The sequence below is a fragment of the Taudactylus pleione genome, unplaced genomic scaffold (genome assembly GCF_031769625.1).
Source record: "Taudactylus pleione unplaced genomic scaffold, aTauple2 ptg000199l, whole genome shotgun sequence".
Taxonomy (NCBI): Eukaryota; Metazoa; Chordata; class Amphibia; order Anura; family Myobatrachidae; genus Taudactylus; species Taudactylus pleione.
The window spans coordinates 4,364,898-5,518,330 of NW_028284601.1; the positions used below are offsets into that span (position 1 = coordinate 4,364,898).

Sequence of the window (1,153,433 nt, forward strand, 5' to 3'; positions counted from 1 at the left end):
TATAGGTGATTGTGAACGGATGCAGACCAGCACATAGATGCAGGGGCATAACTAGACCTGGGATGTGCCAAATGCCGCAGGTCTATATCCCGACAGGAGAAGCCCGTCGAAATACCGACCACTATCTTAATCCCGACGCCGGAACGCAGAACGAGGTAAGTCAGGGTTTCCTTAGCGTTAGCCGCGGGGGGAGAGTTAGGTTTAGGGAGTGTGGCGGGGTTAGGTTTTGGGGGGGAGGTTAGGGTTAGGCACCCCCGGGAGTAGGTTAGGTTTAGGGCACGGGAAGGGGAGGCTTAGGTTAGGCACCACCCCAGGAGTTTTAGGTTTAGGCACCCCTAAGGGAGGGTTGGGGGAGGGTTGGGGGGGAGAGGGGAAGGTTAGGGTACTTACCAGTCGGCATCGGTATCTCCTACTGTCGGGCTTCTCCTGTTGGGATTGAACAGCTGCCGGTATTTCATATCGATCCCCTAGAGACCTTTCTGGGCCCCATAGCAGAATTTCACACCATGCTACAATTAAATGTCCCTGACCCCCCCCTTGGGGTATTCACCGATTGCTGGGCTTCTCTAAGGTATAACTTAGACTGGCTGTCTCCCAGCCTTTTGGGCTAGCAGTTTACGTGTGGCCTCTCAGCAGGCAATATCCTTGCCTTTGATCAGCATCTCAAAACAGAATAAACACACAATTTGGACATGCAAGTGCCTTGATGCTCATTCCAGATTATTATACATTAATCATCCCTGCAGTTCATATTTTACGCGTGAGTGGGTCTCCATCATCACAGGGGTCTGTCTATTCACTAAGCCTTGGAGAGAGATAAAATGGAGAAAGATGTCCCAGCCAATTAGCTGTCAGTTTACAGGTTGCGTTTGGAAAATGACAGTTAGGAGCTGATTGGCTGGGACTTATCTTTCTCTCTCTCCAAGGCTTAGTGAATAGACCCAAAGTACCAACCAATCATTTTTTCAAACACAGCCTGTAACATGACAGTTAGGAGCTGATTGGTTGGCACTTCATCTCCATCCACTTTATCTCTCTTTTACTAAAGTGCAGGTTTTTCGAAATGGAGATGTTGCCCATAGCAACCAATCAGATTCTACTTAACATTTATCTGGCACCTTCTAGAAGATAATATCTAGAATCTGATTGGTTGCTATTGGCCAACACCTACACTTCTAAAACCCTGCACTTTAGTAAATATACCCCTAAGCCTTAGTACATATACCCCCAGTTCCTTATAGAGATGAGCGAACTTCACAATCCAAGCTCGGATCCGAGTCCGGCTGGGTTTTGCCGCCTCACTCGGATCTGAAAACGAGGCAAAAACGTCATGCTCCCGCTGTCGGATTCTCACGGGTTTTGGATTCTATAAAGGTCCCGGTGATTGGCGCCATTTTCACTCCGGCTGTGGAAAGTGTGCAGAACAGATGTGCTCTGTGCTGCTGTTGTTGAAGGGTGCAGTGTTGTCGGGCTGGGGGTCTGTGTTGCTCCTGTTCAAGGGTGCAGTATTGTCAGGCTGGGGCTGCAGTACGTAAAGGGGTACTGCTGTGTTGTCCAGCGGTGCTCTGTCAATCCAGGGGTGCTCTTCCCCAGTGTTAAGAAAATAAAAGTTAATTAAAATTATCATGCCACAAAAAAAAAAAAAAGATCTGTTTTGATTTTTGTGTGTGTGCGCTACTGTTGTTCGGTGACACTGCCGGCCAGACCGCAGTTTACTGTTGGGCGCAGGGGGGGGGTGGAGCCGGAGAGGGAGCCCGTCACAGCCGGAGCTAAGGGAGCAGCTGCAACTGTCAGCAGAGCTCCCAGCTCACCAGGCGAGGGTGTTCCTGGATGCAGCCATCAGAGTTAGCAGCAGGTGGTCAGTGGAGGAAGAGGGGAGACAGCAGCAATAGTGGTGAGGCATCGCAGGGTCTTGCTGTACAGCATAGGCAGCAGTCAGCTGTTTATAAAGAGCAGGACCTCCGTCCTTCAAGAAAAGCTGCTAGAAGGGTGTCTTCATGTATGTGGGCAGCGGCAGTAGTGCCAAGCCCATAGTTATTAATCCAAACTACAGATAGATCACTTTTATGTTTGAACATCACCAACTCCAACAAACCAGGAAGTTGGGAGGTGACTGGGAATAACCAGATGATGACCTTCTCACTAAGAGCTGATAATGAACCTATACATTTTGAACTTTTACGCACAATTAGACTAGGTGGAAGACACTTCCGGTATAAGTATACACTTAGTTCCACCAAGGAAATGTTTGGTAGGGTGCCAGGATTATACAACCAGAAACGTGTGTTAGTCAAATGGGAAAATCTGAAATAGGATTATTTGATATAGAATTATGTTCGACAATAATGATATATTCTATCCCTTATGTACTCCCAGATGATGTGTATTTTATATGTGGAAGGAAAGCATATAAGTGGCTCTCTCCGAGTTCCGAAGGTTTATGTTATTTGGGAAGGATACTTCCAGAGGTTATGACCCTTACACATGGTGAAATGCTTGGTATCCATAAAAACACGCCATCTCCATATCTTCATACGCATTATGAACACTGGTGACCCCAAGGAGGTGATAGACCGGAAGATGGATGAAATTCTGCAGCTGAAATGGGAATTTCAAAAGAACCATAATGCTTCACTGGTTGAAGTAGAGGAAAATGTAGAAGAGTGGTTTACTTGGTTGAACCCTGTGAAATGGTTCTCCGGTCTAGGAGAGTGGGTCCAGGAACTGGTTGCTACTGTGGGTAAACTCCTGATCCTTATACTGATTGTCATCATAGTAATTGGCTTATGTGTCAGGTGTGTTCCTAATGTTTTGAAGTGCGGAAAATGTACCAGGGCGAACAGAGAAACCGAGATGATAGTGATGAGCAATGATATTATGGATACCAAGGTCAAGGAGGAATTGTATTACAATCCTGAATTAGAGTGTACAATATGATGATATCATCTGGATTCGTTTGGTCATGCAGAGATGTATTGTTGATGTTATTTTTAAAACATCCTAGATAATGCAGTCCCAATCCCCCTTCAAGACTTCCCTTATAGGTTATGTGCATCCCCACATCTTTCCCATGATCCCTTATAGATCCGCAGTGTGCGTATAAGGGCAGTTTTATGTCCCTTCCAGAGGCGCATTATTTAATGGTTCAAATGACCACACTGTGTCATACCATACATAATATTAAACAGTATATTATCATGCATGGCTAAACAGATTCAGGACAGGTTGTGATAGCGCTTTATTTGCTATCAAAGGGTGGACTGTCGAAGCAGGATGGTTGGCTAAGACAGAATCTGTTAAAATCAAAATCTGCACGACGCCATTTTGCGAATGGCTACTCAGCGTCATTTTGTGAATCCTACACTGTACGGCACTATGTTATTATTTAGCGTCGTGCGTTTCCTATGCAATAGAACACTGTTAAAAGTCCTTACAAAAACAATACGTACATTTATTAATACACATATATCAGTGATGGCAGACATGTCTTGTGGACATGTTTGTGACAAATAATTAAGAATACACAAAGATACTGTGAGTGTTTACTTTGCATATAGAAACAGTATGTCTGTGGCAATTGAAGTATAACACAGACACTGATATGCTCAGAGAGAGTGGATTTAGAAACAATTGTCAGACGTTTAGCTATCATTAGAAATTGTAGGCCTTGTGTCCTATGCTGATGTGGTTAAGAGGGACTGACAATTGTATTCTGAATAAACATAGGAAAGCCTTTTGTTAAAATTATCAGACTGTTTGATAAGGCTTGCTGCATCTATGAACAGGACAAACTTCATTGTCTGTCATTTTTTTTTTAGCTCAGACAGAAGTAATATTGATAGTAGCCAGTGACTGTTCGAAGCTGTATATATATATATAGATATATATATATATATATATAATATTAATGTGTGTATATATATATATACTTAAACAATAACATGGGTATCTACAATGCGTGCACACATATATATACAGTTGTAATTATAAATAGAAACACACACAGCGCATGTTTTGCGCTGTAACACAAACCCTGCACACAGCGCACCTTTTTACACTGCATGTAGACACACAACGCATACTTACATATAACCATAAATATACACGCACTCATAAAAGGTTCCTGCACATTATGGTTTATATTAAAGTTATTAATTATGATGTAAAATGTATGTATTTGATATTAATGGTATACAACATGATAGACATGGCATGTTTGGTACTAAACTGACACACAGTTTATTCGAGATATCTGAACCTATCAGTGAGGGACCCGCATGTTGTGTTCGATAGTTATGGAATATAGGAAATTATTGGTTAGAATGTGTACACTGTAATGTAGTGTCTCTATCTAGTTTAAATCAATTAAAGAAAGACAATGTAATCTGGAGAATTGGGACATACCCCTAGTGAACTATCCTATGAACTACAGCGTACTACAAAGACCAAGAGCAAGAACCAATGGAATTATGTTTGTCTGTCTACATTGTTGTTATCATGATCTGTTAGGGTATATAGCCAGTGTCCCGGTCCCAGTCATTAGCCATTCTTCTTGGATGACCACAGGCTTCTGGATTGATGACTATAACTGGGACTGGTGCGCATGCGTATGTATCGACTGTACCTTATGTATTTAATAATCCTTTGCGCTCATTGTTTAGATCAAAGCGCGTAATACTCTTTTATTGTAATAATAACTTTTTGTGCTTTGGAACCACACTCAAAGTCTGGAAAGCAATTATTTCTTGTGCAACTTGCAACGCTAATTAGCGATATTTGGGTATAAAGATTATTAGATATTCATAGCTGATTGTATGTTTCATCAGCAATACTTATTGTCAACTGTTTTTGTACTATGAGGGGGTATTCAATGCAGGCTTAAAAAAAATAGCCTGCACCCCTGGGAGTGTCATTTAAAAATAACCTGTCAAAATTTTTTTTTTAATAAAATTGGGACTCCCCCAAAAATTAACTTTAATTTTGGGGTAAAAATGTTTTTTTAAATGGGGAACACGTTTTTAAATAACGAAATTAATTCAGGGGGGGTTCCCAAGTATGCGGCAGGTGTTTAAAAGAATGCGGGTGTTAGCGGCAGAATTTTAAAAAATAACTTAAGGTACTTAAAAATATGCTTACCCCCATTTCCATGTACCCCAAATTTGATAGGACTAGTTAATTTTCCCCACAAAAAAAAAAAATCTAAGTGCTAATCTTCACCACCCGTCTTCCTTCAGCAGGCAAAAATGGGGTTACCCATAGTGATCCCCCATGTCTGGACATCTTTAGGGGGTCCCAGGCACATTTCCCAAAAATGTTCCATTTTTTTTTCGTAGATACAATTTTGCCAGGTCCCGTTTGTGCTCATTTTAAATTGAATACGGGGATAAAGCGGGCACTCGCCCAATACTTTATCCCCAGAAAAGCTCCGATGTGGAGCGAAAAGTCCAGCACTGACTTTTTGCTCCCTAATTGAATATGGCCCTATATCTACAAGTGAATGTGTGTATTATATTTGTCTCTGTGTGAACATCCATAAAACAGGTGGATAAAAATGAATCTTTTAAAGTGACTATTGCATGACCCATGGAACATTGACTCTAAGGGGAATAGTTATCTAACTGGCTATTAGTATCATATACCAGTGCAACTTTAAGGTGTTTGTATAGCACCATTATATGTAAAGGAACTTTTGCAATGCCGGATTTACAGTGTAATATAACATAGGAGACAAGAAGACTCTGGACTCAATGTTGCACTAAGCTTTTAACCATTAGAGCTTTATTATAGATCTTTTGAACTTAAGAATTACTTTGTTCAGTTATTCAGTTAAAATTCAAGTATAAATATGTACTGACTGTATATGCCATTTCTGTCATGTATATGGAAGTACTGGTTACTATTTCATAAGCAAAACTAATATGAAACTGTGAAACTATAGTTAAAGTGTATTAATTGCTGAAAGGGGACTGGTAAGCTTGGTGACACAAAAGGAGAGAAGAACAGGTTTGCATTCATAACTGCTGTAAATTTTGAGATCACCCTAGATTATTTATGCATTACCCAATTGGAACATAAATATTAGTTTTCGTATTGGTACGCTTACCACAGCAAGTCTAAATTGCTTAAAAGGGTTTTCCCAAGTAGGCCCATACCTACTACCGATACTTGGGTGGAGGCACTGATAGAAAAAAGGTACAACACTTAATAGGACATTAAAGGTAGGAAAATATTAGAGAGTAAGGGGATTAGTAACCTGGTGACCCTTTACAGAGGTAAAAGGGGGGGTTACACATATATTTGTGACTCTGCAGGTGTTCCGTCCACACTCCGCAGGGGTCTTTGTTGCACATAAAGGGGTGTCGTGTTATTCATCAAGGGGCTGCTGCCTCGTCCAGGGGTGCTCCTCCCCAGTGTAAAAAAATAAAAGTTGAATAAAATTAGCATTCCTCAAAAAATAAAAAAATAAATATTTTTTTATTTTTTTGTGTGTGCTAGCTACGCTATTATTGTTCAGTGACACTGCCGGTCAGACCGGGGTGTAAGTTGTTGATATGGAGGACAATCAAATGAGAAGAAAGCAGGAACCACATACTAGTGCTGCCAGCAGTCATGATGATGATACAAGGCCGTCAACATCATCTACGAAGGCCGATGCCCAATGGCTTAAGTCAGGGCATGTAAAATCAAACAAGAAATGTTTTACACTGTTAAAGAAAAAAAATCAAAAGCTAAGTTAGCTGCAGAGAAACAAAAAACTGGCAATATGCCATTTACTACACAAAGTGGCAATGAAAGGATATGGCCTTGGCCTTTATTTATGACTGGTGGTTCTGCATCTTATGATGATATAAGCCCTTCTCCCTGTAGAAGTGTAAAAAAAATGTAAATCTTTAAAACACAGGAACCAACTGTGTGCTCAGAAATGTCACAGATGTATATCTGCGGTTGCCATGTGTGAGCCTGACCTTTCTAATACTGTACTTGAAGAGGATCCTCCTTCCACCATTTGTGTGCCCTCTGCAATGTTTGGATGAGCAGCACAAATCAACATGCTGACGTAGAAATCGAGGATGCTTCTGTGGAAGTGCACCAGGAGGATAAGTAGGATATTTCTGTAGTTGTCGCTAATAAGGATGATGAGGATATTGATGATGAGGATGTTGATGCCGTGGCTGTTTTTTGAGTAAATCAGGCAACAGTAGTTGCCCATGGTATGAAAAAGCCCATTGTTGTCATGCTGGGGCAAAAGGCTCATGTGTGGAATTATTTCCACTCAAATACAGACAACAATTTTTAAGTCATCTGTACCCTTTGCAAAGCAAGAGTAAGTAGAGGTAGGGACCATAACCATCTAGGAACCTCCTCCCTGTTACGTCACTTGCAGCGCATTCATCAAAAGTGTTTGCAAAATTCAGAAACTTTGGCTAAAAACGTAACAATTAGTCCAGCGTCGCCTAGCTGCTCCCTTCTCTCTGTTAGATCCAAGTGCCTGCAATCTCCACTACCAACACCTGCATCATCATCATCCTCAATCCTCGGATGTAATCTTGCATCCAATTTAATAAGAATGACTGACTCCTCTCCTTTCTGTGATTCCTCAGAAGGATCCTTTGAATGCTACGCCTGTTGCTGCTGCTGTGAGTGTATCTTCATCCCAGAAGGGGACCAGGAGGAAACTACTTTTAGTAGTTTAACAAAACAATTGACTGTCAAACAATCCTTGCAAGGGGGAACAAGTATGACAGCAGTCACCCAGTTGCTCAGCTGATTACTGATGCCGTAACAGCTATGCTGGTATTACTGTAGATGTGCATCCAGTATCCGCCATTAATGCAATGGGTTTTAGACAGTTAATTGAGGTCCTGGGTCCCTGCTTCCATGTCCCTTCTAGATTCCACTTCACTAGAACAGCAATTCCTAGTTTGTACAAGGACATTAAAAAAACCCTTATTAGTGTCCTCCGAAACCGTTGTACCCACTGTCCACTTAAACACAGATATGTGGACAAGCAGGACAGGGCAAACTAAAGCTTACACCTACCCAGTGGGCTGTCACAGTCATGTATTTCCTCCAACAGTGCAAACAGCAGCAGCATCTAACAAATGCCAGCTCATTCACAGGCAGGCTACTCTGTGTATCACCGGTTTCACCTCGAAGCATGATGCTGAGAACCTCTTAGAGAAACTCAGGGAAATCATTGCAAAATGGCTTACACCGCTTGGACTCTCCTCGGGATTTGTAATTTCTGACAATGCCAGCAATATTGTGAGAGCAATTAATCTGGGCGAATTTGAACACGTCCCATGTTTTGCTCACATAATTAATTTGGTGGTGCAAATTTTTTTTTTTAAATGACAGGGGCGTGCAGGAGATGCTCTCGGTAGCCCGAAAACTTTCGGGACATTTTCGACATTCAGCAACTGCAGATTGCAGCACCAGCAAGTACTGTTGAATTTGCCCTGCCATCAGCTGAAGCAAGAGGTAGTAACTAGGTGGAATTCTACCCTCTATATGCTGCAGCGGATGGAGGAGCAGCAAAAGGCCATCCAAGGCTACACTGCGGCCTATGACATAGGGAAAGGAGCAGGAATGCACGTTAGTCAAGCGCAGTGGAGAATAATTACTGTGTTGTGCAAGATTCTCGAAACCCTTTGAACTTGCCACATGTGTACTTAGGGCCTGATTCAGACCCGCTTGCAAGCGCTCACAAGCGGGTTGATTGCCGGGCAGTGCGCACGGGCACAAGCCCCGGAGCGAGTGAGGAATTCACTTGCTCCGGGGCTCGCTACAAACAGGGCAGCTGATCAACAGCTCGCTCCGTTTTGTAGGTGGGGTGGCGTGGGTGGCTAGACAAACGGAGGTGTTCCTGAAGGAATGCCTGCCATTTGTGGGTGGCACTACTGACATCACCAGTGATGTCAGTAGTGAGCTTCTGGCTCTATTAGAGCCGGAAGCTCACTGGGATTGTGGCAGACGAGACCCACAAGGGTCTCATCTCAAGCCCGATGGTCGCGACCATCACCTGGCCGCTCGCAAAAGCTGTGGGTGGTCACCCACAGTTTAGCGGGCGGCCAGGAGGCCGGACTCCAATAAAAAAAAAAAATGCCCTTCAGACCTGCGAGCTGCCTCCGGCAGCAGCCAAATGCGTGCTTGCGGAGCAGGTGGACCTGAGATCGGGGACTGAAGGATGAAGGCGCTAAGGATGATGAGGATGTTGATGATGAAGATGTTGGTGATGAGGATGTTGATGCCAAGGACGTCCTTTGTGTAAGTAAGGCAACAGCTGTTGCCCATGGATTGAAAAAGCCAAAGCCCATTGTTGTCGTGCCGGGACAAAAGACAAAAAAATCTACTTCTCACGTGCGGAATTATTTCCATCCCGATCCGGACAACAGTTGTCAAGCCATATGTGCCCATTGCCATGCAAGAGTGAGTAGAGGAAGGGACCTAAACCACATAGGAACCTCCTCCTTGTTACGTCACTTGGAGCGCATTCATCAAATATCAAAGTGTACGTTGCAAAGTTCCAAAACTCAAAATGTAACAAGTCCAGTGTCACCTACCTGCTCCCTCTCTGTGAGATCCAAGCGCCTTCGATCTCCAATGCCAACACCTGCATCATCAACATCCTAATTGGTCATCGGGAGTAGTCCTGCTGCATCCAATGTTGGTATTCCAAGCATGATTGACTCCTCTTCTATCCATGATTCCTCAGAAGGATCCTTGATGACTACGCCTGTTGCTTCTGCTGTTGCTGTCAGTGGGTCTTCATCCCAGAAGGGGACCAGGAGGAAGACTATTTGTAGCGTATCCTCCAAAAAGCAATTAACTGTTAAACAATCGTTTGCAAGGGCAAACAAGTATGACAGCAATCACACAGTTGCACAGCGAATTACTGACACCATAACAGCTATGCGTCCAGCATCCGCCATTACTGCAGTGGGTTTTCAACAGTTAATTCAGGTCCTGTGTCCTCGCTATCAGATCCCTTCAAGATTCCACTTCGCTAGAAGAGCAATTCCAAATCTGAACAAGGACATTAAAAAAAACCTTATTAATGTCCTCAGAAATGCCGTTGTACCCACTGTCCACTTGACCACTGATATGTGGTCAAGTGGGCCAGGGCAAACTAAGGATTACATGACTGTGACAGCCCACTGGGTAGGTGTATTGCCTACAACAGCAGCAACATCAAAAGACAGCTGATACAGAGGCAGGCTACTCTTTGTATAATTGGTTTCACTAAGAGGCATACAGCTGAGAACCTCTTAGAAAAACTCAGGGAAATCATTGCTAAATGGCTTACCCCACTTGGACTCTCCTTGGGATTTGTGATTTCGGACAATGCCACCAATATTGTGAGAGCATTACATCTGGGCGAATTCCAACACGTCTCATGTTTTGCTCACACAATTAATTTGGTGGTGCAACATTTTTTAAAAGGTGACAGGGTCGTGCAGGAGATGCTCTTGGTGGCACGTGAAATATCCGGACATTTTAGACATTCGGCGACCGCTTGTCGAAGATTGCATGACCAGCAGGTACAGTTAAATTTGCCCTTCCATCAGCTGAAGCAAGAGGTAGTAACTCGGTGGAATTCTACCCTCTATATGCTTCAGCGGATGGAGGAACAGCAAAAGGCCATCCAGGCCTATACAGCGGACTATGACATAGGCATTGGAGGGGGAATGCACCTTACTCAAGCGCAGTAGAGAATAATTTCCGTGTTGTACAAGGTTCTCAAACCATTTGAACTTGAAACACGTGAAGTTAGTTCAGACACTGCCAACTTGAGTCAGGTCATTCCCCTCATCAGACTTTTGCAAAAACTGCTGGAGAAACTGAAGGAGGAGCTGAAACGGAGTGATTGCGCAAAGTATGTCAGACTGGTGGATCAAGCCCTTGATTCACTTCACCAGGATCCAAGAGTCGTCAATATATTGAAATCTGAAAAATATATTTTGGCCACCATTCTGGATCCTAGGTTTAAGTCCTACCTTTTGAGTTTTTTTTCCAAAAGACCAAAATCTAAAACTATGCAAAGAGCTGTTGGTCAAAAAATTTAATTTTCCTTACAGAATGCCTGCTGGTCATGCAGATTAGTCACCACAAAATGACATCTGGTCGGGCCTGAGAGGCCTACTAGTGACATGTCTTCTACCATGACTATGTGTGATACGGTCTCCATTCGCAGAATGGTGGAGGACTATTTCAGAGATAACATCCTAATAGACATGGCAGATAGTCCCTTTCAGTACTGGCAGGAAAAAGGGGCAATTTGGAGTTCCATACACAAACTGGCTTTGCATTACTTAAGTTGCCCACCCTCCAGTGTATACTCCGAAAGAGTTTTAAGTGCAGCTGGAAACCTTGTCAGTGATCGGCGTAGGAGGTTACTTCCTCAAAATGTGGAAAAGATGATGTTCATTAAAATGAATTACAAATTCCACGAGGAAGACCTCAACCAACAATTACATCAAAAAATGAAAGAGGTGCCTATGGTGGAATCCAGCGGGGATGAATTAATATTGTGTGAAGAAGAGGATGTACACACTGATGGGGATGACGAGGACGAAGATTATATGTAATGTAAAGCCAGTTTGTGTATGGGATTATTTTCTTTTCCATGTCCAAAGCACATTGGCAGCTTGTTTTATGGGGGTCCAAACAAACCAATAATTTCAGCCACAATTGGCAGTTCTTGTCGCTGAAATTATTGGTTTGCTATAACTATCCTGTTTCGTATACAACATAAGGGTGGGTGGGAGGGCCCAAGGACTATTCCATCTTGCACCGTTTTCCTGCTGGTTGGGGCATTGCTGCATGACATTTTAAATTAATGTTATGGTTGGTTTAGGAACCAATGATTTATTTTTAAATTAATTTATGATCAATTTAACAGCCAGGGGCTGCACCCAATGAATTGTTTTTAAATTAATTTATGATCAAATTAACAGCCAAGGGTTGCACCCAATGAATTGTTTTTAAATTTATGATCAATTTAACAGCCAGGGGCTGCACCCAATGAATTGTTTTTAAATTAATTTATGATCAATGATACACCTGGCTGTCTCTGTCATCGGCGTAGCTGTGCAGGGGTGCTGTTCTCCTGTCTGTCGAGGGGCTGTTGCCCAAAATAATAAATAAACATTTTTTTTGTGTGCGTGTCAGCCACACCTGGCATAGCTGTGCAGGGGTGCTGTGCTGCTGTCTGTCAAGGGGCTTCATGAATATTGCAATGAAAACTTTTTTTTTAAGTTATTGGGTTACAAAAAGTTTTTTTTTTTAATCTTAAACATAGCAGAAATGTTATCAGCTTTTAAAGTTATATGGTCTAAAAAGCTAAAGCCTATATTTGTAAAAAAAAACGAAAGCCTAATTCAACCAAAAGAGAGACTGACACCACGGCTAAACATAAGAGTCACCTTCTGGATGTGAATTGTCTCATTTGCATGGGGAAAACACAATCCTCAGATGAGATGGATCTCAGCCAGTGGACAACATTGAAATGACCATTAAAAATTCACAATGGAAGACTACAGTGTGGAGAATCTTTTTTCACAGTCAGGTGAGGCCTCAGAGAACATGAAAAAAGATGCTCTAGGTGCTGAACTTCAAGGAATTTCTCCATCATGTTCTGCAGTGTAGAAAGGTTTCATTCACATGTTTTCTATAAAGCAGTTCAAAGTTACAGCCTTCAAAGTGTCTGGCTATAACACCCACCTTTGCCAGGAATTACCAAAGATTATTACAAGCAAAGGATTCATCTGTCTGGAATCTGTCTGGGAATGCATGGATCATATTTGGCCTGAATGCACTAAGACATCCAGTGATTCTGTCACTGTGTTCTGTAGCCCACAATATTCCTACCTGAATCGCAAACTGAAATACGGAATAGTAAGCACAGACAACATGGAGGCCTTTGTTATTCCACTGCCTGCATGCCAACCAATACCTCCCAGACTACACCCACTGGGGGGACCAGGTCTTGATAATGACCATCCCCATCTGTTGCTAGGCCTTCTTCTTCCAAACCATCCATCCTGGACTTCCTGTCCAAAAAGGGTAAGCAGGGTACAGAAAGAGGAGCTAGATGTCCCCAATGATATTTTTTTTCTTCTATCATAGATGATGTGGAGAGATAAGAGCTTCAGATGTTGGAAGTACAGGGGCTCCCACCTATTTGGCTTCCCTCCAGACAAAAGAGCTCTGTTCCTCAGGAAGTGTCTATGCCTGAGCTGATAGGTAGGTAGTCTCTGTATGTTGGTAAAATAAACACCATTCAGGAGATGGCAACCCAGAATAACAACAACTAATGTGTCCACTGATAACCAGCCTGATCCCTTAACAGCAACATACTCCATATGCCCAACTCATAACATGACACCCAGTTAAAAAGCCTCCTCTTCCTTATGACACTAATTCAGTCGCCATGGTTGATCAATCAGCCATGTGTGGTCCACCCAATTTTTGGAGAAGGGGACCACTGGAGGTAAGATAGGTGAGTATTGTGTGAGTGTGTGTATGTATGTATGTATTAAAGTTATACTTTGTAAGGTATGTGTGTGTTTCTTGGGACATTTCTTTAGAGGTGAACTACAAGTACCAGTGGGCCCTAAATGACCCGCATGCTGGTACTTGTGGTTCTCCAAGTACCAGCATGCGGGGGAAGCTTGCTGGGACCTGCAGTTCTACTGGAAAGACAATGTTTATTTATATCTCTTTTTACACCGTACTGTCACAATCAACCCACCACCCACCGCCCAAGGTGTGGCGGGGATAGCCCCGGGTTATCAGCCCAGGCTAGGGGTGCCCTGGAGAGGGAGACCCCTTTTTTTGAAGGGGTCTCCAACTCCCCACTGGATAGGGGAGATCACTACTGGGGGCCTGCATAAGAGAGACCACTACAGGGGGCACTGCATGGGGGGACTACTCTTGGGGGCACTATATAAAGGGTACTGCATAAAGGTTACCACTACTGGGGACACTGCATTGGGGGACTGCTACTGGGGGCACTATATAAGGGCGACCACTACTGGGGGCACTTCATAGGGGGCACCACTAGATGGGGCACTGCATAGGGGGGGGGCCACTACATGGGGCACTGCAAAAGGGGGACCACTACTGGGGGCACTGAATAAGGGGAACTAATGGGGGGCTGCATAAGGGAAACCACTACTGGGGGCATTGCATACTGGGGGTACTGTATAAGGGGAACTAATGGGGGGCTGCGTAAGGGGGACCACTACTGGGGGTACTGTATAAGGGGCACTACTGGGGTTAAGGTGCATATGGAAAGGAATGTTCAGGGTGACGCTAAAGGGGTGTGTTTCTTGTTGACACGCCCCATTTTTAAGTGACCACGCCCATTTTCCCCGTACATGGGGGGGCTCCATTTTAAATTTGCCCTGGGCTCCAAATACCCTAGTTACCCCACAGCTGAGGCTTATACCAGCAATCAGTAGGTGGTGGGTGTTGGGGTAATTATTTTAAAATGTAAAAAAGATATATACAGTATATATATATGTTTATATCTATCTATCTATCTATCTATATATATATATATATATATATATATAAAGTCACTGGAGCCGGCACTCCACAGTACCAATCAATACTTGCCCAGGTGCCATCTGAGGTAGGGGAACCTGATGTATGAACGTGAAGAAAACAGCGGCACTCATGGGACTTGGTGAAATAAGACTCAGATACACAAGAGGTGTATGGGATTCGATGTTTCAGTCGGTGAGGACTTATATCAATCTTGATAAAAGTCCTCACCGACTGAAACGTCGAATCCCATACACCTCTTGTGTATCTGAGTCCTATTTCACCAAGTCCCGTGAGTGCCGCTGTTTCCTTCACGTGTATATATATATATATATATATAGAACAAATGTGATGGCTATGGCGCCAGCCAACAACAGTGAATAAAGTGCTAGAAATAATTGAAACTGTAATAAACGAATATAGTGAAAGGTATATATATGTAACAAGACGCACTACCTAAAGGTGTCAGCTGAATACCAATAAGAGGGATTAGGGCAAATCCCAAACGAAAATGTGGGAGAAGTGAATGATACAGCGACAGGCGTCACTTAGAAAGTGCACAGTGCAATAAATATATAAAAAAGATTTTTAATCAAAAGTTCAAAAGGACACACTGACATGAATACATGAAATAAAAACGCACATATTACATATGACTTTAAATGTCAAGCTAATATCTAAAAAAAAAAAAAAATTTAAGGAGCAAAGATATTAATAGTATTAAATGACTGAGTTAAAAAGCAGATGAAGAATTTTCAACACCACAATATTGGAATAAAGTGCAAATTTCAAAATGGTAAGTATTGCACAGGCCCAATAATATAAATAAAAAACAAAAGAATTGAGAATAAGGTTCTAAAAGCAGAAATGAGTTCAAAGGTGCTTATCTTAGTAACTCAAAGGCAAGAGTGCAGCTTCACCAACGCGTTTCATCCAATGGGACTTTTTCAAGGGATGTTAGCTAGCAGGCATGAGTCCATATTTATACCAAGCTTAAACAGAACTAATTAGTCAGCCTCATTACAATTAGTGACCTCATATCCGGTCTGACGGAGTGATTTAGCAGAGGAAACTTCCAAACCACTCCTATGAATGAGTTAAATTATTTATAACGTAAATGGGATTCCAGTAATGTCCAGATCTTTCTAATATTAAGCAGAACTTAGCGTGAAACTTAGCGGTACTTCCGCCCAAATGACTCCAAGTTTCCACCCTCAGTATCAACATCCGCCCGCTTCCGGGTCTTAGGCAGTAGGATCGGCGACTGCTGTAACTTCCGCCCTCACTTCTGGCTCCACGCGGCATCCGTACATCAATGTCCAGGAATGGTATCGCGGGTGGTCAACTCCCGTCCAGTCCACGTGACCCCCGCGCAGATTCCAATGCTCGTCATCTCTGCAAGTACCCGCCCATGGACGACATCATCGAGACCTCACTCAGGTCTCGTGCTTCCAGAAATAGGCACTGCCATGGGTCTGCGGAAGCAAAAAAACTCAGTAATTTTAAGCGCCATTTTGAGAAAGGGTAACTTAGCCCAAACTGTTAATGTTAATGGATACACCAATTGGATAAACATAAAGTGCAAGTGGCATTGTAAAACAATAAGCCTCAAATCTAGCAGCAGGTTTTAAAAATACAGCATCAAGTTCTAAATGGCAAAAAGGAAGATGGAGTAATAGAAAAATAATTGTGTAATTTGGAATGTAATAAAATTGACGACATGGTACAAATCACTAACTGGTTAAGAATAATATTAATGAAGAAAAAAAAAAAAAAGTAGATAAAAAAGAAGAACATAAGAAAACACTGGCTGATTAAAAAATAGTAGTAAAAGACAAGCAAGGGTCTTACTAAAAGGTTTAGAAAATAATTTTAAAACTAGATAATTTATGAATAAATTAATTATTTAAAGACGGAGGAGGGGGTGGATAAAATTCATGAGTAACCACGGAACCAAGGTAGAGAGTTAAAACCATTCAGAGACCCAGTGGCTATCTTACGCCCTGTTGTAAGTATGTATGAACACTACAACACCTGGTATTCCCAGGAGGTCTCCCATCCCAGTACTGGCCAAGCCCATATATGCTTAGCTTCCAAGATCGGACGAGATTGGGCATATACACAATGGTTTGGTTGTAGGTTCTTATTAACATACACAACTACTGCCTTGTCTCTTACAAGAATGGAGCAATCTCGTAACTCTCATTAAATCCTTGTGGAGCCATGGTATTTAACTCGAAGATCCAGAACATTTCTCTTCTTGATAATTTGTTCCCTAGATCACCCCCTCTCTCTCCTAATTTAACATGCTCTATTGCTTTAAAAGTTAAGTCCTCCGGGTTGGAATCATGATAGACAGAAAAATGTTTGGACACCGCATGTCCCTCAACCTTGTTCCTGATATTTCGAACATGTTCTTGAATTCGCAATTTTAACGGTCTCTTAGTTTTTCCCACATATTTTAAACCACATTTACACTCCAAAAGGTAAATGGTGGAGATGGTATTGCAGTTCATATAGTTCTTGATTTTAAATTCCTTTGAACCATCAAAGTTGTGAAATACTTTCCTTCGTGGGTGGATATATTTACAGACATTACAATGTCCACACTTATAGCAACCTAAACACTTGGGGAGGATTTCGTTGGTTTGAGATGTCCTACTTTTGATCATACTAGGTGCTAGAATGTCCTTTAGGTTCTTATTTTTCTTATAGATTATATCAGGCCTTGAGGGGAGGATCTCTTTCAGGACTGGGTCCATGAGCAAGATATGCCAGTGTTTCTGTAAGGAGCTTCTAATTTTGTTCTCGTGTCCATTGTAGGTGGTCACAAAAGGCACACGGTCTTTTTTCTTTCTCCGATCTTTGTTTCTATAATTCAGCAAGTCATCCCTTGGCAAGTCTTTCGTTTTCTCTGCTGCCTGTGATAACAATTCAATGGGGTAACCTTTGCTTAGAAATCTCTCCGTGTAGACTTGAATTTGTTCATCACAGTCTTGTTCTCTCGTACAATTGCGCTTGATTCTATAGAACTGAGAATAAGGGATGTTGGTTTTCCATCTTTTAAGATGTCCACTTTTAAAATGTAAATAACTATTAGTGTCAACCTTTTTAATATAGTTATTCGTAATGATCTCATCATTAGCATATGATAAAACCAGATCTAAAAATTCCACCGATATATTACTAAAATGGGACGTGAACTTCAAATTAAAATCATTGGTTGCAATATATGTTAAAAATGTATTAAAAAGTTCCTCAGAACCTTCCCAGATGATTAAAATGTCGTCAATATATCTCTTGTATAATACAATATTTTTATGAAATGGGTTGTTCTTGTATATGTGATTGTCTTCCCAATGCCCCATAAAAATGTTCGCAAAGCTAGGGGCAAAAATAGCCGTGCCACATATCTGTTGGTAAAAAACATCCAAAAATTTTAAATAATTGTGAATAAGAATAAAAGACATCAAGTCACATAAAAACTCTCGATGAAGGGGACTAATGGATTCGTCCTTTTCTAGGACTTTCCTACATGCATTGATCCCTTTGTCATGCTCAATGCAAGTATACAAAGCCTGTACGTCTATCGTAACCCAGGAATATGTTGGTTGCCATTTAATCCCCTTTAAACATTGCAAAACGTTCGTGGTGTCTTTCAAATATGAGTCCAGTATAATAACGTATTTTTGTAAAAAAACATCAACATATTCGGAAAGATGGGAGGTGAGCGAGTCTATACCAGCTACAATAGGGCGCCCTGGAGGTGATGTCATCGATTTGTGGATTTTAGGTAAAAAGTAAAATATAGGAGTCGTGGGGTTGGTTTGCATGAGAAACTGAAATTCATCCTTGTTTATAACTCCATTACGGAGACCACATAACAAAATTGCCCTCATGTCATCTAAATATTCTTCTACAGGGTCTCCCTTTAATGGTCTATATGAGTTCATGTCATTCAGTAATCTTTCAGCTTCTTTGAGATAAGCTTCTCGATCCATGATGACCAAACCCCCCCCTTTATCAGCTTGTTTTATTATCACATCTTTATTCTTTTGCAATTCCTTCAGGGCATGTTTCTCTTCATTTTTCAAATTCTGTTTTTGTAGTTTTTCTTCTACTTTCCCTCCCTCACATAGGTCTTTCTTTACTTTTTCATAGAAAACTTCTATGTGACTGCCTTTAGACTCTAAAGGATAGTAGGTGGATTTACATTTCAATCCTGATTTTGAAGTTAACTCCATAAAGTTTTTGATAGGAGCTGATTCCTTTCTTACAAAGTGTCTTTTTAGTGTCAGGTTCCTCACAAATGTATTCAAGTCTATATATACGTCAGATTTGTTCATATTGGATGTTGGTGCATAATTTAACCCTTTGCTTAGTAAACTGATCTCAGATTCTGTTAAATGGTGTTGTGATAAGTTGAAGATGCCTTGTTGTTGGAGATTCATAGGAGATATCTTCTCTTTAGGTTTCTTCCTCCCGCCCCATTTTCCTCTTCTTCTCGCTGTCTTCTTTTGAGGGGTGATGCTATAGTTGCTGTTTCCCTGACTGGTTGCTTCCTTATGTCGTTTGGTGTATCTGGACCTGGGGATAAAAAATGATGTTGATCTAAGTCGCCAGTAGATTCCAGTCTCTGTAGGGCTGCGTACCTATTCCTTGTGTGGGTTGTTCTGTATCTTGGGGATTGTTCATCTCTATAATGATTTCTTTTAAAAGTAGGTTTCCAGACGGAATGTGTTCTCGATGGAGTGGGAATATTATTGCTGGCATTCTGGAATCTTGACCATTGTTTAATTCTGTTGGTTTCATAATCTTGTTTATCTCTATGGAATTTCTTCTCTTTGCCCTTAATTACTGGCAGTGCCTATTTCTGGAAGCACGAGACCTGAGTGAGGTCTCGATGATGTCGTCCATGGGCGGGTACTTGCAGAGATGATGAGCATTGGAATCTGCGCGGGGGTCACGTGGACTGGACGGGAGTTGACCACCCGCGATACCATTCCCGGACATTGATGTACGGATGCCGCGTGGAGCCAGAAGTGAGGGCGGAAGTTACAGCAGTCGCCGATCCTACTGCCTAAGACCCGGAAGCGGGCGGATGTTGATACTGAGGGTGGAAACTTGGAGTCATTTGGGCGGAAGTACCGCTAAGTTTCACGCTAAGTTCTACTTAATATTAGAAAGATCTGGACATTACTGGAATCCCATTTACGTTATAAATAATTTAACTCATTCATAGGAGTGGTTTGGAAGTTTCCTCTGCTAAATCACTCCGTCAGACCGGATATGAGGTCACTAATTGTAATGAGGCTGACTAATTAGTTCTGTTTAAGCTTGGTATAAATATGGACTCATGCCTGCTAGCTAACATCCCTTGAAAAAGTCCCATTGGATGAAACGCGTTGGTGAAGCTGCACTCTTGCCTTTGAGTTACTAAGATAAGCACCTTTGAACTCATTTCTGCTTTTAGAACCTTATTCTCAGTTCTTTTGTTTTTTATTTATATTATTGGGCCTGTGCAATACTTACCATTTTGAAATTTGCACTTTATTCCAATATTGTGGTGTTGAAAATTCTTCATCTGCTTTTTAACTCAGTCATTTAATACTATTAATATCTTTGCTCCTTACATTTTTTTTTTTTTTTTAGATATTAGCTTGACATTTAAAGTCATATGTAATATGTGCGTTTTTATTTCATGTATTCATGTCAGTGTGTCCTTTTGAACTTTTGATTAAAAATCTTTTTTATATATTTATTGCACTGTGCACTTTCTAAGTGACGCCTGTCGCTGTATCATTCACTTCTCCCACATTTTCATTTGGGATTTGCCCTAATCCCTCTTATTGGTATTCAGCTGACACCTTTAGGTAGTGCGTCTTGTTACATATATATACCTTTCACTATATTCGTTTATTACAGTTTAAATTATTTCTAGCACTTTATTCACTGTTGTTGGCTGGCGCCATAGCCATCACATTTGTTCTACATCAATTGGGTTTACTTTGGCTAGGCAGCCTTCCTTAACAGTTCTCTGTGTGATTGCACATTTTTACTGCACTTTTTAAGGATGTTTCGAAACACTGAACGCACAATTAAGAGAAGTGATTTATGTCAAAAAATTTTTAATGAGAGCAATACAGGGACACATACTGAGTTACCTACTGAAAATATTGATAATTTATTTTGGGACATTGAAAAGCTTATGACCAAAGAAATTAAAGCTTGGTGGGATGTAAAAGGTCTTGAACATTACATCTCTGTAAATAGAATCCCGAGAGGACTTAGAATCCAAAAAAATCCCACCTTTGGTCTAGATAAAACAGATTTCATTAGAGAATGGGATAAGATCCTGCATAGATGTTCCTTGGACCTTATGCAACTCATTATTAAAGAAAAACAGGACATTTTGCAGAATTTGGAACAGGAGATCAAGGTCAAAGAGCAGCAAATGGAAGAATTCAAAATGAAAGACAACTTTAAGGAGAATGAGGTTGTCCTAATAAAAAAATTAGAAAGAACAGAAGAAACAGTAATTAAGGGCAAAGAGAAGAAATTCCATAGAGATAAACAAGATTATGAAACCAACAGAATTAAACAATGGTCAAGATTCCAGAATGCCAGCAATAATATTCCCACTCCATCGAGAACACATTCCGTCTGGAAACCTACTTTTAAAAGAAATCATTATAGAGATGAACAATCCCCAAGATACAGAACAACCCACACAAGGAATAGGTACGCAGCCCTACAGAGACTGGAATCTACTGGCGACTTAGATCAACATCATTTTTTATCCCCAGGTCCAGATACACCAAACGACATAAGGAAGCAACCAGTCAGGGAAACAGCAACTATAGCATCACCCCTCAAAGAAGACAGCAAGAAGAAGAGGAAAACGGGGCGGGAGGAAGAAACCTAAAGAGAAGATATCTCCTATGAATCTCCAACAACAAGGCATCTTCAACTTATCACAACACCAATTAACAGAATCCGAGATCAGTTTACTAAGCAAAGGGTTAAATTATGCACCAACATCCAATATGAACAAATTTGACGTATATATAGACTTGAATAAATTTGTGAGGAACCTGACACTAAAAAGACACTTTGTAAGAAAGGAATCAGCTCCTATCAAAAACTTTATGGAGTTAACTTCAAAATCAGGATTGAAATGTAAATCCACCTACTATCCTTTAGAGTCTAAAGGCAGTCACATAGAAGTTTTCTATGAAAAAGTAAAGAAAGACCTATGTGAGGGAGGGAAAGTAGAAGAAAAACTACAAAAACAGAATTTGAAAAATGAAGAGAAACATGCCCTGAAGGAATTGCAAAAGAATAAAGATGTGATAATAAAACAAGCTGATAAAGGGGGGGGTTTGGTCATCATGGATCGAGAAGCTTATCTCAAAGAAGCTGAAAGATTACTGAATGACATGAACTCATATAGACCATTAAAGGGAGACCCTGTAGAAGAATATTTAGATGACATGAGGGCAATTTTGTTATGTGGTCTCCGTAATGGAGTTATAAACAAGGATGAATTTCAGTTTCTCATGCAAACCAACCCCACGACTCCTATATTTTACTTTTTACCTAAAATCCACAAATCGATGACATCACCTCCAGGGCGCCCTATTGTAGCTGGTATAGACTCGCTCACCTCCCATCTTTCCGAATATGTTGATGTTTTTTTACAAAAATACGTTATTATACTGGACTCATATTTGAAAGACACCACGAATGTTTTGCAATGTTTAAAGGGGATTAAATGGCAACCAACATATTCCTGGGTTACGATAGACGTATAGGCTTTGTATACTTGCATTGAGCATGACAAAGGGATCAATGCATGTAGGAAAGTCCTAGAAAAGGACGAATCCATTAGTCCCCTTCATCGAGAGTTTTTATGTGACTTGATGTCTTTTATTCTTACTCACAATTATTTTACATTTTTGGATGTTTTTTACCAACAGATATGTGGCACGGCTATGGGCACTATTTTTGCCCCTAGCTTTGCGAACATTTTTATGGGGCATTGGGAAGACAATCACATATACAAGAACAACCCATTTCATAAAAATATTGTATTATACAAGAGATATATTGACGACATTTTAATCATCTGGGAAGGTTCTGAGGAACTTTTTAATAAATTTTTAACATATATTGCAACCAATGATTTTAATTTGAAGTTCACGTCCCATTTTAGTAATATATCGGTGGAATTTTTAGATCTGGTTTTATCATATGCTAATGATGAGATCATTACGAATAACTATATTAAAAAGGTTGACACTAATAGTTATTTACATTTTAAAAGTGGACATCTTAAAAGATGGAAAACCAACATCCCTTATTCTCAGTTCTATAGAATCAAGCGCAATTGTACGAGAGAACAAGACTGTGATGAACAAATTCAAGTCTACACGGAGAGATTTCTAAGCAAAGGTTACCCCATTGAATTGTTATCACAGGCAGCAGAGAAAACGAAAGACTTGCCAAGGGATGACTTGCTGAATTATAGAAACAAAGATCGGAGAAAGAAAAAAGACCGTGTGCCTTTTGTGACCACCTACAATGGACACGAGAACAAAATTAGAAGCTCCTTACAGAAACACTGGCATATCTTGCTCATGGACCCAGTCCTGAAAGAGATCCTCCCCTCAAGGCCTGATATAATCTATAAGAAAAATAAGAACCTAAAGGACATTCTAGCACCTAGTATGATCAAAAGTAGGACATCTCAAACCAACGAAATCCTCCCCAAGTGTTTAGGTTGCTATAAGTGTGGACATTGTAATGTCTGTAAATATATCCACCCACGAAGGAAAGTATTTCACAACTTTGATGGTTCAAAGGAATTTAAAATCAAGAACTATATGAACTGCAATACCATCTCCACCATTTACCTTTTGGAGTGTAAATGTGGTTTAAAATATGTGGGAAAAACTAAGAGACCGTTAAAATTGCGAATTCAAGAACATGTTCGAAATATCAGGAACAAGGTTGAGGGACATGCGGTGTCCAAACATTTTTCTGTCTATCATGATTCCAACCCGGAGGACTTAACTTTTAAAGCAATAGAGCATGTTAAATTAGGAGAGAGAGGGGGTGATCTAGGGAACAAATTATCAAGAAGAGAAATGTTCTGGATCTTCGAGTTAAATACCATGGCTCCACAAGGATTTAATGAGAGTTACGAGATTGCTCCATTCTTGTAAGAGACAAGGCAGTAGTTGTGTATGTTAATAAGAACCTACAACCAAACCATTGTGTATATGCCCAATCTCGTCCGATCTTGGAAGCTAAGCATATATGGGCTTGGCCAGTACTGGGATGGGAGACCTCCTGGGAATACCAGGTGTTGTAGTGTTCATACATACTTACAACAGGGCGTAAGATAGCCACTGGGTCTCTGAATGGTTTTAACTCTCTACCTTGGTTCCGTGGTTACTCATGAATTTTATCCACCCCCTCCTCCGTCTTTAAATAATTAATTTATTCATAAATTATCTAGTTTTAAAATTATTTTCTAAACCTTTTAGTAAGACCCTTGCTTGTCTTTTACTACTATTTTTTAATCAGCCAGTGTTTTCTTATGTTCTTCTTTTTTATCTACTTTTTTTTTTTTTTTTTCTTCATTAATATTATTCTTAACCAGTTAGTGATTTGTACCATGTCGTCAATTTTATTACATTCCAAATTACACAATTATTTTTCTATTACTCCATCTTCCTTTTTGCCATTTAGAACTTGATGCTGCTAGATTTGAGGCTTATTGTTTTACAATGCCACTTGCACTTTATGTTTATCCAATTGGTGTATCCATTAACATTAACAGTTTGGGCTAAGTTACCCTTTCTCAAAATGGCGCTTTTAAGTGTCTTAAAATTACTGAGTTTTTTTGCTTCCGCAGACCCACGGCAGTGCCTATTTCTGGAAGCACGAGACCTGAGTGAGGTCTCGATGATGTCGTCCATGGGCGGGTACTTGCAGAGATGACGAGCATTGGAATCTGCGCGGGGGTCACGTGGACTGGACGGGAGTTGACCACCCGCGATACCATTCCCGGACATTGATGTACGGATGCCGCGTGGAGCCAGAAGTGAGGGCGGAAGTTACAGCAGTCGCCGATCCTACTGCCTAAGACCCGGAAGCGGGCGGATGTTGATACTGAGGGTGGAAACTTGGAGTCATTTGGGCGGAAGTACCGCTAAGTTTCACGCTAAGTTCTACTTAATATTAGAAAGATCTGGACATTACTGGAATCCCATTTACGTTATAAATAATTTAACTCATTCATAGGAGTGGTTTGGAAGTTTCCTCTGCTAAATCACTCCGTCAGACCGGATATGAGGTCACTAATTGTAATGAGGCTGACTAATTAGTTCTGTTTAAGCTTGGTATAAATATGGACTCATACCTGCTAGCTAACATCCCTTGAAAAAGTCCCATTGGATGAAACGCGTTGGTGAAGCTGCACTCTTGCCTTTGAGTTACTAAGATAAGCACCTTTGAACTCATTTCTGCTTTTAGAACCTTATTCTCAGTTCTTTTGTTTTTTATTTATATTATTGGGCCTGTGAATACTTACCATTTTGAAATTTGCACTTTATTCCAATATTGTGGTGTTGAAAATTCTTCATCTGCTTTTTAACTCAGTCATTTAATACTATTAATATCTTTGCTCCTTACATTTTTTTTTTTTTTTAGATATTAGCTTGACATTTAAAGTCATATGTAATATGTGCGTTTTTATTTCATGTATTCATGTCAGTGTGTCCTTTTGAACTTTTGATTAAAAATCTTTTTTATATATTTATTGCACTGTGCACTTTCTAAGTGATGCCTGTCGCTGTATCATTCACTTCTCCCATATATATATATATATATATATATATTGAATATGTGGCACCACTATGCCCAGCAAGTCCTGGCAGGATTACACTGTTTGGGCATTCTGGTGCTTGTAGAAGTCTAATCACCAGCCACCTATCGCTGCCAGAGTATAGGGACATTTCTAGAACCATAAGTGTCATCATGGTCTGGCTTTCAGGACCCTCTTGGACCTGTAGTGCCACAGAGTAATCTGATCTGTGGATACAGAGAACAGGGGAAGCATTAAGGGCCTCATTTGTCAATGAGTTTTATCATTCACAATGAGTGATAAGACTCTCTGTGTATGATAAATGATGGTCCAGCCAATCAGCTCCCAACTGTCATCTGTTTGAAAAATGACAGTTGGGAGCTGATTGGCTGGAGCACCATTTATCATACGCACTCATGAATGATAAAACCTGTTGAAAAATAGGCCCCTTATTTTGACAGCATTTGTTCATTGGCAGATGTACTAGGATCATACTTATCTATTCTATGGAAGGTGTGGGAGGATCCCGATTTTTCGGGTAGTCCCCTGCACCCCTGGGTGAGTAGGCGAATCTCTCGCATTCCGTCTACTTCCTAGTGAGGCGGGCAGGATGGGGAGATTATATAGGGAATTTGCAGGTCTGTACGGAGGGGCGGGGGTAACATTACACACATTGCGTCATTTAGCCCCACCCCCTCCCCGTGGACCTACAAATTGCGGTGTTTTGCCATGACGGGGAGAGGGTTTAATGACATGGATAGCCCGACCCCCCTAATCTGTCAGCTGCATCCTCTCCCAAAGAGGAGTTATTTAAAGTAGGCAAGTATGACTAGGATATAGAGACATTAATATATGAATGAACACGTGTGAAATATACACATACTATCGGGTGCTGAGTCAACATTGATTAACAGAACAAAATTACTTCTTGAACAAATAATTTAAATTATAGTTTTTTTATAGGGTACAATCATACTTGCCCCTCCCCCCCTTACCATCACCAGCCCACCAGCATCATGACACAAGCATTAGCGCTGAATCGCGTCATAGTGGCCCCGCCCCCTACCTCACAATGCCAGTAATCCTGGTATTGTGTAGAGGGGGCGGGGCCATGATGTGATTGCGTGGTCATGCCCCCACTCTGCCCCTAATAAAATATGAGATGCCTTCCATGCCCGCCCCCTCCACGATGCCGACCTGTCTGCCCCTTCCCGAAGAGAGCAGCCAGAATGTCGGCAAGCATGGATATAATTACTATTAATTAGTAAACAGAACTCTGATTAGGAGACGGTATTGGTAAAATGTGGTGCGGCCTGAAAGTTAAAATCGCAGATTTATTGAAGAGTGGTATTTTGATGGGTGGTGTGGCCTCATCGAGCAATTTTTGGCATAATGCACGTGTCAGGGACTGCATACGCATCTATGAGAACATTCACATAATCAGGGGAAGATTAAGATAGGAGGGGGCCCGTGAGCATTCTCCGTGCGGGTCCCTCCCCCTTTTGTCGGCACATGTGCAGATCTCCGGGAACATGGTGCCCTCACCATCTTCCCGGTATTCGGTTGACTGCAGATCTTTGGGTACCGGCCGGTCCGAGAGACATGCCCTCTCTTGCAGGTCGGCCGGTAGCACCACCTGATTTTCGGGAGCATCCTACACGTCCCGGGAGAGTAGGCATGTATGCTCATGGCTTGTCAAGGATGCGACATCTGACTAAGCTCTTTGTGTGACTCTTTGCAGGTGTTTGAGATCAGGAACTCCAGTCACCTCACAGAAGATTGGCTGAAGGAGCGCCTGGCTTTCTTTCGTTAAACCGTACCCGTGTATTTATATATTGCAGCTCTGATTGTATATCGGTTGTACTAATAAACACAAACTCTGTAACATAACTGCATATTGGCCTGATCTGGGTAAAGGCAGCACAAATTGTACACTTGACTCATCATGGTAACTCCACGGGGTATATTTACTAAAGTGCCTATAGCAACCAATCAGATTCCAGCTCTTATCTTCTAGAAGGTGCTAGATAATGGTTGTTATGGGCAACACCTCCACTTCTAAAAACCCGCACTTTAGTAAATATGACCCCAGAATTGAATTGCAGATGCCTATGAACAGCACAGATTTCAGGACCCATGTTGTCTGACATAAGGGAAAAGTATAATTTCTTATTGCTGCTTATTGTGGTAACTAAGAAAATGATCACATTAAGTTTAACAAAAATATATGCGGAGCCCATGTCCCTGCGATGTGTGAGAAGTAATGTGAGCACTAATGCGTTCACTGTACTGCTAGGACCTCGTCCGCGCTACTGCACATGCGCTGTCATCAGACCGCGCACGTGCGAGTGGAGAGTGCCAGGGAGGAATCCTTCGGCCTCCTCTCCAAGATAATTCTGCGCAATGCAGCCCATTGGCTAAAGTTATCTAAAGATGGCGTTAGCTACCGAGTTCAAGATCTGGAGCCTGGTATAATTCACAGTTTAGCAGTCTCCATTGAAACTTATAACTGCTTCTATTACGTTCAGGGGATACTTAATATTTGTGGGTAGCTCCCAAAACGGCCGCATTTTTATTTTATTTTCTCATAAATTTGCCCTTTTTATAGAAGCTCGGCCACAGTTTATTAATGTGTCACCAAGTCAGCTAAGGTACATCTTTCAGTATTTCCTTTTTCTATATACGGCACTATAACAGTACGGCCACTAGGTGGCAGCACTTGTTTGATTTATATATTGAGAAATTTGTCAAGTTTGGTTATTGTGGGATTAAACTAAAAATTATTTAATTTACAGTTGCTTCATTAGCTGTTTTTTATTATTGTTTTCCATGGCAGTATTCTATTATGACTAGAGCTGTCATTAGATATGTCCCCATACCTAGCTCACTTGGGGTGGAGGGGGGGGCTCACGTTAACACACACATGCTTCGGGCGCCGTGGCTACACGCTACACCCGTGTGTGTGTGTGTGTGTGTGTAGCTTTATTACATATTTAAAGATTAAATTATACTAGCGCTTTCTGAAACTTAGCATGTCTAAGACTGAGCTGATCATCTTTCCGCCCTTTTCCATCACCTCACTTCCCACAATTTCATTATCTATTGCTGGCACAACTATCTCCTCTAGCCCCAAAGTGCGCTGTCTTGGAGTTATCCTAGACTCCTCCCCCTCCTTTAAATCACACATTCAGCGTGAATCGCGTCACCTGTCCCCTCAGCTGGGGGGGTTTCACAGTTAATTGCTGGTGGGTCGGGTAGGCTTGCCTACCTTTCCAGGGGGCCGGGAGTGGCACCCGATTTTAGGGAGGCTCCCAGCCGAATCGGGAGGGTAGGCAAGTATGAATTATAGTTACCAACAGTTTAAAATAATATCTAGGGAAAGTTTTCAGAAGAACTGGAAATCTACATAAATCATGGACCTTGGCTCACTATAATATCCACAACGTCATATTTACTGAATGGGATTATAATGCACTTTTTGCACATTAAGGGGGGAATTCAATTAGCTGTGAAACAAAGATTATCGTGCAAGTATATAATTATTGCGCAATCCTATTAGCCACGGTTTTTGCGGGTGCAAATTCTGATATGGAGTTATCGCAAATTAGTTTTTACTACCTCCTGACTAGGTGAAAAGTTTGGAAAAAATCCCAATTTTAAGGTAAAAAAATGTTGGGACTTGTTTCCATAGTACTGGGACGCCCCCTTAATGGCTAATTAGTCCAAAATCATTATTAATGAGCTTAATTTGGCCAATAATGAGAAGTCTTTTTGGGGGAGAAAAAGTGCAGGAAAATGGGTTAGTTTATGTGGGGGTGGTATATGGGGGTGCTGTATTGCTGTATGAATGGGACAGGTGTTTGTAAGATTGCAGGTGGACGTTAGAGGTATATTTTGAAGGTTTTTTTGCTGCTATCTATCGCCCACCTGGGCCACACCAACAATTTCTGGAACATTTTTGTGCCTGGCTCCCTCACTTCTTATCCTCCAACATCCCCACAATTATCAATGATGAATTCAATATCCCTATTGATAGTCCTCAATCTCCTTGTGCCTCCAAACTGCTCTCTAACCTCCTCTCTCGGCCTCTCACAGTGGAAAGACTCTTCTACTCATCAGGATGGCAATTGCCTGGATCTTGTACACCAGGCTATGCTCAGTTTCTAAATTTGCTAACCCCCCTCTCTAACATCACAACCTTATCATCTGCAGGCTCTCCTCCATTACTTCAAGCTCAGTTTCACTGAAGTCCGCCAAGCCTCCTCTAACCCACAGAAATATTAACGCTATTAATTTTCAACAACTGTAGCGACAACTCTGCAACAACTACGCTCATCAATTTCTATATTAACTTCTCCTATGACTGATGTATCACACCTTTTCCAAACTCCATAAATAGCCTTGATGAAGTGGCTCCAGCTACCCATCACACTCCATGTAGACTTAGATGTCAACCATGGCATTCCAAAGTAACAAGACACCTACAAAAAGTCTCAATAAAGTAGAATGTCAGTGGCGTAAATTTCATAATCCAAGTGAATTTCTCACATATAAGACTATTTACCACTCTTATCGTAAGGCTCTGTACACTGCCAAACATATTTCCAGTCTCTTATCTCTGCTCAAGGTTCTAACCCCAAGCGAGTTTTAAATACACTTAGGGCCTGATTCAGAGCTGCTCGAAAGCGGCAGTACGCTCGTTGCGAGCGATGTTCGCACATCTGCGCATGCGTATGGTTTTTAATACGCATACGCGAACCAGTCAGTGCGGCCGAAAATCGCTTGTTCGCTATATAGCGAATGCCTGCTATTTTGAGTGACAGAATAAGGCGTATGTGGGTGGTAACAGGGGAAGGTGCTTGAAAACGGGGAGTGGAGATCAGAACGCAGGCGTGCTTAAAGGTCAAAACGGGCGTTTTATGGGTGTGCATAATTAATACAGCAGCGTCATTGACCACGTCACTTGGTTGTTTTATAGTCAGAACTGCTCGCAATATAGTGGTAGGAAAAACCAACCCCAAGAATAGCGAGCAGTTCATACGCTGTTCGATGTACTCGATTAATCTAATAAATAGCGGACATGACGTATGATGCGAGCGGCCATGGGGCGTATTTTTCAAATAAACGACCGCATGTTTTGTTCGCTCGTTCAGACCTGGAGGCGGCAACAGATCGCAAGGAGCGAACGGTTCATTTGAACAGCCACCCCTTTTTGTTGAACGAGCGAGCGCAAATAGCGTCCGGCTCTGAATCAGACCGTTAAATCACATCTTACCCCTCATGCACCCAATCCACCAGTACTCTCAGTGCACAAGATCTTGCTTCCTATTTCAAGGATAAGATTGATAAGATCTGAAATGAAATGGTATACTCTTCCTCAGCCAGTGACCTGCTCAATTCCTTCCCTGAACCCTCTGGCACCTTCTCTTCATTTGTTCCCTTAGTCTTCTCATTCTTCTACTCTACTACCTCTCTTCTTGATCCTACACCATAACAAATCAGTGGAGCATTGGCTCCTGTGCTCATCCCAACCTGAACTAAAATCTACAATATCTCTCTCCACTGGTATCTTTCCTTCAGTGTTCAAGCATGCACTGATTACTCCTATTCTAACCCCCCCTACACAATTCTGAATCTAAGCCTCTCTCAAATTACCATCCCTTCTCTCAGCTCCCATGCTTCACCAAGCTCCATGAGAGACATGCCTACACTCGCCTCACACACTGTCTTCACTCACACAACTTATTGCACCCACTGCAGTCAGGTTTTAATTCCCAGCACTCCGCTGACTAAGGTAGTGAATGATCTGATCACTGCTACTGTACGTCTTAAGGCCATTACTCAGTATTAATCCTTCTAGATCTCTCTGCTGCACTTGACACTGTTGACCATTGCCTTCTCATACAAACTCTACAATCCCTAGTTTATCAGGGCACAGTCTCACCCTACTTTGTTTCTCTGACTCCACCTACTCTTTGCTACCTCTATCAGTTGGAGTACCGCAAGGCTCAGTATTAGGTCCCCTGCTTTTCTGCATATATATCATATCTCTTTGCAAATTTATCAGCTCTTTTGGATTTCAGTATAATCTGTATGTGGATGATACTGAAATCTACCTATCCTCCCCAGGTTTGTCACCATCTGTATTGGTCTGAGTTACTGAATGTCTTTCTGCCATTTTATCTTGGATGGCATCTCGCCACCTCAAATGTAACATTTCCAGAACAGATTGAATAATATTTTCACCAGCGAATAGTATTTACCAACCTGATATCTCTATCACTGTTGATATCTCGACAATCAACCCTACCCCTTAACTCGCTGCCTAGGTGTCATCCTTGGCTCTGAACAGTCCTATGTTCTCCGTATCCAATTTGTTTCCAAATCATGTTACATACATCTAAAAACATATCCAGAATATGACCATATCTTACATAAGACACTGCAAAAGCTCTAATTCATGCACTCATTATGTCCCACATTGATTATTGAAATAGTCTCCTTATTGGTCTTCTCCAGAATAGGTAAAAACAAACTATAAACAGTATAAATATTTAAAAACATTTTAAAAATAAATGCAACAAAAACCATACTTGAGGTAATGCTTAAGCTCTTTTGAGAGTTGGTGGAGGGAGTGAGAGATGGTGTGCTCAGGGCCTGATTCAGGTCCGGTCGCAAGAGCTGAGCGCTCGCAACCGGGTCGATGGTGGCCCACAGCGCATGCGCACGACAGAGCCGGCTCCGTGATGCGCATGCGCGAGACCCGGCTAGCGACGGGCACTCCCTCGCTCAGGGTCTCACAACAAAGGGGGCGAGCTGTCGATGTTGAGTGACAGCTCGCCCCCTTTGGGGGGGCGGGCTGGGGGGGTGGCTGCCCAAATGGAGGCGTTCCAATGAGAACGCCTGTCATTTGGGGGCGGCCCCACTGACATCATGAGTGATGTCAGTGGAGAGATTCCGGCTCTGTTAGAGCCGAAATCTCTCAGGGACTTGCGGCCACGAGACCCTACCACAAGGGTCTCATCACAAGCCCGATGGTCGCGATGGTCTTGACCATCGCGACCATCATCATGGCCACTTGCTGTAGCTGTGGGTGGTCATCCACAGCTATGCGAATGGCCAGGAGGCCGTTCTAAAAAAAAAAATACCCGGCCCTGATTCAGAGCGAGACCTGCCAGTACAATTCACTGTACAACACATGCTTTCTTTCCAAAATGAACCACAGTGACAGTGACAGTATTCATTAATGTTCAACTGATTTATACACTTACACTGTTATCCATGCAAATGTTTATTCATTAAAAATAATTCAAATGAAATAGCCTATTCTGAACTATTTTCTCCTCCTATTCTGTATCTGTTTGTCCCTACATCATTCCCAACGTAAAAATATTTTGTCATAACAGGGACCATATTATAAGCTAGATATACCACTCTTGGGTGTGCAGTCTTGCTCTGATATACGCATGCCACACCCAAGAGTGGTATATCTATTACATATAAAACGATGTGTTAAAATTACAGAAATCTCACTATCATGACTGGACACACTAAATCACATGACCGTGTATTATTTCCCAATGACTGCACACACCACCCAGCATGACTGCACACCTGAACTACTTCCCACTATGATCAAAACCTAACCCAAAGCCACAGCAGTATCACTCCACCAATGTAAACAATACCATCACTCACAGTGACACTACTCAAAGAAAAGCAGCAAATCAATGCAGAAATACAAATATCTGAGTTACCACTTACAGTACCTCAAAGAACCTGACATCAATCCTCACCACAGTTGACTGGTACAATGATGATCTCTTCAAAGAACTTGAACAGGACCATTTTCTAAGGTAGCTATGCCAGTCTTTGGTGTGCGGTTGCGCTCTGATATAAGCACGCTTTGGGTGGTTGAACGGACTGGGCCTTTCGGCCTAGTACATATATCAGAGCGCAACCGCATGCCCAAGAGCATGACATATCTATGACATATTACGCACAATTAGTGAGAATAGAAGTAAAACTACTCATGGATAGAAGTGCAGATTTAGGGAACTAGGAGGTGCAGGGCAGAGCCGTATCTAGACTTTTTGGTGCCCTGTGCCAGAAAGAGCATTGGCGCCCCCCTCATTTTTCAAAGGGACATAATTCACTCAAAAAAGGGCCATGGCTTCATGGGGAAGGGCCAGGGAAGGGATAGGAGAGGCCAGGAGATGCTGGGGATGAAATAAGAGGAAACTACAAGCAAGAATGATAATAAACAGAAATTTGACAGGCCCAAACAGCGCCCCCTGACCTGTGGTGCCCTGTGCGATGGCACAGACCGCACTACCCTAGCTACAGCCCAGGTGCAGGATGGCAATCAGTTGGCACAAGCAGATCCAGGAACTTGCTCAGTGGTGAAGGGCTGACAGCATGCTCACAGGGTCAGAGGCGGATGGCAGACAGGTGTCATAGTCAGGTCCAGGCACAAAGTCAGAGACAGGCAGCAAGGAAAGCTGGTATGAATCTAAAGCACAGGTGGACTCGTAATTGGGTAGACGATGAGGTTATACAACAATCAGCAGCTCCTCTGGTGAGAGTGAGGTACTGCACCAATTAGCTCAGAAGTCACAGAAGCCTGGCACACTGTTTGGCTGTTCTTCTCCATGTCCTTTACCACCTTCGCCTCCTTCGTGTGCCTGCCACTTTCACACTTTTGTGGTCTGTTACTGGCCCCAGGCATGGCCACTTGTTACCTAGTGATTGCGATGTTATTCTTGCAGCTTTCCGTATATCTGAATCACATGAGGCCATTGCCCTTTGTAGATGGTTCCATATGTCACTGAAGCCTGTTGGAGTGAGCTCATCCTCAGATATGAAGTCTCTTAGTGCTGTAATAAGCCTCACAATAGCCGCAATATCCACAGCCATGAGCAGATCTTCTACTGCTTTGTGGAGCATTGACCTTAACAGGTGTTTTTCAGCCAGGGCCAAATAAATGACATTTGTGTATCTGGTGTCCCAATCACTGCCCTCTTCCAGGACGATGGTCTTGCAGCCCAGGTGAGGAAAGCACTGGATGAGACAGACCACTGCAGCTGATGCAATTTCCAAGTTAGCTTTACCATTACAGAGCAGCAATGTTCTTTAGCTAATCTGGTGATTTTACTAAAGGGATACACTCTACTTCGCTGAACTAGCTCCCCAAACAGTCTAATGAAGCTGGATGCCCTGGTGCTCATTATACAGATATCCTGTGATGTGACTGAGGATTTCTGCATATTTCCACCAAGTCTTCTTTTTACGCAATTGAATAATAGTCACTAAAGTTTTCAGGATCTTGGGAACCATTGTCTGATCTTTCTCCTTTATCTCTGGCAGAAGTGTCTGTATAAAGGCATCCCTGAACTTCTTAGCCTCTTTTGGGAAAGTCCATGTGAAGTTTTCAATGCACTGTAAGACTTCCAGGCAAGTGTTGTTATCAAGGCCAGACATCATGTGTAACATGTCAGTAAGGACTACTTTATGTAGGTCTCCGTGTACACATTCAACATATGTCATAAGAGCTGCAAATATGGTGGCACGTTTGTATGCTGTGTTAATTATGTGAGTCACACAGTGGCCTAAGAAGACACAATTTCTCTCCAGGCCCCGGTCTGGACAATACGTCCAACAAAGCTGTCAGCACTTTCATATTTGTTATACACACTGACAGATCTTTCTCATATATTGCTCCATCTCCAAAAGTGACTGTTACCTGGGGTCCCTGCAGGTGGCCAGCCAGTAAGGACGTCACTTGTGATTATTTCTTCCACCTCAGCACAATCCCGGTTTTGTATTTGTACTTGGTGAGCATAGCGCAGGCTTTTGTAAACAATAGTTTGATATTAGGCTCTTGCATAGCATTACTTCCAAAGGCCACAGCAGTGTTATTAATGAACATAGATAGAATCCTTTGGGTGCCGGGATGAGTTACAAGTTCCATATCTGAGCATATCTGAGCTAACACATATACCTTGTTACAGAAGGGCATGGTGGTATAAGTCATTATAGCAGCCAGCGTGGTAAATACAGACAGTGGTGGCGGTTCCAGCTGACCTGAAGCGTAGTCACAAGCTCCATGACAGTGGTCTCCATGTAATCCCTGGCTAAGAGGCAAAGTACTCTGCTGGCTGACAGCCAAATGCACTCACAATCTATACGCTCTGCCAAGATCATCGCCTTTATAATAACAGGTATAATATTATTAAATGCGCTGCTCACGTCCATCCTTACCTCTAACACTTGGCACAGAAAATCAAAGATCATGTTGTGCATCTCAGTAATGGACGAATGCTTTGTCAGGATGGCATTTATCATGCCAAGTTTATGCAGTAGTTTGTGGCATAGTGGCATAGTGGCAATGATCTCAGGCAAACATTTAATGATCACTGGAGAGTAGAGGAGCCTCAGTTCATGAAGGATCACCATGGTGTAGACTCCAGAGGGCCACATAATAGCTGATTTCATGTTATCCTCTCCTTTGTCATGTGGTGTCACATCAGCGGCGTCATTTGCTTTATCCATAGAAAGCGGTAAGTGCAATCTGTGCACCAGGCTAAGAAGATGTTTAAAAAAAAGTTGATACCCGAAGTTGGTATCCAAAGATGGTATCAAATCCTTATCGGAAATCGTCAATTCAAATAAAATCCAAATGAAGGATAATTCCGCACAAAGAGTCAATGTGGGGCAAACTGCCACCACAAAGTGTCTGGCAGTAGCTGGGCATGTCTTATATAGGGGGGCAGTGTGACTGTGATATCACAATGCATGCAGGTGGCAGTAACAGATGGCTGCAGGGCCTATGCTTAGGAAAGGGACTAATGCACTGATATAACTTAACATGTTCATCATTATTTCAAAAAGATCTACTTCCTATCACTACCAATGTGTGCAGTTATAAGTAGAGAAGATGTGCGATGGCCCCTGTGTTTTGTTTCTAATTCATTGTCGTGTTTTGGTTTTGGATTTGCATTTTTGTTTTTAAATTGATAAAACAATCATAATCATTTCTGTTGACTGTTGTTAATAATCTATATTCAATTATCTTGTGCATATTATGTAATAATATATATGCTCCATAATTCTGTAAAGTTTTTTTGTTTTTTAACAATTGACAACCACTTCACACTGAGAGTCACACAGCGCTTATATTATTAACACGATGGCACGGTACCTACTGACCGTTAGTGTTCTTATAAAACACAGTATCACAGCCTAAAGTTTTTTGAAAACGCACAAAGAAGATTTTGATAAAAGTAAAACAAACAACTGGCCACCAACTGCAATACACTACGCAGATATTAAGGTGGTGGCCCTTGACCTACTGACTGTTATATATCACAGACACAGTATCACGGTCACAGACACAGTATCACAGCCACAGACACAGTATCACGGTCACAGACACAGTATCACGGTCACAGACACAGTATCACGGCCACAGACACAGTATCACGGTCACAGACACAGTATCACGGTCACAGACACAGTATCACGGCCACAGACACAGTATCACGGCCACAGACACAGTATCACGGCCACAGACACAGTATCACGGCCACAGACACAGTATCACGGTCACAGACACAGTATCATGGTCACAGACACAGTATCACGGTCACAGACACAGTATCACGGTCACAGACACAGTATCACGGCCACAGACACAGTATCACGGCCACAGACACAATATCACAGCCACCAGGGCCGGCTCCAGGGGTCGGAGCACCCTGTGCCCGCTCAGTTAACAGCGCCCAATATTTTGGATATTGGGGTGTGGCCTAATTACCATAGGTCATGCCCCCGAAGTGACGTTGTTTGGAGGCGTGCCCGCATGGCACACCTCCAAATAACGTCAGGCTGGGGGTAGGCCCAGCACTCACTCTGTCACTAGCTGGGCACACAGCATCCATTCAGCTACTCTGGGGTCCCCAACCTCCCGATTTGACCACCCGCAGGCCACTTCGGCCCACTTCGGACAGTACTGTCCCACTGCAATCGGGGTGTCTGGGAGGGGTGTACCCTCTATGGGATGGCACCCCTGTTCGACCGCACTGGTCAAACACCCCAAGAGCCGGCCCTGACAGCCACAGGCACAGTATCACTGCCACAGACACAATATCACAGCCACAGGCACAGTATCACAGACACAGTATCAACAGCCTAAATTTTTTAGCACCATAAAAAGCCACAGACACGTAATATTAATTAATACATGATACACTATATATATGTACAATATATAAAAAAAAAACAATGATTTGCTGACTGCATATTGATAAAACTAGCTTGGCCAGTGTTACCTAGGGGACTGTCACTGTGGATGGCACTGCCCATCAAAGACAATGGGGTCTATTTATCAAGCAGTGAAAAGCATGGAGTAGTGAACCAGTGGAGAAGTTGCCCATAGCAACCAATCAGCTTTGACATAGCATTTATCAAGTACAGTCTATAAAATAATAGGTAGAAGCTGATTGGCTGCTATGTGCAACTTCTCCACTGGTCCACTGGTCCACTTCTCCACACTTTTCGCTGCTTGATAAATAGACCCCAGTGTCACATAACCTGTCCTACTCCTGACTGTCACTAACTGTCACTGTCACTAGCTAAGCTAACTAGCCTACCCTCTTTCCCCTCCCGTGGTCCTGTGACAAATTACGCTGAATCAACACCGAAGGGACGTATATCGGATCCAAAACATGCGAGATCTGACGCCGGGAAGATGCCGTTGTGTCTCATTTCTAATCCGAAAATGTCACTGAGATCTGAGTAGTTACTCCTGATTGGCTGCCGGTCCACGAGCTGTGATTGGCTCATGGCTGACACCATATTCGAAATGCCACAACCGCCGCAGCTCAGCTGTCTCTTCATTTTGATGACTGTCACTGCTGGATGGCTGCTGGTCCACGACTGCAACAAGCTCACAGCCGGCACTAATCCCCCCCAGCCCAGTGTTCCCTTTCATTGTTTCCTGCCCGGTTCCCCCCCAGTCCAGCCCACCCTTATCCTGCACTTCCTCTTAGTCTAGCCCTCCCTGCCTTATGCCCCCCCAGGTCCAGCCCTCCATAACTCCTTGCTCCAGCCCTTCCTGCCATGCATCCCCAGGTACAGTCTTCCCTGTCCTGTGACCCTCCAGTTGCAGCCCTCCCTTATCCAGACATCACTAGTCCCCTATATATTTCCACCACCACCCACCTTTCCCCTGTGCCCCTACCACCACCCTTACCCCTTCACAAACCACTTTGTCTCTTCCCACCACCCCCTTTCATCTTGATCAGAGCAACGTGGAGAAGCCTGAGCATGGCAGGTAAGCAGTATCTTCTGATTTATATTTTCCCTCTAACGCTACTATTGCTGGTGATAACCCTGATGGCAGTATAATTCGCCAGTTTTCGCCAGTGAAGGCTTCCCCATATGAACTGCACAAGTGTTATCGCATTCATGATTTTAATTATTGGACCCCGATAATTAACATTCTAACTCACTGGGGATTCATCATTGCTCCGACGCAGTTACTGCTTATCCGAAAATCAACTGTCCCGCGAACGGCTTCACTGCTCCTTTTCAGAGCATTGACGGGAGTGCACATGCGCGACCTACAGGTCACACAAGAGCCCCGACGTCCGGCAGAAGGAGCCAGACAGGGGCGGAGGGATCCGAAAGAATGCCTCTTCATGACCCGGAGCAGGTAGCGGGAGCATTCGCCATCTGAAGATGGTGAATGCTTCCACATTCAAGCTCCAATAATATTATATTTATGGAGCTTGATGAATTCTGTCCCCATGTTAGTGTATGGGGACAGCGGGCCATTCTGCCAGAGGAAGGTAAGAAGGAGATATCTGTGATATCTCCTGCTTTATCTTCGTGATGAATGGCCCGAATACTTAATTTTTACAATTACAGGTGAAAATGTGAATTTTCACCTGCTTTTGTAAAAATGAAGTGATGATGAATAGGCCCCCACGGTGTTACTATTGCCATAATACCTATTTCATGTGGAACTGGCTTTTTCAAAGTATTTTACGTGGATCTGGCTTTTTCAATTTTTTTTTTTTTTTATGTGGATCTGGCATTTTATATTTTATGTGTATCAGGCTTTTTCAATGTATTTTATGTGGATCTTACTTTTTCAATATTAATATGGATGTGGCTTTCCTTATATATTTAGGCCCATATTCAATTAGAATTGAAAAGCCGAGATCCGCGAAAAAGTATTGCCGATTGTGACTTTTCGCCTGTCGGAAAAGTATCGCCATATTAAATTGCTTTTCGCGTACATGAAAACGCAATGCAATGTAATAGGCGAAAAAGATTCACCTCTGAATAGGGAGAGATAAGAAGTGCAAAATCGCTATTTAGTGGTGCAAAGGTGGGGAAACCACTCAGCACCCTTGGGTCAGCCCCTCAAAGGATAACTGCATTAAAAAAAAAAAAAATTAGAGGAACACCCCAAAAAAGCACTTTGAAAAAGGGGGCAAAAAAGTGCGAACTTAAAAACTAGCGAAACAGGGCCCCATTTACAAACGAAATATAACCCCTTTAGCGCTCGCTAAAGGGGTTATACCATCTTGCTGTATTTAGTAAACAGCGGTAATCTTAGATTACCGCTGTTTGTACAGCATCGCTCTCGCCATCTAAAAGATGGCGAGAGCGATGCGGGCCCCATTGCCGGCAATGGAGACCCGGTGGTGCCTTTCCGGCTTCAACGAAGCCTTCCAGGCACTGCCGGGTCTCCCTGTCATGCACATGCGCAGACGGACCGTCGCGCATGCGCATGACCCTGGAGCCCCGTCGAGGACGAGGATTCCGCTGGACTTCGCGGGACCTCGCCGGAGGGGTAAGTATTACTAAATACCAGTGGAATTTTCGTTTGTATCACAGTGATACTAAACGAAAATTCCCGCTGGTATTTCCCTTCGTTTGTAAATAGGGCCCATAGTCTTTTGGAGGGTCTGCAAGTATTAGGGCTATTCAGGGGCATGTACATTGATCCCCAATGTTAGTACAACTTTTAGGGGGTGTCAGGCTGATTTCCCCAATTCTGGCAGCACTTTCCGCCTGGTTTGCATTTGCCGGGTTGCGTTTTTGCGTCTTTTGGAATTGAATAGGCAAATAGCGGAGGCGCGCATGATAAGGTTCTTTGGCCTCTTGTTTCACCCGTCTCCAGAATCCCTGAAATACTAGGCAGGCCCATAAGCAGCGATAAAGATTCCGACCACACCTAGGACAATTACGGGAGCTTGTAAGGCCCATCCTAAATCGTTTGAATGGAGATATCCTATAGATATGATACACATTAGGAAATCATTTGTTATAGGTACTGGTTGTTAACAGTGAACGAGATTTAGATAGACCATGAACTAGACCAGAAATGGTGAGAGGCTTCTTTACAACTGCAGTGTCAGATTTAGAAATGTCGGAATCACACATAACACTCGTCCACACCCTTAGGGGTAAACTTACTAAGAATTGTGTTTGACTTCTAAAGCAAATCGCTGGACATCGCAGGAACGGTTTAGACTCAGAATCACAAATTTACTAAACAGATCCCGACACTCTTAGTTAATCAGCAGATGCTGCCATAGAAACCATCCGCCGATTGGCTGAAAGTGCTAATCAAAGCTTCACCACTGTGTAGTGCAGTGTCCCACACGGGAACTGTCATATTGGTGCCAGCGCTGTACATAGTGTACTGTATGTCCGTTCTGGCTGGGGTCACTGCGGTTCTTTGTTTTACCAAGAACCTGGACTACTACATGGAGAAGGGGACCGAGCACACCCAAGGAGTAGGTATAAAGTGTGAGTGTTTTTTTTTATTTAAAAAAAGGGTTATCACAGTCTGTGTGCGTCTCCTGCCATTATTTTTATATTTTCTTCACAGTGGGACTACAGGTGCCCGCAGACCCAGAATGTCTGGGCAAGCTGGCACTTGTGATTTTACAAGTGTTAGCATGCCGGGGCAGGCTTGCTGAGACCTCTAGTCCCACTGTAGGGAACAATATTATTTTCTATCTTTTACACCATCAACCTCACACCCAACATCTCCAGGGATCCAGGGCTGGTAGATTTTCGGGAGGGGAGATCCCATTTTATTTTTGGGGTGCCCACTGTCTGAGGATTTCCAGCCTGGGCTCACCAGTTTGGGGCTGGCTTACATTATGGTAATGAGAACCCTTATGGTGTGTCTCCCTGCTTTAGAGTAAGCCCCCCCCAGCTGGTTCAGCCTGGTCCTGGTTACTGGAAAATAGGGGGGACTCCACACTGGTTTTTCCCCTGAATTTCCAGTACCAGACAAGGCTCAGATGTCCGGGGCTGTTTATGCTTTTTGGGGGTAGAGCCCACACAATTTTTTTTAATATCAACTCTTTGTTTACACAGTAACACACCAAAACCTGCACAGATCATACTGATCTGTGCAGTGCTTCAGACAAACCCACCGCTTACAGGCAGGTCTATTGAATTTGTGCATTGTGCTGCAATTTGGGTGCTATTTTGATTGATTTGACAAACACGATTCTTAGTAAATCCGTGATTTCTATACTTGTCAATGTTATACTGAAAAATCCAGATTCATAGAAAATATTTTGAAAGAGCTGAAACCATAGAAAATATATTGAAAAAGCCTGATTCAGATTTGTACACAAATGCCGTGTTTACGTAGATTGAGCGATTGTTACTCATTGCGCATGCATGAAAGCTGCACTGCGCACACGCTGTGATGTATTTGTGATTACGCTCACACAGAGGATTCACTCGTAAAGTGAGTGACTAGTCAGTATTTAAGCAAGGTATCGGGGGGGTGTGGCTAGGTAAATGCAGGCGTGTCGGGGGCCGTTTAAACTCGGTTTCATAAATTACCCATTGTAATCTCCTTTACAGCATGAGAGCTCTCAGAGTGCCAGGACAGCCACATTGTTTGAAACACGTCAGACTTACTCAGAAGCTGTGTGGCTGCCCGATCTGTGACGCTGTTCCCGATGTGTACGCTGTTGCATGTCATTGGACGAATATGAGAAGGCCTCTATTACAGAAGCGAAACGCGTCAGCAGACGCTTTACTTATCCTGGGATACTTGTCTGTGGTGTGATCGTCAGTAGCCATTCTACTTATTGCTGTGGGAGCCGTTAACTTAATCAAAGCGGAGGTCTGCCCTACACGCTGGACGTGCACCTACTTGTGGGGCTGTCACAGGCTGACTTAACTACCGCCCTCGGAGCTGCTGTTTTAGCCAAGCATGAACACTAGTGCTAATTCTCAGGACACAATACTAAGGGGAGGCAAGGAAGTAATCAAAGAAGAGTGGACCTGACTCCAATAGTGATGGCACAAGTAGCAGCAGTAGAACCATTGGGAGTGGAGATTTTGCAGTATAGGAGGTAGAGTATAGGCAATACTTTACGATGTGACTCAATATACCGCGACTAGTAGGGCGCTCTACATAGAGTATGGAGCAAAGATGTAGCAGGACATCTTGTACTGTTGATGGTTCCTTTTGCGGGCATATGAGATTAGATACTAAACATAGCGGCATTCAATCACTTTTCTTCTGTCGGCAAAATATGATCCACCATAATATATAGTATAATTGAGTGAGCATTATATTTAGTGCCTTTTTATTTGTATTCATTTAATGTATTTATTTTACCTTGATATAAATGTTATGTTATTCTAATTGGCATCTTGATCTTTATTTATTTCTGCCATGCACAGTGTATGTATGTTTTAATTAATGGGATGTAATTAGCGCAACACCATTTCTTTATTGGGATATGAGAAGGCAGCAGTGGGTGTCCCTATGCTCATTTAAGGTTTGGAGACAGTAGCATATTTTCGCTATTGCGATCCACGAGAGCTCGCAGCTGCGATGGCATTTGCGTGCGGATCTGAATCAAGCCCCCAATTCCTTCATCACAAAGGTGAAATCATCCTGATACCTGGCCCAGTGAGTTCCCCCCTCTCTAATCGGCCATACTACTGCAGGAGCCCGCAGCATCAGCACCTGATACAGTGCTGTGGAACATCAGGGAAATTGGGAGAGTAGACTCTTCAGAGTTTCCTTTACTGCATGAGCTGAATCAATGGAAAGTAACACAAGGCCATGTTAGGAGTAGGGATGAGCGGGTTCAGTTCCCTGAGAACCAAACCCACCCAACTTTGGGGATCCGAGTCGGATCAGGTTTTCCCGCCTGATTCGGATCCAAAAACGAGGCAAAACGTCATCATCCCACTGTCGGATTCTCGCGGGTTTTGGATTCTATAAACGTCCCGCGATCGCCGCCATTTTTCATTCTGGCTGTGGAGAGTGAAGAGGGAAGGATCTGGGAGCTGTGCTGTGCTGTTGTGCATTGGGGCCAGGCCCGGCAATAAGGGGGGACTAAGAGTACACCTGACCCGGGCCCCCGAGGCTCCTAGGGCCCCGAAGTTCGCAGGGGAAAAATGGGACTGCGGGATATAATTGTAATTTCTAAACTGATAAGCGAGGTGACCGGCAATGCGCAAGTGGGCAAAATTAAAATACTCTATCAAGTGGCAGCTGACCAGCCTCTCCTAACCTCTCTTCCTGGCCATCTGTCACATCATATGGTCCGGGTGCATATGCGTGAGGTTGAAACATCATCACATTGCCGCTGGGTCCTTTGTCGTTCCTTCCTGTCAGCAGCCGAGGTCTATCTACGAGGAGCAGGCAGCCTGATGATAAGCGCGATTTGTATGCAGAACCTCCGGGAACCTTTAACAAGCTACAAATAAAAGAGTGTCTCTCTCTCTCTCTCTCTCTCGGCTGGTAGATTTTTTAATTGTGTTTTGGGGCTAACTGTAATTGACAAAGAAAAAGTTCCTTGGTTTGGGGGGTCCCAGAAGTATACATGTACCGGGCCCCAAGATTTCTGTTGCCGGCCAGGATTGGGGCTGGCTACACTTGTATTGCTTAAGGGTTGGCTGTTGTCCATATAGGGGCTGGCTGTTGTCCATATAGGGGCTGGCTGTTGTTGTGACTGAGGTTGTCCTGTCCATCCATAGAGGCTGGCTGTTGTCCATATATAGGGACTGGCTGGCTGTTGTCCTGTCCATAGGGTCTGGCTGGCTGTAGTCCATAGGGGCTGGCTGTTCTTCTGTGTTGTCCAGGGGGTGCTCTGTCCATAAGGGGTGCTCTTCACCCCCAGTGTGAAAAAAAATAAAAATATTCTGTGCATGTTAGCCACACTTTTCAGCAACGTATGTGCGCAGGGGTGCTGTGTTACTGTCTGTCAAGGGGCTGCTGCCTCTTTCAGGGGTGTTCTTCACCCTCAGTGTGAAAAACAAAACAAAAAAATGTTTCTGTGCATATAAGCTACACCTGTCATCAACATAGAAGTGTAGGGGTGCTGTGCTGCTGTCTGTCAATGGGCTGCTGCCTCTTTCAGGGGTGCTCTTCACCTCCAGTGTGAAAAAAATCAAAAAACATTTTTTTCTGTGCGTGTTAGCCACACTTGTCAGCAACGTAGGTGCGCAGGGGTGCGGTGTTGTTGTCTGTCAAGGGGCTGCTGCCTCTTTCAAGGGTGCTCTTCACCCACCCCCAGTGTGAACAAAAAAACCAAAAAACTATTTCTTCTGTACGTGTTAGCCACACTTGTCAGCAATGTAGATGCGCAGGGGTGCTGTGCTGCTGTCTGTCAAGAGGCTGCTGCCGCTTTCAGAAGTGCTCTTCACCCCCAGTGTGAAAAAAAAAAAAATTCTGTGTGTGGTTGTGTGCACTAGCCCCAACTTAGGTGCGCTATAATTGCTTGGTGATACTGCTGTAAGACCGCAGTGAGTATGGAGGACAGTCACATGACCGGAGAGCAGGAACCACATACCAGTCTTGTAGCCGCCGGCAGCAGTCATGATGATGATGCAAGGCCATCAACATCATCTATGAAGGCCGATGTATCAGGCCAAAAAGTCAGGCTAAAAAAATCAACTTTTACCCTGTTAAAGCAAAACAATTCTAAAGCTAAGTCAGCTTTAGAGAAACAAAAAATGTCAATATGCCATTCACTACATGAAGTGGCAAGGAAAGCATAAGGCCTTGGCCTTTATTTATGACTGGTGATGATTTAAGCCGTTCTGCTTGTAGAAGAGGTACACGAAAAATTAAAATTGTCTCCGAAAAGTCACAGATCCCCGTGGAGAGTCCAAGTGTGTCCGTGGTTGCCATGTGTGAGCCTGACCTTTCTAATACTGTACTTGAAGAGGATCGTACTTCCACCATTTGTGTGCCCTCTGTAAATGTGGGGATGAGCAGCACAAGTCAACATGCTGATGTAGAAATCGAGGATGCTTCTGTGGAATTGCACAAGGAGGATGAGGAGGATATTTATGTAGTTGGCGATAACAACAAGGATGATGAGGATGTTAATGAGGATATTGATGCCGAGGATGTTTGTGCAAAAACTGTAAACCAAAATCAGGCAACAGTTGTTGCCCATGGTGGGAAAAATCCCATTGTTGGCATGCCTGGGCAAAGGACCAAAAAATCCACATCTCATGTGTGGAATCATTTCCACCCAAATCTGGACAACCTTTGCCAAGCCATTTGTAACCGTTGTAATGGCCACAGACCGCATCTCCTGCATGCCTCTTTCATTTTTTGTAAAGAAAATACTGAACCAACTGCTGCTTGTTGTGTCAACCCGACGGCACAATTCGCACAACAGTGACATTCAGCCAAGGGTTCTCAGCCCTCAAGGCTGCTACCCGGCCCAAAGGCCGCATCCTGCTTCACGGCCCAAAGGCCACCTGTCGTCACTCCTCACCAGCCCTCAAGGCTATAACGGCCGCAACTTGCCAAGAGTTCCAGGCCTCAAGGCTGTTGCAGGACTGGTTCCTTCCTATTCATAGCTCTGTATTCCACTACTACTCTGCAAAGAGGTGGCATCAACAATTAACTATCAACTATCAATTCTTCAGCCAGGGGCTGCGCCAATTATCAATTTTTCAGCCAGGGGCTGCACCAATGATCAATTCTTCAGCCAGGGGCTGCACCAATTATCAATTCTTCAGCCAGGGGCTGCTTCAATTTATCAATTCTTCAGCCAGGGGCTGCACCAATTATCAATTCTTCAGCCATGGGCTGCACAAATTATCAATTCTTCAGCCAGGGTCTGCACCAATTTATCAATATCAACTCTTCTTACTTCAGCCAGTGGCTGCACCAATTATCAGTTCTTCAGCCAGGGGCTGCACCAACTATCAACTATCAATTCATTAGCCAGTGGCTGCACCAATTATTAAGTATCAACTCTTCTTACTTCAGCCAGTGGCTGCTCCAACTATCAACTATCAATTCATTAGCCAGTGGCTGCACCAATTATTAAGTATCAACTCTTCTTACTTCAGCCAGTGGCTGCGCCAACTATCAACTATCAATTCTTCAATCATCAATGGGTACCCCAACCATCATCTTTGCACAGTCCTCAACTCTATTTATCACTAAGTTTTGAGCCAGCTAGCTGGATGCAACCTTTTGGCCCTTAACTAGATGAACAAAATCAATATTGTGAGCTGTGAGGTGGTAAAAATTGACTGGAAATGAGTGTTATTGAGGTAAGTAATACTATGATTTTAGCTGTTTTTATGATTTTTTAAGAAAAAATCCAGATCCAAAACCAAAACCGAAAAACAAAACACGGAGGTGAGGTTTTGGCAAAACCAATCCAGATCCAAAACCAGAGGCGATCCGGATCCAAAACCAAAACACAGGGTCAGCGCACATCTCTAATGGGAACAGCGGGCCATTCCGCTAGAGGAAGGTAAGTAGGAGATATCTGTGATATCTCCTGCTTTACATCCTTGATGAATGGCCCGAGAACTTAATTGTTTACAAGTGATGATGAATAGACTCCTAAAGGTTACCAGCCTGTGTTAAATATTGAGAATTGGTCCTTTTCGCAGCAGATTCCCAGAAGTTCTCACTTCTAGAAATCCTTGTTACTGAGACCAAACATGGCAGCTACAAATTAAGGTAAAACACAGGATATACGCAATATAAATTATAATAGGATTTACACATAAAGTCATTTAGAACCTCGCATTCATTGAACTCCACTTTATATCAGGATGTTCTAGGGGAAAATGTGAGGCTTGCTATCCAACAACTGAAGCTTGTCTGAATCAGAAGATCCTAAGTACACCAGCAAATCTACGGCTGATATTTGTAACATGAAGTTACAAATATCAGGGTTCTGTAATGTACATGCCAAAGGCCAGAAAATGAACACACACAATTACTCAGCACACCGTTGTCTATAATTAAAAATACTACTCAGAACTGCCTATTTATAAAATAAAATGCAGAAGTCTTTAGTCACACACGTCTGCAAATAGTAAACGATAAGCAATCTGCCACTTCTGACAGCAGGATGGTCCTCACCCTAAAAAGTACACATTTCAGGTCGTATATTCATGTTTTTTTAAATTAGAACAAACTTACCAAGAGGCGGTCCAAACCTCCTAAAAGCAGACTCTAGAGGACCTGATCTCACAGTCAGCTATTAATATATCAAACGAAACTACGAGGGAAAATAAAGACCGTTTGGCTCTAAGAAAAATGTAAAAAAGAAAAAAAGTTTTTGTTAATTTTTTTTTTTAAACACAGAGTACATTTGTCTATTTCTCCACATAATCACCTCTTCATTTAAGCATTTATCATATCTGTCCACGATCTTTAGAATCTTCAGCTCATCCAAAACATTTTTCCACCCAGGAATTCTTTGAGGTTAGTGAAAAGGTCAGGTGGAAATTGCTTAGAGCAAGGTCTGTACTATGGGGTAGATGGTCAAATACCTCCCATCCAAAACTGTGACAAGTGATGGGCGTCCCGGTCGATCTTCGTCATGCACGTTTGTTAGACCATTTCACACCACTTTCAGACATTAATTGATGATCATTTTCATCAGGTCTCACTTTCTGCACATGCAAAAATCAAATAACAATCCTCACTTCACAGTCAGAGGGATTTTGTATCATAGGGTTCAGTTTAACAATGCACAGCATCTCCAAAAACAACCATAACCACGCGCCACTCACATAGCACTTAGTTAGAATACAGGTTAGAGGAGACCACCTGACCATGAATTGGGGAGGGCGAATGACCTGTGCGGCAGGGGCTGGGTACGGAATGCCAGCGCTCAGGATCCTGACACCAGCATCCCAACAGGGTTAGAATACCGACACCTGCCGGAAAGTACCCTACTCCTAAACCTAGCCTTCCCCGCTGCCTAAATCTAACCACCCCCCACAGCCTAAACCTAATCCCCACCCCATAGCCTAACCCTATCCCTCTCCCTAGTGCCTAGCCCTAACCCTCCCCCTATCCCAAATACTTGCGGTCTTTATGCTTGCGCCAGTATTCTGACCGGTGTCTGGATTCTGGAGCTGACATTCTGAACGCCGGCATCCCAACAGCCGGGATAATAACTAGTACATCCCGTGCGGCGGAAATGCGCAAACGGTCTGTACTTTCTGGATTACTCTCGTACAAAGTTGCTGTTGCTCAATCAATTTATAAGGAAAAAGTAGTTCTCGAAAATTAAAAATAAGACTCCTATTTATAAATAAAATGCGGAAGTCAGAGTGACACAAAATTGTAATATATGGTAAGTCACCATTTCACGGTGCAGACCTCAGCACCACTGAAAAGCTGCGGCAGGACCCTAATAGAGCTCTAAATACACAATGTGACCTCAAACATTAGTGAAGTCTAGCAGTGTTGTATGGTGGACAAAATTCCTCTAATACCATGTGAGATGCTCATACAAGAGCCATGGAATTGGTATGAAATACCGCCGGCCGGTTCGATTCCCGTCAGCGGCAGCCCGACATCAGCAGAGTTCCGAGCAGCGGAAGGCCGACAGCGCTGGAAATCCCGATCGTGGCTAGGTGAGTATCTACTAACCTAACCTAACCCCCCTAACCCTCCTTAGGGGTGCCTAACCCTAACTTCCCCCCCAAGTGCCTAACCCTAATCCCCCCTCTAAGTGCCTAACCCTAACCACCCCCTTCCCCGCTGCCTAAACCTAAGTCCCCCGGGGGGGTGCCTAACCCTAAGTCCCCCCCGAGGGTGCCTAACCCTAACCCTCCCTCCCCCTAGCCTAACCCTAACCCTCCCGGGGGGTGCCTAACCCTAAGTCCCCCCGGGAGCCCTAAACCTAACCCTCCCCCCCCACGGCTGTCCGCTCGCGGCGCCCGGCATCACTACGATCAGGATGCCGGGCGCCGGTCTCCCGGCTTCGGGGAAATGCGGGCGTCTACATCTAGACGCCCGGCATTTCACCCTTGCCGGGATATGACAGTCGGGAAGCCGGCTGCCGGTATTTAGGCAGTCGGCTTCCCGATTGCATCCCAAAGCCATTACTTATTTATTGTAGGGATGACCATTGACCATCGATGGATAGCAACAATTGATGGTTGTTCACCGATGGTTGTTTGTTTTGCCATCAATGGCAGAGGTCAGATGGTTCTCCACCATCAATAGCAGAGAATCAGCTATGTTTTTTTCCCCATCAAAGGGGGCACAGCATTTAATCCTAATCTCCCTCAGTCTGCTCAGCCCTAGCTCCCCTTCCCTAAGTAGCCTCCTGTCCACTGTGTCCCACAGTAGGTACTTCATCGATAATTCCAACCATCAATGGCGTCCCGCCAATAGTTTCATGTCATAGATGTAATCACTGATGGCACTGTTGGCACCATCAATGAAGACTATCGATGGTGAACCCTTTAATGGCCATCCCTAAATTATTGTTGCTATAGGTGGTTCCACAAGCTACGGAATCATGGGTGTACTTACATTTCCACACTTTGTCTTTGTTGCATTAATTATAACTATAGAGTTTTAGGACTTGGGGGAATATTTATCAAAGTAACATTGCTGTTTTTGGGGGATACCCACAGAATGTCAGCATCCCTTGGATGCATGAAGGGGATTCCGTACCAGATATAGGAGAAATCTGCAACAGAACCTTCATTTTCAGCCTCATCAAAATCTAAATTGTCAGATTTACCAAACTCCAGAATGTGAAGCTTGGCACCGGTACCCATCACCATCTTCAGATGGTGTGGACCCATAGTAGCCCACTGTAGCTACTGTATCACAATTGTTTATAGATACTTCCCCGTCAGCCCGTACCGGTGCGTGCGCAGTCTGACAGCAATGCATGCACATTTGCTTTGCCGGGTCTGTGCATTACGAGCTCTGATAAGATCCCATTCTGGCAAAAAGTTGGAAGCCATAGTGGTATAGCGGTGATTTGGTAAATTCTAGCGAAAATATTAATTTTTGCTCTGTGAAGTTTCACAATAATATCTCATCACAGCCGCATTATAAATATAATTTGTGACAAATATGCCCATTGATGAGGGCAGGATGATTAATAATGTCCAAAGGGTAAATTTACTAAGATGGGAGTTCTATTTAAGAAGTGATGTTGCCCATAGCAACCAATCAGATGCAACTTCTCATTTATCTCGCACCTTCTAGAAGATAATACCTGGAATCTGGTTGGTTGCTATGGGCAACATCACTTCTTAATAGAACTACCATCTTAGTAAATGTACCCGCTAATATGCTAAAACACATATTTGAATATGCTTTCTTTTTTAACCTGACTGCCATTCCTGTTGTTACCCATAACACATTGTCAGTGCATCTCAGTCCTGCAGCTAGATACTTCCCTGTCCTGACCCACACAGTATCGTTACACCTCTGTCCTGTCCTACCACTCGCTGTACTATTCTTACAGTGTGCTTATGGGGTCAGTGAGATGTGTTTTTGTGTGTACCAGTAACCAAAGTTTTTGTGTCTGTCTTGGGAGCAGATGGTAACACAAGACTGAACTTTCAGGAAACTGTAAAGGGCTTTTTATCTACCAATCAGAGTGTGAAGCCTGCAGTCTCTCACTGACTGCCTGTGTAACTCGCATACGTCCAGTGTGCACGATGGATGTTCAGGGGCGGCTGGATATCTCCAATCGAGACCCCCAGGATGTGTATGAGCTGATACACCGACTGGGCAGCGGAAGCTATGGGGAAGTGTTTAAGGTAAGAATTACAGGCTTTTGTACTGTGTTTCTGAGCAGGTGCATAGTATCAGTTTTCTTATTCTGTATATAGGATGTAAATCTTCATCTTCTTTAGCTGACAACTGTACAGTACCATCTGCTGCATGCATGGGTGACTGCCCTGCCTCACTTTCCTTGTCCTGGACGCAGCCTTCAGTGCTTGTTCTTTTGTAGAATTTACAGTAACTAATCTCCATGGGTGTAACTACCATAAGTGTAAGGGGTGCAGCTGCCATGGGGCCCAGAGCTTAGGGGGCCCATCCTCCTTGTCAAAGTTACATGTGTCATATACATTTTTCACCATCGGGTGATACGGGATGCAGTCAGGAACCCGACAGTCGAATTGCCCTCCGCCGGCTTCCCGACTGTCTAATCCCAGCAGGGGTCTAATGACAGGCGTCGAAATCCGGACGCCTGTCATTTTACATACGCCGGGAGCCCGACGCCCGGCATACCGAACGAAGGTAAATTGGGCAGCGGGCGCGGACAGCCGCAGCGGGGGGAGGGTTAGGTTAGGGGCTCCCAGGGGGGGTTAGGGGTAGGCTAGGGAAAGGGGGGGTTAGGGTCAGGCACCCCCAGGGGGAGGTTAGGGTTAGGCACCCCCCCGGGAGACTTAGGTTTAGGCTCCACGGAAGAAGGGGTTAGGTTTAGGCACTTAAAGGGGGGTTAGGGTTAGGCACTTGGGGGGCGGAGGTTAGGGTTAGGCATCCCTGAGGGAGGGCTAGGGTTAGGGGGGGTAAGGTTAGTTATAGTTAAAATACTTAAGTGTCGGGATCTTCAGTTGCCGGTCTTCTGGCGACGGGATTTGAACATGTGTCTGGCGGTATTTCATACCGTACCCGGTGATACATAGGGGCCCTTACAACCTTTTGCTATGGGGCTTTCAAATACCTAGTTACGCCCCTGTTAATCTCTTATCACGCCCAATCTCCCAGGAAGCCTCCATTACCTGATCGGGGGTACTCTCATTATGATGTAGAAATGCAATGCATAGACGCAGTTAGTGGCAGCACAAATATGGCGGTTGCTCGCCACCCACAGCGTCCGCAATGCTGCCCTTATAACCTGAAGCCAGCAGCCTCTGGGACCCCAGTTGCGCTGTGTACTCGCAGCGCGGGGAAAAGGGGAAACTCCATAGGGGAGATGGCAGGGACAACCTTTCCTTGCAGTACTATCAGCACACAACACATGGTCTGTAATCAGACTGAAGCTACACACTATAGGATATGTTGGCCAATGCTGTAATTTGTCATGGATCGCAGTGACCACTGTATAGTGTGTATCCCCAAATCTACCCAAATGAATTGGGGGGTTGCATCTTCCCATCTGATGTGCTGCATATCAGATGGGACGGACGACGCAGTGTAGCTACATTAAGCCTGTAATGATATATCGCTTAGTCGTACGATGGATCATGCAGTGTTTATGGCGATGCGATATATCGTTACATCTCATCGCCGCTGAGTTGGCACGTGGTTGAGGCATACATGCCTACCCTCCCGGTTTTCGCGGGAGGCTCCCGATTTTTCGGGTAACCCCCCGCACCACCGGAAGGGTAGGCATTTCTCCCGCATTCTGCCCACTTCCTAGTGAAGTGGGCAGAATGAGGAGAATTCTGGCGGCGATCGCGGGTCTCCGTGTAGGGGGCGGGGGCTTAAGACGTGATTCTACATGAATCACGTTGTTTGGCCCCGCCCCCTACGCAAATTTTAACCAATCGCGGCAATTTTACCGCGAGGGGGCGGGGCTTAATGACGCGATTTGTCAGGCCCCGCCCCCGTCACCCCCCCTGCTGCTTCTCTTACCCGGGCTTCTCCCGGGAAGAGCAACTGAAAGGTAGGCATCTATGGGTTGAGGTGTGTACCCAGCATAACTTTCTTTTTCTTTGCACAGCTTGAGCTACATTTGTAGTTCCTATTTAAACTATTTGTGGCTTCAGTTTCAACTACATTGTTTATTATCTTATCAGTTGAATCAGTTGATGATCTTAGGAAGAAATTAAATCCTGTATTCAAATGGGCTATTGGGCCTCTGTTGCATATTTTTATATATTTAAGCACGCTTCTATTTATCAATATATATTGTTTACTGGTCAATATAAATGTTTGATAGATTTGATATTCCCACCTATTTTTTTTAATGAAGATATCATGGGGGGAATTTAATCAGGCACGGGGAATTACTCCGGCTTTCACACTCGGAGCTGTATAAATAGGCTTTTTCCCTATACGGTAAACCATGGGCTAATGACCGCTAACCCATATATTCTGTGCAAAGTCTGTATTTTAATTCAGATTTTTACAAGCAGCTCCAGAGGCTAAAAGAAAAAAAATCCACCCACGGAGCTTAGCGCGGGGTTCCCGTAGCTAATTGGATTTGACCCAATGGGTGATATCATTTTTGGATCTTGACTATTAGAGGTGACCATATATTGCAGGAGACCAGAGTTTTAATTTGACCTTTTCTATCTTTGAATGCATATGATTTCTTAACATTTCTATCAGAGATATGCAGGAGTACGCAGGCGATATGCTCCTTGTGCTGAGTTGGTGCACATGCCTATTCAGACAGCAAGCGTTATTTATGAAGCGCACTGGGGGGGGGGTAGCTTTAGGTGTATGTCAATAGTATTTAAAATGCACATATCTGCTCAGAGCATGCTCTCTAAAAATGGGCACACATCTCTGCGCATAGTTGTGTGCGTATCGTTCCAAGTGTCATTTGAGTACAGTAAGTGGGGTTCACGGAGCTGCAACATACATGGACGTGGAACCATCCGCAGATATGGGGTATTTTTTAGGTTGCATAACTCCTGCAGGTGCTAGAGCTCTGCTGTACTGATACGCGTTTCGCCTGACATGGGGCGTATTAAGAGAGGAGGGGACACGTGCTCATGCGCAGTAGGGAAATCGCCGGATAAATGGTTGCCACGTGATTTTCCCGGTGATCTGCACATGTGCAGTAGACTCCGGGCACAGCCTAGTGCCCAGAGTCTACTGAGGCTGTTAGTGCGCGCTGGCCACCGGAGAGAGAGGAGGGGCCCGTGTTCACTCCCCGTCTGTGGCCATAGGCTGTGCCCAGAGTCTACTGCACATGTGCAGCTCACTGGGAAAATGGCGCGGCAGCCATTTTCCCAGCGATTCCCCTACTGCGCATAAGCAGAACACCAGGAAAATGGCCACGGCTGGCCATTTTACAGGCGTTTTGTGTAGCGCCTCTCCAGTGGATGGGCTTTTTTGGAAAGTTAAGTATTAAAATGTATGGGTGCATGGTGTGTGGTGTAGGTCCCCCCTGGACCCAGGGGCCCGTGTGCACCGCACACACTGCACCCATTATAGATACGCCCCTGTGCCTGACCGGCGCCTGGTGCAAATTGTACTGTTCTTAAGCTGGATGCATCTTGAGAAGTGTCCAACTCAACAGATGCAAGTAATAGTTATTTTTCCTATGTGCATAACTGTGGAAACCTCTGAATAAGCCCTTTGATGCACACTGAGAAAGCCTTGGCTGTGCAACGTTGGCCCTGGAAAGCCTGCTGTGAGCATATCTAGGTGCTTTATGTGTTATAGAGGTGACTCCACAAAATAACAGTGTCTCTAGGGTGCGGTGCAAACGTGTAAACGTCACATCAAAGTCTCACCACCTGCAGCTCCAACACCACCCCTTTGTCATTAAAAGTGGCCACAGGTAGCAAAGGAGAAGTATAGGTGTGTGAAGGCCATTTATGAGACACGGTACAAATATCTGCAGCGAGCCTTAATTTGCACAAGCGAGCCCAGATTTCCTCTAATGCACATAGGTTTGTGAAGCAAGAGGGTGACGTTGACGGAGGAGCGTAGCAAGTTCTATCTGTGTCATTATCTCTGGGCACAACACCCTTTATTTAAAAAAAATAAAGAAATAAAAAGATGTATCTATATATTTTGAAAACATATTGTGGTTACCAGGCCTCAAAGGCGAGGACACGATGTGACTCGCAGTGACCAGGCTGAGGTCATCCAGCTGGGGCCACGTACAGTGCTTTAGCCAGTAAATTGCAGTAGTCAGGCCACCTGCTGACTGAGACTTGCCTGCCCCCGTCCATGCTGTGTTTTGTGGCTTCCTGTGCTTGTACGAGTCACAGGTGCATATAGCATCCTCTTGGCTTCCTGTAAGAGTGCACGCGGTATACGATTTGCTGTGCACGCCCTTTCACATAGTAACTACTTCAACGCTGGACTGTGTGAAGGGTCCAGAGCTCCCTTCATGTTTGTTGTCCTATAGCAGAAAATAATTACAATAAAAGGGCATTTCTTATCTTCATTTCTTTTAATACGGATATGCGTGTGACGATGTATTTCCGTTTCGGTGCGTCTTCAGGCGCAACATCGGATGCACCATCAAAACTTGGCCCAGCCCTGTGGCAGGTGCAGTTTCATGTCTGAGAATGGCCTCCTGTGTGAGCGGCTGTGCGTCTTGGGCATGTTATGGGAGTGTGGCGGTTGTGTCGCTTCTAGTGCAGAGATGCCCAATCGTTCACATAGGAGCCCATATTCAGGTGCACAATCTGCACCTAGCACGGGGCTGGTGCAAGTTGTGATTGTGCAACACACCAAGTGGTATTTGACCTTCTTTGGCCGGGATGTACTAACCTTGCGGTGTACATCCCGCCAGTCATCGCAAAAATACTAATCGCATATGTACTAACATATGTGATTAGTATCGCAAAGGACAGCTCTTGCAATAAGAGCTGCCCTTTGCGAAGATGCTGCCGCTGAGTGAGGGGGGTCTCCGTGGTTGTTCTCACCCTCCGAGCTCCGGGGAGCTTCCTGGTGGTGACCTCTGCAGGAATTCCCGGGCTCCTCCTACTCCCTGCACCCGGAAGAAGAATTAGAGGCAGAGGACCCTGGAGGAGCACGGACCGGCACGCAGGAGACTTATATGAGGGGGGTAGGGGGGCGGCAGGGAGAGGTGCGGGGGGGGCGAGGCGGTGACGAAGCAGCGGGAAGCGGATGCGGTAAGAAGCCCATAGGCTCCTGTAGAGTAACGCTACAAAAACCTGGCGTTAACCTCCGCATCGAAAATCGGGCGGCCGGGGCTTAGTGCATATGAAAATGCGGTAAAAACCCTGATAAGGGTTTTTTTACCGCATTTTTCCTTTAGTACCTTCCGGCCTTTGGTAACTTATTTTGTTTTGTATTATTAATATATCTCTTATGTGAACTTGCTCTATTTCTAAATATTATCATTTTTGTCTTAATAAATAAAAAGAGTTTAAAAAGAAACCAGAATAATTTTTTTAATATCGGGCCTGATTCATAGCTGTGCGCTAATGGGCCTGATTCATAGCTGTGCGCTAATGGGCCTGATTCCTAGCTGTGTGCTAATGGGCCTGATTCATAGCTGTGCGCTAATGGGCCTGATTCATAGCTATGCGCTAATGGGCCTGATTCATAGCTATATGCTAATGGACCTGATTCATAGCTGTGCGCTAATGGGCCTGATTCATAGCTGTGCGCTAATGGGCTTGATTCATAGCTGTGCGCTAATGGGCCTGATTCATAGCTGTGCGCTAATGGGCCTGATTCATAGCTGTGCGCTAATGGGCCTGATTCATAGCTGTGCGCTAATGGGCCTGATTCATAGCTGTGCGCTAATGGGCCTGATTCATAGCTGTGCGCTAATGGGCCTGATTCATAGCTGTGCGCTAATGGGTCTGATTCATAGCTGTGCGCTAATGGGCCTGATTCATAGCTGTGCGCTAATGGGCCTGATTCATAGCTGTGCGCTAATGGGCCTGATTCATAGCTGTGCGCTAATGGGCCTGATTCATAGCTGTGCGCTAATGGACCTGATCATAGCTGTGCGCTAATGGGCCTGATTCATAGCTGTGCGCTAATGGGCCTGATTCAGAGCTGTGCGCTAATGGGCCTGATTCAGAGCTGTGAGCTAATGGGCCTGATTCAGAGCTGTGCGCTAATGGGCCTGATTCATAGCTGTGCGCTAATGGGCCTGATTCATAGCTGTGCGCTAATGGGCCTGATTCAGAGCTGTGCGCTAATGGGCCTGATTCAGAGCTGTGCGCTAATGGGCCTGATTCATAGCTGTGCGCTAATGGGCCTGATTCAGAGCTGTGCGCTAATGGGCCTGATTCATAGCTGTGCGCTAATGGGCCTGATTCAGAGCTGTGCGCTAATGGGCCTGATTCATAGCTGTGCGCTAATGGGCCTGATTCAGAGCTGTGCGCTAATGGGCCTGATTCATAGCTGTGCGCTAATGGACCTGATTCATAGCTGTGCGCTAATGGGCCTGATTCAGAGCTGTGCGCTAATGGGCCTGATTCATAGCTGTGCGCTAATGGGCCTGATTCAGAGCTGTGCGCTAATGGGCCTGATTCAGAGCTGTGCGCTAATGGGCCTGATTCAGAGCTGTTCACTAATGGGCCTGATTCATAGCTGTGCGCTAATGGGCCTGATTCATAGCTGTGCACTAATGGGCCTGATTCATAGCTGTGCGCTAATGGGCCACTGCTGTGTATGTGTACGCAGCTGCTGTGCGATAATACGCAAATGTCGCAATGAATACCCTTAAATTGCTAGAGAGAAATAATCGCTGTCCAGACAATAATTGTGGTTCCAAAGCACAAAAATTCTTGTTGCATTCAAAAAGAAAGTTACACGCTTTGATCTAGCACAATTAGCGCAAAGACAATTAAATACAGAAAATAAGATACAGCCCAATACATACGCGTGCGCACTGGTCCCAGCATACAGTCATCAGTCCAGAAGCCTGTGGTCATCCAAGGAGAATGGCTGTTGACTGGGACCGGGACACAGGCTATATACCCTAACAGATCATGATAACAACAATGTAGACAGACAAACATAATTCCATTGGTTCTTGCTCTAGGTCTTTGTAGTACACTGTAGTTCATAGGACAGTTCACTAGGGATATGTCCCAATCTCCACAGTCTCTTGAGATTACATTGTCTTTCTATAATTGGTTTAAAACACTACCTACAGAGTATACATTCTAACCAATAATTTCCTATGATCCATAACCATCGAACGCAAGATGCGACTCCCTCGCTGCTAGGTTCGGATATCTGGAAATAAACAGTGTGTCAGTATAGTACCACACATGTCTACCATGTTGTATACCTTAAATATCATATACATACATTTTACAACATACTTACAGTATATGCTAATAAAACCTCTAATATTACGTTTAATGTAAGGGAACCTTTTATGAGTGAGTGTATATTTATGATTATATGTAAGTATGCATTGTGCGTCTACTCTACACGCAGCGTAAAAGGTGCGTTGTGTGAGCAGGGGTTGTGTACAGCGCAAACATGCGCTGTGTGTGTTTATATTTAAAATAGCAACTGTGTATATGTGTGCACACATTGTGGATACACATGCGATCGTTTAAGTGTATGTGTATATATATATATATATATATATATATATATAATGTGTTTGCAAATGTGCATCAGTGTCATGGATTTATATATATATATATATTTCTACTTCAGGGTCCATAGGGGGTCCACAGGGTTGACCTTGGGGTATAGGTTGGGAACCAAATCCGGGCACCACGCAGTTAAAGCTTTTAGCTCCCAGGATGCACTGGGTCCACTCTCCCTATAACCCCACCCCCAAGCCAGAGGCACCTCAGTTTAAGTTGGTGCCCGGCCGGAGTCGGGTCACCGTTAGCGCAGGGGGAGCTGATTAGCAGCCCCTAAGCTTATTTTATTTTTTTAGGGACAAAGTTTTTTTCATAGACTTTGGACTCTTCAGAGCGGCAGCGTCGGACTGTCCATAGGACGTCTAAGCTGCCGCTCCGTCACCCCGCTGGCGCTGAGACGCCAGTACAGATCTGGGGATCTCAGCGGGACCCCAGAGTCTGTACTAGCCGGACTCTGCGGGCGCCCAGGACTGCTGCCGGATCCACGGGGAGCAGGTAAGGTCGCGGATCACCGCTTGCGGTGATCCGCGCATTTCAAATGCAGTCCTGTGCCTCCGGTCTCAGGGGACAGACCGGAGGCGCCGGCAGTGGCGGCGGGCCCCCCATACCCCGTGTGTCCACTAGACCACCAGGGACTTAACGATCGGTGCAGGGAGCCGGCGTCCTGGGGGTTAATAGCCGGCCAGGGGAGGCAGCCTTCCCTGTTACAGCGGCTCCTCCCCTCAGCTCAGCGCGCCTTTCAGTATCCATAGTCTGGCGTCGCTGAGCTGCTTCCTCCGCGGGCCACGCTTCTTCTGAGGTCTCCAGCGGCCATTTTATCTCTGTGGTGCAGCAGAAATCTCTGGAGATGGCAGTGAGTCCAGTCCCCCTGCGTACCTCACCATCAGGTCAGTGTACACAGCGCTGTAGCCTTCCCAGACACTGAATCTGGGCAGTTGAATGCAGTGTAATAGTGCAGTATATTATATGACATGTTTATGTATATATGTATATATCTGCATTGTATGTGACTTATGCTAGTGCTGACTGTACTTTATTCTCTCACCTGTCAGTGTATATCTATCCCTTTTCTTTATCTGCCCTAATACAGCTGTACTTAGGGTGGTTCTGAGACCTCACATTTATATACTTGTTAATATTTGTGTGGTTTGTCACATACTGTTGCGTGCTGCACGTTGCCATATTTTAGATGGAACTGTGTGTTGCATACGCTGAAAATGGGTCCCTGCAGCTATTTTTGGCATCAGTCAGGACCAGTATAGTGCTGCTTAATATTTCCGCCAAGATGGGTCAGATATGTCTGACCAGGAGATAGAGCGTTATACTGCACCCATTTTTACTATCCTGCAAGTCATGTGCTGCAGGTGTTAGTGCGGAGGATTTGACTCATAAAGGGTTCTGTATGTGGCGTCATCTGGTGCCGGCCTCTTTCACGACCCCCTTGGGCGGTTTGTTTTCTCGGGATCCTCTCAATTGCGGATCGCCGGGCGGGCCCCATTGTTGTACCTCACTTGGGGTTACTTCACCATACTGCCCTTTTCATCTCAGGGTATCTCGCAGCTTCTTGCACTCTTCCCCTGTGACACAGACTACCGCTCCCTGCAGGTTTTTTTTTTGCAGTATATGAATTCCCCCTGGTGCCACAATAGTCTGTCATTCCCCTTGCAGGGATTACCACAACAGCCACCCTGGGTGGATGTCGTTTTCTACGAAACGCTAATTGGCGTGGTTGACGCCCTGTGGTTACTTCCCAGTTGGCTCTGCCGTGAACTGGGTACTGTTCGGGGCTCTTTCCCTCTTACACGGGGGGAAGCCTATTTCAGGTATTATTATCCCTGCTTTAGGGCTGGTAGCAGGTCCATTCTGGTTAGAGTGAATGTTGACCTGCACCTGTATCATACACCCTCAGTATTGCGTGCCTTCGGGTTACCTGTTGCTGACTAGCGGGTGGATCGCATAGCGGGACTCTGGCTGTTGCCAGATAGGAGGTGTTACAACAGTGTTTGGCCTCCTGTCCCAAATTCCCTGAGGGCATCACGAGCCCCTCCTGGGGGGGATGGGCGTGTTACTCGTCTGATTACAGACGTTACTACGCCTCCCATTCCTGCGTGGTCGGATTCTTCGGATCCGTAGGTGGTAACTCTGCCTGAAATCAGTATACTTGCTTTCGGGAGTTATTACCCATCCTACCATGGCTATAGCATGGTTGGTTAATACTATTGCATATTGGGTTGATGCATTTGTAACGTTTTTTCCTCTCCAACACGTCGGGGGTTCAAATGTATTTGGTCGCTCATGTAATATATGCAGTTGTCATAGGTGGACATGCCTATATTGGATACCAGTCTCCTAACTTTCAGAGTTCCGGCTGCGACTGTATCCTCCGTAATACCCTATGGCTGCGCTCTGAGAATGCAGAGGTGCAGATACCATCTTTAGGGTTGATATTGTTTGGTCCTGACCTTGACAAGATTGTAGTAACATTGGCAGTATTACTAACGACAAGTTTACCGCTTTCAGCTATGCACACTACAAGGCCTCAGACTAAGTCTGTTAAGTCTTTTTTGTCCTCTCGGTCAGCCTAAAGGTCTGTTTCTTCGTAGACTGTCGGCATCTACAAGGGCCGACATATCCAGTACCGAGCAGGCCTGGACTGCCAGCCGATCCTGCTTCTGAACCTACGGATATCTCTTCAGTCTGACGGGACAGGCCTACAACTGGGAGATACCGATTTTCTCAGTTCGCCCGGTATTAGTGTCAAGTTGCCGCGGCTACGTGGGTAGGAGGGTACGCCCTCTTTACAAGGGCCTTACAGATCCAGAAAGCTATGCAGTTGTTGCGGTAAGCGGAGCTAATTGGGCCATCCCCACTATCTCAGTGAGGGACTGGTTGTTCTGTTTTCTTTCTGGTGCGGTGGCTGAATGGTCCTCTTTGGCCTGTTCTCTGTCTCAATTCCCTGAACCAGTTCCTAAAGCTACCTGGGCTCAGGAGGAAATCCCTATGCTCCATCATACGATGTTTGGAACCTGGGGACTTTAGGGTATCACTGGATATACAGGACGCGTGCCTACGGGTACTTACAGAGACCTTTCCTCAGCATGGGCTGAGGTTTGCTGTATCACAGCAACACTTACAATTTTTCGGGCTCTGCCTGTTGGGACTGTCCTCAGCCCCACAGGGGTTTACCAGCGTTTTGGATTTTCTGACAGTTCTTCTGTTCAGTATATCCCAATGCTCCTGTACCTGGACGGCCTCCTGCTCTTAGCGGGATCACCGGGGTACTTTACGACCAGGTCAGGATGACTGTGGCTTCTTCAGGGTGCAGACGTTTAATCAACGGGGAAAAAGTCCTCCCTGCATCCCTCTCTGGGTATTCTTCATCTAGGATCCCTGCTGGGTTCTCAGAATCTGAGAATTCTTCTGGCGTAAGACGGAATCTCCTCTCTTCCATTAGGAGTACATGGTTGTCTGCGCAGTCGACAGATGTCTTTACACTCTGGGATGCATGGTGGAATGGGCTCAGTTCCATTCCAGGCCTTTCCATAATTGGCTCATCTCCAGATGGAATGAGTTTTTTCTGTCGGATAACTGTTCAAACGATGATGCTCTCTCCGGAGGCAAGTCGGTCCCTGTCCGGGTGGCTATGGCCATCTCGTCCAGGGTTTTCTTTGCTAGGGACAGTGTCTGGACCGAATCCTTTTCAGTGCAGTTGGACGTCTGTCGATTCCACCCTGTCAATTAACTTACTCTGGCATAACTCTTGTTTCCCGGTGAACCTGAAAAGGTTCAGTCCGACAGGGTCAGGACAGTGGCTTCCTTTTTAGCAACACTGTTCGTTGGGTGGCAATGACAGGTATGTCACATATTCGGACATAGTCCGAGGGTCTCCTCCCGACCATCTCGGCAGCGTTCATTTCAGGAGCTCTCCATTGGGAAGCGGGAGTCCTCAGCCGTCACGACGTGCATCCCGGGGACTAGTCTCTTCCCCAAGAGAGGTTTCATCTCCTGGTGAGCAGGGGGGGCCCCCCTGAGGTGACCCTCATGGCCTTCTGACTTTATCACACTAGGGTGTTACAGTTCAGCTCTGGGGATTCTGAAGCAAACTTCAGCGACTCTTTGTCGGTGAAGTGGTCCTTCCACTTTGTGTACCTGTGTTCTCCGGTCTCCCTTCTTCCTCGAGGTCTTTGGAAGTGTTTTCAATCGAGACGGAGATGCTTTCCTGCTGGTGGTTCCTGCTTGCCCCAGATGTCAGGGGTACTTGGATCTTCGGAGTCTCTACATCGATACTCCATCCCTGATGCTTCACTGCCCGGACCTGTTGTCTCAGGGTCCTTGGTTTTGCCTTGGACCTGGGTCGTTTGTCTTTGACTGTGTCCTTACAGTGGTCTTACGGCTTCCCTGGCTTTGTCATCGTTGGAATGATTAGAGCACATGGATCAGCTTTTGCTGGGACCTACCACAAACTGTGGCAGCCATAAATCTTATGGTATTGTACCTGTCGATACAATCCTCCGGTGTCCAGGATTTCCAGATATTCTGGCATTCCTTCCGGCTGGCTTGGGTTTCACACTTGGCCTGGTCTTCCTGACAGTGCGGATCTCTACACTGTCAGTATGGTTAAGATATGGAATTGCTTCACTCTGGTATCCAGTTCATCCTTTGGAGTGTTTTCTTGATTATGCCTCCATTTGTCCTCCCTAGGGACTCCTTGGGAGTAAGTAGTGGTTCTTCGTTACCTCCGGGGACAGTCAATGGAACCGCTGGTTGTGATAGCCATTACATGGTCTATTGCTTAGGCTCTCTCTTTCTCTCAGGGTGTTTATATCAACCAGGAGAGTGTCTGAATTGGGAGCGTTCTCATGTAGCTCCCTCTTCTGGAGGGCATCATGTCAGGGTGGGAGTTGCTCTCGCCCTGTGTTTCTTCTTAGTGGTTTTCAGGTTCCATATTATTCTGGAACTTATGGTACGGCCATTCTGTCCCCAGTCCTCTCGGCTGGTGTGGCCTCATTGACTGTGGTCTGGCCTCTTTGGATTTATGTGATCCGTTCAGGTTCCTTACGGAAATCGGACTCCTTATTGGTGGTCTGAGATTTCTGGTTTTCACAGGAAAGGATGGCCGGCCTATAACCAAATGTTGACTTGGATGGCCTCGTAGGTCTTCCTCAGGGGCCTACCCATGGGTAGGCCTTCCTGTTGTTGATGCTTGTTTTTTCTCGGGCCATGTGACCCTCGTGTGCGGCTCGCTGTGGCACCTCGGCTGTTTTGCCTTACTAGGTGGCCACGTGGTCTTCTGTCCACACCTTTTAAAGGTTCTAGGCATTGGTTTCCTTTGCCTCTCAGGATGCTTCCTTTTTGGCGACGGATTCTCCTCTCAGCACAGGAGCGTCCCCACCCTTGGTTGAACTGCTTTGGGACATCCCCAAGGTCAACCCTGTGGACCCCCTATGGACCCTGAAGTAGAAAACAAGAGATATGGTAAGAACTTACCTTTGTTATCTCTGTTTCTACGAAGTCCATAGGGTCCACAGGGCGCCCGCCCTGACGCACCTGGCTTCATATGGGCTGTGTGGCTGGTCACCGGTTTTCCGTCTCCCATTTCGGTGAGTATGGTTATTGAGTGTTCCAGTTTTCTCTCTCTTTTTCTCTCCTCCTCCGGCCTTTGGCTACTTACAAACTGAGGTGCCTCTGGCTTGGGGGTGGGGTTATAGGGAGAGTGGACCCAGTGCATCCTGGGAGCTAAAAGCTTTAACTGCGTGGTGCCCGGATTTGGTTCCCAACCTATACCCCAAGGTCAACCCTGTGGACCCTATGGACTTCGTAGAAACAGAGATAACAAAGGTAAGTTCTTACCATATCTCTTGTTATATATATATATATACATATATTAATATATTAATATAAATATATATATATATATAGCTTTATTCAGTAACTGGTATTATTGATATTACTTCTGTCTGAACTAAGGGCCTGATTCAGAGCCGGACGCTATATCGAGCGGCCAGGATGATGGTCGCGATGGTCAAGACCATCGCGACCATTGGGCTTGCGACGAGACTCTTGTGGTAGGGTCTCGTGGCCGCAAGCCCCAGAGAGCTTCTGGCTCTAATAGAGCCGGAAGCTCTCCCACTGACATCACTGGTGACTGACTGGTGATGTCAGTGGGGCTACCCACAAATGGCAGGCGTTCGCTTGGGAACGCCTCCATTTGTGAAGCCACCCCCCGGCCACGCCTACCAAACGGGGTGAGCTGTCAATCACCTTCGACAGCTCGCCCCCTTTGGTGCGAGACCCGGAGCGACGGAGCACCCGTCGCTAGCCGGGTCTCGCACATGCGCACGACGGAGCCGGCTCCGTCGTGCGCATGCCCAGTAGGCAAACATCGACCCGGTTGCGAGCGCTCAGTGCTTGCGACCGGGTCTGAATCAGGCCCTAAGTTCAAAAATGAAAGGCAATGGAGTTGTTCAGATCAGAGATGGCCAGCAGATACTTGATGGAATCACAATGTAATCAAAGGCCTCTCTCCAGCCTATTTGGAAGGTAAATGCTAGTTCCTTTAGGCATACAATGATAGTCAGACTTAAAGACAATGGTTTATTCAAAACACTCGTCTGCACCTCACAATATGTGTGTGTTTTTCAATTACTAGTCACAGACATGTCCAAAGGGCTTGTCTCCCAGCACTGGCCAAACCTTGCATTTTTAAATATATATAAAGTCTTTTAAATACATATGTGTATCCGTGCGCATTTATTATGTAAAGACTTTAACAGTGTGCAGTAACACGGCAGATGTACACAACGCTAAATAGCGCCATACACAATGATATTATACTGACTACGCCAGATGGCGTCGTGCAGACAACGCAAACATGGCGACTTCAGATCTTTTCAAAGATCTGATCTCAGCCAATCATCCAGCTTCGACAGTCACAGACGCCGAGGATTGTATTAAGACGCCCACCTGCGGCTTTGCAAATCCAAGCGCCTGCATAAAAAAGCCGTAGCAACGGTCGCAGATCACTCGATGTCAGCAACCCTGATAACTCTATGGTCATGCAGAATGGTTGCAGGAACTGAGACGCTGGAGACAGTTCTCTTGCGTACGGGATCGCAGACGCAGGATGTGGCACGCCTCCGAAATGGTCGCGACACGCCTGTGTTCTTTGCCGTCACTCCCCATTACCTCCCAAAAATGCTCCCTAACTGTCCTTAAATATGGTGTATGTAATGTAGCCCAAATGATGGTCACCTTGGCTGCTTCTTATTGGTGCATAGTAAACGTAAGATCTGATTTAGTGCTTGGAGCCCTGATTTATCAGCTGAATTAGAGGGAGAGGAGAGCACAACTTGGCTTTTCCTTACCATATTGGGGTCGCTGCATCCAGGGGGTCTATTTGTGAGAAAAAGTCATCAGGATATTTTTTTTTTTTATTGCCACAGAAATCTCTTAAAGCAGCAATTTATAAAAAAAAAGGATCTCTGTGGCAGCCAAGTGATACTCAGCGATACTGGCCTGTAGCAATAAGGTCTGACTTCCCCCCAAGCTGGGTCACTCTCTGCCAATATGTTCCCCGGCTTGCATTGCACAGTGGAGCTGTAAGTCCAAGTCTGCGCTTTCAGGGCCTGATTCAGCAAGGATCGCTATTCTGCTAATACGTGGGCTACGCAGTTGCTAATATCAGCGGTGAAATGCTTATGTGTGCAATCGCATTGTGATCACAGCCTAACATAAGGACGCCTACTTCCCCCTCACATCCGTATACTAGGGCAACATAGCGAAACAATCAGTAACATCGAGTAACACCAGACCCATACTCACAGTTAAGGCAGGTCAGACCCCACTCAGGAATTGCTGACTTCTGCGCACGCTATGAGACCTCAGGAGACGTCTGGTATTGCAGTGGCTAATTTATGCACGCCCATGCAACGGCATTGAAATGCATCTGCACGTCTGCGTTCGCTCGACCACCCCCCCGTCACCACCCACAAACGGCACTTCCTGTCAATCACTCCGCTCTGCGTGCGCATTAGCAACTGCGTTCCTTGTTGAATCAGGCCCTCAGTTCCACTAATTAAGAATTACAAAAGACTTGAAGCAATGGAGAATGCTGCAATCAACGCTATTAAAATGTTGTAAATATTTTTGTCACGAGTGAAACAGACCATATTAATTAACCATCCAGGGATGATAATTTAATACATTTAGATATTTGGTGATCTTCAGGTATATTTACTTTACATCTGTTATTAAACAATACATAATTAAATACTATTTAGTATATAAATGAGACATTTAAAAACTGAGCACTACTAGTATTTTAACAATGTATTATTTTTGTTTTGTATTTTGTTGTGTTTTAATATACCATGTGGGTGGTTATTAATAGTATAAATAAAGGTTACATTTTAGTCCATAATTTGCAGATTTACGTGCACTCATTTAAGGGTATCTTTCTTCTTCTTTTGGGTTTACAATTTGTTCCATCCTAATTTCTCCCGTGCTTATTCATCACTCAGATTCCTATGGCACCCTTCTCCACCACACCCAAGATACTCGGTCGGGAGGGCTGGGGGATGCCTGGAGGCTTGCCTGCCTTTCCGGGTGGCCTGGAGCAGCACCCGAAAATCGGGAGGCTCCCGGCCAAATCGGGAGGGTAGGCAAGCCTGGAGTAGTAATAGTAGTGGGATGCAGGGGGCAGGATGGGAGTAGTAGTAGTAGTGGGAAGCAGGGGGTTAGATGGGAGTAGTAGTGCATATCAGGATGCATGATGGGAGTAGTAGTGCAGATCAAGGGGCAGGATGGGAGTAGTACTGGAATCAGAATGGGAGTAGTAGTAATGGAGGAGCAGAGGCAGGTTTGGAGCAGTAGTAATGTGGGTCAGGCTGGGAGTAGTACTGTGGAGCAGGGGGCAGGATGGTTGTAATGGTGGGAATAAGCAGGCAGGGTGGGAGTGGAAGGGACTCTGCGGGAAGAAGCTGCTGACTAAGAATTACCTCCACTCCGGGGTCTCCTCAGTCAGATCACCGCAGCTCATGGGACCCGGCCTCCGTCCCTCTCAGCACTGACAGCAGGCTCATTCAGTCTCAGGCACAGCTGCACACACCTCTCTCACGTCCCTGCGTGGTTCACTTGTCTCCCACAGCCTCGGGAACTGACCCGGCCCCATCCATCCCACAGAGACAGGGGGCTGACGGCGCTGCGGAGGCTGAGGGGAGATGCTGCACAGCGCTGATGAAGCCAGGAGCTTCCGGTTTGCGTTCCACAGTAGGATGCAAATCCTGGAAGTGCAGCAGCCTGTAGGCACTGTCGGGCCGGGCCGGCCATCAGTGTCAGTCAGCCCAGCAGAGGGGTTAATTGGACCGGCCCTATAGTAACAAAACCATATCCAAATTACATGATTTTAGCTGTTTTATCAATTTCTAAAGAAATGCAGAACCAAAAGCAAAACTGAAACCAAAATACTTGAGGGAGGTTTTGCCAAAACCAAAATAAAAACACGATGATGATTTACAGAGTGTTACAGTCGCTTTTGGCCCTAAAGTTTTTTCACCAGATACTGAATGGTGAATTTTGCTGGTGGTTTCTGACCTCCAAACTGCTCAATACATTGTCTTTGGAGTACCTTTATTGACTCCAGTACGACTAGACAATAAATACACGGTGTTCAGCTGTGTACCGGTTCATATCGGTACGTAACACACAGACACGATGAATGTGGTTGCCCCCAGTACACAACACTGCTGTCAGAATCAGGAATACCTACTGACTAGCAGGGGGGCTCCAGAGGTGGGGCCACAGCGCAGTCTAAAATTCAAATAGAGGAACCGCACCAACTGCCACAATCACTGGCATCCTCACTGGCATAATCACTGGCATCCTTACTGGCAGTTGGTGTGGTTCCCTTATTTGAATTTATGACTGCACTGCTGACTAGAGTGGGGAACAGCTGGCCTTCACTTCGCACATGCGTGAACAGCTGACCTGGATGCTAATAGCAAACACTTGCTGTGACTTCCTCATGTTTCTCATAGACCAAGGTATGTCTGTGTCATATGTCACTAAATTACGTCAATTACTGTAAAAGTTCTAAGAAAAACTTTGGGGTCAATAGCGAGTGAAACACCCTGTAGAAGTAAAAACAAAACACGTAAGTAGAGTGTGTTGGCCATTCATGATTTGAAGCCTGCCGCCTTGTTCTTTTCCTCAAAGGTAGCCTGGAGGGATGTTTTGGGTTACTACCTTGTTGTAAGATGAACCCTTAAACTAACTAGGCGTGGGCTGTAGTCAGCATCCCGGTGTGCGGGATGCCAATGGGCAAAATACCGGCAACGGAATCCCGACCACTGGCATCCCGAAGCTAAGTATTGGGTGTTAGGGGGAGGGTTAAGGTTACGGTGTGGGGTTAGGCATTAGGGGGACGGTTAGGGATAGGCATTAGGGGGGAGGGTTAGGGTTAGGCATTAGGGGGGAGGGTTAGGTTTCGGGTGCGAGGAGGGGGAGGTTAGGTTTAGGCACTGGGAAGGGAGTGTTATTTTTAGGATGCGGGGAGGTGGAGGTTAGGTTTAGGCACTGGGAAGGGAGTGTTATTTTTAGGATGCGGGGAGGTGGAGGTTAGGTTTAGGCACTGGGAAGTGAGTGTTATTTTTAGGATGCGGGGAGGTGGAGGTTAGGTTTAGGCACTGGGAAGGGAGTGTTATTTTTAGGATGCAGGGAGGGGAGGTTAGGTTTAGGCACTGGGGGGAAGTTAGGGTTAGGCACCGGGGAGGGAGGGGTAGGGGTAAGGGTTAGTCCTACCTTCTTTCCTTATGGATGTCGGGATTCTGAGCAGCGAAATCCTGACCGCTGGGATCTCATACCCAACCCCTAGGCATATGTAATTATATACGTTTTGAACAGACTGCCCAAGGCACCGATTTACGTTCTCATTTTCTTTGTTTAAATTTTTACACCCTGCTTCTGGACATTATTCTTTCAGTGCTGCAATGGCCATTTTTACCAAGTGGGGAGCTGGACGGGAACCCAGCTATCCTAATTATTATTGCCAGCATGTCAGAAAGAAGGTCCTAGGTTATGTTATAGTGGAAGAGTCCCTGGATAGTGTGACGTCTGAATGTCTACCTGAAGACAGTGTATGCAGTGCGATGGAAGGACGTGTAAGCGATGTGCCGTACAGGGGTCTCCCATGTGGGCTGAGATGAGGTGCAGTGGACTTCGCATCTGGAGTTCACTGTATACCACTTTGCACGCAACTATAAATCAGGCCCATAGTATTTAACAACTACCGAAAGTAATGTGCAAGAGGAAGTTGGTGAAGTACTGCTTGAAACCAATATGTTTATTGTGCCTCAGGAAGAAGTGGAAATAAAGTTCATTCCTGTTTCATCTTGATATGGCCTGGCGCCAACATTCTCTGTGCCGGATTCAATCAGAGGTGAGCTGTGGCCGGTAGCTCACGTCACATTTTATTCATCCACCTCCATAGGCTGCGAGCAGAATCAGCCTTCCGGGAAATAACGTGCGTAGCCACCAGATGCGATTTCAGAGACTTTCATTGGGGCCGATTCAATTCAGTGCACTGTTAATAGCGCTGGGAAGGAGTTCCCGGAGCTGTTATTCTTATTCCGACTAAAGGAATTCTTCTCGCACCCTTCTGGGGGTCCGAGCAGAAATCCGACTAAAGTTTGCTGGCTTAGTGCGGCGCTAACGCCTCACAGCCAGCACTTTAGTCGGAGAATGCCGGTTCTCGCGATTAAACACCCAGGTTAAGTCACAAGAAGCGGCATTCTCCGACTTAGGCCCCCTTTTATTAACGAGTTTTATCACCAAAACGAGTGATACATTTCACTGCGTATGATAAATGGTGCTCCAGCCAATCAGCTCCCAACTGTCATTTTTCTAACAGTTGACAGTTGGGAGCTGATTGGCTGGAGCACCATTTATCATACACAGTGACATTTATCACTCGTTTTGGTGATAAAATTCGTTAGTAAATGAGGCCCTTAAGTTGCTATAGTCGGACTAAACAGCGCGCTGAATTGTATAACTCCCTGACTAACTTCCCAGCGCTATTCACCTTGCGCTGAATTGAATGGCCTCCATTGTTAATTGAATAGGCCCCTTTGACTTTGCACTACACCTGTTGTCCAAATGTGTCCACTCCACCAGGCACAATGTGCAATTCACCCCAGTATTTGGGGGAGGGGATTCTGTTCTCGGTTGACATCACCAGAGCAGAGGAGAAATGCAGAGAGGGGGTATGCCACACTAGATCTGGTTTCACATTTTGTGACCAACTCTAAGAGGTCTATTCATTTCTACAAAAGGAGGTGATAACATCTTTCATCTGCTTTTGTAGAAATTCAATTTTGGGGCCATTCATCAAAATTAAGTTTTGGAACCATTCACCTTTCACTTCCGAAATGGCCCGCTGTCCCCATACTCTAGTATGGGGCCAGAAATTCATCAAGCTCCAAAAATACAATATTTTCGGTGCTTGACTGCGGGAGCATTCGCTATTTTTAAACGGCGTTTGCTCCCGCACTCGGCACTCACCCTGCTCCTCTCCTATGGGAAGGAGACCCGAATTATGAAGCGGGATCCTTTCGAATACCTCCTCCCCTGTCCGGCTCCTTCCGCCAGACGTGAACTCTAGTACTAGTCTGACTTGGCTGTGCTAAGTTTCAGTGAAGCCGCTTCGGGGGGACAGCTGATTTTTAAATCAGCTGTCTCCACACTGGAACAATGCTAAATTGCTCCGGAAGCTCGCCGCAAGTTAGTATGTTAATTATCGGGGTCTACTCTGACCCCGATAATTAACATGATGAATAAACCCCTAAAAAAGCCCCAAGATGTCAATTGTGGTCAAGCCTCCAAAAAAAAAAAGGCTGTTTTCGTTGGATGGCTACAAATTAGAGTATCACGCTATGGGGCCTATCCAGTATCATTTAATTGCTTTTTTACATTTTTAAATCGCAGTAACGGACTCATTCACTAACTGTGTAAAGCAGGAGATATCACTGATATCTCCTGGTTACAATTCTCCCATGATAATTTCCACAGTCCCCATACCTTAGTATGGGGATGTAGAAATTATGTAATTCATCAAGTTCCGTAAAAGCATTTATTTTGGAACTTGGTAGTGTAACTGTACACCATCCTGAGACGGCATACAGCCCCCGAATGTGTTCACGAGTTGCCTTTTACACAGCAGCTTGTGCAGCAGGGAGACCTTTAAAGATCCCTCCCCACTGTGTTCCGCCTGCCTACGGCTGTTAGCTCCACCTCCGTCCCTCCTACTCACTCCATGGCACCCGCCACTGTAGCCGCATGAGATGAGTCTTCATTCTGGGAGTCTCACATCACTCCACATCCTCATGTCTTCACATCCTCAGGGCAGTCTACCTGCTATCAGAATTGTACACGCCCGAAGGCGCAGGCACAAAAAAGGGGGCGTGACCACTGAAAAATGGAGTCGTGTCAACATGACATGCATTAGTTTCTCGTCACTCTGGGAGCATTCCTTTCCATTCCATATGTACCTTAATGCCCCCAGTAGTAGTGCCCCTTATGCAATGCCCCTAGTATTAGTGCCCCTTATGCAATGCACCCAGTAGCAGTGCCCCCTGTAGTAGTGCCCCTTATGTAGTGCCACCAGTAATGCCCTTTATGCTGTGCCTCCAGTAGTGCACCTTATACAGTGCCACCAGTAGTGCCCCTTATACAGTGCCACCAGTAGTGCCCCTTATACAGTGCCACCAGTAGTGCCCCTTATGCAGTGCCTCTTATTCAGTGCCCCTTACACATAAAACACACAGAACACAAAACTACTTACCCGAATCCCCGCTCCTGCCCCCCTCCCCTGCCGCCGTCCGCTCCTCCCGCTCAGCACTATGGGAGAGACGTCATGACTCTCCCTTTACCCACTATGGGAGCCAGAAGGTGGAGCTCATGAGTGCCCTGGGTGCAGCTGTCAAAAGGAATCTGTATGACTCTTATTGGCTGCTGATTAAACACACCGCCGCCGGGTAGTATCCTCACTGTACTGTAAGTGAATGTATTACCCGGCGCTGGTGGCGGTGTGTTTGTTTTAGTGTGTAGTGCGGACCGCACTGACCTGGACGGTGACTGGCGATGCCCCACCACCACTACCGTCAGCGCCCAGAGCACGTGCACCACTCGACCCCCACTAGTTATGCCCCTGCCAGTGTCCACTTTTGACCTCTCATTAGCGGTAGGGTTACAAAAGTACAAGTTGCAACATCCATAAAAGGTTTTTTCTTTAAGTTTCTAGGATGTTACATGGACCGAAGAGGAGCCATCCCATTGTAAAAAAATTTGTAAACGAGAGCTGTGTGAGAAGTTATTATGGGGCATATTTATCAATATATTTTTTACTAAACTAATATGAAAACGGGAGTTGTCATACCCATTTCGCATGATTCATTATCACATATGTTTCAAAGGGCTTTTTAGGAGTTTTCATAAAAAAACACCTCCATGCCCATATATTTGCATTATTTTAGTAAGCAGATCGCATTTCCCATACTTGTAATGGGAAATGCGATCTGTTCAAATTTACTAATGTTAAATTGTTAAATAATACTGAAGGAAGCCTCGCGATAATAACGCCTTCTGGCGTTATGCAGGTTTCCCTCCATTTCACATGCTCCTGCTCTGCCCTTTCTGCATGCTGACAGGCAGAGCAGAGCAGAGGCGGCTACTGTGATCAGCCTGTGTGTCTGAATAGACTCCAAGCTGATCACAGAGAAAATAAATAGGTATAATAGAAAATAAAATAAAACTTACCTGAACCCAGGGATCAATGATCTGTGGCCTCCTTCTCTGTGACCCGGTCACTTAATCTGTAATGTCAGCTGAGACGCCGGCCGGGATTTACACAGCCATTGGGCTGGTGCAAGCTTCCACGGTGCAACAATGGTGCATCTAACGACGCACGGCGGATTAGCGCCGCAGCAAGTGGGCGTACCAGTATCAATAGGATCATTTTTAGCATTAGCATAAAGATGCAGATGTGACTGCACCCAAAGGCGCGGCTTCAACCCCGTCTGCGTACACCTCTGATTCAGGCCCTCAATGTCTTGTCATTATTTATATATTTTTTTACAGTTAGAAAACAGGTGCTACTGAGTCCTTGATGCCCGGGCATGTGAGTACTTGTGGTTCTTCAGGTGCCACTATGCACTAGCAGGCTGTAAAGAGCAATGTAGTCCACCTGTAAAGAGCAATATTATTTTACATATTTTTCAAAATTACCTTTGCACCCAAAGAGCCTTCAGTCCAGGGCTGGTTGTCCTTAGAGAGGGGGGATCCCATTTTCTGTGGAGTCCCCACTTCCCTAGGGATCAGTGGCGGAACTCCCGGAGACAATGGAGTAATTTGCCGCCGGGCTCCAGCCCTTGAGGGCTCCATTGTCCCTCGGGCCGTTCCGAGCACTGCTATGGAGATGGAGCGCCGCTGATCGGCACTCCACCTCCAGCGGTGTCAATACGAGGGGTGCGGTCGCACCCCGTTTGCCGGGCGCCTGCTGAGTGTGTTACCAGCGGGCGCCCGGCTCCTTCTCTCCCCCCGGCGGTAGCAGGAGGAACGGAGCTCACTCCTGAGCTCCGCTTCTGGGTCCCGCAATGCACTATGGGAGTGACGTCACAACGTCACTCCCATAGTTTCGAGGAGCGGGCGCCGGGGACGGAAGGCAGCAGCACTGGAGCGGGGTTTCAGGTAAGTATTGTTTTTTTTTTTTTTTTTGTTGTATGTGTGTGCGCTCGCGAGGGGGGGGGAGGGGCTCACTACAGGGGGCATTATTGGTGGCTCACTACAGGTGGCATTATTGGGGGCTCACTACAGGGGGCATTACTGGGAGCTCACTACAGGGGGCTCACTACAGGGGGCATTGCTGGGGGCTTACTACAGGGGCCATTACTGGGAGCACTACAGGGGGCATTACAGGGGCTTACTACAGGGGGCATTACAGGGGGATTACTACAGGGGGCATTGCTGGGGGCATTACAGGGGGCTTACTACAGGGGGCATTACGGGGGCTTTCTACAGGGAGTTTACTACGGGGGCTTTCTACAGGGGCTTACTACTGGGGGCATTACGGGGGCTTTCTACAGGGGGCTTACTACAGGGGGCATTACGGGGGCTTACTACAGGGGGCATTACTGGGGGCTTACTACTGGGGGTACTACAGGGAGTTTACTACTGGGGGCTTACTACTGGTAGCACTACAGGGGGCTTACTACTGGGAGCACTACAGGGAGCTTAATACTGGGGGCACTACAGGGGCCCTTACTACTGGGGCACTGCAAAGGGGGACCACTACTGGAGGTACTGCATAAGGGGACCATTACTGGGGGGGCACTACATAGGCGGCACTGCATAGGGGGACCTCTACAGAGGGCACTGCACAGGGGGACCACTACTCGGGGAACTGCATAGGGGGGCGGCAGCTGGGGCTGGCATAGGTGCTGGGGGGTGGTACATTTTAATTTGGGGGGGTACACCACATTTATCTTGCCTCCGGGCACCTGGGATGAAGTTACGCCACTGCTAGGGACAACACCTGGGCTGACCAGTCTGGGACTGTATCCCAGCTATAGTGACCTCAGCTCCGGCTGCTTCAGCCTAGTACTGGTTATTGAAAAATTGGGGGTTTCCCTCGCCGTATGTTCCCCCTATCTTTCATTACAAGTCATGACTTAGAGCTTAGTGCTGATTACCATTTTTTTGGGGGGGAGGGGTCAGATTATTTTTTAAAATTCAGATGTTTTTAATCTTTTTAAACAGCAAAGCCTGCACTGATCCTAGTGATATGTACAGTGCTTGAAATCTGACACTAATTTGTAGGCAGATTCTGGTAAGACTTGCAGTGGGATAGTGGTTTCAAAACAAATGGGCATTGTTGACGGATTTCCAATGATGATGAAACCTAATACTTAGTAGATACTGTTTTGTGTTTAGTTTAGTAAATTTACCTCCAGTTCTTTTGATTGTGTATATAAAGCTCCATGATTTCTGCAGATCTCTTGGTGCTGTTGTGCCACCAAATATATATGAATCATTCCCTTTTTTCAGAACATTTCTGAAAGACAAGTCAAATACTTTGATGTTAAAATGAATGCTGGTGTAATGTGTTACATCACAGGTTCTCAAACTCGGTCCTCAGGACCCCAAACAGTGCATGTTTTCCAGGTCTCCTCACAGAATCACAAGATAAATAATCAGCTCCAGCTGTGGATCTTTTAAAATGTGTCAAATGAATATGTGAGTAATGAATACACCTGTGCACCTGCTGGGTGACCTGCAAAACGTGACCTGTGTGGGGTCCTGAGGTGGTCTGGTAAGGTATGAAAGCAAATGACAATCAGCTGATCATCAGTTACTCCCATACGTTACCAGATTTTCATTCCAACCAATCAACTAGTTGGCTGGTTGGACAGAAAATCTTTACGTGTGTACCCAGCTTTATGTATAATCTGATCCTTGCATTTTATATACAATCTTATTCATTAGGGTATTGATACGTGTACTACTTCTGCACACTTTTATTGCTTTTCTTATTCTTTTGGTTTTAATCAGCCAATACATCAATTTCTGCAATGTACATAATCTGACTTATGTTTTGTGTACAATTATCAGCATATGATACCATTTTACACCTTGTTAGGGTTTACTTGTTTAGAATGCATACCTATATGTATATTTGCTAATTATTAAATTTGCACTTCCTTAGTGACCTATATATATATATATACCTCTTTAGTTGCATAGTAACCATATGGTGTTCCCCCATTGTCATTCAGTACTGGTTATACTGGGTTCTATTGTCTAGTACTGGTTATACTGGGTTCAAGTGTCCAGTGCTTTTTATACTGGGTTCTAGTGTCCAGTGCTTTTTATACTGGGTTCTAGTGTCCAGTGCTTTTTATACTGGGTTCTAGTGTCCAGTGCTTTTTATACTGGGTTCTATTGTCTAGTACTGGTTATACTGGGTTCTAGTGTCCAGTGCTTTTTATACTGGGTTCTAGTGTCCAGTGATAGTTCTACTGGGTTCTAGTGTCATGTACTGGTTCTACTGGGTTCTTGTATGCAAGTTTACTGGATTCCAGTTGCCGCATTCTGGTGTTCTAGTATTTGGTTCTGGTGTCCAGTGCTTTTTATACTGGGCTCTAGTGTCCAATGCTAGTTCTACTGGGTTCTAGTGTCATGTGCTGGTTTTACTGGTTTCTTGTGTCCCATGCTGCTGATGCTGGGTGCTTGTGACCATGCAGGCTTACTAGATTCCAAATGTACCATTGTACGATTTGTATAATCGGGTTTTAGTGCCCAGTGCTGGGACTAACCAGGGCCGTAGCTAGGGTAGTGTGGCCGGTGCCATCGCACAGGGCACCACAGGTCAGGGGGCGCTGTTTGGGCCTGTCACATTTCTGTTTATTATCATTCTCACTTGTAGTTTCCTCTTATTTCATCCCCAGCATCTCCTGACCTCTCCTATCTCTTCCCTAACCCTTCCCCATGAGGCCATGACCCTTTTTTGGGTGCATTATGTCCCTTTGAAAAATGAGGGGGGCGCCAATGCTCTTTCTGGCACAGGGCACCAAAAAGTCTAGTTACGGCTCTGGGACTAACTATAAGCCAGAGAAGAGCATTGCTGATGACTTGCCCAGCCCCAGGACTTTCTTACAAGTTCTCTACTGAATGATGCAGTGCATTATTATTGGGTAAGACAACAAACATGTATTACAGCACTGAGTGGACTAAATAGTTTTTTTTTTTACAGGAATTGCTGGACATGCACCTGGGTGGCTCTAGATATTCCCCATGGGTGAGATATATGCCTCCTTGTCGCTGTGCCGGACATATCTTCCTGAACTTATTTTTTTTAACGTACTGCAGGCAAGTTTGGGCTAACACCACCTGAAAGATAAGCTTTTCACAAATAAAATGTTAAATAGCCCCATATAGCTATTCCCATAGAATATTATGAGGGCGTTTTAAGGTACTTGGTGCAGATATCTGTGATATCCGGCATTAGTGGTGCAGTAAATGCCAGTGAAACTTAAATTTTACGTTATACTGTGAAAACGGCTGCTTTCACAGGATTTTTGGCTTAATAAATAGGCCCCCAAAAGCAGAGCTGGATTAGGGCTTTGGGAGGGCCCAAGGCACTTAAGACTGGGGACCCTAAACAGCAACATTTGGGATGCAGGGATTGGGTTCTTGTAAGCAAGCCATCGGCACGTACATGAAAAGGGGGTGAGGTCACACATCACTCCCCCATTTCATGTTTTGCAGGGTGCGTGTACATCTGCTGGGCTCCCCCCTGCCTCAGGCACACAGGTGGTGAGAGTGTGAGGAGGGATACTGCATCCCACATATGGGACAATAGGTGAAAAGCAGGACTGTCTCACCAAAATTAGGAAGGTTGGAAGTACAGTATGCATACATATATAATCATACACATACATATATACAGACACACACATATATAAATACAGTCACACATATAGTCATACGCGTACATACAGTCACACACCTATACACAAATATATTCTCATATACAATCACATATACATACACACCCAGTCACTCACATACTGTACAGTCATAAACACACATACATACATAGTCACACACTTATACACATACTGTACATATATACACATATATACAGTACATAGATAAATACAGACAGTGCCCCCTCCCTGAGTCCCTGTTAATTTATAGGCTGGCCTCTGTGGAAAGTCATCTTCATCATTTTGGGTCTGCAGCAGCTCCTCCCCTACTCACTATCATGCTGCTGGCACTGACTGTTCAGTGCCATATAGCCCCACTCCTGCTTGGACTCCACCTCCCTCTTCTTTTCTCCAGGCAGCTTGCAGTATAGCCCTGCTCTGCACTGCAGTTGTGATTAAAGGATGGGGGCCCACTGAGAGGAGCCCAGGGGGCACATGCCCTCTGTGCCCCCCTCCCCCTTAATCCAGCTCTGCCCTGAAGTCTACTTGTAGTTGTTGTTGGTAGATGTCTGTTTGCCAGCAGCACATTAATCTTAAATGAAGCGACAGTGATGAATGGGCAGGCCTAGGGTTGCCACCCTTGTTATGGCAAAAAAAACTGAAGGGTACATGGCCAAACCAGGGAGTAGGGTTGCTATATTTAAAAAATAAAAAGCAACAACATACACTCACATTATATCGATATACATCGATCTATTGATACAAATCGATAAAAAAAAAAAAAGCAAGAAACGGTATGGGAGATGGTGGATTAATATTCTACTGTACTTTACTTATGTGATAGTCCTCTCATCTGCTTCAAATTCTTACGCCATGTTCTTCTTACTTATTTTCTCTTCTGCCTATTTCTAGCTGGTGGCAGTCTGGCTCCTCTCTGCTCCTCACACTGACTGATAGCGCAGCATGTTTTCCTTACTATTATCCCATCAGTACAATAAAACATCCTTTTACATATGCATGAGTGTCAGCAGCACACATTTTTCCTTAGAAAAAAGTGCTAGTCAAGGGCTGTATATGGGCAGTTAGGAGCACATATCACTGTGACTTGTGCAATGTTATTGATGCTGTTATTGGTCAGCTGATTATTCCAGTCATGTCTGAAACACAAAGCTGCCTGACCATGCTGGGATTTGGGGTTGGGTATGAAATGCCAACGGCCGGGAAGCCTTCTTACTAAATCCTGACGCCGCAAGCCTGAATGCTTAATATCCCGACTGGGGCTGGTAAGTACCCTAACCCTCCCCTCTCCCCCCTCTAGCCCTCACCCCGGTGGTGCCTGACCCTAACCTCCCCCCGGTGGTGCCTAACCCTAACCTACCCCCGGAGGTGCCTAAACCTAACCCCCCCTCCCCGCACCCTAAACCTAACACTCCCGGAGTTGTGCCTAGCACTAACCTCCCCCCAGGGGTGCCTAAACGTAACCCCCCCTCCCTGCAACTTAAACCTAACTCTCTCGGGGTGGTTCCTAACACTAAATCCCCCAGGGGTCCCTAATCCTAACCCTCCCCCTGGCGGCTAAGCGCTAACACTGCCCGGCTTGCCTTCATTTGGGAAGCCGTCTCTCTAGATTCCAGCGTCGGGATATGGATGAGCATTGGGATTTTGATGCCTGTCTTTAGTCCTGCATCTGTATTTAGATGTCAAGATTTAGTCAGACAGCTTCCTTGCCATTGGCATTTTGACTGTATCCCTGGATTTGTAGTGTTACGTACTAAATGTGTGCGCGCACCCTCATGATTTGGTTTTGGTTCTAGTTCATCATCATGTTTTGAAAAAGATGGAAAAAGCAGCTAAAAAATCATATATTTCTGGACCTGTTTTTGTTCCTATAGTTTTATTAACCTCAATAAAATTAATTTCCAGTCAATTTTGACCACCTCACAGCTCACAGTATTGTTCACCAATATTGGCCAAAGGTTGCCTGACTAAACTAAGTGACAGAGTAGCGGCACAAACACACGGCAGTTTAAAAGAATATAGCACATCTATGAAACTTTGCAGCACAGCAGTAGAAGACAGGATGGTAGTTTACTAAACTATACATCCCCATAGAAAGAATGTTTTTATTAATCAAAAACTAGATCAGAGGCCCGACGGCAGTACATTTCCCTGTACTGAGGTGGAGTATGTATGACTATGTAGTGGAAGTGAGGTAATCGATTGATTTTGATTGATTGATTAAGAAAAGTTAATTTGAGATGTGGCCTTGTTTTGTAGTAACTGAGAAAAGGTCTTAAAATTATATAATTTATCTTGCTATGTTCATATTACTTAATAATATTAAAGTAAATATGCTCCATAATTCTTTAAAAAATATATATTTTTTGTAGGACTCCACATTATTTCTGGTTAAAAAAGTATTGCAAATTAGTAATGTATTAGAGCAATAACCAATAAAAAAATATTTCTATGCAAAAAAAACTGTCACCAATGCCCCCCAAAAATATAGCCCATAATAAAAAGAAAAGTGGTGCAAGATGTAATTGCCCTTGGGCCCTCCCACTCACCCACTATTATGTTGTATTTTAAAAAGGACATGCACAGTTTAACAAATAAAGCACTTCAGCTACAGGGACTGACATTTTTATGGCTGAAGTGTGTGATTTGTTTGGGCCCCCACAAAACAAGCTACCTATGAATGGGAGGCTGCTAACAGCATTGTTAATCATCTCTGCACTGGGAAGATGTCATTATCATCCTCACCCTCATCAGTGTTAACCTCATCATCACACAGTAGTAGCTCATCCTCACTGGAATCCACTGTTACAGAAGCATTTGGCGACAAATGTCTTACTCATAGAATTTATAGTTAATTTTAATGAACATGGGTTTTCCACATTTTAAGGAAGTAGCCTCCTCCGATCGCTCACAAGGTTCCTGATTGTGCTAAACACTCTTTCCAAGTAGAAGGTGGGCAGCTTAAGTACAGCAAAGCTAGTTTGTACAATTTCCTTTTTTTCTCCCAATAATCAAAAGGACTGTACAACATGCTAATTTGTACATTGTCATTAATTGCCATTAATATAATCCTTCACCATCCTATAGATGCTTAATGAATCAGATTAAATCACAGTAGAGGTGTCAATAATTATTTTAAGCCTGACCAGATGTCAAAATGGTGTTTAACTTTGGTGTGCTGAATTGACTCATCATCCTCACTCCCAGTGAATCCCTTGGAAAAAGTAATTGTTTTTCTGGCAGCAGCATTTGCAGAAGAAACTGAAGCAGGAGACGTTGTGTCATGTGCCATTTGAATTGACAACTTGCTGGCAGGAGCTCTTTGCATCTCTTAAGATCTGTGTCAGTTGGAATTAAAGACATTAAATACAACTTGAACCTTTGACTCTAGCATCGTAACCAAAGTGTAGTGATCAAATTGCCAGATCTTGACAACCCTTCAGTCATTGTGAAGCTAAAAAAGTTGATCAAAGTCCAACATACTTAGCGGAATCACTTCATTTAATCTCCTCCTTCACTTTCTTTAGCTGCTGTTTTAGTAGTTTTATCAAGGGAATCACCTGACTTAAGCTGGCAGTGTCTGAACTCACTTCATTAGTTACTACTTCAAATTGTTGTTATAGCTTGTGTAAAAAAACAGTGAGTATTCTCCAGTGTGCTAGACAAAGGTACATCCCCCTCCACTCATTATGTTATGGCTTGTTGTGTTTGTTTGGATGGCTTGTCCATTTGCTGAAGCATATAAAGGGTGGAATTCCACCTTGCCACTATCCCTTGCTTCAGTTGCTTGCATATAAAATTAAACTATTTATGCAGCCACTGCTGTCTTCTACATGTGGTTGCTGAATGCTGAAATTGTCCAGAAATTTTCCTGGCCACAGACAGCATCTCCTGCATGCTCCTTTCATTTTTTAAAACATTTTGAACCACCAAGTTTCTGTGGGCAAAACTTGGGATGCGTTCAAGTTCACCCAGTTAAAATGCTCTCACAATTTTACATGTGTTATTGAAAATGACAAATCCTGAGGAGAGTCCTAGTGGGGTAAGACAGTTTGCTATAACATTTATTTTTCTAACAGGTTGATACTGGTATGCCTCTTGGTGAAGCTGGTGGTGCAGAGTAATCTGTCTGTGAATTAGCTTGAAATGTGTGTTAAATATTGTTGCTGCTGCTGAAGGCAATACACCCACCCAGTGGGCTGTCACATTCATGTAATCTTTTATCCACATATCTGTGGTTAAGTGGTTAGTGGATACAATGGCATTTTGTAGGCCAAGAACAAGATTTATTTTAACGTCCCAGTACAGGTGAGGAATTGTTCTTGTACAATGAAATCGAGATGGAATTTGGTAGACGTCCTGGACTCAGTGATCCACTGTGCAGCTGGATGGCTGCTTTCATACTTGCTTCTTCTTGCAAAGGATTGTTTTACAGTCAATTTTTTTTTGAAAATAGTCTTCTTGGTTCCCTTCTGGGATTAGTAAGATTTACTCCCAGCAGCCCTAGCATGCAAAGATTCCTCTTGGAAATCTTAGATAGGGGAGGAGTCAGTTAGCTTTCGCAAATTGGATGCAAGAGGACTATCTCCAATCAATAATGAGGAGATTGATGATGAAGGTGTTAGCAGTGGAGATTGCATGTGCTGGGATCTATCCACGCTGCTGGCAGCTGATTCTGGACTGCTTGTAGTTGCTATTACTTTCAGGATTTTTTAAATTTTCCAAAATAATGTGCATGAGCTCTCTGCAAATGATGTAACAGGGGGGAGTTTCCTAGATGGTTAGCGCCCCTACATCTAATTACTTTAGCTTCACAAACAGTACAGATGACTTGACAAATGTTATCAGGATTTGGTAAAAATAATTCCACACGAAAGAGGTTCTTTTTTTATGGTCTTATGCCCAGACATGACAATAGCCTTCTTCTTATCACAGGCAAGAACTGCTGCCACTGGTGGCTGACTTACTGTTACACAAACAAAATCATTAATCAATATCCTCATTAGTGTCAGATGCACAAACATCCCCCTCATCCTATTGCACTTCCACAGTTGCATCCTCAATTTCTAAGTCACCATCTTCACTTTTACTGCTGCTCATCCTGAAATTTGCAAAGGGTGTGAAATGGTGAAAGGAGGCTTTTCTAGGAGTACAGTGTCAGAAATGTCAGACTCACACATAGCACTCTTGGACACACTTGGACTTTCCTCAAGGATTTGTGAAGTTTGTAAAAACACAGTTTGTTCTTCAGCCTTAGTTTTGTTTTGGTGAACTGGTTTGCCTGTTAAAGTTGACATATGTAGACTTAGGAGTATATTTACTAGGTTTTTAGAAGTGGAGATGTTGCCCATAGCCACCAATCAGATTTTAGCTTTTATCTTCTAGAAAGTGCTAACATCTCCACTTCTAAAAACCTGCACCTTAGTAAATATACCCCTTAGAGTGAGAAGCTGTTGCATGTGCCGTGTGAGAAGATGCCTGACTGTTTTTCGCCCCGGCTTCTGCCATAGACATTCTAGTGCATGAAACATCAGTAGCAGGAACACTACTTGCAGAGAAAGACCATGGCCAGAGCTTTTCCTTGCCACTGTGTGTGGTGTATGAAATGTTGGCAATTTTAAGTTTTTTGGCAGTACATTTTTCCTTTATTATTAGAGATGATGTTTTCTTTAACATTGTGAAATATTGTTTTGATTTCATGTGCCCTTTCTTAAACGGTATTTCCCATGGAGCACCTTTAGTAAATGTTGAAGTTCTATAATGACTGCTGGCAGCAGCCGCAGCAGCACTAGTACTGGGTTTCTGCTCCTGCTCTTCTATTGACTGATCCATATTGACTCACAGCACCCCTAGTATAAGCCGGGTGGCACCCTAGTGATGTTAGATTTTTTTAACACACAAGTTTTACAGTAAAAATGTTTAAGTGTGCCTGAAGGCCCTGAACACGCAACTAACTGCCTCACAGCTCCCCTAGTATAAGCTGGGTGGCACCCTAATAATGATATATTTTTTAACAAACAAGTTTATGTTAAAAACAGTTTATCAGTGCCTGAACACACAATAAACTGCCTTATAACACTCCTAGTGTAAGGGTAGCACCCTAATAATTAAGTTATATTTTTTAACAAATAAATGTTATTTACATTTTTTTTTGTAACTGTGGGCCTGATTCAGAGCCGCTCGTAAGCGACCGCTCGTTCGCTCCGAGCGATGTTCGCACATCTGCGCATGCGTATGGGTTGTAGTACGCATGCGCGAACCAGTCATTGCGGTCGGAAATTGTGTGCTCACAAAATAGCGAATGCCTGCTAATTTGAGTGACAGGATGAGGTGTTTGTGGGTGGTAACAAGGGAAGGTGCTTGAAAACGGGGAGTGGAGATCCGAACGCAGGCGTGCCAAACGGTCAAAACGGGCGTTTTAAGGGTGTGCATAATTAACAAAGCAGCGTCATCGGCCACGTCACTTGGTTGTCTTTTAGCCTGAACTGCTCGCATGATTGCGGTAGGAAAATCCAACCACAAGCACTGCGAGCAGTTCATACGCCTTTCGATGTACTCGATTAATCAAATAAATAGCGGAGATGACGTATGATGCGAGCGGCCAGGGGGCGTTTTTCCAAAATAGTGAGCGCATGTTTCGTTTGCTCGTTCAGACATAGAGGCGTCAACAGACCGCAAAGAGCGAGCACTTAATTTAAATAGCCAGCCCCTTTTTCTGAACGAGCGTCCGCAAATAGCATCCGGCTCTGAATCAGGCCCTGTGCCTGAATACACAACCGACTGCCTCACAGTGCCCCCAGCATAAGGGTGGCACCCGAATGATGTTATAAGAATTTTTTTTGTTTTATAAAAAAAAGTGCCCCAGTAGGTTTCATAGTAACACAGTGCTGCAGTCCACTCCTATGGTGTTTTTTGTGGCTCACTGTGCTGCAGCAACACACAGTGCCTCTAAAGTTCCTCTTTAACACAGTTCTCCTAATTGTTTTTTTTGTCCTTTTTTTATTTTTTTAAAAAGTGCCCCATTAGGCTTTCTTTTATTTTAGTAACAAACACAGGGCCTGATTCAGAGCCAGGCGCTCTTTAAGAGCGCTCGCTCTGAATTAGGGCATTTTTTTGTTGTTGTTGTTGCGGCCTCCTGGCCGCTCGCTAAGCTGTGGGTGACCACCCACAGCTTTTGCGAGTGGCCAAGTGAATCGGGGCTTGCGACGAGACCGTTGTGGTAGGGTCTCGTCCGTCGCAAGCCCCAGAGAGCTTCCTGCTCTAACAGAGCAGGAAGCTCTCCACTGACATCACTGGTGATGTCAGTGGTGCCTCCCACAAACGGCACTCCTCCGTTTGAGTAGCCACCCCCCCTCCCCACCTACAAAACGGGGCTCTGGGGCTTGCACATGCACGCGGCGCGCGCCGCGCGTGCACAGTACCACACCATCAACCCGCTTGCGAGCGCTATGCGCTCGCTAGCGGGTCTGAATCAGGCCCACAGTGCTGCAGTCCACTCCTACAGCATGTACCCCTGCCTTAACAGTGCTCCTAGACATTTTTTTGTTATATTTTATTATTCATCTGCAAATTATTTCACATTAAAATATACAACAATATATATATGATTTTATTTTACAATTTCTATTACCAGCTTTAAGCATTGTATATTTTTTTAATCTATATTTTATTTTTACATACATACATATATTTTATTACGTTTCTAATTTATTTCTCAAATTTCTCCATATCCCTTACTTTCTCAATAAATTTTCTCCATTATATCTTAATTTCTAATTATATATACCTTAAAAAGGGTATTTTCCCCTCTAATACCATTGTGTTATACCAAGTTGTTAATCGAAAGCTTTTCTTCAGTGCTAATTTCATATTTGGAGACAATGTGGCTACATAAGGTAACCAGGTTGCATAGAAGTTTTCTGTAAAATTTTCTTTATCTATTAATATACTAGTCCAATCCATATTAAACAAGTAAAAAAACTCTAGGTAACATACACGTAATTTTTGATATACTAGAATCTATCCATTTCGAAAGTATAGTTTTTTTTTTGCCGTGGCCGCTATTTTTGTTAACAAGATCTTTTCATTCTTTTTTAACATAGATGAAGTACATTTCTCCCAGAAAACCCATTCTGGAGTTAGTACAAAGTCTATGTTAAGACTGTTCTTTACATATAAATATACTTGTTCCCAAAATTGTGTAATATATTGACATTCCCATATACAATTATATACTGTATATATGCGTCTGCTGCACCGCATTTATAAGAGTTCTCCGACTTTCCTATTATTAACCTCATTCTAGGTGTGCAATAAGCTCTATGTAAGATCTTAGAATTCATCTCTGCATAGGATATTGATACTAGAATTTTATTCATATGTTTTATAGATTTTACCATTACTAACAAGCCTATATCAGTGAAATTTTCTTTCCACTTCGCCAATCCTCCTGTGATTGTATCTAAATTGATCATAGGTCTTATAATTGTATATAGGTTATTGTTATTTTTTATATACAAAGTGCCCCTATATACTGGAATAAGCACCCCTATACACTGGAATCAGGGGCGTATCTATAATGGGTGCAGGGTGTGCGGGGAACACGGGACCCTGGGTCCAGGGGAGCCCCGCACCACACACCCTGCACTCATAATATTACTTACCTCTCGGGAGTCCCACGTCGGCGCGGGCGTCCGGCGCTGTAAAACGACTGGAAAATGGCCACGGCAGCCATTTTCCCATCGTTTGCACATGCGCAGTACAGGGAAAATGGCCACCGCAGCCATTTTCCCGGTGACCTGTTAATGATACTGCCTTTGAACCTCTATACACCCCTGCCTATACCTTCTGATATCCTGCCTATAAACATCTAAGGATGACGCTATTTTGCGTACGCAGTTATACAGTAAATAAAGACTCCAGACCTAGAACCTGTGGTTCCAAAGCACAAAGTATTATTCAAGTAAAAGTACAGTCAGTTACACGCTAGTTATAAGTACAATTTGGCGCAACGGAGTTATACAGACCCAAGTACAGTTATACATACGCAGCGCTCTGGACCAGATGTAGGCATCAGCAAGAAACCCCTCATCAATCAGCATTCAGCACGAAGACTCGAAACCCAGGATCAGAGCACACATATTTATACCCCCCAGAAATAGACAACACAATATAGAAGTTTGTTGCTAATACCATTGGTCCTAAAGGAGAGGGCATATGTTACAAGGCATTTAACAGGTTGGTTCAAATAGACACAGTCCAGGATCTAACAACTGGTGGTCTCTGGTTTCATGCCTCATGCATATAATGTACATTTTGTTGCTTGAAGTCTCTGGGGTCCATAAGTTGAGAATGCATGTTGCGATCTCTCCATCGATATTACCGGAATACTGTTGAGAGAGTATGCATCAGTACAATACCAAACATGGCTTACTTATCACGTCTAAAACCTTAGTTACAAAATAATCTTTATTTCCTAGCAATTATAATAAATGTGCATACTTGAATCTTATACCTTAAAGCTTATGGAACCTTGTATGTGAATATGTAATGTGTATTTGGGGTTTGATGTTAAGACGCTAGTTAACTTGGGGCAGATGCGTGTGCATGAAGCTAATATTCAGCATTTTCATACAGGATCTTATGCATTCGCTAATATGCGACTAGTTAACAGCACAATTGTGCGTATTAATGTGTGTATGAGAAATGGTGAAAGATGCAATCGCATGATGCCAATAGTAATATCGCCACATGTACTAAAGTGTGAGTTTATCTAAAATGGCGCTTGGGCGGCCATTCACAAAATGGCGTCTTGCGATCTAATTTCCAAGATGGCGTCTTGCAGCCAGTCGCAAGATGGCGTCGCTGCGATCCAATTTTAAACTGATCTTGTCTCAGCCAATTATCCAGCTTCGACAGTCCACCCTTTGATAGCGAACAACATGCTATCACAATCTGATTTTAAAATATAATTTAGGCTTACATTTATATACTGTTTAGTGTTATTATGGGATGGCACAAGGTAGTTCTAATCCATCAATAATGTGTCTCTGAGTGGGGACATAAAACTACTATTATACGCACACCGCGGATCTTGGAAGATCATGTGAAAGGTGTGGGGATACACCAGTCCTATAAAGGCAGTCTTGAAGGGGAATTTGAGACTTTACATTATCTGAGGTGTTTTAAAAAATAATATTTCAATAATACATTCTATGCAGGTCTAAATATAATACATTAAATGATGGTATTTCCTAGTTCAGGGTTGTAATGCAGTTCTGTATTTACCTCGGTATTCATACTGACCATCATCATGATTTCGTTCTTTCGTTTTACTCTATTTTTACATTTTCCACACTTCAACACAATAGGAACACACCGGACACATATGCCAATTATTATGATGGCAATCAGTATAAGGATTAAGAATTTGCCGATGCTGGTGATCACTTCCTGGACCCATTCCCCTAGACCTGAGAACCATTTCACTGGGTTCAGCCATGAAACCCATCTTTCTATCTTCTCCCCTACTTCAGCCACTGAAGCATTATGGTTCTTACGAAATTCCCATTTTAGCTGCAGAATTTCATCCATCTTCCGGTCTATCACTTCCTTAGGGTCACTGGTATCATTGGTGACATAGGTGCAACATTTTACTCCAAAGTGGGTGGCCAACGTTACGCAATACCCTCCAGTACAGCAGTTAAATAATTTAACACTAGCCTATGTTGCACCAGTTCTTTCTTGTACGCTTGCAATTCTCTCCCTGTATACCTGAATGTGTCATCGTACATCTCGGTGATGTTATCTATTAATTTAGCAAGTTCCTGAATATATCTAAAATTTAATGTACCCCGAGCGATCCTGGTGGAATCCAATGCGACTAAAACTTGAAAGCCAGTTGTCTCACTAATTAACTGAGTGGCTTTATGCACGTCACCAGGTATCATATTTAGTTTGCCTCTGTGTTCATATTGCGTGTGAAGATATGGTGATGGTGTGTTTTTATGTATACCAAGCATTTCAACATGTGTGAGGGTCATAACTTCTGGGACTACTCTTCCCAGGTAACACAAACCTTCGGAACTCGGGGAGAGCCACTTATACGCTTTTCTTCCACATATAAAATATACATTATCAGGGAGAACATAAGGAATGGTATGCATCATTATCATTAAACACATTTCCCTTGCAAACAATCCTATTTCTGGGTCTTCCATCTGGTACATGAAAGTCTCTGGCTGTAATATTTTAGCACAATAACCATCTGGCACCTTACCAATAATTTCTTTGGTGGAACTCAATGTATACCGGTACCTAAAATGTCTCCCACTAGATTTAATTGAGCGTAACAGATCATGGTTTATGGACTCATTATCAGCTCTTTGTGAGAAGGTCATCGTCTGATTATTCCCTGTCACTTCCCAACTCCCAGGTTTATTAGGGTTGGTTATGTTTAAACACAAAAGTGATCTATCTACTTCGAATTGATAGAGTTTGAAATGAGGTGGTTTGGATGAGAGGAATTTTCCATCCAATGTCTTCCCTTTCTGTAATTCTAAAATTTCCGTGATATTCAGCGGAAATGGCACCAACCCTACATTATGCTGTCCCTCTGGCACATGTGAACACACCCAGCAATCAGTTTGATTTAACACTTTGCCTACCATGCTATGATAATCCTCTAAAGGATACCCACCCCAGAACGGGTTATATTTAGGTTGGCACCGTTGGATACAGTTCTCATCAACTAGGGACCCACAAAGCTCACAAATACAGGAATCTTCAGACGACAAACTTTCACACCGTCCCCGAGTATCCGGAATAACAGCTCTCTTAACAATAACAGTACTAAGATTGGTCAGACACTCCCCTGATTGGCATAGCTCTCCTCCTGACTCCACTCCATCAGTGCTGCCATCAGCTCCCATCTCCTCTATCGGTCCTCCATCACAGAAACTGGGTATCCCCAAACAGATCATCACGACAGAAACTCTGAAAGAAAGAACTAGGATGACCACAGCAGACCATTCGGATCATAACAAATTCCCCAGGTTTGACATCATGACAGTTTGCATTAGACATGTTAGTTAATAACACTTTCAATTTCTGTTATTCTTATTCATCTTCGTATCTCAAAGGGGGGACAGATAAAAGAAATGACAGTCTGGAATGATCTTGGTTTTATTACCCATCACCTTACACATGTTCTGGGAAACGTCACCTGTAAAATGGGCCCCCTATCACTTTGAATAATTCTAGGGATATAGTATCTGCATACAGGTTCCTGCAATTAAATCTTGTTATTAATAGCTACTGCTCTAAATAATGCCTGGGCCCCTGGGTTGGATATTATTCAGAGTATTTGACCTTAGCCTGGCATGGCTGCCGTTTATCCTTAGCAACCTTGGGCCTGATTCAGAGCTGTTCGCTATTTGTGGTCGTTCGTTCAAAAACAAGGGGTGGCTATTCAAATGATCTGTTCGCAAATTGCAGTCTGTTCCCACCTCTAAGTCTGAACGAGCGAGCAAAACATATGCTTGTTTTTTTGATAAAAACGCCCCCTGGCCGCACGCACCATACGTCATGTCCGCTATTTATTAGATTAATCGAGTACATCGTACAGCGTATGAACTGCTCGCTATTCTTGTGGTTGGTGTTTTCAACCGCTATTTTGCGAGCAGTTCTGAGTTAAAAAAAACCAAGTGACGTGGTCAATGACGCTGCTGTATTAATTATGCACTCCCTTAAAACGCCCGTTTTGACCTTTAAGCACGCCTGCGTTCGGATCTCCACTCCCCGTTTTCAAGCACCTTCCCCTGTTACCACCCACATATGCCTCATTCTGTCACTCAAAATAGCAGGCCCTCGCTATATTGCGTACCAACGATTTTCGGCCGCACTGACTGGTTCGCGCATGCGTACTAAAAACCGTACGCATGCGCAGATGTGCGAACATCGCTCGGAACGAGTGTACTGCAGCTAGCGAGTGGCTCTGAATGAGGGCCCTTGTGTCCTGTGTGTGAGAGATAAAGCACAACAGTTTAATATAATTTAAACATGACCTAAATACAACAATAAATCGTCCACATTTTACATTAGAACAGATCCATTGGCAGGTTGAAAAGATTGTAAACAGTCATATAAGGCCTGGGAGAAGATACTGGGGTTGCCTATGAACCCATGGGAAACCCGTGTTCATGTGTGGTGTTCTTCACTTTGCAGTACTTACTTATGTGTCCCACTTGGTGACAGTTAAAACATCTTTTTGAACGGGGTGGATGAAAGGATTGTTGTGGGAGTTGAGCAAGAGGGAAAGATGGTGGGTATGGGTAGGAATATGGAGGATAAGGGTATGGTGGGAGGTATGAAGTTTGTGGGTAGCATGGGACCTGTGTTTGTGTATGATATGTGGGGTAAGGATGTGTTTGCTGTGGTGTGGGATTGGTGAGGACGTGTAACTGTTCAGGTGCAAGTGTGTGTATAGGTGCAGGTGTGTGTCTACTGGCTGTGATGTTACAGTCATTCCTTCCAGACCTTGGATACTGACAGCCATTAGTTTTTCGCTCTGGGTCTCTCTCTTCTATGAGATGTTTTTATCATGTTCTATGGCAGATTCTATGAGGGTTTCTATTGTGACTCCCCTCCAGCCAGGCTGTGAGGTCTGAACCCGGGTCTTTAGGTTCTCTTTAAGGCCATCCATGAGTATGGTGACAATCATTCCCCTGTGGTGAGTGCTATCTTTAATATCTTCTAACCCAGGGCCTGATTCAGACCCGCTCGGGAGCGCTGAGCGCTCGCAAGCGGGTCGAGTGTGCCCTAGTGTGCATGCGCACGATGGAGGGAGCTCCGTCGTGCGCATGCACGAGACCCGAATAGCGACGGCCAAGCCGTCGCTATGGGTCTCGCACCAAAGGGGGCGTGCTGTCGATGGTGAGTGACAGCACGCCCCCTTTGGTGGGCGTGCTGGGGGCATTGCTGCCCAGACAGAGGCGTTCCCATGGGAACACCTACCATCTGGAGCCGGCCCTAGTGATTTCAGTGGGAGTGCTTTTGGCTCTGATAGAGCCAAAAGCACTCCTGGGCTTGCGCAGGGTCTCGCCGCAGGGTCTCGTCGCAAGCCCGATGGTCGCGATGGTCTTTACCATCGCAACCATCTTTTTGGCCGCTCGCAGAAGCTGTGGCTCCAATTTTTGGTAGGAGGGCCCTGATTCAGAGCGAGCGCTCTTTTCAGAGCGTCCGGCTCTGAATCAGGCCCCCAGTGTACTGGGTGATAGTCTGCAGAGCCCGGTCGCAATAATCTTCTGCAGATTCACTCGCCTTTTGCTTTATGGTGAAAATTTTGTTCCAGTTACCCAATTGAGTTATGATGCGGGAAATATTATCTTGGTTTACTTGGTCTGTTAAGGGAACGTCACCATCCAATACACAATCGTTGATACATTTTGTCACATCGGTATTGTGTGGTAGACAGGCCATTAACACCACACGCCAATCTTTTTTAGTTGGCTCATGAGAACTACCCAAATTTCTCAAAAATCTTTGACATTTGGCTAGTTCCTTTTTGGGATCGGGGAAATCTTTTATGATGGAATTTAGGCCCTGATTCAGAGCCGGACGCTCTGACCAGAGCGCTCGCTCTGAATCAGGGCCCTCCTCCATTAAAATGGAGCGTCCTCCTGGATGCTCGTATAGCTGTGGGTCACCATCCACAGCATATATGAGCATCCAAAAAGAAGGTCGCGATGGTCTTGACCATCGTGGCCATCGGACTTGCGAAGGAAACCCTGCGGTAGGGTTTCCCTGCCGCAAGCCCTGGAGTGATTTTGGCTCTATCAGAGCCAAAAGCACTCCCACTGACATCACTAGTGATGTCAGTGGGGCCGGCTTCAGACGGTAGGCGTTCCCATGGGAACGCCTCCGTCTGGCAGGCACGCCCCCGGCACGCCCACCAAAGGGGGCGTGCTGTCAGTCACCATCGACAGCACGCCCCCTTTGGTGCAAGACCCCAAGCGACGGATTCCCCGTCTCTCGCCGGGTCTCGCGCATGCGCACGATGGAGCTCCCTCCGTCGTGCGCATGCGCAGTGGGGAACATCGACCCACTTGCGAGCGTACTGCCGCTTGCGAGTGGGCCTGAATGACCCCCTTAGTTCTGCTCTTGTCCAAGGACAATGGATTACCACTTCCTTCGTGGGCACTACACCGTTCGCATCTGCATTTCCATTCGGAACAGTTATAGTCCGAATGGAATGCAGACCGGCAGCGCTGCTACCTTTGACCTTGCTACCTGGCTGGGGGTGTAATCTGCTGTTGCTACGTATGATATTAACAACTTCCTCTACGGGTGCAGAGTGGGCTAGCACTTCCCTTACTGTTACTGATGGAGATGACGGCACCACTCGTGATTGTTGTGGTGCAGCATCTATCATCTGTACAGCATGGGAAATGGCAGACATTACAATAGGCTCATCATCCACATCATGAACATTTTCTTTATGGTTGCTTAAGAGAGGGTACAAATTGCTTGTTACATTTTTATGGGTATTTTTGATAACTGTACTTGCACCTCCATCCACATAAGGTGGAGGTGGTGTGCGTGAACTTCCTGGCAATACCTTCTACAACACTACCTTGCCGCACGTGCGCGCCATTTTGCGGCTCGCTCGTATTGCAATTTAGCGGCGCGGATGCAATCTCTGGCAATGCGCTCACAACGCTAGTTTGCATCGCTTGCGCATTTTTAAGCCACGCATCCCCTTCATGCTGCCACAACTTTAAACTTTCATAATATTTTACCTTTTTACCTCGAGAGCGCATCAGACTGATGTGGTCTCGGACATTTTTCAATACATCTTTATCAAAACTACCAATTCTAGGAAACGGTTTAACACTCTTCCTCCTCATATGAAACCATAAATCACAATACCTGGTTGCATGGCACCGTACTTAATATGCATAATATGCCGCGCCGACCCAAGTGGCGCTTCCAACAGCAGCAAATAATTTAACATCTCTACCGTTTGCTTGGCCCTCATCATGGGAGAACCCTAAGTTTTTCAATAAAGATTTAAATTGGTGAAAGACAGTCTAGATACTTTCACTTACCTACGGGCGAAATTTCCAGATGCCCCCGCTCACCTATGGAAGAAATTTCTAGATGCCCCCGCTCACCTACGGAAGAGATTTCTAGATGCCCTCGCTCACCTACGGAAGAAATTTCTAGATGCCCCCGCTCACCTACGGAAGAGATTTCTAGATGCCCTCGCTCACCTACGGAAGAGATTTCTAGATGCCCTCGCTCACCTATGGAAGAAATTTCTAGATGCCCCCGCTCACCTACGGAAGAGATTTCTAGATGCCCTCGCTCACCTACGGAAGAAATTTCTAGATGCCCCCGCTCACCTATTATCTCTCAGCTCACAATCACAAGTTTCCTAGTGTGGCTCAACTACAATGCTCAAATAACCCAACCTAATAAGTCACCCATTTGTTTTATTATTCCCTTTTGTTAACTTAACTTAATCCTAAACCTAGAAATAAACACACTGACACATGTATATGGAATTCAAAGAGGTCACAGCCAGAATTTATTGATCAAATTGAAATTCTAGAATAGGTGGCAAGAAGAAAGCAGTGCTCCAAGGCCACAGCCCAGTGGATATCAATACAAATAAAAAGGGGCGGATCCCCGCCCTGCACAGACTGACCTGGGGCAGTACCATCCTTCCCTAATTGGCACAGTATTGGTCCCTCCCTTGGAACAATGACCATGTCCCCCCTTTTAGGCGGTGACAAACTGGCCGCTCTCAAAGGAAGAATGCTACCACAGGCACTCCTGCGCTAATAATAGGCCGCCCATGAGCACTGCTTCCCGCCAAAGCCCGCTTCGCAGAACCAGGCCCGCCACCAAAACTGTGACCTTCTTAATGAAATTGAAAACTGCAGAGGTCATCGGTCAACGCTCTAGCCGCGCGCTCGTGAGATGTACCCCGTCGGGCCTATGCAAGCTCTCTGCCCCGTGACATAAACTTGGGTATTGTATGACGCGTCCACCAAACGCTAAATGACAAGCGTGCAATGGCCATATCCGTTCAATACCCACGAGCGCGACCAAATCATTGCCTCCCAAGTCTGGCCCCAAACTTCTCCTCTGCTGCCCATGGGGCATCTAGCAGGCACTTACAGTGCATTTCTCGTAATCCTAAGCAATGCCACTTACGCACTCACAACCAAAATTGGGCATGTAACTCCAAAGGGTGCTGGCTAGCCCAGTAAATATAGGAATTTTCCCACACCCGACAGTTAGCACTCACGGACAACCCTGTCCGAAAGTTCACCTAGACAGAATTGGCATTTATACAGACAGATATTGGTATTTAATACAAACAGAAATTGCTATGTATAATAACAATAATAATCTAACCACAAGGAAAGGGAAACAAATAGTTGGGTGACCCATCTGAAGATGAAAAACAGCAAAACCTCCTTGAGGGCAAAAGCTGAAAATCCTTTCAGAATCCCTAGTGGCAGTAGGCATAAGGCCCCTGGGTTTCCCAACAAACTCGCAAGGAGCGCAACTACTTAATGCTACTTGTTTCAAATACGACTTCCACTGCCCTAGCTATAATATAATTCTGAAACACCCTCGTAAAGTACGACCTGGACAAAAGGGAGTTAGATTAACATGGATAACCACTGCCCGCCACCTGGAGGGCAAACCCTATTAAAGTACCCCAAAGAGCAACTGGCCAAATCACTGGATCTGCATGCATCTGAATAGAAATCCTTCGCTCCCTGCCAGTTAATCTGTCTTAGACCCATCTATTCAGCACAAGCTCAATACCGGTTTGATAACCACCTTATTTTAACATTAAACCTGATAGCGCAGAAATCTTAGTAGCAGCAACTAGCTCGCCCATTCTAAAAGCCCTAAAGTAAGCTAATGAAAATGCTAATCAAAAAGGGGGGGGGGGGGGAAGGCGCTTAGCACTTGACCGAAGCCACTCCTTTACTGGCCCAATCAAATCCTGTAATAGGGCTGCGTTGATGGGGCTCCGCGCAACGCATTTGTTAGGACACTCCCTTGCCCACCCTATTAAATACCTTTGTTAATACTCTCTTGCCCACCCTATTAAATGCCTTGTTTAATACAAATAATTTGTCAGGATCCGCCAAACGTGCAACTTGGAAAATTATACTGGGTAACACTGGAGACAAGCCGCCTTGGAACGACCCCTGTCATAGCAGCTACAGACAAACTCTGCCATACAATCATTAACCACCTGAAACCGCCCGCTCTTGAAAGCTAAACACCTTGCCAATCGCACAAAACTAGCGTGTAGGTCTTAATGTACTTGGTGCCCATGACTTCCGTGCTAGCCCCTGGATGCCGGCGTGACGATCCGCCAGGCATGGAAGGGGAAGGAGGAACCATGTAAATTAGCAGGAGGCGCGAGCGAATGAAACATGTCCTACTGAACGATATAAGATGTCCACTATCTTGGTAGCAACGCCCGAAACATGCCGTGCCCTAAACTCAATATTCCTTAAACACATAGATGCCTAACCACTGCGAGGCCGGATCCAAGTCCGTCCTAGATTAGAGCCTTCTTATACCACACCTAAGTTATCACCAAACAGGATTTGCCTAATGCAAGGCTTGCTGGACCGCAGTTCGACCGCCACTACAATTGAAAAATTCTCAAGAATAAGGATGTTCCTGTCTAGGCCCTGAACCCCACTGGAAACCGGCCAAGGCTCCCTGCCACACTCCCCTTCAAATGCACCACTTAACAGGATGCATACGTAACGGTCTAAGTTCGGACTTGGCTATGGGTGACGTGTGCAGAACTGTACTCCGTTGAATTTGCGCATAAAAAAAACCCAAAAAACAAACAAACAAATGCGCAGCATGTCCACTCCGCTCCAGAGGGACACATATGAGGTGACGAGGCTTCCTAACCCCTGCTGTGGCTCCTTCTAGCCGTCTACTGAAAAACCGACCCCTATGTATGACTCTAAATGCCAAACTGAGGGGGCCCGATAGCGACTGCAACTGTACTAGCAAAACTTTTTTTTTTTTTTTTTAAATGAAATGCTACTAGCAACTCCCCAAAACGCCACGCCTTCGCCCTAGGCAAGCGGCATAATCCTATCAAGGTATTGATTTCTATCCGCAAATAAGATAATGCGCATAACTGAACCTTCTTACCTGTCACGAGCCATCGGGGCTCCCATAACGACTAAACTAAGGAAATTAATTGAATACTGGCAAACTCTGGTATCTACTAGTCCCATAACATGAAAACATCCAGGTAGCGGGACACAACAGTATGTCCCAATACCCGCAAGGACAACTACTGCAAAAAGTAACTAAAACCTTCAACTAAAGTACACGAGATGAAAAAGCCAATCGGCCGCCATGTAAAAACAGTCATCTTAACCACAAGGCCATAAGGGCTTTCCCTCTGTGTAATGTAATTGAGCCCTGCAACTCCAAACCCCAAATATTTAAAGGACTCGGGGTGAAATGGGCAGCAGTCAAAAAGCAGATGCGATATCTGCCTTAGCTAGTAGAGCCCTACCCCCGTTTGTTAAACGGCGCAGTGATCTGACAGATATTTTGTGTGATTGCCGAACCCTTCCATTTATGTAAGAGACTCTGTAACAACCCCGATTTACCCAATTCCTTCTACGACACCCCCTTGAAGGCGGTGCACCTAAACCCTACCAAAAGTGGGTGGAGCAAAAGGGGCCACGCATGGGCCCCCACCCGACTTCCGCTTTCAGATTCCTCTCAGAAACCAAGAATATTCCTGTGTCAAAGATAAATGCAAACCCACGCCAAAACCCCCCAAATTAATCAATGACGGTGCTTTTCTGAACACCTCTGCGCTGCTGCTGCAATATTCTCCTTGACCCTGTGCGGCAGACCAACGCGCACACCTTGGCTGGATGAATGCTCCCACAGAGCATGCAGATATGACTGTATCCACAGCCTGCCCCATATGACCCTGCGTGTTATTACACGCATAGCACTACCAGCGGCTGATGCCCACAGATCTGGGCAGGCCAGAAAGGGCTGCTTCCGACCAACCGAGGATTCCGCAGGCAAGCTAGGCAGTTGGTCGAGCAAGCCAAACCTCAACATCCTTGAAACCTAATTGAAAACACTGCCTGTCCCTCCTGTTGTGTCTGGACTCAAGGTAGCACGCCGCAAAAAACATAACATACCCGAAGGCCCCCGCCATTACTCCTGCTGACTTAGCCTGAACTAAACCTACGTGCGTCAGCCGTAATCACAAACATATCCACAAATTTACTCTTCACTAACCGCTCCCTACTTTAAAACTTCAAATCTTTAAGGATAGCCGTATTCGCTCAGTGAACCATAACCCGCACTTCATCCGGTACCTCAATTGCTGACACTGTGTTAAATCTCTAAGGGCACCCTTGCTACCCATTAAATTTGCACTAAGTAACGCCTAAGCTTGCGCGGATTTACAAATGAACTGGAAGAATCGCTAGAATCATCAGTGGAAGGGGAATGTGTGCTGCGCAAATGGGTTAACACCATGCTCACCTGATCCTGACGTGGAAGGCCCAGCCACTGGCTCCTTTGTGTTCGCCAACAGTCCCTCGCTGGCGGTGCGCCCACCACGACTTGATTCGACATCAGCACCATCTGTCCGCTGGACTTCGACAATGGTCCTAGACGCTCAAAAAACTGTGACCTGGGGGCTCGAAAAAATATCCGGTGAAACCCACACAACAAAGTCCCTCCGCAGAAGAAAGAGCAGGAGATGCTGTAGCCAGCAGGGGTACGGGATCAGGTTTTGGGGGGGGGGTGTGAGGAGGGGGTGGAAACATGTATGGGTTCAGGAAAACAGCTATAGTGGCATGCGGCTGGATGGGCATAGCTATTGCGCCTTGTAGTGAGGCACCAATCCCTGGGAAAAAAGGGGGGGGCCGCGTTAGCAGCGGAGGGGGCGAACTGGAGGAGAGTGGGGGGCAGTGGCTGGCAGTGCATAAGCGGGGCGGATGATAAGGGGCTGAAAAATGCATTGGGCTTATGTGCAGCATCCCGGTGGCAGGGAAATAAGGGGGGGGGGCAGCCCGGCGGCGCGTCATTGTAGGCTTGAATGGGGCAGGATTATTGTGCTGTGCACCAGCCGCCCCTAAATGCAAGGGGGGTGTAACCCCCACCCCAGGGTGCGGGGGGGGGAAAGGGGACAAGTTGGTGGGTGGCGCGCTAGGGGACACCGCACCAAGGGGGTCTCTGGTGCTGGCAGAGCAGGGGGGGGGGCTGTGCAGGGAGGTGTCCCCCTGTTCTTAAGTAGTGGGGGCATGGGGGGGTCGGAGGGGTGCAGCAGAGCACCATGCGGCGCCTGGCTGCACAAGATGGCCGCCGCAACCCTGTGGGTGGAGCTAGCCACCGGTGCAGGGAGCGGGATGGCCGCGCTTAGCGTGAGGGGAGACGGGGAGTGGGGGCCGTCTAGCTAATATTGCTGCCGCTTGAGAGCAGGCGGCCGCGGGGAAGGGGTGGTCGATGTGGGGGGGCGGCAATCGAGAGCCGGCAGCGGGTGTGCAGGCAGGTGGAGCCTTGCGCCTGAGCGGACCATGGCCCTCGCCTGGCTGGGGAAGCAGCCACGGAGGTGAGAGGCCTGGCAGCCGGGGGCGGGGGGGGGGGGGGGGACACGGGGCCTGTGTATCTGGAAATGACAGGGAGGGAGGGCACTGGCAGGTAACAGGGACTATATGGAAACACAAGCGGGGGAAGGGGGAGGAAAAGTATGGAACATGTGCAGAAAGGAAAGGAAGGGGGGAAATTAGAAAAAGGAAAGTAGTAAAAGATAAAATTAACAGGAGACAGAGAGGGTGATAGACCAGGGGAAATAAATGGGGTGTGAAATGTGAAAGAAGAAGAGAAAGACAGACATATAAAATACAATACATATGCCACTTAGCCAGCCTGGTTGAAATAAACTGGAAAGAGGAAGATGGCTCCCCTCACCAGGCTATTTATATGGAACCTCTAAGCCCTCCCTTAAATCCTACCATAGGCTTATACTCCTCAAGTGACGAATACTAACCACATCCCCCTCCAGCTTTTAACCCTTAACTTACCTAACAAAATTACATATCAAACAGGGTGCTTATCTATCCTCAAACTTATTCAAGTATTCGGATGCATTTATTGAACACTGCAATCACACTGAGAGCTGGTCCCTACAACAAAGACAACATGTACACTTGCTGTTGTGTATAGAATGGTAGCTACTTACCGAGCTACTAGGCCAACTCCTGCGCCTAGTACTTAAGGGTCATACAATACCCTTAACCTTTAGGTCCCGTGTTACACCCTAAACAAATTCTCACAATCACACACTCTTTTCCTGCGCAGAAAACTACACATTAACCCAATTATCGGCAACAATTGATAATGTAAACTCAATGGCTTTGTTTAAACATGTGGCAGCACAACCGGAAGTACGTATACGCTATTGTGCGACCAGTCGCATACACAATAATGCGACTACCACACAACCGTATGACAATCTTTAGCTGCGTACACAAAAGTGCATCTTTACTGTGCGCAAAACTGCGACTCAGCCGCGTGTTCAATACTGCGGCACCCCTTTAAATGTTAGGTCCTATCAACAAAGGAAAACAAACTTTTTCCTCTCTTGTCCCTGGATTCTAGTCAGCATCCCTGGCTCACACGAAAACGGGTAGCGATCTCTCAGCACCGAACGGTTGCAGGTAAACCCTGCATGTGGCCACTCCACCCTTTGGTGAGATATCGATAACCGTATGTGCCGTGTGAGTGGGTAAGTGACTTCACTACGAGCCCCCAACTAACGAAACTGCCTTTGAACCTCTATACACCCCTGCCTATACCTTCTGATATCCTGCCTATATACCTCTAAGGATGACGCTATTTTGCTACGCAGTCATACAGTAAATAAAGACTCCAGACCTAGAACCTGTGGTTCCAAAGCACAAAGTATTATTCAAGTAAAAGTACAGTCAGTTACACGCTAGTTCTAAGTACAATTTGGCGCAAAGGAATTATACAGACCCAAGTACAGTTATACATACGCAGCACTCTGGACCAGATGTAGGCATCAGCAAGAAACCCCTTGTCAATCAGTATTTAGCACGAAGACTCGAAACCCAGGGTCAGAGCACACATATTTATACCCCCCAGAAATAGACAACACAATAGAGAAGTTTGTTGCTAATACCATTGGTCCTAAAGGAGAGGCCATATGTTACAAGGCATTTAACAGGTTGGTTCAAATAGACACAGTCCAGCCTCTAACAACTGATGGTCTCTGGTTTCCCGCCTCATGCAAATCCTAACAGTTATTCATATAATGTACATTTTCTTGCTTGAAGTCTCTGCGGTCCATAAGTTGAGAAAGCATGTTGCGATCTCTCCATCGATATTACCGGAATGTATGTGAATATGTAATGTGTGAGTATGTGGGGTTTGATGTAAAGACGCTAGTTAACTTGGGGCAGATGCGTGTGCTTGAAGCTAATATTCAGCGTTTTCATACAGGATCTTATGCATTCGCTAATATTTGACTAGTTAACAGCGCAATTGTGCGTATTAATGTGTGTATGAGAAATGGTGAAAGATGCAATCGCATGATGCTAATAGTAATATCGCCACATGTACTAAAGTGTGAGTTTATCTAAAATGGCGCTTGGGCGGCCATTCACAAAATGGCGTCTTGCGATCTCATTTCCAAGATGGCGTCTTGCGGCCAGTCGCAAGATGGCGTCGCTGCGATCCTTTTTTAAACTGATCTTGTCTCAGCCAATTATCCAGCTTCGACACTGTGCATACACTATAGACTCTGGGCACACTCTAGTGCTCAGAGTCTATAACTCCGGCACTGGCCGCACACATCTCAGTGCGCTGCCAGCCGCCGGGCGGAGAGGAGGGGGCCCGTGTCGGAGACTGCACACGGGCCCCCTCCTCTCTAGAAACGTCCCTGACTGGAATAAGTGCCCCTATATACTGTAAGGTATTCTTGTCCGCTCATCTTATTGGCATTTATTCAGTGCTGCAGCCCAGTCCCCACACCTTCTTCCTCCACTCTCCGGTGCAAAATGGCATCCGATAACGAGGGAGGGAATTTAATATGCAATCCAATAGATGCGAGATCCAACGCCGGCAAGATGACGTTTTGTCTTGTTTTGAGATCCGAACATAGCGGGAAGACCCAAGGCTTGGCTCAGTTCAACTTGTAACCCCTAAGCTCGGGTGTGTTCAGTTTCTGTAGGAACTGAACCGCACATCTCTTCTACCTACAGCAGCAAAGGTTGACCACTGGTAGCTGTCAGGAAGCAGTCAGTAATATGAGTGACCTCACTCAGAGGAGTCTGTACTTACCTGTCAACAGCTGCACCTCAGTCACCTCACGTCCAGCAGCAATTCACTCACTGTAATCGTTGCATCGCTCACACAGCACAAACCGATATATAACGTCTGCTGCCTTTGTCAGCACGCAGGCGTCCGCATCCCCTGATTGGTCAAAGCACAGTCAAACAGTCTGCCCCTATTCCCACCCCCAACACAAGTAATCAGCAAGGCGGGAGGCATGGCTCCAGTTCAAACCAGCTCGGGGTTGTAAGACTGCTCACGGTTGGCTCCCAGGCAGGCGCGTGTGATTGGTGGGCAATTACTGGCAGGTCCAGACCGCCCTCTGTGACAGTGGCTGCCCTCCCTATGAAACCGGGACATTTGGGCATCCCAAAGGCTGTCTTCGGGACTCTGGGACACAGACCTTAATTCCAGTATTATCCTGAGAAAACTTGGATGTAAAGCAATTCTACCAGGGAGGCATGCCCCTCCTAAACAATAGAATTACTATGCATGTTGCAACATGCCGTAAAGGGGATATTTGTCCACCTCAGCAGTGCTGAAAAATTGTACAATGTCCCCCTCAGCAACAAACTCAGTCCCCCGCTGGGCCCCTCCAACAAGCCAAGGCCTGGGTAAAGCATATTGCATCAATATGGGACACAGCAAGTTGCTTTCAAATTCGAAACAATCCCGTATTATACAGGACGGTTTGGGCCAATTGAGTAGGAGGCTCATGACTCCATTTTCCCTAGGGCCCATAGTAGAGAGTTTGCTGCTATCTACTAATCTGTGCAGTCACACACCCCAGAGCGTGTTCGCACCCCCCTCATATAGTTACCCAGCAGACTCAGGAGAAGTCTATAACCGCAATGAATGTTGTCTTACAATGTGTTATAGGCCTGCAGGTGTCCTGTGCACAGCAATATAATTATAACAGTTCTAGTTTGCAGAAATTAATCCTACCCAGCAACATGTTCATTGGAACCCACAGGACACCCCCTCCTACACTAAGGGTTCCCCTAATGCGGTTTGTAGACTGTAAGAAAGCAGAGGCGGTTTCACTTCTTCCACTTGGTAACGGAATACAGAAAATGACATTTAAATGTTACTAGAATAAGGTGGAAATGTAGATTTACATGCATTAGTTTATATCACTTCATAAAGTGGAACTAAACTTAAAGAACAAAACATTCAGGGGCGTATCTATCTATAATGGTTGCAGGGTGTGTGGTGCACACGGGCACACCCTGCACCCATATTATCTAAAACTTACCTCTCCGAGGTCCTGCGTTAGGTGTCTCAGTGCTGCTCAAAACGCCAGAAAATGGGCGCTGCGGCCATTTTTCTTTCTTTTTACACAAGCGCAGTGAGGAAAAACGCAAGGAAAATGGTGCCCACACCATTTCTCCGGCAATCTGCTCATGCCCAGTAGACTCTGGGCACACTCTAGTGCTCAGAGCCTACTGATGCTGCAGTGGCCGGCCAGCCACGCCAGTCAGATGCCGGCCGCCAGGGAGAGAGGAGGGGGCTCTTGACGGGGAATATACACGGGCCCCCTCCTCTCTTAAGACGCCTCTGAAAACATGTATAGTATATGCATCGGCATGATTTCGCCCATTTTTTCTAAAAGCAGCAACAATTTAAAAGGCAAAACCAACCTGGAATCAAGCAGAAGCTTATGTCTCACATAGGGTTGCCACCCTATAATACAGATCGTCCCGGATTTCATAATAAAATATACATCCCGTATTGGCGCAGTTAGTCCCGTGTTAGGTTTGTGGAGTGGAGAAGTGTAATTTTACTGGTGACTGTGTAAGGCCGGAGGAACCGCCCCTGCAGCCCCTGTGCAACGTGAGCATGCATGTGACCTGACGTAACTCCGTAGACCGCAGATGGTGAGAGAGTGTGGGGAGGAGCACTGGTGGTTGGAGGCAGAGATCCGGGCGGCGATGGCGGGTGTGGAGCGGCTGTACCGTCACACACATTCACCACCATACACTGGCTACTGGGGAAGGGGAAGCCGTTCTGGAGTCTGGGGTATTCTAGTTTTAACCTACAGTATTCCCAGTTTTTTGTTTTTCCAGTCCTTTTTGGGCCAAATGTAATAGGTTGCGATTTTGGGTTTTTTTTTGCGAGTTTGACAGTAAATTTGCATGTTTTGGCTAATCGCAAATGTAATAGAGCGTGAGAACAGGTTTTTTTGCATTTTTTACTTTTTCCCCCAAATCTCAAATTGCCAAATCGCATCCAGATGTTTTCCCATTCTAAACTTACAACTCTCCAAATGTAACAGGTTGCGATTTGCAAATTCGCAAGCCAAACTTGAAAAAAGTTTGCCAGAACTTTAGACCAGGTTCAAATGGACGAGAGTATCCTGAAACATGCAAATATCCATGAGATACGTGCATGTTTCTGTGTGTACATATAAAAACACTTTAAAAAAAAAAAGACATGCACCCCCTCCCCGGTAGCATAACCATCACCGGACTATATAAAGCCGGTCCAGGTTTTAAAAATACAGGGGCCAAAATGCGTAGGGGGCCCCTGTATATTAAGTACCAGCACAGGGCTTTTCTGAGCCAGTCCTGGTTGTGGAAAAACAGGGGACAAAATGAGTAGGGATCCCCTGTAATTTCTATAACCAGCACAGGACTCTTTCTAGCGGGGGTGTAATGCCACAGCCAGGGAAAACCTTTCACCAGTTTCCCCAGCCAAAGCTTTACCCCTGACAGCTAGTCAGCCCAGGCTGGGCCCAATAAAGGGGCACCCCAGGTATGGGCTGATAGCCCTGGGCTATCCCCGGCACCCCAGGCCAGTGGGTGCCGGGTTGATAGTGTAAATGTGTTGTGTAAAATAGAAGTTTTAATATTGTCTTTAGCTGTGGTACTACACGTCCCAGCAAGCTGGTATTTGGAGAACCACAAGTACCAGCATACGGGGCATTACAGTCCCACTGGTACCTGTAGTTCCACAGCCAAATAAATATTTAAATAAAGACAAGACACACCATGAAAGTACAATTTTATTTAAACACACATGCACACTCACACTAACTGGCACACATACTCACCTAGTATCCCTGATGACATCATGTCCCCTTGCCAATAGGATTATTACAGGTGTAACTGTAAGTTTTGGCCATGTAACACGATGAAAGTGTTTCCATGCCTGTGGCAGTACCCTCCCCCCACTATAAATAGTCCAGTGCTGGTTATGGAAATTACAGGGGACCCCTACTCATTTTGTCCCCTGTTTTTCCATAACCAGGACCGGCTCATAAAAGCCCTGTGCTGGTACTTAACATACAGGGGCCCCCTATGCATTTTGGCCCTATAGTTTAGAACCAGCACAGGCTGTACAGAGCCCGGGGCTGGTTATGCTTCTGGGGAGGGGGTGCACGTATTTTTTTTTTTAAAACACACCAACAGAAGCCTACCCGGATCTCACTGATCTGTGATGGCTTCTGTATAGTCGCTAGTTGCATTAAAAGGTGTTCGTTTACATAGGGAAATACTTGCATAGATTCGTATAGTGTAGTAGCCTCGAGCTCAAAAGTTTGCAGGCATTTACATTTGCGAGTCCCAGCACCAACTCGCACCTTAAAAAAATGCGCAAAGGTGCGAGTTGGATTTTTACTTTAAATTGTGTGATATTATATACATTCACTTGTTTACTTGATATGTATCACACTTTTTTGTTAATTTACAATTATTTACTTTATAATTCAGTGAACACTGACATAATAGCGGATTGAGAAACCCAGCAACCATCCAATATATATCTGTGCACTTTTGCAATTTTAAGAAACAACTTTATTATATTCCACATGCTATTTTTTAGACACATTTGTTCAGGATTCATTGGAAAAATCGATTTTCTTTTTAAAATGTGTTCTCCCACCTTTTTGTTCCACAGGGTTACTTATTGATACTTCACATGCATCTGTCCTAGTTTAACACAGTGTGGCATATAAGAGCAAGTGAGGTCTCCAAATCATATATAGGGGTGTAAGGGGCCTCTAATAGCATACAAAGGGTCATGATGGGGCTCTTCATTACAGTGATAAGAAAATGGTTTGAAATCTAGACAATTAAAATGGTTACCTAATTGCGGTTTTGGTCACTCCCCTAGTTGTGGTAACTCTAATGTAAGGCTATTGCATTTTCTCTACATATGTATAAATGTAGCAAGGGATGATCAGTCCAACAAGAATCCTGTCAGCAAGGGAATATCAGTCCAACAAGAATCTAGTCAGCAAGGGAATATCAGTCCAACAAGAATCCTGTCAGCAAGGGGATATCAGTCCAACAAGAATCCAGTCAGCTAGGGGAGATCAGTCCAACAAGAATCCAGTCAGCTAGGGGAGATCAGTCCAACAAGAATCCAGTCAGCAAGGGGAGATCAGTCCAACAAGAATCCAGTCAGCAAGGGAAAATCAGTACAACAAGAATCCAGTCAGCAAGGGGAGATCAGTCCAACAAGAATCCTGTCAGCAAGGGACTATCTGTCCAACAAGAATCCAGTCAGCAAAGGACGATCAGTCCAACAAGAATCCAGTCAGCAAGGGGAGATCAGTTCAACAAGAATCCAGTCGGCAAGGGAATATCAGTCCAACAAGAATCCAGTCAGCAAGGGTAGATCAGTCCAACAAGAATCCAGTCAGCAAGGGGGGATCAGTCCAACAAGAATCCAGTCAGCAAATGACGATCAGTCCAACAAGAATCCAGTCAGCAAGGGGAGATCAGTCCAACAAGAATCCAGTCGGCAAGGGAAGATCAGTCCAACAAGAATCCAGTCAGCAAGAGTAGATCAGTCCAACAAGAATCCAGTCAGCAAGGGGAGATCAGTCCAACAAGAATCCAGTCAGCAAGGGGAGATCAGTCCAACAAGAATCCAGTCAGCAAGGGGGGATCAGTCCAACAAGAATCCAGTCAGCAAATGACGATCAGTCCAACAAGAATCCAGTCAGCAAGGGGAGATCAGTCCAACAAGAATCCAGTCAGCAAGAGTAGATCAGTCCAACAAGAATCCAGTCAGCAAGGGGAGATCAGTCCAACAAGAATCCAGTCAGCAAGGGGAGATCAGTCCAACAAGAATCCTGTCAGCAAGGGAAGATCAGTCCAACAAGAATCCAGTCGGCAAGGGAAGATCAGTCCAACAAGAATCCTGTCAGCAAGGGAAGATCAGTCCAACAAGAATCCAGTCAGCAAGGGAAGATCAGTCCAACAAGAATCCAGTCAGCAAGGGAAGATCAGTCCAACAAGAATCCAGTCGGCAAGGGAAGATCAGTCCAACAAGAATCCTGTCAGCAAGGGAAGATCAGTCCAACAAGAATCCAGTCAGCAAGGGATGATCAGTCCAACAAGAATCCAGTCAGCAAAGGACGATCAGTCCAACAAGAGTCCAGTCAGCAAGGGGAGATCAGTCCAACAAGAATCCAGTCAGCAAGGGACCCTGTGCACTAGTGGGGCGGGAGGAGGGTGGGAGGCAGCCTATAATAGTGGGGGATGGTGGGGACCCACTTTCTCTCATCCGACCATGTGCCACTGATACTTAATTTGGTTGAATGCTGGTTAAATTTTTTTCTTATACATATTTTCATAGGCATACATGAAGCCATACAACAATACCCCCATTATCACGTGTTGCAGAACATGACTTGGTTTGACCAAGACAAAATGCAAATAATACCTTGGCGGTGTCTGGGTGCTGTAGCGGAACATACTGTACCCTTCTGTAAGGGGAGCGTGTGTAACCGTATCACATCTAGAGCTGAGCGTCTTGTGGTCTTTACACCCTATCTATGTTCAGCAAATTTGTGATATTAATGTTATTACAGGCTATCAATGTACCAGTTTGTGGGTGTATAGCACGTCTATGTGTGTGTGTGGTTTATTGATTCACTGTGTGTCATTGTGTCTCATAATAATGTGATCATTGTCGGTATCTCAGCATCACAACACTGGTGGGCGAGGAACAATGACATGAAACAAAGCTGAATGTACACCCAGAACCGATGCAAGGTTTCTAGGCGCCCTAGGCAAAGCTGCACCCTAACGCCCTACCTCCCCCCAATACCCTCTTCCAAACAACACACACACACACATCATGTTATAACCTGACTTTGCTGTTTCACATATGTGCAGTGAAATTTAAGCCCAGACTAGGGCTGTTAGTACCACTTTTGTAGAATAGTGAAATTGTTAATAAAAAAAAGAAAAATACAATAAACAGAAGATGTAGATAAAAATGTATGATCTACTGTAAATGTCATTTAAAAAAACCCAAAACAACAAGTATTAGTTAGTACCCCATCCTAAAACCATACAGGTGTAATTTAAAGGGGATTATCATATATCATGAAGTTTTTGTTATTTCTTTCTTGAAAATCTACCTTTTCAACATTAAAAAGTGTAATAGGGCCCATCCATCAGTGATGGATTGCCGCGATCCCACAATACTGCAACCCAGCATCGCAGAAATCCAACATATTGGATTTTCCCGTTTTGACTATCGCGTTCAAAAAATGATCGCGATCGTCAAATCGGGGACATTTAACATGTAATATTTCAGCGATCCTGCGACAGATCGCTGACCATCGATGTTGGCCGGCCTGCGTTTCCACCCGGAAACTGAATGAAGCATTCTGAAGCACACTGAATGAAGCATTTCTCATTAGAGTGGCCATGTCTGAAAGTTTTTGTATTTGCAATCTTTATTTGAAATAGTGAAAGCATACAATGATAACATTAACAATATAGGTAAACTGATAACACAACAGAACAGACCGTGGGCAATAATATTCACTAAACAACTGAATGTAATATTCAATACAAAGCGATCATGGTTTTATATTGAATATAATTGCCTCTTTAAATTCAGCGGCCAAAACAGCTGAGGATGCAGCGCTGTAGGGCATAGTAAATGTATCCACATGGTTTTAAAAGTCATTGAGGTTACATTTAGCAGAACATCACATTTCTAAATTAAGACTTAAGTTTTAGAACTGCTGGCGGGTAGGGTGGGGGTAAGACATGACACAAAAGAACGGACAAAGGTTAAGTTACATAGATATTGTTTTATTTCTGCTCTACACAGACAATAAATGTCATCTGCAATTCATGTTTAATATTCACCATTATGCAAAGAAACAAGGTTTTATATGCAGAATAATAGTGGTTTATTTATGTGATGGATGACTGAGATGTCTGTGCAGCTTGTTTATTTTGCCATATCATCTTATGTAATCATTTCCCCTACCTGACCGTGCATAATTCTGCAATTTCCCTTCTGTAGGCCAGGAACAAGGTAACTGGGGATTTGACAGCAGTGAAAATTGTCAAAGAGGAGTCTGGTAAGTCCCATCCTTCCTTATCTAATATATAAAATGTGTCTGTACTCTGTACCTTACTGCATGAATCAGACACTATACAATTACATACAGACACTCTCACTTTAATAAACTAATAGATTAAGGGCCGTATTCAATTAGATGCGAAAAGTCGCATATGGTGAAAAGCGTTCGCCGGTGCGAAGTTTTCGTGTATACAATACATGCGTATCGCGCTATCCAATTGCATGTGTGAAAACTCCATAGGCAGAAACCGGCAAAATGTTCTCCCCATCTCAGAGCAGGTGATAAAATGTGCAAAGTCTCCATTTTTGGATAAAAATGTGGGGACCTGGTTCAGAACCCTTAATGACTAATTAGGCATAAAAAAAAAAAAATTTGGGGGGTGAAAATGTAAAAAGTGTTGGAAAATGGGTTTAAAGTATTGGGGGTCTGATTCAGCAAGGATAGCAATTGCAAAGGTGCACACAGGCATATACTGTAGTGTGTATCGCACGCAGGCATATACTGTAGTGTGTAGCGCACGCAGGCATATACTATAGTGTGTAGTGCACGCAGGCATATACTGTAGTGTGTAGTGCACTCAGGCATATACTGTAGTGTGTAGTGTAGGCATATACTGTAGTGTGTAGTGCACGCAGGCATATACTATAGTGTGTAGTGCACGCAGGCATATACTGTAGTGTGTAGTGCAGGCATATACTGTAGTGTGTAGTGCAGGCATATACTGTAGTGTGTAGTGCACTCAGGCATATACTGTAGTGTGTAGTGTAGGCATATACTGTAGTGTGTAGTGCACGCAGGCATATACTATAGTGTGTAGTGCACGCAGGCATATACTGTAGTGTGTAGTGCAGGCATATACTGTAGTGTGTAGTGCAGGCATATACTGTAGTGTGTAGTGCACGCAGGCATATACTGTAGTGTAGGCATATACTGTAGTGTGTAGTGCACGCAGGCATATACTGTAGTGTGTAGTGCACTCAGGCATATACTGTAGTGTGTAGTGTAGGCATATACTGTAGTGTGTAGTGCACGCAGGCATATACTGTAGTGTGTAGTGCAGGCATATACTGTAGTGTGTAGTGCACGCAGGCATATACTGTAGTGTGTAGTGCAGGCATATACTGTAGTGTGTAGTGCAGGCATATACTGTAGTGTGTAGCGCACGCCGGCATATACTGTAGTGTGTAGTGCAGGCATATACTGTAGTGTGTAGTGCAGGCATATACTGTAGTGTGTAGTGCACGCAGGCATATACTGTAGTGTGTAGTGCACGCAGGCATATACTGTAGTGTGTAGTGCACGCAGGCATATACTGTAGTGTGTAGTGCAGACATATACTGTAGTGTGTAGTGCACGCAGGCATATACTGTAGTGTGTAGTGCACGCAGGCATATACTATAGTGTGTAGTGCAGGCAGGCATATACTGTAGTGTGTAGCGTACGCAGGCATATACTGTAGTGTGTAGTGCAGGCATATACTGTAGTGTATAGTGTAGGCATATACTGTAGTGTGTAGTGCATGCAGGCATATACTGTAGTGTGTAGTGCACGCAAGCATAAACTGAAGTGTGTAGTGCACGCAGGCATATACTGTAGTGTGTAGTGCATGCAGGCATATACTATAGTGTGTAGTGCAGGCATATACTGTAGTGTGTAGTGCACGCAGGCATATACTGTAGTGTGTAGTGCACGCAGGCATATACTGTAGTGTGTAGTGCACGCAGGCATATACTGTAGTGTGTAGTGCAGGCATATACTGTAGTGTGTAGTGCACGCAGGCATATACTGTAGTGTGTAGTGCACGCAGGCATATACTATAGTGTGTAGTGCAGGCAGGCATATACTGTAGTGTGTAGCGCATGCAGGCATATACTGTAGTGCTGGGGTGTCCAACCTTTCACCTTCCCTGGGTCACGTTAGAAGATGAAAACTTGGTTTGGGCCGCACATAAAATAAAATAACAGTAACGTAGTAGTAGTCCCCCCCTTGTAGTGCCCCCATAGTAAACCCCCCCTTGGTAGTGCCCCCATAGTAATCCCCCCCCTTGGTAGTTCCCCCATAGTAATCCCCCCCTTGGTAGTGCCCCCATAGTAATCCCCCCCTTGGTAGTGCCCCCACAGTAACCCCCCCCTTGGTAGTGCCCCCACAGTAATCCCCCCCTTGGTAGTGCCCCCATAGTAATCCCCCCCCTTGGTAGTGCCCCCATAGTAATCCCCCCCCTTGGTAGTGCCCCCATAGTAATCCCCCCCCTAGTAGAGAGAGACTTAATAAAAAAAATAAAAAAAAACACTTACCTGAAACTCCCGCTCCTGGTCCCGACGCTTCCACCGGCTCCTCTGGCCGCTTTGCATTATGGGAGAGACGTCGTCATGACGACGGCTCTCCCATTACCCACTGCGGGAGCCGGAAGATGGCTCCCGCAGTGGGAGCAGCGGCAGCCGCTGAGAGTCTGACAGACTCTCAGCGGCTGCTGATTACAGCAAACACAAAGCTGCCGTCTCCGGCGGCTGTGTGTTTGTGCTGTGTAGCGCTGACCGGACTCCATCCGGTCAGCGCTACACACGCGGTGCAGTCTGTGTCACAGTGACACAGACTGCACCGGCCCTCGGCCCGCATGACGCTGCGGCCCGGGGGTCACATGGCACCCTGCCCCCCGGCCCAGCCCGCCACTGGTGATTACGCTGGCGGCACAGTGAATGAAGGAGAGCATGGGGGCGTGGTCTGGGGGCGCCGGGACTACAGTGAGCAATCCCGGAACAGCGGGACATATCGTGAATGTCCCACTGAATCCGGGACACTTGAGAGGTATGCGGGCCGCATTACGAGCCGACCTGGGCCGCATGCGGCCCGCGGGGCGCGGGTTGGACAAGCCTGCTGTAGTGTGTAGTGCAGGCATATACTGTAGTGTGTAGTGCAGGCATATACTGTAGTGTGTAGTGCACGCAGGCATATACTGTAGTGTGTAGTGCAGGCATATACTGTAGTGTGTAGTGCATGCAGGCATATACTGTAGTGTGTAGTGCAGGAATATACTGTAGTGTGTAGTGCACGCATGCATATACTGTAGTGTGTAGTGCACGCAGGCATATACTGTAGTGTGTAGTGCAGGCATATACTGTACTGTGGAGTGCACGCAAGTATAAACTAGTGTGTAGTGCACGTAGGCATATACTGTAGTGTGTAGTGCATGCAGGCATATACTATAGTATGTAGTGCAGGCATATACTGTAGTGTGTAGCGCATGCAGGCATATACTGTAGTGTGTAGTGCATGCATATACTGTAGTGTGTAGTGCAGGCATATACTGTAGTGTGTTGTGCAGGCATATACTGTAGTGTGTAGCGCACGCAGGCATATACTGTAGTGTGTAGTGCAGGCATATACTGTAGTGTGTAGTGCACACAGGCAGCTTTGCAATGCGATCCTTGCAATAATGCAAATGCAGCAGGAATTGTATGACACCTCTTACTGCATTTGCGATCCCAGCACTGTGAAGGAGGCCGCAGGCTGAGATCACCATCGCGATCATCAGTGGTCGATCGTTGCGATGGTGGACAGTGCCGGGCAGCCGACCAGCTGAGTAAGCCTCAGCTTACTCAGGCTGGCCGGCTTGCGAGCCCAGAAGACTGTGTACGTCCACGCATTCTCTGGGCTGGTCACTCCCGGAAAACTGGGCAGCTATGCCCTGTTTCCGGGAAGACTGGCCACCCCCACACCGCCCCTTAAATGCCTCTGGCTGTCAGTCAGGCAGAGGCATTCAAGGGCTTACGTGCAATTGAGCAGGACCCATTCTGCACACTCACAGAATGGGTCCTGTGTATGCGCAGATTCCCGATAATCAGTGTGTACTTCTGAATCTTGCTCTGGGTCAGGTATTTTGGGGGGCTGTATGGATGGAACAGGTGTTTTTAGGATTGCAGGTGGCTACTGTAGGTGTATATTTAAAATGTTTTAAAACTGCACTTTATAGACACAAAAATATAGTAACACCCATTTTAATGTACCCCCAATTTAAGTACAATTATTTCTTCCAAAAGAAATATCTTTATATAATTTTTACACTTCTATATTGATATCAAGTGTCAGGCTTTTTATGGGTTACAGACTGATTTCCTCAAAATGTGCTGTACTTTTAGCTTGCTTCGCCATGCGCAGTTTTCGCACGTATGCGTTTTCGCATGTCTTGCAATTGGATAGTGTGAAAATCATTGAGAAAGTATAGGAAAAGATTGCATCAAAACTGGCGAATGCGGCGATAACTTTGCCATGCGAATGCTTTTCGACAAACGTGACATTTTTCGCACCTAATTTAATATAGGCCTAAGTGGTCTATTTATGGACGCTGAGAATGTTTCTTTTTGCCGGATAAAGGCTCTGTCACCTCTTACAACACTTACCTATATAGCTATATGGGGATGGCGACCTTAATCAATTTACCAAGCAGTGCCAACAAGCTCAACCACAAACTAACGTCACCTCAGCATGGAGCTTTCTTATTGTTAAATGTCAATGGGCACCACAGTCGGACTGGCCATCTTGCTCTACTGGCAAATGCCAGAAGGGCCTATTGCCTGATGGGCCGGTCCGACTGCCTGAAGACCTGGCCGAGCATCTCCACCACTTATCCAGATTGTGGAGATGGGGCATTGAGCGAGGCTTTGTCCCTGTGACTTGCAGAACGCAACTCACCTTCTCCCCCGAGATGTGCCATCATGCCCATTTTCCCCATGCACACAAACAATGCTTGGGCTGATTCTTGTCCCAGTCCATCCCTAATGGGTACCAATAATGCTTGGCAAAATTACTGTGCAATGGTTCACATTTTAATCGCGCCTGCACATATCTCTTCTTCATGCCACCAGCTGCGTAAAAGGAGATCCGGCATGGTAAATTGCTGTGGTACATCATTGTGTACTGATGCATAATTATAGTTACCACTGGCCCACTGCCACCACTGGTAAATAGACCCCATAGAGAGGCTCTGCAGTGAGGATACCTCTCAAGGTGAGTGGGTGGCAAATAGTCATATAAAGGATTCATCTTTAGCTCTTGATCTAAACATAAGTATATGCTCAGTTTGGAGACTAATGTGAATAATGTTTTACACCTACACTAAAATCTTGGTTAAAGATATAAGGAAATGCAAAGACGGCCTTCGTCTGCTCTCTGTTCTTTGAGATTTGTGATATGCTATTCTGACCAACCCTTCACAAACTGCTTACTTATACTTACCTACTTTTTCCTCCTGGGCTCTAGGGAAGTTCTTGTGGAAGGAGCAGGGCATGGCGCCCTGAATGCATTATCAAGTCCCCTGTGATCAGGCCAGGTGCATAACTCAGGTGCCAGATGCTCTGCTGGGAGCTCCACAGGCTCCTGCTTAGACATGAGTCTAAATCACAGCTGAGCAGATATAGCAGCTGGCGCTGGGAGCGCACCCCCTTCCTCCAAGCTCCTTTGTACCTGCAGCTGATGGTGCAGCTCACTGGTAGGCAGGGAGGCGGGAGCATTGTGACAAGGGGTGAAATGCATGAAACAAAAAAGATGGTGATAGCGCAACTTTTATTGATTTCTTGTAAGGAGAATGGGTAGACAGTGTATATTGGGGATCACACTTAATTGTCCTATCACAAGGCAGATGCAGGGCCGGCTCCAGGGGTCGGAGCACCCTGTGCCAGCCCAGAACAAGGCGCTCTTACATCGCGACCAGAGGGAGATCCTATGGTCCTGTTTTAAAGTTGGCCGGCTTTAAACCTCTGTCGAAGCTGTTAATACAGAGAAACGCGTTAGTGGACCCCACTTGTAGCTTTTGGACTGAGACACTGCACGCTTTCACTGGACACACTATTGAACCACTGTCTCCCGGTTACCTAGCTGGATTCCGGGCCAACTATTAAACAGGACCATAGGATCTCCCTATGAATTATGCACCAAGCTGCTCAGCCGCTGAGCTGTCATCACTGTTGGGAGATAACCACCTGTTCACACCACTCCTGTGGGACATGGACTGCTAGTATACCCACCCGCAGGATTGCAGAATTCTCCCTGGAACATTGCACCAAAGCTGGCGAGCTGACATTTTCACAGGGAGAAATGAAAGCATGCTTAGCACAGTGCGAGACACGGACTGCTAACTACACCAACCTGCAGGTTAGGTAAATCTGAAAATGATACAGTGACGTGTTTGAGAACTCTCACAGATTTCCCTCATTTGGGATTCACCAATTTAATTTATTCTATTCTTTTTCAAATTTTGATTCATGCATTGATTGATTTTTTTTTTACTTTTATTGTCTGCAGTAATTCAAATACATATATCTATTCAAATCATATCAAATATTTATGATTTTTACCGATAGTATTAATTTTTTTCATTGTAACATGTAATGTTGATCTAATTTGTATTAAATATATGTCTTTTATACATCTGCCTTGTGATAGCTCAATTAAGTGTGATCCCCAATTTACACTGTCTACCCATTCTCCTTACAAGAAATGAATGTAAGTTGCGCTATCACCATCTTTTTCTTTGATGTATTTGCCAGGTGACCACTGTGTTATTGATAGCAGCAGCTCATTTACAGATCATACCTAAAACCTACATATTTAACAGTTATTTTCTGTCTACCACATAATACAGACGGCTATTCAGCGCAGTCACTCTGTTATATTATTTGTGTACGTGAAATGCATCAAGCATTGCATGTTTGATTTTCTAAATATTGATACACCCACTTGCCGCCTCTTGAGACGCACATGGCCATCTCTGAGCGTCTTTAGATGACCCAACGGAAGCCTGGAGCTCTGGATTTCAACCTCAGTAGGTTAGGGACCTACCCTCAGAGGTTACCTGGGCGTGGTGGGTAGGCCCATAACCATGGCCATGATTATGCTAAAACCTCTATGTATTGCAAAATTCTATTGCATAATTTATTATATATAATTAGTAATGTTGGAGTTGTGCACTTGTACTTTCTTTTCTTGTGTTTGCAACAATAGTCTCCACAGGTAGCACCTCCCATTATATACTGTATATATTCAGGGTGTGCAGTCTAGGGCCCCCCTTTCTATACACTCAACAGGACTAGCCAACATGTAGAAACAATACCAGACGGAGCCGAGAGCCTATGTCAACGTTTCAGCAAACAAATGCTTTTATCAAGACATACAGAATGTAATAATTGTGCAGTATATATAGCAGATTACTCACCCTGTGTCCGTCACCTCCACGATCTCACCAGCCGCTGCGCCAATTGATGACGTCACCAACATGGGACCCATCAGCGCTCGTGACTGCTGAGGGGGCATGGTCAAACACCCGTGCAATCACCAAGACAACTAAGGAAACATATACAAAGAAATATACAAATAAGAGAAAGATATGAGTGTGCGCAACCACACCAAACTCATGAGGTGAAGCAGAATAGACAATAATGCACAAAATAACAAAATAACATGCAGAAACAAAGGCATATCAAAGAAACATATAGCATAAAAAGGTCAAGCCGTCTGACTAGCTGTATCTGGCACAGGACATCTAACAGGGTGGGTCAGACTGGCATAAATCCGAAAATGTTGGCATATCGGACAGACATATACTGGGTATAATGGGAAGCAAATGACAAGACCATCGTGATGACTATACCGGACTTAGAACATCTATACAGGATTTATCAAAGGTTCCACATAACCAGTACATGGCATGTACAGAAAACCTGCTATGGGATTATAAATAGCACGTTAAAGATACCTTCTCACTAAGGCCCATGGGATGTACAGTCTGTAACATATAGATCCATTTGGCCTCCTTCTGTAGAAGGATACGGCCTCTGGGCCTGATTCAGAGCCAGACGCTCTTTCAGAGCGCTAGCTCTGAATCAGTGCCCGCCTATTGTATTTTTAGAGCGGCCTCCTGGCCGCTCGCATAGCTGTGGGTGACCACCCACAGCTAGTGCGAGCGGCCAGGATGATGGTCGCGATGGTCAAGACCATCGCGACCATCGGACTTGCGACGAAACCCTTGTGGTAGGGTCTCGTTGCCGCAAGTCCCAGTGAACTTCTTGCTCTTACAGAGCAAGAAGTCCACCCACTGACATCACTTGTGATGTCAGTGGGGCTGGCCCTAGATGGTAGGCGTTCCCATGGGAATGCCTCCGTCTGGGCAGCCACGCCCCTGGCCCGCCCACGAAGGGGGCGTGCTGTCACTCAACATCGACAGCACGCCCCCTTTGTAGCGAGACCCATAGCGACGGCTTTCCTGTCGCTATCCGGGTCTCGCGCATGCGCACGGCGGAGCCGCCTCCGTCGTGCGCATGCGCACTGGGCCAACATCGACCCACTTGCGAGCGCTCAGCGCTCGTGAGCAGTTCTGAATCAGGCCCTCTGTCCCCTCCTCTGATGTTGGGGGTACCCAATCGATCATCTTATATCTTATACTAGAAATATTATGCTGCTGTTCCCGAAAATGGCGTGCAACCGGCTGATCACAACCCCTGCCCTCCAAAGCAGCCCTAATACTAGAACAATGCATCGCCATCCGTTCTTTTAAATGGCGAGTCGTTTTGCCACTATACAACATACTACAGGGACATCGGATGTAATACACTATGGACCTCATTCAGAGTCGCTCACAAAATGCGAGCGCTCGCTCTGAATGAGGGCGGCCGCATCTAAAAAATTATCCAGCCTCCTGGCCGCTCGCTAGGCTGTGGGTTACCACCCACAACTTTAATGAGTGGCCAGGATGATGGTCGCGATGGTCAAGACCATCGGGGCTTGCGACGAGACCCTTGTGGTAGGGTCTCGTCTGCCGCAAGCCCCAGTGAGCCTCTATTAGAGCCGGAAGCTCACCACTGACATCACGAGTGATGTCAGTGGGGCTGCCCCCAAACGGCAGGCGTTCCGTCGGGAACTCCTCCGTTTGTGTAGCCACCCCCCGCCCCGCCTACAAAACGGGGCGAGCTGTCGATCACCATCGACAGCTGCCCCTTTTGTAGTGAGTCCCGGAGTGAGAGAATTTCTCTCTCGCTTTGGAGCTTGCGCACGCGCAGTGCGGCCGCTGCGCGTGCGCAGGGCCCAACATCGACCCGCTTGCAAGCGCTCAATCGCTTACAAGCGGGTCTGAATGAGACCCTATGTATTTACTGGAGCAGGTTAGTGCGTGCTTAATCAAAAATTGTTTACCCGATCTAGGGTGTGTGAATGTATCTCCTGTTTCTAGGAAGCTACAGGTAGTGCATCCAGTGCACTTATAATTGCCTGGCTTCCGTGTCAAAAAATGACTGGATTTGTTTTCTGACAGGTGACTAATATCATTGTGTACTATGATGTCCCTGATATTTTGCACCCGTTTAAATGATGGTAAGATAGAGGACCCTAACAAGGCTTGAATTTGTTTGTCCGTTGATATTATCGGCCACATTTCTTGGGCTGTTTGTATCAGATGGTTGCTGCCAGTGGATGAAGAAGTCAATTTGTGGGCCTTTGTAATCCGAATTACAGAGAATGTATCTCCGAACAGCTTCTATCCCCTGTGCCTGGGGGATGCTCGTATAAAGACTGGAAACGTCTATAATGCACAACAAGAATGCCAACTGCTAACTTGGACCCTTACCAGGAATTACTTCATTTTTTACAAGAAAATCTATCTACAACGCTCGGGGTGCGCCATGGCATCATGCGTAGCCCCGAGTTTTGCTAATATTTTCATGTTCGCCATTGAGGAGGATTTTTTCTTTTTTTGATCCCATTGTTGTGCAATGTGGATACTGTCGTTACACAGACTATATCTTCCTATTGTGGAAAGGCACACAAGTTGATTTTGACAATTTAATTGAGGATATTAACAAACGGGACTGCCCCATCAAACTTACCTCGGAAAGTAGTTATACCACAGTCCATTTTTTGGATGTCTCCATCTACATTCAACAAGATGGTAATATCCAAACCTCCATGTATTACAAAAATACAGACAGAAATACCCTCCTAGCATCTGACAGTCAACATCCTAAAGCTTTAAAATTTGGTCTTCCATTCTCTCAATTTTTGAGGGTGGTAAGGATCTGTAGTGACCCGTGTGACACCAGGATACAATCCAGAACATGATGATCTAATTTCTCAAACGGGGATATCATCATAAAGCTCTAATCAGAGTGAGAGATCGCGTACTAGCAGTTAGCCGCAAGATGCACTCCTGCCTTCTCTACAGAAAGAACTTGGGAATCGAATTGTTTGGACACAAACGTTTTCTACTGGCAGCAATCATCTGATGCAAACAGCCAAAGAAATGTGGCCGATTATATCAACGGACAAACAAATTCCAGCCTTGTTATGGTGACCATCGCGACCATCTTTTTGGCCACTCGCATAAGCTGTGGGTGGTCACCCACAGCTATGCGAGCGGCCAGGAGGCCGCTCCAATAAGAGGTAGGAGGGCCCTGATTCAGAGCGAGCGTTCTTATCAGAGTGTCCGGCTCTGAATCAGGCCCAGAGGCCGTATCCTTCTACAGAAGGAGGCCAAATGGATCTATATGTTACAGACCGTACATCCCATGGGCCTTAATGAGAACCTATCTTTAACGTGCTATTTATAATCCCATAGCAGGTTTCTGTACATCACACGCCCTCCCCCCCTTCCTCCCTGGGACTTCAATGTCACATACATACACACACATACAACACACACATACATACATCACACACACACATACATCACGCACACATATGCAACACACATGCCACCTACCCGGGCCAACACGAACAAGAGAGACCTGACCTGACATGATTCTTCAGAGTTTGAGCCTCTCAGTGCCATGCCGCCTTCCCGCGCCGCTCCGAACAGCTCCTCCATCCCTCGTCTGCACTGTGGGAGTTGAGTGACTTGTGTCACTGGAGAGACGTCATGACGTCTCTCCTTAAGGCCAGTGCGCCAAGCAGGAGCCCGGGGGGTGCGGAGCTCACAGGCTCACAGAAGGGTTGTGGATAGATCCCCTTCCGTAGATGTACACATTGCAGCAGCTGCCGGGTCTGCCCCCAGAGCATTGTGCGGCGACGCAATACTTTAGTTGGTCAGGGGGAGTTTCTGGGTACTCAGAAACCCCCCTTGCGTGCGCTAGTGGATAGGCAACGCCTATGGGCTTCATTCCGCACAAATCCCTGTGTCCCCCGCGGATCTTGTAACATACCCCATAGAAAACTATAGAGATGGCTCCTGCAAGGGCTGGTGGCTGGAAAGCAGGAGACAGCACCGATATCTCCTGCTTTCTATGTTGGTACAATTAAGGCACAGTTTCCCAAACTCTGCCATTACGGTCCAGGTTTTAAGGATATCCATACTTGAGTCCAGATGGTTAAATTAAATTGACTGATGTACTAATCAAATCACCTGTGTTCAAGCATAGCAGAGTTTGGGAAACTCTGAATTAAGGAATATATAGCTCTACCATTAAACATACAGAAACAGCAGTAAAGTGTGAGTAACTTCCATCCCTGAAGGGGTTAATATCATAGGGACTGGGGACCTCATTCAGAGTCGATCGCTTGCTGCAAGCGATCGCTCTGAATGAGGGCGGCCACTTACTTTTTTAAGTGCCACCTTCTGGTCGATTGCTAGGCTGTTACCACCCACAGCTCTAGCGACCGACCAGAGTGATGGTCGCGATGGTCATCACCATCGCAACTATCGGGGCTTACGACCAGACCCTAAGGTTGGGTCTGGGCTCTCGTAAGCCCCAGGGAACTTCCTGCTCTGTTTGAGCAGGAAGTTCCCCACTGACATCATCAATGATGTCAGTGGGGCTGCCCCCAAACGGCAAGCGTTCCGACTGGAACGCCTCCGTTTGGCCGGGCACGCCCCCGGTCCGCCCAGCAAACGGGGCGAGCTGTCACTCAACATCGACAGCTTGCCCCGTCTGCTACAAGACCCCTAGCTAGCCTCCTGTCAGTGCACACACATTGCCTATGCATGATTTTAATACAGTTCTACTGTATAATAAACATGCACAGTATACTGTACTGTATATTGTACTGTACAAATCAGGCCTTGGATCACAGCTAAATGCATCAGTATTAATCTATTTAAATTTTTCAAACTATCTCTATGAGGGGCCTATTCATAATTATCACTCTCTGCGAGTTTAAAAAAAACTGTTCGGAGGCATTCATCATTCCTCATTAACAAAAGTATCACTTCCCGAAAAGCTGCTATTCTAAAAAGCGATACTTTCCCCCCCTAAACTTGCTGTGTCCCTATGGATTTCCCTGCAGCCGTCAACGTCTGTGCCCCCCATTTACCCCACTGCCCTGTGTCCTCTCTCCTCCCCCTGCTGCTGTGTCCCATTCCCCGATGTCCACTCTGCCCCCAGGGCCGTAGAGAGCCCGGCCAGGCCCGGGTAAAGGAGGGGGCATGGCCTAATCACAGGAAGCGTAGTCACGCCCCCTTGACGAAAAATAAATAAAAAGAAATCACTTTTGCAGCATGTGATCACTCCCCCCCACAGCCATAGGAGACTGCTCCGGCTGCTGCAGCAGCCGCAAGCAGTCTCGCACTGCAGCCCAGCACAAGCTGTGTGCTGAGCTGCTGTGAGGAGGGGTGGGGGCAACGCCAGACCCGGGCCCCTCTGGGCCCCTCTAGCAAGCCCGGGCTAACTGTACCCGCTCCCCCCCTCTCGGCGCCCATGTCTTCCCCCCCCGGTGTTCTCTCTTCTCTACCTGCAGCTGTGTCCCATATCCTTTCCCAGGTGTCCGCTCTGTCCACGCCCCCATCCCCCCCCCCCCACTTCCAATCACCCATCTCCTCTCCCTTCCCGGAGCGGCACCGTGGAGCCTGGGCAAGAGGAGGAGCGCAAGCAGGTGAGTCGGACACAGCACTGCAGTGCCCTGGAGCTCTCAGATCCCAGAGTTAAGCACAGAAGGGAGGGATGCTGGCTGCAGTGGCTGCTGTGTAAATCCTCACAGGCTGCCGTGTAAACATCAGCCTGTGAAGATTATATGCAGAATGACACCAGAGGGCCTTCTGGTTCATAGACCCGGAAGTCCTTTATTCACAAAGGACAACTCCTACTGAGAGAGTAGTCCTTTGTCATTTTGTTCATGCATACCGGTGTAATTAACGCCAGCATGCATGTGAAGAGTGGCGTGATGCATTCCATCCTGAATGCGATGCATCATACATCCCGCCCAATGAAAGAAAAATTGGATAACGTTTTAGTGCGCTATCCTGCTGCCTACCCACCATCCAGAAAAAAAGACTAATGGTGGGTACACACTACACAATATGCTCCCTGGGCGATATCGTGTAGTGTGTCCCCGGCAGGCTGTGCTCAATGTCGTTCATGACATTGACAACAGCCGCTGAAAGATATCATTAACGATATCGTTCAGCGCCGGGCTCTCTTCCCCATTCCCCAACATGCAGCAACCTGACGAGGTCGTCAGGTTGTGCTGTATGTTCAGGCGATGGACAATGTCGGAAACGACCAGCGGGAGTGCGCATTGCTGGTCGTTTCCGACATAAAAGTGCACGATTTGTGCACGATTACTGAGCGACTGCACGATTACGATGTCATAATCGTGCAGTCGCTCAGTAATATCGCCCAGTGTGTGTGTACCCACCATATCACCACCCTCCGATGAATCAATTTTATAGAAATACTTCTGAATGTAGGATAGCGCTGGTATAACTCTAATCATGTGATGATATGTAATAAATATGTGACATCACATATGTGGTTTCATAAAAAATACTCAGTCTTTTTTGGGAGAGCGTAGAATAGGCTCAACTCTTTAAAATGTTGCCAATCCATCATCATATCCTCCCGAACATATGAAATAAAGCAAATAACACAAAACACACTTGATAATGTAGTGAGTTTGAATATAAATGGTATACAAAGTATTAAGTACCGATAGAAATAGCGTACCCCACTCACGGTGCAGTACAGTATAGCATAGCCCATAAAGATTTATTTTCCATAATCCCTTAATCTTCAAAATGCTGTGATATTATCTCCCGATATTGTAAGTGCCAGAAGATATAAGGACGTACCCTACTCACAACCATCGAGGTCCTGATATAGGACGTACCCTACTCATAACAATCGAGATCTTGATGTAGGACGTACCCTACTCACAACCATCGAGGTCCTGATATAGGACGTACCCTACTCATAACAATCGAGATCTTGATGTAGGACGTACCCTACTCACAACAATCGAGGTCCTGATGTAGGACGTACCCTACTCACAACAATTGAGGTCCTGATGTAGGACGTACCCTACTCATAACAATCGAGGTCTTGATGTAGGACGTACTCTACTCACAACAATTGAGGTCCTGATATAGGACGTACCCTACTCACAACAATCGAGGTCCTGATGTAGGACGTACCCTACTCATAACAATCGAGGTCCTGATGTAGGACCTACCCTACTCACAACAATTGAGGTCCTGATGTAGGACGTACTCTACTCACAACAATTGAGGTCCTGATATAGGACGTACCCTACTCACAACAATCGAGGTCCTGATGTAGGACGTACCCTACTCTCAACAATCGAGGTCCTGATGTAGGACGTACCCTACTCACAACAATTGAGGTCCTGATGTAGGACGTACCCTACTCACAACAATCGAGGTCCTGATGTAGGACGTACCCTACTCACAACAATTGAGGTCCTGATGTAGGACGTACCCTACTCATAACAATCGAGGTCTTGATGTAGGATGTACCCTACTCATAACAATCGAGGTCCTGATGTAGGACGTACCCTACTCTCAACAATCGAGGTCCTGATGTAGGACGTACCCTACTCACAACAATCGAGGTCCTGATGTAAAGGTTTATTTTCAAACGTCCTTTTTCCGTCTTGTGACGGTATTACATGGGGCATATATAAGGAAAGAACAGTTGTATGAATAAAATGTATTTATTAAATTCAAACAATTTACAGACTCTGTGAACATACTGCTGAAGTGCAGATGGAATAAAGGCCCTCATTCAGAGCCGTACGCTCTGAGCAGAGCGCACGCTCTGAATGAGGGCCGGCCTCCATGAAAATGGAGCGTCCTCCTGGACGCTCGTATAGCTGTGGGTCACCACCCACAGGCTATACGAGCGGCATTTTGATGGCTGCGATGGTCGTGACCATCGCGACCATCGAAACTGCGAGCCGGAGCCTGCGGTTGAGGTTTTCAACCGCAAGCTCCGGAGTGATTTTGGCTCTATCAGAGCCAAAATCACTCCCACTGACATCACTAGTGATGTCAGTGGGCCGGCTTCTGACGGGAGGGTGGCACGCCCCCGGCACGCCTACCAAAGGGGGCGTGCTGTCAAGCAACATCGACAGCACGCCCCCTTTGACCAGACACAACGAGCGAAGGACTTTCCTTCGCTCGTCGCGTCTGGCGCATGCGCACGACGGAGCTCCCTCCGTCGTGCGCATGCTCAGTCCAGAACATCGACCCACTTGCGAGCGGACAGCCGCTCGCGAGTGGGTCTGAATCAGGCCCAAAGCCATTTATATAACCTGAGATGCGGTTGCTAGGTTCCGGACTACCGTAAAACACAGTCTTAAAATAGTTCCAAGTCCAACAGCTAGTTAGTTCAGAAGGGTCAGTAGTCCCAATACCAGTATTAATCTATTTTAATTTGTCACACATTTCTATGAGACATAGATACGATCTACTTGTCTGCTTTAGTCCTCCCACTTGTCTGCTGCAAAACCTCAAAGTATAACTATCTGGGATCTCACACGAGAATGACTTCTTATATTGAATATTCACAAATTTGCAGCTTGTGTTCACAAACTCATACACCAATAACGCTTAAAATACACGTTTTCAGATGTTCCTACTAAAAATTAGATTTTTTTAATTTTGTTGAACACTATTTAAATATTTTATTTTAATTAATAGAAAGTATTTACATTTTTTAGACCAATATCTGCTTCTACAGTACTGATTTCAGCAACAAGAAACAAAAGAATATCCGCACAGACCTGCAGTTTCAAATCGTCCTTTGCCAATCTTCAAAATATAATGAAATATAACCTAATCTAAGGGGAGGTGCACCCAGGAATAAATGCAGTCATGGTAAAAAAAAAAAAGTATTTCTGTTATGGGGCACTCACGGACTGATAGTGATCACATACAGTGTCGGACTGGTGCATGAAGGGCCCACCAGGGAATGCAATGGTCAGGGCCGTAACTAGGGTAGTGCGACCAGTACCATCGTACAGGGCACCGTAGGGCAGGGGGCGCTGTCTGGGCCTGTAAATTTTCCTGTTTATTATCATTCTCACTTGTAGCTTCTTCTTCTTTTATCCCCAGCATCCCCTGGCCTCCCCTATCTCTTCCCTGGCCCTTCCCCATGAAGCTATGTCCATTTTTCAGGTGCACTATCTTACATCCCTATTTAAAAAATGGGGGGGGGGGGCGCCAATGCTCTCACAGGGCACCAAAAAGTCTAGGTACGGCTCTGGAAATGGTAGGGGCCCAAGCTTAAGGGTGTGGCCAGCCACCAGAGGGGGCGTGGCCAGCCAAAACAGATGGACGGTTAACTATTAGAGAGGACATGCAAAAAACAGGGCCCCTTTATAAAAGAGGGGACAGGACCACCCACTTTGATTGGCAGGAGGGATAATCTTGGTGTAGTTTTCATAGAAACATATCAAGTACCCAAGTTCATTCATGATCCTTCTCCACTCCTCAGGCAGTGGGGCCCACCGGGGATTTCCCCTGTACCCCTGTTGGCCAGTCCATCCCTGATTACATATATCATGTAGTGACCCAAAGTAAGATATAAAACATAAGCTTTATTAAGTCCTTAAAATAAGGTCAGCAAAATATTTATATTTTTTTAATTTATGCTTTATTAAAACTGTGTATATGTGAATTAAAAACAAAGTTGTCCACAAAAACTGTTGATTTCTTTCTTTCTTTCTTTTTCATAAACATATCCACGACGCTACCAGGAGATTCAGTAACATAGAATATTAAAAATGTAGTAAAACCTGCTAATCTCAAAGTCTCCTTATCTAGGTTTGCAGGCTTAGGGCAAGATTTACTAAGCGCCGGGTTCTAAACCCCGGCGGTTTGGTGGCGGTTTGATGGCGGGTTCTAAACCCCGGGGGTTTGGTGGCGGTTTTGCGGCGGTTTCTAAATGACAGCCCTGTTCTATTCTATTCTAAAATGTGTTTTCATGGCGGTTTTGTGGCAGTTTTGCAGCGGTTTTGGAATTAGTAAATCTGCGAATAGCAAAACCGCTGCCAAACCGCCGGGGTTTAGAACCCACCACTTAGTAAATTTTACCCTTAGACTGCTCAAATGTTGTAGTTTCTTAGAAATTCAGTAAGTCCCATATATTATTTTAAAGTGTATCTATCACACATCCACTCGTTTGTCACCGCAACTGGAACTGTTTATACTTTATTATACAGAAAGAACATAAATATGGGTCAATATGTTTCACAATCTGAAGAGCAACCACTAACTTGCACCACCCTTAAAACAGAGAGTATCAGAAATAATTTTAGATATTATGATGTATCGTCAGTGTTCATTCAGGAACTTATCCAGTCCCACACCTTGGTACATAACATTTATATCTCAAATCTGCTTATTTTACTCCCGCTTCAGGAGCTGATTTCTTCTGCAGCATGTGAAATCCTATGCTAGTATATTCGATCTTAACCCACAGTATGTGGTTATGTTATTATCTCTCAATTAGAGATCCAGCAAATCTCACCTTGATGTAACACAATTGAATCAGTTATGCACTCATCTTGCACAAACTGAAGAGAAGGCGTTCTTTATTGCAGATTGTGAGATAGTTCTGTTATTGTATCCTCTTTAGCCTGGGAACAGTGTACCCTTGAAGTGGTTACATCAGTTGGATTCCATGATGAACTCAAGTTCATTCAATTTTGCTAGTATCCAATTAATACAAAGTAAAGGTGCATATCCACTGCCTGATTAAACAGAGCAATTGAATGATAATGACATCGCTTGTTAATCGGGCACAAATCGGGCAGTAAAATGTAGGCAACGACCAGCAATTCGCGTTCACACTGGTCATTGCCAGCATCGCTCATCGCCCGAACATGCTGGTCAACCTGACGATATTGTCAGGTTGACCATGTTCGGGATGAGGGAGGGTGCCTGCACTGAACGATATTGTTGTAGTTCAGTCTTTTCACTGTCGGGTAGTGGATGCCCGCCTTAAAGTGTTAAAGTAGACCAATAATGCAGTTAATTATTTATCCAGTGGGGACTTGGTGTAAATCATGATTCAAATTAACACATATGCCCAGAACGGTCCCCGGTCTAGAGAGCTACAGTAAAAAGGTCGACAGTGTCTAGATAGACACCAGATGTGAGACAGTCAATAGGTAGACAGGGACAAAAGGGTGACACATTAAATGTCGACATGTAAGAAGGTCGACAGGATCAAAAGGTCGACACAAAAAATGGTCGACACAAAAATGGTCAACACTTGTTTTTAGGGGTTAAGGTTAGGCGGTTACCGGAGGGTTAGGCGCTTACTCTGATGATTAGGGTTAGGCACTTACTCCGATGGATGGGGCTAGATAACAGGAGGGAGGGTTAGGGTTAGGCACTTACTGGAGCGTTAAGGTTAGGCACTAGAAGGGATGGTTAGGGTCAGGCACCTACCCCGATGGTTAGGGTTAGGCACCAGTAGGGAGGATTAGGCACCAAGGGGAGGGTTAGGGTGAAAATTAGGGTTAGAAAAAAAAGCATGTGACGACCTTTTGACCCTGTCGACCATTTGTATCTGGTGACCTTCTTATATGTCAACCTTTAGTGTGTCGATCTTTTGTCCCTGTCAACCTATTGACTGTCTAACATCTGGTGTCTATCTAGACATTGTTTACCTTTTTACTGTAGATCTTTCAATCCACACAGATGCATATCACTATCTTATAGGGATCCTATTATATCCCATTCTTGATAATCGGCAGTATCATTACTACAGAGTTGTACACTAAATGAATCTGCATCGGTGGGTGACATATATATATATATATATATATAACTGGATTGGTGATGCGTCTTTCCCTGTCTATAGCTACCACATTAAACACAGTATACATTTCAACATATCAGCGTGGTGTAAAATCACACAGGACACGCTGTGCAGCGCTTGCCCTGTTCCGCCCTGACACTCGTTTTGCTGTCAGCAGCTTAATCATAGGAGCAACCTCACCTCCGGGTTGCATAAACCTATATCCTGGTTCTTCTCCAATCAACGTCTGAGAGCGTGATAGACAGTATTCTGAGCCAATGTACTGATTTCCCAACTACAGTAACTCTGATTTTTGTTAATGAGTATCTGTCTCCTTACACTCAGCCTTTGTGGGCTGGGACCATGTTCAGCTCAGTTTACTATGAACTAGTGATGTCATTGATGGGAGAGACACAAGGTGATCTCACCAGTTCTTAGGCTACAACCTGATGAATATTGTTAGAGCTAACAGAGGGGCGGAATGCACTCTAGGTATGGGACAGGCACACTTTAATATGATTGATTTTCTGAACATCAGTTAACTAACTTGGCACACTGCTGTTACTGGAAAATGTGCAGGAGGAATATAATCAGAATACTATCGGACAGGTTAAATGGGTCACTGGAAAGTATATATTTTATGTGGTGTGTAAACCAGCATGAGAACTAGGGAGACTTTTTCACAATAAAACGAATAAACAAATCAGAGACACTTTTCATTCTGGGTTTATAAAAGTTGATGATTGGAAATAAACATGTTTGGCCCTGTGGATATGGAGTATAGTGGATGGAGGTGATTAGATGTCCGTGTTTTGGTGACTATTTATGGTCATAAGTTTGGACAATGCAGAATGTTGACCAGCCAATGAAACCTCTGAACTTGTACAATCTTTCTGCTTATTTAACAGATGAAGACTTCTCTGTAATCCAGCAAGAGGTCCTTATACTGAAGAGCTGTGCTCACAAAAACATAGTGGCATATTATGGAAGCTACTTGCGGTGAGGACAAGTCTTTCTTAGCCATTCTGGTTTCCCAGGATCAGTCGGGTCAGCATCAGACAGAGCTGAGTTTCTGTATTTAAAGGTCTCCTGATTGATCACTACATGAGACCTGTCACCCGGGACACATTGTTGGCTTTGTAGCACAGGCTGATACAAAATTTTTTTCTCACATCTGCACTCCCCATGCTTTAGAATACTTAGACGCTGGCATGGAGGAAGGGTGCCAGGCTGCCAGCGGACGAGAGCTTCAGTAGGGCCATGCACAATCACAACAGAGTGCATGGCTCTACTGAAGCTCTCGTCCGCTGGCAGTCAATCACAACAGGGCACTGTGGGCCTGATTCAGAGCCGGACGCTATTTGCGGACGGTCGTTCCAAAAAAAGGGCCGGCTATTTAAATTGAGCGCTCGCTCATTGCGGTTTGTTGACGCCTCTATATCTGAGCGAGCGAACGAAAAATGCACTCGCTATTTTGTAAAGATGCATCACACGTCATCTGGTATTTATTTGATTAATCGGGTACATCGAAAGACATCTGAACTGCTCGCAGTGCTTGTGGTAGGTTTTTCCTACTGCAATCACTGCGAGCAGTTCAGGCTAAAAGACAACCAAGTGACGTGGTCGATGACGCTGCTTTACTAATTATGCACTCCCATTAAATGCCCTTTTTACCGTTAGGCACGCCTGCGTTCGGATCTCCACTCCCCCGTTTTCAAGCACCTTCCCCTGTTACCACCCACAAACGGTACATTCTGTCAACCAAATTAGCAGCCCCTCGCTGTTTTGCGAGCGCTCAATTTCTGACCGCAATGACTGGTTTGCTCATACACATTAAGATATGCATGCGCAGTTGTGCGAACATCGCTCATAGCGAACGAGCGGCCGCTTATGAGCGGCTCTGAATCAGGCCCTGTTTCCCCATCCTTCCATTACAGTAATCTTTATTAGTCTTGAGTGCAGGGAGTGCTGACATAGAGGTAGAGTAATGCCCAGCTTAGGTAGTGGCAAGCAAATGTCTACCATATTCTGGGTATGGAAAATGCAATCCTGCTCACCAAATCATTGTTATCAGCTGCTACTTATAAATGTTTGTGTTATGGATCCACAGTATCATCAGGACACGACTGTGCAGCACTTGGGCCCTTTAATATTTCCTGAACCATAGGTACTGACCAAGGGCCTGATTCATCTTGGATCGCAGTTGCAAAGACGCACGCAATTGGTCGATTCTTGCGTTCTGCAAATGCGTATGCATCACAGTGCGCTAACTAGCAATTGCGATTGCAGAGGCTACGCAGATCCAGAGCAGAGTGATTGACAGGAAGTGCCGTTTGTGGGTGGTGATGGGGGGGGGGGGGTCGGGGGAACGCAGACGTGCCAGTGCGTTGCAACGCCATTGCGGGGGCGTGCATAAATTATCCACTGCGTGGTAATTAGCAGCCATAGCACTGATAACGTGTGTGGCTGGTAGCAAAATCTGAGTAAAGTCAGGGCTTGTGCTAGTGTGCTTATGGGTCCGATGTTACTCTATGTTACCGATTGTTTAGCTATGTTACCCTAGTACACGGATGTGAGTAAGGGGAAGTGGGCTTCCTTATGTCAGGCTGCGTTCGCCATGTGAATGTAAACATTTAAATGGCACCGCTGATATTAGCAACTGCGCTGCGTGCGTATAAGCAGAATTGCGAACCGTAGTGAATCACGCCCCAAGATAACTTATCTTTATGTTTCCATCTGATGGTTTGTGTCCTATTCTTATGTTCATTCTGTACCTACACTTTCAGGGCCAACAAGCTGTGGATCTGCATGGAGTTCTGTGGAGGGGGATCTCTGCAAGACATTTACCAAGGTAGAGAGTTTGGATTTGTGTATATCGGTAGAAATGTTTAATTGTTTTGATGTTTTTTCTAATATAATTTATTTATCAGATTAAGGCTCAGGATTGTATTAGCTGATCATGAAATGTTATTTTTCTCTCCATCAGTCACAGGAGCACTATCAGAGCTACAGGTGGCGTATGTATGTAGAGAAACCCTACATGTGAGTAATAGATGCTGCATTGACCTATATAGTATAGTACTGTGCTGTGCTGGTGTATATAACATGTGGTATGTGATATGTATTATGGGAACCAGTAGGTGTTATTACTGTATGTAGACATGCGTCTGCACTCTCTGCATATGTCCAGTTGTATATCACAGATATTATACAACTAGTGTGCATACAAGCTACCATACAAACTACTTTCCTATACATACACAGGAAAAGGTATGCACATATGTTAACACTGTCTTTCTATTGCACAGGGCCTGTCTTACCTTCATAACCAGGGGAAGATGCATAGAGACATTAAGGTGGGTGTCTGACCCTCTAGGATGCAGCCTCTTTTCTCCAAACAGCAGTCTTAGCTCTACCTTAAACATTTCCCATTAAAATATACTATTACAAGCTCTACAAACAGGTTAACTGTACTTTTCTGTTGGAACTTTCCTCTACCTACTAGGAGTAAGGTCATTGTAATTTACAGGATGTTTTAATTTTGTCCTGGCCTGTAAAGGGAACCGATAATCCCTAGATTCCCAATATTCCTTTCCAGAAAAATAAGTTTAATTTTGTGCACTATGGGCCTGATTCAGAGCCGGACGCTATTAGCGCTCGCTCGTACAGAAAAAGGGGGTGGCTATTCAAATGAACCGTTCGCTCCTTGCGGTCTGTTGACGCCTCCATGTCTGAACGAGCGAACAAAACATGCGGACGTTTATTTGAAAAATACGCCCCCTGGCCGCTCGCATCATACGTCATCTCCGCTATTTATTAGATTAATCGAGTACATCGAACAGCGTATGAACGGCTCGCTATTCTTGTGGCTGTTTTTTCCTACCACTATATTGCGAGCAGTTCTGACTATAAAGCAACCAAGTGACGTGGGCAATGACGCTGCTGTATTAATTATGCACACCCATAAAACGCCCGCTTTGACCTTTAAGCACGCCTGCGTTCTGATCTCCACTCCCCGTTTTCAAGCACCTTCCCCTGTTACCACCCACATACGCCTCATTCTGTCACTCAAAATAGCAGGCCTTCGCTATATAGCGAACAAACGATTTTCGGCCGCACTGACTGGTTCGCGCATGCGTATTAACAACCGTACGCATGCGCAGATGGGCAAACATCGTTCGGAATGAGCGTACTGACGCTTACGAGCGGCTCTGAATCAGGCCCAATGACTTTACCTGGATGTGTTCCTGCTATTATATCATATTGTCACACCACTAGGTCTGTGCATTGGGACGGATTATACAGGTGCCCTTATATGCTGCAATTTAGATAACAAATTAGGCAGCTAAAGACCTCAGTGGCCATAAATTACTTAAAAAAAGACCATCAGTCTTATGGTGCATACACACGATCAGATTTTTCCTTCAGATATGAACGATAACGATTTAAAAATCGTTCAGTCGTTCATATCTGAAGGAAAATCGTTCATATCTGACATGCCTGAACGATGGACGATCAACGATGCGCGTTCCCGATGGTCAGATAACGATTTCTGATATCTGATGTGTTTGCAGTCAGACTTGGACGATTCCATTCATTTTAATGCAGTCAAAAATCGTTCAATCGTTCAAATCGTTCAAAACTTTGGTAAAATCGTTCAAATCGTTCAAATCGTTTAATCGTTCATCTGACAAATCTGACAAGTCTGACAAATCTGACCGTGTGTACGCTCCATAAGACTGTTGGAAATGATGTGTGCGCAGGTGTTGTTATTTTAGGCACACACCAGTGGATGCCTCAAACTATGAACAGCCCAGTTACTCAACCAGTGGTGTTGGTTTAGTGAAGTATAGTAGGTACAGCCGTACTCACTGTTACATGTATACTGGTAATGGAGTGGAACTGGGTTCTATACAGTTCACCAGCTGGTGAATGTATGCTGTAAACAGATAGCAGTACAGGATGTTGGAACAGCGTTATATGCAGGTATTAACCTGGTCTCCCATAGGAGCTTGGTAGTAGATTTCTGTCTCCCACCATATCACTCTACACAGTAAAAACAAGATGTCCCCTGCACATGCTCAGTAGTGAGCACGGTGGCCATTTTGGGATAGGGCATGAAGCCTCCCTGGAAAACAAGAAGACTGGAGTCTGTGCAGTAGTAGCGCACTCCTCTTTCAACATGTACAACATCTGGTCAGGGTGTAGCAGACGTCATTTTAGACAGTCTGTAAATTTGGTCACACCTGGCCATGCATGTGAGTGAGGGGCCATTGTGTTAGAGGACAGGCCGCTTTGCTGATCTGTCTGTGTATGGCCAGCTGACATTTGGATTCACCTCGGAAAAAGATTATTGATTTATTTCCAGAAATCCATATCCTCATCTGGGATTATTATAGACCTCTCCAAGTAACAAGTGGTCACAAGCTATTCAGTCCACCAATTCATCTTTTCTCTTAGAAAATTGGAAATGTTGGAACTCCTCAATTAAATGTGTGACCAACTCCCTTACTCTAATAAACCTGATTTACAAAGAACATTAGGTGTTCCTCTGTAGGCTAGTAGTGTTTGTAAGTGGAACAATCCCATGAGGCAAATATAGCGAGAGTAAGCTGAGGCTTTCTGTTACCTCACTGATCCTAGTGAACTAGAAAGTTTGGTTCTACCCACAAAATGTTTTTTTTAGAGAACTGTCTTTACAGTGGGTAAACCTAAAATAATAATAAAAAAAGACATAAAACAGAGTTATGCTTTCTTTTTCTCCCATTGATTGATGGAAAAAAAATGTACCGAAGTATTAATATAGACTTTGCCATCAATGAAGGCCGAAAATCCCTTACTTGCCATTAGCTGTGCTGGGCCCGCAGTTATAACCTATTATACTCTATGTATCACCTTGAATATAAAGTAATTTCCTTATTCTCAATTCTAGGGAGCAAACATCCTTCTAAATGACAATGGGGACGTTAAAGTAGGTGAGTGTTCATATTTGTGTGGAGAAAAAGTGTCTAATTCCTGGTCTCCTTCTCTGCTGAATGTGTGTAATCATTATGTATGAGGAGGGAGATTGGTTGGGGGTGATACTGTCTAATACCCTGGTCTAATACTCTGGTCTAATACCCTGGTCTAATACTCTGGTCTAATGTTATTTATGCAGCTGACTTTGGAATTTCTGCACAATTCACTGCAACTTTTGCCAGGAGGAATTCCTTCATCGGGACCCCTTATTGGTAATGTATACTGGAACAAATAAAGAGATACAAGACCTGGCCATTGCTTTGAAATTCCCACACTGGGTTCTCTCATGTAGAAGATCCCATGGTCCAACCTCACCATCCGTGCACATGGCGGCCTATGTCTAGGAGCTTACCCTGAATTTGAATCCGTACTAAGGAAAAGATGTACTAAGCATTGGCGAAAGATAAAGTGGATGGAGATAATGTAATATTCAATCAGCTCCTCACTGTCATTTTTCAAACACAGGGCCTGATTCAGAGCCGCTCGTAAGCGGCCGCTCGTTCGCTCCGAGCGATGTTCGCACATCTGCGCATGCGTATGGGTCATAATGCGCATGCGCGAACCAGTCATTGCAGTCGGAAATCGTGCGCTCGCAAAACAGCGAGGGCCTGCTAATTTGAGTGACAGAATGAGGCGTTTGTGGGTGGTAACAGGGGAAGGTGCTTGAAAACGGGGAATGGAGATCCGAACGCAGGCGTGCCAAACGGTCCAAACGGGCGTTTAATGGGTGTGCATAATTAACAAAGCAGTGTCATCGACCACGTCACTTGGTTGTCTTTTAGCCTGAACTGCACGCAGTGATTGCGGGAAGTAAAACCTACCACAAGCACTGCGAGCAGTTCAGACGCCTTTCGATGTACTCGATTAATCTAATAAATAGCGGAGATGACGTATGATGTGAACGGCAAAGGGGCGTCTTTACAAAATAGCGAGCGCATGTTTCGGACGCTCGCTCAGACATAGAGGCGTCCACAGACTGCAAAGAGCGAGCGCTCAATTTAAATATCCGGCCCCTTTTTCTGAACGAGCGTCCGCAAATAGCGTCCGGCTCTGAATCAGGCCCACAGTCTGTAAAGTGACAGTTAGGAGCTGATAGGTTGGTATTTTATCTCTCTCCATTTTATCTCTCTCCAAGCTGCTAATTGATCCCCCGGGGGTTATTCAATTTGTCCCCGATAGCCCGCACTATCTGGGATTTTTTTTCACCTGCCCGGAGGCAGGCGAATCAAAATCCCTGATAAGTGTAATTTTCTTCACAGCCACGATCGTGAAAACACATGGATCCGGGAACTTATCCAGGATCCTGTGTTATCTCCTGATTTGTTTGTGGGCAGTAAAAATGGGAGGGTAATTGAAATCGACGGAAAAAAAATGCGGTTAAGTCCCACTTTTACCACACGAAAAATTATTGTGTGTAATTGAATTCCCCCCTAAGTCCATAGAACAAGGCAGCTGAGCCTGCACTCTTTATAAATAAATCTAACACTACACAGATCAGGTAGAGAGCACCTGTCCACACGATTCATATTTCTGATTCCTGTTAAGGGATGTAGTTTACAGACCGGCGGACTACATGCCGCCGGTCTATATCCCGACAGCAGAATCCTGACAAGGGACTTAAGATAGGTGTCGAAATACCAACGCCTATCTTAATCCCGACGCCGGAATGCTGAAGGACACCAGACCGATCAATGTAAGTCTGGCCGTCCTTACACTTAGCTGCGGGGGGGTTAGGTTTAGGCACACCCGAGGGTACTTAGGGTTAGGCACCCCCCAGGAAGGGTTAGGCTAGGGGAAGGGGGTTTAGGGTTTGGCGCCTCTGGGGGGAGGTTAGGGTTAGGTTTAGGCACCCCTGGGCGGAACTTAGGGTTTAATATGATATGGAGGTCATGTATTTCCCAGAGATGCTTTATTTATTTATTTGTATTTCTTCTGTTCTTTCCTCTTATTCTGTATTTTCAGCAGGGGACTATTTATCAATTGTAGTTAGTCCATAATCCTTCAAAAGCAGAACACTCCCTAGATCTGTCCTTGCTATTCAGTCAAACCCATTATTAGGTACAGAGTTTACAAAGTACTGTGTTGTAAACAAGGTTAAAAAGTTTGAGGTGAAGTGGAAAATGTCTTGGCTGCAGAGCTTACAGTAAGTGTGTTTTCACGCAGGATGGCTCCAGAAGTGGCTGCAGTGGAGCTCAAGGGGGGGTACACGGAACTGTGTGACGTCTGGTCTCTTGGAATCACGGCCATTGAACTAATTGAGCTACAGCCGCCTATGTTTCATGTGCACCCATTGAGGTAAGTGATACTGTTTGATAATGGTAAATGATGATAAAAAAATGAATAAATAAATAATATCTATATCTCCCTGTGACTGATCCATTACCTCTCAAGATGTGATGATGCCCATAAATATACATACACCCTGTGCTGGATAAATAGATCTAGGTCGATACATCCTAAATGAGTAATTTTACTCCAAGCGCATTAACTGTCCAACACCCTAATCTGGACAGGAGGGACACCAGCTAAACTTCAACACGCCTTCCAACACTCCCCATTGGAAATATGGGACAAAATAGACCACAACCCATCCACTGAACCTGTGCCTATTATGAGGCCAATGTCTGGCTTCACTTATACTGCACCAGACCTGCGTGTGCTCAGAAGAACAGCACAGAGGCACCTTATGGGCACGGGCCTGTCTGTACGGTGTGAATACATAGCTGGCACAACAGCACTTGTACTGTGATTTGTCAAATAGGCCACTTACAGAGCCTGATGCTGTACAATGCACTATTTGTATTTCAGCAGGTAGTGTGTTGTACTGTACATACCATATACTGTAAAACAGCAGATGGAACCTCTTTATATTCCTCTATTCCAACGTATATTGGATGTGCAAAACACCAAAACTCATTAGACAAGACCAAGATGTGAGTGTTTATAAAATGGTTCCTGATACCAATAGGTGAGATTATGGATCAGTGCATAACTTGTCTGTTTTATTGATTTGATGAGTATTGTGCTGATACAGTGTTAACATTCCTAATTATTCAGGTTTCCTCCTGTTTTCCTTGATTTTCATGGTTATCTTGTTGTATCTGTCAAGGGTTCTCTTTCTGATGTCTAAAAGTGGTTACCAGCCCCCCAAACTGAAGGACAAGGCAAAATGGTGAGTAGCGTTGCAATGGGAGGCCTATACCACTTACCAGGCAAAAACCACTCACAAATTGCCGGCTTTTATTCTGATTTCATTAGGTTAAGGACATCTATTTGAAACATATTCATCACGATTTTATCCATATATATATTTTTTAAAACATATAACATATAACATTAACATTGATTTTATCATATCGGTCATCGATATATGGGACTATGGGCCTGATTCAGAGCCACTCACGAGCGGCTGTCCGCTCGCAAGTGGGTCGATGGTGTGCACTGCGCATGCGCATGATGGAGGGAGCTCCGTCGTGCGCATGCGCGAGACGCGACGAGCGAAGGACTTTCCTTCGCTCGTAGTGTCTGATCAAAGGGGGCGTGCTGTCGATGTTGATTGACATCACGCCCCCTTTGGTGGGCGTACCGGGGGCGTGCCTGCCAGACGTAGGCGTTCCCGAGGGAACGCCTACCGTCAGAAGCCGGCCCCATTGACATCACTAGTGATGTCAGTGGGAGTGATTTTGGCTCTGATAGAGCCAAAATCACTCCTGGCCTTGCGGTTGAGAAACTCAACAGCAGGCTTCTGCTCGAACTGGCGATGGTCGCGATGGACAAGACCATCATGACCATCATCCTGCACGCTCGTATAGGCTGTGGGTGGTGACCCACAGCTATACGAGCGTCCAGGAGGACAGCTCCATAATTATGGAGGTGGGCCCTGATTCAGAGCGAGCGCTCTGGTCAGAGCGTCCGGCTCTGAATCAGGGCCTATGGATGATTGGAACCTTCTCTGAGCAGCCGCCAGGTATACACTGGGGGGCAGGAAGGTGTCCATTTACATGTCCCCAGACGGGGCTTCTCTTTGCAGTCGCCTGGTGTTGGGGTATCAGCAGTGATCAGCAGCATAGCAAACACTGGGGGAGGGTGCAAAGATGCAGAGGGACCAAGAGGTCCCTCTGCCATTGGCTGCTGCAAGTGTTTAACAATAGTCAAAAAAGTAAGCATGTGTCGGAGTCGATCTAGAGTCTTTACCTAGTACATACTCCAAAAATGCTAATTTCATTGAATTTCAAAAAGGTTGAAACTACCTGAGCTAAGTGTGTGCCTGAGTTAGAGTTGAATGTGAAATTGGGTCTTATGCAGAGGTGTACTGAACACTCCTTACCCACCTCTCACAATGCAAGAGGCCGTACGGCAAGATATCCGCAAATTATAATACTATGCGCGTGCACATTGCTACACATTTTACACATGTCCCACATTCACATAGGCTAATCAGGCTTGTATCCAACTCTAGGTCTGCTGCATTCCACAACTTTATCAAGGTGGCATTAACCAAAAACCCAAAGAAGAGACCAAGTGCCTCCAAACTGCTGATGGTGAGTCCTGGCTGGAGTTATATTTTCTTAAACACTGTAAAAAGCTACTCCTATTTTCCTAATGTCTCTACCTCCTGCCAACACTGGATTTGTCTCCCAAGTCATCTGTCACCTAACTCACTTCCTAATATCACCTCTTTGTGATCTGTCTCTTATCACTACTTCCTACTGGCTCCTCAGTGTTACTTCTCTGTCTACCTCTTAGCACAACCTCCATGTAATGTGCTCCCTGACGTTCTACTTCCTACTATCAGCTCTGTGTAGCAGCCGCGTAACTAGGGTATTTGGAGCCCAAGGCATAATAAAAAATGGAGCCCCCCAATGTGAGCGCAACAAAAAATGGGCGTGGTTAGATGCCACAATGGGCGTGGCCTCTGAAAAATGGTGCCTGTCAACATGACACACACCCCTTTCTCATCACTCTGGGAATATTCCTGTCCATTACATATGCACCTTAATGTTCCAAGTAGTAGTGCCCCTTATGCAGTATCCCCAGTAGCAGTGCCTCATGTAGTAGTGCCCTTTATACAGTGCCCCCAATAGTACACCCTTATACTGGGCCCCCGGCCAGTAGTGGTCCCCCTTATACAGTTCCCCCGGCCAGTAGTGGTCCCCCTTATACAGTGCCCCCGGCCAGTAGTGGTCCCCCCATGCAGTGCCCCCGGCCAGTAGTGGTCCCCCCTATGTTGTGACAGACACAGACAGACAGAAAACACTGGCACTCACTTACCTGAATCCCCGTGCCTGGCGCTGTCTGCTCCTCTGTCCTCCCGCTCGGTCCCGCTAAGTACTATAGGAGAGAAGTCATGATGTCTCTCCCATCGCCCACTACCGGAGCCAGAAGGCGGAGATCAGCTCTGGCAGTGGGCGCAGCAGCCAATGAGAGTCTGTCTGACTCTCATTGGCTGCTAAAACACACACCGCCCCTGGAACTGTGTAGTGTGGACCGCACTCACTGTGGTCTGCACTACACTGAGTGACTAGGGTGGGCCTGTACCGTGTCCGGCGGCGCACCCCCGAGCCACCGGTCCCGCGGCGCCCAGGGCATGAGCCCCGGGCGGGCGTTCCCTAATTACGTCACTGCTGTGTAGTGTGCCCCTTTGCCTCACCATGGGTCCTATTTACAATACTTATTTATTATTCCTGCTAGTTTGCTTCGATTGCTATTATTTATTTTTGCCACATATTGCTGCAATAAGAAATTATTTTTTGGGTGAATTTAAGAAGAGTCTCTTGCTAGCCAGGGCGTGAGATCCAATAGGAATAGGAACCTAGGAAAAGTAATAGGTTACATTACCACTTTGGTGACCTGTCCCTTATCTCTCTCTATGTGTTACCTCTATGTGACCTGTCCCCTATCTCTCTCTATGAGTTACCTCTATGTGACCTGTCCCCTGTCTCTCTCTATGTGTTACCTCTATGTGACCTGTCCCCTATCTCTCTCTATGTGTTACCTCTATGTGACCTGTCCCCTATCTCTCTCTATGTGTTACCTCTATGTGATCTGTCCCCTGTCTCTCTCTATGTGTTACCTCTATGTGACCTGTCCCCTGTCTCTCTCTGAGTTACCTCTATGTGACCTGTCCCCTATCTCTCTCTATGTCCTACCTCTATGTGACCTGTCCCCTATATCTATGTCCTACCTCTATGTGACCGGTCCCCTGTCTCCCTCTATGTGTTACCTCTATGCCACCTGTCCCCCTATCTATCTCTATGTGTTACCTCTATGTGACCTGTCCCCTATCTCTATGTCCTACCTGTATGTGACCTGTCCCCTCTCTCTCTATGTGTTACCTCGATGTGACCTGTCCCCTATCTCTCTCTATGAGTTACGTCTATGTGACCTGTCCCCTGTCTCTGAGTTACCTCTATGTGACCTGGCCCCCTATCTCTCTCTATGACCTACCTCTATGTGACCTATCCCCTATCTCTCTCTATGTGTTACCTCTGTGACCTTTCCCCTATCTCTATGAGTTACCTCTATGTGACCTTTCCCCTATCTCTCTCTATGTGTTACCTCTATGTGACCTGTGACCTATCTCTCTCTATGAGTTACCTCTATGTGACCTGTCCCCTGTCTCTCTCTATGTGTTACCTCTATGTGACCTGTCCCCTATCTCTCTCTATGTCCTACCTCTATGTGACCTGTCCCCTATCTCTCTCTATGAGTTACCTCTATGTGACCTGTCCCCTGTCTCTCTCTATGTGTTACCTCTATGTGACCTGTCCCCTATGTCTCTCTATGTCCTACCTCTATGTGACCTGTCCCCTATATCTATGTCCTACCTCTATGTGACCGGTCCCCTGTCTCCCTCTATGTGTTACCTCTATGCCACCTGTCCCCCTATCTATCTCTATGTGTTACCTCTATGTGACCTGTCCCCTATCTCTATGTCCTACCTCTATGTGACCTGTCCCCTGCCTCTCTCTGAGTTACCTCTATGTGACCTGTCCCCCTATCTCTCTCTATGACCTACCTCTATGTGACCTATCCCCTATCTCTCTCTATGTGTTACCTCTGTGACCTGTCCCCTATCTCTATGTCCTACCTCTATGTGACCTGTCCCCTATCTCTATGTCCTACCTCTGTGACCTGTCCCCTATCTCTCTCTATGTGTTACCTCCATGTGACCTGTCCCCTATCTCTATGTCCTACCTCTATGTGACCTGTCCCCTATCTCTATGTGTTACCTCTATGTGACCTGTCCCCTGTCTCTCTCTATGTGTTACCTCTATGTGACCTGTCCCCTATCTCTCTCTATGTGTTACCTCTATGTGACCTGTCCCCTGTCTCTATGTGTTACCTCTATGTGACCTGTCCCCTATCTCTATGTGTTACCTCTATGTGACCTGTCCCCTGTCTCTATGTGTTACCTCTATGTGACCTGTCCCCTGTCTCTATGTGTTACCTCTATGTCACCTGTCCCCTATCTCTATGTCCTACCTCTGTGACCTGTCCCCTATCTCTCTCTATGTCCTACCTCTGTGACCTGTCCCCTATCTCTCTCTATGTCCTACCTCTATGTGACCTGTCCCCTATCTCTCTCTATGTGTTACCTCTATGTGACCTGTCCCCTATCTCTATGTCCTACCTCCATGTGACCTGTCCCCTATCTCTATGTCCTACCTCTATGTGACCTGTCCCCTATCTCTATGTGTTACCTCTATGTGACATATCCCCTGTCTCTCTCTATGTGTTACCTCTATGTGACCTGTCCCCTATCTCTCTCTATGTGTTACCTCTATGTGACCTGTCCCCTATCTCTCTCTATGTGTTACCTCTATGTGACCTGTCCCCTATCTCTCTCTATGTGTTACCTCTATGTGACCTGTCCCCTGTCTCTCTCTATGTGTTACCTCTATGTGACCTGTCCCCTATCTCTATGAGTTACCTCTATGTGACCTGTCCCCTGTCTCTCTCTATGTGTTACCTCTATGTGACCTGTCCCCTATCTCTCTCTATGTCCTACCTCTATGTGACCTGTCCCCTATATCTATGTCCTACCTCTATGTGACCTGTCCCCTGTCTCTCTCTATGTGTTACCTCTATGTCACCTGTCCCCTATCTCTCTCTATGTGTTACCTCTATGTCACCTGTCCCCTATCTCTATGTCCTACCTCTATGTGACCTGTCCCCTGTCTCTCTCTGAGTTACCTCTATGTGACCTGTCCCCCTATCTCTCTCTATGTCCTAGCAGTATGTGACCTGTCACCTGTCTCTCTATGTGTTACCTCTATGTCACCTGTCCCCTATCTCTATGTCCTACCTCTATGTGACATGTCCCCTATCTCTCTCTATGTCCTACCTCTATGTGACCTGTCCCCTATCTCTATGTCCTACCTCTGTGACCTGTCCCCTATCTCTCTCTATGTGTTACCTCCATGTGACCTGTCCCTTATCTCTATGTCCTACCTCTATGTGACCTGTCCCCTATCTCTCTCTATGAGTTACCTCTATGTGACCTTTCCCCTGTCTCTCTCTATGTGTTACCTCTATGTGACCTGTCCCCTGTCTCTCTCTATGTGTTACCTCTATGTGACCTATCCCCTATCTCTCTATGTGTTACCTCTAAGTGACCTGTCCCCTATCTCTATGTGTTACCTCTATGTGACCTGTCCCCTGTCTCTATGTGTTACCTCTATGTGACCTGTCCCCTGTCTCTATGTGTTACCTCTATGTCACCTGTCCCCTATCTCTATGTCCTACCTCTGTGACCTGTCCCCTATCTCTCTCTATGTCCTACCTCTATGTGACCTGTCCCCTATCTCTACGTCCTACCTCTATGTGACCTGTCCCCTATCTCTCTCTATGTGTTACCTCTATGTGACCTGTCCCCTATCTCTATGTCCTACCTCCATGTGACCTGTCCCCTATCTCTATGTCCTACCTCTATGTGACCTGTCCCCTATCTCTATGTGTTACCTCTATGTGACATATCCCCTGTCTCTCTCTATGTGTTACCTCTATGTGACCTGTCCCCTATCTCTCTCTATGTGTTACCTCTATGTGACCTGTCCCCTATCTCTCTCTATGTGTTACCTCTATGTGACCTGTCCCCTATCTCTCTCTATGTGTTACCTCTATGTGACCTGTCCCCTGTCTCTCTCTATGTGTTACCTCTATGTGACCTGTCCCCTATCTCTATGAGTTACCTCTATGTGACCTGTCCCCTGTCTCTCTCTATGTGTTACCTCTATGTGACCTGTCCCCTATCTCTCTCTATGTCCTACCTCTATGTGACCTGTCCCCTATATCTATGTCCTACCTCTATGTGACCTGTCCCCTGTCTCTCTCTATGTGTTACCTCTATGTCACCTGTCCCCTATCTCTCTCTATGTGTTACCTCTATGTCACCTGTCCCCTATCTCTATGTCCTACCTCTATGTGACCTGTCCCCTGTCTCTCTCTGAGTTACCTCTATGTGACCTGTCCCCCTATCTCTCTCTATGTCCTAGCAGTATGTGACCTGTCACCTGTCTCTCTATGTGTTACCTCTATGTCACCTGTCCCCTATCTCTATGTCCTACCTCTATGTGACATGTCCCCTATCTCTCTCTATGTCCTACCTCTATGTGACCTGTCCCCTATCTCTATGTCCTACCTCTGTGACCTGTCCCCTATCTCTCTCTATGTGTTACCTCCATGTGACCTGTCCCTTATCTCTATGTCCTACCTCTATGTGACCTGTCCCCTATCTCTCTCTATGAGTTACCTCTATGTGACCTGTCCTCTGTCTCTCTCTATGTGTTACCTCTATGTGACCTGTCCCCTATCTCTATGACCTACCTCTATGTGACCTATCCCCTATCTCTCTCTATGTGTTACCTCTATGTGACCTTTCCCCTATCTCTATGAGTTACCTCTATGTGACCTTTCCCCTGTCTTTCTCTATGTGTTACCTCTATGTGACCTGTCCCCTGTCTCTCTCTATGTGTTACCTCTATGTGACCTATCCCCTATCTCTCTATGTGTTACCTCTAAGTGACCTGTCCCCTATCTCTATGTCATACCTCTATGTGACCTGTCCCCTATCTCTCTCTATGTGTTACCTCTATGTGACCTGTCCCCTATCTCTATGACCTACCTCTATGTGACCTATCCCCTATCTCTATGTGTTACCTCTATGTGACCTGTCCCCTGTCTCTCTCTATGTGTTACCTCTTTGTGACCTGTCCCCTGTCTCTGTCTATGTATTACTTCTATGTGACATATCCCCTATCTCTCTCTATGTGTTACCTCTATGTGACCTGTCCCCTGTCTCTCTCTATGTGTTACCTCTATGTGACCTGTCCCCTGTCTCTCTCTATGTGTTACCTCTATGTGACCTGTCCCCTGTCTCTCTCTATGTGTTACCTCTATGTGACCTGTCCCCTATCTCTATGACCTACCTCTATGTGACCTGTCCCCTATCTCTCTCTATGAGTTCCTCTATGTGACCTGTCCCCTATCTCTCTCTATGAGTTACCTCTATGTGAACTGTCCCCTGTCTCTCTCTATGTGTTACCTCTATGTGACCTGTCCCCTATCTCTCTCTATGAGTTACCTCTATGTGACCTGTCCCCTGTCTCTCTCTATGAGTTACCTCTATGTGACCTGTCCCCTATCTCTATGACCTACGTCTATGTGAGCTATCCCATGTCTCTCCCTCCTCTGTGATTTGCCCCCTATCTCATTCTCCATCCTCCTGACACCTGTATAGTATCTGTATGCTATCAATCTGTTTTTCTGTTTGTCACTGGCACTTCTGTGACCTGTCTCCTATCTCTCTCTACTTATTTGCAGCACCAATTTATTGCTCAGACTGGACTTGACCCGTCCTTCACTCAAGAGTTACTAGAAAAGCTGAGAAACCCTGACAAGCATGATGAAACCCCAAACACTGAAGAAGATGATGACCTGGAGGTGGGGGTATGATAATAATGGGGGGAAAAAACTGTAACCAGATTTCCTAACTGAACTAAATTTGTGTTTAGTCTCTGTATATATTAATAGCCCCACTACACCACATGTCATTAATAGCCCCCTCCAAGGTCTACTCAAGACAATATATCACATTCAATTCCACTGCTATCTTTGATAGTCACTTTGGCAAAAAAGGTCTTTCTTTATAAATGGATCACAAAATCTATCCCATCCGTAAGAGAACTATATGTACATAGATAGGAAAAATGCTCTGTTTGATATTGAAAATGGAGTCAAGCATTTTTATAATAAATGGGAACCCTACTTTCCAGCCATTTTGATGGACTCAGGGTCTCATTCAGACCCGCTCGCAAGCGCCTATGCGCTCGCAAGCAGGTCGATGTTGAGGCCCTGCGCACGCGCAGCAGCCACACTGTGCGTGCGCAAGCCCCGGAGCGAGAGAGAGATGGTGATCGACAGCTCGCCCCGTTTTGTAGGCAGGGTGGCCACACAAACGGAGGCGTTCCCGACGGAACGCCTGCGTTTGGGGGCGGCCCCACTGACGTCACTCATGATGTCAGTGGTGAGCTTCCAGCTCTAATAGAGCTGAAAGCTCACTGGGGCCTGTGGTAGATGAGACCCTACCACAAGGGTCTCGTCACAAGCCCCGCAGGAGGCTGGCTCTGTAGATAGAAGCGGCCGCCCTCATTCAGAGCGAGCGCTTGCATTTTGCGAGCGGCTCTGAATGAGGTCCTCAGTACGAAAAATGTGTAGTGTTTGAATTGACCAATTGGTATCTCCTTAGACAACTATAGTGAGTGATGACAGAGAATAATGACTTTCCCTTTAGATGTGATTTTGATTGATAATTTGTGGCTCATCGAACATTCTATACTCCCCCTCCCCCTGTCTATTTTATGCTTTTAATATAGTGTTATTTTGTTTTATCTTTTGCTGATAGCTAAAACAAAACACAGAAAATTGTGTCTGTAATGTACCCGTATATGCTGTATCTCTTTTTTAAGTATACTATGTATTTATTTGAGACACTAATAAAATGTGTTAAAAAAAAAATAGCCCCCGCCAAACTCCATATTTAATAAAGAGACCTCACATAACATTGATACCCCTCGCTAGCCCCACATAACATTAATATCCCACTCCCACATAACATAACTTCATTAATATACCTCATCAGACACCACATAACATAAATAGGCTGCTAGCAGTCACAAGGAAGGGGCTGGCTGGTCCCTGTATGGCAATGCCAGCCCTGATAATCCCACACCGCTTTATACATTTTGAAGCTGTCCGCCTACATGGGCCACCACCCAGTGTATTACTGTGCACAACTCTTCTCACCCTCAGGATCTCTGCTGATTGATGTGCACTTACTGTAGCTCTGCAGAGAAGTGGGAAAATATGAAGCACTCATTTATTATTTCTCATGGTGGCATTCACAGATTATTTCTTATGGGTCAATATTTCTTATAATAGGTTAAATATTTATTAAATTACAACTGGGTTATCACACTTGTGGCACTCATGAGCTGTCCGTGCTTGCTGGCACTTGTAGTGTTACAAGAACTTGAACTATATTTTTGGCAGTTTTACCCCGGAACCCAATGCCCAGTGTACCAATGCTACCTACAGTATCACTGGAACACTGCGTGGGTCTGATGGTTAATTCAGGCCCCCACTAGAGGACAGGGCCAGGTGCTGAACAGATGTGATAAGGGGAAGTGGGCGTCCTTATGTCAGGCTGCGATCGCAGTGCAAATGCAATTATTTACATATCACCGCTGATATTAGCAACTGCGCTGCGTGCGTTTAAGCAGAATAGCGATCCTTGCTGAGTCAGGCCCTGTGTTTTATATGTAAAGGAAGGTATTTCTTTTTATTTATCTTCGATGTTTTCAGTCACCTCTCCTGTCACAGGCACAGTTTGGCTTTGACCATGTAGCGGTGGTTTGCAATCCAATTTGTCAACCACCTCTTGATAAATGAGACTCTTTGCTTTCCAACAAGGACTCCAAACCACAAATGCGGATTGAGATCTTCCATGTCTGACACATGGAAATTGATGTGTGGTTTTGATTTTAGTAAGTTGCATAGTTTCCAAAACACATCAAATCGTAGGAAACCACACTTGTAAAATATGCCCGAAGTGTAGTGATTGTAAGATAAAAATTGCAGATAGAATCTGAGAATGACCATATAATGGGCAGGACTGAAGTTAGTTAACTAAAGAAAATATATTGCTATTTAGATTTCATTAAAAAAAAATTTTACAATTATGTCTGACAGCTCCTGTCCACGTTCTCCCGCATCCTTTCAAAAAAGCGTCAGCCCAAAGTCAGCCGCTCCACATCGGATATCCATTGTAAGTAGTGGTGGTGAGAACTGGGATGAGGAATGTGGCTGGAATATCATGTAACACTTGTCTTCTCTCCTGTTTAGTGAATCCGATCAATTTAAATCGCCCGTCCAAGACGAAAATGGAAGAATTCTGTGTAACAAAGGTAACGACCAACATCATCCCTACTCTGGGTTGGTTTTTTTTTGCCAATAATGTTATCCAAATATAAATACTCTTTTAATTAGCCAATGCCCTGCCCGAAGCTGAGTGGTTAGGCCAATACATCTCCCACGTACACTGGATTCCATAGCTCAGGAACTCTCTGGCTACTTTGGAGCTTACTTGACACTTTGACGGAGATTGCTGCCATAAGCGAATTGGATCTGTGAGCTGTGGTTGCAGCTGTTACTCACCTTCATCTGTCATCTGTATGTTGGTATCCAGTGCTTATTTACCACCACAAGTATTTATCTCTGCTTAACACACACACAATAGCTTATTCCATCAGTGTGACAGATACTCTCACAGGCTCATTTGTCACTATTCCCCATAGCTGAGTACCAGACAGTCATCCTACTGCTCCCAACACAACCTGTTCACGTATACTTTCTATTGTCAGATGATAGATGTGCCCCATAAACTTAAACTATACTTAACTAAAAATAACCACACGAGACCAAAATATGCCGTTCAAAATAAATGATCAGCTGTATTTTGTTACAATGATAAGTATGGTGGCAGAAGAAAGAACGGCAAACAGCCAGCGTCCACTTGTCTTAGGCAAAAGGATGTCACAACTTACAAGGGCCAACTATCCCAATATCAAGGGCAAGTGTGATATTAAAAACTTGCATGGGCCAACTCTCTCTTTCTAAGCAAGTGATGCGATATCCAACACCCATGCCAATGCACCATTCATGCCCGCTCGGTACCACTGACCCCAGTAGGGTGAAATCAGCCTAACCAGTGCATTGAAGGGGTGCGCACCTCTCATACTGCCGCAAGATGGACGCTTCAATATTGCCGGTCTTTCCCTGCTATGAAATAAAGTCAGCAAAAGACACAATAGGGGAGGTAGGGGGGAGATCAAAATTCAGAGGCAGAATTACAAATGCAGATTCCCCACACCCTCTCTCATCACACACCCCTAAAAGACACCCAGCCTATCATTGCTGCTGACCCCAATGTCAAACACACCCCTAACTTTATTAACTCCTCTGTCCCTGCCTAGAAGTTTATGTGCCCTCGGTTCTACCCAAACCTCTGTTATCTTTATACCAGATGTAGGTTTATAGCTGTGTTATTCCAGCGATACAAATCGCTAAATAGATATTTTTTTTTATAAGTAGCATTTTATAGCTAAGTACTAAACACTGTGTTTATAAACTGCCTAATAAGAGCAATGTTTAATACAGACAAATTCTATGTCAATGGTTTGGGTCAGCGATTCTGAAAAACAAACCATGAGTGTAGAGTTTCACTATGTGAGCTAGGAAATGGGTAGCCTGACACACCAGAGCACTTTACATAGACACTTAGGGGTATATTTACTGAAGTGCTAGATGAATGTTAAGTAGAATCTAATTGGTTGCTATAGGTAACAACTCCACTTCGGAAAACCCGCACTTTAGTAAATAAACCCCTTAGGGGTAGAGGTTTCAAGAAGTGAAAAGTGTGGAGCAGTTTCCCTATAGCAACCAATCAGCTTCTACCTATCATTTTATAAAATGTACTTAATAAATGCTACCTTGAAGCTGATTTGGTGCTATGGCCAACTTCTCCATTGGTCCACTTCTCCACACTTTCACTGCTTGATACATCCAACCCAGCAAAAAAAGGAGTGAGAATGGCGGCCCCAGGAGTGAGAATGGCGGCCCCAGGAGTGAGAATCGCGGCCTCCGGAGTGAGAATGACGGCCTCGGGAGTGAGAATGGTGGCCTCAGGAGTGAGAATGACGGCCTCAGGAGTGAGAATGGTGGCCTCAGGAGTGAGAATCACGGCCTCAGGAGTGAGAATGGTGGCCTCAGGAGTGAGAATGGTGGCCTCAGGAGTGAGAATCACGGCCTCAGGAGTGAGAATGGCGGCCTCAGGAGTGAGAATGGTGGCCTCAGGAGTGAGAATGATGGCCTCAGGAGTGAGAATGGCGGCCCCAGGAGTGAGAATCATGGCCTCAGGAGCGAGAATCCCGGCCTCAGGAGCGAGAATCCCGGCCTCAGGAGTGAGAATAGCGGCCTCAAGAGTGAGAATGGCGGCCTCAGGTGTGAGAATCCCGGCCTCAGGAGTGAGAATCACGGCCTCAGGAGTGAGAATGGCGGCCTCAGGAGTGAGAATGGTGACTCAGGAGTGAGAATGACAGCCTCAGGAGTGAGAATGACAGCCTCAGGAGTGAGAATGACGGCCTCAGCAGTGAGAATGGTGGCCTCAGGAGTGAGAATGGTGGCCTCAGGAGTGAGAATGACGGCCTCAGGAGTGAGAATGGCAGCCTCAGGAGTGAGAATGGTGGCCTCAAGAGTGAGAATGATGGCCTCAGGAGTGAGAATGGCGGCCCCAGGAGTGAGAATCATGGCCTCAGGAGTGAGAATGACGGCCTCAGGAGTGAGAATGGTGGCCCCAGGAGTGAGAATCACGGCCTCAGGAGTGAGAATGACGACATCAGTCCCTGCCCCAGTATAGCTTACACTCTATATTCCAATTAACCTACCAGTATATTTTTGGAGTGTGGGAGGAAACCGGAACACCCGGAGGAAACCCACGCAAGCAGAAAGAGAATATACAAACTCCACACAGTTAGTGCATACTATCATGGAGCACCCATGTAAAACCAGTGCGCTTTGTCTATGAGGTCCTCTGTTGGTATTTTTTTATGTTTACGCAGTATTTATAATGTAGTATTCTGGTTTGTGTTTACAATGAACATTAATAGCTACAAATTGCTATTTTTTTACATCTTACATAAAGTGTTTCTAGAATGATGTCATATTTCAGCTAAGGAATGAAACTTTACACCCATTCTAGAACACTCGCATGACATATATTCAGTTCCTTAGTTTTTAGCTTTGTAAGACTTTTCTTTTCTGTCTCTAAGGCTGACCCAGAATTGAGTCCATCTCAGGCCCCCTACAGCCCAGCCCCCTACATTAGGTGAGTCAACTGTATATTGGCACTATGTCTCCCCCTGAATCAGGCCTAGAATGTTTTGTGATAGTAAAGATGTAATCCCATGAAAAGTGATGTTTGTTTTTGTTTTTTCTAACATAAATCCGGTTACCTGTAATAAGAGACATTATATTTTCCATTCATCTTTGTTTCTGTTATTCAAGCTACAATGCTTCATTTACCATTTGCGAAGTGTCATGTGAATACCATGAATTCCACAATCACATGACCTATGATGCATTGATCAGAGAAGCTTAGGAACGCCCCTCTTCTTAGCATGCATGTTCATAACACAGCCTCCCACCCGCTTCTTTCTCTGCTATCACCTGACCACTGAGAAGCTTCATGACTGACTGGCTCTGACTCAGAGATCAGTTTACACTATGTGGCAATGAGCACAAATCAAATGCTTCCAGCGGAGAGAAATATGGTCACAGTAGCCGAGAGCTGTCACCCAATAGCACAGATTCTCCACCTACATATGTAACCTGTGCGTGTGTCTAAGAAGGGGAGGTACTGTTAGGGCCTGTAAGTTCACCTGCTCTTTGTGATAATAATCACCCATTTATATTGCAGCTTCTGTTCTGATGAAGATGATGATGACTACGATGATGTTGATATGTAAGTTTTAGATCCAGATTAGAGACATGGTACGTCTAACCCAGGGGAGGCCATTCTCATTGAAATCTAAGAGTATGTACTGGAGAGGGCCATTTCTCGGCAAGCTATCTCCCAGGGTAAAACTGTCATATGTGCCTCTCCTTCAAAGATCAATAATTTGGATGACATTAATTCTGGTTATGTGGCAATGGTACAGTGGGTGTGGCTATAGATTGTGGGTGTGGTTCATCATGACATTTATCTTTTATAGCGAGCATTTATGTTTCCCCCCAGGAGTGGCAGTTATACATGATTCAGCAGAATTGTTAACTTTTAGGGGTCTATTCATCATCACTTCATTTCTACAAAAGCAGGTGAAAATGTTCATCATCATCTGCTTTTGTAGAAATGAAGTTTTTGGGCCAACACAGATATCTCCATCTTACTTTTCTCTCCATGAATGGCCCGCTGTCCCCATACACTAGTACGGGGACAGAATTCATCAAGCTCCGAAAATACAGGGTTTTCTGAGCTTGACTGCGGGAGTATTCACCTTCTTGTCCTTTTGGATCCCCCCGCCTCTGTCCGGCTCCATCCGCTGGACGCCGGGGCTTTAGTGCGCATGCGTGACCTGTAGGTCACTGCTCCAAAAGGATTCACTGCTGCAAAAGGAGCAATGAAAGTCTCCGCATCAGAGCACTGATGAATTGCTCCGGCACTTGCATCGAGTTTAAAATGTTAATTTTCGGACCCCGATAATTAACATAGGTCCTGAGTCAGGAAGGAACGCTCGCTAGCAGACGCATGCACCGTCCGCTGTGAGAATATGCTAATCAATGCTTACGCACGGAGACCGCAGCACAAGATGCAGCCGCCCAGCCCCATATTAAGCCGCCCATCTCCCTTTACTCTCAGCCTGATCAGTACGCAAGATATCGTAAACATAGGTAACATCGAGAACCATCGGAGCCATACGCACAGTAGTGGTTGACCTGACCTGCCGCAGGATTTTGTCCGCTTCCTGTGTAGAGCTTATGGTATGACTGCGTAAGCCGCCGCACTGTCTTAATTATACCTGCCCCTATAACGGCGTTATAACACCTGCCTTTGCCTAACAACCCCCACTCACCACCCAAAAACACTTCCTGTCAATCAATTATTGGAAGGGTCTGCGTACACGCTGCGTGTTGTCTGCGTACCAAAACCCGATCGCACTGGCTAGTTCGTGCATGCGCACTGCAAAATCATTGTCAAAGTGCATGCGTTCTCTCCTTTGCATTCCTTGCAGAATCAGGCCCATAGTGAATAGAGCCCTTAGCCTTGATTGTGTTCATGTGTTTCCTTCAAACACGTGTGCAATATAGTCAATATATTATCACTCTCTACTTTAACACTTCATATAAAAATAAAAATATGTCTAGATTTGGATTTAAAAGCACTCAGGCATTAAAAGTAAAAACAAATGTATTCAAATAATAAACCAAACATACACGTTTAAAATTTCAATGCCTTACACAATACCTATGTGTAACATACCATATAAAACATTCAGATTTCATAGCATTGATATGTACAATTCATGTCTTTTATGTTTCATTAAAAAAAGGGTTTGTGCTCATATACTAATTGTCTGACCAGCATCAATGATCAGTCCTAAGTGAAAAGGTCAGAAGTCCCCAGATCTGCTATCTCCTTAAAATACACTGAAATTTTTTTTTTTTAGTAACTATGAGGTCTATTTACTAAGCAGTGTTAGGAGAAGTGAAAAGTGATAAGGTACCAGCCAATCAGCTCTTAATTGCCATCTCACAGGCTGTGTTTGAAAAATGACAGTTGGGAGCGGATTGGCTGGCACCTTATCACTTTTCACCCTTCACTTTTTCACTTCTCCTAACACTGCTTAGTAAATAGACCCCTAATTCAGTTATCTAATCTTGCCTGACTGACATTCACATGTTTAAACAATGATGTAGTTACTATTAATGCAGAGGTCAGTGGAAAAGCTTATTTACCTCAGGTGAGGAAAAAGTACTGGCCTCTAGTTGGAATAGACATAATTATTCCATCCTGGATTAAACAGTTATAAAATTTATTTAGCATTTACTGTGGCTCAAAAGATATTCAAACCATTGTTAAATCCATCTGCTAGTGTGCTGATATAATCTATTCTGGTAGCGTGTTCTCTTTTGTTTTAAGAACCTTCACAATGCTAAATAAAAAGTCTTAAAGTAAATGACTGAATATGACTTATGCTCACTCTGCATTTATAATAATAATGATGAATTAATAATCACCCTGATTTATATCTTCTTCCAAAGACCTGGAAGCTTAGACCTGAATAGTGACACATCGGCTGATGAATCTCCCCCTCCGTTACCCCCTAAGGTGAGACCATTTTGTAGTCCATAGATCTGAGTGTACTTATCAAACATGTGACGTTGTCTCTTTGCCTCTGTTCCTTCACCCTATACAGCCCAGATTCCGCACCTCTTCTGCTGATATAAAAAGGCAGCAGGACAGGTTGAACGCTCCCTCCACCCTGGTGCGATGCTATAGTGGCCCGAGCGTCCAAAGGAATCCAGCTCCTGCCTTCCCAGAGAGTGTGAGGAGCCAACTGCCAGCTGCTAACTCAGGTGGGTGGTGGTGTGAAAGGGTCAGATGGAGCAACTAGAAGAACTAGGGGGACATGTATAAAACGGGTTGGGTATGGGAGCCTGATACTCGGGATGCCAGCTGTCAAAAGGCCAACAGCGGCATCCCGATGCTGAGAATCCCGACAGCGGCACAGTAAGTACCCAAACCCCCCCTTTACTCCCTAACCCTTGTATATTAACCCTCCCTACCCCACACCCTAACCGTAACCCTCCCGTTTAGTGCCTAAACCAAACCCTCCCCTCTTAGTGCCTAACCCCCACCTCCCCGGTGGTGCCAGGGGCGTAGAGAGCCACGCGGGGCCCCGGTGAAGAGGGGGCGTGGCCTAATTTCAGAATGCGTGGCCACACCCCCTTGAAAAAAAAAGTGTTTTGAAGCGCCGCGAAGCGTTGCTGCGCGCCGGGGAGGGGGCGCTGTGAGCCCCTCAGCCCGGCGCAAAGCCAGTGGGGGACGCGATCAGTGTGATCGCCCCCCCCCCTTCAGGCATAGGAGATTGCTGTGGCTGCTACTTAGCAGCCGCAAGCAATCTCCCACTGCAGAGGGAGGGAGGAAGTGAGGGGGGGTGGCGCCAGACCCGGGCCCCTCTGGAGGCCCGGGCCCGGGTAAACTGTACCCGCTCCCCCCCCCTCTCGGCGCCCCTGGGTAGTGCTGCCTAACCCGCCCTGTCCTCAGCCTAACCCTAACCGGTCTTGTGGCCGCAGTTCAGGATTCTATCACTGGGATATCGGCAGCCCGATTTGTAGGTCTATTAACTACATCCCGTATAAAATATTTAGGAGAGATTAGGTGGAGAAATTACCAATAGCAACCAAACAGTTTCTAACTGTCATTTATGTGGCCAGGTCCCAGTCCCGATGCCGTCTCCCCTCACTCCCCATGTGACCAAGATGGTGGCCGCGGAACTCAGGGGTTCTGGACCCTCATGCCACAACATCATCTTTAAATGGACAAATCAGCGCTGGGTGCAATTTTAAATTCACTACTGGCACCAGGCACCCGGTGTATAAAAATGGTTCAAATGTTTTACGCACGCCGAAGCTTAGAACAAAGTATGGCAGCTCCGGACCCTCTGCATTCCTGCCCCCTTCCCCAGAGACTGCCGTGCTGCCAATCACTGCTGATCAGTCAGCATGGCAGCCACCGGGGAAATGTAAATTAAACCACCCTCAGTCCCCCAGTATGTTCCCTGCGGCTGCCCAGAGGGGAAGTCAAAGTTGCCATGGTTGTGATGTTCCGAACATTGATGGTCTGATATATCAATGACCAATATTAAAAAATCGATGTTAATGTAATGTGTTTAAAAAATATATATATACAGTATATTATCTTTTAATAAAATTGTGCGGGATAACTTATACATAGATGATCCTGACCTAATTCAATCATAAAAATACCCGACAATTTCTGAGCGGATTTTGGGGAAAAAAATTGTCAGTTAAGTGGTTAAGATGCCGCATCTGCTTGACCACCCAAATAGTGCAAAACACTATTCCATTCTCCGGCGGTTCTGGATTGAGCCCAGTGTCTCCAAGCTCAAGCTCTCTGCCAGCTCCCGTGCAGACGGGCAGGGCCGGACTGCTCATCTGGCATTTCTGGCAAATGTCTGTAGAAGGGCCAATAGGCAGATGGGCGTCAAACCACGGTCGTGCAGCTCAGACTCCTGGCGCTCTGCTTGGCCGGAGATACTGAAAGACGGGGGCTTTCCGCAAGGCCCCTTTTGTGACTCCTGTTTGCAGGCGCGCCCCACATGGGGACTGCCAGGACTGCTCAGCAGCCCCAGTCTGTCGCTGCAGACTGGTCAATAGTGGGAACCAGTGAGAATTAACCGACACTACCCAGGAAGTGTTGCAGCATTATGTCCACACATACCCAGAAGTATGCAGTTCCAGGTGCCGCTGGTAGGAGACTGGGAGAAGTGGTTCCAGGTGCCAGTGTAGGTGCCTGCTTGTGGCAGTACACACCCACTACACAGTGGGAGGAGTCTGTAACAGCCAGTTACCAACAGTGAGAGGGAATCTCTAGAAGTGGTGAAATAAGCCCACTCAGGGACAAATAACCACCCTCTATTCCAAGTCAGTGAGCAAATATCTGTGATCGCCTAGCGGTCACAATTTATATAGCACAGTCTATAGGTGCATACACACACAACGATTTAGTTAATGAACGATTTTAGTAAACGATGTTCTACCTTGAAAAAATGAACTAAAATCGTTTACTAAAGTTGTTCATTTACTATGTTCATTTAAATGTAATGAACGATTTTTATGAACTACAAACGATTTTTGCATATTAACTTAATGAAAATCGTTGAGTTGACAAGTCTAAGTGAACTACAAACGTGAACGCGCATGAACAATAATCGTTCATCGTTTGACTCAGAAAGTGAATGATTTTTTTAAACGATATCATTTGACGATAATCGTTCAAAAAATCGTTGTGTGTGTATGCACCTTATGAAATGACAGAAGCAGATTGGTTGCTATGAGCAACTTCTCCACTTTATCTCTCTCGAAGGTTTGATACATCTCCCCCTATAGAAAGATACTGTCGTAGAAAGTGGGGAAGAAGAAGGAGATGTAAGAAAGTCAGAGAGGGAGTTTGTTTATTTTTTTAACATTTACTTATATAACATGAGCATATTCTGTTGTGCTTTACAATCGAGAATGAACCAGTAATAAGAGTAGACTGGGCAATAACAGACAGATAAAGAGGTACGAGGGCCCAAACTTACAGTCCACAGACGCTGATAGTGTAGTGGAAGAAAGTGATATGAATAAATTGCGAACCATTTGTCAGAAAATATATAATGGGGGTAGTTCTTTGTTGGGTTGGAGAAAGGAGGGGGGTGGAATAAATTACTTGCCGCTCATTCTTTATCCAAGCTTTCCTATAGTCAAACATCCGTTTTACATTGTTTAAGTGATCAGGAAAAGTGGCTGTAGAAACTGGGAAAGTGTGAGTGGAAAAAAAAAGTCTAAAAACACCCAAAATCTGGATGTAAAATGTGGCAAAGAGCAGGATAACATTGGCAAATGCACAGGAAAGTACGGGAACTGAGAAAACCAAACTTTAAATCCCAGATAAATGGAAACTCCTCTAAATCTTATTCTTTACTCCCAATTACAGAGCCGTCTCTCTTATCAAGCAATGTTTCATGGGGGCTTCCGCCTTCCTTGCCCCCAAAGAAAGGAAGAACACAAGCGAAACCGGTAAAACATTTATATCTCTGACGTAGATACTTATACTCTACATATTAATATAACAAAGTTGAGCCTAGTTGTTATTGCTAAATAATACTGACTAATCCATCTGCCATGTGTGTAATGTGTGGTTTGCCTGTCCTGGATGTCTGTGGTTTGTTTGCATGGTAAGGATACTCTGTCCTCAGTAAGGTGACGGGATGAGGCATTACAGCACTTTAAGCTGCTATCACTATGACTCACCCCTATTCTCATCTCCACGCTCTAGAACATTTTTCATTTCGCATCGGAACTAGAGCTCGCAGTGTGCCACGTATCAGTTTTTCTTTTTAGGATGAAGGGTTTTTGTGCAATGGGTCTCGTAGTTTTTGACTTTTTTTTTTTTACCGGGCCATAGCATAGCATGTAAAGGTACTGAGTCACACACAATGCCAATCGTCATGTAGTTGAGCGACTTTCTGCTACTTAAACCTCTTACGGCACTTGCAGTACACAGAGGTCCAGCTGAGATTGAGACGCACGGTATTAGAAGTGTATTCCTGTGCGGTGACTGGGAGGTGACACAAAACTTGCACATTGGCAATGCTGAGTTTATCACTTTGGCACAAATTTAGTTCCTCTTTATGGAGCATATGTATCAAAGCTTGATGTGAGATAAAATTGTGAAATATATATCCCCAACCAATCAGCTCCAAACTATCATTTCTTAAATGCAGCCTGCAAAATGTAAGTTAGAAGCTGATTGGGTGGTGATATATATCTCACAATTTTATCTCACATCAAGCTTTGATACATATGCCCCTATGTGCCTGTTTACAAACATTTCCAGCTTGCTTGGAAACAGACATAAGCTATCAGCATAGAGAGAGAAGTATATTAAGCTACTGTTTCCTTCATGGTGGGCACTGTGCTTTTGCCCATCTTGACCAATGATTACTTACTTATATTATTTGACCACCAGGACCCCTGTTATTTAAATAGTTTTCGTAAATTCATAATGAACAAGACACTGCATCATAAAGTGATAAATAGACTATGAAGAATCTGGTGACAAATTCTCTTTAAGAAAAAAAAAAAAAGTTCTATTAAATGTATTACCTTTTATACAAATGCTACTGTTTATATTATCATTATGGCCCTCATTCAGAGCCGGACGCTATTTGCGGTCGTTCGTTTAAAAACAAGGGGTGGCTATTCAAATGATCCGTACGCACATTGCAGTCTGTTCACACCTCTAAGTCTGAACGAACGAGCAAAACATACGCTCGTTTATTTGTTAAAAACGCCCCCTGGCCGCACGCATCCTACGTCATGTCCGCTATTTATTAGATTAATCGAGTACATCGACCAGCGTATGAACTGCTCGCTATTCTTGTGGTTGGTGTTTGCTACCACAAATTTGCGTGCAGTTCTGGCTATAAAATAACCCAGTGACGTGGTCAATGACGCTGCTGTTTTAAATATACACACCCATAAAACGCCCGTTTTGACCTTTAAGCACGCCTGCGTTCGGATCTCCACTCCCCATTTTCAAGCACCTTCCCCTGTTACCACCCACATACGCCTCATTCTGTCACTCAAAATAGCAGGCACTCGCTATATAGCGTACAAAGGATTTTCGGCCGCACTGACTGGTTCGCGCATGCGTACTAAAAAGCGTACGCATGTGCAGATGTGCAAACATCGCTCGGAACGAGCGTACTGCCGCTAACGAGCGGCTCTGAATGAGGGCCTATGTTCTGTATATGCCATTTGTACTCCTATGTATGTTCTATTGATGCCGATTTCAATAAAAATAAATTGTACAAAAAATTTATTATATTTAGATGTAAATTTCAGAAAGAATAGAATAAAAAAAAAAGTATAAAAAACCCTCAGAAGTAATCGGGTATTTTGCCAGGCACAAATGTAGACATTACGTTTCTATCTGTGAGGCTCAGGGGTATATGATGTACTGTACTACCAGGTCCTCTAGTGTGGTTGATAGCGTGATGCAAAGTTTTTCTCACCAATAGCAGGGACACACCTTGGCAGAGAGGTAAGTACATGGTAAACCCCTTTTTTCAGACACAGAGGCTAAGACAGGATTCTTCGAAAACAAAGCCGTTTATTGGGCTATATAAACTCACTGCAGTTTTCGGGAGAAGAAAAGGAAATAAACACATACAGCCGGCTACATGAGAGCCGAATAAATTGGTACAATAGCAAATTTTAGTTATGACAAAACAATTACACGCCAGCAAAGTAGCAATGTAAGGAAACAGCTTAATGAAACAATATAGCTAGTATTGAGAAATCGCAGTATTAAACTTTCTAAGGATCAATGAAAGGTACACCCCTCCCCAACTATTTTACTCAGTGACTTTGACCAAACTGCCAAGTTTAGCAATGTACAAAGAGAATATTGTGAATTCACTACCATTGACGAAAGAAGACGTCTGTAAGCCGGATCTTCCTTTCCAATCTCTGATATGCTGTAGTGGTTCAGTTTTCCTGAAAAAGATGCTTAAAACAGAAATACTGTACGCCAATACACTCTTACATCAATGGCAGTTGGTCACCTAACTAGTTATTAGACGTGACACTTTTGATTTAGTTAACAATTAAATATCTACTCAGGGATGTATCTAGGGATCCGAGTGCCCCTAGCAATGTAATGGACTGGTGCCCCCCTCCCCCCATAATTTCAGGCAGTGCCCCCAGTAGTAGTAACCCCTATGCATTGCCCCCAGTAGTAGTCCCCCCTGTACAGTGCCCCCAGTAGCGGCCATTCACCCCATAACGTGCCCCAAGTAGTGGCCCCCCCTATACAGTGCCCCCAGTAGTGGCCACCTCCCCATAAAGTGCCCCCAGTAGCGGCCACCCCCTATACAGTGTACCGTAGCTATAGTCCAAGTGCTGTGCTAGAAAAACAAACAAACAGAAAAAAAAACAGCTTACCTGAATCCCGACACCTGCTGCGACCACCGCTGTCCACTCCTCCCGGCCAGCTCTGCACTATGGGAGAGACGCTGGCGGCTGTGTGTTTGTTAAGGCTGTGTGTTTGTTACTGTGTAGGGCAGACCGCTCTCACTGTGGTCTGCCCTACACTTGTGGGGCCCGGGAGAGTACCAGGACTCCTGGTACTAGTCCCGGCCTGATTCCACCCCTTGGCTGCTGTTGGCACTGCCAGGCGGCGCCCCCCTTTGGCCGGTGCCCCTGGTCAGTGCCATCCTGGCCAGTGCCATCCTGGCCAATGGGTAGATACGCCCCTGTATCTCCTAAACAGAATCAATGTAATTTAAAGAATCAACAGCAGTGAACAGTAAGTTGCAGAGGTACACCTGGCCGAAATTATGACACTTGGTTATGCAGCTGATAACTTTAACTTGAGCACCTGCAGGGATCTTTGAGTAGGCAGTCAAATTGGGGTCTTCTGAGCTTTGCGGGATCTGGCAACAATAATCCAGGGGTAACGGGGGGTCCAACGCGTCCTCACCTGGACCCCATCAGGTCCCAGCCAGCAGCACCGAACTCCTCGCACTCCACAGCAGCAGCCCCCAGCCCTTCGGGGAACCGTGATTTATAGACCCGTCCTCCTTTGCCTGCCTTGCTGGGTTCATCCCGATTCTTCTCAGTGGACAAGGGGCCCCGGTAACAGAACACCCCTGGGGTTTTCTGCCTGGCCACCCAGGCCACCAATAAATAAAGGGTCTTTTTCCCGGGCTAAGGGGTTGCTGGACGGAGGGCAAACTCTTCCCCTGGGCTGCACATGCCCAGTAGGGATTAGGTAGAGCAGGAGTCGGCAAAAGTTTACCTGCCCCAAACAATAGGAGTCAATGGGGCTGAATATACATATACATATAAAAAAAAGCTGGTGATGTGTGAGGTGTAATAACCCTATATTTACTATTCCCCAATCACATATGGGGTTATTACAGGTATATTTACTAAAGTTCAGGTTTTTAGAAGTTGAGATGTTACCCATAGCAACCGGTCATATTGTACTTATCATTTATCTAGCACCTTGTAGAAATAATAGCTAGAGTCTGATTGGTTGCTATGGGCAGCAACTTTACTTCTCACTTTAGTAAATATACCTCTCAGAGAGGACCATTAGCCCATTTTCTTCTTCAGGGTCCATAGGGATCCACAGGGATACCATGGGGTGTATGTGGTTGAAGTGATCCAGGCACGAAACAGAAAGCTTTAGCTCCCAGGATGCACCGGTCCTCCTCCATATTTATACCCCGCCCCCAGCCACAGGCAGTTTACGTTTGGTGCCGGCAGGATGGGTCGCATCTTTAGACAGGGGGTTGGCTTCAGCAGACCCAAGCTTTATTTTTCTGAGTTCATTTAATTAATTTTTTTCAGAGCAAGCAGCGAGACGTCCTGATAGGCGCCTGCGCTACTGCTCCATCTACCCCCGCCGGTGCCGCAACACTGGTGAGCAGTCCGCTGATTGCGTTTGGCGCCAGTATGGCTTGACTAGCCGCTCCACTGGATCCCAGGGCTGCAGCCGGACAAATGGGGAAGACAGGTAAGGCGATTCCCCGCTCGCATGGAATCGCATGTTTATGCAGTCCTTACCTCCAGCTGTGAAGACCAGCCAGAGGACGCTGTAATGGAGTGTCTGGTTCGTCCGCACCACCGGGACAGTTAAGTCTGGCGTCGGGGACCATATTAAGGCCAGTGGCACCCAGAGGTTGATACAGCAGTGGGGGGGTAAGCTCTCCCCGGCAGCCCCTTCCCCAGCCCAGAGCGTGATCCCTCACAAGAGGTTTCCCGCCTCTGAGCTGCTTCTCCTCACCTTCCTCCCTATATGAGACGCTCAGCAGCCATTCTTTTGGGCTTTACTGAAGCTACAAGTCTCAGGAGATTCGGTTCCAGTCTCCCTGTATACCTCTCCCCAGAGCCAGGTTATACAGCACTCAATCCTACCAGCCTATTAAGGCTTGAGTGGTTGATTCAGTCCCCATTGCAAGTATATTTATATGCATTGTGTGTGACTTGTGCTAGCTCTTTCTGACTGTCAGTTATACCTATCCCTGCTGCTCTTTCTAAACCCTCAACTACCAGGTGTGTACTTGTATTTGTGAAGGGTGTCACATTGCATTACTAGCTTTACACTGATTGTGTGCTGCTGGCTAGTTATTATTATGTCTAAAGGCAGGGATAAACAGGAGCCTGCGGCACCTGTGCTGGTTACTTGCAGATCCTGTTCAGCAGGCTTGTCCCCTCAGGATTCCGTTTAGGACGGTCTGTGTGCTATTTGTTAGGTTCCACCTCTCCAGCCCACCGTACCAGCCCCTGTCCAGGAGCCACTTTGGGTGTCCTCCTTATCCCAGGTTATGACGCAGCTAGTGGATTGCTTATCAGCCCCCACGCTGCCACCCACCATGGAGTACCCACAGCTATTACAGCCTACTATGTCAGTACCCCCTGTGATCCGCCCCCTAAGCCTAAAACCCTGATGTTTAAACATCAAAAGGAGGTTATGGCTGAATTCCCTCAATCAGGCTAGCTCACTGAGCTCATGGTGGAAGCTTGGGGTACTCCTGGCAAACAGTTCCAGGTCTCAAAAAGACTAGCGTCTTTTTACCCTCTCCCTACTAGTGAGTGTACTAAGTGGGAGGTCCCTCCTACTGTTGATTTGCATGTGGCACGCTTAGTCAGAAGCTCTACACTGCCTTTACCGTCTACATTCTACCTTAAGGATGTCACGGATAGAAAACTGAAAACTTGTCTCAAATCAGTCTACTCGCTTTCTGGCACTATTACTAGGCCGGCTATGGCCACGGCCTGGGTGGCTAAGGCTATTGAAGGATGGACAGAGGCACTGGAAAAGAGCCAGATGCCACCAGGGAACAACTGGTCTACATTTCCCATATTCAGGAAGCGGCCTCTTATTTGGTAGAAGCTGTATTGGATACTGGACTTCTTACCTCTAAGGCATCTGCGACCTTGGTAGTCGCCCGCCGGGTCCTTTGGCTACCGACCTGGAAAGCGGACACAGGATCCAAGAAGGCACTCAAATCCTTACCCTTCTCTGGAGACAGACTGTTCGGCGCAGAGTTGGACAAAATCGTGGTTACCGTGGCAGCCTCAATATCTGCCTTTCTGCCATCAGCAGCTGCCCCTAAGCCTAGGCCATCCACTTCTCTGTCCTTTCACCCCCAGGGTAAGGCAAGAGGACAGCCATTTTCCAGGTAGTCTAGTTCTAACAAGACCACCAAGCCACGATCCAAGCAGCCTTGGTCGGCCAGACATCCAGCTTCCAAGTCTGACGACAAACCCTCTGCTTGATGGGGCGGGCTTCCTCCTGGGGGATCCCAGGATGGGAGGCTGACTTCTTCAATTTTCCGACTCTTGGCATCAAACAACAGATGCCTGGGTCCGAGAAGTGGTCTCTCAGGGGTACGCCCTCACCTTCCTGAGGCGTCCTCCCCAGCAATTGTTTTGTACAGGAACTGGTACAGGAAACCATTCACTCCCTGCTGCGTTCAGGTGTGATAATAACGGTTCCTTTGGCTCAGCGAGGAACTGGTTTTTATTCCACTCTCTTTTGATTCAGAAGCCGAATGGGTGTGATCGACCTATTATGAATCTCAAATCCCTCAACAAATTTATCCGAGTGCCCAAGTTCTGCATGGAAACTCTACGATCAATTGTTCTGGCATTGAAGCCTGGGGATTTCATGGTTTCTCTGGACATTCAAGATGCATACCTACATGTGCCTATTACTCCAACCCACCAACGGTTCCTACAGTTTGCTGTCCTGCAGCAACATTATCAATTTCGAGCACTGCCTTTTGGTCTGTCAACAGCCCCTCGGGTCTTTACCAAAATAATATCAGCTATGGCGGCCCACCTCAGAAGCCAGGGAGTCAGAACCTTGCCATACCAAGACAACCTCTTAATCTTGGCACATTCTCCATCTGCAGCTGACTGTGGACTGTCTGCAAGCACACGACTGGCTCATCAATTGGAAAAAGTCCTCCTTATCTCCAACATAGCGGATGGTACATCTGGGGGCACTCTTGGATTCTCGAATACAAAGGATCTTTCTGTCAGTGGAAACATTTTTGGCACTGCACTCGTGTGTGCGCAACTTGCTACACAATTGGAGGGTATCCATTCACTCAGCAGGTCCCGGGGTCCATGGTATCCACCTTCAATATGATGGAATATGCCCAGTTCCACTCCAGGCCCCTTCAACAACTGATTTCTCCCAGAGAAACAGGCAGTATCACCTGATTCGGTCCCAGATGATCCTCCTCTCTCTGGAGGTTTGGCTTTCCCTCTCATGGTAGCTACAGACATCCCATCTGGACAAGGGCCGCCTCTTCTGGATTCCAAATTTAGAACTTCTCACTACAGATGCCAGCCTACGCGGATGGGGCATGGTAATCGGTCATCATATCTTTCAGGGACGGTGGACAATCCAGGAAAGTTGCCTGCCTATAAATATTCTGGAGCTGCTAACAGTGTACAGAGCGCTCACTCTGGCACAAGATCTCTTCTGGGGCAGGCCGGTCCAAATCCAGTCCAACAACGCGACTGTGGTAGCCTGCCTCAACCATCAAGGTGGCACGCGAAGTCGGGCAGCCATGCGGGAAATAGCACACATCTTGGGCTGGGCCAAATGTCCTCTCCCGGCAATCTCAGCAGTGCCCATCCCCAGAGTCCGCAACTGGGAAGCGGACTTCCTAAGCCATCAGGACATACACATCGGAGAATGGGCTCTCCACCTGGATGTCTTTCAACTCCTGGTGGACAAATGGGGCCTGCCAGATGTAGACCTCATGGCCTCACGTCACAACCACAAGGTCCCCAGGTATGGGTCAAGAACCAGAGACACCCCAGCCGCCTTTGTGGATGCTCTGGCAGTGCAGTGGGACTTCAATTTTGCAATTTCCCTCATCCTGAGGGTTCTAAGAAAGTTCAAGCAAGAAGGCGGCACGGTGATACTATTAGCCCCAGCCTGGCCCAGGCGACATTGGTTCACCGACCTATGAAGTCTCTCCAGAGACACTTCTTTTCCACTTCCTCTATGGCAGGATCTACTAGCACAGAGTCCTTGCCTGCACCCGGACCTACCTCGTGTGTCTTTGATGGCGTGGCTCTTGAGTCATCCCTCTTAAGTGCCAAGGGTTTCGCTAGCTCTGTGGTTCAGACGATGCTCAGGGCGCGTAAGCCTTCCTCAGCCTGCATCTATTACAGAGTTTGGCATTCTTACTTTCAATGGTGCTCCCCCATAGGCTATGACCCTAAGGTTTTTAGGGTTTCCCGGGTTTTTGCCTTTCTCCTGGCTGGGTTAGACCTCGGCCTCCGCCTGACCTCCCTTAGAGTTCAGGTTTCTGCTCTGTCAGTCTGGTCCCAGCGAAATATCGCTCCCCTGCCTGATGTTAGAATGTTCCTCCAGGGTGTTCTCCACCTTCAACCTACATTTGTCACTCCGGTGGCTCCGTGGTATTTGTCCTTGGTTCTCAGGTCTCTACAGGCTCCTCCATTTGATACTCTGGACTCAGTAGACCTCAAGCGGCTGACAGTGACGATGCTCTTTTTCCTCGCTATCTCCACTGCCCACAGGGTATCTGATTTGGCAGCGCTCTCCTGTCACTCCCCATCTTGATCTTTCATCCGGACAGAGCTGTCTTCCATTCCCGGGCTGGTTACCTCCCTAAAGTGGTATCCCCATTCCATTTGAATGACGAGATTGTGGTTCCGGCCTTCCAGTCCTCGGATCTTTCTGCAGGTGATCTACGTGGATCGTACTAATTCCTTTAGGAAATCAGATTCTCTCTTTGTGTTGTACGGCTTGTCACAAGCAAGGCTGGCCAGCTAACAAACAGACTCTGGCTCAATCTCTCAGGCCTACACGCAATCTAATCTTCCTTTTTCAGACAGGGTTACAGCACATTCTACTCGGTCTGTGGGAGTCGGACCCTCATGGGCTGTTCGAAGTGGCGCTTCTGCTAAACAATTGTGCAAGGCGGCCACGTGGTCTTCCGTCCACACCTTTCACAGGTTCTACGCCTTTGATACCTTTGCCTCTCAGGATCCTTTGGGCATCGGATTCTCCTTTCTGCTCAGGAGCGTCCCAACCCTTAGGGGAAAGTGCTTTGGGACATACCCATGGTATGCCTGTAGTTCCCTATGGATCCTGAAGAAGAAATTAAGAGTTATGGTAAACTTACCTTTGTTAACTCTATTTCTTCGAAGTCCATAGGGTCCACAGAGCGCCCACCCTGACGCGCCTGGCTTCAATGGGTATTTTCCTCTTGGTCATGTATTCCCTCATCTTTTGTGAGAGTGTTTCTTGTGTATATTGTTCTTGCTTCTCCTCTTTCCTGCTCCTGCCTTGGTCTTGTTTACAAAACTGCCTGCCTGTGGCTTGGGGTGGGGTATATGTGGAGGAGGACCGGTGCATCCCAGGAGCTAAAGCTTTGACTGTTTGGTGCCCGGATCACTCCAACCACACACACCCCATGGTATTCCTGTGGACCCTATGGACTGAAGAAATAGAGTTAACAAAGGTAAGTCTACCATAACTCTTCATTTTGACATTCGTTCAATTTATAAAATAATGCATTTAGCACTTTTTACTTATTTTTTTAATAAACAAGGCAGGCCAATGGTATACAGATAGCAGCACTTACACGTGACCTGTCCATCGCTTGGGACTCTTTTAGCTCCTGAATGGGCATAGTGTACAAAATGTCAGACCACCATCTTCAGCATGTCCCTCACATCCACACAAGGGTGGGATCACAGAACTTGTAAAACAAAGGTAGATAAACATTTTTGTTCTGCAAATGACCTGGAATGTCTCCTCGTGTACAGGTAGCGTTCCAGCTGAAGAAGATTTTCAATGGATGTCCCTTGAAAATCCATTCTGCAACAACTTGGAGAAATCCCACGACCAATGGTGGGTGTAAACCTCTTGCCGTCATTTTTTGTGCTACTGCTTCCTGTGACCTCCAATTCCCATAAGTTGTTGCGTGTATGTATTTCAGATATGCATGTTATTCTGGGAGCCGAGCAGGGGATCTTCACATTAAATCGCTCAGAGTCTCAGGCATCATTGGATTTGGTGAGAACAATGGACATAATTTTACTCACATGGAACTATACATCAGAATAACTCACAAAGACTCACGGCATGGTGGCACAGTGGTTAGCACTGATTCATTTGCAGAGCTGCGTTTAGGGTTTAAATACCAGGGTGCTATCTATATGATCTCCTGGGTTCTCATGGGATTCCTATGGGTGCTCTAGCTCCCTCCATGGTCCAAGACTATGTAGGTGAGTACATTGGTTTCTGACTAAATTAGCCCTGTGGGCTTATGGTGGGGAAATTAGATTACAAGCTCCACAGGTCTGATATAAATAAAATAAATGTTTTCCATGCTTATATGCCTATAATTTGGCAAAATTCCCCAAACCCTGCAGATTTACTTTTTAAAAAAATATATATATATACAAGTTGCCATTTAGTTAATTCCATATTAATCAACATATGAATGGGAATAATGAAGTGTATCAGGACTGGCAGAAAAAATAACAGCTGAACAATTACTGCCTGTAGACTGTGGGCCTGATTCAGCAAGGAATGGGATCAGGGCTAAAATCGCGTACGCAGTTCTGCTGCGAAAGTATGCTAATAATTGCAATCGCAAAGCACTCGCACGGAAAACATGCAGACGCCCACTTCCCCTCTCCCCACATCCGTAATACTTTTCAACCCATCCTAAACATCGGTAACATCGAATTACCTCGGAACCTCTCACACAATTACGGCAGGTCAGATCTCACTTATAAATTGGTAACTTTCCTCTACGTAGTGAGCACTCAAGCTGCGTATGCCATCGCAGTAGCTAATTTATGCATGCCGCTGTAACGGCGTTCAAACGCACTGGCACGCCGGCAGCATCAGGAACTGCAGCACTGACCAGAGGACCTCATTCAGAGCCACTCACAAAAAGTGAGCGCCCGCTCTGAATGAGGACGGCCGCTTCTTTTTTAAGAGCCGGCCTCCTGGCCGCTCGCTAAGCTGTGGGTGACCACCCACAGCTTTAGCGAGTGACCAGGTGATGGTCGAGACCATCGCGACCATCGGGGCTTGCGACGAGACCCTTGGGGTCGGGTCTCGTCTCCCGCAAGCCCCAGGTAGCTGCTGATGTCAGTAGGGCCGCCTACAAAAGGCAGGCGTTCCTTCAGGAAAGCCTCCTTTTGTCCGGCCACCCCCCCCCCTCCCCGCCTACAAAACGGGGCGAGTTGTCGATCAACATCGACAGCCGCCCCTTTTTTTAGCAAGCCCGGAGCGAGTGCATTTGTCACTCGCTCCGGGCCTTGAGCACTGCAGCAGCTGCGCGTGCGCAGGGCCTCACCATCGACCCGCTTGCGAGTGCATAGCGCTTGCGAGCGGGTCTGAATGAGGTCCAGAGTGTCTAAACAGCTGTACAGGTTACAGGGTGCCCGTCTAGAGCATCTAAAAGACACTGCAGTGATCCTGGCTGCAGGGTACAGTTCCAGGCATCCTTCTAGCCAGAAGCAGGGGCTGTGGGGCGGTGACGGCTGCACACCCCTAATCATGGACCTGCATTATTGAAGAATACAGCAGTCTGTTTAGGATTTATGTGGTCACCCCAAGCTTTTATGTGTGATGAGATGGTAATACTGTAGAAAAGCCAGACCCCTACAGATATAACTCTGGAAGTGGAAAGATATTTTCTTTAGTGGCACATTTCAATTTGTGAAGGCTGCATTCTAAGGATGTCATTCCATTATATAGGGCCAAATGTAATGGGGTGAGAGTTTGGAAAATGTGAGAGTTTAGCAGTAAACTCTCACGTTGGTTGAGTTTTATCTTCAAAATGGGAAAACATCTGAATGAGATTTTAAATCGTGAGAGTTTTTTAAGTCTAAAAAAACATGCAAGTTCGCTCTGTTACTTTGTTTTTGGACTCTATTAGATTGGCAAAGTTTAAAAAGTGTCAGAAACTCTCAATTTTCTAAACTCTCACCCTATTACATTTGGCCCATAGAGTTACAACTGGAGTTTAAACTGGATGGACTGGATTTTGCAATGCCCGCTAATCTAATAAAGTTCTCAAGCATTACATTGTCTTAGGAGGGGGCCCGCATACAGTCTCTGTCCGGGGCCCCCTCCTCTCATCCCAGAAGCACACTGAGCACAGAAGGTTCTGAGCTGTAGTAGACTCTAGTACTGTGTTAGAGTCTACTGCGCAAGTGCAGGTCTCCAGGGAAATGGTGGGGAAGCCATTTTCCCGGTGATTTGCCTACTGCGTACGCACAAAAATGCAGGTTAAATTGCCACCATTTTTCCTGTGATTTGTGCAGCGCTGCTGCAGCCGACGCGGGACTCCAGAGGGGTAAGTGTTGACAAAATGGGTGCAGCGTTTGCGGTGTGGGGCCCCCTGGACACAGGGGCCCATGTGCACCGCACACCCCGCACTTATCATAGATGCGCCACTGATTACACAACCCCTGATTTCTGCTGCGCCTCAATTCCACACTCCGGCAGCTTAGTAAATTATGCACATTTTTGCTTAACATTGAGTATTCTTATTTCTGCATTGTGTCTTCACGAATTTTGCAGTACGGTATCTTTGTTACTGATACATTTTACCGGAATCGGTATGTAATGCCGACTGTCGGGATGCCCACTGTCAAAATATAGACAGCGGCATCCTGATGGTTGGTATCCAACATGGGTCGGGTAAGTATACTTACCCTCCCCACCTCGCACCCTAACCCTCCCCGTTAGTGCCTAAACCTAACCCTCCCCCCTTAGTGCCCAACCCTAATCCCACCCCCCAGTGGTGCCTAACCCTGACTCCCTCCCAAAACCTAACGCTAACCCCACTATGCTACCTAAACCTAACCCTCCCCCCCACGGCTAACGCTAAAGGTGCCCCAGACTTACCTCGTTCGGACAGCCGTCCTTCTTGAGTCCGATGTCAAGATTAAGATAGGCGTCGCTATTTCGACGCCTATCTTAAGTCCTTTGTCCTGCTTCCCCCATCGGCATTTAGACCGGCGGCATCGCGGCCGCTGGTCTCATAACTACATCCCCAAGTTATCCCGGATGTCAGGATGCTGCTGCCCAGAATCCCGACAGTAAGAATTGGGGTTAGGGGGAGGGTTAGGCACTGGGAGGAGGTTAGGGTTAGGCACTAGGAGGAGAGTTAGGGTTAGGCACTAGGAGGAGGTTAGGGTTAGGCACTAGGAGGAGAGTTAGGGTTAGGCACTAGGGGGATGGTTAGGGTTAGGCACTAGAAGGAGTGTTAGGGTTAGGCACTAGGAGGAGAGTTAGGGTTAGGCACTAGGGGGATGGTTAGGGTTAGGCACTAGGAGGAGTGTTAGGGTTAGGCACTAGGAGGAGGTTAGGGTTAGGCACTAGGGGGATGGTTAGGGTTAGGCACTAGGAGGAGGTTAGGGTTAGGCACTAGGGGGATGGTTAGGGTTAGGCACTAGGAGGAGAGTTAGGGTTAGGCACTACGGGGATGGTTAGGGTTAGGCACTAGGGGGATGGTTAGGGTTAGGCACTAGGAGGAGAGTTAGGGTTAGGCACTAGGAGGAGTGTTAGGGTTAGGCACTAGGGGGAGGTTAGGATTAGGCACTGGGAGGAGAGTTAGGGTTAGGCACTAGGGGGAGAGTTAGGGTTAGGCACTAGGAGGAGGTTAGGGTTAGGCACTAGGGGGATGGTTAGGGTTAGGCACTAGGAGGAGAGTTAGGGTTAGGCACTACGGGGATGGTTAGGGTTAGGCACTAGGGGGATGGTTAGGGTTAGGCACTAGGAGGAGAGTTAGGGTTAGGCACTAGGAGGAGAGTTAGGGTTAGGCACTAGGGGGAGGTTAGGATTAGGCACTGGGAGGAGAGTTAGGGTTAGGCACTAGGAGGAGAGTTAGGGTTAGGCACTAGGAGGAGGTTAGGCACTGGGAGGAGAGTTAGGGTTAGGCACTAGGAGGAGAGTTAGGGTTAGGCACTAGGGGGATGGTTAGGGTTAGGCACTAGGGGGATGGTTAGGGTTAGGCACTAGGAGGAGGTTAGGGTTAGGCACTAGGGGGATGGTTAGGGTTAGGCACTAGGAGGAGAGTTAGGGTTAGGCACTAGGGGGATGGTTAGGGTTAGGCACTAGGAGGAGAGTTAGGGTTAGGCACTAGGGGGAGGTTAGGGTTAGGCACTAGGAGGATGGTTAGGGTTAGGCACTAGAGGGATGGTTAGGGTTAGGCACTAGGAGGAGAGTTAGGGTTAGGCACTACGAGGAGGTTAGGGTTAGGCACTAGGGGGATGGTTAGGGTTAGGCACTAGGAGGAGGTTAGGGTTAGGCACTAGGGGGGTGGTTAGGGTTAGGCACTAGGAGGAGAGTTAGGGTTAGGCACTAGGGGGATGGTTAGGGTTAGGCACTAGGGGGATGGTTAGGGTTAGGCACTAAGAGGAGAGTTAGGGTTAGGCACTAGGGGGAGGTTAGGGTTAGGCACTAGGGGGATGGTTAGGGTTAGGCACTAGAGGGATGGTTAGGGTTAGGCACTAGGAGGAGAGTTAGGGTTAGGCACTAGGGGGATGGTTAGGGGTAGGCATTAGGAGGAGAGTTAGGGTTAGGCACTAGGGGGATGGTTAGGGATAGGCACTAGGAGAATGGTTAGGGTTAGGCACTAGGAGGAGAGTTAGGGTTAAGCACTAGGGGAACGGTTAGGGTTAGGAACTAGGAGGAGAGTTAGGGTTAGGCACTAGGGGGATGGTTAGGGTTAGGCTGGTAGGGGTAGGGGAAGGAGAGAATACTTACCTCCTTCAGTTGGGATTGTGACCCCATCAGGATGCCAGGGTTGGAATTCTAACCGCTGGGATCCCGAGTGCCGGCATCCTGAATCCAACCCATAAATACAATTATAATTCTTCTTCTTATTATTATTATTATTATTAATTTCCCAAAATAATTATTCTTATTCTTATATCTTCTAGCTATTCCCTGGCCGGACAACATGGGTATATTCTATCAACAATGTGTTAATGTCCATAACTGGTAAGAGATGGCAGTAACAGAGCTGCAGTAGACCACATACAGCATGATCTCTCACTGTCTGTCTATGTGCCCTCAGGTAAGGTCCCCCAGCTGTACTCGCACAGTCTCCTGGTTCTACATGAGCAGATTCGGAGAGAAAGCCGTTTGGGTCACATCCCTACACACAGACTCCTGCCCAGGTATATTAGGCAATAGGAGACAAACTGGGTAATGTGCCAGCATAGTAATGCATTGTTGTTAAAGGTAATATGCACTGACTCCCTTCAATCTTCTGTTCTAACACTTTATTTTGGGATACTTATAAAGCATGGTTAATGCACTCTCAAAGAAAAATCCCCATTCCTCTCCTTACGTACCTTTGTGGGGTAAGCTGACCTTTCCTCCTTCCCTTCGTAATCCCTTTAACAGACTCTGGGGTCAAAAGGTTATCATGTCCATTAAGGATGTGTTTGATCGGGGCGGCATGGCTCTTTCATTTTCACAGCTACAAAATAAATATGTTCTCCCTAGAACTCATTATTTCAGGATTTTACAGGCAGGTCACTATGTTCAGTCATTAGATTACCCTCTATGGGTCTCAGATACTCCAGATGTTTTATCCCAAATATTCTCTAGGTGTAGTCTGACTAAATATAGAATATGTTACCTCTATCCCCATTTAATTGAGCTGAATTCACAAGCTTGGTTCACTATTTCTCCGGCATGGCACACGGAAATACCAGAAATACCTGAATTTGACCTTAATTCAGCACGGTTGCAAGAGATTCATCTCAGAGTACTAAATCATACCTATTTATCTCCTGCCCATAGGAAGCACTTTGGGCCATATTCAATTAGAGGCGAAAAGCCTTTTTCACCTGTTTTTTTGAGAAAATTTTGCCTAAAAAAAATTCGCCAAATTCAATTCCAGGACAATTTCGCCTAAGCGGAAACAATTCTCCAAAAAAGATTCTCCAATCAATAGCAGGTGAAAAGAAATGCAAAATCTTTATTTTGGGGTGCAAACGTGGGGAAATGACTCAGAACCCTTGGGACAGCCCCCCAAAGGACAAATAAAACAAAAAAAAACAGAAACAAAAACCAAGAACACCCCAAAAAAGACATGTCATTTTTGGGGTGAAAATTTTAAAAGTTTGGGGATAAATATAAAAAGTAGCTAAATAGACTTCTTGGGGGTCCCCAAGTATGGGTCAGGTGTTTTTGGGATTGCAGGTACATGCAGCAGGTGGATTTTTCATTTTTTAAAAAAGTTGACTTTAAAGACATAAAAACATGTTAGCACCCATTATCAAGTACCCCAAATTTGACAGGAATACTTATTTTCATCAAAAAATACAGCTTTATGCCATTCTTCACCACTTTTACAAAGACGCTAATAGCAAGCAATTTACACAACTTAAGTTACCAAAATAGTCTTATTAGGGCTATTAGTACACATCTATATTGATTTCCTATGTTAATGTATCTTTTTCTGGGGTACAGACTGATTTCTCCAATTCTTTCAGTACTTTTCGCCTGTTCTGCATTCGCCTATTTCCATTTTCGCCTGTTTTGCAATTGAATTAGGCGAAAAATGGGGACGAGCACGGAATAAATTTGCCTCTGAAACAGGCGAATGAAGCGAAAAGTCGGACAGCCGAAAACTTCGCCTCTAATTGAATTCCCCTCTAAGTACCGTCAGGTACTGGGAAATGTATCAAATGTAACCACTCCAGTGTCTCCCTATCTCATAACCTATGGTATTGTGTGAAAGTTTAGTAGGTTTTGGAACAAACTCTTAGGGGTAAATAAGATGGGCGTTCTATTAAGAAGTGATGATGCCCATAGCAACCAATCAGATTCCAGGTATTATCTTCTAGAAGGTGCTAGATAAATGAGAAGTAGAATCTGATTGGTTGCTATGGGCAACATATCAACTTCTTAAATAGAACTTCCATCTTAGTAAATTTAGCCCTTATACTACTTCAACTCCTCACTGAAACATAAACCACCTAAGAGTGCCGCTGCTTTCTTTTTTGCTGACTTTTCCGCATGGGATGCAGAATCCTTCTTGGGTCCTGGGAAGCCTTCCTTGCGGGTTATGGTTACAGTAGCCAAACAACTATGTCAAGCATTGGATCTCACGGTCCACTCCCACACTGAGTGAATGGAAGATTGCACTGCTAGAGGTACTTTACTGCGAAAGACGCACGGCTATTTTTAATATTGAAAAGGGAGTCTTAGCCTTTTCCTAAAAATGGCAGGCATATATTGAGTGTTTGCCTGCCCAGACCCAAGCTAATGTTTGGAGAGTTTTTGAACACACGGAGTGGTTTCTGCTACGACAGGTCACTTAGAATAAATTCCTGTCCCATATATTATGAATCTATCTGATTTGTTTTATTCTCTTTTTATTTTACTGTAGTATTTTTAAATAGCGAGAAGATGCATACCTTGGTTTACTTGCTAGGGATTTTTTAGGTCACTTCTCCTCCATATAGGTTTCCATTGTGATATGGGTATCCCGACAAAGGATTTAAGATAGGCGTCGAAATACCGATGACTATCTTAATCCTGATGCCGGAACGCCGAAGGACGCCGGACCGAACGAGGTAAGTCCTGGGCGCCCCTTTGCGTTACTGCGGGGCGCGCGGGGGGGGGGAGTTAGCTTTAAGGAGCGTAGCAGGTTAGGTTTTGGAGGGGGGGGGAGGTTAGGGTTAGGCACCACTGGGGGGAGGTTAGGTCTACGCACCCCCTGGGAGGTTAGATTTAGGGTGCAGTAAGGGGGGGGTTAGGGTTAGGCACTAGGGGGGAGGCTAGGGTTAGGCACCACTAAGGAAGTGTTAGGGGGAGGAAAGTGGTAAGGATAGGGTACTTACTGTACTTGCCCTATCAGGATCTTCTCCCTTCGGGCTGCCGGTGTCGGGATATGAACCGGCGGCTATTCAGCCACCGGGACTTCATACCCATTCCCGGTTATTATATTATACTATTATACTTTACTGTATTATATTCTGTTATTTTATGTTTTTTTTCACATATATTTTTATACATATTGCATACCATTATTATTTTGACACCTTATTTTGTTTATTTGTACTTATTATGTATGGTTATTTCAGTTTGTTTTCGGCTCCTTCTTGATCTGTGGGATTTATTGTACTTATCCTCTAGATTTAAGGGATCTTCTTTAACTTTCCCACACTCGAGAAATTTTCACTTACATGTGTACAGATTTTTATCTCCATTTCTTTACTCTTTATATTTCTTCTGTACATTTATATCACTACATTTATAGATTAAGAAAAAAGAAAAATCGTAACAGCAATATTTTTCTTTGCTTCATGTCAAGAAATAACGCACAATATTTTTTCAAATGTTGTATTGTATTGTATTTTATTTTATTCTTGAGATGTATGTTGTACATTCTATTTTGCTGTTCAATAAAAAAAAATAAAAAAAATGTATCGATAGACCTAGGGGTATAGAAACATAGAATTTGACGGCAGATAAGAACCACTTGGTCCATCTAGTCTGCCCCATTTTTAAACATATTGTTACCTCAACCCTTATTGATCCCTACTTCTGCTGAAGGATATCCTTATGTCTATCCCATACATGTTTCAATTGCTCTACTGTCTTAGCCTCTACCACCTCTGATGGGAGGCTATTCCACTTCTCCACTACCCTTTCTGTGAAGTACTTTTTACTCAAATTTCCCCTGAACCTTCCACCCTCCAGTTTCAGAACATGTCCTCTTGTTCTAATACTTCTCTTTATTTGAAGAATGTCTCCTTCCTTTACCTTGTTAGAACGCTTTATATATTTGAACGTTTCTACAGTCTCTAATGTATTAATATCCTTCTGGAGATATGGCCTCCAGAACTGAACACAGTATTCGAGATGAGGACGTACCAATGACCTATACAGTGGTATTATCACTTCTTTCTTTTTCTTTCAGTACTTTCCAGTATTGTGCCATTAATACTATATTTAGCCTTTGGATTTTTGAGACCCAAGGGCATGATCTTGCATTTTTTGGCATTAAACTGTAGTTGCCACGTTTTTGACCATTCCTCAAGTCTACCTAGATCATCAATCATTTGTTTTACCCCTCCTGGTGTGTCTACCCTGTTGCATACTTTTGTGTCATCTGCAAAAATGCATAGTTTACCTTCAAAAGCATTTGCAATGCAAATAAAGATATTTGCAAATAAAAATATTAAAAAGCACTGGTCCAAGTTCAGATCCCTGAGGTACTCCACTGGTAACATTTCCCTCTTGAGACTGCACTCCGTTTACTACAACTCTCTGTTTCCTATCCTGCAACCACTTTTAAAACCTGCATATTTACTAAGGTGCAGGTTTTTACAAGTGTAAATCGCCCACAAACCCAAAACCAACCTTTAATTAATAGTAATACACCCCTAGATGTCTATATCATCCGTTGGGCTGAGGAATCCATGATAACTACTGTATGCATAAGCTGAAGGAATGGGCACTGGGCACTTTGTCATGAAGCACAGTGGGAAAGGTGAAGTAAGGTTGGGCAGTTTAAGGCAGTCAGTGTGGATTCCCAAACTCATATGGCACGGAAAGAGTGGGAATGTCAAATGCATGAAAGTAAATTACCTCAACACTGAGACAGTAATACCTTGGAAGAGTAACAATCAAAACTCTGGATTGAAGAATTGACACTATACTACATTATGGGCACTGGATATTCTTTATCACATGACTTCCACTCATGATAACGCACAGTAACATGCTACAGTAACATATAATACTGTTGTATGATGAATTTACATGTGGGACCTATGTGTGCGTGAAGGTGGTTCTGGATCCAAATGATGGGGTGTGGGAAGAGTGTCTACTGTATGTTAGCTTGGATGAAAGGTGAGCGAATGAGGTGGGTGGAAGGTTCCATTAGATGAAGGGGATGGTTGGAGCAACTATCATAAACTTAAGAGTGGGAAATGTGTGATCCCGAAGGTCAATTATGGGGATAGAGTAGGATAATACACTGACCTACACTTTAGAGCAAGAGGATGGAAAATGATATAGAGAAATGGTGTCAAGTACCACAGAGAGAAGGGCAACTTCCAAAACTCGTATGTTTTATATCAACTTCATACTCATTGTTACAGGAAGAAAGCCACATCCACCAAAGTGCCAGACACTAAGGGCTGCAAGAGCTGTTGTGTGGGTAAGTTGTTATCAGCATCTACAGTGTTATTGTTCTGTGATTCTTTTTTTCTACTCCATAATTTCTCTACTTACTTCCTCTTTTTCTCTATCTTGCCTTTCCTGTTCCCCCCGTACACCTTCTACTTATTTATTTGTCCTTCTCCTTCTCTCAGTCCACAATGACACATGTGACAGCTGGTTCCTGTGCTTAGCCCTGGAGAGCTCCATACTTTTGCTAGAATGGTATCAGCCTCTTGAGAAGTTCATGTTGCTCAAGGTAATGGAGTCTACACGGGTTCTACATCTTTCTTTGATTGACCTTTTCTCGCATATATGTTCTGTTGGTTCCATATCATCTATCTCCATTATACCTTTCCAGTTTACTTTTCATCCTTGGCCCATTCTTGTATGTGAAAACACTAAGGGGTAAATTTACTAAAGTGAGAGTTTTTAGAAGTGAGCTTTAGAAGTGATGTTGCCCATAGCAACCAATCAGATTCTACTTAACATTTAACCAGCACCTTCTACAAGAAAATAGCTAGAATCTGATTGGTTGCTATGGGCAACATCTCTTCTAAAACTCACTTCTAAAAACTCTCACTTTAGTAAATGTACCCCTAAGTGCCGTATTCAATTAGCCGTGATAAGCTGTTTTCAGCTAAAAGTTTCTGCCGATGATGTCATTTCGCTAGGCGAGAACCATATTCAATTCCAAAGACTTTTCGCCCGTGCGAAAAGTCTGCGTCTTGTAACCAGCGGAAGAGATTCGCCTCTGAATGCAGGCGGAAAAAAAGTGCAGAATTGGGGGTTTGGGGTCCCCCACAGATAAACTGCGTCAAAAAAATAAAATAACAACTTTATATCACCCCAAAAGAGTATTTTCGTTTCGGGGGCGAAAAAGTTCAAGGTTGGGGGACAAACTTAAAAACTAGTGAAATAGACTCCACGGGGTCCCCAAGTATTCCCCAGGTGTTTTTTTGATTGCAGGTGTTTGGAATGCGTTTTCGCATCCTTTGGAATTGAATAGGGTGAAAAGCGTCCGCGCGCACGAAAAGTGTTTTCTCCAAAAACACACGATGTAGGCGAAAAGTCCGGCAGACGAAACTTAGCAGACTTTTCGCTGACAATTGAATACGGGCCTAAGTAACCAAACTTTTTTCTGTATTTAGTTGTTTCTTTTTTAAATGGCTTATTTATACTTCTATCTGTATTTTGACCACTGAATCGACAAAGACCTAAAAGTCCCTCTTGTATGCTTCAACTATCATTTGTCAATTGATCAATCACATTGAATGGTTCTGGCCCCCCCCCCCCCACCTATGGTTATACTATATAATATATCTCAAGACTTCAATGTTTCACTATGTTCTTTTTCTCTCTCAAATGTTCTCGCCCCCCCCCAGTATTCTCATCACAGTATTGTATTTGTTCTCATTCTTCTCTCTCAAATGTTCTCGCCCCCCCCCCAGTATTCTCATCACAGTATTGTATTTGTTCTCATTCAAGCACATTGAGTATCCCCTGCCCTGCCCTCTGCGGATATTTGAAATGCTGCTGGTGCCAAGAGAGAAGTATCCATTAGTGTGCATTGGGGTCAGCAACGGCCCCTCCTGCCACAGCAACATCCGATTCCAGACCATCAATCTCAACTCTGTGACCTCTTGGTTTTCAGACTATAAAGATGGTGAGAGATGAATGTAGATCTGTGTGTGTTCCTGCTAAGACGTTTCCACTCACTGTACTCCTTGGGTTGTTGGTAGATCAGCCTAGTGATGGAGATTTGAAATGTAGACAGTTTTTAATCCGAAAAATAGATGGACATCTCTTAGAAGGTATGGGTAGTAAGAAGTGGCATGCCGGTCTATATGTCCATTGCCATTCTCCTTGTCCATTCAGGAGACGTTATTTAATTAAGAGCTGTTGTAGTTTTGAATATTGAAAATGTAGGACTTATATCTGATATATTACAGATATATGATCTCATTGTTCATCCATTATGTTCTGTTGTTGTTTTTTCTTTATCAGATGGCTCTTGGTCTGGTCCAGTGCAGGTGACACAGATTGGCTGTGACCAAGTCTTGGTACTCATAAACAGTAAGGACTAGTATTTATTTTCCTTTTCTCTCCTCTCCTCCCTCTCTCCCCCTTTCCCTCTCTCCTGTTGGCTTCCAATTAATAACAGCTCTTTTTTTTTATTGCAGATACACTAATTTTGGTGGACCACCATGGAGAACCACTGCAAACATCCAACGTTCCTAAAATGAATTTTGCTTTCCCAGTGGACTCTGTAGGTGAGATCTTAGGTGTACGCACTGCCGATGTCAAAGTGGTGCAATTCTTTTGCTGCTGCATGAGTCTGAGTGGGTATATTTACTAAAGTGAGAGTTTTTAGAAAGTGGAGATGTTGCACATAGCAACCAATCAGATTCTACTTAACATTTAACTAGCACCTACTAGAAGATAATAGCTAGAATCTGATTGGTTGCTATGGGCAACATGTCCACTTTTAAAAACTCTCACTTTAGTAAATATACCCCCCAGGTCTCACCGTGCATCCGTCATGGTTGTCTCCGTGCAGGTTTGCAGTTATTTTTTTTCAGGCGCACGCAGGTAGAAGTGTATTCCCAACCCAGGGGTTGGTTCCTGGGCATTGATAGGGAGGTGGTTAGAATTCACGCAAAAATGGCCCGTTTAATGGGTGTGTTATGGGTAATGTCACGGGTGTGTCAGTGAAAGTGACTGCGTACACAGGCGCACAGCCGTAAACACAGGAGGCCAAGCACGGACGGAGACACTGCGCCCGCCATAGGACTGGTACAGGTTTTGGTGGTGCGGCCGATGGTAAGGAGTATAAGGACGCACCAATCGGTATTACTGCTTGCACTGGCTCTAAGAGTGGGCGTCTCAGTCCTAGCACATTGGGCCGCAGGGATGTACACGCGGGAAGGAGGTTGTAGCGGCACAGGCATAAAGCCGCAGACGTGCTGTAGGTGCTCCTGCGTCCATCTGGCCCATTGTCCTTGAGAGTAACGTGAATGACTGGTACGGCTTTATACTTGCACGCGCACAATCTCCTGCATTAGATGAATTGAATTTTGCGTTAGCGTAAGTCAGTCTGGCTTCCGCGGGTGCCACAACTGCTGTACAGCCACTTTGTGTGCTACCTCCAGGGGTAGGCAGGTTGTCCTCCAAAAGTCCTATAAGAATGGGGGTTGTGGTTTTCCAGAAATCAAGGTTTATCTTCAGCGCAAGTCTCTTTGCCTTTTCTGGAACCAAGCGTACTGGCGATGCAAAGTCATCTGCACTTCAGTCACTCACATCTCCACTTACCACGGAGACATGGGCTGTAACATTTGGCGTTCTCACGTAGACAACGATCAGTGAGGTAGGTGACTGCATTGCTGGCTATGAAGAGTTACAGTATGTGTAAATACAGATGGTTTCACAGATCATTTGTACCTAGTACTGTATATGGGCTGGTCCAAGTGTGTCCACCTAAGCTATGGATAGTGGCGGCTGCTGAGTTGCATACAACTCTGCATATGGGTCAATGTACGAATTTACTTCCGTGTACGCAGCGTGGGCGCTGGGGAGGTAGGGTTCGGGTGTGAGCAAAGCCTGCTGCCATGTGAGGTAAGTTCCTTGCCGTAACCTCTCTTTCCTCCATCTGGTCCCTTCCTAAATAGTCCAGAGCAACCTCTCTTAATATTTTCCCAACACTAAAGTTCACCTTGAGGCTTTAGGATGGGATTGGTATGAAATACTGGTTCAAATCCCAACAGGAGAAGCCTGACAGGAGGAGATCCCGACTGGGGGTGGTAGTACCCTAACCCAACCCTCTCTTACGGGTTGCATACCGTAAATCCCCCCCAGGGGTGCCTAAACCAACTCTTCCCGCACCCTAAACCTAACCCTCCCAGGGGGGTGCCTAACCCTAAAACTCCCGGGGTGGTGCCTAACCCTAAATCCCCCCCGGGGTGCCTAAACCTAACCCCCCTTCCTGCACCCTAAACCTAACCCTCGCAGGGGGGTGCCTAACCCTAACCTACCCCGGGGGCACCCCTAGGGGGGAGGGTTAGGGTTAGGCACCCCCCCCGCCAAACCCTAACCCCGCTACACTCCCTAAACCTAACCCTCCCCCCCATGCAGCTAACTCCCCGGACTTACCTTGTTCAGGCTGTCGTCCTTCGGCGTTCCGGAGTCGGAATTAAGATAGGCGTCGGTATTTCGATGCCTATCTTAAGTCCCCCGTCTGGCTTCTCCTGCCGGTCTATAAACTGCATCCCTTTAGGATATGTGTACATTCATGTACAAACTGGCATCTATTACCTCCACTATAACACCCTTATGAGACAACACATTCTTCCCTCTCAGCCTCCTCCTAAGCCATTTGCACCTTGGATCCAGCTGGGTTCAAGTATTGGCCACCTAACAGAGGGTCCCCACATCTCCTCTGTAACCGCCACTCAACAAAAATGAAGCTATTTGAGCTACAGGGTATATATAGAGTAGATCAGTGTTTCCCAAACTCATTCTTCAGGGAGCACTAACAGTGCATGTTTTCCAGGTCTCCTCCCAGAATCACAAGTGATATAATTAGCTCCACCTGTGCATCTTTTAAAATGTGTCAGCCAGTAATGAATACACCTGTGCTCCAACTAGGAAAAATGGAAAACATGCACTGTTAGTGCTCCCTGAGGAATGAGTTCGGGAAAAAAAACTGCTCTAGAGTGTCAGCATTTTTTTCATGGCACCCCTAAGCCAAGAATTTGTTATTGTGTTTACTTGACACCCTTTGGGTTAGTTATGTGGTGGTGTACAGGGTTCTGTGTGTCCATATATTTTATCATTGGCAGCCCCCAGCACTGGTTTTGCCAGTTACATTGAACAGATATAATTTGATTTGGTCCTGGACCACCACCCCTGTGCAGTTCTGATTTACTAACAGAAGCTGCTTTCTTAATACTGGTTCTTATTTCCCCAGCTCTCTCCGGAGAATATGTCCTTGTTTTAAGGAGCAAAGGTTTCCAGGTATTGAAACTGCAGTCAGCAGAGGTAAGCCAGCAGCTAGCTAGTCTCTCATTATGTATAGACAAAGCAGAGGTAAGCCAGCAGCTAGCTAGTCTCTCATTATGTAGAGACAAAGCAGAGGTAAACCAGCAGCTAGCTAGTCTCTCATTATGTATAGACAAAGCAGAGGTAATCCAGCAGTTTGCTAGTCTCTCATTATGTATAGACAAAGCAGAGATAAGCCAGCAGTTTGCTAGTCTCTCATTATGTATAGACAATGGAGAGTGAGCATTTAGGAGCCAATCTATATTATGCATAGGATTTAAAGGAGAAATCAACCTACGGACTATTCAGCGTGGAGACAATTTTAAATTCTGCACATAGGTACATACAGTAGGTATAGCTGTTGCTATAAGAATATTTTGAAATGACCATGTACCGCAAATCAAAACTAAAGTGGGAATTCAATTCTAAGCTATGGACGGCACGCGATGTGCTGTTCCAATACAGCACATCGTGCCTTCCGGCATCGCCAGCTTTCCCTCGCACCCCATAGAGGTGCAAAGGGAAAACTTGCGATGTCCGCAATACCGTAAATGGCCGATACGTGTGTAGCGGCTTCACCGCAATGCCCGATGGCGATTCGCTTTTATTGAATACCCTCTCTAAGGGTCTTAGGACCTCATTCAGAGTCGGTCGAAGCGGCCGCACGGTTGTACGGGAAAAGGGGCCGGATATGCAAATGATTCCCTCGCAAGTTGCGTCCCTAAGTTCGGATCAGTAGCTGGTCGACCAAGGGGAGGAAGCGGCCGGAATTAAAAAATATACGCCCCCTTCTCGTACGCATTGCACGTCATCTCCGGGCATATAAGGGTTAATCGAGACCATCAGGAACCACTGGAACTGGTCGTAGAGCTTAAGGTTGACCATACCCTCTCTTAAGCACTACGATCATGTCAGTGTAAAAACCTCCCATGTCACATGTGCCATGACGCTACTTTGTTAATTATGCACTCCCATAAACCATATGCACTCCCATAAAACGCCGTTCGCATAATTAGGCACGCCTGCGTCCGGATCTCCACTCCCCCGTTTTCAAGCACCTTCCCCTGTTACCACCCACAAACGCCTCAATCTGTCACTCAAACTACCGAACTGGCTGTATTCAAGGAGAGAGAAATTTCTGATCGTAGCGGCTAGTTTGCGCACGCGAACTTTACGCATGCGCAGTATAGCGAACATCGGTGGCGTACGACCGTGCGGCCGATTCGACCGACTCTGAATGAGGTCCTTATTACTTGCTGGGAACCTACGATTGGATCTTTATAAGTTAGTGTCACATAGCAAATGTAACTTTCTAAAATATACAGGTGCCCATAAAGGACTATAAAAGAAATACATTTATTTTGTGGTTGTCGCTTGTCACATTCGGCATTAGGAGAAGATGGAGTCACAGCGCAAGTTGTCACAATGAGGGAGGGTGCTATAAATAACTACTGTATACATGAAAATATTGTTTTATGATGAACATTAACCATATATCATATATCATAATAAATCACATATGTTCCTTGTGTTCACATGAGCAGTTACAGGATCAGTTACAAATATTTACTATGAACCATCACTTGTATAGGCTTTTTATTGTTATTTTTGCAGGGGGTAAGCTAATGTCTCATCACCACTTGTGTCATTTATCATTTGAAAGTTTGGAAATATTTCAAATTATTTCAACAATATACTTAACGTGCTGACAGCCCGCTGCAAGGGAGACTTATCTCTTTACCAAAATTCATAAATAGAACATTGAGTCTATGATGACGTGCGGTGAGGTAAATGGCTGGGGAGGCACTGGCTAGTATCAGAGCCAGATTTACAGATACATACTGTATATGCCCCCGAGGGTACATGTGGGCATTATATAAAGGTGCAGCAGTATATAGTACTGGAAGGTTGGTGAGTTTTAATCAGGGATGTGCGAAAAAGGTAGACAGGGGAGGCAGTGCCTCACCTGCCATACAATTTTTACTCCAGGGTTTTGACTATTAAAATGATTAGAATAATACAAAGAAGATATCTATAATTTTTTCTTAGCATTTTTATAGTGAAAACTCTGGAGTATAGTTAAGTATGATAGGAAAGGTTCTGCCCTACTCGCCTCACTTCACCGCACATCACTGATGTCTATGAGCTGACCCTTCTAGCTGCCTTACTGGGGCCTTTCCATTGTCCAGGTCTGATAGTTCCGCGCAAGTCCTAGGGCTGTATAAGCAATGTGGATTGAGGAGAGTTCCTTCACTGCACCTAAAGCCAGAACTTCTCAGTCCAGGAAAAAATAAGCCTTGTGTTGGCCACCACTTATTTTCTTGAGCTCCTATATAACTTCTAGTTAGTAACCACATACTGTATATTATCGGTCTCTTCATGCTGTTGTTTGTAATATATCTTATGCTTTTCAGGTGCATGTTGAATGCAGAGACCGCAGTTTACGGCTGTTGTCCTCAGACAGGTAAGTGCGCTTGTGATCCTTACCTCGGCTCTGCAAACCCCCTGTACAAGCCGTTTGTCTCATTGGACCTTCTCATCCTTCAATTCTTCAGCATCTCTCATCTCTCTGTTCTGTTCATTAGATATCTTCTCTCTCTGTCAGCTTTGTCATCGCTCCCTCTTTTGTTTCTTCAGCTGATTGTTCTACATCTGTAATATTTCTACTACCTGTCTCTTCCGCCACCCCCACCGCCTAACCTAATTCTCGCCCTCAGCTCGTTGATAATTGTCCCAGGTGTCTATAGTTCTCTTCTCCTTTCCTACAACTCTTTATTCAACACTTGGAATCTGAATCAGAGCCGGACAACGGAGCAGCGTTTTCCGTCCACACATGCATCTGATTCTGACTGTGCATGCATCCCAATTTTGTTCATAACGAAGTAGCATCAGGGGTAACAAGGGGGTGGCTGAGCAGACACATGGATATGTGGCCTCATTTTCTCACCACCCGTTTGGTGTCATCTGTTCTTCCATTTCTTTTCCATACAGTCTTCCTATTCTGTTCCGTATGTCCTCTGTCTGTTGTACCTTAGGGGTCTATATACTAAGCAGTGATAAGAGACAGAGTGAAAAGTGAAAAGGAAGAGATAAGGTGCCAGCCAATCAGCTCCCAACTGTCATTTTTCAAACACAGCCTGTGAGATGACAGCTGGGAGCTGATTGGCTGGCACCTTATCACTTACTTATCACGTTTCACTCTGTCTCTTATCACTGCTTAGTATGTAGACCCCTTAATCTCTTTGTCTGTCTTTACTCCATGTCATCATTCAATTTCCACCCATTTGGTATAGGACTGTGCCTACAAATCTAATGTCTGTTTTCCTCTGTTACACAGGAATAGGATCATTGTAGAAGCTCCGCAGTTTGATAACAGCAACACAAACTTGTACATCCATGATTGTTAGCTACACATCCTTAGTGTTTGGACACTGAGGTTCAGCATGGGACAGTCGTGGCCCATCCCAGTTACAGACAATAACCCGGGATCATCTGCTATAAAAGCCCTTGCATTGCGTGGCCACTGGGAGAGACATTAATTATGACACCCTGGGACTTATATCTTCATTACTGTGTAAGGCTCATGTCGTGGCACTGATGTGGTCAGTAGTGTAAGGCTCATGCTGTTTGGATGTCTATGCAGTAAAACTGTTTCATGCACCTTTACTGGACGTTTGTTCTACTTGTTGTCCGTCTGATAGTGCAGGTAACAGCCCATGCACACCTGAATGATGACTAGGAATTTACTGTTGAAAGTACCCCATGAAAGTCAGGCAGAAGATAAACTATTGCAGGAACACGTGGCTCTGTTTAATGGGATGCCAATGCAAAATACTTTTTAAAGACCAAGTAAAGCCCCTGTTGGACTTTATATAAATGAACGGCTGAAAAATTCTAGACAAATATACTGGATTGCTCCACCATGAACTGTTTTGCCATTCTGAAGCAAGTTGCCATTGAAAGAATGAGATATTTTTGTAACCAGTGCAAACAGAGAGTGACTGACAGACTTTGTTTCTTTGCCTTGCAGAATTGTGGATTCAAACAGGGGGGAGGGACAATGATGTCACAGGAACTCAGTTGTACTCAGTGCACCAATGGGATCCGATGCCAGTTATTCAGATGTGGCAGCTGTCTGTAATAGTATTGGGAGGTGATACTCTCCCTTTTTTACAGAGCTACAGGTGAAAGATGGCTGAGGCTGAACAAATTTTACCTATATGCTTCATAAACAATTACATTTTGGAGCTTTGTGATCGTTAAATAGATTAAATACATTTTTAAGACTAAAAACATTTATTTTAGGTGCCATTTAACTAACATATCAAATTTCTCCATTAAGTTTAGTCCCAAATAAACTGACTCTGGCAACCATCAAATGGAGAATGCTTGGTTATCGGGACTGGATTGAAAACTAGTTTTTACATTTTTAAAAAAAAATTTTTTTTTAAAGTTTAAACAATCCACATGCAAAATTCTCCATTATTCAATGTTTAGTATTTTTAGAATCTTCATTCTTCCAGTTAAGAAGATATTTAGTCCAATAATATGATACCATTCTGTAGATGAGATATAACCGTCCTGTTAGCAGCAATAAAAGCTACACACTTTTTCAAGTTGTAGTATTTCATAAATGTTTTCAGTGCTCTCCTATATATTTTTATGATAGTGAGACATTTTTTGTTTTTTTTCTATCTCAGAATAATCTTTGCTTTCAGTGTACACAATGTTACCCGTTATGAGAAAGACAGTAATGGCAGTAAGAGCAGGATGTACTAACCATGCAGTGTACATCACACCAGTCACCGCATCGATGCTAATCGCATATGTACTAACATATGCGATTAGTATCGCAAAGGAAAGCTTTCGCGATAAGAGTTACCCTTTGCGAAGCTGCTGCCGCCGGGTGAGGTGGTCTCCGCGGGTCTTCTCCCCTCCTAGCCCCGGGAGCTTCCTGCTGGTGACCTCTGCAGGAAGTCCCGGGCTCCTCCTCCTCCTCCCTGCACCCAGAAGAAGAGGAGAAGGAGGCGGGGGACCCAGGAGGAGCACCCAGGAGGCTGAGGTGAGGGGTGGCCGGCAGTGAGAGGTGCTGGGCGACAGTGGCGAAGCTGCGGGAAGTGGGATGCGGTAAGAAGCCCATAGGCTTCTATAGGGTAATGCCAGAAAACCTGGTGTTACCCTCCACAATGAAAATCGGGCAGCCGGGGCTTAGTACATATGAAAATGCGGTAAAAACCCCAAAAACTGGGTTTTCACAACATTTTCCCTTCAGTACATCCCAGCCAGACAGTGAAACCAGAGACTCTTGGGGCACATTTACTAAGCGGCGCTTCTCACAGCTGCTGCTTCTATGGTGGTTTCAGTTGCTGGATTTAAAGGAGCAATAAAACTGCTGAAGAAGAAGGTGTCTTTGGGTGACCAAACTTATGAGCATGGACCAGTCCAGGTCTCAAGTAGGCTGCAGAAATTTTATCCATATTCATGGAAGGGATACAGAAATGTTGGTCACCACCGAGGGTGGAGGCTCCAATAATCTGACTACATTTCTTCTTCTTGGAGTCTGAATACTGAGAGGACAGAATGAATAAGAAGATCGAGACAGTTCTTTAGCCCATTCATTTTCTTGAGGTGGTGGCATTCCTTTTACCCATTTTAAATTCAGATTGGGACAGTGACAATCCATTTTACCCATTTTAAATTCAGATTGGGACAATGACAATGATGGTTGTGGTGGTCAGAGTACTCTTATCAGGTTTGTAGGCAGCTAGGCCCAGTTCTGAGTTACTGGTCACATCCATGAAGATTCTAGGTTCCTGGGAGATGACTTCTGGATTCTAACGGCCCCAACACACTGTGCTTTCCAGATTTGACCTACACAGTGATTACGGTGTCACGTTAACTCTAGTGTTCATGTCTTTCTGGGGATTTCCTATTAGGACCAGAGCTGGACTGCTTCTACTAGCCATAGGAGGAAAGTTTCTACCAACTGTATACCAGCTCCCAGACATTCAGGTGTGCTCCTTTTGGCTCATAGGTCAGGTGAGGTCTCAGGCCCCAGAATCTTATTTTCCTTTCCTTATGTGGGAACAGAAAACAACGTTGTTGGGTCACTAAATGCTCTGCTATTTTTTTAAAACAAATCTCTCTTAGGTCCTGAATCCAGATTGACTATATTGATCTACTCTGACACTGCATTTTCTTTCCATTCAGCTTCTAGATGGGGTCTAGATGGGGTCTAGGTGGTAGGTTACCGCATGTATGAACCAGGAGAAGTCCTGCTTGCCTGTAATTTTCTTGGATGGGTACATGCATGCTCCAAACTTGGGAGGGTCCATTGACTCTGACCTGTGACTGTGCATCAGGATGAGGATGTTTACATAGATTCCTACATGGCTCTTTCTTCTATGATTCAGGGGGTAAGGGTCCCCCATTCCCTGGAAGATAAGTTGATCAAGGTGATACCCCCCTGGCCTTGTTGCAGACTCATGTTTTGGATATGGTTAAGGCAATGGAGTCTCATGGTTAGATCATTTCAGTAATGAAACTTGACCCTTTCCCAGCTGATGGTCTTCCCAACTAGCGGACTAACCTTCTCTCTCTACTAGGCCTTGTGTAGACCTGGTTAGCTGCTTACAGACTACGGTATGTTCACCTTTTCTTAGGGGTACTAGGACAGTTGGTTATCCTTTTAAGGCACGTCAGCTTGTGTAGTCCCATTTGAGACTAGACCTTCGCATTTTAGTCCTTTATACAAGCTCTTTGTATCCGGAGGTGTTTACTCTCCCAGTTGACAGACTGGAGCTCAGAATGTTTTTGGAGAGGCAGACTCCGGCTCTCAGCTGGGGGCTATGCAGAGTTTATGGCTTGCTCAGAGGGCAACTAGTTTATCCTCCTGGCTTTGAGAATAACTGGCAGTATCTTCTGTTGGGGAGGGCAACATTTTCCCATAATCCCTTGGGTGGAATACTGCGCAGCAAGCTATCTCAGAAGACAGAGCCCTCACCCCAGGCAAAATAGATTGCTCTGCATTCTAAGGCCTATCATCAGCCAGTGGAAAGATGGGGGCATCCAGAAGTTCACATGGTAACATTATTTGAACCACGAGGGGAAGCAATTCTGCTCCAGTATGAGGCATCTGTAGGTGTATTTCGCAGGCATACTGTCGGTTCTACAGAGCTTCCATCTAATCTGTAGCACAAGACTGTCTCAGAGGGTCTTGGTACAGGGATATGCTAAGGGGCTGTGAGCTTGTGTGGCCTCAGTCTCTGAGGTCCAATCTATCATGACAGGGCTCCTTTTTTCATCAGTGTTATAACTCTGCTGGCTTTAATGGGTGGCTGTTGAAGCAATGATCCTTATACAGTAGCTATGTGATTTTAAGACCATGTAGTTCAGCCAGGACTGCCATCAGGGAAACTGCCGGATCTGGAGCCCCGGGCCCAGACAGAGAGGGGCTCGCCCAAGGATGGACTTACCAGCGATACAGCAGGGTCCCCTTGGGAGTAATGGCCCTGCCGGCATCCCAGCGCATACCAGATTACTGAAGATCTGCAGTGCCAGGCAGCTGTCATAGCTATACTTCCTGGTGGCTGGAGCCTCCCCCAGGCCAGCCACCTTACCATGAGCTCAGAGCAGCCAGATCAGCATACGCCTAAGCTGTGACCTGCATACACTTTCCTCCCCAGTGCACTCTGCTACTTGGACTCCTTCCCCTTGCAACAGGCAGCAGTGAGGGCCCCACAGCACACTGAGACAGAGGTAAATGGGGGCACAGAACAACAGAAGGGAATGTGTGTGTGTATCGGGGGGGTCACTGACAGGCAGAAGGAAATGTGTGTGAGGATCACAGATAGACAAAGGGGAGTGTGTGTATGTGTGTGTATGTGGAAGGGGGGTCGCTGACATACAGGTGGGAATGTGGGGGGGGTCACTTACATACAGAGGCGAATGTGGGGAGATCGCTGAGAGAGGGGAATTTGGTGAGGATTGTTGAGAGAGAGGAGAATGTATGGGGGTGTTACTGAGACGTGGGCATGTGGGGTGATCGCTGAGAGAGAGGGGAATGTGGGAAGGATTGTAGCTGCCTGGAACAATAAAGTTTTTTTTTTTTCTTATTGGGACAAGGCGCATGTAACATCATGATATCACGGGTGCACCACTGACAGAGGAACTGGCCACAGCCTGAAGAGGAGTAGCCAGAAGAGACACATGAGAAGGTAAATGTCTGTGGGCTATAAGGGCTGTTTGGAGAGACACAGGGGGTGCTGTCTAGAGAGACAGAAGGGGTACTGGCTAGGGAGATACTTTGGGGCTGGAGTTGCAGAAACGCAGGGGGGGCTGCCTATTTGTGATGGCAGCCCTGAGTTCAGCCCTTGTTCATAGTTCAAAAACATGTTGCAGCTAAAAATTACTACAGGATTTGGAAACTCAACATCTACCGTAGATCTAGTTGTGAAATTCAGGGGATTTCTACAGTACCTCTTCTTTTCATTGGGTCCAGTTGCTGATGTTCTAGGGTTTTTTCAATTCAGTTCCCTGACTGTTATGGTCTCAGCCGTTTTAATTTACTTTCTTAGAAAATTGTCTCTCTTGAATAAAGTGTAGACCTTCTTACGGGAAGCAATGCATGGTCAGCCTCCATACATCCCTCCTATAACTTTTTGGAAACTCAATCTGCTGCTGACCCTTCTTTCGAACTACTGGATTTGGTGAGGTTCAAATTCCTTACTTGGAATGTTGTCTTCCTATTAGCTAGCTCCTCAAAAAGGAGAGTTTTGGAGCTGGGGACTGCATCATCCTCTATGCTGAACGGGATGTGCTTTGAACCACTCTTTCTTTTCAGCCAAAGGTAGTCACTAATTTTCATTTGAAATGATGCATTGTGAGCCCTTCTTTGGATTTGGATAGGTCAATGGACAAAGAGGGCTTTCTTGGTTCACTGGACATTGTCACGACTTTGAAAATCATTGTCCAAAGGACCCAGGATGGATGGCGGCCTGACTTTCTACAATGTCCATGAGAGGCTGACCAGCTTCCAAACAGCCATTGCCATATGAATTACTGTGGTACTTCAACAGACTTATCTATGTCTGTCCTTTCCTGAACCTCTGAGGGCAGCACATTCTACCATATCGGAGCATCCTGGGCAGCATGGCATAGGGCCACTGCTAGCAGTTTTACTAGGCAGTCATCTGGTCTTCTATGCATATCTTTTCCAAATTTTTCAGATTTACTACTTTTGCATCAAAAGATGTCCGCTTTAGACAGGAGGTGCTACGCACAACGACTTTTGAATGTGCCCTCCCTTTGGAACCGCTTTAGGACATCCTCTGGTGTTCCACCATGGGTTAATCAAGAAATGTACATTTTTGTACTTACAGTATGTTAAATCTTTTTGGGGAACACTGGGCGCCCTTCATTCTTTGGGTGAGATGTAATATGGTGTGAGTTTTGAAAAAGTGCGAGTACGGAGCTATGTAATAGAGTGTGAGAACAAGCAAGCGCACATGTTTCTCACACCTCTGCAACTCACAATGGCAAAACACTCATCCAGATGTTTTGCCATTGTGAGCATAGAACTCTGGCAATGTAATAGAGTACGAGTGTTTCACTCACACACTATTACTTCTGAATACTCAAAAAAAAAAACTTACCTGCTTCAGGATACCGAGTCTAGCCTCAGCAGGTCCAAGAAACACAGACAGATGCACAGATCCGTGAGATCTGTGCGTGTTTCTGTGTGTAAAAAAAATAAACTTTGAAGAAAAAAAAAAGACGTGCCCCCCACAAGCATAACCAGCCCGTGCTCTGTAGAGCCTGTCCTGGTTCTTAAAATACAGGGGAAAATATGCTTAAAGGTCCCCTGTATTTTAAGAACCAGCACTGGGCTCTGCTGAGTGTGAGTGTGAATGTAAGTGTGCATGTATGCTATTAAACTTTATTTTCACGGTGTGTGTGTCTTGTGGTTATTTTAATATTTCTTTGCAGGTGAACTAATGCCCCGCATGCTGGTACTTTTGGTTCTCCAAGGACCAGCCTGCGGGGGAGGCTTGCTGGGACCTCTGGTTCTCCAGCAAAGACAATATTGTTACATCTTTTTTTACACTACACTTTAACACAAAGGGGTGCTGGGGAAAGGCCCGGGACTTGGTTAGACAGAACTGTAGCTTCTAAGCAGCCACCGGGATACAGAGGGCCAGAGTTTTTGCAGATATTTTTATTTACAAAACATACTGTACATTCTATAAAGCCAAATCATCCTATTGGTGTCATTGCTTGTGCTGAGGTGGATCAGTGTGGTAACAAGAAGTAAATGATTGCAAGCCTTACAGCGTCATCAATAAATACTTTATTACAGACAAACAGGACAAAAGTTCTGCACAATTAAGAAGTGAGCTCCCGACCTATATTTTGTAATACCTCCTGAGGCCATCTGCAAATATCCCATTGTGTAGGAGAGATTCTCTGTAGCGATCTTGCACAGAACATACAAGAAATATATTGCTGATTGTTGGTGAGAGAGGTGGACGCTGCGATATCACCATCTGGAGTAATGAAGCATTATAGCACAAGAGACTTCCGATGCACACAGCACTTCACTCACCAACAACACTCAGGCAATGATTGTGCTAACGAGTTCGGCATCTGCAGCAGCAACACGGTAAACATTCACAGTTACAAACAAAAGTAATCCCACATTGTCACCCTGTTGTATTCCCCCCCTTGTTGGGAGGTATAAGGCACTAGTATACAGAGAATGCAGGTAACACTGACAATGACTACACTCTGTAGAAGTAGCCGTACAGCATTGAGCTTGTAATTGGCTGTCCAGGCCAGATAGTGTGTAGGTCTTCTTACACCATAACCTGTTCAGGTGTCAACAACTATCCTGGATCACAGGACACAAAGCACTGCAAGTTCAATTCAGATTCTAGCAAAAATATAAATATTTCTAATGTACCCTGAACTTTCCAGAATTTGATGCAGGCAGGGAGTGACTGACAGACTTGCCTAGCAGGGTAACATTCTTCTGAGTAACTTTCAGAAACTTGTTTCCAAGATCCAGAAGAATTGTGTAACATCAATGCTAAACATGAAAATGGTTTGTCTTTTATACCCAATGGCTACTTTTTGACGTTTAATCAATTTGGGCAGCTGTTTCTTTGTAGGCTGCCGTAACAAAAATAGTGGCGTACAGTATTCACTGTAACCCTCCAATCAAAAAAATTCAGTGTCTTGCAGAGCACCCTTACTATTGGTGTGTCTCCATATAGAAATATTAGCATGTTCATGCAAGCTTTTTGCCACATAAATCATTTAACCAGCTATTTCATTTACCACAAGACTAGGAAAATAAACCAATCTAGGTGGATGTGTAATGTGTTTACGGATCAGGACAATTGAAATGTATAGAATTTTGTTTTTAACCCTTCCTTGCACTTATGTTTTTTGTAGTACTGCTTTAAATTGAAATGAGCAATATTATACCTTGGTATTTTGGCAGGGCCTTTGTGTGTCTGGTATAGGAAGAGTTTGGCAGAATCGGGGGCTGTTGGGGGGGGGCGGACAGATATTTCTTCGAGACTGACGATATTACACAAACTAGTATAAAACTAAAAATGTGCAATGCTCTGGAGCAAAGACAGTGAAGAAACTGGTAGTATTTCACCTTGCAAAATATTGGTGGCAGTGTCCGGACATTGAGACAACAGATTCCTATAGAGCAAAGGACAATTTCAGCGCTCTGTGGTGGTTCTGCAGCTTAAAATGCAATGCTCTTTAGCAGTCTCAATAAGAAATGCAATCCTCTGCAGAGGCCATAATGCTGTAAAGATGTGATGCCCTGCAGGGACATTGGCACTGAAGACATCTGGATTAGAATGCTGTAACAATCTCCAGTTAGTTAGTTTGTTGATGTTCTGCGGAGTCGCTTCTGTGCTGGATAAGCAGAGACGGAGACTGATAGGAAGTTATCTTGCCAATGTCTCCTGTAGGTTCAAGGATCTGATCACGATCCAGGGAATAACTATATTTAAAGTATGCGTTATCCCAGCTGATCCTCATAGGTCTTCCGGAAACAGTCTCCAGCGGGGAAGAAATCCCAGCACCTTTCCTGGTACATCTTCCAGACATAGGACTCCTGAAAGAGAGACAACCAAGTCACCTACTCTATGCTACATAATGATTGTAACAGACGAGACACTATACCATCCCTCGTAGCAGAGCAGCAGTGTTATTCAGTGTTGGGATGACCTGTATTGGTAACAGATGCTGGGGCACAGTGCACTATTATGCACAACTGTGCAAATTTTACAGGTCTAAAATGTAACCATTAGGAATTTGCTGTTTTAGAGAAATGTTCCTAATTGCTCCCACAAAACAGACGTACCAAGTTTATTCATCAATGTAAAGGGCACTGTACACAAATGGCAGCTTTAGTAAATCCCGCTAGGATTAAAGAGATAAGCGCATGCGGGACTACTGTCCATGCCTGTGCGTCGTGTTGTGACCCGGCTTCGCTGGTCCGTATTGCTAGCTATAGCATTATCTATCGACGTAAAGCTAAGCCTGTTGACGTTTTAAATTGACAAGGACGCTGTGCCCATAGAAGTCTATGGGGATTGGTATAAGCGGTGGAAATTAGGTTAATGCCTTTTGCTGAATTAGTGATCACCTTTTGTTAAATTGAGAGAAGCAGATTTAAGTAAAAAAAAAACTCTGATGGAAACACCAGAGATTTGGCTTTTGTCTGCTTAATAAATAGACCCCTAAGTATTGAATCAAATGCATTTTTTGGGTTATTTACGAGTGTGAGATATGTTGAATGTGGCAGGCATGCACAGACATTTACACAGTGTTTTGTGCATATGAAAATGCAGGAATGACATAGGAGAGGTGCTAAAAAGAACAACCAATAATTATGGTATGCAGTCGGGAAGCCGGCGGACCTAATCACGACAGCCGGCTTCCCGACTGTAATATCCTGGCAAGGGTCTAAAGACAGGCGTCGATATGCCCACGCCTGTCATTAGACATACGCCGGGAGCCCGACGCCCAGCATCCTGATCGATGGGACGCCGAGCCCGGATAGCCTGGGGGGGGGGGAGGGTTAGGTTTGGTGTTCCCGGGGGGGGACTTAGGCTAAGGCATCCCCCCCGGGAGGTTAGGTTTAGGCTATGGGAGGGGGGGGCTAGGGTTAGGCACGCCCAGGGGGAGGTTGGGGTTAGGCACCCCCCGGTGGAATTAGGTTCAGGCTGCAGGGAAGGGGGGTTAGGTTTAGGCACTTCGAGGATCGATTAGGGTTAGGTACTGGGGGGGGGGTTAGGGTTACGCACCCCTAAGGGCGGGCTAAGGTTAGGGGGTAGAATTAGGTTAGCTAATACTTACCTGAGGACGATCGGGATTTCCACTGCTGGCGGGATGCTGGTGTTGGGATTCCAACCGCCGGCGGTAAATCATACCGATTCCATAATTATCAATGCAGAACATTTATTATGAGGCACCACCCACAAGGGTTTCTTTCAAGGAGCACTCACAGTTTTACCAAGTTGCTCTTTCCTCCCATGAGAGGCCTAGGAACTGTACACCAGGACCTCATTCAGAGGTGGAAGCTGCTGTGCCCGCTCTGGCGCCCTATGCCAGAGTCGCGGGTGCGATAATATCTAAATGCTAGTTCCAGTCTTCCACTTGTGCACTAACATGCATCGGAATGTGCAAGGCCTGAGACGACCACTTTTTGCGCCCCCTACTCACGGTAGAACCACCAGTGATTTTAGACAGTCCACCAGCGACACTTGTACCTGCCTACGCAGAATGCTTGCAGTGACACGCCCACAATGCTCCAATTACATGCCCACGTGGCGGATGCTTTTGCGCTCCCTTCTGGCCACCTCCCAGACACTGCCAGGAATGCCCATCGCTTTGCTCTAGAGTTCTATTACCAGCTCTCCCAATCACAATAGCGCTTTTCTGCGCAAACTCTGGGTAGTGCATGTGCCGTAGGGGATTCCAGAATATTTTGTACTTCCTCTTGGTCCTCTCGGTCACACCTCCATATTACAGCCACTAGGTTTCCATAATGATAAAATGCCCATCTACTCCAATCAGCATGAAAAATCAGCGTCACAATGAGTGTTAGCTCACCTGCCCTGTGTGTTCCGTGTCATCTTTGTTAATCAGATACATCAAAAAGAACCTGGAACAAAGCACAGACCAAGTTAGAACCCATTAAAACACTATGGGCTTTACTTAAATTCAATCCTTGGTCAATCTCCCTGCTCCCAATCCCGCAGCTCACATGTAATTGGCCAAGTTATGTTCTTCCAGAGTATGACTCTCAAAGCCGTGCGGCGTCGTATCAAAGTAATCACTTCCGATGCCACAGATGAAGCATTTGGTCTGGTGGGAAGAACATTATAATGTCAGGGCAGAGGTGGTGGAAGATGAATTGTAAAGAATAAATGGAACAGTACATAAGGAGAGAGGCAAGGAGCAGCACAAAGGAGCAAAGTAGAGGTAATGAGAAGCAGATGCATAAGGAAATAATTAAAATGAAACAAGGCGGGGAGGGGGTAATGGAAATCATGGAGAAGAAAGCTGATTAACTAAAAAGAGATATGGAGGACCACCGAGATGGTTATGGTAGAGCAACTGATTATTAAGAAGAGCAGTGAGGTAGAAAAACATGAGAGGGAATGAATTACGTTGGTTGATGGTGTAAGACTGACGCAAGTTTTGAAGTGTATGAGGAGTGACAAGAAAGATAAGAACAGATGTGGTGGAGCTCACTGGGAACAGTAATCAGATAGATAATAAGGGACATCACCTCCATATCCTCCTTCACTTGCTCCTGTTGGTCTCTCAGTTCTCCAAATGCGTCAATGATCAGACCTGAAGGAGGAATCCATGTTTAGTTATAATTCATTATTTTAATTGCCGGGTCAGGGGTTATGACTGAGAGATTTACAATGAGGGATTGTCCCTGACCGCTACCTACCCTGAATGATGGCCAGCAGGATGACGATGACAAAGAAGAAGAAAGTGATGTCAAAGACAACGCGGTAGAGTTCATACTCGTCTCCTGCAGGGTCCTCGATCTCATCTCCAATGCCTCCACCGGCTCGTACCCCCACGTACATATGGAAGAGATAACACTGTGGAGATGGAACCATCAAGTATATATTACAGAAGGGGAGGAGAGATCTTTATATATCTTGTGATAATGATAGTAACTGGGTGGAGGGTCAAAGTTTATTTTAGAAGAATGATGGTTATGAGCATGGAGATTCCTTGCACCACGTCATTCCACCTAATCCCAGCAAAGCAGGGTATGAGCACGAACATTAAGGTCCATCTATTATTATAGGGTGCAGGTATAGTTCCTTGCTGGCCTTTTCTGCTTAAACAGTGAATTTGTGCTCTTTTCTGAGCAGCTCTACAATCAATACCGTGAGAGTTTTTAACAATTCCGGACAGTGGTGGCCACTAATGCTTTTTAAGTTTGACAAACTTGATGGCTGCTGCTTAAAATATATTCCTTCATTTAATAACACCTGGGGCCTACCAGATCATAGTAACATGGCAGGCCTTGGGCAATAATAAGCGGATGGGCCAACATCGATGATTACTACATGGAGAGACAAGACATGTACAATGCAGGTGTACTCACAGTCATCATGTCATCGCACTTCATGTCCGGCTCATCCTCATCCTCGCTCTTGTTGTAAAACTTCCGGAAGAAGTTGAAGGCGACCACGGTGTACAGGTATACCACCACGGCCAGGAGTCCCACGGTCATCATGAGCTGCAGAGAGTCAGGGAGAGAATCAAGGTTGAGGAACCATCATATAGTGGGACTCATAGACTGTAGTCAGAAGGAAAAGTGAGAGGTGGGAGGATTATTATCCTGATCGGATCACATGTCCAGCAGGGAATTTCTCTCCCGTGTATACAGGACAAAAAAGGGTAAAAGAGTCAGAACGGAAAAATTATAAATAAAGAACGTGAAATACAGAATAAGTGAGCACCATGGCCTAATCCTGAGTCGGGCGCCGGTACAAATACGGACGGAGGCCACTGATATCTACAAACCGCGCGTGCGCCATACATCTGCAGACTGCAGATGTGCTTACCTTGCATATACACACGCATGGAGACTGAAAAAGCGGATAGATTGATGCATTGACCATCACTCTTTTTCCGTGACATGTGAGAGCGCCGCGGGTGGGTAGGCAGATTTCTGCGCTTGTTTGATGAGACGGAGATGCGGCGCGTGTTTCACATGATTCTTTTGCGCCCAGTATGCAGTGGGTGTAAATTACGATACTGATTGTGATGGCTGTGGAGGGATAAGCGGTGGGCGCGCAGGCCTTCTGATGGATACTCTTAGTAGCGTAAGGCAGCAAGCAGGCTGGAGAGAAATGCAGCTGCAAATGCGTCCAATTAGAATCAGCCCCTATGTGAAGTGTAAAACAGAGAATCTGCACCCGCCATAGGACTGGTACAATTTTTGATGGTAGAGTCTAAGGATGTACCTATTCGGATGTTGAAAATGGGCATTAAAAATCACCAATTTCATTAAATAAATATTTTTACAATAAGGACTAAGAAGATATGGACAAGAGAAACAAATAATCCTGGACTTTGCATAACACACACCTAAAAGGGACAGGAGACCATTTCTATTTGCATTTAGGGCCCGATTCAGACCCGTTCGCAATGCTGTGTTCGCAAGCAGCCAAAGTATGCAAATCCCGCGATCACAAGCAAGACATTACTACACCCACTATGTTTTGCCGTGCGATCGCGGTATGAAATTAGATGCCCGCTTGCCCTTAGTAACATACGTAATCTCCAGGAAGTGTATTAAACAATCGGTAACATCAGCCAACATCGTACTCATATGCACCACTTGTGGCTGACCATTCCCTACCGCAAGCACTGCGAGTGCTGCGGTGTGTATTTCAGACATATGACGTGAATGCTGACGCTGCGTCTTAATTATGTACGCCCCTCAAATGGCGTTTAAACGCACAGACACACCTGCGTTCGCACCACCACACCCCGGTTACCTTCGACCTTCCCCTGTTACCACCCACAAACGGCACGTCCTGTCATTCATATTTGCGGACTGGCTGCGATCACTTCCCGATCGTAGCGACTGGTTCACTCACTGCATCTCATACGCATGCGCAGATTGACAACATTGGCCGGCTGCGTGCGAACGCAGCTTTGCGAACGGGTCTGAATCGGGCCCTCAGTCCAGCGACCTACAGTATGCAATTGTATTTACTAAGGGGCCCTTGCTGTCATGAAAAAGTGTAGAAGACACAGCGCTGACTGATTAGGAATTTGTACACAAACCTGTTTGCCGTTGTGTGTAACTGAGGACAGGATCGTGCGAAGGGTCTTGACGCCCATGGCGATATCCAGAAGGTGGGCAGCAAAGAAGAAATTGTTGTAGTGGCCAAGCAGGGACATGACGGTATACCACACCAGGTACAGGAAAGTCTGGGGGCAAAGATAACAAATACTTGCAGTGTCAATAAAACCACACACAGCAGGAGCATGATAGATTTCCATGTAGTACTTTATATTCTGCATCTGCCATTAGCTCTCTTGTGTTGTCAACCAAACTTATTTATGTCCCTCTCATCTACGTGACACCCGTCTGAAATACATAATACATTCATACTGATAACCAGCAACAGGTTCAAGTGTTTAACATGATTGCAAGAGTGCAAAATGTGCTTTGGCCACAAAATGCGATTTGGTCCTATATTCCTGCCGAGTACGCCTAATTTTATAGGAAGAGACAAGATGGCCAGAGAGGAGCTGTGCGGGTTGGGGTGTTGTTTCTTGCTGAACGGCGGTATTAATGTGCCTTCTTGTACATGTAAAAATAAACATTTCATTTTGTTGGATGAGATTAGTTTAAAAAGATTGGAGGGTGGAAAAAGGAGATTTAGGGGGAGTTCCCTGAATAACGGGGGTCCATAGAGAATGTTCTACCCATAAAAAGATACTAGTATACATAGACTGATACTGCTGTGTTTTGGGAGCATATAGGCGGCATGTTATAACAAATCACATACTGGGCCTGATTCAGAGTTGGACGCTCTTTGAGAGCGCTCGCTCTGAATCAGGGCTTCCCTTTTTTTTAAAGACGGCCTCCTGGCCGCTCGCATAGCTGTGGGCGACCACTCACAGCTTATGCGAGCGGCCAGGTGACGGTCGCGATGGTCACGACCATCGGGGCTTGCGACGAGACCCTTGTTGTAGGGTCTCGTGGCCGCAAGCCCCAGTGGACTTCCTCTAATAGAGCAGGAAGTCCACCTACTGACATCACGAGTGATGTCAGTAGGGCCGCCCACAAACGGCAGGCGTTCCTACAGGAACGCCTCCGTTTGCCCAGCCACCCCCCCTCCCTGCACGCCTCCAAAACGGGGCAAGCTGTCAATCACCATCGACAGCTGCCTCGCTTTTGTGTGAGACCCGTAGCGACGGAGCGCCCGTCGCTGGCCAGGTCTCGCGCATGCACGCTCCGGAACCAGCTCCGGCGTGCGCATGCACAGTGGGGGACCATCGACCCACTTGCGAGCGCTGTGCGCTCGCGAGCGGGTCGGAATCAGGCCCACTGCAGCCCTGAACAAAAGCAAGGGATTATGGTGCAGGGAAGGGGAGAGAAAGTGGCGCATATCCTGCATAGTAATGACTAGTCTCATAACCCTGCATTTACCTTAATTAAATTAAGACATTAATGAAGCTAAAAACTAGCAGTATTTTTAAAAACAGATGAAGATAATGGCCTTAACATATCTTAACATAACTCTGGGCAATGGAGCAACATTCTCATTCTCTCCACTATTTGTATATCCAATCAGACCCATGATCCCACCAAAGTGGGAGCAGAGACCGTTCCCAAAGCTAAAGCGTGGGTGAGCACAAGAGAATGTTCTAGGCTGACAATTTGGCAGTGTGCCAGGCGGAGAAGCGCTAAATGACCACGCGTTTTGCACTTTCATAATATGTTTAGATAAAGAGCTCTTGTCACAGAAAGCAGTTTATATTTCAAGCTGTGCTTACATTATCTGTGAAGACCACGCCGAATTTCCAGATCTGATACTTTATGTCAATTGAGGTGATCCTGTAGGAGGAAACAAAAAGTCATGGGTGAGGACACGTCTGGATAATAATATTTAGATTAATATGAGGTCTCTTGCACCAACGACAGGGCTGGTGCAAGTGCGAAGTGATAATGATGACGACTATAAAACCCAGCATATGGACAGTGGCAGTGCGGTGGCATAGATGCGTACAATCCAGCATACTGGCGAATATCTGCATTTAGTTCTGCGTGCGCAGTGCGGGTACAACTGAGGCTGCATCGGTCCCAATGTGTGTAATATTTGTATGGTCAGTAGAAGGCACCTGTTCTGGACATAACAGAACAGAGGACTCCAGGAGACAACTGTTGCTAAAAGTAAGTAGGACAACAGAAATACACAAGAAGAAGAAAGCGGAATCAGTATGTAATGCATCCCAAAGAAGGAAACGGTATGTAATTCCCCCGGATGCAATGCTGGCGGACTGAATCCCGATGCTGAAAGCCAGAAACATGACGATCCATCCTGGGGCTGGTAAGTACCCTAACCCTCCGCTCTCCCCCCTTAACCCTCCCTTAGTGGTGCCTAACCCTAACTTCCCCCCCGGTGATGCCTAACCATAACCCTCCCACCCCCTAAACCTAACCCGGGGTGGTGCCTAACCCTAAGTCCCCCCGGGGATTCCCCAACCTAAATCCCCCCCCCCCCACGCGGCTAATCGCTAACACTGCACTGTTTACCTACGTTTGGGAAGCCGTCTGTCTAGATTCCGGCATCGGGATCTAGATGGGCGATGGGATTTCAACGCGGGTCTTTATTCCCGCGTCGGGATTTAGACGCCAGGATTTAGTCATACGGCGTTGGCATTTTGACCACATCCCGAAGAAAACATGTTCTGTAAGTTTTGCAATTGAATATGGAGAACACTTAAGGTACAGAATGAGAACAAATGTTGGACTTAATCCAGAGTGCGAGCATCAAGAGAGGACAATTCGGAGCAACATGCAGGTACATTCTATAAGAGCCTCAAAGAGGAGTCAAATAGATTTGTGCAATAAACTACACTGATGAGAAAGAAGAAACAACTTAGTGATTTTGATTCTGGAAAACATTTTAAGAAATAAGAACAAGGTGCTTGGGTGGAAATGGTGAAACGTTAGGGGAAAAACAACTGTGTTTGATGTCAAGATGGAGTTGACAATAAAAGTATTGTGGATTAGTGCACTGCAGGTCCAGATGGGAGTAAGTAAATAATTATAATAAGTAGAGTGGAGAGAAGGCCAAGAAATTAAAAAAGAAGGCCGAAGTTGTTTAAAAGATAAAAGGAGCCTGGCAAATGTAGGGAATGGTGGTGAATATTGCTCAGTAAAAAGAAATCTGGTGAGATAATCAAGCCGGGGAGAGAGAACCAATGGAGAAGTTATCCAAAGCAACCAGTCAGCTTCTAACCATCATTTATCTAGCACAGAGTTAGAAGCTGACCAGCTGCTTTGGGCAACGTCTTCACTTTATATCTCTCCAAGGCTCGGTACATCTCCCCCAATAGTGAATAACCCTACCATGCTAGCAGGGATTTATCTGGCTCTCGTTTCTTCCCATTTTGAGAGCTGATTTCCAGACTGGCCAGATCCATTCCCAACAGTTCCGCTATCCTCTCACGGCCATAGATGTCTCCATATTTATCCAGTACCTGAAAGGGGAAGATAAAGTCACTGTGCATGAGAAAGGAGCAGGAATAATTTGAGATGATGTTAATGAATTTAGGGCAGTTACCTTCCGCTTCACAAACTTGTCCCAGTAGTTACTTGGAAATGATCTGCAAACATTTGTAAAACAAGAGACTGATTCATCATGAAATATTCTGTACAGTTGCATCTTAAATAATTTATATACTGTATCGGACACAAATGACAATAATTCTACATATTTTTAACTATTAAGGGTCCACTGGACTTTGGGGGTATATAATGTAACAAAAATCCACATTGGGCAGTTTTACCTGGACCGCCAACTTCAGAAAGCAGTCACGAAAATTTGGTAGCAAATTGTCTTTGCCTTGGTACTCATAAAAAGCCCCAACTCTGCATGCCGTAAATGATATCATAGTTTCATGATTCATTCTATTTTAGATAGTCATACATCATCGTGTACAGAGTCTTAGTTATCCAGAACTGTAATAGTTTACAGCATACTCTCTTGCATTGCAAAAAGGAGCTAGTAGAAATGTTTTTCTTCAAATTAAAAAAAAAAAATTAAATATTTTTTAAATTTAAATGTAAAAAGTTATTTTACATTTATCAACTTCCACCCAATTAGAATGACTCACGGCGTATTCAAGACCAGGCGATCCCATTGTCCTTTGATGTCATCATCTTCTGGTTGCTCTGTGATGTAGACACCATCAAACTCAAGTTTACGAGCCAACTCTTTCTCCCGTTTAAAGATGACCAGAGGAACCTGATGAACGGAGGAGCCATATGTGAGGCCAACAAGTCATTATTTTCTAGTTCTAATTTTCTACAGAGTTAAATGTTGCCAAATGGTATAGAAGCGCAAGAAAAGTCAACAATGTAGTCTGGAAAATATATCAGTCTTAAAGTCTGGACATGGTGTCTTTCTGCCTCACCTTCAGACAGTTGTAGCCGATGATGCACAAGGCGGCAATAAGTGTGTGGACTATGGACAGGATATTCATTGCTGGTTGCATATAGCCGGTGCTTTCCTCCAAGAAGAAGTATACAATGCTCTCTTCTTCATCATCATCGTCTCCCCCCCCCTCATCTAGTATGGGCAGATCCTCCTCCATTCCTGAACCTTCAAAGTCATCCTCACCTTTAGGGGAATCAGACACCTGGGCGAATCAAATTCAACATGAGTTAAAAGCATGGACATGCCTGAAGGGATCAGTGCATAGAGAGTGTACGGTAACATGTATCAGTGGTGAGATTTGATAAGGATTATTGGTTAAGCGGAAATTATGGGTTAAAGAGGCAATAGTCTATGTGGGTCAGGATATCGGACAAGAATTGCATCAACTCTCCATGGATCAAACCCCTTCCCCTGTCCTTTGCTTGGACTTTCAAACTTGGCAATCTGAATGGATTTATGGGGATGCATGGATGAGATTGAGGGTGCCGGGCAGCAGTACTGATTCCAACACTTTTTGGGGTTTTTCAGGCTGCTGAAGACCCAAATTGAGGTGTCTGACAGGTCAAGAAGCTGAACAAAAGCTGAGTCCTATCATACAGGATAAGAATCACAGGGCATTATAAAGACATCTCCAAAATGTTAAAATGTGCTCAGCAGGGGACACTTGCTGGGCTGATTCCCGATGCTGGCAGGGTTATATGGGTTGCTACCAGCTACTGCTTGTGCCATTCTGTGTATTGCTGAACACTGCATTCTCCTCCATAACTGTGCAGGGATCCTGGTCTCTCTCTCTCTCTGTATATATCAGGGATCCCGGTCTCTCTCTCTCTGTATATGTCAGGGTGAGTGGGTCTCACGGTTTTACCAATTATGCATTTTTTTTTACAAGGTTGTAATTTACAGAATTAAAGGGTTGTTTCTCTGCTGATTCACACTCATTGATTGTGTACTGCAGTGTTTTCCTGTATGTTTATCTTTCTCTAGTATGTCTGCAAAAAGGTTCTTTGTGCCGTACTAAATTGCCCCAGGGCTGTCCAGAGCTGGGATGCTGCTAGGCGATTTGCACCACCGAGACCCCGGGATGCACGCAGCGGATGGAATCTTATTGGTGGAATGTACTTGGCTCAGAGTGATGGTACGCTCCATCTCGGAACTCATTAAAAGGTCAGACCACCCTAGGGGTCTGTGTACTAGACCTTGGAGAGAGAGATGAAGTGGATGGAGATTAAAGTACAAACCAATCAGCTCCTAGCTCCTCTCATTTTTTAAGCAGCCTGTAAAGTGACATTTAGGAGCAGATTGGTTGGTACTTTATCTCCGTCCACTTTCTCTCTGTCTCCAAGGCTTAGTACAGAGAGACCCCACAGTCTGCAAACTGACAGTTAAGAGGTGATTGGTCGGTACTTCATCTCCATCTACTTTATCTCTCTAAGGCCTAATACATACAGTGCATCTGGAAAGTATTCACAACGCTTCCCTTTTTTCCACATTTTGTTATGTTACAGCCTTATTCCAAAATGGAATAAATTATTTTGTGTCCTCAAAATTCTACACACAATACCCCATAATGACTACGTGCAAAAAGTTTTTATTGAGATTTTTGCACATTTTATTTAAAAAAAGAAATCACATGTACATAAGTATTCACGGCCTTTGCCATGAAGCTCAAAATTTAGCTCAGGTGCATCCAGTTTCCACTGATCATCCTAGTCCTAGTTGGACAGAAAATCTTTACGTGTGTATGCAGTTTTAGACAGACTATGTGCGGACACACTAGCTACTGTCCCCTGCAAGAGCTATGGTGCTGCTTGGGTATCCTACCAAGGGGAGTCTAATTTGGACCCCCTGGTGTAGGATAGTGAGGTTTAGGGGGATTCAGATCTGGAAGATCTTGTAGAATGGGAGGATGTTTCTCCCATTAGGCAATGCAGTGAGGATTTGATTTTACTAGTCTGTCAGGCCTTGAACTTTGATGATCCAGTGGAACCTGAGATGTCCCAAGAGTATGAATAAGCAAAGCAACATGGTACTTGATATTGCCTATCCGGCTTCTACCTACATGAAGAACTCACTCGCTACCACAAATGTCCCCCCCCTCCTCTGGGTCTTCACCCAGATCACTGCTTCGCCCCATGCCATTTAGAGACAGAGCTGCATAATGACTGGGGTTGTATGGAGCATCATAAATAAAAAAGGTATGGAAGTAATCATATTGTTTATAGATCAGAATATAAGTGAGTCATGCAAAGTATCTCAGAACCTGCTTATACCAGAAATTTGCTTTGGGTTTTAAACCCATGAAATGTTCAAGGACAGTATGTAAACAGTCAATAGAGATCAATTACACAATGTAAAATAACATACTGTAGTTTAGATGAGAACAAGAGCATGGTTGACATGAGGGAAGACCTAGTGTATGTCCTTCATGAGCGTTGTAACCAGAACTGACCTTGTAGAACAGAAGAATGAAATTGATAGCGAAGGCCAAGAAGAGCGCCAGGAACCGGAGGTTGTAGAAATTCCTAGAAAGATAGTTCTGAGGAGAAAAGAACAGAGGCTAATCACCAGCAGTAGAAACTTAGTAGATATTAATAATTGTGAAGGCCACAGTAAGATGGAGGACAAAAACATTAAGGGGGGAATGTATCAAATCATCTAAAGAGGATAATTGGAGAAGTTGCGCATAGCAACCAATCAGCTGCTGGCTATCATTTATCTTGCACAGTCTATAAAATGATAGCTAGTAGTTGATTGGTTGCTTTAGACAACTTCCCCACGTGTTCTTTTTAGAATTTTTGATACATCTCCCCCTATGTACAGTAACACTAATGAGAAGCTATGATTCCTGACTGACCAAGAATTTGATTCTCTGGATTTCCAGCTCATTCCAGAACTCAAAACCTCCTTCGGCTGCCTCTGCTTTCTTGTCCTTAGAAGGGGTCTTCCACTTGCTTTCGACAGTGACCTCGGGATCTTCAGGTTCTTCGGGAGCGGGAGCTGCAGCTACTTCCTCCGCCACCTCTCCTTTCTCCCCATTCTCTGAGCTAGTGGGTGGACATTTCAATGACACCGACATGTCTGAGAGATGATTTCTATGTTCTAAAGTTATTTCATCATAAAACCAAAGTAGAATTCGAACAATGTTATGGATACCCTATCCATTAGATGCTCTGGAGTCTATGATTGAGGTTATATTTTAACCACACATGAGTATAAAAAATGCAAAACTATGTGCTAAAAATGGACAAAATTTACCGTTAATATTCAACTTTGTCAGCTGAGCATGTACTTTTATCTTGATGATCAATTAAATGCTTTGAAACTGATATACACAAATATATGTATAAGAAATAATGGATGGCTTGTAACTTAATATAGGCTTCTATAATTGAACTGTGAATATCATCTACAATTATCTCCGGATGTTGTATGGAGAATATTCCAAATATCCTGTGATCCCATGTTAGATGATGCATTGGTAAAGATTTAAAGGTAGTTTGTTGCAATCTGGAGCTCTGGAACCCCGACACTCACTCTGCTTTCTCTGGTTCCGCCTCTGGTGCTGGCTCCTCCTCCTCCTCTGCAGCCGGCTCTGGTTGGACAGCACCGTCTAAGTGTTCTGGCACATCTTCATCCTACAGGAAATTGTCAACAGTTCAACTATTATGCCATGCATAAAAATCCATTAATCATGAGATATACATATAAATATTAGATCCACTATAAGCTACGAGACAGATACAGATCTTTTTGAAAGTTTTCGTTTTTGGGGGGGGTTTTTGGGAGCAGCAAATTGGGGCCTCTTACATTTGGGCCTTTGTGAGCGCCTGGTTTGCTACTGATCATCATCATCAGTGCACACATTACCCTGCTCTGTACTAAGTGCAAATGATACACTTCCACACAGGCGTACTGTTGCTTATGCCCAACTCTGCATAGCCCACGGCATCCTTGAGAAAGACCACTGAGTAGCTGAAACACGTTGGAGGACACGCCATTATACGCCAGCTTCTCCAGCTCTGCGCTCCTACACCCCTGTGCAGGAACCAGATCTGGGATCTAATCACTATTGGCAGCAGCACAACGCGCTGCAGCTGCAGGACCCCACGGGTTTGTGGGTTATTCCGTCTGAGCACACACAGCCACATAGGATGCCAGAGGAGGGGAGGAGCAGATCCTGTACACCTGCCCACTCTTATCTCCCTAAGAACACTTAGCGGCAGTGGGGCCAGGAGGGCACCTACTGGTAAGGTCACTACCCACAGACACACAGCCTATCATTAAGTCCAGCAAGACTGAATTACATACCCAGGTCCCAAGCAGTATAGCCCACATTTGCCTACCAGCGAACGCCACATTACACCCAGTTCGGCCTCTTCAATCGTCAGTGTAGATGTGATCCACACGCACAAGACTCTGGATCAGCCGTACTTGCTTGCACAGTATTCTCAGTGCGAATCCGCTGTGACATGCAATATGGATGGAAATAAGGTATGGTTGTTCTAAGATGAACAAATTCACTTACTCCAAATTTCCTCTTCAAAATGGGAGATCCCTCTGGAGTCGGAGGTTCCACTGGAGTGGTTTCTCCCATATCCCCTAAGCCACCAGGAGCATCTGCAGAACCGAGTCTGTAGTGTCCACCATCCTTCTTGAGCTCCATACCAAATATCTCTCCACCTTCTTCTTGCGCTTCTTCTTTGCTCTTGTCCACAAAGTCAGTCTCGTCGCCATTGTCGGGTAACTCATCACTAACTACTGCGGGAAGACCATCTCCATGGACTTCGTCCTGTGTGGGATCCGGCATGCTGGCCAGAAGCTCAGTTACAGTTAATTTCTGGGCACCCTCCACCAGGCTACCTCCAAATAAAGTGTGCCATATTAGGAAAAAGATGCCCTTGCAGATACTGTAGATGAAGTGAAGGATTCCAATAAACAATGTCCACAGGAAGGAAGCAATAGCCATGACTATCTCCTTTATGGACATCTTCTTGACCTGATGAGAAAGAAAAATTAAGATATAGGTAATATGCACTTTTATTACTGGATTTACCAGCTAGAGCTACAGTACTTAATATTCTGACCTTTCTTATTTGCCCTCACCAATTACTTGCTTTCTATCATGGACAAATCTTGAAAAATATCTATACTACATATGTATATGTATATGTAGATGTTTTGCTGGGAACTAGGATGTTTTATGTATTAAGCAGTGAAAAGCGTGGAGAAGTGGGTACCAGTGAAGAAGTTGCCCATAGCAAAAAATCAGCTCCTACCTTTTATTTTATGGACTGTACTTGATAAATGCTACTTCAAATCAATCTAAGCAGCCTGTTTATTAATAATGGTGCCCCAAAAATTAACATATTTTATTGCTGCAATATGGGCTTATTTAGGGGCTATTAACAAAGGGCCTGATTCAGAGATGTACGTTCATCCGAGGATGAATGCACACCTCCAATGTTTTGGGGTATGCACCTGCGCAGGAATCTACGGCACATTTGTGCAGAACGGGTCCTGTGATCTCGCTCGCAGACCCCAAGAGGCGGCATGACTGACATGCCACAGCGTTTGGGGGGTGGAGCAGGGGCGTGCCTGGACGCCCTTCCCAGAAATGGAGGCACGTCGCCTCAGTTTTCCTGGAGGGACGAGGCCAGGGTCTGCATTGACGGACCACGCACATACTTACCGACTTTGTAGAACAGCTTTCCGGGAGCAGGCTGGAGAGCTCCTGCAGTAGGCTGGATCGGGGGGCGGGGCCAGACTGGTGATGTAATTAGCCCCCTGTGTTTCTCGGAAAAGTCCGTCATTCACGGCTCTGCGTGGAGGGGGCTGAGCCAAATGATGCAAATTGTGCCCTTTAGCCCCGCTCGCTCCTCACAGATCCACAAATTTCCCACTAAATCTCCCCAACCTGCCCGGGCAGGATGCGGGAGATCTGCCTACACTTCCGGGGGTGCGGGGGGTTACCCAAAAAATCGGGAGCCTCCTGCGACTTCCGGGAGTGTTGGCAAGTATGGATCACGCATATGCAGCAAGGAGCTCTGCATTTGCATCTGAGATGGATGGATTTGCACGGCCGCTTGTGTGCGGCTGTGTAAATCCGTCCATCTCCGAATCAGGCGCAAAGGGGCTTACGCTGGGACAGTGGTTACAATCAGAGACCATTCTGATGGAGAGTAAAGTGACAGCTTGCACTAGCACTTTATCGCTGTGCTAGGACCCAGTTTAGCTAATGCCCTTGCAAGAAAGCCACACGTGCAAGTCTAGACTGCTGGGGAGGGATCCGGAGATCAAGCTCCTGATTACACCTTCACAACAGTAGCCCATAAGTGTTAGCTATGGGGGAGGGGGGAGGGTTTGCTTTTTGGAGCGTAATAAATTGGAGAAGACCAGGAGATATCTGCTAATATTTCCCGTGTTTAGCTCTTGGTAAATAGCAGGGATACTAAAATAAAGTTGAAATTCCTATTTCAACATGATTTTTTTAATGAGAGGAAGAAGTTTAATAAATAAGCTGCTAACTCTTTAAATCCGAACAGCAATTAGAATCAATTAGAATCGCAGTAACAAATCGCAGTATCAAGCTGTGATTTTTTTTATTTGAATGGTTTTCAGTGATTTGTGTGGTGATTTCGAAGATTATAATGTATACAAGGGAAGACTGATAGCAACCCACTGGATAGCTGCTGTTTTCGCAAGCATCAAATTAAAATTTGTCCATTCCAATTTTTACCCATCATAAGTCTACAGAACGGGAGATTGGATACAGCAGCAGCATTGCAAACTGCCAGATACAGCACCTGCCAGAAAAATAGAGGTGCCTGTAACAGGCGAGATAGCTGAAACAGTAGCTAGCTTGAGTTATCTTGTCTGTTAGCTACGAGCCTTGCTACTAGACATCAGTCCTTGTTCTACTTGGGGAACCCCTAGTTATATCCAGCCTGGGCCCCTCCTAGAACCCCTGACCAGTGGGTACCAGCAAAATAAAGCAAAGATTTGTATATCGGTTAATATATTTGTTCCAATGTGTATTGGTCACCTTTCGGTACTGTCTTCTGAGGTTCTTGTAGGTGAACATCTTGAAGAAGTTTATCACATTGTTCATAAAGTCTCCAAAGGCTGATGTTGCTTCGGGCTGATCAGACCCATTCTCGGCCTCCTCTCCTTCTCCAGATCCCTCTGCTCCTCCATCTTCGTCATCATCCTCCGCCTTCTCTTCTTCTGGCTCTGAGATTTGTGCAGCAATCTGCATCTCAAAAATGGTGTCTTCGCAGAAGTTGACAAAGAGCTCCATTTTCTCTGACTCACCACCTTCATTGACCACATCAAAGATGAACTGGCGCTTGGACTCTTTGACCTGAGGCATCTCCCACTGAGCTTTATTGGTCTCGCTGATCTCAAAGTAAATGCGCTCTATCTTTTTACCTGCTCCCATAATCTCAATCTTGCCAAGGTAAGGCTTAAAGTAGTTGATAATGCAATCTGCCAGCTCCAGGAAGTTCTGCAACCTGGTATCGTGAGGGACATGCTCTGACAAGTTGGTTAGTAATACTGCCACGTTGAAGCCAATGTCTTTGGCCGGTTCCTGGAAGCGGTTGGCAAATTCTTCAAAGTTGATCATCTCATTTTCATCAGCCTCGGAGCAGGACAGAAGGAACTGGATCTCAGATGTTGTGTATTGTTTCTGGCTGTCCATTGCCTTTTGGAAGTCTTTTTTGGATATGAGACCGCGGGGATCTGTGACATAATCTCTGCAATAAAAGAAAAACATATATATTATCCTAGGGTCTGAAATACTTCGGCATAACATTCAGTAAACAATTAGACTGGTATTGTCTTACAATTCTCCTAGCCACCAATACTCTACCTGAATGCATCAGAAGCCACAATGTCCTTTAGCTTCAAGAACATGTCAAAGAATTTAAGAATCATCTCCACATTGCTAGAAGATTCCACAAGCATGTCCACCATCTGGCGAGCAATTGTCCCATTGACCACATTACCTGGAGAGGATGAAATGCATACAGACCATCAGCACAATGGCATCTTGCATTGTAGGTTGATCTTCATCACTACCAAGTTTAAACCAGGAAATTCTCAGTTTTACTAGTTCTAATGTCTCATAATGAGTTCTATTCCACCAATGGCACTCCATAAAAAGGATTCTTTATACTTTATGAAGGAATAAAATGCTACTGCCACCCAGCAGTAGACATTCTGCATTGTGACTTAGGAGAGCTCAAAGGAAGACTTACACAGGCCCTCTGGAGTATAGAAGACTCTATGTAGAATAGATAACTGGATTTGCTGAGACAAGACGTTGCATCCAGGATATCACTAGTGTCTCCCTGAATATGTAGCTTCTCCTCATTTGAGAAAGACCCAATATTTTCCTCCCATTTACATCTCAGTGATATAAGGTCCTTATTAGATTAGAGGTAGCAGGCAACGTGGACACAGCCGTATATGATTCAATCCAGCTAAGCAAAGTAGAAAACTAAATGCACATTTTACACAAATAGTATAACAATGTGAAGTACATCCAACTCGTAAGGAGAGCCGGTGACTGGAGGACATTCACCAATGCTAATAATTTTACTTAATGGAAGCAATTCTGTCTCATCACCATTATTAACCAATGGGAATAGCCTCTGTTATTCTATTGTCACACAATGGAAGAAATGATCCACTAATCACTAGTGTCACCCAATAGAATACATTCTACACCAGCAGTAAAGTTCCCCAATAGAACAAAGTTTGCATGATCGCTAGATTCAGTGTTTCAATCAACACAGAAGTAGCTCCGTAGAAGACATTAGTTTTCCCCACCACCATTGTCATTTAATGGCACTTTCCATGATTACTGAGGACACTCGGTGATGGATATCTCCAACCAATGCTTGTGTCACTCAATGGAAGACATTCTAGGTCATCATTTGTGTCACTCAATGGAAAAAATTCTTCATACTGGCCAATGTCACTCGAGCTTAGTAAGTTTGCAATATTCGGTCTACAGAACATGCAATTAGTAACAAATAACAATGACACATTTGGGAAACGTTGTTCACCTTCAAGAAGAGAGAGCAGCATGACCACCATGTCTTTCTGCAGGTCTAAAAGTTCCTTCAGCAGCCCGATCTGGCTGGAGTCCTACAGAGAAACATACAATGACATAGTATAACCTGACCAGTTCAATTGCCTATGTGGAAATTGTGACTAGCGCCACCAGTGATGAATGTTTATTTCAGACTTTCCAAAAATATGTATTAATTAAAAAAAATATCACGAGCCAAAAAAAAATAAAAAAAATAGCCTAAACAAAATCAACATACAGTATATAATCAAACAACAACCTCATTTTTGTTTTTTTCAAAATTACAGTAAGACAATGTAGCAGAAATCAAGTGCAACAGGTTGCTGAGCCCTTTAAATTTGATTTTCCTCTCTGCAATTTTGGGGAAACAATCTGGAGTTGTCTGTGCAGAAACAATTACAGTAAACTTTGAAAGACAGCTCTTGTCCAGTTATATCGGCTTATTATTGTGACTGTTCCCGTCCAGTAAGGACTGCGATATACTGTACGTGGTAAGAGTAATTGTAACACATGGAAAACTGGGGAATTCTCCAACCTTCAAATCAATTTATTAAAAGTGCTGATATCAAGTTACCAGCCATGGCCAAGGTTACCCAAACAGTTAGAAGAGTGTCCAGTTTGGAGAAAACGCATTGACCTGCACAGTGATCTTCTCCTTACCTCAGGGTAGAAGCGACTCCAGAAATGATCCTTGTGTGCAGTGCAATAGAAATACAAGTATTTAAACACAACTAGTGAGAACTGTCTCAAAACATGATTACATATCATTGACCCCTTCACCAGCCCATATAAAGTCAATATTTTATTATAACATGGCAAAGCTCACTAGAGAATGGCACACCACTCTTGGAAAGACTACGAAGGAATCTTGAAGACATCGTCAAAATAGTCATATATTAGAAAACTCTAGAGCTATCATTGTGCACATTCAAAAAATAACTGTTCATGGGTCATAGATAATTTGTGTTATTCCCTAAATTCAGAGACAAAGCACTGATTTGCACAATGCCAGCCAATCAAGTCTGGCCAAAATTATCTATATAAGGTCAACGTGACCATGCAAGGTGGCTAGACATGTCTTGTTGACAATCATAGGACACTAGACAATGATTATATATTCTTCTTTCCCTATTTAATTGTGTCAGTAAATTCTGTGCCTCCTCTAGCCGTGGCTGTGCTGATACTTTGCTATTGCAATTTTGTCAAGTTAGTAAAATATGAAGCTTTTCCAATTTAGTTTTAGTTTAGTTCAACTTCAATTAAGACAAAGCGAAGGTTTCGAAACCTCAGCCGTCTCAGAGAAGCAATGTGTAACAGCACACGTGAACTAAATATGCAAGATGTATATTTATTTATTTATTTAACTAAAAAAAAATGCACCACTCTGCTCTTCTGATTTGTGAGCAGTGGGGAACACAGGTGTGGGTCATAATGACTTATAAAAAAAATTTTGTAGCACTAAAGATATTTTTATATAGTTTCAACATAGTACATGTTGTAAGTTTGAACTTGCTGTATAACTTAATAGGTGAGTAGTTCTAGCTCTAACAAGCTGATCTCCAATAAGTTTAGTAAGTAAGCTGTTTTACTCTTACTAAGGATTGTACAGACTCAAGGTGTTCCATCTGTGTTGCGTATTGCCAGGCGAATCTTCACACCTAAACTGCATAACTGCCTGGACAATGTCTGTACTTCTCTAATGAACCATTTTTGTCTGAAAGGAACTCAGTGGGCCACTTCACCCAAGAGAGAACCCTGTAACGTTCTTTATGTCATGAAGATTGGGCTGCAGGGTGGTATAATAAGCTCCTTAGCACAGAAATGTTCCAGACCACTGTACTGCAGATGTTCCATTTAGAGAGGACAAGCAAATGGATACTCACAACCTACTGATTCTGTTCAGAAACCTCCAATATCCTGTTAGTCTATCAACAGCCCTTAGTGTCATCTCGCACACAGGCAAAGTTATCGTCATACCTGAACAGTGATTTCTATGAAGACTTCAGAACAAGCAGCAAAACTTTTTAAACTACATTTAGCTAAAGAACTTCAGAACTCTCCACCCTCAGGTCTAGCAACTGCAGGAGGACGAGAGATGGACTGCACACCAGGGATGGAAGGGTTAAGGGTGAAGGGGTGAGAAAGGCAGTTTAACATGTTCCCACAATCCCTCCCTCTTCACCCCAGGCATTGTGCAACAGTAAAAGATGCTGCATGGAACAGACAGACATGTGAGGGGAGGAGAAGGAGGGAGAGATGTGGTATCTAGGGGCTTTCCTTCTAACCATGGGTTGCTTGATGCATATGTTTCTGACTCACGTAAGTAGCTCTGTGTGCACTAGTCCTGAATGTAAATGCACCTGTGAATAAAGGGGGGTATCAGATGCAATCTACTATGAATGGTCTAGTTTAGGGGCACAGGGCATGTATCTTATGGTTTGGGCAGGACTCCCCAAACATTGTGCTACATTGTGACTGTACAAGCAGTAGACTAAGTTTCACCGGGAGGTAACACCATGCAGATACTCTGTCTCTCCTCTTCCTTCCTCCCCCCCCCGTGACTGACAAATGTCGAGAGGCGCCAAATTCACAAGGAAAGCAGTAAGACCACCCCAGGAAAGCGGGACGTGGCCACAAAACCCCGTATTGTCACACGGCTGCTGGCAAAACAAGGGGGGAAATGGGGGAGAGTGGGATGATGGGAGAGAGACAGCAGATGGGAGATTAAAGAAGAGGGAAGGCAGAGGTAAAGACTATGAGAAGCAGAGAGAGAGAGAGAGAGAGAGACTGGGGGGGGGATGGATAGACCAAAACTAGAAAGTCACTAAAGACAAGTAACCACAATAATAAAGCCCTGTGTAGTCACTGACTGACCCATAGTAAGAGTTAAATCTGAGACTCCCATTTGACCTCCAATGGACACAAACAAAGCCCAATTTGGATAGCTGTACCATCATTTCTTAGGTGTGTAAACCACAGGTTCTCAAACTCGGTCCTCAGGACCCCAAACAGTGCATGTTCATGTTTTCCAGGTCTCCTCACAGAATCACAAGTGAAATAATTAGTTCCATCTGTGGATCTTTTAACATAGGTCAGTGAATAATGAATGCACCTGCTAGGTGACCTGGAAAACATGAACTGTTTGGGGTCCTGAGGACCGAGTTTAAGAACCACTAGCCTAAACCTTTAAACTACTTTATGAATACTAGGATTCCATTAATTTCCTTACTATTGATATGAGGCATGCAGGTCCATAGTAATTATTTTCTCAATGCTTATTTGGCATAGTAAATCTACATTTGCCAATCTGAAACTACCTGGAGATATACCTGCAGCAGTGATTGGTTAAATTCCAAACTCCGCCATTACAGTCCAGATTTTAAAAATATCCAAGCTTGAGTCCAGATCGTTAAATTAAATTGACTGAGGTATTAATTAAATCACCTGTGCTCAACCATGGATATCCTTAAAACCTGGACCGTAATGGTGAAGTTTGGGAACCTCTTGGTTAAAGGTGCTGCAAGCACTATACTTACTACTAAATAGGTCCTATAACTTCATCAGAACCCGCATAAAGAACACCCATATATACCATATATTCATACCCATATATGGAGACTAAATTGGACAAATTTCTGGGATTTCTGGAATTAATAATTTTGCCCCCATTTCCCTTTACAATATCGTAAAATAAAAAAATATATATATTACGTGACTATGCAATAAAATAAAAAATCTCACAATGCCCCCATAAAATACAATATAAAGTTCACCAGGATAGAATTATGATTAAGAAAAAAGTTGGTGAAACTGGCAAACCTCCTGTATGTGAACTGTAATCTGGTAATTAGGGTATAAAACACCCTGAGTCATTAATATAGATTGTACTTTGTGAATTACTACCACTGGAGAGCACCTCCTCCGCAGACAAGCTACATATGTATTGGTGATCTTGTGTGGCGGGAATCCAAAGATCCCAATGAAGATCTTATTGAACGCTATAGGGGAGTTGTAGAAAACCTAAAGAGAACTAGTGGAGAATTTGTTCTAGCTATCATTTATCAAGTACAATCTAGCTATCATTTATCAAGTACATTCTATTACATTCTGATTGGTTGCTATGGGCAACTTCTCCACCTGTCCAAATTAGAAGGTTTAATACATAATCGCCCGATACGTGAATCGATCAATATTGGTTCAGTCCACAAAACGAGGCCTCCATCGCATATGGGTAACGGTGTCACCGTAAGTCAAATCACCTGACAAATTATTCTTAACCCTGGCACAAGCACAGACTCGTGAGAGTGATTATTCCTCACAATAATCCCAGGCGAAAGACCAGTCTCCAGAGAAAAAGAAGAAACAAAAAGGTTGAAAGCAAACTGGATTATAATAATAAGGAGATGGGTAGCGTGAATACACAGCGGGCACACAGACAGAGACGGAGAAGGGCAGGGAGCACGTCTAGCTGAAAGACTGTAAGGAAACGCAGCTGTGCCACAGAGATTTATTCTTACGCCATTTCGTAGTCCTCCGTTTTGGGGCATCTGTTACATATTGGAATAAAAGTATTATTCAGAATCACTTCATACAAAATATAATTTTACTACTATCTGACCCTCAGTCAGCGACTAACCCTCACATGTAAAGAGAGGCCTATTGACATAGGAGAGACTTATTTTAATGCTGTCATTTATAATATTGATGGTCACCGATGGGGTGTTTTATGGGTGTACAGTCCCAGGGTGAGATCGTTCATTATTCATCAATCTGGGAGCAAACTGAGGAAACGCCCTCTGTACTGAGAGACGCACAAGACTCAGAGATTTCCATGTACACTCACTGCTAACGTTCACACACAGAATAATACCAGCCACACTCCTGATCCTCACACACTGACACTGTGGGTGTATACAGCTATTATGGGGATGTACTGTACATACTGGGTCATTATTTTCACACAAAATACAAGTGGTCATGTACTGCAAATGGGGTGTTTGCACTTTTCTCTAACTCATCGCTGTAAAAGTATTTCCAAGAAGATGGCTGCACCCTTGTTTTAAGTATGTGATCGCAGGCCAAACACTATTAAAAAAAATGATGTCACACAGGGTCTATACCACTTTCATGTAAGCTGGGGGCCACTAAAATGCTGTTACAGACTCCTTACAGTTGTACGGCAGCCACGAAGCATTAAAGGACATAAAATAACGTTTTATTATCCTATTGTAGTGAGCGAGTGCAGCGTTATAGAACCATTAAAGAGAGGGCGTGATACAGGGCGTGATACAGAGGTGGACGCTAATGCAGCCAAATTTGTGACATTTTGCGCAACGCGACTGCGCCTTCGTGTTAATGCCGCAGCCAATAGGATTTGTACAAAGGCAGCCACCAGCAGCAGCGCTAATCTGATGCTTTGTGTATTAAGATGCATCTTCGAACATTGCACCAGCCTTATGCAGGAGCAGGATGAAATCTGAACATGGCCGCTGAAATCAGTTCGACTGCGTAAAAAGTCGAAGCCACTTCGTGTGCGTCTGACTAGCCCACCCTCCTGCTACCATCCAGTAACTCCCACTGAAATGGTCTCTCTCTGCGTCCAAAAAAAATCGTCCGCTTGCGTCCGACATCGACACTGCATCCACGTAGGAATCAGGCCCATACAAGGAACAAACGCGCACACTGAATGAGCCCCAAACATTCCTCAGCAATGAGGATTCATTCACACCAGGGTTCACTCTCGTCAGCTATGTGCGTTTCAGTAAAGCTTTAAAATTCTACACAAGGTGCCCCAATAATGATGGGTGTAACCTGGAAGTGGCCGCCCACTGCTACAGGGAATGGGCCCGATGAGGTATTACATATCTCACACAATGCTGGGACTACATTTATCCTGGCGGAGGAACACTGCTGAACATGTCAGAGAGGAGAGAGGCACAGACTCCAGTCATTGGCTGGTGGAGTTACAAGGGATTGATGCACAGGTGAAAGGGGCTGTAGTATAGGAGGTAGCGAATGTGCTTACCTGGGCTAGTTTCATCATCATATGAGCAAAGACGTGCAGGAAACCGACCACCGCGTCCCACAGGCGACTGTGTGCCAGACTCTGCTGGTTACCAGTGCATGGACCCTAGGGGAGATACGCTAAAGTGAATTTTACTGAGGTAGATCATGACTTCCCTAAGTCATAGAGTTAGTGTAGCAGAACAAGTCCATACTAATAATAATTACAAGTACAGAGAACTCTAAAGGTGCATTCACACACACACGACGATTTTTTGAACGATTATCGTTAACGATATCGTTTATCATTCAATCACTGAAAAAATCGTTCACTTTCTAAGTTAAAATGATGAACGATCATCGTTCATGCGTGTTCACGTTTGTAGCTTAGTCAGACTGACCAACTCAACGATTTTCATTAAGGGAATATGCAAAAATCATTTGTAATTCAAAAAAATCATTCATTACATATAGTAAATGAACGATTTTAGTAAACGATTTTCGTTCATTTTTTCAAAGGAAAAATGAACGAAAATCGTTTACTAAAATCGTTCATTTACAAAATCATTGTGTGTGTATGCAGCTTTAAGCTGCATACACACACAACGAATTTGTTACCAACGATTTTATGAACGATTTCATGAACGATTTTCTGTCAGATTATCCGTCAGATTTTTTAAAGTGTAATGGTGCGTACACACACAACGATGCAACTAATGAACGATTTTCGTTGAACGATTTTCGTTCAGTTTTTCCATTGAAAAAGTGAACGAAAATCGTTTTACAAAGTAGTTGGTTTTACTTTACATAATAAACGATTTTCTGTGTGTTGAACGAAAAATGTTGCAACTTCTATTGAAAATCGTTCAGTTGGCCAGTCTGACTGAACTACAAACTACAGTCGACAAACGTGAACGCGCATGAACGATAATCATTCATTGTTTTACACTGAACGATTGTTTTAACGATTGAATGATAACAATGTCGTTATAGTTAAATCGTTCAAAAAATCGTTGTGTGTGTACGCACTTTAATGAACGATTTTTTTAACGATTGAACGATAACGACGTCGTTATAGTTAAATCGTTAAAAAATCGTTACGTGCATGCACCTTTAGAGGTATATTTACTAAAGAGCGGGTTTTTAGAAGTTGATATGTTGCCCATAGCAACCAGTCAGATTCTACGTAACATTTATCTAGCACCTTCTAGAAGATAATAGCAAGAATCCGATTGGTTTCTATGGGCAATAACTCCACTTCTAAAAATCCGCACTTTAGTAAATATACCTCTTGGTCTACATGACATAGCTGCCAGCACAGTCCCACTTTTTGTCTTTTACAAGCAAAAAAAAAACCAAACAGTTTAAGCAACCAAATGTAATAGGCAGCAATTTGCGTGAGCTGGCACGATTCCGCGAGACAGTCATTTAGGGGTCTATTTACTAAGCAGTGTTAGGAGACAGAGTGAAAAGTAATAAGAAAGTGATAAGGTGCCAGCCAATCAGCTCCCAACTGTCACCTCACAGGCTGTGTTTGAAAAATGACAGTTGGGAGCTGATTGGCTGGCACCTTATCACTTTCTTATCACTTTTCACTCTGTCTCCTAACACTGCTTAGTAAATAGACCCCTTAGATTTAAAGCGGCAATTAGTTTAAAAGCAAAATCATTATTCTGGAGAAATAGGCAATCTCATTTGCTCCTGTACATGAATGAGTAATCTATTCATCCCAACTTGATGTAAGGATTGCAAAGGAAGGAAAAAAAATACTTAAATAAAGTTCCCATTTACCTGAATATACTCTGTCAGGCTGTTGAACACTTGCTTCGCCACAGACATGGCTTTGGAGAAATTCCTCTTTCCCTGGTCATCAATGATATCCTTTCCCGAATAATACCAGTAGAAGTCACTGATGGATTCCTGGGGTGGGAATGGATTGTCAGACTTTAGTTGATTGTATACATTACACAAGACTAAGGGGAAGGGGTCTGCGGGTCCTGTTTCGGAAGTTTACCTGTAGGCGCAGGAGATAGTCCACTGTGCAGATGATAATGTTGATGGTTGTGGTGTTTCCAGTCTGGGTACGCAGGTAGTTTTGGAAATCTGAAGGAGAAGAACGTGTTTCAATCACGTACAAGCAGAAGATAAGGCGTACACCATCTACTAAAGGGCGTAACTCAAGGAGATACACAGACAAATGTCTCCAAAAAATTAGGGCAAGTAACCGTGCAGACACCCAGTGGGGGTCCTAAATAAATCTAACATGCCATAGAAACGCTGGGATTCCTCCTTGGGTGCTTAGGTTCAGACCTCACGTCGCTGCTCATAATCTGAAGCAGGAATTAGATTATATCTAGATAGATAAGCCAATGTTTTGTAGTGCCTAAGGCAACTTGTGCCTATCCCATGTCATGGCTTTGCTACTTTCATACTGGACAATATTCTAGGCCTGAGAAAAGTCGGCCAACAGGCCTATGCACCACAGTTCTGAACGATTACTGAAAACGGACGAAAAACAGTTGGGATTGTATTATTTGATTGTCAAAAAGATCCAATCATTGCAACCATTGTTCCACTGATTAACATGCAAAGAATTGTACATCATGGTTCAGTGTATGGCTGTTATCGGACCATCGCTCAGCCCTTCTCTACCACTTGATTGGATCGCCCTGAAAATGCTGCAGTCTATGGTCACTGGCCAGCATAAACCCCCTTGTTTCGTACCGTTATTGTGTCCCTCACAAAGCAGCTGAAGGAAGCGGAAAAGATCCTGGGTGAATTGGTCATCTGCCATCACTTTCTCTCCTGGTGTTGGTAACAAAAGAAAATGGTGAAAATCAGGGGGGGGGGGACAGAGGTAAAGATGAGCGAGTGAAAGGAGGAGGCTCGGAGCAGGAAAATGCTTAGAGCAAGGAGACAGAGTGGTGGGAACGAGTGGTAACAGAGAGACAGAAAGCTGAAGATGGGGTGAAAGAGTAGACTAGCAGGGAAATAAGTCAGGACACAAAAGTAGGAGACTATAGGGCAGATGTGTCAAACTTTCCAAAAAGGACAAGTGGAGAAAGTGCCCATGGCAGCTTTTAGTTATCATTTATCCAGTTCACATTCTATAAACTGATAGACAAAATTGGATTGGTTGCTATGGGCAACTTCCACGTGCCCTCTTTGGAAGGATTGATACACCCCCTTCATAGAAGGAAAATAGAATTGAAGAAAAAAGAAAAAGTTGAGACTGTAAAGAAGGAACTAACATAGGAAACAGAAGAATATAGGGTACAAATAAAACAATGAGAACACAGATACAGGATACAGACAGAATTAGAGTGATAGTTAAACAGATAAAAAACAAAAAGAACAAATACTAATAGACAACAGCTGGAGCAGGAGGTGTGTTACAGTCCAGCTCTGTGAGAATCACATCAGAGAGGAGATATTAGTTTCTTCCCAAACTCAATACACTACACAACAGCAAAAACAGAGCCCATGCAGTTAGAGGGCCAGCAGGTGGTCTAGACACAGGTGACCTTGCAGGCAGTCCCGGCCAAAGCTAAATCTGTCAGCAAAAGGTGGAGTGTATTACAGAAAAGCAATGCAATTAATCTCAGGTTTACGAAAAACAGAGGAGCTCCTATCTGGTATTTCTACAAATGATCCTGAGCAGTCTCTATGGCAAAGGATACCTGCCTGAAGGTCACCTGGAGATAATCCATTGGTCAGCAAGGACACCTGAGGCTTGGAGGGAGTCAGTAAAGGATTAGTCAGGGAAGTAAGAGGAACAATGTGCAGGGAAATTAGTTGTGATGGAATTCGCTGAACTAACCCAACCAAAATAAGCTCTGGGGCTGGGCAGATGTAATCATTATAGAAATAAGGTATAGATGTGTACAAAAGGTTAAAAAAAGAAAAGGGCAGACTAGATGGGCCAAGAGGATCTTATCTGCCATCAAACTCTGCGTTTCTATAGGAAAATCTCTACGTAAGGAGTCAATAGTAACATTAGACATATAGGCCCTCATTCAGAGCCACTCGCTAGCGGCAGTACGCTCGTTCCGAGCGATGTTCGCACATCTGCGCATGCGTACGGTTTTTAGTACGCATGCGCGAACCAGTCAGTGCGGCTGAAAATCGTTTGTACGCAATATAGCGAGTGCCTGCTATTTTGAGTGACAGAATGAGGCGTATGTGGGTGGTAACAGGGGAAGGTGCTTGAAAACGGGGAGTGGAGATCAGAACGCAGGCGTGCTTAAAGGTCAAAACGGGCGTTTTATGGGTGTGCATAATTAATATAGCAGTGTCATTGACCACGTCACTTGGTTTTTTTTAACTCAGAACTGCTCACAAAATAGCGGTTGAAAAAACCAACCACAAGAATAGCGAGCAGTTCATATCCTGTTCAATGTACTCGATTAATCTAATAAATAGCGGACATGACGTATGGTGCGAGCGGCCAGGGGGCGTTTTTAACAAATAAACGAGCGTATGTTTTGCTCGCTCGTTCAGACTTAGAGGTGTGAACAGACTGCAATGTGCGAACGGATCATTTGAATAGCCACCCCTTGTTTTTGAACGAACGAATGCAAATAGCGAACGGCTCTGAATGAGGGCCATAGGCCCTTATTCAATGTGAGCGGACCCGCGATACTTTTCCGCCTCCCAGACTTTTTGCCTACATCGTGTGTTTTGTAGGCAGAAAAGTATGACGAGCGTGCCCGCGTATCGCCGTATTCAATTTGAAAGTACGCGAAAACGGGACCCGGCGAAACTTAAACAAGCGGAAAGTACTGTCAGATTTGGGGAAATCAGCCTGATCCCCCCCAAAAGATGCTCTGACATGGGGGTTAACTATGGTACCCCCCCCCCGATTTGGCTTGCTGAAGGTATTTTTTGTTTTTAAACGGGCTCAATAGCTGCTAAATAGCGTTTTTGTATAAGTGGTGCAGAATAGTATTCAGGAGTATTTTTTGCAGAAAATAACTTATCCCAGCAAATTTGGGGTACTTGAAAATGGGGGTCTGCATAAAATATTACAGTTTCTAAAGTTAAGTTGAAAAAAACGTGAAAAATCCACCTGCCGCAAGCCCCTGCAATGTAAAAAACACATGGGGCATACTTGGGGACCCCCCCAGAGTCAAGTTCGCTAGTTTTTATCTTTGTCCCCCAACATTTTTTTTTTCGCCTCCAAATTCAAAGTGATTTTTTTGGGGTGTTCTTAAGTGTTTTTTAACACTTTTTAACACTGTTTTTGAATACAGAGTAAAGCCAAAACAGACGAAAATGACGTAATCGGCGAAAAGTTTCCGCCAAAAGTATGCAAAAACTGACTTTTCGCCTCAAATTGAATACGGCCCATAGATGGAAGCCGCTAGACATTTAAAATGAGAGATGTCTGTTGAGTACGGATCACTGTACTCTAGATGATCTCCTACTACTCATGTATAAAGTGATAGCTGCTAGATCTCCAGGACAACATAGAAAAGTGCTGAGGATTCAGTCGTACACAAAACGGTCCAATTTTCATGCCTAGCATGCATCCATGGGAGCCCGGTGCACAGACAGGCGTCTCTGCCGTGCAGAGTAAACTATCCATATTAGCACTTAAGTTAGTCAGATCTCCTTCTGCAGCTAACTGGGTGTAACTGGGCAAAAAAGGGTCAGTCGCACTTAGGATAAGGGTGGCGTGGGCATGTAGATGGAACTGTGGGCTATTCAGAGGCGGGCCGACGCAGAGATTTGGCTGATATACTGTAAGACAGAACTTTTGCACCAAGAAAAGGGGCTGGAGCAGATGTGTGCTGAGAGTGGTCACAGCTCCTACCACAAGTGTAGGTATGAAAACAGCCTATTATTGTCTAGAACTGTTATGATGTATAGGGGTCTATTCATTGTTAATTATCGGAGTCTGAGCGTACCCCAATAATTAACATACTAACTCGCGGCGAACGCCAGAACAATTCATCATTGCTCCAGGGCGGAGACAGCTCATCCAAAAATCAGCTGTCTCCCCGAAGCGGCCCCAGCATCCGGCAGAGGGAGCCAGACAGAGGCAGAGGGATCCCTCTTCGCAACTCGGGTGAGTGATGCGAGTGGTAGAAAACGCCAATCTGAAGATGGCAAATGGTCCCACAGTCGAGTTACGAAAGTATTATATTGTCGGAGCTTGATGAATTTCTGTCCCCATACTAGTGTATAGGGAGGGGACAGAGGGCCATTTCGGGAGACAAAGGTAAGTAGGAGATATCTGTGATATCTCCTGCTTTACCTTTTTGATGAATTGCCTGGACACTTAATTTCTACAAAAGCAGGTATGTTCATTTTCACCTTCTTTTGTAGAAATTAAGTGATAATGAATAGACCCCACAGGGCTCTATTTACTACAATCCGCATATTGAATGCGGATTGTAGTGTGATATTACCGAGTGAATTCGCATTGCGAATTCAGGCAATATCACAGGGATTTACTATAAATCCCTTGCAAGGACAGAGCTTGCGATAAAGCTCTGTCCCTGCGGATCCTATCCGCACTCTAGTCGCGGTATTTTCGGAAAAAATACCGCGACCAAGAGCCCGCGCATGCACCGACCCACCGTCGCTGCTACCCCCACCGGCGCTAAGCCCCGCCCCCGGCGCTAAGCCCCGCCCCCGCTATCGCGGATCCCCCGCGACCCCCCCTCCCTCCCCCCGCGACCCCCCTCCCTTCATTACACTTACCTGCATCCTCCTGGCCTCCGGTGATCTTCTCCGGGCTTCCCGATCAGGTGATCTCCCATACTGCACTGGGGCCCGATCACCTGATGACCGGGCCGCAGTGCACTGTGGGAGACCAGCTGACCGGAGAGGAGCCATCACCGGAGGCCCGATCACCGGTCCCTGGATTCAGGTAAGTAAAAAAAAAATGTTTCATTTTTTTTCTTTCTTTTTTTTACAGCAATCAGCTTGCGGTCTATTTAGACCACACAGCTGATTACTGGTACCGGCTCCCGCCTCTGCTCTCCCCGTTAGAGCAGAGTGGGAGCCCGGTAACCGGGGGAGACCCTGGATAACGCCACCTCCAGGTGGCGTTATTATCACAGGGCTTCCCCCATTATTTTTTTACAATTTATATTTAGTAACTAAGGTCGGATCACATTTCCCATTACAATTATGGGAAATGCGATCTGCTTTACTAAAAATGAGTGATACTAGGGGTTGGAGTAAAATTTTACTAATTCTACTCCAATTGCCCTATAGTAACTACAGGTGAAACTAAAATAATGTGAAAAGGGTGTGAAAACACCCTTTTTCACTTTATTTTAGCAAAAATAATGTTAATAAATAGAGCCCTAGGTGAGATATTACCAGTGATGTATATAGTGATATCACTACATTTCTGTGTCCTGGAGATCTGGTGTATAGATCTGGTCACTATACTGTAGGTGAGTTGTTACCAGTGATGTATACAGTGATATCACTACCTCTCTGTGTCCTGGAGATCTGGTGTATAGATCTGATCACTATACTGTAGGTGAGATATTACCAGTGATGTATATAGTGATATCACTACATTTCTGTGTCCTGGAGATCTGGTGTATAGATCTATTCACTATACTGTAGGTGAGATGTTACCAGTGATGTATATAGTGATATCACTACCTCTCTGTGTCCTGGAGATCTGGTGTATAGATCTGATCACTATACTGTAGGTGAGTTGTTACCAGTGATGTATACAGTGATATCACTACCTCTCTGTGTCCTGGAGATCTGGTGTATAGATCTGATCACTATACTGTAGGTGAGATGTTACCAGTGATGTATACAGTGTACTTTACAGAAACACTGTCCTGGGGCGGAATGCATGATGCATCCCGCCGCTCTTCGCCTGTATCCGCCGTTGGTATGCATGATTAACAGTGCAAAGGACCGCTCTCTCAGTCAGAGCAGCCCTTTGCAATGGAGGGACTTCCAGTTCTTTAACACCTAGAAGCCCCTCTTGCATCCTTCTGCGCATGTGCAGAAGGACGCACGCGCCGTGGGGGGTGCTGGGAGGGATCCGAGGGATCTTCCACAACTAAGCGGAGGGATCTTCCGCAACCAAGCCCCGGAGTGCATCGCATTAAAGGCCTTGGTGCATATGAGAAATGTGGTCAAAGCAGCATTTTCTGGGTTTGCCCGCATTTCTCACCTTGCTGCCGCCCCTGGTGCCCATTATAATAAATGTATGGGGTACTTTACATTACTGCATTGCGGTTTGAGGCGTAATTAATAATTCACAACAACATTAATAATGCAGTTGGTGTTAAATACGGAATGGGTATGAAGTACCAGCGGCTGAATAGGTTCATAGGGAGAAGATCCCGACAGGGCAGGTAAGTACCCTATCCCCACCCCTCCCACCCCACAACCCTAACACTCCCTTAGTGGTGCTTAGCCCTAACCTTCTCCTAGTACCTAACCCTAACCTCCCCCCACGGCTGCCTAACCCTAACCCCCACTTACCGCACCCTAAACGTAACCTTCCCGGGGGTAGGGGGGGGTTCCTAACACTAACCTCCCCCCGGGGGTGCCTAACCCTAACCCTCCCCCCTAGGGGTGCCTAGCCCTAACCTCCCCCAGTAAAACCTAACCCTGACCCCCGCTACGCTCCCTAAACCTAATCCTCCTCCCCCCCTGCAGCTAACGCTAAGGGTGCCCCGGACTTACCTCATTCGGGGTGGCATCCTTTGGCGTTCCGGATTCGGGATTAAGATAGGCGTCGGTATTTCGACGCCTATCTTAAGTCCCTTGTCGGGATTTTCTTGTCGGTATTGAGACCGACGGCATCATGGCCGCCGGTCTCATAACTACGTCCCTTAAATACAGCCCCTGGTGTGTAAAATGGAATATTCGCTCAAGTTTTGTGTATTAGTCCATAATAATAATGATTTTCCCTTTTGGGTGGGTTCAGTCAGCATAGGGAGAGGAAATGGCGGGTGACAGTGACCTGTTAGTAGAAGCATCGGTGGAGTGAGGTTTAAATGAACATTTACCCTGTTCACGGTTGATGACTGGGAACCAAGGAGGTCAGGGAATGAGAGAGGCAGGCAGGAAAGGAGGGGGACACAACCACATGTCAGGGAACAGGAAGGAAAAGGTGAATATCATTATTTCAAACACCTTCATTGGATGGTGCCAAGAATAAAACAACAGTCCCCTCCCACTGCCCAGACCAGAAACAGGTAAGAGAGAGAAACACAGTTTGTAATATAGAAGAACATATAATTATTTCCTGTGTTAAGAGATGATGTGATTAGAGAAGAGATGGAGAAGTTGGGAAACACAGGCCAGATATAGATGAAAACTACATCGCAGGTCATTTCAAGTCTCAGCTTCTGATAGAATTGTGGCTTATACAAGGAAAAGTATCTACTGTACTGCAATGAATGGTAAACACCATTGGTTACAGTATAAACATATCCATATACTAAGGGGTAAATTTACTAAAGTGAGAGTTTTTAGAAGTGAGTTTTAAAAGTGATGTTGCCCATACCAACCAATTGCCTAGCGGATGACCCAGCTCTGAGCATAAGGCTATAATTATGAGGGTCATATCTACAGTATTTATATGCACTTTCAATTTCTGACCTACTGAAAAAACTCTGAGCCTAAAATGGAATATCACACGTAAAAAAAAAAAGATTGCAGCGAGTAAGATCACAGTTACTGTTCAGAGGCGCACAATTGTGACTGATCGCGCCACAAACGCGGCGTGAGATGCTGCGCTACGGACAAGGATGTAGCTGGGCATATCTGTACATAATATATACAATGTCTAATTCACTCACGTGCATATGTGGGGTAAGTGTTAGAAAGGTGTGCACACCATGTTCCCTTAGTTATTTAAGTTTAATTTGAGGTGCACCTCTCCTGCACTTTAGGGTGGCAGCCATTATGTGGACTAATTTTTTATACATAGGAAAGCAGCCTACAGATTTAATGGTGTACGGTTAGGCTGAACTTAGGGGCCGCCGTGGCCGTCCTTGTGTCTTTTTCCGCAGTCGCTCCTGCGACTTTAAGCTAATGCCGCTGGAAAGGCCTTATCTGGTGTACATCTGTGCATCCAAATGTGCACCACCGGTCGTACCATGGAAACTTGCACCAGCCCTATCGCAGGCGCAGCTTCTCCGTTTGAGTACGGCCGCCTATGTGAGTGTCTGTGCGTCTCTGTACGCAGCCGCTTTCAGCGCCACAACTGCGAAACTTCCAATAGACGCTACCTCTGTATGTTTCTCTTTAGCCACCCCCTGTTAGCTCCCAGCCGTCGCCCAGGAACAGCCCATATACTGCCTATACAGTTTTTGTATGCGAGTCAGCATCTATACTGCGTCTCTGTATGCGCACCATTGGGATGCATGAGCAGCGAGACTCCGACACATGCACAGATGAAAAACGTCGCCCCACTGCGTCCGACATCACCACTTCGTTGGACTCAGATTCAGCACCTTATACTGTATATTATTGTAAATATTAGTGCTGTCCCCAAAATAGCCGCCTCTATTGTGAGTAGGGAACAATCAGACTTGGACAGCTTGGAAATTGTGTCCTCGATATTCGTTCACTAAACAAAATTCCCAGGGAGCGGATTAGCAAGGTGTATACAGTATTGTACAAGACAGTGGTGAAACAAGATGGAGTAATTGCAAGAGAAAATGAATATAATAGGCGCGGTACTGTATCTATCAGAGAGCAAAGTATGGTGCAGTCATGGGACCTCCTCTCTATATAGCAAAGAATGTTGCTGTCTGATAACTGATGGATGCAGCTGATCTGTCACTATGGGATATAGGAGTCAGTAGGTTATTTCTGTTTCCGCATTCTTGCCTTGGGTGCAGGGTTGGCCTGGCCCACAGGGGTACAGGGGAAATCCCCGGTGGGCCCCACTGCCTGAGGGCCCATCCCCTCCTCTAGGTGTCAGGTTCCAGGCCTAAAATCATACATTGTTATACCCCTTTTACACCGGAGCTAAAACCCGGGCAGCTCCCTGGTGTAAAAGGGGAGAGAGTTGGATCGCCGGGTCGAGTTACCCGGCAATCCAACCCAGGTAAATAGCAGGGTTTAACACGGGCGTAGCCCGTGAAACCCTGCTGTGAGAACAGCGCACTCCGGGTCACGATGACCTGGAGTGTGCTGCTAGCCGGCCGATTGGTCCGGCTTCAGTGGCGCTTGGAGATGACGTCATCTCCAAGCGACCACTTTCACTCCGCAAAAGCTGGGTGTATGCAGACCCGACTGTGGTGTGAGCGGCGCTGACTCGGGAATATCCCGAGCCGGCGCCGGCAAAATTCCGGGTCTGATCCGGATAGGAACTTTGGCCCTCATTCAGAGCCGTACGCTCTGAGCAGAGCGCACGCTCTGAATGAGGGCCGGCCTCCATGAAAATGGAGCGTCCTCCTGGACGCTCGTATAGCTGTGGGTCACCACCCACAGGCTATACGAGCGTGCAGTTTGATGGCCGTGATGGTCTTGACCATCGCGACCATCGAAACTGCAAGCCGGAGCCTGCGGTTGAGGTTTTCAACCGCAAGCTCCGGAGTGATTTTGGCTCTATCAGAGCCAAAATCAACATCGACAGCACGCCCCCTTTGATCAGACACAACGAGCGAAGGACTTTCCTTCACTCATCGCGTCTGACGCATGCGCACGACGGAGCTCCCTCCGTCGTGCGCATGCTCAGTCCAGAACATCGACCCACTTGCGAGCGGACAGCCGCTCGCGAGTGGGTCTGAATCAGGCCCTTTGTTCCAACTCCGGGTCAGACCCGGAATTTACGTGGAAAAGGGGTATTATTCTATTAGATGGTCAGTTACCTAGTGGAGTAGTACCACTGATCAACATGGGTGCTTGGTTCCTTTCTATAAAAATTACACCAAGTGTCTGTGGTGGTTGGCTACACCCCTTAAGCATGGGCCCCTATCACTGCATTCCTCCGGTGGCCCCTTCATGCCCCAGTCCGACACTGCTTGGGTGCTCTGGTTTCCTACAATGGTCCATAAAACTATTTGGTTATTTGGTTTCTAAGTAAACTGGCCATAGTGTAACTGTATATACATATATAATTATTTATGCACTGTTTGTATTTTATTTCCTTTAAGTCCCAACATAATGCCAGATAACAGATTTGGTTGTATCATAATGCAGTGCTGGATCCTTGTGCCTGATTCCTAATTGTACTCACTTGTCCCATCTTCCGTCACCATGCCGAGCCCCTCTGCCTTATTCTGACGCTCAAAGGCGTTCAGGTCCAGGACACTGCTCAGAAAACGGCCCACAATTAATAAACATAGGTGAAATTGTTACTACTGATAGCTTATGAATTGACTGACAACTCTATCATGATTGCTTATATAATCTTATCCAAATGCCTTACAGGTGTGTCTCGAGCCTGGAAAACCATGGGAAATAAATCTATATACCTAGAGCAGTCCTCACCTGCAGGTTTGCATCAGGGCCTGCACACTCTGGAAAAAGCCAACTTCCTTCTTATCCTTTAGGTAATCTAGCATTTTCTGCAGAAGGAACGAAGAAAAGGAACAGTGACATTGAGATCTTTAAATTCAGAATCTTTTTAAATGTAACACTACTCTCTATGGGGCCTATTCATCATAACTACAAAAAAAATAAAAAATTGATGGAGGTAATTAGGTTTAGAACTTGCATGGAGTTCTACCTAATTACCGGAGGAATTTATCATTCCTCCTCTCCATAACTATCTATTCCGAAAAGCTGTCATTTTTGCGATGACAGCTTTTCAGGATATAGATACTTATCCCTCTCTACTATACCTTACCGCAGCTGTAATCAGCGCTGCGCATGCACCTTTACGTTCACAAAAGCGGTGCATGCGGTAATTGTGTCCATCCACAACCCCTCTTCCCCCCTCCACTCCCCTCTTCAACCTACCTGGCCGCCTGTCACAGGCTGCAGCCGCAGACCCCGACCTCCTGCAGCGGACAGTACGGCCAGGCAGAGGGTGCAAGCTGATTATTTTTTATTTAACTTTACTATTTTATTTTTTTTATAACCTTTCCTGTGTTCTGCCGGGAGAACACAGTACACACAGAGCAGCAGCCGAAGGCAGAGGAGGGACCAGGGAGCAACAGAGCGAGACGAAGGAGGACCTGCTCACGCTGACAGCAGGTAAGTATAACTCGCTATACGCCACCTGAGAGTGGTGTATAGTAATACAATCAAATTACGAAAATACATCATTTTCGGAATTTGATGAATAGCCTAATTTCTACATCCCCAAACTAATGTATGTTAAGTGTGTTAATGAATACAAAAAAAAACGGTAATTAAGGAAAATGTCCTTAAAACCGTTATTTTAGTGTTGATGAATAGGCCCCTGTATGTTTGAGCATTCTTCCCTGCACCTGTAACCTTACAATTAGCGTCACGTGTCTACGCTTTCATTATGCCAAATTGTTATCTGCTTTACAGATACGTCCTCGCTCATCTTTGCCACTAATGCGGCAAACGTGCGCATCATGGCGTGCAATTTCTCGCATAGCATTCGCACCAAGCACTCCTATGGATCATGGGAGCAAACAAGAGGCACGCACACATTCATTGGCGTGCCACTGGCGGTATGCGTGGCGTGGCAACGATGACAACGATGAAACAGGACACATCTGTATTTCAGTTTTGTACAAACTTGAGTTAAACATCTGGTAATATTGTTAAATATTGGATAACCTTTTATACTTTAAAACATTAATTTGGGAGATCATGGGTACATGTAATAGTCCGTAAGTTGCAGGCAGCCACAAGGTGCTGCCAATTTAGCCGATAGCTTTAAAGCAGCGATTTTTTAGAAGTCAAAACAAATTATTTTTGCCTTTAACCACTTGCCTGGTGTGGTCGCTTCATTCGCGACTATGCCAAGCTCTGCGTTACCTGGTATGGTCACAAACAATGCGATAAGTCATAAACGCCAAAGGCAGAAGGACCTCCCGGACCTCCGGCATCCCTACACACTCCCCCAGTGTCTGCTGTGCTGCAAATCACTGCTGCTCGGCAGCCTGGCAGCACCACGAAAGGAGCGGCCGCCGGGAAAATGTAAATGACGCAGTGCTCAGCCCCCCAGTGTATGCCGGTGGCTGCAGAGAGGAACTGGATGGTCCGATGATCAATCTTACCAGCCGATATTTAAAAATAAAATTATATTAATAATGTGTTTCAAAAAAATTACATTTTTTTTTTATATAAAATAGTGTTGGGTAAGTAATAAATAGATGTTCTTCATCTTAATAATTAATAATAATCTTAATACAATGGTAAAAGAAAAACAATTTCTGAGCCAAAATATTAGCCAGCTAAGTGGTCAAACAGTTGTCACTTTAAATCTAGCAGCTAAGGGCTATTTACTAAGCCTTGGATGGAGACAGACTGAACGGAGATAAGGTACCAGCCAATCAGCTCCTGTCATTTTTCAAACACAGCCTGTGACATGGCAGTTAGGAGCTTTACTTTATCTCCACCCAAGGCTTATTAAGGAGACCCAATTGCCAACATGTTGTGGCTGCCTGCAACTCTCAGGCCGTTACAAACGGCATCGGTATGGAATACCGCCGGACGCATGTCCTGATGGTGGAAGACCGGCAGTGAACATCCCAACAGGTAAGTATTTGATCTATTACTAACCTAACTTCCCCCCCTAACCCTAACTTAGGGATGCCTAACCCTAAGCTCCCCCCCAAGTGCCTAACCCTAGACCCCCCTTTCCCGCAGCCTAAACCTAAGTCTCTCAGGGGGGGGGGGATGCCTAACCCTAACCCCCCCTTCCCCTAGCCTAACCCTAAGTCCCCCTCGGGAGCCCCTAACCTAAACCCCCCCCACCACGGCTGTCCGTGGCCAGCGCCTGGCTTACCTTTGATCGGTATGCCGGGCGTCGGGCTCCTGGCGTAGGCAAAATGACAGGCGTTGGGATTTCGACGCCTGTCATTAGACCCCTGCCGGTAGATTAGACAGTTGGGAAGCCGGCGGTCGGCATTTTCGACCGTCAGCTTCCTGACTGCATCGCTTACAAACATCCCCTTGTCTCTACTTCAGGTCTAAGCACTACTGCATTACCCAGACACAAAAACAGCAAAACCATGTTTACCAATAATGCTCAATAACACTCAGCTCACGGCCATAGAATGGGAAGGTGCATCAATTTCCCCAGCCTTGTATCTCAGGCACAAATTAGCTGACACAGAGAGAGAAGTATCAAAGCTTCTAAAGAGGACTGGCGGAGAAGTTTCCCATAGCAACCAATCAGCTTCTAGCTACCATTTTATATGTACTTTACAAATGAAAGCTAGAAGCGGATTGGCTGCTATGGCAACACCTGCATTTGTCCTTTTTAGAAGGTGTGAAACATTTTCCCCTGTGTGTCTGATACAAATAGCCTCACGCTGGCCGATAGCTTACCTGCTGAACCTCCGAGTTACCTCCATTAAGGATAGAAATTCCAAGCTTGAGCGTTGAGGAGACCATGGACCCTGGCTCACCTATGAGAGAAAACCACTCATGAGCAGAGTAGGATAGAGAACCGAACCAACACAGAGAGCAAACCTCCTGCAGGTAAATCTTGTACTGTGTCAGACTGTTCCCTTCTCACCTTTACATGCACTAATCATCTGCAAGACCATCTCTGCAGCACCACGGTTATGGAGACGAGACTGCTGGTATAACAGCTTCTGTTTCTCCATCTCCTTCTCCTGTGAGCAGAGGAGGCAGCTGGTTAATAGGGATGTTGAAGACAGCAAACCTGATGATGGGGCTTATGCAGGGGCGGACCATCCCGGTTACATCAGGTAAGCAGCACATTTCCCCAGGGCTAAAAATATGGACAGACTCGACAGAATCTCGCCACAGCTTGCATCGCACAGGCTATTAAATAAGCCCCAGATGTTAAACAACCCGACCGATAGATTAGGATTACAGTGATTTTGAAGTATACAGTACCTGGAAGGTTGAGGTATAAAGATCTATCAACAACTTTAAAGAATGTACACAATATGCACTATATGACGTTCCCTATGACTGAGTGATCACAGTGATGTGGCAGGGGTGGCAATAGATGAGGAAGCCTAAACATAATTATACAGTGGAACATACTTCAAATGTAAGTTCAGTTTCCTCTTCCTCATCTGCTTCGGCTTCTCCTTCCTCCTCCATGTGACAACTCTGATGGGATCAAGAATACAATTATCATTTAATAATTAAATAATCAATATAAATATTATACCCTAAATGATCTCTTAGTAGTGATGTATACAGTGATATCACTACCTCTCTGTGTCCTGATGATTAGGTGTATAGATCTGATCATTTTACTCTAGGTGAGATGTTACCAGTGATGTCACTACCTTTTTGAGTCCTGGAGATCTGGTGTATAGGACTGGTCACTATACTATAAGTGAGATGTTACCAGTGATGTATACAGTGATATCACTATCTCTGTGTCCTGATGATTAGGTGTATAGATCTGATCATTATACTGTAGGTGAGATGTTACCAGTGATGTATACAGTGATATTACTACCTCTCGGTGACCTGGTGCATAGAACTGATCATTCACTATACTGTAAGTGAGATGTTACCGGTGATGTATACAGTGATATCACTACCTCTCTGTGTCCTGATGATTAGGTGTATAGATCTGATCATTTTACTCTAGGTGAGATGTTACCAGTGATGTCACTACCTTTTTGAGTCCTGGAGATCTGGTGTATAGGACTGGTCACTATACTATAAGTGAGATGTTACCAGTGATGTATACAGTGATATCACTATCTCTGTGTCCTGATGATTAGGTGTATAGATCTGATCATTATACTGTAGGTGAGATGTTACCAGTGATGTATACAGTGATATTACTACCTCTCGGTGACCTGGTGCATAGAACTGATCATTCACTATACTGTAAGTGAGATGTTACCGGTGATGTATACAGTGATATCACTACCTCTCTGTGTCCTGATGATTAGGTGTATAGATCTGATCATTTTACTCTAGGTGAGATGTTACCAGTGATGTCACTACCTTTTTGAGTCCTGGAGATCTGGTGTATAGGACTGGTCACTATACTATAAGTGAGATGTTACCAGTGATGTATACAGTGATATCACTATCTCTGTGTCCTGATGATTAGGTGTATAGATCTGATCATTATACTGTAGGTGAGATGTTACCAGTGATGTATACAGTGATATTACTACCTCTCGGTGACCTGGTGCATAGAACTGATCATTCACTATACTGTAAGTGAGATGTTACCGGTGATGTATACAGTGATATCACTACCTCTCTGTGTCCTGGAGATCTTGGTGTATAGATCCGATCACTATACTGTAGGTGAGATGCTACCAGTGATGTATATTGTGATATCACTACCTCTCTGTGTCCTGGAGCTCTGGTGTATAGATCTGATCACTATACTGTAGGTGAGATGTTACCAGTGATGTATTGTGATCTCACTACCTCTCTGTTTCTTGGAGATCTGGTGTATAGGACTGATCACTATACTCTAGGTGAGATGTTACCAGTGATGTATACAGTGATATCACTACACCTCTGTGTCTTGGAGATCTGGTGTATAGGACTGATCCCTATACTGTAGGTGAGATGTTACCAGTGATGTATACAGTGATATCACTACCTCTCTGTGTCCTGGAGGTCTGGTGTATAGATCTGATCACTATACTCTATGTGAGATGTATATAGTGATATCACTACCTCTCTGTGTCCTGGAGGTCTGGTGTATAGATCTGATCACTATACTGTAGGTGAGATGTTACCAGTGATGTATACAGTGATATCACTACCTCTCTGTGTCCTGGAGATCTGGTGTATAGATCTGATCACTATACTGTAGGTGAGATGTTACCAGTGATGTATACAGTGATATCACTACCTCTCTGTGTCCTGGAGATCTGGTGTATAGGACTGATCACTATACTGTAGGTGAGATATTACCGGTGATGTTTATAGTGATGTCACTACCTCTCTGTGTCCTGGAGGTCTGGTGTATAGATCTGATCACTATACTCTAGGTGAGATGTTACCAGTGATGTATACAGTGATATCACTACCTCTCTGTGTCCTGGAGATCTGGTGTATAGATCTGATCACTATACTGTAGGTGAGATGTTACCAGTGATGTATACAGTGATATCACTACCTCTCTGCGTCCTGGAGATCTGGTGTATAGATCTGATCACTATGCTCTATATAAGTGATGTTCCCTTTTTGTCCATCAGGAGATATGTTATATGGATTGAACTCCTCATTGAAAATAGCTGCAATTAATGCAGCTTCTAATGTTCTTCTCCAGTTACAATGCAATACAACATAAGTGACATTGTATTTTATACTGTACCTTTGCCATGATATCCGCATATGCCATGTATAAATAGTCTTCATCCAGTTTACTGCGGAGCAAATGATTTATATACTGTAAGTATCTTAGACTTTGGAAAGTTGTAATAAGTAAATAGGTAATGAGTCCCGTCACTCACCTCTTCTCTGTCAGAGCCGTTCTGCTGAAATGAAGGATGAGCTGATGCAGTGGGTCTGGCTTTTTCTCCTCTTCTACCTCCTCTTCCTCCTCCGTCTCTCCGGATTTCTAAGGAATAAGCGCACAACAAAGACCAGCTGAAGATTGTCTATCGCACACAAGAGATTTGCTTATAAAATATGTGCCTGGTCTGGTGAAATCCTGTACTAGACTCTGGCATTGCTTTGTTCTCAGATCATCAAGCAAATACCTATCCCTGTTACAGATACTCACAGCCAAGTCGTCAATCATCCTGTCTTCAAAGTCATGTTCCTCACTCACTATCCAGGCTTGTTTGTATCCTTCCAGGAACATATTGCAAGCCCGATGCCTGCAACACAGAGAAAAGAATATGCGTAACTATGGAATGTGGTTACTATTATGTAGACTTTTTAAGTTCGCGAACAGTAATTAATTATGAACATTTTACTTACAGTAGTTGCAAAATAAGTATATAGCAGCCTATAAACAATTAGCTTTTATCCTGTGCAGGATAGATAATGAAATGAAGTATCTGATTGGTTTCTATCATTTAGTGCAAATTGGTAATGTTCTCTAAAGCTGGACAAATGTAGGTAAAGTATGGGCATTTACAGAGACAAATACGTACATTATGCGCAATCAGCACATATAGGGCCTGATGCACCTTTTTTGCGTAAAATGTTAATGCTGTCCACGCACACAAAAAAGTCTTACGCTTTCATCCGTATGCATATTCGGTCATCATTTTTCGTCCTTTTTTATTTTTTTCTCTAATACTTTTTGTTTAATCCCTGAGCAAGGGACCTATTTACTAAGCAACGGGTTTTCAAAACCGTTGTGTTTTCAACGCTTTTGCCCACTGGATTTAAAATGCTAAAGATGAAATGTAAAACACTCCTGCTTTTGTATTCAATATTATTCCCATTGTAAATCCTGCAGGCCAAAACTGCTGCTTATTAATTATTCCTATCCACAATGGATTATGCATAAGTTGGTTTTATTATGAAATGTTCCAAAAGGGGGAGTAAGAGAATATCACCAAAAGCAATCTGAGGTGGCACATCGATAATGGCTCTGCGCACTCACCATAAATCTGGAATGGCTCTATAGCAGATGATACGCCTACTAACAGACATATATATGTGTTTCTGCAGGTATGCATGAGCTGCATTGAGAACACCCTCTCACTGTTACTACAAGGAAACTAGCTGAAACGCATTGGTACTTATTCTTTAGCTTAACGAACACATGGTAAAGTCATACAAATCCGTGGCTGCAATTTACAGTACGCACCTGGGTAGGTTATACAGGGGTGTCATCCGGAAACAGGCCACTACAGCACGTCGACGTTGTTTGGAAAGTAGCTTGTGCCAAACCGCTTTCTTGGATTTAAAGGGGTGCTCAGTCTGGTAATATAAGGGGGTATTAGTCACAGGAAGCAGGTGAAGAAGACAAAAGGAAAACAAATTGAAGAGCTGGGCAATGGTTCACTCTTTTAGCATTTTTTTTTCTTTTTTTTTTTTACAGATGCTCAAAGTTACTCACTAGTTCCAGATGAAAGAGCACAGCTGAGACCTCCTGCACACGTTTCACAATCTTCTCTGGACTGTTGGAGTCCTCTGCTTTACCTGACATTTTATTATAAAGAGCCATCTGCCAGCGCATTGAGGAATTCTCACACTGAATGGGGTGGAGAGATGGGAAAGGAGAAAGGGACTATTAATAAGAGAGAAGACAACCAACAATGGCAGAGATAGAAAGAGAGGTAAAGCCAATATGAAGGCTCACAACCTTAACTAGCATTTTGAAAATTTAAATAGGTTTCTGAAGCCTCAGTCCAATGTTATAGAAATCACTATGACAGTCAAAACTACAGGATCCTCCTCAGCTTCTGATTTACAATATGCTGATCAATTTAGAAGATTTGATTAGCATATCAGTCCAGAGGAGTAATGTTTGATAACAAAAAGACAAACAAGTTTAAGGTATTGTAATGAAACAATAAATTAGACCTGTCGTGGATTGGATAATAAGATGAATCTTAAATAATAATAATAATAATAATAATGCGTATAGCAATAAAAGTTAAAGTTATGCAAACATCTCTAATAAAATGTAAAGATGAATTAGGGAATGGAGTTCTAAATGTTCCAACCTAATAACAGTTAAGGGAAAGTATGGACTCTACGGATAGGAAACGTTAATCCCTAGGAGAGACAGGGAAGCTGAGAGTAGGGCCATACAAGGTATCTGGGGCTCAAAGTGCAGGGGAGATGTAACCATACCCCAAGATGGTGCAGGCACGCCACCCATTAGGGCTTATCTAGCATTGATGCCCCCAATGGGGTGTAGTCATTCCTTTACTTATTACCCTGGCCCAAATGATCTGTTCGTGGTTATTTTGACAGGATTTATGGCTCCTGCCCTTCTATCAAAAGAACCCCTTCCTGGAGATGACTATCAAAGGCGGCAGGATTTACCAGGTGTCTCCTTCCCCACTTCCCCTATTTAACATATACAGCAGTGGTAAAGGTATTGATTACTAATACAAGCTCAGATTGGCATGAGCCAAGTGTGCCCACAGGAAAAAATGCTTTATTATTTAAGAAAAGCCTTTGTTCAGTTTTTTTTTTTTATATATTTTGTTTTGTTGATAATTTATTTTACTTAGAGATTAGCGTCACGATTTTCCCTTAGATCTTCCTGTCGAGTTCGGGTCTTAGAACAAAGCTATCTGGAGATCCCAGCTCTCACTAGTTTTGGCTTGCATATGATTTAAACGTTAGCCAAAATTACATGAGAATCGAGATTTCCAACCAGCTGACGTGTAGCCTCTGAAATAAGACGTGTAACTTCACACTGAGGGCCTGATTCTGTAAGGAACGTAATTGCAAAGCTGCACTCAGGCATCCCTTAATCGAGTTGCGTTGTTCAACGCAGCATCGGTTAATGTGCCTACCATCGTCCGGCTGCGTTGACCCATAGGGTCCCGCAGCCGGCTGCCGCAGTTTAGAGGAAGAGGCCAGGAAATCTCTGTCACCCGACGGAGATCCTGGCCTCTTTCATCCCCCCCCCCAACAGCGGCGACACACCTCAGTTTTGGGTAAAGGAGGCTGTTGCCGCCCCCTCCCCGCCCCTAAACAGCAGTAGACTGTCAATCACTGACAGTCTGCTGCCAGTTTGCAAGCGGACTCGCAGACCAGTTCTGCACCTGCGCAGAACGGGTCTGGCGCCTGCGCAGACTCCCCAACATCGGGAATTTGCATTCAGCAGTGCACTAGTGTGCACTGCTAAATCAAGCCCTGAGATCCCAACTTGGTGTGAAGATCTGAGGAAAAACTGAGGTGCTCCTCCCTGGTTTTATTTTTCTAAAACATATTTTTGCAAAATAAGAAATTTTTTCCTATTGAAACTGGAACTAGAAACCCAAGTTCAGGCTTCGCCCAGTTCCAGTATACAAATGGGAGTCAGGACATAAGCTCATGCATGATCTGATTGACGAATGACTGGCCGTCGAGTGGTATGACTACTCTTAAGGTGGGTACACATTTGCCGACCGCCCAATATGACGGGCGATTGTGCCGATGAATGATATATCGGGATCAGATGACATATCGTCTAATGTAACTGGCTTTACCGTTGCCCACCAGTGTAGCTAAGCTTTACTGAGCTGTCACGTTGACATATTTTTTGATTAATTCAAATTTTAGTTCTGCCAATTTAAGTGGGTTCTTGACAAACAGAACCCTTTGTCTGGCAATAAAATTGTGTCTGGAGAGTAAAAATTATTAATCATAAATGTTACATATGATTAACATTAATAACAAAGCAGACAGATGTTGATCTATCCTGCATAAAAAAAGAGCACAATATTGAATTTTTCAAGCCTGCCATATTATGTAATTCAATCAGCCAATCGCATTGCACAATAACTGTCCAGTATGATGCATCATGGTAGTTTTACATAGGAATAACATGTGAATGAATTGTAGACTACTGCAGGCAAATCTCACATTTTACGTGGCATGAAAATGAAACACAATATTAAATGGGATCCTGTGATGCTATACATCTGCATGTACTTACCTTGCCCTGCAGGTGGAGGTTATCCTGCAAAAACTCCCTGACTTCTTCATCTGTATCTTTCTGTAGATAAATATATAATGGTGTATTATGGTGTATGAGATTATATATATATATATATATATATATATAATTTATTTACTGATATAGAAAACTCCCCAAGCATATCACACCCACCAGTGAATAGCGTGTCTTGGCCAATGTAATCAGCTCCTGGTCAGTCGGTGAACACATGTTCAGCCCAATTGGAAGCATCTTCTTCAGTGTGGCCACAATGAGCGACGTTTGTACAGAGTAACGGTCCCCACGGCGTTTTTTCTTTGTGCGCTCTTGGTCGGAGCCGCCCGACTAAAGTGGGTAAAGAAAGTCAGGTCATTTTAACGTGGAGTACACACTGCATTTTGTGGACATACAGGGTGCATGCAACGCAGCTGTGTTGTGTTTTTCCTCGTAAACCTGAGGGAACAACAATCGTATTAATGGCCAACCACCAACCACTGCAGGCATCAGCTCCATATACATCCAGCCCCCAGTTGAAATTTGCCAAGTGTCTACTGACTAAACAAATTCTGCCAAGTACCAGGTTTTGGCCAAAGACCAGAGCTCACCAAGTGTCGCCTCATGAGGACTAAATCTACACGGGCCCTTTTACGGTATATGAAACATGTAAATAAATAGACATGAAGGCCTGTACAGGAAATGCGCTTCTCCAGAAAATAAATTGAAATGTATTTATGGACTTAATTCCTGGCCCCAGTGATCCCTATGGGGTATATGTACTAAGCCTTGAAGAGAGATAAAGTGGACGGGGAGAAAGTGCCAACCGATCAGCTCCTAACTGTCATTTTTCAAACACAGCCTGTAAAGAGTCAGTTAGGAGCTGACTGGTTGGTACTTTATCTCGATCCACTATATCGCTCTCCAAGGCTTAGTACATATACCCAATAGTAGCTTCTCTTGTACCAAAAAATGCGATCATAATTCAGACATGTGGGCCGTATTCATTAGTTTCGCATCCACGAAAGTTCCGCCAACCCGACTTTTTGCCTACATCGCTTGTTTTGGATGCGAAAATGTATCGTGCGCGTCCCCACTTTTCGCAAAATTGAATTACTAAACAGGCGCAAACGGCGAATGCAGAACAGGTGGAAAGTGCTGTCATAATTGGGGAAATCAGTCTGTACCCCAAAAAATTGTGCACTCACATTGGGGATCAATGTGTGTTCCAATAGCCCTAATAAAACTATTTGGGGTACTGAAGTTGTTTAAAATCCTTGTTATTGGTGTCCTTGCAAAAGTGGTGAAGAATGGCATTAAGCAGTATTTTTGGTGAAAATAAGTAGTCTTGTCAAATTTGGGGTACTTGAAAATGGGTACTAGCATATTTTAATGTCTCTAAAGTGAAGTTTTAGTAAAAGTTAAATTCCTCCTGCATACAAGCATCAGCAATCCCTAAAACACTTGGCCCCTTTTTAGAGCACCCCCAGAAGCTTATTTCGATAGTTTTTAAAGTTGTCCCCCCACTTTTTTAATTTTCACCCCAAATTTCTAGGGTATTCCAGGTTTTCTTTTTTATTTCTTTTTTTTGGGTGAATTGACCTTAGGGGGGGGGTGTACCAAGGGTTCTGAGTGGTTTTCCAACATCTGCACCCCAATATATAGATTTTGCCCTCTTTTGCTCCTGCTATTCTGTGGAGAAAAAGTATCGCCTATTTCAGTGCATTGACTTTTCGCATAGGCGAAAACGGAATGGAATTGAATACGTAGAAAATTTTTCAGGCAAAATTTTCGCAAAAAAAAAAATGAGCGAAAACGGCTTTTCGCTCCTAATTGAATACGGCCCACAGTCGGTGGGCAGCTTCTTATGAAATTATTGCGAAATATTATAACATCACTAGGAAATCTGTACATTTCTCATGTACAAGTATTGATCACCAACATCGTAGTCAACTGGGATAGACTCATTCTGATATCATAATGTTGGATTCAATTGCGCAATACTGGGAATATGTATAATTTCATCATTTAGTGTACAGGCCACAGACGAGACAGCACATAATGTATCCTGGACGTTTAACTTACAAGACTAACACTGACCCGACATAAAGTAATGGGTGGAGTTTTATAGTTGAAAAATAAAACACAGAACACATGTTATAGCATGGCCAGATGGAAATCAAATTGAGACAAGACACGTTTTAGTTTCATACCAAATATATAATTAATTTTAGGTAAAGATACAGATGCACAGATGTGGGTGAGTACAAATGGTACAAATTTAAGGAGGTTTTGGATGTAGAGAGGGACATACATATACATGGATGTAGAGATAGATATGAAGATGAAATGATGGATATAGGAGGACATAAGGGTACATATGAGGACATAAATACGATGGGTGGAGAGGAGAACACCATGATTGTGACTGTGGAGGACAACAAAAGATGCCTAATTATTGAGAAGGACATCAGTCGTAGGTGTAGAACAATAAAAAGATAAGACAAGATAAAGAGTAGCACATAAAGGTACCTCACATTAGTTTCACACATTTCCATGGACAGTTCGATGTTGAACAGGCAAAGTACGTCATGCACAGTGTCATCTGTGTGGTCCTTGATAGAATCATCATGAGCTGTTTTTGCATTGTAGTTAAAATAACATTTTTCGCCTTTCAAATACCCCCTTTTTCAGTAAATGTTAACTTATAAAGTTAAGAGAATAGGTGTAAATAAGGGACTGTATCCAATAAAGAGAATAAGAGGATTTGTTGCCTGCAGCAGGTCAATACTGATATACTGTAAAGGGACACGCTGAGTGCCAACAAAAAAATTAGGAACAAATCTTTAAACTTTGGGTTTCAACATTATGGTCAGTGGCCAATTATGACGTAGATGTGGGAGAGAACATAAAAATGCTTTAATGAGGAAAAAGATGTAAAGACGCACAATAGAAAGATTTGTGAAAATAGAATTGCCAGGAAGATGCATGGATAAAAGGGGAGTAAAGAGGATGCAAGGGTGGAGAGATCAACATGAACAAGCATGGATGAACAAGAGGGCATGGACATGACTGGATGAAGAGTATTACATGAATGAAAACGGCATGAACAGGTATGGATGATAGCACATAACCATGCATGGATGATGGGTAGGTCATGAACATGCATGGATGATGGGTAGGTCATGAACATGCATGGATGATAGGTAAGACATAAACATGCATGGATGGGTAGGACATGAACATGCATTGATGCAAAGGAGGACATGAACATGCATGGATGATGAGTAGGACATGAACATGCATTGGTGATGGGTAGGATATGAACATGCTTGGATGATAGATAGGATATGAACATGCATGGATGACAGGTAGGACATAAAAATGCATGGATAATAGGTAGGACATGAACATGCATGGATGATGGGTAGGACATGAACATGCATGGATAATGGGTAGGACATGAACATGCATGGATGATGGGTAGGACATGAACATGTATTGATGAAGAGGAGGACATGATCATGTATGGATTATAGGTAGGACATGAACATGCTGGACGATAGGTAGGACATGAACATGCTGGACGATAGGTAGGACATGAACATGTATGAATGATAAGTAGGATATGAACATGCATGGATGATGGGTAGGACGTGAATATGTATTGATGAAGAGGAGGACATGAACATGTATGGATTATAGGTAGGACATGAACATGCATGGACGATAGGTAGGATATGAAAATGTATGGATGATAAGTAGGATATGAACATGCATGGATAATGGGTAGGACATGAACATGTATAGATGATTTGTAGAACATGAACATTTATAGATGATAGGTAGGACATGAACATGCATTGATGAAGAGGAGGACATGAACATGCATGGATGATGGGTAGGACATGAACATGTATAGATGATTGGTAGGACATGAACATACATGGATGATGGGTAGGACATGAACATGCATGGATGAACTGGAGGACAGGAACATGCATGGACAAAAAGAACATAACATGCATAGATGAGTAGTACATGAAGATGCATGAATGAAAATGTTGATCTGAAAATACATGGATGAAGAGTAGAATATGAAGATAATGGTGATGAAGTGGAAGACTACAGGGTGTATGGATAAAGATGACATAAAAAGCAGATGGTATCCAAATATAGGATATTATTTCATACAGTCTCTTTTTATGGATAGAGGAGAACACAATGATATGGATGCAAAGGGATAAATAATGATTTGCAGCTATGGAGAAAGATATATGTATGGAAGTGGAGATGGAAATAATGTTACATTGACTTTGGCATTTGTAACAAAAATTGTCCGCAGTCGAGAACATGAAGATAAACAGATGTAAAGTATGACATAAAGTACAGATGACTAAACAAAAGTAAACACATTTGAGACATAAAGAATATGACACTGTAACTACGCATAAAGTCACACGAAGAAAGAATGTAGGAGGAGGTGATAATAAAGATCCATGGATATGAGTAGCATAAATACAAGATGGGATCCACAAGGAATCATCCTATACACCCTCCGGTACTTAATCTAAAATCAAAGACACACATAAACTGTGGCTTATTCTGCCGCAGCTAGTGCTACATGCGGGCAATTGGTTATGTAGTGTCAACTTATACTGCATACCTTACATTCATAAAATGTATTTTCCTTCTGTGTTGTGTAAATATCTACAGTATGTACCATAATAAACTTTTTTTCTGATATTATTATGCCCTAAAACAAAATGAGCAACATAAATCTGGTGGCCAATCTAGATCTTAGCTGGTCGGAGTTGTCTCTCTGGTGAACTTGTAAGAGAACTTCTGGCCTGGAACATTAGCCTAGTGGGCTACTACCATGCCAACAGACCTCACACACATCAATGTGGTAGTACAACATATGTTGGGTGTTAAGTACAGGCCCATATGAAGTCTAATTGACCACAAGAGAATACTGACCCTGTGGGAGCACAACGTGTGTAACATCTGTAAATACAATCTTTATGTAGTCGCTAATGTTTTTGTGTGGATTACATTATTATATTTTTGCACAGGACTGCATCTTCTGTAATGGGTGAGCACTGGCAGGATGACAATGTAATACTTCAAAGCTTCACAACAAAACAGCCTCCCCCCCTCCCAAACAGACGCAGAGATCACAGGAAAGCAATTCCAAGAGCAGATCTCAGAGGGGTGCAGTCTTCCTGCCCCCCAACCTCACCCACATCTGTGCCCTCACTCTGTGCCAACACATTCTGCGTGCCATGTGTTGCTATGGCAGAAAACACACAGCCACTAACGTCTCTGAAAGGCGTACAGAGAACATGCAATATCTTCTGTCTAACTGCCCTCCTCTCACATTCTTAAAATGACTCCGTCAACACGTCTACTGCGGGAAAGATCTGCAGAACATTGTTCAGTATAACTATTATCAAACCTAACAGGGCCACACTATTGGATATTAATAAATAATGTGCATCACTAAACTAAATGAAACAATGGAAAATGTTTGTGTTTTTACACATTATATATATATATATATATATAATTATATATATATATATATATATTTATATTTATTTTATTTTTTTCACATATCTTATTCTTAATGGTCCCATTGCATTCTAGATTTATGACTTTTTCAGTAAAGAATCTTATCTGTTCCATTTTTATATTATTCTTGACTTGAAAAAGCAGAGGGGTGAGTTCAGAAATTCCTAAGGCTTCACAGCTTGCTTAATTGGCTTGGATTCTACTATTGAACAGAGATTTCAATAATACCCTGCAATTTGCTGGTCCCGGCATGATTTCGGCGAGATTGCCGCTAGATTTAAAGCACAAACAACTAGTTTTTGCTTTCAAACTAATTTTTTATTTAAATCTAGTGCCTATCTGTCCGAAATCACGCCCGGGACCAGCAAAGTGCAGCCTATTAAATATAGGCCCTTGACTGCTTTACTGTTTGATCTCTTTATGAGTGACATTAGTGATTAAGTAATAGCCAGTGATTAATTAAACTAATTTTCATGAAAGTTGAACTGTAAAGTCAAATGAACACTGGATTATCTTCATATTTCAAATAGGAAAAAACATAATTGGTGGTTAATCCTTCTTTTTAAAGAACCTGCTTTTAACTTGACTTATGGCCGTAACAGACCCAACAAACATGTCCTGCAAGACCTTTCGGGCAACAGCATGGAAGGAGATCTTGGATTCTTCTGCTAAAACCATCACTGTTTCCTCTTGGAAATGAGCTGCAAGACCGTATAGAGCATGTATGCCAATAGTAACATTGGCTGCCACCTTGAGTGATGCAGAGCACTTCTGGAGGAAACAGTGAAACAGGAGCGAGCGCAGGACAGCCAGACAGAAGGAGCCATGCTTCCCACACAGGCACAGGGCAACACGGCAGCAGCCCCACCACAAGAGAAGAGGACGACTGCTGACCTGGGAGTCTCCAGACTAACAAGGGAACAAAGAGAGAAACACAAGAGTTTGTTACACTATAAACTGAGAACTTACATGATATCAAAGTACAACAATTTATAAACAAAAGGCCCGATTATGCCGACAGCTTGGTAGTGCCAGATGGACACTGTACTAAGACATTCAATTGTGGAATAAATAAAAAGGAGACCAAGGACCAGTAACACCAAAAAACACAACACTATACAAAGAACAATTCCTGACCTACTAAGAAAAGCAACTGGTTTATTCAGGCATGTAGTCTCTGTCCATCGTTGGTTCTCGAGCCATACAAGTAATAAAGAACATTTTCTAGTGTACATTCTACTGCACAAAGAATATTTTTTTAACAGAACAGTTATTATAGGGAGACAGAATTATTTGGTGTTACTTGTCCTTGAAAGGGTGATAAGTAGTCTGTAGAGAAGGTGTTGGGTCCATATTAAAGACAACCATGATAGAGGATGATAATGAGTTAGGAGGCACTAGGACAATGTTCGGGATGGTCAGAGTTACAGTGAGGATATAAAGGTGTCGGAGAGATAGTGAGACTACAGTATGGAGGAATATTGCTCATTACAAACGATGGGACATAGTCTGTGTTAAAAGAAAGAGTGGAAGAAGTATCGTAGTAGGGCAGAGTGTAGGGAACAGCTACATTGACTATTGTACCCACCTTTGACATTTTGCTCTTGCTGTCTGCCGTGAGGAAGGACATGTTGTTGATTTCATTCTGGACCACAAAGTTCTGCTCCTCCCGTTTAAAGTTCTAGCAGAGAAGAAAGATTATCATGCACAACATTGTTAGATACTGTACAGTACTGTCACTGGTGACACCCCCACTCTAAGGAGTGATCTCATGTTGTTATGTCGAAGACTCTTTTAGGCTAGGTGACACTTGTTGGTTTTCTCTAGGCTACAATATATTAGAGGTGTATTGCTCTCTGTAAATGAAATTGTTAGTCATTGACGGTTGTGCCTTAAGATAAGGCAGATAGTTGTCATTTCAGACCTGCACACTTGTCAGAATACAGGTGCCGCCATCGCAACCACCGGAATCCCGAAGGTAAGTACTGGGGTTAGGGTAAGGGGTTAGTCACTAGGGGGAGGGTTGGGTTAGGCTGTGGGTTTAGGTTTAGGCACTAGGCGAGGAAGGTTAGGTTTAAGCACCGGGGAGGGAGGGTTAGGGTTAGGGGTTAAGTTAGGCTTAATTACCTGGGGGCATTGGCATTCTAACCTGGTCGGGATGCCGGCATCGGGATTCTGAACGCCGGCATCCCGAGCACTGGCATCCTGTACCCAACCCCACAGTGGGCTATAGTCATTTGAGAATGTTATCTAATTTGGCTGAGAAAAAGTCTAAGACCACTTTATATAGCCCTGCAGACCAGCGTCTACAGCTTACGTGGGACTTAGACCAGAAGATGAACACTTCTCCAACCATTCGAAACAGCTCTTCCGCATCACAGTTGGGGACTGTCAGCCAGTTTGCCCTGTGAAAACAAAACATATTGTCTACTTTTGTATAGATTTTAATTAAAACTAATTCAGAAAAAAATAAATTTTCAGTTTACAAGGGCATCGTAAAGAATTTTATTTACTAAGCCTTGGATGGAGATAAAGTACCAACCAACCAGCTCCTATCTGTCATTGTTCAAACGCAGCCTGTGATATGGCAGCTAGGAGCTGTTCGCCAGGTCCTTTATCTCCGTTCACTTGCTAAATAGACCCCTCAGACTGTACGATATATATCTCTGAAGCTAGAAGATACAGGTTCAGCGGATATCTGAAAGAAGACTTCTTCAGGGAAAAGAGGCAAATCTATTGCTATCTTGTTACTTGCTATCTTGCACCACCACTGGCGAGAACAAATTTGTGACATAACAGTCTGATAACATTAACTACGCAACACTGTTTTGTTTTTTTCTTTAACCTTAACGTTTTGTTGTTAACCAGTGCATTGAACGGGTAGCAGTCGGGAAGCCAACGGACGTAATTACGACCGCCGGCTTCCCGACTGTCTAATCCCGGCAGGGGTCTAATGACAGGCGTCGAAATCCCGACGCCTGTCATTAGACCTATGCCGGGAGCCCGACACCCGGCTTACCGATCGAAGGTTAGCCGGGCGCGGACAGTCGCGGGGGGGGGGGTTAGGTTAGGGGCTCCCGGGGGGGATTTAGGGTTAGGCACCCCCGCGGGAGGTTAGGGTTAGGCTAGGGGAATGGGGGGTTAGGGTTATGCACCTCCGGGGGGAAGATAGGGTTAGGCACCCCCCCCCTGTGGGACTTTGATTAAGGCGGTGGGGAAGGAGGGGTTAGGTTTAGGCACTTAGAGGGGGGATTAGGGTTAGGCACTCGGGGGGTAGGTTAGGGTTAGGCGCCCCTAAGGGAGGGTTGGGGGTTAGAATAGGGTTAGTAAATACTTACCTTTGGACGATCGGGATTTTCACCCATGCCATGCAGCTGGTGGTATTATCATACTGATTCCCATTGAAATAACCTCCTATCTATTATAAGGTGGTGAGTTATCTGTAATTTTTTGCCGAGCAATATTAAATCCCAAATCTGTACTGCCAATGGTTTGATGATCTATTACCGTACCTGTTGTTATCTACATAGCGGATAAGCAGAGGGTATAGGGCATAGAGGTCTCTGCAAAGCACAGAGAACTCATCTCTTATGAGAGTCTCTGAATCTTCGGACTCGCTCTTGGCTTCCAGACGTAGCAGCTCCTCCTCTGCAACCACCTTCCCTGCTCGCTTTTTCAGCTTCTCCATGGTGGGAATGAAGTGAGATCGAAGGAGTTCCGGTTTTGCTTTGCTCACAATGGGCTGGGCAAACACTAGTACGGAAGAGAGAGAACATTTGAACGAGAACCACACAGCCCTAACCCACCTACAGCTTGTGAAGGCACACATTGTTCTTCCCACCTATTAAGCTGAACCCAATGTGCTACATACTGCGCTTCTAGAATAAGAAAGTTCCTTTTGGCGCAGGTTCTGCTACTGGAAAAGTCAGCACCACTTGGTAGAAAGATGGAAAAAAGATGCCCAGCGCCAGGGAGTCACACGGGACCTGTTGCACGGAGAAGGGCTGTTTGGTGCGACTGCAGCAATAGTGTATGAGGACACATCTGTACTCGTGAAACACGTAACAGGTTTATGCAATTCTTCCACGTGCCTCCTACAAGCTGATGTTCTCCTACCCACCACTGTGGCATCTGAATCATTCGTCTTCATTTGCGATGAGCTTTGAAATAATCTTGAAGCCATTTAAACCGAATGGCACGGACTTTCTAATTGGTGGAACCTGCGCCAAAAGGAACTTTCTTATTCCAGATTCACCATGATGAGAGGTTCTGGATCCCTATCATTCCTATAATAGGCAGCAGACACTACCAATTGGCTTAAGAGTCCCTTCAGTGAGAGGGCGCGGATCGATTTCTTTAACATACTACGCTTAACAATATCGAACATTATTTCCACACCATAGTGTGTTCTTAGTGGGTTAATTATATTAAACTTATAGCTGAAAACAGAGTTGCCATATAGCTAGTTTTGGCCCTTTCTAAACATGGCCGACATCCCTCAGCCATCAGTTTAGGACAGATGTAAATACTTTGGTCCTGATGAGTCGGCGTAAGTACAATTGCGGATTGACTTGGCGAACAGATTTGATGACAGATCTCTTTGTGAAATTAGCGTTTCTGGGCGGTAACTGGGCGGAGTGTTGTGGGTGTGTAGGCCGACTTCCTGCTCGCCTTGAAATGTGTATATGGAGACGGGACGTATGTCACTGTCGGATCTTTTGCGGCCAGCATGGTGAGGGTATAAAGCTAGGTACCCCCTGTGAGTGACGGTGCGACCCAGCGACGTGGCGAAGCCATGTGGCAATATATTGCATTGCCGTACACGATTTATCATTACATGCTTCATGTAACAACACCACATCACCTAGGAAATCGTTCCGCTGCTTGTGCAGAGCAACCATAGGACTGATGCAATGAACGACGGGTGAAAACTACAGATTGGGGGTACACACTATCCAATGGACATACATATTGGTCGAAAGTACCAAGAGTGCACGATATATGGTATAGTGTGTACTCAGCTTTAGTCCCGTTACTAATGGTGACAGCTAAGGACTAAAAATAAAAAAACCTGGTGGCTGGCGTGGTCTTCGGCAAGAAGACAAGCGGATAATCGACACAGATGGGCAGATAATTGAATCAAGACGAACACTGCCAAAAGGAAAAGCGATCACAGATGAGCCCGGCTCAAAATCAGACCTTAGATCACTATACATCTCTTGCCAAACTACATATACCGGCACATGTTGCCATTGGCTAGAAGGACATGTTGAGATTATATTATTCTCTATAAAAAAATAAACACGATACCTGCAAGTCTCTTCATCCAGGAAGCCTCATCGATGCCCAGGTTGTTCACGACAATGCGCAGGATGTTCCCCAGTAGAGCATTGAGATGCTCAGAGGTCACGCTAGTGCAGCAGGGCGAAGAGTCATCTGGGATATTTTCTGGGCCTCGTTCCCACCAGCGGGGAAGGTAATTACACAGCATGGGTAAGGTCACCTCGATAACATGGGGCATCTCCGTATATCGAGCGCCAGATTCTGCCAACATCCCAATCTCCTTCATCAGGGTACCAAGGTCAGGGATATCTGGGCACATTTCTTCCACAGAGTTGGGGAGACCCAAGACTAAAGGAAATGATAGGGAAATTGGGCATGGAGATTGATGGGAAACCTGAAATTGTTTAGGTTTGTTTTGGATGAGACAAAGCTACAGTATAAGGAACATAGTAATTCCCTTGTTCTCATACTCACTAGCACGTTCCCGGGGGGACTTGGTGGTGTAGACAGAGTAGATGTTATATTCGTTCAGGTGAGGCTCCAAGAAGGCAACAGGCATCGCTGCAGCAAGTCGGGCGAGACACTCCCCCAAAGCTGGACGTTGCCTAAAGATAAGCAAGAATGAACCTTTTAGAACATTCATTAGGGTTATTTTCTACAGAATCCACATGTTGGTCTGATGCTGACGCTTACCTTACCGGCGCCAGAATACCGACGCCGGCATCCTGACCGCCAGGATGCCGAAGATAAGTAGTGGGGTGGGCGGAGGGTTAGAGTTAGGCACTAGGGGGAGGGCTAAGGTTAGGCACTAAGGGGGGAGGGTTAGGTTTAGGGTGCGGTGAGGGGGAGGTTAGGTTTAGGCACTAGGGGGGGAGGTTAGGTGAAGGCACCAGGGAGGTTTAGGTTAGGGAGAGGGGGAGGGTTAGCTACTGACCACCAAGTGTCGGTATGTTAACCCTGTTGGGATCCAGGGGTCGGAAATCTGACCGCCTGGATCCAGTCTGTCCATATTACACACCGATTACGTTGGTGAGTAGACATAGGCATGTTTTTTAGGAAGGTTATATCCGAGAATCGGCTTGGAACTATCATTTTGAGGTCAAATCAAGTCGATATAGGCATAGTTCAATTTGCATATTGAACTCAAATAACAACACCCAATAACAACATCACAGCATTCTTCACAACCAAAAAAATGTATAACAGTATAGAAGAAAGGGAAAAGGCACACAGGGATGCACAGGCTACTTATAGAAAGAAAAACACTCTGAAGAAGGCAAAAGGTGGGAACGTCCCAAGTACAATATTAAAGATGAAAAGAATAAAGGTAATGCTAAGGCAGAGGTGTAGCGTACAGCCATGGCGCCTAGAGCATTCCCACGCTCCGGCATTACAGATTATTAGGGGCTGGCCTTACCCAGCCCTGTCCACACTGTGCCCTACGCTTATCCCTTTGCCCCACGATTATCCTCTCTGTGCCGCCTTTAACCCCTCCCTCATTTCTCTGTGGCTTTCTTTACACCACCCTTATTCGCCCAGTGTGTTACCAGCTGCCCGCCTTCATTCTATAGTTTCCGACTGTAGGGGTAGGGCACTCTGACCGACATTAATAGCTGCTCTGCCCCAGGATAGCCCTGCCTGTTGAGCAGCAATGGCAAGCCCCACCCCAGCCAGGACTGTAGCTAAACATTTTAGTGCCCTGGGCAAGAGATAGCACTGGTGCACCACTGCCCCTATTCCCTGGCCTGGAACAAACTACTACCAATTTGAAAACGTTATTTATAAATGCATTTTTTTTTTAATTATCTATGGGGGAGTCTGACTTGTAATGATTATGTCCCCCACAGCCCTTCTCTTATATATTTAATGATTTTGTCTCTTCCCTCATCCCAACCACTCATCACCCCCACCATTACATAATACATTTAATGGTTTTGTCCACCCCATATCTTTATGTTTTTACTAGCAATGCTATTTTTGGAATCCTCTTTACTGTATTTATAAAGTTTATTAGCACTGGCTGGGGCCGGGCTGAGATCAGTAGTCACAGCGTTTCTTCCAGCCCCTCCTGATCCTAGTCGGTCAGGCTCGTCTTCTCAGGGGCTGAGACGTCTCATTTTCCAGTATCACCAGCACAGCGTCGACGTCACCAGAGGGGAGCCAGCATACGAGAAAATGAGCCAGCAGGATCAAAAGTGTACCAGCTGCCAGGTCGCTTGTGCATCCACCGCAGTGGGCACCCAGCACCTGCAGGCCATCACATTGGCAGAGCAGCTAGACTGAGTTGGGGTGAGCACTGGGCAGCAGTCGTGACGCCTTCAGGATATCATGCCCTAGGTGACGCCACTGTCAACCGTCAGTGAGTGTCACTCAAATGCAGTCGCATAACTAGGGCAGGGTGAGCGGGGCACGTGCCCTGGGCGCCACGGTACCGGCCCGTCCTAGTTAGCCAGTGTAGTGCTGACCGCAGTGAGTGCGGTCAGCACTACACATTTACACAGGACCGGCGCTAGGCTTCCCAGCGCTGGTCCTGTGCTGCACAGGCGAGCCCCTTCCCTCCCCCTGAGCGCTTGCCCAATAGTGCCAGGAGGAGGGTGGCAGGCGGACTCATGCTGTGTATTCTAACACACACATCACCACCAGCGCTGGTGGCTATGTGTGTGTTAATCAGCAGCCAATGAGAGTCAGACAGACTGTAATTGGCTACTGCTGCTGCACACACATCTCCGCCAGCGCTGGCGGCGATGTGTGTGTTAAACAGCAGCCAATGAGAGTCAGATAGACTCTCATTGACTGCTGCAGCGCCCACTGCAAGAGCCGGCTCCCTTCCGGCTCCTGCAGTGGGTAATGGGAGAGACGTCATGACGTCTCTCCCATAATGCAGAGCGCACCAGCCCGGGAGGACTGACGTGCGGACGGCGACGGGAGCCGGAGCATGGATTCAGGAAAGTATTTTTCTTTTATTTATTGTTTTATTTTCAGTGTGTATTTGTCAGGGGGGATGGGGTTTCTATACTGGGGGCACTAATGGGGAACTTATACTGGGGGCACTTATACTGGGGCACTTTTAATGGGGGCACTAATGGAGGGGACTTATACTGGCGGCACTAATGGAGGTGACCTATACTGGCGGCACTAATGGAAGGGACCTATACTAGGGGCACTAATGGAGGTGACCTATACTAGGGGCACTAATGGAGGGGACCTATACTGGGGGCACTTACACTGTGGCACTTTTACTGGGGGCACTAATGGAGGTGACCTATACTAGGGGCACTTATACTGGGGTCACTAATGGAGGGGACCTCTACTGGGGACACTAATGGGGGGAACCTCTACTGGGGGCACTAATGGGGGGAACCTCTACTGGAGGCACTAATGGGGGGGACCTCTACTGGGGCCACTAATGGGGGGGAGACTACTACTGGGGACACTCCATCGGGGACCACTACTGGGGGCACTGCATAGGGGGGCTACTACTGGGGGGCACTGCATAGTGAGGGACTGCTACTGGGAGCACTATATAAGGGGCACTGCATAAGGGGACCACTACTGGGGGTACTGTACAAGGGGCACTACTGGGAGCCTGCATAAGAGGGACCACTACTGGGGACATTGCATACTGGGGGTACTGTACAAGGGGCACTGCTGGGGGCCTGCATAAGGGGCTCCATTTTTACATTTGCCCTGGGCTCCAAATACCCTAGTTACGCCACTGCTCAAAAGGCACACATGATCCCGAGGGGCATCTTCAGAGAGTCTATGATGCTGCCCGTTGGGATCACCGCAGTGCACACACTGACTATAGTGTCTGTGTGTGTGGTCTATGGCTGCTTGGATAGCCCGGACGTGACCGTCACTGCCGTTGGCGCCTGGAGCACCTACTCAAGACGCTCCACCCTCCCCATGCCCCTGTGTTTAGGATTATATATATATAATAAAATCAAGTGCTGATAGGAGAGACAGACAGATAAGGAGAAGAGAGAGATGAAGGAAGAAAGGAGGAGAAAAAGAAGGGGGTGGGGAGTGCTGAGGAGATAGAGGAGGAAAGGGAGAGAGGAAAAACCCACTCAGTGCCAGGGACAACATTCTGGGGGCATATTCAATTATGTGCGAATTAACCAAAACGGGTCCTGGTGGTTTCTGCGCAGTACCTACAGAAGGCAGATTCTACTTGCATCCTATGGAGGCGTACAGAATCTGCCTACTGTAACATGCGTAACAATGCAAAACGTGACCTGCCTCCTAGTGACAAACAGTTATCATTAAGGCACATTAGGACAGAGGGCCTGATTCAGAGGCGCTCGCTCTTTGCGAGCGCTCGCTCTGAATCAGGGCGTTTTTGTTTTTTTTTAATTTCCACCTCCAGGCCACTCACATAGCTGTGGGTGACCACCACACAGCTTGTGCAAGCGGCCTGGCGATGGTCGCGATTATCGCGACCATCGGCATTGCGAGGATACCCTAAGGTAGGGTCTCAGCACTCGCAATGCCGAGTGGACTTCCTGCTCTAATAGAGCATGAAGTCCACTACTGACATCACTCGTGATGTCAGTAGGGCCGCCCACAAATGGCAGGCGTTCCTTCGGGAACGCCTCCGTTTGTACAGCCACCCCCCCTACCCGCCTACAAAACGGGGCGAGCTGACAATCAACATCGACAGCCGCCCCGTTTTGTTGCGAGCCCCGGGAAGCGAGTGAAGTTCTCACTCGTTACGGGGCTTGCGCACGCGCGTAACATGCGCACTGGGCCACCATCGACCCGCTTGCGAGTGCTATGCACTCGCGAGCTGGTCTGAATCAGGTCCAGAGACCATTATGGATGATTATTAAACAAGTTTTCCTTACTTTTCAACGTAGGGGTTCTTAGTGGTCCCCAGAGAGTAGATACTGCACAATGTTCTGTAGCAGGAGACTTGTACATCATCCACTGAAAAGACAGAAGAAGACAACCGGCTAGTATTCTCAACCAATGCCGGGTACACAGTACACGATGTGTGTGTACCCGGTCGACGCACGATGCGATGAACTACATATCGTGCAGTCGTTTGACACCGCACGATCTGGTGAACGACCACACAATATGTTGTTCACCAACCGCATCCACAAACATGGGGTCGTTCATCAAATTGACAGATTGAGCAGCGTGTAGGCTCGATCTATCAATGCAATGAACGAACCCACTGGAGCTCACATGGTCACTCATAGTGGTTACACACTTGCCAATGTGGACGATATGTCGGCCTGATCCGCCGGAACGGGCGACATATCGTCTAGTGTGCACCCAGCTTAAGTCCTCTGTGGCCAACAGGACGAAGTCTACAAAATAACTACAGAAATAGAAATCTATCTGGAAATTTCAGTCCATGCTGGGTTAATGGCAGCCTAGAGAGGGAACTCCAACAATGTAATACAGAACTAAAATACTGCATCAAAAGCACTTGACATGGATCCTCTATGACTTCTAAAGAATCACACGTACATTGATGTAGAAGATACACAGGAACATAATAGAAGATAACAAGGTTTTGAATCCATGACAGAGGTTTGTCGCTCAAAGGTGCTTGTGAGATGACCTAATACAGTAATGGTGCATTGCTGCATAAATTCTGCATCTGAATCCAAATGATTGAGCTTTCTTAGGATTTACTCCCCAACTTACATATGACGTCATCGCCAAACTGGTGCTGTGCAATGTGCTCAAAGAGTGAGGTCAGAACCGGCAAGAGGGCCACTGTGGTGTAATTGATATTCTGGGACACACCCTTGACCTGAGTACGAGACTGTGAAACCTTTCCAAGCTTTAAGTTCTCAACCATCTTCTCTATGTCTTCAGATGCCCCTTCAAAGAAGGAACGCAAACCAGCCTTAACGATCTCTGGGCCAGACTTCATAACTGTCCTGTGAGGAAGAGGTAGGGTGTTAATATCTCAAGTCACATTAGATGGAGGCAAGAAATGTATATCCGAATGGAGAAGAAGAGGAGTGGAACGGAAAAGAGAGAAGAGGTCGATACAGGAGTCATTTTGTAGGCAGATGGTCATATTTATGTTCACTAAAGTCTTTATATTATGAGGATGTAAAGATCTGTGTACTGAACATGTCTGAATGTCCCAATAGTAGGCTTGATGAGTATATACTTACCTGGCATCAAGAGATCGAGCCAAAATATGTAGGCAGTTGACAACTGCTGGGGCGTCAGTTCCTGAGGAAACACGGAATACTTCATTTTATGGGCAATAAAGATCATTAATGCAAGCCAAACAAATCTCAAACATAAATGGCCCCATCAACAGCACAAATCCAGAGCAGCAGACATGTGGAACCTGTAGGTCATCTTGAACAATAAGTACGGGGCAGGGGGGACTCTTAAACAGCTCATGCAGTAAGGACTAGAGAATGAGGAGGTCAGCACAGCAGCAATCTCTGACCGCTTACCAAACAGAGACACGCGGTGTCGGACCAGAGCAGCAATCTTACAGAATAGGCTGAGGAGAGTGAGAGAGGGGAAGGAGGTGGAGAGACAGCGAAAGTGAGTCCAAGTGAAAAGGTAAAAGCAGCACAATAAACTATAACGGGGATTTCTACAGTACATTAATAATAGGACAATAATAAAGATATGGAAACAATGACTTCATTTACATCTGATTTATAGAATGCCATGGAGAAATAAAAAGTGTGGATGTGTATTTAGAAACTAAAATGTATGTAATTATTTATTTTCAGTGCTACTGGCTTCACACGTGGGTTCTACTTACCCCAGACTGTATACACATGTACAATTTTCCACTCAAATATACTATTGCTGTACCCAGGAAGCTCACGTAGACACACGTAGAGTCATCTATACATAACAGGAGCTATGCACAATACTCTGCACTAACCTAGCGATCATTTCTTTCTCCTTATTAGATGCATGGCCACCACTTCCCAGGACCTTAGCTGGCGTAGACAGGAAGTAGAGACAATGGTTCTTGAAGTATTGGTTGATGAGAAGCAGAAGGATCTGTAGGACAGAGAGGTGATGGCATATTGTGACTTGAGGATGGCGGTATGCAAGCAGAATATGACTATGTATCTTGCGTGATTTTGAGATCCTTGTCCAGTGATAAACTTATATATAAATACACGTTGGACAATTAAAGTAAATTCTGAGTGGTTTCTATGGGTTACTTTGGCTTTGTTAGTAAATAATCCTCTCAGATGTAGGATGGACCTGGGAGATACAGACACATTAGATGCACCCACCTTTGCAAAGAATTTGATTTCTCGTTCGTGTGGAGATTTCTCTACTCTGCCACTGCTGACGACGGCCTCTAAAAACCACAAAAGAGTAGTATAGGGTGTGAGTATGACGCAACCAAGGACCACTGCTAGTGACTGGACAGAAGGATACAGTAAAATCCATCTGTTGTCTAGCTGCTTTGGTAACATCACAGTAAAATACTTTAAAGGGATTAGACTATGGATGCATTCATGTTTTTATATGAGGCTCTGTCCATCACGGTGATGCAAATTTAGCTGCAGAGTCCACACAACCTCGTACCCAGGTGAGCGATAAATTCCTGCGCCGTGTCCATTAGCTTCAGGAGTTTCTGCAGGAACCCATAAGCAAAGCGTTTCTCAATGGATGAAGTGTCCAGCTCCATATCTTTCAATCCCCTACAGGAAAATAAATGAATGTCAGCACTAGAACCCCCTCACATCAACTTTTTTGTTATCCATGAACTCTTGATTCCTAATTACCTTGTCACAGAATAACCATTGAGCTGGAGAAATTTAAGCAGCTCGTGTGCCTTCTCTCTGTCTCGGGCCTTCTCTTTGGCTGTCAGCGTATCATAGGGTACGAGCAACGGGTGGGTACCACCTCCTGCAAACCAACGCACATGACATATTGAGATCCGAATATCATTATACAGAGAAGGAATTAAGGTATACATGCATGGCAGCAGTCTGGAACACTGGTGACAGCAGAAGGAGAAGTAAGGAATGTTTGGGTGGTACAGTGCTAGAACACTGGTCTATCAGATGTATGATGACAGAAGAGGGAAAACGATGGATTCCATTGGAACATTTTGGTTTGGGTGGTATATTGCTGGAACACCGGATCATTGGGCAAGATACTGTATAATAACACTGCATGTGCACATAGAAGTGTTGGCCTATGGATGGTAGAGAATGATTGATGAGTAGGTGACCTGGGTTTTACCTTTTGCCTCCAACTCATGCTTCTTCTTGCGCCCCCATGTGTTGTGATAGTTCTCTGCCAGCTGTTCAGCCATTGACTACAATGGGGGAAATACCAGGAATGGTGGTTATTTGTCAATAATAAGCTGCTGACTTCCACCTAAAAAGGCCACATTGTAGCTCTATGCCTAACCAACTACCCATCATTTCCCTATAGATCTTCATATTTCACCATGCATGATGGAAGTTTATGATATAAGAAACCTTTTTACATTTTACCTGAACTGATTTATTTCTCTGACAGCCATTGGCCATTGTACTTCTGGTTTGTGACCTATATAAAAGTACTCTCCACTGTTTCTTCTAATCCATATTATACACTTGTCCTATGCATTTTACTTGTATTTCCTATTGAAACACAGAAATCCCAACTGTGATGTTTACATGGCTGCAGTTGCTTTTATGGTGCTCATAGGTGAATTAAGCTGCATTGGCACCAACTCATAACAACACAACAGAGAAAAGTTGCCATTGGATTAACCAGTATATCTCAACCCTTACCTGCAGTTCAACCCTCAACCCTTACCTGCAGTTCTCTGGAGAGGGTAAGTCCAGTTAGGTCAATAGGGGTTGGACTAAAGGTTTGGACTGTGGGGTCATAGGTTGCCTAAAAACAAAGATGACAAAAAAATTGAGAAATTATCAAAAATAACAAAAAGAAAAGTTTAATGTGTTCTTAAAATAAAGGCATATAAGTTATCCTAGAATACCTAAGTAAGAGATAGACAGTAATGGTGTGGGCTTAGTGCTTTTAAAAGGACATTACTGTAACTGTAACATAAAGCAAAGCATTTCTCACCTGCGCAGATTGGGAGATCTTTCTAGTTTTTGTTTTTTTCTCCGTACGGTCTTCTTCTCCTTCTCTGGCTTTTTCAACCATCCACTCCCAAGCTATCATGGCTTTCAGCGACTCTTTGATAGGCCAGCGGTAGATCTCCTTGTCCTATGGAAGAGCAGTGGTGGAGAAGTGTAAACCGTTGTCCTCTCTATTTAAATCTTCCAGGTGAGGTTACCAAAAGGATGGAGAAGAATCCTCAGATCATCCTCTTTTGGGGTACATGTTTGGGCTCATCAATACTAATCAGGCATACAAAGACTGATGATCTCAAACGGGCCTTTCAGCTTACCTTTTCCGAAAAGGTCTTGTAGGGCCGTAACATGGGATGTGTTTTGGCTTCTTCATCCACGGCTTCCCCATAGGACCAGTTATTTTGTATCTGTAGCAAAGTAAATAATTTTTATCCTGGTGCAGAGCTCAAAACTTACATTCCCAAACACAGGACATATTTTCTCACTTTCTCAAAGGCCCACTTGTCATGGGTGTACTCCGCGTACTTGTTGATGAAGCCATCTAGCTTTTCAGGGATGATTACGCTGTAACAAATAATACATATAAATATTGTGTGATATATACACTATGAATAATTTAAACCTTACAGACCACGGAGTTATAGCAGCCCCTAGTGTACACACTGGCCCAAACTGCTACACAGTACACATCTCATTCAGGCTAGAACACGTCTTACTTTAAGGTTTCCACAGGCTTGGGGTCAAAGTTTCCTTCAGCATCTACAGATGCCTTCTTCTCAGTTTTCGAGGAGTAGCTGGCATCCACGTAGTCCGGGGGTATGGCGCCAGCGATTGCACACAGGCACGGCATGGTGATCTTATAGAGGTCAGCATCAAATTTCTGTAAATGGAATGTTCCAGATTAAGCTTCATAAAAATACAGTGGTGATGTTTTTTTAATGTATATAAGAGACTAGCATTTAGTTAGTTGACAACATTACCTTGTGAGCCAGAGACTCAAAAATTCCCCAGAAGAGTTTCCTAGTGAGGTGAAGCTCTTCTTCCGATGAGACGCCGTAGTTGGCCCATCCCGTTGGAAGACAGTAGTACTTCCAGCAACGCTCGTAGTGGTTGGTTAGAAGCTGAAACAGGCAAGGATGATGTGGGTCATGACAAAAGAGAGCAAAAATATTTTGGACGGAGCAGGCGATAATAGTTGTGTAGAAAAAAAAAAATTTCCAACAATTCTTGCCTGACACCAGAAAGGCAATCTGTGTAGTATTACTGGAAAAATTAATGTGACGTGATGGGACAACAGATATAAAAAAAATATTCAAGCTCTCACCTTCAGCGGCATTTTGGCAAATTCATTCAGAATTGGTACGTCAAAGACTAGCCTTCGCAAGAGATGCTGCAGCATGTTCGGACGAAGATACCTGGAGGCCGAAACAGAATCTGTCAATGGTGTGTGGTTTGGTATAACCATCTGGTCTCAGTAAAATGCATCAAGAGATCTATCAAGAAGCTTCATGCATGACAAATAACCTTAGCGTGAAAACAGGAAACAACAATACTACATAAAGTAGATGACAAACCTATAACGAATATGTCACCTGCTGCAAAATATAGTATATTATATAGGATGAGCCATCTGTGATTTCTAAACTGCTCTGTCTCTCTAACCTGTCCAAAAGGGAACAGTCAACCTCTGACTTGTTCCTTGTACTTGTACCTTAGCTGCTTCCATCACAGATAATTTATAGAGGATAAAGTTACAGTTATGCCAGTTAATGTTATTGAGTAACTTGATGGAAAGATCATAAAAGAATGACAGAAAGAAGGATCAGTCAACCAGAATTCTCCACTGGTGCCGCAATACAGAGATCCCGCAACTGCTGTACTGTACCTGCACAGCGCCATCAGGCACTCCTCAATCACATCTCTCTGGGCCTTGGTGAGGGAGCGTCCACGGGACAGGCGGTAAATGGTGTGCAGCATGGAGTCTACCATGATGGCACGGTGCTCGGTGCCAGCAAACAAAGGGGCACATTTGGTGATAAGCGGGAGAACTGCCAAGCACAGGTACCGATTTAAGGCCAGGGCCATTTCTGTGGTACTGAATGCGGCCTGAGGTTCAAAGGAGAGACAAAATAATGACCATAAAGTAGAGAAGGGAAAAACTGATCAAAGCTAGAGAAGAACGAAGGGTAAAAAGCCGAGGAAATTCAAGACAAAGGAAACGTCATAGACGAGAAGTGGAAAGCAGATTGTAAAAATACATTGAATCGTGAAGGTACACACAATTTTATCTACTGATATAAGGAAAGTGTAAAAGAGACACAAGGAAGATAAATAGTTGAGATGAAACAAAAAAACATAAATACGGTAATGTAAGAGTCACTATGGGGTTGTTGAGCTACTCACAGTGTCCAGGGAGGCTGCTGCCCTCATGTCCGGTAAGAACCCAACTTCCAGCACTTGCAGCAGGAAATCCTGATTGTCAATGCCATAGACACGATCCAGGAACAGAACCATTGGCGCCTTGTGATCCGGCACAAAGCTGGCAGACATTTTTGGCTCAATGGTATTGCCATCTAGCAAAAAAAATAAAAATAAAGTCAGGATGAAAATTAGATGTCAATTGCAGTACATGACTCTTGTTAGGGGTTGGCTTTTTGTGGACCCGGGGTGGATACAGGAGGAGACATAGAATCAGAACTGTAGAAAAACTTGGGTTGTTTAATGAATGGAATGGTAGACATGAAAAAACCAAGTCCACGGCAAAAGTGGAGATGGGTCAGAGTGAAATAATAAGTAAAGCAGCAAATAATAAAATCCGGAATGAAGATAACAGGAGTGGAGCAATAATGTTTAGGTATGTCCAGAAGGAAACAAACTGTAGACAGGGGTCGATGCGGTAAGAAGGTAGTCTGGCTGGTGAATGGGATTACAACAGCAGCGGGAGGAGGAGTTGCTGGTAGGTGCTGGGAATCCTGAGGCTACCTGAAACCGGCAGGGAGCTAGGCAGCTGCGTAGAGGAGCTCAGATAAGTGTGACCAGACTCGGCTGATGCACGTTGTACTGGCAAAGTAAGGAAGCTGTGAACTCCCTTAAATCTCCAACAGCAGAGCATGATTGGCCGGACAGAACAGCTGACCTTTAGGGGATTGGTTACCTAGGTCACATAACCAAATGCAACATGGCGGCGCCCATAGAACTGCAGCTTGGGAACACTGTGCAACACTCCCATGCTGGCATGGCCTACCCACAAGGAACCACCAGATGCACCCCGTGCCAGTCTCCATACTCCAGCACCGCCACCGAATGGTCCATGCCAGAGCGTCCTAACGGGCAAAGACTGCAGACTTACCGGTAAGGAACCTCTGGTCGTGACAACTCTTATGTGTCCAATGAATTGTGGTCTGATACTTCAGGCTGCTCAATTAAATATGACTAATAGTTAATGCAGCCAAGTACTGTCCAGTAAAAACCATTGCACCTTACCCTTTCCAAAGGCTGGTATTTGCAGGGGAAGACTAATAACTCCCACCAGATCCTCAATGGGCACCAAAGAACGGAGGATTGCTCGGATTCGCAGAGCTTCACCTTTACCAGCTTGGATGAGCTGGAGAAAAACAGTGACACATAAACCAGTAAGACAAGGAAGTGAAAAATAACTAGAGTGGAGAGAGGGTGATAGGCTAATACAGCATGTAAAAAGGTAGCAGTGGTCAAAATAAATACATTGGATAGAAACAATGAGTCTAGATCAGAGATTCCCAAACGCGGTCCTCAAGGCACCCCAACAGCTCAGGTTTTAGAGATATCAATGGTTAAACACAGGTGATGAAATCATATTTGAATATCCTTAAAACCTGGACTGTTTGGGTGCCTTGAGGACTATGGCCTTCATTCAGAGGCGCTCGCAAGAAGCGATTGCTTTCTCTGAATGAGAACGGCCGCTTCTTTTTACTAGTGCGGCCTCCTGGTCGCTAGCTAAGCTGTGGGTTACCACCCACAGCTTAGCGACCGACCAGGTTGATGGTAGTGATGGTCAAGACCATCGGGCCATCGGGGCTTACGACAAGACCCTTAGGTTGGGTCTCGGCCCCCGCAAGCCCCAGGGAGCTTCCTGCTCTGATTGAGCAGGAAGCTCCCCACTGACATCACTGCTGTTGTCAGTGCGGCCGCCCACAAAACAGCAGGCGTTTGCTTGGGAACGCCTCCGTTTGTGTAGACACCCCCCCCACCCCGCCTACAAAACCGCCCCTTTTGTAGTGAGCTTCGGAGTGAGAGAGATTCTCTCTCGCTCCGGGGCTTGTGCAAGCGCAGTACGGACGCTGTGCGTGCGCAGGGCCTTAACATCGACCCGGTTGCGAGCGCTCAGCGCTTGCGACCAGGTCTGAATGAGACCCTGTGTTTGGGATCCTCTGGTCTAGATAAATAATTTACTTGACAAAACCAGGAAAGAGGTGTGAGGAAGGTTATGATGATATGAGCAACATACAGAAATAGAAGTAGAGCAAACAGCTAACTCGGATGCATCCGTGGCTGATTCCCCATACAGATGGGCAGCCTACTTACTGGCTTATGCTAATAAAGAAAAAAAGGACAATGCAGGTGCACACTCAAAGCACTAAAAATTCTGATGATTAAAATATTTATAATAAACTCCAACAATTAACATGGTTTTTTAAGTAAGGTTCTTAGTACATGTTCGGCCAAAGATGTTTGCCCACCTACCACGTCACGATGGACCTCATAAGGTGGGTCCCTAACATCCCTAATACTGACACATTAAATAAATGTATCTAGGATTTACCTTTAATAGAGCCCATTTAAATGTGTGCACTACAATGTAAAGGACCCATGCTAATTAAAATCACCTGGGACAGGTGGGAGGAGTGCTATTCCAAGAGAAGAGGGTCTCACCTTCAAATGTACCTTAAATACACACATAACAAGAGGCGGCCACCTTCTTACTAGTTATGCTAATGTCAGAATCCTGAATCCGCCCGTTTATGCCGACCTTCCATGCTTCTGCAATTGGAACGCCACCCTGCCCACTCTTTTTCCATCCAGAGACGCAACCATCATCATTATTACCAGGACTAGCACACCTCTCGATGCTGGGTGCAATAGATGCTTTTGGAACAGGCGTGCTGCGAACGAGCTCGGAGCTTATACGCCCACAACACTCCCATCATACTCCAGTTCTGTGCGTCCCCACTGTCTCCACCCAGTTAACGCCCATTTCACAGAAAGAGTCTTGCACTTGTAATCTCTGGGTCTCATTCAGACCCACTCGCGAGCGCTATACGCTCGCAAGCGGGTCGATGGTGCCCAAATGCGCATGCGCACGACGGAGGCGCCTCCGTCGTGCGCATGCACGAGACCCGAATAACGACGGGGTAGCCGTCGTTATGGGTCTCGCACCAAAGGGGGCGTGCTGTCGATGGTGAGTGACAGCACGCCCCCTTTGGTGGGCGTGCCGGGGGCGTGGCTGCCCAGACGGAGGCGTTCCCATGGGAACGCCTACCGTCTGGGTCCGGCCCCACTGACATCACTAGTGATGTCAGTGGGAGTGTTTTTGGCTCTGATAGAGCCAAAAGCATTCCGGGCTTGCGGCAGACGAGACCCTACCACAAGGGTCTTGTCAAAAGCCCGATGGTCGCGATGGTCTTGACCATCGCGACCATCATCATGGATGCTCGCATAAGCTGTGGGTGGTAACCCACAGCTATGCGAGCGTCCACGAGGCCGCTTCGTTAAAAAAAAAACACGCCCTGATTCAGAGCAGGCGCTCGTTCAGAGCGTGTCCGGCTCTGAATCAGGCCCTCTGTCCGCGTGCGTATGCCTGATCCGGCGCATGCACGGTCGCCGTATTTTTTTTTTTTACAGCGCAAGCGCAGTTTGCAGACATCTTCCAGATCTGCATTTTCCAACTCAGACTCAGCCCCATCTGAAGACCAATGCAGAAATACATGATCGTGGTAAATACAAGCAATATAAATGTATGAGCCTGTTTATACTTACATGCATTTCTGGAGCGCAGCGACCCAACAGGTCGATAAGAGCTGCATAGAAAGACATGATGGCATTGCCAAGGTGCACACGGTTCTCTTCATGAGCCTCCTCCCCGCCATACCTGAACAGGGAGCAGAGATTATAAAGGGGATTTCACCAAAGGCAAGAATGCTTTGGGGAATGCAGAAATAACTGAGGCAGTTGAGAAGGGCGCGGTACAAAATGTCAACACTCAGAATGTCGACATGGACGTTATGACTACATGTGACATGTCGGTATTCACCATGTCGACATTGCTTGTTTTTAGCTTATTTGAGCTCTAATAACTGCAGAGACTAACCCTAACTCTAAACCTAACCCTAACATGGACTGTCAGCACTGTGACTGTCGACAATCAGACCATGTCGACATTATGGCTGCACACAGCTGAGAAAGAGAGAACAGCTATTATACGGAAAGGGAGGAGAAGGTCCAGAAAGTAGAGACAGAAGAAATAGATTCAGAATGTAACAGAAGAGAAAAATGGAAACAATGTGAGAAAAGGTTAAAGGGTACGACGAAAAAAGCTAAAGGGGCGTAAGATTTTGACGGTGTCAGAGTAAAAGAGAGGTGACAAAAATAAAGTGTCCATGGGTAAACATTTGTTGTGAATGATCAATTAAACTTTTGTGAAGTGTATGAAGAGTACAATTTGAAGTGATGGATAATTCTAGTTTTGTGCTCACATCTCCCTGCGACGGTCTTTCTTGACAGTTGGTCCATCCCTGGCAGGGTCCTCCGAGATCTTGATAGCTTCTTCAATGGCGGCCAGCAGGCCATTGCCTCCCTCACCTCTGAGGGCAGGACCAAAACACTCCGGACGTCGAATAAGGAGACGTACCACCACATTGGCATTCTCCTCCACGCTTTCACCTGGGGATAGACATAAATGAATTTGGAGATTCACTGCAGATGTTGTAATTGATTCAGAGGATGCACCTTCTTTTGCAAAGTCTTTTGGTTTCAGAAATTCCAAATCCATGCTTGTTTTCCAGAACATACCAATAGAATTTCAGACACCAATAGATGAGTCAACAATGCAGTTTCTCACACCGTACTCACCATTCACAAAAACGGCAAATCGCAGGAAATCCAGGTACCTCTCCCCACCTACTGGGTTCCATCCAATATCAGGATAACCTTTGGCCAGCAGCATAGGACAGCTCTGCAGGCCACATCCTGCAAGATAGGAGACAACCTGGGCAGTAGAGGAAAGGAAATGTGAATTGAAAACAAATAGAGGTACAGATGAGAAAAATAAAAACAATTGTGATTATTGACAAATCCAGATATACAGAACATCAGAAGACTACTCAAAATTGAAGGCTATAGTCGCACCTTCTCCAGGTCCTGCTCTTGCAGTGCGAGAGCCAACTCATTGTTGTCAATCACCGAAGCAGCAGCTACATCTAGAGGCGTTGAACCTCTCATCCCTGCAATGCAAAACACACAGAGAATTTAGACCATGGGCCCCTCCATTTCGAATCCTGGAGATCTACACAGACATGGAGAGGGACTTACCCAAACCAATACCACTATTCTGAAGCAAGTAGCTCAGATGGTCAAACATGGCCCTCTGATTTTGCCGACTGATTCTGCAGAAATAGCACAGGAATCGACAGCAGTTGGTGACCATCTTTGGGAAACGAATCTCCTGGAAGAGAAGTGTGACTATGGTTGAGATGAGGTTTCTTGCTGTACAAATACCCTCACATTAGATCAGGGTGAAGGATGAAAAATGCCGTGAAGGTCATCAACCAAGGAAATGTTAAAACTGTACAAGCCCTTATTTTGGTGCTTGCAACAGAATGAAATTTTCTACACCATGTAATTACATTGCACCTCACCTGCAGTTCAGCTCTCTAGGTATGAACCCAAGTACAGAGCACCAGCTACCTTAGGTTCATGTTCCATCACATTACCCTTTTGCGCTGTGAGACCCACCTGCATTTCTACGCTGTGTTATTACCTTAGATTCACCTCCACCCAAAACATTAACCATGACTTCCATGACAGTCTCGTGCATTCCCAGAGCTCGCATAAGGTTGGGATGTTGGTAAAAGACCTTGTTATTCATGATGTTTCTAGAAAAGTGAAAATTAAAAAATGATTTTATTTGGGTTATCAGAATGCATACAAAATGTAAAACTGCTACAGAATAAATATTAGGAGTTATGGTAACAACTTACCCTTGTTAACTCTATTTCTTCGAAATCCATAGGGTCCACAGGGATTACCATGGGGTAAAGCTGCTTGGAGTGAGCCGTGCACCAAACAATAAAGCTTTAGCTCTCAGGATGCACCGGCCCTCCTCCACATATACCCCACCCCCAGCCACAGGCAGCCAGTTTTGTAAGCAAGCCCAAGGCAGGAGTAAGAAAGAGGAGAAGGTAGAACAATCTACACAAGAAACACTCTCACAAAAGATGAGGGAAACAGTGACCGAGATGAAAATACCCAATGAAGCTAGGGGCGTCAGGGTGGGCACCCTGTGGACCCTATGGACTTTGAAGAAATAGAGTTAATAAGGGCAAGTTCTTAGCATAACTCTTAATTTCTTCTTCAGGGTTCATAGGGGGTCCACAGGGACAGTGGCGTCACATGCGGGGTGCAGGTGTCACCCGCCAAAGGTTGACACCAAGGTGCAGACTCCCCCTCAGTGACAGAAGCTGGGTGCTGCACTGTAGTATGTAGTATTAAGTGCAGCTCCTGACTCCTGACACTGTGAGGGAGCCAGCACTGCACACAGGGCAGTCTGAACCTCCTGCACCCCCCTAGACCTCCCAGTAGAAAGCACGGGAGTCGGTTCTACGGGGTTCGGGCTGCAAGGTCACGCCCCCTTCCCATGTCACACCGCGTGGAGGGACGCCACTGCACAGGGATTAACATGGGTACTACCTAAAGCAGTTTCCCCTAAGGGTGGGGATGCTCCTGAGCAGAAAGGAGAATCCTGCGCCTAAAGGAAGCATCCTGAGAGGCAAAAGTCTGAAAGGAAGTTTGTGGACGGAACCACACACTCTATATTCAAATGAAAAACCCGGGATACCACTTATGGAAGATAACCAATCCACGTACATAGGACAGTTCTGACTGAAAAAACAGAAAAAATAAAAAGCAAGCACCCAGAAAACCCTAAAACCATGGGGCAGTGGTTCCCAAACTTTTTTGAATCACGGCGCCCTAAAATATCAGCATTGTTTTCACGGCACCTCTAAGCCAAAATTTGTTATTGAGAAATTCAGAAAGAAATGTAGTAAAGTAGTAAAGTGCAATAAATTGTGCTACCTGTCATCCTTCGGTTGAGTCATGTGGTGGTGGACAGGTTTGCACTTCTGTTTGTACACATATTTACATTTAATTTACCATAAATAATTTGATTTGTTGCTTAACCACCAACCTGAGGCACCCCTGCAAGTGTCCCGAGGCACCCCAGGGTGCTGCGGCGCACAGTTTGGGAACCACTGCCATAGGGTCATAAAATCTGGGTGAGCAACCTTGAAATTAAGAGTGCTAAGCTCTGTGATAGATGCGGGCCGAGGAAGTCTTCCTCATCCCGAGCATCATCCTGGCCACAGAGCAAGAGAAACCTTTGGCTCTTAAGAGGGATAACTCAAGAGCCATGCCATAAAAGACAGACGAGGGAGGTCCGAGTACAGACAAGGACCCTGTGCTAACAAGTCAGGCCTTAGAGGAAGTGGAAAAGGAGTGTCTATGGAGAGATACTATAGATCGGTGAACCAGTGGCGCTTGGGCCAGACTGGAGCTATCAGTATCACTGTGCCACCTTCCTGCTTAAATTTACAGAGAACCCTGGGGAGGAAAAAGGTATGCGAGAATGAAATTCCATTGCTGATGGGTCTCTGGTCCTGACCCCATATCTGGGGACCTTGTGGTTGTGACGTGAGGCCATGAGGTCTACGTCTGGTAGGCCCCATTTGTCACCAGGAGTTGAAAAACATCCGGGTGAAGAGCCCATTCCCCAGCGTGTACATTCTGACGGCTTAAGTCCACTTCCCAGTTGAGGACTCCAGGGATGAATACTGCAGAGATTGCCAAAAGATAACGTTCGGCCCACATTAGGATGTGTGCTACTACCCGCATGGCTGCCCGACTTCACATGCCTCCCTGATGGTTGAGGTAGGCAACTGTGGACGTATTGTTGGACTGGAATTGGACCGGCCTCCCCTGGAGAAGATGTCGCGCCTAAGTGAGTGCTCTGTACACAGCTCAAAGCTCCAGGATGTTTATAGGCAGGTGACTTTCCTGAGTTGTCCATCTTTCCTGAACAGTATGTTGACCTGTTACCGCACCCCATCCACGAAGGCTGGCATCTGTAGTGAGGAGCTCCCACTCTGGGATCCAGAAGGGGCGACCCTCGTCCAGACGGGACATCTGTAGCCACCATGAGAGGGAAAGCCAAACCTCCGGAGAGAGGAGGATCGTCTGGGACCAGATCAGATGATACTGGCCGTTCCACCGGGAGAGAATCAGTTGTTGAAGAGGCCTGGAGTGGAACTGGGTGTATTCCACCATATCAAAGGTGGATACCATGGACCCCAGGACTAGCATTGCTGAGTGAATGGCTACCCTTCGATTGCAGAGCAATTTGCGCACCCGCAATTGCTGTACCGAAATCTTGTCTGCTGGCAGAAAGATCCTTTGTACCTGGGAATCCAGGAGTGCACCCAGTTGTGCCATCCTCAGTGTTGGAAAGAGGGAGGACTTTTTCCAATTGATGATCCAGCCATGTGCTTGCAGACAGGCAATGGTCAGTTGGAGATGGCGTTGTAAAACAGCCTGTGACTGTGCCAAGATTAAGAGGTTGTCTAGGTAGGGCAGAATTGTGACTCCCAGATGCCTCAGGTAGGCCGTCATAACCGCCATTATCTTGGTAAACCCCAGAGGGCCGTTGACAGACCAAATAGCAGTGCCTGTAACTGGTAATGTCGCTGCAGAAGAGCAAACCATAGAAATCATTGGTGGGATGGTGTAATAGGCACATGCAGATATGCATCCTGAATGTCCAAGGAAACCATAAAATCCCCAGGTTCCATTGCCAGAAATAAAGCCTATAGAGTTTTCGTACAGAACTTGGGCACTATGTTAAACCTGTTGAGGGGTTCGAGACTCAGAATAGGCCGGCTTCTGAATCAAAAAGAGAGTGGAATAGAAACCAGTTCCTCGAACAACTGTAGGAACAGGTATTACCACACCTGAACTTAGCAGGGAGTGAATGGCTTCCTCGAAGGCCTGGGCCTTGATGGGGTCTGATGGAAGACCTGTACAAAAAAGTGCTGGGGAGGACGTCTCCGGAAAGTGAGAGTGCATCCATGAGAGACTACTTCTCTGACCCAGACACTGTGGTTGTCTGATGCCATGAGTCGGCGAACCGCAGAAGTTGGCCTCCCACCGTGGGTTCCCCCAGAGGAGGAGGCCCACCCTATCATGTGGAGAGTTTGTCGTCAGACTTAGGAGCTGGAAGTCTGGCCGCCCAAGGCTGCTTAGATCTAGACTTGTTGGTCTTGTCTGAAGCAGGCTGTCTTGGAAAGGACTGTCCTTTTTTCCTTACCTTGGAGACGAAAGACCCGAAATGAAGACCTATTAGGCTTAGGAGTAGCTGCTGACGGCAAAAAAGCAGATTTTGAGGCTGCCAGAGTAGCCACTATCTTGTCCAATTGTTCATCAACCAATACATTGCCAGATAAATGCAAGGATTCAAGGGCTTTCTTAGATTCCATGTCCACTGTGCAGGATCATAGCCAAAGGACTCTGCGGGCAACTACCGAGGTCGCAGATGCTTTAGAAGCAATGAGTCCAGTATCCAACGCAGCTTCTTCCAAATAAGAGGCAGCCTCCCGAATATGGGAGATGAAGGTCAGTTGCTCCCTGGTAGTGTCTGATGACATGCTGACTTCCAGTGCATTCACCCATCTTTCAACAGCCTTAGCAACCCAGGCTGCGGCCCTAGCAGGCCTAGTAATAGCGCCAGAAAACGAGTAAACAGACTTAAGACAAGTCTCTAGTTTTCTATCTGTAGCATTCTTAAGGGAGGATGCGGATGGTATGGGCAACTTAGAGTTCTTAACTAAACGTGCCACATGAGAATCCACCATAGGAGGGACTTCCCATTTAGTACACTCACCAGGTGGGAGAGGGTAAAAAGATGCTAGTCTCCTTGGAATCTGGAACCATTTTTGAGAAATATTCCATGCTTCCCCCATAAGCACAGTGAGCTGTTCTGATTGAGGGAACTCAGCTTTAATCACCTTTTGTCTTTTAAACACCGGGGCTTTAGGCTTAGGAGCGGGTTCCACATCCTCTATATTCAAGATTGTTTTAACAGCCCTTACTAGAGAAAGAACATGCACTATTGAATGATGGGCCTCCTCACCTGAGGGGGACCCTGGAGGAGAACCCTGTACATTATCTGCCTCCTCAGATGATGTGTCAGAATTTGAAAGCTGGGCAGACTGAAATAATACAGGCCGCCTATGTGCTTTGGTGGCTAATGGTCTGTCCGCCTGTAACATATCTTGCTGAAAGGCAGCAGACGTATGAGCCATATTCTGAGCTGGGTGGGCATAAGCATCCATCCAGGAAGGATATATGGGGTGTACGAACCTAGCAGGCTAACTGCTGTGGGTACCTCACAGTGGGAGGAAGCATGCAGGCTGATAAGACACCCAAGGTGGCTCCTGCACCAGTACTGGTAAGGTAGGCTGGTGAGGAGGTACATGATAATTAGCACACTGACCATCCTGCACAATATCCTGAGAGGAAAAGCCTGCTGCACAGGTTATGCATGTAACCAGCACAGGAGCTGCAGCCTCCTGTTTACCCTTGCCTTTGGAAGACATAGTAATACCATTAAGCAGCACACAATAAAGTGTATAGCTAATAATGCAATGTGACACCCTTCACAAATACAAGTAAATGTGAAGTACAAATGAACCCCTACACACCTGGTAGTGATGGGTTAAGATAGAGCAGCAGGGATAGATACAACTGACAGTCACATAGTTAAAGGCAGTACCATATGTCACCATAGCAGAGCTAGCACAAGTCACATACAATGCAAATAAATACAGATATTAATATACTTGCAATGGGCACTGAATCAACTACTCAAGCAACACTAGGCTGGTAGGATTTGAGTGCTGTATAACCTGGCTCCAGGGAGAGGTATACAGGGAGACAAGACCTGATGTCCTGAGACCCACAGCTTCAGAAAATCCCTGATTAAAACACTGAAGCGTCTCATTAGGGAGGAGGGTGTAGGAGGAGCAGCTCAGATGTGGGAAGACTCAGCTGAGAAATCACACTCTGAGCTGGGGGAGGGGCTGTCAGGGGAGCGTTTACTTCCCCACTGCTGTATTAATCCCCGGGTCTACTAGCTTAACAAAGGCCCAAGATGCCAGATTTTACTTCCCTGGTGGTGTAGTGGGGCAGCGGACGCACCAGTCACCCCACAACAGTGGCCACCGGCTGGTCTCCACAGCCAGAGGTAAGTACTGCATTCAGACGCGTTTCCCCGCAGGCAGGGATTCGCCTTACCTGACATCCCCGTTATCCGGCTGCATTCCAGGTTCTCCCAGGAAAGCGCCAGCAAAGCTTCGCTGGTGCCCGCCGTAATCATGGACCGCTCACAGTGTTGCGGCACCAGCAGGGGTAGTAGGAGCAGTCACGCAGGAGTCCATTAGGACGCTCAGCGCGACTTGCTCAGAAACAAAGTAAAAACTTTAAAACTGAAAATAAAAGCTTTGGGCTGTCTAGCACAGCCCCACTGTTCTCAAAGGTGCGACTGCTTCTGCCAGCACCAAACGAAAACACTGGCTGCCTGTGGCTGGGGGTGGGGTATATGTAGAGGAGGGCCGGTGGATCCTGGGAGCTAAAGCTTTAACTGTTCGGTTCACGGCTCACTCCAACCAGCTACACCCCATGGTAATACCTGTGGACCCCCTATGGACCCTGAAGAAGAAATACTGGTTTTGTTATTTATCAGGGAATGCATGCAAACATGCAAACATTGGGCCTGATTCAGTAGCGATCACTAATGCGATCGCAGCTGCGATTGTGCACGGAACGCAGCTGCGAAAATATGCTAATGCCTGCCAAAGCACAGCCGGCATAAAGACGCCCACTGCTGCCTTCTTATATTCGCCCAACCTCACTCTTCTGCGTAAACAGCGGTACCATCGACTCACATTGGGCAGTCATGCAGCATTTACACCAGGTCTGACCAGCCGCAGATATTGCAAGTCTTGTCGCACGCAGAGAGCTCTCATGCTTGCTGCGTATGCAAACACAGTGGCTAATTTATGCATGCTCATGAAACAGCGATCAAACAGACAGGCACTGCTGAATCAGGCCCACTGTTCAGTGTGCAAAACATTTTGTAATTAAACAACTTCAATTTTATGACAGAAAGAAAAAAAAAGATGTTTTAGGACAGACCCAATACTCTGTATCATCAGGTTTTCCTCCTCGGGTCCCATTTGGACAATGAGCAGTGAGCGAATCTGACCCAGACTCTCCAGAAGGTTCATGGTGTCCTCAACCGATACAGCATTGATAGTGTAGGCCTTAGGCAAGGCTCGGATAAGCTCCCCCAGCCCATCGTACTGACGGTGCAGCAGGCTGAACATCACTCGAACCAGCTCAGGGCTTTGGATGAAAGACTCCTGTGCCCAGTGAACCATGGTGTGAGAGATGAGCTCTTGCAGAGTGCCTGGATGGAGAGACAAAGTACATGATGATGAACGATAAATAATTGGAGAAAAGTCTACCAGCCTGGACCATGGGATTTTCCAGCTCCGCACATGACCAATCCTTTACCATGGACACTTTACTCGAAGTACTGAGTTCCTTGGTCAGCAACTAATAGAAATACTTCACTCTATGAATTTCCCCCTATAGTAAAACTGAAAAGAGTCCACCGCCCCATAATCCCTCACTTACTTGGCTTTGGCTCTTCTTCTGCTTCTTCTTCTGGCACAGGTTCTGGCTCCTTTTTGCTCCGCAGGTTCCGCACTTTCTCCACTAAATTTAAGAGACGTCTGGCCAGGCTCGTGTCTTCCTGCTCTTCTTCTTCTTCCCCTTCCATATGAACGCCTGAGGGGTAAAAGGCATTATTGTTAATGTACCTCGTACAAACCGAACTCAACAACGAAAAGCCCCAAAAATGTATAGCAGAAACTGCAGAAATTATTATTCAAAAGCTTTATGGTTTGCAGAAATAGTACGACTGCCAACACTGCTGGGTGTCAATGTTTAAAAAGATAAAAAGATATATACACAATTAGGTTGAAAAAGAAAAAAGAAAGAGGCTCATTGAGTTCAACCTTTCATACATTTTATTTATGTTGATTGAGAGGCCACTTTAGCATTAGAGGAGTGGTTATCATTCCTTCTTGCCCCTAAATAGGGCAAGTGGATAAATAAAGCCCATAATGTTCTGATTCCAGTTACAGGTATTATTTTTAGTAAGACGGGCATCCAATCCATTTTTGTATTCTGTGAATTTGCAACCACCACCTCATAAAATAATTCTACAGCTTAATCACTCTTACAGTAAAGAACCTCTCCCAATGCTGATAGTGAAATCTCCCTTCTTCCATTCACAACTGATGATTCATTGCCCTCTATACAGTATGGTCCTTGGTCCAAAAAGAATACACATAAGGGGCCCAATTTAGAGTTTTAGAGTTGCACACAAACTGGCTGTGGGTGCCTGAGGCTTAGATCTCTGCGGAATCACGGACTACTGAGAGTTTAACGAAAGTCAGCCTGGTCTCCTTGCAGCTACATGGGTGTAACTGGGCTGCAATGGGGTGTTCGCACATAGGCTAAGGGCGTGTGCAGAGATCCATCTGATTTCAGGCAAATCTTTTCTACCAAGGTCAGGGCTAGTGCTGATAATACTGTTGGCGACTATCGCAAGTGGATTAATGGAGGCAGTGCAGCCACATAGACCCGGCCCTCTCCAAATAAAGGCAGAGATATTATCAAGTACACAGTGGTGCAAATATAAAATGGAGAACCAAATACGCATAAACAGATACACCTGTAAGTATATTTAAAGGGCAATTTTCATACATACTTTCTCATTCTATATACAGCAACTGAATATATAAAATGATATACTTAGGGTTAAATGTATACAGTAGTAAGTCAGAATATAGATAAGTAGATATACATAAAGATACTGTACATAAAGCGGCTTTATTTAAAAAAATATATATTACTGTACTTGATGTATTGCTTGTTTAATCCACAAAACTGCCTTGTCATCCTAATACTGTATTTGTCAAAGACCAAAATATTGTATTCTATATGATGTGTGTGCAGGTGTTAATATTGAGTTATGTAGGCAGACACCAATGGATGAATCAAACTATGAACAGCCCAGTTACTTAACTAGTAGTGTTGGTCCATTGATAGATAGCAGGTTTAGTCGTACTCACTGTTACATGTACACTGGTGATGGAGTCGAGTTTGAGTGGAGTGGGGTTTATACAGCTCACCAGCCAGTGAGCGTATGCTGTTTGCGGGTAGCAGTGTAGGATGCTGGAACAGCTTTATATATAGGAATTAACCGGGTCTCATATAAGAGCTAAGCAAGAGACTTCTGTCTCCCACCATGTCACTGTACACAGTATACAATAAAGACAAGATGGCCCCTGCACATGCTCAGTAGGTATCTCTGTGGCCATCTTGGAATGAAGCATGAAGCCTCCCTGGAGGACAGGAAGACTGGAGTCTGTGCAGTAGCATATTCCTCTTTCACCAATAACACAGTCTCAAAATAAACAAAATCCCCCCCCACAACTCCATCCTATTTGCTTCAAAGAGAAAGAGAACAATAATCAGCTCTCATCATCTGAACTGTATTAAGAGATTATGCTGCTCAGGTAATTATCAGTAATATATAACAAATTACTGTTTATGTAGGTGTAAAATGTATGTCTTGTCTCAAAGGTTATCTGATGATTTGTATATATCAAAACACGGTACGCCCCAACCAAATGGACGTTCCTAGTACTGCACGTGTACACCGATACGCCCCGAATACAAAGAGTTGCAAGTAGCAGATACTGTACGTGCAACATTAACATTACATCTTTACATCCCTGAAGTAGTGGCCTTGCCCATAGCAACCATAGCAACCAATCAGATATCCCAAAGCAACCAATCAGATATCATCTATTATTTCTCTACTGCATCCTAAAAAATGATAGATACAATCTGATTGGTTGCTATGGGAACACTACCCCTTGTCTCAGTGTTCTCCCCAGGCTTTATTTAAAGGGTGGTCCGCCCGGCAAAATTATCTTGCCGCACAGGACCCGGTTTTTTAAACTGACTGGGGCCTGCAGGACGTGCTGTTTGTCCTGTGTGCAGCGCCGCAGAAACCAATCACAGCTTGCGGCATTTTCTCAACCAATCGCCGCCGGCAGATTCTCATCACTACAGCTCCCAGAATCCCCCTGGCGCTTGCGGCTCCTCCTCCCTCTGTGTCCGCCTTCTGCAGCTGTTGCCCGCTCGTCGCTATTCAGACACAGACTCAGTTACTCTTCCTGTGCCCCCTGTGTTCCCGGCTCACTCAGCCACACTCCGGTCCCTCTCCCTCACACTCTGCTCCCGTCGCAGCCACTCTCCATTCACTGTGCCTCAATGGGGATGTCGGACCTGGGCTGGGGAGGTGTACAGACCCGTTGGTGCTGCAGAAACACATCCAGAAGCTGGTGCTGCAACTGCTCAGGTGTAAACGGTGCTGGTAGAGAGGAGCGCCCTGAAATGTGAGGACCAGGGCCGCCATCAGGGGGGGCCCGGAGAGAGAGGGGCTCGGGTGGCAGCGGCAAGGAAAGTCAGCAGCGATGCGGCATGTAAACACTGGAGCTGCCGTGAGCCATTCATTCAGCAGCCACTCCTGATTGGCTGCTGTCCCGCGAGCTGCGATTGGCTCACGGCCAGCTCCAATTACAGCACGCAGAACGGAAGGCAATCAGAAGCGGCTGCTCTGATTGGCTGCCGTTCGCCGAGCTATGATTGGCTCAGGGCCAGCTCTATAGCTCACATGCAGCAGCGGCACACTGATGGTCTCTCTGCCTGTCTGCCACCCAATGCATTCTTCACCCCTCTCTCTCAGGACAGGAAGTGCCATGAAAAGAGCAGGTAGGTTGATCCTGCCTTGTGCACCCCGCGAGTCCAGCCAGCCTTACCTACACTGCCCCCTTAGTCCAGCCAGCCTGCCCACCCCCTAGTCCAGCCAGCCATTCTGCCTTCCCTGCACTGTCCCCCCAGTCTAGCCAGCCTTCCCTGCACTGCCCCCTAGTCCAGCCAGCCTGCAACACCCCCTAGTACAGCCAGCCATCCTGCCTTCTCTGCACTGTCCACCCCCAGTCTAGCCAGATTTCCCTGCACTGCCCCCTTAGTCCAGCCAGCCTGCCCACCCCCTAGTCCAGCCAGTCATTCTGCCTTCCCTGCACTGTCGCCCAAGTCTAGCCAGCTTTCCCTGCACTGCCCCCTAGTCCAGCCAGCCTGCAACACCCCCTAATCCAGCCAGCCATCCTGCCTTCTCTGCACTGTCCCCCCCAGTCTAGCCAGACTTCCCTGCACCCCCCCATTCCAGCCAGTCAGCCTTCCCTGTCCGCACCCTCAACCCCCATTCCAGCCAGCCTGCCTTCCTACTTTCTCTGCCCCTCCCCCAGTCTAGCCAGCCGTCCCTAAACCCCCTCCCCAGTCCAGCCAGCCTTCCTTCCCTGCCCACTGCACTCCAGTCCAGCCAGCCCTCTAGTTTAGCCAGCCTATCCTCCCTGCCCCTCCCTCAATCCAGCCTTCCCTGCACCCCCTACCCCCTCCTAGTCCAGCCAGCTAGCCTGTCTTCCCTGCTCCAGTTCACTCTTGCCAGCCCAGTGCCCCCTCTTGTCCAGCCTCCCCTGCCCTGTGTTCCCCAGTAATGTCCATCCTTCCTTGCCCTGTGTTCCCCAGTAATGTCCATCCTTCCCTGCCCTTTACCCCTCCCCCCCACCATGTCTAGCATCTCTGGTTTATGCACCAATTGATGCATCACTGCCGAAGTAGCTCCACAGCTCCACCCAAGTCTGCCCTCTACCCCAGGGGGGACCTGCCTATTTTGTCAGTACCGGGCCCCACAATTTCTGATGGCAGCCCTGGTGAGGACCCCTGTCCTTGGTGTTACTGGCTGACTTTGTGGCCCCTGTCACTCCCCGGCTGTGTGGCCCCTTCGCCTAGTATTAATGGGCAGCTGTGCACCCCACCCCCCCAATCCTGACAGTGTAACTGTGCATTCCTTCACAATCCCCAACTGTTTAGCTGTGTGTATTTCCCATTTGCCCTGACTGCTGTATGCACCCCCCTCCTTACCCCCAGCACTGCCTATCCCTAACCTTCTTGCCCCCAATACTGTCCCAGCCATCTACCCTTGCCCCCTCCCTGCTCCCAGGCCAGAAGCTTGCAGACATGGTGCACCCTGGTTTGCATAACCTGTTTTTTCTGTTTAGACACCACTCAGCTTTTCTGTGATTTACTGAAGTGTGATCACATCTGTGTGGGGCATGTACATTCTGCAAAGGGCAATAAGGGGTCATACTGTGTGGGCATAGTGTACAGTAAGGGGCTATACAGTGTGGGCATAGTGTGCAATAAGGGGGCATACTGTGTACATAATGGGCAATAAACGGGCCATACTGTGTAGTGGACATCATGTGAATTGGTACCATTGTGTGGCCACGCCCCCTTCATGTAAAGCTACGCCCCTTTTTGCACGAAGGCCACCACCCTGCTGCTAGTTGATACCACCCGGCTGGCAAAATTTTCTGAGGAGAACGCTGTGTCTGTTTTAGCAGCATTGGTAAATCAATTCCCAGTGTCTCATACATCTCTCACCCTCTGTCCTATACACATTGTGCTGTTTTTGCTGGTAAATATAGACATTTGTCAAAAATGATATACTGGGCCCCAACAAGTGCAGATCAAATCATGAGCCCAGTTTGCCTCCATGGCAAGTATACTGTAGGTGTATGCTTACCACAGTGGGACAGAAGGTCACTATGGAACTCGATCAGCTCGTCCCGAATTTCCTCGGGCACAGGGTAGTCCTCCTCGGGCATGTTCTTGGAGTTCACCAACATGTTTATCTAAATAAGAGCGATGCAACACACGTGAATAACAAGCCTGAGTAAGGGCAGTCTCATCTATTACAGGGATGATCTCAAAAGCAAAGTTAAAAAGGGTTGTTATATCAAAGTTCATGATTCTATATCACAGCAGAAAATGGGGCTTTTTGTTCTCCATGCAGAAGAATACATATTGGAAGTACACCAGCTTCAGTCATTCAACACGGGAAATAGTCTGGAAGCCGACGGTCTAAATGCCGACCTCCGGCTTCCAGACTCTCTAATCCCGGCGTGGTACTGACAGGCGTAGAAAACTCAACGCCTGTCATTAACCATACGCTGGAAGACCGACGCCCAGCATACCGAATGGAGGTAAGCCGGGCGCGGACAGCCGCAGGGGGGGGGTAGGTTTAGGGCTCCCGGGGGGCCTTAGGGTTAGGCAGCCCCCAGGGAGGGTTAGGTTTAGGCTAGGGGAAGGGGGGGTTAGGGTTAGGCACCCCCGGGGGAGGTTAGGGTTAGGCACCCTCCCGGGGGACTTAGGTTTAGGCAGCGGGGAAGGGGGGGATTAGGGTTAGGCACTTGGGGGGAAGGTTAGGGTTAGGCACCCCTAAGGGAGGGTTAGGGTGTAGAATTAGGTTAGCGATACTTACCTTAGGGATGATTGGGATCTTCACCCTTGCCGGGCTGCCGCTGTCGCGATTTGAACCACCGGCCATGCGGCCGGTGGTAATACCTACTACACCCTTCAACACAACTGTCTCTGGTACAGATCAACAGAGACTTTCATTTGGATATTTGTCCACCAATGGGCACATTAGTGTGTACAAGTTCTGCAACTTTTATAAAATACATTGTTTTATCCTTAAGTCTTTTGAATATGAAAACCCGTATTTGATTTCTCTGTTTTATACATCTTGATAATGACTAAAGTACAAAGGAGGTTATTTACTAAGCATCAAGTTCTAGAACCTGGTGCTTCCAATTGTGTTTTAGGGGAAAATGTAAAAGGGCAATGATTTTACTAGCAAAACACGGCTAGTAAAAACATTGCCATTTTAAATTTTGGGCATAAACACAATTGGAAGCATCAGAATTTAAAACCTGATGCTTACTAAATAAACCCCAAGGAGTTTAGTCACAAATCAGAAGAATCCGTCCACTGTGACATTGCCTCCCCAACAACATACAAATGCCCTCTGATGTGATATATGCGGGCAGGGTGCTATAAGAGTCTTGTGCTCTAGGGGTATCAGACAAATGTCAGGATGTGGGGGCTATTGACTGACATCAACATGAGGAATCCCAAGGTTTCCATATCACCTGTTCTTGTGGAGGGGACCGGAATTCCCGTGTCCGGCGAGCAGTCTCCGCTGCTGACATAGTAAATGCCTGCATAAGCTCCTTGTAACGCTTCCTCTGATTGGTCTGCAAGCTGTCTACATGGCGCTCTGAGAATGCGATAATGGCTTCAACGCGATGCTGCAACTCCCGGTCGCAGAAATACTGCAGTAAGTTGCACATCTGTGTGAGAAGAGTTTGTAGATTAAATTGACACTATTACCTAGCAGAATTACTGAAGATTGACCTGTTTGTGAAATAACAAAAGAAAAGTAAAATTTTTGCTTTATCGATCACGTCCGAAAATTGTACATAAAAAAAAACCCACCTGCAACTTCACCGACTCTGGCAGCTTCATCTGCAGCAAACCTTCCTCCAGGCTTTCCTCTTCGGTCTCCTCTTCTCCAGCCTCTACTGCTTTCTCTTCGCCTTCTTCTGTCTTTTCCTGACCTTCTTCCTCTTTCCCAGCTTCTTCAACCTCACCATCTTTCTCAGTAGCCTCTTCTTCTTCTTCTTCTGTGCCTTCCTCCCCACCTTCCTCCACCTTCTCCTCTTCTTCTGCTTGCTCTTCTTCTGAAAACACGTTGGGTTCTATCATCTTCAAGATGTGCCGCACGTCGTCATCCTCAAAAACACCCATGATAAGGAGTGTGGAGATGAGCTTCAGGACTGGTACAAATTGGAACTCTACACTTCCCCCAACAGGATCCCTGGTGTGCTGTCCACCATCCAACACAGCTTCTGTCAACATGTTGATAGCCTTGGTCTTCAGTATGTCCAGTGGGATATAAGGACTATGGAGGTAAAGTTCACTAATGGTGCTTACGAAGCAGGTATGAGAGAAATGAAGCTCTGGCTTCAGACAAGTACTCATACCTACACCGGGAAGTCCATGTTTCTTGTTCTCATAGGGAAAGAGCGTGATACTCTTTGTCTGGTCAGTCATGGGCACAATGAACTCACTGTTCATTGTCAGACGTGCCCTCTTGGCTGACTCCAGGTGGATGCTGATGAGGAGGTCATAGAAGCCACACCGAAGGAGACCTGACAGGTGGTTACTCTCAAGGGTGTACAACAACTGAGATTCGTCCACATGGCTTGTGAGGGCATGTGCCACGCGGTTATTCCCTAAGGCGCAGACCGAGCAGTACAGCTTCAGTGTGTGGTAGTGGAATTTCAGCATGTTCAAGCGTTCGGACAGCTCAAGGATATCAATGCACCTGCAGTTAATAATAATTAGCATTATGCAACAAACAGAACCAGGTTAAAATGGCTGTAAATAACAATTATACAATGATTAGGGCGACCATATTTCCAAAAATAGGACACCTGAGACTTTTTAGTACAACATAATATTTATGCATTAAAAAATAAAAATGCAGCGTGGGCTTGACTTGAATAATAAAAAAAAAAATCTAAAAAGAGATAAATGAAGACTGTAAAATACATGTATTTGTGGTTTTATCTATACATTTACTGTGGATGGGTGGATAGATAGATAGATAGATAGATACTGATGCCATCATTTTACTTTGTGCTGCCGCACCCCCGGTAACCAGCTGCGTATACGCAAGTGGCCAGTACTGGGGGGAGGGATCCGGATCCCTCTCCTGGCTCTGCATTCCAGAGCTTGCTTACTATCACATTATAGCAGCCCAACACAGAAACCTATGGGGGCTGCTAATGTGATCGGAAATGGGGGAACTGCACAAGATAGCTCTGATATCTGCTGCGGAACCCCTGTCATATTGTACATCATGGAGATACTTACATTTTGCAGGTAAAATTGACCTTGGGGGATTACCTGCAAAATCTGTTTAATAAATATGCCCCATAGATCAACGGTTATAGAGGGATGGAATCTTAAATTAGAGCTAATAAAAAAAAATCACATAAATATATTTTTGTTTAATTGTTTTTTTTTTTTTTTTACTGTAGTACTATTTTATTATTAATCTGCAGAATAAAGATATGGATTGTTCTTGTACTTGACATTGGCCCTGATTCAGAGCCGGACGCTCTGACCAGAGCGCTCGCTCTGAATCAGGGCCCACCTCCATTAAAATGGAGCGTCCTCCTGGACGCTCGTATAGCTGTGGGTCACCACCCACAGCATATACGAGCGTGCAGGATGATGGTCGCGATGGTCTTGACCATCGCGACCATCGCCACTGCGAGCAACAGCCTGCGGTTGAGGTTTTCAACCGCAAGGCCAGGAGTGATTTTGGCTCTAGCAGAGCCAAAATCACTCCCACTGACATCACTAGTGATGTCAGTGGGGCCGGCTTCCCATGGGAACGCCTCCGTCTGGCAGGCACGCCCACCAAAGGGGGCGTGCTGTCAGTCAACATCGACAGCACGCCCCCTTTGATGAGACACTCCGAGCGAAGGAAAGTCCTTCGCTCGGCGCGTCTCGCGCATGCGCACGACGGAGCTCCCTCCGTCATGCGCATGCACAGTGCAGACCATCGACCCACTTGCGAGCGGACAGCCACTCGCGAGTGGGTCTGAATGAGGGCCATTGTCTTATTTTATGACACTGCGTACCATATGGGTTCTGTACACAAACATCACATTTTGACCCGGACCTGCTGTAACGATAGTACAAAATGGTGGCGGTATCATAGCTGCCACATTGCTTTGTCCCATTGCTGCCTTTGGCAGAAAACATAAATGAAGCTTTCACCTGTTCTCTTCTGGGATATGAAGAGCCATCATCATCAGCGGCTCTGTGCATTCCACCATCCAACCATGCCTATCGGTAACCTTTCCTGCCTCCACAGCCAAGAAGTCACTTGGCATCCGGCTCCACACCACAGGCGTCAACAACTGGGCATCCAGGCGAGGAGGGCACTGCGGAACTGGGTTCTTATTTTCACTGCGGAACATGGCTGCCGATATGGGCATGATATTCTGTGAGAGGGAAAGTACCAATGAGACGTACTGTATGTTAAAAAAAAAAGGATTCAAAGCAATGTGTGATAAGGTTTGTGGGTTCTATACCTTTAATTTTCCCAGTTCAAACTGGAACAAATTTTGGCTCAAGGGCTGAACAAAGACCGCTGGGAACAGCTTTGTGTTAGGTTCAACCTGATGAGAGAAGACATAAAAGCACATAAAAGTATTAAACATTTATCTAAGGAGACAACGTCATACGTAATCAATTCAAAAAGCTGAGATATTTAAAAACAACTTTTCTTCAAAAGAAAATAGATTTCTTAAAAACCTCATCGAAAATCAGGAAGTATAATGACTGTGGTATAGGTAAAATAATTATACAGTAATGGCTTAAAATAACGGAGCAGCTACATGGGCTACGGTCTAGTGTGGCGCAGTTGACGTAATGGAAGATGCCCCATGTTTTCTTTCTCACAGCTGTTTGCTATTAAATATTTCTTTCCTAGTTTATATCTATCTGTCCTTTGTTTGGGGGCCATTTATGTCTGCCAACATAAAAATATGATTATTTCTTATCAAGAGTAGATTACATTTACTAAATGAGTCTGTATACCTGGAAAAAAGTGTTGACCTCCTTCTTGTTGGCGGTGAAGGTCATGAGCCCAGTCGCTAGGTCAATCAGGCAACCAATCACAAGGTCCTCTTTTCGGACCCGAGCTTGTTGAGTATTGCTGCTGAATTCTCCGCCCCATACCATGTAACAATTGCTGCGCTTAATGCTGAAAGTGACATGAATGGGGTCAGGTCTTTATATCAAGATAATATAGAAACCATGTGCAATAAGATTTAGAAGCAGAACTGCCATTCATGGTACCTAGTCTTGTTAATTACCCAACTCCCCAAGATGAGGGGGTCAAGAAGAGACCCACATACTTTTCAGTGAGGGGTTGACAGCTGCTGGGAGGGGGAGAGGGGGACATGCTGACATTATATAAAAGGTATATCTATAATCTTCTCACACTCTCTTGTCTTACCTGCCCTCCTCTCTGCTCACCTGTTAAATATGTTGCCTTTGTCATCCCCCATTGTGATGGTGGCCGTGCGGACTTTGTTCAGGTCAAAGTTCATATCGTAGAGGTGATAGTCAGGGGTCACCCATCCAACCCAAACTCCAGTGGGCTCCTGCCCAGCAAATATCCTCACAGAGTAGTAATACTGAAGGTGAGCCAGGGAAATAAAAGAAATCACCACGAGACATTGGACACAAGTCAAATTCAGAACGATGTCCGCAAAGTTCCTGCAAAGGTGCGCAGGAAGATGAGCGGAGATTGGCTACCCGTATTAAACAGTAATATCCATAGGCAAAGATTGCAGTGATGTCCGCTGTCACATCACAATTCATTGCATTTCCCCCCCTTAGATTATAGAACATTATAGACATATTTGCCCGGTCGTTGAAATACTAATGTATGCGATATTATCTACACATCGAAACACTTAAACGCAGAGAGATAAAGTACCAACCAATCAGCTCCTAGCTATCATTTTTCAAACAGCCTGTAAAGTGACAGTTAGGAGCTGATTGGTTGGTACTTTATCTCTCACAATTTGATCTCTCTCCAAGCTTTCATGAATAACCCCCTTTATCCCTCTCCAAAGCTTAGTACATCTCTACCACAAAACTGAAAACTCTAATATAAAAGCTCAGTGTCCAGCTCCCGTCTTCAGTAGATAAGCTGTAGCCATCATCTTACACAAAACCGATGCGCCATTTGATGGCATGTACCCCAACGTGCCACAGTGATCCCACTAGGTTCCTAATTCATTAATATACTATATTCTAATAAACAATACTTCAGACCACACAGAGACTCCCTCCACTTAGTGTCAGTGATGGGGACAAGTTCCTATTTAAAAAAAAAAATATGTATTTTATTTGACAAATATGAACTTAGTAGACAGTACTGTTAGTACAGGTTTTTAAAAAAATAAAAAATAAACAAATACTGATTAGATTATTATTATTAATTAATTAATTAATAATTCCCAGGACTAACAAAACACATTCACAAAAGGTAGCAATTTTCAACCCTGTACTTTCCACTTCCAGATTTCAAAATGTTTATCTGTGTCATCTTTCAATTTTTCATCCATAACAATCAACTTGACATGTTTTTATTTGTGCAATGACCATGTCAATTCCTCACATATAGGGGCATATTTAACCTTAATTGGCCCCCATAATTATAATTTCTTATCGCCACATGTCGTGGCAATGAGAAATTAAGTATAGTTGGAATGTACCAATAATCACATTCATGGACGAGCAGCTATGTACAAAGCACGGATGTTGTAAGCCGCCACTTCTAGGCTGAAAATTGAAAGTGGCACTAACATTCAATGTAAAGCCTGGCTGCTTTTGCAAACAAAAATGAGGGGACTCCTCTTCTTGTTGATACATCCCAGTGATACATTTTGCGGGAAATCTCTCATTTTCTGAGTATTTCCTGTAAAATTCCTTTGGCAAACATGCCTCATTGTGCACTATATATTTATGAAAATTTACAGACAAATGAATGGGTAACCTCCATGTGTGATGTGAACATAGAACTCTAATAATGAGACAATATACCGTGGTAGTGTTCATAATGATCTCAGGATCATCTCGGTCATCGGGCACTACGTCCTTCATCAGGCGAGGCATGGTTGGTACCACAGGAGGTGGTGAGATAAATGCTGGCTTCTTGGCCTTGAAGAGGAACCTGGGAAGTACAGGATGTTACAATGAAACAAAGGGATCAGAGACAGGAATTTTCCTATTGGCTAAGCAACATGGGCCATTGACAGCCATAGCTCACCCTCTCTTCTTGGTCTTTTCGGAAGCTGCATCCTTCTCATTCTCTGGCTTGACCAGTTCCTTGGGTGGTTCCTTAGCTGCTTCCTTCTCATTGGTTGCTTCGGCTTCTTTGCGGGAGGCAGACTTCTTTAGGAGCTCAAATTCGGAGTCCATGTCCACATCTAGGACATCTTCTTCAGGTATGGTAAAAGTACGGGTGAGAGGAGTTGCCCCTGCCATACACTTAAACGTCTCATAGAATTCCACGGGCATGCTGAGTCTGAAGAAAAGCATGTCGCTGTTGCTGTTCTGAGACCCGAAGGTCTTGTGCGTCACTTTGAGACAAGGTGGGTTGTCCACAGTGCCATCGATTCGCCCAACCTGAATAGTACAGTTTGGAAAACAGAAATGACCGCGGTAAGTGCCCAGTTCAATAAAGTGTTTGCTGGAACTTCATTTTACCTGGCAATAGTATGACCTTCTTACCTCAATGTGACTGTGATCCTGGGGCACAGGCACAAATTGGGGAAGACTCTTGCTAAACCAGGTGGTAATATCTCTCTTCATGTTGATAGCAAAGGGCTCGAACCCTTCCTGTAGGCCACAGATTGTAAAGAAGCGGAGGCTGCCAACATCCTGGCCAAGGTTCAGCCTGCCAACCTGGGACATTCCGAGACTGCAAACTGGGATAAACCCTAAAAGAGAGATTGGTGAGTGAGATACCGAACACAGGGGGATGGCAGTGGTATATTATAATTATTATATTTTATTTATATGGCGCCACAAGGGTTCTGCAGCACCGTGTATATACAAAAAGAGCCTATTGTGAGTGTTGCAGGATAACGTTTTAAACTATATATGGAATCTGTGTCTCCCGCTACAGGGTATTAGGTTGGCACATAGACACACACAGGAGGGAGCTATGCGACGTGGAATCAATACGTCCCATTTCAGTGACACAGATAGAAGGGAACCCTGAGACATGCAATCTATCCCTTCCAGGGTGACACAGGATGAGCGCAGCTATAAGACGTGGAGTCTGCACCTCCCAATGCAGTGTAATGCATACAGGTGTCACACTCACCATCCCCAATTTCTATATCCTTGAAAGCTAGATCGGAACCAGAATCGCTGATCAGCATCTCCCCATTCAGAGTAAACATGATGTTATTCTCCGTCAGATCAATCATACACCCAACCACATCTCCAGGCAGCCAGTTACGCCCAAATGGTTCACTGCCGATGTGCCAGCGCTGGCCCTGTGGGTCAGATAAACAAATATATCATGTGCAAGCAAATAATGTAATAAGTCCCATACATCACCCCACATAGAATGGACATGCATGTACAACACCCATAAAGGGACTACTATTTGTTCTGATACACCTACTCTGACCTAACCCCAGTCATAAATAATTACACCCACCCCTGAATTAGGGTCAATGGCCCTCATTCCGAGGCGGTCGCAAGAAGCGAGCGCTCGCTCTGAATGAGGGCGGCCGCTTGACTTTTCAAGTGCGGCCTCCTGGTCGCTAGCTAAGATGTGGGTTACCACCCACAGCTTTAGCGACCGACCAGGTTGATGGTCGCGATGGTCAAGAGCATCGCGACTATCGGGGCTTGCGACGAGACCCTAAGGTTGGGTCTCGGCAACCGCAAGCCCCAGGGAGCTTCCTGCTCTGATCGAGCAGGAAGCTCCCCACTGACATCCCTGCTGATGTCAGTGCGTCTGCCCACAAAACGGCAGGCGTTCCTTAAGGAACGCCTCCGTTTCTGAAACCACCCCCCCGCCACGCCTACAAAACGGGTAGAGCTGTCGATCAACATCGACAGCCACCCCTTTTGCAGTGAGCACCGGAGCGAGAGAATTTCTCTCTCGCTCCGGGGCTTGTGCACGCGCAGTGCGGCCGCTGCGCGTGCACAGGGCCTAAACATCGACCCGGCTGCGAGTGCTCAGCGCTTGCAACCGGGTCTGAATGAAGTCCAATGTCTCTCTATACTATTTGTTGTTTTGACATTACGTAAACCTCAATTAGTTCCTGCTCTTGTGGAAAGAATCTTACACTTCTCCACTGTGACTATGGAGCACCAAGGCTGCCTTCAACCCCCAGTCTGGAGTATCATCATTGTGTTGACCCTGGACCCCTGTAATTTTTAATAATCTAGGTCAGTGTTTCCCAAACTCATTCCTCGGGGAGCACTAACAGTGCATGTTTTCCAGGTCTCCTCACAGAATCACAAGTTAAATAATTAGCTCCACCTGTGGATCTTTTAAAATGTGCCCTTCTGCTCCACGGGAGGTTTCTGTCCTCCTTGAGCTCGCCATAGGACACCTGCATTATGGTTTGACAGGTGTACAGCCCCAGTCAAACTCCCCACCTGACACTGTGCACCAACAAGGAAAAATGGAAACCATGCGCTGTTAGCGCTCCCTGCTGAATAAGTTTGGGAAACTTGGATGTAGGTCAATAAGACATTTCCAAGATATTATTTTCACATGCTGCCTTCTAGGTCCAAAGTGCCCAATTGAGTGATGTGAATGAATAAATAACTCTGTCACCCTGTATAGTGTTGTTGATGTTTATACATAGTGGATTGAGCCAATTGTCACAAAAAAAGTGACATCATCACACCTCTCAGTGATGTCACTTGTTCCTAGTGAACTAATAGGCTGAATATTGCTTTGGCCCACACATTTGAAGCCTCCACAAAGGTAACAGGTACCTTTTAAAACTGATTTAAGCCATTTTAGTATTATACGTCTATTACCGTATGTAATGCATGCACATTGTCAGTACTCACCCTGCAACCATTAAACACATAGGCCAGCTCATCTGCTCCCAGCTCCACATCTGGTCGCACCTCAGGCCGAGCCCATCCCACTCTCATCTCCCCAGTGGTGACCGCCTCAAATTCAAAATACCACTTCCCAGAATTTACTGCGTATGACTTCTCAGCCCGGAAGATGCGCATTCTTTCAGCTCGAGGTTTTGTGGTCCCTCCCAGAGCGGCTACAGGAGAAAGAGATCATTAATTTATTTACAGTACATATTAGGATTGCTAGAGTAAGTAGACCTGCTGAGACATCCCCATTCTTCCTCTGCAAATGCCACAGGTGCTGTGCTCTCTTGTCACATGACACTCCATACAGAAGCTACAGAATTAAGAGATACTAGCATTTTGGACTTATTATTCACAGGGTCGCTAGCTATCATGCCCAGCGTTGTCCCCCCATCTGTGTGTGTCTCTCTCTCATCTCTTTCCCTCTGGTCCCCCCTATCTGTGTCTTTCTGACTCTCGTCTCTGTCCCCCTCCCCATTTCTCTCTCATATATCTGTCCCCCTCCCCATTTCTCTCTCTTATCTATGTTCCCCCTCCCTCCATCTCTCATCTCTGCCCCTCCGCCATCTCTCTTATCTCTGTCCCCCTCCCGTCACTCTCTCATCTCTGTCCCACCTGTCCCCTCCTTCCATCTGTCTCTCTCACATCTCTGGCCTCCCCCTATCTGTCTCTCATTCATGTCCCTCCTCCTCACATCTCTCTCTTGTCTCATTCCCACTCCACCATCTTTCTTTCATTCATCTCTGTCCCCCCTAAATCCAAGCAGTCTCTTCTCTGTCCACCCCCTCCCCATTCTTTCTCCCCTAGGTTCCAATTCATAATTGCTTTATTGTAGGTCAGTCATCCAAGTGTGCCCCATGTTCCCCCTCTCCCCGAAAGAAAACACTTTTCACAGATCATGTTACTTATACTAAATGAACTAGTTTTAAATCAAATTGATCCATTTTTTTTTAGGACCAACAACATTAAGATAAAGCCGAGTTTGCCTCCCTAATAAATCTGAGGAGGTAATAGTGGCACCAGGTCCAGGGAGAGACTAGGAACTTCCTGGGTATCGCATCAATCGCTGAAAGCACACGGCAGCATTTGTTACACTCTCCTATGGTACTCCCTGAAAGCACACTGCAACGTTTGTCACACTCTCCTGTGGTACTCCCTGAAAGCACACTGCAGCATTTGTTACCCTCTCCTGTGGTACTCCCTGAAAGCACACCTCAGCATTTGTTACACTCTCCTGTGGTACTCCCTGAAAGCACACTGCAGCATTTGTTACACTCTCCTGTGGTACTCCCTGAAAGCACACTGCAGCGTTTGTCACACTCTCCTGTGGTACTCCCTGAAAGCACACTGCAGCATTTGTTACCCTCTCCTGTGGTACTCCCTGAAAGCACACTGCAGCATTTGTTACACTCTCCTGTGGTACTCCCTGAAAGCACACTGCAGCATTTGTTACACTCTCCTGTGGTACTCCCTGAAAGCACACTGCAGCGTTTGTCACACTCTCCTGTGGTACTCCCTGAAAGCACACTGCAGCGTTTGTTACCCTCTCCTGTGGTACTCCCTGAAAGCACAATGCAGCGTTTGTTACACTCTCCTGTGGTACTCCCTGAAAGCACATTGCAGCATTTGTTACACTCTACCGTGGTGCTCCCTGAAAGCACACTGCAGCGTTTGTTACACTCTCCTGTGGTACTCCCTGAAAGCACACTGCAGCACTTGTTACACTCTCTCGTGGTACTCCCTGAAAAAACACTGCAGCGTTTGTCACACTCTCCTGTGGTACTCCCTGAAAGCACACTGCAGCGTTTGTTACCCTCTCCTGTGGTACTCCCTGAAAGCACAATGCAGCGTTTGTTACACTCTCCTGTGGTACTCCCTGAAAGCACATTGCAGCATTTGTTACACTCTACCGTGGTGCTCCCTGAAAGCACACTGCAGCGTTTGTTACACTCTCCTGTGGTACTCCCTGAAAGCACACTGCAGCACTTGTTACACTCTCTCGTGGTACTCCCTGAAAAAACACTGCAGCGTTTGTTACCTTCTCCTGTGGTACTCCCTTAAAGCACACTGCAGCATTTGTCACACTCTCTCGTGGTACTCGAATAAAGAACACTGAAGCGTTTGTTACACTCTCCTGTGGTACTCCCTGAAAGCACACTGCAGCGTTTGTTACACTCTCCTGTGGTACTCCCTGAAAGCACACTACAGCATTTGTTACACTCTCCCGTGGTACTCCCTGAAAGCACACTGCAGCATTTGTTACCCTCTCCTGTGGTACTCCCTGAAAGCACACTGCAGCGTTTGTCACACTGTCCTGTGGTACTCCCTGAAAGCACACTGCAGCATTTGTCACACTCTCCTGTGGTACTCACTGGTCTCCTGGTCAGGGGGCTCTATGTTGAATCCGTATCCCATGAGAGTGCGTACGGCCTCACACAGGCTGTCTCTATTGGTCTTCTTGGTCTTCTCATCCAGCAGACTGTATGGCACTAAGCGAGGGTTACGCTTGTTCTTGATGTCCTAAGAGGAGATAAATGAAGCTGCTTATTCTGCCTCTGGACTGTATTATCTAATAGCATTACTGCTACTTTATAATTATATATTGACAAATGGTGATAACCTAGCTCCATATGGGAAACTTTTCATTCTGTATATACAATCACTAGTATAGAGGCATTGATTTTGATAAAGCAATTTCTATAGATTTTACATCCATTTTAATTTATATAGCATTTGTTCAAAAACAGCGTTTTCACTATTCTCATTAATAAACTGACATTTATTTTCTACATTTTTTTCATGTGTGTGTCCTTGCTGTTGTTATACAGTAACAAAAAGAACGAGTGATCCTGCACAAGACTTAACATGTAGTAAATAGGACTATTACAAACATTGTATATCAACAATAGTGGGAATATTTATTTGGATAATATCCAAAAAAAATATATAGTATGTTGGTGGTTCTCCCTAGGGCTTGTACCTAAACTGGATAGGCGGGACAAAAGAATCACAAAGCAAAAAAAACTCTTTTTAGGGGGCACTCTTATTTATAATTTTAAAACGTAATTTTTATTAGATATGCGTTAAAAATACTATGTTGTTATCTCTCTGGTGAAGGATAGATACACCGAGAGGCCCTATCAGTATTATCCTTATTATTCAACAAAAATATATACAGTTAGTATAACAAGATACAGTATATAGAGCTTGATTTTCCAATATTATTCAGTATATGGGCGAGAATATCTCTATGATAGCACGAATGCTTAAAGTGCAATGTCAAAATTAATTTTAGGCATGTATATCATAAAATAAATTGTTAATACATAGTATGTTGTCCCAGGTAACCAAGTTATTCTGTAGATTGTTTTTGGTACATATATCAAACAATCATCTTATAGTATAACATATGTTGCCACAAGTAACCAGGTAAAAAATAATAATAATAGAAAAATAATAATAAAGAACAATAGAAAGGAACCTGAGCGTGGTCAGTTGCTGAGCAGTCAGTAGTTCAAATGATATAATACCAGTATAAATGATCTAATAATCCTAATTTCATGGGATATGTACATCAACTGTATATATCATAGTAAATCAACAGTAAAGATATTGTCATTAAAGATTTAATAGCATATCAAAAACATACAGAACAAACAAAACATATAGAAAAATATAATGAGATTCCATATAAGAAGTTGCCACATCTGTTTTCCTGTTGTCATATGGATAAGATATTATAGCATTCGTGCTGGTTTGATTTCATGTAACTAGGATTTATAATATCCTGACAAGTTTTCAGGATTCAACAGGTTTTTTACCATTAATAATAGTTCAGCAGCAATATTCTCATCAACACTTTTATACCATTAAGAAGACATAGCGGCAGATAATCACTTAGAGCAGAAGAACTTGCATTGATATAGCAAAAATAACATAACATAAATGGTTGACTAAGTTCTGTAAAATTTGGAACTTAATCGCATGCCAGGTTTTCAGGTATTGGCTGCTTTTTCCACATAATGTTAAAGCAGCAACAATAGCAGTAACAATTCATTGGCTCAAAAGAAACTAGTACCTCTCAGTCATATTATATGGGTATAAAAGAATACAGTAGTCTGAGCCTGACAGTCCGGCTACCTCTACTTCCTTCTTGTCTGGAAAATTTCCAGTGAACAAGAGGTGAGAGAGTAGTCGGTAGGGCAGATCTAAGGAAGGTAAGAAACGCTCCTGCTGTTAGGTTCTACTCCCACCGCCACCCTGATGTCCTTATTATATGGAATCTCATTATATTTTTTCTGTATTTTTTGTTTGTTCTGTATGTTTTTGATATGATATATATATATATATATATATATTTTAATTATTTTTTAACTATTTTATTCGGTAGACGAATAACAGTAAACAGTAGAACCTACGCAGAGGTCCGTAATAAACATAGTAACAAGAAAAATAATTCACAATAAATATAGTACAATTTCAAAAATAAATACTTGTTGTTACACAATAATAAATCATCTACAATTTTACTTTTATATCAGTAAAAAACAAAAGATGATGATGATAATAAAAATAAAAGAGTGGCGTGGAGGTGCAATCCACAGAGATAAGAAAGTAGGGTAAAAAGTGAGGGAGAGAAAGAAAAAAAAAAAGATAAAGGGAAGACCCAACTAGATTAATATATAATTATAGGTATACCGAAGAATCTGATATGGATATTTATATAGATTGGATGGAGTTATCGTGAATTGTACATGCATAGTCAGGCATCAAAGAAATGCCGGAGGCATCTGAAAATGAGAAAGGATCCCATACCTTATTAAAACTTTTAGAAGAGTTACGTAGAATACTTGTCATGTATTCCAAGGAGTGTATATGCCATACTTTAGCTATAATCTCTCCTAATGTAGGGACCTCAGTTTTTTTCCAAGCCGCTGCTAGCCTACATGTAGCTGCCAAAATAACATGGCTGATAAGTTTATGTTGGTGATGAGTGGCATCTGGAATATTTAAGAGCAATACAAAATATTTAGGTGAGAGAGGAATATTTAAACCAAGCACTGTGTGAAGGAGAGATCCAATCTCGCTCCAGAAAGAGACAAGTTTTGAACAGCTCCACCAGGTGTGTAACAAAGTTCCAATGTCAGCACCACAACTCCAACATATATTGGAAGTGTTTGGATGCATTTTGTGCAATCTTGATGGGACGTAATACCATCTATAAAAAAGCTTATATGCATTCTCTTTTATGCGTACACAACTGGAGCTGGATGCTACATTAGCTGCAGTTTCAGCCCAATCTTCATTATCTAATGTTTCACCTAGATCCACCTCCCAGGACCGTTCATGTGGATCTTTCAAATCAGATTCAGAATTGGAAAGTTCTAAGTATAAAGTATATATAAGACCTTTTGTGCTAGTATCACTAAGAGTCAAAGATTCATAAATGGTAAGTGGTCTACTGGTAAGTCGATGTTTCATGGATAAGTGAAAATGTCTCAACTCCAAATATTGAAAGAAATGCTTGTGTGTAATAGCGAATTTGTTTTGTATATCCGCAAACGAGGGGAATATTGGATCACATGTGATATAGTTTAAAACTTTGATCCCCCCAGCTTGCCAAGTTTAAAAAAAAATGGGATGAGAGCCTGGTTGAACATCAGACTTATTAAATAGTGGAACTATAGGACTCAGCTGCGGAGCAATGTGAAATCTTCGGTTAGCCAGGTCCAACATTGCTAAGGAGAGTGAAATTAGAAACCAAAAAAATATCTATGAGACTGATAGCGCTCCCACTTGATAGATGTATAGTGTGTTGTACCACACAGTATATAACACCTTGGAATCACACAAGAGGTATCTCAATAGAAAGGTGTATTTATTTCATGGACTTCAAATATAAAAATGGAATAAAAATAGAATAAAAAACAATTACATATAATGTGCAAAATGAAGCAATAAGAGTCCTCCTGGTAGGTTACTGTTTTGGGTGGGTGGTGTGAGAACACGATGGAGATAGTCCTGATGAATTAGGCTAGTATTTCTTCACACCACCAGATATTAAGCCAAAATTTGAAGTTCTCTGGAATTCTCCAAAATCCTTTCCCAGGAGGTATGACAAAAGCACAGCAGGCACAACGCGTTTCGGATCGTCCTGATCCTTTATCAAGTGCAAGATATAATGGCATCTTCATCCCCGCTATTTAAAGGGATAAAACGGAAATTATGCGCTTCCTGCTTCCTGTCTATTCTCCCGCGGTTTGCGTTCCACCGCGAAACCGGAAGCCGGAAGTGATCATCGTTTTGCATTCCATTCGCCGGAAGTGAGCACGCCTGGCTCACCATTTTACATTCTACAGCGGAGCTGGAAACCGGAAGTGGTCATCATTTTGCATGGCATTCACCGGAAGTGAGCGCATCTAGCTCATTTTCAATATACAGAGACGGGGAAAAGTTTGTAAAATGGTGAGCCAGGCGTGCTCACTTCCGGCGAATGGAACGCAAAACGATGATCACTTCCGGCTTCCGGTTTCGCGGTGGAACGCAAACCGCGGGAGAATAGACAGGAAGCAGGAAGCGCATAATTTCCATTTTATCCCTTTAAATAGCGGGGATGAAGATGCCATTATATCTTGCACTTGATAAAGGATCAGGACGATCCGAAACGCGCTGTGCCTGCTGTGCTTTTGTCATACCTCCTGGGAAAGGATTTTGGAGAATTCCAGAGAACTTCAAATTTTGGCTTAATATCTCGTGGTGTGAAGAAATACTAGCCTAATTCATCAGGACTATCTCCATCATGTTCTCACACCACCCACCCAAAACGGTAACCTACCAGGAGGACTCTTATTGCTTCATTTTGCACATTATATGTAATTGTTTTTTATTCTATTTTTATTCCATTTTTATATTTGAAGTCCATGAAATAAATACACCTTTTTATTGAGATACCTCTTGTGTGATTCCAAGGTGTTATATACTGTGTGGTACAACACACTATACATCTATCAAGTGGGAGCGCTATCAGTCTCATAGATAATTTTTTGGTTTCTAGTTTCGCTGATTATGGTGTATAATCTTTTTTCTATGAGGAAGTAAGCTGCACTCCATTTGTTCACTGCGCAAATTTTATCCCCTATATTTTTCTTTTATAAGGAGAGTGAAATGACTGGATGGACTGAGACAGCTTTAGGTCTTGTTAGGCGGGGAAGCAATAGAAGAGTGGAGGGCGAGTTGAAATGTAATAAATCCCCTTCGATCATAACCCATGTTCTGTCAGATTTTGGTTGGCTCTATAGGATACACTGAGCGAGTCTAACCGCCATAGAATAAAGTTTAAAGTTTGGAAGACCTAGGCCACCTCTAGAGGTGCGTTTTTGCAATATGTTGCGTCTAACTCTGGGGTGTTTTTTGGCCCATATAAACTGCAAAGTGATATGATGTAAATATTTGTACCATAAGAAGGGATCCTCACTGGTAATGTTTGAAATAAGTACATAAATCTGGGTAATAAATTAATCTCGACAGTGTTGATCCGACCAATCCATGAGATATAGCAGCCACTCCAATTATCAATGTCCATTTTAAATTGTGCTAAAAGTTTAGGGTAGTTAGCCTGAAATAATTGATGATGATTTCTGGTCAAATTGATTCCCAAATATTCAATTTGTCGGCGATTCCACTGAAAAAGATAACTATGGTCCAATGTGATTTTAGATTCTCTAGGTATATAAAAATCCAGAACTTCTGTTTTTTGTGTATTGATTTTATGACCCGAGTGGCTGCCATATTCTTCGATCTTTTTGAAAAGATAAGGGAGTGAAAAGATCGGATCAGTTATAGTCAAGAGAATGTCATCTGCACATAATGCAATTTTGTGTGATACCATGTTTATCTTGACACCTATGATATCAGCGTTGGCCCAGATCTTAGCTGTTAATGGCTCAATAACTAGTGCAAAAATCAGCGGTGACAGGGGGCAACCCTGTCTTGTGCCATTAGAGATATTAAAGGCGGGTGAGATGACCCCATTGGCCAACACCGAGGCCGTGGGATTAGAATAAAGGGCGTTGACACCATTATAAAATCTCCCTCCAAAACCCATCGATCTGAGAACCCTAAACATGAATGGCCAAGAAATGCAGTCAAATACTTTTTCAACTTTTTTTGATATGCTATTAAATCTTTGATGACAATATCTTTACTGTTGATTTACTATGATATATACAGTTGATGTACATATCCCATGAAATTAGGATTATTAGATCATTTATACTGGTATTATATCATTTGATCTACTGACTGCTCAGCAACTGACCACGCTCAGGTTCCTTTCTATTGTTCTTTATTATTATTTTTCTATTATTATTATTTTTTACCTGGTTACTTGTGGCAACATATGTTATACTATAAGATGATTGTTTGATATATGTACCAAAAACAATCTACAGAATAACTTGGTTACCTGGGACAACATTCTATGTATTAATAATCTAGTTTGATATACTGTACATGCCTAAAAATAATTTTGACATAGCACTTGCACTTTAAGCATCGGTGCTATCATAGAGATATTCTCGCCCATATACTGAATAATATTGGAGAATCAAGCTCTATATATCTTGTTATACTGACTGCATATGTTTTTGTTGAATAATAAGGATAATACTGATAGGGCCTCTCGGTGTATCTATCCTTCACCAGAGAGATAACAACATAGTATTTTTAACGCACATCTAATAAAAATTGTGTTTTAAAATGATAAATAAGAGTGCCCCCTAAAAACAGTTTATTTTGCTTTTGTTTTGCTTCTTGTTCTTATACAGTACCATAATAAATAATGTAAGTGTATAGCGGACATTTTGTTGTCCATTCATAAGGGATGTGAGTTCCCCTTGTTCTGCAGCACTATTTTAGCACCGGTAAAGACACCATTCCCACTGTCACCAGTTAGTTGCATTCTGTAGCACATTGTACACTGCATTTTCATCTACGGTATGTATGCATTATGATTCCTCAGTGGCAGCTAATACTGTTCCCTTATAGTGGTAATGGCAGCAGCATATAGTCATGTTGTATATATGGTGAGACTTAATATCTTGCCTATATATATACTGTATATATATATGCAGAGTCAATTAGAGTATAGGCGCCAAAACTTTAAGTCGATACGGTGGCCAAACTTGATTGAAGCACAGTGAATAATACAGTCTTAAATCGATAGTCACAACTTCCCACTCTCTTCTGTGGGTGGCAGTTCAGCTCTTCAGAATACCGTAGACTACCCCTAAGGAGGCCATTCAGTGGCAAAACGCGTTGGGTTCTCATCACCTCATCCTACCCTCCTGAATGAGGGGGTCATTAAGACCCACTCGCAAGCGGCAGTACGCTCGCAAGTGGGTTGATGTTCCCCACTGCGCATGCGCACGACGGAGGGAGCTCCGTCGTGCGCATGCGCGAGACCCGGCTGTCGCTCCGGGTCTCGCACCAAAGGGGGCGTGCTGTCGATGTTGATTGACATCACGTCCCCTTTGGTGGGCGTGCCGGGGGCGTGCCTGCCAGACGGAGGCATTCCCAAAATCACTCCAGGGCTTGTGGCAGGGAGACCCTACCACAGGGTCTCCGTCGCAAGTCCGATGGTCGCGATGGTCTTGACCATCGCGACCATCTTTTTGGACGCTCGTATATGATGTGGGTGGTGACCCACAGCTATACGAGCGTCCAGGAGGATGCTCCATTTTAATGGAGGAGGGCCCTGATTCAGAGCGAGCGCTCTGGTCAGAGCGTCCGTCTCTGAATCAGGCCCTGAGACTTTATCTGAATCATTCCATTGGAACTACAGACTACCCACAAACCTTGTCACCAGGTTATCGCAGATAAGCTAAAAACCTAGTTTTTTCTTTTGTACATTGTTTCCTGTTTGTTTTTGTGCAATAAATAAGTATTTGTATTTTACACACATATATACTGCACTATGGAAACTCTTTATGTTCACTGAGGTTATATGCTGACATTAAGTGGAGCAGAGGCTGCTGAAACACCACCCTGAGTTATTAACCATATGGGAAGCAAGACCTCTCCTGATACGCTATTTAAACAGCATTTATCTGGTACAAATATCTCTAATTAGCCCTGCATGAGTAATATTCTAAATTACTACACTATTAGGCACTCGCTCTCTCTCACACATATATATATATATATATATATATATATACACACAAACAGAGGAAGTGGATTTGTGACTGTCTTCAGGAGTCTTTTTCCCTGGCACACTGCCCTAATTTAGACATTTGTGATGGGGGGTGGGCATGAGGGTGAAGGAATGGGGGAGCAAAGCAAAAAAGCCCAGGGTCATTAATAATGTGAGCTTATTCCGGCAATACCTGTATTATGCTATAGGTCCATCCTTGTTGCACTCTGTCTCTAGCCCACACGTTGTGCCCATTCTCTGCCAGTTTGTCCACTAAAGTGTTCTGCGCTGGTGTCAGCTTGACATGGGACAGATCGAGGGGGGCAGGCTTGTACCCATTGGACATCATGTATCTGTATAAGGGGAATGAAAAACATTAGGAAAGTATTTGTTTTTTGCTTAAGTGTAGTTCATAGGGGCTTGTTAATTCCTTATTCCATTACTCTCTCCCATTGGGAATATGATATGTCGTTCCCCTGACACAATGACGACCACCCAGGCACCTACGTCTTAGGGAGCTTTATCTTCTTCAAATTTTCCTCGGCCTTTTCATCAGCCATGCCCACATGGCACCCCAAGGCTAGCAGGGTCCTGTGCGGGAGACAGACGACAGCTTACTTTAAACACTTATAACAGCCATGATCTCCAACATGATTAAAGTGATTATTATGGTTTAATATTTGATTGTTTATTTGATTATAACAGACATGTACATAAGACTTTACTATCAACATTTTTAGCGAGATCATTCACTATCATCCAATAGACCAGCATAAAAGAAGAGATGAAAGATAAATGACTCATTAGACCACATGCACAAATAACAGCGTTAACAGTATTATCCTAATAGAAATATCTTGTTTTATTCACAAATATCATTTTAGATATCACCATAGTGAAAGAATAAGTGATCTGACGGAGCATGTGGCTAAGCTGTGATTATGGCTTAACAGGTACACACTTTAGTTACCAACACAAGACTCACAAATGTTGTTAGCTGTGTTTCTGGGTGTAGGGGCACATTTTTCAAAAGACAAAGGGGTATATTTACTAAAGTGTTGGTCTTTAGAAGTGGAGATGTTTCCCATAGAAACCAATCAGATTCTAGCTATTATCTTCTCTAGAAGGTGCTAGATAAATGATAAGTAGAATCTGATTGGTTGCTATAGGCAACATCTCCACTTCTAAAAAACCAGGACTTTAGTAAATATACCCCAAAAATTCCTAAAGCTGGTGAAAACGGCTGTTTTTCGCTGGTGATAGGGTTCTGCCTTGTAAATCAAGGGGCAAGGATCACTTTCCACCTATTGGGAAGCCACAAGGTTCTATCCCAGGTCACCTGCTCATCACACTGAACAGCTCCTTCCTTAATTGTCTTTAGTTCCAACTCTTTGCTGATGACACCCAAATGTACCTCTCCTCCCCTGGCCTCTCCCTCTACCTCATTTTATTTTGTGTTTCTCTGCTTTCTCCTCATAGTCTCCTAACACGTGTCTAAATCTGAGCAGTCATTATGTTCCCTCTTTCTAGAGTCTCTGAGCGCCCTCATCTCTATCACTGTGGGCAACGCAACATCCCTAAAGCCCTATGCAACTCATTCCCTGCTAGATCTCCGAACCCCAACCTCCATCCCAACCTCTCCACTGCCAATGACGGTTGAATCAACATCCCAAATGATAGCCCCATGCTACTCCTGCCTCCAAGACCTTTCCCATGCCCTTCACCATTTATAGAATATACTTCTGTGCCAAGTCAGACTGTCCACCAGCCTACAATGTTCCTTAAAAACCCACCCTTTCATCAAAACGTAACAGTTTCCAACTAAATTTTACTTTCGCTGGCACAGCCTGCCTCTGCCCACTTTATAACTACATGTACCCCCCTTGGTCTCAGACTCATCTTACCCCATAAAGTTTTAAGCTCTTACAAGCATGGTCATCTAGCCTCCCGTTTTCTTGCCTGTTACTACCTTGCCCGCCTGCAGTTGCTTATGTCATGCCTATTTCATGTTCTATTCAACAGTTTGTTTGTCCTACACTATACCTTACTCACAGTATTACGTCTTCTTGCTATTGTGGCATTTATGCTTATGATTGCTTATGTCCTTGCTTGTTCCTGTATTTTGCTTGTTGCACTCAGCTGTAGTCTACCATATAAATGATGATAATAATCATAATAGTAATAATAATAATACATAAGATCAGAGTAAAAGCCTAATAGCATATTTTGGATTCTTTACAGATATACGGTAGGTAAGATTTTCAGATGATGACGGTGGGAGGGCATTGAAGAGAAAGGAGGCCTTCACCATATCCTTTCTGTTCTAGGCAACTTCGCACTCCTCCAAGGAGCGATCCACCCTCAGGCAACTTTACATTATTGGTGATTTGTACATGTGATGCTGCAACTTAGACTAAATACATTATATGTCTGGCTTTTCCTGTACTTGGATATGCTACGCTCTGTTCATTTGAGGTAATTGTATCCACAGTGTCTGGATCATGTAATTGACATGGCGGAAAAAAAATTAAAAAAAGGTGAAGAATGACAGAGCCCTGTATTTAGTAAAGGATGTAGGAGAACCCTGCAAAAACCATGAAATGTTCCATGAAGGGGAAAAGCCCCCTTAAACCCACAACTACTGTTCTTCTGTGCCGTGGGCAAGGGCTTACTTCAAGGTTTCTCCAGACATGAGCAGGTTGTAGTTTCTCTCTGGCTCGGGAAGACTGTGGAAGTCAAGGAGACATGGGTGTAGTCTCTTGTTATCATCCCGGATCTGGTGGAGGAAGACATGACGTATGAGAGAGGTTACAGCAAGTGCGATAGTACAAAAGAAAGGCAAAGTAAACAAAGAGGTATGTCAGGAATAAAAGTAATACGGTTTTAGAGTGTTCCCGTCACCTTCATAGATATTGTGTGGGCTGATTTCTGCTAATTCAGTCCCATTTCATTAGGGGATAGTGACTGAGGCTAATGGGTGTGTATAGACTGCGCAAGTGTCAACCAAAAGTGGAGTCTCAGCTATTCACATGAATACATGAGACTTCAATATTGGTTGACACTTATGCAGTCTGTACACAGCCATTATCTTCAGTTGGGAAAGCTAGCACGATTCCCTTTTCATTAGACAGCTGCAGTGTCAGAACATTTAAATAACTCCTGATTAAGCTCCAAGTCCTGACTCCTTTCTGATGTAGTGACTGAGGCTGCAGACACGGAGTGAACATGTGGAGTCCATTTGGGGTGTCGTACCAAATTTTGACATTTAGAATGTAGATAAGGACCTTATGCCAACACGTGGTATGTCGACATGGTAGTAATGCCGACATGGCATGTGTCGACAGCCGGCATGTCGACATATTGTTATTTTACTGTTAGAGCCCTAAACCTAACCGCAGCCTAACCCTAACCCTGTAATGTCGACATAATGACTACATACCGTCCATGTGGTTTCAGGAAAGCAGCCGGATACTGTATGATGTACTACTTACCGGCCCATAAGTCCACCCTTGTTCGATTCTGGTAAGAGCCCAAAGTTCATGTATGTTCTCAGCTAACTTTTCACGGATCCGTTCCAGGTGAGGAGGGAGGACAATCTGTACACAGAGAAATGAGACAGATTACAGGAGAACATTTGCCCCTAATAAGAACAAGAGTCAAATACAGGGTTCAGTAACTGTATAACTGGGAGAGATGATGCTGCTTAATTTTCCTCCGATAAGAAATAGAATTCACTATCAAGTATGAGCAGTTTATATTCTCAGCCTCTGTAATGCCTCTACCTGCACAGTATCCACAGGGCAAGGGACAAAGGAGGTGTGGGACAGGGATTTGGTGGGCCCTAGCAGGTTACGGATGTCCTCAAAGTCATGTTTGTATTCTTTGATGGGCTCCACGCGCATTCGGTCCCGAGGCAGGAGGGCTTCATAGACGGGAGCATAGCCAGGAGGCGGGAGGAACTTGAAATCACCATGACGACCTCCCAGAAGAAAACGAATCCTGCAGAGTGGATACACACACAAATAAAAACCATATTACACAAATTGTTTAGCGTCTATTAGCTGTAACTTACTTACAAATACTGAACTCACTTAATTCCGGCAGAGAAGCTAGCAACTGGGAAAAAGAGCCCATCCAAATTAAAGTTCTCAAACATGCCCTGCACGGGGTGGCCATTGAAACGGAATGAAATGCTTGGCACAGTCAAGTCCAGGCAGCAACTGACAACATCATCAGCTGTTAGTAAATGCTGGTTGTGTGAGGCCACAGGCCTGCACACCCGACCTGCCAAAAGAAAATAAATTAATGCAATCTTCTGTATGTGGCCGTTTCTTGCAGCTTCAGTCAAAATCATTGTTGAATCTAAATTTCAATCAGCTCAGAGCAGTCATTGGACAATGTTATACTGTACCCTTTGTAATCACTTTTCTGTCTCCAGTCAACTAAATGTTAATATTTAAACTAGGGGTGAGCGGGTTCGGATTTCTGAAATCCGAACCCCCCCGAGCCCCCCCGATCCGAGTCCGATCCGAGTCAGGCTCGACTTTTCCCGCCTGACTCGGATCTGAAATCGAGGCAAAACGTCATCATCCCGCCTTCCGAGTCTCGCGGGTTTTGGATCCTATATAAGGTACCCGCGTCGGCGCCATTTTCTCACTCGGCTGTGGACAGTGAAGAGGGAGGGTGGGAGTTAGTGCTGTGTAGTGTAGTGTAGTGTAGTGCTGCTGTTGTCCACTACTTCAAAGTCCATAGGGGCTGGCTGTGTTGTGCTGTGCTGCTGTTGTTAATAGGGGCTGTGTCCACTACTTCAAAGTCCATAGGGGCTGGCTGGACTGTGTTGTGCAGTCAGTTCTCCATAGGGGCTGTGTCCACTCCAAAGTCCTGTGCAGTGTCCCAGTCCTAAAGGGGTGCTGTAGTGTTGTCCAGGGGGTGCTCTGTCCATCAGGGGTGCTCCCCCCAAGTGCTAAAAAAATAATATATTTTCTGTGTTTGTGAATTGTGTGCGCAGTAGCCGCACGTGCATCAAAAAAAGTAGTGCCAAGCGTGCGCCTGTGTCATAAGTAAAGGGCCGGCTGGCTTGACCGTTAAAGGGTGCTGTAACCCCCGAAAGTACACTCCAGTCCAAACCAAAAAAAAATTATTTTCTGTGTTTGTGAATTGTGTGCGCAGTAGCCGCACGTGCATCAACAAAGTAGTGCCAAGCGTGCGCCTGTGTCATAAGTAAAGGGCCGGCTGGCTTGACCGTTAAGGGTGCTGTAACCCCCGAAAGTACACTCCAGTCCAAACCTAAAAAAAAATTATTTTCTGTGTTTGTGAATTGTGTGCGCAGTAGCCGCACGTGCATCAACAAAGTAGTGCCAAGCGTGCGCCTGTGTCATAAGTAAAGGGCCGGCTGGCTTGACCGTTAAGGGTGCTGTAACCCCCGAAAGTACACTCCAGTCCAAACCTAAAAAAAAATTATTTTCTGTGTTTGTGAATTGTGTGCGCAGTAGCCGCACGTGCATCAACAAAGTAGTGCCAAGCGTGCGCCTGTGTCATAAGTAAAGGGCCGGCTGGCTTGACCGTTAAAGGGTGCTGTAACCCCCGAAAGTACACTCCAGTCCAAACCAAAAAAAAATTATTTTCTGTGTTTGTGAATTGTGTGCGCAGTAGCCGCACGTGCATCAACAAAGTAGTGCCAAGCGTGCGCCTGTGTCATAAGTAAAGGGCCGGCTGGCTTGACCGTTAAAGGGTGCTGTAACCCCCGAAAGTACACTCCAGTCCAAACCAAAAAAAAATTATTTTCTGTGTTTGTGAATTGTGTGCGCAGTAGCCGCACGTGCATCAACAAAGTAGTGCCAAGCGTGCGCCTGTGTCATAAGTAAAGGGCCGGCTGGCTTGACCGTTAAGGGTGCTGTAACCCCCGAAAGTACACTCCAGTCCAAACCTAAAAAAAAATTATTTTCTGTGTTTGTGAATTGTGTGCGCAGTAGCCGCACGTGCATCAACAAAGTAGTGCCAAGCGTGCGCCTGTGTCATAAGTAAAGGGCCGGCTGGCTTGACCGTTAAGGGTGCTGTAACCCCCGAAAGTACACTCCAGTCCAAACCAAAAAAAAAATTATTTTCTGTGTTTGTGAATTGTGTGCGCAGTAGCCGCACGTGCATCAACAAAGTAGTGCCAAGCGTGCGCCTGTGTCATAAGTAAAGGGCCGGCTGGCTTGACCGTTAAGGGTGCTGTAACCCCCGAAAGTACACTCCAGTCCAAACCTAAAAAAAAATTATTTTCTGTGTTTGTGAATTGTGTGCGCAGTAGCCGCACGTGCATCAACAAAGTAGTGCCAAGCGTGCGCCTGTGTCATAAGTAAAGGGCCGGCTGGCTTGACCGTTAAAGGGTGCTGTAACCCCCAAAGTACACTCCAGTCCAAACCAAAAAAAAAATTATTTTCTGGGTTTAGCCGCACGTATATATCAAATCGATATAACATAAATGGAGGACCAAACTTTCTCCGATAAAAATAAAATAGAGAAAGATCAAGAACCACTTCCTCCTAGTGCTGAAGCTGCTGCCACTAGTCATGACATAGACGATAACATGCCATCAACGTCGTCTGCCAAGGCCGATGCCCAATGTCATAGTAGAGGGCACATACAATCCCAAATGGCAAAGTTCAGGAAAATGACCTTGAAAAAGACATTTAAATCAGCTGAAGAGAAACGTAAACTTGCCAATATGCCATTTACGACACGGAGTGGCAAGGAACGGCTAAGGTCGATCCCTAGTATGTTCATGACTAGTGGTTCAGCTTCACATGACGATGGAAGCCCTCCTCCCACTAAAAAAATCAAAAGAGTTAAGCTGGCAAAAGCACAGCGAAGAACTGTGCTTTCTAAGAAGATATCACAAATCCCCAAGGAGAGTCCAAGTGTGGTGGTGGTTGCGATGCCTGACCTTCCCAGCACTGGACGGGAAGAGGTGGCTCTTTCCACCATTTGCACGCCCCCTGCAAGTGCTGAAAGGAGCACCCACAGTCCACTTGCTGATATGCAAATTGAAGATGTCACTGTTGAAGTACAACAGGATGAGGATACTGGTGTAGCTGGCGCTGAGGAGGAAGTTGGCGAGGAGGATTCTGATGGTGATGTAGTTTGTTTAAATCAGGCTCCGGGGGAGACAGTTGTTGTCCGTGGGATGAAAAAGCCCATCACGGTCATGCCTGGGCAGAAGACCAAACATTCCACCTCTTTGGTCTGGCAATATTTCTATCCAAATCCGGACAACAACTGTCTTGCCATATGTACCATATGTAAAGGTGAAATAAGTAGGGGTAGGGACGTCAACCACCTAGGAACATCCTCCCTTATACGGCACCTGCAGCGCGTTCATAAAAAGTTACTGTCAAGTTCAGAAACTTTGGCTAAGACTGTAAGCAGTCCAGGGACACCTAAATCCCGTTGTCCTGTTGTATCCAAGCGCCTGCAAACCACACCGTCAACTCCCTCCTCGTCAATTTCCTCCTTAGTCAGGATCGGAAGTAGTCCTGCAGGCCATGTCACTGGCATGACTGACTCTCCTATCCGGGATTCCTCTGGAGGATCCTGCATTGCTACGCCTACTGCTGCCGCTGCTGCTGTTGCTGCTGCTGGGAGTCGTTCATCATCCCAGAGAGGAAGTAGGAACACCACTACTTTTACTAAACAATTGACCCTCCAACAGTCCTTAGCGAGGAGGATGAAGTACGACAGCAGTCATCCTGAAGCAAAACGTATAACTGAGGCCTTGACTGCTATGTTGGTGTTAGACGTGCGTCCGGTATCCGCCATTAGTGCAGTGGGATTTAGACAATTGATGGAGGTAGTGTGTCCCCGGTTCCAAATCCCGTCTAGATTCCACTTCACTAGGCAGGCGATACCGAGACTGTACAGAAACGTCAGAAAAAGTGTCCTCAGTGTCCTGAAAAATGCCGTTGTACACAATGTCCACTTAACCACGGACATGTGGACAAGTGGAACAGGGCAGACTAAGGACTATATGACTGTGACAGCCCACTGGGTAGATGTATCACCTTACGCAGCAACAGCAGCAGCGTCACCAGTAGCAGCATCTCAGAAACGCCAGCTCGTTACAAGGCAGGCTACGCTGTGTATCACCGGTTTCAGTAAGAGGCACACCGCCGACAACCTCTTAGAGAAACTGAGGGAAATCATCGCCCAGTGGCTTACCCCACTTAGACTCTCCTGGGGATTTGTGATATCTGACAACGCCACCAATATTGTGCGGGCATTACATCTGGGCAAATTCCAGCACGTCCCATGTTTTGCTCACACAATAAACTTGGTGGTGCAGAATTTTCTGAAAAGCGACAGGGGCGTGCAGGAGACGCTTTGGGTGGCCCGAAAAATTTCTGGCCACTTTCGCCATTCAGCGACTGCGTGCCGAAGACTGGAGCGCCAGCAAACACTCTTGAACCTGCCCCACCATCACCTGAAGCAAGAGGTTGTGACGCGGTGGAACTCAACCCTCTATATGCTTCAGAGGATGGAGGAGCAGCAAAAGGCCATACAAGCCTATACATCCACCTATGACATAGGCAAAGGAGGGGGTATGCACCTGACTCAAGCGCAGTGGAGAATGATTTCCGTGTTGTGCAAGGTTCTTCAGCCCTTCGAACTTGCCACACGTGAAGTCAGTTCAGACACTGCCAGCTTGAGTCAGGTCATTCCCCTCATCAGGCTTTTGCAGAAGCAGCTGGAGAAAGTGAAGGAGGAGCTAAGACGGAGCGATTCCGCTCGGCATGTGGGACTTGTGGATGAAGCCCTTCATTCGCTTTGCCAGGATTCCAGGGTGGTCAATCTGTTGAAATCAGACCACTACATTTTGGCCACCGTGCTCGATCCTAGGTTTAAAGCCTATGTGGTGTCTCTCTTTCCGGCCGACACAAGCCTGCAGAGGTGCAAAGACCTGCTGGTGAACACACTGTCAGCTGAAGCGGAACGTGACACGTCAACGGCTCCTTCTTCATTTTCTCCCGCAACTGGGGCTGCCAGGAAAAAACTTAGGTATCCTAAGCAACCCGCTGGCGGTGATGCAGGGCAGGCAGGACCAAGTTTGGACATCTGGTCCGGACTGAAGGACCTGGCAACAATTTCTGACATGTCTACTGTCACTGCATATGATACTGTCACCATTGACAGAATGGTGGAGGATTACATCGGTGACAGCATCCAAGTAGGCATGTCAGACAGTCCATACCTGTACTGGCAGGAAAAAGAGGCAATTTGGAGGCCCCTGTACAAACTGGCTCTATTTTACCTGAGTTGCCCCCCCTCCAGTGTGTACTCCGAAAGAGTGTTTAGTGCAGCCGGGAACCTTGTCAGCGAAAGGCGTAGGAGGTTGCTTCCACAGAATGTGGAGAAGATGATGTTCATCAAAATGAATTATCAGCTCTTCCAGGGAGACCAGCCTCCAGAACGTACAGAGGGACCTGTGGTGGTGGATTCAAGTGGGGACGAGTTAATACTTTGTGAGGATGAGGATGTACACACTGAAGAGGGTGAGGAATCGGTGGATGAGGAGGATGAGGATGACATCTTGCCTCCGTAGAGCCAGTTTGTGCAGGGACACATTAATTGCCAGCTTGTTTTGTGGGGGCCCAAACGAACCAATCATTTCAGCCACAGTTGTGTGGCAGACCCTGGCGCTGAAATGATTGATTTGTTAAAGTGTGCATGTCCTGTTTATACAACATAAGGGTGGGTGGGAGGGCCCAAGGACAATTCCATCTTGCACCTCTTTTTTTCTTTGCATTATGTACAGTTTGGGGCCTAGTTTTTCTAACTGCCATCCTGTCTGCCACTGCAGTGTCACTCCTAGATGGGTCACGTGTTTGTGCCGCCCACTCGTGTCGCTTAGCATAGTCATCCAGCTACCTCGGTGCAACCTTTTGGACATAAAAACACTATTGTGAGGTGTGAGGTGTTCAGAATAGACTGGAAATGAGTGGAAATTAAGGTTATTGAGGTTAATAATAGCATAGGAGCAGAAAAACCTACAAAATCTGTGATTTTAGCTGTTTTTATGCTTTTTTTCAAAAAAATACAGATCCAAAACACAAAACCCAGAACCCAAAACACGGAAGGGTGGTTTTGGCAAAACCAATCCAGATCCAAAACACGAAGAAAGATCCAGATCCAAAACCAAAACACAAAACACGAAAAGTGGCCGGTGCACACCCCTAATTTAAACCATTACAAACTAAATAAGGAAACTTTATTGAAAGGGACATTACGCCTTCTCATTCCTAAGTTAGAAACTAGTGTCATATAGGGGCCCAATTATCATTAACTATTTGTGGCATATTCCCCAAAAACACCAGTTTTTGAGAGAATAAAATAATATCTCCCAGATGTATTATGGATGAACTGCAGCCGATATCTCTGATATCAGCTGCGGTACCTCCATTTCTGAAGCAGCCATATCCTCCATAGGTTTTTATGGGGAGGGTGCAATGCTGTCGGATTTACCAAGCTCTAGAATCCTGTGTATTCTACAATGCGACCATGAGTGCTAATATAGATCGCATTGAGTATGTGATCATTGATAAATGGGCCCTTTACTTCCTTTATCACCAAAGGTAAACAATGTTCTACTTTAAATATTGGGCACAATAGTGGACCTAGATAAGTGAACATCCTATCTACTAATCATTGACATCCAACTCACCTGACCAAAGGTGAAGACCATCGAAAGAGAAGGAGTACAAGTCATCACCTACACCATTGGCTCCCCAGCCTTCCCCAGCACCAGGATAGGGACTGTACCCTTCATTCAGTGCCCAACCAACACGCAGGTGAGTGGTCTCAGCAGTCACAAAGGGTTCCACGTGATCAACAATCACCTCAAAATACCACTTTTTGAACTGGGTGGATCCTTCACATGTTCCCAAGAAGACATTAGGTCTCATGCTAAAATACATTAAAGATGCATCATTAACATATATAGGTATTTGTACTCTATTCTTTAAAAAAAAAAAAGGGGGGGTTGGGTTGGGCTTCATAAAATAAACCCACGGAAAGAACACAGACCTGGTGACATAGTTAACCAGCCTGGTCTGGAGAAGAAGGTCTCTGCGGGGAAGCAGGTTCTCCGTTATTAGATTCTGGTTGGATCTTACAGCTACCCCGTTACACACACAGAGAGAGCAGAGGACATCCAGGACCTGAGATAAGAGGACAGGTCATCAAGAGCAGAAGACAACAGATAGAAAAAAAATTAAATTTGACAGATAAGGGCAATGCAGTAGGTGGGTGTCAAACATGATCTAAAGTTACCTTATGGTTTCGCCCGTGCTTATCGAGTAGAGAAATAATGGATTTGATGTGGTTCTCTTTAATAATGTTCAAAACTTCAGGACTCTCAATCAGCACGCAATACAAAACCTCCAAAATACCTGTAATGAGAGAAATGCCTACTAAGCACAGATTCCTAAAGTGTCACTCCCAGACAATCATTCCAACTTATGGTATTAGATACATGCTACAGCAGTAAGTTAATATTACATGGAGAAACAAAATCACAATATTGTTTGTGCAAGGCTTTCTGGCCCTCACCTGATGAAGCTTCCAGTCGGTCCAATTTGCTGACCACCCAGTCTAAGTTACTAGAGAACAGGGCGCAGTTGGAGCGATTCCCCCGTATTAAAGCCGCTGTGTGACAAAGAAAGGTATGAATGAAGGTATATTGCTTAGTTCATTAAATGTAATATTTACAATACGTCTGGGAAAACATTTTTTAATACCTCCATCCTGGATTTCAAACATTTGCCCTGTTTGGCTTCTTTACTGTGGTGCCTAACCACCAATCACCATCAATGCGAAACGCGTTAGTTATAACCATTTCTCCATTTCATTCAACACGTGTGCAATGAAAACATTTATTCCACCAGTTATTATAATAATTATTGATCATTATTTTTTTTAATGACTTGTAATGATAACATAGTAAAAAATGTCAATGTGATAAATTAAGACAGCCCACTTCTTCCGGCCAGGCATTTGGGACTTTACCAGGAATATTGGCCTGATCCCACCATTTATTATAGCTACGTACCAAGCAATTCGTAAAGCAAATTTACTATCTCCTTCCAGGACTCAGCAGCTTCCTCTCCAGCAAACTCTGCAAAGTGAGCAGCCGTGCTGTAGATGTTCAGCCGGTCTATGCAGTCCAAAACGAGCGAGATAATTCCCTGAGGAGGAACATGGCAACAGGCACTTGTATATAATATCAATGCATAGAGAGTGCGGAAATTCTTCAGTTTAAATAAAATCAGTTTGAGGAACACAGAAAACTGCTTTAGGATTTTATATTTCAGGATACTAGACACGTGGCATCAGTGGAACAGCTGACAGACATTAAAGGCCTAGTTCTGGGTTGGCCATGAAGCATCCACTAGCCCGGATAGCCGCTGCAGCCGGATTTGGAACATATGCTAATTTGAGTATACGCACGGCTGTATGCATATAGTTGTACCACCCACTGTCATCATTGGCATCAGCACTTACACCTACCCCATACTGAAGCAGACATCTTCTGGTCATACGTACAACTCAAAACAGGACTGATCTCACCCACGACACTCCCATGAGATGGCTCTTTTGCATCCACATTGTAACCACCAGTTGTCACTCAGAAACACCCATTATACAGATGGAGAGAAAACACAGAGATCCTATATTTGCTACTGCCCATGCGCTGTCTGCCACTCAGAATCTGGCCCCAGATTGATAACTTAGGCCCTCATTCAGAGCCGTACACTCTGAGCAGAGCACACGCTCTGAATGAGGGCCGCCCTCCATGAAAATGGAGCGTCCTCCTGGACGCTCGTATAGCTGTGGGTCACCACCCACAGCCTATACGAGCGTGCATTGTGATGGCCGCGATGGTCGTGACCATCGCGACCATCGAAACTGCGAGCCGGAGCCTGCGGTTGAGGTTTTCAACCGCAAGCTCCGGAGTGATTTTGGCTCTATCAGAGCCAAAATCACTCCCACTGACATCACTAGTGATGTCAGTGGGCCGGCTTCTGACGGGAGGCGTTCCAGTGGGAACGCCCCCGTCAGGGAGGCACGCCCCCGGCACGCCCACCAAAGGGGGCGTGCTGTCAATCAACATCGACAGCACGCCCCCTTTGATCAGACACAACGAGCGAAGGACTTTCCTTCGCTCGTCGCGTCTGGCGCAAGCGCGCGACGGAGCTCCCTCCGTCGTGCGCATGCTCAGTGCATAACATCGACCCACTTGCGAGCGGACAGCCGCTCGCGAGTGGGTCTGAATCAGGGCCTTAAAACCATGGAGGAAAGTATGGGTCTGAAGTATGAGCCATTTCAATCTCCATCTCCAGTGCTCTCTCACCTCTTCCTGGAAGAGGTTCTGGCGGTTTTTCAGGGATCGGAGCTTGGTCTGCTTCTCCTCGTGCTGTAACTCCTCATCTGGGTGTTGGAAATAGCCAATCAGATCTTGCAGGGTTAGAAGGACCATGTCAATGGGCAAATTGACCGGTTTTGAGGGCTTGATCTTCCCACTCAAACTGTCCAGACCCCTGGATATGAGGTATACAAACACCACAATGAGATGACATCAGTGCATCAAAATGACATAGAAACGCTTGACCTCTGCTAAGTGTGAGCTAAATCTATTGGGGAAAACAGACTTAGTAGTAACTAATTATTATGGAAAGTGTTTTGTCGCACTCTTTCCTCCCAGTCCGCCTGACTTTAGCAAATCCTGTGACGCTTTTAGCTCCATTCATAATATAGATGTAATTTCTCACCTGTAAATCGCAACACACCTGATAGAACAACTACCAAAGATCCAGCATCGGATCAACATTGCGATCATCGGTTTCAATGTTTGTAGCATCGGCCATCTGGTAAACCATACTTATACAGACTGGCCGTCTAATGCCCCTTGCAAGACCAGGAACTCTGCGTCCTCCACCACAGTCTGTGGCCTCGGCACTCCCACATGCACCCGTTTCTGGTAATACAGGCCGGCAACACCCCCTCTCCGCCCCCAAATGGCCACAGTATGTCAGTCACGCTGTAGGATTGGGCACTGCGTGCTAACATGCAGGACTCATTCTGCACGTGCGCAGGACAGGTCCTGCTCATGTGCAGACCCACAAAAATCAGATATGTACATAAACCATCAGGTTTACCTATATATCTGAATCAAGCCCATAGTGCAGTAATAAAGGGTAATTGGCCAGTGATTGACTAACTTGATGAACATGTTGAACAGAGCGGCTGTGCTGAATATCATTCTTGCTGCTTGCGATTCTTCTCTTTGGGAGCGTGACAGAGACAAAGCATCATCCATATGTCCCTCTTGGTGTAAAATAGCCTTAGATGAACAAAGAAGAGTATCAGACACAGGGAGATAAGATGATAACAATTAGCACAATATGATCCAACATCCAATGTTCCTTCTAATCAGTCCAAATACAAATATGAATGACGTTCCATCCAAGGCAGACATTTACGAGACTATTACATTCACCTTGCGTTTTGGTGGCCCCAGTCGGACAACTTTGGAATCTGCAGCAGCATAAGTGAGCCAGAGACCACTCTGTACGTGTTGGACAAAGCACATGGACTCTCCATATTTTATCTCAGCAGGTCCCATCCCTTCTATGTCTCGTTTAGGGGCAACATCCAACTTTTCCTATAGTGGTTTCATGAGAAATCACAGTGGAAAGAGGTCACATTGGAGCATAACAGAAAGGAAGGTGAGAGCAAGGACAGATGATAATCAGAACAGGGGCAAGATTCCAAATATTACAGGGGCAAGCGCAGACAGTTTAGAAAATGACGGCAAAAAGCGGCTTCATGTTTATGGCGTTAACAGGCTATCAATTTTCATTAAAGTCGTCCATTCAGTTTCAGAAAGTTCTCCTGTACCTTGGAAGCCCGGAAGCAAAATGAGGTGGCTTTGGTGTTGGCTTTCTCAGAATCAAAGAGCACCAGACCCTTCTCCTCCTCACGGGCCAGGTACCTCCCTGTAGTCACGTGACGCACGCGGAATGGCTGTCCTGATCTCATGTGGCTCCCACTCCAGCTGTAAACAGATTAGTCCCAATACACCCTCTGGTTAACATGAACTGAAAGGTCACAAATTCACCCACAGATTAACATGAACTAATCTGTCACAAATACACCCACTGGTTAACATGAACCGATTGGTCACATATGTACCCACTGATTAACATGAACTGATTGGTCACAAATGCACCCACTGATTAACGCAAACTGATTGGTCACAAATGCACCCACTGATTAACATGAACTGATTGGTCAAAAATACACCCACTGATTAACATGAACTGATTGGTCACAAATGCACCCACTAATTAACATGAACTGATTGGTCACAAATGCACCCACTGATTAACATGAACTGATTGGTCACAAATGCACCCACTAATTAACATGAACTGATTGGTCACAAATACACCCACTGATTAACATGAACTGATTGGTCAAAAATACACCCACTGATTAACATGAACTGATTGGTCACAAATGCACCCACAGATTAACATTAACTAATCTGTCACAAATACACCCACTGATTAACATGAACTGATTGGTCACAAATGCACCCACTGATTAACATGAACTGATTGTTCACAAACACACCCACTGATTAACGCAAATTGATTGGTCAAAAATACACCCACTGATTAACATGAACTAACCAGTCAGGAATTACCCACTGACTAACACGAACTACCCAGTCAGAAATACATCCACTGACTAACACGAACTAACCAGTCAGAAATACACTCACTGATCAGCATAACATAATAGAAAAAAATCAGAAAAATAAAATATTAGTTCTCCTGAGATGTTGCTCTTTAAAATGGCAAATTCTATTTAAATCTGCATATATACCGCATTAGTTTTGTATGCAAAGAAAAGAAAAATAACACATACAGTACGGTTCTTAATTAGTTTTAATAGCCAGAATCCTATGCAGTCTGGACCTAAAATTATCAGACGATAACAAATGAAGATGTGTTACATAATTACCTAATTCGCAGGGGCTCAAGCCTCCACAATGAACGTGCATGGGAACAAACAGCCCCTCCTTCGTAATGGGGTATCCTGTAGGTAAGGGAGAGGGAGAGAAGTGTAACTACAATCCGGGCCCACACTGCCCAACTCATCATCCAAGCTGGGACTTACCGACGCTGCTCCTCTCCTTGGTCTGTAGAGGAAATGGTCAAACATTCATCCATATGACCATGAAACAAACGCAAGACATGTCCCCCGGTCAGGTATCCTATGGAAATGTCCAAGAATGAATTCCAATCAATTTCAGTTTGTAAAAAGTCAGTACTACAAAATCTCCTTGGGACCATACCAGACATGTACATTTAAAGTTCCAACCGTGACAATGCCCGACATATCCAGCTGATTAGTACCACTCAACCAGTTTTATGGTACATCTTCACTATTATAGACCCTCCAACATGACCCCTTCCCCCAGGTACACAATGCTCTGCTCCTGGACTTCCCATGTTATGTGTATAATTGTAGTCACCTGTGTTGGAACGCCCTTTACATCAATTGATTAGTTTAACACAGGTAACTGCAATCATAACTGAAGTGGGTGTTCCAGAAGTAGAGCATTTTGTACCTGATGGAAGGGAACATGTTGGATCTATTACAGCATTCTCTTAAAGATCCACACTCCTATCGTATTGTTTATTAACACATTAAACCTCTATTTTCAGCTGGAAGCACTTATAAAATAGACCATAGTTGACCCAAAAAGTACATGTCCCACAGCTAGGCAAACCCTGCGCCCCTACTGCAAGTTGCACACATCAAATTGGGTATTATAGTTACACTGCATTATTTGTAGCCTCGCTGCTCCTGTGAGCTTGTTCTCCTACCTTCAGCTAACTCACAGCCTGAGGTAATCGGGTTCATGTTCCAGAGGGTCTGCATGAAGGAGGCATCCACTTGGAGGTCCCCGCTGGCAGTGGAGAGGTGCTGGCATGGGTAAAGGAATAAGTCAGTAAGAAGAGAGCAATACAATAGAAAGTTGGTACAGTAGTTTCTCTTAAATACATCTGTATTGTGACCTTACCAGATACCGTTCTGAGGAGACACTGACTAGGATCAAGTCATCGCCTATTCGCACCTTCTCTCCTTCTGAGCGCTGTTTGGAAGCCGGATGGATGGTCCACCAGCATGCCTCCCCTGCTCATCACCAGACAAGAGCAATGATCATACATACCCCAACATGTTCATTTACAGGCAGCTCATTAGTGACATTAGAGCTCGAAATCAGATCAAAACCCTGATGGAAGAGCATGTCCACCATTTCACATGCATATAATATGTCAGACATTGGGCCTCATTTACTAACGAGTTTTAGCACCAAAACGAGTGATAAATTTCACTGTGTATGATAATGGTGCTCCAGCCAATCAGCTCCTAACTGTCATCTGTTAGAAAAATGACAGTTGGGAGCTGATTGGCTGGAGCACCATTTATCATACACAGTGAAATTTATCACTCGTTTTGATGCTAAAACTCGTTAGTAAATGGGAGCCATTATGTGATTAATTTCCGAGCATGCAATGACTCAGGAAGTTGAGGGTGACTTGTGTGGCACCAGCAGATAGGGTAATATTTTTTTTATTGAGCTTGCCAGAAGCAAATATCAATTTCTCCTCTGAATCATTTTCACAAAGTTGGGAACTTCTTGGTAAGCAAGGTTGGTGTAGTGATTAGCATTACTGCCTCACAGCACTGAGATCGTGCATTCAATTCTTAACTAGACTCTCTCTGTGTGGAGTTTGTATGTGCTCCTTTTGGTTGCGTCGGTTTCCTTTGGTGCGCTGGTTTCCTACGACACACCAAAAACATTAGTGTAGGTTGTGTGTCTATGTGATAGGGAATATAGGGCCTGGTTCAAGGAAGTGCTTGTGCAATATCGTCCAACTAAAATGATAATGCAGAAGGAGGCACCTGTTGGCAACATACGTCTCCGACATGCATCTGCGATCCGAGTGCAGCGTCTGTAGATGCTGCTTTGGATCACCGTCGTGATGGTTGCTGCTCTTGCCAGACTGCACAAGCCGAAGCTTTACTCAGCCTGGCCGGCTTCTGGACATTTGCAAGGCAAGGAAATCTGCATCCTGTGACACATACCTTGGCCTCGACACTCCCAGGAAACGGGGTGACGCCACCATTTCTAGGAACACAGCCCGGTACCGCCCCCTCCCCCAAACAGGATCGACATGCTGTGGCTTGAGGGCACTGCGTGAACGGGTCCTGCGCCTGTGCAGACCCACCACCATCAGGTTTACGAACATATCTGAAACAGGCCCATAAAACTGACGGGGCTGGAACTGGTGTGAATGACTGATATATTCTCAATGCTGATAATAATAATAGTAATAATAGTAACTTCTGAATGGTTAATACCAAATTTATACTTTTCAGAGGTAATATGGAGTAATCACCACCTAACCCATCCCCACCAATGCAGTTTTTCAAGTAAGCATTCCAGAGTGATCTAACCTGCCTGGCGCCCATTTATATTTCACCACATTAACACCAGCTACAGGGAATTGGCCTTTAGATAGTGAGCTGTTATGCGGTATAGCATGCACAGACATCTCTCCTTGTCATCTGCACAGCTTGCACTCTACCTGTAGCGTCCTCTTGAAGACCAACATCAAATGCTAGCTTGTCAGTGAGAGATCGAGATGTTGTGAGACAGCAGAGATACTAAAGAGGAAGATGGTAGAAAATTTATTGTCAATGGCGCTTAGAAGAATTGACGTGTGGTTAAATAATAAATCAATAGGGTGAACCCTCCACAACATGCTTCTTCCACAGTGTACAGGCGATAGGTAGACTTTAATATATAGGAAATGGTTAAAAAGGTCCATCTACTGAGGACTCTACTCTGAAGGGCTGCAAATTGCAGGAATTTCCCTAGCAGGTTGCATTTTTAACCGAGCCAAGAGGTAACAGTGCCGCTGGGCATATGCAGGGCCAAATTGCATGGATCCAGTTGTTCCGTGACTGAGCCACACAACCACATCTGCCTGTGTGTCATCAACAATATACTTATATCCATCATGGGCCAACCTGATTTTTATGTGTTAAGCAATCAGATCTGATCCATTTAGATTGGGTCATTCAGAATGATCCTTTGGTTAGGCACGTAGAATGTAAGATCAGGTCAGTTTGATAGAAAACTACAAGGTTGACCTGAGCATCTTTGGACCAGATGGACTATTACGTGCTCCATAGGTGTAGTATGAAAGGGGCAGAACCCCGTGGAATTATTTACTCAACAAAGATGAGAAAATTAATAACTTCTATAATAAGATGAAACTTTAACTCATCATATTATATTTGCTAAAAATCTACTGCAAGTTGGACAGTTAGTTAGTTGATGATAGTTGGTCTGGTACATAAAAAGAAAAAATACAGTTCTCACTTGAAATCTACAACGCGTTTCACGGCACCTGCCGTTCTTTACTGCCTGAGGAAGTGCCAAGTGCCCCGAAACGCATAGCAGATTTTAAGCGAGAACTTTATTTTTATGCCTCCTTTTTATCATGTGATACTGTGGTTTTTAAATTATTTTTTTTAATGATTTTTTATGTCATTTATCAACTATTGTCTGCACTAGTAAAAACGATTTTAACATCTTTTTTTACTCGTTTGTTCATAACAATATTTTGATGTATTTTATTATTGACCATTCTGTTTTTGGTCAGCTCACTTTTGTGACTAAAAGGTTTCTTTGACCATATTTAGCTGGAGGGGTAATTCTACCCTAAACAGTTCCATAATGTTGCTTAGCTCTCCTAGATGGAGATTAAGGGACTGGATTCACATATTTGTGTCATAGACACTTTTATATAAACTTATACTCATCTCAGCACCGGAGAGATCTGCTTTACAATTTTATTTAATTATGCTTTTTAGAATTTTGTCAAAAGTTAAAATACTTAAAAGCAAATACCACCATTCCTTACCATATGGCTGTGGCAGTGTCTCAAAAGGATGGCGTGACCATAGAGTAACGTTCGGTGCCCTCCACCTTGAGAAGACTGGAAGCGTGGAAGAGAGAATAAAATGAGGGCGGCATTCCCTTGAATAAATTGTCCACTACATCCCACTGCCTGTTAATCCTAAATGGAATGGTCAACCAAGACCCATTCACCTCCTTACAAAATGCTGGAAAGGTTTATGATGTGTTGTTACGTAGCTTGCTACAAATCTAGAAGGTCTAGACTTCTGATGTGAGGTTACAAGAGCACTTCTACTCATAATGATTACATGCAAATCAAAATATGTTGTGGGTTACCAAACATTATAGCCATCAGAACTTAGGTCCATCTGGGGGATGAACTAACCCAAACATACAGGTGGAGCAATCCTCACTGTTCTCTGTCATGAGATGTTCAATGACATGTCTCTCAATTCAGCAACAAAGGATTTAGTTATACTGTGAACTAATGATGTGTATTGTTTCTTTAGAACAATGAAGAGTGCTGCCATCCAATTAACCATTCATTAGGAAGGCTCAAGATTTCCACAGCTCTACCAACCCCCTCCCCAAGCAAACTGCAGTAACTCCAAGGATTCCACGGGTTGCATTTCCCAAATCTTCAGTCACCTGGTAAACACCTGTTAGAATGGAGGTTTTGTTTATACCATGCAGTGGAGAAAGGAAAGAGAAGGAATTATAAATTAAAAAAATGAGAGTCAATGGTGGGAAGAAGGTCTAGTGTTGGTAAGATGTGAGGTCAGGAGAAGAGGACAAATAGAAAGGACTTCTGCACACAGGCTGCAAAACAAGGAGGCCAGCAGATAGGGAGTGCGGTGAGGCATCACTGCTGGAACCACATCTATCGCAGGATTGTACAAGACTAGAGAAAGTGGGGAGCTTAGGTCACAATCCCCTGGACAGGATTTCTCAGAATGGACACTTCTTTAAAGAGAAACTTACTAGATATTTGTCCAAATACGTTGTTAGGCATGTAAATTTTTATTGATATTTTTTCATTGTTTTTTCCTCCATACCCTATGATATATGTATTAATTACTTTGCATAAGGACTCCGGTTTGGGTTGGTGGCTACCTAGAGGTATTTCAGTCACTGAATGCTCATGAGAAATGTTTCATGCTGGCAAAGGAATGGAGAAGGATACCTATAGGTTTAATGGGAAGAACATTGTTCTGTTCAGTAGGAAACATTAATTTAGTTTAACTTCTTTAAAAAAAAAAACAACTTTTGGGCAGCAGTAAGAATATTTTGTCTAGGTCAGTTGATATGCCCATCTGGGATATGTTCTTTCTCAGAAGTACAATCATCTTGGGATCTTCCCCAGTCAGAGTTTTGGAAATATCTTCAACTCCGACACTTCATTACCACTTCCCTTAAATCCTCTGATCTCTGCAGGGACCTTACCCTTACCCCTGTGTGTCTCTCCTCAGTCACCCTCTCATGCAATTTCCACTCTCTATACTTTAATGATTGAAAACCTATTTCATACACCTCATTCCTTTACATTGGCCTGGGAAAGAGAACTTCATGGTAGAGTACATGATATTGAGTGGGGAAAAATCTTTCGAAACACCCATGCTAGCTCGCTATGCACTGCTACTCTTGAAACCCTCTATAAGGTAATCTCCCATTGGTACAGATATCTTGTCGTATTAAATAAAATGTATCTCAAGATTACTAATGAATGTTGGAGATGTAAAACAGCCCCTGGAAAGCCTTATACATATTTGATGGGACTGCCCATCCATTTCCCTATTTTGGTCTGATGTCTTTAAATGTTCTGCAGCAATTCTAGAGGTGATGTCCCTAAAGACCCCGGGTTTTGGTTCCTAAATACCACCTCTGCTCCTTCTGGCACTTATAAAGAATCCCTTTTAAGGCACCTTAATAATGCGGTAAATGCAGTGATCCCGGTCCTATGGAAATCCACTTCAGCTCCTTCTATTAGAGATTGGTTCAAGAAGATTGATTATTACATGGACATGAATGATATTATTTTCTTTTCTTTGGGAATCCTACAGATTTTATGGCCACCTGGTTACTGTGGCTGGAATTCAAGAAATCCCCTATATATGCCAACTATATGGGTCTAACCGTACCACCTCCACCCTCCTCTTCTTAGACTTCTCACTAAGCTGATGATACGCCAGTGATGGAATCAGTTTACCAGCCTGCTTGAGATAATGGAAGTGTAGTCTTTGGATTTTTTAAACCTCCTCCCCTTCCTTTCTTTATCCCTCGGATGTTCCTTGCCCCTTTTTCCACCCCTTTTTATATTTTCTTTAAGTTTGTTTCCTTGTTTTTTCTTTTTTTATTAAAGTTGTACGATTTGTGAAACATCTATAGTATTTAGACTATTTGCAACTTTGTACTGTGGTATATTGTTTTCTTATAATCCCAATGTAGAGGACTGTTTATTTTATGAAATGTATTGTATTGCTCTCACTCCTAGAACTTATTACTGTGTATGTGTTTCCAAATATATGTATGCCCCCCCCCCACCCCCCTTATTTTTTTATTTTTTTCTCAATAAAAACAGTTTGGAAAAAAAAAAAACTCTTTGAATAATACCCTGGTATTCAGGCCCTCTATTAATTTTGTCTCGGTATTTGTTTACTGTTTGTGCAGCAATCTTTCCCCAAATTGTCAGTGCCACCAGGACATTTTTCGGGCTTGGTGCTATGGGGCAGTGGCAGCTCCAGAGGTGGGGCAAAATTCAAATAGGGGAGCCACACCAACTGCACCCCAAACGCTGCCAAAAAACGCTGTCTGGGACTCACTAGCAGTTGCTGTGGCTCCCCTATTTGAATTTTGGACTTTGCTGAAGCCTCACCTCTGGAGCCGACACTGCTAGGGAATAAGATCAGGCCCTGTTGTGGATTACAAGGTCTTCATCACATGAAGTGGACATTGGGCCTGATTCAGAGCCGCTCGCAAAAAGCGAGTGCTCGCTCTGAATCAGGGCGGGCACTTGTTTTTTAAGTTGCGACCTCCTGGCCGCTCGTATAGCTGTGGATGACCACCCACAGCTTATGCGAGCGGCCAGGTGATGGTTGCAATGGTCAAGACCATCGCGACCATCGGGCTTGCGACGAGACCCTTACGGTAGGGTCTCGTGGCCGAAAGCCCCAGTAGACTTCCTGCTCTAATAGAGCAGGAAGTCCACCTACTAACATCACGTGAAATGTCAGTAGGGCCGCCCACAAACGGCAGGCGTTCCTGCAGGAACGCCTCCGTTTGCCCAGCCACCCCCCCTCCCCGCCTACAAAACGGGGCGTTTGTTTGTTGCGAGCACCGGAGAGCGAGTGCTTTTTGCGCTCTCGCTCCAGGGCTCGCGCATGCGCACTGGCCCACCATCGACCCGCTTACAAGCACTTGCGAGCGGGTCTGAATCAGGCCCATAGTCCCTCTGCATTTTGGGCATGACTTCTCCTCCTCAAAAGCCCAAGCCCCTAAACAGGCCCGTAATTGGGTACTTTGTGTCTGTCCCCCCTCCTCTCAGTGCCCCCACAAATTGTACTGTGCTGCATCACTGGTTGGTGCTATATAAATAGCTGATCAAAATAATACTGTAAATAATATATTGCAGTTAAAAAAGTCAGGGTAGTTCCCCTTTAACTAATTAGCTGATTTCAAAACCAAAGTGATGAATGCTTTGCTAATTACTAGGACTATACAGTATCATTGTTTTTCTAGTGTGGGGTCATTGGTGCCACTACCAATTTTAAATAGGAAAATGCTGCACAATGTGCATCTACTATTTAAAATAATAAATACATGATATACACCACTAATATTTAAGTGAAATTCAAGGATGGAGGTAGAATATGCTAAGGAGACCCATATGATGAGGGACTGTCTATTTTCAGAGAGATTTTAAAACAGTTGACTTGAAACCAGAGTGTAGGAGAATTTCAGCAATGTGTCATGGTCACAGAATCCCTTCTAAGGATTTGTCCCATCGTTAATTGCGGTGTCATTGTGAGTCCAGAAGGAAGCAGACTGGATACAATGCATTACTGGGGTTGGAGGCAGGAGCAAAGAGAGCTAGTGCCAAGGAGTAGGGAATTTTCAATGACCGAACAGGGAAGCTCAGTATTTGACTATTGCTTGTGAGAGTGGAGGAGTGATGTGGTTCCAGCAACAATAGAAGGGGCGGGAAGTCACAGGAGGGAGCAGAGCAAGGCCACAAAACATACCCATTTATCCAAATTGGGCACCTAGCACGAAGACAAGGAAGAGAAAGCCAAAACAAAACACAGAAAAAATTATGTCAAAGAGAGATCTGCAAGGCAGCCATATTGAGTCTGACAAACGGAGACATCGTGGATGGGACTGCACTGAAGAGTCTAAATAAGAACGAAACTGGCTGTCTCTAGGTAGATTTTCTGTCTCCTGCCCTAGAAACTGAGTGGGTAGGCCAATGGTTCAATGGGCTGCATTGTAAAGGCACTCTATTCAAAGACTTAGGGCTCTATTTAAAAAGATTAGAGAAACCATACATAGTTGTCCTCATACACCTAGGGGTATATTTACTAAAGTGAGAGTTTTTAAAAGTGGAGCTGTTGCCCATGGCAACCAATCAGATTCTAGCTATTTTCTTCAAGAAGGTGCTAGTTTAATGTTAAGTAGAATCTGATTGGTTGCTATGGGCAACATCTCCATTTCCAAATAATCACTTTAGTATTAATACCGCCTAACCTCAATATTCCATGTGGCGCGAGACGTCTGGGGTGAGTGACCCGCCAGGTCCCGTGTGCCCTAGTTTGCGCCAAGTGCCTTTTTCACATGCTTTTTGGCCGAAAATGTGTCTTAGACGCAAATGGAGGCAGTCTCGCTTCCCGAGACTGCACTGATTAATTTGAAATGTGACACTTGAATATCTGTATGCGATTTGAGCTGGGTACTCACTTAACAACTGTGTACCCAGCAATGTGACCCAACGATCCATACACACTGGGAGATCCGATGCCCAATCGCCCGATATGCTGGTCCCCGCCGCATAGCACGGCATGGGATCGTCAGCCGCGTCGCCTGATCTTCCTTCATGTACAAATGATCAGGCGATGCGGTTGACGATGTACTGCATACACACTGCACGATATTGACCATTTGTCGTTCCGATGCATCAGAATCAGCCAAATCGTTAGCAATATCGTGTAGTGTATAGGAGTCTTGAGTCTGTTCATGAAGCACAATGGACCTTGGCGTGTTAAACAGCCGTGGATGATGCGTCGTAGCACTTTATATATACGGATTCAGACTCAGTCGCACACAGATGTACCAGTGTTGCATATAAAATTAATCTGTGCAATCTCCTAAAGCGATTTGTCGCATTCATTTGCAGCTAAGATGCATTTTTGGGCGAAAAAAATGCAAAGTGCAAGCCGTGTCAAACGGGACCTTTGGCACGACAGCAGCAAAAGTGTGTGAGAAGGACACGTCTGTATGTAAAATGTTGCGTCATTTCGTTTAGAAAATTTTGTCGTCTTTATATATATTCTAATGCCAGAACAGACTATGCGGTAAAGTCTTGTCCTAGCGAGAAGAAAACTAGCTTGCAGTGGGCTCTTTTCGCAGTCTATCGCAATTGCGCATTTTGGGTATACCCACCGCACAAGTGCAACTCTTTGCATGCGCAGAATAGGTGCCAAGGGAGCGATGAACTGTGGGATAAAACAGGAAGAGAAAAGTCTACTTATGCCTTTCTCCAGTGCCAGTAGGCATAGCATCATCTTCAGATGGCATTATGTTTATTTGCAATAGTTTTTCAATAACAGTGGAAGAGCCTCAAAACCACTGTATGCTATAGGGTAGGCACTCCCTCTCTGCTCGAAGCGAAACAGCATAGATCTGAGTGTTCATCCACTGTTTCGGCTGTTCATCAATGGTATATACCTATTTCTCCTGGTAAATAGCAGGAGAAATGGTCTTTATCACTTTTATAAATAGAGGCCTTAATGCTTAACAACCGACAGCAAGACCATAGCTACCCAGGCATAAGGAAGCGACAGAACCCAGATACGGAATAACTGAGAAGTAAAATTTGTTTGCTCAGCATAGATGAAATTATGATTAGAAAGAAAACAAGCATCTGGAAACCACAACCTATGCATGGGGCAAAATTTCCAAAACTTTGATGAAGAAGAGAAAAAAGTTACTATAGATCTGGAAAAAGAAGATAACATATCAATTCCAAGTTCCAACACAGATGTAACTTCAGAACAAGTTACTAGCAGCAGAGAATGTAACATGAGCACACATTCTGGCCACGCTGCTACAAAATTCCGCGACAAAACTATGGGCAAACACAAGCAGTAGACAAACAGGTGTGTGTGCATGTTGTGTGCAGTGCCGCAGAAGAATGGACCATACCTCGCTTCCCATCTCCACCGTGTTGGCCAACATTTCCTGCAGAGCTCGAACTGACAGAGACTGCTCCAGAATAAAGCAGCAGATGGCCAGGTCTGGAGGCACATTCTAGAAGAAGAGGAAATATGCGTAAGAGAGACGTATGGGAAGAGACTCATGGAAGGTGAGCAGTAGAAACAAGGGCAGCGAGAGGTCTTTGTCAAACCTGAGCATTGGATGTTGATTCCAGGAAGCAGAGACGGTTCCCAAAGCCCTCTGCTCCCATGCACATCTTAAGGTTCTCTTTTCGGATTGTAGCACTGCATTGCAGAACCACCACATCTTCCTGCAAATAAGACACAAAAACAGAGATTGAGTTTGTACAAGGAGAACTTGGCAGAACATTTACGATGCTCCATCACAGAAAGCAACATGTGTAGACCGAAGGCGAAGAAGGCTTTCACTAGGCAGAACTGGTCATAAATGCCTTCATGAATTCAGCGCTTTAGATGCAGATTTATAAAAGGCCATTTTGAGTGCAAAAACAGGCAGATCTGTTTCAGTTCACCCAATCTATTGGTGGTGTCATTGTCACTGGCTCAGGCTGGTGGTGGCCCAAGCCAGGCTTATGCATGGAGGTGCGTATACAGTGTATCAGGCAATGCACCGCTATTTGTACTGCTGCTACGCCTGCCTGGTAATGGCAATATGATAATGCATAAGAGAAGCTTTATCGTCGTATAAAGATTTTTTTTTTAATGGAGTAATGTTTAATTTTTTATTTTATAAAAAAATAAAAAGTTCAAGTTTAAAAATAACATTATATATTATAAATGTTCGTGTGTGTTCTGTGTTTTACTTTAAAAAGACAAATTGGCGCAGCGAGGCGGAGTAGCACTTAATTCTCGTATATATTTATTTATTTATTTTTTAATAAATGCAAGTCAAGTTTTGTTTTTTATTGCCGAAATAACTGTTAATAAAAAGTTACAATTATCATATTAATAATTTTTAGTAAATAGGCCTCGGAGGCACATTCCTAACATATTGAAGCATAGCGTGAGCTGGGCGGCGTAACCATGCAGTATTAGATTACAGTTTTCTGTGGGCAGAGAGTAGGGTCAGTTATAAATCTTGTCTCGGTGTTTCTAATACATTTTTCTCTCCTCCACTATCTTTGAGTCCACTTTGTCAGACTTTAGGAAATAATTTAAAGGATAGAACCACTTTAAACAGACACTGGCATGTAAAACTATTTTAAAAGGGTTAAAAAGTTTGACTGATAGGAAGAGTATGAGGGTGCATTTGTAAGAATACTTTAAATGGAGAAATAGGAGATGTTCTGTGGAAGCAATGCAAGACAGTATTGAGCTTTATAGTAAAAGTTATGTGCATGGCTGGAGTAATATGAGCTGGTGTAAAGAGTAATAGGAAGAATTATGAAGACAAGTTACATTAACTAATATGAGAAGTTATATGGAATATTAAGAAGAGGCAATGGGGCATATGTATCAAAGCTTGATGTGAGCTAACATTGTGAGATATATATCACCAACCAATCAGCTTCTATCTTACATTTTGCAGGCTATGTTTAAGAAATTATAGTTTGGAGCTGATTGGTTGGTGATATATTTTTCTCAATTTTATCTTACATCAAGCTTTGATACATATGCCCCAATGGGAGATAATATGGAGATACTAAAGGAAATGTTATAAATGTTATAGATAGGAGCTAGCTGAAGCAGCAGGAGAAGTTATTTGAAGTAATAGGAAAACTTCTAAATTGTATTATAGGATGTAGTCGGCATCCCGGTGTGCAGCATGCCGATGGTCGAAATACCGGCTCCAGAATCCCGTTCGCCGGCATCCCGAAGGTACTGTAAGTATCGGGGGTTAGGGAAGGGTTAGGTTTATGGTGCAGGGTTAGGGTTAGGCACTAGGGGGAATGTTAGGGTTAGGCCAGTGGTTCCCAACATTTTTGAATCAAGGCGTCCCAGAGTATCAGCATTTATTCTACGGCACCTCTGGGCCAAAAGTTTCTTATTGAGAAAAAAAAAAAAAGTATTTGCCACCCTTAGGTTCAGTTATGTGGTCGGTGACAGGACTGCTCTTCTTTTTGTCCACATATTTTTTGATTGGCAGCAGCCAGCACTGGTTATGCCCTTCCCCTTTAGAATGTAAGCTCTCACGAGCAGGGCCCTCATCCTCACGTGTTTCTCCTCCCCCTACTTATAGTATCATTTACTCCTAACTCCCCACAACGGCACCTAACACCTGGTTGCTCATGTCCTGCTGCTTGTGTTTTGCAGCTGAGTTTATAACCTTGTCCTTGTCCTGCATTGTTTTGTATTACTATTAACTGTTTTTCTTGTGTGCTCATTTATGTGCTGTGTAAGGCGCTGCGGAACCTTTGTGGCGCCATATAAATAAAGGATAATAATAATAATAATAATAATCACACTGACTAAAAATAATTTTATTTGGTACTGGACCACCAACCCAAGGCACCCCTGCAAGTCCTCTGAGGCACACCAGGGAGGCACGGCACACAGTTTGGGAACCACTGGGTTAGACACTGAGAGGGGAGGGTGGGGTTTAGGGTGCGGTTAGGTTCAGGCACTAAGGAAGGAGGTTAGGGTTAGGCACCAAAAAGGGAGGGTAAGGGTACAAAGAGGGGGAGGGTTAGCATACCGACTAACAAGTGTCGGTATGTTAACCCTGCCAGGATCCTGGTGTTGGGATTCTGACTCCTGGGATCCCGATTGCCGGCATTCCATACTCAACCCGGTGTTATATGTTATCATAGTAGAAGTTCTAAGGAGATTTAATTATGAAGATTAACAGCATTAGTTAAAAGAAGTGGCTATATGGAATAACAAGAATAGTTCTAGCAGGGCTATATGGAGTAACAGGAGGACCTATAAGAAGCGGCTATTTTGAGTAATAGCATGAGTTATAAGAAGAGGCTATATGGAATAACAGGAGTAGTTATAACAAGGCTATATGGAGTAACAGGAGGACTTATAAGAAGCGGCTATATGGAGTAACAGGAGTAGTTATAGAGAGGTTATATTGAGTAACAGGAGGATTTATAAGGAGATGTTATATGGAGTAACAGAAGGAGTTATAAATAGGTTATATGGAGTAACACAGGAGGAGCTATAGGGAGATGTTAATAAGTAGGAATTGGTTCAGTCGACAGCACCAGAACCCGTGCAGCCAACGTTTTTGAAGTTAGCGTTTGTGTGCATGTATACAGTTACTTGAACATTTTTATTTGATTTTACAGTGTATATATGTATTTATGTATGGTAGGAGTTAGGATAAATTCGTAAGTGCACCCCCTAAAAGAAAAGTCTAAATCCGCCCCTGATATGGAGTAACATGAGTAGTTATAGAGAAGTTATATGGAGTAACAGGAAGAGTTAAGGGGCCTATCCATTAGCAAATAAATTTATCTGCTAATGGATAGGCCCTGAACGATAAAAATGCACACTCCCGCGGCCGATAAATTGGGTCTTTTGTTTCTCCAACATGTTGGTCAATTATCGTTTGTCGCTGACAGATATTAGAAATATCTGTCGTGGTAAACGACGAACGATTTTTTAATGAAAATGAATAGAAACATAAAAAAAATCCACTCCCAGAATGATGTCATGCAATATCGTTCGTAAAAATCTATCATGTACATGTTGAATCCGGATGATTGGCTGAGACAGAATCTGTTAAAATCAAAATCTGCACGGCGCCATTTTGCGACTGGCAACAGGACACCATTTTGCGAATGGCCACCCAACGCCATTTTAGCGAATCTCACAATATCAGTACATACGGCGACTCCCACGCAATAGAACGCTGTTAAAAGTCCTCTTTCTATAAATACATACATTTATTACAACATATAATATGAACAATCCTACAGAGCACGTACCATGGTGTACTCCACAAACACGTAGACGCACAACGCTAACTAGCGTCTTTTCTTAATATCCCTACACTTACACATTGCATACTTACATAGAAAGGTTCCCTAGCATTAAGGTTAATATTCAAGGTTATATTCATTATTAATTATGTTATGAATTGACTGTATTTAAGATCTAAGGTTTAGTACATGATAAGCAGACCGTGTTTGGTGCTATTCTGAACCACTGTTTATTTGCAGACTTCTGATTCCATCGGCAAGGAAATCGCAACATGCGTCTGTGAATTATGGATCATAGAGAGATAGGCATCGAAATGTACTCTGTAATGTAATGTTTATTAGCCAGTTTAGACTTGTTCTTCGGCGGGAAAATGGACACAAAGAGCTGTTGGAGGTTGATCTATTACAATCCAAACTGACCTATGAACTGCATCGTAACAGAAGAACCAGGAGGAAGAACCAATGGGATTATGCCAACTTGTTCTATTGTATTGCCTATCTCTGCAAGGGTTTATATGCAAGCACCTTGGATCTGGTAGTTAGTCATCTTTCTTTTCTGTTGACGGAGGTTTCATAGTTGATGCCGGGAAATCTGAATCCAGAGCGCATGCGTATGTATCGACTGCACCTTGTGATTGTATAATTTGTTTGCGTTAATTGTATTTAGATCAAACGTGTAACTATATGCTTTTTGTTGAATAATATCATTTTGTGCTTTGGAACCACAATCAAAGTCTGGAAAGCAATTATTTCTTGTGCGACTTACAACACTAAATAGCGACATTTAGGGTGTATAGATCATTAGGTATTCATATACATTACAAATATCTGTCACAGCAGCCCCAGGAATTTTCAAAAGATAAATATTTTGTCTTTTGTCTTTCAGAAAGATCTGCTAATGGATAGGCCCCTTTAGACGGAAATGTAATAAGGAGTAATAGGACAAATTATAATAAGAGGTTATATGGAGTGAGAGGAATAAATTATATAGATGAATAAGAGGAGTTATTGAAAAAGATTATGGGGTCAATTTTTATCATTTTTAATTTGATTTTGTGTTTCAGGGTCTAAATCACACATTCACTAACAGATGATTCTTGACATTGTTTAAAAGAAAACAATGTATAAAATCACCTGTTACTAAATGTGTGATTTAGATCCTGAAACACAAAATCAACTTAAAATCGATTACAATCTATCAATAACTGATCAAACAAACATAAATATACCCTATGAAATAATAGGAGGAGTTATAGGGAGAAGTTATTTGAAGTAATAGGAAACATATGGAGAGGTGTTATATGTTGTAATGGAGATTTTATTATGAAGAGTAACAGAATGAGTTATAAGAAGAGGTTATATGGAGTAACATGAGGAGTTATGTTATATGGAGTAAAAGTATAAAATATAATACAGGTTGAGTCTCCCATATCCAAATATTCCGAAATACGGAATATTCTAAAATGCGGAATATTTTTAACATGAATGAGATAGTGACATCATTGCTTTCTGATAGTTCAATGTAGACAAACTTTGTTTGATGCACAAAAATAATACAAATAAAGTATAAAATTACCTTCAGGCTGTGTGTATAAGTTGTATATGAAACAAATGAAATTAATGTATGTACACAAACTTTGTTTGATACACAAAAATATAAAAAAATATTGTATAAAATTACCTGCAGGCTGTGTGTATAAGGTGTATATGAAACATAAATGCATTCTGTGCTTAGATTTGGGTCCCATTCCCAAGACATCTCATTATGGTATGCACATATTACAATATATGGAAAAATCCGATATCCAAAATACCCCTGGTCCCAAACATTTTTGATATGGGACACTCAACCTGTAAGAGGTTATATGAAGTAATAAGAGGAGTAGTAGGGAGATGTGATATAGAGTGGTTTATTGGGAGAAGTTATTTTGAAGATATAGGAATGTTCCTTACATTGCCTGAGTATTTATCTCTCTCTTTGTTCCTGCTGTCTCTTCCCCATCTCTCTCTCCACTACAGGGGCTGAACAAGCGGTGGTGCAATGCATTGGGCCCAACCGCAATGAAGGGGCCCGCTGCCAACAGCAGTACCAGCAGGCCAGCCAGGTACTAATACTAAGTCAGACTAACTCATTATAGTACACTGGTGGTCACTGTCACAGTCAGTGGCAGTAACAAAGAGAGAGGAGGAGGCGGTTCCCTCCCCTCAGATCACCCTCAGCTCCTCCTTTTTACCTCCTCTGAGGCTGTGCTGGATCCCACCCTGGCCATGATGTCAGCCGGCATGGGTCACATGGATTAAGCTTCAGTCACACAGGAAAAGAGAACATGGCAGCTGTGTCCCTGTTGCTGAGGGGAGGCCTGACCAGACACTGCTGCTAAGAGCCCGGGTCGCAGCACCCGTGACTGAAAGTAGCCTGAGTGGTGAGTCTATCCCCATGTGGTGCCCAGAGATCCCTGTGTCCTTTATTACAGGCACTGTGTTACATGGAAAGACTGAGGAGGTCCTCCTGCTGTTGCCGCCGGGGATCTGAAGACCCCGATGCAAAAACCAGGGAGGAGAGGAGCCATCTTGCTTGCCCCTACTAGCCAGTCCTCATAGGATGTTCCCCCCATCCACCGCTCTCCTTCCTGGGCTGATGTGTGCCATTGAAGGGCTTGGTGCCGACAGACATCAGCGGTTATTGCTGGGTCAACCCGGATCACAGCTCAGGGTGAATAGGTCCTAAAAAAATAACCCAGGTTGAGCGACCTGGAATTTCAACCCTGGTAAGTGACCAGGGTTGGACCCAGGTCGCAGAGTAGTGTGAATAGGTATGACCCATGTTATCCAACCCGGGACTCAGAAAACGCAGCTGATTGGAGCTTCCTGGGGTGCTCTAACATGATTTTATCGAGCAGATCCCAGAAACACGCAGCAGAGACAGCAGCAGCAATAACTTTACACTATGCTGCACAGTGTCACAAACTGCATCCTGCTCTCACTTGTTGCATCAAACAGTAGTAAAGCACAATCACTCAGGAACTCCGGGCTACACTCTGGTAATCTGTCGGCCATAATTGCTGCAATGCTGTGAGCAGTCTCCACCGCTCCCTTTTGTTGCCTTTTGTGAGCTCATCTTTGTGAGCCTGAAAAAGACTTGTACAAATGTATAAGTACCTTGATAGCGCTGATTGTAAATACACCTATTTGAAATCGGGATATATTAATAAATTACCCAACAGTATAAAATTATGTCAATTTATTCATATTTATAACACAACAAACAGAAAATAGAAAAAGTCAAAAAAACACACAGTGTTACATGGAGGGGAAAAGGGTTCCACAAATAGCTTCTCACCCAAACAAGGTGCTGCGGTGGGCAAGTGCTAATTAAGCAATGGGTCCCGGGCCTCAATAGCTCAGCACCACCGCAGGTAATGTATTAGGTCCAAAAGCGTGGCTGGGTTCCCAAATTGCGTCCCTCCTGGTCCTCAAGTAGTCACCTTTCTGCAATGCATTTCGGATCACTTAAGGGATCTTTCTTCAAGCAAAGGTGACCTTTGCTTTAAGGAGGACCCATACTGTGGGGTCATTTATTAATATATCCCTATTTCAAATAGGTGTATTTACAATCAGCGCTATCAAGGTACTTATACATTTGTACAAGTCTTTAATGTGGAGTTGGTATTACAGGTTGAGTCTCCCATATCCAAATATTCCGAAATACGGAATATTCCGAAATACGGAATAATTTTGGCATGACTGAGATAATGAAACCTTTGATTTTTGATGGTTCAATCTATACAAACTTTGTCTAAGGCACAAATTATTAAAAATATTGTATAAAGTTACCTTCAGGCTGTGTGTATAAGGTGTATATGAAACATAAATGAATTTCATTTCTGTACACAAACTTTTCTTGAGCCACAAAATTATTGAAAATATAGAATAAAATTACCTGCAGGTTGTGTATATAAGGTGTATATAACACATAAATGTATTCTGTGTGTATATTGGGGTCCCATTCCCAAGATATTTCATTATAGTATGCAAATATTCCAAAATACGGAATATTCCTTTATCCAAAATACCCCTAGTCCCAAGCATTTTGGATATGGGAGACTCAACCTGTACTCCATTTTTTAGTACCATTGAAGCTGCAAGATTGTATTTGCGCACCAAAGCACAACTCATTTCTATTTGAGCCTGAAAAAGGCAATTTTTTTATGAGATCCATAGATTTTGCAGGGCTGACCCGGATTCAGTGTGATCAGGGCCGACCCGGGAATAACCTGGGTCAAAGGTGCAGTGTGAAAGGGGTCTGATCCTGGTTGCATCAAGGTTGGATCAGTGTTCAAAATCTTGTGTCAGACCTGGCATTTGTAATATGAAAAAAGGTGAATAAGGGGCACTGCTGTGGCATAATGTGTATAAAGGGCACTACTGGGGCATGATGTGAATAGGCACTACTCTTTGGCATAACATGAATAAGGGGCACTACTGTAGTGTAACGTGAATAAGGGAACACAGGAAAAATTTTTGGGGTACCTTGCTTCTCGGACTTGAACCCCTTAATGTTAGGGACGCCAGTATAGTGGAGCCTTGACGATTGGCCTGGCGCTTATTCATATATTTGCAAATGTATGTAACTAATACCTCTGAATCTGTATTATCATGTAGCATTTAAGTATTTTTTGTTGATTTTGCTACAGTGTGCTGGAGGGCAAATTCCTTTTTTCTGTGTTCAGTGTAAACCCCGTCCTTTACAAGCACCTGTGCTATGTCATTAAGCTGATATGAGCAACCACCATATTTTTTGCTAACGTGAATAAGGGCCCTACTGTGTGGCATAACGTGAATAAGGAGCACTACTGTTTGGCGTAATGTAAATAAGGGGCACTACTGTCTGGCATAACATGAACTGTGGGCACTACTGTGTGGTGTACTGTGAATAAGGGGCACTACTGTGTGGCGTAATGTGTATTGGGGCAATAATGTGTGGTATGTGAATTTTGGTCACTATGGGGCATATCCAATTGGCCGCGAGGTCTTGCCTAATTTACTAAAATTATGTGTGCTCCCAATGCCTGCGGTATCTAATTAAAAAAAAAAATTGGTTGCAATTTTACAATACACCTGCACCAAAATTAGAAATAATGGGAAAATTAGCAAAAAAAATTAAATAAAATAAATAAATGTTTTACAAAAAAACCTTTGTTCATTTAATTTCATACATATAAAAAATATATTGGTAATATTTGGGAGTAATTTTAGGTCATTAAAAAAAAGAAGATAAAAAGAGCTGGTTTTTTTTTCATTTAGATTCAAATATAAAAATAAAAAAATAAAAAAAAATAAAAAATTTTAGTGTAATTTTAGGGCAATTAAAAATCTAAAACACAAATGTAAAAAAAAAGTATTATTTTTTCATTTAAATAATAGCTATAAATTTGGGGTACAGTAATTACCTTAAAAAAGTTTACTTTGTGGTAATTAGAAGTAATTATTTATTTTAACAACCATCATTGGACTAATTAAGCTAATTGGAGACTTCCAATTGCTTAATTACTCATTGGGGGGGGGTCTAAGGGGTTCTAAAGCAAGTCTGAAAGTCCCAACTATTGTTCCTAAAAAATGATTTTATGAAAAATTAGAGTTGCTATGAAGGTGCGCAAAATCTGTGGCCCGAGATTTTTGGAAAATTTGCACTCAATTATACATGCCCTTATGTGTAGCATAATGTGAATTAATGGCATTATAATATAGTACATATGATGTAACATTACTTATATTAATGTTATACTGTACTGTATATGCATATACATTTTTCCCTTCAAAATTTAAATGAACCCTCCTCAGTGGTCAGTACCTTGCCCATAACATTCCTAGAGTGAATACCATTATGTGTGTACACTCGTATGTATGTATGTGTGTGTAAATGTATTTATTACCAGTTATTTATATGGCGCACAAATATTCATTCTGCAGTGCTTTACAGAGAATATTTGCCTATTCACATCAGTCCTTGCCCTAGTGGAGCTTACCATCTATATTCTCTACCACATGTACAGTACGCGCACACTAGGGTACATTTTTTTGTCAGGAGCCAGTTAAACTACCAGTATATATTTGGAGTGTGGGAGGAAGCCAGAGTACCTGGAGGACCCATGCAAGCACTGGGAGAATATAAAAACTCCACACAGGGCCGTGGTTGGAATCCAACCCACAACCTCAGTGCTGTGAGGCAGTAATGTTATCCAGTACACACGTGTATATCTTTTGTCTGTGTGTTAGGAGGTAGGGGGGCGCGAATGCGGTTGCTGCCCAATACATATTGTTGCACTTAGGCCCACCACTGGCTCTGTCTGTTCCTCTTTCCCCCTCTGATACTCATCCCCCTCTTTCACTCTGCTTTTACTGATTTTCCTTTCCACTCTTTCTTTAGTTCCCGCTACTTTTTCTTTTTATTTCCCCTCTGTCTTGCTCTTTTCCCCCTCTAACTCTCCTGACCCTCTCCGTTTCTCTACAGCAGATAAGCCTCTTCCTCTCCTGCCTCTCTTTCTTATATTTAGGCTTCACTATAACCCCTCCTCCGCAGACCTATCTTCATCCAGTAGTCATGCCAACCAGACACTGTTAGGTACAGTAAAGGCTCCTACCTGAGGTCTTGAGGGGGGCTGCCCGCTTGCGCTGTACCGTAATGTAGGAGAAGAAAAAAAATTAGGTTTGTGCTTGTGCACAACTGGTAGCACCAGTGAAGTGTAGGGGAAGGAATAAAAAAAAAAAACCTGACTCACGTGTGATCACAAGCCCACGGCTTCTAAGGACTGCATCTGCTGCAGCTCTTACCAGCACATTGCGGCTGGCAGGGGAATTTGTGCATGTGCACCCCTCCGTTCCTTCTCCCCCGCTGCAGGCCATAGAAGCAGGGCCATCTTAATATATAGGCACACTGGGCAACTGCCAAGGGCCCCACGATTCTAGGCCAGGGGGCTGGGCCGGGGGGCATCTACAGTACATGGAGCTCCGTGCATAGGGCAGCCAGCCGAGGGGCAGGCATCTGCCAAATATATCAAGTACTAAACAGTTCATGGTGACACGAAGAACTTGCTCCAGAAAGGCTGATGGAGTAATAAGCATGTTAGCTGAACATTATTAAAATGTACTGTCGTTTACTTTGTTGATACTTTTATTATTACTATATTGTTTTAGACATTTTCAGTAAACATAAATTTGAAATAAGTGTCAATTCTGGTAATACGTGGAGTTATAGAATAGGAGGAGTAATACAGAGGAATGATAAAGGCTATAAGGAAGGGTTATATAGAGGAAAAGTAGTAATACAGACAAATGATAAGGAGTAAGAGGAGGTGTTATAGGCAGGGTTTATATCATACATACCTACCCTCCCGGAATTCGCAGGAGACTCTCGAATTTTCAGGTAACCCCCTGCACCCCCGGAAGGGTAGGCACTTCTTCTGCATTCTGTCCACTTCCTAGTGAAGTAGGCAGAATGGGGAGAATATTAGCGGTTATTGGCAGGTCTGTGCATTGGGGCAGGGCCTAATGACTTGATTCTATGAGAATTGCGTAATTTAGCCCCGCCCCCTACTTAAAATATGCATCGCCACAGCGAATTCCCGTGGGCTTAATGATGTGATTCCGGTCGGCCCCACCCCCGACACCGCCCACCTGCTTCTCCTCCCCAGGCTTCACCCGGGGAGGAGAATTTTCAAGTCGGCAAGTATGGTTTATATGGAGTAACTGAAAAATACAGAGGAATTATATAGAGCGATGAGTATAGGGAGGGGTTATATTGAGAACCAGGAAGAGTAATACAGAGGGATGATACATTATAGAGAGTATAATGACGGGATATAGGGAATTTGCACCCCACCCATCTGCCCTCAAGTATTTTAATCACCAGCCCAGGTTCCTGCATTTCTGTCTACATATTAGAATGGGCAGTATTACAGGTAAATCCTGGATAAATTTAACGTAATGTGTTAGTATGAGGGATGATAGGGACCCATCTTATGGGGTTCACCTCGACGAGGTGGATGGGCAAACATGTACTAAGAACCTCACTTATACTCAATGTTAATTGTAGAGTATATCAGGATTTTTCGGTCTATCATTGTTCTTAGTACCTATAGTGTGCGCCTGCATTCTATGTCCCCTGCATTGTACTACAAGTCTCAGCATGGCAGCACCTCCTATTATGTTTAAAATTAGGGTGTGCAGTCCAAGCCCCCCTCCCCCCTTAATAATAGAGAGTATAATGAATGGATATATGGAAGGGTTGTATAGACTAATACAGAGAGATGATACTGTAGGTAGTAAGAGGAGGGGCTGTAGGGAAGTGCTAAATGGGGTAACAGGAGGAATAATACATAGGGATAACAAGGAGTAAGAGGATATGATACATGGGGTAACAGGAGAAGTAATACAGAGTGATGATAGGGAGTATGAAGAATGACTATAGGCAAGAGGTATATAGAGTAACAGGAGGAGTAATACAAAGGGATGATAGGGAGTATGAAGAATGGCTATAGGGAAGAGGTATATAGAGTAACAAGAGGAGTAATGCAGAGGGATGATAGGGAGTAAGAAGAATGGCTATAGCGAAGAGGTATATAGAGTAACAGGAGGAGTAAAACAGAGGGATGATAAGGAGTAAGAAGAATGGCTATAGGGAAGAGGTATATAGAGTAACAGGAGAAGTAATACAGAGGGATGATTGGGAGTAAGAACAATGGCTATAGGGAAGAGGTATATAGAGTAACAGCAGGAGTAATACAGAGGGATGATAGGGAGTAAGAAGAATGGCTATAGGGAAGAGGTATATAGAGTAACAGGAGGAGTAGTGCAGAGGGATGATAGGGAGTAAGAAAATTGACTATAGGAAAGAGGTATATAGAGTAACAGGAGAAGTAATACAGAAGGATGATAGGGAGTATGAAGAATGCTATAGGGAGGAGGTATATAGAGTAACAGGAGGAGTAATACAGAGAGATGATAGGGAGTATAAAGAATGGCTATAGGGAAGATGTATATATAGAGCAACAGGAGAACTAATACAGAGGGATGATAGGGAGTATGAAGAATGCTATAGGAAAGAGGTATATAGAGTAACAGGAGGAGTAATACAGAGGGATGATAGGTAGTAAGAAGAATGGCTATAGCGAAGAGGTATATAGAGTAACAGGAGGAGTAAAACAGAGGGATGATAAGGAGTAAGAAGAATGGCTATAGGGAAGAGGTATATAGAGTAACAGGAGAAGTAATACAGAGGTATGATAGGGAGTGAGTAAGAACAATGGCTATAGGGAAGAGGTATATAGAGTAACAGGAGGAGTAGTGCAGAGGGATGATACGGAGTAAGAAAATTGACTATAGGAAAGAGGTATATAGAGTAACAGGAGAAGTAATACAGAGGGATGATAGGGAGTATGAAGAATGCTATAGGGAAGAGGTATATAGAGTAACAGGAGAAGTAATACAGAGGGATGATAGGGAGTATGAAGAATGCTATAGGGAAGAGGTATATAGAGTAACAGGAGAAGTAATACAGAGGAATGATAGGGAGCAAGAAGAATGGCTATAGGGAAGATGTATTTATAGAGCAACAGGAGAAGTAATACAGAGGGATGATAGGGAGTAAGAATAATGGCTATAGGGAAGAGGTATATAGAGTAACAGGAGGAGTAATACAGAGGGAAGATAGGGAATATGAAGAATGCTATAGGGAAGAGGTATATAGAGTAACGGGAGAAGTAATGCAGAGGGATGATAGGGAGTAAGAAGAATAGCTATAGGGAAGAGGTATATAGAGTAACAGGAGAAGTAATACAGAGGGATGATAGGGAGTAAGAAGAATGGCTATAGGGAAGAGGTATATAGAGTAACAGGAGGAGTAATACAGAGGGATGATAGGGAGTAAGAAGAATGGCTACAGGAAAGAGGTATATAGAGTAACAGGAGGAGTAATACAGAGGGATGATAGGGAGTAAGAAGAATGGGAATAGGTATATAGAGTAACAGGAGGAGTAATGCAGAGGGATGATAGGGAGTAAGAAGAATAGCTATAGGGAAGAGATATATAGAGTAACAGGATGAGTAATGCAGAGAGTAAGAAGAATGACTATAGGGAAGAGGTATATAGAGTAACAGGAGGAGTAATACAGAGGGATGATAGGGAGTAAGAAGAATGGCTACAGGAAAGAGGTATATAGAGTAACAGGAGGAGTAATACAGAGGGATGATAGGGAGTAAGAAGAATGGGAATAGGTATATAGAGTAACAGGAGGAGTAATGCAGAGGGATGATAGGGAGTAAGAAGAATAGCTATAGGGAAGATGTATATAGAGTAACAGGAGGAGTAATACAGAGGAATGATAGGGAGTAAGAAGAATGGCTATAGGGAAGAGGTATATAGAGTAACAGAAGGAGTAATACAAAGGGATGATAAGGAGTAAGAAGAATGGCTATAGGGAAGAGGTATAAAGAGTAACAGGAGAAGTAATACAGAGGAATTATAGGGAGTAAGAAGAATGGCTATAGGGAAGAGGTATATAGAGTAACAGGAGAAGTAATACAGAGGGATGATAGGGAGTAAGAAGAATGGCTATAGGGAAGAGGTATATAGAATAACAGGGGGAGTAATACAGAGGGATGATAGAAGAAGAATGGCTATAGGGAAGAGGTATATAGAGTAACAGGAGGGGTAATACAGAGGGAAAGAGAGTAAGAAGAATGGCTATAGGGAAGAGGTATATAGAGTAACAGGAGGAGTAATACAGAGGAATGATTGGGAGTAAGAAGAATGGCTATAGGGAAGAGGTATATAGAGTAACAGGAGGGGTTATACAGAGGGATGATAGGGAGTAAGAAGAATGGCTATAGGGAAGAGGTATATAGAATAACAGGAGGAGTAATACAGAGGGATGATAGAAGAAGAATGGCTATAGGGAAGAGGTATATAGAGTAACAGGAGGGGTAATACAGAGGGATGAGAGGGTGTATGAAGAATGGCTATAGGGAAGAGGTATATAGAGTAACAGGAGAAGTAATACAGAGGAATGATAGGGAGTAAGAAGAATGGCTATAGGGAAGAGGTATATAGAGTAACAGCAGAAGTAATACAGAGGGATGATAGGGAGTAAGAAGAATGGCTATAGGGAAGAGGTATATAGAGTAACAGGAGAAGTAATACAGAGGGATGATAGGGAGTAAGAAGAATGGCTATAGGGAAGAGGTATATAGAGTAACAGGAGGAGTAATACAGAGGGATGATAGAAGAAGAATGGCTATAGGGAAGAGGTATATAGAGTAACAGCAGGAGTAATACAGAGGGATGATAGAAGAAGAATGGCTATAGGGAAGAGGTATATAGAGTAACAGGAGGAGTAATACAGAGGAATGATTGGGAGTAAGAAGAATGGCTATAGGGAAGAGGTATATAGAGTAACAGGAGGGGTTATACAGAGGGATGATAGGGAGTAAGAAGAATGGCTATAGGGAAGAGGTATATAGAATAACAGGAGGAGTAATACAGAGGGATGATAGAAGAAGAATGGCTATAGGGAAGAGGTATATAGAGTAACAGGAGGGGTAATACAGAGAGATGAGAGGGAGTATGAAGAATGGCTATAGGGAAGAGGTATATAGAGTAACAGGAGAAGTAATACAGAGGAATGATAGGGAGTAAGAAGAATGGCTATAGGGAAGATGTATATATAGAGCAACAGGAGAAGTAATACAGAGGGATGATAGGGAGTAAGAATAATGGCTATAGGGAAGAGGTATATAGAGTAACAGGAGGAGTAATACAGAGGGATGATAGGGAATATGAAGAATGCTATAGGGAAGAGGTATATAGAGTAACAGGAGAAGTAATGCAGAGGGATTATAGGGAGTAAGAAGAATAGCTATAGGGAAGAGGTATATAGAGTAACAGGAGAAGTAATACAGAGGGATGATAGGGAGTAAGAAGAATGGCTATAGGGAAGAGGTATATAGAATAACAGGGGGAGTAATACAGAGGGATGATAGAAGAAGAATGGCTATAGGGAAGAGGTATATAGAGTAACAGGAGGGGTAATACAGAGGGAAAGAGAGTAAGAAGAATGGCTATAGGGAAGAGGTATATAGAGTAACAGGAGGAGTAATACAGAGGAATGATTGGGAGTAAGAAGAATGGCTATAGGGAAGAGGTATATAGAGTAACAGGAGGGGTTATACAGAGGGATGATAGGGAGTAAGAAGAATGGCTATAGGGAAGAGGTATATAGAATAACAGGAGGAGTAATACAGAGGGATGATAGAAGAAGAATGGCTATAGGGAAGAGGTATATTGAGTAACAGGAGGGGTAATACAGAGGGATGAGAGGGTGTATGAAGAATGGCTATAGGGAAGAGGTATATAGAGTAACAGGAGAAGTAATACAGAGGAATGATAGGGAGTAAGAAGAATGGCTATAGGGAAGAGGTATATAGAGTAACAGGAGAAGTAATACAGAGGGATGATAGGGAGTAAGAAGAATGGCTATAGGGAAGAGGTATATAGAGTAACAGGAGAAGTAATACAGAGGGATGATAGGGAGTAAGAAGAATGGCTATAGGGAAGAGGTATATAGAGTAACAGGAGGAGTAATACAGAGGGATGATAGAAGAGGAATGGCTATAGGGAAGAGGTATATAGAGTAACAGCAGGAGTAATACAGAGGGATGATAGAAGAAGAATGGCTATAGGGAAGAGGTATATAGAGTAACAGGAGGAGTAATACAGAGGAATGATTGGGAGTAAGAAGAATGGCTATAGGGAAGAGGTATATAGAGTAACAGGAGGGGTTATACAGAGGGATGATAGGGAGTAAGAAGAATGGCTATAGGGAAGAGGTATATAGAATAACAGGAGGAGTAATACAGAGGGATGATAGAAGAAGAATGGCTATAGGGAAGAGGTATATAGAGTAACAGGAGGGGTAATACAGAGAGATGAGAGGGAGTATGAAGAATGGCTATAGGGAAGAGGTATATAGAGTAACAGGAGAAGTAATACAGAGGAATGATAGGGAGTAAGAAGAATGGCTATAGGGAAGATGTATATATAGAGCAACAGGAGAAGTAATACAGAGGGATGATAGGGAGTAAGAATAATGGCTATAGGGAAGAGGTATATAGAGTAACAGGAGGAGTAATACAGAGGGATGATAGGGAATATGAAGAATGCTATAGGGAAGAGGTATATAGAGTAACAGGAGAAGTAATGCAGAGGGATTATAGGGAGTAAGAAGAATAGCTATAGGGAAGAGGTATATAGAGTAACAGGAGAAGTAATACAGAGGGATGATAGGGAGTATGAAGAATGGCTATAGGGAAGAGGTATATAGAGTAACAGGATGAGTAATGCAGAGAGTAAGAAGAATGGCTATAGGGAAGAGGTAGGGAAGAGGTATATAGAGTAACAGGAGGAGTAATACAGAGGGATGATAGGGAGTAAGAAGAATGGCTACAGGAAAGAGGTATATAGAGTAACAGGAGGAGTAATACAGAGGGATGATAGGGAGTAAGAAGAATGGGAATAGGTATATAGAGTAACAGGAGGAGTAATGCAGAGGGATGATAGGGAGTAAGAAGAATAGCTATAGGGAAGATGTATATAGAGTAACAGGAGGAGTAATACAGAGGGATGATAGAAGAAGAATGGCTATAGGGAAGAGGTATATAGAGTAACAGCAGGAGTAATACAGAGGGATGATAGAAGAAGAATGGCTATAGGGAAGAGGTATATAGAGTAACAGGAGGAGTAATACAGAGGAATGATTGGGAGTAAGAAGAATGGCTATAGGGAAGAGGTATATAGAGTAACAGGAGGGGTTATACAGAGGGATGATAGGGAGTAAGAAGAATGGCTATAGGGAAGAGGTATATAGAATAACAGGAGGAGTAATACAGAGGGATGATAGAAGAAGAATGGCTATAGGGAAGAGGTATATAGAGTAACAGGAGGGGTAATACAGAGAGATGAGAGGGAGTATGAAGAATGGCTATAGGGAAGAGGTATATAGAGTAACAGGAGAAGTAATACAGAGGAATGATAGGGAGTAAGAAGAATGGCTATAGGGAAGATGTATATATAGAGCAACAGGAGAAGTAATACAGAGGGATGATAGGGAGTAAGAATAATGGCTATAGGGAAGAGGTATATAGAGTAACAGGAGGAGTAATACAGAGGGATGATAGGGAATATGAAGAATGCTATAGGGAAGAGGTATATAGAGTAACAGGAGAAGTAATGCAGAGGGATTATGGGGAGTAAGAAGAATAGCTATAGGGAAGAGGTATATAGAGTAACAGGAGAAGTAATACAGAGGGATGATAGGGAGTATGAAGAATGGCTATAGGGAAGAGGTATATAGAGTAACAGGATGAGTAATGCAGAGAGTAAGAAGAATGGCTATAGGGAAGAGGTAGGGAAGAGGTATATAGAGTAACAGGAGGAGTAATACAGAGGGATGATAGGGAGTAAGAAGAATGGCTACAGGAAAGAGGTATATAGAGTAACAGGAGGAGTAATACAGAGGGATGATAGGGAGTAAGAAGAATGGGAATAGGTATATAGAGTAACAGGAGGAGTAATGCAGAGGGATGATAGGGAGTAAGAAGAATAGCTATAGGGAAGATGTATATAGAGTAACAGGAGGAGTAATACAGAGGAATGATAGGGAGTAAGAAGAATGGCTATAGGGAAGAGGTATATAGAGTAACAGGAGAAGTAATACAGAGGGATGATAGAGAGTAAGAAGAATGGCTATAGGGAAGAGGTATATAGAGTAACAGCAGGAGTAATACAAAGGGATGATAGGGAGTAAGAAGAATGGCTATAGGGAAGAGGTATAAAGAGTAACAGGAGAAGTTATACAGAGGAATGATAGGGAGTAAGAAGAATGGCTATAGGGAAGAGGTATATAGAGTAACAGGAGAAGTAATACAGAGGGATGATAGGGAGTAAGAAGAATGGCTATAGGGAAGAGGTATATAGAATAACAGGAGGAGTAATACAGAGGGATGATAGAAGAAGAATGGCTATAGGGAAGAGGTATATAGAGTAACAGGAGGGGTAATACAGAGGGATGATAGAGAGTAAGAAGAATGGCTATAGGGAAGAGGTATATAGAGTAACAGGAGGAGTAATACAGAGGAATGATTGGGAGTAAGAATAATGGCTATAGGGAAGAGGTATATAGAGTAAGAGGAGGGGTTATACAGAGGGATGATAGGGAGTAAGAAGAATGGCTATAGGGAAGAGGTATATAGAATAACAGGAGGAGTAATACAGAGGGATGATAGAAGAAGAATGGCTATAGGGAAGAGGTATATAGAGTAACAGGAGGGGTAATACAGAGGGATGAGAGGGTGTATGAAGAATGGCAATAGGGAAGAGGTATATAGAGTAACAGGAGAAGTAATACAGAGGAATGATAGGGAGTAAGAAGAATGGCTATAGGGAAGAGGTATATAGAGTAATAGGAGAAGGAATACAGAGGAATGATAGGGAGTAAGAAAAATGGCTATAGGGAAGAGGTATATAGAGTAACAGGAGGAGTAATACAGAGGGATGATAGGGAGTAAGAAGAATGGCTATAGGGAAGAGGTATATAGAGTAACAGCAGGAGTAATACAAATGGATGATAGGGAGTAAGAAGAATGGCTATAGGGAAGAGGTATAAAGAGTAACAGGAGGAGTAATACAGAGGGATGATAGGGAGTATGAAGAATGGCTATAGGGAAGAGGTATATAGAGTAACAGGATGAGTAATGCAGAGAGTAAGAAGAATGACTATAGGGAAGAGGTATATATAGTAACAGGAGGAGTAATACAGAGGGATGATAGGGAGTAAGAAGTATAGCTATAGGGAAGATGTATATAGAGTAACAGGAGGAGTAATGCAGAGGGATGATAGGGAGTAAGAAGAATAGCTATAGGGAAGATGTATATAGAGTAACAGGAGGAGTAATACAGAGGAATGATAGGGAGTAAGAAGAATGGCTATAGGGAAGAGGTATATAGAGTAACAGCAGGAGTAATACAAAGGGATGATAGGGAGTAAGAAGAATGGCTATAGGGAAGAGGTATAAAGAGTAACAGGAGAAGTAATACAGAGGAATTATAGGGAGTAAGAAGAATGGCTATAGGGAAGAGGTATATAGAGTAACAGGAGAAGTAATACAGAGGGATGATAGGGAGTAAGAAGAATGGCTATAGGGAAGAGGTATATAGAATAACAGGGGAGTAATACAGAGGGATGATAGAAGAAGAATGGCTATAGGGAAGAGGTATATAGAGTAACAGGAGGGGTAATACAGAGGGAAAGAGAGTAAGAAGAATGGCTATAGGGAAGAGGTATATAGAGTAACAGGAGGAGTAATACAGAGGAATGATTGGGAGTAAGAAGAATGGCTATAGGGAAGAGGTATATAGAGTAACAGGAGGGGTTATACAGAGGGATGATAGGGAGTAAGAAGAATGGCTATAGGGAAGAGGTATATAGAATAACAGGAGGAGTAATACAGAGGGATGATAGAAGAAGAATGGCTATAGGGAAGAGGTATATAGAGTAACAGGAGGGGTAATACAGAGGGATGAGAGGGTGTATGAAGAATGGCTATAGGGAAGAGGTATATAGAGTAACAGGAGAAGTAATACAGAGGAATGATAGGGAGTAAGAAGAATGGCTATAGGGAAGAGGTATATAGAGTAACAGGAGAAGTAATACAGAGGGATGATAGGGAGTAAGAAGAATGGCTATAGGGAAGAGGTATATAGAGTAACAGGAGAAGTAATACAGAGGGATGATAGGGAGTAAGAAGAATGGCTATAGGGAAGAGGTATATAGAGTAACAGGAGGAGTAATACAGAGGGATGATAGAAGAAGAATGGCTATAGGGAAGAGGTATATAGAGTAACAGCAGGAGTAATACAGAGGGATGATAGAAGAAGAATGGCTATAGGGAAGAGGTATATAGAGTAACAGGAGGAGTAATACAGAGGAATGATTGGGAGTAAGAAGAATGGCTATAGGGAAGAGGTATATAGAGTAACAGGAGGGGTTATACAGAGGGATGATAGGGAGTAAGAAGAATGGCTATAGGGAAGAGGTATATAGAATAACAGGAGGAGTAATACAGAGGGATGATAGAAGAAGAATGGCTATAGGGAAGAGGTATATAGAGTAACAGGAGGGGTAATACAGAGAGATGAGAGGGAGTATGAAGAATGGCTATAGGGAAGAGGTATATAGAGTAACAGGAGAAGTAATACAGAGGAATGATAGGGAGTAAGAAGAATGGCTATAGGGAAGATGTATATATAGAGCAACAGGAGAACTAATACAGAGGGATGATAGGGAGTAAGAATAATGGCTATAGGGAAGAGGTATATAGAGTAACAGGAGGAGTAATACAGAGGGATGATAGGGAATATGAAGAATGCTATAGGGAAGAGGTATATAGAGTAACAGGAGAAGTAATGCAGAGGGATTATAGGGAGTAAGAAGAATAGCTATAGGGAAGAGGTATATAGAGTAACAGGAGAAGTAATACAGAGGGATGATAGGGAGTAAGAAGAATGGCTATAGGGAAGAGGTATATAGAATAACAGGGGGAGTAATACAGAGGGATGATAGAAGAAGAATGGCTATAGGGAAGAGGTATATAGAGTAACAGGAGGGGTAATACAGAGGGAAAGAGAGTAAGAAGAATGGCTATAGGGAAGAGGTATATAGAGTAACAGGAGGAGTAATACAGAGGAATGATTGGGAGTAAGAAGAATGGCTATAGGGAAGAGGTATATAGAGTAACAGGAGGGGTTATACAGAGGGTTGATAGGGAGTAAGAAGAATGGCTATAGGGAAGAGGTATATAGAATAACAGGAGGAGTAATACAGAGGGATGATAGAAGAAGAATGGCTATAGGGAAGAGGTATATAGAGTAACAGGAGGGGTAATACAGAGGGATGAGAGGGTGTATGAAGAATGGCTATAGGGAAGAGGTATATAGAGTAACAGGAGAAGTATACAGAGGAATGATAGGGAGTAAGAAGAATGGCTATAGGGAAGAGGTATATAGAGTAACAGGAGAAGTAATACAGAGGGATGATAGGGAGTAAGAAGAATGGCTATAGGGAAGAGGTATATAGAGTAACAGGAGAAGTAATACAGAGGGATGATAGGGAGTAAGAAGAATGGCTATAGGGAAGAGGTATATAGAGTAACAGGAGGAGTAATACAGAGGGATGATAGAAGAAGAATGGCTATAGGGAAGAGGTATATAGAGTAACAGCAGGAGTAATACAGAGGGATGATAGAAGAAGAATGGCTATAGGGAAGAGGTATATAGAGTAACAGGAGGAGTAATACAGAGGAATGATTGGGAGTAAGAAGAATGGCTATAGGGAAGAGGTATATAGAGTAACAGGAGGGGTTATACAGAGGGATGATAGGGAGTAAGAAGAATGGCTATAGGGAAGAGGTATATAGAATAACAGGAGGAGTAATACAGAGGGATGATAGAAGAAGAATGGCTATAGGGAAGAGGTATATAGAGTAACAGGAGGGGTAATACAGAGAGATGAGAGGGAGTATGAAGAATGGCTATAGGGAAGAGGTATATAGAGTAACAGGAGAAGTAATACAGAGGAATGATAGGGAGTAAGAAGAATGGCTATAGGGAAGATGTATATATAGAGCAACAGGAGAAGTAATACAGAGGGATGATAGGGAGTAAGAATAATGGCTATAGGGAAGAGGTATATAGAGTAACAGGAGGAGTAATACAGAGGGATGATAGGGAATATGAAGAATGCTATAGGGAAGGGGTATATAGAGTAACAGGAGAAGTAATGCAGAGGGATTATAGGGAGTAAGAAGAATAGCTATAGGGAAGAGGTATATAGAGTAACAGGAGAAGTAATACAGAGGGATGATAGGGAGTATGAAGAATGGCTATAGGGAAGAGGTATATAGAGTAACAGGATGAGTAATGCAGAGGGATGATAGGGAGTAATTAGAATGGCTACAGGAAAGAGGTATATAGAGTAACAGGAGGAGTAATACAGAGGGATGATAGGGAGTAAGAAGAATGGGAATAGGTATATAGAGTAACAGGAGGAGTAATGCAGAGGGATGATAGGGAGCAAGAAGAATAGCTATAGGGAAGATGTATATAGAGTAACAGGAGGAGTAATACAGAGGAATGATAGGGAGTAAGAAGAATGGCTATAGGGAAGAGGTATATAGAGTAACAGGAGAAGTAATACAGAGGGATGATAGGGAGTAAGAAGAATGGGAATAGGTATATAGAGTAACAGGAGGAGTAATGCAGAGGGATGATAGGGAGCAAGAAGAATAGCTATAGGGAAGATGTATATAGAGTAACAGGAGGAGTAATACAGAGGAATGATAGGGAGTAAGAAGAATGGCTATAGGGAAGAGGTAGGGAAGAGGTATATAGAGTAACAGGAGGAGTAATACAGAGGGATGATAGGGAGTAATTAGAATGGCTACAGGAAAGAGGTATATAGAGTAACAGGAGGAGTAATACAGAGGGATGATAGGGAGTAAGAAGAATGGGAATAGGTATATAGAGTAACAGGAGGAGTAATGCAGAGGGATGATAGGGAGCAAGAAGAATAGCTATAGGGAAGATGTATATAGAGTAACAGGAGGAGTAATACAGAGGAATGATAGGGAGTAAGAAGAATGGCTATAGGGAAGAGGTATATAGAGTAACAGGAGAAGTAATACAGAGGGATGATAGAGAGTAAGAAGAATGGCTGTAGTGAAGAGGTATATAGAGTAACAGCAGGAGTAATACAAAGGGATGATAGGGAGTAAGAAGAATGGCTATAGGGAAGAGGTATAAAGAGTAACAGGAGGAGTAATACAGAGGGATGATAGTGAGTATGAAGAATGGCTATAGGGAAGAGGTATATAGAGTAACAGGATGAGTAATGCAGAGAGTAAGAAGAATGACTATAGGGAAGAGGTATATAGAGTAACAGGAGGAGTAATACAGAGGGATGATAGGGAGTAAGAAGAATGGGAATAGGTATGTAGAGTAACAGGAGGTGTAATGCAGAGGGATGATAGGGAGTAAGAAGAATAGCTATAGGGAAGAGGTATAAAGAGTAACAGGAGAAGTAATACAGAGGAATAATAGGGAGTAAGAAGAATGGCTATAGGGAAGAGGTATATAGAGTAACAGGAGAAGTATTACAGAGGGATGATAGGGAGTAAGAAGAATGGCTATAGGGAAGAGGTATATAGAATAATAGGGGGAGTAATACAGAGGGATGATAGAAGAAGAATGGCTATAGGGAAGAGGTATATAGAGTAACTGGAGGGGTAATACAGAGGGAAAGAGAGTAAGAAGAATGGCTATAGGGAAGAGGTATATAGAGTAACAGGAGGAGTAATACAGAGGAATGATAGGGAGTAAGAAGAATGGCTATAGGGAAGAGGTATATAGAGTAACAGGAGAAGTAATACAGAGGGATGATAGGGAGTAAGAAGAATGGCTATAGGGAAGAGGTATATAGAGTAACAGGAGAAGTAATACAGAGGGATGATAGGGAGTAAGAAGAATGGCTATAGGGAAGAGGTATATAGAGTAACAGGAGGAGTAATACAGAGGGATGATAGAAGAAGAATGGCTATAGGGAAGAGGTATATAGAGTAACAGCAGGAGTAATACAGAGGGATGATAGAAGAAGAATGGCTATAGGGAAGAGGTATATAGAGTAACAGGAGGAGTAATACAGAGGAATGATTGGGAGTAAGAAGAATGGCTATAAGTAAGAGGTATATAGAGTAACAGGAGGGGTTATACAGAGGGATGATAGGGAGTAAGAAGAATGGCTATAGGGAAGAGGTATATAGAATAACAGGAGGAGTAATACAGAGGGATGATAGAAGAAGAATGGCTATAGGGAAGAGGTATATAGAGTAACAGGAGGGGTAATACAGAGAGATGAGAGGGAGTATGAAGAATGGCTATAGGGAAGAGGTATATAGAGTAACAGGAGAAGTAATACAGAGGAATGATAGGGAGTAAGAAGAATGGCTATAGGGAAGATGTATATATAGAGCAACAGGAGAAGTAATACAGATCGATGATAGGGAGTAAGAATAATGGCTATAGGGAAGAGGTATATAGAGTAACAGGAGGAGTAATACAGAGGGATGATAGGGAATATGAAGAATGCTATAGGGAAGAGGTATATAGAGTAACAGGAGAAGTAATGCAGAGGGATTATAGGGAGTAAGAAGAATAGATATAGGGAAGAGGTATATAGAGTAACAGGAGAAGTAATACAGAGGGATGATAGGGAGTAAGAAGAATGGCTATAGGGAAGAGGTATATAGAATAACAGGGGGAGTAATACAGAGGGATGATAGAAGAAGAATGGCTATAGGGAAGAGGTATATAGAGTAACAGGAGGGGTAATACAGAGGGAAAGAGAGTAAGAAGAATGGCTATAGGGAAGAGGTATATAGAGTAACAGGAGGAGTAATACAGAGGAATGATTGGGAGTAAGAAGAATGGCTATAGGGAAGAGGTATATAGAGTAACAGGAGGGGTTATACAGAGGGATGATAGGGAGTAAGAAGAATGGCTATAGGGAAGAGGTATATAGAATAACAGGAGGAGTAATACAGAGGGATGATAGAAGAAGAATGGCTATAGGGAAGAGGTATATAGAGTAACAGGAGGGGTAATACAGAGGGATGAGAGGGTGTATGAAGAATGGCTATAGGGAAGAGGTATATAGAGTAACAGGAGAAGTAATACAGAGGAATGATAGGGAGTAAGAAGAATGGCTATAGGGAAGAGGTATATAGAGTAACAGGAGAAGTAATACAGAGGGATGATAGGGAGTAAGAAGAATGGCTATAGGGAAGAGGTATATAGAGTAACAGGAGAAGTAATACAGAGGGATGATAGGGAGTAAGAAGAATGGCTATAGGGAAGAGGTATATAGAGTAACAGGAGGAGTAATACAGAGGGATGATAGAAGAAGAATGGCTATAGGGAAGAGGTATATAGAGTAACAGCAGGAGTAATACAGAGGGATGATAGAAGAAGAATGGCTATAGGGAAGAGGTATATAGAGTAACAGGAGGAGTAATACAGAGGAATGATTGGGAGTAAGAAGAATGGCTATAGGGAAGAGGTATATAGAGTAACAGGAGGGGTTATACAGAGGGATGATAGGGAGTAAGAAGAATGGCTATAGGGAAGAGGTATATAGAATAACAGGAGGAGTAATACAGAGGGATGATAGAAGAAGAATGGCTATAGGGAAGAGGTATATAGAGTAACAGGAGGGGTAATACAGAGGGATGAGAGGGTGTATGAAGAATGGCTATAGGGAAGAGGTATATAGAGTAACAGGAGAAGTATACAGAGGAATGATAGGGAGTAAGAAGAATGGCTATAGGGAAGAGGTATATAGAGTAACAGGAGAAGTAATACAGAGGGATGATAGGGAGTAAGAAGAATGGCTATAGGGAAGAGGTATATAGAGTAACAGGAGAAGTAATACAGAGGGATGATAGGGAGTAAGAAGAATGGCTATAGGGAAGAGGTATATAGAGTAACAGGAGGAGTAATACAGAGGGATGATAGAAGAAGAATGGCTATAGGGAAGAGGTATGTAGAGTAACAGCAGGAGTAATACAGAGGGATGATAGAAGAAGAATGGCTATAGGGAAGAGGTATATAGAGTAACAGGAGGAGTAATACAGAGGAATGATTGGGAGTAAGAAGAATGGCTATAGGGAAGAGGTATATAGAGTAACAGGAGGGGTTATACAGAGGGATGATAGGGAGTAAGAAGAATGGCTATAGGGAAGAGGTATATAGAATAACAGGAGGAGTAATACAGAGGGATGATAGAAGAAGAATGGCTATAGGGAAGAGGTATATAGAGTAACAGGAGGGGTAATACAGAGAGATGAGAGGGAGTATGAAGAATGGCTATAGGGAAGAGGTATATAGAGTAACAGGAGAAGAAATACAGAGGAATGATAGGGAGTAAGAAGAATGGCTATAGGGAAGATGTATATATAGAGCAACAGGAGAAGTAATACAGAGGGATGATAGGGAGTAAGAATAATGGCTATAGGGAAGAGGTATATAGAGTAACAGGAGGAGTAATACAGAGGGATGATAGGGAATATGAAGAATGCTATAGGGAAGAGGTATATAGAGTAACAGGAGAAGTAATGCAGAGGGATTATAGGGAGTAAGAAGAATAGCTATAGGGAAGAGGTATATAGAGTAACAGGAGAAGTAATACAGAGGGATGATAGGGAGTATGAAGAATGGCTATAGGGAAGAGGTATATAGAGTAACAGGATGAGTAATGCAGAGAGTAAGAAGAATGGCTATAGGGAAGAGGTAGGGAAGAGGTATATAGAGTAACAGGAGGAGTAATACAGAGGGATGATAGGGAGTAAGAAGAATGGCTACAGGAAAGAGGTATATAGAGTAACAGGAGGAGTAATACAGAGGGATGATAGGGAGTAAGAAGAATGGGAATAGGTATATAGAGTAACAGGAGGAGTAATGCAGAGGGATGATAGGGAGCAAGAAGAATAGCTATAGGGAAGATGTATATAGAGTAACAGGAGGAGTAATACAGAGGAATGATAGGGAGTAAGAAGAATGGCTATAGGGAAGAGGTATATAGAGTAACAGGAGAAGTAATACAGAGGGATGATAGAGAGTAAGAAGAATGGCTATAGTGAAGAGGTATATAGAGTAACAGCAGGAGTAATACAAAGGGATGATAGGGAGTAAGAAGAATGGCTATAGGGAAGAGGTATAAAGAGTAACAGGAGGAGTAATACAGAGGGATGATAGGGAGTATGAAGAATGGCTATAGGGAAGAGGTATATAGAGTAAAAGGATGAGTAATGCAGAGAGTAAGAAGAATGACTATAGGGAAGAGGTATATAGAGTAACAGGAGGAGTAATACAGAGGGATGATAGGGAGTAAGAAGAATGGCTACAGGAAAGAGGTATATAGAGTAACAGGAGGAGTAATACAGAGGGATGATAGGGAGTAAGAAGAATGGGAATAGGTATATAGAGTAACAGGAGGTGTAATGCAGAGGGATGATAGGGAGTAAGAAGAATAGCTATAGGGAAGATGTATATAGAGTAACAGGAGGAGTAATACAGAGGAATGATAGGGAGTAAGAAGAATGGCTATAGGGAAGAGGTATATAGAGAAACAGCAGGAGTAATACAAAGGGATGATAGGGAGTAAGAAGAATGGCTATAGGGAAGAGGTATAAAGAGTAACAGGAGAAGTAATACAGAGGAATTATAGGGAGTAAGAAGAATGGCTATAGGGAAGAGGTATATAGAGTAACAGGAGAAGTATTACAGAGGGATGATAGGGAGTAAGAAGAATGGCTATAGGGAAGAGGTATATAGAATAATAGGGGGAGTAATACAGAGGGATGATAGAAGAAGAATGGCTATAGGGAAGAGGTATATAGAGTAACTGGAGGGGTAATACAGAGGGAAAGAGAGTAAGAAGAATGGCTATAGGGAAGAGGTATATAGAGTAACAGGAGGAGTAATACAGAGGAATGATAGGGAGTAAGAAGAATGGCTATAGGGAAGAGGTATATAGAGTAACAGGAGAAGTAATACAGAGGGATGATAGGGAGTAAGAAGAATGGCTATAGGGAAGAGGTATATAGAGTAACAGGAGAAGTAATACAGAGGGATGATAGGGAGTAAGAAGAATGGCTATAGGGAAGAGGTATATAGAGTAACAGGAGGAGTAATACAGAGGGATGATAGAAGAAGAATGGCTATAGGGAAGAGGTATATAGAGTAACAGCAGGAGTAATACAGAGGGATGATAGAAGAAGAATGGCTATAGGGAAGAGGTATATAGAGTAACAGGAGGAGTAATACAGAGGAATGATTGGGAGTAAGAAGAATGGCTATAAGTAAGAGGTATATAGAGTAACAGGAGGGGTTATACAGAGGGATGATAGGGAGTAAGAAGAATGGCTATAGGGAAGAGGTATATAGAATAACAGGAGGAGTAATACAGAGGGATGATAGAAGAAGAATGGCTATAGGGAAGAGGTATATAGAGTAACAGGAGGGGTAATACAGAGAGATGAGAGGGAGTATGAAGAATGGCTATAGGGAAGAGGTATATAGAGTAACAGGAGAAGTAATACAGAGGAATGATAGGGAGTAAGAAGAATGGCTATAGGGAAGATGTATATATAGAGCAACAGGAGAAGTAATACAGATCGATGATAGGGAGTAAGAATAATGGCTATAGGGAAGAGGTATATAGAGTAACAGGAGGAGTAATACAGAGGGATGATAGGGAATATGAAGAATGCTATAGGGAAGAGGTATATAGAGTAACAGGAGAAGTAATGCAGAGGGATTATAGGGAGTAAGAAGAATAGATATAGGGAAGAGGTATATAGAGTAACAGGAGAAGTAATACAGAGGGATGATAGGGAGTAAGAAGAATGGCTATAGGGAAGAGGTATATAGAATAACAGGGGGAGTAATACAGAGGGATGATAGAAGAAGAATGGCTATAGGGAAGAGGTATATAGAGTAACAGGAGGGGTAATACAGAGGGAAAGAGAGTAAGAAGAATGGCTATAGGGAAGAGGTATATAGAGTAACAGGAGGAGTAATACAGAGGAATGATTGGGAGTAAGAAGAATGGCTATAGGGAAGAGGTATATAGAGTAACAGGAGGGGTTATACAGAGGGATGATAGGGAGTAAGAAGAATGGCTATAGGGAAGAGGTATATAGAATAACAGGAGGAGTAATACAGAGGGATGATAGAAGAAGAATGGCTATAGGGAAGAGGTATATAGAGTAACAGGAGGGGTAATACAGAGGGATGAGAGGGTGTATGAAGAATGGCTATAGGGAAGAGGTATATAGAGTAACAGGAGAAGTAATACAGAGGAATGATAGGGAGTAAGAAGAATGGCTATAGGGAAGAGGTATATAGAGTAACAGGAGAAGTAATACAGAGGGATGATAGGGAGTAAGAAGAATGGCTATAGGGAAGAGGTATATAGAGTAACAGGAGAAGTAATACAGAGGGATGATAGGGAGTAAGAAGAATGGCTATAGGGAAGAGGTATATAGAGTAACAGGAGGAGTAATACAGAGGGATGATAGAAGAAGAATGGCTATAGGGAAGAGGTATATAGAGTAACAGCAGGAGTAATACAGAGGGATGATAGAAGAAGAATGGCTATAGGGAAGAGGTATATAGAGTAACAGGAGGAGTAATACAGAGGAATGATTGGGAGTAAGAAGAATGGCTATAGGGAAGAGGTATATAGAGTAACAGGAGGGGTTATACAGAGGGATGATAGGGAGTAAGAAGAATGGCTATAGGGAAGAGGTATATAGAATAACAGGAGGAGTAATACAGAGGGATGATAGAAGAAGAATGGCTATAGGGAAGAGGTATATAGAGTAACAGGAGGGGTAATACAGAGAGATGAGAGGGAGTATGAAGAATGGCTATAGGGAAGAGGTATATAGAGTAACAGGAGAAGTAATACAGAGGAATGATAGGGAGTAAGAAGAATGGCTATAGGGAAGATGTATATATAGAGCAACAGGAGAAGTAATACAGAGGGATGATAGGGAGTAAGAATAATGGCTATAGGGAAGAGGTATATAGAGTAACAGGAGGAGTAATACAGAGGGATGATAGGGAATATGAAGAATGCTATAGGGAAGAGGTATATAGAGTAACAGGAGAAGTAATGCAGAGGGATTATAGGGAGTAAGAAGAATAGCTATAGGGAAGAGGTATATAGAGTAACAGGAGAAGTAATACAGAGGGATGATAGGGAGTATGAAGAATGGCTATAGGGAAGAGGTATATAGAGTAACAGGATGAGTACTGCAGAGAGTAAGAAGAATGGCTATAGGGAAGAGGTAGGGAAGAGGTATATAGAGTAACAGGAGGAGTAATACAGAGGGATGATAGGGAGTAAGAAGAATGGCTACAGGAAAGAGGTATATAGAGTAACAGGAGGAGTAATACAGAGGGATGATAGGGAGTAAGAAGAATGGGAATAGGTATATAGAGTAACAGGAGGAGTAATGCAGAGGGATGATAGGGAGTAAGAAGAATAGCTATAGGGAAGATGTATATAGAGTAACAGGAGGAGTAATACAGAGGAATGATAGGGAGTAAGAAGAATGGCTATAGGGAAGAGGTATATAGAGTAACAGGAGAAGTAATACAGAGGGATGATAGAGAGTAAGAAGAATGGCTATAGGGAAGAGGTATATAGAGTAACAGCAGGAGTAATACAAAGGGATGATAGGGAGTAAGAAGAATGGCTATAGGGAAGAGGTATAAAGAGTAACAGGAGAAGTAATACAGAGGAATGATAGGGAGTAAGAAGAATGGCTATAGGGAAGAGGTATATAGAGTAACAGGAGAAGTAATACAGAGGGATGATAGGGAGTAAGAAGACTGGCTATAGGGAAGAGGTATATAGAATAACAGGAGGAGTAATACAGAGGGATGATAGAAGAAGAATGGCTATAGGGAAGAGGTATATAGAGTAACAGGAGGGGTAATACAGAGGGATGAGAGAGAGTAAGAAGAATGGCTATAGGGAAGAGGTATATAGAGTAACAGGAGGAGTAATACAGAGGAATGATTGGGAGTAAGAATAATGGCTATAGGGAAGAGGTATATAGAGTAAGAGGAGGGGTTATACAGAGGGATGATAGGGAGTAAGAAGAATGGCTATAGGGAAGAGGTATATAGAATAACAGGAGGAGTAATACAGAGGGATGATAGAAGAAGAATGGCTATAGGGAAGAGGTATATAGAGTAACAGGAGGGGTAATACAGAGGGATGAGAGGGTGTATGAAGAATGGCAATAGGGAAGAGGTATATAGAGTAACAGGAGAAGTAATACAGAGGAATGATAGGGAGTAAGAAGAATGGCTATAGGGAAGAGGTATATAGAGTAACAGGAGGAGTAATACAGAGGAATGATTGGGAGTAAGAATAATGGCTATAGGGAAGAGGTATATAGAGTAAGAGGAGGGGTTATACAGAGGGATGATAGGGAGTAAGAAGAATGGCTATAGGGAAGAGGTATATAGAATAACAGGAGGAGTAATACAGAGGGATGATAGAAGAAGAATGGCTATAGGGAAGAGGTATATAGAGTAACAGGAGGGGTAATACAGAGGGATGAGAGGGTGTATGAAGAATGGCAATAGGGAAGAGGTATATAGAGTAACAGGAGAAGTAATACAGAGGAATGATAGGGAGTAAGAAGAATGGCTATAGGGAAGAGGTATATAGAGTAACAGGAGAAGTAATACAGAGGAATGATAGGGAGTAAGAAAAATGGCTATAGGGAAGAGGTATATAGAGTAACAGGAGGAGTAATACAGAGGGATGATAGGGAGTAAGAAGAATGGCTATAGGGAAGAGGTATATAGAGTAACAGCAGGAGTAATACAAAGGGATGATAGGGAGTAAGAGGAATGGCTATAGGGAGGAGGTATAAAAAGTAACAGGAGAAGTAATACAGAGGAATGATAGGGAGTAAGAAGAATGGCTATAGGGAAGAGGTATATAGAGTAACAGGAGGGGTAATACAGAGGGATGATAGGGAGTAAGAAGAATGGCTATAGGGAAGAGGTATATCGAGTAACAAGAGGGGTAATACAGAGGGATGATAGGGAGTAAGAAGAATGGCTATAGGGAAGAGGTATATAGAGTAACAGGAGGGGTAATACAGAGGGATGATAGGGAGTAAGAAGAATGGCTATAGGGAAGAGGTATATAGAATAACAGGAGGAGTAATACAGAGGGATGATAGAAGATGAATGGCTATTGGGAAGAGGTATATAGAGTAACAGCAGGAGTAATACAGAGGGATGATAGAAGAAGAATGGCTATAGGGAAGAGGTATATAGAGTAACAGGAGGAGTAATACAGAGGAATGATTGGGAGTAAGAAGAATGGCTATAGGGAAGAGGTATATAGAGTAACAGGAGGGGTTATACAGAGGGATGATAGGGAGTAAGAAGAATGGCTATAGGGACGAGGTATATAGAATAACAGGAGGAGTAATACAGAGGGATGATAGAAGAAGAATGGCTATAGGGAAGAGGTATATAGAGTAACAGGAGGGGTAATACAGAGGGATGAGAGGGAGTATGAAGAATGGCTATAGGGAAGAGGTATATAGAGTAACAGGAGAAGTAATACATAGACATGATAGGGAGTAAGAAGAATGGCTATAGGGAAGAGGTATATAGAGTAACAGGAGAAGTAATACAGAGGAATGATAGGGAGTAAGAAAAATGGCTATAGGGAAGAGGTATATAGAGTAACAGGAGGAGTAATACAGAGGGATGATAGGGAGTAAGAAGAATGGCTATAGGGAAGAGGTATATAGAGTAACAGCAGGAGTAATACAAAGGGATGATAGGGAGTAAGAAGAATGGCTATAGGGAAGAGATATATAGAGTAACAGGAGAAGTAATACAGAGGAATGATAGGGAGTAAGAGGAATGGCTATAGGGAAGAGGTATATAGAGTAACAGGAGGGGTAATACAGAGGGATGATAGGGAGTAAGAAGAATGGCTATAGGGAAGAGGTATATAGAATAACAGGAGGAGTAATACAGAGGGATGATAGAAGAAGAATGGCTATAGGGAAGAGGTATATAGAATAACAGGAGGAGTAATACAGAGGGATGATAGAAGAAGAATGGCTATAGGGAAGAGGTATAAAGAGTAACAGGAGAAGTAATACAGAGGAATGATAGGGAGTAAGAAGAATGGCTATAGGGAAGAGGTATATAGAGTAACAGGAGGGGTCATACAGAGGGATGATTGGGAGTAAGAAGAATGGCTATAGGTTAGAGGTATATAGAGTAACAGGAGAAGTAATACAGAGGGATGATAGGGAGTAAGAAGAATGGCTATAGCGAAGAGGTATATAGAGTAACAGGAGGGGTAATACAGAGGGATGATAGGGAGTAAGAAGAATGGCTATAGGGAAGAGGTATATAGAATAACAGGAGGAGTAATACAGAGGGATGATTGGGAGTAAGAAGAATGGCTACAGGGAAGAGGTATATAGAGTAACAGGAGGGGTTATACAGAGGGATGATAGGGAGTAAGAAGAATGGCTATAGGGAAGAGGTATATTGAATAACAGGAGGAGTAATAGAGGGATGATAGAAGAAGAGTGGCTATAGGGAAGAGGTATATAGAGTAACAGGAGGGGTAATACAGAGGGATGATAGGGAGTAAGAAGAATGGCTATTGGGAAGAGGTATATAGAATAACAGGAGGAGTAATACAGAGGGATGATAGAAGAAGAATGGCTATAGGGAAGAGGTATATAGAGTAACAGCAGGAGTAATACAGAGGGATGATAGAAGAAGAATGGCTATAGGGAAGAGGTATATAGAGTAACAGGAGGAGTAATACAGAGGAATGATTGGAAGTAAGAAGAATGGCAATAGGGAAGAGGTATATAGAGTAACAGGAGGGGTTATACAGAGGGATGATAGGGAGTAAGAAGAATGGCTATAGGGAAGAGGTTTATAGAATAACAGGAGGAGTAATACAGAGGGATGATAGAAGAAGAATGGCTATAGGGAAGAGGTATATAGAGTAACAGGAGGGGTAATACAGAGGGATGAGAGGGAGTATGAAGAATGGCTATAGGGAAGAGGTATATAGAGTAACAGGAGAAGTAATACATAGACATGATAGGGAGTAAGAGGAATGGCTATAGGGAAGAGGTATATAGAGTAACAGGAGAAGTAATACAGAGGGATGATAGGGAGTAAGAAGAATGGCTATAGGGAAGAGGTATATAGAGTAACAGGAGGGGTAATACAGAGGGATGATAGGGAGTAAGAAGAATGGCTTTAGGGAAGAGGTATATAGAATAACAGGAGGAGTAATACAGAGGGATGATAGAAGAAGAATGGCTATAGGGAAGAGGTATATAGAATAACAGGAGGAGTAATACAGAGGGATGATAGAAGAAGAATGGCTATAGGGAAGAGGTATAAAGAGTAACAGGATAAGTAATACAGAGGAATGATAGGGAGTAAGAAGAATGGCTATAGGGAAGAGGTATATAGAGTAACAGGAGGGGTAATACAGAGGGATGATAGGGAGCAAGAAGAATGGCTATAGGGAAGAGGTATATAGAGTAACAGGAGAAGTAATACAGAGGGATGATAGGGAGTAAGAAGAATGGCTATAGCGAAGAGGTATATAGAGTAACAGGAGGGGTAATACAGAGGGATGATAGGGAGTAAGAAGAATGGCTATAGGGAAGAGGTATATAGAATAACAGGAGGAGTAATACAGAGGGATGATAGGGAGCAAGAAGAATGGCTATAGGGAAGACTTATATAGAGTAACAGGAGAAGTAATACAGAGGGATGATAGGGAGTAAGAAGAATGGCTATAGCGAAGAGGTATATAGAGTAACAGGAGGGGTAATACAGAGGGATGATAGGGAGTAAGAAGAATGGCTATAGGGAAGAGGTATATAGAATAACAGGAGGAGTAATACAGAGGGATGATTGGGAGTAAGAAGAATGGCTACAGGGAAGAGGTATATAGAGTAACAGGAGGGGTTATACAGAGGGATGATAGGGAGTAAGAAGAATGGCTATAGGGAAGAGGTATATAGAATAACAGGAGGAGTAATAGAGGGATGATAGAAGAAGAATGGCTATAGGGAAGAGGTATATAGAGTAATAGGAGGGGTAATACAGAGGGATGATAGGGAGTAAGAAGAATGGCTATAGGGAAGAGGTATATAGAGTAACAGGAGAAGTAATACAGAGGGATGATACGAGGTAACAGTATATTACAGCAGTGCCTTTGCCTAATGTAAGTGTCAGGACACTACACAGAATGACACTTCTGGAATATTCATGAATGTGTCATCATCTTTCACAGCTTTAATGACACTATGGCTAAAAGAGACCTGCTAGTATCTAGACCTTGCTCTGCTGTTTCTCCCCTCTGCTTGGAGCTCTCTCCCTCACTGCTCTGCCCCCCACCACAGGGAACGGAGATATTTTAGGTCTGCACCTGTTCTGGGTTTTACTGTGACCTGGACTCAGCAAATAACCAGCATTCCTGCAATCCCCACACACACATCAGCAAATGGCTGCACACTCCCCACTCATACACCCACCAGTGTATCCTCAAACATAGCGTATTAGAGGAGTGCAGTTACCATGTGCATGGCAGGGGACATTGTCACATCATGGCTAATATTCCATTACATTAATATTCTATGTATTATTTGTGTTTGCTGTTAAATTCACAATATTTAAAATAAGATAATTGCTGGGGGTCAATTCAATTAGGAGCGAGTTAGCGAAAGCGAGTTTGTCTCGTGAAACTCGCATACAATGATCACGCTTGAGAAATGAGAGATCCAAACAGAAATGCCAAATTGCGGGACTCGCGTCGAGGTTGAGCGACTTTTCTACCAAATGCGACCTAGAGGAAGAGCATAAAAAAGTGGGGAAACCATCCTGGGCCCCCAAAAAAGTGGAAATTGAGCTAGTGGGGCGATATAGAAGCTGGTAGTGGCCATAAGGAGTGTACTGGAGGTTCTTAGAAGGCGTCAAAAGGCTAACTTTGTCACTTTTTTTATTAATAGTTGAAAAATGGTAGCCAGCGTTTTTCATCAAATGAAAGTCTTTCCAGGTACAGAAATATGTCTGTATAGTAATGTTTCAGTGTTTTTATACAAGTTTGTAAAGAGGTGGAATAAACACATTTACCTCTCATCTGCAAGTTAAATAAAAGTTAAATAAAGCCCTCTCCCAACAATACACCTCCACATACCTGCCCCACATCATTTACACCTCCACATACCTGTCCCACATCATTTACACCTCCACATACCCGTCCTTCATCATTTACACCTCCACATACCTGTCCTTCATCATTTACACCTCCACATACTCGTCCCACATCATTTACACCTCCACATACCTGTCCCACATCATTTACACCTCCACATACCTGTCCCACATCATTTACACCTCCACATACCTGTCCCACATCTTTTACACCTCCACATAACTGCACCATCATTTACAATTCACCATACCTGTCCCCCATCATTTATACCTCCACGTGCCTGTCCCATATTATTTACACCCCCACGTACCTGTCCCACATCATTTACATCTCCACGTACCTATCCCACATCAGTTACACCTCCACATACCTGTCCCACATCATTTGCACCTCTACATAGCTGGCCCACATCATTTACACCTCCACATACCTGTCCCACATAATTTACACCTCCACATACCTGTCCCACATCTTTTACACCTCCACATACCTGCCCCACATCTTTTACACCTCCACATACCTGTCCCACATCATTTACACCTCCACATACCTGCACCATCATTTACAATTCACCATACCTGTCCCCCATCATTTACACCTCCATGTGCCTGTCCCATATCATTTACACCTCCACATACCTGTCCCACATCATTTACACCTCCACATACCTGTCCCACATCTTTTACACCTCCACAAACCTGCACCATCATTTACATTTCACCATACCTGTCCCCCATCATTTACACCTCCACGTGCCTGTCCCACATCATTTACACCTCCACATACCTGTCCCACATCATTTACATCCCCACATACCTGTCCCACATCAGTTACACCTCCACATACCTGTCCCACATCATTTACACCTCCACATACCTGCCCCATCATTTACACCTCCACATACCTGCCCCATCATTTACACCTCTACATAACTGGCCCACATCATTTACACGTCCACATACCTCTCCCACATCATTACACCTCCACACGCCTGTCCCACATCATTTACACCTCCACACACCTGTCCCACATCAGTTACACCTCCACATACCTGTCCCACATCTTTTACACCTCTACATACCTGTCCCACATTATTTACACCTCCACATACCTGTCCCACATTATTTACACCTCCACATACCTGTCCCACATTATTTAACCCTTTATTGAACTGTTTAGAGAAATTCACCTGAAAACTGACATTCTTTGTTTAAAACCCTCAAAGTGTGCGATTTTTCATTGGGAATGGTGTACCAGAGTTCTGCACCGTGTCACAACATTTTTACCTTAAATTCAAGTTATTCCCTACATTTGCTTCTGCTTAGGGGAGTGCGCACAAATAAACATGAATTTCCTCTGGAAAATCAGTGCAAGTTTGTAATTGAATTGCAAATGTAATTTGCAGGCTCGCAGCACCCAACTCCCACCTAACTGAATTGACCCCTGGTGTTGTTGAATGTTGTCCATCCCCTTCTGTTTTTCTCCAAGACATATCATCAATCTCTATTCCTGTCAGATATTTGAAAGTATATCTTTGAAATAGAGGTGAGCGGGTTCGGATTTCTGAAATCCGAACCCCTCCGAGCCCCCCAATCCGAGGCCAATCCGAGTCAGGCTCGACTTTTCCCGCCTGACTCGGATCTGAAATCGAGGCAAAACGTCATCATCCCGCCTTCCGGGTCTCGCAGGTTTTGGATTCTATATAAGGTACCCGCGTCTGCGCCATTTTCTCACTCGGCTGTGGACAGTGAAGAGGGAGGGTGGGAGTTAGGGCTGGCTGGGCTGTGTAGTGTAGTGCAGTGTAGTGTTGTGCTGTGCTGCTGTTGTTGTCCATAGGGGCTGTGTCCACTCCTCCAAAGTCCATAGGGGCTGGCTGTGTTGTGCTGTGCTGCTGTTGTCCATGGGGGCTGTGTCCACTCCTCCAAAGTCCATAGGGGCTGGCTGTGTTGTGCTGTGCTGCTGTTGTCCATAGGGGCTGTGTCCACTCCTCCAAAGTCCATAGGGGCTGGCTGGACTGTGTTGTGAAGTCAGTTGTCCATAGGGGCTGTGTCCACTCCAAAGTCCTGTGCAATGTCCCAGTCCTAAAGGGGTGCTGTAGTGTTGTCCAGGGGGTGCTCTGGCCATCAGTGGTGCTCCCCCCAAGTGCAAAAAAAATAAATATTTTTTCTGTGTTTGTGAATTGTGTGCGCAGTAGCCGCACGTGCATCAACAAAGTAGTGCCAAGCGTGCGCCTGTGTCCCATAAGTAAAGGGCCGGCTGGCTTGTCCGTTAAAGGGTGCTGTTACCCCCAAAGTGCACTCCAAACAATATAAAAAAATATTTTCTGTGTTTGTGAATTGTGTGCACTGTGGCTGCACGTGCATCAACAAAGGAGCAACGCCAAGCGTGCGCCTGTGTCCCATAAGTAAAGGGCCGACTGGCTTGTCCGTTAAAGGGTGCTCTAACCCCCAAAGTGCACTCCAAACAAAATAAAAAAATATTTTCTGTGTTTGTGAATTGTGTGCACTGTGGCTGCACGTGCATCAACAAAGGAGCAGCGCCAAGCGTGCGCCTTTGTCCCATAAGTAAAGGGCTGGCTGGCTTGTCCGTTAAAGGGTGCTGTAACCCCCAAAGTGCGCTCCACAAAAAATAAAATATTCTCCTTTTTTTTTTCTTTTTTTTCTGTCTTTGTGAATTGTGTGGGCTGTAGCTGCAGCGACAAGCGTGAGTCTGTCTGTTAAAGGGTGGTGTAACCCTCAAAGTGTGCTCCACAAAGAATAAAAAATTCTTCTTTTTTTTCTGTCTTTGTGAATTGTGTGGGCTATAGCCGCACCTGCATCCTCAAAGCAGCAGCGCCAAGCATGCGTCTGTCTGTTAAAGGGTGGTGTACCCCTAAAGTGCACTCCAACAAAAATAAAACATTTTCTTCTGTGTTTGTGAATTGTCTGCACTGTACGTGCATCCTCAAAGCAGCAGCGCCAAGCGTGCGTCTGTCTGTTAAAGGGTGGTGTAACCCTCAAAGTGTGCTCCACAAAGAATAAAAAATTCTTCTTTTTTTTTCTGTCTTTGTGAATTGTGTGGGCTATAGATGCACCTGCATCCTCAAAGCAGCAGCGCCAAGCGTGCGTCTGTCTGTTAAAGGGTGGTGTAACCCCTAAAGTGCACTCCAACAAAAATAAAACATTTTCTTCTGTGTTTTTGAATTGTCTACACTGTACGTGCATCCTCAAAGCAGCAGCGACAAGCGTACGTCTGTCTGTTAAAGGGTGGTGTAACCCTCAAAGTACGCTCCACAAAAAATAAAAAATTATTTTTTTCTGTCTTTGTGAATTGTGTGGGCTGTAGCTGCACGTGCATCAACAAAGGAACAGCACCAAGTGTGCGCCTGTGTCCCATAAGTAAAGAGCCAGCTGGCTCATTTCTTAAAGGGTGGTGTAACCCACAAAGTGCACTAGTCTCCAACTAAAATAAAAAAATATTTTCTGTGTTTGTGTGCGCCTTAGCCGCACGTATATATCAATATAACATAAATGGAGGACCAAACTTTCTCCGATAAAAATAAAATAGGGAAAGATCAAGAACCACTTCCTCCTAGTGCTGAAGCTGCTGCCACTAGTCATGACATAGATGATAACATGCCATCAACGTCGTCTGCCAAGGCCGATGCCCAATGTCATAGTAGAGGGCACATACAATCCCAAATGACAAAAGTTCAGGAAAATGACCTTAAAAAAAACATTTAAATCATCTGAGGAGAAACGTAAACTTGCCAATATGCCATTTACGACACGGAGTGGCAAGGAACGGCTAAGGTCTTTCCCTATGTTCATGACTAGTGGTTCAGCTTCACATGACGATGGAAGCCCTCCTCCCGCTAAAAAAATCAAACGAGTTAAGCTGGCAAAAGCACAGCGAAGAACTGTGCGTTCTAAGAAGATATCACAAATCCCCAAGGAGAGTCCAAGTGTGGTGGCGGTTGCGATGCCTGACCTTCCCAGCACTGGACGGGAAGAGGTGGCTCTTTCCACCATTTGCACGCCCCCTGCAAGTGCTGAAAGGAGCACCCACAGTCCACTTGCTGATATGCAAATTGAAGATGTCACTGTTGAAGTACAACAGGATGAGGATACTGGTGTAGCTGGCGCTGAGGAGGAAGTTGGCGAGGAGGATTCTGATGGTGATGTGGTTTGTTTAAATCAGGCTCCGGGGGAGACAGTTGTTGTCTGTGGGATGAAAAAGCCCATCACGGTCATGCCTGGGCAGAAGACCAAACATTCCACCTCTTTGGTCTGGCAATATTTCTATCCAAATCCGGACAACAACTGTCTTGCCATATGTAAAGGTGAAATAAGTAGGGGTAGGGACATTAACCACCTAGGAACATCCTCCCTTATACGGCACCTGCAGCGCGTTCATAAAAAGTTACTGTCAAGTTCAGAAACTTTGGCTAAGACCGTAAGCAGTCCAGGGACACCTAAATCCCATTGTCCTGTTGTATCCAAGCTCCTGCAAACCACACCGTCAACTCCCTCCTCGTCAATTTCCTCCTTAGTCAGGATCGGAAGTAGTCCTGCAGGCCATGTCACTGGAATGACTGACTCTCCTATCCGGGATTCCTCCGGAGGATCCTGCATTGCTATGCCTACTGCTGCTGCTGCTGTTGCTGCTGCTGGGAGTCGTTCATCATCCCAGAGAGGAAGTAGGAACACCACTACTTTTACTAAACAATTGACCCTCCAACAGTCCTTAGCGAGGACGATGAAGTATGACAGCAGTCATCCTGAAGCAAAACGTATAACTGAGGCCTTGACTGCTATGTTGGTGTTAGACGTGCATCCGGTATGCGCCATTAGTGCAGTGGGATTTAGACAATTGATGGAGGTAGTGTGTCCCCGGTTCCAAATACCGTCTAGATTCCACTTCACTAGGCAGGTGATACCGAGACTGTACAGAAACGTCAGAAACAGTGTCCTCAGTGTCCTGAAAAATGCGGTTGTACCCAATGTCCACTTAACCACGGACATGTGGACAAGTGGAACAGCTTACGCAGCAACAACAGCAGCGTCACCAGTAGCAGCATCTCAGAAACGCCAGCTTGTTCCAAGGCAGGCTACGCTGTGTATCACCGGTTTCAGTAAGAGGCACACTGCCGACAACCTCTTAGAGAAACTGAGGGAAATCATCGCCCAGGGGCTTACCCCACTTAAACTCTCCTGGGGATTTGTGATATCTGACAATGTCACCAATATTGTGCGGGCATTACATCTGGGCAAATTCCAGCACGTCCCATGTTTTGCTCACACAATAAACTTGGTGGTGCAGAATTTTCTGAAAAGCGACAGGGGCATGCAGGAAACGCTTTGGATGGCCCGAAAAATTTCTGGCCACTTTCGCCATTCAGCAACTGCGTGCCGAAGACTGGAGCGCCAGCAAACACTCTTGAACCTGCCCCGCCATCACCTGAAGCAAGAGGTTGTGATGCGGTGGAACTCAACCCTCTATATGCTTCAGAGGATGGAGGAGCAGCAAAAGGCCATTCAAGCCTATACATACACCTATGACATAGGCAAAGGAGGGGGTATGCACCTGACTCAAGCGCAGTGGAGAATGATTTCTGTGTTGTGCAAGGTTCTCCAGCCCTTCGAACTTGCCACACGTGAAGTCAGTTCAGACACTGCCAGCTTGAGTCAGGTCATTCCCCTCATCAGGCTCTTGCAGAGGCAGCTGGAGAAAGTGAAGGAGGAGCTAAGATGGAGCGATTCCGCTCGGCATGTGGGACTTGTGGATGAAGCCCTTCATTCGCTTTGCCAGGATTCCAGGGTGGTCAATCTGTTGAAATCAGACCACGACATTTTGGCCACCGTGCTCGATCCTAGGTTTAAAGCCTATGTGGTGTCTCTCTTTCCGGCCGACACAAACCTGCAGAGGTGCAAAGACCTGCTGGTGAAAACACTGTCAGCTGAAGCGGAACGTAACACATCAACAGCTCCTTCTTCATTTTCTCCCGCAACTGGGGCTGCCAGAAAAAAAACGTAGGTATCCTAAGCAACCCGGATGAAGGAGGGTGAACCGCGCTCACTGTTATGGCTGTGGGTGTGGATAGGGGCAGGGGGGGAGAGGTTGAGAGGTCGGGAGAGGGAATGTGCATGTCTCTGGAGGGTAAGGAGGTTGGGATTATGAGAGTGCTGCGCCTATGGTAGGAGTACCTGTTCCTACCTTGTATAAAGACTGGTAGAATTTGGGTAAGGCGCGCTCTCTATTAGATGGGGCCTTGTATAGTGTGCGTAGGTAAGAGTAAACTGTATGACACAGAGACGTAGACTGTAGTGTTGGGTCAAAGGTTTTATTAGGTACAATGCTGCTTGAGGATAAATGACCCAGGGGTAGTGGGGTTAGAGCAGAAGGGTGCACGGGGGGGAAGGTGGGTGGACCCTTTTAGGGGGCTCCTTACCGTGCGGTTCTGGACCAGCACATTGTCCCTGCTGGACCTTTGGTCGACAGTCTTATCGCCCGGCAAAGGGCTGGCGGCTCCGTGAGGTGGGATGCGCGCCGGTTCCCTGTGCATGTGCCACGTGGTGCAGCGGGTCGTCCCGCTGCACCATGTGGCACATGCACAGGGAACCGGCGCGCATCCCACCTCACGGAGCAACCAGCCCGTCGCAGTCCGCTTACCCAACCCGGGTTCAGCCACCACGCTGACTCAGTCTGCCAGCACAAACAAGATCGCCGGTGCCAGCAGCACGAGGCGCAGCCGAACCAGGAGCCGCAGCACACAAAGAACGGCCAGCTGACCTGGCGCTACACACCATTAGAGACTGCCGATCACCATCCCCATATCGCAACGCCTACCAAGGCACCTACCGGTAGGTAAGTTGTACCATTTGCGGGACGCCGCCACACCATCCACCCCTAACAGACTTCCACCATCACTTTGCCGGGCGATAAGACTGTCGACCAAAGGTCCAGCAGGGACAATGTGCTGGTCCAGAACCGCACGGTAAGGAGCCCCCTAAAAGGGTCCACCCACCTTCCCCCCCGTGCACCCTCCTGCTCTACCCCCCACTGCCCCTGGGTCATTTGTCCTCAAGCAGCATTGTACCTAATAAAACCTTTGACCCAACACTACAGTCTACGTCTCTGTGTCATACAGTTTACTCTTACCTACGCACACTATACACCGCCCCATCTAATAGAGAGCACGCCTTACCCAAATTCTACCATCCTAAGCAACCCGCTGGCGGTGATGCAGGGTAGGCAGGACCAAGTTTGGACATCTGGTCGAGACTGAAGGACCTGGCAACAATTTCTGACATGTCTACTGTCACTGCATATGATACTGTCACCATTGACAGAATGGTGGAGGATTACATTGGTGACAGCATTCAAGTAGGCATGTCAGACAGTCCGTACCTGTACTGGCAGGAAAAAGAGGCAATTTGGAGGCCCCTTTACAAACTGGCTCTATTTTACCTGAGTTGCCTCCCCTCCAGTGTGTACTCCGAAAGTGCAGCCGGGAACCTTGTCAGCGAAAGGCGTAGGAGGTTGCTTCCACAAAATGTGGAGAAGATGATGTTCATAAAAATGAATTATCAACTCTTCCAGGGAGACCAGCCTCCAGAACGTACAGAGGGACCTGTGGTGGTGGATTCCAGTGGGGACAAATTAATACTCTGTGAGGATGAGGATGTACACAACACTGAAGAGGGTGAGGAATCGGTGGATGAGGAGGATGAGGACGACATCTTGCCTCCGTAGAGCCAGTTTGTGCAGGGACAGATTAATTACCAGCTTGTTTTGTGGGGGGCCCAAACGAACCAATCATTTCAGCCACAGTCGTGTGGCAGACTCTGGCGCTGAAATGATTGGTTTGTTAAAGTGTGCATGTCCTGTTTATACAACATAAGGGTGGGTGGGAGGGCCCAAGGACAATTCCATCTTGCACCTCTTTTTTTTCTTTGCATTATGTACTGTTTGGGGCCTAGTTTTTCAAACTGCCATCCTGTCTGCCACTGCAGTGTCACTCCTAGATGGGCCACGTGTTTGTGCTGCCCACTCGTGTCGCTTAGCATAGTCATCCAGCTACCTCGGTGCAACCTTTTGGACATAAAAACACTATTGTGAGGTGTGAGGTGTTCAGAATAGACTGGAAATGAGTGGAAATTAAGGTTATTGAGGTTAATAATAGCATAGGAACAGAAAAACCCACAAATTCTGTGACTTTAGCTGTTTTTATGCTTTTTAAAAAAAAAAATACAGATCCAAAACACAAAACCCAGAACCCAAAACACGGAAGGGTGGTTTTGGCAAAACCAATCCAGATCCAAAACACGAAGAAAGATCCAGATCCAAAACACGAAAAGTGGCCGGTGCACACCCCTACTTTGAAACAGTTTTAACTTGGCAGATGGACAGGTTCTGCCCTAAATAATATTATAAGCTTATCTCGCACCCCAGTATCTATGCTGCCAGACACAGCTCTCCTCATATACTGAGTGCAGAAGGAAATGTACTGTGATTAGTCTTTATGTGATGCATATGTACACACACACACACACACACACATATATATATATATATATATATATATATATATATATATAATCTTGTATATAAAATTAATTGGTCTGTTTGTTTTTGGCTGTCCAGTTATGCATTCAGACACCCCTGCACCAATTGTGATGAAACTAACGCAAGGTGGTTCAGTAGGATCCTGGCCAGGTCTTTTTTTTGGTGGGGTAGGGAGGGGGGTGGAAGGGGGGTTAGGGTCCTGGTCGGACCTCCGTTGATGTACGCTGGGTAGAGCTTTGACCCAGGGAGCCTGGTCTGAGCCTTTCACTGGATGGATTTGAACAAAAACTTCACAGAGTAGTAATACTGGATCCCAGAAGACATACTAGGGGGATGAGGTCCCGGTTGGTCCTCCCTTTGGTGTACAGAGGGCAGAACTTTGACCCAGGGAGCCAGTTCTGTGCCTTCCACTGGATGGAGGGGTGGCAATTGGTCTGGGATGCCTAATGGAGTGGTTGGGGTCGTGGTCGGACCTCATGGCGGAGTGCGCTGGACAGAACTTTGACCCAGGATGGATTTGGATGACATCCACTAGATGGATTTGGACATAACATAATAAAACTTAATAACTTGAAGACACACCCCTTCACCGATTGTGATGAAAACAATGCAGGGTGGTCCAGTTGGATCCTGGCCAGGTCTTTTTTTTGTGGGGGGGGGGGTTAGGGTCCTGGTTGGACCTCCCATTGGTGTACGCTGGGAAGAACTTTAACCCAGGGAGCCTGTTCTGCGCCTTCCAATGGATGGATTTGGACAAGAACGTCACAGAGTGGTAACATTGGATCCAAGAAGACATACTGGGGGATTGAGGTCCCGGTTGGACCTCTCGTTGGTGTACTCTGGGCAGAACTTTAACCCAGGGAACTTGTTCTGAGCCTTGCACTTGATGAATTTGGATAAAAACTTCACAGAGTGATAACACTGGATCCCAGAAGACATACTAGGACAACTTGAAGATTTAAACCCGGAAACACAAGTTAATAGAGCCAATAATGGGGACATTGCTAGTATTTATGGAAGTAATGATGGTATGCTCAATATGGGGTTACTGCTAGTGAATATGTTACAATCCTTTACCGTATACAATTTTTTCTAAATAAAAAAAGGTAGGTGGAAAGAAAATTCCTTATAGATATATTACTGTTGGTACCATGTTCCGGGCAGGCAATACAAAATTTTCTCAGTTTCTTGAAACCTATGTTGGACAAATGGTGGTAGAATAGGTACCCTGTCCATTATCTTTTGGTCCTGCCCCAAAATAGCTCCATTTTGGAGAGGGCTTCAACACCCCATTTCTCACTGGTGTTCAATTATTGGTTCCTAATGGAGACATTTTGTGTCATGTTAACCTTTACTGCAGCTCAGACAACACCTAAGTAGCCCCTGGGTTAGGGCAGAAGACATTACTTGTAGCGACCCACCATCTCCCCCCTCAGTTGTACCTTGTCCCAAATATTTGACCAGGCATCCGAAAAATGACAATTCACAGAGTGTGCCACTAAAAGGACCCACCGTTCCTTCTACTTTGCTTCACACCTTCCAGCTTTTTAAATTAGGATATTAGAATACCTGAAAGCTGGGAGCATAGTTATATTACTCCAATGTCCAATATGAAGAAGGAATATATACATTACTATGTTGGCAGCTGTTTTACTTTTTGCAGACTAAGATTTAAAAGGCTGGAGCACCTCATCCCTATAGCTGTACACTGCCCTGCTCACTGCCTGACATGCACTGGAGAATTCTAGAAAACATTTTCAGCAGTATATTGTGGCTGGCTACTGGTAGGAAACAAAGGTTAGAACTAGGGGTGTGCACCGGCCACTTTTCGTGTTTTGTGTTTTGGTTTTGGATCTGGATCTTTCTTCGTGTTTTGGATCTGGATTGGTTTTGCCAAAACCACCCTTCCGTGTTTTGGGTTCTGGGTTTTGTGTTTTGGATCTGTATTTTTTTGAAAAAAAGCATAAAAACAGCTAAAATCACAGAATTTGTAGGTTTTTCTGCTCCTATGCTATTATTAACCTCAATAACCTTAATTTCCACTCATTTCCAGTCTATTCTGAACACCTCACACCTCACAATAGTGTTTTTATGTCCAAAAGGTTGCACCGAGGTAGCTGGATGACTATGCTAAGCGACACGAGTGGGCGGCACAAACACGTGACCCATCTAGGAGTGACACTGCAGTGGCAGACAGGATGGCAGTTAGAAAAACTAGGCCCCAAACTGTACATAATGCAAAGAAAAAAAAGAGGTGCAAGATGGAATTGTCCTTGGGCCCTCCCACCCACCCTTATGTTGTATAAACAGGACATGCACACTTTAACAAATCAATCATTTCAGCGCCAGGGTCTGCCACACAACTGTGGCTGAAATGATTGGTTCGTTTGGGCCCCCACAAAACAAGCTGGCAATTAATGTGTCCCTGCACAAACTGGCTCTACGGAGGCAAGATGTCATCCTCATCCTCCTCATCCACCGATTCCTCACCCTCTTCAGTGTGTACATCCTCATCCTCACAAAGTATTAACTCGTCCCCACTTGAATCCACCACCACAGGTCCCTCTGTACGTTCTGGAGGCTGGTCTCCCTGGAAGAGCTGATAATTCATTTTGATGAACATCATCTTCTCCACATTCTGTGGAAGCAACCTCCTACGCCTTTCGCTGACAAGGTTCCCGGCTGCACTAAACACTCTTTCGGAGTACACACTGGAGGGGGGGCAACTCAGGTAAAATAGAGCCAGTTTGTACAGGGGCCTCCAAATTGCCTCTTTTTCCTGCCAGTACAGGTATGGACTGTCTGACATGCCTACTTGGATGCTGTCACCGATGTAATCCTCCACCATTCTGTCAATGGTGACAGTATCATATGCAGTGACAGTAGACATGTCAGAAATTGTTGCCAGGTCCTTCAGTCCGGACCAGATGTCCAAACTTGGTCCTGCCTGCCCTGCATCACCGCCAGCGGGTTGCTTAGGATACCTAAGTTTTTTCCTGGCAGCCCCAGTTGCGGGAGAAAATGAAGAAGGAGCCGTTGACGTGTCACGTTCCGCTTCAGCTGACAGTGTGTTCACCAGCAGGTCTTTGCACCTCTGCAGGCTTGTGTCGGCCGGAAAGAGAGACACCACATAGGCTTTAAACCTAGGATCGAGCACGGTGGCCAAAATGTAGTGGTCTGATTTCAACAGATTGACCACCCTGGAATCCTGGCAAAGCGAATGAAGGGCTTCATCCACAAGTCCCACATGCCGAGCGGAATCGCTCCGTCTTAGCTCCTCCTTCACTTTCTCCAGCTGCTTCTGCAAAAGCCTGATGAGGGGAATGACCTGACTCAAGCTGGCAGTGTCTGAACTGACTTCACGTGTGGCAAGTTCGAAGGGCTGAAGAACCTTGCACAACACGGAAATCATTCTCCACTGCGCTTGAGTCAGGTGCATACCCCCTCCTTTGCCTATGTCATAGGTGGATGTATAGGCTTGTATGGCCTTTTCTGCTCCTCCATCCTCTGAAGCATATAGAGGGTTGAGTTCCACCGCGTCACAACCTCTTGCTTCAGGTGATGACGGGGCAGGTTCAAGAGTGTTTGCTGGCGCTCCAGTCTTCGGCACGCAGTCGCTGAATGGCGAAAGTGGCCAGAAATTTTTCGGGCCACCCAAAGCGTCTCCTGCACGCCCCTGTCGCTTTTCAGAAAATTCTGCACCACCAAGTTTATTGTGTGAGCAAAACATGGGACGTGCTGGAATTTGCCCAGATGTAATGCCCGCACAATATTGGTGGCGTTGTCAGATATCACAAATCCCCAGGAGAGTCTAAGTGGGGTAAGCCACTGGGCGATGATTTCCCTCAGTTTCTCTAAGAGGTTGTCGGCGGTGTGCCTCTTACTGAAACCGGTGATACACAGCGTAGCCTGCCTTGTAACGAGCTGGCGTTTCTGAGATGCTGCTACTGGTGACGCTGCTGCTGTTGCTGCGTAAGGTGATACATCTACCCAGTGGGCTGTCACAGTCATATAGTCCTTAGTCTGCCCTGTTCCACTTGTCCACATGTCCGTGGTTAAGTGGACATTGGGTACAACCGCATTTTTCAGGACACTGAGGACACTTTTTCTGACGTTTCTGTACAGTCTCGGTATCGCCTGCCTAGTGAAGTGGAATCTAGACGGGATTTGGAACCGGGGACACACTACCTCCATCAATTGTCTAAATCCCACTGCACTAATGGCGGATACCGGACGCACGTCTAACACCAACATAGCAGTCAAGGCCTCAGTTATACGTTTTGCTTCAGGATGACTGCTGTCGTACTTCATCCTCCTCGCTAAGGACTGTTGGAGGGTCAATTGTTTAGTAAAAGTAGTGGTGTTCCTACTTCCTCTCTGGGATGATGAACGACTCCCAGCAGCAGCAGCAACAGCAGCAGCGGCAGCAGTAGGCGTAGCAATGCAGGATCCTCCGGAGGAATCCCGGATAGGAGAGTCAGTCATGCCAGTGATATGGCCTGCAGGACTACTTCCGATCCTGACTAAGGAGGAAATTGACGAGGAGGGAGTTGACGGTGTGGTTTGCAGGCGCTTGGATACAACAGGACAACGGGATTTAGGTGTCCCTGGACTGCTTACGGTCTGAGCCAAAGTTTCTGAACTTGACAGTAACTTTTTATGAACGCGCTGCAGGTGCCGTATAAGGGAGGATGTTCCTAGGTGGTTGACGTCCCTACCCCTACTTATTTCACCTTTACATATGGTACATATGGCAAGACAGTTGTTGTCCGGATTTGGATAGAAATATTGCCAGACCAAAGAGGTGGAATGTTTGGTCTTCTGCCCAGGCATGACCGTGATGGGCTTTTTCATCCCACGGACAACAACTGTCTCCCCCGGAGCCTGATTTAAACAAACCACATCACCATCAGAATCCTCCTCGCCAACTTCCTCCTCAGCGCCAGCTACACCAGTATCCTCATCCTGTTGTACTTCAACAGTGACATCTTCAATTTGCATATCAGCAAGTGGACTGTGGGTGCTCCTTTCAGCACTTGCAGGGGGCGTGCAAATGGTGGAAAGAGCCACCTCTTCCCGTCCAGTGCTGGGAAGGTCAGGCATCGCAACCACCACCACACTTGGACTCTCTTTGGGGATTTGTGATATCTTCTTAGAAAGCACAGTTCTTCGCTGTGCTTTTGCCAGCTTAACTCTTTTGATTTTTTTAGTGGGAGGAGTGCTTCCATCGTCATGTGAAGCTGAACCACTAGTCATGAACATACTAGGGATCGACCTTAGCCGTTCCTTGCCACTCCGTGTCGTAAATGGCATATTGGCAAGTTTACGTTTCTCTTCAGCTGATTTAAATGTCTTTTTCAAGGTCATTTTCCTGAACTTTGCCATTTGGGATTGTATGTGCCCTCTACTATGACATTGGGCATCGGCCTTGGCAGACGACGTTGATGGCATGTTATCGTCTATGTCATGACTAGTGGCAGCAGCTTCAGCACTAGGAGGAAGTGGTTCTTGATCTTTCTCTATTTTATTTTTATCGGAGAAAGTTTGGTCCTCCATTTATGTTATATCGATTTGATATATACGTGCGGCTAAACACAGAAAATAAATTTTTTTTTGGTTCGGACTGGAGTGTACTTTGTGGGTTACAGCACCCTTTAACGGTCAAGCCAGCCGGCCCTTTACTTATGACACAGGCGCACTCTTGGCACTACTTTGTTGATGCACGTGCGGCTACTGCGCACACAATTCACAAACACAGAAAATAATTTTTTTTTGGTTTGGACTGGAGTGTACTTTGGGGGTTACAGCACCCTTTAACGGTCAAGCCAGCCGGCCCTTTACTTATGACACAGGCGCACGCTTGGCACTACTTTGTTGATGCATGTGCGGCTACTGCGCACACAATTCACAAACACAGAAAATAATTTTTTTTTGGTTTGGACTGGAGTGTACTTTCGGGGGTTACAGCACCCTTTAACGGTCAAGCCAGCCGGCCCTTTACTTATGACACAGGCGCACTCTTGGCACTACTTTGTTGATGCACGTGCGGCTACTGCGCACACAATTCACAAACACAGAAAATAATTTTTTTTTAGGTTTGGACTGGAGTGTACTTTCGGGGGTTACAGCACCCTTAACGGTCAAGCCAGCCGGCCCTTTACTTATGACACAGGCGCACGCTTGGCACTACTTTGTTGATGCACGTGCGGCTACTGCGCACACAATTCACAACCACAGAAAATAATTTTTTTTTGGTTTGGACTGGAGTGTACTTTCGGGGGTTACAGCACCCTTTAACGGTCAAGCCAGCCGGCCCTTTACTTATGACACAGGCGCACGCTTGGCACTACTTTGTTGATGCACGTGCGGCTACTGCGCACACAATTCACAAACACAGAAAATAATTTTTTTTTAGGTTTGGACTGGAGTGTACTTTCGGGGGTTACAGCACCCTTAACGGTCAAGCCAGCCGGCCCTTTACTTATGACACAGGCGCACGCTTGGCACTACTTTGTTGATGCACGTGCGGCTACTGCGCACACAATTCACAAACACAGAAAATAATTTTTTTTTTGGTTTGGACTGGAGTGTACTTTCGGGGGTTACAGCACCCTTAACGGTCAAGCCAGCCGGCCCTTTACTTATGACACAGGCGCACGCTTGGCACTACTTTGTTGATGCACGTGCGGCTACTGCGCACACAATTCACAAACACAGAAAATAATTTTTTTTTTGGTTTGGACTGGAGTGTACTTTCGGGGGTTACAGCACCCTTAACGGTCAAGCCAGCCGGCCCTTTACTTATGACACAGGCGAACGCTTGACACTACTTTGTTGATGCACGTGCGGCTACTGCGCACACAATTCACAAACACAGAAAATAATTTTTTTTTGGTTTGGACTGGAGTGTACTTTCAGGGGTTACAGCACCCTTTAACGGTCAAGCCAGCCGGCCCTTTACTTATGACACAGGCGCACGCTTGGCACTACTTTGTTGATGCACGTGCGGCTACTGCGCACACAATTCACAAACACAGAAAATAATTTTTTTTTGGTTTGGACTGGAGTGTACTTTCGGGGGTTACAGCACCCTTTAACGGTCAAGCCAGCCGGCCCTTTACTTATGACACAGGGGCACTCTTGGCACTACTTTGTTGATGCACGTGCGGCTACTGCGCACACAATTCACAAACACAGAAAATAATTTTTTTTTAGGTTTGGACTGGAGTGTACTTTCGGGGGTTACAGCACCCTTAGCGGTCAAGCCAGCCGGCCCTTTACTTATGACACAGGCGCACGCTTGGCACTACTTTGTTGATGCACGTGCGGCTACTGCGCACACAATTCACAAACACAGAAAATAATTTTTTTTTGGTTTGGACTGGAGTGTACTTTCGGGGGTTACAGCACCCTTTAACGGTCAAGCCAGCCGGCCCTTTACTTATGACACAGGCGCACGCTTGGCACTACTTTGTTGATGCACGTGCGGCTACTGCGCACACAATTCACAAACACAGAAAATAATTTTTTTTTAGGTTTGGACTGGAGTGTACTTTCGGGGGTTACAGCACCCTTAACGGTCAAGCCAGCCGGCCCTTTACTTATGACACAGGCGCACGCTTGGCACTACTTTGTTGATGCACGTGCGGCTACTGCGCACACAATTCACAAACACAGAAAATAATTTTTTTTTTGGTTTGGACTGGAGTGTACTTTCGGGGGTTACAGCACCCTTAACGGTCAAGCCAGCCGGCCCTTTACTTATGACACAGGCGCACGCTTGGCACTACTTTGTTGATGCACGTGCGGCTACTGCGCACACAATTCACAAACACAGAAAATATATTATTTTTTTAGCACTTGGGGGGAGCACCCCTGATGGACAGAGCACCCCCTGGACAACACTACAGCACCCCTTTAGGACTGGGACACTGCACAGGACTTTGGAACTGACTGCACAACACAGTCCAGCCAGCCCCTATGGACTTTGAAGTAGTGGACACAGCCCCTATTAACAACAGCAGCACAGCACAACACAGCCAGCCCCTATGGACTTTGAAGTAGTGGACAACAGCAGCACTACACTACACTACACTACACAGCACTAACTCCCACCCTCCCTCTTCACTGTCCACAGCCGAGTGAGAAAATGGCGCCGACGCGGGTACCTTATATAGGATCCAAAACCCGCGAGACTCGGAAGGCGGGATGATGACGTTTTGCCTCGATGTCAGATCCGAGTCAGGCGGGAAAAGTCGAGCCTGACTCGGATCGGACTCGGATCGGGGGGGCTCGGGGGGGTTCGGATTTCAGAAATCCGAACCCGCTCACCCCTAGTTAGAACTAGCATAAAGTACTAAAGCTCTGTTCCACCTCAGACCAGTACCAGCTAGAAGGGTAGCAATGCTAGCGCTGGAACCAAACAACCATTTATAATATGTATTTGAGCCTTTACCTTTAAGGTTTATTTGTTGATGGATGTGGTGGTTTGGGTTTGTACTCATAACTATATTTATTTATTGGCTTCCCAATCTAACCTCAGATTTATCTTGCTGCGCCTAACATTCAACTGAACTTTTTGCACCTTACATTATAATGTGATTTTTAAGTGTTTTTTTTAACAGAGATGTGCAGGTCTGGATTTCTGAAATCCAAACACACCCGAATTTAGGGGTTTCGAGTAGAACTGGGTCAAGGTTCAGATTCATTTTTGTGACGTTGTTCCGAAGGAGTCCTACGGTCAGCTCTGTTGCTGGTTCGGAACTCGGATTTAAAAACCTAACTCGAGTTTTAGATTCAGACATTTTAGATGTTTTTATCGGTTTTTATAGATATTTAATCGTTTTTATCCAAATCCAAAACACGTGAGAGTGGTTTTCCAAAATCAAAACACGAAGATGAATCCAGAAACAAAACATGGGAGTCCGTACCAATCTCTAGTTTTCAAGTACATCTGTGTTTATTGATTTTCTGTCTTCGCCAATAATCATTTATAATCCCCCACCATAACCATTCCACACCTGGCCATTAGAGCAGCTATATTGGCTAGACCACCCCTCACTCTGTTGTATTTAACATTTAGTGTGAACAGAGGTTTTATCCAGTACCCCAGAATCCCGACACCCATAGGAAGTAACTGTATTTTTCTAGCCCTTACCCTAACCCTCCCTCCCTCCTAGTGCCTAAACGTAAACTCCCCCTCCCCGATGCTTAAACCTAACCTCCCCCTCCCTGAACTCTAATCCTAACACTTCCTACCCGGTGCCTAACCCTAACCCTCCCCCTAATGCCTAACCTCCCCCTAACACCCTGATACTTACTGGTATTCAGACCGTCGGAATCCCGCACGCCGGGATGCCGACTACATCCCAATAAGACAGATAATTTTATCTCCATCCGGACACCCTGGCTGACCTATCCCAGCCCTCCTTCTCCTATGTCTCTTGGATTATGATAAGCCACCCAATGAGACTTAATTATCTTTCCTCTCTATACTCTTCATCATCATGCATTTTATTTTTACCCCTAAAACTTGTTGATTGGTTAAGCCTGTACTTTTGAATGGCATATACGTTGACTTGATCTTGGTTATTTGGTTGTGTTCATTCCTCCATTTTACCACTTCTTCCTCTGTTTCCCCCTTCCCTCTTTATACTCAAACTCTTGAATCAAAATGATTGTTTAAAAAAAATGTAAAATACATTTGTTGATTTTTTTTTGGTGTCTTTAAATGAAGAGACCTGTAAGTCAGCAGAACACCAACGTTAATGAATGGTGAGGTCTCGTTGCATCTATGTCTTGGCAATGGAGAGCTACAGTACATTACCCACACAATGGAAGGCGATGATAAAGTTTTACATACATAAATGTACCCATCCAACTCCCAAACTAGGAGAACCGTGGGAGGGACAGCACTGACACCTTCAGTCCCATGCTTACTTCTAGCTCATTTCTTAAATTTATATCATCAAGAAATTTCACTCAGCGACTATTCCAACATAATGTCAATTATATTTGAGCTGCTGCTTTTAATAATGGTACTTGCTAAATGTGTACCATCAAGAAAAAAACCCTGCAATTTTAATAAGAAGAAGCGCTTAAGACAGGGGTCAGGGAACTTTTTTACCTTTTACCCCCAAATATATTTGGATACGCCGACATTAGCCCCTTGATTTGAAAGGAAGGAAATCATATACTGTAGTAGTGCCCCCATAGTTATGCCCCTGTAGTAGTGCCCTCATAGTTATGCCCCTGTAGTAGTGGAAGACATCCATTCATTTCAATATCAGCCTTGTTTAGAAGATACCTGTGGTGGAGCTGTGGACCAAAGACCTATTGAGCCTCCATTCTGGACTGCATTGTGGGAATCCTGGCAGCAGATTAAGAGGAGAGGTACACTGTATAATACAGGATGGTCTGAAACAGCATTGATTGCACCATAAGTGGTACTTACACAGTCCAAAGGAGCATGCTTAAATGAATATATATTGGACTGATAGTCTTTTTGCAAATTGGATTTGATTATTAACCTTTTGGGACAGAAACCACGAATATACAGCGGCTGAGTGGTTAAGACACAATTTGGATGGACTAAGCCGTAGAAATACGGCTCTATTAATAACCTTACTTGAGCTCAAGATTTAGCAGTTTTCTAAGGTGGTTAACAATCGTATGCACATTTTATGTGATATGTTTTTATTGATTATTAAAACCATGTCAATAAATTGTTATTGTTGGGACGAATTAATGTAGAATAGAGTATTTGAACAGCGCTTCTTATTATTAACATTTCTTAAATTGAATTGGAACAGCTGTAGCCAGAGGTTGTGAGTGCAGTGATCGAACACACACACTGAAAGCATTCACGAGCAGGGTCCTCTGCCCTTGAGGACTCTTTCTTCCCACACCTACGTCATCATATCCACTCCTTGGTATTATTTTTATATACTGTGACATTGAACCAACTGGGTACAGTTTCTAGTTATGACCATGTATATATTGTTTTTTTGTCCCATTATGTATAATGCACTTTCAAGTGCATTTTAGGTCCTGTTCAATCTGTACAGTGTTTTTGCTTGCACTTTGTAAGGTACTGTGGACACCTTGTGGTGTCCTATTTAGGATGATGATAATAATGAACCAATACAGTAGAACACAGGTTCTCAAACTCAGTCCTCAGGACCCCAAACAGTGCATGTTTTGCAGGTCTCCTCACATAATTACTAGTAATAGTTAGCTGCACCTGTAGATCTTCTAAAATGTGTTAGTGAGTAATGAGTACACCTGTGCACCTTCTGGGTGACCTGCAAAAAGTGAACTGTGTGGGGTCCTGAGGACCGAGTTTGAGAACCACTGCAGTAGAACATATTTTTAATATGTTCTAAAATGTTGGCAGCTCTTAGCAGAACTAAAAATGACACTACATCTTTTCTCTAAAGCTACTTTCCCTTAGGTCCATAAAAATCTTAATCTTGGCCCAACGTGCTACACCTGGCTTGGACCATAGCACTTCTCAATGTATTTCTCAAACATTGGTTCTCAACCTTAAACCTCAAGTTTTTCCAACAGTATACGTTTTGAGGATTTCTGGGAGCAGGTGGGACAATTACTGACCCAGCAAAATTGATTAACTCAACCTGTGCATGAATAAAGGAAATCCACAAAACACGACCTGTTGGTGGTACTTTAGGACTGGAGTTGAGAATCCCTGTTCTAGAAAGTTTACGCAGACTAACACCATCCTGACTTTGCACCTGTGGCACATCATAAGGTAAATTCCAATTTAAAGGTATCAAAAGTGGCTCAGCAATGTTGGGAAAGCGGTGTTGTCTAGTGTACAATGGGTAGGTTTGGACATGACATATTGAGGGCTCATATGGCTCAATTTTCAAATAAGGAATGTTAAGAGATATTAAAACCTATTTAGATGTTGTCTGTGGCTTTGCTCATGATGAAATCACTTCTGTTAACATGTATTTTATTTGATGTGTTCTAGTTTTATTGCCTGTCGCGGGAGTGGCCCACGTGACCACGCACACCTGTGTGCCCTGTACACAGACTGCCATGTAGCCTATCCTATTCACCCACCACTCACACCAATGTCACTGTGTGCCCTGTGCACAGACTGCCATGTAGCCTGTCCTATTCACCCACCACTCACACCAATGTCACTGTGTGCCCTGTGCACAGACTGCTATGTAACTTCTCCTATGCACCCACCACTCACACCAATGTCACTGTGTGCCCTGTGCACAGACTGCCATGTAGCCTATCCTATTCACCCACCACTCACACCAATGTCACTGTGTGCCCTGTGCACAGACTGCTATGTAGCCTGTCCTATTCACCCACCACTCACACCTATGTCACTGTGTGCCCTGTGCACAGACTGCTATGTAACCTCTCCTATTCACCTACCACTCACACCAATGTCACTGTGTGCCCTGTGCACAGACTGCTATGTAACCTCTCCTATTCACCCACCACTCACACCAATGTCACTGTGTGCCCTGTGCACAGACTGCTATGTAACCTCTCCTATTCACCCACCTCTCACACCAATGTCACTGTGTGCCCTGTGCACAGACTGCTATGTAACCTCTCCTATTAACCACCACTCACACCAATGTCACTGTGTGCCCTGTGCACAGACTGCTATGCAGCCTCTCCTATTCACCCACCACTAACACCTGTATGCCCTGTGCACAGACTGCCATGTAGCCTATGCAGGGGCGCCGAGAGGGGGGGGGGGGGGAGCGGGTACAGATTACCGGGGCCCGGGCTTCCTGGGAGGCCCGGCGGGGGCCCGGGTCCAGCGCCACTCCCCCTCCCTCACAGCAGCCCAGCACACAGCGTGTGTTGAGCTGCAGTGGAGACTGCTCGTGGCTGCTGGGCAGCAGCCACAACAGTCTCCTATGCCTGTGTAGGGGAGCGATCACACTGATCGTGCCCCCCCCTGGCTTTGAGCAGGGCTGAGGGGGCCCAGAGCACCCCCTTCCCCAGCGCGCAGCACCCTCCCCTCCCTATTTTTTAAATAGGAGCATAAGATAGTGCACCTGAAAAAGGACCATGGCCTCCGGGGAAGGGCCAGGGAAGAGATAGGAGAGGCCAGGAGATGCTGGGAATAAAAGAAGAGGAAGCTACAAGTGAGAATGATAATAAACAGGAAAATTTACAGGCCCAAACAGCACCCCCTGCCCTGCGGTGCCCTGTGCCACGGCACTGGTCACACCACCCTAGTTGCGGCCCTGAGCACTGCCTAGTACTTTTAGCCCCAAATGGCAATGCAAGGAAAGCCAAAATGGAACGACAGTGCTCTGTATATAGAGAGGTCTTCCTTTAGTTTCACTTGGAAATACAGGCCTATTATTAGAGCAATGATTCCCAACCTCGGTCCTCAAGGCACACTAACAGTCCTGGTTTTAGTGATATCCATGATTGTGCACAGATGGTTAAATCAAAATAACTGAGGTACTAATTAAGGGCCTGATTCAGAGCCGGACGCTCTGAATCAGGGCCCTCCTACCTCATTTTGGAGCGGCCTCATGGACGCTCGCATAGCTGTGGGTTACCACCCACAGCTATAGCGAGTGTCCATGATGATGGTCGCGATGGTCAAGACCATCGCGACCATCGGGCTTGCGACGAGACCCTGCAGTAGGGTCTCGCTGCCGCAAGCCCTGGAGTGATTTTGGCTCTATCAGAGCCAAAATCACTCCCACTGACATCACTACTGATGTCAGTGGGGCCGGACTCAGACGGTAGGCGTTCCCATGGGAACGCCTCCGTCTGGCAGGCACGCCCACCAAAGGGGGCGTGCTGTCAGTCACCATCAACAGCACGCCCCCTTTGGTGCGAGACCCGGAGCGACAGCTTGGCTGTCGCTCGTCGGGTCTCGCGCATGCGCACGACGGAGCTCCCTCCGTCGTGCGCATGCCAATTAGGCACCATCGACCCGCTTGCGAACGTCCAGCGCTCGCAAGCGGGTCAGAATCAGGCCCAAAGTCACTTGTGCTCAAATATGGCTATCCCTAAAACCTGGACTGTTAGTGTGCCTTGAGGACCGTGGTTGGAAACCCCTGTATTAGAGGAAACATAAGAACATCTGGTTGGGGAGGCAAAAGAAACAAATGCTTCTTATTTGGGGTCTAGTGTAGTGGTGGGCAATAAGCAGCCCCCCAACTGTTGTAGAACTACACATCCCGACATACCCTGACAGTTTTGATATCTGGCCATTTTAAAACTGTTGCAATATGCATGCTGGGATTTTTAGTTCAACAGCTGGAGGGCTGATTATTGCCCACCCCTGGTCTAGTGTGTCCAGGGAACCCACGGACAGCTCCTATTCAACACCAATTATCTGGATCTAATCGTGCTAGTGGGGGGGCTAGAACATTCTAAGGGCAGGATGTGCTAAAAGGAAAAGGCGGCCGAAAACGGATGTTTATGGAATTTGGCCGCATTTTCCATATGTTCCGGATACATTCCGGAGCTTTGATCCAGTGGGCAACACCCTCTTTATTAGAGGACGTTGCCTCATAGAAGCAGATGGGCTTAATTTTCACATTCTGCTCTGAGAGGGATCCAATCTGATCCCTCCCAGTCTCCCCTGTGGCATGCGCAGAACGACACCAAAGGGACCGTAAGGGTGGAATGTATTAAGCATCACATTGCTGATGCTGTACATACCGGTGTTAATAACGCCGGTATGTACCTAGAAATGCACAAAGGACAGCTCTCTTGATAAGAAATGATAGAGGGACGCCCGGGTTAATGACTTAGAAGTCCTTCTGCGCCGCGGGGGACACCGGGAGGGATCCTCCTTGGTGCAGAAAGTGAAAAGAATCCCATAGGCCTCTATTGGGCAACACCATCTAAATATGGCATTGCCCACCGGGTCAAAGCTCCCGAATGCCTTTCATTCTGGAGCTTGGTACATATGAAAGTGGCGGTTCTCCGATTTTTGGCTGCATTTTCCTTTTAAATACATCCCTCCCTAACCATCCTCATCATACTTAGAGGCCTATTTATGAAGCCTCTCATAACCATTAACTTTATGCGGAGCACACTGCCATCCCCATTCAAAATCTGGGAGTGAGTTGCAAATGTGATATTTATCAGGCTTCGAAAACTAAAAAGTGGACTATGATAATGAATGCCATCTTCAGGTCCTGCAGAGTGCGGCGATGGATCCATGCCCCTCACCGTGCACATTGGTGACCGAAGATCGCACATGCACAGAAACCCCACAGGGACAGAAGAGTACATCAATTGCTGGGACAGCTGTCATGGCAATGATCGCCAGCAGCTCCCAAATCACTGCAAATATCATTGATGAGAGATTATTTATTTGGGCATTATAATGAATAGGTCCCTTAGACTGTGCTGCACATACCTTGATATCCCACTCCTGCAAGTGTGTATCGATATTACAAAGAATAAGGGATGCCACAAGCTACACCCCTAATTTTACAAGCCACACCCTACATTTATTATCCTCATTACATACTATGATGGTAGACCGTTATGGTGTGCCAAGTGCCAATATTGCACGCAATAAATCATTAAGGACAAAATAATATTTAAAAGTGTAGACATTTTAACATCGACATGTTACAGGTCGACCTTTTCAATCTATTGACCGTTCAACCCTGTCAACCTGAATACATGTCTACAGAATGATGGACGGCCTAATGAACACGTTGACCTTTTGATTGTCGACATTCAGGACCAGTCAACCTTAAAGTGTCGACCTTCTGAACAACAATCTTTTTTTACTGTCGACCTTTATGTAAATGACTTGAGATCTTTATCTCTCTAATTCTCAGTGACCATTACAAACCATTGCACTTTTCTACCCCTATATAAAACGGAAACCTTTTTTATTTCAGTTTGGAGGGTATTTATTGTATGTGGGAGCCTGTCACTGTGTAAGAATGATTAATACTCAGGAACGGTCAAACTCGACAATATGTAAAATGAACAATGACATTGAGATTACGTAACACATCTAATGCAAGCCCGTCATATGCACATTAAATTCTGATATTTCAGACAGGAAAGGAGTTATTGTCCCATAACAGCTTGTTGGTTCAGTTGCAAGCAGCAGAATGGCTAGGCACAGCAATGATGGCTGTACACGCATGTCACACAATAGGTTGTACAGCAGCTGCCTGAAAGAAACCCAACTCTGGGTGGTCTGACAGCAGATCTATAGCCATTTATTACTGACCCCAAGTCTTCCTAGCAGAGGCAAGACCTCTATATACATCAGAAGGTATGCAATCGGGAAGCCGACTGCCTAAATACCGGCAGCCGGCTTCCCGACTGTCATATCCCGGCAAGGGTGAAATGCCGGGATATGGTTTAGGGCTCCCGGGGGGGACTAAGGGTTAGGCACCCCCCCGGGAGGGTTAGGGTTAGGCTAGGGGGAGGGAGGATTAGGGTTAGGCACCCCGGGGGGGGGGGGACTTAGGGTTAGGCACCCCCCCGGGGGACTTAGGTTTAGGCAGCGGGGAAGGGGGTGGTTAAGGTTAGGCACGCCTAAGGAGGGTTAGGGTTAGGTTAGACAATACTTACCTATCCACGATCGGTATTTCCAGCGCTGTCGGGCTTCCGCTGCCGGGATTTCTGCTGATGTCGGGCTGCGGCTGCCGGGAATCTAACCGCCGGCCATGCGGCCGGCTGTATTTCATACCGATTCCCATCAGAATAGCCCAAAACTTATATGGTTTGTAATGGTCACTGAGAATTGGAGAGATAAAGATCTCAAGTAAATTGCATATCCAGCTGTAGGATCTGGACCAACCGATAATTTGGAGTTTGCTGCCTAAAAAATAACAAATTGATATGGAAATTAACCGGGCCGTTCCCAACACCGCACATGATCACATTATAAAATGACTGTAGCCAGAGCCGTAACTAGGCTTTTTGCTGCCCTGTGCCAGAAAGAGCATTGGCGCCCCCCTCATTTTTTAAAGGGACATAATGCACTCAAAAAAGAGCCATGGCGTCATGGGGAAGGGCCAGGGAAGAGATAGGGGAGGCCAGGAGATGCTGGGGATGAAATAAGAGGAAGCTACAAGAAAGAATGATAATAAACAGAAATTTGACAGGCCCAAACAGCGCCCCCTGACCTGTGGTGCCCTGTGCGATGGCACCGGCCGCACTACCCTAGCTACGGCCCTGACTGTAGCACTTATATTCATTGTTGTGTCTCATGCCTCAATTACATATGCAAATGCAGGGGGGGTTTCAGTCTACCTGGAAACCCCCCCTCCCCAGCACACACCATGACCACAATAGAAATAGTAATATAATAGAATGTCACAAGTGCTGCATGTTCCTCTCAGTATTACAAATGAAATGATTAGCACCACCTGTGGATCTTTTAAAATGCGCATATATACTTGTGCACCAACTAGGAGATGTGGAAAACACACACTGATAGGGGTGCACGGCTATAGACCATCAATAGGGTTAATAATTAATACTGTATGATAATACACTATCCAGTACATAAGGAGACCAATATGTACATATGTGTCCAGGGCAGTGCTAGGTTCTTCTGCTGCTCCCCCAGACTCCCAAACTTGCTCCAATGCGCAGGTATGGTGCCCACATCTGACATAAAGCATTCTGCTCAGACAGGATGGACCTACTGCCGCATCTAATGGCTTACTGTGATCGCTGGTCCTGTATATGCTGGAATTATTACACGCAATACACTTTGTATGTAACATATTAAAGCTGGATAAGGGCTAATTCTGCCCTCTTCATGGACTGGCCACACTCACTCTAAAATCAAGCATTTGGAAACCCCCCTCTAGAAATCCTGCGTTTGCCACTGAATTGCACCACGTTTCTAGGGAATATTCAGGCTTGCTCACCAATTTTAATTCAGCCCATAAAACTGCTGCCCCCGCTATGTGTAAGAGCAGAAAATACAGTAGTAGTAAGGGTGGGTTTTTTTTTTTTAACTAATTTATAATGGAACAATTTATTAAAGACTGGTCCTTTTGGCAAAATGACATTTATTCTGTAATATGGCTCAGCTGTCAGGGCAGTTAAAAGAAACAACAACTAAAAAACAATTACAAAATTTGTATTGCGATAATAAATGTAACCATTTTCCAGAAAGTACAGGTTGAGTCTCCTATATCCAAATATTCTTTGGCATGACCGAGATAATGAAACCTTTGATTTTTGATGGTTCACTGTACACAAACTTTGTCTAAAGGCACAAATTTAAAATATTGTATAAAATTAGCCTCAGGCTCTGTGTATAAGGTGTATATGAAACATAAATGCATTTAATTTCTGTACACAAACTTTGTTTCAGCCACAAAATTATTGAATATATTGCATAAACTTACCTGCAGGATATGTGTATAAGGTGTATATAATACATAAATGCATTCTGGGTGTATATGTGGGTCCTATTCCCAATATATCTCATTATGATATGCAAATATTCCAAAATATGGAATATTCCATTATCCAAAATACCCCTGGTCCCAAGCATTTTGGATATGGGAGACTCAACCTGTAATACTTAATGTTTGTTTTTTTCCCAATGAAAATTCTGAACCAGACAAGAATAAAAGTGTGTGTACACAATATATTTTTTGTTTTTAACTATCCTTACAGTATTATCAGCATACACAGATATTTTCTACTACTCTGGGGCCTTACACATAAATCAAGTCAGGAATGACAAGGTGTCACACGTCCTAAAATGATGATGGTCAGGGTCTCAAACTGGCAGCAGCTCCGAACCACAGTCAGGGCTATGACGTTGCCATAGTAACCTTTCAGCAGCTGTTCCCATGACCAGGATCCTCACTTAACCATCAATAGGCAAATTATCTTCTGTCCTTATCCTCATGGTCATTATTTCCTGCACATCGCAAATTGCAGACCTGATCTTTAACACGTTCTGAACGCAAAGTCAATTTTATTATGGCGCTTTGTAAAATCGCAACCTAAGTCACATGAGAATAGAAAGTAAAGTAATGTACAGTAAGTGTAATGTACATGGCAAGGTTGCTCAAACTGTATGAAATTTTAAGTGTCTGCCCATTCACAACATAGATATAATACGCTTATAAATTATGCTGGCAATGAAAGTTCCTTAATTAAGAGGGCAAAAAATAGTCTATTCACTTTATCAAATCACTATTTATGACATATAGGCATGATTCTATTCATACAATATTACAGGGGCAATAACATTTTGAACGTTAATGGGGAAAAATATTTAGTCATGATGAGGGCACCATTTACAGTGCACCCTTGAAGCACTGCAAGTGCCAGCATGTACATAGCCATTCATATTGCGCCATCATTACATATCGCATCCATTAACATTCAAATATTATTGCCCCCTTATACTGTAAAAATATCATCTTCTTATAGAACTACTTGGAAATTGAAGCCCATAATATATATGAAATAATGTCCCTATAAAGATTATGAACGGTTTTTGCCCCGATACTAAGTGCATTGTGCCTCCCTATTATGCTGTGAATGGCCAGATAGCAGCACAAGACAATGCAGGTGCACACTAACAGGACCGTTACTAGCTAGGGTCGACCGGGGCTGTAACACAGAGGGCATACCTGGAACAGCACCCTACAGCCAGGACTGCTGTTGCAGCACCCGATGCGCCAGCGGGCACCTTGCACAGTATATGTAGTCCATCGGACACCCAATCACTGCTGTACTTAATGGAGAAGCCCTATCCTTCTCAGTGGATAGGGCCGGAACAGGGCGCAACCGTGCTCTGTACTCTATGGGGTCAATCCTATTCCGCGCAAAGTGTGCGGTGTGCCGTTGCAACGGCGTTAAAACAGTGCACCCTTCGCAGCCCGACTCAATCCTGAATTTGCCAAACTTTTCTCGCTGCCCTATGGGGCTGCGAGCAAAATTTGGCGAATCCGGGCTCCGTAATGTGCGGCCACTGCCGCAATGACTCGTACTGGCGAGATCGTAGCACGGAATAGAATTGACCCCTAAGCACTAAGATAAATTATTCTATTGTTGTGCTTAGAGTGGACATCTGCATTTTCTTTTTCCTGTATTGTACTACAAGTCTCAGCATGGTAGCTCCTCTTATGATGTTCATAATTAGTGTGTGCAGTCTAAGTCCCTCCTCCCACTGGCCAGATAGCTCAAGTTCTATGCATTTAAGATGTTTCGCCGCTCACAAAATTTGCCGGTGATTTGGGATTTTGTATTGCTGCACATTAGCGGCAATTTGAAATTTTAATCCTCCAAACCGCGGGATTATAAATCTGTTATGTTGGAGGACAAAATCAGTTTCAAACCGGTGTTAGTGGTGTGGAGAAATAAAATAAGATTGACATTTGGCATAGTTTCCCCTTCATCTCATCCTCAGAAAATCATCCTGTAGTTTGTGTATAGCAGTAGTTCCCAAACTCGTTCTTCAAGGCACCCTTGTCAGTCGAGGATTAAAGGAGAAGGTTCCCAAACTCCACCATTACAGTCCAGGTTTGAAGGCTATTCTTGCTTGAGCACAGGTGACTCAATTAGCACCTCAGTCAATTTGATTCAATCATCTGGACTCAAGCATGGATATCCTTAAAACCTGGACTGTAATGGCAGAGTTTGGGAAACTCGGGTTTAAAGGCTATCCATGCTTCAGTACAGCTGGCTTAATTAGCACCTCAGTCAATCTGATTTAACTATCTGTGCTCAAGCATGGATAGCCTTAAAACCTGGACTGCTGTGGTGCCTTCAGGATCGAGTTTACAATCCACTGGTGTATCTGGTGAAATATTTGGCATAAAATGGAAACCTTCTGTATGTATTTCAATAAATTAATAAATGATTAAATTAAAACGTAACCGTCTTACAAAATGATAAATGGGAGCACGGGCATACGTGTGTAGATCGCCTGCTGTTATGAGGGAGTTAAAAAAATCTTTACACTCACCTTTAATAAATGAACAAGGCCACAGGCTACATTTATATAAGGACAAAAAGGGTCTCTATTTAACAAAGAAAGCAGTTTGGCTCGGTAAATTTCTATCACCACATGTCAAACAGAGAGGAAATCATTTTTCGTTACTAATCAAAAGAAACTCATCGCAGGGATGAGCGGCTGTGGTACGAGCCTGCCCAGACGAGGGGTCTTTAGTAAAGTGACAGTAATCACTATCCAGTGGCGTATCTATAATGGGTAAAGTGTGTGCGGGGCACACGGGTCCAGGGGGGCCCCGCGCCGCACACACTGCACCCATATGATTTTAGACTTACCTGTCCGTGGTCCCACATCGGGTGTCTGCGCTGCTCAGAACACCGGGAAAATGGCCGCCGTGGCCATTTTCCGGTGTTCTGCGCATGTGCAGTAGACTCCGGACACACTCTAGTGCCCGGAGTCTACTAAGGCTCTGGAGGCTAGCTAGCCACGTCAGTCGGCTGCCGGCCACCAGGGAGACAGGGAGTGCACACGGGCCCCCTCCTCTCTTAAGACGCCCCTGTCACTATCGATGTACTTCTGAGTTCTTACCCGGCATAGGGGGAGATTTATCAAAGCTTGGTGAAATATAAAGTGAAGAAAGTACCAACCAATCAATTCGTAACTGTCATTTTTCAAACACAGGGCCCCATTTAACAATGATACATAACTAAAAGGGGTTGTCATCCTTTCAGTATTCATTAAACAGCCGTTTGTCCTGCATCGCTCTCTCCATTTTTAGATTGCGAGAGCAATGGGGACCCGGCAGAAGCCGTTCTGGCTTTAGCGAAGCCTTCCAGGCACCGCTGGGTACCTGCCAGGTGAATCAGTCATGTACATGTGCAGTCTGACCGTCGTGCATAGCATAGAAGCCAGTCGCTGGCAGCGATAGGAGGACATCGCCAAGGAGAGGGACGTCGCTGGACCTCGCCAGCGAGGTAAGTAATGATGAATAGCAGTGTCATATTTGTTAAACTAAATATGCCACTGGTATTTAGGTTTGTTGATAAATGGTGTCCATAGCCTGTAAAGTGACAGGAGCTGATTGGTTGGTACTTTATCTCTCTCCAAACTTTGATAAATCTGCCCCATAATCACTGCGCAGGCGCGGCTGTCAGGCTGAGCATGTTCAGAAATATAATCAATGAGAGAAGGAGAACCGGTCAGGGAGGGATCAGAAGATCAGTCTCCAGCAATGCTAACAGCTAACGCCATATATAGATAATCCAAGTAAAGCAAACAGGATTAATATTTCAGAAGTGATAGGTTATCCTTCAGCTGCAAGAAACATAACCCACATGTGTCTAAGAGATACTGGGTATATTGATTTGATGATGTAGATAGAGGTTGGTCTGGGTCAGGTTATACGATTGATCTATAGACACCTGTCAGACCAATTGATGTTAGTACATACTATATAGATGATGTGTATGTCGGAGGCATGGACACTGTGTAATAGGAATACTGGAAATGTTACTATGAGGGAGGTGCCACCTGCTCCTTTCTACTTGTAACAAAATAAATTTAGGCCACATCTTCTCTCCTGTTCTCTCAGGCTTCAAATTGTCTTTTTATAGATCAGGTGAAACATCTCCTCTTCTGCTGACAGCACGAGGGAGGGACCGTAAGCTGGGCCTGGAATTAACGCACGAGGTCTAGCTCTAAAAGCATATGGGGGGGGGGGGGGGAAGAGGTCAAAAACGGTATATAGGGGTGTGTGTGTGTGTATGTATATGTGCATGTAAATAAATATATATTATATTTATTTATACACACTCCCAGAAACTATACATAGGTGTCACAGAGATCTACCCAGAGAAGCTGCACTATATACAGATGTCACAGAGATACACCCAGAAACTCTGCATTAAATACAGGTGTCAGAGATACAACCTAGAAACAGTGCACCACCTACAGGTGCACACAAATATACTGCTGAATCTATAGGTGTCACAGAGATTCACCCAGAGTCTCTGCATTAGGTACAGCTAGAGATATGCCCAGAGACTCGGTGCTTTATGTACTAGATACAGGTAAGACAAATACAACCAGAGAGACTGTACTAGATACAGGTGGCACAGATATACACCCAGAGACTGTGCACTATATACAGGTGTCACAGAGATACACCCAGAGACACTACACTCTATACTGTATAGTGGTCACAGAGATGCACCCAGAGACTCTGCACTATATACAGGTGTCACAGAGATACACCCAGAGACTCTGCACTATACTGTATAAATATGTCATAGAGATACACCCAGACACTTTGGGTGTATTACTGAAACAGATGTATATTGTTCAGATATTCTGCACTATAAACAGCCAGACAGTGCACTATATACAGGTGGCACAGATATACACCCAGAGACTGTGCACTATATATACAGGTGTAACAGAGATACACCAAGAGACTCTACACTATACTGTATAAATATGTCATAGAGATACACCCAGAGACTCTGCACTTTATGAACTAGATACAAGTAACAGATACACCCTAACACTTTGAACTATATACTGTACATGTTACAGAGATACAGAGCACTATACTGTTATACAGGTAACAAAGATACACCCTGATACTCTGCACTAGATACAGGTGTCACAGATATACAGTACACCCAGAGACCCTGCACTAGATACAGGTGACACAGATACACCCAGAGACCCTGCACTAGATACAGGTGACACAGATACACCCAGAGACCCTGCACTAGATACAGGTGACACAGATACACCCAGAGACCCTGCACTATATACATGTGTTACAGAGATTCACCACACTATACTGTATACAAGTAACAGAGCTACACCCAGAGACCCTGCACTAGATACAGGTGACACAGATACACCCAGAGACCCTGCACTAGATACATGTGTTCCAGAGATACACCCAGATACTCTGCACTATATGCTCTAGATATAGGTAAAACAGATATTCACCCAGTACTCTGTACTAGATACAGGTGACACAGAGATACACCAAACTATCTACAGGTATCACAGCTATACATCCAGAGACACTGCACCACAGCCATGGCCAAAAGATTTGAGAATGACACAAGGATTGGTTTTCACAAAGATTTCTGCTTCAGTGTTTTTAGACCTATTTGTCAGATGTTACTATGGTATACTGAAGTAAAATTACAGCATTTCCTAAGTGTCAAAGGCTTTTGTTGACAATTACATTAAGTTTATGCAAAGAGTCAATATTTGCAGTGTTGACCCTTCCTTTCCAAGACCTCTGCAATTCGCCCTGGCATGCTGTCAATCAACTTCTGGGCCCCATACTGACTGATGGCCGCCCATTTTTGCCTAATCAATGCTTGGAGTTTGTCAGAATTTGTGGGTTTTTGTTTGTCCACCCGCCTCTTGAGGATTGACCACAAGTTCTCAATGGGATTAAGGTCCTGGGAGTTTCCTGGCCATGGACCCAAATTTTCGATGTTTTGTTCCCCGAGCCACTTGGTTATCACTTTTGCCTTATGGCAAGGTGCTCCATCATGCTGGAAAAGGCATTGTTAGTCTCCAAACTGTTCTTGGATGGTTGGGAGAAGTTGCTTTTGGAGGATGTCGCATGGCCGACGGTTTAATTCCCGACAGAGGTAGCCCGGCAGGGGTGAAGATCCCGATCGTTAAAAAACCCACAAATTCTGTCTCCAAGCATTGATTAGGCAAGAATGGGTGGCCATCAGGCAGTATGTGGTACAGAAGTTGATTTACAGCATGCCAGGGCGAATTGCAGAGGTCTTGGAAAGGAAGGGTCAACACTGCAAATATTGGACTCTTTGCATAAACTTAATGTAATTGTCAACAAAGGCCTTTGCCACTTGGGAAATGCTTGTAATATTACTTCAGTATACCATAGTAACATCTGACAAACAGGTCTAAAAACACTGAAGCAGCAAACTTTGTGAAAACCAATACTTGTGTCAATCTCAAAACTTTTGGCCATGGCTGTGGATACAGGTGATATAGAGATACACCCATATACTCTGCGCTATATACAGGTATCACAGATACAGCCAGAGACTGTGCACTATATGCACTAGATACAGGTAACAAAGAAATGCACCCAGATACTCTGCACTATATACAGGTATCAGAGATACATCCAGAGACTATCTCTGTAACACCTGTATATAGTGCAAAGACTGTGCACTAGATACTAGTAACACAGGTATACACCCTGAGACGCTGCACTAGATACAGGTAACACAGAAATACACCCGGAGACTCTGCAATATGGGCCTGATCAATTACGGATCGCTATTGCAATCGCACGCAGTTCTGCTGCGAAAATATGGTGATGTTTGCAACTGCTCAGCCAGCATAGAGACGCCCACTACTGCTTTCTCATATCCGTAAGCCCTCACAGTCCTGCGTATTTATCGGTAAGAGCGAGTAACATCTGCCTCTCATGCAGAATTACAGCAGGTCTGACCTGTCTCCGAAATTGCAAGTCTCGTCGCACACATTGAGTATTCAAGCTGCATAGGCAATCACAGTGGCTAATTTATGCACTCCCAGGAAATGGCGTTCAAACGGACAGGCACGCCTGCAATTCTCACACCACTCCTACGTCACCACCCCCCAAATGATGATGTCCCAAAACTCACTCTGCGATGGCTTTCTATCTGCGTGCGTGATCTATATGCCATCGCAATTCTGACCGGTGTATGCGCACTGCGGTGCATGTGTAGTACGAACCATTAGTCGATCTGCATATGGTGTTGCAATCCGCGATGAATCGGGCGCTATATGCACTAGATACAGGAAACACAGATACACCCAGAGGCTCTGCACCATCTACAGGTGTTACAGAGATACACCCAGAGACACTGCATCAGCTACACCCAGACACACCGTACTATATACAGGTGATACAGAGATACACCCAGAGACACTGCATCAGCTACACCCAGACACACCGTACTATATACAGGTGATACAGAGATACACCCAGAGACACTGCATCAGCTACACCCAGACACACCATACTATATACAGGTGATACAGAGATACACCCAGAGACACTGCATCAGCTACACCCAGACACACCGTACTATATACAGGTGATACAGAGATACACCCAGAGACACTGCATCAGCTACACCCAGACACACCGTACTATATACAGGTGATACAGAGATACACCCAGAGACACTGCATCAGCTACACCCAGACACATCGTACTATATACAGGTGATACAGAGATACACCCAGAGACACTGCATCAGCTACACCCAGACACACCGTACTATATACAGGTGATACAGAGATACACCCAGAGACACTGCATCAGCTACACCCAGACACACCGTACTATATACAGGTGTTACAGAGATACACCCAGAGACACTGCATCAGCTACACCCAGACACACCGTACTATATACAGGTGATACAGAGAAACACCCAGAGACACTGCATCTGATACACCCAGACACACCGTACTATATACAGGTGATACAGAGCTATATGCAGAGAGTTTGCAGTAAATACAGGTTATGGAGATAGACCCAGGGACTGGGATAAAACTAAACAGAAAAATATATATTCATATTCGGGTGAGAGTAAGGAGTAGTGCATGTTGTACAGAAAAAGAGCACCATAGTGAGAGATAGCTATTTAGGTTAGAATGTGACAGCCTTGTATGTTGTATGCTGAGGAAATCTAAAGTTAATAATAGACATGTATAGTACATATAATTATAGAGATGTATGATCCTGAAACTTGACCTCACTAGTGCATGTTTTCTAGATCTCCTAATAAGAACACAATTTAATCTAACAGAATTCATGATTATTTAATCTGTGTCAAAAAGAGTGATCCCAAAGGCACAAGCAGCAGTTGAGGCTAGGAACTCCCTGTAATATACCAGACTGTGGGTGTAATAGGTATTACCGCCGGCCGCATGGCCGACTGTTCAATTCCCGACAGAAGCAGCCCGGTAGGGGTGAAGATCCCGATCGTTAAAATGGTAAGTATTAACTAACCAAATTTTACCCCCTAACCCTCCCTTAGGGGTGCCTAACCCTAACCTCCCCCCCAAGTGCCTGCCTAACCCTGACCCCCCCAAGTGCCTATACCAAATCCACCCTTCCCCTAGCCTAACCCTCATTTTTCCCGGGAGGCCTAAAACCTAACCCTCCCCCACGTGGCTATCCGCGCCCATCTTACCTTCATTCGGTATCCTGGGCGTCGGGCTCCCGGCGTATGTATAATGACAGGCGTTGATGTTTTGACGCCTGTCATTAGTACCTTGCCAGGATTATAGAGTCGGGAAGCCGGCATTTAGTCCGTCTGCCTCCTGACTACATCCCCAGACTGTGGGCGGGATGTATCAAAGGGCAAAATGCAGTAAAACTGCATTTTCGGGGGTTTTACCGCATTTTCTATATGTACAAAGCACTGGTGAGTAACGCCATCTCCAGGTGGCATTACCCAATAAAAGTCTATGGGCTTCTTTTCGGGACGCCACCCCTGAGAGGGATCCAATCGGATCCCTCCCATCTCTCCCCACAGCCCACGTACGCAGGACGATACCGGAGGGACTACTGGGTGTTAAACCCGGAAGTCGCTCTATGCTAGGGCATTGCAAAGGATGGCTCTTCTCAGGAGAGATGTCGTTTGCGATTTTCATTGCATTTCTATATGCATTACATATCGCGGTAATCAACCTCGGTATGTACCCAATAGCATAGCATCCCGCCCTGTGTCTCTCCAAATATTGTGGACTACAGGTCTCATCATGGCATACTGGATTTGTACCGAAGCAAGAAGGATGGGCACCATGGGTTGTCTAAGCATACTGTAGTTTTTAATTGCACAATTGACTAGATTTTGGCATAATGTGACCTTTCTTCACCTCCCAGTCATCTACTATATATTGCATTTTCGAGTGAATGAAAAACAAAAAACAGAAGGTGGACAGCTGTACAGGGCTTTTCAGGATAATGTCAGCTGATCTTGGGCGGGATGTACTAGGCATCACATGCCCAATACAGGAAATCCCACCATGTGATGCCATACCGCCGCATGTACCTAGAAATGCAATTAAAATCGCAAATGACAGCTCTCCCGATAAGAGTTGTCCTTTGCAATAGAGGGACCCCTGAAAATGGCATTTTCAGGGGTTTGACCGCATATCGCCAATAGTACATCCCGCCCCTTGTGAGATAGAGTGACCAGTCCATCAGTGTGACTATGGCAGACCTGGCAGGGCTTTTTGGTGGTGCATTATGATGTCATTAGGCAATGGAGAACACGTGGGAAGCCGCAGAGTTAAGCTGGATACACACTATGAATATATCCGATATGTCACACTATATAGAACATGGAACAATATATCACTCACATCGTATAGTGTGCACTCCCGATCCATTGTTGGCGCGGGCGGCCATTGTTCATGGCATCGTTCCATCTGCTATCCTACACAGCAGATGGGATGATGCAATGAACGACGCCATGCAGTTACACGTAGCATGTACTAACACATCGCCCTGTTGTACACCGGATCGTGCCGTGTGTATGGCGTGCGTAATGCACCGCTCTGTTGCTGGGTCACACATTGTATAGTGTGTACCCAACTTTAGACAGTGTTAGAGGCAGGATACACCAGCAGTACAGAGCAGCAAAGCTCCTCTCACACGGATACAGGAGATTGCCACATGCATCTCTATAGGACGTCAAGTTCAGACCTCTACCTTGTTACATTCAGCTACTGTACCTTCTACCAGGCATCTGCTACATAGTGTCAAAACCAAGTACACAAGTCATTGTAAAGTAAAGTTTATCATAGCAAATCTTCAGTAAGAATGTGTGTTTGAGATAGCGCCCAGGTGAGTGTGTAAAACTAATCTCATAATAAGGGTTTGAATTATTTGTGGTTTTACAAAATAATAGCCACAAAACCCTATGTAGGCTTGTCATTGCCCACCGCATATATACAGTGACCGGATAGAGGGCCTGGTTCAGACCCGGACGCTATTTGCGTTCGCTCGCTGGCTAAAAGGGGCCGGCTATTTAATTCACGTGCTCGCAAAGCCGCCCACTAAGTAATAGCGAGCGGCCGCACTATGCGCTCGCACCTGTATAAAGACGCCCCTTTGCCACTCGCAACACACGTCATCTCCGGCACTTGTAGGATTAAATCGGGAACATCGAGAGCCATCAGAGCTGCTCGCAGTGCTTATGGTAGCCTTTTCCCACCACAACATTGCGAGCAGTTCAGGCTAAAATGCAACCCAGTCACTTGTGTAATGACGCTACTTTGCCAATTATGCACACCCATTAAACGCCGTTCTGACGGTCGGGCACGCCTGCGTTCGCACATCCACACCCGTTTTCAAGCACCTTCCCCTGTTACCACCCACAAACGGCACTGTCACTCAAAATAGCGGCCCGACTGCGGGCTACGGGCGAGCACTTTCCCATCGCAATGGCTGGTTCGCACACGTGCATTGCGACTCATACACATGCGCAGATTGCGAAAAATCGCTCAATGCGAGCGCAGCATAGCGTCCGGGTCTGAATCAGGCCCATAGTGTGGGAAGGTAATTGGCCATACCCGGGCCTTACAGTTTTTAGGAAGTGCTACCTAATAAAAAGACTATTACTAAGCTGCTAGCTGATTGCAGTACAGTATAAATGGTAATACTGTACTTAACTTCTAATTCTGTAGTTTAAGATTTCAAATTGTACAATCTGAATGCTTCCTACATACAGATTTGAAATTCAGAGCATTGCTACGTCGCCTAAGAGCTAGCAATCTAATCCCCACCACGACTCATATCTGCCACATGTGTGTGATATTTAACTCTCTAAATGCTACACGAAACCGTACCCACCACCCCCACCTCCCCAACCCTGTTCCTTAAAGTAGTTCTGGAGACTCACACACTAGATATGTTTCCATTTCGATCCCTGTCAGTCACACATTCCCCAGAGACCCAACTCCCCCAGCCCTCCGCAGCCTGTCACAGTGGTGATTGGAGTCCAACAGGTGCCTGTGTCCAGGATAGGCTATATAGTCTTCCTCCAATGAATTAACCTCTTCTGCCCAGACATGTTAACTCTTCATTGTACAAATGACTATAGCAGAGACTCTTCGGCTGCCAGGTCAGGTATAAAAACACAATCCAATAGGTGCTCTGCAAAGACGGCTGCTTACTTGCATTATCCCAAAGCATTCCTACAAATAAACAGCACTTTAACACTCACTGTCCTGAGGAACTGGATCTCGTCCTCACTCTCTCCTCCTTCGGCCATGGTTTTGGGGGGAAACCTCCTGTCTGGTAGGGGATGGCCCCCTTGGGTTGCTTGCTTGTGTTGATTACCGAACTGTAATCCGTGTTATTTGAAGGGGGAGAGAGAGCCTGCGATACTCTCCTCTCTCTGTGTGGGGAGATGACACACACACAGAGCTAGACAGATACAGACAGACTCTCCTGTGCACCCCTCCTCTGCTCACTGATTGGAGAGAGCTGGGTTAGAACCAGCCAAACTGTCCAGGGGAGGGGGGTCTAGAAAAGGGCAAAGGAGGGTAGAACACAGTAATAGGTGCAAAGGAAATAGAATATTAGGAAAAGCTGGAAAGCATGGAGGATAGCGCGGTGATCATGCGAAATGGAAGAAGTGGATTAATCAAAGTTTTACAGGAAAGATAAATTCAGTGGAGATAGGGAATATAAAAATGGAGTGTAAAAGAATCGGTTGCAAACATTTTTTATTTTTTTTCAATTAAATAAGTGCCTAGGAGTAATTTTGTTCTAGACGTCAGAATATAAAAATATACATAAGACATTCATTAAATGAGCCGCAGTTCAAAAATAAGTTATTTATTGTTAGCCAATCACAATTTTTAAAAATGAATAAGATTTAAAACACACACAAAACAGGTCAGGACTAACGTGTAAAAAAAACATTGACAAGAAATTTCTTTAATACAGAATGGCCACATTTCTCTAAAGTTGACTTGCAGGCGGCTCCCCTCCTACTGTGACTGCAATGGACTCTGGGTAACATTGGTCAAATTTACAAAGTCGTCAGACACCCAAGTTGTACCCACACCCTAGACACAGTGCAGGCAGTCATCTTGTGGACTGCACCGATATACTACCTATGTTGTACTCCGTACCTCAGTGATGTCACCAGTTGCAGGGAACTGATAGCCTGTAGTCACAAATATTGATCCAGTTTACAAAATGGCTGCACCCAAACGCTGTAGATTGGTACATGAAGTAAAAACATGGAGCTTAGTTACCAACATTACGATAAAACACTGCTGTATGAACCATCGTATCAGCACTGCCATGATAATTAACCATTAGTGTATAATTACTATTCAAACGATGTATTACACAGCTAACATAATGAAACCCTAAATATAGTATAAAAAATGCAAGTGTACTTATTAGTCTTTAAGGTTAAGAAAACACAGTCCCAGCTCTGTGTTGAGATACTCTTATGGCCTCACTAACCAGCCAAGTATGGATATGTGCAGTATACTGTAAGTATTTGATACCCATTACTTCCATGGTTTTCTGAAATTTTACAAATCGGCTGGGTCACTGCTGGTTTCAGGAATTGGCGATTTAGGAGAACCTCTGTACTGAGGTGTTTCACCGCCAATCACATCCTTGAAAGTGGATGAGTCCCTGTCCAGGTTTAAGAGGGGTTGTTGTAGTATACATTCAGAATCTGCTGGCTCTTCCTCTACAGGTACTTGGCGACCATTATCCAAACTTCGGTGCCCCCAGTGGGCTAAAGTTATGTTTTTACGGCTGACGAAGACCTGCCGATTCCGGCCACTTAAAGGTTGTGTAGTGGTATTGTTGACCACGGAACAGCCATCTGTATCGTTTGTTCTATGCCGCTCCATGTTGGTGCTCAGGCCGCTTTCTTGGCTTAGTGAACGCCCAAACCTTCTAGCCCCCTTGCGTTTAATGGGGTGAGAGGCCAACTCTTCCCAATCTTTCAGATGAGGATCCAGATCCAAAACACCAGGTGCCCAAGGGAAGCTAAGAACCAATTTCCGTACACTTCGATATTGTGACGTGTGACCATTAGGTCTTCTCAGGGTCTGAACGGGCTGAAGAGAGTTCAGATCTGTAACAGAGCCCTGGCTGTGGATTGAGTGGGATGTTTCTTTGATTAGAACTTCCATCAAAGGCTGCTTTTCGCTGTTCAACTCATCATCTTGTGTTCCATCTTCCGTGCTGGTGCTTAAACTATTCCCATGCGCCATCTCTCGATCCCCTTCAGGCTTGGCACAATCAACAATATTCTCCGGCATGCTAAGAGAGCGACGTAATACCCTGCGTTGCTTTCTAGAACACTCCACTTCTGTGTCCTCACTGTCCATAGCCAGCGCATTCCATGAAGGAGGGGACCTCAGTGAAGGAGATGGTGGATGATGGCTTGAAGAAGAGTTAGCCCCAGGGGCATTAACTGAAGCAAAGCACAGTAAAGTAAGAATCTAAGACCCCTGTCCTAATAAACTCAAATCAAAGATATTTCTAAAGTGCAGTAGATAGAAAGCTTGGATAACTCACCACTGTTGGAAGCTTTTAGAGTAAGAGCAGCCATTCGAAAGTCTCTACTATTGAAAATGGGCCCCTCCAAAGCTTCTGTAACCATTCTCTTCATCATGTCCCAACCGCTCTCCTCCAGCCCCTTGCTCTCAGGTGTCTGGTAAAGAGATGAAAGGCAAATGGACTAGTCTCTAAAAAAAAAAGGTGACTGTTTATCTTTCTTGGGACTATTCAATGGATGAACAGTACAGATCCATAAAAACTGGACTTAACACGAGATGACACTTTTCGTTGGGTGCAATGACCACAATTTCTACTAAGCAATGTTAGAAATTTTATATAATTATAAAGCATCTTAAAAAAAAAAAAAAAAACTATAAAAAGATTTTTTTTAAAAAGCAGATCCTTACTTATAGGTTATCATAGAATGTGAGGCCACGCTACTGACCCCACGTAAACCAATCCAGTTAATCATCTTACCGATTGTTTGGCGGCTCTTGCTCTCTGGAAGATTCTAAGAGAATTCCGAACCTTTTCCTTTCTGTCCAACAGAACAGGCGACACAGGGATCTGACCAGATTGCATCCTAATAATAGCAGTAAATATAACAAACGTAATGACTTCTCATAATACAGGCGTACACCTGAACCACCAATATCACCAGAAAAAAAAAAAAAAAGAGTGGTCAAAAATGCCATATTTCTCCCAAAATCATATAATACTAATTGCTACAATTTATGCGATTTGTCCATTTACACACTAAACCCTGGACATTAGGCTAAAGCTCACTGTTAAGACAATACCTGTCGCAGTTATTCTGCACTGTGTGCGCGCTGATGAAAGGAGACACCTAATAGATGCGGAAGTGATAATATAACTGTATTGTGCATGTCTGCCTCATCCGGATAAATAATAAAGTGAATCCTCTCTGTCATTAGGAAGGACAAGGCACTAGGTCAGCCCACGGACGAAGCCTATACATGTTAAAAAAAAATTATATATATATATATATATTATATTATATATATATATGGCATATTTACCATTGTGAAGATGCAGGCACACGGGCTCTGATAAGAGTCCAACCTGGCCATCATTAAGGGATAGCTAACTGGAGTTTCTTACAAAGTCCATCACTTGTTGGCTTCCAAGCAGAGAGAATGGGGCAATTAATGCTGGGAGGTGTAGTGTCCTATGTCTGTATAGAGTGTAACAGAAGTGTATTATGATCATGTACAGTGGTCAGGACATGTTGGAGGTGCAGTATCCTATATCTGTATAGAGTGTAATAGATGTGTATTATGATCATGTCCATTGATCAAGTGCACAAGTGTGTGTGAGGCAACGAAGGTTGTACCGATGGTTTTGCAGTCATTACGGATGTGTGGTAAGTAAAGGGGACGTCTTTATGTTGCGAGGGCATTGAGATCGTGGATTAGCATACTATCGCAGTTGAACTGCATGCGTAATCGCTATTGCATTTGCAGTTGTGTACAGTAATGAATCAGGCTTAGAGTGTAATAGAATTGTATTATGATCATGTACAGTGGTCAGGTCATGTTGGGGGTGTAGTATCCTATGTCTGTATAGAGTAATAGATGTGTATTATGATCATGTACAGTGGTCAGGTCATGTTGGGGGTGTAGTGTCCTATGTCTGTATACAGTGTAATAGAAGTGTATTATGATCATGTACAGTGTTTAGGCCATGTTGGGGGTGTAGTGTCCTATGTCTGTATATAGTGTAATAGATGTGTATTATGATCATGTACAGTGGTCAGGTCATGTTGGGGGTGTAGGGTCCTATGTTTGTGTATACAGTGTAATAGAAGTGTATTATGATCATGTACAGTGGTCAGGTCATGTTGGGGGTGTAGGGTCCTATGTTTGTGTATACAGTGTAATAGAAGTGTATTATGATCATGTACAGTGGTCAGGTCATATTTGGTGTGTAGAGTCCTAAGGAGTCTATTCATGTAGATTTGCAGTACTGAATTGCTACTTTTTACTCTAGAACGCATCAGTTCAATGCGTTCTAGAGCTTTGTTAGCAATTCATGTATACTTACCCGTCTGGCGAAGCAGCCGGCAGTCCTGCCTTCAGCGGCGGTCCCCTGTGAAGCTTAGAGTCGGCAGCCAGGTCCATTTTGCACATGCGCAGGCGTCGCAGTTCAGGAGAGGCTGCTTGGATATAACGGGGCGGGGCTATAACGAGCGGCAGGCCGACAGACAGGGAAGTAAGCTGCTTCCCTGTCCTTTTCGCATTGTAGTACAGATTATGCTAACCTGAGATGGCGAATCTGAACACAGCGGCGTAACGGAAAGCTGAGCTTTCCGTTCTTTTATGATTCGTGATGCGAGTCAGCCAAGGAGCGGGTGTACCACTGGAAAAGTAATTAACTTCTCCGCTCTGCAAATAGCACTAAGCAGAAAAAAGCCCCAATTCCCACAATACAGGGCTTGTCTCTACTCTACGAACAGACCCCTAGGTCTGTATAGAGCAAGGGTGGGGAACCTTTTTTCTGCCGAGGGCCATTTTGATATATATAACATTATTTGCAGGCCCGATGCATGCCACGTCCCCTCCATGTGATGTCACATGGGGCGGGGCCACAATCGCCGGTGATTACAGCAATGCCTAGAGCATCATGAGGATGCTCCGGGGAGCTGTAAGGGCAGCAGTGTGACCGTCTGAAGCGTCCTAAGGACGCATCAGGTGGCACTGCTGCATAGATTCTGGCTGCAGTGTGCCATTCTAGGCACCCTGCTAGCCAGATGAGGCTAGCAGAAAAAACTGAGGGCCAGACCAAATCATTCCGCGGGACCTTATAAGGGCCCTGGGCCTGAGGTTCCCCATCCCTGGTATAGAGTGTAATAGAGATGCATTATGATCAGATCATGTAGAGGAATGTAGTCTCCTATGTTTGTAAAGAGTAACAGATTTGTGCCATGATCATGTCCAGTGGTCAGGTCATGTTGGAAGGTGTAGTGTCTTGTGGGGGAGATTCATCAAATCGTCTAATGAGGACAAATGAAGAAGTTGCACCATAACAACCAAACAGCTTCTGGCTATCATTTATCTAGCTCGGTCTGTGAAATAACTATAATTTGATTGGCCACTTTGGAAAACTTCTCCACCTGTCCTCTTTCGAAGGTTTGATACTTCACCCCCTATGTCTGTATAGGGTGTAACACCATTGTATTATGATCATATTCAGTGGTCAGGTCATGTATACTATGTAGGTGTAATACTACATAAATGCGAAAAAATATACATGCACAATACTGTATATAAATATGTATTTTCCTTGCTGTTGTTGACTTTGCCAGCACTAAAAATATACTCTTCATTGAATGGCAGTAAATGGAGACCATACTCTATGTAGTGTTAGGAAAAGCATGACGCTTTCCCCCAATTCCTAACCGCCTCACCTCTTTGCTCTCTTGCTGTTCCGTCGTTTGCTCCTGGCTTTTTGTCGAGAGGAAGATTCTGGAGTTGCTGGTACGGATCCTGAACAGAGTTCTAAGAAGTTGCCGGGGCTTGGTGAGTTGGTAAACACCTCCCCGCCGGCTGAGTCATCTGAAGAACGAATCACACACACACATGTACGTTACATGGTTTCGTAGTCTATATGCAAGACCCCCTGGTATAGGATCCTTCACACCAACCTTGCAATGGAGAGTGGGTTCCACTTGGTTCATACGATTCCTCGCTAGATAAATTCTCATCTACAACTTCCCTCAGAGATTTGCTATAAATGAGAAAGCATGGTGAGGTTATAACATACTTAGGGGGTGGGGATTGTAGCAAGACTCCTACAGAGTGGACAAGTGGATGAGCTACCCAAAGTACCCAATCAGCTACTAGCTAGCATTTATCAAGTACATTCTATAAGTTGATAGGTAGAAGCAGATTGTTTACTAATCGCAACTTCTCCAATCAGCTTCCAAATCATTTTATAGAATGCACTTCATAAATGCTAGCTAGTAGGAGATTGGTTGCCATGGGTAACTTCTTCACGTTTCACAAGGTATGGTACATATCCCTCTTAATGTAGGGAGTGGTGTATAGTATGATCATTGAGTGATAGTATCCTGCATAGAGGTGATCTGTACCGTTTCTTGGCTGTACATTGTTCTCCAGACGCTGAATCCTCCGACGCTTTGCGCTTAGTTTTGCTTCGCTGAGGCAGCAACAGCTCATCTGCCAAACGCAAACATTAGTCACTAGAGGGCTCCCAAAACGGGAGTGATTTACCTGAGACCAAACCTGCTCTCACCTGACCCACGATCTGGAGTAGCATTTGAAGGACCAAGGCCAGACCTCAGCTTATTGAAAGCCTCATTGACAATTCCTTTAAAAAAGGATAAGAATACAAGAATTACAACAACAAAGTTCCAATAATGACACTACTTTTCAAGAAATGCGTAATAAGATAGACGATTTGGAGAACCGTCATAGACGGAATAATCTCCGATTTATCGGTATCCCCGAATCAATAATTGGAGCCTTGCTTCACGAATTTTTAAGTAAGGATCTTCCGGCAGCATTAGGTTTAACCGGTGAATTCTCCACACCACAAATTGAAAGGGCACATAGACTAGGCCCAGATGGACGCCCCATGCAAGGTAAACCCCGACCAATAATCGCAAGGTTTTTAGATTACAGAGCAAAAGAACAAATTCTATATCACTATAGGAGTCTTATTTTCCATGATTTTTCGGCCGCAGTTTCTCAGGAGCGTAAATTATTTTCCGAGGTGTGCAGTTATTTACATACCCACAACCGCCGGTTTGCCTTGTTATACCCGGCCAAACTTAGGGTCACCGAAAATGGGCAATCACTCATATTTACAGACCCAATTCTAGCTAAACAAAGGTTGATGCTCAACAAATCTCCTAATCGTTCCCCCCCCCCCACGGGAATAGTATAATCAACTCATATAATATGGAGATTCAAATAGGGAGATCTGTAAATTGACCATAGTAATACATATATTCTTGCTGATATAGTAAAATAGAATATTGAAAAAAAAGAAAGTGGTCTACAAAGGTATCTTTCTGGTTAAATTGACAAACCCTTCAATTCAATTTAACTCCAAATGTCCTCTTACGTGCCCCTTGGATAGGAGATTGTATTACGGCAATCTATTGTAGGAAAACAAGAGGAGTAGCTGTTATCTTCCATAAAAACTTACATTATACTATTCTAAATACAGTCATGGACCCTGAGGGAAGATATCTCATTCTAGATGTAGAAATATGGGGGAGCAAATATACCCTGGTAAACAGTTATGCACCAAACATAAATCCCCACGATTTTCTTGGGAAAATAATACAATTATTAGCACAACGCACAACATACCAAATGATCTTAGCCGAAGATTTCAATGCAGTAGAAAATAATTCACTAGACAGACAACCCTCCCCATTGTCCAGATCTCAAGCACTTTGGCAACAATTCCAAAACCTCTCCATAACCCTCCAGCTCACTGATGTATGGAGATTATTTAATCCGTCAGGGAAAATGTTTACATTCCACTCTGCAGTTCACTACACATGGTGACGAATAAATAAATTCCTCACTTCAGATGTACTTGTTTCTTTCGTTCAAGATGCTGATATCCATCCTATTTTAATATCAGATCACGCCACAGTCCTAAAATTGGGACGCACAACTAGCGGTCCGGGTTTTTGGCGTTTCCCGGCCTATCTCTATAACTCTGATAATTTTAAAGATTTTTTACTCACCCAATGGATGAATTTTCAGGATGATAATTTACAAGCCTGGGAGACTCCAACAATCTTCTGGGGGGCATCCAAGGCAGTGCTACGAGGCCACATTATAGAATATGTTTCGAGACAACGCAGGGAGGCAAAGAAAACCTATAATGCCCTTTACAATTCAATGTCATCTGCATTACAAGACTATATTAATAATTCCACTGTGACATTAAATGAGGGATATAAACAAGCTAAACAAGCACTAGACAGTTATCTTTTACACCAGGCGAAAAAAGATGATGTTCTCTTTTCCAAACAAAATTTTTTTAGATGGGGAAAAAAGGCTGATAAATTACTTGCTCGAATGTCTAAGCCAGTACAAAAAGAACATATATAACTTTATTTAGAAACCCCTCCACAAATTTGAGTGTAAATTCTAACGAAGAAATAGTCAAATTATTTGAAAAATATTATTCAAAGCTCTATAAAGATCAACCATTTGATTCTGATGCCCATTGTCAGATGTTGTTGGAAGCTACTTTACCAAAAAGAGATGCTCTATAAAGATATTTCCATAGATGAAATTCTATTTGTTATTTTGAGTTTACATTTGGGCAAATCCCCCGGTCCGGATGGCCTATCCAACGAATATTTTAAGCTCTTAAAACAACAAGTAGCACCAGCCCCAGTTGAACTATTTAATGATTTACTTACCCGACACACAAGGTTCCCACATTTTACAGACACGAATACTATATTACTTCCCAAACCACAAAAGGATCCAACTTTTATGGACTCATACAGACCTATTAGTCTAATGAATACAGACACAAAACTTTTTGCTAAGATTATGGCAAATCGCCTACAATCGATTCTTCCCCATTTATTAACTTCCCACCAGTTGGAGTTTGTGAAGGGTCATCATTCCGTTCGAGGGATCAGAGCAGCCATAGCGGCAATCATAGAATCATCTAAAACACACACCAGCAAAGGCATATTATTGAGCCTTGACACAATGAAAGCATTTGATTCAGTTCTGTGGCCAAACCTCTAACATACTCCAAGAGAGAGAATTTGGTTCTGTATTCATGGATATGGTGAAATACTTGTACACTACACCATCCACAACATTAATTATTAACGGACATCGCAGTAATTCTATAGAGTTACATCGGGGAACCAGACAGGGTTGTCCCCTTTCTCCTCTATTATTCAATTTGGCGATAGATCCTTTATTTCACATATTGGATGAGTGTGCGGAGTTTGGGGGAATTTGTGTTGGATCCAGGGAAATCAAAATAATGGCATTTGCTGATGATGTATTATTATATTTGGCTGATCCATCCATTTCTCTAAACCCTATTTCCCGGATTCTACACAGATTTGAGAAACTGTCAGGATTTGCAGTAAATGCGGAAAAATCAGTGGCACTCTGCTTAGATTCGGGACCTATGCAGCCGTTGATGATGGGAAATACTCTTCTTCATCAAACTAAAAATCATTTTAAATATTTGGGGGTATGTCTGCCCCGTAATATTGGCAATCTCTATTCTTTAAATTATACGCAAATTATAAAAAAGATCTCAGAGGAGCTGGAGGGTTGGAGAAACATTTCCCTATCATATTTGGGTAGAATACACTTAATTAAAATAGTGTCTTTTATGAGACTCCTCTACTATCTTCAAGCTCTCCCCTTGTTTTTAACAGTCATAGATTTACAAAATATTAATAAGATGTTCAGACAATTTATTTGGAATGGTAAAAGACCAAAAATAAGTTTACTTAGATTACAACAACATAGAAGTAACGGTGGACTGGGATTTCCAGACATAAAACAATATAATTGGGCAGCTATGTGCAGATATTTGTCTGACTGGCACCATGACTGCGATATTTATGCAAACACTTCATTGGAAAGAGAATTTTTACCTATAAGAGTTTGATAGCTTTTCTACATCTTCAAGATCAAAAAATACCTTCAGACTTAAAAATTAACCCATTATTATGGAACACCAGAAAGCTTTGGCATATGATTAGACATAAAGCCAAGTTAAGCTCTTATAACACGCTATTTCTTCCACTGTTGCATAATTCAAACTTTCAAGTAGGCCGTGCTAATTACCCATTCAATTTATGGAAGATTGGAGGGATTAATAACATAGGATGCTTGGTCAATAAAACCACAAAACAATTATCATCGTTCTCAGAGGCGGTGGATAGATATCCGACCATAGCAGGTTATCCCATAGCCTTCCTCCAAGCAAAGCACTATATTAGTTCAGTGGTCAGTAACTTTACAGATAATGACTGGGAAAATTAGGTAGATACACTATTTATGTGTTCTCATGTTACTGGGAAAGCTATTTCCCACTATTATACTGCCTTAACGGATAATATAGAGCATTCAAATTCAACTACAGGTATGGCAAAGTGGTTGATTCATTTCCCTTCACTAACTATCAATGACTTACTGAAGGCACTTGAAACTTCCCGTAAACAGTTCCCGTCAGCCATGTATGTGGAGATGTTTTTAAATATTTTCCACCGAGCGTATCTATCCCCAAAAAGAAGTTTTAAAATGGGTCGTTCAATTTCACATTCTTGCTACCGATGTGGAGAGGAAAACGCAAATTTGTTTCATTGTTTCTGGCTTTGTCCATTAGTCAGACCAGCTTAGTGAGTTATTTGCCATTAACAGCAGAATGGGCGGTATTAGGCATCCTACCACCAAATGTTAAGATAAGCAAAGGAGGGAAGAGACCACTAATGGCTATAAGTGCGGCAGCCCGCAAAACTATTTTACAAGAATGGATATCACCACTTACCCCATCCTTATCACTATTCAGTTCTAAAATGTTTCATTTATTTCGAATGGAATGGGTGGAGGTTATTTTGGAGAAAGAATACAAAACGGAGAGATTCTTCAACATGTGGGAAAGTTACATATCTACGCTGTCCATAGATATGAGACGTCAAATACATCAAAGTCTCCATAATACTTCATGGTACTTATTAAGAATGGTTGATAATGATCCACCCATCATCTTGGATGGAGATTCTAATTAGACGGGTCGACAGGGGGGAGGAGGAGAGACTTCTTTTTTCCTTTTTTTTTTTCTCTCTTTTAATTTCATCTAATTTGTTATATATTGTTTATGCAAATGAAAATATATCTGCTGATTATATTTGTAAAAGATATTACATTGCTACAATGAAACTTATAATGACAACTTAATATATATAGTGATATATATTTGTACCATTCTATTATATTGCCGTTTTGTCTTTGTATTATATTTTCTTTTATGGAAAATATGTTATGCATGACGCTTCAATAAAAAAATAAATTAAAAAAAAAAAAAAAAGGATAAGAACGAGAGGATCATTTAAACATATGTTGGAGACTGACAATAATAAATGCAAATTTCAAGGATGGAAAGGGTCATCCTGTGCAGACGCTACAGCAGCCTACAAAAAATAAATAAATAAATTACCTAGTGTTATTTGTATCAGATATGGAAGATGGTCCAAAATAATACTGTAAATCATTAAAAACCATTTTACAGAGACACTCTGAAACCACATCGGACGTAGGACAATTACTGACCAACTCAATTTGATTAAAACTAAATTTCAGATTGCTGTTTAGAGACAGATAAGTTTTAACAGGTTTGCTACGGATAGTAATCCAATTCTCACTTTCCACAATGGGCCAATGCGCGTCCTGGCTGCCAGACATTGGATAAAGCCTGATGCATATACGAGCTAATAACGGAGACATCTTCTTTCACAAGTGCATGGATGGGGGTCAATGTGGCAAACTCTGAATACAAGTGTAGATCCATATTTATAGCAGAGCACAGAATACAGCTGGGTCTCTGGCTGACTTCAGTGCAACTTTAATTTAGGCCCCTTGAGTCCTCTGAAAAATAGTATACCGACACTTAAAGATATGAAACACAAATACCAATGGAGAACAAGTGGTAAAGCTTGCCTTTTGTTAAAAGAAAACTGTCAAATTAAGAGATTAGTAGCATGACCAGACACCAAGCTGTAGGTTTTGCATAATTATATATGCCCCAGGTGTTTTTTTGATTGCAGGTGATTGCTGAAGGTGCATTTTTTAAAACATCACTTTAGCGATTTTTAACCATGCTTGCACCCATTTTCATGTACCCCAAATTTGCTGGGACCACTTATTTTTAGAAAAAAAACAAAAACTGTTAAATGCTATTCTTCACCACTTGTGCAGAGACGCGAAATAGCAGCAATTGAGAGCATTTAAGCACCCCAAATACCTTCAGCAGGACTACTCGGGGGGTATCCATAGTGAACCCCCATGTCAGTGCATCTTTTGGGGGTGTCAGCCTGATTTCCCCAAATCTGACAGCACTTTTCGCCTGTTTGAGTTTTGCCGGGGCGCGTTTTCGCGTCCTTTGCAATGGAATAGGGTGAAAAGCGGGGATGAGCGCGATGGTTTTGCCTCCGGAAAAGTAGCGATGACGGCGAAAAGTGGACCATGCGAAAAGTCCGGGACTTATCGCCGGCAATTGAATATGGCCCTAATCACTGATTCCATGCTAATAGATGGGCTGCATGCTCAGTAACATTGGATTAGCCCATAAAATGGCTGCAACACAACAATAGAAGAACAAGTTCCAAAAATTATAAAAGTTTCAAATATTATAGAGCCATAATGAGTAAATCACTGGCCAAAGAGAACATGAAAATCGAAGTCAGGATAATAAAATACATAGGAAGTTTAGTTTGTGGACGATGGGATGTTAAACATGCTATTCAGTATATACTGAAAGAAATGAGTCTCTATTTTTGGATGCCGGACTGTAGATAGACAGTAATTAGTTAGACAATGTCTAGATCGACCCCAGATGTTAGACAGTCAATAGATCGACAGGTACAAAAGGTCGACAGGTACAAAAGGTCGACATGTAAGAAGGTCGACATGTAAGAAGGTCGACATGTAAGAAGGTCGACATGTAAGAAGGTCGACGTGTAAGAAGGTCGACGTGTAAGAAGGTCGACAGGTAAGAAGGTCGACAGGTAAGAAGGTCGACAGGTAAGAAGGTCGACAGGTACGAAGGTCGACAGGGTCAAAGGTAGACAAGAAAATGGTCGACATAAAAATGGGTTAGGTTTAGGGTTAGACACTTAAGATGAGCCAGTGTCCAACATCATTCCCTACCATCCAAGTGGGCATGGAGGGGGAATAAATCCATGTGGCGAGTGCAGCAAGCCACCGTGCCCGCAGAGTGGCGAGAGAACCGAGCCCGCAAGGGTCCGAATGGTATTTCAGCAAAAAAAAAAAAGGTGTCGACCATTTGTACCTGTCGACCTTCTTCCATGTTGACCTTTTGTACCTGTCGACCTTCTTCCATGTTGACCTTTTGTACCTGTCGACCATCTTCCATGTCGACCTTTAGTGTGTCGACCTATTAACCGTCTAACATCTGGGATCGATCTAGACATTGTCTATCTAATTTCTATCTCTTATACCACACTCCTATTTTTCACATTATTTTAGTATCAGCTAAATGGTTTAAAGGGCTTTTGGAGCAGTTTTCATAAAAAACTACTCCAAGCTATTAAATTCGCCTCAAACTTGTAATGGGAAATGAAACCTGCTTCAAATGGACTAAAGATAAAATTGTAAAAAAAAAACACCAGGGGTAGCCCTGTAAAAATACGACTACCAGGAGATGGCGTTATTAGGGCTTTCCCCCATTACACTGACTCCAGCTCTGCTCTGACAGGCAGAGCTGGGAGACTGTGCCTGTGATCAGCTTTGTGTGTCCAAACAAACCACAATCTGATTACTGTAAGTAAAAAAAAAATAAAAAAAAATAATAATGTTTATATAATATATACAGTACTGTGCAAAAGTTTTATGCAGGTGTAGAAAATATGCTGCAAAGTAAGAATGTTTTCAAAAATACAAGTGTTAATAGTTTGCATTTTGTTTATTGATAAAAATAAAGTGAATGAACTCAGAAATCTATAGCAAATCTATATTTATTGTGACCACCCTTTGCCCTTCAAAACAGCATCAATTCTTCTAGGTACATTTGCACACAGTTTCTGAAGGAACTCGGCAGGGAGGTTGTTCCAAACATCTTGTAGAACTAACCGAAGATCTTCTGTGGATGTAGGCTTGCTCGAACCCTTCTGTCTCAGGGCTCTGTGGGGGCCACATCATCCATTACAGGATAATTGTTCTTCTCTATGCTGAAGATGGTTCTTAATGACATTGGCTGTATATGTTTGGGGTTGTTGTCCTGCTGCAGAATAAATTTGGAGCCAATTAGACGCCTCCCTGATGGTATTGCATGATGGATAAGTACAGTCAGGTGCATAAATATTGGGACATTGACAGAATTTTCATATTTTGGCCTCTATTCACCACCACAATGGCTTTGAAATGAAATAAACAAGATGTGCTTTAACTGCAGACTTTCAGATTTAATTTGAGGGTAATTACATCCAAATCAGGTGAACGGTGTAGGAATTACAACGGTTTCTATATGTGCCTCCCACTTTTTAAGGGGCCAAAAGCTATTTCATGGACAGGTGTGGGCTATTCCCTCGTTATTTCATTATCAATTAAGCAGGTAAAAGGTCTGGAGTTGATTCTAGGTGTGACGTTTGCATTTGGAATCAGTTGCTGTCGACTCTCAATATGAGATCTAAAGAGCTGTCACTATCAGTGAAGCAAGCCATCATTAGGCTGAAAAATCAAAATAAACCCATCAGAGAGATAGCAAAAACATTAGGTGTGGCCAAATCAACTGTTTGGAACATTCCTAAAAAGAAAGAACGCACCGGAGAGCTCAGCAACACCAGAAGACCACGGAAAACAACTGTGAAAACAGAGTAATTATTTCCCTGGTGAAGAAAAACCCCTTCACAACAGTTGGCCAAATCAAGAACACTCTCCAGGAGGTAGGTGTATATGTATCAAAGTCAACAATCAAGAGAAGACTTCACAAGAGTGAATATAGAGGGTTCACCACAAGATGTAAACCATTGGTGAGCCTCAAAAACAGGAAGACCAGATTAGAGTTTGCCAAACAACATCTAAAAAAGCCATTACAGTTCTGGAACAACATCCTATGGACAGATGAGACAAAGATCAACTTGTACCAGAGTGATGGGAAGAGAGGAGTATGGAGAAGGAAAGGAACTGCTCATGTTCCAAAACATACCACCTCATCAGTGAAGCATGGTGGTGGTAGTGTCATGGCATGGGCATGTATGGCTGTCAATGGAACTGGTTCCCTTGTATTTATTGATGATGTGACTGCTGACAAAAGCTGCAGAATGAATTCTGAAGTGTTTCGGGCAATATTATATGCTCATATTCAGTCAAATGCTTCAGAACTCATTGGACGGCGCTTCACAGTGCAGATGGACAATGACCCGAAGCATACTGCAAAAGCAACCAAAGAGTTTTTTAATGCTAAAAAGTGGAATGTTATGCAATGGCCAAGTCAATCCCCTGACCTGAATCTGATTGAGCATGCATTTCACTTGATGAAGACAAAACTGATGGGAAAATGCCCCAAGAACAAGCAGGAACTGAAGACATTTGCAATAGAGGCCTGGCAGAGCATCACCAGGGATGAAACCCAGCGTCTGGTGATGTCTATGCGTTCCAGACTTCAGGCTGTAATTGCCTGTAAAGAATTTGCAACAAAGTATTAAAAAGTGAAAGTTAGATTTAGGATGGTTTAGTTGGTCCCATTACTTCTGGCCCCTTAAAAAGTGGGAGGCACATATAGAAACCGTTGTAATTCCTACACCGTTCACCTGATTTGGATGGAATTACCCTCAAATTAAATCTGAAAGTCTGCAGTTAAAGCACATCGTTTGTTTCATTTCAAAGCCATTGTGGTGGTGAATAGAGGCCAAAATATGAAAATTCTGTCAATGTCCCAATATTTATGTACCTGACTGTACATGCCTGTATTTCTCAGCATTGAGGACACCATTAATCCTGACCAAATCCCCAACTCAATTTGCTGAAATGTAGTCCCAGACTTGCAATGAACCTCCACCATGCTTCATTGTTGCCTGCAGACACTCATTATTGTACCGCTCTCCAGCCCTTTGACGAACAAACTGCCTTCTGTTACAGCCAAATATTTAAAATTTTCACTCAACAGTCCAGAGCACCTGCTGCCATTTTTCTGCACCCCAGTTCCTATGTTTTCATGCATAGTTGAGTCGCTTGGCCTGGTTTCTATATCGAAAGTATGGCTTTTTGGCTGCAATTCTTCCATGAACAGTAGATGGTGTACCTGGGTCCCACTGCTTTCTGGCAGTTCTGAGCTGATGGCACTGTTGGACATCTTCCGATTTCGAAGGGAAAGTAAGCATGATGTGTCTGTCATCTGATGTACTAAGTTTCCATGGCCGACCACTGCGTCTACGGTCCTCAACGTTGCCTGTTTCTTTGTGCTTCTACAAAAGAGCTTGAACAGCATATCTTGAAACCCCAGCCTGCTTTAAAATCGTTGCCTGGGAGAGACCTTGCTGATGCAGTGTAACTACCTTGTGTCTTGTTGCTGTACTCAGTCTTGCCATAGTGTATGACCTGTGACATGAAACGGTCTTCCACAACCTCACCTTTGTAATGACTGTTTCAACCTACATATGAAAATGATGAACATTATCACCTGTTTGGTATGATTGGTTAATCACACACCTGACTATAATCCTACAAAATCCCTGACTTTGTGCAAGTGTACCTAGAAGAATTGATGCCGTTTGAAAGCAAAGGGTGGTCACAGTTGCGTATCTATAATGAGTGCAGGGTGTGCGGTGCACACGGACTCCTGGGTGGAGGGGGTGCCTACACTGGATACCATGCACCCATTTCTTCAATACTTACCTCTCCATAGTTCCTTCAGTGTTAGCAGTACAAATCACCGGCAAAATCAGGATTTTGGTACTTACCGATAAATCCATTTCTCCGATTCCACAGGGGACACTGGAGTCTCAGTACAGTGGGGTAGAGAGGTGGGTTAAACGGGAGCTGGCACCTTTAAAAATCTGAATGGTAGCTAGCTCCTCCCCTATACCCCCCTACAGGTCAGTCTAAATAAACTGTGCCCGAGGGGAGCTGGAACATAAGGAGAAAGGAGATAGAAAAGCTACAGCATTCATGTACAAAGAAGTAAATAGTATTATAAAAGAAACAACAACAACATTCCAATCAGACCCTGGATAAAAAACAACAGTCTGAACCTGGAAAATAACTTATGCAGGTGGAACAGCGCAGGGTGGGCGTCCAGTGTCCCCTGTGGAATCGGAGAAAGGGATTTATCGGTAAGTACCAAAATCCTGGTTTCTCCTTCATTCACTAGGGGACACTGGAGTCTCAGTACAGTGGGGATGTCCCAGAGCTCACATCCTGGGCGGGAAAGCACTGAGAATCCTGCAAAACTGCATGGCCAAACTCTGAAGCAGAGGCCGCAAAAGTATCAAAACAATAAAACTTTATAAAAGTATGCCTGCCTGACCAAGTGGCCGCTCAACAAAGATGGTTTAAAGGAGACCCCACGAGCAGACTACCCGTGGAGGACCTACAGAGTGCGTTGAATGCGCCGTACTGGAAACAGGTGGTTGTCTTGAAGCCACCATATAAGCCTGTCTGATAGTCAGACAAATCCATCTTGAAATGGTTTGATTTTTAGCCGGCCAACCCGGTCGCGCCAGATCAAACCGAACAAAAAGTGCATCCGACTTTCGGAGAGAAGCAGTTCTGTCGACATAAATCCGAAGTGCTCCAACAAGGATTTAGAGGCTAGCGACTCATCCTTGAACACTGGGACCACAATTGGTTGGTTTATATGAAAAGCAGATACAACTTTAGGAAAAAAAAAAAAAAGACATCTGCGTACGCAACTCCGCCCTATCCTCATGGAAAATTAGATAAGGCAGACAACAGGATAGAGCACCCAGCTCAGACACATGCCTCGCGAATGCCAAAAGAAAAACAACCTTCCAGGTTAAATACTTTATCTCCACCTGAGTAACGGCTCAAAGGTATCAGACTGGAGAAAAGACAGGACCAAATCCAAGTCCCATGGTGCTGTAGGAGTCACAAAAGGAGGCTGAATTCTGACTACTCCCTGTAGAAAGGTCTGGATATCCGGCAATAAGGCTAATTTCCTCTGAAATAAAATGGATAGCGCGAACACCTGTACCTTTAAAGGAACCAAGACGAAGGCCTGCTGTTAAACCGGCCTGAAGAAAAAGAAGGAGGCGTGATACCTTAAATACTGACGGAGGTGAACTGTGGCGTTCACACCAAGCTACGTACGTCTTCCATAACCTGTAGTAATGTTTAGACGTAACCTTCTTCAGAGCCCGAATCATGGTAGGAATCACACTGGATGGGATACCCTTCTTCCTGAGGATGGCCCTTTCAATAGCCACGCCATCAAACAAAGGCGCCTTAAGTCCTGATAAATAAACGGACCCTGAAGAAGGAGGTCTTCTTGTAGAGGAAGCGCCCACGGCTCGTCTATCAACAGACTCCGTATGTGGGAGGACCACGCTCGTTTGGGCCAATCTGGAGCTACTCGTAGCACCCTGACGTTTTCTCGCTTGATTCTTTGAAACACTCGAGGGATGAGCGGAAAAGGGGGGAACTGGTATACGTAGTGAAACTGCCACGGTGTCAGTGCATCCACTGCGGGTCCCTCGTTCGGGAGCAGTAAACTGGCAATTGGTGGTTCAACCTCGGCGCCATGAGGTCAGCCTGAGGTCGACCCCAACGCAGAGTCAGTTGGTGAAATACTTGTGGATTGAGTGACCATTCTCCCAGATGAATGTCAAGCCGACTGAGGTAGTCGGCCTCCCAATTTTCTACTCCTGGGATGAAAATTGCTGAAATCTCCACTGCAAATTCCTCTACCCAAAGAAGAATTCGACTTGCTTCCCTCATGGCGGCCCGGCTTCTGGTGCCGCCCTGCCTGTTCATATATACCACAGCCATGGCATTGTCCAACTGTACTCCGATTGCCTGACCCTGCAATAGAGGATGCTCCAGCTGGAGCGCATAAAATACTGCCCGTAATTCTAGGATGTTTATAGGCAGTCCTGCCTACCGCTGAGTCCAGTGACCCTGAAAATGTTTTCCCAGAGTCCGCAACCCACCCTCTCAGACTTGCGTCTGTGGAGAGGAGAATTCTATCCCACAATGCAAACTGTCTTTCTGCCAACAGGTGAGAGGGATTCATCCACCAAATGAGAGATGTTAAGAGTTTTGGGGGACAGTAGAACTCGCTGGTGAAGAAAGAGGTGGGATCCTGACCACTGAGAGATAAGGTCCAATTGAAAAGACCGGGCATGAAATCTCGCGCATTGATTCGCCTCAAAGGTCGCCACCATCTACCCCAGTAGGCGAATACATAGATGTACAGACACTCTGCAATGTCGCAGTATCAGATGCACCATGTGCTGAATGGAGGAGACCTTGTCTTGAGGTAGGAATACTTTCTGTTCTACCATGTCCTGGGAATAGCAGACATTGTGTTGGTCTAAGAGGATTTTTGGAAATTGAGAATCCACCCATGTTGTAAGAGAAGACTGAGTTAATTGAATATCAAGTAACAAACGAGCTACTGATGGGGCCTTGATCAGGAGATCGTCCAAATACGGAGCAATTATAACCCCCTGAAACCGAAGCAGGGCCATCATAACGGCCATGACCTTTGTGAACACTCTTGGCGCCGACGAAAGACCGAAAGGTAAGGCCTGAAATTGCAAAAGAGAGTCTAGCACTTCAAACCAAAGAAATGCCTAATGAGGGGGCCAGATGGGGATGTGGAGATAGACATAAAAGATGCCCAAGGACACAAGAAACTTGTCCTTCTCGAGTCCTGCTATAACAGACTGGAGGGACTCCATCTTGAATTTGAAGGCTCGAAGATAGGGGTTGAGATCCTTGAGGTTAAGACTGGGTCTCATTGATCCGTCCGGCTTGGGCACCACAAACCAGATGGAATAAAAACCCTGACCTCTCTGATGGGTCGGGACATTCACTACCACCTGAGACAATAGCAGTTTTTGTATTGCATCCTGAATTACCAACAGCTTTTCTGATGCCAGTGGTAAACCGGTTGTGAAAAAAGGCGGTTGGATTTTGAAGTCCAACTTCAGACCCAGGCGTCCGGACAAAATTTGCTCCATGCTTCTTTGAAGTTCAGAAGATGAGCTCCCACCCTGGAATCCCCCAAGTGAGAAGGGAGAGCATCATGCAGAGGGCTTCGCTGCGGCCTTGTCCTGTTGGGACGAGGCTGCAGAAGCTCTACCACGGCCTCTGGAACCTCGGGAGAAAGCCGGAGCTCCTCTGACATGGCCCCTAAACCTTCCTGGGGCACGAAAGGACAGTCCTGCAGCAGGTCTTCTAAGAGGAGAAGCAGTGGATGGTAGATAAGTGGATTTACCAGCTGTGGCCTCTGATATCCACCTATCTAACTCTGTACCGAACAGAACGTCCCCAGTAAAAGGAAGGGCCTCTACTGCTCTTTTAGATTCGGCATCTGCTTGCCATTGTCGCAGTCAAAGAGCTCTTCTAGCTGAGATAGCTAAAGCCGAGAATCTATCAGAAAGACTACATATGTCCTTAGAAGCTTCCCCAAGGAAAGAAGCTGATTCAGCAATCTGATCAGCCAGCTGAATGAGATCCTCGGTTTGCCCTCCAGTCTTAAGACCCTTCGAAGGCTGCGTAGCCCAAGCTTCTACAGCCTTGTTTACCCAACAGCTGACTAGTGCTGGATGCAGGGATACCCCTGTAACTGTATATAAAGTTTTTAACGTGTTTTCCAGCTTCCTGTCAGAGGATTCTTTAAGCGAAACTGCCCCTGGTACCGGGAGTACTGTCTTTTTAGAAAGACGGGACACTGAGTGATCCACTGCTGGAGGAGTCTCAGACAATTTCCTGCTCCCTGTGGGAAAGGGGTAATAAGATAAAAGTTTTTGATATTTGAAACTTCTTATCTGGGTGTTTCCACATTGAGGTTAGGATTTGATCCAATTCCTCTGACGCTGGAAAAGTGGCAGCCTGTCTTTGTCTTTTACTAAAGATAGATGGTCTAGCAGCCACGCAGTAATTAATGCCTCTACTCCCTGAGTAGCAGGTTCTGACTCTTCAAGAATCTGAACCTCCTCTGGTTCTTGAACCTCGCCCTCCCCTGGCTCCTGCATCTCTTCCTCCTCTGATTCATCCCGCCTCAAGGGATTATGAATCAGCCTCTTATTAGGGACATTAGAAGAGGAGGCTACAGAGGGGGCCTGGGACATCACCTTTGTGAGCCTTTCAGACCTGGCTAATGAATGAGCCCAGTCTGGTTCTGAGATGGAAGACGTCTGTCTGGTCATCTCCCTGTCTCTGCGAGCTGCTTCCAGCTCTGCAGACAGATTAGACATAACTGATGTTAAATGATCAGACCATATATTGGTGAGGCAACAGTCAGACTGAGAAACACACTTCTCACACATCAGGAAAGTATTAGACTGCCCCTGTGTGAATTTCTCTGCACAATTCTTGCAGGAGAATGATTTTTGTGCAGCCTTTGACCCCTTGGTACACATGACTAGCAATTCACTGACAGACGCACACACACACACACACACACGTGAAAGGACAGTGATATCAATACAGAGACACTACAGAAATGGAAAGGGGCATAGAGGAAGATATGCTATGACCCTTGGCAGCGCTAATTGAATAGTGGTTTTATAATGCTGGGCCACAGCTGTACTGGCCTGACTTCTGTGTCACTGAGCCAAGATTCAGACAGTCTCAGCAGTAGCTAAAATGTCCGCAAGCCTCTGTGTAAAAGCGCTGGGGCTGCTGGGAGGCAGGAGCAGAAGTATACCTTAGGCTCCACCCCCCCGCTATGGTGCCCGTTTTCAGGGTTAGCGGACCGCTGTTAGTATGCCCGCCTAATGTCCTGGCTCCCCTGCTATTCAGAGTGCCAGGACACAGTAACCTGGAGGCTGCCTTATGCTGCCGGGCGGCATGCTCTGCTGTGGAAGACCGCGACGTGCGCCGCATGCAGCGTGTCTTGGTTCCTGCAGAGACTGAGGTCTCTGTAGCAGGAGACCCCAGTGCACACCGCAAGCAGCTGCGCTGAGGTCTCCCCGGAAGCTCCAACGGCGCAGACAGGTAGGGCCAGTGGAGCTGCCTGTCTGTGTCCTCAATGCTTGATGTTGCTATTCATCTTAGTTAGAGCTCTAAGGAGTCTAGGTCCAGCTCCCAGGGCACAAATTTTAGACTGACCTGTAGGGGGGTATAGAGGGGGGAGGAGCTAGCTACCATTCAGATTTTTAAAGGTGCCAGCTCCCGGTTAACCCACTTCTATACCCCACTGTACTGAGACTCCAGTGTCCCCTAGTGGATGAAAGAGAAATGGACGATGGCCATTTTCCCAGAGTTTTCCCAGCTACCCTGCTAAAAAGTGTGCGGAGAGGAGTCGCAGAGACTGAGCAATCTCACCAGCTCTGCCCCTGCATGCAATATTTGATACATCCTTGCAATGTATTCACATATCGCATTGCAAATCCTGGCAAATTTATCTCATCACATCTGCATCTGAGATGCGGATTGTGATAAATAGGGACCTTTGTGAGAGGCAGGTACAAAGGAGACCTAGGGGGTCTAGTTATTAAGCAGTGTTAGGAGACAGAGTGAAAAGTGATAAGGTGCCAGCCAATCCGCTCCTAACTGCCATCTCACAGGCTGTGTTTGAAAAAGGACAGTTGGGAGCTGATTGGCTGGCACCTTATCACTTTTCACTCCTAATCATGCCTACAAGTTAGCGTGGACATGCTATCCCCACACGCATGGCCAAATCTCTCAGCGGCCCTGGGCACTTATGGTTGATAAACGCCCTGGTACTCTGCACACCTAGAACTTATAGCATTAAAAGTTGCATAATTAAAGTAGACATTTTAATGAACTATTCATGGAAACTGCATATGGCTCCAACACATAGAGGCCTAAAACCATTACAAATTAGGGGAAGATGTATCAAAACTTGTAAAATAAAATAAAAATTAAAAATAAAACACAAGTGGGGAAGTTGCCCAAAGCAATCAGCCTGTAGCTATTATTTGTACTGCACTAGGAAAATGACAGCTAGAAGGTGATTGTAATGACAGTGATTGTAAAGGGGCCTATCCATTAGCAGATAAATTTGAACGATGAACGATTTATCGTTCAATTTATCTACTAATGGATAGGCTCTGAACGATAAAAATGCGCACTCCCGCGGCCGACAAATTTGGTCGTTTGTCTCTCCAACATGTTGGTCAATTATCATTTATCGCTGACAGATATTAGAAATATCTGTCGCGGTAAACGACGAACGATTTTTTTAATGAAAAATTAATAGAAACATAAAAACAAATCCACACCCAGAATGATGTCATGCAATATCGTTCGTCGTTCGCAAAAATCTGTCATGTACATGACAGATATCTGCCACAGCAGCCCCAGGAATTTTCAAAAAGATAAATCTTTTGTCTTTCAGAAAGATCTGCTAATGGATAAGCCCCTTTAGTCTAATGTGAATTACTGCACGAAGGCAGGCCCTTACCGCTCATACTGCGCCTACGTCTCCTGCGCAGGCCCTCCAGGTTCTGGATCACAGAATCCTCATTAGCAGAATCACAGGGAAGAGATATCTTCTCCAAAATAAACGAGGGGAGCTGCCCTGCCGAGAAAAGAGAGAGTTATGTAAAAAAATGGAGACAGACAGAAGCTACGAGACCACTTGCTCCTCCCACTGCGGTGGGACACAAACAGAAGGACTGGCCGCAGCCTCTGCGCTGGCTGATAGTACCTATCTCCTGTGCGTTTTCAATGAGACTTTGGACAGCGGATGTCTGAAGTTGCAGCTGTTTCTCGGTGGCAAGTGTCAGCTTCTCGCACAAGCCACTGCCGGAGAACAGACTTGGGGTTAAAACTACCGCCAGATTCCCAGAGTCCATTTTGTTCTCATCAGACCTAACATAAATAAAAAATAAAATTTTATATTATATTATATATATATCTATTTAGGAAAAGAATATGACCTATTCCTTCAGAAAGACATTAACATAGTCTTCCCACAAGTATAAGTCCTGAGCTCCCTCTTGTGGCTGCTGCATGTATTTACACTCCTCACCTGGAGGCAACACTCTGGAGAAAGGTGCAGAAATAACGCAGGGTCTCCCCATGAACAGCAGGGAGCAGGCAGGTCACCAGAGCAGTGGCAGTCATTTTCTCCTCCTCACAGAGAGACTGCTGTATCTGGCAGAGGGGGTCTTGTAGCTCCGGAGTCAGGAGGGGCTGCGGAAGCTCACGGAAAAACTGTTTTAGCAGAGCAGCTGCATCACTGGGCTGGGCAGAGGCGAAGCAGCTTCCCCCGGACTCCATCTGCACCTTTAGTACAAGGAAAATTTACAGAGATTTAAGTTACAGTACTGTGATAGTTAGACAGGGAATAATCCTGACTTGGGCACCCCCCAGGGGAAACTAGCAATTTTTTTTAAATCACACTTTATCCTATACAATAGTTCTATAAAAGGAACATAAAAAGGCACAAGTGGACAAAACACAATACACATTCTGCAGCACATTACAGAGGATATCTGGCCATTCACATCAGCCCCTGCCCCAGTGGAGCTTACAATCTATATAGACTGGAATGCTCTTCTGCGGACTGAGCTTGTGGTTTATGGCCAGCTGCTAGCAAACCTTAAGGTGACCACAAACCTCAAAATATCATATAGTAAAGGTAAGAATTGGTGCAGCGCTCGGCCTATTGCAATAATTATGGAAATCAGGTGAAACAATTGTTTCTTAATTTGTATATGGTGGTGTGGATCAGTGACTAATATATATATATATATACACATATACACACACACATACGCATATATATATATATATATATATATATATATTTCACACACACACTGATAATGTTGTGTAAAGAAATATCAGGACCAATGTAGATAATTAACAATATTTACTGCAGATAGGTAAAGAGTAAAAAATTGATTGAATACAAATTAAGTTACAAAATAAATTATATATATATATATATATATATATATATTATACACACATGCATACATATATACACACACACATATACATACACACATCAGTATTGTTCCATTCAATGATCAAAACAGATGTGTAAGCTGTTGATAGTTTCCTGGGAACATACATCAGAACAACTTCTTGGGAAACTATCAACAGCTTACAGATCTGTTTTGATCATTTGTATTCGATCAATTTTTTTTTGATCATGCCGCCAGTCTCAATCCAGACATGGGACTTAAGTTAGGCAGGAACACAGACAGACGTCATCCTGAACGAGGTGAGTCCTAAACCTACCATAGCGGGTTAGCAATAGGTTTTGGGAGGGGTGGGTTAAGGTTAAGTACCCCTTAGGGGGGTTAGGCACTAATGATAAGGGTTAGGTTTAGGCACGAAGGGGGAGAGTTAGTTTTAGGCACTAACGGGGAGGGTTAGGGTTAGGCTACAAGAAGGGAGGGTTAGGGGGAGAAGGGGGGGATACCAACCAATGGGATGCCGCTGTCGGTATTTTAAAAACAGGAGGCATCCTGAATGCAGACATTACATACAGATTCCTATTAGACTACATAATACATATTAGCTTGCAAAATAACACTTGTAACAAATCCCGTCTACCCTCCATACTTTGTATATTATATCTACCGGGATAGGTCCACAACCAACCTGGCCAAACATCAAACATTCAATGCCAGTTACTAGTAAGACAAATAGTTAGAGAAGGGGTGCATACTGGATGAGCGCCCCTCAGGAAAATACTTCAGACGGCAAGAAATGAGTCCTAAATCGATCCTATGAGCTGGGACTTAACAGTTTAACCCTTTGAGCAATTTCTGTGTAAAGGTCAAGATTTCATAAACGCCTCCTCTAAAGAGGTGTCCTCATACACTTAGCTTCAATACACCATGCAGCGCGAGACGCCTGACAAGTGAGCCGCGCAGAGCGGTTTAGCGTCTTTTTCACTTGAATGCATTTTAATCACAATATGACGACTGCACTGATTAATATGATATCAACACTTGTACATCTGTGCGCAACTCAGTCTGAATTTGTGTAAGAAGCACGACGGAACTTGGCGTGAATAAAAGCACTGCGTATACAGATTCAATTGTGTGTGTGTGTGTGTATATATATATATATATATATATATATATATATATATATATATATATATATATATATATATATATATATATATATATATATATATATATATACACACACACACACACACACACACACACACACAGTCAGGTCCATAAATATTGGGACATTGACAGAATTTTCATGTTTTGGCCTCTATTCACCATCACAATGGTTTTGAAATGAAACAAACAAGATATGATTTAACTGAAGACTTTCAGAATAAATTTGAGGATAATTACATCCAAATCGGGTGAACGGTGTAGGAATTACAACAGTTTCAATATGTGCCTCCCACTTTTTAAGGGGACAAAAGTAATGGGACTATCAACTCAAAAGCTATTTCATGGACAGGTGTGGGCTATTCCCTCATTATTTCATTATCAATTAAGAAAGTAAAAGGTCTGGAGTTGATTCTAGGTGTGACATTTGCATTTGGAATCAGTTGCTGTCAACTCTCAATATGAGATCCAAAGAGCTGTCACTATCAGTGAAGCAAGCCATCATTAGGCTGAAAAATCAAAACAAACCCATCAGAGAGATAGCAAAAACATTAGGTGTGGCCAAATCAACTGTTTGGAACATTCTTAAAAAGAAAGAACGCACTGGAGAGCTCAGCAACACCAAAAGACCCGGAAGACCACGGAAAACAACTGTGGTGGATGACAGAAGAATTATTTCCCTGGTGAAGAAAAACCCCTTCACAACAGTTGGCCAGATCAGGAACACTCTCCAGGAGGTAGGTGTATATGTGTCAAAGTCAACAGTCAAGAGAAGACTTCACAAGAGTGAATATAGAGGGTTCACCACAAGATGCAAACCATTGGTGAGCCACAAAAACAGAAAGACCAGATTAGAGTTTGCCAAACAACATCTAAAAAAGCCATTACAGTTCTGGAACAACATCCTATTGACAGATGAGACAAAGATCAACTTGTACCAGAGTGATGGGAAGAGAAGAGAAGGAAAGGAACGGCTCATGATCCAAAACATACCACCTCATCAGTGAAGCATGGTGATGGTAGCGTCATGGCGTGGGCATGTATGCCTGCCAATGGAACTGGTTCCCTTGTATTTATTGATGATGGGACTGCTGACAAATGCAGCAGAATGAATTCTGAAGTGTTTCGGGCAATATTATATGCTCATATTCAGTCAAATGCTTCAGAACTCATTGGACAGCGCTTCACAGTGCAGATGGACAATAACCCGAAGCATACTGCAAAAGCAACCAAAGAGTTTTTTAAGGCTAAAAAGTGGAATGTTATGCAATGGCCAAGTCAATCCCCTGACCTGAATCCGATTGAGCATGCATTTCACTTGATGAACACAAAACTGAAGGGAAAATGCCCCAAGAACAAGCAGGAACTGAAGACATTTGCAGTAGAGGCCTGGCAGAGCATCACCAGGGATGAAACCCAGCGTCTGGTGATGTCTATGCATTCCAGACTTCAGGCTATAATTGCCTGCAAAGGATTTGCCACAAAGTATTAAAAAGTGAAAGTTAGATTTAGGATTGTTTAGTTTGTCCCATTACTTTTGGCCCCTTAAAAAGTGGGAGGCACATATAGAAACCGTTGTAATTCCTACACCGTTCACCTGATTTGGATGGAATTACCCTCAAATTAAATCTGAAAGTCTGCAGTTAAATCACATCTTGTTTGTTTCATTTCAAAGCCATTGTGGTGGTGAATAGAGGACAAAATATGAAAATATTTATGGACCTGACTGTATATTTTTATTTTTTTTACACAAATGTCGCATATCAAAGTAATCAGTGCAGGCTTGTGAAGTGGTTTTGCCACATCACATTATGATTAAGCAACACATTAAAGAGAAAAACAAAAAAACTAAAGTAAGCCCGAAGACTGACATTTAAGCATGAGGGACATTAAACCACAAGTGTTTTGAGTGTTGCCAGTTTAATAACGTGTGTTTGTTTGAGCTGTTTGGTTGGGCGGAAAAGAACGACACTTGGAGTTACTTTATGTTAATAGTAGAGATGAGCGGTGTTCGGATTCTGTGGAGTCCGAACCACTCCGAACATAGGGGATCAGAGTCCACCCGAATGCTGTTCGGGTGTTCCCCGCCTGACTCGGATTCCCGTTCGGAGCCGAACGGCGGCCACATGATGTCGGATTCTCGCTAGAGAATCCGACATCAGGGCTCCTATTGTGTAGGGCAGACCTCTGTGATAGCGGTCTGCCCTACACAGAACAAACACACAGCTGCCAGCAGCAGCTGTGTGTTTGTTACAGCAGCCAATGAGAGTCACACAGACTCATTGGCTGCTGCACGGAGGGAGCCGGCTGGAACTCACTCATGAGCTCCGTCTTCCGGCTCCCTCCTCGGCGCATGGATGCAGAGTGGACGTCGCGGGAGCGGGGATTCAGGTAAGTTTTTTTATATTTTTATGTGTGTAAGGGCCGGGGGCGCTACTGGGGGGCACAGCTACTGGGGGGGCATAATACTGGGGGGGGCATAATACTGGGGGCGCCTACTACTGGGGGGCCATACTACTGTGGGCATTGTGTAAAAGGGGCACTGTGGGCATTGTGTAAAAGGGGCACTACTGTGTGTCGTAACATAAATAAGACACTACTTTATGGTGTAATGTGAATCAGGGGCACTATGTGTGGTGTAATGTGAATAAGATTGTGCACTGTGACTCCTAGGGCCGTAGCCCACCTTGTAAACAAAGTACTCTGATTCTGCTGGCCGTACCCCACTGGGTGGGTGCACTACTTTTCATTTCTGCCACTACTGTGTGTCGTAACATAAATAAGAGACACTACTTTATGGTGTAATGTGAATCAGGCGCACTATGTGCGGTGTAATGTGAATAATATTGTGCACTGTGACTCCTTGGGCCGTAGCCCACTTTGTAAACAAGTACTGTAATTCTGTTGGCCGTACATCACTGGGTGGGTGCACTACTTTTCATTTCTGCCACTGCTGTGTGGCAATGTGTCATAGATGTGCTTTATACTGTGGTGTCTGTGGCGCTGTGCCGCTGCTTTGTCACTTGGTAACCAGTCAGCTCATTGCAACCTTTGGCCAATAATGGTGAAAACAATACTATAAGCTGTGAGGTGGTCTAAATTGACTGCAAATTAAGGTTATTGAGGTTAATAATACCCTAGGAAGAAAAAAAAAAAGACCAATTTATGTGATTTTAGCTTTTTTTGTCAATTTTTGTACAAAAATCCAGATCCAAATCCAAAGCCGGACGACGAATTAGAACCAAATCCAAATCCGGCAAAAATGGTCCGGCGCACATCCCTAGTTAATAGTTAGGCTTAGTGGGTGCGCTCTCATTGAAGTGGAGTAAGGCGACAGCCAATTGTCCTGGACAGGAAATGGCTATACCATCTGGACCGGTGGTTGAAGGTAAAGGAGAGTTGATCACCAATGCTTGGCTTGTGTGTGTGTTTGAATTGAGTCGTTTGGTTGTTATTGTCCTGTGCGTTCTTTTTGTGCCGTCACCATTATTAGTATTTAACTTATAGTCAAAAAATTTAATGACATGTCAAAAATAAATTCGACAAAATATTTAAACGCCAACACTGTTGTCTGTCTCTTTATTTTTAGGAGTTAAGTTACATTGTATTTAAGAAGGTTGTTATATGGTAACACGATAATACACGTTAGTGAGTTTATGATGTGAAAAAGATACTCGCAGCAATAGTGTATGCGGACACATCTGTGCACTAACACGCACTAGGGCAGCATCTGAACAAATATTGACCTGATCATCTGTATTACCACCGGAAGCTGCAGGGCCACAAATAATGGCCTTATAACTAAAAGCCATAGATTTGCATGTGAAAAACCAAACGGATCTTGAACAATGCTACAAAAAACAAAAACAAAACAAAAGTTTAAAATACATAGGTGTATACGATTCACACAACTGCGCATCCTATACCTAATTTAGTTAGCAGCAACACTATTGCATCATAGAAAATGCTTACTGAGGAATTGCGGATGAGTTACATGCCGGAATCGGACAGCTTTGGCAATAAACCTTTCCAATATAATTTGAAAACCTCAGTCGTCCATCTACACTTGGAGCAAAAAAAAAAAAAGCTACCTTAATTACCATCCCCCTCCAAAGCTGGGCTGCATGTTTCAGATACCGTTAAATAAAGAAGTTGCAGGGTTGTTGTACCTGTCTGAAATAGTTTCTACACTATGATCGGGCCTATCCTTTGTGTGTCTTTAAAGTCACATTATCTTTAGTGGGCTCTGCTAATTTATTGACAGTCGGGATGCTGGGTGGATGGTTTCCGTGCGTGGTGAGCCATCACAGGTGGTACCAAAAAGCGTCTAGAATAAAGCATTGCTGCAGCGTCCATGCGCCATCAATGTCGGAATGGTTGGGGGTCAAACGTTGCCACACAAATTTAGGCCCGCCATTACATTTTTTCCACCATTTCCCATTTTTGTCTCACCGGAGCAGACACCCTAGCTTAAGGAGCAGTGCTCTAAAGTAATAGTCATCTCCTACTGATCTTTACACTGATGAGAAACACGATGAACAGAAATTAATTCTAAAAAGTCGAGCAACTACTGACAAGGGTGGGATTGCTCTAGAGGAGTAGTCTAGATCTCTTTCATAACCTGCGCCACCAGCCTCCAGAGAGACTGGGCTCGCCCCCAGCCTGATGTGAAAAAGGGGGCATTACATGTGATCACGCCCACAAAACTTGTGCTAGGCCGCATCCAGGAGGCATGGCCTAGCACGAATGACACCACACCGCCCTTTTCGGGTGCGCACAGGGGTCTCGATTTGGAAGCCCAAGATGCTTGGAAGTATACACCCCTCTGTATGTACTGTTACATATTAAGTGACTACATCGCAGAGGATAAACACCAAAAGGGGTCAGTGTATACTGGATTATGGAAGCCGGCATCCTAAGCCCATCAAGACGTGAACAACGTAATCAACATCTCCCACTGCAAGAACAGAAACATTACGGCTATTTCCTACGGTGGTGCACTGGAGGTGGAACAAAATGTTAATACCTTCCATATTTTCAATTTGATGGTGCACAAAGTTATAGCTCCCCTCTTAACAGTTTGATACATCCAACAAACAGCTGAGGCCCCCTGCAGGGACAGATGCCCCTGCAGTATGTGGAGAGTGGAAACACTAAATTGACCAGGGGGTGTCTCTAAGCACCTGTAATTTATCAGGAACAAAATGCATCTTTACTTTTTTCCCCCCATACCGCTCATATTTCAGAAAAGACTAGCCGTATTCTTAATAGCCAGCATTAATGTTACATAGCATATCCAAAAGGCCTAGAGGCAATATACCAACTGATTTATACAGTAATAGGAACCATAGTTTGCAGTTTATTGTATTAACTAATTATATGAAATGGCACACCATTTTGTATGTTTGTCATGGCACGATACCCTCAACGTACATATTGTTAAGAGAATCATATTGCACCGTTAAGTGCAATTGTGCAAATTGTAACAATACCCCTGCATGCGTCAACTGTCAGGATAATGGTCTTGTATTGTAATACACGTAATAAAACACAATAGTGTCACCGATGGAGTATACTGAGGTATTATACTGATGTATATTAATTTGGGAGCTCCTCCTCTAGACCTCCAAGGACAAGTCCAGAAAGAAGGAACAGGTAGCTCTGCTTACAGCAATGTTCTTTTTATCTTTAGATTCTCTCTGTCCCAGTAACACAAAATCAGCACAGGGAGGGGGGGGGGGGGGGAACATGCTCGTGTGGACTGTGGGCCTGATTCAGACCCGCTCGCAAGCGGGTCGATTGTTAGGCAGTGCGTGCGGGAGCCCCAGAGCGAGCGCAAAAAGCACTCGCTCCGGCGCTCGCATCCAAAAGGGGCGGCTGGCGATGTTTATCGACAGCTCGCCCCGTTTCGAAGGTGGGGCGGGGGGTGGCATGGGCAAACGGAGGCATTCCTGCAGGAACGCCTGCCGTTTGTGGGCGCCCTACTGCCATCACTCGTGATGTCAGTAGGTGGACTTCCTACAGGAAGTTCACTGGTGCTTGCAGCCACGAGACCCTACCTCAAGGGTCTCGTCGCAAGCCCGATGGTTGCGATGGTCTTGACCATCGCGACCATCACCTGGCCGCTCGCATAAGCTGTGTGTGGTAACCCACAGCTATGCGAGCGGCCAGGAGGCCGCAACTAAAAAAAAAACAAGCGGCCGCCCTGATTCAGAGTGAGCGCTCGCTTATTGCGAGCGCCTCTGAATCAGGCCCTGTATTGAGAACTCTTCAGAAAAGGAAGGGGTAAAATCTTTTGGGTGTGGATTAACAGATAGACAATGTCTAGATAGAAAACAGTTGTTAGACAGTCAATAGATCGACAGGGACAAAAGGTCGGCAGGTACAAATGCTCGACAGGGTCAAAAGTTCAACATGAAAATGGTCGACGTGTGATTTTTTTTATTTTTTAGCCCTAATCTTCACCCAACCCTCCCCTTGGTGCCTAACCCTAACACTCCCTCCTGGTGCCTAACCCTAACCGTCGGGGTAATAAAAAAAATATATAATCGACCATTTTTTTGGTGTTGATAACTTACATGTCGACCTTTTGACCCTGTCAACCATTTGTACCCGTCGTCCTTTTGACTGTCTAACATCTGGTGTCTATATAGACATGGTTGACCTTTTTACTGTCTATAGTCCGGCACCCAAATCTTTTATTGCCGGTACTCCAGTAGTGATGTCTCCATGAACAAAATGGGATGTCCCCCTTCTGCTTTCTTACGAACCCCAAAGATCCTTACGTTCTATCTGCACAGTCCCTATTTTAGAAACGTAGGCAGTTAGAGGTCATGACCTCGAAACTGCATCATTTAGAACAGCGAGACATTCAGATCTGTCATTGGCTAGTGGCTCCAGTCCAACCGACTGCGTATGACCTGACCGCTATCCTATTTCAAAAAGCTGCATTGCTCGGACTACGAGTGGCCCCTGTTCGAAATTCTTCCTGGTCTGATAAACGTCAAAACAGATCTCTATCCTGTCCTCCTTTATGTAGCAAGCATGGGCAAGGGTTAAAAATCACTATTATTTACGCACCATATTACGCAGCACCATACAGAGAATACTGAATCATCCAACCAAAGTCCCTGACCCATTCGCACTAAGGTCCATTTTTGTCAGCAGTCACCTAACCTAGTAAGTATGGCGTTCACACTGTTTAGGAAACCCACACAAACTCGAGAACACACAAACCCCACACAGATATTGTCCTGGTGGGAACTGAACCCATGGCCCTAGCGCAGTGATGCAATGCTGAAAGATAATATTTATCTCGCTTAAGTAGGTAAATGGCAGTGCCCGCATATTTACATATGCACAGAAAGGCCCTCTGCACAAAGATAGAGATGACATCTTACTAGGCATAAACCCTTCTTAACAGGTTACACTATACTTGAAATGAGTCACACCAGAAGTTGTGTCTTTCCTGTATCATCTGTGTGCCCAGGCTGTAATGAGCCCCCTCCACTGAGAGTTACAGGCAATTGTTGCTCAAACACTGTCACCATCTGTGGTCACCCGATAGCATTTCTTCCTCTCTGGCAGGGAAATCTTGCTACACTTACCAAACCTTACACAATCTCACACATGACACACTAAATACAGGAAAAGTAATTACTGGATTGTTTCCTACTAAAATACACTGATAGAGCGGTGTGGGGACTTACTACATAGCTGGAGCTTCTGAATATCTTTTTTGCACAGTTTAGAATGTCAGTGTTTTATATTTCCACATGAACAAATGTTTAGGTGTTTCCAATGAACAGAGATGTGAGATTTAAACTACTCTTATATTTAAAAGTAATGAAGTCCCTTAAGATCACCTATAACCTTTATAGTCAGTCCTCACCTATTATCGTGGCCATCGGTAAGACAATGCCCCATCCAGATGAGTCACATGACATGTTGGCATGTTCCACAATGCAACGCAGAACAGCAAGGATAATGCACGCAAACATACGAGGATCACTTATGCAAGAAACTTGTTATTATATTAAAACAGAATATACATCTAATCTAGAAGCACCACTGAGGACACTCTGGAGATAACTTGTCCCCATAATTCATCTCCTAAGAGACAAATACTATGCTAGATAACGGGTCTCATTTCTTATATATTTGAAAGTTATTTATTCACTACTTCAAGTTATTGACTATTTTTCACAGGGCATAAGGGTCTGCAACCATTCTAGCCAACATGTCTTAGCTCACACAATCCCTTTAAAGCCATTCACTAACACTGGACAGCACCCCACAATCCTTTGTTTCCTGAGAGAGATTCCATGTCCTAGATAACATCTCACTATCTGCCGTACTTGGTAACATCCCACCATCTCCTGAGAGTCATCTACTGTACATGGCGGCATCCCAGCATCTAATGAGAGCCATCCACTGTAACATCTTACCATCCTCCATCTCCTGAGAATCATCTGTTGTACGTGGGAACCTACCACCAGCTCCTGAGAGTCATCCACTGTACATGGCGACATCCGAGCATCTAATGAGAGCCATCCGCTGTACTTAGTAATATCTTACAGTCCAGTATCTCCTGAGAGTCATCCGCTGTTCTTGGTAACAGCTTACATCCTCCATCTCCTGACAGTCATCTGCTATACATGGCAATACCGCACCATCTAATGAGAACCATCCATTGTACCATCCATATGTTCAAATAGATCTTGCGGCCAACAATAGCTGCAAGAGCCATCCGGATACCGTGCATTGAATAATTCCTGTAAGTAAAACCTAATTGATGGGGTGTCAAAAGGGTCAGGGAGAATGGCTTGGAGATGGTTCGCTATAATCGGAGTTTAACACGCAGAGATCTCTAGTAAGAGGAAACTAATTCTGGGTCACGCTTAGGCTTTAATAAAAAGGATTTTGAAAGCATCATTCAAGTCAGGATAAGGACAGTCTTTGTAAAGATGATGAAAGAGTGAGGTGAAAACAAGTGTGACCCCTTTCCAAAACCTGCAATTTTGCAGGATAAAGAAGAGCGAAACGTAGGTAAACCTTAAATTGTTAAGTCTATGCCTTTTCTCCAGATCAAATGCCCCCTTTCTTATAGATTTCTTTGTAATACTAAAAATCTTTAGTAAAACTGAAAACAAACAAACAAAAAATGCCCCCACTCTCTGTCTCTGAAGGCGGATAACAGCAAAGATGCCACTTTACATATTTGAAAACTAGCTGAAGTACCCTGCGTTGCCCGGGAGTAAATCTTCAAGTAAGTTATCAATTAGTTGGATTTAACAGTCAACATTTTAAAAAATAATTAGCAGCTCTTTCAACACACCCATTAGAAAAGTTCTGCCCAGGGCACTCTACCGTGAGGTCCAACCAGGACCCCAACCACTCCATTAGGTATCCCAGGCCAATTGCCACGCCCTGTGAAGGTTATCCAAATCCATCCAGTGGAAGGCCCAAAACAGGCTCCTTGGGTCAACGTTCTACTCAGCGTACACCAATGGGAGGTCCGACCGGGACCTCAAGCCCCTAGTAGGTCTTCTGGGATCCAATGTTACTACTCTGAAGTTTTTGTCTAAATCCATCCAGTGGAAGGGTCAGAACAGGCTCCCCAGGTCAAAGTTCTGCCCAGCATACACCAATGGGAGGTCCAACCAGGACCCGGACCCAACTGGACCACCTCACGTTGGTTTCATACTAATCAGTGTCCGAATGCATAACCAGACAGCCAAACAAACCAATTAATTTTTTATATAACATTAAATGTTTCTATTTATCAACATGTCAGAAAGAAAAAAAAAAGAAAGCCTTCCATAAAAGGCTTTCTAAAAAGTAGCCTATCAAGTTAAAAGGAAGACAGATTTCCGTACCAGATCAGATGGCTGTCTGGTTTACACATTTATTGAAACTTTAGGCAAAAATGATGGTACTCTTTAGGCTGGCAGGGCAAATAACCAAATCTATTTTACTGTCAAAGTGAATGGTAACCAAGCAGCTCACTAAGCGAGAGATGTACCAAGCCTTGGAGTGGGATAAAGTGGAACAGTTGCCCAAATCAACCAATCAGCTTTTAACTAGAGATGAGCGGTTCGGATTCTGTGGAATCCGAACCGCTCCGAACATTGGGGATCAGAGTCCACCCAAATGCTGTTCGGGTGTTCCCTGCCTGACTCAAATCCCCGTTCGAGGCCGAGCCGCAGCCTCCTGATGTCGGATTCTCGCGAGAGAATCCGATGTCAGGGCTCCTCTAGTGTAGGGCAGAACTCTGTGATAGCGGTCTGCCCTACACAGATCAAACACACAGCCGCCAGCAGCAGCTGTGTGTTTGTAATAGCAGCCAATGAGAGTCACACAGACTCTCATTGGCTGCTGCACGGAGGGAGCCGGTTGGAGCTCACTCATGAGCCCAGTCTTCCGGCTCCTTCTGCGCGTTATACAGCAGAGCGGACGGCGGCGGAGCGGGGATTCAGGTGTGTGTGTGTAAGGGGGCATTACTGGGGGGCATACTACTACTACTACTGGGGGCCTGCTGAGGGGGGGCATACTACTACTACTACAGGCCTGCTAAAGGGGGGCACTACTACTACTACTGGGGGCATACTACTACTACTTTGGGCCTGCTAAGGGGGACACTACTACTACTACAGGCCTGCTAAAGGGGGGCACTACTACTACTACTACTAAGGGGGCCTGCATACTACTTGGGGCCTGCTAAGGGGGGGCATACTACTACTACTACTACTACAGGTGTCTGCTAAGGGGTGGCATACTACTACTGGGGGCCTGCTAAGGGGGGGCATACTACTATTGGGGGCACCACTACTGGAGCCATTGTGTAAGGGACACCACTACTGGGGGAATTGTATAAGTGGCACTACTACTGTGGGCATTGTATAAGTGGCATTACTACTGTGGGCATTGTGTAAAAGGGGCATTACTACTGTGGGTATTGTGTAAAAGGGGCATTACTACTGTGGGCATTGTGTAAAAGGGGCATTACTACTGTGGGCATTGTGTAAAAGGGGCATTACTACTGTGGGCATTGTGTAAATGGGGCACTACTGTGGGCATTGTGTAAAAGGGGCACTACTGTGTGTTGTAACATAAATAAGAGACACTACTTTATGGTGTAATGTGAATCGGGCACTATGTGCGGTGTAATGTGAATAATATTGTGCACTGTGACTCCTTGGGCCGTAGTCCACTTTGTAAACAAGTACTGTGATTCTGCTGGCCGTACCCCACTGGGTGGGTGCACTATTTTTCATTTCTGCCACTGCTGTGTAGCAATGTGTCATAGATGTGCTTTATACTGTGGTGTCTGTGCCACTGCGCCGCTGCTTTGTCACTTAGTAACCAGTCAGCTCACTGCAATCTTTGGCCAATAATGTTCAAAACAATATTATAAGCTGTGAGGTGGTCTAAATTGACTATAAATGACTGGAAATTAATGTTATTGAGGTTAATAATACTCTGAGAAGGAAAAAAAAAGGTCCTATTTATGTGATTTTAGCTTTTTTTTGTAAATTTTTGTAAAAAAAAATCCAAATCCAAAGCCAGTCACTGCAGTTTGGCAAATCCAAAGTTGGACGATGAATTAACGAATTAGAACCAAATCCGGCAAAAATGGTCCGGCGCACATCCCTACTTTTAACTGTCATTTACAGTTTCTAGCACAGTCTATAAAATGACAGAAGCAGATTGGTTTGCTTTGGGCAACTGCTCCACTTTCTCTTTCCAATGGCCACTGGGTGAATAGATGCCATGCGCATGCACAGGGCATCTAGTCACAGTAAAAGGAGAGCTTGGGGGAAGCCCAGCACCTCCGTAAGTCTTGGGCACTCCCCCAAGAGTGACAAAATTTTTTTTTGGGGGGGGGGGGTGTGTAAAGAGGCCACGACCCCTCCGCGGTCAGCCAGGCCCCCTTTTTGGGAGCGCGCGCACAGGGAGGCCCTGCCCCCGGTCTAGCATGAACACTAGCTCATGACCTGGGTCATAAACCACCGTCTCGAGGCCTCAGTTGTGCTGTTTAACATGTCCACATTCCCAATCTACCAAAAAGAATGTATAGTATATGATAACATTACACAAGCCCTTAATTATAGCCAATAAAATCATAATTAGAAGCACCAAAACACTAGAGGAGTAAAAGAGTCTGCACCTTTAGGGTTTTTATTCTATTTACAGATCCGGACTTTCGGAAGAGTCCTTCAGTGGACAGGTGGCTGCTGAGGTACTGGCATATGTCAACTACACACCTGGAGGAGGAAACAGAAGAATTATTGTCAGCATGGCATATAAAAAAATATAAATAATTTGTCCTAGAGAAACAGGCACATACACCAAAATTAGTTACGTCTAATATTTAGTAATATTCCTCAATGTATATAACACAACACAAATTATAAAATTAAATTTATTGAAACTGTCCAGAGAATAAATATTAAAATAATATTTTTGCCCAAGTGGAACTGATTAGCCATCTAAAATCTTGATTGTACTCACAACACTAGTGGGAACATTGATCAGGTATTTGCTAGCTACATTGTACCCACAATACATAGTGGACTAATGTAGCCTATTTTATGGATAATTAACCATCCAACATATATGATGATTTAGACCATACAGGAAGAATTATTTTCTTTATCTTCCAGAATAATTTTATACAATTATTCTTGATAATTTTTAGTAAGAATGTTAATAAAAGTTATATTTAAAAATATTTCTATTTCAAGAGTGCCTCCCAAAAAAGGTTTTACTTCTGTCTCTCTGCTGTGCAGAGAAACAACTCCTGTTAATTCTTTACCAAAATGTCTTACCAATTACATAAAGAAAAACTTACAATTTTTTTGCAATCCATTTTTCAGCCTCAATCTCTGCAAACCTGATATATTGTACTGTTGAATACATCAGATTTTGATACATTTGATTTACACATTTAATTTTCAGTAGGTACTAGAATTAAACAATTGAAGTACTTTACCACTTTTATTAAATCAGATACCTTCTTATTTACCTACAGATGTGTCCTCACACACCTAGCCTCAAGACGCCTTGCGCGAGAGAGCCACATTGAGCGGTGCAACTTTTCTTAGTGTTTGTCTCAGTCGAGTATACAGATTCAGACTCAATCTCACACCTGATATAAAGTACAGGTTGAGTCTCCCATATCCAAATATTCTGAAATACGGATTTTTTTTCGCATGACTGAGATAGTGAAACCTTTGCTTTTTGATGGTTCAATGTACACAAACTTTGTTTAAGGCTTAAAATTATTTAAAATATTGTGTAAAATTACCTTCAGGCTCTGTGTATAAGTTGTATATGAAACATAAATGAATTTCATGTATGCACACAAACTTTGCTTGAGCCACAAAATTATTGAAAATATTGTATCAAATTACCTGCAGGCTGTGTGTATAAGGTGTATATAAAACACAAATATTTTCTGTGTTTAGATTGGGTCCCAGTCCCAGGGTATTTCATTATAGTATGCATATATTCCAAAATACAGAATATGCCGATATCCAAAATACCCCTGGTCCCAAGAATTTTGGATATGGGAGACTCAACCTGTATTGCATATCAAGCTAAGCAGTGCAGTCTTGTTGCATTGCGAGTTATGCTGGCCATACACGGGGACGATTGGTCACACGATTTGGGGAGTTTTTACAGGTTGGACAGACCAATTGTCTCGGCCAGGGTCTCTCGGCATGGTGGTCGGCGGGTATTACCTGTGAGGTCATTATGGCAGGGGGTGTCTGGCGAGGGGCTTTGGCTGCGTGTGGTTCTGTGCGGGCACATGGTCACTCAGGGCTGGTGAGGCCTGGCGGTGTTTCCGTTCCGTTTGGCATGGGCGCCGCCATTTTGCCTTCTGACCATGTGATTCAACTGCCCAATCCTGGTGAGTCATGTGTTCCCTCCAGCCAGTCATAGCACGGCACGGGGTATTTAGGAAGGTCCAGAGCCTTCCTTCATTGCCAGTGCAACGTGTATGTCAGCCTAGCTGAGAGGGAGTTCTCTGTGCTCACCTCTTGTCCTGTGTATATGCTATCTGCCAGCCTGCTTGTCAGCTCCAAATAACCCGCTGGACTACCCTGCATCCTCCACTGCCTTTTCCCCTGCCTGAGTGCCTGAGCCTGCTGACACCCTACACCGTGCCTCCATTTCACTCCCAGCTGGACTCATCACCTCTGCCTGTGTTTATTTGAGCTCACTAACCTGCATACCTGGACTGTTCTTATCTGCCACTATCTGGACATTCTACCATTATCCTCACTACAGTAATCAAGTGCACTTTAGTTCTAAACCTGGACTTTTGCTTTTGCCATTCCCATGTCTTCTAAGCCTCTCATTAAAAATTCTACCTTTGTATTTAAATCTGCTTCTGTGTTTGCTCCTGTCTCCACCCCGGGTCCACAACTAAACCAGAACATTACACCAATCTTATGAAAATAGTTGTATTTTGAGTCTTTTGCGACCCCGATGCGTGTCCCCGCCGTCGTCTAGTTGGATCGCAGATCAGATGGAAATCGTACAACTCATCTTACCAACTTTTGAATCTTACCGTGTATGGCCACCATAAGACATTTTCGTTTGATAAAGACGCTCAGAGCAAGCCAATATAATATTCACAAATATTGCCTGGGCCAAGCCCCAGGGGCTGCTTCATGTGCACCGCTACAGGCCTGTACAGAACAGGTAGATCAGCTTAGCTTGCCATGTTGCCATTACAGAAAGGAGGCCAGGCAGATGGGAGGGAATTGGTATGAAATTGGGAGCTCCAAACCTCATGACTGCGGCTTACGATTGATCTTCCTGTTCAAACACAGCCTCCACCTCACGCCATCACCGTGGCAGAGTGTGTTCTTCTATTCAAGCATCAGAAAGATCAACATTTACAGTGAATGAACTTGGCGCCATCTTACACAATGTTGTTCCTTAATTCTTCAATAAGATGAAATATCCTCACCACATACAAAAAAAAAAGTAAATAAAAAAATACAGTGTAATACAGTCAATTACTCAATGAGGGAAACATCTTCGTGTTTGCAAAGCGGAAAAAGATTGTGTCCACAAGTCCTCTCCTATGAAGCAGATAGTGCAGCCACCAACACTCCCCCTTTCGCTGTACTACCAAATTTAGATTACATATCACACAACTTTTTCCTCTTAACAGAGTATTTCTTATCTTCCTTCTCATTATCAGTATTACATAGAAGAAAATCACCTAGTGCATATATAATACATTTAAAATATAACAAGATTTAATCCAAAATACACTCAAATAGAAAAGAACCAAACACCGCTTTTCACATACACAAAATCGAAAGTGCATCTAGCAGAGTTTTAGGATATCCCAAGCTGTGTTTTTCCATAATCGTGACTGACAGTCTTAGGAGGGAGGGAGGACTTTATAAATGACAATTCCCGGACGCCTCTTCAAATTAATCAGGTTTCTACCGGTCTCGATTTGGTGGGCACTTTGAATATAGAACTTTTGTGGATGATGTGCATATAAAAAAAAAAAAAAAAGTTTTCAATATGAATTAATTTTTATGGTGAGGATAAGTGATCTTAAAGTAGAATTAAAAGCAAAACACTGTAAAAGACAGTACAGTCAAGTACATTAATGGAAAATGTTGATAAGGGATGCAATTGATGTGCAGGCGGACGGGATGTCGGCAGTCGAAATACCGACACCGATAACCCGACGCTCAGCATTATGCTAACACAGATAGCCCGATGGCTTCAGAAGAGGGGTACATGTGGCTTACCCTTGTTGAACACCTTCCTTTCTTCTCTATTCTTGAATGTGTACTCTCATTCATGGTGTCCACCCATACACTGAATTCAAGCATTTGTAGTGCCCCCAGTATTAGTAGTCCCCCCCCTTTGTAGTGCCCGCCCCTCCTCCAGTAGACACGTAATAAAAAAAACCACTTACCTCAATCCCCGCTCCCGTCGTCGCCATCCGCTCCTCCGTCTGTCCTTCCCGGGCCGGGCCGCTCTGCATTATGGGAGAGACGTCATATGACATCATGACGCCTCTCCCATTGCCCACTGCGGGAGCCGGAAGATGGAGCGGCTCCCGCAGTGGGCGCAGCAGCATCTGATGAAAGTCTGACAGACTCTCATTGGCTGCTGATCAAAACAAACACACAGCTGCCAGAGCCGGCGGCTGTGTGTTTGTCACTTGTGTAGCGCTGACCGAACTCCATCCGGTCAGCGCTACACACGCGGTGCAGTCTGTGTCAAAGTGACACAGACTGCCCGTGGCCCGAATGACGCTGCGGCCCGGGGGGGCACATGGCACCCTGCCCAGCCCGCCACGGCAAAGTGTATTATGTGTCATAATTCCAGCATATACAGGACCAGCGATCTCAGTAAGTCATTAGATGCGGAATAGGGCCATCCTGTCTGAGCTGAATGTTTTTATATCAGATGTAGGCACCATTCCAGAGCATGGGAACAAGTCCGGGAGTCTGGGGGAGCAGCAGAAGGACCTGCACTGCCCTGGACATATATGTACATATTAGTCTCCTTATCCACTGGATAGTGTATTATTATACAGTATTAACACTAGACAACAAAAAAATAGTTATGGGGTCCTACTGTTTTAGGTTTTAAACGTTATACACTAGCTATTACAGTGACTGCTTTGTGATTTCTTTGCTCTTAGAGCCGCAGTTAGGGTACACCAAAAACCATGTGCTTCTCTGCTTCTGGGACAGTCATGATGACAAACACCATTATAATGTGAAAGACCGGCCAGTAAGATCTGAACACATTATTGGTGAACCCAATGTTCTCCACAACTCCCAAGTAGATCCTCAAAGTTTAATCTTCCACCACTCCAGATAAAATTGGGATTGATGAATAACTTTGTGAAGGTTATGGATCACAATGGAAGTGGCTTCCTCTATCTGAAGGAGAAATTTGAAGCAAAGATAAAAGCAGGAGTATTAATTGGACCACAGATTCATGAAGTGATTCGAGATACAGAGTTCAGATCGAAGTTAAATACACTTAAGTTGGCAGCTTGGGATCCCTTTGTGTTAATGGGGGGAGGGGAAGAAAGGTCTTTAGTGTTCATTCTAGCACCCTGCACCTGTCACAACCCATGCAGTTCCTCCTTCCTGCCTGGAGTGTCACTCTCTTCTCTGGTGCTTTCAGGACACACTGGTATGTGTAAAATAGCAAACACTATATGAAACATGTACAAAACACTTGATGGTGGTTTTGCCAAAACACGGGTGTCCGTGCATAATTCTAATGTATATTATTATTTATCCCTCACATTTCCTTGCACTAAATGGTGTATTGAATTGTGTCTTTATGTTAAACTATGCTCTTCTCAGAACAATTTGCACTTTTACATACAATTGCCAGGAAAATGAACAACCTCCAACACCTCAGTAACTGACCTTGGTTTTGCACCTAAAGGTGTAGTCTCAGAAGCTGCAGTTACACCTTTTTTTCCCAATCAACTTTAATCACCTCACTCACAAACAGACAATGCAACATTAAAATTATACTGAATGCCAAACCAAACTGTGTCCTTATGTTAAACTGCTGAATGCAATAACAATTGACAGCAGTCCTACAAATTTTATTGTAATCTTTATAAAAATAAAAATAAGTGCAGTGACCAAACTATTAAGCATATGGCTTGGTCGCTGACTAACCTTGCTGGCAAGGGACATCCCTTGAAACAAGACGCGCACAGTATGTGGATAATATAGCAATAACGTGAATCCTACAGATTTTAATTTAGTTCAGTTTTGGAAATGAAAAAAAGATGCCCCTAATTTATCCCAACCTATCCCTAAAACAAGCTCTCAGTTACCCAAAGACAAATATATTCAGAGTTTACAGCAAAATGTACCCATAAGTATAAAGGCAGCATAAAGTTATTTTTCTTTTTTACAGACAGTAATTCAGTGGATGATTAACACTTGCAAGCTAATCACAAAAATAAACATGGGAGATAATAATGGCCATAACAACCAATCATATTATAGCTATCATTTGTCTAATACTTTCTAGAAATTGAAAGCGGGAATCTGACTAGCTGCTATGGGCAAAACCACTTTTCTTTCTGAGAAGTTTATTCTAAACTTACTTCCAAAGGATACAGCTGCGGTCAGATAAAATGTCCGCTCCTCGCAGCTTTATTTAAACAATTGTGCAAATAATTATAACCACAAGCCCACGAAAACGATAATATACCCAACGCACTGTCAATAGCAGCCAGAATGGGGATCTCAGTCCCAATAGAAGCTAAAGGCAACATAATACAGTGAACCGGCGCTTAGTGTAAAAATTGGACGAATAAGGTATAAAACAATAACACATTTATTAAAACATAAGATATGGGGGAACTAGCAGTGTCATACAATTAGACATAGGTTAAAATAAGCCACACAAGGGATCCAGGATTAATAAGGTTCTATTTTAGGACTGTGTCTCCCACAGTCAGTAACTGAAACCATTAAGCAGCAAGGTATTACCCAAATTGGTCGAATGATGTCCCAACACAGTCCTTTAAACAATAAATTGCAGACCTTGTAGGCTGTAGATGTAATCCACTAGTAACTATATACTGCAAGTGATATAGTTAAGGTGGAGACAAAAACAGCCCAATGTTGCAGAATTAAAGCGCAGTCCAATCCAGGAACCAAACGTATCCAAAAGTGCGTTGCAGATTCAAATAGATAACAAGGCTTGGGTAAATATTTTAATGCATTTTCCTGAGCAAGGTCACCCAGCTTCATCAGAGAAGCTTACACAGCGAAATTAATTTGCGACTATGGGGGTATTCAACTAGGCTGCAAAAAGTCGAAATTGGCGATACATTATCACCGGTGATGTAATTTTCGCATGTTTCAAATTATCCCCGTATTCAATTTTAAAGACTTTTAAAAAAAAAACGGGGTTAGGTTTTCACCATGTTTTACATGGCAAAAAAAATTGAAGAATTGGGGTTTAGGGATGCAGGCTTAAAAAAAAAAATAGCCTGCATCCCTGGGAATGTCATTTAAAAATACACTGTAAAAAAAAAAAAAATCAGGACCCCCCAAAAATTAACTGTTTTTTTTTCCTCTCGGGTAAAAAAAAAGAAAAAAAAAAAAAAAAAAAAAAGGATTCTAAAATAGAAAAATTAAATCTACAGGGTTTCCCTTGTATGCGGCAGGTGTTTTCTTCATTGTGCAGAGTAGCGGTAGGTGCATTTTTGCAGAATTTTTAAAATTAACTTTAGGGACCTAAAAATATGCTTACCCCCATTTTCATGTACCCCAAATTTGCTAGAAATAGTTTTATTTCTAAAAAAAAAATCTAAGTGCTATTCTTCACCACTTCTTCATTGCAGCAAATATGCACCTGCCGCGGCTATTAGAAACCCCGACTTCCTTCAGCAGGCAAAAATGGGGGTACCCATAGTGATCCCCCGTGTCTGGACATCTATAGGGGGGTCCCAGGCACATTTCCCGAAAATTTCCATTTTTTTTTCGTAGCTGGTGCAAAAAGTAAATTTTAAAAAAAAAGGGGATAATTTTTCACTTGCCTAAAGCAGGTGAAAAAAAAAAGTGCAGAATTGGGGTTTAGGGGTGCAGGCTTAAAAAAAAATAGCCTGCATCCTTTGGGAATGGCCCCTTAAAACAAAATGTGAAAATAAAAAAAAAAATAGGGACACCCCCAAAAAAAAAAAAAAAAAAAATTTGGGGGAGAAAATAAAATAAAAAAATATAGGGAAACAGTGTTTAAAAATAGCAAAATAGGTTCAGGGGTATTCTTTAAGTATGCGGCAGGTGTTTTCTAGAATATGCTATTAGCGGTGCTTTTTTGCAGAATTTAAAAATAGTTTAGGGACTTAAAAATATGCTAGTACCCATTTTCAGGTACCTCAAATTTGATGGGACCACTTTTAAAAATGAAAAAAAAAAAAAGCTAAGTGCTCTTCTGCATCACTTCTTCAAAGTCGGGAATAAAAACACCTGTCATGGCTATTTAAAAACCAGACTTTCTTTTGCAGGCAAAAACGGGGGTACCCTTAGTGATCCCCCAGGGCTGGACATCCTTAGGGGGTGACCTACAATTATTTCCCAAAAATTCCCGTATTTTTTCACCGATCAAAGTTTTGCCTGTTCCCGATTTCTCTACTTTGGAATTGAATGCGGGGAATAGCAAGCACGCGTGCGATACTTTTTGTCTCAAATTGAAAACTGGCCTATGACACCGGCCTAGGATATTAGCAAAAAAATAAAAAATTAATACATCCAAAAAGGGGGTGTGGCCTTTCAGCACGTCCCCATTTTCAACATTCCGGGGGCCCGCCCTGCACTCCTGGAGATGCGGAGCTGCCCCTACACTCTCCCGGCTCTGTAAGCAGATGCCGTGAACGGTATACAATCGGGAAGCCGGCTGCCGGAATCCCGGCAGCCGACTTCCCTACTGCTTTATCCCGCCTTGGGATAAATGACCGGCGTCTATACCTAGACGCCGCTCATTTCCCCGAGACAGGCGCCCGGCATCCCGATCGAGCGGATGCCAGGTGCCACGAGCGGACAGCCGCTGGGGGTGAAGGGATAGGTTTAGGGCACCCGGGGGGAACTTAGGGTTAGGCCCCCCCTGGGAGGGTTAGTCTAGGGGGAGGGAGGGTTAGGGTTAGGCACCCCCGGGGGGGGGGACTTAGGTTTAGGCAGCGGGGAAGGGAGGGGGGGGGGGGGGGGAGGTTAGGGTTAGGCACCCCTAAAGAAGAGTTAGGGGGGGTTAGGTTAGTTAGTAGACACTTACCTTAGGACGATCAGGATTTTCAGCGCTGTCGGGCTGCCGCTGCCGGGATTCGAACTCCCGGCCATGCGGCAGCCTGGATATTATACCGATTCCCCGTGAACATGCGCTGGGCACCTATTCACCTGCTGCTCTGCTATGCAGAGCTGCGGTGACAGTGCTCACTCCCAACTATTAATTCCCAGCAAGACACTGCTGCCCGTGGCTGGGACAGTCCCAAAAAAGTGGGACCATCTGCCGAAATCAGGACAGTTGGGAGGTACGAATTGTTGATGTACATTTACGTTATGCATATCTGATATTTTATTGCTTCTTTTATTTTCAGATTGTTATTGCCTTTGTTTTATGTAATAAATTATGGTTAATCAGTTGCAGAATTGATCATCTAGGGACTGATCCAGAGACAGATTCAGTGGCCTCTGTGTGTGCGACTTTTGCCGCAGTCGTGTCTGCGTCTTTATACATATACCACTACAAGCCTTTCTCTGGTGTACAGCCGTGCGTCTGAATGTGATGGACTGAGACGCCCACTTTGTGCATTTTTTTAGACCAGTGTTTATCAAACTTGGTCCTCAGGAACCCACACAGGTCACCCAGCAGGTGCATTCATTACTCACTGACACATTTTATAAGATCCACAGCTAATTAGAGCAAATTATTTAACTTGTGATTCTGTGAGGAGACCTGGAAAACATGCACTGTTTGGGGTCCTGAGGACAGAGTTTGAGAACCTGTGTTTTACACCATTGGTCGCACCACTGAAACTGCACCAGCCCCATGCTAGGTGTAGATCCCTCCATCAGTGTATGGCCTCTCGTGTGATTGTGCGTCCAAGTTCGCAACTAGTCCTGCGACACTCCCGTCACACACCCATAAATCAGCCCTGAGACTTTGTGCGCTAACACCATGGGGTAGATGCATTGTGCAACTTTGACGCATGTGAAGATGAATGATAGCGTTCCCGCTAGGCTGTTTTAGCGGCCGTTGAGACAGCCTGCGGGTTCTGTCTCCACCTACGTGTCAGTGTCCCGCGGGTGGCCAAAACAGCGGTGCAGCAGTCACCGCCGGTGAATGGATGCCGGGCGCAGCGCTTGGGGGCTGGTCGGCATGTCCGTAAGTGCCGGGCACGCCACCAGGAGTGACGAAAAAGGGGACGCGTCATAGAGACACGCCCCCTTTTCTTTTGCCACGCCCCCTATTCGGGCGCATGCAGAAGTGCCCTAGTTTTAGGTCCGGCGCCCTGCCTGCTGCCGGACCTAGAGTGAACACTAAATAACATTGAATATTGGCATGAATACCGGCATAGCGTCAAGCTCAGAACCAGAATCTTTAGCTACTGCGGCTGGGAGTACACTGTATTTTTTAGCTTGTAGAATATTGCTGGCTAGTACATTATATGCTTTACCAGGTTCTAGTTGTAAAAAAATGAAATCATGAAAGTTATAAAAATGTAACATAACTTTAATAAAATATTAATAAGTATAAAAATGGACTATAGTTTGACTAGTATTCCGGGTCTGTCATTGAGCCGAGCACAAGGTTACCATTACCATTCGAAAGGGGCCTATTCAGCACAATCCGAAGTTTTAATGCTGTTTTGGAGAGATACATTTCCTAAATTCCAAAAGTTTAGTCAATTGTATCTTACGGGGACGCGGACTCCACTGGCTTATCCAGGGGGGTGGTGGTCGAGCGGGGCACGTACCCTGGGCGCTGTCAGACCCGGCGGGGCGGGTGTGTGTGTGTGTGTGTGTGTGTGTTGCCGTCCACCGTCTAGGGCAGTGCGGTCTGTCGGCGGTGTACTTGTTTTAGCACTGCTGCCAAAAAAGTCAGACTCTTATTGGCTGTTGCACCCAGGGGCGGTACCGGAGCTCACTCAAGAGCTCTGCCTTCTGGCTCCCGCAGTGGGTGAAGGGAGAGATGTCCCATAGTGCCGAGAGGGATCGGTGGAGCGGATGGAGGCGGGTGCAGAAGTGAAGATTAGGATAAGTATAATTAGGTCTGTGTGTCTTATGTGTACGGGGCACTACTACTGGGAGCACTACATAAGGGGCACTAAAGTGCATATGGCATGGAAAGGAATGTTCCCAGAGTGACGAGAAACAGTGGTGTGTCATATTGACATGCCGAATTTTCAGTGACTGCACCCACTTTTTAATGAACTCACCAAGGACAGACATGTCTACCAAGGCAACGGACAAGGACAGCGCCAAATCATTCTTATATTGTTCTTTGCAACTAGCTGAAGATCAGCTGCTGCATACCGCTTGCTCAATATGCTCAGCACTCATCTTGTTACACAAATGCTGCTTACTTGGCATTTTTGTAACATCATTACATGTGTCAATCCTCATAACATCCATGGTGTATATGTCTGCGATACTGCTTTCAGGAGCTGCACCATAGGATTCTGCTCTTTATCCAGAAGAACCTGTATCAGGTCAGCGATAGATTCATACAAGAAGGACATACAGTACAGTGTCAGTCACTGTTAGACACAGTACACAATGCTGTCTGGCCAGGGAAATAGGAAACCAATCTAGCTTGCAGTTCCCTGTGGCTTCCTATTTCATTGTACAATATCTGATGAGGTCATTGTTGTCTACTGGCAAAGAATTTGTATTTTATGGTTTGCTGCTGGGAAGAATCACTAAGATTTGGAGACCTGCACGGCGCTGGATCTTACTTTTTGCGCCAACAACTGCACAGCGCCACTTCTCTTGTCCTAAATGCTGAAATATACAGTATAACATTACAATCACAATCCCTGTTTATAATTAAATTTTCATAATGTCCCTCATCATATTAGTTTGCTCCAAAAATTAAACCACACTCACTATTTAGCATAGTCACGCCCCTTATTTTGCATGTTGCCGCATACGTTCACCCCTGTGCCTTTTATCCAACTTTGCACAGTTGCTGCTTTAGATAAAACACCCAATTTAATAAGAACAGGTGCTGATCAAAAACACACAAAAAAAAAATACTCACTGTGGGACGTCACCCTCCTTGCTGAGTGGAAGTGACTGCAGTGGGACCCCAAATATTCCCCCATCAGAGGTCTTCCTCTAGAATAGACCAAAACTGATGAATATGCCATCACACCAAGGAGCCCTCCCTTCCGTTCCGCCCTCACCTGAACATCGGGACTGACAGTCTTCTTCGGCATTCGGAGTTTAATGCCCAGAGACTTTAAATGCTGGATTACCACAACTGAAGGCCCAGTCGCTCTCATGGTTAGAACAGGTCTAGTCCTACAATGTAAAGACAGTCAGAAATGGAATTAATAATTATATTTGCCTCATGCATGACACTTATTGCATACTAACACTAATGGCGCTTATTATATGGTTAGGTTGTATGTAGGTTGTAGCTTTAAGACCTCTTTTGGCTTGCATTGCTCAACAACAAGTTGTGGGGGCAGATTCAATTTACTGCGGTTCCATTGGAAACTCACGCCAAGTGCGACCACACACACACACACACACAATAATTTTGGGAGAAAAACTTTGCTTGTTATTTGTTTGTACCTCTGTGGGACGTGAGCAGAAACAATCAATATTTTCATGCCCAGACAGGCGCACTCCTACATAGAGCCATATTCAATTTGATTCGCACCCACGATACTTTTTCGCCTCCCGGACTTTGCCTACATCGCGTGTTTTGCAGGCGGAAAAGTATTGCGCACGTGCCCGCTTATCCCCGTGTTCAATTTGAAAAGTAGGTGAAAAAGGGGCCCGGCGAAACTTAAAGAAGCGGAAAGTCCTGTCAGATTTGGGGAAATCAGCCTGACACCCCCCAAAAGATGCTCCGACATGGGGGGTTCACTATGGTACCCCCCGATTTGGCTTGCTGAAGGTATGTGGTGTTTTTAAACGGGCTCAATAGCTGCTAAATAGCGTTCTTGTATAAGTGGTGCAGAATAGTATTCAGGAGGTTTTTTTTACAGAAAATAACTTATCCCAGCAAATTTGGGGTACTTGAAAATGGGGGCCAGCATATTTTAAAGTTGCTAAAGCGAAGTGTAAAAAAAATGTGAAAAATCCACCTGCCGCAAGCCCCTGCAATGAAAAAGACACCTGGGGCATACAGGGTCAAGTTCGCTCCTTTTTAACTTTGTCCCCGAACATTTTTTTTTCACCCCCAAATTCAAAGTGATTTTTTTTTGGATGTCCTTAAGTGTTTTTTAAAAATGTTTAACACAGTTTACCTTTGGGGGACTGTCTGAAGGCTGCACAGGGGTTCCTGCAATGTTGCACCCCAAAACCCCAATTCTGCACTATTTTCCGCCTGCTATTACATTGCATTGACTTTCCGCCTAGGCAGAAAGTGTATCAAATTGAATACAGCGATACTTTTCCACCTGGCGAAATGACGTCATCGGCGAAAAGTTTCCACCAAAAACGGCTTTTCATCTCAAATTGAATACGGGCCATAGTTGGCAGTTATTCCTGAAGATGTTTTTTCCCATCAATATTCATCACATCTACTGTACTTTACTCTTATTCTGTATAGTGGATGAAATGCTCACAATCTTTATTCTATGGCAGAGGTATTCATCACACGGGCCTCCAGCTGCTGTGGAACTACACACCCCAGCCTGACCTAACGCAGTTTTAGCATGCCCTAATATCAAAACCGTGGGAGGGCAGCCTGGGATGTGTAGTTCCACAGCAGCTGGAGGGCCGTATATTGAATAGCCCTATGCGGTAAAGATGTTCATATCATTAAAGAGGATTATGTGACATGGAAGCAGGATATGATCATAAAATTCTGTTAACGTGGCATGCTGGGAACTGTAGTGCTCCAAAACATGGCTCGCAGTGTCTCCAGATACATCTGCTCAGCGGTAAAGCGTTCCTGGATAATATTTTATGTAATGTCAGGATATGACATCAGTGGTTAAACCCCCTTTCCTTAATAAAAGAATGGTTGTTACAAGACAAGATGTACAATAAGGTTTAATCCAAATGTATAGCGAATTGTAGCTGGACACACACAAATTACACAAGGCTACAACACAAATCAATCCAATTAGAGTACACCAGGCAGCTAGAGCTGTTACTGGGAGGGCATCTAATTAGTTATAAAGCAGCATGTGTTTTTCAGGTCTCCAGTTGTTCGAGGATTTATGTCTAATAGGAGAGAGTTACCAGTAGAATGTATATACAGCTTGTGGGAGATCTTCAGAAATCTGATATTAGAAATAAATGCCCACATTAAAGTACAGATTTTAGTACACACTTTAAAAAATATTTGCTGTAGGTCCCCCAACCATTTTGTATATTTAGCAGAGTCCCAGTACTTACCTATAGAAGGGACCTCTGCAGCTTTCCAGTGGCTAAATAAACCCAACAGTAACAACGTACACAAGGGAAGGTTTCCCAAAGTGCTATTATTGGGAAAGCTAAGGGAAAAATATTCAGAGTTGCCGAGAGGGATCAGTGGAGCGGATGGAGGCGGGTGCAGAAGTGAAGATTAGGATAAGTGTACTAAAATCTGTACTTTAATGTGGGCATTTATTTCTAATATCAGATTTTCAGTTGCAAGAGGGGGGGGGGGACAATAGTTCTTAATTGCTGTAGATAGCATAAAACAATGTAATGGACCTTTTCTCTCTCATGTTACAGAATCTATACATATATATCTGTGCACTTCCTAAGACAGAGTGAGTATAACTAACCCTGCTAAATGCAGTCTCATAACTACAACTAATCGTTACAAATCATATTCATGTATGAGACAATCACGTATGTCTTACATGCATTGTATTCAGTCAGATTTGTCCTTCCCAGCAGCCACAGGAAATACTCTTCTACCACCAAGCAAAGCACTCACCTATTACCTGACCCAAATGATTGCACCCTTGTGCATGCTGGGAGATCCTCTTACACCTCCTCTAATAAGTGGTGAGAAAGAGCTGGGCTGGATTCCTGTGTATTGTAGTAAAGGTGTGAATGCAGAGCTGGGGGTGTGAGTATAGTAGGGTAATGTGAGTGCCGAGCTGGGGTTGTGAGTATAGTAGGGTAATGTGAGTGCAGAGCTGGGGGTGTGAGTATAGTAGGGTAATGTGAGTGCCTAGCTGGGGTTGTGAGTATAGTAGGGTAATATGACTGCAGAGCTATGGTTGTGAGTATAGTAGGGTAATGTGAGTGCAGAGCTGGGGTTGTGAGTATAGTAGGGTAATGTGAGTGCCTAGCTGGGGTTGTGAGTAGGGTAATGTGAGTGCCTAGCTGGGGTTGTGAGTAGAGTAGGGTAAAGTGAGTGCAGAGCTGGGAGTGTGAGTGCAGAGCTGGGGCTGTGAGTATAGTAGGGTAATGTGAGTGCAGAACTGGGGTTGTGAGTATAGTAGGGTAATGTGAGTGCAGAACTGGGGTTGTGAGTATAGTAGGGTAATGTGAGTGCAGAACTGGGGTTGTGAGTATAGTAGGGTAATGTGTGTGCAGAGCTGGGGGTGTGAGTATAGTAGGGTAATGCGAGTGCCTAGCTGGGGTTGTGAGTATAGTAGGGTAATGTGAGTGCAGAGCTGAGGGTGTGAGTATAGTAGGGTAATGTGAGTGCCTAGCTGGGGTTGTGAGTATAGTAGGGTAATATGACTGCAGAGCTATGGTTGTGAGTATAGTAGGGTAATGTGAGTGCAGAACTGGGGTTGTGAGTATAGTAGGGTAATCTGTGTGCAGAGCTGGGGGTGTGAGTATAGTAGGGTAATGTGAGTGCAGAGCTGGGGGTGTGAGTATAGTAGGGTAATGTGAGTGCCTAGCTGGGGTTGTGAGTATAGTAGGGTAATATGACTGCAGAGCTATGGTTGTGAGTATAGTAGGGTAATGTGAGTGCAGAGCTGGGGGTATGAGTATAGTAGGGTAATGTGAGTGCAGAGCTGGGGTTGTGAGTATAGTAGGGTAATGTGAGTGCAGAACTGGGACTGTGAGTATAGTAGGGTAATGTGAGTGCCTAGCTGGGGTTGTGAGTATAGTAGGGTAATGTGAGTGCAGAGCTGGGAGTGTGAGTGCAGAGCTGGGGGTGTGAGTATAGTAGGGTAATGTGAGTGCATAACTGGGGTTGTGAGTATAGTAGGATAATGTGAGTGCAGAACTGGGGTTGTGAGTATAGTATGGTAATGTGAGTGCAGAGCTGGGGTTGTGGGTATAATAGGGTAATGTGAGTGCAGAACTGGGAGTGTGAGTGTAGTAGGGTAATGTGATTGCAGAACTGGGGTTGTGAGTATAGTAGGGTAATGTGAGTGCCTAGCTGGGGTTGTGAGTATAGTAGGGTAATGTGAGTGCAGAGCTGGGAGTGTGAGTGCAGAGCTGGGGGTGTGAGTATAGTAGGGTAATGTGAGTGTCTAGCTGGGGTTGTGAGTAGAGTAGGGTAATGTGAGTGCCTAGCTGGGGTTGTGAGTAGAGTAGGGTAATGTGAGTGCAGAGCTGGGAGTGTGAGTGCAGAGCTGGGGCTGTGAGTATAGTAGGGTAATGTGAGTGCAGAACTGGGGTTGTGAGTATAGTAGGGTAATGTGAGTGCAGAACTGGGGTTGTGAGTATAGTAGGGTAATGTGAGTGCAGAACTGGGGTTGTGAGTATAGTAGGGTAATCTGTGTGCAGAGCTGGGGGTGTGAGTATAGTAGGGTAATGTGAGTGCAGAGCTGGGGGTGTGAGTATAGTAGGGTAATGTGAGTGCCTAGCTGGGGTTGTGAGTATAGTAGGATAATGTGAGTGCAGAGCTGGGGGTGGGAGTATAGTTGGGTAATGCGAGTGCAGAGCTGGGGGTGGGAGTATAGTAGGGTAATGCGAGTGCCGAGCTGGGGTTGTGAGTATAGTAGGGTAATATGACTGCAGAGCTATGGTTGTGAGTATAGTAGGGTAATGTGAGTGCAGAACTGGGGGTGTGAGTATAGTAGGGTAATGTGAGTGCAGAGCTGGGGTTGTGAGTATAGTAGGGTAATGTGAGTGCAGAACTGGGACTGTGAGTATAGTAGGGTAATGTGAGTGCCTAGCTGGGGTTGTGAGTATAGTAGGGTAATGTGAGTGCAGAGCTGGGAGTGTGAGTGCAGAGCTGGGGGTGTGAGTATAGTAGGATAATGTGAGTGCAGAACTGGGGTTGTGAGTATAGTATGGTAATGTGAGTGCAGAGCTGGGGTTGTGAGTATAATAGGGTAATGTGAGTGCAGAGCTGGGAGTGTGAGTGTAGTAGGGTAATGTGATTGCAGAGCTGGGGTTGTGAGTATAGTAGGGTAATGTGAGTGCCTAGCTGGGGTTGTGAGTATAGTAGGGTAATGTGAGTGCAGAGCTGGGAGTGTGAGTGCAGAGCTGGGGGTGTGAGTATAGTAGGGTAATGTGAGTGCCTAGCTGGGGTTGTGAGTAGAGTAGGGTAATGTGAGTGCCTAGCTGGGGTTGTGAGTAGAGTAGGGTAATGTGAGTGCAGAGCTGGGAGTGTGAGTGCAGAGCTGGGGCTGTGAGTATAGTAGGGTAATGTGAGTGCAGAACTGGGGTTGTGAGTATAGTAGGGTAATGTGAGCGCAGAACTGGGGTTGTGAGTATAGTAGGGTAATGTGAGTGCAGAACTGGGGTTGTGAGTATAGTAGGGTAATCTGACTGCAGAGCTATGGTTGTGAGTATAGTAGGGTAATGTGAGTGCAGAGCTGGGGGTGTGAGTATAGTAGGGTAATGTGAGTGCAGAGCTGGGGTTGTGAGTATAGTAGGGTAATGTGAGTGCAGAACTGGGGCTGTGAGTATAGTAGGGTAATGTGAGTGCCTAGCTGGGGTTGTGAGTATAGTAGGGTAATGTGAGTGCAGAGCTGGGAGTGTGAGTGCAGAGCTGGGGGTGTGAGTATAGTAGGGTAATGTGAGTGCATAACTGGGGTTGTGAGTATAGTAGGATAATGTGAGTGCAGAACTGGGGTTGTGAGTATAGTATGGTAATGTGAGTGCAGAGCTGGGGTTGTGAGTATAATAGGGTAATGTGAGTGCAGAGCTGGGAGTGTGAGTGTAGTAGGGTAATGTGAGTGCAGAGCTGGGGTTAGGAGTATAGTAGGGTAATCTGAGTGCATAGTTGTGGTTGTGAGTACAGTAGGGTAATGTGAGTATAGTAGGATAATGTGAGCGCAGAGCTGGGATTGTGAGTATAGTAGGGTAATGTGAGTGCAGAGCTGGGGGTGTGAGTATAGTAGGGTAATGTGAGTGCCTAGCTGGGGTTGTGAGTATAGTAGGGTAATGTGAGTGCAGAGCCGGGAGTGTGAGTGTAGTAGGGTAATGTGACTGCAGAGCCAGGGTTGTGAGTATAGTAGGGTAATGTGATTGCAAAGCTGGGGGTGTGAGTATAGTAGGGTATTGTAAGTGCAGAGCTTGGGTTGAGTATAGTAGGGTAATGTGAGTGCCTAACTGGGGTTGTGAGTATCGGAAGCTAATGTGAGTGCAAAACTGGGGTTGTGAGTATAGTAGTGTAATGTGAGTGCAGAGCTTTGAGTGTGAGTATAGTAGGGTAATATGACTGCAGAGCTAGGGTTGTGAGTATAGTAGGGTAATGTGAGTGCAGAGCTGGGGTTATGAGCATAGTAGGGTAATGTGAGTGCCTAGCTGGGGTTGTGAGTACAGTAGGGTAATGTGAGTGCAGAACTGGGGTTGTGAGTATAGTAGGATAATGTGAGTGCAGAGCTGGGGGTGTGAGTATAGTAAGGTAATGTGAGTGCCTAGCTGGGGTTGTGAGTATAGTAGGGTAATGTGAGTGCAGAGTTGGGAGTGTGAGTGTAGTAGGGTAATGTGACTGCAGAGCCAGGGTTGTGAGTATAGTAGGGTAATGTGTTTGCAGAGCTGGGGATTGTGAATATAGTAGGGTAATGTGAGCGCAGAGCTGGGATTGTGAGTATAGTAGGGTAATGTGAGTGCAGAGCTGGGGGTGTGAGTGCAGAGCTGGGGGTGTGAGTATAGTAGGGTAATGTGAGTGCAGAGCTGGGGGTTGTGAGTATAGTAGGGTAATCTGAGTGCAGAGCTGGGGTTGTGAGTATAGTAGTATAATGTGAGTGCAGAGCTGGGGGTGTGAGTGTAGAGCTGGGGTTGTGAGTATAGTAGGGTAACGTGAGTACATAGCTGGGAGTGTGAGTGCAGAGTGGGTAATGTGAGTACATAGCTGGGAGTGTGAGTGCAGAGATGGATAATATGAGTACATAGCTGGGTTGTGAGTGCAGAGCAGGGTAACGTGAGTACATAGATGGGGGTGTGAGTGCAGTGCGGGGTAATGTGGGTGCTACTTCTATGCCTAGTTTCAGGTACATTTACAAGTGTACTTCTAATATAGGGGCGGCAGGTTAGTCATTTAAACAAAGAAATAAATAAAAAAAACAGTAATTACCATCATCTCATACAGCTTATAAGGACAGTGTTGCTGGATGATGCATCATACACTGAAGTGCCAAAAGTCATGGGATAGATGCCTAGTATCGTGTAAGATCCCCTATAACCCGGCGAAGTGCAGCAACTCGACATGGCATTTATTCCACAAGTGGACGAAAGACCTCTGGACAGATGTTGACCAATGCCATCTGGATAGCTTCCCACAACTCCCTGAAATTTGTACTGTAGGTGAAGGATCTTGGGTGCGAATTAACCTCTCCCCCACGTCCCATAAATACTCGATTGGATTCCTGTCGGGCGAACGTGGTGGCCACGCCATTTGTCGGAACTCTCCAGAATGCTTCTTGAACCAATTCTGTACAACTTGGGACCAATGCACAGTGCATTATGCTGCTGGAATATTCCAATAGTTGTGGGGGTACATGAAGTACATGAAGGGCTGCAAATGATCATCAAGCAATGCAACGTAGTGTTTTCTGGTCAATGACGTGTTCAGACGGGCCAGCTGAACCAAGCCATGCCACATGAACACACCCCACGCTATTATGGAACCACCACCAGCCTGCACAGTGCCTTGTTGACAACTGGGGTCTGTGCCACACCTGAACCCTACCATTAGTCAGAAACAACTGGAACTGTGACTCATCGGGCCACACCACATGTTGCCAGTCCTCCAGGGTCCAGTTAGTGACGTCACAAAACCAGGTGAGCTGCTGTGTCTGGTGTCGTAGTGTTAACAGGAGTACTCTGGTGGGTCTTCTGCTCCCATATCCCATGGAAGCTAAAGAACTCTGCACTGACCTGCTGGATAAGTGTCTGGTACCTCCTGCATTGAATATGTCGCTTCTCTGTTACCACGGACAATTCTGTCCAGACGCCGCTGGTCACAATCATTAAGCACCCGTGGCCAGCCACTGCGCTGTCCACTGTGGGTGTTAATGCCATCCATGAGGTATTCCTGGTATGCACATGACATCGTAGATCGAGGAATGTTGACTGTCCTCACAACTTTGGAAATGGAATGTCCCATCTTTTGGGCACCCACTATCATGCCCTGTTCAAGCTCCGATAATTCATGTCGCCTTGCCATGAGCAGCCTAGCCGGATTTCAATCTGACTCACGAGATGTCAGATTAGAACTGACACAGGTCTGGGCATTTCCAAGACAGTACAGTATGGTGACGCCACCTACCATTACCTTTACATACTGCTATCCCAATAACTTTTGCCACTTCAGTGTATATATTTCACTGACTATGCAGAAAGCAAGACAGTAATTTGTCAAAGCCCCCCCCGGTAATTTCCCCATAGTAATGCCCCCTGCAGCAGTGCCCCCATAGTAATGCCCCTTTCAGCTGTGCATCTATAGTAATCCCCTGTACTAGTGGCCATATGGTAATGTCTCCATAGTAATGCCCCTGTAGTGCCCAAATAGTAATGCTCCATAGTAATGCCCCTGTAGAGCCCCCTGGTAATGCCACCTGTAGTGCCCCCTGGTAATGCCCCTGTAGAGCCCCTTAGTAATGCCCCTGTAGAGCCCCCTGGTAATGCCCCATGTAGAGACCCCTGGTAATGCCACTATAGAGCCCCCTGGTAATGTCCCTGAAGTGCCCCCCCGGTAATGCCTCTGTAGAGCCCCCTGGTAATGCCCATGTGGAGCCCCCTGGTAATGCCCCTGTAGGTAATGCCACTGTAGTCCCCTTGTAGAGCCCCCTGGTAATGCTACCTGTAGTGCCCCCTGGTAATGCCCCTGTAGAGCCACCTGGTAATGCCCCTGTAGAGACCCCAGGTAATGCCACTGTAGTCCCCCTGTAGTGCCCCCTGGTAATGCCACCTGTAGTGCCCCCTGGTAATGCCCCTGTAGAGCCCCCTGGTAATGCCACCTGTAGTGCCCCCTGGTAATGCCCCTGTAGAGCCCCTTAGTAATGCCCCTGTAGAGCCCCCTGGTAATGCCCCATGTAGAGACCCCTGGTAATGCCACTATAGAGCCCCCTGGTAATGTCCCTGAAGTGCCCCCCCGGTAATGCCTCTGTAGAGCCCCCTGGTAATGTCCATGTGGAGCCCCCTGGTAATGCCCCTGTAGGTAATGCCACTGCAGTTCCCTTGTAGAGCCCCCTGGTAATGCCACCTGTAGTGCCCCCTGATAATGCCTCTGTAAAGGCCCTGTAGAGCCCCCTGGTAATGCCCCTGTAGTGCCCCCTGGTAATGCCCCTGTAGAGCCCCCTGGTGATGTCCCTGTAGTGCCCCCTGGTAATGCCCTTGTAGAGCCCCCTGGTAATGCCACTGTAGTCCCCCTGTAGTGCCCCCTGTTAATGCCCCTGTAGTGCCACATACACACACACAAAAAATAAATACTTACCTTAAACCCTGCTCCTGTGACTGCCACCGTCGGGTCCGCCCGGCTGCTCCTCGGAAATATGGGAGAGACGTCATTACGTCTCTCCCATAGTGCCTGTGGGAGAGAGTCGGAAGCTGGAGTTCAGGAGAGAACTCCAGCCTTCAGCTAACACAGGGCTGCAGAGAAGGAGCCGGGCGCCCGCTGGTAATAACATCTCAGCGGGCGTCCGACTTGGAGTCCCCCTGTGGCGCTGGGCTGGAGGACACTGGCGCCAGGTACAGCGGCGCACTCAGTGCACGTGCACCTCCAACCCCCCCTAGTTGCGGCCCTGCAGAAAGACCATGAAAATTTGCTCTAATCCTTAGTGACCACTAGCAAATAACGTATATTGAGCGAGACATATAAGGCCTTATTCAGAATTGGACACAAATGTAATATGTGGGTGGGCAAAAAAAAAAAAATTGCATTGTGCGACCTATTCGGTGTTGGCAATAAATGTGAGATGCCTCCAACTCTACATACTGTAGGCAGCAAATGCACCACCCTTCCCATTCAAGTAACAGGAACGGATGCGCCAAGAATACGACAGGAGGTGTGGCTACACTGGGAGTACAAAAGATGCTAATTCAGTAAGGATCACTATTGCGAATGCAATGGCGATTACGCACACAGTTCAACTGCGGTAGTATGCTAATCCACTGCGATCGCTATGCCGCTGTAGCACAACATAATGACGCCCACTTTACCTTACACACATCTTTACTCAGAAATAGCTAAATTCAGCGCACGCTATGGGGTCGAACCTACTAGCCGCAATAATCTCACCGGTGCGATTCATTGCGGCAATGGCTGTACTTTATGGCAGCCTGGATTCGCAGAATTTTGGGGCTGCGAGCAAAATTCCGCGCATTTAGGTTCAGAGTGGGCCGCGAAGGGTGCGAGGTCCCGGTCAGTTGCCAGCGTTTTAACGCCGTTGCAATTGCAAATCGCACCCCTCGTGGCTAATTGGATTGACCCCTATGAGTCCTCAAGCTGCATAAGGCATTGCAGTGGATAATTATGCATGCCCCTGCAACAGCGTTCAAACGCACTGGCACGCCTGAGTTTCCCCGACCACTCTCCCGTCACCACCCACAAACGATACTTCCTGTCAATCACTCTGCGGTGGGTCTGCGCAGTCACTGCAACTGTGGCCGGTTAGCGCACGTGCACTGCGATGCATGCGTAGAACGCAACAATCGGCTGATTGCGTGCGTATTAGCAGTTGTGATCCAAGCTGAATCAGGCCCTCAATGCACAATTAATACACATTACAGTAAATGGCCAGAGAGTGCAGAGCCTGTTAAACAACAGACAGGATGCAAATATAAAATCAGAAGTGTTTTTGTAAAGTCCACATTACTTATGGTCATCTGTCCAATTCCTAAACACAGTTTCAAACGTACTTTGGGCCTGATTCAGCTTTGGGAACAGAGGCCCTGATTCAGAGCCGGACACTCTTTCAAAGCGCTCGCTGTGAATCAGGGCGTTGTTTTTTTTTGGAGCCGGCCTCCAGGCCGCTCTCTAAGCTATGGGTAACCACCCACAGCTTTTGCGAGCGGTCATGTGATGGTCGCGACCATCGGGCTTGTGACGAGACCCGCAAGCCCCAGTGAGCTTCCTGCTCTAATAGAGCTGGAAGCTCACTACTGACATCACTCGTGATGTCAGTAGGGCCGCCCCCAAACGGCAGGCGTTCCTTCGGGAACGCCTCCGTTTGGCCATCCACCCCTCCTCCCCGCCTACAAAACGGGGCAAGCTGTCGATCAACATCGACAGCCGCCCCGTCTTGTAGTGAGTCCCGCAGCGAGAGATTTCTCGATCACTGCGGGGCTTGCGCACTCGCAGTGTGCACGCCGTGTGTGCGCACTGCCCGGCCATCGACCCGCTTGCGAGCGCATAGCACTTTCAAGCAGGTCTGCATCAGGCCCAGAGTAAGATGGAGAAAGTAAATGTGAACCTGGCAAAACCATGTTGCAATACAAGGGGTGTAAATACATCATTTTGGGGGCATTTAGGGTAAATACTGACTGCTCTTGCATGTAGGCCAGAAATGCTGCACAGTTTTATTTTTGCACTGCAATGTACATGTCAGTGTGGACACCCCCTCCCAAATCTAAATCTCTCTGCACATTTTACACCTCCCCCACCTGCAGTGCAGCATGGTTTTACCAAGATGCACAGTTATTTGCTCTATCTTACTCTATTCCCAAAACTTAATCAGGCCCTTTATTTTTAAAAAACAATATATGTTCAGTACACTGTGATATATTACATTTGAAATCATTGCCGCTGCAGTTTTACTTCATTTACATTATGGGGTGTGTCTTAGCCGCATTGGCTAAATTAGATGTGGCCTGTGGCCGTCAACATCCACTCGCAACTTGCACAAACGTTATGAGTACCCGCAAGTTATCTCGCTTCATTTGTGCTTTTCATGGCCATCCTAGATGCGTTTCGAATACACCCTTATGGTAGTTTGGCAGCAACTTCACCTCCCCCTCCAAGCCCTCTAGTGGTAGGGAGTCGTATATGCAACTCTCCTGGAAAGACGCCCATCATGAAGAGACACACATAAGCGCTAAACAAAAAAAAAAGTAAAATAAAAAATGCAACTTGCGTTTAGGTCCAACTATGAATAAGGTTCATAATGGGCCAACGTTTTAAAAAAAGAAATGTGTACAACTACAAACAGTTTCTATAGATGTCCCCCAATTGGTACTACGGAATCGGTATGATTTACTGCCGGACCCATGCCCTGGCCAGCGGCATCCCGGCAGAGGAGGAAATCCCAATCGTCCAAGGTAAGTATTCTCTAACCTAATTCTACCCCATAACCCTCCCTTAGGGGTGCCTAACCCTAACCTTCCTCCCCAGTGCCTAACCCTAATCCCCCCTCTAAGTGCCTAACCCTAATCCCCCCTCTAAGTGCCTAAACCTAACCCCCCCCTTCCCCGCCGCCTAAACCCAAGTCCCCCCGGGGTGCCTAACGCTAACCCCCCCTTCCCCTAGCCTAAACCTAACCTCCCGGGGGGGTGCCTAACCCTAAGTCGGGATTAGGTCCGCCGGCTTCCCGACTGCATACCGGTACTACAGTATGTTCATCTTCTATGAAGTGTGACCTGGTTTAGGACAAGTGCCGTTTTTTTCTGTTCCAAGTATTATTTACCTAAATTCAGATTAAATTACTATATCTAGTAATCTGGTGTACACGTGAGTGGACATAGTGGTACTACACCCCTAACATCATAACATGGCCACCATTAACAATGGTCAGCAGGCACTTCCGGCTCCGCCCACTATACAGTTATCTGTGCGTGGCTAGGGCTCTGCTTCGGACCTGGCGAATCCCACACTACACGGCTGTTTGACAGCCTGAAATTTGCCCCCTGAAGCTCCCTTTGGCACTCGGGATCTCACCTGCATGGAAAGGTACTTCCCCTCCTCAATGCCGGGGAAGTCACAAAGGAAACAAGCTGACCGCCACCCCTCCAAATCCAAGATGGCGGCCGCGACTCCACAGCAGGGAGAACCTATACCCATTACTGCATAGCATGCTGCTCACAACTCCTCTGAGCCTGCTACAGGTACCTCTGACTCTTACATTACCTATGGGGAGGTGGTCCAAGCCATTAAAGAGGCTATGACACCTATGCTTCAGGAACAGGCAGATCTTTTTCAGCAGACAATGTCTGCCTTGAAGGGCCAGATGAAGCAATTATCCAAAGAATCTCTGATACTGAGAATGTGTCTGGGTCTAACTTTCATGAGCTTAACACTATAAAAGCTGAATTTACCACACTGCATAATTCTCATCAGCAATTACTCTCTAAAGTTGATGACCTCGAAAACAGGTCACGTCGAAACAATTTAAGAGTAGTAGGTCTCCCGGAGACTATTAAAGGGACAGACCTTGTTAAATTTTTATAAAAAACTCTCCCAGCCCTTTTGGATATTGCTGAAAACTGTCAGGATATTATTGTGGAGAGAGCTCACCGTCTGGGCCCACAAAGAAACACCCCTGACAGAAGACCTCGAGTTGTAATATTTCGATGCCTGAACTATGTCCATAAAGATATTATATGGTCAGCATCCCGCAAATTCCGTAATCTAACATGGGGGGTCACCGCCTAATTATATTCCAGGACTTTTCTACAGAAGTTACCAAGGCTAGGAAGAAATTTTCCCCTATCTGCCAAAATTTAATTCAGCACGGTCATCGCTTTGCTTTATTATTTTCAGCACGACTGAGATTATACGACGATGACACATATAAAGATTTCACCACTGCAGCAGACGCCGAGGCATATATTCGGGAGTTACTTGAATCAGAGAAAGATGCTGCACTATCTTCTTCTGCTTCTCCGAGGGTTTGAACAAAACGTGTCTTACTGACATTGTCATTTACTCTGTTTATAACCTGTTTTACCTTTTCGTTAATGTCTGCATAATAGCTGAAATATTCTATTATACTGCACCCTGTTCCACAAATCTAAGGATGTTGTCTGCTGAAAGTTATGTCATTGAAGACTTTGCTGGGTCTGGTTAGGAGTCTACTGGCCAGGATTTCTTGGCGCTTAACACCAGCGCCTACCGGAAGCCCCTGTTTTGATAATGAAACAGCCTATTTGCCATGACAAGCATTTACCATTGATTTTCACAATGGCTGTATTTCTCTTACCCCATTGTATGTCTTCTCCCCATTGTATTCACTCCTCCTCCCCCTGTCCATATACGTTTAATTTTTTCTATTTGTCATGTCCTTATGATGCATTTGGGAAAAAAAATTTAAGACTGTCTCATCTGCAATATGGCCCATATTTTTTTAATACTATCTTAAATTAATGTCATGTCACAGATAAGAATTGGAACTTGGAATGTGGGAGGATTTCACTCCCCGATCAAACGCAAAAAGATTCTAATATATTTAAATAGGCTTCATTTAGATTTGGTGTGCCTACAGGAGACACATTTGGTTGCAACTGAGGTGGTTAAACTTAATATGTTGAGATGGAGGGTGTTGGCGGCGTCCCCATACAACCCCAAGTCCAGAGGAGTGGTGGTGATGGCCAGGCACTCTCTACCCATCACAGTTCTTGCGACTACGGTGGACCCTGAGGGTCGATATGTCATCTTAGAAACTTCTGTTTACGATATACCCTATGTAATTTGTACTATATACGCCCCCAACAGATATGACAGGGTGTTTCTATGATCTGTTGTATCAAAACTATACCCTATATACAATGAGAATTTAGTTTTATGTGGAGACTTTAATTTGATAGCTTCAAGGGAGATGGATTGTCAATATCTATCTCGCTGATCTGCACACACCCCCAGATATGGAATACCGTACATTATGCAGCAACTAAAGCTCACTGATGTTTGGAGAGCCAAACATCCCATTGAAAAGGATTACTCATGCTTGTCGGCTGCCCATGGCTCATTAGCTCGTCTGGACTATATTTTGATGTCTGACTCCATATTTTTTAAATCAATTGATAGTTGCATTGAGCCAATAGATTTATCAGATCACGCACTAGTCTGGGTTGATCTTGCGGTTAATGTAGATAAAGGGCCTCGTTCAGAAAATAGGGGTGGCTATTCAAATGAATCTGTTCACGCCGGTAGGTCTGAACGAGCGAACAAAACTTGCGATCGTTTTTTGAAAAAATACGCCCCCTGGCCGCTCGCATCCTACGTCATGTCCGCTATTTATTAGATTAATCGAGTACATCGACCAGGGTATGAACTGCTCGCTATTCTTGTGGTTGGTTTTTGCTACCACAATTTTGCGAGCAGTTCTGGCTAGAAAATAACCCAGTGACGTGGTCAATGACGCTGCTGTATTAATTATGCACACCCTTAAAACGCCGGTTTTGACCTTTAAGCACGCCTGCGTTCGGATCTCCACACCCCGTTTTCAATCACCTTCCCCTGTTACCACCCACATACGCCTCCTCCTGTCACTCAAAATAGCAGGCATTCGCTATTTAGCGAACAAACGATTTTCGGCCGCACTGGCTGGTTCGCGCATGCATATTACGATCCGTACGCATGCGCAGTTGGGCAAACATCGCTCGGAGCGAACGAGCGCCCGCTTCCGAGCGGCTCTGAATCAGCCGTCCAGCCTGATGTCCTCATTGAAATTTCGCAATAAAATTGAGTCCTCATGGCAGACCTACAAGCAGGATAATCTTTCATGTGAACAAGATGACCTTGTATTGTTCTGGCAGGCCTCAAAGGCTGTAATCAGGGGGGATATAATTTCATATGTTAAAAATATTCAAAAATCTTTTTCTATTGTAGTTGTCAGCTCAGCAATCACTTACAGAATCTTTTTCTAGATTTAAAATTTCTCCCACTCCTGTCCATAAAAAAACATATTTAGAATGTAAAGCTCATTTTGACGCAATTCTGACAGATATGGGAGATCGGCACACTTTTCAAAGACGGTTTCAGTTTTGCAAACACGGCAACAGAACTGGACGCCTTTTATCCAATCTTTTAAAGGGCCCACGACCGTCGACCCTAATTAAAAAACTCTGCACATCCTCTGCCCCTTATACTTCTTCTAGCAAACAAATAGTTTAAGAATTCCGTTCTTTTTATGCTAAATCATATGCTGCATCTTCCTCTGACGAAACAAAAAGAGATTAATTCTGGTCCACAATCTCTCCTTCTCAGTTATCTTCCGACTTGGCTGCTACACTGACCACCCCGATACATGCATCAGAGGTACAAAAAATTATACAGGGTATGATTTCGGGTAAAGCTCCAGGCCCTGATTAGTGGGGAATTTTATAAATTTCTCTCCCCCAAAATTGTAGATACATTAACGTCTGCATACAATCGCATTTTGATTACTAAGTCCCTACCATCTTACTTTAACTCCGCAATCCTCAAAGTCCTACCCAAACCAGGCATAGACTTCGAATGCTCTAGCTCATATAGACCCATTTCTCTTCTTAATAATGACTATAAAATATTATTAAAAATACTAGCAGAGCGAATGAAATTACTACTTCCCAGGCTAATCCATGAAGACCAAACTGGGTTTATATGGGGACGTCACTCGACAGCCAATATACGTAGAGTGTTGGTCAACTGGGTACAGTCATTAAAAACCACGGATTTACATACCATCTTATCATTTGATGCCGAAAAGGCCTTCGACCTGGTGTTCTGGGATCATTTGTTTTTCACATTACATAAATTTGGGTTCCAATCAGACTTTATTCAGCTTCTATCCTCATTATATGCTAATTCATCCTTACAAATTGTATATAACGGCTATGCTTCTGAGCCCTTCCCTATACATAAGGGTACCAGACAGGGATGTCCCCTGTCACCCCTCCTATTTGCCCTTGTTTGGAGCCGCTTGCCATAGTACTATGTGGTTCCATGGTATTTCGAGGAATCCAGGTTGGTGCAGTTGAACTTAAGGTGGCATTATTTGCTGATGACATGCTTCCTCGACACCGGAAGTAATGCGTCTCTTATTCGACTTATTTGGATCCTTTGCGGGTTATAAGGTGAATGTGACCAAGTCGGAATACTTACCTCTTTCTGGTGCACCAGATGATTTTCTTCCAATCCCCATCTTTCCAAATCTTCGTTTAGCAGGCCCAACCTTGAAGTATTTGGAGATATATATACCCTTTGATTCTGGAAAGCTATACTCAGTAAATTTCTCCCCATTACTCCGATCTATATCAAAATTATTGACAGACTGGTTATCTATACCTTTGTCCTTACTGGGTCGTATTGCCATTTTGAAGAGTGTTATATTCCCTAAAATTTCATACCCTATGCAGATAGGTTCCGAAGACACAATTGTGTAATGGACTGTTTGGGGCAGGTCCTGTGTCCAAATATACCGAGGTCCAATTAACAATATGGCAATTCGCACAGTAAAGTCCCCAGGGCACAGGTCCAGTGGTGGGCTGGTATGGTAATATATTCTGACACGTTTCGCTTTGATAAAGCTGTGATTTGGACACAGCGAAACGCGTTAGTGACTTGGCTGCTACACTCTGTATCACTCCTCCTGATCCATATGAACATATATTTTATCATTGCTGCTGTGCCTAGCAGGCAAATATTACCATACCAGCCCAGCATTGGACCTGTGCCCTGGGGACTTTACTGTGCGAATTGCCATATTGCTAATTGGACCCAGGTATATTTGGACACTGGACCTTCCCCAAACAGTCCATTACACACTTGTATCTGGGGAACCTATCGTGCTAAAGCTCACCAGCATTGCCAAACGGACCTCACTCCTATGTGGACATTGGACCGGGTAAATATTTGGCTGGACATATATGTACAACCTACTTAATATTGATTATATGGACATATGAACTTGGTTCTTATGCGATCAGGATCCACTTTTTGAGAGACTAATGAATGATGTGTATGACATTTTTAAGAAAATTTATGATTTTATGCTAATTATGTGTTGAAAAAGGTTATTTATCAACGAGTACTATTAAATATGCAATTGTATTTTTACTATTAGAGTGCTGTTTATTCCTGCTTGGTTTGTATATACCCTTGTTATCTATTGAGGATTGACTATCCACTTATTTACAGCTGCTCACTTTTATAACTACCATACACCCGACTAGTTGCGCTCCATCAGTCATTTTACAGTTACTTTTTTGTACTTCACAAAAAAAGTAGAATATACTGTAGGTGTGACCACATGTGCACCCGACGACGTCAAACAGGGGCATTAGCCCATATGAATATGTGTTGTGATATGAAACTCGTCTCAAACTGGTGCAAAAGTACCTCTGTGCAATAAAGTTTATTCATCCAAACTTTTTTTTTTTTACAACAAATGTTTTTTCTTCTGTCCATTTTTTACATTTTTAAAAGTTGGTGTGGTGTATAACTTGTTGGTGTGATATATAACTTGTTGGTGTGGTGTATAACTTGTTGGTGTGATATATAACTTGTTGGTGTGGTGTATAACTTGTTGGTGTGATGTATTATTTTGATGTTTCTGTATCACAACAAGTGGGCAACCGGTGTCACACCCAATGCTTGGGTTTGTAGTCTGAATACAACTGTGGAACCACATGTTTCTTAAATCTGCATTATATACTAGGTCCTCTCCTGGTAATCATAATATATGGTAATAAAAAAAATCTTTTTATTTTACTTCTTTTTTTTTAAACATCAGAGAGCAATCGGGGAAGGGGTTAAATGTTGTAGACACTGAGAGGTGCATGTAGTGTTTCGCAAGTCTATGGTTAAACAGTATGAAAGCTCTCTGTATTCTCGCCTTGCTACTAATGACAGAGTTACATGCAGTTCCTCTTTATCAGTCTGTACTTAGGCAAGACACTCCCCTGTCACCAAGTGCTCACCATCCTTCAAAACTGGGTGTAATGACACGGGGGTCGCAAGCAGAGCAACTATAGGCAAGGAAGCTGAGAAGACCCCCAGACCCCTGTTCTACATTTCAGACTTCCTGCAACATGAATCGCAAAGACAGCAAGAGGTGAGCCTGAGTTGCCCATCTTAGGAGAGACACCAGGGGTTGTGGGTGCTGAGCCACAGATAGTCTAGGTGGTTGTATGGATCTGGCTGTAGCTTTGAAGTTCATGTTTGCGGAGTGCTGGTCAGGAACTTGTAGGCATCTTTAAAGGACTGAGCCTCACAGCTGGGTGGAAAGACACCAGTTCCTGATTTGGTATGGTTTCTGCTTTTTTTAATGTGAGTTGTGGAGATGTACAGTATGTTAGGCAAGGTGACTAATTCCGAAAAAGACCATTAGACGAGTGAACAGGCCAGATAGACTTTAATCTGAGAGGTACTGCTGATTGGTGATGTGAAACTGTAGCTGTAAGATCACACAGGGGGAACTGGGAAGGTAGAGCGTGTACCAACTTGTGCAAAAGTGTAAACCAGCAAGGTTTAGCTGAACAGCCTCTGTTATGTGTGTCAGCTTCTTCTGCTTTGTGGGGTCACGACAGACTCATGTATGTGTGCGACACTAATAGACTGGTCTTCACCTGTGTGTAACTGTGACACACCAGTCCTCTAATGTGTGTGTGTTATACTGACAGGCTGGTCCTGCTATGGGCTTCATTTAAGAACGATTCATAAGCCCTTCAGCACTCGTTTTTAATGTTAAAAGGGGTTATGACATCCATGCAGTATTTGGCAAACAGCGGTAAGCTTAGCTTACCACCATTTATGACCATCTATAGATGGCATAAGTGGTACAGTCCCTTTTGCTGGCAATGGGGACTCAGCAAAGCTGAGTCTCCACCATTTTGATGCACATTCGCATTAGTCAGCAACACATTGCCGGGCAGGCTGCCGTAGGAGGAGGAAGATAGCGCTGGGCCTGGCCAGCCAGACAGGTTGGTGATGTTTAATACCGGTGACACCTGAGACGCCCACTGTCAGCGTCCATATATGCTGAAATACCGATTGGAGCATCACCATCGAAACTTGCTCCAGCCCTATGGCAGGTACAGATTTTTTGTCCAAGGTGAGAGATTAAGCACCTGTGTACGCAACAACTTCCGTGACACGTCCGCGATACTCCCATAATGCACCCATAATACGGACCATCTCAGTGCACCTGAATAGGCACCTCCCTGCCACCGCGCAATAGATATTTCAAAGTACTTTTCCGTGCGTGTGTCTGAAATCCCAACTACGGGGTGTATTTACTAAAGTGCGGGTTTCTAGAAGTGAAGAAGTTGCCCATAGCAGCCAATCAGAATTTATTTAACATTTATCTAGCACCTTCTAGAAGATAATAGCTAGAATCTGATTGGTTGCTATGGGCAACATCTCCACTTCTATAAATCCACACTTTAGTAAATATACCCCTACGACTCTGTACGAACACAATCAGGATGCATGCGCCAAAAGACTTAGACGCACGCACAGTAAACAAATCACACAACTACGTTTGATATTGACATAGGGGTCAATCCAATTAGGTGCGAACTGCGAGGTGCGAGTTGCTATTTTCTCTTCGAATTTGCATAGCGAATTTATTTTGCAATACAATTAGTAACTCTCACTGAATCAGTCAGACTGAATACGCATCTTTCAATTCGCGCCTCCCTGAGGATGAGAGGTGGGAAGGAAAATCTTTATTTTAAGGTTAAAATGTCGGGCCACTGTGCTGAACCCCTTGGACTAATTAGGCATTTGGAAGTTTCCAACTGGCTTAATTAGTCCAATAATTACATGTCATTTTTGAGGGTAATAAAAATTGTCCTCAAATTACCCCAAAATCGACTTTTTCTGTTAGTTTAGGCACCAAAAATATTTTCTTAATTGAAACAAACAAAAAAAAAAATAATTTTTAATATTTCTTTTTATCATTTTTTTTTACAAATTTTCAAGATGCCCTCAAAGTATCTTACTACTTACTTACTACTTGGTTTTTTGTCTTTTTTGCAATTTTCATTTAATTTGTTTGCGTTTATAAAAAAAAAAGTTTTTTTTATAATTTTCTTGTATTTTTAAACCCCCCCCCCCCACAAATCAGCCATGACAACATTTAAAAACCTACAGTACCTTCCTAATGCCCACAAACAGCCTTCTATACGGTCCTGCTAATTAAATGATCAGTTTTGGGGGCTCCAGGATGGTCTCTCCACATTTTCATGCACTTCTCTCAAATCTTAATTGGCAGTCAATTCGCACCCCTCCGTTGCAAGTAGTGCAAATAGGCATTTTTAATTGGATTGGAGAATTCTCTGGAGTGCGCTTCGAGGCGAAGTCTGTGAGCTTCAGGAAACTCGCTACTCGCACTTCGCACCTAGTTGGATTGACCCCATAGTGTGTTACTCAGAGTCAGGCTCATAGTGTTTCCACACCTATGAAGACCTGTACATATCTCAAAACGCGTACGTTGCAGCATATGTTCCTACCTTACGACAAGTCATCATCAGTGTGTACGTGAATGTGCTCTGTGCTTGGTGCAAAAGACATGCATCTTAATAGGTGTATATGCGCCTACCGGCTGGTCTGCAAGAGCCACAGTTACATCTGAGAACATTTCCTTTCACCCCATTCCTCCTCTCAGGTAATAAGGTTTAATAAGTGCTAAATGCGTGGTGACCACCTGCACAAGCGCATACACAGGCAGTCATTTTCTGAGCATGCATGTAATCAGGCAAGATCAGCTAAACAGATTGGAGACAGTACTTTTGCATCAGCTCCATTGTACTTACGTGACTCTAATCCACTTCTACTGCTCCACTGCAGCAAGCAAGAAGCTTTAGGGGCCCAGTGTTGGATTTACATTTCCAAACCGCTATACACCAAAGGAAGCTGCCTATTTTTGCATTTTTCATTAATCCCTGGCGTGTGGTGTGTTCCCACTTTTTGTTTGAAAACTGCAAAATTGTGGCAGTGAATCTGTTTTCCTGTGACTTAAAATCAGCGCAGAAATAGACCATGTAGCAGATCGTATTATTCATGTTTATGCAGTCGCAAAAGCGCGCTGGGGTTTGTTACTAAATATGAATTGATACCTCCACCTCTAGACATCTAACAGACTGAGTGGCGCCAACTTTCCTGTGCTAATACTCAAACCAATGAATCAGTTAAAAAATTCCCTTGAATTTATTGAATTTTAGAACTGTTTTAAAAACCAAGTAGGTCGAACATGTGTGAGCCTGTTCGAGAAGGATCAAGCCGATACACACTCGGATGAGTTAAATTTGAACAATTTTGTAATTTAAAAAAAATATATATTGCAAACGGTAAGCTGTATAATAGTGTTCACAGGGTCTCATTCAGACCGAGCTCGCGAGCGCAGGACGCTCGCAAGCGGGTTGATGGTACCCAAATGCGCATGCGCACGACGGAGGCGCCTCCGTCGTGCGCATGCGCGAGACCCGGCGAGCGATGGGGAAGCCGTCGCTCAGGGTCTCGCACCAAAGGGGACGTGCTGTCAATGGTGAGTGACAGCACACCCCCTTTGGTGGGCGTGCCGGGGGCGCGGCTGCCCAGACGGAGGCGTTCCCATGGGAACGCCTACCGTCTGGGTCCGGCCCCACTGACATCACTAGTGATGTCAGTGGGAGTGATTTTGGCTCTGATAGAGCCAAAATCACTCCAGGGCTTGCGGTCACCGAGACCCTGCTGCAGGGTCTCATCACAAGCCCAATGGTCGCGATGGTCTTGACCATCGCGACCATCATCATGGAAGCTCGCATAAGCTGTGGGTGGTAACCCACAGCTATGCGAGCGTCCAAGAGGCCGCTCCAATATTAGGTAGGAGGGCCCTGATTCAGAGCGAGCGCTCTGGTCAGAGCGTCCGGCTCTGAATCAGGCCCACAATTCGGTTAGTAAAAATTTTTTTTTAAAATACTCTTCTTAACCAGAAATACAAATTTTGTTCAAATGTTTAAAATTTTGTATTAAGGAAAATTAAATTGTATTATTTAATCAAACCTCGAACAGGATCAGCAGCAAATTTTCAAATCAGGTACATATTCGATTCTTGTACAGGTTGAGTCTCCCATATCCAAAATGCTTGGGACCAGGGATATTTTGGATATCGGAATATTCCGTATTTTGGAATGTTTGCATACCATAATGAGATATTTTGGGAATGGGATCCAAGCACAGAATGCATTTATGTGTTATATACATCTTATACAAACAGCCTGCAGGTCATTTTATACAATATTTTCAATAATTTTGTGGCTCAATCAAAGTTTGTGTACATACATGAAATTCATTTGTTTCATATACACCTTATACACAAAGCCTGAAGGTAATTTTATACTTAATTTTTAATAATTTTGTGCCTTTAAACAAAGTTTGTGTACATTGAACCATTGGAAAGCAAAGGTGTCACTATCTCAGTCATGCTAAAAAAATTCTGTATTTCGGAATATTTCGTATTTCGGAACAATTGGATATGGGAGACTAAACCTGTATTGCAAACAGGTTCTGGGTCGTGTAACCGGTGAAATTCGGTCATGCTTTGAACTGTATGGAAGGTTTTGAGCATCTCTACTTTCTTGTGTGACACTGACTGATTTGTGCCCTCCAGTGAGTGTGACACTGAAAGGCTAATGCTGCATACACACGTAAAGATTTTCTGTCCAACCACCCAACTAGTTGATTGGTTGGAATGAAAATCTGGTAACGCATGGGAGTAAATGATGATCAGCAATTTGCTCCTAAATGCCAGAAAAAGATGAAAATGGTCATTTGGGAGCAAATTGCTGATTGTCATTTGCTTTCATAGCTTACCAGATTTTCATTCCAACCAATCAACTAGTTGGATGGTTGGACAGAAAATCTTTAGATGTGTACCCAGCTTAAATGATACCTTTGCACCTTGTCTTCAGTGAGATCTGATGTGATCATCACTTTTAACACGGGTTAAAACATTTTAAAAAACAGGCACAAAAAAAAGGGATGTAGCAGGTCACAAGATGTGCGAATCAATTTGTGGAGTGTATGTTGTGTGTTTTACACTTGCGCTCAACTCTTTGTTTCACAGAAAATCTCGTCTAGAGCTTTCAAACCAAACCGTAAGCAGCAATGGCGTTTGCCTTCCTGTTAAGAGCCGACATAGTCAGAGCAGGAGGAGGAGAAGGATGACCTGCCCGAGTCCTGCCGATATTAACCAGGCTTTGGTGACAGTAACCCTGGCCCAGCTGGGGAAGGGCTGCAGTCTGGAAGAACTGATGGAGAAATGCATTCAGTCATTCGGTAAATACTCTACTATGTGTTCGAGAGCAAGATTTCCAATAGCAGTCATTCAGATTCTAGCTATCATTTATCACGTTATCTCTATAAACTGATAGCTAGGTGTATATTTACTAAAGTGCAGGTTTTTAGAAGTGGAGCTGTTGCCCATAGCAACCAATCAGATTCTATCTCTTATCTTCTAGAAGGTGCTAGATAAGTGATAAGTAGAATCTGATTGGTTGCTATGGGCAACAACTCCACTTCTAAAATCCTGCACTTTATTAAATATACCCCCTACAATCTGCTAGGTTGTTATGGAAAACGGGATGGGTACAGGATACTGGCACTCTGGATCCCGACGGTCAGAATCCCAAAGCCAGCATCCTGACCAGGTTACAATCCCGATGCCCCCAGGTAAGTAAGACTAACCTAACCCCTAACCCTAGGTGGGATGTCCATCAAAGATTATATCACTTCTCACATGTATTATCATTAGTGACACGGATGTTAAATACATATTTCATTGACCATGTCCTTTTTCTTACATTGTTTCTCGTATCTGAGAAGACGTGGATGGAAAGCTTTGGAGAAATGAAGACACCGTTCACATGATCCTCATCATGCACAGTTGGGTCGTGCCATCGGCCGAATTTGCACGGAGGCTACTACGACTATATCCTTAAACTTGTAATGGGGCTCAGCATCGAGTATAGGTGCTCATTGTGCTTTCTTGCTCTTCCAATATTTGTATTTAGCTCCTAAACGATCAATTACCTACCGGGAAGCCGCTCAAAGCCAAAGGAAAATGCAGATCTGCCATTTCCTCAGGTAAGTGTCCTTTTTGTTTGCAGTGCTCCACAATTCTCCACTTTGTACTACTGTACTTTTTTTTTCTTTCATAATGAAGAGTAAGAGCCAATGGTTCTGACTTGTATGTTATAGCTAAATCCAGCTCTTCATCGCCTTCAGGTTCTGGGTCAATCAGTATCCAGAGGTGTTTCAGCTTGACAGTGAGTTAGAAGAGCTGATGTGTGACTTATGGGAGGTGGTGAAGGATCGGAGAAGGCCCAGCGACCACCGGCGGAGCATTGACACAACATATATGTAAGGACTTCTCGTGATCCGCCATTCTCCAGGCCTCCTGGATGGTTCACTCTTATACGCAATAATCCAGAATGTCATTACTGCCTGCCTTCTGTTCTCCTCCATGTGTTTCTTCCTTCATGGACCTGTTTATAACTCTTCCAGATTATTTCCTCATTAATCCTCGTGACTGTGTTCTTTCTTTTCATCTTTGTGCCAGTTTTGATGAGGACTTTACGAAGACTTTTCCCGAGTCACCTAGTTTCAACAAGAAGAGGAAAGTCTCCCTTCTTTTTGATCATCTAGAGCCATCGGAACTGGCAGATCATCTCAGCTACCTGGAATTTAAATGTTTCTGCAGGATATCGGTAAACAAGGCTCACGCGCTCAAGTCTCTCTGTGCAGACCTCTAACTGTTTCTTTTTACAAAAGTTTTTTTTTTTATGGATTCCAACCAATGAATTGCTTTAATATACAGTAATTAGTTTGGGCCTATTGCGGAGCCATTCCAGATAAGTTTTTAATATTGATTTTGGTAGGGGTTTGCCATACAGCCATGGACCATGAACTGAGCTCATGGATCTGACTCTGCAGACCCATTGTCTGAAGTCTCTAACAAATATAGGCCTAATAATGAGTTGGATGTATGTCCACAGCCTGTTTACTAGTTTCTGCTAATGCCTGAATCCATCCGTGTATGCCGATTATACGTGCGCCAGCATGTGGACGGACGGATCGCCCACTGTTTTTACGTCGCAGTCTTCAGCATAAGGGGTAAATTTACTAAAGTGAGAGTTTTTAGAAGAGAGTTTTAAAAGTGATGTTGCCCACAGCAACCAATCAGATTCTACTTAACATTTAACTAGCACCTTCTAGTAGATAATAGCTAGAATCTGACTGGTCGCTATGGGCAACATCACTTTTAAAACTCTCTTCTAAAAACTCTCACTTTAGTAAATTTACCCCTAAGTATCTGGACATATACCCACCCCATTCTGTGGATATTTAATGTGCGGACAGATTGATCCATTCGATGATGGAGCACTCTTTCTGTAAAATGGGCATTTCAGGGTGGCAATTTGGTGGAGACCACTGATCTCTCTCATGGGAGTGCCATGGGCATGTAGGCCGACTTCTGTGCTTGTTCGCAGCGTTCCAGCGGAGATGGGTCACCTGTTCCAGAAAAGTAATTTTCACCCAGCGTGGAGTGGGTGGAAGTGCCGATACTAATCTGAGGCTGGCAGATAAAACTGTGGATGGGCCAGCAATCCGCATAAAAATGGATGGGTAATCGGCATAGATGGACGTATACTCGCAACAGCATAAGGTAGCAAGCAGGCTGTGCCACCCGTATGGAAAATGGGCTTCAGGTGCCTCCGACTTGGAATCAGGTCCTTAATGTCCATGTTGCTATATGGTTCCTCTGTTTTAAAATTGGGAGATTTTGAAGTTGCCTGTGGAATTGTTGATAAAGGACGTTATTTGTGCTCTCTTTGTGCCAGCATTTAGACTATCGAAGCTACACTTTGCAGAGTTCACTACGAGAGACCCCTCGGTTGGAGCGATCGGTCACCTTGTGCAACAGTATTTCCCAGTGGGTGCAGCTCATGATCCTCAACCGACCCACTCCACAGCAGAGAGCAGAGGTGTTTACCAAGTTCATTCAGGTGACACAGGTGAGAGCGGAGTATATCGTGTTTTGAACCCAAATCGGCATATATACTGGTAAGATCAGCAGATTCAGCCTTAAGTTGCATTGTCAATGCTTCAAAAAATTAATTTATCAACCATTAGCAGAAAGTGTTCAATTGGAAGTTTTCATGGATGGTAATGTGCTTGGTGGATAGTGAGAGAACTGGGAGCTTCAGTTTGTGAACTTACCAATACAGAAAGCCTTGAATATTGGAATTCTCTCTGATTCTGGATTTAGTGACCTTTTCTTGCATACTATTGCTACTTACTTATGAGTGCATTTTTGCACAGTAATAGAGATTTCATGGTCAAACTGTATTTGCTCATCAACAGTTCGTAGGTACAAGTATGAAAACTTACAGTATTTGGTGGACACTAAGGAGAGTTCCAGAGTGGTGTCCATTGTGTAATTTACAATAACAGGGAAAATGTTCCAAAGGTTCTTTTCATGAGTAAAAAGTTGGTTAGGGCTATATTTACTAAAGTGCGGGTTTATAGAATTGGAGCTGATGCCTATAGCAACCAATCAGATTCTACTTATCATTTATCTAGCACCTTTAAGAAGATATTAGCTATTATCTGTTTGGTTGCTATAGGCAACACCTCCACTTCTATAAACCCGCACTTTAGTAACCCCTTAGTGTCCAATAACATGTCAGTGGTGCGAGTTCGCTCAGTGTGTGAGCTGTGTGGTGAGGATTCTGTATGTAGGTTTAGTACCTTATGTGACAATTACTTTGAAGGATACAGAGCCGGCCCTAGCCCATTTGGTGCCCTAGGCAAAATTTTGACTGGTGCCCCCTAACAACTTCCCATACCGAGCTGAACAGCTCCTCAGGAAAAAAACAGGCGGCACTCCTCAGTAAGTGCTGTAGACTTTTTAAGACCCATCTGTCTTTTCATCAGGACATGTCCTGATGAAAAAACAAATGGGTCTTGAAACGTCAACAGCACCTATGTGATTTATGACAATATATCACTTTTTTACAACTACTGACGAGCGCCGTCTGTTTTGCTTCCCGAGGGGCTGTTCAGCTCAGTATGGGAATTAGTTTATTATTCCTTACTTAGGAGGGCACCCTCAAGATTAGCAGTACATTTATCCAGAGTACCAGACTGAATGCAATATATATATATATATATATATTATATATACACACCAAGTCAGTAGGCAGCACTCAGAGACTTCCAAAGACGTGTAGAAAGTGTATTCAAAACATTGTGCTAAAACATCAACGTTTCGGGGAGCTAGATTCTGATGAAGGGGACTAGCTCCCCGAAACGTTGATGTGCCGCCTACTGACTTGGTGTATATACATGAGGAGGGCACCAGAGCAACTATAGCCCTTGGTTGGCTTTCCTGAGTGCCGGGCTGCTGTGTATGTATATATATATATATATATATATATATATATATATATAGGTAGTAGGTTTCCTGGGAGGAAGGGTGCACTAAAACGACAGTTCGAATTTATTTATGTTGAAACATCTTGATAAATGAAACTCTGTGATCATGGTCGACGTTTCGGTTCTGTTCCGAACCTTTCTCAAGACCTCAGTCCAATACAGTCATACACATATAATGGTAGAAAGATGATATAACAATATCTGTGAAAAATAAGAAAAACACAATAGCCTGTCTATCAGGCTCCTATATATCAATCGTGATTGAATGAAATATCTACGCTCACTGGTGACATCAGTCATCACAATACTTCACCAAAATGTGAAATATAATATGTGCAATCCCATCATGCAATATGTGTACTAACACGACATAGACAACACCGCATTAATAACTCAGCATCGCTTCAATCATGGTGTGAAGCAGCCAGGGATAGGTCTATATATGTATAGATGATGAGGAACACCAGAATGTGACATGAGACTAAGGCAACTGTTGACACAAAAATATATATATAATTAATATATATAATATATATAACACCCTTAAATAAGGGCACCACCATCCGCATCCACTAACAGCTCACGAGACACTATTAAAGATACCTCAATGCAATTATATTGAAGTGTAGCCAGATGTTGGAGATTCATGCGGGGACACTTGGACCTGTGGGTATCCATTAAGACATAAATAAGATCAAAACCCAGTCAAAAAAGCCGTCATTATATTGTTGAGAGTGCAGGACCATTTGTGTTTTATATATATATATATATATATATATATATATAATATATATATACACATATCCACTCAAATACACATATATACTGTATATATATATATATATATATATATATATATATATATATGTACTGTATATGTGTGTGTATATATATGTATGTATGTGTGTACATGTATATATATGTGTGTACATGTGTATGTATATATATATATATATATATATATATACATCATATATATATATATATATATATATACACACACATTTACACATGTCAGTGTATCTTACATTCTAATCAGGTCTCCGCAGCGTGGAAGCGGGGGACGGGCAGCTGGCACACATTGCTGGGCGGATGGTGGTGGCACACTGCAGGGCTCCTGTGGCAGAGTCCTCCTGACGAGGCGCGGGCAGCCGGCACACATTGATGGGCGGGTGGAGGCGGAACGCAGCTGCAGGGCTCCAGACGGGGGATGGACACCCGGCAAATAGACACAGGAGGCGGGCGTTAACACAGAGCCAGCCGCACAAACACACACTGCGGCTGGCTTCCTTGTATGACTGACAGCAGTGGGCGGGGGCATGTACTGATTTCTAGCTCAGTGCTGAAGCAACACCTCCGCTGGACTCCGATCGCAGCAGCAGTCGGGGGGCGGAGTCAGCAGTAGTCTGAATGGTAGCGGCAGAGCGCTGGAATGCCCCTAGGCATTTGCTTATAATGCCTATGCATAGGGCCGGCTCTGGTAACAGATGAGTAGAACATTCTGGATTTTTGTTGGCATAGAACCTTAGAACCCTGACTGCACATCACAAATCCATTTGTTGTTTACCTCAGAGCATAGATTGACCACCAAGCAGGGGCGTATCTTTAAAGGGTGCAGGGTGTGCGGGGCACACTGGTCCCTGGGTCCAGGAGGGCCCCGCACCGCACACCCTGCACCCATAGTATTATCGGTGCGGGCGTCCGGTGCTGTAAAAACGTCTGGAAAAGGGTCGCCGCTGCCATTTTCCCGTCGTTTGCGCATGCACAGTACAGGAAAAAGGGCCGCCACGGCCATTTTTCCGGTGACCTGCGCATACTCTATAGACTTTGGGTGCACTCTAGTGCCCAGAGTCTATAACTCCGGCGCTGGCCGCGCACCGCTCATTGCGCTGCCGGCCGCCGGACAGAGAGGAGGGGGTCCGTGTTGGAGACTGCACATGGGCCCCCTCCTCTCTAGAAACGCCCCTGCCACCAAGGGTGCTTTTAGGCGCCCTCCTAAACTCCACCCTCTAAGGAAACTCTCTACAACCTAGCACAACCTAGAAGTGCATCTAAGCAAAACAAAATCTGGAGGCATACTGTGCAAAAGTCTAAACATCACATTAAACTTCTAGCAAATTAGTACAACCCTGTCATGACAGTTTTTAGGCTTAGCCTTGATTATGGCTTTAATACAGTAAATCAGGGGACATTAAGACGGTTTAAATTAAATCTACCACTTTTCCGTGTTTAATGTTTTGTGTTACGCTGGATAAAGTGAGCCTAGCGATGCACTTCTTCGCTGAAATGCAACTGGTGAAAACCAAGTTCTGCAGAGTGGAAATGGGCGCGCTCCCCTAGGAATGCTGCTGGAAATTCTCTTTCTCTCATTTCAGTAATCTCACTCCTCAAACTTAAAACTTGTGTTTGCACTGCTGAGAACACCAGGGCGCTTACTGGGTGCATAGGAGGGTACTCTCTAATTTCACCCAATCCACACATCAACCAGTGCAAACTTCTGCTTCACCTCACGCGCAACTTTGTGCCTTGTGTACATCTACACATGCCATGGCCATTTTGTGCTACATAAGTGACCTCCTCTGATATCAGATTAAATATGGGATGTTCTTTGTGGTTAATACAGAGAGGACTAAGGTTGCTGAAGATAGTTTTAGACTTGAGAAGCTACCTAGCATATATAGAGACAGAGGAGGTTCTGGAAGTTGGTTTTATGTGTTAGAACTGAAGTTGTTTGGTGAGTACTGATAATAAGAAGGTTCTGGAGGTAGATTTGATGTATGGATATGTCACTGGTGAACAATGAGGGAAGAGGTTCTGAGATAGTTTCAGTAGTTTACACTTGGTGGATTCTGAGGCTGGTTGTCCTGTAGTTGTTTGTTAACGGAGATTGAGGAGGTTCTGAATGTTAGTTCAGTGATACGTGACAAGATGGCCATTGAATATTGAAATGGAAGAGGTTCCAGAGATATGGGCCTGATTCAGAGATGTACGCTAAGTCGCTAACCCGATGGATATCCACACCTCCCATGTTTTGGGGCCTGCGCATGCACAGGATCCATAAACCTTCTATCGGATGAAGTGTGCCATGTGTGCAAATCACTTAACCTAAAACTAAATAAAGACACTATGGGTGGTATTCAATTGTTATAGCGCGCCCGATCTCCCGTCTAAAGTGACGGGAGATCGCGGGGCGCTATTCAATTGTTGCCGATAATCGCGATGATCGCGCCCATGGAGGTTGGGTTCAGCCGTGTAAAACGGATACCCCTGTCCAAAGTGCTGGGCGCGATCACGAAAGTGCCGTTTGGGTGCCTTTTCACACATTTCAGCTCTCACTCCCTGGGAGGTGTGAGCTGAAATGGTGCGGCGGCAGCTGATCACCCCCGATAGGAACATCAATGGAATAGCTCCTGTCGGCCGAATAGGGTGCAAAACAATTGAATACTGCCCTGAGACATAGATTTGGCAGAAAACTGATTGCTATTTATTGAAGCAGTAATTATTTATTTAATTATTCATTTAAGGATGTATGGTGGCAAAGAAAGACAACCAGAAATCAGCCAATCTGCAATGCCCACACACAAGGAACAACAGGCATAGCAGGTGTATACCGCCCAGAGTGCACAAACATAATTATAAAAACCCCTATAAGCAACAAAATGTATCCACTCACCTTCTACCTTGACTACCAACCCGTTTGGGTGGTGAAACTGCACCCAGTTAAGTTGGTACAGCCAACTACCAGTCAACAAAGGGAGCGTACCTCCTCTGAACAATTGCACCCGGACTGGCGATCTGCTGTTTTTTTCCCACCACAGCAAGGTTCTGACCGTAGAACCGCCGCACCGCCACCATACAATAAACTACACCAATTACTCAACGACCCTAAACAGATCCTCAACAAACAATGACAAACCTTCCTCCGTTAAATGAACCCTATCAGCTCGGTAGAGATATCTGTAACGAAATTGAATCCCTGCGTGGGGAATCATGGCCACCACAAATTTTGTCACTGCTGAATTCATTTTTTTTCCGGGCCTTGTCTATATCAGGAAAATCCCTAACCCCACGCCACAACTGGCGAGGCACAATAAAAGACCAGATGAGTTTGCACAAGGGCCATGCCGATAGCACTCGCGATAAATCATCGATGATAGCAAATTGCAACTCCAATGTGGACCTCTGTCCCAAGTCATTGGCCCCTAAATAAACCACCAAAGCTTGTGGTACTCCAAAATGTCTCGCACACTCCAACAACCTAGGACAAATAGAATGCCACTTCATATCTCTGACACCCATCCAACGGACCCTAGCAGAATCCAGAAAAACCGGGGCTCGATCCGAAGCCATAAACCTAGAAGCCCAGACAATATACGAGTGGCCTATTATACAAATGCTGCATAAATCAAAGAGCAACCCTAAAGAGGAGGAAAGGCACTAGAGAAAAAACATTAGTAAATGTAGAAAAACTATGTAATAATGTAAAATTTGTGAGGATCTGCCAAAAAGAAAATTGTGCTATTTGGTCGCCAACTTTACTAATTGAAGTGGCTGAGACAAACAAAAAGATACATAAGGAAAGAAGAGGTGGGGTGGGGGGGGGGGTAATTGGGAAAAAAAACCAGGTGAACTCAGCAAGAGGTAAAATAAAAATCTGCTGAGGGACAAACTAGAACCTAATTAATTAATTGAAAATAGCCAAATTAGCTGAATTAGTCCATCAGTTCAAGCAAAAATGTAAAATCCCTCAAGACTCCCATTGCGACCAATTGCAATTAGCTAATCCCCGAGTAGGATGGACAAGAGTAACAGACAAGACCAAACAATAACAAAACTGAGATTGGACTATAAACATAACAATTTCAGACTTACACATAACTTTTGTTTTGTTAAAACCAAAACCATTAACAAAATTAATGACGAGGCCTAATGTAACGTTTGTAGCTGGCCGATTTCCATTGCCCCAAGGCCATCATTGCTTACCCTGAAAAACCCGCTGCTGCCGCTGAAGTAGCCACCCCGATCCTAAAGGAGTGTGTTCCAAAATCCCGAGATGAGAGTCCGCTACTCGACACAGATTGCCTCAAAACCAGCCAAAGTGGTACTTCGTAAGCGGAGTCCTGTCCATATGCATGAGCCACGAGCCAGGAACATTAGGCCGCAACAATGCATAAAGCGTAGCCAGGACCACATGGCAGATCCGTTTGGAAGATGCCACCAGCTCTGAAACTCGCAAAACACAATGAAATGCCAATGAAAACACAACTTGAATCAGAACCGACTTGTACGAAGAAAACGCCACCCCTTGAACTGCCCCTAACACTGATGGAAGCAAATGCGCGTCCACAGGTCTACTGGCTGGGAGACCCGTGCCCAACCTTTTTAAAGCCTTCACAATCAAAAATCTTTTAGTAAAGTCAGGGAGGCCCTTCAATTTGCAGTAAAAAGCAATACCCGCCAATGAGCGCACAACAGAAGCTCTGGATCTGCCAGCTAAACGAAGACTCCAAATAAAAGAAAGCATCGAGCGATGCCGACTCTTACCTGCCTGGCTGGTGCTATAGGAATAATCTTCCCATTCATTCCATGCCTGGCGATAGGCTCGCAGCGCGGCAGGGGCTAGAGACTGTTCTGCTAAGCCCTCCATGCCGGCTTGATCACCTGCCAAACATAAGAGGGGCAAAGCAAGCCGTCGATGTCAGCATCAGGAGCCAAAGATCGAAATCTAGCCCACTGAAAACGTGACAACGCATCAGCTATATAATTCTCCACCCCTCGGCACGTGCCTTCCTTTAAACATGATGTTACAGCGCAAACATGTCAAAAGAAGCTGCGCGAGCAAACGCAAAACGAGCAGTGATGCAGCACGTTGCCTATTGATAGCGTGCACTATGCCTAGGTTGTCACATCTGATCACAATGCTGCGATTGCGCAACCTATCGTCCCAGATTTCCAAGGCAACCATTATGGGAAAGAGGTCCTGATTCAGACCCGCTCGAGTGGGTCGATGTTTTACCACTGCGCATGCGCACGCCGGAGCCGGCTCCGACATGCGCTCCGTCGCTCCGGGTCTCGGACCAAAATTTTTGGTCACCCACAGCTATGCGAGCGGCCCGGAGGCCGCACCAAAAGAAAAAAAACGCCCTGATTCAGAGCTAGCGCTCTTTCAGAGCGTCCGGCTCTGAATCAGGCCCAGAGTTCGAAAAGGAGCAAATCCTTAGTCAAACCCTTCACCACCCATTCCTCTGGCCAACAAGCAACACACCAGGACCATCGAGGTAGCAACCGAACACCGTGGCACCTGCATTTATAACAGCTGCAGCTGGAAATTGTCAGCGACTGGAGGCATCCAAAACTGGACGCCAATAAAGTCCTGTAGAAATGAGACCCAAACAGACAGGTCCCGCTTAATCTCTGATGATAAACAAAGCAAATGTCTCGGCTTAGAAACTCCAGCCGTGTCCCTTTCCATCTTTCGCGAGAAAACTCTGCCCATCGGTATAACCTTACAGGCAAAGTTTAAAGGTCCAAGAGAGATTGTGCCTGCCACAGCGTAACTTTACTTGAAGCCGTGCACTCCGCTATGGCATTGCGCAACTTGTCCACCTTATTCTGAGGAAGGCAACAAGAACCCACACAGGTATCGATATCGATACCAAGGAATGATAAGGAAGAGGAAGGGCCCTCAGTTTTGTCCGCAGCAACGGGAACTCCAAAATTAATAAACAATGCTTGCAATGAAAACAAAAGATAATTACACCGATCCGAACCAGCTGGGCCAACACACAGAAAGTCATCAAGATAGTGAACTATCCCATGACCACCGCAAGAAAATCTACACACCAATGTAGGAAGGTGCTAAATCGTTCAAAAAATGCACAGGACGCAGAACGCCCCATAGGCAAACATTTGTCTATGTAATATCCGTCGTCAAGGCTAAAACCAATGAACCGGAATAACTCAGGGTGCAAAGGGAGTAAATGAAAAGCTGACTCAACATCTATCTTAGCCATCAGTGCGCCATAAAATCTACCCACATCCAAAGCATCGTCAAAAGACTGGTATACCACTGAGGCAACCTCAACTGGTATAGCATCATTTACAGACGAACCTGGCGGGTAAGACAGCTGCTGACTGAGCCTCTATCTACCGTGAATTTTCTCAGGAACCACCCCCACCGGGGAAAGAATAAAATCCCTAATGGAGGTTTTAGCAAAAGGCCCTGCCATGCGCCCGATGCTAACCTCACTGGCAGCCTTATCATTCACAATGTGAGGCAACTCAGAGGCAGACTTTAGATTCCTAGGTGAACCTGTGCTGACAACCCTGCAAATTGGCAAATGAAACCGAAACTAAAACCTTCAAACAAAAACTCAGCATCTCACCCATTCGGGTACCAACCCAACCATTTGGCCATTGCTTCGATATGGACGGGCGACGGAGCTTTACTTAGCACCTGCAACCTTTGCTGGCTGGCCAGAATGCTGTTGGACATCCAACCTGAAACACTTGGAGACGGGGAGGCTGCCCCCACAACGGTGAGTAGATATGGCAGAAATAATTGATCAAGGCTCTGGCTGCGCAGCTACGGGGAAAGCGGCAGAAGCTCCCTCAGAAACAGCCTCTGTAGGGGCTGCCTGTACTTGAGCCTGTACACTCTGCCTCCTAGCTTGACAAGGGACCCAGGCCACCACTGACCTAGCAGAGCCTCTTCCCCTACCTATATCAACCCCAGGGGCTGAAACCCCCCCTGAGCCCTATTGGATGGACCCAGGAGCCTGCAGGATGTGCCCTGTGAGATGGCGCCTAAGCCCCAGCCCCCACTCACTAACGTGGCCGGCACCCCGCTGTGAGGGAGAAATGGGGCAGCCAGCAGCTGAATCCAGGGCCCCAGCAGCACCTCCGCCGCTTACCCACGGCACCAGAATGTTTCCCCCTCACGGGAGTGCATGCCCATTCACCTCCATTTCGGCGCGCACTCGTCTGCGACCAGACACTGGGGGGGGGGTCCGCATCAACAGCCAGGACCGGGATCTCGGAAGCTGGTGGCCAGCGCGGACTCCACCCAGCAAAGCCACGTGACCCAGACGCCCAGCAACCTCCTGCGCAGCTGCGACCAACATTGCTAAATTAAGGGGCCCATCAGTAGGAAGAAAGCGGGCATGGAGCCTGACGCTGCGGCGGGGACGGGGCATGGCGACAGTAAAATGAAGAAGGGCCAGGACAGTGCCCGGAGTGATTGGGTAAGTGGATAAGTGTAATAGAAGGAATAGAACAGACAACATCTGAAAGAGAAACGAAGGTGACAGCAAAGGAGGGCAAGGGAAAAGATAGAAACAGGTAGAAAATAGAAGGAGGAGGGAAACAAGAATATGAAGCAAACAGAAAGCACCAAAAACTGTAAATCACAAACAGCACTGTGAATTGACTTGGCGCTGTCTCTGACAAAAGCCTGGAAACAAAGAGGGTTTGGCCCACACTTCCGGCCCCTTAAATACTGTAAACAACCACTATAAAGTATAAACACGCCCCTGCACTGCTATTGGCTATTAAAAACAAGTGATTTGCACACATGCCAGCCCCCATCCTTGAGGATTAAACCACCTCTTTCCTTATGCTAATCATTCTGTTTCTCTTCTGCGTATGTGCAGAACGGGTCATGCGATCTCGCTTGCAGATACCCCCTAGCCACAGCATGATTGACATGCTGCGGCATTTGGGGGATGGAGTGGGGGTGTGGCTGGCCACTGCTCCTGGAAACCGGAGTGTCGCCCCCGTTTTCCCCCGTTTGCATTTTATATGGACGGAGTTGCACAGCCTCTTGTGTGCGGCCTTATGACAGGTAGTGGTTTAAGGACTACTCCATCAAAAAAACCCTCCTCCCCCAAGTAACTGAACTGCGGGGGGCTCATGCCAGGTAGTACTCATACCTGGTGGTGGGGCAGTGGCTCTTCTCCTGTCAACAATGCTGGACATGTGACTGTAAATAGCGTTGTGTTGGAGCTGCATTTGTTTCTGTATTGTTCCTTCTCCTCCCATGTTGTGGAAATAGAGAGGAGGGTCTGCAGCAGATTTGGGGTACACGTATACTTCTTAACTGGGCCTGGGTGAGACACCGACCCAATCTATGTTATGAGAAAGCAGCCGTTTGATAATTGATAAAGTCTTATTTTTATTATACTCTTATTATTTATTTTTTAAAATTATTATTGCAGAAGCTCCGCATACTACAGAACTTTAACACCCTGATGGCAGTGATCGGAGGGCTGTGTCACAGTGCTATCTCCCGCCTGAAGGAGACACATAGCTATCTATCCCATGATGTATTAAAGGTCAGTAAGGAATATCATTTATCTGTTGTAAGGCGTGACCTACTTTCCTCCACTCTATAGGGAAGTCTATGCGGAATTTACCATGCTCTAATGGAATTCTTAGCCTTCCCCTGGGGATGAATTTGTATAAAGTGATCATATGGCACCATATCATTAATTACATTTATTTACAGTGCATCCACCTGAATTTACCACAGTTGGACTCCAATTAAGCTGTAGGAACATCTCGAGGATGATCAATGTAAACAGGATGCACCTGAGCTCAATTTTGAGCTTCACGGCAAAGGCTGTGAATATTTATGTACATGTGATTTCTTAGTTTTTTTTATTAAATTAGCAAAAAAATCGAAAAAAAACCTTCTTACACAATGTCATTATGGGGTGTTGTGTGTAGAATTTTGAGGACAAAAATGAATTTATTACATTTTGGAATAAGGCTGTAACTAGAGATGAGCAGGTTCTGATTTTCCCCGCCAAAAATTTGGTCTCAGTAAAGAGGCAAAACGTCATCTTTCGTGGACAAACATCATCATTCCTGGACAAAAGTCCAGGAATGATGATGTTTGTCCATGAAAGATGACGTTTTGCCTCTTTCTGAGACCCAATTTTTGGCGGGAAAATTCAGAATTTGGCGGGAAAATCCAAACTAATCCAAACCCGCTCATCTCTAGCTGTAACATATCAAAATGTGGAACAGTGAAGCGCTGTGAATACTTTCCGGATGCACTGAATATAGTACCAGCAAACCCCGCAGCACATAACAATGATTTAAGGATACTAGTTAAACAAATGCATCATAACTTAAGATATTCAACTGTCCAGGGCTGTATTTCACTATGCCTGATCCCAGCAGAGGAACTAAAAACAATACTAAACTCTAGGGGGTAAATTTACTAAAGTGAGAGTTGTTGGAAGTGAGTTTTAGAAGAGAGGTTGCCCATAGCAACCAATCAGATTCTAGCTATTATCTTCTAGAAGGTGCTAGTTAAATGTTAAGTAGAATCTGATTGGTTGCTATGGGCAACATCAATACTAAAACTCACTTCTAAAAGCTCTCACTTTAGTAAATATACCCCTAGTAGTACACTTTTGTAAAGAATATAAGTAACATTTATGTCAATATAATCCTGTTTTTCTAATATTGCACTTCTTATTCTGCTAAATCTTGCTGGTTCCCTTGCTGAGCTAGATGCCAGTAATTAAAAAGTAAGACTGATAATCTGTTACTTGGGCCATCGAGGTATTACAACAACAGAGTGACAGAAACTAGATAAGTAGGTACAAATTCGCATGAAGCTGTGAGGCAATTTGAAATTGTGGAAGCAATTGAAAGGGAGCCCTGTGTGAATACACAGATCATTTCTACAAAGTCTGTAAAACCTGTCAGTCACTCACTGTCTGCTCAGGTAGACAAGAACTTCCCTCTTATCATCATGGCTCCCTGATACACAGGAGTCAAGCAACACAGGCCTACAGAAAATATTTTGTTAAGCATGACTAGTTCGGGTAGTTCATGTATATTATTCATCTCACAACCACACAGAATGTGACACATTAATGTCAAATAGGGTTTTGAATAGTTCCTTAACTATGTTTTTAAGTACATTTGCTTTGTCCCCTGTGTTATATTTAACCATTTATGGGCTACTGATGACGTTTGGGGCAGGATAATGAGGAAGATGGTTGTGTAAGGGAACAATGAAGAGAGGAGACAATTACACAAGGAGTGAGAGGGGCCAATGTGTGTCAGGACATAAGTCACAGTCTCGCTTTAGTGTAACTGAAAAGACGCATCAGAGATTCACAAGTACTCGCATCTCATTCTAAGAATTGTAAGATTAAACCACAGCTTGTCACCACATGAACACATTAAGGTGATTTCCTCACCAGTTATTTAGTGGTTTCATCTATCTGCAGGGTAGTATCTGCACAGGAAGTGCTTGCAGCTCAAAACACACGACGGTCAAGACTTGTTGTAAAGTTCATTATATTTACTGCATATAAATGCATTTTTATGTGCAATTTATTGAAGCATTTCCTAGCGTGGTAATGTGTCACGTAGACACCCTTACTTTTATTTGGGGGCTACATTATGTTTTTGACACAGCAGGAGAGATGGTGACTGCACATGAGAATCTGCTCATACCCTGGGCACTGGAGAGAGGTGGCACCACCAACACTACCAGGATACAGGCTGTCCCTTTTCTGTTGAACTGCAGCTCGTCTTGGAGACGAGTGGAGAAGAGCTGCTAACAACACTAGGGTGTATTCACTAAGAGATGAAGGGGTCTATTTACTAAGCCTTGGATGGACATAAAGTGAATAGAGATAAAGTCTCAACCAATCAGCTCCTAACTGTAATTTTTCAAAAGCAGCCTGTGACATGGCAGTTAGGAGCTGATTGGCTGGTACTTTATCTCTTAGTGAATACACCCCAGTGTTGTTAGCAACTCTTCTCCACTCGTCTCCAAGATGAACTGCAGTTCAATAGAAAAGGGACAGTCTGTATATTTACCACCAGTGCTGGTGGTGCCACCTCTATCCAGTGCCCAGGGTATGAGCAGATTGTCATGTGCAGCCACCATCTTCCATCCTAAAGTTCACTCGTCAACCCCAATTACAAACTACATTAATGCAAAGTGACAGTTAGGAACAGATTGGTTGGTACTTTATCTCTAACAATTTTATCTCTCTCCCAGATTTCATGAATAACCCCCACTGTCACTAAGGGCGGGATGTACTAAGCATCGCATCCGCGATGCCTTAAATCCCGCCTCTTATCGGGTATATACAACGGTTGATTACTGCGGTATGTAGTTAGAAATGCGATTTAAATCGCAAAGGACAACTCTTCCGATAGGAGCGGTCCTTTGCGATACCCTGGGATAGAGGGACTTCTGGGCTTAACACTCAAAAGTCTCTCTGGCATCCTTCTGCGCATGAGCAGAAGGACGCCAGTGCCATTGGGGGAGATGGGATGGAGCAGAAGGATGCCAGTACCGCTGGGGGAGATGGGATGGAGCAGAAGGACACCAGTGCCACTGGGGGAGATGGGATGGAGCAGAAGGACACCAGTGCCACTGGGGGAGATGGGATGGAGCAGAAGGACAACAGTGCCGCTGGGTGAGATGGGATGGAGCAGAGGGACGCCAGTGCCGCTGGGTGAGATGGGATGGAGCAGAAGGACGCCAGTGCTGCTGGGTGAGATGGGATGGAGCAGAAGGACGCCAGTGCTGCTGGGGGAGATGGGATGGAGCAGAAGGACACCAGTGCCACTGGGGGAGATGGGATGGAGCAGAAGGACACCAGTGCCACTGGGTGAGATGGGATGGAGCAGAAGGACGCCAGTGCCGCTGGGTGAGATGGGATGGAGCAGAGGGACGCCAGTGCCGCTGGGTGAGATGGGATGGAGCAGAAGGACGCCAGTGCTGCTGGGTGAGATGGGATGGAGCAGAAGGATGCCAGTGCTGCGGGGGCAGATGGGATAGAGCAGAAGGATGCCAGTGCCGCTGGGGGAGATTGGATGGAGCAGAAGGATGCCAGTACCGCTGGGTGAGATGGGATGGAGCAGAAGGACGCCAGTGCTGAGGGGGCAGATGGGATAGAGCAGAAGGATGCCAGTGCCGCTGGGGGAGATTGGATGGAGCAGAAGGATGCCAGTGCTGCTGGGTGAGATGGGATGGAGCAGAAGGACGCCAGTGCTGAGGGGCAGATGGGATAGAGCAGAAGGATGCCAGTGCCGCTGGGGGAGATTGGATGGAGCAGAAGGATGCCAGTGCTGCGGGGGCAGATGGGATAGAGCAGAAGGACGCCAGTGCCGCTGGGGGAGATTGGATGGAGCAGAAGGATGCCAGATTCACGGGGGGGAGATGGGAGGAATCCTATTGATCTCTCTCAAGGGGTATCCCGAAAAGCAGCACATAGGCTTCTATTGGGTAACCCCACCTGAAGATGGAGTTAACCATCGGGATGAAGTGATGCATTCCGGTTCTTAGTACATATGGGAAATGCGGTAAGACCTCAGAAAATTGCATTTTCAAGGGTTTTACCTCACTTTTCAGTATAGTTCATCCTACTCTATGAGTGATGATTCGGTGCGTGGCACAAATCAGAAGCATTGTCTATTGGTCAATGTGTGCTCCATTAAACACTTATGATAACACAATCCTTCCTGATCCATCCACTCTTCCTTCTACTGCCGTCTTCTATCCACCCTGGTTGCCTCGTCTCACACTCATCTGAACCAAGTCAGACTTCCTCCCAATCTCGCCATATTCATACGTTTACTCAAAACTCACCTCTTTATCTCAGCCTACCACCCCTCCTTCAAAATATCCACTCTTCTCCTCCCCTGCACTTCGCTTATCCCCACTGTACCCTCCAACTGTTCTCCCCTCCCTTTAGCATGTTAGCTCTTCAGACAGGGCCCTCCATCCTCATGTTCCTCCTCTGCATCCTTGCTTCCAGTGCTCCTGTTCCTTATCTCCTAGTCCCTTTCAGCTACTCTGGCTCTGTGTGCTCACCCTTCGTTGGGTACAGGCTCATTGAGTACTTAATCGATACCCTCTCAGTTGGACTCACCTCCACTTGTCTGCTAGGAAACAGTGAGTCCCCCATCCCTTGTCTATAGACTGCCTCCTACCTAGTGTGTCAGTGTACTGCCCTGTATTGTCCAATCATATGTCATTTCACATTTACTCTACCATTGATGTGTCATGTTTTCCGGTTACTTTGTATATAACCTGTACGGTGCTGCTGAAACTTTGCGGTGCCTTCAAAATAAAGGATATAATAATAATAATGATCTTGGTGGCTACTTACTGGTCAGATATTGGCTTCATTGTGTAATGGTCAGATAGAATGTGCTCTGCTTACTCGTCAAGTGGGTGCTGTTCTGTATACTTGGCTGTATAATATACATGCAAGATTTAGTGCCTGAGTCATGCGTGTAAGTCGCACTGCACATGAGTAGCGATTGTTTCGCGATTGTGATCGCACAGAGGAGTCACTCGCAAAGTGACTGACAGGTAATCACCGTTTTGGAGGAGGTAATGGGATGGTTAGGTAAATGCAGGCGTGTCTGACCGTTTAAACACCATTTCATGGGCGTGCATAAATTAGCCATTGCGATCGCTTTCGCAGCCTGAGAGCTCTCGGCGTGTCAGGAGAGCAGCAGTGTTTGCGGCTGGTCAGACTTCCCTTACCTGCTGCATGACTGCCTGATGTGCGATGATGTTACCGATGTTTACGCAGGAGCATGACATTGGACGGATATGAGAAGACAGCAGTAGTAGGCGACCTCATGCACGGTTAAGCTTTGGAAGCATTAGCATATTTTCGCACCTGTGTACCGTGTGAAATCTCAGCTGCGAATGCATTACTGTCCAGCTCTGAATCAGGCCCTAAGTATGAAAATGTCCAGCAATGCACTGTTCTTGGTGTGTTTTACACCAGCCCCATTAGGCACAGTATACCAGGAAACCTAGGTTGTAGAGCTTGGTATACGGGTTGGTGCAAACTTAATATAAGTGGTTATTATTAACCCAAAAACAATAGTGTGTTTTTTAATCTACATGGAAAGTGTCAGTACGAGGATGTCCCTTATACATGTTTAGTTTATTCAGTACCGATGTGTTAGTAATCCCTATTCTGGTCTCTTCTGCTAGACGCTGAGCGAGATGACTGAGCTTCTATCCTCAAGCAGTAACTACAGCACGTATCGAAGGGTTTATAATGAATGTGTGGGCTTTAAAATCCCCATTCTTGGTGTGCAGCTAAAGGACCTGGTGTCACTTAATGAGGCACTGCCGGATTACTTGGACGATGGAAAAATCAATGTCAGCAAATTGCAAAGTCTCTACCAGCACATACTGGAGCTTCGCCAGCTGCAGAAAGCCAGTGCGGCATTCAAAGCCAACAAGGATGTGATACTGCTGCTGACTGTGAGTAACCAACAGAGCATAATCTACACTACGGGTAACTGTGAGTAATGGACAGAGCATAATCTACACTATGGATAACTGTGAGTAATACACAGAGCATAATCTACACTACGGGTAACTGTGAGTAATGCTCAGAGTATAATCTACACTATGGGTAACTGTGAGTAATACACAGAGCATAATCTACACTACGGGTAACTGTGAGTAATGGACAGAGCATAATCTACACTATGGGTAACTGTGAGTAATACACAGAGCATAATCTACACTACGGGTAACTGTGAGTAATGCTCAGAGTATAATCTACACTATGGGTAACTGTGAGTAATACACAGAGCATAATCTACACTACGGGTAACTGTGAGTAATGGACAGAGCATAATCTACACTATGGGTAACTGTGAGGGGTAACTATGAGTAATACACAGAGCATAATCTACACTACGGGTAACTGTGAATAATGCTTAGAGTATAATATACACTACAGGTAATTGTAAGTTATACACAGTATAATATACACTATAGGTAACTGTGAGTAATGGACATAGTATAATCTACACTATGGGTAACTGAGTAATGGACAGAGTATAATCTACACTATGGGTAACTGTGAGTAATACACAGAGTATAATATACATTATGGGTAACTGTGAGTAATGGAGATAGTATAATATACACTATGGGTAACTGTGAGTAATACACAGAGTATAATATACACTATTGGTAACTGTGCATAATTCTCAGAGTATAATATACACTACAGGTAATTGTAAGTTATACACATAGTCAAATATACTGTAAGGATAACCGTGAGTAATACACAGAGTATAATATACACGATGGGTAATTGGGTAATACACAGAGTATAATATACATGATTGGTAACTGAGTAATACACAGAGTATAATATACACTATGGGTAACTGTGAGTAATACACAGAGTATAATATACACTATGGATAACTAAGTAATGCTCAAAGTATAATCTACACTACAGGTAACTGTGAGTAATGGACAGAATATAATCTTCACTACTGGTAACTGTGCGTAATTCTCAGTGTATAATATACACTACAGGTAACTGTAAGTTATACACATAGTAAAATATACTGTAAGGATAACCGTGAGCAATACACAGAGTATAATATACACTATGGGTAACTGTGAGTAATACACAGAGTATAATCTACACTATGGGTAACTGTGAGTAATACACAGAGTATAATATACACTATGGGTAACTGTGAGTAATACACAGAGTATAATATACATGATGGGTAAGAGTAATACACAGAGTATAATATACACTATGGGTAATTGTGAGTAATGGAGATAGTATAATATACACTATGGGTAACTAAGTAATGCTCAAAGTATAATCTACACTATGGGTAACTGTGAGTAATGTACAGAGTATAATCTTCACTACTGGTAACTGTGCATAATTCTCAGAGTATCTACACTATGGGTAACTGTGAGAAATACACAGAGCATAATCTACACTATGGGTAACTGAGTAATACACAGAGTATAATATACACTATGGGTAACTGTGAGTAATGGAGAGCGTATAATCTACACTATGGGTAACTGTGAGTAATGGACAGAGTATAATCTTCACTACTGGTAACTGTGCATAATTCTCAGAGTATAATATGCACTACAGGTAATTGCAAGTTATACACATAGTAAAATATACTGTAAGGATAACTGTGAGTAATACACAGAGTATAATATACATGATGGGTAGCTGAGTAATACACAGAGTATAATATACACTATGGGTAACTGTGAGTAATACACAGAGTATAATATACACTATGGGTAACTGTGAGTAATGGACAGAGTATAATCTTCACTACTGGTAACTGTGCATAATTCTCAGAGTATAATATACACTACAGGTAATTGCAAGTTATACACATAGTAAAATATACTGTAAGGATAACTGTGAGTAATACACAGAGTATAATATACATGATGGGTAGCTGAGTAATACACAGAGTATAATATACACTATGGGTAACTGTGAGTAATACACAGAGTATAATATACACTATGGGTAACTGTGAGTAATGGACAGAGTATAATCTTCACTACTGGTAACTGTGCGTAATTCTCAGAGTATAATATACACTACAGGTAATTGTAAGTTATACACAAGTAAAATATACTGTAAGGATAACCGTGAGCAATACACAGAGTATAATATACACGATGGGTAACTGTGAGTAATGCAGATAGTATAATATACACTGTGGGTAACTGTGAGTAATACACAGAGTATAATATACACTATGGGTAACTAACTAATGCTCAAAGTATAATATACACTACTGGTAACTGTGCGTAATTCTTAGAGTATAATATACACTACAGGTAATTGTAAGTTATACACAGAGTAAAATATACTGTAAGGATAACCGTGAGCAATACACAGAGTATAATATACACGATGGATAACTGTGAGTAATGGAAATAGTATAATATACACTGTGGGTAACTGTGAGTAATGGACAGAGCATAATCTACACTATGGGTAACTGTGAGTAATACACAGAGCATAATCTACACTACGGGTAACTGTGAGTAATGCTCAGAGTATAATCTACACTATGGGTAACTGTGAGTAATACACAGAGCATAATCTACACTACGGGTAACTGTGAGTAATGGACAGAGCATAATCTACACTATGGGTAACTGTGAGGGGTAACTATGAGTAATACACAGAGCATAATCTACACTACGGGTAACTGTGAATAATGCTTAGAGTATAATATACACTACAGGTAATTGTAAGTTATACACAGTATAATATACACTATAGGTAACTGTGAGTAATGGACATAGTATAATCTACACTATGGGTAACTGTGAGTAATGCTCAGAGTATAATATACACTACAGGTAATTGGAAGTTATAATATACACTATGGGCTACTGTGTGTAATATACAGAGTATAAGATACACTATGGGTAACTGTGAGTAATACACAGAGTATAATATACACTATGGGTAACTGTGAGTAATGGAGAGAGTATAATATACAACAAGGGTAACTGTGAGTAATACACAGATTATAATATACACTACTGGTAATTGTGAGTGATACACAGAGTATAATCTACATTAAGGATAACTGTGAGTAATACACAGAATAGAAAATACACTATGGGTAACTGTGAGTAATGCTCAGAGTATAATATGCACTACAGATAATTGTAAGTGATATGCAGAGTATAATATACATGAAGGGTAACTGTGAGTAATACACATAGTATAATATGCACTACAGGTGATTGTGAGTGATACACAGAGTATAATCTAGACTACTGGTAACTTTGAGTAATGAACAGAATATAATCTGCACTATGAGCTACTGTGTGTAATATACAGAGTATAATGTACATTACAGGTAATTGTGAGTGGTATAGAAAGTATAATATACACTACAGGTAATTGTGAGTAATACACAGAGTGTAATATACACAACAGGTAATTGTGAGTAATACACAGAGTATAATATACACTACAGGTAATTGTGAGTAATACACAGAATATAACATACAGTAAGGGTAACTATGGGTAATACACAGAGTATAAAATGCACTATAGGTAATTCTGAGTAATGCACATAGTATAATATACACTACAGGTAATTGTGAGTGGTATACAAAGTATAATATACACTACAGGCAATTGTGAGTAATAGACAGAGAATAATATAGACTACAGAGTATAAAATGCACTATAGGTAATTGTGAGTAATGCACATAGTATAATATACACAACAGGTAATTGTGAGTGATACACAGAGCATAATATACACTACAGGTATTTTTGAGTAATACACATACTATAACATACACTAATGGTAACTGTGGGTAATACAGAGTGTAAAATGCACTATAGGTAATTGTGAGTAATGCACGTAGTGTAATATACACTACAGGTAATTGTGAGTGATACATTTCCACATCTTGACTCACCTACATGCAAGTGCCCCATTACCACCCAGTGAATCCCTTTCAGCCTATGACTCAATATCACCTGTAGATACGTTTGGCTCTGGCGCATGCGCAGTATGAAATTACACAAGTTACATAAACAAAACTAACTTATATATGTCATTTTAGGTAGCTGCAGCCTATCCATTACACAGACACAGTATACATAGTGAGCGCCAGGGGTCAGCCAGCTTCACTCTGAGTCACTGCCACTGCCCACTCTGCCACTGGTTAGACAATCAGACATCATTTCTGATTGTCTGACCAGTGGCAGTGACGGAGTGGCAGTGACGGAGTGGCAGTGACTCTGACTGGGGCGGTAGGGGGAAGAAGAGCCTGAGCAGCCAGCCATACTTAAAAAGAAATATCGCAAACATTTGTGTTTGATTAATATTAAATAATTATTTCATACTGTACGGTTTGCCAATTATTTAACATTTATTTTTTTTATATTTAAACTGATTTTGTTGAAAGTACTACTAATTCTAATGGTTTCATTTTATTGACCATTTACATTTTTCCCGTGAATGGGTGGGTAGGGGCCCCAGTGCATTGCTTTGCCCAGGGCCCTCATCACTGTTAAGACAGCCCTGGACGTGGCCTCGCGGCACGCTCCCGTATTTCAATACCCCCGGCCGAGCAGAATGCCTGGCATTTGCCAGAAGTGCCAGATGGGCATTTCAGCCCTGCCCGGTTTGGAACCATGTTCCAAATAGCAAGTCAGTCTCTAAACTTTACTGTAAAAGGTCTATTAATGTTTATTGAAGAGAGTATTTAAAATGCAAATTTCCTCATGGCCTAGTTCATTAAGAACGTATCATTATTTATTTTTATTTATTAACAGTGGAGCTTACAATTTATATTCCCTATCACGTGGACCTTTGTCCATGTACAGTATGTTTTTGGTCTGTGGGAGGACACTAGAGCACCGTACAAAAGCGCAGCAGCTGTGTGGTTAACGTATACCTCTGTACCAGGCCCATTGTTCAGAGTACCATACTCAGTTATATCGCTTAAACGAGGACCCTAGCACCCAACAGCTGACCTAAGCTATTAATTCCCTCTGAATTATGGACAAGGAGCTGATGCCAAGTTTAATGTATATGTATTAAACAAATAAGTTCTACCAAAATATACCCTTATATGATGAAAAGCAGACACCTGAAGATGCACCCAGATCTGCCACCAGTAGTATATGTGCACCAGCAGCACATGTACCAGGTTTACGTCAGGTGTATTTACAGTCAGATACAGTTACATCCAAGGAGGTCATATGCACAAAAAACGTTATTTAACATTTGTTTTGATTGTGCAGAAAGCATTCACTATTAGGTTTGCACTCGATACGGCAGACATAATATTCCTTCTTGTGTACAAAAAGTTGCAAACTTTTTTTTTGGAAATATTCCTACAAAGTCATGTAATATAGACAGAATAGATGAAAAAGCACCTATCAGCTTTAGAGGTACATTTGTAGTGTTGAGTTGGCAAAAGTCATCATCATTGGCGTATACTTGCATCAGACAATATGGCTGCTGACATCTCAGTGCAGGTCTGCCTTAGTTTGCAATTACACTCTGTTTCCCATGTGCGAGGTGGAAAGCACAGCCAGGTCTTCTTGTGTCCTTCTGACTGTTGGAAAGCACTCGGCAGATGGTACAGCCAGGTCTTCTTGTGTCCTTCTGACTGTTGGAAAGCACTCGGCAGATGGTACAGCCAGGTCTTCTTGTGTCCTTCTGACTGTTGGAAAGCACTCGGCAGATGGTACAGCCAGGTCTTCTTGTGTCCTTCTGACTGTTGGAAAGCACTCGGCAGATGGTACAGCCAGGTCTGCTTGTGTTCTTCTGATTGATGGAAAGCACTCTGCAGATGGTACAGCCAGGTCTTCTTGCGTCTTTCTGACTGTTGGAAAGAACTCGGCAGATGGTACAGCCAGGTCTTCTTGTGTTCTTCCGACTGTTGGAAAGCACATGGCAGCTGCTATAGCCGATTCCCCAAGTGAATGATGGAAAGGTCTTGGGGGAGTGCAAGCCGAGTCCCCATGGAAATGTTAGAAACCGGGTCCCCATATGTGCGGTGGATTTGTTTAAGATACTGGGCAACCAGGTAACGTGCGGATGGTGGAAAAATCATGGTTCGGCACACAGGACAGCTGGGGTTCCTCATTATCCATCTGGCACAGCACACATGATGGAACAAGTGTGTGCAGGGCAGCAGTGACCCGTCATGGTAATTCGTCATGCAGGAGTCTATAGATCCATCTGCTGCCTACTGATGACTTAATAGAATATATCTAGCTCTTATCTGCAAGTTCTGCTGCCGGCGGATGGAATGTATAATGATGTTGGGTCTTGTTGGTATATTATCGTCCGATCCCTGTGCATGGGCCGTATTCTCTCCTGTGATGAAGTCCTCTGCGAGTTCTGTGCTCTACGGCTATTTGCTGTGCCTCCCATACGGTGTCGCCTATGGGCTGACCGCAGTCTCTCTAATATAAAAACCAGATAAGGTTCATCTGAAAAGATAAAAGTTATATTATAGCTATAATAATTACACATAGATAATATATATATTAATAATAATATATAATGTTGATCAGTAACATGAGCTGCAGCAATAATAATTTGACTTCTTACCTGTTAACAGTGTTAAGGAAAAATTCAGTGCTGTATGATGTGATGCCAGACATCACTGTGATATCTGCCCGCGCGCGTTTACCATCTATTAGACAAGCTTTGCTAACTTCTATGGGATATAAAGCTGAGTGAATTTACAGATAACGCTAACTACCGTCCATGTGACACGCAGAATAATATGTCTTAAATTGGTGTTACTGCCCCAAACGAATAACTTACCATTTTGTCTACGCCATCCTCTCTGATCCTCCAAAAGTCGTTGCAATTCCCTCCTACTCGTGTTGTGAAAGACAACAAAGGCAGCTCCAGCGGTCAATATAAGAACTGAAGAAATGCCACTGATGATCCTCTGCTCTGGTGTTGTATACCTGGCCATGCGTGAGTCCAAGTCCACGAATGCACAGTAGCACTGCCGAGTCAGACTCGGCAGTGCTCATTTTCACAGCTGCTAATGTAGCGCTAAAAGGATTCGCGGGGACAGCTGATCTTCAGATCATCTGCCTCCGTCATGAAGCAATGTTGAATTGCTCTAGCGCTCACGTCAAGTTAGAATGTTAACATAATGAATAGGCATACAATAAACAAAAGAGTAGGTTGCGCTAATAGATCACAGCAGAGGATTTAATAAATAATTTTTAATAGTCCATAATTAACAATATATGCCCAATAGCTCATATAAAATACACAACTTTAAGATAAAATGCAATGTTAGATAAGAGCATATATTAAGCATACATAAAAAGCACATATAGAATGTAACACATGGCAGCATCAAGGTGATATCACCAATCCCAGTAAAAATTGAAAAAATAGGATATTACTGTCTCTAAGGGTCTCCAGAGTTGTTTATATTGTGTGGGTCTGATCTTTGCAGTATTAGCACATCAAAATCATTTCAAACGGGTGAGTACTTGTATCCAATTAGCTGGATAAAGAGTAAACACTGTGTAGCAATATGTTGCAGCTTCAGCTGCTCTCAGCGTGTCTCCAATAGATTCAGCTCTTTAACACTTATAGACAATGTCTTAGCTTCTAACGTTCTCAGTATAACTCTGAGAGCTTCTGCCCTCTCCGTACTCACAGAATTGTGGAAATGGAAATGACTTAACTCCTTCAAGGTGTATCAGCAGGTCAACAGGATGTGTGAATATTCCTCCCAAAACAAAGGTATGGTACCTCTCCTCACAAGGCTCACAAGCCAGAGTCCGCAAGGTGTTTGTCCTGCAGACCTAGCGGTGATATGTTGTGGGATTGCCGGTATAGACAGGCTGGGTGTTACCGTTGAGCTTGACACTGGTCCGTATCCTTGACGCGTTTCCCTGCACTAGGCGGCTTTTTCAAGAGGCGGAAGTAGTTGTTAGTCAACGTAGACCAGAATAAATACTGCCAGTAATTCTGATCAGCTGTTACTCGTTGTACCTTACAATTAAGAGCTCAGTGCTTTCAATAACAGGTTCCCAACTGAAATACCCATCAGGGAACATTAGTGTTTCTATAAAATATATAATATATATATATATATATATATATATATATTTAAAGTAGCATGGGCCCGGCACTCAAATTCCAACACAATGTGGGTGCCTTCCACAAAGGTATCAAAAGATAATGTCATAGAGAAGCGGCTGCACTCGGCAAAAACAAGCACAATAAAGCAGGGTTAAATAGACCTCTGTATTCACTTCAACGTTGAAGTGAATACAGAGGTCTATTTAACCCTGCTTTATTGTGCTTGTTTTTGCCGAGTGTCGCCGCTTCTCTATGACATTATATATATATTTATATATATTGTGATATGATCGGGGTAGGGGTCCCTCTCCTGGGGTAGATGGACACCTCCTTACACACAGCAGCCAGGAAACAGCACTAGTTGAGGGTTTTCGTGCAAGCTGGTCGGCACCAGTTTTTATTGTGTGACACCAATAATCAAACAAACAAAACATAAAAATAAACCCTAGCCCGTCTGGGCACTAACTAGACAGGTAACTCCGTCTCTACATTTGGCAGGGCCTACTGCCTCACCACAAACATAGTACATACCAATGTCACAGTGGCTCAGAACAAAACCTCAGTGTCTGTTCTCCCCAGGGTGTGTGAGACACTGCATCAAAACTCTTACACAGCTATATTGAGCCACTTCCAGGTGGAAACCGTGATTAGCCTGCTATCAGGCTGAAAGGCCTAACACCTGAAACGGCCCTATGGATGGAGCCCTCCCTTCTCTCTCACATCCACACCCCCAGGACCCATTCTCCGTCTTTTACCAAAAGCCAACACTCAGATCTATTTGTAAAACAGACTTTTCCTGGGGGTTAAAATACATATTACAGGAATCTGGGACACATACACACGCCATCCCTAACTTTTCTAGTGCTCCTATCACAATATATATAGCAATATTATGAATCTGACATGGTAATAGGTATACATGTATTATATATATATCTCAAATAACAAATTATACCATTGTAAAATAAATAAAATGCAATAAAACAAAAATAAAATATAAAGCATACAAAGGATATTAAATATAATAAGTGAATATGAAACTTAAACACCATTAGACTTATAAAAAACAAGACAATTGAAACATTTATTGATCCAAATACAAGTATCTATACTAAAATGTATATAAAGAATCTATATACTGGATCTGTAGGGGATTACATATCAAATACGATATCATGTCAAGTCTCAGACTACTTGAATATACACTGCTTGATTATGCATACAAAGAGATTTATCATATTAATTCAAGATCAATCGTCTCATTTAGCCCTTGTGGCTTTAGGGATTGTAGCTTAAGAATCCACGCTGCTTCATGCCTACAGAGTGCTCTAAACCTGTCACCACTCCTATATGTTCCAAACCAATTACCCGTAGACCAGCCGGATCTCTTTCATGGTACTCTAAAAAGTATCTAGGGACACTATGTTGTAAACACTTCTGGATGTTCCTCCTGTGTTCCATGAATCTACATTTTAAATTCCTTATGATTCGGCCAACGTAAAACGTGTTACACGGGCAAACTAATAAATAAATGACATAGCTAGAATTACAGTTAATAAATGATGCAATATGAAACTCTTTCCTAGATTTACATGAAAACACAGACTTGGTCTTATTAATAACATATTTACATGTGGTACATCTGTTGTGATTACATTTGTAAAATCCACAGAAATTCATCCCTGTAATAGTTCTCTGATTTGTTTGTTGTGTATGACTATTGGAAAAGAAGCTAGGCGCTAATATATTCCTGGCTTTCTTAAAAATGGCTGAGAGCCTTTTGCTTAAGCAGTTACGCAATATGGAATCAGACAGAAATAATTTATAATTATTTCTCATGATACTAGTGATCTTACACGCTGCTATATTGTATCTGGATGAAAAAGATAAACCAAAATCTAGGTCATTATGTAGCTCTATATTATCTACATTACCACCAGTATTGTTCGTATTAATACCCATGTCTCCCTCCCTCATTCTATTCGTATCATTATCCTTAATCGAATCCATACCTATACTTTTATTTGTGTTAATATTATTATTTGTATATTTATTTTTATATATATTTCTACTCTTCTTTATATATGCACTTATTCTTATTCTTCTAATTACTCAAAATGAGTCTTCTATCCAATAGGGAAGAGTATTCAAAAGTTCCATTCAAGATGTCCTGTGGATATTCTCTATCCTCAAACTTTGTAATTAGATCCAATGCTTGTGTTTTGAACATCTCATCAGACGTACAATTCTTACGTATCCGATACAGTTGACTCTTATGGACATTCTGTAACCACTTTTTGTTGTGGTTACCTGAGTATGGAATGAAACTACATACATCGACTTGTTTTTTTAAAGTGGATACACATATGACTTCCTGTACCACCTCCACTGAAATATGTAAAAAATGAATATGTGACGAATTGTGCGTGCAAGTGAATGATAAACCAAATGTGTTATTATTTAAATATGGATTAAATATGTATTTGGATCAATAAATGTTTCAATTGTCTTGTTTTTTATAAGTCTAATGGTGTTTAAGTTTCATATTCACTTATTATATTTAATATCCTTTGTATGCTTTATATTTTATTTTTGTTTTATTGCATTTTATTTATTTTACAATGGTATAATTTGTTATTTGAGATATATATATAATATATGTATACCTATTACCATGTCAGATTCATAATATTGCTATATATATTGTGATAGGAGCACTAGAAAAGTTAGGGATGGCGTGTGTATGTGTCCCAGATTCCTGTAATATGTATTTTAACCCCCAGGAAAAGTCTGTTTTACAAATAGATCTGAGTGTTGGCTTTTGGTAAAAGACGGAGAATGGGTCCTGGGGGTGTGGATGTGAGAGAGAAGGGAGGGCTCCATCCATAGGGCCGTTTCAGGTGTTAGGCCTTTCAGCCTGATAGCAGGCTAATCACGGTTTCCACCTGGAAGTGGCTCAATATAGCTGTGTAAGAGTTTTGATGCAGTGTCTCACACACCCTGGGGAGAACAGACACTGAGGTTTTGTTCTGAGCCACTGTGACATTGGTATGTACTATGTTTGTGGTGAGGCAGTAGGCCCTGCCAAATGTAGAGACGGAGTTACCTGTCTAGTTAGTGCCCAGACGGGCTAGGGTTTATTTTTATGTTTTGTTTGTTTGATTATTGGTGTCACACAATAAAAACTGGTGCCGACCAGCTTGCACGAAAACCCTCAACTAGTGCTGTTTCCTGGCTGCTGTGTGTAAGGAGGTGTCCATCTAACCCAGGAGAGGGACCCCTACCCCGATCATATCACAATATATATAAATATATATATAATGTCATAGAGAAGCGGCGACACTCGGCAAAAACAAGCACAATAAAGCAGGGTTAAATAGACCTCTGTATTCACTTCAACGTTGAAGTGAATACAGAGGTCTATTTAACCCTGCTTTATTGTGCTTGTTTTTGCCGAGTGCAGCCGCTTCTCTATGACATTATCTTTTGATACCTTTGTGGAAGGCACCCACATTGTGTTGGAATTTGAGTGCCGGGCCCATGCTACTTTAAATATATATATATATATATATATATATATATATATATTATATATTTTATAGAAACACTAATGTTCCCTGATGGGTATTTCAGTTGGGAACCTGTTATTGAAAGCACTGAGCTCTTAATTGTAAGGTACAACGAGTAACAGCTGATCAGAATTACTGGCAGTATTTATTCTGGTCTACGTTGACTAACAACTACTTCCGCCTCTTGAAAAAGCCGCCTAGTGCAGGGAAACGCGTCAAGGATACGGACCAGTGTCAAGCTCAACGGTAACACCCAGCCTGTCTATACCGGCAATCCCACAACATATCACCGCTAGGTCTGCAGGACAAACACCTTGCGGACTCTGGCTTGTGAGCCTTGTGAGGAGAGGTACCATACCTTTGTTTTGGGAGGAATATTCACACATCCTGTTGACCTGCTGATACACCTTGAAGGAGTTAAGTCATTTCCATTTCCACAATTCTGTGAGTACGGAGAGGGCAGAAGCTCTCAGAGTTATACTGAGAACGTTAGAAGCTAAGACATTGTCTATAAGTGTTAAAGAGCTGAATCTATTGGAGACACGCTGAGAGCAGCTGAAGCTGCAACATATTGCTACACAGTGTTTACTCTTTATCCAGCTAATTGGATACAAGTACTCACCCGTTTGAAATGATTTTGATGTGCTAATACTGCAAAGATCAGACCCACACAATATAAACAACTCTGGAGACCCTTAGAGACAGTAATATCCTATTTTTTCAATTTTTACTGGGATTGGTGATATCACCTTGATGCTGCCATGTGTTACATTCTATATGTGCTTTTTATGTATGCTTAATATATGCTCTTATCTAACATTGCTTCTTGACGGAGGCAGATGATCTGAAGATCAACTGTCCCCACAAATCCTTTTAGCGCTACATTAGTAGCTGTGAAAATGTTTTTTGTATATCTATTTTGTAAGAGGGTTGGTAATACCTCTTTGTAGGTGTGCAGCTGTGCATTATAGTAGAGCAGGGGTTCTTATCCAAGGTCCTCAAGGCACACTAACAGTACAGGTTTTAGGGATAGCCATACTTGAGCACAGGTGACTTAATTAGTACCTCAGTTATTTTGATTTAACCATCTGTGCACAATAATGGATATCACTAAAACCAGGACTGTTAGTTTGCCTTGAGGACCGAGGTTGGGAATCACTGTAGTAGAGGATAAGTAATTCGTACACCCTGATTGGCGCCTTGTGTTTCTATAATGAATAGGCCCATATATTACATAAAAAAGCTATTCTTGATGTACAGTAGCTGAACAGAGATGTTACTTACAGTATATTAGGTCTTGTCATGAATGAATATCTATGTAGCATGATGCATTTGTAAGATATCTGAAAGCAACAAACAGTTCTTGTGGTGCGTACACACTAGAAATTTTTTTAAACGATATTGCCGATAATTGCCGATGACACATAATTACGATAATGTAGTTTAATCATCTAGTGTGCACGCTAGGGAGGTTTGAAAAGTGGGTTAAAAAAGGAAAATTTTTCTGCACCGATTGCCTGGGTCGAAAAAAATTTGTGGGACCACTCAAAAAGATGATTGCCATTTAGCTTAGAGCTGCAAGCCTATCGCAACAGATACCCTACTACTGCATTTTAGATGATACGAATATTTTGAACGCACTTACTATATGACACTATACGGTGAAAAGGGCGTGCATTACGAGTCCAAACTATTGTATTCTGCTACTTAGCAACAAACGGTACAAAAAAAAGCACTGCCAGAGCACTTTGCGGTGGTGTTCTGCGGGCATGCCTATAGGGCGTAAATACGAACATTTTTAGGCACCAGTTGCCCGACTAAGATATTATCCGAATTTGAAAAACTAAACGGCAATCATCTTCTCGAGTGGTCCCACAAAAATATTCCGACCCTCGTAATCGATGCAGAAACTTTTTTTAACCCACCCTAGACTTAACGATGCGCGCTCCCACGGGTCGTTAATGATATCCCCAGTTGTCTGTATTTGCTGCACAATCTGAGGATATCGTTAGTGATGCCATGTTGCCGATGCAGCATGACCCCGCCCACCCCCCCCTCCCCAGTCGTTGCTGGCATAGGCAAATGTGTATGCATTTCCCTAGCTCCAGCCTTACCCTACACTGCCCAAATCCGCCTAATCCTGAACCTAAACCTAACCCTAACCACAGCCTAATCCTGAACCTAATCCTAACCCTAACCACAGGCTAATCCTTAACCTAATCCTAACCCTAACCACAGCCTAATCCTGAACCTACCTAACCCTAACCACAGCCTAATCCTGAACCTAATCCTAACCACAGCCTAATCCTGAACCTAATCCTAACCACAACCTAATCCTGAACCTAATCCTAACTATAACCACAGCCTTATACCGAACCTAATCCTAACCACAGCCTAATCCTGAACCTAATCCTAACTATAACCACAGCCTTATACCGAACCTAATCCTAACCACAGCCTAATCCTGAACCTAATCCTAACCCTAACCACAGCCTAATCCTGAACCTAATCATAACTGGAACCACATTTTAATAGTGAACCTAATTCTAACGCTAACCCTAGTAGTTTTTGCACTTTATTAAGTCCGAGGAGTGCCGCCTTGTTCCTGGGATCCATGGAGTACTGCAAATAGACAGTATTCACTCCCTTTGGATGGCACCCCGGCATTTAACTATATAAGGGAGTGCCCTTCCACATGCTTAACTTATGTGCACATGTGTGTGTGGACCCAGCATGTGTATTTGGACGTGGTATGTGTGTCTGGATTAAGGGTCAAGGAGGGGGCATTGGGGAGGGGTTTGGGGGCCCCAGAGATATCACTGTACCGAGCCCCAAGTTTTCTGTTGCCAGCTCTGCCTGTGACACTCCCCTACCATGTCTAGCCATCCCTGTGCCCCCATTAGGTCCAGCCCTCCCTGTCCTGCACTACCTCTTAGTCTAGATGGTAAGCTCCACTGGGGCAAGGACTGATGTGAATAGCCAAATATTCTCTGTAAAGCGCTGTGGAATATGAAAAGGGTGTGTGTCTCAAAACCACGCCCCCTATTTGATTGACCATGCCTCTTTTTTGGGGGGAGTTCCCTTTTCTCTGGCAGGCACCCTGCCCCCTGCAACTCTAGATTATATATACATAATATGCTAAACTGGGACCACCCATTACCAGATCTCTAGTTTCGCCTATGCTTGTGGTGCCTACTGTTCGGCATATTGATGTATGTAAATACGCTATTTTTCCAAGGAGTTTTTTTTAGAGGAAGGCATGTGCATCCTATGCAGCACCAGACTCATTGGGGGTAATTCAAATTAGGGCTAGTCATCATATGCTGCATTACTGGTAACTCCGAACTTGCTGATTTTTGTTCCCAGACACATATGGCTGTGTACAGAAATCTGTGAGTTCAGAGAGAGATTGGGCCGCGTAGGGGGTCATATGAGGTGCCTTTGCCCACGTTTCTCTGCCGTTGCAATAGCAACTTACTCCCTTCGCGGCTAATTGAATATACCCCCTTGTGGGCAGTTAGTTTTAGTGACTGAACGATGCGTGGATGTGTCTATGAATGCCTTCAATTGATCTTTTAGCAAGTGTCTCACTGACAAATTGGAATTTTGGAAAGTTTACAAACCCTGATTTCCTTATTTGTTTACTCTTCGACAAAACGCCTTCAGATTATTATTTTATTTTATTTAATTATCAAACAGTGCTTGAATAATGTCAACATTATTTAATCCCTTCAGCACTGAGGCTTTTGTCACCCCGGTGCTGAGCCTAGTTTGGCAGTATTTGAGTTTGTCAAAATGGGGTGGCGACTCAATTCAGCGCAATGCTGAATAGCACCAGGAGGCAGCTCCCGGTGCTATTCAGCATTTAGGGCCTAATTCTGACTCGCTCGCGAGCGTAGGATGCTCGCAAGCGGGTCGATGGTGCCCTAATGCGCATGACGGAGGGAGCTCCATCGTGTGCATGTGCGAGACCCGCATAGCGACAGCCAAGCTGTCGCTCTGGGTCACGCACCAAAGGGGGCGTGCTGTCGATGGTGACTGACAGCACGCCCCCTTTGGTGGGCGTGCCGGGGGCGTGGCTGCCAGATGGAGGCGTTCCCATGGGAATGCCTACCGTCTGGGTCCGGCCCTACTGACATCACTAGCAGGGTCTCGTCGCAAGCCCGATGGTCGCGATGGTCTTGACCATCGCGACCATCATCATGGATGCTCGCATAAGCTGTGGGTGGTAACCCACAGCTATGCTAGCGTCCAAGAGGCCGCTCCATTTTTAGGTAGGAGGGCCCTGATTCAGAGCGAGCACTCTGGTCAGAGCGTCCGGCTCTGGATCAGGCCCTTAGTTTGCTATTTAGTTTGGTCCAACTAAAGGATTTCTTCTCACAAGCCCCCTAAGGATGCGAGGTGAAATCCGACTAAACTGCCGGCTGCGCGGCTGTTTTCCTGCTTAGCGTGGCGCTAACACCTTGTTTTGTTGTTTTTCAGACGAGTTTGCATTTTCAGAAAATACCATGAATCTTTTTACTCAAAGAAACTTTAACCCAAATGGGCAAAAAAAATATAGTTTTTTAATTGTTTAATTAAAATTTTAAGAAAGGGAACAAAGACAATTTTTTTTTTCAAGTTTTATAAGCACCACAAGGAAATACTTTGTGGTTCTTGCTTCGCCAATATAATGCACCTTGCCAAAACAGCAAAAATCTGAATTATATGGGCTCGATCCAATTAGGTGCCAAGGGGGCGAATTGTTGTTGCAACGGCATAGAAATTGGACAGAGCCCTATGTATAGTTTTTTTTTCTTCATATTTTCACTGTATCATTTAAAACGCTTATGATCTATATATCAGTTTAAACCCTTCCTATGTGTAGGAACAATACAGTATCCCAACATGGCCTACCATTTTATAAACTTACTGCATTAAATAAGGGATCCCTTTTTCATTTGGTACAAGATGGAGGGAGATATGGTTGCAAGGCATATCGTTTTGACAGCTAGACAACCTATTGCTTCGAATGCTATTGAGTTCATAGAAACCAGGAGATACCTTCCCCCATCCCCGGACTTCTCATGAGGTTGCCCCTGCAGGTGCCAGGATGGGTGAGATCGGGCACGTATATTGCCAGCCTTTCACTCTTCATATTTCTCTGCAGTGCACTTTGTGATGTCATTGCGCACCAGCTATTATGTATTCACACCTCCACCATCTCTCCCGGACACCATCTGCAGTAAATACCGGTGTGTGACCACTGCCAATGTGATTCAACTTGCTTTACATTTTTCAGGGGTTTACTTATACTTAGACAGATAAGGGGCTCATACAGAATTTCCACAGTTGCACCCCAAATTGCAGGCATAATTTACATTCATTACAAAAGCCGCAAATGCGAACATATTCAAATGAACAACTATCTAAAGATGCATGCTGGTTGGCCACAGAAGTACATACGCCTGGTTTGCGTCTGGCCCTCGACGCATACACTTTCATCCCACTTGAGCCCATATTTTTAGCCCTTTATTTTCTTTGCAGCAAACACACTGGCTATCAGGCATCAATAACACTGCAGAAACAAAGTATAAAATCAAGTTTTGCCAAAACACGTCCACAAAAGCATAATAAGTTCCCACAGACAAAGAAATATCCAATCGGAGCTTTCACAAATAGCCAATCAAAAGGTATTTGCTAAAGCTGGGGTCTGTCCTCATCATTATACACTATTTGCACTCTCTGACCACCTGCAGATAATAATATGGCTTTCTCAGGCTTATATCTTTATTCCAGTCTGCAACTGTGCATAGACTTACATTACAGCACCCCATGACTCTCCTGTCCTCTCACTTAAAGTGCTAGCAGCAATGGCAGTATTACACAAATCTGTAAGGGGGGGTTCCATACATTATATATATTGTCGGGATTATGACCGCATCCCTACAGTATATATATATATATATATATATATATATATATATTTACACATACACACACATAACATACATACACACACATAACATAACAACATACACATACACACACACAGCGGGCCTGATTCAGACCCGGTCGCAAGCGCTGAGCGCTCGCAACCGGGTCGATGTTTGCCCACTGGGCATGCTCCGTCGCTCCGGGTCTCGCACCAAAGGGAGCGAGCTGTCGATAGTGATTGACAGCTCGCCCCGTTTGGTAGGCGTGGCCGGGGGGGTGGCTTCACAAACGGAGGCCTTCCCAAGCGAACGCCTGCCATTTGTTGGCAGCCCCACTGACATCACCAGTGATGTCAGTGGGAGAGCTTCCGGCTCTATTAGAGCCAGAAGCTCTCTGGGGCTTGCGTCCAGGAGACCGATGGTCGCGATGGTCTTGACCATCGCGACCATCAACTTGGCCGCTCGCTATAGCTGTGGGTGTCACCCACAGCTATGCGAGCGGCCAGCAGGCTGCTCCAAAAAAAAAAAAACGCCCTGATTCAGAGCGAGCAGCATTCTGAGGCATGTGGGACACATAGGTGACTATAGTCTTCTCTGATAGACATGATATACTGTATTTGAAGTAACCTGTGGATATTTTTTTCGGTTTCAAATGCGTAATAGACAGGGGCATTTGTAAAGAGGAGGGGGCTGCCCGTGTGCAGTCTCCGACATGGGCCCCCTCCTCTCTATCCGGCGGCAGGCTGCGCACTGAGCTGTGTGCGGCCAGCGCCGGAGTTATAGACTCTGGGCACTAGAGTGCGCCCAGAGTCTATAGAGTACGCGCAGGTCACCGGGAAAATGGCCACGGCGGCCATTTTCCCCGTACTGCGCATGCGCAAACGACGGGAAAATGCCCGCTGCGGCCATTTTCCAGTAGTTTTTACAGTGCCGGACCACCACTTTGACATGGGACTCCGGAGAGGTAAATAATACTATGGGTGCAGGGTGTGCGGTGTGGGGCCCCCCTGGACCCATGGACCCGTGTGCCCCGCACACCTTGCACCCATTATAGATACGCCCCTGGTAATAGAGATGTTCTAACAATACCCAAGTTCGAAAAAGGTCTGAATCTACCTTTGACACCATAGTCCTGACACCACTCAACCTAGTTTCCATTATCTACTTATTGATTTGAACCCCTTTGTTTATATATTTTCTACAATTATTAGCTATAGCTTCCATTATGTTATTATTTATGTTTACCCCTTTTATCTGTATGTTTCTCTCCATCATGTGTTAGGTACATGCCACTGCACAGGGGGGGGGGGGGTTTCTAGGTATTCGGAAACCTCCCCTGCGTGCAGGTACGGGCGAATATGCGATGCCTCCACTGTTTTGGGAAATTTACACTCTGCAAGCTGTGCTAATGCTCTGCACTGTCCTCATAGCCTGTGAAAGGCTTATATGAATTAGGGATGTGCAGGCTCGGATAGGTTAAAATTTTCCCGCCAAGTTCTGATTTTTCCCGCCAAAAAACGGGTCTCAGACAGAGGCAAAACGTCATCCTTTATGAACAAACATCATCTTCCATGGACTTTTGTCCAGGAATGATGATGTTTGTCCATGAAAGATGACATTTTGCCTCTTTCTGAGACCCGTTTTTTGTTGGGAAAAATCAGAACTTGGCGGGAAACTTCGAACCTATCCGAGCCTGCACATTCCTAATGTGAATGTGTATAGTATAGCTAGTACTATCTGTGTATAGATCACTGTGGAGCATGGTGTTAATAAATATATCTTTCCTTACAGACGTCTTTAGACATGTTTTACACAGAAGATGAAATCTACACGCTATCCTGCACACGGGAACCGCGTGTCCCCAAATTACTGGTGAGAATCCGGCTCCAGTTTTTTTTTTAAAAGCTACTAATTTATCCATGTATTTGTCATTGCGCACCAATGATCCTACATTACTGTAATCAATGTAAATGCTTTTAATTAAATATTATTTAAAGAACTTTAGATGTGTAGCATATATAAGTATAGTAGACTGAAATGTTACAATTCCCATATGATTTTGCATGGAAGAAAGTAATGTTTTCAGCATACAATGGCCATATGTATCAATGACCAGGAGTTAGACCAGATAATTGTTATTTCTTATCGCCTCTATTTGTGGTAATAAGAAATGACCATTCACAGGAAAGTATCAAAAAACACATGCAGAGACAGGGGGCACCGAGCCCATCCCTGCTGTGTGTCTGCAGTGAGGAGATCGCATTAGCGGTCACCTACCTTCTATTTTGTGCCTCTGCATCGCTACTGTGTCTGCGCAGTCTGCATTCCTAACATGTGCGGTGGCCATCCCGGTCATTTATGTGTAATGTGGCCCTCAGGCAGTAGCGGCTACCGCCATTTTACCAAGCTTTGCATTGCGGAGCTTGGTAACTCTGACAGCTTTGCAGCCCCTATAGAAGCCTATGGGGGCTGCGGTCGGAAATGGAGGTACTGCTGCAGACATGGAAATATCTGTTGCAGCCCCTCCTTCATACACTCAGGTGATACTTAATATTTGCTGGTATCCCCCGAAAACGGGTGTTTTTTTGGGCTATACCGCAAATATTGATTGATAAATAGGCCCCAATTAGTATATTATGAAGACAGCAAAAATAAAGGTGATACAAAGGTCTCTTTGTGCAAGTTGGCGGAGGGAATGTACAAATAAATACATTAAAACTGTGCGAGGAAGGAGAATTACTTTACAAAAAATACTTACTGCTAGTGATAACTACTTTTTTCCCCTTTATTCTATTTAGTCAAACATATGTATATAGGTAATAACTTGTGTTTTTTTGTTTACAATTGGAAATGCAATTGTATTACTTTGCCAGGATAAAGGCCCTCATTCAGAGCCGTACGCTCTGAGCAGAGCGCACACTCTGAATGAGGGCCGTCCTCCATAACTATGGAGCGTCCTCCTGGACGCTCGTATAGCTGTGGGTCACCACCCACAGCCTATACGAGCGTGCAGTTTGATGGCCGCGATGGTCTTGACCATCGCGACCATCGAAACTGCGAGCCTGCGGTTGAGGTTTTCAACCGCAAGGCCCGGAGTGATTTTGGCTCTATCAGAGCCAAAATCACTCCCACTGACATCACTAGTGATGTCAGTGGGCCGACTTCTGACGGTAGGCGTTCCCTTAGGAACGCCCCAGTCAGGGAGGCACGCCCCCGGCACGCCCACCAAAGGGGGCGTGCTGTCAATCAACATCGACAGCACGCCCCCTTTGATCAGACACAACGAGCGAAGGAAAGTCCTTCGCTCGTCGCGTCTGGCGCATGCGCACGACGGAGCTCCCTCCATCGTGCGCATGCTCAGTGCAGAACATCGACCCACTTGCGAGCGGACAGCCGCTCGCGAGTATGTCTGAATTAGGTCCAAAGTTCAATATAATCTATATAATCCAATTAAACAGCACCCCCTGTGGCCAACTTTCTTTCAAAAAGACCTAGTCATTGCACTCAATTAGGGTCATTTACTCAGGGTTGGACTGGCCCAGTGGCATCAAAAGGGGGGGAGCGGACAGGACCCAGGTGTCGCCCGCCAAGGGATGACACCAAAGTGCCGACTACTCATCAGTGACAGGAGCCGGGCGCTGCACTGTAGCATTACGTGCGGCACTTGGCTCCTGACACAGTGAGGGAGCCGACACTGCAAACAAACTGGTCCCTGGGGCAGTCCGCATCTCTGAGACTCCCGGATTGACAAAAACGGGAGTTCAGGCCATGAGGTCACGCCCCCACCCACAAGGCCATGCCTCCTATTTTGGCGGCCTGCAGCTTCGCCGTGCACAATACAAGCCTGCCCACCACTACCCGAACCAGGTGTCATAACAGGTAGGGACATCACTGAACTGCCCCACAGGTGTACAAGAGAGCCCCACTGGCTGAGGGCCCCTCTCCCTCCTCAAGGGGTCAGTAATACCCCTCTCACACCACCACAAAAACTCTGGTTATTGCCGAGTTAACCCGGGTCACGGGTCGGTAGGAAAGGTTTCCTGGGTTACGGGGCAGTGTGAACGGCTGACCAAGGTTATCCGACCCTGGTCCCGTTACCACCCTATGGAGAGCCGGCTCACCGGCACTTGGAGTCATCTCCAAGCATCGGCAGAGAAGCCCTGGCAATAAACCAGGTCCAGCCTGTGGTGTGAACAGGTTTCAAGCCGCTGTGTGCACGGCTTGAACCCATATTCAGTGACCCGGGCTGGACCCGGGGTTTTGGTGTGAAAAGGGTATAACTTGGTGCACAGGATCATGGATGCACTTGGTTGCTTGGTTTGTTTCTATGGCAACTACAACAAAATTAGCCCTCCTGCCAATCAAAGTGAGTAGTCCTGACACACCCCTGTACCTTACTTTATAAAGGTGCCCTGTTCTTTACATGTCCTCTCTGGTTGGCCAAGTCCTACTTTGGTGGCTGTCACACCCCCTCTAGTGTTAGGCCACATCCCTTAAGCTTAGGCACTTACCGCTGCATTCCCTGGTGGGCCATTTATGGCCCCAGTCTGGCACTGCATTTTCTAACATTGCTCAAAGGTGCAAATTTACTGTAAAATTGAAATCATATTGACCAATCAAACAATTGCATTTTCTAACTTGCACTAGACAGACAAAAGCTAACAGCTGATTGGTTGCTATGCTGCAGATGTAGATTTGCACTTTGGAGCAGTGTTGTTACATATTCCTCCGTTGAGCAAATTATCTCAGATGCTGGAATATAAGCAATGTACTCAGCAATTACACCGGCACAATATCTGGGCCGCATACAAGTCTTACTTTGTAAGTGTAATGGTCTTTGAACTGAAGCAGAGAATGAATAGAAAATAAGTTTGTTCTTCCTCTCTTGCCCGTTTTTTTGTAATATTTTCTTCTGCTCACAGCCCAACACGCGCCCCACTGAGATTCCACAGTGGACCCCACAAGTGCAGATACAGCTGGACCCTGAAACCCTCACTCGCAATGTGGAGCAGATGGTGGAGGTAGGCATTTTGGGTGATAGGGGAGAACAGACTGACATACCAGGAAAGACTGAACCGTTTCATTTGTGGCTGTATTGCACTGCATGAGATAAATATACCCAAAGTCTAATCTCCATGTTTTATTATAGTCTTTTTCATTAACACATGCTTTAACCCACTGCAGATGTTTCTGAGTTACATACAGTACATTGCGTAATGCCAATATGTTGCAAGGATAGGTTCCTGCCTAACATACTTAAGAAATAGTGTCCCAGATTTATCAATGAGTGATATTGTTGTTATTACTCGTTACTAATCTTAAATGGTACTCTAACCAATCAGCTCCTAACTGTCATGTGATTAAAAAATGACACGAGCTGATTGGTTGGAGCACCATTTCAGATTAGCCATGAGTGATAACAAGAATATCACTCTTTGATAAATCTGGTCCAGTGTCTCCTACAGCAAGTACGCCTGGTGCATGATATTTTGCAAAGTAGGTTGTTACAGTCGTTCCTTCCAAACTAAGGCCCAGATTTATCAACAAGTGATATTCTTGTTATCACTCATTACTAATCTTAAATGGCACTCCAGCCAATCAGTTCCTGTCATTTTACAAACACATGACAGGAGCTGATTGGTTGAAGCACCATTTAAGATTAGTAACGAGTAATAGCAAGAATATCACTCGTTGATAAATCTGGGTCCAAAGCTTTTTTCTTTTCTTTTTTTTTTTTTAATCAAACAAGTTTATTTGGAATAGAAGATATTTGTTAAAGTCTAATTTGCCAAAACAGGCACGGTTAACCAGGCCAACGTTGTGACTTTGTTAGTAATGTTGAATATTATTGGCTGTACATTGAGGTTGTGAAAGTTCTAATGGACCTGTTGCTGGTCACTCCCACATCCATATCAGATCTCAATTGGCTGTGGGTGATAGAGGAGCAAACACATTGGTGAGGAGCACTTTAGACTTGGATGGATGAATGAATGGACAGGTCAGACTTGATTACCTATACAGCCCTATCCAGGGAGGGACCTGAATTATGGAGAAAGAGATCCATGTCATCTACAAAGAAGTCATTTTTTCAGACTTTCAAACCCCATGCTCGAATGATCTCAGAAATGGGCTCTTTACAATGCAGAGTCACCCAAAATAGGGGCCACAAATGCCCTTATAGCAGGAATACTGGAAGCCGACTTCCAATGAATCTGCGAGTGGCTAATAAATTGGTTTAGAAATGTTTAAAAGTAATTGAGTTAGACTTATATGGCAAGACCCCAGACTGGTTGTGTTGTTTAACAGGCAGGGTAATATTTTTTTAAACCTATAGATCAGAGCTTTGCCGGCAGTGTAATGTAAGTATGAAGGAGAGCTATGGGGTGGTAAGATCCACGCAGTTCTGAGCCCTTCCCATGTATGGCCATAGCAGCAATGTAGAGTATTCCATGTGGAATGAAGAGGGAATATAAAAGTGACAGTAGAACTGATAATACACCTGCGAAAGGGAGAGCTGAGCTGATCTGAATTCTAATACATTTCATTATTTTAGATACAGTAGGACAGCTATGGCATGGGACTAATGCATCCCATATGCACAGTCTGTCTGCTGTACCAGCATGAATCCACCAATGAGCTCTAGTGTTCACACCTGTAAAAAGTCGAAGATAAAAAGGTTGAGTCTCCATCTATTAGTGGAGGGTAAAGCAGGACCTAATGGTCTGAGTCTGGAAAACACATGAAGCCAGTGGTGAGGACCATATATACAATATGTGGGGGTGACAATATTTGCAAAGCAACAGAAGCATCCTCTTGTTGCAGGACTAACATGTCTTAAATCTTCCCGTGGACAGGGTAGTCATCGGGGATGGGTATTGCAGAATAGAGCCTTACTGGGTACCTGCTCATGTGGCTAGGTGGATGTCTTCCGGCACACTAAGCTGTGGCCTAGGAGAGGATTGTAATGTACTCAGGGGTTGAGTCTCATAACCTGATGAAAGACAAAAAAAAAAAAAAAGACTGACTTGGAAATCAGCATAGATATCCTTGTAAACTGACATTTGACTACAGAGTGATAAGCCCAACCAAAGCACAGCATTTTTAGGGCCAATACCAGAGAGATAGGTCTCTCAGAGTCACATAACATGAAAAGAGTATTTTTAAGAACAGGGAAGCAGGGCCGTCTAGATCTTGTTAATCATACCTCCTATGTTCCATGAATAAGGAAGATAAGAATGTACAAAACAGGGGGGAGATTCATCAAGCCTTGGGGGTAAATTTACTTAAGGTCGATTTTAAAACCTTTCTCAAATTGATCTAAATCGATCAACATTGATGTTATGTTTCTGGGGCTAAAACACACATTGACTAACACTTGAAAAAAAAAAAAATATGGGTAAGGATGAGATAAGCCAAAGCTTAAATCAACAGATAAAGACTGCGCCTGTATGTAATTCTGTAAGTAAGCTTATATAATTTTAAATATAAGTATAAATATAGAGATGAAAATAAATGAAAATATCAAACTGACAAAAAAGAGGTGTATTTAACTCCTTTATTCGAGTCACAGTGCTCTTAGGAGTAAACTAGTAAGGTAGTACTGCAGTACAGATAGTTCTGACAGGTAAAATAAAAAAATGTCAATTATTGTTAAAGTGTTCAAAACTGAAATGGGGGGGGAGTAGATAGGTATGGATGTGGGGATGGAGAGGATGAGGAAGGGGGATGGAGAGTAATAGCCTGGGGGGTAGGCATCCCTTAACCCCCCAAATGTGGCAATGTACAGATAGTCTCTTGATATAATTCCCGGTGAGGCCTGTTGAGTTGTTCCAGACCCTCTTCCAATGAACACCATCTGTGTGCTCATCGGCTAGGTCCCCGCAGTTACGCCGGGACACTTGTCACTTCCAGCTCCGAGGTATCACGAGATATCGCGGGCCGTCGTGGTGGAAGTCCCGGTCACTGTATGCCTGCTCTAACTCACCTGATGGTGAGGAGACTTGAAGGTGAATGGATAGGCGGTGTAGGGATGATTAGGGATTCTCCCAGGGTGGATGAATGGATGTCTGAATAGGGAACTCCAAATGCGTCACGGCCGTCAGGCCTTCTTAGGGGAGTGATGTGGTGCCATCTTGGAAGAGGGCAATATATTTGAGTATAGGATGACATCATTAGGTGTCCTGACTATTAGTCTCCATGGTGATATGGGCGGGGCGTGGGTGGCTTAAGGTGTGTGTAATTAAGACAGATTGAATCTGTCCTAGTAGACTGTAGACAAAAAATGGCTGTGTTAAAGGGGGGATCTTAATATAAAAAAATTAAAAATGGGCAATGTTATGGCGATCTGAAGGGATAAGTCATTGTCCAATGGAGGTGATCACACATATCTCTGTGTGGCTTGGGGTCCTGATGACGGGGCTGCGGCCTTGAAACGTCGACCCAATATATACTTTATTGCTCAATTGCCTCTGAGTGCCAGTCTTTTCTTGGATATGGTATTTTGTACCAGTATGAGAGTGCCGGCAGATGTTGGATCTACATATATATATATATATATATATATATATATATATATATATATATATATATGTGGATAAAATATAGATAAAATCAGCAGATGTATGTGAATGGTCAATATAGATATTAATAATATAATTAAGAAGTCATAATGAATTTAAATTAGAAGGATGAGCATATAATATATGTAATTTTGTCATGAAATAGACCGTGGGCCCTTGGCTTAGTCTGGAGAGTCTGGTAGACTGAAGTGCGCGACTATGGTTAAGGAAATAGATGGTATGATTGGACATTCTGGGAACATGCTCTAACGAGTCCTTATAAGTGTGTAGTGTTACTCGGTGATAACTGACCTAACTTCATTGTCAAGGTTGAGGCCCTGAGGTGCTAAAGTTTTGAGATCAACCATCCACCTTAATTCTTCTTTATTTATTTTTCTACTATAATCTCCACCTCTCCAATTTTTATTAACTTGCTGAATCCCTATAAATTCCAATTTACTGGGATTTTGGTTGTGAGAGTGTTTGAAATCTTTGGAGAGGCTGTGTGTCTGTAATCCTTTACGTATGTTTCTGATATGTTCAGAAAGGCGTGTTTTTAATTTCCTGGTTGCCCTACCCACATATTGGTGACCACAGAGACACGTTATCAAGTATATCACTCCTTCGCTATTACATGTTATAAGGTCACGGATTGTGTATTCTAGAAGTGAATGTCTTACTTTTTTTGTGGTTGTCATGTTCAGTCTGCAGGCTTGGCAGGATCCGCAGTGGGAGAAGCTTGGTGTGATTTTTTTGGGCCTGTCAATGTTGTTTGTATTGTTCGTTTCCCTTTTATAAAGTTCTGTTCCAACATTTGTCTGAGGTTCAGTGCTTTTTTTATAGATGATTTTTTTTTTTTTCTGTCGTTGAAAGCCTCATCTTCTAATAGGATGTGCCAATGTTTATTTAATATCTTAATGAGGTGTCTATAGTTTGTGTTAAATTGCGTTATGAAAAATGTATTAGGGCCTTTGGTGTGTTTTGTTTTTTCCTTGTAGGCCAGTAAAGTGCTTCTGTCTAGATTTTCTATTGTTTGTAATGTGTTGGATAATGTCTCTTTCTTGTACCCTTTTTCTAAAAATTGTTTCTCCATATGCTTACTTTGTGTCTGATAGTCTGTAAGTTTGCTGCAATTTCTGCGTATTCTTTTGAATTGGCTGATGGGAATGTTGCTTAACCAGTTGGGATGGTGTCCACTATTAGAAAGGATGTAGCTATTTACATCAACTTGTTTCTGGTAAGTTTTTGTGTGGATATGGCTGTCTTCAATGAAAATTGTTATATCTTGGAAGTCAACTTGTGTCCTACTGTAGGTACTTGTAAATGCGAGATTCCTGTCATTCTGATTGAGGTATTGTAGAAATTGCAGTTATTTTGTCTCGTCTCCATGCCCTATGAAGATTATGTCATCAATGTATCTACGCCACAGGGTTAAATTTACCCCAAACTCATGCTCTGACCAGATGGTTTGGTCCTCCCACCTACTTATGAACAAATTAGCATAGCTCGGGGCAGATTTAGTCCCCATAGCGGTGCCTCTGTCCTGTCTGTAGTAAGTGTCTTCGTACCAAAAATAACTAAGTTCCAGAATAAATCATATACAGTTGGTGATGCAGTGGGTTTGTGACTCTGTCATGTTTTTATCTTGTAGTAAGTAGTGTTTTATGGATTCTAGTTCCTGTTGGTGTTCTATTACTGTATATAGTGATGTCACATCGCTGGTGCATATTCAAAAATCTTCGGACCAGGTGATGTTTTTAAATAATAAATAGTCTATTAGTAAATATGTGATTTAACCCCAGAAACACAACATTGATGTTGATAGATTTGAAATTGATTAAGATCAACCATTACCCTTCAGAGAGATAAAGTGGAGAAGTTACCCGACGCGACCAATCAGCTTCTGTCATTTATCTAGCACAGTTCGAAATTAAAGGTAGAAGCTGATTGGTTGCTTTGAGCAGCTTCTCCACTTTCTCTCTGCAAGGCTTGGTACATCTCCCCTAGGATCACACTCTATTGAAGTGGCAACTGAACCCATGGCCTATTATTATCATCATAATTTACCATGTCAGCATTACCATGAAAATGGGATGTATGCAACGGCATTGACACAAGACATGATACATGTTTTAAGAACAAGAACTCATAACCCCACCCACTATATATTTAAAGTGAATGACAGCTTTAATTCCCCAAAACTCTATAAAAAAAATCATTGTTGCAGCCAGGTTTCTGGGAGAGCCACTAGCTTATGCACCACATGGATCTATCCAAGTAGAAACCAACTCTGGTGTTTGGAAAGTGCGTTCAACCACTCGCTAAGACCTTCAGTTTGGGAGCTTACATAGCACACCTGAGACTGAGATAATGAACAGAGGCAAATGTAACCTTTTACTTTGAGTGCCATTGAGTAATCAGTGTAAATGGATATGGCTATACTGTGACTGAGGATATTATCTTTGTCAGCAAATTGCCGGACCCTGGACATTTGGTCTTACAGAGTTGCCAGTTGCCCCCTTGAGAAACTATGCTTGCAGGCCATTTGTGCATCCTCTCTGGAAAAATGTTGACTTCTGTATCTTAAGTCATGTAATTTTCCTGCTGTACATTTATGTAACTCGCACACAGTTACAGTCTATATTTATAGATCATTTCCTATTGTTAGAGTGATTTCCTGTTTGTGTCAACACAACTTCTTGCTACGCACTCTGCTTTGTCGATGGGAGCAGTCACCTAGTGCAGTATAGTCACACTATGGATATATATGTAGCTGAAAATCAAATGTTGCCTCCATCCAAAGAGCACCGACAATACTGAACCAGGTGCTCCAGTTTCCTCCCACAATCCAAAAGAATACGGAACACAGACACTAAGCTCCACTGGGGCAGAGACTGATTTGATTGGCCAAAATATGCTCTGTAAATCGCTGTGTAAAATATGTGCGCTATATAAATAACTGATAATGAATGATTTAAACTTTGCACAAGGTCTGGGAGTGCTGGTGCCAATCTCGTGTTGGCCTGCAACTGGAAGTCGCTGCTTCCTAAAGATACATGTATACCTCTGGTGTCCTGGGGCATCATGATCTGTACCCATAGTTACCTACTGCAGATGTCTGACTTGGGATTCATTATGGTTTAAGAATAGAGTGCCATGGCCTACACCCCTTACTATACACTTCAGATTTTACATTATTGATTTTCACAAGTCCTGTTACTCATATGTCGTGTTGTCATTTATCTTATGTGTGATTTGTAATTTGCTGTCCTGTTGATCAATGCAACACTGCTAATGGTAATTTATTCTGTAAGCCTATTTTTTTTTCTCGTTTTCCTAATTGTCTGTTTTTTTTTCTATATCCTTTCCAATATTTTAATAAATAAACCCTATTACAAAAAAAAAATAATATAAAATATTCTACCAAAATAAAATAAGCAAATGATATGTCCTAAAGAATATGATTTTAAGAAAGCTATTTTTTGGAAATGTGTTGCACGTCCTCTTGTATTCTACAGCTGATTCCGCAATGTTTATCTATGAACTGGTTTATGCGTCATTTTTACTCCTATGAACTTTTTCCTTGCAGTCTGTTTTTCGGTTTTATGACCCAGATCAGCGAGGTTATGTCTCCCGGGAAGACTTTGAAAAAGTTGTTTCCAGTCTTCCCTTCTCCTGTCACATTCTGGAAAAGGACCAGTAAGTTTAGGGGTTTGGAGTATTTTAGTGTGGATTGTCAGTCATTAGTGGATTTGCAGGATCATTAAATGTGGTGTACTGGGGGTTAAAAATGAGCGGGACCTGTGGTGATTTGGGGATGTAAGAGGCCAGTAAGTGTGGGGATCTTAAAGCTGTGGATGTAGTGGATCGAGTGTGGGGTTCTTGCAGTTACAGGAAGTAAGGGACCAATGAGAGGGGTTCTATTGGTAGGAGGAGCAGTAATCACTGGGATTTCAGATGGGAATGTACATATCATAAGGTCTTAGATTTGGGATGTTTAATATACATAAGTCCAGTAATTGTGGGACTGGGGTCATTTTATGTGAGAGGTGTGATGTTCTAATAGTTTTGGATGCTAGGGATCACTAAGCATGAAGTTCTGCGGATACCATAAGATAACGACAACTATGGGAATATGGTGGTTGGGAGTGTGAGTACCATCAGGGGAGAGTTGGTGTCTGGTGGTTGTGGGATGTATGTGATCAGGAATTGTGTAGCATTCTGGTGGCTGAAGATGGATTATGGTTGGGGGATCTGAGACATCAGTAATGGTGTTCTTGTCATTGGGAAATGAAGGGATCAGTAAGTGTTGGGTTATGATAATTGGGGTTTGTATAAAACGGTATGGAGTGATGGTTACTGTATAGTCAAATGTTATCTTACTTATGGATTACCACTGATTAAATGAAAATGTCCCCTATGTACAGACTGGAGACAGTTAGTTTAGGGTCCCTCTCTTACCTAGAGCAAGTTAGGGTCAAATATTTGCCTAGAACTAAATTTCACTCAGTTGATAACCCTCACAGAGACCTATTGTAGAGCATTGGATGGGTTAAACCTGCTCCGTATAAAAGGCAAGCAAGTGTGGAGATCTGGTGGTTGTGTGAAAGCCAAGGATGTGTGTAGGGATCTGGTAATTCAAAATGTAAGTGATGGAGATTAAGTTGTGACCGAGTGCGATTCTCTTTATAGTGAGGGACCAGTCAGTCATCAGGAGATGACTTCGTACTTTATGAAAGCCAGTCAGGTCTGCTCCAAACTGGGAGTCCCTTTCTTGCAAAGTCTGGTGGAGATACGTCTGAAGGAATCGCCGCTATGTGCAAGCTGTGTAAGTCGCTGACCTTTTATACTTATCATATACTGTATATTTGGTTTCTTAACTCTGCAAAAGCAAAATATCTGAGAACCTAGAACAGGAAACCCAAATAGCAGTTTTGAATACCACTTATGGTGGGTCCCCACAAACTTCTTTTGACACGCTGCTATATACAAACTATTAACAAAAATAATTACTAATTGTTGTTTTCACAATACATTTTACGTAAGAAAATAATTTGTTAATTCAAAATCCCATGTATCCCAGAGATGATTTCCAATATAATATTGTTTCCAGACCCCCGCCCCCCCCCCAAAAAAAAATGAATAAAAAAAATCAATTAACACTGCCCACGTCCAGTTAATCCCAGTGATATTGAGGAAATGATAGAATATGGTATTTAGATCATACTTAGAAAATACATTACAATATATATAAACTTAACATAAAGAAATCTATACCGTAAGAAGATGCACATACAGGGGCAGTTTAAGCCACTGGCACAAAATAGTGAGGGAATAGACCAATGCAACTACTGTACACTCATGTGCAGACAAATGAGATATTATGGGCCCCTGACTGCACAAGAGCAATAATTGTCCAACCGCATATCTGCCAATCCCAATCCATATGGCTAATCCCGATCATGGGTTGATCAAGATTAACTACTTCTGGGCTCATACAAATAGAAAGTTAGGTCAAACCTATGCATTCAATGTACTAAAGGGGAAAGCGCGGTAAAACCCCCGGAAATGCATTTTTCAGGGGTCTTACAGCATACCCCATATGTGCAAAGCACCGGAATGCGATGCATTCCGCTGCTTCATTCTGATGAGTAGCGCCATCTTCAGGTGGCGTTACCCAATAGAAGCCTATGGGCTTCTTATCGGGATGCTCAATCTTGAGAGAGATCCCTCCGATCCCCCCACCCCACGAACCATGGCCTTTTGCGCATGCGCAGAAGGATGCCAGAGGGTCTTCCGGGTTTATCGGGAGAGCTGCCCTTTGCGATATTGTAGGTACATACTGTGGTACTCAACCGCGGTATGTACCCGAAGACAGTACCACATCCCGCCATAGGGGTCTATGTACTAAGTCTTGGAGAGAGATACAGTGGAGAGAGATAAAGTACCAACCAATCATGTCCTGTCATTTTTCAAACACAGCCTGTAAAGTGACAGTTAGGTACTGATTGGTTGGTACTTTATTTCTCTCCACTTTGTCTTTCTCCAAGGCTTAGTGAATACAACCCTAGGGGTATATTTACTAAAGTGCTGTTTTTTAGAAGTGGAGATGTTGCCCATAGCAACCAATCAGATTCTACTTATCATTTATCTAGCACCTTCTAGAAGATAATAGCTAAAAATCTGATTGGTTGCTATGGTCAACATCTCTACTTCTATAAACCCGTAGCGCCAGTATGCATGACTTTCACAGCAAAGGACCGCTCTGTCGGTAAGACTGAGTGCCCAGAAGCCCAACCAGCTTCCTTCTGCGCATGCACCACGGGGGGTGCTGGGATGCATTTTGGTGGTTTGACCGCATTTCTCCCCTTCCTGCATCCCACCCATTGTCTTTTTGCAGAGATCACCACTGTTTCTACCAAGCACCGTTCTGTAAATAGTCTACTAACAATGAGGAACTAAGTGGGGACATTCATCCTATATGTGGCGTTAGTCGGGAATAATTTTTCTGCATAAGCCCAATTTCAAAAGAGGCAGGAAATTACGAGGTCTGTGGTTCAATTTTTGCCAAAGTGACCTCCCGAATCTCAGTTGTCAAAGCAAACATAGCGTGCATATAATGTGCTCACATTCCTGGGTGATATTACAGTACACTGATACTGTACATCACTTATATTAACATTCTGATGGTGGATATCTTATTACACATTGGTAGGTTCTGCTTGTACTGTAGCTGAGCAGGAAAGGTGTCCTAACCCACAGCAATCAGAGACGTACGTGTGTTTCCCAGCTCTACTAGAAAGAGAACAGTCTGATGGGGATGCGGTCAATTACCTGACCGCGGGGATTCCTGCGGTCAGAATGCCGGCGTTGCAATCTCGACGCTTGTCAGAATCCCGGTGCCGGCATAGAGACCACCAGAATCCGGAAGTAGCAGGGTTAGGGGGAGGGTTAGCATTAGGGCTAGGCACTAAGGGGGGGAGGGATAGGTTTAGGGTGTGAGGATGGAGAGGTTAGGTTTAGGCACTGGGGGGGGGGATTAGGTTTAGGCACCGGGAAGGGAGGGTTAGGGTAGGGAGAGGGTTAGGATACCTACTGACAGGTGTCGGTATCCTAACCCTGTTGGGATGCCGGTGTCGGGATTCTGACCGCCAGGATCCGAAGCACCGGCATCCCGTAGGTCTGATGGGTGCAAGGACATTTCCTGCACTGATATCTGTGTACCGGTTTTCATAACACAGCACCGCAACTTCGCGTTACGGCAGCCGGTGCCTGCCACACCTCCCTCAGCGCATTTTTCATTCTCCAAGGCTTAGTACATAGACCCCTAAGAGAGAGATGTACCCAGCCTTGGGGCCGAATTCAATTAGCTGCAAAAAGTGCAGTTTGGAGAAAAGTTTTCGCCGGTTTTCTACTTTTCTCCGTGTTCAATTCCAGGAAGTTTTCGCCTACGCGAAAACTTTACATGGGAAAATAGACAAAAAAGTTACTCCAGTCCATATACAGTATAGGCAGGCGAATTGGAATTGCAAAATCGCTATTTTGGGGTGCAAATGTGGGGATTTGATCCAGATCCCTTTGGACATCCCCCTAATGACTAATCGGTCAAAAAAATTAAAACCCCCCCGAAAATTACATGACATGGGGCGAAAAAGTAAAAAGTGTTGGAAAATGGGTAAAAAGTGGGGGGCCTGTTATTTTGGGGGGGCTATATGGATGAGACAGGTGTTTTTGATATTGCAGGAGGCTGCAACAGGTGTATTTTTAAATCTTCATTTTAGAGACATCAAAATATACTCGTACCCATTTTCATGTACCCCAAATTTAACTACGGTACTTCTTTTTCTGAAAAAAACTTTGCTTTCTATAATTTTTCCACATATATGCAAATATATATATAACAGCCCATTGCCTCAAAATAAGTTCACTAAATACCTTTATTAGGGCTACTACTACTATTCTATATTGATTCCCAGGGTCCCTGAAGCTTTTTATGGGGTACAGACTGATTTTCCCCCCAAAAAAGTCCCTTTCGCCAGTTTCGCTTTGTACAACATGCGCCTATCCGTGTTTTCGCCTGTTTTACAATTGAATAGGGCGAAAAGCGGGGACATCACGTCAAAACAGGCGAATGATGTGAATACATTCCGCTTTTCCCAAGACGGCACTTTTTTGCGGCTAATTGAGTTTGGCCCTTGGAGAGACATAAAGTGGAGAAGTTTTCCAAAGCCACCAATCAGCATAACTGTCATTTATCTAGCACAGTCTTTGAAATGACAGTAAGAAGCTGATTGGTTGCTTTGGGAAACTACTCTACTTTTTTAAGGCTTGAAACATCCCGCACTAAATCAGTTATACCCCTTTCTGACTAGTAGCAAAATCCAGTGTTATTGCAGGGTTAACCTGGGTTGCTGCTAGGTGTGAAAGGGGCAAGGGTTGGATTGCTGGGTCAAGTGACCCGCAATCCAACCCGAGTAGCTTGTAGGGTTTAACTAGGGAACGCTGCAGTGTAAATGGGTGACCTGGGTTGTCCGACCCGGGTCCCGTTTACAGCATGGGGGCTTCCTGGTTTCTTGGCGCTTGGAGATGATGTCATCTCCAAGCGCCGACAGGCCAGTTCCACTGCACCCTTGTGCAGCGTGAATGGTGCTGACCTGGGAATAATCTGGGTCAGCTACACGGTCTGAAGGTGATATGTCCTAGGTCTGATCGGTTTGGAACCTTGTTTCAAATGTCAGGTCAGACCCGTGACATTAGTGTAAAAGGAGTATTAGTGAGAAGGTGACAGCGTTAGAGAGATAGCAGTCTGAGGACAGCAATTGGGCAACATGCCCCATACTAATATTTCCATCGCTTACCGTCCCCTCTCTCTTGTTTCTTTTACAGATTTGGGCTGTGGCTAAACAAGGCTATGTGTCTGGAGGTAAAACCTGCTCTGTCATAAACATGTGGGAGAACAAAGTGCACCTGTCACTACGAATTAGCATGTTCCTATATATTGTTCCCAACACGCAGGAATGTAGATACATTTATATACGATAACTCCACTCAAAATTATGTTGCCTATTTAAAATCTTTAAGCTCTACTGTCCTGATTGCTTTCATAATGTTGTTAAGCCATTCATTTATTCAAAGCCTATCTACCAAAAGGTGACAACAGTGTGTTTTTGAGTTACTTACAGGCAATTTCTGGTAGATAATCCTATTTCAAGTTATCCAAGCAAATTGTATGGCCCAGCATGGACATTTAAATTACATAGCATCATTTTTGTGTGCAGTCAGCTTTTAAATCAATTATGTCATCATCCACAATTGTTTTTCTAATAAATGATCACTTATCCTCAGAGCTTCATGTAATCTTAGGCAATGATTTTGACCTGGATATCTTAAAGATAAACTCTAGATACTTGAATGTTTTTTTTATTTTTAGTAAGATAAGAGGTTATATTTAAGGAGATACAGCCAGATCACACACAATTCCTGCCGATGTGACACAGACTTTGCTCCATCCCATCTGCTTGATTTTCTTGGTAAATTCAGAGCTCTTTAATTGTCCTTACGCTCGTCTCTCTGGTTAGGTTTGCAGAAGGATGTCATGCAGAGCTGGAGTGGGAGACCCACCAGCCCCAAGAATACAGCTGAAACAAGAGGTCTACGGCAGAAGTCCTGCCAGACAGATGGTTTAGTGGCAGCACCAAGTCCTGCTCCCACACTGCACTGCAGAGATTCCTGCATGAGATCAAAGTCTTTGCTGGGGCGGCTAAGAGAGGTGGAGAAGGTGAGACCCCCCCCCCCACTAAAATGACCGATGGGGCTAAATATATCTTGTTACATTATGTCATAGGTATGTAGTTACCATTTAGAATGTCAACACTGTAATGTTGAATGGTTCAGAATGTCAACATACTTATAATGTCAACATTTAACAAGTCAGCAATGACCATAGGTCGACATTCTGCATGTCTACATTATGAACTTATGAACGTTAGGGTTCGGGTTAGGATGCGGTTAGGGTTCGGGTCAGGTTTGGCTTGCGGTTGGGGTTCGGCTACGATTAGGGTTTGTGTCAGGATGTGGTTGGGTTTAGGCTGCGGTTAAGGTTCAGGTTAGGATGCAGTTAGTGTTAAGCCGCACATCCACTAGGCGACTAGGGAAAGACAGTACGTTTACAACATCGTAATCGTACCGTCGTTCCCCATCGTTCAGTGTAGGCACCCTCGCTCATTCCCGAACATGGTCAATCTGCCGTTATCGGCAGATTGACCGGCATGTTCGGGCGATGATTGATGTCGGAATCGGCCAGCGGGATGTCGTAATTGTGCAATCGCTCATTAATATCGCCTAGTGGATGTGCGCCTTTGGGTTGTAGTTAAGGTTCGGGTTAGGATGCGTTAGGGTTTGGATCAGGGTATGGTAAAGGTTTGGGTTAGGCTGCAGTTCGGATCAGAGTTAAGATGTGGTTAGGGTCTGGGTCCGGGTTAAGATGCGGTTAAGGTTAGGCTGCGGTTAGAGTATTATAATATAGTATTGTCAACATTCTTACTGTGAACATACATATTATTATTATTGGAGCTATATAAATAAATATTAATTGTGACATCTACATCTTGTACAAATGAGCAGGGCTGGTAAGGGCATGTGTATATTACATTGATGTAAATAATATAATTAAAACACAGTTTGTAAGTGTATCAGTGTGCCGGAAATGGAGTGCCTGCTCACTGGGGGAGTAAGTGGAATGTCGTGAATTCATAGGCCTCATTCTCATATATAGAGATTCAAAGGCACAAAATGGCTGCCACCACTGTCTGTAGGTGAGAGACACTTTTATATAATTGAACATTTAAAGAGATTTTATAAGATTTCACAACATTGCGCCTCATGTAAAAACCACTCTTTCCTTCATATATTTGTCATTATGAAGCTGTTGTGGGCTTTGTTCGATTGTAAATTTTGGCTGAAGTATTGTTGTTTATAGTCGTGGTGCGCTGTCATCTCACCAGTCTGTTATGAAGTACAGATGTGTCCACAAACTCCACATACATCTTACTTCCTTGCGTGGTAAGCAGCCCAACTAGTGGCGCCATCCCGTGGCATTACACGGTAGTGCTGAGCGTCTTTTCGTGCAACTTTTTAACTTTAAATGCATCTTATTTGCAAAGTGATGTGAATAGGACGCACAAGCAGCTTCTGCTGATTAAAATGATATGCGGCATGCCTATATTCTATGCGCGACTGCGGGTGTATCTGCATGCGAAATGCTACGTTAGTATTACAGACGCTGTCACTGTACCGTAGCATTTCACATGCAGATACACCTGCAGTCATACACAGAATATACGCATGCCGCATATCATTTTAATCAGCAGAAGCTGCTTGTGCATGTGCGCTTGGAGAATAAGACGCGTTTGAAGGTAAAAAGTCACATGAAAAGACACTCTATTCTACCGAGCTGCACGGCACTCACTTGTTATGTTTAATGCAACTTGTAGTGCACAGAGGCAAGATGTATGTGGATACATTTGTACTGTGTACTGTATGTAACTAGCCTGTCCCCTAAGCACATATCAGATATATGGCCTTGACTTACTATTGTCCCCAAGTGAGCATAGTAAAATGCCGATCCTCCATTAAGGTCTCATACCTCTGTGGTGCTTGTTTGCAGGAAAGGGACTGTTTGCTGATGGAGAATGCCGGCCTGCATTGCACCAATTCCCAGCTGGCCGCAGAGAATGCCAAGCTGCAGAGCCAGTTAGGCATCCTGCAGGAGAGAGTGGAAGCATTGGGTTCGGACTCAAAGATGCAACCAGCTATCAATGAAATACTGGAGACCCTGAATGCTCTACAAATACAGTGCGAGGGAAAACTGTGACCAACACAAAGAGAAAGGACTTGTGAAGCAACTTGTACATTTAATTATCTCTTGAGCACCAGGACTATGGTCGTTGTATACTATATACATATTGATCTTATACTTATATGAACTAAATCCTGGATACATACTGTATCTCTCAGCATTCCAGGGCAATAAACACCTGCTTTACCAGGCCATGCCCCAAAACGAGTAATCCACATTCCTTCCCGGCCCTAAAAATCAGGACTGTCCAACAAAAAAAATAAAATTGGGACTTGAGCATGTTGCTGTCTTTTACAAAGATCACATTGCAGTACGTTGAGAACCTAATTGGATTATGTGACTTAAATGAATGATTGAATTTTGTTGGTTTGGTGTTGTTACGGTCTTACTTGGGTGATCAAAGCCAGATCTTACAAAGATGGTCCTCAGAGTCACAGGAAGAGAGAGCCGACTGTATGTGCTGTTCCAGGCTGACCACCGAAAATGGAGTGTCCGGCTTATTGTGAATAGTCTTGTAACATATTGCACAAACTTCAGAATAATAGAATATTCCAATTTATTTCATTATAATATAAAATGTAATTATATATATTTTCTATGTTTGAGACTGCAGAAGCATCTACCAACAAGAAAGATATAAACAGATATTTGTTTCTGTGTGTGTATAAAATAAATTATATATATATATATATAATATATGGTAATGTTGTTTTTTTGGGGAGCGCCTAAACTGGATTATAGAACTCTATATGGGATCCAATTCCCCCTTCGTATAGTATAATATTTGTCCCTATTACATAGAGTGTTGTGAGGTGATAAGGGTGAAGTTTTTATTCCTCCTATCGGCCCTACTATGAGACCTTATAAACCTGAGTTCACCCAAATACAACAAATAACCTTCTTTCTTTTTAGTACACCGTTTTATGAAAAAAAAACAAAAAACATAAATTCACATATAAACTTATTCTCACATACAGTCAGGTCCATAAATATTGGGACATCGACAGAATTGTCATATTTTGTCCTCTATTCACCACCGCAATGGCTTTGAAATGAAACAAACAAGATGTGATTTAACTGCAGACTTTCAGATTTAATTTGAGGGTAATTACATCCAAATCAGGTGAACGGTATAGGAATTACAACGGTTTCTATATGTGCCTCCCACTTTCTAAGGGGCCAAAAGTAATGGGACAAACTAAACAATCCTAAATCTAACTTTCACTTTTTAATACTTTGTTGCAAATCCTTTGCAGGCAATTACAGCCTGAAGTCTGGAATGCATAGACATCACCAGACGCTGGGTTTCATCCCTGGTGATGCTCTGCCAGGCCTCTACTGCAAATGTCTTCATTCCTGCTTGTTCTTGGGGCATTTTCCCTTCAGTTTTGTCTTCATCAAGTGAAATGCATGCTCAATCGGATTCAGGTCAGGGGATTGACTTGGCCATTGCATAACATTCCACTTTTTAGCCTTAAAAAACTCTTTGGTTGCTTTTGCAGTATGCTTCGGGTCATTGTCCATCTGCACTGTGAAGCGCTGTCCAATGAGTTCTGAAGCATTTGACTGAATATGAGCATATAATATTGCCCGAAACACTTCAGAATTAATTCTGCTGCTTTTGTCAGCAGTCACATCATCAATAAGTACAAGGGAACCAGTTCCATTGGCAGCCATACATGCCCACGCCATGACACTACCACCACCATGCTTCACTGATGAGGTGGTATGTTTTGGATCATGAGCCGTTCCTTTCCTTCTCTTCTCTTCCCATCACTCTGGTACAAGTTGATCTTTGTCTCATCTGTCAATAGGATGTTGTTCCAGAACTGTAATGGCTTTTTTTAGATGTTGTTTGGCAAACTCTAATCTGGTCTTCCTGTTTTTGTGGCTCACCAATGGTTTGCATCTTGTGGTGAACCCTTTATATTCACTCTTGTGAAGTCTTCTCTTGATTGTTGACTTTGACACATATACATCTACCTCCTGGAGAGTGTTCTTGATTTGGCCAACTGTTGTGAAGGGGTTTTTCTTCACCAGGGAAATAATTCTTTTGTCATCCACCACAGTTGTTTTCCGTGGTCTTCCGGGTCTTTTGGTGTTGCTGAGCTCTCCGGTGCGTTCTTTCTTTTTAAGAATGTTCCAAACAGTTGATTTGGCCACACCTAATGTTTTTGCTATCTCTCTGATGGGTTTGTTTTGATTTTTCAGCCTAATGATGGCTTGCTTCACTGATAGTGACAGCTCTTTGGATCTCATATTGAGAGTTGACAGCAACTGATTCCAAATGCAAATGTCACACCTAGAATCAACTCCAGATCTTTTACCTGCTTAATTGATAATGAAATAATGAGGGAATAGCCCACACCTGTCCATGAAATAGCTTTTGAGTTGATAGTCCCATTACTTTTGGCCCCTTAAAAAGTGGGAGGCACATATTGAAACTGTTGTAATTCCTACACCGTTCACCCGATTTGGATGTAATTACCCTCAAATTAAATCTGAAAGTCTGCAGTTAAAGCACATCTTGTTTGTTACATTTCAAAACCATTGTGGTGGTGAATAGAGGCCAAAATCTGAAAATTCTGTCAATGTCCCAATATTTATGGACCTGACTGTATGTACATAGACCTCTTGACCATTGTGGGACAGATGCTAGTACACTGTCTGTCTCCCTTTATAGGGACAAGCTATTTGACAGCCTGTAGGGCTGATATCTTGTCAGTTCAACGCGTTTCATCATGAATGACTTCCTCAGGGATACTGCAATGGTGTATGTGTTAATCCCAGTTGGGCTTCCAAACTCTTAATCACATTTGTGGTGCAACCCTGGATACTACGTGTTAGTGACTGGTTATTTACTTCTACCGGGAGTATATATCCACCAGGTAAATCAATTTAAGGATGGTGACAATGTAAGCTATTAGCATAGGATCAGGCAATCAGTCTCTCAGCCAGTCTGTCTTGTTAGCAACTGGTTATCTACTTCTACCGCAGATGTAAATCCACCAGGAAGGTTAGCTGGCCTAGACTGAAAATGTCAGTCTCTCTGCATACTGCTTGGTTCACCAGTCTGTGTTTGTATATGTATGTTGAGGATCTCTTTCAGGCCCTTCTCAAACTAAAGAAAAAAGAAATGGACTACTATCTGCATGGTGTGACTCTATCCGACTACCATAAGGAGAGAAAGATACAAAGAGGCTTTCGTATCAAAAACGTGCTCACTATTGGATGCAGTAAAGGGGACTTATGGTGTTTTAATCGCAGTTTAAAACTTAAAGAATTTTATGCCAATACTGAAAAAACCAATCTGTCCTATTCTAAGGGTCCATTAAACAAAAAAAAAAAAATCAACTTTTGAGCCACAAACCCATAACGAATCTATAAAAAGGTTTATTAGGCTATTAGATCACGAAGTCATGAACAAATTTAAAAAGAACAAATGTAGTGGACGGAATTTGTCTAGGGCAGAGTACTTGGCTCTCCAATCCTTAAGTAAAGACAGGAAAATTGTCATCCGCTCAGCGGATAAGGAAGGAGCAGTGGTATTTTGGACATTTCTGCTTATAAAAATGAGGTTTATCAACAAATGAATGACTCAAATGTGTATCTTAAATTGAATAATGACCCGACACCTTCATATAAACAGGAACTAGATAACATTCTCCTTGAAGCCACTTCCAACCAGCTAATAAGTGTAGAAACCAGTAAACAGTTAAGTACCGACAAACCTGTGGTTCCCTTAATATATACATTACCCAAAATTCACAAGTCCATGCATTCCCCCCCGGGCTGTCCTATCACATCGGCTAGGGGTTCACCCTACAGTTCCATCTCCAAATACTTAGATTATTATGTAGTACAGCCCCTGATTTCAATACAAATAACATTTCTCAAAGACACAAATTATTTTCTAGATAAGCTGGGCCAGTTGCTGTAGGCGCTGAGTGGCAGTACTAAATAAGTGCTCCCTTGATCTAATATTATTAGTTATAGAAGAATCTGGGAAAGAACTCTAAAACATCAGGGGAAAGGTCAAGGCTTTTGCATTATTGCACAAACCAACACTATCAATTGAGACCCCGGTAAACTGGATAAGTAAATTAAACACACAGATCAAGGAATATACTGTAAAAGTTAACACTGACTATCAGGAACAGAAGGTATATTCCTGGGCCACAGGCAGAACATCATTAGTTTGGTTTCAAGGACCTAGTGTCAGGATGTGGTCTGGGATCGTTCGCTATTCACCTCCACGCCGGCGTCCTTGGGCTTAGGTGTTCAGTCGCTGGGAGTGGAGGTGAGTGGTGTCTGAGTACTCTCCCCGGGGTCTGCTAAGGCTTCTGTGTGTGCGTCCTGGTTTCTGGGGTCCCGGGCATGGGTGCAGCCATGTTGGTCCATATCACCTGACTAGTCTCTCCCAATGGTAGTCCTGTTGTCACTCAGCTGATCCTCTAATCCAATGACCATTTACCATGGGGTATTTAAGTCTAACTCCAGGAACAGGAAACTGCTGTTCCAGTGATTGTTTTGCTCTCCAGTGTTTTCTACGTTATATCCCAGTGTGTTGTTTCAGCCCTCACACTGACCTTTCCAGTGTCACTTGTATTCACTCCCATGCTAATTCTCAGCGTTACTTCTGCTTTCTCACAGAACTTCAGTGTCTCATGTAACAGTTCCTGTGTTATTTATTAGTGTGCTGCTCAGCTCCCAAGTTAACTGTGTTACATGTGCCAAGCTTCAAGCTAATTACTAATTTAGCTGTTGACCTGCATTCCTGTGATTACTTCTCCTACATTCCTTAGTGCATCTCCTGTGTTCAAGTATTCAGTTCATCTTCTGCGTTCAAGTATTCAGTTCATCTCCTGCGTTCAAGTATTCAGTTCATCTCCTGCGTTCAAGTATTCAGTTCATCTCCTGTGTTCAAGTATTCAGTTCATCTTCTGTGTTCAAGTATTCAGTTCATCTTCTGTGTACAAGTATTTCAGTGTCATTCCTTAGTTTGCTAGTCTCTCCCAGGCACCTAGCCAGGGGGCCGTGACCTGCTCACTCGGTGCAGCGAAACCCACATCCCAATTGGAGGGGTCACTGGTGAAGACCACCGAGTGGGTTAGACTCTGCGCCTCTGGCTAGGTCTCGCCAACACCTGGGTTTGAACTTTATAAAGGAAACTAGGACTGTCACTTCCCTAGCCATCTGAACCCCCCGGCTCACCGTCCTCCACAGAGGAACTCTTTCATTGGATCATGACACCTAGATTTAGAAGACAAAAGTTAACCTTTGACACTGATGAATCAGGGGGTGCCAATTCATCACAGAGTGACCAAGATTCCTTCCCAATCCCATTGTCACAGAAAACCCCTTTAGGGGTATCCACGCGTGCTCAAAAAGAAGGGCCCGCACGCGACGTGGAGGGCAGGGGGAGACGGAGAGGAAAAAGACCTTACAAGGAGTGGATCTGATTGTCAACTTATAAAGTAGATCTCTTACAGACACAGAAAAAAGGGTCCTCAACAAAGGGCTGACCTTTGTTCCTACCTGCTCATTCAATAGTTTTGACTGGAAACAGGACTTATGGTGTTTTAATCGCAGTTTAAAACTTAAAGAATTTTATGCCAATACTGAAAAAACCAATCTGTCCTATTCTAAGGGTCCATTAAACAAAAAAAAAAAATCAACTTTTGAGCCACAAACCCATAACGAATCTATAAAAAGGTTTATTAGGCTATTAGATCACGAAGTCATGAACAAATTTAAAAAGAACAAATGTAGTGGACGGAATTTGTCTAGGGCAGAGTACTTGGCTCTCCAATCCTTAAGTAAAGACAGGAAAATTGTCATCCGCTCAGCGGATAAGGAAGGAGCAGTGGTATTTTGGACATTTCTGCTTATAAAAATGAGGTTTATCAACAAATGAATGACTCAAATGTGTATCTTAAATTGAATAATGACCCGACACCTTCTTATAAACAGGAACTAGATAACATTCTCCTTGAAGCCACTTCCAACCAGCTAATAAGTGTAGAAACCAGTAAACAGTTAAGTACCGACAAACCTGTGGTTCCCTTAATATATACATTACCCAAAATTCACAAGTCCATGCATTTCCCCCCGGGCTGTCCTATCACATCGGCTAGGGATTCACCCTACAGTTCCATCTCCAAATACTTAGATTATTATGTAGTACAGCCCCTGATTTCAATACAAATAACATTTCTCAAAGACACAAATTATTTTCTAGATAAGCTGGGCCAGTTGCGACAATTACCATCTAAGCTGCTAATGTGTACAATTGATGTGGTATCTTTATATACCAGTATACCACACGCACAAGTACTTGAGTACATGGAACAGTTCCTCAGCTCCCAGGATGATTATGAAGGCCCGAACATACTTTTATATGTCAAATTACTGGAAAAAACCTTAACCAGGAATTATTTCCTATTCGATGGCTCGTTTTTTCTCCTACAAAAGGGAAGTGCAATGGGTTCTCACGTTGCACCTGCTTTTGCCAATACATACATGGTTTTTGTGGAAAATAATCTATTTTTTGACAACAATGACTTTAACCGGAATACAATATTTTTTACTAGATATATAGACGATATATTTGTTCTTTGGACAGGGATCGAACTTGAATTTGTCCACTCCATGACTAAAATCAATACCATGCACGAGCACATCAAATTTAAGTTTGAATACAGTCATGAAGTAGTGCACTTTTTGCATGTGAACATCAGGTGGACAGGTACCTCTTTTAATACATCCATCTAAAATAAACCCACTGACTAACACACTACTCCACGCAAAAAGCCACCATCCAGCATCTCTCAGAATGAGTTTACCCTATTCCCAATTTCTCCGGGCAAAAAGGATCATCAAGGATGCCAATACTGCTGAAGCAGACATTAATAAAATGATGTTAAAATTTCTTCAAAGAGGCTACGACTGGAAGGACCTGACAGCTGCCAAATTGAAAGCTCTATCTTGGACCTCTAATGTTGTCAATCAAGAATCCAATAGCCAACAAAAGAACGAGCGAGAGATGTTGTTTATCAATCACTACAGCACAGCCAGTAACCACATTAACTCCACCACTAAGAAGTTATGGCCGATTATTAATACAGATTCCACCCTTAAACCTAAATTCTAAGTTTATGTTGGGCTACAAAAGAACAAAAAACCTCAAGAATTGGTTGGTCCATTTTGATATTTCCACTCCTATACCGGACCCCGGGTCTCACTTCTTTATCAAGAAACCAGGGTGTTACAGATATACCTGCAGGTACCTGGAGATCGGATCGGAAATTGTGCATCCCCACTCAGGGAAACGGATCGCCATCAGACATGTTTTAACCTGCACCAGCAGATACATCATCTATATAATCAGATGCCCGTGCGGCTTAGCATACATCAGCAAAACTTCCTCACAATGCGTATAATAATGGCCCAACACCAAACAGCCATCCGACAAGTGATTGAGGGAAAGGAAAGTGATCAACCGGTGGCCCGCCACTTCAAAGATTCAAGACATCCATTGGCTACTTTGTCGTATAAGATCATCGATCATGTACCTTCATCAAAGAGAGGAGGCGACAGGGATAAACAATTGCTCCAACTTGAAGCACGTTGGATCCACAGAATGAACACTGTGGCTCCTCATGGCCTCAACGAAAACTTATAATTTGCTTTCTGTGAACCTACAGTATATTTCTCCCTTACCACTCAACTTCTCTCTTCAAAGGGCTGTAGCTATCCATTGAGAACTTCTCTCTTCTTCCAAAACCCTTTTTTTGCCGCTCTTCTTGTCTGATAATTTTTAATCATGATTTTTCAACTATGGTTGCATGTCCATTCTATCCTATCTTGCCGTATTTCACTTTCAACCCAAAAAATCTTTTTTTTTTGTAGAATACTGTACGCAGCTCTACGTCATGTACGCGGCTTCATACCTCAAGAAGTGGTTTAGAAAGTGGTGCTGGATCTACTCTATTGATGCAATGTGGCCATGGCTTAAATACTTACAACCTTACAGTGTCTGATCTCGGAAGCCAAACGGTGTCTGGCATGGCTAGTACTGGGTTGGGAGACCACCTAAGAAGACCAGGTGCTGTAAGCCAAATAACTTGTGCCTTACATGTGGTGGTGCAGTTCCCCCACTGGTACTACCACGTCCACTGGCAATGGTATCACTTGGCATTATGAGCAGGCTGCCCTATACAATTGGTCACATAGTATTAGCTATCATTTTTTTTACATTTCACCTTAGTGTGTAGACCCAACACTAGGTAATAGGTGTTTGGGTTTATCCTTACAAAACAACTTACTGCAACCTGTACATCAATCATCATTTGGTGCCATCTATTGGTGTCACTCCATTTCGGAGACCGCAAAAGTCCTCTGATTATATGCCACTTTCAATGTTGCGTTCCAGCAGGGCGCAATTTAGGACTAAACGTGTTGTCCTTACCCGTTGTCAGTAGTGTTCTTTCATTCCTATCATGTTCTTTAGATTATCCATTTCCTACTTCCATATGTTTCTGTTGTATCTGTTTTTTATGATTCCCCTATTTGATTTATTTTTGTATGTGGTATGTATTCCCATTCTGGCCCCCCGTGCACGTGTTATATTATGTTCATGTATGCTGTTGAACTGTAGTCTCCCCGGTGAGACTCACCCTGTCCATGTGTTTGTGTGTTGTGTAACACGTTTGCACATTGCCATATGGGACCCGATGTATGACACCTGGGCACGGACGTCATCGCGCAGCTGTGAGTGCTGGTGACCTACGTCGTCATCGCGAACACGGCATCAGGGTTAGGTTAAGAGCTCCCGGGGGGGACTTAGGGATAGGCACCCCCCCGGGAGGGTTAGGCTAAGTGAAGTTAGGGTTAGGCACCCCCCCCCGGGAGACTTATGTTTAGGCTGCAGGGAAGGGGGGAGTTAGGTTTAGGCACTTAGTGGGGAGGTTAGGGTTAGGCACCCCTAAAGGAGGTTTAGGAGGTAGACTAGGGTTAGTTGTACTTAAATTTTTTTAGCTTCGGGATCTTCACCCTTGCCGGGCTTCCGCTGTCGGGATTTGATATATAATACTAATTCCCCCACCACATGATATCCTTAGGTGGACAGGATTTGCAGATCTTACTCCTGGCAGAGGAATGTTTTACATGCATATTTAGTATCTCAGATACATTTTTGGAATTATTTTCCCATGTACGGGCATATTTATGTAGTTAAAAAAATATCAAATTTTTGTGATTTATATTTAGTTTATGGCGGTGTCACTCAGGAATTGTGGTGGAACGCCCAAGCTCATGTAATTTGAGGGACATGATATACTCACCTACATTTTTGCACATAATTTGTACATATTACTTCTCTCGTTATTGGAGGTATTCCGACCATTTGGAAGAAGCTGATCATTTGAGTCCTATTCCCCTGAGGAGCATCACAATCCCTCATTTTAGGTTTGGTGTTCGTATTGGAAGGATCTTCATCCAACATGAAGATTTAAGCACAGTTTGATAAGCACACTGATATATCCTGTTTGGTACGGAGGATCAGCACTCGGTTCTATAATACACTTATTTTTTTTTTTACTTTTAATGCGCTACATGTGGTGCTCAATTAGCCACGCAGGAAGGGGGGAAGATGCCTTTGCAAGGGCATAGAAACAGCCGCTGAACTTGCCGCCCCAATCTCGGCCCGGACTCGCATTTCTTTGGTACGCAGCCTATGGGGCTGCAAACAAAATCTGCAAGTTCGGAGCTACAATAAGTGCAGAATATAGCCATACTTACTCAAGGCTAATTGCATAAACCTACTTGTGTGTCAGATATATGACACACACACACACACACAGGTAAAGTGAATAACATTTATATCACATTACAATGGCATCTGACAATAGGTGGGATGTATTATGCAGCAAGTGAACGTTCATTTATTGAAGTTGATGTTTTGGAAGCAGAAAAATTGACAAGTGCAAGGATCTGAGCGACTTAGACATGGGCCAAATTGTGATGGCTAGACGAATGGGTCAGAGTCTTGTGGTGTGTACCCAATATGCCATGGTCAGTACCTACCAAAAGTGGTCATAGGAAGGACAACCAGAGAACCGGCGATAGGGTCGTGGACACACAAGGCTCAATGATGTGCATGGAGAGTGATGGCTAGCTCATCCGGTCTGATAGGTGTCAGAATGCACAGTACATTGCAGCTTGCTGCGTATGGGGCTGTGCAGGTGCAGAACGGTCAGAGTGCCCATTCTGACCCCTGTCCACCTCTGAAAACGCCTACAATGGAGAACTAGACCATGGAGCAATGGAAGGTGACCTGGTCTGATGAATCATGGTTTCTTTTACATCAGGTGGACGGCCGGGTGCGTGGACATTGTTTACCTGGGGAAGAGTTGGCACCAGGATGCACTGTGGCAGTTTCCCAAACTCTGTCCTTAAGGAACCCTAACGGTCTAGATTTTAAGGATAACCATGCTTGGACACAGGTGACTAAATTGGTACGTCAGTCTTTCGATTTAATCATCTGTGCTCAGCTATGGATATCCTTAAAACCTGGATCGTTAGGGTGCCTTCGGGAATTTCTGCACTATGGGAAGAAGACAAGCCGGCAGAGGCAGTGTAATGCTCTTTGCAATGTTCTGCTGGGAAACCTTGTGTCACTGGCATCATGTGGATGCTACTTTGACACGTACCACCTACCTAAAAATTGTTGCAGACCAAGTACACCCCATCATGGTAACAGTATTCCCTGATGGCAGTGGCCTATTTCAGTAGGATAATGCACTCTGCCAAACTGTTCAGGAAAGTTTTGAAGAACATAAAGAGTTCAAGGTGTTGACTTGGCCTCCAAGACATCTTCAGAGGTCTTGTGGACTCCATGCCTCAACAGGAGAGGGAGAGGGAGAGGGAGGGAGATATCTATCTATCTCAACGTTTTTTTTTTTTTCGTGCCTGATCTCCCATCTACTGCGACGGGAGATCAGAGTGCAATATTCAATTGTTTTGGGCACCCATGCCTTTTTGCACATGTAGAGCAGCGGCAGCCCGACATCAGCAGAGATCCCGGCAGCGGAAGCCCGACAGCGCTGGAAATCCCGATCGTGGATAGGTGAGTTACTAACCTAACCCCCCTAACCCTCCTTAGGGGTGCCTAACCCTAACCTCCCCTCTAAGTGCCTAACCCTAACCTCCCCCTTCCCCGCTGCCTAAACCTAAGTCTCCTGGGGGGGTGCCTAACCCTAAGTTCCCCCCCTGGGGGTGCGTAACCCTAACCCTCCCTTCCCCTAACCTAACCCTCCCGGGGGGGCGCCTGACCCTAAGTCCCTCCCGGGAGCCCTAAACCTAACCCTCCCCCCCCGCAGCTGTCAGCTCGCGGCGCCCGGCATCTCTACGATCGGGATGCCGGGCGCCGGTCTCCCGGCGTCGGGGAAATGCCGGGCGTCTACATCTAGATGCCCGGCATTTCACCCTTGCCGGGATAAGACAGTCGGGAAGCCAGCTGCCGGTATTTAGGCAGTCCGCTTCCCGATTGCATATCGCCCACATAGATCATGTTTGGCCGCCAAAACCAGTCTACAGTACTGGTTTAGGCCCCATAGGTCGATTTGTGCTTGCTATCTCAGGAGGGTGTGAACAGAGATCTGTGCGCCTACGGCTATTTGCGCTCTAACAGAGCAACAACTGAATTGCTTCGTCGGGCGCCCATAAGTGTCAGCCACGGACACAAACAAATGAATTCCCCTTTTATCTTAGAATAAAGATGAAGGATATTCCAGACAGACAGACAATCTGAGAGGGTTTTATTGACTCTTACAAATTATCATCCATTGCCATCAAATCAATGTATTTACATCTCATGGCTTCATTCACAATTCCAAATGTGCAAGAGAATCAAAAATATACAATCTATTCAAATAAAAGAGAAGCTTTTATATGCTGAAATTAAATGTTAAAAAAAAATAAAAAAAAAATTCATATATTTACACTATTATACAATTAACCACATCCCTCCCATTAATTACACTAACAAAAAACCTGTACATCGCTTATGCCCAAATAGCATACATTGCATTAGCAGTGGCACAGTACTCTCTGCTGGAGAGCACATAAATAAGGATTAAGTGAAAAAAAAAATTGTGCAAGCACCATCTCCAAATTCATTATTAAACTGGGATTACATGCATAATTCAACAGTAAAAAAAAAAAAAAAAAGTAGTGTTAGGAAAAGGATCTAGGATTCCACTGTAAGTGTTGCATGCATCTCTCCCTCTAGCTGTCCTTTGGCCATAAGAATGTCTGAGAGTAAATACCGGAACCCTAGCTGAAGAGAGAGATAGTGGGGTAAATGTAATAGCCTGTAAGATGCAGGCATCGGCGAGTTCACGGCAAGTCACTACGATGTTTTAAAGGGGCTTTTGCCTTTTAAATGATTGCCCCCTTAACACATCGGGCAAACCTGTCGATGCCTGCATTTCAAGAAACTTTGTCAATCTGTTGTTCAGCGCATCCATGAAAAGTGGCCTTGCAGTGGTGGGTCACTGATGCTCGTACTTCACATAGCGCATTAATGCAGACTACGGAAGCCTGAGCAGGCCAGTATTGTCATTTTATTTTAATTCCATGTGAGTTGGGAAAATTACCTGAAGCTGTGCTGTAGCATCATGAAAGGTCAGCAGAAACTTGTTGCACCTATTTAGTCTGACGCAGGGACAGACGACCATCTACGCATAGGCAGTGCCATTACAAATTGCATCTAGGCACCATACATTTAAAATCCTCCCAATTAAATAAAACAGCAACACAATATTCTCAGAAAACAGACTGCAGATGGGCCATGTGGAGACTTTATCTGCCCCTCAATTCCTCTTTCTCTTGTTCCTTTTGCCCCACCGATGTTGGCCGCCTCCTCCTCCACCCCCTTCCCTCCTTTTCTCCCATGAAGGCATGGGAGGCTCAATTTCATTGGGTCGTCCACCGCGGTCAGGCACAACGCCCGTCATAAGCACCTGAAATCCAGGAGATTAAAAAAAAAATTAAAAATGAAACTTCCGCAAAAAAAACCTAAAAGTTTATCTAAATCAGATCGACTATACTAAACATTTTTTAAAAAGAAGTAAAATAAATAGGCCCAATAGTAAAAATTCAGTTATGGGTGCAGTTTCAGGAGACAAAATACAACAGTAGCAAAATATAAAATAAAACCAGAGGAGAGCAGGTAAGCAGTGTGGAAGGTGAGTCAGCCTTGCTATACCTTCTGGATGGAGCTGCGGGTTTTCTGACAGAAGGCAGCATTGCAGGTGTGTAGGATACGGGAATAGTCCTCCCGCGCGGCCAATAAATGGGGGATAGTGATCCGGGACTCTGTTGTGAGCAACTGTCGGAGTGGGCGTATCACTTCATTCATGGAGGCCCCCTGTACCTGTGTCCAACGCACACGCAAGTAAATACAAACACGAGAAATAAGAGACGCAAAAGTGACTTACAAAACTTGGAGTCGGTCAAGTCTAGGGCGACACAGAGGGAGCTTGGTGACATGGGGCCTGTTCTTCCCATCACAGGGCAACAAAGGCAGAAGGGAGCTAGGAGACAGTGGCTACATCCATCCCAAGTGATAGATAGAAACCACATGCAATTGAATTTAACTTTACAATGGGCCAGACAGACAAGTAGAGTATCTGTCTGATTGGCCTAATACATCCTAGTCACACTCATTACTGCAAATGAAGTTAAATTGCTGCAACGGATTTAAAAGCAAGAATGCATTGTATGCCATATGTGTTTGGGGAGGCTGCATGTGTTTGATCCTGTTACTTACATGAGGTGGGATCTGCTTTTGCTTCCTATGCGGAGTTGGTCACACTGGGGTCAATTTACTAAAGGTCGATTTTAATTTATTAAAAGTCAATCTAAAAATCGATCACCATCGAAGTTGGGTTTCAGGGGCTAAATCACACATTTACGAACACGATTTTTTATATTGATTTTTAAGTGCTATTAAATGTGTGATTTAGCCCCCGATGTTGACCGATTTTTGATTGCTTAAAATCGACCATTAGTAAATTTACCCTTTTTTGTGACTCTGGCAATCTCTGAATAAATCGCAAAATGCACTTTGGGCCGGATTCATTACGAATTGCAATTGCAACTGCGCACGCAGACCAGCCGATGGTGTGTACTGCGTATGCATCGCAGTGTGCGTGTGTGAGCTAGGATTGCGATCTCTCTGCAATCACGCACGCAGATAGAAAGCCATCGTAGATTGAGCGGCTGTACGTAAGCGTTTGGGGGTGGTTACGGGGGGAGTTGTTGCAGAAACGCAGACGTGCCTGTCCGTTTGAACGCCGTTGCATAGGCGTGTATAAATTAGCCACTGCGATGGCATACGCAGATTGTGTACTCACTGCGTGCAACAAGCTTAGCAATGACAGGTCAGGGCTGCTGTAATTCTGCGTGACAGGCCGATGTTACCGATGTGTACGCAGGTCTGCGAGGTATTATGGATGTGAAATAGCGGTAGTGGGAGTTTCTATGCTGGCTTTGCGACCGCAATCATTAGCACATTTTCGCTGCAGAACTGCGTGTGTAATCACAGCTGCGATCCATAATGAACTATGACCTTTGTTTCCATTCAACTCGGACTAAGGGGGTCATTCAGACCCGCTCGTGAGTGGCAGTACGCTCGCAAGCGGGTCGATGTTGCCCACTGCGCATGCGCACGATGGAGGGAGCTCCGTCGTGCGCATGCGCGAGACCCGGGGAGCGACGGGCTTTCCATCGCTCCGGGTCTCGCACCAAAGGGGGCGTGCTGTCGATGTTGATTGACAGCACGCCCCCTTTGGTGGGCGTGCCGGGGGCGTGCCTGCCAAACGGAGGCGTTCCCATGGGAACGCCTACCGTCTGAAGCCGGCCCCACTGACATCACTAGTAATGTCAGTGGGAGCGATTTTGGTTCTGATAGAGCCAAAATCACTCCAGGGCTTGTGGCAGGGAGACCCTACCGCAGGGTCTCCGTCGCAAGTCCGATGGTTGCGATGGTCAAGACCATCATCATGGACGCTCGCTATACGAGCGTCCAGGAGGATGCTCCATTTTCATGGAGGAGGGCCCTGATTCAGAGCGAGCACTCTGGTCAGAGCGTTCAGCTCTGAATCAGGCCCTAAGGGCCTGATTCAGACCCGCTCGCGAGCGCTGAGCGCTCGCAAGCGGGTCGATGGTGCCGTAGTGCGCATGCACACGACGGAGGGAGCACCATCGTGCGCATGCGAGAGACCCGAATAGCGACGGCCAAGCCGTCGCTATGGGTCTCGCACCAAAGGGGGTGTGCTGTCGATGGTGAATGACAGCACACCCCCTTTGGTGGGCGTGCCGGGGGCGTGGCTGCCCAGACTGAGGCGTTCCCATGGGAACGCCTACCGTCTGGGGCCGGCCCCACCGACATCACTAGTGATGTCAGTGGGAGTGCTTTTGGCTCTGATAGAGCCAAAAGCACTCCTGGGCTTGCGGCAGCGAGGCCCTACCACAGGGTCTCGTCGCAAGCCCGATGGTCGCGATGGTCTTGACCATCGCGACCATCTTTTTGGCCGCTCGCATAAGCTGTGGGTGGTCACAAACAGCTATGCGAGCGGCCAGGAGGCCGCTCCAATAATAGGTAGGAGGGCCCTGATTCAGAGCGAGCGCTCTTGTCAGAGCGTCCGGCTCTGAATCAGGCCCTAAGGCCCATAGTTTAGTGCATACCCCATTATATTGTACTGCCCAACAATGACCATGAACGCTGAATGCCGTGTAGGTATTTTTTGTACCCATGATTACTGTATTTTACAGTCCACGTTTTAAGGAGATCCATGCATGAGCACAGGTGACTTAATTGGTACCTCAGGTCAATTTGATTTAACCATCTGGGTTCAAGCCTGGAAGTCTTTTAAAATCTGGGCTGTAAAGGCGGAGTTTGGGAACCCCTGGACTATAAGCATTACCTGGGGGCACTGCATAAGGGGCCAGCCTGGGGGCACTATTTAAGCCTGGGGGCACTACATAAGGGACCAGTCTGCGGCACTACATAGGGGCACTACTTCAGCCAGGGGGCACTGCATAAGGGCAAAGCTAAACTACAGGGAGCAATGCATAAAGAGGAAAACTACAGGGGGCACTGTATAAAAGGCACAAATACAGGGGGCACTGCATAATGGGCACTTTTGACTGAGAGCCAGTGGGGGAGCAGCCTGAGACCTGTCCGGCTGGGAGATGCCCCTTTTCCCGGCGCGCGCATAATTGCGAAGGCCCCCACCTGGCTACCTTTGGATGCCACCCGGCTGGAAAAAATTTCTGGGGAGAACACTGCTGCGCAATTTGTCGCTACATCTGCGAAGGCGACTAAGATGCTAAATTGAAAGAAAACGTCGCTCTACTTGTCTAGGAGTGTCTCAGTCATGCCGGACGCTTCGCACCATATGGCGCACAGACGCTGGGTGTATGAGGACACATCTATGTTCCAAACAAAATTTTACTTGTAGAAACATTATATTATTGCTCATGCAGTCAGCCCTCTAAGAGAACAGAACCCTAACCTTAGCTCTCTCGGACCAATGGAATGACTGGACGGTCACGTTGAACCGCGTGACCAGCATCCGCATTCTGCATTCATACTCCCCAAGCATGGAGCAATGTAACGTCTTCAACGTTTCCTGAGGAAAGGACACACAATGTAAGAGACAAACAAACACTTTAATGGGCACCAGACACAAGATTCTAAAACAGTGGAAAGTCAGCTTTAATTCCAGGCGAGATAGTGAGCTGCCGAAGGTGGATTTGCTAGAACAATGAAAGGTGTGACAGAGATGGCCTTTTCTCATTCTCATCATGTGAGGTCTTCAATGTGTAACATAGATCAGATACAAGAACCCAATTTTTTTTCAATCAATTGTAAAAATAAAGTATTTCTACTTACCCACTGCTCAGGCCGCAGCTGTGCTTTAAGGAGAGGCGGAGACACCGGGACTGAAGCACAAAGCTCAGTTACCTAAAAGCAGATAAAGAAAGGGACGTTTCTACCAGCTGATCAGCAGCAAGGCCTGGCTGGCCAAGTTCCGGATGTAACACTCCAGAGCACCACTTTGGAAACGTGTAGTAGTTGGGAATTAGAAATAACATCTAAATCGCAGAGCTCACAATCTACAGAGCTCGCAGCTATCCTGTATACCTTGGCCTCCAATTCCCTCATGCACTCAGCCACTGGGACTTCCATGGAAACCTCAGGCAAATCCAGAGCTTTCCTGATGAGCTGTAGCTCACGCAGAGCATCTTTATGGTGTTCTGCAGGCTCAGGAGTGGAAACGTTGCGGCGATTCAGGATCCGAGCCGCCTCCAGCTCTGTGCTCAGGAACACTAAGGTGAAGGATTGATGCACTTGTTACAATGGGTTATATAAAACATTAGCTCCAATCAATACTGTGACGATGTGCACACTTTCATCTGCTCATTGTCATGTCCGCTAATAACTACACCTTGGTATATGTGTCCTAGATACAGAAATCCCTGGAGAAATGCTTTCTACAGGGCTCCAAGTGCAGATCCTAATATCACCTGAAGAGTGTTTTTCCACCAGAATATAACAAGATGTATAAACCTCATGTCCTGCAGATGAAGTTGTGTTTTATTCCACAATGAAATGCGCCACTCTGCCGTGACCATTCCAATCATCACCAGGAGGAACAAATATATGTGAATAAAAACGCAGGACCCTTTCACACCTGCCCTTTTCACCACTCCTCCATTCAACCCCCTCACCCCTCCCTATCAGCAATCTATTTTGTACCCCACCCCCTTCTTTCCAAACAGTGGTGGCCATTTTCTTGTAGACAACCTCATCCTTTATTTATTCATCTCTCAATGTGCATCTATGGTGGCTCTATCCACTACTTCTCCAGCCTGGATTTATTCTCAAAGTGTTAGACAGTCGTTTGAGGCTGCGACTGCGATCCCGTACGCTTCTGCAATGTCTCTGGCGTCTTACTTCCCGCGGTCATAGTGCCACCGAGAACCTAGAGATCGACTGCTCTGCGACGGATGCTGCATCTTTATACACAGCCGCCGGTGAGCATCTCAATACGAGTCCAGGCAGCTGCAACATTTGCATATTTCCGCAGTCACTGTGTAGAAATTCAGAGCGGCTAATGCATTTGTGTACATCTCTTAATCAGCCTCATGGGCCACCGACTACTATAGCACCACCAGATTGGTTACTAATACAAAAAAGGGAATGCAAAAAAGTGGAAGACTATAAGAGTCAAACACACCAGCAGAGGCATAGCCCTTTATTCTTCTGAGGGACTTCAGCAGCTTCAAGTCTAGCAAAGTCTAACATTAGTAGTTATATCAACATTGATTCTATTAGTCACACAAGCAGTGAGTAGTGTCCTCTACCTGTATACAGTCACACCACATAAGGGGCAATGCCGAAAGCACTTTGTGTCCTCATACACTATTGCTGCAGTTGCGCCAAACAGTCCTCCTCGGCGTGCCAGGTCCCGCGTATGACTTGGCTTGCACCGAACCTCTTTTTCGCAAACAGATGCGACAAACCACTTCCCAATACTGCACTGATTCATTTGATGTGTGAACTTGTATATCCTATGTGCTACGGAGTCTGTGTACCAAGTGCTACGTTGCAGCAGCCGTGGCTTTTTTCCACGCCAAGTTCTGTTCTGCTTTGTATCCAGATTCAGTCGCACACAGATACACAAGTGTCGCATATCAAATTGGTCAGCGCAGTCTCGTGAAACGGTTTGCTACATCAGTCTGCGACTAAGACCCATTTTCAGGCCAAAAAAGAAGCTCGCCACAAGCCGCGTCGCACGATACCTGGAGGATCAATCGTGGCGCATGGAGTATTGAAGAATGGAAGAAAATAGGTTTTTATTGTCCTTGAAACAATCTCTTAAGCACATTGACTACACTGGCCTCAAACTTTAAGCTCCAACGCGCTCCCCCACGGCCACCCTGTCTGACTGTCGTTTGTATCAAGCCAAGGAGGTGAAGGTCAAGTATTAAAATAGCCTGCCCCCTGCTGGTGGCGCTTTACACAGGACGTGATGTCAAAGTTTAAAAATTATTATTATTTTTTTTTGTGACACACACACACACACACACACACGAGCTGCATTAAAAACCTAGCTATAAATAAGACGACACTTTCTTACCAATGAGTTGTAGGCAGTTTTCGGGGCTATGTAGCCTGGAGGTGACGTTCCCCGAGGTCAGCGAGGTGTAGGGACAGTGCAGCTCGCTCACTACACCGCTGATTTCCAGTTGGAAGGTGTCAGAATCGTCTGGGCCTAGATATAAATATCTGACTTAGAAAGAGGCGGAGACTGAAGTGTGTAATGTGATTATCCGCCCCATCCAGAGCCAACACTGACTCACCCCAATCTCAGGGCCACAGTGTATCTTTAATATATGGTTTGCAATCAAAATAGATCTCTGCAATTACTAACTGTTAAAGACATAAGTTACTCCGCACTTTGCTATTCTGCAGATTTGTAATCATTAATAACAATGAGAACACATTCTATTTGGTTTTTGCAATGGAAAATGAGGTGTTTCCCTATGTACTCCAATGGGGACAATGCCTCCATGGGCCAGATCTTTGTGAAAAATGACAGTACATTTACCATCAAGCTCACGATCACACCATGGGCTAAGTGTGTGACTAATGTGGTTGCAGGAGCTTCTTCATGTACACAAGAGATATCTACTTAAAGTTTCCCACACTCCCTTAACAGTCACTGCTTGACAAATGACTGAGTATATAGAGTCACTTTCTACCATCTACAAAACAACGTCAATTCCTTTGTCTACCATCGATTGGGCAGGACTGTCATTTTAGAAACCTATATAGACTTACAACTGCAGCGTACAGAACGGGGATATAGTTACGTGACTGTCGGCCACAAGGTCACAATCCCGAGTGAAGAGTGCCGGCAAAGGATTTATGATAGGCGTTGAAATCCTGACGCCAGAATCCAGGACGACGTGTGCCCGAACGAGGCAAGTCCGCTCAACCCGGGGGGGGGGGGGGGGGGGGCGGTCGGGAGAGGGTTAAGTTTAGGGAAGTTAGCGGGCTTAGCATTGTTTTTGGTTTTTTTTGGGGGGGGAGGGGGAAGAAGGTTAGGCAGCCCCAGGGAGAGGTTAGGGTCAGGCACCACCCCAGGAGGGTTAGGTTTAGGGAGTGGTAATAGGGTTTAGGGTTGGGCACCTCCGGGGGGAGGTAGGGTTAGGCACCCCTAATGGAGGGTTGGGGGGGGAGGGATTTCCTGCTGTCGGGCTCACGCTGTCTGCATTTCAATCCCATTCCGTATAGAATAGTCACTAATATATTTTTATGTCCTACTTTCCTTTTGCAGAAAATTGATGGCAACTCCACACTACTGGCTTTAAAATGTCTAACCTATTGTTAGGAATATTCTGTACTTTGTACTGAAACATGTATGTGGTTTACTACAGACATCATCTGTACTAGATTGTGCTCTAAATCTAGGTCAACGGTGATGAAAGACTTGAAGGGAAAGTCCGGGCTTTACGGGTCAGTGGGTGACACGTATCATGTGTAAACCCGGGTACACGCCATGCCCATCACTCGGCAGATCAGATTAACTTTTCAATCCTCGGAGCGATTATCCAATCAGTTTGTCCCCCGTACACGTGGAGCTATTTATGGCTCAGTCTGTACGTTCTTCAATGAATCGGGAGGTCGGGCATCTTACATGTTATACTGCTCCTAGATGTTATCTCCCGTCCGACCGTTTTAAGCCATTTACCATGAATGCATACACACCTATACAATGATCAGCCCGATAACTGTATAGATGTATACCTAGCTTTACAGGGGGCACCAACCTTGTTGGTCACAACAGGGGCGAATTTATAATGGGTGCACACCTTGCACCCATATTATACTTACCTCTCCGGAGTCCCATGTCTGAACCGGTGGCAACTCTGTTAAAAGTCTATAAAATGACCGCCGTGGCCATTTTCCCATTGTTTTGCGCATGCGCTTTACAGGGAAAATGGTCGCCGCGCCCATTTTCCCGGTGACGTGCGCACGCACTAGACTCTGGGCACACTATAGTGCCCAGAGTCTATCAGTGCGGCACTGGCCGTGCTGTGCTCAGTGCGCTGCCGGCTGAGGGCTGAGAGGAGGGGGCCCGTGACGGAGACTGCACACGGGCTGCCCACTCCTCTGTAGAAATGCCCATGCCCCTGGGTCACAACATATCTGGTTTGCCCAAGACCAGTCCATACATTGCACAGAATGCTTGGATCTTACACTGGCTATAACATGTGCAATAAATGTTCCTTTCTAGTACAATGTCACATACATGACTGGTGAATGCCACATACTGTACATATCATGATTTACACACAGCACTTGCAACAGCAGCAGGCAATACAGAGTTTAATAATATCACTTTCAACTGCCCCTCTAAGCTCATATAAATTATTAAAGACACTCAGGTAAGCTGATCACATTTTAAAATCAGTCAGAAATATAATAATCATAATAATAAGAGAAATTCATCCACACCCATTGTCTTTCCTGACTGATAACCAGATTAAAAGTGACTCAAAGTCAACTGAAATTGCCGCAGTAGAAATGTCCACTATTTACGCGGCAGAGAGGAAGGATGTCGGACTGAATGCATAACATTTGCAGGTTAGCCGCGGACACTCACCCTCGGTAGGGCTGACATTTTCCACCAGCGAGGAGGCTGATTTCAGCTCTGACACCAGCCACACGCAGAGGGATGTAAACAGCTGGCACGCAGCCCCTAACTCACAGGCACTCCGCAGTGAGTCCTCGTTACACAAGGGTCCGGGGTACCTACAAAAAACAAAACAAAACCATGGCTGTCATGAAACATGGCTGGGACTGAACGCCATCCTGTGAGCAGAAATACATATAGAAGATCATCAGCTGCAATGTACAATTTGTAGGCTGGTGACACTAATAATGGGGGACAATCTAACAAGTCACCTGCAAGATTTGGACTCATCGCTCTCTACACACAAAGATAGGATTAGGACAACACCCTGCCATCTTTGGAGGGCATGAATTGTAGTCTCACTTGTCACATAACCCCCATAGGTTAGAGAAGATGTAAAGCGTTATATTGTCTGCAGACCATCCATGATACAAATCAGTAAGACCGATGAATACTGAAGAAGAACTGAATAAATAACAGACGTACAGATGTGTCCTGTCTTACGGTTTCTTCAGTCGCGCCAAATAGCCCCCCTCGGCGCGCCAGGTTCCATGCATCACGGCCGCCCAAAGTGTCTTTCTGGCATAAATAAAAACTGGGGGCAAAAAAACTGCATCGAGAGCTTGCACTGATCAATGTAAGGAGCGACATGTGTGCGAGAAGGAGTCTGAATCAGGGTAAAATAGGCTCAGATGGGAGCGGTAGCCGCTTTTCCCCCACACCAACTTCCGATGCTTTTCATCTGCGACTTTCTACGTGCGCTATACCAATTCCTTTGCCATTAAAGTTGCAGACCAGCATCTCTGGTACACTGAATGGCTATTTCTTGCATCTGTGATGTGAAGAAGATGCAAACTTAAAAGAAAAATACGGAACTGTAAATTTCTTGGAGCTTCGCAGTTTCCCAGCTGACACATCTGTAAGCATAACAACGTGCAGGACACACAGGAATATTCCTATTTCTAAAAGGCAACGCTAAAAACAGTGTAAACATGCTTTTATAGCAGAGAGCCTGATTCATTACGAATCGCAGCTCCGTAATCACACACAGGTCAGCTTCGAAAATATGCTAATGAATGCTATCGCAATGCCGTCGCATTGCCAGCACAGAGACGCCCACGGTCTGCCACTACCCCTATCTTACATCTGTAATACCTTACAAACCTCCACAAACATCGGTAACATTGAGCACCAATGGCGCCCCACGCAGAATTACATGAGCCCTGACCTTACTTAGAAGTTGCTAACCTCGCTGCATGCAGTGAGTACTCAAGCTGCCTATGCAATCGCTAATTTATGCACACCCACGCAACGGCATTCAAACGGACAGACACTCCTGCGTTTCTCCGGGCCACACCCCCGTCACCACCCCCAAATGCTCACTGCCTGCCAATCACTCTGCGATGGCTGTGTGTGGTCTCCGTGATCGCAGTGGTGCCTATGCGCACCGCAATGCATAACCAGTACACAACAATCGGCGTCTGTGTACACTTTAGCAATAACGATCTGTAATGAATCAGGCCCCGAATGCTTAATTGCATTTAAATTGGACTTTGCTTCAAAAGTTATCAAATCATTGTTGTAACTTATGCAGATGAAATGCGATGTTATCAGTGAGTCACAGATGTCAATCGCATGATCAGACAGAGATTCATGCCCCAGGAAAACCGGGAGTAGTAGGGTTTGTACACAGGTTCCCGATAGCTATTATGCAACATGTCCTGTAATAAACTATTGGAGTACTGTGCAAACTATACCCCATAGAATTCATCTAAGAAGTTTCCATGTGCTAAGAATTTGTTTCCATGGGGAGAATTGAATGGGATCAATCAACTAAATGCGAAAGGGGCGAGTTGCCATTGTAACAGCGTAGAAACACCGCCAACAGCCTCGCAAATCGCCCCGCTCGTGGCTCTTCCCACAAACAGTGACTCAAAGGGGAATAATACAGAGACGAATAACCTGGGCGCATGAGAATTAGAAGCCTATGAGGCAGTAATAAGGAATATGCGGGAAGTGTCAGTGAGGAGGAGTTAGGTGAGCAGCTCTCTATGAGCTGGTACCAGGTCCCAGGCATGCTACGCAGCGTCCAGCCAGAGGGCCAGTTACACACAATGTGCTGCTCTCACCCGACTTCCTGCAGCAGCCGGGCAGCCTCCCTCAGCAGTATATTCCGGGCCCCAGTGTCTTCCTCACCCACCATCCCACCTGAGGCTGTCCCAGCCTCCTCCTCGCTCTCTGGCGAATTCTCCATCTCACACGGAGGCCTCAGTCTCGGAATACAGCGGCCGGCTGTCTACTAGCAACAGTCAACGGCCTGGCGCACCTATCAAAAACAAAAGCAATAAAAAACGGTGCTGCGGTCATACAGATAAACTAAGATAATAAGTTACATAAACTAAACAGTGAAGAACAATAGTGAAAAAAAAATCTGTAATATTGCTGCAGGTATGCTAAAATATATATATATGATTTATTTAGCTATGTAAGGACAATGTAAAACAAATGTTCAAAGACTGTAAACACAAAATTGTGAAAAATAATAAAAGGATATTAATATAACAAATACCTCATATATGCCCACCCCTTTGTAAATGTAATGCATATATGCCCTCCCCTTTGTAAATGTAATGCATATATGCCCACCCCTTTGTAAATGTAATGCATATATGCCCACCCCTTTCTAAATGTAATGCATAATATTTCTAAGATCAGACCCTATCTCACCCAGGATGCTACAAAAACCCTCATAAACTCACTGGTCATCTCCAGATTGGACTACTGTAACCTCCTCCTATCTGTCCTCCCCAAATCCCATCTCTCTCCTCTCCAGTCTATCCTTAATGCTGCTGCATGGCTTATCTTCCTCTCCAAACGGTCTACATCTGCCTGCCCTCTCCTACAAGCCCTCCGTTGGCTCCCCTTCCCTTTTAGAACCCAATTTAAGGTTCTCACGCTCGCTTACAAAGCCCTCACCCAATCTTCTCCCATATACATCTCTGATCTCATCTCCCTTCACTCTCCTCTCCGCTCTCTTCGTTCAACAAATGCACGCCGCCTTTCATGCCAGCTGATTACTTCCTCCCACTCCCGCCTCCAAGATTTTGCCCGCACTGCTCCCCACCTCTGGAACTCTCTCCCACTCCCCATCAGACTCTCCACCTCTTTGCAATCCTTCAAACGGGCTCTCAAGACCCATTATTTCATCAAAGCCTTCCAGTTATCATTCTAACTCCCTCATACATACACCTTCCTCCCCATCTGTGTCACCCATTTGTCTTCCCCTCCCCTTTTAGAATGTAAGCTCTTATGAGCAGGGCCCTCTACCCTCTTGTACTTCTCCCTACTTTAGTTTCATCTACTTCTTACTCACCAATAGGACACCTAACACTTGGGTTGCTTACGCTGTATTGCTTATCTGGGTGTTATGGTCGCTAATGTAGCAATATATATTATCCATGTCCTGGTCCTGTATTGTATTTTTCTGTAAGTCACTTATCTACAACTTGTTTATGTGCTTTGTAAGGCCCTGCGGAACATTTCTGGCGCCATATAAATGATAATGATAATAATATATGTCCACCCCTTTGTAAATGCAACACAGACTCCGCCCACCTGTTACTAAATGCAATGCACAGACCCCGCCCACCTCTTTCTAAATGCTATACACAGATTCCCCACCCCAAACTTTTTCTGCAGCAGCTACACTTGACAGTCACTGTGACTTACCTTATAGCTTAGGCAGCACCCCCTCCCCTTCAGGTGGGTTAAAGGCCCTTTGGTGACGTCACAACCATGTAACCCACCACAGCGCTTGTTGCTAGAGCCAAGTTGTAGAGTGGATCTCTGACGTCACAACCACGTGACCACCTAACCACCCCCCCCTTCACAGGCACACAAGGAGAGAGCGAGAGAGCGAGAGCGCGCGGCGGCGTACCGCCCAGTGAAAGGCGTAGTCAATCAGAGGCAGCAATCGAGGCGGAGCTCGGGAGGGTCTAACAAGTACTAGTAGTCCTCCCGGGTCCCGGCCCTTGCCGCTGCGTCCGGTCTACAGCGGCCGAAACAAGTCGCGCTGAACTGACGTCAGCGCAGCGCGACTTCTGGCAGCGTCACTAAAGGGCAGATCCTTCCCCCAGTATAAAAGGGAGGGCGCGGCCGCGCGCTGGGTCAGTCGCCATGTGTAATCGTAGAACACCAAGCACTATACACACACACACACACACACGCTCTTTAATCTAAACTAAACATCTTGCAGTAGCAGTGACCTTAATGTTCTAGTGTGTGTGTAGCCTGCATTTCCTCAGCATGCAGGGCTGTGTGCACCTGGCCAGGGTTGCGAGTTCCCAGGCGTGCTGCAAGTGTGTGGCATACATTACAATACAATTGCATTTTGCAGTTCAGGGGCTGCACCTTTTGCACCAGCTCTTGTAAGGTCCTGAGCTTGGTCTATGTACGGCTTGTTTTCTGGGGTAATTTCATCTAAATTGTATTATTAATAGTAAATCCTGTAGGAAGGGGCAGTAAAAATAAGACCCTCTTGTCAGATTGAATTACCCACGTCCTGTCTACGGTGGGTGTGTGTAGCCAGTAAGTGGGTCAAATTGCAGGGGAAAAAAAACTTGCTTGCTGTACTGTGGCTGTGATATATAAGATTGTCACCAATGTCACTACAGACAGTGGCAAATGCAGGATATCTAGAGGGGGGTTTCCAAATGCTCGATTTTAGAGTGAGTATGGCCAGTCCATGAAGAGGGTAGAATTGGCACTTATCCAGCTTTAATATGCGTCATAAAAAGTGTATTGTGTGTCATAATTCCAGATAGAAGACCAGCGATCACAGTGAGCCATGAGGTGCGGCAGTAGGTCCATCCTGTCTGAGCTGAATGTTTTTGTTTTAGATATTGGCACCATTCCAAGAACATGCAGCACTAGTAAAATTCTATTATTTTACTATTTCTAGTGTGGTAATGGTGTGGGCTGGGGAGGGGGTTTCCAGACAGACGGAAACCCCCCCCCCTGCATTTGCCTATGACAGAGAATCTCTCCAGTGTGTAACAACAAAAAGAAATGCTAAATGTATGCAATTAAAAATAAATGAACCGTGTGAGAGCTATGCTGGGTACACACTGACTAGACTATGTGTACGGCAGCGGCTAGTGCATACACACTTGGTGAGGGCCATGCTACATTCGGCAGCATGGCCGATGATGTTGACGATGCGTGGAGCGCGCATCGTCAGCAACATAGTGGCTACACACTGCCCGATGTGGACAATATGTGGATCGCTAACCATCGGTTTCCGATGTCCATCCCTAGGAGTGAGTGATAGGCCTGTACCGGGACATCTTATAAGGGGACTCAAAATAAATTTGCTCAATGAGCAACAACCATGGTCTTTTCAGCGCTTATCAGATCGAATCATTGATTACAATCTTTACAAGTGCTCAGGCTTAATTCACCTTCCACATCGCAGAGTAGTGCATCTGAGGTGATGTCGCACCTTTGCCGCAGTGACTCTATGGGGGACAGATGAAACAATGGGCACAAAACATAAGATAAAGCACCTGCTTGCAAATACCATGATACACCGGTCACACACATTGTAATGCAGGCTGTAATTGTAGCGCTGTGATATTTACCATGCATTACAATGTGAAAGAGCCACAAAATACAGGGCAACTTTGATTACATCTACGATTCAAAAAGATATTCTATTTATTAAAACTGACCGCTGATAGATTACATGATTGCGGCTGCAGCACGCACATACACGTCACGACTTTCGTTTTTACACCGCTTAATGCCTCAGCAATATTTCTCTGTGCGTTAGAGGAACATCAGTCACATTCAGAATAAAATAACAAATCATTGTGGGAAAACACAGTAGTCTTTAGGAACAATAATTACCTTTTTTGTTTACAAAGCAAACTATAAATATTTATCATTCCGGTAGATCAAGGTAGAACAAGTGATCACAATATTGTAGTGTAATACCACAAAATAATGCACTGGAGTGTATTCTACAATAACACAGTAGTTAATGTGTAAATTCAATGCTAGTCCACCATACTGTTCTTCCCAGTCACAGCAGAGGGCAAATTCTCAAACAAAAAAATCCCAAGGTGCAGTCATTTCCCTGAACAGTACATCTCCAGTCCAAAACATGGAACTAACGATGTGAAACCGGATTCAAGCTAAAGTACTATTTGACAGAAAATGGGGCTATGGGTTTTAATTAAATAATCTATATCCCTATTCAATCCAGAATTGATTCTCTTTACATACCCTGTTATTGTGGTGACAAACATCATGTAGGCTTACTGCCCCAATTTCACAGGGGAGACCCCGTTTCTGCTGACTGAAGGGGGGCTTTGCTCATTGGAAAATGGATGTGGCTTTGCTAGAAATGTGCATGGTGCGTGCAGATTGGCGCAGTGCATATCATGTCCTAATTTACCACCTTTTTGGGGGGGATGGGAGGGGCAGGAATCTTATGTTTTTTTCTTTGTGGACTGTAAATCTACTGGATGGTTTGCAAACTTGCACCCATGTGAAGAGTGAGGACCCCTGTACCACCAACATGTGTTTCACCAACACCTTCCTTGTATACCACTGTAACGTGAAGTTATTTTCTGTTGGTGTCCCTATACATTTAGGTACTGGGGAGGGAATATTGGGCTTGATTCAGAGCCGCTCGTAAGCGGCTGCTCGTTTGCTCCGAGCGATGTTCGCACATCTGCGCATGCGTATGGGTCGTAATGCGCATGCGCCAACCAGTCATTGCGGTCGGAAATCGTGTGTTCGCAAAATAGCGAGGGGCTGGTAATTTGAGTGACAGGATGAGGCGTTTGTGGGTGGTAACAGGGGAAGGTGCTTGAAAACGGGGAGTGGAGATCCGAACGCAGGTGTGCCAAACGGGCGTTTTAAGGGTGTGCATAATTAACAAAGCAGCGTCATCGGCCACGTCACTTGGTTGTCTCTTAGCCTGAACTGTTCGCATGATTGCAGTAGGAAAATCCAACCACAAGCACTGCGAGCAGTTCAGACGCCTTTCAATGTACTCGATTAATCTAATAAATAGCGGAGATGACGTATGATGTGAGCGGCCAGGGGGCGTCTTTACAAAATAGCGAGCGCATATTTCGTTCGCTCGTTCAGACATAGAGGCATCAACAGACCGCAAAGAGTGAGCGCTCTATTTAAATATCCGGCCCCTTTTTCTGACCGAGCGAGCACAAATAGCGTCCGGCTCTGAATCAGGCCCATAGAGTGTATTTGCCATCCGCACAATTCTGCAGATTAAAGCAAAGTTTTTATGTAAATAATTTATTATGGCAGGAACATCTGTAAATACCGTAAAGCTCTATGGAATATGCTGGTGCTATAAAAATAACAAATCATGCCAGGAACATCTCTGACTACCACAAAGTGCTATGTATATAGGATATATATTTTAAAGTTTTTCTGGACTTTCATATCGGTGACACATTGTGTTCGTTTATTATTAATTTTTCCAACTTGGACCATATACTGGAACCTCTCAGATTGTAGTGTGTTGCCACATGGCTGAATTACCTATCGATGTTACTGAGGGGGTATCTAATCCAGCTAATTTCCCTATTGGGGATGCATTCACATTCTCAGAGACAGGAGATATTTTATACTAAGAGGCCCTGGATGATCAGGCCGAGTCATGTGATCCTGATGTTATTTACCGCGACTTATTGCGTTTAAAAAAGAAGGAGATTGACTTTAACTACATGGTATATCTTTAAGTGACTATTTCAAAACAAAGAAAATCCCACGGGGTTTTAGAATCGGGAATTGTCCGACTATCGGTTGCAATGACCCGATGTTTTGTAAGGTGTGTAGCGATTCTGAATCGATGTTCCTATGATTTAATTTTGTTGGTTATTGAACAATCCAAGAAAACTGCCACAAAATGCAGCCCATGATACAGACTCATCCCAGGAATTTTATAGAACTTCTAGTGATACCGATATCCCCAAGACAACCTCCAGATGACATACCCTCTGGCCCTTTAGGGGTAACCACCCGCACAAAAGATTCCCCTATAACAGGCGTCACACGAGACGCGAGGGACAAAACCAAAGGGGGTAGACGTGGCACAAAGCCCTCATTGCCAAAGAGGAAGTAATATTTAATCTCTCTTCACACACTTTGTCCAACAGTGAAACCAGCCTTTTAAAGAAAGGTCTTTCTTTTATTCCCACAAATTGTCTACTGGGAGATGGAAAAATTCCAGTTACAAAGACAATTAATCTTAGATTAAAGGAATTTTTCCATAAAAAAACTCCAAAATGTATAAATACCTCTACTAATGTTATCATTCCTACCAATTTGGAAAAATTTAAGGAAAAGACTAACTTTGACCTCATATCCTATAATCCTTCAATAAAAACATACATGCGCACTTTAGAGCACAATGTGTCATCTGCTATTAAGTCTAGTTAATTGGTGCATCCTAATCTATCTAAATTAGAGAGACAAGCCCTGCATTCTCTTTAAAAAAAACCTCTAATCTAACGATACGACCGGCTGATAAGGGCGGATCAATCGTCCTACAGGACACTTGTGAATATGTCCAGGAGATTTTTAAACAACTTGGTGACCAAAAAGTATCGAAAATTGAGTGGTGACCCTACACTGTCTTTTAAAAAAGAACTGTCTGAATTACTATTACTTGCTAGAGATGTATCGGTTATTGATGATGAATTGATGAACATATTGCTCCCTGAATTCCCGATTACCCCGGTGATTTACACCCTCCCATAAGTTCATAAGGGTATTTTTCCTCCCCCAGGCCGACCCATCATATCGGCGAGGGGTTCACTGTTTCAGCCTTCATCAATTTGGCTTGACTCTATTTTACAGCCAATGGTACAGAAACATGGTAATTTTTTGATTGATAGCACAGCATTTTTGAATAAGTTAAAAAAATTTGAAATCTTTCCTGATAATGTGTGGTTCATCACAGCGGATGTTTCAAGCTTGTATACCGTCATACCACATGTAGATGGCATTGGGGCAGTTCGCCGATTGTTGTCTGAAAACGTATTATTTAATTCTAGTCAGATGAATATTTATCTTTCACTCCTTGAGTTGATTTTTACCAAAACATTTTTTATGTTTGATAATGTGTATTACCAGCAAATAACAGGCTGCGCCATGGGCTCATCGCTAGCTCCAGCGTGTGCCAATGTTTATATGTTTATGATTGAGAATAGTCTGTTCTTTCAGGATAGCGAGATTTGGTCTGACATTCTATTATATACACGTTTTATAGATGATCTGTTCATCTTATGGAAAGGAACTAAAGATAAATTTGTAAGCTTGATTGAGGTGTATAATTTGACAACAAATCCAGTAAAATTTACATATGTGATGAGTCAGGAGACCATCGATTTCCTTGATGTTAGATTGATTAGAGATGGTAATAATCTTGTTACCACTTTATTTAAAAAAACCTACCGACAGGAACACACTATTAAAGTATCAGAGTTGCCACCCAAAAAAATTAAAAGCAGGTCTACCTTATTCACAAATGTTAAGGGTACTCAGAATTAACAATAGTAAAGAGAGAGATTCTGAACAAATTGATGATATGGTGGAAAAATTTGTTTCTAGATTCTATAATAAACATCAACTTAATTTGCCTAAACAAAAGGTACTCTCAATGAACCGAGAGGACTTGTTTTTGAAAAAACCTAAGATCAGACAGGACAATAGATTACCATGGGTTACACGATTTAATACTCATTCTTCTATTATAAATGAAACTTCGAGAAAACTGTGGCCCTTGATTTCAACTGATCCAGAACTTGGATTAAGTAAGACGAATTTAATGTCTTGTTACTCTAGGGGCAAGAATCTAAGATATTTTAGTGAAAACTAATTATAGTTCCAAAGATATGGTACCTCCATCACAATTTCTTTCTGTGAAACATCTTGGTCGCTTTAGATGCACTTGCGTCACATGTAAATTTATTATACCAGGTAACACCTTCTTTCACCCACACACTACGAAAAAAATTTGTATACAGCATCATCTAACGTGCAATAGCACTTTTGTTATTGATCAAATTATCTGTCCCTGTCGACTTTCCTATGTTGGAAAGACAAAACGCAAGTTCAAAGAAAGAATGGCAGCACATCGATCTGCTATCAAGTCCGCTCTTCTTAATGGTTCCAGCGATCAAACTGTAGCTAGGCACTTTCTAGAACAAAACCACACTTTAGTGTCATTAAAATATAGAGTGATCGATCACGTTCCTCCATTATTAAGAGGGGGTGATTGTAATAAATTATTAAAAAGAGAAGCACAGTGGATCATTAAACTTGATGTTATTCAACCGAAAGGGCTTAATGAATATCTCTCTTTTCTACTTCAGGGTCCATAGGGTATCCATGTGACGTCAGTCGCTGGGCACCATAGAGTTAAGCTTTTCAGCCTCCCAGGATGCACTAGGGTCCCCCTCCTATACCCCGCCCCCGAGCCAAGGCACCTCAGTTTAGTTTGGTGCCCGGCCGGCGTCGGGTGCACCTATCGGAGTGGGGGCTAGAAGAGCCCCTGAAGCTTTCTTCAGTGCAGCTGTGGCTGCACATCTGGATGTACAGCATGGACAGTTGCATGCCTCCCCCGCTGCACACAGCCCTCTCTGCATGCTGCCGACTGGTCCTGTGGCAGCGCTCCTCCCCCAGGCCAGCCTCCTCTCTGCTCCTCGGCGGCCATCTTCTCCAGAACGCATGGTGAACGCTGCTGGAAGCGCTGGACGGAAGCATCGTGGTCTGGGTCCCCCCGCATACCTCTCCTCCGCTGTGGCTCAGGTCTGTGTATGCAGCGCTGTGTCCTACCAGGCCCTGTGTCTGTGTAGTTGAGTGATCAGCGCTGTTAGTGCAGGAATGGTTATTTCTCTGCATTGTATGTGACTGTGCTAGTGCTGCCTGTAACTTTTCAGCTTTATTACTGTCCCTGTTTTTTCTGCTAAAGCCCTTGCGGTGCGGTGCTGCAGGGTGGTCTCTCGCCTATTTAATACTTAATTGGTGAGAGAGGTCACATACGTGGTGCCATCATGTCTGAAAGTGATTTTCCCCTCCGGCTACAGTGTACCACGTGCAAAGTACCGTTAGCGGAGGGGGAGGGTAGCGCGGAGGGCCTTTGCCGGCAGTGTTTGTCCATGGCGCGGCCTATTACGGTTGCAGCACCGGTACAGGAGCCGCCCTGGGCTTGTTTCGCTCAGGCGTTAACAGCTTTAGTGGGCCAGTTAGCTCCGCAGCCCGCGTTTACTCCGATGGGTTTGTCCCAGCAGTCTGTGGTGTCGTCACCCATGCAGGGGTTCCCACGACAATTGGTGGTACCCCACAGTCTCCCTATTTCCCCGCTCCCGGGTTCTCAGGAGCCAGCGTGGGTTAACTCCCTGACGAGTTCTGTACAGCACTTGTCGGATGTGTTGCAAGGGGAGTCTGTGATGCGGCCTCATAAAAGGCCGGTGGCGTCTCTGTCCGCTCCTTATGAGGATGACGAAGGGACGTCTGATGATGGGGAGATTCTGGATCCTTACGATCAGGAACCTCTCCATACTAAGGACGCTGATGCTAAGTCCAAAGTATATATTCCTGGACTTATTCGGGCGGTCCGCACAGCCTTGGTGATTGAGGACGAAGTTCCCCCAGCGGCTAAATCTAAGTATGCCTTTTTCAAAGATGTGAAGGGCGATGCCACAGTCTTTCCTCTTTCGGGTCAGTTGGTGGACCATTTAGAGGAGGCGTGGAAACAACCTGGCAAAAGATACCAGCCGCAGAGACACCTGGCGGTGGCTTATCCGTTCGCGGATAATTATTTTGCTAAGTGGGAATCCCCTCCACAGGTGGATTCTCACGTGACCCGTCTTGTCCGTAGTGCCACATTGCCGATGCCATCTATGTCCTCCCTTAAGGATGCTACGGACCGCAAGGTAGAAATCTGCCTGAAGTCCGCTTATTCCCTTGCAGGGGGGGCAGCACGGCCGGCTATGGCCATTTGCTGGGTTGCCAGAGCGATGGAGCGCTGGGCGGATTCATTAGAGGCTTCTTTTGAATCCGACTGTCCGGCCGAACAGGCGGAGTTGATTGGCAATCTCCGTGATTCGGCCACCTACATCAACGAGGCGGCTCTAGACATTAGTACTCTGGTGTCTAGAATTTCTTCAGCAGCGGTAGCTGCTCGTCGCACCTTGTGGCTGCGATCCTGGAAGGCGGACGCAGATTCCAAGAAAGGTCTGGAAGCGTTGCCGTTTACCGGAGAAGTTCTCTTCGGTCCGGATCTGGATAAGATTGTGGCCACGCTGGCGGCAGCCAAATCTGCTTGTCTCCCGTTGGCCGCTGCTCCTTCTGGTTCTGGACCATCGTCCTTTCGGTCATCTAGGGCCCAGGGCAGGCCCAAACCACAGTCGTTTCCTCGACAGGCTGGCCCTAAGAAATCGGTCAAGCCCCGGAAGCAGGCTTGACCGACGGTCCGGGTCTCCCCTTGGGGGATCCCAGGGTGGGAGGCCGCCTGCTACAGTTCGCCCAGTGTTGGTCGACCACTACGACAGACACTTGGGTTCTGGAGGTGGTTTCCCACGGATACGCCCTCTCCTTCCGGCACAGACCCCCGGCTCGATTCTTCACCACGGGTCTACCATCAGACCGGAACAAGGCTACGGAGCTGCGGAAGGTATTGCACACTATGCTCCAGGCTGGAGTTATAGTGCCTGTTCCATTCTCCCAGAGGGGCCAGGGTTTCTATTCAAATCTATTTTTGGTACAGAAACCCAATGGGTCATATCGTCCGATTCTCAACCTCAAAGCACTCAACAAGTCTTTGCGGGTCCCGAAGTTTCGGATGGAGACCCTACGGTCCATCATTCTAGCGCTGGAACCTGGGGACTACATGGTGTCATTGGACATACAGGACGCTTACCTGCATGTCCCTATTCTTTTGCGCCATCAACAGTTCCTCAGGTTTGCAATCCGCAGCGACCACTTCCAGTTTCGGGCGTTACCTTTTGGCCTGGCAACAGCACCACGTGTTTTCACCAAGGTGATGGCAGTCATGGCGGCTTCTCTGCGGCTGCAGGGAGTCCGCATGTTGCCGTATTTGGACGACCTGTTATTGGTGGCAGGATCTCCAGAGCTCCTGTTACGCCACTTGGACCTGACCATTGCACTGCTGCAACGGCACGGCTGGCTAATCAACTGGCAGAAGTCCACTCTAATCCCGTCTCGGAGGATTCTGCATCTTGGAGCCTTATTGGACTCGGGACAGCAAAGGATCTTAGTGACGGAGGACAAGATCTCTGCTTTACAGTCAAGGGTGCGCAGTTGTCTGCACAGCCGCCGGGTGTCCTTACACTCGGCGATGAGGTTACTGGGCTCCATGGTGTCGGTGTTCGACATGGTGGAATACGCCCAGTTTCACTCCAGACCTCTGCAGCACCTGATCCTGTCCAAGTGGAACGGGCTGCCTCAGTCTCTGAAGTCCCAGACGATTGTGCTCACCCCGGAGGTTCGCCTGTCCCTTGCGTGGTGGTTACAGACGACCCACCTCAACAAGGGACGTCCGTTCTGGGTTCCAAATTGGGTCCTGTTGACAACGGACGCCAGTCTTCGGGGCTGGGGAGCAGTTTCGGGTCCACACTTGTTCCAGGGCAGGTGGACGCCGACAGAAGCGGAGCTTCCAATAAATATCTTGGAACTCCGTGCGGTCTTCAATGCTCTCCAGCAGGCACAGCGGTTTCTCCAGGGTCGCCCGGTGCAGGTCCAGTCGGACAACGCTACCACCGTGGCCTACATAAACAGGCAAGGAGGAACTCGCAGTCGGGCGGCTCTCGTAGAGGTCTCTCGGATCCTGGTTTGGGCGGAGCGCAATCTTCCGGCCATATCAGCGGTCTTCATCCCGGGAGTGCTAAATTGGGAGGCGGACTTTCTAAGTCGCCAGGACGTTCATCCGGGGGAATGGTCCCTGCACCCGGACGTTTTTCAACTACTGGTGGACAGGTGGGGTCTTCCAGAAATCGACCTCATGGCGTCCCGGCACAACAACAAGTTGCCGGTGTACGGGTCTCGCACAAGAGACGAAGGGGCGTCTCTGGTGGATGCTCTGTCCGTCCGGTGGACGTTCCGGTTCGCATACCTGTTCCCTCCGGTCTCCCTTCCACGGGTAATCCGGAAATTCAAACAGGAAGGAGGGACGCTCCTGTTGATAGCTCCCGCATGGCCCAGACGGCACTGGTTCTCAGATCTTCAGGGTCTGTCCGTGGACAGTCCTCTGCGGTTGCCGCTACGACCGGACCTTCTGTCTCAGGGTCCTTGCGTTCACCCGGACCTGACTCGGCTGTCTTTGACGGCGTGGCTGTTGAGACGGCCATGCTGAGGTCCCGGGGGTTTTCCAGCTCTGTGGTGCGTACCATGTTACGAGCTCGGAAACCGTCTTCCGCGAGGATATACCATCGCGTGTGGCATACGTTCTTCCAGTGGTGTCGACCGAGAGGTTATGCACCGCGGGAGTTTCATCTGTCTCGGATTCTCGCCTTCCTGCAAGCGGGACTAGATCATGGGCTTCGCCTTGCTTCTTCGAAGGTACAGGTTTCGGCCCTATCTGTCTGGTTTCACCGTAGGATTGCTACAATCCCGGATGTGCGCACCTTTATGCAGGGTGTTCTCCGCATTCAGCCGCCCTTTGTTCCACCTGTGGCGCCTTGGGATTTGGCTGTGGTCCTGAGGGCTCTCCAAGGACCGCCGTTTGAACCACTGGGCTCAGTGGATCTTAAATGGCTAACAGCTAAGACTGTTTTCCTTCTGGCCATTGCTTCGGCCAGACGTGTTTCTGAGTTAGGGGCTCTTTCTTATAGACCCCCTTTCTTGGTTTTTCATGGGAACAGGGCAGTGCTCCGCACTCGGCCCGAGTTTCTTCCCAAAGTTGTTTCCCAGTTTCATGTTAACGAGAAAATAGTTGTTCCGGCCTTTAACTCACCAGGTCTTTCCGTGGGTGAGGCCTCTTTGGATGTTGTGCGGGCCTTAAGGACTTATGTTGACCGCACTTCTTCGTTTAGGAAGTCGGACACTTTGTTTGTCCTCTATGGCTTCCGTAAAAAGGGTTGGCCTGCTTCAAAGCAAACTTTGGCAGCCTGGATCCGTATGGCTATTTCTGAAGCTTATCTTCATGAAGGCCTACCGGTCCCTCCTTCTCTGAAGGCTCATTCCACTAGGTCTGTGGGTCCTTCGTGGGCAGCTCGACGTGGTGCCTCGGCAGTTCAGATCTGCAAGGCTGCTACGTGGTCCTCTGTCCATACCTACGTGAGGTATTACAGGTTTGACACCTTCGCCTCTCAGGATGCTTCCTTCGGGCGGCGGATTCTCCTTTCTGCACAGGAGCGTCCCCACCCTTAAAGGATACTGCTTTGGGACATCCCCAAGGTATCCTGTGGATACCCTATGGACCCTGAAGTAGAAAATATGAGATATGGTAAGAACTTACCCTTGTTATCTCTATTTCTACGAAGTCCATAGGGTTCCACAGGACTCCCACCCTGTCGCACCTGTGCTGCAGATGGCCTTTGCTCTGGTCACCGGTTTTCCGTCTCCCTCTGGTGAGAATGTGATTCTTGTATGTGTCCAGATCTTTTTTCTCTCTCTTCCTTCTCCTCCTCCGGCCTATGGCTTGATAACTAACTGAGGTGCCTTGGCTCGGGGGCGGGGTATAGGAGGGGGACCCTAGTGCATCCTGGGAGGCTGAAAAGCTTAACTCTATGGTGCCCAGCGACTGACGTCACACCTATACCCCAAGGTATCCTGTGGAACCCTATGGACTTCGTAGAAATAGAGATAACAAGGGTAAGTTCTTACCATATCTCATATTTTATAGGCTTATTATAAGGTACAATAATGGCTATTATCCATAACACTAGTGGTGAACTACTTATAGTTGGATCAGTTCAGACCAGAGTTTCCTTTGGATGTGTCTGACAATTATTATTATTACTATCTTTATATGTGAATTTCGATGACCCATAGGTGTATATGTGTACCTTGTGATTTCCAGTCCGATTTATTTAAAATTAAGAGCATGCGATGTGTCTAAGGCTGAATTAAATACTGCCAGTTAATTATATATTGCCAGTGGGGGTTTTGAAATCTATTTGATTACTGTAAGTGTTTGATTATGGTATTTATTACCTACGAGTCATTTACATGGACATCTTGGCTAGACAATGTACGTTGGTTATCATTGACGTGTCAAACATTTTGATTGATCTAATATTTTATAGTGTGTACTGATGGTTACTTTGGATTTAATATTGTATGACTCGGTTCATGCCCCGCAATTTATATAGTAGTCAATTTGCTAGGTCAGTAATGGTGCTTCTGTACCTGTTGGAAATGCTTTATTCGTGTTTCTTGTTGTTTGTCTTTTGTTTACTGTTGCTTGGTGACTGGTGTTAGATTAATCACGTGGTGTGCGCCGTCTTTGAGGATTGGATGACGTCATCAAGCCCAGCATGTCACAGAGGCTGCTGTTGCTTGGTGACTGGTGTTAGATTGATCACGTGGTGTGCGCTGTCTTTGAGGATTGGATGACGTTATCAAGCCCAGCCGGTCACGGAGGCTGGGGACGCTGCACATGCTGCCGTGAAAACGCCGCTGATTGCACACAGGGTGTCGGTGATGGGGTATAAATAGGTATGTTCATTATATGTTTTTTGTATTCTGAAGACTGTTGGATTAAACTGAAACGTTAATCATCTATCCACTAGCGCACTAGCAGTGCTTGGAAGTTATTGTCCGTGAGCGCCGCACCTTCATTAACTATATATATATATATATATATATATATATATATACAGAGAGAGAGAGAGAGAGAAAAATGGAGGGCACTCTGCAGATCTCAATAAAGTATGTAAAACAAACCAGACAGCCGGTATAAGTTGCCAACGTTTCAGCGATCAAACGCTTTTATCAAGACATACAGATTGTATAAATAACATAACATTTATAGCTATCAACTCACCCCTTGTCCATCACCTCCACAATCTCCCCTGCTGCTGCGCATGCTGGTGACCTCACCCACATGGGACGCACCAGCACTTCAGCTAAACGGGGCGAGGTCGCTACCCAGTGCCATCACCAAGGCAACGGTAAATACACCATTGCATAAAAAAAAAACACAAAAAACTTAAGACAAGGGATTCTGGCTGTGTATGGGTGTGCGCAGACGCACCAAACCCATACCAAGGAGAAATAGCATGTGTATATCCTAACCAGCATGAACATAACGTACTTGGAAGTGCCTAAGTCGCATAAATTATACTAAAGCAAACGGCTCTATCACTGTAACATGATCCTAACCAAAGAAGCAGGATCTCCTCTGAATGTTTGCACATGTCAAACCAACAATCATAAAGAGTGGACAATGTACATCAAGACTACTATCGATACAGTACTGAACCAAGTACCCTGATGCAATCAATTTAAATAACACCTGCAGGATATATAACTACAGATAAAGTGTCATGTTACAGACAGTACATCCCATGGGTCTCAATGAGAATCTATCTCTGACATGTTTTTTTTTTTATAATACCTAGGTGATGCCCCTCATTATACCCTATACCCACACCAGGTGTTACCTGTTCCATCTCTTGCATATGACACCCTATGTGTATGTATATATCCCGCAGGTGTTATTTCAATTGATTGCATTAGGGTACTTGGAAGATCATTATCGCTGTTCACAAAAGGCCACAAATTTATGTGTATCTGTACAAATTTTGAACTTTTGGGATCACATTGTTTAACCCACACACCAGTATTCTGCGAGGCATTTTCAGGGCACGATGTGACAGATTATCACAAGGCTGGTTTCATGCTTTGTCTCTCGCTATGTCTAGATCCCTGCTTATATAACCTCTATCCAGGAATTTACTAAACATAATATCAAGCTGTTGTAAAGTGTCTTCCATAGAGATGCAAAAACGACATTTTCTAATAAATTGAGAATATGGCAAACCTTTTTAGAAGCAGGATAAGGACTGTTATGTCTATGCATGGTATTTATGTCTAGATTTAACAAATAGAGAGGTTTCAAGATTGCTATTCTTTTATACTGACATCCAAAAGGTTTACTGTAATAGGATGTACATAAAAAGTTAATTGAGCAAGACAGTCAGAAGCATTATGGCAATTCAAAAGGTCATTAAATAATGTTTTCCCACCAGTCGGGTGATGTCAGATGCTAGCTTTATTTAAGAGGAACAAGACACTAAACTTACCTCCATTTGGTTTATTGCTAGACCAGCATTATGCAAAATTATCCTGCATCTCAAGACCATTTTGAACAAGTCTTTCTCCCTGCGCCTCCAGGGCCAAGATATCAGGCAAGCTCCAGTACTGGTGGAGGTCCTGCTAACACCCGAACAGGAGCTCTGCGTTAAGGGGAGAGTGGCCATCTTTACCCGACCCTGTCCTCCTTGCTGTCCTTTTGGCCGTACCCAAACATCACATTCATTTGAGTATGTGACGCTATTTCATGGCCATGCACCACCTCAGTCTAGACGTTTACCGCTTCTCAATGCTTGTATATGGTATTCCCCTGCTCGGCCACCCCGTGTACCGCCCCGTATACCGCCCCGTATTCAGCCCTAATCAGGGCATGTGCTCCTAAACGGTACTCCCCTGCCCTCACACCCTGTGTACTCTCATATTCCACCATGATCTTGGGGTGTGGCACCCACCCTATTCATGCACTGCCTGCACGTTTACCACCTATTCATGTTCATATTTTTTGTTTTTGCTTTTATATATCTTATTTAAAGATGCAAAAAAATTGGATGAACCAAACAGTGAACATATAAAATCACCAATTCACCATATATACAATGACATCAATAATTGTAAAAAAATATATCAAAACTAACAAAGCAACAAATACAAAAGACACTACAAAACCAGATGAGGGGTGGGAAAAGATGAGGGGAAAGAAGGGGTATCCTAGATTTACCAAAAGCTATACCAATCACAAACTAAATCAGTGAATGTCAGCACTAAAACAGCTCAGGTCATTAAGGCCTTGTATTTATTAGATCCCTTAAAATCTAACCAATGAGACCATGTTGTGGTAAATGTAGAGAGTCTGTCCCTTGCAGACAACACAATCTTCCATATTCATGTACATACAGTATCTAAATGGTAGAACCATTCTTGAATAGTGGGGGGAGAAGTGATCTCCATTTAATTGGAATAACCGCCTTAGCTGCACTGTTCATATTGCGCAAGAGGGACTTTTTATATTTAGAGATGGGCCAAGAAATGATATCCAGAATCCAAAATTCTGGGCCTCCAGGGACCCTTTCACCTACAATGTCTTTTGTAAATTGAATAACTTGGTTCCAGAATGAAGTCAAGGAAGGGCAAAGCCACCAAATATGTGAAGGAGAGCCTGGGTTTCCATTACACCTCCAGCAAACATTGGGAAGGCCAGGAAACATCTTGCTCAACACACTAGGGCATCTATACCACCGTGTAACAATCTTATAATGTGTCTCAAGAACAGAGACGCTCGGAGAGGAAACATGTAAAAATTGAAAGGCCTGAGACCATTGATGGTCAGTTAAGGAGATGTTCAGGTCAGTATTCCATGCGTTAGTAAACTTGGGAAATGTAGTAAAGGTACTGTCTAGCAATAATCTATAAAGAGCAGAAATAGAGTGTCGAAGAGGTTCTTCCTGTGAACATAGCATTTCAAAAGATGTCAAATCCCTAGGTAATATACCCTTTTTGTTTACCTTCCTCACAAATTTCACAAGTTGAATATATGACCAATATTCTGACTGGGGAAGACTTAATTCCAGACACAGATCTTGAAAAGGACGAACCCCTCTGGGACCAATTAACTGATTTAGCCTTAAAATCACAGGGGAGTTCCAAAATCGAAAGGAGTGAACATCGCCTGGGAAAAAGTCAGGGTTGCGTAGAGGAGTGGTCAATGGGGAAGGGACAGAGGAAATTGATGACTGAACCCTCAGTTTCTTCCAAATTTGAATGGTGGGAAAAATAGTGGGATGATCGATCACGGGTATAGATTAAACCCAGGGCAGAGTTTGTTAGAAAATGGCACTAGAACACTCTTCCACCAAAACCCATTAATCTTTGTTCTATAAAGAGTGTCATGGCGAAACCTCGGTTTCCTGCCAAACTAAATAAAGTCTCGCACCAACTTCTGAAGTTCCCTAAAAAAAAGATGGGGGTACCCAAATAGGAAGCGTTTGTAGGTAGTACAAGACTCTCGGGAGAATATTCATCTTAATTATATTAACTCTACCAATCCATCAAAATTTTTGGGTTGTCAAACCTTAAGGTCTGCACTAAGTTTCCAAAGTAAAGGGGAAAAATTAGCCTGAAACAGGTTTCTAACATCTTTAGTCAACTGGATGCCCAAATACTGAATTTGTGAAGGATGCTAGTTGAATGCGAATGCTGATTGTAAAACCCTGGACCATAAAATCTAGAGCATTTAAATTAAGGACCAGAGACTTTGAGTAGTTTATTTTGAAATTAGACAAGATACCACATTTTTGAAATTCAAGAGTCAAGTTGGGTAGCGAAACTACTGGGTTTGAAACAATAGTCTTCAAAAAGGGCTAACTTGTATTCCATGGTCCCCAGCCTCACCCCACGAATGTCCGGGTTACAACGTATTGCACGTGCAAGGGCCTCCATACACAATATGAAAATAATAGGAGACAGTGGACACCCCTGCCTAGTCCCATTGGAAATCAAAAAAGGTTCAGATAAGATACCATCTACTTTAACCCGTGCACAAGGAGTTTTATACAAGGCCAAAATTCTGGCAAGGCACACAGGACCCAAGCCCATATGTTGGAGCACACCAGCCATAAATTACCAATCCACCCTATCAAAAGCCTTTTCAGCATCAGTGGATAACAATATTGTAGGAGTCTGTGATGACATGGCCTTAAACATTAGATCAATCATTTTTGTTGTGTTGTCTTCTCCACCAGGGACAAACCCAACCTGATCATTATGAATTACAGTGGTTAACAAGGGCTTAAGTCGGTTAACTAGCACTTTGGCGTATAGTTTAAGATCAGTATTGAGCAAAGATATTGGCCGGTAACTTGAACACAGAGTCGGGTCCTTGTCTGCCTTAGAAAGAACAGTGACATGAGCTTCAAACATTTGGGCAGAAGAGATTTTCACACCATCAACATCATTACATGCCTGCAGTGTCGGACTGGAGCATTAAGGGCCCACCAGGGAAATACAATAGCAGGGGCCCACCAAGGGGGTGGAACTGGCTATTGAGTAGGTGTGGCCATCAAATGGAGGGGTTTGACCAGAGTCAGAATGTGGCATGAAGTGCCCACTGTGGATTGAATTCTAGGGGACCACTTGTGACTTGTGTCACATCAAGTGGTAGCGTACTGCTAAGTGGAAAGTGGTCACCCTGTGACGAAAGCAAGATCATCCCCCGCAGTACAGGACTAGTGTCTAACAACTGTGCACAGGTATATACTACATATACATTATAGCAGACCTGGATAAATGTCTAGGAAAACTAGGAGCCATGGGCAAATGTCAGGAGCCAATAATTTGGGACATTAATATTCGATCATGCAGTATGCCAACAAAAAATAATATGGGTAACCTGTATGGTCAGACAAATGGGCCAGGAACAATGTCCTTCTTGAAATATAACCAGCATCGCCTCCATACAAATTATATCAGTTTCACCAAAGTATATTAGCGCCAGTGACTACACATACAGGCCTGTGCCCAAACACTTACAACTACCCCATGCTGAGTGCATGCGATCTAACTGAAATAGGTATCCATTCAGAAAATGCACTACTCAGGATGATGCAATGATGAAAGATGCAATTCTGGCAACAAGCCCACAGCACAGTCATTACACTGACTCAAGATGGTTCTCTTGTGTTCGTCCAATCAGAAACACCCTTTTATAAATAAAGAGAAATGGCCAAAATACATCTGACGCAGTATCACCCAGAAATACACACAGATCCATATGTTCAGTATAGAACATACACAGTTTGCTAAAATTTGATAAATGCAGTCATGCACAGAGCTGTGCGCGAATCAGAATTAGGCCCTGAAGGTGTAGATTTATTAAATTTGAGTATAAAGTACCAAATGAAAGATAATTAATGAACATGGATTTTAATCAGGGCAAAAGTTTACTTTTAATTAGATTGGTTGGGTACGGTATCCTGGCGGTCAGAATCCCAACACTAGAAGGTAAGCTTCATAACACTAAAGTTGCATACACACGTAACGATTTTTTGAACGATTTAACTACTGTATAACGACGTCGTTATCATTCAATCGTCGAAAAAATCGTTCAGTTTCTGAGTTATAACGAATGATTATCGTTCATGCGCGTTCCCGTTTGTAGTTCATTCTGACTGACCAACTGAACGATTTTCATTAAGGGAAGTTACAAAAATCGTTTGTAGTTCAAAAAAATCGTTAATTACACTTTAAAAAATCTGACATAGGCCCTGATTCAGAGCCGGACGCAAGTGGCTGCTCGTTCGCTCCGAGCGATGTTTGCCCAACTGCGCATGCGTACGGATCGAAATACGCATGTGCGAACCACTCAGTGCGGCCGAAAATCGTGTGCTCGCAAAATAGCGAATGCCTGCTATTTTGAGTGACAGAATGAGGCGTATGTGGGTGGTAACAGGGGAAGGTGCTTGAAAACGGGGAGTGGAGATCCGATCGCAGGCGTGCTTAAAGGTCAAAACAGGCGTTTTATGGGTGTGCATATTTAAAACAGCAGCGTCATTGACCACGTCACTGGGTTAATTTAAAGCCAGAACTGCTCGCAAAATTGTGGTAGCAAAAACCAACCACAAGAATAGCGAGCAGCTCATACCCTGTTCGATGTACTCAATTAATCTAATAAATAGCGGACATGACGTAGGATGCGAGCGGCCAGGGGGCGTATTTTTCCAAAAAACGACCGCAAGTTTTGTTCGCTCGTTCAGACCTAGAGGCGTGAACAGACCGCAAACAGCGAACGGTTCATTTGAATAGCCACCCCTTGTTTTAGAACGAACGACCGCAAATAGCGAGTGGCTCTGAATGAGGGCCATAATTTGACATAAAATCATTGGTAACAAAATCGTTGTGTGTGTATGGTGTATGCAGCTTAACCCTTACCCCTCCCTCGTGCCTAAACCTAATCTCCCCCCAAGCCAGGATGCTGACTACATTCCAATTGGATATAATTTTACCTGTCATAGTTTTACCAAGATACTCACTACAAATAAACAAATAATTAACATATTACAACCTAGTCATCAGAGTCAGATCTATTATAAAATATAAAATAAGCTTACAGACCTTTGTTTTCAAAAGAACACAGAAAGCGGTAGTTCAATGGTGCACCAACCGATTTGATAGATTTAAAATATAACTTTTAATAAGTATTATTTAAGAAAGATATTTCCCCTCCGGGAGTAGGTTGACGAAGTATTGAAATTGAAAATAAAAATAAAAAAATTAAATAAAAATTGTATTAAAACCAGTGTGTCAGGGATATACTCATAGTCTATTGACTATATTGACTAAGCGGAACAAACCCCATATGCAGCAAATCTTACACTAATGGAATATTGAAGCTATTGTAGTTATTCCATATAAGCTAATAATCTCCACCAGTGTTGGTTATATACACTGATATAACAGTGTGACTTGAAATTAGGTGGACAGCTGTTGAAAGCTGCTTATACTGTATCACATATTATGCTGATAATTACCCCCGGCAGTCATATATATTCACTGCACCCGTGTTCAGCATTTATATTGTTTGATATTTAGTAACAATATTATCAACAGTGGATCAATATGGGCAGCTTATATAAAGTCAGTTATGTGCTATATTATTAATTACCACTGGCAATCTAGTGCATTCACAGGAACTGTGTTCAAACATTTAACATACATGGAGGACTGATACACCTATGCCGCGGTCAGCGTTCAAAACTGAGTCTACAATATGGCTCAAAGTTAAATATACAGTTGCTAATAGCTGTTACAGAGTGTCACATAGTACGCTAATAAATACCATCAGAAGTCAGATACATTCACTGCAACCATGGTTAGCGTTACTTATGTGGTCCACAGTGTAGTTAGCATGTATCAAAACTGCTGTAGCTTTTCCATAATATGTTAATAGTTTCTACCAGTATTAATTATATATACTGATGTTACAAATGTGACTTAAAGTTAGATTGATGTTACAAATGTGACTTAAAGTTAGATAGGCAGCTGTTTAAGGCTGCTTATATTATATCATAAAACACGCTGGTAATTACCCCGGCAGTCAGATATATTCACTGCAGCCGTGTTCAGCGTTTATGTTGTTATATTTAATAAAAAATGTTGCCAACAGTGAATCAATATGTACAGCTATATAAAGCCACTATAGTACATTATGCCATATACTATTAATTACCCCCGGCAGTCAGATACATGCACTGAAGCCGTGGTTGACCTTAGGCATAAATATAAGACTGCTACAATTATTCGATGACACGCTGACAAATCTCCACCAGCATTCAGATCTATGTACTGATGCCGAGGTCAACGTACAGGACTGAGTCTGTAGTGTGACTCAGAGTTGAATATACAGATATTGAAAGCTGTTACAAGGTATCACATAGCACGCTGATAGATACCACCGGCAGTCAGATACAGTCACTGCTGCCGTGGTCAGCGTTGCATATGCGGTCCGCAGTAAAGATTTTGAACCCCTGACACACGCATACCGATGCGCATTTCGCCCGCCTAGAGCTTAATCATGGTAACAACCCGATACCTGGGTTGATACACTTTAAATACACTCACCTCTGTCTTTCAGCCTAACAGTCAGCCAATCAGATCTCCGTCAGTACGGAGACTCAGGGACAGGATTGCTAGGTGTTAGTTGAAATCTGCACCAGACAGAAATAATGGATACTAGAAAAGCTGATCCCAGCTTAGCCACAAAGCTAAGATAAGCCATCCAAGGGGAATTTATTACTATGAGCACGCCAAATCAGATCAAGATTGAATAGAATAATACATTAATTCAATTATATATTAGATTATTACCTTAATTATCTTGTATATCAAAATTATTATTAAAATGAATTAATTCAATTATTTAGTCATACAAATATACAAGTGAAATGTCTTAGTGATTAGGTGCAAATTAAATAAGTGAATAAAAAACCAATACAAAAACATGAAAGAATGAAGAGAGAGATAAAAAATAAAAATAGAAGACTCTCAAAGGTGTAAATAATATTAAAGTGTAAAAATAAGTATCGTGTATAACACTTGATTATATTAATGATAATAGTGACGTAATATAATAGTAATGTAAATTCGTATATCAGAATTATTATTAAAATAATTAATTAAATTATTTAGTCATAAAAGTATGAAAGTGAAGTACCTTAGTGATTAAGTGCAAATTAAATAGGTGAATAACACCATAAACTTTTTTAAGGTGAAAAAACGGCACTTAACGTGGATTCTTTTTCAGGACACATCAGGTCCTGAAAAAAAAGCCCCGATAAGTGTCAACGTCGGGCTGACACGGGCTAATTGGATAGCCCTGGGGAATCCATTAGTGCCCAATGTTCGGGGCTAATTTGATACCCCCCTTAATTGTAATCACAGATAAGGTGAACATATTGGTTGTAGACAGATTGTCAACAAGCCGCACATGACCCTGCTACAGTTTAAAGCTTTCTCCCCTCAGACCTCTCAACATGTCCCGAAGATCTCTCCGCATGTCCACAGAGCTCCTACATGACCCTCAGACCTCCGCTCATTTTAAATAAACAAAGAGTAGTTGTAAAATATTTAAAAAAAATCTATAAACCTGTAAAAAAAATTTTTAAAAAAAAACTCTAGATATTAAAAAGGAATAAAGCATTTTGAACAGAAAATTGTGCTTATCTGCCATCCTTAAAGATTTAGTTATGTGGAGTTGAACACGGTTGGTCCTCCATTCATCCACATCACTTCTGGTCAGCAACCACCTGCCTGCGGCAGAGAGAGACATTGGGTGAATGGACAGAGGCACAGATATTGGGAGGGGGAAAGGCACAGAGGGAGTGGGTACAGAGGAACAGACAGGGAATAGGGGGCAGAGGCACAGACAAGGAGTAGGGGGGCAGAAGCACAGACAAGGAGTAGGGGGCAGAGGCACAGACAGGGTGTAGGTACAGAGACACATACAGGAAGTGGGGACAGAGGCACAGACGGAGTGGGGACAGGCGTAGCACAGGCAGGGAGAAGGCACTGAGGCACAGGCAGGGAGAAGGCACTGAGGCACAGGCAGGGAGAAGGCACTGAGGCACAGACAGGGAGAAGGCACTTAGGCATAGCATAGACAGGGTGTAGGGACAGAGGCACAGACAGGGAGGGTGGGCAGAGGCATATACAGGAAGTGGGGACAGAGGCAAAGACAGTGAGTGGGGACAGAGGCATAGCATAGACAGGGAGAAGGGACTGAGGCACAGACAGGGAGTAGGGACTGAGGCATAGCATAGACAGGGAGAAGGGACTGAGGCACTGACAGGGAATAGGGACTGGACTGGGGCATAGCATAGACAGGGAGTAGGAACTGAGGCACAGACAGGGAGTGTGGGCAGAGACACAGACAGTCTGTGGGGACAGAGGCATAGCATAGACAGGGAGAAGACTGAGGCACAGACAGGGAGTAGGGACTGAGGCATAGCATAGACAGGGAGAAGGGACTGAGGCACAGACAGGGAGTAGGGACTGGGGCATAGCATAGACAGGGAGAAGGGACTGAGGCACAGACAGGGAGTAGGGACTGAGGCACAGACAGGGAGTAGGGACTGAGGCATAGCATAGACAGGGAGTGTGGGCAGAGGCACAGACAGTCTGTGGGGACAGAGGCGGCACAGACAATCTGTGGGGACAGAGGCGGCACAGACAATCTGTGGGGACAGAGGCACAGACAGTCTGTGGGGACAAAGGCATAGCATAGACAGGGAGAAGGGACTGAGGCATAGCATAGACAGGGGGTAGGGGCACAGACTATGCAGCTACTACATAACCTTGCTCTGTTTAGTGCACACTATCCTGCCTGCAGCCTGGCCAATGGATCAGTGTGTCCTGGCATCTGGTGTAGAGAAGAAGAGAGGAGAGCTGGGGGCGGGGCAACTACTGATGCCGGGGAAGGTAAGCTGATCGGGGGTAGGTGGATCCATGTGAGAGCAGTACTACATTAAAATCTATCCCTGCTGCAGGCGCCAATGATCTCAGCCAGGAACTGCAGGGAATCGTATAAATTAAACAAGCAGATAATATATCCCTCACCCACACAGAGAAGCTGCACTTGCTAGATTTCTTCTCTCAAAGTAAGTGATTGGCTTCTTCTTTGTAACAGCTGCTCCTTTCGGTTCCTCTTCAGCATGCGCTGTAGCAAGCGTGGCAGGACGTCATGACATCACATTCATGCCGTCTAGAGGAAGCAGAGCGGAAGGCAGAGATTCGGAGTGAACAGTACAGTAGCTGTTACCGTGGACTCAGAGAACATTGCATCGGGTCACTTGGTGGTCCATGGGGCTGGGAAATTAACTTGGTACTTGTGTAAAAAAAAAAATAGCAAAATCCGCCGACTGCACCCGCCAGCGGTACCGCGTGATCAGGTTTGGCCCCGCCCCTCGATAGCAGAGGGCGGAGCTCAAAGTCAGTGGGGCCCACCGGGGATTACCCCAGCCCCCCGGTGGGCCTGTCCAACCCTGAATGCCTGTAGTAGAAGAGGGGCCAACTGAGATTGGAACAATATTGTAATATGATATGGTAAACCCATCAGGACCTGGGCTCTTACCAGCTGGAGTGCACTTAATTGCCGACTCCAGTTCGGCTAGTGAAATTGCTTGTTCTAAAATAAGTTGAGCTTCATCCGGAATACTAGGAAAATTACTAGAAGTAATCTTCTAGCTCTTTGGTCCAGGGTCATGGGGGCCGATAGGGAGTAAAGGCCAGAATAATACCTCTGAAAAGAATCTGCAATCTGCTCCGTAAGAAAGCTGACGCTGCCTTTTGAGTTTTTAACCTTAGAAATAAAAGTTAAAGCCCTTTGTTCTCTTAAGGAGCGTGCCAGGAGCTTCCCAGGTTTGTTACCCCATTGAAAATACTTATATCGACACTTTTGAAAAGCTAGCTTGGTCTTATCCCATATCAATTTATTCAAGTGAGATCGAGCTTGTGCTAGCTCAATGCCCACAGTGGCATCCAAAGTAGATTTGTGTGATAGTTCGAGTGAATGAATTTTAAGCAGGAGAGCCTTTTTCTGTGCTTCCCTTTGTTTTTTAGCTAAGGATCCTAATTGGATACGTTTTCCTCGAATCACACTTTTGTGAGCCTCACATAAGGCGCATTTGCTAAAATCAGTGGTATTATTAAAGGATATATACTCCTCAATAGTTTTAATAACTGTCTTTATATTCAGGAAGCTGAATTACTTTCATTCAGTTTCCAGGACCAACACTTACAGTAGGTGTGGACTTTGGAACAAGAACATGTAGGAAAACGGGCATGATCTGACCATGTAATAGAACCAATTGCTTGTTATGAAATAAGATGCAATGGTCTATGCGAAATGAAAAAATAATCTAATCGAGAATATACGTTGTGAGGATTAGAAAAAAAAAGTAAAATCTTTGTCTTTTGGGTGTTGCGCTCTCCAAGCATCCAACAGTTGATGTTCATGAAAAAGTTTCCTTACCTTGCGCAGATCGGCATGGGATATATTCGAGCTAGATCTAGAGGTGTCCAGAGTCTGATCAAACGTCCAGTTGAAGTCTCCACCTATAACAACAATACCTTGTTGCACAGATTCAACAAACTGCAGTACTTTAGTAAAACAGGCATGCTGTCTCCTATTGGGAGCATAAATGTTTACAAAAGTATACATTTGATGAAAAAGTTTCCCTACAACAACTAAGGCTCGGCCTTCAATCAACACTGTGTGTGACTACATCCGTAAGGGGAAGGCGTCTAGAAAATAAAATTGCAACCCCTTTAGTTTTACCCTCCGGATTGTCGCTGGTCTTTGACCATGTATAGTAATGATTTTTAATCGAAGGGGCATTTCCCTGTTTGAAATGAGTTTCCTGTACAAATATAATATCAAGCTTCTCATTTCGAACCTCATGAAGGACAGAAGACCGCTTTTCTGGGATATGTAACCCCTTCGCATTAATAGAAGAGAGTTTTAATGTATCCAAACCATAGGGATGACTCACCAGAGAAAACAATAAAAAGAGAAAAAGAAAAGGAAAACACATTCCTGGCTTAGAAGTACCTTTTTCCATAAAAGCAGATCATGATAGAACCTAAATGTCATAGGAAATATGCACTACCTGAGGAGACCCAGGAGGAAAAACAAGGGAGGAACAAAGGAAAAAACAATAGGAATATAGACACATAACAAAAAAGATAAACATTGCAGAATATCAATAAAAACAGATACACATAAACGAATACAAAAAAATTTGCCCTGGAACACATGAATCCGAAGACGCCCACGTTCCTTCAGAATATGGCAAATCATGTCCAGTGCTCCATGCTCCCAGCCTCGGTATTGTTGCTTATTTGTATCTGACCCCCTCCGCTCAATACATTACTGCACCTTTGGGCCTTGTGCCCCTTACATCTGCAGAAGCATGTCAGTAGAACTCTGTGCTGCCAGTAAAGACGTGGGCCCAGCAAAAGGAGTTGAGATTGCTTCTGCCAGTTGTAAAGTTCAAAACTTTGGAGGAAGCTGCTGACAATCTCTAGAGGTGGAGAAACGCGTAAAGAAAACCTTTATCTTCTTCACTACTGCTGGCAATATTGGTACCCACTGAAAGCGCAGAGTAGGGTGTAACCAGTACTCCAGAGAAAGCTTCGAAACCTGGATTACATGAGCAGCCTAGAGTGATTTTACCTGCCAGTGTGTGCTAGTGGGGACATTACCCAATGGGAAGAAAGAAGACCGTAAGGCGTTTTTTCAATAGTAGATTAAATCATCTCCAGGCCAGGAAGATCGAGGAAAATCGTTATTGACTTTATTACGTTTTGCCTACTAACCCTGCTAATAATACCTGGGACAAGTTCCGGTTGTATAACTGGTATATGGGCCATTTACGAACAATTAACTAACATCGTGCTGATTAAACAATAGACTAACGCACAGGTTCTCAAACTCGGTCCTCAGGACCCCAAACGGTGCATGTTTTCCATGTCTCCACAGTAAATCAAGTGAAATAATTAGCTCCACCTGTGAACCTTTTAAAATGTGTCAGTGAGTAATGAGTACACCTGTGCACCTGCTGGGTGACCTGCAAAACATGACCTGTGTGGGGTCCTGAGGACCGAGTTTGAAAACCACCGGACTAACGTGAAATCCAGAGCACAAATGAATAGAGACTTCCAGACCTTTATTTCTGTTTGGAAGTCCTGTAATAAATAGAAACAATCAGCACTTTAGGTTGTTAAAACTGGTGTTTGAATAGTCTGCCATATATTCAACCCTGTACTGCTCCATATTCAGCCCTGGTCAGGGCATGTGACCCTCTCTACCCATACAACATTCCTCAAAAAGAGGAATACAGGTGCTCAACTATAAATTAACTGATTGTATATAAATAAATAAATTTTTGCACTGAGTAGAGGTTATGGGCCTACCCATCACATCCGGGTAACCTCTGTCGGGTAGGTCCCTAACATACTAGGGTTCAAATCCAGATCGCAGGACACCCCCAAACTAGCCCAGCTAAGCCACCGCTAAAATAAGAAAAGTGAAGTGTAAAGGAAATAGTTAAGAGCAGCCGCAGCTGCATATAAAGAATAAAAATAAAAAAGTGAGGTACATACAGTCAGGTGCATAAATATTGGGACATTGACAGAATTTTCATATTTTGGCCTCTATTCACCACCACAATGGCTTTGAAATGAAACAAACGAGATGTGCTTTAACTGCAGACTTTCAGATTTAATTTGAGCGTAATTACATCCAAATCAGGTGAACGGTGTAGGAATTACAATGGTTTCTATATGTGCCTCCCACTTTTTAAGGGGCCAAAAGTAATGGGACTATCAACTCAAAAGCTATTTCATGGACAGGTGTGGGCTATTCCCTCGTTATTTCATTATCAATTAAGCAGGTAAAAGGTCTGGAGTTGATTCTAGGTGTGACATTTGGAATCAGTTGCTGTCGACTCTCAATATGAGATCCAAAGAGCTGTCACTATCAGTGAAGCAAGCCATCATTAGGCTGAAAAATCAAAACAAACCCATCAGAGAGATAGCTAAAACATTAGGTGTGGCCAAATCAACTGTTTGGAACAAAAAGAAAGAACGCACCGGAGAGCTCAGCAACACCAAAAGACCCGGAAGACCGCGGGAAACAACTGTGGTGGTTGACAGAAGAATTATTTCCCTGGTGAAGAAAAACCCCTTCACAACAGTTGGCCAAAACAAGAACACTCTCCAGGAGGTAGGTGTATATGTGTCAAAAGTCAACAATCAAGAGAAGACTTCACAAGAGTGAATATAGAGGGTTCACGACAAGATGTAAACCATTGGTGAGCCTCAAAAACAGGAACACCAGATTAGAGTTTGCCACAGATTAGAGTTTGCCAAACAACATCTAAAAAATCCATTACAGTTCTGGAACAACATCCTATGGACAGATGAGACAAAGATCAACTTGTACCAGAGTGATGGGAAGAGAAGAGTATGGAGAAGGAAAGGAACTGCTCATGATCCAAAACATACCACCTCATCAGTGAAGCATGGTGGTGGTAGTGTCATGGCGTGGGCATGTATGGCTGCCAATGGAACTGGTTCCCTTGTATTTATTAATGATGTGACTGCTGACAAAAACAGCAGAATGAATTCTGAAATGTTTCGGGCAATATTATATGCTCATATTCAGTCAAATGCTTCAGAACTCATTGGACGGCGCTTCACAGTGCAGATGGACAATGACCCGAAGCATACTGCAAAAGCAACCAAAGAGTTTTTTTAAGGCTAAAAAGTGGAATGTTATGCAATGGCCAAGTCAATCCACTGACCTGAATCCAATTGAGCATGCATTTCACTTGATGAAGACAAAACTGAAGGGAAAATGCCCCAAAAACAAGCAGTAACTGAAGACATTTGCAGTAGAGGCCTGGCAGAGCATCACCAGGGATGAAACCCAGCGTCTGGTGATGTCTATGCGTTCCAGCCTTCAGGCTGTAATTGCCTGCAAAGGATTTGCAACAAAGTATTAGAAAGTGAAAGTTAGATTTAGGATTGTTTAGTTTGTCCCATTACTTTTGGCCCCTTAAAAAGTGGGAGGCACATACAGTATACAAACCATTGTAATTCCTACACCTTTCACCTGATTTGGATGTAATTACCCTCATTAAATCTGAAAGTCTGTAGTTAAAGCACATCTTGTTTGTTTCATTTCAAAGCCATTGTGGTGGTGAATAGAGGCCAAAATATGAAAATTCTGTCAATGTCCCAATATTTATGCACCTGACTGTATATAAAAAATACAAAAAGAGAGAATACTAGCGCACTGAAACACTGGGGACTGTCCAAGTTAAGTGAGCTGCAGTTTAGGGTACCTGACTCGAACCCTAAACATATAAACACAAATGAAGAATAAACTGCGCTCAACTAGACGTGGTTATAGAACGTGGAGGGTGTTTATATATAGATATAGATACTATGGGTCAGTATCTAGACAAAATGACACTACACATATTAATGATCTCTGTATTAGTGGAATAGTTCAGTGACCAAAGATTGTAGGAAAAACCTACCATATTAAACTGATAATGACCTGTTGGGCTACTAAAAAATCACTGAGTATGCTGGTACATTGATAAATAATTTAATGGAAAATGAAAAATAAAACAGAAGTAAACTCAAATATAATCGGATATATCAACATATAGGTTCAATGAGTATGAAACACACAGTATAAATAGTGCATAGGAATTAAATAGTAAAAGTTCCCAATCCTCTGATTGGCGTGAATAAAGATCAATTATGTAGGGGAGATCAGTTACAGGATCTGCTGATCATGAATAGAAAAGACCCCCGGTAGGTCACTAACTGTATATATCAATTTCTGGAATAGATCACAAGGAGAATTGTCCTGGTGGGTGATTGGAAGGAGAATGTAGGGGAAAAAATCCGGTATGTGGAACGGTGATGGTACCAGCGGCGTCCCGCTGATACTTGATGTTAAGTCCTGGTGTTATGTACAGAGATGCCCAGGGTAGACTTCTTTGAGGAGGGAGTACGGACTAACCGGCAAGTAAGGGGTGTATCTCGACCAGTAGGCACTCCTATGGCGACTGTCAGCGGAACGTCTGGTCCCAGGCGTTCGCCAACACCGCTACACGGAGTGACCACTATGTTGGTGAGGAGGGATATTATGGCTCGAGCTTTAGGAGCCGGTGATCATATATCCCCTCCGCACTTGGAGACTTACCTACCTGTCTCTCGCCGTTGTCCACTCCTTCCTCCGGCCGGTGCTTGCTTGCAGTCTCGCGTCCTTCTCCTCGCGTGGCAACGATGGCTGGGGTGCGCGCGTATACAATCTTCTCCGTCTCCTTACTTCCGGGTTGTGGTCACGTGATGGTGATCAAGCCGCGGCTTAGTGGGTCTCAATGTAAGCAGTCTTGTGTAACAGATCTCCAATGAAAATGACAGAATCACAATGTCTCAATGTCTCCAACGCGTTTCTGCCTATTCAGGCCTTTTTCAAGGAGTAAATGGTGTCATTGATCCTGTGTTTAAATAGAGGAAGGTCCTCTTGTAATAGGTCATAGCCCAGTGGGAGGGTCTCAGTGATTATAATGGAAAAGTCTGGCATAAGGACTATGGGATATGGACCTTGGTACTTGGTTTAACATAAAATGCGGACCGTAGAGGTTGATGAAATACAGATTCATACAGCAAGCAAAGAATGAAAATCTTCATAAAGAAAAATATGTCAAAAAGTTTAAATATTAATAGTATTAATAGAAATAAAAATAAATATAAATATAAAAATAAAATAAATAAGAAAGAAAAAAAAAAAAAAAAATAATAATATAATAATAATAATAAATATAAAAATAAATATAAAATTAAATTAAAAAATAAATAAAATATGAAATAAAAATAAATATAAATATAAATAAAGGAATAGTAAAAATAATACTCATAATTCTCATGATTAATACCAGGGTAGTGAGGAGTGTATTTGTGGAAATGTAAACACATCCATCTTCATTTTCTGTAGTGAGTATTGATAAATATCGGGCCGTATTGGCATCGTTGTGCCTCTTATTAATGGATTATTTAGAGATCTCATTTGTTGTTCTTACATATAATAGATTTGACCTCATTATCTAAATTATGTCCTCGAGGGGCGAATGTTCTAAGTTCGTAAATCCATTCTAATTCCCTAGTGTTGATCCTGTGATCAAAGTCACCACCTCTCCAATTGTATTTTACTTGTTCCAAACCTATAAATTTGAGTGATTTTGGATTACTTTGGTGATGAATTATGAAATGATTTGATAAATTGTGTTCCTCCACTCCTCTCTTAATGTTTCTGACATGTTCACTAATGCGGGTTTTCAATGGTCTAGTGGTCCTCCCTACGTATTGTTTTTTTGCAGGTGCACTCTAATAGGTAGATAACCCCTTTGGTGTTACATGTGATCATGCTCTTTATAGGGTATTCTTTTCCTGTTGTGCATGATGTGAAGGTCACGGTGGGCTTGGTTGTTCTGTACCCATAATTGGTGCAGCCAAGGCATGTACCACAGTGATAAAACCCGTTGTTACTTGTACCGTCCATGGTAGTCTGTCTTGATACTTTAGGTGAAATGTGATTATGTACTATTTTCATCCTCAGGTCTGGTGCCTTCTTATAAATTAATCTGGGGTTAGGAGGTAGGTGTTTGGCCAATGTATCATCCCCAAGTAGTATATGCCAATGCTTGTTTAGAATCTGCCTCACCTCTCTGGCTTGTTTTGAATATTGTGTGATAAAGAGGACCTCATTCTTATATTCGTTTTGTTTAGTATCTGCATTTTTATATTCTAATAAATTGACCCTGTTGATATTTGTTACTTCATCAAATGCTTTTTGTACAGAGTCCTTATTATAGTCCTTCTCAATGAAATGTGACATTAGGAGTTGGCCCTGTGTCTGGAAGTCACTCATCTTAGAACAGTTCCTCCTCAGTCTTAGGAACTGTCCTTTGGGAATAGTGTTGAGCCAGTTCGGGTGATGCCAACTGGTGGCTAGTATAAAGCTGTTAACATCTACTTCTTTTTTGAAGGTGTTGGTTTGTATCTTCCCTTTTTCGATGAATATATTAAGGTCTAAAAATTCTACCTTCTCCTTACTGTACTTGGCTGTGAATACTAATTGGTTATCATTATTATTGAGAGTGGTCAAAAACTGTAGCAGTGAGGTTTCATCCCCCCGCCAGATGAAGAGGACATCGTCTATGTACCTCTTCCAGAGTACGAGGTTTGCCCCAAGCCCCACCCCCCAGATATGGTGGTCCTCCCACCAACTCATGAAGAGGTTGGCGTAGCTTGGGGCAAACCTCGTACCCATAGCAGTACCGGTGGTTTGTAAGAAAAAATGGTCATTAAACCAAACATAGTCGTGTTTGTGTATGAACAAGATACTATCAATAATAAAGTCCCGTTGAGAATCTGTTAAAGATGCATCTTTGTTCAAATGGTATCTAATGCTGTTGATACCCTGAGTGTGGTCTATAACCGTATAGAGTGAGGTAATATCCGTAGTCACCAACCAGAACTCGTCCTCCCATTGTATACCATTTAAGATGTTCAATATCTGGGTAGTGTCTTTTAAGATATGCAGTTTGTTCTGTCACATAAGGTTGTAATATATTATCTATGTATTCAGATAGGTTCGATGTCAGGGAACCTATCCCCGATATTATCGGTATACCCGGTGGTTTGTTTCTATCTTTATGCACCTTGGGCAAATAATAAAACACTGGAATCACTGGATGTTTGGTTTCAATGAATTGATGCTCATATTTGGTCAGTACACCTGTCCGAATGCCTTTGAGTAGATGAGTGTTCAATTCTTGTGTGAATCTTTGTGTAGGGTCATGTGTTAGAACTTCCTATGTGGTTGTATCATTGAGAAGTCTCTGTGCCTCTTCTATATAGTCTGCTTTATTGAGAATGACAATCCCCCCCCCTTGTCTGCAGGTTTTATAATTGAGTGATCTTCCTGTAATTCTCGTAATGTTGTCCTTTCATTTTTTGTTAGGTTATCATATTTATTGTTAGTATGCATATTCTCTAAATCTTTCTCTACCAATTTTGTAAAAGTTTCAACACATGTCCCTTGCATGTAACTGGGATAGAAAGTGGATTGAGGTCTTAGTCCTGTAAGTTTATTTGTGTTATTGTCATTGATATTTCTAACTTCTACAGGTGTAAGTGATGAAAAATATTTTTTCAGAGCAAGTTTTCTAGTAAATTTGTGAAGATCTATATATGTTTGGAACTTATTGATGTTGTTAGTTGGAGCAAACTTTAAGCCTTTATCTAGAAGTTTCAAATGTTGATCAGGCAAGGTGGCGTTGCTCAAATTGAATATGCCTCGTCCTGGTGTGATGGATTTTGTGGATGTCTGATTCTTAATTTTGCTTATTTCTCCCCCCCCTACAGCCCCTTCTGGTGCCTCTAATTTTCTTTTTCCTGGGTTCGGGTTCATGCTGTGTGTCACTAGTGGTGTTTTGTAGAGAGATTCCTCTAAAAAAAACGGTGGCTGGGAGACACATTCTTCAAAATTGATGGTCTTCCGGGTACTGATAGGAGAATATTATTCTCTGTTGGGTGTTCCTACTAGATTTCCAATATTCCAACCTATATCTAATGATGTTCTTGCTAGATCCTCGTAATGTGGATCGTCTTCTATTTTGTGAATGGAAAAAGATGTCTCCGTTACTGTACTACATGTAGATAGCTCAGAGAGATGTTCTATATCTTGATGATATTGCGGCTGCTGGGTTAACTGTTGAGCTATAGTGATAGTATCAGTCTTATGTAGTTTCGACATGTACTGTTGATACGTTAAGTTCAGTCTCCGGTAAATGGGCGTTCTTAAATTTGTACTTTTAGGAGAACTAAAATTCTTGTTTATATTGTTTTTCTTATTGATTCTATTTGTCGGGACAGTAGACTTAAATGTCTTGTGTGAAGGTTTTTTAACTCCAAATTTATCCCTGAGTATTTTGTTTTTTTTGGTTTCGATTAATTTGGTTTCCCCTTTAATGACTCTATTCAGTGTTAAATTTGATAGAGCAATACATTCTTTATCTTCTTTATGTGGGTCTAGTGCCTGTTCTAGAGATTTTATTTCTGTATCTAGAGTATTAAGTTGTTGCTCATGATTGACTATTAGTAGTTGGATCAGTCTGTAAGAGCAATCAGCCAGAATGCTATTCCATTCGTGCATGAAAACTACGTCTTCTTGATTATGAGTGGGTTGTTTCTTAATATGTAAACCTTTCGGGATAATTTTGTTATCTAAATACCATTTCAATGTATGGGTGTCCCACCATAATCTAGTTTCTTTGGTAATCAATTTTTCCAATCTCAAAAATGTGTCACAGAAAGTGTTACCAAGGTTGACCGGCGGTGGTTTATGAATTAGATCAGCAAAATCAGTGTGGGCCCTATCTTGTCTATTCAGTCGTATGTCTGAGTCCCATCTAAGAAATCTCTTGCTGCTAGTATGTGTCAGTAAATCCTAGTACAAAAAGAGAGAATACTAGCGCACTGAAACACTGGGGACTGTCCAAGTTAAGTGAGCTGCAGTTTAGGGTACCTGACTCGAACCCTAAACATATAAACACAAATGAAGAATAAACTGCGCTCAACTAGACGTGGTTATAGAATGTGGAGGGTGTTTATATATAGATATAGATACTATGGGTCAGTATCTAGACAAAATGACACTACACATATTAATGATCTCTGTATTAGTGGAATAGTTCAGTGACCAAAGATTGTAGGAAAAACCTACCATATTAAACTGATAATGACCTGTTGGGCTACTAAAAAATCACTGAGTATGCTGGTACATTGATAAATAATTTAATGGAAAATGAAAAATAAAACAGAAGTAAACTCAAATATAATCGGATATATCAACATATAGGTTCAATGAGTATGAAACACACAGTATAAATAGTGCATAGGAATTAAATAGTAAAAGTTCCCAATCCTCTGATTGGCGTGAATAAAGATCAATTATGTAGGGGAGATCAGTTACAGGATCTGCTGATCATGAATAGAAAAGACCCCCGGTAGGTCAATAACTGTATATATCAATTTCTGGAATAGATCACAAGGAGAATTGTCCTGGTGGGTGATTGGAAGGAAAATGTAGAGGAAAAAATCCGGTATGTGGAACGGTGATGGTACCAGCGGCGTCCCGCTGATACTTGATGTTAAGTCCTGGTGTTATGTACAGAGATGCCCGGGGTAGACTTCTTTGAGGAGGGAGTACGGACTAACCGGCAAGTAAGGGGTGTATCTCGACCAGTAGGCACTCCTATGGCGACTGTCGGCGGAACGTCTGGTCCCAGGCGTTCGCCAACACCGCTACACGGAGTGACCACTATGTTGGTGGGGAGGGATATTATGGCTTGAGCTTTAGGAGCCGGTGACCATATATCCCCTCCGCACTTGGAGACTTACCTACCTGTCTCTCGCCATTGTCCGCTCCTTCCTCCGGCCGGTGCTTGCTTGCAGTCTCGCGTCCTTCTCGCATGGCAACGATGGCTGGGGTGCGCGCGTATACAATCTTCTCCGTCTCCTTACTTCCGGGTTGTGGTCACGTGATGGTGATCAAGCCGCGGCTTAGTGGGTCTCAATGTAAGCAGTCTTGTGTAACAGATCTCCAATGAAAATGACAGAATCACAATGTCTCAATGTCTCCAACGCGTTTCTGCCTATTCAGGCCTTTTTCAAGGAGTAAATGGTGTCATTGATCCTGTGTTTAAATAGAGGAAGGTCCTCTTGTAATAGGTCATAGCCCAGTGGGAGGGTCTCAGTGATTATAATGGAAAAGTCTGGAATAAGGACTATGGGATATGGACCTTGGTACTTGGTTTAACATAAAATGCGGACCGTAGAGGTTGATGAAATACAGATTCATACAGCAAGCAAAGAATGAAAATCTTCATAAAGAAAAATATGTCAAAAAGTTAAAATATTAATAGTATAAATAGAAATAAATATAAATATAAAAATAAAAAATAAAAAAATAAATAAGAAATAAAAAAATATAAAATATAAAAATAGTAATAATAAATATAAAAATAAATATAAAATTAAATTAAAAAATAAATAAAATATGAAATAAAAATAAATATAAATAAAGGAATAGTAAAAATAATACTCATAATAATTGTCATGATTAATACCAGGGTAGTGAGGAGTGTATTTGTGGAAATGTAAACACATCCATCTTCACCTGTGCACCTGCTGGGTGACCTGGAAAATGTGACCTGTGTGGGTTCCTGAGGACCGAGTTTGAGAACCACTGCTCTAACCAATGTAGTAGGGGTGCTAGTCTGAGTGGAAAGTGTCTCAGGCTTTCCAGGTGTTTGTCCACAAATACACTAGCTTTCTCTGTTAATCTGTTAATACCCGATACTATCGGTCGGCCTGGTGGTTTTTGAAGATTTTTGTGGACTTTGGGTAGGGCATAGAAGGTTGGTACTTTAGGATGCTCAACCCATAATTTTCTTCAATGATCTTCTTATATTCATTCAGGAAGTTAACAGTGGGATTGAATATCATCATCCTGTAGCATTCTTTATTGTTGTCTAAGTACTTCTTCTAAATAGTCTTGTTTGTCCCAGAGGACAATATTACCCCCTTTATCTGACGGTTTAATCTCTGTCACCTTCCCACCTCAAAGGAATAAGAAAGCAGAAACAGAAGGAGTTAGATTCATTAGCACAAATTTGTAGGTTTGTCCTCAAAAAAAGTGGGAGGGACATATGGAATATGATATTCCTATATTGGAAGATAACATTAAATCTAATCTTACATGATGTATGTATTTAACATACATAGTAATATAATTTCTTTTTTTTTCCAAAACAATTTTTTATTTTTTTTGTATTGTATGCTCACAAATGCAAAAACACATGTACATGTATATCTATACAAACATACGAAAATATTGCATGAATACGTATACACACATATACAAAACTGCAAACTGTACAAATACAGTTCAAGAGCAACATCAAACAAAAACATCTTTGTAAGATATAACTAATCAAAAATAATTATGAAACGTAAGCACAGAAGTAAAATATATAATTAAATTAGCAATCATAACAGAAAACAAAAAATATATGTATAAAATAAATTAAAATAAAATAATATATAACAAAATAAAACACACATCCCCCCCCGAACCCTGGTGCAGCTTGACCCATCCATTAATTGAATAATCCTACATCATAGGAGATGTCATTGTTCCTCTCAAGAGAAAGGGAAACATCCCCCTAATCCGTATATATGGGATCTGAAAACATAAATATATAGTATCACTCCAATTTACGAATCTCAAATAATCGTATTATGTGTGTTCTGGTGTCAGAATCTAGGGAGTCTATATATATACCCCATTTAGCATAAAAACGAACCACCCCCTTCTCAACATCAGGTATAGTTGCCCGTCTATCAAAATAAAGTATTTGTAGTAAAATAGTTTTAACTGCTTGAAGAGATGGTGCTGTGGAAACTGTCCAGTTATGGATGATAGTTTTCTTTGCCACAGTTACCACTATCGTAAGAAAGGGCAATAATTCCATCTTACGACCTTGCAGGTCCCAATTCACAAAATTAGCGCATAACATAGCTTAATGGGTCAATCATAAGATGTAAGGCGAATATCTTATTTAGAAATACCATAATCTTATCCCAAAATTTCCTAATTTCTACTTCAGGGTCCATAGGGTATCCACAGGATACCTTGGGGTATAGGTGTGACGTCAGTCGCAGGGCACCAAAGAGTTAAGCTTTCAGCCTCCCAGGATGCACTAGGTCCCCCTCCTATACCCCGCCCCCGGGCCAAGGCATCTCAGTTTAGTTTGGTGCCCGGCCGGAGTCGGGTGCACCTGTTGGAGTGGGGGCTAGAAGAGCCCCTGAAGCTTTTTCTTCATGCAGCTGTGGCTGCACATCTGGATGGACAGTCAGTCCTGACGTCCATGCTGTCTTCCCTACACCCCGCCGGTACCAGAACGCCGGTACTGATCCGGGGATGCTGGTGGGCGTCTGGGGTCACAGCTAGCGGTGACCCCAGATGCTCCGGACCATGGCCGGATTCAAGGGGGACAGAGGTAAGCAGCGGGGTCCCGCGGTGGGTCCCCGCTGATCACATGGTCCTAAGTCCCCAGGCAGGGGGCTCCCTTGGGACTGGCTGCAGCGTGGAGCCAGGCGACCAACCTGCGCTTCCACTACCCACTGGGACATCGGACCGCAGCAGAGCGGTAGCGCTGCGGCGTCCCAGGGGTTAAATGCATGCCAGGGGAGCGCGCCTTCCCTGTCTCACAGCCGGCGCCTCCCCCGCTGCACACAGCCCTCTCTGCACTGTGCTGACTGGTCCTGTGTCAGCGCTCCTCCCCCAGGCCAGCTTCTCTCTGCTCCTCGGCGGCCATCTTCTCTGCAACGCATGGTGAACGCTGCTGGAAGTCTGGAAGGAAGCATCGTGGTCTGGGTCCCCCCGCATACCTCTCCTCCGCTGTGGCTCAGGTCTGTGTATGCAGCGCTGTGTCCTACCAGGCCCTGTGTCTGTGTAGTTGAGCGATCAGCGCTGTTAGTGCAGGAATTGTTATTTCTCTGCATTGTACGTGACTGCTAGCGCTGCCTGTAACTTTTCTTCTCTAAACTGTCAGCTTTATTACTGTCCCTGTTCTTTCTGCTAAAGCCCTTGCGGTGCAGTGCTGCAGGGTGGTCTCTCGCCTATTTAATACTTAATTGGTGAGAGAGGTCACATACGTGGTGCCATCATGTCTGAAAGTGATTTTCCCCTCCGGCTACAGTGTACCATGTGCAAAGTACCGTTAGCGGAGGGGGAGGGTAGCGCGGAGGGCCTTTGCCGGCAGTGTTTGTCCATGGCGTGGCCTATTACGGTTACAGCACCGGTACAGGAGCCGCCCTGGGCTTGTTTCGCTCAGGCGTTAACAGCTTTAGTGGGCCAGTTAGCTCCGCAGCCCGCGTTTACTCCGATGGGTTTGTCCCAGCAGTCTGTGGTGTCGTCACCCATGCAGGGGTTCCCACGACAATTGGTGGATACCCCACAGTCTCCCTATTTCCCCGCTCCCGGGTTCTCAGGAGCCAGCGTGGGTTAACTCCCTGACGAGTTCTGTACAGCACTTGTCGGATGTGTTGCAAGGGGAGTCTGTGATGCGGCCTCATAAAAGGCCGGTGGCGTCTCTGTCCGCTCCTTATGAGGATGACGAAGGGACGTCTGATGATGGGGAGATTCTGGATCCTCTCCATACTAAGGACGCTGATGCTAAGTCCAAAGTATATATTCCTGGACTTATTCGGGCGGTCCGCACAGCCTTGGTGATTGAGGACGAAGTTCCCCCAGCGGCTAAATCTAAGTATGCCTTTTTCAAAGATGTGAAGGGCGATGCCACAGTCTTTCCTCTTTCGGGTCAGTTGGTGGACCATTTAGAGGAGGCGTGGAAACAACCTGGCAAAAGATACCAGCCGCAGAGACGCCTGGCGGTGGCTTATCCGTTCGCGGATAATTATTTTGCTAAGTGGGAATCGGCTCTAGACATTAGTACTCTGGTGTCTAGAATTTCTTCAGCAGCGGTAGCTGCTCGTCGCACCTTGTGGCTGCGATCCTGGAAGTCGGACGCAGATTCCAAGAAAGGTCTGGAAGCGTTGCCGTTTACCGGAGAAGTTCTCTTCGGTCCGGATCTGGATAAGATTGTGGCCACGCTGGCGGCAGCCAAATCTGCTTGTCTCCCGTCGGCCGCTGCTCCTTCTGGTTCTGGACCATCGTCCTTTCGGTCATCTAGGGCCCAGGGCAGGCCCAAACCACAGTCGTTTCCTCGACAGGCTGGCCCTAAGAAATCGGTCAAGCCCCAGAAACAGGCATGGAGTACCAGATGTCCGGCCCCCAAGCCAGATGACAAGCCTGCGGCCTGACGGTCCGGGTCTCCCCTTGGGGGATCCCAGGGTGGGAGGCCGCCTGCTGCAGTTCTCCCGGTGTTGGTCGTTCACTACGACAGACACTTGGGTTCTGGAGGTGGTCTCCCACGGGTACGCCCTCTCCTTCCGGCACAGACCCCCGGCTCGATTCTTCACCACGGGTCTCCCATCAGACCGGAACAAGGCTACGGAGCTGCGGAAGGTATTGCACACTGCTCCAGGCTGGAGTTATAGTGCCTGTTCCATTCTCCCAGAGGGGCCAGGGTTTCTATTCAAATCTATTTTTGGTACAGAAACCCAATGGGTCATATCGTCCGATTCTCAACCTCAAAGCACTCAACAAGTCTTTGCGGGTCCCGAAGTTTCGGATGGAGACCCTACGGTCCATCATTCTGGCGCTGGAACCTGGGGACTACATGGTGTCATTGGACATACAGGACGCTTACCTGCATGTCCCTATTCTTTTGCGCCATCAAGAGTTCCTTCGGTTTGCAATCCGCAGCGACCACTTCCAGTTTCGGGCGTTACCTTTTGGCCTGGCGACAGCACCACGTGTTTTCACCAAGGTGATGGCGGTCATGGCGGCTTCTCTGCGGCTGCAAGGAGTCCGCATGTTGCCGTACTTGGACGACCTGTTATTGGTGGCAGGATCTCCAGAGCTCCTGTTACACCACTTGGACCTGACCATTGCACTGCTGCAACGGTACGGCTGGCTAATCAACTGGCAGAAGTCCACTCTAATCCCGTCTCGGAGGATTCTGCATCTTGGAGCCTTATTGGACTCGGGACAGCAAAGGATCTTCGTGACGGAGGACAAGATCTCTGCTTTACAGTCAAGGGTGCGCAGTTGTCTGCACAGCCGCCGGGTGTCCTTACACTCGGCGATGAGGTTACTGGGCTCCATGGTGTCGGTGTTCGACATGGTGGAATACGCCCAGTTTCACTCCAGACCTCTGCAGCACCTGATCCTGTCCAAGTGGAACGGGCTGCCTCAGTCTCTGAAGTTTCAGACGATTGTGCTCACCCCGGAGGTTCGCCTGTCCCTTGCGTGGTGGTTAAAGACGACCCACCTCAACAAGGGACGTCCGTTCTGGGTTCCAAATTGGGTCCTGTTGACAACGGACGCCAGTCTTCGGGGCTGGGAACTCCGTGCGGTCTTCTATGCTCTCCTGCAGGCACAGCGGTTTCTCCAGGGTCACCCGGTGCAGGTCCAGTCGGACAATGCTACCACCGTGGCCTACATAAACAGGTAAGGAGGAACTCGCAGTCGGGCGGCTCTCGTAGAGGTCTCTCGGATTGTGGTTTGGGCGGAGCGCAATCTTCCGGCCATATCAGCGGTCTTCATCCCGGGAGTGCTAAATTGGGAGGCGGACTTTCTAAGTCGCCAGGACGTTCATCCAGGGGAATGGTCCCTGCACCCGGACGTTTTTCAACTACTGGTGGACAGGTGGGGTCTTCCAGAAATCGACCTCATGGCGTCCCGGCACAACAACAAGTTGCCGGTGTACGGGTCTCGCACAAGAGACGAAGGGGCGTCTCTGGTGGATGCTCTGTCCGTCCGGTGGACGTTCAGGTTCGCATACCTGTTCCCTCCGGTCTCCCTTCTTCCACGGGTAATCCGGAAATTCAAACAGGAAGGAGGGACGTTCCTGTTGATAGCTCCCGCGTGGCCCAGATGGCACTGGTTCTCAGACCTTCAGGGTCTGTCCGTGGACAGTCCTCTGCGGTTGCCGCTACGACCGGACCTTCTGTCTCAGGGTCCTTGTCTTCACCCGGACCTCACTCGGCTGTCTTTGGCGGCGTGGCTGTTGAGACGGCCATGCTGAGGTCCCGGGGGTTTTCCAGCTCTGTGGTGCGTACCATGTTACGAGCTCGGAAACCGTCTTCCGTGAAGATATACCATCGCGTGTGGCATACGTTCTTCCAGTGGTGTCGACCGAGAGGTTATGCACCGCGGGAGTTTCGTCTGTCTCGGATTCTCGCCTTCCTGCAAGCGGGACTAGATCATGGGCTTCGCCTTGCTTCTTTGAAGGTACAGGTTTCGGCCCTATCTGTCTGGTTTCACCGTAGGATTGCTACAATCCCGGATGTGCGCACCTTTATGCAAGGTGTTCTCCGTATTCAGCCGCCCTTTGTTCCACCTGTGGCGCCTTGGGATTTGGCTGTGGTCCTGAGGGCTCTCCAAGGACCGCCGTTTGAACCACTGGGCTCAGTGGATATTAAATGGCTAACAGCTAAGACTGTTTTCCTTCTGGCCGTTGCTTCGGCCAGACGTGTTTCTGAGTTAGGGGCTCTTTCTTGTAGATCCCCTTTCTTGGTTTTTCATGGGAACAGGGCAGTGCTCCGCACTCGGCCCGAGTTTCTTCCCAAAGTTGTTTCCCAGTTTCATGTTAACGAGGAAATAGTTGTTCCGGCCTTTAACTCACCGGGTCTTTCCGTGGGTGAGGCCTCTTTGGATGTTGTGCGGGCCTTAAGGACTTATGTTGACCGCACTTCTTCGTTTAGGAAGTCGGACGCTTTGTTGTCCTCTATGGCTTCTGTAAAAAGGGTTGGCCTGCTTCAAAGCAAACTTTGGCAGCCTGGATCCGTATGGCTATTTCTGAAGCTTATCTTCATGAAGGCCTACCGGTCCCTCCTTCTCTGAAGGCTCATTCCACTAGGTCTATGGGTCCTTCGTGGGCAGCTCGACGTGGTGCCTCGGCAGTTCAGATCTGCAAGGCTGCTACGTGGTCTTCTGTCCATACCTTCGTGAGGTATTACAGGTTTGACACCTTCGCCTCTCAGGATGCTTCCTTCGGGCGGCGGATTCTCCTTTCTGCACAGGAGCGTCCCCACCCTTAAAGGATACTGCTTTGGGACATCCCCAAGGTATCCTGTGGATACCCTATGGACCCTGAAGTAGAAAATATGAGATATGGTAAGAACTTACCCTTGTTATCTCTATTTCTACGAAGTCCATAGGGTTCCACAGGACTCCCGCCCTGTCGCACCTGTGCTGCAGATGGGCTTTGCTCTGGTCACCGGTTTTCCGTCTCCCTCTGGTGAGAATGTGATTCTTGTATGTGTCCAGATCTTTGTTCTCTCTCTTTCTTCTCCTCCTCCGGCCTATGGCTTGGTAACTAACTGAGGTGCCTTGGCCCGGGGGCGGGGTATAGGAGGGGGACCTAGTGCATCCTGGGAGGCTGAAAGCTTAACTCTTTGGTGCCCTGCGACTGACGTCACACCTATACCCCAAGGTATCCTGTGGAACCCTATGGACTTTGTAGAAATAGAGATAACAAGGGTAAGTTCTTACCATATCTCATATTTTTCCCATATTCCCACATATTATGGAAGAAAGTAGCTCGTGAGAATTTACACTTTGGGCAGCAGCCTGACTCCTCAACAACATGTTTCCTCTGAATCTGAGACATATATGCCCTATGAATGGTCCTAATATGCACTTCCTGCCAAATAGCTGAATGGAGAATTCTCAAAGTCTTCTCTGAATGCTTTAATAGAACAGTAAGGGAATCTACCTGTGGTATTTCTGAGGACTAATGTTGGATGCAACTCTCTCATAAAACCTCAGCTGTCGCAGGAAGCAAATAGGGATACAACAACCGTGTCTTGTAATAGCCAGTACTGGGTAATTTAAATAAGGGCCATACAATATCCTTGTCTTCCTCCTGCAGCATAGGAGGGGGTAAAGATTGTATAAAGAGGGTCGAAGTTGTAAAAGCATAAAAAAAAATCTCTATTAGTAAGAAGAAATTTAGGGCCTGATTCAGACCCACTCGCAAGCGGCTGTCCGCTCGCAAGTGGGTCGATATTGTGCTCTGCATGCGCACGACGGCGGGAGCTCCGTCGTGCGCATGCGCCAGACGCGACGAGCGAAGGACTTTCCTTCGCTCGTTGTGTTTGATCAAAGGGGGCGTGCTGTCGATGTTGATTGACAGCACGCCCCCTTTGGTGGGCGTGCCTCCCTGACGGGGGCGTTCCCACGGGAACGCCTCCCGTCAGGAGCCGGCCCACTGACATCACTAGTGATGTCAGTGGGAGTGATTTTGGCTCTGATAGAGCCAAAATCACTCCGGGGCTTGCGGTTGAAAACCTCAACCGCAGGCTCCGGCTCGCAGTTTCGATGGTCACGACCATCGCGGCCATCAAACTGCACGCTCGTATAGGCTGTGGGTGGTGACCCACAGCTATACGAGCGTCCAGGAGGACGCTCCATTTTTATGGAGGGCGGCCCTCATTCAGAGCGTGCGTACGGCTCTGAATGAGGGCCTTAGACTTTAAGTCTTGAAAAGAATACATTTGGCCCCCTGGATCAAACACATCGCGAATGGCAGCGATACCCCTCACTCTCCAGACCAGGTACTAAGCGTATTCTAGACCAGGAATAAACATAGGACTACCCCAGAACGTATTATATTGAGACACATTGTGGCGCCTATAATTTATTTGTAACCAAACTAGGTGTCGAAAAATAGTATATTATTTCGCACTGATAGGTGGGAGATGTGATCTGGGGGTATGAAGTAGAGCAGGTAAAGAATAGGAGAAACCATTTCTTCCTCCAGGGATGTATGGGTATATACCTGACTACCCGTCAACCAATCGAGTATGTATCGAAAAAATACTGCATTAGTGAATGCAGAGATATGCGGAACAGCTAGTCCACCATCAGATTTCCCCAAATACATCTTACCTCTAGATCTAAGTGGTTTCCCACCCCTCCATAAAAATTTTAAAAATAGGCGAGTAATATGAGTAATATCAAAACGGGTTAATCGTATTGGTAACATTTGAATAGGATAGGCCAGTTTAGGGAATATAACAGATTTCAGCAATGCAACTCTACCCAGGAGAGATAATGGAAGGTGTCGCCAAATGTCCAGTAGTTTAGTTATGTCGGCTATCACTGGGTTGAAATTAACAGTATATAACTTAGAGATATTAGTTGGAATATAGATTCCAAGATACTTAATAGCCTGCTTAGCCAGTCGGAAATGATCCAAGCATGTAGTAGAAAGAGACAAAGGCGGGGACCCTGGAACATGCATATAGAGGACCTCCGATTTATGTCGGTTAATCTTATACCCAGCAAAAGAACCGAATCGCGACAGCAATGCCAAAATAGCAGGAACAGAGTCTGGGAGATCTGACACAAACAAGAGCATGTCATCCGCAAAGAGACACACCTTCAGCATTACTTTTCCAATAGAAATCCCTCTATATCTCTCATGTTGGCGAAGAGCTATCGCGAGAGGCTCCAGGGCCAGTGCAAATAACAGGGGTGAGAGAGGACATCCCTGTCGGGTGCCTTTCTGAACCTCAAAAGGGGTAGACAAGTAGCCATTAGTGGAAACCTGCGTGAGTGAGTCACGATACAAAGCTTGTAATATTGAGATAAACTCATCAGGAAATCCAAAGCTCTTCAACGTTTCAAACAGATGGTCCAAAGTGACTAAGTCAAAAGCCTTTTCGGCATCCATAGAAATTATAGCCTGAGACCAAGGACCATCTAGGAAACCAAGAGCTTGAACGGCTGCTAGCACTTTCCGAATATTAACTACCGAATGCCGACCTATGATAAATCCTGTCTGGTCACTGGAAACAATAGTAGGCAAAATATGTTTCAAACGATCCAACAGGATTTTAGTTAACAATTTGTAGTCGACATCCAGCAGTGATATTGGGCGATATGACCCCGGATCCTCCGGATCTCGATTGGGTTTGGGCAGAACTCTGATAACTGCAGAATTAAAATATAAGGGTAATCTGTGTTCTTTCAAAATGGAATTAAAGACCGAACACAGTGTGTCACTTGCTCTATAAGCTAATAACTTGCAGAATTCCCCGGAAAGACCGTCCGGCCCCAGGGCCTTAACAGGCTTCAATCCCACAATAGTTTTAAGAATTTCTTCCTTAGTAATAGGAGCGAGCAAGGACTCAGTTTGTTCTCCAGAAATACGAGGAATGGAAATATCTGTCCAAAAAGCAGCTTTTTGGAATTTGCCTATAGGACCTTGTGAGTAAAGAAAAGCATAGAAATCTCTAAAAGTTTCATTAATATCTTTCCCTTTATAAATTAGGGTACCATCCGGCTTTTTCAAAGCAGAGACTACAGTGGAAGAACGTGTATTTCTCACTAAATTAGATAAAAGTTGCCCCGATTTGTTCCCATGCTTATAAAATTGAAAATTAGTAGAGAGGGTATGTCGAGTAGTCTGTTGCGTCAACACCTCTTCAAACTGAGTCTTTGCCTGCATATAAGCGACTCTATTACCAGGCGATGGGGAGGATTTAAAGTTTACATAGGCGGTAGTTAATCTCTCCTGGGATTGCAGATATAAAGCTGAAACATCTTTTCTAAATTTGGAAACAAAAGAAATGATTTCTCCACGTAAAACAGACTTTGCAGTCTGCCAGAACAATAAAGGGTCAGAAATATGTTCCCAATTATCACGAACATACTCCTGCCACTTCGCTTCTATCATATTACGAAATGTAATGGAGGAAGAAAGGTAAGATGGGAAGCGCCATTGACGACAAGATCCCACATCTACTGATGTTGGAATAGTGCACCATACAAGTGCATAATCAGATAGACATATAGGGGCAATTCTTGTATCTAATACTTTCGAAAATAAATATTTTGTCGGCAGAATATAGTCGATACGGGACAAGGTACCGTGTGCTGCTGACAGGCACGTGAAGTCCCTATCAGTAGGATGATGCATCCTCCAACTATCCACTAAACCTAATTGAGAAATAAAAAATTGTGCGTATTAATGTGTGTATGAGAAATGGTGCACTTAAATCTCACTTAAACTAAGTGAACACCTAGCAGTGTGGAATGCTGAGCATTATAGTTCCACACGCCCCCCTCTACCAGCAGCCCCCACCCTTCCCAGGCTCAAAAGTACAGTCCTTTGTTCTCCCAGGTTCTTGTGTAAATGCAAAGTAGCACAGCTACAAGACCCACACCTCAGATAACACTCTTGGCTTTGAAGGTATTTTATTGTAGGAAGCCTGCTAATGTAAGGTGCTACAAACGACCCTCTTGCTGTATTCGAGCAGGGCCACCTGGAGTGAGAGCAGACGTTATGTCCAGGAAGCTTGTCTACACAGGCTAGTTGTCACGTGGCCATTTGCTCTGTTTAGCTAATGGAATCCAATTTTGACATACTGTACAGCCATTTCTGAAATATATCCTTTAGGGGAATTATAATAATATACACTTTATCCAGAGCACCCAAACTACGTAAAGTCATGAAATGGGCTTTTGACGAATCGCCGTAACTTATGGCGATGGTCACAGATGCAATCGCATGATGCTAATAGTAATATCGCCACATGTACTAAAGTGTGAGTTTATCTAAAATGGCGCTTAGGCGGCCATTCGCAAAATGGCGTCTTGCGATCTCATTTCCAAGATGGCGTCTTGCGGCCAGTCGCAAGATGGTGTCGCTGCGATTCAATTTTAAACTGATCTTGTCTCAGCCAATAATCCAGTTTCGACAGAGAATTAATCCCCCCCCACATTCCAGGAACACAACTTAAGTTCCGACATAATTCAAATTGGACAGGGTATAAATCTGAAAAATGATACAGATTACACATCTAATGGCGAGCAAAAATAGACCATACACTGCACCAGGGCCCTCAACACAGACACAAAAAAAATGGAAAATAAAAAAACAATAAAAAATAAAAAATATGTACAATGAAAGAAAAAAAAGAAAAAAAACAGAGATAGAAAACATGTGATTGAAAAAGAAAAGCATCGTCAACATCCAGTGGACATAGTTATAGAAAATAACATATATTGAAAACCAATCTGCACAACAAAATTAAGAGTGGAGAGAATACACTTCAAAAGAAGATATAGTATACAATCAATAATATGCTCGTAACCAATATGGTAGATTCAAGTAATGTAAAAATATAATGCTCATAAGTAGAGATATACATATATATACACATACATATATATATATATATATATATATATACACACACGTAGGCATATACCTATACGTGGACATACATATTTGTGAAGACAGTCTATGTAGAATTAACTAAAGACCTTCAACTGTAAACTATAGAAATATCATCCAAATAAATGGCAAATCGAATACAGACCAACCATTTAAAATATTGGACACTAAAAGAAAGGCATATACTTTACTTAACAATATACTCAAGTATTTTGATCCATATCGGAGGACGGTGCGGCGTCATCCTCCTCTTCCTGAAGATAAGCCTATGCATCAGCTACATTGGTGAAGTCTCTAGGACCTTGTGAAGTAAATATTTGCAGCCGAGCCGGGTATAGAAGAGCAAATAGTTTACCAGGTTGAATAAGTTGAGAGCAAACTGGAGACATCTCTCTGCGAGCTCTAGAAACCTCTGCGGAGTAGTCCTGGAAAATAGATATACGTTTACCATCCCAGGAAAGAGGGCCTTTCTTTTTGGCTGTAGACCAGATGAGTTCCTTATGGCGAAAGTTTAGACACCTGAAGATGACTGTGCGCGTGGCCTGGTGTTATGAGAGTCACGATAAGGCCGCAAGCGGTGTGCTCGTTCAATCTCCATGAGCTGTAATTCTTCTGAAATGCCAAGGAGCTCAGGAAGGTCAGATAGTAAAAATTTTGCAATATCAGGGCCCCTGACAGATTCGCTCAGGCCTATTAGCCGTAGGTAGTTACGTCTCGACCTGTTTTCTAGGTTGTCGACCTTGGAGAGTAACTGTTGCTATGTGGTAGTAAGTGATGACACTTGCTGTTTTAACTCCGCAATGTCATGAAAATTAGCCCCGATACGATTTTCATTTTCAGAGATTTGATGAGACATAGAGGACAATTGTGATTTTATGTCCGACACGGCACCCATAAATTTGTCAGCTTGTGTTTGTAGTTATGGTCCAACCGTTTCCTGAATGGCTCTGACCACCTCTGTGTACGATAGAGGAACAGGGGGTACCAAAAAGTCCGATGCTGAAAGGGTGGCATAAGGATCAGGAGTCGCAGAAATGTCTTCAGCACGCTGCAAGCTAGCGTCCACACGTTTGACTCCACTTTTACCCGCTGAGTTTTAGGAGCGGATGATGAAGCCACATATTTATCCATTCTTCAAAATAAAGGTACAAGGGGCTAAAAGCACAACTGAGGATCTCCAAATCACTTTGGTCTTGCAATATAAACTATGACCACTAGATGGCTTGTAATTCACATTATATAGAATAGCATAACTTTATAATAGTGTAGCCAAGTCCAGAAAAGTTGGGATTGTACGTGGTTTAGTATGAGGGCTGCAATCACACAGGGGAAAATTCCAAATTTAGTGACCTGACCAGCAGTGTCACCAATATAGTAAACTGACAGGCAATGGTGATGGTGACTGTCATATCTCTCCAACAGTGTTAGCACAAACCAGTACTCCCCTGCCCTCACACCCTGTCATATTCCACTCCGATCTATGTGTGTGGCACCGAATTTTGTACCCCCCTCACCCAGTATCCATGCCCCCGGCATCGGCGCTTATTTGTATCTGACCCCCTCCCTTCAATACGTTACTGCACCTTTGGACCTTACAGGTGCAGAAACATTTTCAAAGGGAAAAGAAGGAAAGATAACTTTGTTGGGGGCACTAATTTATTTAAATCTGGTAAAAAGTTATAATATTTAATAAAGTATAGTATATGACACACTACAAATACCACACAAAAAAGTCACATATCACAAAGAGAAATGCATAATAAAATACAAACATCACATATATCACACACAAAAGAGGGGGTGAATAATCTGGATTATAGGATCAATTCACTCAAATAGTCCCATGTTGTCCAGTGAATAATCTCCCAGTGTGAGTCACCGTAGTGATAATTGTCAAGGCGAAATAATAAAAAAGAGATTAAATATATGATAATATCTCTTTGGCTGAAAAAACTGACTGTCAACCAGCTGGTGCTATTAGTTACTTTGGATTAACCACATAGACAACGTATGGTTAAAAGAACTGCTCAGATAGAGGTATGAGATACTGCTGTTAACTCATCTGCCAAAAGGCATCAAATGATTTTAATGAGTGTTCCCCACCTCAATGGCAGTTATAATAGTCAGAAAAAAAAATAGTAAGTATGAAAAGAGAAAATCAATAGTCGTGCATCTGCTGTCAAATCTCATAACATTAAGACCATCGTGTAGAGGAGAATTTGATGAGAGTACATATAAATGACAAATATTGATTCACTTTAAAAAGTGCACCTGCTGTTGGTCAAGCTGAGCCCGGCTCCTGCGACCAGCACCGATGAGATTGCGAAGAAAGTATAGATGGTATAATCCACTTACAGTCCGATATAGCCCAAACTAATAAATAATTAATTCATCAATTTTATACACATTAGGTTTACAATATAGTGTTTCATGGGTGGCTTCTCCGTACTATATGCCAGGTAATATTTATCAGAGGCAGAAAAACGGTCCCCTATTGTGCCAAAAGCAAGGATTTGTGATTGTATTGATAGTAGGGGTGAGCAGGTTCGGATTTCTGAAATCCGAGCCCCCCCGATCTGAGGCCGATCCGAGTCAGGCTCGACTTTTCCCGCCTGACTGGGATCTGAAATCGAGGCAAAACGTCATCATCCCGCCTTCCGGGTCTCGCGGGTTTTGGATCCTATATAAGGTACCCGCGTCGGCGCCATTTTCTCACTCGGCTGTGGACAGTGAAGAGGGACGGTGGGAGTTAGGGCTGGCTGGGCTGTGTAGTGTAGTGCAGTGTAGTGTTGTGCTGTGCTGTGCTGCTGTTGTCCATAGGGGCTGTGTCCACTACTTAAAAGTCCATAGGGGCTGGCTGGACTGTTGTGCAGTCAGTTGTCCATAGGTGCTGTGTCCACTCCAAAGTCCTGTGCAGTGTCCCAGTCCTAAAGGGATGCTGTAGTGTTGTCCAGGGGGTGCTCTGTTCGTCAGGGGTGCTCCCCCCAAGTGAAAAAAAATATATTTTTTTGTGTTTGTGAATTGTGTGCGCAGTAGCCGTACGTGCATCAACAAAGTACTGGCAAGCGTGCGCCTGTGTCCCATAAAGAAAGGGCCGGCTGGATTGACCGCTAAAGGGTGCTGTAACCCCCAAAGGGCACTCCAAACAAAATAAAAAAAATATATTTTTTTGTGTTTGTGAATTGGGTGCGCAGTAGCCGCACGTGCATCAACAAAGTAGTGCCAAGCGTGCGCCTGTGTCCCATAAATAAAGGGCCGGCTGGATTGACCGCTAAAGGGTGCTGTAACCCCCAAAGGGCACTCCAAACAAAATAAAAATATATATTTTTTTGTGTTTGTGAATTGTGTGCGCAGTAGCCGCAAGTGCATCAGCAAAGTAGTGCCAAGCATGCGCCTGTGTCCCATAAATAAAGGGCCGGCTGGATTGACCGCTAAAGGGTGCTGTAACCCCCAAACAAAATAAAAAAATATTTTCTGTGTTTGTGAATTGTGTGCACTGTGGCTGCACGTGCATCAACAAAGGAGCAGCGCCAAGCATGCACATGTGTCCCATAAGTAAAGGGCCGGCTGGCTCATTTCTTAAAGGGTGGTGTAACCCACAAAGTGCACTACTCTTCAGCAAAAATAAAAAAATATTTTCTGTGTTTGTGTGCGCCTTAGCCGCACGTATATATCAATATAACATAAATGGAGGACCAAACTTTCTCCGATAAAAATAAAAAGAACCACTTCCTCCTAGTGCTGCTGCTGGGAGTTGTTCATCCCAGAGAGGAAGAAGGAACACCACTACTTTTACTAAACAATTGACCCTCCAACAGTCCTTAGCGAGGAGGATGAAGTACAACAGCAGTCATCCTGAAGCAAAACGTATAACTGAGGCCTTGACTGCTATGTTGGTGTTAGACGTGCGTCCGGTATCCGCCATTAGTGCAGTGGGATTTAGACAATTGATGGAGGTAGTGTGCCCCCGGTTCCAAATCCCGTCTAGATTCCACCTGCATCCTCAAAGCAGCAGCGACAAGCGTGAGTCTGTCTGTTAAAGGGTGGTGTAACCCTCAAAGTGCGCTCCACAAACAATAAAAAAATTCTTCTTTTTTTTTCTGTCTTTGTGAATTGTGTGGGCTGTAGCCGCACCTGCATCCTCAAAGCAGCAGCGACAAGCGTGCGTCTGTCTGTTAAAGGGTGGTGTAACCCTCAAAGTGCGCTCCACAAACAATTAAAAAATTCTTCTTTTGTTTTTCTGTCTTTGTGAATTGTGTGGGCTGCATCCTCAAAGCAGCAGCGACAAGCGTGCGTCTGTCTGTTAAAGGATTACATCGGTGACAGCATCCAAGTAGGCATGTCAGACAGTCCGTACCTGTACTGGCAGGAAAAAGAGGCAATTTGGAGACCCCTGTACAAACTGGCTCTATTTTACCTGAGTTGCCCCCCCTCCAGTGTGTACTCCGAAAGAGTAGTTAGTGCAGCCGGGAACCTTGTCAGCGAAAGGCGTAGGAGGTTGCTTCCACAAAATGTAGAGAAGATGATGTTCATAAAAATGAATTGTCAACTCTTCCAGGGAGACCAGCCTCCAGAACGTACAGAGGGACCTGTGGTTGTGGATTCCAGCGGGGACGAATTAATACTCTGTGAGGATGAGGATGTACACAACACTGAAGAGGGTGAGGAATCGGTAGATGATGAGGATGACATCTTGCCTCCGTAGAGCCAGTTTGTGCAGGGTCAGATTAATTGCCAGCTTGTTTTGTGGGGGCCCAAACGAACCAATCATTTCAGCCACAGTCGTGTGGCAGACCCTGGCGCTGGAATGATTGGTTTGTTAAAGTGTGCATGTCCTGTTTATACAACATACGGGTGGGTGGGAGGGCCCAAGGACAATTCCATCTTGCACCTCTTTTATTTCTTTGCATTATGTAGTGTTTGGGGCCTAGTTTTTCAAACTGCCATCCTGTCTGCCACCGCAGTGTCACTCCTAGATGTACCACGTGTTTGTGCCGCCCACTCGTGTCGCTTAGCATAGTCATCCAGCTACCTCGGTGCAACCTTTTGGACATAAAAACACTATTGTGAGGTGTGAGGTGTTCAGAATAGACTGGAAATGAGTGGAAATTAAGGTTATTGAGGTTAATAATAGCATAGGAGCAGAAAAACCCACAAATTCTGTGATTTTAGCTGTTTTTATGCTTTAAAAAAAAAAAAAAAAATCCAGATCCAAAACACAAAACCCAGAACCCAAAACACGGAAGGGTGGTTTTGGCAAAACCAATCCAGATCCAAAACACGAAGAAAGATCCAGATCCAAAACCAAAACACAAAACACGAAAAGTGGCCGGTGCACACCCCTAATTGATAGTATATATCACTCTATCAAAAATAAAAATTAACTAAGCTGAAAAGCAATTCAGAGCTGATAGTCACAACATCTCATAGATAAATAGTGTCAGCTGACAATACAAGAGATTAAACACAAGTGCAGAAATATGTCAGAAGAATCCTGTGCTGACAGTAAAGACGTGGGCTCAGCAAAAGTAGGTTAGATTGCAGGAGCTCCTGTCCATTGTGAAGTTCAAAACTTTGGAAGAAGCCGCTGACAATCTCTAGAGGTGGAGAAACGTGTAAAGAAAGCCATATATCTTCACTATTGCCAGCAGTATTGGTCCCAACCGGAAGTGCAGAGCAGGGTGTAACCAGTACCCCAGAGAAAGCTGCGAAACTTGGATTACATGAGCAGCCTAGAGTAATACTACCTGCCAGTGTGTACATTATCCAATGGGAATAAAGCATTTTTTTTCAATAGTAGATAAAATCATCTCCTGGCCAGTGATAAAGTTCTTTTCTGAATATTGGTTTGTTCAAATTTATGCTAAAGACAGGAATATGCACCTGCTGATAAGAAGTGGTTTGTGCCTAATGTGGGAAGTGGTGGAGATGTAGCAGCAAGTGTTAGAATGCAAGGTCACATCTGGATTCTCAGATATAATGAGCAGAACCTTTTAAATATGTGTGAAGAAATATTGAGCATTAGTATTTGCTTATTTAATAATACAATGCTGCCCCCTGCTGCTAACACAGGTAATAGTTCCCCAGTGTATATGTGACTATTAATCAAATTGTTGACACATGCTCTGAACATGATATGATATGCAAAGACGACGCTATATACTGCACATGGCTAATAAAGGTTAGAGTATTGTCTGACACATTGCTGTGTGTGTCTAAAACTCTACAGCCATTTAATTAACCCTTTTCGGATAGCCTGGTTACCTGACAATTTGCCTTTATCAGTTGGAGGCTCGCTACCGAGATCCCCAGTTCTTGACCAGAGACGGACACCTCATCTGGTGGACGCTGGATGACAGAATTGCAAAACCGCGCGGTGAGTAGAATTATTGTCTGCTCTCAAAGCTTTCTGTCCTCCTGTGTCCAAATTGACATGATCTGTCTTTGGGTAAGATTCAGGGATTATAAATCTCAGTAGCCAGGCTTTTATATGTGCTTCTATGTTCTTAGGCGTATGACTGAATGAGTGATGAGGTGCCTGGGGGTCAGGAAATATGTCTTAGGGGTAGCCTTAAGAGGCACAGAAATTTCTCCCTGGGTTATGTATGGCACGGGATGTAGTCAGGATGGTGGCGGTTGAAATGCCGACCCCCAGAATCCCGACAATGAAAGCTCGGCATGGGACTAAAGATAGGTGTCTAAATACCAACGCCTATCATTAGCCCCACACCGAAATTTAGAACGTCGGTTAGCCGGGCGTCACGACCTGTTAGCCGCGGGCATTAGGTTTAGGCACCACCGGGAGAGTTAGGGTAGGGGAAGGGGGAGATTAGAGTTAGGCACCCCTCCAGGAGGGTTAGGGTGCAGGGAGAGGGGGTTAAGGTTAGGCACCAAGTGGGTAATTTAGGGTTAGGCACCCCCAAGGGAGGGGAGGGTTTTTTTACTTACCAGCCGGCGTCGGGATTATGATGTGTCGGGCTTCCAGAGTTGGGATTTCATACCCAACCCGTATGACACATATTGTACAGCCCATGGTATAGGCCTGTGCTGCCTGTGTGAACCCAGGAGCTACCCAATGTTTGTTCAAAGTATTGACCATAGTATCTCTGGAATTATGCGCTTTCCCATGACTGGGTAGAGTGAGCGGGTGAGACAATGGCGCTGGACCAGCATCCACCTTCCTTTTTCCTTCGCTTCCAGTCTTTTCCAGGCTATTTCCTTCTGTGGGGCTTGCGCTTACGTTTTCTGCAGTAGGCTAGGGTCGATTTGTTCTACTGATACTGTTAACATGTCAAAAGGAGAGAGCACTTATGTATATTGTTAGTGAGAATGGTAATACCACAAGCTAATCAAAAGTAAACAAATGGAAAAAAGTGAGAAAAAATATAAAAACAAACAAATATATGTAAATAACAATTAAATAAGTGAAAAAAAATAAAAATTGGTACTGAGCCCAGCTTAAAAGAAGAACTCATATATTTCATGGTATGGCAGAAAAGAAACTAATTCACGCTGACTACAGTAATGTTTAAGCTTTTTTACAATTGTGAGTTGAAGTGCAGGTATTAAGCAGTGCTTCGGGGGTTGAACTATCCCTATCTTTACCCTATTTCTGTCCAGTATAAAGGTGCGTACACACAGCGACCTAACAATTCAGCAATAATGACCAACGATTTCATTTGAAGTTCCTGGCCTCTGTGATGAACGATATCGTTCATAGACAGTGAACGATATGATGAACGATTTTGCCAACGATATCATCAACGATATTTAATGCCATTTCAATGGCACAATATTTCTTTAAGAGGTGTATATAATTTTTAATATAAATAAAAGTAGGTGGTGCTTACAAAAGTGAATAAAAAGGTGTTGCCCATTTTATAAAATGGCATTTATGCTCAGTGGCTAGTTCTGTTAGGTTTATACCTGCTGAACGTCGTTAATTTGCTAATTTGCTGCAGTTTGTTATTTGGCTTGCCAATTAAACAAGTGTTGATCATTATCTGTGGTGATGGAGCTGCATTGTCATCATGTGATGGTAGCATATGCTGGAGCTGTGCTGCTCAGCGATCGAGAGAGGTCTGAGAGGGGGAGTAGGCCTCGGTCATGCTGGATGCAGAGAGAGTCTCTCATATGCCGCTACTCCGGGAAATCCAGGAGAATAATCCAGATGATTTCCGGAACTACTTGAGAATGGATGATGCGACATTCCAAGAATTGTTGGCCTTGGTTACACCTTATATTCAGAGGCAGGATACAAGGCTGCGGAGTGCAATACCTGTGGAGGAGAGGCTTATTACAACTCTACGATTCTTGGCGAATGGCAGATCTCTGGCGGACCTAAAGTTTGGCACCTTGATATCATCCCAGGCTTTAGGTGTCATCATACCGGAGACCTGCAAAACGATATATAAACTGTCCTGAGGGCTCATTATTTTAAGGTAAGACAAAATCTGTTTGTATTAAATCATGTAATTCTTTAAAAAAAAAAAAAAAAAAATACTATAGTCAACATAGGGGTTAAATATATACATTATATCTAATGTGTGCATTTTAATAATGGTACATTTATGCTGGCCATGCACTGTATTCCCCCTTCAAGTATACTGCAGAGGCACCCTATCTTGTTGCAAAGATTGTATTATAATATAATTTTTTTTTTGCAATTCTATTGTTTGCCATAAACTTGTGTCCAACAGGAGCTATAAAATTGTTGCTCCTGACAGTTGCAAACAAGTGCCTGCGCTCAGTTGTAGCTCGCACCTTCAGGGGTGTGCAAGCTGAAATGTTTGAAATGTAACCTTTTTTGACACCCAAACAGCACTTTTTGTGCTTGTGACCAGCATTTTGTTGGTGGGTATGCAATTTATGGACCTAAACCCAAAAACCTTAGGCATGATTGCAACGAATAGCGACATCAATTGAATATCGCGCTGCGATCTCTCGTCACTTTAGATGGTAAATCGATGGTGCATAATCAATTAAATACCGTCCATAATCTGCATTTTTAATAATGCTACATTCATGCTGGCAATGTCTGCCCACTTTACTTGGAGTGGTATATTTCTTTACATTAAAATATTTTTATCATTGTTTTTATATTTCAGTTTCCGCCTTCAGTGGAGGATTGGCAAGCAATTGCCAAAGAATTTGAACGAAGATGGCATTTTCCGAATTGTGGCGGTTCCATAGACTGAAAGCATGTTCGTATGACTCCTCCTGGCAAGAGCGGATCCTTATTTTACAATTATAAAGGATTCTTTAGCATCGTAATGATGGCAATTGTCAATGCCAACAATTAATTAATTTATGTAGATGTTGGCAAGAATGGGAGGTCATCTGATGGTGGGTCTTTCTGGCAGACTGTTTTCTATGAAAGACTAATGGCCAATAATTAAAATTTGCCTTCATCATCTCAATGCAAATACGGACTAAATTTTGTGGATGAGACCTTTGCTTTAAGAGACCACCTCATGAAACCATCCCCCAGAGGGGATTAACCAAGGAAAAGCAAATTTTTAATTACCGGCTGTCAAGAGCCAGATGCACGGTCGAAAATGCATTTGGAATTTTGTCAAACAGGTTCCGTATTTTCCACACTGCCATTAACTTACGCATAGACAAAATAGATTGGATCGTTCTTGCATGTTGTGCTCTAAATAATATGCTTACACGAAAAAACTTAATACAACAGCCAGCGGTGTATTCACAGCCTGATGAAACACAAACTTCTGAGTCCAGCACTGTCTTCACTTCTCTGAACAGAGGGTGTCATTCAGACCCGGTCGCAAGCGCTGAGCGCTCGCAACCGGGTCAATGGTGGCCCAGAGCGCATGCGCACGACGGAGCCGGGGCGTGCTGTCGATGTTAAGTGACAGCACGCACCCTTTGGTGGGCGGCTGCCCAGACGGAGGCGTTCCCATGAGAACGCCTACCGTCTGGGGGCGGCCCCATTGACATCACAAGCGATGTCAGTGGGAGAGCTTTCTGCTCTGTTTGAGCCAAAAGCTCTCTGGGGCTTGCGGCAACGAGACCCTACCACAAGGGTCTCGTCGCAAGCCCGATGGTCGCGATGGTCTTGACCATCACGACCATCATCATGGCCGCTCGCTATAGCTGTTGATGGTCACCCACAGCTATGCGAGCAGCCCGGAGGCCGTTCTAAAAAAAAAAGACCGGCCCTGATTCAGAGCGGGCGCTCTGTCAGAGCGTCCGGCTCTGAATCAGGGCCAGAGAGCGATTTCCATCATTTGTTGCTGGACGTGCAAAGGAAATAAGAGAGCGATATGTCTCCTATTTCAATGGTTCTGGAGCTCTTTCGTGCATGGAGCTGTTTCGTGGTAGGAATCAAATATGTAAACATTTCTACATTTTACCTGTTTATGTATTTCAATAAATAATACTTTGCTTCACAGTAATGTATTTTTTTTCCCATGTGAATAAAGTTTACTATAGCTTTAATATATAATACACAAAATGGACATGAATTACCCAGGGGAGATTTCCGAAACAATCCTCCGCCAGGATAAACATACGGTGATAGCCCATAAGGTTCTGTAGCTAACACCACCAACTGAAGGCTATTGTATGTTATTTGTGTATACCAGTGTTTAGTATTTGAAAACTCCATAGTAGATATTTTTAAACATTTTACGCTCAAAAACCTAGTATTCATTTTATTTATTTATTTATTTAAATAATCTATATGTATGCAAAAATAAAGACAAAACACAATTAATTTAGTTTTTAGAATAGTTTTATGTATAAAACTAAAAATGTAACTGTATGCAATATACAAACATCACGGATTCATTGACCTTTACCAGACATAAGAGTGCAACCGAGTTATTGAAATGAGGCAAATAGATTTGTACAGTGCAGAACTTGAAAAATGATGTGGACATTAACCAGGATCAAGGGAAAGATCCACAATCTACAAACGATATTCAAGAAGAAGCTCAACAAGACTTGGAAGTCTAAACGATACAGAAACATTGAGCAAATGACATACAGTAGCCATCACTATGACAGAATGACCATGCTCAATGACAAAAAAGCCAAAGAAAAAAGTTGAGTTTAAAAAAAAAAAAAAAAAACTTAAAAACCACAAAAATATATAAATTATAAAAATCTTCGTCGCCATGAAGAGTGGCATGACCACCTCCGCTGGTTGAGGTACTTGGGAAGGGAGGTGGTGGCGTTGGGCTCCGTGAAACATAATAGGGTAGGGATTTGACAGAGGAGGGTTTTGCACGGGGCAACGCGGTTCTATGTTGAGAGAAAGAGACAATGCCAGAGAAAGATGGGACGGGCTGCTGTATTGGCTCTAGGGCGATGGAACTTGTCATTTTCAAATTGTTTGCCATATAAACAAAACGGTTGAAAGGCAGTACCTGTTCCGGAGGAATGCACTGCATTTCATTGCCAATATTTTGGCCAAAAATAGAATTTGAATCGGGGATTCCGAATCAACTCCTCTCGAGTTTTTTAAAAAACACTCCTTGAAATCTCAGAGGTGGATGCCTTGGAAGCCGTCTTCCGCTTCTTTGCGGGAGCCTCTGTCGACCTCTCCATAGCCAGTAATTCCACCTCTGCACGCTGGCCGGAGGTTCAGGATCAACGTGTGCAGACACGACCTTAAAAGCAAATGAAAAAAAAATAAAATAAAATTTACAATAAAAAGGAAAAACAAATACCTCAGCCTGACTCTCCATTTCCTGTGCCAAACACATCTGGCGACTGCGGCTCCAGCGTGCATCTCGACTTCTTTCAGAAAAATAAAGATTTATACTGCGCTTAAGGACTACCCAGTTCCAATAATGGTCAACTAGACATCAAAAATTAGTATCAAATTAACAGAAAATAACAATAGGTTATAAAAGACAAATATTTTAATAGATCATGTATATCATAATGATTGTATAAAGATGCAGCACAATATTATTTTGAGCAATAGAGAAATTGTTCCTTCAAGCATATATTAGCTCATAAAATAATCAATTTAATATAGAACAGCCACGTCCGGCTGATATAAAACAAAAATAAAACAATAATAATATGAAAATTATCAGTATGATTTTCCTCAATAAAGCTTCATTGCTATAGCAGTCGAAAAATCAACTCACAAGTCCAACTGCTCAGAACGTTGTTACACCAATTTGTATCCAATGTTGAAGTGAGGTTTAAAACATGGCAAATTTCCTTAGTTTGTATCCAATGTTAAAGTAGGATTTAGAGCATGTAGCAAATTTCCTTATACAGTGATGCCACTTTTGGTTATCATGTATATTTCTTTAGCAGCTCCTATCTCAAAATTCCGCCACATATATAAGTGTATATCCCTGTGTTTATAGATAATCCACAGGTTTTTTTGTGGCAAAAATGTGCCTCAATGAGAATATGTTAAAGTATGTCTAGCACTGTATAAAATTAAACAGTGACTATTTCCCATTCAGCACAAGATAAAGCCGTCCTACAACTCACTTGTAGTGGTTGATTCTTTTATCTATAGGCATAGTTTTGCAAATATAGGAGACAGTAGTAGTGAAGGACTCAGTATAGTAATCTCCCACCTGAGGCACGATCTCCACTGGAGGCCGCAGCGGCTACTGCACCTGGACGTCCCGTCTGTTAGAGGTGCGGGAGCTGGAGTCCCTCTCGGTCCGCCAAACCTCCAAAGTAAGCAGCCACACTGTATGTTGGCACACCGATCAGCCACACGAGTGTGCACCGTGGTGATCGAGACCTCCCACCTGAGGGTGTATTCTCCAAACGAGGTTGCAGTGGCCACTTCACCTGGACGTCTTATCCCGTCCAACGGGAATGAGGAAATTGAAGTGTCTCTCCGCTCAATTTCCAGAGTCAGCAGCTACGCTGTAAGCTGATGGAACTGGGTGACCACACAAGTGTGTGCTGCGGTGGTGTGCTGCGGCGGTCCCAATCAGTACAAAGATGAGCGGAGCTGCTGATAATTCACCAGAGCAATGAGCATGAATTGAGGTAAGTAAAAATAGCAGTCTCTAACGCGTTTCTTCCATAAGGATTTCTTCAGAGGGGTGTGGTAGTAGGATGGAATTGTCTTCCTCTTTTTATACACACAGAGATCTTAGAGAAGTGGATTGTTCACATGTGTAGGTAATTAGAAAACTAATCAAGGTGCAAAAAATAAGCAATGATGTTATTATTTAGGGAGTATAGGTTAATACATTGTTTATATAAAAAACACATACCGTATATACTCGAGTATAAGCCGAGTTTTTCAGCACAAAAAATGTGCTGAAAAAGTACCCCCTCGGCTTATACTCGAGTCAAGTGTAGCGCTGACCGGACGGAGTTGGGTCAGCGCTACACACTGCCAAACACACAGCCACCGGAGCCGGCAGCTGCGTGTTTGGTGTAATCAGCAGCCGCTGAGAGTCTCAGCGGCTGCTGCTGCTCCCACTGCGGGAGCCATCTTCCGGCTTCCGCAGTGGGTGATGGGAGACACGTCGTCATGACGACGTCTCTCCCATGCAAAGTGGCCGGAGGAGTGGACAGCGGCGGGACCAGGAGCGGGAGTTTAAGGTAAGTTTATTTATTTTTTATTCTTTTCACGTCTCTCTCTACTAGGGGGGGGGGACTACAGGGGGCACTACCAGGGGGCGATTACTACAGGGGGCACTACCAAGGGGCATTATCAGGGGGCGATTACTACAGGGGGCACTAAAAGGGGGGATTACCACTAGGGGAACTACCAGGGGAGGATTACTACAGGGGGCACTACCAGTGGGGGATTAGTACAGGGGGCACTACCAGTGGGGGATTACTACAGTGGGCACTAAAAGGGGGGATTAGCACTGGGGGTACTACCAGGGGGGGATTACTACTGGAGGCACTGAAAGGGGGGATTACCACTGGGGGCACTACCAGGAGGGATTACTACTGGGGGCACAACCAGGGGGAATTACTACTGGGGGCACTACCAGCTGCTGCCATTTCCCACACTAGGCTTATACTCGAGTCAGTAAGTTTTCCCTGTTTTTTGGGGTAAAAGTAGGTACCTCGGCTTATAATCGGGTCGACTTATACTCGAGTATATACGGTAATCCAATTTGCTCTTTCTATAATAAATGAGGTATATAATGTATTCTACAATCTATACTATATACTATAATTAATTTAATATATATTTTGTACACGATTCTTAATTTTTAAATTCTAACACCTATTGTAAATTACGCCATAGGGCTAAATTAATGTTAGTTACTACCAGCTCAAAAACAAAGATCAATGAATATTCTAATATAACCAGTAAAAAATACACATATAGACATATGCGTATACACACATAAACATATACACATATAATTGACTTAACATTAAAATAAATTATCTATAATAGATTACATAGTCTGTAATATTTTTATTGATTCTAAAAAACATTACTAACCAGATTTTATTTTTGATGTCACATCTTATTTCTGGAAGTATCTAAATTATAGAGATATCTAACTTTAGGAAAGGCTTATTTGAATATAAAAAGAGGCTTATTATAACAATCCTTAATCTTATATATATTGTGTTGTATCAGATCATGCTGTTTCTTCAGTATTAATTGATGGTACACATGTTATTTGAAGGATAGATCGAAAATCATACCAACAATAGAGTCCACTAGGTACCCAACCATATATAAAGAGAAAAGGGGGGGGCGAAAAACTTGCTTGTATATATCACTACATTATATGTATCAGACTAACAAAAATAAAACTATAAATCTATATATTGGAAATAGTCTCATAAGCATATCCCTCTAGCGCGCTAGGGACCTAGCGTCGCCAGGAGAAACGATAACGAGACAACACATAGACACATCAACCTTCCATTGTGTATTAGTTAAGGCTATAACACAATGGGCATAGTAGAGGTAGTAACAGAATATGGTAATCAAGTGAAAGGAGGACTAACGAACAAAACATGGATCATAAATAATAAAAGAGTGAAAGAGTTATACAAATCGTGTGTAAGCTGTTATAACACTAGATTTAAATCTAAAGTCTCATTGAGACCATCAGGGAACAAACAATTAAATTCGTGTATCCAAAATACTTCTCTTTTACACAGCTTCTTATACCGATCTCCTCTACTAGTCAATTTAACGTGTTCAATGCCTGTTATTGTCAAACTTTCTGGGTTCCCATTGTGACACTGAGAAAAATGTCGGGATACACTATGCGTCATGATTTTATTATTAATGTTTCTTTTATGTTCCCCAAATCTGATTTTTAGTTTTCTCGTAGTCCTACCAATATATGCCAAATTACAACCACAACGCAATAAATAAATAACATGATGTGTTACAATTAATAGTGTATATACTTTCTTCGAAAAGCACAAATCTACTTTTGTTTTATTCATGGTGTATGGACACATGATACAGCGTGTAGCTCCACATTTATGGAATCCCAGAGGACGAGTGGGAAGCCAGGAAGTGATCGATTGATTAATGGTTGTGTTAATAGGTTTTAAGAAGCTAGGGGCTAATACATTTTTTAGATTTTGATTCTTTTTAAAAATCACTAATGGTTCTTCGGCAATAATATCCTTTAGAATGGGATTTCTTTTCAATAATACATAGTTCTTTTTAATTAAATTTTTTATCAGGTAAGCTGATTTGTTATATTTACATATGTAAGGTATATTTTGTGGCCCTTCGTCATTATCTGATAAATATTTAGTAGATTTATTTGTAATTATTGTCGATGTTGCTCTTAGTAGATCTTTCTATCAATTTGCCTAACTTCTAACAAAGCTTTTTCAAGTAAATCAGCAGGATTCCCTCTTTCTGAGAAATTTTTAATCATTTCTCGGGATTGTTCCAAAAATGTAGTCTCTGAGCTGCAGTTACGTTTGAGTCTTATAAATTGTCCCTTTGGTATATTATTTCTCCATGGTTTATAGGCCCTGATTCAGAGCCGGACGCTCTGAATCAGGGCCCACCTCCATAAATATGGAGCGTCCCCCCGGACGCTCGTATAGCTGTGGGTCACCACCCACAGCCTATACGAGCGTGCAGGATGATGGTCGCGATGGTCTTGACCATCGCGACCATCGCCAGTGCGAGCAGAAGCCTGCGGTTGAGTTTCTCAACCGCAAGGCCAGGAGTGATTTTGGCTCTATCAGAGCCAAAATCACTCCCACTGACATCACTAGTGATGTCAGTGGGGCCGGCTTCTGACGGTAGGCGTTCCCTTGGGAACGCCTCTGTCTGGCAGGCACGCCCCCGGCACGCCCACCAAAGGGGGCGTGCTGTCAATCAACATCGACAGCACGCCCCCTTTGATCAGACACAACGAGTGAAAGTCCTTCGCTCGTCGCGTCTCGCGCATGCGCACACCATCGACCCACTTGCGAGCGGACAGCCGCTCGCGAGTGGGTCTGAATCAGGCCCATTGTGCGCTCTTTTATAATGGAGAAAAGTGTTGGTATCAACTTTTTTACGATAGGTTGATGAGACTATGTCATTACCATCAATCTGCAAGTTCAAATCCAGAAAGGAAATGGAGGTACTGTGAAACGGGTGTGTAAATTTTAAATTATACAAATTATTATTTAGTGAATCAACAAAAGAAAGTGCTTGTGTTTCATTACCATCCCAAATAATAAATCATCGCTATAACGGCCATAGAAGACGAGGTTCGCGCCAAAGTCACCCACATAGAGGTTGGCATAACTTGGCGCGAACCTCGTCCCCATGGCCGTTCCCATTACTTGCAATAAGTGTGTATTGTCAAACAAAAAGTGATTGTGAGTGAGAATAAATCTAATACTATCAAGAATAAATTTCTGATCAATAGCTGATAGTGTGCTCTTTTCTAAAACATGAGACATAACACTAAGTCCCATTTTGTGAGGAATGTTGGTGTAAAGGGACTCCACGTCTAGAGTCAAAAAATTGTAACTAGATTTCCATTCAAAATTATTAATGATGTTTAATATGGTAGTGGAATATCTAATATAGGATTTAAGTGATAAAACTAAAGGTTGAAGGTGAAAATCAATAAAGTGAGATAAATTACTAGTGAGGGAACCTATACCCGAGATAATGGGACGCCCAGGGGGTGAGGTGAGGGACTTGTGAATTTTGGGCAAATGATAATAAGTGGGAATGACTGGAAAAGAAATATATAAAAACCTCCATTCCTCTCTGGAGATGACACCTTTTTCTACTGCTTCATCAAGTAGAGATTTTAACTCTTTTTGATAAAGGGAGGAGGGGTTGTGGTCCAATGTAACATAGAACATAGTGTTGAATAATAATATATGTGCCTCAGCTTTATAGTCCTCCATGTTTTGGATAACAACCCCCCCTCCCTTATCAGCGGATTTTATGATGATGGTAGTATCTTTCCTAAGTTCTCCTATAGCTTTCCTTTCACCAGATGACAGATTATAATGTGAGTCTGTCTTTTTATTTGTACAGATGGTTTTCAAACCTTCAAGGGTGCTCTATATATGGTCCCTTTTCTTTTAAAGGAAAAAATTCTGACTGTAAATTACATTTTTTTGTCTCTTTTTGTTGACTCCTGGTATTAAATAGGGGAATTATTGTATCTTCCTGTAGGGAAATATTTTCTCTCTCTATCTCTTCTAAATAGGAGATGGCTAGGAGATCTGAGTTAACCAACACAATGGGAATGGCAATCTCATCAAGCTTTTGTAATTTTTTCTTAGCAAAATATTTTTTACGACATAAGATGCGAGTGATTCTATTAAGTTCAATAAAAAGATCAAAAATATTGGCTTCTATTGATGGAGCAAAATTGAGTCCACGATTAAGTAATCTAATTTCTGAAGCACTAAGTACTTTATTAGAAAGATTGAAAACTCCTCTCTGGGTCCTTACCACCTTTTTGCTTTTTTGTCCTCCCCTCTTTCCTCTATATTTTCCCTTGGTCTTTTTATATAGCCTGGTGACTGTTGTCTTTTTGGGAGTCTTGGTGATAATGGTCGATTGGTATTGATTCAATTCTGGTGGTGGGCCCTGTTCTAAAAAAGGAGATGATGAAGTAGATTCATATCTATTTTTATTTATATTACTCTGTCTTTCATAATTGACCCTAGGTCTAGCTCCTAACTCTCTCTGCGGACTCGTGGGTTTATATTGTTTTGGCTTGCTGTAATAATCATTCGTGAAGAGAGAAGGATTTCCCTGTCCATTAGAATTCCCTTGTCGTGTTGTTCTATATTTTGGTGTGGTATGATTATTATGATACTTTTGATGTTGACGGTTTGGGTACCAAGATCTCCTAGGGGTATTTGGAATTCTTCCCCTATTTTGTATTTTAGTTTCTCTTTGTTGGAAACTTTTGTTATATGTACGTACAGAATTTGTTTTATAGTCATTCATATCTCTTTTAAATTTTTGGTTCTTTTTCTCTATTATTGATTTTTCAAAGGCCTCCACCCTTTGATTAACTAACAGGTCTCTCTCTTTAAATGAACTTGAATCCTTTAAATTTGTCATTTTAGATTTTAGATCTTCTATTTCCTTAGTTATATGTTCAACTTTCTTCTCTCTATATTTGATCAATAATTTCATGAGTGATATAGAGCAATTATCTAGCAATTTTTCCCATTCATCTATTAATTCTGGGTCCTCTTGAAATGACAAAGTTTTAATAATTCTAAGGCCCCTAGGAATCATATTTTTATCCACATATTTTTGTAGATTGATTGCGTCCCACCAATGACGCATTTCCATTTTTAATAGATTTTCCATCTCGAAGAAACAGTTTTCTAAATCTAACTGTTTTCGATTGAGTTATTAATATTTATTGATTCCAGGTGGCCTTCTGTATTATCCAAATAAGCCTTTCTTCTATGCAATCTATTGTCGCAACAGGAAAAAGTATCTATTTTAGCTGCCAGGCTAAAAGAAGCACAAGAAAGATAACACAAATGGGGAATATATAATCTTGGCGCTTCAAAATAGGATACAGATACAAAATATTAAACAATGAAAAAATATATATATAAAAAGATTAATGGGTATTAAATAGTAAATAATAAATCATGAATGATAATGATGAAAATACTCCTAATTTAGGTTATAACCCCGTCAATCAAGGCCTGATTTTCAATCGAAGTGAATTTGGGGCCACGTTTGGGGATTCTTTTTTTTTCTTTACTGCCAATATTGTTGAGTCTTCATCAGATGATGGATTTCTGGAATTTCTGTGCAGTCAGCGTGACTGGCTGTCAGCTCTCCAGGCACATCGCAGGGACGGGCTAATTTCGGACCCCGAGTCCCTGCATTTCCCGGATGATACACCCGGGCGCTATGATCGCATTTTGCAATGCAATCATGGGAGGTACTAGCATGCCCTGATTGCATTGCAAATGTGATCATTAATAAATGGGGCCCTTTGCCACTTGCACCCCTCCCCTGTGCATGTTAGGTTAATTACCCCACATACACTGCTAAACCATCATCTGGACATGACACCAGAGAGGTTACTAGTGTGAACAGTGAAAATGCCCCCCCCCCCTCCATCAAACAAGCAGAAGATAGTAACAACAAAGGTGCGTGCCTCTGGAAAGTGGCCAGGAGCCTCGCGGGACACCCCTGCCCACATCACTGTGGGGGCGTGCCTTGGTCAGCAGGGGGTGTGGCCTAATCACGGGAAGCGTGGCCACACCCCTTCCGAAGAAAAATAGCGCAACGCAGTGCTGGGGAAAGGGTTGCTGTGAGCACTTCAGCCCAGCGCAAATCCAGGGGGGCACGATCAGGATGATCGCTTCCCCCCCCCAGCAAGCAGTCTCCTTTTGCAGCCCAGCACACTCAGCTGACAGGGAGGAGGGGGGTTGGCATTGGACCCGGATGAGGACAGGTGATAAAATTTTATCACCTGAGCCTCGGGAATCTCGTCCAGCAAACACCTTTCACGGGAAAAGCGCGGCTGGGGGATTCGACACATAACAGGGTCAGGTATGGATGGAGTCATTTCCAGGTCACTTTGTTTGTTCAAACCACTTTCATGGTCAGTTTACATTTGCAGAAAATTATTTTCTACTCTTCTCAAAATAACCCTCCAGACTGTGTGTGGAAATTACTCCATTTTACAGGATGATTAGTGATAGCCAAGAAATATATAAGAAAAAACAAATTAATAAGGATACACTTTATGGACCAGTCCTGAATCCAGATGTGATCTTCTCAATCCTGTAAAAAAATAAAATATTTAAATACTTTTTTTTTATCAAAACTAGGGGGGGGGAGATCTGACAGGTGATAAAGTGAAAAATTGGACAACCAAAATTTTTATCACGTCAGATTTACAACAATTGAATAGCCCTGGCCATATTACAGATAGGCTGGAATTTAGGCGTGCTAAATCAGAATGATCACGACCTAAAAATGTTCAATTGAATAGTGACTAAAATTTGACACAGCTAAACACATTTATCAAAAGAGACAAAAAAGACTAATAAAACAATTGCATTCCCCCCAGTGAGAGCTAACCAGCCCCCTTTCTTGTCAGACTCTGGCACGGCTTCTGATGACAGCCACTCAGCTGTCAGGAACCTGTCACCGAATACACTCCGCTGCTGGTGGGACCTGCAAACGGCCTCTCTGGAGAGACACCGACAGCTTCCCCCAACAGCTGCTCGGCACCCCAGACATCACACACGGGCTCCACCTCCTTGGACTCTAAGCCGCCACTGAACCTCTACTACTTTTGTCCCCCCATCTTGTTGGCAGTTTGTTCAGTCAACTCATAAGCTCTCCTAAGTACCTTTCCTAAATTCTCTGCATATTTTATATGTGAAGCGAAAGGTGTACCGTCAGCTGAAACTCCTAAACTCGCATCTATAGGAAAACTAGCTTCTATTCCAAACATCAAATATTATGAGGAATACCCCGTGGTCTAATTATGAGTACAGTTGTAAGAATGTACAAAATGACTAATGTACTGTACCTCTTCCAATTATTTTTGTCTTAAGGGTTTAATGTCCCCAACGTGTCTAATAGTGTCCCATTAAATCTCTCTGGCTAAGGATCACCTTGTGGATGTTTTTTTGTGGTCCTAGACTTTGTAATCCCACAACTCAAAGTTCTTTTTTTAGTTTACTTTCAAAATCAATTCCCTGATCTAAATGTAGTCTTTTTGGAAGCAGATGTCAAACTTGTTTAGATGTGATGGGAGCAATGAACTGGTTGCATACTTAGAGAATGGGTATCTATTTTTATTTTCTTCACACCATTCTGCTAACCTGTAGTATAATTTCGTATTAGTTCCTACAATTATCGGGAACTCTCTCCTTCCTTCTGGTATCTATGGTAGACAAATGCAATAATTGGACTTATGGGTACGTATGGGTACTTTGTTACACTTAACCCCCATATTACCAATCCGTTTAATGGCTCTATGGGTACCTTTGGGATATTTTCCTTATACTAAGGCTCAAAAATTATTGAGACTTGTGAGCCACTGTCCAACAACACTTTACATACATGCCCATAAATTGTTGCATTTACCAAAGGGGAAGGTCCCATTAACCCTTTGGGCAACACTGAATTCGGCCAGGAATTCCCCATAGCACAATAGCCAACTTCTGGGGAGCCTTCTGTTTCCCTGCTCCTGACTTCCTCCATCACCATTGCTGTTTGAATTACGAACCAAATTTCTGCTAATACACATGCAAATGCTCTGTGGCCTATCCTACCACACTTGAAACATCCTCTCGTTGGATGATTATTTCCTCTTCCAGGTGCATTGTCTGCAGTGCCTCGAGTTAGACTATTCGGACTTTGTATGGCAATAAACTGATCAATTTTTATTCTGTTCCTCAATCATTTTTTAGTATATTTGTCTTCAAATGGATTAGTCTCTACTGTACAATGGGCTGTACCACTTTGACTTTCTTTACTGTCTCTCATCTCTATCAATATCTCTTTCTGCTTCATTTCTTTTAGCAACTCTTTTAAAAGTAAGTGGAGGATCTTGTACCCCTGAACCGCTCAGCTTCTGGGCTACTGAATTTGTGGTTAAAGCACCTCTGAAGAGCTGCTTCATTCTACTTTTGGTCTACTTCGTTTCTGGTTATACCTCCTTTGTCTACTATTTTGTACAGAAGTTTCTAATGAAATACACACTAAACTTTTCTCCTGGTTCCTGAAACGTGTGATGTAACCTGGAGGTAAGATCCCTCACATCGAGAGTGCCATAAGCATAGTCTAATGCTTCAAAATAATTTTCAAATGTAGCGTTTGGGTTACTACGTCTGGCAGCCTGTATGATACACATGACAGGTCTCCTTAAACTCTCTACCACACTTTGTCTTTTAATTTGATCAGGACACTGCCACTCTTTCCATGCTTCATAAGTCTCTTCTCCCATTGGCACAGGCACTATACCAGAAAATATTCATATTAGCCTGTAACTCCCCTCATAATGCCACCTTCCAAGTTAGGGGACTACTCTGTCCACTATCATTTCAAACTAACCACCCAGTCTCTCATTATTCTTAGTACTGTCACCATTTCCCTGTGAGGTATCGTCAGTATCTTCCCTCCCTGCAGTATCAGATGGAGATGCGGATATATGCAAACTTGTAGCTTCCTTTTCCCTCACTCTAGGCCCAGTAATTTGCCACCGCCTCCCTGTTTCCTCATCTACCTCTATCATCATTGGGATCAGCAGCGGCTCCTGCCCTCTTACCTGAGGGGGGCAGCCGCTGCTCCTGTTCCCGGCGCCTGCACAAGGAATGACAGGCACCGGGACATGGGCATGAGCAGTGGTAGCGCCGCGCATGTGCATAGCACTAGACCAGCTTCTCGGGCCTGCATTGGTAGCAGCCCCGAGAAGCCCTGGAGGGCTGCCCGAAAGGCAGAGCAGCGGCTTCCACTGGAAGCCGTTCTGCTTATGGCAACCTGGACTGGCAGTCCCAGGGGGAGGAGCCTGACCTGTGTGTGACTGGCATGTGGCACTTCCAATAGGCAGGGCCAGATTAACAATGTGGCGAATGGAGCTACAGCTCCAGGCCTCCACATAAAAATAGGCCCATTAACATGACAGCATGATTACCAGCTGTATTTATTTAAAAAGTTTTTCTAGTCCCCCCCACCCCCAAAAAAATTATGCAATTTTTCTAATTCTTTGTAGTTAGTGTTCATAGTGTAGGGGATGTACACAACAAGGTGACTCTGAACACACTCACACAGCATCGATCACAGCTCTTCCCCTTCTCAGTACAGGCCTTTGAACATTTTCAGCTCCAGGCCCATGTGGGCCTTAATCCGGCCCTGCCAATAGGAAGCCACCTCTAGTCACAGTGTAGCCAGTGCAGTCACGGACTGCACTGGCTCACTTAGGTGGAGGATTTTACTAGGGGGCAGCATCGCAGCCCCTAGGTAAAATCCGCCACTGATTGGGGTTAAGGTTACATCTATCTCTCGGTTTCAATGAACATTGCAAATACTTCCCCCAACTCTCCCCCCCTTTTGTCAGGAATTTTAGACTCATCTATTGCATATCATTTGTATAACCGTCTAATCACTTCCTCATTTGAAAATTCAGCAAAGTTTCCACTTATCCTATGTAACCCCTTTTTTGAGTAGGGTACTTTCTTCAGTGCCTCCACCGGTAGTATAGTAAACTGTGGGTTGGGCCTGCTTGGGAAGACCCAAATATGTCTGCCAGATGTAATATTATTTAACCTAAAAGAGATGAGGTCTAATGTATGTTACTCTCCTTACAAGTCTTTTGTTTCACCGTCGATCATGCAAGTGACATAGAATTAAAAAGATATACTTTAGGTAATAAATAGATGCGATAAGTTTATTACATTAATATTCAGGATTTAGATGCGGTATATGCATAATATACAAAAACAGATCACTGAACAAAATGGTAGTTCCCTTTGACGATTTAAAGTGCTTCTAAATATCTTAACATGTGACGAATAATACAATTCAGTACTTATTTATATGATTGCTGCATAGCATCACATTTAAACCATCACATATAAACTAGGAGTGTGCACCGGCCACTTTTTGTGTTTTGGATCTGGATCTTACTTCGTGTTTTGGATCTGGATTGGTTTTGCCAAAACCACCCTTCCGTGTTTTGGGTTCTGGGTTTTGTGTTTTGGATCTGTATTTTTTTTAAAAAAAAGCATAAAAACAGCTAAAATCACAGAATTTGTGGGTTTTTCTGATCCTATGCGATTATTAACCTCAATAACCTTCATTTCCACTCATTTCCAGTCTATTCTGAACACCTCACACCTCACAATAGTGTTTTTATGTCCAAAAGGTTGCACCGAGGTAACTGGATGACTATGCTAAGCGACACGAGTGGGCGGCACAAACACGTGACCCATCTAGGAGTGATACTGCAGTGGCAGACAGGATGGCAGTTTGAAAAACTAGGCCCCAAACTGTACATAATGCAAAGAAAAAAAGAGGTGCAAGATGGAATTGTCCTTGGACCCTCCCACCCACCCTTATGTTGTATAAACAGGACATGGACACTTTAACAAACCAATCATTTCAGCGCCAGGGTCTGCCACACAACTGTGGCTGAAATGATTGGTTCATTTGGGCCCCCACAAAACAAGCTGGCAATTAATCTGTCCCTGCACAAACTGGCTCTACGGAGGCAAGATGTCGTCCTCATCCACCAATTCCTCACCCTCTTCAGTGTTGTGTACATACTCATCCTTACAGAGTATTAATTCGTCCCCGCTGGAATCCACCACCACAGGTCCCTCTGTACGTTCTGGAGGCTGGTCTCCCTGGAAGAGTTGATAATTCATTTTTATGAACATCATCTTCTCCACATTTTGTGGAAGCAACCTCCTACGCCTTTCGCTGACAAGGTTCCCGGCTGCACTAAACACTCTTTCGGAGTACACACTGGAGGGGGGGCAACTCAGGTAAAATAGAGCCAGTTTGTACAAGGGCCTCCAAATTGCCTCTTTTTCCTGCCAGTACAGGTACGGACTGTCTGATATGCCTACTTGGATGCTGTCACCGATGTAATCCTCCACCATTCTGTCAATGGTGACAGTATCATATGCAGTGACAGTAGACATGTCAGAAATTGTTGCCAGGTCCTTCAGCCCGGACCAGATGTCCAAACTTGGTCCTGCCTGCCCTGCATCACCGCCAGCGGGTTGCTTAGGATACCTAAGTTTTTTCCTGGCAGCCCCAGTTGCGGGAGAAAATGAAGAAGGAGCTGTTGACGTGTCACGTTCCGTTTCAGCTGACAGTGTGTTCACCAGCAGGTCTTTGCACCTCTGCAGGCTTGTATCGGCCGGAAAGAGAGACACCACATAGGCTTTAAACCTAGGATCGAGCACGGTGGCCAAAATGTAGTGGTCTGATTTCAACAGATTGACCACCCTGGAATCCTGGCAAAGCAAATGAAGGGCTTCATCCACAAGTCCCACATGCCGAGCGGAATCGCTCCGTCTTAGCTCCTCCTTCACTTTCTCCAGCTGCTTCTGCAAAAGCCTGATGAGGGGAATGACCTGACTCAAGCTGGCAGTGTCTGAACTGACTTCACGTGTGGCAAGTTCGAAGGGCTGGAGAACCTTGCACAACACGGAAATCATTCTCCACTGCGCTTGAGTCAGGTGCATACCCCCTCCTTTGCCTACGTCATAGGTGGATGTATAGGCTTGAATGGCCTTTTGCTGCTCCTCCATCCTCTGAAGCATATAGAGGGTTGAGTTCCACCACGTCACAACCTCTTGCTTCAGGTGATGGCGGGGCAGGTTCAAGAGTGTTTGCTGGCGCTCCAGTCTTCAGCACGCAGTCGCTGAATGGCAAAAGTGGCCAGAAATTTTTCGGGCCACCCAAAGCAATTCTGCACCACCAAGTTTATTGTGTGAGCAAAACATGGGACGTGCTGGAATTTGCCCAGATGTAATGCCCGCACAATATTGGTGGCGTTGTCAGATATCACAAATCCCCAGGAGAGTCTAAGAGGGGTAAGCCACTGGGCGATGATTTCCCTCAGTTTCTCTAAGAGGTTGTCGGCGGTGTGCCTCTTACTGAAACCGGTGATACACAGCGTAGCCTACCTTGGAACGAGCTGGCATTTCTGAGATGCTGCTACTGGTGACACTGCTGTTGTTGCTGCATAAGGTGATACATCTACCCAGTGGGCTGTCACAGTCATATAGTCCTTAGTCTGCCCTGTTCCGCATGTCCGTGGTTAAGTGGACATTGGGTACAACCGCATTTTTCAGAACACTGAGGACACTTTTTCTGACGTTTCTGTACAGTCTCGGTATCGCCTGTCTAGTGAAGTGGAATCTAGACGGGATTTGGAACCGGGGACACACTACTTCCATCAATTGTCTAAATCCCACTGCACTAATGGCGGATACCGGACGCACATCTAACGCCAACATAGCAGTCAAGGCCTCAGTTATACGTTTTGCTTCAGGATGACTGCTGTCGTACTTCATCCTCCTTGCTAAGGACTGTTGGAGGGTCAATTGTTTAGTAAAAGTAGTGGTGTTCCTACTTCCTCTCTGGGATGATCAACGACTCCCAGCAGCAGCAGCAGCGGCAGCAATGTAGGATCCTCCGGAGGAATCCCGGATAGGAGAGTCAGTCATGCCAGTGACATGGCCTGCAGGACTACTTCCGATCCTGACTAAGGAGGAAATTGACGAGGAGGGAGTTGACGGTGTGGTTTGCAGGCGCTTGGATACAACAGGACAACGGGATTTAGGTGTCCCTGGACTGCTTACGGTCTTAGCCAAAGTTTCTGAACTTGACAGTAACTTTTTATGAACGCGCTGCAGGTGCCGTATAAGGGAGGATGTTCCTAGGTGGTTAACGTCCCTACCCCTACTTATTTCACCTTTACATATGGTACATATGGCAAGACAGTTGTTGTCCGGATTTGGATACAAATATTGCCAGACCAAAGAGGTAGAATGTTTGGTCTTCTGCCCAGGCATGACCGTGATGGGCTTTTTCATCCCACGAACAACAACTGTCTCCCCCAGAGCCTGATTTAAACAAACCACATCACCATCAGAATCCTCCTCGCCAACTTCCTCCTCAGCGCCAGCTACACCAGTATCCTCATCCTGTTGTACTTCAACAGTGACATCTTCAATTTGCATATCAGCAAGTGGACTGTGGGTGCTCCTTTCAGCACTTGCAGGGGGCGTGCAAATGGTGGAAAGTGCCACCTCTTCCCATCCAGTGCTGGGAAGGTCAGGCATCGCAACCGCCACCACACTTGGACTCTCCTTGGGGATTTGTGATATCTTCTTAGAACGCACAGTTCTTTGCTGTGCCTTTGCCAGCTTAACTCGTTTGATTTTTTTAGCGGGAGGAGGGCTTCCATCGTCATGTGAAGCTGAACCACTAGTCATGAACATAGGGAAAGACCTTAGCCGTTCCTTGCCACTCCGTCTCGTAAATGGCATATTGGCAAGTTTACGTTTCTCTTCAGATTTAAATGTTTTTTTTAAGGTAATTTTCCTGAACTTTGTCATTTGGGATTGTATGTGCCCTCTGCTATGACATTGGGCATCGGCCTTGGCAGACGACGTTGATGGCATGTTATCGTCTATGTCATGACTAGTGGCAGCAGTTTCAGCATTAGGAGGAAGTGGTTCTTGATCTTTCCCTATTTTATTTTTATCAGAGAAAGTTTGGTCCTCCATTTATGTTATATTGATATATACGTGCGGCTAAGGCGCACACAAACACAGAAAAATTTTTTTTTTGGAGACTAGTGCACTTTGTGGGTTACACCACCCTTTAAGAAATGAGCCAGCCGGCTCTTTACTTATGGGACACAGGCGCACGCTTGGCGCTGCTCCTTTGTTGATGCACGTGCAGCTACAGTGCACACAATTCACAAAGACAGAAAAAAAAATATTTTTTTATTCTTTGTGGAGCGCACTTTGAGGGTTACACCCCCCTTTAACAGACAGACGCACGCTTGGCGCTGCTGCTTTGAGGATGCACGTACAGTGCAGACAATTCACAAACACAGAAGAAAATGTTTTATTTTTGTTGGAGTGCACTTTGGGGGTTACACCACCCTTTAACAGACAGATGCACGCTTGTCGCTGCTGCTTTGAGGATGCAGGTGCAGCTACAGCCCACACAATTCACAAAGACAGAAAAAAAAGGAGAATTTAAAATTTTTTGTGGAGCGCACTTTGAGGGTTACACCACCCTTTAACGGACAAGCCAGCCGGCCCTTTCCTTATGGGACACAGGCACACGCTTGGTGCTGCTCCTTTGTTGATGCACGTGCAGCCACAGCCCACACAATTCACAAACACAGAAAATATTTTTTTATTTGGTTTGGAGTGCACTTTGGGGGTTACAGCACCCTTTAACGGTCAAGCCAGCCGGCCCTTTACTTATGACACAGGCGCACGCTTGGCGCTACTTTGTTGATGCAAGTGCGTCTACTGCGCACACAATTCACAAACACAAAAAAATATATATATATTTTTTTTGGAGTGCACTTTGGGGGTTAGAGCACCCTTTAACGGTCAAGCCAGCCGGCCCTTTACCTATAACACAGGCGCACGCTTGGCGCTACTTTGTTGATGCACGTGCGGCTACTGCGCACACAATTCACAAACACAAAAAAATATATATTTTAATTTTTTTTGGAGTGCACTTTGGGGGTTACAGCACCCTTTAACGGTCAAGCCAGCCGGCCCTTTACTTATGACACAGGCGCACGCTTAGCACTACTTTGTTGATGCACGTGCGGCTACTGCGCACACAATTCACACACAGAAAAAATATTATTTTTTTTTGCACTTGGGGGGAGCACACCTGATGGACAGAGCACCCCCTGGACAACACTGTAGCACTCCTTTAGGACTGGGACACTGCACAGGACTTTGGAGCGGACACAACCCTTATGGACAACTGACTGCACAACACAGTCCAGCCAGCCCCTATGGACTTTGGAGGAGTGGACACAGCCCCTATGGACAATAGCAGCACAGCACAACACAGCCATCCCCTATGGACTTTGGAGGAGTGGACACAGCCCCTATGGACAATAGCAGCACAGCACAACACAGCCATCCCCTATGGACTTTGGAGGAGTGGACACAGCCCCTATGGACAACAGCAGCACAGTACAACACAGCCAGCCCCTATGGACTTTGGAGGAGTGGACACAGCCCCTATGGACAACAGCAGCACAACACAGCCAGCCCCTATGGACTTTGGAGGAGTGGACACAGCCCCTATGGACAACAGCAGCACAACACAGCCAGCCCCTATGGACTTTGGAGGAGTGGACATAGCCCCTATGGACAACAGCAGCACAACACTACACTACACAGCCCAGCCAGCCCTAACTCCCACCCTCCCTCTTCACTGTCCACAGCCGAGTGAGAAAATGGCGCCGACGTGGGTACCTTATATAGAATCCAAAACCCGCGAGACCCGTAAGGCGGGATGATGACGTTTTGCCTCGATTTCAGATCCGAGTCAGGCGGGAAAAGTCGAGCCTGACTCGGATCGGGGGGGTTCGGATTTCAGAAATCCGAACCCGCTCATCCCTAATATAAACCAACATATTACTCTGCTAACCCCTTTCCTAAAGTAACAATATTATCTTAACATATTTCCTCTGTTCCAACATAAGATTATCACAAAGTATAACGAGTGAAGTTTAAATACAGTATAACAATCGATAGCAATCCTGTACCAGTTTTATGGAGCATACACACGGTCAGATTTGTCAGATGAACGATTTGAACAATTTTACCAAACTTTTGAACGATTTGAACGATTTTTTCGTCCAAGTCTGACTGCAAACACATCAGATGTCAGATATCGTTATCTGACAAACGGGAACGCGCATTGTAAATCGTCCATCGTTCAGGCATGTCAGATATGTCAGATTTTCCTTCAGATATGAACGACTGAACGATTTTTAAATCGTTATCGTTCATATCTGAAGGAAAAATCTGACCGTGTGTATGCACCATTAGTTTGATAAAAGATCCCAGATGGTAGTCGGCTTGTATCCTTCCAAAAGTAATATATTAATTACAAATACTTTATGATCCAATCCTTTCTTTGGCTATAGGAATGTACTTCCATGTGTGAGTTTGTGAGTCAATAACTGCATTTATATTAGGGGTGTGCACCGGACACTTTTCGTGTTTTGTGTTTTGGTTTTGGATCTGGATCTTTCTTCGTGTTTTGGATCTGGATTGGTTTTGCCAAAACCACCCTTCCGTGTTTTGGGTTCTGGGTTTTGTGTTTTGGATCTGGATTTTTTCTTAAAAAATAAAAAAAACCCGCTAAAATCACATAAATTGGCCTTTTTTTGTTCCTACGCTATTAATAACCCCAATAACATTAATTTCCACTCATTTCCACTCTATTCTGAACACCTCACACCTCACAATATTGTTTTTAGGCCAAAAGGTTGTACCGAGGAAGCTGGATGACTATGCTAAGCGACACAAGGGGGCGGCACAAACACGTGGCCCATCTAGGAGTGGCACTGCAGTGGCAGACAGGAAGCCAATCAGCGTTATGGTGCCCATTTGCATGTAGCACGAACCCGGGAGATCCGTGCTACATGCATCTGTGTGATTGGCACAGAGCAATGACAGGTCCGTGAGACCCGTCTGTGCTGCTGTGGTAAAAAAAAAAAAAAAAACCTGTGTAAAAAAAGAAAAAAATGGCGTGCACCCCCCCAAAAAAGAGCAACCAGCCCCGGGCATTAGTAACCCAGTGCTGGGTGTGCTTAAATACAGGGGACAAACGACGTAGGGGTCCCCTGTACTTAAGCACAACCAGCACCGGGCTAGTCAGAACCAGCGCTGGTTGCCAAAATACGGGGGACAAACGACGTAGGGGTCCCCTGTATTCTGCGCAACCAGCTCTGGGCTCTGATCCGGTCCTGGTTCTGGAAATATAGGGGACAAAAAATGAGTAGGGTTCCCCTGTATGTTCCAGAACCAGCACTGGACTTTTTCTAGCGGGGGGCTGATGCCACAGCCAGGGGAGCCCTTTCACCGGGCCCCCCAGCCGCAGCATCAACCCTGACCGCTAGTCAGCCCAGGCCGGGGATCCCTGGAGAGCTGGGGACCCCCCCAATAAAGGGGTCACCCTCTCCAGGGCACCCCAGGCCCAGGCTGATAGCCCGGGGCTATCCCCGCCACCCCTGGTGGCGGTGGGTGGCGGGTTGATTGTGTGGTGTGGTGTAAATAAAGAATATCAAACATTGTCTTTACAAGTAGAACTGCAAGTCCCAGCTAGCCTGCCCCGCATGCTGGTACTTGGAGAACCACAAGTACCAGCATGCAGGGCATTAAGGGCCCACTAGTACCTGTAGTTCACCTGTAAAAAAATGTTTAAAAAAAACACAGGACACACACACCGTGACAGTATAAGTTTATTAAACATACATACACACACACACACACACACACACACATGTACACATACTCACCTATGTAACCCTGTAGCATCGGTCCACTTGTCCGGTAAAGTATCCCTAGGGGACCTGTGAAAAAAAACATACTCACCATCTCCTATGCGAGGTTCTGTCCTCTTCGTTCCAAAGTAGGCATCCCCGGACTTGGCAAAAAAAAAAAACGAAAACGCGATCCACGAACTTAGTACCGTTCTATAGAACGGTACTTCCCGAATGAGAGCTTAGCGGCGGGGTATCACCATGGAAACCCCGCTGCTAAGCGTTCATTGGCTGAGAGAGGCCATCTCCCGTCTCTCTCAGCCAATGAACGGCTCCCTCCATTGTAGTCAATGCTGGGAGCCGCAAGGTTATTAAAGTTTACCCTGCGGTTCCCACCATTGACTACAATGGAGGGAGCCGTTCATTGGCTGAGAGACGGGAGATGGCCTCTCTCAGCCAATGAACGCTTAGCAGCGGGGTTTCCATGGTGATACCCCGCCGCTAAGCTCTCATTCGGGAAGTACCGTTCTATAGAACGGTACTAAGTTCGTGGATCGCGTTTTCGTTTTTTTTTTTTGCCAAGTCCGGGGATGCCTACTTTGGAACGAAGAGGACAGAACCTCGCATAGGAGATGGTGAGTATGTTTTTTTTCACAGGTCCCCTATGGATACTTTACCGGACAAGTGGACCGATGCTACAGGGTTACATAGGTGAGTATGTGTACATGTGTGTGTGTGTGTGTGTGTGTATGTATGTTTAATAAACTTATACTGTCACGGTGTGTGTGTCCTGTGTTTTTTTTAAACATTTTTTTACAGGTGAACTACAGGTACTAGTGGGCCCTTAATGCCCTGCATGCTGGTACTTGTGGTTCTCCAAGTACCAGCATGCGGGGCAGGCTTGCTGGGACTTGCAGTTCTACTTGTAAAGACAATGTTTGATATTCTTTATTTACACCACACCACACAATCAACCCGCCACCCACCGCCACCAGGGGTGGCGGGGATAGCCCCGGGCTATCAGCCTGGGCCTGGGGTGCCCTGGAGAGGGTGACCCCTTTATTGGGGGGGGTCCCCAGCTCTCCAGGGATCCCCGGCCTGGGCTGACTAGCGGTCAGGGCTGATGCTGCGGCTGGGGGGCCCGGTGAAAGGGCTCCCCTGGCTGTGGCATCAGCCCCCCGCTAGAAAAAGTCCAGTGCTGGTTCTGGAACATACAGGGGAACCCTACTCATTTTTTTCCCCTGTATTTCCAGAACCAGGACCGGATCAGAGCCCAGAGCTGGTTGCGCAGAATACGGGGGACCCCTACGTCGTTTGTCCCCCGTATTTTGGCAACCAGCTCTGGTTCTGACTAGCCCGGTGCTGGTTGTGTTTAAGTACAGGGGACCCCTATGTCGTTTGTCCCCTGTATTTAAGCACACCCAGCACTGGGTCACTAATGCCCGGGGCTGGTTGCTCTTTTTTGGGGGGGGCACGCCATTTTTTTCTCTTTTTACACAGGTTTTTTTTTTTTTATTTACCACAGCAGCACAGACGGGTCTCACGGACCCATCAGTGCTCTGTGTCAATGACACAGATGCAAGTAGCACGGATCTCCTGGTCCGTGCGTGCATCTGTGTCATTGAAATACACAGCAGCACAGACGGGTCTCACTGACCCATCTGTGCTCTGTGTCACTGTCAATCACACAGATGCATGTAGCACGGATCTCACGAGTCCGTGCTACATGCAAATGAGCACCATAATGCTGATTGGCTGAGAGCCGTGACAGACGGCTCTGTCAGCCAATCAGCACTTTGCCCATTAAAGGCAAAGGCATTTTTTTTTAAATGGCCGCTCGAGGCAAAACCTCGAGATCCGACAGCAGATCTCGAGGTTTTGCCTCGGGAGAGGGATCCGGGGCAGACAGGGAGATCCGAGCTTGGGCTCGGATCGCCCCGGATCCCCGAAGTTCGGGTGGGTTCGGTTCTCAGGGAACCGAACCCGCTCATCCCTAATTTATATATATATATATTCTCGCTTATTTGCTTGCTTTATATTTTATACTCTTCCAGGAAGTAGAACGGATGAACGGTGGCTAATTCCTCATCAGGGGCTGATCTTGTGCTAAAGCTGTGGTAGTATAACAAATAATCTGATTGAGTCTTTTATTTTTCTAATGGAGTTTGCAGTTACAGTTGAAAGTGTAAAGAGACTAAATAATATAATTTTAATACTGACTCCAAATTATAGTGTTGCTTGAACAGCATCCATGTGACCACGATTTTATCTTCCTTCAAAAAGTGGATCACAGTCCCAGGATGTGGTTAGTGTAGTAATCATAACAATATAGGGCCTGATTCAGACCCACTCGCGAGCGGCTGTCCGCTCGCAAGTGGGTCGATGTTATGGACTGAGCATGCGCACGACGGAGGGAGCTCCGTCGTGCGCATGCGCCAGACGCGACGAGCGAAGGAAAGTCCTTCGCTCGTTGTGTCCGATCAAAGGGGGCGTGCTGTCAATGTTGATTGACAGCACGCCCCCTTTGGTGGGCGTGCCGGGGGCGTGCCTCCCTGCCGGGGGCGTTCCTAAGGGAACGCCTCCCGTCAGAAGCCGGCCCACTGACATCACTAGTGATGTCAGTTGGAGTGATTTTGGCTCTGATAGAGCCAAAATCACTCCGGAGCTTGCGGTTGAAAACCTCAACCGCAGGCTCCGGCTCGCAAATTCGATGGTCTCGACCATCGCGACCATCACAATGCACGCTCGTATAGCCTGTGGGTGGTGACCTAAGTCTGTCTACCTGGTCCCAGTTCCATGGATATCCACTCAATCTCTGCTATATCTCTAAGCCTCCATTTCTTAATGAATGAGACATAAATAGTCTGTAATGTAACTTTCCTATACCGTTGGCTGAGAGACAATAGAATAAGGTATAGGTATATTCTTTGCTCACCACCTGTCTCTCAGGGAGTGATAGTCTAGCTGTAAGGACTTGTATTTTCAATAGCAGGCAGCCTCTTCACTGAGATGCCTGTCTCCCTTCACATAACCAGCTCTTTCTCCTTAAGAGGACCAGCTTCACTGAGGGTACTGCCCTGTCAGACACACAGCGCCTTTTGAGTCAGACGGCCCCTGGATCCAACGGTGATGTCGGCCGCTGGAGCACATACACTAATGCTGTCGCTGTCACAACAGATGCTGGACTATTTCAGGTATCAGCCTCTACACACTTAGGAACTGATTCAGGGCCGCTCGCAGGCGCTGTGCGCTCGCAAGCGGCCCAATGTTTGCGCACTGCGCATGCGCCGGGTCCGGCAAGCGCGAGCCCCGCTGAGCGACTGAAGTTCAGTCGCTACAGGGCTCGCAACAAGACGGGGCGGCTGTCAGAGTTGATTGACAGCTTGCCCCGTTTTGTGGTCGGGTAGGGGGGGTGGCTGCACAAACGCAGGCGTTCCCTTAGGGAACGCCTGGCGTTTGTTGGGAGGTGCAACTGACATCACTATTGATGTCAGTAGTGGACTTCCTGCTCTATTGCATACCGATTCCGGCCCATACTGACTACTAAATACTTGGGTGGAGGCACTAGTGATTTGGGAGTTAGTAACCTGGTGTTCCTTTAGTAAAAAGAGGGGGGTTACATTGGCATAACACAACACCTTCAGGTAAGTAATTAAAACACAAATCTGTGCTGGTGTAAGAAACTGTACATATATGCACATACACACATAAATTACATTTATTTAGCCTTAAAAATACTCATCACGATTAAAAACTTATACACAATATTCAATTTGTTGCAAGCTCAGTACTGATAAGAATAGCTCATACTATGCTATGTCACAATTGTATGGATAATGTGGTTTCAATATTGTTTAGTCCAGCTCCCGCAGCTTACTGCTATGATGTAATATTGGGAAAAGTTAATATACTCCCAATTATTTGGACTTAATTAAAAGTTTGTAGTTGCTTGTGCCTTATGGTTCTCTCGGAACTTACCAGGCCAGTTGCCAGCCACAGGTCTCTAGCAGGAGCAGGGTGAGTGAGCGTCCAGCACAAGTTCAATTCGCTCACGCTCCAGAGACCTCTCTGTGATAGCAGCAGCGGCGGCAGGGCAGATGCCGGCCGTGGGTCTTTAGTAGGAGCTGGGTGAGTCAGCATCCAACACCAATTCAATTTAGTCACACTCCAGAGACCTCTAATAGTAGCACCAGCTGGTGGCGACTGACAGTCTCCTTACTTCCACTCGCTTGTCAGTGATCCGCTTGTACTGGCTACGTGGCACTGGTCTCACCTGTGTTGGCAGCAATAGATCTCACAATCATATATATGTGTCCTGCTGGTGGTATATAGTATAAGTGGGGGTTAATAGCAGTTCTTAACGCCACTTCCAGTTTTGAGTTCCAGATGCGTTCCAACGACCAGAAGTGATGCAATCAAATTCTGAAAAGACTGACAGGAACATTGGGGATGCTTTTTAGCATTTGAACCCTGCAATCTATGCATGTAAAGACTCATAGAGACTAATATGCATGTAAAGACTCAGCTGAGATTAAGGAAAAGAACTACAGCCCTAAAGTGAAAAGGGAAGTGTACGAGTATTTTTTTGTTTGCATGTCATGACTGTATGCAAGCGTCAGTGACCTGTTCAAACTTTATATTTTGTCAGTCAGTTTCTTGGTCCTAGGGTGGGACCAGAATAGAATCTAGACAGCTTCAGTGATCTCCAGCATACCACACCACAGCAGTTGAGGTAGTTTCCGTGTTGTCAGCAACCAGTCCAGAGAGCATCTAATTCAGACCCTGTACCCATATGTAATATACCAGGAGCGATAGAGCTTCCAAAACATCTGGCCACGTGGGGCATTCAGCTCATCATCTATAATAAGGGAGAAATGAGCAGAGATACCTCAGGTTTATATTCAGCTAGCGATATTTTAGGAAGAGAGAAACAAAGGCCAGGTCTATTCTCGAAAAGGAGTGATAAGAATGAGAGAAACAGGAAAACTGTCGTATTCCTGGATGTTTTACACACCGAACATTAACGCAGTATAGGTCAGACATTGAGGCCTGGAATCCACTACAGCCTGGAAACAAAGGAGCAGGAGATTGCCGACACCTGTCCAGGATCTGGTCAAGGACACAGGTGTAAAAGGGGACTTGGCAACAGAAGCTTTTTTCAATATTTCATAAGTGAAGGGTGGAGGAACATAGGCCCTCATTCAGAGCCGTACGCTCTGAGCAGAGCGCACGCTCTGAATGAGGGCCGGGCTCCATTTTCATGGAGCGTCCTCCTGGACGCTCGTATAGCTGTGGGTCACCACCCACAGGCTATACGAGCGTGCATTGTGATGGTCGCGATGGTCAAGACCATCGCGACCATCGAATTTGCGAGCCGGAGTCTGCGGTTGAGGTTTTCAACCGCAAGCTCCGGAGTGATTTTGGCTCTATCAGAGCCAAAATCACTCCCACTGACATCACTAGTGATGTCAGTGGGCCGGCTTCTGACGGGAGGCGTTCCCGTGGGAACGCCCCCGTCAGGGAGGCACGCCCCCGGCACGCCCACCAAAGGGGGCGTGCTGTCAATCAACATTGACAGCACGCCCCCTTTGATCGGACACAACGAGCGAAGGACTTTCCTTCGCTCGTCGCGTCTGGCGCATGCGCACGACGGAGCTCCCTCCGTCGTGCGCATGCTCAGTCCATAACATCGACCCACTTGCGAGCGGACAGCCGCTCGCGAGTGGGTCTGAATCAGGCCCATAATTAGCTAAAATAATAATGAGAGGTGAGTGAATTACATACTTCCCCCAGGCATCTGTATTCATAGAATTTAGAACAAAGGGTACCATTTTTTTTTTTTTTTAATAGAAACCCCTCTAGAGGCAGATATATGAGATGCGTGATACATCCATCCTACCCATGGCGTTTTAAGAGATAAGCATTTACTCCCAAATAAATGAGTTTCAAACAAATAATAGCAGCCCCATATTGCCTGAGCTGTTTAAGTTTGTCGTTCATACTCCTTACATTCCAAGTAAGTATTTAATCATTGCACAGGAATAACAACTATAGCAATATGCCCCCAAAAATACCAGACACCCTGAACCAGTTCACCCCCATCTCAAGGCATTGAGGGAAGCGCATAATATAATATGGGCCACTGCATCCCTTGAACTCCAAATGCAGATACCACTAAGACACTGTCAGAAAGCAAAGATTACAGTACTGTAAAGCTACACAGAAAAAAAAAATCAGGTCATAGGAACCTCAAAAACTAAATAGCCCACCCACCACCCTGTGTACCCCCCCTCCCCTTTTGCACTTGGAGTTTTGTTATATGGGAATACAGGTGTTTGCAGTGTATTTTATATTCACAAATAATCATTGTACAGATGTGGGATTTATTAAATGTAATTTACTCATACTTATGACTGATCTACACATTTTTTTCTATGTGCCACTCACCACTGAGATTGTCAAGATACTGTAAGAAGGAAGGTCTTTGGCAAAATCACAACCATCTTATAAAAGAAATATAACACATTACACTAGATGTCGCTGCTATCTCACTAACTTTGAACATATATATATATAAATAATATCCACAACAATACCAGTGCACTAGAAATTAATTGTTTTACCAATCAGGGACAGTCCCAGTGTAGGTCCCTATTAAAAAGTCCTGTTTCATATGAACAGTATCGCGCTTTGATCCAGGGAATTTTTCGGACCGCAGCTCCCCTCCTAATAGACCCGGGATTCTCAGGTATTGAAGACACTGTAAGTAAACAAAGCAGGGGGCGCCTAATAGTGCATGAATTGTATTTATTTAAACACTCACCTCCACCAGAGCTGCGAGTTTGGCTGAAATATACACAAATCATTGTGATTTGTGTATGTTTCTGCCTGTAAATCTTTTAAATAGGGCTTATTTAAAAAAAAAAAAAATGACGTGATGTCTCCCCCCCCCCCCCCCCCCAAAAGGCTAACCAGCCCCGGACTTACTAGCCTGTCCTGGTACCTAAAATTACAGGGAACAAAACGAGTAGGGTTTCACCGTAAATTAGGTACCAGCACCAGGCTGCAGGGCCAGTCCTGGTTTTAATTTTAGTGGGGGAAAAAATTGGTCCCCCTGTAATTAAAACCAGCACCGGACACTTTCTAGCAGGGGGCTGATGCCACAGCCAGGGGAGCTCTTTTACCGGGCCCCCCAGCCGCAGCATCAGTCCTGACCGCTAGCCAGGCCAGGGATTCCTGGGGTGTTGGGGACCCCCCAATAAAGGGGTACCCCTCTCCAGGGCACCCCTGGCCTTCTTAGTAAATTTGCACGATGAAAAATGGCAAAATCACCTGAGATTCGGTGAAGCAAATCGAAATAAGAAAAACTAATCTCGTCCATTCTCGATTCTTAGTAAATTTACCCCTCAGTCTGTTTGCTATACTGATTTTTAGTGGATCTGTACAGTATACAATTATCTGTCCCAACTCTCTCTAGTTGATTTCTATGGTGCAGTATATAAAATCTCCCTCTCAGGTGTGTATTTTCAATGTCCCTATAGCTTGTGCTCACTGCCTCCTGTAGTCTACAGCTCAGATGCTATTATGCTGCCTTTTAGGGTGGGTACACACCTGCACGATGTCAGTCCGATGTAGCCAAATCAGAACGACATATCGGGCATAACGTGCAGTGTGTATGCCCGATTTACGCGCTCCCAACGTTGCATGCGATATCGTGCGATTGGCTGTGCTGCAGGGCCAATCACACGATATCGCATGTGAGGCTGTACATGTTAATGAAGGACAGAACAGTGATCATTCTGTCGTTCATTAAATCTTTTAAGTGTGTACCGGCAATCATTCGATGTCCAGGGTGAAGGCAAATCGCCCTGAACATCTGCAGGATTGCCGGTCGTTTAGCTGTGTACCCATCCTGCACCTGTCAACTGCTCCTTTCATGAAAGGAAAAAGTGCGTGATAAGCGCGCGGTCGCAAGCACTACCCTGTTCCGGGAGCTGCTGTGCGCAAGAGATACCCAATCTCTCTTAGGATAGTATACAGTATAAAGAGAATAAGCACACAGCGCTCAACTGTGTGTATCCTATAGGGATGCTCAAATCACTATTGTATTGCTAATGTACTGTATGTCTCAACATTGAGTGGATGACAAAAGTTTCTTAATATATATAAAATAAAAAAATATTTAGTAGAAAAAAATGAGAGACACAATGCTCCAATGAGTATAGTGAATGGGAGATTAGTTGGCTCTCATGTGGAGCCTCTATCCATAGTATACCTACGTTACCCTGTACCACTGAGTGTGCGGATGCACAGCTTAAAAATGTCTTTAGAACCCTAAGATGATATTGCCTGCCCAGGTGTGCAATGGAGGTATCAGCGGGTCTTCCCCTTGAGAGGGTAACTCTCTGTACAGTACTCAGTACCTATGTGTCCCTTACAGTGTAATAAGCCAACCACCCTCCTGTTATGGATGCCTGGGGGTAGTTAAGGGATCTGAATAGTCAGTCCCTTTCCATATGCCGAAATGGCGTACATCACACCCACATGAGCATGTGTGGCTCAAGGTGTAGTCTGTCTATAACAAGTCACACAGATGTCTGCAGTCACAGCGTCCCGTGCTGCGACTTACCCCAAGTGGTAGGTGGACGAGAGGAGCCTTCACTCTGGATCGTAGATGATCTTCCTCTATGTACGCTGCCACCAGAGGATACAATGAAGGAGATGGTGCCCGGATGCAGTTAACCACTTCCCGGATCTCCGTAGAGGACTGCGGTTGCACAAATTGGTATGCCAGGCTCACGTGTGTGTCCAGCGCGTTTCGGCCTATCACGGCCTTCATAAAGGGTGGGTGTGTGACTTGGGGGGTTTGGTTAAGCACGGCCTACAGCCATCTGTCCAATCTTAAAGCCTGTGAGCGCACAACTCCGCCCACCCACCGGTTGTGGAGAGAATGTCAATATCCTTAGCCATGCATGTAGGGAAGAAGGCTCACAGTGACGGTGTGACAGCTGGCATCCTAGAATGGAAACTGTCAGAGAGCCAGGCGTCGGTGGTCGACAGTCAGTCAAAAGAGACTGGGATATATACAGTATGTGTGTTTATATATATATATATATAATACTTGATGATCTGAGCCCAAAATGATAAATGCGAATAGGGAAAATAATTGAAAATTGCATGATGAAAAAAAAAATAATAAAAAAATGATGATACAAAAATGAATCCAATATGAGAAATATAATGTAAAAATGGTGCAATGTTAAAAAAATGTCAGAGTACATGAAGATGACAAAGAAGAAGAAAATTGGAAAAAAAATATAAACATATATAAACAGGTTCTATTAAAAATAAAATAGGAATGGGATACACAAAACAGATAGTGGTATTCACAAATGAATAGTAGAAGAAGGTAAATAGGAAATAATAAAGACATTTAAAAAATATATATTACGAAAATAGGTGTGAAATACAAAGATTACAGTAGTGCTGAGGTCTAGTAACTGCTCCTTTCAGCTGACTGCGATGCTCAGCTGATGTGCTCTCCCCCGCCTCTTTACCTCAGCAACGCTGCGTCACTTCCTTCCACGGTATGGAGCCTCCAGAGCTGAGAGCACCACTCAGACTCTCAACTGACAGTCGACACCTGTATCGCCAAGAGAAAATTATGTGGGGAGTTATAATTCTAGTTATATCGCAGGGTGTCCCTAGTCGATCATATGTTAAATCCATAGGAGGGTTAATTTCCCTTTTTGGTCGGGGTGGTTCATCCTCCCTTTCCCCACTACTCCTCGGACTGAAGTCCGTAGGAGTAGCTACCCTTACATTCTATGGACAATTGGACAGCTCCTCCATCTCTTCTTCCTCCCCAGACAGTCACGAATATAGAGGGCCAACTTCAGCATAGCTGTCTAAGCCTCCCTTTTTATTACCTCGGATTCAGGGTGGAAAACAGGGTCTAAATAATAGTATCCTTCCCCTTCTTCCTCCTTAAATAGCTCTCTTTCTGTAGTCTGAATTTTCAGCCCTTTTTGTATTCCTAGGGTCATCGGTAACTTTAGTACTTATGTGAGACTGGACGGTATCTTGCCATAGTAACTGTGGACCTAGTCTGTCCTCATTTCCCAGATGCAATAAATGGTGTCTGTGATAGTCTTTATGGGCCCTAATTTCCCTACTTGCTTTATTTTATAGGAGGGAATCCGAGGCAATTGTTCTAATACTTAGTAAATATCCGACCCCCATCTATTGGCACGCTTCAATTTATGGGGAGCAAACTGCCGCATTAAAACTTTATGCCCAGGTAGTAGAATATTCTCTCATATACAAGCTTTATTTTTCTTACCAAGATTTTTCGGCCACTTGTTTAGCTAGCTGATAAGCTGCTTTCAAGTCTTTTTGTAGATGATCTACAAATTTGGTATGGGGTATAGATAGGACATATTTCACTACTATCATTGGTGATAACTCCCGGCGGCTTCGTTTTTCGAGCAATTATAGGCATGTACTAATAAACTGATGTACCAACCCTATTGAGCCTTATTTCTAAGATCCCTAGTGCCCAGCATATTAAGCAGAGTGTGATTATGCCGTTCTGGATGGGGATCTCCTTGTGGCTAGTATGGAGTGGTTCTGCTTTTTCTTATCCCACACACATAGCATAATTGTTGAATGATCTGGCTTTCAAACTCCTTCCCTTGGTCGTAATGTAATTGACCAGGTAGTCCATAATGTATAAAGAATTTTTCCCATAAAGTCCAAGCTACGGTAGCAATGTTTCAGTCCTTCATTACATAGGCCTGGGCATAGCGTGTGAAGTGGTCTGTCACAACTAAGATGTTATGTTTCTTTCCTAATTCAGACTCAAAAGATAATAAATCAATACAAACCAACTCAATGGGTCCTTGAGTGACAATATTTACAATGGGAGCTTTCTTTCCCGGCAAAGCCTTTAGCATAAGGCACTTCCTAACAATATTTGTTCACCTCCTCTTCCATGTTTGGCCAATAGAATCTCTCAGTCAATAATCCAAAGGTTTTTTTCAACCCCTAAATGTCTATGATTGTCATGAAGAGCCTTCAATGCCATGGTTTGGATTTTTGTCTGCAAAACCAATTGCATCCTTTCAATCCCCTTCTTGGTCATCACTTTCCTGTGTAGTATCCCATTCTTAAAAAAACAGATGCCGTGACTGTTGATTCAAGATCTGAGCCTTAGGGTGGTTTGGCCCCTCCAGGGAATACTCATTATTTTTGTTATTCAGTCGATTAAACACATCCTGAATGTTAGGGATCATTTCTCTGCTCATACCTCATCTGACAAGCACTATCCCCCATCTCCAACTGGGAAATCCAACAGTAGGCAAAGGGTAAAGCAGGCCCTGTAGCCCCTAAAGCACTGACATACTTTACTCTGGGAGAGATTATCTGCGTTTGATGACATAGTCCTCTTCCAAGGCAGGGACCTCAATCCAGTCTTGATTATCATCCTCGGACATTGATTCCACATCTACATTACTGGTCCCAGGTCTATATTTTAAACTGAATTGGTATTTTGACAGGGCAGCCAACCATCGATGACCGGTAGCATCAAGTTTAACTGTAGTCCTCACGTATGTCAAAGGGTTATTATCGGTGTGGACCTCAAAATCCACTTCGTATAGATAGTCATGGAATTTATCCACTACAGCCCACTTAAGTGGCAAAAATTCTAATTTGTGGGCAGGATAATTCCATTCACTAGCAGCTTATCCCCTACTGACGTAAGACACAGGTTGAAGTTTTTTTTCTCACACTTTTGATAGAGCACTCCCCCCAATCCATTGAGCATCGATGTGGAGTATGGGCCTGATTTCAGCACGGATCGCAAGGCTGCGTTCGCACGCACCCACTCTCTGCAAAAATATGCTAATGAATGCAACCGCAGCAGTATACCAAGACGCCCATAGCTGTATAAAGCCGCCCACTTCCCATGACATGGATCTGCAAGTCAGGGAAACTATCGAGTAAAATCGGAACCAGTCGCACAGTTGTGGTTGACCTGACCACCCCCCCACCCCCAAATGGTCATTTCATGTCAATTACTATGAGATGGGAATGCGTGCTCTCTGCGATTGCTTCCTGATTGCAGCGGTTGGTTCGCGCTCTACGATGAATGAGCAGAGTACAAATCGACTGGCTGTGTGCGAACGCAGCCATGCAATCCAACCTGAATAAGGCCCTATGTATGGTTTAGAAGGATCGGCATAAGCCAGCACAGGAGTATTAGTCAGGCGCTCCTTCAATTCTAGAAGAGCCAATTCACATTGCTCTGACAACCTTTTTCCAAACTCATTTACTCTGTAGAAATGAGGGGTCTCCTTACTCTTAATAGACTTTCTTCTCCCAATCGGTGGATAACCTTTGGTTAAATTAGTCAAAGGTTTTGCAATTCTACAGAAATGTGGAACAAACGACGGTAGTATCCACAGAACCCCAGGAAGGACTGCAATTCTTTTAAATTAGTTGGTCGAGGCCACTCCCGGACCGCCTCTACTTTATACGGGTCGGTGGCAATTCCCTCCATGCTCACAACATGTCCAATATATTTGACGGATGTCTGACAGAGCTTACACTTCTGACAGAGCTCTGTGTTCCAACAGACGATCTAACACCTTCAGCATACGCTGGTTATGCTCTTACAACGTTTTACCGAATACAATTATATCGTCGAGGTAAACGACTACCTCTCTCAGGTTCATGTCTCCAACGGTCTTTTCCATACTTCACTGGAAGGTGGCTGGCGCTCCCATGGGGCATTTTCAAAAAATCCCAAAGGACAGATGAATGAAGTTTTTTCTAGTCCTGGGGCATCATAGGAATTTGATAGAATCCACTCCTAAGATCTAGTACAGAAAACCACTGACTGCCCTGAAGGCAATTTAGAGCTCTGCCGTTTCCCAATGGCTCCGTATTAGAAGTATTAGGTCCATCCTGTTCCCACTGATGGGTACATTAAGCAGCGTGATGCCCAGGCCTCCCACATCTAAAACACTTCTCTTGACCATAACCCCTCCCTCGGGAAGAATTATTGCAGACAGTGACGGGTCTGTAAGTCTCTAGGGCTGGGGCTCTCCTTCCCTCCCTTAGTTGTAGAGATAATTGACGCACTTCCCCCCAAAGAGTGTCTACAGCTTTGGCTAACTCTTCCATTGGAGTTGAACTGTCAACTACTTTAGGGATAGCTACCTTGACCTTATTTAGATTTTTCTCTATTGATTCTACTAGGGCTTCTTTCCTCTTTACATCTCTCATCAATTGCATGAAAGTGATTCGGCTGTCGGCTAACAGTGGTATAACGCAACCGCTGCGCAAGTGGATCTGAGGTCAAAGCCCCTTCTAACAATTGTTGCATATGATTTTTATCTACTTCCTCCGGAGTCATTCCACCCTTTTCTGCTATCCTATGTATTAGTTTATCCAAGGGATAAATATAGGAAGCTAGTTTCTCTCCCTGATCTTGGTAAGTGTGCCTAAGCAAATACATAAGATCACCCACTTCTCCGGGACTTCCAAACTCTTAATTCCAGAGCAGCCAAATAATCTCTGAAACCAGCATTCATATTACATCGTTTTGCAGCCTGGATAACTTCCATAATCAGTACAGTACTTGCAATTCCCGCGCTCCTCTGGAGTAAAAGTCAGATTCAGGAAATTTCCCCAGAATAGATTCCTACGCTGTTCCTTTTCAAACGATTCAACCAGTAAATATGCCAAAATTCCTCAAAAAAATTAGAAATAGTATATAGTGAAGTACAGTTTATTGAAAACATTAAAAACATCCATAAAACACATAAAGATGGCTGCGTACCAGATATATAGGGGTGTAGGACAATTCACACCCAAAATAGCATGTACAGGGATATAAACAGTCACCTCCCGGGATGGGTTCATGTGGTTCCCCTGGTGTCTATATAGCAGTGGTGCGTCCTTTGGCCCCTATTCCTGGTGTTCTCAATGCAGCTCCTTTCTCACCAACGCGTTTCTGCTCCTATAGAGCCTTTTTCAAGGTGTGTATAGGTCACCATATACTACTTCCTTAAATACCCTGAGGTGTCTCCCTATTGGCGCATCACTCAATGATCCTATTCTGCTCCCATAGGGCACAATTACCCACTATAGTGCAGCTATGTCTCACCTTCTAAAATCAAATGTCATTCTCCCCAGATCTAAGTGATTCTTGTCAACCAAATGTTCTTTCAGCGGTTTGCGTTCCACTGCCTGGAACGCAAACCACTTCCGGTCGGCTTCTTATAGCAATCAGCGGAGATGATGTATACTAACATCATCTCCGCATGTGAAGGCTTCCGGGGTCCTGCGCGTGCGCTCCACTCAATGGAACGCACGCCACCTCCGGTAACAGTACCCGGAAGTGACGCTACATCCTCCGCGTGCGCTCCATTCAATAGAACGCACGCCGCCTCCGATGACAGTGTCCGGAAGTGACTCTGCACTCGCTCTGCCAGCTATATATTACTCGGCAGCAGTAAATATTTGCGCTCCAGCTCGTGGAACGCATAAAGCATCCAAATCCCCACGTGCGTTCCATTGAGTGGAGCGCACACGCAGGATGCCGGAAGCCTTCACATGTGGAGATGATGTTAGTATACATCATCTCCGCTGATTGCTATAAGAAGCCGACCGGAAGTGGTTTGCGTTCCAGGCAGTGGAACGCAAACCGCTGAAAGAACATTTGGATGACAAGAATCACTTAGATCTGGGGAGAATGACATTTGATTTTAGAAGGTGAGACATAGCTGCACTATAGTGGGTAATTGTGCCCTATGGGAGCAGAATAGGATCATTGAGTGATGGACCAATAGGGAGACACCTCAGGGTATTTAAGGAAGAAGTATATGGTGACCTATACACACCTTGAAAAAGGCTCTATAGGAGCAGAAACGCGTTGGTGAGAAAGGAGCTGCATTGAGAACACCAGGAATAGGGGCCAGAGGACGGTGACTGTTTATATCCCTGTACATGCTATTTTGGGTGTGAATTGTCCTACACCCCTATATATCTGGTACGCAGCCATCTTTATGTGTTTTATGGATGTTTTTTATGTTTTGAATAAACTGTACTTCACTATATACTATTTCTAATTTTTTTGAGGAATTTTGGCATATTTACTGGTTGAATCGTTTGAAAAGGAACAGCGTAGGAATCTATTCTGGGGAAATTTTCTCATTTATTAACTTTTCCTGAATCTGACTTTAACTCCAGAGGAGCGCGGGAATTGCAAGTACTGTACTGATTGTGGTTTATAGGGTGTAAGTGGCCACCCAAGCACTTCCTGCAGCACCATTGAATTGGTGCGCTCATTTCATCATATAATATTTATTGGATAACTTCCATGGCTGGGCTCCTCAAACATTCAGCCAACCTTTGTTTCTTAACTTTATCGTCCATATCGTTCATAAAAATCGTTCCGTGTATGCACCTTTAGACAGCGCTGCGAGCACCCACCAGCTGGCTCTTGTGGGGGAACCCCCGTCTGAACACTGCCACGGCCGTCCCCAAAGACAACTGCCTCACACTAACCCTTCAGGAATATCCTCTGGGCTGCATGCGCCCCACTGCCCCTAACCCCACACCCCCCCCTCTTTCCTATGTACTAAACTATAAATTGACACATTGGGGGCATATCATACCTTACCAAAGCTCACAGACAATGTAAAACATCCAAACATATTATACAAAACTACCTCATTAATAAATAATACTACAACTATACCTATATTTATATAATACATGACCTAAATTTTTATAAAGTACCATTTATTCAAATAACCCATTGTAACACTGATCAATAAATAGAAATAAAATACCTTTAAAATGGCCTTAATCTTTCTTTGTTACATTAATTACCAAATGGTGTTACACAAGCAAAACCTCAAATTAGCATATAAGATGAAACATAAACAGCTCTTTTTCTGGAGAAAGCACCCATTTTCCCTACCTGAAGGGCTTTTTGCTACTTGATAAATAGAGCTACAGAGCATATCAATCACAACTATTCATCCTTATTGTTGTCTGACTTCTGTTTAAATACATTATATTACTGACATTATTACTAAGTTGTTAAGTTACTAATTGCCGGGGTTTAAAATCTCTGACACCAACCCCAGTGTCGTCCTCTATCACTAAAAAAGAAAAATGGGTATGAACAGCGCTATAGTATTATTATAAATCAATTGAAATATATCAATATTATGTAAATTGTGGATAAACAATAAATAATAAACAGATACAAATATATCTAAAAAATCTGATATCATTTAAAGAATAATAGAAAAATATATATACATAACATCAATACAATTAAAAAAATTATAAATATCTATACGGCTTGATTGAAAATATTTGATTTATTTGTAAATATAAAAATATAATAAACATAAATTTCATGAATATTGAGCATCAAAGTGTAAAAATTAGAAATAATAATAATAACAGTCATAAATAAAAATAATAATAATCCAAAGAAAATGTCCATAAAAAATTGATGAATGGAGTAAAATTAAAAAAATGTTAAAAACAATTGAACATGATAGAGGAATCTCAGAGAACAGTCTCGATTCAAATAACAGTTAATATTATTGCAACAGTCACTGGCCTACACGTGTGGATCCGGAATAATATCCAGCTAATAGTAATTACCAGACTCGGTTAAGATGTCCACAGCCTGAGAAAGATGCAGAGGTTCCAGCACTGGTGTGCTGACGTTAGAAGAAATGAGCTGGAAAACAAATAAGTGGTGCTTATCCGGAGGCAAATCCACATAGGTATCCAAGTGCTGTGCTGGTAATGATGGGGTGCTAAATGCGTTTCGCTGTGGTAGGACGCACAGCTTCCTCAGCAAAGTCCCCAGAATCCAACAGAGGGCTTTATATACCCTCATACAAAAGTAAATGATGAGCAGTTGTGGCTCATATCTCTGTCACTGTAGCGGCACATTAGTGCGGTTACTGAGTGGGCAATGTTTGCAAATATAACACGTAGGTTTCTATCATATTACACCAATCATTAAGTAGTGAATATGCACCAATCTCAGCTATTCCGATTTCTATTGTATAGTGATCCCATTGGGTCACGTGTTACTTACAAGTGTCTGCTTTGACTCAATTGTTAGGGTAACTCTGTCTTGCGTATTAAACCTCCTTCTCACATGAAGGGACCATCACTATTCATTTATGCTGTAGGCAAATAAATACATGGATGATCGTTGTCCTGTAACATGTCTAATGCTACATCCTGTCCCTATAACACTGGTGATTTATCACTAAGCTACCTGAGTACATCAGATTAATTTTATTGAGTTTGAAGTGCAGCAGATTGTGCTAATCAACAACGGTCTTTCCGGAGTTGTCGCTATCCACCATACTATCTAAGGAGACCATATAGACGTAGACAACAATATCCCAATGTTTCAGTGCAGGGTGAAGTGCTGGAGAGAACAGTTGATCAAGATGTAGAGGAACATAGTAGATTTGTGGAACAGGGTCTGCAGGGATAGTCCAACTGATTTCCTCAAGAACCACCATATCCAAGTAAACCCAGAATGGATGACACCCATTCCAGTATAGCCCACCACGGCCAACCAGATTGTGTACTGCTGATTGTATGGTCAGCTCTGAGATGGAGTCCCCTGAAGAGAATTGCCTGGACTTTGCTATGCAGAAGTAAAAAATTATTATTCCCACGGAACCATGAACCTGATTTAGACCCGGTGGCTAAGTTGCACTCGCTCGCTCTGAGCGATTTTCGACCCATCTGCGCATGCATATAATTTGCAGTGCGCGTGCGCAAGCCAGTCTTTGCGATCTGTTTTTGGTTGCTCGTAAGCCACTATCAGGTCGCTACTTTGAGTGACAGTGCCGGTTGTGGGTGGTAACTGGGGAAGGTGCTTGTAAATGGGGGAGTGGTGTTGTGGACGCAGGCTTGTCAGGCTGCCAAAACGTTGGTTAAAGGGCATGCATAATTAGCACAGTAGCGTCATTGGTCACGTCACCTGCATGTATTTCAGGCCGCACTGATCGCTGTGCTTGCGGAAGGTTAAGGCAACCTCAAGGGCTGCGAGCAGCTCTGATGAGTCTCGATGGTCCCGATTAATCCTACATTTCCCGGAGATAACGTGTGTTGCGAGTGGCAAGGGGGCGTCTATATACACTTGCGAGCACACTTTGCCGTAGCTCACTAAAACACAGTGGGCGTCCTTACGCGTCGCAGTGCAAGCACTTAATTTAAATATCCGGCCCCTTTTTGCCAGCGAGTGGCCGCAACTTGCGAGCGGGTCTGAATGAGCTCCCATGTGTGGAAACCAAAGAGGCCTTAATGTCTGTTCCAGAGCAATATAAGTCCCCAAAGGAAGAATAGGTTGCAATAAATTCTAATGAGGGCTCCTTGATTCTGCAGAGAGCATCGAGACGTTCAGAAAAGAAATACAAAGGGAATCCGATCTATCAGATATAATTGTTATTAAGCAAAAAGTTTAAAGAATTACACACAATTAGGCTGACCATTAAAATTAATAACCACCTGTCAAATTGTAAGAACATCAACATGTGAAAAATCCCCCCAAAAAATATTTAAAAAAGGAATAAAAATAAGCTTCAAGAAACAAACAAAAAAATATTAACCACAAATCAAAACATAAATTCTTTGTTATCACCACCGAAGAGTAGGTGAAAAAAATAAAAAGTGATAACAGCATCCAAAACTCCCGAAAAGTTTTTGCTATTTTGTAATTGAATACCAACCCAACGAGAAGTCTGAAAACTTTTCGCACGAAAACAGGGCAAAGAAAAAAAGTTAACAGGTTTTTATTTTTGCGAAAACCTGTTGTTTGGATTGTGCGATAAGTAATTGCCCCGAAACGCCATTTTATCAGGAAAAAAGTACTTTTTGTGACTAATTTAATCCCCCCCCCCTTAGCCTACTGTCAGCCATCACCCGACACTGCACACGCACGGCAGACAAGAGGACTGGAGCCTTAGCTGGATTCTGATATTTTGTGTGGCTAGGATTGATAAAATGAAATGACTTCCTGTTTGCGTTCCACGTCGGAGCTGGCACTTCCAGTTTGCGTACCACAGTGTGATCGCAAACTGGAAGAATGGATGGGGCGTGTGCTTCCCCCATAGATCTGTGGAGTGCATAGAACGACCAGACGTGATGCTGTGGTGAGACGGCTGGACTTGTTGCTTAGCAACAGGCACTTCCGGTCTGTGTATTTTTTAGTGCAAATTTTGTTTATTCAAGAAAAGTACAAAACAGATTTTATAAATATGTAAAATATTTAAGGAAACAATTTCCATTGTAGTTGAGACAGTTCAAGTCACATGGGGGGGAACAAAAAAAAGGGGAAATTTATATATATATATATATATATATATATGTGTATATATATATATATATATATATATATAAAACACCTTTTGTGTTATATACCAAGCCTTGCATTTGGAGGTGAGGGTATATTATATCGGATCTAATTAATATGATTTATTTAATTGGATATTAATATATATATATAATTTACTGTTGTTGTGGTTTTCTATAGTTTTGACAGTGGCTGCTCAAATGTTCTGTCTAAAAGAATAGGGGAACAAAATGGAACCAAAAGCTCCAAATCAAGTAGTAGTTATTTACCCTAAAAAGGACAAAACCTCAAGAATCTAGTGTCTATATAAGAGTTTCAAGAGAGCAATGTACCATATAGCTCTATTACCAATTAGAGAGGGGTAGAAAGAAACACCTCACTAAACTGGAGGACAGGGACAGAATAAAGAGATGATCCGTCTGTAAGTCCTTAAAGAGTAACCAATGCAGCCAAGTGTTACTAAAATACTCATAGTTTCTGTCTGTAGAAGACATAATGTCTTCCATATCTAAATGCAAAGCAATCCTAGTAAACCAGTCAATCACCGTTGGAGGAGAGGAGGACCTCCATCCCACTAGTATAACTGCTTTGGCAGCGTTATTTAACTGCATAATAGTGATTTTATTTGTATCTTGAGAGGGGTCTGGATGATGGATGGAACAGCCAAAACAGGGTCTGACGGAATTGCTTCGCCTATGATCTTTGCTGATAGTCTGATCACCTCACTCCAAAATGATTGAAGAACAGGGCATTGCCATCAAATATGTAGTGGGTTACCCGGTGCCCCAGACCGAGCAGTGCCAACAGATATTCGGTACTCCTAAATCCATTTTCGATAGAGTGTCCGGACATCTGTACCAGCGAGATAGTAATTTATATTGGGTCTCCACTACACTAGTACTGGGAGAACATGCATGCGCCAAGTTAAACATTTTCTCCCATTTTTCTTCTCCCAGTTCCTCTCCTAATTTGCATTCCCAAACTTTTGTGAAGTTAGGGAGAGAGCCACTATGATCCAAAGAGATCAAATTATAAATCAAAGAAATAGCATGTGGAGGAGATGATGCGTTAGCACAAAGCTGTTCGAATGGCTTGTTAGATAGACTATACGCCTCAGAGGAGACCGAAGTCTGTAAGAAGTGCTTAACTTGGAGGTGGCGCCAGTGTTCTCTAGGAGGTAAGTTCCACTTCTCACAAATCTCCGCAATGGGGATAATATCTTTGCCACATCTCAGCTGACCAATCCTATATAAGCCTGCCTTGAGCCAAGGGACAATGCTATAGAGTCCATGCCTGGTGGGAATTTTTAATTAAAAAGGAAAGACGTAAGTGGCGAGTATAAAGATGATATTGAAGGGGATTTGCATAAAGTTTTCCAGCAGTTCAGGGTCGGTATAATAGAAGTGTGGACAATATTTGGAGGGGTCGGGAGCCAGGGTGCTATTGATATTGGGATATCTAGTGCTTGATTTTCAATGTGGACCCACTGCTTAAAGGTATTAGGTCTAGACTACATCAGGATCCTATGCAACATGCATGCCTGGTAGTATCCTTTTATATTTGGGAGATGGAGACCACCCTTATTTTTATTTCGAAACATTAATTCTAATTTCAATCGGGGTCTTTTGCCTCCCCAAATAAAGTCTCTAATTAATGATTGTATTTCTAGGAACCATCTAGGGGGTAATTTGATTGGCAATGTCTTTAATAAGTATAAAATCCTAGGGAGGAAATTCATCTTAAGAATCCTCAATCTCCCAAAACACGAAAAGGGTTTTGTCTTCCAGGATTGTAAATCTGTTTGTAGTTTGTTCAAAAGGGGAGTAAAATTTGCATCAAATAGCCTAGAGAGGTCCCTAGTAATAGCTACCCTTAAATATAGTTTGGAAGAGTGCCATGTAAACGGAAATGCTGCTTTAAGGCTTGTGACCATCTGTGGAGGGGCTGTAATATTCAGTGCGACTGACTTGGAATAGTTGACCTTAAAGTTAGATAACTCTCCAAATGACTGAAACTCTTCCAACAAATTTGGCAGGGAAATAAGTGAGTTTGTGATAGTGGCTAACAGGTCATCTGCGAAGATGGCTAATTTATACTCCCCGCTGCCCAACCTGAAACCCGAGATATCCGCGTTCAATCTAATTGACCGAGCTAAAGACTCAAAACAGAGGACAAAGATTAGTGGGGATAGAGTGCATCCCTGTCTAGTCCCATTCGTAATCGTAAAGGGATCAAAGAGAGTGCAATTTATACGTACTCGTGCAGAAGGGGAGCTATAAAAAGCGAGGATTCGCTGGAGGCAGATCAGACCCAATCCTATATGTCTCAGTACGCCTGATATAAAGTTCCAGTCAACTCTGTCAAATGCCTTTTCGCCATCGGTTGACAGGAGGACAGCTGGAACATTTGCCGACTGGATTTGGTGAATAAGAGCTAGAAGTTTGAAGGTGTTATCCTTCACTTCACGACCTGGAATAAATCCTACTTGGTCGATGTGTATTAGCGAAGGTAAAAAGAGCTTTAATCTATTCACCAGTAACTTGTCATATAGATTAACGTCAACGTTAAGGAGGGAAATAGGGTGATAGCTAGGACAACGGGAGGGATCTTTGCCTTCTTTAGGGATGACCGAGATATGGGCCTCCAAAGATTGTCAGGAAAAAGGGGAATCGTTTGATACAGAATTCAAGGCTTTCAAAAGTAGGGAGGCTAATTTGTCCTTAAAAACTTTGTAATAGTTAATTTTAAATCCATCAGGGCCAGGACTTTTCCCCAAGGGGGTAGATTTAATAGCCTCTTCTAGTTCTGACAAGGTGATGGGACTTTCCAATTCTGCGCTAGACACTTCCTCAAGCTTAGGAACCCAATTTTTACTAAGTACTCCTTAATTGCTTGTTGCTTTATCGGGAGGTCAGGGAAAGCCACAGAAGCAGGTAGGTTGTACAGCGGAGTAAGAAGAGCAAAAGGAGCTTGCAATTTTGCGGGAATCATGAAAGACTTGCCCTCCCCAATCTTTAATAGTGGGAATAAAATAACCTACTCTCTTAGCTCGCAGGGCCTTAGCCAGCATTTTGCCTGGTTTTTTACCTCCCAGCGGTAATAACGACTCCGACATTTCCTGTAAGAGTATTTAACTTTGTCTAATAGTAATTTATTAAACTCTGCCCGGGTTTGGGTCAATTCTACATATACAGTAAGTCAGGGGATATGGAGGCTTTATGAGCGGTCTCTAAGCCTTTAAGTTTCTTTAAAAGACTGTCTATCTCTCCTATACGTTGTTTCTTCATAAATGAACCCAATTGGATACATTTCCCCCGTAGCACACACTTGTGGGCTTCCCAAATAGTGAGGTCATATATTTCCGGGGTAGCATTACAATCTATATAGACAGCAAGTTCCTCGTCTATTTGGGATTTACAGTATGGGTCCGACAAAAGGGATTCGTTAAAGTGCCAAGACCTATGGGCAGGAGCCTGTAATCCCAGGGATATGTCTAATCTTACAGGTGCGTGATCAGACAAGGTCTTGACCCCTATTGAGGAGTCACACACTAAGTGTAGGTGTCCATGTCCAATTAAGATAAAGTCTATTCTAGAGTAGGTCTTATGGGAGCAAGAGCAATAGGAGTAATCCCTTTCTGTCGGGTGGGAGATGCACCAAATGTCGGATGTGTATGCAGTAAGTGTCTTACCTTGCGCGAAGGGTGGTGTGGAGTCAGAGTGGAGCCAGCTGAAGAGTCCTGGAGGTGGTCTAAGACCCAATTAAAGTCTCCACCAACTATCAGGATCCCCTTCTGAAGCAACCCAACCTTATCAAGAACCCTCTCTAGAAAAGCCTGTTGACCCTGATTGGGAGCATAGATATTAACAATTGTATAGCATTGGTTAAAGATTGTACAGTTCACGAGTAAGGACTTCCACTCCTCCAACACATGGACCTCAGGGTCGAAGACTGGTATACATCTAGCAAAGAAAATCGCTACTCCTTTGGATTTTGATTGGGGGCAGTTGCTATAATAGGCCGTAGGATAGGAGTGGTTACTGAGTCATGGGGACGAAGGGGATTGGCGAAAATGAGTCTCCTGTACTAAGACAACGTCCGCACCATCTTTATAAAAGGAGCATAAGTCTGTGTATTTTTTAAGCGTGGATGATGGATATGCAGCGGTAGTACATAATGTTGCTAGACTTCTCTATAGCTGAGACTATTAGTCGGTGGACACATACCATACAGCAACTTAATGGGTCTGAATATGTTAGATTAACCGCAATAAGCACTGTTTAGAGTTTTGACTGCTTGGTGACGTCACTTCCGGTGGCCTCCCATGTGACTGGATCCTACAGGTATTTAAGGGGGTGGGTTGCACTGAGGGATATACTGCTGTCTTGTCCCATTTGTGGTTTTATGTATATATGGCAAACAAATCTGTTTTTTTGCTTATATAAGCCTTTTTATACTCCTCAAACATAATTGCATAATGGATAAATAAGGTAACTCCTAGGTTTTCGGGTTCTCAATGGTACCAATGATATGTGAAGTGAAAATAGCAGCTTAAGATGTAAAATGTTTAAAACAGAATTTATTACACACACAAAAAAAACATCTAGGTTAAAATACAGGTAGCAGAGCTTATATGGACATCAGCAACACCAATGTAACCTGGATGGAACAGTCCAACCGGAGGTCAGTCTCAACGCGTTTTGTCAAAGCAATCTATTTCAGGACTTGGAAGTTAAGTTTAAAGGGAAATAAAAATTAAATATATATACTTGCGCTGTTATAAGTTTAAAGGGAAATAAAAATGCAATATATATACTTACTCTGTTATACAATTAACTGCTTCCCTGCCATTAATCACATTGAGCACCAACTAAATAAATACATACAGTACATCACTTATACCTAAACTGACGTCTCCAAGTAATATAGATTAGATTTGGCAATGGCACAGTGCCCTTTGCTGGAGAGCACATAACTTATAAGGAATAAGAAAAGAAAAAATACTTGTACAAGCACCCTCTACATATCACATTATTAAACTATGATTACATGCATAACGTTCTACAGCAAAAAGGAGAGGGGGGGGAGGAGCAGGTGCACACTATAAGCACTAAGAATACAAATGATCAAAATATCTATAATAGACTGCAATAATTAACATGGTTTTAAATGTAGAGTTTCTTAGTACATGTTTGGCCAAAGATGTTTGCCCACCTACCACGTCACGGTGAACCTTATACAGGTGGGTCCCTAACATCTCTAATACTGACACACTAATTAATTTATCTAGGACTTACCTATCATAGAGGCCATTAGATGTGTGTACTGCAATGCAAGGACCCGTACAGTTAAAATCACCTGGGGCAGGCAGGAAGAGTGCTAGCCCAAAGAAGGGGTCTCACCTTCAGAATGTACCTTAAATATACACACACAGGAAATGGGAGGGGCTGGGCTGCACATCCTAATATTAAACATGATAATAGGTGCTACCATGCTGAGACCAGTAGTTCTACAGCAAAAAGGAGAGGGGGGGGGGGGGGAGCAGGTGCACACTATAAGCACTAAGAATACAAATGATCAAAATATCTATAATAGACTGCAATAATTAACATGGTTTTAAATGTAAGGTTTCTTAGTACATGTTTGGCCAAAGATGTTTGCCCACCTACCACGTCACGGGAACAGTCCAAACGGAGGTCAGTCTCAACGCGTTCTGTCAAAGCAATCTATTTCAGGACTTGGAAGTTAAGTTTAAAGGGAAATAAAAATTAAATATATATATTTACTCTGTTATACAATTAACTGCTTCCCTGCCATTAATCACACTAAAGCTGAGCACCAACTAAATAAATAAATACATACAGTACATCACTTATACCTAAACTGACGTCTCCAAGTAATATAGATTAGATTTGGCAATGGCACAGTGCCCTTTGCTGGAGAGCACATAACTTATAAGGAATAAGAAAAGAAAAAATACTTGTACAAGCACCCTCTACATAACTATGATTACATGCATAACGTACCAGAAAAAAAAATGAGTAATATTATGACAAAGACCTAGGGGTCAATTATAATTGTAGTATGTATCCCTCCCTTTAGCTGACCTATGGGCCTCTGGCCATGAGAATGCCTCAGAGTCAATCCCAGAACCTTAGCTGTAATTCATAAACTTTGAATATCTGTTGTTCTGTACAGTGGTCTTCAGGTCCGGGACTACAGGAGACAATAGAAGTCGGTGCTCCCCCGGAAGGGGGCATCCTGACCTCTTCCATTGCTCCTGGTCTTGCTTTATTCTCCCCTGAACAGAAAGGGGCATGTGCCATGGTCCTTCCTCTCACAGTCCCCCACCCCAGAATCCTGTCCCAGGGAATGTACATAAAAGGGGTAGAGGCTGGAGTGCTGCCCCCTCCTTACTTTGTTGGTTCTTCCCTCTCAAGGGATCTGCAGTTGCTGTGGGAGCAGCAAATTGCAAGAATTGAAGACCCTGATCACCAACAGGTAGTGTTTGAGTGCTGATCTGTTGGTAGTTAATTGGGAGAGGAGTGTGTCTAGGTGCTGTTGGTGTGTTGGAAGTGAATGCAGGGGGAGAGTGTCTGGGAGCTGCTGAGGTATTGGCAGTACATGGGGAGGGGGAGAGTGTCTGGGTGCTGCTGGGATGTTAGTAGTGAATGCAGGAAGGGAGGGTGTGTGTTTGGGTGCTGCTGTTGTGTTGGCAGTGAATGGGGAGGGGGTGAGAGTGTGTGGGTGATGCTGGGGTGTTAGTAGTGAATGCAAGGGGGGAGAGTTTGTTATTGGGTGTTGCTGTAGTGTTGCCAGTGACTGCAGGAGGATAGTTTGTGTCTGGGTGCTGTTGTGGTGTTGGCAGTGATTGTGGAGGGGGTATATAGAGAGAGTGTGCTGCTGGGGGGATAGTAATGAATGCAGGGGGAAGGGTGTGTGTCTGGGTGCTGTTGTTAGTAGTGAATGCAGGAGGGGGGAGAGATGCCTCGTGCAGTGTAAGATACTGTGGTTACAACTTAATGTAACACCAGCGTCGAGAAACACTGCTCCAGAACCGTGCACTCATTGTCTCCATTTTTCTGGAGCCACATCCACAACTACTCCCTGCGCTAGCCTCTGACATTTTCCCAACCACTTTTTCTCTCCTAGAAATAGATTTGATTGACGGCCTCTAACCTCGCTGAAGCAGAACAGACAGACTGTTTTGTAATAATGTCAGCTTGTATTGGTCTTCCCTCTAATCTATTATTAAATATTCTAACTGCCATCGGCTGTCTAGCTCATAAAGACTCAAATCCCACTTATTCCCTGTGAGATTTATAAAGCAGTTTATCTGACATTAAGGCGGAAAAACTCATATGTTTGGCTTAGTTACACGCCATGGAGAGGAAATTCAGTTTATATGTAAAAGACGGGAAGGGCCTCCGAGTCCCTTCAAGTAATGTGATTTTAATCAGTTTTACGGCTGATTTGAGAAATAATCTGGAACCGACTAGTGTTTCTTTTTAGATGAGTAATCACTGGTGTAAAAACATTTTCATCCAAGTAAGCATAAGCAAGCTGGTTAAATAGATATGGGGGTCTCTGACTGCTAGAACTGTAAAATATTTCATAAATATATGTAGAGAAAAATCTAAGTCTCTTGCCGGTCTCATGTCTGCGACTATGAAAATAACGCTACAAGTCCTTCCATGGTGTACAGTCATTCGTATGCCCGTGCGAGGACTGAGACGCCCACTTTGGCCATTTGTAAACGCTCAAATACCACTTGGTGCATCTTTAGATGTAAGCATCGGTCACACCATCGAAACTTGCACCATGCTAGGTACAGATTGCACGTAATTCCGATATTCGCGTAGTTAGATCATTATGTAGTTAGATCATTATTTGCTACTGCACATGCGCAAAATATTGCGAAAACACCTACGTTACCCTGTGTGCCCACAAATGCGCTGGTGCATACGGGACCACTGTTATCAACACTGGTGAGGGAAAATCATGGCCATTCCTGGGAGGTGGCCTGAAAAGAATGCAAATAACTGGTGCGTGGCTGTGTTATGGGAGTGTTTTGGTCATGTCCGTAAGCCTTATCTGTGGTATCTCACGTGTTTTGAATTGCATGTAACAGTCACTCCCTGGTGATCAGGTGCCATTTCACACAGGAGAGTGTATGGAGAGAGGGTGTGGGCTTGTTGTTCTTAAAATATGCCACTAGGAGGACAGAGATGTGTCCAGTATGTACAGATGTGTCCTCATACAACTAGCCTCCTTGCGCGCTAAACAGCCCTTCTAGTTGCGCCATGGCGTGGAGTGACTTGGTAGCGTCGAGCATCTTTTTTCGTGCTTTTTTTTACCTTCAAATGCGTCTTATTCAGCATAAAATGATATGCGGCATACGCTACGTTACAGTGTCAGCGCCTGTATGCATGCTGCATATCATTTTAATCAGCAGAAGCTGCTTGTGCTAAATATGCGCATCGCTGTACGAATAAGACGTATTTCAAGGTAAAAAGTTGCACGAAAAGATTCTCAGCGCTACCGAGTCACACGGAGCTCCCACGTTATGTGTAGCGCACGGAGGATAGATGTATGTGAACACATCAATAGATGGTGAGTAGGAGGGAAGGTTACTGGCCGCAGGCATCTTTCTCACTGTGAGTGTGTGTGTTTGTCAGACATAACATCTAGCAACAACAACTGTAATCCAGTGCACTGCAGTGCAAACAGGCCACTGTGTGTTGTCAGACCATAGTAGCACTTGCAGTCTAGTGCTGCAAAGCTGCTGTGGTTTTGTGTATGTTTTTTAAAGTGAGCTTGCACTTGCTTTTCATAAGGATAAATCAGCACCTGAGTTCTCTACACTGCAGTATATAATATATATATATTATATATATATATATATATATATACTGTATATTGTCATTTACTTGTGATTTCAACTTCAGGCTTATTTGCTCAAAAATTACTGTGATGTGACACTTTGAGCGAGTTACAACCTGAAGAAAGAAAACCTATTTTCCTGTTATTAAAAAAATAATAATTGCTAAATAATTTTTTTTTTGTTTACTGGTGCTTAAAAATATCCTTTACGGCTTTTATAATAATTCAGTTAAATTTTTTTTTTCAATTGTGTGTTTCCTGAAGGCAACGTATATTACTGTTCTTAGTGGGTGTGTGTAGACTAGTAGACATGTCCCTGACAGCTACACTCCAAAAATAACTAGAAACAAATTTTTGGGTGTCAACTTTAAGCTTGGTACAATAGATATATTGCACGTTCCACTGAACGGGTGATTTATCTATAGTGCATCGCTGGTTGTGTACAGCGGATATGTCTATGAACTACATCTTTCACAGACATATCCAATCTGCTGTGCAGCACAGCAGATGGCTGATACATCTGAAAAATATACCGGTTATCTGCTGGTGTGTACAGATGACCTGTCGATCGCCCGTACACATGCAGCAGGGATCCGGCGGTGATTGACAGTTCAACTGGGCAGGCAATTTAAATGCCTGTCCAGTTGAGCTGTCAAGCCCGGCACATCGGACAGATGATTGCTGAGTGTATACACTTTAAGAGTGAAAAATTAAAGCTCAGCTAAAGACTGTCCAGTAGCCAGAAAACGTAATGTGGCCAATAGCCTCTGCTTGGCAGTAATGGCGCTTCGTAAAAGTATTTCTTCCCTCTCAATGAAGTGACAAGTTGTAGCAACTCTTGAAAAGTGGGGTCATCCATACGTAGGAAGTTGCGAAAATCATTAGGGCATATATTCCCTTTTTAAAAACCAGTTCATAGCCCAGTATCTCCTAATCCTAGACCTCTTCTTTGTCTTCTGAAGAGGAATCACAGCCTAAACAAAGATTATTGTAAATTGAACTAGACTTCGACGATAAAAGGGAGTCATATATATTGGCCGATCAGTTGATCGGCCAATATATCAGGTGCCCGTTGGCCAGTGTGTACCAGCGATATTTGTCTGTGAACGACGTAGTTTACAGACATTGCGTCGGCTGTGGAGATATATTGGGGCATCGTGCTGTGTGCCGTACACTTGCAGTGGCAGCCGCGGGGAGGCCGGCCATGAGGACCCACCCACGTTCAACACACAGATCACAGATGATGTTTGTTCAGTGTGTATGAACAACCAGATGGGGGGTCATTTAAGCAAATACTCTTCTATGAGAGACTTAGCTCCAAACGCCTGAATTTGCCACAAATAATGGAAACGAAGCTCGGCCTAAACTATGTTTTTGTGGCTCGCCATGAGCATTTGCTGAAGCCGTATGCACAACGGGGCCTGACAAAAGAAAAGCGCATCTTCAATTATCTAAGGCATGGAGAATAGTTGAGAACACATTTGGCATTCTATGCAATCGTTCCTGGTTTTTCCATACATCAGTAAATCTACATGTGGACAAAAGTGATTCTGTTGTCTTGGCCTGCTGTGTCCTCCACAATTTCCTCAGGAAAAAAGTACTATACAACAGAGGACATCAGACACTGCTGTGCCTGACGACCCAGAACCTGAGGAAACAGTGCCAATGCTCTCTGTGGCCCCATCTTCAGTGTTTGTAAAAACAGGGACTGGGTGGGCTAAAGAGGTCAGTGAGCAATATATGGCCTACTTCAATGGAGTGGGGGCAATACCATGGCAGGAGGACAGTATCCGCTAATGGACTACAGTGGAACTGTGAACTTTAAGAAAACATTTCATATAGTGTGTAATTAATATGTTTTATACTTGCTACTACAGAAGAGACGCTTGTTCCATGTCTGGGTTGTCCACTACAGGGTCCTCTGGAAGACTCTCCACCATTAAGGCCTGTGGTGGTCGCTGCGGCTCCTGCTCATGCGTGAATTTCAGGAGGTCAAAGTACTATAGCGTACTCGTATATATGTCATCTACCCCCCGCCCAGATGCCCGCGAGTCTTGTTGCTTCTTATTCTGTTTGACGTATACAGTCCTTAGATTTTTGATTTTCGCCTTCACCCAAACCGGAGACGCCTCATCATGAAAGGGCTTGCTAAACTGGACAAGTGCCTGGATTGCAGCAGCTCTCTTAGTTTTATTATGGTAGCCCGGACTTTAAACTCGCCACAAACACTCATGAGCATGGAAGAGCTCAATAAACTCAGACACAAATGGCCTTTCTCTGGCACTTGTCATTCCTGTTGGGAAAACAGATTGTAAAAAAAATATTTTACAATGTAAAAGTTTTAGTGTTTGAAAATTTTAAATTAGTTTATATGTTTTAAATGTGTAAATCATAAATTTTTAAACATGTCTAAGTTTGAATGTTTTACCGTTTGAATAAATACATGAAGTGTACTTATTTTATTTTTACATTTTCAAAAAGGGGGATAACCAGCATTTAACACTGTCATAACTTTAGCTTAGGCAGGGGGTACAATGCGAGTGTTGTGGATTTTAAACATTGATGGGCTTGTACGTTGGTGGTATGGGTACTATGAATGCCGTCTAGTCGCTGACAAATAATTGCTTTCCAATCTAATCTTGTGGTTCCGAAGCACAAAAAGTGATTTTTATGTAAAAAGGTAACACGATAGAAGTTTAGCAATTAGAGTAAAAAGCATAAAATATACAATAAGTACAGCTGATACATATGCAAGCGCACTGGATCCAGCATATAGTCATTCAGTCCTGAAGTCTGCGGTCATAAAGAAGATGACTGTATGCTGGAGCCAGAACCTAGGCATATATACGATTCAGGTTACATAGATAACAAAGAAGACAAGTTGGCAGGTTTTCATTGGTTCCGGTTTCAAGTCAGTCTGGTACGATACAGGTCATTGGTCAGTTCATAAGATGTCATCAGAGGTATGGGTCAGATCTCCAGCAGTTTCATTGTGTATCTTCCCGCCGTTCAAACTGGCTACAACACTACATACAGAAAATAGCATTCTAATCAATAACCCCCTATCATCCATAACTAGCGTACACACAGTGCGATCTCTTTACCGATAGAAACGGATTTCTGCAAATAAATAGGAATTTAGTTTGGTACCAAACATGACATATCCACTGTATCCTGAACCTTAGATCTCTTTTAAATACATCTTACATCGTTATTATTAGCTAACAATATCTCTAATAACTCTGGTTATTAACTATAATGCGTGGGAACCATTTTATAAGTGCGTGTGGGTGCGTATATATGTGTGCATTAGCATGTAATTGTGTTAAATTCGCACCATCACGCAGTAGTATGCCAGTCACATGCTATTAGACAAGGGACGATAGTGACGACAGATAATAATTGTAAATAAACGATCCAATCCAATTATCTGACTTTGACAGTCCACCCTTTGATAGCAAACAAAACACTATCATATTCTGTTCTTATCATATTTAGTCAGACATAAATTATTATCTAATGTTCTATACGGTATAACACAAATCGGTCATTGAATCGTCAATAATGCGCCTCAGGAAAGGGTAAAACAACCCTTATACGCGATCTGCGGATCTATAGGGGACAATTGGTAGGATGTGGGAATTCATCTAACCTATAAAGGATGTTTGGGGAAATTGAGACTACATTATCTATGATGTCTAGTGTAACCTTTACTATAATTATGTATGACTAAACCTAATTACATTTTATTATCTGATGATACTTTCAATTTCAGGATTATAATGCAGTTCATCATCATATCAGCGTATGTGTTATGTATGTTGATCGTACAGGTGGTAAAAGAGAGAAAATTCAGTTTGGAGAAAATCATAACAATGTAATTTTCACAGTTCGAAATAAAAAGTAATGAAAGGGCGGAGAAGTAACGGTCCTCTCCTGCTTCGCATATGTAGATAGAAAAAACCTTGTTTGAGTGTATGTAAGTATAAAAAAAATCTTTCATATGTGAACCAAACCCTTTCCTAATGTTTTTAACATTTGGAATCAAAAGCCTATAGTTGTTCCTATAATGTTATCTTTGCCAATTGGGGTGAGGGTGCGCTTCTGGAGTGTTGTCATCTTGGACATCTGTTTTGGATGATCTGTATCCTGGTCCTTGCAATCTATTCCATCTGATCATTTTAGGGTTCGTGTATTCATCTGCCAAGAATATCGTCTGTCTGCAGCTAGGCCTCATCAGCACCTAAATAAGAAATTCGGAGATATCAGAACTTTTGAATGTCTCCATCTTTCCTGCCAAATCTGACGTCTTGTCTTCCATCCGATCCGTCTGCAGTCTTCAGATATCCTGCTGTTGACTTGATTTGCCTATATGGACGAAAAACAAATTCTCCAAGTATTAGCGGCCCCTCCCCACCCACTGATCATTTAGAATTTTGTCTGCTCCATATTGGAGTTTTCAAAAATCACATATCATTAACATTGATGAGTGTTACAGACTCAACTTTACATCGTTTTCTCCACTAGGTGGCATTCAAGATCCTACAATGCCTTTGTTTTTCTCATTTTCTATGAAAATCTCCAAAAAAAATTATCCCTAATCTGGGAAATTCTAAATTTCCAACCTTCAAATACCCATGTAACACCCCGCCTTTTCTCCTGACAATAATCTGTGTATTAATTGTTGAGAATCGGAGAAGTCCTGGTCTCTTTGATACACTTTGACCTGCATTCCGATCTTCCGAGAAAATAGAAATGTTAGTATACATAATACAGGCATGTCAATATGTAACTAATTCTTATCTATTCTAAACATACAAACTGTTAATAGATATACCCAATTAATTGAATAATAACAGAAAATCCTGTGGAACCTCTTTAAATATAAGACCATTTTAAAACAACCTTAAATGTAATTTTTTTTAATTGAAAAACCTTAGTAATTCCAGGCATTACCACATCTGCTGGGAAATGGATGTGTATTTTCCCTTCTACTACTACTCCTAGGACCTGTGAGTGTCCCTACTGGTCACAAGAGATAAAACATCAAAATTACAACAGGTGTTTTGGGGAAAAACTTACATTCTGCTGAGTTATTGTCACTGCAACAATTTAAAACAGTATAATCATATCCACATTTTTATGATCTATGGCAATCCCCCTGTTCTGGTGAATGAAACCTCCACCATTGGGTTATCCATAATACCTACATCACAATTTAACTAGATTTTACAGGGATATATAGACACAAAAATAGCACGTTTGTGTCTGCTACCAACAATCACTTGGGATCTCTAAAACCTATTCCTTATGAACTGTTACCACTTACAACAGTTTCGATGTCATTTACCACATACGTCACTTCATGAGATATATACAGTATTTTCAGCTATTAATATTTCCAAGATCCTTCAGAAAAAAAAACTTGTACATCCATCTTCCAATTCCTATGAATTTGGTCAGGGGTTGCACTACTTACTTTCTACCACTAGGGGAATTTTGAATCCTTTACTCCGATATACATATTTATACTATTATAGTTTTCCTGTATACACCTGGGATTTTAAAATGAGCAGGATTTTATACCACCTATCTGTTTTTAACCCATATTATACCATATACAGTCTAAAGAAGAATTGCATATACCATAAACATTGCTATAAGCATAAAGGTTAAACCCATTATCACCTGTAATCATAAGGATGTCAAACAAACCTAGATTTCCTTATTTCTGCTTTTCATATGATATCCCTACTTCTAAGGAATATCTCATGTCCAACGTTCTGAGTATTACGCATATCACATTGTTCTTAATAACTATAATGTAATGTATATCGTTGTCTAAAAATCATATTTTCTGCAGTCATACTTACCACATGACCTGTTTACCTAAAGGAAAACAATTCAGACATCCTAACATCTGTGGCATATGAAATGATCCATTTTTACATTTATTACAGACTTCACCAATCTGCGATTCAGTCTTTTTCAACCATTCTGCGTACCAGTATATATAGAACGATTATTACAGGACTCATTGCAAACCTGCTATATGATCCAATTAATTACACCCTGCTTAGCAATACATCACCTGATTCTAAGCTTCACACCGGTGTTACCTATATGTCTGTCATAGAATTGAATAAATGGGTTAAACACAAATACCTCCCTTTGCGAGTTATTGCAAGGATTTTTCAGAAGTACATACAAACTACACACTGCAAATTCTCATGCAGCACATACAAACTACACACAGATGAGTACATACAAACTACACAGAAAATCAAGATCATGTGTATAGCACAAATAAACCTCAATACTTCTGTATTGCAGCCATGTGTGTGTTCAGTAATGCTCTATATGACACAGATCCCTGTTTTCTGAGATTGGGTGTAAACCCCCCCTTTGTGCACAACCAGAAATTGAGAACAACAGAGGGTACTAAATGCAAATAATGATTCATATTTGGGTTTGCTGCGATAAACTATGAATTCTCCAGTACTCTAAAACAGGCATTGTACATGTGTGACTTTAATGCACAATTTTCACTGCAGATATGCTGCAGGATGAATTAAACAATAAATGGAGTGATATACCGTGAATGTATGTGTGATAAGTGTACATGCGTGTGTGTATGGGGGGATATATGATATACTGTATGTATCTTTAAGGGAATGTTAATTATTCACCTGCACTTCCGGCTTGACTAATAGTCTAGAGATAAATTGTGGAAAAAAAAAATATCAGAGAAAATAATTATTTGTGTATGTATTTGCATGTGTGGGTTGTGTGATTTGTGTTTTTTTGAATGGGATGGTGGGGCCTCATGGCAATGCAGCCATGAGGCCCCACCATCCCATTCAAAAAAACACAAATATTTTACCCAGTGTGAGTGTGTTTATTATTATTATTGGCTGAAATTACAATGGGTTAATTTTCTTCTTCAGAAACATTACCTTTAAAATGCCTTAACACAGGGTATGAATTACTTAATTTTTTTTGTTTTTGGTATCGACTGCACTTCCACCCCCAAACGCATAAGGTGGCGGGGGCGCGCTTGCGCTCCTTTTTTGCGTGGTAACGCTACCTTCCGGTGTGTGTACTCTACCTTGCCACGTGTTCCCCTTGTGTTGCCACAGTTTTAAATAGTCATTGTTCTTAACTCTTTTTCAGCGATTTGATTAAACATATGTTATCTCTAACATTACTTAATACCTTTGAATCGAAACTGCCAATCTTGGTAAATGGTCTCATGCATCCTTTGGTCATCTTGACCCATATGTCGCAGTACGCCAAAGCGTACGCACCATACTTCGCATACATTATATATCTTGCCGAAACCAAGCAGCCCATCCTTAAGCAGCACCTCGTCGACCATCTCTAGCGTTTGCTTAGCACCCATCTGGCGCAGCACACCACTACTACCAGAGATTTTGGCTGTGGTTGAATTCACAAGCAGTGTCCACTCGCTTCCTCCTTGTCAGCGTATCCAACAAGGAGCAGAAATATCACCTGTGCAATTATTCTGCCTTTCCTGGACCTACTTTGAGTATTCTCCAACTGGTAGCATTTAAGTATTCCATTAACACTTAACCTTGCCAGCGATTTCCTCCCACAACTCCCCAAGTCACAATCACGGTTTACGCAACCATGCGGTCCGATCGCATTGCCCAGAGATACTAACTATCAAAGAACTTTGTGATTACTATTGGGTGTGCGATGAAAAACAATCTCCGTTTTTCGTTCCCAGTATACCTGCTGTGTATACTGCCCCGGCAGTCCTACCTGTCTCATCAGACACCAAACCGGGGGCCCTGTATCATTTCAACAGTAAATTAATTTTCCACTTCACAAGCACACGTTCACATTCATATCCACCTTTGTTTTCTGCACAGAAAAAATGCTTTCCCAAATGATTGTAATAACTATTCAGAGGTTTTAACAAGTGATCATACTATAAATACGACAAGAACGATTGTCTAAACATGTGGCAACAATACAGGAAACACGTATACGCTATGCAAAATAAATCACATTAAATCGCAAAATGACAATAAAAGAAACAGATTTTCTCTCTTGTCCCTAGGTCCTAATCAGCGCTCCTTAAATCACACAAAAACGGACATTCGGTTTCACAACATAGAGTGAAAAACAGGCTTTGAACACATTGCGTTCTTACCCGTATATGACGCTTGTTCCACCCTTTGTTGAGGAACCAAAATCCGTACGCTTTGTTTAATTCCCGGTAACGTGTAATCAGCTGCGAGCCCCCATCTATGAATGCCGTCCAGTCGCTATGACAAATAATTGCTTTCCAATCTAATCTTGTGGTTCCAAAGCACAAAAAGTGATTTTTATGTAAAAGGGTAACACGATAGAAGTTTAACAATTAGAGTAAAAAGCATAAAATATACAATAAGTACAGCCGATACATAAGCAAGCGCACTGGATCCAGCATACAGTCATTCAGTCCTGAAGTCTGCTGTCACAAAGAAGATGACTGTAAGCTGGAGCCAGAACTCAGGCATATATACGGTTCAGGTTACATAGATAACAAAGAAGACAAGTTGGCAGGGTTTCATTGGTTCCGGCTTCAAGTCAGTCTGGTACGATACAGGTCATTGGTCAGTTTGTAAGATGTCATCAGAGGTATGGGTCAGTTCTCCAGCAGTTTCATTGTGTATCTTCCCGCCGAAGAACTGGTTCAAACTGGCTACAACACTACGTACAGAAAATGGCATTCTAATCAATAACCCCCTATCATCCATAACTAGCGTACACACAGTGCGATCTCTTTACCGATAGAAACGGATTTCTGCAAATAAATAGGAATTTAGTTTGGTACCAAACATGACATGTCCACTGTATCCTGAACCTTAGATCTCTTTTAAATTCATCTTACATCGTTATTATTAGCTAACAATACATCTAATAACTCTGGTTATTAACTATAAACGCTCTATGGTCAGATCAATCTACACACTCATGCCACACCACTCACACCCCAACTTATCTAAAATAACAAAGCAGAGACATAGCATTGGTTGAAACTTGGGTCAGCTTTTTATTAAACTTCAAGAAACTAAAACCTATTTAGTGACATCTAAATCATGAAGCACCTAACTATTTATCATGAATTTCCTCACTAAATACTAAGGCAAAATGGTGGCGGGGGCTTGAATGGCCTAACCGAAACAACATATTTATCACACAAAGTAAGAAAAATAACAAAAACTGCGTCCTGAACAGCCCAGCAGGAAAAGGGGGACTTCGGGACCAACTGCCCCCCCTTCTTTCCTTGCAACTCGTATGGTGCCTAGGCCTCCTGCCCTACCATGCGGGAATAACAACATGTGGAGCCCCCGCGCATCCTATGGGGACCGCAGCCACCTGGACCGGTCCTAGGGGGACCGCAGCCACCTGCCCTCAAGTCCGCCCCATCCGCACGGGCAACTCCACAGAAATCAAGGAAAAAAGATCCACCCTGCTACACTTAATAACAAGGGTCATTCAAGACCTGCCAACAAGGACCAAGTCCACCGCCGCCACCATAACTCCAAACCCTACACCCACTAACTCACTACATGCCGCCCCTAGATAAGTGTACCCCATCAGGCCTGTAATTCTGCCTATCTACCACAGAGATGTTACCATGGCGCACAACTGCACCGCCCTCACTCACCATGGCTCTACCCACTACCGAATTAATTCTCCGTCTGGAGAGCTCGATAGCTCCTGGGCGCTCCGCCCCTCTCCAACATAACCTTACCACAATCTCCGACCACATGACCCGGCAGAAAAGCCAATCCCGGACCAGCGCCAACAACTCCCTCCTCATCGACATGTGCAGATCCAGGCATGTCCTCTGTGTCAGGTCATTCCCCCCCAAGTGAATGACCAGGAAACAGGGGTACCCGAACCTGGCCACGGCGTCCCGAAGGACTTCATCTATTTGAGCCCAACGCATGCCCCGGTGACCGATCCACCAAACATGCGCCAACTCCGGGATCTCTCTAGCCGACATAACTACCTCTGACCTAGAGAGCCAGTATACAAATGAATGCCCTACAATCCATATGAAGGCATCATCAAGACGACATCCTGGCAGGGAAAAATTTTTGAAAATAGATTAATATAATTTATAAACAATAGGTTTTAAAAACCACATAATAAAATTTTAGAGTAATATGCCAGAATTGTTATTTTATTTTTACATTTTGGTGTCTAAAAGGGGACATGTATTACAGTAAAGCTAGGCCTATTTGCACCTATCTCTAACACCTGGCATGAGGGATGTTTGGGCAAGGGAGGATCCCAACTTGACTTGAGGCAAAAACACAAACAATCCACCAGCTGGCGGAAGCCAAAGTTAAAAAACTAGTGGTTAAACAAAAATTCCTCAAGACCCCCACCTAGGGCGAGTAGCTAGTCCCCAAGTTGGGATAAGCAAAGGCCCGAAGCCGGGCGTCACCTAAGGTAACAACACCCGACTCCGAACCCCCGAAGCGCCTGCCGTCGACCATGTCCCATTGTCATAACACGGGTTCATGTGAACCCGTGCATGTCCAGACGGGCCGACCGTAACAGACGACGACCCGGCCAGCAGGTGCAACCCCTCAAAGCCCCCCACCCGGGGCAAAAGAGAGAATGCAAAGGACCACCTTCGAGAGGTCGTCGAAACTTGCATGTGACCTCCCTCGGGCAGAAACCCAAGCAATCCCGCCCCGGGCAAAATTATGAGAAAGGGGGGGGCATTGCTGCATTGCACCTGCCCACCGCGTCCTAACGGAAAAAAGGGGGGCAAGGCGGGATGTGGCTGGCCTCCGACGGAAACCAGGCTCCCACCCTACCCCTCCCCTTGTAACGAAAGAACGTAGGCCAAGCCTAGCAGCCCCGGCCTTGTTCCCGAGTAAGAATCACGCAGAGATCTTACCTCGCGATCTTTCCCTCAGGAGGAATCCACTCCAGAGCTCCCACGACGCCAGATACACCCTGTAGGTCCCAGGGGCCAGGGACCAGTGTGCTATAACCTCCATGCTGGACGAACCACCTGCCACACATAATTGGGACATAAGTCACCGACCACATTCGCCCAGGTGGCAAGTCTGTGAAACCTTGCCCACTCGCCGCGCGAGAGCGCATCAGCAACCTCATTACTGGTTCCTGAAACATGCCTAGCGCTAAACTCAATATTAAATTGCAAGCAGTACGATATATTTTGCGCAATCACTCGAATGGCGTGCAACCCAGCTGCTTTCTGACGATTCAGCGCCTGCACTACCCCCAAATTATCACACCAAAATATGATCGCTCTATCTTGCAACAGTCCCCCCCACAACTCCAGCGCAACCATGATTGGGAAAAGCTCTAATAACAGCACGTTCCTGATGAGGCCCTCACTCCCCCAGCTGAGTGGCCAGGGCGCAGCACACCAACGTCTTCCTAGCAAAGCGCCGAACCCTACTGATCCCGCCGCGTCCGTAAAAAGCTGTAACATGACGTTCGATACCGGTTGTGCAGGCCAAATGCGAACCCCGTTGAAATTAATCAAAAATGAATTCCAAATACCCAGATCCCGCCAAATCTCCCCCGAGAGTCGCAGAAAATGATTGGGTCTGTTCGCTTTAGCCGTCAATCTTTCTAACTTTCTGCAAAAAATTCTCCCGACGGGGATCACCCTGCAGGCAAAATTGAACAAGCCCAGCAGCGACTGCGCCTGCCTCAATGTTAATTTACCTACGGAAAGGGCCAGCACAATTTTGTCCTGCAGCTGACGCACTTTGTCGTCCGGCAGGCGACAAAACCCCCCGACCGTGTCAATTTCAATGCCTAAAAATGAAAGTCTAGTGGTAGGGCCCTCCGTCTTTTCAGCTGCTATGGGAACCCCAAAGGTCACAAAAAGCTTACTAGCGTAATGCAACAAAAACTCGCACCTGAGCGAATTGTGTGGGCCGACCAACAAGAAGTCGTCGAGATAATGAGGTATCCCCGCCTCCTGGGATCCCTTGGCCAGACACCAATGTAAGAAGGAGCTAAACCGTTCAAAATATGCACCCGAGATCACGTAACACATAGGCAAACATTTATCGAAGTAGAATTCGTCGCCGATCCGGAACCCCATAAATTGAAAGAACCGAGGGTGGAGGGGAAGCAACCTGAAGGCTGATTCTATATCCACCTTGCACATCATGGCCCCATAACCGAAGGAACGAATCAAGTCAAGTGCACTGTCAAAAGACTGATATACCACTCGACATAACTCGTCTGGTATAGCATCGTTCACTGAGAGACCCTTCGGGTACGACAGGTGCTGAATAAAACAAAACTTCCCTGATGCTTTTTTGGGAACCACCCCAACCGGTGAGAGCACCAGGCCTGGGATGGGTGGCTCGGTAAAGGGGCCCGCAATCCGACCCAGCTCCACTTCCTTCTTAACCTTCGCTCTTAACACCGTCGGCATCTCTCTGGCCGAACTAAGGTTTCGGCCCGAACCCCCTTGCACTACGCCGACTATGGGAAGTTGAAAACCCGTCGCGAAACCTTCCTGCAAAAACCGTGCGATGCCCCGCAATGGATACTCTGCCAACCATGAAGCCATGGCTTCAACCCTGACAGGTGTGGGGGCCCTATCCAGTATCTGAGTACTACTTGTGGGATGGATCCGTGGGACCACGGCCAAGATTAGCGCTTTTTCCCCCGGTCGCACCCCCTGGTCCCTTTGCACAATACTTGATGTGGTGGGGGCCACTGCAACGAATGCAGGTGTGTCGAAAACGACAGCGCGTCCCCAATGCACATTGCCCATTGTTAAAGGCAAAGCATTTTCCATGGCCCAACCTGGAAGTGGACCCACGCGCCGGCCCTCCCCCTGGCGCGGCTGACTACCCCCTGAAACCCATTTGAAAAGATGACGTCTCCGATTGCATGCGTTGTGGTTGCGTGACATCCACGAAGATCTTGACGTCCTTTGTTCCAAAATCTATGATCTCCCGACCGTGCTGCTTACGACGAAATTCTTCTTCGTAAGTCCGCCAGGCGCCACTTCTGGAGTTAGTAAACATGTCATGTATTAGGTACATGTATCTAATCATGCGCATGTGTTCATCCGGCCGCGTTTCCAAGTAGCAAGAGGCGAAGATATACATGTTCTTCAGCCATGTATGATATGTCAGGATCCCGTCGAGTGCAGCCCCTCCCTTTTTCTTTGCGGCCACCCAAACCTTCTTGCTTCGGCTTGTAAGCGCGAATACATTGACGTAACGGCCGCGTCTGATCCGGTCCCGGATCCTGGGCCGAACCCCAAGCAAGACCGCTGTATTAGAGCATAAGACCCCTTCCGAACAATCCGAGTTTACAGACATGCTGCTGCTGGACGAACGATGCTTGCGCTTGTACCGCCTAGACTTTTTCCTGCCTGAACGCCGTGATTTTCCGGAGGAGTTTGAGGAGGTGGAGGAAAGAGTAGTCGTGCCCTGTTCTGAGCTACGCCGCCTACGCTTCCTGCTTCGCTGCGCCGGTGCTCCCTGACTACTGCTACTGGACCCGCCTATCCAATTGGGATCGATGGAAGACTCACCATCCGACTGACTAGTCGCACCAACGGCAACTGCAGCCTCGGCCCTATCACTTCCTGCTTGGCAAAGCATGTTCAACTCCGATAATCCTTCACCTGCTGGGGACACAAACATTGTTGTCTTGCACAGAATTAGACTGCCCTTGTGCTAGAGATTCCCCTGCGTCTGCACCTCCCAGGCCGTGATGCGACTCCGGGTGCGCCTGGGGGCCCATGGCACCAGAGAGCCGGGCCGCGAGCGCTGCTATGTGACCGTCGGCCGCACCCAAGGCAGTGTGCCCACTATTACCCACCAACAAGGGCACCAGTGCAGAGAGCAGTGAAGCACACAAAGAGGACACAGTCTCCGTGCCCAGCCCCGCCCCCATCCTGCCTGAGGCACATGTGCCCCGCGCACCACCTCTGCATAAGACCTGCGAGTATGAGCTGGCGGACTATCCCCCCCGCCCCATGCGAAAGCCCGCATCAGAAACATCCCAATCCGTTGCTGCGGAGTCACTGCTGTCGGAGGGGAACACTATGTCCACCCCATCTCGCGGATTGCGTCCATTTACATTTCCACCGCCCCTCCTGTCAGCCAAACATCCGCCGCTGCGCTGATTAGCCCGGTCCGCACGTTCCCCACGAGGCAAGGAGGGGGCTGTCATCCCCCCTGCCCGAAGGGGCCGAGCGCTCCTATGCTCCCTTGCATCCGCCAAACGGGTGGACACGTGTGACATCGGGGGAACATTAGCCCCATCTTGTGGCAGAGGGAGGTCAGGAACAAACCCCCCATGCCCGCTGACGCGCGCCGATGGGGAAGCAGGCACCATGGCCTTTCCCCGCTGAGCAGCGGTTACACGTTTATTTGCCCTATTAGAACCGTTGGGCGCCGAGTATGCCATATGTACAGGAGGGGAGGGTACCATTCCCCCCCTGCTGCGGGACCTCGTGTCCCTGGACGTGGACGGCCTGGCCGCACCCGGGCCGGCCGCCCGACTAGCAAGCCGCGACGGCGTGCCCCGCGCAGGCATAGCGACCGGGATGGGAGAGCTGGAAAGCCCTTTTATAGCCACCCGGCCGCGAGCCCCAGCGCGAAGTCTGTTCCCCCTCTCCACTCCAGGGCCCGCCACGTGGAGTCCAGCCGCGTAGCTCCTTCGGGGACCCCGCAGCCACAGCGTTAGCCAGGTAACGGGCAGGGATGCCGACAGAACGCCCGGGGCGATCCATGAAGGGAAAGTGAAGAAAATAAGGAGAAAAGAAGGATAGGAAATTAAAAAAAGTGCTTAGATCAGATTAAGAAATAAAGAGGTATAAGGCTAGCAAAGGAAAGAAAGGTTTTATAAGGCAAAATCACACAATGAATACAATTCACAGTATTATACCAAAAAACACAAAGCAATATGCAAACAGTACTTCACCGTCAATCTCCAGAAGAAAGAGAGGGAACAACTATAATTTCCCACAATACCCCTTACAACAGGCTCCACCCCTAACCCAACTGATATGTTACTGACCAATAAGAACAGACCCAAGCACCACCCCCAGCCCACTGCTCGCTTTCTGTGTAACAGAGTGTGTCACGTGACTGACCAGAGGTTTATGACACTCCAGTCATACAGGATGACCTCCATGTTCTTAATGTGTGAGAACCATTTTATAAGTGCATGTGTGTGGGTGCGTATATGTGTGTGAATTCGCATGTAATTGTGTTAAATTCTCACCAGCACGCAGTAGCGCACCAGTCACATGCTATTAGACAAGGGACGATGGTGTCGACAGATAATAATTGTAAATAAACGATCCCATCCAATTATCTGACTTTGACAGTACATTGGTATTGCAGGGGTTAATACACATTGGTGGCCCAGTGGTATGCTTTGGTGGCTAGTTTGAAGTGTTGGGCCCTGTTAAGTAAAAAATAAACTGTATAAAGCCATGACATTTGCATCAAGGTTTTACCATACTTAAAATGGGTTATAGATGTCCTGTGTCTCATCGCCCCCGCTGCATGCAGTCCTTCAGGGGATCTCTTCGGCTAAGAGTGTGGGGCTGGGCCTGTAGCATTTCATCCAAAATTATCCATATGTAAATTTCCTGTGACACTCAAATACCAAAAAAATGTTAAATCAAACAATATGAATAAAATTAAAAATAATATATATATATTTTTGAGTTTATACTTACATTAATCCATTTTTTGATCACGAGGATATCAATCTTCTTTCTTCTTTGCTACTTCTTATAAACCATACATTTTAAAATTTTGAACACAAAACATAACTGGAAAAAAACTTTATAAAAAACTTTGTTTTTCAAACCTTTAACGAAACATCTAACAGGAAACATCAACGATGTTGCATCCTAAAAAACAAATTTAAACAATAACATTTAAAAAACAAAATAAACATACTGATTTGCACAAGCACACACGCGCACATATGTATGGACTAAAAACAGACAGTTATATGGAGCATAGCACTTTACTGGACTCTTTTTATTCATCTAAGTTTTATGAATTTTTTTATTTAGCTAATCGTCATTTGTATACTCCTCTCTTATGTGCATTTTTCTTTTTATATATATATATCTCTCCTTGTACTGTATATCCCTTTTTTATAGATCCCTACATTGCTTTTATCCCCATGTCCCCTGTACTTCATTAAATAATTTTTTTACTCTGAAATATCCAATGATTTTTTTAGAATGAGTATTACAATCACCAGATCCACTTAGACACATTTTTGGTTTTTAATTTTGATATCATATATTTTTTAATATATTTTGCACCGGTTCACTTTTTGGAAACATTGGAAACACTCAAAATTGGAATATATCTACTAATTTCTCTCAAGGAAATATTTAGTACGCATATAAGAATTATTTGTTGTTATGTCCATTATTTTTCCACTAAATATATTAAACTATTAGGCGCCTTTTCCTCTCCCATTTTTCCAGATTCATTTTAGCTGTATTGCTCAAACCAGCACCCTGAGGAAAAAGCTGCCATCTCTTATTCACGGAGAAGTGTGTTGTTTATGAACTCTTTTAAAAGGACACTATTTTTTGGACACTATTTGATTTTTTAAAGTATCAGGAAGCGCCAGGTGCCTAGACTACCATTTCTTTCATACATATATATATATATATCTATATCTATATATATATATATATTATGATATAGATACTGATCACAGCGCTACACCAAACAGATATATAGTCCCAGAGTTACGTCTCTGAGTTACAACTCCACTTTATGACACTACTCCCAATTCAGAAGGTGGCTGCTCAAAGTTTCCCCGTTGAGGCCTTTGTTGTGCAGTCCTCAAAGATTCTTAAAAATATGGAAACAAGCGCCTCATAGTGTAATAACGTTTTTATGGAAGTTGGTATCACGCAACACACATATATTATGCGTACCGTGTTGCCCTTAAATACAGGCCTATAGTGTGTGGTCTTTTTCGGGATGTCACTTCTGGTCCCCCAAACAGATCAATATACTTAAATCCACAGTGTCTCACCGAACCCTGTTTCAGACGCTTTTCATTAATGTCCCCGTAGTTTATTCTGGTGGAATCCGCTCCCTCCAAGGGAGGCTGGAGTGACACCTGTGCGTTCTGCATATATATATATATATAAATAGATATATAGATATGTACACAAACACATGTCTAAGAAAAACTTACATGCAAAGAAGTGTGCGATCAGATCTTGTCTGCTGCTGGCACCAAGGTCTTCTCCATCCACTGCAACGGAACACGTTGGTATCCAGAGAAATCTCTGGGTCTATTTGCTGCTCCAAATTATTTGCTATAGAAATATTGTGTAGCATTACACATGCAATAATTATACTGCAAACTTTTGTAGGAGCATATGGCAGCACGCCACCAGTTCGATCTAGACACCGATATCTGGATTTAAGTAGACCAAAGGTTCGTTCTAGAACACCTCTGGTCCGGATGTGCGTTCTCTGAAAACAGTGTTCCGCTGCAGAATCAAGGTCTGACAAAGGTGTCAACAACAAGGGTCGACTCCCATATCCTGAGTCTCCTAAAAAAAAAAAAAAAAAAGAGAAAAAATTACTGAGTAGAAAAAAAAAATCCTGCAATAGCACGTTTTGTTTAAGACAAATTTACTAGATCAAAACCAGCCGTGTGGTAGCACTTCATTTTCAAAACTGGCAGACATCTGCAAAACAAAAGACTCATGGGAGGACCCTGGCATTCCCGCAAACACTTCCATCACACACATTTTTGCATCGCAAACCACATTTAGAGAATGGAAGTGCTTTCTGTTTCTAAAAATCTCTTCCGTTCTCCTGGGTGCAATGAGAGCACTATGTGTGCAATCTACTGCACCCAAAACATTTGGTATGCCTGCCTTTGCGAAAAAAAGATGACTTGACAACCATCCATCCACTCAGCTTCCGTCTGTGCTAAAGAAATAAACTTTGACACATGATTTCGCATGGCCTGGAGAACCTTGTTCAAGCACCTTGAAAACGAGGATTGTGCAAATCCTGCAACAAGGGCCAGTGTGGGCTGGAAACTGCCTGATGCAAAAAAATGCAATGCACCAAGCAATTTAGCTAGTCCAGGAACTGTTGTATTTGTGGGCATGCGTGGTTCCAAGTCCTCCTTCAAAATGGCATAATAAATGATAGATGGCTTGAGAGGCTAGGCGATAATACTTGATCACCTGATCCTCTCGTATCCCATCAAGCAAACGTCTTGTACCATACCGACGTGGAGTGGGGATTGCCGCCCGTCGAAGATGTTGACGTACTACCCGACGTTCAACAAATTGATCACGTTCTTGATTCGCTATGGCAGCATAATCCTCATTCACAACCCCTGACGCCTCTCCATTCTCACTCACATGTGCTGGTATCTGGCCAAAAAATCCACCCTGGTCTCCTCTACACATGCACAGAACATATACTGCCACAGTGTTTCTGAAAATTGATCTATTTGTATAGGAAAGGGGTTAAAAAAAATACTAGACTACAAGGATGTTAAAAAATGTTTTAATTAAATCAAATGAACACATGGGTCAGATGCAAACAACCACTATAATTAACCAAACAACATATAACTATACAATACGGTTCTGCAGTCTTCCAAACGCTCAAGTGGTGAAGTCCTGTTTGCTCCTCTCAGAATCAGGAAGTCCTTTGACAAGATCACCTGACTGGGATCTTTAAATAAAACAACTGGACTGAACCATGTTTAGGGGGAACTCAAATGGCATAACATTAAATTAATACAATCATATACACAACAGCATAAATTCTTGCGTTGCAAAAACTGACAAATTTAATTATTACCTGTTTATATATATCTTGTAGAAATTATCTGAAACTCTCACCCCCGCCAGGTCACGAATAGAGTCAGCGAATTTACAGACAAACTCGCAATCGCATTTGCAAATCAGTCTTGCGAGATGATGACGTCATCATCTCGAGACTTTGGCTGCTCAGAAGGACCAGAGCCGAGACAGAGCAGTCTCAGCTGAGAGAGAAGTGTAGGGCAGGCACGGCGGTTTCCTGTGGTGTGGTTGTGAGCTTACAAACAGGTAGTCCACTGTCCCACACATTTCTAAATATATTCGAGTCTGGCATCATATTAATTATTTTCACAAACTCTATGTCCCCTTGTCAATTGAGGTTAAGTTTGGTGTGTGTATATATATATATGTATATATATTAAAAGTAAAACAGACAGGGGGCGCCACACAGTGCTTTAAAAGTATAACAGTTTTTATTGCAATCTTCCCAATGACCAATTAAGTGTAACAGAAAGGGCGGTCTTACACCACCGAAAGTGTATACAGCATATAAAGAAGGAACAAGGCAATCACCGGCCGCTGACCTGGACGTCTACAAGTGGCTCTCCGGGAGCTTACTTCCGACCACGATCTCAAACACCAAGCCACGCCCGTACACTGTTTGAGTTGGTCTCTGGGGACAGTACTTTGCCATCCATCAGTTTTCTGTGTATACGATAAGTAACCACCTCTTGGTTTGGCACCTCCACCACCACATAATGTTCAGTTTCCCATTTGTTGTCTAGTTTACTGTTTTGGTGGTTTTTCCTCTTCCATACTTGGTCCTCGATTTTTAGAGGAGTAGCCAATGCATTTCTATTATAGTTTCTCTCTTGTCGCAAATGTACAGTATGTATGCGTCGTTCTACAATGTTTCGGGCTACTTCGATTCGGTGACGATGTTCCACCCAATCCTTTTTGGAAAGTTCGGAATCTTTCTGCAGTGGTTACATTTCTAGATCTTTGGGCAGTTTACCTTGTGTACCAAAAATCAAGAAAAAGGGAGTATATCCAGAAGATGAATGCTCTGTATTATTGTATAGAAACGTGATTTCCGGTAATAGGATAGGCCACTGTGACCGTTGTTCATAAGGTACACTCCAACATTTCTATCAAGGTTCGGTTCATTTGTTCACACAACCCGTTAGACTGGGGATGGTAAGTGGTGATCCTTAATTTCCTACAGTTGTATGTGGTGCACAATTCTGCAAAAAGTTGTGACACAAATGCTGGACCTTGATCAGTCAAGATTTGGTCGGGATATCCATATGGTCTCACAACATTTTTTAGGAAGATCTCTGCAGTTGTTTTAGCTTTTAAATCTCGTACAGGAACAGCAACTACGAATATGGAATAGTGATCGATCATGGTCAAAGCATACTGATATCCATGAGATCCGGTTTCTAGCTTGACATGATCCAAGGCTACCATTTCAAGGGGATATCGGCTCTGTATGGGATGAAGAGGAGGGGCTTTCTGCCTCAAGGAAATATTTTGTTTCAGGGCACAGTCTGTAAATGTGCCAGTGGAGATGATACACGGAGTAGCAGCTAAATAGCTTTTACATTTTTCGGTGACGGCCCATACCAAAGCGAGTAGTTCTAACTTGAAGGCACTATAATTTTCATCATTATGCTCCGTCTTTTGTAGGCCTCTGCTGGCGTAAGCAATGACCCTCTCGCATCCATCCTGTTCCTGAGACAGAACTGCTCCCCAACCCTGTGTGCTAGCATCGGTGTACACGTGAAAAGTTTTCTCAATCAGGGTAAGCCAGGAGTGGAGCCTCCGTCAGTAATTTTTTTTAATTCAAAAGACGTTTGCTGTTGGTCGGTCCAATTCACAATGGCGTTACATCTCTTTAGTTCTGGCTTTCCTCGTAACAACTCGTGTAATGGAGCAGTTATTTTGGCAAAGTCTTCGACAAAGCGTCGGTAATATCCAATGAATCCCCAAAATTTCCGTATATCTCTTATGGTTGACGGACAACACTGATCTTGTTGCTGTCGAGCATTACTCCTTTGGAGCTGACGATGTATCCCAAATATCTCACTTCTGGCTTCAAGTGGTGGCATTTTGATGGTTTTACTTTTAGACCATATTTGGCCAGTTGCTTGAAGACTTCGTCCAGATGTTGTAAATGTTCACTATAGGTTTTGAAAAACACGATGATGTCATCAAGATATAGCAAACCATCTCAAAATACCTGTGTCCTAAACAGTGCTCCATCACTCTTTGGAAAGTCGCAGGGGTGTTACACAGCCCGAATGGCATTCTATCGAATTAGAATAAACCCATTGGGGTAGTGAAGGATGTTTTCTCACGATCTTCCGGAGCCATAGTTACTTGCCAATACCCACTGGTGAGGTCCAACGTAGAGAAGTATGTGGCCGTCTTTAATACCGCCAATGACTCCTCTATTCGTAGTAAAGAGTAAAGGCATCTTAGTGGGTAACTTGATTGAGCTTGCGATAATCAACACAGAATCGTAAACTGCCATCTTTTTTCTGCACCAATACTAAGCAGCCCAGGGACTGTGACTCTCTCTTATAACTTATGACTCTTTCATCTCTTTGATCATCTGTCTGACAGGTTGGTATAGAGCTGGAGGTAACGGGCGATGCCTTTCTCGATAGGAGGGGCCATTCTGGTAGTCCACTTTACCGAAATCAGTGGGATATTTACTAAACGTTTTTTCATTCTGTAGGACTATCTGTTCGACTCCCAACTTTTCTTCCTCTGTTGTATCCAGGCCACCCATTTCAATCTCTTTCCACCAAGGTAATGCTTCCTATTGGAAATCAGCTCTCAACCTCTGCAGAAGAACGATGGATTAAATTCCCATGATGTCTTGGAAACTCGTCTGTAACAACGTGGCTACTGGAGAATTTCAGAATAGTTTGACGGGATGACTATGGGGATTCAAGATTCTTACTGGAACCCTTCCCTTTTCCACTCGAGCCAATGAATGTGCCACTGCAAATTGCTTTGACCCATTCTCTTCACAGGGTTCCACAATCACTTCATAATTGCTTCCTCCAGGTCCAATTCTAGCCTTGCACCATATCATACTTTCCGAATTTTGGGTGAAGAATAATCCATCTTTGGTCTGCGATTCTGGCTTTCCCCACCTCTCCTTTGGCATTGGTGAACTTATGCTGTCTTTGGAGAAGTTGAATAGTTTGTCGCAATGCCTTCTTGTTAACCGGAGCCACCGTCTGTTATTGGCTTTCAGATTGCTAATCAGTTCATCTGGGCGGTTCTGCAAAATGTTCATTCCAATGATCACTGGGGGCAGAGTATCATCCTGGATCGTCGTAATCAGCCAACCCTGTCTTTGCAAGGAAGTTTGTCCGATTTGTATATCTGCTTCCCAGTATCCCTCACAGGTAATCTGTAAACCATTACTGGCTATGAGATTCAACCATGACGGTGGTGGCAAAGTTACTTCTTTTTTTATTCCAATGTCTCAAAAATGTTAATTGTATAGTAGTGAGTTGTGATCCGGTGTCAAGTAAAGCTGGTAGGGTGATCCCATTGATTTGTATTTCCACGTATGGGCATTCCCCTACGGATTGGGTCCACCATGGTCCTGACAACGGACCTATTGACATGACTTCCCGAAGATCGTTCCCCGGCCTCGGGATTTTAGAGTTTAAATTGCTAACTTGGTGACAATTGCATTCTATGTGACCACTCTCACTACAGTGTCGACAAATCGGTCTTCCCTGAGCATCAAATTGATCCAATGGTCTTCGTCCAGAATTCCTAGAGAGGGTTCACCTAGTTCTATAAAAGGTTCTTCTGTAAGGCCACCATTCCTTGCCCTGAACTGGATTTTGCTTTTTCTTTACATCCTTCACCTCCCGACATAAATCGTGTAAACCCTGAGTTAGACCCACAATCTGTTCTTTAAAGGTATTAACCGGATCTGGCACAACTGTCGACTGAACTTGCTGACTCACAGCTTCTTTGGTTATAAAAGGATTTATACTTTCCCCTGTTGGGATGCCATAGAGATTTGTCACATCTGGGTACTCTAAAGTTGGAGGACTCAAAGTTACGTGTTCCCGTTGTTTCCAGACTATTCGAATTGCAGTTTCTTTGAACTCCAGGAAGGCGTCATCTGGTGCCTGAAGCCTTAACATCCGGAGTTGAGTCTTAATATTCTCACCATAGTCTCCTTTGATAAATTGACTTGCTATCACCTCATTCTCCAGTTGAATTTCATTAGGATCTACATTTGCGATAGCTCTAAGGGCTTCTTGGAGGCTAAGGGCAAATTCACGCAGTGTTTCTCCTGGTTTCTGCTTCCTAGCGTAGAAACGCATCTTCAATTCAGATAATGTCTTAGAATCGAAGATAGTGGCCAATCTTTTAAACATCTCTTTGACTGTCTTCTTTTGATCTAATGGCCAAGAGTTCACCTCCCAGAGTGCTGACCCTTTTAATTGTCCGGTGAGCATCTCTACCTTTTGCTGATCGTTAAGTGGGTACAACCTAAACATGGCCTGTATTTTTGTTTTGATGTCGGTGAACTTACTGGTTCCAGGCGTCAGGGGATCTCCAGAGTAGCTTGGGAGCCAAGGAGCACCAAAGTAGTATCACTTTTATGGGCTTCCGGTGGCTTGCTCTTCTCAGTTTCTCAGCAGAGAGGCAAATGGTCCCCAGCACCCCACACAATAAACACACAATGTGAAACAATTTGTAATGTATTAAACGGGAACACTTCAAGGCAGGATCTAAGGGTGAATGAGTTATAGAAAGAAACTTCCTTACAGTATTATAATGACCAAAACTAACTAACAATTGTGATTGAACATATTCACTTACAATATCAATATCGCAATGTAGGTAACAATTTTAGGTATTGGACAACACCCTTAGTATCAATACAATTCCTAAGGCCAGGCTATTCCTGGGCGTCCTACCTGGCCAGGGCTTCGTTGGTGCATGACTAAAACAAACAATTGTAAGTGTAGTTTATTGTAGCCGAATAAGCTTGCCAATTTTGTTCCTGATGTGTTATAGTTGTATCTAGTGACTACTATCTCCTGGTGAATCTTTTACGCTAAGTATAGTTGGTTGGCTATATAAATTAGGCCGGAAGTAATTAAAATAGTACTCTGCCCTACACTGTTGCTACTGTCTGTTGAAACTTGTCCTGCTTGCTGGTAGATTGGGCTTTTAATGTTACCCTTTTTCAGCTATTATAAAGTTATTTAACTCCCAAGGCGAGGCACTTTATGGAGATTGGATGGATGTATCAAGCCTGTTTAATAACTATAATAACTCTACGGTAAAGGATTTCTGCTGGCCAATTGAGGATACGCTGTCTGCAACAATGAAATTTCCTTTCTGAGCAACAAGTGTTAGAAAGCTTTACAGATTAAATCCTAGTCCATACACGCAGGGCAACTAAACTGGTAACTACAGTATTCTGCTTAATGTCTCACTGTATCTGTATCTGGGCTGTGCTATGGAAGAAGTTGAAAACTATAGTGCGTTGTGATATCAGCAAGATTTTACAGACCTCATCCAGATGGTTAGTTTAGATGCTGCCGCTGTCTTCCACACTTGCCTTCTCTACCTCAGTACCCTTTCAGCTGACAAGTCCCCTTGCTGAGGAAGCAAAAACAGGTGAGGCAGTCTTTCAGGAGACCACCCTGACAATTCCACCACATCCTTATCGGCGGGCCGGATCACTATGGCCCTCATTCAGAGCCGCTCATAAACGGCAGTACGCTCGTAGCGTTCCGATGTTGTGAAACCATGCATGCGCCGGTGTTACACTGCGCATGTGCGTACGGCTGATTGCAATCTTTTTTTTTAGTCATTCATCGAATAGCGAACAGGAAGTGACATGTCAAATGTGATTGACAGAACAGGCTATTTTTGGGCGGTGACGGGGGGTGGAGATGGGAAAACGCAGGCGTGTCAAGGCATTTTTTGGGCGTACATAAATTATCTCATGCGAACGGCAAATGTGATCGGAACAAGTCATACGTTACTGTCTGATCAACTTTCCGTTCAAACTGCTCGCACAGCTTGTGGTCTGGTATACTCTACCACAATGTCGATGGTCTCGTCCTCCTTCCTGTGCCTCTTCGATGTTTCATCGATTTATCATTTCTTGCCAGAAAAGCAATCAACTTAGAATTGAAAACTTGCTTGTAATGTGTTTAGCAACTAGTTTTTTTTTTGTAGCACAAAACCGTACGCAGGTGAAATACTCAGCTGCTAATTTCTGGATTAGACAATCAATTAGCGTACCAATTTTTTTTTTTGGGGGGGGGGGATTTTTAATTTTGGTTTTGTGATATTGCAACAATATTGTCATCATGTTTGTGTTTTAGCAACATTTTTAATGGGCCGGGAAAATTTGTTTTGGCAAAGTGTTCCTTTAAACTCCTAAATGGTTTTTAACCCTTTGGAATCTGAATTAAAATTAATGTTTTTTTTGTTGTTTTTTTGGGGGGGGGCCGGGATTACCTAAAAACCGTTTTTAGAATAATGTCACAATACAATGGAGCAGATTTTGAAATGTTTTTATTTTTTACACACATTTTTAGTTTTTCATGTGCATTTGACATTTTTTAGTTCTGGCTAACGTCAAAAATTATGAAAGAAAAAATACAAACACAACAATAGTGGCATTTGCCCAAAAGAAAATAACACACATTAAAAACAATTCACAAGAAAGGAGAGGGAAGTTTTGGCCCTTAAGGAATATGGGGCAAGCACAGAAGGATTGTGGGAAAAGTAGCCAGTGCTGTCATCGCTTTTTGCCCCGTTTGGCTGGGGTAGGGTGGGAGCCTGACCGGGTCCGGGATGTCCTTTGGCTGGCCTGTCCAGAGGCAGATGTTGGGGCCTCTGGACTAGGCAGAGGGCTAGGCACATTTGGAGGGATGGCTGTTGTTGTGCCAGAGGTGGAGGATCTTGATGTTCCGGCAGGAAGGGAGGGCGGCTCCACCATGTGCTGGAGAACGAGCTGCTCCAAGGCATTGGCAATTCGGATGTTGGCCCTGGTATTTTCGGCCAGGGCCTGACCAATGGTCAAGTTGGCCGCAGCATTTTGCTCCATGGCGTCCGCCACCCGTAGCAGACTGGCGTCCATCCTCAGCAGAATCTCCGTGTGGTGATCTGATTTAAAATTGAGATCTGTGAGGAGGGCCACTGCCTGCGAGGGGGATTGCCCTGGACTGGCTTCTGCAGGGTCCCCAGCCGGATCTACTGCTTCCTCCCCTGCAGAGCCAGCAGAAATTCTGCGGCCAAGGCTCCCCTCTGGAGCAGACTCATCCGCCTGTGTCTCTGTGCGAAAAATGAGAAAAGAGTAACATTAGAATCTACATATTGTCACAAACACATTTCAGAGTTGGTAACATAACAACATTTACCTGGGACAACATGAGGAGCCGCAAAGTCTGGCATGCCCGTATCCATGTTGGACACGCCAAACACCTCCTCATACTGCACACACCCCTGTGCCAGCTCTTCCAAGTCATTAAGCTCCAATGACACAGGGGTGGGACCCCCACCTGTCCCCCTTGCATGCCTAGCCCTCTCTGCCAGTTTTTGTTTCAGCCAATATTTAAAATCGGTCCATCTGTGGGTGAAAAAGTTTGCATTATTCCTGCAGTATTTGGCCCTGTAACCACTTTTTATTAAAATGTAGTTTTTACGTACCGGCATTTGACATCCCGGGGTAGACGTTCAAACTCACCCACCCTATTGACAGCACTGGCTATCTCCTCCCACATTTTCCACTTCTGGCTTGCACCCATATTCCGATCTGCCTGTGGCAGGGTGTCAACACACATTTGTACCAAAACCTCCATCTCCTTTCTTGTGAATTGTGGCTGCCTTTTTTTTTTTGTTTGTTTTGTTGGCCTACTCGGCCCAGCTGCCTCTTCCATGGCATCCTCAACACCTTTTTTGTAAAACATTGTTTAAATTTTGATGTCAAACTTTCTCTAAATTAGGCTTCTAAATAATCCTTTAATCCAAAAGAGACAAATACTTACCGGGCGCCTCTTGGCCATTGTTTTGCTGGTCTGTAGCCATTTTGAGCACAACAACTTGAACTACAGCAGACCGTTTGTGAATTTCCGTGACGTATTTATACATGCGTCCTTATTATTCATCCGCATCATTGATTGTGCGCTCCTATGATCCGTCCTTAATTTGAGCGGGAAAATAAAGACTATTTATGGCTTTTGGCGACTCGAGTTGAGGTGGCGGGTGATGATTGTTGGAGGTTTCGTTTGTAGGAGTGGATTGTTGGCGGGATTAGTGGATTGAGGCAGATTGTTGGAGTTGGTTCTTGTTTGTTTTTTTGTATTTTCCGTTTGCTTTTTTTTTGGCGGTTATTTTCTATGATGGTTATTTTTTGAGTAAGTATTTTTTACAACTCCTTGAATAAATAAGGGATCTACAAACCAAATGTTCTTTTTTTCTTTTTTGTTTTTTACATTTTTTTATAGTTATTTTGGCTGGGCCCCATTTGGACTGTGACTTATTTGTCGAATTTCAGTACGTTTTTCTTTTTTCATGATTTTCAAATTTTGATGTGTTGGTCTTCGCATATGTTTTGGCCAGTAATGTTTTATTTGTAATTATATCAATCATGTATTAACACTAAATATAGCGTAATGTTTAGCCAAATATATTTCCTTTGTTTTTCCCTAAAAAAGCTAACTATTTAGCGCACTAATGTGTCCTTATTCCCCATGTAAAAAAGCAAGCTATTTAGCGCACTAATGTGTCCTTATTCCCCATGTAAAAATGCGAACTATTTAGTGCACTAATGTGTCCTTATTCCCCATGTAAAATGCGAACTATTTAGCGCACTAATGCGTCCTTATTCCCCATGTAAAAATGCGAACTATTTAACGCACTAATGTGTCCTTATTCCCCATGTAAAAAAGCAAACTATTTAGCGCACTAATGTGTCCTTATTCCCCATGTAAAAAAGCGAACTATTTAGCGCACTAATGTGTCCTTATTCCCCATGTAAAAATGCGAACTATTTAGCGCACTGTTTTTTTTGTGTAAATTTGGGCATTCTTGTTTGTCCACTCAATGTAGGGTGCATTTTCAAAATAATGTGTGCTCCCCCCTATCTTTTAACGCATTTGCCAAATTTTTAAGATTCCAATCTGTCCCCCAAAAATTCTAACACGAATTTCTAATTTGGAAATGTAGGTTGTTGCACTCATGACAATACCCCGGCATGTAAGCATCTTTGGATTTTGCAGCAAATATAAGTATATTTTTGATTTTACATTTTCATCAAACATTAACTACCTGGCTTACCATTTCAGGTTGATGTTGGTCGTATTATTTTGGCCATGCTTCCGGAACCCGACCAACCTCAACCTCGTCCCAGGCGTAGGCATCGTAGGCGTGCAAGGCCCCAGATATATAGAACACGTGTCACCCTTTTTGGAATGCCCGTTGATGAGGTTTTAAGACAATACAGTCTTCCTCCACAAATCATCATAGACACACTCTCATTAATAGAGAGTGATCTGGAGCGGCAAATTGTCAGTCCTACAGCAATACCACCACTTACGCAATTAATGGCGGTGTTACATTTCTGTGCCTCAGGATCCTTTCAAACCACGGTGGGAATAGTGACCGGAATCTCCCAATCCTCCTTTTCAAGGATCCTGACGGCAATGATGGAGGCCCTTTTCAAGCACCTCCATCATTTTATTAAAATGCCATTGGATATGGGTTCCCTTAGTGTGGCGAAGGCCAATTTTTACCAAATAGCTGGCTTCCCACACATCATAGGGATTGTGGATGGTACTCACATACCACTTCAGCCTCCAGCACGGCTGGAGGCAATTTTTTGGAACCGCAAGCACTATCACTCACTGAATGTAATGGTGGTATGTGATGCCTCCCTCCAGATCCTGTCCATGAATGCCAAATTACCCGGAGTGCACATGACTCATTCGTCATCCGGCAATCAGGGATTTGGCATAAATTAGACAACCTACAAGCTGGTGATGCGTGGCTTCTGGGTAAGTGGAGACCTTTAGTTGAAACCAATGCAAAGCTTGATACACAGTGATCCTGATTGTTGTATTTGTTTTTTCACAGGAGACAGTGGCTACCCTTGCACGCACTGGCTGCTCACTCCTTATTTGGCTCCCACACCAGGGCCACAAAGTGAGTATAATTCCGCACTTACAGCCACCAGGCAGGTGGTGGAGTGCTGTATCAGCCTTTTAAAAGGCCGATTCAGATGCCTCCACCGCTCTGGTGGCGAACTCATGTATTTGCCGGCTATGGTTTCGAAAATTGTGGTCCTGTGTGGGATCTTTCACAACATCGCCATAAGGAGTGGTGTCCCAATGCAGCCAGAGGATGCCTTGCCTGAGGATGCCCCCCCGAGGTTGGTCGGAGGTCAGTATGTGGGGGGCCATACGTGATGATGTGGTGGCCAGATTTTTCAGGTAATTATTGTCAAACATTTACTTAATTGACACAATGTCGACATGTACCATTGTAATGTTCCTTTTTTGAAATTATTAATTTATTTTTAACTTTTCTTGTCTTCCTTTACACACCTCGACAAAACGATGCCTACTACCTGCTCCACTAAATTGTGTACATGTGGCCACATTGGATCTAACTTTGGAATCAATTATTTCATCGCCTCATTTGTGGCTTTATGTTGGCCTGCTACTTATTTAATCAGTTCTTGATTGTTTCTTTTGTTGTTTGATTTTGGTGTTGGTTGTTTTTTGAAGTGTCTTTTCACTGTGTAAATTGCATGTCACAATTCACTTTCTGTATGTGTTTGGTGTGTATAAAATTTTTGTTTGACGTTAAAAAGACTGTTTTTTTCTAAATTCGAATCACGTGTAACCTGGCACAAAAAAGGCCAACTTTCGTAATGCCTAATCTGTAATGTGTGAAATGTTTAAGTCTTTGAACATGCTTTGTGGCTTAACAAAAACATCAAAGGTATTATGTTGATTCAGTAGGTTTGCCAAACTAGGCCTAAACTGCTTTTTTAAAAAAATTTACATTACCCACCCAAAGAAAAACAAGAAAATGTTTGAATTTGTAATAACCTATTGGTATGGTGAGGTGTTTAATGTGGCAGCTTACATACTTACTAGCGCTTTGTACAATATAATTTACCTTACTTTAAAGAACATGATCAAATAGTGGACTTATTTAAGGTTAAACAATGTAATTGTTTCAGACAATGAATGAGACTCGTTAAAATAAAAAACAAAAACCTTACACTATAAGTTTAAAAAAACAATTCCTAAAAGAAAAATTGTGTAAACAAAGATCCAGTTGTGATGAAAAAAACAAAGTACTGGCAAATGCAAAGATGGCAGAAATACTAAATTATAAATGAACACACAAAAAGGCGACCACAAAAAATAAGAAGTACCCTTGTTAGGGTAAACAATAACTATCCAAGTATGAGTGTTTGGACATGTGTGATATGTATCATTGGTAAAAATCCAATACATTGTCTATCAAAATAAAAATGTCAACAATACAAATTTTCAAATTTATAAAAGGGAAACCTACCGGTCATAGGGATTTGGGGGTTTGTAGGCCCTCCATTCTCCTCCTCCTCGGAGGTGGTACAGTGCTGTAGGCTCCACGGAGGGGAGATCTGGGAGCTGCTTGATGGTGATGAAAAGCGCTGGGGGGTAGGGGGGGGAGGGGAGGGTGAAGAAAAGAGAAGGGGGGGTGGAGGGTGAAATTTGTTGTGGGCTCAAATTTCCAGAGGGAGGGGCCTCAGGTAGTGGCCGGTCAGTGGTGGAGGGGGAATTGGGGGAAGGTTGGGGAGTTGCTGCTGGGCTTTGCGTCGGACTGAGGGGCCGAGCCCGGCGTCTGTGCCTGCGGCGAGGGCGGATTCTGCGTTCAGCCCCTAAATGAGTTGAGAAAAATGTTTAGTCTTTTTTTGGGGTGGGGGGGTTTGGCCCCAAATTAACAACTACACAAATGTTCTAACATTTAAAAAATTGAAAACATGCACACGCAGGCCTGTCCAAAAACTAGCAACAGGGCTATAGTGAAAACATGCACACGCAGATAGGGCCAAAAAATATCAACAGGGCTATAGTGAAAACATGCACACGCAGATAGGGCCGCAAAAAAAGAAAGGAAAATAAACAAACAAATACTTTCAGCTATCCGCTGCCGAAAACAGGCCAGCAAGCGTGGCGTGCGGCGGCGCAGATCCGACCACCTGCGCTCTAGCTGCCCGATCTGTCGGCGTGAGCCGAAGGAGTGCAGGCGGCGAACCTCCGCATAGGCGGATCGCTTCTGGCGGTTGCTGATGGGGGGAGACTGGCTGGTGATCCGCCGGTCCATCACCTCCGTTAGGACCAAAAGCTCCCACCTGGTAAACGCGGATCATGATGGCAATGGTTTTTTTTACAACAAACTGTTTTAATAAAGGCCAGAGAAAAAATTTGATTGGCTAATGTAGTTGGTAAATTAACAGGAACCATTCTATTGGTTATTGTATGAGTCATGTGTCCTCCAGCCTAAAAAATATAATGTGAGTTATGATAGGCTTGATGCAGTGACATTCGTAAGGTAATTTAAATAAAGAAATGAAAAAACTAAAATATGCCTATCACAAACACATGAAAACAATAGATCATTGGTTCAAACATGTATTTTTTATAAAGTTAAACATTGCTGAAACCGTACGTATTCTGCGGGAAAAATGACACACGGACAAGAATAAAGTTTATTGAAAATGAAAAAAAAAACGGATTGCAAACATGTTAAGAGCAATTAAGCTATTAATATATTGATTGGCATGAAACGATTAGTATGTATGCAGAATGAACGAGCAGGTAATCGAAATCTGACAGGCCCACTTCCGGTTTGGACTTGTGCGAGCGTTCTCTGCAACCAAATTTGGAGATGGACGGTCGCAATTTTGCTCATTCGTTAGCTAGAGGAGGGCTTGGGAGACTTTGGGGCTAAGATTATCTAAGAGCGAACTTACGAGCGAGCGCTTGAATTTACATTTTCTCGCTCGTTCGTCGAACGAGCGATCAGCCACTTGCGTACGGCTCTGAATCAGGCCCTATGTCTTTACATGTTGAGTGCTTTCAAGGTCTGTCTTTCCCTAAGATTTAAATTACATGGTACTTTCTCCTTAGGGGCATCATCAAATAGCGTTTTGGATTTAATAGGGCATTAATCTGTCAGAGTGATGTTTGAAGACACTTGTTCTTGATTTAAAAAAAAAAATCATTTACGCAAAGTTGTCTGTTGAAGCGCCAGGGGTCAATTTTACTCTGAAATTTTTTATGCTTATTCGTGGGTACAAAACTTAATCCCCTACTTAATACATTCTCTTCATCTTTTGTCAGTACCCGTGAGGAAAGATTATAAATTAATTTTTCTTTCTTGACCTCTGCCTTCCTCTTCCTTTCGCATTGTCCTCCCCTTCTAGTGAAAGATCTTCTATGCTGTCTTTTTTCGTCCTTGTGGTTACCCCTAAAGGGGGGTGCTGTGAAATTGCTTGTGAGCTTGTACCAGCACATTCCGCCTCACTGTTGGATGAATGAGCCCCCCCATATATATATATATATATATATACCAGATATATGATAAGAACGTGTCATCACTAGGCCCATCCACATACGCCTGAAAAGCCGAAGCCATAGTTCTCTGCAAGGAAGCATAGCGAGCTCTTTCTTCTCATCGTTTTTTAGCAAGGTAGCTGATAATATGGCCCTGCATCACTACTTTGGACGTTTCCCAAAACAGAATTGGGGTATCCCAGTGGCCAATATTGTCGTCTAAATAGTCGTTCCACTTACAGGAGAGGTAGTTTCTAAAGTCTTCTGAGTTTGATAAGTAGGAAGGGAATTTCCAAAGGCGTGAGGACAACATGGGGGAGGGGTAGCATAAAGATATGCTTATAGGGGCATGGTCTGAGATTACGATATCTTCTATAGTCGCATTTTGTACATAAGAGAATAAGGATTCTCCTACTAATATACAGTCAATCCGCGATAGGGAGCGATGGACCGCAGAGAGGTGAGTATAAGAATGATTGGTGGGATTAAGAATACACCAAGGATCAACCAAGTCACACGATGTCATAAACCTAGTTAGGTGTTGCCAGGCAGAGCTGCGCAAAGAGGTAGGGGGTGGAGATTTATCAATTAGTGGATCAGTCACCGTATTAAAGTCACCCCCCACCACCAGTCCTGGGGTGTCTCGCTGAGCTAAAAATTGGGACAGATCTAACAAAAATTCAGCAGGATTATTGGGAGCATAAACATTCAATAAAGTATATCTAACCCCTTAAATAAGTATGTCCAAAAGGATAAATCTGCCTTCCGGGTCCAAAAATCGGTCTAATATTTGGTATTGTAATGAACGACTGAATATTATTGCAACTCCCCTAGCTTTGATGCGAAAGGGGGCAGAAATACATTCATGGATCCATCCATCCCTTAGAACGGAGTCATCTCCAGCCCTCCAGTGAGTTTCCTGCAAAAATACTATCTGTCCTTATAACGCTTTAAATGTGTGGCAATTCTTTTCCTTTTAATAGGTGAATTAAGTCCTCCCACGTTCCACGAGACTATATCAAGGCCCGAGCTCTGAGGCAGAGATGACGGACCCTGCTCCAAAGAACAGGAAGTCATCCTATACCTCGAGAGGGGAAATAGCTATCAAAGATTGATAGGGTATGGTAAGGCCTCTCCCCGTCCCAGCCTACGAGGAGATTCAGCCATGACATAGGGCCCACACAAAGCTTCTGAAAAAATCGAACAATAATACCATGTGTTGAATCCACAAAATATATACTACATAAGCAATGAAATGGACATGTCTCTGAAAAAGGCAATTTTCTATTTTTCCAACCAAAAAAAGAATTGAAATGTCTCTTTCGAATGTGAAGAAAGAAACGAAAATTAACAATGATAATAACAAGAAAGTATTAAGTTTACAAAGTTTTGACACACTAGTTAAAACCAGCGTATAGAATATGAAGTGGGAACACTCCAGGTCCCCAACCTCCAGAAATCTAATACAAGTACAATCATAAATCAATATATGATATCATACTGAGTAATATTAAATCAGATCAAACTTCAGGGCGATGAGCAGGTGACCGCGGAGGGGTAGGATGACGCAAAAAGTGAGCCTTAGCTCTATCTGGATCCGTGAAAAACCTTGTTTGACCATCTATGTCAACTCGAAGTCTTGCCGGGAAAAGAAGAGCAAATCAAAGATTATTCTCCACTAAATGACAACAAACTGGAGAAAAGGCCTTCCTTTTTTGAGCCACCGAGGCCGAGAAATCTTGGAAGATTAACACATGGTGGTCATCTATTATTATTTGGGGGGTTTTTCTGGCAGCTGCCAAAATTTTTTCTTTAACCCTAAAATCTAAGAACCTGGCTATTACAGGACGTGGGCGGTCGTTGACTCCATCTCTCTCCGGGCCTAAACGGTGTGCTCTTTCAATTTGAGGTGGGATGAGGTCTGTAGATATGTTTAGAACACGAGGTAGTTTAGTACTGAGATAATCTATTAAGTGTGGGTTTTTTACTGATTCGGGGATTCCAATAAAACGCCAATTATTTCTTCGATTCCTATTTTCAAGATCGTCTAATTTTTCAGACATCGAGTTTTGGGATTGGGTTTGGGCTTCAATAGTGGCTTGTAAAGAGTGTATAGTGTCCTCCGCGTCACTCAAACGTTGTTCAAGACCAGAAATACGGGAGGTATTGGAATCTACCTTAGTCATAGCCACATCTAATGAGGCTTGCATAGTTTCGAATTGTTTATTTGGGGAAGAAAAGCCTTGGTCCATCGCCTCCACCATCTCAGCGATTGACGCAGGAGCCACGACTACTCCCTGTTCTAAGTGGGCATTATCTGAGGTATTCGAGGGTCCTGAAGCCCCTTGTGAGGACGAGGCTTTGTTGTTTGTACCTCTATTTCTGCCCATTTTTGATGGAGTTTCCTGTGGTATATCACCGGGATTTGTTAACTTATCAAAATATTTATCCATTCCACACTGATCGACCAATAACAGAGGAAAAAAATATTGCGGTCACCTGCTATAATATTTTGAAATACAGAAAATGTATGGCATGGCAAGTATGATAGTAGACCTGGAGTGGGGTTTCCACATTTAAATTGAAAAAATCACTTCATATATTGCACAAGCAAAACACAGTAAAAGAGAGATAAACAGATGAGAAAAAAAAATACAGTAATTGTTATAGCTCTTATGGTTTAAAGAATTCAGTATGTAGAAAGAATGACATACGCAATAATTCACAGACACCACAAGAGGGCAACCTTGGCTGAGTAATATTGGGTATACAGAAATGCAGCAACACACATTAGAAATTTTTCTCTGAATTTCCTATCCCTAACCCTCCCGCCTCTGCTTCAACCACAAGTTACCATATAAAATAAGAAATAACAGAAATGAGATATTAGGTCATACAAGCCTGTAATGAATTGTCAGCCAGTATCGGAAAGCGGACTTCTGTGCGGAAATGAGAGTCCCTTGAGAGTCCAGAACCAATAAGAGACAAAAGTCCCAGACCGTAGGTAACACAAAACGGTAGAAGACCCGTCTCACAATCCCTCGGAAATGAAATCTCTTGTATTCCCTTCCTCTCCACGGCAACACAATAATTGGCTGTCAGCGGTGTGGACAGAGAGAAAAAAGGAGACCAAGGGGGGAGTAGAAAGGGGGACAGAGGGACAGAGATCGGGGTACGGAAGGAAACATCAGGGAAGTAAAATAAAAATAAATAAGGGGGGTAGAGAACTAAAATGACAAGCCGGGGAGGGAGAGACAAGCGGCCAATTTCAAGCAGATATCTTCCGGCCATCACAGCCAAGTGGGGAGCAGCACACCTCCAGGCAGTCAGATCACTTCTCTCGGGTGCAGGAAAGGGGATCTCAAGAAGGTGCCAATGTCAGAGGGATATCGGGAAATCTCTCCTCAGGGAACCCAGGCGATTGCGCCAGTCAGCAGCACAGCTCTGAACATATATTCCGGCAGCCACTGTCGCAGGCTCCTCGTAGTAAACGGGCTCCAGCGGCTGCAGTAACCTTCAATGTCAGGCGCAGGTCTCAGCTCTCTTGCGCCGCGCAAACAACTCCCCTCAGACGGAAAGTCAGCCTGACACGCGCGGAGTCTCAGTCAGCCGTGATCACCTCTCCAGCCAGAACAGCAGCCCCGCTTCAGAGATTCAGTTCCCGGCAGTTCTATCCCCGCTACGATCCGCGTGTCCTCAGCAGATGGGCGGGCAGTCAGAGGAAAGGACTAGTCGGCCCTGGCAACCCCTCGCAGCCAAAGTGGCAACACCAGACAGCAGTTTCCACACTACAAGCGGTGTCCACACAGGATTGAGAACTCGTCAGTCCGACCGCCGGGTGCAGGTAAGGGATTCTTGTAGGAATCACAGTGGAGCCGTCACAGCAGTCAGCGCAGCTTTCCAACAGCACGGCTATAGCTCCAAGCGCAGTACTCCCTGTCTCCCCACGTTCAGGACTCCGTAAATGAGGCACCAGTGTGAACTGCAGGGTATGCTTAACAGCTTGCAGGGTAAGAGCCCGACAATTAGCTCTCTCTCCCCCCGCCAAATATATGGCGGTCATACAGGCCAGCAATTCGTGTGGCCAGACTCCGGTGGATATAAATATCCTGCAGAGACAATATAGGTTTCAATCAGCTCACCCACTGTTTAGCTAACATATATGTCAGATGTGAGTGGCCTACGAACCCTCAAAATCATGGATTATCTCCGATAATATATGTCCCCTGCAGGAGTAAGACTAAAAGGCGGCCATGCTTGATGCCCCACCCATCGGAAGTCTCCCGACGACAATTTATGTGAAGGAGGAGAGGCCTCATATCCTCCACCGTGACCACTATTCTGAAATTGAACACGTCGACAGACCGAAGATTGTGGGCTTAAAACCGCAGGCATGGAGAAACTTTCATGGTAACTGTGGAAGCTTTTCTTGACATGCAGTGGATGGCCCACATTCGGATGTCGCGTGCGATGTTCTATTACCTGCTTGACCTTCTAACTCCAGCACTTTCTACCAGCAGTTCATAACCCTGCTGCAAGGAGATTGCTTAGAGGATACAATGCAAGGTTTCCTGAGGCGTGTGTATCCACAGCGCGCAGGTGCCATAGATGGTTGTGGACCACATATGTTCCAATGTGTTTCCTTTTGAAAACATATTATACATTATTATTATTATACATTATTTATAGCTTTACAGATGTCTTTATTGGGTGGCCCGGACGAGCACATGACTCGAGAGTCCTCGCAAATTCCAATCTGTCCGCCTAGAGGAGGACAACCGAGGCGGAAGGCTTTTCCCAAAAGAGCAACAAACTCTAAAGAAAAAGGTTGATCCTATGATTAAGCTACCAAAGCGAAACTCGCGTTAGGGAAGAAAGATGCACGGGGCACATGCCATGATAGCGTGCATCAGTTTGTTTTAATGTGATACCACCCAGATTATTTATACGGGCGTCTGTGAAACGATTGACCTGCAATATTGCCTAACCAGTGCAAACGATCACCGGTGAAATAATACAAACCTATAATATATGTAATGGTAATACTGATTTTTGCACTAACCATTTGGGAACTTGATAAATGCTGCTATGCCTTATAGCTAATCAGCTGGGGACTATAAGAGACTAAATGCTGATCTGCTCAGAGTCTGCCCACAATATATTTAATCTTTATACGCCGATCACCCGAGCTATCACAAAGAAGTAACGCCAGTGGGCTGAATGCAACCAAATAATAATAGTGATATTCTATTCCTCACGTGTAATAAATGGGTATACTTATAGTAGCAAGTCCATTTAAAAGGAATAATACAAGCTATTAGGCAACTGATTACATCAAACATAACAATTAGCTGCAAAATTATATTATTTGTAGCGCATTCTATATCTATAGCAGCAGCGAGTCCATTTAAAAGGGATCAACATATGCTAGTTGGCAATATATTATACCAAAGATAGGAATCCGCTGCAAGGTTAAACTATTAGCAGCACACTGTTTGTAACATTCTAGCTATTTGTTCCAATAACACTATATATGTAACAACTTATATCGACTATAACGGTGATATTTGCTATTAGGCAGCTGATCATACCAAACATAGCAATCAGCTGCAAAATCATACTATTTGTAGTGCATTTTATATCTGTAGCAACAGTGAGTCCATTTATAAGGGATCAACATATGCTAGTTGGCAACATATTATACTAAAGATAGGAATTAACTGCTAGATTAAACTAATAGCAGCTTACTCTGTTTGCAACATTTTAGCTATTTGTTTAAATAACATTATATGCATAACAACCTATACCGACTATAACGGTGATATATATTAAACCAACATACACTGATCCAAATTGTGAGATCAGTGATTAGGGAATACTTTTAATTATATGTATCATAGGGCTCAGTAATTAAAATATGAAGGTAATGCGCATTGAATGAACATGGATCTGTTATGAGAGATTGTCAATAGACAGTAACACATCCATTTTTACAATAAAGCATGTTATTTATATTTACTCAATAAACCATATTATTTACTCAAGTTCCCATTATACATCTAAAGATGATATGAATAGGATAATATACAGTATGATTGATAATTATTCACCAAGCAAGGTCTTTAAGTCTCCAGACACCCGTTAATATTGACCATTCAAGTCGTGATAATACAATAACATACAGACAAGTCTATTAAAAGGTGGTAACTTTAATTCTTTATTGAATATTTTTATTACAATGCAATGATGTTTTTATAAAAATAAAAAATTAAAACAAAAAGCAAGACAATAATATTTCGCTGTTTATATTTTAGGGATAATATTAAAAGTTATATTTTGTTTAGTTAGGAACACAACTATGTCTCCATAATGGCATGTCTTACTCCAAATTGCTTTAGGACTCATAATTAACTACATGCCCATATTCCTTTGTTTGAATACAATATAAAGTCACAATAATATATGGGATTAATGTCTTGATACACTCCATCTATTACTAATCATATCCATCTATGTGTGCACCATTATTTATTTTCTCTTTTTCTTCAGAGTTCGTTGCTAGTATTGTATATTCCTGGTAACACCTTCCCTATCAAATAATATTTTATGTATTATATATAGGTTTATGGGATAAGATGGCTAATTAAAACATAAATTCTAATAAATATATAAATATTAGTCTGTGCGGATACTCTTTCTTTTTCCCAAGAGAGGTAAGAAAATAATATTAATTTTCAGATTGTGACATATTGAACTCATCTGTCATATTTGTGGACAGCCACAGTTATACTTATTTATTATCTGTACTTGTTAGCTGTGGCAGCACGATGTATGCGATGGCTACTGTATCTTTACATCCACTGCCCAGGTGAAACTTAACCACTAATTTATCAATTGTACATACTGTGATTTTCTATTACAATGATGTCATGTGCTAAAAACAACCAGCGTGTGTAGTTTGAGGACCTAATAGGCACTTACCAATATTATTGTATGCTGCCATGATGTATCATCCATTTTAAGTCGTACAAATATGTAGTGCTACGTGGTCCAGGCTATGGGGTATATTTACTGAAGTGAGAGTTATTAGAAGTGGAGGTGTTGTCCGAGACCATCGCGACCATCGAATTTGCGAGCCGGAGCCTGCGGTTGAGTTTCTCAACCGCAAGCTCCGGAGTGATTTTGGCTCTATCAGAGCCAAAATCACTCCCACTGACATCACTAGTGATGTCAGTGGGCCGGCTTCTGACGGGAGGCGTTCCCGTGGGAACGCCCCCGTCAGGGAGGCACGCCCCCGGCACGCCCACCAAAGGGGGCGTGCTGTCAATCAACATTGACAGCACGCCCCCTTTGATCGGACACAACGAGCGAAGGACTTTCCTTCGCTCGTCGCGTCTGGCGCATGCGCACGACGGAGCTCCCTCCGTCGTGCGCATGCTCAGTCCATAACATCGACCCACTTGCGAGCGGACAGCCGCTCGCGAGTGGGTCTGAATCAGGCCCATAATCCCCTAACACAGTAAATGTCAGTTTACATTTCCAACAATATACACACAAGTAAGGTAACACTTCACAATATTCAAGTTTATTAGACAGGAACTCCGGAACTGGAGCTATGAATGGAAAGGTTATTACCTGACAGAGTTAACAATGACAATACATTTCACAATAACTACGCTTATTGAATAAATACATTCCAACTTTCAAATTTACTATACTAACTATCTACTAATAAGGATAACAATGGATATCTTTAGCCCAATCCTAATATTCAACTCTAAACTTTAGTCCGGACTAAATTAATTTCCCCTTAAAGTCTACAATTCTTGGCCAATTTTCTGTCGGTGGTGCACATCAGGTGTAACAAATAGTTTGTTAGAACAAAAAGTATTTAGCGATCCTGAGCTCAACTTATGTTACTAAATCCTTCCAAAGAGGAATTTACTGTTTCTATCCTTCAGTTCCCTGAATCCGGACTTTTAACAGTTACTTTCTAACAAGCTGTATAGATACAGTCAAAACAATTAATTTATTATGTTTATGGACTGCAGTTAGCTGTTATCTGCGCTGCACTGTAAATAGTTCTCTGATGCAAAGAAGTGGGTACACAGTGTCGTCTGTCCTCCAACTAATGAGAAGCTGGTTAGCCTCAATACGAATGATATCCTGACTTCATTCAATGACTATCTATTACAGCTTTTTGTGAACTGCAAGACTTCTATGGTATGGAATAGGAGAAGAATTTATAAAAGTGTCTCTGTCACTATAGAGGAACTTTAGCTTGCTTTTCCTTAAATAGCTATTCTCCAGTCTCTATTATCTGAAGCATTTAATATACTAAATGCTGCTCTAGTCAGTTGAAAGTGTATGAACTAGTTAATTCTGCAGAATGAAGGAAGGGGAAATCCTCCAATAGTACTCACAGTGTAGAGTTTCTCCTCTCTCTTTCCTATGTCAGCAATTCAGCACATTAGCAGTGCCTGCTGTCACTCATAGGAAGACAGGATCCTCCCCCTTTGCCTGTGCTTGAGTCCGGGTTCTGCCTCCCCTCACCGAGTCACTCCTCTCGGTCCGCCCCTGTCACTGGCCCACAGCCGTAACTTCAATAGGCTCCGCCTCCAACCCCTTATCATCAATAGGAGGCGAGTCACTAAGTTAGGCTCCGCCTCAGAGATGGCCGACGATGCTCCGTTCACAGCTCCCCCAACTCTCCGGAGGCTCCGTCCGAGAGCCGCACTTCAGTCCTGCTTCTCCGCACACCGCAGTTGCCAACTGAACTCCTTAATGGTGAGTCCCAACTGTCCGGTCCTGCAGTACCCAGATCTCTGCGCCGGGCCCGCAGGACGCTGTCCAGCCAGGCGTGTGGTGTTCCTTCATGCGCCGGTTCCCGCATCCTCCACCTCACTGACACCAATGCACCTTGCATTAAGGTGCATATGTCTAATGCCCCGCAATGAGTTCAATGGGGTATAACATAGGGGTATCACAATAACAAGTATAAAATCCACCTTTTAGCACCAGAAGGCCTAGTCATTAGGTAAAATATTTTAAAAGCAAAATGCAGAGTTATGGTGAATTCCTGTAAATAAGATACTCTGAATGTTCCTGGCTTTCAGGCGGTTGACTATGGTCATAGTAATGGGCCTGATGTACTGGGGATAAAGTTGATTTGGGTAGTCTGGACCCTGCTTTTGTGGTGGGACTGTGGCCTGGGCTTGACTGCAACTAAATATTTGCTCGAAAAACGCCATCTGGAATTGCTGGGATTCCCTTTGGCGTTCATATGTTCCCTACTGTTACGATCGATCATGAGCTGGGAAATAAATGAGCTCTGCATATCATGCTCTGCCTGCAGAAACCTGTCTAGACGAGAGTCTTCCTGTGTAGACATTGCAGCATCCATTTCTTGTCATTTTTCAACCAGGACACTTGTCATAACTGGTGTGACTTGCTCGGTTTTATTGGGTCCTTTTCTCTTTGGCAGAACTGTATATAGTGCAGAAGGAAGAAAAAGAGCCCAAAATTAGATTCATCAGTGAGGATATGTGATCACCAGGTTCTTCGTGTGGTTGCTAGCATGATGCAAACTTCTTCTCACCGCCAGCAGGGACACACCGTGACAGAGAGGCAAGTACATGGTAAGACCCCTTTTTGCAGACACAGAGGCTGAGACAGGATTCTCCGAAAACAGCCGTTTATTGGGCTATATAAGTTCACAGAAATTTTGAGAAAGAGAAAAAATAAATATATATATGTGTATATATATATATATATATATATATATATATATATAAACACATACAGCCGGCTACATGAGAGCCAAACAAATTAGTACAATAACAATTATCAGCTATAACACCATACAGATGGCAATGTAAGGACACAGAGAAATAACACAATATAGCTAATGAATGACAGTCTTTGCTAAGCTGAGACAATACCGTTCAATGGCGAAAAACAGTGCAGTAGAGAAGCAGATATACACTTTGCAGAAATAAATGGCACTTTGGTGATGCAGCTGACAACTTTGACTTTAACACCTGCAGGCCACTTGAATGACTTAAGCATTTAGATAAACACTAGCAAATGAACATACACTTCATTGAGGAAAAAACAGCATTTAAAATATTTCACCACAACTTCCCATCACAGACCACTCCCAGCATGAGCTGGTGGGTGACCATAGAACATAATAGGGACCTTTTAGGTGAAATCTCCAGACAACAGAAGGGGAGGGGCCACCTATCCCTAACTTTCCCACAAACAGCGGAATAAAGCAGACCTATCACCTGTCCTGACCTCAAAGCGAAACCCCTATCCCCAGTCTAATCAGGGTTGTCTAATAGGTGAGAAAGGACCCCAACTAACTCCGGACCCAGGATAGAAGAAAGGACCTGACTAGTGATGGGTATGGCTATGAGCAAGGCAGAGGTAAGAGCAGGTACAGGGAGATTTGTGTGTCTCACCCCTTGCTGTGGCTGTTCAGCCCCTTTCGATCTCCGGTGCTGCCAAGGGTACAGGACACCGAACCAGGCTGCGCTACAGGTATCCCGCTTGGTCGTGACAAGAGTAAAATTTCCTTCCCTCTGGGTTTCGTTCAGTGGGATCGCTAATGCCACCAGGGGTCTTTGGGAAACTTTCTCCGGGGCTGTCTCTTCCTCTGGTCCCGATGACTGGATCCTCCTCCCAAAGTGCCTCTTCGGACGGCAGAGGCAGCAGTCTTCTTTCGGTCCGGGCTGTGAAACCCTTGTCAGGGGCTTCCGGAACTGCAGGCGCTCCTTCAGTCAGTCCGCGGCTGGAGAGAGATCTTCTTGGCGGGTCCTGCAGCTCTTCCAATGGTTCAGCAGCCACCCGGTAGTCTTCAATCGGGCAGCTTCACAACCCCAAGGGTCCTTCCAGCGTTGGCTGTCACTTTCGGTGCTGGGGATTGCAGTCCTCTTCAGCCAGCAGCTCTGGCAGAGTGCTCTTCTGAAACAGGTAAATAAGAAAGGGCTGTATTTCTTCAGCTGCAGGTATTCTGGCTCGCTCGACTTCCTTTTCCTCAGAGGGGATAATGATTTCCAGTGCTCCCTCAGATGACAATATTCTTGTGCTGGTAGCCGGGCATTGATGCAGAATACCGCCTAGGCGCGGAACCAGCCACTGTAATCGAAGGAAACGGCTGGTCTGATGCGTCCGCTCCTCCATCTCACCGAACTCCCCAGCTCTCCAGAGAGCTCTCTTTTATGCCCTTCCACAAATTTTAGCCCACCTTGTTCAATCAGTCCTGACTCTTAAGTGGAAAAAGAGGGACTGGTAACAGACCGCCCAGGGGATTTCTGCCTGGCCACCAATAAATGAAGGGGCTTTTTCCCGGGTAAAGGGGTTGCTGGCTGGAGGGCAAATCCTTCCTCTGGGCTGCACATGCCCAGTAGGGGCTAGAGAGAGTAATGTCAGCCAAGTTCAATGTAGTCTGCTTACTGTATCTATAAGGCTACCTAATATTGACCTTCTGAAATTAATACATCCATAACCGAGAGAGAAAGAAAAAAAAAATATTGCTATGGGGCACAACTGCCTTGCCCTATCAGCTATATGTACCCTATCCTATCTCCTATATACATTTGGAGGGGCAAAAGGGGCCCAAACAAAGAAAATGGGAGATCCCATCTTAGGGGTATCACACATATATAAAATAGCAGTGGTGTTGTGGCCTTCTTCCACCTGCACACGAGCCACACTCTGCAACAGGTATAAATTAGCTTTATTTATTTGAACTGTATGAATTGATAATTGTGTTTGTTTTAAAAATGAATTTACCAGTAGTTGTCCATGAGAACTAATTGGTTACCGTGGGCAACTACTCCACTGGCATACCTCCCCACCTTTTTCACTTCTTCAGACATGTAAACCAGGATGTTATGTGTGTATTTTTATTTTTGACTGTTTGTGCGTAAAACTGGGTTTTGGTTATTTGTGGGTGTCCCACTGGCACCGGCCTGTGTCTCAACAACCGCCTCAATGCTTGCTGAAATGCTGTCATTATGGGCCACAGAATCTTGTGGAATGTTGTAGGCTGGGTCTTCTGGTAGTAACTGTGGCAAGGATGGGCGTGCTTGCAATCCTGATGGGTGTGTTTGTGAGGCAGGCATGCTGCTGCTGGTTTCTGTGGCACAAGCCCGGCTGCTTTCCCCTGCTGCTAAGCTGTATGACAAGCTGACAGGTGTACATAATGCAGTGTGTCCAAATACACTGGCACATAGGTCATAGTATTGCCAATCTAAGTGGGCAGCTCCACTTTTATTTCTATTGTGGTCATGTACTTTCATTTAAAAAAATTCCTAAGTGCCTGCTGCTGCGTCCTATGGAAGCAGTGGGATTCCAGTATCTTTGCTATGTTTTTATAATCAACAGCGTCTTTGACTGTGCTTGTCATCTGTCTTCTAATTTCCTCCTCGCCCCCTATGGCCAGCAACTCCCTCACCTCTTCATCACTCCAAATGGACATGGCTGTAGTGGTTATAATGGAAATAAACCATTTTACTGCAGGAATACTGTCTTTTGTTGTTTGCAGTGTGATGCGCATGTGTCCAGGGCTCTGGCTGCTGACATCATCAAGGGAGACACACAAACATCCAATCAGCGTTGTTTTCAGAGTCCCAGGTTGGACAACTCAAGTAGGGCCCGTTCACACTGCACTTGTTCCCGGGTTCAACCCTACTCTGGAATTTTTCAAGTGGCACTGTTCACACTGCACCTAAACCCGGGTCGACCCGACAATATCCCAGGTTATTTTTGCGATGTAAAAGGGGTATAACTCTGCCACAACAACCTGTACACACATTTTCCAACAATATAATATTTATCGACTTCAACAAGGCTGTTACTCTGCCTTGAATTTCTTTTATTGTCCTGAGGCCTTTGATTTGCTGTTTGGATTCAGTTTCCATTTTTAAAATCTCATTGGGATTTTGGAAGCTTGTTTTTAAAGTTTGTTCCATGTTTATGATTTACTTTTCTTTATAGTTATTAGTACTGTGAGTAATCAATCAATGCTTTACCTGGCTTCCACTGAATACTCCATATCCAATTACCTGTGCTGGCCTAGGGCCTCTTCTCTAGTTCTGAATTAATGAAAACAGTCTATAGGATGATATAGTATATTAAACTGTCATCAAGTCTGCCATTGCAGTGCAACTATAAATACTGTATGTGCTATATTATTTTAAACTGCCATATGTTTGTGCCGCTGCTCTGTTGCTTAGTTTAACCAGCCAGCTCGCTGCAGCCTTTGGCCAATATGGGCTGAACACAATATTGAGAGCTGTGATGTGGTCAAAATTGAATGGAAATTAATGTTATTGATGTTGATAATACTGTTAGGAACAAACTGGCCCAAATGACATGTTTTTAGCTGGTTTTATAAAAAAAAAAATTCTGTATTAAAACATTTATTTCCACAATCCCACATACAAAAAATATGTACACATATAACAATATGATTTCACAATTAATAAATGCAATTAACCATATATTCCTATCACAAATGACTAGTTAAACATTGTTCCGTTCTGAATAAAGTCTCCAAGTCTAAAGTCTAAATTACCACACCCATATATTGTATCCTCACTGAGTATTGGGGCTGCTGTGTAGATCTCCAGCAGTTTTAGCTGGTGTCCTGATATCAGACTCCGAATGTCCAGAATGTCAGCGGACCATAAAACAAGACCGGTATGGAGCTCCTGTCTCTGATGTGCTGGGGTCCAGCTCATCTCCGATATGCTCGGTACTGTAGCCGGGATAGGGCAACTGTGATATTTAAGGTGCCCAATAATGTGATTCAAGACGCAGCTTCTGGGGCTAAGGCTGGCCCGAGGTGTCACTAGTGCCCGGTTAATAGATAGTAACTCACGCTGCAGCGTGTGCTGTGAGATCTTCGTTTCTTGTGTATGGACTCTGGAAAAGAAACTCACACTATAACCAATTTCATTAATTGTGATTCTACATATATTATTTATCTGATAACATGTGGATGCGGCCTACATTATGTGGGCCGTACCACAAGACCACTAAAAAGAAGTTTTATGGAACATCGTCGTAATATTATAAACAAGGTTTCCACGCTTAGCTTATCATCCCATTACTTGAAGACACACAATAGTGACCCTAGATCTCTTACGATTGTGGCACTGGAACAAATCCAGACCACGTCTAGAGGAGGCGACAGATTTTAGACCCTTTGTCGCCAAGAGGTCTTCTGGATGTTCAAGCTCAATTCTTTACATCCAGAGGGCCTCAATGAAACTGTTGAACTTAATTCTATTATTTAGACTGACATGTAGGTCTGTAGGTAGATAGGATCCCCATCACCACTTTTCCTCCATGACAATTCTGGTTAACACAATCTGATGGATGATTTAGATCTAATTAACTATGCAATATTGTTCCTGTAATCAGATATTATGTATTTATTGATTATATGATCATCCTATAGAAGTCTTTTGGTGAATGGAGTAATTTACTATAAAAAGGGGGGAAAAGAAAGAAGTATTAAAAAAGATTATTGACAGGTAGGGCCGCATATCTGGATTTAATGGTGATTATAATATTCGTTCGGTTTTTTTATTTAGGGGTATGTCTATTCTATTAGAGACAGTCATGGTGAAGTGAACATTTAATTTTAAGCATGATTCGAACTTTCTTCTGGAATACTTACCGGATTTGGATCATGTGATTAATATCTAATTTGAAATTTTATATTATTTTTTATGTATTTTGTATACTATATTTAGAACATGGGTTACTACGATCAGAGCCATGTAGCATTGACCTTAACTATCTCCAAATATTAGATGATAGTGTTAATACACGCGATGTAGATTCTATAGAAAGTATCAGGAGATTAAGTTTTATAAGCACTATTATGTATATTTATTATCTGTATATTATATTAATTCAATGATGCTTTGGAGATTCAGTTCTCCTACAATATGCGGATTGCCAATTACGATCGGATACACTCTGTTTACATCATATGATCGATGCCACTTATTTGCATAGTACAGACTTTTGATAATAGAAAACACCGCCCACGGTTTATATTGGTTTCCGTGTATCACGTGGTATGGTGTAGATACACGATCAGAACCCTGCAAAGTGATACACATTATTGGTCAAATCAACGCATGTTCTCTATGTTTACATCATGTGATCAGTTACTCATTAAGTCCTCCCTTAACATGCGGATTGCCAATTATGATCGGATATTCCTTAATTATCGGATACACTCTGTTTACATCATATGATCGATGCCACTCATTTGCATAGTGCACATTTCTGATAATAGAAAACACCGCCCCTGGTTTATATTGGTTTTCATGTATCACGTGGTATGATGCAAATATACGATCGGAACCTTGTAAAGTAACACATACTATTGGTCTAATCAACCCAATGTTTACATCATGTGACCGGCTGTTCATTAAGTTCTCCTATAACATGCGGGTCGCAAACTACGATCGGATATTTCTTATCCACATCATGTGTTCGATGCCATTTATTTACATAGTGCACACCTTTGACAATAGAAAACACCGCCCCCAGTTTACATTGGTTTCCGTGTATCACGTGGTATGGTCTAGACACATGATCGGAACCTTGTTCTTCATCGTCGTCGTAAACTTTATATGCCCAATCATATTTTTAATCATATTTTTAATCATCATCAGTATCGTCGTCTTCTCCAATAAACTTCTCTATCGTCAGATGACAGATGAACCATACTAGTAATCTTAAAACACTCTAAACTTAACTAAAATAAAGACATGAGACCGAAAGTGCCGTTCAAAATTAATGGTCAGCTATATTTATTACAACAGAAGAATGGTGGCAGCAGAAAGAACAGCAGCATATTGCAAACCAGTTGACTTAGGCAAATGATGTCATAAATTGCGAGGGCCAACTATCCCATTGTCAAAGGCAAATGTGAAATTAGAACTTGCAAGGGCCAACTATCCCTTTCTAGCAAGAGGGGAGGTATCCGACACCCATACCAATGCACTATTAAGGCCCCCTCGGGTGAGAGGCACCGCTGACCCCATTAGGGTGAAATCAGCCTAACCAATGCATTGAACGGGAGTGCACCCCCCATACTGCAGCAAGCTGGTCGCCAAGTTGCCGTTCTTCCCCGCCACACAAGGTTCTCTAGAACCGAACCCGCCACCATATCAACCTAAACTAACACTGAAAAAATTCCTTCAAGCCACAAAAATATGCCCTCCTCAGTGATATGAACTCCGTCCCTATGGAAAAGGTGGGCTCCTGTACCCGGATTAAGGGGTGACGCACCACCAACCCACCCGTTTCCAAAAGGTGTCTAGCCACCCACCTATTTACTTTCTTCCTGGATCGATCCATAACTGTTGTATTTGACCTACAATCCCAAGATAAACGAGCAACTATAGAGGACCACAACCAAACACTCTGGCGACAGCTGCACCACTTCGTAAAGGTCGCTCACAATTGAGTGACGCAAATCCATCGATGTCCTTTGGCACAAATCATTACCCCCAAGATGTACCACTATGATGAGGGGGGCACCAAATTGTTCCACCGCACTGTGGAGCCCAGACAGGAATCTCTCCCATAACATTCCTCTAAAGCCAAACCACCTGAACCTATTCCATCTAGAAAAATCAGATGCGTCGGAAGCAAACCGTGATCGAGAAGCCCAAAACACAAATGAATGCCAAAACAACCATATAGGCCTATCATCCAGGAAACCACCTGTAAATTAGGGGTGAGCGGATTCGGTTCTACTCGGTTCCGTTCGGATTTAAAAACCGAATCTTATTGGGTATCAGCTGTCACGAGTTTTGGATAGCCAACAAGATTCGGTTTTTAAAACCGAACGGAACCGAGTAGAACCGAATCCGCTCACCCCTACTGTAAATATAAAAGAATAGGTGAGTACAAATGTTATTTTATGACTGTTATAAAGGGGGGGGAAGGAAAGAGGGGGGGAAAGGAAGACTTGACCCGAGATAAAAACCTGCAAAATCTTTTCTTTATTTCACTGTATTTGCTGAATTATTTATATTTATTCTTTTTTTTTTCATGTATTATATATTTATTTTTATTTGTTTTCTATATGTTGTCCACAGCAGGGCAAAATCCCTCGAAACCCCCACTGACACAGCGACGAGTGGCCAAAGCTCCCAAGTCCAAACATCAATATAAGCAAAGTACAGACAATCAATTCTCCAGCCGGACGTATCTCTTGTAGACATCCGACCTCCATCTTCCCAAAGTCTTGATTTCCTGCACTGATAGACCAGAGGAGGCAGCAAATGTCGCTGCACCAATTCTAAAAGAATGGGTGCCGAAATCGGAGGCCGACAGCCAAGGTGACGGATGCATCGTTGAAAGACCGACCTAAACTGGAATTTCGTCAATGGCAAGCCATCTGCATGCATCAACCATACCCCAGGCAGCAACTGGCGGTAGCCCATTTATGATGTTGCCAAGCGAACTGGACAAAGCCTGGCATCCCCAAAGGGCTTCAAGGAAACCCAGAGTCCTCTGCCCAACTGATCGGTCTTTGAAAGCTGAATCCGACACAGCAGGGTAGCCAACGAGGGGGGGGGGGCGGAGCGCAATGCTGCAACTAACTCGCTAATGCGAAAAGCCCCATGATAGGCCATCGCATAAGCCACGCTGAACAGGGCATCTTCAAATGAAGATGAACAGACAAATTCTAAACTTTCAATTAACCTTAACAGTGATGAGGGGCCAATAGGACAACGATGATCGTCCGATTTAGGGACTACCTGCGCCCAACCTCTAAGGGCGTTTTGAACCAAAGAGCCCTTAGTGGTATCAGAACGCCCTGTAAACTTACAAAAGAAAGATATGCCGGCAAGCCTCTGGCCCACATAAGCCTGAGACTTCCTAGCATCGAACATGTTCCAAACGAAGGCTAACAACTTGGAGTACCAAGATTTAAATGAAGATCGCTGCTACTGCAATAAGGCTTCCCACTGGAGCCACGAAGCCTCGTAGTTCCTCAAAGTCCGCAGGGCCACGGACCTGCGAGCGAGACCTTTCATGCCGGCTCGATAATCTGCCAACTATAAGATGGACAAACATCACCGACTATGGCAGCTGACGGCACCAGGTCACGAAACCGAGCCCAATCCTGCCTAGATAGCACATCCGCTACTGAGTTCTCAACACCGGGAACGTGGCAAGCCGTGAAAAGCAAATTCAGTTGTAAGCAGCGAAGCACAAGCCAAGCCAGGAGACGCAAAACCGGAGGGAAAGACTAACGCTCAATGTTGATCGCCTGTACTACCCCCAGGGTGTCGCACCAAAAGACAATGGAATGGTCTCGCAACCTAGCGCCCCAGAGCTCCAAAGCCACCACAATGGGAAACAACTCCAGCAGGAGCAAATTCTTTGTATGCCTCATTCGCACCCAATCCAAAGGCCACGTAGAAAAACACCACGAATCGTCAAGGAGAGCCCCAAAGCCCGACGAACCTGCGGCATCGGTGTAGAGATGCAAGAAAATGTCAGTTTGGGTGCAAGCAGTCCAAAAACGAGTTCCGCCGATAACCACAAAAAATGGTATGGCGAGCGTAACCCAACCAAGGATCGCTGCAGCTTGCGACAAAACACCCTACCCATCGGAATAACCTGACACGCAAAGTTAAAGAGACCCAGTAGGAATTGCCCTTGACGCAAGGTAACTTTACCCTTTGCCAAGGCCAAACCAATTGCGTCCTGCAGCCGCTGTATCTTATCCGGAGGCAATCGACAACAGCATTCTAAGGTATCGAACTCTATACCTAAGTACACCATCTTAGTGGAAGGGCCTTTTGTCTTCTCTTGCGCGATTGGAACCCCAAATTCCGAAAAAAGGGATTTTACCGAAAATAGCAGCCAGGAACAATGCTCGGAACCAGCCGGACCAACGCACATGAAGTTGTCTAAACAGTGAACGAGCCCCACTTCCCCAGAACCTGTGCAGACGCACCAAAGGAGAAGTGAACTAAAGCGTTCGAAAAAGGCGCACAATACCGAACAACCAATTGGAAGACACTTATCCAGGTAAAATCCGTCTGCCAACCGAAACTCCATATACCTGAAGGAATCCGGGTGTAAGGGCATAAGCCGAAAGGCGGACTCGATATCCACCTTGGCTAACAGGGACCCTGCATCGGAGGCTTGCACTAAATCCAATGCCGAATGAAAAGATTGTTGCGCACACGACAAGAGATCCTCCGCAATAGCATCATTCACTGAAGCACCCGCAGGATAAGATAGCACCCACTGGCGACAGTACAAGGCCGGGAATAGGATGTTCATCAAAGGGCCCAACTATGCGCCCCAGACTCACTTCTTCATAACCTTGCCCTTCACCACCAGGAGTAACTCCCTAGCGGATTTTAGGTTCCTAGGCGATCCCGAGCAAATGGACCCGGAGACAGGGAGTGGAAACCCCTCAGCAAAACCGCCAAGCAGAAATTCTGCATCATCCAGTAAAAGATACCAGTCCAACCACTTGGACATGGCATCCAGCCTAACGGGAGATGCAGCTTTACTTAGGGACTGTGTCCCCAACTCGCTTCTGAGCGGGTGCGGCAGAATTGGTTGGGGCACCACTAGACCCTTTTAAGCAGGACTTGCTGGGACGCATCCCACTACATCGGAGACAGATGTGACGAAAACGACACCACCCCCCATGAGGGCAACTCCCATTGTTAAAGGCGTAGCATTGCCCTTTTGTTGGGGTTGCTCCGGGCAACTTCTGCGGATTTGGTGAATAAGTTCGCACCTGACGAACCACAGCAGGGTCGGACAGAAGTCGCGCAGTCTGCGCAATGTCCATCCACACCTCCACATCTTTACAACCCAAATCTATAACCAAGTTTGTATATGATTTATAGGCTTCAACACCAATTCCCCCTTTTGCCTTTGCGGCCTTCAATGCTTTCTTTGCCTTATTGGTAAGTGTAAACATATCGACATAGTGTCTCTTACGAATGCGATCCTGCATATGAGTACGTAATCCTTGCGTTACTGCCGTATTATCGCAGTGCACTACGTCAGCCCGACTTACTCCACCCTCCACGCTAGTACTGCTCCTGGAAGATCGATCACTCGAGTGCCGGGAACGACAACGGCGTGTCTGCGCTTAGCCTTCTAGGAAATGTCATCCGAAGTGGTGGTGGAACTGGTACTAGACCCCTCCACCGGAAGAATCATGGCACTCATCGGGAGCAACCGCAGCAGCACTCGAAACTTGGGCCACCGCAGGCGTGACAGGTCTCGCAACCAAAGGTTCTTCTTCCTCGCTGCTGTCTGAAAAAGAAGAAGCAACAGCATGCAAAACATCAGAGGGCTGACCCCCACTCGTCGACATAGCAGTTGAAGGCAATGACACTCCCATAGAAGGGACAGCAGACAAAACGAGCCCGCAAACTTGTCCTAACTGCTGCACCAGAGGCTCCAACTGCGACTGCACGGCGGATACCAATGGTATAGCAGCTGAGACCCCCGCTCCAGCACTTTTCCCTGGCTGCTGTGGCCCACTACTAACACTAACAAACCAGCGACAGCGCCGGCATCAAATTGCTGAGGGACCCCAGCAATTGATTACCTGACCCCAATGCACCTAACACTCCAGGAGCCCCTGGCAACGCAGAGGAGGAGACAGCAGCCCCAGGCATGAGGGATCCCATGCCATTAGCATCCTGCAGTGCTGTGAGCTGCTGCCCGCTGGCCACGCCCCCTGTGCCTGTGTGAAGATGGACGCTTGCCACGCCCATCTGCACACAAAATGGGCGCGGGAGCCATTACAGACTCCCATCTACCCCGCTTATGTGCCCGTTTTCGCCCCCTCACCTGGCCTGACACATTACCGGCCAGTGCAGCAGGTGCACTGGCTGCACTATCTACTCCCGGCATGGGGAGAGCCAAGCGCGTGCGCCCACTACGGGCGCGTGGCTCTCTGCCGGCGGATGCTGGGACTTGAGACAGGGTGGACGCCGCGGGTAAAGGAAGCGCCGGCGGGTACGCAGCAGTGGGTGCCCCACCTGGAAACAACGCCTGACAAGCGGGCCGGGATTGAGCGAGCACGCTGAGGACGCCCAGGCATCTCAATAAAGGTGAGGTAGCTTGGCAGTTATGAATCAAAGGGGGGGGGGGGGGGAATTGATCTGCAGTGGGATATCAAATGGGACAAAATGCTCTGGCAGTGGGATATAACGTGAAAAAGAAAAAAGGGAAAGTATATATTATCAAAGAAGAAGAGAGAAAAGAAATGAAGATTAAAAGGAATTTAAGAAATATGAAACAAATAAGCACTCAAAATTTGACAGAGCAACAGAATCTGACTTCCCTGTTGCCGAGATCAAATCAAAGAGGCAAGATAATACACATCACTGACCTAAAACCTCTCTAGACCCCTCCCTAAAGATGATGCCCACCAATTAATCTGCTACCCGTGCTGTCAGTCCACCTACAAACACAACCCCCAAACTATTAACTCATTTCGTACCTGACTAGAGGTTTATGAGCCTTCAGTTATCTTATGGTATCTGATATATTCAGTAATCTCAGGACCAAGTCCTGGGGTCCAAGGAGGTTTCTTTGGATCACACTGGCATCCGCTAAGTCCTAGGTGTCCAGGGGAGGTTCTCTTTGTAGTTTCTTAGTTTCCTATTTAGTTTCCTATGTATTTAGTTGTTGTTTCTTTTAATTTTTTTTTTTTTCTTAAAAATGAAGTTTCCGATGTATTATCTTAGTTTCCTATGTAGTTTCCAAGGGAGGTTCTCTTTCGGTCACACAGGCATCTTCTCTTAGGTGTTCCCCTCTTTTCTTTCTTCCTCTATGAGTCTGTCCTGGAAGAAGATGTGCGGTCCCTGCTGGGGCTGGGCTCCATAGCACAGAAAGGAGAGGAGTGTTTTATCAATTTAAAAAAACAAAACCTTTAAGGGTGGTTTTGCCAAAACAACGAAGATGTAGAATCAAATTATGGGGGTCCACGCGTATCTCTAATCTCAGTCCTCTGATTCGGGCCCAGAATCAAGCCCTATGAGCTATATTTACTAAGCATCTGGTTTTTAAAACCACCGATTTTCGGCAGTTTTGCTTGCGGGATTTGAAATGGTATTAATATTGAATGTAAGCCAATTGCTTTTAATACTATTATTGTTTTAAATCCCACGGTCAAAACCATTGAAATTGGCCGCTATTTCCCCTTCATCATGGCACACACAATAATGCCACTTACACAATTATGGCCCTCCACCCTACAACCCCACACCTGGTCCCCATCCTTCCACAGCAGCCAAGCAGGTGTTGATTTGAAGTCGCATGCGTGCCCCACAACCAGCCGTCTGCAGTACTTTCTTGAGAACACCTCAGTGCCCGCTGCCGTGCTGCTGATTGGCTCGCGACCGGAGGGCGGTGTGTCTCTAAAGGCTGCGGGTGGCTGACTGCAGGTGCAGCTCCAAATCCACTCCTGCTTCCACCCGGGCCCCCTTAGCCCCCTCCCCCCTGGTGATATGTGCAATAGCTGAAAGGCAAACTTTCTGACAAATACTGATTTCTAGTAAATGGTTAATATCTAAACAATGCGTGCAGCTGTTACTGGGCCATTGTATACTTGGAAAAAAATTGGCAATAGTGAACCCCATGAACTTGCTTGGAAGTCGGAATTGTCTTTAGCTTTGGGGGACGACCAATGGGATGTGATCAGATTGCGTACTGCTAAGGCCTCCATTAGTGTTTCAATCAGAGAAACTTGTTACAAAGTTTATTCCCGTTGGTATCTAGTCCCCACCAAACTTCATGCCATTTTCCCGGCCACAACCAATTTATGTGGGAGGGAGGGCTCCTTCCTTCACTCATGGTGGTCATGTCCTTCTATTCTTCCTTTTTGGGACCAGGTTAGTTCATTGATTTACAGTGCTCTTGGAACTGGGATAACTTTGGATCCGGTGACAGCCCGATTGAATGCTCCATTACGTGGGATTTCAAAATCTCAAGACAAACTGCTTGTACATATATGCAATGCAGCCAAATCCCTAATTGCCAAGCATTGGAAAGACCAAAACCCACCCACGTTACCTGCCCTTGTAGCAAAGATTAACTTCATAGCTTCCATGAAATATATTACCAGCCTACGAAATAATGGGGTTGCCAAATTTCAGGCGATCTGGTCTCCGTGGTTCCATTCACAGTCTATCAGCTCCGGGTCTCCATTGATCCACTTGCCTGTTCCCCTTCCCTTTTTTTTTTCTTCTTTCTCTTTTCTCGATTGGTATAAATTTTTATTGGATTTACTCTATTATTTTTATGTGTTTTAATATTTGATTCAATTGTAATTTGTTTTTATTTTATTATGTATGCAAATTTTTATATTATTTTATATCTTTATGCAATCTATTTTTTATATGTATTTTGGTTGTTTTTCATTCACTTTGTGATTAGCAATGTATTTGATTTGTCTGTTATGCGATTTATTTAAATAAAATAAAAAACTTTGTTTTAAAAAAAAAAAAATTGGCAATATATCACTTGTGTGTTCGGTGAATTACATATGATATTGCGAGCAGGGCCACCATTAGGGGGGTACTGCCGGGACCGGAGTTCTGGACACTCGAGGGGGGGGGGGGGGTCGGGCGCTTCTATCCTGCTACTGCACTGTAAAAGTGTGTGCCGGGCACCCTCCCACTCCGCCTACCTATGCCGCGGCCGGCACAAACATCCCTTTGAAAATAAGTAAGTTACAGGCACGGCCAGGGCCTGTGTCACGGATTTGGAAGAGGTTTCCCCAGTTACTGGGGTCCCGTGTTGGGGAAAGAACCAGAGGTGTGGGGCCTGTATATAAAACGTCCTCATTCACAAATATCAGACGTTGGCGAGAGCAGTACAAAGGTGCGGAGTCTAACCAGCCGGGAGGTGTTTACCAGTGACCCCACCAATCAGGGATATGGGTTTAACTGCACCCAACTGGCAGGTCGCGGTCCTTTGCACTGGTGTCCGATACCGTGGGAATGGAGTACAATATACGATGGCCTGAGGAGATATACTTCAAATAGAAGTATGGCACAGGAGGAGGACAGGAGACCTGGGATGCCGGAATGCCAATGGACATCCTTGAGGGCGATTCTTCCAGAGAGAGAGAGTCCTGGATGCTAACTTGCATTAAATGTAGCACTAGGAAGTGAGGGTTGCCAAAGAGAGGTCCTGGACTGCAACCTTGCATTAGGGGACACTGCGGGGTAAGTGCTCACAGGCTAGATGATAGGAAGCAACAATAGCGCTGTAGATTGGCGCTGGGTGTTTGGACGCACTGTTGTATGTACTCGATGCACACAGGTCAAGTGTAAGCGCACTGATGCAGAGTGAGGTGTTACTGCGTCGGGCACACAGATTCGATGGTAAGAACACTGCTGCATTGTAGTTGGTACTCGATGCTCACAGGTCAGATGGTAAGAACACTGTTGCAGAGAGAGAGTTTGGTATGGACTTGCACACAGGCTAGATCTAGATCACACTGTTGCAGAAATGGTCAGTACTTAGTCACCAGTAACTCCAGGGAACCTGGAACGGAATAGTAGCAAAACATACAGGTAGCGACAATATTGCACAGGCAACTTCCTGTGATCCGGAGTCTGGCTTTCTCCCCTGCAGTAGCAGATCATTGGTGTACAGCGTCAGCTGGCCAGCACCATGCTACCATTGGGTATGGAGTCGTCATTGGATGCAAACTGTCATGGCTGCATCCATGACTGCCACTGCAAAAACCAGGCACAGAGCAAACCAAGGCAGTACACATGGCACTAAGCAGAATACTCAGCGTGTTACCCTCCGCCGCACCTGACGTCTGACCACATGGGAGATCAGGGGAAGCCGGCGCAGAGGTGAGCAATAGCTGATCTTAGGCCGCAACCTGACAGCCTGCTTCTGCCAACACACTGCGGCTGCCCACAACTACCCCAAGAGGCTGCCTGGCTGGGACGAAGCATATTGTGCCGCCAGCAGTCTGCAGCCGGACACTGCACACATGTTCACCCGGGCCTTGAGTGTAAGTGAACAGGTCGGCATTAGCATCTGCCACCGTGGTCTGGAGAAGCTGATTGAGAGGAGGCTGAGCAACACTGGGGTGGGGACGGGGCCCAGCTGCCTGATGACTCCTCGGATATTTAAGCCAGTGATCCGAGGAGTCTGAAGTGAGCTGAGCTGTCTGCTCCAGACTCCTCTGATCACTGGCTGAGAGAACCGAGGACTCATCAGGAAGCTTCACCCCCACCTCAGTCAGTGTGGGATTCAGCTTCTCCAGGGACCCCGGCAGCCAGCGTCAGGCATGACAGCACAGCAGGCTCTTTATGCAGAGGACCCAACTGCCAGGGAGCAGGACTGGCCAGCATCATTATATGTATGTGTTGGCGGGGGGCACAGTGTGGGTGAGATGAGGGAAGAGGGGGCACAGTGTGGGTGAGATGAGGGACGGGAGCACGGTGTGGGTGAGATGAGTGTTTGTGGGATGAGGGACAGGAGCATGGTGTGGGTGGGATGAGGGACGGGAGCATGGTGTTGGTGAGATGAGTGTGGGATGAGGGACGGGAGCATGGTGTGGGTGAGCTGAGTGTTTGTGGGATGTGGGACGGGAGCATGGTGTGGGTGAGATGAGTGTTTGTGGGATGAAGGACAGGAGCACAGTGTGGGTGAGATGAGTGTTTGTGGGATGAAGGACGGGAGCACAGTGTGGGTGAGATGGGTGTTTGTGGGATGAGGGACGGGAGCATGGTGTGGGTGAGAAGAGGGACGGGGGAGCACAGTGTGGGATAGGGAAAGTGAAGCACAATGCGGGATGTGGAGCACAGTGGGATACAGAGAAGGGGAATCAGAACATATAGGGGGAGGCACATATTCTTTGCTGTTCAAGTTAAGTCTGCTGGGAGTCAAGTAGATGGCGAAGTCAAGCTACTGCCCAGAGGCAAGTGAGGATCCAGCACTTGACAAGCTGAGGACCGGCGCTGAGCCTTGCGGGGAAGGGCTGACACAGAGGTACCCCTCTGTGCCCGCCAAGCTCGGCAGAGCAGGTAAGGTCCCAGTGGGACAACCCTCTGACCTTATTCCCTGGGCACGCAGGGGCACATAAAAAAGCCAGGGCCATTTGCTTCTTCTTTCCTCCCAATCTGAAAGTTGCCACTATCCCCCCCTTCTGCAGCACCATAGAGTGACTCAAGTCACTTCTCACCCAGCCGCCCTCCCGCTCCACCTATATACGCCGCAATAAAGTGATGTCAAGGGGGGGAGTTGAGGGGGGCCCTCCTGCCTATTTTGTCAGTCCCGAGCCCCACAATTTGTGCACCTGATAATTCTGTGCCCTGTAGCACAGCCGGTGTATGGGTGGTATGGAAAACGTGAACTGTTAATAGCTCTCAAGGACTGAGGATGGCTCCCCCCTGCCTTAGGATATCCCTGGAGGGGAGGTCCAAGTAGGGTTGGATACGGGATGCTGGCGCTCGGGATCCCTGCAGTCAAAATCTTGACGCCGACATCCCGACAGATTCCGGCATCGGTATTCTAAGCGCCGGTATCCCCTTTACCGGGATATTGACCGGATCCCCCAAATGTGTAATGTGGCGTGGCAATATGATTTGTGCCATCACTGGGGAGAATCTGGGAAGTTGATCTACTCTTTATGGAAACGGGGAGGTTTTTCCAACCAGTCACTGTCTCCCAGAGAGTAGGCAACTATGTATATGAGATTACATGGTGATGTGATGGAGGATGTTTTCCTAGTTGATGGATGTGCAGAAGAATGGTTGCTGGAAGCCATATTGTTGTGTGATTTTATAAATGTATAAGGCATCAGATAATGGTCAAGACATTAGAAGGGATAGTTATATTTAATTGTATATATATATATATATATATATATATATATATATATCAGGCCCTGAGTCCACATTGTCTCCTGAATTCCCAAGGGAGGGGCATTGAGGGGATTCATTTAGCAGCAGCTGCTAGTGCTAGTGAGACAGAACACTTTACAAGCACAGCTGCCTTTAAGAAAAAAGTTTTCAGATACAAACTTTGAATCTGAAGATTCTTGTGACATTGCAGAAGATCTTGGTAGATACACATTGTTAAAAGTTTGATTCTGAATTGAATGGCAACAAATGTGTGCAAGATGAGTTAGAAAATGATGTTTCTCACAACATGCCATTGGTTTGTGAGATGAATGATGGTACACCTGAATTACCACATACTGCCCCTGTGTGTACTGAACTGAACAATAACCAGGAAATGTCTGAGTGCCCATTAGAAAAGGTTGGGCTAAGTAATGATGGGGGAGTGGTTATGATGCCCAGTGATGAATGGGAATTACCCAGAGCCAGGGGGTGGAAGATGGGCAGGATTGCAGTCAAAGGGGGTCATTCAGACCCACTCGCGAGCGGCAGTACGCTCACAAGTGGATCGATGTTCCCCACTGCGCATGCGCACGACGGAGGGAGCTCCGTCGTGCGCATGCGCGAAACCCGGGGAGCGACGGGCTTTCCATCGCTCCGGTCTCGCACCAAAGGGGGCGTGCTGTCGATGTTGATTGACAGCACGCCCCCTTTGGTGGACATGCCGGGGGCGTGGCGGCCAGACGGAGGCGTTCCCATGGGAACGCCTACCGTCTGAAGCCGGCCCCACTGACATCACTAGTGATGTCAGTGGGAGTGATTTTGGCTCTGATAGAGCCAAAATCACTCTAGGGCTTGTGGCAGGGAGACCCTACCGCAGGGTCTCAGTCGCAAGTCCGATGGTCAAGACCATCACGACCATCTTTTTGGCCGCACGCATATGCTGTGGGTGGTCACCCACAGCTATGCGAGCGGCCAGGAGGCCGCTCCATTTTCATGGAGGAGGGCCCTCAGAGCGAGCGCTCTAGTCAGAGCGTCCGGCTCTGAATCAGGCCCAAAGACCATACCCCTGAGACAGCGAACTACCCCCATGATGATAATGATTATCAGAATTACTGTGAAGTTGCACAATAATGAAAATGCATGCTTTGCAAATGATGTTTATGAGTTATCAGCTATCGATGACAGTACTGGTGGGAAACACACTGATACTGATAACCAGTGAGCCATCACATATGGAAATGCACAACAGCTTTGCACCCACAACATGCCAACTGATTAGGGAAATGCTGTTTCATAACAGAGGACAATTTGGGATGTAAAAACTGTTTTGTATTGCAGAAAGGCTGATTGTGAATGGTAAGAAATCTCAGACCCCAGTGTATTCTCTGATGAGACCTTATCATTGAATTGTTTTAAATCAACTTAAAGATGCACAGTCACCAACAGGAATTACCAGAGCTGGCATGTCATTCGCTGAGGCGTTTAAAGCAGATGAATGGATTGTGCATAACAGAGGCATGCAAGATCAGAATTTAATACATGAACGATGGTACTTACAGGAAAGAATTTGCGTGAAGCGACAAGGCCCTTACGTTGTACCAGTTATTTCACAGCCAACTGCTGGGCTTGTCAAGTTTAAGCCATTGTTGCCAACGTTACCAGGACTGGATTATAGGGAATCGGTATGAATTACCGCCGGACGCGGTTCAAATCCCGACAGCGGCTGCCCGACATAGGTGAAAATCCTGATCGAAAATTAGGCTAATGCTTCCAAAGCTTACCCGAGTATAAGTTTAGCCTAATTTTCGGACACCCACTGCTGCCTTCTCATACCCGTCCAACGTCGTGCACCAGCGTAGACATCGGTAACATTGCCGCAGAACAGGCAGCATATGAGCTCTCATACTGAGAAGGAGATGGATAATTTCTGCAAGTCCATAAAATGGCGTTTAAACAGTCAGACACGCCTGCATTTCCTTAGACCTCCCCCAAACGCAGACTACCTGTTACTCACTGTGCAAGTGAATCCTCTGTGCGAGCAGAGTCACAAAACAATCGCTGCACGTGCGCAGTGCAGCTTACAGGCATGGGCAATGGCTAGCAATCGCTCGATCTGCGTAAATATCAGCGTTGCGTACATCTCTGGTCAGGCCCACTGACATCTCAAGACAAACGTACTACTATACAATAAACCAATGTACTGGTGAAGTCCTGAGTTTACATATTATAACCAAAATAGTACACATGTATCGAGTAATTTGCCTCAATTATATGGGTTTTCTTATCCTGTCGGCGAATCTCTACTTGCACCCGGCATTGTCACTAGAAGGACGAGTGCAGAGCCGGCACGTGAATCTGCACTATTACATTACTGAGGAAATAGATTCATTATATGGAGAGCCCAGTATGATGTTATTTAATGGCCTAATGTAACGCAAAGTTATGAATACCCTCTGGCAATGTTATTATTTTAATGGATGATTCATAGGATCATTATTTTTCAAATATATATCACTGTTACATAATGTGTAGACTGCTAAATAATGTAAAATAAACCTAGATGTAATTTATTTTCATGCAGCAAATCCCCAACAATAAAATGAATATAATTCTTCTGCACATTCAGGGCATCTGTTACCTGTCCGTGTGCAGCAAACCTGACTGTGCAGTGAGGTGTAGAGGCAAATGGCTCATTGACTTTACTAAGGAATGCACAGGAGAGAACGCACGCACTTGGTCGATGTTTTTGCTCTGCGCATGCGCAAACTTGCCAGTGCAATCGGGTTATGTACCACAGACCCCTTCCGAAATTGATTGACAGGAAGTGCCGCTTGTGGGTGGTGACGGGGGGTGGTCAGGCAAACGCAGGCGTTATAACGCCGTTATAGGGGTGTGCATAATTAAGGCAGTGCGGCGGCATACCGTAACCTGTACACAGGAAGCGGGCAAAATCCTGCGGCAGGTCAGATGGTTCTCGATGTTACCGATGTTTACGCTATCTTGCGTGCTGATCAGTCTGTGAGTAAAGGTAGATGGGCGGTTTGTATAGGGCTGGGCGTCTGCATCTTGTGCTGAGGTCTCCGTGCGTATGCATTGATTAGCATATTCTCGCAGCGGACGGGTGCGTGCGTTCCTTGCAGGCACTGGGGGGAGTTAGGTTTAGGCTAGGGGAAGGAGGGGGGGTTAGCGTTAGTCACCCCCGGGGGGATTTAGGGTTAGGCACCCCCCCCCGGACTTAGGTTTAGGCGGCGGGTAAGGGGGGGTCAGGTTTAGGCACTTAGAGGGGGAACTAGGGTTAGGCACTGGGGGGGAAGGTTAGGGTTAGGCACCCCTAAGGGAGGGTTATCGGATAGAATTAGGTTAGAGAATACTTACCTGAGGACGATCGGGATTTCCTCCTCTGCCGGGATGCCGCTGTCGGGATTCCAACCGCCGGGCATGGGTCCGGCGGTAAATCATACCGATTCCATCCCTGCTATATCTGCCAACGGGAGCTTCCCACGTCACGTCTGTCTGGACACAGATGTACAGCGGCTGGTATTTATTCATGCACAGACCCGGGGTGTCAGCTTATTCAGTCTGGGAGCCTTCAGCGGAGACTTTGTAACAAGAAGCCAACCAAGGCTGAGGTGAGCTTTCGGACCAGATGGGTATTACACCATGGCCCCCTCAATTATCTCCAGCGGCATCCAAATCAGTCCTGCTGTGTTTTCCCTGCAGCCTACCATTGAGGTGACATTTTTCAAGCATCGCTGTACACACCAGGTTTGACATTCCAATATCTCCAACTAGGTGAGATCTCTAACCAACAGGGATTTGTTTATTATTTCCTTACACCACCTGGCAGGGCCGGACTGGGACTAAAAATAGGCCCTGGCATTTAAAGTACACAGGCCCACCTCGTGTCAGCATCTGACTCCTGGCATAGACTCCTCCCCTTACTATTCCTGACTCCTCCCACTTCTTAGTCTATACTCTTACAAATATAATTACTATTTGAACAACATACAAGTGTACATCATTCTCTGTATTAAAATACACACAACAGAGCTCACCGTGCAGGGGATTCATACATGTGCCATAGTCAGACATTTGGTTGGTTCTGTTAGCTAAAGCTGACACTTCATTGGTGTAGGTCACACACAAAGAAAGGGAAAGGCATTTTCCCAATAACCAAGCCCTAGCTTAGCAGCTGTAGAGGATTAAGGTGGGTACACACTAGAAGATTTTATGCACGATTTGGCTGATTACGACACATTGGAACGACAAAAAGTGCATTGTCACTGACGATGCGTTGTCCCGCTCATCGTCAGCGACATCACCCATCGGACCTGCTGCAGGTCCGACAAGCGACGTAGTCAGCGAGAGCCACGCTGTTGAATGCAACATGGCCCCCGCCATGTCGCTTCCGACATTGGCAAGTGTATATGCACTTGCCGCTGCTAAGACCAGCCAGGGCGCATCGCTAACGAGGTCGATATACACTAGACATCGTCTAGTGCATAGGTTCTCAAACTCGGTCCTCAGGACCCCACACAGGTCACGTTTTCCAGGTCACCCGGCAGCTGCACAGGTGTAATCATTACTCACTGACACATTTTAAAAGGTCCACATGTGGAGCTAATTATTTCAGACCTGGAAGACATGCACTGTTTGGTGTCCTGAGGACTGGGTTTGGGAACCTGTGGTTGCGTGGTAGTTTTAGGGCATGGGTGCTGAACACAGAAGAGGACACATCTGTGCACACCGAAGCAGAGTCATACAGTAACTACACATTTTGGTATCCTGTGTAGTTTTCACAGTAGGATTTTGTTAGGGCATTAGTGATCACGAGAAAAGGGGAGTGCCTCTCTGTGAGGGGCATGGTCCATTTTCTATCACTCATACAACAGGAAAGGAGACAGATGATGGTTGAATTGAATGAATATTAACATGAGCCAAAAACACCCAAACCACAGCATCATTTGTGACCTCACCTACTAAAGATACACAAGGAATACACAGTAAACAAACATTTGGATAGAAAATAATAATAATACACAGAATTTATCTCACATTTACTACTACACTATCTGCTCCGCAACATGTGGGAAGGAGCCGCATGCACACTCCTCCTCCTCACCCGGGCAGCGGACATGACACAGTCACACCTGCACTCATGTGAGGGGGGCTGTGGAGTACGACACTGAGCCTGGATTCACGCAGTGACAGCAGACCTGATGCCGGAGCCTGTGGGGGTATCACTGCTCACCTCCCCCCAAAAAGGCCTATACTACAGAGCAGGGCTCCAGATTCAAACTATGGCACACAGTAGGGCCACCAATTTGGAATTGTATTGAAATGCAGCCTGTTCAAATCCAGACAGCAAATGCCTGATAGGATCAAGGTCCTGACTGGGCAGCTAAGTACCCTAACCGTCCCCTGTCCCCCTCTAACACTCCCTTGTGGTGCTTAAACCTAACCTCCCCCTTTAGTGCCTAACCTACCCCCAGGGGTGGCTAACCCTCCCACCCCCCTTACTGCTCCCTAAACTTAACCCTCCCATGGGGGTGCCTAACCTCTGCCTGGGGGTCCCTAACCCTCACCCCTAGGGATCCCGAACCATAATCTCTCCCCCAAACCTAACCTCGCTAGACTCCCTAAACCTAACCGTACCCCCCCGCAGCTAACGCTAAGGGCGCCCCGGACTTACCGTCGTTCGGATGGCATCCTCGGCGTTGGGATTATGACAGGCGTCAGTATTTCAACGCCTATCATAAATCCCTAGCCGGCATTCCGGTGTCGGGATTGTGACCCAATTCATAGTATGACAAGCAGTAGGGCCCCCAAATCAATATTTCTCAGCACATCTTCAGCAGTTCCAAATAAATGTACATAATAATTACAAAAATAATGTGTATATGAAGTAAGCTGAGCCCTGCCAAGGGGCCAATATATTGTGGTGCATCTCCTAAACTAATGCATTGGCCCACAGCCTTAAATGAAAAAGACATTTTTTTCTTTCTCTGTGAAAATGCTAATAAATATTGCACACAGTATTTTAAAAGAATTACCATGTACGGTACATCAGACTTATCGTTTACTTCATTTATCAAAATTGGTGACAGAGCTAAATACCCTGAGGCCTATTTCTCAAATTGTCTTCAAATGACAAATCATCCGATTCATTAAAAATAAAAAATTTACCACTGCTGCTGAGGGATGCTCTGTTCCCTGACAAAACTGCCAGACACGGGTGAAAGTAGTCTTACCACTTACCAGGCCAATCGGGTATCGGAGAGACCCTGCAAGCCCAGACTTAAATTTGAAGTTCCAGATTCTACAAAAAATAATAAAATAAAGTTTGTTGAAAATACCCCTTTGTCCTTTTTTTTTATCAAACCTAAACGTTTGTTTTTAAGCTACTTTTTACCATAATTACTGTATGTATCACACTTGTACTCATTAAAATACTTAACGCAGGAGATATGACTTGTCTCCTGGTTATGTCAGTCTCCGTTAATTTCAACACTCCCCATATAGTAATGAAATTCTTATTTTCATCATGCTGTAAATGTACGCCATCTGCAGATGGCATACATCCTCCGAAAGGGCTCACAAGCTACATTTTAGACGTCACGGCAGCTTGTGCTTGTGTAGCAATTGTCTGGCTCCCGCTTCGGTGGTGCGCTCCTCCCTCTCTTCGTGTCAGCGGCCGCCCTCTCCTCCCTTAGCTGGACACTTCTTACCCCATCCGCTGCTGACTACAAGATTGTCCGGACCTGTGACCTTCTCCTGCAGCATTCATACCTTGGCGCTGCTGCTTGTTTTTACATAGGACACTACTGTCCTACAGGGCACTAGTAAGTGTGAATTGTAAAACATTATCTAATTTAAATGAATTTAAACAACAGACTCTTGTTTAATAGACTTGTTATTTTAAATATATATATATATATATATATATATATTTGCAATGTCATTATTTCACTTATTATTATTTAATTATCCTTATAGATTCTAATTTGTGTACACTTCCGGCTTTTCTGTTTGGAAGCGGGCAGGCTGCGCATGCGCACTAAATACAATGGCAGAGTTAATCAGGGTAGGAAAATATCACATCTGAAAAAAAATTTACGCAGAAATTGAATTTTTTCGGATGTGATACTTATGTAGATTCTGCATGATGAATACAACCGAAAATGTTGTAAAAATTAATGAGAATTCTAAACTAAATTAACACTAAACTATTTTAAGGCCACAAAGAGTGATAATTAGGATTCCACCATGCAAAGAATGGGGTAGGCATTGCAGAATACCCCAAGTGAAAACTACCACTTGAGATAGGGCCTGATTCAGCGGTAAACACAAGTTCACTGTTGATCGCATATTCGCGATTATCGGGAAGCAGCGCAGGACCCATTCTGCAAGTGTGCAGAATGGGTCCTGTATAGAGGCACATGAATGCCTCTGCCTGACTGACAGACAGAGGCATTTAAGGGAGGTGCGGGGGTGGTGTCAAACGCCGTTCCTGGAAACGGGGGTATGTACACCCCGTTTTCTGGGAGTGGCTAGCCCAGGATCTGCGTTGATTAAGGCTTAGCTGGTTAGAGGTCCGTAGCCGTCCACCATCACGACCATCGATCACTGATGGTGCAATGGTGATCCCAGCCTGTGACCGCAAATGCAGCAGGGGGTGTCATACACCTCCTGCTGCATTTGTATTATTGCAAGAATTGCAATTGCAAGGCTGACTATGTAGTCAGCTTTGCAGTTGTGATCCTTGCTGAATAAGGCCCATAGTCTTCACTATAAAGAAAGGGGACTTTGAAAATAGGCAGAATCCCTAAAACTTGCAAAAACGTCTAGTTATCCCATGGGGATGTAGTTATGATCCTGTTAATCGGGATGACGACACTCAGAGTGCTGACACCGGAATCCCCACATCAGGCAAAATCCTGGTACCAGCATCTCAACAGTAAGGGTTAGGGTGTGCCGGGGGGGATGGGCGATTGAGGTTAGGCTGCGGAGGGGAGGGTTAGCCTACTTACCAGTAGGTGTCAGTATTATAAACCAGTCAGGATATATGTACCCAACCCGTCCCATGATTTAGGGCTTTCTGCCTTTGATAAATAGATGGCTATATTTAAGAATATATATTATTTGATTCATCTTTAAAATGAAAGTAGACAATCTGTTTAAAGTCTTAATTAAGCATAATTTCTGAATGGGGATAGAAAGCAATAAGAGCATAGAAGCTTTAAGCTTCTTAAATCAGTGACTGTCCTGCAAGTCTCTTTGGGGGCGATTCAATTCAACGAGAATTGAATAGCGCCGGAGAATGCCGGTTATCGCGCTTTAACAAGTGTGATAAGGCACGTTAACCTGCATTCTTTGACCTTAGTACCATGCGCGCGGCTGTTAGAGCCGCGGTAAGCAGAAAAACAGTTGTGCGACCGGCACTTTGGTCGGATTTCTCCTCGCATCCCCAGAGGGGTGCGAGAAGAAATCCTTAGCGCGCCCAAACAGCGCGTTGTATTGAATAGCTGCGGGAGCTCCCACCCGCGGCTATTCAACATCGTGCTGAATTGAATTCCCCCCTTTAGTAACAAAAATGTTCCAGATAAATGTGATGTAAGTGGAGTCATGATCTGAGTGGTGTTTAAAACTATACCTTTTCATATCAGTCTGAAAAAAAATCTATTTCAAGTAGATCATTAGATTTTACGACAACTTTTTGTAGTATGCTGATGTACTAACCAGAATCCTCACCAGGCCTGTAATATTTTAAACTAACATTTCTTGTCCTGTTCCCATGCTTAGAGCTAGCATCCCCCCCTGTTTCTTTGTCCTATGATCAACTTGACAGAACTATTCAACACACAGGTAGGGATTTTTCTGCTTTTAGATTATGTAATTAATCCTTGGACTAAGCTCTAAACAGAAGTATAATGTGCAGATCTGAACATACTCATGCAGCAACTGTTATAGCATGCTTTTCTGAATCAACTGTTGTGCTCTAACATCTAAACAAAATAGTAAGTTGACACACAAGGCTCTCCAGCCTTTTAGAACAACAAGTCCCAGCTTGCACTGTGGCAGGGTATTCACAGCCTTGTCATTCCACAATGCTGGTGAGCCACAACAACTGACAGGCTTTCACTCAAGCAAAACACACACTAGTGTGAGTGTGACACTGACCAGGCTCTACCTTTGTGTTGCTGTTGGCTGCTGCATGCACTGCAATCTCTCTCTCCAACTTCTTTTAACCTGTTTCCCTGCAATCAGTGTATGTAGGGGGGCGTGTCTAAGCTCCGATTGGCTGAGTGACAGTGTGTGATGTATCACTCAGCCAATCGGAGCACTTCATACACTGTTGAGAAGATCCTGCTCCGATCAGGTAACTTCTCAGTGTTGGAGCTTTCTGCAAAGTTTAAACGAAGACTGCATAGGGGTGGGCCATCTAGTCCTGCCAAATTCAGTAAACTATAGTACAGTATAGACTGTGACCAGCCCGTATTTGCATTGCCCCGCCCCCGATGGTAGTGGGCGGAGCTACCAAGCTGAGGGGTGGGCACCAGGGGCCGGGACCAGTGCCGTGCGTGCGACCTTGAAGCTGTTTCTTTAGAAAAAAATGCTGCTGCTAGGCTGCCTTGGACCGGCCCATCTGGTCATCGGCCCTTCTGGCATTTGCCAGAACTGCCAGATGACCAGTCCGGCCCTGCCACCTGGAAAGACTTATCCCAGAGGGATATCAGTGACAAATTGGGGAGACTTTTGATACTGTCAGATTAGCAGCTTATATTTCTCATTATATTGTCATATAATATTGAGTTGATACATTGTTATCCAATTGTCCTATCGCACACTGTTGTTTTTAGCTGTCTATCAGCGCAACCTTCTATTTTTAATATTTTGTTTGTTTTTAGTGGGTGGCAGCTCCCACTCAGTGTAGCAGCTCAATAGACAAATATGGCTCGCACATAGACCGTTTTGCGCCCGTTTCTATTTTTACATTGATAATTCCAGTACACTTCCAATTGGATACATTTATCATGGTGGACTCATTTTAACTATATTTATAAAAATCATACACTAGATGGTGCTATCTTCTCACTCATTTCTACAGATCTACAGGCAGCCATCCGTTCTAAGGGGGAGTGTAGAACAATTGATCTGGTTATAAAAACTTTGTGTTACACAAAGAAGACTATTTACAAACCTTTTCAGGTGTAGCACTTTGCATGACTATTTCTAACTTATCAATATAGACGTTGTAATGTTTAGCATTATTGCCTCACAGCACTGAGGTCGTGGGTTTGGTTCCCACCATGGCCCTAACTGTGGAGTTTGTATATTCTCCCTGTGCTTGCGTGGGTTTCCTTCTGGTAATCGGGTTTCCTCCTACATTCCAAAAATATACAAATAGGTTAATTGGCTCCCAACATAAATTAACCCTAGTGTGTATGTGTGTGAGCATGTGGTAGGGAATATATATAGATTGTAAGCTCTGCTGGGGCAGGGACTGATGTGAATGTAAATAGGCAAATATTCTCGGTAAAGCGCTGCGGAATATGTGTGTGCTATATAAATAACTGATAAGAAATATATATATATATATACATACACACATTCCATTGGTGTAAAGCTGTATGTAGCAGCAATACACAACACCACTCCAGGGCTTTGAAATATTGGTTAATTTATTTTCAACGTTTTGGGGCTGCTGGCGCCCCGTCTTCAGGAACAAACAAAACACAAACTGATAAGCCTTACGTCATATCCCCACAGAACGCCAGAGCCAGGTGCACGCTGTCAGAGGGCCCTGGGCGCGCCTGGATGATGTCTGCTGCTCACCTCTGTGCGTTGTGGCAACCCAGAACTCTTCTCTAGCCCATGACTATCTGTGGAAGAAAGGAACAGTAGCACAGAGTGATACTCAGTAGAAACTAAGAACCTGACTCAGGTTGGATGGCAAGGCTGTGGACGCACGCAACCGGTCGATGTTTGCGCTCTGCGTATGCATCGCAGTGTGCACACAAGCCGGCCACAGCGGCCCAAAGACATGATTGACAGGAAGAGGGCGAGTGGCCTATGCGTTTGATTGCCATTACAGGGGTTTGCATACTTAAGCCCCAGCGATGGCATACGTAGCCAGAGCTCTGCATGGCGACAGGAAGCATCGCAGGTTATGAGTCAGGGTCAGCTCAACCACAACTCTGCGTATGGATCCGATGTTTTCGCTGACTTGCGGATGAATGTAATGGGAAGTGGGCAGCTTTACGAGCTGGGGGCGTCTTGGTATAGTTCATTTGCATATTTTTGCTACGTGCGGGTGCATGCGATTGCAGACTTGTGATCCGTGCTGAATCAGGCCCTAAGTCCTCAAACAAGATGTGGGGACACAAAAGAAAAAATTAATAAATATGTTAAACAATTCTAAATATCATGTCTGCAGATATATAAAAATATCAGTAAGTGTCCACCCACAGCTTTGCGAGCGGACTGGAGGAAGAAAAGAAAAAAAAAACCCCACGCCCCTCAGTCCTGCGAGCTGCTTCCGGCAGCGAGCGTGTCTGAATCCGGCCCTCTGTCCCCTATGACTGCATGCTCTCAATATCTCCCTGTGGTGAAATCTTGCCCCCTATAGTCAATGAATTCCCCATGTATTTCCCAATTTATTTCTACTCAGCAACTTTAGTTAATTTCTTCATCACCACCATCCTCCTATATTCATTTCTATCCAGCAGAGACACTTGTAGAGTCACAGTGAGACACACATAGAGAGAGAGACAGAGACACACATAGAGAGAGAGACAGAGACACACATAGAGAGAGAGACAGAGACACACATAGAGAGAGAGACAGAGACACACATAGAGAGAGAGACAGAGACACACATAGAGAGAGAGACAGAGACACACATAGAGACAGAACAATCTGGAGAACACAGAGATACATATAGAAGCGCAGACTAGGGCATACAGAGATACACACTGATGCACACAAAGACACAACCATATCTGGGCACACAAAGCCACACATAGAGAAACAGACTGGGGGCATACAGACACACAGAGAGGCACAGACTGGGGCATGCACATAGGTTATAGAGGAACAGACTGGGGTAACCCAGCAGCACTATCCCTAATTCCCTAACATAGTCTATCCCTAAGTCACAGTTCTGTGTAGCCCCATCACTATCATCAGACTCCATCCCTTCTTTCTCGTCTCCTTTTTTACAGAGCAGTCAAGCTCCACATATGCAAATAATGGTCAGGGGACTATCAGAGAAAGGGGCCAGGGACAAGTGGACCCTGTGTGCCCACCCCACAATGCTTTTATTCAGTCTGATAATACAACATTCTGGAAAAAAAAAGTAACTTTACACCTGGGTAAAACTATGCTACACTGCAGGTAGGAGAGATGAGAGGGGTGTCCTAGCTCAAAATCTAAATTGCAGTGTAAAAATACAGCTGTCCAGTATTTCTGGGTTACGGGTTGGGTAAGGGATAACAGTGAAAGAGGAGCGGGGGGTGGATTAATGTGTGCGCCTGCTGGGTTGCACGACCACTCGAAGTCGGGATCCCCGACCAGTGGTGGTGGTGGTGGTGGCGGCGGCGGCACTCCCAGGGTTGATCTTGTGGAGCATCAGGGGAAGGTGTGACCGGTTCGGCCGGTGGTCGTTGCCCTGGGGTCCGAGCTTCTAGTAGGGGTGGTTCAGTTCCTGCAGGCTCATCTGCGGCGGCTGGAGGGTTGGGTGCCCAGGAAGGTGTTGGGGATACCCACCAGGTGAACGGGGTGACTCAGATTGAACCGTTCACAGGCCCCATTCCCCTGGGGATGGTAGGGCGTGGTCATGTATTTTTGCATGCCATAGGTCTGGCAGAGTCGTTCCATCACGCTGTTCTGGAAACATGCTCCTTGATCTGACTGGATGCGCTCGGGGCAGGCCATACCTTCGGACAAAATGTTCCACGATGGCCTTGGTGGCTGCTTCCATCTGATCACGGGTCGGCACCACCGCTGTAAACTTGGTGAACTGGTCTGTCATCACCAGGGCATACTGATACCCACTCGTCGACTCCCCTATCAGCATGTAGTCCACCATCAACAGCTCCAAGGGTCGCCTTGTTTGGATGGTCTGCACTGGGGCTTTCTGTTCGGTAGGCTTGGTGACCCCGCACATGGAGCACGCTCGACATATGTCCTCTACCAGCCCCTGTAGCCCTGGGAAGAAATACTGACAGCGAATCCACTGAAGTGGGCCCCCTCTTCGTGGGACTCCACCACCAAGCCTCGGGTCAGGCCTTCCGGGAGTACGATCTGCCATACATCGCGTAGTTCTTGTTCCAGGTCGGTGCGCCGGCACAACACCCCGTCATGGACTTTCAACCGATCCCATTGGTGAAGCACCCTCTGGCCCATCCCGCCGAGTTGGCCTCTCACTGGTGGAGGGCCAATGTCCTAGTTCCTTCCAGCCGTGGATTTCTCTCAGGTCCGGGTCTTGTTTCTGCTGCACAACCCACTCGGGGGCAGTTCTCCGCAGCTGGTGGCTTCCAGGGAGGTGGCCTTACCCTGGCAAGATCAGGGATTTCCAGCCCTTCCTGGTCTTTGTCGGACAGGCCCTTGGGTGCCTCCATGGGAAAGCGGGACAGGGCGTTGGCATTGTCCTTCCCGGATGGTACCTGATCTTGGGGGAAAATTTAGGTGAGTACCGGGGGTTTGGGTGAGGGCCTCTTTCAGCTGGTTGAATGCATCGTCTTGGGCACAGCCCCATGCCACCGTCCTCTTCCATGCATCCATCGCCACACCTCTTAGCAGCTCGTGCAGGGGTCCGGCTATCTTAGTGAAGCCCCGAATGAACCAGCGGTAATAGCCAACTAGCCCAAGAAAGGCCCGTACCTCCGTCACGGTGGTGGGTGTCTTCCATCCCAGAATCGAAGCAAGCTTGTCGTGTGCAGGTTTCACCCCGTCTTGGGATACTATGTGTCCTAAGTACTCCAGGCTGGGTTGGAGGAGGTGGCACTTCCTCTGCTTCAGCTTTAGCCCATACCGCTCCAGCCTCTGCAGTACCTGATACAGCCTATGGAAATGCTCGTCCAGTGTCAGGGCGAACACGATGATATCGTCCAGATAAATCAAGATTGAGTCAAAGTTCAGGTCCCCTAGACAACATTCCATGAGCCGTTGGTAGGTAGCTGGCGCATTGGAGAGTGAGAAGGGCATCTGGCAAAAATGTAATAGGCCCATGGGGGTTACTAAGGCTGTCTTCGTTTGGTCTCTTTCGGCCACCGGCACTTGCCAATACCCGCTTGGCCAGGTCCAAGGTTGAGAAGAAGTGAGACTTCCCTAGGGCCGCCAATGATTCTTCGATGCGGGGTAGAGGGTATGCATCCCGCACGATGCAGTTGTTCAACCTCTGATAGTCCACGCAGAAGCGTAGGGCCCCAGATTTTTTTTTTACCAGGACAATTGGAGCTGCCCATGGGCTCTTGCTCTCTTTGATGACGTGATGGTCCAGCATATGGCGGATCACGGTCTTTATCTTCTGGTATAGCTTTGGTGGGATGGTTCGTATTGCTCCCGGATGGGTGGTTGGTCCCCGGTGTTGATTTCATGCTCCAACTCCCAGGTGTAGCCGAAGTCCTCCTCACTACGCTTTTTGTCTCTTCCACAGCAGCCGCTCGAGTTTCTTTACATCAGCTGAGCCAAACTCTCCCAGGGGCACGTCCATTTTTTCTGGTATTATTCGGCCGTTCCAGTCCTCAGTGGGCTCTTCCACCCTCACGGCCAACATCCATGGCTTTCGTACGTCGGGATCCAGGAGAACGTTTCATCCTGGCTTGACGACTCCCTCGGGCACTGTCCTGTGGGGAATCCAGGCAGGGAAGTCCCCCAGGTTACAGATCCGGACAGGCACCACGCCAAGGCCCGAGCCACAATCAATCCAGCGTCTGTCTGGCCAAACCTGCAGGGTTCTATCAGGAATTCCCTTCCTTCCAGTTGCTGTTGCACCCGCCCGGGCAGGTCCAGGACCACCTCCTGTCTGGCGGGGATCCTCACCTGTTGGTTATGGCGGGTCTTGATACGTCCCAGGGGGCCTGCGTTGGTGGCTGGAGGCTGTTCCTCACACAGCCGCACCACTCTTTGCAGGGCCTGCTGCAAGGGTTTCTGTACTCCTAGCTGCCTCCAATACCTGGGGCCTTTCTCCTGGACTAGGGCTTGGTCCAAACAACGTTGTATATTCATCCCCAGGATGACAGGTCCATGCTTGCACTCTTTCCCCGCGACAACCATGATGCCTTTCTTACCCAGGGGTTGGTCGTACAGTTCCACCTTGATCCACACCACGCCCTGGATGGGAATAGGGAGGTTGTTTGTGGCCAGGAGGGTTACCAAATCCCCGACGTTGGTCTTCTGCAGGTGGGCGTAGTTTTCCTGGAAGCATCGCTCGGACATAATTGACCCAGGAGACAGCGATGGCTTTTTCCCACCAGCTGGGCTATTAACGTGGGGCACTCTCCAATGAGATCCGACGAGTGGGTAATGTCCACTCATTCATATCCCCTCCTCTCAGTTTGGCCCCGCAACTGCGAGGGACGCTAGTTTAAAGGCCTTCTGCGGTTGTCCTGGCTGTGAGAAATGCCCGGGTTGATCGCACTCCCAGCAGACCGGTCCCCTGGTGTCCGGTCGGCGTTTTCCCGATCGACTCCCAGTATCTGGGCGGGTCCCACTCGAGGGGTTTCCGACGTGGGGTCTTGGTCCTATTGTCTTCGGCTCGGTCCTCCGCCTCGGCTTGACGGTCCTCCTCCTGTTCCACTGGCTGCTTTAGCTGGGACACCTCCTGCTGGACCAGCAGGAGTGTGTTGGTCAACTCCTTGATGCAACTCTCCAGTGGGCGAGGTGTGGTTTGGGGAAGCGGACGACTGGGTGGACACGGAGCAGGAACCAAACTCCTCATCCTGATCTTTTGCCAAGGCCTTCCCCAGCACTCCATGGAACATAAGGCTCCTCCTCGATCTTGGAGGCAGTGGTGTAGGGGCCTACTTCTTAGTCCCACCACGAATAGGTCCCGTAAGACAGAGTGGATTGCCAGCCAGCCAGTCTTCATCCTGCCGGGCCTGTACCTGGTCTGTGCAATGTTGGAGGGCGTTGGCAAATTGGGAGATTGACTTGTACTCTTGCTGGATCCGAGCAAAAAGACGCTTCCGGAGATTGGTTGATGTGGACCGGTCCCCGTAAGTGGCCTTCCAAGATTTTGAACACCCCCTTGAGGTCCTTCCTCTTATCGAGGGTGCGGTTGGTGACAAATTTTTTTGCCTCCCCCAGGAGGACCTGCAGCGTCAGCTCTACCTGTACCATCGCGGGAAGATTGTACAGGCGGATTGCCGACTCCACGTGATCCATCCAGTCGTCCATCTTACTTCTGTAGGAGTTGCACGGCGGCTCCGATGGCCAGGGCGACCCGGCAGTCGAAGGTTGGGTCCGCCATCCCCGATGGGTGTCTGAGGGTCGGAGGTTGGGTCCGTCATCCATGCTGGGTGTCCTTCGGCTTTCGTCGCGATGCTGCCAGCCACGCCAAATGGAAGAGGGGCAGGGGGTGGGCTAATGTGTGCACCTGCTGCTGTGCAGGTGTGGCGTGACACTGACCTTATGCACCCCGTCGCTCTCACCATCAGGCTGCCATGGTTGCTCCTAGCCTAGCGCCGAACAATAATAACTGCGACTTAGCACCGACTGAGAACAATACCTGCGGCCTAGCGCTGAACAATAATGATACCTGCGGCCTAGTGTCGAATGAGGACAATCCCTGCGGCCTAGCACCAAACAGCAATAAAACCTGCGGCCTAGTGCTGAACAATAATGATACCTGTGGCCTACTGCTGAATAAGGACAATGAGGGCAAAGTGGCCTAACAAAGGGCCTCGGCCTAACACTGCACGGCGGTGATACAGTAGGTGAACAAAGAGGGCACAGTGGCCTAACAAAAGGGTACAATGGCCTCGGCCTAACGCCACACGGTGGTGATACAGTGGGTGAACAATGAGGGCACAGTGACCTAACAAAGGAGTACAATAGTCTCGGCCTAACGCCGTACGGTGGTGATACAGTGTGTCGCAACTGGATTAGTGGTAAAAATTAGCGTGCGCGACGCCATCTTGCGAATGGCAGCTAGACTCCATTTTAGAAACAAGAATCTGCAAGACGCCATTTTACGACCAACGCCATTTTAAGTTACAACTCACGAGCTAAGTACAGATGGCAATGTTTTTGATAATCTACCAAGGGCAACTGGAAGAACAGCCTCCTGAGAAAAGTAAATAGAATAGACAATACACCAGAATACTGTGAGTGTTTTACATACAAATTGGGAATCCCTGTATGTAGACAAGTATAGTTGTGGCAATTGTAATATAACCCAGGCATTGATGTACACAATTGAATTTGTCTGAATCCTAAACAGGTTTTAGTCCCACACCCAGACAGAATGGCCCCGGCTCCACAGCTGGGGGTAACACATTTGCATTGCAATTTGAAACTGTGAGTGAGGAATGAGATATGTGTGTGTGTGTATGTATGTGTGTATATATGTATGTACATGTATATATATGTATATGTTAAGTCCATCATAGATGGAATCTCATGCATAAGCACCGCACATTACGCACAGTTGAGCTGCTAACATGACGCTCAGTAGCGAATGCACAATATCCTGCATGCGAAGCACACTTACACAAAAGGTTCCATAGCTATAAAGTAAAAGATTCAAGTTTTATTCATTTATTACAAATGCTGTGAAATAAAGACTATTTTGGTATCTAAGGTTTAATACATGATGAATAAGCCGTGTTTGGTATTATACTGATCCGCACTTTATCCACAGCTTCCTGGTGTGAAGATCGGAACATGCGTTCACATCTTATGGACCGTAAAGACATAAAGAACCAAAATGTATTTTTGTGCATGCAGGGGAAATAGAGGAGGCAACAAGCTGTTAGAGGCTGTTCTGTGTCCATTTGAACCAACCTGTTAAATGCTCTGTAACAGATGCGTCCCCATTGGCAACCAATGGCATCAGCAACAAGCCTTTCTATTGTGTTGTCTATTTCTGGGGGGGTATAAATATGTGTGCTCTGACCCTGGGTTTCAAGTCTTCTTGCTGATTGACGGAGGTTATCTTGCTGATGCCGGGATCTGGTCTAGAGCGCCTGCGTATGTATAACTGTACTTGGGTCTGTATAATTTCTTTGCGCTAAATTGTACTTAGATCATAGCGAGTAACTGACTGTACTTTTACTTGAATAATACTTTGTGCTTTGGAACCACATGTTCAAGGTCTGGAGTCTTTATTTACTGTATGACTGCGTACGCAAAATAGCGTCATCCTAAGAGGTTTATAGGAAGGATACTAGAAGGTATAGGCAGGAGTGTATAGAGGTTAGAATCCAGAATCCTTAGTTGGGGGCTCATAGTGAAGTCCCTTACCTGTTCACACGATAAAACACGGTTATCGATATCTCACCAAAGGGTGGATAGTGGTCACACGCAGTTTTACTTGCAACCACTCTATGCTGAGAGATCGCTATCCGTTATCGTGTGAGTCAAGGTACGCTGACTAGAATCCAGGGACAAGAAGGGAAAAAGTTTGTTTTCCTTTGTTGATAGTATTTTGCGTTTTAAAGGGGTGTCGCAGTACTGCGCACACGGCTAAGTCACATTTTTGCCCGCAATAAAGACGCACTTTTGCGTACGCAGCTAAGGGTAAGTCATACGGTTGTGTAGTAGTCGCATTATTGTGTATGCGACTGGTCGCACAATAGCGTATACGTATTTCCAGTTGTGCTGCCACGTGTTTAAACAAAGCCGTTGAGGTTTACATTTTTCAATTGTTGCCAATAACTGAGTTAACGTGTATTTTTCTGCGCAGGGAAAAAGTGTGTAACTGTGAGTGTTTGTTTAGGGTGTAACACGGGACCTAAATGTTAAGGGTATCATAGGACCCTTAAGTGCTAGGTGCAGGAAGGTGGCCTAGTGACTCGGTAGCAGCATACCGTTTACTTTTACACAGAGCAGGTGTATGGTTTGTTATTTTTGTTAGGGTTCGGCCCCCAGCGTGATTATAGCGTTCAGTAATCAATGTGTGTGATCTGTTAGGCTTATTTGAACACTATAATTGAACCGCATAATCTTGGCTAGATTGTGATTGTGAGCTGGTGGGAGGATGGACGAAATCAACTGGAACACAAAGGGTACTTTGCTGCCCCCTAGCAGTTGAAAGGTAGTCAAAAAGGGATTGCTGAGCGGAAGCGGCCTTTACTTCCGTAGGTGAGTGGAAGCGTCTAGAAGTCCTCCATAGGGTTTGCGAATACAACCTCGTTCCAAGGCGTTTGCAGGTAAGTGAAAGTACCTTAATTGTCCTTCACCAGTTTAAATTTTTATTGAAAAACGTAGGAGTTGTCCCAAGATGGGAGCCACGCAAACAATAGAAATGTTAGACAATGATGTGCTGCTAATGGAGGCGCCGCTTGGATCGGCCTGTCGTATTATGCATACTAAGTACTGTACTTATGCAATAAGGTATTGTGACGTATGGTTTAAAATAACGATGAAGAGTGTTAGACCGTTTCCCAGAATTGGTAGTTTTGATAAAGATGTATTGGATAATGTCCGGGACCACATCAGTCTGCTGCGGTCTCGAGATAAGAAGGTAAAATATTATGAATGTTTAAAATTGTGGCAGCATGAAGGGGATGCGTGGCTTAAAAATGTGCAAGCGACACAAACTAGCGTTGCGAGTGCATTGCCAGCAAATACACCCACGGCGCTGGATTGCAGTGCATGCAAGCCGCAAAATGGCGCGCATGTGCGGCAAGGTAGTGTTGCGGAAGGTATTACCAGCAGTTCACGCGCACCACCGCCACCTTATGTGGATAGGGGTGCAAGTACAGTTATCGAAAAAAAAACAAAAATGTAACAGGCAATTTGTACCCTCTCTTAAGCAACCATAAAGAAAATGTTCATGATGTGGATGATGAGCCTATTGTAATGTCTGCCATTTCCCATGCTGTACAAATGATAGATGCTGTACCACGACAATCATGAGTGGTGTCGCCATCTTCATCGGTAACAGCAAGGGAAGTGCTAACACCCTATGCACCCGAGGAAGTTGTTAATACCATACGTAGCAGCAACAGATTAAACCCCCAGCCAGGTAACAAGGTCAAAGGTAGCAGCGCTGCCGGTCTGCATCCCATTCGGACAATAACTGTTCCGAATGGAAATGCAGATGTGAACGATGTAGTGCCCACGAGGGAAGTGGTAATGCATTGTCCTTGGACAAGGGCAGAACTAAATTCCATCATAAATGATTTCCCCGATCCCAAAAAGGAACTAGCCAAATGTCAAAGATTTTTGAGGAATTTGGGTAGTTCTCATGAGCCAACTAATAAAGATTGGCGAGTGGTGTTAAGGGCCTGTCTACCACGCAATATCGACGTGACAAAATTTATCACGGATTGTGTATTGGATGGTGACGTTCCCTTAACAGACCAAGTAAACCAAGGTAACATTTCCCGCATTGTAACTCAATTGGGTATATATTTTCCAGTAGTAGTTAACTGGAACAAAATTTTCACCAAAAGGAGAGTGAATCTGCAGAAGATTATTGCGACTGATTCTATCACCCAGTACACTGGGTTAGAGGATATTAAAGATAGCACTCACCAAAGGGGAATGATAGTCACCATACTCATGGACGGTCTTAAAGAGAACCTAAAGACCCGGATTCAGACCTCACGGCCTGGCTGGAGGGGAGTCACAATAGATACCCTTATAGAATCTGCCATAGAACATGATAAAAACATCTCAAAGAAGAGAGAGACCCAGAGTGAAAAACTAATGGCTGTCAGTATCCAAGCTCTGGAAGGAATGATGGTAACATCACAGCCAGCAGACACACTTGCACCCACACACACACTTTCACCTGAACAGATATACACCCTCACTGATTTATTGGAGAGTGGGAGCCAACACTAGAAGTCGGGTCATACTTGTGGTCTGCAGATAGACAGGTTGACGGGAAGTACTAGGGAAAAACTGGTAATGGTAATTGATGTAACTGATACCCAATCTCTGTTCTGTTTTCTTCCCTGTGCCCTAACACCCTGACTGTCAGTATTTTTCTTTTCACACCTAGGGGGGAGGTGTACACTACACATGGACACGAGTGTCCCATGGGTTCATAGATAACCCCAGTATCTTCTCCCAGGTCTTATATGACTGTTTACAATCTTTTCAACCTGCCAATGGATCTGTTCTAATGTAAAATGTGGACGATTTATTGTTGTATTTAGGTCATGTTTAAATGATATTAAACTGTTGTGCTTTATCTCTCACATACAGGATGCTAAGGACAAACGGCAGCCTTGCCAGGCTAAGGTCAAATACTCGGAATACTGTCCAACCCAGGGGCCCAGGCAATATTTAGAGCAGTAGATATTGATAACAAAATTTAAATTGCAGGAATTTGTGTACAAATACAGTATCCCTAGAATAATTGAATATAGGAGGGATACTCATTTCACAAGTAATGTCTTCTATAACCTGTGTAAGGTGATGGGTATTAATATCAAGATCATCCCAGACCATCTGTCTACCTGTCCTCGTTTGATATAGGGATTTGACAAGGGATTGTTCTGCTCTGTTCATTTTTGTATTCTTCTTCCAGAGTTTCCGTCATCTTGGTTTGTTTGGGGATACCCAGTTTCTGTGATGGAGGACCGATAGAAGAGATGGGAGCTGATAGCAGTGCCGATGGAGTGGAGCCAGGAGGAGTGCAAAGCCAATCAGGGGAGTATCTGATCAATCTTAGGGCCTGATTCAGACCCACTCGCAAGCGGCTGTCCACTCGCAAGTGGGTTGATGTTGTGCACTGCGCATGCGCACGACGGCGGGAGCTCCGTCGTGCGCATGCGCCAGACGCGACGAGCGAAAGACTTTCCTTCGCTCGTTGTGTCTGATCAAAGGGGGCGTGCTGTCGATGTTGATTGACAGCACGCCCCCTTTGGTGGGCGTGCCGGGGGCGTGCCTCCCTGACGGGGGCGTTCCCAAGGGAACGCCTACCGTCAGAAGCCGGCCCACTGACATCACTAGTGATGTCAGTGGTAGTGATTTTGGCTCTGATAGAGCCAAAATCACTCCGGGCCTTGCGGTTGAAAACCTCAACCGCAGGCTCCGGCTCGCAGTGGCGATGGTCGCGATCATCACGACCATCGCGGCCATCAAACTGCACGCTCGTATAGGCTGTGGGTGGTGACCCACAGCTATACGAGCGTCCAGGAGGACGCTCCATAATTATGGAGGGCGGCCCTCATTCAGAGCGTGCGCTCTGCTCAGAGCGTACGGCTCTGAATGAGGGCCTTAGTACTGTTATTGTTAAGAGAGCTATAATTCCGGATACTCGGGGACGGTGTGGAGGTTTATCGTCTGAAGTTTCCTGTATTTGTGTGCTTTGTGGGTCCCTAGTTGATGAGAACTGTATTCAACGGTGGCAGCCTAAATATAACCCGTATTGGGGTAGGTATCCTTTAGAGGATTATCATAGCATGGTAGGCAAAGTGTTAAATCAAACTGATTGCTGGGTGTGTTCACATGTGCCACAGGGACAGCATAACGTAGGGTTGGTGCCATTTCCGCTGAATATCACGGAAATTTTAGAATTGCAAAAAGGGAAAACTTTGGATGGAAAATTCCTCTCATCCAAACCACCTCATTTCAAACTCTATGAATTCCAAGTAGATAGATCACTTTTGTGTTTAAACATAACCAACCCCAGTAAACCCGGGAGTTGGGAAGTGACGGGGAAAATCAGACGATGACCTTCTCACAGAGAGCTGATAATGAACCCATAAACCATGTTCTGTTATGCTCAATTAAATCTAGTGGGAAACATTTTAGGCATCGGTACACATTGAGTTCCACCAAATAGATTATTGGTAAGGTACCAGATGGTTATTGCGCTAAAAATAATACAACCAGAGACTAGCATGTACCAGATGGAAGACCCTGAGATAGGATTGTTTGCAAGGGAAATGTGTTTAATGATAATGATGCATACTATTCCTTATGTTCTCCCCGATAATGTGTATTTTATATGTGGAAGAAAGGCGTATAAGTGGCTCTCCCCGAGTTCCGAAGGATTGTGTTACCTGGGAAGAGTAGTCCCAGAAGTTATGACCCTTACACATGGTGAAATGCTTGGTATTCATAAAAACACACCATCACCATATCTTCACACGCAGTATGAACACAGAGGCAAACAAAATATGATACCTGGTGACGTGCATAAAGCCACTCAGTTAATTAGTGAGACAACTGGCTTCCAAGTTTTAGTCACACTGGATCCCACCAGAATCGCTCGGGGTACATTAAATTTTAGATATATTCAGGAACTTGCTAAATTAATAGATAATATCACCGAGATGTATGATGACACATTCAGGTATACAGGGAGAGAATTGCAAGCATACAAGAAAGAACTGGTACAACATAGACTAGTGTTAAACTACTTAACTGCTGTTACTGGAGGCTTTTGCGTAACTTTGGCCACCCAATTTGGAGTGAAGTGTTGCACCTATGTCACCAATGATACCAACGACCCCAAAGAGGTGATAGACCGGAAGATGGACGAAATTTTGCAGCTAAAATGGGAGTTTCGTAAGAACCATAATGCTTCAGTGGCTGAAGTAGGGGAGAAAATAGAAGGATGGGTCTCATGGTTGAACCCAGTGAAATGGTTCTCAGGCCTAGGGGAATGGGTCCAGGAAGTGATCGCCAGCATAGGCAAATTCTTGATCCTTATACTGATTGTCATCATAGTAATTGGCCTATGTGTCCGGTATGTTCCTATTGTGTTGAAGTGTGGAAAATGTAAAAAATAGAGTAAGACGAAAGAATGAAATTATAATGGTGGTCAGTAATGGCAATATGAATACTGAGGTAAATATAGAACTGCATTACAACCCTGAACTAGGAAATACCATCATCTGGTGTATTATATTTAGACGTGCATAGAATGTATTATTGAAATGTTACTTTTGAAACACCTCAGATAATGTAAAGTCTCAATTTCCCTTCAATACTGCCTTTATAGGACTGGTGCATCCCCACATCTTTCACATGATCTCCCAAGGTCTGTGGTGTGCGTATAATGGTAGTTTTATGTCCCCTCCTAGAGACACATTATTGATGGATTAAGAACCACCTTGTGCCAACCACTAATAACATTAAGTAATATATGTATGTATGCCTAAAACTAATTTTAACATCAGGATGTGATAGCATGTTGTTTGCTATCGAAGGGTGGACTGTCGAAGCTGGATTAGTGGCTGAGACGGAATCAGCTTAAAACTTAGCGTGCGTGACGCCATCTTGCGAATGGCAGCTAGACTCCATTTTAGAAACAAGAATCTGCAAGACGCCATTTTGCGACCAGCGCCATTTTAAGTTACAACTCACAAGCTAAGTACAGATGGCAATGTTTTTGATAATCTACCAAGGGCAACTGGAAGAACAGCCTCCTGAGAAAAAGTAAATAGAATAGACAATGCACCAGAATACTGTGAGTGTTTTACACACAAATTGGGAATCCCTGTATGTAGACAAGTATAGTTGTGGCAATTGTAATATAACCCAGACATTGATCTACACAATTGAATTTGTCTGAATCCTAAACAGGTTTTAGTCCCACACCCAGACAGAATGGCCCCGGCTTCACAGCTGGGGGTAACACATTTGCATTGCAGTTTGAAACTGTGAGTGAGGATGTGTGTATGTGTATATATATATATATATATATATGTATGTACATGTATATGTTAAGTCGATCTTAGATGGAATCTCATGCATAAGCACCGCACATTATGCACAGTTGAGCTGCTAACATGACGCTCTGTTGCGAATGCACAATGGCCCTGATTCAGACCCGGATGCAAGTGGCCGTTCGTACGTTCGGTGTACGTGCCGAAATATGTTAATTTAAGCGCTCGCTCGTAATTTCGTACGCAGCTAAACTTCCTCCCCAAAGTCTCCCGACCCCTCCTCTAGCTAACGAGCGAGCCAAATAGTGAGCGTACATCCCCAAAGTGGCTTGCAGGGAATGCTCGCACAAGTACAAACCGGAAGTGGGCCTGTCAGATTTCGATTACCTGCTCGTTCATTCAGCCTACCTACTTCAATCGTATCATGCCAATCAATATCACATGTTTTCCAAACGTTTTTCTTTGCTTTTCAATAAACTTTACTCTTGTCCGTGTTTTTGTTTACCCGCAGAATACGTACGATTTAAACAATGGTTTTCTTTATCCAAAATACATGTTTGATCCAATTATCAAATTGTTTTCCGTGTTTTTACCCACGCATATTTTACTGGTTTCATTTCTTTATTTAAATTAGCTTACGCATGTCACTGCATCAAGCCTATCATAACTCACAATAGATTTTTTGGCCTGTAGAACACATGACTCATACACTAACCAATAGAATGGTTCCTGTTAATTTCCCCACTACATTAGCCAATCAAATTATTTTCTGGTCTTTATTAAAACTGTTTTATTAAAAATACACCATACATCATGAGAGCCTCTGCATTCACCAAGCGGGAGCTTATTGTTCTGACAGAGGTGATGGACCGGCTTATCACCAGCCAGCCTCCCCCCATCAGCAATCTGGAGAAGCGTGCCGCCTATGCGGAGGTTCGCGGCCGCCTGCGTTCCTTCGGCTCACGCCGACAGATCGGCCAGCTGGAGCGCAGGTGGTCCGTCCTTCAACGGCGGACGCCCCGCTTGCTGGCATGTTTTCGCCAGCGTATAGCGGAAAGTAAGTTATGTTTTGTTAGGTTTTCATGTTTATTTTTGCGGCCCTATCTGCGTGTGCATGTTTTCTTGTTTGGCCTGTTTCTTTTTTTCACACATATCTGCATGTGCATGTTTTCTTGTTTGGCCTGTTTCTTTTTTTTCACACATATCTGCATGTGCATGTTTTCTTGTTTGGCCTGTTTCTTTTTTTCACACATATCTGCGTGTGCATGTTTTCTTGTTTGGCCTGTTTCTTTTTTTCACACATATCTGCGTGTGCATGTTTTCTTGTTTGTCGTCTTTGTCCTTTTTTCACATATATCTGCGTGTGCATGTTTTCCTTTTTGTTTGTTAACCAATTAGCGTTTAGAAAGGTGATGTTCTAATCTAACCTCAATTTGTTTTCCATCATTTAGGGGCCGAGCGAAGACTACGGCATCATCGCCTGCGCAGACGTCGCCCTCGTCCCCTCTCCCCAACCCCGAGCCAAACCTCCTCTCCCCAAAATTCCCCCTCCACCCCAGCCTGCCCAGACCCTGTCGCCCCTCCCTCTTGGAGATTTCCCCTCCATCCAGATTTCCCCTCCATCCAAATTCCCCCTCCCCTCAACCCACCCCTCTCTTGACCACCCCATCTCCACAGTCTGTAATCACCCCGCCGACCTCCTTAGGAAATTTGCCCACCTCCGAGGAGGACGATGGTGTGGTTCCTGGTCCAGCCGTCATTCTCAACGGTATGTTTCCCTTTTATCCTTTTTTTTTTTTTTTTTTTAATGTGTTGATGTAATCCTTTGTCTGTGCCTTTTCCTTTTTTTAGTATTTTAAAAGGTTGGTTATATATCTATTTGTATTTAAATTTCTCAGCTGATTTCCCCATACACATATCACACATGTCAAAACTCTCATACTTGTATCTCTTGTTTACGGTAGCAAGAATTGTTTTTATTTTTTTATTTTTTGGGGGTGTTTTTTTTTAAGTTTTTGTTTTGTAAAATGAATTGGTGTTTTTTTGGATTTTGTAACAATTGTCACTTTTTGCTAAGTCGATTTTGCTGTAGAAGTTTTTTAGATTCATAAATTATGGATTAATTTTAGTAAGCACCACAATTTTATAAGCCACAGAGGACTAGAGGCTTTTGGCGGAGCTAGCCGGGTGTGTCCAAATGTTGAGGGGGCATGTGATCGGCCTGCTGGTGGTCCTGGATAGAATTTCGGGGATCCTGCGCCACTAATTTTTATTTTTTTTTCTGACATTTTTTACAAAAATAAACATTTTAATTTTGAAAACAGTCTCATTCCTTGTCTGAAAATCTTAGATTGTTTAAACTTACATAAGTAGACTATTGCAGCAAGTATTTGAAACTAATGTAACTAAGATTGTGTAAAGCTGATTTTTTTTTACGCAGGCACATGAAACACCTAACACTAACAATAGGTTTGGAGAGTTACCAGCATTTTTTTTTTTTTTGGTATTTGTAAATTTTGTTGTAAACCTGCTTAGGCCGAGATTCTAAAACATACTGATTCTGCATAATACCTTTTGGTGTTGGTTTTAACCCACAAAGCATATTAAAATAATGAGCAAATTGACACATTACAGGATTACCCATTAAGCAACTTTTCCTTGAGTGAACCTGCTTACACTTGCTTGTAATGTCGAAAAGAAATTATGTTTTTAAAATAACCAAAAATGTATTAAAAATAAATAATAAACACAAAGTGTTGGGTCACAATCAATACACACAGTGATAACAAACTCAAAAATCCAGCCTACACCATAATAAAAAACAAAAAAACAATCAAGAACTGTTTGACGAATGAGCATGCCAACATGATTCCACAAATGTTGCGTTTCCAAATTGGGTCCAGAAGATATATCCAATGTGGCCACATGAAGTCATTTTTTGGGAGCAGGAAGTAGTCATCGTTTCATTCCAAAATATTTTAAAAAAAAAAGATGGGAAAATAAAAACCGATTAATTTGATTTCACAATAATAACCTTTCTACATTGTGTCAAATAACTTATTTTGTGTCAATAATTACCTAAAGAATCTGGCCACCACATCATCGCGTATGGCCCCCCCACCAACCTCGGGGGGGCCATCCTCAGGCAAGGCATCCTCTGGCATCCTCTGGCTGCATTGGGACACCACTCCTTATGGCAATGTTGTGAAATATCCCACACAGGACCACAATTTTTGAAACCATATCCGGCAAATACATGAGCTCGCCACCAGAGCGGTGGAGGCATCTGAATCGGCCTTTTAAAAGGCCGATACAGCGCTCCACCACTTGCCTGGTGGCTGTAAGTGCGGAATTAAACTCACTTTGTGGGCCTGGTGTGGGAGCCAAATAAGGAGTGAGCAGCCAGGGTGTGCAAGGGTAGCCACTGTCTCCTGTGAAAAAGAAGTGACAACATCAGGATCACTGTGTATCAAGCTTTGCATTGGTATCTACTAAAGGTCTCCACTTACCCAGAAGCCACGCATCACCAGCTTGTAGGTTGTTTAATTTTTGCCAAATCCCTAATTGTCGGATGACGAATGAGTCATGTGCACTCCCGGGTAATTTTGCATTCAGGGACAGGATCTGGAGGGAGGCATCACATACCACCATTACATTCAGTGAGTGATAGTGTTTTCGGTTCCTAAAAATGGCCTCCAGCCGTGCTGGAGGCTGAAGTGGTATGTGAGTACCATCCACAACCCCTATGATGTGTGGGAAGCCAGCTATTTGGTAAAAATTGGCCTTCGCCACACTAAGGGAACCCATATCCAAAGGCATTTTAATAAAATGATGGAGGTGCTTGAAAAGGGCCTCCATCACTGCCCTCAGGATTGGGAGATTCCCGCAACTATTCCCACCGTGGTTTGAAAGGATCCTGAGGCACAGAAATGTAACACCGCCATAAATTGCGTAAGTGGTGGTATTGCTGTAGGACTGTCAATTTGCCGCTCCAGATCACTCTCTATTAATGAGAGAGTGTCTATGATGATTTAGGGCGGAAGACGGTATCGCCTTAACACCTCATCATCGGGCATTCCAAAAAGGGTGACACGTGTTCTATATATCTGGGGCCTTGCACGCCTACGATGCCTACGCCTGGGACGAGATTGAGGTTGGAGATTCCGGTAGCATGGCCACAATAATACGACCAACATCAACCTGAAATGGTAAGAATTGAAGTTAAGGTATGTTGCCCCAAAAAAAGACTGAAAAATACTTATCTTTACGATACAATCCAAAGATGCTTACATGCCGGGGTATTGGCATGATTTCCAAAACCTACAATTCAACAGACCATAAAAAGGACAGAATTTGGGGTGTCCATTTTGTAAGCTTGATTTTTGAAAAGGCACAAAAATAAAGGGGCTAAATACACATTTCTACAAAGAGCAAACCGACATTGCGACGACTTCCACAATTTGGCCCCCAAAAAACAACCCAGATTGTGAATGCTAAATAGTTCGCAATTTAACAAGAGAAATCAAGCCTACAAAAGTGCACTAAATAGTTCGCAATTTAACAAGAGAAATCAAGCCTACAAAAGTGCGCTAAATAGTTTGCAATTTAACAAGAGAAATCAAGCCTACAAAAGTGCGCTAAATAGTTAGCAAATTTATGATCCACAAAAACACAGAAGAAATCAGTAATGTCCCCAAAAGATGCGAAAAAAAAGTCCTGAACATTTAACAAACAAGTGAAAAGCCAAACTTACCAATACACGATATAGAAGTCACAGAAAAAAAAGGTCGTTGGGGCAGAGCCAAAATAAACCTACAAAATGAAAAAAAAATATATATATATTGTTGGTCTAAAAACCAAAAAAAAGGAGAGCCATATTTTACAAAAGGATGACGGGAAAAAACCTACCAAAAAAATACACCACAACTAAAAGAACCACACCAAAAAATGCGAACGGAAAGTTAAACACAAAAAAACCGCCTCTAACAAATACCAAAACACCGCCAAATACAACTCCCGCCAACAATCCACTCCGACCACCGTAACCTCCAACAAACAACACCCGCCACCTAGACTCGAGTCGCCAAAAGCCATAAATAGTGTTTCTTTTCCCGCTCAAATTAAGGACGGATCATAGGAACGCACAATCAATGATGCGGACGAATATTAAGGACGCATGTATAAATCCGTCACAACAAAAAACAAACGGTCTGGTGTATTTCTTGTTTTGGCTAGAAAAATGGCTACAGACCAGCCAAACAATGGCCATGATGTGGCTGGTAAGTATTTCTCACATTTCAAATCAAGGCTTATTTAGAAGCAGAATATAGTGAAAGATTGACATCTAACTTAACAATAATTTAATGTAAATAGGTTTGGAGGATGACATGGAAGAGGCTGCTGGGCCCAGTGTTCCGGCCAAAGCTGGCAAAAAGAAAAGGCAGCCACAATTCACAAGAAAGGAGATGGAGGTTTTGGTTCAGAAGTGTGTGGACATCCTGCCACAGGCAGACAGGAATATGGGTGTAAGCCAGAAGTGGAGAATGTGGGAGGAGATAGCCAGTGCTGTCAATAGGGTGGCTGATTATGTCCGTCTAGCCCGGGATGTCAAATGGCGGTAAGTAAAAACTTGACCAACACAAATAAAAAGGGTCGAATAATGCCTACTTTTTCACCCACAGATGGCAAGACTTCAAATATCGCCTGAAGCAAAAAATGGCTGACAGGGCTAGGTATGCAAGGGGGACAGGTGGGGGTCCCACCCCTGTGTCATTGGAGTTTAATGATTTGGAAGAGCTGGCACGGGTGTGTGCAGGATGTGGAGGTGTTTGGCGTGTCCAACATGGATACGGACATGCCAGACTTTGCGGCTCCTCATGTTGTCCCAGGTAAATGTGATGTAACCAACTCTGAAATGTTATTGTGACAATATGTAGATTCTAATGTTCCTCTTTTCTGTTTTTTCTCACAGACACAGGCGGATGAGTCTGCTCCAGAGGGGAGCCTTGACCGCAGAATTTCTGCTGGCTCTGCAGGGGAGGAACCAGTACATCCGGCTGAGGACCCTGCAGAAGCCAGTCCTGGGCAATCCCCCTCGCAGGCAGTGGCACTCCTCACAGAACTCAATTTTAAATCGGATTCCCATACGGAGATTCTGCAGAGGATGGACGCCAGTCTGCTATGGATGGCTGAGGCCCTGGAGCAAAATGCTGCGGCCAACGTTACCATTGGTCAGGCCCTGGCTGAAAATACCAGGGCCAACATCCGAATCGCCAATGCCCTGGAGCAGCTCGTTCGCCAGCACATGGTGGAGCCGACCTCCCTTCCTGCCGGAATATCTGGATCCTCCACCTCTGGCACAACAACAGCCATTCCTCCAAATGTGCCTAGCCCTGTGCCTAGTCCAGAGGCCACAACATCTGCCTCTGGACAGGCCAGCCAGAGGACATCCCGGTCTGGCACCCACCCTACCCCAGCCAAACGGGGAAAGAAACGATGACAGCACTGGCTACTTTTCCCACACTCCTTCTGTGCTTGCCCCATATTCCTTAAGGGCCAAAACTTCCCTCTCCTTTCTTGTGAATTGTTTTTTTTTTTGGTTTTTTTTTTGTATTTCTGGTCCCAAATTTTTTATTTGTAAAAGACAAATGTACCAAATATTAGTGGGTAACAATGACCCCAAACTTTTACGTCAAAATGCACATGATTTGTACAAAAATGTGTGGTGAAAATAAAAACAAAAAATTGTTCTCAACTGTATTGTGACATTATTTGAAAAATGGTTTCTAGTTAATCCTGTACCACAAGGAAAAAACGAAATCTTAGCTTTAAAACAAAAAAAAAAGGGTTAAAAAAAATGTTTCTTTAAGGGACACTTTTTAAAAAATACAAAAAAACAACTCCAGCCCAATGCAAAAGGTTACAATACACACACACATGATGACAATATTGTTACAAAATGACACAAAACACTAACAAAATTGTAAAAAACATTCCTTCAAAAAAACGCTAATTGATTGTGTAATCCTAAAATTAGCAGCTGAGATTTGCAGCTGCGTACGGTTTTGTGCTATCCCAAAGAAAAAAAAAAAAACACATTACAAGCTGGTTTGCAATCCAAAGTTGATTGTTTTTCTGACAAGCCGTGATAAATCGATGAAACATCGAGGATGCCCGGACCGGAGGACAAGGCCATCGCCATGTTGGTCGAGTAATCCAGACCCCAAGCTGTGCAAGCAGTTTGAACAGAAAGAGGATCAGCCAGTGACGTATGACTTGGTACGAACACATTTGATGTTCGCATGAGCTAATTTATGTACACCCCAAAAACGCCTCGCCACGCCTGCGTTTTCCCATCTCCACCCCCGTCAACACCCAAAAACGGCCTGTTCTGTCAATCACAGTTCACATGTCACTTCCTGCTCGCAATTTGCCGAACAAATGAAAAAAAGCTTGCAAACTGCCGTACACACATGCGCAGTGTTACACCGACGCATGCGCGGTTTCTCAACATCGTAACGCAACGAGCGGCTCTGAATGAGGGCCAATATCTTGCATGCGAATGCTGTTTATTAGCTGCATGCGTGCACATCTGCCCCAAATCAGATAAACCTAACTAGCGTCTTTTCCCATATCCCTAATACTTACATAATGCACACTTACACAAAAGGTTCCATAGCTATAAAGTAAAAGATTCAAGTTTTATTCATTTATTACAAATGCTGTGAAATAAAGACTATTTTGGTATCTAAGGTTTAATACATGATAAGTAAGCCGTGTTTGATATTATACTGATCCGCACTTTATCCACAGCTTCCCGGTATCAACGGTGTGAAGATCGGAACATGCGTTCGCAACTTATGGACCGTAAAGACATAAAGAACCAAAATGTATTTTTGTGCATGCAGGGGAAATAGAGGAGCCAACAAGCTGTTAGAGGCTGTTCTGTGTCCATTTGAACCAACCTGTTAAATGCTCTGTAACAGATGCGTCACCCTTGGGAACCAATGGCATCAGCAACAAGCCTTTCTATTGTGTTGTCTATTTCTTGGGGGTATAAATATGTGTGCTCTGACCCTGGGTTTCAAGTCTTCTTGCTGATTGACGAAGGTTATCTTGCTGATGCCGGGATCTGGTCCAGAGTGCCTGCGTATGTATAACTGTGAAGATGGGCGGTAGAACTGCGCTCTCGTTGACCAGGGGGTGGTGTGTTGTGGTTTCGGGGTGCTGCACCTTTGTGTGAGAGTACCTTTCCCGCACTGAAAACGTAGGGGGGGTAAGGTGCGCTCTTCCTGCTAGTAGTGGTGATGACTTGTGTGTGTTTGTGAGTGGTGTTAATTGGAATGTTTCTTCTTGTGGTGGTGGTGGTGTTTTGGGAGTGAGAAGGAGGGTGTGATTGGGTATGGAGTGTAGTTTGGAGTAATGTGAAAAGGGGAATGAAATAGGATCAAAATGAGGCCAGCGAAACACAGTACTTTGGGGCAAAATCTTTTATTGAGTAGTCACAATGCTGCTCTGTTGAGATCCTGGGCAGGTGGGTGGGGTTCAGTGATGAGTGGTGATGAGACTGGGGAGGTAGGTGGACCCTTTTAGGGGGCTCCTTCTCGTGCGGTTCAGTGACCTTGCACGTCACCCCTGCTGGACCTATGGTCGACAGTCTAGGAAGTCTCGGGGGGTGGGGGGATTTGCAGAGTGGGTTGGAACACCTGTGCCAGGTCCCACGTGTTGGTGTGAGTCTTGGCAGTACTTACCTACCGTTAGGTTTTTTGTTATGGTGATGTACGTCGACTTTGTGGCCGTTGCAGATAGGTTGGAAGCTGCAGGTTTGTTGGTGAGCTGGATCAGCGTGTTGCTGGTGTACTGCAGGTGCACGGCTGTTCTGATTGGTCTGCGGAGGTCAGCGACCGGAGTATGCAGCTGAAGTTGGCTTTTGGTCGTGCCGTTGGTGGTGCGGAGTGAGAGGTGTGGATGGGTGAGCCGCTGGGAGGCTGGGTTGCAGCGTGTGTGCTGGGACCACCCCTGTGGGGTGGTCTGCCCAGGATACTGATTCAAAAAAAGCCAGGGAGGAGGGGGGATGTGGAAAGTGTGACCGGGATGGAGCTGGTCACTGGCGATGTTTGCTGGGCGGACTTTCGGCCGGATGTGCGGGGTGCTCTTATCACTAACGGTCCCTCATGGAAATGGGGATCGACGGTGGAGACAACCCTGGCCAGGAGTGAGTTGCTGAGCACGCCTGGGAGCAGGGGGGGGAGAGAGGCTGGTCCGGGGTGGAGCCGGTCACTGGAGGTGTGAGCGGTGCGGACCAGCAGGCGGGTGGGCTAAGAGCTTTCTGCACTGGTGGGGATCGGGATCTTTAGTGGAGGTCAGCCTGGATCAGTGTCGGGTTTGATGTGAGGGTCTCCAACGCGTTTCGGCACAGGTGCCTTCAAGGAGGTGTGAGAGGATCAATGCTTCTGAGGTTCTTATGTAAGGCACTTCCGGGGGTGAGGGTGTGGTCAGGTGACTCATGGGGCAAGTGGGGTGTTTGAAAGGTAATGTGGTGCAGGTGTGTGCAGGGACTTGCTGAATGGTGATGTAGTGCAGGTATGTGCAGGAACTAGCTGGAGTGATATATTTAATCAGATTAGGCCAATGGTGTGTTTGATAGGTAATGCGGTGCAGGTGTGTGCAGGGACTTGCTGATTGGTGATGCGGTGCAGGTGTGTGCAAGGACTAGCTTGAGTGATACGTGTAATCATATTAGGCCAATGGTGTGTTTGAGAGGTAATGTGATGCAGGTGTGTGTAGGGACTTGCTGAATGATGATGCGGTGCAGGTGTGTGCAGGGACTAGCTGGAGTGATAAGTTTGATCAGATTAGGCCAATAGTGTGTTTGAAAGTTAATGTGGTGCAGGTGTGTGCAGGAACTAGCTGGAGTGATAAGTGTAATCATATTAGGGCAATAGTGTGTTTGATAGGTAATGCGGTGCAGGTGTGTGCAGGGACTTGCTGATTGGTGATGCGGTGCAGGTGTGTGCAAGGACTAGCTGGAGTGATAAGTGTGATCAGATTAGGCCAATAGTGTATTTGAAAGGTAATGCGGTGCAGGGACTTGCTGATTGGTGATGCGGTGCAGGTGTGTGCAAGGACTAGCTGGAGTGATAAGTGTGATCAGATTAGGCCAATAGTGTGTTTGAAAGGTAATGCGGTGCAGGTGTGTGTAGGGGCTTGCTGAATGATGATGCGGTGCAGGGACTAGCTGGAGTGATAAGTGTGATCAGATTAGGCCAATAGTGTGTTTGAAAGGTAATGCGGTGCAGGTATTTGCTGGAGTGGTAAATGTAATCATATTAGGCCAATAGTGTGTTTAAAAGGAAATGCGGTGCAGGTGTGTGCAGGGACTTGCTGAATGATGATGCGGTGCAGGTGTGTACAGGGACTTGCTGATTGGTGATGCGTGTAGGTGTGTGCAGGAACTAGCTGGAGAGATAAGTGTAATCATATTAGGCCAATGGTGTGTTTGAGAGGTAATGCGGTGCAGGTGTGTGCAGAGACTTGCTGAATGATGCGGTGCAGGTGTGTGCAAGGACTAGCTGGAGTGATACGTGTAATCATATTAGGCCAATGGTGTGTTTGAGAGGTAATGCGGTGCAGGTGTGTGTAGGGGCTTGCTGAATGATGATGCGGTGCAGGTGTGTGCAGGGACTTGCTGATTGGTGATGCGGTGCAGGTGTGTGCAAGGACTAGCTGGAGTGGTAAGTGTAATCATATTAGGCCAATGGTGTGTTTGAGAGGTAATGTGATGCAGGTGTGTGTAGGGGCTTGCTGAATGATGATGCGGTGCAGGTGAGTGCAGGAACTAGCTGGAGTGGTAAGTGTAATCAGATTAGGCCAATGGTGTGTTTGAAAGGAAATGCGGTGCAGGTGTGTGCAGGAACTAGCTTGAGTGATACGTGTAATCATATTAGGCCAATGTTGTGTTTGAAAGGTAATGCGGTGCAGGGACTTGCTGATTGGTGATGCGGTGCAGGTGTGTGCAGGAACTAGCTTGAGTGATACGTGTAATCATATTAGGCCAATGTTGTGTTTGAAAGGTAATGCGGTGCAGGTGTGTGCAGGAACTAGCTTGTGTGATACGTGTAATCATATTAGGCCAATGTTGTGTTTGAAAGGTAATGCGGTGCAGGTGTGTGCAGAGACTTGCTGAATGATGCGGTGCAGGTGTGTGCAAGGACTAGCTTGAGTGATACGTGTAATCATATTAGGCCAATGGTGAGTTTGAAAGGTATTGCGGTGCAGGTGTGTGCAGGGACTTGCTGATTGGTGTGGCGGTCCAGGTGTGTGCAAGGACTAGCTGGAGTGATAAGTGTAATCATATTAGGCCAATGGTGAGTTTGAAAGGTAATGCGGTGCAGGTGTGTGCAGGGACTTGCTGATTGGTGATGCGGTCCAGGTGTGTGCAAGGACTAGATGGAGTGATAAGTGTAATCATATTAGGCCAATGGTGAGTTTGAAAGGTACTGCGGTGCAGGTGTGTGCAGGGACTTGCTGGAGTGATAAGTGTAATCATATTAGGCCAATGGTGAGTTTGAAAGGTAATGCGGTGCAGGTGTGTGCAGGGACTTGCTGATTGGTGATGCGGTGCAGGTGTGTGCAGGGACTAGCTGGAGTGATAAGTGTAATCATATTAGGGCAATAGTGTCTTTGATAGGTAATGCGGTGCAGGTGTGTGCAGGGACTTGCTGATTGGTGATGCGGTGCAGGTGTGTGCAAGGACTAGCTGGAGTGGTAAGTGTAATCATATTAGGCCAATGGTGTGTTTGAGAGGTAATGTGATGCAGGTATGTGTAGGGGCTTGCTGAATGATGATGCGGTGCAGGTGTGTGTAGGGACTAGCTGGAGTGATAAGTGTGATCAGATTTGGCCAATAGTGTGTTTGAAAGGTAATGCAGTGCTGGTGTGTGCAGGGACTTGCTGATTGGTGATGTGGTGCAGGTGTATGCAAGGACTAGCTGGAGTGGTAAGTGTAATCATATTAGGCCAATGGTGTGTTTGAGAGGTAATGTAATGCAGGTGTGTGTAGGGGCTTACTGAATGATGATGCGGTGCAGGTGTGTGCAGGAACTAGCTGGAGTGATACGTGTAATCATATTAGGCCAATGTTGTGTTTGAAAGGTAATGCGGTGCTGGTGTGTGCAGGGATTTGCCGATTGGTGATGCGGTGCAGGTGTGTGCAAGGACTAGCTGGAGTGATAAGTGTGATCAGATTAGGCCAATAGTGTGTTTGAAGGTAATGCGGTGCAGGTGTGTGCAGGAACTAGCTGGAGTGGTAAGTGTAATCATATTAGGCCAATGGTGTGTTTGAAAGGTAATGCGGTGCAGGGACTCGCTGATTGGTGATGCGGTGCAGGCAGTGGCGGGCTGGGCCAGGGGGAGGGTGCCAACTTCCCCCCGGGCCACTACAATTATGTATTTCAGGGCCGGCAGGCAGAGGATGCTTATGCTCCTTGGCCGCTGCCCAGCTTGAGAAAGATCTATGTAAGTAGCAGCAGGGGCTTATGGAAAATGGCTGCCCCCATATCAGGCTACAAAAAGATGGCCGCTATCAACCAATGAGGAGGAAGGTTTCTCTACCTAGAAACCCAAGAGGCTGGAGAATGGGAAAAGGGGCGTGGCTAATCGGGGGAGTGAGAAGAGGAGCTGTAAAATGATGGCACCACACCCATGGAGGAGAGAGTCAGAGAGGGCAGAGATGAGGAGTGCCTTACTGTGAGGGAGATCCTGCTTTCTGTCTTCTCCACCCATACCAGGTAAGTGGAGGGTGGAGTGGGGCATATTTATATGTCACAGTGGCATAAATTTTGCAGGGGGGTGTTTTGTTATTTTAAATATGTGTGTGCTGTGTCTGTATGTATGTATGTATGTATGTATGTGTGTGTCTGTCTGTGTTGCATGTGTGTCTGTCTCTATGTGTCCATCTGTCTGTGTTGCATGTATGTGTGTCTGTCTGTGTTGTATGTGTGTGTTTGTATGTATTTATGTGTGTCTCTTGGTCTGTGTCTGTCTGTGTGTGTATGTGTGTGTATATATATTTATTTATTTATTTTTTTATAGTCTCAGCTTCCACACACTTATTACACAGACTGCAGGGCTGAGGTTAAGGGCAGAGGTGCTGCCCCGCTGGAATAACTTCCCACTGGCAGCAATGCTGGCTTGTGGATCCCTGCTGTGTCGTCTGTAACCCCCCCACCCTCACACCCGGCAAAGCGGATTTGTGGAGTCTTGCTGTGCCGCCTACCCCCAGCAATACTGATGCTCCGAGACCAAAGCCTTCCTGTGATGACGCCCTCCCGCAGCAAGGCTGACATGCGGAGCCCTACAGTGCTGCCTGCACCAAGCAAAGCAGGTGCTGGAGCTTCTTCCTGCTGCCAAGGTCTCTTAGTTACTGACCCGCACCCCCCCCCTGTCCTCCTCTCTGCTGCCACACTGCTCCCTGCTCATCATGCCTCAAGATCCCTCTCCACCCAATCACTATAATTGTCTCAGTCAGATTGATGCAACTTGTGAGTAATACCATTAGTTATTATAACTGTACACCCCACCACCCCTGTGTACCCCACCACCCATGCCGTTTGGGCACCTAATCCACAGACTTGTCTCCCACAGCTTATGGGTGCCTGACGGAGCAGCAATTGAATTGCTCCATCATCCGCCCATTAGCTTTGATGCCACACAGAAGAAATGAATTCCCCCTATGTGTTTTATTTCCTATGTGTTTTTTTTCTTATCGTTGCCAATGTGTATTATTTTTTTCTAAACAAAGCCTATGTGTGTTTCTTTTATTTCCTGTGGGGGCCTATGTGTGTTTCTTTTATTTCCTGTGGGGGCCTATGTGTGTTTCTTTTATTTTCTGTGGGGGCCTATGTGTTTTTATTTTATTTTTTTATACAAAGACCATGTGTTTTTTATTTCCTGTGGGGACAATGTGTGTGGTTGGAGTGACAGGGCAGGTGGCAGGAAGCTGGAAAGACAAGGGGCAGGAGGCTGGTGGGGATACAGGGTGCAGGAGGTGACCCTGGGCACGAGTCTGGTTGAACCTTTGTTGTATGATGACATTGGTTATAACTTATATATTCCTACACAAACAGGCATCTTTTAGACCATGTGATCTCCTACATGAATAGTGAATACCGACTGAAGACACTATCTACCCAGGGGGTGGATCAGTTTCTTCAGATATTCCACGTTGCCGAGAAACCACCATATAGGTAAGGTGTATGTGTAATGGAATGTACAGGAATGCTCCCAGAGTGACAAGAAACGGGTGGTGTATCATGCTGACACGCCCCTTGTGACACATGACCAAGCACACTTATATTGTGACTGGCGCGTTTTTACTACTTACAATGCTGCCACCACTTCTAAATTGTCCATACCCCCACTTCAAAATTCCCACTTCGACCACTGCATATATATGTATATGTGTGTGTACCCACTGTCCATTTTGTTAATTGTGAAATCACCCTGCTTGTTTTGTAATAGATGACTTGCACCCCGCCTTTTCCACAGCCCAAAAAGGGGAGGTGGAACAAAGGGCCGGGCGCAACTACTCAACCCAGCCCCTGGGAGGCACACGCAATAGAAGGTGGAACCCAGGGCTTCCAATTCATGCCTCCAGCAGCCCAATCCACACAAGCTGGAGAGGAACACCCAGACGTACAGCTTACCCCTGTGACTGCGAAATACCAGACAGCACATGATTTTATCTGAAGGATATGGAGCAAACTGAATGCTTTGGGCCAGTATCTGCCGGACAGGCATTATTAGACGCTACAAACACAAGCTGCTGCTCATTTTATAATTGTTAGTGAGAGGCTTAAGCAGAGGCTAGGGCAGACCGGTGGGTTGACACAGGCAGACGGTAGTGGCCACAGCTGGATAGCACTTTACCATGAAGAGGTCCTTATTTCCACTGTGACCCAAGCACAGTGTAAGCTTTTTTTTTAAAGAAAAAATCTGGCCACCATAATAAACAGCCTTAAATTGGCCCTGATGTTCATGTCTCAGCTAAAGCTGGGCACACACCTGGCCGACAGGTCGACCTATCTAACGATTGGTAAGTGCATAGAACCTTACCAACCGTTCAGGCCGATGTGTCTGCACTGACATCACAACTGGTTGGGCATTTAAATTTGCCCACCCAGTTGAGATATCAGTCACTGGCAGACCCCTGCAGCAAGGGTAAGGGCGACCGGCAGGTCACCCGTACACATGTAAATAACTCTGTAAGATATATCGGCATCAGCTGTGCTGCAGGGCAGATGCGATATGCCTGTGAATGACACAGTTAATAGACATATAATTTTTATACACTCACTGATCATGATCTACAAATATATTTCCTGTTCAATAGAACAAGCAATATAATATATCTGTCAGTGTGCACTCAGCATTAGTCATATGGGGCTGGTATATGATATATTTGTTTATACTATAGCTCTTTGTCATAAAAAAAATTCAGATTTCATTTGCTATTTAAACCATACCCACATTACGCAAACCACACCCACAACATTATTGTCACGCCCATTATTAAAATTGCATTCACTGGTAGAAAAACTGGGCCACTTGCTCTTGTTTGCCCCCTAGGCTGAAAGTTGCAAGGACTAGCTGGAGTGATAAGTGTGATCAGATTAGGCCAATAGTGTGTTTGAAAGGTAATGCGGTGCAGGGATTTGCTGATTGGTGATGCGGTGCAGGTGTGTGCAAGGACTAGCTGAAGTGGTAAGTGTAATCATATTAGGCCAATGGTGTGTTTGAGAGGTAATGTGATGCAGGTGTGTGTAGGGGCTTGCTGAATGATGATGCGGTGCAGGTGTGTGCAAGGACTAGCTGGAGTGGTAAGTGTGATCATATTAGGCCAGTGGTGTGTTTGAAAGGTAATGCGGTGTAGGTGTGTGCAATGACTTGCTGATTGGTGATGCGGTGCAGGTGTGTTCAGGGACTTGTTGAATGGTGATGCGCTTCAGGAGTGTGCAGGGAATTGCTGGAGTGATAAGTGTAATCATATTAGGTCAATGGTGCGTTTGAAAGGTAATACGGTGCAGGTGTGATAACAGGTGAGGTAATAGGGGTTGGGCCTGGAGGAGAACGTGGGTGGGCTGGTTGGAGATTACTTCGTTATAACGGATTTAACTTCGTTGTCAATGTTGAGTCCCCTGGGGGTTAATGTTTTCAGCGTGAATATCCATCTAAGTTCCTCCTTGTTGAGGATTTTGTTATGGTCTCCGCCTCTCCAGTTTTTTTGCATGTGTTTGATTCCTATGAAAGTGGTACTTTGTGTGCTGCTATGGTGGTATTCTTTGTAGTGTACAGGTATGTTATGGTTCTCTATTTGTTTGGTGATGTTTCTCAGATGTTCGGCAATTCTGGTTTTTAGTGGTCTGGTGGTCCTACCTAAGTATTGTTGATTGCATGGGCATTGTATGAGGTAGATTATGTTGTTAGTGTTGCATGAAATGTGTTCTTTAATTTTATATGTGGTGTTTGTCTGTGTGGATGAGAATGTTGTAGTGGGTGTGGTGCTTCTATATTTTAGTGTGACGCAGTTGGTACATGAGCCGCAGTGGAAGAAACCCCCTGTGAGTTTGGAGTTGTCTAGAGTGTATAACTGTACTTGGGTCTGTATAATTTCTTTGCGCTAAATTGTATTTAGATCATAGCGTGTAACTGACTGTACTTTCACTTGAATAATACTTTGTGCTTTGGAACCACAGGTTCAAGGTCTGGAGTCTTTATTTACTGTATGACTGCGTACGCAAAATAGCGTCATCCTTAGACGTTTATAGGAAGGATATTAGAAGGTATAGGCAGGAGTGTATAGAGGTTAGAATCCAGAATCCTTAGTTGGGGGCTCATAGTGAAGTCACTTACCTGTTCACACGATAAAACACGGTTATCAATATCTCACCAAAGGGTGGATAGTGGCCACACGCAGTTTTCCCTGCAACCACTCTATGCTGAGAGATCGCTATCCTTTATCGTGTGAGTCAAGATACGCTGACTAGAATCCAGGGACAAGAAAGGAAAAAGTTTGTTTTCCTTTGTTGATAGTATTTTGCGTTTAAAAGGGGTGTCGCAGTATTGCGCACGCGGCTAAGTCACATTTTTGCACGCAATAAAGACGCACTTTTGCGTACGCAGCTAAGGGTAAGTCATACGGTTGTGTAGTAGTCGCATTATTGTGTATGCGACTGGTCGCACAATAGCGTATACGTATTTCCAGTTGTGCTGCCACGTGTTTAAACAAAGCCGTTGAGGTTTACATTTTTCAATTGTTGCCAATAAGTGAGTTAACGTGTATTTTTCTGCACAGGAAAAAAGTGTGTAACTGTGAGTGTTTGTTTAGGGTGTAACACGGGACCTAAATGTTAAGGGTATCATAGGACCCTTAAGAGCTAGGCGCAGGAAGGTGGCCTAGTGACTCGGTAGCAGCATACCGTTTACTTTTACACAGAGCAGGTGTATGGTTTGTTATTTTTGTTAGGGTTCGGCCCCCAGCGTGATTATAGCATTCAGTAATCAATGTGTGTGATCTGTTAGGTTTATTTGAACACTATAATTAAACCGCATAATCTTGGCTAGATTGTGATTGTGAGCTGGTGGGAGGATGGATGAAATCAACTGGAACACAAAGGGTACTTTGCTGCCCCCTAGCAGTTGAAAGGTAGTCAAAAAGGGATTGCTGAGCGGAAGCGGCCTTTACTTCCGTAGGTGAGTGGAAGCGTCTAGAAGTCCTCCATAGGGTTTGCGGATACACCCTTTTTCCAAGGCGTTCGCAGGTAAGTGAAAGTACCTTAATTGTCCTTCACCAGTTTAAATTTTTATTGAAAAACGTAGGAGTTGTCCCAAGATGGGAGCCACGCAAACAATAGAAATGTTAGACAATGATGTGCTGCTAATGGAGGCACCGCTTGGATCGGCCCGTCGTATTATGCATACTAAGTACGGTACTTATGCAATAAGGTATTGTGACGTATGGTTTAAAATAACGATGAAGAATGTTAGACCATTTCCCAGAATTGGTAGTTTTGATAAAGATGTATTGGATAATGTCCGGGACCACATCAGTCTGATGCGGTCTGGTAAAATATTATGAATGTTTAAAATTGTGGCAGCATGAAGGGGATGCGTGGCTTAAAAATGTGCAAGCGACACAAACTAGCGTTGCGAGTGCATTGCCAGCAAATACACCCGCTGCGCTGGATTGCAATGCGTGCGAGCCGCAAAATGGCGCGCATGTGCGGCAAGGTAGCGTTGCGGAAGGTATTGCCTGCAGTTCACGCGCACCACCGCCACCTTATGTGGATGGGGGTGCAAGTACAGTTATCAAAAAAAACCATAAAGAAATTGTTCATGATTTGGATGATGAGCCTATTGTAATGTCTGCCATTTCCCATGCTGTAGAAATGATAGATGCTGTACCACGACAATCATGAGTGGTGCCGCCATCTCCATCGGTAACAGCAAGGGAAGTGCTAACACCCTCTGCACCCGAGGAAGTTGTTAATACCATACGTAGCAGCAACAGATTAAACCCCCAGCCAGGTAATAAGGTCAAAGGTAGCAGCGCTGCCGGTCTGCATCCCATTCGGACAATAACTGTTCCGAGTGGAAATGCAGATGCGTACGGTGTAGTGCCCACGGGGGAAGTGGTAATGCATTGTACTTGGACAAGGGTAGAACTAAATTCCATCATAAATGATTTCCCCGATCCCAAAAAGGAACTAGCCAAATGTCAAAGATTTTTGAGGAATTTGGGTAGTTCTCATGAGCCAACTAATAAAGATTGGCGAGTTGTGTTAAGGGCCTGTCTACCACGCAATATCGACGTGATAAAATTTATCACGGATTGTGTATTGGATGGTGACGTTCCCTTAACAGACCAAGTAAACCAAGGTAACATTTCCCGCATTGTAACTCAATTGGGTATATATTTTCCAGTAGTAGTTAACTGGAACAAAATTTTCACCATAAAGCAAAAGGAGAGTGAATCTGCAGAAGATTATTGCGACTGGGCTCTGCAGGCTATCACTCAGTACACTGGGTTAGAGGATATTAAAGATTAGCACTCACCACAGGGGAATGATAGTCACTATACTCATGGACGGTCTTAAAGAGAACCTAAAGACCCGGGTTCAGACCTCACAGCCTGGCTGGAGGGGAGTCACAATAGATACCCTCCTAGAATCTGCCATAGAACATAATAAAAACATCTCAAAGAAGAGAGAGACCCAGAGCGAAAAACTAATGGCTGTCAGTATCCAAGCTCTGGAAGGAATGACGGTAACATCACAGCCAGCAGACACACTTGCCCCCACACACACACTTTCACCTGAACAGTTATATGCCCTCACTAATCCTACAACACAGCCTTAGCCCACTTATCCTACACAACCACAAGTCCCATACTACCCACAAGCTCCATACCTTCCACAATATCCTTTTCCTCAATATCCTTACCCATGCCCACCACCTTTCTCTCCTGCTCAACCCACACAACAATCCTTCCCATGAAAGTGTTTTAATTGCAACCAGCCAGGACACATAAGTAAGAGCTGCACGGCAAAGAGGGTAGGACCCCCAAACCAGGGAGTACCTGGATATCCCCATAAGGGATATGCACAGAGACCAGCAAATGTCCATCAGGCACCAGCTCCAATTGTGGCCGTTAATGCTTTATTGGAGAGTGGGAGCCAGCGCTAGGAGTCGGGTCATACTTGTGGTCTGCAGATAGACAGGTTGACGGGAACTACTAGGGAAAAACTGGTAATGGTAATTGATGTAACTGATACCCAATCTCTGTTCTGCTTTCTTCCCTGTGCCCTAACACCCTGACTGTCAGTATTTTTCTTTTCCCACCTAGGGGGAGGTGTACACTACACATGGACACAAGTGTCCCATGGGTTCATAGACAACCCCAGTATTTTCTCCCAGGCCTTATATGACTGTTTACAATCTTTTCAACCTGCCAATGGATCTGTTCTAATGTAAAATGTGCACGATTATTTGTTGTATTTAGGTCATGTTTAAATGATATTAAACTGTTGTGCTTTATCTCTCAAACACAGGACGCTAAGGACAAACGGCAGCCATGCCAGGCTAAGGTCAAATACTCGGAATACTGTCCAACCCAGGGGCGCAGGCAATATTTAGAGCAGTAGATATTGATAACCGAAATTAAATTGCAGGAAATTGTGTACAAATATAGTATCCCTAGAATAATTGAATATAGGAGGGATACTCATTTCACAAGTAATGTCTTCTATAACCTGTGTAAGGTGATGGGTATTAATATCAAGATCATCCCAGACCAACTGTCTACCTGTCCCCCTTTGAGATACTGTTTAACAGGCAGCCTCATGTGAAAATATGATAATGAGGTTACTGTGCAGTGTCTCACAAAGATGAGTAAGAACAACTGAAATTGAAAATGTTATTAACTAACATGACTGAAGCAAACTCTCATGATGTTAAACCTGGAGAATTTGTTATGATCCCAATTTTTTTTAGCTCAGATTGTTTGACTGATCGGTGGAAAGGTCCGTATCTGACGTTGTTGACAAAATACCACATCCTCAGAGGGTGGCCGGGGAAGATACGTGGGTCCATTCCACTCACTATAGGGAGGTTAACCAACCGGTGGAGATACAAGGCGGAGACGAGGCCGATAACGTGGACCTGTCGACTGCGAGCTTGTGCCGGGAGGATTAAAAAGGTGACAGTGAGAAACCTGAGCTAAAAGAAAACTGTAGATCAGTGTCGCAGCAAGGGATTGTTCTGCTCTGTTCATTTTTGTATTCTTCTTCCAGAGTTTCCGTCATCTTGGTTTGTTTGGGGATACCCAGTTTCTGTGATGGAGGACCGATAGAGAAGATGGGAGCTGATGGCAGTGCCGCTGGAGTGGAGCCAGGAGGAGTGCAATGCCAATCAGGGGAGTATCTGACCAATCTTAGTACTGTTATTGTTAAGAAAGCTATAATTCCGGATACTCGGGGACGGTGTGGAGTTTTATCGCCTGAAGATTCCTGTATTTGTGAGCTTTGTGGGTCCCTAGTTGATGAGAACTGTATTCAACGGTGCCAGCCTAAATATAACCCGTATTGGGGTAGGTATCCTTTAGAGGATTATCATAGCATGGTAGGCAAAGTGTTAAATCAAACTGATTGCTGGGTGTGTTCACATGTGCCACAGGGACAGCATAACGTAGGGTTGGTGCCATTTCTGCTGAATATCATGGAAATTTTAGAATTGCAAAAAGGGAAAACATTGGATGGAAAATTCCTCTCATCCAAACCACCTCATTTCAAACTCTATGAATTCCTAGTAGATAGATCACTTTTGTGTTTAAACATAACCAACCCCAATAAGTTGGGAGTTGGGAAGTGACGGGGAATAATCAGACGATGACCTTCTCACAGAGAGCTGATAATGAGTCCATAAACCATGATCTGTTACGCTCAATTAAATCTAGTGGGAAAGATTTTAGGTACCAGTACACATTAAGTTCCACCAAAGAAATTATTGGTAAGGTACCAGATGGTTATTGTGCTAAAATAATACAACCAGAGACTTGCATGTACCAGATGGAAGACCCTGAGATAGGATTGTTTGCAAGGGAAATGTGTTTAATGATAATGATGCATACTATTCCTTATGTTCTCCCCGATAATGTATATTTTATATGTGGAAGAAAGGCATATAAGTGGCTCTCCCTGAGTTCCGAAGGTTTGTGTTACCTGGGAAGAGTAGTCCCAGAAGTTATGACCCTTACACATGGTGAAATGCTTGGTATTCATAAAAACACACCATCACCATATCTTCACACGCAGTATGAACACAGAGGCAAACGAAATATGATACCTGGTGACGTGCATAAAGCCACTCAGTTAATTAGTGAGACAACTGGCTTCCAAGTTTTAGTCGCACTGGATCCCACCAGAATCGCTCGGGGTACATTAAATTTTAGATATATTCAGGAACTTGCTAAATTAATAGATAATATCACCGAGATGTATGATGACACATTCAGGTATACAGGGAGAGAATTGCAAGCATACAAGAAAGAACTGGTGCAAAATAGACTAGTTTTAAATTATTTATACTGATTGTCATCATAGTAATTGGCCTATGTGTCTGGTATGTTCCTATTGTGTTGAAGTGTGGAAAATGTAAAAAATAGAGTAAGACGAAAGAACGAAATTATGATGGTGGTCAGTAATGGCAATATGAATACTGAGGTAAATATAGAACTGCATTACAACCCTGAACTAGGAAATACCATTATCTGGTGTATTATATTTAGATGTGCATAGAATGTATTATTGAAATGTTACTTTTGAAACACCTCAGATAAAGTAAAGTCTCAATTTCCCTTCAATACTGCCTTTATAGGACTGGTGCATCCCCACATCTTTCACATGATCTCCCAAGGTCCGCGGTGTGCGTATAATGGTAGTTTTATGTCCCCTCCTAGAGACACATTATTGATGGATTAAGAACCACCTTGTGCCAACCCCTAATAACATTAAGTAATATACGTATGTATGCCTAAAATTAATTTTAACATCAGCATGTGATAACATGTTGTTCGCTATCAAAGGCTGGACTGTCGAAGCTGGATTAGTGGCTGAGACGGAATCAGCTTAAAAATTAGCATGCACGACGCCATCTTGCGAATGGCAGCTAGTCTCCATTTTAGAAACAAGAATCTGCAAGATGCCATTTTGCGACCAACGCCATTTTAAGTTACAACTCACGAGCTAAGTACAGATGGCAATGTTTTTGATAATCTACCAAGGGCAACTGGAAGAACAGCCTCCTGAGAAAAAGTAAATAGAATAGACAATGCACCAGAATATTGTGAGTGTTTTACATACAAATTGTGAATCCCTGTATGTAGACATGTATAGTTGTGGCAATTGTAATATAACCCAGGCATTGATCTACACATTTGAATTTGTCTGAATCCTAAACAGGTTTTAGTCCCACACCCAGACAGAATGGCCCCGGCTTCACAGCTGGGGGTAACACATTTACATTGCAGTTTGAAACTGTGAGTGAGGAATGAGATGTGTATATGTATGTATGCATGTGTGTGTGTATGTATATATATATAGATAGATAGATAGATAGATAGAGAGAGAGAGAGATGTGTATGTGTATATATACAGTCAGGTCCATAAATATTGGTACATTGACAGAAGTTTCATATTTTGGCCTCTATTGAACACCACAATGGCTTTGAAATGAAACAAACAAGATGTGCTTTAACTGCAGACTTTCAGATTTAATTTGAGGGTAATTACATCCAAATCAGGTGAACGGTGTAGGAATTACAACGGTTTCTATATGTGCCTCCCACTTTTTAAGCGTCCAAAAGTAATGGGACAAACTAAACAATCCTAAATCTAACTTTCACTTTTTTAATACTTTGTTGCAAATCCTTTGCAGGCAATTACAGCCTGAAGTCTAGAACGCATAGACATCACCAGACGCTGGGTTTCATCCCTGGTGATGCTCTGCCAGGCCTCTACTGCAAATGTCTTCAGTTCCTGCTTATTCTTGGGGCATTTTCCCTTCAGTTTTGTCTTCATCAAGTGAAATGCATGCTCAATCGGATTCAGGTCAGGGGATTGACTTGGCCATTGCATAACATTCCACTTTTTAGCCTTAAAAAACTCCTTGGTTGCTTATGCAGTATGCTTCGGGTCATTGTCCATCTGCACTGTGAAGCACCGTCCAATGAGTTCTGAAGTATTTGACTGAATATGAGCATATAATATTGCCCGAAACACTTCAGAATTCATTCTGCTGCTTTTGTCAGCAGTTACATCATCAATAAATACAGGGGAACCAGTTCCATTGGCAGCCATACATGCCCACGCCATGACACTACCACCACCATGCTTCACTGATGAGGTGGTATGTTTTGGATCATGAGCAGTTCCTTTCCTTCTCTTCTCTTCCCATCACTCTGGTACAAGTTGATCTTTGTCTCATCTGTCCATAGGATATTGTTCCAGAACTGTAATGGCTTTTTTAGATGTTGTTTGGCAAACTCTAATCTGGTCTTCCTGTTATTGTGGCTCACCAATGGTTTGCATCTTGTGGTGAACCCTCTATATTCACTCTTGTGAAGCCTTCTCTTGATTGTTGACTTTGACACATATACATCTACCTCCTGGAGAGTGTTCTTGGTTTGGCCAACTGTTGTGAAGGAGTTTTTCTTCACCAGGGAAATAATTCTTTTGTCATCCACCACAGTTGTTTTCCGTCGTCTTCCAGGTCTTTTGGTGTTGCTGAGCTCTCCAGTGCATTCTTTCTTTTTAAGAATGTTCCAAACAGTTGATTTGGCCACACCTAATGTTTTTGCTATCTCTCTGATGGGTTTGTTTTGATTTTTCAGCCTAATGATGGCTTGCTTCACTGATAGTGACAGCTCTTTGGATCTCATATTGAGAGTCGACAGCAACTGATTCCAAATGCAAATGTCACACTTAGAATCAACTCCAGACCTTTTACCTGCTTAATTGACAATGAAATAACGAGGGAATAGCTCACACCTGTCCATGAAATAGCTTTTGAGTTGATAGTCCCATTACTTTTGGTCCCTTAAAAAGTGGGAGGCACATATTGAAACTGTTGTAATTCCTACACCGTTCACCCGATTTGGATGTAATTACCATCAAATTAAATCTGAAAGTCTGCAGTTAAAGCACATCTTGTTTGTTTCATTTCAAAACCATTGTGGTGGTGAATAGAGGCAAAAATCTGAAAATTCTGTCAATGTCCCAATATTTATGGACCTGACTGTATATATGTATATGTTAAGTCGATCATAGATGGAATCTCATGCATAAGCACCACACATTACGCACAGTTGAGCTGCTAACATGACGCTCAGTAGCGAATGCACAATATCCTGCATGCGAATGCTGTTAGCTGCATGCGTGCACATCTGCCCCAAATCAGATAAACCTAACTAGCGTCTTTTCCCATATCCCTAATACTTACATAATGCACACTTACACAAAAGGTTCCATAGCTATAAAGTAAAAGATTCAAGTTTTATTCATTTATTACAAATGCTGTGAAATAAAGACTATTTTGGTATCTAAGGTTTGATACATGATAAGTAAGCCGTGTTTGATATTATACTGATCCGCAGTTTATCCACAGCTTCCCGGTATCAACGATATGAAGATCGGAACATACGTTCGCAACTTATGGACCGTAAAGACATAAAGAACCAAAATTTATTTTTGTGCGTGCAGGGGAAATAGAGGAGGCAACAAGCTGTTAGAGGCTGTTCTGTGTCCATTTGAACCAACCTGTTAAATGCTCTGTAACAGATGCGTCCCCCTTGGGAACCAATGGCATCAGCAACAAGCCTTTCTATTGTGTTGTCTGTTTCTGGGGGGGTATAAATATGTGTGCTCTGACCCTGGGTTTCAAGTCTTCTTGCTGATTGACGGAGGTTATCTTGCTGATGCCGGGATATGGTCTAGAGCGCCTGCGTATGTATAACTGTGAAGATGGGCGGTAGAACTGCGCTCTCGTTGACCGGGGCATGGGTGTGTTGTGGTTTCGGGGTGCTGCACCTTTGTGTGGGAGTACCTTTCCCGCACTGAAAACGTATGGGGGTAGGGGGGGTAAGGTGCGCTCTTCCTGCTAGTAGTAATGGTGATGGTGATGCCTTGTGTGTGTTTGTGAGTGGTGTTAATTTGAATGTTTCTTCTTGTGGTGGTGGTGTTTTGGGACTTAGAAGGAGGGTGTGATTGGGTATGGAGTGTAGTTTGGAGTAATGTGAAAAGGGGAATGAAATAGGATCAAAATGAGGCCAGCAAGACACAGTAATTTGGGGCAAAATCTTTTATTGAGTAGTCACAATGCTGCTCTGTTGAGATCCCGGGCAGGTGGGTGAGGTTCAGTGATGAGTGGTGATGAGACTGGGGAGGTAGGTGGACCCTTTTAGGGGGCTCCTTCCCGTGCGGTTCAGTGACCTTGCACGTCACCCCTGCTGGACCTATGGTCGACAGTCTAGGAAGTCTCGGGGGGTGGGGGAATTTGCAGAGTGGGTTGGAACACCTGTGCGGCGTCCTGCGTGTTGGTGTGAGTCTTGGCAGTACTTACCTACCATTAGGTTTTTTGTTATGGTGATGTACGTCGACTTTGCGGCCGTTGCAGATAGGTTGGAAGCTGCAGGTTTGTTGGTGAGCTGGATCAGCGTGTTGCTGGTGTGCTGCAGGTGCACGGCTGTTCTGATTGGTCTGCGGAGGTCAGCGACCGGAATTTGCAGCTGAAGTTGGCTCTTGGTCATGCAGCTGGAGGTGTGGATGGGTGAGCCGCTGGGAGCGTGTGTGCTGGGACCACCCCTGGGGTGTGGTCTGCCCAGGATACTGATTAAAAAAAAGCCAGGGAGGAGGGGGGATGTGGAAAGTGTGACCGGGATGGAGCTGGTCACTGGCGATGTTAGCTGGGTGGACTTACGGCCGGATGTGTGGGGTGCTCTTATCACTGACGGTCCCTCATGGAAATGAGGATCGACGATGGAGACAACCCTGGCCAGGAGTGAGTTGCTGAGCACGCCTGGGAGCAGGGGGGGAGAGAGGCTGGTCCGGGGTGGAGCCGGTCACTGGAGGTGTGAGTGGTGCGGACCAGCAGGCGGGTGGGCTGAGAGCTTTCTGCACTGGTGGTCCCTGGTGGGGATGGGGATCTTTAGTGGAGGTCAGCCTGGATCAGTGTCGGGTTTGATGTGAGGGTCTCCAACGCATTTCGGCACAGGTGCCTTCTTCAAGGAGGTGTGAGAGGATCAATGCTTCTGAGGTTCTTATGTAAGGCACTTCCGGGGGTGGGGGTGTGGTCAGGTGACTCATAGGGCAAATGGGGTGTTTGAAAGGTAATGTGGTGCAAGTGTGTGCAGGGACTTGCTGAATGGTGATGTAGTGCAGGTGTGTGCAGGAACTAGCTGGAGTGATAAATTTAATCAGATTAGGCCAATAGTGTGTTTGAAAGGTAATGCGGTGCAGGTGTGTGCAGAGACTTGCAGATTGGTGATGCGGTGCAGGTGTGTGCAAGGGCTTGCTGGAGTGGTAAGTGTAATCATATTAGGCCAATGGTGTATTTGAAAGGTAATGCGGTGTAGGTGTGTGCAGAGACTTGCTGAATGATGCGGTGCAGGTATGTGCAGGAACTAGCTGGAATGATAAATGTACTCATATTAGGCCAATGGTGTGTTTGAAAGGTAATGCGGTGCAGGTGTGTGCAGGGGCTTGCGGAATGATGATGCGGTGCAGGTGTGTGCAGGGACTAGCTGGAGTGATAAGTGTGATCAGATTAGGCCAATAGTGTGTTTGAAAGGTAATGCGGTGCAGGTGTGTGCAGGAACTAGCTGGAATGATAAATGTAATCATATTAGGCCAATGGTGTGTTTGAAAGGTAATGCGGTGCAGGTGTGTGCAGGGGCTTGCGGAATGATGATGCGGTGCAGGTGTGTGCAGGAACTAGCTGGAGTGGTAAGTGATCAGATTAGGCCAATAGTGTGTTTGAAAGGTAATGCGGTGCAGGTGTGTGCAGGAACTAGCTGGAGTGGTAAGTGTAATCCTATTAGGCCAATGGTGTGTTTGAAAGGTAATGCGGTGCAGGTGTGTGCAGGGGCTTGCGGAATGATGATGCGGTGCAGGTGTGTGCAGGGACTAGCTGGAGTGATAAGTGTGATCAGATTAGGCCAATAGTGTGTTTGAAAGGTAATGCGGTGCAGGTGTGTGCAGGAACTAGCTGGAATGATAAATGTAATCATATTAGGCCAATGGTGTGTTTGAAAGGTAATGCGGTGCAGGTGTGTGCAGGGGCTTGCGGAATGATGATGCGGTGCAGGTGTGTGCAGGAACTAGCTGGAGTGGTAAGTGATCAGATTAGGCCAATAGTGTGTTTGAAAGGTAATGCGGTGCAGGTGTGTGCAGGAACTAGCTGGAGTGGTAAGTGTAATCCTATTAGGCCAATGGTGTGTTTGAAAGGTAATGCGGTGCAGGTGTGTGCAGGGACTCGCTGATTGGTGATGTGGTGCAGGCAGTGGCGGGCTGGGCCAGGGGGCAGGGTGCCAACTGCCCCCCGGGCCGCTACAATTATGTATTTCAGGGCCGGCAGGCAGAGGATGCTCATGCTCCTTGGCCGCTGCCCAGCTTGATAAAGATCTATATAAGTAGCAGCAGGGGCTTAAAGATAATGGCTGCCCCCATATCAGGCTACAAAAAGATGGCCGCTATCAACCAATGAGGAGCAAGGTTTCTCTACCTTGAAACCCAAATGGCTGGAGAATGGGAAAAGGGGCGTCACTAATCGGGGGAGTGAGAAGAGGAGCTGAAAAATGATGGCACCACACCCATGGAGGAGAGTCAGAGAGGGCAGAGATGAGGAGTGCCTTACTGTGATGGAGATCCTGCTTCCTGTCTTCTCCACCCATACCAGGTAAGTGGAGGGTGGAGTAGGGCATATTTATATGTCACAGTGGCATAAATTTTGCAGGGGGGTGTTTTGTTATTTTAAATATGTGTGTGCTGTGTCTGTATGTATGTATGTGCGTGTGTGTCTGTCTGTGATGCATGTGTCTGTCTGTATGTGACCATCTGTCTGTGTTGCATGTGTGTGTGTACATCTGTCTGTGTTGCATGTGTGTGTGTATGTTTACATCTGTCTGTGTTGCATGTGTGTGTCTGTCTGTGTTGCATGTATGTGTGTCTGTGTTGCATGTGTGTGTGGGTCTATCTGTGTTGCATGTGTGTGTGTGTCTGTCTGTGTTGTATGTGTGTGTTTGTATGTATTTATGTGTGTCTCTTGGTCTGTCTCTGTCTGTGTCAATAATATATATATATATATATAATTATTATTTTTTTTATAGTCTCAGCTTCCACACACTTATTACACAGACTGCAGGGCTGAGATTAAGGGCAGAGGTGCTGCCCCGCTGGAATAACTTCCCACTGGCAGCAATGCTGGCTTGTGGATCCCTGCTGTGTCGTCTGTAACCCCCCCACCCTCACCCCCGGCAAAGCGGATTTTTGTGGAGTCTTGCTGTGCCGCCTACCCCCAGCAATACTGATGCTCCGAGACCAAAGCCTTCCTGTGATGACGCCCTCCCGCAGCAAGGCTGACATGCGGAGCCCTACAGTGCTGCCTGCACCAAGCAAAGCAGGTGCTGGAGCTTCTTCCTGCTGCCAAGGTCTCTTAGTTACTGACCCGCACCCCCCCCCCCCTGTCCTCCTCTCTGCTGCCACACTGCTCCCTGCTCATCATGCCTCAAGATCCCTCTCCACCCAATCACTATAATCGTCTCAGTCAGAGTGATGCAACTTGTGAGTAATACCATTAGTTATTATAACTATACACCCCACCACCCCTGTGTACCCCACCACCCATGCCGTTTGGGCACCTAATCCACAGACTTGTCTCCCACAGCTTATGGGTGCCTGACGGAGCAGCAATTGAATTGCTCCATCATCCGCCCATTAGCTTTGATGCCACACAGAAGAAATGAATTCCCCCTATGTGTTTTATTTCCTATGTGTTTTTTTTCTTATCGTTGCCAATGTGTATTATTTTTTTCTAAACAAAGCCTATGTGTGTTTCTTTTATTTCCTGTGGGGGCCTATGTGTTTTTATTTTATTTCCTGTGGGGGCCTATGTGTTTTTATTTTATTTTTTTATACAAAGACCATGTGTTTTTTATTTCCTGTGGGGACAATGTGTGTGGTTGGAGTGACAGGGCAGGTGGCAGGAAGCTGGAAAGACAAGGGGCAGGAGGCTGGTGGGGATACAGGGTGCAGGAGGTGACCCTGGGCACGAATCTGGTTGAACCTCTGTTGTATGATGACATTGGTTATAACTTATATATTCCTACACAAACAGGCATCTTTTAGACCATGTGATCTCCTACATGAATAGTGAATACCGACTGAAGACACTATCTACCCAGGGGGTGGATCAGTTTCTTCAGATATTCCACGTTGCCGAGAAACCACCATATAGGTAAGGTGTATGTGTAATGGAATGTACAGGAATGCTCCCAGAGTGACAAGAAACGGGTGGTGTATCATGCTGACACGCCCCTTGTGACACATGACCAAGCACACTTATATTGTGACTGGCGCGTTTTTACTACTTACAATGCTGCCACCACTTCTAAATTGTCCATACCCCCACTTCAAAATTCCCACTTCGACCACTGCATATATATGTATATGTGTGTGTACCCACTGTCCATTTTGTTAATTGTGAAATCACCCTGCTTGTTTTGTAATAGATGACTTGCACCCCGCCTTTTCCACAGCAGACACACACAACCCAAAAAGGGGAGGTGGAACAAAGGGCCGGGCGCAACTACTCAACCCAGCCCCTGGGAGGCACACGCAATAGAAGGTGGAACCCAGGGCTTCCAATTCATGCCTCCAGCAGCCCAATCCACACAAGCTGGAGAGGAACACCCAGACGTACAGCTTACCCCTGTGACTGCGAAATACCAGACAGCACATGATTTTATCTGAAGGATATGGAGCAAACTGAATGCTTTGGGCCAGTATCCGCCGGACAGGCATTATTAGACGCTACAAACACAAGCTGCTGCTCATTTTATAATTGTTAGTGAGAGGCTTAAGCAGAGGCTAGGGCAGACCGGTGGGTTGACACAGGCAGACGGTAGTGGCCACAGCTGGATAGCACTTTACCATAAAGAGGCCCTTATTTCCACTGTGACCCAAGCACAGTGTAAGCTTTTTTTTTAAAGAAAAATTCTGGCCACCATAATAAACAGCCTTAAATTGGCCCTGATGTTCATGTCTCAGCTAAAGCTGGGCACACACCTGGCCGACAGGTCGACCTATCTAACGATTGGTAAGTGCATAGAACCTTACCAACCGTTCAGGCCGATGTGTCTGCACTGACATCTCAACTGGTTGGGCATTTAAATTTGCCCACCCAGTTGAGATATCAGTCACTGGCAGACCCCTGCAGCAAGGGTAAGGGCAACCGGCAGGTCACCCGTACACATGTAAATAACTCTGTAAGATATATCGGCATCAGCTGTGCTGCAGGGCAGATGCGATATGCCTGTGAATGACAGTTAATAGACATATAATTTTTATACACTCACTGATCATGATCTACAAATATATTTCCTGTTCAATAGAACAAGCAATATAATATATCTGTCAGTGTGCACTCAGCATTAGTCATATGGGGCTGGTATATGATATATTTGTTTATACTATAGCTCTTTGTCATCAAAAATTTTCAGATTTCATTTGCTATTTAAACCATACCCACATTACGCAAACCACACCCACAACATTATTGTCATGCCCATTATTAAAATTGCATTCACTGGTAGAAAAACTGGGCCACTTGCTCTTGTTTGCCCCCTAGGCTGAAAGTTGCCAGCCAGCCCCTGGGTGCAGGTCTGTGCAGGGACTAGCTGGAGTGATAAGTGTGATCAGATTAGGCCAATGGTGTGTTTGAAAGGTAATGCGGTGCAGGTGTGTGCAGGGACTTGCTGAATGATGATGCGGTGCAGGTGTGTGCAAGGACTAGCTGGAGTGATACGTGTAATCATATTAGGCCAGTGGTGTGTTTGAAAGGTAATGCGGTGTAGCTGTGTGCAATGACTTGCTGAATGGTGATGCAGTGCAGGTGTGTTCAGGGACTTGTTGAATGGTGATGCGCTTCAGGAGTGTGCAGGGAATTGCTGGAGTGGTAAGTGTAATCATATTAGGTCAATGGTGCGTTTGAAAGGTAATGCGGTGCAGGTGTGATAACAGGTGAGGTAATAGTGGTTGGGCCTGGAGGAGAACGTGGGTGGGCTGGTTGGAGATTACTTTGTTATAACGGATTTGACTTCGTTGTCAATGTTGAGTCCCCTGGGGGTTAATGTTTTCAGCGTGAATATCCATCTAAGTTCCTCCTTGTTGAGGATTTTGTTATGGTCTCCGCCTCTCCAGTTTTTTTGCATGTATTTTATTCCTATGAAAGTGGTACTTTGTGTGCTGCTATGGTGGTATTCTTTGTAGTGTACAGGTATGTTATGGTTCTCTATTTGTTTGGTGATGTTTCTCAGATGTTCGGCAATTCTGGTTTTTAGTGGTCTGGTGGTCCTACCTAAGTATTGTTGATTGCATGGGCATTGTATGAGGTAGATTATGTTGTTAGTGTTGCATGAAATGTGTTCTTTAATTTTATACGTGGTGTTTGTCTGTGTGGATGAGAATGTTGTAGTGGGTGTGGTGCTTCTATATTTTAGTGTGATGCAGTTGGTACTTGTGCCGCAGTGGAAGAAACCCCCTGTGAGTTTGGAGTTGTCTAGAGTGTATAACTGTACTCGGGTCTGTATAATTTCTTTGCGCTAAATTGTATTTAGATCATAGTGTGTAACTGACTGTACTTTCACTTGAATAATACTTTGTGCTTTGGAACCACAGGTTCAAGGTCTGGAGTCTTTATTTACTGTATGACTGCGTACGCAAAATAGCGTCGTCCTTAGAGGTTTATAGGAAGGATATTAGAAGGTATAGGCAGGAGTGTATAGAGGTTAGAATCCAGAATCCTTAGTTGGGGGCTCATAGTGAAGTCACTTACCTGTTCACACGATAAAATACGGTTATCAATATCTCACCAAAGGGTGGATAGTGGCCACACGCAGTTTTCCGTGCAACCACTCTGAGAGATCGCTATCCTTTATCGTGTGAGTCAAGGTACGCTGACTAGAATCCAGGGACAAGAAAGGAAAAAGTTTGTTTTCCTTTGTTGATAGTATTTTGCGTTTAAAAGGGGTGTCGCAGTATTGCGCACGCGGCTAAGTCACATTTTTGCCCGCAATAAAGACGCACTTTTGCGTACGCAGCTAAGGGTAAGTCATACGGTTGTGTAGTAGTCGCATTATTGTGTATGCGACTGGTCGCACAATAGCGTATACGTATTTCCAGATGTGCTGCCACGTGTTTAAACAAAGCCGTTGAGGTTTACATTTTTCAATTGTTGCCAATAACTGAGTTAACGTGTATTTTTCTGCGCAGGAAAAAAGTGTGTAACTGTGAGTGTTTGTTTAGGGTGTAACACGGGACCTAAATGTTAAGGGTATCGTAGGACCCTTAAGAGCTAGGCGCAGGAAGGTGGCCTAGTGACTCGGTAGCAGCATACCGTTTACTTTTACACAGAGCAGGTGTATGGTTTGTTATTTTTGTCAGGGTTCGGCCCCCAGCGTGATTATAGCATTCAGTAATCAATGTGTGTGATCTGTTAGGTTTATTTGAACACTATAATTAAACCGCATAATCTTGGCTAGATTGTGATTGTGAGCTGGTGGGAGGGTGGACGAAATCAACTGGAACACAAAGGGTACTTTGCTGCCCCCTAGCAGTTGAAAGGTAGTCAAAAAGGGATTGCTGAGCGGAAGCGGCCTTTACTTCCGTAGGTGAGTGGAAGCGTCTAGAAGTCCTCCATAGGGTTTGTGGATACACCCTTTTTCCAAGGCGTTTCCAGGTAAGTGAAAGTACCTTAATTGTCCTTCACCAGTTCAAATTTTTATTGAAAAACGTAGGAGTTGTCCCAAGATGGGAGCCACGCAAACAATAGAAATGTTAGACAATGATGTGCTGCTAATGGAGGCGCCGCTTGGATCGGCCCGTCGTATTATGCATACTAAGTACGGTACTTATGCAATAAGGTATTGTGACGTATTGTTTAAAATAACGATGAAGAGTGTTAGACCGTTTCCCAGAATTGGTAGTTTTGATAAAGATGTATTGGATAATGTCCGGGACCACATCAGTCTGGTAAAATATTATGAATGTTTAAAATTGTGGCAGCATGAAGGGGATGCGTGGCTTAAAAATGTGCAAGCGACACAAACTAGCGTTGCGAGTGCATTGCCAGCAAATACACCCGCTGCGCTGGATTGCAATGCGTGCGAGCCACAAAATGGCGCGCATGTGCGGCAAGGTAGCATTGCAGAAGGTATTACCAGCAGTTCACGCGCCCCGCCGCCACCTTATGTGGATGGGGGTGCAAGTACAGTTATCGAAAAAAAATCATAAAAATTTAACAAGCAATATTTACCCTCTCTTAAGCAACCATAAAGAAAATGTTCATGGTGTGGATGATGAGCCTATTGTAATGTCTGCCATTTCCCATGCTGTACAAATGATAGATGCTGTACCACGACAATCACGAGTGGTGCCGCCATCTCCATCGGTAACAGCAAGGGAAGTGCTAACACCCTCTGCACCCGAGGAAGTTGTTAATACCATACGTAGCAGCAACAGATTAAACCCCCAGCCAGGTAACAAGGTCAAAGGTAGCAGCGCTGCCGGTCTGCATCCCATTCGGACAATAACTGTTCCGAATGGAAATGCAGATGCGAACGGTGTAGTGCCCACGAGGGAAGTGGTAATGCATTGTCCTTGGACAAGGGCAGAGCTAAGGGCCTGTCTACCACGCAATATCGACGTGACAAAATTTATCACGGATTGTGTATTGGATGGTGACGTTCCCTTAACAGACCAAGTAAACCAAGGTAACATTTCCCGCATTGTAACTCAATTGGGTATATATTTTCCAGTAGTAGTTAACTGGAACAAAATTTTTACCATAAAGCAAAAGGAGAGTGAATCTGCAGAAGATTATTGCGACCGGGCTCTGCAGGCTATCACCCACTACACTGGGTTAGAGGATATTAAAGATAGCACTCACCACAGGGGAATGATAGTCACCATACTCATGGATGGTCTTAAAGGGAACCTAAAGACCCGGGTTCAGACCTCACAGCCTGGCTGGAGGGGAGTCACAATAGATACCCTCCTAGAATCTGCCATAGAACATGATAAAAACATCTTAAAGAAGAGAGAGATCCAGAGCGAAAAACTAATGGCTGTCAGTATCCAAGCTCTGGAAGGAATGACGGTAACATCACAGCCAGCAGACACACTTGCACCCACACACACACTTTCACCTGAACAGTTATACGCCCTCACTAATCCTACAACACAGCCTTATATCCCACTTATCCTACACAACCACAAGTCCCATACTACCCACAAGCTCCATACCTTCCACAATATCCTTTTCCTCAATATCCTTACCCATACCCACCACCTTTCTCTCCTGCTCAACCCACACAACAATCCTTCCCATGAAAGTGTTTTAATTGCAACCAGCCAGGACACATAAGTAAGAGCTGCACGGCAAAGAGGGTAGGACCCCCAAACCAGGGAGTACCTGGATATCCCCATAAGGGATATGCACAGAGACCAGCAAATGTCCATCAGGCACCAGCTCCAATTGTGGCCGTTAATGCTTTATTGGAGAGTGGGAGCCAGCGCTAGGAGTCGGGTCATACTTGTGGTCTGCAGATAGACAGGTTGACGGGAAGTACTAGGGAAAAACTGGTAATGGTAATTGATGTAACTGATACCCAATCTCTGTTCTGCTTTCTTCCCTGTGCCCTAACACCCTGACTGTCAGTATTTTTCTTTTCCCACCTAGGGGGAGGTGTACACTACACATGGACACGAGTGTCCCATGGGTTCATAGACAACCCCAGTATCTTCTCCCAGGCCTTATATGACTGTATACAATCTTTTCATCCTGCCAATGGATCTGTTCTAATGTAAAATGTGGACAATTTATTGTTGTATTTAGGTCATGTTTAAATGATATTAAAATGTTGTGCTTTATCTCTCACACACAGGACGCTAAGGACAAACGGCAGCCATGCCAGGCTAAGGTCAAATACTCGGAATACTGTCCAACCCAGGGGCCCAGGCATATTTCGAGCAGTAGATATTGGTAACAGAATTTAAATTGCAGGAATTTGTGTACAAATACAGTATCCCTAGAATAATTGAATATAGGAGGGATACTCATTTCACAAGTAATGTCTTCTATAACCTGTGTAAGGTGATGGGTATTAATATCAAGATCATCCCAGACCATCTGTCTACCTGTCCCCCTTTGAGATACTGTTTAACAGGCAGCCTCATGTGAAAATATGATAATGAGGTTACTGTGCAGTGTCTCACGAAGATGAGTAAGAACAACTGAAATTGAAAATGTTATTAACTAACATGACTGAAGCAAACTCTCATGATGTTAAACCTGGAGAATTTGTTATGATCCCAATTTTTTTTAGCTCAGATTGTTTGACTGATCAGTGGAAAGGTCCGTCTCTGACGTTGTTGACAAAGTACCACATCCTCAAAGGGTGGCCGGGGAAGATATATGGGTCCATTCCACTCACTATAGGGAGGTTAACCAACCGGTGGAGAAACAAGGCGGAGACGAGGCCAATAACGTGGACCTGTCGATTGCGAGGTTGTGCCGGGAGGATTAAAAAGCTGACAGTGAGAAACCTGAGCTAAAAGAAAACTGTAGATCAGTGTCGCAGCAAGGGATTGTTCTGCTGTGTTCATTTTTGTATTCTTCTTCCAGAGTTTCCGTCATCGTAGTTTGTTTGGGGATACCCAGTTTCTGTGATGGAGGACCGATAGAGGAGACGGGAGCTGATGGCAGTGCCGATGGAGTGGAGCCAGGAGGAGTGCAATGCCAATCAGGGGAGTATTTGACCAATCTTAGTACTGTTATTGTTAAGAGAGCTATAATTCCAGATACTCGGGGACAGTGTGGAGTTTTATCGTCTGAAGATTCCTGTATTTGTGAGCTTTGTGGGTCCCTAGTTGATGAGAACTGTATTCAACGGTGCCAGCCTAAATATAACCCGTATTGGGGTAGGTATCCTTTAGAGGATTATCATAGCATGGTAGGCAAAGTGTTAAATCAAACTGATTGCTGGGTGTGTTCACATGTGCCACAGGGACAGCATAACGTAGGGTTGGTGCCATTTCCGCTGAATGTCACGGAAATTTTAGAATTGCAAAAAGGGAAAACATTGGATGGAAAATTCCTCTCATCCAAACCACCTCATTTCAAACTCTATGAATTCCAAGTAGATAGATCACTTTTGTTTTTAAACATAACCAACCCCAATAAACCCGGGAGTTGGGAAGAGACGGGGAATAATCAGACGATGACCTTCTCACAGAGAGCTGATAAAGAATCCATAAACCATGATCTGTTACGCTCAATTAAATCTAGTGGGAAACATTTTAGGTACCAGTACACATTGAGTTCCACCAAAGAAATTATTGGTAAGGTACCAGATGGTTATTGTGCTAAAATAATACAACCAGAGACTTGCATGTACCAGATGGTAGACCCTGAGATAGGATTGTTTGCAAGGGAAATGTGTTTAATGATAATGATGCATACTAATCCTTATGTTCTCCCCGATAATGTATATTTTATATGTGGAAGAAAGGCGTATAAGTGGCTCTCCCCGAGTTCCGAAGGTTTGTGTTACCTGGGAAGAGTAGTCCCAGAAGTTATGACCCTTACACATGGTGAAATGCTTGGTATTCATAAAAACACACCATCACCATATCTTCACACGCAGTATGAACACAGAGGCAAACGAAATATGATACCTGGTGACGAGCATAAAGCCACTCAGTTAATTAGTGTGACAACTGGCTTCCAAGTTTTAGTCACACTGGATCCCACCAGAATCGCTCGGGGTACATTACATTTTAGATATATTCAGGAACTTGCTAAATTAATAGATAATATCACTGAGATGTATGATGACACATTCAGGTATACAGGGAGAGAATTGCAAGCATACAAGAAAGAACTGGTGCAACATAGACTAGTGTTAAATGATTTAACTGCTGTTACTGGAGGCTATTGCGTAACTTTGGCCACCCAATTTGGAGTGAAGTATTGCACCTATGTCACCAATGATACCAGCGACCCCAAAGAGGTGATAGACCGGAAGATGGACGATATTCTGCAGCTAAAATGGGAGTTTCGTAAGAACCATAATGCTTCAGTGGCTGAAGTAGGGGAGAAAATAGAAGGATGGGTCTCATGGTTGAACCCAGTGAAATGGTTCTCAGGCCTAGGGGAATGGGTCCAGGAAGTGATCGCCAGCATAGGCAAATTCTTGATCCTTATACTGATTGTCATCATAGTAATTGGCCTATGTGTCCGGTATGTTCCTATTGTGTTGAAGTGTGGAAAATGTAAAAAATAGAGTAAGACGAAAGAACAAAATTATGATGGTTGTCAATTGTAATATAACCCAGGCATTGATCTACACAATTGAATTTGTCTGAATCCTAAACAGGTTTTAGTCCCACACCCAGACACAATGGCCCGGCTTCACAGCTGGGGGTAACACATTTACATTGCAGTTTGAAACTGTGAGTGAGGAATGAGATGTGTGTGTGTGTATATATATATATATGTTAAGTCCATGATAGATGGAATCTCATGCATAAGCACCACACATTACGCACAGTTGAGCTGCTAACATGACGCTCAGTAGCGAATGCACAATATCCTGCATGCGAATGCTGTTTATTAGCTGCATGCGTGCACATCTGCCCCATATCAGATAAACCTAACTAGAGTCTTTTCCCATATCCCTAATACTTACATAATGCACACTTACACAAAAGGTTCCATAGCTATAAAGTAAAAGATTCAACTTTTCATTTATTACAAATGCTGTGAAATAAAGACTATTTCTACTTCAGGGTCCATAGGGTATCCACAGGATACCTTGGGGTATAGGTGTGACGTCAGTCGCAGGGCACCAAAGAGTTAAGCTTTCAGCCTTCCAGGGTGCACTAAGTCCCCCTCCTATACCCCGCCCCCGGGCCAAGGCACCTCAGTTTAGTTTGGTGCCTGGCCGGCGTCGAGTGCACCTGTCGGAGTGGGGGCTAGAAGAGCCCCTGAATCTTTCTTCAGTGCAGCTGTGGCTGCACATCTGGATGTACAGCATGGACAGTCAGTCCTGACGTCCATGCTGTCTTCCCTACACCCCGCCGGTACCAGAACGCCGGTACCGATCCGGGGATGCTTGTGAGCATCTGGGGTCACAGCTAGCGGTGACCCCAGATGTTCCGGACCATGGCCGGATCCAAGGGGGACAAAGGTAAGCAGCGGGGTCCCGCGGTGGGTCCCCGCTGGTCACATGGTCCTGAGTCCCCAGGCAGGGGGCTCCCTGGGGACTGGCTGCAGCGTGGAGCCAGGTACTGAACCTGCGCTTTCCACTACCCCCTTGGACAGCGGACCGCAGCAGAGCGGTAGCGCTGCGGCGTCCCAGGGGTTAAATGCATGCCAGTGGAGCGCGCCTTCCCTGTCTCACAGCCGGCGCCTCCCCCGCTGCACACAGCCCTCTGCACTGTGCTGACTGGTCCTGTGTCAGCGCTCCTCCCCCAGGCCAGCTTCTCTCTGCTCCTCGGCGGCCATCTTCTCTGCAACGCATGGTGAACGCTGCTGGAAGTCTGGAAGGAAGCATCGTGGTCTGGGTCCCCCCGCATACCTCTCCTCCGCTGTGGCTCAGGTCTGTGTATGCAGCGCTGTGTCCTACCAGGCCCTGTGTCTGTGTAGTTGAGTGATCAGCGCTGTTAGTGCAGGAATTGTTATTTCTCTGCATTGTATGTGACTGTGCTAGCGCTGCCTGTAACTTTTCTTCTCTAAACTGTCAGCTTTATTACTGTCCCTGTTCTTTCTGCTAAAGCCCTTGCGGTGCGGTGCTGCAGGGTGGTCTCTCGCCTATTTAATACTTAATTGGTGAGAGAGGTCACATACGTGGTGCCATCATGTCTGAAAGTGATTTTCCCCTCCGGCTACAGTGTACCACGTGCAAAGTACCGTTAGCGGAGGGGGAGGGTAGCGCGGAGGGCCTTTGCCGGCAGTGTTTGTCCATGGCGCGGCCTATTACAGTTACAGCACCGGTACAGGAGCCGCCCTGGGCTTGTTTCGCTCAGGCGTTAACAGCTTTAGTGGGCCAGTTAGCTCCGCAGCCCGCGTTTACTCCGATGGGTTTTTCCCAGCAGTCTGTGGTGTCGTCACCCATGCAGGGGTTCCCACGACAATTGGTGGTACCCCACAGTCTCCCTATTTCCCCGCTCCCGGGTTCTCAGGAGCCAGCGTGGGTTAACTCCCTGACGAGTTCTGTACAGCACTTGTCGGATGTGTTGCAAGGGGAGTCTGTGATGCGGCCTCATAAAAGGCCGGTGGCGTCTCTGTCCGCTCCTTATGAGGATGACGAAGGGACGTCTGATGATGAGGAGATTCTGGATCCTTACGATCAGGAACCTCTCCATACTAAGGACGCTGATGCTAAGTCCAAAGTATATATTCCTGGACTTATTCGGGCGTTCCGCACAGCCTTGGTGATTGAGGACGAAGTTCCCCCAGCGGCTAAATCTAAGTATGCCTTTTTCAAAGATGTGAAGGGCGATGCCACAGTCTTTCCTCTTTCGGGTCAGTTGGTGGACCATTTAGAGGAGGCGTGGAAACAACCTGGCAAAAGATACCAGCCGCAGAGACACCTGGCGGTGGCTTATCCGTTCGCGGATAATTATTTTGCTAAGTGGGAATCCCCTCCACAGGTGGATTCTCACGTGACCCGTCTTGTCCGTAGTGCCACATTGCCGATGCCATCTATGTCCTCCCTTAAGGATGCTACGGACCGCAAGGTAGAAATCTGCCTGAAGTCCGCTTATTCCCTTGCAGGGGGGGCAGCACGGCCGGCTATGGCCATTTGCTGGGTTGCCAGAGCGATGGAGCGCTGGGCGGATTCATTAGAGGCTTCTTTTGAATCCGACTGTCCGGCCGAACAGGCGGAGTTGATTGGCAATCTCCGTGATTCGGCCACCTACATCAACGAGGCGGCTCTAGACATTAGTACTCTGGTGTCTAGAATTTCTTCAGCAGCGGTAGCTGCTCGTCGCACCTTGTGGCTGCGATCCTGGAAGGCGGACGCAGATTCCAAGAAAGGTCTGGAAGCATTGCCGTTTACCGGAGAAGTTATCTTCGGTCCGGATCTGGATAAGATTGTGGCCACGCTGGCGGCAGCCAAATCTGCTTGTCTTCCGTCGGCCGCTGCTCCTTCTGGTTCTGGACCATCGTCCTTTCGGTCATCTAGGGCCCAGGGCAGGCCCAAACCACAGTCGTTTCCTCGACAGGCTGGCCCTAAGAAATCGGTCAAGCCCCGGAAACAGGCATGGAGTACCAGACGTCCGGCCCCCAAGCCAGATGACAAGCCTGCGGCCTGACGGTCCGGGTCTCTCCTTGGGGGATCCCAGGGTGGGAGGCCGCCTGCTGCAGTTCTCCCGGTGTTGGTCGTTCACTACGACAGACACTTGGGTTCTGGAGGTGGTCTCCCACGGGTACGCCCTCTCCTTCCGGCTCAGACCCCTGGCTCGATTCTTCACCACGGGTCTACCATCAGACCGGAACAAGGCTACGGAGCTGCGGAAGGTATTGCACACTATGCTCCAGGCTGGAGTTATAGTGTCTGTTCCATTCTCCCAGAGGGGCCAGGGTTTCTATTTAAATCTATTTTTGGTACAGAAACCCAATGGGTCATATCGTCCGATTCTCAACCTCAAAGCACTCAACAAGTCTTTGCGGGTCCCGAAGTTTCGGATGGAGACCCTACGGTCCATCATTCTGGCGCTGGAACCTGGGGACTACATGGTGTCATTGGACATACAGGACGCTTACCTGCATGTCCCTATTCTTTTGCGCCATCAAGATTTCCTTCGGTTTGCAATCCGCAGCGACCACTTCCAGTTTCGGGCGTTACCTTTTGGCCTGGCGACAGCACCACGTGTTTTCACCAAGGTGATGGCGGTCATGGCGGCTTCTCTGCGGCTGCAAGGAGTCCGCATATTGCCGTACTTGGACGACCTGTTATTGGTGGCAGGATCTCCAGAGCTCCTGTTACACCACTTGGACCTGACCATGGCACGGCTGCAACGGCACGGCTGGCTAATCAACTGGCAGAAGTCCACTCTAATCTCGTCTCGGAGGATTCTGCATCTTGGAGCCTTATTGGACTCGGGACAGCAAAGGATCTTCGTGACGGAGGACAAGATCTCTGCTTTACAGAGGTTACTGGGCTCCATGGTGTCGGTGTTCGACATGGTGGAATACGCCCAGTTTCACTCCAGACCTCTGCAGCACCTGATCCTGTCCAAGTGGAACGGGCTGCCTCAGTCTCTGAAGTTTCAGACGATTGTGCTCACCCCGGAGGTTCGCCTGTCCCTTGCGTGGTGGTTACAGACGACCCACCTCAACAAGGGACGTCCGTTCTGGGTTCCAAATTGGGTCCTGTTGACAACGGACGCCAGTTTTCGGGGCTGGGGAGCAGTTTCGGGTCCACACTTGTTCCAGGGCAGGTGGACGCTGACAGAAACGGAGCTTCCAATAAATATCTTGGAACTCCGTGCGGTCTTCAATGCTCTCCAGCAGGCACAGCGGTTTCTCCAGGGTCGCCCGGTGCAGGTCCAGTCGGACAATGCTACCACCGTGGCCTACATAAACAGGCAAGGAGGAACTCGCAGTCGGGCGGCTCTCGTAGAGGTCTCTCGGATCCTGGTTTGGGCGGAGCGCAATCTTCCGGCCATATCAGCGGTCTTCATCCCGGGAGTGCTAAATTGGGAGGCGGACTTTCTAAGTCGCCAAGACGTTCATCCGGGGGAATGGTCCCTGCACCCGGACGTTTTTCAACTACTGGTGGACAGGTGGGGTCTTCCAGAAATCTACCTCATGGCGTCCCGGCACAACAACAAGTTGCCGGTGTACGGGTCTCGCACAAGAGACGAAGGGGCGTCTCTGGTGGATGCTCTGTCCGTCCGGTGGACGTTCCGGTTCGCATTCCTGTTCCCTCCGGTCTCCCTTCTTCCACGGGTAATCCGGAAATTCAAACAGGAAGGAGGGACGCTCCTGTTGATAGCTCCCGCGTGGCCCACACGGCACTGGTTCTCAGACCTTCAGGGTCTGTCCGTGGACAGTCCTCTGCGGTTGCCGCTACGACCGGACCTTCTGTCTCAGGGTCCTTGCCTTCACCCGGACCTGACTCGGCTGTCTTTGACGGCGTGGCTGTTGAGACGGCCATGCTGAGACTGGGGAGGTAGGTGGACCCTTTTAGGGGGCTCCTTCCCGTGCGGTTCAGTGACCTTGCACGTCACCCCTTCTGGACCTATGGTCGACAGTCTAGGAAGTCTCGGGGGGTGGGGGAATTTGCAGAGTGGGTTGGAACACCTGTGCGGCGTCCTGCGTGTTGGTGTGAGTCTTGGCAGTACTTACCTACCGTTAGGTTTTTTTGTTATGGTGATGTACGTCGACTTTGCGGCCGTTGCAGATAGGTTGGAAGCTGCAGGTTTGTTGGTGAGCTGGATCAGCGTGTTGCTGGTGTGCTGCAGGTGCACGGCTGTTCTGATTGGTCTGCGGAGGTCAGCGACCGAAATTTGCAGCTGAAGTTGGCTCTTGGTCATGCAGCTGGTGGTGCGGAGCAAGAGGTGTGGATAGGTGAGCCGCTGGGAGGCTGGGTTGCAGCGTGTGTGCTGGGACCACCCCTAGGGGGTGGTCTGCCCAGGATACTGATTCAAAAAAAGCCAGGGAGGAGGGGGGATGTGGAGAGTGTGACCGGGATGGAGCTGGTCACTGGCGATGTTAGCTGGGTGGACTTACGGCCGGATGTGTGGGGTGCTCTTATCACTGATGGTCCCTCATGGAAATGAGGTTCGACGGTGGAGACAACCCTGGCCAGGAGTGAGTTGCTGAGCATGCCTGGGAGCAGGGGGGGAGAGAGGCTGGTCCGGGGTGGAGCCAGTCACTGGAGGTGTGAGCGGTGCGGACCAGCAGGCGGGTGGGCTGAGAGCTTTCTGCACTGGTGGTTACTTGGTGGGGATGGGGATCTTTAGTGGAGGTCAACCTGGATCAGTGTCGGGTTTGATGTGAGGGTCTCCAAGGAGGTGTGAGAGGATCAATGCTTCTGAGGTTCATATGTAAGGCACTTCCGGGGGTGGGGGTGTGGTCAGGTGACTCATGGGGCAAGTGGTGTGTTTGAAAGGTAATGTGGTGCAAGTGTGTGCAGGGACTTGCTGAATGGTGATGTAGTGCAGGTGTGTGCAGGAACTAGCTGGAGTGATAAATTTAATCATATTAGGCCAATGGTGTATTTGAAAGGTAATGCAGTGCAGGTGTATGTAAGGGCTTGCTGAATGATGATGCGGTGCAGGTGTGTGCAGGAACTAGCTGGAGTGATAAGAGTAATCATATTAGGCCAATGGTGCGTTTGAAAGGTAATGCAGTGCAGGTACTAGCCGGAGTGATAAGAGTAATCATATTAGGCCAATGGTGCGTTTGAAAGGTAATGCGGTGCAGGTGTATGCAGAGACTTGCTGAATGATGCGTTACAGGTGTGTGCAGGAACTAGCTGGAGTGATACATGTAATCATATTAGGCCAATGGTGTGTTTGATAGGTAATGCGGTGCAGGTGTGTGCAGGGGCTTGCGGAATGATGATGCGGTGCAGGTGTGTGCAGGGACTTGCTGATTGGTGATGCGGTACAGGTGTATGCAAGGACTAGCTGGAGTGGTAAGTGTAATCATATTAGGCCAATGGTGTGTTTGAAAGCTAATGCGGTGCAGGTGTGTGCAGGGGCTTGCTGAATGATGATGCGGTGCAGGTGTGTGCAGGGACTCGCTGATTGGTGATGCGGTGCAGGCAGTGGCGGGCTGGGCCAGTGGGCAGGGTGCCAACTGCCCCCCGGGCCGCTACAATTATGTATTTCAGGGCCGACAGGCAGAGGATGCTCATGCTCCTTGGCCGCTGCCCAGCTTGAGAAAGATCCGATATAAGTAGCAGCAGGGGCTTAAAGATAATGGCTGCCCCCATATCAGGCTACAAAAAGATGGCCGCTATCAACCAATGAGGAGCAAGGTTTCTCTACCTTGAAACCCAAGAGGCTGGAGAATGGGAAAAGGGGCGTGGCTAATCGGGGGAGTGAGAAGAGGAGCTGAAAAATGATGGCACCACACCCATGGAGGAGAGAGTCAGAGAGGGCAGAGATGAGGAGTGCCTTACTGTGAGGGAGATCCTGCTTCCTGTCTTCTCCACCCATACCAGGTAAGTGGAGGGTGGAGTGGGGCATATTTATATGTCCCAGTGGCATAAATTTTGCAGGAGGGTGTTCTTATGTTATTTCAAATATGTGTGTGCTGTGTCTGTATGTGTGTGTCTATCTGTCTGTGTTGCATGTGTGTGTATGTGTGTGACTGTCTGTATGTGACCATCTGTCTGTGTTGCATGTGTGTCTGTATGTTTACATCTGTCTGTGTTGCATGTATGTGTGTGTGTCTGTCTGTGTTGCATGTGTGTGTCTGTATGTGTACATCTGTCTGTGTTGCATGTGTGTGTGTCTGTCTGTGTTGCGTGTGTGTGTCTGTCTGTGCTGCCTGTGTGTGTGTGTGTGGGTCTATCTGTGTTGCATGTGTGTGTCTGTCTGTATTGTATGTATGTGTGTGTTTGTATGTATTTGTGTGTCTCTTGGTCTGTGTCTGTCTATGTGTGTGTGTGTATGTATATATGTGTATATATATATATATATATATATATATATTTATAATTTTTTTTTTTTATAGTCTCAGCTTCCACACACTTATTACACAGACTACAGGGCTGAGGTTGAGGGCAGAGGTGCTGCCCCGCTGGAATAACTTCCCACTGGCTGCAATGCTGGCTTGTGGATCCCTGATGTGTCATCTGTAACCCCCCCACCCTCACCCCCGGCAAAGCGGATTTGTGGAGTCTTGCTGTGCCGCCTACCCCCAGCAATACTGATGCCCCGAAACCGAAGACTTGTGTCTCCCACAGCTTATGGGTGCCTGACGGAGCAGCAATTGAATTGCTCCATCATCCGCCCATTAGCTTTGATGCCACACAGAAGAAATGAATTCCCCCTATGTGTTTTATTTATTTCCTATGTGTTTTTTTTCTTATCGTTGCCAATGTGTATTTTTTTTTTCTAAACAAAGCCTATGTGTGTTTCTTTTATTTCCTGTGGGGGCCTATGTGTGTTTCTTTTATTTCCTGTGGGGGCCTATGTGGTTTTTTTTATCATTGCCAATGTGTATTTTTTTTTTTGTACAATGCCTTTGTGTTTTTATTTTATTTTATTTCCTGTGGGGGCCAATGTGTATGTATTTTATTTTTTTATACAAACACCATGTGTTTTTTATTTCCTGTGGGGACAATGTGTGTGGTTGGAGTGACAGGGCAGGTGGCAGGAAGCTGGAAAGACAAGGGGAAGGAGGCTGGTGGGGATACAGGGTGCAGGAGGTGACCCTGGGCACGAATCTGGTTGAACCTTTGTTGTATGATGATGACATTGGTTATAACTTATATATTCCTACACAAACGGGCATCTTTCAGACCATGTGAACTCCTACATGAATAGTGAATACCGACTGAAGACACTATCTACCCAGGGGGTGGATCAGTTTCTTCAGATATTCCCCGTTGCCGAGAAACCACCATATAGGTAAGGTGTATGTGTAATGGAATGTACAGGAATGCTCCCAGAGTGACAAGAAACGGGTGGTGTATCATGCTGACACGCCCCTTGTGACACATGACCAAGCACACTTATATTGTGACTGGCGCGTTTTTACTACTTACAATGCTGCCACCACTTCTAAATTGTCCATACCCCCACTTCAAAATTCCCACTTCGACCACTGCATATATATGTATATGTGTGTGTACCCACTGTCCATTTTGTTAATTGTGAAATCACCCTGCTTGTTTTGTAATAGATGACTTGCACCCCGCCTTTTCCACAGCAGACACACACAACCCAAAAAGGGGAGGTGGAACAAAGGGCCGGGCGCAACTACTCAACCCAGCCCCTGGGAGGCACACGCAATAGAAGGTGGAACCCAGGGCTCCCAATTCATGCCTCCAGCAGCCCAATCCACACAAGCTGGAGAGGAACACCCAGACGTACAGCTTACCCCTGTGACTGCGAAATAACAGACAGCACATGATTTTATCTGAAGGATATGGAGCAAACTGAATGCTTTGGGCCAGTATCCACCGGACAGGCATTATTAGATGCTACAAACACAAGCTGCTGCTCATTTTATAATTGTTAGTGAGAGGCTTAAGCAGAGGCTAGGGCAGACCGGTGGGTTGACACAGGCAGACGGTAGTGGCCACAGCTGGATAGCACTTTACCATGAAGAGGTCCTTATTTCCACTGTGACCCAAGCACAAGGTAAGCTTTTTTTTTTAAAGAAAAAATCTGGCCACCATAATAAACAGCCTTAAATTGGCCCTGATGTTCATGTCTCAGCTAAAGCTGGGCACACACCTGGCCGACAGGTCGACCTATCTAACGATTGGTAAGTGCATAGAACTTTACCAACCGTTCAGGCCGATGTGTCTGCACTGACATCACAACTGGCCGGCAGGTCACCCGTACACATGTAAATAACTGTAAGATATTTCGGCATCAGCTGTGCTGCAGGGCAGATGCGATATGCCTGTGAATGACACAGTTAATAGACATATCATTTTTACATCCTCACTGATCATGATCTACAAATATATTTCCTGTTCAATAGAACAAGCAATATAATATACCTGTCAGTGTGCACCCAGCATTAGTCATATGGGGCTGGTATATGATATATTTGTTTATACTAGGGGTGTGCACCGGCCACTTTTCGTGTTTTGGTTTTGGATCTGGATCTTTCTTCGTGTTTTGGATCTGGATTGGTTTTGCCAAAACCACCCTTCCGTGTTTTGGGTTCTGGGTTTTGTGTTTTGGATCTGTATTTTTTTTTAAAAAAGCATAAAAACAGCTAAAATCACAGAATTTGTTGGTTTCTCTGCTCCTATGCTATTATTAACCTCAATAACCTTAATTTCCACTCATTTCCAGTCTATTCTGAACACCTCACACCTCACAATAGTGTTTTCATGTCCAAAAGGTTGCACCGAGGTAGCTGGATGACTATGCTAAGCGACACGAGTGGGCGGCACAAACACGTGACCCATCTAGGAGTGACACTGCAGTGGCAGACAGGATGGCAGTTAGAAAAACTAGGCCCCAAACTGTACATAATGCAAAGAAAAAAAAGAAGTGCAAGATGGAATTGTCCTTGGGCCCTCCCACCCACCCTTATGTTGTATAAACAGGACATGCACACTTTAACAAATCAATCATTTCAGCGCCAGGGTCTGCCACACAACTGTGGCTGAAATGATTGGTTCGTTTGGGCCCCCACAAAACAAGCTGGCAATTAATGTGTCCCTGCACAAACTGGCTCTACGGAGGCAAGATGTCATCCTCATCCTCCTCATCCACCGATTCCTCACCCTCTTCAGTGTGTACATCCTCATCCTCAGAGTATTAATTCATCCCTGCTGGAACCACAGGTCCCTCTGTACGTTCTGGAGGCTGGTCTCCCTGGAAGAGTTGATAATTCATTTTATGAACATCATCTTCTCCACATTTTGTGGAAGCAACCTCCTACGCCTTTCGCTGACAAGGTTCCCGGCTGCACTAAACACTCTTTCGGAGTACACACTGGAGGGGGGGCAACTCAGGTAAAATAGAGCCAGTTTGTACAGGGACCTCCAAATTGCTTCTTTTTCCTGCCAGTACAGGTACGGACTGTCTGACATGCCTACTTGGATGCTGTCACCGATGTAATCCTTTAACAGACAGACGCACGCTTGTCGCTGCTGCTTTGAGGATGCAAGTGCGGCTACAGCCCACACAATTCACAAAGACAGAAAAAAGAAGAAGAATATTTTAATTGTTTGTGTAGAACACTTTGAGGTGTCACCACCCTTTAACAGACAGACGCACACTTGTCGCTGCTGCTTTAAGGATGCAGGTGTGGCTACAGCCCACACATTTCACAAAGACCAAAAAAAAAAGAACAATATTTTAATTGTTTGTGTAGCACACTTTGAGGGTGTCACCACCCTTTAACAGACAGACGCACGCTTGTCGCTGCTGCTTTGAGGATGCAAGTGTGGCTACATCGCACACAAGTCACAAACACATTAAAAAAATAGTTTTTTATTTTTTGGAACACTTTGAGAGTTACACCACCCTTTAACAGACAGACGCACGCTTGTCGCTGCTGCTTTAAGGATGCAGGTGCGGCTACAGCCCACACAATTCACAAAGACAGAAAAAAAAAGAACAATATTTTAATTGTTTGTGTAGCACACTTTGAGGGTGTCACCACCCTTTAACAGACAGACGCACGCTTGTCGCTGCTGCTTTGAGGATGCAGGTGGAATCTAGACGGGATTTGGAACCGAGGACACACTACCTCCATCAATTGTCTAAATCCCTCTGCACTAATGTCGGATACCGGACGCACGTCTAACACCAACATAGCAGTCAAGGCCTCAGTTATACATTTTGCTTCAGGATGACTGCTGTCGTACTTCATCCTCATCGCTAGGGACTGTTGGAGGGTCAATTGTTTAGTAAAAGTAGTGATGTTCCTACTTCCTCTCTGGGATGATGAACAACTCCCAGCAGCAGCAACAGCACTAGGAGGAAGAGGTTCTTGATCTTTCCCTATTTTATTTTTATCGGAGAAAGTTTGGTCCTCCATTTATGTTATATTGATATATATACGTGCGGCTAAAGCGCACACAAACACAGAAAATATTATTTTATTTTTGCTGGAGAGTAGTGCACTTTGTGGGTTACACCACCCTTTAAGAAATGAGCCAGCCGGCTCTTTACTTATGGGACACAGGCGCACGCTTGGCGCTGCTCCTTTGTTGATGCACGTGCAGCCACAGTGCACACAATTCACAAACACAGAAAATAATTTTTTTTTTGGTTTGGACTGGAGTGTACTTTCGGGGGTTACAGCACCCTTAACGGTCAAGCCAGCCGGCCCTTTACTTATGACACAGGCGCACGCTTGGCACTACTTTGTTGATGCACGTGCGGCTACTGCGCACACAATTCACAAACACAGAAAATAATTTTTTTTTTGGTTTGGACTGGAGTGTACTTTGGGGGTTACAGCACCCTTTAATGGTCAAGCCAGCCGGCCCTTTACTTATGACACAGGCGCACGCTTGGCACTACTTTGTTGATGCACGTGCGGCTACTGCGCACACAATTCACAAACACAGAAAATAATTTTTTTTTTGGTCTGGACTGGAGTGTACTTTCGGGGGTTACAGCACCCTTAACGGTCAAGCCAGCCGGCCCTTTACTTATGACACAGGCGCACGCTTGGCACTACTTTGTTGATGCACGTGCGGCTACTGCGCACACAATTCACAAACACAGAAAATAATTTTTTTTTTGGTTTGGACTGGAGTGTACTTTCGGGGGTTACAGCACCCTTAACGGTCAAGCCAGCCGGCCCTTTACTTATGACACAGGCGCACGCTTGGCACTACTTTGTTGATGCACGTGCGGCTACTGCGCACACAATTCACAAACACAGAAAATAATTTTTTTTTTGGTTTGGACTGGAGTGTACTTTCGGGGGTTACAGCACCCTTAACGGTCAAGCCAGCCGGCCCTTTACTTATGACACAGGCGCACGCTTGGCACTACTTTGTTGATGCACGTGCGGCTACTGCGCACACAATTCACAAACACAGAAAATAATTTTTTTTTTGTTTGGACTGGAGTGTACTTTCGGGGGTTACAGCACCCTTTAACGGTCAAGCCAGCCGGCCCTTTACTTATGACACAGGCGCACGCTTGGCACTACTTTGTTGATGCACGTGCGGCTACTGCGCACACAATTCACAAACACAGAAAAATATATTATTTTTTTAGCACTTGGGGGGAGCACCCCTGATGGACAGAGCACCCCCTGGACAACACTACAGCACTCCTTTAGGACTGGGACACTGCACAGGACTTTGGAGTGGACACAGCCCCTATGGAGAACTGACTGCACAACACAGTCCAGCCAGCCCCTATGGACTTTGAAGTAGTGGACACAGCCCCTATTAACAACAGCAGCACAGCACAACACAGCCAGCCCCTATGGACTTTGAAGTAGTGGACAACAGCAGCACTACACTACACTACACAGCCCTAACTCCCACCCTCCCTCTTCACTGTCCACAGCCGAGTGAGAAAATGGCGCCGACGCGGGTACCTTATATAGGATCCAAAACCCGCGAGACTCGGAAGGCGGGATGATGACGTTTTGCCTCGATTTCAGATCCGAGTCAGGCGGGAAAAGTCGAGCCTGACTCGGATCGGGGGGGCTCGGGGGGGTTCGGATTTCAGAAATCCGAACCCGCTCACCCCTAGTTTATACAATAGCTCTTTGTCATAAAAAAAATTCAGATTTCATTTGCTATTTAAACCATACCCACATTACGCAAACCACACCCCCAACATTACTGTCACGCCCTTTTTTAAAATGGCATTCACTGGTAGAAAAACTGGGCCACTTGCTCTTGTTTGCCCCCTAGGCTGAAAGTTGCCAGCCAGCCCCTGGGTGCAGGTGTGTGCAGGGACTAGCTGGAGTGATAACTGTAATCATATTAGGCCAATGGTGTGTTTGAGAGGTAATGTGATGCAGGTGTGTGTAGAGACTTGCTGAATGATGCGGTGCAGGTGTGTGCAGGGACTAGCTGGAGTGAAAAGTGTAATCATATTAGGCCAATAGTGTTTGAATGGTAATGCGGTGCAGGTGTGTGCAAGAACTAGCTGGATTGATAAGTGTGATCATATTAGGCCAATGTGCGTTTGAAAGGTAATGCGGTGCAGGTGTGTGCAGAGACTTGCTGATTGGTGATGCGGTGCAGGTATGTGCAGGAACTAGCTGGAGTGATACGTGTAATCATATTAGGCCAATGGTGTGTTTGAGAGGTAATGTGATGCAGGTGTGTGCAGGGGCTTGCTGATTGGTGATGCGGTGCAGGTGTGTGCAGGAACTAGCTGGAGTTATACGTGTAATCATATTAGGCCAATGGTGTGTTTGAATGATGATGCGGTGCAGGTGTGTGCAGGGACTTGTTGAATGGTGATGGGCTGCAGGAGTGTGCAGGAATTAGCTGGAGTGATACGTGTAATCATATTAGGTCAATGGTGCGTTTGAAAGGTAATGCGGTGCAGGTGTGATAACAGGTGAGGTAATAGGGGTTGGGCCTGGAGGAGAACGTGGGTGGGCTGGTTGGAGATTACTTTGTTATAACGGATTTGACTTCATTGTCAATGTTGAGTCCCCTGGGGGGTTAATGTTTTCAGCGTGAATATCCATCTAAGTTCATCCTTGTTGAGGATTTTGTTATGGTCTCCGAATCTCCAGGTTTTTTTGCATGTGTTTTATTCCTATGAAAGTGGTGCCTTGTGTGCTGCTATGGTGGTATTCTTTGTAGTGTACGGGTATGTTATGGTTCTCTGTTTGGTGATGTTTCTCAGATGTTCGGCAATTCTGGTTTTTAGTGGTCTGGTGGTCCTACCTAAGTATTGTTGATTGCATGGGATTTGTATGAGGTAGATTATGTTGTTAGTGTTGCATGAAATGTGTTCTTTAATTTTATACGTGGTGTTTGTCTGTGTGGATGAGAATGTTGTAGTGGGTGCGGTGCTTCTATATTTTAGTGTGATGCAGTTGGCACATGAGCCACAGTGGAAGAAACCCCCTGTGAGTTTGGAGTTGTCTAGAGTGTATAACTGTACTTGGGTCTGTATAATTTCTTTGCGCTAAATTGTACTTAGATCATAGCGTGTAACTGACTGTACTTTCACTTGAATAATACTTTGTGCTTTGGAACCACAGGTTCAAGGTCTGGAGTCTTTATTTACTGTATGACTGCGTACGCAAAATAGCGTCATCCTTAGAGGTTTATAGGAAGGATACTAGAAGGTATAGGCAGGAGAGTTCACACGATAAAATACGGTTATCGATATCTCACCAAAGGGTGGATAGTGGCCACACGCAGTTTTCCCTGCAACCACTCTATGCTGAGAGATCGCTATCCGTTATCGCGTGAGTCAAGGTACGCTGACTAGAATCCAGGGACAAGAAAGGAAAAAAGTTTGTTTTCCTTTGTTGATAGTATTTTGCGTTTAAAAGGGGTGTCACAGTATTGCGCACGCGGCTAAGTCACATTTTTGCCCGCAATAAAGACGCACTTTTGCATACGCAGCTAAGGCTAAGTCATACGGTTGTGTAGTAGTCGCATTATTGTGTATGCGACTGGTCGCACAATAGCGTATATGTATTTCCAGTTGTGCTGCCACGTGTTTAAACTAGGGTTGAGCGGATTCGGTTCTACTCGGTTCCGTTCGGATTTAAAAACCGAATCTTATTGGCTATCCAAAACTCGTGACAGCTGATACCCAATAAGATTCGTTTTTTAAATCCGAACGGAACCGAGTAGAACCAAATCCGCTCACCCCTAGTTTAAACAAAGCCGTTGAGGTTTACATTTTTCAATTGTTGCCAATAACTGAGTTAACGTGTATTTTTCTGCGCAGGAAAAAAGTGTGTAACTGTGAGTGTTTGTTTAGGGTGTAACACGGGACCTAAATGTTAAGGGTATCGTAGGACCCTTAAGTGCTAGGTGCAGGAAGGTGGCCTAGTGACTCGGTAGCAGCATACCGTTTACTTTTACACAGAGCAGGTGTATGGTTTGTTATTTTTGTTAGGGTTCGGCCCCCAGCGTGATTATAGCATTCAGTAATCAATGTGTGTGATCTGTTAGGCTTATTTGAACACTAAGTGAACTGCATAATCTTGGCTAGATTGTGCTTGTGAGCTGGTGGGAGGGTGGACGAAATCAACTGGAACACAAAGGGTACTTTGCTGCCCCCTAGCAGTTGAAAGGTAGTCAAAAAGGGATTGCTGAGCGGAAGCTGCCTTTACTTCCGTAGGTGAGTGGAAGCGTCTAGAAGTCCTCCATAGGGTTTGCGGATACACCCATTTTCCAAGGCGTTCGCAGGTAAGTGAAAGTACCTTAATTGTCCTTCACCAGTTTAAATTTTTATTGAAAAACGTAGGAGTTGTCCCAAGATGGGAGCAACGCAAACAATAGAAATGTTAGACAATGATGTGCTGCTAATGGAGGCGCCGCTTGGATCGGCCCATCGTATTATGCATACTAAGTACGGTACTTATGCAATAAGGTATTGTGATGTATGGTTTAAAATAACGATGAAGAGTGTTAGACCGTTTCCCAGAATTGGTAGTTTTGATAAAGATGTATTGGACAATGTCCGGGACCACATCAGTCTGATGCGGCCTCGAGGTAAGAAGGTAAAATATTATGAATGTTTAAAATTGTGGCAGCATGAAGGGGATGCGTGGCTTAAAAATGTGCAAGCGACACAAACTAGCGTTGCGAGTGCATTGCCAGCAAATACACCCGCGGCGCTGGATTGCAATGCGTGCGAGCCACAAAATGGCACGCATGTGCAGCAAGGTAGCGTTGCAGAAGGTATTGCCAGCAGTTCACGCGCACCACCGCCACCTTATGTGGATGGGGGTGCAAGTACAGTTATCAAAAAAAAAACATAAAAATGTAACAAGCAATTTGTACCCTCTCTTAAGCAACCATAAAGAAAATGTTCATGATGTGGATGATGAGCCTATTGTAATGTCTGCCATTTTTCAGGCTGTACAAATGATAGATGCTGTACCACGACTATCGCGAGTGGTGCCGCCATCTCCATCGGTAACAGCAAGGGAAGTGCTAACACCCTCTGCACCCGAGGAAGTTGTTAATACCATACGTAACAGCAACAGATTAAACCCCCAGCCAGGTAACAAGGTCAAAGGTAGCAGCGCTGCCGGTCTGCATCCCATTCGGACAATAACTGTTCCGAGTGGAAATGCAGATGCGAACGGTGTAGTGCCCACGAGGGAAGTGGTAATGCATTGTCCTTGGACAAGGGCAGAACTAAATTCCAACATAAATGATTTCCCTGATCCCAAAAAGGAACTAGCCAAATGTCAAAGATTTTTGAGGAATTTGGGTAGTTCTCATGAGCCAACTAATAAAGATTGGCGAGTGGTGTTAAGGGCCTGTCTACCACGCAATATCGCCGTGACAAAATTTATCACGGATTATGTATTGGATGGTGACGATCCCTTAACAGACCAAGTAAACCAAGGTAACATTTCCCGCATTGTAACTCAATTGGGTATATATTTTCCAGTAGTAGTTAACTGGAACAAAATTTTCACCATAAAGCAAAAGGAGAGTGAATCTGCAGAAGATTATTGCGACCGGGCTCTGCAGGCTATCACTCAGTACACTGGGTTAGAGGATATTAAAGATAGCACTCACCACAGGGGAATGATAGTCACCATACTCATGGACAGTCTTAAAGAGAACCTAAAGACCCGGGTTCAGACCTCACAGTCTGGCTGGAGGGGAGTCACAATAGATACCCTCATAGAATCTGCCATAGAACATAATAAAAACATCTCAAAGAAGAGAGAGACCCAGAGCGAAAAACTAATGGCTGTCAGTATCCAAGCTCTGGAAGGAATGACGGTAACATCACAGCCAGCAGACACACTTGCACCCACGCACACACTTTCACCTGAACAGTTATACGCCCTCACTAATCCTACACCACAGCAAACACAGCCTTATCCCACTTATCCTACACAACCACAAGTCCCATACTACCCACAAGCTCCATACCTTCCACAATATCCTTTTCCTCAATATCCTTACCCATACCCACCACCTTTCTCTCCTGCTCAACCCAGACAACATTCCTTCCCATGAAAGTGTTTTAATTGCAACCAGCCAGTACACATAAGTAAGAGCTGCACGGTAAAGAGGGTAGGACCCCCAAACCAGGGAGTACCTGGATATCCCCATAAGGGATATGCACAGAGACCAGCAAATGTCCATCAGGCACCAGCTCCAATTGTGGCCGTTAATGCTTTATTGGAGAGTGTGGGCCAACGCTAGGAGTCGGGTCATACTTGTGGTCTGCAGATAGACAGGTTGACGGGAAGTACTAGGGAAAAACTGGTAATGGTAATTGATGTAACTGATACCCAATCTCTGTTCTGCTTTCTTCCCTGTGCCCTAACACCCTGACTGTCAGTATTTTTCTTTTCCCACCTAGGGGGAGGTGTACACTACACATGGACACGAGTGTCCCATGGGTTCATAGACAACCCCAGTATCTTCTCCCAGGCCTTATATGACTGTTTACAATCTTTTCAACCTGCCAATGGATCTGTTCTAATGTAAAATGTGGACGATTTATTGTTGTATTTAGGTCATGTTTAAATGATATTAAACTGTTGTGCTTTATCTCTCACATACAGGACGCTAAGGACAAACGGCAGCCATGCCAGGCTAAGGTCAAATACTCGGAATACTGTCTAACCCAAGGGCCCAGGCAATATTTGGAGCAGTAGATATTGATAACAGAATTTAAATTGCAGGAATTTGTGTACAAATACAGTATCCCTAGAATAATTGAATATAGGAGGGATACTCATTTCACAAGTAATGTCTTCTATAACCTGTGTAAGGTGATGGGTATTAATATCAAGATCATCCCAGACCAACTGTCTACCTGTCCCCCTTTGAGATACTGTTTAACAGGCAGCCTCATGTGAAAATATGATAATGAGGTTACTGTGCAGTGTCTCACGAAGATGAGTAACAACAACTGAAATTGAAAATGTTATTAACTAACATGACTGAAGCAAACTCTCATGATGTTAAACCTGGAGAATTTGTTATGATCCCAATTTTTTTTAGCTCAGATTGTTTGACTGATCGGTGGAAAGGTCCGTATCTGACGTTGTTGACAAAGTACCACATCCTCAAAGGGTGGCCGGGGAAGATACGTGGGTCCATTCCACTCACTATAGGGAGGTTAACCAACCGGTGGAGATACAAGGCGGAGACGAGGCCGATAACGTGGACCTGTCGACTGCGAGCTTGTGCCGGGAGGATTAAAAAGGTGACAGTGAGAAACCTGAGCTAAAAGAAAACTGTAGATCAGTGTCGCAGCAAGGGATTGTTCTGCTGTGTTCATTTTTGTATTCTTCCAGAGTTTCCGTCATCTTGGTTTGTTTGGGGATACCCAGTTTCTGTGATGGAGGACCGATAGAGGAGATGGGAGCTGATGGCAGTGCCGATGGAGTGGAGCTAGGAGGAGTGCAATGCCAATCAGGGGAGTATCTGACCAATCTTAGTACTGTTATTGTTAAGAGAGCTATAATTCTGGATACTCGGGGACGGTGTGGAGTTTTATCATCTGAAGATTCCTGTATTTGTGAGCTTTGTGGGTCCCTAGTTGATGAGAACTGTATTCAGCGGTGCCAGCCTAAATATAACCCGTATTGGGGTAGGTATCCTTTAGAGGATTATCATAGCATGGTAGGCAAAGTGTTAAATCAAACTGATTGCTGGGTGTGTTCACATGCGCCACAGGGACAGCATAACGTAGGGTTGGTGCCATTTCCGCTGCATATCACAGAAATTTTAGAATTGCAAAAAGGGAAAATATTGGATGGAAAATTCCTCTCATCCAAACCACCTAATTTCAAACTCTATGAATTCCAAGTAGATAGATCACTTTTGTGTTTAAACATAACCAACCCCAATAAACCCGGGAGTTGGGAAGTGACGGGGAATAATCAGACCATGACGTTCTCACAGAGAGCTGATAATGAGTCCATAAACCATGATCTGTTATGCTCAATTAAATCTATTTATAAACATTTTAGGTACCGGTATAGATTGAGTTCCACCAAAGAAATTATTGGTAAGCTACCAGATGGTTATTGTGCTAAAATAATACAACCAGAGACTTGCATGTACCAGATGGAAGACCCTGAGATAGGATTGTTTGCAAGGGAAATGTGTTTAATGATAATGATGCATACTATTCCTTATGTTCTCCCCGATAATGTGTATTTTATATGTGGAAGAAAGGCGTATAAGTGGCTCTCCCCGAGTTCCGAAGGTTTGTGTTACCTGGGAAGAGTAGTCCCAGAAGTTATGACCCTTACACATGGTGAAATGCTTGGTATTCATAAAAATACACCATCACCATATCTTCACACGCAGTATGAACACCGAGGCAAACGAAATATGATACCTGTTGACGTGCATAAAGCCACTCAGTTAATTAGTGAGACAACTGGCTTCCAAGTTTTAGTCACACTGGATCCCACCAGAATCGCTCGGGGTATATTAAATTTTAGATATATTCAGGAACTTGCTAAATTAATAGATAATATAACCGAGATGTTTGATGACACATTCAGGTATACAGGGAGAGAATTGCAAGCATACAAGAAAGAACTGGTGCAACATAGACTAGTGTTAAATTATTTAACTGCTGTTACTGGAGACTATTGCGTAACTTTGGCCACCCAATTTGGAGTGAAGTGTTGCACCTATGTCACCAATGATACCAGCGACCCCAAAGAGGTGATAGACCGGAAGATGGACGATATTCTGCAGCTAAAATGGGAGTTTCGTAAGAACCATAATGCTTCAGTGGCTGAAGTAGGGGAGAAAATAGAAGGATGGGTCTCATGGTTGAACCCAGTGAAATGGTTCTCAGGCCTAGGGGAATGGGTCCAGGAAGTGATCGCCAGCATAGGCAAATTCTTGATCCTTATACTGATTGTCATCATAGTAATTGGCCTATGTGTCCGGTAGGTTCCTATTGTGTTGAAGTGTGGAAAATGTAAAAATAGAGTAAGACGAAAGAACAAAATTATGATGGTGGTCAGTAATGGCAATATGAATACTGAGGTAAATATAGAACTGCATTACAACCCTGAACTAGGAAATACCATCATCTGGTGTATTATATTTAGATGTGCATAGAATGTATTATTGAAATGTTACTTTTGAAACACCTCAGATAATGTAAAGTCTCAATTTCCCTTCAATACTGCCTTTATAGGACTGGTGCATCCCCACATCTTTCACATGATCTCCCAAGGTCCGCGGTGTGCGTATAATGGTAGTTTTATGTCCCCTCCTAGAGACACATTATTGATTGATTAAGAACCACCTTGTGCCAACCCCTAATAACATTAAGTAATATACGTATGTATGCCTAAAATTAATTTTAACATCAGGATGTGATAGCATGTTGTTCGCTATTAAAGGGTGGACTGTCGAAGCTGGATGAGTGGCTGAGACAGAATCAGCGTAAAAATTAGCGTGCGCGACGCCATCTTGCGAATGGCAGCTAGACTCCATTTTAGAAACAAGAATCTGCAAGACGCCATTTTCCAACCAGCGCCATTTTAAGTTACATCTCACGAGCTAAGTACAGATGGCAATATTTTTGATAATCTACCAAGGGCAACTGGAAGAACAGCCTCCTGAGAAAAAGTAAATAGAATAGACAATGAACCAGAATACTGTGAGTGTTTTACATACAAATTGGGAATCCCTGTATGTAGACATGTATAGTTGTGGCAATTGTAATATAACCCAGGCATTGATCTACACAATTGAATTTGTCTGAATCCTAAACAGGTTTTAGTCCCACACCCAGACAGAATGGCCCCGGCTTCACAGCTGGGGGTAACACATTTACATTGCAGTTTGAAACTGTGAGTGAGGAATGAGATGTGTGTGTATGTATGTGTGTATATGTATATGTTAAGTCCATCATAGATGGAATCTCATGCATAAGCACCACACATTACGCACAGTTGAGCTGCTAACATGACGCTCAGTAGCGAATGCACAATATCCTGCATGCGAATGCTGTTAGCTGCATGCGTGCACATCTGCCCCAAATCAGATAAACCTAACTAGCGTCTTTTCCCATATCCCTAATACTTACATAATGCACACTTACACAAAAGGTTCTATAGCTATAAAGTAAAAGATTCAAGTTTTATTCATTTATTACAAATGCTGTGAAATAAATACTATTTTGGTATCTAAGATTTAATACATGATAAGTAAGCCGTGTTTGATATTATACTGATCCGCACTTTATCCACAGCTTCCCGGTATCAACGGTGTGAAGATCGGAACATGCGTTCGCAACTTATGGACCGTAAAGACATAAAGAACCAAAATGTATTTTTGTGCATGCAGGGTAAATAGAGGAGGCAACAAGCTGTTAGAGGCTGTTCTGTGTCCATTTGAACCAACCTGTTAAATGCTCTGTAAGAGATGCGTCCCCCTTAGGAACCAATGGCATCAGCAACAAGCCTTTCTATTGTGTTGTCTATTTCTGGGGGGGTATAAATATGTGTGCTCTGACCCTGGGTTTCAAAGTCTTCTTGCTGATTGACGGAGGTTATCTTGCTGATGCCGGGATCTGATCCAGAGCGCCTGCGTATGTATAACTGTACTTGGGTCTGTATAATTTCTTTGCGCTAAATTGTACTTAGATCATAGCGTGTAACTGACTGTACTTTTACTTGGATAATACTTTGTGCTTTGGAACCACAGGTTCGAGGTCGGGAGTCTTTATTTACTTTATGACTGCGTACGCAAAATAGCGTCATCCTTAGAGGTTTATAGGAAGGATATTAGAAGGTATAGGCAGGAGTGTATAGAGGTTAGAATCCAGAATCCTTAGTTGGGGGCTCATAGTGAAGTCACTTACCTGTTCACACGATAAAATACGGTTATCGATATCTCACCAAAGGGTGGATAGTGGCCACACGCAGTTTTCCCTGCAACCACTCTATGCTGAGAGATCGCTATCCGTTATCGTGTGAGTCAAGGTACGCTGACTAGAATCCAGGGACAAGAAAGGAAAAAGTTTGTTTTCCTTTGTTGATAGTATTTTGCGTTTAAAAGGGGATTCGCAGTATTGCGCACGCGGCTAAGTCACATTTTTGTGCGCAATAAAGACGCACTTTTGCGTACGCAGCTAAGGGTAAGTCATACGGTTGTGTAGTAGTCGCATTATTGTGTATGCAACTGGTCGCACAATAGCGTATACGTATTTTCAGTTGTGCTGCCACGTGTTTAAACAAAGCCGTTGAGGTTTCCATTTTTCAATTGTTGCCAATAACTGAGTTAACGTGTATTTCTACTTCAGGGTCCATAGGGGGTCCACAGGGTTGACCTTGGAGTATAGGTTGGGAACCAAATCCGGGCACCACGCAGTTAAAGCTTTTAGCTCCCGGGATGCACTTGGCTCCACTCTCCCTATAACCCCACCCCCAAGCCAGAGGCACCTCAGTTTAAGTTGGTGCCCGGCCGGAGTCGGGTCACCGTTAACACAGGGGGAGCTGATTAGCAGCCCCTAAGCTTATTTTCTTTTTTTTAGGGACAATGTTTTTTCCAACTTTGGACTCTTCAGAGCGGCAGCGTCGGACTGTCCATAGAATGTCTAAGCTGCCGCTCAGTCACCCCGCTGGCGCTGAGACACCAGTACAGATCTGGGGATCTCAGCGGGACCCCAGAGTCTGTACTAGCCGGACTGTGGGTGCCCAGGACTGTGGCCGGATCCACGGGGAGCAGGTAAGGTCGTGGATCACCGCTTGCGGTGATCCGCGCATTTCAAATGCAGTCCTGTGCCTCCGGTCTCTGGGGACAGACCGGAGGTGCCGGCAGTGGCGGCGGGCCCCCCATACCCCGTGTGTCCACTAGACCACCAGGGACTTAACGATCGGCACAGGGAGCCAGCGTCCCAATAGCCGGCCAGGGGAGCAAGCCTTCCCTGTTACAGCGGATCCTCAGCTCAGCGCGCCTTTCAGTATTATAGTCTGGCGTCGCTGAGCTGCTTCCTCCGCGGGCCACGCTTCTTCTGAGGTCCCCAGGCGGCCATTTTCAATGTGCATGCAGCAGAGCTCCGGAGATGGCAGTGAGTCCAGTCCCCCTGCGTACCTTACCATCAGGTCAGTGTACACAGCGCTGTAGCCTTCCCAGACACTGAATCTGGGTAAGTTGAATGCAGTGACATAGTGGAGTATATTATATGACATGTTTATGTATATATGTATATATCTGCATGGTATGTGACTTATGCTAGTGCTGACTGTCTGTACTTTATTCTCTCACCTGTCAGTATATATCTATCCCTTTTCTTTATCTGCCCTAATACAGCTGTACTTATAGTGGTTCTCACATTTATATACTTGTTAATATTTGTGAGGTTTGCCACATTCTGTGGCGTGCTGCACGTTGCCATATTTTGGATGGAACTGTGTGTTGCATACGCTGAAAATGGGTCCCTGCAGCTAATTTTGGCATCAGTCAGGACCAGTATAGCGCTGCTTGATATTTCCACCAAGATGGTTAGTCAGATAGGTCTGACAAGGAGAAAGAGCGTTATACTGCACCCATTTTTACTATCCTGCAAGTCATGTGCTGCAGGTGTTAGTGCGGAGGATTTGACTCATAAAGGGTTCTGTATGTGGCGTCATCTAGTGCTGGCCCCTTTCACGACCCCCTTGGGCGGTTTGTTTTCTCGGGATCCTCTCAATTGCGGATCGCCGGGCGAGCCCCATTGTTGTACCCTGGGTGGATGTCGTTTTCTATGAAATGCAAATTGCCGTGGTTGACGCCCTGTGGTTACTTCCCAGTTGGCTCTGCCGTGAACTGGATGCTGTTGTGGGCTCTTTCCCTCTTACACGGGGGGTAAGCCTATTTCAGGTTTTATTATCCCTGCTTTAGGGCTGGTAGCAGGTCCATTCTGGTTAGTGAATGTTGACCTGCAGCTGTATCATACACCCTCAGTCTTACGTGCCTTCGGGTTCCCTGTTGCTGACTAGCGGGTGGATCGCATGGCGGGACTCTGGCTGTTGCCAGATACGAGGTATTACAACTGTGTTTGGCCTCCTGTCCCAAATTTCCTGAGGGTCATCACGAGCCCCTCCTGGGGTGGATGGACGTGTTACTCGTCTGATTACAGACGTTACTACGCCTCCCATTCCTGCGTGGTCGGATTCTTTGGATCTGTAGGTGGTAACTCTGCCTGAAATCAGTATACTCGCTTTCAGGGGTTGTTACCCATCCTACCATGGCTATAGCATGGTTGGTTAATACTATTGCATACTGAGCTGATGCATTTGTAATGTTTTTCCCCCTCCAACACGTCTGGGGTTCAAATGTATTTGGTCGCTCACGTAATATATGCAGTTGTCATAGGTGGAAATGCCTATATTGGATACCAGTCTCCTAACTTTCAGAGTTCCGGCTGCGACTGTATCCTCCGTAATACCCTATGGCTGCGCTCTGGGATGCAGAGGTGCAGATACCATCTATAGGGTCGATCTTGTTTGGTCCTGACCTTGACAAGATTGTAGTAACATTGGCAGTATTACTAATGACAAGTTTACCGCCTTCAGCTATGCCCACTACAAGGCCTCAGACTAAGGGCCTGATTCAGACCCACTCGCGAGCAGCTGTCCGCTCGCAAGTGGGTCGATGTTATGCACTGAGCATGCGCACGACGGAGGGAGCTCCGTCGTGCGCATGCGCCAGACGCGACGAGCGAAGGAAAGTCCTTCGCTCGTTGTGTCCGATCAAAGGGGGCGTGCTGTCAATGTTGATTGACAGCACGCCCCCTTTGGTGGGCGTGCCGGGGGCGTGCCTCCCTGACGGGGGCGTTCCCACGGGAACGCCTCCCGTCAGAAGCCGGCCCACTGACATCACTAGTGATGTCAGTGGGAGTGATTTTGGCTCTGATAGAGCCAAAATCACTCCGGAGCTTGCGGTTGAAAACCTCAACCGCAGGCTCCGGCTCGCAATTTCGATGGTCGCGATGGTCTCGACCATCGCGGCCATCACAAAGCACGCTCGTATAGCCTGTGGGTGGTGACCCACAGCTATACGAGCGTCCAGGAGGACGCTCCATGAAAATGAAGCCCGGCCCTCATTCAGAGCGTGCGCTCTGCTCAGAGCGTATGGCTCTGAATGAGGGCCTACGTCTGTTAAGTCTTTTTGTCCTCTGGGTCAGCCTAAAGGTCTGTTTCTTTGTAGACTGTCGGCCTCTACAAGGGCCGACATATGCAGTACCGAGCAGGCCTGGACTGCCAGCCGATCCTGTTTCTGAACCTATGGATATATCTTTAGCCTGACAAGACAGGCCTACCACTGGGAGATAGCGATTTTCTCAGTTCGCCCGGTACTAGTGTCAAGTTGCCGCGGCTACGTGGGTAGAAGGGTACGCCCTCTCTTTGCTCAGGTGGCCTCTTTACATGTGATGGTACGCGGGCCCTTATTCAGACCCGAACAGGGCCTTACAAATCCAGAAAGCTATACAGTTGTTGTGGTAAGCGGAGCTAATTTGGCCATCCCCACTTTCTCAGCGAGGGACTGGTTGTTCTGCTTACTTTCTGGTGCGGTGGCTGAATGGTCCTCTTTGGCCTATTCTCTGTCTCAATTCCCTGAAACAGTTCCTAAAGCTACCTGGGCTCGGGAGGCAATCCCTATGCTCCATCATACTATGTTTGGAACCTGAGGACTTTATGGTATCACTGGATATACAGGACGCGTGCCTACGGGTACTTACAGAGACCTTTCCTCAGCTTGGACTGAGGTTTGCTGTATCACAGCAACACTTACAATTTTTCGGGCTCTGCCTATTGGAACTGTCCTCAGCCCCACAGGGGTTTACCAGCATTTGGGATTTTCTGACAGTTCTCCTGTTCAGTATATCCCAATGCTCCTGTACCTGGACGGCCTCCTGCTCTTAGCGGGATCACCGGGGTACTTTACAGCCAGGTCAGGATGACCGTGGCTTCTTCAGGGTACAGATGTTTAATCAAAGGGGAAAAAGTCCTCCCTGCATCACTCTCTGGGTATTCTTCATCTAGGAGCCCTGCTGGATTCTCAGAATCTGAGAATTCTTCTGGCGTAAGACGGAATCTCCACTCTTCCATTAGGAGTACATGGATGTCTACGCAGTCGACATATGTCTTTACACTCTGGGATGCATGGTCAAATATTCAGTGTCTGCCTTTGGAAGGGTGGAATGGGCTCAGTTCCATTCCAGGCCTTTCCATAATTGGCTTATCTCCAGATGGAACAAGTTTTTTTGTGTCGGATCACTGTTCAAACGATGATGCTCTCTCCGGAGGCAAGTCGGTCCCTTTCCGGGTGGCTATGGCCATCTCGTCCAGGGTATTCTTTGCTATGGACAGTGTCTGGTTCGCATCCATTTCAGTGCAGTAGGACGTCTATCGATTCCACCCTGTCAATTAACTTGTTGGAACTTTAGCCTGTCTTGGGCCTTCACTCTGGCATAACTCTTGTTTCCCGGTGAACCTGAAAAGGTTCAGTCCGACAGGGTCAGGACAGTGGCTTCCTTTTTAGCAACACTGTTCATTGGGTGGCAATGACAGGTATGTCACACATTCGGACATAGTCCGAGGGTCTCCTCCCGACCATCTCGGCAGCGTTCATTTCAGGAGCTCTCCATTGGGAAGCGGGAGTCCTCAGCCGTCACGACGTGCATCCCGGGGAAAGTCTCTTCACCAAGTGAGGTTTCATCTCCTGGTGAGCAGGGGGGGCCCCCCTGAGGTGACCCTCATGGCTTTCTGACTTTATCATACTATGGTGTTACAGTCCATCTCTGGGGATTCTGAAGCAACCTTCAGTGACTCTTTGTCGGTGAAGTGGTCCTTCCACTTTGCATACCTGTGTTCTCCGGTCTCCCTTCTTCCTCGAGGGAAGTGTTTCAATTGAGACGGAGATGCTTTCCTGCTGGTGGCTCCTGATTGCCCCAGATGTCAGGGGTACTTGGATTTTCGGAGTCTCTCCATCGATACTCCATTCCTGTAGCTTCACTGCCCGGAGCTGTTGTATCAGGGTCCTTGGTTTTGCCTTGGACCTGGGTCGTTTGACTTTGACTGCGTCCCTACAGTGGTCTTATGGCTTCCCTGGCTTTGTCATTGTTGGAATGATTAGAGCATATAGATCAGCTTTTGCTGGGACCTACCACAAACTGTGGCAGCCATAATTCTTATGGTATTGTACCTGTCGATACGATCCTCCGGTGTCCAGGATTTCCAGATATTCTGGCATTCCTTTCGGCTGGCTTGGGTTTCACCCTCGGCCTGGCCTTCCTGACAGTGCGGATCTCTACACTGTCGGTAGGGTTAAGATATGGAATTGCTCCATTCTGGTATCCAGTTCATCCTTTGGAGTGTTTTCTGGATTGTGCCTCCATTTGTCCTCCCTAGGGACTCCTTGGGAGTTAGTAGTGATTCTTCGTTCCCTCCGGGGACAGTCAATAGAACCGCTGGTTGTGATAGCCATTACATGGTCTATTGCTTAGGCTCTCTCTTTCTCTCAGGGTGTTTATATCAACCAGGAGAGTGTCTGAATTGGGAGCGTTCTCATGTGGTTACCTCTTCTGGAGGGCATCATGTCAGGGTGTGAGTTGCTCTCGCCCTGTGTTTCTTCTTAAAGTGGTTTTTAGGTTCCATATTATTCTGGAACTTATGGTACGGCCATTCAGTCCCCAGTCCTCTCGGCTGGTGTGGCCTCATTGACTGTGGTCCGGTTTCCTTGGATTTATGTGATCCGTTCAAGTTCCTTACGGAAATCGGACTCCTTATTGGTGGCCTGCGATTTCTGGTTTTCACAGGAAAGGATGGCCGGCCTATAACCAAATGTTGGCTGGATGGCCTCGTATGTCTTCCTCAGGGGCCTACCCATGGGTAGGCCTTTCTGTTGTTGAGGCTTGTTTTTTCTCGGGCCATGTAACCCTCGTGGGCGGCTCGCTGTGGCGCCTCGGCTCTTTTGCCTTACTAGGTGACCACGTGGTCTTCTGTTCACACCTTTTTAAGGTTCTAGGCATTAGTTTCCTTTGCCTCTCAGGATGCTTCCTTTTTGGCGACGGATTCTCCTCTCAGCACAGGAGCGTCCCCACCCTTGGTTGAACTGCTTTGGGACATCCCCAAGGTCAAACATGTGGACCCCCTATGGACCCTGAAGTAGAAAACAAGAGATATATGGTAAGAACTTACCTTTGTTATCTCTTTTTCTACGAAGTCCATAGGGTCCACAGGGCGCCCGCCCTGATGCACCTGGCTTCATATGGGCTGTGTGGATGGTCACCGGTTTTCCGTCTCCCATTTCTGTGAGTATGGTTATTGAGTGCTCCAGTATTCTCTCTCTCTTTCTCTCCACCTTCGGCTTTTGGCTACTTACAAACTGAGGTGCCTCTGCCTTGGGGGCGGGGTTATAGGGAGAGTGGACCCAAGTGCATCCTGGGAGCTAAAAGCTTTAACTGCGTGGTGCCCGGATTTGGTTCCCAACCTATACCCCAAGGTCAACCCTGTGGACCCTATGGACTTTGTAGAAACAGAGACAACAAAGGTAAGTTCCTACCATATCTCTTGTTTTTTCTGCGCAGGAAAAAAGTGTGTAACTGTGAGTGTTTGTTTAGGGTGTAACATGGGACCTAAATGTTAAGGGTATCGTAGGACCCTTAAGTGCTATGCGCAGGAAGGTGGCCTACTGACTCGGTAGCAGCATACCGTTTACTTTTACACAGAGCAGGTGTATGGTTTGTTATTTTTGTTAGGGTTCGGCCCCCAGCGTGATTATAGCGTTCAGTAATCAATGTGTGTGATCTGTTAGGCTTATTTGAACACTAAGTGAACTGCATAATCTTGGCTAGATTGTGATTGTGAGCTGGTGGGAGGGTGGACGAAATCAACTGGAACACAAAGGGTACTTTGCTGCCCCTTAGCAGTTGAAAGGTAGTCAAAAAGGGATTGCTGAGCGGAAGTGGCCTTTACTTCCGTAGGTGAGTGGAAGCGTCTAGGAGTCCTCCATAGGGTTTGCGGATACATCCTTTTTCCAAGGCGTTCGCAGGCAAGTGAAAGCACCTTAATTGTCCTTCACGAGTTGACATTTTTATTGAAAAACGTAGGCGTTGTCCCAAGATGGGAGCCACGCAAACAATAGAAATGTTAGACAATGATGTGCTGCTAATGGAGGCGCCGATTGGATCGGCCCGTCGTATTATGCATACTAAGTACGGTACTTCTGCAATAAGGTATTGTTACGTATTGTTTAAAATAACGATGAAGAGTGTTAGACCGTTTTCCAGAATTGGTAGTTTTGATAAAGATGTATTGGATAATGTCCGGGACCACATCAGTCTGATGGGGTCTCGAGGTAAGAAGGTAAAATATTATGAATGTTTTAAATTGTGGCAGCATGAAGGGGATGCGTGGCTTAAAAATGTGCAAGCGATACAAACTAGCGTTGCGAGTGCATTGCCAGCAAATACACCCGCGGTGCTGGATTGCAATGCGTGCGAGCCGCAAAATGGCGCGCATGTGCGGCAAGGTAGCGTTGCAGAAGGTATTGCCAGCAGTTCACGTGCACCACCGCCACCTTATGTGGATGGGGGTGCAAGTACAGTTATCGAAAAAAAAACATAAAAATGTAACAAGCAATTTGTACCCTCTCTTAAGCAACCATAAAGAAAATGTTCATGATGTGGATGATGAGCCTATTGTAACGTCTGCCATTTCCCATGCTGTACAAATGATAGATGCTGTACCACGACAATCACGAGTGGTGCCGCAATCTCCATCGGTAACAGCAAGGGAAGTACTAACACCCTCTGCACCCGAGGAAGTTGTTAATACCATACGTAGCAGCAACAGATTAAACCCCCAGCCAGGTAACAAGGTCAAAGGTAGCAGCGCTGCCGGTCTGCATCCCATTCGGACAATAACTGTTCCGAATGGAAATGCAGATGCGAACGGTGTAGTGCCCACGAGGGAAGTGGTAATGCATTGTCCTTGGACAAGGGCAGAACTAAATTCCATCATAAATGATTTCCCCGATCCCAATAAGGAACTAGCCAAATGTCAAAGATTTTTGAGGAATTTGGGTAGTTCTCATAAGCCAATTAATAAATATTGGCGAGTGGTGTTCTCGAAGCTGGATAATTGGCTGAGACAAGATCAGTTTAAAATTGAATCGAAGCGACGCCATCTTGCGATTGGCTGCAAGACGCCATTTTGGAAATGGGATTGCAAGACGCCATTTTGTGAATGGCCGCCTAAGCGCCATTTTAGATAAACTTACACTTTAGTACAGGTGGTGATATTACTATTAGCACCATGCGATTACATCTTTCACCATTTCTCATACACACATTAATACGCACAATTGCGCTGTTAACTAGTCGCATATTAGTGAATGCATAAGACTTTGTATGAAAACGCTGTTTTATTAGCTTCATGCGCACGCATCTGCCCCAAGTTAACTAGCGTCCTTATATCAAACCCCGCATACTCACACATTACATATCCACATACAAAGTTTAATAAGCTTTAAAGTATAAGATTTAAGTTTGCTCAGTTAGTATAAATGCTGTGAAATAAAGATTATTTGGTAACTAAGGCTTTATACATGCTAAGTAAGCCGTGTTTGGTTTTGTACTGATGCGTACTATTTCAACAGAATTCCGGTGTTATTGGTGTGGAGATCGCATCATGCATTCTCAACTTATGGACCGCAGAGACTTAAAGCAACAAAATGTATATAATATGAACAACTGTTAGGATGTTGCATGGGGCGGGAGGGCAGAGACCCCCAGTTGTTAGAGGCTGGGTTAGTCTATTTGAATCAGCCTGTTAAACGCTCTGTAACAGATGCTTCCCCCCTGGGAACCAATGGCATAAGCAGCAAACTTCCCTATTGTTCTGTCTATTCCGGGGGGGTATAAATATATGTGCTCCAACACTGGGTTTTTAGTCTTCGTGCTGAATGACAAAGGGGTTTCTTGCTGATGCCTATCATCTGGTCCGGAAGCGCTGCATATGTATACTGTACTTAGTTCTGTATAATTCCTTTGCGCCGAATTGTCTGGATCAATAGTGTGTAACTGACTGTACTTTTTACTTGAATAATACTTTGTGCTTTGGAACCACATGTTCTAAGACTGGAGTCTCTATTTACTGTATGACTGCGTATGCAAATTAGCGTCATCCTTAGAGGTTTATAGGTAGGATTTTAGAAGGTACAGGCAGGGGTATATAGAGGTTCAATTTCAGTATCGTTAGTTGGGGGCTCGTAGTTGTGAGGTCACTTACCTACTCACACGGCACATACGGCTATCGATATCTCAGCAAAGGGTGGAGTGGCCACATGCAGGGTTTACCTGCAACCGCTTTGTGCTGAAAAGTCGCTATCCGTTTTCGTGTGAGCCAAGGAAGCTGACTAGAATCCAGGGACAAGAGAGGAAAAAGTTTGTTTTTCTTTGTTGATAGAACCTAGCATTTAAAGAGGTGCCGCAGTATTGAGTACGCGACTGAGTCGCAGTTTTGCGTACAGTAAATACGCACTTTTGTGTACGCAGCTAAAAAGTTATTATACGGTTGTGTGGTAGTCGCATTATTGTGTATGCGACTGGTCGCACAATAGCGTATACGTACTTCCGGTTGTGCTACCACGTGTTTAAACAAAGCCGTTGAGGTTTACATTTTTCAGTTGTTATCAATATCTGGGTTAACGTTTATTTTTCTGCGCAGGAAAAAGTGTGTAACAGTGAGTGTTTGTTGGACAAAGTTAAGGGTATCGTATGATCCTTAAGGGCTAGGCGCAAGGGTTAGTCTAGCCGCTCGGTAAGTAGCTTTACCGTTCTATACACAGTAGCAGGTGTACATGTTGTCTTTGTTGTAGAGAGGTGCGTGGAAGTGGCCGACATACAAACTTCCATAGGTGTGGAAGTTGCCTTACTAAATCTTATCCGGGTGTGGAAGTTGCCTTTTTCAAATCTTATCCAGGTGTGTGGGCGCCGCCGACTTAAATCGTCCACAGGTAAGTGAAAGTATCTTGATTGTCTTTCACCAGTTTAAATCTTTATTGAAAAGCGTAGGATTTTGTCTCAGAATGGGAACCGCGCAAACAGTGGAGATGTTAGACAATGATGTGCTGCTAATGGAGGTGCCGATCGGATCGAATGTATCCACAACGCTAAATTGCAATACGGGCGAGCCGCAAAATGGCGCGCATGTGCGGCAAGGTAGCGTTGTGGAGAGTATTGCCAGCAGTTCACGCTCACCTCCCCCACCTTATGTGGATGGAGGTGCAAGTACAGTTATCAAAAATACCCATTAAAATGTAACAAGCAATTTTTACCCCCTCTTAAGTAACCATAAAGAAAATGTTTATGATGTGGATGATGAGCCTATTGTAATGTCTGCCATTTCCCATGCTGTGCAAATGATAGATGCTGCATCACCACAATCACGAGTGGTGCCGCCATTTCCATCGGTAACAGCAAGGGAAGTACTAACACCCTCTGCACCCGAAGAAGTTGTTAATACCATACGTAGCAGCAGCAGATTAAACCCCCACCCAGGTAACCAGGTCAGAGGTAGCAACGCTACCGGTCTGCATCCCATTCGGAGGATAACTGTTCCGAATGGAAATGCACATGCGAACGGTGTAGTGCCCACGAGGGAAGTGGTAATATGCATTGTCCTTGGACAAGAGCATAAGTAAATTCCATCATAAATGATTTCCCCAATCCCAAAAAGGAACTAGCCAAATGTCAAAGATTTTTGAGAAATTTGGGTAGTTCTCATGAACCAACTAATAAAGACTGGCGTGTGGTGTTAAGGGCCTGTCTGCCACGCAATACCGACATGACAAAATTTATCATGGATTGTGTATTGGATGGTGACGTTCCCTTAACAGACCAAGTAAACCAAGGTAACATGTCCCGCATTGTAACTCAATTGGGTATATATTTTCCAGTAGTAGTTAACGGGAACAAAGTTTTCACCATAAAGCAAAAGGAGAGTGAATCTGCAGAAGATTATTGCGACCGGGCTCTGCAGGCTATCACTCAGTACACTGGGTTAGATGATATTAAAGATAGCACTCACCACAGGGGAATGATAGTCACCATACTCATGGATGGTCTTAAAGAGAACCTAAAGACCCGGGTTCAGACCTCACAGCCTGGCTGGAGGGGAGTCACAATAGATACCCTCCTAGAATCTGCCATAGAACATAATAAAAACATCTCAAAGAAGAGAGAGACCCAGAGCGAAAAACTAATGGCTGTCAGTATCCAAGCTCTGGAAGGAATGACGGTAACATCACAGCCAGCAGACACACTTGCACCCACACACACACTTTCACCTGAACAGTTATACGCCCTCACTAATCCTACACCACAGCAAACACAGCCTTATCCCACTTATCCTACACAACCACAAGTCCCATACTACCCACAAGCTCCATACCTTCCACAATATCCTTTTCCTCAATATCCTTACCCATACCCACCACCTTTCTCTCCTGCTCAACCCACACAACAATCCTTCCCATGAAAGTGTTTTAATTGCAACCAGCCAGGACACATAAGTAAGAGCTGCACGGCAAAGAGGGTAGGACCCCCAAACCAGGGAGTACCTGGATATCCCCATAAGGGATATGCACAGAGACCAGCAAATGTCCATCAGGCACCAGCCCCAATTGTGTCCGTTAATGCTTTATTGGAGAGTGGGAGCCAGCGCTAGGAGTCGGGTCATACTTGTGGTCTGCAGATAGACATGTTGACGGGAAGTACTAGGGAAAAACTGGCAATGGTAATTGATGTAACTGATACCCAATCTCTGTTCTGCTTTCTTCCCTGTGCCCTAACACCCTGACTGTCAGTATTTTTCTTTTCCCACCTAGGGGGAGGTGTACACTACACATGGACACGAGTGTCCCATGGGTTCATAGACAACCCCAGTATCTTCTCCCAGGCCTTATATGACTGTTTAAAATCTTTTCAACCTGCCAATGGATCTGTTCTAATGTAAAATGTGGATGATTTATTGTTGTATTTAGGTCATGTTTAAATGATATTAAAATGTTGTGCTTTATCTCTCACACACAGGACGCTAAGGACAAACAGCAGCCATGTCAGGCTAAGGTCAAATACTCGGAATACTGTCCAACCCAGGGCCCCAGGCAATATTTAGAGCAGTAGATATTGATAGCAGAATTTAAATTGCAGGAATTTGTGTACAAATGCAGTATCCCTAGAATAATTGAATATAGGAGGGATACTCATTTCACAAGTAATGTCTTCTATAACCTGTGTAAGGTGATTTGTATTAATATCAAGATCATCCCAGACCATCTGTCTACCTGTCCCCCTTTGAGATACTGTTTAACAGGCAGCCTCATGTGAAAATATGATAATGAAGTTACTGTGCAGTGTCTCACGAAGATGAGTAAGAACTGAAATTGAAAATGTTATTAACTAACATGACTGAAGCAAACTCTCATGTTGTTAAACCTGGAGAATTTGCTATGATCTCAATTTTTTTTAGCTCAGATTGTTTGACCGATCGGTGGAAAGGTCCATATCTGACGTTGTTGACATAGTACCACATCCTCAAAGGGTGGCCGGGGAAGATACGTGGGTCCATTCCACTCACTATAGGGAGGTTAACCAACCGGTGGAGATACAAGGCGGAGACGAGGCCGATAACGTGGACCTGTCGACTGCGAGCTTGTGCCGGGAGGATTAAAAAGGTGACAGTGAGAAACCTGAGCTAAAAGAAAACTGTAGATCAGTGTCGCAGCAAGGGATTGTTCTGCTCTATTCATTTCTGTATTCTTCTTCCAGAGTTTCCGTCATCTTGGTTTGTTTGGGGATACCCAGTTTCTGTGATGGAGGACCGATAGAGAAGATGGGAGCTGATGGCAGTGCCGATGGAGTGGAGCCAGGAGGAGTGCAATGCCAATCAGGGGAGTATCTGACCAATCTTAGTACTGTTATTGTTAAGAGAGCGATAATTCTGGATACTCGGGGACGGTGTGGAGTTTTATCGTCTGAAGATTCCTGTATTTGTGAGCTTTGTGGGTCCCTAGTTGATGAGAACTGTATTCAACGGTGCCAGCCTAAATATAACCCGTATTGGGGTAGGTATCCTTTAGAGGATTATCATAGCATGGTAGGCAAAGTGTTAAATCAAACTGATTGCTGGGTGTGTTCACATGTGCCACAGGGACAGCATAACGTAGGGTTGGTGCCATTTCCGCTGAATATCACGGAAATTGTAGAATTGCAAAAAGGGAAACCATTGGATGGAAAATTCCTCTCATCCAAACCACCTCATTTCAAACTCTATGAATTCCAAGTAGATAGATCACTTTTGTGTTTAAACATAACCAACCCCAATAAACCCAGGAGTTGGGAAGAGACGGGGAATTATCAGACGATGACCTTCTCACAGAGAGCTGATAATGAGTCCATAAACCATGATCTGTTACGCTCAATTAAATCTAGTGGGAAACATTTTAGGTACCGGTACACATTGAGTTCCACCAAAGAAATTATTGGTAAGGTACCAGATGGTTATTGTGCTAAAATAATACAACCAGAGACTTGCATGTACCAGATGGAAGACCCTGAGATAGGATTGTTTGCAAGGGAAATGTGTTTAATGATAATGATGCATACTATTCCTTATGTTCTCCCCGATAATGTATATTTTATATGTGGAAGAAAGGCGTATAAGTGGCTCTCCCCGAGTTCCGAAGGTTTGTGTTACCTGGGAAGAGTAGTCCCAGAAGTTATGACCCTTACAAATGGTGAAATGCTTGGTATTCATAAAAATACACCATCACCATATCTTCACACGCAGTATGAACACAGAGGCAAACGAAATATGATACCTGGTGACGTGCATAAAGCCACTCAGTTAATTAGTGAGACAACTGGCTTCCAAGTTTTATTCACACTGGATCCCACCAGAATCGCTCGGGATACATTAAATTTTAGATATATTCAGGAACTTGCTAAATTAATAGATAATATCACCGAGATGTATGATGACACATTCAGGTATACAGGGAGAGAATTGCAAGCATACAAGAAAGAACTGGTGCAATATAGACTAGTGTTAAATTATTTAACTGCTGTTACTGGAGGCTATTGCATAACTTTGGCCACCCAATTTGGAGTGAAGTGTTGCACCTATGTCACCAATGATACCAGCGACCCCAAAGAGCTGATAGACCGGAAGATGGACGAAATTCTGCAGCTAAAATGGGAGTTTCGTAAGAACCATAATGCTTCAGTGGCTGAAGTAGGGGAGAAAATAGAAGGATGGGTCTCATGGTTGAACCCAGTGAAATGGTACTCAGGCCTAGGGGAATGGGTCCAGGAAGTGATCGCCAGCATAGGCAAATTCTTGATCCTTATACTGATTGTCATCATAGTAATTGGCCTATGTGTCCGGTATGTTCCTATTGTGTTGAAGTGTGTTAAATGTAAAAAATAGAGTAAGACGAAAGAACGAAATTATGATGGTGGTCAGTAATGGCAATATGAATACTGAGGTAAATATAGAACTGCATTACAACCCTGAACTAGGAAATACCATTATCTGGTGTATTATATTTAGACGTGCATAGAATGTATTATTGAAATGTTACTTTTGAAACACCTCAGATAATGTAAAGTCTCAATTTCCCTTCAATACTGCCTTTATAGGACTGGTGCATCCCCACATCTTTCACATGATCTCCCAAGGTCCGTGGTGTGCGTATAATGGTAGTTTTATGTCCCCTCCCAGAGACACATTATTGATGGATTAAGAACCACCTTGTGCCAACCCCTTAATAACATTAAGGGGTTGGCACAAGGTGGTTCTTAATCCAAATTAATTTTAACATCAGGATGTGATAGCATGTTGTTCGCTATCAAAAGGTGCACTGTCGAAGCTGGATTAGTGGCTGAGACGGAATCAGTGTAAAAATTAGCGTGCGCGATGCCATCTTGCGAATGGCAGCTAGACTCCATTTTAGAAACAAGAATCTGCAAGACGCCATTTTGCGACCAGCGCCATTTTAAGTTACAACTCACGAGCTAAGTACAGATGGCAATGTTTTTGATAATCTACCAAGGGCAACTGGAAGAACAGCCTCCTGAGAAAAAGTAAATAGAATAGAGAATGCACCAGAATACTGAGTGTTTTACATACAAATTGGGAATCCCTGTATGTAGACATGTATAGTTGTGGCAATTGTAATATAACCCAAGCATTGATCTACACAATTGAATTTGTCTGAATCCTAAACAGGTTTTAGTCCCACACCCAGACAGAATGGCCCCGGCTTCACAGCTGGGGGTAACACATTTACATTGCAGATTGAAACTGTGAGTGAGGAATGAGATGTGTGTGAATATGTATGTATGTGTATATATATGTGTATATATGTATATATATATATATATTATATATATATATGGATGTACATGTATATATACAGTCAGGTCCATAAATATTGGGACAGAATTTTCATATTTTGGCCACTATTCAACACCACAATGGCTTTGAAATGAAACAAACAAGATGTTGTTTAACTGCAGACTTTCAGATTTAATTTGAGGGTAATTACATCCAAATCAGGTGAACGGTGTAGGAATTACAACGGTTTCTATATGTGCCTCCCACTTTTTAAGGGGCCAAAAGTAATGGGACAAACTAAACAATCCTAAATCTAACTTTCACTTTTTAATACTTTGTTGCAAATCCTTTGCAGGCAATTACAGCCTGAAGTCTGGAACGCATAGACATCACCAGACGTTGGGTTTCATCCCTGGTGATGCTCTGCCAGGCCTCTACTGCAAATGTCTTCAGTTCCTGCTTATTCTTGGGGCATTTTCCCTTCAGTTTTGTCTTCATCAAGTGAAATGCATGCTCAATCGGATTCAGGTCAGGGGATTGACTTGGCCATTGCATAACATTCCACTTTTTAGCCTTAAAAAACTCCTTGGTTGCTTATGCAGTATGCTTCGGGTCATTGTCCATCTGCACTGTGAAGCACCGTCCAATGAGTTCTGAAGTATTTGACTGAATATGAGCATATAATATTGCCCGAAACACTTGAGAATTCATTCTGCTGCCTTTGTCTGCAGTTACATCATCAATAAATACAAGGGAACCAGTTCCATTGGCAGCCATACATGCCCACGCCATGACACTACCACCACCATGCTTCACTGATGAGGTGGTGTTTTGGATCATGAGCAGTTCCTTTCCTTCTCTTCTCTTCCCATCACTCTGGTACAAGTTGATCTTTGTCTCATCTGTCCATAGGATATTGTTCCAGAACTGTAATGGCTTTTTTAGATGTTGTTTGGCAAACTCTAATCTGGTCTTCCTGTTTTTGTGGCTCACCAATGGTTTGCATCTTGTGGTGAACCCTCTATATTGAGTCTTGTGAAGCCTTCTCTTGATTGTTGACTTTGACACATATACATCTACCTTCTGGAGAGTGTTCTTGATTTGGCCAACTGTTGTGAAGGGATTTTTCTTCACCAGGGAAATAATTCTTTTGTCATCCACCACAGTTGTTTTCCGTCGTCTTCCGGGTCTTTTGGTGTTGCTGAGCTCTCCGGTGCATTCTTTCTTTTTAAGAATGTTCCAAACAGTTGATTTGGCCACACCTAATGTTTTTGCTATCTCTCTGATGGGTTTGTTTTGATTTTTCAGCCTAATGATGGCTTGCTTCACTGATAGTGACAGCTCTTTGGATCTCATATTGAGAGTTGATAGCAACTGATTCCAAATGCAAATGTCACACCTAGAATCAACTCCAGACCTTTTACTTGCTTAATTGACAATGAAATAACGAGGGAATAGCTCACACCTGTCCATGAAATAGCTTTTGAGTTGATAGTCCCATTACTTTTGGTCCCTTAAAAAGTGGGAGGCACATATTGAAACTGTTGTAATTCCTACACTGTTCACCCGATTTGGATGTAGTTACCATCAAATTAAATCTGAAAGTCTGCAGTTAAAGCACATCTTGTTTGTTTCATTTCAAAACCATTGTGGTGGTGAATAGAGGCAAAAATCTTAAAATTCTGTCAATGTCCCAATATTTATGGACCTGACTGTATATATGTATATGTTAAGTCGATCATAGATGGAATCTCATGCATAAGCACCGCACATTACGCATAGTTGAGCTGCTAACATGACGCTCAGTAGCGAATGCACAATATCCTGCATGCGAACGCTGTTTATTAGCTGCATGCGTGCACATCTGCCCCAAATCAGATAAACCTAACTAACGTCTTTTCCCATATCCCTAATACTTACATAATGCACACTTACACAAAAGGTTCCATAGCTATAAAGTAAAAGATTCAAGTTTTATTCATTTATTACAAATGCTGTGAAATAAAGACTATTTTGGTATCTAAGGTTTAATACATAAGTAAGCCGTGTTTGATAGTATATTGATCCGCACTTTATCCACAGCTTCCCGGTATCAACGGTGTGAAGATCGGAACATGCGTTCGCAACTTATGGACCGCAAAGACATGAAGAACCAAAATGTATTTTTGTGCATGCAGGGGAAATAGAGGAGGCAACAAAATGTTAGAGGCTGTTCTGTGTCCATTTGAACCAACCTGTTAAATGCTCTGTAACAGATACGTCCCCCTTGGGAACCAATGGCATCAGCAACAAGCCTTTCTATTGTGTTGTCTATTTCTACTTCAGGGTCCATAGGGTATCCACAGGATACCTTGGGGTATAGGTGTGACGTCAGTCGCTGGGCACCATAGAGTTAAGCTTTTCAGCCTCCCAGGATGCACTAGGGTCCCCCTCCTATACCCCGCCCCCGAGCCAAGGCACCTCAGTTTAGTTTGGTGCCCGGCCGGCGTCGGGTGCACCTGTCGGAGTGGGGGCTAGAAGAGCCCCTGAAGCTTTCTTCAGTGCAGCTGTGGCTGCACATCTGGATGTACAGCATGGACAGTCAGTCCTGACGTCCATGCTGTCTTCCCTACACCCCCGCCGGTACCAGAACACCGGTACCGATCCGGGGATGCTGGGGTCACAGCTAGCGGTGACCCCAGATGTTCCGGACCATGGCCGGATCCAAGGGGGACAAAGGTAAGCAGCGGGGTCCCGCGGTGGGTCCCCGCTGGTCACATGGTCCTAAGTCCCCAGGCAGGGGGCTCCCTGGGGACTGGCTGCAGCGTGGAGCCAGGCGACCAACCTGCGCTTTCCACTACCCCCTGGGACAGCGGACCGCAGCAGAGCGGTAGCGCTGCGGCGTCCCAGGGGTTAAATGCATGCCAGGGGAGCGCGCCTTCCCTGTCTCACAGCCGGCGCCTCCCCCGCTGCACACAGCCCTCTCTGCATGCTGCCAACTGGTCCTGTGGCAGCGCTCCTCCCCCAGGCCAGCCTCCTCTCTGCTCCTCGGCGGCCATCTTCTCCAGAACGCATGGTGAACGCTGCTGGAAGCGCTGGACGGAAGCATCGTGGTCTGGGTCCCCCCGCATACCTCTCCTCCACTGTGGCTCAGGTCTGTGTATGCAGCGCTGTGTCCTACCAGGCCCTGTGTCTGTGTAGTTGAGTGATCAGCGCTGTTAGTGCAGGAATTGTTATTTCTCTGCATTGTATGTGACTGTGCTAGCGCTGCCTGTAACTTTTCTTCTCTAAACTGTCAGCTTTATTACTGTCCCTGTTTCTGCTAAAGCCCTTGCGGTGCGGTGCTGCAGGGTGGTCTCTCGCCTATTTAATACTTAATTGGTGAGAGAGGTCACATACGTGGTGCCATCATGTCTGAAAGTGATTTTCCCCTCCGGCTACAGTGTACCACGTGCAAAGTACCGTTAGCGGAGGGGGAGGGTAGCGCGGAGGGCTTTTGCCGGCAGTGTTTGTCCATGGCGCGGCCTATTACGGTTACAGCATCGGTACAGGAGCCGCCCTGGGCTTGTTTCGCTCAGGCGTTAACAGCTTTAGTGGGCCAGTTAGCTCCGCAGCCCGCGTTTACTCCGATGGGTTTGTCCCAGCAGTCTGTGGTGTCGTCACCCATGCAGGGGTTCCCACGACAATTGGTGGTACCCCACAGTCTCCCTATTTCCCCGCTCCCGGGTTCTCAGGAGCCAGCGTGGGTTAACTCCCTGACGAGTTCTGTACAGCACTTGTCGGATGTGTTGCAAGGGGAGTCTGTGATGCGGCCTCATAAAAGTCCGGTGGCGTCTCTGTCCGCTCCTTATGAGGATGACGAAGGGACGTCTGATGATGGGGAGATTCTGGATCCTTACGATCAGGAACCTCTCCATACTAAGGACGCTGATGCTAAGTCCAAAGTATATATTCCTGGACTTATTCGGGCGGTCCGCACAGCCTTGGTGATTGAGGACGAAGTTCCCCCAGCGGCTAAATCTAAGTATGCCTTTTTCAAAGATGTGAAGGGCGATGCCACAGTCTTTCCTCTTTCGGGTCAGTTGGTGGACCATTTAGAGGAGGCGTGGAAACAGCCTGGCAAGCGATACCAGCCGCAGAGACGCCTGGCGGTGGCTTATCCATTCGCGGATAATTATTTTGCTAAGTGGGAATCCCCTCCACAGGTGGATTCTCACGTGACCCGTCTTGTCCGTAGTGCCACATTGCCGATGCCATCCATGTCCTCCCTTAAGGATGCTACGGACCGCAAGGTAGAAATCTGCCTGAAGTCCGCTTATTCCCTGCAGGGGGGGCAGCACGGCCGGCTATGGCCATTTGCTGGGTTGCCAGAGCGATGGAGCGCTGGGCGGATTCATTAGAGGCTTCTTTTGAATCCGACTGTCCGGCCGAACAGGCGGAGTTGATTGGCAATCTCCGTGATTCGGCCACCTACATCAACGAGGCGGCTCTAGACATTAGTACTCTGGTGTCTAGAATTTCTTCAGCAGTGGTAGCTGCTCGTCGCACCTTGTGGCTGCGATCCTGGAAGGCGGACGCAGATTCCAAGAAAGGTCTGGAAGCGTTGCCGTTTACCGGAGAAGGTCTCTTCGGTCCGGATCTGGATAAGATTGTGGCCACGCTGGCGGCAGCCAAATCTGCTTGTCTCCCGTCGGCCGCTGCTCCTTCTGGTTCTGGACCATCGTCCTTTCGGTCATCTAGGGCCCAGGGCAGGCCCAAACCACAGTCGTTTCCTCGACAGGCTGGCCCTAAGAAATCTGTCAAGCCCCGGAAGCAGGCATGGAGTACCAGACGTCCGGCCCCCAAGCCAGATGACAAGCCTGCGGCCTGACGGTCCGGGCCTCCCTTTGGGGGATCCCAGGGTGGGAGGCCGCCTGCTACAGTTCGCCCAGTGTTGGTCGACCACTACGACAGACACTTGGGTTCTGGAGGTGGTTTCCCACGGATACGCCCTCTCCTTCCGGCACAGATCCCCGGCTCGCTTCTTTACCACGGGTCTACCATCAGACCGGAACAAGGCTACGGAGCTGCGGAAGGTATTGCACACTATGCTCCAGGCTGGAGTTATAGTGCCTGTTCCATTCTCCCAGAGGGGCCAGGGTTTCTATTCAAATCTATTTTTGGTACAGAAACCCAATGGGTCATATCGTCCGATTCTCAACCTCAAAGCACTCAACAAGTCTTTGCGGGTCCCGAAGTTTCGGATGGAGACCCTACGGTCCATCATTCTGGCGCTGGAACCTGGGGACTACATGGTGTCATTGGACATACAGGACGCTTACCTGCATGTCCCTATTCTTTTGCACCATCAACAGTTCCTCAGGTTTGCAATCCGCAGCGACCACTTCCAGTTTTGGGCGTTACCTTTTGGCCTGGCAACAGCACCATGTGTTTTCACCAAGGTGATGGCGGTCATGGCGGCTTCTCTGCGGCTGCAGGGAGTCCGCATGTTGCCATATTTGGACGACCTGTTATTGGTGGCAGGATCTCCAGAGCTACTGTTACGCCACTTGGACCTGACCATTGCACTGCTGCAACGGCACGGCTGGCTAATCAACTGGCAGAAGTCCACTCTAATCCCGTCTCGGAGGATTCTGATTCTTGGAGCCTTATTGGACTCGGGACAGCAAAGGATCTTCGTGACGGAGGACAAGATCTCTGCTTTACAGTCAAGGGTGCGCAGTTGCCTGCACAGCCGCCGGGTGTCCTTACACTCAGCGATGAGGTTACTGGGCTCCATGGTGTCGGTGTTCGACATGGTGGAATACGCCCAGTTTCACTCCAGACCTCTGCAGCACCTGATCCTGTCCAAGTGGAACGGGCTGCCTCAGTCTCTGAAGTCCCAGACGATTGTGCTCACCCCGCAGGTTCGCCTGTCCCTTGCGTGGTTGTTACAGACGACCCACCTCAACAAGGGACGTCCGTTCTGGGTTCCAAATTGGGTCCTGTTGACAACGGATGCCAGTCTTCGGGGCTGGGGAGCAGTTTCGGGTCCACACTTGTTCCAGGGCAGGTGGACGCCGACAGAAACGGAGCTTCCAATAAATATCTTGGAACTCCGTGCGGTCTTCAATGCCCTCCAGCAGGCACAGCGGTTTCTCCAGGGTCGCCCGGTGCAGGTCCAGTCGGACAATGCTACCACCGTGGCCTACATAAACAGGCAAGGAGGAACTCGCAGTCGGGCGGCTCTCGTAGAGGTCTCTCGGATCCTGGTTTGGGCGGAGCGCAATCTTCCGGCCATATCAGCGGTCTTCATCCCGGGAGTGCTAAATTGGGAGGCGGACTTTCTAAGTCGCCAAGACGTTCATCCGGGGGAATGGTCCCTGCACCCGGACGTTTTTCAACTACTGGTGGACAGGTGGGGTCTTCCAGAAATCTACCTCATGGCGTCCCGGCACAACAACAAGTTGCCGGTGTACGGGTCTCGCACAAGAGACGAAGGGGCGTCTCTGGTGGATGCTCTGTCCGTCCGGTGGACGTTCCGGTTCGCATTCCTGTTCCCTCCGGTCTCCCTTCTTCCACGGGTAATCCGGAAATTCAAACAGGAAGGAGGGACGCTCCTGTTGATAGCTCCCGCGTGGCCCACACGGCACTGGTTCTCAGACCTTCAGGGTCTGTCCGTGGACAGTCCTCTGCGGTTGCCGCTACGACCGGACCTTCTGTCTCAGGGTCCTTGCCTTCACCCGGACCTGACTCGGCTGTCTTTGACGGCGTGGCTGTTGAGACGGCCATGCTGAGGTCCCGGGGGTTTTCCAGCTCTGTGGTGCGTACCATGTTACGAGCTCGGAAACCGTCTTCCGCGAGGATATACCATCGCGTGTGGCATTCGTTCTTCCAGTGGTGTCGACCGAGAGGTTATGCACCTCGGGAGTTTCGTCTGTCTCGGATTCTCGCCTTCCTGCAAGCGGGACTAGATCATGGGCTTCGCCTTGCTTCTTTGAAGGTACAGGTTTCGGCCCTATCTGTCTGGTTTCACCGTAGGATTGCTACAATCCCGGATGTGCGCACCTTTATGCAGGGTGTTCTCCGCATTCAGCCACCCTTTGTTCCACCTGTGGCGCCTTGGAATTTGGCTGTGGTCCTGAGGGCTCTCCAAGGACCGCCGTTTGAACCACTGGGCTCAGTGGATCTTAAATGGCTAACAGCTAAGACTGTTTTCCTTCTGGCCATTGCTTCGGCCAGACGTGTTTCTGAGTTAGGGGCTCTTTCTTGTAGACCCCCTTTCTTGGTTTTTCATGGGAACAGGGCAGTGCTCCGCACTCGGCCCGAGTTTCTTCCCAAAGTTGTTTCCCAGTTTCATGTTAACGAGGAAATAGTTGTTCCGGCCTTTAACTCACCGGGTCTTTCCGTGGGTGAGGCCTCTTTGGATGTTGTGCGGGCCTTAAGGACTTATGTTGACCGCACTTCTTCGTTTAGGAAGTCGGACGCTTTGTTTGTCCTCTATGGCTTCTGTAAAAAGGGTTGGCCTGCTTGAAAGCTAACTTTGGCAGCCTGGATCCGTATGGCTATTTCTGAAGCTTATCTTCATGAAGGCCTACCTTCTCTGAAGGCTCATTCCACTAGGTCTGTGGGTCCTTCGTGGGCAGCTCGACGTGGTGCCTCGGCAGTTCAGATCTGCAAGGCTGCTACGTGGTCCTCTGTCCATACCTTCGTGAGGTATTACAGGTTTGACACCTTCGCCTCTCAGGATGCTTCCTTCGGGCGGCGGATTCTCCTTTCTGCACAGGAGCGTCCCCACCCTTAAAGGATACTGCTTTGGGACATCCCCAAGGTATCCTGTGGATACCCTATGGACCCTGAAGTAGAAAATATGAGATATGGTAAGAACTTACCCTTGTTATCTCTATTTCTACGAAGTCCATAGGGTTCCACAGGACTCCCGCCCTGTCGCACCTGTGCTGCAGATGGGCTTTGCTCTGGTCACCGGTTTTCCGTCTCCCTCTGGTGAGAATGTGATTCTTGTATGTGTCCAGATCTTTTTTTCTCTCTCTTCCTTCTCCTCCTCCGGCCTATGGCTTGATAACTAACTGAGGTGCCTTGGCTCGGGGGCGGGGTATAGGAGGGGGACCCTAGTGCATCCTGGGAGGCTGAAAAGCTTAACTCTATGGTGTCCAGCGACTGACGTCACACCTATACCCCAAGGTATCCTGTGGAACCCTATGGACTTCGTAGAAATAGAGATAACAAGGGTAAGTTCTTACCATATCTCATATTTTCTGGGGGGTATAAATATGTGTGCTCTGACCCTGGGTTTCAAGTCTTCTTGCTGATTGACGGAGTTTATCTTGCTGATGCCGGGATCTGGTCCAGAGCGCCTGCGTATGTATAACTGTGAAGATGGGTGGTAGAACTGCGCTCTCGTTGACCGGGGGGTGGGTGTGTTGTGGTTTCGGGGTGCTGCACCTTTGTGTGGGAGTACCTTTCCCGCACTGAAAATGTATGGGGGTAGGGGGGGGTAAGGTGCGCTCTTCCTGCTAGTAGTAGTAGTGGTGATGGTGATGCCTTGTGTGTGTTTGTGAGTGGTGTTAATTTGAATGTTTCTTCTTGTGGTGGTGGTGTTTTGGGAGTGAGAAGGAGGGTGTGATTGGGTATGGAGTGTAGTTTGGAGTAATGTGAAAAGGGGAATGAAATAGGATCAAAATGAGGCCAGCGAGACACAGTAATTTGGGGCAAAATCTTTTATTGAGTAGTCAAAATGCTGCTCTGTTGAGATCCCGGGCAGGTGGGTGAGGTTCAGTGATGAGTGGTGATGAGACTGGGGAGGTAGGTGGACCCTTTTAGGGGGCTCCTTCCCGTGCGGTTCAGTGACCTTGCACGTCACCCCTTCTGGACCTATGGTCGACAGTCTAGGAAGTCTCGGGGGGTGGGGGAATTTGCAGAGTGGGTTGGAACACCTGTGCGGCGTCCTGCGTGTTGGTGTGAGTCTTGGCAGTACTTACCTACCGTTAGGTTTTTTTGTTATGGTGATGTACGTCGACTTTGCGGCCATTGCAGATAGGTTGGAAGCTGCAGGTTTGTTGGTGAGCTGGATCAGCGTGTTGCTGGTGTGCTGCAGGTGCACGGCTGTTCTGATTGGTCTGCGGAGGTCAGCGACCAAAATTTGCAGCTGAAGTTGGCTCTTGGTCATGCAGCTGGTGGTGCGGAGCAAGAGGTGTGGATAGGTGAGCCGCTGGGAGGCTGGGTTGCAGCGTGTGTGCTGGGACCACCCCTAGGGGGTGGTCTGCCCAGGATACTGATTCAAAAAAAGCCAGGGAGGAGGGGGGATGTGGAGAGTGTGACCGGGATGGAGCTGGTCACTGGCGATGTTAGCTGGGTGGACTTACGGCCGGATGTGTGGGGTGCTCTTATCACTGATGGTCCCTCATGGAAATGAGGTTCGACGGTGGAGACAACCCTGGCCAGGAGTGAGTTGCTGAGCATGCCTGGGAGCAGGGGGGGAGAGAGGCTGGTCCGGGGTGGAGCCGGTCACTGGAGGTGTGAGCGGGGCGGACCAGCAGGCGGGTGGGCTGAGAGCTTTCTGCACTGGTGGTTACTTGGTGGGGATGGGGATCTTTAGTGGAGGTCAACCTGGATCAGTGTCGGGTTTGATGTGAGGGTCTCCAAGGAGGTGTGAGAGGATCAATGCTTCTGAGGTTCTTATGTAAGGCACTTCCGGGGGTGGGGGTGTGGTCAGGTGACTCATGGGGCAAGTGGTGTGTTTGAAAGGTAATGTGGTGCAAGTGTGTGCAGGGACTTGCTGAATGGTGATGTAGTGCAGGTGTGTGCAGGAACTAGCTGGAGTGATAAATTTAATCATATTAGGCCAATGGTGTATTTGAAAGGTAATGCAGTGCAGGTGTATGTAAGGGCTTGCTGAATGATGATGCGGTGCAGGTGTGTGCAGGAACTAGCTGGAGTGATAAGAGTAATCATATTAGGCCAATGGTGCGTTTGAAAGGTAATGCGGTGCAGGTACTAGCCGGAGTGATAAGAGTAATCATATTAGGCCAATGGTGCGTTTGAAAGGTAATGCGGTGCAGGTGTATGCAGAGACTTGCTGAATGATGCGTTACAGGTGTGTGCAGGAACTAGCTGGAGTGATACATGTAATCATATTAGGCCAATGGTGTGTTTGATAGGTAATGCGGTGCAGGTGTGTGCAGGGGCTTGCGGAATGATGATGCGGTGCAGGTGTGTGCAGGGACTTGCTGATTGGTGATGCGGTACAGGTGTATGCAAGGACTAGCTGGAGTGGTAAGTGTAATCATATTAGGCCAATGGTGTGTTTGAAAGCTAATGCGGTGCAGGTGTGTGCAGGGGCTTGCTGAATGATGATGCGGTGCAGGTGTGTGCAGGGACTCGCTGATTGGTGATGCGGTGCAGGCAGTGGCGGGCTGGGCCAGTGGGCAGGGTGCCAACTGCCCCCCGGGCCGCTACAATTATGTATTTCAGGGCCGACAGGCAGAGGATGCTCATGCTCCTTGGCCGCTGCCCAGCTTGAGAAAGATCCGATATAAGTAGCAGCAGGGGCTTAAAGATAATGGCTGCCCCCATATCAGGCTACAAAAAGATGGCCGCTATCAACCAATGAGGAGCAAGGTTTCTCTACCTTGAAACCCAAGAGGCTGGAGAATGGGAAAAGGGGCGTGGCTAATCGGGGGAGTGAGAAGAGGAGCTGAAAAATGATGGCACCACACCCATGGAGGAGAGAGTCAGAGAGGGCAGAGATGAGGAGTGCCTTACTGTGAGGGAGATCCTGCTTCCTGTCTTCTCCACCCATACCAGGTAAGTGGAGGGTGGAGTGGGGCATATTTATATGTCCCAGTGGCATAAATTTTGCAGGAGGGTGTTCTTATGTTATTTCAAATATGTGTGTGCTGTGTCTGTATGTGTGTGTCTATCTGTCTGTGTTGCATGTGTGTGTATGTGTGTGACTGTCTGTATGTGACCATCTGTCTGTGTTGCATGTGTGTCTGTATGTTTACATCTGTCTGTGTTGCATGTATGTGTGTGTGTCTGTCTGTGTTGCATGTGTGTGTCTGTATGTGTACATCTGTCTGTGTTGCATGTGTGTGTGTCTGTCTGTGTTGCGTGTGTGTGTCTGTCTGTGCTGCCTGTGTGTGTGTGTGTGGGTCTATCTGTGTTGCATGTGTGTGTCTGTCTGTATTGTATGTATGTGTGTGTTTGTATGTATTTGTGTGTCTCTTGGTCTGTGTCTGTCTATGTGTGTGTGTGTATGTATATATGTGTATATATATATATATATATATATATATATATTTATAATTTTTTTTTTTTATAGTCTCAGCTTCCACACACTTATTACACAGACTACAGGGCTGAGGTTGAGGTCAGAGGTGCTGCCCCGCTGGAATAACTTCCCACTGGCTGCAATGCTGGCTTGTGGATCCCTGATGTGTCATCTGTAACCCCCCCACCCTCACCCCCGGCAAAGCGGATTTGTGGAGTCTTGCTGTGCCGCCTACCCCCAGCAATACTGATGCCCCGAAACCGAAGACTTGTGTCTCCCACAGCTTATGGGTGCCTGACGGAGCAGCAATTGAATTGCTCCATCATCCGCCCATTAGCTTTGATGCCACACAGAAGAAATGAATTCCCCCTATGTGTTTTATTTATTTCCTATGTGTTTTTTTTCTTATCGTTGCCAATGTGTATTTTTTTTTTCTAAACAAAGCCTATGTGTGTTTCTTTTATTTCCTGTGGGGGCCTATGTGTGTTTCTTTTATTTCCTGTGGGGGCCTATGTGGTTTTTTTTATCATTGCCAATGTGTATTTTTTTTTTTGTACAATGCCTTTGTGTTTTTATTTTATTTTATTTCCTGTGGGGGCCAATGTGTATGTATTTTATTTTTTTATACAAACACCATGTGTTTTTTATTTCCTGTGGGGACAATGTGTGTGGTTGGAGTGACAGGGCAGGTGGCAGGAAGCTGGAAAGACAAGGGGAAGGAGGCTGGTGGGGATACAGGGTGCAGGAGGTGACCCTGGGCACGAATCTGGTTGAACCTTTGTTGTATGATGATGACATTGGTTATAACTTATATATTCCTACACAAACGGGCATCTTTCAGACCATGTGAACTCCTACATGAATAGTGAATACCGACTGAAGACACTATCTACCCAGGGGGTGGATCAGTTTCTTCAGATATTCCCCGTTGCCGAGAAACCACCATATAGGTAAGGTGTATGTGTAATGGAATGTACAGGAATGCTCCCAGAGTGACAAGAAACGGGTGGTGTATCATGCTGACACGCCCCTTGTGACACATGACCAAGCACACTTATATTGTGACTGGCGCGTTTTTACTACTTACAATGCTGCCACCACTTCTAAATTGTCCATACCCCCACTTCAAAATTCCCACTTCGACCACTGCATATATATGTATATGTGTGTGTACCCACTGTCCATTTTGTTAATTGTGAAATCACCCTGCTTGTTTTGTAATAGATGACTTGCACCCCGCCTTTTCCACAGCAGACACACACAACCCAAAAAGGGGAGGTGGAACAAAGGGCCGGGCGCAACTACTCAACCCAGCCCCTGGGAGGCACACGCAATAGAAGGTGGAACCCAGGGCTCCCAATTCATGCCTCCAGCAGCCCAATCCACACAAGCTGGAGAGGAACACCCAGACGTACAGCTTACCCCTGTGACTGCGAAATAACAGACAGCACATGATTTTATCTGAAGGATATGGAGCAAACTGAATGCTTTGGGCCAGTATCCACCGGACAGGCATTATTAGATGCTACAAACACAAGCTGCTGCTCATTTTATAATTGTTAGTGAGAGGCTTAAGCAGAGGCTAGGGCAGACCGGTGGGTTGACACAGGCAGACGGTAGTGGCCACAGCTGGATAGCACTTTACCATGAAGAGGTCCTTATTTCCACTGTGACCCAAGCACAGTGTAAGCTTTTTTTTTTAAAGAAAAAATCTGGCCACCATAATAAACAGCCTTAAATTGGCCCTGATGTTCATGTCTCAGCTAAAGCTGGGCACACACCTGGCCGACAGGTCGACCTATCTAACGATTGGTAAGTGCATAGAACTTTACCAACCGTTCAGGCCGATGTGTCTGCACTGACATCACAACTGGTTGGGCATTTAAATTTGCCCACCCAGTTGAGATATCAGTCACTGGCAGACCCCTGCAGCAAGGGTAAGGGCAGCCGGCAGGTCACCCGTACACATGTAAATAACTCTGTAAGATATTTCGGCATCAGCTGTGCTGCAGGGCAGATGCGATATGCCTGTGAATGACACAGTTAATAGACATATCATTTTTACATCCTCACTGATCATGATCTACAAATATATTTCCTGTTCAATAGAACAAGCAATATAATATACCTGTCAGTGTGCACCCAGCATTAGTCATATGGGGCTGGTATATGATATATTTGTTTATACTAGGGGTGTGCACCGGCCACTTTTCGTGTTTTGTGTTTTGGTTTTGGATCTGGATCTTTCTTCGTGTTTTGGATCTGGATTGGTTTTGCCAAAACCACCCTTCCGTGTTTTGGGTTCTGGGTTTTGTGTTTTGGATCTGTATTTTTTTTTAAAAAAGCATAAAAACAGCTAAAATCACAGAATTTGTTGGTTTCTCTGCTCCTATGCTATTATTAACCTCAATAACCTTAATTTCCACTCATTTCCAGTCTATTCTGAACACCTCACACCTCACAATAGTGTTTTCATGTCCAAAAGGTTGCACCGAGGTAGCTGGATGACTATGCTAAGCGACACGAGTGGGCGGCACAAACACGTGACCCATCTAGGAGTGACACTGCAGTGGCAGACAGGATGGCAGTTAGAAAAACTAGGCCCCAAACTGTACATAATGCAAAGAAAAAAAAGAAGTGCAAGATGGAATTGTCCTTGGGCCCTCCCACCCACCCTTATGTTGTATAAACAGGACATGCACACTTTAACAAATCAATCATTTCAGCGCCAGGGTCTGCCACACAACTGTGGCTGAAATGATTGGTTCGTTTGGGCCCCCACAAAACAAGCTGGCAATTAATGTGTCCCTGCACAAACTGGCTCTACGGAGGCAAGATGTCATCCTCATCCTCCTCATCCACCGATTCCTCACCCTCTTCAGTGTGTACATCCTCATCCTCAGAGTATTAATTCATCCCTGCTGGAACCACAGGTCCCTCTGTACGTTCTGGAGGCTGGTCTCCCTGGAAGAGTTGATAATTCATTTTATGAACATCATCTTCTCCACATTTTGTGGAAGCAACCTCCTATGCCTTTCGCTGACAAGGTTCCCGGCTGCACTAAACACTCTTTCGGAGTACACACTGGAGGGGGGGGCAACTCAGGTAAAATAGAGCCAGTTTGTACAGGGACCTCCAAATTGCTTCTTTTTCCTGCCAGTACAGGTACGGACTGTCTGACATGCCTACTTGGATGCTGTCACCGATGTAATCCTTTAACAGACAGACGCACGCTTGTCGCTGCTGCTTTGAGGATGCAAGTGCGGCTACAGCCCACACAATTCACAAAGACAGAAAAAAGAAGAAGAATATTTTAATTGTTTGTGTAGAACACTTTGAGGTGTCACCACCCTTTAACAGACAGACGCACGCTTGTCGCTGCTGCTTTAAGGATGCAGGTGCGGCTACAGCCCACACATTTCACAAAGACCAAAAAAAAAAGAACAATATTTTAATTGTTTGTGTAGCACACTTTGAGGGTGTCACCACCCTTTAACAGACAGACGCACGCTTGTCGCTGCTGCTTTGAGGATGCAAGTGTGGCTACATCGCACACAAGTCACAAACACATTAAAAAAATAGTTTTTTATTTTTTGGAACACTTTGAGAGTTACACCACCCTTTAACAGACAGACGCACGCTTGTCGCTGCTGCTTTAAGGATGCAGGTGCGGCTACAGCCCACACATTTCACAAAGACCGAAAAAAAAAGAACAATATTTTAATTGTTTGTGTAGCACACTTTGAGGGTGTCACCACCCTTTAACAGACAGACGCACGCTTGTCGCTGCTGCTTTAAGGATGCAGGTGCGGCTACAGCCCACACAATTCACAAAGACAGAAAAAAAAAGAACAATATTTTAATTGTTTGTGTAGCACACTTTGAGGGTGTCACCACCCTTTAACAGACAGACGCACGCTTGTCGCTGCTGCTTTGAGGATGCAGGTGGAATCTAGACGGGATTTGGAACCGAGGACACACTACCTCCATCAATTGTCTAAATCCCACTGCACTAATGTCGGATACCGGACGCACGTCTAACACCAACATAGCAGTCAAGGCCTCAGTTATACGTTTTGCTTCAGGATGACTGCTGTCGTACTTCATCCTCATCGCTAGGGACTGTTGGAGGGTCAATTGTTTAGTAAAAGTAGTGATGTTCCTACTTCCTCTCTGGGATGATGAACAACTCCCAGCAGCAGCAACAGCACTAGGAGGAAGAGGTTCTTGATCTTTCCCTATTTTATTTTTATCGGAGAAAGTTTGGTCCTCCATTTATGTTATATTGATATATATACGTGCGGCTAAAGCGCACACAAACACAGAAAATATTATTTTATTTTTGCTGGAGAGTAGTGCACTTTGTGGGTTACACCACCCTTTAAGAAATGAGCCAGCCGGCTCTTTACTTATGGGACACAGGCGCACGCTTGGCGCTGCTCCTTTGTTGATGCACGTGCAGCCACAGTGCACACAATTCACAAACACAGAAAATAATTTTTTTTTTGGTTTGGACTGGAGTGTACTTTCGGGGGTTACAGCACCCTTAACGGTCAAGCCAGCCGGCCCTTTACTTATGACACAGGCGCACGCTTGGCACTACTTTGTTGATGCACGTGCGGCTACTGCGCACACAATTCACAAACACAGAAAATATTTTTTTTTTAGGTTTGGACTGGAGTGTACTTTCGGGGGTTACAGCGCCCTTAACGGTCAAGCCAGCCGGCCCTTTACTTATGACACAGGCGCACGCTTGGCACTACTTTGTTGATGCACGTGCGGCTACTGCGCACACAATTCACAAACACAGAAAATAATTTTTTTTTTGGTTTGGACTGGAGTGTACTTTCGGGGGTTACAGCACCCTTAACGGTCAAGCCAGCCGGCCCTTTACTTATGACACAGGCGCACGCTTGGCACTACTTTGTTGATGCACGTGCGGCTACTGCGCACACAATTCACAAACACAGAAAATAATTTTTTTTTTGGTTTGGACTGGAGTGTACTTTCGGGGGTTACAGCACCCTTAACGGTCAAGCCAGCCGGCCCTTTACTTATGACACAGGCGCACGCTTGGCACTACTTTGTTGATGCACGTGCGGCTACTGCGCACACAATTCACAAACACAGAAAATATTTTTTTTTTTGGTTTGGACTGGAGTGTACTTTCGGGGGTTACAGCACCCTTAACGGTCAAGCCAGCCGGCCCTTTACTTATGACACAGGCGCACGCTTGGCACTACTTTGTTGATGCACGTGCGGCTACTGCGCACACAATTCACAAACACAGAAAATAATTTTTTTTTTGGTTTGGACTGGAGTGTACTTTCGGGGGTTACAGCACCCTTAACGGTCAAGCCAGCCGGCCCTTTACTTATGACACAGGCGCACGCTTGGCACTACTTTGTTGATGCACGTGCGGCTACTGCGCACACAATTCACAAACACAGAAAATAATTTTTTTTTTGTTTGGACTGGAGTGTACTTTCGGGGGTTACAGCACCCTTTAACGGTCAAGCCAGCCGGCCCTTTACTTATGACACAGGCGCACGCTTGGCACTACTTTGTTGATGCACGTGCGGCTACTGCGCACACAATTCACAAACACAGAAAAATATATTATTTTTTTAGCACTTGGGGGGAGCACCCCTGATGGACAGAGCACCCCCTGGACAACACTACAGCACTCCTTTAGGACTGGGACACTGCACAGGACTTTGGAGTGGACACAGCCCCTATGGAGAACTGACTGCACAACACAGTCCAGCCAGCCCCTATGGACTTTGAAGTAGTGGACACAGCCCCTATTAACAACAGCAGCACAGCACAACACAGCCAGCCCCTATGGACTTTGAAGTAGTGGACAACAGCAGCACTACACTACACTACACTACACAGCCCTAACTCCCACCCTCCCTCTTCACTGTCCACAGCCGAGTGAGAAAATGGCGCCGACGCGGGTACCTTATATAGGATCCAAAACCCGCGAGACTCGGAAGGCGGGATGATGACGTTTTGCCTCGATTTCAGATCCGAGTCAGGCGGGAAAAGTCGAGCCTGACTCGGATCGGGGGGGCTCGGGGGGGTTCGGATTTCAGAAATCCGAACCCGCTCACCCCTAGTTTATACAATAGCTCTTTGTCATAAAAAAAATTCAGATTTCATTTGCTATTTAAACCATACCCACATTACGCAAACCACACCCCCAACATTACTGTCACGCCCTTTTTTAAAATGGCATTCACTGGTAGAAAAACTGGGCCACTTGCTCTTGTTTGCCCCCTAGGCTGAAAGTTGCCAGCCAGCCCCTGGGTGCAGGTGTGTGCAGGGACTAGCTGGAGTGATAACTGTAATCATATTAGGCCAATGGTGTGTTTGAGAGGTAATGTGATGCAGGTGTGTGTAGAGACTTGCTGAATGATGCGGTGCAGGTGTGTGCAGGGACTAGCTGGAGTGAAAAGTGTAATCATATTAGGCCAATAGTGTTTGAATGGTAATGCGGTGCAGGTGTGTGCAAGAACTAGCTGGATTGATAAGTGTGATCATATTAGGCCAATGTGCGTTTGAAAGGTAATGCGGTGCAGGTGTGTGCAGAGACTTGCTGATTGGTGATGCGGTGCAGGTATGTGCAGGAACTAGATGGAGTGATACGTGTAATCATATTAGGCCAATGGTGTGTTTGAGAGGTAATGTGATGCAGGTGTGTGCAGGGGCTTGCTGATTGGTGATGCGGTGCAGGTGTGTGCAGGAACTAGCTGGAGTTATACGTGTAATCATATTAGGCCAATGGTGTGTTTGAATGATGATGCGGTGCAGGTGTGTGCAGGGACTTGTTGAATGGTGATGGGCTGCAGGAGTGTGCAGGAATTAGCTGGAGTGATACATGTAATCATATTAGGTCAATGGTGCGTTTGAAAGGTAATGCGGTGCAGGTGTGATAACAGGTGAGGTAATAGGGGTTGGGCCTGGAGGAGAACGTGGGTGGGCTGGTTGGAGATTACTTTGTTATAACGGATTTGACTTCGTTGTCAATGTTGAGTCCCCTGGGGGGTTAATGTTTTCAGCGTGAATATCCATCTAAGTTCATCCTTGTTGAGGATTTTGTTATGGTCTCTGAATCTCCAGGTTTTTTTGCATGTGTTTTATTCCTATGAAAGTGGTGCCTTGTGTGCTGCTATGGTGGTATTCTTTGTAGTGTACGGGTATGTTATGGTTCTCTGTTTGGTGATGTTTCTCAGATGTTCGGCAATTCTGGTTTTTAGTGGTCTGGTGGTCCTACCTAAGTATTGTTGATTGCATGGGATTTGTATGAGGTAGATTATGTTGTTAGTGTTGCATGAAATGTGTTCTTTAATTTTATACGTGGTGTTTGTCTGTGTGGATGAGAATGTTGTAGTGGGTGCGGTGCTTCTATATTTTAGTGTGATGCAGTTGGCACATGAGCCACAGTGGAAGAAACCCCCTGTGAGTTTGGAGTTGTCTAGAGTGTATAACTGTACTTGGGTCTGTATAATTTCTTTGCGCTAAATTGTACTTAGATCATAGCGTGTAACTGACTGTACTTTCACTTGAATAATACTTTGTGCTTTGGAACCACAGGTTCAAGGTCTGGAGTCTTTATTTACTGTATGACTGCGTACGCAAAATAGCGTCATCCTTAGAGGTTTATAGGAAGGATACTAGAAGGTATAGGCAGGAGAGTTCACACGATAAAATACGGTTATCGATATCTCACCAAAGGGTGGATAGTGGCCACACGCAGTTTTCCCTGCAACCACTCTATGCTGAGAGATCGCTATCCGTTATCGCGTGAGTCAAGGTACGCTGACTAGAATCCAGGGACAAGAAAGGAAAAAAGTTTGTTTTCCTTTGTTGATAGTATTTTGCGTTTAAAAGGGGTGTCACAGTATTGCGCACGCGGCTAAGTCACATTTTTGCCCGCAATAAAGACGCACTTTTGCATACGCAGCTAAGGCTAAGTCATACGGTTGTGTAGTAGTCGCATTATTGTGTATGCGACTGGTCGCACAATAGCGTATATGTATTTCCAGTTGTGCTGCCACGTGTTTAAACTAGGGTTGAGCGGATTCGGTTCTACTCGGTTCCGTTCGGATTTAAAAACCGAATCTTATTGGCTATCCAAAACTCGTGACAGCTGATACCCAATAAGATTCGTTTTTTAAATCCGAACGGAACCGAGTAGAACCAAATCCGCTCACCCCTAGTTTAAACAAAGCCGTTGAGGTTTACATTTTTCAATTGTTGCCAATAAGTGAGTTAACGTGTATTTTTCTGCACAGGAAAAAAGTGTGTAACTGTGAGTGTTTGTTTAGGGTGTAACACGGGACCTAAATGTTAAGGGTATCATAGGACCCTTAAGAGCTAGGCGCAGGAAGGTGGCCTAGTGACTCGGTAGCAGCATACCGTTTACTTTTACACAGAGCAGGTGTATGGTTTGTTATTTTTGTTAGGGTTCGGCCCCCAGCGTGATTATAGCATTCAGTAATCAATGTGTGTGATCTGTTAGGTTTATTTGAACACTATAATTAAACCGCATAATCTTGGCTAGATTGTGATTGTGAGCTGGTGGGAGGATGGACGAAATCAACTGGAACACAAAGGGTACTTTGCTGCCCCCTAGCAGTTGAAAGGTAGTCAAAAAGGGATTGCTGAGCGGAAGCGGCCTTTACTTCCGTAGGTGAGTGGAAGCGTCTAGAAGTCCTCCATAGGGTTTGCGGATACACCCTTTTTCCAAGGCGTTCGCAGGTAAGTGAAAGTACCTTAATTGTCCTTCACCAGTTTAAATTTTTATTGAAAAACGTAGGAGTTGTCCCAAGATGGGAGCCACGCAAACAATAGAAATGTTAGACAATGATGTGCTGCTAATGGAGGCACCGCTTGGATCGGCCCGTCGTATTATGCATACTAAGTACGGTACTTATGCAATAAGGTATTGTGACGTATGGTTTAAAATAACGATGAAGAATGTTAGACCATTTCCCAGAATTGGTAGTTTTGATAAAGATGTATTGGATAATGTCCGGGACCACATCAGTCTGATGCGGTCTGGTAAAATATTATGAATGTTTAAAATTGTGGCAGCATGAAGGGGATGCGTGGCTTAAAAATGTGCAAGCGACACAAACTAGCGTTGCGAGTGCATTGCCAGCAAATACACCCGCTGCGCTGGATTGCAATGCGTGCGAGCCGCAAAATGGCGCGCATGTGCGACAAGGTAGCGTTGCGGAAGGTATTGCCTGCAGTTCACGCGCACCACCGCCACCTTATGTGGATGGGGGTGCAAGTACAGTTATCAAAAAAAACCATAAAGAAATTGTTCATGATTTGGATGATGAGCCTATTGTAATGTCTGCCATTTCCCATGCTGTAGAAATGATAGATGCTGTACCACGACAATCATGAGTGGTGCCGCCATCTCCATCGGTAACAGCAAGGGAAGTGCTAACACCCTCTGCACCCGAGGAAGTTGTTAATACCATACGTAGCAGCAACAGATTAAACCCCCAGCCAGGTAATAAGGTCAAAGGTAGCAGCGCTGCCGGTCTGCATCCCATTCGGACAATAACTGTTCCGAGTGGAAATGCAGATGCGTACGGTGTAGTGCCCACGGGGGAAGTGGTAATGCATTGTACTTGGACAAGGGTAGAACTAAATTCCATCATAAATGATTTCCCCGATCCCAAAAAGGAACTAGCCAAATGTCAAAGATTTTTGAGGAATTTGGGTAGTTCTCATGAGCCAACTAATAAAGATTGGCGAGTTGTGTTAAGGGCCTGTCTACCACGCAATATCGACGTGATAAAATTTATCACGGATTGTGTATTGGATGGTGACGTTCCCTTAACAGACCAAGTAAACCAAGGTAACATTTCCCGCATTGTAACTCAATTGGGTATATATTTTCCAGTAGTAGTTAACTGGAACAAAATTTTCACCATAAAGCAAAAGGAGAGTGAATCTGCAGAAGATTATTGCGACTGGGCTCTGCAGGCTATCACTCAGTACACTGGGTTAGAGGATATTAAAGATTAGCACTCACCACAGGGGAATGATAGTCACTATACTCATGGACGGTCTTAAAGAGAACCTAAAGACCCGGGTTCAGACCTCACAGCCTGGCTGGAGGGGAGTCACAATAGATACCCTCCTAGAATCTGCCATAGAACATAATAAAAACATCTCAAAGAAGAGAGAGACCCAGAGCGAAAAACTAATGGCTGTCAGTATCCAAGCTCTGGAAGGAATGACGGTAACATCACAGCCAGCAGACACACTTGCCCCCACACACACACTTTCACCTGAACAGTTATATGCCCTCACTAATCCTACAACACAGCCTTAGCCCACTTATCCTACACAACCACAAGTCCCATACTACCCACAAGCTCCATACCTTCCACAATATCCTTTTCCTCAATATCCTTACCCATGCCCACCACCTTTCTCTCCTGCTCAACCCACACAACAATCCTTCCCATGAAAGTGTTTTAATTGCAACCAGCCAGGACACATAAGTAAGAGCTGCACGGCAAAGAGGGTAGGACCCCCAAACCAGGGAGTACCTGGATATCCCCATAAGGGATATGCACAGAGACCAGCAAATGTCCATCAGGCACCAGCTCCAATTGTGGCCGTTAATGCTTTATTGGAGAGTGGGAGCCAGCGCTAGGAGTCGGGTCATACTTGTGGTCTGCAGATAGACAGGTTGACGGGAACTACTAGGGAAAAACTGGTAATGGTAATTGATGTAACTGATACCCAATCTCTGTTCTGCTTTCTTCCCTGTGCCCTAACACCCTGACTGTCAGTATTTTTCTTTTCCCACCTAGGGGGAGGTGTACACTACACATGGACACAAGTGTCCCATGGGTTCATAGACAACCCCAGTATTTTCTCCCAGGCCTTATATGACTGTTTACAATCTTTTCAACCTGCCAATGGATCTGTTCTAATGTAAAATGTGCACGATTATTTGTTGTATTTAGGTCATGTTTAAATGATATTAAACTGTTGTGCTTTATCTCTCAAACACAGGACGCTAAGGACAAACGGCAGCCATGCCAGGCTAAGGTCAAATACTCGGAATACTGTCCAACCCAGGGGCGCAGGCAATATTTAGAGCAGTAGATATTGATAACCGAAATTAAATTGCAGGAAATTGTGTACAAATATAGTATCCCTAGAATAATTGAATATAGGAGGGATACTCATTTCACAAGTAATGTCTTCTATAACCTGTGTAAGGTGATGGGTATTAATATCAAGATCATCCCAGACCAACTGTCTACCTGTCCCCCTTTGAGATACTGTTTAACAGGCAGCCTCATGTGAAAATATGATAATGAGGTTACTGTGCAGTGTCTCACAAAGATGAGTAAGAACAACTGAAATTGAAAATGTTATTAACTAACATGACTGAAGCAAACTCTCATGATGTTAAACCTGGAGAATTTGTTATGATCCCAATTTTTTTTAGCTCAGATTGTTTGACTGATCGGTGGAAAGGTCCGTATCTGACGTTGTTGACAAAATACCACATCCTCAGAGGGTGGCCGGGGAAGATACGTGGGTCCATTCCACTCACTATAGGGAGGTTAACCAACCGGTGGAGATACAAGGCGGAGACGAGGCCGATAACGTGGACCTGTCGACTGCGAGCTTGTGCCGGGAGGATTAAAAAGGTGACAGTGAGAAACCTGAGCTAAAAGAAAACTGTAGATCAGTGTCGCAGCAAGGGATTGTTCTGCTCTGTTCATTTTTGTATTCTTCTTCCAGAGTTTCCGTCATCTTGGTTTGTTTGGGGATACCCAGTTTCTGTGATGGAGGACCGATAGAGAAGATGGGAGCTGATGGCAGTGCCGCTGGAGTGGAGCCAGGAGGAGTGCAATGCCAATCAGGGGAGTATCTGACCAATCTTAGTACTGTTATTGTTAAGAAAGCTATAATTCCGGATACTCGGGGACGGTGTGGAGTTTTATCGCCTGAAGATTCCTGTATTTGTGAGCTTTGTGGGTCCCTAGTTGATGAGAACTGTATTCAACGGTGCCAGCCTAAATATAACCCGTATTGGGGTAGGTATCCTTTAGAGGATTATCATAGCATGGTAGGCAAAGTGTTAAATCAAACTGATTGCTGGGTGTGTTCACATGTGCCACAGGGACAGCATAACGTAGGGTTGGTGCCATTTCTGCTGAATATCATGGAAATTTTAGAATTGCAAAAAGGGAAAACATTGGATGGAAAATTCCTCTCATCCAAACCACCTCATTTCAAACTCTATGAATTCCTAGTAGATAGATCACTTTTGTGTTTAAACATAACCAACCCCAATAAGTTGGGAGTTGGGAAGTGACGGGGAATAATCAGACGATGACCTTCTCACAGAGAGCTGATAATGAGTCCATAAACCATGATCTGTTACGCTCAATTAAATCTAGTGGGAAAGATTTTAGGTACCAGTACACATTAAGTTCCACCAAAGAAATTATTGGTAAGGTACCAGATGGTTATTGTGCTAAAATAATACAACCAGAGACTTGCATGTACCAGATGGAAGACCCTGAGATAGGATTGTTTGCAAGGGAAATGTGTTTAATGATAATGATGCATACTATTCCTTATGTTCTCCCCGATAATGTATATTTTATATGTGGAAGAAAGGCATATAAGTGGCTCTCCCTGAGTTCCGAAGGTTTGTGTTACCTGGGAAGAGTAGTCCCAGAAGTTATGACCCTTACACATGGTGAAATGCTTGGTATTCATAAAAACACACCATCACCATATCTTCACACGCAGTATGAACACAGAGGCAAACGAAATATGATACCTGGTGACGTGCATAAAGCCACTCAGTTAATTAGTGAGACAACTGGCTTCCAAGTTTTAGTCGCACTGGATCCCACCAGAATCGCTCGGGGTACATTAAATTTTAGATATATTCAGGAACTTGCTAAATTAATAGATAATATCACCGAGATGTATGATGACACATTCAGGTATACAGGGAGAGAATTGCAAGCATACAAGAAAGAACTGGTGCAAAATAGACTAGTTTTAAATTATTTATACTGATTGTCATCATAGTAATTGGCCTATGTGTCTGGTATGTTCCTATTGTGTTGAAGTGTGGAAAATGTAAAAAATAGAGTAAGACGAAAGAACGAAATTATGATGGTGGTCAGTAATGGCAATATGAATACTGAGGTAAATATAGAACTGCATTACAACCCTGAACTAGGAAATACCATTATCTGGTGTATTATATTTAGATGTGCATAGAATGTATTATTGAAATGTTACTTTTGAAACACCTCAGATAATGTAAAGTCTCAATTTCCCTTCAATACTGCCTTTATAGGACTGGTGCATCCCCACATCTTTCACATGATCTCCCAAGGTCCGCGGTGTGCGTATAATGGTAGTTTTATGTCCCCTCCTAGAGACACATTATTGATGGATTAAGAACCACCTTGTGCCAACCCCTAATAACATTAAGTAATATACGTATGTATGCCTAAAATTAATTTTAACATCAGCATGTGATAACATGTTGTTCGCTATCAAAGGCTGGACTGTCGAAGCTGGATTAGTGGCTGAGACGGAATCAGCTTAAAAATTAGCATGCACGACGCCATCTTGCGAATGGCAGCTAGTCTCCATTTTAGAAACAAGAATCTGCAAGATGCCATTTTGCGACCAACGCCATTTTAAGTTACAACTCACGAGCTAAGTACAGATGGCAATGTTTTTGATAATCTACCAAGGGCAACTGGAAGAACAGCCTCCTGAGAAAAAGTAAATAGAATAGACAATGCACCAGAATATTGTGAGTGTTTTACATACAAATTGTGAATCCCTGTATGTAGACATGTATAGTTGTGGCAATTGTAATATAACCCAGGCATTGATCTACACATTTGAATTTGTCTGAATCCTAAACAGGTTTTAGTCCCACACCCAGACAGAATGGCCCCGGCTTCACAGCTGGGGGTAACACATTTACATTGCAGTTTGAAACTGTGAGTGAGGAATGAGATGTGTATATGTATGTATGCATGTGTGTGTGTATGTATATATATATAGATAGATAGATAGAGAGAGAGAGAGATGTGTATGTGTATATATACAGTCAGGTCCATAAATATTGGTACATTGACAGAAGTTTCATATTTTGGCCTCTATTGAACACCACAATGGCTTTGAAATGAAACAAACAAGATGTGCTTTAACTGCAGACTTTCAGATTTAATTTGAGGGTAATTACATCCAAATCAGGTGAACGGTGTAGGAATTACAACGGTTTCTATATGTGCCTCCCACTTTTTAAGCGTCCAAAAGTAATGGGACAAACTAAACAATCCTAAATCTAACTTTCACTTTTTTAATACTTTGTTGCAAATCCTTTGCAGGCAATTACAGCCTGAAGTCTAGAACGCATAGACATCACCAGACGCTGGGTTTCATCCCTGGTGATGCTCTGCCAGGCCTCTACTGCAAATGTCTTCAGTTCCTGCTTATTCTTGGGGCATTTTCCCTTCAGTTTTGTCTTCATCAAGTGAAATGCATGCTCAATCGGATTCAGGTCAGGGGATTGACTTGGCCATTGCATAACATTCCACTTTTTAGCCTTAAAAAACTCCTTGGTTGCTTATGCAGTATGCTTCGGGTCATTGTCCACCTGCACTGTGAAGCACCGTCCAATGAGTTCTGAAGTATTTGACTGAATATGAGCATATAATATTGCCCGAAACACTTCAGAATTCATTCTGCTGCTTTTGTCAGCAGTTACATCATCAATAAATACAGGGGAACCAGTTCCATTGGCAGCCATACATGCCCACGCCATGACACTACCACCACCATGCTTCACTGATGAGGTGGTATGTTTTGGATCATGAGCAGTTCCTTTCCTTCTCTTCTCTTCCCATCACTCTGGTACAAGTTGATCTTTGTCTCATCTGTCCATAGGATATTGTTCCAGAACTGTAATGGCTTTTTTAGATGTTGTTTGGCAAACTCTAATCTGGTCTTCCTGTTATTGTGGCTCACCAATGGTTTGCATCTTGTGGTGAACCCTCTATATTCACTCTTGTGAAGCCTTCTCTTGATTGTTGACTTTGACACATATACATCTACCTCCTGGAGAGTGTTCTTGGTTTGGCCAACTGTTGTGAAGGAGTTTTTCTTCACCAGGGAAATAATTCTTTTGTCATCCACCACAGTTGTTTTCCGTCGTCTTCCAGGTCTTTTGGTGTTGCTGAGCTCTCCAGTGCATTCTTTCTTTTTAAGAATGTTCCAAACAGTTGATTTGGCCACACCTAATGTTTTTGCTATCTCTCTGATGGGTTTGTTTTGATTTTTCAGCCTAATGATGGCTTGCTTCACTGATAGTGACAGCTCTTTGGATCTCATATTGAGAGTCGACAGCAACTGATTCCAAATGCAAATGTCACACTTAGAATCAACTCCAGACCTTTTACCTGCTTAATTGACAATGAAATAACGAGGGAATAGCTCACACCTGTCCATGAAATAGCTTTTGAGTTGATAGTCCCATTACTTTTGGTCCCTTAAAAAGTGGGAGGCACATATTGAAACTGTTGTAATTCCTACACCGTTCACCCGATTTGGATGTAATTACCATCAAATTAAATCTGAAAGTCTGCAGTTAAAGCACATCTTGTTTGTTTCATTTCAAAACCATTGTGGTGGTGAATAGAGGCAAAAATCTGAAAATTCTGTCAATGTCCCAATATTTATGGACCTGACTGTATATATGTATATGTTAAGTCGATCATAGATGGAATCTCATGCATAAGCACCACACATTACGCACAGTTGAGCTGCTAACATGACGCTCAGTAGCGAATGCACAATATCCTGCATGCGAATGCTGTTAGCTGCATGCGTGCACATCTGCCCCAAATCAGATAAACCTAACTAGCGTCTTTTCCCATATCCCTAATACTTACATAATGCACACTTACACAAAAGGTTCCATAGCTATAAAGTAAAAGATTCAAGTTTTATTCATTTATTACAAATGCTGTGAAATAAAGACTATTTTGGTATCTAAGGTTTGATACATGATAAGTAAGCCGTGTTTGATATTATACTGATCCGCAGTTTATCCACAGCTTCCCGGTATCAACGATATGAAGATCGGAACATACGTTCGCAACTTATGGACCGTAAAGACATAAAGAACCAAAATTTATTTTTGTGCGTGCAGGGGAAATAGAGGAGGCAACAAGCTGTTAGAGGCTGTTCTGTGTCCATTTGAACCAACCTGTTAAATGCTCTGTAACAGATGCGTCCCCCTTGGGAACCAATGGCATCAGCAACAAGCCTTTCTATTGTGTTGTCTGTTTCTGGGGGGGTATAAATATGTGTGCTCTGACCCTGGGTTTCAAGTCTTCTTGCTGATTGACGGAGGTTATCTTGCTGATGCCGGGATATGGTCTAGAGCGCCTGCGTATGTATAACTGTGAAGATGGGCGGTAGAACTGCGCTCTCGTTGACCGGGGCATGGGTGTGTTGTGGTTTCGGGGTGCTGCACCTTTGTGTGGGAGTACCTTTCCCGCACTGAAAACGTATGGGGGTAGGGGGGGTAAGGTGCGCTCTTCCTGCTAGTAGTAATGGTGATGGTGATGCCTTGTGTGTGTTTGTGAGTGGTGTTAATTTGAATGTTTCTTCTTGTGGTGGTGGTGTTTTGGGACTTAGAAGGAGGGTGTGATTGGGTATGGAGTGTAGTTTGGAGTAATGTGAAAAGGGGAATGAAATAGGATCAAAATGAGGCCAGCAAGACACAGTAATTTGGGGCAAAATCTTTTATTGAGTAGTCACAATGCTGCTCTGTTGAGATCCCGGGCAGGTGGGTGAGGTTCAGTGATGAGTGGTGATGAGACTGGGGAGGTAGGTGGACCCTTTTAGGGGGCTCCTTCCCGTGCGGTTCAGTGACCTTGCACGTCACCCCTGCTGGACCTATGGTCGACAGTCTAGGAAGTCTCGGGGGGTGGGGGAATTTGCAGAGTGGGTTGGAACACCTGTGCGGCGTCCTGCGTGTTGGTGTGAGTCTTGGCAGTACTTACCTACCATTAGGTTTTTTGTTATGGTGATGTACGTCGACTTTGCGGCCGTTGCAGATAGGTTGGAAGCTGCAGGTTTGTTGGTGAGCTGGATCAGCGTGTTGCTGGTGTGCTGCAGGTGCACGGCTGTTCTGATTGGTCTGCGGAGGTCAGCGACCGGAATTTGCAGCTGAAGTTGGCTCTTGGTCATGCAGCTGGAGGTGTGGATGGGTGAGCCGCTGGGAGCGTGTGTGCTGGGACCACCCCTGGGGTGTGGTCTGCCCAGGATACTGATTAAAAAAAAGCCAGGGAGGAGGGGGGATGTGGAAAGTGTGACCGGGATGGAGCTGGTCACTGGCGATGTTAGCTGGGTGGACTTACGGCCGGATGTGTGGGGTGCTCTTATCACTGACGGTCCCTCATGGAAATGAGGATCGACGATGGAGACAACCCTGGCCAGGAGTGAGTTGCTGAGCACGCCTGGGAGCAGGGGGGGAGAGAGGCTGGTCCGGGGTGGAGCCGGTCACTGGAGGTGTGAGTGGTGCGGACCAGCAGGCGGGTGGGCTGAGAGCTTTCTGCACTGGTGGTCCCTGGTGGGGATGGGGATCTTTAGTGGAGGTCAGCCTGGATCAGTGTCGGGTTTGATGTGAGGGTCTCCAACGCATTTCGGCACAGGTGCCTTCTTCAAGGAGGTGTGAGAGGATCAATGCTTCTGAGGTTCTTATGTAAGGCACTTCCGGGGGTGGGGGTGTGGTCAGGTGACTCATAGGGCAAATGGGGTGTTTGAAAGGTAATGTGGTGCAAGTGTGTGCAGGGACTTGCTGAATGGTGATGTAGTGCAGGTGTGTGCAGGAACTAGCTGGAGTGATAAATTTAATCAGATTAGGCCAATAGTGTGTTTGAAAGGTAATGCGGTGCAGGTGTGTGCAGAGACTTGCAGATTGGTGATGCGGTGCAGGTGTGTGCAAGGGCTTGCTGGAGTGGTAAGTGTAATCATATTAGGCCAATGGTGTATTTGAAAGGTAATGCGGTGTAGGTGTGTGCAGAGACTTGCTGAATGATGCGGTGCAGGTATGTGCAGGAACTAGCTGGAATGATAAATGTACTCATATTAGGCCAATGGTGTGTTTGAAAGGTAATGCGGTGCAGGTGTGTGCAGGGGCTTGCGGAATGATGATGCGGTGCAGGTGTGTGCAGGGACTAGCTGGAGTGATAAGTGTGATCAGATTAGGCCAATAGTGTGTTTGAAAGGTAATGCGGTGCAGGTGTGTGCAGGAACTAGCTGGAATGATAAATGTAATCATATTAGGCCAATGGTGTGTTTGAAAGGTAATGCGGTGCAGGTGTGTGCAGGGGCTTGCGGAATGATGATGCGGTGCAGGTGTGTGCAGGAACTAGCTGGAGTGGTAAGTGATCAGATTAGGCCAATAGTGTGTTTGAAAGGTAATGCGGTGCAGGTGTGTGCAGGAACTAGCTGGAGTGGTAAGTGTAATCCTATTAGGCCAATGGTGTGTTTGAAAGGTAATGCGGTGCAGGTGTGTGCAGGGGCTTGCGGAATGATGATGCGGTGCAGGTGTGTGCAGGGACTAGCTGGAGTGATAAGTGTGATCAGATTAGGCCAATAGTGTGTTTGAAAGGTAATGCGGTGCAGGTGTGTGCAGGAACTAGCTGGAATGATAAATGTAATCATATTAGGCCAATGGTGTGTTTGAAAGGTAATGCGGTGCAGGTGTGTGCAGGGGCTTGCGGAATGATGATGCGGTGCAGGTGTGTGCAGGAACTAGCTGGAGTGGTAAGTGATCAGATTAGGCCAATAGTGTGTTTGAAAGGTAATGCGGTGCAGGTGTGTGCAGGAACTAGCTGGAGTGGTAAGTGTAATCCTATTAGGCCAATGGTGTGTTTGAAAGGTAATGCGGTGCAGGTGTGTGCAGGGACTCGCTGATTGGTGATGTGGTGCAGGCAGTGGCGGGCTGGGCCAGGGGGCAGGGTGCCAACTGCCCCCCGGGCCGCTACAATTATGTATTTCAGGGCCGGCAGGCAGAGGATGCTCATGCTCCTTGGCCGCTGCCCAGCTTGATAAAGATCTATATAAGTAGCAGCAGGGGCTTAAAGATAATGGCTGCCCCCATATCAGGCTACAAAAAGATGGCCGCTATCAACCAATGAGGAGCAAGGTTTCTCTACCTTGAAACCCAAATGGCTGGAGAATGGGAAAAGGGGCGTCACTAATCGGGGGAGTGAGAAGAGGAGCTGAAAAATGATGGCACCACACCCATGGAGGAGAGTCAGAGAGGGCAGAGATGAGGAGTGCCTTACTGTGATGGAGATCCTGCTTCCTGTCTTCTCCACCCATACCAGGTAAGTGGAGGGTGGAGTAGGGCATATTTATATGTCACAGTGGCATAAATTTTGCAGGGGGGTGTTTTGTTATTTTAAATATGTGTGTGCTGTGTCTGTATGTATGTATGTGCGTGTGTGTCTGTCTGTGATGCATGTGTCTGTCTGTATGTGACCATCTGTCTGTGTTGCATGTGTGTGTGTACATCTGTCTGTGTTGCATGTGTGTGTGTATGTTTACATCTGTCTGTGTTGCATGTGTGTGTCTGTCTGTGTTGCATGTATGTGTGTCTGTGTTGCATGTGTGTGTGGGTCTATCTGTGTTGCATGTGTGTGTGTGTCTGTCTGTGTTGTATGTGTGTGTTTGTATGTATTTATGTGTGTCTCTTGGTCTGTCTCTGTCTGTGTCAATAATATATATATATATATATATATATATATATATAATTATTATTTTTTTTATAGTCTCAGCTTCCACACACTTATTACACAGACTGCAGGGCTGAGATTAAGGGCAGAGGTGCTGCCCCGCTGGAATAACTTCCCACTGGCAGCAATGCTGGCTTGTGGATCCCTGCTGTGTCGTCTGTAACCCCCCCACCCTCACCCCCGGCAAAGCGGATTTTTGTGGAGTCTTGCTGTGCCGCCTACCCCCAGCAATACTGATGCTCCGAGACCAAAGCCTTCCTGTGATGACGCCCTCCCGCAGCAAGGCTGACATGCGGAGCCCTACAGTGCTGCCTGCACCAAGCAAAGCAGGTGCTGGAGCTTCTTCCTGCTGCCAAGGTCTCTTAGTTACTGACCCGCACCCCCCCCCCCTGTCCTCCTCTCTGCTGCCACACTGCTCCCTGCTCATCATGCCTCAAGATCCCTCTCCACCCAATCACTATAATCGTCTCAGTCAGAGTGATGCAACTTGTGAGTAATACCATTAGTTATTATAACTATACACCCCACCACCCCTGTGTACCCCACCACCCATGCCGTTTGGGCACCTAATCCACAGACTTGTCTCCCACAGCTTATGGGTGCCTGACGGAGCAGCAATTGAATTGCTCCATCATCCGCCCATTAGCTTTGATGCCACACAGAAGAAATGAATTCCCCCTATGTGTTTTATTTCCTATGTGTTTTTTTTCTTATCGTTGCCAATGTGTATTATTTTTTTCTAAACAAAGCCTATGTGTGTTTCTTTTATTTCCTGTGGGGGCCTATGTGTTTTTATTTTATTTCCTGTGGGGGCCTATGTGTTTTTATTTTATTTTTTTATACAAAGACCATGTGTTTTTTATTTCCTGTGGGGACAATGTGTGTGGTTGGAGTGACAGGGCAGGTGGCAGGAAGCTGGAAAGACAAGGGGCAGGAGGCTGGTGGGGATACAGGGTGCAGGAGGTGACCCTGGGCACGAATCTGGTTGAACCTCTGTTGTATGATGACATTGGTTATAACTTATATATTCCTACACAAACAGGCATCTTTTAGACCATGTGATCTCCTACATGAATAGTGAATACCGACTGAAGACACTATCTACCCAGGGGGTGGATCAGTTTCTTCAGATATTCCACGTTGCCGAGAAACCACCATATAGGTAAGGTGTATGTGTAATGGAATGTACAGGAATGCTCCCAGAGTGACAAGAAACGGGTGGTGTATCATGCTGACACGCCCCTTGTGACACATGACCAAGCACACTTATATTGTGACTGGCGCGTTTTTACTACTTACAATGCTGCCACCACTTCTAAATTGTCCATACCCCCACTTCAAAATTCCCACTTCGACCACTGCATATATATGTATATGTGTGTGTACCCACTGTCCATTTTGTTAATTGTGAAATCACCCTGCTTGTTTTGTAATAGATGACTTGCACCCCGCCTTTTCCACAGCAGACACACACAACCCAAAAAGGGGAGGTGGAACAAAGGGCCGGGCGCAACTACTCAACCCAGCCCCTGGGAGGCACACGCAATAGAAGGTGGAACCCAGGGCTTCCAATTCATGCCTCCAGCAGCCCAATCCACACAAGCTGGAGAGGAACACCCAGACGTACAGCTTACCCCTGTGACTGCGAAATACCAGACAGCACATGATTTTATCTGAAGGATATGGAGCAAACTGAATGCTTTGGGCCAGTATCCGCCGGACAGGCATTATTAGACGCTACAAACACAAGCTGCTGCTCATTTTATAATTGTTAGTGAGAGGCTTAAGCAGAGGCTAGGGCAGACCGGTGGGTTGACACAGGCAGACGGTAGTGGCCACAGCTGGATAGCACTTTACCATAAAGAGGCCCTTATTTCCACTGTGACCCAAGCACAGTGTAAGCTTTTTTTTTAAAGAAAAATTCTGGCCACCATAATAAACAGCCTTAAATTGGCCCTGATGTTCATGTCTCAGCTAAAGCTGGGCACACACCTGGCCGACAGGTCGACCTATCTAACGATTGGTAAGTGCATAGAACCTTACCAACCGTTCAGGCCGATGTGTCTGCACTGACATCTCAACTGGTTGGGCATTTAAATTTGCCCACCCAGTTGAGATATCAGTCACTGGCAGACCCCTGCAGCAAGGGTAAGGGCAACCGGCAGGTCACCCGTACACATGTAAATAACTCTGTAAGATATATCGGCATCAGCTGTGCTGCAGGGCAGATGCGATATGCCTGTGAATGACAGTTAATAGACATATAATTTTTATACACTCACTGATCATGATCTACAAATATATTTCCTGTTCAATAGAACAAGCAATATAATATATCTGTCAGTGTGCACTCAGCATTAGTCATATGGGGCTGGTATATGATATATTTGTTTATACTATAGCTCTTTGTCATCAAAAATTTTCAGATTTCATTTGCTATTTAAACCATACCCACATTACGCAAACCACACCCACAACATTATTGTCATGCCCATTATTAAAATTGCATTCACTGGTAGAAAAACTGGGCCACTTGCTCTTGTTTGCCCCCTAGGCTGAAAGTTGCCAGCCAGCCCCTGGGTGCAGGTCTGTGCAGGGACTAGCTGGAGTGATAAGTGTGATCAGATTAGGCCAATGGTGTGTTTGAAAGGTAATGCGGTGCAGGTGTGTGCAGGGACTTGCTGAATGATGATGCGGTGCAGGTGTGTGCAAGGACTAGCTGGAGTGATACGTGTAATCATATTAGGCCAGTGGTGTGTTTGAAAGGTAATGCGGTGTAGCTGTGTGCAATGACTTGCTGAATGGTGATGCAGTGCAGGTGTGTTCAGGGACTTGTTGAATGGTGATGCGCTTCAGGAGTGTGCAGGGAATTGCTGGAGTGGTAAGTGTAATCATATTAGGTCAATGGTGCGTTTGAAAGGTAATGCGGTGCAGGTGTGATAACAGGTGAGGTAATAGTGGTTGGGCCTGGAGGAGAACGTGGGTGGGCTGGTTGGAGATTACTTTGTTATAACGGATTTGACTTCGTTGTCAATGTTGAGTCCCCTGGGGGTTAATGTTTTCAGCGTGAATATCCATCTAAGTTCCTCCTTGTTGAGGATTTTGTTATGGTCTCCGCCTCTCCAGTTTTTTTGCATGTATTTTATTCCTATGAAAGTGGTACTTTGTGTGCTGCTATGGTGGTATTCTTTGTAGTGTACAGGTATGTTATGGTTCTCTATTTGTTTGGTGATGTTTCTCAGATGTTCGGCAATTCTGGTTTTTAGTGGTCTGGTGGTCCTACCTAAGTATTGTTGATTGCATGGGCATTGTATGAGGTAGATTATGTTGTTAGTGTTGCATGAAATGTGTTCTTTAATTTTATACGTGGTGTTTGTCTGTGTGGATGAGAATGTTGTAGTGGGTGTGGTGCTTCTATATTTTAGTGTGATGCAGTTGGTACTTGTGCCGCAGTGGAAGAAACCCCCTGTGAGTTTGGAGTTGTCTAGAGTGTATAACTGTACTCGGGTCTGTATAATTTCTTTGCGCTAAATTGTATTTAGATCATAGTGTGTAACTGACTGTACTTTCACTTGAATAATACTTTGTGCTTTGGAACCACAGGTTCAAGGTCTGGAGTCTTTATTTACTGTATGACTGCGTACGCAAAATAGCGTCGTCCTTAGAGGTTTATAGGAAGGATATTAGAAGGTATAGGCAGGAGTGTATAGAGGTTAGAATCCAGAATCCTTAGTTGGGGGCTCATAGTGAAGTCACTTACCTGTTCACACGATAAAATACGGTTATCAATATCTCACCAAAGGGTGGATAGTGGCCACACGCAGTTTTCCGTGCAACCACTCTGAGAGATCGCTATCCTTTATCGTGTGAGTCAAGGTACGCTGACTAGAATCCAGGGACAAGAAAGGAAAAAGTTTGTTTTCCTTTGTTGATAGTATTTTGCGTTTAAAAGGGGTGTCGCAGTATTGCGCACGCGGCTAAGTCACATTTTTGCCCGCAATAAAGACGCACTTTTGCGTACGCAGCTAAGGGTAAGTCATACGGTTGTGTAGTAGTCGCATTATTGTGTATGCGACTGGTCGCACAATAGCGTATACGTATTTCCAGATGTGCTGCCACGTGTTTAAACAAAGCCGTTGAGGTTTACATTTTTCAATTGTTGCCAATAACTGAGTTAACGTGTATTTTTCTGCGCAGGAAAAAAGTGTGTAACTGTGAGTGTTTGTTTAGGGTGTAACACGGGACCTAAATGTTAAGGGTATCGTAGGACCCTTAAGAGCTAGGCACAGGAAGGTGGCCTAGTGACTCGGTAGCAGCATACCGTTTACTTTTACACAGAGCAGGTGTATGGTTTGTTATTTTTGTCAGGGTTCGGCCCCCAGCGTGATTATAGCATTCAGTAATCAATGTGTGTGATCTGTTAGGTTTATTTGAACACTATAATTAAACCGCATAATCTTGGCTAGATTGTGATTGTGAGCTGGTGGGAGGGTGGACGAAATCAACTGGAACACAAAGGGTACTTTGCTGCCCCCTAGCAGTTGAAAGGTAGTCAAAAAGGGATTGCTGAGCGGAAGCGGCCTTTACTTCCGTAGGTGAGTGGAAGCGTCTAGAAGTCCTCCATAGGGTTTGTGGATACACCCTTTTTCCAAGGCGTTTCCAGGTAAGTGAAAGTACCTTAATTGTCCTTCACCAGTTCAAATTTTTATTGAAAAACGTAGGAGTTGTCCCAAGATGGGAGCCACGCAAACAATAGAAATGTTAGACAATGATGTGCTGCTAATGGAGGCGCCGCTTGGATCGGCCCGTCGTATTATGCATACTAAGTACGGTACTTATGCAATAAGGTATTGTGACGTATTGTTTAAAATAACGATGAAGAGTGTTAGACCGTTTCCCAGAATTGGTAGTTTTGATAAAGATGTATTGGATAATGTCCGGGACCACATCAGTCTGGTAAAATATTATGAATGTTTAAAATTGTGGCAGCATGAAGGGGATGCGTGGCTTAAAAATGTGCAAGCGACACAAACTAGCGTTGCGAGTGCATTGCCAGCAAATACACCCGCTGCGCTGGATTGCAATGCGTGCGAGCCACAAAATGGCGCGCATGTGCGGCAAGGTAGCATTGCAGAAGGTATTACCAGCAGTTCACGCGCCCCGCCGCCACCTTATGTGGATGGGGGTGCAAGTACAGTTATCGAAAAAAAATCATAAAAATTTAACAAGCAATATTTACCCTCTCTTAAGCAACCATAAAGAAAATGTTCATGGTGTGGATGATGAGCCTATTGTAATGTCTGCCATTTCCCATGCTGTACAAATGACAGATGCTGTACCACGACAATCACGAGTGGTGCCGCCATCTCCATCGGTAACAGCAAGGGAAGTGCTAACACCCTCTGCACCCGAGGAAGTTGTTAATACCATACGTAGCAGCAACAGATTAAACCCCCAGCCAGGTAACAAGGTCAAAGGTAGCAGCGCTGCCGGTCTGCATCCCATTCGGACAATAACTGTTCCGAATGGAAATGCAGATGCGAACGGTGTAGTGCCCACGAGGGAAGTGGTAATGCATTGTCCTTGGACAAGGGCAGAGCTAAGGGCCTGTCTACCACGCAATATCGACGTGACAAAATTTATCACGGATTGTGTATTGGATGGTGACGTTCCCTTAACAGACCAAGTAAACCAAGGTAACATTTCCCGCATTGTAACTCAATTGGGTATATATTTTCCAGTAGTAGTTAACTGGAACAAAATTTTTACCATAAAGCAAAAGGAGAGTGAATCTGCAGAAGATTATTGCGACCGGGCTCTGCAGGCTATCACCCACTACACTGGGTTAGAGGATATTAAAGATAGCACTCACCACAGGGGAATGATAGTCACCATACTCATGGATGGTCTTAAAGGGAACCTAAAGACCCGGGTTCAGACCTCACAGCCTGGCTGGAGGGGAGTCACAATAGATACCCTCCTAGAATCTGCCATAGAACATGATAAAAACATCTTAAAGAAGAGAGAGATCCAGAGCGAAAAACTAATGGCTGTCAGTATCCAAGCTCTGGAAGGAATGACGGTAACATCACAGCCAGCAGACACACTTGCACCCACACACACACTTTCACCTGAACAGTTATACGCCCTCACTAATCCTACAACACAGCCTTATATCCCACTTATCCTACACAACCACAAGTCCCATACTACCCACAAGCTCCATACCTTCCACAATATCCTTTTCCTCAATATCCTTACCCATACCCACCACCTTTCTCTCCTGCTCAACCCACACAACAATCCTTCCCATGAAAGTGTTTTAATTGCAACCAGCCAGGACACATAAGTAAGAGCTGCACGGCAAAGAGGGTAGGACCCCCAAACCAGGGAGTACCTGGATATCCCCATAAGGGATATGCACAGAGACCAGCAAATGTCCATCAGGCACCAGCTCCAATTGTGGCCGTTAATGCTTTATTGGAGAGTGGGAGCCAGCGCTAGGAGTCGGGTCATACTTGTGGTCTGCAGATAGACAGGTTGACGGGAAGTACTAGGGAAAAACTGGTAATGGTAATTGATGTAACTGATACCCAATCTCTGTTCTGCTTTCTTCCCTGTGCCCTAACACCCTGACTGTCAGTATTTTTCTTTTCCCACCTAGGGGGAGGTGTACACTACACATGGACACGAGTGTCCCATGGGTTCATAGACAACCCCAGTATCTTCTCCCAGGCCTTATATGACTGTATACAATCTTTTCATCCTGCCAATGGATCTGTTCTAATGTAAAATGTGGACAATTTATTGTTGTATTTAGGTCATGTTTAAATGATATTAAAATGTTGTGCTTTATCTCTCACACACAGGACGCTAAGGACAAACGGCAGCCATGCCAGGCTAAGGTCAAATACTCGGAATACTGTCCAACCCAGGGGCCCAGGCATATTTCGAGCAGTAGATATTGGTAACAGAATTTAAATTGCAGGAATTTGTGTACAAATACAGTATCCCTAGAATAATTGAATATAGGAGGGATACTCATTTCACAAGTAATGTCTTCTATAACCTGTGTAAGGTGATGGGTATTAATATCAAGATCATCCCAGACCATCTGTCTACCTGTCCCCCTTTGAGATACTGTTTAACAGGCAGCCTCATGTGAAAATATGATAATGAGGTTACTGTGCAGTGTCTCACGAAGATGAGTAAGAACAACTGAAATTGAAAATGTTATTAACTAACATGACTGAAGCAAACTCTCATGATGTTAAACCTGGAGAATTTGTTATGATCCCAATTTTTTTTAGCTCAGATTGTTTGACTGATCAGTGGAAAGGTCCGTCTCTGACGTTGTTGACAAAGTACCACATCCTCAAAGGGTGGCCGGGGAAGATATATGGGTCCATTCCACTCACTATAGGGAGGTTAACCAACCGGTCCATTCCACTCACTATAGGGAGGTTAACCAACTATAGGGAGGTTAACAAGGCGGAGACGAGGCCAATAACGTGGACCTGTCGATTGCGAGGTTGTGCCGGGAGGATTAAAAAGCTGACAGTGAGAAACCTGAGCTAAAAGAAAACTGTAGATCAGTGTCGCAGCAAGGGATTGTTCTGCTGTGTTCATTTTTGTATTCTTCTTCCAGAGTTTCCGTCATCGTAGTTTGTTTGGGGATACCCAGTTTCTGTGATGGAGGACCGATAGAGGAGACTGGAGCTGATGGCAGTGCCGATGGAGTGGAGCCAGGAGGAGTGCAATGCCAATCAGGGGAGTATTTGACCAATCTTAGTACTGTTATTGTTAAGAGAGCTATAATTCCAGATACTCGGGGACAGTGTGGAGTTTTATCGTCTGAAGATTCCTGTATTTGTGAGCTTTGTGGGTCCCTAGTTGATGAGAACTGTATTCAACGGTGCCAGCCTAAATATAACCCGTATTGGGGTAGGTATCCTTTAGAGGATTATCATAGCATGGTAGGCAAAGTGTTAAATCAAACTGATTGCTGGGTGTGTTCACATGTGCCACAGGGACAGCATAACGTAGGGTTGGTGCCATTTCCGCTGAATGTCACGGAAATTTTAGAATTGCAAAAAGGGAAAACATTGGATGGAAAATTCCTCTCATCCAAACCACCTCATTTCAAACTCTATGAATTCCAAGTAGATAGATCACTTTTGTTTTTAAACATAACCAACCCCAATAAACCCGGAAGTTGGGAAGAGACGGGGAATAATCAGACGATGACCTTCTCACAGAGAGCTGATAAAGAATCCATAAACCATGATCTGTTACGCTCAATTAAATCTAGTGGGAAACATTTTAGGTACCAGTACACATTGAGTTCCACCAAAGAAATTATTGGTAAGGTACCAGATGGTTATTGTGCTAAAATAATACAACCAGAGACTTGCATGTACCAGATGGTAGACCCTGAGATAGGATTGTTTGCAAGGGAAATGTGTTTAATGATAATGATGCATACTAATCCTTATGTTCTCCCCGATAATGTATATTTTATATGTGGAAGAAAGGCGTATAAGTGGCTCTCCCCGAGTTCCGAAGGTTTGTGTTACCTGGGAAGAGTAGTCCCAGAAGTTATGACCCTTACACATGGTGAAATGCTTGGTATTCATAAAAACACACCATCACCATATCTTCACACGCAGTATGAACACAGAGGCAAACGAAATATGATACCTGGTGACGAGCATAAAGCCACTCAGTTAATTAGTGTGACAACTGGCTTCCAAGTTTTAGTCACACTGGATCCCACCAGAATCGCTCGGGGTACATTACATTTTAGATATATTCAGGAACTTGCTAAATTAATAGATAATATCACTGAGATGTATGATGACACATTCAGGTATACAGGGAGAGAATTGCAAGCATACAAGAAAGAACTGGTGCAACATAGACTAGTGTTAAATGATTTAACTGCTGTTACTGGAGGCTATTGCGTAACTTTGGCCACCCAATTTGGAGTGAAGTATTGCACCTATGTCACCAATGATACCAGCGACCCCAAAGAGGTGATAGACCGGAAGATGGACGATATTCTGCAGCTAAAATGGGAGTTTCGTAAGAACCATAATGCTTCAGTGGCTGAAGTAGGGGAGAAAATAGAAGGATGGGTCTCATGGTTGAACCCAGTGAAATGGTTCTCAGGCCTAGGGGAATGGGTCCAGGAAGTGATCGCCAGCATAGGCAAATTCTTGATCCTTATACTGATTGTCATCATAGTAATTGGCCTATGTGTCCGGTATGTTCCTATTGTGTTGAAGTGTGGAAAATGTAAAAAATAGAGTAAGACGAAAGAACGAAATTATGATGGTTGTCAATTGTAATATAACCCAGGCATTGATCTACACAATTGAATTTGTCTGAATCCTAAACAGGTTTTAGTCCCACACCCAGACACAATGGCCCGGCTTCACAGCTGGGGGTAACACATTTACATTGCAGTTTGAAACTGTGAGTGAGGAATGAGATGTGTGTGTGTGTGTATATATATATATATGTTAAGTCCATGATAGATGGAATCTCATGCATAAGCACCACACATTACGCACAGTTGAGCTGCTAACATGACGCTCAGTAGCGAATGCACAATATCCTGCATGCGAATGCTGTTTATTAGCTGCATGCGTGCACATCTGCCCCATATCAGATAAACCTAACTAGAGTCTTTTCCCATATCCCTAATACTTACATAATGCACACTTACACAAAAGGTTCCATAGCTATAAAGTAAAAGATTCAACTTTTCATTTATTACAAATGCTGTGAAATAAAGACTATTTCTACTTCAGGGTCCATAGGGTATCCACAGGATACCTTGGGGTATAGGTGTGACGTCAGTCGCAGGGCACCAAAGAGTTAAGCTTTCAGCCTCCCAGGGTGCACTAAGTCCCCCTCCTATACCCCGCCCCCGGGCCAAGGCACCTCAGTTTAGTTTGGTGCCCGGCCGGCGTCGGGTGCACCTGTCGGAGTGGGGGCTAGAAGAGCCCCTGAATCTTTCTTCAGTGCAGCTGTGGCTGCACATCTGGATGTACAGCATGGACAGTCAGTCCTGACGTCCATGCTGTCTTCCCTACACCCCGCCGGTACCAGAACGCCGGTACCGATCCGGGGATGCTTGTGAGCATCTGGGGTCACAGCTAGCGGTGACCCCAGATGTTCCGGACCATGGCCGGATCCAAGGGGGACAAAGGTAAGCAGCGGGGTCCCGCGGTGGGTCCCCGCTGGTCACATGGTCCTGAGTCCCCAGGCAGGGGGCTCCCTGGGGACTGGCTGCAGCGTGGAGCCAGGTACTGAACCTGCGCTTTCCACTACCCCCTTGGACAGCGGACCGCAGCAGAGCGGTAGCGCTGCGGCGTCCCAGGGGTTAAATGCATGCCAGTGGAGCGCGCCTTCCCTGTCTCACAGCCGGCGCCTCCCCCGCTGCACACAGCCCTCTGCACTGTGCTGACTGGTCCTGTGTCAGCGCTCCTCCCCCAGGCCAGCTTCTCTCTGCTCCTCGGCGGCCATCTTCTCTGCAACGCATGGTGAACGCTGCTGGAAGTCTGGAAGGAAGCATCGTGGTCTGGGTCCCCCCGCATACCTCTCCTCCGCTGTGGCTCAGGTCTGTGTATGCAGCGCTGTGTCCTACCAGGCCCTGTGTCTGTGTAGTTGAGTGATCAGCGCTGTTAGTGCAGGAATTGTTATTTCTCTGCATTGTATGTGACTGTGCTAGCGCTGCCTGTAACTTTTCTTCTCTAAACTGTCAGCTTTATTACTGTCCCTGTTCTTTCTGCTAAAGCCCTTGCGGTGCGGTGCTGCAGGGTGGTCTCTCGCCTATTTAATACTTAATTGGTGAGAGAGGTCACATACGTGGTGCCATCATGTCTGAAAGTGATTTTCCCCTCCGGCTACAGTGTACCACGTGCAAAGTACCGTTAGCGGAGGGGGAGGGTAGCGCGGAGGGCCTTTGCCGGCAGTGTTTGTCCATGGCGCGGCCTATTACAGTTACAGCACCGGTACAGGAGCCGCCCTGGGCTTGTTTCGCTCAGGCGTTAACAGCTTTAGTGGGCCAGTTAGCTCCGCAGCCCGCGTTTACTCCGATGGGTTTTTCCCAGCAGTCTGTGGTGTCGTCACCCATGCAGGGGTTCCCACGACAATTGGTGGTACCCCACAGTCTCCCTATTTCCCCGCTCCCGGGTTCTCAGGAGCCAGCGTGGGTTAACTCCCTGACGAGTTCTGTACAGCACTTGTCGGATGTGTTGCAAGGGGAGTCTGTGATGCGGCCTCATAAAAGGCCGGTGGCGTCTCTGTCCGCTCCTTATGAGGATGACGAAGGGACGTCTGATGATGGGGAGATTCTGGATCCTTACGATCAGGAACCTCTCCATACTAAGGACGCTGATGCTAAGTCCAAAGTATATATTCCTGGACTTATTCGGGCGGTCCGCACAGCCTTGGTGATTGAGGACGAAGTTCCCCCAGCGGCTAAATCTAAGTATGCCTTTTTCAAAGATGTGAAGGGCGATGCCACAGTCTTTCCTCTTTCGGGTCAGTTGGTGGACCATTTAGAGGAGGCGTGGAAACAACCTGGCAAAAGATACCAGCCGCAGAGACACCTGGCGGTGGCTTATCCGTTCGCGGATAATTATTTTGCTAAGTGGGAATCCCCTCCACAGGTGGATTCTCACGTGACCCGTCTTGTCCGTAGTGCCACATTGCCGATGCCATCTATGTCCTCCCTTAAGGATGCTACGGACCGCAAGGTAGAAATCTGCCTGAAGTCCGCTTATTCCCTTGCAGGGGGGGCAGCACGGCCGGCTATGGCCATTTGCTGGGTTGCCAGAGCGATGGAGCGCTGGGCGGATTCATTAGAGGCTTCTTTTGAATCCGACTGTCCGGCCGAACAGGCGGAGTTGATTGGCAATCTCCGTGATTCGGCCACCTACATCAACGAGGCGGCTCTAGACATTAGTACTCTGGTGTCTAGAATTTCTTCAGCAGCGGTAGCTGCTCGTCGCACCTTGTGGCTGCGATCCTGGAAGGCGGACGCAGATTCCAAGAAAGGTCTGGAAGCATTGCCGTTTACCGGAGAAGTTATCTTCGGTCCGGATCTGGATAAGATTGTGGCCACGCTGGCGGCAGCCAAATCTGCTTGTCTTCCGTCGGCCGCTGCTCCTTCTGGTTCTGGACCATCGTCCTTTCGGTCATCTAGGGCCCAGGGCAGGCCCAAACCACAGTCGTTTCCTCGACAGGCTGGCCCTAAGAAATCGGTCAAGCCCCGGAAACAGGCATGGAGTACCAGACGTCCGGCCCCCAAGCCAGATGACAAGCCTGCGGCCTGACGGTCCGGGTCTCTCCTTGGGGGATCCCAGGGTGGGAGGCCGCCTGCTGCAGTTCTCCCGGTGTTGGTCGTTCACTACGACAGACACTTGGGTTCTGGAGGTGGTCTCCCACGGGTACGCCCTCTCCTTCCGGCTCAGACCCCTGGCTCGATTCTTCACCACGGGTCTACCATCAGACCGGAACAAGGCTACGGAGCTGCGGAAGGTATTGCACACTATGCTCCAGGCTGGAGTTATAGTGTCTGTTCCATTCTCCCAGAGGGGCCAGGGTTTCTATTTAAATCTATTTTTGGTACAGAAACCCAATGGGTCATATCGTCCGATTCTCAACCTCAAAGCACTCAACAAGTCTTTGCGGGTCCCGAAGTTTCGGATGGAGACCCTACGGTCCATCATTCTGGCGCTGGAACCTGGGGACTACATGGTGTCATTGGACATACAGGACGCTTACCTGCATGTCCCTATTCTTTTGCGCCATCAAGATTTCCTTCGGTTTGCAATCCGCAGCGACCACTTCCAGTTTCGGGCGTTACCTTTTGGCCTGGCGACAGCACCACGTGTTTTCACCAAGGTGATGGCGGTCATGGCGGCTTCTCTGCGGCTGCAAGGAGTCCGCATATTGCCGTACTTGGACGACCTGTTATTGGTGGCAGGATCTCCAGAGCTCCTGTTACACCACTTGGACCTGACCATGGCACGGCTGCAACGGCACGGCTGGCTAATCAACTGGCAGAAGTCCACTCTAATCTCGTCTCGGAGGATTCTGCATCTTGGAGCCTTATTGGACTCGGGACAGCAAAGGATCTTCGTGACGGAGGACAAGATCTCTGCTTTACAGAGGTTACTGGGCTCCATGGTGTCGGTGTTCGACATGGTGGAATACGCCCAGTTTCACTCCAGACCTCTGCAGCACCTGATCCTGTCCAAGTGGAACGGGCTGCCTCAGTCTCTGAAGTTTCAGACGATTGTGCTCACCCCGGAGGTTCGCCTGTCCCTTGCGTGGTGGTTACAGACGACCCACCTCAACAAGGGACGTCCGTTCTGGGTTCCAAATTGGGTCCTGTTGACAACGGACGCCAGTTTTCGGGGCTGGGGAGCAGTTTCGGGTCCACACTTGTTCCAGGGCAGGTGGACGCTGACAGAAACGGAGCTTCCAATAAATATCTTGGAACTCCGTGCGGTCTTCAATGCTCTCCAGCAGGCACAGCGGTTTCTCCAGGGTCGCCCGGTGCAGGTCCAGTCGGACAATGCTACCACCGTGGCCTACATAAACAGGCAAGGAGGAACTCGCAGTCGGGCGGCTCTCGTAGAGGTCTCTCGGATCCTGGTTTGGGCGGAGCGCAATCTTCCGGCCATATCAGCGGTCTTCATCCCGGGAGTGCTAAATTGGGAGGCGGACTTTCTAAGTCGCCAAGACGTTCATCCGGGGGAATGGTCCCTGCACCCGGACATTTTTCAACTACTGGTGGACAGGTGGGGTCTTCCAGAAATCTACCTCATGGCGTCCCGGCACAACAACAAGTTGCCGGTGTACGGGTCTCGCACAAGAGACGAAGGGGCGTCTCTGGTGGATGCTCTGTCCGTCCGGTGGACGTTCCGGTTCGCATTCCTGTTCCCTCCGGTCTCCCTTCTTCCACGGGTAATCCGGAAATTCAAACAGGAAGGAGGGACGCTCCTGTTGATAGCTCCCGCGTGGCCCACACGGCACTGGTTCTCAGACCTTCAGGGTCTGTCCGTGGACAGTCCTCTGCGGTTGCCGCTACGACCGGACCTTCTGTCTCAGGGTCCTTGCCTTCACCCGGACCTGACTCGGCTGTCTTTGACGGCGTGGCTGTTGAGACGGCCATGCTGAGGTCCCGGGGGTTTTCCAGCTCTGTGGTGCGTACCATGTTACGAGCTCGGAAACCGTCTTCCGCGAGGATATACCATCGCGTGTGGCATTCGTTCTTCCAGTGGTGTCGACCGAGAGGTTATGCACCTCGGGAGTTTCGTCTGTCTCGGATTCTCGCCTTCCTGCAAGCGGGACTAGATCATGGGCTTCGCCTTGCTTCTTTGAAGGTACAGGTTTCGGCCCTATCTGTCTGGTTTCACCATAGGATTGCTACAATCCCGGATGTGCGCACCTTTATGCAGGGTGTTCTCCGCATTCAGCCGCCCTTTGTTCCACCTGTGGCGCCTTGGAATTTGGCTGTGGTCCTGAGGGCTCTCCAAGGACCGCCGTTTGAACCACTGGGCTCAGTGGATCTTAAATGGCTAACAGCTAAGACTGTTTTCCTTCTGGCCATTGCTTCGGCCAGACGTGTTTCTGAGTTAGGGGCTCTTTCTTGTAGACCCCCTTTCTTGGTTTTTTATGGGAACAGGGCAGTGCTCCGCACTCGGCCCGAGTTTCTTCCCAAAGTTGTTTCCCAGTTTCATGTTAACGAGGAAATAGTTGTTCCGGCCTTTAACTCACCGGGTCTTTCCGTGGGTGAGGCCTCTTTGGATGTTGTGCGGGCCTTAAGGACTTATGTTGACCGCACTTCTTCGTTTAGGAAGTCGGACGCTTTGTTTGTCCTCTATGGCTTCCGTAAAAAGGGTTGGCCTGCTTGAAAGCTAACTTTGGCAGCCTGGATCCGTATGGCTATTTCTGAAGCTTATCTTCATGAAGGCCTACCTTCTCTGAAGGCTTATTCCACTAGGTCTGTGGGTCCTTCGTGGGCAGCTCGACATGGTGCCTCGGCAGTTCAGATCTGCAAGGCTGCTACGTGGTCCTCTGTCCATACCTTCGTGAGGTATTACAGGTTTGACACCTTCGCCTCTCAGGATGCTTCCTTCGGGCGGCGGATTCTCCTTTCTGCACAGGAGCGTCCCCACCCTTAAAGGATACTGCTTTGGGACATCCCCAAGGTATCCTGTGGATACCCTATGGACCCTGAAGTAGAAAATATGAGATATGGTAAGAACTTACCCTTGTTATCTCTATTTCTACGAAGTCCATAGGGTTCCACAGGACTCCCGCCCTGTCGCACCTGTGCTGCAGATGGGCTTTGCTCTGGTCACCGGTTTTCCGTCTCCCTCTGGTGAGAATGTGATTCTTGTATGTGTCCAGATCTTTTTTTCTCTCTCTTCCTTCTCCTCCTCCGGCCTATGGCTTGATAACTAACTGAGGTGCCTTGGCTCGGGGGCGGGGTATAGGAGGGGGACCCTAGTGCATCCTGGGAGGCTGAAAAGCTTAACTCTATGGTGTCCAGCGACTGACGTCACACCTATACCCCAAGGTATCCTGTGGAACCCTATGGACTTCGTAGAAATAGAGATAACAAGGGTAAGTTCTTACCATATCTCATATTTTCTGGGGGGTATAAATATATGTGCTCTGACCCTGGGTTTCAAGTCTTCTTGCTGATTGACGGAGTTTATCTTGCTGATGCCGGGATCTGGTCCAGAGCGCCTGCGTATGTATAACTGTGAAGATGGGTGGTAGAACTGCGCTCTCGTTGACCGGGGGGTGGGTGTGTTGTGGTTTTGGGGTGCTGCACCTTTGTGTGGGAGTACCTTTCCCGCACTGAAAATGTATGGGGGTAGGGGGGGGTAAGGTGCGCTCTTCCTGCTAGTAGTAGTAGTGGTGATGGTGATGCCTTGTGTGTGTTTGTGAGTGGTGTTAATTTGAATGTTTCTTCTTGTGGTGGTGGTGTTTTGGGAGTGAGAAGGAGGGTGTGATTGGGTATGGAGTGTAGTTTGGAGTAATGTGAAAAGGGGAATGAAATAGGATCAAAATGAGGCCAGCGAGACACAGTAATTTGTTGAGTAGTCAAAATGCTGCTCTGTTGAGATCCCGGGCAGGTGGGTGAGGTTCAGTGATGAGTGGTGATGAGACTGGGGAGGTAGGTGGACCCTTTTAGGGGGCTCCTTCCCGTGCGGTTCAGTGACCTTGCACGTCACCCCTTCTGGACCTATGGTCGACAGTCTAGGAAGTCTCGGGGGGTGGGGGAATTTGCAGAGTGGGTTGGAACACCTGTGCGGCGTCCTGCGTGTTGGTGTGAGTCTTGGCAGTACTTACCTACCGTTAGGTTTTTTTGTTATGGTGATGTACGTCGACTTTGCGGCCGTTGCAGATAGGTTGGAAGCTGCAGGTTTGTTGGTGAGCTGGATCAGCGTGTTGCTGGTGTGCTGCAGGTGCACGGCTGTTCTGATTGGTCTGCGGAGGTCAGCGACCGAAATTTGCAGCTGAAGTTGGCTCTTGGTCATGCAGCTGGTGGTGCGGAGCAAGAGGTGTGGATAGGTGAGCCGCTGGGAGGCTGGGTTGCAGCGTGTGTGCTGGGACCACCCCTAGGGGGTGGTCTGCCCAGGATACTGATTCAAAAAAAGCCAGGGAGGAGGGGGGATGTGGAGAGTGTGACCGGGATGGAGCTGGTCACTGGCGATGTTAGCTGGGTGGACTTACGGCCGGATGTGTGGGGTGCTCTTATCACTGATGGTCCCTCATGGAAATGAGGTTCGACGGTGGAGACAACCCTGGCCAGGAGTGAGTTGCTGAGCATGCCTGGGAGCAGGGGGGGAGAGAGGCTGGTCCGGGGTGGAGCCAGTCACTGGAGGTGTGAGCGGTGCGGACCAGCAGGCGGGTGGGCTGAGAGCTTTCTGCACTGGTGGTTACTTGGTGGGGATGGGGATCTTTAGTGGAGGTCAACCTGGATCAGTGTCGGGTTTGATGTGAGGGTCTCCAAGGAGGTGTGAGAGGATCAATGCTTCTGAGGTTCATATGTAAGGCACTTCCGGGGGTGGGGGTGTGGTCAGGTGACTCATGGGGCAAGTGGTGTGTTTGAAAGGTAATGTGGTGCAAGTGTGTGCAGGGACTTGCTGAATGGTGATGTAGTGCAGGTGTGTGCAGGAACTAGCTGGAGTGATAAATTTAATCATATTAGGCCAATGGTGTATTTGAAAGGTAATGCAGTGCAGGTGTATGTAAGGGCTTGCTGAATGATGATGCGGTGCAGGTGTGTGCAGGAACTAGCTGGAGTGATAAGAGTAATCATATTAGGCCAATGGTGCGTTTGAAAGGTAATGCAGTGCAGGTACTAGCCGGAGTGATAAGAGTAATCATATTAGGCCAATGGTGCGTTTGAAAGGTAATGCGGTGCAGGTGTATGCAGAGACTTGCTGAATGATGCGTTACAGGTGTGTGCAGGAACTAGCTGGAGTGATACATGTAATCATATTAGGCCAATGGTGTGTTTGATAGGTAATGCGGTGCAGGTGTGTGCAGGGACTTGCTGAATGATGATGCGGTGCAGGTGTGTGCAGGGACTCGCTGATTGGTGATGCGGTGCAGGCAGTGGCGGGCTGGGCCAGTGGGCAGGGTGCCAACTGCCCCCCGGGCCGCTACAATTATGTATTTCAGGGCCGACAGGCAGAGGATGCTCATGCTCCTTGGCCGCTGCCCAGCTTGAGAAAGATCCGATATAAGTAGCAGCAGGGGCTTAAAGATAATGGCTGACCCCATATCAGGCTACAAAAAGATGGCCGCTATCAACCAATGAGGAGCAAGGTTTCTCTACCTTGAAACCCAAGAGGCTGGAGAATGGGAAAAGGGGCGTGGCTAATCGGGGGAGTGAGAAGAGGAGCTGAAAAATGATGGCACCACACCCATGGAGGAGAGAGTCAGAGAGGGCAGAGATGAGGAGTGCCTTACTGTGAGGGAGATCCTGCTTCCTGTCTTCTCCACCCATACCAGGTAAGTGGAGGGTGGAGTGGGGCATATTTATATGTCCCAGTGGCATAAATTTTGCAGGAGGGTGTTCTTATGTTATTTCAAATATGTGTGTGCTGTGTCTGTATGTGTGTGTCTATCTGTCTGTGTTGCATGTGTGTGTATGTGTGTGACTGTCTGTATGTGACCATCTGTCTGTGTTGCATGTGTGTCTGTATGTTTACATCTGTCTGTGTTGCATGTATGTGTGTGTGTCTGTCTGTGTTGCATGTGTGTGTCTGTATGTGTACATCTGTCTGTGTTGCATGTGTGTGTGTCTGTCTGTGTTGCGTGTGTGTGTCTGTCTGTGCTGCCTGTGTGTGTGTGTGTGGGTCTATCTGTGTTGCATGTGTGTGTCTGTCTGTATTGTATGTATGTGTGTGTTTGTATGTATTTGTGTGTCTCTTGGTCTGTGTCTGTCTATGTGTGTGTGTGTATGTATATATGTGTATATATATATATATATATATATATATATTTATAATTTTTTTTTTTTATAGTCTCAGCTTCCACACACTTATTACACAGACTACAGGGCTGAGGTTGAGGGCAGAGGTGCTGCCCCGCTGGAATAACTTCCCACTGGCTGCAATGCTGGCTTGTGGATCCCTGATGTGTCATCTGTAACCCCCCCACCCTCACCCCCGGCAAAGCGGATTTGTGGAGTCTTGCTGTGCCGCCTACCCCCAGCAATACTGATGCCCCGAAACCGAAGACTTGTGTCTCCCACAGCTTATGGGTGCCTGACGGAGCAGCAATTGAATTGCTCCATCATCCGCCCATTAGCTTTGATGCCACACAGAAGAAATGAATTCCCCCTATGTGTTTTATTTATTTCCTATGTGTTTTTTTTCTTATCGTTGCCAATGTGTATTTTTTTTTTCTAAACAAAGCCTATGTGTGTTTCTTTTATTTCCTGTGGGGGCCTATGTGTGTTTCTTTTATTTCCTGTGGGGGCCTATGTGGTTTTTTTTATCATTGCCAATGTGTATTTTTTTTTTTGTACAATGCCTTTGTGTTTTTATTTTATTTTATTTCCTGTGGGGGCCAATGTGTATGTATTTTATTTTTTTATACAAACACCATGTGTTTTTTATTTCCTGTGGAGACAATGTGTGTGGTTGGAGTGACAGGGCAGGTGGCAGGAAGCTGGAAAGACAAGGGGAAGGAGGCTGGTGGGGATACAGGGTGCAGGAGGTGACCCTGGGCACGAATCTGGTTGAACCTTTGTTGTATGATGATGACATTGGTTATAACTTATATATTCCTACACAAACGGGCATCTTTCAGACCATGTGAACTCCTACATGAATAGTGAATACCGACTGAAGACACTATCTACCCAGGGGGTGGATCAGTTTCTTCAGATATTCCCCGTTGCCGAGAAACCACCATATAGGTAAGGTGTATGTGTAATGGAATGTACAGGAATGCTCCCAGAGTGACAAGAAACGGGTGGTGTATCATGCTGACACGCCCCTTGTGACACATGACCAAGCACACTTATATTGTGACTGGCGCGTTTTTACTACTTACAATGCTGCCACCACTTCTAAATTGTCCATACCCCCACTTCAAAATTCCCACTTCGACCACTGCATATATATGTATATGTGTGTGTACCCACTGTCCATTTTGTTAATTGTGAAATCACCCTGCTTGTTTTGTAATAGATGACTTGCACCCCGCCTTTTCCACAGCAGACACACACAACCCAAAAAGGGGAGGTGGAACAAAGGGCCGGGCGCAACTACTCAACCCAGCCCCTGGGAGGCACACGCAATAGAAGGTGGAACCCAGGGCTCCCAATTCATGCCTCCAGCAGCCCAATCCACACAAGCTGGAGAGGAACACCCAGACGTACAGCTTACCCCTGTGACTGCGAAATAACAGACAGCACATGATTTTATCTGAAGGATATGGAGCAAACTGAATGCTTTGGGCCAGTATCCACCGGACAGGCATTATTAGATGCTACAAACACAAGCTGCTGCTCATTTTATAATTGTTAGTGAGAGGCTTAAGCAGAGGCTAGGGCAGACCGGTGGGTTGACACAGGCAGACGGTAGTGGCCACAGCTGGATAGCACTTTACCATGAAGAGGTCCTTATTTCCACTGTGACCCAAGCACAAGGTAAGCTTTTTTTTTTAAAGAAAAAATCTGGCCACCATAATAAACAGCCTTAAATTGGCCCTGATGTTCATGTCTCAGCTAAAGCTGGGCACACACCTGGCCGACAGGTCGACCTATCTAACGATTGGTAAGTGCATAGAACTTTACCAACCGTTCAGGCCGATGTGTCTGCACTGACATCACAACTGGTTGGGCATTTAAATTTGCCCACCCAGTTGAGATATCAGTCACTGGCAGACCCCTGCAGCAAGGGTAAGGGCGGCCGGCAGGTCACCCGTACACATGTAAATAACTGTAAGATATTTCGGCATCAGCTGTGCTGCAGGGCAGATGCGATATGCCTGTGAATGACACAGTTAATAGACATATCATTTTTACATCCTCACTGATCATGATCTACAAATATATTTCCTGTTCAATAGAACAAGCAATATAATATACCTGTCAGTGTGCACCCAGCATTAGTCATATGGGGCTGGTATATGATATATTTGTTTATACTAGGGGTGTGCACCGGCCACTTTTCGTGTTTTGGTTTTGGATCTGGATCTTTCTTCGTGTTTTGGATCTGGATTGGTTTTGCCAAAACCACCCTTCCGTGTTTTGGGTTCTGGGTTTTGTGTTTTGGATCTGTATTTTTTTTTAAAAAAGCATAAAAACAGCTAAAATCACAGAATTTGTTGGTTTCTCTGCTCCTATGCTATTATTAACCTCAATAACCTTAATTTCCACTCATTTCCAGTCTATTCTGAACACCTCACACCTCACAATAGTGTTTTCATGTCCAAAAGGTTGCACCGAGGTAGCTGGATGACTATGCTAAGCGACACGAGTGGGCGGCACAAACACGTGACCCATCTAGGAGTGACACTGCAGTGGCAGACAGGATGGCAGTTAGAAAAACTAGGCCCCAAACTGTACATAATGCAAAGAAAAAAAAGAAGTGCAAGATGGAATTGTCCTTGGGCCCTCCCACCCACCCTTATGTTGTATAAACAGGACATGCACACTTTAACAAATCAATCATTTCAGCGCCAGGGTCTGCCACACAACTGTGGCTGAAATGATTGGTTCGTTTGGGCCCCCACAAAACAAGCTGGCAATTAATGTGTCCCTGCACAAACTGGCTCTACGGAGGCAAGATGTCATCCTCATCCTCCTCATCCACCGATTCCTCACCCTCTTCAGTGTGTACATCCTCATCCTCAGAGTATTAATTCATCCCTGCTGGAACCACAGGTCCCTCTGTACGTTCTGGAGGCTGGTCTCCCTGGAAGAGTTGATAATTCATTTTATGAACATCATCTTCTCCACATTTTGTGGAAGCAACCTCCTACGCCTTTCGCTGACAAGGTTCCCGGCTGCACTAAACACTCTTTCGGAGTACACACTGGAGGGGGGGCAACTCAGGTAAAATAGAGCCAGTTTGTACAGGGACCTCCAAATTGCTTCTTTTTCCTGCCAGTACAGGTACGGACTGTCTGACATGCCTACTTGGATGCTGTCACCGATGTAATCCTTTAACAGACAGACGCACGCTTGTCGCTGCTGCTTTGAGGATGCAAGTGCGGCTACAGCCCACACAATTCACAAAGACAGAAAAAAGAAGAAGAATATTTTAATTGTTTGTGTAGAACACTTTGAGGTGTCACCACCCTTTAACAGACAGACGCACACTTGTCGCTGCTGCTTTAAGGATGCAGGTGTGGCTACAGCCCACACAAGTCACAAACACATTAAAAAAATAGTTTTTTATTTTTTGGAACACTTTGAGAGTTACACCACCCTTTAACAGACAGACGCACGCTTGTCGCTGCTGCTTTAAGGATGCAGGTGCGGCTACAGCCCACACATTTCACAAAGACCGGAAAAAAAAGAACAATATTTTAATTGTTTGTGTAGCACACTTTGAGGGTGTCACCACCCTTTAACAGACAGACGCACGCTTGTCGCTGCTGCTTTAAGGATGCAGGTGCGGCTACAGCCCACACAATTCACAAAGACAGAAAAAAAAAGAACAATATTTTAATTGTTTGTGTAGCACACTTTGAGGGTGTCACCACCCTTTAACAGACAGACGCACGCTTGTCGCTGCTGCTTTGAGGATGCAGGTGGAATCTAGACGGGATTTGGAACCGAGGACACACTACCTCCATCAATTGTCTAAATCCCACTGCACTAATGTCGGATACCGGACGCACGTCTAACACCAACATAGCAGTCAAGGCCTCAGTTATACATTTTGCTTCAGGATGACTGCTGTCGTACTTCATCCTCATCGCTAGGGTATGTTGGAGGGTCAATTGTTTAGTAAAAGTAGTGATGTTCCTACTTCCTCTCTGGGATGATGAACAACTCCCAGCAGCAGCAACAGCACTAGGAGGAAGAGGTTCTTGATCTTTCCCTATTTTATTTTTATCGGAGAAAGTTTGGTCCTCCATTTATGTTATATTGATATATATACGTGCGGCTAAAGCGCACACAAACACAGAAAATATTATTTTATTTTTGCTGGAGAGTAGTGCACTTTGTGGGTTACACCACCCTTTAAGAAATGAGCCAGCCGGCTCTTTACTTATGGGACACAGGCGCACGCTTGGCGCTGCTCCTTTGTTGATGCACGTGCAGCCACAGTGCACACAATTCACAAACACAGAAAATAATTTTTTTTTTGGTTTGGACTGGAGTGTACTTTCGGGGGTTACAGCACCCTTAACGGTCAAGCCAGCCGGCCCTTTACTTATGACACAGGCGCACGCTTGGCACTACTTTGTTGATGCACGTGCGGCTACTGCGCACACAATTCACAAACACAGAAAATAATTTTTTTTTTGGTTTGGACTGGAGTGTACTTTCGGGGGTTACAGCACCCTTAACGGTCAAGCCAGCCGGCCCTTTACTTATGACACAGGCGCACGCTTGGCACTACTTTGTTGATGCACGTGCGGCTACTGCGCACACAATTCACAAACACAGAAAATAATTTTTTTTTTGGTTTGGACTGGAGTGTACTTTCGGGGGTTACAGCACCCTTAACGGTCAAGCCAGCCGGCCCTTTACTTATGACACAGGCGCACGCTTGGCACTACTTTGTTGATGCACGTGCGGCTACTGCGCACACAATTCACAAACACAGAAAATAATTTTTTTTTTGGTTTGGACTGGAGTGTACTTTCGGGGGTTACAGCACCCTTAACGGTCAAGCCAGCCGGCCCTTTACTTATGACACAGGCGCACGCTTGGCACTACTTTGTTGATGCACGTGCGGCTACTGCGCACACAATTCACAAACACAGAAAATAATTTTTTTTTTGTTTGGACTGGAGTGTACTTTCGGGGGTTACAGCACCCTTTAACGGTCAAGCCAGCCGGCCCTTTACTTATGACACAGGCGCACGCTTGGCACTACTTTGTTGATGCACGTGCGGCTACTGCGCACACAATTCACAAACACAGAAAAATATATTATTTTTTTAGCACTTGGGGGGAGCACCCCTGATGGACAGAGCACCCCCTGGACAACACTACAGCACTCCTTTAGGACTGGGACACTGCACAGGACTTTGGAGTGGACACAGCCCCTATGGAGAACTGACTGCACAACACAGTCCAGCCAGCCCCTATGGACTTTGAAGTAGTGGACACAGCCCCTATTAACAACAGCAGCACAGCACAACACAGCCAGCCCCTATGGACTTTGAAGTAGTGGACAACAGCAGCACTACACTACACTACACAGCCCTAACTCCCACCCTCCCTCTTCACTGTCCACAGCCGAGTGAGAAAATGGCGCCGACGCGGGTACCTTATATAGGATCCAAAACCCGCGAGACTCGGAAGGCGGGATGATGACGTTTTGCCTCGATTTCAGATCCGAGTCAGGCGGGAAAAGTCGAGCCTGACTCGGATCGGGGGGGCTCGGGGGGGTTCGGATTTCAGAAATCCGAACCCGCTCACCCCTAGTTTATACAATAGCTCTTTGTCATAAAAAAAATTCAGATTTCATTTGCTATTTAAACCATACCCACATTACGCAAACCACACCCCCAACATTACTGTCACGCCCTTTTTTAAAATGGCATTCACTGGTAGAAAAACTGGGCCACTTGCTCTTGTTTGCCCCCTAGGCTGAAAGTTGCCAGCCAGCCCCTGGGTGCAGGTGTGTGCAGGGACTAGCTGGAGTGATAACTGTAATCATATTAGGCCAATGGTGTGTTTGAGAGGTAATGTGATGCAGGTGTGTGTAGAGACTTGCTGAATGATGCGGTGCAGGTGTGTGCAGGGACTAGCTGGAGTGAAAAGTGTAATCATATTAGGCCAATAGTGTTTGAATGGTAATGCGGTGCAGGTGTGTGCAAGAACTAGCTGGATTGATAAGTGTGATCATATTAGGCCAATGTGCGTTTGAAAGGTAATGCGGTGCAGGTGTGTGCAGAGACTTGCTGATTGGTGATGCGGTGCAGGTATGTGCAGGAACTAGCTGGAGTGATACGTGTAATCATATTAGGCCAATGGTGTGTTTGAGAGGTAATGTGATGCAGGTGTGTGCAGGGGCTTGCTGATTGGTGATGCGGTGCAGGTGTGTGCAGGAACTAGCTGGAGTTATACGTGTAATCATATTAGGCCAATGGTGTGTTTGAATGATGATGCGGTGCAGGTGTGTGCAGGGACTTGTTGAATGGTGATGGGCTGCAGGAGTGTGCAGGAATTAGCTGGAGTGATACGTGTAATCATATTAGGTCAATGGTGCGTTTGAAAGGTAATGCGGTGCAGGTGTGATAACAGGTGAGGTAATAGGGGTTGGGCCTGGAGGAGAACGTGGGTGGGCTGGTTGGAGATTACTTTGTTATAACGGATTTGACTTCGTTGTCAATGTTGAGTCCCCTGGGGGGTTAATGTTTTCAGCGTGAATATCCATCTAAGTTCATCCTTGTTGAGGATTTTGTTATGGTCTCCGAATCTCCAGGTTTTTTTGCATGTGTTTTATTCCTATGAAAGTGGTGCCTTGTGTGCTGCTATGGTGGTATTCTTTGTAGTGTACGGGTATGTTATGGTTCTCTGTTTGGTGATGTTTCTCAGATGTTCGGCAATTCTGGTTTTTAGTGGTCTGGTGGTCCTACCTAAGTATTGTTGATTGCATGGGATTTGTATGAGGTAGATTATGTTGTTAGTGTTGCATGAAATGTGTTCTTTAATTTTATACGTGGTGTTTGTCTGTGTGGATGAGAATGTTGTAGTGGGTGCGGTGCTTCTATATTTTAGTGTGATGCAGTTGGCACATGAGCCACAGTGGAAGAAACCCCCTGTGAGTTTGGAGTTGTCTAGAGTGTATAACTGTACTTGGGTCTGTATAATTTCTTTGCGCTAAATTGTACTTAGATCATAGCGTGTAACTGACTGTACTTTCACTTGAATAATACTTTGTGCTTTGGAACCACAGGTTCAAGGTCTGGAGTCTTTATTTACTGTATGACTGCGTACGCAAAATAGCGTCATCCTTAGAGGTTTATAGGAAGGATACTAGAAGGTATAGGCAGGAGAGTTCACACGATAAAATACGGTTATCGATATCTCACCAAAGGGTGGATAGTGGCCACACGCAGTTTTCCCTGCAACCACTCTATGCTGAGAGATCGCTATCCGTTATCGCGTGAGTCAAGGTACGCTGACTAGAATCCAGGGACAAGAAAGGAAAAAAGTTTGTTTTCCTTTGTTGATAGTATTTTGCGTTTAAAAGGGGTGTCACAGTATTGCGCACGCGGCTAAGTCACATTTTTGCCCGCAATAAAGACGCACTTTTGCATACGCAGCTAAGGCTAAGTCATACGGTTGTGTAGTAGTCGCATTATTGTGTATGCGACTGGTCGCACAATAGCGTATACGTATTTCCAGTTGTGCTGCCACGTGTTTAAACTAGGGTTGAGCGGATTCGGTTCTACTCGGTTCCGTTCGGATTTAAAAACCGAATCTTATTGGCTATCCAAAACTCGTGACAGCTGATACCCAATAAGATTCGTTTTTTAAATCCGAACGGAACCGAGTAGAACCAAATCCGCTCACCCCTAGTTTAAACAAAGCCGTTGAGGTTTACATTTTTCAATTGTTGCCAATAACTGAGTTAACGTGTATTTTTCTGCGCAGGAAAAAAGTGTGTAACTGTGAGTGTTTGTTTAGGGTGTAACACGGGACCTAAATGTTAAGGGTATCGTAGGACCCTTAAGTGCTAGGTGCAGGAAGGTGGCCTAGTGACTCGGTAGCAGCATACCGTTTACTTTTACACAGAGCAGGTGTATGGTTTGTTATTTTTGTTAGGGTTCGGCCCCCAGCGTGATTATAGCATTCAGTAATCAATGTGTGTGATCTGTTAGGCTTATTTGAACACTAAGTGAACTGCATAATCTTGGCTAGATTGTGCTTGTGAGCTGGTGGGAGGGTGGACGAAATCAACTGGAACACAAAGGGTACTTTGCTGCCCCCTAGCAGTTGAAAGGTAGTCAAAAAGGGATTGCTGAGCGGAAGCTGCCTTTACTTCCGTAGGTGAGTGGAAGCGTCTAGAAGTCCTCCATAGGGTTTGCGGATACACCCATTTTCCAAGGCGTTCGCAGGTAAGTGAAAGTACCTTAATTGTCCTTCACCAGTTTAAATTTTTATTGAAAAACGTAGGAGTTGTCCCAAGATGGGAGCAACGCAAACAATAGAAATGTTAGACAATGATGTGCTGCTAATGGAGGCGCCGCTTGGATCGGCCCATCGTATTATGCATACTAAGTACGGTACTTATGCAATAAGGTATTGTGATGTATGGTTTAAAATAACGATGAAGAGTGTTAGACCGTTTCCCAGAATTGGTAGTTTTGATAAAGATGTATTGGACAATGTCCGGGACCACATCAGTCTGATGCGGCCTCGAGGTAAGAAGGTAAAATATTATGAATGTTTAAAATTGTGGCAGCATGAAGGGGATGCGTGGCTTAAAAATGTGCAAGCGACACAAACTAGCGTTGCGAGTGCATTGCCAGCAAATACACCCGCGGCGCTGGATTGCAATGCGTGCGAGCCACAAAATGGCACGCATGTGCAGCAAGGTAGCGTTGCAGAAGGTATTGCCAGCAGTTCACGCGCACCACCGCCACCTTATGTGGATGGGGGTGCAAGTACAGTTATCAAAAAAAAAACATAAAAATGTAACAAGCAATTTGTACCCTCTCTTAAGCAACCATAAAGAAAATGTTCATGATGTGGATGATGAGCCTATTGTAATGTCTGCCATTTTTCAGGCTGTACAAATGATAGATGCTGTACCACGACTATCGCGAGTGGTGCCGCCATCTCCATCGGTAACAGCAAGGGAAGTGCTAACACCCTCTGCACCCGAGGAAGTTGTTAATACCATACGTAACAGCAACAGATTAAACCCCCAGCCAGGTAACAAGGTCAAAGGTAGCAGCGCTGCCGGTCTGCATCCCATTCGGACAATAACTGTTCCGAGTGGAAATGCAGATGCGAACGGTGTAGTGCCCACGAGGGAAGTGGTAATGCATTGTCCTTGGACAAGGGCAGAACTAAATTCCAACATAAATGATTTCCCTGATCCCAAAAAGGAACTAGCCAAATGTCAAAGATTTTTGAGGAATTTGGGTAGTTCTCATGAGCCAACTAATAAAGATTGGCGAGTGGTGTTAAGGGCCTGTCTACCACGCAATATCGCCGTGACAAAATTTATCACGGATTATGTATTGGATGGTGACGATCCCTTAACAGACCAAGTAAACCAAGGTAACATTTCCCGCATTGTAACTCAATTGGGTATATATTTTCCAGTAGTAGTTAACTGGAACAAAATTTTCACCATAAAGCAAAAGGAGAGTGAATCTGCAGAAGATTATTGCGACCGGGCTCTGCAGGCTATCACTCAGTACACTGGGTTAGAGGATATTAAAGATAGCACTCACCACAGGGGAATGATAGTCACCATACTCATGGACAGTCTTAAAGAGAACCTAAAGACCCGGGTTCAGACCTCACAGTCTGGCTGGAGGGGAGTCACAATAGATACCCTCATAGAATCTGCCATAGAACATAATAAAAACATCTCAAAGAAGAGAGAGACCCAGAGCGAAAAACTAATGGCTGTCAGTATCCAAGCTCTGGAAGTAATGACGGTAACATCACAGCCAGCAGACACACTTGCACCCACGCACACACTTTCACCTGAACAGTTATACGCCCTCACTAATCCTACACCACAGCAAACACAGCCTTATCCCACTTATCCTACACAACCACAAGTCCCATACTACCCACAAGCTCCATACCTTCCACAATATCCTTTTCCTCAATATCCTTACCCATACCCACCACCTTTCTCTCCTGCTCAACCCAGACAACATTCCTTCCCATGAAAGTGTTTTAATTGCAACCAGCCAGTACACATAAGTAAGAGCTGCACGGTAAAGAGGGTAGGACCCCCAAACCAGGGAGTACCTGGATATCCCCATAAGGGATATGCACAGAGACCAGCAAATGTCCATCAGGCACCAGCTCCAATTGTGGCCGTTAATGCTTTATTGGAGAGTGTGGGCCAACGCTAGGAGTCGGGTCATACTTGTGGTCTGCAGATAGACAGGTTGACGGGAAGTACTAGGGAAAAACTGGTAATGGTAATTGATGTAACTGATACCCAATCTCTGTTCTGCTTTCTTCCCTGTGCCCTAACACCCTGACTGTCAGTATTTTTCTTTTCCCACCTAGGGGGAGGTGTACACTACACATGGACACGAGTGTCCCATGGGTTCATAGACAACCCCAGTATCTTCTCCCAGGCCTTATATGACTGTTTACAATCTTTTCAACCTGCCAATGGATCTGTTCTAATGTAAAATGTGGACGATTTATTGTTGTATTTAGGTCATGTTTAAATGATATTAAACTGTTGTGCTTTATCTCTCACATACAGGACGCTAAGGACAAACGGCAGCCATGCCAGGCTAAGGTCAAATACTCGGAATACTGTCTAACCCAAGGGCCCAGGCAATATTTGGAGCAGTAGATATTGATAACAGAATTTAAATTGCAGGAATTTGTGTACAAATACAGTATCCCTAGAATAATTGAATATAGGAGGGATACTCATTTCACAAGTAATGTCTTCTATAACCTGTGTAAGGTGATGGGTATTAATATCAAGATCATCCCAGACCAACTGTCTACCTGTCCCCCTTTGAGATACTGTTTAACAGGCAGCCTCATGTGAAAATATGATAATGAGGTTACTGTGCAGTGTCTCACGAAGATGAGTAACAACAACTGAAATTGAAAATGTTATTAACTAACATGACTGAAGCAAACTCTCATGATGTTAAACCTGGAGAATTTGTTATGATCCCAATTTTTTTTAGCTCAGATTGTTTGACTGATCGGTGGAAAGGTCCGTATCTGACGTTGTTGACAAAGTACCACATCCTCAAAGGGTGGCCGGGGAAGATACGTGGGTCCATTCCACTCACTATAGGGAGGTTAACCAACCGGTGGAGATACAAGGCGGAGACGAGGCCGATAACGTGGACCTGTCAACTGCGAGCTTGTGCCGGGAGGATTAAAAAGGTGACAGTGAGAAACCTGAGCTAAAAGAAAACTGTAGATCAGTGTCGCAGCAAGGGATTGTTCTGCGGTGTTCATTTTTGTATTCTTCCAGAGTTTCCGTCATCTTGGTTTGTTTGGGGATACCCAGTTTCTGTGATGGAGGACCGATAGAGGAGATGGGAGCTGATGGCAGTGCCGATGGAGTGGAGCTAGGAGGAGTGCAATGCCAATCAGGGGAGTATCTGACCAATCTTAGTACTGTTATTGTTAAGAGAGCTATAATTCTGGATACTCGGGGACGGTGTGGAGTTTTATCATCTGAAGATTCCTGTATTTGTGAGCTTTGTGGGTCCCTAGTTGATGAGAACTGTATTCAGCGGTGCCAGCCTAAATATAACCCGTATTGGGGTAGGTATCCTTTAGAGGATTATCATAGCATGGTAGGCAAAGTGTTAAATCAAACTGATTGCTGGGTGTGTTCACATGCGCCACAGGGACAGCATAACGTAGGGTTGGTGCCATTTCCGCTGCATATCACAGAAATTTTAGAATTGCAAAAAGGTAAAATATTGGATGGAAAATTCCTCTCATCCAAACCACCTAATTTCAAACTCTATGAATTCCAAGTAGATAGATCACTTTTGTGTTTAAACATAACCAACCCCAATAAACCCGGGAGTTGGGAAGTGACGGGGAATAATCAGACCATGACGTTCTCACAGAGAGCTGATAATGAGTCCATAAACCATGATCTGTTATGCTCAATTAAATCTATTTATAAACATTTTAGGTACCGGTATAGATTGAGTTCCACCAAAGAAATTATTGGTAAGCTACCAGATGGTTATTGTGCTAAAATAATACAACCAGAGACTTGCATGTACCAGATGGAAGACCCTGAGATAGGATTGTTTGCAAGGGAAATGTGTTTAATGATAATGATGCATACTATTCCTTATGTTCTCCCCGATAATGTGTATTTTATATGTGGAAGAAAGGCGTATAAGTGGCTCTCCCCGAGTTCCGAAGGTTTGTGTTACCTGGGAAGAGTAGTCCCAGAAGTTATGACCCTTACACATGGTGAAATGCTTGGTATTCATAAAAATACACCATCACCATATCTTCACACGCAGTATGAACACCGAGGCAAACGAAATATGATACCTGTTGACGTGCATAAAGCCACTCAGTTAATTAGTGAGACAACTGGCTTCCAAGTTTTAGTCACACTGGATCCCACCAGAATCGCTCGGGGTATATTAAATTTTAGATATATTCAGGAACTTGCTAAATTAATAGATAATATAACCGAGATGTTTGATGACACATTCAGGTATACAGGGAGAGAATTGCAAGCATACAAGAAAGAACTGGTGCAACATAGACTAGTGTTAAATTATTTAACTGCTGTTACTGGAGACTATTGCGTAACTTTGGCCACCCAATTTGGAGTGAAGTGTTGCACCTATGTCACCAATGATACCAGCGACCCCAAAGAGGTGATAGACCGGAAGATGGACGATATTCTGCAGCTAAAATGGGAGTTTCGTAAGAACCATAATGCTTCAGTGGCTGAAGTAGGGGAGAAAATAGAAGGATGGGTCTCATGGTTGAACCCAGTGAAATGGTTCTCAGGCCTAGGGGAATGGGTCCAGGAAGTGATCGCCAGCATAGGCAAATTCTTGATCCTTATACTGATTGTCATCATAGTAATTGGCCTATGTGTCCGGTAGGTTCCTATTGTGTTGAAGTGTGGAAAATGTAAAAATAGAGTAAGACGAAAGAACAAAATTATGATGGTGGTCAGTAATGGCAATATGAATACTGAGGTAAATATAGAACTGCATTACAACCCTGAACTAGGAAATACCATCATCTGGTGTATTATATTTAGATGTGCATAGAATGTATTATTGAAATGTTACTTTTGAAACACCTCAGATAATGTAAAGTCTCAATTTCCCTTCAATACTGCCTTTATAGGACTGGTGCATCCCCACATCTTTCACATGATCTCCCAAGGTCCGCGGTGTGCGTATAATGGTAGTTTTATGTCCCCTCCTAGAGACACATTATTGATTGATTAAGAACCACCTTGTGCCAACCCCTAATAACATTAAGTAATATACGTATGTATGCCTAAAATTAATTTTAACATCAGGATGTGATAGCATGTTGTTCGCTATTAAAGGGTGGACTGTCGAAGCTGGATGAGTGGCTGAGACAGAATCAGCGTAAAAATTAGCGTGCGCGACGCCATCTTGCGAATGGCAGCTAGACTCCATTTTAGAAACAAGAATCTGCAAGACGCCATTTTCCAACCAGCGCCATTTTAAGTTACATCTCACGAGCTAAGTACAGATGGCAATATTTTTGATAATCTACCAAGGGCAACTGGAAGAACAGCCTCCTGAGAAAAAGTAAATAGAATAGACAATGAACCAGAATACTGTGAGTGTTTTACATACAAATTGGGAATCCCTGTATGTAGACATGTATAGTTGTGGCAATTGTAATATAACCCAGGCATTGATCTACACAATTGAATTTGTCTGAATCCTAAACAGGTTTTAGTCCCACACCCAGACAGAATGGCCCCGGCTTCACAGCTGGGGGTAACACATTTACATTGCAGTTTGAAACTGTGAGTGAGGAATGAGATGTGTGTGTATGTATGTGTGTATATGTATATGTTAAGTCCATCATAGATGGAATCTCATGCATAAGCACCACACATTACGCACAGTTGAGCTGCTAACATGACGCTCAGTAGCGAATGCACAATATCCTGCATGCGAATGCTGTTAGCTGCATGCGTGCACATCTGCCCCAAATCAGATAAACCTAACTAGCGTCTTTTCCCATATCCCTAATACTTACATAATGCACACTTACACAAAAGGTTCTATAGCTATAAAGTAAAAGATTCAAGTTTTATTCATTTATTACAAATGCTGTGAAATAAATACTATTTTGGTATCTAAGATTTAATACATGATAAGTAAGCCGTGTTTGATATTATACTGATCCGCACTTTATCCACAGCTTCCCGGTATCAACGGTGTGAAGATCGGAACATGCGTTCGCAACTTATGGACCGTAAAGACATAAAGAACCAAAATGTATTTTTGTGCATGCAGGGGAAATAGAGGAGGCAACAAGCTGTTAGAGGCTGTTCTGTGTCCATTTGAACCAACCTGTTAAATGCTCTGTAAGAGATGCGTCCCCCTTAGGAACCAATGGCATCAGCAACAAGCCTTTCTATTGTGTTGTCTATTTCTGGGGGGGTATAAATATGTGTGCTCTGACCCTGGGTTTCAAGTCTTCTTGCTGATTGACGGAGGTTATCTTGCTGATGCCGGGATCTGATCCAGAGCGCCTGCGTATGTATAACTGTACTTGGGTCTGTATAATTTCTTTGCGCTAAATTGTACTTAGATCATAGCGTGTAACTGACTGTACTTTTACTTGGATAATACTTTGTGCTTTGGAACCACAGGTTCGAGGTCGGGAGTCTTTATTTACTTTATGACTGCGTACGCAAAATAGCGTCATCCTTAGAGGTTTATAGGAAGGATATTAGAAGGTATAGGCAGGAGTGTATAGAGGTTAGAATCCAGAATCCTTAGTTGGGGGCTCATAGTGAAGTCACTTACCTGTTCACACGATAAAATACGGTTATCGATATCTCACCAAAGGGTGGATAGTGGCCACACGCAGTTTTCCCTGCAACCACTCTATGCTGAGAGATCGCTATCCGTTATCGTGTGAGTCAAGGTACGCTGACTAGAATCCAGGGACAAGAAAGGAAAAAGTTTGTTTTCCTTTGTTGATAGTATTTTGCGTTTAAAAGGGGATTCGCAGTATTGCGCACGCGGCTAAGTCACATTTTTGTGCGCAATAAAGACGCACTTTTGCGTACGCAGCTAAGGGTAAGTCATACGGTTGTGTAGTAGTCGCATTATTGTGTATGCAACTGGTCGCACAATAGCGTATACGTATTTTCAGTTGTGCTGCCACGTGTTTAAACAAAGCCGTTGAGGTTTCCATTTTTCAATTGTTGCCAATAACTGAGTTAACGTGTATTTCTACTTCAGGGTCCATAGGGGGTCCACAGGGTTGACCTTGGAGTATAGGTTGGGAACCAAATCCGGGCACCACGCAGTTAAAGCTTTTAGCTCCCGGGATGCACTTGGCTCCACTCTCCCTATAACCCCACCCCCAAGCCAGAGGCACCTCAGTTTAAGTTGGTGTCCGGCCGGAGTCGGGTCACCGTTAACACAGGGGGAGCTGATTAGCAGCCCCTAAGCTTATTTTCTTTTTTTTAGGGACAATGTTTTTTCCAACTTTGGACTCTTCAGAGCGGCAGCGTCGGACTGTCCATAGAATGTCTAAGCTGCCGCTCAGTCACCCCGCTGGCGCTGAGACACCAGTACAGATCTGGGGATCTCAGCGGGACCCCAGAGTCTGTACTAGCCGGACTGTGGGTGCCCAGGACTGTGGCCGGATCCACGGGGAGCAGGTAAGGTCGTGGATCACCGCTTGCGGTGATCCGCGCATTTCAAATGCAGTCCTGTGCCTCCGGTCTCTGGGGACAGACCGGAGGTGCCGGCAGTGGCGGCGGGCCCCCCATACCCCGTGTGTCCACTAGACCACCAGGGACTTAACGATCGGCACAGGGAGCCAGCGTCCCAATAGCCGGCCAGGGGAGCAAGCCTTCCCTGTTACAGCGGATCCTCAGCTCAGCGCGCCTTTCAGTATTATAGTCTGGCGTCGCTGAGCTGCTTCCTCCGCGGGCCACGCTTCTTCTGAGGTCCCCAGGCGGCCATTTTCAATGTGCATGCAGCAGAGCTCCGGAGATGGCAGTGAGTCCAGTCCCCCTGCGTACCTTACCATCAGGTCAGTGTACACAGCGCTGTAGCCTTCCCAGACACTGAATCTGGGTAAGTTGAATGCAGTGACATAGTGGAGTATATTATATGACATGTTTATGTATATATGTATATATCTGCATGGTATGTGACTTATGCTAGTGCTGACTGTCTGTACTTTATTCTCTCACCTGTCAGTATATATCTATCCCTTTTCTTTATCTGCCCTAATACAGCTGTACTTATAGTGGTTCTGAGACCTCACATTTATATACTTGTTAATATTTGTGAGGTTTGCCACATTCTGTGGCGTGCTGCACGTTGCCATATTTTGGATGGAACTGTGTGTTGCATACGCTGAAAATGGGTCCCTGCAGCTAATTTTGGCATCAGTCAGGACCAGTATAGCGCTGCTTGATATTTCCACCAAGATGGTTAGTCAGATAGGTCTGACAAGGAGAAAGAGCGTTATACTGCACCCATTTTTACTATCCTGCAAGTCATGTGCTGCAGGTGTTAGTGCGGAGGATTTGACTCATAAAGGGTTCTGTATGTGGCGTCATCTAGTGCTGGCCCCTTTCACGACCCCCTTGGGCGGTTTGTTTTCTCGGGATCCTCTCAATTGCGGATCGCCGGGCGAGCCCCATTGTTGTACCCTGGGTGGATGTCGTTTTCTATGAAATGCAAATTGCCGTGGTTGACGCCCTGTGGTTACTTCCCAGTTGGCTCTGCCGTGAACTGGATGCTGTTGTGGGCTCTTTCCCTCTTACACGGGGGGTAAGCCTATTTCAGGTTTTATTATCCCTGCTTTAGGGCTGGTAGCAGGTCCATTCTGGTTAGTGAATGTTGACCTGCAGCTGTATCATACACCCTCAGTCTTACGTGCCTTCGGGTTCCCTGTTGCTGACTAGCGGGTGGATCGCATGGCGGGACTCTGGCTGTTGCCAGATACGAGGTATTACAACTGTGTTTGGCCTCCTGTCCCAAATTTCCTGAGGGTCATCACGAGCCCCTCCTGGGGTGGATGGACGTGTTACTCGTCTGATTACAGACGTTACTACGCCTCCCATTCCTGCGTGGTCGGATTCTTTGGATCTGTAGGTGGTAACTCTGCCTGAAATCATTATACTCGCTTTCAGGGGTTGTTACCCATCCTACCATGGCTATAGCATGGTTGGTTAATACTATTGCATACTGAGCTGATGCATTTGTAATGTTTTTCCCCCTCCAACACGTCTGGGGTTCAAATGTATTTGGTCGCTCACGTAATATATGCAGTTGTCATAGGTGGAAATGCCTATATTGGATACCAGTCTCCTAACTTTCAGAGTTCCGGCTGCGACTGTATCCTCCGTAATACCCTATGGCTGCGCTCTGGGATGCAGAGGTGCAGATACCATCTATAGGGTCGATCTTGTTTGGTCCTGACCTTGACAAGATTGTAGTAACATTGGCAGTATTACTAATGACAAGTTTACCGCCTTCAGCTATGCCCACTACAAGGCCTCAGACTAAGGGCCTGATTCAGACCCACTCGCGAGCAGCTGTCCGCTCGCAAGTGGGTCGATGTTATGCACTGAGCATGCGCACGACGGAGGGAGCTCCGTCGTGCGCATGCGCCAGACGCGACGAGCGAAGGAAAGTCCTTCGCTCGTTGTGTCCGATCAAAGGGGGCGTGCTGTCAATGTTGATTGACAGCACGCCCCCTTTGGTGGGCGTGCCGGGGGCGTGCCTCCCTGACGGGGGCGTTCCCACGGGAACGCCTCCCGTCAGAAGCCGGCCCACTGACATCACTAGTGATGTCAGTGGGAGTGATTTTGGCTCTGATAGAGCCAAAATCACTCCGGAGCTTGCGGTTGAAAACCTCAACCGCAGGCTCCGGCTCGCAATTTCGATGGTCGCGATGGTCTCGACCATCGCGGCCATCACAAAGCACGCTCGTATAGCCTGTGGGTGGTGACCCACAGCTATACGAGCGTCCAGGAGGACGCTCCATGAAAATGGAGCCCGGCCCTCATTCAGAGCGTGCGCTCTGCTCAGAGCGTACGGCTCTGAATGAGGGCCTAAGTCTGTTAAGTCTTTTTGTCCTCTGGGTCAGCCTAAAGGTCTGTTTCTTTGTAGACTGTCGGCCTCTACAAGGGCCGACATATGCAGTACCGAGCAGGCCTGGACTGCCAGCCGATCCTGTTTCTGAACCTATGGATATATCTTTAGCCTGACAAGACAGGCCTACCACTGGGAGATAGCGATTTTCTCAGTTCGCCCGGTACTAGTGTCAAGTTGCCGCGGCTACGTGGGTAGAAGGGTACGCCCTCTCTTTGCTCAGGTGGCCTCTTTACATGTGATGGTACGCGGGCCCTTATTCAGACCCGAACAGGGCCTTACAAATCCAGAAAGCTATACAGTTGTTGTGGTAAGCGGAGCTAATTTGGCCATCCCCACTTTCTCAGCGAGGGACTGGTTGTTCTGCTTACTTTCTGGTGCGGTGGCTGAATGGTCCTCTTTGGCCTATTCTCTGTCTCAATTCCCTGAAACAGTTCCTAAAGCTACCTGGGCTCGGGAGGCAATCCCTATGCTCCATCATACTATGTTTGGAACCTGAGGACTTTATGGTATCACTGGATATACAGGACGCGTGCCTACGGGTACTTACAGAGACCTTTCCTCAGCTTGGACTGAGGTTTGCTGTATCACAGCAACACTTACAATTTTTCGGGCTCTGCCTATTGGAACTGTCCTCAGCCCCACAGGGGTTTACCAGCATTTGGGATTTTCTGACAGTTCTCCTGTTCAGTATATCCCAATGCTCCTGTACCTGGACGGCCTCCTGCTCTTAGCGGGATCACCGGGGTACTTTACAGCCAGGTCAGGATGACCGTGGCTTCTTCAGGGTACAGATGTTTAATCAAAGGGGAAAAAGTCCTCCCTGCATCACTCTCTGGGTATTCTTCATCTAGGAGCCCTGCTGGATTCTCAGAATCTGAGAATTCTTCTGGCGTAAGACGGAATCTCCACTCTTCCATTAGGAGTACATGGATGTCTACGCAGTCGACATATGTCTTTACACTCTGGGATGCATGGTCAAATATTCAGTGTCTGCCTTTGGAAGGGTGGAATGGGCTCAGTTCCATTCCAGGCCTTTCCATAATTGGCTTATCTCCAGATGGAACGAGTTTTTTTGTGTCGGATCACTGTTCAAACGATGATGCTCTCTCCGGAGGCAAGTCGGTCCCTTTCCGGGTGGCTATGGCCATCTCGTCCAGGGTATTCTTTGCTATGGACAGTGTCTGGTTCGCATCCATTTCAGTGCAGTAGGACGTCTATCGATTCCACCCTGTCAATTAACTTGTTGGAACTTTAGCCTGTCTTGGGCCTTCACTCTGGCATAACTCTTGTTTCCCGGTGAACCTGAAAAGGTTCAGTCCGACAGGGTCAGGACAGTGGCTTCCTTTTTAGCAACACTGTTCATTGGGTGGCAATGACAGGTATGTCACACATTCGGACATAGTCCGAGGGTCTCCTCCCGACCATCTCGGCAGCGTTCATTTCAGGAGCTCTCCATTGGGAAGTGGGAGTCCTCAGCCGTCACGACGTGCATCCCGGGGAAAGTCTCTTCACCAAGTGAGGTTTCATCTCCTGGTGAGCAGGGGGGGCCCCCCTGAGGTGACCCTCATGGCTTTCTGACTTTATCATACTATGGTGTTACAGTCCATCTCTGGGGATTCTGAAGCAACCTTCAGTGACTCTTTGTCGGTGAAGTGGTCCTTCCACTTTGCATACCTGTGTTCTCCGGTCTCCCTTCTTCCTCGAGGGAAGTGTTTCAATTGAGACGGAGATGCTTTCCTGCTGGTGGCTCCTGATTGCCCCAGATGTCAGGGGTACTTGGATTTTCGGAGTCTCTCCATCGATACTCCATTCCTGTAGCTTCACTGCCCGGAGCTGTTGTATCAGGGTCCTTGGTTTTGCCTTGGACCTGGGTCGTTTGACTTTGACTGCGTCCCTACAGTGGTCTTATGGCTTCCCTGGCTTTGTCATTGTTGGAATGATTAGAGCATATAGATCAGCTTTTGCTGGGACCTACCACAAACTGTGGCAGCCATAATTCTTATGGTATTGTACCTGTCGATACGATCCTCCGGTGTCCAGGATTTCCAGATATTCTGGCATTCCTTTCGGCTGGCTTGGGTTTCACCCTCGGCCTGGCCTTCCTGACAGTGCGGATCTCTACACTGTCGGTAGGGTTAAGATATGGAATTGCTCCATTCTGGTATCCAGTTCATCCTTTGGAGTGTTTTCTGGATTGTGCCTCCATTTGTCCTCCCTAGGGACTCCTTGGGAGTTAGTAGTGATTCTTCGTTCCCTCCGGGGACAGTCAATAGAACCGCTGGTTGTGATAGCCATTACATGGTCTATTGCTTAGGCTCTCTCTTTCTCTCAGGGTGTTTATATCAACCAGGAGAGTGTCTGAATTGGGAGCGTTCTCATGTGGTTACCTCTTCTGGAGGGCATCATGTCAGGGTGTGAGTTGCTCTCGCCCTGTGTTTCTTCTTAAAGTGGTTTTTAGGTTCCATATTATTCTGGAACTTATGGTACGGCCATTCAGTCCCCAGTCCTCTCGGCTGGTGTGGCCTCATTGACTGTGGTCCGGTTTCCTTGGATTTATGTGATCCGTTCAAGTTCCTTACGGAAATCGGACTCCTTATTGGTGGCCTGCGATTTCTGGTTTTCACAGGAAAGGATGGCCGGCCTATAACCAAATGTTGGCTGGATGGCCTCGTATGTCTTCCTCAGGGGCCTACCCATGGGTAGGCCTTTCTGTTGTTGAGGCTTGTTTTTTCTCGGGCCATGTAACCCTCGTGGGCGGCTCGCTGTGGCGCCTCGGCTCTTTTGCCTTACTAGGTGACCACGTGGTCTTCTGTTCACACCTTTTTAAGGTTCTAGGCATTAGTTTCCTTTGCCTCTCAGGATGCTTCCTTTTTGGCGACGGATTCTCCTCTCAGCACAGGAGCGTCCCCACCCTTGGTTGAACTGCTTTGGGACATCCCCAAGGTCAAACATGTGGACCCCCTATGGACCCTGAAGTAGAAAACAAGAGATATATGGTAAGAACTTACCTTTGTTATCTCTTTTTCTACGAAGTCCATAGGGTCCACAGGGCGCCCGCCCTGATGCACCTGGCTTCATATGGGCTGTGTGGATGGTCACCGGTTTTCCGTCTCCCATTTCTGTGAGTATGGTTATTGAGTGCTCCAGTATTCTCTCTCTCTTTCTCTCCACCTTCGGCTTTTGGCTACTTACAAACTGAGGTGCCTCTGCCTTGGGGGCGGGGTTATAGGGAGAGTGGACCCAAGTGCATCCTGGGAGCTAAAAGCTTTAACTGCGTGGTGCCCGGATTTGGTTCCCAACCTATACCCCAAGGTCAACCCTGTGGACCCTATGGACTTTGTAGAAACAGAGACAACAAAGGTAAGTTCCTACCATATCTCTTGTTTTTTCTGCGCAGGAAAAAAGTGTGTAACTGTGAGTGTTTGTTTAGGGTGTAACATGGGACCTAAATGTTAAGGGTATCGTAGGACCCTTAAGTGCTATGCGCAGGAAGGTGGCCTACTGACTCGGTAGCAGCATACCGTTTACTTTTACACAGAGCAGGTGTATGGTTTGTTATTTTTGTTAGGGTTCGGCCCCCAGCGTGATTATAGCGTTCAGTAATCAATGTGTGTGATCTGTTAGGCTTATTTGAACACTAAGTGAACTGCATAATCTTGGCTAGATTGTGATTGTGAGCTGGTGGGAGGGTGGACGAAATCAACTGGAACACAAAGGGTACTTTGCTGCCCCTTAGCAGTTGAAAGGTAGTCAAAAAGGGATTGCTGAGCGGAAGTGGCCTTTACTTCCGTAGGTGAGTGGAAGCGTCTAGGAGTCCTCCATAGGGTTTGCGGATACATCCTTTTTCCAAGGCGTTCGCAGGCAAGTGAAAGCACCTTAATTGTCCTTCACGAGTTGACATTTTTATTGAAAAACGTAGGCGTTGTCCCAAGATGGGAGCCACGCAAACAATAGAAATGTTAGACAATGATGTGCTGCTAATGGAGGCGCCGATTGGATCGGCCCGTCGTATTATGCATACTAAGTACGGTACTTCTGCAATAAGGTATTGTTACGTATTGTTTAAAATAACGATGAAGAGTGTTAGACCGTTTTCCAGAATTGGTAGTTTTGATAAAGATGTATTGGATAATGTCCGGGACCACATCAGTCTGATGGGGTCTCGAGGTAAGAAGGTAAAATATTATGAATGTTTTAAATTGTGGCAGCATGAAGGGGATGCGTGGCTTAAAAATGTGCAAGCGATACAAACTAGCGTTGCGAGTGCATTGCCAGCAAATACACCCGCGGTGCTGGATTGCAATGCGTGCGAGCCGCAAAATGGCGCGCATGTGCGGCAAGGTAGCGTTGCAGAAGGTATTGCCAGCAGTTCACGTGCACCACCGCCACCTTATGTGGATGGGGGTGCAAGTACAGTTATCGAAAAAAAAACATAAAAATGTAACAAGCAATTTGTACCCTCTCTTAAGCAACCATAAAGAAAATGTTCATGATGTGGATGATGAGCCTATTGTAACGTCTGCCATTTCCCATGCTGTACAAATGATAGATGCTGTACCACGACAATCACGAGTGGTGCCGCAATCTCCATCGGTAACAGCAAGGGAAGTACTAACACCCTCTGCACCCGAGGAAGTTGTTAATACCATACGTAGCAGCAACAGATTAAACCCCCAGCCAGGTAACAAGGTCAAAGGTAGCAGCGCTGCCGGTCTGCATCCCATTCGGACAATAACTGTTCCGAATGGAAATGCAGATGCGAACGGTGTAGTGCCCACGAGGGAAGTGGTAATGCATTGTCCTTGGACAAGGGCAGAACTAAATTCCATCATAAATGATTTCCCCGATCCCAATAAGGAACTAGCCAAATGTCAAAGATTTTTGAGGAATTTGGGTAGTTCTCATGAGCCAATTAATAAATATTGGCGAGTGGTGTTCTCGAAGCTGGATAATTGGCTGAGACAAGATCAGTTTAAAATTGAATCGAAGCGACGCCATCTTGCGATTGGCTGCAAGACGCCATTTTGGAAATGGGATTGCAAGACGCCATTTTGTGAATGGCCGCCTAAGCGCCATTTTAGATAAACTTACACTTTAGTACAGGTGGTGATATTACTATTAGCACCATGCGATTACATCTTTCACCATTTCTCATACACACATTAATACGCACAATTGCGCTGTTAACTAGTCGCATATTAGTGAATGCATAAGACTTTGTATGAAAACGCTGTTTTATTAGCTTCATGCGCACGCATCTGCCCCAAGTTAACTAGCGTCCTTATATCAAACCCCGCATACTCACACATTACATATCCACATACAAAGTTTAATAAGCTTTAAAGTATAAGATTTAAGTTTGCTCAGTTAGTATAAATGCTGTGAAATAAAGATTATTTGGTAACTAAGGCTTTATACATGCTAAGTAAGCCGTGTTTGGTTTTGTACTGATGCGTACTCTTTCAACAGAATTCCGGTGTTATTGGTGTGGAGATCGCATCATGCATTCTCAACTTATGGACCGCAGAGACTTCAAGCAACAAAATGTATATAATATGAACAACTGTTAGGATGTTGCATGGGGCGGGAGGGCAGAGACCCCCAGTTGTTAGAGGCTGGGTTAGTCTATTTGAATCAGCCTGTTAAACGCTCTGTAACAGATGCTTCCCCCCTGGGAACCAATGGCATAAGCAGCAAACTTCCCTATTGTTCTGTCTATTCCGGGGGGGTATAAATATATGTGCTCCAACACTGGGTTTTTAGTCTTCGTGCTGAATGACAAAGGGGTTTCTTGCTGATGCCTATCATCTGGTCCGGAAGCGCTGCATATGTATACTGTACTTAGTTCTGTATAATTCCTTTGCGCCGAATTGTCTGGATCAATAGTGTGTAACTGACTGTACTTTTTACTTGAATAATACTTTGTGCTTTGGAACCACATGTTCTAAGACTGGAGTCTCTATTTACTGTATGACTGCGTATGCAAATTAGCGTCATCCTTAGAGGTTTATAGGTAGGATTTTAGAAGGTACAGGCAGGGGTATATAGAGGTTCAATTTCAGTATCGTTAGTTGGGGGCTCGTAGTTGTGAGGTCACTTACCTACTCACACGGCACATACGGCTATCGATATCTCAGCAAAGGGTGGAGTGGCCACATGCAGGGTTTACCTGCAACCGCTTTGTGCTGAAAAGTCGCTATCCGTTTTCGTGTGAGCCAAGGAAGCTGACTAGAATCCAGGGACAAGAGAGGAAAAAGTTTGTTTTTCTTTGTTGATAGAACCTAGCATTTAAAGAGGTGTCGCAGTTTTGCGTACAGTAAATACGCACTTTTGTGTACGCAGCTAAAAAGTTATTATACGGTTGTGTGGTAGTCGCATTATTGTGTATGCGACTGGTCGCACAATAGCGTATACGTACTTCCGGTTGTGCTACCACGTGTTTAAACAAAGCCGTTGAGGTTTACATTTTTCAGTTGTTATCAATATCTGGGTTAACGTTTATTTTTCTGCGCAGGAAAAAGTGTGTAACAGTGAGTGTTTGTTGGACAAAGTTAAGGGTATCGTATGATCCTTAAGGGCTAGGCGCAAGGGTTAGTCTAGCCGCTCGGTAAGTAGCTTTACCGTTCTATACACAGTAGCAGGTGTACATGTTGTCTTTGTTGTAGAGAGGTGCGTGGAAGTGGCCGACATACAAACTTCCATAGGTGTGGAAGTTGCCTTACTAAATCTTATCCGGGTGTGGAAGTTGCCTTTTTCAAATCTTATCCAGGTGTGTGGGCGCCGCCGACTTAAATCGTCCACAGGTAAGTGAAAGTATCTTGATTGTCTTTCACCAGTTTAAATCTTTATTGAAAAGCGTAGGATTTTGTCTCAGAATGGGAACCGCGCAAACAGTGGAGATGTTAGACAATGATGTGCTGCTAATGGAGGTGCCGATCGGATCGAATGTATCCACAACGCTAAATTGCAATACGGGCGAGCCGCAAAATGGCGCGCATGTGCGGCAAGGTAGCGTTGTGGAGAGTATTGCCAGCAGTTCACGCTCACCTCCCCCACCTTATGTGGATGGAGGTGCAAGTACAGTTATCAAAAATACCCATTAAAATGTAACAAGCAATTTTTACCCCCTCTTAAGTAACCATAAAGAAAATGTTTATGATGTGGATGATGAGCCTATTGTAATGTCTGCCATTTCCCATGCTGTGCAAATGATAGATGCTGCATCACCACAATCACGAGTGGTGCCGCCATTTCCATCGGTAACAGCAAGGGAAGTACTAACACCCTCTGCACCCGAAGAAGTTGTTAATACCATACGTAGCAGCAGCAGATTAAACCCCCACCCAGGTAACCAGGTCAGAGGTAGCAACGCTACCGGTCTGCATCCCATTCGGAGGATAACTGTTCCGAATGGAAATGCACATGCGAACGGTGTAGTGCCCACGAGGGAAGTGGTAATATGCATTGTCCTTGGACAAGAGCATAAGTAAATTCCATCATAAATGATTTCCCCAATCCCAAAAAGGAACTAGCCAAATGTCAAAGATTTTTGAGAAATTTGGGTAGTTCTCATGAACCAACTAATAAAGACTGGCGTGTGGTGTTAAGGGCCTGTCTGCCACGCAATACCGACATGACAAAATTTATCATGGATTGTGTATTGGATGGTGACGTTCCCTTAACAGACCAAGTAAACCAAGGTAACATGTCCCGCATTGTAACTCAATTGGGTATATATTTTCCAGTAGTAGTTAACGGGAACAAAGTTTTCACCATAAAGCAAAAGGAGAGTGAATCTGCAGAAGATTATTGCGACCGGGCTCTGCAGGCTATCACTCAGTACACTGGGTTAGATGATATTAAAGATAGCACTCACCACAGGGGAATGATAGTCACCATACTCATGGATGGTCTTAAAGAGAACCTAAAGACCCGGGTTCAGACCTCACAGCCTGGCTGGAGGGGAGTCACAATAGATACCCTCCTAGAATCTGCCATAGAACATAATAAAAACATCTCAAAGAAGAGAGAGACCCAGAGCGAAAAACTAATGGCTGTCAGTATCCAAGCTCTGGAAGGAATGACGGTAACATCACAGCCAGCAGACACACTTGCACCCACACACACACTTTCACCTGAACAGTTATACGCCCTCACTAATCCTACACCACAGCAAACACAGCCTTATCCCACTTATCCTACACAACCACAAGTCCCATACTACCCACAAGCTCCATACCTTCCACAATATCCTTTTCCTCAATATCCTTACCCATACCCACCACCTTTCTCTCCTGCTCAACCCACACAACAATCCTTCCCATGAAAGTGTTTTAATTGCAACCAGCCAGGACACATAAGTAAGAGCTGCACGGCAAAGAGGGTAGGACCCCCAAACCAGGGAGTACCTGGATATCCCCATAAGGGATATGCACAGAGACCAGCAAATGTCCATCAGGCACCAGCCCCAATTGTGTCCGTTAATGCTTTATTGGAGAGTGGGAGCCAGCGCTAGGAGTCGGGTCATACTTGTGGTCTGCAGATAGACATGTTGACGGGAAGTACTAGGGAAAAACTGGCAATGGTAATTGATGTAACTGATACCCAATCTCTGTTCTGCTTTCTTCCCTGTGCCCTAACACCCTGACTGTCAGTATTTTTCTTTTCCCACCTAGGGGGAGGTGTACACTACACATGGACACGAGTGTCCCATGGGTTCATAGACAACCCCAGTATCTTCTCCCAGGCCTTATATGACTGTTTAAAATCTTTTCAACCTGCCAATGGATCTGTTCTAATGTAAAATGTGGATGATTTATTGTTGTATTTAGGTCATGTTTAAATGATATTAAAATGTTGTGCTTTATCTCTCACACACAGGACGCTAAGGACAAACAGCAGCCATGTCAGGCTAAGGTCAAATACTCGGAATACTGTCCAACCCAGGGCCCCAGGCAATATTTAGAGCAGTAGATATTGATAGCAGAATTTAAATTGCAGGAATTTGTGTACAAATGCAGTATCCCTAGAATAATTGAATATAGGAGGGATACTCATTTCACAAGTAATGTCTTCTATAACCTGTGTAAGGTGATTTGTATTAATATCAAGATCATCCCAGACCATCTGTCTACCTGTCCCCCTTTGAGATACTGTTTAACAGGCAGCCTCATGTGAAAATATGATAATGAAGTTACTGTGCAGTGTCTCACGAAGATGAGTAAGAACTGAAATTGAAAATGTTATTAACTAACATGACTGAAGCAAACTCTCATGTTGTTAAACCTGGAGAATTTGCTATGATCTCAATTTTTTTTAGCTCAGATTGTTTGACCGATCGGTGGAAAGGTCCATATCTGACGTTGTTGACATAGTACCACATCCTCAAAGGGTGGCCGGGGAAGATACGTGGGTCCATTCCACTCACTATAGGGAGGTTAACCAACCGGTGGAGATACAAGGCGGAGACGAGGCCGATAACGTGGACCTGTCGACTGCGAGCTTGTGCCGGGAGGATTAAAAAGGTGACAGTGAGAAACCTGAGCTAAAAGAAAACTGTAGATCAGTGTCGCAGCAAGGGATTGTTCTGCTCTATTCATTTCTGTATTCTTCTTCCAGAGTTTCCGTCATCTTGGTTTGTTTGGGGATACCCAGTTTCTGTGATGGAGGACCGATAGAGAAGATGGGAGCTGATGGCAGTGCCGATGGAGTGGAGCCAGGAGGAGTGCAATGCCAATCAGGGGAGTATCTGACCAATCTTAGTACTGTTATTGTTAAGAGAGCGATAATTCTGGATACTCGGGGACGGTGTGGAGTTTTATCGTCTGAAGATTCCTGTATTTGTGAGCTTTGTGGGTCCCTAGTTGATGAGAACTGTATTCAACGGTGCCAGCCTAAATATAACCCGTATTGGGGTAGGTATCCTTTAGAGGATTATCATAGCATGGTAGGCAAAGTGTTAAATCAAACTGATTGCTGGGTGTGTTCACATGTGCCACAGGGACAGCATAACGTAGGGTTGGTGCCATTTCCGCTGAATATCACGGAAATTGTAGAATTGCAAAAAGGGAAACCATTGGATGGAAAATTCCTCTCATCCAAACCACCTCATTTCAAACTCTATGAATTCCAAGTAGATAGATCACTTTTGTGTTTAAACATAACCAACCCCAATAAACCCAGGAGTTGGGAAGAGACGGGGAATTATCAGACGATGACCTTCTCACAGAGAGCTGATAATGAGTCCATAAACCATGATCTGTTACGCTCAATTAAATCTAGTGGGAAACATTTTAGGTACCGGTACACATTGAGTTCCACCAAAGAAATTATTGGTAAGGTACCAGATGGTTATTGTGCTAAAATAATACAACCAGAGACTTGCATGTACCAGATGGAAGACCCTGAGATAGGATTGTTTGCAAGGGAAATGTGTTTAATGATAATGATGCATACTATTCCTTATGTTCTCCCCGATAATGTATATTTTATATGTGGAAGAAAGGCGTATAAGTGGCTCTCCCCGAGTTCCGAAGGTTTGTGTTACCTGGGAAGAGTAGTCCCAGAAGTTATGACCCTTACAAATGGTGAAATGCTTGGTATTCATAAAAATACACCATCACCATATCTTCACACGCAGTATGAACGCAGAGGCAAACGAAATATGATACCTGGTGACGTGCATAAAGCCACTCAGTTAATTAGTGAGACAACTGGCTTCCAAGTTTTATTCACACTGGATCCCACCAGAATCGCTCGGGATACATTAAATTTTAGATATATTCAGGAACTTGCTAAATTAATAGATAATATCACCGAGATGTATGATGACACATTCAGGTATACAGGGAGAGAATTGCAAGCATACAAGAAAGAACTGGTGCAATATAGACTAGTGTTAAATTATTTAACTGCTGTTACTGGAGGCTATTGCATAACTTTGGCCACCCAATTTGGAGTGAAGTGTTGCACCTATGTCACCAATGATACCAGCGACCCCAAAGAGCTGATAGACCGGAAGATGGACGAAATTCTGCAGCTAAAATGGGAGTTTCGTAAGAACCATAATGCTTCAGTGGCTGAAGTAGGGGAGAAAATAGAAGGATGGGTCTCATGGTTGAACCCAGTGAAATGGTACTCAGGCCTAGGGGAATGGGTCCAGGAAGTGATCGCCAGCATAGGCAAATTCTTGATCCTTATACTGATTGTCATCATAGTAATTGGCCTATGTGTCCGGTATGTTCCTATTGTGTTGAAGTGTGTTAAATGTAAAAAATAGAGTAAGACGAAAGAACGAAATTATGATGGTGGTCAGTAATGGCAATATGAATACTGAGGTAAATATAGAACTGCATTACAACCCTGAACTAGGAAATACCATTATCTGGTGTATTATATTTAGACGTGCATAGAATGTATTATTGAAATGTTACTTTTGAAACACCTCAGATAATGTAAAGTCTCAATTTCCCTTCAATACTGCCTTTATAGGACTGGTGCATCCCCACATCTTTCACATGATCTCCCAAGGTCCGTGGTGTGCGTATAATGGTAGTTTTATGTCCCCTCCCAGAGACACATTATTGATGGATTAAGAACCACCTTGTGCCAACCCCTTAATAACATTAAGTGGTTGGCACAAGGTGGTTCTTAATCCAAATTAATTTTAACATCAGGATGTGATAGCATGTTGTTCGCTATCAAAAGGTGCACTGTCGAAGCTGGATTAGTGGCTGAGACGGAATCAGTGTAAAAATTAGCGTGCGCGATGCCATCTTGCGAATGGCAGCTAGACTCCATTTTAGAAACAAGAATCTGCAAGACGCCATTTTGCGACCAGCGCCATTTTAAGTTACAACTCACGAGCTAAGTACAGATGGCAATGTTTTTGATAATCTACCAAGGGCAACTGGAAGAACAGCCTCCTGAGAAAAAGTAAATAGAATAGAGAATGCACCAGAATACTGAGTGTTTTACATACAAATTGGGAATCCCTGTATGTAGACATGTATAGTTGTGGCAATTGTAATATAACCCAAGCATTGATCTACACAATTGAATTTGTCTGAATCCTAAACAGGTTTTAGTCCCACACCCAGACAGAATGGCCCCGGCTTCACAGCTGGGGGTAACACATTTACATTGCAGATTGAAACTGTGAGTGAGGAATGAGATGTGTGTGAATATGTATGTATGTGTATATATATGTGTATATATGTATATATATATATATATTATATATATATATGGATGTACATGTATATATACAGTCAGGTCCATAAATATTGGGACAGAATTTTCATATTTTGGCCACTATTCAACACCACAATGGCTTTGAAATGAAACAAACAAGATGTTGTTTAACTGCAGACTTTCAGATTTAATTTGAGGGTAATTACATCCAAATCAGGTGAACGGTGTAGGAATTACAACGGTTTCTATATGTGCCTCCCACTTTTTAAGGGGCCAAAAGTAATGGGACAAACTAAACAATCCTAAATCTAACTTTCACTTTTTAATACTTTGTTGCAAATCCTTTGCAGGCAATTACAGCCTGAAGTCTGGAACGCATAGACATCACCAGACGTTGGGTTTCATCCCTGGTGATGCTCTGCCAGGCCTCTACTGCAAATGTCTTCAGTTCCTGCTTATTCTTGGGGCATTTTCCCTTCAGTTTTGTCTTCATCAAGTGAAATGCATGCTCAATCGGATTCAGGTCAGGGGATTGACTTGGCCATTGCATAACATTCCACTTTTTAGCCTTAAAAAACTCCTTGGTTGCTTATGCAGTATGCTTCGGGTCATTGTCCATCTGCACTGTGAAGCACCGTCCAATGAGTTCTGAAGTATTTGACTGAATATGAGCATATAATATTGCCCGAAACACTTGAGAATTCATTCTGCTGCCTTTGTCTGCAGTTACATCATCAATAAATACAAGGGAACCAGTTCCATTGGCAGCCATACATGCCCACGCCATGACACTACCACCACCATGCTTCACTGATGAGGTGGTGTTTTGGATCATGAGCAGTTCCTTTCCTTCTCTTCTCTTCCCATCACTCTGGTACAAGTTGATCTTTGTCTCATCTGTCCATAGGATATTGTTCCAGAACTGTAATGGCTTTTTTAGATGTTGTTTGGCAAACTCTAATCTGGTCTTCCTGTTTTTGTGGCTCACCAATGGTTTGCATCTTGTGGTGAACCCTCTATATTGAGTCTTGTGAAGCCTTCTCTTGATTGTTGACTTTGACACATATACATCTACCTTCTGGAGAGTGTTCTTGATTTGGCCAACTGTTGTGAAGGGATTTTTCTTCACCAGGGAAATAATTCTTTTGTCATCCACCACAGTTGTTTTCCGTCGTCTTCCGGGTCTTTTGGTGTTGCTGAGCTCTCCGGTGCATTCTTTCTTTTTAAGAATGTTCCAAACAGTTGATTTGGCCACACCTAATGTTTTTGCTATCTCTCTGATGGGTTTGTTTTGATTTTTCAGCCTAATGATGGCTTGCTTCACTGATAGTGACAGCTCTTTGGATCTCATATTGAGAGTTGATAGCAACTGATTCCAAATGCAAATGTCACACCTAGAATCAACTCCAGACCTTTTACTTGCTTAATTGACAATGAAATAACGAGGGAATAGCTCACACCTGTCCATGAAATAGCTTTTGAGTTGATAGTCCCATTACTTTTGGTCCCTTAAAAAGTGGGAGGCACATATTGAAACTGTTGTAATTCCTACACTGTTCACCCGATTTGGATGTAGTTACCATCAAATTAAATCTGAAAGTCTGCAGTTAAAGCACATCTTGTTTGTTTCATTTCAAAACCATTGTGGTGGTGAATAGAGGCAAAAATCTTAAAATTCTGTCAATGTCCCAATATTTATGGACCTGACTGTATATATGTATATGTTAAGTCGATCATAGATGGAATCTCATGCATAAGCACCGCACATTACGCATAGTTGAGCTGCTAACATGACGCTCAGTAGCGAATGCACAATATCCTGCATGCGAACGCTGTTTATTAGCTGCATGCGTGCACATCTGCCCCAAATCAGATAAACCTAACTAACGTCTTTTCCCATATCCCTAATACTTACATAATGCACACTTACACAAAAGGTTCCATAGCTATAAAGTAAAAGATTCAAGTTTTATTCATTTATTACAAATGCTGTGAAATAAAGACTATTTTGGTATCTAAGGTTTAATACATAAGTAAGCCGTGTTTGATAGTATATTGATCCGCACTTTATCCACAGCTTCCCGGTATCAACGGTGTGAAGATCGGAACATGCGTTCGCAACTTATGGACCGCAAAGACATGAAGAACCAAAATGTATTTTTGTGCATGCAGGGGAAATAGAGGAGGCAACAAAATGTTAGAGGCTGTTCTGTGTCCATTTGAACCAACCTGTTAAATGCTCTGTAACAGATACGTCCCCCTTGGGAACCAATGGCATCAGCAACAAGCCTTTCTATTGTGTTGTCTATTTCTACTTCAGGGTCCATAGGGTATCCACAGGATACCTTGGGGTATAGGTGTGACGTCAGTCGCTGGGCACCATAGAGTTAAGCTTTTCAGCCTCCCAGGATGCACTAGGGTCCCCCTCCTATACCCCGCCCCCGAGCCAAGGCACCTCAGTTTAGTTTGGTGCCCGGCCGGCGTCGGGTGCACCTGTCGGAGTGGGGGCTAGAAGAGCCCCTGAAGCTTTCTTCAGTGCAGCTGTGGCTGCACATCTGGATGTACAGCATGGACAGTCAGTCCTGACGTCCATGCTGTCTTCCCTACACCCCCGCCGGTACCAGAACACCGGTACCGATCCGGGGATGCTGGGGTCACAGCTAGCGGTGACCCCAGATGTTCCGGACCATGGCCGGATCCAAGGGGGACAAAGGTAAGCAGCGGGGTCCCGCGGTGGGTCCCCACTGGTCACATGGTCCTAAGTCCCCAGGCAGGGGGCTCCCTGGGGACTGGCTGCAGCGTGGAGCCAGGCGACCAGCCTGCGCTTTCCACTACCCCCTGGGACAGCGGACCGCAGCAGAGCGGTAGCGCTGCGGCGTCCCAGGGGTTAAATGCATGCCAGGGGAGCGCGCCTTCCCTGTCTCACAGCCGGCGCCTCCCCCGCTGCACACAGCCCTCTCTGCATGCTGCCGACTGGTCCTGTGGCAGCGCTCCTCCCCCAGGCCAGCCTCCTCTCTGCTCCTCGGTGGCCATCTTCTCCAGAACGCATGGTGAACGCTGCTGGAAGCGCTGGACGGAAGCATCGTGGTCTGGGTCCCCCCGCATACCTCTCCTCCGCTGTGGCTCAGGTCTGTGTATGCAGCGCTGTGTCCTACCAGGCCCTGTGTCTGTGTAGTTGAGTGATCAGCGCTGTTAGTGCAGGAATTGTTATTTCTCTGCATTGTATGTGACTGTGCTAGCGCTGCCTGTAACTTTTCTTCTCTAAACTGTCAGCTTTATTACTGTCCCTGTTTCTGCTAAAGCCCTTGCGGTGCGGTGCTGCAGGGTGGTCTCTCGCCTATTTAATACTTAATTGGTGAGAGAGGTCACATACGTGGTGCCATCATGTCTGAAAGTGATTTTCCCCTCCGGCTACAGTGTACCACGTGCAAAGTACCGTTAGCGGAGGGGGAGGGTAGCGCGGAGGGCTTTTGCCGGCAGTGTTTGTCCATGGCGCGGCCTATTACGGTTACAGCATCGGTACAGGAGCCGCCCTGGGCTTGTTTCGCTCAGGCGTTAACAGCTTTAGTGGGCCAGTTAGCTCCGCAGCCCGCGTTTACTCCGATGGGTTTGTCCCAGCAGTCTGTGGTGTCGTCACCCATGCAGGGGTTCCCACGACAATTGGTGGTACCCCACAGTCTCCCTATTTCCCCGCTCCCGGGTTCTCAGGAGCCAGCGTGGGTTAACTCCCTGACGAGTTCTGTACAGCACTTGTCGGATGTGTTGCAAGGGGAGTCTGTGATGCGGCCTCATAAAAGTCCGGTGGCGTCTCTGTCCACTCCTTATGAGGATGACGAAGGGACGTCTGATGATGGGGAGATTCTGGATCCTTACGATCAGGAACCTCTCCATACTAAGGACGCTGATGCTAAGTCCAAAGTATATATTCCTGGACTTATTCGGGCGGTCCGCACAGCCTTGGTGATTGAGGACGAAGTTCCCCCAGCGGCTAAATCTAAGTATGCCTTTTTCAAAGATGTGAAGGGCGATGCCACAGTCTTTCCTCTTTCGGGTCAGTTGGTGGACCATTTAGAGGAGGCGTGGAAACAGCCTGGCAAGCGATACCAGCCGCAGAGACGCCTGGCGGTGGCTTATCCATTCGCGGATAATTATTTTGCTAAGTGGGAATCCCCTCCACAGGTGGATTCTCACGTGACCCGTCTTGTCCGTAGTGCCACATTGCCGATGCCATCCATGTCCTCCCTTAAGGATGCTACGGACCGCAAGGTAGAAATCTGCCTGAAGTCCGCTTATTCCCTGCAGGGGGGGCAGCACGGCCGGCTATGGCCATTTGCTGGGTTGCCAGAGCGATGGAGCGCTGGGCGGATTCATTAGAGGCTTCTTTTGAATCCGACTGTCCGGCCGAACAGGCGGAGTTGATTGGCAATCTCCGTGATTCGGCCACCTACATCAACGAGGCGGCTCTAGACATTAGTACTCTGGTGTCTAGAATTTCTTCAGCAGCGGTAGCTGCTCGTCGCACCTTGTGGCTGCGATCCTGGAAGGCGGACGCAGATTCCAAGAAAGGTCTGGAAGCGTTGCCGTTTACCGGAGAAGGTCTCTTCGGTCCGGATCTGGATAAGATTGTGGCCACGCTGGCGGCAGCCAAATCTGCTTGTCTCCCGTCGGCCGCTGCTCCTTCTGGTTCTGGACCATCGTCCTTTCGGTCATCTAGGGCCCAGGGCAGGCCCAAACCACAGTCGTTTCCTCGACAGGCTGGCCCTAAGAAATCTGTCAAGCCCCGGAAGCAGGCATGGAGTACCAGATGTCCGGCCCCCAAGCCAGATGACAAGCCTGCGGCCTGACGGTCCGGGCCTCCCTTTGGGGGATCCCAGGGTGGGAGGCCGCCTGCTACAGTTCGCCCAGTGTTGGTCGACCACTACGACAGACACTTGGGTTCTGGAGGTGGTTTCCCACGGATACGCCCTCTCCTTCCGGCACAGATCCCCGGCTCGCTTCTTTACCACGGGTCTACCATCAGACCGGAACAAGGCTACGGAGCTGCGGAAGGTATTGCACACTATGCTCCAGGCTGGAGTTATAGTGCCTGTTCCATTCTCCCAGAGGGGCCAGGGTTTCTATTCAAATCTATTTTTGGTACAGAAACCCAATGGGTCATATCGTCCGATTCTCAACCTCAAAGCACTCAACAAGTCTTTGCGGGTCCCGAAGTTTCGGATGGAGACCCTACGGTCCATCATTCTGGCGCTGGAACCTGGGGACTACATGGTGTCATTGGACATACAGGACGCTTACCTGCATGTCCCTATTCTTTTGCACCATCAACAGTTCCTCAGGTTTGCAATCCGCAGCGACCACTTCCAGTTTTGGGCGTTACCTTTTGGCCTGGCAACAGCACCATGTGTTTTCACCAAGGTGATGGCGGTCATGGCGGCTTCTCTGCGGCTGCAGGGAGTCCGCATGTTGCCATATTTGGACGACCTGTTATTGGTGGCAGGATCTCCAGAGCTACTGTTACGCCACTTGGACCTGACCATTGCACTGCTGCAACGGCACGGCTGGCTAATCAACTGGCAGAAGTCCACTCTAATCCCGTCTCGGAGGATTCTGCATCTTGGAGCCTTATTGGACTCGGGACAGCAAAGGATCTTCGTGACGGAGGACAAGATCTCTGCTTTACAGTCAAGGGTGCGCAGTTGCCTGCACAGCCGCCGGGTGTCCTTACACTCAGCGATGAGGTTACTGGGCTCCATGGTGTCGGTGTTCGACATGGTGGAATACGCCCAGTTTCACTCCAGACCTCTGCAGCACCTGATCCTGTCCAAGTGGAACGGGCTGCCTCAGTCTCTGAAGTCCCAGACGATTGTGCTCACCCCACAGGTTCGCCTGTCCCTTGCGTGGTTGTTACAGACGACCCACCTCAACAAGGGACGTCCGTTCTGGGTTCCAAATTGGGTCCTGTTGACAACGGATGCCAGTCTTCGGGGCTGGGGAGCAGTTTCGGGTCCACACTTGTTCCAGGGCAGGTGGACGCCGACAGAAACGGAGCTTCCAATAAATATCTTGGAACTCCGTGCGGTCTTCAATGCCCTCCAGCAGGCACAGCGGTTTCTCCAGGGTCGCCCGGTGCAGGTCCAGTCGGACAATGCTACCACCGTGGCCTACATAAACAGGCAAGGAGGAACTCGCAGTCGGGCGGCTCTCGTAGAGGTCTCTCGGATCCTGGTTTGGGCGGAGCGCAATCTTCCGGCCATATCAGCGGTCTTCATCCCGGGAGTGCTAAATTGGGAGGCGGACTTTCTAAGTCGCCAAGACGTTCATCCGGGGGAATGGTCCCTGCACCCGGACGTTTTTCAACTACTGGTGGACAGGTGGGGTCTTCCAGAAATCTACCTCATGGCGTCCCGGCACAACAACAAGTTGCCGGTGTACGGGTCTCGCACAAGAGACGAAGGGGCGTCTCTGGTGGATGCTCTGTCCGTCCGGTGGACGTTCCGGTTCGCATTCCTGTTCCCTCCGGTCTCCCTTCTTCCACGGGTAATCCGGAAATTCAAACAGGAAGGAGGGACGCTCCTGTTGATAGCTCCCGCGTGGCCCACACGGCACTGGTTCTCAGACCTTCAGGGTCTGTCCGTGGACAGTCCTCTGCGGTTGCCGCTACGACCGGACCTTCTGTCTCAGGGTCCTTGCCTTCACCCGGACCTGACTCGGCTGTCTTTGACGGCGTGGCTGTTGAGACGGCCATGCTGAGGTCCCGGGGGTTTTCCAGCTCTGTGGTGCGTACCATGTTACGAGCTCGGAAACCGTCTTCCGCGAGGATATACCATCGCGTGTGGCATTCGTTCTTCCAGTGGTGTCGACCGAGAGGTTATGCACCTCGGGAGTTTCGTCTGTCTCGGATTCTCGCCTTCCTGCAAGCGGGACTAGATCATGGGCTTCGCCTTGCTTCTTTGAAGGTACAGGTTTCGGCCCTATCTGTCTGGTTTCACCGTAGGATTGCTACAATCCCGGATGTGCGCACCTTTATGCAGGGTGTTCTCCGCATTCAGCCACCCTTTGTTCCACCTGTGGCGCCTTGGAATTTGGCTGTGGTCCTGAGGGCTCTCCAAGGACCGCCGTTTGAACCACTGGGCTCAGTGGATCTTAAATGGCTAACAGCTAAGACTGTTTTCCTTCTGGCCATTGCTTCGGCCAGACGTGTTTCTGAGTTAGGGGCTCTTTCTTGTAGACCCCCTTTCTTGGTTTTTCATGGGAACAGGGCAGTGCTCCGCACTCGGCCCGAGTTTCTTCCCAAAGTTGTTTCCCAGTTTCATGTTAACGAGGAAATAGTTGTTCCGGCCTTTAACTCACCGGGTCTTTCCGTGGGTGAGGCCTCTTTGGATGTTGTGCGGGCCTTAAGGACTTATGTTGACCGCACTTCTTCGTTTAGGAAGTCGGACGCTTTGTTTGTCCTCTATGGCTTCTGTAAAAAGGGTTGGCCTGCTTGAAAGCTAACTTTGGCAGCCTGGATCCGTATGGCTATTTCTGAAGCTTATCTTCATGAAGGCCTACCTTCTCTGAAGGCTCATTCCACTAGGTCTGTGGGTCCTTCGTGGGCAGCTCGACGTGGTGCCTCGGCAGTTCAGATCTGCAAGGCTGCTACGTGGTCCTCTGTCCATACCTTCGTGAGGTATTACAGGTTTGACACCTTCGCCTCTCAGGATGCTTCCTTCGGGCGGCGGATTCTCCTTTCTGCACAGGAGCGTCCCCACCCTTAAAGGATACTGCTTTGGGACATCCCCAAGGTATCCTGTGGATACCCTATGGACCCTGAAGTAGAAAATATGAGATATGGTAAGAACTTACCCTTGTTATCTCTATTTCTACGAAGTCCATAGGGTTCCACAGGACTCCCGCCCTGTCGCACCTGTGCTGCAGATGGGCTTTGCTCTGGTCACCGGTTTTCCGTCTCCCTCTGGTGAGAATGTGATTCTTGTATGTGTCCAGATCTTTTTTTCTCTCTCTTCCTTCTCCTCCTCCGGCCTATGGCTTGATAACTAACTGAGGTGCCTTGGCTCGGGGGCGGGGTATAGGAGGGGGACCCTAGTGCATCCTGGGAGGCTGAAAAGCTTAACTCTATGGTGTCCAGCGACTGACGTCACACCTATACCCCAAGGTATCCTGTGGAACCCTATGGACTTCGTAGAAATAGAGATAACAAGGGTAAGTTCTTACCATATCTCATATTTTCTGGGGGGTATAAATATGTGTGCTCTGACCCTGGGTTTCAAGTCTTCTTGCTGATTGACGGAGTTTATCTTGCTGATGCCGGGATCTGGTCCAGAGCGCCTGCGTATGTATAACTGTGAAGATGGGTGGTAGAACTGCGCTCTCGTTGACCGGGGGGTGGGTGTGTTGTGGTTTCGGGGTGCTGCACCTTTGTGTGGGAGTACCTTTCCCGCACTGAAAATGTATGGGGGTAGGGGGGGGTAAGGTGCGCTCTTCCTGCTAGTAGTAGTAGTGGTGATGGTGATGCCTTGTGTGTGTTTGTGAGTGGTGTTAATTTGAATGTTTCTTCTTGTGGTGGTGGTGTTTTGGGAGTGAGAAGGAGGGTGTGATTGGGTATGGAGTGTAGTTTGGAGTAATGTGAAAAGGGGAATGAAATAGGATCAAAATGAGGCCAGCGAGACACAGTAATTTGGGGCAAAATCTTTTATTGAGTAGTCAAAATGCTGCTCTGTTGAGATCCCGGGCAGGTGGGTGAGGTTCAGTGATGAGTGGTGATGAGACTGGGGAGGTAGGTGGACCCTTTTAGGGGGCTCCTTCCCGTGCGGTTCAGTGACCTTGCACGTCACCCCTTCTGGACCTATGGTCGACAGTCTAGGAAGTCTCGGGGGGTGGGGGAATTTGCAGAGTGGGTTGGAACACCTGTGCGGCGTCCTGCGTGTTGGTGTGAGTCTTGGCAGTACTTACCTACCGTTAGGTTTTTTTGTTATGGTGATGTACGTCGACTTTGCGGCCATTGCAGATAGGTTGGAAGCTGCAGGTTTGTTGGTGAGCTGGATCAGCGTGTTGCTGGTGTGCTGCAGGTGCACGGCTGTTCTGATTGGTCTGCGGAGGTCAGCGACCAAAATTTGCAGCTGAAGTTGGCTCTTGGTCATGCAGCTGGTGGTGCGGAGCAAGAGGTGTGGATAGGTGAGCCGCTGGGAGGCTGGGTTGCAGCGTGTGTGCTGGGACCACCCCTAGGGGGTGGTCTGCCCAGGATACTGATTCAAAAAAAGCCAGGGAGGAGGGGGGATGTGGAGAGTGTGACCGGGATGGAGCTGGTCACTGGCGATGTTAGCTGGGTGGACTTACGGCCGGATGTGTGGGGTGCTCTTATCACTGATGGTCCCTCATGGAAATGAGGTTCGACGGTGGAGACAACCCTGGCCAGGAGTGAGTTGCTGAGCATGCCTGGGAGCAGGGGGGGAGAGAGGCTGGTCCGGGGTGGAGCCGGTCACTGGAGGTGTGAGCGGGGCGGACCAGCAGGCGGGTGGGCTGAGAGCTTTCTGCACTGGTGGTTACTTGGTGGGGATGGGGATCTTTAGTGGAGGTCAACCTGGATCAGTGTCGGGTTTGATGTGAGGGTCTCCAAGGAGGTGTGAGAGGATCAATGCTTCTGAGGTTCTTATGTAAGGCACTTCCGGGGGTGGGGGTGTGGTCAGGTGACTCATGGGGCAAGTGGTGTGTTTGAAAGGTAATGTGGTGCAAGTGTGTGCAGGGACTTGCTGAATGGTGATGTAGTGCAGGTGTGTGCAGGAACTAGCTGGAGTGATAAATTTAATCATATTAGGCCAATGGTGTATTTGAAAGGTAATGCAGTGCAGGTGTATGTAAGGGCTTGCTGAATGATGATGCGGTGCAGGTGTGTGCAGGAACTAGCTGGAGTGATAAGAGTAATCATATTAGGCCAATGGTGCGTTTGAAAGGTAATGCGGTGCAGGTACTAGCCGGAGTGATAAGAGTAATCATATTAGGCCAATGGTGCGTTTGAAAGGTAATGCGGTGCAGGTGTATGCAGAGACTTGCTGAATGATGCGTTACAGGTGTGTGCAGGAACTAGCTGGAGTGATACATGTAATCATATTAGGCCAATGGTGTGTTTGATAGGTAATGCGGTGCAGGTGTGTGCAGGGGCTTGCGGAATGATGATGCGGTGCAGGTGTATGCAGGGACTTGCTGATTGGTGATGCGGTACAGGTGTATGCAAGGACTAGCTGGAGTGGTAAGTGTAATCATATTAGGCCAATGGTGTGTTTGAAAGCTAATGCGGTGCAGGTGTGTGCAGGGGCTTGCTGAATGATGATGCGGTGCAGGTGTGTGCAGGGACTCGCTGATTGGTGATGCGGTGCAGGCAGTGGCGGGCTGGGCCAGTGGGCAGGGTGCCAACTGCCCCCCGGGCCGCTACAATTATGTATTTCAGGGCCGACAGGCAGAGGATGCTCATGCTCCTTGGCCGCTGCCCAGCTTGAGAAAGATCCGATATAAGTAGCAGCAGGGGCTTAAAGATAATGGCTGCCCCCATATCAGGCTACAAAAAGATGGCCGCTATCAACCAATGAGGAGCAAGGTTTCTCTACCTTGAAACCCAAGAGGCTGGAGAATGGGAAAAGGGGCGTGGCTAATCGGGGGAGTGAGAAGAGGAGCTGAAAAATGATGGCACCACACCCATGGAGGAGAGAGTCAGAGAGGGCAGAGATGAGGAGTGCCTTACTGTGAGGGAGATCCTGCTTCCTGTCTTCTCCACCCATACCAGGTAAGTGGAGGGTGGAGTGGGGCATATTTATATGTCCCAGTGGCATAAATTTTGCAGGAGGGTGTTCTTATGTTATTTCAAATATGTGTGTGCTGTGTCTGTATGTGTGTGTCTATCTGTCTGTGTTGCATGTGTGTGTATGTGTGTGACTGTCTGTATGTGACCATCTGTCTGTGTTGCATGTGTGTCTGTATGTTTACATCTGTCTGTGTTGCATGTATGTGTGTGTGTCTGTCTGTGTTGCATGTGTGTGTCTGTATGTGTACATCTGTCTGTGTTGCATGTGTGTGTGTCTGTCTGTGTTGCGTGTGTGTGTCTGTCTGTGCTGCCTGTGTGTGTGTGTGTGGGTCTATCTGTGTTGCATGTGTGTGTCTGTCTGTATTGTATGTATGTGTGTGTTTGTATGTATTTGTGTGTCTCTTGGTCTGTGTCTGTCTATGTGTGTGTGTGTATGTATATATGTGTATATATATATATATATATATATATATATATATATATATATATTTATAATTTTTTTTTTTTTATAGTCTCAGCTTCCACACACTTATTACACAGACTACAGGGCTGAGGTTGAGGTCAGAGGTGCTGCCCCGCTGGAATAACTTCCCACTGGCTGCAATGCTGGCTTGTGGATCCCTGATGTGTCATCTGTAACCCCCCCACCCTCACCCCCGGCAAAGCGGATTTGTGGAGTCTTGCTGTGCCGCCTACCCCCAGCAATACTGATGCCCCGAAACCGAAGACTTGTGTCTCCCACAGCTTATGGGTGCCTGACGGAGCAGCAATTGAATTGCTCCATCATCCGCCCATTAGCTTTGATGCCACACAGAAGAAATGAATTCCCCCTATGTGTTTTATTTATTTCCTATGTGTTTTTTTTCTTATCGTTGCCAATGTGTATTTTTTTTTTCTAAACAAAGCCTATGTGTGTTTCTTTTATTTCCTGTGGGGGCCTATGTGTGTTTCTTTTATTTCCTGTGGGGGCCTATGTGGTTTTTTTTATCATTGCCAATGTGTATTTTTTTTTTTGTACAATGCCTTTGTGTTTTTATTTTATTTTATTTCCTGTGGGGGCCAATGTGTATGTATTTTATTTTTTTATACAAACACCATGTGTTTTTTATTTCCTGTGGGGACAATGTGTGTGGTTGGAGTGACAGGGCAGGTGGCAGGAAGCTGGAAAGACAAGGGGAAGGAGGCTGGTGGGGATACAGGGTGCAGGAGGTGACCCTGGGCACGAATCTGGTTGAACCTTTGTTGTATGATGATGACATTGGTTATAACTTATATATTCCTACACAAACGGGCATCTTTCAGACCATGTGAACTCCTACATGAATAGTGAATACCGACTGAAGACACTATCTACCCAGGGGGTGGATCAGTTTCTTCAGATATTCCCCGTTGCCGAGAAACCACCATATAGGTAAGGTGTATGTGTAATGGAATGTACAGGAATGCTCCCAGAGTGACAAGAAACGGGTGGTGTATCATGCTGACACGCCCCTTGTGACACATGACCAAGCACACTTATATTGTGACTGGCGCGTTTTTACTACTTACAATGCTGCCACCACTTCTAAATTGTCCATACCCCCACTTCAAAATTCCCACTTCGACCACTGCATATATATGTATATGTGTGTGTACCCACTGTCCATTTTGTTAATTGTGAAATCACCCTGCTTGTTTTGTAATAGATGACTTGCACCCCGCCTTTTCCACAGCAGACACACACAACCCAAAAAGGGGAGGTGGAACAAAGGGCCGGGCGCAACTACTCAACCCAGCCCCTGGGAGGCACACGCAATAGAAGGTGGAACCCAGGGCTCCCAATTCATGCCTCCAGCAGCCCAATCCACACAAGCTGGAGAGGAACACCCAGACGTACAGCTTACCCCTGTGACTGCGAAATAACAGACAGCACATGATTTTATCTGAAGGATATGGAGCAAACTGAATGCTTTGGGCCAGTATCCACCGGACAGGCATTATTAGATGCTACAAACACAAGCTGCTGCTCATTTTATAATTGTTAGTGAGAGGCTTAAGCAGAGGCTAGGGCAGACCGGTGGGTTGACACAGGCAGACGGTAGTGGCCACAGCTGGATAGCACTTTACCATGAAGAGGTCCTTATTTCCACTGTGACCCAAGCACAAGGTAAGCTTTTTTTTTTAAAGAAAAAATCTGGCCACCATAATAAACAGCCTTAAATTGGCCCTGATGTTCATGTCTCAGCTAAAGCTGGGCACACACCTGGCCGACAGGTCGACCTATCTAACGATTGGTAAGTGCATAGAACTTTACCAACCGTTCAGGCCGATGTGTCTGCACTGACATCACAACTGGTTGGGCATTTAAATTTGCCCACCCAGTTGAGATATCAGTCACTGGCAGACCCCTGCAGCAAGGGTAAGGGCGGCCGGCAGGTCACCCGTACACATGTAAATAACTGTAAGATATTTCGGCATCAGCTGTGCTGCAGGGCAGATGCGATATGCCTGTGAATGACACAGTTAATAGACATATCATTTTTACATCCTCACTGATCATGATCTACAAATATATTTCCTGTTCAATAGAACAAGCAATATAATATACCTGTCAGTGTGCACCCAGCATTAGTCATATGGGGCTGGTATATGATATATTTGTTTATACTAGGGGTGTGCACCGGCCACTTTTCGTGTTTTGGTTTTGGATCTGGATCTTTCTTCATGTTTTGGATCTGGATTGGTTTTGCCAAAACCACCCTTCCGTGTTTTGGGTTCTGGGTTTTGTGTTTTGGATCTGTATTTTTTTTTAAAAAAGCATAAAAACAGCTAAAATCACAGAATTTGTTGGTTTCTCTGCTCCTATGCTATTATTAACCTCAATAACCTTAATTTCCACTCATTTCCAGTCTATTCTGAACACCTCACACCTCACAATAGTGTTTTCATGTCCAAAAGGTTGCACCGAGGTAGCTGGATGACTATGCTAAGCGACACGAGTGGGCGGCACAAACACGTGACCCATCTAGGAGTGACACTGCAGTGGCAGACAGGATGGCAGTTAGAAAAACTAGGCCCCAAACTGTACATAATGCAAAGAAAAAAAAGAAGTGCAAGATGGAATTGTCCTTGGGCCCTCCCACCCACCCTTATGTTGTATAAACAGGACATGCACACTTTAACAAATCAATCATTTCAGCGCCAGGGTCTGCCACACAACTGTGGCTGAAATGATTGGTTCGTTTGGGCCCCCACAAAACAAGCTGGCAATTAATGTGTCCCTGCACAAACTGGCTCTACGGAGGCAAGATGTCATCCTCATCCTCCTCATCCACCGATTCCTCACCCTCTTCAGTGTGTACATCCTCATCCTCAGAGTATTAATTCATCCCTGCTGGAACCACAGGTCCCTCTGTACGTTCTGGAGGCTGGTCTCCCTGGAAGAGTTGATAATTCATTTTATGAACATCATCTTCTCCACATTTTGTGGAAGCAACCTCCTACGCCTTTCGCTGACAAGGTTCCCGGCTGCACTAAACACTCTTTCGGAGTACACACTGGAGGGGGGGCAACTCAGGTAAAATAGAGCCAGTTTGTACAGGGACCTCCAAATTGCTTCTTTTTCCTGCCAGTACAGGTACGGACTGTCTGACATGCCTACTTGGATGCTGTCACCGATGTAATCCTTTAACAGACAGACGCACGCTTGTCGCTGCTGCTTTGAGGATGCAAGTGCGGCTACAGCCCACACAATTCACAAAGACAGAAAAAAGAAGAAGAATATTTTAATTGTTTGTGTAGAACACTTTGAGGTGTCACCACCCTTTAACAGACAGACGCACACTTGTCGCTGCTGCTTTAAGGATGCAGGTGTGGCTACAGCCCACACATTTCACAAAGACCAAAAAAAAAAGAACAATATTTTAATTGTTTGTGTAGCACACTTTGAGGGTGTCACCACCCTTTAACAGACAGACGCACGCTTGTCGCTGCTGCTTTGAGGATGCAAGTGTGGCTACATCGCACACAAGTCACAAACACATTAAAAAAATAGTTTTTTATTTTTTGGAACACTTTGAGAGTTACACCACCCTTTAACAGACAGACGCACGCTTGTCGCTGCTGCTTTAAGGATGCAGGTGCGGCTACAGCCCACACATTTCACAAAGACCGGAAAAAAAAGAACAATATTTTAATTGTTTGTGTAGCACACTTTGAGGGTGTCACCACCCTTTAACAGACAGACGCACGCTTGTCGCTGCTGCTTTAAGGATGCAGGTGCGGCTACAGCCCACACAATTCACAAAGACAGAAAAAAAAAGAACAATATTTTAATTGTTTGTGTAGCACACTTTGAGGGTGTCACCACCCTTTAACAGACAGACGCACGCTTGTCGCTGCTGCTTTGAGGATGCAGGTGGAATCTAGACGGGATTTGGAACCGAGGACACACTACCTCCATCAATTGTCTAAATCCCACTGCACTAATGTCGGATACCGGACGCACGTCTAACACCAACATAGCAGTCAAGGCCTCAGTTATACATTTTGCTTCAGGATGACTGCTGTCGTACTTCATCCTCATCGCTAGGGTATGTTGGAGGGTCAATTGTTTAGTAAAAGTAGTGATGTTCCTACTTCCTCTCTGGGATGATGAACAACTCCCAGCAGCAGCAACAGCACTAGGAGGAAGAGGTTCTTGATCTTTCCCTATTTTATTTTTATCGGAGAAAGTTTGGTCCTCCATTTATGTTATATTGATATATATACGTGCGGCTAAAGCGCACACAAACACAGAAAATATTATTTTATTTTTGCTGGAGAGTAGTGCACTTTGTGGGTTACACCACCCTTTAAGAAATGAGCCAGCCGGCTCTTTACTTATGGGACACAGGCGCACGCTTGGCGCTGCTCCTTTGTTGATGCACGTGCAGCCACAGTGCACACAATTCACAAACACAGAAAATAATTTTTTTTTTGGTTTGGACTGGAGTGTACTTTCGGGGGTTACAGCACCCTTAACGGTCAAGCCAGCCGGCCCTTTACTTATGACACAGGCGCACGCTTGGCACTACTTTGTTGATGCACGTGCGGCTACTGCGCACACAATTCACAAACACAGAAAATAATTTTTTTTTTGGTTTGGACTGGAGTGTACTTTCGGGGGTTACAGCACCCTTAACGGTCAAGCCAGCCGGCCCTTTACTTATGACACAGGCGCACGCTTGGCACTACTTTGTTGATGCACGTGCGGCTACTGCGCACACAATTCACAAACACAGAAAATAATTTTTTTTTTGGTTTGGACTGGAGTGTACTTTCGGGGGTTACAGCACCCTTAACGGTCAAGCCAGCCGGCCCTTTACTTATGACACAGGCGCACGCTTGGCACTACTTTGTTGATGCACGTGCGGCTACTGCGCACACAATTCACAAACACAGAAAATAATTTTTTTTTTGGTTTGGACTGGAGTGTACTTTCGGGGGTTACAGCACCCTTAACGGTCAAGCCAGCCGGCCCTTTACTTATGACACAGGCGCACGCTTGGCACTACTTTGTTGATGCACGTGCGGCTACTGCGCACACAATTCACAAACACAGAAAATAATTTTTTTTTTGTTTGGACTGGAGTGTACTTTCGGGGGTTACAGCACCCTTTAACGGTCAAGCCAGCCGGCCCTTTACTTATGACACAGGCGCACGCTTGGCACTACTTTGTTGATGCACGTGCGGCTACTGCGCACACAATTCACAAACACAGAAAAATATATTATTTTTTTAGCACTTGGGGGGAGCACCCCTGATGGACAGAGCACCCCCTGGACAACACTACAGCACTCCTTTAGGACTGGGACACTGCACAGGACTTTGGAGTGGACACAGCCCCTATGGAGAACTGACTGCACAACACAGTCCAGCCAGCCCCTATGGACTTTGAAGTAGTGGACACAGCCCCTATTAACAACAGCAGCACAGCACAACACAGCCAGCCCCTATGGACTTTGAAGTAGTGGACAACAGCAGCACTACACTACACTACACAGCCCTAACTCCCACCCTCCCTCTTCACTGTCCACAGCCGAGTGAGAAAATGGCGCCGACGCGGGTACCTTATATAGGATCCAAAACCCGCGAGACTCGGAAGGCGGGATGATGACGTTTTGCCTCGATTTCAGATCCGAGTCAGGCGGGAAAAGTCGAGCCTGACTCGGATCGGGGGGGCTCGGGGGGGTTCGGATTTCAGAAATCCGAACCCGCTCACCCCTAGTTTATACAATAGCTCTTTGTCATAAAAAAAATTCAGATTTCATTTGCTATTTAAACCATACCCACATTACGCAAACCACACCCCCAACATTACTGTCACGCCCTTTTTTAAAATGGCATTCACTGGTAGAAAAACTGGGCCACTTGCTCTTGTTTGCCCCCTAGGCTGAAAGTTGCCAGCCAGCCCCTGGGTGCAGGTGTGTGCAGGGACTAGCTGGAGTGATAACTGTAATCATATTAGGCCAATGGTGTGTTTGAGAGGTAATGTGATGCAGGTGTGTGTAGAGACTTGCTGAATGATGCGGTGCAGGTGTGTGCAGGGACTAGCTGGAGTGAAAAGTGTAATCATATTAGGCCAATAGTGTTTGAATGGTAATGCGGTGCAGGTGTGTGCAAGAACTAGCTGGATTGATAAGTGTGATCATATTAGGCCAATGTGCGTTTGAAAGGTAATGCGGTGCAGGTGTGTGCAGAGACTTGCTGATTGGTGATGCGGTGCAGGTATGTGCAGGAACTAGCTGGAGTGATACGTGTAATCATATTAGGCCAATGGTGTGTTTGAGAGGTAATGTGATGCAGGTGTGTGCAGGGGCTTGCTGATTGGTGATGCGGTGCAGGTGTGTGCAGGAACTAGCTGGAGTTATACGTGTAATCATATTAGGCCAATGGTGTGTTTGAATGATGATGCGGTGCAGGTGTGTGCAGGGACTTGTTGAATGGTGATGGGCTGCAGGAGTGTGCAGGAATTAGCTGGAGTGATACGTGTAATCATATTAGGTCAATGGTGCGTTTGAAAGGTAATGCGGTGCAGGTGTGATAACAGGTGAGGTAATAGGGGTTGGGCCTGGAGGAGAACGTGGGTGGGCTGGTTGGAGATTACTTTGTTATAACGGATTTGACTTCGTTGTCAATGTTGAGTCCCCTGGGGGGTTAATGTTTTCAGCGTGAATATCCATCTAAGTTCATCCTTGTTGAGGATTTTGTTATGGTCTCCGAATCTCCAGGTTTTTTTGCATGTGTTTTATTCCTATGAAAGTGGTGCCTTGTGTGCTGCTATGGTGGTATTCTTTGTAGTGTACGGGTATGTTATGGTTCTCTGTTTGGTGATGTTTCTCAGATGTTCGGCAATTCTGGTTTTTAGTGGTCTGGTGGTCCTACCTAAGTATTGTTGATTGCATGGGATTTGTATGAGGTAGATTATGTTGTTAGTGTTGCATGAAATGTGTTCTTTAATTTTATACGTGGTGTTTGTCTGTGTGGATGAGAATGTTGTAGTGGGTGCGGTGCTTCTATATTTTAGTGTGATGCAGTTGGCACATGAGCCACAGTGGAAGAAACCCCCTGTGAGTTTGGAGTTGTCTAGAGTGTATAACTGTACTTGGGTCTGTATAATTTCTTTGCGCTAAATTGTACTTAGATCATAGCGTGTAACTGACTGTACTTTCACTTGAATAATACTTTGTGCTTTGGAACCACAGGTTCAAGGTCTGGAGTCTTTATTTACTGTATGACTGCGTACGCAAAATAGCGTCATCCTTAGAGGTTTATAGGAAGGATACTAGAAGGTATAGGCAGGAGAGTTCACACGATAAAATACGGTTATCGATATCTCACCAAAGGGTGGATAGTGGCCACACGCAGTTTTCCCTGCAACCACTCTATGCTGAGAGATCGCTATCCGTTATCGCGTGAGTCAAGGTACGCTGACTAGAATCCAGGGACAAGAAAGGAAAAAAGTTTGTTTTCCTTTGTTGATAGTATTTTGCGTTTAAAAGGGGTGTCACAGTATTGCGCACGCGGCTAAGTCACATTTTTGCCCGCAATAAAGACGCACTTTTGCATACGCAGCTAAGGCTAAGTCATACGGTTGTGTAGTAGTCGCATTATTGTGTATGCGACTGGTCGCACAATAGCGTATACGTATTTCCAGTTGTGCTGCCACGTGTTTAAACTAGGGTTGAGCGGATTCGGTTCTACTCGGTTCCGTTCGGATTTAAAAACCGAATCTTATTGGCTATCCAAAACTCGTGACAGCTGATACCCAATAAGATTCGTTTTTTAAATCCGAACGGAACCGAGTAGAACCAAATCCGCTCACCCCTAGTTTAAACAAAGCCGTTGAGGTTTACATTTTTCAATTGTTGCCAATAACTGAGTTAACGTGTATTTTTCTGCGCAGGAAAAAAGTGTGTAACTGTGAGTGTTTGTTTAGGGTGTAACACGGGACCTAAATGTTAAGGGTATCGTAGGACCCTTAAGTGCTAGGTGCAGGAAGGTGGCCTAGTGACTCGGTAGCAGCATACCGTTTACTTTTACACAGAGCAGGTGTATGGTTTGTTATTTTTGTTAGGGTTCGGCCCCCAGCGTGATTATAGCATTCAGTAATCAATGTGTGTGATCTGTTAGGCTTATTTGAACACTAAGTGAACTGCATAATCTTGGCTAGATTGTGCTTGTGAGCTGGTGGGAGGGTGGACGAAATCAACTGGAACACAAAGGGTACTTTGCTGCCCCCTAGCAGTTGAAAGGTAGTCAAAAAGGGATTGCTGAGCGGAAGCTGCCTTTCCTTCCGTAGGTGAGTGGAAGCGTCTAGAAGTCCTCCATAGGGTTTGCGGATACACCCATTTTCCAAGGCGTTCGCAGGTAAGTGAAAGTACCTTAATTGTCCTTCACCAGTTTAAATTTTTATTGAAAAACGTAGGAGTTGTCCCAAGATGGGAGCAACGCAAACAATAGAAATGTTAGACAATGATGTGCTGCTAATGGAGGCGCCGCTTGGATCGGCCCATCGTATTATGCATACTAAGTACGGTACTTATGCAATAAGGTATTGTGATGTATGGTTTAAAATAACGATGAAGAGTGTTAGACCGTTTCCCAGAATTGGTAGTTTTGATAAAGATGTATTGGACAATGTCCGGGACCACATCAGTCTGATGCGGCCTCGAGGTAAGAAGGTAAAATATTATGAATGTTTAAAATTGTGGCAGCATGAAGGGGATGCGTGGCTTAAAAATGTGCAAGCGACACAAACTAGCGTTGCGAGTGCATTGCCAGCAAATACACCCGCGGCGCTGGATTGCAATGCGTGCGAGCCGCAAAATGGCACGCATGTGCAGCAAGGTAGCGTTGCAGAAGGTATTGCCAGCAGTTCACGTGCACCACCGCCACCTTATGTGGATGGGGGTGCAAGTACAGTTATCAAAAAAAAAACATAAAAATGTAACAAGCAATTTGTACCCTCTCTTAAGCAACCATAAAGAAAATGTTCATGATGTGGATGATGAGCCTATTGTAATGTCTGCCATTTTTCAGGCTGTACAAATGATAGATGCTGTACCACGACTATCGCGAGTGGTGCCGCCATCTCCATCGGTAACAGCAAGGGAAGTGCTAACACCCTCTGCACCCGAGGAAGTTGTTAATACCATACGTAACAGCAACAGATTAAACCCCCAGCCAGGTAACAAGGTCAAAGGTAGCAGCGCTGCCGGTCTGCATCCCATTCGGACAATAACTGTTCCGAGTGGAAATGCAGATGCGAACGGTGTAGTGCCCACGAGGGAAGTGGTAATGCATTGTCCTTGGACAAGGGCAGAACTAAATTCCAACATAAATGATTTCCCTGATCCCAAAAAGGAACTAGCCAAATGTCAAAGATTTTTGAGGAATTTGGGTAGTTCTCATGAGCCAACTAATAAAGATTGGCGAGTGGTGTTAAGGGCCTGTCTACCACGCAATATCGCCGTGACAAAATTTATCACGGATTATGTATTGGATGGTGACGATCCCTTAACAGACCAAGTAAACCAAGGTAACATTTCCCGCATTGTAACTCAATTGGGTATATATTTTCCAGTAGTAGTTAACTGGAACAAAATTTTCACCATAAAGCAAAAGGAGAGTGAATCTGCAGAAGATTATTGCGACCGGGCTCTGCAGGCTATCACTCAGTACACTGGGTTAGATGATATTAAAGATAGCACTCACCACAGGGGAATGATAGTCACCATACTCATGGACAGTCTTAAAGAGAACCTAAAGACCCGGGTTCAGACCTCACAGTCTGGCTGGAGGGGAGTCACAATAGATACCCTCATAGAATCTGCCATAGAACATAATAAAAACATCTCAAAGAAGAGAGAGACCCAGAGCGAAAAACTAATGGCTGTCAGTATCCAAGCTCTGGAAGGAATGACGGTAACATCACAGCCAGCAGACACACTTGCACCCACGCACACACTTTCACCTGAACAGTTATACGCCCTCACTAATCCTACACCACAGCAAACACAGCCTTATCCCACTTATCCTACACAACCACAAGTCCCATACTACCCACAAGCTCCATACCTTCCACAATATCCTTTTCCTCAATATCCTTACCCATACCCACCACCTTTCTCTCCTGCTCAACCCAGACAACATTCCTTCCCATGAAAGTGTTTTAATTGCAACCAGCCAGTACACATAAGTAAGAGCTGCACGGTAAAGAGGGTAGGACCCCCAAACCAGGGAGTACCTGGATATCCCCATAAGGGATATGCACAGAGACCAGCAAATGTCCATCAGGCACCAGCTCCAATTGTGGCCGTTAATGCTTTATTGGAGAGTGTGGGCCAACGCTAGGAGTCGGGTCATACTTGTGGTCTGCAGATAGACAGGTTGACGGGAAGTACTAGGGAAAAACTGGTAATGGTAATTGATGTAACTGATACCCAATCTCTGTTCTGCTTTCTTCCCTGTGCCCTAACACCCTGACTGTCAGTATTTTTCTTTTCCCACCTAGGGGGAGGTGTACACTACACATGGACACGAGTGTCCCATGGGTTCATAGACAACCCCAGTATCTTCTCCCAGGCCTTATATGACTGTTTACAATCTTTTCAACCTGCCAATGGATCTGTTCTAATGTAAAATGTGGACGATTTATTGTTGTATTTAGGTCATGTTTAAATGATATTAAACTGTTGTGCTTTATCTCTCACATACAGGACGCTAAGGACAAACGGCAGCCATGCCAGGCTAAGGTCAAATACTCGGAATACTGTCTAACCCAAGGGCCCAGGCAATATTTGGAGCAGTAGATATTGATAACAGAATTTAAATTGCAGGAATTTGTGTACAAATACAGTATCCCTAGAATAATTGAATATAGGAGGGATACTCATTTCACAAGTAATGTCTTCTATAACCTGTGTAAGGTGATGGGTATTAATATCAAGATCATCCCAGACCAACTGTCTACCTGTCCCCCTTTGAGATACTGTTTAACAGGCAGCCTCATGTGAAAATATGATAATGAGGTTACTGTGCAGTGTCTCACGAAGATGAGTAACAACAACTGAAATTGAAAATGTTATTAACTAACATGACTGAAGCAAACTCTCATGATGTTAAACCTGGAGAATTTGTTATGATCCCAATTTTTTTTAGCTCAGATTGTTTGACTGATCGGTGGAAAGGTCCGTATCTGACGTTGTTGACAAAGTACCACATCCTCAAAGGGTGGCCGGGGAAGATACGTGGGTCCATTCCACTCACTATAGGGAGGTTAACCAACCGGTGGAGATACAAGGCGGAGACGAGGCCGATAACGTGGACCTGTCGACTGCGAGCTTGTGCCGGGAGGATTAAAAAGGTGACAGTGAGAAACCTGAGCTAAAAGAAAACTGTAGATCAGTGTCGCAGCAAGGGATTGTTCTGCGGTGTTCATTTTTGTATTCTTCCAGAGTTTCCGTCATCTTGGTTTGTTTGGGGATACCCAGTTTCTGTGATGGAGGACCGATAGAGGAGATGGGAGCTGATGGCAGTGCCGATGGAGTGGAGCTAGGAGGAGTGCAATGCCAATCAGGGGAGTATCTGACCAATCTTAGTACTGTTATTGTTAAGAGAGCTATAATTCTGGATACTCGGGGACGGTGTGGAGTTTTATCATCTGAAGATTCCTGTATTTGTGAGCTTTGTGGGTCCCTAGTTGATGAGAACTGTATTCAGCGGTGCCAGCCTAAATATAACCCGTATTGGGGTAGGTATCCTTTAGAGGATTATCATAGCATGGTAGGCAAAGTGTTAAATCAAACTGATTGCTGGGTGTGTTCACATGCGCCACAGGGACAGCATAACGTAGGGTTGGTGCCATTTCCGCTGCATATCACAGAAATTTTAGAATTGCAAAAAGGGAAAATATTGGATGGAAAATTCCTCTCATCCAAACCACCTAATTTCAAACTCTATGAATTCCAAGTAGATAGATCACTTTTGTGTTTAAACATAACCAACCCCAATAAACCCGGGAGTTGGGAAGTGACGGGGAATAATCAGACCATGACGTTCTCACAGAGAGCTGATAATGAGTCCATAAACCATGATCTGTTATGCTCAATTAAATCTATTTATAAACATTTTAGGTACCGGTATAGATTGAGTTCCACCAAAGAAATTATTGGTAAGCTACCAGATGGTTATTGTGCTAAAATAATACAACCAGAGACTTGCATGTACCAGATGGAAGACCCTGAGATAGGATTGTTTGCAAGGGAAATGTGTTTAATGATAATGATGCATACTATTCCTTATGTTCTCCCCGATAATGTGTATTTTATATGTGGAAGAAAGGCGTATAAGTGGCTCTCCCCGAGTTCCGAAGGTTTGTGTTACCTGGGAAGAGTAGTCCCAGAAGTTATGACCCTTACACATGGTGAAATGCTTGGTATTCATAAAAATACACCATCACCATATCTTCACACGCAGTATGAACACCGAGGCAAACGAAATATGATACCTGTTGACGTGCATAAAGCCACTCAGTTAATTAGTGAGACAACTGGCTTCCAAGTTTTAGTCACACTGGATCCCACCAGAATCGCTTGGGGTATATTAAATTTTAGATATATTCAGGAACTTGCTAAATTAATAGATAATATAACCGAGATGTTTGATGACACATTCAGGTATACAGGGAGAGAATTGCAAGCATACAAGAAAGAACTGGTGCAACATAGACTAGTGTTAAATTATTTAACTGCTGTTACTGGAGACTATTGCGTAACTTTGGCCACCCAATTTGGAGTGAAGTGTTGCACCTATGTCACCAATGATACCAGCGACCCCAAAGAGGTGATAGACCGGAAGATGGACGATATTCTGCAGCTAAAATGGGAGTTTCGTAAGAACCATAATGCTTCAGTGGCTGAAGTAGGGGAGAAAATAGAAGGATGGGTCTCATGGTTGAACCCAGTGAAATGGTTCTCAGGCCTAGGGGAATGGGTCCAGGAAGTGATCGCCAGCATAGGCAAATTCTTGATCCTTATACTGATTGTCATCATAGTAATTGGCCTATGTGTCCGGTAGGTTCCTATTGTGTTGAAGTGTGGAAAATGTAAAAATAGAGTAAGACGAAAGAACAAAATTATGATGGTGGTCAGTAATGGCAATATGAATACTGAGGTAAATATAGAACTGCATTACAACCCTGAACTAGGAAATACCATCATCTGGTGTATTATATTTAGATGTGCATAGAATGTATTATTGAAATGTTACTTTTGAAACACCTCAGATAATGTAAAGTCTCAATTTCCCTTCAATACTGCCTTTATAGGACTGGTGCATCCCCACATCTTTCACATGATCTCCCAAGGTCCGCGGTGTGCGTATAATGGTAGTTTTATGTCCCCTCCTAGAGACACATTATTGATTGATTAAGAACCACCTTGTGCCAACCCCTAATAACATTAAGTAATATACGTATGTATGCCTAAAATTAATTTTAACATCAGGATGTGATAGCATGTTGTTCGCTATTAAAGGGTGGACTGTCGAAGCTGGATGAGTGGCTGAGACAGAATCAGCGTAAAAATTAGCGTGCGCGACGCCATCTTGCGAATGGCAGCTAGACTCCATTTTAGAAACAAGAATCTGCAAGACGCCATTTTCCAACCAGCGCCATTTTAAGTTACATCTCACGAGCTAAGTACAGATGGCAATATTTTTGATAATCTACCAAGGGCAACTGGAAGAACAGCCTCCTGAGAAAAAGTAAATAGAATAGACAATGAACCAGAATACTGTGAGTGTTTTACATACAAATTGGGAATCCCTGTATGTAGACATGTATAGTTGTGGCAATTGTAATATAACCCAGGCATTGATCTACACAATTGAATTTGTCTGAATCCTAAACAGGTTTTAGTCCCACACCCAGACAGAATGGCCCCGGCTTCACAGCTGGGGGTAACACATTTACATTGCAGTTTGAAACTGTGAGTGAGGAATGAGATGTGTGTGTATGTATGTGTGTATATGTATATGTTAAGTCCATCATAGATGGAATCTCATGCATAAGCACCACACATTACGCACAGTTGAGCTGCTAACATGACGCTCAGTAGCGAATGCACAATATCCTGCATGCGAATGCTGTTAGCTGCATGCGTGCACATCTGCCCCAAATCAGATAAACCTAACTAGCGTCTTTTCCCATATCCCTAATACTTACATAATGCACACTTACACAAAAGGTTCTATAGCTATAAAGTAAAAGATTCAAGTTTTATTCATTTATTACAAATGCTGTGAAATAAATACTATTTTGGTATCTAAGATTTAATACATGATAAGTAAGCCGTGTTTGATATTATACTGATCCGCACTTTATCCACAGCTTCCCGGTATCAACGGTGTGAAGATCGGAACATGCGTTCGCAACTTATGGACCGTAAAGACATAAAGAACCAAAATGTATTTTTGTGCATGCAGGGGAAATAGAGGAGGCAACAAGCTGTTAGAGGCTGTTCTGTGTCCATTTGAACCAACCTGTTAAATGCTCTGTAAGAGATGCGTCCCCCTTAGGAACCAATGGCATCAGCAACAAGCCTTTCTATTGTGTTGTCTATTTCTGGGGGGGTATAAATATGTGTGCTCTGACCCTGGGTTTCAAGTCTTCTTGCTGATTGACGGAGGTTATCTTGCTGATGCCGGGATCTGATCCAGAGCGCCTGCGTATGTATAACTGTACTTGGGTCTGTATAATTTCTTTGCGCTAAATTGTACTTAGATCATAGCGTGTAACTGACTGTACTTTTACTTGGATAATACTTTGTGCTTTGGAACCACAGGTTCGAGGTCGGGAGTCTTTATTTACTTTATGACTGCGTACGCAAAATAGCGTCATCCTTAGAGGTTTATAGGAAGGATATTAGAAGGTATAGGCAGGAGTGTATAGAGGTTAGAATCCAGAATCCTTAGTTGGGGGCTCATAGTGAAGTCACTTACCTGTTCACACGATAAAATACGGTTATCGATATCTCACCAAAGGGTGGATAGTGGCCACACGCAGTTTTCCCTGCAACCACTCTATGCTGAGAGATCGCTATCCGTTATCGTGTGAGTCAAGGTACGCTGACTAGAATCCAGGGACAAGAAAGGAAAAAGTTTGTTTTCCTTTGTTGATAGTATTTTGCGTTTAAAAGGGGATTCGCAGTATTGCGCACGCGGCTAAGTCACATTTTTGTGCGCAATAAAGATGCACTTTTGCGTACGCAGCTAAGGGTAAGTCATACGGTTGTGTAGTAGTCGCATTATTGTGTATGCAACTGGTCGCACAATAGCGTATACGTATTTTCAGTTGTGCTGCCACGTGTTTAAACAAAGCCGTTGAGGTTTCCATTTTTCAATTGTTGCCAATAACTGAGTTAACGTGTATTTCTACTTCAGGGTCCATAGGGGGTCCACAGGGTTGACCTTGGAGTATAGGTTGGGAACCAAATCCGGGCACCACGCAGTTAAAGCTTTTAGCTCCCGGGATGCACTTGGCTCCACTCTCCCTATAACCCCACCCCCAAGCCAGAGGCACCTCAGTTTAAGTTGGTGCCCGGCCGGAGTCGGGTCACCGTTAACACAGGGGGAGCTGATTAGCAGCCCCTAAGCTTATTTTCTTTTTTTTAGGGACAATGTTTTTTCCAACTTTGGACTCTTCAGAGCGGCAGCGTCGGACTGTCCATAGAATGTCTAAGCTGCCGCTCAGTCACCCCGCTGGCGCTGAGACACCAGTACAGATCTGGGGATCTCAGCGGGACCCCAGAGTCTGTACTAGCCGGACTGTGGGTGCCCAGGACTGTGGCCGGATCCACGGGGAGCAGGTAAGGTCGTGGATCACCGCTTGCGGTGATCCGCGCATTTCAAATGCAGTCCTGTGCCTCCGGTCTCTGGGGACAGACCGGAGGTGCCGGCAGTGGCGGCGGGCCCCCCATACCCCGTGTGTCCACTAGACCACCAGGGACTTAACGATCGGCACAGGGAGCCAGCGTCCCAATAGCCGGCCAGGGGAGCAAGCCTTCCCTGTTACAGCGGATCCTCAGCTCAGCGCGCCTTTCAGTATTATAGTCTGGCGTCGCTGAGCTGCTTCCTCCGCGGGCCACGCTTCTTCTGAGGTCCCCAGGCGGCCATTTTCAATGTGCATGCAGCAGAGCTCCGGAGATGGCAGTGAGTCCAGTCCCCCTGCGTACCTTACCATCAGGTCAGTGTACACAGCGCTGTAGCCTTCCCAGACACTGAATCTGGGTAAGTTGAATGCAGTGACATAGTGGAGTATATTATATGACATGTTTATGTATATATGTATATATCTGCATGGTATGTGACTTATGCTAGTGCTGACTGTCTGTACTTTATTCTCTCACCTGTCAGTATATATCTATCCCTTTTCTTTATCTGCCCTAATACAGCTGTACTTATAGTGGTTCTGAGACCTCACATTTATATACTTGTTAATATTTGTGAGGTTTGCCACATTCTGTGGCGTGCTGCACGTTGCCATATTTTGGATGGAACTGTGTGTTGCATACGCTGAAAATGGGTCCCTGCAGCTAATTTTGGCATCAGTCAGGACCAGTATAGCGCTGCTTGATATTTCCACCAAGATGGTTAGTCAGATAGGTCTGACAAGGAGAAAGAGCGTTATACTGCACCCATTTTTACTATCCTGCAAGTCATGTGCTGCAGGTGTTAGTGCGGAGGATTTGACTCATAAAGGGTTCTGTATGTGGCGTCATCTAGTGCTGGCCCCTTTCACGACCCCCTTGGGCGGTTTGTTTTCTCGGGATCCTCTCAATTGCGGATCGCCGGGCGAGCCCCATTGTTGTACCCTGGGTGGATGTCGTTTTCTATGAAATGCAAATTGCCGTGGTTGACGCCCTGTGGTTACTTCCCAGTTGGCTCTGCCGTGAACTGGATGCTGTTGTGGGCTCTTTCCCTCTTACACGGGGGGTAAGCCTATTTCAGGTTTTATTATCCCTGCTTTAGGGCTGGTAGCAGGTCCATTCTGGTTAGTGAATGTTGACCTGCAGCTGTATCATACACCCTCAGTCTTACGTGCCTTCGGGTTCCCTGTTGCTGACTAGCGGGTGGATCGCATGGCGGGACTCTGGCTGTTGCCAGATACGAGGTATTACAACTGTGTTTGGCCTCCTGTCCCAAATTTCCTGAGGGTCATCACGAGCCCCTCCTGGGGTGGATGGACGTGTTACTCGTCTGATTACAGACGTTACTACGCCTCCCATTCCTGCGTGGTCGGATTCTTTGGATCTGTAGGTGGTAACTCTGCCTGAAATCAGTATACTCGCTTTCAGGGGTTGTTACCCATCCTACCATGGCTATAGCATGGTTGGTTAATACTATTGCATACTGAGCTGATGCATTTGTAATGTTTTTCCCCCTCCAACACGTCTGGGGTTCAAATGTATTTGGTCGCTCACGTAATATATGCAGTTGTCATAGGTGGAAATGCCTATATTGGATACCAGTCTCCTAACTTTCAGAGTTCCGGCTGCGACTGTATCCTCCGTAATACCCTATGGCTGCGCTCTGGGATGCAGAGGTGCAGATACCATCTATAGGGTCGATCTTGTTTGGTCCTGACCTTGACAAGATTGTAGTAACATTGGCAGTATTACTAATGACAAGTTTACCGCCTTCAGCTATGCCCACTACAAGGCCTCAGACTAAGGGCCTGATTCAGACCCACTCGCGAGCAGCTGTCCGCTCGCAAGTGGGTCGATGTTATGCACTGAGCATGCGCACGACGGAGGGAGCTCCGTCGTGCGCATGCGCCAGACGCGACGAGCGAAGGAAAGTCCTTCGCTCGTTGTGTCCGATCAAAGGGGGCGTGCTGTCAATGTTGATTGACAGCACGCCCCCTTTGGTGGGCGTGCCGGGGGCGTGCCTCCCTGACGGGGGCGTTCCCACGGGAACGCCTCCCGTCAGAAGCCGGCCCACTGACATCACTAGTGATGTCAGTGGGAGTGATTTTGGCTCTGATAGAGCCAAAATCACTCCGGAGCTTGCGGTTGAAAACCTCAACCGCAGGCTCCGGCTCGCAATTTCGATGGTCGCGATGGTCTCGACCATCGCGGCCATCACAAAGCACGCTCGTATAGCCTGTGGGTGGTGACCCACAGCTATACGAGCGTCCAGGAGGACGCTCCATGAAAATGGAGCCCGGCCCTCATTCAGAGCGTGCGCTCTGCTCAGAGCGTACGGCTCTGAATGAGGGCCTAAGTCTGTTAAGTCTTTTTGTCCTCTGGGTCAGCCTAAAGGTCTGTTTCTTTGTAGACTGTCGGCCTCTACAAGGGCCGACATATGCAGTACCGAGCAGGCCTGGACTGCCAGCCGATCCTGTTTCTGAACCTATGGATATATCTTTAGCCTGACAAGACAGGCCTACCACTGGGAGATAGCGATTTTCTCAGTTCGCCCGGTACTAGTGTCAAGTTGCCGCGGCTACGTGGGTAGAAGGGTACGCCCTCTCTTTGCTCAGGTGGCCTCTTTACATGTGATGGTACGCGGGCCCTTATTCAGACCCGAACAGGGCCTTACAAATCCAGAAAGCTATACAGTTGTTGTGGTAAGCGGAGCTAATTTGGCCATCCCCACTTTCTCAGCGAGGGACTGGTTGTTCTGCTTACTTTCTGGTGCGGTGGCTGAATGGTCCTCTTTGGCCTATTCTCTGTCTCAATTCCCTGAAACAGTTCCTAAAGCTACCTGGGCTCGGGAGGCAATCCCTATGCTCCATCATACTATGTTTGGAACCTGAGGACTTTATGGTATCACTGGATATACAGGACGCGTGCCTACGGGTACTTACAGAGACCTTTCCTCAGCTTGGACTGAGGTTTGCTGTATCACAGCAACACTTACAATTTTTCGGGCTCTGCCTATTGGAACTGTCCTCAGCCCCACAGGGGTTTACCAGCATTTGGGATTTTCTGACAGTTCTCCTGTTCAGTATATCCCAATGCTCCTGTACCTGGACGGCCTCCTGCTCTTAGCGGGATCACCGGGGTACTTTACAGCCAGGTCAGGATGACCGTGGCTTCTTCAGGGTACAGATGTTTAATCAAAGGGGAAAAAGTCCTCCCTGCATCACTCTCTGGGTATTCTTCATCTAGGAGCCCTGCTGGATTCTCAGAATCTGAGAATTCTTCTGGCGTAAGACGGAATCTCCACTCTTCCATTAGGAGTACATGGATGTCTACGCAGTCGACATATGTCTTTACACTCTGGGATGCATGGTCAAATATTCAGTGTCTGCCTTTGGAAGGGTGGAATGGGCTCAGTTCCATTCCAGGCCTTTCCATAATTGGCTTATCTCCAGATGGAACGAGTTTTTTTGTGTCGGATCACTGTTCAAACGATGATGCTCTCTCCGGAGGCAAGTCGGTCCCTTTCCGGGTGGCTATGGCCATCTCGTCCAGGGTATTCTTTGCTATGGACAGTGTCTGGTTCGCATCCATTTCAGTGCAGTAGGACGTCTATCGATTCCACCCTGTCAATTAACTTGTTGGAACTTTAGCCTGTCTTGGGCCTTCACTCTGGCATAACTCTTGTTTCCCGGTGAACCTGAAAAGGTTCAGTCCGACAGGGTCAGGACAGTGGCTTCCTTTTTAGCAACACTGTTCATTGGGTGGCAATGACAGGTATGTCACACATTCGGACATAGTCCGAGGGTCTCCTCCCGACCATCTCGGCAGCGTTCATTTCAGGAGCTCTCCATTGGGAAGTGGGAGTCCTCAGCCGTCACGACGTGCATCCCGGGGAAAGTCTCTTCACCAAGTGAGGTTTCATCTCCTGGTGAGCAGGGGGGGCCCCCCTGAGGTGACCCTCATGGCTTTCTGACTTTATCATACTATGGTGTTACAGTCCATCTCTGGGGATTCTGAAGCAACCTTCAGTGACTCTTTGTCGGTGAAGTGGTCCTTCCACTTTGCATACCTGTGTTCTCCGGTCTCCCTTCTTCCTCGAGGGAAGTGTTTCAATTGAGACGGAGATGCTTTCCTGCTGGTGGCTCCTGATTGCCCCAGATGTCAGGGGTACTTGGATTTTCGGAGTCTCTCCATCGATACTCCATTCCTGTAGCTTCACTGCCCGGAGCTGTTGTATCAGGGTCCTTGGTTTTGCCTTGGACCTGGGTCGTTTGACTTTGACTGCGTCCCTACAGTGGTCTTATGGCTTCCCTGGCTTTGTCATTGTTGGAATGATTAGAGCATATAGATCAGCTTTTGCTGGGACCTACCACAAACTGTGGCAGCCATAATTCTTATGGTATTGTACCTGTCGATACGATCCTCCGGTGTCCAGGATTTCCAGATATTCTGGCATTCCTTTCGGCTGGCTTGGGTTTCACCCTCGGCCTGGCCTTCCTGACAGTGCGGATCTCTACACTGTCGGTAGGGTTAAGATATGGAATTGCTCCATTCTGGTATCCAGTTCATCCTTTGGAGTGTTTTCTGGATTGTGCCTCCATTTGTCCTCCCTAGGGACTCCTTGGGAGTTAGTAGTGATTCTTCGTTCCCTCCGGGGACAGTCAATAGAACCGCTGGTTGTGATAGCCATTACATGGTCTATTGCTTAGGCTCTCTCTTTCTCTCAGGGTGTTTATATCAACCAGGAGAGTGTCTGAATTGGGAGCGTTCTCATGTGGTTACCTCTTCTGGAGGGCATCATGTCAGGGTGTGAGTTGCTCTCGCCCTGTGTTTCTTCTTAAAGTGGTTTTTAGGTTCCATATTATTCTGGAACTTATGGTACGGCCATTCAGTCCCCAGTCCTCTCGGCTGGTGTGGCCTCATTGACTGTGGTCCGGTTTCCTTGGATTTATGTGATCCGTTCAAGTTCCTTACGGAAATCGGACTCCTTATTGGTGGCCTGCGATTTCTGGTTTTCACAGGAAAGGATGGCCGGCCTATAACCAAATGTTGGCTGGATGGCCTCGTATGTCTTCCTCAGGGGCCTACCCATGGGTAGGCCTTTCTGTTGTTGAGGCTTGTTTTTTCTCGGGCCATGTAACCCTCGTGGGCGGCTCGCTGTGGCGCCTCGGCTCTTTTGCCTTACTAGGTGACCACGTGGTCTTCTGTTCACACCTTTTTAAGGTTCTAGGCATTAGTTTCCTTTGCCTCTCAGGATGCTTCCTTTTTGGCGACGGATTCTCCTCTCAGCACAGGAGCGTCCCCACCCTTGGTTGAACTGCTTTGGGACATCCCCAAGGTCAAACATGTGGACCCCCTATGGACCCTGAAGTAGAAAACAAGAGATATATGGTAAGAACTTACCTTTGTTATCTCTTTTTCTACGAAGTCCATAGGGTCCACAGGGCGCCCGCCCTGACGCACCTGGCTTCATATGGGCTGTGTGGATGGTCACCGGTTTTCCGTCTCCCATTTCTGTGAGTATGGTTATTGAGTGCTCCAGTATTCTCTCTCTCTTTCTCTCCACCTTCGGCTTTTGGCTACTTACAAACTGAGGTGCCTCTGCCTTGGGGGCGGGGTTATAGGGAGAGTGGACCCAAGTGCATCCTGGGAGCTAAAAGCTTTAACTGCGTGGTGCCCGGATTTGGTTCCCAACCTATACCCCAAGGTCAACCCTGTGGACCCTATGGACTTTGTAGAAACAGAGACAACAAAGGTAAGTTCCTACCATATCTCTTGTTTTTTCTGCGCAGGAAAAAAGTGTGTAACTGTGAGTGTTTGTTTAGGGTGTAACATGGGACCTAAATGTTAAGGGTATCGTAGGACCCTTAAGTGCTATGCGCAGGAAGGTGGCCTACTGACTCGGTAGCAGCATACCGTTTACTTTTACACAGAGCAGGTGTATGGTTTGTTATTTTTGTTAGGGTTCGGCCCCCAGCGTGATTATAGCGTTCAGTAATCAATGTGTGTGATCTGTTAGGCTTATTTGAACACTAAGTGAACTGCATAATCTTGGCTAGATTGTGATTGTGAGCTGGTGGGAGGGTGGACGAAATCAACTGGAACACAAAGGGTACTTTGCTGCCCCTTAGCAGTTGAAAGGTAGTCAAAAAGGGATTGCTGAGCGGAAGTGGCCTTTACTTCCGTAGGTGAGTGGAAGCGTCTAGGAGTCCTCCATAGGGTTTGCGGATACATCCTTTTTCCAAGGCGTTCGCAGGCAAGTGAAAGCACCTTAATTGTCCTTCACGAGTTGACATTTTTATTGAAAAACGTAGGCGTTGTCCCAAGATGGGAGCCACGCAAACAATAGAAATGTTAGACAATGATGTGCTGCTAATGGAGGCGCCGATTGGATCGGCCCGTCGTATTATGCATACTAAGTACGGTACTTCTGCAATAAGGTATTGTTACGTATTGTTTAAAATAACGATGAAGAGTGTTAGACCGTTTTCCAGAATTGGTAGTTTTGATAAAGATGTATTGGATAATGTCCGGGACCACATCAGTCTGATGGGGTCTCGAGGTAAGAAGGTAAAATATTATGAATGTTTTAAATTGTGGCAGCATGAAGGGGATGCGTGGCTTAAAAATGTGCAAGCGATACAAACTAGCGTTGCGAGTGCATTGCCAGCAAATACACCCGCGGTGCTGGATTGCAATGCGTGCGAGCCGCAAAATGGCGCGCATGTGCGGCAAGGTAGCGTTGCAGAAGGTATTGCCAGCAGTTCACGTGCACCACCGCCACCTTATGTGGATGGGGGTGCAAGTACAGTTATCGAAAAAAAAACATAAAAATGTAACAAGCAATTTGTACCCTCTCTTAAGCAACCATAAAGAAAATGTTCATGATGTGGATGATGAGCCTATTGTAACGTCTGCCATTTCCCATGCTGTACAAATGATAGATGCTGTACCACGACAATCACGAGTGGTGCCGCAATCTCCATCGGTAACAGCAAGGGAAGTACTAACACCCTCTGCACCCGAGGAAGTTGTTAATACCATACGTAGCAGCAACAGATTAAACCCCCAGCCAGGTAACAAGGTCAAAGGTAGCAGCGCTGCCGGTCTGCATCCCATTCGGACAATAACTGTTCCGAATGGAAATGCAGATGCGAACGGTGTAGTGCCCACGAGGGAAGTGGTAATGCATTGTCCTTGGACAAGGGCAGAACTAAATTCCATCATAAATGATTTCCCCGATCCCAATAAGGAACTAGCCAAATGTCAAAGATTTTTGAGGAATTTGGGTAGTTCTCATGAGCCAATTAATAAATATTGGCGAGTGGTGTTCTCGAAGCTGGATAATTGGCTGAGACAAGATCAGTTTAAAATTGAATCGAAGCGACGCCATCTTGCGATTGGCTGCAAGACGCCATTTTGGAAATGGGATTGCAAGACGCCATTTTGTGAATGGCCGCCTAAGCGCCATTTTAGATAAACTTACACTTTAGTACAGGTGGTGATATTACTATTAGCACCATGCGATTACATCTTTCACCATTTCTCATACACACATTAATACGCACAATTGCGCTGTTAACTAGTCGCATATTAGTGAATGCATAAGACTTTGTATGAAAACGCTGTTTTATTAGCTTCATGCGCACGCATCTGCCCCAAGTTAACTAGCGTCCTTATATCAAACCCCGCATACTCACACATTACATATCCACATACAAAGTTTAATAAGCTTTAAAGTATAAGATTTAAGTTTGCTCAGTTAGTATAAATGCTGTGAAATAAAGATTATTTGGTAACTAAGGCTTTATACATGCTAAGTAAGCCGTGTTTGGTTTTGTACTGATGCGTACTCTTTCAACAGAATTCCGGTGTTATTGGTGTGGAGATCGCATCATGCATTCTCAACTTATGGACCGCAGAGACTTCAAGCAACAAAATGTATATAATATGAACAACTGTTAGGATGTTGCATGGGGCGGGAGGGCAGAGACCCCCAGTTGTTAGAGGCTGGGTTAGTCTATTTGAATCAGCCTGTTAAACGCTCTGTAACAGATGCTTCCCCCCTGGGAACCAATGGCATAAGCAGCAAACTTCCCTATTGTTCTGTCTATTCCGGGGGGGTATAAATATATGTGCTCCAACACTGGGTTTTTAGTCTTCGTGCTGAATGACAAAGGGGTTTCTTGCTGATGCCTATCATCTGGTCCGGAAGCGCTGCATATGTATACTGTACTTAGTTCTGTATAATTCCTTTGCGCCGAATTGTCTGGATCAATAGTGTGTAACTGACTGTACTTTTTACTTGAATAATACTTTGTGCTTTGGAACCACATGTTCTAAGACTGGAGTCTCTATTTACTGTATGACTGCGTATGCAAATTAGCGTCATCCTTAGAGGTTTATAGGTAGGATTTTAGAAGGTACAGGCAGGGGTATATAGAGGTTCAATTTCAGTATCGTTAGTTGGGGGCTCGTAGTTGTGAGGTCACTTACCTACTCACACGGCACATACGGCTATCGATATCTCAGCAAAGGGTGGAGTGGCCACATGCAGGGTTTACCTGCAACCGCTTTGTGCTGAAAAGTCGCTATCCGTTTTCGTGTGAGCCAAGGAAGCTGACTAGAATCCAGGGACAAGAGAGGAAAAAGTTTGTTTTTCTTTGTTGATAGAACCTAGCATTTAAAGAGGTGCCGCAGTATTGAGTACGCGACTGAGTCGCAGTTTTGCGTACAGTAAATACGCACTTTTGTGTACGCAGCTAAAAAGTTATTATACGGTTGTGTGGTAGTCGCATTATTGTGTATGCGACTGGTCGCACAATAGCGTATACGTACTTCCGGTTGTGCTACCACGTGTTTAAACAAAGCCGTTGAGGTTTACATTTTTCAGTTGTTATCAATATCTGGGTTAACGTTTATTTTTCTGCGCAGGAAAAAGTGTGTAACAGTGAGTGTTTGTTGGACAAAGTTAAGGGTATCGTATGATCCTTAAGGGCTAGGCGCAAGGGTTAGTCTAGCCGCTCGGTAAGTAGCTTTACCGTTCTATACACAGTAGCAGGTGTACATGTTGTCTTTGTTGTAGAGAGGTGCGTGGAAGTGGCCGACATACAAACTTCCATAGGTGTGGAAGTTGCCTTACTAAATCTTATCCGGGTGTGGAAGTTGCCTTTTTCAAATCTTATCCAGGTGTGTGGGCGCCGCCGACTTAAATCGTCCACAGGTAAGTGAAAGTATCTTGATTGTCTTTCACCAGTTTAAATCTTTATTGAAAAGCGTAGGATTTTGTCTCAGAATGGGAACCGCGCAAACAGTGGAGATGTTAGACAATGATGTGCTGCTAATGGAGGTGCCGATCGGATCGAATGTATCCACAACGCTAAATTGCAATACGGGCGAGCCGCAAAATGGCGCGCATGTGCGGCAAGGTAGCGTTGTGGAGAGTATTGCCAGCAGTTCACGCTCACCTCCCCCACCTTATGTGGATGGAGGTGCAAGTACAGTTATCAAAAATACCCATTAAAATGTAACAAGCAATTTTTACCCCCTCTTAAGTAACCATAAAGAAAATGTTTATGATGTGGATGATGAGCCTATTGTAATGTCTGCCATTTCCCATGCTGTGCAAATGATAGATGCTGCATCACCACAATCACGAGTGGTGCCGCCATTTCCATCGGTAACAGCAAGGGAAGTACTAACACCCTCTGCACCCGAAGAAGTTGTTAATACCATACGTAGCAGCAGCAGATTAAACCCCCACCCAGGTAACCAGGTCAGAGGTAGCAACGCTACCGGTCTGCATCCCATTCGGAGGATAACTGTTCCGAATGGAAATGCACATGCGAACGGTGTAGTGCCCACGAGGGAAGTGGTAATATGCATTGTCCTTGGACAAGAGCATAAGTAAATTCCATCATAAATGATTTCCCCAATCCCAAAAAGGAACTAGCCAAATGTCAAAGATTTTTGAGAAATTTGGGTAGTTCTCATGAACCAACTAATAAAGACTGGCGTGTGGTGTTAAGGGCCTGTCTGCCACGCAATACCGACATGACAAAATTTATCATGGATTGTGTATTGGATGGTGACGTTCCCTTAACAGACCAAGTAAACCAAGGTAACATGTCCCGCATTGTAACTCAATTGGGTATATATTTTCCAGTAGTAGTTAACGGGAACAAAGTTTTCACCATAAAGCAAAAGGAGAGTGAATCTGCAGAAGATTATTGCGACCGGGCTCTGCAGGCTATCACTCAGTACACTGGGTTAGATGATATTAAAGATAGCACTCACCACAGGGGAATGATAGTCACCATACTCATGGATGGTCTTAAAGAGAACCTAAAGACCCGGGTTCAGACCTCACAGCCTGGCTGGAGGGGAGTCACAATAGATACCCTCCTAGAATCTGCCATAGAACATAATAAAAACATCTCAAAGAAGAGAGAGACCCAGAGCGAAAAACTAATGGCTGTCAGTATCCAAGCTCTGGAAGGAATGACGGTAACATCACAGCCAGCAGACACACTTGCACCCACACACACACTTTCACCTGAACAGTTATACGCCCTCACTAATCCTACACCACAGCAAACACAGCCTTATCCCACTTATCCTACACAATCACAAGTCCCATACTACCCACAAGCTCCATACCTTCCACAATATCCTTTTCCTCAATATCCTTACCCATACCCACCACCTTTCTCTCCTGCTCAACCCACACAACAATCCTTCCCATGAAAGTGTTTTAATTGCAACCAGCCAGGACACATAAGTAAGAGCTGCACGGCAAAGAGGGTAGGACCCCCAAACCAGGGAGTACCTGGATATCCCCATAAGGGATATGCACAGAGACCAGCAAATGTCCATCAGGCACCAGCCCCAATTGTGTCCGTTAATGCTTTATTGGAGAGTGGGAGCCAGCGCTAGGAGTCGGGTCATACTTGTGGTCTGCAGATAGACATGTTGACGGGAAGTACTAGGGAAAAACTGGCAATGGTAATTGATGTAACTGATACCCAATCTCTGTTCTGCTTTCTTCCCTGTGCCCTAACACCCTGACTGTCAGTATTTTTCTTTTCCCACCTAGGGGGAGGTGTACACTACACATGGACACGAGTGTCCCATGGGTTCATAGACAACCCCAGTATCTTCTCCCAGGCCTTATATGACTGTTTAAAATCTTTTCAACCTGCCAATGGATCTGTTCTAATGTAAAATGTGGATGATTTATTGTTGTATTTAGGTCATGTTTAAATGATATTAAAATGTTGTGCTTTATCTCTCACACACAGGACGCTAAGGACAAACAGCAGCCATGTCAGGCTAAGGTCAAATACTCGGAATACTGTCCAACCCAGGGCCCCAGGCAATATTTAGAGCAGTAGATATTGATAGCAGAATTTAAATTGCAGGAATTTGTGTACAAATGCAGTATCCCTAGAATAATTGAATATAGGAGGGATACTCATTTCACAAGTAATGTCTTCTATAACCTGTGTAAGGTGATTTGTATTAATATCAAGATCATCCCAGACCATCTGTCTACCTGTCCCCCTTTGAGATACTGTTTAACAGGCAGCCTCATGTGAAAATATGATAATGAAGTTACTGTGCAGTGTCTCACGAAGATGAGTAAGAACTGAAATTGAAAATGTTATTAACTAACATGACTGAAGCAAACTCTCATGTTGTTAAACCTGGAGAATTTGCTATGATCTCAATTTTTTTTAGCTCAGATTGTTTGACCGATCGGTGGAAAGGTCCATATCTGACGTTGTTGACATAGTACCACATCCTCAAAGGGTGGCCGGGGAAGATACGTGGGTCCATTCCACTCACTATAGGGAGGTTAACCAACCGGTGGAGATACAAGGCGGAGACGAGGCCGATAACGTGGACCTGTCGACTGCGAGCTTGTGCCGGGAGGATTAAAAAGGTGACAGTGAGAAACCTGAGCTAAAAGAAAACTGTAGATCAGTGTCGCAGCAAGGGATTGTTCTGCTCTATTCATTTCTGTATTCTTCTTCCAGAGTTTCCGTCATCTTGGTTTGTTTGGGGATACCCAGTTTCTGTGATGGAGGACCGATAGAGAAGATGGGAGCTGATGGCAGTGCCGATGGAGTGGAGCCAGGAGGAGTGCAATGCCAATCAGGGGAGTATCTGACCAATCTTAGTACTGTTATTGTTAAGAGAGCGATAATTCTGGATACTCGGGGACGGTGTGGAGTTTTATCGTCTGAAGATTCCTGTATTTGTGAGCTTTGTGGGTCCCTAGTTGATGAGAACTGTATTCAACGGTGCCAGCCTAAATATAACCCGTATTGGGGTAGGTATCCTTTAGAGGATTATCATAGCATGGTAGGCAAAGTGTTAAATCAAACTGATTGCTGGGTGTGTTCACATGTGCCACAGGGACAGCATAACGTAGGGTTGGTGCCATTTCCGCTGAATATCACGGAAATTGTAGAATTGCAAAAAGGGAAACCATTGGATGGAAAATTCCTCTCATCCAAACCACCTCATTTCAAACTCTATGAATTCCAAGTAGATAGATCACTTTTGTGTTTAAACATAACCAACCCCAATAAACCCAGGAGTTGGGAAGAGACGGGGAATTATCAGACGATGACCTTCTCACAGAGAGCTGATAATGAGTCCATAAACCATGATCTGTTACGCTCAATTAAATCTAGTGGGAAACATTTTAGGTACCGGTACACATTGAGTTCCACCAAAGAAATTATTGGTAAGGTACCAGATGGTTATTGTGCTAAAATAATACAACCAGAGACTTGCATGTACCAGATGGAAGACCCTGAGATAGGATTGTTTGCAAGGGAAATGTGTTTAATGATAATGATGCATACTATTCCTTATGTTCTCCCCGATAATGTATATTTTATATGTGGAAGAAAGGCGTATAAGTGGCTCTCCCCGAGTTCCGAAGGTTTGTGTTACCTGGGAAGAGTAGTCCCAGAAGTTATGACCCTTACAAATGGTGAAATGCTTGGTATTCATAAAAATACACCATCACCATATCTTCACACGCAGTATGAACGCAGAGGCAAACGAAATATGATACCTGGTGACGTGCATAAAGCCACTCAGTTAATTAGTGAGACAACTGGCTTCCAAGTTTTATTCACACTGGATCCCACCAGAATCGCTCGGGATACATTAAATTTTAGATATATTCAGGAACTTGCTAAATTAATAGATAATATCACCGAGATGTATGATGACACATTCAGGTATACAGGGAGAGAATTGCAAGCATACAAGAAAGAACTGGTGCAATATAGACTAGTGTTAAATTATTTAACTGCTGTTACTGGAGGCTATTGCATAACTTTGGCCACCCAATTTGGAGTGAAGTGTTGCACCTATGTCACCAATGATACCAGCGACCCCAAAGAGCTGATAGACCGGAAGATGGACGAAATTCTGCAGCTAAAATGGGAGTTTCGTAAGAACCATAATGCTTCAGTGGCTGAAGTAGGGGAGAAAATAGAAGGATGGGTCTCATGGTTGAACCCAGTGAAATGGTACTCAGGCCTAGGGGAATGGGTCCAGGAAGTGATCGCCAGCATAGGCAAATTCTTGATCCTTATACTGATTGTCATCATAGTAATTGGCCTATGTGTCCGGTATGTTCCTATTGTGTTGAAGTGTGTTAAATGTAAAAAATAGAGTAAGACGAAAGAACGAAATTATGATGGTGGTCAGTAATGGCAATATGAATACTGAGGTAAATATAGAACTGCATTACAACCCTGAACTAGGAAATACCATTATCTGGTGTATTATATTTAGACGTGCATAGAATGTATTATTGAAATGTTACTTTTGAAACACCTCAGATAATGTAAAGTCTCAATTTCCCTTCAATACTGCCTTTATAGGACTGGTGCATCCCCACATCTTTCACATGATCTCCCAAGGTCCGTGGTGTGCGTATAATGGTAGTTTTATGTCCCCTCCCAGAGACACATTATTGATGGATTAAGAACCACCTTGTGCCAACCCCTTAATAACATTAAGGGGTTGGCACAAGGTGGTTCTTAATCCAAATTAATTTTAACATCAGGATGTGATAGCATGTTGTTCGCTATCAAAAGGTGCACTGTCGAAGCTGGATTAGTGGCTGAGACGGAATCAGTGTAAAAATTAGCGTGCGCGATGCCATCTTGCGAATGGCAGCTAGACTCCATTTTAGAAACAAGAATCTGCAAGACGCCATTTTGCGACCAGCGCCATTTTAAGTTACAACTCACGAGCTAAGTACAGATGGCAATGTTTTTGATAATCTACCAAGGGCAACTGGAAGAACAGCCTCCTGAGAAAAAGTAAATAGAATAGAGAATGCACCAGAATACTGAGTGTTTTACATACAAATTGGGAATCCCTGTATGTAGACATGTATAGTTGTGGCAATTGTAATATAACCCAAGCATTGATCTACACAATTGAATTTGTCTGAATCCTAAACAGGTTTTAGTCCCACACCCAGACAGAATGGCCCCGGCTTCACAGCTGGGGGTAACACATTTACATTGCAGATTGAAACTGTGAGTGAGGAATGAGATGTGTGTGAATATGTATGTATGTGTATATATATGTGTATATATGTATATATATATATATATATTATATATATATATGGATGTACATGTATATATACAGTCAGGTCCATAAATATTGGGACAGAATTTTCATATTTTGGCCACTATTCAACACCACAATGGCTTTGAAATGAAACAAACAAGATGTTGTTTAACTGCAGACTTTCAGATTTAATTTGAGGGTAATTACATCCAAATCAGGTGAACGGTGTAGGAATTACAACGGTTTCTATATGTGCCTCCCACTTTTTAAGGGGCCAAAAGTAATGGGACAAACTAAACAATCCTAAATCTAACTTTCACTTTTTAATACTTTGTTGCAAATCCTTTGCAGGCAATTACAGCCTGAAGTCTGGAACGCATAGACATCACCAGACGTTGGGTTTCATCCCTGGTGATGCTCTGCCAGGCCTCTACTGCAAATGTCTTCAGTTCCTGCTTATTCTTGGGGCATTTTCCCTTCAGTTTTGTCTTCATCAAGTGAAATGCATGCTCAATCGGATTCAGGTCAGGGGATTGACTTGGCCATTGCATAACATTCCACTTTTTAGCCTTAAAAAACTCCTTGGTTGCTTATGCAGTATGCTTCGGGTCATTGTCCATCTGCACTGTGAAGCACCGTCCAATGAGTTCTGAAGTATTTGACTGAATATGAGCATATAATATTGCCCGAAACACTTGAGAATTCATTCTGCTGCCTTTGTCTGCAGTTACATCATCAATAAATACAAGGGAACCAGTTCCATTGGCAGCCATACATGCCCACGCCATGACACTACCACCACCATGCTTCACTGATGAGGTGGTGTTTTGGATCATGAGCAGTTCCTTTCCTTCTCTTCTCTTCCCATCACTCTGGTACAAGTTGATCTTTGTCTCATCTGTCCATAGGATATTGTTCCAGAACTGTAATGGCTTTTTTAGATGTTGTTTGGCAAACTCTAATCTGGTCTTCCTGTTTTTGTGGCTCACCAATGGTTTGCATCTTGTGGTGAACCCTCTATATTGAGTCTTGTGAAGCCTTCTCTTGATTGTTGACTTTGACACATATACATCTACCTTCTGGAGAGTGTTCTTGATTTGGCCAACTGTTGTGAAGGGATTTTTCTTCACCAGGGAAATAATTCTTTTGTCATCCACCACAGTTGTTTTCCGTCGTCTTCCGGGTCTTTTGGTGTTGCTGAGCTCTCCGGTGCATTCTTTCTTTTTAAGAATGTTCCAAACAGTTGATTTGGCCACACCTAATGTTTTTGCTATCTCTCTGATGGGTTTGTTTTGATTTTTCAGCCTAATGATGGCTTGCTTCACTGATAGTGACAGCTCTTTGGATCTCATATTGAGAGTTGATAGCAACTGATTCCAAATGCAAATGTCACACCTAGAATCAACTCCAGACCTTTTACTTGCTTAATTGACAATGAAATAACGAGGGAATAGCTCACACCTGTCCATGAAATAGCTTTTGAGTTGATAGTCCCATTACTTTTGGTCCCTTAAAAAGTGGGAGGCACATATTGAAACTGTTGTAATTCCTACACTGTTCACCCGATTTGGATGTAGTTACCATCAAATTAAATCTGAAAGTCTGCAGTTAAAGCACATCTTGTTTGTTTCATTTCAAAACCATTGTGGTGGTGAATAGAGGCAAAAATCTTAAAATTCTGTCAATGTCCCAATATTTATGGACCTGACTGTATATATGTATATGTTAAGTCGATCATAGATGGAATCTCATGCATAAGCACCGCACATTACGCATAGTTGAGCTGCTAACATGACGCTCAGTAGCGAATGCACAATATCCTGCATGCGAACGCTGTTTATTAGCTGCATGCGTGCACATCTGCCCCAAATCAGATAAACCTAACTAACGTCTTTTCCCATATCCCTAATACTTACATAATGCACACTTACACAAAAGGTTCCATAGCTATAAAGTAAAAGATTCAAGTTTTATTCATTTATTACAAATGCTGTGAAATAAAGACTATTTTGGTATCTAAGGTTTAATACATAAGTAAGCCGTGTTTGATAGTATATTGATCCGCACTTTATCCACAGCTTCCCGGTATCAACGGTGTGAAGATCGGAACATGCGTTCGCAACTTATGGACCGCAAAGACATGAAGAACCAAAATGTATTTTTGTGCATGCAGGGGAAATAGAGGAGGCAACAAAATGTTAGAGGCTGTTCTGTGTCCATTTGAACCAACCTGTTAAATGCTCTGTAACAGATACGTCCCCCTTGGGAACCAATGGCATCAGCAACAAGCCTTTCTATTGTGTTGTCTATTTCTACTTCAGGGTCCATAGGGTATCCACAGGATACCTTGGGGTATAGGTGTGACGTCAGTCGCTGGGCACCATAGAGTTAAGCTTTTCAGCCTCCCAGGATGCACTAGGGTCCCCCTCCTATACCCCGCCCCCGAGCCAAGGCACCTCAGTTTAGTTTGGTGCCCGGCCGGCGTCGGGTGCACCTGTCGGAGTGGGGGCTAGAAGAGCCCCTGAAGCTTTCTTCAGTGCAGCTGTGGCTGCACATCTGGATGTACAGCATGGACAGTCAGTCCTGACGTCCATGCTGTCTTCCCTACACCCCCGCCGGTACCAGAACACCGGTACCGATCCGGGGATGCTGGGGTCACAGCTAGCGGTGACCCCAGATGTTCCGGACCATGGCCGGATCCAAGGGGGACAAAGGTAAGCAGCGGGGTCCCGCGGTGGGTCCCCACTGGTCACATGGTCCTAAGTCCCCAGGCAGGGGGCTCCCTGGGGACTGGCTGCAGCGTGGAGCCAGGCGACCAACCTGCGCTTTCCACTACCCCCTGGGACAGCGGACCGCAGCAGAGCGGTAGCGCTGCGGCGTCCCAGGGGTTAAATGCATGCCAGGGGAGCGCGCCTTCCCTGTCTCACAGCCGGCGCCTCCCCCGCTGCACACAGCCCTCTCTGCATGCTGCCGACTGGTCCTGTGGCAGCGCTCCTCCCCCAGGCCAGCCTCCTCTCTGCTCCTCGGCGGCCATCTTCTCCAGAACGCATGGTGAACGCTGCTGGAAGCGCTGGACGGAAGCATCGTGGTCTGGGTCCCCCCGCATACCTCTCCTCCGCTGTGGCTCAGGTCTGTGTATGCAGCGCTGTGTCCTACCAGGCCCTGTGTCTGTGTAGTTGAGTGATCAGCGCTGTTAGTGCAGGAATTGTTATTTCTCTGCATTGTATGTGACTGTGCTAGCGCTGCCTGTAACTTTTCTTCTCTAAACTGTCAGCTTTATTACTGTCCCTGTTTCTGCTAAAGCCCTTGCGGTGCGGTGCTGCAGGGTGGTCTCTCGCCTATTTAATACTTAATTGGTGAGAGAGGTCACATACGTGGTGCCATCATGTCTGAAAGTGATTTTCCCCTCCGGCTACAGTGTACCACGTGCAAAGTACCGTTAGCGGAGGGGGAGGGTAGCGCGGAGGGCTTTTGCCGGCAGTGTTTGTCCATGGCGCGGCCTATTACGGTTACAGCATCGGTACAGGAGCCGCCCTGGGCTTGTTTCGCTCAGGCGTTAACAGCTTTAGTGGGCCAGTTAGCTCCGCAGCCCGCGTTTACTCCGATGGGTTTGTCCCAGCAGTCTGTGGTGTCGTCACCCATGCAGGGGTTCCCACGACAATTGGTGGTACCCCACAGTCTCCCTATTTCCCCGCTCCCGGGTTCTCAGGAGCCAGCGTGGGTTAACTCCCTGACGAGTTCTGTACAGCACTTGTCGGATGTGTTGCAAGGGGAGTCTGTGATGCGGCCTCATAAAAGTCCGGTGGCGTCTCTGTCCGCTCCTTATGAGGATGACGAAGGGACGTCTGATGATGGGGAGATTCTGGATCCTTACGATCAGGAACCTCTCCATACTAAGGACGCTGATGCTAAGTCCAAAGTATATATTCCTGGACTTATTCGGGCGGTCCGCACAGCCTTGGTGATTGAGGACGAAGTTCCCCCAGCGGCTAAATCTAAGTATGCCTTTTTCAAAGATGTGAAGGGCGATGCCACAGTCTTTCCTCTTTCGGGTCAGTTGGTGGACCATTTAGAGGAGGCGTGGAAACAGCCTGGCAAGCGATACCAGCTGCAGAGACGCCTGGCGGTGGCTTATCCATTCGCGGATAATTATTTTGCTAAGTGGGAATCCCCTCCACAGGTGGATTCTCACGTGACCCGTCTTGTCCGTAGTGCCACATTGCCGATGCCATCCATGTCCTCCCTTAAGGATGCTACGGACCGCAAGGTAGAAATCTGCCTGAAGTCCGCTTATTCCCTGCAGGGGGGGCAGCACGGCCGGCTATGGCCATTTGCTGGGTTGCCAGAGCGATGGAGCGCTGGGCGGATTCATTAGAGGCTTCTTTTGAATCCGACTGTCCGGCCGAACAGGCGGAGTTGATTGGCAATCTCCGTGATTCGGCCACCTACATCAACGAGGCGGCTCTAGACATTAGTACTCTGGTGTCTAGAATTTCTTCAGCAGCGGTAGCTGCTCGTCGCACCTTGTGGCTGCGATCCTGGAAGGCGGACGCAGATTCCAAGAAAGGTCTGGAAGCGTTGCCGTTTACCGGAGAAGGTCTCTTCGGTCCGGATCTGGATAAGATTGTGGCCACGCTGGCGGCAGCCAAATCTGCTTGTCTCCCGTCGGCCGCTGCTCCTTCTGGTTCTGGACCATCGTCCTTTCGGTCATCTAGGGCCCAGGGCAGGCCCAAACCACAGTCGTTTCCTCGACAGGCTGGCCCTAAGAAATCTGTCAAGCCCCGGAAGCAGGCATGGAGTACCAGACGTCCGGCCCCCAAGCCAGATGACAAGCCTGCGGCCTGACGGTCCGGGCCTCCCTTTGGGGGATCCCAGGGTGGGAGGCCGCCTGCTACAGTTCGCCCAGTGTTGGTCGACCACTACGACAGACACTTGGGTTCTGGAGGTGGTTTCCCACGGATACGCCCTCTCCTTCCGGCACAGATCCCCGGCTCGCTTCTTTACCACGGGTCTACCATCAGACCGGAACAAGGCTACGGAGCTGCGGAAGGTATTGCACACTATGCTCCAGGCTGGAGTTATAGTGCCTGTTCCATTCTCCCAGAGGGGCCAGGGTTTCTATTCAAATCTATTTTTGGTACAGAAACCCAATGGGTCATATCGTCCGATTCTCAACCTCAAAGCACTCAACAAGTCTTTGCGGGTCCCGAAGTTTCGGATGGAGACCCTACGGTCCATCATTCTGGCGCTGGAACCTGGGGACTACATGGTGTCATTGGACATACAGGACGCTTACCTGCATGTCCCTATTCTTTTGCACCATCAACAGTTCCTCAGGTTTGCAATCCGCAGCGACCACTTCCAGTTTTGGGCGTTACCTTTTGGCCTGGCAACAGCACCATGTGTTTTCACCAAGGTGATGGCGGTCATGGCGGCTTCTCTGCGGCTGCAGGGAGTCCGCATGTTGCCATATTTGGACGACCTGTTATTGGTGGCAGGATCTCCAGAGCTACTGTTACGCCACTTGGACCTGACCATTGCACTGCTGCAACGGCACGGCTGGCTAATCAACTGGCAGAAGTCCACTCTAATCCCGTCTCGGAGGATTCTGCATCTTGGAGCCTTATTGGACTCGGGACAGCAAAGGATCTTCGTGATGGAGGACAAGATCTCTGCTTTACAGTCAAGGGTGCGCAGTTGCCTGCACAGCCGCCGGGTGTCCTTACACTCAGCGATGAGGTTACTGGGCTCCATGGTGTCGGTGTTCGACATGGTGGAATACGCCCAGTTTCACTCCAGACCTCTGCAGCACCTGATCCTGTCCAAGTGGAACGGGCTGCCTCAGTCTCTGAAGTCCCAGACGATTGTGCTCACCCCGCAGGTTCGCCTGTCCCTTGCGTGGTTGTTACAGACGACCCACCTCAACAAGGGACGTCCGTTCTGGGTTCCAAATTGGGTCCTGTTGACAACGGATGCCAGTCTTCGGGGCTGGGGAGCAGTTTCGGGTCCACACTTGTTCCAGGGCAGGTGGACGCCGACAGAAACGGAGCTTCCAATAAATATCTTGGAACTCCGTGCGGTCTTCAATGCCCTCCAGCAGGCACAGCGGTTTCTCCAGGGTCGCCCGGTGCAGGTCCAGTCGGACAATGCTACCACCGTGGCCTACATAAACAGGCAAGGAGGAACTCGCAGTCAGGCGGCTCTCGTAGAGGTCTCTCGGATCCTGGTTTGGGCGGAGCGCAATCTTCCGGCCATATCAGCGGTCTTCATCCCGGGAGTGCTAAATTGGGAGGCGGACTTTCTAAGTCGCCAAGACGTTCATCCGGGGGAATGGTCCCTGCACCCGGACGTTTTTCAACTACTGGTGGACAGGTGGGGTCTTCCAGAAATCTACCTCATGGCGTCCCGGCACAACAACAAGTTGCCGGTGTACGGGTCTCGCACAAGAGACGAAGGGGCGTCTCTGGTGGATGCTCTGTCCGTCCGGTGGACGTTCCGGTTCGCATTCCTGTTCCCTCCGGTCTCCCTTCTTCCACGGGTAATCCGGAAATTCAAACAGGAAGGAGGGACGCTCCTGTTGATAGCTCCCGCGTGGCCCACACGGCACTGGTTCTCAGACCTTCAGGGTCTGTCCGTGGACAGTCCTCTGCGGTTGCCGCTACGACCGGACCTTCTGTCTCAGGGTCCTTGCCTTCACCCGGACCTGACTCGGCTGTCTTTGACGGCGTGGCTGTTGAGACGGCCATGCTGAGGTCCCGGGGGTTTTCCAGCTCTGTGGTGCGTACCATGTTACGAGCTCGGAAACCGTCTTCCGCGAGGATATACCATCGCGTGTGGCATTCGTTCTTCCAGTGGTGTCGACCGAGAGGTTATGCACCTCGGGAGTTTCGTCTGTCTCGGATTCTCGCCTTCCTGCAAGCGGGACTAGATCATGGGCTTCGCCTTGCTTCTTTGAAGGTACAGGTTTCGGCCCTATCTGTCTGGTTTCACCGTAGGATTGCTACAATCCCGGATGTGCGCACCTTTATGCAGGGTGTTCTCCGCATTCAGCCACCCTTTGTTCCACCTGTGGCGCCTTGGAATTTGGCTGTGGTCCTGAGGGCTCTCCAAGGACCGCCGTTTGAACCACTGGGCTCAGTGGATCTTAAATGGCTAACAGCTAAGACTGTTTTCCTTCTGGCCATTGCTTCGGCCAGACGTGTTTCTGAGTTAGGGGCTCTTTCTTGTAGACCCCCTTTCTTGGTTTTTCATGGGAACAGGGCAGTGCTCCGCACTCGGCCCGAGTTTCTTCCCAAAGTTGTTTCCCAGTTTCATGTTAACGAGGAAATAGTTGTTCCGGCCTTTAACTCACCGGGTCTTTCCGTGGGTGAGGCCTCTTTGGATGTTGTGCGGGCCTTAAGGACTTATGTTGACCGCACTTCTTCGTTTAGGAAGTCGGACGCTTTGTTTGTCCTCTATGGCTTCTGTAAAAAGGGTTGGCCTGCTTGAAAGCTAACTTTGGCAGCCTGGATCCGTATGGCTATTTCTGAAGCTTATCTTCATGAAGGCCTACCTTCTCTGAAGGCTCATTCCACTAGGTCTGTGGGTCCTTCGTGGGCAGCTCGACGTGGTGCCTCGGCAGTTCAGATCTGCAAGGCTGCTACGTGGTCCTCTGTCCATACCTTCGTGAGGTATTACAGGTTTGACACCTTCGCCTCTCAGGATGCTTCCTTCGGGCGGCGGATTCTCCTTTCTGCACAGGAGCGTCCCCACCCTTAAAGGATACTGCTTTGGGACATCCCCAAGGTATCCTGTGGATACCCTATGGACCCTGAAGTAGAAAATATGAGATATGGTAAGAACTTACCCTTGTTATCTCTATTTCTACGAAGTCCATAGGGTTCCACAGGACTCCCGCCCTGTCGCACCTGTGCTGCAGATGGGCTTTGCTCTGGTCACCGGTTTTCCGTCTCCCTCTGGTGAGAATGTGATTCTTGTATGTGTCCAGATCTTTTTTTCTCTCTCTTCCTTCTCCTCCTCCGGCCTATGGCTTGATAACTAACTGAGGTGCCTTGGCTCGGGGGCGGGGTATAGGAGGGGGACCCTAGTGCATCCTGGGAGGCTGAAAAGCTTAACTCTATGGTGTCCAGCGACTGACGTCACACCTATACCCCAAGGTATCCTGTGGAACCCTATGGACTTCGTAGAAATAGAGATAACAAGGGTAAGTTCTTACCATATCTCATATTTTCTGGGGGGTATAAATATGTGTGCTCTGACCCTGGGTTTCAAGTCTTCTTGCTGATTGACGGAGTTTATCTTGCTGATGCCGGGATCTGGTCCAGAGCGCCTGCGTATGTATAACTGTGAAGATGGGTGGTAGAACTGCGCTCTCGTTGACCGGGGGGTGGGTGTGTTGTGGTTTCGGGGTGCTGCACCTTTGTGTGGGAGTACCTTTCCCGCACTGAAAATGTATGGGGGTAGGGGGGGGTAAGGTGCGCTCTTCCTGCTAGTAGTAGTAGTGGTGATGGTGATGCCTTGTGTGTGTTTGTGAGTGGTGTTAATTTGAATGTTTCTTCTTGTGGTGGTGGTGTTTTGGGAGTGAGAAGGAGGGTGTGATTGGGTATGGAGTGTAGTTTGGAGTAATGTGAAAAGGGGAATGAAATAGGATCAAAATGAGGCCAGCGAGACACAGTAATTTGGGGCAAAATCTTTTATTGAGTAGTCAAAATGCTGCTCTGTTGAGATCCCGGGCAGGTGGGTGAGGTTCAGTGATGAGTGGTGATGAGACTGGGGAGGTAGGTGGACCCTTTTAGGGGGCTCCTTCCCGTGCGGTTCAGTGACCTTGCACGTCACCCCTTCTGGACCTATGGTCGACAGTCTAGGAAGTCTCGGGGGGTGGGGGAATTTGCAGAGTGGGTTGGAACACCTGTGCGGCGTCCTGCGTGTTGGTGTGAGTCTTGGCAGTACTTACCTACCGTTAGGTTTTTTTGTTATGGTGATGTACGTCGACTTTGCGGCCATTGCAGATAGGTTGGAAGCTGCAGGTTTGTTGGTGAGCTGGATCAGCGTGTTGCTGGTGTGCTGCAGGTGCACGGCTGTTCTGATTGGTCTGCGGAGGTCAGCGACCAAAATTTGCAGCTGAAGTTGGCTCTTGGTCATGCAGCTGGTGGTGCGGAGCAAGAGGTGTGGATAGGTGAGCCGCTGGGAGGCTGGGTTGCAGCGTGTGTGCTGGGACCACCCCTAGGGGGTGGTCTGCCCAGGATACTGATTCAAAAAAAGCCAGGGAGGAGGGGGGATGTGGAGAGTGTGACCGGGATGGAGCTGGTCACTGGCGATGTTAGCTGGGTGGACTTACGGCCGGATGTGTGGGGTGCTCTTATCACTGATGGTCCCTCATGGAAATGAGGTTCGACGGTGGAGACAACCCTGGCCAGGAGTGAGTTGCTGAGCATGCCTGGGAGCAGGGGGGGAGAGAGGCTGGTCCGGGGTGGAGCCGGTCACTGGAGGTGTGAGCGGGGCGGACCAGCAGGCGGGTGGGCTGAGAGCTTTCTGCACTGGTGGTTACTTGGTGGGGATGGGGATCTTTAGTGGAGGTCAACCTGGATCAGTGTCGGGTTTGATGTGAGGGTCTCCAAGGAGGTGTGAGAGGATCAATGCTTCTGAGGTTCTTATGTAAGGCACTTCCGGGGGTGGGGGTGTGGTCAGGTGACTCATGGGGCAAGTGGTGTGTTTGAAAGGTAATGTGGTGCAAGTGTGTGCAGGGACTTGCTGAATGGTGATGTAGTGCAGGTGTGTGCAGGAACTAGCTGGAGTGATAAATTTAATCATATTAGGCCAATGGTGTATTTGAAAGGTAATGCAGTGCAGGTGTATGTAAGGGCTTGCTGAATGATGATGCGGTGCAGGTGTGTGCAGGAACTAGCTGGAGTGATAAGAGTAATCATATTAGGCCAATGGTGCGTTTGAAAGGTAATGCGGTGCAGGTACTAGCCGGAGTGATAAGAGTAATCATATTAGGCCAATGGTGCGTTTGAAAGGTAATGCGGTGCAGGTGTATGCAGAGACTTGCTGAATGATGCGTTACAGGTGTGTGCAGGAACTAGCTGGAGTGATACATGTAATCATATTAGGCCAATGGTGTGTTTGATAGGTAATGCGGTGCAGGTGTGTGCAGGGGCTTGCGGAATGATGATGCGGTGCAGGTGTGTGCAGGGACTTGCTGATTGGTGATGCGGTACAGGTGTATGCAAGGACTAGCTGGAGTGGTAAGTGTAATCATATTAGGCCAATGGTGTGTTTGAAAGCTAATGCGGTGCAGGTGTGTGCAGGGGCTTGCTGAATGATGATGCGGTGCAGGTGTGTGCAGGGACTCGCTGATTGGTGATGCGGTGCAGGCAGTGGCGGGCTGGGCCAGTGGGCAGGGTGCCAACTGCCCCCCGGGCCGCTACAATTATGTATTTCAGGGCCGACAGGCAGAGGATGCTCATGCTCCTTGGCCGCTGCCCAGCTTGAGAAAGATCCGATATAAGTAGCAGCAGGGGCTTAAAGATAATGGCTGCCCCCATATCAGGCTACAAAAAGATGGCCGCTATCAACCAATGAGGAGCAAGGTTTCTCTACCTTGAAACCCAAGAGGCTGGAGAATGGGAAAAGGGGCGTGGCTAATCGGGGGAGTGAGAAGAGGAGCTGAAAAATGATGGCACCACACCCATGGAGGAGAGAGTCAGAGAGGGCAGAGATGAGGAGTGCCTTACTGTGAGGGAGATCCTGCTTCCTGTCTTCTCCACCCATACCAGGTAAGTGGAGGGTGGAGTGGGGCATATTTATATGTCCCAGTGGCATAAATTTTGCAGGAGGGTGTTCTTATGTTATTTCAAATATGTGTGTGCTGTGTCTGTATGTGTGTGTCTATCTGTCTGTGTTGCATGTGTGTGTATGTGTGTGACTGTCTGTATGTGACCATCTGTCTGTGTTGCATGTGTGTCTGTATGTTTACATCTGTCTGTGTTGCATGTATGTGTGTGTGTCTGTCTGTGTTGCATGTGTGTGTCTGTATGTGTACATCTGTCTGTGTTGCATGTGTGTGTGTCTGTCTGTGTTGCGTGTGTGTGTCTGTCTGTGCTGCCTGTGTGTGTGTGTGTGGGTCTATCTGTGTTGCATGTGTGTGTCTGTCTGTATTGTATGTATGTGTGTGTTTGTATGTATTTGTGTGTCTCTTGGTCTGTGTCTGTCTATGTGTGTGTGTGTATGTATATATGTGTATATATATATATATATATATATATATATATATTTATAATTTTTTTTTTTTATAGTCTCAGCTTCCACACACTTATTACACAGACTACAGGGCTGAGGTTGAGGTCAGAGGTGCTGCCCCGCTGGAATAACTTCCCACTGGCTGCAATGCTGGCTTGTGGATCCCTGATGTGTCATCTGTAACCCCCCCACCCTCACCCCCGGCAAAGCGGATTTGTGGAGTCTTGCTGTGCCGCCTACCCCCAGCAATACTGATGCCCCGAAACCGAAGACTTGTGTCTCCCACAGCTTATGGGTGCCTGACGGAGCAGCAATTGAATTGCTCCATCATCCGCCCATTAGCTTTGATGCCACACAGAAGAAATGAATTCCCCCTATGTGTTTTATTTATTTCCTATGTGTTTTTTTTCTTATCGTTGCCAATGTGTATTTTTTTTTTCTAAACAAAGCCTATGTGTGTTTCTTTTATTTCCTGTGGGGGCCTATGTGTGTTTCTTTTATTTCCTGTGGGGGCCTATGTGGTTTTTTTTATCATTGCCAATGTGTATTTTTTTTTTTGTACAATGCCTTTGTGTTTTTATTTTATTTTATTTCCTGTGGGGGCCAATGTGTATGTATTTTATTTTTTTATACAAACACCATGTGTTTTTTATTTCCTGTGGGGACAATGTGTGTGGTTGGAGTGACAGGGCAGGTGGCAGGAAGCTGGAAAGACAAGGGGAAGGAGGCTGGTGGGGATACAGGGTGCAGGAGGTGACCCTGGGCACGAATCTGGTTGAACCTTTGTTGTATGATGATGACATTGGTTATAACTTATATATTCCTACACAAACGGGCATCTTTCAGACCATGTGAACTCCTACATGAATAGTGAATACTGACTGAAGACACTATCTACCCAGGGGGTGGATCAGTTTCTTCAGATATTCCCCGTTGCCGAGAAACCACCATATAGGTAAGGTGTATGTGTAATGGAATGTACAGGAATGCTCCCAGAGTGACAAGAAACGGGTGGTGTATCATGCTGACACGCCCCTTGTGACACATGACCAAGCACACTTATATTGTGACTGGCGCGTTTTTACTACTTACAATGCTGCCACCACTTCTAAATTGTCCATACCCCCACTTCAAAATTCCCACTTCGACCACTGCATATATATGTATATGTGTGTGTACCCACTGTCCATTTTGTTAATTGTGAAATCACCCTGCTTGTTTTGTAATAGATGACTTGCACCCCGCCTTTTCCACAGCAGACACACACAACCCAAAAAGGGGAGGTGGAACAAAGGGCCGGGCGCAACTACTCAACCCAGCCCCTGGGAGGCACACGCAATAGAAGGTGGAACCCAGGGCTCCCAATTCATGCCTCCAGCAGCCCAATCCACACAAGCTGGAGAGGAACACCCAGACGTACAGCTTACCCCTGTGACTGCGAAATAACAGACAGCACATGATTTTATCTGAAGGATATGGAGCAAACTGAATGCTTTGGGCCAGTATCCACCGGACAGGCATTATTAGATGCTACAAACACAAGCTGCTGCTCATTTTATAATTGTTAGTGAGAGGCTTAAGCAGAGGCTAGGGCAGACCGGTGGGTTGACACAGGCAGACGGTAGTGGCCACAGCTGGATAGCACTTTACCATGAAGAGGTCCTTATTTCCACTGTGACCCAAGCACAGTGTAAGCTTTTTTTTTTAAAGAAAAAATCTGGCCACCATAATAAACAGCCTTAAATTGGCCCTGATGTTCATGTCTCAGCTAAAGCTGGGCACACACCTGGCCGACAGGTCGACCTATCTAACGATTGGTAAGTGCATAGAACTTTACCAACCGTTCAGGCCGATGTGTCTGCACTGACATCACAACTGGTTGGGCATTTAAATTTGCCCACCCAGTTGAGATATCAGTCACTGGCAGACCCCTGCAGCAAGGGTAAGGGCAGCCGGCAGGTCACCCGTACACATGTAAATAACTCTGTAAGATATTTCGGCATCAGCTGTGCTGCAGGGCAGATGCGATATGCCTGTGAATGACACAGTTAATAGACATATCATTTTTACATCCTCACTGATCATGATCTACAAATATATTTCCTGTTCAATAGAACAAGCAATATAATATACCTGTCAGTGTGCACCCAGCATTAGTCATATGGGGCTGGTATATGATATATTTGTTTATACTAGGGGTGTGCACCGGCCACTTTTCGTGTTTTGTGTTTTGGTTTTGGATCTGGATCTTTCTTCGTGTTTTGGATCTGGATTGGTTTTGCCAAAACCACCCTTCCGTGTTTTGGGTTCTGGGTTTTGTGTTTTGGATCTGTATTTTTTTTTAAAAAAGCATAAAAACAGCTAAAATCACAGAATTTGTTGGTTTCTCTGCTCCTATGCTATTATTAACCTCAATAACCTTAATTTCCACTCATTTCCAGTCTATTCTGAACACCTCACACCTCACAATAGTGTTTTCATGTCCAAAAGGTTGCACCGAGGTAGCTGGATGACTATGCTAAGCGACACGAGTGGGCGGCACAAACACGTGACCCATCTAGGAGTGACACTGCAGTGGCAGACAGGATGGCAGTTAGAAAAACTAGGCCCCAAACTGTACATAATGCAAAGAAAAAAAAGAAGTGCAAGATGGAATTGTCCTTGGGCCCTCCCACCCACCCTTATGTTGTATAAACAGGACATGCACACTTTAACAAATCAATCATTTCAGCGCCAGGGTCTGCCACACAACTGTGGCTGAAATGATTGGTTCGTTTGGGCCCCCACAAAACAAGCTGGCAATTAATGTGTCCCTGCACAAACTGGCTCTACGGAGGCAAGATGTCATCCTCATCCTCCTCATCCACCGATTCCTCACCCTCTTCAGTGTGTACATCCTCATCCTCAGAGTATTAATTCATCCCTGCTGGAACCACAGGTCCCTCTGTACGTTCTGGAGGCTGGTCTCCCTGGAAGAGTTGATAATTCATTTTATGAACATCATCTTCTCCACATTTTGTGGAAGCAACCTCCTATGCCTTTCGCTGACAAGGTTCCCGGCTGCACTAAACACTCTTTCGGAGTACACACTGGAGGGGGGGGCAACTCAGGTAAAATAGAGCCAGTTTGTACAGGGACCTCCAAATTGCTTCTTTTTCCTGCCAGTACAGGTACGGACTGTCTGACATGCCTACTTGGATGCTGTCACCGATGTAATCCTTTAACAGACAGACGCACGCTTGTCGCTGCTGCTTTGAGGATGCAAGTGCGGCTACAGCCCACACAATTCACAAAGACAGAAAAAAGAAGAAGAATATTTTAATTGTTTGTGTAGAACACTTTGAGGTGTCACCACCCTTTAACAGACAGACGCACGCTTGTCGCTGCTGCTTTAAGGATGCAGGTGCGGCTACAGCCCACACATTTCACAAAGACCAAAAAAAAAAGAACAATATTTTAATTGTTTGTGTAGCACACTTTGAGGGTGTCACCACCCTTTAACAGACAGACGCACGCTTGTCGCTGCTGCTTTGAGGATGCAAGTGTGGCTACATCGCACACAAGTCACAAACACATTAAAAAAATAGTTTTTTATTTTTTGGAACACTTTGAGAGTTACACCACCCTTTAACAGACAGACGCACGCTTGTCGCTGCTGCTTTAAGGATGCAGGTGCGGCTACAGCCCACACATTTCACAAAGACCGAAAAAAAAAGAACAATATTTTAATTGTTTGTGTAGCACACTTTGAGGGTGTCACCACCCTTTAACAGACAGACGCACGCTTGTCGCTGCTGCTTTAAGGATGCAGGTGCGGCTACAGCCCACACAATTCACAAAGACAGAAAAAAAAAGAACAATATTTTAATTGTTTGTGTAGCACACTTTGAGGGTGTCACCACCCTTTAACAGACAGACGCACGCTTGTCGCTGCTGCTTTGAGGATGCAGGTGGAATCTAGACGGGATTTGGAACCGAGGACACACTACCTCCATCAATTGTCTAAATCCCACTGCACTAATGTCGGATACCGGACGCACGTCTAACACCAACATAGCAGTCAAGGCCTCAGTTATACGTTTTGCTTCAGGATGACTGCTGTCGTACTTCATCCTCATCGCTAGGGACTGTTGGAGGGTCAATTGTTTAGTAAAAGTAGTGATGTTCCTACTTCCTCTCTGGGATGATGAACAACTCCCAGCAGCAGCAACAGCACTAGGAGGAAGAGGTTCTTGATCTTTCCCTATTTTATTTTTATCGGAGAAAGTTTGGTCCTCCATTTATGTTATATTGATATATATACGTGCGGCTAAAGCGCACACAAACACAGAAAATATTATTTTATTTTTGCTGGAGAGTAGTGCACTTTGTGGGTTACACCACCCTTTAAGAAATGAGCCAGCCGGCTCTTTACTTATGGGACACAGGCGCACGCTTGGCGCTGCTCCTTTGTTGATGCACGTGCAGCCACAGTGCACACAATTCACAAACACAGAAAATAATTTTTTTTTTGGTTTGGACTGGAGTGTACTTTCGGGGGTTACAGCACCCTTAACGGTCAAGCCAGCCGGCCCTTTACTTATGACACAGGCGCACGCTTGGCACTACTTTGTTGATGCACGTGCGGCTACTGCGCACACAATTCACAAACACAGAAAATAATTTTTTTTTAGGTTTGGACTGGAGTGTACTTTCGGGGGTTACAGCGCCCTTAACGGTCAAGCCAGCCGGCCCTTTACTTATGACACAGGCGCACGCTTGGCACTACTTTGTTGATGCACGTGCGGCTACTGCGCACACAATTCACAAACACAGAAAATAATTTTTTTTTTGGTTTGGACTGGAGTGTACTTTCGGGGGTTACAGCACCCTTAACGGTCAAGCCAGCCGGCCCTTTACTTATGACACAGGCGCACGCTTGGCACTACTTTGTTGATGCACGTGCGGCTACTGCGCACACAATTCACAAACACAGAAAATAATTTTTTTTTTGGTTTGGACTGGAGTGTACTTTCGGGGGTTACAGCACCCTTAACGGTCAAGCCAGCCGGCCCTTTACTTATGACACAGGCGCACGCTTGGCACTACTTTGTTGATGCACGTGCGGCTACTGCGCACACAATTCACAAACACAGAAAATATTTTTTTTTTTGGTTTGGACTGGAGTGTACTTTCGGGGGTTACAGCACCCTTAACGGTCAAGCCAGCCGGCCCTTTACTTATGACACAGGCGCACGCTTGGCACTACTTTGTTGATGCACGTGCGGCTACTGCGCACACAATTCACAAACACAGAAAATAATTTTTTTTTTGGTTTGGACTGGAGTGTACTTTCGGGGGTTACAGCACCCTTAACGGTCAAGCCAGCCGGCCCTTTACTTATGACACAGGCGCACGCTTGGCACTACTTTGTTGATGCACGTGCGGCTACTGCGCACACAATTCACAAACACAGAAAATAATTTTTTTTTTGTTTGGACTGGAGTGTACTTTCGGGGGTTACAGCACCCTTTAACGGTCAAGCCAGCCGGCCCTTTACTTATGACACAGGCGCACGCTTGGCACTACTTTGTTGATGCACGTGCGGCTACTGCGCACACAATTCACAAACACAGAAAAATATATTATTTTTTTAGCACTTGGGGGGAGCACCCCTGATGGACAGAGCACCCCCTGGACAACACTACAGCACTCCTTTAGGACTGGGACACTGCACAGGACTTTGGAGTGGACACAGCCCCTATGGAGAACTGACTGCACAACACAGTCCAGCCAGCCCCTATGGACTTTGAAGTAGTGGACACAGCCCCTATTAACAACAGCAGCACAGCACAACACAGCCAGCCCCTATGGACTTTGAAGTAGTGGACAACAGCAGCACTACACTACACTACACTACACAGCCCTAACTCCCACCCTCCCTCTTCACTGTCCACAGCCGAGTGAGAAAATGGCGCCGACGCGGGTACCTTATATAGGATCCAAAACCCGCGAGACTCGGAAGGCGGGATGATGACGTTTTGCCTCGATTTCAGATCCGAGTCAGGCGGGAAAAGTCGAGCCTGACTCGGATCGGGGGGGCTCGGGGGGGTTCGGATTTCAGAAATCCGAACCCGCTCACCCCTAGTTTATACAATAGCTCTTTGTCATAAAAAAAATTCAGATTTCATTTGCTATTTAAACCATACCCACATTACGCAAACCACACCCCCAACATTACTGTCACGCCCTTTTTTAAAATGGCATTCACTGGTAGAAAAACTGGGCCACTTGCTCTTGTTTGCCCCCTAGGCTGAAAGTTGCCAGCCAGCCCCTGGGTGCAGGTGTGTGCAGGGACTAGCTGGAGTGATAACTGTAATCATATTAGGCCAATGGTGTGTTTGAGAGGTAATGTGATGCAGGTGTGTGTAGAGACTTGCTGAATGATGCGGTGCAGGTGTGTGCAGGGACTAGCTGGAGTGAAAAGTGTAATCATATTAGGCCAATAGTGTTTGAATGGTAATGCGGTGCAGGTGTGTGCAAGAACTAGCTGGATTGATAAGTGTGATCATATTAGGCCAATGTGCGTTTGAAAGGTAATGCGGTGCAGGTGTGTGCAGAGACTTGCTGATTGGTGATGCGGTGCAGGTATGTGCAGGAACTAGATGGAGTGATACGTGTAATCATATTAGGCCAATGGTGTGTTTGAGAGGTAATGTGATGCAGGTGTGTGCAGGGGCTTGCTGATTGGTGATGCGGTGCAGGTGTGTGCAGGAACTAGCTGGAGTTATACGTGTAATCATATTAGGCCAATGGTGTGTTTGAATGATGATGCGGTGCAGGTGTGTGCAGGGACTTGTTGAATGGTGATGGGCTGCAGGAGTGTGCAGGAATTAGCTGGAGTGATACGTGTAATCATATTAGGTCAATGGTGCGTTTGAAAGGTAATGCGGTGCAGGTGTGATAACAGGTGAGGTAATAGGGGTTGGGCCTGGAGGAGAACGTGGGTGGGCTGGTTGGAGATTACTTTGTTATAACGGATTTGACTTCGTTGTCAATGTTGAGTCCCCTGGGGGGTTAATGTTTTCAGCGTGAATATCCATCTAAGTTCATCCTTGTTGAGGATTTTGTTATGGTCTCCGAATCTCCAGGTTTTTTTGCATGTGTTTTATTCCTATGAAAGTGGTGCCTTGTGTGCTGCTATGGTGGTATTCTTTGTAGTGTACGGGTATGTTATGGTTCTCTGTTTGGTGATGTTTCTCAGATGTTCGGCAATTCTGGTTTTTAGTGGTCTGGTGGTCCTACCTAAGTATTGTTGATTGCATGGGATTTGTATGAGGTAGATTATGTTGTTAGTGTTGCATGAAATGTGTTCTTTAATTTTATACGTGGTGTTTGTCTGTGTGGATGAGAATGTTGTAGTGGGTGCGGTGCTTCTATATTTTAGTGTGATGCAGTTGGCACATGAGCCACAGTGGAAGAAACCCCCTGTGAGTTTGGAGTTGTCTAGAGTGTATAACTGTACTTGGGTCTGTATAATTTCTTTGCGCTAAATTGTACTTAGATCATAGCGTGTAACTGACTGTACTTTCACTTGAATAATACTTTGTGCTTTGGAACCACAGGTTCAAGGTCTGGAGTCTTTATTTACTGTATGACTGCGTACGCAAAATAGCGTCATCCTTAGAGGTTTATAGGAAGGATACTAGAAGGTATAGGCAGGAGAGTTCACACGATAAAATACGGTTATCGATATCTCACCAAAGGGTGGATAGTGGCCACACGCAGTTTTCCCTGCAACCACTCTATGCTGAGAGATCGCTATCCGTTATCGCGTGAGTCAAGGTACGCTGACTAGAATCCAGGGACAAGAAAGGAAAAAAGTTTGTTTTCCTTTGTTGATAGTATTTTGCGTTTAAAAGGGGTGTCACAGTATTGCGCACGCGGCTAAGTCACATTTTTGCCCGCAATAAAGACGCACTTTTGCATACGCAGCTAAGGCTAAGTCATACGGTTGTGTAGTAGTCGCATTATTGTGTATGCGACTGGTCGCACAATAGCGTATACGTATTTCCAGTTGTGCTGCCACGTGTTTAAACTAGGGTTGAGCGGATTCGGTTCTACTCTGTTCCGTTCGGATTTAAAAACCGAATCTTATTGGCTATCCAAAACTCGTGACAGCTGATACCCAATAAGATTCGTTTTTTAAATCCGAACGGAACCGAGTAGAACCAAATCCGCTCACCCCTAGTTTAAACAAAGCCGTTGAGGTTTACATTTTTCAATTGTTGCCAATAACTGAGTTAACGTGTATTTTTCTGCGCAGGAAAAAAGTGTGTAACTGTGAGTGTTTGTTTAGGGTGTAACACGGGACCTAAATGTTAAGGGTATCGTAGGACCCTTAAGTGCTAGGTGCAGGAAGGTGGCCTAGTGACTCGGTAGCAGCATACCGTTTACTTTTACACAGAGCAGGTGTATGGTTTGTTATTTTTGTTAGGGTTCGGCCCCCAGCGTGATTATAGCATTCAGTAATCAATGTGTGTGATCTGTTAGGCTTATTTGAACACTAAGTGAACTGCATAATCTTGGCTAGATTGTGCTTGTGAGCTGGTGGGAGGGTGGACGAAATCAACTGGAACACAAAGGGTACTTTGCTGCCCCCTAGCAGTTGAAAGGTAGTCAAAAAGGGATTGCTGAGCGGAAGCTGCCTTTCCTTCCGTAGGTGAGTGGAAGCGTCTAGAAGTCCTCCATAGGGTTTGCGGATACACCCATTTTCCAAGGCGTTCGCAGGTAAGTGAAAGTACCTTAATTGTCCTTCACCAGTTTAAATTTTTATTGAAAAACGTAGGAGTTGTCCCAAGATGGGAGCAACGCAAACAATAGAAATGTTAGACAATGATGTGCTGCTAATGGAGGCGCCGCTTGGATCGGCCCATCGTATTATGCATACTAAGTACGGTACTTATGCAATAAGGTATTGTGATGTATGGTTTAAAATAATGATGAAGAGTGTTAGACCGTTTCCCAGAATTGGTAGTTTTGATAAAGATGTATTGGACAATGTCCGGGACCACATCAGTCTGATGCGGCCTCGAGGTAAGAAGGTAAAATATTATGAATGTTTAAAATTGTGGCAGCATGAAGGGGATGCGTGGCTTAAAAATGTGCAAGCGACACAAACTAGCGTTGCGAGTGCATTGCCAGCAAATACACCCGCGGCGCTGGATTGCAATGCGTGCGAGCCGCAAAATGGCACGCATGTGCAGCAAGGTAGCGTTGCAGAAGGTATTGCCAGCAGTTCACGTGCACCACCGCCACCTTATGTGGATGGGGGTGCAAGTACAGTTATCAAAAAAAAAACATAAAAATGTAACAAGCAATTTGTACCCTCTCTTAAGCAACCATAAAGAAAATGTTCATGATGTGGATGATGAGCCTATTGTAATGTCTGCCATTTTTCAGGCTGTACAAATGATAGATGCTGTACCACGACTATCGCGAGTGGTGCCGCCATCTCCATCGGTAACAGCAAGGGAAGTGCTAACACCCTCTGCACCCGAAGAAGTTGTTAATACCATACGTAACAGCAACAGATTAAACCCCCAGCCAGGTAACAAGGTCAAAGGTAGCAGCGCTGCCGGTCTGCATCCCATTCGGACAATAACTGTTCCGAGTGGAAATGCAGATGCGAACGGTGTAGTGCCCACGAGGGAAGTGGTAATGCATTGTCCTTGGACAAGGGCAGAACTAAATTCCAACATAAATGATTTCCCTGATCCCAAAAAGGAACTAGCCAAATGTCAAAGATTTTTGAGGAATTTGGGTAGTTCTCATGAGCCAACTAATAAAGATTGGCGAGTGGTGTTAAGGGCCTGTCTACCACGCAATATCGCCGTGACAAAATTTATCACGGATTATGTATTGGATGGTGACGATCCCTTAACAGACCAAGTAAACCAAGGTAACATTTCCCGCATTGTAACTCAATTGGGTATATATTTTCCAGTAGTAGTTAACTGGAACAAAATTTTCACCATAAAGCAAAAGGAGAGTGAATCTGCAGAAGATTATTGCGACCGGGCTCTGCAGGCTATCACTCAGTACACTGGGTTAGATGATATTAAAGATAGCACTCACCACAGGGGAATGATAGTCACCATACTCATGGACAGTCTTAAAGAGAACCTAAAGACCCGGGTTCAGACCTCACAGTCTGGCTGGAGGGGAGTCACAATAGATACCCTCATAGAATCTGCCATAGAACATAATAAAAACATCTCAAAGAAGAGAGAGACCCAGAGCGAAAAACTAATGGCTGTCAGTATCCAAGCTCTGGAAGGAATGACGGTAACATCACAGCCAGCAGACACACTTGCACCCACGCACACACTTTCACCTGAACAGTTATACGCCCTCACTAATCCTACACCACAGCAAACACAGCCTTATCCCACTTATCCTACACAACCACAAGTCCCATACTACCCACAAGCTCCATACCTTCCACAATATCCTTTTCCTCAATATCCTTACCCATACCCACCACCTTTCTCTCCTGCTCAACCCAGACAACATTCCTTCCCATGAAAGTGTTTTAATTGCAACCAGCCAGTACACATAAGTAAGAGCTGCACGGTAAAGAGGGTAGGACCCCCAAACCAGGGAGTACCTGGATATCCCCATAAGGGATATGCACAGAGACCAGCAAATGTCCATCAGGCACCAGCTCCAATTGTGGCCGTTAATGCTTTATTGGAGAGTGTGGGCCAACGCTAGGAGTCGGGTCATACTTGTGGTCTGCAGATAGACAGGTTGACGGGAAGTACTAGGGAAAAACTGGTAATGGTAATTGATGTAACTGATACCCAATCTCTGTTCTGCTTTCTTCCCTGTGCCCTAACACCCTGACTGTCAGTATTTTTCTTTTCCCACCTAGGGGGAGGTGTACACTACACATGGACACGAGTGTCCCATGGGTTCATAGACAACCCCAGTATCTTCTCCCAGGCCTTATATGACTGTTTACAATCTTTTCAACCTGCCAATGGATCTGTTCTAATGTAAAATGTGGACGATTTATTGTTGTATTTAGGTCATGTTTAAATGATATTAAACTGTTGTGCTTTATCTCTCACATACAGGACGCTAAGGACAAACGGCAGCCATGCCAGGCTAAGGTCAAATGCTCGGAATACTGTCTAACCCAAGGGCCCAGGCAATATTTGGAGCAGTAGATATTGATAACAGAATTTAAATTGCAGGAATTTGTGTACAAATACAGTATCCCTAGAATAATTGAATATAGGAGGGATACTCATTTCACAAGTAATGTCTTCTATAACCTGTGTAAGGTGATGGGTATTAATATCAAGATCATCCCAGACCAACTGTCTACCTGTCCCCCTTTGAGATACTGTTTAACAGGCAGCCTCATGTGAAAATATGATAATGAGGTTACTGTGCAGTGTCTCACGAAGATGAGTAACAACAACTGAAATTGAAAATGTTATTAACTAACATGACTGAAGCAAACTCTCATGATGTTAAACCTGGAGAATTTGTTATGATCCCAATTTTTTTTAGCTCAGATTGTTTGACTGATCGGTGGAAAGGTCCGTATCTGACGTTGTTGACAAAGTACCACATCCTCAAAGGGTGGCCGGGGAAGATACGTGGGTCCATTCCACTCACTATAGGGAGGTTAACCAACCGGTGGAGATACAAGGCGGAGACGAGGCCGATAACGTGGACCTGTCGACTGCGAGCTTGTGCCGGGAGGATTAAAAAGGTGACAGTGAGAAACCTGAGCTAAAAGAAAACTGTAGATCAGTGTCGCAGCAAGGGATTGTTCTGCTGTGTTCATTTTTGTATTCTTCTTCCAGAGTTTCCGTCATCTTGGTTTGTTTGGGGATACCCAGTTTCTGTGATGGAGGACCGATAGAGGAGATGGGAGCTGATGGCAGTGCCGATGGAGTGGAGCTAGGAGGAGTGCAATGCCAATCAGGGGAGTATCTGACCAATCTTAGTACTGTTATTGTTAAGAGAGCTATAATTCTGGATACTCGGGGACGGTGTGGAGTTTTATCATCTGAAGATTCCTGTATTTGTGAGCTTTGTGGGTCCCTAGTTGATGAGAACTGTATTCAGCGGTGCCAGCCTAAATATAACCCGTATTGGGGTAGGTATCCTTTAGAGGATTATCATAGCATGGTAGGCAAAGTGTTAAATCAAACTGATTGCTGGGTGTGTTCACATGCGCCACAGGGACAGCATAACGTAGGGTTGGTGCCATTTCCGCTGCATATCACAGAAATTTTAGAATTGCAAAAAGGGAAAATATTGGATGGAAAATTCCTCTCATCCAAACCACCTAATTTCAAACTCTATGAATTCCAAGTAGATAGATCACTTTTGTGTTTAAACATAACCAACCCCAATAAACCCGGGAGTTGGGAAGTGACGGGGAATAATCAGACCATGACGTTCTCACAGAGAGCTGATAATGAGTCCATAAACCATGATCTGTTATGCTCAATTAAATCTGTTTATAAACATTTTAGGTACCGGTATAGATTGAGTTCCACCAAAGAAATTATTGGTAAGCTACCAGATGGTTATTGTGCTAAAATAATACAACCAGAGACTTGCATGTACCAGATGGAAGACCCTGAGATAGGATTGTTTGCAAGGGAAATGTGTTTAATGATAATGATGCATACTATTCCTTATGTTCTCCCCGATAATGTGTATTTTATATGTGGAAGAAAGGCGTATAAGTGGCTCTCCCCGAGTTCCGAAGGTTTGTGTTACCTGGGAAGAGTAGTCCCAGAAGTTATGACCCTTACACATGGTGAAATGCTTGGTATTCATAAAAATACACCATCACCATATCTTCACACGCAGTATGAACACCGAGGCAAACGAAATATGATACCTGTTGACGTGCATAAAGCCACTCAGTTAATTAGTGAGACAACTGGCTTCCAAGTTTTAGTCACACTGGATCCCACCAGAATCGCTCGGGGTATATTAAATTTTAGATATATTCAGGAACTTGCTAAATTAATAGATAATATAACCGAGATGTTTGATGACACATTCAGGTATACAGGGAGAGAATTGCAAGCATACAAGAAAGAACTGGTGCAACATAGACTAGTGTTAAATTATTTAACTGCTGTTACTGGAGACTATTGCGTAACTTTGGCCACCCAATTTGGAGTGAAGTGTTGCACCTATGTCACCAATGATACCAGCGACCCCAAAGAGGTGATAGACCGGAAGATGGACGATATTCTGCAGCTAAAATGGGAGTTTCGTAAGAACCATAATGCTTCACTGGCTGAAGTAGGGGAGAAAATAGAAGGATGGGTCTCATGGTTGAACCCAGTGAAATGGTTCTCAGGCCTAGGGGAATGGGTCCAGGAAGTGACCGCCAGCATAGGCAAATTCTTGATCCTTATACTGATTGTCATCATAGTAATTGGCCTATGTGTCCGGTAGGTTCCTATTGTGTTGAAGTGTGGAAAATGTAAAAATAGAGTAAGACGAAAGAACAAAATTATGATGGTGGTCAGTAATGGCAATATGAATACTGAGGTAAATATAGAACTGCATTACAACCCTGAACTAGGAAATACCATCATCTGGTGTATTATATTTAGATGTGCATAGAATGTATTATTGAAATGTTACTTTTGAAACACCTCAGATAATGTAAAGTCTCAATTTCCCTTCAATACTGCCTTTATAGGACTGGTGCATCCCCACATCTTTCACATGATCTCCCAAGGTCCGCGGTGTGCGTATAATGGTAGTTTTATGTCCCCTCCTAGAGACACATTATTGATTGATTAAGAACCACCTTGTGCCAACCCCTAATAACATTAAGTAATATACGTATGTATGCCTAAAATTAATTTTAACATCAGGATGTGATAGCATGTTGTTCGCTATTAAAGGGTGGACTGTCGAAGCTGGATGAGTGGCTGAGACAGAATCAGCGTAAAAATTAGCGTGCGCGACGCCATCTTGCGAATGGCAGCTAGACTCCATTTTAGAAACAAGAATCTGCAAGACGCCATTTTCCAACCAGCGCCATTTTAAGTTACATCTCACGAGCTAAGTACAGATGGCAATATTTTTGATAATCTACCAAGGGCAACTGGAAGAACAGCCTCCTGAGAAAAAGTAAATAGAATAGACAATGAACCAGAATACTGTGAGTGTTTTACATACAAATTGGGAATCCCTGTATGTAGACATGTATAGTTGTGGCAATTGTAATATAACCCAGGCATTGATCTACACAATTGAATTTGTCTGAATCCTAAACAGGTTTTAGTCCCACACCCAGACAGAATGGCCCCGGCTTCACAGCTGGGGGTAACACATTTACATTGCAGTTTGAAACTGTGAGTGAGGAATGAGATGTGTGTGTATGTATGTGTGTATATGTATATGTTAAGTCCATCATAGATGGAATCTCATGCATAAGCACCACACATTACGCACAGTTGAGCTGCTAACATGACGCTCAGTAGCGAATGCACAATATCCTGCATGCGAATGCTGTTAGCTGCATGCGTGCACATCTGCCCCAAATCAGATAAACCTAACTAGCGTCTTTTCCCATATCCCTAATACTTACATAATGCACACTTACACAAAAGGTTCTATAGCTATAAAGTAAAAGATTCAAGTTTTATTCATTTATTACAAATGCTGTGAAATAAATACTATTTTGGTATCTAAGATTTAATACATGATAAGTAAGCCGTGTTTGATATTATACTGATCCGCACTTTATCCACAGCTTCCCGGTATCAACGGTGTGAAGATCGGAACATGCGTTCGCAACTTATGGACCGTAAAGACATAAAGAACCAAAATGTATTTTTGTGCATGCAGGGGAAATAGAGGAGGCAACAAGCTGTTAGAGGCTGTTCTGTGTCCATTTGAACCAACCTGTTAAATGCTCTGTAAGAGATGCGTCCCCCTTAGGAACCAATGGCATCAGCAACAAGCCTTTCTATTGTGTTGTCTATTTCTGGGGGGGTATAAATATGTGTGCTCTGACCCTGGGTTTCAAGTCTTCTTGCTGATTGACGGAGGTTATCTTGCTGATGCCGGGATCTGATCCAGAGCGCCTGCGTATGTATAACTGTACTTGGGTCTGTATAATTTCTTTGCGCTAAATTGTACTTAGATCATAGCGTGTAACTGACTGTACTTTTACTTGGATAATACTTTGTGCTTTGGAACCACAGGTTCGAGGTCGGGAGTCTTTATTTACTTTATGACTGCGTACGCAAAATAGCGTCATCCTTAGAGGTTTATAGGAAGGATATTAGAAGGTATAGGCAGGAGTGTATAGAGGTTAGAATCCAGAATCCTTAGTTGGGGGCTCATAGTGAAGTCACTTACCTGTTCACACGATAAAATACGGTTATCGATATCTCACCAAAGGGTGGATAGTGGCCACACGCAGTTTTCCCTGCAACCACTCTATGCTCAGAGATCGCTATCCGTTATCGTGTGAGTCAAGGTACGCTGACTAGAATCCAGGGACAAGAAAGGAAAAAGTTTGTTTTCCTTTGTTGATAGTATTTTGCGTTTAAAAGGGGATTCGCAGTATTGCGCACGCGGCTAAGTCACATTTTTGTGCGCAATAAAGACGCACTTTTGCATACGCAGCTAAGGGTAAGTCATACGGTTGTGTAGTAGTCGCATTATTGTGTATGCAACTGGTCGCACAATAGCGTATACGTATTTTCAGTTGTGCTGCCACGTGTTTAAACAAAGCCGTTGAGGTTTCCATTTTTCAATTGTTGCCAATAACTGAGTTAACGTGTATTTCTACTTCAGGGTCCATAGGGGGTCCACAGGGTTGACCTTGGAGTATAGGTTGGGAACCAAATCCGGGCACCACGCAGTTAAAGCTTTTAGCTCCCGGGATGCACTTGGCTCCACTCTCCCTATAACCCCACCCCCAAGCCAGAGGCACCTCAGTTTAAGTTGGTGCCCGGCCGGAGTCGGGTCACCGTTAACACAGGGGGAGCTGATTAGCAGCCCCTAAGCTTATTTTCTTTTTTTTAGGGACAATGTTTTTTCCAACTTTGGACTCTTCAGAGCGGCAGCGTCGGACTGTCCATAGAATGTCTAAGCTGCCGCTCAGTCACCCCGCTGGCGCTGAGACACCAGTACAGATCTGGGGATCTCAGCGGGACCCCAGAGTCTGTACTAGCCGGACTGTGGGTGCCCAGGACTGCGGCCGGATCCACGGGGAGCAGGTAAGGTCGTGGATCACCGCTTGCGGTGATCCGCGCATTTCAAATGCAGTCCTGTGCCTCCGGTCTCTGGGGACAGACCGGAGGTGCCGGCAGTGGTGGCGGGCCCCCCATACCCCGTGTGTCCACTAGACCACCAGGGACTTAACGATCGGCACAGGGAGCCAGCGTCCCAATAGCCGGCCAGGGGAGCAAGCCTTCCCTGTTACAGCGGATCCTCAGCTCAGCGCGCCTTTCAGTATTATAGTCTGGCGTCGCTGAGCTGCTTCCTCCGCGGGCCACGCTTCTTCTGAGGTCCCCAGGCGGCCATTTTCAATGTGCATGCAGCAGAGCTCCGGAGATGGCAGTGAGTCCAGTCCCCCTGCGTACCTTACCATCAGGTCAGTGTACACAGCGCTGTAGCCTTCCCAGACACTGAATCTGGGTAAGTTGAATGCAGTGACATAGTGGAGTATATTATATGACATGTTTATGTATATATGTATATATCTGCATGGTATGTGACTTATGCTAGTGCTGACTGTCTGTACTTTATTCTCTCACCTGTCAGTATATATCTATCCCTTTTCTTTATCTGCCCTAATACAGCTGTACTTATAGTGGTTCTGAGACCTCACATTTATATACTTGTTAATATTTGTGAGGTTTGCCACATACTGTTGCGTGCTGCACGTTGCCATATTTTGGATGGAACTGTGTGTTGCATACGCTGAAAATGGGTCCCTGCAGCTAATTTTGGCATCAGTCAGGACCAGTATAGCGCTGCTTGATATTTCCACCAAGATGGTTAGTCAGATAGGTCTGACAAGGAGAAAGAGCGTTATACTGCACCCATTTTTACTATCCTGCAAGTCATGTGCTGCAGGTGTTAGTGCGGAGGATTTGACTCATAAAGGGTTCTGTATGTGGCGTCATCTAGTGCTGGCCCCTTTCACGACCCCCTTGGGCAGTTTGTTTTCTCGGGATCCTCTCAATTGCGGATCGCCGGGCGAGCCCCATTGTTGTACCCTGGGTGGATGTCGTTTTCTATGAAATGCAAATTGCCGTGGTTGACGCCCTGTGGTTACTTCCCAGTTGGCTCTGCCGTGAACTGGATGCTGTTGTGGGCTCTTTCCCTCTTACACGGGGGGTAAGCCTATTTCAGGTTTTATTATCCCTGCTTTAGGGCTGGTAGCAGGTCCATTCTGGTTAGTGAATGTTGACCTGCAGCTGTATCATACACCCTCAGTCTTACGTGCCTTCGGGTTCCCTGTTGCTGACTAGCGGGTGGATCGCATGGCGGGACTCTGGCTGTTGCCAGATACGAGGTATTACAACTGTGTTTGGCCTCCTGTCCCAAATTTCCTGAGGGTCATCACGAGCCCCTCCTGGGGTGGATGGACGTGTTACTCGTCTGATTACAGACGTTACTACGCCTCCCATTCCTGCGTGGTCGGATTCTTTGGATCTGTAGGTGGTAACTCTGCCTGAAATCAGTATACTCGCTTTCAGGGGTTGTTACCCATCCTACCATGGCTATAGCATGGTTGGTTAATACTATTGCATACTGAGCTGATGCATTTGTAATGTTTTTCCCCCTCCAACACGTCTGGGGTTCAAATGTATTTGGTCGCTCACGTAATATATGCAGTTGTCATAGGTGGAAATGCCTATATTGGATACCAGTCTCCTAACTTTCAGAGTTCCGGCTGCGACTGTATCCTCCGTAATACCCTATGGCTGCGCTCTGGGATGCAGAGGTGCAGATACCATCTATAGGGTCGATCTTGTTTGGTCCTGACCTTGACAAGATTGTAGTAACATTGGCAGTATTACTAATGACAAGTTTACCGCCTTCAGCTATGCCCACTACAAGGCCTCAGACTAAGGGCCTGATTCAGACCCACTCGCGAGCGGCTGTCCGCTCGCAAGTGGGTCGATGTTATGCACTGAGCATGCGCACGACGGAGGGAGCTCCGTCGTGCGCATGCGCCAGACGCGACGAGCGAAGGAAAGTCCTTCGCTCGTTGTGTCCGATCAAAGGGGGCGTGCTGTCAATGTTGATTGACAGCACGCCCCCTTTGGTGGGCGTGCCGGGGGCGTGCCTCCCTGACGGGGGCGTTCCCACGGGAACGCCTCCCGTCAGAAGCCGGCCCACTGACATCACTAGTGATGTCAGTGGGAGTGATTTTGGCTCTGATAGAGCCAAAATCACTCCGGAGCTTGCGGTTGAAAACCTCAACCGCAGGCTCCGGCTCGCAATTTCGATGGTCGCGATGGTCTCGACCATCGCGGCCATCACAAAGCACGCTCGTATAGCCTGTGGGTGGTGACCCACAGCTATACGAGCGTCCAGGAGGACGCTCCATGAAAATGGAGCCCGGCCCTCATTCAGAGCGTGCGCTCTGCTCAGAGCGTACGGCTCTGAATGAGGGCCTAAGTCTGTTAAGTCTTTTTGTCCTCTGGGTCAGCCTAAAGGTCTGTTTCTTCGTAGACTGTCGGCCTCTACAAGGGCCGACATATGCAGTACCGAGCAGGCCTGGACTGCCAGCCGATCCTGTTTCTGAACCTATGGATATATCTTTAGCCTGACAAGACAGGCCTACCACTGGGAGATAGCGATTTTCTCAGTTCGCCCGGTACTAGTGTCAAGTTGCCGCGGCTACGTGGGTAGAAGGGTACGCCCTCTCTTTGCTCAGGTGGCCTCTTTACATGTGATGGTACGCGGGCCCTTATTCAGACCCGAACAGGGCCTTACAAATCCAGAAAGCTATACAGTTGTTGTGGTAAGCGGAGCTAATTAGGCCATCCCCACTTTCTCAGCGAGGGACTGGTTGTTCTGCTTACTTTCTGGTGCGGTGGCTGAATGGTCCTCTTTGGCCTATTCTCTGTCTCAATTCCCTGAAACAGTTCCTAAAGCTACCTGGGCTCGGGAGGCAATCCCTATGCTCCATCATACTATGTTTGGAACCTGGGGACTTTATGGTATCACTGGATATACAGGACGCGTGCCTACGGGTACTTACAGAGACCTTTCCTCAGCTTGGACTGAGGTTTGCTGTATCACAGCAACACTTACAATTTTTCGGGCTCTGCCTATTGGAACTGTCCTCAGCCCCACAGGGGTTTACCAGCATTTAGGATTTTCTGACAGTTCTCCTGTTCAGTATATCCCAATGCTCCTGTACCTGGACGGCCTCCTGCTCTTAGCGGGATCACCGGGGTACTTTACAGCCAGGTCAGGATGACCGTGGCTTCTTCAGGGTACAGATGTTTAATCAAAGGGGAAAAAGTCCTCCCTGCATCACTCTCTGGGTATTCTTCATCTAGGAGCCCTGCTGGATTCTCAGAATCTGAGAATTCTTCTGGCGTAAGACGGAATCTCCACTCTTCCATTAGGAGTACATGGATGTCTACGCAGTCGACATATGTCTTTACACTCTGGGATGCATGGTCAAATATTCAGTGTCTGCCTTTGGAAGGGTGGAATGGGCTCAGTTCCATTCCAGGCCTTTCCATAATTGGCTTATCTCCAGATGGAACAAGTTTTTTTGTGTCGGATCACTGTTCAAACGATGATGCTCTCTCCGGAGGCAAGTCGGTCCCTTTCCGGGTGGCTATGGCCATCTCGTCCAGGGTATTCTTTGCTATGGACAGTGTCTGGTTCGCATCCATTTCAGTGCAGTAGGACGTCTATCGATTCCACCCTGTCAATTAACTTGTTGGAACTTTAGCCTGTCTTGGGCCTTCACTCTGGCATAACTCTTGTTTCCCGGTGAACCTGAAAAGGTTCAGTCCGACAGGGTCAGGACAGTGGCTTCCTTTTTAGCAACACTGTTCATTGGGTGGCAATGACAGGTATGTCACACATTCGGACATAGTCCGAGGGTCTCCTCCCGACCATCTCGGCAGCGTTCATTTCAGGAGCTCTCCATTGGGAAGCGGGAGTCCTCAGCCGTCACGACGTGCATCCCGGGGAAAGTCTCTTCACCAAGTGAGGTTTCATCTCCTGGTGAGCAGGGGGGGCCCCCCTGAGGTGACCCTCATGGCTTTCTGACTTTATCATACTATGGTGTTACAGTCCATCTCTGGGGATTCTGAAGCAACCTTCAGTGACTCTTTGTCGGTGAAGTGGTCCTTCCACTTTGCATACCTGTGTTCTCCGGTCTCCCTTCTTCCTCGAGGGAAGTGTTTCAATTGAGACGGAGATGCTTTCCTGCTGGTGGCTCCTGATTGCCCCAGATGTCAGGGGTACTTGGATTTTTGGAGTCTCTCCATCGATACTCCATTCCTGTAGCTTCACTGCCCGGAGCTGTTGTATCAGGGTCCTTGGTTTTGCCTTGGACCTGGGTCGTTTGACTTTGACTGCGTCCCTACAGTGGTCTTATGGCTTCCCTGGCTTTGTCATTGTTGGAATGATTAGAGCATATAGATCAGCTTTTGCTGGGACCTACCACAAACTGTGGCAGCCATAATTCTTATGGTATTGTACCTGTCGATACGATCCTCCTGTGTCCAGGATTTCCAGATATTCTGGCATTCCTTTCGGCTGGCTTGGGTTTCACCCTCGGCCTGGCCTTCCTGACAGTGCGGATATCTACACTCAGTATGGTTAAGATATGGAATTGCTCCACTCTGGTATCCAGTTCATCCTTTGGAGTGTTTTCTGGATTGTGCCTCCATTTGTCCTCCCTAGGGACTCCTTGGGAGTTAGTAGTGATTCTTCGTTCCCTCCGGGGACAGTCAATAGAACCGCTGGTTGTGATAGCCATTACATGGTCTATTGCTTAGGCTCTCTCTTTCTCTCAGGGTGTTTATATCAACCAGGAGAGTGTCTGAATTGGGAGCGTTCTCATGTGGTTACCTCTTCTGGAGGGCATCATGTCAGGGTGTGAGTTGCTCTCGCCCTGTGTTTCTTCTTAAAGTGGTTTTTAGGTTCCATATTATTCTGGAACTTATGGTACGGCCATTCAGTCCCCAGTCCTCTCGGCTGGTGTGGCCTCATTGACTGTGGTCCGGTTTCCTTGGATTTATGTGATCCGTTCAAGTTCCTTACGGAAATCGGACTCCTTATTGGTGGCCTGCGATTTCTGGTTTTCACAGGAAAGGATGGCCGGCCTATAACCAAATGTTGGCTGGATGGCCTCGTATGTCTTCCTCAGGGGCCTACCCATGGGTAGGCCTTTCTGTTGTTGAGGCTTGTTTTTTCTCGGGCCATGTAACCTTCGTGGGCGGCTCGCTGTGGCGCCTCGGCTCTTTTGCCTTACTAGGTGACCACGTGGTCTTCTGTTCACACCTTTTTAAGGTTCTAGGCATTAGTTTCCTTTGCCTCTCAGGATGCTTCCTTTTTGGCGACGGATTCTCCTCTCAGCACAGGAGCGTCCCCACCCTTGGTTGAACTGCTTTGGGACATCCCCAAGGTCAAACATGTGGACCCCCTATGGACCCTGAAGTAGAAAACAAGAGATATATGGTAAGAACTTACCTTTGTTATCTCTTTTTCTACGAAGTCCATAGGGTCCACAGGGCGCCCGCCCTGACGCACCTGGCTTCATATGGGCTGTGTGGATGGTCACCGGTTTTCCGTCTCCCATTTCTGTGAGTATGGTTATTGAGTGCTCCAGTATTCTCTCTCTCTTTCTCTCCACCTTCGGCTTTTGGCTACTTACAAACTGAGGTGCCTCTGCCTTGGGGGCGGGGTTATAGGGAGAGTGGACCCAAGTGCATCCTGGGAGCTAAAAGCTTTAACTGCGTGGTGCCCGGATTTGGTTCCCAACCTATACCCCAAGGTCAACCCTGTGGACCCTATGGACTTTGTAGAAACAGAGACAACAAAGGTAAGTTCCTACCATATCTCTTGTTTTTTCTGCGCAGGAAAAAAGTGTGTAACTGTGAGTGTTTGTTTAGGGTGTAACATGGGACCTAAATGTTAAGGGTATCGTAGGACCCTTAAGTGCTATGCGCAGGAAGGTGGCCTACTGACTCGGTAGCAGCATACCGTTTACTTTTACACAGAGCAGGTGTATGGTTTGTTATTTTTGTTAGGGTTCGGCCCCCAGCGTGATTATAGCGTTCAGTAATCAATGTGTGTGATCTGTTAGGCTTATTTGAACACTAAGTGAACTGCATAATCTTGGCTAGATTGTGATTGTGAGCTGGTGGGAGGGTGGACGAAATCAACTGGAACACAAAGGGTACTTTGCTGCCCCTTAGCAGTTGAAAGGTAGTCAAAAAGGGATTGCTGAGCGGAAGTGGCCTTTACTTCCGTAGGTGAGTGGAAGCGTCTAGGAGTCCTCCATAGGGTTTGCGGATACATCCTTTTTCCAAGGCGTTCGCAGGCAAGTGAAAGCACCTTAATTGTCCTTCACGAGTTGACATTTTTATTGAAAAACGTAGGCGTTGTCCCAAGATGGGAGCCACGCAAACAATAGAAATGTTAGACAATGATGTGCTGCTAATGGAGGCGCCGATTGGATCGGCCCGTCGTATTATGCATACTAAGTACGGTACTTCTGCAATAAGGTATTGTGACGTATTGTTTAAAATAACGATGAAGAGTGTTAGACCGTTTTCCAGAATTGGTAGTTTTGATAAAGATGTATTGGATAATGTCCGGGACCACATCAGTCTGATGGGGTCTCGAGGTAAGAAGGTAAAATATTATGAATGTTTTAAATTGTGGCAGCATGAAGGGGATGCGTGGCTTAAAAATGTGCAAGCGATACAAACTAGCGTTGCGAGTGCATTGCCAGCAAATACACCCGCGGTGCTGGATTGCAATGCGTGCGAGCCGCAAAATGGCGCGCATGTGCGGCAAGGTAGCGTTGCAGAAGGTATTGCCAGCAGTTCACGTGCACCACCACCACCTTATGTGGATGGGGGTGCAAGTACAGTTATCGAAAAAAAAAACATAAAAATGTAACAAGCAATTTGTACCCTCTCTTAAGCAACCATAAAGAAAATGTTCATGATGTGGATGATGAGCCTATTGTAACGTCTGCCATTTCCCATGCTGTACAAATGATAGATGCTGTACCACGACAATCACGAGTGGTGCCGCAATCTCCATCGGTAACAGCAAGGGAAGTACTAACACCCTCTGCACCCGAGGAAGTTGTTAATACCATACGTAGCAGCAACAGATTAAACCCCCAGCCAGGTAACAAGGTCAAAGGTAGCAGCGCTGCCGGTCTGCATCCCTTTCGGACAATAACTGTTCCGAATGGAAATGCAGATGCGAACGGTGTAGTGCCCACGAGGGAAGTGGTAATGCATTGTCCTTGGACAAGGGCAGAACTAAATTCCATCATAAATGATTTCCCCGATCCCAATAAGGAACTAGCCAAATGTCAAAGATTTTTGAGGAATTTGGGTAGTTCTCATGAGCCAATTAATAAATATTGGCGAGTGGTGTTCTCGAAGCTGGATAATTGGCTGAGACAAGATCAGTTTAAAATTGAATCGAAGCGACGCCATCTTGCGATTGGCTGCAAGACGCCATTTTGGAAATGAGATTGCAAGACGCCATTTTGTGAATGGCCGCCTAAGCGCCATTTTAGATAAACTTACACTTTAGTACAGGTGGTGATATTACTATTAGCACCATGCGATTACATCTTTCACCATTTCTCATACACACATTAATACGCACAATTGCGCTGTTAACTAGTCGCATATTAGTGAATGCATAAGACTTTGTATGAAAACGCTGTTTTATTAGCTTCATGCGCACGCATCTGCCCCAAGTTAACTAGCGTCCTTATATCAAACCCCGCATACTCACACATTACATATCCACATACAAAGTTTAATAAGCTTTAAAGTATAAGATTTAAGTTTGCTCAGTTAGTATAAATGCTGTGAAATAAAGATTATTTGGTAACTAAGGCTTTATACATGCTAAGTAAGCCGTGTTTGGTTTTGTACTGATGCGTACTCTTTCAACAGAATTCCGGTATTATTGGTGTGGAGATCGCATCATGCATTCTCAACTTATGGACCGCAGAGACTTCAAGCAACAAAATGTATATAATATGAACAACTGTTAGGATGTTGCATGGGGCGGGAGGGCAGAGACCCCCAGTTGTTAGAGGCTGGGTTAGTCTATTTGAATCAGCCTGTTAAACGCTCTGTAACAGATGCTTCCCCCCTGGGAACCAATGGCATAAGCAGCAAACTTCCCTATTGTTCTGTCTATTCCGGGGGGGTATAAATATATGTGCTCCAACACTGGGTTTTTAGTCTTCGTGCTGAATGACAAAGGGGTTTCTTGCTGATGCCTATCATCTGGTCCGGAAGCGCTGCATATGTATACTGTACTTAGTTCTGTATAATTCCTTTGCGCCGAATTGTCTGGATCAATAGTGTGTAACTGACTGTACTTTTTACTTGAATAATACTTTGTGCTTTGGAACCACATGTTCTAAGACTGGAGTCTCTATTTACTGTATGACTGCGTATGCAAATTAGCGTCATCCTTAGAGGTTTATAGGTAGGATTTTAGAAGGTACAGGCAGGGGTATATAGAGGTTCAATTTCAGTATCGTTAGTTGGGGGCTCGTAGTTGTGAGGTCACTTACCTACTCACACGGCACATACGGCTATCGATATCTCAGCAAAGGGTGGAGTGGCCACATGCAGGGTTTACCTGCAACCGCTTTGTGCTGAAAAGTCGCTATCCGTTTTCGTGTGAGCCAAGGAAGCTGACTAGAATCCAGGGACAAGAGAGGAAAAAGTTTGTTTTTCTTTGTTGATAGAACCTAGCATTTAAAGAGGTGCCGCAGTATTGAGTACGCGACTGAGTCGCAGTTTTGCGTACAGTAAATACGCACTTTTGTGTACGCAGCTAAAAAGTTATTATACGGTTGTGTGGTAGTCGCATTATTGTGTATGCGACTGGTCGCACAATAGCATATACGTACTTCCGGTTGTGCTACCACGTGTTTAAACAAAGCCGTTGAGGTTTACATTTTTCAGTTGTTATCAATATCTGGGTTAACGTTTATTTTTCTGCGCAGGAAAAAGTGTGTAACAGTGAGTGTTTGTTGGACAAAGTTAAGGGTATCGTATGATCCTTAAGGGCTAGGCGCAAGGGTTAGTCTAGCCGCTCGGTAAGTAGCTTTACCGTTCTATACACAGTAGCAGGTGTACATGTTGTCTTTGTTGTAGAGAGGTGCGTGGAAGTGGCCGACATACAAACTTCCATAGGTGTGGAAGTTGCCTTACTAAATCTTATCCGGGTGTGGAAGTTGCCTTTTTCAAATCTTATCCAGGTGTGTGGGCGCCGCCGACTTAAATCATCCACAGGTAAGTGAAAGTATCTTGATTGTCTTTCACCAGTTTAAATCTTTATTGAAAAGCGTAGGATTTTGTCTCAGAATGGGAACCGCGCAAACAGTGGAGATGTTAGACAATGATGTGCTGCTAATGGAGGTGCCGATCGGATCGAATGTATCCACAACGCTAAATTGCAATACGGGCGAGCCGCAAAATGGCGCGCATGTGCGGCAAGGTAGCGTTGTGGAGAGTATTGCCAGCAGTTCACGCTCACCTCCCCCACCTTATGTGGATGGAGGTGCAAGTACAGTTATCAAAAATACCCATTAAAATGTAACAAGCAATTTTTACCCCCTCTTAAGTAACCATAAAGAAAATGTTTATGATGTGGATGATGAGCCTATTGTAATGTCTGCCATTTCCCATGCTGTGCAAATGATAGATGCTGCATCACCACAATCACGAGTGGTGCCGCCATTTCCATCGGTAACAGCAAGGGAAGTACTAACACCCTCTGCACCCGAAGAAGTTGTTAATACCATACGTAGCAGCAGCAGATTAAACCCCCACCCAGGTAACCAGGTCAGAGGTAGCAACGCTACCGGTCTGCATCCCATTCGGACGATAACTGTTCCGAATGGAAATGCACATGCGAAGGGTGTAGTGCCCACGAGGGAAGTGGTAATGCATTGTCCTTGGACAAGAGCATAAGTAAATTCCATCATAAATGATTTCCCCAATCCCAAAAAGGAACTAGCCAAATGTCAAAGATTTTTGAGAAATTTGGGTAGTTCTCATGAACCAACTAATAAAGACTGGCGTGTGGTGTTAAGGGCCTGTCTGCCACGCAATACCGACGTGACAAAATTTATCATGGATTGTGTATTGGATGGTGACGTTCCCTTAACAGACCAAGTAAACCAAGGTAACATGTCCCGCATTGTAACTCAATTGGGTATATATTTTCCAGTAGTAGTTAACGGGAACAAAGTTTTCACCATAAAGCAAAAGGAGAGTGAATCTGCAGAAGATTATTGCGACCGGGCTCTGCAGGCTATCACTCAGTACACTGGGTTAGAGGATATTAAAGATAGCACTCACCACAGGGGAATGATAGTCACCATACTCATGGACGGTCTTAAAGAGAACCTACAGACCTGGGTTCAGACCTCACAGCCTGGCTGGAGGGGAGTCACAATAGATACCCTCCTAGAATCTGCCATAGAACATAATAAAAACATCTCAAAGAAGAGAGAGACCCAGAGCGAAAAACTAATGGCTGTCAGTATCCAAGCTCTGGAAGGAATGACGGTAACATCACAGCCAGCAGACACACTTGCACCCACACACACTTTCACCTGAACAGTTATACGCCCTCACTAATCCTACACCACAGCAAACACAGCCTTATCCCACTTATCCTACACAACCACAAGTCCCATACTACCCACAAGCTCCATACCTTCCACAATATCCTTTTCCTCAATATCCTTACCCATACCCACCACCTTTCTCTCCTGCTCAACCCACACAACAATCCTTCCCATGAAAGTGTTTTAATTGCAACCAGCCAGGACACATAAGTAAGAGCTGCACGGCAAAGAGGGTAGGACCCCCAAACCAGGGAGTACCTGGATATCCCCATAAGGGATATGCACAGAGACCAGCAAATGTCCATCAGGCACCAGCCCCAATTGTGTCCGTTAATGCTTTATTGGAGAGTGGGAGCCAGCGCTAGGAGTCGGGTCATACTTGTGGTCTGCAGATAGACATGTTGACGGGAAGTACTAGGGAAAAACTGGCAATGGTAATTGATGTAACTGATACCCAATCTCTGTTCTGCTTTCTTCCCTGTGCCCTAACACCCTGACTGTCAGTATTTTTCTTTTCCCACCTAGGGGGAGGTGTACACTACACATGGACACGAGTGTCCCATGGGTTCATAGACAACCCCAGTATCTTCTCCCAGGCCTTATATGACTGTTTAAAATCTTTTCAACCTGCCAATGGATCTGTTCTAATGTAAAATGTGGATGATTTATTGTTGTATTTAGGTCATGTTTAAATGATATTAAAATGTTGTGCTTTATCTCTCACACACAGGACGCTAAGGACAAACAGCAGCCATGTCAGGCTAAGGTCAAATACTCGGAATACTGTCCAACCCAGGGCCCCAGGCAATATTTAGAGCAGTAGATATTGATAGCAGAATTTAAATTGCAGGAATTTGTGTACAAATGCAGTATCCCTAGAATAATTGAATATAGGAGGGATACTCATTTCACAAGTAATGTCTTCTATAACCTGTGTAAGGTGATTTGTATTAATATCAAGATCATCCCAGACCATCTGTCTACCTGTCCCCCTTTGAGATACTGTTTAACAGGCAGCCTCATGTGAAAATATGATAATGAAGTTACTGTGCAGTGTCTCACGAAGATGAGTAAGAACTGAAATTGAAAATGTTATTAACTAACATGACTGAAGCAAACTCTCATGTTGTTAAACCTGGAGAATTTGCTATGATCTCAATTTTTTTTAGCTCAGATTGTTTGACCGATCGGTGGAAAGGTCCATATCTGACGTTGTTGACATAGTACCACATCCTCAAAGGGTGGCCGGGGAAGATACGTGGGTCCATTCCACTCACTATAGGGAGGTTAACCAACCGGTGGAGATACAAGGCGGAGACGAGGCCGATAACGTGGACCTGTCGACTGCGAGCTTGTGCCGGGAGGATTAAAAAGGTGACAGTGAGAAACCTGAGCTAAAAGAAAACTGTAGATCAGTGTCGCAGCAAGGGATTGTTCTGCTCTATTCATTTCTGTATTCTTCTTCCAGAGTTTCCGTCATCTTGGTTTGTTTGGGGATACCCAGTTTCTGTGATGGAGGACCGATAGAGAAGATGGGAGCTGATGGCAGTGCCGATGGAGTGGAGCCAGGAGGAGTGCAATGCCAATCAGGGGAGTATCTGACCAATCTTAGTACTGTTATTGTTAAGAGAGCGATAATTCCGGATACTCGGCGACGGTGTGGAGTTTTATCGTCTGAAGATTCCTGTATTTGTGAGCTTTGTGGGTCCCTAGTTGATGAGAACTGTATTCAACGGTGCCAGCCTAAATATAACCCGTATTGGGGTAGGTATCCTTTAGAGGATTATCATAGCATGGTAGGCAAAGTGTTAAATCAAACTGATTGCTGGGTGTGTTCACATGTGCCACAGGGACAGCATAACGTAGGGTTGGTGCCATTTCCGCTGAATATCACGGAAATTGTAGAATTGCAAAAAGGGAAACCATTGGATGGAAAATTCCTCTCATCCAAACCACCTCATTTCAAACTCTATGAATTCCAAGTAGATAGATCACTTTTGTGTTTAAACATAACCAACCCCAATAAACCCAGGAGTTGGGAAGAGACGGGGAATTATCAGACGATGACCTTCTCACAGAGAGCTGATAATGAGTCCATAAACCATGATCTGTTACGCTCAATTAAATCTAGTGGGAAACATTTTAGGTACCAGTACACATTGAGTTCCACCAAAGAAATTATTGGTAAGGTACCAGATGGTTATTGTGCTAAAATAATACAACCAGAGACTTGCATGTACCAGATGGAAGACCCTGAGATAGGATTGTTTGCAAGGGAAATGTGTTTAATGATAATGATGCATACTATTCCTTATGTTCTCCCCGATAATGTATATTTTATATGTGGAAGAAAGGCGTATAAGTGGCTCTCCCCGAGTTCCGAAGGTTTGTGTTACCTGGGAAGAGTAGTCCCAGAAGTTATGACCCTTACAAATGGTGAAATGCTTGGTATTCATAAAAATACACCATCACCATATCTTCACACGCAGTATGAACACAGAGGCAAACGAAATATGATACCTGGTGACGTGCATAAAGCCACTCAGTTAATTAGTGAGACAACTGGCTTCCAAGTTTTATTCACACTGGATCCCACCAGAATCGCTCGGGATACATTAAATTTTAGATATATTCAGGAACTTGCTAAATTAATAGATAATATCACCGAGCTGTATGATGACACATTCAGGTATACAGGGAGAGAATTGCAAGCATACAAGAAAGAACTGGTGCAATATAGACTAGTGTTAAATTATTTAACTGCTGTTACTGGAGGCTATTGCATAACTTTGGCCACCCAATTTGGAGTGAAGTGTTGCACCTATGTCACCAATGATACCAGCGACCCCAAAGAGCTGATAGACCGGAAGATGGACGAAATTCTGCAGCTAAAATGGGAGTTTCGTAAGAACCATAATGCTTCAGTGGCTGAAGTAGGGGAGAAAATAGAAGGATGGGTCTCATGGTTGAACCCAGTGAAATGGTACTCAGGCCTAGGGGAATGGGTCCAGGAAGTGATCGCCAGCATAGGCAAATTCTTGATCCTTATACTGATTGTCATCATAGTAATTGGCCTATGTGTCCGGTATGTTCCTATTGTGTTGAAGTGTGGAAAATGTAAAAATAGAGTAAAACGAAAGAACGAAATTATGATGGTGGTCAGTAATGGCAATATGAATACTGAGGTAAATATAGAACTGCATTACAACCCTGAACTAGGAAATACTATCATCTGGTGTATTATATTTAGACGTGCATAGAATGTATTATTGAAATGTTAATTTTGAAACACCTCAGATAATGTAAAGTCTCAATTTCCCTTCAATACTGCCTTTATAGGACTGGTGCATCCCCACATCTTTCACATGATCTCCCAAGCTCCGCTGTGTGCGTATAATGGTAGTTTTATGTCCCCTCCTAGAGACACATTATTGATTGATTAAGAACCACCTTGTGCCAACCCCTAATAACATTAAGTAATATACGTATGTATGCCTAAAATTAATTTTAACATCAGGATGTGATAGCATGTTGTTCGCTATTAAAGGGTGGACTGTCGAAGCTGGATGAGTGGCTGAGACAGAATCAGCGTAAAAATGAGTGTGCGCGACGCCATCTTGCGAATGGCAGCTAGACTCCATTTTAGAAACAAGAATCTGCAAGACGCCATTTTGCGACCAGCGCCATTTTAAGTTACAACTCACGAGCTAAGTACAGATGGCAATGTTTTTGATAATCTACCAAGGGCAACTGGAAGAACAGCCTCCTGAGAAAAAGTAAATAGAATAGACAATGCACCAGAATACTGTGAGTGTTTTACATACAAATTGAGAATCCCTGTATGTACAGGTTTTAGTCCCACACCCAGACAGAATGGCCCCGGCTTCACAGCTGGGGGTAGCACATTTACATTGCAGTTTGAAACTGTGAGTGAGGAATGAGATGTGTGTATGTATGTGTGTATATATGTATATGTTAAGTCCATCATAGATGGAATCTCATGCATAAGGACCGCACATTACGCACAGTTGAGCTGCTAACATGACACTCAGTAGCGAATGTACAATATCCTGCATGCGAACGCTGTTTATTAGCTGCATGCGTGCACATCTGCCCCAAATCAGATAAACCTAACTAACATCTTTTCCCATATCCCTAATACTTACATAATGCACACTTACACAAAAGGTTCCATAGCTATAAAGTAAAAGATTCAAGTTTTATTCATTTATTACAAATGCTGTGAAATAAAGACTATTTTGGTATCTAAGGTTTAATACATGATAAGTAAGCAGTGTTTGATATTATACTGATCCGCACTTTATCCACAGCTTCCCGGTATCAACGGTGTGAAGATCGGAACATGCGTTCGCAACTTATGGACTGTAAAGACATAAAGAACCAAAATGTATTTTTGTGCATGCAGGGGAAATAGAGGAGGCAACAAGCTGTTAGAGGCTGTTCTGTGTCCATTTGAACCTACCTGTTAAATGCTCTGTAACAGATGCGTCCCCCTTGGGAACCAATGGCATCAGCAACAAGCCTTTCTATTGTGTTGTCTATTTCTGGGGGGATATAAATATGTGTGCTCTGACCCTGGGTTTCAAGTCTTCTTGCTGATTGACGGAGGTTATCTTGCTGATGCCGGGATCTGGTCCAGAGCGCCTGTGTATGTATAACTGTACTTGGGTCTGTATAATTTCTTTGCGCTAAATTGTACTTAGATCATAGCGTGTAACTGACTGTACTTTTACTTGAATAATACTTTGTGCTTTGGAACCACAGGTTCAAGGTCGGGAGTCTTTATTTACTGTATGACTGCATACGCAAAATAGCGTCGTCCTTAGAGGTTTATAGGAAGGATATTAGAAGGTATAGGCAGGAGTGTATAGAGGTTAGAATCCAGAATCCTTAGTTGGGGGGCTCATAGTGAAGTCACTTACCTGTTCACACGATAAAATACGGTTATCGATATCTCACCAAATGGTGGATAGTGGCCACACTCAGTTTTCCCTGCAACCACTCTATGCTGAGAGATCGCTATCCGTTATCGTGTGAGTCAAGGTACGCTGACTAGAATTCAGGGACAAGAAAGGAAAAAGTTTGTTTTCCTTTGTTGATAGTATTTTGCGTTTAAAAGGGGTGTCGCAGTATTGCGCACGCGGCTAAGGCACATTTTTGCGCGCAATAAAGACGCACTTTTGCATACGCAGCTAAGGGTAAGTCATACGGTTGTGTAGTAGTCGCTTTATTGTGTATGCGACTGGTCGCACAATAGCGTATACGTATTTCCAGTTGTGCTGCCACGTGTTTAAACTAGGGGTGAGCGGATTCGGTTCTACTCTGTTCCGTTCGGATTTAAAAACCGAATCTTATTGGCTATCCAAAACTCGTGACAGATGATACCCAATAAGATTCGGTTTTTAAATCCGAACGGAACCGAGTAGAACCAAATCCGCTCACCCCTAGTTTAAACAAAGCCGTTGAGGTTTACATTTTTCAATTGTTGCCAATAACTGAGTTAACGTGTATTTTTCTGCGCAGGAAAAAAGTGTGTAACTGTGAGTGTTTGTTTAGGGTGTAACACGGGACCTAAATGTTAAGGGTATCATAGGACCCTTAAGAGCTAGGTGCAGGAAGGTGGCCTAGTGACTCGGTAGCAGCATACCGTTTACTTTTACACAGAGCAGGTGTATGGTTTGTTATTTTTGTTAGGGTTCGGCCCCCAGCGTGATTATAGCATTCAGTAATCAATGTGTGTGATCTGTTAGGCTTATTTGAACACTAAGTGAACTGCATAATCTTGGCTAGATTGTGATTGTGAGCTGGTGGGAGGGTGGACGAAATCAACTGGAACACAAAGGGTACTTTGCTGCCCCCTAGCAGTTGAAAGGTAGTCAAAAAGGGATTGCTGAGCGGAAGTGGCCTTTACTTCCGTAGGTGAGTGGAAGTGTCTAGAAGTCCTCCATAGGGTTTGCGGATACACCCTTTTTCCAAGGCGTTCGCAGGTAAGTGAAAGTACCTTAATTGTTCTTCACCAGTTAAAATTTTTATTGAAAAACGTAGGAGTTGTCCCAAGATGGGAGCCACGCAAACAATCGAAATGTTAGACAATGTTGTGCTGCTAATGGAGGCGCCGCTTGGATCGGCCCGTCGTATTATGCATACTAAGTATGGTACTTATGCAATAAGGTATTGTGACGTATGGTTTCAAATAACAATTAAGAGTGTTAGACCGTTTCCCAGAATTGGTAGTTTTGACAAAGATGTATTGGATAATGTCCGGGACCACATCAGTCTAATGCGGTCTCGAGGTAAGAAGGTAAAATATTATGAATGTTTAAAATTGTGGCAGCATGAAGGGGATGCGTGGCTTAAATATGTGCAAGCGACACAAACTAGCGTTGCGAGTGCATTGTAAGCAAATACACCCGCGGCGCTGGATTGCAATGCGTGCGAGCCGCAAAATGGCGCGCATGTGCGGCAAGGTAGCATTGAGGAAAGTATTGCCAGCAGTTCACGCACACCACCGCCACCTTATGTGGATGGGGGTGCAAGTACAGTTATCAAAAAAAAAACATAAAAATGTAACAAGCAATTTGTACCCTCTCTTAAGCAACCATAAAGAAAATGTTCATGATGTGGATGATGAGCCTATTGTAATGTCTGCCATTTCCCATGCTGTACAAATGATAGAAGCTGTACCACGACAATCGCGAGTGGTGCCGCCATCTCCATCGGTAACAGCAAGGGAAGTGCTAACACCCTCTGCACCCGAGGAAGTTGTTAATACCATACGTAGCAGCAACAGATTAAACCCCCAGCCAAGTAACAAGGTCAAAGGTAGCAGCGCTGCCGGTCTGCATCCCATTCGGACAATAACTGTTCCGAATGGAAATGCAGATGTGAACGGTGTAGTGCCCACAAGGAAAGTGGTAATGCATTGTCCTTGGACAAGGGCAGAACTAAGGGCCTGATTCAGACCCACTCGCGAGCGGCTGTCCGCTTGCAAGTGGGTCGATGGTCTGCACTGAGCATGCGCACGACGGAGGGAGCTCCGTCGTGCGCATGCGCCAAACGCGAAAAGCGAAGGAAAGTCCTTCGCTCGTTGTGTCTGATCAAAGGGGGCGTGCTGTCGATGTTGGTGGGTGTGCCGGGGGCGTGCCTCCCTGACGGGGGCGTTCCCAAGGGAACGCCTACCGTCAGAAGCCGGCCCACTGACATCACTAGTGATGTCAGTGGGAGTGATTTTGGTTCTGATAGAGCCAAAATCACTCCGGGCCTTGCGGTTGAAAACCTCAACCGCAGGCTCCGGCTCGCAGTTTCGATGGTCGCGATTTTTGAGGAATTTGGGTAGTTCTCATGAGCCAGCTAATTAAGATTGGCGAGTGGTGTTAAGGGCCTGTCTACCACGCAATATCGACGTGACAAAATTTATCACGGATTGTGTATTGGATGGTGACGTTCCCTTAACAGACCAAGTAAACTAAGGTAACATTTCCCGCATTGTAACTCAATTGGGTATTTCTACTTCAGGGTCCATAGGGGGTCCACAGGGTTGACCTTGGGGTATAGGTTGGGAAACAAATCCGGGCACCACGCAGTTAAAGCTTTTAGCTCCCAGGATGCACTTGGGTCCACTCTCCCTATAACCCCGCCCCCCAGCCAGAGGCACCTCAGTTTAAGTTGGTGACCGGCCGGCGTCGGGTCACCGTTACTGCAGGGGAGCCCCTAAGCTTAAAATTTATTTTAAAGAGTTCTATTTTATTATTTTTTACTATTCTCTTCAGAGCGGCAGCATCAGACTGTCCAATGGACGTCTAAGCTGCCGCTCCTACACCCCGCCGGCGCTGCAACACCAGTACAGATCTGGGGATCGCAGCGGGACCCCAGAGTCTGTACTAGCCGGGCTCTGGAGGAATCCCTGGGCTGCTGCCGGATCGACGGGGACAGGTAAGTCGCGTGGTCACCGCTTGCGGTGACCCGCGTGTATAATGCAGCCTTATGCCTCCGGTCTCTGGGGACAGACCGGAGGCGCTAGCGGTGGCAGCGGGCTCCCCCTCAATGGAGGCATACCCCACGTTTCCACAGCCCACCAGGGATTATAGCGGCAGTGGGAGCCGGCATCCCGGGGGGTTAATTGCTAGCCAGGGGAGGGAGATTTTCCTGTCTAGCGGCTCCTCCTCTCAGCTCAGCGCGCCTTTCAATACTACAGTCTGGCATCGCTGAGCTGCTTCCTCCGTGGGCCACGCTTCTTCTGAGGCCTCCAGCGGCCATTTTCTCTGTGGTGCTGCAGAACTCCTAGAATGACAGTGAGCCCAGTCCCCCTTCGTACCTGGCCATTTTGGGTGAGTGTACACAGTGCTATAGCCTTCCCAGACACTGAATCTGGGCAGTTGAATGTAGCGACATTGTGCAGTATATTATATGTCATGCAAATGTATGTATATATATTTTTCTGCATTGTATGTGACTTATGCTAGTGCTGACTGTCTGCTTTTTCTCTCACCTGTCAGTGTATATCTATCCCTTTTCTTTATCTGCCCATACCTGGGGTGGTTCTGAGACCTCACATTTATATACTTGTTAATATTTGTGAGGTTTGTCACATACTGTTGCGTGCTGCACGTTGCCATATTTTAGATGGAACTGTGAGTTGCATACGCTGAAAATGGGTCCCTGCAGCTAATCTTAGCGTCAGTCAGGACCGGTATGGCGCTGCTTAATATTTCCGTCAAGATAGTCAAATATATCTGACCAGGAGATTGCACACCATACTGCACCCATTATTGCTATCCTGCAAGTCATGTCCTGCAGGTATTAGTGCGGAGGATTTTAACTCGGAAAGGTTTATGTATGCGGCACCATCTGGTGCCGGGCCCCTTGCACGACCCCCTTAAAGGGCGGTTTATTTCTCAGGATCCTCTCCTTTGAGGATCGCCGGGCGGGCCCCATTGTCGTCACTCACTTGGAGTTACTTCACCATATTGCCCTTTTCAACTTGAGGTATCTCGCAATTTCTTGCAATTTACCCCTGTGTCACAGACTATCGCTCCCTGCCGGGGTTTTTCACAGTACATGAATTACCTCCGATACCACATCGGTCTGTCATTCCCCTTGCAGGGATTACCACAACGGCCACCCTGGTGGATGTCGTTTTCTACTAAATACTAAATGGCGTGATATACGCCCTGTGGTTACTTCCCAGTGGCTCTGCCGTGAACTGGATGGTGTATTCGGCTCTTTCCCTCTCACATGGGGGGAGCCGATTTCAAGTATTATTATCCCTGCTTTGGGGCTGGTAGCCAGGTTCGTTCTGGATATAGAGAATGTCGATCCTGCACCTGTATCATACATCTCCCGTTTCTGCCCAGCGGGTGGATCTCATGGCGGGAGTCTGGATGTCGCCAGATACGAGGAGTCACAAAGGCCTCCTGTTTCCCATTCCCTGAGGGTCCTCACAAGTAATGGAAATCTTCTGGGATGGATTTGTATGTTAATCGTCGGGTTACAGGCATTAATACGCCTCCCATCCCGGCCTGGACGGATTTTACGGATCCGTAGGTGGTAACTTTGCCTGAAATCAATGTACTCGTTTTCAGGGCCTGTTGCCCGTCCTACCATGGCCATCGCATGGTGATGCTTTTGTAACGTTTTTCCCCTCCAACACGTCTGGGGTTCAAATATCTTTTGCCGCTCACATAAAATATGCAGTGGTCATATGTGGGATTACCTACATTGGATGCCAGTCTTCTAACTTACAGGGTTTCGGCTGCGACTGTATCCGCCGCAATACCCTATGGCTGCGTTATGGGAAAGCAGAGGTGCAGACTCCTTCCATGGGGAAGATCTTGTTTGGTCCTGACCTTGACAAGATTGTTGCATCATTGGCAGTATCACTAATGGAGGGATACAGTCTTTAGCTACTCCCACTACATTCGGACTAACTCTGTTAAGTCTTTTTGTCCTCAGGGTCAGCTAAAGGCCTGTTTTTTCCTAGGCTGTCAGCCTCCACGGGGGCCACCATATCCAGTACCGAGCAGTCCTGGACTTCCGGACGACCCTGTTTCTACACCTGAGGATAAACCTTCAGCCTGACGGGACAGGTCTACATCTGGGGAATTCCAGAGTGAGGTACTGATTCTCAACGGCCTCTCAATGCTCAGGCGGCCTCCTCACAGGCATTGTTACATGGGCCCTTCTTCAGACCCGATCAGGGCCTTACAATCCCAGAAAGCTATACAGTCTTTGCGGTAAGCAGAGCTATTTCGGCCAACCTCACTATCTCAGCGAGGGACTGGTTGTTCTACTTTCTTTCTGGGGCAGTGACCGACTGGTCCTCATTTGCCTATACTCTGTCTCAAATCCCTGAATCAGATTCCAAGGGTGCCTGGACTCAGGTGGAATCGTCCATGCTCCATCATCCGACGTTTGGAACCTGGGGATTTTATGATATATCTGAGTATTCAGGATACGTACCTACGGGTACATACAGAGCCCTCTCATCAGCATGGGTTCAGGTTTGCTGTGCCACAGCAACACTTGTAAGTTTCGGGCTCTGCCTTTTGGGACTGTCCTCAACTCCACCGGGGTTTACCAGCTTTATGGATTTTCTGACAGTTCACCTGTTCAGTGTATCCGAATGCTCCTTTCTCTGGACGGCCTCCTGCTTTTAGCAGGATCACCAAGGTACATTACCGCCAGGTCAGGATAACCGTGGCTTCTTCTTGGCACAGATAATTAGTCATCGGAGAAAAAGTCCTCCCTGCATCCCTCACAGGGTTTTCTTCATCTGGGAGCACTGCTGGATTCTCAGAATCTGAGAATTTTTCTGGCGTAAGACAGGATCTCCACTCTTCAACTTGGAGTGTGCGGATGTCTATGCAGTCGACATTTGTCATTACTCTTTGTGATGCGCGGTCTACCAGAGTGTCTACCTTTTGGTAGGATGGAATGTGCTCAGTTCCAAGTTTTTTCCATCGGATCACTGTTCGAACTATGATACTTTCTCCGGAGGCGAGTTGGTCTCTGTCCGGGTGGCTATGGCCATCTCGTCCAGGGTATACTTTGCTACAGACAGTGTCTGGTCCGCATTCATTTCGGGGCAGTTGGACATCTGTCGCTTCCGCCCTGCCACTTAACTTGGTGGTACTTTAGGCTGTCTTGGGCCTTCACTCTGGCCTAACCCATATGTCACGGTAAACCTGAATAGGTTCAGTCCGACAGTGTCACAACAGTGGCTTCCATCTAGGCAATACTGGAAGTTGGGTGGCAATGTCAGGAATGTCATACATTCTGACATAGTCCAAGGGTCTTCTCCTGGCCAACTCTGCAGTGTTCATTCCAGGAGCTCTCCATTGGGAAGCGGGCTTCCTCAGCCGTCACGATGTGCATCCCGGGGACTAGTCTCTTCTCCAAGAGAGGTTTCAACTCCTGGTGAGCAGGGGGGGCCTCCCTGAGGTGATTGATCCTCATGGCCTTCTGACTCTATCACACATTACCGGTGTTACAGTCCAGCTCTAGGAGTACTGAAGCTACCTTCAGTGACTCTTTCAGTGAAGTGGTCCTTCCACTTTGTGTACCTGTGTCCTCCGGTCTCCCTTCTTCCTCAAGGTCTTCGGAAGTTTTTCGAGACGGAGGGGCTTTCCTTCTAGGGGCTCCAGTTCGTCCCAGACATCACTGGTACTAAGATTTTCAGAGTCTCCTCATCGATGCTCCATTCCTACTGCTTCACTATCTGGACCTGTTGTCTCGGGGTCCTTGTTTTTCCCTGGACCTGGATCATTTGTCTTTGACTGCGCTCCTACTGTGGTCCTAGGGCTTCCCTGGCTCTTTCATTGAGATGTTTAGAGCAGATAGGCCAGACTTTGCTGGGATCTGCCACGGACTGTGGCTTACATAATTGTTATGGTATCGTACCTGTCGATACGATCCTCCGGTGTCCAGATTTTCCAGATATTATGGCATTCCTTCCGGCTGGCTTGGGGTTTCACCCTCGGCCTGGCCTTCCTGACAGTGCGGATCTCTACACTGTCGGTAGGGTTAAGATATGGAATTGCTCCATTCTGGTATCCAGTTCATCCTTTGGAGTGTTTTCTGGATTATGCCTCCATTTGTCCTCCCTAGGGACTCCTTGGGAGTTAGTAGTGGTTCTTTGTTCCCTCCGGGGACAGTCAATGGAACCGCTGGTTGTGATAGCCATTACATGGTCTATTGTTTAATATCTCTCTCTCTCTCTCTCTCTCTCTCTCGTCTGAATTGGGAGCGTTCTCATATGGCTCCCTCTTCTGGAGGGCATCATGTCAGGGTGTGAGTTGCTCTCGCCCTGTGTTTCTTCTTAAAGTGGTTTTTAGGTTCCATATTATTCTGGAACTTATGGTACGGCCATTTGGTCCCCAGTCCTCTCGGCTGGTGTGGCCTCATTGACTGTGGTCCGGCCTCTTTGGCTTTATGTGATCCGTTCAAGTTCCTTATGGAAATCGGACTCCTTATTGGTGGTCTGCGGTTTCTGGTTTTCACAGGAAACGATGGCCGGCCTATAATGAAATGTTGGCTGCATGGCCTCGTATGTCTTCTTCAGGGGCCTACCCATGGGTGGGCATTTCTGTCGTTGAGGCTTGTTTTTTCTCGGGCCATGTAACCCTCGTGGGTGGCTCGTTGTGGCGCCTCGGCTGTTTTGCCTTACTAGGTGTCCACGTGGTCTTCTGTCCACACCTTTTTAAGGTTCTAGGCATTGGTTTCCTTTGCCTCTCAGGATGCTTCCTTTTTGGCGATGGATTCTCCTCTCAGCACAGGAGCATCCCCACCCTTGGTTGAACTATGGACCTATGGACCTACCCTATGGACCCTGAAGTAGAAAACAAGAGATATGGTAAGAACTTACCTTTGTTATCTCTGTTTCTACGAAGTCCATAGGGTCCACAGGGCGCCCGCCCTGACGCACCTGGCTTCATATGGGCTGTGTTACTGGTCACCGGTTTCCCGTCTCCTTTTCTATGAGTATGGTTCGTGAGTGTTCCAGTTTTCTCTCTTTCTCTCCTCCGACTTTTCGCTACTTACAAACTGAGGTGCCTCTGCCTTGGGGGCGGGGTTATAGGGAGAGTGGACCCAAGTGCATCCAGGGAGCTAAAAGCTTTAACTGCGTGGTGGCCGGATTTGGTTCCCAACCTATACCCCAAGGTCAACCCTGTGGACCCTATGGACTTCGTAGAAACAGAGACAACAAAGGTAAGTTCCTACCATATCTCTTGTTTTTTCTGTGCAGGAAAAAAGTGTGTAACTGTGAGTGTTTGTTTAGGGTGTAACATGGGACCTAAATGGTAAGGGTATCGTAGGACCCTTAAGTACTATGCGCAGGAAGGTGGCCTAGTGACTCGGTAGCAGCATACCGTTTACTTTTACACAGAGCAGGTGTATGGTCTGTTATTTTTGTTAGGGTTCGGCCCCCAGCGTGATTATAGCGTTCTGTAATCAATGTGTGTGATCTGTTAGGCTTATTTGAACACTATAAGTGAACCGCATAATCTTGGCTAGATTGTGATTGTGAGCTGGTGGGAGGGTGGACGAAATCAACTGGAACACAAAGGGTACTTTGCTGCCCCTTAGCAGTTGAAAGGTAGTCAAAAAGGGATTGCTGAGCGGAAGCGGCCTTTACTTCTGTAGGTGAGTGGAAGCGTCTAGAAGTCCTCCATAGGGTTTGCGGATACATCCTTTTTCCAAGGCGTTCGCAGGTAAGTGAAAGTACCTTAATTGTCCTTCACGAGTTTACATTTTTATTGAAAAACGTAGGAGTTGTACCAAGATGGTAGCCACGCAAACAATAGAAATGTTAGACAATGATGTGCTGCTAATGGAGGCGCCGATTGGATCGGCCCGTCGTATTATGCGTACTAAGTACGGTACTTCTGCAATAAGGTATTGTGACGTATGGTTTAAAATAACGATGAAGAGTGTTAGACCGTTTCCCAGAATTGGTAGTTTTGATAAAGATGTATTGGATAATGTCCGGGACCACATCAGTCTGATGGGGTCTCGAGGTAAGAAGGTAAAATATTATGAATGTTTAAAATTGTGGCAGCATGTGCGGCAAGGTAGCGTTGCGGAAGGTATTGCCAGCAGTTCACGTGCACCACTGCCACCTTATGTGGATGGGGGTGCAAGTACAGTTATCGAAAAAAAAACATAAAAATGTAACAAGCAATTTTTACCCCCTCTTAAGTAACCATAGAGAAAATGTTTATGATGTGGATGATGAGCCTATTGTAATGTCTGCCATTTCCCATGCTGTGCAAATGATAGATGCTGCATCACCACAATCACGAGTGGTGCCGCCATCTCCATCGGTAACAGCAAGGGAAGTGTTAACACCCTCTGCACCCGTAGAGGAAGTTGTTCATACCATACGTAGCAGCAGCAGATTAAACCCCCCACCCAGGTAACCAGGTCAGAGGTAGCAACGCTACCGGTCTGCATCCCATTCGGACGATAACTGTTCCGAATGGAAATGCACATGCGAACGGTGTAGTGCCCACGAGGGAAGTGGTAATGCATTGTCCTTGGACAAGGGCAGAAGTAAATTCCATCATAAATGATTTCCCCAATCCCAAAAAGGAACTAGCCAAATGTCAAAGATTTTTGAGAAATTTGGGTAGTTCTCATGAACCAACTAATAAAGACTGGCGTGTGGTGTTAAGGGCCTGTCTGCCACGCAATACCGACATGACAAAATTTATCATGGATTGTGTATTGGATGGTGACGTTCCCTTAACAGACCAAGTAAACCAAGGTAACATTTCCCGCATTGTAACTCAATTGGGTATATATTTTCCAGTAGTAGTTAACTGGAACAAAATTTTCACCATAAAGCAAAAGGAGAGTGAATCTGCAGAAGATTATTGCGACCGGGCTCTGCAGGCTATCACTCAGTACACTGGGTTAGAGGATATTAAAGATAGCACTCACCAAAGGGGAATGATAGTCACCATACTCATGGACGGTCTTAAAGAGAACGTAAAGACCCGGGTTCAGACCTCACAGCCTGGCTGGAGGGGACTCACAATAGATACCCTCATAGAATCTGCCATAGAACATGATAAAAACATCTCAAAGAAGAGAGACACCCAGAGCGAAAAACGAATGGCTGTCAGTATCCAAGCTCTGGAAGGAATGACGGTAACATCACAGCCAGCAGACACACTTGCACCTACACAGACACTTTCACCTGAACAGTTATACACCCTAACTAATCCTACACCACAGCAAACACAGCCTTATCCCACTTATCCTACACAACCACAAATCCCATACTACCCACAAGCTCCATACCTTCCACAATATCCTTTTCCTCAATATCCTTACCCATACCCACCACCTTTCTCTCCTGCTCAATCCACACAACAATCTTTCCCATGAAAGTGCTTTAATTCCAACCAGCCAGGACACATAAGTAAGAGCTGCACGGCAAAGAGGGTAGTACCCCCAAACCAGGGAGTACCTGGATATCCCCATAAGGGATATGCACAGAGACCAGCAAATGTCCATCAGGCACCAGCCCCAATTGTGTCCGTTAATGCTTTATTGGAGAGTGGGAGCCAGCGCTAGGAGTCGGGTCATACTTGTGGTCAGATAGATAGGTTGACGGGAAGTACTAGGGAAAAACTGGTAATGGTAATTGATGTAACTGATACCCAATCTCTGTTCTGCTTTCTTCCCTGTGCCCTAACACCCTGACTGTCAGTATTTTTCTTTTCCCACCTAGGGGGAGGTGTATGCACTACACATGGACACAAGTGTCCTATGAGTTCATAGACAACCCCAGTATCTTCTCCCAGGCCTTATATGACTGTTTACAATCTTTTCAACCTGCCAATGGATCTGTTCTAATGTAAAATGTGGACGATTTATTGTTGTATTTAGGTCATGTTTAAATGATATTAAACTGTTGTGCTTTATCTCTCACACACAGGACGCTAAGGACAAACGGCAGCCATGCCAGGCTAAGGTCAAATACTCAGAATACTGTCCAACCCAGGGGCCCAGGCATATTTCGAGCAGTAGATATTGGTAACAGAATTTAAATTGCAGGAATTTGTGTACAAATACAGTATCCCTAGAATAATTGAATATAGGAGGGATACTCATTTCACAAGTAATGTCTTCTATAACCTGTGTAAGGTGATGGGTATTAATATCAAGATCATCACAGACCATCTGTCTACCTGTCCCTCTTTGAGATACTGTTTAACAGGCAGCCTCATGTGAAAATATGATAATGAGGTTACTGTGCAGTGTCTCACGAAGATGTGTAAGAACAACTGAAATTGAAAATGTTATTAACTTACATGACTGAAGCAAACTCTCATGATGTTAAACCTGGAGAATTTGTTATGATCCGAATTTTTTTTTAGCTCAGATTCTTTGATCGGTGGAAAGGTCAGTATCTGACGTTGTTGACAAAGTACCACATCCTCAAAGGGTGGCCGGGGAAGATGCGTGGGTCCATTCCACTCACTATAGGGAGGTTAACCAACCGGTGGAGATACAAGGCGGAGACGAGGCCGATAACGTGGACCTGTCAATTGCGAGCTTGTGCCGGGAGGATTAAAAAGGTGACAGTGAGAAACCTGAGCTAAAAGAAAACTGTAGATCAGTGTCGCAGCAAGGGATTGTTCTGCTGTGTTCATTTTTGTATTCTTCCAGAGTTTCCGTCATCTTGGTTTGTTTGGGGATACCCAGTTTCTGTGATGGAGGACCGATAGAGGAGATGGGAGCTGATGGCAGTGCCGATGGAGTGGAGCCAGGAGGAGTGCAATGCCAATCGGGAGTATTTGACCAATCCTAGTACTGTTATTGTTAAGAGAGCTATAATTCCGGATACTCGGGGATGGTGTGGAGTTTTATCGCCTGAAGATTCCTGTATTTGTGAACTTTGTGGGTCCCTAGTTGATGAGAACTGTATTCAACGGTGCCAGCCTAAATAGAACCCGTATTGAGGTAGGTATCCTTTAGAGGATTATCATAGCATGGTAGGCAAAGTGTTAAATCAAACTGATTGCTGGGTGTGTTCACATGTGCCACAGGTACAGCATAACGTAGGGTTGGTGCCATTTCCGCTGAATATCACGGAAATTTTAGAATTGCAAAAAGGGAAAACATTGGATGGAAAATTCCTCTCATCCAAACCACCTCATTTCAAACTCTATGAATTCCAAGTAGATAGATCACTTTTGTGTTTAAACATAACCAACCCCAATAAACCTGGGAGTTGGGAAGTGACGGGGAATAATCATTAGACAATGACCTTCTCACAGAGAGCTGATAATGAGTCCATAAACCATGATCTGTTACGCTCAATTAAATCTATTGGGAAACATTTTAGGTACCGGTACACATTGAGTTCCACCAAAGAAATTATTGGTAAGGTGCCAGATGGTTAGTGTGCTAAAATAATACAACCAGAGACTTGCATGTACCAGATGGAAGACCCTGAGATAGGATTGTTTGCAAGGGAAATGTGTTTAATGATAATGATGCATACTATTCCTTATGTTCTCCCCGATAATGTGTATTTTATATGTGGAAGAGAGGCGTATAAGTGGCTCTCCCCGAGTTCCGAAGGTTTGTGTTACCTGGGAAGCATAGTCCCAGTAGTTATGACCCTTACACATGGTGAAATGCTAGGTATTCATAAAAACACACCATCACCATATCTTCACACGCAGTATGAACACAGAGGCAAACGAAATATGATACTTGGTGATGTGCATAAAGCCACTCAGTTAATTAGTGAGACAACTGGCTTCCAAGTTTTAGTCACACTGGATCCCACCAGAATCGCTCGGGGTACATTAAATTTTAGATATATTCAGGAACTTGCTAAATTAATAGATAATATCACCAGATGTATGATGACACATTCAGGTATACAGGGAGAGAATTGCAAGCATACAAGAAAGAACTGGTACAACATAGACTAGTGTTAAATTATTTAACTGCTGTTACTGGAGGCTATTGCGTAACTTTGGCCACCCAATTTGGAGTGAAGTGTTGCACCTATATCACCAATGATACCAACGACCCCAAAGAGGTGATAGACCGGAAGATGGACGAAATTCTGCAGCTAAAATGGGAGTTTCGTAAGAACCATAATGCTTCAGTGGCTGAAGTAGGGGAGAAAATAGAAGGATGGGTCTCATGGTTGAACCCAGTGAAATGGTTCTCAGGCCTAGGGGAATGGGTCCAGGAAGTGATCGCCAGCATAGGCAAATTCTTGATCCTTATACTGATTGTCATCATAGTAATTGGCCTATGTGTCCGGTATGTTCCTATTGTGTTGAAGTGTGTTAAATGTAAAAAATAGAGTAAGACGAAAGAACTAAATTATGATGGTGGTCAGTAATGGCAATATGAATACTGAGGTAAATATAGAACTGCATTACAACCCTGAACTAGGAAATACCATCATCTGGTGTATTATATTTAGACGTGCATAGAATGTATTATTGAAATGTTACTTTTGAAACACCTCAGATAATGTAAAGTCTCAATTTCCCTTCAATACTGCCTTTATAGGACTGGTGCATCCCCACATCTTTCACATGATCTCCCAAGGTCCGCGGTGTGCGTATAATGGTAGTTTTATGTCCCCTCCTAGAGACACATTATTGATGGATTAAGAACCACCTTGTGCCAACCCCTAATAACATTAAGTAATATACGTATGTATGCCTAAAATTAATTTTAACATCAGGATGTGATAGCATGTTCGCTATCAAATGGTGGACTGTCGAAGCTGGATTAGTGGCTGAGACGAATTCAGCGTAAAATTTAGCATGCGCGACGCCATCTCGCGAATGGCAGCTAGACTCCATTTTAGAAACAAGAATCTGCAAGACGCCATTTTGCGACCAGCGCCTTTTTAAGTTACAACTCATGAGCTAAATACAGATGGCAATGTTTTTGATAATCTACCAAGGGCAACAGGAAGAACAGCCTCCTGAGAAAAAGTAAATAGAATTGACAATGCACCAGAATACTGTGAGTGTTTTACATACAAATTGGGAATCCCTGTATGTAGACATGTATAGTTGTGGCAATTGTAATATAACCCAGGCATTGATCTATACAATTGAATTTGTCTGAATCCTAAACAGGTTTTAGTCCCACACCCAGACAGAATGGCCCCGGCTTCACAGCTGGGGGTAACACATTTACATTGCAGTTTGAAACTGTGAGTGAGGAATGAGATGAGATGTGTGTGTATGTATGTATGTGTATGTGGGTATATATATATATATATATATATATATATGTGTGCTAAGTCCATCATAGATGGAATCTCATGCATAAGCACCGCACATTACGCACAGTTGAGCTGCTAACATGACGCTTAGTAGCGAATGCACAATATCCTGCATGCGAATGCTGTTTATTAGCTGCATGCGTGCACATCTGCCCCAAATCAGATAAATCTAACTAGCGTCTTTTCCCATATCCCTAATACTTACATAATGCACACTTACACAAAAGGTTCCATTGCTATAAAGTAAAAGATTCAAGTTTTATTCATTTATTACAAATGCTGTGAAATAAAGACTATTTTGGTATCTAAGGTTTAATACATGATAAGTAAGCCGTGTTTGATATTATACTGATGCGCACTTTATCCACAGCTTCCCGGTATCAGCGTGTAAAGATCGGAACATGCGTTCGCAACTTATGGACCGTAAAGACATAAAGAACCAAAATGTATTTTTGTGCATGCAGGGGAAATAGAGGAGGCAACAAGCTGTTAGGGGCTGTTCTGTGTCCATTTGAACCTACCTGTTAAATGCTCTGTAACAGATGCATCCCCCTTGGGAATCAATGGCATCAGCAATAAGCCTTTCTATTGTGTTGTCTATTTCTGGGGGGGGTATAAATATGTGTGCTCTGACCCTGGGTTTCAAGTCTTCTTGCTGATTGACGGAGGTTATCTTGCTGATGCCGGGATCTGGTCCAGAGCGCCTGCGTATGTATAACTGTACTTGGGTCTGTATAATTTCTTTGCGCTAAATTGTACTTAGATCATAGCGTGTAACTGACTGTACTTTTACTTGAATAATACTTTGTGCTTTGGAACCACAGGTTCGAGGTTGGGAGTCTTTATTTACTTTATGACTGCGTACGCAAAATAGCGTCATCCTTAGAGGTTTATAGCAAGGATACTAGAAGGTATAGGCAGGAGTGTATAGAGGTTAGAATCCAGAATCCTTAGTTGGGGGCTCATAGTGAAGTCACTTACCTGTTCACATGATAAAATATGGTTATCGATATCTCACCAAAGGGTGGATAGTGGCCACACGCAGTTTTCCCTGCAACCACTCTATGCTGAGAGATCGCTATCCGTTATCATGTGAGTCAAGGTACGCTGACTAGAATCCAGGGACAAGAAAGGAAAAAGTTTGTTTTCCTTTGTTGATAGTGTTTTGCGTTTAAAAGGGGTGTCGCAGTATTGCGCACGCGGCTAAGTCACATTTTTGCGCGCAATAAAGACGCACTTTTGCGTACGCAGCTAAGGGTAAGTCATACGGTTGTGTAGTAGTCGCATTATTGTGTATGCGACTGGTCGCACAATAGCGTATACGTATTTTCAGTTGTGCTGCCACGTGTTTAAACAAAGCCGTTGAGGTTTACATTTTTCAATTGTTGCCAATAACTGAGTTAACGTGTATTTCTACTTCAGGGTCCATAGGGGGTCCACAGGGTTGACCTTGGGGTATAGGTTGGGAACCAAATCCGGGCACCACTCAGTTAAAGCTTTTAGCTCCCGGGATGCACTTGGGTCCACTCTCCCTATAACCCCACCCCCAAGCCAGAGGCACCTCAGTTTAAGTTGGTGCCCGGCCAGAGTCGGGTCACCGTTAACGCAGGGGGAGCTGATTAGCAGCCCCTAAGCTTATTTTTTTAGGGACAACGTTTTTTCCAACTTTGGACTCTTCAGAGCGGCAGCGTCGGACTGTCCATAGAATGTCTAAGCTGCCGCTCCGTCACCCCGCTGGCGCTGAGACACCAGTACAGATCTGGGGATCTCAGCGGGACCCCAGAGTCTGTACTAGCTGGAATCTGTGGGTGCCCAGGACTGCTGCTGGATCCACGGGGAGCAGGTAAGGTCGTGGATCACCGCTTGCGGTGATCCGCGCATTTCAAATGCAGTCCTGTGCCTCCGGTCTCTGGGGACAGACCGGAGGTGCCGGCAGTGGTGGCGGGCCCCCCATACCCCGTGTGTCCACTAGACCACCAGGGACTTAACGATCGGCACAGGGAGCCAGCGTCCCAATAGCCGGCCAGGGGAGGCAGCCTTCCCTGTTACAGCGGCTCTTCCCCTCAGCTCAGCGCGCCTTTCAGTATTATAGTCTGGCATCGCTGAGCGGCTTCCTCCGCGGGCCACGCTTCTTCTGAGGTCTCCAGGCGGCCATTTTCAATGTGCATGCAGCAGAGCTCCGGAGATGGCAGTGAGTCCAGTCCCCCTGCGTACCTTACCATCAGGTCAGTGTACACAGCGCTGTAGCCTTCCCAGACACTGAATCTGGGTAAGTTGAATGCAGTGACATAGTGGAGTATATTATATGACATGTTTATGTATATATGTATATATCTGCATGGTATGTGACTTATGCTAGTGCTGACTGTCTGTACTTTATTCTCTCACCTGTCAGTATATATCTATCCCTTTTCTTTATCTGCCCTAATACAGCTGTACTTATAGTGGTTCTGAGACCTCACATTTATATACTTGTTAATATTTGTGAGGTTTGTCACATACTGTTGCGTGCTGCACCTTGCCATATTTTGAATGGAACTGTGTGTTGCATACGCTGAAAATGGGTCCCTGCAGCTAATTTTGGCATCAGTCAGGACCAGTATAGCGCTGCTTGATATTTCCGCCAAGATGGTTAGTCAGATAGGTCTGACAAGGAGAAAGAGCGTTATACTGCACCCATTTTTACTATCCTGCAAGTCATGTGCTGCAGGTGTTAGTGCGGAGGATTTGACTCATAAAGGGTTCTGTATGTGGCGTCATCTAGTGCTGGCCCCTTTCACGACCCCCTTGGGCGGTTTGTTTTCTCGGGATCCTCTTAATTGCGGATCGCCGGGCAAGCCCCATTGTTGTACCCTGGGTGGATGTCGTTTTCTATGAAACGCAAATTGCCGTGGTTGACGCCCTGTGGTTACTTCCCAGTTGGCTCTGCCGTAAACTGGATGCTGTTGTGGGCTCTTTCCCTCTTACACGGGGGGAAGCCTATTTCAGGTTTTATTATCCCTGCTTTAGGGCTGGTAGCAGGTCCATTCTGGTTAGTGAATGTTGACCTGCACCTGTATCATACACCCTCAGTCTTACGTGCCTTCGGGTTCCCTGTTGCTGACTAGCGGGTGGATCGCATGGCGGGACTCTGGCTGTTGCCAGATACGAGGTATTACAACAGTGTTTGGCCTCCTGTCCCAAATTTCCTGAGGGTCATCACGAGCCCCTCCTGGGGTGGATGGACGTGTTACTCGTCTGATTACAGACGTTACTACGCCTCCCATTCCTGCGTGGTCGGATTCTTTGGATCTGTAGGTGGTAACTCTGCCTGAAATCAGTATACTCGCTTTCAGGGGTTGTTACCCATCCTACCATGGCTATAGCATGGTTGGTTAATACTATTGCATACTGAGCTGATGCATTTGTAATGTTTTTCCCCCTCCAACACGTCTGGGGTTCAAATGTATTTGGTCGCTCACGTAATATATGCAGTTGTCATAGGTGGAAATGCCTATATTGGATACCAGTCTCCTAACTTTCAGAGTTCCGGCTGCGACTGTATCCTCCGTAATACCCTATGGCTGCGCTCTGGGATGCAGAGGTGCAGATACCATCTATAGGGTCGATCTTGTTTGGTCCTGACCTTGACAAGATTGTAGTAACATTGGCAGTATTACTAATGACAAGTTTACCGCCTTCAGCTATGCCCACTACAAGGCCTCAGACTAAGGGCCTGATTCAGACCCACTCGCGAGCGGCTGTCCGCTCGCAAGTGGGTCGATGTTATGCACTGAGCATGCGCACGACGGAGGGAGCTCCGTCGTGCGCATGCGCCAGACGCGACGAGCGAAGGAAAGTCCTTCGCTCGTTGTGTCTGATCAAAGGGGGCGTGCTGTCAATGTTGATTGACAGCACGCCCCCTTTGGTGGGCGTGCCGGGGGCGTGCCTCCCTGATGGGGGCGTTCCCACGGGAACGCCTCCCGTCAGAAGCCGGCCCACTGACATCACTAGTGATGTCAGTGGGAGTGATTTTGGCTCTGATAGAGCCAAAATCACTCCGAAGCTTGCGGTTGAAAACATCAACCGCAGGCTCCGGCTCGCAATTTCGATGGTCGCGATGGTCTCGACCATCGCGGCCATCACAAAGCACGCTCGTATAGCCTGTGGGTGGTGACCCACAGCTATACGAGCGTCCAGGAGGACGCTCCATGAAAATGGAGCCCGGCCCTCATTCAGAGCGTGCGCTCTGCTCAGAGCGTACGGCTCTGAATGAGGGCCTAAGTCTGTTAAGTCTTTTTGTCCTCTGGGTCAGCCTAAAGGTCTGTTTCTTCGTAGACTGTCGGCCTCTACAAGGGCCGACATATGCAGTACCGAGCAGGCCTGGACTGCCAGCCGATCCTGTTTCTGAACCTATGGATATATCTTTAGCCTGACAAGACAGGCCTACCACTGGGAGATAGCGATTTTCTCAGTTCGCCCGGTACTAGTGTCAAGTTGCCGCGGCTACGTGGGTAGAAGGGTACGCCCTCTCTTTGCTCAGGTGGCCTCTTTACATGTGATGGTACGCGGGCCCTTATTCAGACCCGAACAGGGCCTTACAAATCCAGAAAGCTATACAGTTGTTGTGGTAAGCGGAGCTAATTTGGCCATCCCCACTTTCTCAGCGAGGGACTGGTTGTTCTGCTTACTTTCTGGTGCGGTGGCTGAATGGTCCTCTTTGGCCTATTCTCTGTCTCAATTCCCTGAAACAGTTCCTAAAGCTACCTGGGCTCGGGAGGCAATCCCTATGCTCCATCATACTATGTTTGGAACCTGGGGACTTTATGGTATCACTGGATATACAGGACGCGTGCCTACGGGTACTTACAGAGACCTTTCCTCAGCTTGGACTGAGGTTTGCTGTATCACAGCAACACTTACAATTTTTCGGGCTCTGCCTATTGGAACTGTCCTCAGCCCCACAGGGGTTTACCAGCATTTGGGATTTTCTGACAGTTCTCCTGTTCAGTATATCCCAATGCTCCTGTACCTGGACGGCCTCCTGCTCTTAGCGGGATCACCGGGGTACTTTACAGCCAGGTCAGGATGACCGTGGCTTCTTCAGGGTACAGATGTTTAATCAAAGGGGAAAAAGTCCTCCCTGCATCACTCTCTGGGTATTCTTCATCTAGTAGCCCTGCTGGATTCTCAGAATCTGAGAATTCTTCTGGCGTAAGACGGAATCTCCACTCTTCCATTAGGAGTATATGGATGTCTACGCAGTCGACATATGTCTTTACACTCTGGGATGCATGGTCAAATATTCAGTGTCTGCCTTTGGAAGGGTGGAATGGGCTCAGTTCAATTCCAGGCCTTTCCATAATTGGCTTATCTCCAGATGGAACGAGTTTTTTGTGTCGGATCACTGTTGAAACGATGATGCTCTCACCGGAGGCAAGTCGGTCCCTTTCCGGGTGGCTATGGCCATCTCGTCCAGGGTATTCTTTGCTATGGACAGTGTCTGGTTCGCATCCATTTCAGTGCAGTTGGACGTCTATCGATTCCACCCTGTCAATTAACTTGTTGGAACTTTAGCCTGTCTTGGGCCTTCACTATGGCATAACTTTTGTTTCCCGGTGAACCTGAAAAGGTTCAGTCCGACAGGGTCAGGACAGTGGCTTCCTTTTTAGCAACACTGTTCATTGGGTGGCAATGACAGGTATGTCACACATTCGGACATAGTCAGAGGGTCTCCTCCCGACCATCTCGGCAGCTTTCATTTCAGGAGCTCTCCATTGGGAAGCGGGAGTCCTCAGCCGCCACGACGTGCATCCCGGGGACTAGTCTCTTCCCCAAGAGAGGTTTCATCTCCTGGTGAGCAGGGGGGGCCCCCCTGAGGTGACCCTCATGGCCTTCTGACTTTATCATACTATGGTGTTACAGTCCAGCTCTGGGGATTCTGAAGCAACCTTCAGTGACTCTTTGTCGGTGAAGTGGTCCTTCCACTTTGCATACCTGTGTTCTCCGGTCACCCTTCTTCCTCGAGGGAAGTGTTTCAATTGAGACAGAGATGCTTTCCTGCTGGTGGCTCCTGATTGCCCCAGATGTCAGGGGTACTTGGATTTTCGGAGTCTCTCCATCGATACGCCATTCCTGATGCTTCACTGCCCGGAGCTGTTGTATCAGGGTCCTTGGTTTTGCCTTGGACCTGGGTCGTTTGACTTTGACTGCGTCCCTACAGTGGTCTTATGGCTTCCCTGGCTTTGTCATTGTTGGAATGATTAGAGCATATAGATCAGCTTTTGCTGGGACCTACCACAAACTGTGGCAGCCATAATTCTTATGGTATTGTACCTGTCGATACGATCCTCCGGTGTCCAGGATTTCCAGATATTCTGGCATTCCTTTCGGCTGGCTTGGGTTTCACCCTCGGCCTGGCCTTCCTGACAGTGCGGATCTCTACACTGTCGGTAGGGTTAAGATATGGAATTGCTCCATTCTGGTATCCAGTTCATCCTTTGGAGTGTTTTCTGGATTGTGCCTCCATTTGTCCTCCCTAGGGACTCCTTGGGAGTTAGTAGTGATTCTTCATTCCCTCTGGGGACAGTCAATAGAACCCGCTGGTTGTGATAGCCATTACATGGTCTATTGCTTAGGCTCTCTCTTTCTCTCAGGGTGTTTATATCAACCAGGAGAGTGTCTGAATTGGGAGCGTTCTCATGTGGTTCCCTCTTCTGGAGGGCATCATGTCAGGGTGTGAGTTGCTCTCACCCTGTGTTTCTTCTTAAAGTGGTTTTTAGGTTCCATATTATTCTGGAACTTATGGTACGGCCATTCAGTCCCCAGTCCTCTCGGCTGGTGTGGCCTCATTGACTGTGGTCCGGTCTCCTTGGATTTATGTGATCCATTCAAGTTCCTTACGGAAATTGGACTCCTTATTGGTGGTCTGCGATTTCTGGTTTTCACAGGAAAGGATGGCCGGCCTATAACCAAATGTTGGCTGGATGGCCTCGTATGTCTTCCTCAGGGGCCTACCCAGGGGTAGGCCTTTCTGTTGTTGAGGCTTGTTTTTTCTCGGGCCATGTAACCCTCGTGGGCGGCTCGCTGTGGCACCTCGGCTGTTTTGCCTTACTAGGTGACCACGTGGTCTTCTGTTCACACCTAAGGTTCTAGGCATTAGTTTCCTTTGCCTCTCAGGATGCTTCCTTTTTGGCGACGGATTCTCCTCTCAGCACAGGAGCGTCCCCACCCTTGGTTGAACTGCTTTGGGACATCCCCAAGGTCAACCATGTGGACCCCCTATGGACCCTGAAGTAGAAAACAAGAGATATATGGTAAGAACTTACCTTCTACGAAGTCCATAGGGTCCACAGGGCGCCCGCCCTGACACACCTGGCTTCATATGGGCTGTGTGGCTGGTCACCGGTTTTCCGTCTCCCATTTCTGTGAGTATGGTTATTGAGTGCTCCAGTTTTCTCTCTCTTTTTCTCTCCTCCTCTGGCTTTTGGCTACTTACAAACTGAGGTGCCTCTGCCTTGGGTACGGGGTTATAGGGAGAGTGGACCCAAGTGCATCCTGGGAGCTAAAAGCTTTAACTGCGTGGTGCCCGGATTTGGTTCCCAACATATACCCCAAGGTCAACCCTGTGGACCCTATGGACTTCGTAGAAACAGAGACAACAAAGGTAAGTTCCTACCATATCTCTTGTTTTTTCTGTGCAGGAAAAAAGTGTGTAACTGTGAGTGTTTGTTTAGGGTGTAACATGGGACCTAAATGGTAAGGGTATCGTAGGACCCTTAAGTGCTATGCGCAGGAAGGTGGCCTACTGACTCGGTAGCAGCATACCGTTTAATTTTACACAGAGCAGGTGTATGGTTTGTTATTTTTGTTAGGGTTCGACCCCAGCGTGATTATAGCGTTCAGTAATCAATGTGTGTGATCTGTTAGGCTTATTTGAACACTATAATTGAACCGCATAATCTTGGCTAGATTGTGATTGTGAGCTGGTGGGAGGGTGGACGAAATCAACTGGAACATAAAGGGTACTTTGCTGCCCCCTAGCAGTTGAAAGGTAGTCAAAAAGGGATTGCTGAGCGGAAGCGGCCTTTACTTCCGTAGGTGAGTGGAAGCGTCTAGAAGTCCTCCATAGGGTTTGCGGATACATCCTTTTTACCAAGGCGTTCGCAGGTAAGTGAAAGTACCTTAATTGTCCTTCACGAGTTTAAATTTTTATTGAAAAACGTAGGAGTTGTCCCAAGATGGGAGCCACGCAAACAATATAAATGTTAGACAATAATGTGCTGCTAATGGAGGCGCCGCTTGGATCGGCCCGTCGTATTATGCATACTAAGTACGGTACTTCTGCAATAAGGTATTGTGACGTATGGTTTAAAATAACGATGAAGAGTGTTAGACCGTTTCCCAGAATTGGTAGTTTTGATAAAGATGTATTGGATAATGTCCGGGACCACATCAGTCTGATGAGGTCTCGAGGTAAGAAGGTAAAATATTATGAGAAATTTGGGTAGTTCTCATGAACCAACTAATAAAGATTGGCGAGTGGTGTTAAGGGCCTGTCTGCCACGCAATACCGACATGACAAAATTTATCACGGATTGTGTATTGGATGGTGACGTTCCCTTAACAGACCAAGTAAACCAAGGTAACATTTCCCGCATTGTAACTCAATTGGGTATATATTTTCCAGTAGTAGTTAACTGGAACAAAATTTTCACAATCAAGCAAAAGGAGAGTGAAACTGTAGAAGATTATTGCGATCGGGGTCTGCAGGCTATCACCCAGTACACTGGGATAGAAGATATAGAAGATAGCACTCACCACAGGGGAATGATAGTCACGGTACTCATGGATGGTCTGAAAGAGAATTTAAAGACTCGGGTTCAGACCTCACAGCCTGGTCACAATAGATAACCTCATAGAGTCTGCCATAGAACATGATAAAAACATCTCAAAAAAGAGGGAGATCCAGAGCGAAAAACTAATGGCTGTCAGTATCCAAGCTCTGGAGGGAATGACTGTAACATCACAGCCAACGGACACACTCGCACCTGCACACACACTTAAACCTGCAGTCACTAACCCCCCACCACAACAAACCCAGCTCCACTACTCATATCCCCCACAATACCCTTACCCTCCCTATCCTTACCCATATCCACCACCTTTACCCTCTGCTCAAACCTCACAACAACACACGTTTTCACCTGATCCACGGACATGTTTTAATTGTAAACAAACAGGACACTTAAGTAGAAATTGTACAGTAAAACGAGTAGGAACCCCAAATCAGGGAGTACCTGGATATCCCCATAAGGGATATGCAGAGAGACCAGCAAATGTTCAACAGGCACCAGCTCCAATTGTGGCCGTAAATGCTTTATTGGAGAATGGTAGCCAACGCTAGGGGTCAGGTCATACCTGTAGTCTACAGATAGTCAGGTTAACGGGAAGTACTAGGGAAGAACCGGTCATGATGGTTGATGTAGCTGGTACTGAATATCCTTTTCTACTTCAGGGTCCATAGGGTATCCACAGGATACCTTGGGGTGTGACGTCAGTCGCAGGGCACCAAAGAGTTAAGCTTTCAGCCTCCCAGGATGCACTAGGTCCCCCTCCTATACCCCGCCCCCGGGCCAAGGCACCTCAGTTTAGTTTGGTGCCCGGCCGGAGTCGGGTGCACCTGTTGGAGTGGGGGCTAGAAGAGCCCCTGAAGCTTATTCTTCATGCAGCTGTGGCTGCACAACTGGATGAACAGCATGGACAGTCAGTCCTGACGTCCATGCTGTCTTCCCTACACCCCGCCGGTACCAGAACGCCGGTACTGATCCGGGGATGCTGGTGGGCGTCTGGGGTCACAGCTAGCGGTGACCCCAGATGCTCCGGACCATGGCCGGATTCAAGGGGGACAGAGGTAAGCAGCGGGGTCCCGCGGTGGGTCCCCGCTGATCACATGGTCCTAAGTCCCCAGGCAGGGGGCTCCCTGGGGACTGGCTGCAGCGTGGAGCCAGGCGACCAACCTGCGCTTCCACTACCCCCTGGGACAGCGGACCGCAGCAGAGCGGTAGCGCTGCGGCGTCCCAGGGGTTAAATGCATGCCAGGGGAGCGCGCCTTCCCTGTCTCACAGCCGGCGCCTCCCCCGCTGCACACAGCCCTCTCTGCATGCTGCCGACTGGTCCTGTGGCAGCGCTCCTCCCCCAGGCCAGCCTCCTCTCTGCTCCTCGGCGGCCATCTTCTCCAGAACGCATGGTGAACGCTGCTGGAAGCGCTGGACGGAAGCATCATGGTCTGGGTCCCCCCGCATACCTCTCCTCCGCTGTGGTCAGGTCTGTGTATGCAGCGCTGTGTCCTACCAGGCCCTGTGTCTGTGTAGTTGAGTGATCAGCGCTGTTAGTGCAGGAATTGTTATTTTTCTGCATTGTATGTGACTGTGCTAGCGCTGCTGCCTGTAATCTTTTCTTCTCTAAACTGTCAGCTTTATTACTGTCCCTGTTCTTTCTGCTAAAGCCCTTGCGGTGCGGTGCTGCAGGGTGGTCTCTCGCCTATTTAATACTTAATTGGTGAGAGAGGTCACATACGTGGTGCCATCATGTCTGAAAGTGATTTTCCCCTCCGGCTACAGTGTACCACGTGCAAAGTACCGTTAGCGGAGGGGGAGGGTAGCGCGGAGGGCCTTTGCCGGCAGTGTTTGTCCATGGCGCGGCCTATTACGGTTACAGCACCGGTACAGGAGCCGCCCTGGGCTTGTTTCGCTCAGGCGTTAACAGCTTTAGTGGGCCAGTTAGCTCCGCAGCCCGCGTTTACTCCGATGGGTTTGTCCCAGCAGTCTGTGGTGTCGTCACTCATGCAGGGGTTCCCACGACAATTGGTGGTACCCCACAGTCTCCCTATTTCCCCGCTCCCGGGTTCTCAGGAGCCAGCGTGGGTTAACTCCCTGACGAGTTCTGTACAGCACTTGTCGGATGTGTTGCAAGGGGAGTCTGTGATGCGGTCTCATAAAAGGCCGGTGGCGTCTCTGTCCGCTCCTTATGAGGATGACGAAGGGACGTCTGATGATGGGGAGATTCTAGATCCTTACGATCAGGAACCTCTCCATACTAAGGACGCTGATGCTAAGTCCAAAGTATATATTCCTGGACTTATTCGGGCGGTCCGCACAGCCTTGGTGATTGAGGACGAAGTTCCCCCAGCGGCTAAATCTAAGTATGCCTTTTTCAAAGATGTGAAGGGCGATGCCACAGTCTTTCCTCTTTCGGGTCAGTTGGTGGACCATTTAGAGGAGGCGTGGAAACAACCTCGCAAAAGATACCAGCCGCAGAGACGCCTGGCGGTGGCTTATCCGTTCGCGGATAATTATTTTGCGAAGTGGGAATCCCCTCCACAGGTGGATTCTCACGTGACCCGTCTTGTCCGTAGTGCCACATTGCCGATGCCATCCATGTCCTCCCTTAAGGATGCTACGGACCGCAAGGTAGAAATCTGCCTGAAGTCCGCTTATTCCCTTGCAGGGGGGGCAGCACGGCCGGCTATGGCCATTTGCTGGGTTGCCAGAGCGATGGAGCGCTGGGCGGATTCATTAGAGGCTACTTTTGAATCCGACTGTCCGGCCGATCAGGCGGAGTTGATTGGCAATCTCCGTGATTCGGCCACCTACATCAACGAGGCGGCTCTAGACATTAGTACTCTGGTGTCTAGAATTTCTTCAGCAGCGGTAGCTGCTCGTCGCACCTTGTGGCTGCGATCCTGGAAGGCGGACGCAGATTCCAAGAAAGGTCTGGAAGCGTTGCTGTTTACCGGAGAAGTTCTCTTCGGTCCGGATCTGGATAAGATTGTGGCCACGCTGGCGGCAGCCAAATCTGCCTGTCTCCCGTCGGCCGCTGCTCCTTCTGGTTCGGGACCATCGTCCTTTCGGTCATCTAGGGCCCAGGGCAGGCCCAAACCACAGTCGTTTCCTCGACAGGCTGGCCCTAAGAAATCGGTCAAGCCCCGGAAGCAGGCATGGAGTACCAGACGTCCGGCCCCCAAGCCAGATGACAAGCCTGCGGCCTGACGGTCCGGGCCTCCCTTTGGGGGATCCCAGGGTGGGAGGCCGCCTGCTACAGTTCGCCCAGTGTTGGTCGACCACTACGACAGACACTTGGGTTCTGGAGGTGGTTTCCCACGGATACGCCCTCTCCTTCCGGCACAGACCCCCGGCTCGCTTCTTCACCACGGGTCTCCCATCAGACCGGAACAAGGCTACGGAGCTGCGGAAGGTATTGCACACTATGCTCCAGGCTGGAGTTATAGTGGCGGTTCCATTCTCCCAGAGGGGCCAGGGTTTCTATTCAAATCTATTTTTGGTACAGAAACCCAATGGGTCATATCGTCCGATTCTCAACCTCAAAGCACTCAACAAGTCTTTGCGGGTCCCGAAGTTTCGGATGGAGACCCTACGGTCCATCATTCTGGCGCTGGAACCTGGGGACTACTTGGTGTCATTGGACATACAGGACGCTTACCTGCATGTCCCTATTCTTTGGCGCCATCAACAGTTCCTCAGGTTTGCAATCAGCAGCGACCACTTCCAGTTTCGGGCGTTACCTTTTGGCCTGGCAACAGCACCACGTGTTTTCACCAAGGTGATGGCGGTCATGGCGGCTTCTCTGCGGCTGCAGGGAGTCCGCATGTTGCCGTATTTGGACGACCTGTTATTGGTGGCAGGATCTCCAGAGCTCCTGTTACGCCACTTGGACCTGACCATTGCACTGCTGCAACGGCACGGCTGGCTAATCAACTGGCAGAAGTCCACTCTAATCCCGTCTCGGAGGATTCTGCATCTTGGAGCCTTATTGGACTCGGGACAGCAAAGGATCTTCGTGACGGAGGACAAGATCTCTGCTTTACAGTCAAGGGTGCGCAGTTGTCTGCACAGCCGCCGGGTGTCCTTACACTCGGCGATGAGGTTACTGGGCTCCATGGTGTCGGTGTTCGACATGGTGGAATACGCCCAGTTTCACTCCAGACCTCTGCAGCACCTGATCCTGTCCAAGTGGAACGGGCTGACTCAGTCTCTGAAGTCCCAGACGATTGTGCTCACCCAGGAGGTTCGCCTGTCCCTTACGTGGTGGTTACAGACGACCCACCTCAACAAGGGACGTCCGTTCTGGGTTCCAAATTGGGTCCTGTTGACAACGGACGCCAGTCTTCGGGGCTGGGGAGCAGTTTCGGGTCCACACTTGTTCCAGGGCAGGTGGACGCCGACAGAAGCGGAGCTTCCAATAAATATCTTGGAACTCCGTGCGGTCTTCAATGCTCTCCAGCAGGCACAGCGGTTTCTCCAGGGTCGCCCGGTGCAGGTCCAGTCGGACAATGCTACCACCGTGGCCTACATAAACAGGCAAGGAGGAACTCGCAGTCGGGCGGCTCTCGTAGAGGTCTCTCGGATCCTGGTTTGGGCGGAGCGCAATCTTCCAGCCATATCAGCGGTCTTCATCCCGGGAGTGCTAAATTGGGAGGCGGACTTTCTAAGTCGCCAGGACGTTCATCCGGGGGAATGGTCCCTGCACCCGGACGTTTTTCAATTACTGGTGGACAGGTGGGGTCTTCCAGAAATCGACCTCATGGCGTCCCGGCACAACAACAAGTTGCCGGTGTACGGGTCTCGCACAAGAGACGAAGGGGCGTCTCTGGTGGATGCTCTGTCCGTCCGGTGGACGTTCCGGTTCGCATACCTGTTCCCTCCGGTCTCCCTTCTTCCACGGGTAATCCGGAAATTCAAACAGGAAGGAGGGACGCTCCTGTTGATAGCTCCCGTGTGGCCCAGACGGCACTGGTTCTCAGACCTTCAGGGTCTGTCCGTGGACATTCCTCTGCGGTTGCCGCTACGACCGGACCTTCTGTCTCAGGGTCCTTGCCTTCACCCGGACCTGACTCGGCTGTCTTTGACGGCGTGGCTGTTGAGACGACCATGCTGAGGTCCCGGGGTTTTCCAGCTCTGTGGTGCGTACCATGTTACGAGCTCGGAAACCGTCTTCCGCGAGGATATACCATCGCGTGTGGCATACGTTCTTCCAGTGGTGTCGACCGAGAGGTTATGCACCGCGGGAGTTTCGTCTGTCTCGGATTCTCGCCTTCCTGCAAGCGGGACTAGATCATGGGCTTCGCCTTGCTTCTTTGAAGGTACAGGTTTCGGCCCTATCTGTCTGGTTTCACCGTAGGATTGCTACAATCCCGGATGTGCGCACCTTTATGCAGGGTGTTCTCCGCATTCAGCCGCCCTTTGTTCCACCTGTGGCGCCTTGGGATTTGGCTGTGGTCCTGAGGGCTCTCCAAGGACCGCCGTTTGAACCACTGGGCTCAGTGGATCTTAAATGGCTAACAGCTAAGACTGTTTTCCTTCTGGCCATTGCTTCGGCCAGACGTGTTTCTGAGTTAGGGGCTCTTTCTTGTAGACCCCCTTTCTTGGTTTTTTATGGGAACAGGGCAGTGCTCCGCACTCGGCCCGAGTTTCTTCCCAAAGTTGTTTCCCAGTTTCATATTAACGAGGAAATAGTTGTTCCGGCCTTTAACTCACCGGGTCTTTCCGTGGGTGAGGCCTCTTTGGATGTTGTGCGGGCCTTAAGGACTTATGTTGACCGCACTTCTTCGTTTAGGAAGTCGGACGCTTTGTTTGTCCTCTTTGGCTTCCGTAAAAAGGGTTGACCTGCTTCAAAGCAAACTTTGGCAGCCTGGATCCGTATGGCTATTTCTGAAGCTTATCTTCATGAAGGCCTACCGGTCCCTCCTTCTCTGAAGGCTCATTCCACTAGGTCTGTGAGTCCTTCGTGGGCAGCTCGACGTGGTGCCTCGGCAGTTCAGATCTGCAAGGCTGCTACGTGGTCTTCTGTCCATACCTTCGTGAGGTATTACAGGTTTGACACCTTCGCCTCTCAGGATGCTTCCTTCGGGCGGCGGATTCTCCTTTCTGCACAGGAGCGTCCCCACCCTTAAAGGATACTGCTTTGGGACATCCCCAAGGTATCCTGTGGATACCCTATGGACCCTGAAGTAGAAAATATGAGATATGGTAAGAACTTACCCTTGTTATCTCTATTTCTACGAAGTCCATAGGGTTCCACAGGACTCCCGCCCTGTCGCACCTGTGCTGCAGATGGGCTTTGCTCTGGTCACCGGTTTTCCGTCTCCCTCTGGTGAGAATGTGATTCTTGTATGTGTCCAGATCTTTGTTCTCTCTCTTCCTTCTCCTCCTCCGGCCTATGGCTTGGTAACTAACTGAGGTGCCTTGGCCCGGGGGCGGGGTATAGGAGGGGGACCTAGTGCATCCTGGGAGGCTGAAAGCTTAACTCTTTGGTGCCCTGCGACTGACGTCACACCCCAAGGTATCCTGTGGAACCCTATGGACTTCGTAGAAATAGAGATAACAAGGGTAAGTTCTTACCATATCTCATATTTTCTTGTAGACACAGGGGCGACCAGGTCAGTGATGAAATCTCCTGTTAATTTACAGGTGACCAACGAGACAGTACCAACAATGGGTGTAACAGGTAAAGTGGAATGTTATCCTTTAACAAAGTCCACAGAGGTTACTATTGGGCCGTTGCATACCAGACATTCTTTCCTTCTGGCTGCTGCTCCTACTAACCTGTTGGGAAGAGACTTGTTATGTAAAATGGGATGTGTTATATATTGCACCCCTGATGGTGTATTTTTAGATATCCCAGAGAGAATTGCACACGAGGTGTGGGATATGTTGGACACTCCTCAAAGGATAATGTATCACTCTACAAGTTTAAATGAAAATCCATCACAGGTAGATGAAATGTTGTTCCAAATTCCCTTTGGACGAAGGATGGATAGGACACTGGATTAATGGCAAACGTAAGCCCTGTAATGGTAAATTTAAAAGGCGGTAGGCAAGCTCCAAAAATTCCCCAGTACCCACTAAAACAGGAGGTAGAATTAGGGGTGTTTCCAATAATTGAGTGATTATTGCAACAGGGAATCTTAGTTCGTACAGCTAGTGTAGCCAACAGTCCCATCTTTCCAGTGAAGAGTGGTGGGAGGGGTTATAGGCTGGTACAAGCCCGCAGAGGTGTTAATAAGGTGGTAGAGAGCCAATTTCCTGTAGTGTCAAATCCAGCTGTCATCCTGATGCAGATCCCACCAAATGCAACCCATTTCACTGTCATTGACCTCTGTTCTGCTTTCTTCTCTGTGCCTCTCCACCCTGACTGTCAGTATCTATTCGCATTTACATACAGAGGTGTGCAATATACATGGACACGGTTACCCCAAGGTTTCATAGACATCCCCAGTATCTTCTCCCAGACATTGCACGACTGTTAACAATCTTTTCAACCTGCCAATGGATCTGTTCTAATGCAATATGTGGACGATTTATTGCTATGTTCTGACTCTTTTATGTCATGTTTGAATGATACTAAACTTTTGTTACTTCTTCTCTCGCATACAGGACACAAGGTGGCTAAGGACAAGTTACAGCCGTGCCAATCCAGAGTAAAATATTTGGGACACTGCCTAACCCAGGGGTTACGACATCTTACAAATGATAGAATCCAGGCCATACAAAACATGACACTGCCGCAGAATCAACAGCAAATTCGTACCTTTTTGGGAATGTGTGGATATTGTAGAATGTGGATTCCAGGTTTTTCTATTTTGGCCTTGCCTTTACAGGAATTAGTCTCTTCCTCAAAACCCGATCGTGTCATACACACAGAGGAATCAGAGCAGGCTTTCCTTAATCTTAAGGATAGCCTGACAAAAGCTTCTGCATTGGGAAAACCTGATTATGAAAAACCTTTTGATTTGTATTGTACGGAAGCCGATGGTTGTGCTGCAGGTGTCCTTACACAAAAACATGGTGATGCCAGTAGGCCCGTAGCATACTACAGTGCCCAATTGGACACTGTAGCAAGATCACTCCCCACTTGTTTGAGAAGTGTAGCAACTACTGCTCTATTGGTGAGTAAAAGTGAGGACGTAGTACTGGGCCATGATATGATTGTCTACACTCCCCATGCTGTATCTGCTCTGTTGAACTCAGCTGAAACCAGACACGTCTCTTCGGCTAGGTTAACCAAATGGGAACTAGCTCTAATTGCACCCGCAAACATCACTGTTAAACGTTGCAGCACGCTGAATCCAGCAGCGTATTTACCATATGTACAACATGATGTACAAAGGGTGGAAGGAGACAATTTGCCTGGCGGGAGGTGAGTTCAGCGGACATAATGATACGCACGATTGTATGACATATCTAAATCAAATGTTTACTGCTAGACCTGACATACATGACACACCTTTAGAGAATGTGGATGTGACTTTTTATACGGATGGGAGTTATCATAGACAAACAGACACAGGTGAATTATGTACAGGTTATGCTGTTGTAAATGACAGACATCATAGAAGCTAAACCTCTTGCTCCTCCTCACTCAGCCCAGGTGGCAGAGTTAGTAGCACTAACTAGAGCGTGTGAACTGGCAGCAGGCAAATCTGCTAACATTTACACTGACTCGGGGTATGCGTTCGGGGTGGCTCTATGGCGTCTGAGAAATTTTATGACAGCAGCAGGCACACCAGTTGTACACTCCCGACACATAAAACATCTTTTAGAAGCAATCCAACTGCCCAAAACAGTGGCAGTAATTAAATGTAAAGCCCATACATGTGAGGATGACCCGGTGTCATTCGACAACAACAGGGCCGATGAAGCTGCAAAATGGGCAGCAGGGTTAAAAATGTTTTCTCCAACTAAAAAATTTATTCTTTCCAAACAATTGATATGCTGAAATTAATTGAGATGCAAAATTTGTGTTCAATTCAGGAAAAATCCATTTGGAAGTTCAAGGGATGTGGACAAGAGTCCTCCGGGCTCTGGAGGGACGGACAAGGTAAACCAGTAGCCCCAAGGCATATTACCCCAGCCTGGCTGAGGCAGCACACGGTCTGACTCATCTGGGAAAACAAGGTATGTGCAAGTTGGTGAGGGCATACTGGTGCGAACCAGGTTTTTCTTCACAAGCAGAAAAGATAGCATTCCTGCTTGAGGAAGAACATAGGGAAAGCGATCCCTACCGAACCGTCCCACATTCCACCGACTGATGGACCTTTCCAGGTAATAAAAATTGATTTCATCCAATTACCACCCTGCAGGAACCTTAAGTATGTATTAGTGTGCACCGATGTATTTTCTAACTGGGTTGAGGCCTAAACAGCAGCCACTAATACTGCTGTGTTTACTGCCAAGAAAATAGTCCAGGAATTTGTATGCAGGTACGGTATCCCTAAAATCATAGAGAGTGACAGGGGTACTCATTTCACAGGTGATGTTTTTCAAAGTATGTGTAAGCTGATGGGTATTAATAGCCGACTTCATACCCCCTACTGACCGCAAGCCAGTGCCAAGGTAGAGAGGATGAACAGGACTATTAAAAGTAAGTTAAGTAAAATTATGGCAGAAACTGGACTGGGATGGCCAGAAGCGTTACCTTTGGTCCTACATAGCATAAGGATCACTCCTAGACCCCCTCTAAATCTGTCCCCATTTGAAATACTGTTCGGTAGACAACCTCATTTGATTATAAGTCCACAGGAAGACTTGAAGGGTAACAAAGAGGTAACTGTAAAGTATCTTATATCAATGAGTAAGCAGTTAAAGCAACAGCAGCAGAAACTAAAATTGTTGTCTAATGATATGCCTGAAACTAACTGTCATGATGTTGAACCAGGAGAATATGTTATGATGAGAAATTTCTTGCGTTCAGGTTGTTTGACTGATCGGTGGGAAGGTCCATACCAGGTGCTGCTGACAAGTACTACATCTTTCAAGGTGTCCGAGAGAGATACCTGGGTCCATTCACTCACTGCAAAAAGGTCAATAAACCGGTGGAGAAACAAGTCGGAGACAAGGCTGATAGCGTGGACCTGTCGCTCGCGAGCTTGTTCCGGGAGGATTGAAAAGGTCGAACTGAACTGAGAGAAATTTGCAGGACTTGTTGTGACAATGGACGGACCTGCTGTGTTCATTTTCATATTCTCTTTTAGAGTGTTCACCATCCTGATCGGTTCAGGGATATCCAGTGTCTGTGATGGGGGACCGATTGAGGAAACGGGAGCTGATGGCAGTGTTGATGGAGTGGAGTCAGGAGGAATGCAATGCCAATCAGGGGAGTGTCTGACCAATCTTAGTACTGTTACTGTTAAGAGAGCTGTCATTCCGGATACTCTGGGAAGGTGTGGAGGTTTATCGTCTGAAGATTCCTGCATTTGTGAGCTTTGTGGGTCCCTAGTTGATGAGAACTGTATCCAATGGTGCCAACCTAAATATAACCTGTACTGGGGTGGGTATCCTTTAGAGGATTATCATAGCATGGTAGGCAAAGTGTTAAATCAAACTGATTGCTGGGTGTGTTCACACGTGCCACAGGGACAGCATAACGTAGGGTTGGTGCCATTTCCGCTAAATACCATGGAAATTTTAGAATTACAAAAAGGGAAAACCTTGGATGGAAAATTCCTCTCATCCAAACCACCTCATTTCAAACTCTATCAATCAGTAGATAGATCACTTTTGTGTTTAAACATAACCAACCCCAATAAATCCGGGAGTTGGGAAGTGACGGGGAATAATCAGACGATGACCTTCTCACAAAGAGCTGATGATGAGTCCATAAACCATGATCTGTTACGCTCAATTAAATCTAGTGGGAAACATTTTAGGTAACGGTATACATTGAGTTCCACCAAAGAAATTATTGGTAAGGTGCCAGATGGTTATTGTGCTAAAATAATACAGCCGGAGACTTGCATGAACCAGATGGAAGACCCAGAAATAGGATTGTTTGCAAGAGAAATGTGCTTAATGATAATGATGCATACCATCCCTTATCTTCTCCCTGATAATGTGTATTTTGTATGTGGAAGAAAAACGTATAAATCGCTCTCCCCGAGTTCCGAAGGTTTGTGTTACCTGGGAAGAGTAGTCCCAGAAGTTATGACACTCACACATGTTGAAATGCTTGGTATACATAAAAACGCACCATCACCATATCTTCACATGCAATATGAACACAGAGGCAAAAGAAACATGATACCTGGTGATGTGCATAAAGCCACTCAGTTAATTAGTGAGACAACTGGCTTTTAAGTTTTAGTAGCACTGGATCCCACCAGGATCGCTCGGGGAACACTAAATTTTAGATATTATCTATCAATTTAGCAAGTTCCTGAATATATCACCAAGATGTACGACAACACATTCAGGTATACAGGGAGAGAATTGCAAGCGTGCAAGAAAGAACTGGTGCAACACAGGCTAGTGTTAAATTATTTAACTGCTGTTACTGGAGGGTACTGCGTAACTCTGGCCACCCAATTTGGAGTAAAATGTTGCACCTATGTCACCAATGATACCAGCGACCCCAAGGAGGTTATAGACCGGAAGATGGATGAAATTCTGCAGCTAAAATGGGAGTTTCGTAAGAACCATAATGCTTCAGTGGCTGAAGTAGGGGAGAAGATAGAAGGATGGGTCTCATAGTTGAATCCATTGAGATGGTTCTCAGGTCTAGGGGAATGGGTCCAGGAAGTGATCGCCAGCATAGGCAAATTCTTAATCCTTATACTGATTGTCATCATCATAATTGGCATATGTGTCCGGTGTGTTCCTATTGTGTTGAAGTGTGGAAAATGTAAAAATAGAGTAAAACGAAAGAACGAAATTATGATGGTGGCCATTATGAATACCGAGGTAAATACAGAACTGCATTACAACCCTGAGCTAGGAAATACCATCATTTAATGTATTATATTTAGACATGCATAGAATGTATTATTGAAATGTTATTTTTTAAACACCTCAGATAATGTAAAGTCTAAATTACCCTTCAAGACTGCTTTTATAAGACTGGTGCATCCCCACACCTTTCACATGATCTACCAAGATCCGCGGTGTGCGTATAATAGTGGTTTTATGTCCCCACTCAGAGATACATTATTGATGGATTAAGAACCATCTTAGGCTTACATTTTACATATTATTTAGTGTAATTATGGGATGGCACAAGTTAAAATTCCAACAACAGATTGTGATAGCATGTTTGCTATCAAAGGGTGGACTGTCGAAGCTGGATAATTGGCTGAGACAAGATCAGTTTAAAATTGAATCGTAGCGACGCCATCTTGCGACTGGCCGCAAGACGCCATTTTGGAAATGAGATCGCAAGACGCCATTTTGCGAATGGCCCCCTAAGTTCCATTTTAGATAAACTTACACTTTAGTACAGGTGGCGATATTACTATTAGTACCATGCGATTGCATCTTTCACCATTTGTCATACACACATTAATACGCACAATTGCGCTGTTAACTAGTCACATAATTAACAAATGCATAAGAATTTGTATGAAAACGCTGTTTTATTAGATTCATGCGCACGCATCTGCCCCAAGTTAACTAGCGTCCTTATATCAAACCCCGCATACTCACACATTACATATCCACATACAAGGTTTAATAAGCTTTAAAGTAAAAGATTTAAGTTTGCTCAGTTAGTATAAATGCTGTGAAATAAAGATTATTTGGTAACTAAGGCTTTATACATGCTAAGTAAGCCGTGTTTGGTTTTGTACTGATGCGTACTCTTTCAACAGAATTCCGGTGTTATTGGTGTGAAGATCGCATCATGCATTCTCAACTTATGGACCGCAGAGACTTCAAGCAACAAAATGTATATAATATGAACAACTGTTAGGATGTTGCATGGGGCGGGAGGGCAGAGACCCCCAGTTGTTAGAGGCTGGGTGAGTCTATTTGAATCAGCCTGTTAAACGCTCTGTAACAAATGCTTCCCCCCTGGGAACCAATGGCATAAGCAGCAAACTTCCCTATTGTTTTGTCTATTCCGGGGGGGTATAAATATGTGTGCTCCAACACTGAGTTTTTAGTCTTCGTGCTGAATGACGAAGGGGTTTCTTGCTGATGCCTATCATCTGGTCCGGAAGCGCTGCGTATGTATACTGTACTTGGGTCTGTATAATTCCTTTGCGCCGAATTGTGTCTGGATCAATAGCGTGTAACTGACTGTACTTTTTACTTGAATAATACTTTGTGCTTTGGAACCACATGTTCTAAGTCTGGAGTCTCTATTTACTGTATGACTGCGTACGCAAATTAGCGTCATCCTTAGAGGTTTATAGGTAGGATTTTAGAAGGTACAGGCAGGGGTATATAGAGGTTCAATTTCAGTATCATTAGTGTTAAGGGCCTGTCTACCACGCAATATCGACATGACAAAATTTATCACGGATTGTGTATTGGATGGTGACGTTCCCTTAACAGACCAAGTAAACCAAGGTAACAATTCCCGCATTGTAACTCAATTGGGTACATATTTTCCAGTAGTAGTTAACTGGAACAAAATTTTCACCATAAAGCAAAAGGAGAGTGAATCTGCAGAAGATTATTGCGACCGGGCTCTGCAGGCTATCACCCAGTACACTGGGTTAGAGGATATTAAAGATAGCACTCACCACAGGGTAATGATAGTCACCATACTCATGGACAGTCTAAAAGAGAACCTAAAGACCCGGGTTCAGACCTCACAGCCTGGCTGGAGGGGAGTCACAATAGATACCCTCATAGAATCTGCCATAGAACATGATAAAAACATCTCAAAGAAGAGAGAGACCCAGAGCGAAAAACTAATGGCTGTCAGTATCCAAGCTCTGGAAGGAATGACGGTAACATCACAGCCAGCAGACACACTTGCACCCACACACACACACTTTCACCTGAACAGTTATACGCCCTCACTAATCCTACACCACAGCAAACACAGCCTTATCCCACTTATCCTACACAACCACAAGTCCCATACTACCCACAAGCTCCATACCTTCCACAATTTCCTTTTCCTCAATATCCTTACCCATACCCACCACCTTTCTCTCCTGCTCAACCCACACAACAATCCTCATGAAAGTGTTTTAATTGCAGCCAGCCAGGACACATAAGTAAGAGCTGCACGGCAAAGAGGGTAGGACCCCCAAACCAGGGAGTACCTGGATATCCCCATAAGGGATATGCACAGAGACCAGCAAATGTCCATCAGGCACCAGCTCCAATTGTGGCCGTTAATGCTTTATTGGAGAGTGGGAGCCAACGCTAGGAGTCGGGTCATACGTGTGGTCTCCAGATAGACAGGTTGACGGGAAGTACTAGGAAAAAACTGGTAATGGTAATTGATGTAACTGATACCCAATCTCTGTTCTGCTTTCTTCCCTGTGCCCTAACACCCTGACTGTCAGTATTTTTCTTTTCCCACCTAGGGGGAGGTGTACACTACACATGGACCCGAGTGTCCCATGGGTTCATAGACAACCCCAGTATCTTCTCCCAGGCCTTATATGACTGTTTACAATCTTTTCAACCTGCCAATGGATCTGTTCTAATGTAAAATGTGGACGATTTATTGTTGTATTTAGGTCATGTTTAAATGATATTAAACTGTTGTGCTTTATCTCTCACACACAGGACGCTAAGGACAAACGGCAGTCATGCCAGGCTAAGGTCAAATACTCGGAATACTGTCTAACCCAGGGGACCAGGCAATACTTAGAGCAGTTTATATTGATAACAGAATTTAAATTGCAGGAATTTGTGTACAAAAACAGTATCCCTAGAATAACTGAATATAGGAGGGATACTCATTTCACAAGTAATGTCTTCTATAACCTGTGTAACGTGATGGGTATTAATATCAAGATCATCCCAGACCATCTGTCTACCTGTCCCCCTTTGAGATACTGTTTAACAGGCAGCCTCATGTGAAAATATGATAATGAGGTTACTGTGCAGTGTCTCACGAAGATGAATAAGAACAACTGAAATTTAAAATGTTATTAACTAACATGACTGAAGCAAACTCTCATGACGTTAAACCTGGAGAATTTGTTATGATCCCAATTTTTTTTTAGCTCAGATTGTTTGACTGATCGGTGGAAAGGTCCGTATCTGACGTTGTTGACAAAGTACCACATCCTCAAAGGGTGGCCGGGGAAGATACGTGGGTCCATTCCACTCACTATAGGGAGGTTAACCAACCGATGGAGATACAAGGTGGAGACGAGGCCGATAACGTGGACCTGTCGATTGCGAGCTTGTGCCGGGAGGATTAAAAAGGTGACAGTGAGAAACCTGAGCTAAAAGAAAACTGTAGATCAGTGTCGCAGCAAGGGATTGTTCTGCTGTGTTCATTTTTGTATTCTTCTTCCAGAGTTTCCGTCATCTTGGTTTGTTTGGGGATACCCAGTTTCTGTGATGGAGGACCGATAGAGGAGATGGGAGCTGATGGCAGTGCCGATGGACTGGAGCCAGGAGGAGTGCAGTGCCAATCAGGGGAGTATCTGACCAATCTTAGTACTGTTATTGTTAACAGAGCTATAATTCCGGAAACTTGGGGACGGTGTGGAGTTTTATCGTCTGAAGATTCCTGTATTTGTGAGCTTTGTGGGTCCCTAGTTGATGAGAACTGTATTCAACGGTGCCAGCCTAAATATAAACCGTATTAGGGTAGGTATCCTTTAGAGGATTATCACAGCATGGTAGGCAAAGTGTTAAATCAAACTGATTGCTGGGTGTGTTCACATGTGCCACAGGGACAGCATAACGTAGGGTTGGTGCCATTTCCGCTGCATATCACAGAAATTTTAGAATTCCAAAAAGAGAAAACATTGGATGGAAAATTCCTCTCATCCAAACCACCGAATTTCAAACTCTATGAATTCCAAGTATATAGATCACTTTTGTGTTTAAACATAACCAACCCCAATAAACGCGGGAGTTGGGAAGTGACGGGGAATAATCAGAAGATGACCTTCTCACAGAGAGCTGATAATGAGTCCATAAACCATGATCTGTTATGCTCAATTAAATCTATTGGGAAACATTTTAGGTACCGGTATACATTGAGTTCCACCAAAGAAATTATTGGTAAGCTACCAGATGGTTATTGTGCTAAAATAATACAACCAGAGACTTGCATGTACCAGATGGAAGACCCTGAGATAGGATTGTTTGCAAGGGAAATGTGTTTAATGATAATGATGCATACTATTCCTTATGTTCTCCCCGATAATGTGTATTTTATATGTGGAAGAAAGGCGTATAAGTGGCTCTCCCCGAGTTCCGAAGGTTTGTGTTACCTGGGAAGAGTAGTCCCAGAAGTTATGACCCTTACACATGGTGAAATGCTTGGTATTCATAAAGAGACACCATCACCATATCTTCACACGCAGTATGAACACAGAGGCAAACGAAATATGATACCTGGTGACGTGCATAAAGCCACTCAGTTAATTAGTGAGACAACTGGCTTCCAAGTTTTAGTCGCACTGGATCCCACCAGAATCGCTCGGGGTACATTAAATTTTAGATATATTCAGGAACTTGCTAAATTAATAGATAATATCACCGAGATGTATGATGACACACTCAGGTATACAGGGAGAGAATTGCAAGCATACAAGAAAGAACTGGTGCAACATAGACTAGTATTAAATTATTTAACTGCTGTTACTGGAGGCTATTGTGTAACTTTGGCCACCCAATGTGGAGTGAAGTGTTGCACCTATGTCATCAATGATACCAGCGACCCCAAAGAGCTGATAGACCGGAAGATGGACGAAATTCTGCAGCTAAAATGGGAGTTTCGTAAGAACCATAATGCTTCAGTGGCTGAAGTAGGGGAGAAAATAGAAGGATGGGTCTCATAGTTGAACCCAGTGAAATGGTTCTCAGGCCTAGGGGAATGGGTCCAGGAAGTGATCGCCAGCATAGACAAATTCTTGATCCTTATACTGATTGTCATCATAGTAATTGGCCTATGTGTCCGGTATGTTCCTATTGTGTTGAAGTGTGGAAAATGTAAAAATAGAGTAAGACGAAAGAACAAAATTATGATGGTGGTCAGTAATGGCAATATGAATACTGAGGTAAATATAGAACTGCATTACAACCCTGAACTAGGAAATACCATCATCTGGTGTATTATATTTAGACGTGCATAGAATGTATTATTGAAATGTTACTTTTGAAACACCTCAGATAATGTAAAGTCTCAATTTCCCTTCAATACTGCCTTTATAGGACTGGTGCATCCCCACATCTTTCACATGATCTCCCAAAGTCCACGGTGTGCGTATAATGGTATTTTTATGTCCCCTCCTAGAGACACATTATTGATGTATTAAGAACCACCTTGTGCCAACCCCTAATAACATTAAGTAATATACGTATGTATGCCTAAAATTAACTTTAACATCAGGATGTGATAGCATGTTGTTCGCTATCAAAGGGTGGACTGTCGAAGGTATATTAGTGGCTGAGACGGAATCAGTGTAAAAATTAGCGTGCGCGATGCCATCTTGCGAATGGCAGCTAGACTCCATTTTAGAAACAAGAATCTGCAAGACGCCATTTTGCGACCAGCGCCATTTTAAGTTACAACTCACAAGCTAAGTACAGATGGCAATGTTTTTGATAATCTACCAAGGGCAACTGGAAGAACAGCCTCCTGAGAAAAAGTAAATAGAATAGATAATGCACCAGAAAACTGAGTGTTTTACATACAAATTGGGAATCCCTGTATGTAGACAAGTATAGGTGTGGCAATTGTAATATAACCCAGGCATTGATCTACACAATTTAATTTGTCTGAATCCTAAACAGGTTTTAGTCCCACACCCAGACAGAATGGCCCCGGCTTCACAGCTGGGGGTAACACATTTGCATTGCAGTTTGAAACTGTGAGTGAGGAATGAGATGTGTGTGTGTGTGTGTATATATGTGTGTATATATATATATATATATATATATTACAGTCAGGTGCATAAGTATTGGGATATTGACAGAATATTAATATTTTGGCCTCTATTCACCACCACAATGGCTTTGCAGTTAAAGCACCTCTTGTTTGTTTCATTTCAGACTTTCAGATTTAATTTGAGGGTAATTACATCCAAATCAGGTGAACGGTGTAGGAATTACAACGGTTTCTATATGTGCCTCCCACTTTTTAAAGGGCCAAAAGTAATGGGACAAACTAAACAATCCTAAATCTAACTTTCACTTTTTAATACTTTGTTGCAAATCCTTTGCAGGCAATTACAGCCTGAAGTCTGGAATGCATAGACATCACCAGACGCTGGGTTTCATCCCTGGTGATGCTCTGCCAGGCCTCTACTGCAAATGTCTTCAGTTCCTGCATGTTCTTGGAGCATTTTCCCTTCAGTTTTGTCTTCATCAAGTGAAATGCATGCTCAATCGGATTCAGGTCAAGGGATTGACTTGGCCATTGCATAACATTCCACTTTTTAGCCTTAAAAAACTCTTTGGTTGCTTTTGCAGTATGCTTGGGTATGCAGTATGCTATGACAATGCTGGGTCATTGTCCATCTGCACTGTGAAGCACCGTCCAATGAGTTCTGAAGCATTTGACTGAATATGAGCATATAATATTGCCCGAAACACTTCAGAATTCATTCTGCTGCTTTTGTCAGCAGTTACATCATCAATAAATACAAGGGAACCAGTTCCATTGGCAGCTATACATGCCTACACCATGACACTACCACCACCATGCTTCACTGATGAGGTGGTATGTTTTGGATCATGAGCAGTTCCTTTCCTTCTCCATACTCTTCTCTTCCCATCATTCTGGTACAAGTTGATCTTTGTCTCATCTGTCCATAGGATGTTGTTCCAGAACTGTAATGGCTTTTTTAGATGTTGTTTGGCAAACTCTAATCTGGTCTTCCTCACCAATGATTTACATCTTGTGATGAACCCTCTATATTCACTCTTGTGAAGTCTTCTCTTGATTGTTGACTTTGATACATATATACAAATACTTCCTGGAGAGTGTTCTTGATTTGGCCAACTGTTGTGAGGGGGTTTTTCTTCACCAGGGAAATAATTCTTCTGTCATCCACCACAGTTGTTTTCTGTGGCCTTCCGGGTCTTTTGGTGTTGCTGAGCTCTCAAATGCGTTCTTTCTTTTTAAGAATGTTCCAAACAGTTGTTTTGGCCACACCTAATGTTTTTGCTATCTCTCTGATGGGTTTGTTTTGATTATTCAGCCTAATGATGGCTTGCTTCACTGATAGTGACAGCTTTTTGGATCTCATATTGAGAGTCGACGGCAACTGATTCCAAAAGCAAATGTCACACCTAGAATCAACTCCAGACCTTTTACCTGCTTAATTGATAATGAAAAAAAGAGGGAAAATCCCATACCTGTCCATGAAATAGCTTTTGAGTTGATAGTCCCATTACTTTTGGCCCCTTAAAAAGTGGGAGGCACATATAGAAACCGTTGTAATTCCTACACTGTTCACCTGATTTGGATGTAATTACCCTCAAATGAAATCTGAAAGTCTGCAGTTAAAGCACATCTTGTTTGTTTCATTTCAAAGCCATTGTGGTGGTGAATAGAGGCCAAAATATGAAAATTCTGTCAATGTCCCAATATTTATGCACCTGACTATATATGTGTATGTTAAGTCGATCATAGATGGAATCTCATGCATAAGCACCGCACATTATGCATAGTTGAGCTGCTAACATGACGCTCAGTAGCGAATGCACAATATCCTGCATGCGAATGCTGTTTATTAGCTGCATGCGTGCACATCTGCCCCAAATCAGATAAACCTAACTATCGTCTTTTCCCATATCCCTAATACTTACATAATGCACACTTACACAAAAGGTTCCATAGCTATAAAGTAAAAGATTCAAGTTTTATTACAAATGCTGTGAAATAAAGACTATTTTGGTATCTAAGGTTTAATACATGATAAGTAAGCCGTGTTTGATATTATACTGATCGGCACTTTATCCACAGCTTCCCGGTATCAACGGTGTGAAGATCGGAACATGCGTTCGCAACTTATGGACTGTAAAGACATAAAGAACCAAAATGTATTTTTGTGCATGCAGGGGAAATAGAGGAGGCAACAAAATGTTAGAGGCTGTTCTGTGTCCGATTGAACCAACCGGTTAAATGCTCTGTAACAGATGCGTCCCCCTTGGGAACCAATGGCATCCGCAACAAGCCTTTCTATTGTGTTGTCTATTTCTGGGGGGGTATAAATATGTGTGCTCTGACCCTGGGTTTCAAGTCTTCTTGCTGATTGACGGAGTTTATCTTGCTGATGCCGGGATCTGGTCCAGAGCGCCTGCGTATGTATAACTGTACTTGGGTCTGTATAATTTCTTTGCGCTAAATTGTACTTAGATCATAGCGTGTAACTGACTGTACTTTTACTTGAATAATACTTTGTGCTTTGGAACCACAGGTTCAAGGTCTGGAGTCTTTATTTACTGTATGACTGCGTACGCCAAATAGCGTCGTCCTTAGAGGTTTATAGGAAGGATATTAGAAGGTATAGGCAGGAGTGTATAGAGGTTAGAATCCAGAATCCTTAAGTGGGTGAACAAAGAGGGCACAGTGGCCTCGGCCTAACGCCGCACGGTGGTGATACAGTGGGTGAACAATGAGGGCACAGTGGCCTAACAAAGGAAGCAAAAGAGCCTCACTGAGGGCTTACCTGACACGATGACCACATCCTGGACTCCCTCCAGCAGCGATGCGTGTCCTCCGGCAACTCCCGAACAACTGCCGCATGCCGGGGTTTAAATAAACCACCGCACGGCCTTCTGGGGTTGATGATGCGGCAGGCCCTCATTGGCCCGCTGCGTTGCCCAGTGATGACGCGCCACACCACGTAGGCGCGCTTGGAGATGCGGGTTCCAGTCCCCGATGGCGTCTTCGTGTGGGAAGGGGTGCCCTGCCCCGGACCTTCCACACGGCGCGCAGAATCCCGATGCCGGCATACCGACAGGGTTAGGATACTGACACCTGTTGGTAGGTGTCCTACCTCTAACGCTCCATCCCCGCACCCTAAACCTAACCTCTCCTCCTAGTGCCTAAACCGAACTCTCCCCCTAACTCCAATACTTGCCATCGGGATGCCGTAGCCGCTGTTCTTTCCGGTGTTGGAATTCCGGCGCTGGTATTGTGAGCACCTGCATCCCGGCTGTCGGTATTTCAACTACCTCCTGTGGGCTACATGAACAAGCAGGCAGTAATTAATCTGCTTGCAAATAAAAATATTTTGCACCCATTGCATTGTAACATGGTCCAGGTACAACATTACTGTACTTGCTTTTTATTTTTTGTTTCTTTCCTTTGCTCCCGACTCAGAATCAGCCCCAAGGTGTGCTTTGGCGATCTAATCAACCTACTAACCAAGAGCAATGCAGATAGCTACAGCCTAGTAAATAATGTTGTTATTGCAACCACTATTAGATCCACTAACATGGTAAATACCACTCATTTCTACCTTTTCATCAAATTAATTTTTTTTATTGTTTCTTAAGTTCTTCTAAAGACATCTGCTGAGGGAAAGGAAAGGAGATTGACAAGTAAGCCTCATCTGCCCAATCATTTGTGACACTGCAATGCCACCACCCCTGTTTCCAAAATGTGTTTAATTGCTTCCTGACCTGTTTCTGCAGGATCCCACTGGTCACCATTGGACACACGGGCCTCCGACAGCCGGGCCCAGGTGACAGGGGGCGTGGACTAATCGCTGAAGGCGTGGCCACACCCCTTTTTTATTTTTTTTTGCTGGGCAGGGGGGGCTGTGTGTCCCACAACCCGGCGCACATCCAAAGGGGGCGTGATCGCTCCCCCCATAGGCATAGGTGACTGCTCCGACTGCTACTTTAGCATCCCCGAGCAGTCTCCCAGTGCAGCTGGGCTGCTGTGACGTAAGAGGGAGGGGGAGAGGTGCCGGGCCCCTCCAGCAAGCCCGGACCCGGGTAGTTAGTACCCACTCCCCCCCCCCCCCCCTCTCAGCGCCCCTGTGCACATACCCCAAGAGCCAACCTGGGAAAGAGAACTGGAGGTGCCTTAATACCAGAGCATACAGACCCCACAATACGCACGGCACCAGGGGGCTACACACTCTCTGGGTGTTTGGGTTATGGGTTTTACAGATCCTATGGCTGTATATGGCTTGGGCAATGTTGGATAATTTAAACACCAGATCATAATATATAATGTGGGTTGAAACACAGAAAATCCTTTGTGCATAAAATAAAAATGACTAAAATAAATAGTGTTTTGCATTATACTTGCAACAGTGCCCACCCAGAAATGTCAGTGGCCCACACAGTTTTAATGACTGGTTCCAACCATCCATTAAAATCCATATTATTGAAGCCTTTATGCTGCCCACACACTATTCCCCGCTGACATTATAATAATACATTTCTCATAGTATTTAAATGCAGTTTTGTAAGGAACAGAATACCATTTCAGCAAAACAGGATGAAAGAGCCTGGCATTTAAAATGTAGATTTTTAGGAAGATTCTTCCGGCAGTGATCCAGGTTCCTCTATTTATACCCAAAGGTGACAGGATTATAAAGCCTTCATCATTTGTCTTGATGTGGAAGTGTTTGTTGAACCTAATCTATTTTCCCTATCCGCATCCGCTGCTATCAGTATAATGAATAGGCAATTAACATGGAAAATAAACTGAATTATCCAAGTGTTTATTTTTACTGCCTGAAGGCTGTTACTTGGCAACGCCGGTGAGAGAATTCCCCAGCACATGTGCTATTAATGACACTGTTCTACCCGTTCTCTCTACCCACTTATTCAGAGAACGGCAGACCTACGTCACATCCCCAGAGAGACCATCGGCACGGAGTCCTCTGGCTGTATGCCGACATAATGGAACAATTCGTTACGGTTTCCAAGTGGTGGAAAGAGAATTGTCTGTGAATCGTGTTGTGTTCCTTTCCTGGACTTTAGATTACAAAAATAAAATAATTCTTCCTTGACATGCTGACATTATTCCAGCAGATATGGTACAAATCTAACAGAAGTAAATCCGCGCCTTTATTTAGTGAGGGTGGGGTTTACATTATAGGTCTAAAGTTGATTTTATCTGGTGCAGCATAAAAAATACTTCTGCTAATTTTCTTTACATCTGTTAATTCTGTTTTCCTTTTGCTTCTTGGTTTATTCCTCTATTTATCTGCATGTGCTGGATAATGGCTAACTAGTAGTAGTAGTAGTGTATATACTGTAATTATATAACAATAGTATAAATAGTATAAAATAGTATTCATAACCCCACTTCTCTTCAGCAAGGGGAATTGGACTTTGTGGTGCACGGTATGCAAATTGCGGTCCCCTGACATGGCTCCTGGGGACGCTTGTCCGGTGGTTCAAATCCTGATGCCGGAAGACTAGCACCCGACTGCGGTAAAGGTAAGTATAAACTAACCTAACCCCCCCCCCCCTAACCCTCCCTTAGGGGTGTCTAACCCTAACCCCCCCTTCCCCGCTCAATAACCCAGCCCACAAACACACACTCAATAATACCAAACCACCCACACACACGCTAACCCTATCAGCACTCATAATCCCCCCCACACACACTAACTCTGGCTGTATTCATTGACACACACGCCCCCCCCCCCCCGGTTTGGTATGAAGTACCGGCAGTTGGGATGGGAAGCAGTCGGGAAGCCAACGGATGTAATCCCAACCGCCATCTTCCCGACTGTGTAATCCCGGCAAGGTACTAATGACAGGCGTCCAAATCCCGACACCTGTCATTAGACCAACGCCGGGAGCCCAGCTTTCCAAACGAAGGTAAGCCGGGCACGGTCAGCTGCGGAGTGGAGGGTTAAGGTTTTAGGGCTCCCGGGGGGACTTAGGGTTAGGCACCCCCCCTGGAAGGGTTAAGTTTAGGCTACGGGAAGGGTGGGGTTAGGTTAGGCACCCCTGGGGGGAGGCTTGGGTTATGCTCCCCCCCACGCGGGTTAGGCACTGGGGGGGGAGGTTAGGTTTAGGCACCCCTAAGGGAGGATTGGGGGGGGATCACCTGCGGCTAACAGTTAAGATGCCCTGGTCTATCTTCAATCGGAATGGAGGCTGTCAAGATTCCGGCATCAGGTTTTAGATAGGAGTCAAGATTTCGACACCTATCTTTAATCCCGGGTCGAGCTCCCGACGGCCGCCATCCCGTCCTACGGCGTACTCACTACATCCCACCCCCCACTCCAAAATCATGTGTATGTAACTTTGGGTGATGCATAGTCGTGGCAACTCAGGCACATTATAACTGAAAGCGTATAACTGGGTAGTATAGGAGCATTCTCACTCAGGTGGAGGCTAGAGTGGGCGCATTGATGGAATTGCCGGCTATGCAGAGTTGTGATTAGACGCTGAAACATTGTTATCATTGCTAGTGTCACTTTGTACCATTGTTATCTCTGCATATGCCGATTCTTGCGTATTCTTTACTGAATGTAATGGAATTGTGTTAATGTTTATGCTAATCGCCTACAAAATTATTTGTTCTACTTTTATATACAACTTATATTACAGATTTAAAGTCACACTTCACCTTATATGAGGACAAGTTCATCTTTATTTAATATCCACTGAATTACTAGCCTTCCAATGTTCAGGCCCTTTAATCATTGCCCCCGATAGCTTATGGGTGTGTATGATCCAGTGTCGGCTGTGACAGAGGCCCTGATTCAGAGCCGGACAATCTGACAGAGCGCTCGCTCTGAATCAGGGCCGTCCTTCTCCATATTTAGAGTGGCCTCCTGGTCGCTTGTATGGCTGTGGGTGACCACCCACAGCTATAGCGAGCGGCCAGGAAGATGGTCGCGATGGTCAAGACCATCGCGACCATCGGGCTTGCGACGAGACCCTTGTGGTAGGGTCTCGTTGCCGCAAGCCCTGGAGTGCTTTCGGCTCTATCAGAGCCGAAAGCACCCCTACTGACATCACTTGTGATGTCAGTGGGGCCGGCCTCAGTTGGTAGGGAACGCCTCTGTCTGGGCAGCTACACCCCCGGCACGCCCACCAAAGGGGGCGTGCTGTCACGCTCCATCGACAGCACGCCCCCTTTGTAGCGAGACCCGGAGCGACGACTTGCCCATCGCTATCCGGGTCTCGCGCATGCGCACGACGGAGCCGCCTCCATCGTGCACATGCGCACTGGGCCAACATCGACCCGCTTGCGAGCGGGTCTGAATTAGGCCCAGAGTCAGGTGTAGGTGTCCTGCTTGAGAGACGGGGAAGATGCACTAAGCCTTGGCAAGTGATCAAGTGGAGAGAGAGATAAGGTACCAACCAATCAGCTCCTAATGTCATTTTTCAAACACAGCCTGTAACATGGCAGTTTGGAGCTGACTGGTTGAGACTTTGGGGTCTATTCATGAAGCAGTTGTCAGGACTGGGGACTTTGGTTTGCCCAGGAGAGAGCTGGATACCAACTCTCTGGTGATTTGGGAAGTTTGGAGTAAAAATGCTGGGGTTAGAACTCTAGTAACCACAGGAGCCGGACTTGGAGAATACACTGGAGCCGGAATGGAGTTGGACTTGGAATATAGGCTGGAGCCGGATTGGGACTGGACTTGGAAACAATTGGATTGAGACCGATAATAACAGGTATCAGCTGGAACCAGTGATAACAGATATTGGCTGGAACCGATGGTGACAGGTACTGGCTGAAACAGATGGTAATGGATATGAGCTGGAACCGATGATAACAGATATTGTCTGGAACCGATGGCAATAGGTAATGGTATCGGCTAGAATTTATGTTAATGGTAGCGGCAGGAACAGCAGCAGGATCCACTGGTAAACCATAGGTGGCTGGTCAGGGAGCTGGAACCTAGGGCATCTAATGGCAACGAAGTTCAGGCACTGAATGCTGTCAGTGCAGGATACTTATACTCTGGATCTCGCAAGGATTGGCTGATGCAGTCAGGTGATCTGGGAGCCGCACTCTGAATGCTGGAGGAAAGTCAGGTGACTGAATCCAACATGGCTGCGCCCATACTGAGTTAGGGAGCGAACTCTGGCATGCAGCCTGAATACTAGCATGTTGTAAGTGTATAGGGAACAGAATGCAAAGAGAGCAATTGTATGTTCAATCTCTGCAGCTCAAAGCCAGCTTTATTGTCTGGACTACACCCGCTGTTCCAATCAGGAATCTGCAGTTTCACAGACAGCAGGAGATTCAGGTGAGTAATCAGTTTGGAGGGAATAGCACAGTCTAAATGCACACACTGGAAGTGTTGCAGCCTACATGTTTTAGCAGATCTCCCAGGCAAATTAGAATATCCAGGTCCATAGGTCAGGTGGTAGGGTGAGTCACAGGACAAAACAAATGAATGAAAGAAATAGGATCCTGACAGCAGTGAAGTGTCCTGTTTATCTGAAAACTGGTAACGTCTCTGCTTCATGTGATTCATATAGCAAGGTACCGAAGCTTATGGTAGACGAAATCTGTATAGGATTGAGGATAGATAAGATTGATGGTTTCTGCAAGGTGTTTTTGTGTATGACAGCCTGGTTGCCTGAGTGAATGGTTTGTGTCAGGTGGCCAGATCATCCTATAGGCAGAGGGATAGGAGGAGTTAAATGGAGGATATATAAGGAAGGGTTAGAGGGCAGCTCAGCCTCTTTTGCAGTGGAATTTCGGAAAGGCTGAGTATCACTTGCATATTTATTCCTATCCATTTACACCAACTGTCTCTATCACCATGTCCCGTCCTCGTCGCGATGCCCCCCCTCCCCGCAGGCTTGCTGAATTTGCTTGTCCCCTGCGCGCTGTGCCAGCCCGAATATCTCCCCCATCCTCCCCTTCCCAGATATTTATGTCTTCCCCGAGCGGCTCTGCCCCGCTTACCGTCGGCTCCCCAGCGGCTGCTGGGTCCGCTCCCTCATCTTCCTGCACGCTTTGCCCAGGCGCGTCAGTATCTGGCCCGGCTGCATCCCCACCACGCCCCGGCGCCAGCTCTCCTTGCAGCATCACGGCCCCTGCTTCTCCGGCGCGTGACGCGCACGGACGTCCCCTTCCATGCACCCTCACTCCGGTCGGCAGCACGTCTCCTCTGGCGCCGCTGGGGTCCCCTACCATACCGGCTTTGTCCGCGGCTTCTGCGGGGGCTCTCGGCAGCGTCGCGGAAGTGCACGCGGTGTTCTCAGCTGGTCTGCCCCATGCAGTCAGCAGGCGTCACCTGACCTCAGCCCCGTCCTGGCCTTATGCGGGGTCCGGTGGGGGTATATACACCGCGGCTGCGACCTCCGCCGCTCTGCTTACCAGTGGCCCAGCCGGCCTGGCCCATGCGGCGGGCCCGGCGGCCATCTTGCCTCAGGCGGCCATTTTAGGTGCGGGGTCTCCCTATTTCCCCGGCACCTTTTCACATTTTTTGGGGGGTTCAGTGCAGCGGTTAAGCTCCCCAACTTTGCCCGCAACTCCATTCGCTGGAGTATCATTTGGGCACATGGTGCCGGTTTCGATTCAACCCCCATGGTACACCCCAGCTGGCAACCAGGCACCATCCTTTAATGTGCCACCTCCTCTTTCTGTGGCTGGCCCTTCTTGGGGTCAGACTTCTTGGAGCTCAGGCGTAGCTCCTCCGATTTTGTCATCTTCTGTTGCTGTTCCTCCTGCCCACTTTTATTCTCCCCATTTCGCGACCCCTCCTTCGGCATATCCTCCTGCTTTTCAGCATGCGCAGTTTCAGTACCCGTACCTGCCAGCTTGGCAAGTTTACCCACCTGCAGCGGGTGCGGCTCTGCCTTTGCCCCCAGTTTCCTCGTTCAGCTCACACTCCGGCCAAACTTCCTCTGTTTTTCCCCCGCCCAGTTTGTCGCCTCCTCCGCAGGCGCCAGCCATTCCGCCTCCTAAGCCGGTCACCCTGTCCCTTCCCACCCCGGAGGTTTCCGGGTCCGTTTCTGCGGTGGCTTACACGTCTTCCTTAGTTCCAGGCCTTGAAGTATCTGATGGTCCAAGTGGTGAGGCGTCCGCAGTTCTTTCATTGCCTGCTTCGGGACAGGAAGATTCGGCACCGGTATCTGAAGCTGTGGCGCCGTCAAGGGAGAAGTCTGCTGAAGCGGGTCCGCTTCCATCTGGTTCTGGTGAGTATGAAACTCCTTTGTCTTCTTCTGACTCTTCTTCTTCATCCCACTCTTCTGGTTCCCCCGCTCGCCCCCGTAAAATTGCTAGACTGGTTGCGCGGCGGCTGGCGAAAAAGTCAGGCGGCGAGTCTAGGAGATCTGATGAGTCAGGGGCAAAAGCGCAGGAAGCAGGGGCAGATACAGTGCATTGCGCGAATACTGCGGTGCTACGAGGCTTGCGAAAAAGTGTAAAAGGCAAAATTCGCAAAGGGAAATTTGTAGACCTGTTTTCACTCACTGATGACATGAGGAAGGGCTTGGTGCAGGCTAAAAAATCGGGAGGCATAGGAGAAGATGCTTTTTGCAACTTTAATACGTGGTTGAAAGGCATGCTCATATTTGCGACATGTTATTTGGAGACCAGGGCGCAGGAGCACGTTAACATTCTCAGGTATCTATTTTTAGTGCTCGACATGTTCGTCAGGTCTCGTAACTTGGCATGGCGTGAATATGATTCACAATTTAGGAAAAAACATGACGGTTCTTTAGTTATTCCTTTCGGGGTTAAGGATGTTGAAGTCTGGTTAGAGGTCTCTCAACAGCGTCGGCCTCCGTTGGACGGTGCGCCTCCTCGGAAAAGCTATGCTGCCAACAGACAGGGGTCGGCAGGAGTGGGGAGAGGAAAATGCTTTGCCTACAACGACTCCAAATGTACTAGGGGGTCGGGGTGTCGTTTTCGCCACTCCTGTCGTCTCTGCGGAGGTGAGCATCCGGCCAAGGACTGTCGACGTGGGGCAGGAGGTATTTCCCAGGACCGTGCTGAGGGCCCCAAGAGTGCTAGTTAAGGCTTGTCTCCAGTCCGTTTAGATTCTCTTATTAGATGGTTACACTTATACCCATGTAGAGAGGATGCACTTTTTCTTTACAAAGGTTTTTCAGTAGGTTTTCGTTTACCCATTGACAGGCAGTTGATTGTTAGGGCATCCCAGAATTTGCGCTCTGCCAGGGATTTTCCAGGGGAATTGAGGGTTAAGGTGTGTGCGGAGGTTTTGCTGGGGAGGATGGAGGGTCCTTTTCCTTGTCCTCCCTTACATAATCTCTGTATTTCTCCGGTTGGCGTAGTTCCTAAAAAAGTACCGGGCAAGTTTCGGTTGATTCAGCATCTTTCATACCCGCAGGGAGGTTCTGTTAATGATGCCATACCAGAGAATTGTCGTAGGGTCGTTTACCAATCATTTGACGATACCTTGAATTTAGTTCGTAGTTTTGGACATGGCGCTTTGTTGGCTAAATTAGATATAGAATCAGCTTTTCGTTTATTACCAATGCATCCTGAGGCCATGAGATTTCTGGGTTTTAGGTTAGATTCGGGCTATTTTGTAGATAAGTGTTTACCTATGGGCTGCGCGGTTTCCTGTGCCTATTTTGAGAAATTCAGCTCCTTTCTTCAGTGGTGTCTCCATGCCGGGACCGGACAAACGGGCATAGCACACTATTTAGATGATTTTCTCTTTATGGGTCCAGGAAGAAGTGACGTTTGTGCTGACCTCCTTTTTTCTGCGCAGTCCTTATTTAGAGTTTTAGGTGTTCCCGTTGCGAACGAGAAGACAGAGGGTCCGTCTGTTTGTTTATCTTATTTGGGAATTGAGATAGATACGATAGAGGGCTGTTGTAGACTTCCCATGGATAAGGTTGAGAAGCTGCGTGGTTTTATTGAGGTCTGCTTAGCAGAGGATTCAGTAAAGTTACGTAGAGTTCAGTCTCTCCTCGGCTCTTTAAATTTTGCTTGCCGTATTATTCCTGTGGGTAGGGTCTTTTGTAGAATATTGGAGAGGGCAACAGCTGGCGTGGTTCGGCCGCATCACTACATTCGCCTGTCCGCGGAGATAAAGGAGGATCTTCGCATGTGGAATAGATTTTTGATACACTTTAATGGTGAACGCATCTGGCCTTCGCCTCCATTAGCGAACAGTTCGTTGCAACTTTTTACGGATGCGGCCGGATCATCTGGTTTGGGGGCCTTTTTCAATGGGGAATGGTGCGCGGCTCCATGGCCGATAGCTTGGCGTGAAGAGGGTTTGACGGATAACTTGTTGCTGCTGGAACTTTTTCCAATTGTCGTATCAGTTGAACTTTGGTCCGTGCGACTGAGCAATTGTCATGTAGTATTTTGGTGCGACAATTTGGGTGTGGTTCATGCCATCAACAATCAGCGTTCGTCTTCGCATTTTGTTTTACGTTTGCTCAGACATTTAGTTTTGCGCTGCTTGGAGTTTAATATTAGATTCAGGGCAAAGCATGTGCCAGGGGTGTGTAATGACATTGCAGACGCGCTGTCCCGATTTCAATTTGATCGCTTCCGGGCGCTGGTGCCGTCGGCTTCTAACGTTGGTTTGGTCTGCCCCTCGTTTGTGTGGCAGATTATCAGGCCGGCTTAGAAGGTTTGGCGTTAAAGTCGCTTGCTCCATCGACTTTCCGGGCTTACTCAGCCGCTTGGCGGGATTGGTGCACGCATTGTGCTCTCCCAGACGTGGAGGGTAAGTCTCCGGAACAGTTGATTTCATCTTTTGTTTGGTTTCGTTATCAGCAGGGCAGATCTAGAGCGTTTATAGGTTCCGCGCTTGCTGGTATCTCCTTTTTCTGCAAATTAAAAGGTTTGCATGACCCCACCAAGGCTTTCGTGTTAGTGAAGGCTTTGAGGGGTTGGGCTAAGGGGTCGCCAGCTCGTTCAGACTCTCGCCGGCCAGTCGATTTGCAGCTTTTGTCTGGCTTGTTGACTTCAATGGGAAGGATAGCGGTTGATTTGTATGAAACTTTTCTTTTTAGGCTTGCTTTTGCGGTAGCATTTTTTGGGGCGTTTCGGGTTAGCGAGGTAGTGTCTACCAATAAAACTTCCACAGTTTCTGGTCTTTTGTTAAAAGACATTGTTTTTCGTGACTCAGCGATACTTTGCAAGCTGCGTTTCTCCAAAACAGATCAAACAGGCAGGGGGAAATGGGTTACTCTGCATAAGAATAGGGATTTAGACATCTGTCCAGTTCAGTTAGCTGCCAGGTTTATGGGGTTACGTCCTAGTGGGGGTGCGCAGTGGCTAATTCATGCGGATGGCACTCCTCTGACCAAGTTTCAATTTGCAGCGGTTTTTAAGAAATGTTTGTTAGAATTGGGTTTGAATCCGTCAGAGTATGGCACGCATTCTTTTCGGATTGGCGCTGCTACTTGTGCGGCCCTCTCAGGGGCGTCTGTGCAGGACATTCAGAAGGTGGGGCGCTGGAAGTCAGCTGCATATAAAAAGTACGTGCGATGCTATAAGGTATAGGGGCGCACCCTGCGTTAACCCGAAAACGTTGCTTACCCGCCAATTGGTCAACGGTTAGCGTTGAGCAATTGGGGGTGTGAAGGGATTTTTTAATTTTTCCTCCCGTTAGCCATGATTTGACCCATTTGGTTCACGGGCAGGTTTTTTGGTTTTTCTTCTTCACTCGGGTTCCTGTTTTCCCCAGTTCTGCATCCCTGCTAGTCAGTTGCTATGTGTTACTAAAGTTGTGTCCGTTTGGAATTGGGTTTGGTGCGGTTCTCACGGTTAGGTTCTCTCTTTTTCCACAGCATTGACGGAAGAAGAGGGGCAGGTGTGGCTTCTTGGTCACTCATATATTTTTTGGGCGGAAAAATATGTGTTGTCCCAAAAACAGGTTTTGTGGCCTCGCAGGTTTAGAGTGCGTTGGATTGGTGTAAGGGGCTTGCGTGTGGCATCTGTGTTGGCACTGATAGTTTCATCGGTGGCTAAGTGGGGAGTTCCGAATATATTGGTTTTACATGTTGGTGGCAATGATGTGGGCCAGTTGAAAGGTGTGGAGCTGATTGTCAGGATTCGTGAAGTGATGGACGAGATACGTTTGCAGTGGCCCAATATTCGGATTGTATGGTCTGAAATGATGCCTCGTTTGACATGGAGGGGAGTGCGCAAGTATGGTGCTTTGGAGAGAGCACGTAAGAAAGCGAATGTTGCAATTACCAAGCATGTGGAAAAAATTGGAGGAATTTTGGTGAGTCATGGCTTTTTGGTTGGTGATATTGGGAAGTTCCTTCGTCATGATGGTGTGCATTTGAATGCTGTGGGGACCAGTTTGTTTGTGAAGGATTTATTCTCATTTTTGGTGTAGTTTTTGGGTGGCGGGCCAGTCTTTCCTTAGGGCCTGGCTTTGGCGGGAGTTCGCTGCAACTCAGTGGCTTTAGGTGGCGTAAGACAACTTTGTGGGGGCACTGTCCCTCATTGCCCCTGGCGAATTTGTCCTTCTCTTTGCGGGGGGACCCGGGTGCTGTTTTAGTGCGAAAGCACCTCGGATTGGCCCAGGAGGGAAGTGAGACTCTTGCATCGTTAGTACGTCTTGAAGGGGGGTCGTTTAGTCGTCCTCCGAGTATTGAGCAAGGTGAAAGCTAGAACTGAGTTGCAGCGTCTCTTGGCCACCCTGGTTAGGTTGATTGAATTTAATTTATAAATAAAAAGCTGTGACCTTTTTTAGCCAAGCTCTGGTGTCCGTGTCTTTATTTATTTGTAACTTAAGTTAAGTAAGCTAATCAGGTGTTAAAGTATTGTAAAGCAGTAAACCAATACAGATCTTATTACTTCTCCAGCGGTGCACCTGCTCCTGTATGTATCACATCACCATACATTTGTTTGGTGAGTGTTATTCATAAAAGAACCCCTGCTAGCACAGCGGTCGCCATTTCAGGATGGTGGGGAGAAGAGCAGTGAAGACATATTCCTGCCTTCTCCCTGTTCTTTCTGCCATCAGCCAATCAGAGGAGCCCAGAGTATCTGCATATCCTAGGTTACCTCCTGCTCGCTGACCCAGTGACCCCCCCCATCTCGTTCCGGAATCGGTATGATTTACCGCTGGACCCATGCCCGGCAGTTGGAATCCCGACAGCGGCATCCCGGCAGAGGAGGAAATCCTGATCTAAGTATATACTTACCTATTTCTACCCCCTAACCCTCCCTTAGGGGTGCCTAACCCTAAACTTCCCCACCAGTGCCTAACCCTAATCCCCCCACTAAGTGCCTAAACCTAACCCCCCCTTTCCCCGCCACCTAATCCTAACTCCCACGGGGGGGTGCCTAACCCTAACTCCCCCCCCCCCCCCCGGGGGTGCCTAATCCTAACCCCCATTCCCCTAGCCTAAACCTAACCTCCGGGGGGTGCCTAGCCCTAAGTCCCCCCCGGGAACCCTAAACCTAAAAAAACACGACCCCCGCGGCTATCGGCACCCGGCATCCCTTCGATCGAACAAGCTCCCGATGTATGTCTAATGACAGGCGTCGGCATATCGACGCTTGTCTTTAGACCCTTGCCGGGATATGACAGCCGGGATGCCGGCTGTCGGAATTAGGTCCGCCGGCTTCCCGACTGCATACACTCGTTCCTACCCCTGTCGTCGCTATTATAAGTTGACCAGGCATATGCTGGGTCACCTCCATCCAGGCTGCCTGAGGTGACTCTGCGCAGAACCACAGAGGAGGAAAAAAAAACGAAGACACAGAGAAGAAAAAGAGAAGACCGGACCGGTTTGCAAGACAGGTAAGTGTACATGAATTGCTACTTATCAAAACTATAGATCGCATCAAAGTGATGTGATCTATAGTGATAAGTAACAATTACATATCTTAATGAATAGACCCCTTTATCGCTCTGAACTTTATTACACTCCAAGGGGTATATTTACTAAAGGTCGATTTTAATTGATTAAAATTGATTTTGGGTTTCTAGGGCTTAATCACACATTTACTAACAGACAATTTTTGATTTAGTTTTTTTTATGTATTACTAAATGTGTGATTTAGCTTCAGAAACACAACATCAATGTTAATTGATTTTTAAATCGATTAAAATCGTCCTTTAGTAAATCTCCCCCCAAGTCTTAGTAAATCTCCCCATTGGGGAGATACAGCTACTGCAACTGAAATGATTCCACACACTGAAGTAGCCAGAACAACAGGGGCTTCACGGGAAAAACCGTTATGACCATTGCAATATAAACAAAAATGAGGATATTATTATAAATGTTGTTTTCCACAGCTACAGACAGTGTAGAGTATTTGCGGATTATATTTACATTTATAAAGATGCTATTTTTACAGTATTTTTTTCAATTTTTTCCTCTCCATCTTACTAGCAATGAGCATCCGATCTGACTTGATTATGCTGGCGGATTTAGCAGTAATAATGGTATATAATAAATATTCTCAGCCTTCTCTCTCCTCAAATGACTCTTGAGCCCATCGATCAGCAGTCAGCAGTAGAGCTGATCCGGCTCTTATCTGCCTGGGCACACTTCATACAGTGTGGGGGAGGTCGTGTTTTGCTGCAGACTGCTGGAATTAGTATCGCTATATATCAGCAAGAACACAGGAGAACCAGAAGTGAGCCAGGAACTTCCAGCATTTGTTCCATCAAAGAGTGCACTGATTTCATCGGACAACTTCCAGCAGCTGGTGGTAGGCAGTTATTTCATTCTGTAACCCAGCAGATTCATTTGGAGAATGGACACTTTCAGCAGATAATATATACGAGAATAGATAGATTTTTATTATGTATTTTACTCACTATGGCGTCTGGCAGAGCCGTAACTAGACTTTTTGGTGCCCTGTGCCAGAAAGAGCATTGGCGCCCCCTCATTTTTCAAAGGGACATAATGCACCCAAAAAAGGGCCATGGCTTCATGGGGAAGGGCCAGGAAAGAGATGGGAGAGGGCCCGGGGAAGGTGGTGCCAGTCAGCGTCTGAACACTCTACTTGAGGTGCTCAGTGCTGCCCGGCATTTAAAAAAAAAAAAAAAACATTTGTGTCCAATGCCGGGATCGATATTGGAGGCTTTCAATCCCGGTCATTTTTAGTCCAAAATCCTGGGATCCAGCCGTTCCTGGGATTGGCCTCCCTATTTGTGATATTCTTATATATCACTATTGTACTGGAAGAGTTCTCAAAATTATTTAATAAAATCCAAAAAATTCTACAGTTCAAAAGCAGAGTTTTTCAGAGGTGGAATGAATAATTCTTTTGATGTTCTAGGTTCGGGTCTTGAACTTTGTGACCCCAATGTTCAATTTTTTTGTGAACCACTGTTCAATATCCAACGAGATGAGATGTCTTAACAATGACCAATAAAATGTCTGAGCTTGTCTGTAAATTCTTTGGGGGCTGGATAAAAACACCCTCACCAAATAAAAACACTCATATATATATTTTTTATTAAAACCAATAATCTCACAAAATAGACATAAACATTGTATACTGTACACCATGTTCTAAAGCGCTGTTAGGATCAACATATAGGGATGATCGCACCAATCTCCCGTACTCCTTGTGTTCGGGGTGTGGGTTCATAATATCAGCTCTTTCTAGGGTGTGTGTGTGCTTTAATTCAAGGTACTCTATTTTAGTTATTTTAGATGCTATGGTCCTTTAATGAACTTGAAGGCTTATTTAGCTTAATTATCAGCATTTGATAGAACAAAATCACTGATGTCACATTATTTGAGGGAATTTGTGCATAATTATTTTAATTAAAGCTTAGCAGGTTTGAAAGTAATTCAAAGCGATGTTCCTGGCATTGTCACAGTCTGATAACTTGTGGAGATGATATATATAGATGTTATGAGAAATTTGGTCATTTCATTGTGTTGATTATATTATTCCTGCTCCGTTATTTAAATTAAAAGTTTTAAAGAGCTGCCTTTGTTGCCAGAGTAATTAACAGTTTGCTGACAGGTCTACAAAAAGAGAAGAGGAAGAGGAAATGTCTTCGAATGGTGCACTGAGCTAGTGTATATCTTAAAACTTAACTTTTATTGGTAAGTAATAATAAAGTTCTAATATCTTATCAAAACAAAATAGCGAAAATAAATATAAAATACAGATAGAGAATGTAAATAGAAATAAAGATGTGACTTAAAACATTGTTCTAAAAAGAACATGTAGAGCAGCGCTTCTACCAAATTTTACAATTTATTGGTGTTATGAATATCAATGGGGTGTGTATATTTAATTGTATATGTATATAGTGTTCTCACACTCCAATATATCACCACACAAATAGAAATAGAAATCCCTGTTATTGATATTGGTTCTCCATATACTATCCTGTTAGTCAGAGATTCTTGTTCATCTGGTAGTGTCCCATATACCTTTATACAGGGTTATAATAGGGACATCAAATCACATTTTATGACCTCAATCAACTCTGTAGTTTTCTGCATGCAATATCCTTGCCCAGGTTCTATATAGGTTTTTATATTCTTAATAACGTCATTCACATATAGTAATTTTATTGTCCTTCTTAGATAACCCTTATGGCAGGTCTCAGGGTATTAGGTGTTTATTATTCTTATCAAGTCCGCTGTTATGAACCTAGGTATTATATAATGTTCCTGCTGAAGTTTTGTGGAGGTATATGTATCGTCAATAAAGTTATTCATATATCAACCAATTCATGGTATTTTTCCTAGGTGATTCTTATAGCAGGTATACCCAATAGTAGGTATGATGTATATTCAATATCCCTCTATTGTTGGCTCGTATAAATATTATCAGTTTAAAAAAAAATGTAACTGGTTTATGGTAATGCGATATCAAGTCTATTATTAAACACCCAAGTATGGTTCAATATTGCCGCAGTGATTCTTTAGAAATGCTTGTCATTAGAGTCACTAAGGTGTTAAAATATTATTATCAACACCTTAAATATATTCAGATCAACCTTATATCTCAGTAAGTATAATCGAATAACATAATATATTTATTTGTTATATACTTAATGTCATGGCCCTATGTTGTAGTATATATTCTGTTAGAATTTATCCAAAAGCTTCTGGGAGAGATATGCAAATCACTGCGGCAATATTGAACCATACTTGGGTGTTTAATAATAGACTTGATATCGCATTACCATAAACCAGTTACATTTTTTTTTAAACTGATAATATTTATACGAGCCAACAATAGAGGGATATTGAAAATACATCATACCTACTATTGGGTATACCTGCTATAAGAATCACCTAGGAAAAATACCATGAATTGGTTGATATATGAATGACTTTATTGACGATACATATACCTCCACAAAACTTCAGCAGGAACATTATATAATACCTAGGTTCATAACAGCGGACTTGATAAGAATAATAAACACCTAATACCCTGAGACCTGCCATAAGGGTTATCTAAGAATGACAATAAAATTACTATATGTGAATGACGTTATTAAGAATATAAAAACCTATATAGAACCTGGGCAAGGATATTGCATGCAGAAAACTACAGAGTTGATTGAGGTCATAAAATGTGATTTGATGTCCCTATTATAACCCTGTATAAGGGTATATGGGACACTACCAGATGAACAAGAGTCTCTGACTAACAGGATAGTATATGGAGAACCAATATCAATAACAGGGATTTCTATTTCTATTTGTGTGGTGATATATTGGAGTGTGAGAACACTATATACATATACAATTAAATATACACACCCCATTGATATTCATAACAACACCAATACATTTTAAAATTTGGTAGAAGCACTGCTCTACATGTTCTTTTTAGAACATAATGTTTTAAGTCACATCTTTATTTCTATTCACATTCTCTATCTGTATTTTATATTTATTTTCGCTATTTTGTTTTGATAAGATATTAGAACTTTATTATTACTTACCAATAAAAGTTGTTTTAAGATATACACTAGCTCAGTGCACCATTCGAAGACATTTCCTCTTCCTCTTCTCTTTTTGTAATTTCAATTTCATGTCTATGGTAGCACCCCCTTGACTACATTACTATTTTAAGGGGTTATTGTTGTCCCCAAAATATTTGGGAGACATATATCCTGTGCGACTGTAAAATCTATGCTGACAGGTCTATTAAGAAGAGTCTGTGGGCCTGATTCAGCTTAGATCGCAGTTGGTTTGGGCGGTGTTATGAATGTGAGCGTAGGCAGTGGGCGTGTGTACGTTAGTCGTGCGACAGCATTGCGAATGCAGCATTTGCATATATTCGCCTAAGACCTGCCTACAGAATTGCACACAAGTTAGCAACTGCGATCCAAGCTGAATCAGGCCCAGTGACCTGGGGGTATAGTTACTTAAGTGCAGGTTTTCAGTAGGGATGAGTGGGTTCGGTTCCCTGAGAACCAAACCCACCGGAACTTTGGGGATCAGAGGCAGATCCGAGTCGGCTCGGGTTTTCCCACCTGACTCGGATCTAAAAATTAGGCAAAACATCATCGCACTGTCGGGTTCTCGCAGGTTTTGGATTGTATAAAGGTCCCGCGATCGCCGCCATTTTTCATTCCGGCTGTGGAGAGTGAAGAGGAAGGGAGCTGGGACCTGTGCTGTGGTGTTGTTGCACGCTGACGCTGTGAATAGGGGCTGGCTACTGTTGTCCATATAGGGGCTGGCTGGCTGGCTGTAGTGCTGTGTTGTCCAGGGGGTTCTCTGTCCTTCAGGGGTGCTCCACACCCACCCCCAGTGTGAAAAAAATCAGTGTTAGCCAAACTTGTCATCAGTGCAGGGGTGCTGTGCTGCTGTCTGTCAAGGGGCTGCTGTCTCTTTCAGGGGTTCACCTCCAGCGTTCAAATTGAAAAAAATATATTTTTTTTTGTGCGCACGGGTGCTGTGCTCTTTCCTATCAAAGTGCTGCTGCCCAAAAAATAAAAAAACTATTCACCTGTCATCAGCATAGGTGCACAGGGCTGCTGTCTGTCAAGGGGCTGCTGGCACCCCCTAAAAAAATTAAAAAAAATAATCTGTGTAGTGAGTATGGAGGACAGTCACATGACCGGAGAGCAGGATCCACATACTGTGAGGTTCTGATTTTGTTGTGGACCTGGGGTGGTGATAGGAGCAGACACTGAAGCAGATTTAAATGAAAATGAGGAACTTTTAATGAGTGGCTTAGAGGACATGGGATTGGCAAACGAAAAAGTCCAGGTATAGCACAAAAGTGCACTTGATAACTGTAGTGGGGTAAATGGGAGAATGTACAGATAGTGACAGGCAGGTATGGTGAGCTGTAACAGAATGCAGGCAGAGGTAATGAAGTCCAGCTGGGTGTATGTGGAAGCAAGGTGCAGGGAAACGGCAGGTTCAGGTACTCAGGCAGGGGAAAAGGTAAATGGAGGGTGCAGGGTAAGTCTAGCTGACATAGGTGCTCAGGCAATAGGGGAGGTAATTGGAGGAGGCAGAGGAATCCAGCAGGGTTGGAGCAGGTCAGGTGAAGCAGGCTTAGGCAATGAATCCAACAGACAGGTGAAAGCACAGGAACTCTCTCAGCTCTTCCTGAGACACACGTTGCACTGGCAATGCAAGGGAGCTCTGAACTCCCTTAAATCCCCAGTGCTCAGCCGCGACTGGTCAGAGAGGAGCACGTGACACACCAGGATAGGGCAACTAGGTCACATGTCCGGAGGCAAGATGGCGGCGCCCATACCAGAACGGAAGCACCACCAGGCCTAACCAGACCAGAGTGACAGTATGCCCACACAGAACCACGCATAGCCAATGCTCCCCGCCAGGCACCAGCGCCACCGCCAGATGCCCCTCACCATAGTGTCCTCACAGGTATCACCCGCCGACCGCTATGCAGAGAAACCCTGGTCGTGACACATACCAGTCTTGTAACTGTCGGCAGCAGTCATGATGACGATGCAAGGCCGTCAATGTCATCTATGAAGGCCGATGTACCGGGCCGCTCGCCACGGGACCGGAGCTCGGACAGTAGTGGACCGCCTCTCCCGCAGCGCATCGCATGTTCGCTGGGCACCCGGTGCTAAATCATTCGTAGACGACCTGATTCTGGGTCATGGTTTCATGCGTAGCAGAGCAGCTCCCTCGCTGCGATCTATTGAAAGTCAGGCCAAAAAAAATCAACTTTTACCCTGGTAAAGCAAACAAAATTTAAAGCTAAGTCAGCTTTAGAGAAACAAAAAATTGACACTATGTCATTCACTATATGAAGTGGCAAGGAAAGGATAAGGCATTGGCATGTATTTATGATGACTGATGGCTCTAATAATTTAAGTCTTGCTTGTAGGAGAGGTACAAAAAAACTAAAAATTGTTAAGACGAGTAAGACGCACCAACTGTGTGCTCGGAAAATTCACAAATCCCCGAGGAGAGTCCAAGTGTGTCCGCTGTTGCCATGTGTGAGCCTGACCTATCTAGTAGTACTTGAAGAGGATCCTCCTTCCACCATTTGTGTGCCTTCTGACGTAGAAATCGAGGATGCTTCTGTGGAATTGCACCAGGATGTTGAGGAGGATATTTATCTAGTTGGCGATAACAACAAGAATGATGAGGATGTTGATGGTGAGGATGTTTGTATGTGTGGAATCATTTCCACCCAAATTCGGACAACCTATTCCAAGCCATTTGTAACCATTGCCAAGTAACAAAGAGGTAAGGACCGTAACCATCTAGGAACCTCCTCCCTGTTACGTCACTTGCAGCGCATTCATCAAATTGAAAAGGGTATTTCAAATTCAGAAACTTTGGGGACAAAAAACCTAACAACAATCAGTCCAGTGTCACCTAGCTGCTCCCTTCTATCTGGATCCAAGCGCCTGCAATCTCCTCCACCAACACCTGCATCATCATCAAAATCCTCAATCATGATCGGAAGTAGTCCTGCATCCAATTTCAAAGCATGACAGATACCTCTCCTATCCGTGATTCCTCAGAAGGATCCTTGAGTGCTACCTCTGTTGCTGCTGCTGGGGGTGGATCTTCATCTCAGAAAGGGACCAAGAAGTCTACTACTAGTAGTAAGTTAAAAAAACAATTGACTATTAAACAGTCCTTTCATAGAGAAGTGTAACAGCTGTCACCCAGTTTCACAGTGGATCACTGACATCATGACGGCTGTACTAGTATCAAATGGTGAAATAATAGAAAATGAGGATGATAGTGTGGAGGAAGTGCAAAAGGAGGATGAGAGGGAAATTTGTGTCCTATCTGGCGCTAATGAGGATGTTGATGATGAGGATGTTTGTGTAAATCAGCCACCAGTGGCAGCAGTTCTTGCTCATGATAAAAAGAAAGCCAGAAAAGCCACGTCTTGGGTGTGAAATTATTTTAATTTAAATTCTGACAACGGTTGTGAAAGCATCTGTTCCTTTGTAAAGCCAAAGTTAGCAGAGGAAGGGACGTTAACCATCTAGGCACATCCTCCCTGTTACGTCATTTGCCACGAGTTCATGCAATTTGTTTAACAAAATTATAATAATGAGTAAATGAATAACAAGCAGTAAAGTATCAGCTACCAGCAGTTTTTACAAGCACATGCAATCTCCACCACCAACACCCTCATCATCAACCTCCTCCTTAATAATTGAAGGTAGTCCTTCCAAAAAATGTTTTGTGGGGGCCCAAACAAACCAAGGACTTCAGCCACGATAGTGTCAGTCCTAGTGGCTAAAGTGCTTGGTTTGTTAAACTGTGCATGTCCTTTGTAATATCCCACATAAGAGTGGGTGGGAGGGACAATTCCATCTTGCACCTCTTTTCTTTACATTTGGCACAATTTGGGGCATTGCCACTGACATTATTATAGTTTATTAAACTGCCATCCTGTCTGCCACTGCTGTGTGGCAATGTTTCATAGATGTCTGATATTTTTTTTAAACTGCCGTGTGTTTGTGCCGCTGCTCTGTTGCTTACTTTAGCCAGCCAGCTCGCTGCAGCCTTTGGCCTGTATTGGTGAAAAATAGTGAAATCAATATTGTGAGGTGGTTACAAATGCCTGGAAATACCTGAAAATGATTGTTATTAAGGTTAATAATATTACAGAAACAAAAATAGGCCCAAATTATGTGGTTTTAGTTGTTTATATCATTTTTGTTGGAAAAAATACAGGTCCAAAAACAAAAAACCAAGGAAAAAAAAAATCCAAAACCAGATTCAGATCCAAAACACTGGAGTCGGTGCACATCTCTAGTTTTTAGAAGTGGAGATGTTGCCCATAGCAACCAATCAGTTTCAGTTATCTAGCACCTTCTAAAAGATAACTAGAATCTGATTGGTTGCTATGAGCAACATCTCCACTTGTAAAAACCAGCACTTTAGTAAATGTACCCCCTGGTCTGTTCTTGTAGAGTCTTCTGTCATGGAGGTATTTTCTATCATTTCCCGGCTAGTCAGTATGCACTGTCTGTTCTTCTCTGTTATTCTCTGAATAGAATTGTGCCTCTGTCACGGTTCAAGGTGAGAGGTGAGCAAAAGTCTGGCTCCTGTCTGCATGGACTCTCCGTATCATCTCATCGGTGATGGACCTGAATGAGATCAGTGTCTGATTGTGCGACATGCACTTAGTAATCTTTCCGCTGGCACAGAAAATGACACAATAAAAATTATCCTCCCATGAAAATTAAAAAGAGGAAGAAATGACCTTCTGCATTGGACCCAAAGACACAGCTATGTCTGGACAAAGATTTAACTAAATGCACAAATGCAGTAAATGAATACAAAGATGACCAGAACAAAGGCAAGTGCAGGGTTTTTTACCAGGCTTATTACTAGAGATGTGCACCGGGCCATTTTTGCTGGTGCTGGTTTTGAATCTGTATCCCCTTCGCGTTTTGGATCTGGATTTGGTTTTCAAAACCGCTCTTGCGTGTTCTGGTTTTCGATTTTGTATTTTTGTTTAAATGATATAAACAGCTAAAACCACATAATTTGGGACTGCTTTTGTTCCTACAGTATTATTAACCTTAATAACAATAATTTTCAGGCATTTCCAGTCATTATTATCCACCTCACAGCTCACAATATTGATTTCACTATTTTTCACCAATATAGACCAAAGGCTGCAGTGAGCTGGCTGGCTAAAATAAGCAACAGAGCAGCGGCACAAACACACGGCAGTTTAAAAAAATATAGGACATCTATGAAGCATTGCCACACAGCAGTGGCAGACAGGATCGCAGTTTAATAAACTATAAAAATGTCAGTCGGCAATGCACCAAATTGTGCCAAATGTAAAAGGAGCAAGATGGAATTGTCCCTCCCACCCACTCTTATGTGGTATATTAAAAAAGAACTGCACAGTTTAACAAACCAATCACTTTAGCAACAAAGTCTGACACTTTTGTGGTTTGTTTGGACCCCCACAAAACATTTTTTGGAAGGACTACCTTTAATTATTAAGGAGGCGGTTTATGATGAGAGTGTTGGTGGTGGAGATTGCATGTGCTGGTCCATACTGCTAGTAGCTGATATTGGATTGCTTGTTATTCATTTTGTTAAATAAATTGCATGAACTCACTGCAAATGACGTAACAGGGAGGAGGTGCCTAGATGGTTAACGTCCCTTCCTCTGCTAACTTTGGCTTCACAACTGTTGTCAGGATTTGGGTTAAAATAATTCCACACCCTAGACGTGGCTTTTCTGGCTTTCTTTTTATCATGAGCAAGAACTGCTGCCACTGGTGGCTGATTTATACAAACAACATAGTCATCATCAACATCCTCATTAGCACCAGATAGGACACAAATATCCCTCTCATCCTCCTTTTACACTTCCTCCACACTATCATCCTCATTATTTATCATTTTACCATCTAATACTAACACAGCCGTCATGGCATCAGTGATCCGCTGTGCAACTGGGTGACAGCTGTCATACTTGCTTCCTCTACCATAACAGTAATTGTTTTTTTTTAAACTAGTACTAATGTCCTTGGTTCCTTTCTGGGATGAAGTTCTACCCAGCAGGCCGAGCGCTCAAGGATTCGTCTGAGGAAGCTTGGATAAGGGAGGAGTCAGCTAGCCTTATCCTGGATGCAGAACTACCTCCGATCATTAGTGAGGATATTGATGATACAGGTGCTGGCGGTGGAGATTGCAGGTGCAGGGATCTAGCTGAGGGAAAGGAGCTAACTGATGCTAGACTGTCTGTTATTTTTTTTAGCACCAGTTGCTGATTTTCACAAAAATGTTCCATGAACTTGATGCAAATGATGTAACAGTGAGGAGGTTCCTAGATGGTTAAGGTCCCTACCTCTACTTACTTTGGCTTTACAAATGCTACAGATGGCTTGACAATTGTTGTCCGGATTTGGGTATAAATAATTTCACACGTAAGAAGTGGATTTTTTGTCTTATGTCCAGGCATGACAATGGGCTTTTTCTTATCATGGGCAGGGGCGGATTGGGAATTAAAGTGGCCATGGAAAATATCCCGAAAGCGGCCCTATGTGCCATCAGCCTCTATGCCATCAGCGCTCCAGTAAGTGTCCTTCTGGCCCTGTTTCACCTGCAGTAAGTGCTCCCTGTTCCTGTATCACCCACACTAAGTTCCCCCTGCCCCTGTATTACTCGCAGTAAGTGGCCACCTGCTCCTACATCACCCACAGTAAGTGCCCCCTGCCCCTGTAGCACCCACAATTAATGTCCCTATGCCCATTTCACTGACAGTGCCCTCTGTATCACCCACAATTAGTGTGCCTCTGTATCACTCACAATTAATGTCCCTATGTCCATTTCACCGACAGTTCGTGCCCCCTGCCCCTGTATCACCTACAGTAAATGTGCCCCTGTATTACCCACAATTAGTACCCCTCTGCCCCTGTATCACCCACAATTAATGTCCCCCTGCCCCTATATCACCCACAGTAAGTGTCCCCCTGCCCCCTGTTTCACCAACAATTAGTGCCACCCCTGCCCCTGTATCACCCCCAATTAATGCCCCCCTGTTATATCACAATTAGGTCCCCCTTGCATCACCCACAGTTAGAGCCCCTGCCCCTGGATCACCCTAAATAAGTCTCTCGGATCACCAGCAGTAAGAGCCCCCCAGCCCACCCTGCCCCTGTTTCAGCAAGGCCATAGTAGGCCTTTGCCTCCTCCCACAGGAGCCTCTTGTCCTAGTTGATGGTGCCGTTGTTTTGTGGCCTGGGCTGTCTGTTAGCCAGGGCTGTCTATGTTTATGTCTCTTCATGGATGGCTTCATCGGCACCCCCTTGTCCTCCTCTCCGGCTTCCTCCTCAGTGCTGCTTAGCTGGAGCTGCCTGCTTTCCATGACGGAGAGTACTTTCTCCTCCATGATGCTGCTGCTTGTGATTCAGCTCCGCCCACCTCCGGCCTCACTGATCAGTGATGTCAGAGCTGGACTGCTCTGTTTGCCTTCTCTCCCATAACGCTGCTGTGCTCATAGTATTTGTCTTCCCATAGTCACTCGCGACCCCTCCTCACACACTTTACCCACTGCCCCACATCATTCAAATAAAAACCGCCTGACAAAATTCTATGGCCAATCCGCCCCAGATCATGGGCAACAACTGTTTCCACTGGTACCTGAATTACACAAACTCATCAACAACATCCTCATCATCAACATCCTTATTAGCGTCAGCTACACAAATATCCTATGTAAGCATGTTGACTTGTGCTGCTCATCCCCACTTTTGCAGAGGGTACACAAATGGTGAAGGCTCCTCTTCGAGTACAGAATTGGAAAGGTCAGGCTCACACATGGCACCCGTGGACACTCTTGGACTCTTCTTAGGGATTTGTGACGTTTCTGAGCAAACAGTTGGTTCTTGTGTCTTAACGATTTTCTTTTTTTTTTAAATTTCTACAGGGAGAAGGGCTTACATTATCTTAAGAGGCAGAAAAACAAGTAATAAATAAAGCCCAAGGCCTTAGCCTTTCCTTGCCACTTTGTGTGGTGAATGGCATATTGCCAATTGTATGTATTTCTGCAGCTAACTTTACCTTTTGATGTTTTTTTCTTTACCATTGTAAAAGATTGGTTCTTTATTTTTAGATGCCCTGACTTAAGCCCTCTATGCCTTGGGCATCGGCTTTAGTAGATGACGTTGATGGGCTAGTATCATCATGACTGGTGGCAGCAGCTCAAGCACTAGTATGTGGTTCCTGCTCTCCTCTCAACTGATCGTTCTCCATATCAACAAACACAAACAAAGTGGGGTACAGCACACACCACAACTTGTACCAACATTTTTTATTTAACTTTATTTTAACTTTGTTCACAAATGACACTGGAGTCACACCGCTTATGTGAATGCACTGGGGTAGAACCTACAGCGTCACAATACATGTATGAATATTACACTGCGGTATGGCCGGCAGTGTCACAATACATGTATGAATATTGCACTGTGGTATGGCATGCAGCGTCACAATACATGTATGAATATTGCACTGTGGTATGGCCGGCAGCGTCACAATACTTGTATGAATATTACACTGCGGCATGACCTACAGCATCACAATACCTGTATGAATATTACACTGCGGTACAGCCAGTAGCGTGTCAGTGCTTATATAGATACACCTGGTGAATACGGCATGCAGTGTCACAGTGATTATATGGATACACTGTGGTACAGCGGCAAAAAAATCAACTTTTTAGCTTTTTTTTTTTACTTTATTGACTTTTTTTTACAGCCTGTGGATGGACAGCACACCCCTTGATGGGCCGCACAGCACATCCCTGGATTGGACAAAACAGCCCCCTGGATAGAGCACAGCACACCCCTGGATTGGACAACACAGCCTACCCTGGATGGAGCACAGCCCGGGACTCAGCAAGGAAATGGTGCCGATCACCGTGGGGAGGGACTTATATACAATCCAAAAAACCGCGAGAATCCGATGAGAAGTGGGAGGATGACGTTTTGCCTCCCTTTGGATTACGAGTCAGGCGGGAAAACCGGACCCGCTCATCTCTACTTATTACAGCTTTGCCTTCCACCAAAATACACCTCTCAACATTTGCAAATTGGGACACTACACCAAAAATGGTCATCATGGACAAAGGTAAGCGAGACGTACTCTAACTCACTGCAGTCCGGACAAAAGGTACACATTAGACGACTTGCAATCGATGCAATGTCGTCAACTATTTTCCTTGAACTCCCAGGCAAATGATCTAGTGCATACACACTGTGCAATCTAATAAACAATCAAATGATATATCTTGCATCGTTTGGTGGTTAGATTAACTATATAATGTAACCGGGATGTAGTCAGGAAGCCGACGGTCTAAATACCGACTGCCGGCTTCCCGACTGTCAAATCCCGGCAAGGTACTAATGACAGGCGTCGAAATCCCGAAGCCTGCCATTAGACCTACGCCGGGACCCGGACGCCCGGCATGCCGAATGAAGATAAGCCGGGCGCGGGCAGCTGCGGGGGGGGGGTTAGGCTTTAGGGCTCCCGGGGGGACTTATGGACCCCCCCGGGAGACTTGGGATTAGGCTAGGTGAAGGGGGTGTTAGGTTAGGGTTAGGCACCCCTAAGGGAGGGTTAGGGGGAAAATAGGGTTAGTTATACTTACCTAATTAGCATTCAGGATCTTCACCTCTGCCGGGCTTCCGCTGTCGGGATTTGAACCGCCAGCTATGCGGCCGGCGGTAATACATACTACACCCAATGTAACCATATCGCCTGGTTTGTTCAGTAGAGCGTACACACTGCATGATCTGCGGCGAATCGTTAAAGAGATTAACAGATCTTTTATGTACAAAAGATCTGAAGATGCGACAAACAACGCTGCGGGAGCACGCATGGTATGTACACAATAGACTATTTGAACAATTTGTCGTTCCGATGCGTCCGAATCGGCCAAATCGTTCAAAACATTGTCTGGTGTGTAGGGGCCTTAAGGGGTATTTTTATTAATTTACTGGGAGTCTGGACTTGAACCTGGTTAATTAAAGATCACTATTGCGATCGCAGCTCCGTAATCGCACCCAGGTCTGCTGCTAATATGCTAATGAATGCAATCGCAATGCTGTCACATTGCCAGCATAGAGACGTCCACTACTGCTATCTCACATCCTTAATACCTTGCAAACCTCCGTAAACAACAGTAACATCGAGTACCATCGGATCCTCACGCAGAATTACAGCAGCCCTGATCCTACTTAGAAATTGCTAACCTTGTTGCACGCAGTAAGTACTCAAGCTACGTATGGAATCGCACTGGCTAATTTATGCACGCCCATGCAACGGCATTCAAACGGACAGGCACAGCTGCGTTTATCCCGCCACCCTTCGTCACCTCTCCCAAATGCTCACTGCCTGTCAATCACTCTGCAATGGCTCTCCGTGTTCGCAGTGGTGCCTTCGCGCACGCACGTTGCAATGTATACGCATGCACAGTATGCAATAATCGGCCAACTTCGTACGCTCTAGCAGTTGCGATCCTTAATGAATCAGGCCCTTAGTCCTGATAATTAATTATAATTTCTTATCACGGCAATAATAAATTATCACCCAGATGTATCAAAAAACACCCGCAGGGATGTTTGGGTCGATCTGACTGCACTCAAGTATTCATAGACTCTATTTGTAATTGTAATTCCATTAGATAAAGCTCTCAATCAGGTTGTTAGTTGGTGTAATTAGGTTGTTTGTTCAGTTCGCCTGTGTACGTTTATCTAGGCCATAGCACTACATTCTCTCCTTTGTCGAAAGGTTTCACAATATTGTATTGTAAAGAACAATATAATTTGTATTTTTGACACATTATCCCCGCATCCACCACCACCAGGGATGTGGGGAAGAGCCCACGGCTGGTTTATACTCAGGAAGGGGAACTCCATTTTATTTCTGGGTACTTGAACTTGTAACTGCCACTATAATGAGACAGGGAAATGAGGGACTGTTGCCTTTACCATGTAGTTTTAATAAAAGACTTGAGAATTGTTTTTAAACCAGAAAAAAATATATTTTTTCAACTTTTGTTTTATTTTGGTGGTGAATCTGACGGACATACAACACCCAGTCAGTACAGTAATATATGCCGCCTCTCGAAAACACACAATCTTCCTTGAAATACTGTGCTTAAAATGAATTAAACAACTTGGGGTCTGATTCAATAAGGATCGCAACTACGATTCCGCATGCAATCAGGCGATTGTTGCGTTCCGCGCATGCTGATGCAGTGCGCATGAGCAAACACTCTTGCGATTGGGTCTGTGATCGCAGTGGCTACGCAGATCCATTGCAGAGTGATTGACAGGAGTACCATTTGGGGGTGGTGGTCAGTGAAACGCAGGCAGGACAGTGTGTTTGAATGCCGTTGCAGGGGCGTGTATAAATTAGCCACTGCAATGCAGCTTGGGCTTTCACTGCGTGCGATGAGGTTACTAACCCTACTGTAAGTGTTCGTGAGGCTGCGATTGTACTCGATGTTACCGATGGTTTTGCAGTCTTGCTAAACATTACGGATGTGTGTAAGGTAAAGTGGGCGTCCTTATGTTAGGCTGCGTGTGGTATTGCAATCGTAGACATTAGCATATCCCTTTTAGTGCCTAACCCTTTCTCCTGGTGCCTAACCCTAACTGTCTAGATAAGTGCCTAACTGTGTGGGTAAGTGCCTAACCCTAAAAAAACAAAAACTGTGTCTACCATTTTTGTGGCGACCATTTTCATGTCGACCATTTGTGCATGTCAACCGTCTTACATGTCGACCTTTAGTGTGCCAACCTTTTTGTCCCTGTCGACCTATTGACTGTCTAACATCTGGTGTCTATCTAATTACTGTCTATCTACAGTCCGTAACCCCTGGTGGCAGACTGTCTTAAGTGTCTCTATGCAAAATGAAAAGTGCACGTGATCTTCTACTGTTTTTGGAGTAACAATCTATCAGCGCAGTCATTTTTGTTAAATATTCTTTTCCTCTGTAATCTATTTTGCTTTATTTCTTTTGTACACTTCTACTTGTTGTTACCAACAGGGGGCAGCCTCTTGCTGACCATTGCAAGGGAAACTGAGAATGTTTTCTGCTGTTGTCAATTTTAACAACTTTGATTGTTGTAACGGATGAAGGAGAACTAATCGCAAAGCGCCGTATGAAAGAGAATTAAGTCCTGTTTTCTGTTGTTTCCAAGTTAATTAATTGTATTGTTTTCTGTACAATCCTATATTCTGTACAATACAAACCTTGCGTATGCCGGCAAAGAGCACTGTAGAGGTACTTCTGTATGCAGTGCTGAATAATTGCCCGTCACAGCATTTCCTGATTCACTAGTATAGGGGCACTCACCATAAATCATGCATGCTACTTCTTCTGGGCATAATTACTATTTGGTTTTATTGTTCTCCCGTCTTGCTGGTGGTACCTGCCAGTATCTGAGTTATAGGAGGAGATGACAGATTCTACTAGTGTACAGCATAGGCATGCGCAGAACTCGGCACAGGAAGGCTGCTTCGGCACTTCCCCCTCATGGACTACACTGTTCCCTCCGGAATCAGCATGATTTACCGCTGGCCGCATGGCTGGCGCTTTTAAATCACGACAGCGGCTGCCCGGCAGGGGTGAAAATCCCGATTGTCCAAGGTAAGTATTTCCAAACCCTATTCTACCCCCTAACCCTCCCTTAGGGGTGCCTAACCCTAATCCTCCCTCTAAGTGCCTAATCCTAACCCCCCCTTCCCCGCCACCTAAACCTAAGTCCCCCGGGGGTGCCTAACCCTAACCTCCCCCCGGGTGTTCCTAACCCTAATTCTCCCTCTAAGTGCCTAAACCTAACCCCCCGCCAACTAAACCAAATCCCCCTGGGGGATGCCTAGCCCCCCCTAGCCTAACCCTAACCTCCCTGAGGGGTGCTTAACTGCTTAACCCCAAGTCCCCCCCGGGAGCCCTAAACCTAATCCTCCCCCCCCCCTTTCCCCCCCGCGGCTCTCCGCGTCCAGCTTTCTTTCGATCGGTAAGCTGGGTGTCAGGCTCCCGGTGTAGGTCTAATGACAGGCGTCAGGATTTAGACGCCTGTCATTAGACCCCTGCCGAGATTACACAGTCGAGAACCCGGCGTTCGGCTTCCCGACTGCTACCCTTCCCTCCTCCCTTCGGAACACTACTCACCTGGCTGGCCTGGTGTCTGGTAGCAGTCAAACAGCAGTCAAACTTCATCTCCAGCACATTGTGGAGACTTCCTTTCTGGACAGTGATGTGGCCCAATGCCACTCTATGTATAAACAGTGTTCATACATCCATATTGTTTCAGCATATGGGGGAGATTTGTTAGGCCTTCTAAAAAGAACAAGTGCTGGTGTGACCATAGCAACCAATCAGCCTGACATAACTCTCTACAGCCCTGTATACATCTCCCCCATAGGACAAGTTCTTCTATGTGTCCAAGATCAAAGTGTAGCTTTATGTGGTAACGACAAGATTTCCGCCTCATTCATTTGTACAGCAACTTCTGCTGAGCACCTTAAGCCTCATTAATGAACCACAAAGCATGCAGGACTATATTGTCTCCCTATTTAAACACGTGTGGCTATTTGCCTGACCACCCGCCACATTCCAAGGTGCAGGTCCACATTTGTGGATTGGTGGATAATCTGAGAAGGGCGCATGTTGGAAGAGGCAACCCACTACCCATACCCTCTCAGCATCAGGGCTTAGCGGGGCTTGCGATCCGGGCTACCACCACGCAAGTGTGTGTCCCAGCATCTTCACCCCCTGCTACCATGGTGATTACACCATTGCCTATAAGGATATTCTCTTGCAGTTGTCCATATGATCTCCTGGAGCATACTATTTTCCGATTACTTCATTAGTTTGCAATGGAGGATAGCCACAGGTAGACTGGTGCAGAACTGTATCTGCCAGATGGGCAGATGGCCCTTACCCCTGAACCCAACCCTCAACCGACCAGCATTTCACTATTATGCCCATCACTCCCTTCTTCTCCCTCTCCCCACATTCCTCTTCGTATACATTGGTTGGCATGACACCGCCTTGCTAATGTGCAGAGCTAAAACGGAGCACTGGGATTTCCTCCCATGGTACCACAAAACCGCAGGTTGCTTCAGCTAATGAAAGCATTGCGATCTCATGTAGGAGAGCTGCCGCAGATTTTCAGGGTTACCACGCCAGTTTCAATTTGTAAAACAGCAACGTTGCTCTCAAGTAGCGGAACTAATGATTACTGTGACGCTGAGATGGTCCTTTTATACAGCTTTACCTCAGTTTGATAGCACTGTCCATCAGGAGACGGGCTGGCGGTCGCCGTTTGCTGATTTAGAGGAAAGAAGGAAGTTAGAAGAAAAAGCAATTTAGTAAATGATGAAGAAGCAATAAATTATTTATCCGAAGGTGGAAAAACCTTTTAGCTATCATTACGTGCACTGCCCCTAAATCACATATCCTGATGGTGCAGTGCCCCTTGTATTACCAAAAATCACTTATCTGTCCAGCAGCGTCACCTTACTAATAGAACATTGGTTCCTAGCAGCGTCACATCGGATAAGCATCAAATCTCTCTCACCAGCAGGAATATAAACTCCAGCTTTCCGGAATCCTCATTGTAACCAGCATGTGTTGATAGCAAAATGATTTTATTTCAGTGTTCTTCATGTAGGAGAGGAGAGTGGAGTCTGCGCACAGCAAACCTAAATGACAATGAATCATTCCCCTCTGAGACTAGTCTAATTGAATATACATATTCATAGTCTATGCACGTAGCCATTGTCTGTTTATTTTTAAAGTTACTTAATGATCTGTAACTGTCTGAGATCTATGGAATGTGTTTGCAGCTGTTTACGCCCCTTTTATTCTCTCTTCGTTCGTATATGTGTATACAGAATAGTGCCAGGAGCTGTATGTGCTCTGTCTCAGAATACAGATCAGTGTATTACAATAGTGATTAGAGCCCCAGGCTGATGTACTTCATGTTGTCAATATCCTAATAGAATTGTGTATAGATTAGAGATCCAGCTAATTAATTTTATTCAACCAACTAGCGCCACACACACCCACACACACACACACCTTTTCTCTATAACACAGAACAATAGTCATCTGATTGTCATCTTTACCGTCCTCTACTACCACCCCATGCCTCTCCCATCACCTGACCCCTCTCTTCTCCATCCTCTCCTATCACCCCATACCTCTCCATCCTCTACTATCACCCCATGCCTCTCCATCTTCTCCTATCACCCCATGCCTCTCCAACCTCTCCTATCACCCCATGCCTCTCCAACCTCTCCTATCACCCCATGCCTCTCCATCCTCTCCTATCACCCCATGCCTCTCCATCCTCTCCTATCACCCCATGCCTCTCCATCCTCTACTATCACCCCATGCCTCTCCATCCTCTCCTATTACCCCATACCTCTCCATCCTCTACTATCACCCCATGCCTCTCCATCCTCTCCTATCACCCCGTGCCTCTCCAACCTCTCCTATCACCCCATGCCTCTCTATCCTCTCCTATCACCCCATGCCTCTCCATCCTCTCCTATCACCCCATGCCTCTCCATCCTCTCCTATCACTCCATGCCTCTCCATCCTCTCCTATCACTCCATGCCTCTCCATCCTCTCCTATCACTCCATGCCTCTCCATCCTCTCCTATCACCCCATGCCTCTCCATCCTCTCCTATCACCCCATGCCTCTCCATCCTCTCCTATCACCCCATGCCTCTCCATCCTCTCCTATCACCCCATGCCTCTCTATCCTCTCCTATCACCCCATGCCACTCCAACCTCTCCTATCACCCCATGCCTCTCCATCCTCTCCTATCACCCCATGCCTCTCCATCCTCCCCTATCACCCCATGCCTCTCCATCCTCCCCTATCACCCCATGCCTCTCCATTCTATCCTATCACCTCATGCCTCTCCATTCTCTACTATAACCCCATGCCTCTCCATCCTCTATCACCCCATGCCTCTCCATCCTCCCCTATCACCCCATGCCTCTCCATCCTCCCCTATCACCCCATGCCTCTCCATCCTCCCCTATCACCCCATGCCTCTCCATTCTATCCTATCACCTCATGCCTCTCCATTCTCTACTATAACCCCATGCCTCTCCATCCTCTATCACCCCATGCCTCTCCATCCTCTCCTATCACCCCATGCCTCTCCATCCTTTCCTATCACCCCATGCCTCTCCATCCTCCCCTATCACCCCATGCCTCTCCATCCTCCCCTATCACCCCATGCCTCTCCATCCTCTCCTATCACCTGACCAAACTCTTCTCCATCCTCTCCTATCACCCCATGCCTCTCCATCCTCTCCTATCACCCCATGCCTCTCCATCCTCTCCTATCACCCCATGCCTCTCCATCCTCTCCTATCACCCCATGCCTCTCCATCCTCTCCTATCATCCCATGCCTCTCCATCCTCTCCTATCACCTGACCCTATGCCTCTTCATCCGCTCCTATCCCCTGACCCCACACCTCCTCTTCCTCTCCTGTCAAACATGCGGCCCGAATAAACATTTTATGCGGCCCGACAGTGTGGGCCAAAATATATATAATATGCGTCCTACACCCTTGCCACGATGTCTCTCCATCTGGGCAGTGTTTACTTTATTTAAAACTGGCAGGCAGCGTCTACGCAGGACGGTGGGAGTGATGACGGCGTGGACTGGAACGTTGCCCAGCGGCCATTGTGAAAAAAGGTAAGTACTGCACAGGTGAGTGGGGCCTGTTCTATACTGGGAGGGGGCAGAGCATAAGGGGCACTACTAGGGGCATTACTGGGGGCACTGCATTAGGGGCATTACTGGGGGCAGAACATAAGATAAGGGGCACTACTATGGACATTACTGGGGGCACTGCATAAGGGGCACTACTAGGGACATTACTGGGGCACTGCATAAGGGGCATTATTGGGGGCACAGCTTAAGATGCACTACTGGGGGCACTGCATAAGGGGCACTACTAGGGACCTTACTGGGGGCACTGCATAATGGGCACTACTGGGGGCACTGCAGAAGGAGCATTGCATAATGGGCACAACTTCAGGGGGCATTGCATAAGGAGTTCTAATACTGGGGGGAATTGCATAAGGGGCACTACTACAGGGGGGACTGCATTGGTTTTTATTAATAATAAACCTTTCAAAATTTCATATTAGACTTTTTTTTTGTTGCGGCCCACACACTCTTAGACCTTGAATATTCGGGCCAGTTGGTATTTTTCATTTGACATTCCTGATTTACATCCTCTCCTATCACCTGACCCCACACTTCTTCATCCACTACTTGTAGATTGCAACGGAGTGTGGGGCAGGGGGGGACTGATCATCAGGGGTGTAGTAGGTATTACCGCCGGCCGCATACCTAACCCATACCCCCTCTCGGGTGCCTAACCCCCCTTCCCCTAGCCTAAACCTAACCTTACCGGGGGGGTGCCTAACCCTAAGTTCCCCCGGTAGCCCTAAACTTAGCCCTCCCACAGTGGCTGTCCGCGCCCGGCTTACCTTTGTGCGGTATGCCGGATGTCGGTCTTCCAGTGTATGGTTACTGACAGGCGTTGAGTTTTTGACACCTATCATTAGTACCACGCCGGGATTAGAGAGTCTGGAAGCCGGCGGTCGGCATTTAGACCGTCGTCATTCAAACTACATCCCATCATCAGTCGTCCCTCCCCCACCTCAGCTGATCGCTGCACACGCAGAGATCAGCATATCTGTGCTGCACTGTTGGTTTAGGCGCATGCACCCCAGAGTGTCGTTCGCACAGCATTCTGAGCTGCGATTTCAGATGACAGACCGCAACGTCCCTCATATGGGGCCGGAGCAGGAGGAGAAAATGTGCAGAACGGATTTCCACCATACAAATGGGTGACGAGGAGGGGCAGAGACATGAGACGCGACCTGTACAGGTGAAGCACTCATGGCTGCTGTCGTATCTCCTGCGTTAATGGCAGGTCATTGGTTAATCAGTGATTAGTAACTTTCTTTTCAGATAGCTCCTTAAAATGCACTGAAAAATAATTATCAGCAGCTGGAAGAAACTGGGGACAAATAGCCCAAAAATCGCTCATTAGAATATACTCAGAAATTTTTTAATTCCCCCATCACACACAGCCTTAGTTCTTTGTCACATTACCAGGTTCATTGTGTCTCATATGCATTATAGATGTCCTAGGGGAAGAATCTCCAGAGACACTGAATATATACAATGGGGATGCTATCCAAGTGGTAATTGAAAGTGGAAGAAATTGATTGAGATTGACTTTTACATTTTTAATTATTTATTGGAAATCCTTCCTTATGTAAACATGACCCCTATGTATAGGAAACTGAGGGCCCCTGCTGGGATCCAGAATGAAGAGGTGTGGGGACAAGCAGCATAGGCAAACGCAGGGGGGGTTTCCGGTTGCCTGGAAACCCCCCTCCCCCAGCCCACACCATGACCACAATAGATATAGTAATATAGTAGAATTTTACTAGCGTTGCATGTTTTTCTCAGTATCACAAATTAAATAATTAGTAACATCTGTGGATCTTTTAACATGTGTCAGTCAGTAATAAATACATCTATGCGCCAACTAGGAGATCTGGAAAACATGCATGTTAGGGATGCACTGCTATAGACTATCTATAGGCTTAATTATTAATACTGGATAATAATACACTATCCAGTGCATAACGAGACCAATATGTACATATATGTCCAGGGCAGTGCTAGGTTCTTCTGCTGCTCCGCCAGACTCCGGGACTTGCTCCAATGCTCTGGAATGGTGCCCACATCTGAAATAAAAACATTCAGCTCAGACAGGATGGCCCTACTGAATAGCATACTGTGATCGCTGGTCCTGTATATACTAGAATTATGACACATAATACACTTTGTATGACGTAAAGTTGGATAAGTGCTAATTATGCACTCTTCATGGATTGGCCACACTCACTCTAAAATCAAGCATTTGGAAACCCCCCTCAAGAAATCCTGCGTTTGCCACTGAGCAGCAGTGGCACAATGGCCCCCCTCATTGGCCATCCATAGGTGTATGGTAACGCGCTGTGGTATGATTTAACTGGATCTTGGTTTTAGGGAAAAGCTGTTATACTACCTGGGGGTTACACCTCAATGAGTGAGGAGGTATGTTTAATTAATTAATCAATAAATTTGATTGGGATTGGAGTTATCCTTTAACTATAATCAATATGTCCAAAACAGAGTTCCTCATCGCCCCTTCTCTTAACAGTCACCATTTCCACTCAAATTTCCCCCGCCGTTTGCAATATCACAACTTCCTAAGGGGCCTACTCATCAACACTAAAATAAAGTTTTTAAGGACATTGGGCCTGATTCAGACCCGCTCGCGAGCGATAGCACACGCAAGCGGGTTGATATTCGGGCAGTGCGCACGCGAGCCCCGGAGTGAGTGAGAACTTCACTCGCTCGGGGCTCGCAGCCAAACGGGGCGGCTGTCGATGTTGATCGACAGCTCTCCCCATTTTGTTGGCGGGTCGGGGGGGTGGCTGGCCAAACGGAGGCGTTCCCGAAGAAACTCCTGCCATTTGGGGGTGGCCCTACTGACATCACACGTGATGTCAGTAGTGAACTTCCTGCTCTATTAGAGCAGGAAGTTCACTGGGGCTTGCGGTGGACGAGACCCTGCCACAAGGGTCTCGTCGCAAGCCCGATGGTCGCAACCATCGCCAGGCACCCGCTAAAGCTGTGGGTGGTCAAAACAAAAACCGGCCCACCCTGATTCTGAGCGAGCACTCGCAAATAGCGAGCGCCTCTGAATCAGGGCCTTTATCCTTAATTACCGTTATTTTAGTATTCATGAAAACACTTAACACAGGAGATATCACTGATACCTCCTGGTTAAGTCTGCTGGCGTTAATTTTCACACTCCCCGTACATTAGTACATTAGTATGGGGATATGGAAATTATGCTATTCATCAAATTCCGAAAATTATGTATATTTGGAATTTGATGGAGTTACTATCCGCCACTGTGGAGTAGCGTATAGCAGATGACACTTACCTGTGTCAGCGTGGGCAGGTCCTCCGCTTCCTCTGCCGCTCCCTGGTCCCTCCTCTGGCTCTGGCTGATGCTCTGACACTGTGTTCTCCAGGCCGAACACAGTAAAGTTTAGAAAAAAATTTTTTTTTTACTGTGTTCTGCCTGGAGAACACAGGGCCTGATTCAGACCCGCTTGCAAGCGCTGTGCGCTCACAAGCGGGTCGATGGTGGGGGCGCGTGCGCAAGCCCCGTAGCGAGTGAAAAATTCACTTGCTCCAGGGCTCACTATAAATGGGGAAGCTGTCGATGTTGATCGACAGCTCACCCCGTTTTGTAGGTGGGGAGGGGGGGTGGCTGGACAAACGGAGGCATTCCTGAAGGAATGCCTGCCATTTGTGGGCGGCCCTAGTGACATCACTTGTGATGTCAGTAGTGAGCTTCCTGCTCTATATTAGAGCAGGAAGCTCACTAGCAGGAAGCTCACTGGGGCTTGCGGGAACGAGACCCTACCGCAAGGGTCTCGTCGCAAGCCTGATGGTCACGACCGTCACCTGGCTGCTCACAGCTTAGCGAGCGGCCAGGAGGCCGGGTAAAAAAAAAAAAAAGCGGCCGCCCTGGTTCAGAGCGAGCGCTCGCTTTTTGACTGCGACGGGGGGGGCTCCCTAGCGGTAAATCCGGCCCTGGTCGGGGGGGGGGCGGTTCAGACACTGGAGGTGCCACCTAGGGGTGAAGGGGAGACAGTGGGGGAATAGAGTTGGGGAGAGACATGCAGTAGTGAGGAATTCCTTGTGGATACCTCAGCTGCATGGGGAAAAGTATCACTTTTCCGAAAACTGACTCCGCAAAAAGAGCAGCTTTTCGGAATTGTTAGGGAGGTATGATGAATGTCTCCAAAACATCTTTTATCACTAGTGATAATTATGTCATGGTGAATAGACCCCTAGATCTCTAAAAAGCTGCACAGTTCTTGCACCACTCTTCACTCTGACTGTGAGCGCGGTGTGACATCAGAAAGCCCGCCGATCAGACCGGGATCAGGCTGAGCCATTCCGCCTCCGTGTCTGAGCTTGTAAGTTTGAATAGTTACACAGTGGCATGCTGCTTCCCTGATGTGACTAAAGGGGGGCCTGTTGCACACTTGGACCAACCCGTAATTTCGCCAGTATGACGCCTCGGATTGGCCTTTAGTGTGACCCGAGGCGTCATACTGGCGAAATTACCGCAGTTTGACACGGCTGCATTAGAATGCAAGTTCCCTCATGTGCAGGGCCCTCCCTACTCTGTTTTTATATCTTGATTTATATTGTCTACCTTGTACTGTATATCTCTGTTTTATATTTGTCCTATTTTCTGCACTGCGGCACCTACATATGATACCAAATAATATATTAACATTTTTATATTTTATGAATAGAAAATATAAAAGGTATGAATTATTTAACACATGGTGTTACATTTATTTACAACATTTTAGCATTTGTTTGTGACAGTGTAATGAATAATTGAGGTCACAGGCAGCGATCTCCATCAGAACAATAGTAACCATCGGTGGCGATTGTTGTCCCTTTGTCCAGGCTGTGGTAGCTGAAGCTACCTGCAGCCTGACCGGGTCCTGGCAGTTTGCGAGGCCAGGAAGTCTGCATCCATTGATGCAAAACCTGGCCTCAGCAATCCCAGAAAACGGGGGCTTCCTGTCTCCACCCTCCAAACTCTGTCACTCAGGCGGATGCTTGGAGGCCCTCTGTGTGGTATCGCAGGAGCAGTTCTGCACATGCGCAGAGTAGGAAACATTGGAGATGTGCCCTAACCATCTGGTTATCACAGGGGCGTATCTATGATGGGTGCAGGGGGGGGGCCCGGGTCCAGGAGGGGGCCCGCACCGCACACCCTGCACCCATATTATCTAAAACTTCCCTCTCTGAGGTCCCGTGTCAGTCTCTCAGTGCTGCTCAAAACACCAGAAAATGGCCCTCGCGTAGATTTTTCCGGCATTTTGCGCACGCACCATTTCCCCAGTGATCTGCACATGTGCAGTAGACTCTGGGCACAGATTCTGCGGTGGCCGGCCAGCCGCGTCAGTCGACTGCCGGGTTGAGGGGAGGGCGCCCGTGACGGGGGATGCGCACGGGCCCCCTCCTCTCTAAAGGTGCCCCTGGGTTAGCGTACATCTCTGAATCAGGCCCTAAGTTTACCATAACATAGAGCAAATAGGAAAATCAGACAGGGGGTAATTACTTTTTCTCAGCGTAAATCCTTCCTCACCTCCCCTTCCCCTGCTATCACCTGACTAATTATCCACCCTACTCTCATGTCACCAGAACGCTCATCTCCCTTCTGCTGTCACTGACTGCTCATCTAAACTCATCTCCCCCCTGCTCTCCCCTCCCCGGCTGCTCATCTCCTCTTGCCCCTTGCTATTACTTAAAATAGTTTTCCAGCAAATGTGCTCTGAGCTGATAAGGGGAAGAAAATGCAGAGTGTAAATGTAAATCCAGAACGTGTGATTGGTATGTGCTGAGGGCTGATGCTCCCTGTAGCCTAATTCCTATATAAGTGTATTAATTAATAGGTTATGTTACAGACATTCTGTGGCTTAGAATCAAAATCCAACTCAAACACTAAGCACAGCGTGACATTCTGGCTCAGTAACCGCAACACCTGGACATAACGGAGCATCATTTGTACTACGTGTATGTCCTCAGTACGTGTCTGCTATAAATAGCTGCCGGTACATCTGAATCGGACCAGCGCGCATCTGTCATATTATTGTCAGACGTTCAGTAAACAATCCCCCCCCCTCCCCGTACTCAGGGCCAGGAGACAATGTACCAAACACCTATTGCGGAGAGAACAGGGTGACACTTTATGGAGTTTACTGAGCCCCCATTTTTGTCAATAATAATTGACTAACAGAATATCTTTCAGGGAAGTTAGGCAGTACACAATACGTGGCGTTATATAATATATAGGGGTCTGTGGGGGTCATTCAGGCCCGTTCACGAGCAAAGGACGCTCGCAAACGGGTCGATGTTGCCCCACTGCGCATGCGCACGATGGAGGGAGCTCCGTCGTGCGCATGGGTGAGACCCGGATAGCGACGGGCTCTCCGTCGCTCCGGGTCTCGCTCCAAAGGGGGCGTGCTGTCTATGTTGATTGACAGCACGCGCCCTTTGGTGGGCGTGCCTGCCAGACGGAGGCGTTCCCATGGGAACGCCTACCGTCTGAGTCCGGCCCCACTGACATCAGTAATGATGTCAGTGGGAGTGATTTTGGCTCTGATAGAGCCAAAATCACTCCTGGGCTTGCGGAAGCGAGACCCTACCGCAGGGTCTCGTCGCAAGCCCGATGGTCTTTGACCATCGCGACCATCTTTTTGGCCGCTCGCATAAGCTGTGGGTGGTCACCCACAGCTATGCGAGCGGCCAGGAGGCCGCTCCAAATTTAGCTGGGACGGCCCTGATTCAGAGCGAGCGCTTTAGTCAGAGCGTTCAGCTCTGAATCAGGCCCTGTGTACTAAGCCTTGGATGGAGATAAAGTACCAGCCAATCAACTCCTAACTACCATGTCACAGGCTGTGTTTGAAAAATGATAGTTAGGAACTGGTTGGCTGGTACTTTGTCTCCGTCCACTTTAGTAAATAGACCCCATAGTTCATAGCAAAAAACGTTATTTAAGGAATGCGTCTGTCATTGTAAATCACCATCGCCCTTCGCAGAATGGGGCACTGGTAGTGAGGTAACTGAGCACCTCATGTGTCACCCACCCTCAGAAGAGAGTGCAGCAAAAGCATAGACTCTTAGGGGGATATTTTATCAAACCTTCTAAAGAAGACCCGTGGAGATGTTACACATAGCATCAATCAAATCAAATACTATTGGGTTATATTTACTAAAGCGCGGGTTTATAGAGGTGGAGATGTTTCCCATAGCAACCAATCAAATTCTAGAAGGTGCTAGATAAATGTTAAGTAAAATCTGATTAGTTGCTATGGGCAACATCTCCACTTCTATAAACAAACACTTTAGTAAATATACACTTTTAGCTCTTGTTTTATAGGGAAACGGTATGACATACCGCCGGACATAAGCCCGGCGGATGTAATACTGACGCCGGAAGGCAGAAGACTGAAGATCCCGACACGGTAAGTATTTTAATTGACCCTCCCCCCAACCCTAGGCACTAGGGGAGAAGATACTTAACCTCCCCCCCTAGTGCCTAACCCTGACCTCCCCCTATTGCCTAAACCTAACCCCCGCACCCTAAACTTAACCCTCCCTGGGGGTGCATAACCCTAACCTCCGCCCGGGGGTGCCTAACCCCCCCTTCCCCTAGCCTAACCCTCCCGGGGAGGTGCCTAGCCCAAAGTCCCCCCGGGAGCCCCTAAACCTAACCCTCCACCCGGCGGCTGTTCGCTCGCGACGCCCGGCTTACCTTCGTTCGGTATGCTGGGCGTCGTGATTTCGCCGGGTGGATAATGATAGGCGCCGAGATTTCAACGCCTATCATTAGTCCCATGCTGGGATTTGACGGCCGGGAAGCCGGCGGTCGGCATTTCGACCGCATACCGTTTTATAGAATGTATTGATAAATGATAGGAATAATCTAATTGGTTGCAATAGGCAACACCTCAGCTTGTCCTGTTTAGAAGGTTCTGTAAATTTCCCCCTTATGAGCCAATTCAATTCACCACAATGTGCCGCCAGATATTGCAGCTGTGCACATTACTGTTGCTTATCCAGTCATGTTTTCACCAAAACATAACGTGTGTATGTGACAAACCGATTACATTCAGTCAGATCTAGATGGTTGAATCAATGGAAAATATGGCCGGGAATGGTGGAAAATGTAAATCTGAAGTTGTTCAATTTAATTTCTTTTAAGCGTCTATAGAAGTCTAATGATCTTTGAATAAAATGCAATTGCGACGTGGACACTGTCATTGAAAATGTATCTAATTGTGTTTATAGAACCAATCGTTCCTTCTATAATGTGAAAAATTGTTGCGTCTGTCTGTGGCCAACCAAATGAGGGCTGGTGTCCATAGGGAGTGCAGATGTTTGTAGTATCTGATGAGTGGAGTCAGGTAGGCTTGCTGCTTGCCAAATCCAGAATAGGCGCATAAGTGAGACTAGTTTCATGAGAAAAACAAGATTTTATTTTGCCAGCTAGGGTTAGTAATATAATTATATAATTATTAATAGAGCTTTAGGTGATGGAGGCGGTGCAATTAGGAGAGCAGGTAGGCACTAGCAATACTTCCCTCCTGCCGTAGGGCGGTGCTGGACACTCAACCATGGACCTTATAATGGGAGGCCTTCTGCTGCATCTAGTTGCACTTTTACAGGAAATTTGCATTTCTAAGCGCACTTCAACCAATGTCATAAAAACATGGGAACAGAGAAAAGCGACACATAATACAGACATGCTGACTTCTCCACATTCGTTACTTATTTAAACCATATATATTAAACTGAGCAGTCCACTGGGAGCAAAAAAAAAAATTCACATAGAATATTTTTATCACTTCTCTAATTGTTTCTATATTATTTATGTCATTTTAATTCTTTCACATTTCATTAACACTTATTGATTTATCCTTACACATCTATTCTTTACACTTTACTATCACCTTTTTTCCCCTTTTCATGTGATGCCCTGGGGATGGTCCTTGGCTGGAATTTTTTGGGGTGCCTTGCTTCTCGGACGTGAACCCCTTAATGTTAGGGACGCCAGTATAGAGGAGCCTTGACGATTGGCCTGGCGCTTATTCATATATTTGCAAATGTATGTAACTAATACCTCCTGAATCTCTATTATCATGTAGGATTTAAGTATTTTTGATTTTGCTACAGTGTGCTGGGGGGCAAATCCTTTTTTCTGTGTTCTCAGTCCACTGGGAGATAAACATAGAAGAATAAATAAAAAAAATGGAGAGATTTTAATATTTTTTTCCACCAGATACATTTTCAGTAGGGATGTGCAGGCTCGGATAGGTTCGAGTTTGCACGCCGAGTTCGGATTTTTCCCTCCAAAAAAACGGAACTCAGAAAGAGGCTAAACGTCATCTTGCATGGACAGAGTTCCGTTTTTTTGGAGGGAAAAATCCGAACTCGGCGTGCAATCTCGAACCTATCCAAGCCTGCACATCCCTAATTTTCAGGATTATCCAGACACCCTCAACTATAAATGCAGATCATTATAGGGTGTGTTTGCAGAGACCGAAAGCAGTTGAGCACCTTGGATTGCGCCAGGCGGTTTGTGTGTTTTTGTTGTTTAGAAATGAGCTTCATAGTTTGTGCAAAACAGTTTTGTTAGTTTCAGCATACGGAGGATAAAAGGACGATTTACGTCCTTGCTATAAAAAGCGAAAATACTTCAGTGGAGGAGTTTGGTAGCTTTCCAATCTCCGTCTCATCTAGAGGTGCTGGGCAAGAGGCGCCCCTTCTACTGTAATGCACTTTTGGCAGATGAAATGGCTGCTAGAAGATAATCTTCAAAGTGAGCTATTTCAGATCAATCGATTCCTCTTTTCTTATTGAATCCACTGAGTGATTTAAGGAGCGATAGCCAGATCCAAGAGAAGGATTGAGCTGCAGACAGGTTTGATAGGAGGGTAAAAGCATGGTAATAATATAGTGATGGCGTCAGTCTGCCTGAGAAAGCACTGATGCATCTGAGGGTTATTCTGCAGATCATCTTCAAATGCACAAAGCACAGGGCTCTTCTAAGGAGCAGGAGAGTCTGTTATTTTGGAAAGTGGGGACATGTCGGTTAATAGGATTCTCATGGGACTTGCAGAGGGTGCGCTAGTGTACTGTAGCCTGGTCATTTGGGCATATCCAATTAGCTCATTCTCGTCTCCGACCAATTCAGATAGGTCCTGTATCCCCCAGCCCGTTAAGTCCTGATGGTGCACTTTTCCTCACAGCCTCATGAGCTTCATCAAAGTGCACCATCTTGGATTTAACGTGTGGGGCAACTCATAGAATCCACATTTTACGTGGAATCTATAGGTTACCATGCTTTGCACGAAAGTCAACTGCATGGGGAAAATGGCAAATAATTGCTTAGATCCGGGCATGGAACCCGGATCTTTTCCCCACACTGTGCCTAATTGGATATGCCCCATAGTGAATGACAGTGACGTAAGATTATAAGGATGTGAGCACAGTGCATCTGGAAAGTATTCACAGCGCTTCACTTTTCCCACATTTTGTTATGTTACAGCCTTATTCCAAAATGGAATAAATTCATTTTTGTCCTCAAAATTCTACACACAATACCCCATAATGACGTGTAAAAAGTTTTTTTGAGATTTTTGCAAATTTAATTTAAAAAAAAAAAAAAAAAAAACTAAGAAATCACATGTACATAAGTATTCACAGCCTTTTGCCATAAAGCTCAAAATTGAGCTCAGGTGCATCCTGTTTCAACTGGTCATCCTTGAGATGTTCCTACAGTTTAAAAGGAGTCTACCTGTGGTAAATTCAGTTGACTGGACATGATTTTGAAAGGCATACACCTGTCTATATAAGGTCCCACACTTGACAGTGCATGTCAGAGCACAAACCAAGCATGAAGTCCAAGGAATTGTCTGTAGACTTCCGAGACAGTATTGTCTCGAGGCACAAATCTGGGGAAGGGTACAGAAAAATATCTGCTGCTTTGAATGTCCCAATGAACACAGTAGCCTCCATCATCCATAAATGGAAGAAGTTCGGAACCACCAGGACTCTTCCTAGAGTTGGCCGGCCGTCTAAACTGACCGATCGGGGGAGAAGGGCCCTAGTCAGGGAGGTGACCAAGAACCTGATGGTCACTCTGTCAGAGCTACAGCATTCCTCTGTTGAGAGAGGGGAACCTTCCAGAAGGAAAACTATCTCTGCAGCAATCCACTAATCAGGCATGTATGGTAGAGTGGCCAGACGGAAGCCACTCCTTAATAAAAAGCACATGGCAGCCCACCTGGAGTTTGCCAAAATGCACCTAAAGGACTCTCAGACCATGAGAAACAAATTTCTCTGGTCTGATGAGACAAAGATTGAACTCTTTGGCGTGAATGCCAGGCGTTATGTTTGAAAGAAACCAGGCACCGCTCATCACCAGGCCAATACCATCCCTACAGTGAAGCATGGTGGTGGCAGCATCATTCTGTGGGGATGTTTTTCAGCAGCAGGAACTGGGAGACTAGTCAGGATAGAGGGAAAGATGAATGCAGCAATGTACAGAGACATCCTGGATGAAAACCTGCTCCAGAGCTCTCTTGACCTCAGACTGGTGCAACGGTTCATCTTTCAGCAGGACAACGACCCTAAGCACACAGCCAAGCTATCAAAGGAGTGGCTTCAGGACAACTCTGTGAATGTCCTAGAGTGGCCCAGCCAGAGCCGAGACATGAATCTGATTGAACATCTCTGCAGAGATCTGAAAATGGCTGTGCACAGATGCTTCCCATCCAACCTGATGGAGCTTAAGAGGTGCTGCAAAGAGGAATGGGCAAAACTGCACAAAGATAGGTGTGCCAAGCTTGTGGCATCATATTCAAAAAAGACTTGAGGCTGCAATTGCAGCCATTGAGCAAAGGCTGTGAATACTTATACATGTGATTTCTTAGTTGTTTTTTTATTAAGTTTGCAAAAATCTCAAAAATACTTTTTACACGTTGTCATTATGGGGTACTGTGTGCAGAATTTTGAGGACAAAAATGAATTTATTCTATTTTGGAATAAGGCTGTAACATAACATAATGTGGAAAAAGTGGAGCGCTGTGAATACTTTCCAGATGCACTGTATGATCTAGTAGAGTTTTACTTTAGACTGAAAGATGTTTTAATAAAAATAACTACTGTGTTATGTAGCCCAGGGCCGAAACCAGGGTTGTGTAACTGCTGCCATTGCCCTGGGTGCAAAGCTATGTTTTACTTTGTGGGATGTCTGGAGAGCCACCCCGCTGCATGGAAAGTCGCTGGGAGTAGCCTCAGGACACTCCCGTCAGCCACCTTCCTGCTGCCAGTGCATTAAGTGCACCAGAGGCAGGGTGTGCAAGCCCAGGGCGCAGATGCACTTCGCTACAGCACTGCTGCCCCCCCCTTCCTGCACATACACACACCTTGTTTATTGGTAGTGTGGAGTTGGCGAAACCTTCCGGTACCTACCTCTGGGTGAGGCACTGATCTCACTCTTTGATAAGTTTAAACTGGACAATTGCAGGTTTAGTAACAAGTAGCTTAATTATCAGCTGACACAGGTGTAATGACACTGCAAAACACAGTTGTTAAGTGGAATGTGCGCCAATCCATCTCCCAAAACTACATTTCTAACTTTATTACCTCTCTTTTGTCATTTCATTGTTACAATGCATCTGAAAGTAGTGACTCACACAGGTGGTCTCAAAAGCTGACACTCTACCTCTTGACCCTACATTGCCAGCCTCTAAATGTTCCCCCTCCTCTCACAGCATCAGGTCTCGCTCTCTCCTGTCTGTGATCCTTGAGCATCTCACTTGGGCAGACTCACATGCCTCTGCTAGCAGACCCCCCTGTAAAGGACATCTCAGCAATTGCTATTTGATTCCCAGACAGGCCAGGTGTATTACACCCAGCACGTGTCTCTTATATTGAGCTTTCCGGGACCTGGCATCCCTCAGACACCTCAGAGTAATGTTACATACTTCAGGCCACAAAGTACTGATGCAGAGTTAGATGCACGTCGACCGGACATGGAACTGAGGGCCCGATTCAGTGTCGATGTTCCACGCAGTTAAGCGATTTTTTTTTTTGCTAATGCACAGGCATCAGAGCCACACTGCGCGCAGCGATGGATTAATGATGGCGGATGCAGAGAGGCTTTTTTATTTGCAAAGTGAGTGACAGGTAGTCAGCGTTTGGGGGAGATACCGGGGGGTGGTTATAACAGCACAGGCGTGTCAGGACCATTTTCTGGGCGTGCTCAAGTGAGGCTCTGCAAATTCACTCAGCTGAAGAGGCCCGGCGTCTTACCAGAGCCGCCCTGCCTGAGACCGATGTTTCCGCTTTTGTATGCAAGTGGTGGATGCGAGACGCCGGAGGTGGGCATGTCAGTGCACAAGACATCAGTCATTAGTATACTTCTGCAAGTCTGCTGCCTATGGATTAACAGTGGCGACGTCATTTGCGTCCATATTTGAATTAGGCCCTGAATGCGCATATTTGCCCTCATGAGTAGAACACGTCTCTGCAGCCGCATCACCCCTTATTTGTACCCTCGGTTTTATACCCTTCATTATCACCAGTGCACACTTGTGCCAGCCGTATACTAAGTGATCTCATATGCTTCTAGGCGGGTTTACACGTACCCACAACCCTGAATTGCCCACCATTCTGTTGACATGCCCTCTCTGAATTTAGCCCTTGTGACTACGCCACTTACACAAGCCAGTTGTGCCCCTTCAGTTGCAAGTAGAGAAGCATCCAGTTGTGAAGGACTCTTCATCCATCGTAGTATGCTTGGTTCTTGGGCATGTGTGATGCCCCACAGTTGCGAGGAATCACTTCCCAATGTACCCATTGCAGCTGCAGATGTCTGGAACTACAGCCCCCGGCTTGAGGAGAAGGTTAAACCTCAGGAGTTTCAGATTACTGGAGAGATTAGTGTGAAGCCATGGATGGAGATTTCTCAGAGTTTGGGGGATGTGACTGAAGGACAGAGAGGAAACAAAAGAAGAGACCAACATGGGGAGATGTGCAAACAGCCAGGAGTGCAGAACTAAAGCTGGGTACACATTGAGTGATGTGTACCCAGCCGACATGTTGGCCCGACAGGCCATCATCGGGTCATGGGTACACATCACAACTACCTCGTTCCATCCTTCATTACCTGCAATGGTGCAGCATGGCCGACCGGACAATGTCGCAAGTGTCCGTAGGAGCGCACCTATTGGCCGTACACACTGAGCGATGCGACCGATATGTCGTTCCGTTACGGCCTGAAATGACATATCGTGCCAACATAGCTACAGTGTGTACCCGGCATTGGCAGACAGCAAGAGAAAGATACATAAAGCGTGGAAGCAGAATGTAAGAAACAAGTGAGACAGTGACCAGAGCGCCATGCTGTATTAAAGAGATTGCTGAGACTTATTATTATTTCTTGTAAGAGACATTGCTGCATTTAAAGTATATATAACAGTCCTGCAACAATAGACTGTTTCTGTGTGTTAAAGGGCCTCAACTGTGCACACAATGATCCCCAAATACAATCCGGGTTGTAACGGTTAAAACTTCTTTATTAACTATTTTACATTACATTGTGTCATGAACATTGCCACCTAGTATAAGAAACCGTTCAACTATTTAAGGAGAGCTTTCATTGAACCAAACAGTACTGAAAATATATAAAATACCATACAATTGTATAATTTCATACTTAACTAACAAAGTATTATTGTGAAACATTAAGTATTATTGTATCATGTTAAGTAAGCATGTATAATTATTGGTACATAATAATTTGCATCTGTTTAGAACTAGTAACTTTGTATTTGATGTATAGCTGGTGAGGGAACATTTAGTAGGAAGTGTCACTTAGGAGGAATGCATTAGTGAATCCAGTATTTGAAGTGATTTCAGAAATGCTCACCATCTGCTCCTTAACTTGAAGTGTTCCGTTCTAGCCCTTATTTGGGGTCTCAAGTAATAAATTCAATAATCTTTTTTACATTCTGTCTGCCATTTTGTCTGTGTCAGGGAAAGGGTATGTTTTCCTTGCCTCTCTGCTGCGTTGTTAGGGAGGGAAGAAGCAACAGTGCTGCAGAGGACAGAATGCCGACACAAGAGTGGATTTCTGCCAACACACCACAACCCGGTAACTTCGGCCCTGTGATAATCTAACACACTTTAGCATCTGATTTATCAAACCTAAACAGAACACGTTAAGGTGTTTCCTATAACAGCCAATCAGATTCAAGCTATCATTTATCTAGTACATTCTATGAAATGATAGCTATAGAGCCATATTCAATTTGAGCCGAGCCGCGATACTTTTTCGCTTCCTGGACTTTTCGCCTGTTTTGTAGGCAGAAAAGTATCGCTCACGTGCCCGCTTTACCCCATATTCAATTTGAAAGTACGCGAAAACGGGACCCGGCGAAACTTGAACAGGTGGAAAGTACTGTCAGATTTGGGGAAAGCAGCCTGACACCCCCCAAAAGATGCTCTGACATGGGGGTTCACTATGGTACCCTCCGATTTGGCTTGCTGAAGGTATTTGGTGTTTTTAAATGGGCTCAATAGCTGTTAAATAGCATTTTTCTATACGTGGTGCTTAATAGCATTCAGGAGTATTTTTTCCAGAAAATAACTTATCCCAGCAAATTTGGGGTACTTGAAAATGGGGGCCAGCATATTTAAAAGTTGCTAAAGTGAAGTTGAAAAAAAATCATCAAAAATCCACCTGCCGCAAGCACCTGCAATAAAAACAACACTTGGGGCATACTTAGGGACCCCCCCCCCCAAGAGTCAAGTAACATTTTTCACACAGTTTACCTTTGGGGTACTGTCTGAAGGCTGCAGGGGGATTCACGCAACGTTGCACCCCAAAACCCCAAGTCTGCACTTTTTTCCGCCTGCTTTTAATAGGCAAAACTTTTTCGCCTAGTACATTGCATTGACTTTCCACCCAGGCGGAAAGTCTTTCAAATTGAATACGGGGTAAAAGCAAAACAGGCGAAAATGACGTCATCGGCGAAAAAGTATCGTGGATCCGGACTTTCACCTCAAATTGAATACGGGTCTTAATCTGATTGCTTTGGGTAACAGCTCAACTTGTCCTCTTTAGAGGTTTGAAAAACCTCTCCCGCAGAGTGAGAATTAGCAAGTTACTCTTCACAAACGGACCTGCATTCAACTCCACATCAGCCCCCATATCTCATCGGCACACTGCCAGTCTGCGCCTGGAGGGCCAGCATACTGTTACCCATCCAACCCTTGGCACCAAATAGCGAGTCAATGGGAAGTTGATTGCCCACAAGATTATCAAAAGTTAAACTGAACTGGGAAGGTAAGCCAATCTCATACATGTAATATCTGTCCTAGCTCGCAATCACAGCTCTAAGCACACTACATGAATGTGCTGTTGAATGTGGCATCTCATAGCCAAGCCCCCAATGCGTACCTTCTAAAGAGATATTGTGGGTGGAGCCACCCCGTTGGGTGCTGCACCAGCCACTGGCACCACTCTATTTCAGACTCACTGCTGAGCAGATAGGACAGCAAAACCCAGAGCTTTCATTTCTGCACAGAGCGTCAATTGCATATCATAGTAACCACCGTCACTCTAAAGGGGAAGGGATTGTGTAACAGTACAATGACAAGCAGCGCCTTTGGGATCTTTTCCCCACTGCTTCTCATACCATACACAGTAATGCTGAGTACACAATGCATGATGCAGTGGAGGACAGAGCGATGTGTCATTCCATGCTGCATTTAACAGCATAGTATTGTTCTTTGCATCATCCCATGGGATGATGCGTTGTACCCAGCTTAAGTGTGGTGGGAATCCCTGGATCTGATCATATGAAGCTATAACTCCCAGTCACTGACCTGGGGCGGCATGCATCAAAGCCAGAATAGCGATCGCATTTCTCATATGCAACAAGCCCCGGAATGTGATACATTCCTGGGCTTGGATGCAGTGGGCAATATTCTTCTTTACTGGAGCACTACAGGTCCCTGCTAGCACTGTCATGCCCAACTTAAATGGCTGTCAGGACGTGCTGTCACTTGTGTTGAAAGTATGTGTGTACAAGTTGATGATGTGGCAGAGCTTCTGTACACACCAGCGAGACTGCTAACAGCAGGGGCGTATCTATAATGGGTGCAGGGTGATGCGGGGAACACGGACCTCTGGGTCCAGGGGGGCACCTCACACTCTGCACCCATAATCTTACTTACCTCTCCGGAGTCCCACGTCGGCGCAGGGGTCCGGCGCTGTAAAACGACTGGAAAATGGACGCGGCGGCCATTTTCCTGTCGTTTGCGCATGCACAGTACAGGGAAAATGGCCTCCGCGGACATTTTCCCGGTAGCCTGTGCAGACACTATGGGCACTAGAGTGTGCCCAGTGTCTAGAGTCTATAACTCCAGCGTTTGCCACGCACAGCTCAGTGCACTGCCAGGCGGAGAGGAGAGGGCCCGTGTCGGAGACTGCATACGGGTCCCCTCTTCTCTAGAAACGCCCCTGGCTAACAGCCCAATTACTTAACCAGTGGATTGGTTTTATTGATGGTAAAAAGGCTACAGCCATACTCACTGTAATGTACACTGGAGCGGAGCTTGAGTGGAGTGTGGTGACATACATGTCTACGGGTAGTAAGAAATGAAGTTCTCTATTGCGTTTTAAGTTGAATAACAGCGTTTATACTTATTGGTTTTTTTTTCACCATTAAGGGTTAATGTTTGGGCTAGAGCTGCCTCCCTGCAGTATATTAGAGGGACAGCTTTGAGGAAACAACACAGAGCTCAATACATCTTCGGCATGGAGAGTGTGAGTTTTAGAAGGGTTATTAATATACCTTAGAAGTTAGAACACAGTTGACCTAGAATTTGCAGTTTGTGTCACATGATTTCCCTTATCCCCGGATCTCGCCATTATATTAAGGTCAGTTATGGCACATAGCTCTGTAAGGATATGCACGCTACAGTCTCACAGGGCTCACTATATTTATAGCCAGCAAAGACTGACATGGGAAAAGCTGCACAACGGATGTTCTCCGCATTCGCTAGATTACCATTGTCTGCTGTGAAAGGCAATTACCCAGTTCTGCAAGAAAATCCCGCTAAATAGCTCCTTTGTATAATGACATCAGAGGTAGTCGGCATCACAGCTCTACTGAAGAAACAGTCAAGAGCTTTTGTCGGCAAACAAGGCAGAATAATAAGATGTTTTTTCGGAACGCGGTCTGACTCGGAATGCCAGGTCATCGCCATATGTCTGGAACTTAGTTGAGTGCTGGCATCTCCCTTTTGCGGCTGGACACCATCCATCGTTACAGTGCTGCCTTATCATTTATAGGCACAATTAATCTTGGACTTCCCGTCCTCTCGCTAATTGGTTGGGTGGCATCCAGTTACTTATAATGTCCTCTGATGACCGTGCCAAGAAAATGTTGATAAGCAACAAGAAATATGTTTTTACGATATTGTCAGAGACAATGGACAAAGTGGTCCAATAATGCAACGAGCATTGTTCCCAATAGTGGCCCAAACTAAATCAATCTGGTTATTAGCAGGCACATGAATGCAGTTTTATAGCCACATACTTTTTTTTTTTTTTAAATTGAGTTTATTTATAAGATTTTTGGTTTTCCATACCAATAAACAAAATCAATACAACAAACAATAACCCCCCACCCCTAAACAAAAAAAACATTTATAGTATACAGCCATTGTCATATAAACCCATGAAAATAGGATCGTAATTAAAATATCTGCGCAATAATTCTCAACCATCAAAAACAGTAGAGAAATAACATATAAAGATTTAAAATACCAAAACATTATCGTGCCGCCCCACCGGGTGCCAATCCATCAGCGTCTGAAGTCCGACCCCCTCCAGCAACATAATGGGAAGACGCAAGCATGGGCCCCAAATTCGATCATATTTGCAAATACAATTTCGCTTAGTGTACAAAAATTGTTCATGCCCCACAACTTCATTCATCAGCCCACACCACTCAACAAAGGTAGGGCCTCTAGATTCCATCCAAGTGCGGGCAATACAAACCTTTGCCAGAGTCAATGCATTAATTATGTACTGGCCCGTTGAGTGATCAACCCCATCCAAGATACCCAAACCAAAAATACACATTTTAGGGAATAAAAGGGGAATTCCTCCTCCTGTTCTAGTGAGACAATTGGTGACTCGGGTCCAAAACACCTGGACAGCAGAGCATTCCCAGAGGAGATGCCAGAACGAGCACTGTGGAGTAGAACATTTAGGACACCTATCAGAGGCACCAGACCCAAATCTACTCAGTAGCAAGGGGGTAAGATACACCCTGCGTAATAAAAAAAACTTTATCTGCTGAAATCGCACTGCAGAGGTGGCAGACAGAGGGCTATTCAACATTAATGTCCACTCTTCATCCTCTAATGGGCCCAAATCCTCCACCCATTTAAGTCTAAGCGATGCTAGGGCGTCATCTAAATTTATAGCCACATACTTAACGACTTTATGAATCTCCATGAGAAGCCCAGAGAGGAGACGAGGTGGCCGGTGATGGGGACTGGGCGAGACTATTCAGGTCATAATTAAACAATTATCATAGCAACACATCATATTGGCCTTTGTCCCATCCCCACGAATGTACAATTCCTGGTATTATTCTTCCCAAACTGCCCACTTCACTAGGAAGAGTGTAGGATATGAAAGAATCATCCTCTCTTCCGAGAGACTGGACGACTCCCAAAAAATTGGGATGTGTTCTGGACGTAGCGGGAAAGAAGGTATGTGATATCAATCACTACCATTGTATGTCTTCTTCCAGCCAAAATAACAGGTCTCAATGTGGCCCTGCAGTAAGAGTTGGAAGCCTCTTTGTGACCACCCCGTCCCCAACTCTCTGGTTGCAAGAGTGCAGTCATCAGACCCGATGGTTTACGTACATATCCAATGTTTGGAAGTCTGCACGTGTGCAGGACCCAAATTGTGCATGCGCAGGACCCGTTCATGTGCAGAATGGTCCTGCCTGATCGCTCGCAGCCTTCCTCTTAGCTGCAGCATGTTTGACATGCTGCGGCACTAAGGGGGGGGCACAGCAGGGGTGGGGACCATTCTTCAAAACAGGGGCATGTCGTCCCATTTTGTATGTGTGCCAAGCCCTAGGTCCAGGGTCAGACTGCCCATCTGGCACTTCTGGCAAATGCTAGAAGGCCCAATAGCCAGATGTGCCGGTCCAGTGTCAAACCCCGGCCAAGCAGCTTTGCCTCCCAGCGCTCTGCTCGGCGGGGATACTGAAAGATGGGGGCGTGCCACGAGGCTAGGCCCCCATGATTCACGGCACACCCTCTGTTAAGGCGAGGCCATGCCCCCGTTATGGCAATGCCATGACCCTGTTGAGGCAAGGACACGCCCCTTTCGTGCACGCAGGGTTACTGCCAGGGCTGCTCAGCAGTCCCAGTCCATCCCTGCCTAGGTCTGCATTGTGGAATGCAGACTTCCTGGCCATGGCAGAGGTGTTCCGACGCCCAGACTGAGTAAAGGGGGGTATCCACTAGACGATTAAGTTGAACGATTGAACGGTAACGATCGTTCAATCGTTTGCAAATCGTTTGCAAAAGTGTCTAAAATGACCAGCGATGCGCGTGCCCACTGGTCGTTTAGATATCTATCATCTTTCCAACATGCTGGTCAACCTGACGATATCGTCAGGTTCCGCATGTTTCCAGATGATTGTTGACCCTGCACTGAACGACTGCTCGTTCAGTGCAGGCTCATTACATGACTGGCAAACGACTGAACGATGACAATGTTGTAATCGTGCAGTCGTTATCAGATCTTGTAGTGGATACCCCCTTCGAACGCCTTACCCGGATCGCACATGCATGCAGGAGGTGTCTATGTCCTACCGACACCTCCTGCTGCATTTGCATTTTACTGCAATACCAATCCGCATCTGCATTAGGCCCATTGTTTGCTCCTGGAGTCACAAAGCCATTATTCCAGCTCATACTCCTGAATGCCAGTCCCATTCCACTATGATACAGACAAGATTGCAGATGGGAATAGTGGAGAGAAGGCAGGAGAACCCTCTAAGTAATATACGGCACAGGCAAATGAAGTCTGTACTTTAGCTTCAGCGCAGGGATAAACAAAAAGTAATAAAAACAAAAAAAAACACAGAATTCTGTAATACTGTTTCATTGAAAATAAGGAAATTGATGATCGACCCTCATTTATGGCCCAGAGTGGTTTTCGTTACTGTAAGGCATGGGAACAAAGCACAGGTGCCAAATATCTACACCTCTAGGCCAAATAATACAGTAGCTAATTAGGAGAATGCAACCATGATTTATATTGCAATAGGCAGCAGTGCGATAAATGGGTTTGGAGACCCACCCTATGTGAGCATCTGAAAATCCTCTCTAGATGCAAATAGCGAGGTCTCGGCAGTGAGAGAGATGCTGGTTTCTCCCTTGGAAACGTACAAGGATCTCTTGTGTCCTGGGAGCTGCCGTCAGGCTGTAGTGAATCATTCTACCTTCTTCCTCTGATGCTTGCAACAAGTCACAAGATCGCAACCCTGTCAGCCATGCATTTATATTGGTATTTGCCTTATTTTTTTCTCTGAGCAAATTTTGGCATGTCGTAGTTAATAAGTGAGGTTTTCAAAACTTTTTGCAATTATTTTAGAACTGGAAAATAGAGAACATTTATATAAAAAAAAAAGTAGAATTAGCAAAAACTTTGCTGACATGAGTTGCATTGTAATCATTCCTTAATGTCACGAGTTATTTGAGACATATGAGGCTCCAACAATTTTATATACTAACATCAATATAATGGAGCTGCGCGGTATACTGCCTCACAACACTGAAGTACTGTACTGCTTTACAATTAATAGGGTTAACGAAGAGGACCGGAATCAAGGAGTAGGTGAGTATGTTTTTTCTTTTCAGGTCCCGATCTGCATTCTACTGGAGAAAGGGGCAGACCAGCACTAGGGACATGGTAAGTATGTAGTGTGAGTGAGTGAGGGCATGTGTAATACAATAAGAAGGACAATATTATTTATTCTATATTTTAAGCAATCAACCCGGCGATCAGGGGTGCCGGGGATAGCCCGGGCTATCAGCCCAGGCCTTGGGTGCCCTGGAGAGGGGGAACCCCTTTATTTGGGGGTCCCCACCTCCCCAGGGATCACCATCCTGGGCTGACTACAGTGGGGTGATAATGCTTTGGCCGTGGGACCCCGTGATGTGGGGACCCCTACTCATTTTGACCCCCATATTTCCACAACCAGGACTGGCTCACTGAGCCTGGTGCTGGTTGATGTAAATACAGGGGACCCCTACGTCTTTTTCTTTTATTGTTACAGTGCAGCAGGAAATTGTATATAGTGTTGTTATTTTGTCATGTTTATGTACTGTATGTATAACATACCTCCCAACTGTCCAGATTTCAGTAGGACAGTCCTGCTTTTCGGGTACTGGCCCGCTGTCCCACCCACTGACCTTGGGTGGGGGGAAAGTTGGAGGGGCACACAAATAGAATAATGAATGGATGCCATGCGCATATGCACGTCATCTATAAACAGTGTGGGGGGTGTTTGTGGAACGATGGGTACACTTCCAGATGATGAAATGAAGGGGGTGTGGTCTCACTGGAAGGAGTGTGACCTCATGGCCTTCTAGCAAGGCTAATCACCCTTTCAGCAAGCCCATGGCGTGCACAGGGGGCCTGATTCAGAGCCGAACGCTCTGACCAGAGCGCTCACTCTGAATCAGTGCCCTCCTCCATGAAAATGGAGCGGCCTCCTGGCCGCTCGCATAGCTGTGGGTGACCACCCACAGCATATGCGAGCGTCCATGATGATGGTCGCGATGGTCTTGACCATCGCGACCATCGGGCTTGCGACGGAGACCCTGCGGTAGGGTCTCGCTGCCGCAAGCCCTGGAGTGATTTTGGCTCTATCAGAGCCAAAATCACTCCCACTGACATCACTAGTCAATCAACATCGACAGCACGCCCCCTTTGGTGCAAGACCCGGAGCGATGGAGAGCCCGTCGCTCGCCGGGTCTCGCGCATGCGCACGACGGAGCTCCCTCCGTTGTGCACATGCGCAGTGGGGGAACATCGACCCACTTGCGAGCGTCCTGCGCTCGCGAGTGGGTCTGAATGACCCCCCAGAGTCACAATTTTCAACTTTCAATGGTTTGAAGGTATGCAGTGGTGGATTTTGCCTAGGGGCTGTAGCCCTTCCCGTCCCCCGTCCCCCCCCCCCAGTAAAATCCACCACTTCAGTGTAGTCAGTGCAATCCTTGACTGCACTGGCTACACTATGACTGGCAGTGGATTCCTATTGGAAGCACCACCTGCCGGTCACATATACAACAGGCAGTCTCAGAGGGAGGTGTCTCCTCCCCCTGGAACTGCCAGTTGGGTTGCTATTAGCAAAGAGCTTACCCCATCGCTAGTGAGCATGCGCCAGTCCTGGCGTCTGACAGATCGATTGCGCAGACTCTGTGACCCGGCCAGAAGGAGCCGGTGGGTGACCCTCTCATTTTCAGCGACAGCAGCCCCCCTAATCTAAGAGGGTAGGAGCCGCCGCTGGAGGTATGGTATAGTATGAATACAGAACTCCTGAAAGGCATTCATTTTTTTTTTGAACAGTGAGGGATAGGGATCTGTTACTCCCTATGAAAATGGTACGTGTATCTCATGATCCCCAATTTTTAGTTCATGACATGAAATATATAACGTTTACAAAAAACAGATTTAACAGCACTATATATATTTGTGATTTAGAAAATAACATAATAATATTGTTTCTGTAAAAAGCCCAAAGAGATTGAAAAAAAACCTCCACTTTCGAGTTTTAATTTCTCTCTTCATATTCGGTATTGGCCGGTAGAACTGATATGAGAACACATATGGAAAAATTCTTTCCTAACCCTGAAATATGGTGGTGAGTCAGAAAATTAGACACTTGCCTGATGCAGACTTGCACGCAATGTCTATTCTGTGGATGGATTATGGGGTCTATTTACTAAGCAGTGTTAGGAGACAGAGTAAAGAGTGATAAGTAAGTGATAAGGTGCCAGCCAATCAGCTCTCAACTGTCACCTTATCACTTTCTTATCACTTTACACTCTGCCTCCTAACACTGCTTAGTAAATAGACCCCTTAGTGGTTTTTTTGCGCACTGCAATTGCTCCGCAGCCGAGCGCAAAGTATCTACAGGCGATTCAGTTGCCTCCCAGTCACATCTCCATTTGCGCCTTAAACAGATGGTAACAGGGCAGTTACGCATATTCTAAGCTGAGTGAGGGTATGTAGTCGGAATTGCAGATTTTACCACTACAACTCCCAGCAAATGGCATTACTTTTTTTTTTTTTTTTTTAATCATTCTTACCAAAACCATCCTGTCCCTGTTGACTACAGGGAACATTTCAACTTCAAAGCCTTTTAAACCTGTTCTGTAGACAAAAAAAAAACATTATAACACTATAGGATGAACTCTGCCAAATGGTGGGGTTCACTGGCATGCCAAGGACCCACAGATGAGGTATTCGGGGCAAGTGAAGCTGTTAGGTGAAAATGACTGTTTTTGTGGAGTTGTACCTTAATGAGCATTTTCCTGTTGCTGGTACAAAATCCTGGGTGGGAGATTTATCAAATCTTGGAGAGAGATAATTTGCTGTGCTAGTAAAAAAAAAAAGACAGGAGCTGATTGGTTGATACTTTTTCTCCTCTTTTTCTCTCTCCAAGATTTGATAAACCTCCCCCATAAAAAGATAAGCATAGCAAAGTGTCAGTGCAGAAATCCCTGGAGGTGTCAGATGCCTCAGTATAAAGATTCCTCCTAGACCCTATATATAATTCATCATTTTTAACAAGCGTTGTGTCTTGGCCACTCTCCATCCTGTTCCAGGCACATTGTGAGCCCACGCTCGGGAAATGCTCATTTAGAATCCCGCACAGAAAAGGGCACAGATTCCACTCCTCGCTTTCTGCACTCAGTAGAGGCTCCTACACAGACCACTAGAGGTATATGGAAAGTATTAACTAATAAGGGACTTTTTCCTATAAGTATTCATGAAACATATGGACTTGTTGTTTTGTACAAATAATCTCATTGTATCTGTATATACATCATTTATAGGAGCAGCATATTGTTTCACTTTATAGTTATTGGTAAAACATCCCAGCGCCCCTCTATGCATACATGCCTACTCTCCCGGAAGAAGCGGGAGGTTCCAGATTTTTCGGGTAACCCCCTGGCACCCGTAGAAGGGTAGGCACTTCCTAGGGAAGTGGGCAGAATAAGGAGAATTTTCTTCCAGACTGGCGGGTCCGCGAGTAGGGGGCTATGAGAATCGCGCCGCTCACGGCAAATTGCGGGACTTTATGACAAGATCTGTCTGGCCTCACCCCCAACACCTCTCACTTGCTTCTCCTCCCCGGGCTTCTCCCGGGGAGAAGTCAAATGTCGGCAAGTATGCCTTTATGTTATTAGACATTACCCCAAAGCTGGACTGCTGAGGGCAGTGGGCAGTGCCAGCAACAGAAACCTTGGGGCCCCCAACTCCCCCCCTCTCGGGGGCCCAGAATCCCGATGCTGGCATCCTGGCAGGGTTAGGATACCGACACCTTTGTCTCCCCCCCGTTACCGGGCTTGGTTGTGGGTACATCAGAATGACTTCCTCTCTTCTAGTCTTTAGCTCAGAAGGGGTAATAGTGAATGCTAGATTGCTGGAATCCTCAGATAGGGGCGTGCAGTGTGTAATGACTACTAAACCCTAAATGCAGCTTACTTGGCATCTTGCTGAAAATTGTAGTTTGCATTGCCTCTCTCTGATCTAAAGAATGAATGAAGGGCGGTACTCATATATGTGGTGTTGGTTTAGGCACAGATAAGTTATGTTAAAGTGGTATCTTAGAGTTAAGATGGCAGCTCTAGCGAATCTTCTTTCTCTGACAATGACTCACCAGCTTTATCCACCTCAGGCTGTAGCAGAGAGGCTAGCCCCACCACAAACACACACACACATGACATAAAGTGACAGCTTTGGTAAATAGAATAATCAAGTAGATTTATTAAAGGAGGTGTAAGAGGACATGAGTCTAGGGCAGGTCACTGCATAAAGCAAATAATGCTCACCATACATATGACAGGCAATTTGTCACAACTGTTATATGGCAAATCTAAAGCAGTAGTTTGCAATATGGTAGTAAATAGGCAGTGGGCAATAACTCTCATACATAGTGAAATAGGTTCTTTAACGTAACTGCTGCAGCACCTCTTTGGCTAGATCTAGTGAAAATGTAGTTTCTCAATTGCTTCAATAAACTCAATTCTAAGCACACAAAACCTTCACAAAACGCACATATAAGGAAATAGCAGAACATATAATTACTCAGCAGACTAGCAAAACTCCAGGCTGATAAGTCATTTATTTTAAAGTAACACAAAGTTCTTTAGTTGGTGTACTCTCTTGCTAGGTGGCCTTTGTCCTATAACATGCATGTACTTGTATTTTACAATAAGCAAAAGTAATAAAATTAGCATTTAATGCTCATCTTTCTTAATTCCAGAGAACAATAGCTTTAACTTTCTAGTGAAAAAGCACAATGAATACAGTTCATTGGGCATATTTCTCTATCTTCTGGTCCTACTCTTGATGGGACCCCCAAGGTGCAGTCCTCAGCCTCAGGGTCTCGAAGCTCTGGCACATTCTTTACACATGTTCACTCCTTTTACATCTACAAATTGGTCAACCTCAGGAATCAAATTGGTCTGAGGGACATCTCCCCCCATACTTCTTGGTGATGGCTGCCAAAGGTCTTCTCTCCTCCTTCTTTGAGGCTCTGGTTCAATATAACTGGGCCGGTCATCTACAGAGTAAGTAGAGAACCAAGATGCTTCAAAGTAGAATGGCAGAGTAAGTGGCATGGTAGCAGGAACTGCTATAAATGGTTACTATCCTCCATTCTGGGCAACAGCTATTGGGGGTGTGCGGTCTTCTTCACCTTGGACACTATTATCAGACACTACATTCAGGTTGTCATTTGGTGCCGTGTCAGTACATGCCTTTGGACTCTGAAATCCAGTTTGTGATGCCAAAAATGATGTGGTACTCTGGGTGTTTGTGTGGGCACAGATAAGCTAGGTTTAGATGGGACCTTTCAGCTGAGATGCAGTGGGTTAGGATGATAGCTGGAAGACTTTAATAAAGAAGTGGGTTTTTGGCACCCTCATGAAACATTGGAGTTCTAGAGTCCAAATACCTTTGCTTTGATCCTCCAGTCTTGTCCAGTTCAAGAGGTTTCAGGTTCCTTTTGGCCACCCCACATCTCTCTTCCAGTCACAGCTGCTGTATAGAGCCATGGTCTTTGCATCCCTTTTCTGTCATACTATGTGGGAGGGATTCTTGGCAATATGTGGTCATAATGAGCAGCTACACACATCATCAGTCTTACGGTATGGTCAATATCACTCATTTTCCCTTGCACCTCTATGGGGTGTGAGAAAAGATTGGTGATGAAGGTAGCCGTGAGGTGCCAGCGTTCTCCAGTTTCCACAGAGGCTCAACGACACACATTGCAGCAATCAATTCTCATAGCAAATCTCAGACTGTTAGGGGAGATTTCAAAGAGTTTAATTGAAACCCACTGCGGATTGACAGTGGCTTTTAATATAAAAATATAGAATTTAAGGTCGGTTTAACCTTCTAAAAAGAACCTACTATCGATCCCCATCAGTTTCTAAACCTATATCATGCCACAAATCTGCCAGGCTTTCAAACTCGTCACTAGTACATGTTTCCCTAAGCTCCTTTGCCCCATCCCTCCAGCCCAAGTTCTAGACCTGAGATTCCCTGTCCTCCCTCCCCCAGCTGAAGCTGCGGTTCTTTTCGCTGTACTTACTGAGTCTCATTAATCAGACTACGTTCCCAGCTGTGCCTTATGCAATTAGCTTTGTGGAAAGTTTAGGTGTCTCTGAGGATTGTGGGCGGCATTTTTATAATGGTATATTTTCAGGAAAGTGGGGGGCCAGCCTCATTAGCGAAGGAACTATGTGTTCAAATTGTTACCGGGCAGCCTGGATTAGATACACAGTGTGACCTCGTTCTCCATATTCCTAATTAACTAGCAAAAAGATGTAGAGTCTGTATCTCTCAATCTTTTTTTTCTATCAATCTATCTGTATATATAAGTGTCTGTCTGGCCATACATTACATTACATTACTAAGCTATTTCATATTTAATTTGTCTATTTTTTAAGTCTGTATTGGAAAACGTATGCAACTCTTACCTGATTGTTTTAACCAATCATCACACTATATTTACATGTTCTGCATAAAGTTCTAGACGTAGTTGATTTAAGAAGAATTAGGTTACTAATGGCTAAAATGACCGTGAGAGTTGATGATGTGGGATGTAGGGGAATGTGACACGTAATGAGTTGTCAGGGATGCTGTCAAATCCTAGATCGGTTAATTATTATAATACACTCTTTATGACTAATACACTGGCAGTAATTAAAAGATGAGTGCAGTATACTGTATATGTCATACAGTAGATATACAGTATATGATGGTACAGTAATTCATTCTAGCACCCTGCACCTGTCACAACCCATGTCGCTCCCTGCTCTGGTGCCTCTAGCACACTCAGCTGATGCAACAAACTGCTGAGATACAAACCAGAGCATAGGCAAACGCGGGGGGGGGGTTCCGTCTGCCTGGAAACCCCCCTCCCCAGCCCACACCATGTAATATAATGAAATTTTACTATCGCTGCATGTTCTTCTCAGTATCATAAATTAAATGACCTATGGATCTTTTAACATGTATCAGCCAGTAATAAATACACCTGTGCACCAATTAGGGGATTTGGAAAATATGCACCGTTAGGGATACACTGCTATAGAGTCCAATATTTACATATATGTCCAGGGCAGTGCTAGGTTCTTCTGCTGCTCCCCCAGACTCCTGGACTTGCTCCCATGCCCTGGAATGGTGCTCACATCTACAATATAAACATTCAGCTCAAGCAGGATGGCCCTACTGCCACATTTAATGGCTTACTGTGATCTCTGGTCCTGTATATACTGGAAACATGACACACAATACATTTTGTTTGATGCATATTAAAGCTGTATAAGCCACACTCACTCTAAAATCAACCATTGGAAACCCCCCTCTAGAAATCCTGCGTTTGCCACTGCAGAGAGTGCTAGAAGTTCCAGAGCAGAGAGCAACACCCCAGACAGGAAAGAGGAACTGCACAGGGCGTGACAGGTGCAGGGTGCTAGAATGAACATTAGATATATATGATAGTCTGAGTGGGGCCTTTTTGTGAAGTGCAATAAATAAGAATACCTGTACTCCAGCATGCAAGGGGGCATGGTCAAATCTTTTGGGGAGTGTGGCCATAACCACACTGCAAATTTTGGGTGCACTGCACGCTTCTGGAGAGGATGCATCCACATCATGTTAATGGAATGCCTGCATCCCTTTGGCAGTACTTTGTAGTACATTGGGGGAAACCATTGATGATCTAACCATGGTTCAGTTCTGTGCATGTGCAACGCAACAGTGATCGTGGCTATGCATTCACAGTACTTACTAGCACTAGAATTTTATCATCAGAATTCTCCCATCAATGGTAAAACTAATTACTATAAGGACAAAAACATTGATGGTTATGAACATCTAATGGTTGATGGACATCCCTACTTTGTAGCCAACCCACCCACCCCCTCTCCACTTCCACCGTTGACAATATACCATGACCACATATACACTACCCATGTCTACTAACTTGACCAGCTTAACCATCAGCTGCCTTAAAGCGGAACTAAATCCCAAACACTTACTATAATAGTAATAACTATCTTGCTTTTTGCCATGTGTTAATACTCTCCATTATTGAGGCCAGAGGATTTTCTTTTTCAGTATATTCAAACTAGTTTTATAATTGTTTTTTTTTTGTTTTAGAAAATTGGAACAGATTTATTTATTTTATAAGCTTTACCTAGTGGAAAGCAGGTTAAAATAGGAATAGTACTTGGTGCACCTTTCAAAATGTATCTCGCAGTAATATTGTCTTGTTCCCCTGAGAAACTAATATCAGATGTGTGTACTTTTATTCTAGTTGTAACATAGTTATACGGCACAAAAAATTCCTATTCTAGGTTTTACACTCTGCAATAGTATGCCACCTCCCCTCTTTTGTAGGGTTGGAGTAAGGGTAGGTAGGACTGGGATCAACAGAAAGAAAATTAGATATGTAGAATTACTGCTTGCACCAATGCGAAATGCGTTGTATAATGCGGAATGGGTTGTGTAATGCGGAATGGGTTGGTGCAGTTTTAAATCTTTATTATTTCACGTTTTAATTTATTTATATTTGACTTTTTTTAAAAACTTTTTTATGCGCCACTCTACAGCAAAGTGGTCAAGCTCCACCAGAACAGTGTGACAGTGCCTAGTTATAACTGATAGCCCCAAAAATTATCATTCATTATCGCCTATCTTAATTCCGATGCTGGAACGCCAAAGGACACCAGCCCGAACAAGGTAAGTATGGGGTGCCCTTAGCTGCGGGAGTGTTTAGGGAGTGTAGCAGGGTTAGGTTTTGGAGGGGGGAGGTTAGGGTTAGGCAACCCTAGTGGGGAGATTTAGGGTTAGGCACCCCCCGGGGGGGAAGTTAGGGATAGGCACCCCCCGGGAGGGTTAGATTTAGAGTGCGGTAAGGGGGGGTTAGGGGAAGGCACTAGGGGGAGGTTATGGTTAGGCACGTGGCCAGATTAAGGCCCCAGGGCAACTAAATTCTGGGGGCCCCTATCAATAAAACTTCCACAGCCCCCCGCAGCCACTTCCATGCCCCTTACCTAGGGAGAGAAAGGGAAAAGAGGGGTAGAGAGGGGGGGAGGGAAAATAGAGAGGGGGAGAGAAACAAAGAGGAGAAAGAGAGACATCATCATGTTCCTGACAGGGGCGGACATGTCACAGCATTAGGCCCTGCTCTCTACCCGTACACCCATGAATCGCGGCATTATCAGCGTGGGGGGCAGAACTTAGATCGTCAATCATTGCCCGGCCATCCACTGTAGAGGCGGAGAAAAGCTATCTCCATCTTAAATCAAAAGTGAGTGACTGTGGTGCTGCCAGGACCAGGAGCCGGCCAGGGAGGGTCAGAGTGACCCGGTTCAAGACAATATTTACTGAGTGTGGGGCCCCTGGACGGCCGCCCCATCCGCCTTGCCTATAATCCGGCCCTGGTTAGGCACCACTAAGGGAGGGTTAGGGGGGAGTGGGTTAAGGATTGGGTAATCACCTGCTCTGTCAGGATCTTCTTCCTTTGGGCTGCCGGTGTTGGGATAGTCAGCCACCGGGACTTCATACCCATTCCGTTAGACTGTCATCCTGTGCTGATTGTTTTTATCATTAGTGCCTTCTTTAACCCTGTCAATAATTCTATAACCATTACCCATTTAGACATGCTCTGTATCACTCACTACCCAACTTCAATACTGCTGAAATCAATAGACAAGAACAGTGAGCCGCATTGATTACTAACAGAGTGCTGAAGGGAGCCCAACACTTTGGTAGAAATACATTTTTGCAAAGTGCCCCAGTTTTTTATTTAAAATGACCTTGTTGCTAAGTATATGATACCAAAAAAAAATATTTGATTTCAAGACCCATTTCAATAAAAAACATTCTTCCCATACGGGAACACCAGGATTGAACGAGATCATATCCTAATTTCCCATTTGGGAACACCAGGACACCAGAAAGTATTCCCATTTGGGAACAAATGGGTTAATACTCATTTTTCTGTGCTCCCTAAGCTCAGGAGGGACCACTGAAAAACAGTGCACCCTAAATACAAGTTGGGGTGGCCTGGTAGGGGGAGTCATCACACATCTTATTCTATCCTCCTTCCTAGTCAGCTGTCTTCTGACATCAGAGCACCACTGTCTTTTGAGTACAGTCCAGCAGTTTTTTGGAGGCTTCCCGGGCATGCTGGTACTTGTAGTTCCACAGCAGCTAAAAATCCACAGGCCGCCAAAACTGACCACTAACCATTTGTGTCTTGCTGTGCACAGTGCAGAATGTCCAGTTTACAATGGGTTTTCATTTCTTTCCTATCTGATGCAGTTAATCCCTTTGTGCTGGGAAGAATTGTTGAGATAACATTACAGGGCTTCACCTTCAGGCTGAACCAGCTAATGACTGCTCTGGGGGCTCTTCTCAGCAAAATTAATGTCACAGGAGGTGAAGGCAGACGGTGCAGTGTAGCACACAGATCATAGTATAATGCTCCGAAACAGGAGTCTGCAATATCCAGGATATATAGATATAATAGTATACTGCTGATCTCTATGTATCTGGGTTATCATCTGATTCCTCTGAGCACTTACTGCCCTATTATATGCCTCTTCCAGGGAGTAATAATAGATAAAGTGCTTCAATACATAACAGTTTCCAATTATGCCACTAGAGTGTAGAGTGCTGGTTAGGCAAATGACTGTATTTCCGAGCGGTAAGCTTATTCTGGTGTAGATACTCATAGTACCCTATTAAGTTAAGTACTCCTTTAGGGAGTCATAGGTACACCGGGGAAATTGAAGTATTTCCTGCCTTCAGAGATAATGGCATTGTTTGCGCAGGTCCTCCTGAACCCCCCCCCCTTCCCACCCTAATCTGCTTTTGATAAAATTATGGATTTCTACGCTACATTGATTTCGCAAGGGATATTATTTTTTTCCATGTGTTGCCATATACAAGCGAATTTAATGTTGTTTTCTTTCTGCACCAGGGGTGCGTCTGTCATGAGGCCGCTTGGGGCATCCGCCTACAGCAGCAGTTTTCAGAGGCAGAACAATATAGACATGAAAGATATTCTCTCTAGACATGTCTGCCCCCATCCAGGCGTCATCAGTCGAGTGTCAGCGAGTTTGAAATGTACAGGGGGAAAAGCTATTTGCACTTTCCATTTCAAACCCACTGATGTCCGCACTCAGCATACTGGCGCAGCTGAGGGGAAGGACATGTTTATTTTCCTAGCTGGAGACAAAACAAGCGATAGTACATATTGATGGGTTACACAGGTTTCCACAATTGGCAATATAATGTCAATATGAGTATGTATCTTAAAATATAACTGTTAATCATTAAAATAAAATGCATACGCAAGTCGCAGTAACATACTGTACAATACAAAACACATGCCGCAAACATCAGGGATAATACCATTGGTTTCAAAAATTATATATGGGTACGCTCCTCTATCAATTGACTGGGGTTCCAAGGTGTCAGGAATGACGTGCTAAGAAAAAAGTGAAACGGGATGAGGTATCCTGGGTATTTTGGGCACATTATATGTGACACACACATTTCGGGGTAAATTCAATAAAGTGAGAGTTTTTAGAAGTGTAGATGTTACCCATAGCAACCAATCAGATTCTAGCTATTATCTTCTAGAAGGTGCTAGTTAAATGTTAAGAAGAATCTGATTGGTTGCTATGGGCAACATCTCCACTTCTAAAAACTCTCACTTTAGTAAATTTACCCCTTCCTCCTGTCACACATATTTCACCCCAAAAATTTGGGACACTTCATCTATTTTTTTCTTCATTCTTAACATGTCATTACTGGTACATTGGAATGCCTGTCCATTTATAGAGGATTGTACCCTAGATACGTTATGCATCTAATGGTATTATCCAGGATTGTTGTGACTTATGTCTATTGTTTTTGTATTTTACTGCGATTTTTGGTGTATGCATTTTAATTTAATGATCAAAAGTTACATCTTAAGAGATACACTCATACTGACATTATGTTGCCAATTGTAGAATACCTGTGTGCCCCGAAAATCCTAGTTCTAAACTGTCTCTTGCTTAGCTTCCAATATTTACTTCATCAGTGGGAACACCACTTCTCTTATACTTATACTCACCTTGTTCCTAAAATACTTAGGGCTCAATCCAATTAGGTGCCAATGGAGAGCAGCGAGTTTGTTTCTTGAAACTCGCACACTTCGCAGCGAAGCGCGCTCCTGAAAATTCTCCAATCCAATTAAAAATGCCTATTCTCCTGGACCCCCCAAAATGGATAATTTCGTTAGCATGACCATATAGAAGGCTGTTTGTGGGCATTAAGCAGGTACTGTAGGTTTTTAAATGGTGTCAAGTGGCTGATTTGTGGCTTTTTATTAAAATGATAAAAAACAAACTTTTCGTTTAATCTCAAACAAATCAACTGAAAAATGCACAAAAAAGTAGGAAAAAGGGTGATTTTGAGATACTTTGAGGGCGCCTTGAAAAATTGAAAGAAAAAAAATAATAATATTAAAAACAATTATTTTTCAACTCAAAAAATATTGTAATTAACTTTGGGGTACCTAAACTAACAAAAAAGTTGATTTTGGGGTAATTTGAGGACATTTGTTTTTTACCACAAAAAAATACATGTAATTATTGGACTAATTAAGTTAAATGGAAACTTCCAAAAGCCTAATTAGTCATTAAGGGGGGTGTCCACGGGGTATTTAGCACGGTGTCCCCACATTTTAACCTTAAAATAAAGATTTTTCCTTTCCATCTCTCACCCTCAGGGAGGTGCGAATGGAAAGTTGCGAATTCAGTCTGACTGATTCAGTGCGAGTTGCTAATTGGATTGCAAAGAGAATTTGCTATGCGAATTCGAAGTGAAAATAGCAACTCTCACCTCGCCATTCGCACCTAATAGGATTGACATCTTAGAGCTAGATGTGGATTTAGGCTCTCCATTTCCTACTCATGTTGGGGTATATTAAATAAATTTAAATCGCAAGAAATCCCCTGAATAACAGACATTTTTGTAGGGTTGGAGAAAGGGTAATTAGGGCTGGGGTTAGACAGGAAAAAAAATAGGGGACGGCTTGTGTTGCATCAATGCGAAATGCGTTGTGTAATGCAGCATGGGTTGGTGCAAAAGCAGCTCCCAAAGTATTCTATGAGCACTACAACACTCAGATTTACCAAGCTCCAGAATGCAGCCACTAACACCATCTGAGGTAGGGCTACTCCATCGCATATTTTGCTGAAGAGGGATCCTCTGTTTCCGTGCCTGTCAGTCTCCACTGATTGCATGTCCTAAGCTCTGACTCACATGGAACATATCTTTGCAAGGTTGGCAACTATGGGACAGGTCACCTTATTTCTTACATTTTAGGCAGGTGCTAGATACCCTACCAGAGAGAGTATCTAACAATCAGTTGAGTATAGGCAGTTTGTTATATTTAGAAAATAGGCATACATCTTATATTAGTGCTATTACCTTTATTTATTAAAAATAAAGGTAACCCACTAATGTAGACATACTGTATGCTTTAATACAGTAACAGGGATGTGCGTGGCACTCCACATATACATTGGGTCCTAAAATATTCCAATATTATGATTTAGGGGTCTCAGAACATATGGGCAGGGCCGGATTAAGGCCCACATGGGCCTGGAGCTGAAAATGTTCAAAGGCCTATACTGAGAAGGGGAAGAGCTGTGAACGGTGCTGTGTGGCTGTGGTCAGAGGGGGTCATTCAGACCCGCTCGCGAGCGCAGGACGTTCGCAAGCGGGTCAATGTTGCCCCACTGCGCATGCGCACGACGGAGGGAGCTCCGTCGTGCGCATGCGCGAGACCCGGACAGCGACGGGCTCTCTGTCGCTCCGGGTCTCGCACCAAAGGGGGCGTGCTGTCGATGTTGATTGACAGCACGCCCCCTTTGGTGGGCGTGCCGGGGGCGTGGCTGCCAGACGGAGGCGTTCCCATGGGAACGCCTACCGTCTGAAGCCAGCCCCACTGACATCACTAGTGATGTCAGTGGGAGTGATTTTGGCTCTGATAGAGCCAAAATCACTCCAGGGCTTGCGGCAGCGAGACTCTACCGCAGGGTCTCCGTCGCAAGCCCGATGGTCGCGACGGTCTTGACCATCGCGACCATCATCATGGACGCTCGCTATAGCTGTGGGTGATCACCCACAGCTATGCGAGCGTCCAGGAGGACACTCCATTTTCATGGAGGAGGGCCCTGATTCAGAGCGAGCGCTCTGGTCAGAGCGTTCGGCTCTGAATCAGGCCCAGAGTCACCTTGGTGAATACACCCCCTAAACTATGACCAATGTCTGCCTAACTACATAGAAATAGAAAAATTGCATAATTTTGTTTTTTTGGGGGGATGGGGGACTAGAAAAACTGTTTAAATACTTTTACCAGCTGCCTAACTGGCCATAAATTTTGTCATGTTGATGGGCCTATTTTTATTTGGAGGCCTGGAGCTGTAGCTCCATCCGCCCCATTGTTAATCTGGCCCTGCATATGGGGGATCCTAGAAATGACATCTTTATGCAGATCAGTTGGCTGATACTATTCATGTAAGATTTGTTAATAATTAATAATAGAGATTTATTCCTGTCATTTTAATCAAGGAGAGTGTCCTGGCAGGCGGCCCGCTGACGTTATACGCTGGTGAATATAGATGCCCGTACAATTGACATCTAGAATCTATACCTTGAATGAATACACTCAATGTTTATAAATAGATCATTGATCCACTGCAGTGACACAATACACATTCAGGTTCCGATCTCCCGGAGAACTGGAAGACACTGCTTGTGCTCTGTCCATGTCAATGAACTGCATTATTATCAGGAGAAAAACTCATTTTATACCTCATGTACGGAGCCGGGATCTAACACAGAAAGTTAATTAGCGGCAATGTCAAACTAAAATCACTTGACTTTCTCATCCTCTCGGGAATCTGTAGGCGAAGGAGACCCTGGAAGGCAGGCAGAACGAGGAATGAATAAAGGCAGGAGACGGGGACAGAGCAAACATGAAGAGAGGGGAGGCTGTATAAAGACAGGAGCACACAATGAAAACAGGGGTACTGGGAATAAGAACATAGAGATGGAAATGTTATAATAAGTAGGCTAGAGCTAGTCAGAACTACTGGGTGATGAATACAATTTACGTGTAGTGGTGGTGATTGGCACAAACGTGTAAGGAATGGTTTAGTTCTGTGTTATACAATTAATGGCTCTCAAAGCTGTTGTTAGAAGCTACCAGGGCATGCTGGGATTTCTGGTCCAACAACAGTTGAAGGCTCACAATTTGCCTATTTCTGGCCTAGAGATAGATGACAGGTTTTTGGTACATTCTATGTTGTGTATAGTAATTCTTACTAAATAAAATTTGACAGTTCATGCATTGTGGATTTGTTAATGACAATAAAGCTATTTATTGATTAATTGATAATAATTGCATACATTATTTGTCTCATGATTTCTGGTGGCCTGCTGTCCCCCAGACCTCGACACTGAGGTGACCAAAGCCTGTTGTGCCTCAGTACAAAGAGCCTCATTCAGAGATGGGTGCTAACCCGATGTTTAGCGCACATCTCTGATGTTTATGGGTCCTGCGATCTCGCTCACAGTTCTCCCTTAGCAGCAGGATGATTGACATGCAGCAGCATTTGGGGGGCGGAACGTGGTTGTGGCCAACCATCGTTTCCAGAAACGTTGGTGTGTTGTTCCCGTTTTCCGGGAGAGATGAGGCCAGGGTCTGCATCGGTGGATGCAGATTTCCTGGCCTCGCAAGTGACCAGGCACCAGCCAGACTGAGGTAAGTTTCGGCTTACACAGCGTGGCCAAAGGAGCAACCATTACGACCACCTGTCTCGAAGGTTGCCATGGTGATCCGAGGCAGTGTCTAAAGATACTGCACTCAGATCACAAATGCAATACAGGAGGAGTATATTTCATATAGACACCTCCTGCTCCATTTGCAATTTGTTGGACAGTACGGTATAATACCGTCCATCTCTGAATCAGGCTCAAAATGCACAATGAAACCTACCTCTTCTGTGTTTGTATAGCAATATATAGTAATACAGAACCAGGCTTGGACTGGGCTGCCGGGGATTCTGAGAAATCCCTGGTGGGTCCCACTGAAGGAATGACCATCGACCATCGATGATTCATAATCATCGATGATTTATGGGTGATGTCGAATGCTTTTGGCATCGATGGGGGATAACCAGATGGTTTCCCTCCATTAATGTCTAAGCATAACCGAATGTTTTTGTTTTTTTTACAAGGTGTCAGGACACGGAGCACAGCCCCACCCCCGGCACCCTTGAAGCCCCACCCCCAGGTTCTGATTGGACCACGGCCCAGTCAGTCAAAAAGCAGGGATGACCATCGGTTGGTGAAACCATTGATGGTCATCCATTGAATAGTTTGTTACCATCACTTGCTATTTTGCCATCGATGGTAAACATAGATAATAACACCACTGATGGCCATCCCTATCCCACAGATTTGTAGCCACACCCTCTATCGCAGCTGTTCCTATGGTAGGTGCAGGCCAGATGCTTCCCGGGCAGTCATCAAGGTTGTGACTGAGCCGGCCGGCAGCTATACGCAGAGAGGACCAGGGCACAGTGCAGTCAGATAATAAATCCCAGTAGTCACTGCAGTGGGGTCAGAGGAGCATGTGCTGAGCTCTGATTCGTAGAGCCCATCACATCCTCCTCTGACCCTCATGGGTGTGACTCATTGTGAGGCTGTGACTGCTGCTCTGCCGGCTGCCTGAGGATGCTGCTGGTGAGTATACTGTGTGGGCACTCTAGGTGGCATAGTGTGTTGGCACTAAAGGTGACATTATATGTTGGCAGTATAGGTGGCATGTGTGGGACTACAGTGTAACATAATGTGTGGGTAATACAGGTGGCATAATCTGTGGATACTAAAGTGTGGAATAATGTTTGGGGCACTACAATTGGACATAAATTGTGGGCACTACTGGTGAAATACAGAATTGGAATAGACAAAATCTACAGTGCTTTATGAAAATAATATGTCACAATAGTACACCCCTTAGGTATAGGCGATGTTGTTTTATAATGATTGGAATCAGCTATTTTCCAAATATAACTCCAAATCAGCAGTTCTCCACACACGTCGTTTTTTTTTTTTTTTTTTTTTTTTTTCAAAGGTATGTATGATAAGAAGTATCAAAATGAACCATCTATATAGGGATAGTATAGCAAACTCACTTCTCCCAATTATAGATGAAAACACATCAAGGTATCTTTTGTTCTATTCTTCTAGTCAGATGCCACAATTTGATGTATATAGATTTCACCCGTACATATTATACAGAAAATCATAAGGAGATATAAATAAAAACACCGAACTTCCGGTAGTCTGGACAACCTAATCCACAGTATAAGTGAAAAGACAAAGGCCCTCATTCAGAGCCATACGCTCTGAGCAGAGCGCACGCTCTGAATGAGGGCCGTCCTCCATAATTATGGAGTGTCCTCCTGGACGCTCGTATAGCTGTGGGTCACCACCCACAGCCTATACGAGCGTGCAGTTTGATGGCCGCGATGGTCTTGACCATCGCGACCGTCGCCACTGCGAGCTGGAGCCTGCGGTTGAGTTTTTCAACCGCAAGGCCCGGAGTGATTTTGGCTCTATCAGAGCCAAAATCACTCCCACTGACATCACTAGTGATGTCAGTGGGCCGGCTTCTGACGGTAGGCGTTCCCTTGGGAACGCCCCCGTCTGGGAGGCACGCCCACCAAAGGGGGCGTGCTGTCAATCAACATCGACAGCACGCCCCCTTTGATCAGACACAACGAGCGAAGGAAAGTCCTTCTCTCGTCGCGTCTGGCGCATGCGCACGACGGAGCTCCCGCCGTCGTGCGCATGCGCAGTGCACAACATCGACCCACTTGCGAGCGGACAGCCGCTTGCGAGTGGGTCTGAATCAGGCCCAAAGTTTCCAGTTTTTCACTTATACTGTGGATTAGGTTGTCCGGACTACATTTCCCATGATGTCTCTACCGGAAGTCCAGTGGTTTTTTTTTATATCTCCTTATGATTTTCTGTACAATATGTCATTTTTTAATTCCTATATACATGTAAATAACAGATATGCCTAATCTGGATATATTTTGATATAGAGAAACTTCTTTTTGTAAATTGTACACATCTGTTATAAATAATGATCACATTAATGATGACCACTTCCTGTGAAGAGTTGATAGGCTCATTCATACATAAATACTGAGCTCCTCATACCAACAGCATGTCCTGAAAAAGGTCCTGGAGACCGAAACGCGTTGACAACCATAGGTGTGAGTAGCTCAATATTTGGATCCCCCTTTTTTTTGTCTCTTGGATTACTTATTCATTTATCTTTTTACAAATATTTTTTATTTATTTTTGTATTTATTGCATTTTTTAGACAGGAATTTTTTTAAGCACGTCTTTTATGTGTTTTTTGTTATTTGCTATTTGTCTTTGTTTGGGAAAATACTTTTATATTATTAAAGATTTCTTTTCTTTGGATACGACTATATATGAATACCTTATGGAAATGCATTTTTTGAGGATCCACAGCATAGGATTAAAGATTGCTGGATAAAGATACCTTTACAGGAGTGCTATCATATTACTACAAGTGAGTTGGGGTACAAGCCCACCCTTGCATTTTAAAGATACCTATATATGATTTAACATCAATAACAAAGTGTGAGTTTAGGTACGCTATTCCAAACGTCCTCTTCCAATATTTATTGTAACCATACGGGTGAAATCCATATACAGTACATCAAATTGTGGCATCTGACTAAAACAATAGAACAAAAGATACCTTGATGTGTTTTCATCTATAATTGGGAGAAGTGAGTTTGGTACGCTATCCCTATATACATGGTTCATTTTGATACTTCTTATCATACATACCTTTGGGAAAAAAACGAAAACGACGTGTGTGGAGAACTGCTGATTTGGAGTTATATTTGGACGATAGCTGATTCCAATCATTATAAAACAACATCGCCTATACCTAAGGGATGTACTATTGTGACATATTATTTTCATAAAGCACTGTAGATTTTGTCTATTCCAATTCTGTATTTCATATTGTTGTTTAGAGTTGTGGTGATATTCTTGTAGGAATACACAGTATTAGTGGCAGCTTGTTTATGCGCCCTAATAGTGATCTCCTCACTTTTTCTTTCTTCACTACTGGTGGCATAATCTGGGTACTACATGTGGCATAATCTGGGGGGCACTACAGTGTGGGATGCACTACAGTGTGGCATAATGTGTGGGCACTACAGTATGGCATAATGTGGGGGCACTACAGTGTGGTATAATGTGTCGTGCACTACAGTGTGACATAATGTGGGGGCACTACAGTGTGGTATAATGTGTTGGGCACTACAGTGTGACATAATGTGGGGGCATTACAGTGTGGTATAATGTGGGAGGCACTATAGTGTGGTATAATGTAGATGCATAATGTAGATGCACTACACTGTGGCATTATATGGGTGGCACTACAGTGTGGTATAATGTTAGTACATGTGTAGTGGTCTCATTTACCCACAACTGACCAGCATTGTAAGGGTTACTGGGTGGCTCACCACTACCTATCTGCACTACGCCCTCCTTACCAAACACTATCCCTCTGCACTACCTTCCTGATGCCTCCATACTCACCACTACCTCTCTGCACTACGCCTATCTCTGAGTTTTCATTCTAGGATGCCATGAGTGCCATACCTTTGCACTGTACATTCTTTTTGTGAGGGCACCGGCAGAAGTTAAACATCGTTTTTAGGAGTTCCAGACCAAGGACGGATTTATATAGATAGATACACCCCCACCAGCGACTGGCCACACCCAGTGGCATAACTATAAATTTTGCTGCCCCCTGCCAAAAAAGTTACAGATGCCCCCTCTCCTCCCCATGGCATTTTGGTAAAATATTTACAGCAACACTTATACGCAATTTGGCTCCCAGTGCAAAAGTTAAATATGTGCCCCACCCCCCCTAGAGAGTTTACAGTATTCTAACTCCTTATGGTAATGCCCCTTACACATGCCAAACACCGTAATGCCCCTTACACATTATTCCACACCCCCTGCGCCTCGCACTACCTGCTTCTCTCACCCACGCCCTGCACCTCACACTACCTGCTTCCCCCCACCCCCTGTGCCTCACACTACCTTCTTCCCCCCCACCCCCTGCACCTCACACTACCTTCTTCCCCCCCACTCCCTGCGCCTCACACTACCTGCTTCCCCCCCACCCCTTCACCTCACACTACCTGCTTCTCTCACCCACCCCCTGCGCCTCACACTACCTGCTTTTCCCCCACCCCTGCCCTTTACACTACCTGCTTCCCCCCCACCCCCTGCGCTTTACACTATCTGCTTCCCCCCCACCCCCTGTGCCTCACACTACCTGCTTCCCCCCCACCCCCTGCGCCTCAAACTACCTGCTTCCCACCCACCCCCTGCGCTTTACACTACCTGCTTCCCCCCCACCCCCTGTGCCTCACACTACCTGCTTCCCCCCCACCCCCTGCACCTCAAACTACCTGCTTCCCCCCCACCCCCTGCGCCTCACACTACCTGCTTCCCCCACACCACCTGCGCCTCACACTACCTGCTTCCCCCACACCACCTGCGCCTCACACTACCTGCTTCCCCGACACCCTCTGCACCTCACACTACCTGCTTCCCCCCCACCCCCTGCGCCTCACACTACCTGCTTCCCCCCCACCCCCTGCGCCTCACACTACCTGCTTCCCCCCACCCCCTGCACCTCACACTAACTGCTTCCCCTACACCACCTGCGCCTCACACTAACTGCTTCCCCCCCACCCCCTGCGCCTCACACTACCTGCTTCCCCCCCCAGCCCCTGCGCCTCACACTACCTGCTTTCCCCCCCAGCCCCTGCGCCTCACACTAGCTGCTTCCCCCCCACCCCCTGCACCTCACACTACCTGCTTCCCCCTCACCCCCTGCGCCTCACACTACCTGCTTCCCCCTCACCCCCTGCGCCTCACACTACCTGCTTCCCCCTCACCCCCTGCGCCTCACACTACCTGCTTCCCCCACACCCCCTGCGCTTTACACTACCTGCTTCCCCCACACCCCCTGCGCTTTATACTACCTTCATCCCTATCCTACTCCCTGCACCTCACAGTGCTCACACTACTTTGCCCCAGTTACAGTACCTCTCAGTCCCCCTTTGCTGACAGAGGGTGGCTGCATCTCCTCCTTCCCATTTCCAATGCTCTCCATGGGCGGCTCGGCACCAAGCAGGTCAGCGCTGCCTGAGACTGGCTGCTTCTCCTCCCCCTCTCAAGGCAGGCAGTGGGCTCTCCGTGGTGGCTCAGCACCCAGCAGGAACACACACACATCTTCATCGCTGGGATAGTGAATCGGGTCCCCAGTGCCAGGGCATGAAGGCAGAATAGAGTGGCAGCTTAAACTTTGAGCTGGCTTCTGAGGATGGATCTCACGCGGAGTCCTCATCAGCTGCCCAATGTTCCCCTCCCCAAGCGTGCACATGCACACAGTGACAGCAGGGAGGCGGAGCTGAGGAAACTGACAGGAGGGAGGCGGAGCTGAGGAAACTGACAGGAGGGAGGCGGAGCTGAGGAAACTGACAGGAGGGAGGCGGAGCTGAGGAAACTGACAGGAGGGAGGAATTCTTGTAAGAATTTTGACAGTATTAGTGGCAGCTTGTTTATGCGTCCTAATAGTGATCTCCTCATTTTTTCTTTCTTCACTACTGGTGGCATAATCTGGGTACTACATGTGGCATAATCTGGATACTAGAGTGTGGCATAATTTTGGGAGCACTACAGTGTGGCAATGTGTGGGCACTACAGTATGGCATAATGCATGGGCACAACAGTGTGGCATAATGTGTGGACACTAAAGTGTGGCATAATGTGGATTTACTACAGTGTGGCATAATGTGGGGGCACTACAATGTGTTATAATGTGGGAGGCACTATAGTGTGGTATAATGTAGATGCACTACACTGTGGCATTATATGGGTGGCACTACAGTGTGGTATAATGTGGGAGGCACTATAGTGTGGTATAATGTAGATGCATAATGTAGATGCACTACACTGTGGCATTATATGGGTGGCACTACAGTGTGGTATAATGTTAGTACATGTGTAGTGGTCTCATTTACCCACAACTGACCAGCATTGTAAGGGTTACTGGGTGGCTCACCACTACCTATCTGCACTACGCTCTCCTTACCAAACACTATCCCTCTGCACTACCTCCCTGATGCCTCCATACTCACCACTACCTCTCTGCACTACGCCTATCTCTGAGTTTTCATTCTAGGATGCCATGAGTGCCATACCTTTGCACTGTACATTCTTTTTGTGAGGGCACCGGCAGAAGTTAAACATCGTTATTGGGAGTTCCAGACCAAGGACGGATTTATATAGATAGATACACCCCCACCAGTGACTGGCCACACCCAGTGGCGGAACTATAAATTTTGCTCCCCCCTGCCAAAAAAGTTACAGACGCCCCCCCCCATGGCATTTTGGTAAAATATTTACAGGGGCGTTTATACGCAATTTGGCACCCAGTGCAAAAGTTAAGTGTGCCCCCCCAGAGAGTTTACAGTATTCTTTCTCCTTATGGTAATGCCCCTTACACATTATGCCAAACACCGTAATGCCCCTTACATTATTCCACACCCCCTGCGCCTCACACTACCTGTTTCTCTAACCCACCCCCTGCGCCTCACACTACCTGCTTCCCCCACACCCGCTGTGCCTCACACTACCTGCTTCCCCCACACCACCTGCTCCTCACACTACCTGCTTCCCCCCACCCCCTGCGCCTCACACTACCTGCTTCCCCCACACCCCCTGCACCTCACACTACCTACTTCCCCCACACCACCTGCTCCTCACACTACCTGCTTCCCCCCCACCTGCTCCTCACACTACATGCTTCCCCCCCACCCCCTGCGCCTCACACTACCTGCTTCCCCCCACCCCCTGCGCCTCACACTACCTGCTTCCCCCCCACCACCTGCTCCTCACACTACCTGCTTCCCCCTCACCCCCTGCGCCTCACACTACCTGCTTCCCCCCCCTCCCCCTGCGCCTTACACTACCTGCTTCCACCCCACCCCCTGCGCCTCACACTAACTGCTTCCCCCCCACCCCCTGCGCCTCACACTACCTGCTTCCCCCCCACCCCCTGCGCCTCACACTACGAGCTTCCCCCCCACCCCCTGCGCCTCACACTACCTGCTTCCCCCGTACCCCCTGCGCTTTACACTACCTGCTTCCCCCCCACCCCCTGCGCCTCACACTACCTGCTTCCCTCCCACCACCTGCTCCTCACACTACCTGCTTCCCCCACACCATGCACCTCACACTACCTGCTTCCCCCCCACTCCCTGCGCCTCACACTACCTGCTTCCCCCACACCACCTGCGCCTCACACTACCTCCTGCTTCCACCCCACCCCCTGCGCCTCACACTAGCTGCTTCCCCCCCACCCCCTGCACCTCACACTACCTGCTTCCCCCCCACCCCCTGCGCCTCACACTAGCTGCTTCCCCTGCACCTCACACTACCTGCTTCCCCCCCACTCCCTGCGCCTCACACTACCTGCTTCCCTCCAACCACCTGCTCCTCACACTACCTGCTTCCCCCACACCATGCACCTCACACTACCTGCTTCCCCCCCACTCCCTGCGCCTCACACTACCTGCTTCCCCCACACCACCTGCGCCTCACACTACCTGCTTCCCCCCCACCCCCTGCGCCTCACACTACCTGCTTCCCCCCCACCACCTGCACCTCACACTACCTGCTTCCCCCCCACCCCCTGCGCCTCACACTAGCTGCTTCCCCCCCACCCCCTGCACCTCACACTACCTGCTTCCCCCCCACTCCCTGCGCCTCACACTACCTGCTTCCCCCACACCACCTGCGCCTCACACTACCTGCTTCCCCCCCACCCCCTGCGCCTCACACTAGCTGCTTCCCCCCCACCCCCTGCACATCACACTACCTGCTTCCCCCCCACCCCCTGCGCCTCACACTACCTGCTTCCCCTACACCACCTGCGCCTCACACTACCTGCTTCCCCCCACCCCGTGTCTCACAATACCTGCTTCCCCTACACCACCTGCGCCTCACACTACCTGCTTCCCCCACACCCCCTGCTCCTCACACTACCTGCTTCCCCCCCACCCCCTGCACCTCACACTACCTGCTTCCCCCCCACCACCTGCACCTCACACTACCTGCTTCCCCCCCACCCCCTGCACCTCACACTACCTGCTTCTCCCCCACCGCCTGCGCCTCACACTACCTTCATCCCCCCACCCCCTGCGCCTCACACTAGCTGCTTCCCCCCCCTGCGCCTCACACTAGCTGCTTCCCCCCCCTGCGCCTCACATTAGCTGCTTCCCCCCCCTGCACCTCACACTACCTGCTTCCCCCCCACCCCCTGCGCCTCACACTACGAGCTTCCACCCCACCCCCTGCGCCTCACACTACCTGCTTCCCCCGTACCCCCTGCGCTTTACACTACCTGCTTCCCCCACACCACCTGCTCCTCACACTACCTGCTTCCCCCGCACCCCCTGCGCTTTACACTACCTGCTTCCCCCCCCACCCCCTGCGCCTCACACTACCTGCTTCCCCCACACCCCCTGCGCTTTACACTACCTGCTTCCTCCCCACCCCCTGCGCCTCACACTACCTGCTTCCCCCACACCCCCTGCGCTTTACACTAGCTGCTTCCCCCACACCCCCTGCGCTTTACACTACCGTCTTCCCTATCCTACTCCCTGCACCTCACAGTGTTCACACTACTTTGCCCCAGTTACAGTACCTCTCAGTCCCCCTTTGCTGACAGAGGGTGGCTGCATCTTCTCCTTCCCATTTCCAACGCTCTCCATGGGCGGCTCGGCACCAAGCAGGTCAGCGCTGCCTGAGACTGGCTGCTTCTCCTCCCTCTCTCAAGGCAGGCAGTGGGCTCTCCGTGGTGGCTCAGCACCCATCAGGAACACACACACACATCTTCATCGCTGGGATAGTGAATCGGGTCCCCAGTGCCAGGGCATGAAGGCAGAATGCAGTGGCAGCTTAAACTTTGAGCCGGCTTCTGAGGATGGATCTCACGCGGAGTCCTCATCAGCTGCCTCAACGTTCCCCTCCCCAAGCGTGCACACGCACACAGTGACAGCAGGGAGGCGGAGCTGAGGAAACTGACAGGAGGGAGGCGGAGCTGAAGAAACTGACAGCAGGGAGGCGGAGCTGAGGAAACTGACAGGAGGGAGGAATTCTTGTAGGAATTTTGACAGTATTAGTGGCAGCTTGTTTATGCGCCATAATAGTGATCTCCTAATTTTTTCTTTCTTCACTGCTGGTGGCATAATCTGGATACTAGAGTGTGGCATAATTTTGGGGGCACTACAGTGTGGCAATAGTGTGGGCACTACAGTATGGCATAATGCATGGGCACAACAGTGTGGCATAATGTGTGGACACTAAAGTGTGGTATAATGTGGATTTACTACAGTGTGGCATAATGTTGGGGCACTACAATGTGGTATAATGTGGAGGCACTATAGTGTGGTATAATATAGGTGCACTACACTGTGGCATTATATGGGTGGCACTACAGAGTGGTATAATGTGGGAGGCACTATAGTGTGGTATAATGTAGATGCATAATGTAGATGCACTACACTGTGGCATTATATGGGTGGCACTACAGTGTGGTATAATGTTAGTACATGTGTAGTGGTCTCATTTACCCACAACTGACCAGCATTGTAAGGGTTACTGGGTGGCTCACCACTACCTATCTGCACTACGCTCTCCTTACCAAACACTATCCCTCTGCACTACCTTCCTGATGCCTCCATACTCACCACTACCTCTCTGCACTACGCCTATCTCTGAGTTTTCATTCTAGGATGCCATGAGTGCCATACCTTTGCACTGTACATTCTTTTTGTGAGGGCACCGGCAGAAGTTAAACATCATTATTGGGAGTTCCAGACCAAGGACGGATTTATATAGATAAATACACCCCCACCAGTGACTGGCCACACCCAGTGGCGGAACTATAAATTTTGCTCCCCCCTGCCAAAAAAGTTACAGACGCCCCCCCCATGGCATTTTGGTAAAATATTTACAGGGACGTTTATACGCAATTTGGCTCCCAGTGCAAAAGTTAAAAGTGTGCCCCACCCCCCCCAGAGAGTTTAAAGTATTCGTCCTCCTTATGGAAATGCCCCTTACACATTATGCCAAACACCATAATGCCCCTTACATTATTCCACACCCCCTGCGCCTCACACTACCTGTTTCTCTAACCCACCCCCTGCGCCTCACACTACCTGCTTCCCCCGCACCCCTGCGCTTTACACTACCTGCTTCCCCCCACCCCCTGCTCCTCACACTACCTGCTTCCCTCCACCCCCTGCGCCTCACACTACCTGCTTCCCCCCCACCCCCTGCTCCTCACCCTACCTGCTTCCCCCCCACCCCCTGCGCCTCACACTACCTGCTTCCCCCACACCACCTGCACCTCACACTACCTGCTTCCCCCCACCCCCTGCACCTCACACTACCTGCTTCCCCTACACCACCTGTGCCTCACACTACCTGCTTCCCCCCCACCCCCTGTGCCTCACAATACCTGCTTCCCCTACACCACCTGCGCCTCACACTACCTGCTTCCCCCACACCACCTGCGCCTCACACTACCTGCTTCCCCCCACCCCCTGCACCTCACACTACCTGCTTCCCCCACACCACCTGCGCCTCACACTACGTGCTTCCCCCCCACCCCCTGCACCTCACACTACGTGCTTCCCCCCCACCCCCTGCACCTCACACTACGTGCTTCCCCCCCACCCCCTGCGCCTCACACTACCTGCTTCCCCCCCACCCCCTGCGCCTCACACTACCTGCTTCCCCCCTACCCCCTGCGCTTTACACTACCTGCTTCCCCCCCACCCCCTGCACCTCACACTACCTGCTTCCCCCCCACCCCCTGCACCTCACACTACCTGCTTCCCCCCCACCACCTGCGCTTTACACTACCTGCTTCCCCCACACCACCTGCTCCTCACACTACCTGCTTCCCCCACACCCCGTGCGCTTTACACTACCTGCTTCCCCCTCACCCCCTGCACTTTACACTACCTTCTTCCCTATCCTACTCCCTGCACCTCACACTACCTGCTTCCCTCACACCCCCTGCGCTTTACACTACCTGCTTTCCTATCCTACTCCCTGCACCTCACAGTGCTCACACTACTTTGCCCCAGTTACAGTACCTCTCAGTCCCCCTTTGCTGACAACGCTCTCCATGGGCGGCTCGGCACCAAGCAGGTCAGCGCTGCCTGAGACTGGCTGCTTCTCCTCCCCCTCTCAAGGCAGGCAGTGGGCTCTCCGTGGTGGCTCAGCACAAAGCAGGAACACACACACATCTTCATCGCTGGGATAGTGAATCGAGTCCCCAGTGCCAGGGCATGAAGGCAGAATGCAGTGGCAGCTTAAACTTTGAGCCGGCTTCTGAGGATGGATCTCACGCGGAGTCCTCATCAGCTGCCTCAACGTTCCCCTCCCCAAGCGTGCACACGCACACAGTGACAGCAGGGAGGCGGAGCTGAGGAAACTGACAGGAGGGAGGCGGAGCTGAAGAGACTGACAGCAGGGAGGCGGAGCTGAGGAAACTGACAGGAGGGAGGTATTCTTGTAGGAATTTTGACAGTATTAGTGGCAGCTTGTTTATGCGCCATAATAGTGATCTCCTAATTTTTTCTTTCTTCACTGCTGGTGGCATAATCTGGATACTAGAGTGTGGCATAATTTTGGGGGCACTACAGTGTGGCAATAGTGTGGGCACTACAGTATGGCATAATGCATGGGCACAACAGTGTGGCATAATGTGTGGACACTAAAGTGTGGTATAATGTGGATTTACTACAGTGTGGCATAATGTTGGGGCACTACAATGTGGTATAATGTGGAGGCACTATAGTGTGGTATAATATAGGTGCACTACACTGTGGCATTATATGGGTGGCACTACAGAGTGGTATAATGTGGGAGGCACTATAGTGTGGTATAATGTAGATGCACTACACTGTGGCATTATATGGGTGGCACTACAGTGTGGTATAATGTTAGTACATGTGTAGTGGTCTCATTTACCCACAACTGACCAGCATTGTAAGGGTTACTGGGTGGCTCACCACTACCTATCTGCACTACGCCCTCCTTACCAAACACTATCCCTCTGCACTTTGCCCTGACCCCTCCATACTCACCACGACCTCTCTGCACTACGTCTATGTCTGAGTTTTCATTCTAGGATGGCAAGGAGGCGGAGCAGCGGACAGTTTGCCGGTAGGGAGGCTGCGCTGCGGAATCCAGACCGACCCATCTCGCCAGTCTGGCCCTGCCTGTCTGTACCTCTCTGTCTCCCCGGCACAGTACAGCAGGGAGCCCCTGGGTGCCTAACAGTAACAGACGCTAGAGGTCAAGTAGGACATCTAGTGTATGTCTCCTCATATGCGGCGGACATTTTTGAAGGGCCTGTTTTCAGCAATTTCATGCAGACAGCTAGTCCGCTAGGCAGCCCTCCAAGCCACCGCGCCTCCAAGCCACCGCGGGGTCTGCGGGGGCTGTAGCTATGCCACTGGCCACACCCCTTTGTGGGCCTCTATTATTGTGATCCTCTGTGGGCCCTTCATGCTCCAGTCCGCCACTGTACACAACTTTACTGAAAAGCTTATAGTGACAGCATAGTATAATTAGCAGAGTGTACTGTCACAAATAGGCGTATCGGATTGTGCTTTGTGCAGTAGTCCACCAGATATGGAGGTAAACCCAGGTACACTTGTATTGGCCAATATGGTTATGGTATAGTTTGTGTAATGCAATAGTTGGTGCTGGTGGCGGTTAGTCCACACGTGGTACAACTTAACCAGTTCTTAGATTTATTGAAATCTGGCAGAAGAGCAAGTAACATAAGACACAGAGATATCACAGGTGTACCAGTGGTAGGCAATCTGTGTGGAATATAGCAGCCTGGAGCATTGTAGTGCACCATCAGTGAGCTGGGTGAATGCATTGGCGGATGATAGCCCCAAAGTCCCTTCGTGTATCAGTAGTGGTATAGGATACTTGCGGTTATTGTTACTGTCTGTACTGGCATGCATTCTGGTAGGAGCCCCTGGAGTCTATCCTGTCTTCATGGACACTCGGGAGTAAAGATGTACGAGAATGCCGTAGCGCATGTAAGATGTCTGACTACTCATGACTGAGCTGCGCCGGGTCCTTTTGACCAGCGGCTCATCTGCACCCACAGGATGCTGGAGGGAGACAGCACAGGAGCGCACTCCTCCCAACAAGAGGCTGATTTTCAGTCAGGCAGATCTCTGTGCACAGACGCAGATGTATAAAGCACGTGCGCAGATTCAAATTTTACACATCTATGCGTATCTCCGTTCGTCTTTAAGTCTCTTGACCGGATCTGTCTTTCCAGATCGTGCGCACAAAGAAAAGCCTGTCACTGACTGATCTCTTGCACCTAGCTTGGTGCTGCTGCACGTGCCCATACTAAAGCTGGCGGTTGCGGCAGTTGGCGTAAACCCAATGGGCAATGCAGCTTCCTGCTTGCAGACGCACAGACCCCTGCATTAGCTGAACGGAATCTCGCATTAGCATAAGGTGGTAAATCTAGCTTCCGCGGCTGCCCTCAACTTGATGTGGCTCAGAATAATCTCCTAAGTATAACAGGGCCACATCTCCCATGCTTGGAGTTACTAGAGAGCAGGTTGCCCATCTCTGCTCCCAAACATTTAGTCTTTGAAGAAGTCTCATCCTCTCTGTCAGGTGGTCACAGGACTGCGGAATGTTAAACGCCATCGGGCCTGGGAATATTGGCCCATCTGCACGGAAGATTCAAGCCTCTGGTGAGAGGGAGAAGCTGAGAATAGAATAATGAGACAGCGTGTGGGGGGAAGAGAATGAAGATACAGAGTAAGGCTTAAATCAGATAGATTATGGGAAATAAAAACCAGCAGGCTATAAAGGATTTAATTAGTTAGAGAGGCAGCTATTCCCTCTCCCATATAAAACAGGATTATAAATTCCATTGGGCAGTACGTCTCTCCCTATCCTCCTCTATCTCTTCCTGCAATTGTTGTTTAACCTTTTTTATCCCAAGCAACCCCCCTCCCCAAACTATATAATTTATATTGCCTCCTTCGTCTCTCTATCATGTAATCCACCCATCCCACCCCAATGTCTCTTGCCCTCCAGTTCCCTCCCTCACTTATCCTGTGTTGCTGTCTGTCTTTTTTCCCAGCTCCTGTTAAATCTCTCAGTTTTTCTCTCTTCACCCTCCGATTCTCTCCATAACCTCATCTGTCTATTAATAGTTTCCTCTTCCATCCATCCAACCTTTTTCTTTCTAATCTCTAACATTTTCTCACTTCCCCAGTTATCCTTATCGAGTTTTACAATTATGCTCAAATCTAGTCCCAGCTTCCCCGGCCAATCTGTACTTTTATTGTGTCTTCCCCAAACATCTCTTTCCAAGATTCCACATCTCCAGTCTTTTCCTCTCCCTGTTATTCTCTTGTTTCTCTTTTCATCTTCCTCTCTTTATGTCTTCACCCTCCTATATCCCCATCTATTAGCCTCCCAAACTTCAGTATTGATTTTATCCTCCCATGATCCTTATGTCCCTTCTTTTCCTTTATTTAATTTTCTCCTTATTCCCCTTTAACCTCTCTTTATCTCCCACCGCTAATCCCTCTTTTGTCTCTTCATCCTTGCTGCTTGCTTCTCTCCCTCTCTTAGAACCTCTTTCTTATCTTGTCTCTCTTACCCTTTACAACTCCTCACCACCATCACCCCATACACCTCCCCACCACTATCACCCCGTACACCTCTCCTCCACCATCACCCCGTACACCTTCCCACCACCATAACCCCTTACACCTCCCCACCACCATCACCCCATACACCTTCTCACCACTATCACCTCGTACACCTATCCTCCACCATCACCCCGTACACCTTCCCACCATCATCACCCCTTACACCTCCCCTCCACCATTACCCCATACACCTCCCCACCACCAGCACCCCGTACACTTCCCCACCACCATCACCTAGTACTCCTCCCCACCACCATCATCCCGTACACTTCCCCACCGCCATCACCCTGTACACTTCTCCACCACCATCACCCCGTACACCTCCCCACTACCATCACCCCCTAGACCTCTTCTCCACATCACCCCGTACACTTCTCCACCACCATCACCCCGTACACCTCCCCACCACCATCACCCGTACACTTCTCCACCACCATCACCCCGTACACCTCCCCACCACCATCACCCCGTACACTTCTCCACCACCATCACCCCGTACACCTCCACACGACCATCACCCCGTACACCTCCACACGACCATCACCCCGTACACCTCCACACGACCATCACCCCGTACACCTCCACACGACCATCACCCCGTACACCTCCACACGACCATCACCCCGTACACCTCCCCACCACCATCTCCCCGTACACCTCCCCACGACTATCACCCCGTACACCTCCCCACCACCATCTCCCCATACACCTCTCCACCACCATCACCCCTTAGCCCTCCCCTCCACCATCACCCTGTACACCTCCCCACCACCATCACCCAGTACACTTCTCATCCACCATCACCCCGTACACCTCCTCACCACCATCACCCTGTACACCTCCTCACCACCATCACCCTGTACACCTCTCTTCCACCATCACCCTGTACACCTCCCCATCACCATCACCCCGTGCACTCCCCATCAGAATCACCCCGTACACCTCCTTACCACCATCACCCCTTACACCTCCCCATCACCATCACCCCTTACACCTCCCCATCACCATCACCCCTTACACCTCCCCATCACCATCACCCCGTACACTCCCCATCACCATCACTTTTGGACTAGTCAGACGTCCAATGTACTTTTGTATATTCTCTTACTGTTGTACCCTCACTCTTTGTACTCAATGTTATTTCTCTCATGTCTCTTCTACCCTCCGAGTATGCTCTCTCTGTTCGCACATTTTGATTCCTCTCTTCATTCCCCTATTTAATACTTTTCTTGGGTTCTTTTTCCATACTGTTATCTTCGTCCACCTTGTACATTAACCTCTACCTTTTCAACTACCTATACTCTCCACACCTCTACACTGTGCTCTCTCTCTTTATCCAATCAAGTGCTCTCTCTTTTTTTTTTTACAATCTAGTGCTCTCTCTCTCTCTCCCACCTGTTTTCTGCTTTGTTCTATGTTCTTTGCCCTCTTGTACTATCTTCCTATCCCCTCATACTCTCTACATTGTTTTCTCTCTTGTGCTCTCTCTTCTCCAGCATCTTGCAGTCTTTTCTTCCCTCTTGTGTTCTCTGCTCTCCCCATCTTGCAGTTTTTACTGGCCTCTTATGCTTCTCTTCTCACACATCTGGCAGTGTTTTCCCCACTCATATGCTCTCTCCTCTCCCCCATCTTGCAGTCTTTTCTCCCTTCTTGTGCTCTCTCTCTCCCCCCATCTTGCAGTTTTTTCTTCCCACTTGCGCTCTTTCCTCCACCTTGCAGTCTTTTCTCTTATCTTGTGCTCTCTACTCTCCCCCCTCTTGCAGACATTTCTGCTCTCTTGTGCTCTCTACTCCCCCCTACCCCCCTCTCACAGGCGTTCCTCCCCTCTTGTGCTCTCTCTTCGGTTCCCTTATTTACACTCTTCTTTCCCCCTCCTCAGATCTCTCCTCAGCCTTGCCCTCTCTTTGAAGCTCTTTGTATTCTATACACACTCTCCCTTCCAACCATTAATAATATATATTTTCTCCCCTTCTAATTCCCTGCCTCATTATCCCTTCCACCCCTCCGTCCCCGCGCTCTCCCTGTCCCTTCCTCGTCTGCACTCTGGCTGATATATTGTTCCATTAAAGCTTTCACAACCTTTTAAGAAAATAAAATCAGCAAAGAGAGACCAGCGCTGAATAAAATGAGCATAAAAGATTTTGGACAGCAAAGGAGGCTGAGGACGGAGAGGACTGTAGAACAGCCAAGTGTCACATAGGAGATATATATATTGTATATATATTACCAGCGAGATTAGTCATCACTTACTGGAATAAATCACTTTGTGATTCTGAACCTCTAAGAGGGAATGTCCTCTAGGACTCATCGTGATAAACCTCTAAGAACACTGCCGTCCTCTCCACCTGCTGCATGGGGAGAAGCAAATGAAGATGTTATTACACTTTGAATGAAGCGCTTTTAATTAGCATGTAATTGACATTTATTTCATTAGCAGGTTTGCTCCAGCATAACATGAGGTCATGTCATGGGATGTGTATTTGCATGGAACCCCTGAGAAATAGCAGAGGATGGAGAGGTAATGTACAATCAGTGCAAGGATAGCAGCGAGAGATGGTAGCGTACCATTAGAGATCAGTTCATTGGGCCAGTACATGAGCAGAGGAGAGAGCTGCAAGATTGGAGGTGTAGTGACAGATATACCTGAGGGATCATTACAGGAATAGGATACAAATCTTGAACACATGGGGCCTGATTCAGAGCTGCTCGCTGTTTGCGAGCGCTCGCTCTGAATCAGGTCGGGGATTTTTTTTTCGGCCTCCAGGCCGCTCGCTAAATTGTGGGTGACCACCCACAGATTTTGCGAGCGGCCTGGCGATGGTCGCGATTATCCATCGGGCTTGCGAGGAGACCCTGTGGTAGGGTCTCAGCTCTCGCAAGCCCGAGTGGACTTCCTGCTCTAACAGAGCAGGAAGTCCACTACTGACATCACGGGTGATGTCAGTAATGCCACCCACAATCGTCAGGCGTTCTTAAGGGAACGCCTGTGTTTGTGCAGCCACCCCCCCTCCCCGCCTATAAAACGGGGCGAGCTGTCAATCAACATCTGCCTGTCTTGTATCGAGAACCGTTGCGACGGAGCTGCAGTCGCAGTATGGGTCTCGCGCATGCGCATGCCGGAGGCGGCACATGTGCAGTTGGGGACCATGAAACTGAGATGAAACTGTGCAGGGCCTGCACAGAAATAGTACAGAGAGATAAAAATGCAGATGGTCACTGCAATAATAGTATACTGTATATGGCCATAGTGATGGTATAGCAACAGAAGTGTGGGGACACCAGGGGAATGGGGAAAGGTTAGGTATAGAATGAGGTGCTGTAAAGGACCTCTGACATCACAACCATGTGACACGTGGCAATAGGGGGAGGGGCAAGGGTCAGTGGCTCACTTTGCTCACCACAAGTTTATATTCCCCCTCTATGCCCACGTGCCATAGCGGTCACATGGTTGTGATGTCAGAGGTCCATTCCCCAACTTGGATCTAGCAACAAATGAGAGGGCTGCAGGATAGGATGATGGTGTGCTGGGACACTACAGGAATAGGCGAGAAAACTGAAGGATAAGATGGAGAAGTAGTGACATAGCTTTGTTGGGTCATTGCAGGACTAGTAGAGAGATAAGGAGAACAGGACTGAAATCTAATGAAAAGCTGGAGAAGACAATGGAGGTGTAGTGACAGAACTGTATAGGAATAGTAGAGCTGGAGGAGACAGTGGAGGTGTAGTGACAGAACTGTATAGGAATAGTAGAGCTGGAGGAGACAGTGGAGGTGTAGTGACAGAACTGTATAGGAATAGTAGAGCTGCTGGAGAAGACAATGGAGGTGTAGTGACAGAACTGTATAGGAATAGTAGAACTGCTGGAGAAGACACTGGAGGTGTAGTGACAGAAATGTATAGGAATAGTAGAGCTGGAGGAGACAGTGGAGGTGTAGTGACAGAACTGTAAAGGAATAGTAGAGCTGGAGAAGACAATGGAGGTGTAGTGACAGAACTGTATAGGAGTAGAAGAGCTGGAGGAGACAATGGAAGTGTAGTGACAGAACTGCATAGGAATAGTAGAGCTGGAGAAGACAATGGAGGTGTAGTGACAGAACTGTATAGGAATAGTAGAGCTGGAGTAGACAGTGGAGGTGTAGTGACAGAACTGTAAAGGAATAGTAGAGCTGGAGAAGACAATGGAGGTATGGTGACAGAACTGTATAGGAGTAGAAGAGCTGGAGGAGACAATGGAGGTGTAGTGACAGAACTGTATAGGAATAGTAGAGCTGGAGGAGACAGTGGAGGTGTAGTGACAGAACTGTATAGGAATAGTAGAGCTGGAGGAGACAGTGGAGGTGTAGTGACAGAACTGTAAAGGAATAGTAGAGCTGGAGAAGACAATGGAGGTATGGTGACAGAACTGTATAGGAGTAGAAGAGCTGGAGGAGACAATGGAGGTGTAGTGACAGAACTGTATAGGAATAGTAGAGCTGGAGGAGACAGTGGAGGTGTAGTGACAGAACTGTATAGGAATAGTAGAGCTGGAGGAGACAGTGGAGGTGTAGTGACAGAACTGTATAGGAATAGTAGAGCTGCTGAAGAAGACAATGGAGGTGTAGTGACAGAACTGTATAGGAATAGTAGAACTGCTGGAGAAGACACTGGAGGTGTAGTGACAGAAATGTATAGGAATAGTAGAGCTGGAGTAGACAGTGGAGGTGTAGTGACAGAACTGTAAAGGAATAGTAGAGCTGGAGAAGACAATGGAGGTGTAGTGACAGAACTGTATAGGAGTAGAAGAGCTGGAGGAGACAATGGAAGTGTAGTGACAGAACTGCATAGGAATAGTAGAGCTGGAGAAGACAATGGAGGTGTAGTGACAGAACTGTATAGGAATAGTAGAGCTGGAGTAGACAGTGGAGGTGTAGTGACAGAACTGTAAAGGAATAGTAGAGCTGGAGAAGACAATGGAGGTATGGTGACAGAACTGTATAGGAGTAGAAGAGCTGGAGGAGACAATGGAGGTGTAGTGACAGAACTGTATAGGAATAGTAGAGCTGGAGGAGACAGTGGAGGTGTAGTGACAGAACTGTATAGGAATAGTAGAGCTGTATGAGACAATGGAGGTGTAGTGACAGAACTGTAAAGGAATAGTAGAGCTGGAGAAGACAATGGAGGTAAGGTGACAGAACTGTATAGGAGTAGAAGAGCTGGAGGAGACAATGGAGGTGTAGTGACAGAACTGTATAGGAATAGTAGAGCTGGAGGAGACAGTGGAGGTGTAGTGACAGAACTGTATAGGAATAGTAGAGCTGGAGGAGACAGTGGAGGTGTAGTGACAGAACTGTATAGGAATAGTAGAGCTGCTGGAGAAGACAATGGAGGTGTAGTGACAGAACTGTATAGGAATAGTAGAACTGCTGGAGAAGACACTGGAGGTGTAGTGACAGAACTGTATAGGAATAGTAGAGCTGGAGTAGACAGTGGAGGTGTAGTGACAGAACTGTAAAGGAATAGTAGAGCTGGAGAAGACAATGGAGGTGTAGTGACAGAACTGTATAGGAGTAGAAGAGCTGGAGGAGACAATGGAAGTGTAGTGACAGAACTGCATAGGAATAGTAGAGCTGGAGAAGACAATGGAGGTGTAGTGACAGAACTGTATAGGAATAGTAGAGCTGGAGTAGACAGTGGAGGTGTAGTGACAGAACTGTAAAGGAATAGTAGAGCTGGAGAAGACAATGGAGGTATGGTGACAGAACTGTATAGGAGTAGAAGAGCTGGAGGAGACAATGGAGGTGTAGTGACAGAACTGTATAGGAATAGTAGAGCTGGAGGAGACCGTGGAGGTGTAGTGACAGAACTGTATAGGAATAGTAGAGCTGCTGGAGAAGACACTGGAGGTGTAGTGACAGAACTGCATAGGAATAGTAGAGCTGGAGAAGACAGTGGAGGTGTAGTGACAGAACTGTATAGGAGTAGAAGAGCTGGAGGAGACAATGGAGGTGTAGTAATAGAACTGTATAGAAATAGTAGAGCTGGAAAAAACAATGGAGGTGTGGTGACATAACTGTATAGGAATAGTAGAGATAGAGAAGACAATGAAGGTATAGTGACATAACTATAGGAATAGTAGAGCTAAAGGAGACAGTGGAGGTGTAGTGACAGAACTGTTTAGGAATAGTAGAGCTAAAGGAGACAGTGGAGGTGTAGTGACAGAACTCTATAGGAATAGTAGAGCTGCCTGGAGGAGACAATGGAGGTATGGTGACAAAACTGTATAGGAATAGTAGAGCTGGAGAAGACAATGGAGGTATGGTGACAGAACTGTATAGGAATAGTAGAGCTGGAGAAGACAATGGAGGTGTAGTGACAGAACTGTATAGGAATAGTAGAGCTGGAGAAGACAATGGAGGTATGGTCACAGAACTGTATAGGAATAGTAGAGCTTTAGAAGACAATGGAGGTGTAGTGACAGAACTGTGTAGGAATAACAGAGCTGGAGGAGACAATGGAGGTATAGTGACAGAACTGTATAGGAATAGTAGAGCTTTAGAAGACAATGGAGGTGTAGTGACAGAACTGTATAGGAATAACAGAGCTGGAGGAGACAATGGAGGTGTAGTGACAGAACTGTATAATAATAGTAGAGCTGGAGAAGACAATGGAGGTGTAGTGACAGAACTGTATAGGAATAGTAGAGCTGGAGAAGACAATGGAGGTGTAGTGACAGAACTGTATATGTATAGTAGAGCTGGAGGAGACAGTGAACGTGTAGTGACAGAACTGTATAGGACTAGTAGAGCTGGAGAAGACAATGGAGGTATGGCGGCTTAACTGTATAAGAATAGTAGAACTGGATCAGACAATGGAGGTGTAGTGACAGAACTGTATAGGAATAGTAGAGCTGCCTGAAGGAGACAATGGAGGTATGGTGACAGAACTGTATAGGAATAGTAGAACTGGAGGAGACAATGGAGGTATGGTGCAGAACTCTATAAGAATAGTAGAGCTGGATGAGACAATGGAGGTCTAGTGACAGAACTGTATAGGAATAGTAGAGCTGCTGGAGAAGACAATGGAGGTGTAGTGGCTTAACTGTATAGGAATAGTAGAGCTGTATGAGACAATGGAGGTTTGGTGACATAACCGTATAGGAATAGTATAGCTGGAGAAGACAATGGAGGTATGGTGACAAAACTGTATAGGAATAGTAGAGCTGTAGAAGACAATGGAGGTGTAGGGACAGAACTGTATAGGAGTAGTACAGCTGGAGAAGACAATGGAGGTGTAGTGATAGAACTGTATAGGAATAGTAGAGCTGGAGAAGACAATGGAGGTATAGTGACAGAACTGTATAGGAATAGTAGAGCTTTAGAAGACAATGGAGGTGTAGTGACAGAACTGTATAGGAATAACAGAGCTGGAGGAGACAATGGAGGTGTAGTGACAGAACTGTATAATAATAGTAGAGCTGGAGAAGACAATGGAGGTGTAGTGACAGAACTGTATAGGAATAGTAGAGCTGGAGAAGACAATGGAGGTATGGTGACAGAACTGTATAGGAATAGTAGAGCTTTAGAAGACAATGGAGGTGTAGTGACAGAACTGTATAGGAATAACAGAGCTGGAGGAGACAATGGAGGTATAGTGACAGAACTGTATAGGAATAGTAGAGCTTTAGAAGACAATGGAGGTGTAATGACAGAACTGTATAGGAATAACAGAGCTGGAGGAGACAATGGAGGTGTAGTGACAGAACTGTATAATAATAGTAGAGCTGGAGAAGACAATGGAGGTGTAGTGACAGAACTGTATAGGAATAGTAGAGCTGGAGAAGACAATGGAGGTATGGTGACAGAAATGTATAGGAATAGTAAAGCTGGAGAAGACAATGGAGGTGTAGTGACAGAACTGTTTAGGAATAGTAGAGCTGGAGAGGACAATGGAGGTGTAGTGACAAAACTGTATAGGAATAGTAGAGCTGGAGAAGACAATGGAGGTGTAGTGACAGAACTGTATAGGAATAGTAGAGCTGGAGGAGACAGTGGAGGTGTAGTGACAGAACTGTATAGGAATAGTAGAGCTGGAGTAGACAATGGAGGTATGGTGACAGAAATGTATAGGAATAGTAGAGCTGGAGAAGACAATGGAGGTATGGTGACATAACTGTATAGGAATAGTAGAGCTGTAGAAGACAATGAAGCTGTAGTGTCAGAACTGTATAGGAATAGTAGAGCTGGAGAAGACAATGGAGGTGTAGTGACAGAAATGTATAGGAATAGTAGCGCTGGAGAAGACAATGGAGGTGTAGTGACAGAACTGTATAGGAATAGTAGAGCTGGAGAAGACAATGGAGGTGTGGTGACAGAACTGTATAGGAATAGTAGAGCGGGAGGAGAAAATGGAGGTGTAGTGACAGAACTGTACAGGAATAGTAGAGCGGGAGGAGACAATGGAGGTGTAGTAACAGAACTGTATTGGAATAGTAGAGCTGAAGAAGACAATGGATGTGTGGTTATAGAGCTATGTACAAGGTCAGTGCTTGAAGATCACAGAGATGTGCAGACCGGAATGGAAGTGTAGTGACATAAGGGTCTATGCAATAAGCCTTGGAGAGATATAAAGTAGATGGAGATAAAGCACCAGCCAGTCAGCTCCTAACTGCCATTTTTTCAAACACTGGGCCTGATTCAACAAGGAATAAAGCTAAAGCATACGCAGATGGACGATTGATTCTCACTGTCCATGCCTTGCTATTAGCATGCGCGAAGGCACCACTGCGATTGGGTCTGCGATCGCAGTGACTACGCAGACCCATTGCAGAGTGATTGACAGATAGTGCCGTTTGGGGGTGGTCGGAGAAACGCAGGCGTGCCAGTGCAGGGGCGTGCATAAATTAGCCTCTGCGATGGCATAGGCAGCTTGAGCTCTTACTGTGTGCAGGAAAGTTAGCAATTTAGTGGTACGGTCAGACCTGCCTTAAATGTGTGAGTGGCTCCGATGTACTTCTATGTTACCGAAGTCTTAGCTGGATTGCGAGGCATTACGGATGTGCGAGAGGGGAATTGGGCGTCTACATGTTGTCAGTGAGAGTGCTTTGCGATTGCAATTATTAACCTACTTTCGCAGAACTGTGTGCGCAATTGCTACCGCGATCGCAATAGCGATCCTTACTGACCCAGGCCCATAGACTGTAAAGTGACAGTTAGGAGCTGATTGGTTGGTACTTTATCTCCATCTACTTTATCTCTCTCCAAGGCTTAGTAGATAGACCCCTTACTGTAGTTGTGTGTGGGATCAGTACAAGCACAGCAGAGATAGGATACTGGTGTAGTAAGCTGTAAGTGATGTTGGCAAATGTGTCTGAGCAAGTGGTATAACTGGCTCTGGAGGAAAGAGACAGAGGGCCTGTTTCATTACCGATCGCAACTGCAATTACGCACGCAATTGGCCGATTGTTTCGTTTGTTTCGTTCTGCATAGTGACTACACAGACCCATCGCAGAGTGATTGACAGGAAGTTCAGCTTTTGGGAGGTGACGGGAGAGGAGTGGGAACACAAGCATGCCAGGGCGTTTGAACGCCGTTTCAGGGGTGCGCATAAATTATCCACTGTGATGCCTTGCGCAGCCTGAGCACTCATAGTGTGCAATGAAGTCAGCAATTCCTGAGTAAGGTCAGAGCTTGTGCAAATGTGCGTGAGGCTGCGATTGTTCTCGATTCCACTGATGGTTTCGCAGTCTTGCTAAACATTACGGATGTGCGTAAGGTAAAGTGGGCATCCTTATGTTATGCTGCGACGGCATAGCGATCGCAATGGATTAGCATACTATCGCAGTGAGACTGCGTGCGTAATCGTTATTGCAGTCACAGTTGCGATCGATAGTGAATAAAGCACAGAGTGAGAACATGTAGGTCATCTTCCTCTCCTGTCTGTATATTTAGCATTGGTTTGATCTCTGCATTTTATACTTAGACTCAGATCATTTGGAGCCCGAGAGTCCCAAGGTTGCCTGTCACGGCCTGTGATGGGTCACGTGTGGGAGTTTCTTACATCCACCAGAAGATAAGTCAGCTTTGTGCCTTATATTATTGCTTTTCAATATGTTTCTTAAACCATGGCCTGTCACATGAGATCAGGCATTTACAATGGTGGCTTAGCAGCATGAGATGTGTGTTCTGTGAGCGGCTGGCTGAAGTCCAGTCCGTGAGGAGAACTGGGAGCTATTCCAGCAGGTGCTGAACAATTACAAATGATTCAGAGCAGTCGGGCAGGGAATGCGGTGTATAGACAGTCTATGGAAATGAGAGTGCGGAAATATACTGTATGGAAGGAGGTGAGGAGAGTCCAGAGGGGTCGGGGTGTGGTTGTGTGGTGGTGGTGTTGGGGAGTTTAAAGCAACTGGCCAATGTCTGACCTCCGGCTCTTTTACAAGTACTAACAAGCCCTACCAGCCAGAGGCTGACAACCCCGTGTGTCTCTCCTGGCATTCTCAATCTGTAGTTGTCTAGCTGTTGTGGCACTATAAATTCCATTATATCCTTCTAGCCTCAGACTTGTGTCTCTTCAGCTGCTGTGGAACTACAGATCCAAGAATGTCATTATTCGAAGGATGCCAGGCGGTAGCTCTCTAGCCGCTGTCAATCTGTGTCTCTCTAGATGTATGCCTAGAACATCTGAGGAGCCACCTGTTGCCTGCCTCGGACTTAAAGAGTGTGGTGCCAGAAGATGCCAATAGAGCTAAAGAGCTCATCATCTGATCATCTTGTGATTTCTCCAGCACTACAGATTTCATAGGTTTCATCATAATTGCACCTGTCAGTCACTGAATGGCACGATGTGAAAGAGCTCTCAATCCTAACATAGACCAATAACAAAGGGCGGGGGGACCACCTTGTGCTACTGGAAATAAGGGTCTGGAGATGTAGCTGATTTGGTACATTTGCTCCAATTAATTAGATAACTGGGAATAATATTTTCTATTATTACATCAATTGAAATGCTAAATGCTAAACATCACTGTTACTCTTTTGTTGAAAGCAGATAGGAGTAGGGTACCAGTACCAGCCTAACATTTGCAGGGGTGTGATGCCAACAAAGTTGTCTCTATGGTATGTGGCATAGAATTGGAGGATACGTGCACTGGTTATTTACAAGTGATGCCATACTGTAGTTGTCGGGTACACTTGCCGAAAGATCTGATGTTAGTGCTGTACTGCATTAGATAATTCAGCACAATTGTTCCAAGTTCTTATAGACCTAATTGTCTTTGTAACCTTGAGTGATGCATCCCTCAACCACCACATCACACCACCACCAGATCCCACCACCACCACCTCCCAACACAGCCACCACCTCTCATCAACACATCCACTTCCCACTACCACAAATCCCCCCACTAATTCCCACCAACACATCACATCCATCATCCGCCAAAACATCCACCACCAACACATCCTAAACCACATCATCCCACCACTACCATTTCACACCACTACAAATCCACCCCAACAACTCCCACCACTGTACCCCACACCACCAACACATCCACCTACCACCACATCACCCCACCACAAATTCCCCCACCAATATATCCACCTCCCATCACCACATAACCCTACCACCAAAGACCCTCCCACCAACTTCCCATTACCACCTCCCCCCGCCACCACATCTCTCACCATCACATCACCCCACAACCACCACAAATCCCTCCACCAATTCCCACCAACATATCCACCTACCATCACCACCTACCCTTAAAACCACCAGCCCTCTCACCAACACCTCTCAACACATCCACTTCCCACTACTACCTCCCCCCCACCACATCTCCCACCATCACATCACCCCATCACAACTCTCCCCACCACCACAAATCTCCCACCAACACATCCACCCCCCACCACATCACCCCACCACAACCACCACAATTCCCGCCAACATATCCACCTCTAATCACCACATACCCCTACCACCACATCTCATCAATACATCCACTTCCCAGTACCACATCCCCACCACCACATCTGCCACCATCACAAATCCCCCCACCAACTCCTACCACTACATCCACCTCCCACCATCTCCAACCAACACACCCCCCCTACCACCACATTCACCCACCACCACCTCCCACTACCACATCCCCCTCCCACCAAAACTGTCCTCCACCACCTTCCACCAATACATCACCTCATCCCAGTACACATGAATTAAAGGATGAATCCTGTTATTGCTAGCCGAGGAATATACCGTATGAATGTTCTAATTAGTGTGTACATAAACAAGATTGCTGGGCATGATGCTGGGGTAGGATTGGAAATTGGCTGTCAAACCTTGTTGTTGAAGAAATAAAAGATAATAATAATATTAGAATTAATTGGCTGGTAGAAGAGTGCGGTTATGATCTTTCGAGCACACAGCTGTCAGCAGATTTTGAAGGAAAGATTTTTCTTTATTGATTGTTGTTTTAGTACCATGGTGACATTTTCCTCATTGTATATATGTCTATATTAAAGGCTGACGTGTGACACAATGTGCAGTACTTGATTATTAATCATTAATGTGATATACTAGATCAAAAGAAACCTATCTAATCATACGGATAATTAGTCTAGTGCAGGGTTTGTCACATTGTACAAAGAATAGGTATTTTAGACCAAATTGGCCATAAATGGCTGCATGTGTGGACCCCAAACAGCTGGCAAATCCAATCACCATTTTAGAGCTGACATCAAATGCAACTGAGAATGATGCTCTATGTCAGGGGTTCCCAACCACGGTCCTCAAGGTACACTAACAGTCCAGGTTTTAAGGATAGCCATACTTAAGCAAAGGTGTCTTAATTAGGGTATGCAATTGGGATGCCGACTGTCGAAATGCCGACCGTTGGCATCCCGACTGTCTATTCCCTGCAGGTGTCTAATGACAGGCGTCGAAATCCCCACGCCTGTCATTTTACCTACGCCAGGAACCCGACACCCGGCATACCGATCGAAGGTGAGCCGGGTGCGGACAGCCACGGGGAAGGGGGGGAGGTTTAGGGTTCCCGGGGGGACTTAGGGTTCAGTGAGCTGACACTGTGGCCACGAAAAGCTTCCACTTATCAGGCGGAACTGAATGGACAACTCTGTTAGATAAGTCATGGCAAGTTAGCATACACCCCAACAGTTTTGTTTTCCTGTAGAACAATAAGGAGATGTGCTCACATTATGTCATTAAATCCAGAGAAAGGCTAAGTTTGTCCCTAATTCTGTTACACAAGATTTTTTGTATGTATGGGTTTAATTGGGATGGTGTTTAGACTGGCCGGGCAAATTTAGTTGTCAGGGAAACACATATTGCTGTGAGTCGTATGAATATGTATATAAAGTTAAACAGTGATTGCTTATAATCAGTATGTTATGCTGTCATCACTTTAGTGTTCATTAGGAAAGCTAGGACACTATAAGAAATAATGCGCACCCTACTCTAAATTAACACTGACGTGGACGATCAGTTCAATTAGAGGTGACCCCATGTTGTTCAGCTGCCCAATTATTTTTCTCAATATCACTAGTTTTCCCGCGCACCTCTATGGGATGCCACGAAAAACTATCAATGTTGCTACCCGTGATGTACTGTTCTTATGTCGATGCCTAATTGACTGGATAGATCAACTGTGACATGTATGAATACCCTTAAATTGCTAGAGATAAATAATCATTGTCCAGACAATTATTGTGGTTCCAATGCACAAAAAGTTATATTGCAATAAAAAGAAAGTTACACGCTTAGATCTAACACAACTAGAGCAAAAAGCAAGTAAATACAAAGGTACAAACCGATACATATGCTAGCGCTCTGGAATCCAGTACTCAGCCATCAATCCTGAAGCCTGCAGTCATCTAGTAAGGGAAAATGACTCCCTTACAGTTCACAGAGCCCTAGCCTATATACCACACAGATCACATATACAACAATAGAGACGAGCTGGCATGATTCCTTTGGTTTTTGCTCCTTGTCATTCTGTTCACTGGTTAGTTCATATGGTGTCATCAGAGCTATGGGTTAGCTTTCCAACTGCTTCTTTGTGTAGGTTTCCCTCCAAAGAACTAATAAAAAAACACTACATACAGATATACATTCTAACCTATAATTCATATCTTGCCAACGCTTGCTGCGATCTCCTTGCCAATAAAACTGAAGATCTGCAAATAAACAGGGGTTTAGATTGCAAATAAACAGGGGTTAGTACCAAACATGACATGTCTAATAGTTCTATACCTGAAATATCATATACATACATTTCACAACATAATTATTCGCTAATAAAACCTCTAATATCAGGTTTAATGTGAACGAACCTTTTTATAAGTTATTGTATGTGTAAGTGTGAGAATATTGTGTAGTTTCGCTAGTTTGCGTTACGCGTATGTGTGGTTTCGTGCGCACTCAAAGGTGTGTGTGTATGTGTATGCCTGTAAGTCTATGTGTGTGTGTGTGATGGATTAATATATATATTATCCATTTCTGACATATTTTAATATTTAGACATTGCCTGAACCAAATTCTAAGTTGTAAATAAAGGTTTATTTCTAAGCAGGGGGAGACCCCCAGCTGTTTGCCATTGCCACCCTGTCTGGTAGCTTGCGACAGGCCCCTCTCCACTTAATTAGAGTATAGGTGTCAGTTCCTATGAACCAAAACAGCACCGAACAAAAAGATATTCAATTGTTAATGATCTGCAGGTTCCCGACAGTGATTCCCAACCTTGCATTTAGACGGTGTTACATTTTTAAATATTTGTTACAGGCATACTGTACCAGCATGCGGAGTCTCCCAAAACATATGCAAACACCCACAGACATACACACCAAACCTGTTTTCCACACTAAACCTTGTAGTAATATAAACATATATTTGTGCGTATTGTAATTGCGCTGACAGAGTAGCGTCCAAGCAATTCGTTATCAGACCATAGACGACTAAATCGTCAGATAATAATTGCAAGCGATCATATCCAATTATCTGACTTTGACACATATCTAACAGCACTAGATATATCTGCAGATGATGGTTGTTCATACACACTGAAACAACCATCACCTGTCATTTGGCCGCGGGTTCTGTTGGCCGGGGGTCACGCCGCGACCCCCTCCTGCTGGCCCGTACACACAGCATGATGGACAGATATGTCTGTCATTGGCTGTGCAGTACTGCCGACGCGATATGTCTGTGAGCGACATCGTTCACAGACATATCGCTGGTACACACTGGCCAACATGCACATGATATATTGGCCGATCAATTGATCGGCTAATATATCTGCCAGTGTGTACCCAGCTTCAGTCATGGATCTCTTAGGTGACAGCATTTACCCTTATAAGTTATAGTGAATGTGCATTATTTCATATTAACACCATAATGTACAGCAGTGACTGTTTAAGAGAGGAGGGGGCCCGTGTGCAGTCTCCGCCTCCCCTCCCACCTCTTGACGGCAAAGTTGCGCAGTAGAATCTGGCCACACCATTTTCCCGTTGAATACTGCGCACCAACGTTGGCGAAGTAAGTATAATGTATACCAATATACTGTAGATAGGTACCATTATAGATGTATACCATTATTGATAGGCCCCCAAAGTACCAGTAAAGGACTGTTGGCTGAACCTGGCCCTGCAAGAGTTTTTGTGGGCCCACCGCCACTGACAACCTCCGTAGACTTAAATACACAACATAATATTGATCCTCATTACATGAAAATGAGATTCCAGTATGCACTGGCAACTAGCGCCTGAGGATGCCATTCATACTGGTATGCTGGTAGTTATGCAACATGTATTTTCCTACAGCTAAACAAGCACATTCCTTCCTGATAAATCAATATAACCTACAGCAATTAGCACACACTGCTAATTCCAGATAGAGGCAATCAACACAATACAAACTCCCGTGCATTCACCACCCTTTCTTGTGCTAATTATTTCTAGGCTGACCTATGATAATGGAGGCTGTGGGATTCAGCAAGTTGTTTAATGATCAATTATTCAATAGACTGTATTATATTCAGTTGAGGGGGTGCTTGCGTCCTCTGCTTTGTTGACAGTGACACCTAGTAGTTTCACAGTCCCCACCATTTACAATATTAGAAAAAATATCCAGTATCCGGACTATTCACGCCACAGCACAGTCACTTATACCCCTTTTACGCCAGAGCTAATAACCGGGTTATTGCAGGGTTAACCTGGGTAGCGCCTTGGTATAATAGGGGAAAGGGTTGGATTCCCGGGTGGAGTGGCCCGGCAATCCAACCCAGGTAACTAGCAGGGTTTAACACGGAATAACCCGTGAAACCCTGCAGTGTAAACGGCGCGATCCGGGTCACGGTAACCTGGATCGTGCCGCATGCCTGCAGATTGGCCGCCTTCAGTGGCGCTTGGAGATGACGTCATCTCCAAGCGTCCACTTCAACGCTGGAAAAGCCGGGTCTCTGCAGACCCGGCTCCGGTGTGAATGCGCCGACTCAGGAATGTCCTGGGTCGGCGTCGGGGATATTCCGGGTCTGATCTGTATTGGAACCCTGTTCCAACCTCCGAATCAGACCCGGAATTTCGGTATAAAAGTGGTTTTACTTAAAATCCAGACTATGTGGCTCAGAAAGTACTAATAAAAACTGTCACAATTGGTGTTTCTGATTTACCTGACTCTGGTGATGAACCGGATTCAGTGAAGACCGACTTGACAGGAACCATGGGTAACGTGAATGGCTCTTTTAACATAAGAATTGAATAGCAGTGAGAACTGCCTTTGATGATGATTGACTGGAACTGGAAACTTGAAACATTGGAGTGGGACCAGAAGGAACTTGGAGGAACCGGACTGGGACCGGCAGGAAGGCTTACTGAGCTGGACGGGGTACCAGTAGATGGGCTTGCAGACGGATGGTAGCACGGAAGCTACTTGGTGTGGCTGGGAAGCTGTGTAGAGACTGATAGTAGCACGGGAGCTATGTGGAGTGGCTAGGGAGTCATAAGGTGAGCTGTGGTAGCTCGGGAGCTACTTGGTGCGGCTAGTGAGCCGTGAGGTGAACGGTGGTAGCACGGGAGCTACTAGGTGCGGCTGGGTAGCCGTAAGGAGACTGATGGTAGCTCGGAAGCTACTGGGAGTGGCTAGGGAGCCGTGAGGTGAGCGATAGTAGCATGGGAGCTACTTGGTGCAGCTAGGGAGCCGTAGATGGTTGGTGGTAGCGAGGAAGCTACTTGTCGCAGCTAGGGAGCCATAGGTGGTTGGTGGTAGCGTGGAAGCTACTGGTTGCGGCTTGGGAGCCATAGTTGATGGATGGTAGCATGGAAGCTACTGGTTGCGGCTTGGGAGCCATAGATGATAGATGGTAACGTGGAAGCTACTTGTTGCGGCTTGGGAGCCGTAGTTGATAGATAGTAGCATGGGAGCTTCTGGTGGCGGCTTGGGAGCCATAGATGATAGATGGTAGTGTGGAAGCTACTTGTTGCAGCTTGGGAGCCGTAGTTGATAGATGGTAGCGTAGAAGCTACTGGTTGCGGCTAGGGAAGCCGAATGGAGATGGCGGTAGCAGGATTGCTGGACAAAGCAGGTTTTCAGATAGAACTGGTCTAGGAACCAGCAGGAGCCTGGGATACACTTGTACTCAGAGGTACAGCTATAGCATAAGCTGTACACCATGGAACGTAACAAGATGCTCAGGCTCAGAATGCTATCAGGGGAGGATATATATACCCTGGGTTCTGGCAGCAAGTGGAGGATACGGACAGGTGGTCTAGCAGTAGTATTCTGAGTGGTGGAAGGCACAACATGCAGAGGGAGTAATCATCTCTGCAGCCCTTGAGAATCAGGACCACACCTGCGATTCCAATTAAGACTAGCAATGCTCACAGACAGAGGAGAGTCCAGGTGGCTAATCACTGTGGGAAGGAGAGCAGTCTGCACACACAGAAGTTACAATCAGCATGATTCAGAGCAGATCTCCCAGGTGAATTACAAACACAGATCCATGGAGCAGCTGGCAGAGGTAAGTCTCAAAGCAAAGGTAAAAACTAGCCAGGGTTGTGACAGAAAACTATATAAACTACAAAAAGCATTCTGGTGACATATACAATACAGAGAGCATTCTAATTTGTTACACATATACTGTACTAGTAACTCACTTCCCAGACTATGCACCATTCCTATCTAGTTCCTCCGGCATATTCCATTTCTGCATGTCCATCACTAGTGGCCCTTGGCACTCTCTTTTAGAGATGTCTCTCACTCCCTGGTACATAACATCTCTAACATGTTTCAGACAGTTCTCTCACTCCCCAGATATGTGTCTCATTTCCTCCTCACCCAACATCTCTCAATCCCCATCATCTCTCCATAGCATCAGTCACTCTCTCACACTCTCAACTCTGTTCCTCTCACTCCTTCCAACTGCTTAAATGTCTCTCTAATTCACCAACCTACAGATGTCTCTTACTGCTCACTCTGAAAAAAAAAACATCTCTCATGCTTAGGTCTATTATTCCCCAGATGTCTCTCACTTTCCACACTCCTGATGACTCTCTCATTCCCTGCTCTACGTATATTTCTCTCAGTTATCAGATGTCTCTTTCAATATCCTGACACCTCTCTCACTTCCGGGAGGTCTCTCTAGCCCCCGCTCTTTCCTACACTCCAGAACACTATGATTTATGAATTATGATAACTAAGAACCCTCTCCCAGCTGTTCATGACTGTTGACGGCCATGATTACCAGCCTCAGAACCTATCAGGTGTTTAATCAATCCTCCTGCAGTCTGGTCCTGTTCTTATAGGATAAATATGTCACTTATCTACATGATGAGCCACACGCTGCCGAGCAGAGAGCTCTCATGCTCGCAAACTAATGTTCCTCCATCTGTCTCTTCCAGTCTCTCCTACTCTTCATCTTCCTTAGTTACACTTTCTCCATGTAATATAAACCTTCATGTCCCTGGCAACAATGTCAGGTTCTCTGGTCTCTGACCAAGCAAGCTAAACTGCCACCATTGTGTCTCTCAGCCTCCGTCAGCCGTGTGTGATACACTGTATGGGCCTGATGCAGAGGCACACACAGGCGCGGATTTGTCTGCGTCCCTTGCCACAGCCGCACATGCTTCTTTATGATAATGCCGCAATTGATGATCTTTTTACTCTAGATGCACCATGGATGCTGGCGATGTACGGCAGCTGCAATATCTCCGTCTGCTCATGGCATCCTTTTAGAAGCAGTCGCTGACAGCGGCACGCCCACGTCTGCCTAACGACTTACTGCCCAGGAACGCCCATTAAAATCTATGGCTCTTTTTTTTTTGTAAATGATAAAAAGATTTTAAAAACAGCTAAAATCATGTAATTTTTGCAATCCAAAACCTAAAATTCAGATTTCAAATTCGAATTCCGAGCCGCTGGATGATCAGAACTGCGACTCGGATTTATCTGGATCTCCTCAGGAGATTAGAACTGCCACTCGGATCTGTCCGGATTCACAAAATTCAGGTGGATTTTGATTTCTGGAGAATCGAAACGCACATCTCAAGTTACCACCCAGTTACACCTTTTCCGCCACAATTTGAGGTGGCACTGTGATCCGTGTGACTCATCATCACCAGTAGCATTTACCAGGGGCTGGCTGGCAACTTTTAGCCTTGGGGGCAAGTCCAGGGCACTGGCCCATAAACAACGGCTTATGCTTAAATAGAGATTGCGAGGTCTCGCACGCAGACCGATCGCGAGAGGGTGTCCTAATTAATGGCTCATAAAAGGGATGTTAGTTTCAATACATACACTTAAATAAAACATTATAACAGGAAAATAGAATGGTTGATATTTCTCAGAAACAGAGACAATATAGGGCCCCATTTAACAACGAATACCTTTCGCTCTTACTTAGGGCTCTATTTACTACAATCTTCATTTAGAATGCAGATTGCAGTGTGATATTACTGACTGAATTTGCAGGGATTTACTAAAAATCCCTTGCAGGGACACAGCTTGCGATAAAGCTCTGTCCCTGCGAATCCCTCCCGCACACTTATCACGGTATTTTCGCAAAAAATATCGTGACAAGTGCCTACTCATGCGGCGACCGGCTGCTGCTAAGCCCCGCCCCCCACAATCACGACCCCCCTCTCTTAATTACACTTACCTCTGGTGATCAGGGCTCCGATGATGTCCTCCGTGGCTCCGGTCAGCTGACCGGGTCCAAGTGCAGAATTGGGAAACCAGCTGACCGGAGGGAGGACATCACCGGAGCCCCGATCTCCAGTCCATGGACTCAGGTAAGTCTTTTATTATTTTTTTCACTATATATTTTTTTTTTTTCTTAGCAGTGATCGGCTTGTGGTAAGTTTAGACCATACAGCTGATCACTGGGCCGGCTCCGGGCTCTGCTCTGCCTGTTAGAGCGGAGCAGGAGTCCGGTATTTTTTCACAATTTATTTTTAGTAACTTTGGTCAGATCACATTTCCCATTACAATTATGGAAAATGCGATCTGATTACTAAAAATATGTGATAATTCGGGGTTGGAGTAGAATTTTATGAATTCTACTCCAATTGCCCTTTAGTTACTTTGCGCTCTTTTTACTACAATCCGCATTTGTAATGTAGATTGTAGTGTGATATTATCGACTGAATTCACATTGCGAATTCAGGCAATATCACAGGGATTTACTACAAATCCCTTACAGGGACAGAGCTTGCGAGAAAGCTCTGTCCCTGCGAATCCCCTCCGCACTCTAGTCACGATATTTTCGCAAAAAAATACCATGACTAGTGCCCCGCGCATGCGCCGACCGGCCACCACTGCTACCCCCCGGCGCTAAGCCCCGCCCCCAGTGCTAAGCCCCACCCCCGCATTTGCGGACCCCCCCCCTCCCTTAATTACACTTACCTGCATGATCCGGGCCTCCAGTGATGTCCTCCATGCCTCCGGTCAGGTGATATCCCATACTGCACTGGGACCCGATCACCTGATGACCGGGCCACAGTGCAGCTTGGGAGACCAGCTGACCGGTGGGAGGAAATCACCCGGAGCCCCAATCACCGGTCCCTGGAGTCAGGTAAGTTAATTATTTTTTTTTTTACTAATTTTTTTTTTGTTTGTTTTGCAGTGTATCAGCTTGTGTTCAGTTTAGACCACACAGCTGATGACTGGGGACGGCTCCCGGCTCTGCTCAGCCTTTTAGAGCAGGGCAGGAGTCGGGTAACCGGGGGAGACCCTGGATAAAGCCATCTCCAGGTGGCGTTATTATCACAGGGCTTTCCACGATATTTTTTCACATTTTATTTTTAGTAACTCTGGTCGGATCACATTTCCCATTACAATTATGGGAAATGCGATCTGATTACTAAAAATAAGTGATACTTAGGGGTTGGAGTATAATTTTACGAATTCTACTCCAATTGCCCTGTTATAACTATAGGTGATACTAAAATAATGTGAAAAGGGTGTGAAAACACAAAACAGCCTTTGAGCTCTATTTATTAACATTATTTTGACTAAAATAAAGTGAAAAGGGTTGTTTTCACACCCTTTTCATCTTATTTTAGTTTCACCTAAAGTTACTAAAGGGCAATTGGAGTAGAATTCGTAAAATTCTACTCCAACCACTAATTATTATCACATATTTTTAGTAATCAGATCGCATTTCCCATAACTGTAATGGGAAATGTGATGTGGCCAAAGTTACTAAAAATAAATTGTGAAAAAATACCGGGAAAGCCCTGTGATAATAACGCCACCCGGAGGTGGCATTATCCAGGGTCTTCCCCGGTTACTGGACTCCTGCCCTGCTCTAACGGGGAGAGCAGAGCTCGGAGCCGGTCCCAGTAGTCAGCTGTGTGGTCTAAACAGACCACACACTGATACACTGTAAAAAAATAAATAATAATAATTAGTAAAAAAAAAACTTACCTGAGTCCAGGGACCGGTGATCGGGGCTCCCGTGATGTCCTCCCTCCGGTCAGCTGGTCTCCCAGCCTGCACTGGGGCTCAGTCATCACCTGACCGGGTCCCAGTGCAAGATGGGATGTCTGCTGACCGGAGCCATGGAGGACATCATCGGAGCACCGATCACTGCAGGTAAGTATAATTAAGGGAGGGGGGTCGCGGGGTGTCCGCGATCTCAGGGGCAGGGCTTAGTGATGGGGGCGGGGCTTATTGACAGTTGGTCGGCACATGCGTCGGCACTTGTCACTGTATTTCTTGCGAAAATACCTTGATAAGTGTGCGGAGAGGATTCGCAGGGACAGAGCTTTATCGCACGGTCTGTCCCTGCAAGGGATTCTTAGTAAATTCCTGTGATATTGCCTGAATTCGCAATGCGAATTCAGTTGGTAATATGACACTACAATCTGCATTCAAAATGCGGATTGTAGTAAATAGAGCCCTTAAAGAGGTTATGGTCCGTCCTCTTTCAGTATCTAACAAACAGCAGTAAGACACATTCCCCAGCCCCAGTATGTCTCTGCCTCATTTCCCCAGACCCAGTGTGTGTCTCTCACTCATTCCCCCAGAACCAGTGTGCGTCTCTAAGCCCCACTCCCCCAGACCCAGCACAGTGCCCTAGTAGTGCTCAGTATGCAGTGCCCCAGTAATGCCCCTTATGTCGTGCCCCTAGTAATGTCCTTAGTAGTGCCCCTTATGCAGAGCCCCCAGTAATGCCCCTTTATGCAGAGCCCCCAGTAATGCCCCTTTATGCAGAGCCCCCAGTAATGGCCTTAGTAGCATCCCTTTATGCAGAGCCCCCAGTAATGTCCCTTATGCAGAGCCCCCAGTAATGTCCTTAGTAGTGTCCCTGATGCAGAGCTCCCAGTAATGTCCTTAGTAGTGTCCCTGATGCAGAGCTCCCAGAAATGCCCCTTATGCAGAGCCTCCTGTAATGCCCTTAGTAGTGCCCACAGTAATGCCCCTTTATGCAGAGCCTCCAGTAATGCCCCTTTATGCAGAGCCTCCAGTAATGCCCCTTTATGCAGAGCCCCCAGTAATGCCCCTTTATGCAGAGCCCCCTGTAATGCCCTTAGTAGTGCCCCCAGTATTGCCCCTTATGCAGAGCCTCCAGTAATGCCCCTTTATGCAGAGTCCCACTAATGCCCCCAATAATGTCTATTTATGCAGAACCCCCAGTAATGCCCCTTATGTTGTGCCCCAGTAATGCCACTTATGCTGTGCCCCCAGTAATGCCCCTTATGCTGTGCCCCCTCCCAGTATAGAGAACGCCCCACTCACCTGTCTGTGCAGTACTTACCTTTATTCATGACGGCCGCTGGGCACCGCTCCAGTCCACGTCGTCCCGTGTATACGTTGCTGCTGACTGGATCTAATTAGATCCAGAGCGGCAGGCTCCGCTCGTCGCAGGTGACATCATGATGTCACCAATGTGCTGCATCACTGGGAACGCTGGTCTCTGAAGCTGTGCTCTGATCGTGGCAGGGATGTGGGCCGCACGCGTCCCGCAGGCCGGCTATAGCTGCCCAATCGGAGCTCAGCTCCGATCATGGCAGCGGGCCAACGTAGGGACTGGCCCAGCGGGGCCCGGCCTGGGGACAGATGGCACCCTGCCCCCCCACCAGCTTGCCACTGGCATTTACGCATGGAACATGCGCATTGCGCAAACACTATTACTGTAGTATATGATAGAAATTCTGTACACTGGGCTAATTGGACAGTAAAATAAAACTTTTATCTTAATTGGTTTAAATAAAAACAGCAAAAACTAGAAAAAAATACAAAATATAATGACAGTTGACATACGGGTGTCACAAGTCGCCAGTGCACCTTGTTACATTCCCGTGCTTTTGTTTTCTCTCTTCCTTCAGGTCGCCAGCCACACGCCCGGACTTCTGCTATTGTGCAACGTACACGCTGTACTGGGACAACCAGGGGTGCCGAGAGGGGGGGGAGCGGGTACAGATTACCCAGGCCCGGGCTTCCTGAGGGGCCCTGCGGGAGTCCGGGTCCGGCGCCCCCCCCCACCCTCACAGCAGCCCAGCACACAGCGTGTGCTGAGCTGCAGTGGAGACTGCTCGTGGCTGCTGAGCAGCAGCCAGAGCAGTCTCCTATGCCTGTGGGGGGGAGCAATCACAGTGATCGCGCCCCCCCTGGCTTTGAGCAGGGCTGAGGAGGCTCAGAACACCCCCCTCCGCGGCGCTGCAAAACTTTTTTTTTTGCCGGGAAGGGGGCGTGGCCATGCCTCCCACAATTAGGCCATGCCCCCTATTAACCGGGCCCGCCGCGGCTCTCAGCGGGCCTGGGGACAACACCTTCTGTTGCTAGGAGACTGGGACGCCGGATTACAGCACGTGATGCTGGATGATGTGTCCTCCTCACCTGTGAAATACCATTAATCACCTGCCCTGTTACTCCATTGGTTCAATTGCTTTCTTAAACCTGCTGGATCATCGCTGGCTTGCTGGCTATAGCATGTTTGACATGTGCTTCCGGTTCCTGCCAGTCGTGTGTCTACCCGCCTGTGCCTGTTTCTGCCTGTGCTTCGGAGATTCTCAGCTATTACTCTCATTCCATCATCTAGAGTTCTGTTTTTCTTGAGCTGAGGTATTCTCTGGGTCTTTGTCACCACGTCACCCTCAAGGCCACATCTCAAGCCTTTAACATCTCGGCTCTCAGCTGCACCTTGGCCCTCAAGGCCGCATCTCAAGCCTTTAACATCTCGGCTCTCAGCTGCACCTTGGCCCTCAAGGCCACATCTCAAGCCTTTAACATCTCGGCTCTCAGCTGCACCTCTGCCCTCAAGGCCACATCTGAAGCCTTTAACATCTCGGCTCTCAGCTGCACCTTGGCCCTCAAGGCCACATCTCAAGCCTTTAACATCTCGGCTCTCAGCTGCACCTCGGCTCTCAAGGCCGCATCTCAAGCCTTTAACATCTCGGCTCTCAGCTGCACCTCGGCCCTCAAGGCCACATCTCAAGCCTTTAACATCTCGGCTCTCAGCTGCACCTCTGCCCTCAAGGCCGCATCTCAAGCCTTTGACATCTCAGCTCCCAAAGCCGCACCTCGGCTTTCGACACTGCACCTCGGCCCTCAAGGCTGCATCTCAAGCCTATAACATCTCGGCTCTCCAGCCGCACCTCTGCTCTCAAGCTGCACCTCGGCCCTCAAGGCCACATCTCTGCCGGAACCTCTATTGGCTCTCCAGCCGCAACTCAGCTCTCAATGCCGCACCTCGGCTCTCAAAGCCACATCTAAGCCTGTACTCCAAATGGCTGTTATTGGTGAAGACCTCACTTGAGTGATTCTAGAGGTCTTACACGGTGAGTCCTAGGAGACCGTAAAAACGGGTTAAGAGAAAGGTTGTGCTTGACACCTTTACATTCTATAAAGTATATCCTCTTTTGTATTTATATCCAGTAGTTGTGTGTTTTAATAAAGTAGTGTGCTATTTTGGTGTATTACTCTCTCTGAATGTATAGTGGGTCATACAGAATAGTATTCTTCCTTTAGCAATATATTCCATTATCCATTTTGAAAGAAGAAACACTGCTTGTAGAGTTTATTGTGGAATAATAAAAAGCCTGTTGGCAATATAAACTGCAATAATTATTTGGCTTGTTCTTACAGACTATTCCTTACTGTTATAAATGTCCTGTAGCAGTACTGCACACATCAGAACTATCATTTGCCAAACCACCTCTGGAAGACGTGTTTATGGCAAGTAGGCGTTCTACAATGCTACAATGTAGCAAGGGGCAAATTTATCAATCTCTGCAAAAAAGTATCATTTCTTATCGCTTCTATAGGGATTGCATTTGTGATCGGACAAAGAGGGACTGCAACAGGGATCAGAGATTTGTCCTGCTATAAACTCATGATACATTCGGGGAAACTTTATTACTGTGGCCGTTTTCTGAGGATTTTCTGCAAAAGGGACTTAATAAATATAAGCCCCCCACCCCGTCCAAAAAAAAAAATTGTTATTACATTTATACATTTGTTACGCCTCTGGCTTTCTCCTCTTTTATAACATGTTGGACGTTTGCGCCTATTTCTTCAGCAGGACGTGACCTGAATACAATGTCTTTCTAACAGCCTTGTGCACTATACCGCAATACAATTATCCATGTATGAGAGAGTTACAATTTTCACCTGAAACATTTTATTTTATTTTGTAGGTCGTTACTGTGCTTATTTTATCTTGCGTTCAAAGTGACTTTAGCATTTCATTTCATCTGTGTACTTTCATTTCACAGAGCAGAGTGAAAAGCTACAAAGAGCTAATGCACACAACATTGATCCCATACAAACTCATTATAAAGAATAGCTGGTAGATTTATTTGCTGCGCAAATTGGACTAAACACCAATAAACAATATTTATATGTTATTTTCATAATGTAGTTTTAAGCAAACCTTTTTTTTTCCTTCATAAAGAGCATTTCAGCAGGAAATAAATGCTAGCTTAGCTTTCATGAAATGACTTACACCGTATAAAAGGGTTTATCCTTGTGTAAGCTACAATGGTAATTTTTGGTACTGGTGGCCAAATTGGGGTCATTTTATGTTTTTATGCCGTACCAAAAATGTTTGTAATGGTCTTGATCGGATCATTATTACTGCCGGCCCTTATTGTACTTGCCTTGGGCCCTACACTGAGACATCAAAGCGTGTGGCCAACACTGCAGGCCGATCCTTGTCAACTATAGCAATCGTGAGACTATGGTACACGGCATCTAGGCATATGAATAGGGCACCACTAATAATGAGGGCAGCATTAAAAAACATTTTTATTCACTTTTTTCCATGTATTTATTTTTCTACTTAGGAGCATAGACATCATTGGGGACCAGATGGCTCGCTGATGTTTAAGCATCCAACTCGCCGCGAGTTGCAGCAGCAGATAATGAAATACTGGAGCAATTCCTTATTGTTCCCGTACGATCCCTAGAACTGCTACTGAAGTACTTCTGATCTGAGGAGCTCATTCAGACCCACTCGCTAAGATGCATACTCTCACTGCTGCCGATGGTATGTAGTGTGTATGCATTGTGCGCGTGTGCATACCTTAGCGTGAGGAGCTCATTCAGACCCACTCGCTAAGATGCATACTCTCACTGCTGCCGATGGTATGTAGTGTGTATGCATTGTGCGCGTGTGCATACCTTAGCGAAAGTTCACAATGCATTCGCTTGCTGCGCATAGACAGCCCAGCAGAGTGAGTGACAGGAGAAGACGTTTGTATGTGGTAACAGGGGCTGGCCATTAAAAACAGGGGAGTGGAGGTGCAAACGCAGGCGTGCCTGACGCATCTCAACGGCGTTTTAGAGGTGTGCATAATTAACAGACAGCATCATAGTACACGTCACCTGGCTTGTTATTACACTGAAGTGCTCGCAGTGCTTGCAGCAGGGTATGGTCAACCTCAAGCGCTGCGATAGCATCCGATGTACCGATGGTTGCATACACTTCCTGGACATGACATGCACAAGTGGGCGTCTTAAAACAGGCTGGTGGGTGTCTGCATACACTATGTGATCGCTGTC

The 1,153,433-nt window shown here is 45.2% G+C and overlaps 5 protein-coding genes and 3 pseudogenes across 14 annotated transcripts; 3 read left to right on the plus strand and 5 right to left on the minus strand.

The window, feature by feature from the left end:
* Nucleotides 1–16,572: 16,572 nt before the first annotated feature.
* On the minus strand, nucleotides 16,573–16,691 carry LOC148518724 (5S ribosomal RNA; annotated as a pseudogene).
* Nucleotides 16,692–23,810: 7,119 nt separating this feature from the next.
* LOC148518725 (5S ribosomal RNA) lies at nucleotides 23,811–23,929 on the plus strand (annotated as a pseudogene).
* Nucleotides 23,930–51,400: 27,471 nt separating this feature from the next.
* Nucleotides 51,401–187,072, plus strand: MAP4K1 (mitogen-activated protein kinase kinase kinase kinase 1). Its single transcript, XM_088477174.1, has 31 exons — nucleotides 51,401–51,502; nucleotides 110,146–110,203; nucleotides 130,134–130,224; nucleotides 132,012–132,076; nucleotides 132,212–132,267; nucleotides 132,534–132,581; nucleotides 135,158–135,200; nucleotides 135,383–135,455; nucleotides 137,407–137,538; nucleotides 138,353–138,415; nucleotides 139,703–139,784; nucleotides 146,068–146,187; nucleotides 148,495–148,570; nucleotides 148,648–148,709; nucleotides 151,632–151,687; nucleotides 152,279–152,323; nucleotides 154,621–154,687; nucleotides 154,776–154,935; nucleotides 158,081–158,163; nucleotides 167,980–168,064; nucleotides 168,153–168,229; nucleotides 173,125–173,185; nucleotides 173,262–173,364; nucleotides 178,312–178,370; nucleotides 178,525–178,628; nucleotides 179,858–180,035; nucleotides 180,377–180,445; nucleotides 180,553–180,642; nucleotides 183,336–183,406; nucleotides 185,821–185,870; nucleotides 186,744–187,072. The coding sequence occupies exons 1-31, from the start codon at nucleotides 51,401–51,403 to the stop codon at nucleotides 186,811–186,813; spliced, it is 2,499 nt and encodes an 832-aa protein (XP_088333300.1). The 3' UTR covers nucleotides 186,814–187,072.
* Nucleotides 187,073–193,731: 6,659 nt separating this feature from the next.
* Nucleotides 193,732–405,397, minus strand: RYR1 (ryanodine receptor 1). 7 transcript variants are annotated; one of them, XM_088477042.1, is made up of 107 exons: nucleotides 405,172–405,397; nucleotides 329,738–329,857; nucleotides 329,536–329,640; nucleotides 323,126–323,200; nucleotides 321,782–321,860; nucleotides 320,209–320,321; nucleotides 320,012–320,111; nucleotides 319,299–319,395; nucleotides 319,143–319,217; nucleotides 318,012–318,168; nucleotides 317,611–317,775; nucleotides 317,333–317,454; nucleotides 316,465–316,651; nucleotides 315,163–315,298; nucleotides 314,664–314,759; nucleotides 314,385–314,503; nucleotides 314,139–314,272; nucleotides 313,777–314,018; nucleotides 307,169–307,361; nucleotides 306,860–307,076; nucleotides 306,569–306,673; nucleotides 305,750–305,853; nucleotides 303,585–303,668; nucleotides 303,271–303,430; nucleotides 295,258–295,405; nucleotides 292,847–293,055; nucleotides 291,129–291,303; nucleotides 290,531–290,739; nucleotides 290,067–290,425; nucleotides 289,841–289,970; nucleotides 288,263–288,423; nucleotides 287,822–287,987; nucleotides 287,314–287,400; nucleotides 286,997–287,223; nucleotides 284,639–285,530; nucleotides 284,293–284,493; nucleotides 282,885–282,993; nucleotides 277,793–277,945; nucleotides 277,289–277,562; nucleotides 270,804–270,918; nucleotides 270,356–270,488; nucleotides 270,173–270,267; nucleotides 269,897–270,032; nucleotides 269,521–269,707; nucleotides 268,805–268,916; nucleotides 266,273–266,393; nucleotides 265,193–265,362; nucleotides 264,675–264,895; nucleotides 264,114–264,204; nucleotides 263,770–263,910; nucleotides 263,506–263,669; nucleotides 263,275–263,353; nucleotides 263,107–263,196; nucleotides 262,779–262,922; nucleotides 262,506–262,586; nucleotides 261,942–262,017; nucleotides 261,479–261,602; nucleotides 261,279–261,394; nucleotides 260,981–261,048; nucleotides 260,617–260,738; nucleotides 260,171–260,220; nucleotides 259,877–259,937; nucleotides 259,395–259,633; nucleotides 258,581–258,662; nucleotides 254,208–254,338; nucleotides 253,761–254,081; nucleotides 251,963–252,203; nucleotides 250,768–250,855; nucleotides 250,039–250,131; nucleotides 249,345–249,359; nucleotides 243,057–243,227; nucleotides 242,883–242,942; nucleotides 240,342–240,476; nucleotides 240,090–240,202; nucleotides 239,049–239,145; nucleotides 238,777–238,883; nucleotides 238,638–238,689; nucleotides 236,375–236,443; nucleotides 235,875–235,974; nucleotides 235,685–235,764; nucleotides 232,700–232,776; nucleotides 232,446–232,519; nucleotides 229,261–229,278; nucleotides 222,983–223,063; nucleotides 222,273–222,361; nucleotides 222,050–222,178; nucleotides 220,281–220,385; nucleotides 218,773–218,802; nucleotides 214,230–214,311; nucleotides 213,029–213,164; nucleotides 212,201–212,912; nucleotides 209,684–210,154; nucleotides 208,693–208,793; nucleotides 208,013–208,202; nucleotides 207,608–207,694; nucleotides 205,136–205,360; nucleotides 204,836–204,966; nucleotides 204,283–204,325; nucleotides 204,069–204,199; nucleotides 202,490–202,550; nucleotides 200,768–200,914; nucleotides 199,074–199,208; nucleotides 198,402–198,558; nucleotides 198,231–198,295; nucleotides 197,703–197,803; nucleotides 197,549–197,600; nucleotides 193,732–195,545 (listed from the first exon to the last, which is right to left on the minus strand). In XM_088477042.1, the coding sequence occupies exons 1-107, from the start codon at nucleotides 405,217–405,219 to the stop codon at nucleotides 195,450–195,452; spliced, it is 15,150 nt and encodes a 5,049-aa protein (XP_088333168.1). In that variant the 5' UTR covers nucleotides 405,220–405,397; the 3' UTR covers nucleotides 193,732–195,449. The 7 variants fall into 7 exon arrangements, with proteins under 7 accessions (XP_088333168.1, XP_088333169.1, XP_088333170.1 ...); XM_088477043.1 differs by lacking the exon at nucleotides 249,345–249,359; XM_088477044.1 differs by lacking the exon at nucleotides 229,261–229,278.
* A 354-nt stretch (nucleotides 405,398–405,751) lies between these two features.
* LOC148518728 (rho GTPase-activating protein 11A-like) lies at nucleotides 405,752–458,183 on the minus strand. 3 transcript variants are annotated; one of them, XM_088477050.1, is made up of 14 exons: nucleotides 458,113–458,183; nucleotides 455,411–455,528; nucleotides 455,266–455,342; nucleotides 443,639–443,735; nucleotides 429,405–429,661; nucleotides 429,081–429,244; nucleotides 428,835–428,951; nucleotides 411,762–411,836; nucleotides 411,598–411,685; nucleotides 411,151–411,233; nucleotides 410,914–411,061; nucleotides 407,964–408,069; nucleotides 407,505–407,640; nucleotides 405,752–407,400 (listed from the first exon to the last, which is right to left on the minus strand). In XM_088477050.1, exons 2-14 carry the CDS (start codon nucleotides 455,507–455,509, stop codon nucleotides 406,502–406,504), a joined length of 2,346 nt encoding a protein of 781 aa, XP_088333176.1. In that variant the 5' UTR covers nucleotides 455,510–455,528; nucleotides 458,113–458,183; the 3' UTR covers nucleotides 405,752–406,501. The 3 variants fall into 3 exon arrangements, with proteins under 3 accessions (XP_088333176.1, XP_088333175.1, XP_088333177.1); XM_088477049.1 differs by having other exon boundaries at nucleotides 458,036–458,122; XM_088477051.1 differs by lacking the exon at nucleotides 458,113–458,183 and adding an exon at nucleotides 457,584–457,607.
* LOC148518729 (RAS guanyl-releasing protein 1-like) lies at nucleotides 458,110–537,826 on the plus strand. The gene is made up of 17 exons (XM_088477052.1): nucleotides 458,110–458,183; nucleotides 474,333–474,508; nucleotides 479,504–479,715; nucleotides 480,262–480,367; nucleotides 480,469–480,522; nucleotides 480,664–480,798; nucleotides 480,998–481,145; nucleotides 482,280–482,453; nucleotides 493,092–493,208; nucleotides 498,875–499,150; nucleotides 518,582–518,662; nucleotides 521,713–521,811; nucleotides 528,938–529,047; nucleotides 530,041–530,176; nucleotides 534,235–534,271; nucleotides 534,927–535,126; nucleotides 537,014–537,826. The coding sequence occupies exons 2-17, from the start codon at nucleotides 474,486–474,488 to the stop codon at nucleotides 537,218–537,220; spliced, it is 2,115 nt and encodes a 704-aa protein (XP_088333178.1). The 5' UTR covers nucleotides 458,110–458,183; nucleotides 474,333–474,485; the 3' UTR covers nucleotides 537,221–537,826.
* Nucleotides 537,827–549,007: 11,181 nt separating this feature from the next.
* LOC148518730 (protein FAM98A-like) lies at nucleotides 549,008–583,953 on the minus strand. 2 transcript variants are annotated; one of them, XM_088477054.1, is made up of 9 exons: nucleotides 583,912–583,953; nucleotides 561,111–561,307; nucleotides 558,952–559,100; nucleotides 556,420–556,554; nucleotides 554,421–554,605; nucleotides 554,169–554,240; nucleotides 553,789–553,905; nucleotides 550,476–550,643; nucleotides 549,008–550,230 (listed from the first exon to the last, which is right to left on the minus strand). In XM_088477054.1, the coding sequence occupies exons 2-9, from the start codon at nucleotides 561,233–561,235 to the stop codon at nucleotides 550,081–550,083; spliced, it is 1,101 nt and encodes a 366-aa protein (XP_088333180.1). In that variant the 5' UTR covers nucleotides 561,236–561,307; nucleotides 583,912–583,953; the 3' UTR covers nucleotides 549,008–550,080. The 2 variants fall into 2 exon arrangements, with proteins under 2 accessions (XP_088333180.1, XP_088333179.1); XM_088477053.1 differs by lacking the exon at nucleotides 583,912–583,953 and adding an exon at nucleotides 562,711–563,022.
* A 127,603-nt stretch (nucleotides 583,954–711,556) lies between these two features.
* Nucleotides 711,557–716,260, minus strand: LOC148518731 (uncharacterized; annotated as a pseudogene).
* Nucleotides 716,261–1,153,433: the final 437,173 nt, after the last annotated feature.

Excerpts from the sequence above, each read along its gene's own strand:
- LOC148518728 (XM_088477049.1), bottom strand. Across the intron at positions 455,343-455,410 it reads CTGTCAGTCCCGATGTTCAG|AGGAAGACCTCTGATGGGGG; the intron begins GTGAGGGCGGAA and ends GGTCTATTCTAG. Across the intron at positions 428,952-429,080 it reads TGAAAACGCACAGGAGATAG|GGCAGCTCCCCTCGTTTATT; the intron begins GTACTATCAGCC and ends TTTTCTCGGCAG.
- MAP4K1 (XM_088477174.1), top strand. The coding sequence starts at position 51,401 with ATGGATGTTCAGGGGCGGCTGGATATCTCCAATCGAGACCCCCAGGAT. Across the intron at positions 154,936-158,080 it reads ACTGCCAGCTGCTAACTCAG|AGCCGTCTCTCTTATCAAGC; the intron begins GTGGGTGGTGGT and ends TCCCAATTACAG. Across the intron at positions 178,371-178,524 it reads CTGCAAGAGCTGTTGTGTGG|TCCACAATGACACATGTGAC; the intron begins GTAAGTTGTTAT and ends TCCTTCTCTCAG.
- RYR1 (XM_088477042.1), bottom strand. The coding sequence starts at position 405,219 with ATGGCCGAAGGAGGAGAGAGTGAGGACGAGATCCAGTTCCTCAGGACA. Across the intron at positions 265,363-266,272 it reads AATACCAGCCTTTGGAAAGG|ATGGCAATACCATTGAGCCA; the intron begins GTAAGGTGCAAT and ends TTTTTTTGCTAG. Across the intron at positions 199,209-200,767 it reads TTACACACAACGGCAAACAG|CTCATGATGACCGTGGGACT; the intron begins GTTTGTGTACAA and ends GACTCTCTGCAG.
- LOC148518729 (XM_088477052.1), top strand. The coding sequence starts at position 474,486 with ATGAATCGCAAAGACAGCAAGAG. Across the intron at positions 499,151-518,581 it reads ATGTGATACTGCTGCTGACT|ACGTCTTTAGACATGTTTTA; the intron begins GTGAGTAACCAA and ends CTTTCCTTACAG. Across the intron at positions 518,663-521,712 it reads CGCGTGTCCCCAAATTACTG|CCCAACACGCGCCCCACTGA; the intron begins GTGAGAATCCGG and ends TTCTGCTCACAG.
- LOC148518730 (XM_088477054.1), bottom strand. The coding sequence starts at position 561,235 with ATGGAGAATTCGCCAGAGAGCGAGGAGGAGGCTGGGACAGCCTCAGGT. Across the intron at positions 553,906-554,168 it reads AGCTGCGGCCTGAGCAGTGG|GAAACGTTGAAGACGTTACA; the intron begins GTAAGTAGAAAT and ends TCCTTTCCTCAG. Across the intron at positions 550,644-553,788 it reads ATTGGTCCGAGAGAGCTAAG|GTACAGGGGGCCTCCATGAA; the intron begins GTTAGGGTTCTG and ends CGTTGGACACAG.